The sequence below is a fragment of the Talpa occidentalis genome, unplaced genomic scaffold (genome assembly GCF_014898055.3).
Source record: "Talpa occidentalis isolate TD23 unplaced genomic scaffold, MPIMG_talOcc4v2.1 talOcc4.4, whole genome shotgun sequence".
Lineage (NCBI taxonomy): Eukaryota > Metazoa > Chordata > Mammalia > Eulipotyphla > Talpidae > Talpa > Talpa occidentalis.
Genome location: NW_023604295.1, coordinates 61,238,503 through 62,391,935, shown reverse-complemented (window position 1 = coordinate 62,391,935; position 1,153,433 = coordinate 61,238,503). Strand labels below are relative to the sequence as shown.

Here is a 1,153,433-nt window from a genome sequence, read left to right as displayed (position 1 = left end):
TCTTGATCCAGTCATCTATTTTTGGACATTTGGGTCATTTCCATAACTTACCTATTGTAAACAGTGCTGCTATAAACATAGTGGTGCAGGTACCCTTTTGAATTAATGATTCTGTGTCCTTTGGGTAAATACCTAGTTGTGAAATTGCTGGATCATATGAAAGCTCCATCTTTAGCAGGTTGAGGATCTCCACACAGCTCTCCATAGTGGTTGGACCAGCTTGCACTCCCACCACTCCACCCCTCCAACTGGGAGAAAATTTTTGCACACAACACTAATGATAAAAGACTGATCACAAAAATCTACAAAGAGCTGAAGAGACTCAACAAAAACAAAGTAAATAATCCAGTCAAAAAATGGGCAGAAGAGCTAAAAAGGAACTTCTCCAAAGAGGAAATGCAAATGGTGAACAGGCATATGAAAAAATGTTCAGCCTCACTTGTAATCAGGGAAATGCAAATCAAAACTACAATGAGATACCATCTTACACCAGTAAGAATGGCACATATTAAAAAAAACTAGCTATAACAAATGCTGGCAAAGATGTGGAGAATGTATTATCCTTAACTGTCAAAACTTGAAAGTAATTAAAATGTTCTTCATACATGAACAGATAAACAAAATGTGCTACATTTATATAATGCGATGTTACTCAGTAATAAAAGGAATGAGTTATCAAGCTATAAGAAGAAATGGAAGAAACTTAAATGACATTTCTCAGTGAAAGAAACCAATCTGAAAACACATACTCTACTTCCAATTACAAAACATTCTGGAAAACGCAAAACTATGATGACAGTAAAAAGACCAGGGGTTGTAAGGGTTAAAGGAATAGGGAGGGATAACTCAATAGAACACAGATATAAAAGATCCATAGGGTATCAAAAATATTCTGTATGGCACTACAATAGTGGATACATCATTACACACTTGTTGAAACTCATAAAATATACAGTAATAAAAAGATATAATGGAAAAGTTTGATTACTGGAACATATAAAGAGGATCCTGATATCAATAAGAAAAAGACAACAATCTAATAGAAAATGGGCAAAGGAAATAAACTAGGCAATGCACATAAAAATATATTTGAATTATAAGCAATATAAAGTCTATTCTTTGGTCTAAAGGATAAAAGACCTTATCAGACGCTTGGCAGTGTCTATCTCCTTGTGATGCTGGGTGTGTGCGTGTGAGAGATGCTCAATCTCATTAGTAAATGTATTTTAAAATTTACAAAATATTAATTGAACTTGTACTATGAATCAGGTGCTATTATTTTAGGTGGTTGAGATGTATGAGTGTGGTACATATGGAGGCTCATGTGTGGAGATAAAATTATTGCAAGTAAGGCATTTCTTTTACTCTCATTATGTTGGCATAATATGGGTTGCGTTTGGCAAGAGTGATAGGAATGGAAAATGGGTGTGAGGAGTAAACATAATTTCAACTTCATCGCTAATGTTTCATTTATTTCATATAAAATTGATTAAATAAATATAGCAGAATGTTAATGTCATTTCAATTATTGAGTACAGCTGTTTTATTACTTTTTTATTTTTCTACATTTTAAGATTTAAAATATAAATAAAAATTCTAAGAAGTATAAATAAATTTGTAACAACTCTATTCCAAAATAAGTAAATGTTTTTATACATCTATCAGAACTTCTGATTAAAATGGCATCTGGCCAGTGAGCTTCAACGTAGCCACTTTTGCCCTTCTATGAAAGTTAAGGATGTAGATACCAAAAATGTTAATTGTTCCCAGCAGCATGACAATCTGGGCAGAAATTTCTCTAATTTTCAGACCAAAGGAGAAGGAAAAATTAAAATCTGTGGACTACTTATGCAGTGGAACTGAAATGAAGCAAATCTAGCCACCAGAAGGTAATTAAATAACCCTTTAGCCTTCTTTGTAGTCTATTCTTTGACCTAAAGGATAAAAGACCTTATCAGACACTTGGCAGCGTCTATCTCCATGTGATGCTGGGTGTGTGCGTGTGTATGTGTGTGTGTGAAGGACAAATGTGGGTTCCCTTTTTACTTGTAGCCATCAGTTCTTCCTAGCCTGTATTTCATCTATTAAGAGGCCACATTGATGGGGTCTCCCCAGTGGTGCAAAGGTTAAGACACAACCTATGAAGCTATTCACAGCCACTGCAGCATGAGTTCGATTCCCGGCCAGTCAGGGAGCAACCCACATGGCTCAGCAGACCTCTCCTGGCTTGCCCGCTGTTCCCCTCACCAGTGTACTTTGGTCAATCTGCCTGTTCTGTTCCCCACTCTGTCTCTGGTGAATCCTCTCACCACTCCCCCCCACACCTCTGGCCTGTACCCCAGCTCTTATAGGCATAAATAAATAAATCTTTTTTTTTAAAAAAAGGGGCCATGTTGAATAAAAAAGTAGGAACAGACAAGCAGAGCTGACTGGCATACCACAAATGGCAGACAGGCTTAATGACTCCCCAGGACACACCTGGGGAATTGTTCAAAATACAGTTTCCCAGGCCTTCACTCTCAACACTAAAAATTCTGAGAAAGGGGATTTGGAATTAGATCCAAGGCTCCACATTCTAGTGTTGCTTAGTTCATGACTATAGTTTAAAAACAATGCTGTCATATGAGCCCCATTGAGATAAGTTTTTAAATGTGGAAACTAAGAATTACAGATTTTTTCTGCCTTGCCATGTGCTCTAGCCACCTAGTCATATATTATATATTGCGGGGGAAAATCCCAAAGCAGCCCAGGAAAACTGAAAGACACTAGGAACTGGATGGTGATTTATACTTATTTACCTGTCTTTGGCTATAGATATGAGAAGAAAAATTGAACAATATCTAAGTAGAGAAAATGCAGAGCCTAAGGCAATTCATTTACCTATTAGCAAACACTAGGTCCCTATATAATTTGTAAAAAGTAAACAGAAAAATAACAACATGAGATTTGTGGAAAAACAACATAAGTGAAAATACAATTTCCCTAGATACTAGAGAATAAAACTCTGAAAACAGTATGAAAGTTATACTATGAATATTAAAAAAAATATTTTGGTTTCTTCTCTAAAGTATGAAGACATAGGGCCTCCCTGGTGGTGCAAGGGGTTAAGAAGCAACCTATGAAGCTATCCGCATCCACTGGAAAAAGTTCATCCCCAGCCAGGAAGCTACCCACATGGCACAGCAGACCTCTTCTGACTTGCCCACTGCTCCCCTCAGCAGTGTGTTTCAGTCAATCTGCCTGTTCTGTTCACCACTCTGTCTCTGGTGAATCCTCTCACCCCACCCCACACACACCTCTGGTCTGTACCCCAGTTCTTATATACATAAATAAACAAATCTTTAAAAAAAAAGACATTGTTTGCTTTTTTAAACACATAGAAAGTTGTAAGAGTAAAAATCTGAGATGACTAAACAAGATGAGATGACTAAAAGAAAGAGCAGGGGAAAGTAAATAAAAGGAATGAAGAAAGAAAATTAAAATACAGTATGAAGGTCCTCCCTGGTGGCATAAGGGGTTAAGTCTCAGCACTATGAAGCTATAGACAGCCACTGCAGTATGAATTTGATCCCCAGCCAGGGAGCTACCCACATGGCACAGCAGACCTCTCCTGACTCACCCACTGCTCCCCTCAGCAGTGTATTTCAGTCAATCTGCCTGTTCTGCTACCCAATCTGTCTCTGGTGAATCCTCTCACCACCACCCCCACACCTCTAGCCTACACCCCAGCTCTTGTATGCATAAACAAATAAATCATTATTAAAAAAAGTCAAAGGTAGAAACAAAATCAGCAACTGAAGGAAAAGATAATAAGCTCCAATGTATTTTGAATGCCCGTCTACTTCAGTTGGCCTATGTGTTACTGGATAAACTGAGCAGACCAGGAGGAAACCTCAAGTTGTAGCACTCTCTTCTAAATTTCCCTTTGGCTTCCATGCCTTCGTCAAGTCCAGGGACTATGTCTACCACCACATAGTTTATCCCACAGTTGAGCTGGAATCTCTTTGTTATTTTTGTAATAACAGAATACAATGCTTCTTTTATTTTTATTTAGCACTTATAAAAAGGATCTAAACTATTTGCTTTAGACACTCTGCCAAGAGAAACTTTCCTCACCCATCTCCATAAAACAGAGCCAAGTATCTTGAGTAAATATTTTTTACATGGTCAAAGTCATTCTAAATTGCCTGAGTAACTTTGTTTTTTTTTAAGAGAGACTAATAAACCACTCAGGGAAATATATTAGCTGTCACCATACCTTGGATCTATTATCTTCTACCTAGCATCTGTAAATGATCCTCTATTAAATGTTTAAATTTTCTATATATTATATAAGTTTAATATATTGAATCATTATAATATGCATATTATTACATATCAAAGTTATGAACATATATGTGTGTATGTATATATGTGTGTGTGTATATATATACATATATATATATGCTTTGGGGACTGTACTATACAAGATAGGGACTATACTTAATAAAACTGTTTAATGTATTTAAAAATAGATCTTCAGGGCCTCCCGGTTGGTGCAGCAGGTTGAGCACCGCGCTATGAAGCTGTCCACAGTCTCTGCAGTGTGGGTTCTATCCCGGCCGTCTGGCGAGAATCCCACATGGCGCAGCAGACCTCTCCTGTCTCGCCTGCTGCTCCCCTCAGCAGTATCTTCCTCCATCTGCCTGTTCTGCTCCCCGCTCGGTCTCTGGTGAATTCTCTCACCCTCCTGCGCCTCTGAATGTACCCCAGTTCTTGTATAAATAAATCTTTAAAATAAAATCTTTAAAATTCTCACCACAAGGAAAAAAAATGTATAACTATATGTAATAAATAATGGGTGTCAAACAAATTTAAGGTAATCATTTTGCAATCTACCCATATTCAATCATTATGCTGTATACCTATGTCCAAGAGATATAGAATGTTACATATTGCCTCAACAAAACACTTTCATATGTAACTTATACATGTTAAAATTATATCATTTTAATAATTAATAATTTTTATGTTTACATAAACATATATAAATGTTTACATATCACACATACATATTTATAAGGTTAAAAAAAAGCTAGAAAAACTGCAAAAACTCCAAGGAAGCATATATGTTAAAAGCAACTGTCTCTTCCTGGTTAAGTTTTTGCAATGATTTTATCTTCTATATTTCCCAGATATTCTATATGAATAAATTCTTTCTTTTAAAAATTTGGAATAATTCTGTAAAAGAGGCATAGATATACACATATATTAATTATAACCATCAAAATTATATTTATGGACTATCTCTTCCAGCAGTGATGAAGAAACAAAAATTGAACTTATCCTGCTTTAAACTGGGAAAAATATATGAAAACTGCTTTCAGACATGGGAAAACAGGAATGCAGGATTGGAATTCTTAAGAGAATGGGAAAAAGTAAGATAAAGTCTTTACCTATACTGGCGACGGCTGGAACCAATTATCAAAGCATAAGTATAGGGTGCAAGAATGCACAGAGAGTTTCAGTTAATCTCACTGAGTTGAAAATACAGGGATCAAATGTTGGGAGATGGATGAAGTTGGAAATTTGGGGACAAAATTCCTGAAAATAGGTAAAGAAAAGAAAGAGGTCTGCATAGACATCCCATTGGATCTTTGCTGATTACCAGGCCTGACGTGCATGGTAATTCTGCTTCTAATATAAACAAATCTATTTTTACTAGATTGACTTTCCTACAGAAAATAACCATAAGCTCTGGACAAAATGCAAAAGAAATTTCTGAAATAATTGTATAGAGCAAAACAGCAGGCAGATTCTGTAACTTGGAAAATAATTTTTTATATAGCTTTTAGATAGAGAGCAAGTTAGTAGACCTGGCATCATGTTGATAATTAAAACTCAATAGAATAGACACTGTCTTTCAGGCCTGAAAACCTAGAATACAGCTGCTGGCAAGTGAGGGGACATTAGGGAAGAAAAAAAAAGCAACTAAGAGCCACAAATTATGCGCACACACTCTGTCAAACTTTCGGGGTGACCCATGAACAATGACTGCATGGAGCTGACTTTATATTACCAGTCAAGAAAACAGAATTGAATTAAAGGCTGAGCTTCTCTTCCAAAGGCATATTTTGAAGTTGAGGCCAACCAAGGTAATTATCTGCAAAAACAAACAATAAACTGTTTTGGGACTAATATAGCGAAATCGACAGCCCCCACAATATATTTTATTAACAATAGCAAGAATCAAATCCAAAATTACTCAACCTATGCAAGAACAGGAAAATACAACTTATTCTCAAAGGAAAATCAAAGTAATAGAGACAGACCCCAAGATGGACAATTACTGTGAGGGAAGCTATTATAATTACACTAAACAAGTAGGAAAAAAATGTTCAAGATGAATGAAAAAAAAAAAGGAAATTCTTGCAAAGAAGTAAAAGCTATGGAAAAGAACCAAAGAAACATTGTGGAAATAAAATACAAAATAACTGAAATTTACAATAATAGAACAGGGATAGTAGTAATAGCAGTATAGAAGTGGAATGGGTATGATCAAGGAAAAACATCAGTTAACTTCAAGAGGAGTTGAATAATTACCTGAAGAAACAGAGAGAAAAAAATATATATACAACAACATGAAGTGGCCTAACATTCACTTTTTGATCATGCCTAAGGAGGAGAAAAATAATGGATCATAAAGAATATATTGAAAAAAATAATAGCCAAATATTCCCAAATTTGGTAAAGACATAAATTTACAGATTCAAAAATCAGAAATATCCAAATTAATAACTACTAAAGCAAACTACACCAAGGCAGATCATAGTCAAACTGCTGAAAACAAATATAAAAGTAAAAATCTTAAAAGCACCTAAAGCATAAATTATACATTACATGAAGGATGATATAAATGTCCACAAGTTCCTAATCAGAAAAGTAGAGGCAAGAAAATAGTGAACCAACATCTTTAAAAATGTTGGAAAAAAAAACCCCAATCTAGAATGCTGTATGTAGCAAATGTATTCTTAAACACTAAAAGCATTTTCCAACAAAAAGAAAACAGAAAATTCATCATTAGCAGAGCTATAAGAAATGTTAAAGGAATTTTATCAGGCAAGAAAAAAATAATATAAAAAGGCAAGTGAAATACAGAAAGAAAAAATACCAGAAATTCCAAAAAATTGATTACATTTCTAATTAATATATTTCTAGAAAAGATAATTAACTGTTTAAAAAAACATACTGAACACAGTGGTGAAAATAAAATGGCATATTTGATTTCAATTATTGAATTAATGTGTAAAAAAGGAATAAAAGATAAAAATAAAGAACAAGTGAACAATTAGAAAACAAATGTGACATAGTAGAGGTAAATACAAATGCATCAATAATTACATTAAATACAAATAATATAAACATTAAAGGAATAAACTGACAGACAGTAAAAGAGCAAATGATGTGCTGTCCACAACAAACCATGTTAAATATTAAAATCTGCCTTAATATAATTAAGAGCAAAAATAAATGGAAAAGAGCATTTTTCAAAAATCACTAAAACTAAAAATACTAGTTTCCTAGCTTCAAGAAAAATTCTAGTTTCAAGGAAAAGAGAGATACATATTACAAATATTAGGATTTAAAGAAGAGCTATCACTACAGATTGTATATAATTGGAAGAATAATAGAACATTATAGACAATTCAGTGTAAATATATTCCACCACTAGGATAAATGAAAAAATTATTTGATAGATACAAATTAACACCAAAACAAAGAAAAATGAATGAAATTAAATTTATAATTCAAAATCTTCCCTTGGAGAAAACTGGTAGATTCTTTGAAGCACTATGCTGCTAAATTCTTTGAAGACTTATAGTGGCAAATTCTTTGAAGTACTTAAAAAAGAAATCCCCATACAAATTCTTCTAGCAACTATAGGGAAAAGGAGTGTTTACTAACTCATTATCTAAAGACATAATAAGAAAATTCCTTGTGTTCTATAAGTTCCATCTAAGTGTCTTATTACCACTCAGTTTCTAGAGTTTCTGACACATTCTATACAGAATTCAAAAATCAATTAGGCAATATTTTCCTTCTCAGAAGTGTATTCTAGATACCAATTATTAACCAAATCAATACTACTAGAAATTAACCTCAAAATCATGTGCAAATTGTGAGCTGATTATTTGAATGCTCCCATGCTTGATATATACAGGGTTTGCTCTTGACTGGAAAGCTCTTCCTCTTTCTATACATGCCAGTACACAAACATTTTCTGTAAAAGTCCAGATGACAAATCAAGTCCACTCTTTTTAAGACTTTGCAGGCCAGAGTGTCACTGTTGCAAATACCTGACACTGCTATTTTAATGTGAAAGCAATCACATGTAGTACATGAGAAAATGAGTATGGCTGTTTTCAAAGAAAACTTTATTTATAAAAATAAGTTATGAAACATATTTGGCCAGTAGGGTGGTTTACAGATCTTGTTCTCTAATGAAAAAGCAATATACATAAAAGTATTGGGGAGAGCTACTAAGAAATGTAATCTGTATATTTGCCTTCTTTGTTATTAGAGTTTAATTACTTTGGAACAGAATCCCAAGTCTGCTAATTCTATATACACAAAACATGAACAAACGTACCGATAGATCATGACATGGTAATCAGGACATTAATGTAAACTTCTTAAGAAGTATCTAATAAGTCCTTGTGATGAAAACAAATCTTAGCTAAGAAAAGCATACCTACTTTAAAACTATGCTTAATCTGTTTCTGAAGTGATCAGACAGTTAGAAACATAGTTAAAGGAAAAGTAGGCATACATGTGATGTTAATCGCCAAGACTGGATGAATGGACAGCATGAATATAAAATCTAATGTACAGTATGAAATGGGTTCATGTTGGGTACATAATATATATTTAGAACATTTACTTGGTATACTTGGTTGGAACTGCAATAAAAAATTAATTCAAGAAAAAGTCCAGTATTAAATCTCATCACAAGTGCTTTTAATTAAGAGTTAGTTTTAAAATGTTAGCTAAATACTTCTACTGCATTCCATTCTCACTAATAATCCATTGACAAGCTCTCTTGATCTAGATCCAGTGTATCTTCAGCAATGAAATAAATCTCATTCCAATCACCAAAGTGATCATATTATTATTGTTCCCTGGATACTACATTTAGCGTACATAAAGGTCACATCTGTCTGTCCTGCTGGAGAGCTCTGGCTCACATATGGTTTGTTGGATACATCTAAGAGAGTTCTGGCTCCACTTATTTTGAAGTCATGAACTATTCAGTTGCCATAGTAAGGCAGTGTGGATCATAACTGTCCTATTTACCTTTTGTATTGACATAGTTGGTGAGCTCTCAGAATTGCAGACATATAACATTGTTGAGTCCAGAGTATCCTCAGTTAGATCAAACAGCTTCCACAAATGGAAATTAGAAGGAATATAAAGTATCAACACAAGCAGACAGAAAACTGTATCTCTAGTACCTGTGTTCCTCACCAAACTCTACTTTGATTAACTTATAATTGATATTTTAAAATATATAATTGGAACTAATTGCTGTAGTCTCAGTATCAAACACAACAATTATAAAATTATAAATCTTAACATTTAAGAAGTAAATTAGTAATCATAAAATGACAAATTAAAAGTTCTTTACAAGAATTTGAATTTCATCTCCCATTTCACCTCCCATTTCTTTGTGTGAAAAAATGTTTTTATCTTAGAGAGTTAAGGAGCATCCACATCCATAGCCTGGCAATTTAGGTCAAAATATTGCAGCTATATCTTAGTTTGCTAAGTTTATGGATGGCTGCTTTTCTATCTAAAACTTCCATTGGCCAGGGAAGGCCTGTGTGTATTACTGCTTCTTCTGCACTGAAGGTATTAGCTGAATACTTTGAGATTTTCAGAGACAGCCATCAGTGTAGCACTTCCAGAAAGCAGTAAGAAATTAGATGTGATAACCACACTTCATCAAATAAATCAGCTATTTCATTTTTCTTCACAGAAAAACTTCATATTCCCTTTTCTCCTGATGAAAACTCAAATTTCATACCTACAGCTGCAGCCCAGTTAGACTTGGAATAGAAGATAGTAGTCTCATGCCATGCCATATTTTACATTCTCTAATGTTTTCTGAAGTTTTTTTTTCCTGAAGTCACTTTTTCATATTTATTTGTGTGTGTCTTCACAAAATCTTTATAAAATGGAAACAGTAGTTCTCATTATACTCACTTTTGTTGAAAAAACTTGCTTATAGATATAAAATGCTTTATTCAATCACCTGTCCACAGTAAAAATGATATTCATTATAGTTCCTATGTACTAAGTACTTATGATGAGCTATGCTCTAGAACAGACACTGGGAAAACAGGTTTAAAAGATAATAATAAAGTAAGTAAACCAGATCTCAAAGAGCTTATGTCCAGTGGGAGAACACAATTACAGTACTATCTATAATGTACATATTAAATGCTCCAAGATACCTAGGGAAAGCTTCCTGGGAAATAACATAATATGCTAAACACCCAGATCTTGCAGTGACGTGAAACATTTCAGAAAGAGGAAACATCTGTTTCCACTGAATGGTTACCAGGATCACTGCAAGTTATCTGAGAATGAGGTGGAAAATGAGGGCTGGAGTTGATGTTCCCTTCCCCTTATTCAAAGATGTTATCACATAGGTGAAATAGCATAAAAGAGAGCTTCGAAGGGAATGGCAGATATAATAGGCAAGTTGTAGGTAAACGGAAGGAGGAGGAGAGGATTCCATCTATTTTTCCCACTGGTGTTCAGGAAGGAGTTGCCTGTGGCTAGTCTGTGCACCCACTTGAATACTTTCTTTAGCACCCCCCTTCCGACATGTTTGACATATTTCCAGTCTCACTGGAGAAGATGGGCAGAAATAAGTAATCCTGGGTAACATAAAATAAAAAACATGAGAGATGTGAGGCTCTGGTCAAGGGCAGCAGAGAGAAACATAGATATAAAAAGAAAGGAGTAGAGAAGCAGGTGTGCTATGGGCATGGGTGACTTGGTGGAAAGAAAAAAAGGAAGGAAGGAAGAGGGCCAGTGTTATTTTGTTTATTTGGGGTGCTGTTCCCCCACAACAGCAGAGATTTTATGTCATTTAATGAAGAATAAATCTAAGAAACTCAGTGCAGATTTATTTTACAGTTGATAGGAATTTTTCTTGTTCTTTTTTCTTCCATTCTTTAAAAATTTTTGAAACATTTGACATCTTCCCAGAAGACAATTTATAACAAAGATAAACAAGATCTCAAAGGTTTATGCTCAGTGAGAGATCCTAATTGAAATGTTATATATAGTATAATGCTGTAAGTTAAATGATCTGAGGGGGGAGAAATTAAATAAGTATCTCTTAATCTGACAGTTCAACTCAATTCTGATACACAAAATAAAGACTTCGGTTGCTTTAAAATCAAAAGCAGTACTGTGGCAAGATTGAGGCCTGGAGTAGATAGTTGACAAAAATGAAGAATAATGAATTCTTCATTATTCATTATAGGAAAGAAAGAAGCCCCTCCTACAAATTATAGCTACTTGGTGCCAATGATTCATTGTTTGAACCTACATAAACTAATTCAAACCTATGTTTATTAGAACATTCTTCACAGAGTAAAATCTGTTTGGCTGCTTTTGGGAGTTCTAATCCTTACTTTGATTATCTAGTCAAACTATCTGTCTGACTATTCTTGGGACTTTATTTTTCAATTAACAAATATCTGGGACACAAGGTGAGAAATGGGGGCAAAAACACTCAGTTATCTATGTTAGGCAAATTTTTATGCTGAGTAATTTTGATAAAGGCATTACAGACCCTTAGCATATATCTGTAATTACTGATTAGAGGCCTCTAGCATTGGGCAGTTATGTTAAGGTGGGGTTTAGAAGCCTAGGAAAAGAACTTAAGCTGATAATGATAAAAATGTGTATGTTCCCATTTGGGTCGGACATGCTACTTTCTCTTAGGGATAATGGGCTGCCCACTGAGATTTGGTCAGACCTTCATTTTGATTGCTGTTCTTCTGCCATTCTATCCACTAAACATTTCAAATAACATCCCTAGAAACAACTCCATGCCATGAATATGATGTGATGTAGAAGCAAGAAAAACATCCCTACCCAAGTGGAATTGTTTACTCCCCACTGAATATTACAAAGACCAGTCCTGCTGTTGTACAAGCTTTCTCTTTCCAAAGAGTAGAATCCATCAACCAGTAGGATCTTCTGAAAACTACCTATATTAAAATGCATAAATCATATGAGGCCAATACTTTACTGTAACTATCAGGAGGCTGACTCTGAGGAAACCAGGACTATCTACTGGCAGTAGGTTACCTTTGGAAACCAAACCCTCTTTCAGTGCTCAACGAGGCTTTCTATACCTGATCTAGAAAGAATATATAGAGAAACCCTGGCCTCCTGAGACATTCCCACACTCCCAAGTTCAATAATACTGACAAAATCTGTAATCCAATGAATGAGAAATCTCCATGTAATTTTGGACTCTTTCCAACCTGTTCTGCCCTGTCCAGTATTCAGGAAACCATGCAACCAACATTCAGTCCTGTCATGAACACTGAACAGAATTCAGTTGTACGCACTAAAATTCTGGAATTCTCCAAAAACCTGAAGTTCCCTCCTGAAACTCTAACTTTCACCACCTACAGTATAATGTGAAAGGAAGAACAGCCAGATAGATCATTAAGTATGATATTAAATATGCAAGGTTAAGGACACTCTACTGGGGAGCTGAGCAGCAGGATACAGATGAGCTAAAATAGCAAATGTGCTCTGGAGTAATTCTCCTTCTGGAGCAGATATTGATGGCTTCACACAGCATGCTGAAAACTACATGGGTTTCAGGAATCCAGCTCTCAACAGGATGGGAAAATGGAAACTACTGAAGGACGTTGAGTACAAGGGCATAGAAAGGTTAATTCTTCTGTGCTCAGTGAAGGGCTTTTTTATCTTTTTCTTTACAAGAAACAATTTTTGCATATGGGTTTTTGGAGAACATTTCCTTTACTATTGAGGCATGTCACAGAACCTCATGGAGTATCATAGGTATCAATTTAGATAACTGACATGGATAGTTAAGTCTGACATTCAGATGTTAAGTAACTTGGAAACATCTCACCTCATGAAGTGAGGTTTAGATTTTTCTGCTTCTTTTTTTATGTAAGAAAAATAGCATCAGTCTCCTCAGAGAGTTGGTTTCAGATGGCAAAAAAAAAAAAAAAAAAAAAAAAAACCAAAAAACTCAGATAGCAGCAAGATTTCAAGGGAGGACAGGTATTTGCTTTGCTTCACTTCTAGAACAGTCTGCATGTGATCACATGGTTTTGATTTTCCTGCAAGTTCATTTGTCTATACACGTCTGTCAAAGACCAGATAAGAAGATATGCAAGCCCTAACCAAAAATTTGTGTATGCTATTTGCTCTCTGGGCATCTGCTTTTGTAGAAAGGGAAATCATATCTCATAGTACAGGCGTGGGGCATGAATTTCAATTGTACACCACCAGACCATGAGACTTGTGTGCTCAAAAGAAGAGTGAATAATAACTATATACGTTGCTGATGGAGATGAACTGGTGTAGTTTTACCATAAATAGGGTTTGACCCTGATAGTAAAACCTAGAGCCATAGGGTCAATTTCTCAAAATCCAGGCCAAAACAAAATTTCAAATGATATTCTACTTTCACAGAAATTTTTTTTTCCTCTAAGTGTAGTAGACTGTAGAGTGGTTTGCTGTACTAATCTATGCTAAAACACTTCCTTAAAAAAAAAAAAAAAAGAAGGGCCTCCCCTGGTGGCGCAGGTGGTTGAACACAGCACTGTGAAGCTACCCACAGCCTCTGCAGCGCTGGTTCAATCCCGGCCAGCCGGCGAGGGTCCCACATGGCACGGCAGACCTCTCCTGTCTTGCCTGCTGCTCCCCTCAGCAGTGTATTTCAGTCAGTCTGCCTGTTCTGTTCCCCGCTCTGTCTCTGGTGAATCCTCTCACCCTCCAGCGAATCTGGCCTGTACCCCGGTTCTTGCGTAAATAAATAAATAAAACTCTTTAAAAAACAAAAACAAAAACACTTCCTTGAGCTCAGAAATAGAACCAGAAGCAAGAAACTGGACAGTTAATTATCACTTACTGGATATATATTCATATGCTTTATGACAAATAAAATATTATATAGTAAGGATACAGAAATGAAGTAAGGATACAGGTAGCTAAAGCACCTGTCCTCAAAATCTAAAAACAAGAACAGAAAGTACATCAGTAAACATAAATACATGATAAATGGCATGTATGTAAGTGCTTAAAAGAATTATAAAAATCAAGGAAGAAGCTACAATGTGATTTGAAGAAACCTCTGGTCTGGGTGTGTAGAACAAATAAACAAATAATTAAATAAGGGTTAAAAGCACAGAGCATGATTTCATTTTATTATGAGAGATTGCATAAATTTTAAAATTTTCTGAGAAGAAAAGAGTAAAGGTGGTCAAAGATGTAAGCTTTCGCTTATAAAGTAAATTCTGGGGATACAATATGCAGCATGGTAACTAGTTAACAATACTACATTGTATATTTGAAGGTTTCTGTAAGAAAAGAACTTAAAAGTTTTCATCATAAGAAAAAATTTTAGGGGCCTCGCAGTCGTGCAGCGGATTGAGTGCAGTGCTGTAAAGCTGTCCGCAGCCTCCTCAACATGGGTTTGATCCCAGGCTGGCCAGGAGCAACCCACATGGCACAGCAGACCTCTCCTGTCTCGCCCGCTGCTCTCCTCAGCAATGTTTTCAGTAGTCTGCCTGTTCTGCTCCCCGCTCTGTCTCTGGTGAATCCTTTCACCCTCCTGCGTCTCTGGCCTGTACTCCAGTGCTTGCATAAATAAATTAAATAAATCTTTAAAAAAATAAGAAAAAAATTTAGCTATGTGAAGTGATAAATGTTGAACTTACTTTGGCAATAATTTTGCAATATATAGATATATCAAATTACTGCTGTATACCTGAAACTAATACAGTGTTACATGTCAATTTTATCTCAATAAAGTTAAAAATTTTTTCAAACATTGTCTATATTCACAAAAATAAGTATTTTTGGCACATTTCCTTCACAGAAATTGTGTAAGGTGGATAGAAGGTATTAATATTATCCTGTGCCTTTTACAGATGGCGTGCACTGTTTATGGCCCCTTGGTGGAAATCCATGTTTGTGTCTTCTGTCCATGCCCTCTTTCTCCCATGACTAAGATTTCCAAGCAGCATGGACCCATAACCCAGGAAGAAAGACCATCCAAAGACTTTAGCAGTCCAGATTCCATTTGCTAAGATTTGAAATAGTCACTGATCTTTAGACAATGGAGCTTACGGATGAGTTGAAGTGAAAAGAGCCCTAATGAGTAATTAGAGAGGAATAAGAAAATTTACTGGTAGAGAAGGAATAAAAGAAGGAAGGAGAAAGAATAGAGCAAACACTGAAAAGCAGAGATGACTGTATTTTCTCTGCAGAAAGAAAGGAATTATCTATTACACTGCTTAAAATTCTAACCACATCAAGTACCATTCATGGAAACTATAGCTCTGGTAACTGGACTGAGAAAACCAATGATTTTTTCTAAATTTTTTAAAAAAGATTTATTTATTTATGCATACTAGAGCTGGGGTACAGGCCAGAGATGTGGGGAGTGAGAGGATTCACCAGAGACAAAGTGGGGAACAGAACAGGCAGATTGATGAAAATACACTGCTGAGGGGAGCAGCAGACGAGACCAGAGAGGTCTGCTGCGCCATGTGGGTTGCTCTCTGGCCGGCCGGGAATTGAACTCATGTTGCAGAGGCTTTGGATTGCTTTATAATGTGGTGCTTAACCCCTTGCACCACCAGGGAGGCCCCAAGACCAATGATTTTTATCACAATTGATATCTCTAGGGATAAAATTCCTACATTTGAGTAACTTATTGACAAGGATGAGACAGGAGCTGAAGAACTGTCATCACTTGTGTACTCTTACAAACACCACAGATCATCGACAAATTTCTTCTTGGCTCTCTTTTTAAACTTCTCCACCCACTGTAAAGAGCTATAGCATTTCCGAACTGGAAGAGAACTTAGAGCTCAAGAAATCCAAGTAGGTCAAGATAATTTCATTTCATTTTGCCACATAATATCTCTGTGAGATCGGGAAAAGCACAAAATACAGATGGAGTCTCACTGAGGTCACAGGCTTGTGTGTGGCAAGGCACTTGTTACTTTCAGTGCTGTGTCTCTTCTTCAGTAACAGTTATGTGACAGCACATACATTATTTTCTTACAGTGGCTCCCAGAAATATTTCTTCAAACTCAAAAATACCTAAGACCCTCCTCCACTTCAGAATAAAGTACAGTGGGATCACACAACAGAAAGATCTTGAGTAAACACGAATTTTAAAAAAGTGTGGATAGGGTAGGGAGGAAGTTACTCTGGAGCCTAGTGACTTATGCAACAGGATATGTTCACAAATTTCTCAGTTGGCTTTCTGGTCTCCCTATTTATTGGGCTGAATTGTCCAAGTCATGTAATTTCCCAAAATCTAATTTTCATGTCTCAGACAGAAATAACAATACTGATTACCAGTGGACTGTATGGAATGCAAATGAACAAAATTAAAGGACTAATAAAGACATGCAAAACTATAAAATTATGAATCGATAGAGTTGAAAAAGGCCATGACAGATCATCTAGCTTTGAAATAGAATAAGGTGAATTATACCTTCTGCCTGGCCTTCTACTAGAGATTTGCATACACATATTCATACCTTTAGTACACTTTGTCACACAGCTAGAAAGAAGGCAGAATGGAAAAAGATGCACACATCTGCTGTCCTTACTCTCCTCTGCTCTGGGACTCTCTGTTCAGTCTGATGATGGGTTGATTGGGACAAGAGAAGCAGCCATAAAATAGGGTGAAATTTATTTCTGCAAACTTTACATCCATTCTCATCTTTGCCACAATTCCCATCCCACTGCCCAGTTATCTTCCCCACTACCATTAGCCACATCCACTTAGTGTCTATATGTGCTCCATGATGATCCAAGGGTACACAATACTGACTTAAATTACAAGGATCTTCCTCCACCAAGGAACACATTCTATTCCCTTTTAGGCTTATAAAAGGAATAGATATCATAATATGTACTCCTTCACAAAAATATATGCAGTCCTATTATTTTAGGGACCTAACTTCATCCTATTGATTTCTGTCACCACCAAAATTCTTAACCAGATGAAATAAAATTAAGTCTAAAAGATGACAATATGAGAAATATCAGATACACAGATCAACAAAGCTGGTACTTAAAAATAATCCTTAGAGAACAATGAGCCACAGGCTGGGTTTATGTAGCTGAACAGGCATCCTCTGACAGTGACCTGGACCTTCCTGTATTGTGGGTGACTGCTGAACCTGAGCTTTCATTAATGGATACATAAGCATAAGAGAAACTCAATTTGGATCATTATCATGAAGTCAGAGGATGAGAGTGACCAGCTCTAAAATACAGACAATCAATGGGGGTGGATAAGAGCTTGTTTTTTTCTGGCCCAAAAGACAAAGAGTTCTTTTCTCAAATAGTAGAGAAAAATCTAAGGCATACATGTGACCTCAGATTCAAGAACAGCTAAGTATTTATAGGTTTCTCCATTGATTTTCAGAAAGATAACCCATTCTTCTCCATTCAGTTGAAGTGGCATGTCTTCAACTTTCACAACATTTGTTATGAATAAATCAGACTGAAATACTATAACACTACTATAACAAGTATTTTTCAGCCTTGGTCAGCATTCTAAAGAGAATTGCAGCATTCTCACAATTGCAAAGCCCAAAGAAAGCAGAATATGAACCATTGTCAATATATATTTTTGACAAACACAATTTTACTAAAACTGCTGACTTTGAATTTGAAATGCAAAGATATTTTATCTGAAAATTCTATAAGGATTTCTAGTTTCAGTAAAGTCCATTACAGCCCTATTGATAAGATGCCATATTGCCTACCAGTTCTGATTCACTTTATTCTTCTATCTAGAAGCCCTTTCAAAATGGTTCACATTGCAATCCCAAATACAAACCTCTCTTTAAGTTATTATTTATTTTGTAATTGTGTACTGTTGCCCAAGATGAAAAATGCTTCATTTTGCACTATAGCTAGCATTATATCCATTCTTGGTTTGTGGGATATCTGACAAAATCCGTGTCTCTGCCTATAAGTAAAAATATCATGGTATCTGTTTTCTAGGAAGATACGTGAGATGGAAATTGGCAAATCACAATTGCACTTTAGAGTGTCTACTGAAATTATTTTGGATCCTCGATGTATGGGAAAGTGGTTTGGATGGAGAGCCAGACCAGACATTGTGCATGCTCATGCCAGGGAAGCCAAAGCAATATACTGACCCATTCCAAACTGTTGGGGTAAAAGCAGCTTAATTAGGGAAATTTCAGTTCTGAAGCTTGGGTGATTTAAATGCTCAGTGAAGAAACGTATTGGTCAGTTGATAGGTCAGCCATGGTCTGAAGGCTTTTTCTCTTAACATAGCAATTTGTCTTCAGACTTTTAAAAACCTCCAGTAGACTCAAACCTAGCCAAATATTTAGTGGTTTTGTAAAGTTTTTTGGTATTCATGTCAACTGCAGTTCTTCAAAAACCCATTTAAAATGTTGTTTCTTTTCCATATGGCATTCTGAAAGGGAATGGGGGATTACAAATTTAAGATTGTGACAAAAAAGAATGCTCTTTGTAACTATTTCCGTAGTTTCTAAGCTTCTAAATGAGTTTGATTTATGTTGTGCCAAGACTGAATACATGTTTATCATTAGGATTATGATTTAAAAACAAAACAAAACAAAACATATATTCCCTTGGCAACCAGAATAACTATATGCATAGTATGTTATAGGCTTTTAGTTTTTATCTTCACTACGTTTTGAAGTTTGATTGACAAATTTCATAAATGAATCTTGACAAAGGATAAATCATTCAAGTTTCATCGCAACACTTTCAAAACACATTCAGTGTGATTTCAAAGTCTAGCACTCTCAGCAATGCTTTCAAAGTTGTTCTCATTGTCTCATTATGTACACTGAGGACACCACGTTTTCTTAGATTTTCAAACTCTTGAGGCTGTAACTTTGCCCATTCTCATGAATATGACTCTATGAGACAAGCCAAACAACGTACCCTTCTGAGAAGTCTTGGAGTCCCTGCCAAGCCCATGGCTCCCTTCAGGGTGGTTCTCCATCCACTGATGGCTGCACTTTACATCCTGTGATCCTCAACCCTCGGCCCCTCCCAAGTCTGACTGCAGCTTCTCCTGCCAAAGTATGTTTGCCCAACCCAAAGGCAGCCATCCATGGACTAGGCAAGTGCCAGGAAAGGGTCCAGCAGGAGAACTCTACTCAGCAAAATGGTGGAACAACTGATTCCATCATATGTCTTGTTTGGAATTTGACTGAAAGATGTGAAAAGTTGGGGTCTGTGGTGAGAAAAGTATTTCAGAGAGAAAAGAAAGAAGGTAGAAGTCACAACCAAGGAGCAGAAGCCTGATGGCAGCAAGACATAGATAACAAGCAAAGTGGTGAGAAAACTGAACTATGAACAAGGCAGAATATCATCAGTGTTTCTACAGATTGCCAGAACTACAGTTCACTAGAGATACTGCTGTATTTTGACCACCAGGTCTTCTATCAGTTTGACTGTGGAGCTGCTGAAGCTGGTTCCTGCCCTTTTTATGACACATCTTTGTTAATAGGGATATAAAAGTCAGGCTTTCTCTGGTTTCCTAAAAATGATATTGGAAATGTGTGGAATTATTCACCTATTTTGTGTGTAGATGTTCTGATAGGTTCTATGAGGATGAAAATCTACAATTAGTGCTCTTGATTTAAAGTGGCAAGACCATAAAGCATTGAAAAAGGCAGTCAAGGGTTAAAACTGGACAATCTGGAGCCAGACCACCTGCTTACAAATCCTTACCCCGGTGTCACTAACTATATGACCTTATATGCCAATTACATAACTTCTTTGTGTCTAGCTTTCTAGATGAATAGATGGCACATTTGAAAACCTACCTCATGGTGCTCTTGTCAGGATTATACAAGGTGAGGTCTGTGAAGAGCTCAGAAAGAGTTCAGAATAACAAATTGCCTACACTCTGAGGCTCTTGTGGAAAAGGAAGGAATTGGGTGGATTAGAAGCAACTCTGCACATACCTGTTCCTCCAGGGAAGACAGCCTGTATGCCAAACCAGCCACTGTGGTTGGGGAGTTATACCTAGATTCCAAAGCAGCTATTCATAGAACAGATATTCACTCAGTGCCTTGATCTTTGACAGAGAAGATGCCTCCTCTCTTAGGTAACTCACATGCAAGGGAAGGAATCTGGTTTCCCTGCCGCTCCCTTCCCACTCCTTGCTCCTGTCTTCATCAGACATCTGCTACACATGCTGCTGCTGTGTCTGCTTCACCTTTCCCTGCCTGATCATGTTTTTCCCTTCTCTTCCCTCCTTGTACTTTCTTACAGGAAAAAACCAGGGGCAATTTTCTTTACAACACAAGTAACCACACAAAACATACATTTCCCACTTGGCTCTGGTGTGTTCATGAGTCGATCAAGACCATCTGTGCTTGCGTATCCAATATCCCCCAGTCCATCCCACTCCCTAAATCTAATCCTTTCTATGTAATTTAACAGGGTCTTTGTGCTACAAAGTCCTTAATAATTTTTAAACAAAATTGTCTTAGTACATAGCAATTGCTAAATGCAATACGGAAATATTTATTTCTCTTGCCAGGTATAGATTCCAGAGTCTTGCCAGGTAATTGCCTTGCACAACTTGCCGAACTCTATGTGATATAAACCATGTCAGACATGTTTCTTAAAAGCTGCTCCTTTGGGGAGTCTAGCAGTACATCACATTCAATTCTCGAGAAGCAAACATTGCAAATTATCAGCAAGTTAATTGTCCAGGACAAGAACTCAAGCCAGCCCTATAATGCTTAATTTCCCTTTGACGGTTCTATGGCTGACATTGGATAGGCAATACTGAATCTTTTCTGTGGCACCCGATTTCCAATTGTTGAATTATAGCAAACATTTAGGCATAAGTTCTACTGACAAACAGAAACCCATCTGGAAAGTAACACCATCAGAACATCCAGGAATACATACTATGATTGCATAACTAGTCATAAGCACTGAAGATAAAAATAATTTTTGTAATATTATGCTTGAAAAATTATTTAAGTTTATGAATTTGCCAGTGGTTTTGTAAATATCTAAGTAGTCATTCTTTCAGGAATTCTTAAAATCTCACAAGCTTGCCATTTGCTCAAGTGAAGCTTTGAAGTTATTTGTCTTGCTGGATCATTCAAAAATGCTAATTAAACTTTTAGTTGTAGGCAATGCACTTGGATAGATTCTGTGGAGAAAACAATAACAGGTCAGATACACATTTTGGTCCCAAGAAGTTTACACTTCTACTGTAGTAGAAGAAATAAGAAATAAGTCCATGTGGTAGGCAGATTCTTTGCTACTCGAAGATATACACCCCTTAATCTCTGGAATTTGTGAATGTTTCCTATATGACAAAAGGGATTTTGAGGACATTATTAAGGTTAAGGACCTTGTAATGGAGAAGATTATCCTGGGATATCTGAGTGGGCTCAACCATGAGATTCCTTCAAATACGAGAAACCTTCCCATCCATATTCAGAAGGAGATGTCAATGATCAGAGCGATACCATGTTGCTGGCTTTGACCATGGAAAAGACAATGAGTCAAGGAATTGTGGTGTCCTCTAAAAGTCTGAAGAGGTAAGGGAATGAATTCTCCTCTGGAGTCTCCAAAAAGAAATATAGTCCTGTTCACACCTTGATCTTAGCCAAGTTTGAAACTTAACAGAATTCTGATCTCAACAACTATAAGCTAAAAAAAAAAAAGTGGTGTTTGAAGTAACTAAATAGCAATAGAAAACTAATGCATACATAATTTTAGTAAGTTAGAAAGTGCCAAATGCTATAGAAGAGACATGAGATGATTAGGACCATAGATGAAGGTTAGAAGGAAATACTGACCATTTACATTTTCTCTCTTACCCTTATTTTTCTTGTATTTGTATTCCTTTTAATTAATAACACCCATGTCAAAATAGCATCATATAATGTTCTCCCCATCTTCCAGAGAGCTCTGCAGCACAAACCTAATGTGACCATGCAAATGGAGTGAGATTTGTACAAGATGGGAAGCTGGCAAAACTGGTGAATTGAATACAGTCTGAATTGAATACAGTCTACACCCAGAAGGAAGTTTCCAAATCTGCAACTAGTATGGCTAACAGTAAAATTCTGGGATCACAATAATAGTTTCATGATATAATCATAGTGATGTTGAATGTTAGGTATCTAAGACCTTGCTTTCAATTAAATAATTATGTTCCCATTGAGTATATAACCCACAATTCTTTATACAGTCACCTTTTGATGGGCATTTAGGTTGTTTTCACCTCTTGGCTATTGTGAATAATGCTGCTTTGAAGATAAGGGTAAAAAATGTCTTTTCAAATTAGTGTTTTCATATTCCTTGGATAAATATCTTGGCATTGTACTGCTGGATCTTATGATATCCCTGTTTTTAGTTTTTTAAGGAATATCCATATTGTTTTCCTTAGAGGCTACACGTACTCAGCTATTTTTAAAAAGGTGAAATTATGCCTTTTGCAACAACATGGGTGGAACTTGAAGGGATTAACTATAAACAAGTTAGGACCAACACAATACTGTTGTACGACCTAAATAAGATTCTCTTTGGACTAGGTCTTACTATGAATATTTTAATTCCAGTGACACACAGGTTTAAGGACACTGCAAAACAAAAACCAAATGGTTTTGCTCTTTTTTTTCCTATTAAGCAAGATATTAAGTAAAAAAAAAAAAAAAAAAAAAAAAAAAAACACAAAAAAAACAAACAAATGTTTTTCAAAACTGCCAGTCCCCTGATATAAGTGAAAACTGTCCTGCCAGTGAGCAAACTTGGGTTCCCCAGTGATGAGGTAAACCCAAAGGTATTTCACTCCAGCTGAAAAATCAAACTGTGTTGGTGAAGGGAGAACAACAGGCAATTGAAAAACTGGTCTTGCTGCTTGAGAGGACTATGTGCTTGTACATACATCCAGAAATTGAAGGTTTGTGAGAATATTATGTCATAACCATTTTGCCTAATTTATTACTCTGATGACCTAGTTTTTCTCTTTTATCTACTAGAAACTTAAAACAATGAGCATTTATGATTCTAAACAGAGCTGGAGATTGAATGCAAATTCTGCAAAATTTCCATGTTCTCCCTTGTTTTAGTGTGTAGTTTATTTTCAACAAAAAGGGTACAGAACAAGTTACAAACAATGGGCACAGTTTATTGAACCCATCTGTTTTCATATGAAGGCAAAATTGTTGCCTGTTGCTGTGCAGGGTTCTTTTAAGTCCATCTCAGAGGGATGAGCCAGATACACAAACTTTTAATGAGGTCCTTAGGTCATTTGGATAGACACCAAAATAGATGACCAATGTTTTATAATCATAACCCCAGCTCCCATGTAGGTGAACCATAGTCAGCTTTTTATTGATTTATCACAGAATGGGTCTAAGACTTCAATTCATGGACCCCCCACTGTGATAATTCTCTGTTCTCCCAAATAAAAGGAAAGCTGAAATCTAGGGAGGGTAACATGATAGGGAAAAAAAAACTTTGAAATTATAACTAAAAAGAATGAGCAATAACAAATTACTTTAAAAAGTCTAATAAAATTTTCTCAAAAGGAGAAAATGTTCAAGTAGTCCTTATTCAAGACAGTCCCAACAATGAGTCAAGCAAAGTGGCATTTTTCCTTGGAATTTACTGAGGTTTTCAGGTCATAATTGACTGTGGCATTTGGGGAAAAGTGGGGGAAGAAACTTGGCTCTTGGAAAAGAGGGAAAAATTATCTCAATGCCCCAGAAGTTTGCTTTCAGACTCCAGATTTGCAGTGGCAAACTTAGAGTTAGACTTTCCAGTAAAGAGGAGAATATATCAAAGGCACAGGTTTCAAATATGGGGGAGGTTGAAGAATGGTTAAAATTTTAAAAAAAGGGAAAACACTGGAAAAAAGTTTTAGTTCAATAGTCAAATAAAATAATCCAACGAAATGATAGGAAATGAGCAACAATGATGTCATGTCTAAATGTTAAAATGGGAGTGATTATCTTATGTTTATAATCCAACAACAGCAGAAGGCTGTTGTTTCAATAAATCCACATTTATTGAACATAGGTATACTGAAAGGATGCCACTCCCATTAAAAGTTTCACATGATTATTATCACAGTCCCGCCTTAGTTTCTGTCTTACTTGTATTTTATATTCTCTTCTTAAAAACCTGGAATTGAACAAATATCTATAATCATCACTTGATGACACTCTTTAGGAATGCCACTATGCCTGGTACTATGCCAAGGAAGAGAATAGCCATAAAATAAGTAAATTATAATATCAACTCACATGAAATTTAAAATTTGATTATATAAATGAAACCTATATACATACAGACATTAAGTAGCAATTGTCAATGCACAGTCAGGTAGAAGAATAATGTGATTTCTGGAATGGAAGGGCGCATAATGGGCAAGTGTGTTTTTATAAAGACTTCAGAGAGAAGCTGAATTTGAACCAGACCTTGATGAATAGCACAGAGGTGAGAGACATTAAGTAGGAGAGTGTGAAATTAGGTCAAAGTCAACAAAAAGCTCAGGGGTTACAAGGAAATGAGTAGATCTGCTTGATCTTTGGGATTGAAGTTATATAGGAGATTTGGGGCACAAGAGTCATATATCGATAGTTCTGTGGAATGAGCACAGGTCTTGTGATTGAGTTCTGATTTTTGCCACTGTAACCTTAGCTTCTATCTAATATATATTGAAAAAAGTAGAAATTTTAGATTTATGGGCTTCCCCGGTGGTGCAGTAAGTTGAGCACAGCGCTGTGAAGCTGTCTGCAGCCTCTACAGTGCAGGTTCGATTCCCGGCCCGGCCAGGGAGCTACCAACACAGCACGGCAAACCCCTCCTGTCTCACCTGCTGCTTCCCTCAGCAGTGTTTTTGGTCTGTCTGCCTGTTCTGCTCCCTGCTCTGTCTCTGGTGAATTCTCTCACCCTTCCACACCTCTGACTTGTACTCCAGTTCTTGTATAAATAAATAAATCTTAAAAAAAAAGAAATTTTAGATTTATGTATTTGAAGTGGTTCCTGATTTATCTCTGTTTGAATGTTGCTTCTCACAACCACTTCCATCCCTAGCTTAGGAAGGAACATAGTCCTTCTACCTGAAGCAGGCCACTACCCGAACTGTTAGGCATTCTTGACTTTATTGGTTGTTGCTTCTTATCTAGACATAGTCATGTTGACCAAGTTGCAGTACTGCCATGATACTTTCTTTTTTCAGTGTCATTGGATGAGACTATACAGGCACAACATGCTGAAGACAGTGGTCCTCAAACTGGGCAGCTCATTGAAATTACCTTGGGAATTTCTAAAACCTTGACATTCACACCATTCAATCAGAACTTCTAGAGGGTGACACCTAAACATTAGTATTTTTTAAATTTCCTAAGAAAACCTAATGCACAACCAGGGTTGAAAATTAAAGCTTTAGAGCAATCATCTAGGAGATTCCACCACACATTGTCTGTGATGACTGCCACACTCTAGCTTCCACAAAATAATATGATGGGAGAGACTTTTGCTTATAGAAGTTCCAAAGCCCACTTCAAGTAGAGCATGGGCCCTTCTAGCACCATACTCTTGAAGAACTGTAAGATAAGCCTTTTCTCTTCTTTGACTAGGCAATGAACTACTGTTTAATCAAGCATAGGCATGTTTCCCAAAGATAAATATTTATGCTCAAGACTGTGCAGCCGAAACCCATGAAAAACATATTCATAACTGACTCAGTTTCTCACAATTGAGTCAACAGTTTATAGTCAACAGTTTTTATTGATCAACACAACAGAATTGTGTTCCTTTCCTTTAATCTCTCTCATTTCATACCTTTCTCAATTTGTGGCCACTTTTGACCCAAACAAAGGGAAAAGCTCAATGTTATATTGTATCCATTTAATGGTACTCTTTCAGCTATACAAAGAGTAGCTGAAGTTTGAAGTTTGATCAAAAGAATTAAGTGGTCAATTTTGTTTCTCCGTGAGGATTGAGAAGGTACAGTTGGTTGTGTTTTTCTAGATAATACCTAGGTAACCTTTGATTAAATTTCTTATCTTTTCTGAAACAGTTTTCTCTTCTAGAAGATAATAATAGCATCAAATCACAGGATTGTTAGGATTAGATATCTCAGTTAGGAAATACTGTATATGAAACAGTAGATTGGTGAGGTGATTAAAAGTTATTACTATTCCAACTTGAAAAATAGATTGGTTTTCCAACTTAAGTGAGAAATAAAAGCAAAAATTGAAGAAACAATGGAAAGAAAAAAGAAATGAAATTCAGATACTTTGAATGACTACAGTGTGTCAAACCCTTTGTCAATTTCTTTACAAATTTGTTATTTCATTAATACCTACCCATGCAACAAGTATTAACATGCTCATTTTTGAGGATGACAACATTGAGAACTACAGAGTTTAATTGATGGAGGAAGTTACTAGGTTAAGATTTAGAAAATAGATTTTGGGAAACCACTATTAGTGAACTTTTAGGCTACATCCCTCACCCATTCCCATTTGATACACAAAGCTTCCTTACTCTTGCAGTTGTCCTTAGGAGGTTCAGAGCCTAGAGAGATTATCAGAGTTCCTATATTGATGCATGTAGTTCCTGTATGATGAATGTATGTATTGTGCATGTGTGCATATGTGTGTAAATTACATACATATATTATCCAGGTGGAGAGAAGAATTCAGGCTGAGTAAATTCTATCTCTTCATGGTATATTTTCTCCATTATTCACCTAAAACTCATTATTTTTCACTATTCAGTTTATTCTTTATTTACAAATATTCTTAGACTAGTAATATTGGTGCATGCCCATGTGTCTATTAAGAGTGTGTGTGTGACTGCATGCATGGAATGGTGAACATCAAATGTTTTTATTTTTCATTCAATGTTAATTATTTTATTTTTTATTAAAATAGTATTGGTTTATAATAGGTTTATGATTTAGAAATAAAGGCTCCATCTTCAATATTAATTTTTTTAAATCTACTCAGTAATTTGAAGGGATGTGTACATCTATTTTCATTGTAGCACTAGCCATAATAATAAAGTATGGAAACAATCTAAATGGCCAAGGACAGATGGTAGATTAAGAAGATGTGTCGTATATACACAATGGAATACCACTCAGCAATATATAAAAAATAAAGATGAAATCTTACCATTTGTGACAACATAAATGGAATTGGAAGGAATCATGTTAAACAAAATGCAAAATAACTCAGCAGGAGACAAATGCCAATGGATCTCACTCATATGTGGAATAAGAGAAAAAAAGGAACAGTCAAAACTCAACCATAATAAACTCTAGAAATCTGACTGTACAATTGAGGCCACTAAAGGGCCGGGTGGGAGATGGGGGAAAAAGGGTGGAGGGGACATATGGACTATGGTGGAGGATTGTGGGATCTTATTTTAGGTGCAGTGTGGCAACATACATCTGAAGAGTATGAATCTTTAAATCATATACAATGTTGTAAACCAACCTTACCTCAATAAAAAATAAAAGGTTAATAGAAAAATATTATAAAAATAAAAATCTACTCATGTTTTCTGTGTACTTCAAGTATTTCTTTCCTTGTTGCATATATTCCATCATGATTCTAACAAATCATATTCCTCAGCACAGACACCAATTTGGCTGCAACAACCTCAGCGCCACCAACAACACCAGTCCTTTATAACTTTTTGAAACTTTTTCTGGGATATCTAGACCTGAAATTTCAGGACCATAAAATGAACCAACACTTGTTTTAACTAAGTCATGCTCAATAGAATGGTCGACATGCAATCTCCTTGTACAGTGATTCCTACTCTATTTCCACAAAACCTTCAGCACTTGGCGTTGTCTGAAGAACATGTTATTATAAAATAGTATTCACCTCTATTAACATTAAGATCTAATATAAAAGAGAGAAGGTCCAAGGTAGCAAATTTCATAAACCAGATTGAGCTCTTAAAACAGCACAGTTGTGGGGCCTCCCCGGTGGCGCAGTGGTTGAGCGCTGGGTTGCGAAGCTGCCCGCAACATCTCTAGTGCCGGTTCGATCCCCCACCACTGGCAAGAGTCCCACATGGCGCAACGGACCTCTTCTGCTGCCCACTGCTCCCCTCAGCAGTGTATTTCGTTACTCTGCCTGTTCTGCTCCCTGCTCTAGCTCCCTGCTCTGGCTCTGGTGAATTCTCTCACCCTCCCGCACTTCTGACGGTACCCAGTGCTTGTATAAATAAATAAATCTTTAGGGAAAAAAAAAAGCACAGTTGTGATCCCCTCACATTAAGAGACTGAAAACAGTACAAATATGTGGTTTCTGTTTTCACTAAAGAAGAGAGCATTGCATACCTTCCATTTAGAAGAGTTGGTGCTTTAAGTTAATGGGAAGACTAAAAGCCTTCTTTTATAACCACTGAAATTACAAAAATATTTTTCAAATGATAGAGTAAGATGAGCTCTGCTGCCCTGGGTCCCTGGTCAGCCTGCAAAGGACAAAATAATGATACTAGAGTTTCACAGTTTCATCAGAACATGAATTTGACAAGCTGCAAGGCTACAGTGGAAAACAAAACACAGACTGTCCATGACCTCACAAAACTTACAGGACACGGGAAGACAGAAAGCAAATAATTACAAAAGATACCCCTGAGTCTGAAACAAATCTTTGGATCACCTGGATGTCAGTATGGTTACATGGGACCTGCAGTTCATGGTTTATCATCCAGTTTAGAAGCTGTTCCCAATTTCCCTGCCTCCAGGAAAGATGGATTCCCATAAGCTACTTTTCAAGTCACAATATATCCAGGCCCTTGCTCTATTTAGTTAAGCAACATTCTCTTAATACAATTTTTTTCTGGCATGTCCAGATTCATCTTTTTTTGTGATAACATTGTCAAAGATTTGTAGTCCTGAGAAAACAATGTTCTTCACACTAGATCAATAAGAAGAAGTCCAATCTTTTCCCTAATTAGGCAGTGAGAGTGATAAGCTAGAACAAACATAACCTTGACAGGAATTATCCTCACCTATTATTTTTCCTACATCCTGAGTGGATCTGGTGGGCTCTTGAACTTGCCCCCTGAACTAAGTAGTTGGAAAATACTTTGACTTCTGGCAACTAAGTCAGCAGTCTGACAAATGTAACTTAGCTACCTTAGTTCTGGTTTGCGGGAAACAGGAGAATTTTCTATGGTTATTTTGTACACTGTTACAAAAGACAAATCTTTTCTTTTATATGTGTGGGCTCTGTAGATAGGAAGAGCATTGAAGGAAAAATTATATGGTAACAATAAATCTGATTGACCCCGGGATTTCAAGTATGACAAGCAGTGCTTTTCCCTCCACATTATCAATTTCATGGTGTTTAGAAGTAACTACTAGGTTTTCTTTTAAATCTATTAGAAAATACTAGTGTGTGACTCACGATTGATATGACACATGGAATAAATTTTAGCAAAAGGCCTGCTCATTCCCTACATTATATGTAGGTTACCTGTGTTAAATGAAAAAAATACTGTGCTTTTCATTTTACTCAGAAGAATTTAAAGTCTACAGCAAATGATGCATTGAGAATAAGGAAATTCTGGCATTCTCTCTCTCTCTTTTTTTTAACAGTCATTTTTATAGCTACTATAGTCATGTAAATGATGAAGCTGAGAGAATCCTATAATGTCACCATTTATAGAACACATACTTCAGTTCAGGTACCACATCATACATCCTATCCATATTCATTTATACATTATGCATATTTAACAAATATTTATGGATTACTTAATACATGATGAGCACAATGCTAAATACTGAGGAGATAATGGCAATATTTACATATCTCCTATCTTGAGGGGAAGACCCAACCAGAACAAAAAACATGCAGATAATCAAAGAAAATGTTTTTAATGTTATGATAAAGAAAAAAGCACTACAGGAGAATAGAAGGAAAATTAGACTAAGGGACATGAAAACAGAGAAAATTCTGTTGAAGGTAGACCTGAAGGATGAAAAGGAGACATGCAGGAGAAGAAAGAACAGAGAAGAGATGCGTGAGCAATGACAACAGAGTTTGGGAAGATTACAAGACAAAAGAAAGATTATAGCATATTCAAGGAACTTAAAGGAGTCCTGTGTTCACTGAATACACAACGAGAAAAAGTTGTGGGCAGTGGTCATAAGGTGAAAATCTTTGTAAAAGATGTTTAGTTGCGGGATCCCCAGCCCTCCTTGTTCTCTGGCCTATTTTCTTGGGCCTAGAGTTCTTGTTGGTCAAACGAAATGTACAGTCAGTCAGGAGGCCTCTCACCAAGGACAAAAGTTCTGGTATGAGGAACCTACCAGAAACCAGTACACACATATAATGGCCAGATTAGCAAGATCAGCTGAAAGACCTTACTTGTAAAGATTAGCAGAAAGTTAGGTAAGAATAGGGAATAGGGATAGTCTGCTTTGATTAGCAGGAACTATGAAGTTCCCCACCCCCCACCCCAGCTGCAAGCAATAGTGCCTGGACATTCCACCCTAATTTGCACCAGACGATAACGCATCCCTGAAAATCATGCCCTATGCTTGCACATTCCATACATGCTTGCCCATCTTCAGTGAACCTGGTTCTAAATAAATACGAGACACCCTTGGATTGGGGCTACACATTCTTTGTGAAGCCTCTCGGCTTCTCATAGCGCCACATTGACTTCTGCGTAATCTTTCCCTCATCACACGGTGCTCCCCGCATCTGCTGCTGCTCTGCAAGGTGGCATTTAGTACTTTAGAATTCATATTAAGATAGCAGATAGGTGGTATTATCTTCATTTAACAGATAAAAAGTTGACTTAGAGAGATTCAGTATGTTTCTATTTATATAGTAGGTAACTGATCAACTCAGGTTTTTAAACAGTATTGCCTGACTCCAAAATCTATGACTTTTACCCTTTAATTTATGGTCTTCCCTTCTAATCCACGTAAAATGTAGTCACTGGGTGACCTTATCTTGACCAAATGTTATATTCCTAGAAACTTTAACCAAACATTCAAACACGTCCTTCAAGAAAATTCCAGAATGAGTGTCTAATCATATTTCAAAGTAAAGCTTTGTATCTAGCCCCTTTTCTGCCTCTTTTGAGCTCAAAACCGCCCATGCTTATGTGCCATTTCCCAAGTCTTTCCTCTCTCCACACTCTAAATACAAATGCTTTAATCCTTGTCCACTGAAACACCATATACCTTCATTTCCTCAACCTTACTATAACCTTAATTTATTTTTCTACTAATAACACTCTGTGCACTACAGTATGAGTTCAACCATCATCTACAGATGCTCCAATTCTTCCCTCTCGCCTTCTCTGAATTGTTAGAGACAGGTTAAACTAGATGAACTCGCCCTCACAATTCCATATTAGAGCAAAAAACTAGCAAAATATCATGGCTGAGATGAACACAAATATATCTTAGACCTAATATCCTCATGAATGAGGCACATATGTGGAGTGTAACTGAAGACCCAGTATCTTAGAAAGAGTGCCACTTGTCTGCAAAAACAAAACTCCAAATCTGTGTATCCTGGGGATGGGAATAACATAAAACATTTGGTCATCCATTAAGATAAATCTACTCGAGTGGGAGTAATATGGCTTTTAATGTGAAGCACAGTGAAAAACAGATCACATCCTTAAATCACCACCCCAAAGAAAAATTGCAAACTATAACCACTTTTACCTAAGTAGAAAAAGGCTTTTTCTAAGCAAGAGAGAAGCTTAAATTTGCCAAACATATCACCATTAATTACCAAGAAAATCCCCTTATGCCATCATTCATTGTTATGGCCATAGCTACTGACAAGAACATAAGTTGGACGTACTTAAGGGGATGTGGTTGCTTATGGGGATATGTTGCATCAGATAAACAGAATTGTGGAAGAAATGACAGAAACAGAAGTAATCTGTTTATAATTAAAGTCTTATTAAGGAGATAAATTAGAACACATGCAAAGAGTTCTTGAATCAAAGAAATACAAACTTAAAAGTCAAAGTCATTGAAATAAAGTTTGCTATCACTGAAAATTTGGTTGTTTAATTTAAAATACACATTATGATGTACAAATATAAAAGAAAAATCATAGTGAAAAATATAAGATATATAAAGGACAAGAAGTAAATTCAGTAAAAAGAGATAAAGATATATCATAAACTCTAGGAGGACAGGAATCTTGTTTTTTTTATCATTGCCAATACTTTCATTGGTGCCAAACTGAGAGTAGATGCTAAAAGAATGAATAAATGAATAGAATAAATTTTGCCTAATCTGAAGACATGAAAGCACAGTACTAAATGAAATAGGTTTTCCTCTGTTTATCTCCAGCAAGTAAACTATACGCCCTGAAAAAGGTATAAGGCACAAAGAAAAGAAAACTCTAATATATGGGAAAAGCATGAGCTAGTTTGGGAGCCAAGGTAGGAGGAATTGCATACTCTCAACCAATAGAAGAAAGACATCCAGGTCAAATGTTTCCCAATATTCAACCCACCAAAAGAAGGCAGCTGAAGTACAGTTATCCCTTTGCTGAATTAATAGGAGTCCCTGTGACTAAGTGATCATAGGTAAAGTGATCTAGGTAAAGGGGATGGATTGGGAACCTAACCAAAAATGAGGACTTTCTGAAGCATTCTCCCTCCATGCAGGGTCTGAGATTCCTGTTTTCCAACTATAGATAGTAAGCTGGACTGGCAAACGAGACTCAATCTGGTCTGGGAAATTCTTTGTCCCAGAGACCTGAGAATCTCCTACCCCATCAAAAGATAACAAGACAACCAGAAAGTACCAGCTTCCCCCCACCAAAAGACACTCAACATCCTTCTTTTAGAAAACCCTTCTCCACTCTCAGGAAACACTAGCTGTAGCAACAGGTGATGCAGCATCATCATCAGGTAAACCAGAGAGGGCATAATAACATGAAAAAAGCTCTGAAATAAAAGTACTTTTAGAAGCATACCCCACAAAGTGTCCTGGCCCTTGTGTGATAAATCAAAACAGGATACTGCTTACAAAATCAAAATATTTTAATAATATCCAGTTTCCTCTAAAATAATAGTTAAAAACATCGAGAATATAATATAAAATATGCATCATACCAAGAACCAAAAGCATAATAACCTGAATGAGAAAAGTCAATCAACTGGCACTCAAGATTAATCAGAAGCTGGAATCATCTGAAAACAATTAAAAAGTAATATCCTAAAAATACAAGAAATTACAAATTCCTTTGAAACAAAAATAGCAAATGTTAGCAACAAAATAAAAGTTACTTTTTAAAATTTTCTTTTTATTTATATATTTTTTATATCATTGCGCATTTTTAAATAAAAGTTAATAAAAAGATCCAACCAGAAATTATACAACTGAAAAAACGCACTAAGAGTAATAAAAACTCATTGGTTGGGCTGAGCAATAGAGATGGCAGAGGGTATAATCAGTGGAACTGACAAAAGAGCAATAAGATTATTTGTTCACCCAATCTGAACAACAGAAAGAAAATAGACTTAAAAAATAATGAAGTCTCAGAGGCCTGGGGGATAACAAAAATCAATATTCATGTGATTGATATTCTAGAAGGAGAGAAAAAAGAAAGGGGGACTGAAAGGGTTTCAGGAACAAGTGTTTTACAAACTTGGTGAAAGACACTTATCTATAGAACTAAGAAACTAGGCAAAGTTTAATAAAGGGGAAAACTCAGTGAAATCAATACCAAGGCATATCATAAACTTTTGGAAACAAATAGCAAAGGAAACACTTGTGCAAGCAGTCAGACAGAATCACATGTTATCGATAGGGGAATCAATTCAAATAACATGGACTTCTCATTGGAAATCATCGATACTATAGGGATGTAAAACAATATCTTTTCAGTGTTAAAAGCTTATTCATACAAGCTATGAATTCTATACCTGACAGAACTATTTGCCAGGAACTAAAAGGAAGTAAAAAAATATTCAAGTGAAGGAAAACTAAAAGAATTTGTCACTAGCAAGTCTACTCCTAATGATTAGTTAGTGAAGTTCTTCAAATAGAAGACAAAAATTCACAAACAAATAATAAAAGAAATAGCCTTGGCTTTTTTCAAACAGCATAATTCATGTGAGTGTCATCCAAGTTGTTTTTATATCAATTACCTATTCTTTTTCATTGCTGAATAGTATTTTATGGTATGATTTTGCCACAGTTTATTTAACCATTTGCCTACAGAAACGAGGAGAGATTAGCAATTTCCAGGAGTTTGGGTTAGGAAGGGGTGGTAGTATAAGAGGAATATGAAGTGGTTATGAAAAGACAACAGGAAGAATTATTTTTGTATTGGAACTGTTAAGTATTTAGATTGAGATGTTGAACACAAGGACCAACATATCTGATTCTATTGACATAATTCTAGTAACAGAATTCTACTGACAGAATTTAATACACACACACACAAATTGGTAGGAAGAAAACTGACTAAAACTGGTGAATTATATCAATGTCAATATACATATTATAGTTTTGCAAAATGTTATCATTGAGGCAATCTTGGCAAAGTATGCACTGGATCAGTGAGTTGTCACAACCACATATACATTTACAATTTTTTTTTAAAAAAAATCTCAGTTAAAAAAAAGTCAACTTATTGTAGTATGGTAGTCAGCCTCCAAATGGCTCCCACTGATATGCCCCCTGGTATTTATGCCTGTGAGGATGATAAAAGACTCCATGGTTTCACCTATTTTCACCCAGATTGTGCACTTCGGGGAACACATTCATCTAGCATCAAATTTTTCATCTTCAACAGTGGAGAATAAAAGAGAATACTATGATTTATTAATAAGAAAGAGAACAACTATAAAGATTAAAAATTATACACCTTCTCTCCGTGTTATTCTGGCTGAAACAATTACCTGAGAAAACTCTCTAAGAAAGAAAATTATGTGTACTTGTACTCTTTAGATCAATAAGTGTGTATAGGAGCGCTTATAGAACACAATTGAAAACAATGAACCTGGTAATAGTCATAATGAAATCTAAATAGTTTCAATGTAATTGAAAACTATAGTATAGGTAATAAGTAAGAATGTATGCCATAAAATAGACATCGTGTAAAGGAAAAATTATATTAACAAGGAAGCAAAACACTAGTTCAGTAAACTCAGGAGACTGAAGACAGGTGACAAATGATTTTGGAAATGATAGATTAAGGATGTTTCTGTAAGGATAACAAACAGGAATTATCACATAAATGTAGCTAGTGGGGATCATAGAATTTTCTGACTTTGATACACTTTATAGAGACAACTATTATAAATAATGTACTAAAGATAAAGCAATCAGTAGTAAAGGGGAGATGACTAGTCATACTTCCAAATTCAAAGGGAGAGAAATGGGACCCTTAAAAAGAGAGGTCTCTTCCTATAGATTTTACAAGGCAGAAATAAGTATCTCTATTAGGACCACCTGGCTCCAAAGCCCATATAGTTCTACACTATTATTTGGCTTTATCTATGATCCCTACACTACAAGTCTACAATAAAGACATTGCTGATTAACAAGCATTTTTTATTTTTTATTTTTATTAATTTATTTTTTTTTTGGTGGGACCCTCGCTGGTGGCTGGGGATCGAACTGGCGCTGCAGAGGCTGTGGGCAGCCTCACAACCCAGCACTCAACTGCTGCACCACCCGGGGAGGCCCAACAAGCATTTTTAAAAAAGATTTATTTATGCATACAAGAACTGGGGTGTAGGACCGAGGTAAGGGGTTTGAGGAGATTCACCAGAGACACAGTGGGGAGCAGAACAGGTGGATCTACTGAAATGCGTTGCTGAGGGGAGCAGTGGGCAAGAGAGGAGAGGTCTGCTGTGCCATCTGGGTCAGCTCCCTGGCCAGAGATTGAACTCATGCTGTAGTGATGACAGCAGTAAGACTCAACTCCTACACCACCAGGGGGGACCTTACCAAGCATTTATCTTACATTTTTATCATCTCCAAGTTCAGAGGACAAAGCAAATATTAGTATTTACCCTAGTAGCTTCTTTGCACACTGCAAAATATCAAAACTAAGTAGCAAGAATATAACAAAAAGAAATAGGAATTATATTTCATAGCAAAAGGAAAAATGCATTAAACAGGAGAAAAGGACATCTGAGTCATTCAATGAATCAATGAATTGGATCAAGAAGGAAGACAGGGAATTTGTGGTGCCTAAGGACATTCCAGAACCTTTGGCCATTTGTTTTTTGCTATGTATTTTTTTCACATCATCCTTCTATTATCTTGCTAATAAAATAACAGCTATAAGTCAGTTCTAAAGAAATTCTTGGTTTCTTAGAACACCATGTTCAAATGATACTTCCACCACTGGTGGGTAAGAAATTCTGCAAAAAAAACCCCCAAATTAAAAATTAACATGGAGATCTGAGGGCAAGTAGGAAAAGTAAATTAGATATTGGAGGAATTTTAAAGAAAATTCTTTAAAATTTTATGTTTTAAAAAAGTTATACTCCTCTTTTAGAAGAATGGTGTCACATTTAGAATGTTTCTAAATGATGTGTCAGAAGTTTTCTTTCCCCTTAGACAATACAATACTGATCCTTTCCTGATGTGGTCAAGTGATGTGGATGAGGTTTTATGAAAGAGGCAGGACTTGAGCCAGCAGCATATGAACCAAGAGGAAGCACCTTTGATTAATATTACAACTGACCTAAGGCCTAAGGTCTAATATTACTACAGACCTAAGGCCCTCAATGATTTCTGCCCTGTAAGTGTATGAGTAACACTTTGAATTTTCTGGGAATGAGATGTCATGCTGAGATTTGTATCATTTCATTTCATAGTAGTCAGAACATTATAACAAATAAGTTTTGAGTGCAAATACTTAAAAGTTGAAAAAAACTAGAGGTGGCTATCAAGAAAAGATGAAAGACCTAATTCAAATAGTTGGGCCAAACAATGACTAAGGAGAAATAATAACCATCTGCAAACATTTGAAGGAAATATGGAAGAATGGTAGAGGAATATCTCTGAGTTATTCAAAGAGGTATAACTAAGAGAAACAACATTAAATTGAGCAAAGCAAATGTAGGCAGAGTGTAAGGGGGAAATGACCACATAATGGGATCTGTCAGTCTGTGGAATAATCATTCACAGGAAGTGGTGGAAATCCCATCACTTGAATCATTTTCACTTAAGTGGAAAATTTGCTCTATTAAAGAGGACTGTACAACCTGGATGAAGAGGAACTTGATGATGAACAATGTGTCTTTTCCATATTAATTTCTACAGTTTTGGAAAAGAAAGAAAGAAAAGGAAAACTAAATAAGAGGGCAACCTAGTGGAATATCTTGGAGGAAAAAAAAATGTAATCTAGAAACCACAGGATAAAAATAATGAACAAAAAAGAATGAATGAGAGAGAAAAGCCACAAAATGTCAATGTTAAAATGGAATGACTTCAAAGAGAGTCTGGGCATTTAAGGACTTTGCCTATTCACAATGAAGTATCAACTCATATCAACATCCCTCTTAAGTAACTGAACAACTATCATAATTAACCATGAGTTAGATTAAGAGTTGTGTCCCTCTAGGATCCCAACAAACTCGGATACTTCCGAATGATCTGGGTGATTCACCTACTTGTGGTGGCTGAAACCCTACTTAATTTTGATGGTGATAATAAAGTGTAGTAGCCCCTTATGATCAGGAGCTTAGATTGTTTATGAAAGGTCTGGGTCACCCTCCAAGTAAGCCCCCTAGACTAGTGGATGTACTGACTTAAGTCAAGAGGATATTTTAATGGTTGGCAGAGGAGAAAGATGAGCATTGGTAGTAATCTTGAGAGAGCAATGTGGTGAGGCCTGTTGCTTATTCCAATAACCTTCCCTTGTATGGTTCCCAAAAAAAGTGATCAGCTATAATTCTTGAAATTTTTTTCCAAGATGGTATGAATTTATTATAGGAAGAAAATGGATTTGAGTTGTGTAAGTTTCTTGCCTCTCAAACATTTCCATTATACCATAAGGGCTTCGGGACATGTCAAAACATACTCTATTGAATCTTCGGGTTGCCAAATGTATTCTTTCTTATTCCTAATACTCAGGGTGAGTTATCTTCCCTGTTTATCTCTTCACATAGGGTGTCCAAGTAGCTGAATGGCAGTCATGATTTAGGTTTAATGTGATATTTACTGCATTCCCCAATGATCTTCTCTAGCTTCTAGTCTCATAGAGCATAAAGCTGTTAGATAGGAAAGTATGTATTTCCTTCATGTAGGTCACTGGAAGAAATAAAATGTTTTGCATTTCCAATTTCTATGCTGTACTGATTTCTATGCCTTGCTTTGTGAAACAGTATTTTCTATCTTTTGGAAGCATAATACCATATGATAATCTTTGATTTGGAGTAGATGTCAGTATTTTTTTTTTGTAAAAAGCCAAGTAATAAATATTTTTGACTTTGCAGGCAATATGATTTTGTTGCAATTACTCACTTCTGATGCTACAGTGTGAAAGTAGCCATAGGCAATGTATAAATGAGTTACTGTGTGCTAATAAAAATTAATTTAAAAAATATGGAAGACTAGGGCCCTCTCTTTGGCCTAGGGGTTAAGTTTCAGTGTTATCACCACCATGGCCTGAGTTCAATCTCCAGCCAGTGAGCTGACCCACATGGCACAGCAGATCTCTCTTGTCTTGCACGCTACTCCCCTTAGCAGTGTATTTCAGTAGATCTGCCTGTTCTGCTCCCCACTCTGTCTTTGGTAAATCCTCTTACCCCCTACATCTCTGGCCTATATCCCAGTTCTATGCATTAATAAATCTTTAAAAAATATATGGAATACGAGAGATGGTGCTTGAACCCTGATTAGAGTGTAGTCTTCCTGAAAAAAGAGCATTCTACCTTTTTGTGTGTGTAAAACATACATATACTACCTAGTGCTAGGGTTGTATATTCAAAAGGTCATTCTAACATCATATCAGATTGGCAACTTCTGAGCTGTGGGTTGATGCTATGAACTGCTGACTTCTCCATGGTAAAAAAAGTCTTTCAATGTAGTCATTTACTACCAACTGACTTGTTGCCCTTCTCAAGGGATGGTGCTGTATTGGGACCTCAGTATTAGTGTCTCTTGATGACATGCTGAATGTTAAGAGGGCACAATATTTACACAAGTTTTGATAAATGGGTACAGAGGGGTTGGGTCCAGGCATAGCCTCTACACTTGCATCATGACTACTCCATTCATGAACCTACTGAGGTATCAGATGATAGATACTTTAACACCAGCTGTCCAGAAGTTCAATATGGTGTCTTCCTTCATCATAGAAACCTCTAATGACATAAGGTCTACTGGATATTATGGCTTATATATCAGGAGTGCTTGTAATGCAGACTGGACCTACGACATACCTGTTTTGAATCCCCATTACCAGCTGGCCAGCGGGAGATCCACTTCATGATCTCATTCTATAGCCTATATCCTAGAACCCAGAACCACTCTTGACATCACCAAATGTCAGAGGACAGAGGTTTCCTGTGAGAGAAACTCTGAGATGAAGATTTGTAAGCAGGAGATTGTTGGGGGAAGTGCTCTTGGGAATAGCATCTTTTGTGAAAGGTAAAAGAGTACTAAGCAAAGGCAATGTAGTCCTCCAACAGAACCCTCAGCTAGTTCCCACCCCTGCCACTGAGGTTTTATTAATTTATTTTAAAAATTTATTTTAATGAAGCACCATTGTTCTTATCCTTGTTAAAAGTTTGATAGTAAAGGATTTCGATATAGTATAGTACCACACCCTCAAGAGTGGTCACTGGAACTCTCCTTGTATTCTTTGGAAAACAAGGGAATGGCTCTTTAGGATAGTCCCAAAAGGAGGCAATGAGTTTGGGCCTTTATATCCTCCTTAACAATTAGTTGCTGGATGCAGGCTGCCCCAAAGAGGGAAATACAACCTTGGATGAGATGATTTCATTTTTCCAAGGACAATTCCCCAGCAAAGACTCAGCTAATAATTATTAATGACCAACACCTCTGTAACCTGGGGCAATGAGTGAAATCACTCTAGAAGGGTAGTATCTGGATTGTAAACCATATCATCCACTATACCATCACTTTTAGGAGAGACGAAAACTATAGACATTTATCAAAATCACTCTGGTGGCAAAAAAATTTGGAATCAAGTGAGTTCTTAGATGTTTGATTAAGCAGATACTTTGAGAAAAATGGGATCTGCAAAATAATGACTTGACTGTCCAAGAGTTCTACATTATTGTGTAGCTGCCTTCAGAATAATTCACAGCTGTTTTCAAAGATCTGGGACTTACTTACTTTTCCCCAAGAAAATCTCTTCCAATTTTCTAAGTGAGGAGGAATATGATAATATTTAGAATAACAGAATTAGTTGGTATACTTCCAGTAAGGCCAATTCTACAATTGAACTTATTTAACTGATCCTCCTATGGATGAAGGGCCAGCAGAGCCAAAGCTGTCTCACCATTTTCTGAGTTTGATCTTTGAGCCTACACAATATAATTTTTCAGGATAGGAATTTCTGATAACCCTTGATAAACAGACATCATTCAATAAACCAAAATATTTGTTAGAAACCTCTTGTCTATTACCAAAAACTGTAAGATATTGGACTGTGGGAATATCAGTGACTCCCAAAAGTATGCAATTTCTCTTATCAACATTAAAGTATGCTAAATTTGACTTTTCTGATTTTTCACTCTGCTTTTTTAAGGACAATAAAGCAATGGGATAGAATTGAGAGTTGATAAATAAGCCCACACTTATAGGGACAGTTAATCTATGACTAAGGGGCCAAGAGTATACAATGGAGAAAGGAAAGTCTCTTCAACAAATGATGCTGCTAGAACAGGACTGCCATCTGCAGAAAAATGAAACTAGACCACTCTCTCACTCCATATACAAATATCAACTCAAAATGCATTAAAGACTTGGATTAAGTCTGAAAACTATAAAACGTATAGAAGGAAACATAAGCAAAACATTCCATGACATTCACTTCAGGGATGTCTTTGGGGACTTGACTCAAACAGCAAGGAAAACAAAAGCAAAAATAAACAAATTGTGTGAAATCAAGTTAGAAAGTTTCTGACAACAAAAGAAACTATCATTAAAACAAAAAGACACCCTACTGAATGGGAAAAATTATCTACATATCATATATTTGACAAGGGACTAAGGTCCAAGATCTATAAAGAACTCATAAAATTCAACAAAAAGAAAACAAAGAACCTAAACAAAAAATGGGCAGAAGAGAAAAACAGGAATTTCTCCAAAAAAGATATACAGCATGCCAACAGGCACATGAAAAAATTTTCAACATCACTTATTATCAGGGATTGGCAAATCAAAACCACAATGAGATAAAAACTTACTCTTCATATAAAAGCAAAAAGGAAAGAAACATTGTTGTCAAGGATGTGAAGGAAGAGGAACCCTCTTAATGTTGGAAAGTAAACTGGTCCAGCTCCTATGCAAAACATTAAAAATATGTCTACTGTATGATCCAGCAATTCTACTCCCATGTATCTGCTTGAAGAATACAAAACCACTAATTCAAAGGGATATATACACATTCCTATATTCATTGCAGTACTATTTACAATAGTCTAGTTATTGAAACAACTTATATGTCCATTGTCAGAAGAGTGAATTAAGAAGATGCAGCATATACACAACAGAATATCACTCAGCTATAATAAGATAGTCTTGCCACTTGCAACAACATGGATGTAACTGAAGGGAGTTACGCTAAGTTAAATTAGGAGGAAAAATATGAATAATAGATGATTTCATTCTTATGTGAAATACAGAAAAACAAACAATGATCATCAACCAAGAAAACCACAAAGGAACTGGCAAAAGTAAGCCAAAATATACCCTAGAAATATGGCTGCAGAATTGAGGCTTCTAGATGGGGGATGGGCACAGTCGTCTATGATAATGGACTCTGGATTCTTGATGGTGTGGATGGGGTGTAACTATCTGACAAGGTTTGAACTTATTCCCCTAAACCATATATAATGTTGTCAACCAATGTCACACCAATAAAGAGAAAAAGCAAAAATAATAAAGACAATAAGAACTCTTATAGTAATCATTGGTATATTAACTTCCTAGAACTAAAGAATTAACAAGGTTCAGAAGTAAATTCCATGGTTTTCATCTGAATTCAGTTCAACTTAGACATAAATTCTTGAAGCATTCAAAGAGAACCAATGAGCTTCTGGTACATAGAAGCACCACATTCTGTCTTTAATTTTTTATGGTATTTGTAGGACAACTTTACTCATAAAGAAAGAAGAAAGCTATCATGCATTACTGTTAAGCAGTAAACCATGAAAACTGCTCAAAGGATTGAAAAGAAAACTAAATATTTTAACTGTCACTAATATTTAAATATTCTTCAGAATGCTAAATTTGAAAACTTAGCCTTAACACTAAATGAACCAATATGTATAAAACATAATGCATAAGGAAACAAGTATAAGTGTGCGAGTTTATGTTAAATTGTTTATAAATAATGAACAGCTAAGAGAAACTGGTATTATATACAGTACATTCTTCCATTGGTGTTTATCATGTGTTTAGGAAAATGAAATGTATTACAGCTGGAAAGTCAGTGAGCTGCTTTATGCCAATGCTCCAGACTCTTCTCCTGGAACCTAAGGAAACACTTGAGACTGTACAGAAGCTTCAACCTTTCCTGGGTATGGGAATTCCTTCTTTACAGAAGAGACACTAAAAATTTTCCAGTCTCTAGAACTATGTTCTTCATCACTGTACAAGTCATACCACCACTTGTTAAAATCCAAGAGGGTGATACCCTTTCTCTCATAACATAGACGTAGATTCTGAAACACAGAAATATTAAATGTATTGCCCCAAGTCACAAAATCAGTAAAAATGGGGATGTCATTCTATCCTGGGCAGTTTGCTTAGAGAATCTATGGCTTTCATTACTTGTCAATGCTGAATTTTGTTCATCTTATTTATTAGCAATATTAATAAAACAAGAGTATTTGAGGAGAAACAGGAATTAAAATATCTGAATAATACATATGAAGCTGATTGCCTCCTTTTTCACCCACTCAGGTATCTACATTTGATTTGCAAATTTTCACAAGAATTACTCTCTTGATGAACAAAAAATATTTCATACACTTGAAAGGAACTACATGGGTAATTTTGCTGGTGCTGAAAATACTGTTAGCTAGACTACTCCCTTTAGAACTCTGAGTTAGCCAGATGGCATATTTGTTTTGCTAGCTAATTAATCTACTAAATGAATTATGCATGTAATTAATTCTATCAGATAATATTTCTTGGACTTCCTCAATTCACTTCTCTTGCTTTATTTTTTAAATAAAGCAAAATTAAATTATATTATCATATTTCATCTCTTTTCTGATTTTAGGCAATATACACTTACCATTTAAAACCTAACAAATAGTGAAATCTACACAAATGAAAATAAAATTTGTATTCTTACTTGGTAAAAACACTAGTACATTTTCATAGATGTTTCTCCTCCTTTTTCCTTCTTTGCTTAGTTTTTCTGTGCCTACAAAAGTAGGATGCATCCTAGAAAGTACAGCTTTCTGTTCTGCTTTATATCATTGTATACTTGCTTAAGTTATTAAGTATTTTTCAAAAGCATATTTCAAAGACATTGAGTAGTACCGCACTATATGGATGCAACTTAAAGGACATTTGGACATCCCTCCATAAAAATGTTTTCTTCCAGATATCAGTTTCTTTAGGAGGTGTGAGCACTAGAGTCTCCTGTTCTGCCATCTATTGAGATCACTCCCAATTTTTGCTTTCTAAAGATTTTATCATTTTTATATCTATTGAGATCTTACAGGCTTTTTATTTCAAGCTATTGATATGTTGAATGATGCGTAAAGATTTTTTGATATTAAATATTTTTTGAGGCCAGGGATAATCCTTGACTTCATTCTATATGTTATATATTTTATACACTATTCAAAATTTATTTTGTTAATTTTCTGTTCAGGAATTTTGTATTATAGGCTAGTATTTTTCTTTTCCTCTACCCTTGTCTGGTTTTGATATCAGTTTATAACAGTCTTATAGAATTAACTGGGGACTCTTTCAGTATTTCTTGACACTTTGAAAGATTTTTAGAAGATCAGAGGACATTTTCATTTGAAAACTTGTTAGAATTCACCTGTAAAACCATTTAGAATTGTGTTTTCTCTGTGGGAATACTTCTTTGCCAAATGCTAACTGCTTATTTCTACTTAAAGAAACACATAGCTTAGAAAATTCAACCTGCAATATTTTAACCTTATTTCATCCAACTTTACAAACTGAAATTAACTTTGAAACTGCTGAAATTCTGATGGCAAAAACTCATCACACTAACTCAATTAAAGGATTAGAACTATGCGGTGTTCCAAAATGTCTGAATGTTCCAATACTATAATCTCATCCATAGGGTATTCTTTCATGTTTTCCTGAAGACATGTTAGCAGGCCCAGATTACCACACTTGTCCAAATTTTAAATAGTGTAATCACAGTTTTATTATAGTCAAATAATTGCCCCATTTAAGAGATTTTTTATTGTTATTTACTTGATTTTTTTAAATTAACTTTAATTTTACTTTTTATTATGCTAAAAATCAAATATCAAAAGACATTGGTATAATGAACCCTATATATTCCCACATTCAGTCTAAACAAATACATATTATGGAAAATAGTTTGTCAAATATCCACTCAGTCACTTTTTCCCCCAACCATAGGTATAATTAAGTTAATGTCGAAAAATAACTCTTCATTTTTAAGTATATCAGAATGTATATCTAATATAGAGGTTCTTAAAGCATTGTCTGGTTCCCCAAATTCCTTTCAGGGAGTTTATTTTCCTAATAGCACTAAGATGCTGGTTGCCTTTTTCTTTCCATCCTCTCACAAGTGGACAGTGAAGTTTTCCAGAGGCCACATGACATGTGATATCACAAAGAATTGAATGCAAAAGCAGATACTAGAATCCATCTGTTTTCTATTAAGAAAGCTATTTTAAAGATTTGCAAAAATGTAAAATAATGCCACACTTCTCACTATTTTTTGTTTTGCAAATAAGTTATTTTTCATTAAGTGTATGTTAGCATGTAACTGAATTGCTGGCATTTTAAAAAATTAATATTATGCTTTCACTTTTGAGTTTTAATTTCTAATACATGCATATCAATAGTTTTAACCTACTTAAAATAACTTTAGGATCCACGATAATTTTTAAAGTGTTAAAAATACTGAGAACAAAAAGCTTAAGAACATCATTTTCACAGATAAAAACTAACAAGAATCCCATGTCATGAAATATTCCTGTCAGTTCTCAAATTCCCCCAATTTGTAATCATTTTTTATAATGTTTGCTTAAATAAGAATCCAAATAAGATCTATATATAAGTACCTTTAAGTCTACAAATTCCCCCATTTTTGTATTTTCAATTTATTTGTTAACTTCAGCGGATTTTTTTTTAATGTATAGGCACACCACTGAGGTATTTTGTGTTTGACTCCAGATTAACACAATAAAACAACTACTACAATAAGTCAAGTCACATGATACTTTAGCCTTCCAGTTCATGTAAAATTATGTTTATAATGTACTATAATCTTTATAGTATATAGTTTATACTATACTATAATTTAAAAAAAAACAACTACATACCTTCATTTAAAAATTCTTTATTGACAATGTATCCATAAGATAATTCACCACGACCGAGTAGGATTCATTCCAGGGACACGAGGATGGTTTAACATCTGAAAATCAATCAACGTTAACCAACACATCAACAAAAAGAAATATAAAAACCATATGATAATATCAATAGATGCTGAGAAAGCTTTTGACAAAGTGCAACACCCATTCATGATAAAAGCCCTTGAAATTCTAGGGAAACAAGGAACATACCTCAACATCATAAAGGCCATATATGACAAGCCAACAGCTAGTATCATTCTCAATGGTGAAAACATGAAAGCAATTCCATTAAGATCTAGAAAAGACAAGGATGTCCACTGTCCACTCTCACCACTACTTTTCAATATAATACAGGAAGTCCTAGCCAGAGCAATAAGACAAGAGAAAGACATACAAGGAAACCAAATAGGAAAAGAAGAAGTCAAACTATCACTATTTGCAGATGATATGATAATATATATAGAGAACCCCAAAAACTCCACAGAAAAACTAATTCAACTCATCAATCAGTTCAGTAAAGTGGCAGGATACAAAATCAACACGCAAAAGTCAGTAGCCTTCCTATACACAAACAATAAATCTGAAGAAGAAGAAATAAAAAAAAACCATCCCTTTTATTATCGAAACAAAAAAAATCAAATATTTGGGAATAAATCTAACAAAAGAGGTAAAGGACCTATACAAAGAAAACTATAAAACACTGTTAAAAGAAATAGAAGAAGACACAAAGAAATGGAAAGACATCCCCTGCTCATGGATTGGAAGAATAAACATTATTAAAATGGCCATCCTACCAAAAGCAATATACAGATTCAATGCTATTCCAATAAAAATTTCAATGTCATTCTTCAAAGAAATAGAACAATTATTCATGAAATTCATATGAATCACCAAAAACCCCGAATAGCCAAAGCTCTCCTGAAAAAAAAAAGAAGGGAATGGAGGCATCACACTCCCAGACTTCAAACTATACTACAAAGCCATAATCATCAAAACTGCATGGTATTGGAACAAAAACAGACACACAGACCAATGGAATCGAATAGAAAATCCAGAAATAAACCCACAGATTTATGGTCAACTAATCTTTGACAATGGAGCAAAGAAAGTTTGTTCAATAAATGGTGCTGGGAAAACTGGGTCGCTACATGCAAAAGAATGAAGCTTGACCACTACCTCACACCATACACAAAAACCAACTCAAAATGGATTAAAGAACTAGACATAAGACCTGAAACCATAAAATACATAGAAGGAAATATAGGTGAAACACTACATGATATGCACATCAAAGACATCTTTACAGACACATCACCCAAAGCAGTGATAGCGAAGGCAAAGATAAACAGCTGGGACTACATCAAATTAAAGAGCTTCTGCACAGCAAAAGAGACAACAACAAAAGCAAAGAGAAACCCCAACAACTGGGAGAACAAGACAACAACAAAAGCAAAGAGAAACCCCACCAACTGGGAGAACATTTTTGCACACAACACTAATGATAAAGGACTGATCACAAAAATCTGCAAAGAGCTGATGAGACTCAACAACAACTAAGAAAATAATCCAGTCAAAAAATGGGCAGAAGAGCTAAAAAGAAACTTCTCTGAAGAGGAAATGCAAATGACCAACAGGCATATGAAAAAATGTTCAACATCACTTGTAATCAGGGAAATGCAAATCAAAACTACCATGAGATACCATCTTACACCAGTGAGAATGGCACATATTAAAAAAACTAGCAACAACAAATGTTGGCGAGGTTGTGGAGAAAAAGGAACTCTTCTGCACTGTTGGTGGGAGTGCAAACTTGTCCAACCACTATGGAGAGCTGTGTGGAGATTTCTGGACCTACTAAACATAGAGCTTCCATATGATCCAGCAATTCCACTCCTTAGGTATTTACCCAAAGGACACAGAAACATCAATTCCAAAGAGCACCTGCACCCCTATGTTTGTAGCAGCTCTATTTACAATAGCTAAGCTTTGGAAACAGCCCAAATGCCCAAAAATAGATGACTGGATCAAGAAGATGTGGTACATATATACCATGGAATATTACTCAGCATTCAAAAAAGATAAACATACGCAATTTGCAGCAACATGGATGGCGCTGGAAGGGATCATGCTCAGCGAAATAAGCCAGAAAGAAAAAGAAAAATACCGGATGGTCTCACTCATAGCAGGAATCTAGAAAACTTAAATAAGGGACCAGGAAAATGAATAACTGTAAGATAGTGAAAATCAAAATCAACAAAAACTATGAACCAGAGACACTTTTTGGGGGGTGGGGGGCGGGAGGGGAAGGATTGGGGTCAGAATGGGGCGTTTGCAATTGTATGGGGGAATATAAAAATAAAATTTAAGATTAAAAAAAAAAAAAAAAAAAGAAACAAGGGAGGTAGTTACCAAGAGTGGCAGTTACACCCAAAAACCACCAAACAAGAGTGGTGGTCATTGGGGGAAGCAGGGAGGTATTTCTAAAAGATGACAATTGTCCATTTATTAGATGAACTAATTTGGGGATGTAGTTAATAACATGGTGTTTATAGTTAGTAATATTGCATTATGTAAGTTTCTAAGAGAGTAGATTTGAAAGGTTCTTACCACAAAGAAGAAATGCTAGTTATGTGATATGACAGTGTTAGCTAACACTGGAGTATTGATGGTGGTAACCAATTTGAAATTTGACAATGGCAATCAATTTGCTATATTTAAATTGCATAAATCAAAGCATAGAACACCTTTATCTTAAACAATGGTTATGCCAATTTTATCTTAAAACTAGAAAAAAGATGAATTTGACAAACAAAAATCTACTGTAATTTTATCTCAATGATAAAATATTCAATGAAAATGCATAATGAAACATTAAATACAATTTTAATTCCAAAGAAATATTTCAGTGTTTATGGAATAATAAAATAATCTGTCAAACACATATGCCTTTACATCTTTTCTCAAAAATTCTGTTTTGATTTTAGAGGCAAGTAAGTACTCATTTTTCCTGGTTAAATTCATTAAGAACTTCTCAGAGAAGTAAAGCAATATCTAGCCGACAATTTTATTCTGCTCCCCTGGTAAATGTTCCAAGCATTACTATTTTATAAGAATTTCATGGTAGACCAATACATTTAGATGAAGTCAGTAAAAATAAAACCTTTGAAATATTTTTTGAAAAAAAATAAATAAATAAATAAATAAATAAATAAATAAATAAATAAATAAAAATTCTTTATTGGAAAAAACTGCTAAAGAACATATGAGCCTTCAGCAAGTAGTAATCTTTTTGCTATCAATAGTCTCACCTCAGTGCAAAGAGCTGCAGGAGAGTTCTAGTTTTTTAAGGTTGGGGTGAATGTGGCAACTTCTTAAAAAAAAAAACAGCAATGAAGTTTGTCATATTGATTGACTCTTCCTTTCACAAAAGATTTCTCGGTAGCAGGAAAAGCTGCTTGTAAGCATTTTTCCCACAGGAGAACTTAGAAAATTGGAGTCAATTTCTCTCAAATCCTGCTGATACTTTATCAATTAAGTTTATGTAATATTTAAATCTTCTGTTGTCATTTCAAAAATTTTCACAGCATATTCACCAGGAGTAGATTTTCATCTCATTAAACTAGTTTCTTTGCTTATCCACTAGAAACAACTCCTTATCCATTCAAATTTTATCTTGAGATTACAGCAACTTAGTCACATCTTTAAATGCCACACCTAATTCTAGTATTATTCTGTTTCTACCATATATATGGTTACTTCCTGCACTGAAGTACTGAACCCCTCAAAGTCATGCATGAGGGTTGGAATAGTAATTCTTACAAATTACCATTACTGTTGATATTTTGACTTCTCCCCACGAATCACAAATGTTCTTAATGATATTTAGAATGACCATTGCAACTGACTTCACCCAGACCCATCAGAGGACTCACTATGGTGGTTTTCATCTTACAAAATGTTTTTTCAATAACAAGACTTAAAAGTCAAAATCACCCTGATCCACCATCCATCAATGGATGGTGAGCTACAGGCATGAAAACAGTCACCTCCTTGTGTATGTCCATCAGACCTCTTGTGTGACCCGGTTCACTGTCAGTGAGAAGCAATTCCATTCCTAAGTATTTACCCAAAGAATGTAAAGGCACTAATTGGAAGGGACATCTGCATTCTTATGTTCATCACAGCACTATGTATAATAGTCATGTTATGGAAACAACCTAAGTGCCCAAAGATAGATGAATGAATGAAGAAGACATGGTATATATACATATGGAATAATACTCAGCTATATAAAAGGTAAATTCTTGCTATTTGGAAGAACATGGATGGAACTGGAGGTGATAATATTAAGTGAAATAAGGATCCAGAAGGACAAAGACAAATACCAAATGTTTTCACTTATATGTGAAATATAGAGAAAAAAATCAAAGGGTCAGACAGAACCAAGCCAATAACAAATCATAGAAGTTTGACTACAGAATTAACATGACCAGAGGGGTAAGAGGAGGGTAGAGAGCATAGTATGGAGCTTGCTCACAGGACTATGGTTGAGGAATGTGGGTGCCTGGGTGGTAGGTTGGCTGTGGTAGCACACATCTAAAGATCTTATATCTCTGAATCATATACAGTATTGAAAACCAATTTTTAAAAAATGAGCAGCAATATTTTAAAATGAATCTTTTTTTTCTGAGCTGTAAATCTCAACAGTGGGATTAAAATATTCAGTAAAACATATTGTAAACAGATGTGCTGTCATTCAGGCTTTGTTGTTTCATTTATAGAAAACAGGCAGAGAAGATTTAGCACAATTCTCCAAGGTCCTAAGATTTTTGGAATGGGAAATGAGCATTAGCTTCAACTTAAAGTCTTCAGCTACATTAGTCCCTAACAAGAGAGCCAGACTCTCCTGGTATGTTCCAATAATGGATTATTCCATCTGTATCAAAATGTGTTGTGTAGGACCTCACTGGTGGCACAGAGGTTAAAGTCTCAGTGCTATGAAGCTATCGCCAGTCACTGCAGCCTGAGTTTGATCCCCAGGCAGCGAGCTGACCCACATAGCACACCAAACCTCTCCTGTTTCATCTGCATCTCCCCTCAGCAGTGTATCTCAGTATATCCACCTGTTCTGCTCTCCACTCTGTCTCTGGAGAATCCTCTCCTGCCCCAGACCTCTGGCCTAGACTTCAGTTCTTGTATGCATAAATAAAAATAAATCTTAAAAAAATGTTGTGTATTATGATCTTCAATGACCTTAGCTAGATTTCTGGATAACTTGCTGCAATTTTTATATTGGCACTTATTACTCCACCTTGTACTTTTATGTTATGGAGATGGCTTCTTTACTCAAACCTCAAGAACCAACCTCTGCTAACTTTGAACTTTTCTTTGCAGCTTCCTCAACTCTCTCAGCTTTCACAGAATGGAAGAGAGTTATGGCTTTGCTCTGGACAAGACTTTGGCTTAACAGAATGCTGTGGCTGGTTTGATCTTCTATCCAAACCACGCGAACTTTCTTCATATCAGCACTGACTGTTTCGCTTTCTTATTCATGTGTTCACTGGAGTAGCACTTTCAATTTCCTTTAAGAACTTCTCCTTTGCATTTACAATTTCACTAAATGGCATAGAGGCATAGCTTTCGGTCTATGCTGGTATTTTGACACGCCTTCCTCACTAAGCTAAAATATTTTTCGCTTTTGATGTAAAGTGAGAGGTAGGTGACTATTCCTTTCATTTGAACACTTACAGAACATTGTAGGGTTATTAATTAGGCTAATTTCCATATTACTGTTTCTTAGGATTTAAAGCCACCCAAGAAGGGGGGGGTAGTGGGTGGAGCAGTCAAACTGACATGTATTAAGTTCACCATCTTATATGTGTATGGTTTGTGTATTCTTAACAATTATAATAGATCACAGATCACCACCGAAAATATGATAGTAATGAAAATGTCTGAAATACTGCAAGGATAAAAAATGTACCAGAGACATGAAGTGAACACACACAATTGGAAAATGGTGCCAATAGACTTGCTTGACACGAGTTGTCACAAACCTTCAATTTATGAAAAATGCATTATCTGTGAAACACAACAAAATGAGGACTAGTCTAGTGAGGTGGGTTTTTTAATTTCTTTTTTTTAATATTTATTTTTTGCATAGAAGACCTGAGGTATAGGGCAGAGGTGTGGGTGGAGGATGGTGAGAGGGTTCACCAGAGATAGAGTGGGGAGCAGAATAGGCAGATCTACTGAAATACACTGCTAAAGGGAGCAGCAACGGGTGAGACAGAAGAGATCTGCTGCCCCATATGTGGGTTAGCTCCCTGGCCGGGAATCAAACTCAGGCCATTACGGTGATAGTGCTGAGACTGGGAGTTACTCTAGGCCACCAAGAAGGCCACTAGTGTGGCAGTTTAGATTTTCCTGACTTCATTCCCATGTTCCTCTGCTCCATCTATTTTCTACATATAATTGTTGAGATTTAGAGACATGAGCAGATTTAAATTTAATTTTTTGGCAGAACTCATCATAGGTATTATAATGTAGGGCTTTTTTTCTTTCTAGGAAAAAGTGATCATGACCTAGATCTGTTAATTTGCTAGAGGCTGCAAAATGGTGAAATAATAATCTGCTATTTCTTCTTTAGTTAGCAAATGGAATACTTCCATAAAAATAATTTTTTTTCTCTTTAACTGCCTAGTCCATTTTGGATTATTTCCTTTTGGAATCCAGGGTAACTGCAGAAAGCTTGCTAATTCTGATCTCTTTGTAGGTCTCTCCAACCCATAACTAGAACAGCACATTTACAGAAGTAATTAATGTACAACCAATTAAGTCAATAGTGAGGATCCTAACTCTGCTTTTCAGTTTCATAATAGCAAAGTTGACTTCTTCTTCTGGGGTGGAAATTGGAGTAGGCAGGTCACTGGGAGGAATATTTTCTTACCAAAATAAATGTGAAGTATTTCACTTAACAGACTCTCACAAAATCTATAAGCTGAAAACCACAGTTTATTTGTACTTGTGATCTCATTTTGCTGAAAGCCCCCTTTGTCCCTTAGGCATAGGACTGAAACCTGAAATAGACCCTATTGGTATGTATTGTAAAGATTTTTTTTTAAATGCCCTTTATAATACTAAAACTTTCTCTGCTAGTTCTGGAGAAGGTCATTAATTTTTAAGAGACTGTTTAGTCCAACAGCAGCAAAGCAGAAGTGAAATACAATCAGAGCAGTGTATGCTATTAGGGCTTCCTGCAGGATATTGGCTCATCTGACCCCTTCTGTCAAGCTCTGTCTAGCTACACATTGTCCGAGTACCAGTGTGCAATCTTCACATATGTGCTATATATTTTGCCTTCACTCTGCACAAATTGTCAGCATAAACTCTAGGCACAATGTATATACGTTATCTAAATTCTTAAGTGTTTCATTTCTTGTGAATAAACAACAGAGTATGAAATGTGATATTTTTTTCTTTCTCTGGTTTCTACTGCAAATTCTAAAGCAGCTGATATGATTTGTGAATTGTCACAATTCAAGGGATACAACATGTCAGTATTTTCAGTCAGACTTCTTCGAGCACTGGTTGAGAGTGTTTGGTGGGTTGATTCAGATAAGTCTGAGGATGCATACTTTAGAAAAAATTGAACATGCCTGCACTAATTCACATTGTTTTTCTAATTCAGAAAGATTAAACAAAACAATCCACAACAGGGATAGCATTAAACATTAATGCAAGAATGATAAACTACACTTATTTAATTAAACATTTGTGGTGAGAAATTAATGGATTTCAGAACATAAGGAAATTGTCCTATGGGGCCAGGGACAAAGGAATAGTCACAGCCAAGTCATGCAAATCTACGATATGGACCTTTAAGTGTTTCATTTCATAAATTTCTGACACTAAGAATGATTTGGGATAGTACTTTACAGGGTATAAAGGATTCTTAAATACATTTTCCTAATGAAAACTCACAAAATCTCCATGAACTTCTTTCTCCAAGGCCCATACTCTTTCATTCAAGTCCCACCTATGTTTGGTTTTTTCTTTAACAAAGTATTTTAAGTACCTAATCTTACTTTGTTTACATGATATAGTTTTATATGGCTCATTTTAATTCCATACTCACACTACTCAACCCAAAGGTACTTATAATTTTCTGAGCAGGCATGGAAGACAATAATGGGCAGGTATCTATACCATACAGCTAATGTGAGAGTGATCTTAAAAACAAGGACCTCACACAATGGACCAAGGTGGAGGGCTTTGGTGCCTTGATGTTGGGTGTGGTGCCCTGCATCTAAGGAGGTTTGATCCAATGCCTCTGAATCCTATAAAGTGTTGCAAACCTATGATACCTCAATTAAAAAAAATTAAAGACCTCAAATGATTATTTTATAGGAAAGAGAGAGGCTAAGGAGCATTTTTTGGAAGAGGATTTATCTGGGCCTGCCTCAAGGATTAATGATATTTGGGTTGTTTCTCTTTTATTTGTTCTCCACTACAGTTCACACAAAAGCCAGAGGAATGCTTCAATACATGAAATCAATCTTTTTCAAATCCCATATCAAACTCTTCATTAACTCCCTATTATATTTAGAATAAAACCCATGATGCATTAAGTCCTACATGATGTGATCCTTATTTCCCTTCTTTACTGTTCACTCTTGATGCTCTTATTATATTTTCTTTCTAGAACAGGCCAAAATGTATCTATTCTTGGAGACTCTGCCCTTATTATTTTATGGTAGAGTTGCTATCTCTAGATCTCTGAGTTCCTTATAATCCCTTGTAGTCACTCAATCTCAGCTCAGATATCCCCTTCTCCTTGACATTGACTACTAAGTAAATAGCCCCTTTCCCATACCTCTACTCTACAACATTGTTTTTTAATTCTATTACAACATTCTCTTTTTATTTATATTCATCACTAACCTCATTATTTTTCTCTGGATTCCTCCTTACCCCAATGCCTCCTTTATGTCTTGAATTGTGTCTGGCATACAGTTAGTTCTCACTAAATATTTGTCAAATGGGCAAATGAACATAGTCCCTCTCAATGCATAAAAAGTACAATTTTGGTCAAATAGAATTTCCATTATTTGCTAGGCTTGAAGACAGTAAAAGATGAGGGGAAACGTACATTTTTTGTCAAGAGTTTTCTAGAGAGCCAGAGGCTTGCCCTACACAATGGAAAATGTTTTACTATGAAGAAAGACAAAAGTTAAATTGTAGGAAATACTTGAAGATATTTGTGCACAGTTCTGTACTCATTCCATGGACTCTGCTGAGTCTATGAACAATCAGAAGCACTGCATCCTGCTGGTATGCTACTACTTTCTATAGAAATAATGGAAAAAAACCTGACTTGTGGCTAATTACCAATAGGACTGGTAGCCTGAGAGTCAGCAGGATGAGTGTTTCCTAATATGAGAGGATCTCTCACCCTCACTTCCCAGAGGGTAGAGACCGAGGGCCACATCATCACCAAAGCCAGTGCTCTGACTGCTAGAGAATGCACAGACTCCAGGGTGAGTAATGAATTAGACCTGGCAGATCACACATTAACCCGGGGTGAGATGAAAAGAAACAGAACACAGGGGTGCAGGTGCCCTTTTGAGTTAATGTTTCTGTGTCCTTTGGGTAAATACCTAGGAGTGGAATTGCTAGATCATATGGAAGCTCTATCTTTAGTAGGTCAAGAAATCTCCACACAGCTTTCCATAGTGGTTGGACCATTTTGCACTCCCACCAGCATGCAAGAGAGTTCCTTTATCTCCACATCCTCGCCAACATTTATTGTTGCTAGTTTTTTAATACGTGCCATTCTCACTGGTGTAAGATGGTATCTCATTATAGTTTTGATTTGCATTTCCCTGATTACAAGTGATGTTGAATATTTTTTAATATGCCTGTTGGACATTTGCATTTCCTCTTTGGAGAAGTTTCTTTTTAGTTCTTCTGCCCATATTTTGACTGGATTATTTTCTTTGTTTTTGTTTAGTCTCATCAGCTCTTTGTAGATTTTTGTGATCATAGCAGGACTATTTACAAATAGCTAAGCTATGGAAACAACCCAAATGCCCAAAAATAGATGACTGGATTAAGAAGATGTGGCACATATACACAGTGGAATATTACTCAGCGATCAAAAAAGATAAACTCATGCAATTTGCAGCAATATGGATGGAGTTGGAAGGGATCATACTCAGCGAAATAAGCCAGAAAGAAAAAGAAAAATACTGGAGGGATTAGGGTTAGAAAAAGGGGGGGAGGGAATTGTATGGGGGATATAACCAAAATGAAAATGCATGCATTATGCAAAAATGAAAAATGATGTAAGAATTATATAAAAAAATAATTCATAAAAAAAGAAACAGAACAGGGATGGATGAATACCCATGGGAAAAGAAGAGGGTCAGCTTACTTAGAAGCCTGGCCACAAGGAAGCAGAAAGCAAAGATCATAAGGTATTTTCTTCCCCTCTACTTTTAACTTTCTGATGAGGAAATAAAATGCTGTTACCTAATGTGTCAAGTGATGCCATTATCTCATCCTTCCATCATCAAAGGAAAATCAATCCATCATTAGCATGAGCCACTTTAATAAGTAGTAAAAAGTGTCATGATTAGTCATTTAAAGTAATATAATGCAAACTGGCACATAAATCATGATTTTATGTTGTAGAGCCTTGATAATTTATATACTGGAGACACTTTACTACCACTAAGTAAAATAGTGTAAGGAAAACAGATAATTCATGGGAAAAGTTTAATTAGGGACTTGGAACATAAAACTCTCAATAAATAGTAAGAAAATACAAACAAGATATAAAATTACTATTTACTATGTAATAATTTTTCTCCCAATGGACAAAGGAAGTGGCCAAAATAAATGTAAGTTATCTCCACAAAATGAGTCAACAGAGGAGCTGTTTTTAGAATTTGAAAGAAATCAAAGAGCTACAAAAAGTAATTGGTCTATATTTAAAATATGTGTAGATATAGAATCCTCCCAACATCAAACATGAACTACAAAATGTAATTATTAAGAGCAACAGCCAAATAGCAATCAAATAATGAATATAATTTTAGAATTAAAATAGAAATTTTAATTGACTGCAATGTACTATTATTTTCTATCTGGCAATGAATAAAAAGCTGAAAAATAACTTAGTAATAATTCATGAAAGGAAATATTCTTCTGTATTGCTATAGTAAGCAAACAAATACAAACTCTATGGAGGACAATTTCTCAATATATGCCAAACATTTTATAAACACTTCCTATTTGACCCAATCATTCCATTTCTAAGCGTTTATCCCAAGGAAATAACAGGAGTGCCACAAAGACATAAGCATAATATCCATTTTAGGATTGTTTATAACAGGCTTTGATCCCTAGAAGAAAACTGTCCATGATTTGAGACTTTGCATAATAAATTACAGTATTAAAAACAATAATGTAGATATACAGTGCCTGGCATTGAAACAGTCATGATTATGTTCATTCATTTAAAAATGAAACTACAAAATAATTTACATGCTCTCCTATGTTTATTTAAAAAAATATTATATATATATATGACCAGAAAATGCATGTAAAGATATATTACAAAACATTAATTTTGGTAAGATTTGGTTATGGGATTACAATTTATTTCATTTTTATTTCTATACTATTTTTTGCAATTGAGGTAACATTAGTTTACAATACTCTGTATGATTTAGGGGAACGGGTTCACTCCTCTTTAGAGCTATGATACCACGCCACACCCACCACCAAAGTACCATAGTCCTCCAGCATACTATTGAGCTCCTTTCCCCTTTGTTCCCGAACCCCACCCTCCTCCTCTAGTAACCTCAAGTCTGCAGTCATATTTCTAGGATTTGTTTTAGTTTAGTTTACTCTGTTCCTTTACTTCCCTATATCCCACCTACAAGTGAAATCACCAGGCATTTGCCTTCTCCTTATGATTTATTTTACTTAGCTTAATTCCCTCCAATTATATCCAAGTTGTTGCGAAAGCCACGATTTCATCTCTTTTTACAGCTGAGTAGTATTTCATTGTGTACATATGTCATATCTTCTTCATCTATTCATCCGTTAGTACTTGTATTTTAAAAATATTTTTAATATCCAATTATCATGTTTATATAAGTAATATATTAAAGTATTTAATAGTTCAAGAAGAAATATTTTATTTAAAAAAGCATCTAGGGCCTCCCCAGTGGTGCAGCGGTTGAGCGCTAGGTTGCGAAGCTGCCCGCTGCCTCTGCAACACCGGTTTGATCCCTGGCAGCCAGGTGAGGGTCCCACATGGTGCGCAGACTTCTCCTACTGCCTGCTGCTCCCCTCAGCAGTGTATTTCATCACTCTGCCTGTTCTGCTCTCTGTTCTGGTGAATTCTCTCACCCTCCCGAGCTTCTGACTGTACCCAGTGTTTGTATAAATAAATAAATAAATATTTAAAAAAAATAAAAAAGCATCTAGTTCTTAGTATTTATAACACACAAGCCCTTAAAATTATATTGACACCTCTGATAAAGATAATAAGTATAAGGTAACTCCTGTAATTAGAGATATGATTATCAGTTACTATCTGTATCATTGAATTTTCAATAAAGAGCACAGAGGAGATGAATGATATATCATGATGACATTAAAAATAAATATCCTAAGAAATGTCAGTGGAATTATTTTTTGTTATCTAGTTGTAGGACTATCGGCACTTATTTACATAACTTAGCTCACAATCACTTCTTATTTTGTCTTATCAGGAAAATTAATGGTACACATTTTTTAAATTTACTTTTTGTTAAAGTGACATTGCAGTGTAATATTATATAAGTTTCAGGTGTTCACTGTTGAGAATCAACATATGTATATAATAAATTTCATGCTCATTTTCTCCTCATATTGTACAAATATTTTGCCTTTTACTGTTTATTTTCTTATCCATTTTTTTTTTACCAAAATATTGGCTTGAGCAAAGTACTACTTCAGAAAACATAACATTGCAGCACTGACTGTGAATGATATTCCATATCTTATTTCCAGGGTTTGTTACTTAATTTCCTGGGATCATTTCTTCACTTACAAATGATTAAATGAGACACCAATGTACCAGAAGCACAGAAGGAAAAAAAGCATGATGGTAGCAAGAGTATTCTGAAAAGTTGCTGTTTTAGCTACAAGATTTACTTCACATCAAAAGGGGCAAGAAGCAAGAGGAGGAGGAGGACCTAAAATGAACATTTTTAAAACCCAATATTGAAAATCCATTTCTTCTTTTATAAACCACTCAGAATCTTTAAAAGTGCTGTATTGTTTCCTACTATAATTCATGTCATCACTAACACCTACAATATAAAAAACACCTGCCTCTTGCCTGCGTTGGGTGTTAGTGAGTTTGTAGCAGCCACTGAAAGAGACTTGGTTTTGGCAATATAAATCATTTTACACTTGAGTTCTTTTTCTTCTTCCTTCCAAGTTAATGTGTATTTAGTTAATGATTTTGATGCCATTTTGGACCAAATAGAATAAACTTTGAGCCAAATGGACAGCTTATTTCATGGTATGTTTAGAATCAGGTCTACACTGCCAAAGTGACGAAGAAAGCTGGATAAATCTGAATAGTACAGACAGCTCCTCTGGAAACTTCTAAGCATAGAAATATGTCTTGCCTGTCTGGAATTACCTGAATTATCAGAAATTGCTCATTTGTACATAAAAAATGGTTTCCTTTTTGACAAAGTCTTTGTGTTTCAGGAAACCAACTGAATTTCTTTTTAATACCAACTACCCAAAAGGAATGTGTTGACCAAAATAACACATTAGAGAATATAGTGACACATAACAGAAACCTTTCACCACCCAAGATTATGTGGATTCACTATCTTTTGGAGGAAATAACAAAAAAGTTTTCAATACAATACAAGGTAATGCTTAAAAGCAAAACATAATGGAAAATATAAAAGAACTATTCAACAAGTGCTTATTATTAATAATTCCATGTTAATTATAAATAGTATAATTATTTTAGTATATTTAGTAATAATTATTTAGTATATTATTTTAATGTCAAGTTAAATTCACTACACACTTATGACATGACAGACATTGTGCTAAATGCATTAGCTCATTTACTCCTATGTAGACCGTGAGAGAGAGATCATTATTCTCTCTTTAATATTGAAAAAACTTAAGAGAATTTAGAAGAGTCACACAAGTCATGTAGTTTAGCAAATGATGAAGTGAAAAGTTGAGCCCATTCAGTTTGACTTTAGAGTTCTATTTTTAATCATTATGCTAGACTACCAATATCAATAGTAGGCACTGAGCGAACCACACAGAAGTAAAGATATAGCCTAAACCCTATGCCCTGTTTTTTAAAGAAAGCAGTACCTACACAGAATTAACAGAGAAAAAGGCTGGTCTACTTTGGCAGGACCAAAATTTTCTCTATTTCTGAGGCCAGGCTGTTAATAAGGAAAAATTACACATATTTATGACTTTCTCACAACTTTTGGTGATTCATTTTAATGCCTTATTTTGAAAGGAAGGGACAAGACTTCTAATTGTAGGATGATGAAGTAGGTGTATTTTTAACCCATTCCTCCAATTAAGTACAAATAAAACCCCTTGACATTATGTGTAAAACAACAAAGACTCTGAAAGGTGGAGACTAGAGACTAGGGACTTCAACACAGAAGGAATGATAGAGTAGCAGGTGTCCTGGGTTTTCTTTTCATTACATTGTATTCTAAACTTGGAGCTGAAGAAGGCAAGGCAGAAACCTAGCAATACTAGTGAATACAAAACAAAACAAATAAATAAATAAAAGCTCTCTTGGGTCAAAAACATAGGGAAGGGGCCTATGATCCTGCCAGAACAACAGAAAAATTTTGAATAATCACTTTATCTAAACATCCATGACTTCACTCCCATTAAGAGATGAAAGGTTAAAAAAAAAAAAAAAAAAAAGAGATGAAAGGTTGACTTTTAGTCTTGAGAGTAATGACACACTAATCACTGTTCTAATTTCTCTCTCTTGCCTTTCTGGAATACCCATTATCATTATGTTGTCTTTCCTAATGAAATAGGATAGTTCTTGAAGTGCGGCTCCTTTTTTATTTTTACATCTTATGGCTCACTCTCCTTCCACCTGGTTCCTTTGCGCATTAAATCTTTAAGGTCATTAGCTCAATTTACTTTAAACTATCCTCCAAAGTAATAGCAAATAAAACAGCTTGGTACTGTAAACAAACACACAGATCAATGGAACAGAATTGAGAGTCCAGAAAGAAAACCACACATATACGGACAACTATTTTATAACAAAGGAGACAAATGCTTACAATAGAGCAAGGAAAGGCTTTTCAATAAATAGTATTGGGTAACTGAACAGGCACATGTAAAAGAATGAAACTAGACAGATATCTACCACCATACACAAATATTATGCAACATATATTAACAACTTAGATGTAAGATCTGAAACCATATAATACATAGAGGAAAACTCTGTCAATATGGTCCTAGACATCAGCCTTAATGATGTGGTTAGGAACTCAACTCCAATAGCTAAGGAAAGAAAAGAAAAGATAAACAAGTGGGAATAGCTTCTACACAGTGAAAGAAACTTGCATCAAAAATGAAAAGATATCCTACTGAAAAGAAGATATTTGTACACGATATATCCTACAAGGGATTAATATCTAAATATACAAAGAACTCATAAAACTCAACAATAAAGCAAACAATGGGCAGAGGGTCTAAATAAATATTTCCCTAAAGAAGACATGCAGATGGTCAATTGGCTCATGAAAGATGTCCATCTTCTCTTAATATAAGGAAACTGCAAATCAAAATGAGATATCACCTCATCCCTATCAAAATGGCTATTAGCTAAAAGACAAGAAACAATAAATGTTAGAGACAATGTGAAAAGAATGATAACCTATACACACTGTTGATGGAAGTGTAAATTGGTGTAGCCATATTGGAAAGCAATAGGAGATTTCTCAAGAAATAAAAACAGGGCCTCCCCGGTGGCACAGCGGTTGAGCGCTGGGCTGCGAAGCTGCCCACAGCCTCTGCAGTGAGGGTTCAATCCCCTACCACTGAGCAAGGGTCTCACATGGTACACAGACCTCTCCTGCCACGCCTGCTGCTCCCCTCAGCAGTGTATTTTGTCAGTCTGTCTGTTCTGCTCACCGCTCTGGCTCTGGTGAATTCTCTCACCCTCCCGCGCTTCTGACTGTACCCAGTGATTGTATAAATAAATAAATAAATCTTTTTTAAAAAAAGGAAGAAAAACAGATATTTCATAAATCTGGTCATCCTACTTCTGGTTATTTACTAAAAAATACAAAAGCACTAATTTAAAGAGATACATGTTCCTTGGTGTTTACTGCATCATTATTTATAACAGCCAGACTGAAAACAACCTAAGTGCCCATTGACTGACATACAGATAAAGAAGAGGTAGGTAGTACATATGCACAATGGAATACAATTGACCTTCAATAAAATGATGAAATCCCGCCATTTGGTAAAATATGAATGGACATAGAGGGAATGATGAAGTGAACTAAGTTCAACACAAAAAGTCAAATACAATATGATTTGATTTCTAGGTAGTATAAACAAACATACATATGAACTAAGGGAAACAAAGATACACTTTTGGAGTATAAGACCTATTAGCGGTTACCAGAAGGAAAAAGGGAAGGGGATGTATAAATCAGGGGGGAAAAGGAAAAAATGATATGGTGAAGCACAGATTTGGACTCTTAGCCCTGACCTTCAAGTAGCATATATATCATGTTTATTCTCAACAGTGAAAACCTGAAACTTACATAAAGTTATAAGGCAATGTTACTTCAATAAAAAATAAAAAATCAAGATTTACACTTTAAAAAAATCCAATCATATTTTGCCTATAAGAGATACACTTTTTTGTATAGTAAATAATAAAATGACTCATAAAAGCATAGTTGGCTTTTTTTTTAGATCCATTCAGGCAAACTGTCTTTTGATTGGAGAATTTAAGTCATTCACATATAATTATTGACAAGTAAGGATTTACTATTACTATTAGTTGTTTTCTGACTGTTTCACAGTTTTTGGTACATTTTGCTCTTGCTGTCTTGTGATCTGATGAGTTCTTGTAGAAACATTCTTTGATCGCTCTTTTTTTATTTTTTGGACTTTAAATGGTGGACTTAATTGTAGTCTATACACATGTTGATTTTCAATGCTACATACCTGAAACTTACATAATGTTATAATGCATTCTTACTTCAACAAAATTTATTAATAAAAATATAAAATAGAATCACTTTAAGTACAGTGAAAGAAAAATAATGGATAAAATATTCTAAAGACATGGATGTATTTATATCAGACACAATAAACAAGTCACAGTTGCTAGAGTACATATTTCAAACTTGCTAAGAGAGTAGATCTTAAGAGTTCTCATCTCAAGAAAAAATATGTAAGTATGTATGGTGATGGATGTTAATTAGATTTATCGCAGTGATCATTTAGCAATATATACAAATATCAAATCATTATGTTGTGCACCTGAAACTAATATAATATTATATATCAAATAATCTAATTTTAAAATAAAACTTAGAAGAGAAAGAAATTATTATGTAATGATAAAGGGGTCAATTTCATAAACAGGATATAATACTTGCAAATATATATGCATTCAATATGAGAGCACCTAAATGTATAAAGCAAATATTAACACAACTGATGCAAGACAGGCAGCAGTAAATAATAATAGGAGACTTTAGTACTTAACTTTCAAAAATGGTTAGGTCAGGCCTCCCCGGTGGCGCAGTGGTTGAGTGCTGGGTTGTGAAGCTGCCCGCAGCCTCTGCAGCGCCGGTTCGATCCCGGGCTGCACCCTGGCCACTGGAGGAGGGTCCCACATGGCGCACAGACCTCTCCTGCAGCCCACTGCTCCCCTCAGCAGTGTACTTCGGTCCTACTGCCTGCTCTGCTCCCCGCTCTGGCTCTGGTGAATTCTCTCACCCTCCCGCGCTTCTGACTGTACCCAGTGCTTGTATAAATAAATAAATCTTTAAAAAAAAATGGTTAGGTCATTCAGACAGAAAACAAATAAGGGAATAGAAGATTTGAATAACACTATAGTAAAACTATAGTACTGATAAATGCCTACTTTAAGAGAAAAGATTTGAAATAAAAAGCTAACTTTTTACTTCAAGGAAAAAATTAACTAAACTCAATTTTAACAGAAGGAATAAATTATAAAGATTAGAGAAGAAATACATTAAATATAGTAGAAAAACTATGGAAAGGATCAAAGAACTAAGACTGGGTTTAAGAAACATAAAAGTGACAAGTCTTTAACTAGAATAAAACAAAAAAGAGGAGACTCAAAATTAAAAGTAAAGATAAAACATTACATTCGATACTACAGAAGCATAATGGATAGTAAGAGACTACTAGGAACATACTGTGAACTGTGAATATATATGCCATCAAATTGGATAACCTAGAAGCAATGGATAAATTCCCAGAAACACAAACCTACCAGATTCAGTCAAAGCAGGAAATCTGAACAGAGAATACTTAATAGGAATTTTGAATCAATAATAAAAATCTTTCAACAATGAAAAGCCCAAGACCAGATGGTTTTAATGGTGAATTCTACTAAACACTTAAAGTAGAATTAGTGCCATCCTTTTCAAACTCTTCCAAAAAATTGAAGAGGAAGGAACATTTCCAAGCTCATTTTAAGAAGTCAACATTAAGGGTAATACCTAAGCCAAAAAAGAACACAAGATGATGATCAATTTGCTGTAACATCCCTGGAGAACAGAGATGCTAAAATCTCAACAGAATACTAACAAATCAAATTCCACAGCATATTAACAGGATCACATTCTGCAAATAAGTGGAATTTATCCTCAGAATGCAAGGATGATTCAACATATGCAAATCAAATTGCTATATTACATTAATAATAGAAGTTTCAGTATGAAAGATAGATCTAATGCATAGCATAATGACCATAGTTCATAATACTGTTTTGTATACTTGAAGTTTGTCAACAGAGATATTAAATGTTCTCACCACACACAGAAATGCTAGCTATTTGAGTTTATGAATATGTTAATAGAACTCTTAGACTTCACACCAAAAACAAAAAACATAAGAGGAAAGCAATATATTTGGCATCATTAGTCAATATTTGTTCTGTGAAAGACCTTTGGAAGAGGTTAAAGGACAAGCTACTTAGAGGAAGGAAACATTTGCAAACTGCCTACCTGACAGAGAACTAATATATACAATGTATAAAGAATCTCAAGACAAAGGCCAAATCAACATTATCATTATCATAATCATTATTAATGGAAATAAAGTCACTAAAGATGTGAACAGTTAGCAAATATGCACATAAAAAAAGTTCTACTTCATTAGACATTAGGGAAATAAAAATTAAAACCATTATTAAATATCATTACATACCTTTTAGAATAACTAAAATAAGAGTAACAACACTAAATACTTGTAAGGATACGGAGAAATTGAAATACTTATATGATTACTGCTGACAGTGGTATGGTCACTGTGAAAATCAGTTTGTACTAAAATTAAAAATGTACCTAACATATAACCCAGCAGTATCACGCCAGGGTATTTTTCAAAAAAATAATAAAAACTCATGTTCACATAAAAATCTTTACATGCTATTTATAGCAGATGTGTATGTATGTTAACCAAAACTGTAAAAGCCTAAATGTCCTCCATTAAGTGAATGATTAAGCAAAATGTGGTAAATCATACTATGGAGTACTCAGGAAGAAAAAAAAGGATTATTATTAGTATAAATAACTTTGACAAATTTCCAGTAAGTTGTGCTAAATGAAAAAATCAACTCCAAAAGATTACATACACAGTGTATCATTCTATTCATATAACATTCTTGAAATGACAAAACTAGAAATGAAGAGAAATTGTTTTTCAGAATTAAGGACAGATGGAAATGAAAGAAAAGTGGGTATGATTATAAAAGGGAAACATGAGGAATCTTTGTTATGAGGTAAATGTTCTATATTTTCATTGTGTTTATTATAATGTCCTAGTTGAAATATATTAGCTTTGTAAGATGTTACATTGGGGAAAACTGAATAAAGTGTTCATGAACTCTCCTTGTATAACTTTTGCAACTACCTATTAAGTTACAATTATTATAAAAATAAAATTCATTGATACATTTTTAAATACAATAATTTTCTTAAAATATAGGAATATAGCACTAGATTCAGAACACTTAGGTTCTTATCTATTATTGACACTCAGCAGTCTATGACCTTGAAAAAGTCAATTCAATTTTCAGAACAGTAGTTTTTTCTAATCTGTGAAATGTATAGACTAGGTAAATTGATTTAGAATATCAAGTTGTAGTTACATGATTCTACCATGTTTTATATCCTATAAAAGAGTACCTACATAAAATAAAACATTCTCTATACCACTGAATAATGAATAGCTTGGGGATTATTTCAAGTCTGGGAAATAGGCATACCCAACTGTGGATATCTTGTACATAGGAAAAATAAATCTGCTTGCTTATCAATGGAAAATCTCTAAAAATGTGTCCTCAAGTCTAGCTTAAGATCGTATTTCCCCATAATGTTAGAAATGAGGAACCAATTTTAAGATTAGATTAGAAAAAATATCAGCATGTCACAGGGTCAAAGAAATATATTCAACCTATCAGAGAACCAAACAAATATTTGCACTTTGGCAATTTTATGTCTTTAAAGAAAGCGAAGTTTCAGAGGGAAGAAAGGTAACCTCCACATGTGTGGTAGTTTCCCTAACACACTTTAACTTGGACAATGTTGGTTTTGGTTTAATTACTGGGACTAACATTGTTTATATGATATTTAGGGCACACTTCTAGTCTTCTGTCTGTCACCAGCTGATGGACTCCAAGATAGTCAGGATATGAATCCACTGTTCTTTCTGGAAGCTAGATTATGACATATTATTTTCACACTCTGAAATTTTTTTAAAGTCATTTCCTCTATTAAAAATCATTTAAAGTTTTCAAGGAACTTTAAAGAAGTGAAATTATTTAAAAACCACATATGTTTTAAATTCACAAAGGTTTTCTTAAAAAAATACTATTATTCTGAGTTCAAACTGCAATGGTACTGATATACACACTGATATATATATACAAAAAAGTAGTGTCATATTTTTGAGTATATAATGCATATCATGAGATTATATGTATACAACTATGGAGTAGATGAAGGTTTGGAAATAGCCTCTGCTGTAATTCTAATTAGTTAATTATGACAATCACCTTTAATGTTTAAGTATAAACACAGGCTCTTAAAAAACTTAATGGGTTCTGGGTGAAGATTTTTGAAAGTTACCATAATTGAGTCTTCCTTGGAAGTTCAAAGAACATGCAGGGTTGGAGTTGGCTTATATCCTTTATGGCATTTATTCACTGACATATCTTTATTGAAACCTAATATGTGCCAATTGCTGTCTAGGTTTCAGAAGACAGTTAACAGTCAAAAAGGTAATAATCATAACAAAAAGTACTAAGTTCTATAAAATATAAAAGTACAGAGTGCTAGTGGGAGACATAGGAAATTATCACACAAAATTGAGTTTTCACATGCATGCTATTGTTTTTTTTAAACTCAAAACCCCATGGGTACAGGGACTGCCCCATGTCTCACATGAGCCCAAAGATTTCCAACTGCTGATCTATAGGTCTACCCAGAATCTTCTGTAAACATTTAAAAATTCAAATACAGAATGCTTGGTGCCAAGCAGCCTAGCTCACTCAACAAAGGTGCTTAAACAAACAGCAGAATAGAGGTGAGAATGGACTCTGCCAAGTGGCCGATATGCATTACAGGTATAGTAGAAATGTGTTCTCACAGTTCTCTGTGATAGGCTTTTCTACAGAACCTTACTTCTCCTTCAAGTGACTCTGACCTTGTTTTTTACTTTTTGCCCTCAAAAAAAAAAAAAAAAAAAAAACAAGGCTATGTGCGTTATAGAATTTGTGCTAAAACTGTAACATGACAACTGAAACCCAACTCCAACTCCATTCCTTTACAAATAAGTTCCTGGGTGATAATGAAATTGAAATCACAGAAAATTTTCTCACAAACTTATGTAACACAGAGAGAAGACTTGCTGGAGGGAAACAGAGTAACTTCATGGATAGAATGACCTTAGGTTCCCCATGTAAACCCAGTTCTCTCCACTCCAGACTGCTGGACTATATTAGTGTCTGGTTTGTCTGATTTGATTATGAGCCCCCTGGGCAAGAACTTTGTCTAAATCTACGTTCTTTACAGCACCTAGCCCATTGTTGCCATCACCAAGTGCCAAAGAACACTCAGTTTCTGTTAACTAATAATAAGATTGACTTCCCAACCCCATGTGATGAGTTTTCTGTCATTTTTATGCCAGTGTTCTTTCTGATTTGTATTTCATATTTGCGTCTGGAGAGCAAACTTCAAGTGTTACTGAATCACCTCTGGACTGATCTTCTTTTCAGGAAATGTAGGCATGAGATTGAGTGTTTTTCAACCGCGGGTTTTGGGAACACAGACTGCTGAAATATGCTAGGCTACACGAAGGGGAAATGTTTCAGAAAGAATCACTTTTTTTTCAACAGTCATGGGGATCTCTGTGAGCCAAAGATGCAGACTGGTTAGCAGATGTGACCATAAAACCAGCAGGTCCCTTCAATGCAAATATTTCACTTTATTTTCTGTTTCTAAGCAAAAGAGTCAGCTTTCAGTCTACTGATTTCTTTTTAATTGTACTTCTTCAATTACACTTCCTATGTGCTCAAGTATTGAATTAGTAACTAAGTATATCTCTATGTTATATGACTCATCATATTTACTTTCATAGACAGAAATCAGATATTAAATTTGGTATTTCACAACACAAATATAAATGGAACTCTCTGGGCAATCCCATCTTAAGGTGAAAAATACCTTCATACTGAGAGGAATCTTTCATTATGGGATTTTTTTCTTTGCCATTCAGCATGTCTTAGATTTTTAGTTGAAAGTTAGAGATGACATATTGAATAATAGGAACTGAGAAAAATAGGTTTTTAGTGTATGAGTTTAATCTCTCTAGAAGTTGGGCAGTGTTCAGTGTTTCTGCAACCGTGCATACTAAAGACTTCAAGCACTTCTATTGCCCTTGATTTTGTCTCCCCTTTTGTCTTTGAGCATCCTAAGAAAAACTTTCTCATAGACAGTCTTTGTTTTGTAGCTCTTTCAGCTACAATACACCATTATTAGATTGGAGTATGATTGGTGTGGAGGCAGGAGAAGGAGGCGCATCCTATAGTCTGACAATGAAATCTCAGCCTTAAATGGGCCTGTGTCATGGTGACTGTGACAAATATTTCTTAGCTTTACTCCCCCACTTAGGTGAAACAAGATGGCTAGAAGGCACCAGAATTGGGTACTTGCCTTTCTGCAAGGGGGGATAAAACTCTGGTAGTTTGTCTGTTGGGATGGCTGGTCTTGGCGCTGGCCTTTGACACAGAAGTTGTCCTCACCCTGTGTCTGCATTCCTGGAGCTGGCTGGTTTTTCTAGTCATGATGGTTGGTCTTATGGCTTAGTTCTCATGGAAATCTTATTCCCTCATCTATTCAAGTTTCCCAAACTTGCTTGCTGGACAAGGAGTGGGGGCATAGTTTTTAACTTTATTAAATGATACCCTGACAGTTGTCAATGTGTTCAGTTTTCTTGTGAAGATTGGAGAGACAACATCCAAGCTCTTGAAGTGTTGATACTGAATGGCTATACTAACTTTTAAGATAAAAATAAGTGTTGATATTGAATGGTTATACTAACTTTCAAGATAAAAATAAATGTAATAAGGGAGTTGAAGTATTACTATAAGTAACTGGGTTAAATATTATTTTGAATAATCTTCAAAATTTATTTCCAATAATTTAATGAATAGAGAAATTGAAATGGATCATAGAACTAAGCAGGACTTCTACTACCCAAATTTGAAACAAAAGGTATATTATAAACAATGAGTGGAATAAATTATAATATATCAAATAAAAAGGACTCCATTAGTTTACTGACAATGATACACACAAATAATAAGTTCAAGTGTTGGTGAGAAGGAGAATGAAAAGCTCTTCTTTACAGATAAAATGATAACTATAAGTGTAGAAGAAATGATATAATTAGAAAATGACTATTTTGCTGACACCAGACTGATTCAAGCCCTATACCTTAATGGGTATCAAACATTGGGAAAGAATCAGTTGAGAACATGATACTTACGAAGTTTCAACATTTATGTTGTACATATATTCTTGTCTTTTGTGATAAACAGTAAAAGAAATTAATCACAAAAGAGTATCGGTATAATAAAGAAATCTAACAGACACTACATTTTGTAAATGATCAGCTTAATTTCCCAAACTAGGATACAGTGGCATCATGCATTTCCTAACATGATGCATTGTGAAGAACCAATATCACATGTATTGTATACTACCAAAAAATGCTCTGAATCTAATTATGAGAAAAATACTCATTTTAGGGATATTGTGCAAAACAATAGTTCTGTCTCTTTAAAAATGTCAATATATGGAAGAATATCCTGGGAACCCTTTTAGACTAAAGGAAGATAAAGAGGTTTGACAATGAAATGCAATACATCATTCTTCATGGGATATTGAAAGGAAGGGCATGGGTACTTACTAGGATTTTAATAGAGAGTTTTTTAGAAATATGAATAGGATCAGCATTTAGATAAAAATATTAGGTCATGTTAAATTTTCTTATAATTATATTGTGGTTAGTGGAAGAATGCTCTTGTTTTAGGAGATAAATGTTGATGTATTGACCTGAGTGTCACAATATCTACAATTAATTCTCAAATGACTGAATGAAGAATTAATGTGTCTGATTGAAGGGTCCTTTTTACAACTTCTTTGTAGGTTTGATATTTTTAAAAGAAAAAAGAAAAAGTAAATAAAACAAATGACAGTGTAAAATCTCTATAAAATCAACATCCTATAGATGCTAGAAATACAGGGGAAAAATTCTTGCCTTTCATCAATAAACACATGGAAAATTATTTTTTGCACGCTACATGTGAATGAATGTTTCACCAATCCCAGTTTAGTAAAATAATCAGTCAAATACACAGAAACATAAAGAATGAAGTATACAGTCCAAAAACTTTTGGGTGAAAAATGCCTGCAAAAGACAGAAATTTACAAGGGTTTTGGCAAGTGGTGGTAGGAAATTAAAAGTAATGTTTTGGATGCAATAAACTCATATATATTCTATTTATTGCTGTGTAACCATGAAAATGCCAATAAAAAGATTAACATCAAATACAAATAATTGCAATTAAATGCCCTCCTACCTTCATTAAGAGCTGGCATAAGCCTATTGCTTCAAAATGTCGTCATTTTACTGAAGTTGTTACTTTGACAACATGTGAAAAAATGAGAATGTACACTTAGTCCTGGCTCTGAAGTTTTCCTTAAATAGGGCACTTTTAAAGACGCCTTCACTCCTGCAAGTGATGGTAAAGTGATTAAAATGATGGCAGAATCCAACATAAAGGTCAGACCGAGTATTGCCAACTGCTAGAAACTTTCATAAAGTGCGTCTGAGTAATGATTTTATCCTTCCACATCACCTCCTCTACTCTTGGAGTGTGCCAAGGCCCCAGGGAAAGGTTAATCAGTCTGTTCATAGACAGAACAGAAGAGTAATAAGGGGGCAAGGGGCTCACTATCTTATCTATCTGCAGTAAAAGACACTGGATGCTCCACAATAAGAAAAATCCTGTGTTGAGACATGTTTTGTAAGTAGCTTCATTCCAATTAGTGTCATTTATAAACTATCTTTGCCCCAAGGAATTTTATTGGCTTAATAAAAAAAAAAAAAACCTTGCGTAATAAGCAGAAATGCCACAATCAGGACTGCAGTGTAGATACCTTAAGAATATAATAATTAATTCACCTGAAATATGAAGTCCCTGCCAAACTCCAAGAACAAGAAGTCTGTTTTTAAAGGGCTATGTCATAACTGGAGACAGAAATAAAGTTCAGGAGGGAATGGAGATATAGAAGAGAACTAAACAAAGAGTGAAGAGCCCCTGTTCCTCCAAAATTTGTCCTTTTCTACATTTTTGATATTGGAAACTAAGGGTCTTGAATTCTAACTCCAACTGAAACCCCATTTTCTCTCTTTGGAGCAGATAGAATATTTACATCTCAGAATCTGAGGAAGACTAAGGAAAGACCTGAAACCAGCTGTAGGAAGTGCTGTAGTCCCAGGAATTCCCTTCAATTCCTGTCCCAGCTAGAAAGAGCTGCTGGTACAGGCTGAACACAGAACTTGGAGACCAAACAGAGTCAAGCCTTGGAAACATTTCTCTAAAATGAGTTCCTGTGTCTTAAGACCCTAGAGAAAATCATGACCTTTGGAATAAGACAGCTTGAGCTGGTAAAACCCCATTTTTACTGTTATTTTTTTGTTTGACCTTGAAGTCATTTAACCAATCAGTCTCAGCATGTTCTGATAAAAAAAAAATGTGGAAATGGAGGAGGATATATGCTATTATTACTGCCCTTAGGCTAGTCTAGAATCAAATAGGATCAAGAAGTAAGGGTTCATACCCATGCTTGATGGTGCTAAATACGTAGGGAATGACACTGGCAATACTTCCACCTATGAGCTAGGGCAGTAAGCAGCATCTTCCTTTTGAATTTCTTCATGGTGCCACAACATGGTTGTAAAGGTCTTTATATCCAGTCTATTCTGGCTTCTTGTGACGTTAACTATGCACACAATGAACACCAAGGCTAGATAGTGACCTGATATAGAAGATATCTTCAATATTCTTGTTCTATTTCTTTCACAATTAGCTTTCATATCCAGAATCCCTTTTCTACACTTTTTTTTCTAGTACTGGGGTACAATTCAACATGCCCAATACAACATTTTTGGGATTTTACTCTTTTGGCAAACCTGGCTTCTACTTTCTCCAGGTTCACTTTGAAAAATCTCACCTTTTTTCCTATATACCAATAAAACTTCAGTTGTTTTTTATTTTTATTATTATTTTTTCAGTTTTTTAAATTTTCATTATTTTCTTAATTTTATATATATTTAACATAATTTTTTATTTTTGCACAATGTAGGTATTTTAATCTTGGTTATAGTTCCCATACAATTCCCACCCACCCCCTTGTTATGATCCGACTCCCTCCTCCCACTCAGTAGTGTATGTCTGGTTTATAGTTGCTTGTTGATTTTGATTTTTACTTTATTATAATTAGTATTTTTCTTGGTCCTTTATTTAGGTTTTCTAAATTCCTGCTATGAGTGAGAACATCTGGTATTTTTCCTTTTTAGGTATTTACCCAAAGGACACAGAAACATTAATTCAAAAGGGCACCTGCACCCCTATGTTTATAGCAGCACTATTTACAATAGCTAAGCTATGGAAACAACCCAAATGCCCAAAAACAGATGACTGGATCAAGAATAATGGAATATTACTGAGCAATCAAAAAAGATAAACTCATGCAATTTGCAGCAACATGGATGGAGCTGGAAGGGATCATGCTCAGCTAAAGAAGCCAGAAAGAAAAAGTTCAGTTGTTTTTTGCCTTATTGTGTTGAAAAGATATTTCAGTAAAAAAGGACCACAGACTTGATGTCCAGAAAGCAAGTATTTTGCTGTTTTGGAATATTACTGTTTCAAGTATTTTCCAAAATAAATACTATTAGGCAATATATTCATAGTTTGAAATAAAATATCAAACACTTCAAATTTTGTCATATTCTTAGACAGATATAATTGAATTTTTTAACTTAAAAAAAAAGAAAATTCACCAATCCTACATTAAAAATAGAAAAAAATAAACCTTGACTCAATTAAACTTTCAGATTCATTGCTACCATACTAGCAGTTCATTCTCCTTGAATGTAATTGGTGATATGATAGTTCACTCTATACTTATTCTCTGGTCCTAAACTTTTTAAAAAAATTATTTGTGTAAGCAGATGATTAGTTCTTGTCAAGAAATATGATTGCTTTTATATCCTTCTGAAAATATATTTTGGTCATACATATCTGGGCACATAGTTAGGAAAATTCAGACTAAACTTCCCAGTAATTAGTTCATTAGAGAAATTGACTTTTTAGTACCTTATCATGGTTGTCACATTCTTAAGCTATGAGTTTCTCTTCACTAAAATTCATTATTTTTCTAAAAGTTGGGTTTTACAATTAGTGAGATCATTACATTTCCTTTATGTAGAGCTCCTTGGTCACCATGGGGCAATTTTAAGCAGTATTTGGAAGGCTTATAGCCTTTTTCTCACCAGCTTTAAAATTATTTCCATATATCAGAAAAAAATGCCTTTTTCTGATATAATTGTGATGTCAAGCCCAAGGGATAAGTAGTCAATGTATAATAATGTTGTCCCATTACCTAACACCAAAATATCCAGGTCTTTTAAACCCGCAAGATTACTTGACTTAAAACTGATGCTTTCTTTGTTGTCGTTGGCTATAATTGAACTATAATCTTTTGAGTACCCAAATTAAAGACAAAAATCACTAACACTTCTTACTACTCCTAGCTACTCCAACAACAACAACAAAATTTTTTAAAAGTATGCAAATCTCCTTTCCTATTTCTGAATAAAGAAAGAGCTCAAATTGTAGTCCCAGTATTTTATATTTTTAATGATTCATTAGGGCTCTCTCAAAGTTACTGTGAAGGTGTCTTTGAAAGTTCAACTGAACCTCTACTATCAGGACAGCATGTAAACTCTCCACAAGGTCTTAAAAAGCCCATGGCTTTCATCATTTATGCTGTGTAAATGATGTGTAAGAAAGCATTGGAAAAAGTGAAACTTCTTTATTTTTCTTTTGCTGTCTATACACATACTCAAAGTTTTCAAAGCAAGATGTCATGCTAGAAATAAACACAAGAAACTTACATATTTGCAATATGTTTCAGAAGCAAAGTCTAAATGAATAGTAGCAAAGTGGAAAGAGCGTGCCAGGTATCTTTACACTTGTCTAAAGTCTAAAGAACAAGAGGACAAAGTGGCCAGGTATGCTACATTGAGACTATGGGAGAAATCTGCCTGGAGAACATTCCTCAGGCTGGTATCCCTGGAGAGGGCTTCTTTACAGCTGGTCTAAAGAGTAAAGCAGCTGTTCTGTGTGCCAAGGACAAGGAGTGAGATGGAACTGCCAAGCTGATTACTGAGGAAGCTGGCTCCCACCTCAAATATGAGAATTACAGTCAAGACCTTGATTATTTGTCACCTTTACCCTATAATTAGTAATCAGATTCATATTGCCCTGCAGACAGATGTCCATAAAATTATGGCCAAACAAATTTTATGCAATCTGTTGTCATTCATTTGCTTAAATTTTCTAGACTTAAGATATTTCAGTTGAAGTTTTGCTGATATTACTCAGAAATTCAACAGCACTAAGAGGACTGACAGAATTCTAAACCTTGGTGCTCTATTCCTTCTTTCAGTTTAGGATCAGAACCTATTGTTTTCAGAGGAGCTTTTTCATTTTAATGACTAATCGTACCATCTTTAAATTTTTAAATTTACCTCCTCTATCTCCACTTCCTTTTAATTACTGTTCTATGAGAGTTTCTTCATGATCATTATTGATCTCCCCATGACTCTATTACTTTCTAAATTCCTTAAAAATAATTAACATCATCTCCCTTACAATGAGCCATAATGCCTAGGAACTTGTTAAGCTTTTTGTAAGTAATTTACTCTCAGGACTTTGGCTGTTTCACAGCTACCTCTGAGAAAGACAAATCACTGTTTATTCCCACTAAACTATGAAATATTACAATTATTTTAATGCAGCTGTTAATTATTAGCAAAACTCATTTGTAATATAAACATTAATTAAGCTTATTAATGCCACAATTTTAATATAAGAATTGGTGGGAACAATTTCCTCACCATCTGATATATTCATGTCTATGTGTGGCTTTTGGTTGAGCATCTGATGGCTCTCATTTCAATATTTCCTCATCTATGTTGATTACTTTACTAAAGTCAATTTCTATAAGCCTATATAAGTATCACCTGCCAGAATATGGAAATTTATTTAAAATGACACAGTTCCAGAGTACTGCTATAATATAAACTCTAATTGATGTTTAAAGATGGAATAAAAACATAAATCTTTCACACTTGAGCATGCTCTACTGAGTTAAAGGAATTCCAATATGGTTAAAGGAAAACAGGAACTGAGTTTCACTAACCTGCATGCTTTCCAACAACACTGAGAATTCTACTGTTTACAGGCTTCGGGAGCCACCATTCTGACAACTTCTCAGAAGAATTCAACAATAGACCCAATAAAAAACCTAGCTAAGTAGGTCAGACTGTCAGAGCCCTGGCACTGAGTTTATTTCTGACTGGGCAAGGATTCTCTACCATGGCAGAATGACAAAGACATGTTAAATCGACCTCGTTGCTTGTGAAGGAGTGATTTAACAAGGAGCTTAAAGTATTTCTTTGATAATCTCAAGTAGCTATTTAAGTTTTTTGATTCTCTCTCTCCCCTTCTCTTGCTCCACCCTCCTTTCTCTCTCTCATTAACAGTATTGAAAAAAATGTGTCCATGCTTGCCACAGTGTGAAGATTAGCGTTTCATTAGTCCACTGTCGAGTATTTTTTGACTAGAAGAACAAAACTTAACATGTTAAAATGAATTTATATAAAGACAGGAGAGAGTGACAGAATGACAATCTGTCTGTATATTCCACCAATATCTCAGACTTAACTCGATGTCTTCCTGACTTTCTGTCAATGGTCAAATTACCAAACTCAAAATTTCAGAAATGTCACTTCTTTGTGTGAAGTCAACAGTCCTATGAATTTCACTTTGAAGATACCATTGAATCCTATTACCTTATTTCCATGCACATATCTATTCTTCCCCCAACAAACTGATTATTCCAATATCCCTACTTAAATTGGGAGATCTCTAATTGCCCTACTTCCAATATATTTTTCATCCTGCCATGAGATTTTATTTTTAAAGCACAAACTCATTCAAGTCTAAAAGTCTTCAGTAAATTTCCTGTACAAGCGGAACAACTTTTTTTTTTAATTTCCTTAAGTTTATTAGATTTTTTTAAATTGAGGTTAACAATATTATGGAGGTTTCAGGTATACAGCTTTATAAATCAGTATCTTGTATAAGCTACATCATGTTCATCAACAAATGTCCTGTTTCCATCCTTCACCTTACAATGATGCCCTTTTACCAGATTTACCCACCTTCCCATTTTGCTTCCCATCACACTGTGTCTTCTGGTAACCACTAAAATTTATAATATGAAGGTAAGGATTAACTCAAGATAAACTTCAGTTTATCTCTTGTTACTTTAATTAAGATTCAGTACTATAACATGATTAAGAATATAGGTTTTACATTTTAAAAACCCTTGGTTTAACTCTGACTCCAACATTTTCTAGCTAAGTGTCTTTGGAAATGGTCTTTAACTTTTTTCACTCTCAATTTCTCTACATATAAAATGGAAATAAAAATGCCTATAATATATTTGTTAAGTATTAAATTAGATAGCTTATATGAAGTTTATTATGAGTACCAATATATGGCATTCATTATTATTTTTTAATATTTCAACTTTATCTACTAACACCCTCATTTTACCTCTACCACCAAGCTATCCTACAGCTGAGGCAATAGATTTCACTTTCCAAGACAAATTGGTGAAGAGATGGTTATTTCCTGATATTTTTGTTAAGGATCCTGAGACATATTGATCTCAGCAGGAAAGAATATTGCTTTAGATTATCCATGCCTGGGACTTGATGCAGGAAAGGGTATTAATGGCATTGATACTATATGCTACATTTTAGCCATTCTGGGATGGGTGGTGTCCCTGTATCTCCCACCTTCCCAAATTTATTCCTTTTATTTCCTTTGTTTAAAATGTTTGATCTTATTCTCTCTTTTTCCACTTTGATCTGTCATAATCTTACCCATTAATTAAGACCCAAATCAAAGGCAGTCCTGGTCATAAATCTGCCCCTTCAGCATATTGCCCACTGCACTTTGGATCTCTGTTAGTGCTCTTATGGCAGCCTCAGATGAATTACAACTCACTGAGTACCTCTCAGGTTTCTGCACCTAGAAGGAGGTGAGAACTATTGTTAATTCCCCTTAGTTTACCCTACAGTTGCTTGGGACATTGCTTGCAACAGGCCAATAGCAGCATCAGCCAAAACTTACAGAGCACTACCTATGTGTCAGGTTTTATGCAAGCATTTTTACATATATTAACTAATGTATTATTATTTGCAGAGGAGGAAAGTGGGGCCGTAGAAGGGAAGTAAGCTGCTTAACGTCACAAAAGTAATTAGTATTTCCAGTCTGTCTTCTTCAGCACTGTATGCTATCTTAAAGGACACACTGTTAATTAAATTAAATTGAATTAAATTAAAACCTTTTTTTCTACTTGAACAACTGGGTATACATTTTAATGTCATCCATTTCAGAATACATGGTCAGTTACATTTTAAATGTCTCCTGAAATGTCATCTCATATATACCAAGGGGATATTGAGTGCAAACTATGTGATGGGGTATGTATTTGTTGAAATTTGATATCTACATCACATGTATGTTTCAATTTAAGTTGTTAATAGATTTTTAATGTTTTCTTTCATGTTGACATTTTTCCTTAAAATAAATTTAAAAAATTGATCTCTAAAATATTTCACACAAAAAAAAACTTAAGATTGAAAATTTCTACTCTGAGATCACTGAAACTTGGCCAGAGAAGCAACCACACTGAGAAGAAAAATTGTATTCACATGTGCCAAATTAAGCCAGATGAAACCTGGGATATTGTAATCCCTCTGTCAAACACGCATATCCATACATGGGAACCTGAGGGGAGGAAGGGTGTCAGATTTAACTTGGACTTTGCAACAGTTCTCCCTTTCCTGATATGGATATTTTCTTCTACTTATCATGGGCCAAGTCTCAACAGGAGATCATGCCTTTGCACTTTCCCCAAAATACTGGATAATCAAAGAAGTAAGTCTAGGTGGGAAATCTGCCATGTTCCTCCTGGTTCCCTTGAGTCAACTATGATGGTCTACTGAAGAGCAATATAAAAGCAGAGCCAGAGATATCCCTGAATAAAGGATTGATGTGAGATCATGGGCTTGCCTTGGTAGGGGAAGTGAGCCAGAGCTCTCCTTATTCAATCTAACAGTCTAGGCTCTTTTTGCCTTGAATGTCTATGTGAACCTTCAACAAAATCTCAGACAAAAGATTGCGGAGTACACTGATGGTCACATCTTAGTTTAACTTTCCATTCACAGAATATCTTGATGACAAAGGTATTTTCCCTGATGTAAATGTTCCCTGAACTCAATCTACCCTTTTTATTTAGTGAATCTCAATGTTTTGCTTATTAAAATAGCCTGCATTTGAAGGGCACTTGTAGGCCTAAAAATCCAACTAAAATTATCACAAACCTTCAGAAAATAACCAAATACAGACCTGTTTACATGAATTCAAAACCATGTTAATTGAGTCATAGATATTTATCCTACACTTGAGTAAAAAACAGCCACCCTTTCAGGTCTCCATGCACAATGATTCTTGGAGAAGCCCTGACTTGCATGGAGTCTCATGTATCTCCCCTCTGGTCACACATTCTTTTCTTTGACCTGTATCAGAGAGTTAGATGTCTTTACCTTCTATAGTACACTGACTCACTAGGAAACAACTGCATAAGCTAAAATGAATTCGGCCTGATTTGGGAAGTACTAGCATGATCTTTCTACATTAAAATTATTTTATAACTAGACTTCTAAGTTACCGTCTGCTCCTAGTTATTTTCATCTTTTTTATTACATCGGCATGTTCTCAAGAAACACTTGAAAATCTTGTGATTCTTTTTATTTTTCAATTTTTGAAGAATTTTTATAATTGCAGCACTCTCTCTGCTCTTGATGGTCAGTGAATCCCATTCCCAATTATTTCATTTGTCCATATGCCCTCTTCTCTTAGGAAAAGAGCAAGTGTATTAAAGAAGTGGAAGTGGAGCAACATTTCAGCACTCATGTTTATCTAGACCCTTTCATTACTTGGAACTAGTGTAAAACTTCAGGCAGTTGTTCCAACTATTAATTAACTGGATGAAAGCCTGGTCATTCTGAAATCTTACTCCTGTGAATGTTTATTTGGTGACATTTTTTAATTATTAAAAGTGTTAGTTAATTAAAATAAAATTGAATGATTAAAAAAGGTTTATAATTTTACCAGCGATTTTTCCAAATGAAAGTTGTACTCCCAGGGCCTCCCTGGTGGCGCAAGGGGTTAAGCGCAGCACTATGAAAGTTGTACTCCCCGTGAAATCTGCCAACCTTTCTTTTTTGAGAAGCAAGATTCTATTATAGGTGATAACTGGGAGAGATATCTTATTTGCCTATCTGTAAGAACCAGAGTGTATTTAATTAGCTAGTATAATCTATGAAGTAGTTGAACTAAAAGAGCTCTACTTTCTCTTCTTAATAGCACTTTCAGGCTTTGCAAATATCAAATTACTGTATTTTAGGTTTCAATAACTATATTTTCAGACTTACCTTTTAATAGTATAAAGGAGGTCAAGGATGACTAGGGGACAGAATCAAGAATTATAAAATTTATATAGTATTTCCTTATATTTATTATATTTAATTAATCTTTATCATTTAGCATTGTGCCAAGTATACAGTCCATTCTTAATTAAAATAGAATAGTAAATATTTGTTATATAAATGAATAGATTTATATATTTAGATTTCAGTATAAGCTATACAGTTAAGTGGCATGTGCCTGATTGAGGTTATGAGAGCCAGTATCTGATTTTTCATGCTATCACTTTTCCTATGCTATAAAATTAGTCATGTTCCAGATATTGTCTGCACCATCAGTATGTGTCTAAGAGTGAGGAAAAGGTAGATCGGACCCCCACGGCAGTCTGCTCTGAGTAATGGGGGTGATTTTTTATTTAGTTTGTCTTTTATTTTATTTTATTTTTAAAATTTTTTATAGCGGATTCATGTTTTAAATTTATTTATTTTTTTATATTGTATCATAAGTTAACCCATCCTAATTGATGCTGTATTATCAATAAAAATAAAAAACAAAGAAAATTATTTCCTGAATAAAAGATTTATCAACAGTGCTGAATGTTGAAGAGTACTTAACTACTCCAAGAGTTTGAGGGAAATCAGTTTTTACATTTTAGTATTCACTGAGAATAGTTTCCATAGAGTGATAAGTATAAAACCAGACTACAATAAGTTTAGCAGTAAGTGAAAAGTGAGGAGAAGAGTGATTGTAGAAAACTCAAGAGGTGTTGCTATAAAGGTGAACAAAAAGTGAGTTAGTTGAGGGAAATATAAAATTCATAAAGCTGGCTTTCCTACAAGATAGACCCATAAACAAAAGTATATTAAAATGTTGATAAATGCACTTGTAATCAGGGAAATGCAAATCAAAACTACCATGAGATACCATCTTACACCAATGAGAATGACACATATTAAAAAAAACAACAAATGTTGGCGAGGGTGTGGAGAAAAAGGAACTCTTGTGCACTGTTGGTGGGAGTGCAAACTGGTCCAACCACTATGGAGAGCTGTGTGGAGATTTCTGGACCTACTAAACATAGAGCTTCCATATGATCCAGCAATTCCACTCCTAGGTATTTACCCAAAGGACACAGAAACATCAATTCCAAAGGGCACCTGCACCCCTATGTTTATAGCAGCACTGTTTATAATAGCTAAGCTTTGGAAACAGCCCAAATGCCCAAAAATAGATGACTGGATCAAGAAGATGTGGTACATATATACCATGGAATATTACTCAGCATTCAAAAAAGATAAACACATGCAATTTGCAGCAACATGGATGGCGCTGGAAGGGATCATGCTCAGCAAAATAAGCCAGAAAGAAAAAAGAAAAATACCGGATGGTCTCACTCATAGCAGGAATCTAGAAAACTTAAATAAGGGACCAGAAAAATGAATAACTATAAGAAATCGAAAATCAAAATCAACAAAAAACTATGAACCAGAGACACTTTTTGGGGGGTAGGGGGCGGGAGGGGAGGGATTGGGGTCAGAATGGGGGGAGTTTGAAATTGTATGGGGAATATAAAAATAAAATTTATTAATTAAAAAAAGGAAAAAAAATAAATATAAATGTATATGATCTTCTCTATGTAAAATATATGCTTGAATATAGTTAAAACTATCAAACGAAAATGAATCAACAACCACAACATCAAATAAAAATAGTTTGAAAGTCTGAAAAAATTTAAAATATACTTCTGGTTCTTAAATGATTTATAGACAAATATTAATTGAATGAAATCTATGGAACATAAGCAAGTACCATAAAACAGATAAATTGAGAGGAAAAAATGAAAGAAAAACAAATTACAGAATAATGAATCAAAGATCCATATACAACTTTAGTAATAGCTGGTCTACCCATATGAACAGCAATACAATATCATGGAATTGTTTCAGAATAATTAATAGGGACTTAACTAATCATTAAAACATCTAGTAAATTATAAATTTCCATATGCTGGAAGACAGGAGATGCTAAAGGTACAATCAATCATAAACTATCTCTTGTAATTTATTAAAATGATTGTGTAAAAAAAATGTTGATAAATGGAGGCAATAGAGAGTGAGAAAAAAATAATAAAAAGAGTAGAGGTCCTAAGGAAGCAGAAAAGGATGAAATCCAGGACCCTGGCAGAAGAAAGAACCCCTCTTTCACCATAATAAGCAGAGAAGTGCAAAGGCTTGGTGACAGCAAGTTGGAAGAACGGGAAATTTTTGATGACTGACAAGTCCAAAATGACATCATCTACTTAGGATAAATGAAGGGATGGCAGGCTGAAACATCTGAACAGAGTAGACATTTGCGAAGAACAGAACACGTTTGTGATATGATTAATGGAAGTTCTGTTATTAGGACTCAGCATGTTACCGTTTGAACAGAGAGAAGTTGATGCCCAGACTCATGTTTGCATTTTTAGGAATATTTGAAAACATTAGCTTATTGTTCTATTGCCAATAAACAGAACTGGTTGCACTAAAACATCCTACTTTTAAAGTCGAGTATTATTTCCCACAAATATTTCTATTTTTTAAAGTCTTACTGTTATCATCATCATCGTCATCATCATTATTTTAAAGTAGTCTATCATTATTTTAAAGTAACATATATAAATTACTGAATTAGATTTCCAATTTTAAGAAGGGGATGTAGAGACGTTTCCATTTTCTTTTTCTATTGAACATCATAACAAAAGAACAACATTAAAGAAACAAAAATATACCCTCATGTTTAATCAAGTTTAAACATATCTACAATATTAAATTATAATTAAAGAAATAAAACAGATAGAGGAATTACAAAAATCTTAACAAAGAGAAGAAAGATCAAATCCAAGTACCTGTGTGTAAAATCATTTGAAAAAACATTTGAAAGGAATTCAGGAAAGTCTCAACAATTAAGAGCATGGGAAACAGCAAAAAGTGATTAGGCAGGAAGCTGAAAATAGGGGTGTGATAGTCTATAGACAGATTATTAGGCACCAGGCATCCACTCCCATTTGCAGAAATAGATGACTGCTCCCAGCAACTCCTGAAACCAAGAGGAATTTGTTTCTGAGAAAGTGAATTAGTGAGTTTCCAGACACTGAAACACCAGATACAAAGGAGAGAAACCATGAAGCCCTAGAATGAGATGTAGAGATTAAGTGAAAGACTGGATAATTGTTACAGGACAGAGAGAGGGGCACCCCAGACCCCGCAAACCTGCCTGCTCTAAATAGGTTCTGCCATCCGCCACATCAACACAAAATATATAAGACTTTAATGGGAAGGAACTTTAATACAATTAGGAAACAATACAGGAAAGGCAAAGAATATAGTTTTTAAATCAAGCACCCAAAGTTACTCATCCCCTCATGGGGGGTGGGTAAAAGTCCACCCAAGCAGGACTGGCCCAGACCAAGGCCCCAAAGCCTGTCATAAGTCTAAAGCACCTTCCAGTGGGGACCCACAGAAAAGCATCAGAAACAACCAGACAAGTCTAGAGGGAAAAGAGCAAAATCAAAATTAAGACAAAAACTGCCATTGTCACCTCCCCGCGGGTCTCTCACCCACATCTTTGTCACCCAGTCCATGACCAAAATGCAAGCACAGTTTCTTCACGTGTCTCTCGGCTCCAAGTGCCTCCTCCAGGCTTCCTTCTGGCTCTCTATCCTGCTTCCTTCCTTCCTCAGTCGCCTCTGCAACTTCTTCTCTCTCTGCTCAGCTCCACCTTCCCATGTGTGGGGCAGGAAACCTGGAACCTCCCCCTTTCCTGGGGACCAACCTGTTACAATATGACCAGAGCAACCCCAGTATCAGTCTCAAATCTGTCCCTTGAGCATCAGTAGTGAGGTTCCACAATCCTCAGAAGTTTAGAGACCCCAGAAAACTGGTCTACAGACATTGAATTTATAGCATCTGGAATGAAAATGTCCATTTTTTACCCAATTGTTTCAAAGGAAACTCACCAGTGGGCATGCCACACCCACACACACAGAACTACAATCACCATTTTAGTTCCTCCCTATTATAGAGACAAAGATTGACACAGTCAAGGAAGAGAAAGTCAAAGTAAACCACACAAATCTAACAAACAAAATTCAGTGGAAATAGAGATGATGCATTAAAACAATACTTAAATTATTATTTAATAAGATATAGTTAAGAAGGTGCTTTAACCTTGAAATAAAGGCATGTGTAATAAAAAAAAAGAGGAAAATTAAGAGTGAAATCCCAGAAATTAAAGTAAAACAGTGAGCCTCCCCTGGTGGCATAGGTGGTTGAGCACAGCGCTGTGAAGCTGTCTGCAGCCCCTGCAGCACCGGTTCGATCCTGGCTGGCAGGCGAGAGTCCCACATGGTGTGGCAGACCTCTCCTGTCTCCCCTGCTGCTCCCCTCAGCAGTGTATTTCATCAGTCTGCCTGCTCTGTTTCCTGCTCTGTCTCTGGTGAATCCTCTCACCCTTCTGTGCATCTGGCCTATACCCCAGTTCTTGTATGTATAAATAAATAAATAAATAAATAAATAAATAAATAAATAAATAAATAAATAAATAAATCTTAAAAAAAATAAAAATAAAGTAAAACAGTTTAAACTTCTTTTTAAAAAGGTAAGATATGTAGTTATAAGGCCAAAGGATCACCCAGAAAACTGAATTAAAATTCCAAGAGAAATATTAGTCAAAAATTTAAAAATTAGAGGATCACCAATCAACCAATAGAAATAAAAAGAAAAAAATAAGTAAATGATGGAAGAAACAACATAAGAAAATATCCAGAATTCAAAGACATAAAATTACAGATGAAAGACTATAAGTATATTCAGTACAATGAATGTGGAAAGAATTACTCCCCCAAATAAAATCCAGGAAAAAAATCTAGTATATGTAGTATGCATTATACCCTATTGACAGTATCAGCTACTTGAGTATATACTATTCAGAACTCTGTTGTTCCCAATGAAATTACTCTCTGCAACCCCTTTTATTTCAGATAATTTTCTTCACTGATTATAATTCTTTAATATACACTCCTGGTTTGTTATCTATAGTTCATATTTCACAATGACTTTTTTTTTAAGATTTATTTATTTATTTATTTATTTATTTATTTATTTATTTATTTATTTATTTATTTATACAAGTACTGGGTACAGTCAGAAGCACGGGAGGATGAGAGAATTCACCAGAGCCAGAGTGGGAAGCAGAGCAGGCAGACTGATGAAACACACTGTAGGGCCTCCCCTGGTGGCACAGTGGTTGAGCTCTGGGTTGCAAAGCTGTGAAGTTGCCCGCAGACTCTGCAGCGCCGGTTCGATCCCCAGCTGCCAGCGAGGGTCCCACATGGCGCGCAGACCTTTCCTGTCGTGCCCACTACTCCCCTCAGCAGTGTGTTTCATCAGTCTGCCTGTTCTGCTCCCCACTCTGGCTCTGGTGAATTCTCTCATCCTCCCATGCTTCTGACTGTACCCAGTACTTGTATAAATAAGTAAATCAATCTTAAAAAAAAAAGTCATTATAAAATATGAACTATAGATACCAAACCAGGAGTGTATATTAAAGAATTATAATGAGTGAAGGGCTGCAGCAGGCGGCAGGAGAGGTCTGTGCACCATGCAGGGACCCTCCTCCAGTGGCCGGGGAGCAGCCAGGAATCAAACTGGCACTACAGAGGCTGTGGGCAGTCTCGCAACCCAGCGCTCAACCGCTGCGCCACCGGGGAGGCCCTCATAATGACTCTTAAAGAGATAAAACTTCAGGTTATAAAAAGATGAGGTACAGATTTCCTCTTCCCTGTTCACTACCTGACTCCCTTCTTCCCTTCTTCTTTCATAACAACTTTCATTATATGTATCAGGTGTCAGACACTGCCATGACCTCTTTCCTTCTGCTTGAAATTTGATGTCACATGTCCTAGTTTGTATGGTAGGGATGCCATAACAAATTATTGCAGTTTTGGTGGCCTATACAATGAAAATGCATCTTCTCAGTGTTGTGGATAGATATCTGAGAATCAGAATTGGTTTTTGTTAGGCCTCTCTCCTTGGCTTGTAGATGCCCTTCATCCAATTTCTACACATCATCTTACCTCTATGTGTGCTTGTGTCCTAATTTCCACTTATTTTTAAGATACCTATCATACTGGATTTAGAGCCAATCTTAATGACCTCATTTAACTCAATTACTTCTTTAAAGACTTTATCTCCAACTATAATCATTTTCATATGCTAGAGGTTAGAATTTCAATATCTAAATTTTGGATGTCAATATCATAATTAGGTCCATAATACCATATACAGATTCTATATCTTGTCTGCTTTTGTATATATCAGTGTATCTTAATTGAGTCCAAACTGGTTGACTTGTCAACTCCTCAGTAATTCTGCTTGAGTATGATATGCATAGGAACTTTTGCAAATGGTGTTGACAAAAAAAATGTGTGTGTGCCAGTTTCTAAGAAAGAAAAGAGAGGGCCTCCCTGGTGATGCAAGGGGTTAAGACCCAACTTATGAGGCTGTCGGTAGTCTCTGCAGTATAAGTTAGATCCCCAGCCGGCCAGGGAGCAACCCACATGGCGCAGCAGACCTCTCCTGTTTCACCTGCTGCTCTCCTCAGCAGTGTACTTCGGTCATTCTTCCTGTTCTGTTCCCCACTCTATCTCTGGTGAATCCTCTCACCCCACTTCACCTCTGGCCTGTATCCCAGCTCTTGTGTGCATAAATAAATCTTTAAAAAAAGAAAAGAAAAGAAAGAAAAGATAGATATAAAGGGAACATAGGAGAAAGGGATAACTGTTTTTATCCTATATTCAGTCCCAATCAAGTAGTCTTGATTCCATAAGCAAGAGTACCAAGTTAAAATGGTGCAACACTTAGAAAAATTCCAAGGACACAAAAGTGCAACATATTCTTGGAGAAATATTTTTTCATCTTGACATCCCCTCACACTCAAAATGACCACTCCCTCCAGACCACAGGATAGTTTTGATAAACACTGGAAATTAGTACTGCTACCAGCAACAAAATTCTATGCAATGTCTACTAAAAAAAAGCATGATATACTAAGCATTTATGCAAAAGATACACCATTTGTAGTCACCAACTGATAAAATAGTAACCACTGGGTCACGTAAATGGCCCTGCTTCATCTCCTGCTTCAACCATTTTTTTTTCAATTTTCATTTATTTTTTATATATTTCTTACATCATTTTTCAATTTTTGCACATGGATGGAGCTGGAAGGGATCATGCTCAGCGAAATAAGCCGGAAAGAAAAAGAAAAATACCAGATGATCTCACTCATAGCACAGAAGTTTAGAAAATCTAAACAAGAGACCAGGAAAAAGAATAACTATAATAAAGAAAAAATCAAAATCAACATGCTTCAACCATTTTTAACTCTCTTTTCACATGGAATATTAGGGAAAGCATCTGTCACCTCCAAATTCTATGGAGCTATTTGCATGCTACTTACAAACAATGTCTTTGGTTAATTTAAAATATCTACTCATATTTTCTTCCAATCTTTCATTACACAAGAATTAAATGAAATTACATCACATGGTAGACTCTGTGCCTTCTGGTTTTCAAAAGTTATGGATAATTTTAATATTAGTGGTTTTTGCTAGAAAAGGCATACTGATATATAGGTATTTGAACTAAATACCTAAATTTGGAAACTATTTTTAGAAACTATTTCTAAATTCTAGAAACTATTTTTAAATTCTTATCAAAGAAAAAGTCTAAATTATTTAACCATTGGTTAAACAGCAAAAGATCAAGTCTCAGACATAGGACTACAATGTAGGCAGTTACCTTAGGATGCAACAGATGCATTTTTAGCCCATTCACTGGTACTAAACCCAGGCTGAAAGTTCCATAAAGGAAGAGATGGGGCAGTGGGAATTTTACTGAATTGCTCCATTAAATATACTAGAACTTCTTCAAGTGAATACTAGGTGAAGATTGTCTTGTTTATCCCATGCTCTTTTGTGGGTAGGGCTTTCAAGTTTATTTGATACCAATAGAAAATCAAATTTAAAATAGACAGACTTGATTAAAGTTTTGCATGTCACAAACACATTATTGAGTAGTAAAATTTTAGAAATATGATGAGGGAAGATTTTTTTTAACAAATGATAATGTCTCTGTTATTGGAGATATTGATGAAAGTCCTGCTTTTCTAAATATGAAGAAAAATAGAGAGGTGATTCCTTTAACCTCATTTCTTGAAAAAGACACCAAAGGAGTGGATTAAATCTATATAATCTGAATACACAGTCCACATGGAAAAAAATTATTCTCAAAAATGAGGTTTTGGGACTCCCTGGTGGCGCAAGGAGTTGGGACACAGTACTATGAAGCTGTCCGCAGCCACTGTGGCATGAGTTCAATTTCCGGCCAGGGAGGAACACACATGGCGCAGCAGACCTCTCCTGACTTTCCCTCTGCTCCCCTCAGCATGTATTTTCAGTCATTCTGCCTGTTCTGTTCCCCACTCAGTCTCTGCTGAATCCTCTCACCCCCGCCTCTGGCCTGTACCCCAGTTCATGTATGCATACATAATTTTTTTAAATGAGGTTTTATTTAAGGAAAAAATTTTTCTTAAAAATGAGGTTTTATTTAAGAAAATTAAAGATTTCAGTAGTCAAAATTTAATGATTTTGTAATTGTGAGAATTTCCCAAGATTGAATATAAGGTCACAGAATTAGAATGTTTTAATGCTTGACCAGGAATTTGTGTTAGAGTGAATTATGGATGTCAGACATAAACAAGTAGGCTATATTTTAATAATTGTTTTGAGTAAGATTCAGCACATTGGACAGGGAGACCAGTGTTATCTGGAAAGTTTTTCTACAGTTAACCCCTTACTAATTTTTAAGAATTTTTGTTTAAGTACCTGAAGATCTCTATTTTAAGGATTACAATTACATTAAAAACTCACATTGTTGACAAAGATACAAAATATTTCTTTTTTCCATCTTGTTTTCTTTCTTTCTTTCTTTCTTTCTTTCTTTTTTAAAGATTTATTTATTTATACAAGCACTGGGTACAGTCAGAAGCACCGGAGGGTGAGAGAATTCACCAGAGCCAGAGCAGGGAGCAGAGCAGGCAGAAGAACTGAAGTACACTGCTGAGGGGAGCATCGGACGTGGCAGGAGAGGTCTGCATGCCATGTGGGACCCTCGCCCTGTGGCTGGGGATTGAACCAGCGCTTCAGAGGCTGTGGGCAGCTTCACAACCCAGCGCTCAACTGCTGCGCCACTGGGGAGACCCCATCATCTTGTTTTCTTTAATTAAAGTAATGGAGACTCAGAGCAGTACAACTCCAAGTTCATTCAATAGAAAAGGAAGCTACATATCCAATTTGGGGAATGGAGAATGGTTAAAAACTCGAAGCAAATAACATGTCATTTTCAGGAGCATGACAATTAGGAAGCCAGGGTAATCCAAAAAAGTGTTGACATCATGATTCAGCAAAATACTCCCCCAGAGAAAATGGCTAGTGACTCCATTTTTTTTTTGAATGCTATGATTTTACCAGGCAACCAAACCCCTCTACCTCTTCTTCCTTCTCATTCCTCCCCTCCATTAATTTTGCATGTATCCTGAACTTAAAAAGAAACTTATTTTTATAAATGATATATATCTGAAAAGAGAAAAGTTACATGGGATGGCTTAGGATTGCTGATGACCCATGTTGATCAGTGCCCACATTTGGTGGCAGAGATCACAATAAGAAGATGAACTGTCAGGAGCATCCATAGGAAATCCTGAAGCAAGAGCAGGTGATGATTCTCTAAACCTCTGTACAGAGGGGCATGTTGGGAAAGAAAAATCATTGTTTTTTTAACACCAAAAAATGATTCCATGGACTCTCTTTCAAAGCTAACTAAATAAATTGCTGAAACAAGGTCATTTGTGTCAGATTTGCCCATTGTCTCAATTCTATTTTGAGGCTTGATTCAAAAAGTAGGTAGTCAGATTTAGGTTCGGAGAACAAAGTGCTTCTTTGTTTTCCAGAAAATGTGAGACTGAAGTAATATACCTCATGTATACAATGCTCCCCAAAGGGGGAAATGGCAGATTTTCCACTAAGAAATAATTACTTTTGGAATGATAAGAAGGGAAGTACTCTTGCATAAGTGTGTCTATCTTGACTGGCTATAATTTGTTTTTAGTTTGCTCTTTTAGATCTGATGGCATAAATCATCATATTCAGACAGTGTAAATGTGTTCAGTCACAGTTTGATTTTCTGGCATACTAAAACTAATTTAAGTGTTAAAGTAATTTGAAGTTAAACTTTTCATTCAAACAAAATCATAAGACTCCACTACATTTGAAAATAAGGTAACTTTACCAGCTTGAAAGATTAAGTTTTTGATTTCATCTATTATTTCCAACAGAACATTTAAATTAAAGCTAAATTACCAAAAAAATTAAATGAGTCTAATATGAACTTAATACTTTATAAATTCATAGTGTATGGTCACAGGAACTTTCATTCCCTGGGACCCCATGCAAACTACAAACATTATTGTACACATGTCAGTAAATGATCAATATACAGCCTGCTCTCATGATCCACTTTAGATCTTTACTCTTTGGGTTTGTATTTGAATCTGTCTAATCAAAATCTGCTCTGATCCCATTTCTCCCGAATTTCTCCCCTAATTCAGTAAATATATCTTCCTTTCAAATCCAGGTTCCAATTCTTAATTCTTTTTTTTTATTTAAATAATAAATTTTATTTTTATATTCCCCCCATACAACTGCACATGCCCCATTCTGATCCCAATCCCTCCCCTCCCACCCCCCACCCCCCAAAAAGTGTCTCTGGTTCATAGCTTTTTGTTGATTTTGATTTTCACTTTCTTATAGTTATTCATTTTCCTGATCCCTTATTTAAGTTTTCTAGATTCCTGCTATGAGTGAGACCATCCGGTATTTTTCTTTTTCTTTTTGGCTTATTTCACTGAGCATGATCCCTTCCAGTGCCATCGATGTTGCTGCAAACTGCATGTGTTTATCTTTTTTGAATGCTGAGTAATATTCCATGGTATATATGTACCACATCTTCTTGATCCAGTCATCTATTTTTGGGCATTTGGGCTGTTTCCAAAGCTTAGCTATTGTAAATAGTGCTGCTATAAACATAGGGGTGCAGGTGTTCTTTGGAATTGATGTTTCTGTGTCCTTTGGGTAAATACCTAGGAGTGGAATTGCTGGATCATATGGAAGCTCTATGTTTAGTAGGTCCAGAAATCTCCACACAGCTCTCCATAGTGGTTGGACCAGTTTGCATTCCCACCAACAGTGCAGGAGAGTTCCTTTTTCTCCACAACCTCGCCAACATTTGTTGTTGCTAGTTTTTTTAATATGTGCCATTCTCACTGGTGTAAGATGGTATCTCATGGTAGTTTTGATTTGCATTTCCCTGATTACAAGTGATGTTGAACATTTTTTCATATGTCTGTTGGCCATTGCATTTCCTCTTCAGAAAAGTTTCTTTTTAGCTCTTCTGCCCATTTTTTGACTGGGTTATTTTCTTTGTTGTTGCTGAGTCTCATCAGCTCTTTGCAGATTTTTGTGATCAGTCCTTTATCATTAGTGTTATGTGCAAAAATGTTCTCCCAGTTGGTGGGGTTTCTCTTTGTTTTGGTTACTGTCTCTTTTGCTGTGCAGAAGCTCTTTAATTTGATGTAGTCCCAGCTGTTGATCTTTGCCTTCACTATCACTGCTTTGGGTGATGTGTCTGTAAAGATGTCTTTGATATGCAAATCACATAGTGTTTCACCTATATTTCCTTCTATGTATTTTATGGTTTCAGGTCTTATGTCTAGTTCTTTAATCCATTTTGAGTTGATTTTTGTGTATGGTGTGAGGTAGTGGTCAAGCTTCATTCTTTTGCATGTAGCAACCCAGTTTTCCCAGCACCATTTATTGAACAAACTTTCTTTGCTCCAATGTATAGTCTTGGATCCTTTGTCAAAGATTAGTTGACCATAAATCTGTGGGTTTATTTCTGGATTTTCTATTCGATTCCATTGGTCTGTATGTCTGTTCTTGTTCCAATACCATGCAGTTTTGATGATTATGGCTTTGTAGTATAGTTTGAAGTCTGGGAGTGTGATGCCTCCATTCCCTTCTTTTTTTTTCAGGAGAGCTTTGGCTATTCGGGGTTTTTGGTGATTCCATATGAATTTCATCAATAATTGTTCTATTTCTTTGAAGAATGACATTGAAATTTTGATTGGAATAGCATTGAATCGGTATATTGCTTTTGGTAGGATGGCCATTTTAATAATGTTTATTCTTCCAATCCATGAGCAGGGGATGTCTTTCCATTTCTTTGTGTCTTCTTCTATTTCTTTTAACAGTGTTTTATAATTTTCTTTGTATAGGTCCTTTATCTCTTTTGTTAGATTTATTCCCAAATATTTGATTTTTTTTGTTTCGATAATAAAAGGGATGGTTTTTTTATTTCTTCTTCTTCAGATTTATTGTTTGTGCATAGGAAGGCTACTGACTTTTGCGTGTTGATTTTGTATCCTGCCACTTTACTGAATTGATTGATAAGTTGAATTAGTTTTTCTGTGGAGTTTTTGGGGTTCTCTATGTATATTATCATATCATCTGCAAATAGTGATAGTTTGACTTCTTCTTTTCCTATTTGGATTCCTTGGATGTCTTTCTCTTGTCTTATTGCTCTGGCTAGGACTTCCAGTATTATATTGAAAAGCAGTGGTGAGAGTGGACATCCTTGTCTTGTTCCAGATCTTAATGGAATTGCTTTCAGCTTTTCACCATTGACGATGATACTGGCTGTTGGCTTGTCATAGATGGCCTTTATGATGTTGAGGTATGTTCCTTGTATCCCAAGAATTTCAAGGGCTTTTATCATGAATGGGTGTTGCACTTTGTCGAAAGCTTTCTCAGCATCTATTGATATTATCATATGGTTTTTATATTTCTTTTTGTTGATGAGTTGGATAACGTTGATTGATTTGGACTAAACTCTTCAATAAAAAGACATAGAGTTGCAGCCTGGATTAAGAAACAAAACCCAACCTTTTGCTTTCTCCAGGAAACACATTTAGCTACAAAAGATAAAAATAGGCTCAAAGTTAAAGGATGGAAAACAATCCTATAAGCAAATGGACCAAAAAAGAAAGCAGGAACAGCTATACTTATATCAGATAAAACAGACTTCAAACTCAAAAAAATAAAAAGAGACCCCAATGGTCACTACATTATGATCAAGGGGACAATACTTCAAGAAGAAATAACACTCATTAACATATACTCACCAAATGAAGGAGCACCAAAATATATCAGACAACTGTTGTCCTCTCTGAAAACAGACATCAGAGAAAACACATACGTAGCGGGAGACTTCAACACACCACTATCAACAATGGATAGATCAACAAGACAAAAAATAAGTAAAGAAATTAAAGCTCTAAATAAGGACCTAGAGCATTTGGGCTTAACAGACATCTATAGAACACTAAACCCAAAAAAAACGGAGTACACATTTTTTCTCAAGCGCACATGGATCATTCTCCAGGATTGATCACATACTGGGGCACAAGACAAACATCAACAGATACACCAAGATTGAAATCATACCAACCATTTTTTCTGACCATGAAGGCATCAAACTAGAAATACACCATAAAAAGAAGGCAAGGAACTATCCTACCTCATGGAGATTAAAAACCACACTACTGGAAGACCACTGAACTAACGAGGAGATCAAAGAAGAAATTAAAAAATTCTTTGAATTGAATGACAAGGAGGACACTAATATCCTAAATGTATGGGATGCAGCAAAAGCAGTAATAAGAGGAAAATATATAGCAATAGAAGCTCACATCAAAAAACAAGAAAGAACTCAAAGAAACAACCTAATCTCGAAGCTCAGAGATCTAGAAAAAGAACAACAAAAAATCCCCAAAACCAGTAGAAGAAAAGAAATAAGAAAAAACCAAAGCAGAAATAAATGAAATTGAAACTAAAAAAACAATCCAAAAGATCAATGAAACCAAGAGCTGGTTCTTTGAAAAAAATCAATAAAATAGACAAACCCCTAGCCAGGCTCACAAAGGAAAAAAGGGAGAAAGCACAAATAAACAGGATCAGAAATGAAAGAGGAGAAATCACAACGGACAAAGCAGAAATCAAAAGAATAATCAGTAACTACTATGAACAGTTATATGGAAACAAGTTCAACAATCTAGAGGAGATGGACAAATTCCTACAACTCTACAATCACCCAAAGCTAGATCGAGAAGAAATAGAACACCTAAACAGACCAATTACAAGCAGCGAAATTGAAATGGTAATCAAAAACCTTCCCAAAAACAAAAGCCCAGGACCTGATGGATTTACAAATGAATTCTACCAAACATTCAGAGACGAATTAGTGCCTATCCTTCACAAACTCTTCCAAAAAATTGAGAAGGAAGGGGCAATACCAAACACATTCTATGAAGCCAACATTACACTAATACCAAAACCGAACAAGGACAACACAAAAAAGGAAAACTACAGGCCAATCTCCCTAATGAACACTGATGCAAAAATCCTCAATAAAATTTTAGCTATCAGAATCCAACAATGTATCCATAAGATAATTCACCACGACCAAGTAGGATTCATTCCAATTCTTAATTCTGTCCACCTCCTTTTTCTCCTTGCTTTAAAACTTTGATTTTTGTTGTTGTTGTTGCCCTCATTCCCAAGTGTAATAAGCATTTACTTGGCATACTACCACATGCATATGATTATATACACACATTTATGTATGAACTCTAGAATATAAAAAATTCAATTTAAAATAACGCGATTCATAAATTTCCAAACTTCTACCATATAAATGCACAAAACTCTTGATGACATAGCATCTTCCTTACCGGTCCATTCTTTTATCCTCCACTTCTTTAACTCATACTTTTCACTCCAGAGACACTGAGTAGTTCAACCACCTCTCCTCTGTCTTTGAACATGATCTCAACTGAACTAAACTCAAAGCCTCTTTATCCACTCCTATAACAGTCTTCAGTCTGAGCTCAATAGTTATTCCTCAAGAGAAGTGTTCTATCAGCATTTCCAGGAGACTCATAAATTCCTGTTAAGTAGTTACTCTTTGCCTCTTTCATCTAGACTGCAACCTTCATGAAGGCAGTAAGCATGAACAGGATCATGATTACATTTTTGTTCTTCACTCGCTAAGGCAATTTGTAGCATACAATATATAATCCACAAACACCTGTGTATTTCTGAGCCACCACCCCAGAGCACACATAACAGAGACCCTGCTAACCAACATCCTTTTCAGAAAAACCACTGTTTTTAAAAGAAAAGGATACACTGGGCCTGGGATGAATTTCCTCACAGAAACAATGGTATAAAGAATGGCTAGACATGGTTAAAATATGAGGGCTGCACTTAGGCATGATATAGGTTTAACTGAGCCTACATGAGCTAGTCTAGGAACACAGACATTCAGCTAATCTTTTTTTTTTTTAATGTATTTATTTATGCATTCAAGAACCAGGGTACAGGCCAGATGTGTGGGAGCGTGAGAGGATTCACCAGAGACAAAGCGGGGAACAGAACAGGCAGACTGACCGAAATAACACTTCTGAGGGGAGAAGTTTTGTGCATTTATATGGTAGAAGTTTGGAGAGGTGAGAGGTGAGAAAGGAGAGGTCTGCCACACCATGTGGGTATCTCCCTGGCCAGCCAGGATGGAACCCATACTGCAGAGGCTGCGGACAGCTTCACAGTGCTGCACTTAACCGCCTGCGCCACCAGGGAGGCCCTTTCAGCTAATCTTAATAGAAATAAATGGATTATAAGATGCCAAAGTTCAATTAAGTTGAATTTTCAGAACTCAATTAAGCTATGTGCCTTGGAAATACCAGTGAATTGCTGTCTATATAAGCAAATTAAAACAACACAACTTTATTATCTCACCCGTTTCTCTGCTCCATATTCCACAAGGTCAAAATAAGATGTTGGCCATTTGGGATGCTATGAGAAGACTATCAGAATAAACCCCTTCCAAGCTTATTCAGGATGTTGACAGAATGTAGCTTCTTGTAGATTAGGACCTCACTCCATTGCTGGGTGTTAGCCAAGGGTTGCCCTTATCTTTCAGAAGCTTCTCTATAGGCCTGCATTTTAAAAGCAGCAAAAGAAGATTCAGTCCTTCTGACATTTGGAATACCTTTTGATTCCTCTTTCTGACATTTCTCTTTCTACTTTTTGTCCTACATTTCTCCTCTTCTTCTAGTCAGAGAAGTTTCTCTGTTTAAAGGATCATCTGATTAGATTAAGGCTACCTGAATAATCCAGATAGTCATCTCCTGTTAAGACCTGTAATCATTATCCTATCTGTAGTCTCTTTTGTCATCAGATAGAAAAAAATTTAAGTTCTAGAGATTAGAATGTGGATGTTTTGGGGAGGAGTCATCCCTTGTGCCTACCACAGGACCAAAATCATAGTTTTAAAATATTTCTTGTCCATTCATTTATGGAGCAAAGAAAAACTAATTTTATATTAGTAAAAGATGTACATTTAAAATTTAGTTATTAATTTGCTTCTTCTGGCCAAAACAGAGGGAGAAGTGATTTCCCTTTTTTTCCTCTTTGTTTTATTGCTGAAGTCTGGTTGACTCATTCCTGGATCCAGATTTGAACATGGTACAATAGTAATTACAGGATTTTTCTGTGTATGTCTATACTTAGGCATAAATACAGAACTTTGTGAGTTGTTTAGAAAATGTCCTTTCACAGTTTATTGTCTATGTATTTCTCTTTGTTCGTAGTTTATAAAATTATCATGCATTATGCAGTAATAACAAATAAAATAACTAAACATTATATATCTTGTTTAAAGCATTCCTGCTTTTCAAACATATGGTCCCCACTACTTTTAGGCACTGTCTATAGAGTACCAGTCTCTACTGCAGAAATTCATTAGTCAGTCTGCTGAATTTATAGATAGCATGTTTTGCATGTCAACCATCCAGCGTTCCTTGAGCCTAGCAACATGCTTTGCCCATAGTACATAACTGGTGCTCACAGATTTATAAAATAAAAATGGGAGTGCCTGGTGTGGTAACATTCATCTGAATAGGTGTGATTTTATATCCCTAAGTTGTATACAGTGTTATAAACCAATGCGATTTCAATTAAGAAATAATACACTTCAAATTTTTTTAAAAGAAGGAGAGTATAAATGGGGGTCACAAAAACCATAAGAACAAGAAATGCAAATTACATTTTCTCAAAAATGCAATCATTCTTGTGAACACATTCCTTCTACGGGTTGTTTAATATTATATAATATACACATATTTTACTTTACAAATTCACTCCTCCTTAAATCCTAGATTTTACCTGTTACATGAACTGTGAAGGATTATGATCTCTTAATTCATTACTTCTCTGCTATCCTCTTCACATTTTCCAATAGTTGAATCTATGCTAATCTAAATTCTTTTTGGATCAATGTACTGTATAAATACAAAAATCAAATCAAAGCCTTTGACGCATTAAACATTTACTCCCTGTCCTTCTTCTCTTTAATTCTATTTTCTACCGACATTTGTCAAATGGGTAATATGTTCTAGGCATAGTATAGGTATAGACAATTATAGCTTCACTGTTTATTTCTTTTTTTTTTTTTAAAGGAACTAAGCACAGTGAGCAGGTAGAGCAAGCACAATGAGGAGTAAGAACTCAGATGAGTAAAGAGGAGAGTGCTATGGGTGCGTATTTGATCTATATTTTCTAGTTCCTCTCTTACTTCTAAGATGCAGATGTCCTATCTCTACATAATTTTCTAAGACAAATCCCCTCCTTTTGTTTGTCTTTTACAAGCACTACAAGTTCATCTGCATATTTTAATTTCCAGACCTGGTCCATTTCATCTAGTAGGGTATACATAGTCCAATCTATATGCGTAATTATGACTCTCTTCAAGCTTTGCATTCCAACTTTAGGCAGGATATTTTCACTTAAATATTCTGGAACTCAAGAAATATGATTTTTACTGTCAACTATCTGTGTAAGATCACTAAAGCCAAAATTTGGAAATGCACTTAATGTCTGTTTTCCATCATTTCCATTCTTCTACTAGAATGATTTTGAATTTGATCCTTTTTCCTGCCTTTTACCATCACCTACATCAGTCCATGTCTGAATTAGTGGGCATCTTCCTTACTGCTTTCTCTGTGTCTAATTTCTTCTTTATCTAGTCTGGACACATATCTCACTAAAAATATTCATCATACTACTTCTTAATCTTAAAAACAACATGAATATCTCACTTTTATGTTCAACATTGTGCGACACAAAGATTTTAGCAAGCAACATACATAGATGAAATATTTGCAAAATATATAATAAAGAATTACTTCAGGAATAGTTGGGGGAAATACACACACACACAAATAAGGCAAAGCGAATAATCTAATGGAAATTTGGTCAATGAATATCAATGAACAATTCATGAAGAAGAAATCCAAATGTATAATCAACATTCAAAAAAAAGCTAATTTCAATTATAAACAGAGAAATGCAGTATCTTTTCAGAGTAGTACTAGCAAATACTTAAAGTCTGGCAATAATGTTTTGGGGGAAATATTGGGAATATGATGGATTTATATGCCACTAGGGAGAGGGCAAAATGTTATTACCATATTGAAGATAACACTCATCTAAAAATTACAAGTATGCCTTCTCTACATTACAGCTATTCCACTCCAAGTAACATATTCGAGAGAAGCCAGTAATATTCATAAAGAGAAGTACTAGAATATCAATTGTAGTAGTGTTGTAATAAAAATTTTAGAGTATAAATTAAAGAGAAAAACAATTAAAATGTTTTTCCACGTGGTAGAAAAGAATTTTAAAAAGTGAAGTATTTATGCTGATAAGAATCAGTTAGAATGAATATCAGGAACATAAAATTAGATGTGAAAAGGCAAGAAGCAAATCAGCAGAGTATGGTATAACTGAAGTAAATTTAAAAACAGAATGGAATACTGTATTCATCATGAATGCACATGCATGCGGACTGAATAGACACACCAAACTCACTTGTAGTGGCTGTTGTTAGAGTAGAGGAAGAGTAATCAGCCTGTGGTGATTGTTTAGTCAAATATTAGCGTTATCCAAATATTTATTTTTATTTTTTTTTCTTTGGTCTTACTATCATATATTTTATTTCATATCTTTAAAACGACTAAAATCATGCATTATATGTTTCATTCATTATATGTTTCAAAAAAACATATAATGAACAACTAGAATGGTCTAAGTATTTTGCTAGGTACTGACAAAGACAGTAGTTAATATATGATTGTTAAATCACTTGCACATTGATTTAGGATGGAGGCAATGCAAAATAATACCGTATAAGATTATAACAGTAGTATATAGAGTGAACTGAACATTTTGAGTAAAAACAGTTTACCCAATACACTTAAAAATAGGTAATTTATGGACTCTATTGTAAATGAAAATATAAATGATTTATAATTTTTGAATTTAATTTTAATTGTTATAAAACAATTGCCAAATACTTATTTTTAAAACTTAAAGCAAAAATATATGTAGGGGTGAATTCCTAAGTGTAAGTTAATGTTCATACTTTTTTTTGTATGTTTAAACTTTAGCAAATTATTATAATATATTAAAATAAGATATAAACTAATGGTTTATAAAATAGTTTAGTCCAAATACATCTCAAATATTTTAGTTAAAATGAGAACTTCTAAAATATAGTCATATAGTTAAATTATATGAAATACACATATATTCATACGTGAATGAGTACCTGCCTGTACATAGAGATGAAATTTTACCTATGTGTACTTTAAAAATTCTGTATGTATACATAAACACAAAAAATAAAAATAAACATCTCTGCTGCTCAGAAACAGAACCTATCTGCAAAGCACTGGAAAAGTTTCCAGCCAAATGCCTGTTGGATTCTATGATTAGAAGCAAGCACTGGAAATGAGGCATTTGGCCCTGCAAAGTACAGGAACAAAATGTATTCCATACAAAATTATATGGGACCTAAGCCAGAATTACCATTCAGCACTGTGGTGCTAATCTACTAAGGACTAGAGAGACACTGCTCTCTTTGTAAAAGGAGGGTGAAAATAATGCTGCTTAATGGCAGTCTAAAGCTAGATCTTAAATGGAGTTGCACACCTCTGGATTGTCGGGGTCAGAGACAGAGTTACAAAGCTGCACATTATACTTCAAATCCTAACCATACAAAATGAACGCCAAAACGCCATTACAAAATCTAGCTCCGAAAGAGAGTTTAAGAAGTCATATGATTGGAGAAAAGGGAGAGAAAAAAACTCACTCAAAAAGGGCATGGAAGGGCCTCCCCGGTGGCACAGCAGTTGAGCTCTGGGTTGCGAAGCTGCCCGCAGCCTCTGCAGCGCCGGTTCGATCCCTGGCCACCGGATGAGGGTCCCACATGGTGCGCAGAACTCTCCTGCCGCGTGCTGCTCCTCTCAGCAGTGTACTTCGTCAGTCTGTCTGTTCTGCTCCCCACTCTGACTCTGGTGAATTCTCTCACCCTCCCCCACTTCTGACTGTACCCAGTGCTTGTATAAATAAATAAATCTTTAAAAAAATAAAAAGGGCATGTAAAACAGTATTATAAAACACATGAGGATTATCGATACAAAAATTTAAATAAGGGAGCAGGAAAAAGAATAACTATAAGAAAGAAAATATCAAAATCAACAAACAACTATGAACCAGAGACACTCTATGGGGGGTGGGGGGAGAAGAAAGGAGGGATTGGGGTCAAAATAAGGGGGTTGTAATTGTATGGGAAATATAAAAATAAAATTTAAATTAAAAAATTACTAAAAAAAGGGAAAAAATAAAATAAAAATCTAAATTCACTCTAGATAAAATGTTACAAAACAATCTAAAATGAATGAGTTTGGAAAAGGATAAGTTAGACACCTTAAAATGAATATTAATTAATTTGTAATATCAGTAAATGGAGTAAATTCTAAACTGAATGCAAAGAATTAGTAAGATGGCAGACTATAAAAGGAACTCATTCAGAATGAATGAAAATAAAATCAAATGAAAGGAGATCAACACAAGGAACTAGTCTTGCTAGCATGCTATGGGTACATATTTGATCTATATTTTCTAGTTCCTCTCTTATTTCTAAGATGCAGATGTCCTGTCTCTATATAATTTTCTTTTTTTTTAAATATATCTATATATATTTTAAGATTTATTTATACAAGCACGGGGTACAGTCAGAAGCATGGGAGGGTGAGAAAATTCACCAAAGCCAGAGCGTGGAGCAGAACAGACAAACTGACGAAGTACACCGCTGAGGGGAGCAGCGGGCGGCAGGAGAGGTCTGTGCGCCATGTGGGACCCTTGCTGGTGGCCGGGGATCGAACTGGCGCTGCAGAGGCTGCAGGCAGCTTCGCAACCCAGTGCTCAACCGCTGCGCCACCAGGGAGGCCCCTACAAAATTTTCTAAGACAAATCCACTCACCTTTCAGAAAGCATGTGACAGAGGGGACAAGCAATTTAGGGCAGCACTGCAGGACATTCTCACTGTCCATCCTATTGCCCAATCAGAAGGTGGGGGTTATTAAAGATGTAATTTTGGAGCCCCGTGATGAGAACTATGTTATTTTCACTGTAGCAGTCCCTGGAAGTATTGTTGGATATGGTTCCTGGCTCCCTAATTTTCCAAATGATTCTGTGAGTCATCTTTCATGATTTAAATTCCTTTTCTACTAAAATCAGCCACAGCGAATCTCACTGTTTGTAACTAAAATCTAACATTTATATTCTCCCATTGAAGATACATCTACCCTTTAATTCTCTATGTTAAAATCTTTTCTGTTTCCTTCATTACATTACCACAGTATAAAGTGTGCGTGTGTGTGTGTGTGTGTGTGTGTGTGGTTTGCCTGTCTTCTCTGCTAGATTGTAAACTCCTTGAAGGCAGAATTTCTGTATCTTTTAATTAGCACTGCATATTAGGTTCCTGTTGCTTCATTCAACAAACTTTATGGGGCCCTTTCTATGTGACAGACGGATACAGGCACTAAAGAATGTTAACATTAATAATATATCATTTCTTCTCTCAAAGTGTTCACCTCTTAAGTGAAGAGGTAAGCAGATCATTAAAATATAAGGTGGAAAATACACTGACAAAAATGATCAGGGGATTCTTATATGTTTACCAAGGAGGAGTATCTAGTACAATCTGTTGGTTAGGAAGGAGGTGAGACTAAAAAGAAACAGGAAGAAACAGGAAGGGGGGAGGAGGGAAAGTTCCAGAAAGATTATTGGAAGATGTAATGTCAGAGTTTAAGAGCCTGACAGGTGAAAGGGGGAACTGGATGAAAGAAAGGGAAGGAGGATTCCAGGCAAACGTGAAAGTCCCTACCGTGATGAGCAGCAACAAGGGAGGAGGAACCTTTCACCAGAGGAAGCAGGAGAGGAGGTGTGAAGTAGATCAGAAAGAAGGCAGAGACTACATCATGCTCCATTGGAGATTCCTGAAATCATTCCTGCATGTTGAAAAGTGTTGGAAGGGAATGTGAAAAAAAAAAAAATTAAACTAGGAGATTAGCCTGAGTGATTTTATTTATTTATTTTTATTTCCTGCATAGCTGTTCACGCATTCCTTGTACCATGTATTTTTTCAATTAACTAAAGTTTATAAAAGGCCTTTTCCAACTGTCTTCAGCACATGCTGGTCATGCTTCCACTGTATATTTCTTAGCACCGCTATATCATTTATATGATACTAATTATAATGGTACATTGGTCTTTTGTATTTATTTTATTACTCCATAAACACTACATTTCTAAAGCATATACAGTGTACTTTATATCTTCAGAGGCTCATGATTTTAAACACCTCGGTGAGCATGTAGTATCATTTAATAAACGATGTGGAAGGAATATGCAAGGTTTTACTTAGGAAACTGAAATATAAAAAGAACATGTCCCTTTTCTATGTTTATCTGTAATATATATTTAAGGAGTTCAAAAATATTTTACTGCAATCTATATTACTGTATGGTCTATGACTGCAAAAAAAAGTTTTAAAAACAAATTATCCAGTGGATAATGATGTCCATCAATTTACATCTAACTTTTATATATATAAAAAGTAGGACTCAAAGCCTCAGATTATATAATCAAATCATAATTCATAATCCCTCCAGGGTTCATGTAATTTTGCCTTCTAGGACCTGAAAACCACTTGTCTAAGTAACCTTTTCATCTTGTAATTCTCAATGAAAATGTCCTTAAGGCTTGAACTATAGAGTCCCTGCTTCAACTTCAGGTGTATGCAAATAGGGAGTAAAATGAAAACAGTAGAATGAAACATACCATTGGCTACTTAAGAAAAGTAATATCTTCTTAACATTCCCTATTCATTCTTCACTCTGTATAGAGACCTGGATCTAAAATACTCAAACGCAGACTAGTGTGAAGATGCTTTTATAAATGTATCAGCAATAATGCCATCTGGAGGCTGAATCTTCAGTAACTGCATCTCTCTAACTCAACTTTATCTGTATTTCTCAGAGCCATATGGACCTGTTCTGCTTTCAATGGGTTAATTACCAAAGAAGCATTTTTCCTCTGTGGTCTAGACATAGAAATATCCAGATACTGTTTCCCTTGAAAGTCAGCCATCCTGCTGAATATACTTGATCACCAATTCCCATGTTTTTCTAAGGCCAGATGGGTCTAAACACAATTTCAGAAGATATTTCTCCCTCCTTTTTTTCACCGATTAACAGCTTGTTTGTTTTTGACTGAGGATGCTGCCAGGCAAACGGAGGGAACCAAGAGAAAATTCCTTTATTTTTGAGGTGGGGAAACTCAAGAATGATGGACTCCTTATTGCCAAGAGGAAACAATCCTTGGACCTAACAAATAAGCATGGAAAAAATGGTAACTCAATATCATATAATATCAGTAGCATGAGTACATAATGAGATTTTAGGGATAATATAGTTTTCTTAATGGAAAACCGAAAAGAGATGCATGTGTATATAATTTCAGATAGGTAGAGAGTGAAAGAAAGACAGAAATTTCAACCTTTGAGAAGGATCTTAATCCTCACATTGCTAACTATGACCTTGGATAAGTCATTTAACTTGGGTGAGCCACTGTTGCTATACATATAAACTAAAAGACTTAGATGATTTTATATCCAAGATCTAGCAATCATGGAAATTCTCTGACATCCTATGATTCTCAGCCAAGAATAGTCTATCTGGGAATAATGTTTCTCTGCTGTTTTCTCCCATACTCCAACACCAAATAGTTTGGAGAAACTATCTGCTTGCTTCTGTGGGAGTTACATAAGTGGGAAGTGAAGACAGCTGAGTCGGCTCTAAAATCATGATAAATAGCCCCAATGTCCTGAGTGCACCTTTCCTGTTGGAGGCCAAGCAACTCTATACAGACATGGGAAGGATTAACTGGTACTCTGGCTGAGCACAGCCTGGCACAGGAGCCAGGCACATGTAGTCCATATGAGGATATTCTGAGACATCTCCTTTCCAGGAGGACCCCTCTCCCATTACAGTCTCATATTCCCAACCCCTACAGGCCTCCTGTACAGCCACAATGCCCTGTGTTGCCAGGGACAGTGGAAGGAGCAGAAGCCTACCTTGACTGTAACAGCACACAATCCAACTCTTAATAACTCAGGCAACTCACTTGGCCACCAGCACTGTTTATTTCCAACTTTGCTAAGATAGCCAAGTCTGTGATTGCCGATGCCCAGTAGTGACATTTCCATTCTAGGCCAGGGACTGTGAAAAATATGTTTAAAAATTGTAAGAGAGTCAATATGATTAATGTCCTTAAAAATGGGATATATATTTTTTTAGTATCACTAAAGTGGTTGGAAGGACTGATCACTTTTGGTCACACTGTAACTTCAGAGACTCCCCAACAAAGGCCCCAGCTGACATGAGGCCCAACTCCACTCAGATACTGGTCAGGCACATAGAAATAACAAAGGCTGAATTGGCAAATGACCGGAACTTGGCCTCTCACAGACCAAGGCCCTTATCAGAGAGGTGTAAGATACCCTCTGTAGAGCTACTGAGATGAGGCCTCTCCATTCTTTCTTAAACACATTCCAACAGTATTGAATGTACTCTGGAAGCAACTACACATTTTTGAATGATGAGTCCTGAAATAAAGACTTCTTGATGGTATGGCAATGTGAATAAAAGAAAAATATTTTTATTTGGTGGTAGAATTGCCTGACCCTTAAAAAAAAAAAAGAGTAGAAAATAGTTCAACTATAAATGAAGTTCATGATCAAGATTTTGTGTCTGATTCATTGTCACAGAAGAAAACCAACCTTCCCTCATCTCCAACTCCTTGTTTTTTCTTATTACATGTAAGAGTCCACATAAAAGCATACCAACATAGCAATTTCAGCCTCACAGACAGATTTTTGATGCAAGACTCCTCACATCAAATGGCTTTCTTCAAACATCTGGGGGTACATTTTCCCCATCCACAAAAAAACTTCAGGGGTTTCAGTAAACTCTCACTAGCTAAAACCAATGGGTAAACACCATTAAAGTGGCTGTAGGGATAGATTATCTTCAGTCACTCTGTGATTAATGGAAAGCACCACCCAAGTGCACAGCTGACAAAAGACCAGACTCTGCTCAATATCTGTGAGCCACCTGGGAATAACAAAGGCTGAATTGGCACATGACAGTAGACTGGCCTCTCATAAGCCAGACACACCTTAAAGAAGTCTCATTCACCATGCAGTTAGTTACTCAGCCTGGATCTCTTAATTCTTCCTGAAATGTATGTTTTGGAAATATTGGATATACTCTGGAAAAAACTGTACACTTAGTTATGGGGCAGAAGATTTGAATAGACACTTCTGCAAAGAAGATATACAGATGGTCAAATGATAGATGGAAAAATGTTCATAATCTCTTATAACTAAGGAAAAACAAATCAAAACCACAAGATATCACCTCACACCTGCAAGAATGGATATTATTCAAAGACAAGAAATAGCAAATATTGACAAGTGGGAAAAGGAAAAGGAACTCTCATACAGTGTTGATAAGAATCAGAACAACCACTTTGGAAAAGAACATGAAGGTTCATCCAAAAAACACTATAAATAGCACTACCTTATGATCTAGTAATTCTACTAGGTATCTATCTGAATGTGAAAACATTAATTTAAAAAGATATAAGCACCCCCATATTCATTGCAGCACAATTTAGAATAGTCAAAATATGGAAACAACCTAAGTGCCCATCAACAAATGAGTGGATAGAGATACACATGTGTTCAAAATGTATCTACGCCATTACAAAAAAAAAAAAAAAAGATGAAATCTTTTCATTTGCAAAACACGGATGGAAGCTGGGGGGTTATGCTTAGTAAAATAAGTTAGAATGAGAAGGACAAATAATGGATGATCTCATAAGTGGAATATAAAGGAACAAGCAAACAGAAAAAATATAAAACAAAAACAAACCCTTGGATCTGAAAATGAAACTGAAGTTATCAGAGGGGAAGGGAATCAGGGGTGGGAGCAAATGGCCTGTGGAGGAGGATCTCTGGTACTTTGGCGGTTTTAGTGGTATAGTATACAACTAAAGCATTGTAAATGAATATTACCTCAAACAAATTAAGGGAACTATACTTTTCTGAATGGAGGCGTGGAGGCTGGGGTGAAGATCTGTCAGTTGTATGGTGCTGTATAGTATTTCTCATCATGATACCACAATTTATTAATCGATGCTATTATTGACAGTTACTTGAGTAATTTTCAGTTTTTTCCTATAATAGAGTTTCTAAGACCATCTAGTACACGACTTTTGCTAAAGCTGGGTGCACATTTCTGTCAGATAAACATACAGGCCAGATACTTCTTAGGATCTATTGCCAAGCTTTTCCAATGTGCTGTACCACTTGGATTCCTACAAGCAGTGCTTCCTATCCTCACTAATGCTCAATATTCTCCATTTCATACAACTCTGTATCATATAAAAAACTCTATAAAAAAATGGGGAACAGATCTAAATAAATACTTCTCCAAAAAAATTCATGTGGCCTATTGACCCATGAAAATAAGCTCAATAGCATTAATTATAAGGAACATGCAAATCAAAACCAAAATGTGATATCACATTGCCCCTGTGAGTAGAACCTATATTAAAAAGACTAAAAACAGGGCCTCCCTGGTGGCGCAGCAGTTGAGCGCTGGGTTGGGAAGCTGCCCGCAGCCTCTGCAGCATAGGTTTGATCCCTGGCCACAGGGCAAAGGTCCCACATGGCGCGCAGACCTCTCCTGCCACTCACTGCTCCCCTCAGCAGTGTACTTTGTCAGTCTGCCTGTTCTACTCTCTGTTCTGACTCTGGTGAATTCTCTCACCCTCCCGTGCTCTGACTGTACCCAGTGCTTGTATAGATAAATAAATCTTTAAAGAAAATTTAAAAATTTTAAAAAAGACTAAAAACAAATGTTGCTGAAGATACGAAGAAAGGAAATGATCATCCACTATTGGTAGTAATGCAATTTGCTGCCACCTCTATGGAAAACAATATGGAGATTCCTGAAAAAAATTAAAAATGAAAATGCCATATGCCATAGCTGTACCATTGCTAGGTATTTAGCCAAATAATATGAAAACACTAATATGAAAAGATTTATACACTCCTGTATTTATAGCAGCATCATTCACAATAACCAGATCATGGAAACCAACCTAAATATTCATCCCGGGTGACTAGAAAAAGAAATTATTGAATATATACTCAATGGAATACTACTCAGCTATTATTTTTGGACAAAATGGATGGAATTTGAGGTGATTATGCTAAATGAATTAACTCAGAACATGAAAGACAGTTACCATATGGTTTCACTCATTTATGGACTATAAATAACCAAAGAAAACAAATTGGCAAAACACAATGAAAAATTTCTCATATATGTGTTGGCGGTTGGTGTGATATGGTAACATACAGTTGAACAGGGGGGACCTATACCTCCAAATTATATACAGTGTTGTAAACCAATGTTACTTCAATTTAAAAAAATACAATTATTTAAAAAATACACCTTACACTCTGAAAAATGTAGTGGTTCCCAGAGAATATAGGGAGCATGAAGAAGGGGATAGGTAGGGGAAGATGAGAGGGCACTGGCAGTGGAGTTTTGGTGGAGAATGAGTGAAGCATGTGCACATGGAGAGATGTGAAATTGTACTCACAGAATTATACAGCTATGTAAACAACTGGCAAATTAATATAATTTGGGGGGGGGGAAATCCCAGCCTCCTGGCAAAACACAACATAAATCTTCCCCTGCCCCATTCCCTGCACAAATCAACCTGCAATGGATATGTCATGTGAGCACATGTTTAAAACCTCTAAAATTTTAGAGATGTTTATACCAAACATAACAGCAACCTTAACTAATACACTTACTCTAATTATGTTAATCCAGTCCACTAGTAATGCCCAATGAATCAATGAAGTCTTTTTGAACCCATGAAATTGTGATGTAGAACTGCCCTTAGTTAAGAGCTTTCCTAAAAACTATTATTTAAACATTCAAAGATTCATTGGCAACTAAATGTTAACTAGTTCTTCAACAAGCATTTCAATATTTTCACATTAAAAAATAAACTAGCAGAAGAAACAATTTCATGGATAGCCATGCGTACAAGGAGACTTAATAGGAAAGGATAGGAATGGCAGCATTTATGAGAACCTAATTTTCCACTCCTCCTACAATCTCAACTACCTCCTCACAGTTTCAAGATCAAGCCTTCATGTTGAGACAAACAAGAAAATCCTTCTTTGAGAAACTTTAGGCGAGTACTAATCTTGACAAACTGTGAAATTGGTAGCGGTTGAATATACTTGTTACACTTTGAATCTCATAAGCCTAAAGGGTTGAGCATTTCACTTCACAGATTTCAGAACCTCCAGATTTTCTTAGTCTCAACTGGCAGTCCCAGGTAAAAAGATGCCTGTAGTCTATAATTTGAGAATCCATAAATGGACTAAGTAATTTCTAGCTCTATGCACAGTGACCACTCAGATACAGCCAACTCAGACCAAATCTTGTCCACACATGTGCTGGCAAGGCTTTCTATCAAAGCCACAAAGGCTGTTTGAGCACAGCCAAGGGTAGAGTTTGCCCAAAATCTGTGTTTTGATTTAGTATCAGCATTATAATTTTCATCTGGAATTTACCCTAAAGAATCAGGATTGAATTTCCAAAGATGAAACGAATAAACAAGGACTGTACACAGAGATGTGCATTTATGTTCACAAGTCAACACAAACAAGAATTATACAAACCTTACCACAGTGGACATTATCAACACCACATTTAATATTGGGTAATCAAACTTAATAGAAAGTATAATTAACCTGAGTTCAGAATGGTCCCTCTCCTTTGATTTTTCAGTTAGAAAATCAATTGATTTTCTAAGTCAAAAATGGGAACTAGGATTTTGTATACCAGATATAAAGAAATGCAATTTAGTAAGTAGAAGGGGACAAAAAAAATCTTTAAAACTTAGTAAATGAAGTTCAAAAAAAATAAGCCTGATGAAATTTTCCTATTTCTAAGATTAACAAGAAAGCATAAGTGAAAATAATTTGAATAGGTTCTGTATATATGTTAACTAACAAGAATCAATACTTCTTAATAGTCAATGACTCAGATATATTAGCATATTCCAATACTTTCCTTATCATTAACATGTTACATAATAAAGACCAAACAACGGTAAAAGTTCTAGAAATTTCCTGGGAAGGTATGTTTTGGTATTATATTTTAAAAGCTCCATTTTTAGATTTGGAATATTTTTAAATGTGAACATCATTTAATAAGTTGACAAATGCAATTATTAAGTTTTATATGTTTTAAAATAGAAGTAGCAAGTTTTATTATAAGTGAATACCATGGAAAATTATATTAAACTATGATTATACTGACAAAATAAAAGCCAAAATGTTGTCCAAATTGAGATGATACAAATTCTAAAAGCCTCAGGGAGAGACTATAACTAAGGAAAATGCAGAACGAAGGCAAAATGGTAAGCAAACCCACAGCAATAACTTCAACTACCTTTCAGACACACCATCCCTTTTTAAGTCATTTGAGATGTACTATTTTTCATATTCTGGGAGGAAATAAAAAGACCAACCACATTCATCATCCCTTGCCAGGTAATCGCATTGAACACTCACTTCACTTGTGGCCACATCAGCTCTATAAACAGCTGGGTGTATGGGTGGTGTATTCAGGATCTGTTTATTTCCAAAGTGAAAGCCAGGATCTTGAAATGTCACAATGCCTCTGGCTCTGTAGGAGTCCATGGCTCCCATGGAGGCCACGGAATGAGTGCATGAGGAGAGGTGGAGTACCTGAGAACACACGCTGGCATCTGTGGAGATTACCACAGTCAAACCACTTATGTGACAGGTCTAATTCCAAAGAAGAGGAACGGCCATTTCTCCCTTCAGTTCCAACAGCTGGAACCCTCCACATTAACTGCTATTCTTGGTTTGGAATAGAAGAAAAAGAAGAAATGGGCCCTTTTGCAGTGGTTTGGCTGCTTAGCAGTGGGCAGAGTATAAGGCAAGCCATCAAGAGAAGACCGAAGTCTCTCATGTGCCCTACACTTCTGTGTAGGCCTTTGTACAGCCATGCCACACCACCCTGTAGCACAAAGCTTGACTTCTTACACATAAGAATCCTCTGCTCCCAGGACAACTGTCTCTCTTATAGTGACTGTACCATGCAGATTCTGCAATCCTGGCTGCATGATCCAAAACAGATGAACAGATGACCCCCGTGAATGGCATGGTGGTAAGAGAGACAGCAGGAGAGTCCCAGAGGCTGTAAGTGATACATGACACTCCTGCTCATATTCCATTGGCCACTTCTAGTCTCCACTATGTGATGCCTGACTTCCAGGGACAGGGGATTGCAATCTCTATTATCTGGACGTGGAGGGGAACTGAATAATGATAAGCATGTGCCCTTATCTTCTTAGTCCCTGAGATCAAGTTCTAATTATAGTATCAGCTTTCAAGATCTTAAGCCTATTTTGTGATGTCTAGTTGTCTTTATTCTCATCTCTCTCGACTCTAGTCTTCAAAGAGTCTAAGTCTGCCCTGGGAATACTAAAAGCAGAAATGGGTCCCTAACAGTCTGCAAAGGCAAAGGAAGCCAGAAAGGTTTCTCAGTCTAACAATTTTAAGTTTGTCTGCCCCTCACTGCTCCAATAGCTAATTTTGTGACTGACACTGACATTTGTTATTTGGTTTTGGCTCCTGAGTGGAGATTCTGGGGAAGGAAGAAAGATAACAAGGAAGGGGAAAGCGAGAGGAAAAAGGGGAGAGATAAACTTATAAGGTTCTTTCAAAGACATCAATCCACATGAGCTTTCAAAATAACCCTTAGAAGAACATATACATTTATCCCAATGAAGAGACAAAAACCTAAATATACATAAAACAAATTTAGGGCAGAAGCAGATATAAGTCTTTCTCAGGGGCACTTTCCACTTATTTCAGGACCTGTGGAATCCCAAGGATAAGACCATGTTTTAACACATACCAGGTGTCACACGTCCCTTGTCTTTTAGACCAGTGGCTATTTCCAGTTTTGACAATATTTAGATTCACTTGACAGTCCCAGGTATGCTCAACTGCCTCTAATCTACCAAAACCACACCCTGGAACTCAAACTGTTGCTATCCTTATTTTGGATCATAGAGCCAGCATTTTCAGGGCCCCCCAAGGCTTCTCTTCCAGCTGTCAGTGCCAACTCATGTTTTGTGGGCACTCAATTTGTCCTGCCTCACCTCCCCACAGCAGTTTATTTTTCACCCTGAACCACACCTTGGTGATTACAGGTAGGCATGGGAAGAAGGGGTAGAAGAGCTCCCTGAGGTCTGTGGGTTTGTGGGCACAACACTGAATGCTCCCTTCAGCTCAAAAATTAAAAGCCAAGCTTCAGAAAAGAGAAGCAAAGCCTTATATTTGCCAAGCTACTTAGAAGAATGTAAACACCAGAAGTCCAGACTGCCAGCCGGACTGCAGGAAGGTACGGGGACTTGCAGAGCAAGCCTGCAGCGTCATGGTCTCCTACAGACTGGGCCAAGGCAGGCCAAGAGGTATACTAGAGGACAGGAGGGAGCAGACATGTGTCGCCCAACAGCATGTTTGAGAACAAGCAGTTGTTTTCCCCAAAGCCATCTGTGGGATTCTCAAATTGTGGCTGAGAAAGAAAGGTCGAGACAGAGAGCAAGAACAGCGAATTACTGGAAAAAGCAGGTATCTCCTTGGGAGTTACGAGGACAACAAAAAGACCGTCTACCAGCCTGTTAGTCTTGGCAGCTATGCATCTGTGAATCTAGCCAAAGTCAGTGTTTCTAAGGCCCGATTTCTGGAAAATATGGCAAGTGTTTAACCTGAAATTCAAACTATGGATGTCTCTGGTGTGATCTTAGTCAGAGGGAACTCTGAGCTCCTGACCCCAGTCCCTCAGCACATGGGGTCACTCAGGTGACATCATGACTCATTTGGCCCTTGCTGACTGTCTTTAGTTTATGGAAGACTTAAGGGGAACATGTCTCAAAACAGACTGGAATCTCCCAGGAGGCAGGTACATCCAAGTTTTTTGTCTCTCTTGGTTAAAGCATGAAGGGTGTTCTGAAGTGTAGGTGATGGATGAGAGAACTTTTGCCAATCAATCTTCCCACGCAAGTGGACAGATTTTCTGCCTGGAGTCACAGGGCTTCCTCTCAGTTACTTAGTATTCTACGAGAAATACCATCTCTTTTCTTCACATCCATAGGAGTGATTTTGTTTAGGAATGTCTTTCTTTACAAACAACAGAAAACCTGTTTTATAGCAGCTCAAATACTGATGTATTTTTCTTACATAAGATTTTGGATTTAGATGGCAGCTGGAGTTATAATGACATCAGCAGTTAGCATCTCTGGAATTCTCTTCCTTTTCCTTCATGCTTGTCTTTCATGGTCACAAGATTAGTGACAATCAGTGGAGATATAATAAAATTATGGTCTATATCCATAGGTACATACAGACACATACACACACATATATATACACACATACATACTAAAATGGAAATATTATTCAGTCATAAAAAGGAAAGAAATCCTGCCATTTGCAACAATATAGATAAACCTGGAGAACATTATACTAAGTGAAATAAGCCAGATGTAGAACTATTAATACTTCCTGTTCTCACTTATATGTAGAATCTACGCAGAAAGAGAGGGGATGGACAACATGTTGGTCAAAGGGTACAAAGTTAGTCATGTAGGATGAACAAGACCAGAGATATAAAGCACTGCACAATAACTATAATTATTAATGGTATGCATGGTATACTGGGAATTTGCTGAGAGCCTCAATTTCAGCTAATCTGTCCACACACAAAAAAATGGCAACTATGACAGGAGATGGCTATGTTAATTATCTTACCTATAGTAATCACTTCACTATGTATATTAAAACATCATATTGTATACCATAAATATATGAAATTTCTTTTTTTAAGAAGATGGAAGCTGTATCACTAGTCACTATGCTCATGCTCTAAGTATGAATTAAGGAAGGCCACGTCCCCTGTAACAATTCCCATATACCAGGACAGGAGCTCTATCAGAATTCCCATCAGACTGTTACAGGGGAATCTTAATGTGAAATTGATTGGCCTGAGTGTGGGTCCTCACCCACGTGCCTAAAAGGACTGATAAAGAGACTCAACTGCAGGTGCACACACAAAAAGGTTAATAAAGGGTTCATTTACAAAAGAAGGGTAAATGAAGAAAGAAATAATCCAGGGAGAAAGAGAGATACATTGGTGAATGTGTCCTACCAGTTCCACTGAGCTGGGACCCCAATAGCACACTGAAGGCTGGCGGAAAAACCAAACTCCCCCAAGGCCCACCTATCTGGTTATATACCACGCCTGGCTACTTACCTCCACCCTTACTTCCCACCAATCCTCCCTTTGGTGATGATGATATTATGGGATTTGTAGTCCTTGGTGCCTTGGATCTCTTTGGTCTGGGGTGACGGTGGATTCCATAAAACCTGTGTTTGTGGAGTTTATTTAGGCATCCTTTCCCCCCAACAAGACGTCTATATGTCCCATTCATCAAACCTCCCCTCCAGCCATGACTAACACGAAGGGAACCTAGGGAGGTGAAAATTAATCTGTACACCCTGCCATTCTGTACAAAATCAGGGTTCTGTGAACTATTGAAAAGAGGAAATGGTTACTGGGGAGGCAGCTAAGCTATCTGCCATATGCGGTGCAAAGCACTGATCAAGTTGCATTGAAACATTCTGTTTATGTTTCTTTCTTTCCTCCTACCAGAGTTAATGGCACTTGGAAGATGAAGGCACCCAGTCAGTCTTGCATTCACAGCACATGGCAACCACCTGGCACAAGATAGATTTAATAAACATAGCTCAAGTGCAAAAAAATACTGGCTGAATTAACTCCAAATTACAAAGAGACAGAGGAATTGCCTTTAGATTCATGTTGCCTGTTCCTCTCTCTCTCTAAATATTACAGGAAATATTGATGTAAGAGAAATGTTAGTTATCCAAATGATAGGCACTCAAAGGATTGAATATATGAAGCCATTTAAGATGTACACAGTTTTTCCCCAAATACAACGGGGTGGATAATAGTTAACTATTGCTATAAAAAATTGATTCTCCATATTTACTACCATTAATGCTAATACCTTTACAAGGTAGTTATTATTTGCTCATTTTAGAAATTCTAGGCAAATGGTCCAAGGTCTTAGAGCTACAAATGGCAGAATCAGTGTGAACCGAAGAGATCTATCTTTCCCTTTGTCCACCTTGCCTCCTTGTTCTCACCATCCTCCTCTGAAGCCCACCCCAAGCAGCAGAATATCCCAACTTTAGATCTACATGTAGGAGAAGAAACTACTTCCTTTCTTTTTTTACTCTTTCAAGCACCATTCTGACGCCATTAGGTTAAATATAAAGAATAGTTAAAGTCTGTGTAATTGCCTTGGGCCACTAGATGAAGCATCTCGTGAATTTTTATAAATGCAGATGAGAACTTGCAAACAAGGATGAAATTGCTGAATTCGGTTTAAGGCTTCAGGTTGACCAGAATGATCCACAAATCACTGCAGTCTCTGGCTATGTTTCTCTCTCTTGAACTGATTAATCAAGCTTCATGCCAAGAGCTTGGAGTCAGGTATGCTTCCATGCAGAAATGTGATACTTCAATCCTGACTTACCTAAAAGCTAATTATCACATAGCCTATAGTCAGGGGATGTAGCTGAAGGGTATCAGTTGCATTGCTTAGGGCAAATGCAATACAGATGAGATTCTTCATCATGAAATCAGAACCTAATTCAATAAAACCTACTCAAGCAATTCAAAAACAGTCTTCTCTGAGGATTTCAGGATGCCCAGGGGCTGCAAGACAAGCCCATCCAAGTAGTATTTGTGGCATGTGCAATCCCCTAAAACATTCACTTCTGAGAATACGTACAAAATTAGGGTGGAGTGAGTTGCAGTATAAAACCTCAGATAAGTCACAGCAAACCAAAACTGGTTTTTAAGAATCTCAAGCTCGGCAGCAAGATATACACAGAGGTCTTAAAATTCTTTAGATGGAACAAGGGAATTCTCCTTTATACTAAAGGAAACTATTCTGAACTATTCAGGTATAAACAGAGACTTCACATTTTGAGAAGGAACATTAATCTGGAATTTTAAGCCAGAATTATAAAAGAAAAGATGAACTAGTACTATCAGAAATAGAATCATTTTCTTCTTTTTCACCAAAATAACAATTATTCAACAGTGATTTTTTTATTGGTACCAAATGGGATTACTTAAGATTTCTCATTTTGATTTACTGAGAACAGTATAATAACGATTCAAGTAAGAGTACAGACCTTACAATTGAATAAACAGTGGGAAAGAATTAAAGAAAAACCTTTTACCCTGTCTGCCAGTCTCCTGTATGCTAAGTACTGCTGTCACCACACTCTCAGGGCCCTCAGCCCAAGTCCACGTGGCCAGACACTCCTGGGGCTGTGCCCAGAACCTCCAAGGCAATGGCATCTTGTCTCAGTTCCCTGACTTTGTTGTAGTCTGCAAATCTTACTCAACAAACTCTACACCGGAGGCCAATTCTAAAGTGGACCAACTGGGTATAAGAAGTGATTATCCCAAAATTCATCCATCAGAAATTCTACAATCTGGAACTCTTGGCTGTGGCCAAAATAAAGAGGGGTGGTGGGCCCTCCCCTGAGCACTGTCACTGGTTGCCAAGTTACAGAATCAACAACACATAGAAGGAAAATGAACGGGTTAAGGTTTCAGCATCTACTAAAATGCACCTTAATTATTTAAAAGTTCGCTGGGTTGCAGGACGGATGCTTCCTCAGTAATGCCCGCAGGAGGGGAACTCCCAGCCTATCTCTGGGAGTTGATCTTGGTCCCAGTAAAAGCACTACCAATTAAATAGCAGGAGATACTGTGGTGCTGAGGTCACCACAGAAAATCTATGGAAAAACCCAAATTCTTAATTTCTTTTAGAATTTTTAATAGAAAAGTATTTTCTCTTATAATTATTATATGAGGACATTAAGAAGTATATCAGTACATTAAACAGAAGAACATTCTTGTTTGCAGCAAGCGTATTTTTCTTTGTCCATGTGTTGTTCTCAATTCAAAAGCTAAATTCTCCTCTCTCCTGAACACGAAGGTAGATAGATGAGAAAAATAACTGACCATTAAAGTAAGATATATACTGCTATATAGTTTCCAATGCTAAATCCTATTGTATATGAGAGAGTAAAGGCATAATAAATATTATACCATCACAATACACACTCTACATCTAATCTTGGGTGTATGAAACATTCCAGTCTTGTATCTCTCACTCTCAGAACACTACTCCCTGACCCAAAGCAGTCACCAGCATGGATGTCATCAGATAAGCATAAGTGTTAGAGATGGAGATTAAAAACTCCAATTTTTAATGCAGTTGAGAGCTAAGGAAAAACTGATAGGTACTTTCTAAATCAGACTTCTCTCTCCTATCTCAAATTTACAGGAAAAGTAATCAAATCTGTGTAACAACTCACATTTCTATAACTCCTACAGTACTCATAGTTTCACACATATGATCTCCTTGAAGCAGTAAGTCATTCCACCCTCTGAACTATTCCTAGAATGAAAAAAATGTTTCTATAAAATGGAATACAACTTATTCTTAAATAAGGCTTTTCTTTACTGATAATAAGTCAGTCAGTATTATGCAAAAGAAGGGGTGTCCGAGGCCTGGGTTCAGTTTTAGAAACAGACCCTGAGATAGGGTTCACTCATAAGTAGGGAATCTGGAAAGAGAAGAAGAAACCAAGCAAAGGTGGCATCTGGAAAGAGAAGAAGAAACCAAGCAAAGGTGGCATTTAAGGAGCCAGGCACTGTTGGCAATATGTACATCTGGGAGTCCAGAAGAGAGCAGAAAGTGGGCCTTAGTAGAAAACAAAACAAACAGAAGAGAGGAAGTTCACAGATATAAACTGTAGAAAGGATTCTGGAGGATCTAGGCAGAGAGATGACACATGGCACTGTGGGTTTATCTCTACAGGCAAGACACTGAAAAACAGAAAATTAAGGCTGAATTCAAATTCTATGCCAAATCCACAGAAATATGTACAAAAGTATGTCACAATGTAACTATGAAAAGTAACAGGAGGAGAAGGATCAGGACCCCAAATGAAGCCTTAGCCTATAGATGTTTAGAGACAACTTAAGATAAAATTTCTATTAAACAAATCTCAGGGTTCCAGTAAGATCAGCAATAAATTCATTCTGTTATAAACTACCCATGAGATTTTGAGACTTTGGACAAGTCATTTCACATTTTGAGTCATGAACTAATTTTTTTAATGGAGGAATAGGAAAGTTACTATAATTTACATTCATTTGTATCTATACTGTGGCAGGTCCTAAGTGATTCACCTGCATGATTTCAGTGTGTGTTGGGTATTATTTTACCCATTTCATAGCTCACACAGTTAATGTACGCCAGAGCCATGATTCAAAATGAAATGCATCTGCTTCAGAAGCTGAGCATCAAACAGTTCCAAGATTACTTCTCAGAGCAAGTCTGTGTCTTTTATAGCTCTGGAATCCTATTGTTCAATCTTATGCTCTATGAGTTCAAAAGGAGGCAGATATACAAAAGGGGGACACAGAGTAAGTAAACAAGACACTCATGGACAGGGTGTTGTCACAACACTGTATAACTCCTGCATCCCCAGCCTCCCATGAGGCAACTTAAGCAACAGAGCTCCCATGAGGCAACTTAAGATGACAACTCCCATGTTAATTATCTGCTTTACTCATCGCGTACTTGATTAATATGTTAGTACCTTAGCAGGATTGGCTTAAACAAAGATAACTAAGCTGTCAAGACCTCTATTACCTCATTAAATGCCATCCTCTCGCTAAAAAAGGAAGTCTTCTTTCCTATTGTATATTACTAAGAAGTTGCTGTAAATCCTATAATCTTTCAAATCTAGTTTTCCCTACATTGGTGTGTTACCTCTTTCCAATAACTAATGACTCGACCAACCAAAACATACTAATTACCTTAAAAGCTTGTACATTTATGATGAAGTGAGGGAATTTTTCACACACCACAACTCATCCTTCACTTTGATTTGATTAAGGACATGAAGAATAAGAGAAAATCGGCAATTCAACTGCTTATCAAGTCTAATTGACTTCATCAAAAGAGCTTAAAACACCTTGATGTGAGATCCACTCCCACTATCACCGGTACATATTTCCACTAGAGAAATGATAATGTCATCGTTATTTTTTTTAAAGATTTATTTATTTATTTATTTATACAAGCACTGGGTATAGTCAGAAGCGTGGGAGGGTGAGAGAATTCACCAGAGCCAGAGCGGGGAACAGAACAGGCAGAGTGATGAAGTACACTGCTGAGGGGAGCAGCGGGTGGCAGGAGAGGTCTGCGCGCCATGTGGGACCCTTGCCTGGCGGCCGGGGATTGAACCGGCGCTGCAGAACTTTGCAGCCCAGCGCTCAATCGCTGCACCACCAGGGGAGGCCCACGTCATCGTTATTTTTTCACATTAACTCATGAAGTGAAAACTCTTTAAAGGGAAAAGCAATGATGTAGGTCTGCCCATGTCCCTCTCTGGATCTTATCCCCAGGCCTAATACATGACAGCTGCTCACTATTTTGAAATGAATGAGTATGCAAAAGAGAGGCAGCACTGAACATGCTCTTCCATCTCCATAAGTGGTGGAAGGCAAGGGCGATGTGGGAAGAATCAAATCTTTCCTAAGCACCCACTAAGCAAACACACCTTGTGAGAAGAGGTGCTTTATTGTTTTAAAATAAAATGTCAAGGCATGTGTATTATATTGGGTAAGACAAGAAATATGTATTTTTGGAGCCCAGGTTATGACACTTAGAACAGAAATTTATCTGCCCTATAGGGCTTTCAGATTCACTGTACTCTCCTATAAATTCTCTCTCAACTACTTACTTGTCTTAAGATGCACTCTCTGAGTTTTACTTCTTTAGCTAAAAGTTTAGGTTAAAATGTAAATCCCTGTAGAACAGATAACACTTTAATTGTAGTTATCAATCATTTATACTTTAGTATGAATAAAAGCCCTCAGAGCAGCATTTTTATTAGACGGCACAAAGGAAATGAAAGGATCGAAACATAAAATGAAGAAAGAGCACAGAGCTGTTCTGAGGGCACATGTCTCCTCCTCACCAGCTTGCTGTGAGCTGGCCTGTGTGCAGCTGGGCAGTCCTGCCATCCGTATTCACCTGTGTGCAGCAGAATTAAAACCAATCAGATGCAGAAGTTCAAACACTGCCATCTTCGGCAGTCCTGTCTGTGAGGAAAATGCATATGCTGCTGTTGCCTCCTCCTCTGTCTGGGGAATCACCCAAACATCATTAGATTCTGGAGAATGACTTGGCAAACCAAAATCTTAGAGTGCAGACCGCAGACGGGTGGCTCGGTCACAGCTCCACAAGTCTCACTTGTGAGTCACGGAAGGAGTACTTCACAATCCTAGCAAGTTACATAGTGATCTGGAGCCTGAGAATCATGAAATTAGGGTTTGCCACCAAATAGCTATGTAACTTTAAAAGCTTTGGTTTCCATAGTGATTTTTTAAAAGAGACTTGAAATATTGTTGAATCAAATAAAAGTTGGAAATGGCTGCATTAAAACAAAGTGAATGTTTCTTTTTAGGACTCTTCAGAGACTATATTAATACACACTGTGAATCTCTAGGGGAGAAATAACATTTCTTGTTTCCCAAACATATTTGATCTTGGAATCCTGTTTTCAAATATCATTTCTCGGAGCTAATATTCTACTAGATACAAATTTGGGAACTGCTAGACTAAAAGTCTCCCAAAACCCTTCCAAGGAATAATATTCTGCAATTTTACCCTATGATTCTTGTTTTCCTTTCTGCTAACACTAGTAAGGATCTCCACTTGAGAGTATGCATATCCAAATTCTTTAAAAACTTTAAAACACCAAATAAGTGTTAGCTATTATAACATAGAGGCAGGACCAGGAGTTGATGATGCATATCCTTCTGTCATCAAGCTTTCTTTCCAGAAACACTGAAAGCACAGGCAACAGTCTCTACAAGAAAATCTCTGAACACTAAACTGCAGGCTTGTTTTTCTTTTTCTTTTTTTAAATATGCTTAATGACACGCTCAGAAAATAAATTCTGGGGTTCCAGCACATTTTAGTTGAAGAAAATAACAAAATCCTTTGTTTTGCATTAACAGTGGTGTAACTAATTAAGGGGGAAATTAGCTGTCAGTTTACATGAAAAGACAAGGCTCGATTCCGCTGACATCTTCCTTGCATCCATGAGAAGCAAGCTGATGGTCTGCTGCCTGTGTGGTGTTCAGCTCAGCCTCCGGGACTGGGACTCATTAGCCAAGGGTTACAAAAATGTAACCAATGCTTTTTCCAGATATTCCACCGCAAACCAAGTACCACAGTGTCCGTCCCCTGCCTCGAAGGCCTGGGTCTGAGCCACTCAAGATGCTCCATCCAGCTCAGCGAGCATGGAATTTTCATTAGATGGGAGTTTCTTGCTTCCATGCAAGTGCTGGGGCAGTAAAAATGTTGCTCCTTTCGCAGTGGAGAGGTAAAAGAGAGATGAACATATTAACAAACAGCTACTTCTTAACTTCTTAATAATTTTTATGTTTAGTAAATACTTCTTGTTCTACTCTTGCTTTTCCTAAGGCTAAGTCAACATCTCCCAAGTGGCCTTGGGAATTGCATGAATATTGGAAAACCTTGTGCTTTTAATGGGAGTCTGTTCATCCTGGGACGTGGGAGGCTTATTCACAAGCAATGTTAGCCAGAGGAGCCCTTGAATTGTTGGTATCCTGCGGGGCCCAGAATAATGGGATATCAAGTAGAGATATTGGGGGCCTGAGTGCACACAAAAGCCACATGTAATCCAAGACCATGGCTTATGTTTCACTGCTCTGAAACAAGGCTACAAGACGGTCCAGAGCCTGATAGGGGAAGATGGGCCTTGATAGGACCTGGGTGACAGAGAGTGGCAGGGACACTACACAAGAGCTGCCCTACAAGACATTCACAGTCCATAGGACCTGACCAAGCAAAACTGGTGAAAAGGAGCTCAAGAAGCATCAAGGATGCATTTTAAATGGAAGTTATGAAGAGTAACATGGCCAGCCAGCTTCACAAAACACTAAGATCACCCCAGAGAAATACATTTGATCCTCTAGCAAGCCCTGCCTTCTAGCAAGCACTACTGTCCAAACAAGTCCAAACAAGAAGTTATCCACCCCCTCAAAATAAGAAAAAAAAGAAAGAAAGCAGTGAATTTAAATCACTTTCATAATTTAGTGCTTCCATGTATCTTGGAGACAAGAATAGCGAGATTTGAGAGTAACATAAAAATACATGTTTTGTTCTCAACAACCAGAGGTCTCCGGTGCCACAGTTCCAGCCAAGTCAATTCAAGGAGAAATTTATGCCTCAGGGAGAGTAACTTAGCCCTGTGCCCCTGAAGAAAGAGGGAAGACTGTACAAACAGGTCTAACGTTACACTGTAACCAATGAGGTGAAAATGGAAAACAACAATACATATTTGAGAAACACCATAAGGAAATTTATAAAAAAGTAAGATACACTAAGGACCCAGGAGCTTCTCCCAGTAGACTGGTTGAAAGGAAGGGAAACAAAGAATTGCTATTGGTAGCCCTGTTTCCCCCCAGCTGAGAGAACCTTTTCAAAAACCACCCACTCATCCTCAGTAGCAACAACTCCAAATCTTGGGAGTTCTGTAGTTTTGCCACAAACTTTATTCTGAAGAACCCAAGATCATCAGAAAACCTTTAACTTCACTGAAATTTTTCTAAGGACAAACACAGTAAAGTAGCCTTAAGGATACTTTAAAACTAAGACTTCCCTATATCCAGGATATTCAGCCTGAAATTTCAGTGAAATTTCAATAAATAAATAAATACATAAGATAAAATAAATCAAGAGTCTTTATTACTGCGCCAGCAGAAACCTTGAAGGAACCCAAATGCATGAAATTTAAGGGCCACTTAAATAAACCTCATTTTAATAAACCATAACATAGCTGATCACTGATGATGCTCCCTCAAAACTGTATATTTATACTCCTATCTGCTAGTAGAATAGGTGGCTGGGCTTTTGTTTAGCTTTATCAAAGTGGAATGCACTTTTCTAGGTGCATAGTGTATCTCAGACCTGGGTCTAGAAGGAACCTGAGGAATGTAAGATCAGAGAGTGCCTGAAGTTACCAGATAATGGCCAACAGGCAATGAAGCTTTTGATTCTGTAAAACAAAGAATTGGACTAGATGAACTCTAAGAGACTTCCAGCTTGAACATTCTGTGATTCTATGATTCCATCCCACATTCAATATTCATTGACAAACAAGGAAAATCTGATCTGGACTCGTGGTTTTTGAAACCTCATGATTCCATAAAGTACCAGGAAAATATGGTCGTAGCAGACATTTTTAATTTGTGTGTATTTCATCACTGCTGAACCCTTCCCAAATGTTAAACCGGGGCTAGGTTCAAGGGAATTTGGAAAATAAGATCACAGAAGGGTTTTGGCTATTGGGTTTGTGCTGTATTGATCTTTAAGGAAAACAGTAAGGATTCTGAGACATTCTTAATATGTAACTGAAAGCCTGAGGGTTATGATCCACACTGCAGAACTCTACCAGAGAGAGAAGTCCTTGAGGAAAGAACCTGGAAAAAGAGTTTAAAATAGTCAGTCTGAAAGTTTCATCTAGCTACTATTAGCAGTATTTCTGGCTCACCCTATTCTAGGAAAACTAAAATAGCCTTAATTTTCAATAGTAAAACGTATTTCGATATCAAGAACAAAGAAGTTACATATCCATTTTTTAATAGTTTAATTTACATCCATCAAAATTTATCCTGAATTTCAGTGTACAGTTTTCAGTGAGCTGACTAACACATGCAATCATGTGTAACTATCACCTGATCAAGTTATACACCCATGCCTCTTTAGAGTCAGTCCTTCCCTCTTTGCCCAGCCACTTGCAACTTTCTGTTTGTTCTCTGTCCTTTGGTTTTGCCTTTGAAAGAATGTTAGCTACAGAGAATTATATAGCATTAAGCCGTTTGAGTATGGTTTCTTTCAGTAGCACAATACATCTGATAATCAACCATTCAGCCATATCTTGCATGTTTTACTAGTTTGTTTTTTATTGTATAGTATTCCATTGTCTGTTTATGTCACAGTTGAGAGCCACTTGGGTTGTTTTCAGTTGCTGGCAATTACAATTAAGGCCATTATAAATACACCATACAGGCTTTTGTAAGGAAGAATATAAGTTTCATTACTCTACAGTCAATACTTAGGGAGTGAGATTGCTGGATTTCTATGCTAAGTATATGTTTAAATTTATATGAAATTGCCAAACCATTTTCCCAAGTGGATGAACTACTTGGCATTCCCACTAACAAAATATTAGAATTCAAGTTGTTCTCTATCCTTGTCACAATTAGTTTGATTCATTTTTTCTTTAAGTATTTCTAATAAACATGCAATGGTATTTCCTGTGGCATTAATTTCTATTTTGCCAAAAGTTAACAATGTTGAACATCATTTCACATGCTTATGTGCCAGTCATATATTTCTTTGGTGAAGTATTTGTTTAGGCTTTTTGCTCATTTTTCATTGTTCATTTTCTTATTGTCATTTTGATGTTATTTTTAAGTTCTGGTCTTTAAGTTTTTTATCAGACATAGACATAGGATTTGAAAATATTTCTTCCAGTTCATCTTTTTATTTTCCTAGCAGCAAATTTTGAGGGGTTTATTGTCCCCCAATTTTTTTATTCCTATCATTCTTTATTTTTTTTTAATTTTTATTTTTTAAACAATATTTGCTTCCCCCCACCCCCTCAGGTTGAGTCCCCATAGAATTTCCTTCCCCAAGGCACCCGTGCACCATCACCAAAGTACCCTGTGCTCCTCCCTCCCTCCCTCTGATCCCTCTCCCTCCTCCTCCCCTGCAGTATGTCTCTGATTTATAATTGTCTGTTTTTGCTTTGTTGTGTTTTGTACTGTTATTAATATTTTTTACACTGATGGCTTATTTGCTTCCCCTATATTCCTGTAATAAGTGAAACCATCTGATATTTTTCTTTTTCCTTCTGGCTTATTTCACTGAGCATAATTCCTTCTAGCTCCATCCACATTGTTGCAAATGGCATGCGTTTATCTTTTTGATTGCTGAATAATATTCCAATGGTGTATATATACCACATCTTCTTGATCCAGTCATCTGTTGTTGGGCATTTGGGTTGTTTCCAGGTTTTACCTATTGTAACTAGTGCTGCAATACCATAGGTGTACAGGTGTTCTTTTGAATCAATGTTTTTGTGTCCACCAATTTTTATATTTTTATATTTAAAGGCTATAATTTACAGTTGATAAATGGAGAGACTGAAATCCCACACTTCTTATCTGATCTCTATCTTTTTTTTAAAGATTTATTTTATTTATACAAGAACCAGGGTACAGGCCAGATGCACAGGAGGGTGAGAGGGATTCACCAGAGACAGAGTGGGGAACAGGACAGGCAGACTAACGAAATACACTGCTGAGGGGAGCAGCAGACGAGACAGGAGAGGTCTGCACCCCATGTGGGTTGCTCCAAGGCCAGCGGGGATCAAACCGGCACTGCAGAGGCTGTGGACAGCTTCACAGTGCTGCGCTCAACCGCTTGCGCCACCAGGGAGGCCTCCTGATTTCTATCTTTCCTGTTGAGAATATTCTCCAAACTGACTACTATGCTACAGACAGTAAGAGGAGGGAACTGAAACTCCCAATATATGGATACATTTTAACAATATACCTTGTCCTCAAAATAAGAGTCAGAGAGAATTTCATCTCCTACAGCTAAAAAAATGCAAATGTGACAGGTGCGCCTGTGAAGGGAATAGAGAGACTAACAGAGGAGCTGAAGGACTGCAAACCCACCAAATGCTTTTCTTAGCTCCAAAACAGAGAACAAAATGAAAGTTGCACACACCAAGAGGCTGTGTACTGCACATCAATGCCAACAAGACTCCGACAGGGAAATAGTGTGAAGACACAGAAAGCTGAAAGTTTCTATTGGGAATTAGCATGAGTTCATTAATAGATGAACCCACTTTTCCTACTCCAGCAGGTCAAAAAAGGAAACACACAGAACTTGTTATGTCTGCATTTTACAAAGTGTCTCTAAAGAGTTTAGTTGATAATATAGGGAAATGAGGGTGAAATTATCATTCAATTAGTTGCCTTATAATTTTTGAAGAAATATATGAAATGGACATTTATCCATGGGTCAGTAGCAAGCTAGAGAGAGGTTGCTTCGATTCTCTCATGCTAAATAATTTTATCAATGACTCAATTAAAAATATGGGAGATAGGTATGCTTGATTTGTAAAAAGCTGATAATGATTACAATTTCATAATTGGTTCTGAAAGATTTAAGAGAAAATAAAAACAAAAAAAACATTTTTCAAAATCAGGTTGAATATAAAACGATAAACTTTTTTTTTTTAATTCTTCTTTTATTATTTATTTATTTATACAAGCACTGGGCACAGTCAGAAGCGCAGGAGGGTGAGAGAATTCACCAGAGCGGGGAACAGAATAGGCAGACAGATGAAGTACACTGCTGAGGGGAGCAGCTGGCAGCAGGAGAGGTCTGCGCGCCACGTGGGACCCTCGCCAGGTGGCCAGGGATCGAACCGGTGCTGCAGAGGCCGCGGGCAGCTTCGCAGACCAGCACCCAACCGCTGCGCCACCGGGGAGGCCCTAAAACGATAAACTTTTTAAGGGAGAAAAATTTTATGTCCTGTACTGTAGTACCCAAAACACTGCGACTTCTGGGTAGCAGAGGACACAAGGCTCAGTATGAGGAGAGGAGAATAACTTATGGTTTAACTCAAAAGTAAGCCCGACGTGAGTCAACAATGAAGTCTCATGTCCAGAAGAACAGGTATGCAATCTTGGGATATATCAATGAAAGTTTATCATTTTACAATGAGAAAGGATGATAGTTCTATTACGGAACACCAATTTGGGCACTAATGTGTAGGAAGGCTAAAATTGGAGTATGTTCTGAGAGCAGTAGTCCCCCTCATAATTTAAGCAATGACCAAGAAAATGGGAAAAAGTGTACCTTCAAGGGAAGGAGAAAAGACATGAAAGGTCTATACTTGCTGGTATAAAATAGTGAAAGGGTAACAAGTGGTTGAGGAATCAGACTTGCTCAGAACTTCAACAGGGTTATAACTCCAAGATAACTTGAGAATTAAGACTAAGGGGTGAGGGGGCATGGGTGGGGGAAGTCCTGGAAGGAAAAAACTACGATGTAGCTGCTCAAATGTAAAATGCATTTCTTAAAGTTAGAAATTATTCTTTCTGGGCCTCCCTGGTGGTCTAGGGGTTAAGTCTCAGTGCTATCACCTCTACAGCCTGAGTTTGACCCCTGGTCAGGGAACTAACCCACATATGGCACAGCAGGCCTCTCCTATCTGGCCTGCTGCTCCCCTTAGCAGTATATTTCAGTAGATCTGCCTGTTCTGCTCCCCATTTTGTCTCCGGTGAATCCTCTCACCTCTTCCCCCAACACACACACACATACCTCTGGCCTATACCCTAGTTCTTCTATGCAAAAATAAAGTAAATTAAAAAAAAAGAAATTATTCTTTCTTAGGAGGAAGTCCAAGGATAAGCCAGATTATCTCTTGGATATATGTTTGTAAAAGAGGAGAGGAGAGGAAGTATGTAAAAGAAATTTCAAAAGGCAACGAGTACATATATGAAACAACCATGGAGGTTTTATTGAACCTACTGTGCATGTGTTCCAAAGATCATATGACATTTGTTTGAAACTCTCACTTTTCTAAAACTACAGAAAGAAAAGGAAAATTAGCAAATATGTGGAGAAAAACAGAACCCATAGCTACAAAGAATATTTGGAATCAATTTGGAAATGTTTCCAGAAAGTTGTATTTGGGTAGTTTGGGTTGTTTTTGAATTTTGTGTCAAACTGAAAAAATTAGATTTTATGATTTTATGAGTTGCAGAGATATAAATTTTTTACATTTTTTCTTTCATTTGATCTTCATAAGAAACCATAAACAACTGAAATCAAAGTAAAAAACAATACAAATTAAATAAGACAATTTTTTTTTTTTTAGATATGGTACCAGTTTGGTGAAATTTAAAAAAAAAATTAAACATGTGTGGGGGGAAACATTGTATTTCATAGTTGGGCTCAATATTAAGTCAGTAATAATTCTCCAGAAAAAATCAATGGGGAATTAAAATGAGTAAGAATTGTCTTTAACAGTGTAACAGACTACATATAGCCAACAGTACAAAATAATAGGCTAAAATTACTAAGCAACATTTATACAGACACAACAGAACCATCACACCAAAACAAACAAAGGTTTAGATTCTGAAAACTTAATGGTGGTTACCAGAGGCGAAGAGGGATGAGTGGGGAGGAGACAGTAAAAACGGTAAAAGGAGACAATTGTACAGTTACAAATGATATAAACTAGACTTAAAGTGGTGACTATAATTTAGACTATACAGGCATCAAAATATAAAGCTGTATACCTGGAATATACTGTTATAAATCAGTATTACCTCCATAAAAAAATTAAGTCATTCAAAAATGTCTTAATATCCTCTTATCATTAGACTTAAGGAGCACAATAAAGAAACTTCGTCCTCTTGATTAATTCATCTACTTTTTTAAAGAAAAACTGGAAAATTGCCTATTCATTAAAGCATCTGCTGTGTTACTGAAGTGACAGCATGTGGTATAATATAATAGATTTCCACAAATACTACCTTTTCCTTGAAGACTTCTATGATTCTCCAACCCTGCTCCTTAATCATCACTCTTCATTTTCCTCGACCATTCTGTAAACCCTCTCTTGGCACTTCCATTTTATCACTCCAGTTAGATAGAAACCCCCTTAATGTTCCCAGCACACAGTCTAGTACTTAGCAAAGGATGGTACTTGATAACACTCTGACACTTGAATGACCAAACCCCAAAATACTTATTACAAGTGCATGTTCCTTGTCTATTTAGACTATAAACTCCTTGGCAAATACAGTTAATTACAAGACAAGGCTATCCAACATTGACACTTTTCAATAAGTACCTCCTTTAAGTCATACAGAAATGTTTTTTCCCCTTCTAATTTAGAATATTTTAAATCTTTTACCTTATGTATAATAAATAGTAGGTAATGATCTTGCACCATTGGGAAGATAGATTAAATGAATTATTTGGACTTTTCTTTCTTTATAGAACCATTTCAGAAGCATTAACAACTAAATGTTACAGTAAATGACAATTCAGACAGTAGTTATAATGTCTCCTTTGTCATCACTGCCTTCATTTCATTCTTGTGAAAAGACCAATGTGTTTGGGAAGGCCCGGGGGGGGGGGGGGGGGAAACACCTATTTAGTCAGAACAACTCAATCCTCCTTTCTTTTGACTCCACACCCTTTTAGTCTACAGACCAATGTAGACACCATTTCCTCCTGCAAAGCAGCCTGCCTTGCCAAGGGAAACAGCAGGCACAAAAGTGAATGGAGTGGGTGCCCTGGCTCTGCCTTCAGTCCTACCTTTGATTGGCAATAGGCGTTTCTCCCTCCTTCCTGCACTTTCCATCGGATGCTCTGTGACCTCCTGAGGAGCTTTCAAGTTGTTTAACAAGTGTTCGTGGAGGCCAGTTGGATTTCTCTTGGATGATGTAAATTTATCCACCCTAGTCATGAGAAATTCAGAAGTTATGAAAGTTTTGGAAACAATGACTTTCTTATAAAAGAAAATATCTTACTATGCAACCACTGACCAAAATAGCATATACTTTAAGTGCCAGTAAATATCAATGTTCACTTCAAGTGATATTTTAAGTACTTATGATAGAGCTGAAAGTATACAAGCCAACCTACACCTTTTGCCATTAGCTAGAATTTGTCTCTTCTTTCTCTATAACCCCTACTAAGTCAGGGAAGGGAAAAAAACCTCCTAAATTAAAATAACTTTAATTATGAGTTTCTCACTCTTTTAAGGGTCTCTTCCTCCTCTTCTACCTTCCAAAGACGGCATCAAGGTCTATAGGGGGAGCTTCCATCAACTTCATCACTATTTTCTTCCCTCTCTATTACTGTGGTTCATCTGGTTTTGCCCCTAGGAATCCCTCCATGATATCTATTGAGAAGAAACTGGTCCCTGGCATGGCACCAATTTAACTTTTGCTGATTACTTTTCCTGCCTTAATGCTTTGGTGTCTCCCCCCCAAGGTACCCAGAAATATTTAGATCCTCTTAAGACCACACCCAGCACACAAGTACTAGCATGTCAGGTCTAGCCTATCTGCCTTGATATGGAGTCATTTTAAAGCACTTAACTGGAATCATAATGGTCCAACATATGCAGAAAGAAACAAATTTTCTATGGGGCTCACCACAATATTCCTTGCTTGAAAAGTAAGGAGCAAGACTTCCTGCCCCAGGAGTTTTCCAAAACTCACTTCCACTTCTTGGAGTTTTCTCCAAGAGAGGAAAAAAAGGATAAAAACACCTGACTTCTAGCCTCTCTTCCTCCTGTCTTGTTGTCCCCATTGGAAAACAAAAAAAACCAAAACCAAAACCTGAAGCTGTCAGATGGAAATTTTCATTACAGCAGACTCCAGCATTTTTATACAAGGACTTACAATAAAGCTCTATGAAACAGGTATGCCAGACTTGGGGTTTTTATATAGATATATAGTGAGAGGAAGTTGGAAAATTAATAAATTCTTTTCCTTTTCAAGAAACTAGATTTCAAAACTATTCTAATACTATGAACTTAAAATTCATCTTTGAGATTCATTCCTAAGGCAAAAAATCTTCATGATTTAGTCTTGCAGAGGGTTTCATGAAAAGATGATTTAAATTTTTTTAAAAAAACTGTTACATAATTTCACAAAACTGGGTACACATTTAGTTGTCTTCCTGATAATATGAGAAACACTAGCATTTTATATCAAACCACCCCTTCATTCTCTATATTATGATGTATTCTGGAGAGTTGTCAAATGATACAAAGAAAGGCTTAACAAATTCCAAATAAATATAAATAATTTCCCTAAATGCATTTGTATAGGATGTTCTAAAGTAAAACTGGCAATTGAAGAAGCAAACCCAACTCGTACATCTAAGGTCTACCATATGCCAGGTACTGGAGATAAAAAAAAAAATGAATAAAGATCATGGTAATTATCATAGTCACTTTCAAGCCAGTTCCCTAATGATATTATCCTCTTATTCTTTTTTATTTTAACTATCACACACACACACACACACACACACACAGATGTCTACATTGGTATTCTTTACTAACATCAAGACACTGTGACAAGAAGTATCTATAACCTTATAGAGACTGCAAACTTGAAATATAGTAAGTTTAAGTAAACTGTCCAAAGTCACTTAATTTCTAAGTTGAGTCATAAACTCAACTTGCTGGACACTGAATCTTCTACTTCTGCTCTACAACATTCTACATCTTGTCACCAAAATCTCGCCAATGAACAATCTAATTTTCTCCCCATAGAGGCCAGGGAACAATTATTCAGAATGCTAGATATGAAATCATGCTAGGATAGTGGGGAATTTAAATGGACAAAACCAGACATCTCTTCTGCATACTGATGTCTCCAGGTTTGACACATATCTCCTAGTCTTTTTTTATTTTATTTTATATAATTCTTACATAATTTTTTTATTTTTACACAATGTATGCATTTTCATTTTGGTTATATTCCCCATACAATTGCACCCGCCCCCCCTTATTTTGACCCTAGTCCTTCCTCTCTCCGCCCCTCCCCACCCCCAGTGTGGCTCTGGTTTATAGTTGCTTGTTAATTTTTATTTTTACTTTGTATTAATTAGTCTTTCCTGGTCCCTTATTTTAGTTTTCTAAATTCCTGCTATGAGTGAGACCATCCAGTATTTTTCTTTTTCTTTCTGACTTATTTCGCTGAGCATGAGCCCTTCTAGCTCCATCCATGTTGCTGCAAATTGCTTGTGTTTATCTTTTTTGATTGCTGAGTAATATTCTATTGTGTACATGTACAACATCTTCTTGATCCAGTCATCTATTTTAGGGCATTTGGGTTGTTTCCATAGCTTAGCTATTGTAAACAGTGCTGCTATAAACATAGGGATGCAGGTGCCCTTTGGAATTGATGTTTCTGTGTCCTTTGGGTAAATACCTAGGAGTGGAATTGCTGGATCATATGGAAGCTCTATGTTTAGTAAGTCAAAAAATCTCCACACAGCTCTCCATAGTGGTTGGACTAGTTTGCACTCCCACCAGCAACGCAGGAGAGTTCCTTTTTCTTCACAACCTCGCCAACATTTGTAGTTGCTAGTTTTTTTTTTAATATGTGCCATTCTCACTGGTGTGAGATGGTATCTCATTGTAGTTTTGATTTGCATTTCCCTGATTACAAGTGATGTTGAACATTTTTTCATATGCCTGTTAGTCATTTGCATTTTCTCTTTGGAGAAGTTTCTTTTTAGCTCTTCTGCCCATTTTTTGACTGGATTATTTTCTTTGTTTTTGTTGAGTCTCATCAGCTCTTTGTAGATTTTTGTGATCAGTCCTTTATCATTAGTGTTATGTGCAAAAATGTTCTCCCAGTCGGTGGGGTTTCTCTTTGTTTTGGTTACTGTCTCTTTTGCTGTGCAGAAGCTCTTTAATTTGATGTAGTCCCAGCTGTTTATCTTTGCCTTCACTATCACTGCTTTGGGTGATGTGTCTGTAAAGATGTCTTTGAGGTGCATGTCATGTAGTGTTTCGCCTATATTTCCTTCTATGTGTTTTATGGTTTCAGGTCTTATGTCTAGTTCTTTAATCCATTTTGAGTTGTTTTTTGTGCATGGTGTGAGGTAGTAGTCAAGCTTCATTCTTTTGCAGGTAGAGACACTGGGTCTCCTAGTCTTTAATGGTAATAGAACCACTGTATTTTAACTAGACATCTGCCCTTCTCATGCCCTTTTCTGCAGCAGATTTGAGAAAGTGGAGGCAAGTTATTAGGGACCATGTGTACAAGAAAAAGCATTAGAGATGGTGAAGCAAGAAGACAGAGATTCCTGAAGTCCTTATTCTGTGGAACCAACCTACCAGTTTGGACTGCTTAAGCCTAGACTGATAGACTGAGACATAAACTTTAATCACATTTAGGTCAATTTTAATGTTGCTTTCTCTAGGACCGGCTGAACCTAAACTTTAATGTTTATCTTCCTTTATCAAGTGTTGGTATTTAGAAACTGTTAACAGTTCTGCATTAGTGCCTACAGAATGAAATCCAAACCCAGCTTTCAAGCACTTTCACAATCAAATAATGACCCCTCATTATTTCCACTACTTCTTTTCACTCCAGCCAGACTGATGGACGTGCTGTTTTGTGAATATTCCACCACTATCCCACCTCCCAAAAGATACTCCACAATAAACTCTAATTTCTAAATTCCACTTTATTATTTGAATGAATGGTTCACAGTCCACCTTTGCATCTACTGTATCCCATAGCCAGAAAATGCTTAATAAAGATTCTCTTGTTGAAAGGAAATTAGAGAAAGGGTGAAGACAAGAAGGAAGAGAGGAGACTACAGGAAAGAAGCACAATAGACTGAGGTGGGCTATGGGTGATTTGGTGCTGGTTGCACTACAGTGGTGACACCTAATGAGAGTACCTAATTTTACCACAATTAAAAATTTGATATTTAATTAACAAGAAGAACAACAAAGCGGGAGAAAGCAGAAGCAATTGGGAATGGGTGACTATTATGTGTGCTAAAGTCAATAATGATGAAGTATAGGTGATGGCTCCAAAAAAGAAACTATAAAGTTATGCAAGACTGAAAAGAAACCCTATGGCTATAAGCATGTTGTGTATGTTTCCTGAACTTTCTATTTGATTGTTTATTATTTGTTCCTTGGGAAAACAATTAAGCAAATGAGAAACATTAAGACACTGGTTTCCATTCATTTACTAAGCTATTTTCTCTTCATGCCGAGTAATTTGAATAAACCACAAATTAATTTTCTATTGATGGTTCCAAATGTCTTTGAGCATTTTAAGATACTCAGAGTAGCTATTTGAAACTATGTATTTTTCAGGGCAATTTTACTGAAAGTAAGAATCCTAGCATACTGGTATATTTGAAAGGAAGACCATTCTGTTTTCACTTAGGTCTTTGTGTATTGTTTTCTCCAACATAAAACAACAGCTGTCGCAAGGCAGCATATTAAATTATGCCTTTTTTCAAGGAAATTTATTTGGAATATTGAGAAAGAAAATGTAGGGAGAATTAGTAAGAGAGTGCTGGGAATAAGTGTTAAGTTCATCTTAAAGGATGATAGCATGAGGGAAGAACTAACTAAATGCTACTAACCACAGTGTTAATAAGACTGAATCATTGGAATTTTTCTTCCGACTTCAAGTTTCCATGTCTTTAAATATTTCCAATATTCTAGAAGGGTGTACCGTCATGGAGATTACACTACGTAAAGATGTTTCCTCCAGTATCCCTCCAATAGCAGGGGCCATAATTGTCCTGATGATAGCTGTGAGAAGTACTTCCTATCTTTATATACAGAGAACAGGGTTTTCCCTTGTCAACCACTGGACTCAAAACAACTGCATGTGTAGTCCCTTTGGTACCAGATTTAACAGGAGGCTAAATTTAACCAGAAGATATTGTGAGGCAGCTTGAGGGAGTGCCAGGGCGATCCTGTTGCTCTTCATGGCTTTGAAAAGGGCACGCCCTCTGGAGAGCAGGACTCAACCTGTGTATGTTCATGTGTGGATAACAGAATCTGTCACAATACGTTTAAACTGAGTTGTTTGCATTCCAGTCAAATACATTATCATCAAAAGCATACACCAGCCTGCTCTGGATTTGTATTTTCCAGACTCACTAGACTGTACCATAATTTTACTGAGATATACATCAGAGATACAAATACCTGACACTCCCTTCTTTACCAGATTAAAATTACGATTTGTGGTTTAATGCCAACAACTCTTCTTATGTTACTTAAGGTACTTTTAGAATAACAACAATATCTTACATTTTTATCACATTTTATAGTTTCACATTCATTACTTCATAGCAGAGTATGTTGTTTCTTTGAACTTTTGGAAAATGTGCCCTTTCATATGCTGCCAATACTTTTATTTAATACACATTTAATTCAACAAACACTAATTAAGCACTTACTATCTTCCAAACTCATGTCACACTCTAAACATATTTACTAAAGTTAACCAAAATATTTTCAGATCAAATGGACAAATGGATCTATTATATCATAAATCTCAGGTCTATTATATTAATAAACTATATTTCCCTACATGCCATTTCTTGTTAAAGGAAAGGAGTTAGGAACACATCTAAATCAAGATTTGGATAACTAAGATCTTCCTTAAATATGAGTTTAAATATTAAGGTAAACTTACAGGCTTTTTCTGCCCAAAAAAGCTGCCCATTTCTATGTCATAGAGGGGTTCTGGTGTCATATTTGATGTACATTAGAAAAAATATACAGCAGCAAGGGACAGGAACATTGTTTTCCTTTATACAAGGAAGTATTTCCCCCTGATACTTTGGGTTTGCATTAACCTTCAGATGGTTCCTATTCCGGAAAATATCCTTATGTGCCCTCAGCTTTTGTAACAACTTGCTGCCCACTCCTCTTGTTCCACAGTCACGCCTTAAGACCTTTCAGCCAACTTTTGTCTCCCAGTTGACCCTTTCTCTGGAATACACCCTAGTCTCATCTTTTTCTCCCAGACAATCTGCTCTTCTCCATAGACAGTATGACCAAACAACTCCAATTTGTATTCCATGACCTTTCCAACAACCCACACACCCTGTTAAATGGATGTTTTACTCATACAATCATGATAGTTTTCTTGTTTCCCTAGGATCCTCTGTGTTAGTAAGTTTATTTTTTTTTTTAATAAATTTTATTGTTATATTCCCCATACAATTGCAGCCCCCCCATTCTGACCCCAATCCCTCCCCTCCCACCCCCGCCCCCCTAAAAGTGTCTCTGGTTCATAGTTTTTTGTTGATTTTGATTTTCACTTTCTTGTAGTTATTCATTTTCCTGGTCCCTTATTTAAGTTTTCTAGATTCCTGCTATGAGTGAGACCATCCGGTATTTTTCTTTTTCTTTTTGGCTTATTTCGCTGAGCATGATCCCTTCCAGTGCCATCCATGTTGCTGCAAATTGCATGTGTTTATCTTTTTTGAATGCTGAGTAATATTCCATGGTGTATATGTACCACATCTTCTTGATCCAGTCATCTATTTTTGGGCATTTGGGTTGTTTCCAAAGCTTAGCTATTGTAAATAGTGCTGCTATAAACATAGGTGTGCAGGTGTTCTTTGGAATTGATGTTTCTGTGTCCTTTGGGTAAATACCTAGGAGTGGAATTGCTGGATCATATGGAAGCTCTATGTTTAGTAGGTCCAGAAATCTCCATACAGCTTTCCACAGTGGTTGGACCAGTTTGCACTCCCACCAACAGTGCAGAAGAGTTCCTTTTTCTCCACACCCTCGCCAACATTTGTTGTTGCTAGTTTTTTTAATATGTGCCATTCTCACTGGTGTAAGATGGTATCTCATGGTAGTTTTGATTTGCATTTCCCTGATGACAAGTGATGTTGAACATTTTTTCATATGCCTGTTGGCCATTTGCATTTCCTCTTCAGAGAAGTTTCTTTTAAGCTCTTCTGCCCATTTTTTGACTGGATTATTTTCTTTGTTGTTGTTGTTGAGTCTCATCAGCTCTTTGCAGATTTTTGTGATCAGTCCTTTATCATTAGTGTTGGGTGCAAAAATGTTCTCCCAGTTGGTGGGGTTTCTCTTTGTTTTTGTTATTGTCTCTTTTGCTGTGCAAAAGCTCTTTAATTTGATGTAGTCCCAGCTGTTTATCTTTGCCTTCACTATCACTGCTTTGGGTGATGTGTCTGTAAAGATGTCTTTGATATGCAAATCACGTAGTGTTTCGCCTATATTTCCTTCTATATATTTTATGGTTTCAGGTCTTATGTCTAGTTCTTTAATCCATTTTGAGTTGATTTTTGTGTATGGTGTGAGGTGGTGGTCAAGCTTCATTCTTTTGCATGTAGCGACCCAGTTTTCCCAGCACCATTTATTGAACAAACTTTCTTTGCTCCAATGCATATTCTTTGCTCCTTTGTCAAAGATTAGTTGACCATAAATCTGTGGGTTTATTTCTGGATTTTCTATTCGATTCCATTGGTCTGTATGTCTGTTCTTGTTCCAATACCATGCAGTTTTGATGATTATGGCTTTGTAGTATAGTTTGAAGTCTGGGAGTCTGATGCCTCCATTCCCCTCTTTTTTTTTCAGGAGAGCTTTGGCTATTCGGGGTTTTTGGTGATTCCATATGAATTTCATCAATAATTGTTCTATTTCTTTGAAGAATGACATTGAAATTTTGATTGGAATAGCATTGAATCTGTATATTGCTTTTGGTAGGATGGCCATTTTAATAATGTTTATTCTTCCAATCCATGAGCAGGGGATGTCTCTCCATTTCTTTGTGTCTTCTTCTATTTCTTTTAACAGTGTTTTATAGTTTTCTTTGTATAGGTCCTTTACATCTTTTGTTAGATTTATTCCAAATATTTGATTTTTTTGTTTCAATAACAAAAGGGATGGTCTTTTTGATTTCTTCTTCTTCAGATTTATTGTTTGTGTATAGGAAGGCTACTGACTTTTGCGTGTTGATTTTGTATCCTGCCACTTTACTGAACTGATTGATGAGTTGAATTAGCTTTTCTGTGGAGTTTTTGGGGTTCTCTATGTATAATATCATATCGTCTGCAAATAGTGATAGTTTGACTTCTTCTTTTCCTATTTGGATTCCTTGGATGTCTTTCTCTTGTCTTATTGCCCTGGCTAGGACTTCCAGTATTATATTGAAAAGCAATGGTGAGAGTGGACATCCTTGTCTTGTTCCAGATCTTAATGGAATTGCTTTCAGCTTTTCACCATTGAGAATGATACTGGCTGTTGGCTTGTCATAGATGGCCTTTATGATGTTGAGGTATGTTCCTTGTATCCCCAGAATTTCAAGGGCTTTTATCATGAATGGGTGTTGCACTTTGTCGAAAGCTTTCTCAGCATCTATTGATATTATCATATGGTTTTTATATTTCTTTTTGTTGATGTGTTGGATAACGTTGATTGATTTTCGGATGTTAAACCATCCTTGTGCCCCTGGAATGAATCCAACTTGGTCGTGGTGAATTATCTTATGGATACATTGTTGGATTCTGATAGCTAAAATTTTATTGAGGATTTTTGCATCAGTGTTCATTAGGGAGATTGGCCTGTAGTTTTCCTTTTTTGTGTTGTCCTTGTTCGGTTTTGGTATTAGTGTAATGTTGGCTTCATAAAACGTGTTTGGTATTGTCCCTTCCTTCTCAATTTTTTGGAAGAGTTTGTGAAGGATAGGCACTAATTCGTCTCTGAATGTTTGGTAGAATTCATTTGTAAATCCATCAGGTCCTGGGCTTTTGTTTTTGGGGAGGTTTTTTATTACCATTTCAATTTCGCTAATTGTAATTGGTCTGTTTAGGTGTTCTATTTCTTCTTTATCTAGCTTTGGGTGATTGTAGAGTTGTAGGAATTTGTCCATCTCCTCTAGATTGTTAAACTTGTTTCCATATAACTGTTCATAGTAGTTACTGATTATTCTTTTGATTTCTGCTGTGTCCGTTGTGATTTCTCCTCTTTCATTGATGATCCTATTTATTTGTGCTTTCTCCCTTTTTTCCTTTGTGAGCCTGGCTAGGGGTTTGTCTATTTTATTGATTTTTTCAAAAAACCAGCTCTTGGTTTCATTGATCTTTTGGATTGTTTTTTTAGTTTCAATTTCATTTATTTCTGCTTTGGTTTTTATTATTTCTTTTCTTCTACTGGTTTTGGGGTTTTTTTGTTGTTCTTTTTCTAGATCTTTGAGCTTCGAGATGAGGTTGTTTCTTTGCGTTCTTTCTTGTTTCTTGATGTGAGCTTCTATTGCTATATATTTTCCTCTTATTACTGCTTTTGCTGCATCCCATACATTTAGGATATTAGTGTCCTCCTTGTCGTTCAATTCAAAAAATTTTTTAATTTCTTCTTTGATCTCCTCATTAGTCCAATGGTCTTCCAGTAGTGTGGTTTTTAATCTCCATGAGGTAGGAAAGTTCCTTGCCTTCTTTTTATGGTTTATTTCTAGTTTGATGCCTTCCTGGTCAGAAAAGATGGTTGATATGATTTCAATCTTGGTGTATCTGTTGATGTTTGTCTTGTGCCCCAGTATGTGATCGATCCTGGAGAATGATCCGTGTGCGCTTGAGAAAAATGTGTACTCCGTTTTTTGGGGGTTTAGTGTTCTATAGATGTCTGTTAAGCCTAATTGCTCTAGGTCCTTATTTAGAGCGTGGGTTTCTTTACTTATTTTTTGTCTTGTTGATCTATCCATTGTTGATAGTGGTGTGTTGAAGTCTCCCACTACGTATGTGTTTTCTCTGATGTCTGTTTTCAGAGAGGACAACAGTTGTCTGATATATTTTGGTGCTCCTTCGTTTGGTGAGTATATGTTAATGAGTGTTATTTCTTCTTGAAGTATTGTCCCCTTGATCATAATGTAGTGACCATTGGGGTCTCTTTTTATCTTTTTGAGTTTGAAATCTGTTTTATCTGATATAAGTATAGCTGTTCCTGCTTTCTTTTTTGGTCCATTTGCTTGTAGGATTGTTTTCCATCCTTTAACTTTGAGCCTATTTTTATCTTTTGTAGCTAAATGTGTTTCCTGGAGACAGCAAAAGGTTGGGTTTTGTTTCTTAATCCAGGCTGCCACTCTGTGTCTTTTTATTGAAGAGTTTAGTCCATTTACATTTAGAGTTAATATTGATATGTTAACATCTGTATTTGCCATTGTGTTTGTCTTTCCTTTGATTTTATTTATTTATTCTTTTAATAACTTTTTTTTTTTTTTGGCCTTCTTTCATTGTTATTCGTCCCTCTGAGGTTCTGGCTTTAGGACTCCTTGTAGTATTTTTTGGAGTGGGGGTTTAGTTGCAATGAAATTCCGGAGTTTCTGTTTGTCTGGGAAGGTCCATATTCTTTCTTCAAAGAGGAAGGAGAGCTTTGCGGGATAGAGTATTCTTGGTTGGCATCTGTTTTCTTGGAGTCTGTTGACTATGTCCCTCCACTCTCTCCTTGCCCGTAGTGTTTCTTCGGAGAAGTCTGATGTCAGCCTGATTGGTTTTCCTTTGAATGTTATCTGTTTCTTCCCTCTTGCCAGCTTCATTATTTTTTCCTTGTCCTGGATTCTTGGGAGCTTTACTATTATGTGTCTTGCTGTATTTTTCCTTTCGTCGTGGAAGTTTGGTGTTCTTCTTGCTTCTTGTATATCAATTTTCAGCTCCTTCTTCACATTTGGGAAGTTCTCTTCAATTATCTCTTTGAATATTTTCTCTGTTCCTACATCTCTCTCCTCTCCTTCTGGTATTCCTATAACTCTTATATTTCCTTTCCTCATGGAGTCAGATAGTTCCCGAAGTCTTTCTTCGTTCTTTTTCCTTCGTACTTCTCTTTCCTTTTCTGTTTTGGTTCTTTTTATTTCTGTGTCTTCAAGATTACTTATTCGTTCTTCCATTTCATCTATTCTGCTTTCATTGCTTTTCCCAGAATTCTTTAGTTCTTCCATTAATTCTTTGATCTCCTGCATTTCTTTTACTTCCCTCTTTAGGGACTCAATTTCTTTCTTCTGACCATTGTTTTCCCTCTCTAGGGACTCAATTGCATTCTTCTGATCGTTGATTATTTTTCCCTTATCATTGTTTTCCTTTATGACTTCTGTCAGTTTTTTAATCACGGCAATTTTAAATTCTCTTTCTGGAAGGCTCAGAAATTCTTCCAAGTTATTGTCTTTGCAATCTGGGGGCTGGCTTTCTTTTTGTGGTGTGCTTTTTCTCTGGAGAGTTGCTAGGTTGCGTGTGGTTCTTCTCCTCCCTACTGTCTGTTTTCTAATTTGCCGTATGCGTTGGGACACTGTGTTGTTGGGACTGGCCGGCATCTTGGGTGGGCTTCTCTGTTCCCCTCTGGTTCTTCCAGGAGTCATCTGTCAGTTTCAAGCAGCCTTTAATGGAGAAAGGTCCCTGTTCTAAAATGCCGATGTGGGGACACACTCCCCTGTGCGCCTGGTCTGCACCGGCGGTGGGTTCCTGCTCCCCTCTGGGCTTGGACTGCAGGCCAGAGGGGGTCTGGCGTGGGCGAACTTCCCCCGCTCACCTCTGGCTCCTGAGGAAGCCTTCAGCAGGTAGTCTTTACTGAAGAAATGTCCCTGTTCTAAAATGGTGATGTGGGACACACTCCCTGCGCATCTGGTCTCAGGCACACTCTTCTGCGCGCCTGGTCTGCCCCGGCTGTGGGTGCTCGCTCTCCCTGTGGGCTCAGACTACTTGTTCGGAAGGAGCCAGGTGTGGGCTAACTCCCCAGCTGGCCACTAGCTCCTTCAGTAGCCTGTGCTGGGGTCAAGTCGCTAGGTGGCGCCAGAGATCTCTCCTAGAGCCCTTGGGGAGCTGATTTTCCACCCCGTGGGACAGGGAGCAGAGCGGGGATGGTAGGGTACACCTCAACGGCTTTGGGGTGCTGTGTCTGCCTTGTGCCCCACCGTCGTGGGGAACCCACGCCCCTAATTTCGTGCCCCGGGTCTCAGTTCCAAAGCCCTCAGTTCCAGGACGCGGGCTGTAGCCCAGATCAGTGGCGCGGGAATGGCGCCTTTTGAATCCCGCTCCCCTGCCTGGGCGCCTTGTTCCTGCTCACTCAGGGAGGGCCTCCGCAGACTCCCCGCAAGCCTAGGTCGCAGGCGCGGGGACCTGGGCAGCTGCGATCCGGTCTGGATCCGCGCCACTTTCCGCGCAAGCTTACCGGGCGGCTGGGGCTGTGTGCTGGTGCTGGTCTCCTCCTGGGGGCGGGGCTCTCTTTAATGGCGCCTGGAGCTCACCTCCGCGGCGGATGCTGCAGGGTTCGCCTCAGCTCCCGTTCACGGGGTGTGGTGGCTGCAATAGTTCCTTTCCACTCACAGTCCCGCTTGCTGTGTCCGTTTTTCTTGTTGGCCGTTTTGGTTTGTTGTTTCCTCCTCTCTGCCGGGCGGAGAGTGCCGCCTCTGTGGGCGGGGGAGGGGAGCAGGGTTCTGCGCTTCCCTCCCTTCTCGTCCTCTTTTATGGCAACTTTCTTCTTCGGGCAGTTTGCTGGAGTCGTCCGTTTATCTTCCGTGTCCCAGTTCTCACTGGGACCTGCCGCTTTTCCTCCCTATTAACTTTTTTTAATGGGAGATCTTACTCGCAGCGTTTCCTCGCCGCCATGTTGCTCCGCCCCTCTGTGTTAGTAAGTTTAGAGAGCAGTGCCCTGGTTTTTTAATCATGGACTTCAAAGCTAAGAGTTACTGGATGTTTTCATTGTGCCAGGTGCCACGATAGAAATCTCATTTAAACTCTATTACAGTTTTTTAATCTAATTTTTAGAGTCTGTATTAACCCCGCAACATGGATGAGGAAACAACCTTGGGCAGTTAAATAGTTTTCCCTAATGTTATGCTCATGGTTTGTCAAATGTAGACTTTAACCTTCATCTCCCATACTTGGCACTATAAGATAGATTTCCCCTGCCCTAAAAAAAATGCTCAGATGGGATTTTTCTAATACATGTCACCTTGGCTTATGGAGCTAAGGTCATCTGATGTCCTGCAGGTCTCAAGGGATACTACTGAGAAAGATTACCTATATTTAGGGACATCTCCAGAAAAGAAAAAATAAGGGGGGCTTTGTAAAGAATAAACTTATGTTAGAGCAGAGCAAACATCCAGAGACAGGGTTTTGCCATAGAGTCATCCCTTGTAGAAGACCTGCCCTTTCCTTGATGCCCTAGTCCGTACCCCATTCCTTAGTTCAAGATATAGAATGAGTTTGTCCCATTTACTCTAGAATTTACAGTACATTCTCCACACATATATAATTAAATGTTCTCTTTCTCTGCTACTAACCTGCCTGATGTTAATTTGTTTACTCCGCCTGCTCAAAAGGGAACCAAAAAGGACGGGGGAATTTTTCATCATGTCCCTATAGCATCATTCATGGTGCAACCAGGTAAAGAATATATAAACTATACCTACTAATTCAATAGAGGGAGTTTACCATGGGCTATTTGTCACAAAGTTGTTAAAAGACCCCCAAGAGCAAACACTGGAAAAGAGGCAACCAGGAATTTCCAATCTCAAGAGGCTGCTATCACCCATAGAGCTGGATGGACAAGAGGCAGAAGTGATACCCCAGAGCTCAGAGGCTGAAGACATGGCTGAAGGTGGAACCCAGCAGGGTCAAAGAATGGGAGTGGCGCCATGGAAAAATAAGCTGTTCAGCAGGAGCCAAAGCTACACAAGACACAATACCAATGAAATCCCTGAAACAGAGAGAGATGGAAATAATCACTCTGGATTATTCCTTCCTCCATTCTACTAGCTCCTGCCAGTCTCTCCCAGAATCACTCTTACAGAAAGAATTTATTTGGGAAAAGGTCGTGGGTGAAACAAGGAGAGGTTCTCAGCAACATGGAAAGGGGAACAACAGAGAGACAGGGAGTGGGTTTGAGAATAAACTATTGACAATTTACCTTGACTCCAAAGTTCAAACTTCACTAAAACAAGATTACTGCCCTTCATCGTTTATATCCAGTACTGATGACCAGGTTCTACCCATGGTAGGACACAAGCTATCCATTGGTGAGCTGAATAATACCTGTTCTTTCTCCTAAGCATTACCAAGCACCTCATACAGCAAGTAGATATAGTGGGCACCCAGTGAAAATCTGCCTGCTTTTTTTCTCTCTCAAATATCAGGCAAGCCTATCAAATTAGCTACAGTTATTGTTATGTAGCTATAAGACATATAGCTCAAGTAACTAAATGGTAGGAAGAGAGAAAATTCTTTCCCATGACTCAAAGAAGATATGAGAACAGCATAATTTTTCAATTTTGGTCTTCATGTGGCATTATTTTATGAACTTTATTGCTAAATCAGTTCCATGAATCAGGTGATCAGGAGTTCACCATGCAGGCCAGAAAGCTGTCTAGGTAGTCTGGGAGACCTTTGAAGACCCAATTGTTTCTTATTACCTAGTCCTGACATCTCCACTCCTGAAGAGAAGAAAAAGCCAATACCATTTTAATGCTGTCAAAAAGTCACTTGCTCAGCCTCTTCGTTATACCAGTTGATATTATTGTTGGAATTCATTACTTCTCAAGTGTCCTCTATTTAATCTATTTCACATTCATAAGGAGTATGAAATCCAAAACTAGCATAGACTCGATTATACTCATAATTGATCTTAAAAGTAATCCTCTAACATATGGAAGAGGGGACATTTTGGGAAAATGTCAATGGGTCTGGAGTTTCAGAGTGACAAAGTTCCCAATGTTGAGTCCTCATACAAACATATATAATCCCCTTCATTATAAAAATTACATGAGAAATTTCATAAGAACCATCTTACTAGCAGAATTCTAGGTATTTCCTGTTCCCAAGGGCAGAGCAATACTGCAAAATCAACATTTTTTAATGACATTTCAGTACTGTCTCTCTTGGCTAAAAACAGAAAAAGCAAGAGACACGTAAGAATGAAAAAGGAAAAAAAGTTTAATTAATTTTTTTTCAGTTTTCAAATAATTGATTTTTACATTGAACTTTTAAGCCAATTTGTATTTCATTGACACAAGTTTGCCCACGCCTAGTGACAACATCATGAATAAATTAAAATAAACACATCTGCTTACCCAAAGTTTAATTCTTCCATGACAATTACTATAAGAAATGAGTCTTACCATTTCTATGTAAAGATAGAATCACTTGACTGAATTGTTTGACTGTTTATACATTTTAGAATAAAATTCTATTACTCATTTGGAATACAGTCTCAGATAAGCTCATTTGAACTGGTGGCAAATTCTAATGTTTATTAAAGTCTGTGAAATGAATTCACATTGAATATGATCCTTCAGTCTGAAAGTTGAGTAGCAAGCCAGCATAAACTTCAACTCTTCTGGCAGGAAAGTAAAGAATTTGCCTCCATTTCAGATACCCCCCCCAACCCAACCCCCACCCCAACACACACACACACAGACACACACCATTTTCCTCCATCATAATACCCAGAAAGTTACTCTACAAGGAGTGGCTGACCCTGGGTCTGCTCACTTTCAAACCTATTCCTCCCCTGGCCCTAGACTGCTCTGTGACAAGGAGGTGCTGCCCCCCACAGGCTGCATTCCCCAAGTTGAGTTTCCTGCTGACTGTTGATAGCTTCAACCAAGGAGAGAGGCAATCTGTAGAGAGATTGGAGAGCAAGAGAAAAGGAAAAACCTAGCCATGTCTAACTCTGTCTCAGCTGCATCTTCTGCACATATCGAGTGGCAAGAAAATCCAATTGCAGTTCCAAATTATAATACATGAGTCCAACCCCTAGAACCCCATAAAAATCATACTACAAAATATAAATACATCAAGCACTTTACATGCCTTAACTTACAAAATATATGTCAATCATATCTCAGTTTTAAAAATACACCCTCCCTTGTCTCTCTTATTATGGCTGTCTTTGTTGCTATTCTCTATCTCCTATTTGTTTCTATGATCTTCCATCATGTATATAAGCAACTTGACCATCTATTCCCACTATGTTAGATATTTAGAGTGCTTTCTATTTTCTTAGTTAGAAGCTCATTAATATAAGTAGCTGACACCAAATTACTCCCTTGCAGAGGTTTTACAGAAACCAAAACTCTAATAGAAAGTGAGATGAGAGGGGGTGAAGGGAGAAGGGGAGAGGAAGGGAGAGGAGAGGAATGGAGGGAGGGAGGAGAGGAGAAAGGGCACGTGTGAGGGAAGAGGAGGGAGAATAAGAAAAAGGGAGAACAGAGGGAGGGAAGAAAGGAGAGGGAAAGAGAAAGGGAGAGTGTGGTGAGAGAGGACAGGAAGGGAAGGCAGGGGAAGCAGGTCAGGGGGAGGGAGAGAGAGAAAAGGAGAAGAGAAGAAAAGAGGGGAGGGGAAAAGAAAGGAAACTGAGCAAGAGAAAGGATAGGAGGAAAAGAGGAGAATTCTCTTCCCCTGGGCCTCCACAGAGCTCAGTGTTCTCCGGAGAGCCTGCCATCTCTGTCTTTTTGTTTCTTCATCATTTACTACCAAACAGAAGTGAGTCTAGTTGGCACAGCTCATGACTTAGAGTCTCCCACTTCCAGAGCAGATTCACTTTGCTTTTCCTGTACGCAGAACGATTCAATGGCTCCAGAATGCCACTCCTCATAGCAACGACTATGAGAATTTTTGTGGCTGATTGATTCATCTGGGACTCTACATGAGCAGTTATCTCAGGCTACCCTTCTTATAGAGAAGCAAGAGCCTGAAGTGACCAGGAACTTCAAGGGGAAGTTCAATTGCTTATTCTGGGAAAGGGACCGGCAGGCCTGAGAAGTCTCAATACTGGTGTTGTTGATTCTAAGAGCTCAAACATGCTTGCCAATGGAGCTGCCTCCCACACCTTGCTGTCTACAGGGTGCGAGAACATTGCTCCCTGCTGCTAGTCTCACCTCCCTGAATGGTTTCCAAGGAACCTCTACTGAATATCTCCAAAATTGTCTTAAACAGTTAGTTCTTTGGGACTCACTTTTCTATCAATAGAAATGGCAAATAGTCCCCTGAATCAAATTGGGCATAATCGTGCCCATCTCCTCTGTTCCCCCTTCCTTTATTCAATGCTATCATCATCTTCTACCCACTCCAAAACAAAACAAGAATGACAGGGGATAAATTGAGATAGATTAAAAGTTAGACCAATGAACAGAGTAACCGGGATTATGGGATTTGGTGGGAAGTTATATAAAATTCATCCTCTGACCTCCATCTATCCCAGCATAATGAGGGAGACGAACATGCAAATACAAGTGGTCAATGTGAACAGAGCAGTGTGTACAGAATACTGTAGGCCAACATGGAAGGGAGAAGCTAGATTACCCGGGGAGGCAGGGAAGCAGCGCTCTGACCTCACCCTTGCCTCAACTTTCAGTGAATACTGAGGGCTGACAGGGTATCAACATGTCTGATATTCACTTAAAAATCCCATTCACTTTACCAATAGGGCTTAAAGAAATTCAATTACTTTTTTTAAAGATTTATTTATGCATACAAGAGCTGGGGTACAGGCCAGAGATGTGGGGGGGTGAGAGGATCCACCAGAGACAGAGCAGGGCACAGAACAGGCAGACTGATTGAAATACACTACTGAGGGGAGCAGCGGGCAAGAGAAGAGAGGTCTGCCTCCCCATATGGGTTTCTTCCTGGCCGGTCGGGAATTGAACTCGTGTTGCAGAGGCTGTGGATTGCTTCACAGCATGGTGCTTAACCCCTTGGGCCACTAGGGAGGCTCGAAATTCAATTACTTTTATATTCAGTTCCCTTTCGGGTTTTGTTGTCACTGTTGTTATTTCTATTAATTTTTCATAAAAAACTCCATGGGAAAATTCTAAGTATATTTATTATGAACAAATATTCTTATTGCCAAAATGGCCTGCTTTGAGAAGTACTACAAAGTAGATCTGGGAAAAGAAAAGCTAATTTTGAGTTTATGGGTCTAATAGATTTTATATTTTGTAAGAGTATCATGAAATGCTCCGATTTTTTTTTCCTAGTAGGTTTTTCCATTACTTTCTAAATAAAGGCATCAATATTTATAATTAACTACCAGTTGTGCTGATTAAATGAATTATTATGGGCACCTAGGCCTTATAAAACCAGTTCTGGTTTTTGACTAATCCATTCATTGTAAGATTTTGTACTCAGGGACAAGTACCTGCACATTGGTTCAATGAACTCTTTCTTGTTGTTATAGTCCCATTGATGCTGTAAAATTCCAATGAAGGCATATTCTTTAACAAACACATAGCTAGAATGCTTTATTACTAAGATGCATGGACATAACTAAAAATGAGAAAGAATGATACTCATAGTAATGTGAGAAACTTCTGTAGGGGTCTCTATGAACCTAGATTTCCATATTAGTCCCTTTTTGGGGGGGAAACAAGTCTAGGTTGCATACTTGAAATGTTTTCAACCAGCAGTTTCACATGCCACACTAAATCTGCTTTCTACTTCCCTGGCTAAATATCAGAGATTTCTAAGGACAGTGAAATTTTTCAACTGGTCAGCCTCTTTGTAGAGTCAGATGTTCCTATCCTAAGCTTAAGTCAGCTGGTTCATTTGTACAAAATTAGTCACCAAATCTGTAGACAGCTTTGTGTCTGGGTTTATGCAGATTCAATCTCTATCATGCAGCGTGGCTGGAAGAGATTGAAAAATCATGCCGGTGACTCCTTAGGAACTCTGAGGAAGTCCATTTTCATATAAAGACATGTATTACTAAGCTGCTAGGAAAACTGAAGATAGTAAGCAAGATATGTATTGTATTAATATTATTTCTTTGCCATCTGATAAATATTTATTGAATTAACACAAACCCACTAGAATAGTGTCTGGGCATAATTAACTTTCAATGGACATTAATTATTGTTATTAGTACTTGCTATTGTTATTATTTTTTATTATAAATTTTATTTTTATATTCCCATACAATTGTGACCCCTTATTTTGACCCCAATCCCTCCCCTCCCCGCCCCCCACCCCCCATAGAGTGTCTCTGGTTCATAGTTGTTTGTTGATTTGGATTTTTACTTTCTTACAGTTATTCTTTTTCCTGGTCCCTTATTTAAGTTTTCTAGATTCCTGCTATGAGTGAGACGATCCCGTATTTTCCTTTTTCTTTCTGGCTTATTTTGCTGAGCATGAGCCCTTCTAGCTCCATCCATGTTGCTGCAAATTGCATGTGTTTATCTTTTTGAATGCTGAGTAATATTCCATGGTGTATATGTAGCACATCTTCTTGATCCAGTCATCTATTTTTGGGCATTTGGGTTGTTTCCAAAGCTTAGCTATTGTAAACAGTGCTGCTATAAACATAGGGGTGCAGGTGCCCTTTGGAATTGATGTTTCTGTGTCCTTTGGGTAAATACCTAGGAGTGGAATTGCTGGATCATATGGAAGCTCTATGTTTAGTAGGTCAAGAAATCTCCACACAGCTCTCCATAGTGGTTGGACTAGTTTGCACTCCCACCAGCAACGCAGGAGAGTTCCTTTTTCTCCACAACCTCGCCAACATTTGTTGTTGCTAGTTTTTTTAATATGTGCCATTCTCACTGGTGTGAGATGGTATCTCATGGTAGTTTTAATTTGCATTTCCCTGATTACAAGTGATGTTGAACATTTTTTCATATACCTGTTGGCCATTTGCATTTCCTCTTCAGAGAAGTTTCTTTTTAGCTCTTCTGCCCATTTTTTGATTGGATTACTTTCTTTGTTGTTGAGTCTCATCAGCTCTTTGTAGATTTTTGTGATAAGTCCTTTATCATTAGTGTTGTGTGCAAAAATGTTCTCCCAGTTGGTGGGATTTCTCTTTGTTTTTGTTATTGTCTCTTTTGTGTATTAATATTATTAATGGCCATATTAAAATTGCTTATAATAAAAAATTTTATTAGAGAATAGCACTACTAAGAAATTATGCAAGTAGAAACATAAAGTAAGTGATCTCAATGATCAGAATTTACCCAGAATCCACTAAAAATTCTACAGTCATGTTCTGGGCAGTCTATAGCTCTCTCTGGAATGCAGAGGACACACCATTGAAATTATACACTAGGAAGTTTCTGCAGTTGGAGAAGGTTTGACTATCACATAATTGTACACCCTTAGCCTCCCTTTGATCAAAGGCAACAGCAGCTTTTCATTAAATAAAGGGAAAGTGTCTTTCCCAAGTTAGTGACAGGTGGGGTGATGAGAAACGCGCGTGTGCGCACACACACACACATTCACACACACACACACACAAGCTCCATCTCAAACCATCCATCAGACCCTATAAGAACAACAATATTTTGGAAGGACTGACAGTTGTCTTCGTATTATCTAACCAACATCTTTTTTCATTTGCTTTGGTTGATTTATAAAGCACCCCCCCTTTGTCCCTGATTTTTTTTCTTCTTTATCTTAACGAGTATTTCTGTAAATCACTTAAAATAATGGACAGAGTTGCAGGCCATTTATATTACACAAAGATTGTCAAAGGAAAAAAAGTGTGAACATTAAATGACATTCTTGCTCTTTCAGCTCTTCTGACAATTGTCCATATCTTCAAATAGCTTTCCCAGACTCACCCCTGAACTCAACGTAAATTCAGCAAATGCTTCTGGAATCTCTTTTTGAATTTAGGAACCCATTCTACGCTCCTCTAATTGATAGCATTACATTTTTTGGAAAGGGGATTATAATACTTTCCAGTTATCAACGCTTCCTGTTATTACAGATCTGCATTTCTGGTATAGATTAACAAATTCTAGAAATTTCCTTCATCTCCCAGCATAGGTTCAAATTTGAAACCCATGTGTACACCAGCTTACAATGTGTAGGCAGCAGAAATGACACCACTGAATGAGGAGACCATGCACCAAAAACAAAACACTGAATTATTTCCTCAAATGCAACCTCCGAATTCTCGAGTTTTAAATAAACATTCACCCAATTAAGTTTTTACAACCTTGGGTGGAAACTAGACTTTTCATGGTGATTAGGATGTAGTCTATATAAATGCTGATACAATGCTGTACCCCACAAATTTATGTTACTTCAATAAAAATGTGTAATATAAAAAAGAAATGTTTGTTTATACTTACTATGAGCACATAAGACTATGAATTAATAAAACTTGAGGCAACATTGAAAAACAGCTCAATCCTGAGTAAGACTGATTGGCCATTTAAAGAAAATAATAAATAAGCTATTCCTACTGAATCCATAACTGGATATTTTCACTAAACTCTCAGAATGTCTTTGCCCAGCAATATATCCAAACATATGGTTATTTCCCTTTTTACATAAGAATCAAGCAAAATTCTAACTGCCATTCACACATGGGACTCAAATCTGTCTTCTACTAACAAGTCCAGAGATAACTACAATTAAATCAATAACTTAGAGCTGGAGTTTTCAAAGTGTATCCATGGTTCAGTAACATCTGCATCACCTAGGAGTCTATCAGAAATGCAAATTCTAAGGCCTTATTCCAGACCCACTAAAGCAGAAACCTCTAGTGTGCCCAGCAATCTATGTTACAAGTTTAGCAACCATTGGCCTACAGACATATAATTAGACATGCCAACGGAAAGGTGTTCCTACCTCTATTCTTTCTCTGAAACTAGCTGCAATGAACAATAATGGGATAAAAGAAGGAAATGCCATCTTAACTGATAATAACTACTATAATACGAAACCAAAAACTATGAACACTACTGTAAGACATGAATTCAATCTATATATTTTATATTTATATTTATATATTTATAATTTATATTTAATATTTGATATTTATATTATTAATAATAAATATTATAATCGTTATATTATATTTATATTTATATAATATTTTTAAATTTTATATTTTTAATCTATATAATAGATGCATACATTAGCAAACCTCAGGAAAGGCATGGAATTCTATAAAGGAAGGCAACACAGCACCTAAAGCACCTGACCAGTGATTTTTTTATATGAAAGTTGTGGAGAGTGGCAAGCCCTATGGAACTAAATGAGGAATGAGGCAGATAACACCATTTTGGCAACTACTAGGCAGGCAATATACCAAAGAGAGAAGGTAGGTGGCAATCAGTTGCTGGTTGGTTTAAAGTTGCTGTTCAGAACTAGAGAAGTAAGATTAATAAATACAAGTCCCCAAAATTGTTTCACTTTGCAATATAAGCAAACTGAATGGGCAGATCCCTGAGGGAAGTAAACAACATTCTGTTCTCTAGCAGAAATGGAGAAGAACTGAGAACTCCTAGCATAATGAGGTTACCTGCTGCTGCAGCTGCCCAGTCCTTCCTCAGACAGCTGTTCAGCAAACAACAGAAAGAATAGCTCCACTTAAAGACAAAAAAACTATCAGAAATTTTTGGCATAAAATAAAAAATATAAATACCATAAGAAAAAATGAAAAGACTAAAATTAAAGAGTCACACAAAAATCACAAGCAACAATTATAAGTAAAATAGATGAAATACTCCCCAGAGATATTGAAAAAAATTTTACATAGTATTTTTGAAAACAATATTTAGAAGACAAGGAATAGCTCAAAGAAATAAATTACAATAGAAGGATATTAAAAGGTAGCTGTAGAGTTGAGTAAGTAAAAAGAAAAATATGACTTTCAGAAATAAAATCCTACTTAGAAGAAAAATTTGAATGGATATGATCAAAAATACAGACATACTTATGAATATGAGACTTGAGAATATTAAGTAACACAAACAGGACTGGAATAATTATAATTATAAATCTTTAGAGAAAATAAAGAGAAATGAAAGACAAACAGGTAAGATCCTACATGTAGATAAATGACGATCTCCATGGAAACAAAGAAAAAAACTACATTTATATTAGAAGAAAACACTCCCATGTCATCTTATGAAGAGTAAGTTGATTTCACGGTCAAAAGTGTTAAAGGGGTCTCCCTGGTGGCTTAGGGGTTACGTATTGCCCTATCACCTCTACAGCCAGGCAGATAACCCACATATGGCATAGCAGGCCTCTTCTGTCTCACCCACTGCTCCCCCTTTAGCAATGTATTTCAGTAAGTCTGCCTGTTCTGCTCCCCACTCTGTCTCTGGTGAATCCTCTCACCACCCCCCACACCTCTGGCCTACACCCCAGTTTGTCTATGCAAAAATAAATAAAATTTAAAAAATAAAAATGTTAGTCTAAAAAAGGGATTTCACAATGACGACTTAAACAACCTATAATGAATATTTACCCTGAATATCTAAGTATCAAATATCATTGAAATACATAAAACAAAAATTGGAAAAAATGCTGTCACGCGTCTCTTAATGACTGGAATATGTTCTGAGAAATACATCCTTAGGCAATTTTGAAATTGTGCAAACATCATAGAGTATAAAAACCTTGATGGAATAGCCAACTGCCCACCTGGGCTATATGGTAGAGCACACTGGGACCACTGTGTATATGCAGTTCACTGGTGATGCAAGACTGTACAGGATAAGTAGACATAAATAAAAGGTTAACGTTTATAACTAGTCCTTGAGAGATAGAAAGTAAAAATAAGTAGTATTATATAAAAAATAATAAACACAACTAATTATGTGGCTGTTATATATACATACACAAATAAAATGAAGGGAGCAACTTTTAAAGGCATGTGGAAAATGTATCCAAGTTGATAATGTAATAACCCCTAAAGAAAACCACAATGAATTTCCTAATGTGAAAGCGTACACGTGATGTTTTCTAACCACAGTGCACTGACGTTAGAAATGTATAATATAAATTAAGAGTAACACATACATAAATGAAACATTCTCAAACAACTCTTGAGTCTTAACAGAAAATCACAAGTAGTCATGTCAGAAAACTGAGACTGGAGGGTTGTTGGTTCCAATTCCCAGGCAAGCCCAACAGTTTAAAGTTTTTAGAAATAAATTCAAAAAGAAAATAAGATTATAAATAACTTTCATATGTAAGACTAATTACTGTCCCATACACAAATAACAATTGTTTTTAAAAAGTAGGAGATGGAAAACTATCATTTTCAATAGTTACTTTCTCAGGGCTCAGCTGGAAAACAGTCTTGACATGTAATTAAATACAGAGTTTAATAAAGGAACTAGTTATGAAGGTATTAGAGTAGCTAGCTTAAAGAGCAAAGAGGGGAAGGTGTTGCCTAAAAATTCATAATAGCACAAAGTTGCTAATGCCCCCAAGCTGGGAGACAAAGAGAAAAGATGATATTCCTAAGGTCCAGGAATGAGCCTCCCAAAGGAGCTGGAAAATGGAACTTTGATGAGGTATCCCAGTGGAAACTGGGACTACAGGGGAGCTGGAGCTGCATAGGAGAGTCAATCAGAGAGGCCATCTACAACAGAAGGATGTGGAGAACCGCCCCAAATTTTTCTGTTTGCTCCCTTCATTATCCTTCCTATGTCACCCACTGGCCAAACTTAAAAGGAAGCCAACTGGAAAGGGGATGTGGGAATTTAGTTTACATGGTGTCCAATCCTGTCAAAGCAAAAAGAAGGGAAAAAATTATTCTGAAACCAAGTCGACAAAAGACTAAGCAGAGCAATCCAAAGAAAGTTTCAATTATTTTTTAAAGATCCTTAAAAGGAAAATGTGTTCTAGGCAAAGCATGAGTTTATTTCTAAATGTGAGAAAAGGCATATTATATGCAAGTCATATGATAAAAAAGTGAGTTTCTCTCACCACATAACTATAGCCCTTCTCCACAGATGTGACCACTGTTATTTTGTTTACACTTGTGGAAAACTTCCCATGATATACATGAATATGTTTAAATGGCCACAAGCGTAACATACGTACTCTTCTTTTAGTTTCTTTTTCACTTGATAATATACTGAAGAGCTTGTCATAATTCATATTTTTAGTCTCCATTTGATAAATAAATAGGCTGTTTCTAATGCTCTTGTTGTTACAGACAACATAGTACAAAGGTTATGGAATACTGACTGATTGGCTATTATCTTTCTATGTCTGGTATCTGAACTGATTCGGTTAGCATGTGCTCAACCAGGGACAATACAGCTAAAAGTAAATCCTAAATGGGATATAGGATTTAAATTAAGGCACTAAAACATAAAACTCATTTCATATGTATCTCACAATGAATGTTATTTATGATTTATACCCACATGTATGAGTGTGTAAAAGGACATGCAGATTTAACTAATATGCGCATCTTTATCCCCTAGACAATAGCACATACCAATGTTCTTATGCACTCAAAACTAAATAAAACCTGATCCCCTTTGTTTTGAACAGACTAGTGCACTTGCCTCTAAAATTTTTCAGGTTTTTGAGATAGCTTGGTTGGATGAACTTGCACAGAATCTATAACCCTTTGTTTCCTCATTATTAAAATAAGGGTATCCGTCCACTTATTAAAAATTCAACAGTTCCACTCTTCTCAGCTCTTGCTGTTCCCTTTTCAAGAGTCTTAAAGAAAGAAAAGCAAAACCCTCCTTTTTTAAGGATAAATTAAGTTTTAATTAAGGAGAAGAAATCTTGGGAATATATTCCCTAATATATTGTGATGTTTTCATTGTCTTCTCTCTCTAATTCCTGTATTCTCCCCCTTGATCTTTGTGAAGTGTTAAAGAACCCTTAAGTCTCCTCCCAGGAAGGAAATAAAAAGAACAAAAGTTGAAAAGAGAGCATGAGAGTGAAACTGTTGAATATTACCAAAATTCAGATTTCTGTTGCTTTTACTGTCTTCAAAAATACAACTGACTCAACTCTAAAAATAAGATGGAGTGGAGTAAGGTGATTGCAGTGTGCTTTTAAGTAGACATCTTGTTAGCTATGAAACTCCTTTGAAGTTTTGATACATGAGAAGAATGAAGTTCCTTACTTTCGTTTTTGAGTAGAAATGATAAATTTTTTCACAGACATAATTGTATGAAACACTTAGGAGAACAGAGTAGGACTACATACCTTACTGAAGATAACAGTCTAATTGAACAACTATTGTATCTGACATGGGCAGCTGGGCATGTGGTTGTCAACACATAATTTAGAAAGTTTCTTAAAGTGATAAAAACTATTTGCAATGTTAGTGTTGAATAAAGCAATCTAAACTAAAAACAAACTAAATAAGAATGAATTATAATGTAGCCTTAAAATAAAAATTCTATATGCAATCAACAGTAGTCATAATAGGCCACACAATTGAGGCGATAGAAATCTCCAGAATTCAGTAAAGATCATTTTCAAAACTTAAAGAGTTGGTAGTAGGCCTGGTGTGGTAACATATATTTTGAAGAGGTATGAACCTCCACCCATAAATCATATGTGATGTTGTAAACCAGTTACCTCAATAAAAAATACAATTTAAAGAAAAATAAACAGTAAAAATTTTAAAGTCTGAAAACCACTGCTCTGCTGTGAAAAAAAAAAAAAAGAACTTAATGGGAATATATAAGGAAGCAAATTCTGATATAATTCAAATTAAAAAAATAAAACCAAGAGTATAATCAAATAGGAAATGAAAACAAAATTATAATATTTTTCAACATATCTCAAACTTGTTCTACCAATTTTGAAGGCAAGGGTGACTTAATCACCAACATGGATTATGGAAACAGAATATCATCTTGACCTTAAACACCATTGCCAAAGGCCAAAGGATCCTTACATTAGGAAAGTGAAAACTGCAAAGATTCAACTTTGGGATGTTGAGCAAAGTGGAATGTAGATTGAAAAAGACATTTAACATTATTAATCATGAGGGAGATGAAAATCTGATCTACAAAGAGATATCACTTCACACCTGTTAGGATGGCCAGCAACAGGAATATGAAATAGCAAGTGCAAACTAGGATATGGCGCAAAGGAAACCCTTGTACACTATTGGTGAAAATGTAAATTGGTTCAACCACCATGAAAAACAATATAGAGATTCTTCAAAATACTTTGGAAAGATCTAATATATGTTCAAGCAATCCCAAAAATATGAATATTATTGGACCATGTGAAATGGGGACATCCTGGTATTTTATCACAACATGGCTAGGCCTTGATCAAATTATGCTAACTGAGGTAAATCAGACAGAGGAATTCCATTTATATGTGGAATACAAAAATGACTATCTTGTAAAAATGGAGTAAAATAATGATTAGTATGGGATGGAGGTGGGAGGACAGGGATAGATGTTATTTAAAAGTGTAAGCATACAATGAATAGTAAGTAAGCCCTAGAAATCTAATACAAAGTATAATACAGATAAAAATATTGGATTATAATCATCATACTTACTAACAACCTACTTATTTCAACCACTAACAAGACAGTAAAATTATGTAATGTGTTAGGGATAATTATCACTATAGAGGCAATCTTTTATTCTATATAAATATATTTAACATGTCATAAAGTTAAACATATATATAATGTTATGTTTCAAATATTATTTCAATTAAAATAATTTCATTAAAGGTCAGAGTTTTCAATACATTATGGCCCTGATTTCTTAGAAATTATGACTAAGTCACTTGTTAATGGATTCAGGAAGACAACACAAGTTATGTAAGAGGGGAGAATACTCAAGTCATGATATTTCACTCCCAAAGCCAAGACAATCATTACTTCAGGTCTTTGAGGTGCTCTTTTCCCTGCTGGGTAAGCTGACGAGCCATATGAATCCATTCAAATGATGAATGGGGCCCAAAAATATTAACACTAACATGAAAGATCTGTTGGTTAGGATCAAGGTTATTGACTATGGTTATTGACTATGAACTTCTACAATTTGGGGATCATGAAAGTAGGCCATTTTGAACTTAAAAAATGTGGTGAGTTAAGTCTATAGAATACCAATGTTTGTCAGATACAATTTGTTTTGAGGACTTGATTACAAAATCCTGCCAGAAACTGGAATCTAGTCTTTAGAGAATTACTAGATTCTGTTTATTCTAGAGTCACATGAAAGCATTTCAGCAGGAAAAAAAAAAAATCTGTGTTAGTAAAATCAGATAACAAATGGTTCTTTGGAGACTCTGATATGAACCACATAGTCTGCAGTGTTTCTGTAACACATTGGCTGGTTGAAATGTCTTGCCTCATTTTGGTCATTATCATTATGTCTCCTCCATTTTTCTCTCTTCCTAGAGACTAAAAGATAACGATCAGAAATTTTGCATGCCAAAACCCCAAATAGGTGAAATAAAGAAGTTTGACTTGAATTTTATGTCAAGTTTGAGGGTTGTTAGGCAACACTAAAGGTAAAGCTGATAAAAACAAGTATTGGAATGGAAGCAAAAATTTAAAAACAAAGGCATTCTCTCCACAGTCTTAAGAAATGAAAGTAGTTGAAATGAGAACAATTCTCCTTGCTTACCCTTTAGAGACAAAGCAGCAGGAAATTGTGAGATTCCTCCTGGAGCCCCACTTGCAAGAAAGCTCATTTAGCAAATGGTATGAGTTGTGGGATCTGTTGTTACTGGTTTTCTTCCCTGGGAACACAGCACACCGAGGATTCAGCTGTACCACAAAATGGTCTTCTAAAGCCTCAGACTTGTCAAGTGCAGACTGAGAACTACTCCTTATGGGTTCACAAAGAGCCATAACTCTCCTTCTTGGCTCACTTATTCTTGGCACTTGAATTTCTAAGAGAAAGTTTTTGAACCCATCAATCAAGGCTCTCAATGTTATGGGCCACCATTTGCTCAGCCTTATAACATCTGTTCCATGTTTTTGTTGCATAGAGAACCTGAAGCCCTCATGACAAAAATGACAGGTCAGGAACTGAGCCATGGGGAGTCTTTAGGGAAAGACACAGTCACCCAAAACACAGCCTCCATCTTATTATTTACCAAAATTAGGTCACATTTTTCATCCTCCACAAAGGTTCCACTAAACACTAAAAGGAAAAAATATCCAAAATAACTTAGCATAACAAAAATATAAGGAAAAATGATTCCCAAGTACATATTTCTTGGTGTGGTGGGAAATGTATAATAACATCTCAATACTTATTGTTATGTGCCAAGCACTGCTCTAAAATTTTTACATGCATAAACTTATATAATCTCCACAATAAATTAGTACAAAAGATAACATCTGTATTTTACAGGACATATTTCAGATGTATAAGGTCCCCAAACTAAAAACATCAGAGCTGTGACTGGAACCCATCCATGTAAGCTGGTTCCAGCACTTGGGCTCTCAGTCATTAGATTACACTGCCTTTCATGCTTACTAAAGCATAGAAAGTCAAACAAAGAAATGAAAATCAAGTTCTGGGGTTTTAAAACCTCCCGACTTTCACATACTAGTCATTATTCCCATAGGAATCTAGAGAGAGTCATTTTCTCTGTTGCACTCCATAGGTAGGTACACAGGCCAACTGAAAGGTGCAGAAGGCATCTCTGGATTCCTTCTCCTTCACATATGTGGCACTGCTTGCTGTGCTACAGCAGACAGCAATGCTCACTGTGATTCTTAGACTTGTAAGAGAAAGAAAAAGGAGTTAATATGCAGTCGAAGCAATCATCCTGTTGATCAACTATGTGTATGTGTGTACACATATTCGTGTATAAAAATAAATTATGAGGAAGTAGCTCATGTAATATGGATAATATTCCTTCTCCTTCACATATGTGGCACTGCTTGCTGTGCTACAGCAGACAGCAATGCTCACTGTGATTCTTAGACTTGTAAGAGAAAGAAAAAGGAGTTAATATGCAGTCAAAGCAATCATCCTGTTGATCAACTATGTGTATGTGTGTACAAATATTCGTGTATAAAAATAAATTATGAGGAAGTAGCTCATGTAATATGGATAAGAAGTCCCACAATCTGCCATCTGCTAGCTGAGTATCTAGAAAGTCAACGGTGTAATTGCAGTACAAGTCCAAAGGCCTGAGTGCCCAGGGAACCAAGGGTGTAAAATCCCAGTCCAAGGGCAAGAAAAAACTAATACCCCAGCTCAAGCAGGCAGGCTGGAAGAAAAGGAGAAAATTCCTGCTTCCTTCACCTGTTTCTCCCATTCAGCAGACTGGATGATACCCATCCACATCGTGGAGGGCAACCTACTTACTGAGCCCACCAATTACAAGGCTAATCTCATCCAGAAACACCCTCACCTACACACCCAAAGCTAATGTTTAATCTGGGCAGGCTGTGGTACAGTAAGTGTGATACATAAAATTAACACAACTTTTGTATCTCCAATGTCTAATAATAAAGAGTTTGACACATGGCAAGAGCCCAGTTATTATTAGGTAAGTTCAGTTATGTGTGTACATGTGTGAGAGCAGACAAGACTGAGAACAACACATTTTTAAAAGAAAAAGGAATGTCTGCTTAAATCTGACTGAAAAATGCCTGACAGATTGTTCACTTAATAAAAAATGACAAAATGTAGATGTTGCTTTAAGAGATTTTTAATAAATTACGGACAGAAAATAAATTAAAGGAACTTATTGTAACATATATCTGCCAACTATTTATTAGAAAAGTTTTATTTGGTAGATATTTATGATACCATGTTTACTGCCAACACAGTTTGAAAAAAACATAGTCTATTAAATAGGATAATGATTCCTATTGAAGACTGCACCAAAGTAGTAGAAAATATATCAGTTCTATTTCATCCAGAATAAAAGATTAATTTTACCTCATCCCTGAATGTGGTATGTAGCCCAAATTGCATTTTTGCAGCAGGGTGGAGTTTGAGATCAAAAACACTAGAAATATTATGCATTTAATGAAAGCCAATTTTCTGGCAACTAGGTTAAGACTGTTTTGTCCTGCTTCTGTGGAATTTTGGTCCTATCCCAGATATCAAATAATATTCTTCACTCCTATAGAACTATAGTCTCAAGAAAAATGGACACCATACCTGCAATAATGCTTATTTATGTGCCAACTGTGTTATTTCATTTTACCAAAATAAAAATACATATGAATAAACTAAAAGAAAATATTATACAAATAAACAACATATATGTCTTTCCTGGAAATGAGAATGAACATAATTATTGCCTGTAGGGTCAGGAACTGAACACAGTGCAGGTTTTCTATGATTCAGCAGACCGGGTAAAGGAGGAGTCAGAGCCCTCAGTGGCTTTTGCAGGTCTTTTTTTGGGATTTACCAGGTACACAGCAAGCAAGGGTGCTGGGGAGCTGGGAGGCTGGCAGGCTTCCCAGCCCCCAGCAAGTCTTCACTCTATCTGGACTCTCTGGCGTTCTCTGCTTCTCTCTGGGCTTCTGCTGCTGCTGGCATCCCCATGACACCGCCCTTAAAAGCCCAGTCTTAGCCCAGGTGAATCCCATCTTCCTATGCCCACACCCTACTCCAGGTGCCCGCCATCAGGCATGCATTCAGGACCGCAAGGATCCATCATCTATCCTGATGGTGGGAGGGCAGAAAAGCCTGACATTTTTTCCTTACCCTACATTGCCTCTCTAAACCAAATCAGTAACATTTTCAGACCTAAAGCAGACCTGAGGGAGTCTGGCAAGATGGCAGAATAATGTAGTTGCTGGGCTTACCCCTCCACATACTTAAAACCAAATAACACCTAAACAAAGACAATGAGGCTTGAATGATGAAGGGATAACTACAGTATGCAACAAGAAGAATGATAGAGTGGAAAGGGGTAGGAAAAATGTCATTAAATAATTATAATTTGTGGGCCTCCCCAGTGGCGCAGCGGTTGAGCGCTGGGTTGCGAAGCTGCTCGCAGCCTCTGCAGCGCGGGTTCGATCCCTGGCTGCTCCCCGGCCACTGGAGGAGGGTCCCACATGGCGCGCAGACCTCTCCTGCCGCCCGCTGCTCCCCTCGGCAGTGTACTTCGGTCCTTCTGCCTGCTCTGCTCCCCGCTCTGGCTCTGGTGAATTCTCTCACCCTCCCGCGCTTCTAACTGTACCCAGTGCTTGTATAAATAAATAAACAAATAAAAACAAATAAATAAATCTTTAAAAAAAATAACCCAAGAGAGGGAGAACAGCTGTTATACAGAGCCTCTCTGCTTTTGTTAACTGAAAGGCTCACACCCATACTGGTGACTTTAGAACCCAGTTCTATACTAGAGGAAGGAATGCATAGTTATTGCAGGACCAAGTGTGAACCACCAGAGAACTACAGGAGTAAGGGTACAGAGTGGTGATTGTTAGCTTGAGCCTGTGACTCCCAAGCTATTTGAGTTGGAGCCTGAATCACAGTTAGGGCTAAATCAGATCACCTGCTTCTCTTTACAGAAGAAACTTATGCACAACTAGTGATGTAGTATGTAAAACACCTGTGTTAGTCCCACCCGGTGCCAAAACTGAACTATCAACTAAATAGTTGAACTTTGTATTAACCAGAGTTCAAAGTACTTGGGTCCTAATAACAGGACCTAGCACCCCAGGGCAAGACTCTATACCTGAGAAGAAAAAACAATCCACAGCTTCTCATAATTCATAATCAATTGCTCAACTACAGTTAAAATGTTGAGGTTGAGGGGCCTCCCCTGTGGCGCAGCAGTTGAGCGCTGGGTTGCGAAGCTGCCCGCAGCCTCTGCAGCGCCGGCTCCATCCCCGGCCACTGACGAGGGAGGGTCCCACATGGTGCGACAGACCTCTCCTGCAGCCCACTGCTCCCCTCAGTAGTGTATTTCATCAGTCTGCCTGTTCTGTTCCCCGCTCTGGCTCTGGTGAATTCTCTCACCCTCCCATGCTTCTGACTGTACCCAGTGCTTGTATAAATAAATAAATCTTTAAAAAAAAATGTTGAGGTTGATATGATTGTTCAAAATGTTTTGGCTGAGCAGTCTAGAGAATGGGAGCACTGTGGCTCCTCACTGCCTAACATGGACACCTGCAGAACAGTAGGAAGCTTGAACTTTTTTTGGTGCCCTGCTGCCCCTGTTTCTTTATACTACCCCTTACCATCTTTAGTGCTCTGGCCATTAAAATAGTTGCAGAGGCTTCAGCATATGAAACAATAGACAACTAAAGGTCCTGGATAAAGCACCCGGAATTATACCTAGCTTCTTCAGGGGGTCTGGGATGGAACCGTGAGGAAGTCAGGGGATTCTCGGTGTGTTTGGATGAACTGGGAAGCACTACTCAGCAGCTGAAGGTTTCTGTGTTCCTTTTATGCTCTCACTGGGGCTGGTGATCTAAAGGTTTCTTACTCATTCGCAATCATGTGGACCATAAGTTCTACCACACCATTGTTGTAGCCAAATTCATTGTTATACTAGGAAATGAGCTTGACAAAGTAGTCACTGATGGCAATGCTAGTTCCACCATCAAAGCGAGGAACGAGTGTCAAGGTTAAAGTACAGGAGACGACCTGGTCATCAGTATAGCACAGGATGCCTTTGAGGGGGTCCTGTGATGCCTGCTGCACCACTGTCTTTATGTCATTTTATTTGGCAGCTTTCTCAGATAGCCAGTCAGAATCACAATTGACATATTGACCATGAGGACACTCCTCATGGTTCATTCCCATCACAAACATGGAGTTATCAGCAGAAGGGAAAAAAATGACGCTTTTTATCCCACACTTCAAGTGAGTTCCAAGCTTCTCCAAGGTGGTAGAGACACCACTACTCAGTAAGTAGCAACATCAAATATTCAGCACTAGTATCACTCATTTTTGATGTTGATGGGATCCCACTCTTGGAAGATGGAGATGAGTCTTCCACTGATGACAAACTTCCTAGTCTCAGCCTTGACTATGCCATTGAACTTACCATTGGTAAAAGAATCATACATGTAGATCATGTAACTGAAGTGAATGAAGGGGTCATTTATGGCAACAATATCCACTTTGCCAAAGCTGAAAGTAACTCTGGTGATGAGGCACCAAATATAGCCAAATATGTTCACTATGACCTTCAAAATCATGTCTCAGGGGTACACCTGGCACGGCAGAAAAGAAGTGGCAGTCAGTCAAATGGGGAAGAGCAGAGAGCCTCTTTGGGATAATTTAAACAGAAACATTATTTTTATTAATGGGGGTCCCAGAAGGAGATGAGAAATGAAAAGGCAGAGAAACTGTATTTAAAGAAATAAAGGTTGAGGACCTCCTTAATTCGGGAAAAGAACCAAAAATCTTGATCCAAGAGTTTGAAACAAAGTAAGACGTATTCTAAGACACACTATCATCAAACTGCTGAAAACTAATGACAACAGAGGAATACAAAAAAACATTAACAGAAAGAAGAGTAATCTACAAAGAACACTTTTAAACAACCTATGGAGTTTTCAGTGAAAAATTTGCAGTCAAGAAAGGAATTAGATATACAAAGTTTTCAAAGAGAATGATTTTCAAACTAGATTACTTTACCCTGTATGACTATTATTCAAAACAGAAGAGTTAAGATGTTTCACAGAAAAGCAAAAACCAAAACAATATATTGGCACTCCTCAGATTTGAAAGAATAAAGGGAATATTATAAAGCAACAAGAAGTCACTATCATTTAACAGGCACTTAAGCTATACAATGTGGAAGTGGAAGAAAGTAAAATTGTAGTTCATCAGAAATAGTCTTAGAGCAAACCATTCAATAGGTTGCAAGTATAGTCAATACATACAAACGCCAGTAAACAAAGATTTATAGAATACATAAGACAACGAAAATGGAACCTAAACAAAATATAAAAGGAAGATGACAAAAAACAAATTAAAAATATATTAAAAACACAAACAAATAGAAAAGTCAATATGTATGCCAATAAGCATCTTAAGAATAAATGACTTGAATTCACGAATTGAAAGATATAGAGTGGCTGAGTGGATTATAAAACTTTCTGCTGCTTAGAGGAAACTCATCTTAGTACCAAAGACAAGCACAGACTTAAAGTCTGAAAAACAATCCTCCAAATAAATGTTAATCAAAAAAAGTCAGAGTCTCTTTAGCTAACAGTGTTGGCAAACTAGATATATGTACATACTGATAAAATAATGAAATCAGAATACCTTCTAATGCCATACACAAAAATAAATTTTAAATGGAACTTAATTTTTGTAGACTTAAAAGAACATTTTTGGTAAGAATATAAACTGATGCAGCCATTCTGCACATCATCTGGATCTACTTTTTTTAAAAAATGGAAATATCATATGACCCAATATTCTCAATTTGGGGCATCTATCCAAAGAACATGAAGCCATCAACTCAAAATATTTATTGCAGTATTATTTATAATAAATAGGATTTAGAAGCAACCTAGGTGCCAACTGTTAACATGATGTAGTGTATCCACACAAAGGAACACTATTTTCTATAAAGAAAGATGAAACGTCACCATTTATAGAAAAGTGGAAGTAGCTTCAGGAAATTATGTTTAGAACTGTATGTAAATCTGAAAGATAAAGACATGTTGGACATTTTCACATGTGTGAATAAAACAAGGAATCATGGCAGATGAACTGACAAGGCAAAATAATTATAAGCTAGTAGACACTAATAAAGTGATATTTGTGAGGTTAAAAAGGGAGGAGGAAGGAGAAAAAGACAGGTACAAGGAATTGTGTGGAGGTGGTGACAAGTTGTAAAAACATAGAGACCTTAAACATTTACCTAAATATGGAAGGACCTGGGAAATAATCTAGCCTCACCTTCTGGTTTCATAAGGGAAGAAAATGGGACACTAAGTGATTTATCATAATCTCACAGGTACTAAAGGAAATAACTAAGACCCAGGTCTTCTATGCATTGTGCAGATGTTTTCCTTTGTCATTTTCTATCCAGTTACAAAGCTGTATGGTTCCACTAAGATCTTGTTCAGTGGTTTGATATATTCAGCTTCTGGTTAAAGTTCTGGGGCTGACTTTTATTTAAAGATACAATGTAGTCTCCTGGGAACCTGTTGCCAAATATCCTATGGTCTCTATAATTGTAACCAGTACTATTACCTGGATATTGATGAGTGTGTGGGAGTTTGATTACCTAATGGCTATGTCATTCACTTATGATCTCCTGGAATAGACACACATCATGACCATGTTTATTTTGTACTGTTACATAAGAAGGTTCTCTAAGACATTACTTAAAAGTTACCATTCAACTAAAATCATTTTCAATTTTTTGCATGAATAGTTTCTAAGTAGCCAAATTCACTTTATTTTTTCATTTCCCTCAAAACATACTTCCCCTCATACTTTCTCCACATACCACTGTTTTCTTTTTTAATAATATTTCACCTAATTGTCTCAGAGCTCATTAAATTTATATATAAGACTCAGAAAGACAAAACTCTTCTGTAGCAAGGGAACTGTAAAGGCTTTAGATAATTTTCATGGTGCATCTCATCCTATGATCCAAGTGGAAACATCAGTCCCCAAAATAGGACAGTCAGTCCTCAAGGTATCAACATCAACTTTGTCTCTACTGATGTTCCAATTTAGAGCCTGTTGATGCCTGGTTTTAGAATACCTTAATACTAAGCATGTCCATGGTCATTATCATCCCACTGGCATTTCCAAATAGAAAATTAATTCCTTCTCAAAGGAAAAAAAAAAACTGTGTCCATTTACTTGATCTCTTTTATTCTACAATAATCTGAAGATTATGACATTAAATGATTCACAACAACAAATGTGATTATCATGAGGATAGGTGCTCAAGTTAGAAGTAAATCTAAATACTGTGTTAGAGTTTTTCATCTTACTTGAGTTATTAGACATACCGCTTAGAGATGCACGGAGTTGGGTAACTCTTGGTTCTGTTTGCACTCCAGAGGGCAAATTTTGGGAACATAAAGACTTATATTACGTTATCAGCCTGGTTTCTTGTGTGTTTTCATTAACTAGATTCTTCATATGCACTGGTATCTCCCAAGAAGACATAACATCTCCTTCCTTTCAAAAATCAATGTAGGTTTTGGAGATGAAGGGAAAAAAATGTCTCTGAAGCATGGAGCTATCAAGGTTATTATAGTAAATTTCCAGTTCTACCAAATGCATTTTAATAGAAATTCCAGTTTCATAAAATAAAAAATTATGGGTAAGACTCAATGGAGCAACATTTATAAGTCCTTTAAGTATCTTTTTATAGTTTTATACATTATAATTCAGTTAAAAGAGAAAAAAATTTAAATATTTTCTTTCAAATTATTCAGAGAGCATGTTTTCTTAGTAGAATTCTTATAAGAAACTACCAAATTCCACTTTTATAAAAGGACCATAGGTATAGCCCATTCTACAAAAGTTTTATTTAGTTTTATTTAATTATATTTCCACATTATTATAGTTACTGGCAATAATGACCAAAAAAATTAGAATATTCTAGCAGAGGACTGTGGAACTTAACTCTTTTCATCATAGACTCAGGTCTTCATTCACTTTTTTATTGCTCTCATAACTTATGACTTTGAATAACTATTGTTATTCAAGTTAATCCTGTACTTGTTTCAAATGAAGCTCTCACACAGCAATGATTCACAAACCTTTTAACTTGTTAGGTTATTTTCAACTTTCTAAACTGTCTCTTTACAATTTTTTTAAATGTTAATTTTATTTTTATATTCCCCATACAATTGCAACCCCATTATTTTGACCCCAAGCCCTCGTTTCCCCGACCCCCACCCCCATAGTGTGTCTCTGGTTCATAGTTGTTTGTTGATTTGGATTTTTACTTTCTTACAGTTATTGTTTTTCCTGGTCCCTTATTTAAGTTTTCTAGATTCCTGCTATGAGTGAGACCATCCGGTATTTATCTTTTTCTTTCTGGCATATTTTGCTGAGCATGATCCCTTCCAGCTCCATCCATGTTGCTGCAGATTGCATGTGTTTATCTTTTTTAAATGCTGAGTAATATTCCATGGTGTATATGTAGCACATCTTCTTGATCCAGTCATCTATTTTTGGGCATTTGGGTTGTTTCCAAAGCTTAGCTATTGTAAATAGTGCTGCTATAAACATAGGGGTGCAGGTGCTCTTTGGAATTGATGTTTCTGTGTCCTTTGGGTAAATACCTAGGAGTGGAATTGCTGGATCATATGGAAGCTCTATGTTTAGTAGGTCCAGAAATCTCCACACAGCTCTCCACAGTGGTTGGACCAGTTTGCACTCCCACCAACAGTGCAGGAGAGTTCCTTTTTCTCCACAACCTCGCAAACATTTGTTGTTGCTAGTTTTTTTAATATGTGCCATTCTCACTGGTGTAAGATGGTATCTCATGGTAGTTTTGATTTGCATTTCCCTGATGACAAGTGATGTTGAACATTTTTTCATATGCCTGTTGGCCATTTGCATTTCCTCTTCAGAGAAGTTTCTTTTTAGCTTTTCTGCCCATTTTTTGACTGGATTATTTTCTTTGTTTTTGTTGAGTTTCATCAGCTCTTTGTAGATTTTTGTGATCAGTCCTTTATCATTAGTGTTGTGAGCAAAAATGTTCTCCCAGTTGGTGGGGTTTCTCTTTGTTTTGGTTATTGTCTCCATTGCTGTGCAGAAGCTCTTTAATTTGATGTAGTCCCAGTTGTTTACCTTCGCCTTCACTATCACTGCTTTGGGTGATGTGTCTGTAAAGATGTCTTTGATGTGCATATCATGGAGTGTTTCGCCTATATTTCCTTCTATGTATTTTATGGTTTCAGGTCTTATGTCTAGTTCTTTAATCCATTTTGAGTTGGTTTTTGTGTATGGTGTGAGGTAGTCGTCAAGCTTCATTCTTTTGCATGTAGCAACCCAGTTTTCCCAGCACCATTTATTGAACAAACTTTCTTTGCTCCAATGTATAGTCTTGGATCCTTTGTCAAAGATTAGTTGACCATAAATCTGTGGGTTTATTTCTGGATTTTCTATTCGATTCCATTGGTCTGTGTGTCTGTTCTTGTTCCACTTACCATGCAGTTTTGATGATTATGGCTTTGTAGTAGAGTTTGAAGTCTGGGAGTGTGATGCCTCCATTCCCTTCTTATTTTTCAGGAGAGCTTTGGCTATTCGGGGTTTTTGGTGATTCCATATGAATTTCATCAATAATTGTTCTATTTCTTTGAAGAATGACATTGAAATTTTGATTGGGATAGCATTGAATCTGTTTATTGCTTTTGGTAGGATGGCCATTTTAATAATGTTTATTCTTCCAATCCATGAGCAGGGGATGTCTTTCCATTACTTTGTGTCTCCTTCTATTTCTTTTAACAGTGTTTTATAGTTTTCTTTGTAAAGGTCCTTTACCTCTTTTGTTAGATTTATTCCCAAGTATTTGATTTTTTTTTGTTTTGATAATAAAAGGGATTTTTTTTATTTCTTCTTCTTCAAATTATGTTTGTGTACAGGAAGGCTACTGATTTTTGCGTGTTGATTTTGTATCCTGCCATTTTACTGAACTGATTGATTAGCTGAATTAGTTTTTCTGTGGAGTTTTTGGGGTTCTCTATGTATATTATCATATCATATGCAAATAGTGATAGTTTGACTTCTTCTTTTCCTATTTGGATTCCTTGTATGTCTTTCTCTTGTCTTATTGCTCTGGCTAGGACTTCCAGTATTATATTGAAAAGCAGTGGTGAGAGTGGACCTCCTTGTCTTGTTCCAGATCTTAACGGGAATGATTTCAGCTTTTTGCCATTGAGAATGATATTTGCTGTTGGCTTGTCATATATGGCCTTTATGATGTTGAGGTATGTTCCTTGTATCCCAAGAATTTCAAGGGCTTTTATCCTGAATGGGTGTTGCACTTTGTGAAAGCTTTCTCGGCATCTATTGATATTATCATATGGTTTTTATATTTCTTTTTGTTGATGTGTTGGATAACGTTGATTGATTTTCAGATGTTGAACCATCCTTATGTTCCTGGAATGAATCCTACTTGGTCGTGGTGAATTATCTTCTGGATACATTGTTGAATTCTGATAGCTAAAATTTTATTGAGGATTTTTGCATCTATGTTCATTAGGGAGATTGGCCTGTAGTTTTCTTTTTTTGTGTTGTCCTTGTTCGGTTTTGGTATTAGTGTAATGTTGGCTTCATAGAACGTGTTTGGTATTGCCCCTTCCTTCTCAATTTTTTGGAAGAGTTTGTGAAGGATAGGCACTAATTAGTTTCTAAACATTTGGTAGAATTCATTTGTAAATCCATCAGGTCCTGGGCTTTTGTTTTTGGGGAGTTTTTTGATTACCATTTCAATATTGCTACTTGTAATTGGTCTGTTTAGGTGTTCTATTTCTTCTTTATCTAGCTTTGGGTCATTGTAGAGTTGTAGGAATTTGTCCATCTCCTCTAGATTGTTGAACTTATTTCCATATAACTGTTCATAGTAGTTTCTGATTATTCTTTTGATTTCTGCTGTGTCCATTGTGATTTCTCCTCTTTCATATATGATCCTGTTATTTTGTGCTTTCTCCCTTTTTTCCTTTGTGATCCTGGCTAGGGGGTTGTCTATTTTATTGATTTTTTGAAGAACCAGCTCTTGATTTCATTGATCTTCTGGACTGTTTTTTTAGTTTCAATTTCATTTATTTCTGCTTTGGTTTTTATTATTTCTTTTCTTCTACTGGTTTTTGGGGTTTTTTTGTTGTTGTTTTTCCAGATCTTTGAGCTTCAAGATTAGGTTTTTTCTTTGAATTCTTTCTTGTTTCTTGATGGAACAAGCCCATCATGCAGCCCATACATTTAGGAAATTGGTGTCCTCCTTGTCATTCAATTCAAAGAATTTTTTAATTTCTTCTTTGATCTCCTCATTAGTCCAGTGGTCTTCTAGTAGTGTGGTTTTCAATCTCCATGAGGTAGGAGAGTTCCTTGCCTTCTTTTTATGGTTTATTTCTAGTTTGATGCCTTCATGGTCAGAAAAGATGGTTGGTATGATTTCAATCTTGGTGTATCTGTTGATGTTTGTCTTGTGTCCCAGTATGTGATCGATCCTGGAGAATGATCCGTGTGCGCATGAGAAAAATGTGATCTGTTTGTTTTGTGTTTAGTGTTCTATAGATGTCTGTTAAGCCCAAGCACTCTAGGTCCTTATTTAGAGCTTTAGTGTCTTTACTTATTTTTTGTCTCGTTGATCTATCCATTGTTGATAGTGGTGTGTTGAAGTCTCCCACTATGTATGTGTTTCTCTGATGTCTGTTTTCAGAGATGACAATAGTTGTCTGATATATTTTGGTGCTCCTTCGTTTGGTGAATATATGTTAATGAGTGTTATTTCTTCTTTAAGTATTGTCTCCTTGATCTTAATGTATTGACCGTTGTAGTCTCTTTTTATCTTTTTGAGTTTGAAATCTGTTTTATGTGATACAAGTGTAGCTGTTCCTGCTTTCTTTTTTGGTCCATTTGCTTGTAGGATTGTTTTCCATCCTTTAACGTTGAGTCTATTTTTATCTTTTGTAGCTAAATGTTTCCTAGAGACAGCAAAAGGTTGGGTTTTGTTTCTTAATCCAGCCTGCAACTCTGTGTCTTTTTATTGAAGAGTTTAGTCCATTTACATTTAGAGTTAGTATTGATATGTTAGCATCTGTATTTGCCATTGTGTTTGTCTTTCCTTTGATTTTATTTATTTATTCTTTTAATACTTTTTTTTTTTGGCCTTCTTTCCTTGTTATTCGTTCCTCTGAGGTTCTGGCTTTAGGACTCCTTGTAGTATTTTTTGGAGTGGGGGTTTAGTCGTAATGAAATTCCAGAGTTTCTGATTGTCTGGGAAGGTCCTTATTCTTTCTTCATAGAGGAAGGAGAGCTTTGCAGGATAGAGTCTTCTTGGTTGGCATTTGTTTTCTTGGAGTCTGTTGACTATGTCCCTCCACTCTCTCCTTGCCCATAGAGTTTCTTCAGAGAAGTCTGATGTCAGTGTGATTGGTTTTCCTTTGAATGTTATCTGTTTCTTCCCTCTTGTCAGCTTCATTATTTTTTCCTTTTCTTGGATTCTTGGGAGCTTTACTATTATGTGTCTTGCTGTATTTTTCCTTTCGTCTTGGAAGTTTGTCATTCTTCTTACTTCTTATATATCAATTTTCAGCTCCTTCTTCACGTTTGGGAAGTCTCTTCAATTATCTCCTTGAATATTTTCTCTGTCCCTACATCTCTCTCCTCTCCTTCTGGGATTCCTATAACTCTTATATTTCCTTTCCTCGTGGAGTCAGATAGTTCCCGATGTCTTTCTTTGGTCTTTTTCCTTCGTACTTCTCTTTCCTTTTCTGTTTTGGTTCTTTTTATTTCTGTGTCTTCAAGAGTACTTATTCGTTCTTCCATTTCATCTTCTGCTTTCATTGCTTTTCCCAGAATTCTTTAGCATCTCCATTAATTCTTTGATCTCCTGCATTTCTTTTACTTCCTTCTTTAGGGACTCAATTTCATTCTTCTGATCATTGATTATTTTTCCCTTATCATTGTTTTCCTTCATGACTTCTGTCAGTTTTTTAATCATGGCAATTTTAAATTCTCTTTCTGGAAGGCTCAGAAGTTCTTCCAAGTTACTGTTGTTGCAATCTGGGGGGTGGTTTTCTTTTTGTGGTGTGTTTTTTTTCTGAGGAGTTGCTGGGTTGCATGTAGTTTTTCTTTTCCCTACTGCCTGTTTTCTAATTTGCCGTATGCATTGGGACACTGTGTCGGTGGTACTGGCCAGCATCTTTTTGATGTGCTCTTTGTGGGGCTTGGAAACTGGCGGTCCAAACAAGTCAAATACTGTTATGCCAGAAGTCTAGTGAGGCAGTGGTACTTTGAGGGTGTTAATTGTTGCTGTCACAGAATATTTCCTCCTTCTGTGTTTAATTACAAAGGTGTGTCTTGAAGTCCTACAAACTCCCCTGGAGGTGGGGCAGCTGGATTTGACTCTAGGTTCCAAATCACTGGATCCCCCTCTGGGCTCCAACTTCCTGCCAGTCGGGACCAGGCTTGTGGGGGCCTTCAGCTCACCTCTGACTGCACAGGGAACCTTCTCCCTCTGGCTCCACAGGGAGCCTTTTGCCAGTTTCAAGCAGTCTTTATTGAAAAAAGGTCCCTGTTCTAAAGTGGCAATGCGGGTCACACTCCCCTGTGTGCCTGGTCTAAGCTGGCTGTGGGTGCCCACTTCCCCTCTGGGCTCAGACTGCTGGCCAGAAGGGGCCTGGTACAGGTGAATTTCCCAGCTCACCTCTGGTTCCTCTGGGAACCTTCTGCCAGTTTCAAGCAGTCTTTACTGAAGAAAGGTCCCTGTTCTAAAATGGCGATATGGGGACGCACACCTCTTTACAATTTTTATTTTTATTTTTATTTTTAAAGATTTATTTATTTATTTATACAAGCACTGGGTACAGTCAGAAGCGCGGGAGGGTGAGAGAATTCACCAGAGCCAGAGCAGGGAGCAGAACAGGCAGAGTGATGAAATACACTGCTGAGGGGAGCAGCGGGCGGCAGGAGAGGTCTGCGCGCCATGTGGCACCCTCCTACGGTGGCCGGGAAGCAGCCGGGGATCGAACCAGCACCGCGGAGGCTTCGGGCAGCTTTGCAACCCAGCGCCCAACCGCTGCGCCACCAGGGAGGCCCTCTTTACAATTTTTAAATTACTAAACTGTTTTTACAGTTATTACAAGAAGTAATTCATTAATGAAAAGGGAGCACTTACTTAAGGCGAGAAGTATCTTAAAAGGAATTGCAACTAACTCAGACCAACTCAAAATAGAAGCCACAGAGTACATATATTTGACATGAACATCAATCTGGGTTTAAAGTTGAAAAGGAAGAATCATATTGATTATGTGGAGGAGTAGTTATTCTTATAATTAACACTCAGATTTTCTCTTACAATCACTGCAATACAATCACTATCACTTATATACAGTGACAAAACTTGTAATAAGCTCTTTATATGGAATTCACTTTTCATAAAATGCTATAGTATCTTCTAATGTTGTCCCCATTTTACTGATGAAGTGTTCGAAACCTTTAGGTGTTGGTCACACATTAAGCGGTACAGGCAAAATTTGAACCCAGGTACTCTGAATCTAAGATCAAGATTATAACCTCTCAGGGCCTCCCCCTTGGCGCAGTGGGTTGAATGCAGTGCTGGGAAGCTGTCCACAGCCTCTGCAGTGCAGGTTCATTCCTGGCCAGCTGAGGAGATACCCACATGGAAAGGCAGACCTCTCCTGCCGCGCCCACTGCTCCCCTCAGCAGTGTATTTCAGTAGATCTATCTGTTCTGCTTCCTGCTCTGTCTCTGGTAAATTCTCTCACCCTCCCATGCCTCTGCCCTATACCCCAGCTCTTGTATAAATAAAAAAAAGAAAAAAAAAGATTATAACCTCTCAGAGTAGGGAGGTAGATATGTAAAGTCAAAAACAGGGCATATTCTAGCCTTTGGTAAAACTTAAGTATCAAGAGCTGAATGCTACATGAAACACTGGAAAATTAAATTGTCAATTTCAAATAGACAATTTCAAAAGTACTGATGATTCTAAGCATGAGAAAAGGTGTTAAATTTCTACTAATGAGGAAAATGTAAATTGAAACATCAAAGTATTATCTGTTTATTCATACATTAATTTTGGAAACAATAGTTTAAAGCATTAACATTATCTGGTTTAGGTGAAAACACTGGTAAGTTTTTTAAAGAAAATTCAACACTCTACATTTAAAAGGACATTTGACATTTTGGATGAAAGGAAAAATTTTATATGAATATGGAAGATAATATATATTATCTTTTATTATATATTATATATATGTATTTTCAAGGCAATGCTGGTTTACATTGTGGTTTGTATTTTGGCAATATAGGATCTCTGCCTTCGAGTGTATTATTACCATAGTGCATGGACCACCAAAGCAGCTGTAGTCTACCACCAGAGTCCATCATGCTCCCTCCCGACTTTGTTGTCACCTCACCCCTTCTGATTCCTCAGTTTCATAGTCAACTTTCAAGGGTGAGTTTTTTACTTTATCTGAAATACTACCTACTTTCCCTGTATTTCCCCCTATATTCTATGTTACCATAATTTTTTTACAGTAAGAATATAGACATATTATCCTTACATAATTTTAAACATTTAAAAGAAAAGGTAGAGGATGGCGGTGTGGTCAGCTGAAATTGCACCTACTTCTCACTTGAAATATTCTATGATCATCCTGTTTTATGTTAACTCTCTGGAGATTTTGGAGAGGTAAATACTTCCATTTATCTTGGTCATCTGGGATGCTATTGTCACAGCTCCCTCACTCCACTAACACACAGAATTCCATGGCTAGCCCCTCTACATATGTTCTAACTTGAAGAAAGATATTGAAACTGAGTTCCTTTTCCACTGAAGCAGACATGCCAATAGCAAGAGTCTTAGCAATAACCACTTCTTTGCTGTTGTGCCCAGGCAGAGTGGGATTTCTGGCTTCTGATCTATAAGATGTCTATTCAAGGCCTAGGGCCATCCACAGCCCTCGGGGAAGGCCCTGCACCCATATCAGCATCATCTGGGATTTAACTCAACCTTGAAGGACACTTATTTTCCACTTGTCATGCTCTGAATTTTGCCGTACCATTCCTAACTGCCTAATTATTTCCTCTGACTTAATCTCCTTCTGTCAAGTACCTCCTTGGCCTCAATATCCTTGTCTGGCTATCTATAGTAACTACTACAAGTGCTCCCTGTCCTGAAAGCTCTCATGCCCACCCCTGCCCTTCAGGACCTGCACACCCTGGTTTCCAGTCTTTGAGAGTGCAGTAGCCAGTAAATTCAACAACACAAAACAATGTAGAAATTGGCGGAAGTCTGCCAAACGCCAGTTTTGCCAAGTTGGGCTGTCAAAAACAAGAAATACCATCTATTATCACCATCATTTCATAAAAGGAATTTAAACACTAAAAATGAGAAAGTTTATAATCTCAGAAAAATAAAAATGTTTCTCACAGAACAAGCCTGGAAGGAGAACTGAGGTGGGGAAGGGTCACATGATATAGGAAATTGATGTATTAGAAAGCAGCAGAGCCCATTTGTCTAGTACAGAGAACTCTTGGAAGTCAGTGCAGAGCCACTTTTAGCAATCTACCTCCAACCATTCCTCTCTCTTTAAGGTTTTTTTTGAGTGAGTTCCCCAGTTGCCTAAGATAAGGAGTCACATCAGCTTCCCTTCTCTCTCAGAAAACTCCATCCATTGACAGCTCCCTGCAGGCCATGTTGGAATCCAGCACAATGAAGGTCACCCATGCCTGGAGTTTGTCAGCCCTCATCAAAAGCCACTACACAGGCGCTTTATTCTCTACAGCCTGGGATACTTCAAGATCCCCTTGAAAAGAAACTTGTAGAGTACATGACCTTCAGAGAGGCTGTGGAAGTATGGAGGAAAAGCTCCAGCACATGCACTTGTGTGAAATGAAGACAGCGGATCACTACCGTGTTCACTTTATCTTAGGCATGCATCTGTCTCTATGAAGGTTTTTAGGACAATCACTGATACATGCTTAGTGGGAAGCTCTAAAATCTAAAATCCACCTATAGATTTTTTTTCAGGTGAACATAGTTCTTTGCTTACATTTTACAAAATCTAGTTTAAATTCACCTTAATTGCACATGACAAAGTTGTCCTAAAGTGAAAAGGTTTTCCGTTTTCCAACTAGTTTGACCTAGATGTGCTGGCAGTAAAAACAACCTAATCCACTCAGGCTTCAGGATACCAAATCTCATACTTTTTACCAGGAAGCAGTGAAAGGAAAAAGAGTAAGTTTAGCTTCTCTTGAGGGCCTCAGTGATGAGAAAAAATTGGTTCACCAAGGCATTCAGGAAGGACAGATTATAAAGATGGTCCTACTTTCTCATATACCAAGGAGATATGAATGGTCAGTTTTAACAGCAGTCTGACTCATCTGCTCCAGTAATATTTGTAGCAGAGGCATTGCTTTACACCCCAGCTTATTGCTAAATAATACAAAGTCAGGGAGAAATGTAATAATGTTGGGAGTGTGAAACATATTTAGGTCAGAGGACACACTCCCACAAGCCCACACAGCACAAGATGGTACAGTTTCTTCTACCATTGTGAACATGATTGCCATTTCTACCCCTATCATTAATTAGAATAAAAATTCTCAAAATGTGCTGTACTATTTATCTGGAATTAAGCAGGATTATTCCAGGCATTTAGCCCCAGTGTTCTAAAGGTCTAGGTGATTAAAAGGCATTAACATTTATATTTTGCCAACAGTGATTGCTGGCAAGTGTTAATGTGATATCACCAAGACCTAACGAGATACAGAAACGCACAGCGAGCAGAACACTCATGTCTAAGGAGTGCTCATCGGTAACTGGCTTGTTTTCTCCTTAGCAAATGAACTCATGGTCTTCAACACATCTAGATCTAACATTTTATGATTTTCACTAACATAACTTTTCAGAAGGCATCTACTGAAAGACATGAGATTCAAAGTCCTTCAAAGGCTGATTATCAATTTTCAGTACTCCTGTATTTAGTATTCTGTTTTTACATTTTTCTCTTACTATCATTTATCATGTACTCCTTTCTCATTGGTACTGATGAAAAGAAAGAGAATGCCTGTTCAGTTATCGGTGGAATATAAAAAGTTGGAGTTCTGAGTTAATCCACCAAATTTTTCCATATTTTTAAAAGTTCTGAAATATCTCTTTCTTTAGTGGCATTTAACAAAAAGAGTTGACTATGGTTAGAACTCTAGCAACCCAAAAGATTCATTACAAAAACACCTCTGAGGGAAAATGCCTACAGAGAATACAAAGAATTTCTCCTTTAAGGGACCCCTACTCACCTGGCAATCTGGAAACTCATGCTGCTTGTGATAAGAATTAAAACAACCATTGCCATTTATTTCAAAAAACAAAACCAGAAGCAATGACTTGCAAGTTTAAAGCAGGCTTATCTCCTTTAGTTCAGAAGTGTCTGTTTGCCAACTAAGTGTCACACTCACAAATGTAAAGTTAAATCAACAACTTCTTGGCATTCAGAACACTATAGGTGGTATAATGTGGGATTAACAATTCAGGTTTTAAAATTAATAGATCAAGGTTAGAAAAATAAACTACCTGATTAGTGTTTTATAGGTCATTTAAACTCCATTCACAACAATAATTCTTAATACCCCAAAACGAAAAAGAGTGTGTTCAGATCTGAATTGAGTGCTGCCACATGGAGTAGAGGTTAAATCTACACATAACACTTATTTTTACCACTAATTACCACTGCCATCATTACTATAAATGTCTCACATTAGAACTAAGTAGTTTAAAAAGTGTTTTTCATATTTTCTCTTATTTATACATGACCCTCTCAATCCTTTCATGTAGCTAAAACAGTGAGTATTCTAATGTATTAAGTATTTTTGTATCTATCATCATTATCATAGTACAACAAGCATCATTTTCATCCCCACCATTATTATCCTATCAGCATCTTTATCACCACCACCATCAGCACTGCTATCATCATTTAAAGAGCACTATCTATCAAAATCTGTATGTAATACTTCATGTGGATCATCTCATTTAATCCTCACAACCCTAACAATTGATATTATTATTACCTCTTTTTTATAGATGAGAAAATATGGTTGATTGGTGCCTGGAATTTGGAGTTTGTGAGTCCAACTCCACTGTTATTTCCACATTGTTTTAATAATAAAGTTAAAAAAGAACAAAGAGAATGCTAAAGTTTCCAGTTCATTTCATATCAGTTTCCTTCAGACAGAAATAAGGCAAGAAAGGGACCATGAAAAGAAAGTTAAATTTGCAGATTCTTCCCAAAATAAATACTTACAAAAATGCAGCAGGCAAAAATATTTGCCAAATCTTTTGGAGCTTTTGCAAATTATAATAAGGTTGCAATGTCATTATACTTGCTGCTAAATGCAAAATTCTACTTTGAAACCTGTTACTAACCAAAAATAAATGCCCAAACCAAAAGGACTACTTTAAAAGAAAGCTAAAAAGTCATTTTAAAAGACTTCATTAAAAACCTAACAATATGGGGTAGCTATGACTGATAAAGCTCAATTTTCACTCACTCAGTACTTAGTGAGTGCTTACTATATGTTTGCTGGGGGATATGGAAATGAGCAGGACATTTATTGTCCTTGCCTTTCTGGAGCTTATTATGATGTACAGACAAAGACAGATATGAGATTACAGTGTAGTAAGTTTTACAACAAAGAGTTTATGCTGGTCTTAGGAATCAGAGGCAGTTTCCCAGTCAAAAAAAAAAAAAAAAAAAAAGATAGGCATTTAGATGAGATATGAAGGAATTCCAGAAGTTAGTCTGATAAGTAAGTGGCATGAGGACTCAGGAAAAAGAGAATCTGAGGGCAGAAATTTGGGATGCTACCTATATCATTCTTAAGAAAAAAGATGTTTCCATAATCTAATCCAGGGTGGAAGTTTCAGAGGAAAGTAAGTTATTATATAGGAAGTCTATCTTTAAAATAGCTTCCTTATATAGCCAATAATTCCCACACTTAAGAAACTAGCTTATAACGACCATACTTTGGAAGGAGAGTGAAGGAACACAATGTTTCTCTGCTAAATACTTGAGTGATTTCATCTACATCAGACAAAAAACATGGGGTATTTAAAAGGATGTGAGGAGGGCCTCCCCGGTGGCGCAGTGGTTGAGCGCTGGGTTGCAAAGCTGCCTGCAGCCTCTGCAGTGCCAGTTCGATCCCCGGCTGCTCCCCAGCCACCGAAGGAGGGTCCCACATGGCGTGCAGACCTCTCCTGCCGCCTGCTGCTCCCCTCAGCAGTGTACTTCGGTCCTTCTGCCTGCTCTGCTGGGACCTTGAGAGAAGACTATATAGTTCAGAATATTTACTTGTCTATGTTCAGCTTAGGTTTGTTAAGCCTGTGTATGAGAAGCAAATATATTAGAACCCTTGATTCCTTTCCTTTATTTCATATATATTGGTTCCCTAATTTATTTTAACAATTTCACAAGCATTAATTTTGGATTTCTATGGATAACATCTAACAATATAAGACAATGCTAGAAAAGGAAGAAAATAATAGTTTTCGAGAAGTAAATAATGTGCTATGTCACAACAGAGAACATATTCTCTACTTGTCCATCCAGATATATATGACAAACTCTTCCACCTGCTCTGTACAGAGGTTGACTGCAACAAGGAGTTTTCTCTGACTCTCAACTGTGGTCCTTGGGAAGATCAGAGGATGGAAGACCAGTGAAACTGAAGCTCTTCGCCAGCCATGGTTGATTTCCATTAACCTTTCCCACAGCTTTGAAAACAACCCCTTCATTTATCTCTTCTTTTTTTTTTTTTTTTTTTTGTTTTTGTTTTTATTTATTTATTTTTTTTTAAATATTAAATTTTATTTTTATATTCCCCCATACAATTGCAAACGCCCCATTCTGACCCCAATCCTTCCCCTCCCGCCCCCCACCCCCCAAAAAGTGTCTCTGGTTCATAGTTTTTTGTTGATTTTGATTTTCACTTTCTTATATTCATTTTCCTGGTCCCTTATTTAAGTTTTCTAGATTCCTGCTATGAGTGAGACCATCCGGTATTTTTCTTTTTCTTTTTGGCTTATTTCGCTGAGCATGATCCCTTCCAGCGCCATCCATGTTGCTGCAAATTGCATGTGTTTATCTTTTTTGAATGCTGAGTAATATTCCATGGTATATATGTACCACATCTTCTTGATCCAGTCATCTATTTTTGGGCATTTGGGTTGTTTCCAAAGCTTAGCTATTGTAAACAGTGCTGCTATAAACATAGGAGTGCACTTCTTAATGGAATAAGTTGACCGTACCATTTCTTTCCTCACCCCTCTTCAAAATGGGCAAAATAATCTAGTCAAACAGAAGTGCAAGGCAAAGTTAGGTAAAGTGTGATTTACAAGAAAATAAAAGGTACATTTGTAAAATAATATGTTAGAACAGGAAACCCATTTGAATACACCTTTGGGAAAAGTCCATCAACTTTTCTCATAGCAAGAAGAGAAAGAAATTACCCTGTACTGGGAGAAGAGAAAAGAGACAAGGAGGACCTTTTTAGACAGTGATTTAGGATAATCATCAAGGGACGAGACATCTGGGGGAAACTATTAGGGAGGAGTTGAAATTTCTGTAGCCTTCAAAAATAAGGGAGCCTTCCAAATACCTACCTATGCAAATCTCCAGCATTTCCCTCTTCTTTCAGGCCATGCAAAGACCAGCAAATATAACTTCAAAGTCCTCACCCTAACCCTCCTTTCTAAAAATGAATATAAGAATACCTACTAATTTTGGCAACAATTTCATTAAGCTACAAACCTCAGGCTGTTAATATATAGAGAGAAAAAAAAGAACTTCTTATCTCCATACCACCACTGTGGTAAAGATCTACTGGCTTCCTGACAGCTGTTTGCATTAAAGAAATACAAATTTAGCTAGGTTGTCAAGTACTAACAGGCAAGTGAATCTATAAGCGGTTTAAACCAACCATCAAATGTTCATTAACTACTTCTGCTTCTTAGATTAAAAAAAAATACATTATACTATTTGAGGTAAAGCTGCTCATTTTAATTTTTGTCATCTTCCTGTGTAACTCCTTAAGTAACAATGACAGCTAAATTATTTTTTCTTGGCCCAAGAGTAATGTGTCGGGCTTCCTTTTTAATGACAACAACCTTTTTGTTGCCAAATGCTCCACGTCTTAAATAATGGCTTGAATCTTGGCTGCAATTATAAGATAAGCTTTTTCTCATAACCTTTTCACAATGGATTTCCATCGGTGCCTTTATGAAGGAAATTAAAATTTGCATTTAACTTCAAACTCATATATCTGAAATTAGACACACCACTGGCACATTCAGAAAAGATATTTATAAAGGGACAAAAATGATTTCTAGCATTTAAAAAATATTTTATTTTTAAAGGAAAATCCAATTGAAGTTAGTGAAGAATCAAAGATTGAATGACAGAATGACCCCAAAGTAAAGATAATATATTTCTGTAAGTAAGCAGGTGTGCTAACATATAAACACGTCCAAAAGAAAATTTATTTACCTTCCAAAATATCTCAGTAGCTTCTGAGACCCAGACAATATGGCTATACGTGCAATGATATACAATAAAGTAAAAGTTCCCAGACAACAGGTATGGACAGGTTCCCAGGCAACACAATAGATATGGCACCTATAGAATAAGTGACACCCTCATTGTTCAGGATAAACAACATGACAGTAAGTATGGTCTAATAAAATCAAGATGTCCACAGGCATTATCAAAAAACTCCTTGTAGGCAAAGTTGTCAAATAATTTTTTCCAGAACCCAAGCTGAGTTTTTGCATAACCTGAGAGTAAACATCCCTGATGCCAGGACTTGAGAAATATCAAACTCTAAACTTGTGGAGAAGAGTCTATCCAGCTCTCCAGCTTGCCCTAAATGCCTCCTTCCTTTAGTGTTCTCCAAGTACTACCAGCTTTGATGGTAGGTGGGATTTGCCGATATTATGATTTCAAATAGGAATAAACATTCACAACTAAATGAGACAATGGCTAATTCAAAGGCAACATCTGTGGGAAATATGATTGCAAACTAGGAAAGCAAGTTGTCTGTCAGAGACGAGTGATTCATAAATGTTTCTGGCAGGGGCTCACACAGATGGAGTCTTGCACACATGCTATTTTTTTTCCCAGTAGGATTTTTGCCTAACAGAGTAAGTGATTGCAGACCTCAGCGAGTATGCATTGTGATCGAAAGCAAATGTAATGGACTTTCTGATCAAAGAGCCATTGAATCTCTTCCCTTGTGACATTCCCCACTCTGGCTCCTTCCCTTCAGTAGGCAACTTGTTGGGGGGAGGATAGTGGGGGGTGGGGGGGTGGAGGTGGGGGGGTTCTTGACTGAAATGTTTGTGCAGATGCAAATGCTGTGACTTCCCTCCTGGCAGGAATCTCAACCCTGACAGGATACAGAAAATTGAAAATCCCTTGTCTACTTCCCAGCAGCTCTAGAAAAAAATGCCAACAGCCTGGTTTGGGCCAAATGAGGCGTAGGAGTTGGTCTCTAGTGTGAAGACACCACACGCACAGAACTTGAAGATGTTAGAATTGGGACCTTAAAGGTCACAGTCCAAACTACTCATTGTACAGAGACAAATTCAAGAAGGTCAGAATTAACTTGTCAAATGTCTCATAACTAGTCAATGACAACACCAGAATTATCACTCAGTTCTCTTGATTCCAAGTTTAGTGGGCTTTTCTCCATTATGACATATAAAGTTTTTTTCACTAATTCATTATACATCAAATATTTATCCAATGTCCAACACATGACAAATGATGTTCTGAGTACTGGAAAAAGAATAATAACAAGAGAAATAAAATCTTTTAATTCAATTAGCTCATATTGTAGGGGAGAACTAGAAAAGTTCAACTAAACAAAAAAAAATACACACAAATACTCACACTCACACACATATAAAATGTAAAGTAGTGGTAAATGCTTCAAAGAAAATAAACAAAGCTCAAGGTAAAGAAGTAATGAGGACCAATTAGTTAAGAGAGTGATCAGGGAAACTCTCTCACTGGTGATATTTAATCATATTCTTAACGAAATGAGGGTAAAAATCACACAAATGGCAAAGGGAGAACTTTTCCAGGCAGAGAGAACAGTGTGTACAAAGTGCAGGATGCTGAAATGCACTTAATGTGCTTGGGGGGAGGGAAGGGGAGTAGCAGTGGACTGAATGAAGAGCAACAGTTAGAAAGGATAACAGAGTTCTTACTTAGAATTTTCAACAGATATTGACTGTTATATGAAGAATAGTATGAAGAGAGGGGAGAAAAGATCTGGGAAGGGCAATAAAGAAGCATCTCCCTAAAGCAGAATTTAAATTCTTTGAGAACAGGGATTTTTGTTTGACTTACTCATTACTGCAAAATCAATACCAAGAATAGTGTCTGGCATATTGCTGGGGTTTCAGAAATACCTGCTGACTAAATGGATACTGACAAATGAGATCTAGAAATTTACAGTTACCTGAACTACGATAGCAGCAGAAGAGAGAGTCAGAAATGGGTAGATGTAGGTGATTTTTCCAAGTAGAAACAACAAGAACAGGTTCAAGCTTGGATGTGCATTCTTAACAAGAACTCAAAAATGACTGATAGGTTTTTGCTTTCAGACCCCTAAGTGAATAGCCCAGACTGGACAGGAAGAAACAGATTTGGTGGGGGATATCAAGTAGTCAGTTGAGTGTGCTCTACTTTAGATTCATATTGGTTTTTCAAAAAAATATATTGGGTGTGCAGTTGAATAGAAGTGTCTGGACTTGAAGATATAAGTGGATAGTAGTTAAAACCATGGAAAACATTAAATTCACCCAAGGAGTAAGTGTAGATGCAGAATTGATGAAATCTTGGAAGCCTTCAGGTATTCCAATATTTTCAGGCAGATAGTAAAATAAGTTCAACAAAAAGATTTTTGCCTATACTAAGTAATACTGACAAAGAAGACTGAGAAGAGGAAAATCAGAAGTTCATATATAGTAGAAGCAAATAAGTGAAAGTGTGCATCAAAAACTAAGGAGTGATGAACTGTTTCTGTTGCAGAAAGGTCAAGATGAGGATTGACAATGACCACAGGATTTGACCATATTGACACCACTGGTAACACTAACAAGTATAGTTTCCCCAGTATGATGGAAACAGAACCTACAATGGGATAAGTTTAAGCGGAAAGAAGAGATAAGGGAGGGAAAACAGGAAGAGGCAATCTTTCCAGGAAATTTGCTATAAAGGAGGTAAAGAAGTGAGGAGGGAGTTGGAGGTAGAGGATGAAGGGATCAAAGGGAACTTTTTCAGGTGAGAAACATGACAACACATTTGTATCCTGATAGGAAGATCCACAGAAATGGAGTTCAAGTAGGAAAGACATGGGATACTTGCAAGAGAAAAACCTGTTAGACAAGAGAAAATGGGATCCTATGTGCACACGTATGTCTTAACTTTAGAATAAGCCAAGGACAGTCTGGATGGGGAAAATGCAGAATATACTTGTGTAGATAATATTTGATGGTAGAAAAGAAAGGAAGTACTATTCCTACTGCTTCTTTTCATTCCAGTGAAATCATAAGACTAAGATATGTCATCAAACAAAAATGCGGGGAAGAAAGAAATATCTGAGATTTAAAGAAAAAGGGAGAAAGTGAGAAAATTTTTGCAGAAGAGCAGTCCTGAATGATGTTCGTCGAGGCAGCACCAGCGCAGAATGAAATAGCCTCAGAGAATATCAAGCACAGTCACCAAGTTCCATAATATGAAGGACACTCTGAGGAGCCAGACAGGGTCACTTAAGAGGGAAGAAGTGTCTCCAGTAAGGAGGTCATAGGAGGTGATCATCTACTTCAAAAAATTTGGAAAACAACAGCAAGATAGAATACATAAATTGTTGCTCTTAATGAAGACAAAATATTAAAATGCAATAAATTATTTTTTCTGAATTCAGCAGGAAAATATTTACCTAAAGCATTAGTTCTTTTATTTGAATAACTCATAGTCAAATTACGTAGTCACGCTTTGAACCAGCAACCATGGATTTGTGAGTATTATGACATTTAATTATACATTAATACATCCTGTCCAGGACAAAGATTAATAACTTTTTAAGTTCAAGCAATTACTTAACAATAATAATAGTATTAATGACAGAATTATATGCTCCTTCAGAGTGCTTGAGAACATAGGACCGGAAAAACCTATTCATTTAATCTGAAGAGTTTTATTATTTATTCTCTAGGGTGTTTTTTTTTATTTTTAACTTCCTGATTTTTTTACAGAAGGGTTTAGTTAATTCCTTTTACTGTTTTATCAATTATTTTCTTATGTACTGTTTTGGGTGGCAAAGTGATTCAAATCTTTGAATAGTTTGAAGGCTTCCTCTTTTCTTCAGCATTTTAAAAGCACATAAGTTCTTTTTTTTTTTTTTTTAAAGATTTATTTATTTATTTATACAAGCACTGGGTACAGTCAGAAGCGCAGGAGGGTGAGAGAATTCACTAGAGCCTGAGCGGGAAGGAGAACAGCCAGACAGACGGAGGACACTGCTGAGGGGAGCAGCGAGCGCAACAGGAGAGGCCTGCAGGCCATGTGGGACCCTCGCCCGGAGGCCGGGAATCGAACCGGTGCTGCAGAGGCTGCGGGCAGCTTCCCAGCCCAGCGCTCAACCGCTGCGCCACCGGGGAGGCCCAGCACATAAGTTCTAATGTGAGAGGTCCCAAAAAAATAATATAAATAGGGATATCAGTTTTGGACTTTCTTTGGGTTAAAGGAACCATAATATTGTCATTTTTAAACCACTTTATCAAACCACTTTGGGAGGGAGGGGATTAGAAAAATGAAACACACACACACACTAAGTCCATTTAGGCTGCTATACCAAAAATACAGACTGGGTAACTCAAACATTTGTTTTTCACAGTTCTGAAGGCTACAAGTCTGAGGTCCGGGTGTCAGTATGGTTGGGTTCTGGAACAGACTGCTAACTTCTCACTGTATTCTCACTGGTAGGATCAAGGGGCATGGAGCTTTTTGAAGTTCTTTTATACTGGCACTAATCCCATTCATGAGGGCTCAACAATCACAAATGAATTACATCCCAGAAGCCCTACTTCCTAATATCACAATGGTGGGTTGGGTTACAACATACGAATTTGAAGGAGTCACATTCAGTATACCGCATGCACACACACAACACACACACACACACACACAACACACACACACGCACCCCTTGCAGCTTCTTTTCAAACTCAAATTGATTTAGGGCAAGTCTTTACCTATCCTTTAAATGTAATTGCAATGAAATGTCCTCATGATTAATTTTCTTCTGTTTTTTATTCTAAAAATGAGCTTTCTATTTAAAACATCTTGTATTTTGCTAACCCTGGCCTTAGCAGAATGTTTCAAAGTAGCCCAATGTGTTCTAAGTTAAAACTCTTTTTTAAAAAAAAATATCCTTCAGGGCCTCCCTGTGGCACAGGTGGTTGAGCGCCGCACTGTGATGCTGTCCGCAGCCTTTGCAGCACGGGTTCAATCCCATGAGGGAGGGAGAAATCCACATGGTGCAGCAGACCTCTCCTGTTCCCCTCAGCAGTGTATATTGTCAGTCTGTCTGTGCTGTTCCCCGTTCTGTCTCTAGTGAATCCTCTCACCCTCCCACACATCTGGCTTGTACCCTAGTTCTTGTATAAATAAATCTTTTTAAAAATCCTTCATTTCCTCTACTAAAGTTTTTATCTTTTTTTGTTGATTCACCCTCACACTGGGTTTCTGAAGGAACATCAATGCACACACAAGATGGTAACACAAAATGCACCCATTCGGATTTCCCTGGGTTAAAGTAGAAGTCCTATGGTACCACAATTTCAAGACCACAGCAAGGTGATTACTTTTTTTTTAATGAGCTGAACTCAACAGAGAAGAAAAATAAAAGGATTATTGCCCTATTACAGCAGTGTTCACTGCTGCTACTATAAACAAGTAAATTGCTGCACTGCTGGGAAATGCAAACTGGTCCAACCACTATGGAAAGCTGTGTGGGGATTCCTCAATCTGCTAAAGATGGAGCTTCCATATGATCCAGCAATTCCACTCCTAGGTATTTACCAAAAGGACACAGAAACATTAATTCCAAAGGGCACCTGCACCCCTATGTTTATAGCAGCACTGTTTACAATAGCTAACCTATGGAAACAACCCAAATGCCCAAAAATAGATGACTGGATCAAGAAGATGCAGTACATATATGCAATGGAATATTACTCAGCAATCAAAAAAGATAAACCCATGCCATTTGCAGCAACTTGGATGGAGCTGGAAGGGATTATGCTCAGCAAAATAAACCAGAAAGAAAAAGAAAAATATCAGATTGTCTTGCTCATAGCAGGAATTTAGAAAACCTAAGTAAGGGACTGGGAAAAAGACTAATTATAATAAAGTAAAAATCAACAAGCAACTATAAAACAGAGATGCACTACAGGTCGGGGAGGAGGGAATGGGATCAAAGCAAGAGGGTTTGGGGATTGTATGGGGACTATAACCAAAATGAAAATGCAAACATCATGCAAAAATGAAATATGATGTGAAAAAATAAAATTAAAAAATAATAATAATAAAATAAAATAAATAAAGGGAGACAAAAAATTGCATAATCTCGGGGCTAACACAGAATCTGAGGGAACCAGGGATAAATGAGATAAAAGCTTGGGAGCTCAACCAAATTGCAGAAATGGGCCTGAATGTGAGTGATTAGCCAATCCAGGGTATATAGTACAACATCATGCATGGCTTAATGAAGGACATGCATTCTGAGATGCTTTTTTAGGCGATGTCACTGTGCAAACATCAGAGAATACACTTATACAAACCTAGATGGTATATCATATACTTAGGCTATATGGTAGGACTAGCAGGACCACTGTTGTATATGCAGGTCATCACTGACTGAGAGGTCATTACACAAAGCATGACTATAATGTTAAAGGCTCAGTCTTTAGAGTCAGACCTTTGTTGAAGTCCTAGCCAAACAATTTGGTGGATGTTTAATCTTTCTCTGATCTTAACTATAAAATGGTAGTAATGGCCCAACCTCAGAAAGTTGCAAGGATCAAAAGGGCTAATGCAATATGGAAATTTGTATACAAGATACGTGTTATGCTTTCATTGGCCTAGTTGGCAGAGGAAGGAATGGATTTAATACTCCAAATAAAGGTATTTGGAGTATTACAGTTGCTCTGTTATTACCATCTTGTTATTACACACAAATAAATGGAAGCACAGAGAGTTGGAATAAATTGTTCAAGGACAAAATGCTCATCAGGGTCTGAGAGAAAAAAATCTATATCCCTGGAGTCTGACCTCCTAACCATTACACAAAACTACTCACATAGTTTGTTCTGAAAGATCAATTGAAATGGGAGTTAAAGGTGTGACTAGAATCAGTCAGTGCACAGAAAGAACAGAATGTATTAACAGTGGCACTAGGCCGAAGTTAACAATAGGACCAAAACAAGTAGTAATGTTATGGGTGTTGTGTCCACACAAATAAAGGCATCAGACAGACCAAGAGCCAGGGAATGCTGGATTTGATGGGGAGACAAGTCTCTGTCCGGTGTCTAGTCCTCATAGAGTGAAGCTTCAAAACAGGGTGTAGGTGTGCAGGTAATGCTTCAACTACTGGATATGAAGAAAGAGATCTCCTGTAAAGTGTACTGAATTTTAAGTCTGAATGATGGAGAAAATTATCTGATGGATATAACACAACTTAGACCTTAAAGAAATCAAACTCAAAAGTAGGATTATCACTAACCATTCCAAGGTTCACTGATGGCAGGATTCACTGACACCTGTCCCATTAGCAGCAGCAGATTTTATGGGTTATTTTTCCCTCTATTGATAAGCACTGGATGATGATGGTTACAGACGTAGGACATTAGTCTGGATATTCTTGTTGAATTTGCTTAACAGAAGCATGACTCATAGCTCTGAAAAGACACACAAAGGATTATGTTGGTTTAGAGATTTTTTTTTTTTTTCCTATACCTCTGAGTACCTGTACCCTTTGCAGAACATTCACACCTTTTCTTAAACTGGACAGTTGCTTGAGGTTGTGGAGTTGTAACTGAACTTTCTTTTATCATGGTTCCATATTCTCAAAAGTTTGTTTCCTTCAAAGGTTATTGGCTATATAGCAAAAGAAAAAAAAAATCCCTGGACCAGGTGGTATCTGATTTCCTTATATAATAAAACTGGTATTCAAAGTGTCCCTTAATTACCTGAAAAGGGACTACAAAAGCAGTGACCATTCAAACTACATATCTTGATCCAATTCAAATTATATCTATGCTATTCCTCTCCTCTTTTTTCCCCTCCTCAGGTGTTTCAGCAAGACAATCAGCCTATTAACACACATTTCTTCCTATTCCCCATAGGGCTAACAAGTTGTGGGCAGTCAGCACCAAATCTAGGGACAGCTCCTTTCCCTGGGGCTTCCTAGCTCTGTTCCCAGTTGTGATTTTATTATAAGTAGGGCTGGCATTGGTAACTAGAAAGTTCTCTCTGATCCCCCACTCTCACTATGTGGTTTTTAATATCAGAGTCTGGCTGAACTGTTAAGTTTATCTGCTATCATATTTTCAGAACATTCAAGGTCTAGTGGTAGATAAATGTATTAAGTGGAGACTCACACAAAACATATTTGATCATAGTCCAAACCAAAGAATCTTCACTGGTGCTTGCTAATCTAGTACATCTCAAATGGATGCTTGTGTTCATCTGGAATATGGAAGGATTTGGAAAGGAACAACATTCTCTGCATTAGCATTCTAGAGTCCATCCTCATCTGAGTTGAACTTGTTAGGTTAGGCTCCTGGAATATCTCACTAGCTTCAAGGACTCAAAATGTTCTTTGGGGTGAAGGGTTGCTTTATTGTTATTGTTTCTTTGATTACAAATTAGTATCTGTTGGGAAAAATTCAAATAAAAAGGGCTGAGGAAATAAAAGATTGCACATCATCACTCCCTACCACTCTACCATAACCCACTCCAAGGTAACCAATCATGAAGACCTCAAATTCTTATGTTGATGCCTCCATAAATTTGCAAGAGGACTGTCTTTGCATTGTTTGGACAGATCTTAGAAGTCTGGGTTGACAATTCTGGTTATTTGAGCATAACTTCTCTGGGACATTTTAAACAGATACTGGGACTCCCATCTCAAGTTCTGATGTCCTCTGTGGACATCACAGAAACCATATAAACTTGACAGATACAGCTTAAGGAAACAAGGTTTCTGGAGATCCAGAATGTGATCTGTTTCTGAAGACACTGTCTGTGTATCAAAACCTTTGGGATATTTTAAGAGTTTGTTAAAATGCATATTCTGGAGCCTCTACCTAAATTTTCTGAGTCAGTACCTCTCAGGACATTAGTGTCTAGCATTAGAATCCCTTTTCTAGGAAGCTGCTTATAAGGTGAATCTGAAGTGTATAGTTGGAAAGCTACTACATTAAAACCTCTAGAGAGATAACACATGAGTTGGTCTCTGGTCTTAGAACTAAGGACATGATTAAATTGTCTTTAAGTAAAAAGAGTACAGGCCACTAACTTAGTTGCCTTTGGGCCATCTCTAAAACAACTTCTTCCCCTAAGAACATATAGAAGCTGTCTGCACTCAAAGACCTTAGAGAACTTGCTCAAAAGAGTGCTTCAGGTAAAAGTAGGGTTTATCAATTTCTTTGAGCATGTCAATATCAAGGAAGTCATCTGGTTAGTGAGTGTGACACTGCCTTTCCTATTCTCACTCTCTAGGACAAATTTCTCTATAATTTCCAGGCATTTGTAATAATAAAATCACTTGTTTCATATCTATACATTCTCTTGATGATGACAAGTGATCTGGATTCCAATATATCTAAATGAAATTAACCAAGATGCAAAAGCTCCACAAGTATTCAAGAGGTGCCTCTGTGATTCCAGGACATACCAACTTCTACTACTAAACTTACCCACCTCTGCTTAGTGGGTGAACAGAGGTGAAACGTGTTCTAAGAAAGTGTCAGAAACAGCCTGTCAGCTATAGAGATATTGGTAGATGGGGAAGGACCTCCCAGAAATTTTGACTTAAGTGTCGTATCTGTTAGTAGACAAATTATGGCATATTTACAACTGTAAGATTATTACAAACCAAGACTGTACAGCAGAGTGAATGAGATCATAGAGTTTACTCAAGACTCCTAAATGATTCCTAAAAAGATTCTTCTGTCAGAACTATACTAATCATTTAACAGTTTCCATGTACCGTAAGAAACCCCTATAACTGTCAAAATTACTCGAGGTGATAATGTCTTTGAATGTCCTTAAAACTCAGCTGAGCTCCAATATGAAGCTTCCTGTCACCTAAGGCATGGTAAAAGAGGAAAAGAATTGTGAAAACTAAGCGCAGAAAACGTCTCAGTCAGAAAAGCTGAATACAAATATTAGTGTGCAGAGGTCAAGTGAGTTTCTGCCATATTTGACCTCTATTTCAAGTTCCTGTGAGACCCAGAAAGAGTAGATACAAGGATTTATAGTCAAAAACAAAGCCAGAGCTTTAATTTAATTACTTATTTAATTTACAAGACAAATATAAGCTTCTAAAAAATTTGGCAGGTCCAAGAAATTTATTGAAAAATCACAAGTGGATTTGGAAGGCCTGACAGTTAACTATTACTGTAATGATACCACATAGCAAAACTTCAAAATATCAGTAGCATACAACAGTAAGTGCTTATTGTTATTAGATCATGCAATGCAAATTGCCTGGAGATTAGCTAATCCAGACTGGACTTGTCTGGATAATTCTGTTGCTCCTGTCTCCCAACCTTCTCCTGAGACTAGCAATAGTCTGGGAATGTTCTACTCATGAATATATCAGAAGCACAAGAGAACAAGCAGATACACACAGTCTCTTGAGGTCTAAGTTAAGAACTGGCACACTGAACTTGCACTGATACCAACAGCCAAACAAGTCTCATGACCAATCCCAAATCAAGGGGTGGGAAGTCAAACTGTAGACCTTTAATAGGAGAAACTGAACAGTCATATGGCAAAGATGATGAATACAGGGGAAGGCAACGTGATCTGCCACAAAGGTCATCAACAACCAACCAAGTGACAAGCAGACTATAATAAGACTTCGGCACAGATATGAAGACGACCAGCAGACTTGCCATTCTAGGTCAGGGCCACTTCTTCTGCAAAATACATTCCCTTCGTGTGATACCTGGCTTTTGATATTATTGCATCCATAGCAGGGAGAGTGAACACTGGATTATGCACTAGGTATGCACTAGCTAATGCATACCTTCTGAAATAGCTCTACAAAAATGAAAAATGTTCATCTTTCCCTTAAAAAGTATCCTTTAAATTCACTTGGACTATCACTGACACTTGCAAATATGTAAAAACTATGCAAATACTTTGTAAGTCCTTTATTATCTGAATATAGAGTGATGTTCACTAGTTGCTACACAATAATTACATTGAGGAGGATCAAAATCTTTCTGCTTTTGCTAAGTTTTAATAAGCTGACCATCTGGGTGTAGAGAGAATGAACTTCAAAAATTTCTCTTCAGAGAGATTCAAATGCATTAAATCCTCAGTAGGCTTGGCAGTAAATGTACAAATGATTGTGTTTTGACTATCAAGTGAGAAAGCTAGGTCTATCAGTTGGCTACCTAGGAATTATTATAAAATTAAAAGCTACTTAATGTGGTCTTGGCAATTTAACCATGTCCTTGAATATTCAACAGTGTATGAATCCATTGGAATTACATTTTCTCTCGTATGATTTTATAGAAGCATAGAGGAATTAAGAAAACACTTTTCATTTCTTTGATTTTTGGATCTTATCTTAAAGATTGTTATGTGTCTTCACAAACTTTCTTAGTTGTTTTTCTCTTTTATGTGCCTTGCCAGAGTATTTTATCTTAGAATATTTAACCAAGTACAACTCAGCAGCTGTTCTCAGTTAATACATTCAGGTTAAATCAGTACACAGGCTGCAAACTAAAACCTGCTTTGAGTGTTTCTAAAGTCAACAAGTGCATGCACAGCTTTGAGACTTGTATCCAATCCTCTGCTCCCACCCTCATCCCACCCGCTTTCTCCAAACTAGGATGTTCCAAGGAGACCAAAGGGGTCATTGCACTTGGAACAATAGACATATTTTTCAAAAATATAAAAATCATTAAAGAAAAATACTATGCATATTGTGATGGCTTACTAGATTATCAATGATTGTTACTAAAAAAAAAATCTGCCTGTACAGCCACAGTCTTACAAAGGAATATAACTACATCTAGACATCATTAAACAAAAGTTCACTCACTCAATAACACTCCTTTTTTAAATACAGCATGCTGTCGAGCCTCCAAGATAAGAAAATGTCAAAATTCTTTCACTAATATGGAAGCTAAAAAGTATAAGTGGCCCTCTATAGGTAAATCAGAATGCTTTAGATGTTTGAGTTCTTAAAGTAAGGAGTTAGGTCACCAAACATTCCCACAGATAGGATATTTGTGGCTGTCCAATCTGAAGTTAATAGCAAGATCCCTCCAAGTAGCCACCCGTTGCCTAGACCAGAAAATTTCAAACTTTGACCATTACACACAGTAAGACACACATTTAACATCACAACTTAGTACACACATAGATTCTCGAACACACTATATAACAAAAATAAGTCTCAGATAATGGTAATATGAGGTATTCTGACATTCTGTTTCTATTTCATTGTGATTTCAAATGTTGACAGCAATGCAGTGAAATGATTTCACAGCCTACAGATTATAACACCTGATTTGAATTTTGGAAAAACTGATCCTTTAGTGGATGTTGAAGTCTAGGTTCCTGGAAATCAGATCCTTAAGCAAAGCTTTAGTGCTCTGGGATATTTATTTCAGGAAAGCAAGAGTAAGAGGAAAAGGAAATGAGTGAAGGAACAAGGAAGCACACACAAAATGGTGCATTACTGAGATGGCCACAGCATTACAAGCAAACATAGCTGGTTGCTCAGTCACAAATGAGGAATATCTCGACTGTCTGGAATCGTTACATCTTAGAAGGAAGGCAAGTTATTGACTGTGATTCCTTCTCATGTATAAGTTTTCATTGGTCAAAATCATCCCACTTCAACTCCCTCCCACACTTCTGGATTATAGCACTAGACTCTGATCAGAGTGTCTACCAGTAAGATGAGCACTTGCGCTAAGGTTCCCAAGCCACCTGCCAGTGGAAAAGACTCAGACGCCAGAATCTCACCCCTACAGAGCTGGAGTCAACCTGAGATGAAGGGATGGTCATGACACATAGCACTTTAAGACCCAGAGATGACACCAGTTACTCCTGTTATCTAGTCAGAAAGTGGGACAAGCAGCCACAGCTGAGGAGTCCTATAGGGCTGCATGTATCTGTGGAGGTCCCCAAATGGGACCACTACATTAGGAAAAACAAATCTTGGACCTGAACTCATCCAGGTTCATACCCTTCCAACTCCACTTTCCAGGTTTGTAAGATCTGTGTAAGGTGCTTTCTCTCTCTGGTGGATGATATTAATACCCTTGCAATAGTCTTTCTCATTTTTTATTAGACTTACTCCTTGATGGTTTATATTTCTGATGCTATTATAAGTGGTATTTTACTTTGTTAATAGAGGTGACTAAATTTATATGGAGTAAACTTGTCAAACTTCCATTAATTCTAATTTTTATCTGTAATTCTCTATGCAAAGAATTATATTACATACTAATGATACTTTTTGCTTATTACTTTTCAATCCCAATGCATTTTAAATCGTTTTAACTTTTCGTGCTATCCAAGACCTTTAATTAAAACTGACTGGAATTGTGAAAACAGGCATACATGTCTTATTCCTAATGTTCAAGAGAAAGCTTTCAGTTCTCCATCATGAAATTTCACATCTGCTGTAGGCTTTTTTTAGTTGCTGATTATCAAATTAACAAATCCTCTTTTATGTCCTGTGTGCTATTCTTTTTTCACATATGGATGTTGACTTCTATCAGACCATTTTTCAGCATCCATTGATACCATATTTTTCCCATTAATGTGTTAATGTGGAGAATAACATTGATTTTTGTAATGTTCTTTAAAATTCCTGCATTTCTAGGATAGATGCATCGTAAGTATGATATAGTATTCTTTTTAGACATTGCTGGCTTGGCTCTGCTAAAATTATAGTGAGAATTATTCTATCTATGCTACCTGATTTTCCTTTCTTGTATTGCTTACATCAGGTTTTGGTATCAAGGTTATACTAGTCTCAAAAACTCAGTGAGGAAATGTTCCCTCTCTCACTCTACTTCAGAAGAGTTTCTGTAAAATTGGAATTACTTTTCCTTGAATGCTTGGTTGGACTCCTTGATGAAACCATCAAAGCCCTGGAATTTCCTCTGTGGGAAGATCTTTAACTACCTGTCAGTTTTGTAATGGCTAGGTAACTTTTTATGTGTTCTATTTCTTCTTGAATCAATTTTGGAAAGTTACATTCTCTTAGGAATTTGTCCATTTCATAAATATTTTCAAATTAACTAACATGAAGTTGTTTATACGATTCTTTCATTGTCTCCTTAATGTTGGCAGTTACATTCCATTTTTCATTCCTCATATTGTTTACTTGGGACAGCTCTTATTTTCTTGATAAATCTTGCCAAAGATTTGTCAATTTTATCATCTTTTCCAGAAAACCTAATTTTTTTCTTTAGCCTTTATTTTCAATACTTATTTACTTCCACATTAAATCTGTCTAGGTCTTTATTATTCCCTTTTCCCACATTTTTTGGGTTTACCTTGCTGCTCTCTCCTATGTTCTTAAGGAGGAAACACACTCACTTTTTTTATCATTATTTTTGTTTTAATATAGTCACTAAAAGCTACAGTTTCTTTCTAAATGCTGCTTTATCTATATTTCATAAATTGTGATGCTAGTATTTTCATTACCAAGGCATTCAAAATACTTTCTAATATTAAGTGGAAATTTCTATTTCCATTCATTACATTTTCTTTTTTTTTTCTTTTTTTTCTTTTTTTTTTTTAAATAATAAATTTTATTTTTATATTCCCCCATACAACTGCACATGCCCCATTCTGACCCCAATCCCTCCCCTCCCGGCCCCCACCCCCCAAAAAGTGTCTCTGGTTCATAGTTTTTTGTTGATTTTGATTTTCACTTTCTTATAGTTATTCATTTTCCTGATCCCTTATTTAAGTTTTCTAGATTCCTGCTATGAGTGAGACCATCCGGTATTTTTCTTTTTCTTTTTGGCTTATTTCGCTGAGCATGATCCCTTCCAGCGCCATCCTTGTTGCTGCAAATTGCATGTGTTTATCTTTTTTGAATGCTGAGGAATATTCCATGGTATATATGCACCACATCTTCTTGGAGATTTCTGGACCTACTAAACATAGAGCTTCCATATGATCCAGCAATTCCACTTCTAGGTATTTACCCAAAGGACACAGAAACATCAATTCCAAAGAACACCTGCACCCCTATGTTTATAGCAGCACTATTTACAATAGCTAAGCTTTGGAAACAGCCCAAATGCCCAAAAATAGATGACTGGATCATTACATTTTCTTGATAGCTCTTTACTTAGAAATATATTTCTTAATTTCTTGATACATGTAATTCCATTGGCTATCTTTAAGTTATTGAATTCTAGCTTAACTGCACTGTGTTCAAAGAATAATAAAGTACATTGAAAAAATTTGAGACTTGCTATAACGTTAATTTTTGTAAAAGTTCCATGTGTTTTGGACATGGGACATTTTTCATGGTGGGACTTGTTTTTCTACATACCAACTAGGACATGATTGCTAATGATAATGCTTAAATTTTCATCTTTTCTGACTTTTTTATATGCCCATCACTAAGTTTCTGTGAAGGATATTAAATCCTCCCTCTATAACTGTGAATTTATGTATCTTTATTCATTCACCTCTGTTTATTCCTTTTGCGATATGTTAATTAGGTGCATACAAACTTTAAATGATTACATTTTCTGGGTGAATCAAATATTTTATTACTAAGAAGATACTATCTAATTATGCTTTTTATATTAAAACATTATTTTGTCTAATAGTAAAATAGCTACAGAATCTCCCTTTTGGCTAGACTTAGCCTGACACATTTTTTCCATCCTCCTTTTATTTTGTCATCCTAACAATCTTTAAACTTTAGTTGAAGCACTTACTTACATATTTTATAATTTATTGAAGTCTTTATAATATTTACCATCTTAATCGGTGTATATTTGTCCTGGCTTTTCTATATTCTTTTCTCTATCTTTTGTAGGGGATCAGTTTGTTTGTTTTTTTCTGATGGTTTTAAAGATATTTTCTCTGCTTTTCATACTCTATAGTTTCAACCTAGTGTTTTTTCTTTAGAATTCCTTTTTTTAATATCAATTTCAGATTCATTGGGGTTTACATAGCTAAGGATTTAAGTCTTTTAATAATTTTGGAAGATTGGCTTTGCTAATGTTTCATATAAGATTATTGTAAATATTCTATCTGAATGAGTTTACCTGCAATTTTCCTTTCTTGTATTTCTAGCCATCATCTCTTTGAATATTTCTTCTCATTCTCTTTATCATCTCTTCATGGAATCCAAATTACATTTACATTCAGTATCTCATGCTTTCCTTTTTTCTTTTTATCTTTTTCTCATACTTTCCATCTTCTGCCTCTCCAAGTGGAAGGACAGCATTTATACTTCACCTTTATAAGAAGGGCAAAGTGCTCTTGTCCCAACTTTCTGAAGGAATCTCTTTGATTAGATCCCAACCTGACTTTATTTCCTGTCCCAAGATTCTATGAGGAAATAGAAGCAGAAGGTTACTAAGTTCAGTAAATTTCCTCAGGATGAAAATAAATTTTAGATACTGCTATCTCTCCGGATTTCTGTCTTTCCCTATGCAGATTTCAGTCTAATAACTTCTTACATTATTGCCAGCTCATTGATGCTTTTAAAGCATGACTATATAGCATTCTTAGTAGCATTTGGTGGGAGAGTATGTCTGAAGAGCTGACCTACCATATTATCAGAAACAGAAGGTGGTATTATTCATATACATTATCAGGCACAGACTGGCATTCAATAAACCATAGGTATTAGTATTGCTATACTTTATTCTCCTAGTCTAAACAGCATGTTGTGTGTTATCTTCTTTTCCTTATGGAAACATCATGCATAAAAAAAAAAGAGACACTTTTAATCGTAAGGAAATAATTCTTCATTGGTTTTTCTATTAGTAGAATGCCAAGGCTAAGTTCTGAATTCTGGTAATTTGAACCAGAAAAGTAAAAAGTCATGGTCATACATGTGTTCCAACAATCACTATATTAAAACAGGAAAAGAGAACCAGCTCCCTTTATTTTAGGTTTGAAAACAATATCTTTGATCATGCAAAAGAGTGAAAAACTATAAAAACAAAACAAAAAACGAAACACAGATCAAATTATGCAGCAAACTTTTCCAGAGAAAGAAATGAAAGACCCACTTTTCCATATAAATCATAATATTAATTGGTTAATATAAAATAAAATGTTTGTCATGTCTGCGTGACTGCATCTGACCAAAACTCTAGTGCTTGATAAGTGTTGCTGCCATTATCTATGAAAAACAAAAAGAAGTCTGACACTAATTTCAGAACTACTAAATCAGAGAGGGTCACTATAAAGATACACAAAAGCCATCATAATTCTAAATCATAAAAGTAAATATAAATATGGCTAAATGCCAATATTCCCTTACTTTTATGTTTTGCCAAGTTTGTACTGACAGAACTAGTTAAAGGAAAAGTGGTATTTTTCTAGATTTCTCTCATTGGTAAAGTGTCAAACACATACTGACTTTTAAACTATCAAGATAATGGCAAAATTTAACACTTCTGAAGGGAAGATATCAACAAAGAGAGACCCAAACTGTTACTTAATACTGCTGCCCCTCTTCTAATATGAATATGATTCTAAGTACAGCAATACTCCAAGAATGGCACATCTGTAGAACAGAATCAACCACTATAAAATAGTTCTTTTGGTTTTGACCAGATATGTTATATGAATCAAAGATACTAAAACCCTCTCGCTCTGAAATGCAAAATAGTCTTTAGCCATGCTATGAAAGGATATTAAAGAGTAATTGGAAATTTCCTCACAAGTGCAGGAATCCTAAAGAAAGTAAAGGCTGGGTTCAATCAATATAGATCCATATTCCTACCCAAGAGTAAATGTCAGGAGAGAGTTTGGAGTTAGTGCAAAATGTACAGGAACACTAGTTTCTAAGTTCCCAGAATCAGTCCCAGGAGAGGACTGGTGGAGATCAAGGGAGTGAGGAGTCACACTGCAGACACCTGCCCACCACATGGAGGAACTTCAGAGTATCAAATTGCAAAGACAGAACCAGGATACCCTGTGTAACCTGGAACAGTAACAGTGGGACAAGCATTGGTAACAGAATTGGACCCTAATATGAGTCACTAAGGAAGCAGTTTCAGTTAAGGATAACTACATGATATTTTTGAGAAGCAGATATAATTGCTTAGTTTGCAGATTTTCTAATATGTTTCAGTCTTTACACCTGGAGCATATGCTTAACATTGAGACATTTGAATCATGAACAATAAAGACTCTAATTAATTTTTGATTTTTTTTCTCTTCATCAATAATATAGACTGAAGGCCAACCAGAACAGAAAAAATTCCCTTATGTATAACTTCCAACCTATACAAAAGTCCTGAGCTCATAGCACCTCAGTCCCTAGCACTATATATATTTGGAACCAACTATATTGTAAAGCCATTCCATCTCATAAGACAAATAGTTGACCCCTATTGTGTGCCAACAAGGCACCAGGAGATAGAAGATGAGTAACATACAGTTCTTGCTGTTGGAGCAAATGTTCTCTATAAAGATGCCATAAAGCCTCTGAGAAGAAACTTGTGTAATTACTTTTAGTATTTAGTATGTACATGAAACTCTATCAGACACAAGGCAGGGATCCATAAATACCACTGAATTAAAATCACCACTAAATTTGGCCAATGCATTTGTTTTCTATTGCTGTCATGACAGATAACCACAAACTTACTGGCTTAAAACAATACCCTCTTACTATCTCATAGTTCTATGGATCAGAAGTTTGGGAAGGATGGATCTCAATGTTTCCCTTCTCAGGAATAAAGAGTAGAAATGAAGGTATTGGCTGAGCTTTTGTTTTGACCTTTTCTTTTTAACTCCTTGCCCTACTTTAGTAGATACTGCAGTGCCCCGGTCATATTCTTTTTACCAGGTAGAGAATTCATTGCCCAGTTGCTGTGTGTGCTGCATCTAGCAGCTTATAGTCCCAACTTTTGCTTGAGTTTTGCCCTTGGCTGACAGGGATACCTCACCGAGAGATGCCTTGTCAGTTTCACTTGCAGCAAGGATTGATTCATAGAGGGCTATGGAAGTTCCCAGTTCCTGTCTCTGCTCTGCTTTTAATGATCCCATCTGAGACACTTTCTGCTAACTCTGCTAAATGCCAAAGTCTCATTTTATGCTTAATTCAACTAGAGTTAATTTCTGATCCCTAACACCAAAGAATTCCAACTAATACTCTGAGTACAGAGAAAGGGAAGAATAAGAGAGTGTCCCATGATCACCCCACTAATACCACATGTAGTGGAGAAAGTGTTTGTAATGGAAAAGTAATGAGAGTGTTTTAAAACCCTGATGAGTTGGTAAGACACAAAAGAGCAAGGACCATGTGATCATCACCGTTATATCTTCCAGCCCAGGTAGCACAAGGCCTTGCACAAAGCACATACTTAATATATATAAATGGATGGACTTCACAAAAGTAAATTCCACAAAGAAATTGCCATCTTTCAAAAGAATATGGAAACAGACAAATCAAAAAGGAATGAAAGTATTTTTCTTAGATTCATCATATTAAATATAACTAATATTTACATATGACATTCAAGTTCACAATGTCTGTATACATGATTTCATTTCCTCATTACAGTCATCATGCAAGATGAGTTTCAACAACAGCCCCAATTTACTGATGAGCCTCAGAGAGGTGGAGTCTTGCTCAAAATAGGCTAATAAGCATGAAACAACATCTAAATCAAATACTGCATTTCTTCTGCTGCTAAAATTGACCTCTCTGGTAAAGAGCACTCCCCTCCCCAATTGGTTTTGTGTTTATCCAGAAAGGAGCTTATATATTCAAGTGCTTAGCACCTGTGATTAAAGGGAGACTGAACTGTAGTGATGAGAAAATTTGTGGTGCCCTGTGACTGATTTCTTTCAAAAAGAAGAAAAACACCACAGCACCATGAAGTAAAACCACAGAGACTGCCAAATGACAGAGGGTGCCACAGAGGGTGGGCAGCATGGGTGTAGGAAGTCATATGGAAGACTTCACCCCATTCAGAGCTCTTGGACACAGATTTTACTGTTACTCTCCTCTAAGTCCTGGCAACTATTGTTTTAGCTGCAGAGTACTTTGAGTTTCTTCCCCAAGAAAAAAGCAAAGCCAATCCAATTTCTCTTCAATTATAGTTTCACTCACATCCTTTAAAATATAATTAATCAGGGTGGTGTGTGGCCACTTCCGAACCAGCAGCCAAAATTTTCCTTTAACCATTAGGAAAACAATTCCCACCCAGGGAGAAAGTTCTCCTTCCTTGTTCCCGTTGCCAAAAAGCAGAGAGTGAGAACAGGTCATCTGTCTCAAATCTTTAGGTATCATATTGGCCTCATGTCTGGTCTTTGAGGTCCAAGAAAACACAGAATCTCATCGAGTAGCTCATGAAAAATCCCCTGCAAATCTGTTTGAAATTGTCTGCTGGCTGGAGCTTTCACATTCACACCAATGGTCTCTGATTTTCCATTCTTTTCTTTAATAAAGTTTTTCTACCTGGGACCATCGATTTCAAGCTATTTTATTCTAGGGCTGTTAGGCTTCATACCAGCTGAAAAACAGAGAAACCTTCCATGGGCACCAGGTTTCCACTGCCCAACCACCAGCCCCCTTAGAGCTCAACAGGAGTCACTTTGATCTTGTCTGGCAATGTCCTCAGTGTTAGCAGGAGATTCTTCCAAGTGGAGTCCAAGCACACCCAAAGACAAAATCATCTGTCCTGATACATTTGTTCTTTGACCAAGAATTCTAAAGCCTCTTTCCAAGATCCAAAAAATGACATCTCCCTTCATAGACAGTATTTTGTTGGCCAGTACTGTTACAGTCAAAATAGTCCAAGGTTAATAAGGTATGCATCCCAAATCATCCAGGAGTTTTAACTGTCAAAGTTTGAACTTGTTGTCCTCACTCTTCTCCCTAGGTCTTAGCATGGCTGATTGCAAATATCATTTTCTTTGAAAGAGTTTGTAATTTTTTCTTAAATCAATTATCTCGGTGCCACATTCTAGATAGAGAAGCACTTTACAACCCCGCTTGTCTTTCCTCTTTAACATTTTTTGTTGAGGCAACATTGGTTTACAGCACTGTATATGACTTACATTTCTTTGGCTGTATGTTACACCATGTCCACCACCAAAGAACCAATAAACCTCCACAATAGACCGTTGGACACACTCTGCCCTCTATCCCCACCCTCCCATCTAGTAGCCTCGATTTTGGAATCACATGTCTAGGGTTATTCTTTTTATTTCATGGAGAGATGGTATAAGTTGGTATATAGGTTAAGGAAATGGGAACTATTGATAAAATCCACGGGAGTGGGGAATGAAGGCATACTCAGAAGTTTGAATTGCAAATGTTTGATTTGCAAATGTGGGTTTACAGAGGCTACAAAGGTGAGTGCATTGGGAGATATTGACACACCTGAGGTTTTTCGGGGGGGGGGGGGGGGGGGGGGGGGGGGGGGCTCAAATGAAAGAGGAATAAACACACAGAATCCTGGAGTAGAAAGAGTAGGGGAGAGTCCACTATCTCATAAAGAACAGTGACTTGGTCAAGGGACACAGCCAGAACTTAGAGCAGAGAGGCAAAGGGAATATATCCTGGAACTCACTGTCAGGTCCCTCTCACAGTCAAAGGACATCCCTTTGACAAAACCCAAGGAAAGCCTGAGGGTTTAGAGAACTCTGGCAATGTAATCCATTCAGGTTAGCCTCTCTGGAACAATTACATTGCTATATTCTTGTGATACTTAAAAATGGCAACATTTATATATGTGGGAACTGAGACTCACAGACTTTTCAATAACTTGACCAATGTGGTGACACAGTTGATAAGTGCCCCACCCTGGTTTTAAACTCCATTCTAGCTATCATCACAGCTAGTGTTCTTTCTAGTATACCCCACTGCATACAAAGTGCCTGTAACTATGCTTAATACATAAATGGCAGCTTGACAGGTTAACACCATTAATCCTGATAAGAAAAGAGCTACCTATATTATGCAATCCCTATGTGCTATGTGAAACCCTTTATATGCACTACCTTATATAAGCTTTATATATAATCTTTATAGCCACCAACAGAACTTGCAGAAGAAAAATTTCCTTGTCACTGGAAAAAACACACAAATTTCAACCAAAGACTATGTGATGGCCATGAGAACAAGCCTCTTAGATCTGTCCCAGCAATGAAAGTAATTGACAAAGAGCTCCAGGGACTCCACTGGGAAATCACCTATCTGCCTTGCTCTGAGGTCACTTTCCATCAGCTTCCATCAATCAATGACTGAGTATAACAAGGACACTGAGTAAGGCCCTTCCTGGGAGATATGGGATTCCTTTGATACGCAACTTTGGCTTGAGGATTCCCCTCCTGGCCTCACCTGACTTTTCAGAGAACTGCACTTCACCCTAAGAGGTTTCCAAGTATTCTTTCTTCTCTCCTTCATTTGGAATCAGACCTGCATTATAGTCTGTCAGCTCTCCCAGTGTTTATCAACTCCCTCCCCATTTTTGCCCAGTCATTTCCCATAAAGTTTTCTTGCAAGTTTAATCCTGTCTACTTTTGGACAAACCAACTTCTGACAAACTCTTCTAACAGATCACAATAGTCTCACTGAAATTATAGTCTTAAAGTGTTTTATAGATGACTGAGTATCTGTTGAGTATCTGTTATTTACCAAGTTGCTGTAAGAGATAAAAAGAGAAATCAATCAAACACTTATACACACATAGCTTCAATCTCACAACACATTTCATATGTAAAGATAGGCTGTTAGCTAGTAAACATATGCCAAAAGAAGAGATCACAGTAGGTCAGATTCCATCCTTTTGTGTTTTATGCTATTATATCAGTGAGAATTTCATGCAGGTTCCCTGGCAATACATTTCTTAGAAAATTTAGCTCTAAATCCAATATCAAACTGTGGTTTTTTGAATCCTAAGTGGAAATGGCTTGGCAGGAAGAAAAAAATGAACCAGCTGTCTTTGTCCAAGTGTGTAAAATATGTATTTTCCAAGTATCCCATTCTTTCCACTGTTTTTTTTAATGGGGACCCCACAAAGTATGTCTGCACTCACAAAGTCCTCCTCTCCTCTGAAGCAGACGAAGGTAGTAACAAAGTCAATTGTCTAAAGCATGATTTTTATTTATATAACAAACTACTGAAGTCATCCCCCAACTCAAAGGGGAAAAAAATGCTTTCCCAGAAATGTTCTTATCTAGATATGTGACCAATATTCCTTTCTTTCCTCATAATGAATTTTTGGAGTATATACGGCATAAACAAAGAGATATAAAGAGACTTACCCAGAGAGAAATATCATTTTGGTTTCCTTCGTTGTTGGGCGTGAAACAATTTGATGACTCAAAGAATTAAGCAAAAGACTATTCTAATTTTCTATCATTTTCTTGTTTGAAGGAAGTCATGGGATTGCTTTAAAAAAAAAAAAAAACAATACCCTAAGAAGTAACGACCACCTTTTCTTAACCTGCATGCTCTCTACAACAACTAATTAATCACTCTAGAGAATAAAGCAACTGCAGATAGATATTTTTAATAATCGCCAGTTAAGCTAAGTAAGTTTACTTAGTGATGCAAGTGATTTCTTACCTATGATGTGTTATTGAAATAACAAACTAACAAAAACTTTCTCGAACTATTTCCTGAAGGTAACAGGGAGCCTTCAAAACTTTATGATGTCTTCTCAGCTGCCAGAAGGCCCCTGTTTGTACCAGAAGTAGTCCATAAAATGTAAGCAAGAGGATAATGGAGAAAGTCTCTGGTTTTCTAGAAGTCTCTAAATTATGTGGCCAAATGTCTGCAATTATTATGTTTGCAGCATCTAGCTGATTCTGAGAATCCCAGCAAGAAATCTGACAAGAACTCAAGGAAACATCAGTCTCAAGCTATTATCTCCTCTCCCGCAATCACAAGTGATTTCCCACCCAGCATGACCTATCAGAGGCCTCGCTGTCGGCCTGGCAGGTATTCTCGCTGTACATTCTGGACACTCATCCAACTGAAAGGGCAGAATTCTCTCTACCTTACATTTCATACATGCCAAACAATTACCCTTTGTTCAAAATAATTCTTTTCAGAAATAGAAGAAAAGTTGAAAGTGGTTAAGACTTAATAAAATGAGTAAAATGGTCATCTGTGGTCAGCTTCATAAACTTTTGCAGAGTTCAAGAAAAGTCTATGCTTTTAAGAGCCTTGTCTCATTTCACAATAGTTTGTACAATTTCAGTCTTAGCACATAACTTAGTCCCAATCTGTTTTAAATGTGCTGCTCTTATCTTCCTTCAGAGTAACTCTTTAAGAATAAGAGTCAGCGTGTATCCTCTCTCCTGCAAAATGATGCCACCCAACAGAGTACACAGTAGTTTGCACTTAGGATACTCCCAATAAATAACAAAATTGGATGTCCCAGAAAAAAAAAATCAATTAGTTGTGACATAACCTAAATTTTAACTTTCAAGACTACTAGCAAATGATCAAATTATTAGAAGAGGAGGATTTCAAAAATTCACAGACATTTTCCATATATGTGTGTATATATGTATATGTGTGTGTATACACACATACCCAGACATTTGTAAACTGCAAAATTTTTTAATTTTTTTTAATTTTACATATTTTTACATCATTTTTCATTTTTGCACAAAGTATGCATTTTCATCTTGGTTATTTTTTTTACTTTAAATTCTATGGCCAAAGCTATCTATGCCACCACATACTTATTAACTAACTACATTTGCCCTGAAGACACTTAGTCATTTTTTTTATTTTTCTCTTCTGTGACCCACTTTCCTTCATTAAGTTTTCCTGGGAAATTTCCCCTTAGGGTTGCGTCAAAAGGCTGTGGATTTCCTAGTTTCTATAAGATAGCTCACTGGAGGAAAATGCTAACTGAGCAGGAAAGAAATAAGATTCCATTGAGGAACAGCTGAGCTTCCCCAGGCTGTATGGAATGGTATTTCAAGGTGGTTAAGTCAGAACTGTGGTTGTTGGAAGGAATCAAGATTACCGTAGGAAAGCTAAAGCATTCACAAGCTGAGCAGCACAATCAAGATTTAAGGAGTCATTTTGAAAGCAATTTTGACCCCACAGCATTTGTCAGTCTACAGATTGGTTTTATGGCCAAAATTTTTGGAGAGAAGTTGATAAGAGGAGTGGCAGGGCAGGAAAAGGGAAACTGTTTCAAGAAAGCTTGCCATGCCAATAGGTTTTCTTTGCCTTATGTTTTCCCTTGATTGAGCAACAAACAGTAATCTTTAAGATTTATCTATTTATTTATACAAGCACTGGGTACAGTCAAAAGTGTGGGAGGGTAAGAGAATTCACCAGAGCCAGAGCAGGGTGCAGAACAGGCAGACTGACAAAGTGCACTGTTAAGGGGAGCAGCGGTCGCGCCATGTGGGACCCTTGCCCAGTGGCCAGAGATCGAACCGGCGCTGTGGAGGCTGTTGGCAGCTTCGCAACCCAGCGCTTAACCGCTGCACCACCGGGGAGGCCCCCCAAACAGTAATCTTTATTAAAGACAAATATTATAGACAAAAAAGGGGCCATGTTTGCTTGAGAATTACACTGAGTAACTGAAAGCTATCATATCTTTTCCTAGCACATTTGGTGTTACTGATGGCCTGGAATTTTCCAGTCCCTCAGACAAAAGCAGTTATGTTCACATCGGAAGGCAGCATTAGATATTTATTATCTAACATTTATCATCTAGATATTTCAGTAATTAAGATGGCCCAGAACTCTTCATTCTGCTTTTAAATGCAGACAAAGGGCCTCCCCAGTGGTGCAGTAGGTTGAGCACAGTGCTGTGAAGCTGTCCGCAGCCTCTGCAGCATAGGTTCATTTCCTGGCCCAGCCAGGGAGAAACCCACATGGTGCGGCAGACCTCTCCTGCCTCGCCCACTGCTCCCCTCAAGCAGTGTTTTCGGTCCATCTGCCTGTTCTCCTCCTTGTTCTGTCTCTGGTGAATTCTCTCACCCTCCTGTGCCTGACTGTACCCCAGTTCTTGTATATATAAATAAATAAATCTTTTAAAAAAATAAATAAATGCAGACAAAAATGAAATGGTTTCCACAATTTGCAGATATACCCTGCCTTGTCTTACCAATATCTTTTAGAGGCTGAGCACTGCACTTCGAGTCCCTAGAACTATAACTGAGTCCCAGGACCATTTTGTACCTTGTAACTTTAAGCAAGTCACTTAGTAGTCTCTCTGAGCCTGAATTCCCCCACCTAAAATATTGGAGTATTGTTATATGCCTTTCTCAGACAAAAGAGATTTTGTGAAGGCTCAAAGGGGGACATGGATGTGAAAGCATTTTTATAAATTAAAACATACTGTGAAAGAAATTGTGTTAAATAGATTAGCTTTAATCTATTTAAAGGGGGGTTCTTTGATGATCATTGTTTGAGTTCTTTTGGCCAGACAACAGTTGGGTGGTCCTGACGTGTCTACCATCCTGTCCTTAGGCAGAACTTCCACTGCCTGGATCCAGTATTGGGTGGAGCATGAATGAACAGAAATCATACCAAATCTGTGTTCTGCTTGTTCCTGATTGATCTCCTAGTAACTAGCATTCCAAAGTTGTTTTCAAAGATAGAAATTTAGGGAGAAATCATAAGTCACTGGCTTAGATTCTTCAATTATAGTGAATTGTCTTCTGTAAGTATTCTATTAATTTTGGAGCACCCAAATTAAATGACATGAGTTTATATATTCCAGAAGAATGTGCATGAATATTCATGTTCTTTGCTCAAATTCTAGAAAATTGTTGTCTTGCCCCTTGGATTTCAGCAAAAATGTTTTATTCTTCCTACTAAATCATTTCAAATTAAGTTCCATGCCAGTAGTGTACGTTACATATCCTGCCAGTCAATAAGAATATTGCAGTGGCATGCATCCAGATTCTCATTTTTACATAAATGGCTTTAAAACACATTCTCTATATTACATCCTAATCTTATGCTGGCCAGGAAAGTATACATGATTCAATATAATGCAAATAATATTACAATGAGAAAAAGTTACCAAAGAATCAAAATGGTGTTATAAAGAGTTACTATAAAATCCATATGCTCACTCTGAAAATGTTCCAAATAAGCACTAGAAACTGACAGTTTAATGTGGTACTGAAAAGGTCAGCTCAAGAAGCAGGAAGGCTCATGAAACCAAAGCATATGCAAAAGAAGCAGGTAAGGGAATCATAGCTCCTGTAAAAAGCTATAGAAACAAGGCCAGATTTCTAGTCCCAAACTTAACATACTTCTGTTCATATCAGAGACAAAATATCCTTACTAGAAATATTAGAAAAGCAGAGTAATAAGGCAGTTAGTGTGTGTTTCTACTATTCCAAATCAATAGATTGAGCATACTATACCATCCTTAGAATTAATAAATGTGAACACCTAGATTTTCAATCTCCCCCTTCAATTTAGTTGAGTGATGAGTTTTTTATGAGTTGAGTGTTTTATGTGCAAGATACTAAACTACACATTTTCTATACAGTTTGCTGTTGGTTTTCTTAGAATAATGTCTCATGGTTGATTTACATATTCTCATGGTGCCTTCTCAGGTGCAAGTCCTAAATAATTTTTGTTTATTTAAGCAGAGCTCCATTTGTGCATTTCTCTAAAGTGACCTTGAAGAATTTGCTGATATCTTATAATTCTTTTGATTTATTACATATTATAACACCATCACTACACTGTACCACATTCCCTTATTCTAAATGAAGAAACTGAGGAAGAAAGGGGAGACCTTTATTGAGAACATTCCATGAGGAGACCAGCAAGAGAATTTCTAATTTCCTTATATTTTCTGGAACTGTCTTAGAAGACATTCCCCAGGAAGGATCAGAACTCTGACTCACTACTAAGTGCTCTGAAATATAGGAAAATGACTATTGAAACTCCCTCCAATTGGCCTAAGGGAAATCAAAAGCCAATAGGACCAAATAACCTTAGCTCAGGCTGCATGACCATTCTGCAAGTAAAACTGTAAAACCCAAATATCTACCACTCAGCCAAAAAAATTAAAAACTTCAACATGTCTCCCAATCCAACATAAATGAAAACAAATATGGAGTCATGAGAGTCACCCAAACTGGCTTGGACGAAGCAAGCCATTTAGAGAAATCCTCTTCTTGGAACTGGGCAGCAAACCCTACAGTAACATGTAATTCCCTCTTCTCCTTTTCCCACCAGTATAGTCACCTGACTCAGCATGAATCAGGTCTGCTGCCTTGTGATTGGGTCCAATGGGAAGTTGCTGCCAAACCTCAATCTCCATTTAAATCAGGATGTGGAGGAAAAAAAAGAACTCTCCTACACTGCTGGTGGGAATGCAAACTGGTCCAATCACTATGGAAATCTGTGTTGAGGTTCCTCAAATTACTAAAAATGGAGCTACCATATGACTCAGCAACTCCACTCTTAGGGATCTACCCAAAGGACACAAAAACATTTATTTGAAAGGATCCCTACACCCTATGTTTATTGCAGCACTATTTTCAGTAGGTAAGATATGGAAACAACCTAAATGCCCAAAAATAGATCAAGAAGATGTGGTCTATATACATAATGTGATACTATTCAACAATCAAAAAAGATAAACTCATGCCATTTGCAGCAACATGGATGGAGCTGGAAGGGATTATGCTCAGTGAAATAAGCTAGAAGGAAAAAGAAAAATATCAGATGATTTCACTGTTAGGAGGAATATAGGGGAACCAAATAAGGGATCAGGAAAAAGGAAAGAAGACAAAACAGCAGGTAACTACAAAATTGGAGACATTCAGCAGGGGAGGGAGAGGGAAAGGGATTAAAACAGGGGCAGGAAGAGCACAAGAGACTATGGTGAGAGTTCATGGGTGACTTGGTGGTGGAAATTTTATGGGGACTACACCTGAGAGGAGAAATCAAACATTGTACAAAATGAACAGTGATATAGATAAATATATATATATCATATATTTATAATATCATATATTTTTAAATCAACACAGTATTTAATCTGGCATTCTCTATATTGAGAAAAAGCACAAGAAAAACAAAAAGGACCATAGAAATTGCAGGCAGAACAGACTGAATTTTAAAGATTCTTTGGTTTGTGGCAACTGCTAAGTATCCCTCTATTTTGATTCAAAAAATTATTAATTCTTACAGCAACATTATAGCATGGTGAACTCAGGATTGGACATTTTTTAAATGTAAAATGGAGACTATTTCTGTCTCAAAAAGTATGCTATAAAGTGAAAATTAGAAAACTCCATAACAATACCACAGTCATCTGTTATAAGTCAGCAAAAATAATATCAATAAAACAAAAAATCTACAATGCTAGCTCGCAGACACTACTCTCTCCTTTTGGCAATATTTGTTAAGCATAGGTATCAGTTTGTATTGACTTTATAATGTATTTCATGACAAGTTCTTCCTCAATGGAGGAGCCCTTTTTGAAAATGATTTGAACAGCAAAGTGTGTTTTGAATCCTAGCAAATTAAAGAATTCATAGCAAATTAAATTATGCAAAACCAAATTCTGTTCAGCTCCTAGACCTCTTTCCAAATTGAGAGCCGTTCAAAGAAACTGTTTGTGTATATACTAGTATTCCATCTGTTACAAATTCATGATGTTTTGGAAGGAAAACGTCCATAATGATGACAGAATCTAAAACTTGATAAGCGAAAGGGCTTTAGAGACCACCTATTATAATTCCCTCAATAGAAAATGAGAATGGGTTCATAAGCCAAACATAAACTTAAATGTGACAGTTTCAAATACAAAATAAATCTAGTAGAAAGTTGCTACTGACTTTTTAAAACATACGGCAGAATCTTGTTCTTCCATTAAAGCCTTGCTACAATCCTTTCTCACTAACTTCAAGGGAAACCAGATTTGACATCTTCCTACTTACAAAATATCAGAACCATTGTGTGCACAGAGGGAATTCTTTGTAGTTCTGATTTTTTTTTTAAGATTTATTTATTTATTTATACAAGCATTAGGTAGGCAGAAGCACGGGAGGGTGAGAGAATTCACCAGAGCCAGAGCGGGCAGCAGAGCAGGCAAAAGGACCAAAGTACACTGCTGAGGGGAGCAGCAGGAGGCAGGAGAGGTCTGCGTGCCATGTGGGACCCTCCTCCGGTGGCCAGGGAGCAGCCGAGGATCGAACCAGTGCTGCAGAGGCTGTGGGCAGCTTCGCAACCCAGCGCTCAACCGCTGCGCCACCAGGGAGGCCCTGTAGTTCTGATTTTCACATATTTTTATTTCTCTTTCTTATCCCTTAAGATATATTTTTCAAAGTTGTGAGTGAGAAATATGTGTGTCCATAAGTGCATGTGTGTTTTAAGAAATATCATGATCATAGAGGAAATGTGAGTAGATGTCTCTCTCTGTGGTCACTGAGTAAAAAAACTAATCATCAGGAATGCAGGTAATAAGTTTTCCGTTGAAATCATTGTGACATTTCAAAGAGAAAAAGTCCCAAACTTTCTGAGTAGTTGTAATGAATGTATCATAAATTATACTATTTGACTGTGCTTTCTTCCTGAAAAGATAATGTACTGAATTCACAGGTATGACAATATACTAGACTGTGCCAGTTCGTCAATCTCTTTTCATCCGAAGAAGACACACCATTTGGTAACTATTCTTTTATGCCATATTCCACAGCTTAAAGCCTGTATTTCAGGCAAATTGAAGGGCAGATATAATACATGGCCAATGAAAATCCTTGGAAACCAATTTTAAGTTTATCTATCAAGCATCTGTGGAACCCTCAAGTTCAAGACCATCTTGTTCAACATCTTCATTTCAAAGATATCTCAGGACTAGAGAGGTGAAGTGCTTTGCTCAATTTCAGAGACAGTTAAGTACAGTTCACAACCAAATCTCTGAAAGCCAGTCTACTGGAGTTCCCCAGGGGTCAGTCAACTAATTCAGTGAGAGGATGTTAGTGAGATGGTTAATTGTGGTTTTTCCTGAAATTAGAATGTGACCTTTCGAGTTTCCTTTCACCTGATATTCTTGACTGGTACTCTACCGTCATGTTAAGTTGTTATTCACATTTTTATAAATTATACCAAAACTCCAACTCCTCTACACTACTACTATTTAAAATATTGTTCCCTCAAACTCTATAAACCTACTCTTAAAAATGGAACATACAAGTTCCATTAAAAGTTGAAGAATATTTTATATGCATCTCTATGATGATTTCCTGTAGGCTTCAGTCAGAAAGGGAATCTGCTAAGCCTTAAGGATATCTAATTTAAAACTCTTATTTAGCATTTATTGTATACTTCCTTATAAGTACATCATTCATATGTGTTTTATCTGCCTCACTGTGTCAGAACACCTACAGAGTTTAAGTCAGGACAGTAACTCTTTCTGAGTTATACTCCTAATGCATAACATATTCTCTTGGGGAAGCTCATCAGCCCTTTTGAGGTCACAGGCTGATTTGTATTACAGTGAATCATTTATGGATCTGGATCCTGCAACAAATTAGGAAACCCTGGTTGTCTTGAATTATGTTTATTCATTTGTTTTTGCTTTTATTTTTAAAAGCTCCCCTTGTACCTTTTAACATTTGTACCTACTCTTAGGGCAATTACATACTCAACATCATGTCATGGAAGTCTCTCTAGGGTGCTATTAGAGCACTAATCCATTCTTTTTTTAATTTTTTTTTTTAATTTTTTTTTTTTATACAGAAAGAGCCCATGTACTCTTTTTTTTTTTTTAAAGATTTATTTGTTTATTTATACAAGCACTGGGTACAGTCAGAAGCGCGGGAGGGCGAGAGAATTCACCAGAGCCAGAGCGGGGAACAGAGCAGGCAGAAGGACCGAAGTACACTGCTGAGGGGAGCAGCGGGTGGCAGGAGAGGTCTGTGCGCCATGCAGGACCCTCCTCCTGTGGTCAGGGAGCAGCCAGGGATGGAACTGGCACTGCAGAGGCCGCGGGCAGCTTCGCAACCCAGTGCTCAACCGCTGCGCCACCACCGGGGAGGCCCCATTCTTTTTTCTAAATGTACAATATTCCCTAACATTAGTAAACCTTTTTTTATAATCACACCACTATTTACTTTGTCTCTAGTTTTAGGCCATTACAAATAAAACTACAATAAACAACCTCCTACACTAGGTGCTATAACATTATATATATAATTCCCTAAAAATCACCTACTACACAAAACTGTATAATGAAAACCACAGGGCTTCTGGAAAATATGGGGACTCAACATGCAAAAGCCTTCCCCAAAAGGTACCACTGAAACAAAGATAGAACCTAAAAAAATGGTAGCAGTTTAAACATGATGAATGTTAAACACTACAATACATAATATCATAACACATAAGTACTACAATAAATATGGCAGCCAACCTTGAAAAAGACTTGAAATTTGCCTGAGGACATGGGCATCAGAGGGGTTGTCACTTATGAGGTACTGCATAGTGGTGGAAGAAAGTCGTCTGAAATCAACAAAAAGTTGTAATACCGGATGTGGACCAGTGTGGCTCCTAACATACATTGTGGAACTGAGGTGGCTGGAAATATGAGGTATCTGCATTTTGTGTTTTCCCAGGCAGCTTAGTTCAGTTGAGTGAACTCTCCTGCCATCCTTTAATAATTTCTTGCAAAGGAAATTGTGCATAAAACAAAGCAAAATTCATGTTACGCCCAGTCTTCCCTAATATATCAACTGCATCGGAACAAAGTCTGATTTTCATAGTAAAGTGATGGAGCAGAAGTGACTGCATATGTATCTCCAGATGCCAGAGCTTTCATTCCTATGGGTTAGATTTCCAGAAAAAAGATTAATGACTGAACGGATCGTGCCCATGTTGTTTTTTGTTTTGTTTTAGATACTGCCAAATTGTATTCCAAACATTTTTTAAACAATTCTAAGGTATTTTCTAATGTCATGTCCTAACTTTGATATCCACTCAAGCAGGCCCTGTTCTCTAAATCTTTGATCTGCCTTTACTGTCTGCCATAGGAGTCCTGACCTTTCTACTTCACTTATTGTGAGCCATCACTTCTCTCAAGTGTCCGAGAGTCATTTTGTCATCATATTAGCTGCATCTCCTGGGTGCTTGTTAGAGAATTAAATCCTATCATCTGAATGAGTGCTCTCATGTAAATAAATTGTCTCTTATTCAACCTGACATTCTCTCTCCAGTCCTTAGGATCCTTAGAATCCTTAGGATCCAGTCTTAGATAGACAGAGATATCCATCTATCTACAGAGACAGAGAAAGAAATAGAGATAGAGATAGGGGTAGAGATAGATCTTCTGCCAATACATATTAGCCTTGTCCAGTACTTCCTTGGATATATAATCATTTGCCTTCCTTAGCAGCTGCAGCACTTTTTAGCTGGATTATGTTGTAAATTAACCCTAGTTATGTGCCTGGTGTTTAGAAATAGAGTATGTATCTCATCTTTAAATAGCAACAGGGGCTAGCATTTAATAGTATGGAGTGGACCACTTCTATGAGTTCAGAGGATTCAAGGGAATTTGATGATTCAAAATTTTTGAGGACATAAATATCTCCATTTCAAGCCTCAGTTTCCTTCTGCTTTCTAACCACAGCCTGAGTTTTCTGTATAGGAGACTTGTTGCAATTAAAAACTCAATCTTTTTCGAAGTTTCATTACTTTTCTTGCTCATGTTTTAGGGGACAAAATCCTCTTTGCATGCTGCCAAGAAGGCCCTCTGACTTGCACACTCCACTGAAAACACCTTAAATTAGTGGCTTTTCAAAGTCTTTTCCCAATGCATTGCTTGCACATAGCAGAAGATATCTGGGTCAATTGGTCTGATAATTACCACTTGTAGGGTAAGGAAAAATGTCAGGTTTTTCTGCCTTCCCGCCGTCAGGACAGATGATGGATCCTTGCGGTCCTGAATGCATGCCTGATAGCAGGCACCTGGTGTAGGGTGTGGACATAGATAGATGGGATTCATCTGGGCTAGGACTGTGCTTTTAAGGGCGATGTCATGGGGACACCAGCAGAAGCCGAGAAGAAGCCAAGAATGCACAGAAGCCGAGAGAGAAGCAGAAGCTGAGAGAAGGCCGGAGAGCCTAGAAGTGAAGACCTGCTGGGGGCTTGAAGACCTGCTGGGGGCTGGAAGGCCTGCCAGCCTACCAGCCCCCCAGCACCCCTGCCTGCCATATGCCTGGTAAATCTAAATGAAAGACCTGCAAAAGCCACTGAAGACTCTGACTCCTTTACCCGGTCTGCTGGATCAGAAAACCTGCTAAGGGTCCATTCCTGCCCCTATACCACTTTACTAGAATCTCTCAAATGCCTGAGATTTTGCCACTGCCAGAGCAATCCCTTCCATCACATCCTATCCCAGTTCACCATTTGTGAAAGTTTTAACCCACTGCAACAGCGTGCCAAGAACTATCAGTATCTCATCCACCACCAGAGATGGAGTTCTTATTGCTCTCCAGTCAGTAGGTGATTCAGCTTCAAAATTCCATTTGGAGTCTGGGTCCTCACATCACTCCTGGTGCTAACTGCTATTTAAGTTGGATCTCCAAGATACAGATTCTAAGGTGGACCAACACCTACAAGGGAAACAGGAATGAGGACTGTCCAGAGGGAGAAGCTGAACTGCAGTGCAGTTGTAACAGGGGCCTCAGTCATTGCTTCAAAAAGCCCAGGACTAGAATAGCCCTTCAGAGTTTTCCAGAATTGAAGCTAGGAGGCTGTCACAGATCAACTGACACAGATCAGTTATTTAATGTGAGTTGTTGCCAGGGTGTGATGCAAGCTTGAACAAGGCAATTATTTTTTTATTCTAGAATAATTTCCAGAGACATACAGCAGGTCCTCAAATAATATCCTTTCATTCAATGTCATATCCTTCAATGTTGTTTTTAACTGTGATGAGTAAAAACAATCCTAGGCCACTGAAAAACAACATTCAAGAATCTGCTTTTGATGAAGTTAAGTGAGGCCTCACTATATACAGCTGTGAGGGGTTTGCAGTCAGTGCTCCCTGATTGTGGAAATGAGTGCCACGGACCAGCAGAGGGGGTCTGTATGATATACTACAGCATCTATCAAACACTTCCACAACAATAAAATAGTAGTTAAGATGTTCATAAATATCAGTACAATGGTCAGACAGAAGAATGAATGATACTATAAATGGGGAAGTCAATATGCTCAAACAAAAGTGGAGTTTGAATATTAAAGTTATCAGGAAAGATGTGCATGAAAGTCATCCCAATGAACAGGTAGGAGAATGTTATAATATAGATGGGGGCATTAATAACCACTAGTAAATTAAAATAGGAAGGTGTCAAACTCTGGCTAAGAGGTAAACTTTCTCAGAGCACAAAACGTGTTCCATTGGCTGCACAAGCTCCCAACCCTTGATTCTGTCTGTACCTTTAAGTACTACTCACTGTGCTGTCTCAAGTACTACCGCAGTAGTAGTGGAAGGTCTTGGTTCCCAAAATGGGTGCTTTGTGACAACTATACTAACTACTCTCCAGTCAGTTCTCAGGTTTAACAGAGAAAAACCAGTAAAAAAAAGAAGAGATGGGGGACAACGGGCAGAAGTCTGGTTTCGGGTTCTAGGAGCTTAGAAGTCATCACTCCATCCAAAGAACAAGTAAAAGCTTATAGGTGGAATAAAATGTGGTGGAGGGCTATGGGTGTGTCGTGGTATATGGTGACACACGTCTAAAGAGGTGTGAACCCGTGCCTCTGAGTCATACATGGCATTGCAAATCACCGTTACCTCAATAAAAAGAAAATGCATTTTTTTAAATAGCTGAGTATACTGAAAAATCAACTCATGTATGTAAGAAAAGAGAACACGCAGGCAAATGACTGCCCCTAAGATGACAGTGAGAGCGAAGAAGACAGGGAATCACAGCTTCCCTGAGCAGACTTACCCTGGAAAGCAAGTGCTGGCACGAGTCTGGGAAGTGTAATTGCCAAGTTCCTGGAAACTCCGGGCACACAAATCTGAGAGTTAAAAAACTCCCCATGAGGACCCAGTTCTAGGTGAACCTGGCATGCTGTGACACATCCGGGAGCTCCAGCAAATTCCTTCAGAATATGAGAGTCTGGGGAAAAGAAATTGCTGGCAGGTGGGATGAGTTGAACAGGTGAACTAAATCATGGACAAAAGAGCTTTGTCCAAACACTGTGGCCCGCCACACTGAGCATGAGGCTCCGTGACAGACAAAAAGCACTAGACCTTGACTACCATCCCGCGCTCAATTTCCGGAGCAAGAAGGCCAGCTGCCCGCATGCGCAGTTGGAACGCAATCAGTCTGCGCATGCCCAGCTGGCTTAACCCCTCAGCAAACTGAGGCTGCTCTTGTCCTCCCGGGCCTGATGGACTTAAAATATCTCCTCCTAACTCCCTTCGAGGCGCCAGGCTAAATTCTCCTTTTTTTTTTTTTTTTTTTCCATCGGCTCCCTCATGCATGAGTTTCTCTAATAAAGCCTTGCTTGGTTCAACTATGACTAGCGCTCTCTGGTGAATTCTTTTCCCTTCAGGACAAAGGACCCACTCTTTTGGGTCAGGGCACGTAATAAAAATACTGGAGGAAAATTTTCTCCTTTTCCTGGCAGAGCTGGAGGGAAAAGAACCATTTTAAAATACCCCAGAATACTCTAGTCCTCCTAACAAGGCCTGCCCTCAGGGGACACTAGTCAAGCAGAACCTACCCTGCTGGGATGTCATTAGAGCCCAAGGAATGTAGGGAAGGGAAACAGCTAACTCCAGCCAACTCCAGCCATCCTGTCTCATTTAATGAGAATAAAAAAACTGAGAAACACTTGTGAAGATCACAGTATGAGAGGCACAGACTCCTTAAAAGAGACCTAATCATAGGACTGTAGTAAGCTTCCTCTCTCCCATACCTCACCACCGCGATACCAAAGGGCTATTACACAGTTCCTTTTACCTGATATATCATGTTCTGCTACCAAGAAAAAAAGTACAAGGCATTACAAATGACAAAAACAAAAAACAATTTAAAGAGACAGAGCAAGTATTATAACCAGGATGCTGGAATCATCAGACCAGAATTCTAAACTCTTATTAATATTCTTAGGGCTCTACTGAATAATGTAGACATGCAAGAATACAATGATAAGAAAGAACCAAAAATTAATGTTAGAAATCAAAAACACCACGACAAAAATAAATGTTTTCAATGAGCTCATTAGATGGTCAGGGCTAAGGAAAGAACCTCTGAGCTTGAGGATATCTCAATAGAAATTCCAAAACTAAAAAAAATAAAAAGCAAGGAGAATGAAGACTTAAAAAATAAAACATACTATCCAAGTCTATGGAACAATTAGATAAAGTGTAACATGTGGGATGAAAACACCAGAAAGAGAAAATACAAGTGTTTAAAACAATGAAAATAATGTCAGCTAGCAAACCACAGATCCAAGTATCCCGATGTAGGGTAAATAAAAAGGTATCAGGTTTTTCTGCCCTCCCGCCATTAGGATTGATGATGGATCCTTACAGTCCTGAATGCATGCCTGATGGCGGGCACCTGGAGTAGGGTGTGGGCTTATGTACATAGGATTCACCTGTGCTGAGAGACTGGGCTTATAAGGGCGGCGTCACGGGGACGCCGGGAGAAGCAGAACCACGAGAGAGGAGAGCAGAGTAGCAAAAAGAACCACAAGAGAATCAGAGAGATCGCGAGAGAAGGCCAGAGAGCCCAGATAGAGTAAAGACTTGCTGGGGGCTGGGAGGCCTGCTCCAGGACTCACTCCTCCTTCACCCTGTCTGCTCGGGCCATAAAAAACCTGCACTGTGCCCATTCCTGCTGTTACAGTGAGAACATCAAACAGTATAAATACCAAAGAGAAGAGATTGAAATTACTTAAATCCTCTTTCCTCCAATCTGATGATTACAAATCACCATAGATTATCAGAGGAAGATTGCATTTCAAAATTCTATGGCCTAGCTAACTTATCTTTGCCACTTATCTTTGCCAGTCTTCTTCAATCAATTTGCTGCACCAATTCATTCAATTCAATCAAAGTTTCTTGAGACCCTCCAGTTCCATTTCTCCTGCTTGCTATGCCAAAGAAAATTCTTAAGCCCATTAATGATAGGAACAACACTGTTTTAAATAGAGGGTCAAATGAGGTGGTTTGTGAACTTTTTTAAAGTCACAGATAAATAATCATGCTATTAAAAAGTATAGAAGTTATTGCCCTGTAAATATAATATTCTACCTAACCCACCCAAGACTAACTTTCAACTCTAATGAGAACTGGCAAGATCACCTAGCATGGTCTTTGAATTTAAATAAACCTAAACTCAAGTCCTGGCTCTGCTACACAGTAGCTTTGTTTTCATGGGAAATTATTTAAGTTGTCAAAGTTTCAGTTGCCTCTTACATAAAGTAGATATATTAATGATACCTACTGCATTGAATTGCAATAAGGATCACTTTGCAATAGTATAAGCAAACAGCATAGTACACCAAGAAGATCCTTAATTTAGTGTTGTTATTGTTGTTGGTATTAATATTAGTCACTGCGTAAAAAGTCTCTTTCTCAGAGCTCTTGGGTTGTCAGAAATCAGCCTAACAGAAGCAAGAGTAACTTTTTTAGTGTTTTAAATTGTGGCCCTCCAGAGAACCAGCAATCCAACTGTGCTTGTTTAATGTGGTTTGTTCTGCACCATATGCGTGTGGGCTTTTAATAAATGCTATTTGATGATGATGATGAGTTCCTGGAGACAAAGTTGTGTTCAGCAGAGTCACTACATTATGCTTGGCCTAACTTTCTGCTACTCAACTGCAGGAATGCTCTTGTGAGCCATACAGAAACTTCTGAAATTTCATTTGAGGTGAAGTATCGCTGCCAGGAGCCTCATGAAGGGAGTCATTAACCCTCATCCTTTTTTCTTTTGGCTCCTTCCAAACTTACCCTCAGAAGGTCTTCCTCAGCAGGATGCCCTGGGATCCCCAGCAGTCCTGTGCATTCCACTGCAATGCTATCTACTGTGCAGCCCAAGAAAGCAAGGGGCAAACCCAGTGAGCCAACTCCCAAAGTCCAAACTGTGGAAAATGGTTTATTGCAACTCCACCAGAAGGAAAAACAAAACCAAGGACTCATCTAATCGATACAAAATGAGTGTGCAACTCCAGGGACTCACACAGGGTTTAAACTTCTTAAACAATGTTTACATTAAAAACAGTGATACAGTAAAATACCATGCCTGAAAACTTAGATCAATAGTAAAGACTTCTCCCCATAATGTAACAGTAATGTGACTGAGTGTAAGAAGGAAATTTTATCCAAAGGAGAACAGGCAGTTCAACAGAGCACAGGTTCTTTATCAAAGGTAGTTAGTTCTCCAATCCAAGAGGAATTTACAGCTGAAGTTTTTTGTCTTGCTGAAGTTCTTCTTGCTAGTATGAAACTCTATTTTACCAATGGTATTTGAATATAATGTATCTTTTGTTTCAGATGTGCCCTTATTTTTCAGAAGATAAAGTATTTTTTCTTGGATTAATCTTAATTTCTTACCTATGAAACTTCTACCCTCCTACACAAGAGTTGTAGTTGCAAAGGGTCTAGTGACTCCTGGTCTAACTTTCCAAGTAGGAAGCTTGGGACAAAGTGTTGTAAATGAACAATGATTCCTTTCAGACAACCTGGGTTCTCCAAACACAGAAGTAGCTGTGATGCTTTGCCAGATCAAGAGAGGGCCCTGTGTTTAACAGCGATGACCTGGACTTGTAGCCACATGATGAGCTTGCAGACAGTGTAACTAGTCTTAGACATGATTTCCAAGGTTCCTTGAGACTATTGCCTGAAATAGCCAGGACAAGTAAAAAGAATTTGAGAGAGAGTAGAAGACATCAAATCACATTTGGGGACAATGAGGACACAGGGAGAGGCCTGAGACAACCGAGCCTTTGCTAGGAAAACAAAACTGTGAGTTTAATATCACAGAAGTCATAGAAATGAGAACCCCTGCCTTACGGCGCTGTGTTTGCTGTTATAATCCAAGCCACTCTTTGATCCATTTAATCAAATTTTATAGCCACTTGATGAATCATTTCATCAGGTTTTTAAATTCATCCACAGAGACTTTGCAGCAATATTAGAGATTTTATTTTATTTATTTTTATTTTATTTATTTTTTTTTTGCATCATGGACAAGTGTGTTGTTACTGGCAGTGTGAGTAGGAACTAGTCCTGGTGACCTCTCTGTGAACCCACCAAAAAAGTCAAAATTTGCAATTTCTTGTTCAGTGTAAAGCAGAGCTTTGACCCTGAGGACTTTGTTGTGGTGGCTTTCCCCAGGAAATCAAAAAGACTGGTCACTTCCAAAGTCCCCAGAGCAGTTCTGTTGTGAGATTTTCTCAGGGGCCTCTGAATAAGCAGCTTCCAACTACATGGGTTAAGTACATGTTTTCACTGGTATCCTGAAATCCAAGCTGGTATACTCTAAATTTTGAGTCTCCCATGGGTTGTCATGAAGACCAAAGGAAGAGAATAAAAGGAACTGTTTTTCAGAAAAGAGGTGAGCTATTATAAAACATATTAGAAGTGGATCTGTTTGTGCCATGTGACCATATCAGTCCTCCCATCTTTTAGGAATGTCTCATTTCTTTTGTCGGATCACATCCATTGTTCTCTCTGGCTGTTCTCCTGTAGAGAGCAAATACATTCTCTGCCAATTATAATTAAATCTCTCACACCTCTGCTGGGAACATTCTGTAGGTTGGACTTTATTTCAATTTACTTGGATGCCCTTCCTGTTGGCCTTATTTTCTTATGTCTCGCCTATCAGACCTCCCTAAGAAGTTAGGTATTGCTGATCTACAGCTCATCCAGATGTTGACATAACTCATCAGCAGTTCTTGTCAAAAGCTGTGTGTGTACTATCAGATGTTCAGAGCCCAGAAGATGATCTCTTATGATAAACTTTGGTGACATAGCCTTCTCCTCTTGTTTGCCCAAGCATGGGGCTACTTTTCTCAACTAGAAACACAGGGCTTTGAAAGGGCAAGTTTCCATCACCATCCCTTCATTCCCAAAACTTTGTGAGAGAAACAAAATGTAAATCACAAACAGAGGAGAACATGACACTACAACTCTAACCTTAAAATATCATATCTCAGAAAAACAAAGTGCGATGCAAAGAGATCAAGTAATTTTTTCAAGTGATTCTGTAATATTGCAGTGGGACTAGAATAAGAAAGAGTTCTTACCATAATTGCCAGTCAGTCACATGTCCCAGGGGCTTCCAATTTATTTCACTGACAACTTAAATTCCATAACATCATAACCCAAAGATATTTTCATATATAAACTTACATAGTCCTCTCTAGTTAAACAATTCTTTTCTGTTTGAAAATGCTTATTGATGCCTCGCCTTCTTTAAGTTTTCCACAAAAGCAAACTCTAAGGAGAAAGCTAATGAATGTTTTTATTCTTTTCATAGTTCAAATTCTCACTGACCTCAGAGTCCTGGGAAATCTTCCCTATCGACAGTCCTGCAAGAATTATAAAGTAACACACTAGGCAGCATGACCTCAGTGAATATAGAGCTGCTTGTGACAGCCAGTCTGTGAAGGGGAAGCTTCAAAATTACATGTGAACACTGAAAAATGGTAACTCATATTCTAGGTAGTAACAATTCTGGTAAATTAGGCTTAGTATACAGTTTTGTTCAAATCTTAATGCTACCTAAGTCATTCACTACTAAATACACCAGTCTCAAGTCTAGTCCATAGTCCCTTCAAAGGTGTATGTGTTTCATCCATATAACTTTCACTTACTGAAAGTTTGTGGAAAATTGCAATGTGCAGAACAGAGGGATTTTGGAGAAGTGAGAGGTATAGTCCCTGCATTAGAAGACATCTTGCTCAGTCCTCAAATGTACCTGCCTTCATTCAGGTGTCTCACCTTGTGACGTGACTGGATATATGCCAGGTGTTGGGAAGGTGGCATCTGGAAAACAGCATAAACCTCAAATTTTTCTTTCATTACCTATTCTATGCTGAAGTTCATTCTTGCTTCCAATGTGTGGTCCCACTTTCTCAGATGTTCTGCATCAGATGCTAACTTCTTATTATACAGAGCATTAGCTTGGATTTCTGATGTTAATATTGTCTGACACTGCCTATATCCTTGAATCCTTAAAAGTCTCTTGGTTTCCTAGCCTGGATTCCCTGCAACTTTCATTTCTTACTCACTTTTAACCAAGACACATAGTTGAACTCTGCACTTTGCCTATGGTTCCCTTGATACAGTACTTGCCAGCACCTTTCTGAGTATCCAATATCTTCTATTCCTGATGTTTAAGAAAGAGATTCATGTCAGTATACAGAAGACATATAAGTGAAATTTACACAAAAAAATGAAATAAGCTATTGATACATGTGACAACATAACAATATGAATGAACTTCAAATACTACAAAAACTACAAAATAAACCAAATGAAGAAACCACACAAAAAGAGTACCTCTTACACAATTCCCTGAATATCAAACACCAGAAAATGAAAACAAGTTAAGAGTGACAGATTAGGGCCTCCCCGGTGGCAAAGCAGGTTGAGCACAGCGCTATGCAGCTGTCCGCAGCCTCTGCAGCGTGGGTTTGATTCCCCGCTGGCCAGAGAGAAACCCACATGGCTCGGCAGACCTCTCCTGCCTTGCCCACTGCTCCCCTCAGCAGCCTTTGGTCCGTCTGCCTGTTCTGCTCCCCTCTTTATCTCTGGTGAATTCTCTCACCCTCCCATGCCTCTGACCTGTACCCCAGCTCTTGTATAAATAAATAAATTTAAAAAAAAAAACAGTGACAGATTAGTGGTTTCTTGGGGAGAAGATAGGTGGGCAGAGGCAGGAAAAACATTTACAAAGAGGCACAAGAAAGGCTTTTGGGATGATATATATGTTCACTACTTTGATTATGACAGTAGTTTAATGGGTCCACAAATCTAAAATTATATGCTAAAAATTGGGCCTCCCCGGTGGCACAGCGGTTGAGCGCTGGGTTGCAAAGCTGCCCACAGCCTCTGTAGCTCTGGTTCGATCCCCGGCCACCTGGCAAGGGTCCCACATGGCGCACAGACCTCTCCTGCCGCCCACTGCTCCCCTCAGCAGCGTACTTCATCAGTCTGCCTGTTCTACTCTCCACTCTGGCTCTGGTGAATTCTTTCACCCTCCCGCACCTCTGACTGTACCCAGTACTTGTATAAATAAATAAATAAATATTAAACAAAAAAAAAGAACAAGAAGCAGACCTCTCGTGTCTTGCCTACTGCTTCTCTTTAAAATTATATGCTAAAAAATACATAGAAGTTATTATGGTCCATTATAACTTAATAAAGCTCTCAAAAATACACAAAAACTAAAAGAAAAAACTTTTAAGTAAACATGGGAAATAAGTAACCCATATTATTCACACATAGTTATTAATTACTTCATTTGATTGTTACAATATGACTCCAATGCAGTAGGTGTTGTGCTAGATGCCTGCAGCAGAAATAGTTTTGGAATATGACACCCCGTCACAGGACTTCAGAGATTTGTAAAATAATAGACACCAATCATTTAGGGAAGGTAAGTTATGATGTATGTTTCAAGAGTAGTTGTTCATGTTCCTTATATTTCTTTTATATGAAAATATTAAATAAACATAATAAATGAGGTTAACAATGCCTGCTAACATTAAGCCCTTTTTCTCCAGTAGCTGTTTCTCTGTTATTCTCACTAGTTAACCTTTGCTCCTTGGGCGGCAGGAAGTGGTAGCTTCCCCTTTCAGTTTCTAGTTTATTAATAATCCAAATTCATCCTTACTGGCTGACCATCATGATAATGTAGCCAATTCTCAATTTTGATAGTGGACTTGCCAGAAACATGGCTTTGGCCCAAGCCCCTCTTGCTACTTGCTCTTGGGAGCATTTCATTGCTTGGTGACACAGCCATCAAGGGTGTTCACTAGGAAAGAGGAGGTAAAACTCAATCCTATCTAATATTCATCTGAGAATCATAAAATCTTAAAATTGTAAGTAATCACCAAGGTTATCTGTTCCAACTCCCACAAGTACTGTAATCTCTTCTAGTCTATTTCTGACAGATATTCACCCAAGGAAGCTTCTGCCTGAATGTTTTAGATAATAATAGAGCCAATGCTCATGCTCATTTACTACAATAATAACTTGTATGGTCCCGTTTTCATTCTTTTACATACTAATAGTTCAACTAGAAGCCCTGAGAGTTGATTAGAAATAATATTTAAGTTTTTATTAGGGAATAGTAATGTGTACTTCAGTTATATCTTTCTCTCTCTCACTCTCTCTCTTTCTGTGTGTGTGTGTCCGTCTCTCTTACACACACACACACACACACACACACACACGCAATTTTTCCGCTAAAAAAAAACTTGAATCAGAGTCTTCATCCACAGGGATATTTCCTTATTCACTAAAATCTTGAGGTTATTCTTGTTTCTATAGCAGGGCCTTACTTGTCCTGACTGATTCAAGACTCTAAGGTACAGATTATGTGTGAACAGAATGAAGTACAATTTAACTGCATCATGCTTGACCAGGAAGAGGTAGGGTACAAGAGATAGTTTGGGGTCAGACAGTAGAAAACCTTGAAAACCCATCTAGTGCAGAAGGTATATTGAAGGAAGAAAATACTAGAGGAGGAGAGAATATTTGTTAAGCTCAGACAAACAATTGGGAGAAAAAAAACAAAGCAAGGGAATGCACAGTCAGTAACAGATATCAAAGTATAATGATGTCTTCACTTTGAAAGCCAAGAAGGGTTGAAGGTAGGTAATTGAGGTCAATATGGAGAGGCCACTAGGCACACAATACAAAAAAATCTATCTGAGAAGTACAGAAACCCCTGGCTGAGAACTGTATTTAGTTTTCTAGTGATGTCAAGTATCATATATTTAATACGTAGAATAACACAAATTTACCAATCTGTAGATTGGAAGTCTGACCAAATATCACTCTCTAAAATCAAGGTAACAGCAGACCTACATGCCTTTTTAGAAATCAACAGACCTTTCTTTGCCTTCCCTAGTCTCTAGAGACCCTCTGAATCATCTGGCACCTGCCCCCTTTGTCCTTTTTCAAAGTCAGCAAGATAGCATCTCTCTCACCTTCTTTTTTGTCAAATCTTATTTTTCTGAGCACAGCTGAGAAAGATTCTCTGCTTTGAGGTACTCGTGATTAGATTGGTTCTATTAAAGTAATCCAAGAAAATCTCCCCATCTCAATATCCTTAACTTAATCATATCTGCAAAGTCCCATTTATCACATAAGGTAATATATTCACAGCATCTGAGGATTGGGATATGGTCTTAGGGTGACCATTATCCTGTCTACCAAAATAGGCAAAAACTGAAAATGAGGAAGAACCAAAATATCAGGAAACAAGGTTGAGGCACTGAACAAGAGAATAGATTTAATAGTTTGAACTGTAGGGCCTCCCCTGGTGGCACAGTGGTTGAGCTCTGGGCTGCAAAGCTGCGAAGTTGCCCGCAGCCTCTGCAGCGCTGGTTCAATCCCCGGCCACATGGCGCGACAGACCTCTCCTGCCGTACCCGCTGCTCCCCTCAGCAATGTATTTCGTCAGTCTGCCTGTTCTGTTCCCCACTCTGGCTTTGGTGAATTCTCTCACCCTCCCGCACTTCTGACTGTACCCAGTGCTTGAATAAATAAATAAATAAATAAATAAATAAATAAATAAATAAATCTCTCTTTAAAAAAAAAATAGTTTGAACTGTAGCAGACCAGCCCTGAGTAGAATGGTTCTTGTTCTGAGACCCTGAAGCATGAGTTCCATGGTCCAAATAACTAATGAGTTGGGGGGGGTGCTCCCTGGTGGCATAGGGGTTAAGTCTCACACTATCACCACTGCAGCCTGAGCTCAATCCCCGGCCAGGGAGCTAATGCACATATGGCGCAGCAGACCTCTACTGTCTTACCTGTTGCTCTCCTCAACAGGTATTTCAGTAGATCCACCTGTTCTGCTCCCCATTCTGTCTCTGTTGAATCCTCTCACCTTCCCACCCCAAACCTCTGACCTACACACCAGTTCTTCTAAGCATAAATAAATAAATCTTTAAAAAAACAACAACAACAACAAAGAAGTGGGCCTGAAGTTCATCAGCAACAGAGAATGGGAGGCACTAGTGCTTATAGGAGACACAATGCCCTGAAATTAAGCCTTTGTATGCACAAAGTAAAGGCTCAATAAACACAGTTTGGATGAAAGGATGGGTGAACGAGTTAAGGCCCAAAAACACAGGCCTTGATAACAGCCTGGACACAACAGGCAAACGAGAGAAAAGAATTAAAAATTTGATAGCCAGTGAAGCAACTAAGAAAGGTAGAAGACTAATTAATGAAGAAAACATGGAAGAGGGTTATATATGGAATTTTTCCCAATTGTGCTCTGAATATAGCATTGTTTTTTCAGAATCTAATTTTTTTATAAAACCGAAAAGTGAATATGCTGGCAAGTAGATATAAGCTGGAGAAATGTAAGAAATTATTTTAATTATGTGTTCAGAAAAAGGATTATTGGGCAGATGTTTTTTCCGGAAACCAAAACCTAGGCATAATATTTGTGAAGAAGAATTGGGGGAATTTCTAATTAAGAGAATAAGATCATTTTTAAAGGAGATTTTTATCTTTAAAGAAATCTAAAGAGATAGGTTCATGTTTTAATTATAAAACAATGTTTTCAACTGGGTCGCTACATGCAAAAGAATGAAGCTTGACCACTACCTCACACCATACACAAAAATCAACTCAAAATGGATCAAAGAACTAGACATAAGACCTGAAACCATAAAATACATAGAAGGAAATATAGACGAAACAATACGGGATTTGCACATCAAAGACATCTTTACAGACACATCACCCAAAGCAGTGATAGTGAAGACAAAGATAAACAGCTGGGACTACATCAAATTAAAGAGCTTCTGCACAGCAAAAGAGACAATAACAAAAACAAAGAGAAACCCCACCAACTGGGAGAACATTTTTGCACCCAACACTAATGATAAAGGACTGATCACAAAAATCTGCAAAGAGCTGATGAGACTCGGCAACAACAAAGAAAATAATCCAGTCAAAAAATGGGCAGAAGAGCTAAAAAGAAACTTCTCTGAAGAGGAAATGCAAATGGCCAACAGACATATGAAAAAATGTTCAACATCACTTGTCATCAGGGAAATGCAAATCAAAACTACCATGAGATACCATCTCACACCAGTGAGAATGGCACATATTAAAAAAACTAGCAACAACAAATGTTGGCGAGGGTGTGGAGAAAAAGGAACTCTCCTGCACTGTTGGTGGGAGTGCAAACTGGTCCAACCACTATGGAGAGCTGTGTGGAGATTTCTTGACCTACTAAACATAGAGCTTCCATATGATCCAGCAATTCCACTCCTAGGTATTTACCCAAAGGACACAGAAACATCAATTCCAAAGAGCACCTGCACCCCTATGTTTATAGCAGCACTGTTTACAATAGCTAAGCTTTGGAAACAACCCAAATGCCCAAAAATAGATGACTGGATCAAGAAGATGTGGTACATATATACCATGGAATATTACTCAGCATTCAAAAAAGATAAACACATGCAATTTGCAGCAACATGGATGGCGCTGGAAGGGATCATGCTCAGCGAAATAAGCCAAAAAGAAAAAGAAAAATACAGGATGGTCTCACTCATAGCAGGAATCTAGAAAACTTAAATAAGGGACCAGGAAAATGAATATAAGAAAGTGAAAATCAAAATCAACAAACAACTATGAACCAGAGACACTTTTTGGGGGGTGAGGGGAGGGAGGGGAAGGATTGGGATCAGAATGGGGCGTTGCAATTGTATGGGGGAATATAAAAATAAAATTTATAAAAAAAAAATAATAAAAATAAAAAAAAAAATAAAACAATGTTTTCAAACCTGTGTGTCTTAGATCTCCACCATGGAGGTATGCGGCAGCTGGGGCCACTGACTCAGTAAGATGTAGTGAAAACTGAAAACTATAATAAATCACAATCCCTGTGGGCAACACCAGATTAAATTTCTCTCTAGCATTTGCACAATGATGGCAATGGCTATAATCCAGAACATAAACAAAAACTCATATGGAAGCAACAAATACATCTAGAATAAAAACTTACATTATTCCTCAGTCCAAAGAACTTTTTGTCTAAGATTTTGTCTGTGACTTATTTATATCACTGAGTAACTCCACCCAGTGAACATAAAGCATCAATGACTACAAAAAGGCAGCTTTTACATTGTCTAATGATTCCCATACATGGATGGTAGATGTGCATTCCAAGAAGTTTGCCAATTCCTTTTTGGAAATTGACTTAATAAGATGGTGACAAGTAAAGTGTGTGTATGGTCAGTCCCATGATAACCTAGACGTCTTTTATGCTCATCTTTGGAAAATCAAACCATCCGTTCTCCATTACCATGTACTTTAAACCAACATGTAAGTAACAGGCAAACTGCCACAGTTTCAATTTGCTAAAAACAATCCCATGGTATAAATAGAAAGCAGAGCTATAGCCATTACTAATATAATATGGTAGCTGATGAGAACATCACAAGCCTTAAACCTCTTGTTTCTTATTTTCTCTAGAGACTTGAGTAACATTGATAAACATGGACCAGAAAGAATCAATTCTGCCTGCCACTTGAATTATGGGTTCTTTCACATATCCACATTGATTATCCTTCCAATGTAGACTGTCTCTGGTTAAAATTTAAACTTAGTCTGGTTTTTCCTGCCACCTAATATGTTCTTGCTTACTTATGCATGTGTGTACAAGACTGTTGCTTACCTAGAAGCACTGCCTCCAGAGGAGATGAAACAAGGTTGGTAATTCTCATTGGGTTTTTCTAAAGAAATTTTTTTTATCAATATCTAAAGGAGGTAGTATAATATTGCATAAAAATGGGATTATATAAAGTCAAGAAGAATTGATCCCACACTATGGGAAAGTTACAAGTATATGCCAGTATTATAGCATGTGTATCACAAAAATGTGAGAGTGTTTAGTTGGGAGTTTAACCATTAATCTGTCTTGCCTTTAATAAGGGTGACTAGAGTCATACTCTCTACACATTCTTGATTATCTTCTGTTTCTGGTTCCAGCACCAAGTTATTATTGATCCAGACACAATGAGGTTTTTGTCTCTTCACCCTTATTAATGCCCTTTTGGGCTCTTTACATGGCACCCTGATTTCCATCCTGCCTGTCCTTGTCAGAATAGGTATTTTTACTTGAGGCCTCTATCATTTTATAAATTAATCCATAGTCTTCCATAAATATTTACTGAACTTAACTCTGCATTGCAGGCACGAGGTAGGCACTGGAAATATATTGGGGAATGACACATAAATGTTTAACTCTCAACTTTCCCTAACATATCAAGTCTTAGCTTGATTCCTTCAGCTCCTCTGCCCCCTCAATCTTAAATAGTAGGGTCCCAAGAGGACCCTTTAGCCTACTAAACTGATCACTAGGCAAGCTTCCCAGTCAAGTTGACCTTGATCCTCCAGAGAGGCCACAGAAGAGATCTGTACAATGTCAAGGCTTCTGTCCAAGATTGACACTTGGGCATCCCATCTGCATTGTCTCCAGGTGTCAGTACAAATACTTCAAAGTATTTGAAGTCAATCAGGCTGCAATTGCTCAAAAATCTATGCCTAAGTTGTAAAGAAGATGATTTATCTTACTTTTTTTGTTTACTTTTATTTCTGCTCTTGACAATTTGCATACATGTGTGCTATTCAGACACATCAGGAAATGAATCTCTTAGGTACCATTTACTCCCTTTGCATAACACTAATGCTTCCTACTCCAAAAGAAGAGTCATGTACCTAGGAAAAATTGGAATTCACTGTAGAAAGGAATGCTTTTTTAGATGACTGTGGTCTGAAAAAACTCACTCCCACTATTCAAGCACTTACCTCTATATGTCTCTCTAATGTCCCCTCAAAGAGAAAAGAAAAAAAAAAAAAAAACACTGGTTACTAAAATAAACACATGAGCCTAGAAAATTGCTATTTAACTTTTGTTTGCCTCAACGTGTTGCTTATACAACCCAGAGAAAGTAGTCTCATATTAGGATCAAGTGGAGAAAATCATAAACAATAATGGAGATTTAGTGCAACCTACATACATCAAAAATACATGAATTTCCAAATATAAATTGGTGACAATGGGAAGCGGCCAAACCAGTTGTTTAAGTTCAGATTTCCAATAAATCTCTATAAAATTCTCTGTGATACACCGGATAGTTTAGTTTAATTTCAACCTTTTTCCTCAATTTTCCCCAGTTCTATTATGGTCTAATATTGACTCACTCTGTTTTATATGGGCAAATGCATTTGGCACACTGGCCATTACAAACCATCTGAAGAGTATCTCTCTCCACATGGGACAGTATCTGAAATCATGTAGAAATCACCACACAGAGCAGAAAAGTTTCCTCTAGGCAGAGTGATGAAAGGTAGAAAAATGTTTGAAAAATAAAAAACATGGAAAAACTCTTGCTCTTTATTATTATAAGGATTTTCTAGCTATGGACATGTGTTCTCTCCACCCCTGTGCAGTTTAATAATTCTATGACACACTAACCCAGCAAATATTGAAATAATGTGCCTCTTTCTCATCTACTAGGTTGAAAAAGCAACACTTCTCTACATTAATCACAGCTAGTGAAAATGAAATGAGATAATATATGTGGAAATGCTTTGAAAAGCCTCAAAAGCTCTCTGTATTTAGGAGGACGTAGTGATGTTGAAATTGATGGTGGTCCTAATAGTGTAGGTACAGAAATTTTTTCTGACCAGTTTTCCCAATTTAGGAACCACAGAAAATTTCCATGAGAAGTCCCTTGGGGAGAGAGCTGTGTGGGGTCAGTTATGTATTCCAATAATCTTAGAAAACACATGTATAATACCTTTTTCTTAGCATGTGAAAAGGCACATTAGCCCTTCTTGGCTTGAAATAGCTCTGCAATAAAGAAATCTATCATTTTTAATAATCCAGAATATCTGAAACGTGAATGGATTAAAGTAATCCTCTTTCATAATACCTATTAATATTCCAAGTCACCAGAGTCCCACAGAGCATTTTTATTTCTATTCTGAGGAATAGAGAATTAGATGCTCACCTGGACCAAATGCTCTTTGTTATAGATCAACTCCTTCCCTTTATGACACCCCAGACTCTTGACTATACTAACAGCATGAAAAGTGGGGTTCTTAGCATGTGAGTTAGACCAGTGATACTGACATCTTCTCAAAAATTAAGCCCAAAGGTGAGAAGAAAGTGCACCCTTTTTCTCCACATGTCTCCCCCTGAGCCCACCTACCTCAGGATTATATAGCTTTAGCGGATGTTCTGTACTGCCCCTCATTAAGTGGGGGTAGGGAACATGGTATCTCCCCTAACAATATGTTTGTGTCCTATTACTGATTTCATTATGTATGTGCCTTTAAAAACATTTGTTGGAAAGAGGAATTTTCATAGGAAAATACACTCATGGATTTCAAGATGTGTAGTCTTCACAGTCTCAAAATGGAAGCAAATCAGCAAAGTTAGCTCTATATGAAACATTCTTGGTCTAGTCACAGAGGGAGCAGGGAGTGGGGACGCCCATCTGGCTCTGAACAGAGCCTTCCTGTGCAGACATGATCCCAGCAACCACCTGAAACTCTCTGGTAGTAAATCCAGCACAGAAAGTCTAATAGAAGAAGAGGTTCTAGACAGGATGCAAAATACATATGACAAGATAAAATTAAATTGAAACAAAGTGAATGTGGAAATTAGGACATGTTAGAAATGAAGATAGGAAAAATAAGATGAAACCCAAATTGAAAGGCCTGTATCCCTCTTCTAATTGATAGAACCAAAACTGTAAGTAACAACTTATCAGTGTTTCCTGGCATCTGGCCACTTTCTTGCATAGGAATTTAAGTCTCATTTAGCAGATCACTTCTCTTCCCACTCTCTTATCTAAAATCCATATAACCATGTGTCAATAATTTGACATGTTAAAGTTTATCTTGCAAATAGACTTACCTATTTCCCTATGCATTGAGGAAACTCCAAGATTGTGACTTTCTTTCTAGGAAAATAGGTAGGCTGCCAAAAATGAAGAGATTTGATATTAGTACATTAAGTATGCTCACAAACCATATAATGACTAAGCAGAAATAACAGTCAACTATTATGTCCATGTTTAGCAAATAAATTTATAAATAATACAGAAACCCAGATATGGGGCCTCCCTCAGAATCATGGAGGTTTCCAAAAGATATCTTGAAAGATACTTGCCCTTAAAGGAAACAGATGGGATCCAGCCACCATGAGAGGTTATTCAGAAAGTCTAAAAATAAGTGACTCCAGTTCTTGAGTAGATTTTGGCATTAGGTAAAGCCTATTGTTCATTCATGTAGTCAGTCAGAATTCTCAGTGTGCAATACCAAGAGAGTGTTCTTGGGTCCTTTTTATTTCTAAGTCATTTTAAAACATATCTGCTCAAATACTCTTGCATCCCAACTGATTCACCAGGCAAGAAGACTCAATTTACATGCCAACATGCAGATGACCCTCTGATTCCCAACAAAAAACATAAAGGAAATCATTGTATTTCCATTCCCTCTCCCTCACAACAACACAAAGAATGGTCAAGCTTTCTTTTTTGTTTCTTTATGCCACACTCTGACCTCATATTCTGAGTGGCCATCTCCAGGCTCCCCTTATTGAGTAAAGCCATTCGAAGGCCACTTAAGTGTCCCATACGTACTTTTCCCACAGAATTTACCATGTTAAATGGAAATTATCAATCTATCTCTGTCTCCTCCGTAAGACTGTTTGAATCTTTCAAAAATGGAAACCAATTCATATTGGTTTTTTGGAAACCTAATTTCTATGATCTTACCAGAAACATATCAGACAACTTGAAATGATTTTTTGCATCAAATGGGGTAAAAGGAGATAGGATTGATGATTCATTTTCTAAATAGACTCTGCAATCCACAAGTATAGATTAACCCCCTACTCTATCCTAGGTCTCACGTCAGGAAAAGGCTTAGGCCTTTTAAGAAGAGCAGTGAAGGGCCTCCTGGTGAGGTGGCGCAAATGTTGAGCACTGGGTTGCCAAGCCGCCCACAGCCTCTGCAGCGCCGGTTGGATCCCTGACTGCCGGGCGAGGGTCCCACATGGCGCGCAGACCTCTCCTGCCGCCAGCTGCTCCCCTCAGCAGTGTACTTCGTCAGTCTGCCTGTTCTGCTCCCCGCTCTGGCTCTGGTGAATTCTCTCACCCTCCTGTGCTTCTGACTGTACCCAGTGCTTGTATAAATAAATAAATCTTTAAAAAAAAAAAAAGAGTGAATAGAAAATGAGGACAGAAAAATAAACAACAACAAAAAAAAAACATTTAAAATAAAAAAAAAGAAGAGCAGTGAAGTTGAGAAGAAAAGAGGTGAACAAAAAAAAGTATCAATTTTCTTGAATGTTCAGAGAAAAGGTCAGAAACATTTCCTGAAGGTGGGATTGAATTAATAAAGGGTTTGAATACATGTTAATGTGGACCTTGCAACAGGACCTCCGCCCACCACCACATGGAAGATGAAAGTTGAGGGACATTGTGAAAAGCAAAAGTTTTCCCCAAGGCTGAAGCACAAAGTCTTAAATAAGATTAATTTTTGGAAAGGGGCCTTGAATGCCCCAAATTGAATTATTTTATCAATAAAGTGGGGTCATTGAAAGTGTCTGAACAGAGGTATAACATAATTATTTTTTTTATTTAAAAAAAATTTTTTTAATAGAGGCATGTTTTTTTTTTAATTATTTTTATTTGTTTGTTTGTTTTTTTGTTTATACCTGCACTGGGTACAGTCAGAAGCGCGGGAGGGTGAGAGAATTCACCAGAGCCAGAGCAGGGAGCAGAGCAGGCAGAAGGACCGAAGTACACTGCTGAGGGGAGCAGCGGGTGGCAGGAGAGGTCTGCGCGCCATGTGGGACCCTCCTCCGGTGGCCGGGGAGCAGTAGGGATCGAACCAGCGCCTCAGAGGCTGCGGGCAGCTTCGCAACCCAGCACTCAACCGCTGCGCCACTGGGGAGGCCCTAACATAATTATTGCTGGGTTCAAGGTGCTTGCTCCAAGGGCAGCATGCAGGGAGATTGGGGATAGGACAAGGCAGTCCAGGCCAGGACACTGGTGAGCTCTCTCATCTCAGATGGACACTATTGCCTGCCAAATTGGAGTTTTCATGAAAATCTTAAGTTGAGCAGAAAAAATGGGCTTTATCAATATTCAACATGAGATAAATATTAATAAGAACATAAGAGAGTAAACCACAACTGGAGAGAATAGAGCATAGAGGATAAAACAGGATTAAGAATTATTCAACAAAAGCCTCCCTGATAGCTCAGGGGTTAAAGTCTCAGCACTGTCAAGCTATCACCAGTCACTGAGGCATGAGTTCAATCTCAGGCCAGGGAGATCGATCCCAGCCAGGGAGTTAACCCATAGGTGGCACAGCATACCTCTCCGGTCTCACCTGCTGCTCCCCTCAGTAGATCTGCCTGTTCTGCTCCCCACTCCATCTCTGGTGAATCCTCTCATCCCTCCGTACCTCTGGCCTGCACCCCAGCTCTTCTACACAAAATAAATAAAATAAATCTTTAAAAAACAAAAAATTATTCAGCAAGGGAAGTCTAGGATCAAGATAATCCCCACATTGTAGACAGAGTATAAAACAGTATACAGTGAAGATGAACTATATTTCTCTAGTATCATGGAGGGTTTTTATTTTTTCACTGCTGAGTAAGAAAAAAAAATCCCTAGACTATATTTCTTCCTTTTCATTGCACTGGCCCATAAGAGAACTCTTACAATTATTTTTTTATTTATATAAAAAATACATAGAAAAAGAATGGAGTGACTTGAGTGCCACTGGCTAAGAAAAAGTTGAGAGTGAGAGAAAGTTTTAGCGACCCCAGTTTGGGTCTTACAGTTTGGGACACTAAAAAGACCAACAATCATTTAGTCAATATTGAAAGGCACAACCAAATGTTTCCTAATTATAGAAATAAAGAGGTGAAGCATTAAGGAGAGGGAAGAATTTATAACTGTAGAATAGAAAGCTTCTTAGGAAATAAAATCAGTCTATTTGGACATCAAGTAAATCAATCACAGATTTATTCTCAGAAACCAAAGATCTGTATGGTGTGGTTACAATTCTGTCCATCAAAAGGAGAATTACTCCATGATTCAGAGGAAGAGAGCTTAGACTTCATGGTTTAGGTGTTGATAGCTAAACTTGGGAGATGTCTACAGAGTCCTGAAACTTAGAGAGAAATGTTTGCAGTTAGAGCTATTTAGGTGACAATGGTACACCCCACCTTTTTAGCACTCTGTATTGAGAAGACCAACAAGGTTTACTGTTAGGATGTAATTCCCTTATAGTAGACACCGGACTAATGCATTATGAGCTCAAACTCCCGTACCTAATATTGGACATGTGTGGACTTCACGGGGATGTTGAGTAAGAAGAGAATCCCTTGACTGGCACAGAATAGGCATCTGAAAGGTGGAAAGAACTTTAGAGAATGTCTGGTTAAGTACCTTATTTTATGCACAGGGCGCTGTATCCAATAACGATAAAACATCTGCCCCAAGTTTTCACGGGCAGTTAGTGGCCGAGCTGGGACTAAACCCAGATTTCCTAACTCTCCATCCAGTGCTCTTTATAAAGCCAGCAGGAGCTGAAAGGCAGTCATCTGTGGATCACCCGAGTCAGTCAGCTCTCTACATCTGGGCCAAAAGGAAAACAGTGACTCACAGAACCCAACGTTCCTCTGGAATGCAAAGAGGTGTGCCCTTCTTCTATGCTGTAAACCTTTTTCAATTTTTGTAAATAAAGCCCTATTTTAAATACCCTGGGAGAGCTGGCAATTGTATGTACCTTGCAGGCCAAGATCATATTTGGTGAAATTTAGCACAAGCTTAGGCTGACTGACTGATAGGTCATTTGATAAATGGAGAGCAAATTTCTGTACATCATATTTCAAATTGTCAGTGATTTTTCGCCTAGGCCAAAAGTCATGTTTATTTGCATTTTGAAGCACTAGGGAATGGCAGAAAGAATTGGAGGTTGAAATTTGCCAAGGATAACACACAAAATGGCTGAAAGTTAGCTGTTTGAAAACATAGGTGTGAAAATGGTTTTGGTTTTTGTTTTTTGGTGTTTTTTTTTTTTTTTTGAGAGTAAGCTTTTATGCCAGGTTCCATAGTTTTCTAACCCAGGGACCCCTGAAAAGATCTCATACAGCACACCTATTAGCTGGAAATAGATACTTTCCAATGACCTCAAAGCTACAACAGGTAAAGAGACTTATTCCTCTGACCCACAGACCAGGTCACCCCTCATATTAATCCCATCTGTCATCCTGGCTGCACCCTGCAGATCTAGCCTTCCTATCTGGTTACAACCACTCAGGACATTATGGAGACACTCTAGAACCATCTGTTTCAGCTATCTTCTCAGGACTCTATGTCTGCAGGATACAGACACCCAGTTTTCTCTATTTCTAAGTATGTTAATGGCCCTGCATGTACCAGCAAGCATCTATCTGTGAAACTACTATACAGACCATATTCAAAGAAAAATGAATTCTCATTAATAAGTCATTTCTTCCCTTATCCCATTCTACTATGCAAAAGTTTTCAATGACCCCTCATTGCCTACAGGAAACAGTTCAGACTAGTGAGGTAACATTTAAGGCCTTCCACAGGCTGATCCCACGTCTCCTTTCCTGCTTCTAAACTTCATTGTTCTGCTACACAGACCCCTCCCTTCAGTCATGCTGAATCAATTCACCATCCTCCAAATGTCCCTGTGATTTTCCCAGTTGCACACATTCCCTTCTTGCCCTACTGTTCACCCATCTACCAAATGCTGTATCCATGGGTCAGCTCAAATACCATCTCCCTGAAGTTCTTTGCTACCCAACTAAAAGGATGAGATGCTTTTATTTCTTCCATAGAACAGATCTGCATTCTTGTTTTCCTCTGCTTTGAATACCCCCAACTGTATCAATTTTTTTTTTGAAGATTTATTCATTTATTTATACAAGCACTGGGTACAGTCAGAAGCATGGGAGGGTGAGAGAATTCACCAGAGCCAGAGTGGGGAAGAGAACAGGCAGACTGACGAAATACACTGCTGAGGGGAGCAGTGTGCGGCAGGAGAGGTCTGCGCGCCATGTGTGACCCTCGCCCGGCTGCCGGGGATCGAACCTGTGCTGCAGAGGCTGCGGGCAGCTTCGCAGCCCAGCACTCAACCGCTGCGCCACTGGGGAGGCCCGTATTTATTCTTAATAAATATTTGTTAATTGCTTAGCTCTAAATAAGCCAAAAAAAAGTTTACATTTTCAAAGCTCTTGAATATAGGCAATTATCTGTGGCTGTTATTATATTCACCCGATGGAAACTTCAGAGCATCTAGTATGTTGCCGTTGGATTCCTTTCTTTCCACAGAAGACCAAACTAGGTCATTTCAAACCTCAGTCACCTTCAGAGAGAGTCTCAAAGAGTACGCTGAGAGTCGCCAAAGAGACCGCATTCCTGGATTCATGACTTGTTGTCCAGATATGCTACTAAATCAGATTCAGACAAGTGTAAACTAGAGAAATGAACTAATCATTAGCACCATCCAAGAAAAAGAAACAAGCTTTCTTGTTACTATGTTCACTGGATAATCAAGTTTGAAAGAAGAAAGGAAGCAAGAAAAGGAAAAGAAAAATACAACTATCAATTGCCTTCCCTTCAAATGTGCTTTTCTTCCTTTATTGTTCTATTTTCCATAACGATGTGATGGAACTAGATGCAGAATCAAAAAGATGATGTGATCCTAAACCTCTCGATTATATTCAGTGTTGTAAACCAATTTTACTTCAATTTAAAAATAAAGAGGATTTGCTGTAATGTAAGAGGATATATACTACTGTGCTTATCACCCAGATGGCCCTTTAACAGGGTCCTATTTAGTTTGCCAACATGTTTATTGATTAAATTAAAAAGTACCAGAAGTGATACATCTGATTTCAGAACTCAGCACTTGAACAGTCAATGAAGTCCTACCTCTAGGTCCAGGAACAAGGGTTATTCATTTCATAGACTTTTAAAAATGGGTTTTGCCATATTTTCAAAAGACTAACATACTGTTTGGAAAGAGGGGAAACTGAGTTGTAGTGGGTGAGAGGAGAGTAAAACCAAATAGCAAATGGGCAGGAAAATCAATGTGAAAGATTTAGCTTTCTAAGTGTTCACTTTTATTCATTTTATCAGTTTGTGAACCTAATCAATAATCGTCACTCACTATGTGTGAGTGTTCAACAGCTCCATTTATTCAATTAGTCACTTACATCCTCTTAACTAATTAACTACTCAGTATCACTTCTTCGCAACCAAACAGTTACTGAATATAATTTGAATAGGGGGCAAAGAGATGGAAAAAGATTATGAGTAAGATCTGGATAACTGTTCTACTGTCAGATTTGTGCCTATGATAAAGATCTTAAATTTTTCATTTCATATATCATTAATCTCCCTTTTATTCTCCAGGCACTTGGGGCACGACTTTGTTGACTCCCAGGTGTATCCAATTGAGAATAAACTTAGTTACAAAGGAAGTAATTGAGGTTTGGGGCTTTAGAGGCAGACAGATGGGGATATGAATATGTAAAAGCTAATTCCAGTGTAAACTTAGCACATATGGCAGTATTATTATTACCCAAATGCCACTCACAAGCATTTCTTAATGGATTTCTTTAAAATTCTTTTTTACAGTTGTGGATCTTCTCCAGACCAATGACTCTTAAATAGAATCCATCTCCCCGACACGTTAAGTGTATGGACATGTTCAATTTTCACAACCGGGGAGCTGGGGCTGTTACTAACTGGCATTTCATGGGTAGAGGTCAGAGATACTACCCAACAGTCTACAATGCACAGGAGAGGACCCTACAATAAAGAATTATGTGACCCCTCTTGTTAGCTTGAGCTGGCTGGCTGCTTAACCCCTTAGAGATTCCTTTCTTTAAAAAAAAAAAAAATCTACACCATAAAAATCATACTTACCTCATAAGGTTGTGGTGTACATTGAATAAATTATGCATGTATATTTGTGTAGTTATATATGGTTTTATATGTGTGTATATATATATGTGTATATATATGTGTGTATATATGTATATGGTAAGAGTTATATGTACTTCTATTCAGTAAAAGTCCCTTTATTCTTCCCAGCCCACCCACCCCTCTCTGGTTCTCTCTTTTCAAATGCTTTAATTCCTTTGCAAAAATCAAGCTTAGGCTGGGAAGTGAGTCACCATTCACAGCTAAAGGAGCTTGTTTTTCTTTCTCTGGATGTACTTCTTAAGAATTTCAGCCTGATCCTTAAGTCCCACGTTGGTTGAATCCACTGTGTTTAACACACACACAGAGCTAGGGCACCAAGATATTTTCCAATTGTAAGGAATGAGAGTTTTTTAAATACCGAAAATAACCAGAGGGCAGAGAGCCCTGAAATCCTGTTACATAAGCAGATGGTGGAGGACCGGGGCTTGGTTTTGAGGCTCCTTTCTCCCCAAGCCAATCTCCCCTGAACCTCCCCAACCTTTGCCTGGATTTACCTCAATGCTGCAGAATTCTCTAACTGCGGCCTTTGGATGCTGAACAATATAAGGCAGCACAAGGACAGTAACTAATGCCGGGAGTGAGGCGGGATGGGGCTGGGTTTCACCTACTGGCCGCGGGATGGACTGGGCTTGAGGGCGCAGGGGAGCACCCGAGCCCCGGCGGCTGAGGTCCCCTCAGCACTGAGCAGCGCGCGTCTGCCGGCAGCTGGCTTGGCTTCTCAGACGCCCAGATCCCCCTCCTTCGCTACTTTATGAATCCTGCAGTTTTCCTAAACCGCATTTAGCTTTTCAAATTCACACAGAACACCTTTAGTAATAAATCATCCATAATTCCCCCGTGCAAAAAAAAAAAAAATGGAAAATACGACACGTAAATTAATGCAATTCCCCTGTCCTTTTAGATCGTGCGTGTTTGCGTATCTTTCGCTGTCTCCTAGTCATTTTCTCCCCAATTCTTTCCCTATCTGTGGTCTACATCCCTTTCTCTCTATTTCTCTTCTCTTCGTTTTTTCTTTCTTTTCCTCCCTCCCTCTCTCGCTTCCACTACTTCCTCCGCTCCCGCACCCCCCACCCCCCCATCTCTCCTCCCTCTGTCGGGCTCCCGGCTCGGCCCTCTCCACCCTTCCCCAGAGAAGAGTGTCCAGCTCCTCCCGGGGGCTGCCCGCCCGCCGCCCCTTCCCTGCCCACCTACCATGAGGAGCAGCTCCTCCCACCTGCCCATAAAAGCCAAGTGCATGTTAGCCGCTGCGGATCAGAGCACTTTCCCGGTCCTCTCCTGTGGGAGCCCCTGAGCCTCTCTCCCTGGACCTTACACGCTGAAGGTAAGATAACACTTCTGCCGGCGTCTGACCTCCGAGGGGTTGCTGTAGGGGACTGAGTCTCCTGCGGTCACCATGCTTACTGTTTGGTTAGAGCTGATTCTTATGGATGCCAGATCAACTGCTCCTTTAACTAGCAACTGGTTTGAAAACAAACTTCTGTTTGAACGGTAAAATAAAAGTCATTTTGGCCAGAAACAGTGGCATAAATATTGCAAAAAAAAAGTTTTCTTTTTAACCTATCCCCCGTTGCTGACTGTTGCTGAGGTTAAAATGTATCTGTTTGGGGTGCTTTACTGACTTTTTCATTTCAGGTACAGAGAGGAGCAAGAAATACTTTGTCCCATTGTCAAAAATGTACTTTAAAAGAGCACAATTAGTGCCCTAAAAATAGCACAGTCAAAAGGTCTGCTAACAATTTTGCCATGTTTTCCAAACCCCCAAGACAGCTTCTGTGAGTCCTTTAAAAAATATCTTTCCAGGTTTAAGCAGTTGGAAAAAATGATGTGAACGGGTGCCCTTTGCAGGGACAGTAATCAGGTGTCTGGTAGATAGAAAAGAACAAATCCAAATTTACAAGCTGGGCAGAAAGTGCTCACAAAGCTATCTTTTCAAGACGTCCTGAAATGAGAATTGTGTTGGAACTAAGAAAGTGTATAAAAGAACTTCATGAATTTCTATACACACACCTAAACATAAAGCGTTTCAATATGTTTCACAGCAAGAGAAAAATACAGGCCAGATTATACAATGCTTCTGTGTACACCAGACGGTTATAAAGAAAGAACAGCTAGAAGGCTTTGGAAATTTTAACCCTGCTTGTCACACTCTCTTTCTTACTTCATCTAGTACACTAAAATCTACTTGTTTGGCACCCAGATAGTATAGAGATACCCAGTGTTTAAGTTCCCCTCATTTTTAAAGAGTGGTATCTTATTTCTGAGAATGAGTGTTTGTGCACCTGTGCTCCACAGCCACTTCTGGAAAACCAGATACTTGGTGCAATGAAGTTTGTCATCAAAATCTGTTGGTTGTGTGGGATGAAACTCTCTCATGTGGGAGAAGAACACTCTTCAAATGTTTCTACTGGGGAACTGCACAAGACCACTTAGAAAAGACAAACCAAAGCTGGCAGTCAGGAAACCAAACCACTTTTCAGCCTTTAAAGTTCTTAAACAGAGGGAAAGTTTCACTATGTTTTTGGTTTGATTATTCAAGTTTCACTTGAAATGGAAAAATTCACCAAAGCTGTAACAAAATTCTCCACTACCAAAGAAACTAAAATAATTTAGACATTTGTCGGTGGGTGTCTCCAAGCCTTTTCTTATCTTTTGCATATCAAAAGAAATAACAAAGATACTTTAAAATTGGATTGGCAGGAAGGGTATCCAATGCTTTGCTCCAATGAAAGAGTTTTATGTAAAGCTTTCTGTCATATGAACTTTTGCTTCACGGGAAAAAATTATTGCAAGGAGGGCAGTTTATTTTAAGAAAATGCTGTAAAATTACTGTTGGCCAAGATAATATGTGACCTGAGCATATTGAAACACCTTTTACCTCCAGCAGACCCCTGATTCAGTCTGATGTAAATGGGTAACTAGCCATGACAAGAGCACAGTTATGGGACAAGACCAAACCAAGTGTATGTTATGCCCAAGGTAATTCTTCTTTTATGGAACCATTAGACTTATACCCATCAATTCACAAAGGTGAAAATACACTGATTCATTCACCAGATCCTCTTGAGCAAAGTTATCTTTTCTGGAAGGGAAAAAAAAAAGTGTTCCCATTATAAAAGAATCCCCTGTTGTTCCTAAGTTTGTGGATGAAAGTGTTCTCCCAAGGTTTGCTTTTCCTGGCAGTTAGTCCATCACCTGCTATGAACCATTTAACAGTAACTGCCTTTCCTATTTACCATCAAATTCAACACCCTAAAAACCTGAGTGAAATTGTCTCAGATTGCCCCAGATCTAACTTTCCCAGACACTTAAAGCAATCTTTCTCCACAGGGTACATATCAGGTAAGATGATACTTCCTTTCTTAACTGTTCAGGAAAGTCAGTGGTAGTGTTGCAATATAGTATCCCAGTGACTCCCCTATTGCATAGGACATGGAGACATAGCATGACTATCCTTTTCATCTCTTTATGCCCCTGGGTTGGGATCCTGACCATACCTATGCAACATCATTCCAGTAGGCTTTGAACCTTCCTCTACTGCATCTCAAAAGAGAGAACATGAACTGTCACTTTCACAAGAGATACTGGGACTGGGAGGGACTTTGCTGATTTTGAGAGCCTCCTATGCCTTGAAAAACATGTTTTAGGTTTTCTACTAGTTTCAAAATTATAAAGCAATATTCTTTCCATGATTAGAAAGTATACTCCATCTTATCTCCATGAGTGAAATAAAAATTGGGAGAAGGTTGGCGATGAGTAGAGAATTGAAGCTGGGAGCTATTGTAGAAGTGCCCTAGGAAAAGAGAAAGAATCTCTATTACAGAATGCAATTTCTTTTTGCCTTTTATTTGTGTGGGATATAAGGGGGCACAGAAAGAGCAAAAATTCAGTTCTGCTCATTCTTTTTTTCCTTAAGTTACTGAAAGTATTTTCATTAATAAATTAAGATCCAACTTTACTGTGTGTGCCCTCCTGTAACTGAAGAGAACAGCTCAATCCCAAAGACCAAAAGGATTTCAGGTCTATCCCACTTTGAAACCCATAGGACTTTGCCAGTTATAATTTTAAAAGCTATATTATAACCATGAAAGACCTCAGTATAGATTTTTAACTAATTAGTGGTTCACAAAACCAACCCTAACTCTTCCAAAGGACCCAAAGCTGGGTAATTATTTGTAAGTTAGAAGCAGCATTTTAGTTCTTCTTACCCCACTCATACTTGTGGGTTTTCTCATTAACAAAAGTCTCATACTTCTCTTAAACAGGATGTAAATTTTCACTCCAACAAATAAAAAGTCTTTACATTTTCCTAAACCTTAATTCATATACCTAGAAGAAAGTGAATTGAAAATAACTCCTTGCTTCCACTTTGGTGTGGCAACTTGCAGAGTTAAGTACAGCCATAGGTAACAATCTCCCCCCTCCAAGTAACCCTCCTTCCAGCCTGGGTTCCCTTCTCTTCCACCAGCATCCCATACATATATATGCATAATTTAAAGAATATACAGATCTTAAGACTAGAATGCATTCTTTGGAAAGGCGCATTGTTCTAACAATTGAGTGAAAAGGAAAACAAAAGAAGAGGACAGGAAGAATGCCCTTTGGAATTTAGAGAATTTTTCACTTTAATATTCTGTGAAAAGGAACACTTACTACTCAGAGCATCTAGAAATTTTTTAAGAAGGCCCAGCTCACAAGTTGTTACAAAAACCTAAGGATATAATAAAAAAGATTTTCCAGTGACCTGGCAATCATCAACAACAGTTTACACCCCACAAAATTAAATTAGAGTCCTGTTAAACTTCCCTTTCTAGAGAGACAAGGAATGAAGAGTGGGAGAGAGAATTGACCACATTTCAACACCAACCAAGAGAAGCCACTAAAAGTTTCCACTATCGCTTTGGTAACTATGTTTGCTCTTTGAAGAAGGATATACTTTATAGTCTTTCCTCAAGCAAATAAGTCTGCAGGAAGGGGGTTAAAGGGTGTCCACAAGATTGGAATGTCTGTAATCTGGGGGTCACGATGGAATCAAATTTATAAAACCACTGAAATTGCTTTGAATCAAACTGAAGTGACTGAAACAAAAGTATTCCCCAAAACTGATCATAGAGTAATTACTTAAGAATGAATTCTAACTTTTCAATGTAACCTAACAGTAAAAGCAACTCACAGCACCTGATTATAAAACGAGTATAAACTAGCTGATTGTATAAACTATGGTTTACCTTCAATCTCCTCTATTAAATTCGGGCTCATTTCCATTGTCGTTGTTGGAAAACCAAAAATGGGCTTCTGCCCTGTGCAAATCCAAATGTGCACAGAATATATAGTCATAGCCCTCTGTGCTACTCCTTTTTTTCTTCAGTGGAATAAATTTCCTTTCAATTCTTATAGATCAAGTTTCTGGAGTACCACTCATACTTGTGGCTTTTCTCATTACCAAAAGTCTCATACTTCTCTTAAACAGGATGTAAATTTTCACTCCAACAAATAAAAAGTCTTTACATTTTCCTAAACCTTAATTCATACACCTAGAAGAAAGTGAATTTAAAATTGCTCCTTGCTTCCAACAGACCCTCTGAAATTAAGTTTCAAAGCACTTTTTAATAACAACTAGTCCCTATTCTAACTTCTTGGGGATTAAAATATTTATTTAGAGGATCCCAGGGTACAAAGGCTGGAGGGATACTTGGAGCTAGTTTTAGCTGAAGTAAATTTTACAGCTGAGAAAAATTCAGAAAGGTTGATGTCTTGCCCAAGGTCTCCCAGACATGTGTGGCAAACCAGGGCTAGCATTCATGGAACCGAACTCTCCAGTCAGCATTCATCTCAAATAGCTCTGATGTGCCTGCCCTATACAGTGTGGGTGTTAAATGCCTCTGCTGATACTAAGAATTCTGCTGCAACTTCACAGGCAGGACTCTCAGAAACCATAGCCTGATAGAGGATTCAGGCTGCACAATGTCTAGTAAACATAATACAATCCCCTGTGATGAGTAGAGCCGCTAATGTGTTTTTCTCATTCAAGGACTTAGTATATAGAAGCTGCTTGGTGAATCTGTGTTGAGTGGGTAAGAGAATTGAAAAAAAAAAAAAAAACCTAAGTATAAAATATCCATTTTTCTTAACTCCTTCCATTAAAATCTTGCATCTATAGGGGCTTACAGGGACTCAAATTTAAATTCTCTTAGCTTTAGAAGGAAAGATCATTTAGCATTATCATTGGCTAAGCCATTTCCCTACCTGCAACAATTTCACTAACCTTTCTCACATTTACCTGATTTCTAGAAATTATGTTTTTATAGCAGGCTTAAAATCTAGTTCCAATATTTGTGTGATGAAAGAAATGTATTAATATGTGATTATTGACAGCCAAACCTTCTTCTTTTACCACCCAGTAGACAATTTGTTGCCTGTATATCCACCTGTACATTTCCAGGTCTCTCATGAGAAAAGGATGAAATATGCATAATAGACAATCAGAGAAAATGGGTGAGGGACATACTGGCTGAGGGAAGTAGGCAGATGTGTTGTGACAGAGGGGAGGGGTGTCAAGGGCCCAAGAGTGTAGGATGGCACAAAGTAGCACCAAAGTTCAACCTCTGAAACAGAAGAGGGAATCGCCCCAATGAACTTTCAGGTGTTGAGGAAGAGATTGTTAATATGATGGTCTGAACTAAGAATCTCACAAAAGTTTGGGACATGAAATTCTGTTCAGATCAGGAATCTTTCAGGACAATACTTTAAGGACTGGCTCATATGGGTGAAAGGTTTATAGGAAATTACATGTATTAAATCTCTTCTTAACCCCTGACTGGACTTCAACTAGGAAAAGAGCCCATTTGCCTTCATTTGGACTTGACTCTGCTATAGCATACTAACTCAGGAGAAGTGTTGTGACAGAGGAGAGGGGTCATCAAGGGTCCAAGAGTGTAGCGATGGCATGAAACAGCCATCGCTACACTCAAATCAAAATGTTCTCTGTTGATAAGGAAAATGATGAAGGTAGAGCAGAATATTCTTGTATCATTTCTGGAAACAATTTGCCCTTAATAAGTGGACAGATGTTCCCCCCAAAAGCTTCTTCACTTTCCTCTAAAGCCTGCCTGACAATTGTTTGCATATCTTTGAAATAGTAACTGTGTTTCTGAAATTGATTTATTGTATGTTAAAATTTACATAGTACTATGACTAAGCATCATTGTAAAAACATTCTTTTAAGTATTTTCTTGAACACTGCCTCTCTTAAACTCTCTATTGATGTGTTTATATCACAGAATATTTAGGCATTGGCATCATTCAATGTGTTGAGATTAAAGACAATTAATCACTTCATGTGCTACTTTTCCAACTCTAACTGAATAGGCCTGGGTGTGGGTGTCAGTTGTTGGCTTCTTCAGGAAACAAAATGCATCCAGCCTGTTGGGGAGCTTCTCCAGTCCCCTTTGGTTAGCTAGATAAAACAGCTGTTTTTCTGAAAGTCTGGGTCAATGGCCTTCATAATTAAGGTTTCATGTACTAGGGCAACTATGACTGGTTTATGGAGAAATTTCGCTACCCAGCAGCAAAAATGGCTAAGTCACAGCTGCCTTCAGTTCAGCAGGAGGACAGCGGGTCTTCTGAGCCAGCTGGTTAAAGAGCATTTTGTCCTGAGGCAGCTGGGAGACATTTTGCTACATATCACCCCATTTAATATATTCCTCCACGATCGTGCCATGTGTACTCTAAAGATAACCCTAAACCTGGTTCATAACTTCATAGTGATGACTGTACATAACTAGATTTCTTTAAATATCTCTACTTAGTGATTGCCCAGTCTTAAAATCCAGAGGCCATGGTGTTCATCAGTGCCATATATACGCAATAAGCAGCCTCTAGTTCAAAGGCACAGAGGGTGTTCAATGGAGTGTAGCGGAGGGCAATGGTGGCCTTGATGGTAGGCGGAGTGACATACATCTGAAGGAATGTGATCCTGTGCCTCTAAACCACATAAAGTGCTATAAACCAATGCTACCTCAATTTAAAAAAAGGGGGGGGGGAGGCAGATCCAAGATAAGGCCAAGAAGTACATAAAGGAAGACGCTAGGTGGAGCTAAGAATATGTGGCTTAGATAGCCAGGATTGTTAAAGTTGGAAGAAAGAAGGAAGAAAAGGGACCTGTAAATAAAATATATATATATATATATATATACACACACACACACACACACAGTTGAATCCACAATTCCTGGTTCAAGGACATGTCTAATTCCCCTTCTATTTCCCAGTTTTTACCAAACCCCTGTTGCTCAAATGGGTGGGGAAGGAGGTCATTGACCAGTAGAGGGAGCCAGGGGGCTGAGTGTCAGAAAATAGAAAACTGACTTGTTCCCATTTATATTCCAATTTTATTTTATTTTTTTATAAAGGACAGAACAAGGTATCCTTTGCAACCACTGGCTAAATCTACCGTAATAGTATATTACATTCTTGGTTTTCTTTCTCTTTTTTTAATCCCAATATAAGCCTCTAGGAATAAATCACCTGCACTTCAGCAATGCCAGAAATGCCCAGGCTTGTAGAAGATTATTTGAAAGAAAACCAAAGCAATCTTATAAAATATTCTTCCAAGGCCACCACCAGCTAAGACCAAATGCTTATTTCAGTATTAAACAGGCAGCTGGGTCAGCAAGAAGCAAACTCAGAGAGGGCTGAGGACCGAGAAAATCTCCTTTGTTTAAATGGGAAGTTCTGGTGCCCTTTTATAACTAGACACCACTGACACCAGGACAGGGGGAAAGGATCTGGGAGGAAGGAAGGTGCAGAAACAGACTAAACAGATTTCTCCAACCAATGTGGCCCAGAAGCTGCTCTCTTGGATCCCAGTTTCTACAAAGAGCAGCCAAGGCCTTGCCTAGACTGAAGTGAATACCTTCCCGTTGAACATTTCCATTGTACAGCTGTGTGGGGATGACTTGTTAAGACTTGAGACACTTGCATAAGTCAGAACCTTTGGGGGATAGAGACCAATTAGGACCATACCAAAAAAAAAAAAAAATTCCTTGGCAACCCAGAGAAAGGCTGCTTGCTTATTAAAAAAAATTATGACATTCACTGGAAAACAGAGTGATCCTCTCTCTAAAGCTATTTCTGATATCAACGGAGATGAAGCTATGAATGTGGTATGCATGTGGCCTGAGAATCACTGTTCCAGAAAATCTTCATTGTTTTAATCTCAAAAATACCTCGATTCTCCCTGGGGCTCAGGGTAAATCATTGACCATCTAAGCCTTAATTTATTTATCTTAAATAGAAGAACAATTCTCAAATAACCACTCTACCATTTAGAGAAACTAGAGGTCTTGTCAAATATTTTACAGAATGACCTTCTTACCATCATTTAACACAGTGGCTAGATAACACTTACAACACCTGGCATTGGTTCATAGTATTTAAACAGAACCAAGTCAAAATGAAATGAAATTCCAAATAAGATGTAACACGAGAAAAAAAAAAGATGTAACAAGAGCATTTTTGTTTCTTAAAATATAGAGGACAATTCTTGGCTCAGTGGGTCAAACAAGGTTAAGAGAAAAAGGAAAAGAAAAAAGAAGCAATAATTAAATACTATCTTAAGAATCTCAAGAAGCCTATATGCTTACTTGTTCACATGTTGACATCAGTCTAAAGATAATTGCTCACACACACACAAATAAAAGACTTTTTGATCTAAAATTTCTATTTTAACTGGAGAAACACACTTTTAATAATGACTGATATTTTGTGTAAAACCTCTGCCTACCCCATTATCAATATTTTCCAAAGTGTATTTCAAAAGTAGCAGTAATATGTGTCCATGCAGAATGAGATTATGCAGAATGAGATTCTGTGACATTTTAGAGACACTCAATGAAACAACAGTAATCAATTTTATTCACCACAAGAGTTCTCAAAGACCTTAATATGCTATGCATATTTAAATTCTTCATAAAAATTGTCCTCAGCTTATTTAATGATAGATTTCCCCAACCAAAGAACATTTCGTGGGACTGATGATCTATGAACCACTTGGGAACTAGCTTAGGAAGCACTGTCCTTCATCATTTCAACATCCACTGGGCCATAGTATTTCAATGATGCTAGTTATTATGTAATGCACACTGAGTGTCAGTATAGATTATATGCTATGTCAAATCATAAAATAAGTAACCACTCCAATGTCATTTCCAAACCCAGATGAAAAAGGAAGAAAAGAAACAGATGAACATCTTGTGGTTCTATGGCTCTGTTTTTTATAATAATAATAATCACAGAAATGCCAGAACAAGTTTAGTATTTATAAACTCTATAGATAGGTACAATCTATATATCTATCAATATATATACACACACATACACATATATATGCACATACACACATATATATGTGTATATATATATAATGTTATTAAAATCCATATATAATGGTCAACCCATTTCTACCAAAAAAAAAAATCTTCATAAAATTGGACAAATTGAAATAATCTCTTTCTGCCCTCTTCTTTTGCACTATCTGAATATTGTATTATAAATACAGTGACCAATTAGTTCAGTAAATAAGGAACCTAGATAATTCCATAACTAGTATTTCAATCTCTGAGCTCATCATTGTTTTGCCTTTATCACTATTAATTAACAAAGATGATTAGCTAACAGTTTTCCTTAATCATTTACTTTCTCACCATCAATGGGGAGCTACTTCCTATAGTAGGAACACACTCACTGATGTTCTAGTATGTCTTCTACATGAGGAATTATTTGGTTTACCTGACACTCAGGTCTCCTACCCCCATTAGATTCCCTATTTCTCTTAGGGTTCTATTCTGGGAATTCTCTTTACTCTTCACAAAGATAATGCATGAAAGTCAGTGGTAGAGTTCAGCACTGTCTAGCTTAAGAAAAATAAGTCAATCACATTCATCCAAGGGAGAAACTTAAAACTCATCATTAGTAGTTTAATAACAGACAGTATTTTCTTTTTTTTTTTTTTTTTTTTGTGGGACCCTCGCCGGTGGCCAGGGATAGAACTGGCGCTGTAGAGGTTGCGGGTAGCCTCGCAATCCAGCGCTCAACCACTGTGCCACCAGGGGAGGCCCTACCAGATAGTATTTTTAAAGTACCTAAGAGGATCAGGGATTTTGCAGTCTCCTTATCTCTATTCCTTTCATCAACACTCCAGGAGCAGTATTATCATTCCCAATTTAAAGATGAGAAAAACTGAGCCTCTCTTCAGTCCAGCACCTTGTTCAAGATGATACAGTTAGGAAGCAGCAGAGCCACTGTTACCAACCAGGTCACATTTCAAATGACAGTCTTCCTGCCCCTCCACGCTGCCTCTTATGACGTCTTGTCCTGTCAGAAAAGGAAGAAAGAAAATTCAACTCCTGACAATGTCTCTGACTCATAAAGAAAGTGAGAGCATCCAGTGGCTCTGTTCCTAGATACTGTTGACTGGCTCTGTTTCTTGTTTAATACTGTGATTTTCATTTCTTTTTTCTTTTTTCGTATTTTTTCCTAAAAGCATGCTGTCATTTCAGAGCCAAAAAAGTAAGGTCTGTGTAACTAGAAAAGCAAGAAAAAAAGCTATCATTTCTCCCTAGGGTAATTTGTAAGGGCTAAGGTTTCTCCATAAATTCTCCCCCAAGTAATCACAAGTTGCTTGGCATCAATCTAGTAAAAAGAGTGACAACCTAGCACATCATTCCTAAGGCAGCAGAAATTCCTGCAATTATATGAGAAATTTACCAGAACAGAGGCAATAAGGCACATGAACCAAATTTGAACCTGGCTCCCCAGATTATTCTCTTTGGCAATACATTGTCTACAATTCAAAGGGAGATAACGAGAGTCAAGACAACTTAAATGACTCCCTCAAGCCATGTGAGTTACCTAGACAGACAAATGTCTATGTTGTCTCTACCTTAACCTGCAGTGAGGTTATACATAGAAATAAGCATACTTCAAGCCCTTCCTTTGTGCTGTGCCAAAAAGAGGAAACCAGGTCTGGCTCTTTCCATAAGGTCACGTTCGCTATACTCTTTTGCATTTTTGCTTGACCTTCCCACTCTGCATGTAGTATTTCCCACTTGATCTACAGAATTAATTTGTATTTCTCCAATAATTAGATGAAGTGCCTCTGCTTTGAGAAGACAGGCCTATAGCCAGCCTGCCCCAGGCTGCTTTCTACTTCTCAATCATGCTCCCTCGCAATCCACACTGCCCAGTCATGGTGATTTTCATTCTGTAATGGTTTGTTTTATGTATCTATTTATTTCATGTATCTTTTTCCATATGAGACTGTGAGCTTCTTGCAGAACCCAGGTCTTATTAACCTTGCATCCTTGATGCTTTGTATGTAATAGAAACTTAATAAATGTGAGAAGGAAAGAAAAAGAAGGTTTGGAGAATAAAATGCAGTTATGGTGAAGGAGAAGACACAGCAGTGTTGTGTTGTGCTCAATGTTGTGTTGCTGTTGACACAATGTTAAAACAATGTTAGATTTTGTGTGCAATTTTAGTTAACAAATTTTTGCTTTCCTCGCCCCATGAAACTTCATCACTTTCTGAAGGAAGGTAATTCTTTATCATACATTTCCCCAGAACATTCTGTCTATATTTCTAGTGAACAACCCAAGACACTTGGAAGAGGCTGAACTCTACCAGCAGGTCAGGGGAGGTCACATGTCTTTGAAATATGACAATGTGCCCCATGGCACTTGCTGGCTTACCTATAGCCCTTCAGGAATCATCATGCTAATAGTTCAACCATGCAACAAAATCATGGACCTGGCAAAGACAGAGCACAGTAACCAACCAGTCTGGCTACAGATTGATTCTGAATTATTAATACGCCTTTAGAAAATAAACCAGAGTGAGTCTCTAACAGCCAGTTTACTGGAGATGTTTAATGATTTCAAAAGTCAGCCACACCACATGCCTTCCTTCTGACTCAGTTAAGAGTGGGACAAGGCAGAAGAGATGTTCGAGAAGCCAGGGCAATCAGCTGTATCTCTTCCATTTTCAGCTAAAGTTTATGTGGGATGACTGGAAAAACCTTCAATGAAAACTTTTTTAAAATAATGAAATAAAAGAATTTACCCCGCCAGACATCAAGAAATAATTATGGGTGTGTATTTTCCCTGCCTTGTAAATAATTTACAAATTGTACTATAAGCAAGCTCTAGAGTAAATGGTAAAGAGAGCAATAACATTTAACTTGTAAATTTTTATATTTAGCCATAAAAGAATCAGCATGTGTTTAAATCACATTTGAATACATATAAATAAAATTCTCATCTACAGACATGATTCTGTGGCTAAAGAAAGAATCCATGTCTCCTTTTCAACAGAGCAAGAACGTTGAAGAAATATCTTGCTTTTACAAAATAGAATTCACTATCACCAGCAAAAGAATGTTAGTAAGTATCTTAATTTGGGAACCTTTAAACATAGAGATAATGATGATGATTAACCTTTGCAGAGAAGTTTACAACATATGACATATATGTATGTGTATCTTATAGATATAGGTATGTATACCTATATATAATACAGATATAGATATATACCTTCATTTGAATTAGAGAAGAATGTTATATACATTCTACACAGGAGGCAGTGGAGACTTAGCAAGATTATGTAAATTTCACAGCCAATTAGATAGCAAATGTTGGCCTTAGAATATGAACCTGGATCATTCCATTCCTAAATTTCTGTTCTTCCTACTATTTGAGGCTGAACATTAATAGTATCATATTCAGGAATTGTCCAGCACATCCTGGCAGCATAAATGAGAACCTACACCAAAGCAAAGTAGAATGACCTGTAAGGGTTACTTAGTAACCCAGATTCAGTGATTGAAAATATGCTTTTCAAGAAGAGAGAACCCCAACTCCCAATGATAATAGGAGAGTAATATGTAGCAAAGGTTGATTCTGTGCCAAGTAAAAGGCTAAATTTATTATTATTGCATTTTATTCTAATGATTTTCCCATGAGTCAGGAAACCCTCTAAGAGACTTCAGTAACTTCCCCAAAGCCAAATAACTATAAGGAAAGGAACTAGAATAGGAAGACAGTAGGTCATTATTTTTTTTTTTTTTTAGATTAAAAGGGAAAAAAGTAAAATATTTTTATTTTTTTTTTTTAAATATTAAATTTTATTTTTATATTCCCCCATACAATTGCAAACGCCCCATTCTGACCCCAATCCTTCCCCTCCCGCCCCCCACCCCCAAAAAGTGTCTCTGGTTCATAGTTTTTTGTTGATTTTGATTTTCACTTTCTTATATTCATTTTCCTGGTCCCTTATTTAAGTTTTCTAGATTCCTGCTATGAGTGAGACCATCCGGTATTTTTCTTTTTCTTTTTGGCTTATTTCGCTGAGCATGATCCCTTCCAGTGCCATCCATGTTGCTGCAAATTGCATGTGTTTATCTTTTTTGAATGCTGAGTAATATTCCATGGTATATATGTACCACATCTTCTTGATCCAGTCATCCATTTTTGGGCATTTGGGTTGTTTCCAAAGCTTAGCTATTGTAAACAGTGCTGCTATAAACATAGGAGTGCAGGTGCTCTTTGGAATTGATGTTTCTGTGTCCTTTGGGTAAATACCTAGGAGTGGAATTGCTGGATCATATGGAAGCTCTATGTTTAGTAGGTCCAGAAATCTCCACACAGCTCTCCATAGTGGTTGGACCAGTTTGCACTCCCACCAACAGTGCACAAGAGTTCCTTTTTCTCCACATCCTCGCCAACATTTGTTGTTGCTAGTTTTTTTAATATGTGCCATTCTCACTGGTGTGAGATGGTATCTCATGGTAGTTTTGATTTGCATTTCCCTGATTACAAGTGATGTTGAACATTTTTTCATATGTCTGTTGGCCATTTGCATTTCCTCTTCAGAGAAGTTTCTTTTTAGCTCTTCTGCCCATTTTTTGACTGGATTATTTTCTTTGTTGTTGCTGAGTCTCATCAGCTCTTTGCAGATTTTTGTGATCAGTCCTTTATCATTAGTGTTGGGTGCAAAAATGTTCTCCCAGTTGGTGGGGTTTCTCTTTGTTTTTGTTATTGTCTCTTTTGCTGTGCAGAAGCTCTTTAATTTGATGTAGTCCCAGCTGTTTATCTTTGTCTTCACTATCACTGCTTTGGGTGATGTGTCTGTAAAGATGTCTTTGATGTGCAAATCCCGTAGTGTTTCGCCTATATTTCCTTCTATGTATTTTATGGTTTCAGGTCTTATGTCTAGTTCTTTAATCCATTTTGAGTTGATTTTTGTGTATGGTGTGAGGTAGTGGTCAAGCTTCATTCTTTTGCATGTAGCGAGTAGGTCATTATTTTTGCGCTTTTCTTTTTAACTGCAACATCACTGACATTTTATGCACAAAGAGCATTCACAATATCCTGTTAAAAACCTGTGACAAATAAATTTGCAGATGTGGAAGAACTAGCAACACAATAAAATGCCACTGATAGCAAGAACAGTTTCATAGGCTGTCTTCTGTAGTTTATGGCTTTAAAGAACACACAATCCATTTTTTAATTTATTTATTTTCATTCTCATTTTTTAATGAAGTACAATTGTTTTACTATCCTTGTTAATTTTTTGGCAGTATAAGGTTTATTCCCTCAGTTGTGGTAACCTCAGCTCTCCCACCACCAAGTGATATGGGTCGACTATAGTTGCCAAAAGAAACCACTAAGATGTTTGAAAAATCCTCTAATAATACACCATCAGGAATAACAGGAAAAGTGGAACCTCTGTTCCATCCCCAGGCCACGCTGGGGCTCACAGCCCACCAGGCGCCATCCACCCAGGAGAACGAGGCTATGAGCTGCATGCCAGTGTGGCCTCCGGGTCCTGGGGGCACCCTGAGGTGTTTCTCCTCCTCCCCTTCTTACCTCTCCTCTCTGGGTGCCCTAGATCTATGGCCAGTTTTCAAGAGTTGGTTTTATTTATTTATTTATTAAGATTTATTTTTATTTATTTATGTATACAAGCACTGGGTACAGTCAGAAGCGCGGGAGGGTGAGAGAATTCACCAGAGCCAGAGCGGGGAGCAGAGCAGGCAGAAGGACCGAAGTACACTGCTGAGGGGAGCAGCGGGCAGCAGGAGAGGTCTGCGCGCCATGGGGGACCCTCCTCCCGTGGCCGGGGAGCAGCCGGGGATCGAACCGGCGCTGCAGAGACTGGGGGCAGCTTCGCAACCCAGCGCTGTGCCACCGGGGAGACCCTCAAGGGTTGGTTTTAATGTTTGTCTTTGTCTGATCCTTTGTTTGATTTCTCTCGTTAGTTTCACCTGTATCCAGAGATTGTAACTGAAAGGCATACAAATAGGTAAAAAGCCACTTGAAGCAAAAATGTACAGGGACTATCACACCTCCTCTCCCTCACCCCCTTTTTTTCCTTGTTCTTCAAAGAGGGAACAACTTTTTGAACATTTTTTCATAGTATTCAAAGTGTTCTAAGCCTTCCCCGAGGCCAGTATCCTCTTACAGCAAGCCCAGCGCACTCAGCAAGACTCTTAGCCCACACGTATCAAGGATAATAAATTCAAGTCTCATCCCACTCTCTAGGTGCCAAAAACGAATCGAGTCGGTACCTCAAAGACATATTTGAGACATTTGACACTCATAAAATTAAAACATGCAAAATGGTGAACGATCTTAATTTTGTTGCCAACAAGCTACAATGAATATTGATGGCCCCAGGAATGACTGAGATCCTGAGGTCCTGGAATCAAGTCATGCGCTTAGAATTTAGTAAATGCTTGTTGGATGACTATCTGTAGCACAGAACAATTAAATTATTCCCAGTCAAATTTTAGAATTAAGATATATCAATATTTAAGGCAATTTTTCACCAAGAATTCAAATTTCTGAAAACCTCAGTTCTCCAGAACACATCTGAGAAGAAAAAGTAATTCAAAAGTGCTTAGACAATAAAAGACAGTGGTCATTAAGGTCCATATTTATAAGCAATCATTCCTGTTCTACAAAGACTTCTAACAAATTTAGTTCTCTTAGTCCTAAGAACACAGCAGACTTTACATACCTAATTGAAGGAGGAAGGGGGAGTTGCAACATGTAACTGCACCAACAGCAGGAAGAAACAGATTTATAGAAGCCTAGCACTAAAAGCAGAGAAAAAAGAAGCTATGAAAAGAATTTTTTAAAAGCACAATGGCATTCATTGAGGTGAAAAAAGTCATATGGCCCTAGGAAGGTCCTGAGGGAATCACTGGATATAAATATTGACACATTTAGTAGCTTCTTGTAAGAATGAAGGAAATTACATCTTTACATATTATATTATATTATTTACATCATTAAATATTATGATATCTATCAAAACAAATATATTGTTGGTCTTTATGGGTGTAAAGTAATAGCTATTGTGAAAATTTCAATTGTCCAAAATGTCTCATTCCCTTAAATTCTGGAAGTTGAGGTTATTTTAACATGTATATGTGTGTGTGCACACACATATGCTTATAACTTATATGAAGAATTTCTGTTATGCTAGGAAAGTTCATCTCCTCAACATGCAGTATAATGAATTATTAATTTTTTGATTGTCAGTTTTCAATAAAAATATGATCAAAGCGGTTACCTGGTATCAAAAGCTCCAAGTTCATAGGCTTTCTTTTTATCTAATGCAACCAAGACCAGGAAAATTGCCCCATTGCTCAGTGACTCAACTTACCTATTTGTATAATGAGAAAAATTAAAGCTTATCTTACACAAGGTCTGGTGGAATTTTTTCCAGTTTCAAAATGTGGACATGTAGAATATTAATCCTAACAATAACTTAGTTTAGGGTTATTATATTTTAAGTAAACACCCCTCAAGGACAAGATGCAAGGAAGTCAGTCTTTCTTTCACTGTATTTCTTTCCTTTCCAAAGAACACAACAAAGAAACAAAGAGCCAAACACACTGACTCACGTCTTTTTCTAATAGTGTTGTGGTCAATTTGCTCCCGCATAAAAAAAGTAGTAGTGAAGCTTTGAACTCTGGGTTTTGGAAGGCCAAGAGTGGAAAAATGTCTCTAGCAGACAGAACGGCACATTCCAAATCTGTCCAAATCTGTCCCATGTGATACATTTGTGAGAAAAGTCCGCTTGGGCATGCAGCTCCCTTTAAAGCCCTTTTCTGTGGTCAGAAATTTCTGACAGAAGAAGGGGTTGAACTTTGCCTTTCAATAAATCTTGAGTTGATCTCTTTTTTTTTTTTCTTCAGACCCTACTCATTCAAGAGTTTTAAGATAGTTTTCCAGTTTTTAACTTACTTTTAAGACAAATAGGAGATGGTATAACTTTGTGCCTGGGAGAGTTGTTCTATCCTCCTTTCGGAGGAAGGGACCTGTGATTTGGGAACTCAAGGTGGGCTGAGTGTCTGCACTGAGAGATTTCTGACACTGAAATTGTTTACTGCATCCCAAGACTGAGTCATGTCATGGTTTTCCTTCCATAAATGTTGCTATCTTAAAGTCCGTCACCATCTAATACAGTTATACAACTTTATAGTATATAAAGGACTTTCATGTATATTATTTGTGAGATCAAGGATACCTTTCATTTCTTAATGTCTTATAGCTGTTTTTGTTTTAAATCTCAAAGCCATTCACAACCTAAAAAAATTAATATTTTGGTGCATTTTAAATGGCTAATTCTATTCTTTGATATGACTGAGCAGTTGATATGTCTATGTAGCACCCAATTAAAAAATTCAGTACTGACGTCCCATTACCTGAAGTATTCTGAGGACATCTCCAGTGTCTTCATACTTTGCTACCTGGCAGGGAATTTCTATAATAACATCAACATATTATTACCAAACACGTATCTTAAGTACAGGTCATTCTGTTCTTTGCTCCTTCCCCCCATTGCAGCAGACGAGTATTTTTCTTGCTAACTCTCTTCCCTCACATATTCTGTGGACATTTCTCATCCACCTCCCCAACCCCTCACCCCCCACCTTTTGGGGACTTCATCCTGAATCATTTGCATAAACCCACTGCATCTTTCTTTCTTCATGCAGATTGTGAATCACTCCTTTATAAAACCTTTCAGTGATAATACATGGTCCTCAAATTAGAATCCACTCTATCACAGGATTTGCAAGACCTTTAGGGTCTGGCCTGCCCATCTTTCCAGCTCCATTCCTTGCCATACTCCCTGCTGTCACCAACGCTACTGCATACTACAGATATAGTTTTCTTTGAAAGTGCCATATCTTTCATCTTTTAGGGTTTTCAGTCATACTCTCTGTCATTCTGAATGGAACACACTGTCTTTTCATCACCTCCTAACTGCCTGAGCACTCCCAGAGCCTTCCTTCACGTGTGGCCCAGCTGTGTGTTCTCACTTTGCCCCATCATCCCTGTATAGTATCTAATGCTCTCACTGAAACTATTTCCTTAACTGTCCCACTGGTTTGTAAACCTCAGGATAGCTGAATTTAGTCTGATTTACTAGGCGTGTCCTCAGCACAGATCCTGAAGCCAAGTGCAGGTACTCAATATTAGCTGAATGAAAGGATGAATGAAGGATAAACAAATATAATCAGAGAGGCACAAATATCAGAGACAAAACAGCAGATTCAAGGTTTGGCCAGGTTTCTAGAAAAAATGAGTGGTCAACAGTTTGGTTCAAGAAGTCTTGAGCAATCATCAACCTAAGGCAGCAAGAAAGCTCTAAACAGACTCTTGGTAATTGTGAAAAGTAAAAACTGATAACCACACCACCAAACAGTCCTTTTTATCCTCATCTTGGCCAAAGTTTCCCAGAGTTTATCTTAATGTGGTCCCAGGACAATATGCACAGGGATTCTCCATTCCCAACTAGCCCTGCCTAATGAGTCAGAATCACATGGATAGGGCCAGAAATCAGAATTTTTAACTAGCATCCTAGGAGATACTTATACACCTTAAGGTCGTAGGCTGGAAGTGGGGACAACTACAATAGCTGATTGGGTAGGAAGAACAAGAGCAGAGAGCAAATACCCGCCCTGGTGGTGACTAGCTCAACTGTGAGGCCCCAGTTGTGCTACATGTGGTACATGACTCACAAATAAGGACACCTTGCCCTCTTTATCCACAATGAGCTCATGCATAGCTGACTCATGTGGCCCTGAGAGTTTCCAACAAGTGTCATGTTATGGGGCTTGCTCTCTAGGCACTTGAGTCATAACCTCCACTTAATTTCTCACTGTGGCCTCCTTCCTCCTGTATGAGGCATAGCCTAGTGTAATCCATTTGTGGATTCCATCTGCACAGATGAATATTTAAGCAACATTCATTAAAACAACATTCCCTTATGCAGAACCTGGACAAAGACCTAATAATAATAATAATAATAATAATAATAATAACCAGGAATTTATCATAAGCTTTTACTCCCTCTGAGGAAAACAAAATGTCCCCTTTAGCCCCACTGAACCTGTGGTTTTAAAGCTCTTTCCAATTTTGCATTGTTGTCCAAAAAAAATTAGATATGGCTGGCTGAAAAAAATCGAGAAATTTCTATCTAAGGAAAAGAAGTTCTCTTCAAACCAACATTTCCTGTTTTGATCTTGTGCTCAAAGCAATCTCATTTTTCTCCTTTGGGTTGGACATATGGTTTTGTCATTTATGGTTATGCCCATAATCTTTCATGCTCACAATGAGTCCAGAATATATACTGATTTTTGTTACTCTTCTGTTATTTGTAGCTTAAGATTACTCTTCACCTTCCTCCCAAGATTGTTCTATCATTGGTCATTTGACGTGAGTGCATTGCACCTAAGTCCCCAAGGAACAGAATGTATGTAATGTGGGCAGGAAAAACAATACTTCTTGATTTTCCCAAGTCACTTGAATCATATGTTTTAAGTGTAATTAAAAACATATTTTTAAAAGCAAATGGAGTCAATAAACTAGAAAAGCTGCATGGTTATACCTAGAAGGCTCTATGTCTCTAGATTTTAATGAACTACAATAGAGGACCCAGGAACCGTGGGCACTTCAGTTCCAACCCAGGCGCACAGGAGGACACATACCTGACACAATGTGGCTGGTCTGTCACAACTGCTTTGCACAGAAAGTCTCAGGAGAGAAAGGAGAGGAAATATGTGAGGACACCCTGAGGATTATACAAGGATTTTATAAATAACCTCCCTAAGGTGAGTGTGGGGACCTCGTAGGCCTTTCCACAGGTGGTATGATTAAAGGAAGAGCAATGTACTGTCTTTGGACCCCTCGTTTCCAAGATCTGAAAACTTGATTATTTTCCTGTAATTAATATCTTTTTTTTAAAGATTTATTTATTTATACAAGCACTGGGTACAGTCAAAGGCGCGGGAGGGTGAGAGAATTCACCAGAGCCAGAGCGGAGAGCAGAACAGGCAGACTGACGAGGTACACTGCTGAGGGGAGGAGCGGGTGGCAGGAGAGGTCTGCGCGCCATGTTCGGACCCTCGCCCGGCAGCCGGGGATTGAACTGGCGCTGCAGAGGCTGCGGGCAGCTTCGCAGCCCAGTGCTCAACCGCTGCGCCACCGGGGAGGCCCTCCTGTAATTAATATCTTTAAGAACTGTAACTATGAGGGAAATATCTTCCTGAGCCAGTTCCCTTTATCAACTGCAGTGACACAACTCCCACCAAGTCTATGGGACATCGTCACCCTTCACCCACTGTCAGAAATTCATTTGGTTTGACATTTCCAATCCTGGAAACTGGGAGCCTCTGGTGGCGACGTGAGACAAGGTGGCAGTGGGGGGGATTATACACTAGCGATTTAATCCTTGGCACATACTAAATCATTTTGTATACTAGTTTCTCCTGTAATTTCTCTAGCTGTGAATTATAGTGAATTTATTTACACAATTGATAAAATGTCATCATTTGTTAAAGTAAATTACTTGAGGTAAAATAACTAATTACTAAGATTTTAGCAAAAATAAAGTAAAAGCTTTTTATCCTAATGGTGGGGACAGCATAATCTCTAAGTTACAAACTTTGACTAGATGTTTGTGCTAAAGTTCCAAAATTAAAAATTTGTTTAATAACTAGCCATGATTCATTAGACTTTTATTGTTTGAAGAAGGAGAAAATCATGTCTGGGGTACAGGCCAGAGGTGCAAGGGGTGAAAGGATTTACCACAGACAGAGTGGGGAATAGAACAGGCAGATATATTGAAATACACTGCTGAGGGGAGCAGTAGGTGAGACAGGAGAGGTCTACTGCGCCATGTGGGTCAGCTCCCTGGCTGGGGGTATAGAACTCCTGCTGCAGTGGCTGCTGATAGCTTCACAGTGCTGAGACATAACCCCTTGCATAACAAGGGAGGCCCGTCTATGTCAATTTTTAAGATATACCTTTTATGTCATGTTGATTAGGGAATGAAGATGGGGAATGGTCATATACCATTGGTAAGATTCCAAATTGGTACCACTTTTAGAAGCTAAACTAGCAATTCCATCCCAAGAATCTATCCTACAGAAATGTTTGTTTCATGTGTAAGAATAATGATACTCATTAAGTATACAAACAGCAAAGTGAAAAGGCAACCGACGGAATGAGAGAAAATACTTGCAAATCAGATATCTGAAAAAGGTTACTATCTAGAGAATGTCTACAATCCAAAAAAATTAAAACAACACAAATTAAAAATGGTTAAAGAACTTGAGTAAACATTTCTCAAAAGAGATATACAAATGTCCAAGTAGGGCCTCCCCGGTGGCGCAGCGGTTGAGCACTGGGTTGCAAAGCTGCCCGCAGCCTCTGCAGCGCCAGATCGATCCCTGGCTGCCAGGTGAGGGTCCCACATGGCGCACAGACTTCTCCTACCGCCCGCTGCTCCCCTCAGCAGTGTACTTCATCAGTCTGCCTGATCTGCTCCCTGCTCTGGCTCTGGTGAATTCTCTCACCCTCTCGTGCTTCTGACTGTACCCAGTGCTTATATAAATGGATAAATAAATCTTTTAAAAAAAAAAAAGTCCAAGTACATGAAAATATGCTCAACTATGCTCAACATTATTAATCATTAAGCAAATCAAAACCACAATGAAACACTATTTCACATCTACTAAGATGACTACTGTGAAAAAGAAACAAATATTGACAAGGACAGGGAAAAATTGGAACCCTGTGCACTGCTAACAGGAATGTAAATTGGTGCAGCCATTATGCAAACAGTATGGCGGTTGCTAAAAAAATTTTAATAGAATTACCATATGACCCAGCAATTTCACTTCTGAGTATATATCTAGAAGAACTGAAAGCAAGGTAGCAAAAGATATATTCATACATTCACATTCATAGCAGTACCATTCACAATAGCCAAAAGGCAGAAATTATGCAAGTGTCCATGGATTTGTGAGTTTGACAGAGTGAAAATAAGTACTGCACTTGACTCCAAAGAGCCAGATGGAATTCCATCTTGGCACTAGCTGGTCATGTGACCTTAGGTTCATAAACACACTGGCATTTGCATTTTTATCTTTAAGTAATGCTATAAATTTCAGGTATTCAATCTCCTGTCTTTCCAAGAAATCTTTCAGTTGCATCTTTGGTTGCAGGGGAGAGGTAGGGTTGGGGCACAAAGTAATCAAATCCCATCATAGCCAAATCCCATAGTAACCAAATCCCATAGTAATTACTATGTATAGCAGCAACCTCAGAATTGAATCTATCCTTGGGATATAAGCATAATTGGTCTGCTGCTCAAAAAGAATCTTTGAAAGAAAAGAATTCTCTCAACTTCTTGAAGGGGGCCAAATGTTCATTTCTATAGGAGAACCCATTCTGCTGGGTCCAGGTGTGAAAGGTTTTCAGATATTTCATCATAAGTCCCGTGCATACTTATTTGTTCTTCATCAGAGGAAACATCTACCTTAACCCACCCATCACTTTCTAACCATTCATTACACTAAACACAGTGTCTCTCTAAAAGTCTTCATAGTGTTGTTTTTTAGTTTCCTCAGGCACAGGATACAGCTCATGTCCCTTTTCTGTTGTCTCTAAGTCCTCTCAGAATTCTTGTTCCCTTCTCCCATAATGTTTCTTTTTTCTTTTTTTTTTTTTTTTTTAAATTTATACAAGCACTGGGTACAGTCAGAAGCGCGGGAGGGTGAGAGAATTCACCAGAGTCACAGCGGGGAGCAGAACAGGCAGACAGAAGAAACACACCGCTGAGGGGAGCGGCAGGAGAGGTCTGCACACCATGTGAGACACTCACCCAGTGGCTGGGGATCGAACCGGCGCTGCAGAGGCTGCGGGCAGCTTCGCAACCCAGCACTCAACCACTGCACCACCAGGGGAGGCCCTCCCATAATGTTTCTTAACACTGGGCTGCAGAGCTCAAGCAAATACACAATTGTGGGGGTTTTATTTCTTCAAAGGAATTCTGATTAAAGTGGTAGTAGTGGTGTATTTTTGTCTTTTCATTGCAACGAGCTCTATAAATTTACCAAATCCTAATGTAAGCTGATGTCTGACTCTTTGACCTTTAAATCTTACTTTCCAGCAATGCTCTTTGACATTTTTTCCCTTCAGTTGACTCCTGAAATCATGAAAAATCTACACAAGGGCAAATACCTAGATCAAAAAGTGATTGAAGATGATGAGATTCTCTCCCCCACATCCAGAGATATACCTCAGTCCCTTAATGAAGCCAGGTTTCCTCAGAATTTTTTAAAATTTAGAATATTTCTAAGAATTACTATAAGAAAGAAAAAATCAAAATCAACAAACAACTATGAACCAGAGACACACTGTGGGGGAGGGGCGGGGAAAGAGGGGTTGGGGTCAAAATAAGGGGGTTGCAATTGTATGGGGAATATAAAAATAAAATTAAAAAAATAGAATATTTCTTAACTTCCCCATGCATCTAAGAAAAATAAAATTCAAGTTATTTTTCTTTTTATTCTTACCCCAATTCTATAAACTCCCCTACCAGAAACTTCTGCATATAATGGACATTCCATCACAATTCATTGATTTGTGGGTTCAAAAAAACCCCCTGCCTCTAGTTATCAAGTAATTACTATGTATAGCAGCAACCTCAGAATTGAATCTATCCTTGGGATGTAAGTATAATTGTATTATATTAATTGAATGTTATATGTTCATTCTCCAGAGAAAGGATATGGTTATTCTTTCCAGTGTATAACTATACTGGGTTGGTTTGCTGTTTATTATTTTTCTTTCCCCACCTGAACATAAGGTCTAAAGAGCATAGGCCTTGTTTTGTTCCCTGCTTGCCGTATCTCCAAGGCATGGATCAGGGCCAGCCACACTACTACTATTGAATGTAACAGGATTATTATTCTCTAGAGGCAGCTTTCAGGCTGATTCCATTGCATGGTCTTTGGCTGTCCTTTAGTGACCTCTTGGGTAGATTCTGTAACTCCCTCATCACTTACAGCAATTAAAAGTTCAGTCCAGTTTAAAACTTCAACCTCAACCCCATGCAAATTTTATTCCTCTCCCACCAATAACTACATTGGTACTCCCTCTTTCACTGTTCCTCCTTGTTGTGGAGGACAGAGGTACCCCTGGTTTTAACACTCCTTTTCCTATTCCCCTCTGCAGAATGCTAGCTCCTCAAATGAGTAACAGAAGAAGAAAAAGAATAGTTTTTTTCTTGTTTAACCTACTATAGTTGAAATGCTTTTTCCACTGCCTGAAGCATTGTGGCTGGGGAACAGTGACCTTCCATGACATCTACCTTGCTTCCAAGAAACTGACACATTCTCACATCCAGAAGCAGAAATGGGAGCTGCTCCATGATCCCTCATCCTCCTAAGTCCTGCCACTTCTCAGACTGGAACACCAGGAAGCAGGTGGCAGGCTCCCCTTTTTGCAAGAGCTCACTCTTCTTTGGCCAGTAGGAAGTACCCCCCATCTTTCGCCCTTGCACAGAAAAGCTGTTTTTCTCAGAAACCCAACCACTTTTTTCCCGTTTTCATAATTTATTTATTTTTAAACATCCTTTTTTATTTTTTCACAATATAGGATTTCTCCCCTTAGGTGCAGTTAACATAGTTTCCCCACCACCAAAATGCCCCAGGAAAGCTTCTTAACTTGAACAGCTCCCCCACAGGCTGATGATCTCAGTTCCGCTTTCCCCATCTTCTTGTACTTTCTCAAATAGAGAAGAGGTGGGGGTAGGGTAGAGAAGAAGAAACGTTATGTTTGCATTCCACAAAGTTTGTACTTTCCTTCTGAAGAGCAATTCGTGAATCCTTATAGATTTACCAGCTTTCTCACTTCAACTGGGATCCGACCTGTCAATTTCAGTCCCATGTACCCTGTTACTTGTGCTACAAAAGCTTGTCTTTTATATTGCATGTCTCTTAGGGCCTAGCATCATGCCTTCTTCTGAAGCAGTGAGACACTCAATAAATGCTTATTAAATTCTTTATTTAGCATTTGTGATAATTCTAGACTACAAATTCTAGACTTCAAAATGAAACCTGTTGACAGAGCGTGTAGGTATCGCGTCATGAATCCTGATGAAACTATGGAGACTTTAGACCCCTGTGGGGATTTCTAAATGTCACTCTGACCCTTCACAGAGCCCAGGGTTGGGATTCTCCAAATGCTCCAATCCACCAGAAAATCTCCCATATGGGGAAAGAACAGGGACAATGTTTTTTTAAATTAGATGCATGCTTAGGGTGGAATTAAAAACAGAAATATTTGATAATAAGAGTCCTTTATCTCTGTTTGCTGCAAGTTCCTTGGGCTTCAAAATGTCTCATTAGCTCCTGGAATGTGGTGTCACCAGTGTCACAAAGCAGCAACATTTTGCCACAATTCACAGATGTTTATAAATTCTCCCCCTTGGGATTTGATTCATATTATGAGCCTTGTCACTGGGTTTTCTCTCTGTCACAGTTCAGATAAATGAAGTAGGGCAGTCTGTGGAGTTTTGCTTTCACATTCAGAGTTTCATCAACTTTTTTTGAACTTCAGTGAATATTAGATACATTTCTCTGTAAAATACATATCCAGGGAACTAAAATTCAATTGTGGCAAGTTATTGGAGAGGTGGGTACATTATTCTAAGGCAGTGTTTGCAACTTGCCACTGAAACTCGTTTCACATCTTTTATAAACCAGTCTCCCTCTCTGTACTCTTCCAGTAATTAGAGAAAATATACTTTTCTCAAACAAATGCTATGGTCATCAAATAGAAAAATATTTGTTAAACAAAAGTTTAATTTGATTTTTAAAAAAAATCCCCTTTCCTTCATCAAAAGTTGTGTAATTAGACATCTCTTAGCAAGTCTTAAATTTTAATCTTTATCTTCCTCATCTGTCATTTAAGATCAGGCTAACTTGTTGTCCATTAATTATTTATTCTGTACTCCGTTGTCTAGACAGCATTTTCATGTTACTATTTTATTTTATATTCACAATAACCACATATTAAAGAAATCATAACCTACGTTTTGTAGATGAAGAAACAGGTTCAGAAAGGTTAAGTAATTTGCAGAGCATATGACTCGGCTATTCATTTAGTTCTAAAACCCTAACTCTAATTCCTGCAGTAGGCTGTCACCTAACTAAGTGCTGAGCTCCCTAAACTATTTCTTTCAGTTCTATGTTCTAAGTCATGGAACAATTTTGTTTCATCTCAAGAGGTATCACTGGGAAACTATTCTTCTGGCTTTCTACACAAAAATTATTATACCGACATATTTTATAACTACTTCAGTGTTATGAATGTTAGAGAAAAAGGGATACTTCAACATCTTTTACTTTTTCATCCAAAAATATTCTACTCAAAAATTATGCGGGTTTTTTTTATTATTTTAACAATTCCCCCAAAAAGAGATGATACAACCTCCCTCAGAAGACATTATTGCTTACTGTTGAAGGAAGAGATTTTTTTTCCTGTCTGATGTGTCTCCCTTCTATTCTAATTTATTGTCAGTACTTTAGAGTGAATTTGATCATTGTTTCCTATCCCTTTCACATGATGAGAAGTAACAGGACATGATGTGCTTAAGGGGAGATACAAAATTATATTGAGATACCACAAGGAATGTTAATTCCTTTTGCAATCTGTGTTTCAGTGGTTGTCTGTACAGGCTAAAAATAGTAAGAATAAAAAGTCCATAGATGGACAGATGAAGATCCCAAGTCCTATTTAAAAGAATTCTTCATCATTACTCTTCTTTTACATAACAAAATTTCAATATCATGTATGCCTGGGAATTTTTTTTTCCCCTTGAAAACAATAACACTTACGGAAGAGGGTGGAGAGGAAGGAAAGGTAGCTCCGACTAATAGATAACTGATCTCATCAAGAATTATCTAAATGTATTTAGTAAGAATTATCTTATCCAGATGTGCTGCCCAGAAAATGAAAAATATCATGCCCATAAGTCCTTGAGGAGTGGACCATAATTTTCCTATCAGCTAAACACTCAATGAAAGAGAAGAAACATTTGAGAAAATAATACAGCTTTAAAAAAATTAGAAATGAATGAGAATTTGTAGACCTCTTTTTTTCACTTTGGCAAAGCTATTATAAATAGCATTTTTTTTCAGACTGTCTCGCTAAAACAAAACAAATGTTTCCTGTCAGCATGGAAAAAGAAATTCCTGTCTAAAATTGTGTTATCTGGTTTTTAGTCCACTTAATTAAGAAAGCTGTTAAATGTCATGCTATATGTCATCAAATGCCCTTTTAAAAACTTATTTCAATTTTTCATAAATTCATTCCAGTTTTTGTGTTCCCACTATTTAATCCTTTAGGAGTTTTTAAAGTAGAGTCATCATATCTAAAAGCCAAATATACACTCTTCTTGACATAACTCCTTTTTTACATCAGAGTACAAGAATACCAGGAATATAGATGTATACAGAAGATCAATTCATCTATTAACATATAAGAGTTTCACATATGTCATTAATACTTTTAAAAAGAAAATCTACAATGTGGAACTGGATGAGCTAAATTGAACTATATTAGCTCTAACATTCTAATTTTTCATGTTCAGAAAAATCCCTGAGACTCAGAACTTGAATGAAATGGAGATCATAAAATTGGTGGCAAAAAGTTGAGTTCCTTTCTACAAAGCCAGCAAACTTTCTTCACTACCACACTGTTCAAAAATATTTATTTCACAGCTACTATGTGCAGGCACTATGATAGGCTCTGATGATACAAAAATGAGTAAAACAGCATGTTGAATCTGAAGAAGTATCTCTGTCGAAGAGCAAAATAAATAAATTGATGAGCAAGTTTTGGTGTAACATATCACTTACTGTCCTAGCAGCTTCAAAAATATACACTTTTATTTCACAGCTTTGCTAGATTAGAGTTGGGCATGATTTAACTGGGTCCTTTGTATCAGGGACTCTCACAGGACTGCAATCAAGGTGCCAGCCAGAGCTGAAGTCTCATCTGAAAGTCCAGCTAGAAAAGTTGAGTTTCTGTGATTGCGGGCAGGATTTAGTTCCTCCTAGCATGTTATGCTGAGGTCCTCGTTCTCTCGCTGGCTATTTACCACAGGCCTTCTTCAGTCATGCTTTGTCACATGGGCCTCCAAACAGGCTTTTTTTTTTTTTTTTTATCAAAGTGTATAAGTTAAAAAGGCAACAGAATCTTTGAGCTAGATAAAGGTAGAGATCATTGGGGCCATCTTAGATTTTATCCATCACGGAATATTAGAGTTAAAACAAACAAATAAATGTTGAAAGATAAGTGCATGGGGGCAGTAGGACCACAGGGATAGGTTCTAAACCAGACAAAACCAACTAAAGATGTCAAGCTATCATTTGAGTTGAATTTTAAAGGATAACTAATCATAGCTCAATGAAGATGGAAAGATCAGTTGAAGCAGGAGCAGGTCTATAAATGCATAGAGGCACTAAAAAAATCAAAACTATGTTCACATATTTACAGTTATATTGGAATAACACAATATCGGATAGTTGGGAAAAACGTTGCTTGCTTAGGATCAGCAAATTTTAGAGTTGAATACCCTAGGGGGAAAATAAAAGGCACAGAAACACTAAGTCTAGAACATGGTAGATATCTCTATTTTATTGTTAAAGGGATGGACTGACTTTTATGATCATATTTTGGGATATGAGAGTGGAATCTCATTTCTAGTGCTACAAAGTGATTTTTTAAAAATTCATTCATATGCACACTCATATCCCAATATGTGATCATAAAAGTGAGTCCATCCCTTTAAAAATATAATAGAGATAAAATTACAACTGTTAGGAGAAAGAGAAAGGGAAATTATGTTTATACTTAAAATTCTGGAGACAACCATAAACTGATGGAAAGGAAGGTTTAAAAGAAAGTTTAAAGTTTCTACTCATAGAAATGAAAATAAAGAGGAAATTGATATGGTGTGATACCAGCTCTTTGGGGAAAAAATAAAATATTTTATACATATACAAGGCAATAATGAAATTTTACAACTAGTTCTGTCTTAACATTCCAGAGAAATAAACGTTTTCCAAAGCCTTCTGCTCAAACTCACCAAAATCTGTATAATTTCTGGCGCCAAAACATATGCAATGCATCCTCTGTAGGATCCAAGATATAAGATGGCTTATATTTCACATATTTATTACTCAGCATGTGTGTGTTAGTATGAAATAGATACATATTTGCATTTTTGCTGAATAACTTATTTTTCAAATCATGTTAATCATGAAAACAAAAATGAGGTACTATCACTTTGTCATTAACACTAAGATAACATTAACACCTAAGATAAATATTTTTGTCACAACAAGTATAGGAAATTTTTGAACCAAACAGTAAATTTGAATGGTAATAGTCATATCTTTTCCTGTAAGTTAGCTATGATTGCATGAAATATATAAAATGGAATTGCATATTTGTGATTCTTCATTCACATGGAGTTAGACATAATGTCACTCAAATTTAGTCATTCTGCTGTCATGGGGTGATGGTTAAATCCAGTGGGAAGCAACTTTTGGAGAAAAAGTAGGTTACTGTTAAGTCTACTACTACACACACCCTCTTTTCACTGCCTCTTAGGATTCTGGGTCACTTGCTACTTTCCCCAATTATGGCACACTCAATCTCTTTTGCACACTCAATCTCTTTTGCACACTCAATCTCTTTTGGTCCTCGGTGTGTGTGTGTGTGTGTGTGTGTCTGTCTGTCTGTCTGTGTATATGGGTATGGGAAGGTATCATAAAAATATAATTCCAGGGCCTCTCCGGTGGCACAGTGGGTTTAGTGCCGCACTGGGAAGCTGTCCGCAGCCTCTGCAGCGCGGGTTCACTTCCCAGCCGGCCAGGGAGAAACCCACATGGCCCAGCAGACCTTGCCCGCTGCTCCCCTTAGCAGTGTCCTCAGTCTGTCTGCCTGTTCTGCCACCCAGTCTCTCTCTGGTGAATTCTGTCACCCTCCCGTGCCTCTGATCTGTTCCCCAGTTCTTGTATAAATAAATAAAATCTTTTTTAAAAAAGTATAATTCCATTCCTTTCCTATAAATATGTTATAGAACTAAAGTCTTTGAGGAAAAAATATTGTAAAAATATAGAGCATGAGTCAGTGGGAAGGTAGATGATTTCAAGGGAATAAATAAAATTATAAAAAAAAAAACTATGAAGGATAATGGCAGTAATTAGATACATGTGATTTCAAAGCATTCTTTGAAAATACTGTAGAGAAGACAATTCTTCAGATGCTTTAAGAATCAGAAACATTTTCAAATTTGTGTTGAGAAGATGTTCTACAATAGAAAACCTAAAGATCTTGACTATGTACACAAAATCTTGAGAGAAGTATTCAATTATACAGACTATCTCTCCCAAATCTGCTACAAAAGAAAAAAGCAGGACTTTCAAAACTTTATTCAGTTGATTATCCTCTATAAAACACACTAATATAATTATATGGAATATAATTTAGAGCCTGAAAGCTCACAGTAATCTTTAAGTCCGCAGGGAAACTAAAAGGCTCCAGAGAGGCAAACACAGCTCAGAACAGGGAAAATTAATTAATATGCTTTCACCTTTTCTGAAAGGAGAGATATAAGAAAAGTATTCTTTTTTAAGGTCTAAATGTCTTATATGTAGATCACATCACTTCCTATTTATGTAATAAGTAACTATGACTTTGATTTGTTTTTAAATTTATTTATGCATGCATGTAAGAACTGAGGTACTGGCCAGAGGTAAGGGGGGTGAGAGGATTCACCAGAGACAGAGTGGAGAACAGAACAGCAGATGGACTGAAATACACTGCTGAGGGGAACAGGAGGCGAGTTAGGAGAAGTCTGCTGCACCATGCAGGAGTCTGCTGCTCCCTGGCCAGGGATCGAACTAGTGCTGCAGAGGCTGCAGATAGCTTCAGAGGTTGCATCTTAACCCCTGCGCCACCAGGGAGGCCCACTATGACTTTGATTAATAAGGAAGATGTGGGCACTTCCATTAGGTGTATATTGGAACAACTCGTTCCTATCTTCCATGTGTTATTCTCTTATATCTCTTATATATGTGTTATGTATGTCTCATCTATGTGTTAGTCTCTTATATTCTCTTATACCTACCATCTCTCTCTTTGCATTACAATCTGAATGTTTTCCTTATGCCTTCAGTTTATCAAGCCCTTTATTTAACTGATGTCTGGAAGTTTTTATTTTAATAACATACTTTTGTTATAATAAACATTTTCATTTTTATTATTTATATTTGTTTTTTGCCTACCCTTTTTTTCAGTATATCTTCCTTTTTTCTTATAAATTTATTCATTCTGTTATTGTTGATCATTCTAAATATACTTTTAAATCTCTTTTGGATAATTATACTATCAATAGTTCAATTTATCTAATAGATTTTTTCCATTGGTTGCACCAGCTAACACTCTCTTATGCAGTGTGAACCTGCGTATGTTTTATAAAATCAGTGTGTAAGCTCATCTTCAGAGAGAGATGTCTCCCACCTCTATAGATGATTATAACCTGAGATGTGGAGATTGCTTCTGCAGTAGTTTTATATTTTCCTCTGCTAGAATCCCACAAATTTTAAGTGTTCTAAGCCAACTTCACCTTAGATTCTGAGGTTCTGTTCCTGTACTACTTTGGTTATTCAAATTTCAGTCCCACAAGAAGTCTAGATTTAGATTTTCATTTTGTACAAGACTTTTCACCCATCAACACGGCAGATGATCTGTTCCCATGTCAGATCCTCAGGCGATATGCCAGGTCTGTCTCTGGAACAGTTTGTTAGCTCCCTTCGTGAATTGGACAGACTATTTTCAGACATATTTCCCCATTGTACAAGAGCTTTCCACGTTAGCTTCTAAAGCATATACTGTGTGAATACCGTTGGCCTGCTTGGCATCAAGCACTAGTCACTACAATGACTTACGTTCCCTCTATTTCCTGCTACTTAAAGATTTCCCTTTCTGACTTTGAACTAAGCTTTGTAGTTAATATTTTAAAATTTATATTATAGTTGACATTTCTATGTATTTTAAGTTAGAAGATATACTTCCTACATCTGCTTAGTCAGCCAACCTTCCCAAAAATCAAATTTGTGGCTTAAAAAAAAATGGGGGATTTTTGTAGCTACATGCCTCATTGAAATAGTAAAGAAATAGACTTTCTTCTTGAACTATCAAACTTTCAGTTCTGTTGACTCTTCCATTTCTGCGGACATTTTTTAACATTTAAGAAGCCCTTTGTAGCAGAAAATGATAAAAGGTCTTAAGTGTATTTATGCCTTGCAGCATATAGAAAGAAGACAATCTTATGCTGTCATTTTTTTATATTTTGCTTCTTCATGAATGATGCCTTAAAGGTAAAGAATTCAAATTGCTTTTCCTTTATTTCTGTCAAAACCCTTTATAGAGGGCCTCCCCGGTGGCGCAGCGGTTGAGCGCTGGGTTGAGAAGCTGCCCGCAGCCTCTGCAGCGCCGGTTCGATCCCGGCTGCTCCCCGGCCACCGGAGGAGGGTCCCACATGGCGCGCAGACCTCTCCTGCCGCCCGCTGCTCCCCTCAGCAGTGTACTTCGGTCCTTCTGCCTGCTCTGCTCCCCGCTCTGGCTCTGGTGAGTTCTCTCACCCTCCCGTGCTTCTGACTGTACCCAGTGCTTGTGTAAATAAATAAAAAAATAAAAATAAATCTTTAAAAAAAAAAAAAAAACCCTTTATAGAGACTGCTTATATGAAGTCTCTTAGGAATGGAGGGAATTGAGGCAAAAGAAGAACTCTTCAACTTTCTGGCCAAAGAGGGCTCTCAAACCCACTGTTGTTCCCGTGAGCCAAGACAAACATGCCTGGCAAAGAGTTCTCACTCCACCCTGTCAACTCTGAGAAGGTTATGGACTCCACCCAACCTCTGTTCCATTTTTAATATACCTTTGTGATAAAATGTATTGTATCCATTTAAAAAAAAAGTCTTGAAGGTGTGGCTGACAAGAAGGAAAGTAATATCCTGCCACTGCCTCCATGTGAAGGTCTCTCACCCCCAGTTCGTGGCCTCCCCTCTCTACTCTGACTGCACAACTCAGTCTCCACGTTTTGTTCAGTGAAAGCGACAACATTCATACTTCACCACCTGGGAAAATGCCATAAATTGTCAGTCACGTGTGCCCTGGCAAACACCCAGGTGCATGACTGAGCTCACACTGGTCAGTCACAGGAAGAATACCAGCATACCTTACTTTCCTCAGCAAATTGAGGAAATGCTGCATGAAAACCAAATGTTTGCAAATTGAATCACTCTTTGAATGCATTGGAAATTTGCTGTTTAATGGAAGTTGCAGAGGATTATTTATTGAATGGTAAAATTCCTTTGTAAAGTAGTAATGGTCTTTTAGATTCTCTGTTTTCACTTTGAGAATTTTGTGATCCAGTTTTTCTTAAAGAAAGACATGCCTGTAACAATAATTTATCCACTCTAAGTGCCACTTAATCTTTGGGTGTTCAGTTTTCTTTAGGGGAATATTAGTACACCAGGCCCAATGACCTCAGCAGTCTCTTCCAACTTGAAATTCACTGTCTTCCAGGCAGTCTAGGAAAGAATTAGAGAAATGACCACCTTGGTGTTATTCTTTCTGATTGCATCATTCCATCCATAGTCTGAAGGAATGTGAGCTACCACTATGAGTTTTGGGTTTGTCTTTTTAGTTAAAGCAACATTGTTTTATCTATTTTTGAACAGTTCCATTTGAGGGTTCATCATAGAAGTGAACTTGTGACATGTCATAGAAAGATAGAACCATGGAAAATGGACATTCAACATATGAGACTTCTTTCTATGGCTATCTTCCCTGTTTTATTTTTGGCCCAGAGAAAAATCATTATAAAGGTCAGGCCTGCCTCTAACAGCTTCATAGGTTAGGACCTTCTTTTTGAATGTTCCCTGGAGCATAAGGCACTACATACAACATTTTATTATTTGTTTTGAGCACTAGTGATGCCCAAAGGGTAAATCATGTCGACTCTACTTCCTATACTGGAAAAAGAGTACTACCATTTAGTTAGGTTGCTTGGGAAGTCATCTAGTCAGTTACTAATGAAGCTAATGACAATTTTGTGACAGAAATTGAATTGTCTGATATCAACAGTATTTTATTTAGTAACTTTACTTATTATCCCCACTGAGGATAACAAAGAAGTTCGTGCATTCAGGGAGCTCATACATTCACCAACTCACCCTCAGCATAATCTCAGTAACAGAAGGCAGCTAAATTGTGTATGTCAAACATTAATGAAATACTGGTGGTGTAGTTCATTTCATCCACAGCACAAACCTTGAAACACAATTGTAGCTAATATTTTGACTCCCTTTGTGGCTAAAAATGTTCTTCCATATTAGTGTAAACATGAAGTCACTGAAGTTAAAAAAAGTGTCTAATTCATACCAATCTTATTTCATCTAATTTAATAGCATCAGTTAATGTTAAACAACATGAGACAATTTAGCAAAAGTCAGAGAACTGATAATCACATTTGGCTTCATTACTGGTTATAGAAATAGTAACACTGTAAACTCATCTCATCAGCTGACATTTAACAGGTCATTAGAAGACACCATGAAACATCCTATACTGGCATATATGATAATTTACATAGAATTATTACCAAACTGACACAGAAAAAACAGGAAAGAAATTGAACCTATTTTTACAAACCTTCCCAAAAAGACAATCTCACATCTAGATAGTTCACCAAATTCAATGAACTATGCAGTCCCATCCAACTTGAAATTCACTGTCGTACTAAGGAAGTCTAGGAAGAATCAGAAAAATGCCCCCTTTTGCCTATACTTTCTGAATGCATCATTCTGTCTATAGTCTGAGGACACGTGTGCTTCCTGTATTACTGGCATAATTCATCAGTGAATTACCCCAGGATTTAAATATTAAATAACATCCATCGAACATGAAACTTACAGGGGATAGAAAAAGGTTTTTAAGAGACACCTCCCTATGATTCATCAGCCTAGCATAATCTAAATTGGACTTCACAAGAAAGAAAAACAACAAACACATGGATGAAAAAAATCATAAATAATATTACCATGACTAAGTGGGCTACATATCATAAATACAAGGGTGATTTATTTATAATTTTGAAAAAGCAATGTAATTTACATTTTAATTACTTACATTATGTTAATTATATTAACATTAAAAAGGAGGACAATAGAATTAATTCAGTAGATTTATTTTTTTTGATTCATAGTTTCTTTTTTTTTTTTAAAGATTGATTTATGCATACAAGAGCTGAGGTACAGGCCAAGAGCGGGGAGTGAGAGGACTCACCAGAGACAGAGCAGGCAGGCAGACCAACGGAAGCACACTGCTGAGGGGTGCAGTGGGTGAGACAGGAGAGGTCTGCTTCACCATGTGGGCTGCTCCCTGGCAAGGCCTTGAACTGGCTAACAGTGTGGTGCTTAACCCCTTGCACCACCTAGGAGGCCCAATTTAATAGATTTAGAAAATTTATTTCATAAAATTCAACACCTATGAATTGAGTCTAGAAGGGCCTGGCAAACCAAGGAGACTTCTTAAACTGAGAGCATACTTACAAAAGCTCCACTACAAATATTATCCTTATTTGCGATTTTTTTTAACAAGACAAGGATGACTACTATACCCTTTTGTTCAGATTATACTGGAAAACCTAGTGAATGTAATAAAGCAACAAACAGAAATGAAAGGCATAAGAATTAGAAAAAATAGGTTTCATTTATCATTATTAAAATTGGTAAGTATAGTCATGACAATTGAATACAAACCCAAAATACAAAAAGTGACTAACTTCTACATACCAACATTACAGAAATTAGAATGAAACTTTTTAAACTCCATGCATTAAAAGCATCAGCTTCCCAGGTACCTGCATAGGAATTTAAAGAATAAACATCAAGAAATGACTGCTGTAAGAGTAGCAATCTGATGACGTAAGTGCTTAAAAAAATGATCCAAAATCATGTATCATGTAAATGTAACTAATTATTAAGAATTATTTCTTAAAACCAAAGTCTTTCTTCTTCTTCCTCTCTTTTGGGCTACTACATCTTTTAAAAGCAAAATATCACAGCTATTTGAAAATTTGCCAGTAATTCCCTAATAATGTCAGAAAATAGGAATGGAGTTCAGGAAACTTTCAATGGAAACCACTGGTTAGAAACTGATGGAGCTGGAAGGGCTCATGCTCAGTGAAATAAGCCAGAAAGAAAAAGAAAAATACCGATGGTCTCACTCACAGCAGGAATTTAGAAAACCTAAATAAAGGATCAGGAAAAAGACTAATTATAATAAAGTAAAAATCAAAATCAACAAGCAACTATAAAGCAGAGACACACTACAGGCGGGGAGAAGGGAGTAGAATCAAAACAAGGGTGGTGGGAATTGTATGGGGACTATAACCACGATGAAAATACATATATTATACAAAAATGAAAAATGATGTAAAAAATATATGAAATTAAAAAGAAAGAAACTGATTTCATTTCTTTGAGGGAGAGTACCAAAAGAGAATAATTTAATACATAGTATTTTCTGGATCTCTTAAAGACATAATCCTTCAGGTAATCAAACAGCTTCATATACAAAGTCTTATCACAAGGTGTCTAGAGAGGTAATTATGAACTAATAGAGAACTTCTGAATGTCACCTCATGGAATGTTTACAGTACTCAATTAAGTGAGTTTTGATGAATTTCCTAGATGGCTCGGACCAGGGGCCAGGTACCAACTTCAAGTCTTCTTTTATAATTTTACATATAGTTCCTCACTCACAGTAGCTCTAGCTATCTATGAGATGATTCTGCAGGACCAAGAGCTAAGATTTGGCCATTTACACACAGACCACAAATGAATTACCCAGTGTTCTGGCAAAAGGATTTGAACTTAAGGATATGGGGCAATCTGCACAGGTTGCCAATGGTTTGTGAAAATAGTGAGGGGGGGAAAAAGGAAATTAAAAAATAAAACTTACTGGTATAATTACATTGGACAATATAAGCACATTCCAGTCAATCCACTTCATAGACATGATCTCACTGGTCTCCCCAACATCCTTACAAGGAAATGAGGGGGACGAGTGTGACTCCACCCTTTAAGTCAAGAGTCCGATCCTTCATTCCCACTTGTGGCTAGGAGTGGGTGGAACAAATTTAAACAGAGGAGCAAATTCCATCATCCTTATTTTTCACCCCTCAACATGTGGGTGAACAAGTTCGCCTTTCCCTGCTTGCAGCCTTGCAATTCCCAAAACAAATAGTCTCTAATGCTGGGGACTGACTCACTGACCAGTGATAATTCTCAAACAACTGCTGGTTTGTTTCTCAACCACTGTTTGGCCATGCTTACTTGGACTGAATACCTTGTAATGTAACTGCTTAGGATAAAATGTTGCTCATTGGCCAGGAAGAGATATTTTTAAAAGGAAGACAATGGTAAATATGAAAAAGGAGACATTTTATACTTTTGCACTAGAAGAATATGTTGCTAGCACTGTGCTCCCCCAGAAGCCAAGATTTGAAACCAGAAAAATCAAGCATATTGGCCATTTGGAAGTTCACCCAGATAAAAAATTCGATCTCTTGCTGTTTTGTTTTGTTTTTTTCCTGAAACAAATTGCTTAAGATTTGTGTCCTTATGTATGATTTTTCTCCCCTTAATTGGTGGCAACCTTCTTCAAATTAGTCAACAAAACATTTAAAGTAATTGTAATGTTGAGGAGAGGTCACTGGAAAAGAGAACAACATAATAAAAATTTATTGAATAGAATTTTTCACTTTAGGAAGTACAGATAATTTATCTAAAAACCAACTCCTTAGGACTCATGTTTGTTTATCCCTTAAAAATGTTTCAACTTTTCTTTCTCCCACTACAAATAAAAATGTCCCAAATATTAAAGGCTGAAAAGCACAGATCATTCTCCATCTAAATGTTGACATAGATATCCTACTCACATATGGATATCCCTTATGGATACAGCACTCAGCGGTGTTGAACAGTCATCTGTGATGAGCACCATATGTGACATAATGATGCATTATTTCACTAAAGCTTTCAGGGCTTAAGAAAATAGCCTAAGGAATCAGAATGCTCCTTTCTTAGTCAAGGCTGCAATCTTTGAAGTCCAAGACATGCTTGAAAACACTTATTACGTAATTGTAAAAGCCAAGGGAGGTCAAGTTTAAGAGTATGGAATAATATTACTACCAGTTCCCCTTTTCTGTGTTCAATCCAGATGGAAGCTGGACACAAGTGATAATAGCAAAGAAAAGGAGAATAAGTGGGCAGTATTCCCATCAATGGTCTCCTTTCATATTTCATTACTCTCTGCTCTCTATAAGCCCCAGAAAACAGGAAAATTACATCTGTTCAATACATGGTGGAAAGTCTCTGTCATCTTTCTATGATATCCTTTCAGCTTGCTGTTAGGCTATTTCACTTCATATATCAATAGGAGCCCACTAGATTATTGAAACCAATAACATGAAATGAAGTTCTTGGTATCAAATAAAGAAGCTTAGAGTGAAAGTTGCATTACTTCACTCTTTCTAATTTGTTATATGATCTACAGCAAGTCACTTAATTTCTCTAAGTCTTTCTTACCTATTAACTGAGAAAGGTAAGATTAATTACCTCCACAGATATTTCCAGATTATCCTATTCTTTTTATAAATCGGTATGTTTGTAGAAAAGGTTCAATCTCTTTCTGTATGTCAATGGCTAAGTCAGAATCTCTATTTGGGATAGTGAGTAAAGTAAGCCAACACATTTACAAGATGAATTATTTTAAAAGATACATGAATATGGATTGGGGTGTAATTTTAATGTCCAGAGAAATTTCCATCACTGAGTTACTTCATTGACAACTATTACTTCACCTATCCCTGCCTGAGATTTTTCCAGTAACACTAGGACTGCAGTCGTAGATTCTATTTTTCTATGAAAAAATCTCTTGTGTTTTCCATCTGCAAAATTTTCATACCAATGGCCTGTTTAGGGATTTAAAGGAGACTGAAAGATTAAAGAAGAAAATAAGATTTATGTAGAAAGAGTTTCAGCCTGGGGAGTGTATTTAGTCTAGAAAAAAAAAAAAAACTCTGACGTGTGGCTGACTTAGTAAAAGTCATCAAGAATATGAAAGACCAGCTGCTCTATTATTCCTAGGAGACTAGAACTCAGGGAAAATGCCTTCAGTTACTGAAGGTGGTATGGTGGGTTAGACTCAAAGAAGAATTTCCTGTTCGGGTCTCTGAAACAAATAACTAAAGGACAGATTCACTACCTCTCAAGGATGTCTTGAAACTTGGGGTAGACATGACAATAAAATTAGCTCATGTGTATTAATTACCACTATATTTAGTCTTATGAGAGAAATGTTATTTTTATTCTCACTTTATAGATGTGAAGACTAAGATTTGTTAGTAGCTAGGAAATAGAGGAACTGGAATTTGAACCCAGAAATTTGGACTGCAGAGTCAGCTCTTTTCACCATTAGGATATCCTGCCTCTCCGCAATGGATTGATTCTTGTTTAGTTAATATCAGATCTATTTGGAATAAGGGAAGCTATTGGATTTGATGTTCAAACATAGTGAGACCTTTTATACAGAGAAATAATTGACATTCTCCATATTCACTAACCCTGTAATAATTGGAAATGGCTAAAGTGACTTGCAACTATATAAAGACCACAGCAGATAAGAACTTACTAGCTTTGTGACCTAAGGCATGGCACACAACCTCTCTGATTCTCAGTTGCCTCTTTCACATATTCAACAGTGTCCATTGAGCACATAATCCTATCAGAAATTCAATAGTGAATAAAACTGGAAAAGGAAATGTCTACCTCACAGTATTGCACTTACCACTCAGCTTGCTCCTAGTCAGCTTTCTCTTCTGCACAAGGGGGCTTACATTACAGAGAAAGAACTTTTTGACATTAAGGGTTGGGAATATGCTTCTAAGTGCAGAAAGGAAGACTAATGAATTATTATCTTCTGAGTAAAAGATACTTTTTGCAGAAAAAGTCAAGAGAGTAAAAACACCAAGAGGGGGCCTCCCTGGTGGTGCAAGGGGTTAAGATGCAACTTATGAAGCTATCTGCAGCCACTGCAGCATGAGTTTGATCCCAGGCCAGGGAACTACCCACATGGTGCAGCAGATCTCTTCTGACTTGCCCGCTGCTCCCTTCAGCAGTGTATTTTGGTTGATATGTCTGTTCTATTCCCCACTCTGTCTCTGGTGAATCCTCTCACCCCCACACTTCTGGCCTGTACCCCAGTTCTTGTATGCATAAATAAATAAATCTCAAAAAAAAAAAACCAAGAGGGCTATTGCTTTCTCCCTTGTACCCTCATCAAATATTTTCATACCTTTATTACAGTGTTTAACACATTTTAATTATTCTTTTACAAGTCTTTCTCTCCCATGAGACTCTGGATACTAGAAAAAAAAATCTATCCTTTGCTCTATTCTGTATTTACCAAAACACTATCAATCCCAGAACTTGGTATATCCTAGGCATTCATAAAATATTTGTTGAATGAATATTCTATTATTTGCCATGAAAATATTTATTTGTGGATAATCGTAAGTTGATAGACCCATGCAAAACAGACACAGCCTCTGTAATGCTGACAAGGACCTCTGACTTATAAACACACCCACACATGCATAGTGTACAAGGACTGTCTATTGCTATAAATAATATATGAACAAAGGCTCCTGGTTGGAAAAAGGAGAATAAAGTCACAGGAGAGAAAACATAAATTGAACTTACTTCACATACTAAGACAAATAGACCATTCATTGAAAACGGAAATCGTGTTTTGCTTTATTTAGATGTGGGAAGAGCTACAAGTAGTCACAATATGTAAGCATCTTTCATGACTATTCAAACTTCCAGAACTCTCTTTTCAGCAGCTCTTGAGAGACAGAATAAATTCTACTTTGTTAAAAGGAGTGGGTGGTCCTGCTGGAAAGCAGGTGGATGGGACCACATGATTTCTTACAGCCTGAACCTCAGTGACTCAATGATTCCAAAAGAACCTTTGGGAAGCCTTCCAGTCAAATGATTCTTTCCAGTTGCCCTGACTTTACTGTGAACAAGCTCACATTAAAAGAAAAGCCCAAATATTTAACCCAATACAGTCATGTTTCAAGTATTTCATTTTGATATCAGTGGATTTTTTCAGCATAGCAAAGTGTTGTAAATGTAGTAATGATTGTGACTTTGCCTCTTACAACACCAAAACAATGGGTTTAAAAATCAAACACTTCATAAAACTAGGTTTGGAGGTCAAGATGTAAAGTAAGCTAAATTTTTTAAAGTGAATTGACTAAGTGAATCTGTCAAATCGGCTCAGGCCCTGGGGCCTTACCTTGGTATCATTAGCTCTGAAAACCTATGGTGTCCTACATTCCCCCAGGCCTTTCAGTAGCAGGTGATATAAACCAAACATGCCACAGGGACCACATTTAGAGTATATTTCTAAGAAGTGCTCTCCTCTCAAGTTTAATAACTGTATATCAAGCATCCCCCAGGTACATGACATTTATAGACAATTTCTATAATCCTAGAAACAATCCTTGAACTCAGGGACCATTATTCTCATGTATATCTGTAGAAATGGAGCTCCAGAGATGTTAGAGAAATTGTCCAACACTATCCAAATAGAGTCAGAATTCAAACCCAAATGTATCTCTCTACTTGCCTTCCTAAAGTAGGTTGTATGCTTGGGTCACTTACATTTTAACCCTCAAACTGAAAAGATAGATCAGTAGACTTAAAGCATTATTGAGTGCATAACAGTCATTCTTTCATAAGAATTTGTCACTTTGGTTCAAATCAATTCCACACCATTCTCCTACTAAACCAGAGAGTTTTCTAACTCAATAACCCATTTACAATGCTATTTGTGAACTGTCAGTATTATTCTTATGTTGAATCATTTCTTACAGTAGAGTTTCACATTTTCTTTATAATGTCTGAATTTGGCACTTTGTAGAATAAGTTTCTAAATAGGAATTGTGCTTCCATTACCTAATTGCAAAAAGTTGCCAGAATTCTAAAGGCTCTGGGAAGGCGAAGCAGTACAAGTGGACCTCGAGGTCGTGCTCTTAAAAGAAATGGAAATACTTTTGAACTGGATTGCCATCTTATTAATTGTAGCTGGAAAGGGAGAATAAAAGGCAATACTTGTATCCCAGTATCTCCGGTGATGCTTATAGCTGAATAATGTTATTCACAAAGAAAATATTTCTGAGTATTTTGCGAATTTTACCATCTTCCAGTTAATGCAATAATGCAATGCCTCACTCTAAGGAATAATTTTTTTTTCAATGTAGTAAAGTCTTGAAGAAAAAGTGTTTGTAAACTAAGATGAAAATTGAGACATAAGAAATCAAAAGCAAATGCAAAATTATTAAAAGCTTATGAAACTGTTAAACACTGTCTCGCCATCATCAAAAGTAGCAAGAAGAAATAAGAATTGATATACCTTTGCAATGCCAAAATATGAATTTGTATCAAATGCCATACTTTGCAACTTGTACTTCGAATTTTATTTTATTTACATAAACATGAAATAATAATCATTTAGTTGTATTCTACTGGATAATAAAATTAGGATACTACTTCTACCCTTAAAAATCTGCCTTCATCAGTTTCCTCATGAACTTAAAAATTCATCAAATAAAACTGTCAGTGTGAAGGAAAATATGAGACATCCTTCCCTGCATGGGGCATGCCACCCATTCTGTTTATTTTTCTTCCTTTGCTTCATATCATAGAATTTTAGAATTTTTAAAGAAAATTTTCCTACATTGGTTTTCCATTTATAATTCTCCTGATGGCTTCCCATATAGAATAAAAGATTTTGTTTTCATTCCAAACATAGTATCCAGGTTTAGTATCCGGATACTAAAAGCCTGTGGCCAAATCCTACTGATTTGCTTACTTAAGTGTGTTATATGGTAATAAACAGAACAACTTCCTAAGAAGAATACTAACTTACCAACCGTGAAAGTATTCTGTGATTTAAAAGATATTCAGGGCCTCCCCAGTGGCGCAGTGTTTGAGCGCTGGGTTGCAAAGCTGCCCGCAGCCTCTGCAGCGCTGGTTCGATCCCGGCCGCCGGGCAAGGGTCCCACATGACGCGCAGACCTCTCCGCCTGCTGCTCCCCTCAGCAGTGTACTTCGTCAGTCTGCCTGCTCTGCTCTCCCCTCTGGTTCTGGTGAATTCTCTTACTCTCCCGCACTTCTGACTGTACCCAGTGCTTGTATAAATAAATAAATAAACCTTAATAAATAAATAAATGAAAGATATTCAGCTGAGGATCTGGCAACCTTTCCAACCGTTCAAGGGTTTTTCTCTTGTCTCATTTTGTTCAATATTGCATAAAATAATTTTGCCTCTAATAAATGTCTTCATATTTCCCCTCTTCACCAAATTCTAGAACAAAAACTCCCCCCAAATTTTATGAAAACTTTACCTCATTTCATCACAACTAACCATGTAGCACTAAATTGATCCTAAAATTTCCCAGACAATACAACTAAATTTAAAGGTTATGTTGTCTCCTCAAAACAACAGACAATTCACTGTCTATACATTTGTCTTTTGACCAAAAAAAGATCTGTAGTCAACTTTTTTTTTTTTAAAGATTTATTTTTATTTATTTATTTATACAAGCATTCGGTACAGTCAGAAGTGCAGGAGGGCGAGAGAATTCACCAGAACCAGAGCGGGGAGCAGAGCAGGCAGAAGGACCGAAGTACACTGCTGAGGGGAGCAGCGGGCGGCAGGAGAGGTCTGCGCGCCATGTGGGACCCTCCTCCGGTGGCCGGGGAGCAGCTGGGGATCAAACCGGAGCAGCAGAGGCTGCGGGGCAGCTTTGCAACCCGGTGCTCAACAGTTGCACCACTGGGGAGGCCCTGTAGTTAACTCTTAATAGAAATTAACACAATAACATCTAACATTAGTGATATACTTTATTTCAACTTAGAATAAACTTTTTATAACATATGAAAATGAAGAAAAGAGAACAACGAAGTAACTAATCATTTATATCACTTCAGGTTGGTGGTTTAATAGATTTCAGATATTGTAAATCTAGAAAAGGGGGCACAAAGTAAGAACCAGTGGACTCTGAAGAGAGGGCTACACTAACGTCAGAAACCAGAGAACTACCTTCCTTCCCCTACCCTAAGGGGAACGTGAAGCTTCAAGAGGAAGCCTTCCAAAGCCCAGAGGCAGAAAAATAAAATCTTAAAAGCAGGAAAATATTAGAGACCAGCTAATGGGTCATATAGTGGGACATTCATGCAATTTATGCTCAAAGTGGACATTTTTTTCAAGTGCCTATTGGCTATTTGTATGTCTTCCTTATGGGCTGGGAACACAGGGGTTAGGGGCCCAGTGGTCTATGGTAAAAGGACAAGGGTTCTGTGGCGGTGGGTGTGGTATGGTGACTGCCTTCACCACCTTTTTGACATTAGACAAATCACTGAAACTCTTTCAGTCCCATCTCCCAATCTGTAGAGTATCAATAACGATGATTATGCAAAGCATGGTAAGACAATGGAGATAAAAAAGCACTTTGTGCAGTAAGCACTATGCAGGAATTACTCTCCATTGTTCACATGGTGTCTGTGTCTGTGTGTACTATTATTGTGGACCAAATAAATCTAAATTTTTTTCACAAATGCAGAAGGGTAGATGGGAGAATTGCAGCCTGTGTGATAAGGCTGGGTATGGAGAGCAGTGCCTGGGCAAGAGGCTGCAGCTGTGCATACAGGCACACCTGTGACTGCACACAATAGGTGATGATAGCTTTAAGACTCTATACTGCGGGCCTCCCCGGTGGCGCAGCGGTTGAGCGTTGGGTTGCGAAGCTGCCCGCGGCCTCTGCGGCGCCGGTTCGATCCCCGGCTGCTCCCCTACCACCGGAGGAGGGTCCCACATGGCGCGCAGACCTCTCCTGGCGCCCGCTGCTCCCCTCAGCAGTGTACTTCGGTCCTTCTGCCTGCTCTGCTCCCCGCTCTGGCTCTGGTGAATTCTCTCACCCTCCCGCGCTTCTGACTGTACCCAGTGCATGTATAAACAAAACAAACAAACAAACAAATAAATAAAACATGCCTCTATTAAAAAAAAAAAAAAAAAAAAAAAAAAAGTTGAAAAAAAAAAAAAAAAAAAAAGACTCTATACTGCACGCAGCATGCCTTTTAATTGCTTACTGACGAACCTGATGTGCACCAGATGAACCCACACTTGTTCAGCACTCAAACTGAGACACTGCATTTCAGTGAGGCTTTGGTGAAAAACTCACAAAAACCTTATGATAACAACTTAGTATGTTGCTGTAAAAATTAATGAAGCCATTTGGAGATTTAAGGAATAATTGTACAGCTGCTATTGTATATTAACAGTCATATACTCTGTATCTTCCAAAGCACTTGATGAATTATTTTTCCCATAAACTTCCTGTAAAAGAAAGCAGTCCAGCAAAAGCTATCTTATTTAAGATTCCATCAACCAGCTGTTGCAAACCCACCAGCACTTCTTCACCAATAGGATCATCAGTGCTCACATAAAACTCTAGACTTAAGAGAGAAAATGTTCCAAATGGCTAAAGGTTTGACTGTATTTTGTGTTCTTATAGAATGAAAGTCTGAAATCTATGGTGTATGTGGCAATGTCTATTCTCAAGCATAGCTGATATAGTCTACTCGTTTCCTACAGTATTGTAACAAATTACCACAAGCTCAGTGGTATAAAAAAACACAATATTAGTATCTTGGAGTTTTAGAAGTCAGACATCAAAAAGGTCTTAAAGGGTTAAAATCAAGATGTCAGTAGGACTACAGTCCTTCAGAAGCTCCTTGACTCGTGGCCTCTTCCTTCATCTTCAGAGCACCCCACACCTCTCCTTTTTTCATCATATTTCTTTTTCTGACTTTGATCCTCTTGCCTTCTCCTCTAGGGACCTTTGTGACTAGATTGGGCCACCCAGACTATCCAAGACAATCTCCCCATTTCAAGATGCTTAACTTAATCACACCTGCCAAATCCCTTTTGCCATGTAAAATAATTTATTTACAGGTTCTAGGTTTAGGACTTGGATATTTCAGAGGGTCATTATTCAGCTTACCACAGGTAGTTTTTTTTGTGCCATTGTTGCTTTTTCTCTGAAGGAAAATAATGTGTTGTGAGCATAAAAAAAAAGTTCAGATATTCCCAAAGACCTCTATAATTGATCCCATTCTTCTTGCCTAAGTCAGTATCCTCATCAGTATTTATATTTTAGGCCAGATATTTATTTGTTGTGAAGGGCTGGCCTGTGTATTGTGGGAATTTTAGAAACGTACTTGGCCTTTACCCACTAGATGTCAGTAACCGTGCATCCACAGTTGTGACAACCAAAAAGTGCAAAACCAAATGTCCCTTGTGTAGAAGAAATTACCCTCAGTGGAAAACCACTGGACTAATAAAAAGCAGCCATATTATTGCAATTACCTCTTTAAAAACATTAACTCATGGAAGCAAAAGATCTTGACATTAGTTGATGGCTAATCTTAGGGGACTGAACAGGAAACATGCGTCTCAGCATTGTAGACTAAATATACTAATATATTCAAAACACTAGAAACTCAATTTGGGTCTCATTCAATGGCACCAAATCATCTGTGCGACATATATAAGTGTGGGTTACTTACGAGGCTTTTACTCTTTGGGTGTCAAGCTGAACCAGAGCCTCAGAATGCAATGTCTTATAAAACCTGAGAGCCCTTCAATGGCAGGAATTGCTATTATCTCTGCTTCCACAGACCCTAATCTCCTCAATTTACAGCCAATGACCTTTTCCTTATACTATGATGGGTTTCAAACACAGGGTGACAGTGTTTCTGAAAGGATTCCAGCCAGACCCTGCAACTCACTTCTTGTCTATCCATTGGCAATGATTCCTAAGCTTTAGTGATTTATACATCTTTCCAAATTTCTCTCTGCCATTATTGTAGAGGCAGGAATGGGCACAGAGCAGGTTTTCTGTGATTCCAGCAGATGGGTGAAGGAGGGAGTCCTGGAACCCTCAGTGGCTTTTCAGGCTTTTATTGGGATTCACCAGGTACACAGCAGGCAGGGGTGCTGGGGGCAAGAGTGCTGGGGGCAGGTGCTGGGGGGCTGGGAGGCTGGCAGGCCTCCAAACCTTCACTCTATCTGGGCTCTCCGGCCTTCTCTCGCATTCTCTCTGCTCTCTGCTGGCATCCCCATGACGCCACCCTTATAAGACCCGTCTCTCAGCCCAGGTGTACCCACTTACGCATGCCCACACCCCTTTCCAGGTGCCCGCCATCAGGCATGCATTCAGGACCACAAGGATCCATCATCAATCCTAATAGTGGGAGGGCAGAAAACCCTGATACTTTACTTACCCTACACATTATTTACTTAGTATTTGTCTCTAAATACATATTTATCTCTAGCTACTTTTTTCCAAACATGAATACTACTTTAGCAATAATGTATGTGAAATTGTATGCCTTAGAAAGCTATTATAATTTTTCTAAAATGCATTTAACTAAATAACTAAGAAGGTTTCATATTTGTCCATATACCATTTAAAAGTAATTCACCATTAAGATGCACATACAGGGCCTCCCCGGTGGCGCAGCGGTTGAGCGCTGGGTTGCGAAGCTGCCCGCAGCCTCTGCAGCGCCGGTTCGATCCCCAGCTGCCCCCCGGCCACTGGGCGAGGGTCCCACATGGCGCGCAGACCTCTCCTCCCGCCCGCTGCTCCCCTCAGCAGTGTCCTTCAGTCCTTCTGCCTGCTCTGCTCCCCGCTTTGGCTCTGGTGAATTCTCTCACCCTCCCGCGCTTCTGACTGTACCCAGTGCTTGTATAAATAAATAAATAAATCTTTAAAAAAACAAAAAGTTTTTTTTAAAAAATGCTATTAAAAAATTTTAAAAAAGAAAAAAAGATGCACATACACTACTTTAAGAAACATGGCCCTGGAAGCAACCAACATCAGCAAAAGACTGACATTTCTTTTTAATTATAAAATGCTTTCCCATCACGTCAAGTTGCTCACAGATTAAGGAAATCAAGCAACAACTAACCCAACTGCTCAGAGAGGCAGAAAAGTCTCACAACCATAGAGAAAACTTCAGGTTACTGTTTATACTCTCCTTCCTAAATATTTTTGTTTAAAATATGTAATAGTTTAAATATATGGCCTTAAAAAAAAAAACAGGATTATGGGATACTTTGTACTAATACGTTTCACATAAGATATTAACCAGATAACCACAGAAAAAGCAAACCAAAGAACTGGGGAAACTAAAAGATCAGCATTTCCCAAAATATATCCCACAGAATATTAAGAACTTAATATTCATTACATGAAAGAAAGAAATACATGGTCAAATAATTTTGGGAAATGCCACTAAAATTAAAAGAATTTTTTATGTAAGATTTCTCAGAGACTGTGCTTTGGATTTATATTAAGCAATCCTAAATTTATTTACTGACAAAAATCTTTTTTTTTTTTCCTGAGAGCATCTCATAAAACCAGTGATATGAGGAACATATTTTGGAAAACACTGACCTATTTAGATTAGAAGAAATTTACTTTCCTCAGACTAAGGAGAACAAACTCTTGGGTAATTATACTTTAAAATACATGTTATCATATTAAGTACCTAGATGCAGACTGTCTTTTCTTGATTAACTTTGTTATTCACTGACTTGCACCCCAGGCACTTAAAAAATATTATTGGATTCAAATGGTAAATGAACATAAAAGACATTGTGGAAACTCCTTTACTAACTATAGCATGGTTTATATTGGCCACTTCTTTGCTTTGAGAAGTAATTAACTTCTTTTTACTTTAACTCATAAAACTCCACAGAACGTTGGCCATTATAATATAAAAACAATCTTTGCCAAAGCTGGTATCACCTCAAAAGCACTAAGGATAACTGTTGGAATTCATGAAATCAGCAAATAGGATATTCTCCTTAGTGAATTCTTACTTCCTCTCCATGAGCAGTACATAAATATACAAGGTGCTTCTAAATGGAGATGAAGGTTATGAACTGAAAATTGGTTCTTTTGTCAAATTTCATCTCTCTAGTAGCTACTGCATATGGTTTCACATGAATTTGTGAAAATGAATGAAACAGTGTGACCAAAACTGACTGAACCAGAGTGACTAAGAAATATGAAACCAACAAAATATTATCAGTTTTGGCTTTGGGAGGGATATGGGATGTAGGAAACATAACATGAGGAATGCTTGTGTATGGTGCATGGTTCAATTGTGTGGACTTGGGCAAATTACTTTGCTGTTAAGAATCCACTTTCATCTATTAGATGAGGTGAGAGGGGAAACTCATCTAGCATCTTGCTACTCAAAGTGTGGTACATGAGGTCACCTGTGATCTCATTAGAAATATAGAAAGATTAAGCTCTCACCCAGACTTAGAGCATTAGATCCAGCATTTTAAACAAGATCCCCAGATAAAATGCTGATTTTCTAACTCTGTTCCTAACACTTTGGACCACACCCCATCTTTTCTCACCAGCACTCTATCACCCAAGTAGAAGAGGAATCTAAAGGCAAAATTAGCAGAAAGGATTAGTTTTTGAAAAAATTTGGTAATCCAAGTTCTCCCTTTTGACAAATAAAGGAAACTGAGTCCCAGAGAGGTAAAACAGATTTCCTAAAAGTACACAGCTAATTTGTAGCAGAACCCAGATTTCACTATTAGTTTTTCCAGTGCAGTACATTATATTATTTCAACAAAAAAATGTTACCGAAGTGGTGGGATTAAATTGCCAAGTGTTAATGTTACAACAAATGAACAGCAATGCTTTTATTCACATGGAAAAGCCCTTTTTTAAGCTTAAAAATGACTGCTTTTTAATGAAATTATATTTTTCCTGGAGGGACTTAGAAAAGAATCGAGTTACAGGGTGTCTCATTCCTCTTCCAGGCGGAGGCAAAGCCTCTATACTCTGGCCAGATGCTTACTCCCCACTCCCTCCCTCTCAACACTAACCCTCTGCACACACTCACTATGACGTGAAATTCAATTATGAATAACAGCAGAAACCACATGATCTAGGATGCTCACAAGTCCACTTTTAATCAATAACCCCTTCAACAACGGTATTTACCTTGTCTGAAACAACTGGAACCTTCTGTAGCTTGAACACTGAAAGCCAAATAAATCTCAAATGTAAACTATTGTTACTTAAAAATTTTTTAAACAAATATCTCAAATATCCACAAAGAAATGCACAGAGATATATATATACACATATATAGTTATATATAAAGTTATATATAGCTATATATATGCATGGTATAAGAGCAGGAATGGCACAGGGCAGGTTTTCTGATCCAGCAGACCGGGTAAAGGAGGAGTGAGAGTCCTCAGTGGCTTTTGCAGGTCTTTTATTTAGATTTACCAAGCATATGGCAGGCAGGGGTGGTGGGGAGCCAGGAGGCTGGCGGGGTGCTGGGGGGCCAGGAGGCTGGCAGGCCTCCCAGCCCCCAGCAAGTCTTCACTCTTTCTTGGCTCTCTGGCGTTCTCTCTGCTTCTCTGCTCTCCTGCTTCTCTGCTTCTGCTGGCATCCCCGTGACGCCGCCCTTAAAAGCCCAGTCTTAGCCCAGGTGAATCCCATCTACCTATGCCCACACCCTACTCCAGGTGCCCGCCATCAGACATGCATTCAGGACCACAGGGTTCCATCAGGTATCCTAATGGGGGAAGGGCAGAAAAGCCTGATACTTTTTTTAACCTTTCCCTGCACATGGAGAGATATATATAGTTTGAGATATATATATATAGTCTGATATATATCAAACTATATATATATATATAGAGAGAGAGAGATAATTTATATATATATATAGAGAGAGAGAGATAGTTTGATATATATAGAGAGAGAGATATATAGTTTGAGATATATGTAGTTTGAATATTATGATCACATTTAAACAAAATTCACTAATTCATTTGTTTGTTTTTTTTAATAAATTTTATTTTTATATTCCTCATACAATTGCAACCCCCTTATTTTGACCCCATTGATTTTTGGGGTCAAAATTCACTCATTCAATATTGAGTATCATGAGCATTTGTATATTTCTCAGTAATAAGTTTCTCTTTTCACCTTAAGGCATATTTTCTTTTCCATTTTGTTCCCACTTTTCTTTTCAATATTCTCACTGGTGACTTAGAAACAAGGGGGATGGGTACACAAAAGTCAGGGAGAGGAACAAAAGCATTTGAATAGGAGAATGAGCATGTGTCTTTGGCTTAGTTTGTCAGTTACTTTCTTCCATTTACCTCAAAACTATTTTGGGTTTTGCCTAGAACAAAAGTCACACATACTAAATTTTAAACAAAGGAAACAATAATTTCATAGTATCATGTTTACCTTTTGAACTGATATTTTCTTTTCCTTCCCCTTCATAACATTATCACCTGAAAATTGTCAACTCAACTGTGTCAAACCAAAAGTTAATTTCAGTATTTCTTTTATGTTTGATAAATCAAAATATTTTCCTCACTTCAAATTATTTGCTCCCTGTAAATCTTTGTAAATTTGTAGTATTCTTTTTCTTAACTTATTGTTTTTATACAATATTACATAACTTCTTTTGACAGGCCAGCAACCCTCAGTGTGATAAGATTAGGTAAAATACATTAACCATGATGTGGGTAAGAAGCAAAGAATAGGTGAAAATGCATATTCCTTCTCAAAGCAATTTTGATGATTGGCAGAAGTAAAAACTGATCCTTATGAAAAATGGATGTTCTGAGGATGTAACCTCTACAATTTATAGCTCTCTTTTAAGTAATAATTGTTGAGGATACACATTTTAAACCATAACCCATCCAAAATAATAAATACAATTTCATACCAACATGCTCTAGCAGTCTATTCAATAGAAATACAAGAACCACATATGGAATTCTAAATTTTTGAAACAGGTAAAATTACCTTTAGTACTACATTTTATTTATCCCAAATATGTCTGAAATATTATCAATTCAACAAGTAATTAAAATTTAAAATGATTAATGTAGTATTCAACTTAGAGTGGTCACACAGGATGTTAATCTTAAAAGATTAAGTGGAGAAAGTTATTAGAATTTAGAGACTATCAAGAATGTTTTTAATTGAAAAAATCATTCTCAGTAATAAACCAACACAAGCCCTAAAATAATTGGACTGTAATGGCCTCATACTTTTTGTGTCAATAAATCTCAATATTATGGTATCAATAAAATAAAAACTGGAGATTTTTATCATTACTAATTTTTCCATGAGTGAGATTTGCAGTTAGTGTTCAAATTTCTCCATTTAAGAAATTTTAAATTAAAATACTTTAAAATCATAACACCCAATGATGGATGTGTTCATATTACTTCTCTCTTCCCTTCCCTTCCCCCTTTCCATCCCTCTCCCTGTTTTGTCCCTAACTTGGCAGATCCTAACTCCAAAACTTTCTAATGACTTTCCTTGATTGTTTCCTTCTTTTTCACATGTGTCCCATAGAATATAAGCTCTTAGGGTAGGAACCACAGATCATGTTCACTGTCATATCCAGAGTACCTACCCTCCTGCCTGGTACATGAGAATCATTCAATATTTGTTAAAATTAAAGGAACATCAGCTAGGTCAGTATTAAGTCAGTGGTTTTCACTAATAATGTGTGCTAGGATCTAAAAATTGCATATTCTAAAATCTGAATTGAACAAAGCAGAGAGAGTAAATGTATCAAAAGTTTCAACTTCTGTATCACATTCCTAGTTGCGTAATAATAAAATTTTCCTCCAAATGTCAAGGTTAACAAGATTTAAAAGCTTGTCTGTGTCCCATCCGCAGGGCTAAGCAGGTTCTGCAAGGTTCAGCTACCACATGAAGCCAGGTCCAAAGAGTAAGATTCTGAGAATTGACTTATTTTCATCGATAGTTAACCAACAGCCACTCAGTCAGGAAGAGATCTTGGAATAAGGTCAAAGAGAAACAAAAAGTGGGAAAAGCATGACTGAATGAATATCCATACATTTGTCTATTCAGAGAGCACAGTGCCCTGAGGGGTTGGAGGCCTATTTGCATGTGGCCAGAAGCTCACCAGACAATAGACCTGGCAGGGGCCTCGACAGGACACTGAGAGATCATTCTGCTGGCCTTGGGGTCACATGATTACTGCATCATCACAGGGGAAACTAAAACCAGCTATGTTCACACCAGTTTATGACTACCAGACCTTATGGTTTCAACCAGGATGGAACAGGGGCCTTTATTTTGCAACTCATGTAACTTATTTAGGCATAACTGATTCATATCTACTTTGTCATGCTTTCACCATCCCACTCTCAAATCCACGTTTTCTTAAGTTTAAAATTTTAATATGCAGAAATTTAGCCAGTTTGCATTCATCCCCACTTGAAATAAACAAAACTTTTGAAACCTGAGTGCTTATTTGAGGTATGAAATGTTCCCTACTAACTATATGAGATATTTCAGAAGTAGGTGTTATAAAGAAACCTTTTATATGATTAGATCTGCTAATAAACTTTATAGGTTTTTTATCAGAATTCAATTAGTCAGATGAGGAAGTAACAAGCAAAGCAACCAAACTGTTTTAAATGCTAGCATTCCCTACAAAGACAGGGGAAGCTGAGATTAAAAACCTGTTTTATGGAGTTAACTGAATTTTTTTTGACACATGTGAGGTGGTTTGAGACTCTTTCAATATGTATGAGTAACTTTACCTTGAAAAATAAACAATTCTAACAATGAAGGTTCTAAATTCTCACTGACAGCACATAATCAGAAAAGACACGAAGTTCTCAAGAGTTGTGCAGCTGCTTACATCTGGAAGGCAATTTCTTTGGGAAGTTATGGATACATATCCCTAAGTTTCTTCCTCACGTCCTTACACATGACCTTCTTCAAACCAAATTGTATTTTCCTTCCATATTGATAGCACTACTTCTACCTGGCCAGCTCAGAATACAAATATGAATGTAAGGGAAATACAAGAATTGATGACCAAAGAGGACCTACGTTAAAGCTTTCAACAGTCATTTATTTGAAAGGAAATGTGATAAATATGTCATTAATAGGTCACTCTGTGTAGTGAACAGTGCCAAAATAGCATAAGATTGGTTATGCACATCCAAAGAGGTGTGAGCCTATACCTGTGAATCATGTACAGTCTTGAAAACCAATATTACCTCAATTAAAAAAAAAGAACATAAGTAAGATATTTCTTTCCGAGGCTTTATCTTACTTTTTCAGGTGCATTTTTGCTCTGAGCACAGAGCTTTCTCCATTCCAAGCACAGAGGAACATTTACCTCTAGCAATGTGTGCACTTAGCCGCTGGACCACATTATGTTTACCTGGTGAAGTTCTATGTCCATAGACATCTGGGCTATCTGACTGACCCTTAAAAAGTTCTAGTAGCTTCCCATATCTAGATCTCCCCAGCAATCTCCCCATAGTTTCATGATTTTGAGATAGTTTCCTAAATTCAGGAGGAATTTGTTTATAAGAAGAAAAGCAAAATAAGAGGAATATGTAGACAATAGTACATGTTTCCTTTCCTCTGCACCAGTGGAAAGCATCTAAACCATAACAAGACCTGGCTGAGGGAACTGGGAAACAGAAAACTCACTCATTTTTAGTTTAGTCTATTAACAGCACAATATCAGCCTTCAATTCATTTGGTTTCAATTTATCTTTCAAAAAACACACATATAGTGAAATATCTAATGTTTGTGTTTTCATTTCTATCTGCAAATTTCACCCCATTTAAAACATAAAAGAAAAAAAATAATGGTGCTCACCAGGACGAGTTATATAGCTTATACAATTCTTCGTTGGCATACAATGGCATGACATCCCTATTACTCCATCGTAAATTGAGAATATTTTAAGTCAAAAATGCATTTCATATATCGAAGCCATTAACTGTCATAGATTAGCCTAACCTACCTAAAACATGTTCAGAATGCTTAACTTTAACCTACAGTTGGGCCAAATCATCTAACACAAAGTCTAGTTTATAAATAAAATGCTGAATATCTCATGTGACTCATTGATGACTACACTGAAACTGAAAAGCAAGTGGCTGTGTATCCTCATGATGAGTGAATGACTGGACCCTGCCCTGCTACCTGCACACTGCCACTGTCCATCATCCTCAGAGTGTGTCTTAAGGCATGTCACTAGCCTGGAAAATATCAAAATTCAAAATTCAAAGCCAATTCTACTGAATGTGTATTGTGTTCATGCTATCATAAAGTCAAAAAATCCTAAGTCAAATCATCAGAAGGCAGGACCAAATGCATTCAAAAAGAAAAAAAAGGGCCTCCCTAGTGGTGCCGAGGTTGAGCGCAGTGCTGTGAAGCTGTCCACAACCTCTGCAGCGCGGGTTCGATTCCTGGCCTGCCAGGGAGATACCCACATGGCGTGGCAGACCTCTCCTGTCTTGCCTGCTGCTCCCCTCAGTAGTGGATTTTGGTGAGTCTGCCTGTTCTGTTCCCCGCTCTGTCTCTGGTGAATCCTCTCACCCTCCCGCACATCTGGCCTGTACCCCAGTTCTTATGTGCATGAATAAATAAATCTTTAAAAGAAAAAAAAAAGAAAAAGAAACCCACAAAGATGGTAGTTACTAGCCATTCAGGCTGAGGCCACAGGGTAGTGGCCCTGCTCCGCAGAGCAGTCTTGGGTCAGCTTCCTGCTGAGCTTCCACCTCTTCACATGCTCCCTTCTACCAGTCAGATATCTTCTATTCCATTCTCCTTGAGCCTTGCAGGCTGTTAACAAACTGGATTCTTTTACTTCACATTACTTCCAAACTACCATGTGAATCTTTTTTTTTTTTTAAGATTGATTGTTTATGTATACAAGAACTGGGGTACAGGCCAGAGGTGTGGGGGGTGAGAGGATTCACCAGAGACAGAGTTGGGGACAGAGCATGCTGAAATACACTGCAGAGGGGAGCAGCGGGTGAGACAGGAGAGGTCTGCTGCGCCAAGTGGGTCAGCTCCCTGGCCAGGGATTGAACTCGTGCTGCAGTCTTGTAAATTATGTACAAACACCTTTCGGAGTGTGAAGGGGCTCTTCTCCCCTCACCCAGTTGAAGGGTCCATATATTAATAGAGCAGGAATTTCAATTATTTGAGAGAAGAAAGGTTGAACCATGCAATTTTGAGCATGGATTCCATAAATCCAGTGATAATCCAAGGTAAGGCACCCACGAGGCAGTTCCACCGGGAATTCCTCCTGATGGTACATAAAGGTTCCATGTGTTCTTTCTCTACTAGAATTTGCATACGGCCTTCTTCATAACCTAAGGACACCATGGAAGTCCAGAAGAAAGAACTGAAAAGTCTGCTGGATTTTACTTCTTTCTCTTCCTTTCTCTGTACTTGAATTATTTTCATGCCTGCCTAAGCTCATGTGACAGCATTTTTTTTTAACTTTTTTTTTTATAGAGGCATGTTTTATTTATTTATTTGTTTGTTTGTTTGTTTGTTTTTGTTTATACATGCACTGGGTACAGTCAGAGCGCGGGAGGGTGAGAGAATTCACCAGAGCCAGAGCTGGGAGCAGAGCAGGCAGAAGGACCGAAGTACACTGCTGAGGGGAGCAGCGGGTGGCAGGAGAGGTCTGCGCGCCATGTGGGACCCTCCTCCCGTGGCCAGGGAGCAGCCGGGGATCGAACCGGCGCCGCAGAAGCTGCGGGCAGCTTCGCAACCCAGCGCTCAACCGCTGCGCCACCGGGGAGGCCCCATGTGACAGCATTTTTATAAATATCCCAAGAGAGATATCTATCACAGTAGTGGTTGAGAAAACTATAATACAAGGCAGATCACTTGATTTACATAACAGTAGGCACATAAAGAACTGGTTTATATTTCAAAAATTGGAAGAAGTCAACAGCTTAGTTTGTTTTATAAGGCTCAGGGGGATGAATAAACACTTGCCCCCAAGTTTGAGCCTCTTGGGGTACATAATGAACAAAGTACAAGAAGTGTATATAATGCTATTTATTCAACTCACCCACTTTTAGCATCTTCCCTGCATAAGACAAATGTTATGATACCTAATAATATCATTTTCTAAATGTCAATATATTTTTCTCAGCACATTTTGTATTTTGCATCTCTTTCTAGGCAAATTTCCTCAACAACTTACACATTTTAGGGAAAAGTTTAAATTTGTGGTCCTTAAGCACAATTACAATGAACTGAGTGACAGGTAAATAAATTACTGTTAGGTGAAGAAAAATATGTAGCCTGGGCACACACTTCAGAAAAGCAAAGGGCAACATAGTCTTGTCCTCCCCACAACCCTACTTCCCCACCCAAAAAACCCACACAGATTTGTGTTTGCACTTGCCCTCCTCAGTACTGGAAAAATAGTGACAGTGTGAACTCTTGACAGCCAGAAAGGATGCTAACCTCCAGTTCAGGTTTTCTATTTTGCTAACATAATCTTACTTGAAAGAACAGGGAGAAATTGTCTCCATGAAAACCAGCTTTGTTTCCAGAGTGTTTCTTTTTCTTCTCTTCTTTTTGTCATTACCTAGAACCCAACTAAGGAGAGTTGGAAGTTCTGAGTTATTTTCTAAAGCATAAAGTGCTCAACCATACCTGATATGGTTATTCTTGCATGGAAAAATGGAGAAAATATGCCAAATGCTGGACAGAATTTCAGTGTTAAACTTCCAAATCTTGAAATACAGTTTAGACTAAAGGCCTTGTGTTCTTACCAATTTCCTTTATATTTGATCACAATGAACAGTTTAGATGGATAAGGCTGGTAAGTCTGGAGTTTGTCAGCTGTCTTCTCCATAAAAAACAAGTCATAATTCAGTCACCCTTATGTCCATATTTTCATATCATTTATGAATAATTAATTCAGTCCTGACCTTTACAGCTCTTGAATGGTAGGTTTAGTAGCTACTTAAGAACAGTATATAAACCTTGCAGTTCATGAATAATGAGGGTTTCCTGGAGTCATTGCAGAATGGACATATTCTTATAAAGTATCAAGGAAGACAGCAAAATGTAATGGAGCTGCCAGGGTCCTCACCAATCTTGTTGAAGGATCAGTGCCTTAGATTGCTTTATAAAATGTGTCCTTTAAATGTTTAAGTTTCCTTGTTCCCCAAAGCATGTGGATCAGCTTATAATGATGCAGACAGTGCAGTCAGATCAAATGAATTAAAAATGAATGAAGAAGATGAGTCATGGGGAAATTAAGGGTAGAAAAACAAATGAAGTATGGAAAAAGGGAATATGCCCAGCATGCATCATGATATGCTGTGCATTTGTGAGAGGTAGGCCACAGACAGGGCCCAGGTACTTCTAGGAGGTCATGTGAAAAGGGAACCATGATCAACTGTAAAAAATTCACCACACAAGCAAGCACACATGCATGCAGAGTGAAGATGGCTGTTCACACCATTGCTGCAAGTACCCTGGCCTGAGAAGAGATGTTACCACATATTATTCTGGAGTCTGTGCAGAGAACCAAGTCCTTAACCTTCCCAAACCATGCCAAGTATTAGTGCAATTTTATATCCAACTGGAGAGTGCCTTCCATTCTATATTATGGGTGAAGCCAAAGAGCTTCAAAACCTCAGTGAGCTGAACATCATCCTTCTTGCTGCTGCTTATAATGACCCTTCATCCCTTGGGGAGTCCTGTGCACAGCCGCCTCCCTGACGACCTGGGCAAGTATGGACAGAATAAGGTCGCAGCTTTGTTTTGTTTCCATTTTACTTTGGTCCTGATGTGTTAGGTAGGAGTGTAGGAAAATCAGAGGATCTATAGGACTGGGTCCAGGCCCTACCTAACTTGGGGCTTTATTCTCAGAGAGAACACTGGAAAAGGTGCCATCAAGTAAAAAATAACATAAAGTTCCCCAAATCACAGAGCTAGTAAATGCTGCTCTTATGATCTGAATCCAAAGGATCTCACTCCAGAGTTGCTCTTGATCTGAACCCCCACATCCACCTCACCTCAAGCTTTAGCCTTTAGCACACATTCCTGGCACTACCACTTTAGACTCCTTTTCTCATTGGGTTAGCTTGATATCCTCTTAATAAAAAAAAAAAAAGAAAACATTAAGGGAAAACTCAGGAATATTATTTGTGCTGCCCACATATCATCCCCAACCTTCTTCTCAAGGACATGGTTGGTGATTCATGGTGAGCAGGCATCCAAGAAGCACTGAGCAAATTCTGTCCCCAAACTGGAAACTGAAGAAGATGCCAGCCGTCCCCAGATAGTCTGTGGTCAGGAACTTTAACTCAGGACTGCCTGCTCCTCATTCTCATTTCTCCTTCATCACTGGGTCTCTATTCCTCTTCGCCCTGCATCAAAAGCTCACATCTTCACTTTTCTCACTTGGCCCATTGACTTGCTTGACCAGAAAATCAGCAGATTGAATTATTCTAATGATAAAACCTTCCTCCTAAAGCTAGAGCCCACTTCCCTTCTTTGATCTCTACAGAATTTTTCTTTTTTGGAAAAACCATATTGGCGAGCACACCAAACTCCTTCCACATACTTGAGATTTTACAGTGGCTTTTTTGGAACTCCACTCTATTTTACATGTCAGTTGATCTCTGCTGGAGAGAGCCCCACCAAGACCTGCTGACACCTCACGGCACAATTTCACAAAATGTTTGAGGAAGAGATAATTTTCTAATTATACCACCAAATTCTGCTTATGAAGGCACTTTCCAACCACTTCATTTGCAGTAGTGGGAATAGTCTGAAGATGAAATTAGACCGGCGGCACATAATTTCCTTCCCCGTCTAATTTTTTTTTCCCTTTTTCATATTAGGAAGTATTGCCTGAAGAACTAGGCCTTGCTTTCCAAATGCTTACCTGAGCTTGCAGCCCTAAAGAAACATTATTTCCTCAGACTAATACCTAAAAGCAATGGAACCAGAACTTTTTCCCTAGACTAAGTGGGTGTAGGGTTCCCAGAGAAATGTAAACTGTCATTCTTCCATGTTTCTTTGTTGTATCATCTGCCTGGAAAGCATTTCTTCCAACCACCCATTAGAAAGGCAACTTCTCATGCCCTAGAACTTGGTTGAGTTTCAGTTCTCCAGAGCCTTTCCACTATGCCAGTGTTCCCAAGGGGTGACTTAAAGTCCACCTGCATCAGAATGACCAGGGCCCAGAAGAATGAGTTCTAACCAACTCTCAAGAGATTCACATGCACATGAAAGTTTGAGAACTTCTCCTCTCTACCAAGTTAAGTCCCATTCGCTACCACCCCACAGCCCTCATCATACTGGTAAATGACTTGTTTAACATCTGTCTTCTACATCAGATCAAAAGCTTCTGCAGGACAGGGACATGAACCCCCACATCCACCTCACCTCATGCTTTACCCTTTAGCCCACATATAGTAGGCATTCAGTAAATATTTATTGAACTGAATTGAAACAAATCAATTTTTCAGGAATTTTTTAAGGAACAATCAATTTAAAGAATTAACCTAATTCCATTTCTAACCAATATTGATAAAGCAAGAAAAACAAGTTTGTATAAAGAATTAGTCAAAACCCAGAACCTACAGAATGCTATTGTGTCTTTTCATATGGAATCTGACCTAATATCCATTCTCTTTGACCTGGGTTCTGAATAGCAACAAAGATGTCAATGGTTAAACATTAATTTTGCCAAAAAGCCTTTTGTTATAATGTGTTTTGAAGGAATTTGTCAGGAACAAAGCTTAAAAAACAGAGAATTTTTATATGGAATTTCAGTTAGAGAGAGACAATGATACCTAAGGAAATCCCTTTTAGTCACACATGCAACTCCTTTCTCATGTGTGAGGAGAGCACTGCTATTTAACTCACTAAAAAGACTGTCCCAGAAACAAAATTCTGGGTTACACATTAAACTAGAAAAAGATGACCTAGGAATCCCAGAGCAAAGCACTATCATCAGTTGAAATGGGATATTTCCCAGATTTGCCTAGGCTACTCCCCAAATATTCTCTCTCCTGGGCTATTCCCCAAATATTCCCTCTCCTCACCCCACCCATAGGGAGGAATAGTCAGTGACAATGAAAGCCACATACATGTAAAATAAACCAGGCTCATCATCTCCATCTATTCTCTAAACACCAATAGGATGATGCAATTTATAAAAATAATAAAATTATGTCTTTCTAAGGAATGTCAGTTATGTCTGAATAAAAGGGACATCATGAAACCTAAGTTTCCAGTGCCCCATAAACAAAATTCCAAAAAACACTGAATGAAATGAAACTGAGGAAATATGAGCATAAAGGAAGGTTTTCACTGACTGTCCAAGAGTTTTATCCACTTGACCAGCTCTGTCAGTAGAAGCAGTCGATCTACTGATTGTTTATAATAGTATTTGTGCCAGGCACAGGTTTATTATTACTGATAATAATGATGACAATGATGATGATTCCCATTTATTCCCATTTTATAAGACAAATAATAGAGTTAGAGACATAAAGTAACTTAAACAAATGTAAGTGGAAAAGTTCCAAATCAGGCTATATGAGTCCAGGACCCATGCTGCCTGTACTGTTCATAACCTGGAAACTTCTGCTGTTAAATCACATCTTCTTGATGAACTGGGCAAATGAGAGGTAGGAGAAAAAGCATACTTTATTTTCTTATGTAATGCCTGGCCCCACTCCAGGGGGTTACCTATAGGAGATGAAATACACTGTTATGGAACTCTACTCTGGGTACCCAAAGACAAATCTGTTCTCAAACTATAAGTGGTAGAAGGGAAGGTCCTGAAAAAATTTGGCTGCCTTGGACAATTTATTGTGACAATTCCAAGATGTTATTTTCCCAATTGCAAATCTTTGCAGTGAACGGGCACTGCTTGTTCACCTTATTATCTCATATGAAATCACTTCCTTTTCTGGTTTAGGAGTAAGAAGGCATTTTGAAAGCCTTCTTTTAGAAACAATAACAACAAAGAGAAAGGAAAGAAAAAAATTGTGATGGTTATTCAGTAGTTACATAAAACATGGAATTGAATTATTGTCTGAAAATGCAGGGAAAGTGAGTCATTTTACTAGAAACAAGTGTAATCGTCACCATATGATTAATTGTTTTGTTTTCAGTCTTTTGTACACCCTTTCTCTTCTCAAATCTCTTTTCTCCTTTTCTTGCTTTTTTCAAAACTCCTGGGATTCTTTTGCACATCTGCAAAACCAATGTCAGTTCCAGGTTCCTCTTCTGGTATTGAACCAAACATGGCTTCCAGTCCCAGAAAAGGAAGCCAGTTCTCACCAGACAAACAAATGGAGGTGACCTAATACCTGGGGGAGGTGGGTGTTGGTCCCCTACCAAAAAAATTGCAATGGATTTCAGGCCTGTCTGGTCCACAGACAACTGACAAGCTGAGTCACTGCGAAGTTCAGTGACAAATTGATGCAGTCATGGAAAATCAGGTGCATATTCCTGCTAGAGGGAAAGGAGATGGGATGAAGAGAGTGATATGACTAAGCTGAGTAGTATGGTTCTTTTTCAACAGAATGTTTTTAAAGAAAAAAAATCAGCAAAGTAGGGTTCTTCTCTATCTACCTCCCTAGTGATGATTTATGTCTTCAAACTGAAGTTAGTTGGGATGGGGGCAAAGAGGGGGCATTATCATGTTATCAATAAATAGAAAGAAGCAATACTCTCAGTTTGTCACTTTCCTTTCCATTAGTAAAAATACTTGAGCCTGTCGGGTTTTTGTTGACCTCTATTAAATTCAGGTAAACTTGAAAGTGAAAAACTGTACTCCTTGGAAAGGGATAGTTCTGCTTTAAAATGAGAGGTTTTAAAAAGTTAGGAGAGAATGCACTTAGGGCCATTTGGGGCCAAAACCAAAATCAAATCTTATTGTTCTCACCAAGACCCATGAAGAAAAACTGAGTTATTTGTGACTATTCAATGGTACTTGCTTTGAGGAAAAAGCTTCTACACAATTCCTGGAAACTCTATCTCTCTAAGAAGATGGCATTTTCTGAATTGAGGGTAAAGCGTGAGCAACATATGGAGTACATTTCCCCTTATAACACTGATCTGTTTAAAATTGAGGGAAAAACCACTTGGCAAGGTGTACTGGCCAAATCAATGGCAAAAGTCATTTCAGTTTATCCTGATTCCTTTCCGTGGTCCACCTCCCAGCCTGCCGGACATCCGGGCCTATGATTTATAAGCCCTGAATTGAAACACAAGCAGCTAAAGATGCTTAGAGAAGACTGCTTTCTCTTGGCATCTGAAACAGCAATGCCCTGTGCCCTATGTCTGCAGAGATGATGTAAGGGAAAAAATCTAAAGATTTTCCAGAACCAAGGTGGATTTCAAAGAGCATCAGAAGTGACTGTTTTTTGAAGAACTGCCTAATCTCAGGAGGACCTCACAGAACTGAGAATCAGACACTCGACCTTTCCAAACCTAGTGTGACTCTCTAGCTCAGCTTGCCCATGTCTCTCTTGGATTTTGGCACTAAAGGTGTACAGCTTCCCTTGAAACCCCTCAGTCCAAGGCAAACTGAGACAGTTGGTCACCCTGATAGGAAATTTTGGATGCTTTCGTGGCTCGAATGTTAAGAAAATAAAATATCCTAGTGGTATTGAGAACAACTTGTCTAACCTGAATGAAGCAGAAAATAGCAATAAAAACTGAAGATAATAGCTAACATTCAGAACCATTGTTTTGTTTCAGACCTATGCCACATGCTTACAAACATTATTTCAGTTCATGCTGATTATTGCCTTGAAAGTGACTGCTTACTGTTGTCCCCATTTTATAGATTAGGAAACTGAAGAACAGAGAAATTCAGGTAACTTGCCCAAATTCAAACAGTAAGGACGGCACCAGAATGAATATCATGAAGTACACTGAACTTGACCAAGAATGATCCCTTCTGCTTTCCACCACTCTGTCTTCTCATGCCTCATGGACAGCTTATTTAAACTTTAAGACACAATTGGAACAGGACATATCTCTTCTTTATCTTTGTTCTTCTTCTTTTTTTTTTTTTTTGCTATCCCAGGAACTAGCTAGATGCCAGATGCTCCCTCAAGAAATAGACTAAGGAAGAGAGAAACCAGTAAAGCTAATGCTTGTTAAATGGCAATTGGTTTAGCACCTCCTAAAACAGAATCCACAAGCTTCTATGGAATAAAACTGTAAATTCTTACAACAAGGTTACTTGAATCCTGCCTCAGTTAATACCTTCAGTGCCTGTCACTAAAGTATTCCTTCAGTAGCTGATCCTGGGCACTGGGCAACCTCTCGTGAGCTAAGCACCCTGCCAGATGGCTGCACAGGAGCCTGTTTAATCCCTCTCTCTAGGGATAGCAGTATTCTCGAATAAAGTTGCCACTGTAATTGCTTGCTTTATCGTTTAAGAGTATTACAGACTCTGGGGTGGTGGATTTGTGAAGAATACAATTAAAAGAAATTTTAACAGTGTTCCATTGAAATATAGAGTGTCTAGTTGCACAAAAGGAAACAACTTGCCCCAGATTGGCCACTAGAGGATTTATTTTACAGAGAGAAGCTGTTTTATTTAATCCAGTTTCCTGTATGAAAACAGAATGCCGGGAGCTTGTGGCTTTGATGAGAAAGGAGGAGAAAAAAAGGCAGTCTGCATGTTTCTCCAGGTTCAGACTCAAAATCAGGCAAATGGAAAATACATCCAACTGCATGTCTAACCAGAGATACATTTGAATGACAAATTCAGAAGCTCATATTTTAAATGAGAGCCTCTGACATCTCTCTCCCTGGGCATGTCTAAAAACACATGTATTTATAACTAGTGGGCTGGAGACCACCACCACACATTGTGGCTATAATGCAAGTAACTCTTTTTTTTTTTTTTTTTTGTATTCAGACCATCTGTTTTTGACTTAGTGCTCTACTGGACTTCCTAAAACTTGACCCACCTCAAAGTCATGACATTATATTTCCCCCAAGGGCACTCTCCACGATGAAAGTAAAACATAAGCATTAGGACCAGCTGGCTAGAAGGAAGTAGTGTCTAAAGCCAATCCCATAACGTTTCCAGATTCTAAAGGAAACAAATGACTCATGGAGTTCTTGATGTAAGCATCTAGCACTTCCCAAATTTTCAGCAGACGTAATAATGAAATGGAATCTATCTAAGAAACTGACCTTTGTTCTGGGCCTGAAATTGTATCTGAAATACACTGCTACATCAATTGACCATTTGTGAGCAGCTCCCTTTCTGTTTTTTGGCAATAGTCCCAAGGATCTGTTTTCATCTCTCATTCATCCATCCATCCATCCTTCCTTCCATCCATCCATTCATTCAACAAATATTTGAGGCTTGATTTTAGAGTCTCAGAGCATAGCACAGAAAAAGACATTTCTTCTCTACAGGAGCTCTTAGTCTAATGGAGAGACAGACAATAAAAAAGAAAACAACAAATTATTTTCATAGGACAATTCCATGGAGAATCATGTGGGGAGAAGGAACCACTTTACCAAGGGAAGGCCTCTGCTAGGCACTGACATTTAGGTTCAGACCTCAATAATTTAAAATTTTGCAAGAATATTCTAGGTAAATAGTATGAAGGTCTTTGTGGCTATAGAAAAAAGAATACAGTTGATATTGATATAAGATAGAGGTTCACATAGGGCTCTTTAGGCTAAAGGAACTTTGTGTTATATTCATTGGAAAGGTTGGGGATACAATGGTGACATGTCATGATTTTAATTTTAATAAATCCATATGCTGCTTGGTGGCTAATATGATGTCAGATTATACAGGGTTGCAAAAGTAGTCACAAGAAGAATATTTCAGAGATTGTTACAGAAAAAAAAAAAACAAGAACTAGCAGTGAAGATAGTAAGGGTAGATGACTGTATTAGTGATATACTTTAAAGTTTGCAGGTCTTAAACAGTTTAGATATGAGAAATAAGGAAAGAGGAAAATCAAGAATGATTCTGAAATATTCAGCTCACTACACTGGGTACTCTATTTCCTGATACTCCTTCCTAGCAATAGTCTGAATGTAGGTAAATGAAGTAAGTTCTGTTAACTGTCTTTTGTTATTCCACATTTTTGTGAGATGTGTGACAGTATTTGTGCTGCCCAACCTATGGTGTAAGTTTTGACAGCTTTACGTTGCAACCCCTTTTTGCATGTATCTCAGATCAAGCAAAAATTTGTCAGAGCCAGAGCTACATAAATTCTCAGCAAAGAGAAAATAATTCTCGTTAGGATTTTAAAACATGAGATAATAGGGCCTCCCCGGTGGTGCAGTGGTTGGGCGCTGGGCTGCGAAGCTGCCTGCAGCCTCTGTAGCGCTGGTTCGATCCCTGGCTGCTCCCCGGCCACCGGAGGAGGGTCCCACATGGCACACAGACCTCTCCTGCAGCCCGCTGCTCCCCTCAGCAGTGTACTTTGGTCCTTCTGCCTGCTCTGCTCCCCGCTCTGGCTCTGGTGAATTCTCTCGCCCTCCCGCGCTTCTGACTGTACCCAGTGCTTGTATAAATAAATAAATCTTAAAAAAAAAAAAAATGAGATAATAAACAGTCATGCATGTTTTTCTCAGTCCTCCTCTGCTACTTGAAAGGAGCAACTCGAGTGAGTCGTTAGTGGTTGGGAGTGCTAGAAGTGGGGTTAGAGTGGGGGCCTGAAATATTTACTCTCTATAGCAGGGTCAAGTCTAGTGGACTCCTGGAAATAGTTTGTCTGAACAGTCTGTTGTATTTCCATATTTTGTGGAGTCTGTGAGAGAAAATTTGAAGGTGTTAGGCATTCATTCTGGGGCACTTCTAAGTTTGTTTTTATTAAGATCAGCACACTTTATGCTAGTATAATTGTTTTCATATAAAGGTGGAAGCATCTGCAATCAGCAAGCTGTGATACCCATTCGAATCCAAATTAATTCCTCATGTACAACATCTCAGTTTACCCTACCTCTCATACAAAGGTTAGTCACTGCAGGGTCAGAAAATAACCTGGTACAGCAGAGGGTAATAGTTCTCCTAGTAGACATTAGCTACAATGGACTGCTGCATGAACATATGCAAAAGATTTCTCTAGCACACTCAATCTCACATTGGTTTGGAAGCACCCTGCTTATCTGAATTCCTTCAGTCTGTGAACATTTATCCATCAGACCAGAGTCTTGAATAAGCACCCAGGGAGTTGTACTGGAAAAAATTACTTCTAATCCAAACATTCCATCAGAATGATTAGAACCAAAATGTGAATTCATTGACTCCCTAAAGATAATACATAGGTTCATTTAATAACACTGACAGTGGAATTTTTATATTCGTGCACTAAAATGTGCCACAAAGAGAAAACACATTAAATAATAAGAATTTCAATCAGTGACCTTGTCAGCAATGCTGGAAAAAAAGAGAAACCCAGACAGAAAATGCAGCCTTCCTGTCATATCAGATGACTCAAGACCTCCTTCCTCAGAAAACCTCTTAATGGCATTAACCACAATTGCAGTCCATCCTCAGCATTGCTTTGCTTGACATTTGAACTTAGGGAAAAAAGTATTTTGCTAACTCCTTAGTGCTGAATATTTGACCTTAAAGCTTGCAGTTTGCTCTTTTTATGTCTCAAGCCTCAATACTACAAATGCTATTATTAGTCATAAGATTGTTCAGTCCCTTTTAAATTCCAGCCATGGTATTTGACTCTCTGGTCTAAAGACAATAAGGAATTCAAAATCCTAACTATTTCTTTTTTTCCAAATTATGTTTATTGAGGTAAAGTAGGTTTACATCTTTGTATCTGTTCCAGGGGTTATAGGTTCAAATCTTTACAAACGTATGTTTTCACATCCTGTCCACCACCAGTTTCCCAACAGTCTCCCCAGTGTTCCACTGGGCCCCTTCCCTCCCCTACTCCCACCTGATTGTCTCAGTTTTGTAGTCAGATGTTAAGAGTTTATTATTGGTTTGGTTTTGAATGATCCGTTGCTACGCTTCCCTATATTTCACATATAAATGACACCATCCAGTGTCTTCCAGTCTTTCTCCTTCTGACCTACTGCTCTTAGCATTATCCTCTTCATTTCCATCCATGTTGTTGCAAATGGTAGGAGTTCATTCCTCTTTGTAGTTGAGCACACCACTGCATATATTCACCACATTTTTCTGATCTCCTTATCTTCTGGACACCCGGGCCAAACCCATAACCCAACCACTGTAAATAGGACTGCAATGAGCATAAAAGTAAATATATTCCTTCAAGAAAATCCTAGTTATTTCTGAGGAGTCTAATTCTTATGTATTTCAAAATTTTCCAGCTCCATGAGGAACCAGGACCTATGTTAATATTTGGCAATACATGCTCCTGAATCCCTGAACCTTTCGCTGAGCAAAGCATGTTTCTGAGCAGAAAATGCATAGGTCTGTGTGTGGACAGTCCTGAAACTGAATCTCAAATTACTATTGGTAAATTAGGTGACTTTGGGAAATTGTGCAATTATTTTCTGCAGTAAACAGTAGATGATATTTACATGAAGTGTAATTAAATAAATGATGTAGGGCCTCCCCTGGTGGCGCAGCGGTTGAGCGCTGGGTTGCGAAGCTGCCCGCAGCCTCAGCAGCACGGGTTCGATCCCCGGCCACTGGGCAAGGGTCCCACATGGCGCGCAGACCTCTCCTGTTGCCCGCTGCTCCCCTCAGCAGTGTACTTCAGTCCTTCCTCCTGTTCTGCTCCCCGCTCTGGCTCTGGTGAATTCTCTCGCCCTCCCACACTTCTGACTATACCCAATGCTTGTATAAATAAATAAATAAATCTTTAAATGAATGAATGAATGAATGAATGAATAAATAAATAAATAAATAAATAAATGGTGTATATTACACATAAAACTCCTAGCACAAAATAAGCATAGTAAGTAGTATGTATTATTATCATGACTGTCACCAACATCACTCTAGTTATATTAAGGTAGGAACTGACTGAGCACCATTTTCTATTTCAGCCTATGCCTGGCAGATTTGTCTGGTTTAAAATCTTTAATCTCATGATTTAATGGTCATGACTACACTAAGGCATGACATACTGAATTTACCACTTAGAACAATCCATTTAAAAGACATGTAGAGGGCCCCCCCAGTGGCTCAGCGGTTGAGCACTGAGTTGCGAGGCTGCCCACAGCCTCTGCAGCACTGGTTCAATCCCCAGCCGCTGCCAGGGTCCCACATGGCACAGCAGACCTCTCCTGCCGCACCTGCTGCTCCCCTCAGCAGTGTATCATCAGTCTGCCTGTGCTGTTTCCCACTCTGGCTCTGATGAATTCTCTCACCCTCCCACGCTTCTGACTGTACCCAGTGCTTGTATAGATAAATAAATCTTAAAAAAAAAAAAAAGACTCGTAGGGTGTTAGTTAACTTTAATCTGAAAATCCATCCTAGTTCATCCAGCAGAAGATATCACATGGGTGCAAAAGTAATAACGGAATCATAAAGTCACAAATCTAAGTGTTTAAAGTATCATTAAAAATCAAGTGATTTTGTGAAGAATTAAAGAAACATTAATTTGAAGGGAAAATTGTGCTTCCATGTTCATTGCAGTACAAGTTATAATAGCCAACCTATAGAAATAACCTAAGTAGCAAAAAGCAGATGAGTGGACCAAGAAGATTTAGTATATCTACACAATGGAATACTACTTGGAGATCAAAAAAGATAAACTCAAGCCATTTGTGGCAACATGGATAGAGCTGGAAGGGATTATGCTAAGTGAAATAAGCCAGAGAGAGATTTATAAATACCAGATGTTGTCACTTATATTTGGAACACAGAGAAACCAAACAAAGGGTCAGAAAAGTCAAATTTAAAAACTAACCCTTGAAAATGGATCACAGAACTGAGGCATCCAGAAGGCAAGGGGGAGGAGTGAGAACAAAGTGGGGAAGAGCACACAGGACTATGGTGGAGCACTATGGGGGCTTTGGTGGTGGGTGAGCTATAGTAACTACATAAGAAGGGGGAAACCAGGCCTCTCTGGTGGCCGAGGGATTAGTCTCAGCACTATCCAGCTATCACCAGCCACTGTGGCCTGAGTGTGCTCCCGCCACGGAGCTGACCCACATGGAGCAGCAGACCTCTCTTGTCTCGCACGCTGCACACAGCAGTGTATTTCAGTAGATCTGCTCCCCACTCTGTCTCTGGTGAATCCTCTCACATGCTCCCGCCCACACCTCTGGCCTCCACCCCAGTTCTTGTATGCATAAATAAGTAAAAATAAATCTTTAACAAAAGAAGGGGGAAATTCCAAAATATTAACAATAGCATAAACCAATGACACTTCAATTAACAAGTTTCTACAAGGACAACAAAAATCAAGTGATTCAGCACTTATTATTTGCAGATGTGAAAACTGAGGCCCAACTAAGATAAGCAACTTTCAGAAGGTCATGCAACTTAGTGATGAGCTAACATCAGAAAAGGACCAAGTCTCAGTTTGGCTCATAATTTAAAATATGTCCAATTCCAGTAATTCTTCTTACACTTTTTAAGTAGTAGTCATCTTTGAGAGAGCCCAGTATTATAAACCATTGATAAATGTAAGGCTAAACCATTTTGTTAGGGTGGAATGCCCAATGCAGATATTCTCCAAGGACTCGTCTAACTCTAAATATTTTATTATTATTCTACTTGTTATTCAAGGATATTCTTCACTGCAGGGGCACATATTATGTCCTTACACAGATGTCTTATTCCAGATTCTTTTTATTTAGTAGATGTTTATTGAGTGCCTCACAATAATCATAATGATGATACTAACAACAGACTACTAAATATTAAATTAATATAAATGTACAAGTAAAAAGCTCTGGCTCCCTAACTTGGTAACAGTGTTGACAAGTTACTCACATAAACAATGTAAGGTGTCCTCCCTGGTGGCGCAAGGGGTAAGCACTGCACTATGAAGCAATCTGCAGCCTCTGCAGCCTCTGCAGCACAAGTTTGATCTCCAGCTGGCCAGAGAGAAACCCACATGGTGCAGCAGACCTCTCCTGACTCTCCTGCTCCTCCCCTCAGCAGTGTATTTCGGTCAGTCTGCCTGTTCTGTTCCCCACTCTGTCTCTGGTGGATCCTCTCACCGCGCCCCCCCCCCCATCTCTGGCTTGTGCCCCAGCTCTTATATGCATAAATAAATAAATCTTTAAACAACAACAAAAAAAAAAACCACAAGGACAAAACAAAAGAAACAAAAAGTTTATTTTTTCTAGCCAGACAAGTGTCTTTACCATGCTATACCCATTTATTCCATTGCCAAAACTCCCCATATGCACAGTGACCTTCCGTCTTATCTTGGTTTATTAAGCTCACTCTGTACAACTGCATTTTCCATTTCTCCCATCAGTGTCCTTCACTCTGTGGTCCTCATAAATCTCCCTTTCTTCTGAACTCATACAGTCCCCAAGGATAATCCATACAACTGAGAACGTATCTACTCTGTAAGATGCTCTCCCCATGATTTGCTGTGTACACATTTTTTGCCCAATTAAACTGATGACAATACCCTTGAAGACAAGTACCATGGCTTAGGCTTATCTAACTGCAGTGGAGCAGAAAACTGTAAGAAGGGATGAGCTCACAGTAGGTATTCAATTAATACTCAGTTAATTTGACTGGGGTGGGCAGAGAAAAGAACAAACATCTTGTTTCTCTAACCATTCTTAACTTCTGAGAATCCACAAAAGCTGATACAAAAACTTAAAACTAGCAAGTTTGTTTGAGACTTTGAACTAATTAGAATCAATTAGGGAGGCAGGGAAGCATAGCACATAAACTGCTTCAAATCACATCCTATAATCCTTTCTTCGAAATGTGGAGAAAATCCAGTTGAGACCGCTCAGGTGACTAGCAGTTGTTTTGAAATGATTTCTACTTCTGCAACATCAATTTCTGGCAATAAGTCCTGTCTAAAACATAAACCATTTTTTCTGGGGTAATAAAAATGTTATTGAATCCATGTGATGAAAGATGAATAATATAGATGTCTATAAACCAAAATTAGTATTTTTAAAAAAGCCCTTGTGTCCTTATTTATACCAGAATGCCAGAGCTTCTAAAGTGGTAAGCATGAACTGGTACTGGGCACTTCTTAGGAGAAGATGTCTTATTCCAGATTCTTTTTATTTAGTGTTTACTGAGTGCTTCGCAATAATCATAATGATGATGTTAATAATAGATAACTGAATATTAAATTAATATAAATTTAAAAGTTGAGATCCCAGGTCAAGAATTAAAAAACAGTCCAAGTTTGATTTCTGGCTCCATAACTTGGTAGCAGTAGTGACAAGTTACTTAATTCTGTGCCTCCCTTTCCTTACCTCTAAGTGAAAATACTAGTAACTCAGAGATTTGTTGTATATTGCAATTAAATAACTCATTTTAAAATACTAAAGTATGCAGCACACACTAAGCAGTTGGTCAATATTGGTTATCATATTATTATTTTTTATTAAATTATAATGGGCACTGTGATTAGCAAATATTATATAAATATATATTAATAATTATAACTCTATATTCTTAAATATTAGTAGGTATTAGTTATAATTATTGTTATTAAATAATTATAATAGGCACTGTGCTTATAAAATATCATATATAATATAAACATTATATACTATATATAATATACACATTATATATATGAACTTAAGTGGTCACTGATGTGTTTCAAACACCAGAATTCATTACTAGCTCATCATGAACACTGGGCAAATAATTGCTTAGTGAATGACTGTTTTCATTTACTTCTACAATGTGGCAGAATACAACAGTGAGGGAGACAGAGTCATAACTTTCAGGTCTGGTGTGGAGGAAGGTGAAGGGGACACACAGGAAGAGGAGACAAGTCAATAGTTAATTCTTATACAAGCTGATTACTCTGATAAGAAAGCAAATGTCATTTGAGAGAAGATATGAGAAATGTCTAATCCAAACTCAAGACAACAAACAAGGCTTTCTGGAAGCAATGACATCCAGACTGAGATGTGAAAGATGAGGAAAACTTACATTAAAATAACAGCACATGTAAAATCCAAAAGTGAGAGACTTTCTTTAACTGTAGTTCAGTACAGGCTAAGTGAGAGAAGAGAGGAGAAGGGGGCTGCAGAAATCAATGGCTCTGAGTGCAATACCTAGGACTTAAACTTGATCCTAATGGCAATAGAGCCATTTATTGAATAATGTTGCTTTAGAATGCTTGCTGATGGCTTCCTCCACCTCATGGGTTCTAGAAGTTCTAGTATTGGCTTTGAGCTACCATCACTTAGGAATTTATTTGCTTACATTTGTAAGTTCACATTGCTAGACTTAAAATCATTTATCATTTTTATATTCAGGTCTGTCGTCCACCATCTTTTGTGAGTGGTCTCTAAGACCAAAGTTACTTTAAATCTTACAGACTTAAAGCATGTGGGTAGGGCATTCTAATCAAGAGTAGATCCAACTGAATTACTAAGTCAGAATTTCTCACTTGGTTGCCTCCCCAAACTATACTATGATTCAACCATTGGCATTTCCTGCTAAAGATCTATGTATCATTATTATCCTATGTAATGTATCATTTAGAACTCTGAAAAAGAAAAATTCAGGTTAGCTGGGAGACCATGAAGGAAGTCATCCAGAACAGCAGAATATACATGCACCTTAAACATGTGCAGTGGAAGGTTTATTGGATTCTGGAGCTTTTTTGCTCCACATGTTGCCACTTATCTCCTTCCATATCACTGAATATTAAAAATAATATAAGATATACTTATTCTGAGGTTGGTCTGCCATGTACAAACAATTAGTCTCCTTTGTTATATCCTTAACAGAGAGACAGACCTTTTTATTTACTAAAAAGCAGCCTTTCATATAAATGTACTGTATAAGTTTGGCATAAGCATCTGAGAGGACCAAAATTAAAACTATCTTCTCCATCAGTCTGAGCCATGTGTGAACTGATGACTGTACAATGAGCAACTCAGTCGTTAGTCTATCAGGAAAATGAAAGAACAGGCATGTACTCAAATACTGGAACTTAGCCTTGGACTATGAGCTAAGAAAAGGTAATCTTTGTTTTTGCAATTGAAACCTGAGGATGGGGAGACATTTAAATCTACACCTTAAATCTATATCTACAGAGTATCTGAGAACCAAAAAAAAAAAAAAAAAAAAAAAACCCAGGGGAAAAAGATCCCTCATAATGATCCTCTTATCCTCATTTCCCTCTGATGGTTTTGTGTGTGATTTCAGTGTGGCGAGAGGAATGAGGGGAGGAGAAGAAACAGGCAAAGAAGGTCAAGAGGAGAAGTGTGAGCTGTAAGAGGGGGGTGAAAGATGAAAGGAGCCACGGAGAGCATTCTCTAAACCATTCAGAATTTAGGGAGTAGCACAAAGATAGGGGAGCCCAAGCATGCCATCCCCCTTGCTCACCACCAGCTCCGTCACCAAGCCAGGAGGTACGCCTACTGGTCAAAAAGTGCAAATGTTACCAGGAACACTTAAAGTGAGCTAGGTGGTGCAAGACGGGTCCAAACCATTAAAATCATTACTAAAAATGTCAACTTATTGCCATGAAGGCCAGACAGTCAGCCAATAAATCTAGGTAGGTCCCTTGCTTTGTGCCTAGTTGGTACAAAATCCACCACCAAAGGCTGGATGCACAGGGCTGGGAGAGAGGAAGAGGGGATTATGGTGATGCCCACAGGAGGGGAAAAAGAACTGGTGTAAAACCCAAGTAGACTGGTTGATTGAAGCAAAAAAACAAGTCACTGATAGCCTTCTAACAGAAGAGTGACTCGAGTTTATACAATTACCCATCCCATATCCATGTCTGGAGTATGATTAAATTCAGACTGTCCTCATTTAATTAGCCATTAGGTTTGATGAAGAACAATTTTTAAGTCAAGCAGAAAATGTTTTAAAAGTACCTTGTGTCTACAAGAAAAGGATCGAAAGGCCAGGCTGCTGCATGAAAAGCAAAGAGAATAAGAAAAGAACAACCTTTTTCATAAAACCCCTGAGAGCATTTCAGCAGGCATTAGGTATTTTGAGTGAGAGAGGCCAACCTGACTGGCTTTCTGGTGCTAATTCAAAGTTCAGTAAAAGTTTAAAAAGAGATGCAGTGAACATTGATCACTCAATATACAATCACTAAAGAAAGAGCTCTACCTTAAAAATATTTCTGCTGTAAAGTTTTTTCAATGCCATATTTTTTTTAATTTAAATTTTATTTTTATATTCCCCATACAATTACAACCCCCTTATTTTGACCCCAAGCCCTCCTTTCCCCGCCCCCCACCCCCCATAAACTGTCTCTGATTTATACCTGCTTGTTGATTTTGATATTTTCTTTCTTACAGTTATTTTTTTTCAAGATTTATTTATTTATTTATACATACAAGCACTGGGTACAGTCAGAAGCGCGGGAGGGTGAGAGAATTCACCAGAGCCAGAGAGGGGAGCAGAGCAGGCAGAAGGACCGAAGTACACTGCTGAGGGGAGCAGCGGGCAGCAGGAGAGGTCTGCGCACCATGTGGGACCCTCCTCCTGTGGCCGGGGAGCAACCAGGGATGGAACCGGGGCTGCAGAGGCTGCGGGCAGCTTCGCAACCCAGCGCTCAACCGCTGCGCCACCGGGGAGGCCCACTTACAGTTATTCTTTTTCCTGGTCCCTTATTTAAGTTTTCTAGATTCCTGCTATGAGTGAGACCATCCGGTATTTTTCTTTTTCTTTCTGGCTTATTTCGCTGCGCATGATCCCTTCCAGCGCCATCCATATTGCTGCAAATTGCATGTGTTTATCTTTTTTGAATGCTGAGTAATATTCCATGGTGTATATGTACCACATCTTCTTGATGATGATCCAGTCATCTATTTTTGGGCATTTGGGTTGTTTCCAAAGCTTAGCTATTGTAAATAGTGCTGCTATAAACATAGGGGTGCAATGCCATATTTTTGAAAACTCTTTCAGTAATATAAATTTTTTAAATTTTGTACTTGAAATTTTGGTCTCCCAGCTAACCTAAATTTTCCTTCGTTTTATTTCTTTGTTGAAATAAAATGATTATCTTTTAAAGGGAACTCTGTGTCATAATATTTTCAAAATATTCATTTTTTTAGTATGTTCTGTTAAAAATCCAGGACATGAAAGATAAGAACCATCCATATGGATAAAGGTTATGGAGAATTACAGTCTCCATTCCAGTGGACTAAAAGCTACTTGACAAAAACACTCGTATATACTATTGGTGGCCTCTCAAAAACGTGCAGGCAAAAATAAACTGAAAATGATTTAGGCACAAGAGACTTTTGGCTTTATTCACCTTCCAAGCCTCAACAATACTATGAATATGTTAACAAAGCCGTTTGGCCAAAAAGAACAGGAATAGACACCAGTAAGGACTTATATGAAAGTATGTAAGTTAAACTTCAATTTCAAAAAAAAATTAAAATTAAGCTTAATAAGTAATAAGGAGAAAGATGAATACCAGTAGTTGCCACTAATCTGTGGAACACAGATTACTAAACTAAGGATCAAATAAAGACAAGCTTAAAAAGCAAACCCTCGAAAGCTGAATACAGAGCTAAAGCATCCAGAGAGGATGGTGGGGGGAAGAGAGGACAGGGTGAAGAACAAAGAGGGAAGGAAACACAATGGACTATGGTGGTGAACTATGGGCAATTTGGTGGTGGGCGCACTAAGGTGACAATACCTGTATCCAAATATTACTTTAAAAATAATTAATTAAAAATTAAAAATAAATAAAATAATTTAGAGTTGCTTCTTGAAAAATCAGTGATAGTGTGATATACAATGACCATTGTGGGTAAGAATAGTAAGAGTTAAGGAAAAACTGATGGATGGATGGAAAAAAAAAATGTGATACACCCATATGTAAAATCATATGGTATATAATATATATACATACATATAATGTGATTCAGCCACTATGTAGAAAATCTTGCCATTTGTGACAACATAAGCATAGTTGGATGTGAGGGCATCATGTTAAGAAAAATAAGTAACACAGAGAGGGGCAAACACTATGTGATCTCACTTATATGTACAAGCTAAAAAAAAAAAGAAACCAAAAAAATTAGATAACGGTAATATTTTAGCTAAGAGAAATAACTGTTCTTTTTGGCCAAAGAACCGCATAAAACATATTCACAGACTTGCTGAGGCCTGAAAAGTGGATAAAACCTTAAAATTATATTGTCGACCTCTTTTTTATTATTTTATTATTTATACAAGCACTGGGTACAGTCAGAAGCACGTGAAAAAATTCACCAGAGCCAGAGCGGAGAACAAAACAGGCAGACTGATGAAATACACTGCTGAGGGGAGAAGCGGGTGTGGCAGGAGAGGTCTGCGCGCCATGTCCTCGCTGGTGGCCAGGGATCGAGCCCGCGCTGCAGAGGCTCAGGGTAGCTTTGCAGCCCAGCGCTCAACTGCTGTGCCACCAGGCCCCTTCTCATTTTTTTTTAAAGATTTATTTATTTATTCATTCATTCATTCATTCATTTATACACACAATGGGTACAATCAGAAGCGCAGGAGGGTGAGAGGATTCACCAGAGCCAGAGTGGGGAACAGACCAGACAGATTGACGAAGAAGTACACTGCTGAGGGGAGCAGCGGGTGGCAGGAGAGGTCTGCGCACCATGTGGGACCCTCGCTGGTGGCCGGGGATCAAACTGGCACTGCAGAGGCTGCGGGCAGCTTCGCAGCCCAGCGCTCAACTGCTGCGCCACCAGGGGAGGCCCCCCTTCTCATTTTTATGGCTACAGGAAACAAAGTCTGATACCATGAGATGAGGGTTCAGTTGATCACCTGGGAGTTAAGAGCGAAGAGGTGACCATTACTATATTCAGAGTATGATCTCACCCATTTCAAGAAAACATAAAATACAAATTCCAACGATCTTTTAGATGTTTATGACATAATAAATAAGATCTGGTTGGAACTAGAGAAATGGGACATAGTGACACATCCATACTTACGGAATAGACATCATGAAATCAATTACAGGCACAATTTTAGGGGATTTTAGTAGATTATTTTATCTTGAATAAAAGCCAGATGCCAAAGTAAGAAACAAAATCATACATAAATGACATCTGAAATAAAAGTTCTCTGTGCCCAAGACAGAAGCCTGAGGTGTGATTAACAGCTGTATTTAGAAGAATGACAGTTGAGGGCATACTCTCCTTTCTAATGAAGAAAGAAGAGGAAATGAATTTAAATTGTAAACAAAGGAATTTAAGTTAGATGGAAAGATCTTATTGGCAGTGAAGGATTTATAAACCCTGGAAAAGATTTCTGGGGAGGTTTTCAAATTCCCTATCTGGATATATTTAAGAGAAGAAAGATACCTATCAGTCTAGGGTGGTTGAGGTAGAGACCTGCCTGGAATTTGCTTTCAGCTGAATTCTGTGAGTTCAGATTAATTCCTGACGGCGTTCAAGATGTCAAAGACAGTAAATGCTTGATATGGCAAGAAATGTTGCCCCTTAAAAGAAAAAAACAAAAACACTCACCCAAAGTAATCATTTCCTTGGAAAATCAATTGGCATATGCTAGTTGGTTGTAAGTGGAACGTACAATTATAATACATTCTGGTTTTTATTTTCTTTCTACCCTGGTTTCCAGTGAAAAGAAAGTTTATGAAATATCTTTGGCAGGCTATGCCCTGCTTTAATACTTTTTTTCCCCTTCTCTATCCTGGTTACAATTGAATATCCTAGAAGAACCGAGGCCTAAGAAATAGTACATATGTCCTCAGAGCAGATATTTGTGAGGGAAAAATCTACCCTAACTCCAAAGGTAAGCCGCCCACTCTTAAATGAACAAAGCAGGATGATTCCACCGCAGCTCTCCTTTCTCACTCTCAAAAAGACTCCAGCAAGTTCTCTGCAACTTGTAGAATTTCCCCTTCTTTTCAGGGCACAAAGAGTACATGCATTCACAGTTCATACCAAAATTCCCTAACTTGTTGTACTTCTCTGTTTATACAGCTGTGTGTCTGTTTTCCCCATTGTGTTCACCACATCTATTGTCTGGTTTTTATTGTGAGCTCCTGGAGGCAAGATATGGAGTCAGTTTAATTTGCTTTGCACAGCTCTGCGTGTGCACACACAGGTGAACACCTGGTGACTGTGCTTGACAGTAATGATTCCTGGCATGACTGGATGCTATATGAAGGAGAAAAATCCAGGCCTCCCCGGTGGCGCAGCAATTGAGCGCTGGTTTGTGAAGCTGCCTGCAGCCTCCACATCCCCGGTTCGATTCCCGGCCTCCAGCGAGGGTCACGCATGGCACGCAGACCTCTCCTGCTGCCCGCTGTTCCCCTCAGCAGTGTATTTCGTCTGTCTGCCTGTTCTGCTCCCCACTATGGTTCTGGTGAATTCTCTCACCCTCCCGCACTTCTGACTGTACCCAGTGCTTGTATAAATAAATAAATCTTTAAAAAAAAAAAAAGAGAGAGAGAAACCCTCCATGAATTAATCAAAGCTGGAGGCTGGAGGCAGTTCCTACGATATAGAGAAATGGATGACAGGGACGATTAGGGAACTGAACAGTGTGGACAAAGGTCAAATCAACAACTAAAGACATATTAAACCTAAGCCTGAAATGCACAGAAAACAAAACTATGTTTATTTGAAGGCTTGCTCTCCACCCCAACCCACCTTTCTCTTGTGTATAACCCATTCTTGCTGGGGTTCCCATCTCAGAGAATCATCTGTCAGGCCTACTGCTATCTATATGAGGCTATTAGATTTTAGACACTCCACAGAAAACTATCAAGTTCACTATATCGTGATATTCTCATTTATTTATGTTTACAATCCAGAGTGGGGGGAAAGTCATTTTCACCAGAATTAATATCTTTCCCACTAATCCCTGCACAAACCCCTTCCAACTTTCCTTTATATCAGTATTCCTCACCGACCCAAGAGGACAGAGACCAGTCATCCTTGTTTCTTAGTTGGGTTAAAAATTTCCAATGCCCATTCATCCCCAAGATTTATCAAAGTCACATCTTCAGAGGAAAAAATGATTGCTGAAAACCCTTCCCTTAGGGAAAGCACAGGAAATGACATTTCATTTAATGCAACAAATATATTCTAGGCACCAATTATGAGTCACTCACTATGTTCTTGGGAAATAAAGGGGAGCAAATCATACACTCAACCTTCAAAATATGTATGTGTGATAAGTTAAAGTTTTGTTAACATTTTAAATATAAGATTGCTTCATTGTGAGGTATTGGTGAAGATTAAATAATATATATGTAGTGTTTACTTGAGCACAAATCTTACCTCATAAGATACCCTCCATAAGTAATAACTATTTATTTTTTTTTTTTTTTGGTGGGATCGTGGGATCCTCGCCGGCGGGTGGGGAACGAACTGGCACTGCAGAGGCTGCTGGCAGCCTCGCAGCCCAGCGCTCAACCGCTGCGCCACCAGGGGAGGCCCAGTAATAACTATTTCTGCTGGAGTTATGGCCTAATTTAGGGTAGTGTGTGTGTGTGTGTGTGTGTGTGTGTGTGTGTGTGTGTGTGTGTGTTTGAAGAGAACTCTATCTGGAAATCAAATTACCTTGGAAATCAAGGTAATTTGATTGTTATGGGGGTAATAATGTGTTTTCACACCTTTCATCCACTAGCATCTAGAACATTGAGGTAAATATTCTCCCACCAAAAATGGAACTCACCCTGTCCTGATGTCCCAAAAGAGTCTGATTCTAATCCTGCTCTTCCTGTGAAGTTTCTGAAGTGTTTCAGAACCTTGATTGTACCAGGCACATAAAGCACATTTTTTTCTTCTTTCTGCTTTTTACTAAGCATGGTCTAGATCAAAGTTATTCCATAAGATAACTGACTACAAAGACATACTTAAAGTTTTTCACACTTATTTCAAAAGTACATGAAATGATTATTCAGTGCATCATTTTAGAGAGTTAATTGTTACTTAATCAGTATCATCAATTAAACTTAAATAGGAATAAATCGACTTCAGGCAAAACTAAGTCAAATTTTATTTACCCAAGACATTTTTTAATCTTTTTTTTAATTGAGGTAACATTGCTTTACACTGTATATGATTCAGAGGTATGGGTTCACTCTTCTTCAAAAATAGGTCATTATACAACACCCACCACCAAGAAACCCATAGTCCTCCACCATAGTTCATTAAGTCCCCTCCACACTTTTCTCTCCACCCTTCACTCTTCTGGAAATCTTAATCCTATGGACATATTTCTACAGAATGGGAGAAAATATTTACACATAATGCATCTAACAAGGGTCTCTATTCTCTATAGAGAACTCATACAACTCAACAAAAAGAAAATAAATAACCCAATTGAAAATAGGCAGAACAGCTAAACAGATACTTGTCCAGAGAGGACATACAGATGGCCAACAGGCACATGAAAAAGCTCACCATCACTTATCATCAGGAAATGCAAATCAAAACCACAATGAGAGACGATCTCATATCTGTCAAAATGGTCCATGTCAGAAGAAAGTCAATGACATATTATTATAACTTGCCCAAAACAAATTGTTTCACAGGTCATCTTAGTTGAGGTATAATGTTCAATCAATCAATTGCTGAATTATTAAGTGTATGGATGAATATCTGAATGGATCATAATACAAATGACAAGGCAGTTGAAAGCAAGGATGTCATAACATAATTAGCTCAAACAAAGGAATTCACTTCTTTTTACTTTTTGGTTCAATTTTAGCATTGTTCTATAATGCCAAATATCTGAATAACTGAAAAGGCATTTCAGTTTCTAGATTCTTGAATATTTACCTTACAAAGTATAACCTATGTCTTTTTCATGAATTCTATTATTTAGAAGGGAGAAACATAGACTCTATCTTCAAAATGTGTGTGTGTGTGACAAGTTAAATCAGCATTATATTCTCAATACTTTACCCTTTCTTAAGTTTTACCCAATGGTTTCATTTGAAAATGCCTATAATTTCACTCTCCATTATTTTCTCATAAAGGATGAGAAAGAGAAACTTCTGGGAAATATTTTATATATTTCTATCTATTGCAAAAAGATGCACCGGAAATGAAAACCTCATTAACCTATTGCATGTCAAATATCATTTAAGTTGTATTTTGACAACTTAGACAATTTTAGACTCCAACCAGTGAAGCTTCTGTTCTTTTCAGTCACCATGTCTCAAACAAGTATGTTGATGTGTTTAATTTCTCACTCCTGTCTTCCATAATCCAAACTAACAAAATCCAAAGATTTGAGAAGTACTTCATATATTTAGCTCTATTTGGTCCTTTCTTCACCTAATCATTTAGACATGGCTTTTTTGAATCTTGTGACCATTGATCACCATCATGAAATTATAACAGATTTTATAAATAAAGGAAAATTAATGTTTTTCTAGGCATAATGTACTAAAAAGAAAGCCACATATCCAGCAATTCTAACTTTCAGTGGGATCGAGTAGAACCATAGGAGATTTGTTTCCTTTTTCTAATTTATCAGGATTTAGTTGTTAATTTAGAATTGATTCTGTTTCCACAGAAATGGTATTCACAGTCCTAGAATTTTATCTGACACTGTACAAACTTCAATTTTTTTCAGTTGAAGGATTAAGAAATTCATTAGGATGGGTGGAGAAAAGGAAATGGACCCTCCCAAGCCCTTCCTCCAGTCCTCCAGTTTTAAACAGCAAAAACCAAACCAATTTTACCACCCCACTGGAAGATAAGAATAACTTCCAGGAACTTCAGGGTACCTCACCCAACTGTCTTTTTCTAAGTCTTGGCATTTATAAACAACTCAAATGCACAGTTTCTCTGGAAATCTGTGCCAATTCAATAGCATTACTGATCAATGAGCATGTATTATGCTCCAGACAATTGTCATAATCAGTAAAGTAAAATATAGTGTCCCTTGAAAATTTTCAGACTACACAGAGGGAAAATGTCAATGAGATAAGAATGGATGTTTCCTTTGTTTTGCTGATTCCTAATTCACCAATTCAGTATTGTATGAAAGAGTAGTCTGTCTTCTCATTGTCTTTACTCATTTGTTGCCCACTTATAAAGATTAAATGAGACTACACAGATAACATAATTAGTAAGGAGACTACCTCCTCCCCCAAAAAATGTTTAATAACGGTGTCTTTCTATTCCCTTCAAGAATCATAAGACTGTAATGAACCTACTTTGTGGAAAAATTCAAAACTTGTGGGGATACATATCAAAACTGAGTATCTGAATATTATATAATTTTGAAATGGTATAGCATATCTATAAATAGCAACTCAGACTTTTCTCATAGGTTTTATAGAAATAGATCTCATTATTGTAGAATCTTGTGAACTTACTTGGCCATTGAGGCCCAACCCCTAAGATTCCTGTCATTTGTAAATGAAAGCAAAAGCAATAACTTTATAACTTCCATGCACCCAAGGCAATGAAGACATTCCTTGTTCTACAGCCTTGCGTTAAACAAGCCTCAAAAGATGAAACCCTGTTTTTCAACTCTGTCTGTGAGGAAGAAAGGTCTTTTGCTAAGACTTGTTCTTCATCCATGTAAATCATGTTTAGCAGCAATTAAAATATTGGTGGGAGGTGCGCATTTTTTCATTTCAAAGTGAGGAGCCTGTTGAGTGGTGGTCACATTTTAAAAATATCTGATTTGACAGGGGAACTCTCATCACATTCCTGAAATAATTTTATGCCATCATGATTTTTGTTTGTGGTTTTCTTTTTTTCAAAATTGAAGCAATGTACTCAACTATAATCAATCAGGACCATCAAAGCTTTTTAAAATGTCCATAAAATTTGCAATTTCTGGTTTTTTAAAATGATGTCCAAAGCTGTTTCTCTTGCACTGTTAAGTTCTATGTTTCAGAAAAACAAAAAAGTATTTGCAAAACATCCAGCAAATATTTATGAAACACCTACCATGTGTCAGGACTAGTTCTGGTTGCAAAGGATATTACAATAAACAAAACAAACAAGAACCTGCTACCAAGGAGGGGTTGGGGAGAGAGGAAGGATTTATGTTGAGTCAGACTACAAATGAATAAAAGTATATAAGTAAGGAAGATATAATTGCTACTATGGAGTTAAGAGAACTATATACCTGAAAATGAAGGGTAGATTTTGGATGGTCAAGAAAACACTCTCTGAGGAAGTATTAATCAAGTTGAGATTTTAATGGTGAAGGGCCCAGTCATACAATGTTTCAGGGAAGACCATTCCCTGCATGAGAAAGCAAAGTTCTGGAAAATGGGAACCAGTTCAATGTTTTCCTAAGAGAAGGTCAGTGTAACTAGAGAAGAAAAACACTAGGGGCTGTGGGAGCAAAAATGGGCAGTAGGCAAAGTACAAGGCATAGAAGACAGAAAAGATGTTTAGGTCTGTTCTAAACATTCTGGAGAACTACTGAGTATGAGACATGGAGGTGTTAAGCAGGACAATGGCATGATCTGATTCACTTTTTCAAAATGCACTCCATCTGCTATATGGAGAGTGCAACAATAGTAGAAGGGCTCTCCTGACTTTATTCACATGTTCAGTGTCCTGGCAGAGACTGAAAAAAGACTGAGTTCCACTGACACTGCTAACTGGAGCCCTACATGTGGCTGCTCCAGCAGGATGGCCTCTGGGTGGTCATACTTCTTACTTGGAAGCTGAGGACCCCAAAGACCATGTTCCGGAAACTAGGCAGCAGCTTGTTGGCCTTTTATGACCCAGCCTCAAATGTCACGGTGTCTGTTCTACTATGCTCTATTAGTCAAAGCAGTCATGAGCCCTCCAAGATCCAGTAAGAGAGAAGACAAAAGCGGGTCAAAAAATTCGTGGCCATGTTTTAAACCTGCATAGGGTATAAAAATTTTTTAAAGACTAAAGCAAACTCCCTTCAACTTTTAAGTTAATTTTGTTCATAAAGTTTTATATGCAAATATTTTAATTATGTAAATTTCCATTGCCTTAAAATTCATTAAGTTATCTTCAAAGTGTCTATGTATAAAATCAAGGACATTATTAATTAATGTATTTGGAGAAATCACTTTATGGTCTTCAGATACTTTAAGTACTATGTGTTGTGGTTACATTCATTTAACTTAATTCTTAATACTTTTAATCCTTAAATTTTCATCAGTGACATATTTGTAAATTCATCTAAAATTTCAGGTTGAACCATATATTTAATTATGCAGTTGCTGCGTGGAAGGAAAAAAAAAGAAATATGATTAAACAGTTCTTGCTTAGTGCTTTACTACATTTCTGGCTCATTCTTCCAAAATAAAGTGAAATACAATGAATTACAAATGATTTGCGTGGTTAATAGTTCCTTTCAGATCTTGCAGATATGCTTGAATATTGAATAATTTGACTAATTTCATAACTGGTTATTGTAGCACTTTTTACAGTATTCTGAATGACAAAGCTAAGAAAAAGTATCATCACATAAAAGCAACAAAAATTCTCTTAATTACTAATTATAATAAAGGGCATTCTTTTGCTTCATAGAGAGGAAAGAACTTTAAACACATGCTGCAAACAAATGATAAACGATGATGTTCATCTCACATTCTAAAAAAATGGCAACTGAGATCTGTTATTTTCTCTGCTTCCAATATTGTATTTTGAAAACTGGTTTTGTCATCTATCTGGGTGTGGAATTGTGAAAGCTGTGCAGAGAAGTAAATTGAATAAGTTATGTGACACACTTCACAGTGATCTTGAAATTTTCTGTTTATCCTATGTATCTTTCTCCTTTTTCATATTTAGTCAAAAATAATTTCAGTAGAAGACTTTGGGCAAGAATCACATTATTTAATGCAGTTAAGCACCATGAAAGCAGGATGTGTATCATCCTTTTTTTTTTTTTCAATATTTTATCTTCAACACTAAGCACTGTGCCTTGCACATAGTAGTGTCTGTGCATATTTACTGTTTTTGGGAAAGGCACAAAGGCATTTTATCAGGCTGCCCCTATTATTCAGTTTGAATCTGGAGAAGCTCTTTTTCAAAGAGGCACTATGTTTGTGGAGAAACTCCTTCCTTATCAGTGTCTGTTACCTGCCAGTCAGTCATACAACCCAAGCAATGGGCTAGAGAAGTCAAGCCCTTGAGTCCACTTACCATCACTGAACTTTATTATTTTTTTTTTATTTTGTATTATTGGGCCATACACGCCCATTTCACTTTATGTAACATTCTTTTTTTTGTTTTAATTTTTTTAAATTTATTTATTTATTTATGCAAGCACTGGGTACAGTCAGAAGCGCGGGAGGGTGAGAGGATTCACCAGAGCCAGAGTGGGGAATAGAACAGGCAGACTGATGAAGAAATACACTGCCGACTGGAGCAGCGGGCACAGCAGGAGAGGTCTGCACACCATGTGGGACCCTCGTTGGTGGCCGGGGATCAAACCGGCGCTGCAGAGGCGCGGGCAGCTTCCCAGCCCAGCGCTCCACCGCTGCGCCACCAGGGGAGGCCCTGAACTTTATTATTAAAGATAATTTGAGAACTCATGACTTTCCAGAGACTAGGTATTCGCAAATCACCAAAGGCCAACCCAAACTTGTGTTTGAATATCCACAAGTTGAGTCAAAGTTAAGAATGTTGCTACACCCACTCACAAGGCCCTAGCACATATTGAAATGGCTTCATAAAGGGGCCTCCCCTGGTGGCGCAGTGGTTGAGCGCTGGGCTGCGAAGGTGCCCGCAGCCTCTGCAGCACCAGTTCGATCCCCGGCCACTGGTGAGGGTCCCACATGGTGCACAGACCTCTCCTGCCATGCACGCTGCTCCCCTCAGCAGTATATGTCGTCAGTCTGCCTATTCTGCTCCCGGCTCTGGCTCTGGTGAATTCTCTCACCCTCCCGCGTTTCTGACTGTGCCCAGTGCTTTTATAAATAACATGGCGCAGCGGTTGAGCGTTGGGTTGTGAAGCTGCCCGCAGCCTCTGCCCTGCCACCGGAGGAGGGTCCCACATGGAGCTCAGACCTCTCCTGCCGCCTGCTGCTCCCTTCAGCAGTGTACCTCGGTCCTTCTGCCTGCTCTGCTTCCCACTCTGGCTCTGGTGAATTCTCTCACCCTCTAGCGCTTCTGATTGTACCCAGTGCTTGTATAAATAAATAAATAAATCTTAAATAAATAAATAAATAAATAAATAAATAAATAAATAAATCTTTTTAAAAAAATGGCTTCATAGGGAAGGCCATGTGTCAGAACCTAGGTCTTGTGATTTGGAAACACTAGAAATTTATAGACTTTCAGCAGCTGGAAGACATTCATGTACTTTTGCATTCAGTATCAAATACCAAATACAGATAAACTCTAGAACTATACTCTCCAATGAGACAGTAATAGCCACAAATAGATATTTAAATTCAAATTCATTAATTAAAATAAAATAAAACTGAAAATTCAGTTTCTCAATAGTATTAGCCACATATCAAGTGCTCAATAGCCCTATGTATCTGTGACTACTGTTTTCAAGCATGCAAATATAGGACATTCCTGGTATCACGGAAAGTTTTATTGAATGCCAGTACTCTAGAATATATCATGTATATGACATTGTAGAAATTCAAAGCTGGAAACCCAATTCTGCACTTCTTTCCTCATCAACCAACCTGGGTTTTAAAATCTTGTTATTTATCTACATGGTTGATGTTCCTGTTTAAATCTTTTTGAATAACAAATATAGATATTATTTCCTAGATAAGATCCTGTGAAATACACCAAAACAAAGTAAGGAATACCTGTTATCCAAAACACAGAGTTATATTTCTGAAATTCAGTTGAAGGGTGGAGGGAGAAGTCCCACATGATTTGTTTAAAGTACAAATTCTAGATGATTTATGAAGTATATTCAACTAATTAAATTGCATCAAAAGCTAAAATGGAAATTACCAAATTAAAGTCCTACTAGACCCGATTTGATATATAACTCAGAATAATTTCTAACTCAATTATGGCTGTACACAAATTAGATGAGAAATGTTTTGCGATAGTTTGCTCTTCTTAAATAACCTTAGTTTTCTCCCTGAGATTCTACTTTAATTTGCTTCCTCTATAGCAGATGCCCAATTCCATTTTAAATTATCTTAAATTTATATTAGTGGGTGCTAAATTAAAAAGAACCTAGCACATAATATAACCATAACATGTAATAAAGATGTGCAATACTTTGTTTATTTGGATTAAAAAACACTATACACACATATAGCATGTGTATAAAAACAAGTAATTGCACACTTGCATATAGAAAGACAAAAATATTCTCTCTCATACTCAGCATATATGGATCTGTAATGTCTCCTAAAGGTACACTGAAATTTTGGTAAATAATAGCATTTTTTATTGACATGTGTATTTATAGACTCCCATTGTATCCTTTCTCCTAGGATCCCAAAATGATACACTTTGATAATAATTCAGTTTCTTGTTGTTTTTCCAAATGAGTAAAAGGAGTCTTTTTTTCTCCTACTTCAGAAGCTGTTCTGGAAGTAGAGTAACAACTGGTGAAGAGACAGAAACCAGTTGCAGGCAAGCCACAGAGGGCACAAGCAAGGCCCTGTGTCCTGATCCTGAAAGCCGGCCAAGTCTAAATGTAAGTGTGAGAAGCGTGAAGGAGGGGTGCAGTGGCAAGCCATGGCAGGCATAGGTCAGAAGTAGCTGTCAACAGGGGCAGTTGGCAGATGGTTGGGTATCTGGCCTGCCTAGAGTTCCTATCTTCCATCCCCATCTCCACTGCTGCAAAAGCCTTGAGACCATCGCTACTAATGCCAGGTTTTAAATCCCCCATACTAAAATACATGTGCAGAGTGTGATTCTAGCTGATTTTTAAGTCCAGGCATGTTGAACAGAGTTTTAAAATAATCATTTCCATAGGACCTGACTAGGTATCCAAGTGTTCACCAGATGCTAGCAGCTAAGATTTTGCAGAGGAAAATTGCTAACTTAAGCTTCTTTTCATGATTCAGCAGAAGGTTTTAAGTAATAAAAGATCTGGAGATTTTTAAAATAAATAACTCCAGTGCAAATGGGAAAATTAAAATAATCTTATCATCTCCCAGTCATGTCTACATGTGCTTTTCTACTATTATCAAATTTCTCTTAATTGGGCCAATTTTTTCTGGCTGATATTTTATAGTTTTAAGTTATAAGTTGTAATGAAGAAATGATTCCTTTCAGATGACTGATGTGACATGTACTAAATGTTCCTAAAGACAATCTGGTATGAAGCAGAGCATGATATAACAACTATGGTTTTATTCACATATGATATTGAATATATCCACAGTGGAAAATAATAACTGCGCCAAAATTATTCCTCAGTTGATCTCTCAGTAGAAACAAAATTAAAATACAAAGTACATCATTAACTTTTGAACTCTGATGGGAAGGAAAAAAAACATCCATTTCTGACAAGCAGACATTATCTCATAGTATCCACAGCCATCCTATGCTATTACCATTGCCTGGTCTTAAGTGTGACTTTTGGACACACAATTCAATATTTCCTAACATATAATGGTACAATGGCCTCATATGGTCTATTTAATTTTATTTAGTAATTAAAAGAGTAAATAGTTAAGATTCCTCAGATTTTTGGGGTTTTTGCTAGGGATACATTTGAGCAAAAAGAATAGCACAGCATATAGTCCTATAGTTAATGCCATGTGACTACATCCTATCTAGAATGAATCCATTTAGAGTTCCCTGAGAAATGCAAATACATTAATGATTTTCTTAAGGTATCACATTTTTACTATCAGTACCACCACTAATTATTTTGACCAGACTCCCCTAAGGCCAGATGTTAATCAAAAAAAAAATTTATAATACAAAACTGCTTAATAAAAAAATATATGTTCATTTAAACAATAGGTTATAGGACTCAAATTGATCAATTATTTTGGAAAAAGTGATAAAAGAGGCATGACTTGGGTTACATTTATAATGTCAGAGTAAGGCTCTGAACTCAATCCAGAGAAAATTTATAATTGTTGCAATGAACAACAGGCTCAGCTTCTGGATTTCTTGTAACAAAATCTTGCTGCCAAGGGCATTGATGGGTTCACCCAGTAAAAAATTACAATAATAATGTTAAAATAAATCATAAAAATGCATAAGGCAGATATTAAAAGGTAGAGGAGAGAAATTGCCTACAAATTCATGGGGGAAATATCAAAAATACATTTTAAAGGGGGTTGTAATTGTACGGGGAATATAAAAATAAAAATTAAATAAAAAATACATTTTATTGGACTTTTGAAAAATTAAGCTTGTTTTTAACTAGGGTGCAAAAGTAATAAAATGTAAACGTTACTCAATAAACTGTTTCATTCAGTGGTCAACAGCAATGATACAGCAAATGAAAATAAAAGTCACATTTATTCAACATGGTCACCATTTCAGGCAGGTCCAAAGCTCATATCTGATACTTCTCTAGTAATAATCAGCTGAAAGTCATTTTTTACAAGAATTTTTGATTGCAAAAGAGTAAAGAACTTTTTGATAACATGTCTTCTCGATGCAAATGAACTTGGTTTACCCTTAATTTTACATAGTATAAACCATAAATGTTTTGTGTGGTTCTGAAGTTCTACAAAGAAATTCACTTTAAAAAAAAAGGAAATATTGTGATAAAAAAATAGAAATATTGTGATAATCCTCTATGTGCCTTCCCAAAGTAAAGAATATAACTTTTGAAACTATTTTTGAGTAATCTAAAATTTTCCTTCTGACCATCTTTTTACTCTGTGAAAATATAGATTACTGAATCATATATCATAGATATGTTGGTAGGCAGATTCCATATTTTCATCAGATAAACAACATATTTCAAAATGACAATTAGCAAAGAAACAAACTCCTTTGCTTGTTAAAATGCCTAAGGTGCCTTACACACACTAAATACTAAATAATGAGGATTGAACTGAATCATTCTCATTTTCTGTTCAGAGATTAATGTGTCTCTTGCATTCACATTAGGAAGGTGGTGTCTCACACATGGGAATTAATGAGCTACATTTGTAACCAAAAATATCCATGGAAAACCTGCTGTATTGATCCGTATATGTTTTATTAATCAAGTCCACTAAGGAAGGGCTTTCTTGTGGTGTACTATATTTTAGAAATAAATAGAGTAGGGAAACCACAGTTCAGTTTAGAAGTTGTTTGAAACTTTGAAGAATGTGGGTTTTTATATAATATGACAGCAATAAAGTCCAATTCTTAATGGTTGTCATTCTGATATATAAGTATATAAATATCCTGTATCTTTAATTTTACTGCAGAACATTATGACAGTGGCCAAGAAGACCCTGACTAATCAGTTTGGAATTTACTCCTTACTGCCACTCTCTTCCTTCCTCCATTTTTTAAATAAAAAGGGTTAGGGGAGATTTTTTTTTTAAGTTAACTTGGTATGAACAGCCTTTAGTTGAAGCAGATGGTTGGAAGTCAGAAGCTACAGATTTTATCCTTAATTCTCCTACAAACTTAGAATGTGGCCTTGGATGAGTCATGAGAGTAAATCTACAATAAAAAGGATAAGAATGACTTACATGCGTATGGGACCTTATGATCTGACAGACCACTTTCACATATAGTATCTTATTTGATCTTCCCTACAGCCTCCTATCAGGAGTATGGCAGTTATTAACAACCTCCATTATTAGAGAGTAGAGGTTTAAGATCCAGAGAATCTAAATCATTTGTTAAGAGACACAGCAATATTAATTGTCAGAGCCAGGAACAGTCATATAGTATGACTTCAAGCTGATCTTGGTCTCTTTTCCTCTTTACCACACTGTCACAATGGTGCCTTCAAAGTCAGAATAACCAGAGCTGCACTGTCGAACATGGTAATATGAGCCACATGTGAGGTCTGAGTGCTTGAAATGGGGTCAGTCCCAACTGAGATGTACTGTGAGTGCAAAATACACACCAATTTCTAAGACTTTAAGTGAAAATAATGTCAAGTATCTCAGTGATACTTTTCACATTTACAAACATTAAAATGATATTTTGGATATCAAGTTAAATAAAATGTATCATTAAAATTAATCTGACCTATTTCTTTTAACTTGTTTAATGTAGCCATTAGGAAATGTGAGGTTACCTACCTGGCTCAAGTTTCATTGTTTCTCTTAAAGAGTGCTGGACTAGGGGATTCCAGTCTTCAAAACCCACAACACAGATTTTACAGTATTTGGATTCATTTAAGTACCTATCTTGATGTGGCTGAGACAAATTCCCAGAGGCTCTGTCAAACAGAGAAGCACAAATTAGAAGCAAAGACTGGGTCATTCACACATATCTTTCCACATGTAGAGGAAAAGTCAGACTTCATCAGTTGATGCCTCGAATTTCTCATTCATCACCAGGGCTCATTTTATACTTGCCGAATGCCTGAAAGGTTTAAAGTAAAAGTACCATAGGAAGAAGTAGAAATAATATTTACAATGCTGCAATTTCAAAACATGTTGTCTTACAACACCTTATTTTACAATATCCCCATGAACAATCTAAGTGAGTGAGACATTAGGTAATATAAAATAGGTAAGATAAGTATATATAAATTTATCATAAAATATAGTATTTTTCTACTATCAACTCTCTTAGATATTTTAGAAAAAATCCCTAAAGAAATACCTTATAAAAAAATCTAACCATAAGTGCTCAGGAAAAAAATAGCTTCCTATTAAGGGAAAAAAAATGTATATAGTATAAAAGAGCCCAAATCACTGAAAGTTAATCTACCTGGAATTTTCTACATGGGCTGAAGCACTGTTCTAAGAGTTAGAGTAAGATTACTTCATTGAGGAATTTGACATTTAGCAACAGAGAGCAGAACTAAAGCTCTCACCATTACTCTCTCTACTTCAATGCTATTTGAAATCACAACAATCTCAGAATATTTGGGGTTGACCCCTTTTATTCATTTCAACTCCACAAATGCTTATCTATTAAATGGACCAAGAACTATCCTAGACACTGAAAGGACAGTGAACAGTAAGAACAGAGCTGTCTTCAAATAGCATACAAGATGATAAATTTGTGTTGATATTTTTGAAAAATACATACCTATAAACAAGATTATATAAAGAAGGAGTCACTCTTTCTAAAAATTTCTTTAGGTTACAATGGAAATCTGTGTAGCACAGTCGCCCAGGGTGTTAAAGCTTACTAACTATTGCTTAGAAAGCAAAGGTCTCGTTAAAAAAAAAAAAACCTGTGTGGGACATATTTCAGAGATTTGCTTTCCTCTGTATATTATACCTACCTGGAGAAAAACAGCCTGAAATTGCCTCAAATATTTCTGGGAATAAAAAGGGATAAAAACAAACTACAACAAGAGAACCAAATAAAAATAATACTGAAAATCCCAAAATAGTTAAAACTAAAGTATTTTGTAGTTTTCTATACAATAATGGTAATTTGTTGTCTTTAAGGAAAGATAGATACTTGGTTAGAAAAGCTAAATATAAATACAATTTTGAAAGAAGATCTCAAAGGGTAAGTGTAATGTATTGCCAATTTCTTAATATTTATGCTTACCTAGGATAAAATAAAAAGAAAAATACTAGCAATAGCCAACTGACAGAATTGTAGGTAGTTCTATATCCATATTTATCTTTTCTGTAATAATTCCAGAATAAACATATGGTGTTTCTATAACAGATAAGTAGAAAAATTATTGTAATCAACTCCAAAATTTAATACAAATGAAAAAGGCAGTAACTTCCTGAGGGATAGAAAATGCAAGTTTTGGTCTCAATCACAAAATTAATAATAATAACAATACATTTTATAAGTTTGTATCTTCAGGTGTTAATTCCCTTTCCTTCCCTTTGATTTGAAATTAAGCAACCTATGGGCTATTCAACTTCTTTAGACAAGGAAAGTAAAATTTGGATTAGGGTTTATAGATTTTCTTGAGAAAGTAGTTTACCCTCAGTTTTTTTTCTTAAGGTGATTATAATATAATTTTTTTTATAATAAATTTTATTTTTATATTCCCCATACAATTGCAACCCACCCCCATTCTGATCCCAATCCCTCCCCTCCCACCCCCCACCCCCCAAAAAGTGTCTCTGGTTCATAGTTTTTTGTTGATTTTGATTTTCACTTTCTTATAGTTATTCATTTTCCTGGACCCTTATTTAAGTTTTCTAGATTCCTGCTATGAGTGAGACCATCCGGTATTTTTCTTTTTCTTTCTGGCTTATTTCACTGAGCATGATCCCTTCCAGTGCCATCCATGTTGCTGCAAATTGCATGTGTTTATCTTTTTTGAATGCTGAGTAACATTCCATGGTATATATGTACCACATCTTCTTGATCCAGTCATCTATTTTTGGGCATTTGGGCTGTTTCCAAAGCTTAGCTATTGTAAATAGAGCTGCTATAAACATAGGGGTGCAGGTGTTCTTTGGAATTGATGTTTCTGTGTCCTTTGGGTAAATACCTAGGAGTGGAATTGCTGGATCATATGGAAGCTCTATGTTTAGTAGGTCAAGAAATCTCCACACAGCTCTCCATAGTGGCTGGACCAGTTTGCACTCCGACCAGCAGTGCAGGAGAGTTCCTTTTTCTCCACACCCTCGCCAACATTTGTTGTTGCTAGTTTTTTTAATATGTGCCATTCTCACTGGTGTGAGATGGTATCTCATGGTAGTTTTGATTTGCATTTCCCTGATTACAAGTGATGTTGAACATTTTTTCATATGCCTGTTGGCCATTTGCATTTCCTCTTCAGAGAAGTTTCTTTTTAGCTCTTCTGCCCATTTTTTGACTGGGTTATTTTTTTTTTTTTTTAAATATTAAATTTTATTTTTATATTCCCCCATACAATTGCAAACGCCCCATTCTGACCCCAATCCTTCCCCTCCCGCCCCCCACCCCCCAAAAAGTGTCTCTGGTTCATAGTTTTTTGTTGATTTTGATTTTCACTTTCTTATATTCATTTTCCTGGTCCCTTATTTAAGTTTTCTAGATTCCTGCTATGAGTGAGACCATCCGGTATTTTTCTTTTTCTTTTTGGCTTATTTCGCTGAGCATGATCCCTTCCAGCGCCATCCATGTTGCTGCAAATTGCATGTGTTTATCTTTTTTGAATGCTGAGTAATATTCCATGGTATATATGTACCACATCTTCTTGATCCAGTCATCTATTTTTGGGCATTTGGGTTGTTTCCAAAGCTTAGCTATTGTAAATAGAGCTGCTATAAACATAGGGGTGCAGGTGCTCTTTGGAATTGATGTTTCTGTGTCCTTTGGGTAAATACCTAGGAGTGGAATTGCTGGATCATATGGAAGCTCTATGTTTAGTAGGTCCAGAAATCTCCACACAGCTCTCCATAGTGGTTGGACCAGTTTGCACTCCCACCAACAGTGCAGAAGAGTTCCTTTTTCTCCACACCCTCGCCAACATTTGTTGTTGCTAGTTTTTTTAATATGTGCCATTCTCACTGGTGTGAGATGGTATCTCATGGTAGTTTTGATTTGCATTTCCCTGATTACAAGTGATGTTGAACATTTTTTCATATGTCTGTTGGCCATTTGCATTTCCTCTTCAGAGAAGTTTCTTTTTAGCTCTTCTGCCCATTTTTTGACTGGATTATTTTCTTTGTTGTTGCTGAGTCTCATCAGCTCTTTGCAGATTTTTGTGATCAGTCCTTTACCATTAGTGTTGGGTGCAAAAATGTTCTCCCAGTTGGTGGGGTTTCGCTTTGTTTTTGTTATTGTCTCTTTTGCTGTGCAGAAGCTCTTTAATTTGATGTAGTCCCAGCTGTTTATCTTTGTCTTCACTATCACTGCTTTGGGTGATGTGTCTGTAAAGATGTCTTTGATATGTAAATCACGTAGTGTTTCGCCTATATTTCCTTCTATGTATTTTATGGTTTCAGGTCTTATGTCTAGTTCTTTAATCCATTTTGAGTTGATTTTTGTGTATGGTGTGAGGTAGTGGTCAAGCTTCATTCTTTTGCATGTAGCGACCCAGTTTTCCCAGCACCATTTATTGAACAAACTTTCTTTGCTCCAATGCACAGTCTTTGCTCCTTTGTCAAAGATTAGTTGACCATAAATCTGTGGGTTTATTTCTGGATTTTCTATTCGATTCCATTGGTCTGTATGTCTGTTCTTGTTCCAATACCATGCAGTTTTGATGATTATGGCTTTGTAGTATAGTTTGAAGTCTGGGAGTATGATGCCTCCATTCCCTTCTTTTTTTTTCAGGAGAGCTTTGGCTATTCGGGGTTTTTGGTGATTCCATATGAATTTCATCAATAATTGTTCTATTTTCTTTGTTGTTGTTGAGTCTCATCAGCTCTTTGCAGATTTTTGTGATCAGTCCTTTATCATTAGTGTTGGGTGCAAAAATGTTCTCCCAGTCAGTGGGGTTTCTCTTTGTTTTTGTTATTGTCTCTTTTGCTGTGCAGAAGCTTTTACCCTCAGTTTTAAACATGAGTCTGAAAATTAAAATTGCACTATAAGCTGTTAAAGCTCAAAGTTGTTACTGCACCAATGGGAAAAGCAGAGCATCACATAAAGTGCAACTTTCCTCCTTAAAACCAACTAACCAAAGATCAAATTCTACTTGATTCTGCTTAAAACTGGTCTTAATCTTAGCCCCTGAAGATCTGTAAAATGCTGCATGGGAATGTATCATAAAAATCACATCTTTGAGCTTGATCGGGTCTTAGTGATCCTAAAAAGTGAAATATAGAGCTATTTTAGGCATCCCCTTTAAAATCCTGATAACCTCATTTGTAAACAACACTAACATTTTACTACAAAGAAAACTCGTAGAATTGATCCTGCCATTTTGTCATTAAAGCATATTTCACAGACCACTAGAGCTGAAAAGGGCCATTCAATTCAATACCAGTATTTTGCAGATGGGAAAATTAAGGAGCAGAAAAGTTATTTTCTCAGGAAAAAGGGAAATTACTGAAAAATATCCCAAAGATTCCAGGAATTTCTGGAAGTTTACCTAGGAACAGTTAGGCATTTCCAATCCTAACAGAAGTTTATAAATTGGATTTTTTTTTTATTTGGTTATGGGTACTCCTGGGTAAGGAAGGGGAGATGCGGACATTGACTACTACTCATTTGGCACATGAAAAGCACCTTCAAAGTGAATGCTTATAAAGTGAAAAACAAAAGATATCACAAAGCCAGTGATTTCAAACCAGACCACTCATGCATTACTCATCTTCCTTTCTTCAAGTCAAATAATTGAAATGCGCTTTTCTTGCCACTTCTCACACACAAATGATCTATTCTCATAAGAAACTGCCACTTCAACAGTTGCTAATAGACCAAAGACTAATGGGATATTCATTCCTGGAGTTAAAAAAGGAAGGATGACAAAATCCTTCTAATTTTATACATTTATGAAAAACATGCTTACTATAAAATTGTACATATTAAAAATATAGTCCTTACACCCCCCCCAAAAAAATACATACTTACTAAGCATTACCGAAATTATCCTAGAACAATGCTCTTTTTCTAAGTTTAATGTCTGTCTAAGACTTGATAGCAGGGAAAATACAACAGCATATGGTTTCTATTATCATCTGTAAAATAGGATGAGTAGATTCTCACAAGGTTGTTTAAGAATCAAATCAATGAATAATAGGTATAAAATGCTTAGTACACTGCTTGGCAAGTGGTTCTAATCAATCAGTGTCAGTTGTTATTGTATATAGAAATGTTAGGATTATTTATAATATGGTAACTCCCCTACATACACCCAGCCCCACATTCGAACTAATCTCTTGTGATACCCCACTCTGTTTTATGAACCCAAGTCTTCACACATGCTGATCCTGATCCCCATCTTCAAATGTGCTTTCCCTACTTTTTCATCCCATTAACTCTTACCCATCAACCAAAATTTAGTTCTGAAGCTTTTTCTTCTTACCTGTCTTCCCTAACCCCTACACCTGACTTAGTTGTACTCATTCAATCCCCAGGACACCCTGCAGATACGTCTCTCCCAGCCATTGAGAACATGACATTTTTCACTTGTTTCTCCCTCACTTTCAGCACAACAACACACACAGCACATACACACTAGACTGAAAATGCATCAACATTCAATGAACCATATGCACATTTTTGTATCCTTACATGTAAATGTCTTTTCAGATGAATGAACCAAATCCTATGTAATTAAATATGTGGGGGGTTTTCTTTATCAGTATGTATCAGTTTACAATGTATCCCAAGTGCCCTTAGCTTTGAAGGGAAAAGGGGAGAAGGCTATGGGGGGGATAACTGGTAGGGAGAAGGGGTAGCTAGGACTTGGCATCCCTAGGGCCTCACTGTAAAAACCTCACCCTTGTGCTTTCAGAGAGCCATTTAATTTCTTTGGATCTCAGCTTTCTTTCCAGCACAATTTGAGGGTTGGGTGAAATATTCTCTAAAGATCTGCCCAGCACCGATGCAAAACATTGGTTCATCTCAGTCATTCCTAAGTGTTAACAGGTGTCAGGATAATCAAGAGGGCTTTTTAAAACACTGAACCCTGGATGGTAGGCCTGAGAAGGGGTCCAAGAATTAACCAGTTTCTTAGTGATTCTAAGGCTGATGGTGGGGGGATCACATTTTGAAAACCACTGATTTATATTCCTTTTAAAAAAGATGTGTTTATTAATTCATATAAAAGCTGGGGTGTAGGCCAGAGGTGTAGGGGGTGAGAGGATCCATCAGAGACAGACTGGGGAACAGAACAGGCGGACTGACTGAAATACACTGCTGAGGGGAGCAGTGGATGAGACAGGAGAGGTCTGCTGTGCCATATGGGTCACCTTCCCTGGCCGGGGATCGAACTCATGCTGCAGTAGCTGCAGATTGCCTCATAGTGCTGATGCTCAACCAACCCCTTGTGCCACCAGGGAGGCCCCTGATTTATTCTTAAAGCAGGATCTATTGCAACATGATCAGTTATCACCTGGCCAAGAACACCCCTAATATGCAAACTCCCAATAGAAGGTAGGTAAGTAAACTCAGTCTTCTGTCAGGCTGTCATCAGGAGTCCCAAGAGCACCCACAGAAGGAAAAGTTTGCTGACTGTTAACAGTTTTGTTAAAGGCCCATCTTGAGGGGAAGGAGCCACCTGAGTTCTCAATGTTGCTCAGGCACAGAAAATAAATTGCAGCATTTGACCCATCTGTTAAAAACATGAAGTCACGATGGATCACAATTGCTCTCTAGTGGCAACTTTGGATACTGCATTGAGAGGCACAGAATGAAGATGCTTTCTCTTGGAAACTGTTTTTGGTGTCTTGTTTTGGTTTTGATTTTATAAAGCTATGTTAGAATATGAATCTCTAAGAACATGATGTGATATATTCTAATCTTAGCTACATCTTTATCCAGGTATTGTAAAAATAGATATTTATATCATTTACTAGGTGCTGGGCACTGTTCTAGTATTTTATTTATGCTCAGTTATTCACAATAACCCAATGAGATAAACACAATTATTATCCCATTTTATAGACAGCAAATGTAACTGTGAATGTACAATGAAGTTAACAGACTTGCCAGAGGTTTCCCAGCAAACTGGTAGAGCTGGAATTGAACATACAAAGCTCCTGAGGAGTTAGTACTCTAGCCAACCTCTTGTGTCAGCAATTTAAAATAGTTCTTAATTAATTGGCAATCAGTCCTGAGAAATGAATCTGCAGAATTTTATAAACTACATACTAAAGCAACATTTTGTTATTCTTTCAAATGAAATCAGCTCAATTTCAATAATCAATGTTTCTTCCCTCACAATAAATGCAATCTATTTCATGCATGGAAGGGATCATGCTCAGCAAAATAAGCCAGAAAGAAAAAGAAAAATACTGGATGGTCTCACGCATAACAGGAATCTAGAAAACTTAAATAAGGGACCAGGAAAAAGAATAACTATAAGAAAGAAAATATCAAAATCAACAAATAACTATGAACAAGAGACACTCTATGGGGAGTGGGGGGTGGGGAAAGGAGGGCTTGGGGTCAAAATAAGGGCGTTGTAATTGTATGGGGAATATAAAAATAAAATTTAAATTAAAAAAATAATAGAAGTCTACAGTAAATATAAAAAAAAATCAAAATGGAATTAGTTTCCAAATGACTATGCAACCTTGGATAACTTGCTTAACCTCTCTAGGCTCACTTACTTTATCTATAAAGTGGAAAAAATTAAATATGGTTTATCTGGTTTGGGAGTTCCTTAAAGCCAACTTAAATGTTAGAATAACTGCTCAAGTTATCCAGCGAATGATTACAAGCAAACAGGAAGATGACAGGCAGTAACCATATCTGTTTTTCTCAAGTTGTCCCACATGTGGAAAAGGAGACAAGACTGCAGATTTGATTTCATGGTCTAGTGTCCAGAGATGCTAGCTGTAAACAGTAGCACACAGCATTTGCAGAGGAGTAAAGAGCCCAATCAGAGAAATCTGTTCACTCCTCTTCTCGGATGCTGCACTTGGCCTGTGCACCTTCACCCTGCACCACAGAGCTGTCATCCTGCTTCCAGGAGTCCTCACCAAAGACCTTCTGCAGCAGGGAAGTCTTATCTTTGCCTGTGGGTGAAGGTGCAACCCCTTCATTACAGACTCTTTCATGAGATATTTACTTCGATTTTAAAAATCTGGTCCCTTCTAATCCTTTTAGCTCCTTATGTAAGATTTCTCACCTACCCAACCACTTCTTACCTCTATAAATCAAACACTACAGGATGGTTATCAAACCAAAGTACTAGTGGGTTTCTTTGTACTTATGTGTGTATAATATGACTAAGATCTGCTGATATAAAGATTCAAGATAATGAAAGAAATAAACACACACTACTGAAGAATAAAGGATAATAACTGAAGTACACTAAAGTAGCACTATCTCACTTTAGTACATTTTTTTCCTTTCATCCTAAATATTTGCATGTAATTAACCATCACAACAGACCCAGAATTAGGCTAGATAAATTTGATTATCAATTTCATTCAAGCAATGAAGGAAACTGAAACACAGAAATTTTAAACAGCTTGTGCCTGGCACCGCACTGTTTTATGTTTCGGGGATTTAGCAATGAAACCAAAAATGACATTCCGCCTTCAGAGCTTATGCTCTATCTAGTTGGACAGAAGACAATACACATACAAAAAAAAAAAAAAAGAATATGCAATACAGTGAAGAAAAATCAAGTAAGGTCAAGATATGGAGAGTGATGGGGGCTTAAGAGTATGCTTAAAACTGGGTGAATGGGGTAGGCCACTTGGAGAAGGTGACATTTGACCAGAGGTGTGGAGGAGGCTGGGTTGTGCAAAGATCTATAAAGCAGTTTCAGGTAGAGGGAACAGCAAGTGGGAAGTGCCAGGGTTGGGAGCCAACTGGGCTATTGGGCTATTCCAGGCGATCATGGAAACCATTGACTAGAGCACAGTCACAAGGGAGGGAATGTCTAGAAAGAGGGCAGAGCCAGATCACACAAGCCTTGCACATTGTGGTAGAAGCTCAGTATTTAACAGGTTTCTAATTGGCATAATTTGGTACACTATTTTGAGGGGCTAAGATGCAACTTCCATTAATTTATATGGAAAAATTTTAAAAATTTCCAGACCCCTAAAATTACCTACCAAATTAGACCAAATATAGTAGGAATGCTCTCCTTTTGCATAAGAGGGAAACTTACACATGATATCAGGCTAGGGAGGTTCCAGAATCTTTAGGAAAGTCACCATTCTGTAAGAACAAGCCATGTGTAGCGATGCTATTGGGCCACCACAAGGGATGGGTGAAATGGAACCTTGAACCACACAATCAGTCTGATGCTGTCATGTTTCTAGATTTTTTTGGTTTTGTATGAGAATTCCAAAGACCCATGACTAGAGAATTATAAAATCATGCCTTCTGTTTAGGACATATTTATATATATGAAAAATGGAAGGTTGGTTCTCCATTCTTTCAAGAAGTTCAAGGTAAAAGTCCACGGTTCAGTTCAAAGAAATGTTAAGTGTCAGTCTGAGATTTATACTCTTGAGAAAGAAAGGAGGAAAAAATGTGCTTGCTGTGGGAGCCAGTGGCTCTTTTGTGGGAACCAGGGTCTTGAACTTCTCGGCAGCTATGTTATACAGACCTTGGCCTCAACAATGTGGGGAGTGCCATCACATCACCCATGCATGATTGATAAGAGCAAGCAAATATTTTTGGGGTACAAAGGCTTAGCCAAAATCACCAGTACATCTAGGATAGAGCCAAAACTAAATAAACAGTGGTTTAAAAAAAAAAGAACATAGAAATTGTTTGACGCATATGCAGAGAAAACTGAAGGGGCACCAAATTCCAAGGAAATGTAGTTCCTTTGTCAAGTGCCCCCTTATACAGAGAAGGCCTCCTTTTCAACATTTCAGCTTGCTAATGGATGCTAATTAGTTACGATCATTTTAATAGAAGAAGAAATGAAATTCTAATGGCATGTCCTTGTATCCACTGTTCGAGAGCCTTGAATCTAAAACTACTTAGAAATGTGTATAAGTCATTCTAAAGTGAGAAAATGAGTAAGATACATTTCAGTAGAAGACCAAGGGGAGATAATAAATCTTTCCTTTCTCCCTTTTTGGTGACATTACACTTTAAAAATAGGTGTGGAGAGGAGCCCGAGGGAGGAATTTCAGTTAGGTTAATCTACTTACAAATAGATTGTCTTCCAGGATACAAGAGCCTTTGGCAAATAATGGTTGGCACATTCTTCCTAAAAGGTAAAAGCCCTTTTTTTTTTTCCATTGGCAGGTTTTAAATGACGCTTACGGGTGTCAGGCAAACTTTCCAACCATAGCCAAAAGTAGGTTAGTCCAAAACACACAACATCCCCAGCCAGCTCAAGATCAACAAAAAGTTAAGCCTGAGGATTATAGGATGTTAATTGTGAGACATAATTCCAAGACATTTATGGCTCCATGAACTGAGCAGAGCTACTCTTGAGTATTATAAGTACTCCTTGCAGTAGGACTGTTGCTTATACTTGATGCAAGTACTGAGAATCACAGGTTAGTTACATTCTAGCCATTAGGAACATAGTTAACTGAAGCAAACTTGTAGAAAAATGTGGATTTCTGGTCCCTCTCCAAGCCTATCTAGTCAGTCTCCCTGGGGGAAGAGATTGGGAACAAGGAAGACCAGCCAGCAAGTAAGATGCAGATGACCTAAAAAACCACACAATGAGAATCATTGCCTGGAAAGAGCTTCCTGAAGTCAGGGTTCCTTCCCCACAACTCAACATTCCCCACACCTGGCAATGGAACCTGGTAGATGCTCAATGAACATTTAGTGAATAAAAAGTGGCTAGCGTTTATGGATACCAGGCACCGTTCTAGGCCCTCTACACAGATTAACTCATTTAATCCTCACAATAAAGGACTGTTATTAGTCTTGACACTTGCTGGGCACTCTGCCTACACACTGTCCAGAGCATCACATGGCTCCTTTGTTAAAGTCAACTGCCACCTCCCTGGGAAGACTCTCCCCCACTGCCTATGTAAAGAAGCATCAATTCCACTCCCATCCCATCACAGAATCCTGTTCCTTTTTGCTATAGGACTTGACTCTATCTAAAACGATCTGCTTTGGTTTATTATCTGGTTCCCTCCACTAAGCTCTATGAGTACAGGAATCCTGCAGGTCTTATTTGCCATTTTCTACATAATGCTTGACTCATTCTGAGGAAATATTTGTTAAATAAATATGTTTAATAAATGCATAATAAATACAAAGTAAAGGAGTTCATGTTACTATATAATTTCTTAGTTCTCTCAGAGGTTCCAAAATGTAGTGTGGTAAGTTCACAAGGCAAAAGGAAGGCTTCTGACCCTAAAATGTCCCCCAAATGATTTTCTAATCTATACTGTCACAAGTCATAGCATGGACTTGAGAAAAAGTTTGAACCAAGTAGGAGTTAAAATGGGGTCAAGCTAAAATTTTTACTTCATGGCTTCAATATTTTGTTTGAAAAGAACTCTTAGGTCATCAGACACACCCAAGTTTACAACATAAGTAAAAAACACATTCTAAGATCAAATGTATATGATTCTTAGATTAACCAATGTTTTTATTAGCCACACAATGATTCTGCTTTACTAGCTCAGAAGACAGTATTTACATGACACCAAAAACTTAGTTAAATCAATGAAACTCAAGTCAATTGTTTCTTGTAACTTGGATAGACCAATTCACTCCAAATGGCAAATGTATCAGAATCACTGATCATTTATCCTATGCCAAAAAAATCAAAATTGGAAACTGCAGATTCAGAAGAAAGAAAGAAACCCATTTTAAATGAGTTATACAGCATGAATCAAAACCATTGCTCCTTTAAAATGGACCACTTGCTACTTGAGGTTCTATCAATGCTCACCAAATTCCTGCAGGATTTCTACTGGGGACAATCAAATGGAACACTTCCTTTTTTTCCACTTGTGGTTATTGGTCTCAGGGAAACTAGAGCTAGGGCTGAAGAATTGCTGCTGAATGAAACTTTTTGTTGCAAATAATCTTTACCACGTCTACTAAAATGTGACATGGTGAAGTTGTCAGTCATGTTATTAAATATAAACATACTCAACATCAACTAGAAATGTTTTCAACGTTTTCCTTATTTTAAGAATATTCTTTTACTGTGGCCATATAGGAGGCCAGCCAGACATGGGTTGTCGTCATCAGTCTAATCCAGAGCAAAGTGGATTGATCATGGGACAAGCCTTGCTATTTTTGAGGAATCACTGAGCCCCAATCACATTCACTTCAGTCTGGTTTTGAGGCTTAGTACAAAACTTGGAAACGCCCAAGTAAACATGGGAAGGAGCAGAGGAAGAAGTATAACCATCACTGAGGTCCATTCTTAGTATAGGATGACAAAGCTCTTTTGCAAAAAACTCCTAGAAAGAATTCTGCAGCATACCACGTCATTGAGAAATATTTAATGAGAATAGTGTTAAAAGCAAAGAGAAATTTGTTTTCATTGTAAAAATTTCCAAGTGCAATCCAGTCAAGAACAAAGATAATTTCTACATTCACTACCCAAGTCTTAAAAACCATCTGGGTTAACTCAAAGCAGGTTTAGCTTGTTTTGTTTTCCATTTTGTGAGCAAACATGATTTGGATTACAAATTTCTCTGAGGTTCATGCGTAGAACTGAGAGACTCTGTCATTTCCTTATCAGAAGCAACAGGAAAAATTCCAAACATGAAGAATCAGAGATTTATTGCCTCATTTCCCAGCCTGATACTTGGCTCAGCACAGAGGGTAAGCAGCCAAAGAGAAGCGTTCTGCGAAGGTATGAAAGGAACTGCTGTGAAGTTCAAACTTGGGAGTGACACAAATGGGGTCTTTGGGCTTTCATGCAGCCAACAAAACCTAGTTTGTTTGAAGTCAGATCAATTGATTTCTTGAACATTTCAAATAAGCAAAATTCTGCAGGAAATGGGAGCCAGATGCATTTATAACTCAAGAAGAAAGGCAGAAAATAATCAAAAATCTTCTAATTACATCTTGACCCTCCTCCTAGACTGAATCTCCAGAACTATACATCTGACATATATGTGGGATAATTATCGAATAAACTTGAGGAGTGGTACAGGTAGAAATTTTCTGATCCAAATAAAAGAAGAAACAGTATGTGTGTCATACCAATGCAAGAGAGTGAGAATCTTCTCACTCTCTTGTAATCCAGGTACTATGTTGGCAATTTTCACAACAACCCTGGGAAACAGGTTATATTCTCATGCTAAACTTAGACACTTGGGCTTATTGAGATTCAATGATTTGTCAGAGATCTGAAAATTATAAACAGAGAGGCTGAGATTGAGTCCCCAATGATACTCGGGGTTAAAATCCAATTGGAAAGGCTCTGCTTTCTAAGACCAACTTGCTTCTATATTAGTTATTGCTAGCTCTCCCCTCCTTGCATGTGGTATAAATATAAACAGGCAGGCTATTTTGGACTGCGGGGTCAGGAATAGTTGGCTGTCGTATGCTTGCCAGGGACAATATCCCACCAAGTAGGCAAAGTTTACATGCAACTCTCCCCCAGGTACTATAAGGAGAGAAGATATGATGCTCTCTCTAATGAGCTTTGGCTTCAAATATCTAAAAAAAAAAACTTAAGAAACACTAAAAGAAGAAAAGGCCCACCCTGCCACACTTAGCTGCCACCTTGTTAACACCTTGCTCTTTGTACGTGTGACTTTCGCTGAAGATGAAATATTTCTTTGCTCTTAACTTCACATATGCTGCCCAGAAGCCCCCAGGTTTCCTAGAACTTCCATTAAGAATTCCAGATATTGGGGGGGGGGTTGCAATTGTATGGGGAATATAAAAATAAAATTTATTATTTAAAAAAAAAAAGAATTCCAGATATTCCAGCAATAACTTTCAGACACCAAGCTTTGGCTGACAAAGCAGATACATACCATGTTTGGTACAACTGCTGTCTGAGAAGTTTCCCTCTGCTTTCTTCTACTCTTTTTTTCTAGTGAAACTGTCCCATTAGTAGTCCTGATTTATAAATTATGATCATTTTCCCATTCCAGAATTCTCACTTGCAAGATAAAGAAAGAATACCGATTGTAATAGTCATTCTAGTATTTTGTTCTCCTCGGCTCTTGCTTTTGGAGTGTTTGCTCTGCTTCTTGGGCACTCTGGGCTAGCAAGGGAAATGACAGACATGAGAGCATCAGGTTTGCTGTATATAACCAGCCTTATGCTACGTTAACCAGCCTCTTCCCCAAACCCCAAACATTTGTGTTCCTTTGGACAAAAGTACAAATGGAGGCCTACATACTATACATTTAAATATTTAAAAGTTATGGATCAAATTAACAAAATAATGTATTCTTTATCCCTCTCCTTTGATAAATATACCTTCATAACAACTTGGAAGGTCATGTTCTAATTTTGACTCTCAGACTCCTGGGCAAGCTGCTCAAGAATGCTGAGACTCAGAGAGATCAGCCTACTCACCGACCTTTTGTTCCCATCTCCAGCTCTGCCATGGTCCACACAGGCTTCACAGCCATGCATGTGAGCACACAACTAACTCCATCCACACCCCAGAAATAGCTGCACCCCAGGCTTCATGTGAGACCCAAGGATGCCCATTTGCAAGTGGACAGTCCATCTCAGGAGACAGAAAAAGTCTGTGCAGTCATGGGAAAAGGCTCAAATCATCTGAGTAGAGAATTCTATGGTCCTGTGGATGTAGAGCTGGTGAGCTCAGAACACAGTCCCTTGGCTCCTAACCCTGCCCCACAGCGCACAACTTCACAAAGTCAGAGAGAGGCCCCTCTTAGCCCTAACTAAGTGGTGTTTGGTACGCTTTATTGTAATGACTGAGAATTAATCTTATTCCCTGGGCACTTTCTATTCATGGCTTCCAAGTAGCAGTACATCATATCTCAGAAACAGATTTAGAAGTAGAGGATCGAGATCTACAGTGTCACAGAAGCAGGACATCCATATGTTAGTATCACTAAGGATTATACAATTTGCTCTTTGAATCACAAGTGCAGTGATCTTAATTCCTGCTCCAGTTTCTATGTTCTAAAGTTAATGAAGAAACAGAATCTGCAAAATATTCAAAAGGGAATAATTCATTAACAATGAATTATAGGGCCTCCCTGGTGGCGCAGGCAGTTGAGCGCCGCACTGTGAAGCTGTCCGCAGCCTCTGCAGCGCAGGTTCGATCCCAGCCAGTGAGAATCCCACAAGGCAAAGCAGACCTCTCCTGTCTTGCCCGCTGCTCCCCTCAGCAGTGTACTTCGTCAATCTGCCTGTTCTGTTCCCTGCTCTGTCTCTGGTGAATCTTCTCACCCTCCCGCGCCTCTGGCCTGTACCCTGGTTCTTGTATAAGAATAAATAAATCTTTAAAAAAAAAAAAACAATGAATTATAACTTAACACAGAAATACTTTTCACTAAGAGAAATAGTATAAGCACATATTTCATCATCATAAAATTTCTTTAGAGGATGAAACAAGCAGGAGTCAGAGAAACAATATATTCTAGGAGATGGGAGGAAAAGAGGGTTGGTTTCCCTGTTCACTTTATACACATTTACTCAATCTATGTTTTGCGGGAGCTCATTTTTGGTGAATTTAAAATATAAGGGTAGGAATTTAAAACACAGGAAGTGAGACAAAAAAGAAGAGAAAAATGGAAAAAAACACAAATGGTTAATGAGTTAGTTATGTAAATCAATCAGGAATTGTAAAACAAAGGAGCCTTACTGAGGCAAAACAGCCTCCTCTTCACCGATTCTCAATGTGTTATTCAAGTTAGTCCTCTTTGAAGTGCATGCCTCAGCATCAAAGTTAAAATCAGGCATTTGCATTCCACTGAAGAGCCAACTTCAGTGAGGGTTTACAGGACAGGAATCCACAAGCAGGTATTTTTTCCTTTACATGTTCCACAATGATACCAGAGGCAATTATGGCAGGGCAACTTTATCCAGAATGTTCCAAAGCATATACAGCAGTTTAAATCCTTTTTGGAGTCCAGCTCCTTCACTCATGATCCTAACTTTGCCTTCCCAACACACATACAACATACACCCAACCCCCGCGATTCTTCAAGGTGAAACCTGAAACACTTATTGTACTACATCTAGTTAACGTTTACCTCATTGACTGTAGGCTTTCTCAACATAAAGTTGTTAGCATAGGACAGGGGTTCCCACTGGTGAGTAACCAGTGTAATGCTCAGTTGATCATGTCACTCTTTTTGGTCATGTCTTTGTCCTTGGCTTGCAGTCTAAGAATGTTAACACTTCATAGTTTCCTCCTATTTCCTCTTTTGTATATTTCTCCATACGGTCTCATTGGTCTATAACAGTTTTTCCTAAATTTATTACAATCTCATTTTTTTCTACTAGATTTACAATTTTAATCAAACAGATTTCTCTTCTGTTGACTATTCAAAAGCATCAAAACTACATTTTTATTTCAAGAAAGTATTCCAACCATCACTTAATTCAAGCATTTGTATATTAGCTTCTAGCTTAACAAATGCAGGGCAGATTATTTCTTTTAAAGATGGCTTCATTTATAGATGTTTCAAAGGTACCAGAATTGATTGGTAAAAGGTATATTAATATCCTATTGGATCCTAGGACTATAGTAATCACTAGAAAACAAAACTATCTAATGCTTAGCATCAAAGTTACATTCACTGAGTTTCAGCTAATTGCCTGGTAACTGTCAGGCATTTGTTATTACATAAGATCCTAATGAGGATTATCAGTCTCATGCCCAGGCTAAGACATAGACACTCCTAAGTAACACAACTGGCAAAAGGCAGAGTCAGGATCCAAATCCAGGTGGTTCAACCCCCCTATAGCAAGGCTCTCTTTCTACCTTTCAGGCTGACTCAGCACATGGCCCCCAATCACTACAGCATATTGGGGAATAAAGAACTGAAACTGAAACAGCTCAATCAAAACATTCAGGCAAGACTGGAAAACATCTAGAATTGACTAAGAAATAAAACCAAACAAACTAAACTTTTTTGGTTTTGGTTCATTATATAACCTCTCAACAATACTTCATTATCATCTAGTGTTTTTCTTGAGAAAGGAGATAATAAATCTCCAGGGAAAATATGGTACTATTAAAATTAATGTTCACCATAATAATTGGACCCAACTTTGAGAGCCAGTGCTACGGGTAGTTAACCATGAGAACATCTAAGGGAGGTATACTCTCTTTTGATATCTCATTGCACATTTGTGTAAAGCATTAACTTCTTTGACTCCTTCAAACATTTTATGCATGCTAGCCCAACAATAATAAGTATAGAACCACAATTCCTCCAAAGATATAGTGACTCCTCTGAGCCTAAAATAAGCCATGGTCTGTCCATAATATCCTGATGGGTTTAAACCCACAGTCCAAAAAGTGACACCATTTATAATACAATCCCATTCCCTTTAGAGTTTTCTTTCTCTGATGATTTGGAGCTTACCTATTTTGACATAGTTTAATCCTGGAGCTCCTCAGACACAAGGTTTTCATTTAATATTTAACTTTGGCACAGAGACATTTTTAAGCTTCTCTGGCCCAAAACTTGGAAAAGAGTTAAGGGAAAGTAGCCAGGAGAACTCTGCAACAATATTTTTAAATCTTCATATGTCCAAATTTAAAACTACATACATTTATCTTTTCTTCAGTAACAGCAATAACTCTGAGCTGACAAGATTTTTAATAATACTCTTAGTAACAGCTGGTGAACCCAACATGTTAGGGGGGGAAGAAACAAAATTGGGGGGAAAGCCTCAAATCACTTCCATTTATTTATCCGTGATGACCTAGCTGAGTCCTTGAGAGGATTAGGAGCATTTCTTTCATAAAGTCACATTTCATTAGGGTGAGTGCTTTGTTCCAACCCAAATATATTGCAGCCCATCATCACCGTTTCAGTTGATTATCAAAAAGCAGATCAACATCCAATGCACTTACCACTGGGACTCTGAATCACAATGTGCAGACAAAGTGCGGAAGCAAACAGTGTCACAAAAAGACAGTTTTTTGACAAAGCTTTTCTCGCTCCAAATAAAGGAATGAGAAGTACAGACAGAATGCCAATAAGGTATATTTCTCAGAATAAGTCAGCATGAGAAACCAACACTAGAATTATTTCAAACTCCAGGACCTGTGAAAGGCATGTTGTCCCTTTCTCCTTTTATTTGTGATATAAGAAGATTGTTATGGATTATAAAATACAATGGAAATTCTTCTGCACATAACAAAAATTTGGTTGAGGTTGGCACATAACTAATCTCATTTTATTTTTTTTTTACTGTCATCAATTTATTGTTCAATAGCATTATGTACTGCTTTTTATGTACTCATTTAAACATATTTTATTGCCAAAAAATTGCTAATATCATGTGAGCCTTCAGGGAATTGTGGGGTGAGGGGGTCTCATGAAAAACACAACTTATATGAGGTGCACTAAAATGCAATAAAATGAGGTACACCTATATTTACTTAATAGTTGTGGGATTATCTTTTTTTTTTTTTTCCTGTGTGTCTTCTTCTGTTTTTATTTTTAACCATGTGGATGTGTTTCCTATTTTTTTTAAATAATAAATTTTATTTTTATATTCCCCATACAATTGCAACCCCCCCATTCTGACCCCAATCCCTCCCCTCCTGCCCCCCACCCCCCAAAAAGTGTCTCTGGTTCATAGTTTTTTGTTGATTTTGATTTTCACTTTCTTATAGTTATTCATTTTCCTGGTCCCTTATTTAAGTTTTCTATAACTAATCTCACTTTAAATGAAATTGTTACTATTTCAATAGTTGAAAATTTTATTTCTCTCAAAAAAAAGGTAATTGGTAATTTTAAGGTAAACTAATAGCAGAATTGTAAAGGCAAATTAAAAGTTCCTTTTAGCCCAAAAGGTCCCATGTTCTGGGATATGAAGATCCCACAGATCCAAACTCTAGAGAGTGAAACAACTCCAAAAGAAATTTTTTCTCACATTCATCCACATATTCAAACACTAAACCACTTGATTTCATTCTTGGTCTGATTCTACAGGTACTAAAACAACCACACATTTGTAATTTGCTAATGAGAGCTTCGGTGACAAGGACAATTGTACACCAAGGACTGACACATGTGACCACTAGCCATAAGATGATCTTTAGAGCACTGCATACAAAATCACATTTACTCCGCACAGCACTCCAACATGGTATGTCTTACTAGTCATCACCATGTTTTATAGGTGAAGTGTGGAAAGTGCAGATGACTAAGCAGCTTGCCCAAGATCACAGAGACTTTGAGAGGCAGAGGTAGTATTTAAACTAAGCATCCTGTTAAATCCCATACAAGTACCCCCCTACTATGATGTTGCTCATTCTTACCCTCCTCCAGTCAGACTATTCAGGAAATTGCCCTCTGAATGCATGGGGCAAATGTCAGTAGAGGCCCTATCCTTTTCATTGTTTAAAGCCTTTCATCCCAGGCAGGCCTTCCCCTCCCTTTCTCACACCCTCAGGAACTCTCCATTTGCCCAACTCTCTCTCCCCACTTGTACTTTTCCTAGGATATTGAGAAAATAGGGAAAACTATGAAAATTATTAATACTATGTGTGAATGACTTAGTGGCATAACTCTATCAGAGGTATCTGCATCTCAGAAGAGGGGCTTATTAATATAAATGAATTATACAGGAGAAGATTTCATTATTTTCTGGGTGTTTTTGTGGTACCTAGGGTCTAAAGAGCACAGCATTTGGAGTCAGAAAGAAGTTAAAACCCATTTCTGCCCACATCAGTTGTGTAAAGTTGCACAAGTAATTCAATATTCTGAGTATCTGATATCTCTTCTTTTTTTATGGTGATAACTCTTCACAATAACTTTGTCACAATTTATTAAGATGATGTAAGTCTAGACCCTTACATACTAGCAGCACATAATGAGCATTCAATAAATGTTAGTCCTTGTCTTAATCTCCCAGCATTTCTCAGGACACCAGAGTCATCTGCAACCCCCCGACATAGACTGAATCCATCACTTTACCAGGGAAAACAGATTGGCAAGACTTCGCATCCGTTCTGCTATCTGCCTCCTTGGCAGTCTGCCCTCTATTCATATGCTTGCTAGAAAAGGAGAATGAGTTAGGAGAGATTTTTGAAGGCTAGTGAGATTCATCAACATTGTCTACAAACTTATCCATTCATTCAACCAAGTATTCACTGACTAATATTTGGCAAACATCATGCTAAGACCTAGGGAATGCAGAAATAAAAGTAGCCAGTGAACTGCCATGTGCTACCTGACAGCAGAGATGACAAGAAGAAGAGAGAGGGAACACTCTCCCCTATTCCTGTGGTCATGCAGGTACTCTCACAAGACAGAATCATATTCAGAGAATTCAGAGAATAATGGTTGCCATCCATCATGTCACCCATTCTATTTTACATTCTCCAAAATTTTATTGGGCATATACTGTGTGCCAACCACTGGGAAAACAGTACAGTGAATAAGTCAGACTAGAATTCTTCTCATAGAGTTTATAGACATAAGAGAGGAGATAAGACAGTAGTATATTAAATGAACCACATAGTATCAGCTTTTGAGAAATATTATGATGAGGCACTGTGATAGAGAGTGACCAAATTTGGGCATCAGCTTGGCCAGAGTGGCAGGCAAGCCCTCTGTAAGGGATGCCAATTAACTGACTCTTGCATGACATGAAAAGAGACCAGCCATGTGAAGAGCTGGGAATAGACCATTCAGAGAGAAAAATCAGCCTGTGCAAAGGCCCTAGCAGGGTCAATCAGTAAATTCAAAGAACAGGGAGGTGGCTAGCCATTAGCCAACAAGTATAGGTGGAATGAGGGACAGGCAGGGACCATGTGAGGTAGAGATCTGTAAGCAGTGAAAGCATTGGATTTTAAACAATGAAGAATAGGAAGAAATTGAAGGATTTTTAGCAATAGAGTAGAATGATCTGATTTGCATTTTATTTATTTATTTTTTAAGATTTATTTATTTATTTATACAAGCACTGGGTACAGTCAGAAGCGCAGGAGGGTGAAAGAATTCACCAGAGCCAGAGCAGGGAGCAGAACAGGCAGACTGAGGAAGTACACTGCTGAGGGGAGCAGCAGGAGCAGCAGGAGAGGTCTGCTGCACCATGTGGGACCCTCGCAGGTGGCAGGGGATGGAACCAGCGCTGCAGAGGCTGTGGGCAGCTTCGCAGCCCAGCGCTCAATCGCTGTGCCACCGGGGAGGCCCTATGATTTGCATTTTTTTAATAATAAAGATATTTTTATAATCACATGCTAATAAAGTTAAATGGATTCAAGAAGAAGTTATCTTATCACATATATATAAAATGATTATCATTTTTAGATAATTATAAAGTAAACCAATTCTCAATAGACTATAGCTTTTGCATTACTGGGACAAGTGTAATGATTCAAAAGTCACTGGGGGACATTCAGTGACTGAAAATATTGACTTTCATTACCCAGCCAGGCCAAAAGGAATCCTTTAATAAATTCTAACCAAAAGGATGCCAGGCAAATAAACCCTACTTGAAATTAATACTCCTCAAGTCTATTGTGCTTTCTACAAAATAAATATATTTGAGCTGGAATCTTTCTAGCTTCTCAGGCTGTGTTTGTGATTTATGTTAATTCCACACAGCTGAAAGTAAACAGCTTTTGTGATTTCCATTCATGAAAACCCCAATGTGTTAACTTTGAGGATGCTACAGGGGACCACACTGTGGTGCTAGGAAGGTGCTCAAGGAAGCTCAGCTTACCCCCTTTTCTAAAGGTGAGGTGCCCAGCTGATGTGATCAGAGAGGCATCAAAAGGCCAGCAGCCCACAAAATCCTCCTGGTGATCCACACACCCCTGGGCTTCCTCATCACAAATTCCTCCTTGATTAATGGAATCGCTACTAAAATACAAGTGTTTTACCCTGGAGGAGGGACCCACTGATACCACTGTCAGTCACGAATGTCCTACCACATTGGTTTCTTAAATTGCCTGGTGGTTGCCTCCCACTGCCCAAAACTATTTTATATTTAATTCCAGGGAGAAGTGTGAGAATTCCAAAATCTGACATTCAAAAGAGCACATTGATACAGTAACTGGTTCTGAAAAAGGCACTACTCTGGAAACAGTGAAGAGATCATCAGTTTCCATGAGATAGGAAAAAGGGAGGGATAAATAGAACACAGAGGATTTATAGTGCAATGAAACAACTCTGTGTGGCACTAAAATGGTCGATAAAATACCAAGAGTGAACCATAATGTAAAAGTATGGACTTTGAGTGATGGCGCTGTGTCCTTGTAGTTTCATCGATTGTAATGACTTTACCACTCTGGAGCGTGATGTTGATAGTGGGAGAGTCTATGCATGTGTGAGGGGACAAGGAATAGTAGTAATCACTCAATGTTTCTATAAATCTAAAACTACTCTAAAAAATCGTCTATTTTTAAAAAATTAAAAAATATGAAGCAGAGGGCTTCCCCTGGTGGCACAGGTGGTTAAGCGCAGCACTGTGAAGCTGTCTGCAGCCTCTGCAGCACAAGTTCCATTCCAGCCAGCCGGTGAGATACCCACATGGCGCTGTAGGTCTCTCCTGTCTCACCCCGCTGCTCCCCTCAGCAGTGTGTTTCGTCAGTCTGCCTGTTCTGTTCTCTGCTCTGTCTCTGGTGAATCTTCTCACCACCACCCCCACCATCTCTGGCCTGTACCCCGGTTCTTGCATGCATGAATAAATAAATCTTTTTAAAAATTATTTTAAAAAAATATGAAGCAGAATTAAACAGAATTTCATTTTTTTTAAGCAGAGGGGAAAGTTTGTGTGGAGCTCTCAGTGAGCAATCCTGGGCAGTGGATGGGGATGCCAACGATGAGAGCCTTGCACACACACACACCCCATTTCTCGTGGGCATCTGCTCTGTACGGTGCAGGCTAGCGGGTGTGGGGAACAAGCTACAAACCTTACTGGAAATATTTGTATCCATCGAAATGAACAGCCGAACATAATGTTACAGGGCAACACCAAAGGGAAATGGGACGTCCTGGGTGTCAGTCCTCTCCCTCAGGCTTAAAAATACTAAGAACAAGACCCAAGGGCAGGCACACATAGCAAGGTTAGTAAAGGGCTTATTTACAAGGGAAATGAAAAGAGGGGGAGGAAAGGAGAGAGAGAGAGAGAGAAAGAGAGAGAGAAAGAGAGAGAGAGAGAGAGAGAGAGAGAGAGAGAGAGAGAGAGAGAGAGAGAGAGAGAGAGAGAGAGAGAGAGAGAGTCAATACACGCTACCTGTACGCTGTCTGAGCTGGGACCTCCGGTGCATGCTGAAGGCGGGAAAAACCATGGGCCTACGGGCCCACATGTCTTTTATTTGATATCAAGCAGCGCCGCTTAACTTCATCCTTAGTTCCCAGAAAACCCCCTCTCAAGAAGTCAAGCGTCAGGGCAGATGCATGGCATGATGGGAGATGTAGTCCTGGCGCCTGAGCTCTCTTTTGCCTTGAGGTGGGGTGGAGTCCATAAAACCTCGGTGGGTGGAGTTCCTTGAGGGCATCCTGTTCTCACCACAGTAACAATGATCTTAGGGGTACCTTTTAACTTAGTTGAACTGCCTTTCTAAGGCACTGATACCATAATTTCTCTAGTGTTTTGTTTGTTTGTTTTGTTTTGTTTTTGAAGATTTATTTATTTATGCATACAAAAGCTGGGGTGCAAGCCAGAGGTGTGGGGGGTGAGAAGATTCACCAGAGACAGAGTGGGGAAACAGAACAGGCAGATTGACTGAAGTACTCTGCTGAGGGGAGCAGCGGAGGAGTCAGGTGAGGTCTGCTGCGCCATGTGAGTTGCTCCCTGCCCGGCAGGGGATCGAACTTATGCTGCAGAGGTTGTGGACAGCTTCATAAGTTGTGTCTTAACCCCTTGTGTCACCAGGGAGGCCCTCTCTAGTGGTTTTAGTTCATAATAGTCCCAAAGAGAGAAACTTGTGAAAATAGGCCATCCGCTTCAAACCCTGCTGTACTACCTACCAGCTTTGTAATGACCTGCAGCAACTTATTTAAACTCTTTGGGCCCTCTTCAACCTAGTTTATGCTGTCCCCTCATTTTTACAAATGCAAGATCTATTCGACTCCGGCTTTGGGACTTCTTTCCTTGCTCACATTCAATTAACTGAAAAAATTGCTGGCAGCACGGTTCCAGACTCCAAGTCATTTCTGTAGTCTAGGTTCCTGATGTTCTATGCTTTAGGTTTCCCTTGCTCTATGGGTTTGAGGCCACGGTTATAAGCCAAATTTTAAATTGTGCTTCGAAATGCCTTTGCTGTGTCCTTTCATTGGATTGTAAGCACTTTTACCTCATGGAGAAATATATTTTTAATTTGCGATGCTATTCTACAGTATCCATTATTTCTAAGTTTAATGTTTTCAAACACTTAGATTCTAATGAAAGTTGATGAATTTTCTTTTCTGTCCAAGTAAGTAAAATCAAAAGGAAAAGTCTAAAACTCTTAGGGCACTCATTTCTTTGTCTGCAAAATGAATATAATAGAATCTGCTTCCCAGAGTTGTTGGATTGTAGTTAATGAAATAAGTTATGTAAAGTGCCTACAAAATCTGGCTCTTGGTAAATATCTTTCAACTTTCATTATATTCTTAATATCGTTATTACTCGCAGAGCCTACCCATACTTAAGATATTCTAAACCCTCTCTACATATGTGTTCAGTGATTTGATAATAACAGGACTTCAATTAATCCCAGGTAGTGGTGGTATCAGGTAGTGGCTTCCAAGTCCCAGTGAGCAGGCCCTTCCATATGTAAGGGGATGGGAGTTAAGAGCGAGCCAAACTGTCTTCTTAACAAGATCCCATTGCACTTTAGTGTGAGGGTTCTGCTTCAACTGTGCTCTTCCTCTATGTCTCATAAAGCTGAGAGGACACAATATAAATCAAAACTTAGACTTATCATTAAGTCTAAGTTATCATTTCTAATCACGTAAGATCTTTATTTTTAGGACGCTTATTTTAAAAGTAACTTTGTAGCAATTTAGGCTTTTTGAAAGAAAAGACTTGTGTAAACTCTAATACATGATTATATTTTATATGTTTAACCCAAAAGCTCCTTTCACACATGCTATAATAACCCATTTCTAAATCCAAGCAGAACTCAGAAACAAGCAGAGTCGATCTTTGTGTCTTTAATACCATTATGCCTACATTGATAACTACTGGGCAATGGAGAGAGAAATGATAAACTGAAAGAGGAATAGGTAGATTGGTAGATGATAGACATATATAAGAAGGAATCTTCTTCTCAAGTTCTCATTTGATTTTGGTAGAAGCCAGAACAAGTTGAGTTCGGCAGTAAGAATCTAATGTGGTGTTTCTTTTTTAAAAAATCCAAAATATCATTATATGCCAAATAATATGTAAATTTAGTAATTCTTGCCTGCCTCAGATTACTTTTTTTAATATTTTATTTTATATAATTCTTACATCATTTTTCATTTTTGCACATTTTGGTTATATTCCCCATACAGTTGCACTCCCCTTATTTTGACCCTAATCCTTCCTCTCTCTACCCCGCCCCCGCCCCATAGTGTTTCTCTGCCTCAGATTACTTATGGATAACTCATTATCTTTTTTATGTGTTTCTCGAGAGGGTCTGATGCTCATGGAGATAATTCAAAAGTATTTATGTTTGCTGTGCAAGGTCTTCTATTTGCATTCTTTGCAAGTCTTGTTGAGACTTATATTAAAATATGTTTGTTTTTTGTGGATACACATCAAGGACTAACTACAGTGCAGAAGAAGCCTAATCACATGCTGGAAGAAGGAGGGAAGCCAATGTGAGATTATAAAAATGTTGACAATTATCATCCAAATGACTTGGTCAGCCTGACACACAGGAACAAAATTGAATATTTCCGTATGACTAAATTTACAGAGATGGAAACTGACACAGAGATGTCTGAGCAGTCGGTTCCTCAGCTAGCCAACCCCTCTTGACTCTGAGTCATTCCAGGACAGGAACCACATTCTTCTCTCATTGTTGTGTCTACAGAACCTGGCACTTGCTAAGTACTGAACAAAGTTGAATGAAAGGATCAATGAATTAATTCATTTTCTCTGCATTCTTTATATCTTAGAAGTCCAAGCAGAGCAGTGGTTGTTGGACAAAGGCAGCTGACCAAGCAGTGCCCATTAGGAGACAGGAGCAGTTGGTTTGTAGATCCCCATTGTCCTTGGCACACTCCAAGCCAGGATCATACACAAAAATCAAGCTGATGTGGAAGTGAGACTTCAGGAGAGGACCTTATTCTTGGGTCTGTGAGGCATTTGAACTGTATCACTGGGGAAGCAGCAGCCCTTCCCCTGTTTAGGCTTAAAATAGCCCCATGTTGTGACAGAACTTTGGTGCCAGTCTGTTGCTAGCCACTCCTCAGTCGTGACTGAGGGGAGCACCAGTCACCCTCCTAAATGGGAGATGGGCGCTAAGCCCTGCAAATGGTAGTGAGTACAACTTTAGGGGTGACTATAGCCAATTTCTGTGAAATTTTGTTAGAGGTTAACCTAAGAGTCCAAATGCGGGGGATCCGCGTTAAATATATTAACTCTTGTCTCTCAGTGATGATTTGACAGAAACAAATTAATCATGCTATTAAGAACCAGCCTTTCTCCCCAAAAGCTGATAAAGAGAGTTCATGGCAAGACTGGTCTTCTTGCCTCCATACAATGCCTCTTTCCAAAGACAACTGCTACCTTGTACATCCACGTTACTCTACCCATTCCTAGACCCCTAGACCACCCTAGGCCCCATGCTTCTAAATTCTCTGAGTCCCAGTGCCTTGGGTCTTGTTCACCATTGTAGATCATTTATCTGTCATAAAATCCTCTGGAATGTATTAACCTTCCAAGATTCTGGGACTTCAACAGATCTTTCGGGCACTTAGTAGACCTATGGGGAAATATTTTGGTTTCAGGTGGAAATGCGTACTTTTTAATGCCACCCTTATCACACTACATTGGCTTTCTTGCCCTTAAAACCAGTGAGGAGGAAAGATGATTTTTATTCATGTACATCACTATGTCCTTTGAAGGACATTAATTTTCATTCAGGTACAAGTTCAAAATGGGCTGATAAAGTCGTAAATACCAGGTGGAAATCAGAAATCTAGAAAAGACTTAGAAACAGAGCTCAGAAAGGACAAGAGAAAGAGAAGTTGCAAGAACAAGAGAAAAGAAGGGAAATAAAAACCCAGATAAAGAAAAGAAGATCTATATCTTGGTATTTTTTAAGATATGTATTTCTTTTCCTAGATTGAACCAGCAATGACTTCCTTCATACCTCCTAGCATGTTCATTCAAAAAGTGCTTTTTGAATAGGATAAACAAGAAAACAAAAGAGGTAGGCAGTCATGAGTTCTGGAGTGGTGATGACACTACCCCAATCCTCAGTGATACCATCTGGTTAGCTTCACTTTTAAGCAAACGAAAGAAGGAATAAATGGAAATATTTTGTTTTAGTGATAATTATCACAACATTAAATGAAACCCCCTCTCTTTAAGGATTTTCCCCCTCAATATCCAGATCCTATTATTATTACTGCAGAGAAGCCAGAAACCTAGAGAAGCTGAGTGGCTCACCCCAGGTCACACAGAGGCAAATGCCAATCTCAGCACAGACACCCCTATTTTCTATCTCTCAGGACTATGAGAAACTGAATCTCATAAGCCCAACCTCCCAGATCAGATGAAGATTAAATATAAGATTTAAATTAATTAATAAAATACAAAATGTGGGGAAAGTAGAAATAAATTTCAGACTACGCAAAGTTGAAATGGGATCATGACGACCGATTATTAATATGTTTGCCATTAGGGTGGAGAACAAGATCATGTTCTGCTTTTCTAGAATTCAGACACACTTTCTATTTATTATTTATAAATTTAAAAATTTAAAGGAATACAAAGAAAGATCACACTGGCTGGCCAGGCCTTTTTATAATGTAAATACCTTTCCAGTGGGAAAGAAAATTATTGAAAGATGGTGAATTTGTCTTCCGACAATATTCCCCAGACATATTTTTATTGTTAGCAAAGGTCTCTTGGAGTGTAACTAAAAGTTTCTGAGGAGTGGTAACTTTAAAGCAAAGGGAAGGAAAATTTCAATAAGAACCAAGATGCCCCGACTCCCCCTTTATTTTTGAACAGAACCATCAAAGGGCAGCTAACGGAAATATTCTTAAGTGGCATTAATTCATCCCTAAGAGGACTCTCCAAGAATTTTATTGCTACATAAGGGAAAGCCATAAACCAGCAGGAAGAGAAAGCAGAGAAAATAAGTCTGCAGAGTCGTCTCACTGTGTAAGAAAGTGAGCAGGTGGTCAATAATGTGTCCTTGGCTGATTTCCACAGCAAGGAGACAGAACCTCATGGCAAGTATGTGACCCACAAAACAAGCAATCGTGGGGAGAAGTGTTGTGGAACTTTGCAAAGTGAAATCGGAGAGTTCACATGACTGAAATCATAAAATTCGTCTTTCTTCCTTCTTCCTACCACAATTCCAATTTCATGTTAAAAATACTTGACGCTACAACCTATTGCCTGACTCTTTCCAGTGTCTAGATGATTAAGACAGAACAAAAAGGACTAGACTGCATAGGGTCAGGCCAGGGAGTTTTTAGAAGCAAAAGTAACATTAGAGATCATTTAGTCCAACAGTCTCAGTTTTATACAAGGAAATGGAGGTCTCAGGAATTACTTTAATGATGGAGAAAACTTCAGAGATTTTTACCTGAGGACTAAAATGCAAAATTGAATATGAAGACCAAGGATTTAGAAAAATGTGTCCATGACCCTGTCATTCAGCTCACGTACTTTACAGTAGCTATAGAGAGACCCTTGCAAGTAGCCTGTGATAAAGGCAAATGTCACCAATCTCAAGTTATTTACCTTTGACCAGCCCGTCCTTGTCCTTTTCAAGTTTTCAAAATCAACAATTACACTCTTCATTAATTTCTAAATTAATTAAAAAAATAATGGCTTTATATAGAATTTTCCATCCTTGTAAGCTGACCACAAAAACCAGGCCCCAAAATTCAGGAGGAAGAATGAAACAAGTAGGCCGAAAGAAGAGTCACACTGAGTCAGTCTTCATGACGCTGTCTCATGCTTCCCACCACCCAAGATCTTATTTTAACATTTAGAAAAGGCAAAGGAGACAAGATGAAGCTGTGGTTCTATTCTTTTTTTTTTTTAAAGATTTATTTATTTATGCATACAAGAGCTGGGGTACAGTCCAGAGGTGTGAGGGATGAGAGGATTCACCAGAGACAGAGTGGGGAATAGAACAGGTGGATTAACTGAAATACACTGCTGAAGGGAGCAGTGGAGGAGTCAGGAGAGGTCTGCTGTGCCATGTGGGTTGCTCCCTGGCTGGGGATTGAACTTGTGCTGCAGTGGCTGTGGATAGCTTCATTGTGGTGCCTCTTAACCCCTTGTGCCACCAGGGAGGCCTCTGTGGTTGCATTCTTAGGTTTATCTGGCAAGCATTTACAAATCTTATTTTGTACATAGTTATGAACTAGGTGCAAAGAGGATCCTCAAAGGTCTGATCCTACTCTTTTAGACACTTGAGAGGGCTCTTACCTAAGGAACTTCCCTCCTCACAAACAACTAAAAATTTATGACCAAGGATTTTTTGCTCAAAATAAACAACATTACAGATCTGCTTCATTTGGAGGGAAATCAATGCTTTCTATTTAAGTAAATGTTTTGGCTAAATACAGTTTGAGATTGATTTGATATTTTGATTTGGAGTTGCTGTATTGCACTAACTACGAAAAGTATATATTGAACTGAGTCTGTGTCTTGGGATACAGAACTCAATATAGGTTTGAATTAAGCAAGTGTCTATGGCTGAAGGCAGAGGAGGTAAATCTGTCAGACACAAGTCCTAGATTATGGTAAACCTTAAATAGGTGTTAATATAACAGTATTGACGCTATTATTATAGTTATTCAAGTTCCTGGAAATGGCATGGAAAAATGGCATCTAAACAGCTAAGTTTTTAGGGGGGAAAATGATTGTAAGCTGGTTACTTTTCTGACCTAAAGGTTTATAGCTGTCATTATTTGTGAATTTTACTTCCTACAGCAATGAAATATAGCATAAGTTCTGCAGCTATTCCAACAAGGCCAACTTGCTGCTGTTACCTCCCAAAAAAGTCTTCTGTTCAGTGTGAATTTCAAAGCCAAAAGCCCTTTTCTGTAAATACAAAAAAAAAAAAAAAAGAGAGAGAGAGAGAAAGAAAGAAAGAAAGGAAAGACAGCTGAGTGGCCAAGTCACTTAGGGAAGGGAAGTGGAAAGAGTCAGCACTTGAACTAGTACTGACACATGACAAGCACAGGCTAATCTGAGAGGTAGAAACAGCATGTGTTACCAGGAATATCTTTGCCTCATGTGTCTTTTGAAATCTCAGCCAATTTTCATATTTCTGGAGCAAAGTGAGGACAAAATTCTTCAAAAACAGAGCTGTACTACAGAAGAGTCCTGATCCCCTCCATTGCTATTATTTCCCTTTATTCCTTTTCCTCCTGCTTTTTCTTTAAATCATAGCTAACACTTGGGGTGCTAGCTATATCTAAGCACTGCTGTAAGCATTTTACTTATATTAACTCTTTTAATCTCCTCAGTAACCTCCTAAGACAGTAATGTTACTGTCATCCTCAATTGATTGTGAGGAAATGGAGGCATAGAAGGGCTTAAGTGAGGTGCCTAAGATCTCAGAGCCAGAAAGTGATGGAACCAGAATTTATTTCAAGCAGGTTAGCTCAGATTTGCTGCTCTTAATCTTTACCCCTTACAGCTGCTCATTAACAGTTTAACTGCCAGTGTCAACTTGTAGATAATTTTGATGAAATAGGAGAAATATCCTCCACTTTCCTCTGCTAGACAGTCCCATTTATTGTTTAAACCTTAGTTCCAACACTATCCCTCAGGGACCTTATGTCTGCCCAAACTCACCCACCCACCTATCCCATTTAAAGTCTATTTTATCTTTATGGAAGTATTTATACTAGCTTAAGATCTAACTTTCATCTGTTGACTGAAAACTTCTGGAGAGTAGATCCTTGAAAATGTTTGTTTATGTTTACATAGCTCCAGTTTCTAACATCTAAACAGCTAAAAATTCAATATAAGATTTGTTGAAGTTAGTAATTAAACTAACCAACTGACAAAGTGGAGAGAATGCCAGGAATTTGAGATGTGAGTACATGAAGGAACAGGAGTCTTCCACATAGCATTCCTTAGACTATTTATTTATGTATTTAAGTATTTATTTGATTGTGATAACCTTGGTTTATAAGACTAAATATGATTTAGATGTGTAGAGTCACACCTTTCAGGTGTAATTACCACCCTTCAACCACCACCAAGGCACTCATAGTCCACCTTGGTTAATTACCCATACAACATTTTAGAATGAGAGAGATGTTAGACACTGAAGCCTGAATCTTGCACACAAGGATTTTTTTCCTACCTGGCAATGTTTAAAAAAAAGGTGGGGCCAAAATTCTTAAATGAAATTTACAAAATTTCCCAGTTTGTGCCTTCTCTTGAAAGTCTAGAAGACCTGCCCAAACCAGGTACCTAAGGGAATAGTGCAATAGCTGCCCTTACCCGATGGGGGGGGGGTGGGCCTTGACCTCTAGCTTACCTCAAACTCTGATCAATCAAACCCACTCATTCCTGCACCCCACTGCTTCCTCCAGGGATTTAAGTTCTTTCCCCTCCACCCCATCCAATCAATCCCCTTGTAGCTTAGGAACAGAAGGGCCTGAAAGCTACACAGGTCATGGTGTCAGAGAATTGACTCCACCCCAGGCCCCTCAACTCCAACTCAGCCTCCTATTTACAATGTCCTAAGAACTAACATCTGTGAAGCATGTTTATCTGCGCAATTCCCTGCCTTGTGAACACTTGCATCTTGTCACAAGTTTCACTAATAGCAGGTCTCTTACCCACTCCTAGCATCCTTAACATAGCCCGATGAACTGGCATTTGTTACATCTTTCTTTGTCCTTCCCTTTCCCCACTTCCATTTTCTCTGAAAAATGTTCAGTGGATTAACTGTGAGAGCCTTACAATTTTTCCTCCCAGACAGCATATCCATCTCTCTCTCCCTCAAAATAAATTCCACCACTTAAAAAAAAGGAACTTCCAATGCCGAGATCGCTGCGGTTTGGTTGCTTTCAGTGCTTTCAGTGTTCAAAGGGCAGGATGTTACCACACAGGCTAATTATTTAGATGGAGCTGTGGTTGAAAAGTGGTGGATTTTAAAGACTTCCCTCTCTCTGTGGCTGACAATTTATCACAACTTGGTGTTTTGGGCTTAGCCCCAGCTTGAGAAGTTAAATTTTTTTAATTTAAATTCATTTTTTGGACACAGCCCTATGGAATGATCTCGGCTACTCTTGAACTATACAACAGAGAAAGAACAAATTCACGTTTTTACTGACCAAGAAGTATTCAAAAATTTTTTAATTCTTTGATAATTCAGAAATTTCCAGTACTAAATACTGATGTTTTAGTATGATAAAAAAAAAATAGTTCTATATATGTGGAAGGGTGGGGAAGCCAATTTTGGAAGAAATTGATAAGTTTTATTTCCAAGCACTCTTGATTTGATTCAATGTTTTGCCTTTGTGTGATAGAAACTCTAGGGCTTGACTGTTAATATCAAGTCATTCAAGGCTATGTGTCTCAAAGTCTTAGCTAAATAAGATTTCAACAACTGAACCCAAAAAATAGTCAGCTCAAAAGTGAAAAAAAAAATCATAATTGCCTGCCCATACTCTGTACCTCACACCTTTAAATCCAAAAGATACATATGCACCCATACAGTAATTGAATCAATAAATATTTTTACCATTGTGGAAGATGGACAAGATAAGGGTTTGTTCCTTGGTTCAGGGAATTTTTGTTTGTTTCATAGTTTTCTGTAAAAATACCAGCACACTGTTATAACAGCCTACAATAGAAAGGGAATGCTAGGACCAGAAATTAGCTGCTCATTTCATCATTTGAATATGCTGATAAAGTCTTGAAAGAAGACAGAGGAAAGAGACCTTCCAATGTGTTGCCATCCTTCTTTGCCATCACCGTGGAAAGCAATGGTGGAAACTTCCATGGGGTTAAGGGACTCGCTCTCCTGCTTCCATGCTGGCCTGGAACTCAGCTCGCTGTAATATATGTTTCAGCTTTCTCAATTTTCAAAACTTTCACTGGAACTTCCGATAACAAGAAACACCACTAATTCATTTTTTTACCTAATCTCTCAATGTTTCTTGAGTAAGATGCTGAGCAATAGGGAAGATTCTAAATGACACCCAGAATTATAGAAAAGATAAGTGCTTCTAATATGACAGTCTTCCACAGGAAAAGTTGGAGGTCCTAGGCAAACCATTTCCTCTTCCCTATCTCTTACTCCCACACCAAGAGGCAGTCCTAGAGGCAGCTTCTTAAAGTTCAGGACTAAGAGGAAGGTCATTCAGAAACAAGTTTATACTTTATCTTTTTGCCTAACTTGTTTCAAACCTTCTAGTCTCTATACCTTAAATATTTCAAGAATGAGTATAATTATTTTATCATTTTAATTTATTCAATTCATTCATGTTATTTAAAAAGGACTGCTTGAACCAAGTTTTAACTATGCATATGATGAGGACATTCCTGGGTCTTATTTGGTTAAATTCACTTGATTTCCAGGCCTCCCTGGAGTTAAGTCTCAGTGCTACCACCTTGAAGGCCCGCCACTATGGCTTGAGTTTGATCCCTGGACAGGGATCTAACCCACTTATGGTGCAGAAGACCTCTCCTGTCTCGCCTGCTGCTCCCCTCAGCAGTATATTTCAGTAGATCCACCTGTTCTGCTCCCCACTCTGCTCTGATGAATCCTCTCACCCCCTTGCACCTCTGGCCTGCACTCCAGTTCTTCTATGCAAAAATAAATAAATAAAATCTTTAAGAAAAAAATTCATTTGCTTTCCCAGTAGTCTGAACAGGATGATATAAAAGTGCTCATGGTGAAGAAATGTATCATGAAATTTATATTTCAAATAATATATTATCATTGCTTCTCAATTATATTTTTATGAAGTCCAGCTCAACAGATTACATTAGATGAAATTTCCCCAATATTTTGTCTTTGCAGAGGCCTGAAAATATCTTTATTTTACATCATGTTGTTTGCACAAACTGTATTAGTGCAGATAAGGAGAGAGATGCTCATGTGAAGGGCAGAGCAGCAGGAAAGGAAACCGATCCCAGCAGGAAGGAACTTACCTTGCTACGCATGACCAGGCCATAGTGCAGAAAGGCCCTTACTCTTGGAAAGGCCTCATCATCACCCACTTTACTATAGAGCTACCGCTAGATTTTAGATCTTCACTTTTTTGCGTGTGAAATGAACACTGTAGGTCCTACTTTCTTTCCTTCCCAAAATGCTTACTCTATTCCTGTCATTCATACTACTGGAGGCATTTGACTAATACTTGCTGAATGACTCAAGGTTGGGGGAGAGGATTGTTCAGGCTGTACATTGTAGGAAGGTTTTATCATTTGTAGCCACTTCTTCAACATTTCTCAGTGAACTTCAATTATCACTCAATCTTTGAATAAGGTTTAAAAAAAAGTTATAAATCACTTTTTGTCCTTAAAATTTTTTTCTTATTTAGTTTCCTCCTTTGGATTCTGGTCAGGGACAGTATATTTCTTCCCAGGAATACTTACAGGGAAGAGGGGGTGCTATTCAAGTTTCTCTTGTCTCATCTCCAGCTACAAGAGGGAAAAATTGAAAAGTAACTGGAAGTGTGATATTGACCCAACTTTTTGACTTCCAAAGGCTTGAGCATTTACACATGAAACCATTTATCTATGAAATGCGAACATTTACTCATGTTCACAACTACCATGAAATTTTAGGATTGGAGGGAGACTTGAGGTCCTCTAGCCAATGTCCCCATTCTGTAACTGAGGGAACTGATCCCCAGTCAGTAGGTGACTGGCTTAGGTTAGACCTAGAGTTTAGGTGTGCTATCCTCTAAGAACAATGATGTTTTCATATGAGGGGAAGAAAAACAAACAAAAAGGATTTCACTTTAGAACTCTCTCTTTCAGGCTTCCTCTCAAATGTTTTATAAACTATTTGACAGCTGACATGATTCCAGTGAGAGAAACAAAAGGAGTTAATTGCAGACTTCAAGTATGTGAATTATTATTTCAAGAAAAATATTCTCCAGATGTTCCCCATGTCCTTTGAGAATGGAATAGAGGAAATGAACTTAAAGTTCAACAAAAAAAGATTCAGGTTAGATATTAGGAAATGTAGATGTGTGAAATCCTGCAATTGGTTACTGTGGAATGTTGTGAAATCTCCTCTCTTGGAGAACTTTTGGAATGTGGTGGTTGACCATCATTTCAGAAGGGTTATGTGGGTGGCCCATTTCTAGAGCTGGGGGAAAAACCTAATTGACATCTCAGGTTTTATGGGATCCATGAGGTCATGTTCTACCTATAGCTAATAGGTAGGAGGGTCAGCTCCTCTTAATCATGGCAGAATTCAGACTTTATCAGTGAAGCATACAATTTAAGCTGTTTTATTTTTTTTATCAGTTGTAGTAGGTGTAAATGGGCAGATTGACTAAAACTAATGTTTATTGAATGGTCTGTCCACTGCTTTCATTGGATTTATTGGCCAACTTCTGATAGATTTATTTCTTTAACTCCATCTCAGCATATTCCCCTTGCCAGAGACATTTTGACTTCACAAATACTTTCCAAGCCGTGTCTATCATCCAAAAAAGCAGGAAATAAGGGATTCATTCCAGGATCTTTTCCTATGTAACAGAAAAATTCTTTATTTCAGCTAAAAAGACAGCCTTGATTTAGGAGATATAAGGTGGAAGAAAATGACAGAACAGATAGATCTGTACCTTGTAAAACAAAGTAAAAAGACTTGTTAGTTGATACAGATGACCTTCTAGAAAACATAAAGGTTAGAGGTGCTGACCCTAGTTAGTCAAAAATTCTCATATAACTTTCTGGTTCCCCCCTATTTAATTATTAATAGCCTGCCTTTGACTTGAAACATTACCATTAACATAAATCATTGATTAATATATATTTTGCATATTATATTCATTGTATACTGTATTATAATTAAATAAGCTAGAGGAAAAAATTATTAAGAAAATCATAAGGAAGAGAAAACTGTGAGAACAGTTCTCACAGTTTTGTACTGTATTTATTGAAAAAAAATGCATGTAAGTGGGGCCCTAACAGGTCACACTCATGTTATTCAAGGTCAAGTGCTCGGAAGAAAACCCTCTAGCCAACACTCTGACAGCAGACATCTAGCTTCTGGAATTGTGAGAAAATGAATTTCTATTGTTTAAACTACCCAGCCTGAAACATTTCTGTAATGGAAGCCTTAACAAACTAATACAGTAGTGCTGAAATCTGGAGAGGGATCAGAAAAAAAAAAAGGATAGGAAGAAAAAGAGAAAAAAAGATCCCTCAGGAAAGAGAATACAATGAATAAAGAGGTCAAAATGAGGAGGATGAAAAAAAGTTTTGAAACAGGAGTTTATATTATCTTCAGTTACTATTGTAATAAATGAACTTTTTTTCCCCCTCAGAATGGTGTCTTAAGATTGATAAATAATACCTAGAAGTGTAATTGCTGGATCATATGGAAGCTCTATGTTTAGTAGGTCAAGAAATCTCCACACAGCTCTCCATAGTGGTTGGACCAGTTTGCACTACTACCAACAGTGCAGGAGAGTTCCTTTTTCTCCACACCCTCGCCAACATTTGTTGTTGCTAGTTTTTTTAATATGTGCCATTCTCACTGGTGTGAGATGGTATTTCATTGTAGTTTTGATAATGCATACATTGTGCAAAAATGAAAAATGATGTTAGAATTATATAAAATAAAATATTAATTAAAAAAACAAAGAAAGAATACTGAACAGAAATGGGAAATATAATAAATAATGAATTTTGTGGTAAAAAAAAACTTGTTTATTAAAAGTCTAATTCATTTCCAAAAAAAAAAAGATTGATAAATAAGCCTTCCAACCTTAATGTCTTTATCCAAAATTGAGTTCCTTGGAGGTATCTTCACCCACTACCCTTTCAAAAACAGTGTCTTCCACCCCAAGTCCTTCTCAAGCTTCTGCCTTGCTTTGTTTTCTTCACAATATCCAAATCTGAAATTACAAAGTTTATTTTTGACTTGCTCGTTGCCTGTCTTCCCACACTAGAATGTGAGTTCCAGAAGATCAGGGGCCTCATATTTCTAATTCATCACTCTAGTGCCCAGAACAGTTATTGACATCTAGTAGATACTCAGTACACATCCATAGCTAACGCATGAATTGCCTTGAGAAATGCAATCGGGGTGAATTGTGCTTGATGTATGGACAGGTCAAGAAGTCAATTCTGCTGAAGTTTGGAGGAGGGTCCTTTCTTTCCCTTGCTTCAGGTGCAGTGAACATAAGGCCTTGAGAAATGACAAATCCTGTGCAAAGGGTAAGGAGGGGGCACAAGGAGAGAGGCTTGTCCACGCCACAGGTGATACAGACACACAGGCACACACAACCGCATCCATGACACTAGCCCATGCAAAAGGCAACATGGATTTAGGACTAGAAATAAGAGTTTAGATACTTAAACTTTCTTTTGGACAAGTTAAAATTCCATGTGGATATCTGTACAAATATATGTACAAATGCTGAGGAGCATTTAAAATATCTATATCACATTATGCTATTGTCTACCTTACAGGTCTCACAAAGAAATGGAAACTTCCTTCAGTTGTGCCCAAATACAGGGACCCACTTAGGGCAGTTCAAAATGGTCAGGAATGGCAGCTCTCACTCCAGAATGAAGAACTGCCTTAGTTCAGCTGTTCTTTTTTTTTTTTTTTTTTTTTTTTTTTTTGGTGCCATTTTTAACAAGTACATTTTAAGGGCCATTATTTTATTCATGTTAGGTTTATCATTATTGCAGTTAGCCTCACATTTACTTTGGCTAGCATCCTTCTTTCAAAGTTTTTGACATTTCAGTTGGTTTTGATTTGTATTTTTGGTCACACTCCATTAATAATAATTTAAATTTGAATCGTGCTTTTCAGCTTACAAAGAATTCATGTTATCATGTGTGCTCTTGAACAGCTCTGTAGAAGAGGCAGAGCTTATAATTTCTACTTTATAGGAAAGGAAACTGAGCCTTAGTGAAGAAAAAGTATTTGCCCAAGGTCATAGACATGGAGGATCACAGAGCACAAGTCTATTTCATGTTTTTTGTTTCTTCTATAGTATTTTTCCCATCTGACAAACACCCATTTGCTAAGCTGGCTTGGCTGGCCAAGATCTATGGTCCAAACACAGTGTGTGTGTTTGTGTGTGTGTGTGTATGTATTTATATATACTCACTCAAAGACATATACACACACAAGCTCTCAGACAAAAATCCAAGAAAACATGAAATAGAACTCACATCCTCAGAATGAAATAGAACTCACATCCTCAGAATAAGAAAAAAGAAGAAAACCCACTACTACCACTTCTCAGCAGGAATTTCAAGACTATTTCTTCCCACCAGGTGTTTGTATAGTGTTACACAAATCTGATGTTCTTTTGAGTGATTTGGGGAGAACCACCACACCACGTTGACCACCAAAAATATCCTCAGGGAAAAGAGGGAAATTAGGAGGGATAAGTCAAGCGGTAAATTCTAACCAGGGCCCCTACATAAATATTCAAGTTAAAACTGAACAAAGTTTACTTAAATAAGAGCCAGAGAAATGGCAGATGGCAGACTGAAGGAGGTGGTTTTCAGAAGAGAAAGGCCAAGCTTACAAGAGGAAATAATTGTAGTAAGTAGGATCCCACTGGGCCTTTGGTATTCAACTGGTCTTCTTCCAGGTATTTTGCCTCATTCCAGTTTTCCAGGGTTTCATTAGATTGTCCTGGTTTAAAGATTAAGTATAATCCAACACATCCACTGAAATGATGGAAGGGTGAAGGACTAAGCTTGCTAGCCTACTATTATGGATATTGCCACATGTTTAGGGTTAAATAATTAAATTTATTCATCCCCAAAGGTAGAATTAATACATTATCAGGAATTTCCATGTATTTCTGCATGCATTTACACATGCAACTGTCTAATCACTGCCTTCAAGATTGAATGTTAGACCTAGACAGGACTGTAGGGGACAATCAAATCTTATTCTTAACAAATGAAGTTCGTTTGTTCAGATACACAAACTAAGATGAGTATAAGGTTTGAAGTTCTGGTCTTGTGAGTGAAATAAGTAAGGAACAGAGGTATGTATAGTATGCTGTAACTTATACCTTAAAGGAGCCTTTATTCTATGTGCATATTCACAGAATATCTTTGGAAAAATAGGGGAGAAATGGGAAAGTTGTCGCTTCAAAGGGAAGGAATTTTAGACACTGGAGAATAGAAGTATATGTGAAATTCACGTTTTTTTCTGGATATTCTTTGCTACTCCTTAATAGCTTACACGTCTTTCACTATTATTGAAAGAGTATAAGCTCCTTGAAGGAGCACCATTATCCATTTTATAGTCATCTTTGTAATCCCTGGCTAGGTCTAGCTTTGTTTCTGGCAAGTATTCAAGTTATCGCTAACTTCTTACAACAGATATTTTTTTCCACCTAAAATAAATTTGACTATTATTTAGTATAAATCAATATTAATTTTTGTCTCTTTCCAAATGGTTTATAATAATCATTCTTACAAGACCAGGAATTAACAGCTTTCTATCTTCGTGTACGTACCAGTGTATCTATTAGAGTACAATCGAAATAAACAGTTCTTGAGACTATTCTGACTTATGAAATGGAGAAAGTTTTATAAATCATTTTGCTAACAGATGTTTCTTCATTTTTCCTTTTGGAGGAAAACGATTAGTTAGTATATTTAGAAAAATTGTATAGCAGTGAATTTTGTGGTAGGGATTCCTATTAAATATTTTCGTAGGTGCTTTTTATTAACCAATTCTTCTGTAGCCTGTTCACACTCTTGGCATTACTTTTAAATATGATGTTGCAAAGTCAATGCACATTTTCTCAAAAGTGGAAAACTGATCTAGGGTTAAATAATGCGAAGCAAAGAAAACAAATTCTCAGGAGAATGGAAATTAAATTATTTATAGACAAGTTTATTCGAAGTTTTCCAGAAGATGCTTACATTAAAAATTGTCAGAAACTCGCCACTTCTCTCTCTCTCCAAGATTCTGATTATATTCCATTTAGGAGTCATACTGTCATGAAATCCCCCATTAAGTTCTGAGGAAAGCCCTACCATGTGTTAGCGGTCCTGGGGGGAGGAGAGAGGGAGGGGGTGAAGCAAACCTCAATGTGTAGCACACTTGCCCTCTAGTGGCCATTTCAAACACTGCTGTTCCTTGGACTTTTCTTCAGCTCTGGGTGTTTCCAAACATCTTTTCAAACGGGTTTTTAAAAACAGATAAGCCCCATTTATATTTATTCTGTTAACTGCTAATTTGCAAAGGGTGCTATTAAAGAGTTTAGAAACAGTTTATTCTTGTGAGTAGTGTAACATTCCCCATCTTATTTATACAACTAATTTACTTTGTAATCTCCTTCCCTTTGTAAGGTACACTGAAAAAATATAATGGACTCCAGGTCCAATTAGCCAAATTATAAACTAATGACTTCATAGTATTAATATAAGAAATAAATGGCATCACTGACTGCAAAATTATGATAGCGATTTTTTAAATGGAATGTTGGGGCAGTTACATGAAATACCTTTTTTCCAATTTGGAAGATTTCTGCAGTTCTTAATGTCATTTTTGTTCACTTTTTTATTTATTTGTCACCACACCACAGCAGCCAAGGGACATCTGGCCCGTGAAAAATCTCAACCCCTGGCTTAAATTCTATAAATTATTAATAGCTTCCATTTAGAAAAGAATTTTGGTGCTTACTACCAATGCCTGGCTTGTCACCAACTGTGCTTCCTTTTGGAGATTCTACTCTATCCATATGATTAAGTTTATTTTTTTAAAAAAAGATTTACTTATTTGTATATTCAAGAACTGGGGTGTCGCCAGAGGTCTGGGGGGTGAGAGGATTCACCAGAGACAGAGTGGGGAGCAGAACAGGAGGATCTACTGAAATACACTGCTGAGGGGAGCAGCAGGTAAGACAGGAGAGGTCTTCTGTACCATGTGGGTTATCTCCCAGGCCAGGGATCTAACTCATGTTGTGGTGGCTGGTGATCGCTTGATAGCACTGGGTCTTTAACTCCTGCACCACCAGGCAGGCCCCTCCATTATGATTAAGTTTAATGCAAATGTGTGACACCCAAAACAATGGTGCTTTCGAGAAGATAGACCTTTATTTCTCTCTTGCATAAACAAATTCCTAATTGAAGGGTCCATATGGCACCCCCCAGTGTTCAACCAAGACTGAGTTTTCTTCTAGCTTGTCAAAGTACCATGCTCAGTGTGCCATTTCCCCTTCTGGGTCCAAGGTATCAAGTCCATGTCCAGGCAGCGTGTTTGCATTCCAGCCACCAGGAAGGAAGAAGAGGAAGAAACTGCTCATCCTTTTTCAGATCCTTCTTGGTAGTTACTCCCATTATAACTACATCCAAATTGTCTAGAACCCCATCACATTACCACATCTACTGCAAGGCCTTCATTCTGTTCCAGGGGAAAGTGAGAAGTTCCAGTATAATGGGAGAAGGCAGAACTAACAATCAGGGACAACTAACAATCTCTCCTATGGCCTACCATTATGATAATTGCCTTCACTTGACAAATCCTACTCTTCTCTGATTTTTGTTTTTTATGGAAAGGTAACATGTTCTTTTGTCTTGTGACAACGTGAATACACGCATCATTCATGTCTTCCACTCATGAAATTCTGAAGATAATGACCGTGTTTCCTCCTTTTTTATTCTTCTTTCTCTGCATAAACTCCAGCAACTTGACCTGCTGGTTTTCACCATGTTGGCTCTTTCCTTCCTTCCACAGGTGATGGCTGGGCCGCCTACCCCTGTTCAGCTGCTGGGAGTGCTCCTCACCATCTCCTTGGGCTTCAGGATCATCCAGGCTGGTGCCTATTATGGGATCAAGCCACTGCCACCTCAGATACCACCACAAATTCCACAATACCAGCCCCTGGGCCAGCAAGTACCTCACAGGCCTTTGGGTACAGATGGCCTTAGCATGGGCAAGGAGGTGCCCCACATGCAATATGGCAAAGAGTACCCACATCTGCCCCAATATAGGAAGGAAATTCAGCCAGTGCCAAGAATGGGCAAGGAAGTGGCACCTAAGAAAGGAAAAGGTAACATCCTACTCCTGCATGGTTATAAAATATTAAATTTCCAAAATCCTTTACTATGAGATTAAGAAGGAAGAGTTAAGTTTCAGGAACTTTTTTTAAAATGCCTTACCGACATTCATAAATGACTAATGTGTTCTGAACTCTATCCTTGAAAAGTTCAAGTCTTAAAGAAATATACAGACAAAAAACTACCATTTTATGTTATATCTTATTATCTTAACAACATCAAGTGACACCAACCATATTAAATAACAAATAGTTTATTCCCTTATTCATTAGCTATATATTCAAACATTTGGCAACTATTTCACAAGTGTTTATTTTTGTGTCAGGCTCTGGGTCAGTTGCTGGGGTAAAAGCAGTGAAAATAAATGGCAACAAGTCGGTGCTCTGAAACAGAAGAGCAACTTTCTAGAGACCTGCTGTGTTTAAAAAAAGAAATCAAATGAACACACTTTGTGAAAAATACAAGTGTTTTTAATATTTCTCTAAGTTGCCACACATGTTCAATCAATAAAGGAACAGGAGACTGACTAGATACCATCTCTAGATGGCATCTAGAGATGATATCTGAAAATCTCTTTCATTACTTTCTAGGTACTAGTTATTCAGCACCCACAAAATGCCTGTCACTGTGAGAAACTGCTTATAAATTCAGTTGGTTTATCTGGAGATCTAGAAAACCTAGCATTTGTAGGAAAGAAGCTGCATCAGAATAGCAATTCTCATGGAGGAAATAGAGGCCATTCCCACTGGTCCTTACATAAGGAAGAAGCTCCACTTCTGGGGAGCTTAGCATTTGATGCTAAGAGACCTCAGTGCCAGGAATGAAGAAAACCTAGTCATTTAACCTCTCTGAAACCTACTTTTCTTCATCTGTAAAGTAAGATTGCTGATAGAATCAATGACAAGGTAAGTAAGAGGCTAAGTAAGCAGTAAAGCACCATAAGAACTTTTGAGTTGCTACACTAGTTATTCAGCAAAGTGTAGGTAAGAATGTCCCATGTTCTCTGTACTGTTCTAGAGACCAGGAATTCCTGGTGAATAAGACACAGCCCTACCTCAGATGCTCCCTTAATATAGCAGCTACACAATTAATACACTGTTTAGAACTAACTTGCCTTAGTAGCACTATTGCCACATCTATTTGCATAAAAGAAATGCAGCAGGTTCTGGAATAAGGTCATTTCATTCAGTGTCATTTCATTACCACACAGATGAGAAAAACCAAATCCCTTTCATTATACACTGTTTCGCTGGATGTCTCAGTGCCCAAGAACATATAGATGAGGACTTTCTACGTTCCCAATCTTCTTCTCTGATACCCCACTTAGGTTATTATCTTAGCCATTGTCTTTCCTTCCTTTCTTGCATGACCTGCCTGGCTCTTGGCACTTGCAGCACTTATCCAGATGGGTACCAGAGATCAGTCCAGGGATTCAGAAAGAATATGAGGTCGATGGTTCTATTTTATTCCCTGACAGTAGCTCATTAAAAAAAAAATACAATAGACAGGATTGAAATGTGAGTGTTGGTTAATTAGGCTTTGGGGTCATATATTTCATTTCTTTACATTATCAATTACTCCCAATAACATGGAAGATCCAGAGTTGAATCCTCTTCAAGGACAAGGTACAATACAATCGTGATAATAAAATACACTTGGTATTTCAGTAACTATTTGAAAAAGCATATCGCCCAGCACATCTATTATCGAATTTTATCGTGTGGGTATTATTCTTGCTGTGCAGATGGGCAAGCAGAGATGCTGGTGACTTAAGTGACCTAGTCAAAATCTCCTTGGAAGGTGGAGAACAGAAGCTGACCTTCCTGTTGCTAACCCAGCTCAATTCCTTATCCACACAGCATGTCATCCAAAAATATCATTCACTTCTCCAGTTTAAAAACTTGCAAATGAGCAATAACCTATTAAAGTGGAAAAGCTAATTTTAAGGCTATGGAACCCCTAGAGTGTATTAAAGAAATTAGGCATATCTATTTGACTCTAGAGGACAAATATTGAAAATGCTATTGAGCTACATACAAAATAAAAATTCTTGTTTTCTTTCCTGAGTCCACATCATAATATCTTTCATCATCCATACCATACTGTATTATTTAGAGAAAAGTTATTATATAAAAAAATCAAAGCATAGAAAAGACAATACAGTGTTAAGTAGGAAAAATAGAAAAATTAAAACGGAGAATGACTCCAACATTATTTAAAACACAAAACACATACACAATACCTAGAACCTCGAGCTAGAAATACATGTAATGCCAAGAGACTATCTCTGAGTAATGGATTTACTAGCAACTTTGACTTTTCATTGTCCTTTGTATTTTCTAATCTCTCTATAGTGAACACAACATCTCCACATTTAATATCTGGAAAGTGTTTCTTCATAACTTTTTAGCTTTTTACTTAACTGATGTTGATGAAAGCAGCAGATGTCAGTGCTCAAAACACTATCTCAAATATGGCAAAGAAATCATCAGCCTGAGTGTCCTTTAAATACTGATCACACTCAGTTTTGGAAAGTGAGCACATTATTTCTGGTCCTGTGTTAAGTAATAGATGAATGTGTCTGGACTAAATGATTGTCATGTCTTCCTTGCAGTGAAAGATAGTATCAATGTCTCTCTTTTCACCCTCCCCCCATCCTCTTTCCAGCCGAAATACCATTAGCCAGTCTACGAGGAGAGCAAGGTCCCCGAGGAGAGCCTGGCCCAAGAGGACCACCTGGACCCCCAGGTATACCAGGTCATGGGATACCTGGAATCAAAGGAAAACCAGGGCCTCAGGGATATCCAGGAATTGGAAAGCCAGGTATGCCTGGAATGCCAGGAAAGCCAGGAGCCATGGGAATGCCTGGGGCAAAAGGAGAAATTGGACCCAAAGGAGAAATTGGGCCTATGGGAATCCCTGGGCCACAAGGACCTCCAGGGCCTCATGGACTTCCTGGCCTTGGCAAGCCAGGTGGGCCAGGGTTACCAGGGCAACCAGGTGCAAAGGGTGAACGAGGACCCAAAGGACCACCAGGACCTCCAGGTCTTCAGGGTCCTAAAGGAGAGAAGGGCTTTGGGATGCCCGGTTTACCAGGCTTGAAGGGCCCTCCAGGGGTGCATGGCCCTCCTGGCCCTGTGGGACTTCCAGGAGTGGGCAAACCAGGAGTGACAGGATTCCCTGGGCCCCAGGGTCCCCTGGGAAAGCCAGGCCCTCCAGGTGAACCTGGGCCACAAGGCCCTATTGGGGTACCAGGGGTTCAAGGACCTCCTGGGATACCTGGGGTTGGAAAACCAGGCCAGGATGGGATCCCTGGTCAGCCGGGATTTCCAGGTGGCAAAGGGGAACAAGGATTGCCCGGGTTGCCAGGACCTCCAGGCCTTCCAGGGGTTGGGAAACCAGGCTTCCCAGGACCTAAAGGTGACAAGGGCATAGGGGGTCTTCCTGGACCTCTTGGACCAAGAGGGGAGAAAGGACCAATAGGTGCCCCTGGAATAGGGGGTCCCCCAGGAGAACCAGGCCTACCTGGAATCCCAGGTCCAATGGGCCCTCCAGGTGCCATTGGTTTTCCTGGCCCCAAAGGAGAAGGTGGGGTTGTGGGACCACAAGGGCCACCAGGTCCTAAAGGTGAACCAGGGCTTCAAGGCTTCCCAGGAAAACCCGGCTTCCTTGGAGAAGTGGGGCCCCCTGGCATGAGGGGTTTACCAGGTCCTTTAGGGCCCAAGGGGGAAGCTGGGCACAAAGGTTTGCCAGGGCTCCCTGGGGCTCCAGGGCTGCTTGGACCCAAGGGAGAACCAGGAATCCCAGGGGATCAGGGGCTACAGGGCCCCCCAGGCATCCCAGGGATTGCAGGCCCTAGTGGTCCCATTGGACCACCTGGAATTCCAGGTGCCAAAGGGGAACCAGGACTCCCAGGGCCCCCTGGGTTCCCAGGAGTAGGGAAGCCTGGAGTAGCAGGACTTCATGGCCCCCCAGGAAAGCCTGGAGCCCTGGGTCCTCAAGGTCAGCCTGGCCTTCCCGGGCCCCCAGGCCCTCCAGGGCCCCCAGGCCCCCCAGCTGTGATGCCCCCTACATCACCACCCCGTGGAGAATATCTGCCAGATATGGGGCTGGGAATTGATGGAGTGAAACCCCCCCATGCCTACGGGGCTAAGAAAGGCAAGCACGGAGGGCCAGCTTACGAGATGCCCGCATTCACCGCCGAGCTGACTGCGCCTTTCCCACCGGTGGGCGCCCCAGTGAAGTTTGACAAACTGCTCTACAACGGCAGACAGAACTACAACCCCCAGACGGGCATCTTCACCTGCGAGGTCCCTGGTGTCTACTACTTTGCATACCACGTTCACTGCAAGGGGGGCAATGTGTGGGTTGCTCTGTTCAAGAACAACGAGCCCATGATGTACACATACGACGAGTACAAAAAGGGCTTTCTGGACCAGGCATCGGGGAGCGCGGTGCTGCTGCTCAGGCCGGGGGACCGTGTGTTCCTCCAGATGCCCTCAGAACAGGCTGCAGGACTGTATGCCGGGCAGTACGTCCATTCCTCCTTTTCAGGATATTTATTGTATCCCATGTAAAAAAAAAAAAAAGAAAAAGAAAAGAAAAAGAGAGATTTAATAGAAGAAAAGAATGATGCGCCAAAAAATTCAAATGAAAAATATAATTGCTTTAAAACATTTATATAGTTGGAAAGTTATATTTAAGTGAAAATTTGAACCATCATGTACAAATAAAAACTAAGATGCATGTCTAATGATCTGCACAGCAGCTTGTAACTGAAAATGATGGGGTAGATTTATGTGTCATTTACCGACCCCCATGTTGTACCCACTGGAACACATTTGCTGTTGTATGTTATATGCTTCCATCATAACCTGTTTACTCAAATCAGTCAAAATATCTCAGTAGGAAAGATCATAGCTAATGAAAATCACTCACTCATATAGTTTAAAAATTATAAATATGGTTTAAGGAAACATCAATGACAACAATCACACACTGTATTTACTTACATAATTGCCTCTGTATTTGTGCAGATATTTTGCCTTGGGATGTGGGTAAGGAGTTCAGCAGTTTCTGCCACAGTGCAAGGGTGTCAGAGGGACCATGGTAGGAATGTAGTCTAGAGGATCTCTCTCCAAAGCTGTGTCTTTTAGCCAATCCTACTCAGGATTGTCTCATGTCTCAAGGACAAGTGAACCAATCAACTGTAGTGTATCTACTGGTGCCACCTGTGTGTATAGCATGGGGTGAGACACGTTGTAGGGACAAGGCAGTGCCTCACAAGGAGCGAGTAAACTGGCTGGGAGACATGAACAGCAATCAACTCATTTATTCCTAAAGGGTGCTTTTGGTATTGGTTTTTTTTTTTTTCTTTAATTTTTTTTCTTCCCTTCATGTAATTTCCACTATGGCCAACTAATATGAACACCCACAAGCCATAAAAAACTAGTAATACCCACTCCTCCACAGCTTTTTAGCTTTATGGAATGGTCATTATAAATAGGGGTTATTAATTGTATTTACATGCATATAAAAATCCCTCTACTTTGCCTGTACACACAAATGATTACAATGAGGTTTTTTTCATCCATGAACAGAATTAATATTCTTAGTAACTATTGAATTTTAAAGAAATTTCTCTGTCTACTATATGTGCAAATCGGTGTACCATCTGAGGTTCTAGAGATCATTTCCAAAATCCAAAACATTTTTTTATTTTGGGTGACACTGGGGGAAATTTCAAGATTACATAGGAAAATTAATTTAAAAATATGTTAAGTTTTTCATTTAAAAATAGACACATTACTTCCTGATGTAACTACTAAAATTGTGGGGACAGAACTGCTTCTTTAGACTCACCCTGTGGAAGAGCTACCAGAGTGTCAAAGGGTGCTGACAGCTTGTGCTTTTGATGACATCTCATACTCAGCGTAAGTCAAGAGTGGATACAAGTTTGAAGGGAAAATTAAATATTTTTCCAGGTCTTCTCTTAGGTTCAGGCCCACTTTGCTAGGCATTCAGATCTGCTTTCACAACTCAGACACAGCATTTCATGTTGACTATTTGTTGGTGCTGACATTATAAGGCACTGGGGGAAATCATGTTTTTGTGGTGGTGGAATCTTCCATCGTTTCCTCAAAATTAAGAGTGAAGCGTCAAGTGGGTAGGTACAGATGGGAAAATACACAAATAAATACAGTATAAACACACATGGAAATGCGTCTATGCCAAATAAGGATCATTTTAACCATCAAGAAAATTCTCCTCAACCTACTGTCTTTTTCCTTACAAAGTATACAAGCACCATTTCATCTCAATTTCTTAAAGAGATGTGAGTTGATTACCATAGCGTTTCTTATTTACTCCTAATTCTGACAAACTTTTCCTATCAAAAAGATGTTCCATTTAACCTTCCTTTTCAATGCAGACCACATTTATGTAGCCAGATATCCTTTGAATTGGTTTTGAGAGTGTTGATTTTGGGCTGACGACTATGAGGCAATGTAGCTACATTGGGTGCTCTGCCGAGTAGCTGTACTGAAGCAAGTCAGGTGCTGATTTGTATATGTGCTGCCGAAGCAAACACAAGTCAGATGCTGATTTGTAAAGCTATATTTATCTGTACATGTATGGGCTGTTTATTTTCACCAATTAAGAGTCTCTTCAGTTAAAAACAAATTTCACTTTCAAAATACCTTCCAACTTATTTATTGGCTGTTATTCAATTGCCTGTGTTTGTGTGTGTGTGTGTGTATTAATCAGGCATATGCTTCTACCTGTTAGATGAGAGGAGCAAAAGCTATGCCAGATACTGTATATTCTACAATGGTGCTAATCTCAGAGCTAAATGGAATGACTCCATTTAATTTAAAAAAGAGTTTTAAATAATTATCTATGTGTCTGTGTTCCCCTTTTAAGTGTTGCACATCAGGTTAACACATTAGTGTAAGAGCAGATGAAACAACCACATGTTCTAAAGTCAAGGGATACTGCTATAATCCCTATTTAATTCAAAATTAACTAGAAATTTTCCATATGAAATGGACCAAACTGGCATTATTGTTATTTAAATACAGAGTTTTAATGCAATATGACATCCTACAAGGGAAAAGAATGTCGGTAGTGGGTGACTGTTCTCAAATATTTTACCATGAATGATGAACAGACTGGTAACTTTCTTGAGTTTCCATGATAGATTTGAGACTTGCCAATAGAAAATCATTTTTGTATTTAAATTTTTGTATTGATTTGAAAAAAAAAGTCTTATTAAATATCTTTAAAAGTATGTTTCTTCTCTTGTTCCTATCTCTTAACACCGAACCTCAAGACCTTTTTATTCTCTGATGTGTTAATTAACTGATGAAACAGAGACCCAAGGTAGTCACAGCTTAAACAGGACAAGTGATTTCATGCAGTTGCTCCAGCCAGAATCTCAGTTTCTTCTGTCATGTTGTTCTTCCACCACAAAGTTGTTGCCTTCATCTCCAAGGTCACCATAACTGCCACATTTCAGTCAGTGAAAAGGTGAAAAAAAATCAGGCCAGGAAGAGCAGGCTTCCATTTTAAATGACTCAACCCAGCAGTTGCATACATCACTCCCTCCCAAACTCCAGTGCCCTGAATCTACATTCATTGCCACAAGAAGTTGCAAGGGAGAGTGGGAAATTAAACAATTATGAGGGTGAGCACATGTCCCATTAGAAATCAGGGGTCCTATTGGAAAGAGAAAAGATACTAAGAGACAATGAACTGCTGCATCTATCATAACAGAAAAATAGTGCCACAAATCTCTCTTCTCCCACAAGAAATCAGTTTTCAAATGCTTTATCTAATTTCACTTTGCCAAATGAGAGCCACATAGTTTGAGGAGAAATAGTGGCAAGTAGAACTACAGAGAAGCATCACTGAAATGGAAAGAATTCTTTCGTGATGAGTTATCAAAGCCAGAATGATCATAGTTTATTGTGTATGGAATATTATAAATGGATTATTGAAACCATGCAACAAGCAAGTATGTACTACCCGTCTGTGGCTGGTTAAGTCAATGTTTAAACCAACCATCTGAACCATCTGGAAGTTCAAGACCACAGCTTCCATTCTTGGACAACTCAATTAGTTCTATTTCATTCCACAGCCAAACACTTTCCATAACAGACAGAGTGTCTTTTGTACACGCAGTGTTGGTCACGAAAGTGAGTGTAAGGATGGAATCCGGAGACAGGGGCAGGGAGGAAAATGTGGTTGGAAGTCAGAATGCCGGACAAACAGGGCCAATTGATTATTCCTGTGAATGAACAGAGTAACTGAAAATATATATATGTATCTTACAAAGAACTATAGCATCCCTTTATGTTAAAACAAAATACAAAGTAACACTTACTTTGTGCCTGATCTTACTAGGCAATATGAGGGAAACCAAACCACAGGAACACGTGACCCTTCTCCTTTTTAAAGAAATAGCTTCTGTTTGGAGGATATCAAGATGTTTTCTAAATAAGAAATTAACTCCAGGTGATACACAAACAAGTGAAATGTGGTATATGACACCAACTGGATGCCCTTGTGCTAGAGAAATTAAAAAAAAGAGAAACCATTAATCCCTCCTCACCTCCCAGACATAGTATAAGCATTACCTCCAGGTTCCTATTGCTCAGATTTAGTGACTTGCTCTGTGTCACAACACTACCTTGCGCCATCTTCTGTCCCTTCACTCTTTTTTCTTTGTGACTGACCGTTTGTCTACCTCCCCTGGGAGACTGGGGGCAAGGGTTCCGTGAGCAGGCACCTCATCACGCCGTCTCTGCGTCATGTGAGCTGGTCCAGTACTATATTTAAGGGAAGAATGAATCTCTTAAGGTCACTAGGGGACTAAGTTTGATGTGAGGTTTGACTGAATCCACTTCTTGGATTCCAAGACTAAACAGAAGATTATATGTTCCAGGAATGTTTAGTTAGAAGCCTACTGTGGAATGAAACCTAGTTTCAAATAGTGATTCGAAGGACATGATTTTTAAGGAAATCATCTTTAATTCGAAAGAACTTGGGTGAGCAGAGTATTTAGGGACTCACAGAGAAACAACCTCTTCTCCTCTCATAGAGAAGAGAAAACTGGTTCTGTGTTTATGTGTATGGTCATGTTCTGGGAGAGAGGATGGAAGACTGAGGTAGGGACTATATCAGTTATCTACTCAAGGACTAATAAAACAAACTGATCTAATAAAAGAGGAGCAAATGATGAAAAGTTTTTCACACACGTTCATTCTTTAACGTACAATGAGAGGATGGTGTAGATCCTTAAGTGAGGAAAAGGTATGAAAATAAGAAATTTAGAAAAGTTATTTTGAAATTCTTACAGAGGACATAAGACACAAGTAAAACTGACAAGGAGTTCAGAGGGGCCTGAATCCAGAAATGGGTAGATGGGTTGTGGTGATGAGTTCTAGAGAAGCCTCATGAGTCAGATCAGGTCAGGTCAGGTCAGGGCTGAAAGGCTGCACGACGTTGGAACTATTTCAAGGGGTAGGCAGTGATCTGAAGAAGAGAGGAAAACTAAAGATAGTGGAAAGACTGGTAGTCAAAGGTGGTCTCCTTTCATAGATACACATGGGTGGGCAAAGGTGGTCTCTCATAGATACACGTGGAAAATGGGTGACAGAAATGGGTGGTCCACTAGCAGAGCATATTCTGGGCAGGAAAAGAAGACACTCAGGTTGTAGATACGTGGGGTTTGACCTGTGGCGGAAAAGCCTGTGCTCCAGACGTGCATTTGGTGAAAAGGTGAAAGGTGGAGCCATGAGCCTGGAGACATTTTATGGCCTATTCTAAGATGGAGAAAAAAGGGCTAACTTGAAATTACTAGCACAATTTACAGACAAAAAAAAAGATTAAATTGCTTTCAAATCTCCTCCTTTACTTTCTGCAAGAAATTATTTAACAAATCCTTTCAAATAGACACAGCTAAGGTAAATGTTAACCCAATCCATATGGAATTACAATTCCAAATACACAGGGTCAACATAGAGTATAAATCAACAACATTTTACTGTATTTCAGAAGTTTTTCTCATTAGTGGTCATTGTGATTCTAAAAATGCAAACATCCATTCATATCCATATGATGAAGAAAAAAAACAACTAGAGTGGTCTTCAGGCTATCTTTTGTTTAGCAAAGAGTTACACAGAATTTCTGGTGCTTTCTCTCCTTTTAAAAACCATTATTTGTATCAAGATAAATTTTGTCCTCAGACAAGTTATTCTTTATGATGTCAAATAGCAGTTAATGGCATTTATTATTACAAAAGAATTTTTTTTCCAATTCTTGGAGATGAGTGTAATGGAATTTAAATAAAAAGTGGGGCAAATTTTAACAAGTTATTCAGAAGTTTCTTATGTATATCACTGAAACACAGGACCAGCTAATCAAATTTTCCTTGGAGGCATCCAGAACGTTTCCAGAGATTTTTTTCTTTGCTATCTTACTGCAAGTTAAAATATTTTTTTTTATTAGAATCAAAAGCACTTCTAAATTAAAGTTTATGAATCCTGTGGAGACCTACATTTCACATGCCTTGTTAAAACCACCAAGACCTAAAAATTAATTTTGTAATGAGGCTGGCCAAGTTAGTTCTGTCTGACAAGTGAGTGGCTGGCAGCAATTTTCACATCTGCTCTTCATTGGGGAAGCAGAGACACAATGGGGAAAACTGGTGGAACACTTACAAATCTCCAATTGTCTATTACTAATAATAGTTGCCTTTCCTCACCAAAGGTAATGCTGTCCTGGTCATCTGTTCTACCAAACCAGAGTCATCATTTCAGAACATGTTAGGAGAAGGCTTGGGGTCAGACTCTCAGAAAATAAACCTCAGTTCCTCATTTATCAGCTGGGGTATCTTCAGCCAATTATTTAACATCTCTAAACTTCAGCTTTTGTACACACAACATAGTAAAAGATAATAGTGACTATTTTCTGCAGTAGTTGGAAGATGGATGAAGCAATAGAATATGGAAGGGTAACAATTGCTGCTACTTACTAAGTCCCAACCACGTGTAAGAAAACTGCTTTAAGAATTTTTTTAAACGTACTTAGATACTCAAGATACTCTGTTATTAGCGCCACATTTTTTTTGGGGGGGGAACTTATTTTTTTTCCTACTTTTTTTTTAATTTTATTTTTTATTTTTGTTTATTTATACAAGCACTGGGTACAGTCAGAAGTGTGGGAGGGTGAGAGAATTCACCAGAGCCAGAGGGGAGAGCAGAGCAGGCAGACTGACGAGGTACACTGCTGAGGGGAGCAGTGGGTGTGGCCGGAGAGGTCTCTGCGCCATGTGGGACCCTCGCCTGGTGGCCGGGGATCGAACCGGCACTGCAGAGGCTTTGGGCAGCTTTGCAACAGCGCTCAACTGTTTTGCCACTGGGGCGGCCCTATTAGCTCCACTTTAAGGCTGAAGAAACTGAGGTATAGTAACTTGTCCAAGAGCTAATAAATGAAAATGCCTAGATTTTAACCCAGATATGATTTCGGAGACCATGCACTGAACTAATGTACCACATTGCATCAAGGCAGGAGATAAAAGTTCTAAACTGTCTAAGAAGCAAGCAGCAGCCATTGAGGGTTCAGGATGCTGGCTCGTCTCAAGAAAGAGAGAGATGACTGAGGTCTCAGTTACTACTAATTGTTCTTACCAGGGAGCTACCCACATGGTGCAGCGACCTCTCCTGACTTGCCCACGGCTCCCCTCAGCAGTGGACTTCGGTCATTCCACCTGTTCTGTTCTCCACTCTGTCTCTGGTGAATCCTCTCACTCCCACACCTCTGGCCTGTACCCCGTTCTTGTATGCATAAATAAATAAATCTTTTTTTAAAAGAATTGAAAATATGTTCATAGTAACATTCATATTTTCTAAAATGTTGGAAGTAACAATGTTCATCAATGTGTTGTCATTTTTGGAGTCTGTGAGTTTTGAGAGCGGGGTCCTTGGTTTCACTCTGGGAAAGGTTTCACCAGAGCTCCCTTTCAGCAGCACATGGCGAGTTTCCCTGGCGAGTTTCTCCATGAGACAGAGACATTAGTTTTATTTAAAGAACAGGTTTACTAGGGAAGCGATAAAACAGTTAAAGATACTTGCACAGACACAAGCGGGCAGGAAGAGCCACCCCAAAAGGGACAGGTTTGCTAAGAGAGGCCTGCATGGTTGCCATCAGCTGGTCTTGGACAGGCAGGAAGGCTGCTGCCCTGCAGAGGAGAGAGTTGGTAAAAAGAGGCACCTGCATAGTCATAGGTGGGCATTGGGATTGCTGCCCTGAGCCTGTGCAGAGACTGAACTGATATAGTCTTCTGTTTGGGAGGGGTCACTCCTTGTGAGTCGTCAGTTGGTTGCTAATTTTGGATAACTATGTAGAATTTGAAAGGGACGGGGAGATTCTAAAATGGGCTCAATCTCCATATCTTTACCTTTGGATGCGCCTGCCCTCGGGATACCTGCTTGGATGTTATGCTTTGTTATCTAGGTGTCCATGCCTAAGGGTACTAGTTTCTGCAACTGTGTGGTTTGTGCCCAAGGATCTTAGTTTTCATAACTGTGTCGTCAGCTCCTCAGATCTTGGTTTCCGTGTCAAATGGCTATGCTAATCTCTTCTACCCCCACCTCCTTGTGTGAGCCAGGTTTCTGGTCTTGTGGTGCATCTCCTTTTCAGTTTTTTTTCCTGTTCTTGTCCTCCATCAGATGTATGACTGGATAAACAAAATAAGGTATATACACACAGTGGGACATTATTCAGTCTTAAAAAATATGAAGGCAATTCTGATACATGCCATAACACATATGATCCCGGAGGGCAGTATGCCAAGAGAAATATATCAATCACAAAAGCATATTGTATGAGTTCACTTGTATCAGGACCTGGAATAGTCAAATTCACAGAGGCAGAAAGTAGAAGGGTTGTTTCAGGAGCTGGGGAATGAGGGACAGAAATAGGGAGTTTTGCAAGATGATAAGAGTTCTGGACATGGATGGTGGTGTTTGCACAACAATGTGAATGTACTTAATGCCACTGAATTATACACTTAAGTTAGGATATAAATTTCCCATTATTTGTATTTTACCCACAATTTTTAAAAATAATTAAGAATTAAAAACTAGAGGGAAACCACCTGTCACTAGGATAACCAATGATGTAGGAGGTAACTGGAAATGGTCTCCAATAGTCTGCCTTACTTGCAAGCTCACTACAGTGCTCCCCACGTGGGGAGGGTGTCCAAGCAGCACCACTGTGGTGGTCTAGAAATCTTGAATCCAGGAGAGCTCTGCAGACCACTATGGGGTGTGCCACCCACAATGGGTCCTCTATTTCAGTGGAAGTTACCTTCCCAGGACCTCATGACCTGGCTGCTGGAGGGAGACACTGGGCTTCCATCCAGTGATCCCAAAATGAAAACTAGAATGAGCTCCTTCTTCAAGCCCAAACATGCAATCTCCATGCCAATTTTCTGGTTACAAAGGTTTTTCTTTCTCTAAATGAGGAAATCATTGTACAGCATATACTCCTCAAGATATGAAGTAAACAAAAGTAACATTCAATTCACCCACCTGCCTCACTAGGCCCTGTGGGAAAAAGTGGGAAAATTCTTACCGCTCTAGGCAGGGTACCCACTTCTGTTAGATGAGAGAGTAGGGTGTCAGCAACTTGCAGGTTTCCCTCTTGTGGCTAGAGGAGAAACAGCAGTTCCACAGCAAAATTTTTTTCTTACATCATTTCAGGGGGTCAGGAATTGAGAGTGGACACAGAGTGAATTGTTTGTCTCTGCTCCATGATGTTTGGGGCTATTGATGGCAGTGAATCAACAAATGGGGCCTGGAATCATCTAGAAGCACCTTCATTTACTGGTCTGGTTGTTGATGCTGGTTCTCAGCAAGGACCTCTGCTGAATTGAATACCCATGTATATTCTTTACTTGTTGTTTCTTTGTGTGGATACATTGGGCTTTCTCACAGAGTGATGCTGAGTTCCAAGTGAGCTTCCCAAGGTATCAAAGTAGAAATGCATAGAATTTTCAAGATCTGGCCTCCTAAGTCACAGACCATCCTTTCACCATAATCTATTGATTGAGGTGATAGATTTGCCCAAGTTCAAGAAAAGGGAACACAGAATTCACCACTCAGTGTTTGAAGTGTCAAGGTCACATGTAAGGAGAATTTATAGGGGAGATATTAGTGGCAATCTTTGGGAAATATAACTGCCATCTGTCCTCCTGGTTGTTTGATGCCTCATCTGTGGTGGATATTCTCTGGTGGTGTTGGGAAAAGCAATCAAGGAAATGTGACTGCCTTTTGACCTAGACTCAGGCAATCAGTGGCTCCTCCTCACCACCACCACCAGGAATGAGCATTTCACTTGCCTTCCCCACTCCCAGAAACAGCCCAAGGACATACCTCTGAGTTAAATGTGTTGTTAAGATCATCTGGAAAATACATTTGATTAAACCAGTTAAAGCCTCTATATAAACTTTTACTGTTGGGGGAGTAGGTACAGAAAACTCTCTTTTCATGCTGCCACTACAAACATAGCCTCTCGGTAAATTCCCTTGGTTCTTAAAACTGTTACCTAAGAGTATGGTTTGCTTTCTCTTTTCTTTTTCTTTTTGTCTTTCCTTACACCCGGGTTGTGATCCAACAGGTGGATCCAGACATGGGACACAAACATCCACACGCTTTGTATCCCTTAAAATACTCTCTTAGGTCTCACTACATGCATCCTCCCCTTTGCTATAAAACTCCAAATATTGTTATCTTCTTGGCCCTTGATCCATCAAGGGCCCTGCTCAAGATGCTGTGGTAATCTTTATCCCAGAATATTTCTTTCTCTATTTAATGAAAGAAATCTTTATCTCAGAGTATATCCTTCTCTGATTAAAGGAGATGACTAAATACACTTATTTAAGCTCTGCCCAATAGGATCTTCTCACTGCTGTCCTTTAAAATCCCCCACCCCCACCCCAAGTAGGACTGCAGTGCAATATAGCAGTCCATTTTGAACTTTGCCAACATACCAAGCTCAAAGCAGCCTTAAGTATTTTCCCCAAACATCATTGGTCAGTCATAAGGGATACCCCATGAGCCAATAGGTGTGAGCTGAGGAATACAACAGGCATGGAGACCTGTCACCTATTCATGTTACTTGCGTATTATTCCTGGACTTGTGTAGGTATCATCTCATGTATAGTATTTCTATCATTCAGCTGTGTGCATCCAACCTCACAAAACTCAGGAGAAAAAACAAAGTATCTTGCTTCCTGGTTTTAAACTACACTATAAAGCAACAGTAATTAAAACAATGTGGTCCATGTGTCTATTTTTAGACCAATGGAGAGGAACTGAAAGCACAGAAACAAATCCACATATATGTCAATACTTAATTTATGATAGAGGAGCTACAACCATAGTGGAGGATGCGGAGTCTCTTTAACAAATGGTGCAGGAAAAAACTAGACAGTCACATATAAAAGTATGAAGTTGGACTGCTGTCTATCTCTATACACAAAATTATATTCTAAATAGACTAAAACTTAGATGCAAGACCTACAACAATGAAATATACAGAAAAAATACTAGAATGTTTCATGACATCAACGATAAAGATGTTTTTAGAGACCCAACCCTTTCAGCAAAGTAAATAAAAGCAAAAATTAATGACTTGGATTATCTCCAGTTAAAGAGTTTTTATTTATTTATTTATTTTTATTTATTTAATTTTTTTGTGGGACCCTTGCCAGTGGCCGGGGATCAAACTGGCGCTGCAGAGGCTGCGGGCAGCCTCACAACCCAGCGCTCAACTGCTGCGCCACCAGGGGAGGCACAGTTAAAGAATTTTTAGAAAGCAATGTATATAGAAGTCTATATGTGTGTGTGTGTGTGTATAAATTTGAAAGGCATCTATGAGTGGGAGAAAATATTCACACAATAAACAACTAAAAAGGGGATATCAAAAATATACAAAAGATGTTTTCAATTCAACAATAAAAAATGAAAACACCATTAATAAATGGGCAGCAGATCTGAACAGACAACTCACCAAAGAGAATATCCAGAAGGCTAGTAAAGACAGGAAAATGCTCATCATCACTTTAAATAAAGGAAATGCAGGTCAAAACAATGAAAAAAAAAAAAAAACCCACAATGAGATACCGTCTCACACCTGAGGGAATGATACATATTAAAAAGTCCTCCAACAACAGTGTTGAGAAGAATGTAGAGAAAAAGCAGCAGCATTATACTCTTGGTGGGAATGTAAACTACTGCAACCATTATAAAACATTATCTGTATTTACTTTAAAAAAACCTGAAAATGAAAATACCACAAGACCGAGCAATTCCATTTCTGGACCTCTATCCAAAGAAAATGAGACCACAACACACAAAAAAGTACATGCTCTATGATGTGCACAACAGTATTATTTACAATAGCTAAGAGATGTACACAACCTAAGTGCCCACAGATAGAAGATTAAATCAAGAACGTGTGGTATATCCACACAATAAAACACTATTCATCCATAAAGAAAAATGAAATGATCTCATTTACAGCAAAAATGGAAGTCAGAAAGACAAGCAAGTCAGAAAGCCAAAGACAAGTATTAGACATCTACATAGTGGATGATTTGACAAAGCAAAAATACTTATAAAAATTACAGGACATGGGCCTCCCCGGTGCCGCAGCGGTTGAGCGCTGGGTTGTGAAGCTGCCCACAGCCTCTGCAGCGCCGGTTAGATCCCTGGCCACAGGGCGAGGGTCCCACATGGCGCGCAGACCTCTCCTGCCGCCCGCTGCTCCCCTCAGCAGTGTATTTCGTCATTCTGCCTCTTCTGTTCCCCGCTCTGGCTCTGGTGAATTCTCTCACCCTCCTGCGCTTCTGACTGTACCCAGTGCTTGTATAAATAAATAAACAAACAAACGAATGAATGAATAAATAAATCTCTTAAAAAAATTACAGGAAACCAATATACCACTTTGGGGGGGAGGGATATACATATTAATGGTGGGGCACAGACTTTGTGTCCTAAAATGGAATAATTGCTATATGAGGTAGGATGTTGAGGGGATCAGAATATACCATCCCAAAATATATCACTTGGTCTAAAGGATACTCGTACATATCTCCCACATTTTACTGCCCCCTAGGAACCCAAAAGCCCCTTTTCCTTTGTGTAGTCATTTCTCCACAATTTTTCACCATTTGTTAAAATGGTATATATGACCCAGATCGAATTGCCTCTGTGCTTTCACGTCTTTGTGACACTGCTTATACATAAAAATATTAATTATCAATAAAGAAGCATATGCCTTTTCTACTGTTAAAAAAAAAATTACAGGAAACCAATAAATGAAGTGAGGATTCTGAGATTAAGAGGTGGGAAGTGCAAAAAGGGTGATAGGTGTATAGGGATAGTGGTGGGGGGAAAATCTGTAGTGGCAATAAAAGTAATAAAAATCTAAATGTAAAAATTTTTTTAGAGAAAATAACATAGCAACAACTAGAAACTATGTTGACTGATTCCGTCAAAGACAATATATCTGGTGCAACCTCGTGATTTGGATTACTATCTGAATAAATTGCGATAGTCCATCTTCATTTGCCATGGTTTATCTGGCTTTGGAAGTATCATACTGGTAAACTGAACCCCCTGCAGCCTTTAATCCTTTTTGTAATGAGAGAGTGCCTCTGATTTTCTATCTTTGCCAAGGAATGGGTGGGGAGGGGAGGGAGATAGTTTCAGGGACTTCCTCTTGGCCTTCCTACACCTTCGTAGGTCAGAGGATCAATGTGATGGTTCTGTCAGCTGGTAAGTATATCCATCTCAATTATATCCTCAACAACTAAAGAGATGACCATAAATTGATGGAGTCATTGTAGACACGATGATACAGATTTGGACCAGGGCTCTATATCACCCAGTCTCTGTTTGTCCCACTAACGGGTGGCTATGGTGTCAGTTCAGATTCCCTGCATCAATGTAATTCACCCTGTATCCAAGAAATCTTGAAACAGCTGGGTATTTTCCATTTCCCCAGTGAACAATTACTCTGAAAGATAGTAATAGGTCCCACTAGAAAAGGTGTAAGCATATAATCTCTTAGGGATTTCGTGAACTTGTCCTTCCGGACCAATTAACATTTTCTTTACTCTGATCGTACTAAGAGTATTTCTCGCATCTACAATTAAGGCCCAACACTCACAGTCATGAATTTCTGTGCAAGTATTGTAAGAGCAAACTGCAGCCTCGCGGACCCCAAATACACACAAACGAAAACACACCCACGTGTTCAAGCATCTCCCGGGTTCCAGGTTCTTTGAAAAAAAGAAAAAAAGAGAGAGAATGTTGTCTTGGCATCCTCTTTCACAGTTTCGCCAATTTCTTTTCAGCCAAAAAAAAAAAAAAAGGCAGCAAAAATTTTTTAAAGCAACTCGCCAGAATATGAAAATACTTTTTGTCTTATGTGCTTTCTTGTCTTTCTGCTTTTGGGGGGATTTATTTTGAGTCTCTACACTGATTCCGCCCGTGTGGAAACTGAGAGGCGTCAGAGCGGCTGCCAGGGAGGCGGGGCGGAGTAGAGACGTCATCGCACGGGGCGGAGGAGACGTTTGTGACCTGAGGCTCCTCGTGCGGCGACGCGGGTCGCATCTCTCAGAAGCAGCGTGACTTCCACCCGCCTTCCTCTGCCCCTGGCTGTCTTACCACGTAGAATCCCGCGCGGAGATGGCAGACGATCTGGGAGACGAGTGGTGGAAGAACCAGCCGGCCGGAGCTGCCAGCAACTCAGGTACCGACTCTGCCCGCGCTCCAGCGGGGCCTCCCTCTCCCCGCCTCCGCGCTCCCGGGCGCCTCAGCCCTGTCAGCCTCTGACTGTCACCGCGTGTGGCCCCCGCGGGGCTGCGCTCCACTGAGGCAGCGCTTGATGGTGTCTGAGAAGGTGGTGCGACTGGCTTGTTAACAGGTGGAATAGACAAGTGTGACATTTCATCATCTACCCGTTAGTCAGAAAGGATCCTTTTCCAATCTTTATTTTTATTTTACTTATTTCTTAAAGGGGGGGGGCAGTTTTCATGAAGACGGGCAGGTTAGGGTTAGGGTTAAGGATAATTCTTGAGCTAGTTTCAGACTGCTTCAGCTCGAATCGCGACTCCAGCTTTCTGATACTGTCCTCTCTCTCTCTCTCTCTCTCTCTCTCTCTCTCTCTTTTGTAAAGTAGGATACTAATTATACCTGCTTCATAAGGGTGATGAGAAGGTTAAATGAAGATAATATAAAGTGAAGCACTTCGACACTGGTTGGTAACTAATATATGGACGGTAGACGTGAGCTGTACTTTTCTTGCTATCGTTCCTGTATTATGTAATTTCGGTTATATGACTTGAAAGGAGATGTTGAGAGGTTGTGTTTGAATTCACCCATTATACAGATGAGAAACATGAGATCTAAAGATGTCAAGTAACTTGGCAACTTCATTTAACTAGTCCGTGTCTGAAATAAGATTACAATTCAGTTAACAGCACAATTCGTTGTTTACTAACCTGTCTTATATGTACCCATTGAGGACCCAGAGGGCATTTTACCCTTAGTAGAGTAGCATTAAATGACTCTCTATCCCTGATTGGCCTTGAACTTTTCAAGTCCCATAAGGCTAAATATGCAATTATCATTTTTATCACTCTTAAAGTATACCTTTTTTTTTTTTTTAAAGATTTATTTATTTATGCATACAAGAGCTGGGCACAGGCCTGAAGTGGGGCCGGGGTGTGTGTGTGTGTGTGTGAGAGGATTCACCCGAGACAGAGTGGGGAGCAGAACAGGCAGATCCACTGAAATACTGCTGAGGGGAGCAGCAGGCGAGACAGGAGAGGTCTGCTGCGCCATGTGGGTTGCTCCCTGGCCGGCTAGGGATGGAACTTGTGGTGTAGAGGCTGCGGATTGCTTCATAGTGTGGTGCTTAACCCCTTGCGCCACTAGGGCTCAAAAGTATACTTAAAGTATACTTCTTTTCTCTACTACAGTCTAAGATTTTTGAGAACAAAACCAAAGATCTGATTCATATCTATAGGCCACAGGACCCTACACATGATTGACATTTGATGCATATTTACTGGCAAACATTAAACTTGAAATAAGAGTTGCAAAATGTCTTATAAGAACAACAAAATACTATTTTGGCATTGCTCTCAGAGGGTAACCTTCAGGTACAAACTGAGTAGACATCATCTTTAAAAAGACAGCCAATATACAGCTTTTTGGACTAAACAGCCTCATGCTTTTGCAACTTTGTTTCTAGAAAATATATCTTTATGTCTGAAGAGTCATATTTTTCTTTACAGGCGGTAGTGTTCCATGTTTACTTTAATAATTTCCCCTTCTTCCACACAGGTTTTAAACCCTATATTTTATTGAAGGATAGAGGCTATTCAAGAAATGTTTCAATTCCTTTTGAATGGTGAAGGGGATTTTAAATCTTGGTTCTAATCCTGCATTTTAGCCCTTCCAGCAGTGTGTGTTCAAATTAGTTTCACCCTCTGGGAGGAAATCAACATTGAATATCTATTAAATGTGCCAACTGTTTTCATAAGTGCAAATTCATTTAATCTATAGTTTTCTTAAAAGGTGTTACCTTCATTTTTATAGATGACAAGCTGAGGGAAACTAATGTCCTTAGGAACACACAAGGAAGTGGTCTGGGAAGAGGTTACTCAAGTGTACTTGTGTTTCAGTCACACTCACTAGCAATAGATGGTTTTATTGGGCCTCAGTATCATGGTCTATAAAAGGAGGTATCCTTAGAGATCGCTGCTTAAAGGTTCTACCAACCAACAGGTCTAAATGTTGAATTTGGGAGAACTTTTTAAAGTGCTAGAGCTTCCTTCATCCAGGTTGCCAGGATTCCCAGATATTATGTTGGAGTCTCTCGGATTACCTTTCTCTTAGGTTCCTTCTAACTGTAAGACTAAACTTTGAAAACTACTAACATTTAATTTGTCAGACTTTTCCTTTGCTAACTGCTTTTAAGTAAAGTGAGCATCTAAGTGTCCTTGAGATTTATTCCGTTGATTGTTGATTGTTTACTGGTGATTTGCCTAACTAATTTGTATAACATTTCTAATGTGGATGAAATCACAGCTCTACCAGATAAGATCTTCCTGTGTTAAAATGTGTGTATTTTATTTTGAAGGCCAAAGGGGAAATGGTGCCATAAGGCAGAGAAAAGATAGTTGTGATGATGTCTTCCTTCCTGTTGTGTATTATGTTTCTTACCTTGAAAAATAACCATCTTATCACCTGTTCCTCATTCACATTGAGGGTGGGAAGATACAGCATTTTTGCCTTTTTTCACTAATGTTTATTGACTTTACACTGTGTATAACACTTGTGTAATGTATTCAGCTTTTTTTTTTTTTTTTGGTCTATCTAAGAAAAAGTACTATACTTTTGCTGTTCTCAGTGTCTTCTATGATGTAGTATATAATTCAGAGACAATTAATGAGGTTCTTGATCTATATATGGTCCTTTTGCGTAAATCTTATGGCTGGCTTTTCAATATCTGACATTTTGGTACTAGAATTCTAAATTACACTGGAGTCCAATGTGGAAATTGGCTCTTAGTTGGCATTTGGTAATTATTAGCTAAAGGAATGAATGCATGTTTGCTGGATGCTGCACATCTTTTGGTAATCTTTTGCATAGGTACATATAACTTCTCATACAATTTAAACATTTTTTTTTAAAGATTTATTTATTTACTTACACAAGCACTTGGTACAGTCAGAAGCGTGGGAGGGTGAGAGAATTCACCAGAGCCAGAGCAGGGAGCAGAGCAGGCAGAAGGACCAAAGTACACTGCTGAGGTGAGCAGTGGGCGGCAGGAGAGGTCTGCGCGCCATGTGGGACTCTCCTCCAGTGGCCGGGGAGCAGCTGGGGATCGAACCGGCGCTGCAGAGACTGCGGGCAGCTTTGCAACCCAGCACTCAACCGCTGCTCCACCAGGGAGGCCCAATTTAAACATTTTTAAGAGAGAAAGACCACATTTAAGATTTTTGTTAGGACTATCCTGGTCCATCTGGGATTTCTGGTCACACTATTGGTGTCATCATTGGTGGTGATTGGAGTCTTGGCCCAGGATAAGAGAACTGAGAGTTGACTCTGCTGAGGAGTGTGCAGACCCCTGAAGCAAAAGGGGTCTGCATGGAATCATATAATGACATCTATTATTTTGGAATTAGATTATTTTGGATTTTAGGAATCATATAATAACGTCTATTATTTTGTTTCATTTCATTCACTTATTTTCTTATCCTCTACCTACCTTAAACTATTTGAAGTGACTTATAGTAAACAGATGCAAGCAGCAGAATCATTGCAAAACATTAGTGCAAGAGTGAACAGATACAGTGCCTGAGATTTCATGCAGTTGACCAAACCAGGCACTTTCTCAGTATAAAACTGACAGAGTGTCACTCATAACATGGGTTTTGTGAATTATGGAACAGAGCTAAAAGAGTTTCTGCAATTGGAGGAGGTCACTTAGTCATTTGCTTGCTGGAGTGAATACTCATTGTTTTCCCTTTTTATTCCAGTAATATGCCATTAAATTACCAAGACAAATGTCCAGTAGTCTATATAAGTCTTGAGCTCCAGGGCTGCAGATACAGGATCAGGGCTGAAGGTAATAGATTTAGGAATGACTGGCACAGAGAGTTTTTAAAGAGGATATTTTTAGCAATTCAAGAAACTCTTAGTCCCCATTTCTTTTTCTGTGAGGGTGGTAAATTTTTTGTCATCTCAAATTTTATTGACTTGCCACTTCTTTACATAACTTTATGATTTTGAGAATACTATGTCAAACCTCCACATGTACATATGCCTCACTTTCCTCCACCCAGTTTCCAGTGCCACAACCCTGTCACCTGCCCTCCTCTGTCTCTTTCACCCTTTCCCCAACTTTTCTGGTAATCAGTATACATTTAACAAACTCTAAGAATTATTCTTGTTGTTTAGCGATTTTGTTTTTCTTTCGTTATTTATATTCTGCAAATGAGTGAAAACATCCAGTAATTGTCTTTCACTTTGATTTATTTCATGTAGCATAATCACTTCATGATCCATCCATTTTATACCCAAACATTCGTATTTCATCTTTTTAAAGAGCTGAGTGGCATTCCCTATTTCCTTTATCCAGTCTGTTGAAGAGTATTTAGAAACACATGGAAAAAGAAATAACAGAAAGATGAAACAAGCAAAAAAAAAAAAAGAAAAAATGGTAGTAAATAAGCCTCATTTATCCAGAATCTCCTTAAATGTGAATGATCTGAACTCACCAATTAAAAGACACAGAATGATAGGTTGGTTAAAGAGGTGTGATCTAGGTTTATTATGCAAACACAAACTCATTTCTGATTGAAAGATAAACATAGACATAAAATGAATGGCTGGAGCAAAGTATTTCAAGCCAGTAACACAGAAACAACACTGGAACTGATTTTCTCATATCTGATAAATTAGATTTTCATCCAAAAAGGGTAATTAGTGACAAAGACGGGTACTATATAATGGTCAAGGAGCTAATTCATCAAGAAAATATAACTGTCATCAATATTTGTGCCCAAAACAGTGCGCTCAAATATATAAACAATTACCAGCTCCCACTTCTTTGAGGAGGGGTTTTCTTATGCTGTCTTAGCTCAATCATTAATGCCATCTCTTACCAAGCATCTAATTAGAAAATTTAAGTATAAAGACATTACTCTGTATAGTGCAAGGAGATGGCTGCTAATACTACTGACTTTGTTGAGTGCTTACTATGGTCCAGACACAATTTTCATTGCTTATCTGTACTGGCTCATTTAATATTGACAAGTATACCATGAGGTAATTACTGCTATTATCTGATTTTATAGATGAGGAAATTAAGGCACTGAGTGGTTAATGCTATTCTGTTGGTAGTGAGTGGGTGGAGGTGGGATGCCTTTTCTTAACATTGAAACATCAGTTCACCAAAAGAGAAGCACTTCCTGGTCAAGCATCTAGTTGTTCTAGTGCTTTATTATGTTTTTGTAATTCTCAGCAGAGCCCTTATCACTGACTTTTTATTTTCCTTGTCAACTTACTGGTCTTCTCACACTGGAATGTAAACTCCATGTGAGCAGGAATTTGTTGCTCTTCTTTGCAGTATCCTTAGGGCCAAGAGTAGCATCTGGGTACATGGAAGACATCATAAAGTATTTGTTCACTAAGCCACATCATAGAGACCTCATCTAAAGGAACTTGATCTTCTAGAAGACAACTCGGGTAGTTTTGGCAGGTGTTCCCTTTCTTTTCTAAGAATACAGAAGTCCTTGTTTTACAACTTTGTCTAGTAACATTTTATTCTAACTATTTTTGGTTTTAGTTTTATAAATAATGCTTTTGAAAGGGAAAAATGGATTTTTGCTTGTAAATGGGTGAATAATTCCTATGAGTGATTAATTCTTTTTTTTTTTTTTTATAAATCATGGTGAACTTTTTTTTTAACACTTTTTTTTTTTTTAAGATTTATTTATTTATACAAGCATTGGGTACAGTCAGAAGTGACGGAGGGTGAGAGAATTCACCAGAGCCGAGAGCAGAAGAGGCAGACTGACGAAGAAGTACACTGCTGAGGGGAGCAGCGGGCGTGGCAGGAGAGGTCTGCTCGCCATGTGGCACCCTCGCTGGCGGCCGGGCATCTGTTATAGGACAGGGAGAGGGGCAGCCCAAACCCCGCAAACCTGCCTATTCTAAATGGGTTCTGCCATCCGCCGCATCAACACAAAACATGAGACTTTAATGAGAAGGAACTTTAATTAGGAAACAATACAGGAAAGGCAAAGAGTCTAGTTTCTAAATGAAGCACCCAAAGTTACCCCTCCCCTCGTGGGTAAGACTCCATCCATATGGGATCGGCCCAGAACAAGGCCCCAAAGCCTGCCACAAGTTTAAAGCATCTTCCAGTGGGGACCCACAGAAAAGGGTCAAAAACAACCAGACAAGCCCGGAAGGAAAAGAGCAAAATCAACATCAAGATAAAAGCTGCCACTGTCACCTCCCCACGGGTCTCACCCACATCTGTGTCACCCAGTCCACGACCAAAAGACAAGCAAAGTTTCTTCACGTGTCTCTAGGCTCCATGCGCCTCCTCCAGGTCTCCTGGCTCCATCCTACTTCCTTCCTCCCTCAGTCTCTTCTCCAGCTTCTCATCTTCCTGCTCAGCTCCACCCTCCCTTGGGTGGGGCAGGGAACCTCCCCCTTTCCTGGGGACCACCCTGTTACAATCCCCCCTTTTAATTTTTCCCAGCGCTCCACCGCTGCGCCACCAGGGGAGGCCCGAGTGATTAATTCTTACCGGTGACTTTTATCACCTAGAATCAATGTGATTGTTCATTTTGTTTGAGATTTTTGAAATGAACATTGTGAATTTTTTTGTTGTTGTGATATCATTTTATAGTATCGCTTCCAGATCACATTGCTTTATGTTGAATTCATTCTGGAAGTTATGAGTTAGGGGAACACCTTGAATCTTTTAAACTTGAATAAGTCTTTCCTACCTGCCTACCTCACCCCAGCCCTTGCTCACACTAAAGTTAGGCCTTTATAGTATTTACTTGCCCTATAGGCAGCCATGAATAGTAGGTACTGCAAAGCATTGCAACTACTTGTAAAAGTCAGACTTGGAATATTTACCATAGATGTTGTCAACACATATTTTTTTTCAAATTTCTTTATTTAGCTCTTATGCTTGATCCCATTTTAGACACAATAATGGAATTAAAAGAGAAGTATAACCTGTTCATATTATGGGATTTATACATTGATGTAGTTCAATCAAAATGAAGAAATTATATTTTAAGATACATATTTGGGGGAAAAAAACAAAAAACCCAACTGGGGCAGGATAAATTTTAAAAGGTAAGGGGAAGGAATGAGAGAAAGCTACATTATTAGTCATTTTTCTGTGCTTAAAGACTGTGTAACAAATGGACCCACAGATAACCTTTTGGATTAATTTTACTTTATACAATTTCCATGATTCTTACAAATGATAAAACAGGTTGTTCTTGATGACAATATGAACAATTACCACCAATTAATTATAAATTTACACATATTTCTCCAAATCACATGTACAGTATTTCAGCTACAATTTTGCTACATGTCTATATCTTTGTGGAAAAGTAGCAGGAATTTGGAAGGCCTAGAAATACTTCCTCAGATTCAACAATAACAATTGCATTGTTTGATGGCACAAATCCTTTGACCTGTTCTTGTCTGATAGTCTTTAGTTGAATATTTTAGTACATTTATAGAATTACAAATTTTACTAAATAAACCACAAACAGCTTAAAATATAGTTTCCCCATTTTCATCAGCATTTGTAGAGTATTTAAATTGCTACTATTGCTTTTAGAAATTAGTTGATTAAATTCTTCTTCAGGCTCATTCTTGAGTACCTTGTTAGTCTAGTTGACAGTAGACCAGAAGTCAGCAAACTTTTTTTGTATAAAACCACATGATAAATATTTTGGGCTTTGCCTGCCAGTCACTGTTGCAACTACTCAGTTTCTACCATTGTAATGTAGAAGCAGTCATAGACAATAAAAATATAAACAATTGAGTGTGGCTGTGTTCCAGTAAAACTTTATGAACAATGAAATTTGAGTTTCATGTAACGTTTACCTCACAAAATATTTCTCTTTTGATTTTTTTCAACAATTTAAGCTTGTAAAACCCTATTTTTAGTTGTACACTATGCAAAAACAGACAGTGGACTGAATTTGGCCATAGGCTACAGTCTACAGACCCCTTACCCAGTTTCAGTGTCAGAGCCTGAGCTTTGTACACATGTCCCTAATTGCAGGAATTTGAAAGATGCATCAAAATAATTGTGTTTTACATCAGTGGTTCCATTACTTGTCCATAATTATCAGTCATATATTAGAGCAATTACATTCCTGTTAAAATCAGATACCTGATTTTTTAAAAAGTTATAAGATTAGTTCAGAAACTGTTGAAGCTTAAATAAATGAAGTGCCAGGAAAGACTAGCATAAAAGTATCATGCTATTAAAAACTTTGTTACAAACTGGATTTTCATTCACTTGCATTTTTATCTGTTTCCTTTCAAAATTTAGCTTAAGTCATTCTAGAATTACTAGGATAGCTTCTTTTATTTTCACTGTTCTTTAGAGGGGCCACATTTCCGCAGAAAAAAGATTATGCCCAGGATGCAGAATTCTTGGCATATGCAAACTTGGCATAAACATGTACTTAAAGAGTCTTTTGGCATAGAAGAAAGTAATTTTGAAATCTTTGAAATCAGTTGTGTTATAGGTTAAACACCATTTTGTTGTATTCCCAGTTCTGAGTTATATATGCATTTTTATTTTATTACATATTGCTTAAAATAAGAATGCTTTTTGCTTGGTAATTCTTTTGTTAAAATATTCCTCTCATAAAAACTTTTTGTCTTAATAGGATTAGAATTTGTATTACCTTTAAAAGAGGGGTTTCTACAGCTTACCATAGAGTTGTTGCTTTTTTCCTCTCCCTTTTTATAATATTTTATATAATATCTTTTTTTTCTTGGAGTATTATTGATGCTTATTTTTCCTGTTTTCAGAGTTTTTTGACTCCACTATTGGGGAGCCAATGTTTTTTCTTACCATTAGCATGATTATCAGTGTTGAATGCCATCCAGCATTAACTGCTTTTCCTACCCTATCATACATTAACATCTCTTAGCACATTTTCTCACTAAGTCTTGACTGAGTGGCCCTTTCTCATTTACCCATCCTCTGCTCACTTAACATTACTGCTTATGTCAGCACAGTGCTAAGCACTCTGCACAATGGTCCTATTGTACCATGTGCCTGGTACTGCCCTGCACATCCCTTTGAACCATCTATATTATTTTTGGTGTCAGAGCTTTATCACCTTCTTTTTATAGTATGCTTCCTACCACTATTCTCTTATTGCCTTCTTTAATTTAGACTTTACCACATCAGGCTTTCAATTCACCTAATCCCTGGACCTTCTCCCTCTGCCACTTGCCTGTTGGGACTGCTGCATATCATCTCTCTCTTTGGCTTGCATAACGTACTATTGCCCAGACTTCCAAGTCCTCTTCCTCCTTGATTAGAGTGGACTCGGAGATATTTTGTACAGTGGCATCAATGAGTTGAGTCTGAATTGGCTGGCTTAGAGTGGAAAATAGCATCTCCCTAGCTCCTGCTCTGCTGGTTCCAACCCAGGACATCAAACTGAAACATTATTCTTAGCCATGAAGATTTCTCCTAGGATCATGCCTCCAGTTATTGCTGCAGGATCATAGAGAACAACAACAGGTTCGACTCCATATAGAATTGTTTTCTTCTTTTTTTGAGACTTTGTGAATATAACTGTTTCCTGCATCAGAAATGCCTTATTTATTTATTCATTTATTTATTTATACAAGCACTGGGTACAGTCAGAAGCGCAGGAGGGTGAGAGAATTCACCAGAGCCAGAGCGGGGAGCAGAGCAGGCAGAAGGACCAAAGTACACTGCTGAGGGGAGCAGTGGGCGGCAGGCGAGGTCTGCGCGCCATGTGGGACCCTCGCCTAGCAGCAGGGGATCGAACCAGCGCTGCAGAGGCTGTGGGCAGCCCAACGCTTAACCGCTGCGCCACCAGGGGAGGCCCAGAAATGCCTTATTTATCTTAAAACATCACTCTGTTACTCTGTCAGCGTTGAATTATTGACACAACTTTCTCCTGATTTAGTAGTGAAAAGTGAAAGGTACTTTGGGAAAGGTAATGCCCTAGTTTACTGTGTCCTCCCTTGTAGATAGACAGCTAATTGAATTCAGCGTTCTGAATTTGACACACTCTTGGGTTATCAGATTGGAAAAGACCTGAAAAATTTTTCTGCTCTCCTGTTTTACAGATGAGAAAATCAAGGTCTGAACTCATGAATGACAGGCTCACTCAAATAAGGGAAAAGCTAGGATTGGAATTTGAACTTCCTGATCCTAAGTTTTATGAATTGAATGACTATAATATTGATTCAGAGAAGAGATACTAAAAAAAGTCCTCTGAGATGATATTGTTGTCTTTTTGTGAAACACCTGTTGTACAGTGATTCTTATCTTCGTAAAAGATCTCAATATTTGTGATCTTTGGCTCTCACATGTTCTGATTGCTGTAGACAGCAATAGCACCTATCTAAAATGGTTGGCTGTAGAAGCCTAACGATATGATTCCTTGCCCAGATATATACAGGAGGATCAACTGATAGATTAGGTCAACCACACAAAGGTTGTGTTTAGCTATTACTCCTTTTATTGCTCTTTTTTTTAAGAATTACCACTTTTTTTTCCATTACTGGTCACAAAGAAGTCATTTTAATTGCCCTCCCATTTTGATGGAAATGATCTGACTTTCTTGAAGCTGATTAGGAATCTCACTGGTACAAATTCTTAGCAAAATATGACACAGAAAAGTTCTGTGGAGTGAAGAACTCCTGGGTTTACCAGAAGATTTTTGAACTATCCTAGTGAACTTCTCAGTCCTATCCCAGGCTAATGATTGTCTGTCTTTGGGTTGGGCTGCAAATGATTGATGAGAAGGATTTGGGATGTACATCTGGTCCTGTGTTTGTGTGTGTATGTGTGTATATACACAGGTAAAATAATTGTAGAGGTACCGCTCTTTCAGGATGATATTCACTAGGTCAGCAACCATTAGTCACTTTGCTGCTTTACCATTTCCTGGAGATTTCAGTCTTCTTCTTTGGCCTTCACTGGTGGCAGTCAACTTTCCACACATTTCTGTAAGTGAATGTATCCAGGAAGTGCACTGATGCGACTTACCTTTTCCCTCCCACATGAAGGAAAGTGTTGGAGGTGACAGTCCTTATGATGTGTAACTTCCCATAGCCAGTGTAGTGAATAAACTTATCTGTCGGCCCTGGGGAAGCTTTTGGGGAAAGCTTAATGATGCCTGTAGGTTTGGGTTTAGGGATCCGCGTTGGGATTCTCTGCTTGCATACCTCCTTGATCTTGAATTAAACAGAAGAACAAAAGGTACAATCAATGGTATAGTAGATGGGAAAGCAGATATTCTTCAGCTTTCCCTTTGAAAGTGCTAGCTTCTGGGGACACATCAGATTAAAGGTTGAAGAAAAAGATTTCAGAAAAGTAATTCTCACAACATGTGCTGTGCATAGCCAGGAATGCAAGCAAGGCTATTTGATTTAGCATTGTTTATGGCAATGAAAAATGGATACAGTTTAAGGTATCTGACAGTCAGGATAGAGTAAATGAGTTATGCTAAAATCACATGCAGATATTATTTTATCTTGAATCATAGTTAGGAAACTATATGAAAATATTCAGAAATGTCAAAGGCAGGATTAAAAACTATATACACAAGCTAAATATGTATTTCTGAAAAGAAAACATTAGAATATACAGCAGTGCTATCAGTAGTTAGCTCTGTTATAGTATTATAAGTTATACAACTCTAGTTATAGTAGAGTCATAGGTACTTTTCATTTTTCTTAAATTTTTTATATTCTCTACATTTTCAATAGTAAGTATATAATTAGAACAAACAACACTCAGTTATTTTAACATATAAGAAAAGAAGGAAACACTTTAGAGATAAAGACATTTCTGTGAACATTAACATGAATATATTGTCCAAACATTAACATTATATATTAACATGAATATATTGTCATAGTAGCTGCAGTTGAAATCTGTGGACTTATTCAAGTCACTGATATTATAACTATAACATTAATGTCAATAATAGCCTTTCTAAGATAGGCTTCTATGGTGTCCTTAAACTTTGTCAAAATTTACACTGGGGGCTTCCCTGGTGGCCTAGGGATTAAGTCTTCACGCTACTACTGCAAAGGCCCTCCTGCTGCAAAGTGTCCTGAGTTTGATCTCCGGCCAGGGAGATAACCCATGTGGTGCACCAGACCTCTCCTATCTCACCCGCTGCTCCCTTAGCAGTGTATATCAGTGGATCTACCTGTTGCTCCCCACTCTGTCTCTGGTGAATCCTCTCACCCCCCCACACCTCTGGCCTGCACCCCAGTTCTATGCAAAAATAAATAAAAATCTTACAACAAAGGAACAATTTTTAAAGAAAAGATTTAGAAGTTCTCCTATGTGGTATACAAAAATTTTATCTTAAGATCCTATTTAAATTGTGGATTTCCGGCCTTACCCCTAAAAATTACAATTCATTTATCTATGAAAGTGTACACGAACCCACATTTTTAAATTTAATTTAATTTTTATTATTTTTAATTTTTTAATTTTTTTTAAAGATTTATTTTTATAAAAGAATTGGGGTACAGGACAGAGATGTGGGGGGTGAGAGGATTCACCAGAGACAGCAGGGAACAGAACAGGCAGACTGACTGAAATACACTGCTGAGGGGACCAGTGGGTGAGACAGGAGAGGTCTGTCCCGCCATATGGATTTCTTCCTGGCTGGCTGGGAATGGAACTCGTGCTGCAGTGGCTGTGGATTGCTTCATAGGTTGCGTCTTCACTCCTGTGCCACTAGGGAGGCCCGAAACCCACATTTTAAGTAAATTATCAGTGATTCAACTGATGCAGGTGTTCAGCCTGCTACCCTTTGAGAAACACTGCATTAGTTGAACCTCCTTGTAGCTGTAAACTTTCAGTTTTCTTTCACCTGGAACTCTGGCCTGCCTGGGTGTGGATAGTTCAATACTGTGAAAAGCCAAGTTGTTACTTAGAAAAATGTTCATGAGAATCACCCCTGGGGCTTTTAAAACATGGAAGCTGCCCATATCCCATCTTGGAACATACAAGTTTGGATTTTCTAGGACTTGGGTAGGGATATATGAATTTACAATGAGCTCCACAGGTTATTTAGAACAGAAAACTCTCTGATAAATTAGTTGGCATGCAACACAATATTAATGGAACTTGTTTCTTTGAAGTGATACTAATTAATGTGTATTAATGAACACAGTGTGGGTGGTAGTCATAGGTAGGGCCACCTAAACAATGGGCTACCATTGTTTCTATTGATGCTTTCAGTTAATACTGTTTTCTTGAGAACCTTGGTTTCACTACACAGTTTTTGCCTCTTGATGGCAGCAAAGGCCCTGAATTTTATTAGGACAGCCCTAGATGTCATTCCCAAATCTTAAAAAAAAAATGATGCTGTGGTGGGTTTTTGTTTGTTTGTTTGGTTGGTTTTTGTTTTTTCAGTATGAATTTTATACTGAGACAAGTTTTAGAAAATGAGGTATGGAACTTTAAAATGTGTCACCTCTTGGATCCTTTTTATAGAATGTTATATCAGATACCTCCAAGAAAGTTTTATCCAAATTTGGAATGTTTATTGCAAGAGGAATCCATCCATATTGGCTCTTTTAAGACCACACAGTGATTATTCTACTCAGAGTTGGAGGCTCCTGGGTTTCATCAGAAAGCAGATGTTTTGGAGGAGATTAAGCGAATTGGAAAACTCATTCATAGAAAAAAGATTTTTTTGAGTTTAACTTAGTTCAACATGGAGATTGGGGTTTGGAATGGATTACAGATCTTAATGGATGCCTAGTTCACTGAGGCAGAGGCATTGGTTTTATCTAGGGATCAGCAGAAAGAAAAGAAATTGATGTGTAGAATGTATTCTTTCAATTCTAAAAATGTTGGCTTATTGGCCCATAGATTCTAAAAGGAAACCGGGCAGTCTTTAGGACTCTGAGGTTACAGCAAGTTACTAGCTGACTGTGGGCCTTAGTGACCAGAGAAGTACAGAAAGGTGAAAATGTTTTCATTTTGATTCAGCATCTTAGGACTATAGCCCAATTTCTACCTAATCCTTGTGTTTTTTCACATTAACATGGAGGGTAAACGTCTGAAAATTTACCAGAGCAAAATCAGCATTTACGGGAAAGCTATCAGAGCCTAATTGGACAGCTGGAGTCAGGTTATTTCCTTTTCCCTATGTAAAATTATTTTTTTTAAGTGTTTTGAACACTCTGGAGATGTATTGTGTAAGAAAGCATTAAGGTTCCCTCAGGAAAATTACTGACTCCAGGGAGAGCAGAGATGGCCTCACTATACTTTCAGTTCCAGAGGTTGAACATTAAAGACATCAGTTACCTCACATCATTCTGATTTGTGTTCACTAGGGTGGTGCGGGGGAGGGGGCAGCTTCGGTGACCCAGCCATGGAATGCGTGGTCAAGGCCATGTGTTATCAGAATGATAGGGTTTTGTGTTTTTGTTTTTAACTCTATTTAATGGGAAAGTAAAATAAGTAATGATGATGGATGCGGTGATGAAAAGGAGGAAATGCTCAACTGGAAAAAGAAATACCTATTATATTATTGGCTTCTTTTGTCTTTTGTATTGTTTGGTAAATCACTGCTAAATTGGTTTAAGAAAATAAAGGAAATAACAGATAATGAGTCTGGCAGCTAACCCAGAATTTTATATGCTGCCTTGGCTTTTTCTCTTGATTTTCTCAGAACTTCCTCATTTCACAATACAGCTTTATCAGTGAAGTTTTTACAGTTTTATATGGCAAGAGGTCCTTCAAAAGGAAACTCTATAGTTTAATTAGCTCATTTTTGTTAACCTCCTATGAGAGAATGTTTGGTTTTAAATAGAGTTCCTGTGCTATGATTTATATTAAAGAGTTGTCCAGTTTCTGAGGTGAAGGCTAGAGGAAATTAGTGCCTTTAATGTAACATGGTTTGTGGTTGTCCCTAGTCACCTTCCAATTTCTTTGGTAATTACACCATGGGCAGTGAGGGTGATTCAAGAATAAACATTTGAAGTACAGCTTTCAAAATCCTTCCTAACTTAGTTGCTTCCATTTTGTGCCCAGACACATAGGCATCGCACACAGAAATACACTACCTTTGCACTATTATCTTACTAATTTATCCCTTTTTATTCATTTGTCCCTTTTTATTCATTTCTTACCTCAGCTGTTTGGTTTTTTTGTGTGTGGAGTTTTTTGGTATCCTTCCCTAGTTCGTTCTTATTTCTTCATTTGCACCTATTCACTATTTAGAAATTGTTCACAGGCCTTTTACCACAGCCTAAGATTAGTGGCTGGAGCACAGGCTGTAGAGCAAAATAGCCCTGGGTCTCCACTATAGCCCTGGCACCATCTAACTGTCCTGTGTGCCCTTGAACTAGCCAGTTAACATATGCAGACCTCACTTTTCTCATCTGTAGTTCTTATCTGTGCCCCAGAATACCTATTTGCAAGTTCTTTGAGGAACAGAGATATTATATTAGGAAAGTGCCTGACATACCCCAAGTGCCAGAGAAGTACCAGCAACAATGTCAACATTGTTATTATTTTCTTTGTCCTTTGCCTTATATCCTTAAGATGCCTGTTCTTCATCATGACCATCACTTATCTTTGATTATTTTACCTCTCTTGTTTTCCTGCTTTATCCCTTGTTCTCCATGCTCTCCAATTAATTATTGGAGATACATTACTAAGCATAGGAGTCAAGGCAGCTAAACGAGCAATGCTGATTCCTGAACTGTGTTTCTCACCATCTCTGGCCCAGAAGAGAGATGATTCCCATCACATGTCCTTTTCCCTCCTTATCCTTTGCGTGGTTGTTGTGAGTCTTTCTTTTTTAGAGTTCACCTTAAAATGTATTACTTTCTACTCTTTCCTGTCTTTATCTTTTAATTGTTTGAAAAATGAAGCACTTCAAATACCACCTGTAAAGTCCTTTGGCCCTGACACTGTGATTCTATGAAAAGAACAAGTACAAGACAGCTATGACCACCTGGTGTGTTGTTAGTCATGGGATCCTTTGTTGAGCACCTACTGCCCTCAGTACTTAAACCCTGGGTAATGTAGAATAGAGTTCTTAAACTTTATATGTCCAAGAATGATCCAGGGAGCTTGTTAAAATACAGATTCCTTGCATAGATTTAATAGGTCTTTAATAGATTTAGGAGTCGTAGGTGATTCTGATAAAGGTGATTAGTGACTGCATTTTGAGAAACACTGATATAACAATTTCAAAAATAGGGCCTCTCTGGTGGTGCACGGGATTAAGCATAGCAGTATGAAGCTATCCATAGCCTCTGCAGCACAAGTTCGATCCCCGGCTGGCCAGGGAGATACCCACATGGTGTGGCAGACCTCTCCTGACTCCCTGCTGCTCCCCTCAGCAGTGTATTTCTGTCAGTCTGTCTGTTCTATTCCCTGCTTTGTCTCTGTTGAATCCTCTCACCACCCACACACATCTGGCCTGTACCCCATTTTTTGTATGCATAAATAAATAAATCTTTAAACACATTTTCAAAAATAAGTCACAGAAAACAATGCAGCATTATAATAGAGGTTGAAAACAGAAGTGCATTGGGAACTCACAGGAAGATTCAAAAATAAGGAAGCTTTTTTAGAGAGAGATGGACTGAAGGTTGAAATAGGGTTTCAGTATAAGGAACAAAGAAAGAAGAACATTTCAGCACTGGGCACATTATGAACAAAGGCTCAGTGTAAGAAAACCTTGATAATAAGCGGGAGGGTGAAGGTGCAGGTAAAGGTGGCAGTTATGTCTAGAATTTCAGGGGGATATGAGATGAGAAATGAAGGCCTGATAGATAGAAGGTTTGGACCTTGGATATGCAGTAGTATAGTGTTGACAAGTAAGTGCTTTGGGAGCCTATAAGAGGGGATCTGGAGAATTACCATGATCAGAACAGTGTTATAGAAAGATCACTAGCCAAACAAGTGAGGGTTGGATTAAAGAGTGCGTGTTAAATGTAATAGATTAATTATCTTACAGTACCATCAGTACAGAGGTCTAGACTTGAGGTGTAGTAACACAAATAAGGTGGGAGAGCAGAGAAAACAATGTTGGGACAAAAATGACTCACTGGATCTGGGGGATGAGCAGAAAAGTAGAGAATGGCTTCCAGTTATTGAACATGGGCACCTGGGAAGATGGTGGACCATCGCTAGAATGAGGCAAAGAATAGCCCCAAGAGTAACAGTGTCCCAGGGTATGGGCACATACTAAGTTTGAAGTATAGTTGGACCTTCCATGTGGAACTGTTTGGCACTGAAAATCTGTAGAGGTTGCTTTGAGAATTATTGAGGAATTATTGATGCCTTTCAAGTGGCAGAGGCAGCCAGAGAGAAAATGTAATTCCTGCCTTGCCATTTTTTTCTCCCATCAAAGGGAGACCTCTGAGAAGTGAGTTTTGTTGTCTTTACCCTGTACCTACCACATTCCTTCCACAGACCATTCATTTTACTAACTGATAAGAATGTAGCTAAATCTGAGAGCAGCCCCTCAAGAAGGTGAATCTTCCTAATACTTTGTTTTTGTTTTTGTTTTTCACTTGTTTGGGAGTAATTTTTATTTTCCATTTTGTTTTCATTAGGACGTATTTATTTTTGAGTCTTATTATTTTCATTTTTAAAAATGTGTTGACTTTACAATCAGCTTTTAATTTTAAATATCTTTTCATTTGGAATTATATATAATGCTGCCATGAACATACGTGCTTGTCAAATTTTTGCTCCATTTTTTAATTGGAGTGTCTTTTGTTTGTTTTTTTGTTTTGTTTTTAGTTTTTTTTTTAATTTAAATTTTATTTTTATATTCCCCATACAATTACAAGCCCCTTGAACAGTGCAGATTGAACCAAGTGCTGATTGGATTATCCAACTGCTGATTGGATAACTAGGGAAAAGGAAATCCTGTCCCTCTCCTCAAGTGGTCAGGCTGGCCCCTTGGCCATTGTGTCTGGACCGAGCAGACAGATTACATAAACTTGTACTCTTTGGGGGGAATCTGCCACTCTTTGGCACTGCTTGGGTATTCAGCAAGGAGCGGATGCCCCCCACCCCCCACCCCAAAGCACATTTCCTTCCACATTGGTAGTGAGGAAACCTGGAATATGTCCACTTGAAAGATTGGCCGGAAAAAAATAGTAATAATTATCCATTGTTCTCCTTTGTCCATTGCTCTTGTAAGAAGCTAAAATCATCGACCCTGGCAGCATCAGAACCGTTTTAAAGTGTTGCTTATATCTGTCACAGTGAGAGATGTCATCCTTCTCAGCGTGACCCCTTCCCCCATTGTCCTGAAGAGACTGTCAGGTGTTTAATTTTCTTATGTGATGGACCCTTTGGAGATTTGTCATAATTTTTAGTTAAAGCTTCTTTCTATAAAAGTGTACTTTTCTGGAAGCCTCAGAACTGGCTTATGTCAATGAATACAGGCAAGAACACTATTAAAGGGCAAAGAACAAAAAGGACTGCTCTTTTCTCTTTTTAAATAGAAGGAAAAACCCAGCCAACTGATAATAGTGAAGGATAATTTGTTCCTCAGGAATTGCTTTGAGTTGTTTGAAGAGTAACTGCACTGAAGCAGGCTTTTATATGCATTTAATTGTCATGAGAGAGATACAGGAGACCAACTTGAAGACTTCCCTCTAACACAGCAATTTTATTTGGGATGCCTTCTTTGTTTACAGTTGTTGTGATCCTGTGTTGGAAGCAGAACTGGAGACTGACGGTATTGAACAATATAACTTCTCTACCCTGAGCTGAGCAAATACACATTGCGGATTTTTTTTTTTTTGTTTGTTTGTTTGTTTGTTTGTTTTTTAAGTAAATTGGGATTCATCCGTCTTTCCTTACAAGTTATGCTTGTAAGGTGTTGCTTGAGAAATGAAAACCCTAAATAAATGTATACCATCTAGGAAGAATTTTTTAGGCTTCTGCAAAGGTAGAAGTCTCACCACCTCTGTACTAAGTTGGTATTGTGTGTCTTTATAGTCACATGACCTTGATCCACTGATCACCATTCCTGGAGTTCTCATGTCGTTATCAGAACTGTCAAGGTAGTAACCTACTTATAAAAATTGATGTGCATATTTGTAATGCTGTTTCTGTGAATCATTTTCACTCCTGTTGCTTTTCTTTCCAGCCATCTCTGAGGCCCATCAGGTACCTTCTGCTCTGCACATGCCCGAGTTCATTCTTTATACCTATCATTTGTGCCTTTGCTTATAGAATCTCCCTTTAGGTTAGGGCCGACTCTGCATCTCTAGTGCTCTCTGAGTCTCCTGAGGATGAAGACTGCGTCTCCTTTTGCTTTCTCCCATCTCGAATCCATAGAACCATCCCCAGGTTAGGCTTTTCCCTTTCCCCCTCATTTGTGTGGGACTTGGTCTCTCACTTACATTCTCTCTTACGAGTCTAACCATGGTCTCAAGGAGACACAGGGAGTCAAAAAGGAAGGCAGATCACATTGGTCTGTGGTGATCTTAAAAGGTTTCAGATGAAGTGAGACTTAAGACTAGACTTTTCACTTGAGTAGAAAAGAGCATTTTATTCATGTAAAGCAATGGGCAGAAAGAACGGGAAAGCCCTGCTTGTATTGAGGGACATGCCCAGTATTCTACTGAAGTGCAGCCTATGAAACAGCACAGGGAGCTAATTCTGGGCAACCTGTCTATCCCATGAGTAGTAGAGAGGATCAAATGCAATTTACTATTCTTCCCCCTTGCACCAAGTTAGCTGCTTAGTAAGTTTCCATGGAAATAGAATGGGACAATGGAGTTAGACTTGTGTTCATGTCTCATTTTTGTCAAATACTAACTTAATGACCAAGACCAATTTTCCTTCTCAGAATTTTCTCTCTGAAATTGTGATAGTATCTACTTGATAGGGTTTTTGTGCAATAAAATGGCATTGTAAAAGATTAGTTTTCTCCTTTCAGTTATGTGATCTTACTACGCAGAAGCCTTCTTTGAGGACACAGGGCTCCTAGCACTGTTTTTAAGCCCTTCACAGTCTGAAAGGACTGTGCCCTGGCAGCCTTAACCCCACTCCAACCATCTCAACTTTAGCCAGCTCATTTTGCACAGCTCATTTTCCTTGAATGTTGGTGTTTTGTCCTCCTGCCAGCCCTCAGACTTCTGCTCGTGGGCACCTCCCTTTTGTCCTTGCTCTATCCCAGTCTTCCTCATCTCTCAGCCCTTGCTCAAATGTCATCTGTTTCTGAAACCTAACTTTGAGCCCTGCCCTAAGGAAAACCTGCTCCTTCTGCAAACTCCTGTAGTACTTAACTGTCTACAGAATTCCTTCTCTGTATTGTGTTCTTAATTACCTTTTAAGGTAGTCCTCAACTGCCTTAGGCTCTAAATCTTGTACCTGCTTAGCTGCTTATATTACTCACAGCAATGAGTAATATTAGGTATTTCATAAGTATTTGTCAGTTCATTTTTATAGGTGATTTGTTGAGAGATGAAGACATTGTGCCTGTGGTGGTTATAGGATACTACAGATAAATTAGAAATGCCTCAGAGAGGATGCTTTCAAAGTTCCAAACAGTAAAGGGAATATTTCCTAAGATCTTGGGAAATTTGCTGAAACCCATTTTATCCCCATTAAAGCAAAGGTGATTAGTAATGTAGGCTTCTCTTTATTTCTCTCAACGACGTGAAAAAATAGAAATCTGAAAACTTATTTTTATAATACGGTATCTTTGAAAGAGGCAAAGGTACAAGGTATTAATACAAATATAAATATTCAAATATGTTCATTCTCTGGACCCATCTGTCAAGTGAGTAGAAACAATCCTCATGCAATGAAAGTGCTCTTCACTGCAGATTTTTTAAGTTACTTTAAGGTTTACATTTGGTCAGATTCAAGATTCTCATCTCTATCTATCAGATATAAGAGTTTTCAAATGAGCTGATGGTTTTTTCCCCAACAAGTAGTTTAAAAGAAACTGACTCATAAAGCAATTGGTCCATCTCTGTTATGCAGTGATTTTCAACTGGGGCTGAATTTTTTTTAAAAGATTTATTTATGCATACAAGAACTGGGGTACAGGCCAGAAGTGCAGGGGGTGACAGGATTCACCAGAGACAACAGAGTGGGGAGTAGAACAGGCAGAAGGGAGCAGTGGGCGAGACAGGAGAGGTCTGCTGCACCATGGGTGGAGGATTGAACTCGTGCTACAGTAGCTGTGGATTGCTTCCTAGTGCTGATGCTTAACCCCTTGTGCCACCAGGGAGGCCATTGGGTCTGTATTTGTGCCCCAGGGAACACCGGTATGTCAGGAGGTATTTTTTGTTTGTCATGGTTGGGGTATGCTATTTGGCACCTAGTGAATGGAAGTTAGGAATGCTCCTACACTCTGCATCCTTCAATGCACAGGACATCCTCCCACAATAAAGAAGTAGGGGACACAAACTGAAGTTGAGAAACATTGCTCTAGTGAAAAGGAGTTGGTCTGGTGAGAATAAAAAGACATTAATTCATAGAATCTTGGCAAATAAAATCAATCTTTAGGGACCAGCTAGTAGTTATGACATCTACAAGTGGTAAAATGAAGAATTTTAATTTCTAAAAGGAAAGAAACTCATGAAGGTAGTTTATTTATACCCCAGTCTTATTTACCAAAGGAATTTTGATCAATTAAAGGAAAGTGGCAAGACATCTAGGGAATTTAGAAATCATTGAGAGAACTGGACCTGATCTTAGAGATCCAACCTCTTTTATTTCACAAAGATTAAGTGTTTTGCCCAGGCTCAATACGTAACTGTAGGAGGCATGATCATGAAACCCTGATCTGTGTGTGTACCCTCCTGTAATTACTTCACTTATTTAAATATTTTCTTTCAAGTTTTAAGTCTGATTTGCTCTATGAAGCCCTGTTAATCTGTCGTTTCCCCTAATTGTAGTTTTATTATAGAAAATTTATTTTATCTCTTGATTAAATGTCTGATACTTGTTTCTTGTTTCTTTTTGTTGGTATGATTAATAAGCTCTTCAAGGGGAGTGAATCTTTTGTCTCTTTAATACCTGTCCCAAGTGTTGGGTAGAGGGTAGGCAATTCAATATGGCATGATCAATGGATTGATCAGTTGTGTCCAAGTGATGGTTTGAAGAGAACACTCTGCGTGCTGAGAGACAGTGCATTCTCTGTGACTCATAAGTGGTATTTAGCTTATAAGAGGAATTCAGTTTCCAGAGGCCCAAGGAACAGCAGAGAGCCTTTGTAGGTCTGTAGGGCCTAAATACATCATTATGTACATCTCTATCCAGAGATGACTAGCCTTTAAACAAGACAGCAAAACTGAGGGGAAAAAAAAAAAAAGGAGAAGAGGAGGAGGAAGAAGAAAGAAGGACTGTCTTAGGCAACCTTACCATGTGACTATAGGGAAAAATGGCACTCGCAAAAATGAGAAAACTAATTTCAGACTTTCAGAAGAATTCCTCAGATAAGTGAAAATTTGAAGTGAGACATCACGAGGTCTGTCCTTAGGATAATTGACATTAATGCTACAGTTTAGCCCAGAGTATATTTTTGTGGCATCAACCTAAATGTCAAACCTGGTGTCCTGCTGGAACATTGACAGCTTTGTATGTGCTACTATAATGAACAGTATTAATTACTGTGAAGTACTCAAAAGTGTTGGCCAGTTTACTTGCTGGATTCCCCAAGGATTCCCTACCCTACAGGGTTACTTTTGAAGGATACCTGCCATGATTTACTTGCTACACAGAAGCTTTACCCTTCTCAACTTAGCTTGAAGAATGGAGGAACCTCATCAGTTGGAAGTGTAGAGACTTAGAATTTAATCTAAATAAAAATGAATTTTAAAGTTTAAGATTTGGAGACGTCAATGAATCACTATCTTCCTTGCACTTCCTTCACTGTGGCCTAGGGTGAATGGAGTCACTTTGGTTTGGTTCATCCAAAATGCTCTCTTTAATTGTGTTTTCTGGAGCATTCCCAAGCAATGTTATGTTACATAGGGCATGAGAGCTGGGAGAAAAACAGAGCTTGCAGGTGTCAAATAACCTGCCCAGCTAACGATTCAGGCGTCTATGCTATTTATAAAACGGGGTCCCTTGGTTTATGTTATTAACTAGTGAAATGGTAGTTTTTGTTGAGCTTTTGAATAAAAAGAAACCTGCAGAATAAGACTTCTGTTTTTAATGCCAACCACTGGAGGGCAGAACAGTCACAGTTCCTGGAACAGGTGTAATTTATTGTGATAGAGTGGGACTAGCGTTAGATACACTTGCTGATATTTATCAATGTAGGAATTTCTGAAGCAGTGGGATTATTAGACTTGGAGTGAAGACTGATCAGCAGAGGAGTTTGCTAAAAATGAAGTTTCCTGGACCCTACCCTCAAGAGACTGATTTGCTAACCCTAGATGCAACAATGGGGATTTCTCATACATATGTCTTAGATTTCACTTTGAGGAGAAGAGTGATCTTAACATTTTATCCATGTGTTTTTGCCTGATTATCTTTTCCTTTAGGGTTACAAAGCAAAATGATTATTTTGGAGGAAAAAAGTTAATAACATAAACCAAGATATAGGGAAACTATGATGTTGTTCATTTAAAGGTTGCTCCCTGTCTTTGTTTAACAAGTTTCTAAGGAGACTTGCCTTTTAAAGATTCATAATTAGAGAAGCTACTAAAAACATGTTTTTGTGTGGATTATATACCAAAGTCAATAAAGATCACAGAATCTTTAGACTGTAAGTCTAATAAAACTTTTAAATGACATATCTCTTTTATGATTATTCAAGGTACAACCTAATTTTATGCTTTGGGTGTCATGACATTGTAAAATGCAGTTGTGGAGTAGTGCTTAATGCAATCCTGTCAGCATCTTTAATATTTGCAGAGACCTTCCCATATATGTAAAAAGCCACATTGGATGCACATTGTCTTTCTAGTAAAGGTGATGATTTTACTTTTGCCAGTGTCCCTAGAAAGCAGTGGCATCCTCATGGGGAAAGTTTTGCCATTGCTTGCACATGAAAAGAAGAATGTAGTAAAATTATTTAAATCTGTGATAGGATGCTGCAGCTCAAAAAGTTAAAGAGCCAGGTGGACTGAGTAAAACAAACCTTCATTCTGAGACTAGACTTTGATCAAAAAAAGATTTTTTTATATACACACAAACATACACACTTTATATAAACTGACTTCTACAAGCCTCTCATAGACTTATTTCCCTCCAGGAATACATACAAACTTCCACCCTCATGTATCTCATATAAAGATTTTCCAGTGTCATGTCCTCTTTCCTGGTTTTTAGGGATCTTCTGTGATTATATGTTAATAAAAAAGAACCCCTCCCCCAATACACAGATATAAAAAAAGATTATTTCAATTATAGGCTAAAAAAATCTAGAATGTGTTGTTTTTACATATAATTTTAAAGGTAAGATGCTTTTCAGAAATGATTGTCTTTACCATAAATTTTAATTAATAATCTCTGCCATGAACTTGTTTTTATATATATATATATATATATATATATATATATATAATTAATCTGACCGTGCTCCTAAATTTTGATGTTGATGTTATTATTATAATGGAAGGAATCTTCCCAGGAGAGGAACCTCTAAAAGAAATTTTGTTCCTTGTTTGGTAAATTTCCAGTATTGTCATTACTTGGAAACCCTATTTATAGTTACTATCTGGAGCAGACAATAGGAGAACTTGTGTATAATAATCGTGGAGCACAGGACTTGTAGTGCTAACTTTATTATAGAGAATTGCTCTGGCTCACATCGGTTAAGAAATTGAATCCTTATAAAAAAGAAGTACTAATGAATAGCCCAGAGCTTCTCAACTATTACTCACACATGTGCCCAGCATGAATCTCCTGCTTGGGACAGCCGAAAGGAACCTGGGGGTGACGGGAGTCCCTTGGCTGGTCTTGTCTACCTCTTTATCCGTTTCCCCCCCGTGCCCTGGAAACATTTTCTGTTTGTGTCCTTATATGACAAAGGCTTGGAAACACTTGACTTTATTTTTTAGTTCTTCCTAGTTTCTGTTCATAATTTTATAATTTGTTATATATATATATGTACATGTACCCACTATTACTATCTAGAAAAGAAATTTCATGCAGCAGAATTATCAATGTCTATGTCTTTGTGCAATGATATAGTTCCTTCTAACGTTCTAGCCCAAGGTGACTTAAAAATAGTAATGAAAAACATTTAGACCATCATGTATTTTGTAATACAGTTGGGTCACCGCCGATTCCCAAGATAAATGTGTTTAAACAGAAGCTTTCTCATTCATCACCAACCTCAGCTTTCATCCAAATTTATTTAATGATGATGCAAGCCCACAGTGTTGGTGTTGTAGTTCATCACCATGGAAGTGTTTCTGTCAACAAATCCTTGCTTTGCTATCATGAAATTGATTTTGCAGGGAAAAGGAGGGTGGTAATTATGAAAGATTTCTTTTACTTTTAAAAGTCTTTAGGTTGCCTGAGTGTCTAAATGAATAGTGTTTAAAATCAATAATAAATTAACCACATTAAATTAATAGTTGTGAGGTTGGAAAAGGGAAAAATTTGTCTGAAATCATTTTTATGGAATGTGACTTGAGGACCAGACTTGTAACTTAAAGTGTTCTTCTGAAAGCTGTCGTTCTTGGCATGCAAATACAAATTTTGTTAGAGGGGCCATGAGCTCAGTATCAGAATTTTTAGGTGCTTTGGCCGATTTTTTCTTACCTACCTTGTAAATGGCATTATGATAATCACAAAAGAAATCAACAGTGTATTTATTCCCTCAACTAACATACTGTATGATTTTTAAACTATGCCTTCTTTCGAACTCATGTTCATAACCATCTTTAGCTTTTGTTTGCTTTGTGAGAAGGTGAAAAAATATTTAGTTGTAAACCTCTGAATGCAGCCTACTTACAAGCAAGGTAGAAGCACTTACCTTCAGTAATCCAAACTTTTTTGGGAACCAAAAGGAATAAGAATGACATTTTTGCTTTGAAGCAGAGTGTTCAAGAGCATGTCATAGTGGCTGATTCTAGGTTTAAATGTAGACATATGTGTTTTATGGGCGGTTTTGTCTATGATAGAAATACAGTCAACTCTTGATTGTCAAGGTAACTTGTATTTCCAAGTAAGCTTTTTCTTCCCATCACTTTTCAAATCTTTTTACTTTCACCATCAGCTCATATGTGCTCACAAACACAAATGATTTAAAATTATTTTATTCATTTATTATCAGTGAACATTTATTAAGTTCCTAATATGTACTAATAAGCACTTTGCTGGGCACTAGGGATACTGAAATACATGTTAAGCATGAAGTTAAGTTTGCTCCTGAGAGATCTTATAGTTCACTTCAAACGCAAAAGGACAGATTTTCATTTATTTGAAACATTTTCTCATCTAATATGCGATTAGAATCTGACTGTAAATGGGAATTGGATCCTGTTTGTTTTTAAGGAAGACTACACATATGAGTGGGGAAAAAATTCTTTGAACATGCAAAAGTATAACACAAAATATAAAAGAAAATTCAGCAAGCAGTGGTAAAAATAACAAATTATTTTATATTGTTAAAGTATTTCACCAAGACAAGTTGCAGTCAAATTAATGTGAGTTATGGAAAATGAAATACATAAAGATGTATTTATACAGGTGCAGACTAAATATTTTCCATACAAGTATGTAAATGAAAAGATATACAGTAAGTGCACACTTGATATAACTATGCAGGCAACAGTTAGTTTCAGATACTCTTGAATAGTTCATGCACAAACTTTCCCAAAGTACACATTCAGCCAGTCTTTTGAAGGATTTTAGAGGGATAATTAAAAAGGATTGAGTTCCTTGTAAGTACATCAGTATGGACTGGATGAGGGTGAGGGTCGTCAGTTATATATATTACTTACTGTAATTTGTGATTGTCGAGGAAGAGGTGTGGCTGTTGGTGTAATAGTAATACTGCTGGTGACTTTATTGGTTGTTTTGTTTAGTGCCCCATTAGTCAAGCCTTGAGTTCGGTTATCCTGTGGTGGTGTTGAAGGGCTGGCAGGCCTCATGGGGCTGGCTATAGCTTGCATGTAAGGACTTCCTAAGTGAATGTGGATTTTATTATCCTCAGTAGTTATCACACTTGAACTATTACTGTTTGAACGTTGAAACTGCCATGATGACTGCCGGTCCGGGGAGACTCTGAAAATCGCATGCTTGGCACTGATTTCTATTGGCTCTGGGGAACGTCCTTGCTCAGGAGAGCTAGCTGAACCAGTCACGGCCAAAACTTGAATGGGTGACATTGTCCTTTCTGGGGTTATAGAACCACAGGACTCTGGGGTCTGTGCTCTGGCAAAGGTTGCCATGGTAATTGGAGACATGCCTTGCTCTAAATTCATGAGACCCTCTGTAGCTGTTTTGGATTTCACTGGTGTTATGGAGGCATTTTGGAGAATGGTTATCCTTTGCTTTGGGGTGCCACAGTTTGGTATCACTGCAGTGCTTGTATAAGAGTGAGGACTCTCGGTTGTTGGACTTGTAATTTCAAGAGTGGCTGTGTTTTGGACATGGTCTGGAGTAACCTTTATATGAAGTGGCTGTCCAGGTGTGTGACTTAGAACTAGATCTCCAGGTTGCACAAAGTTGCCATTGGTTTTAGTTTGTATTTTTCCATTCTGAGGAAGGCCCTCCTTGGATTTCATCCAAGGAATCCATAACTTCCTATTAACAGGACAGGGAGTAGATGAATTGCATTTGAAGGACAGCATGGATTCCTCATCATTAGGGTCCTCATCCTGGTCCTCACTCTCCTCATATAATTGACCATTGATGACTGCTCGTTCCAGAGGAATGAGACTCTTGTAATCAGGTGGCTCATTGTCTACTGCTTCTGTTTGAACTTCTTTAGAAAATACTTGAGGGTCAGAGACTCTTCTTCCATTTAGATTAGGCCGGAGGCTTTTACTGAAATGCCGGTACCTCTCTAACTCTTTAGTGAGGTTTTCAATCTCTCTTCCTAAATCTCTGTTCCTGTTTTCTTGTTGATTGAGTTTCTTTTGCAGAACTGAATGATCTCCCTGAAGGTGACATATCAAGTCTTCTGTTGCCATGTATTCATGAATTTTCTCTTTCAGTGCATCCACTTCTCTGGAAAGGTGCCCTGATTTAGCTTCTTCTTCTTGAAGCCTTTTGAAAAGCCATTGTTCATGGCTAGACTCTGTCTTTTCTGCTAACTTGTACTTGGCAAGTTCCATTTTAACATGTTCTAGCTCTTCAGATAAAAATTGAGCTTTGTCTCGTTCACTAGCATACCTTCGTTCTAGAGTCTCATACTCATCTTCTGTTTTCATAAGATCATCCTCAATGGCTTTCATATCATTTAACTTTAGTTTCAGTCTTTCCACTTCCTGAGATAGCTCTTTAATCTTATTGTTTTCTTGGTGTAATGCTGTTGTGGACTTACTGGAATCATGATTTAATTTGTTTTTTAAGAAATCTTTCTCAGTTGCTTCCAATGACTGAAGCCTACTTTTCAGCATGTTAACTTTGGACAGGAGATCATTTCCTTTCTCTTCTTCCGCCTTCAGTTTGTTTCTTAGATCATCTCTCTCCTTGGTTACACTGTACATTTTTTCTTCCACATCAGTTTTAGATTTCAGGGCCCTTTTGGTTTCCTCAATTAACTTTTCTGTAACTGTCGTCACTTTATTTTGCTCCATTTGAAGCTGAGAAGCAGCAGCTTGTAACTTATCTTCAGTTTGCTTTAATTTTTCACTCATTGTTTTCCGTTCATCTACTAGCATCACAGTTAATGTTTTCAGTTTAGTTAAATCATCTTTTAGGGTGAATTCTGTCTGTTCCAATCGACTTTCAATGGCTTCTAGCTCTTGGATTCTTTCTTTTAAGCTCTCCAGTTCTTGAGATAACTGCTTTGTGGTCATCCTTTCTTTTTCTAAATTGCATTTTAGAGAGTAACATTCTTGTTTGCTTTTGTTGAAAGCATCTTCCAATTTTTCTAGAGCCATTATCCTTTTATTGAGTTTTTCAACCTCGAGTTTAAAGTCTTTAGTCTGTGATGTTTCCTTTTCAAGTCTCTTATTGAGATCTCTGCACTGCTCCTCCATTTTTATGAGTTCTTCATCCTTCCCTTCCATTTCCAACACACGTTTCCTGAGCTCCTCCACCTCAGCCATGATACCAGAGTTTCCATATTCCCCCTTGTTGATTTTTTCTTTTATATCTTGCAGCTCCTCTTCTGCTTTTCTCAAAGACCTGTTTGTCTCTTCTAACTCATCAATTTGCCGACTGAGTGCAGCCAGCTTTTGTCGAAGCTGACGATTTTGGCTGTCCTCATTGGTGAGCTTCGCCATAATTGCCTCTTGGTTCTGGTGAAACTTTGTGGTCTGTGTTTGCAGTTCTTTCTCCAGTCTGGTTGCCTTCTGCTCTTCTTCCTGGACTCTGATTTCAGCAAGCGCTAGTTTAGCATGTGTTTCCTTCTCACTTGTGGTTAGATCTTGGATTTTCTTACTTTGAAGGGCAAGCTGTGCTGTCAGCCTTTGTTGTTCATCCACCACCATCAAAGCAAAAGACTTCAGTCTGGTCAGCTCCTCTTTCAGGGCAGTGACTCTCTTCTCCTTTTCTTGCTCCTTCTTCTTTTGGGACTTGGTTTCTTGGTCAATCAGCTTCTTTAATCTGAAAAATATAAGGTAAATTGTATTTTGTGATTGGTGCTTTAGTAACTCATCACCTGCAGTTGAACATTTATGTGATTTGGAAAGATCATATTAATTATATGAATCATATTAATTCATACAGAATATGGAGAGGAACTCCTGAATTTGACAAGGGAGGAGAATCTTAATAAACAGGTATCTTGGTTTTTTGCTTTCTCTACCCTCTTAGCACCACCCCTCATTGATGGCTAACAGTTGCAGTTCACTGGGAGCCTTACTAAAAGAGTAAGGGTGAGAATATTTGGTTAAAATTGCTTCTGTAATACAATCAGTAGACAATCTGGCCTGAAGGCTGTGAAAACAGGCACAAGGTTGAGATTCACCTGGTCCTGGCTTCAAGACCGGCCCTCCTCCATCAGCTAATTAACCTGGGAAGTTATTTAACATCACTGAGCTCCAGTTTCCTCATGGGAAGAATGGAGGGAATCATTGTATTATCTCAGGGGTCATGAAAATTGCATGAGATGTTTAAGATTCTCATAATGCTGGCACATAGTAAGCATTTGTAAGTATTAGCTGTTGCTTTTATCTTTCTTTTAATGTGACCATTATTATATTAAATGGTTTGTTTGAAACATAATATGTGGTGCGTTAACATTTGGTGCATTAACATTCCTAATTATTAGTTAAAATACTTTTTTCATGTTGTTAGAAATCATACAGCTCACAGATGGGCCTTTTTGCCAGTTAAAGTTTGGTTGACACTGTGCCAGAGACCACGTCACATTACCTTTATCGTCACAGTAGATGGTGATGGAAATGGAGAGGCATCTGAAGGGATTGGGTTTTCGTAAAATGGAAAGAGCGTGGGTGTTGATAGGAAAGTGTTTTTTGATGAGAGTCAGATGCTAGAAACAATGGAGGAAAAACTATCAGGAGCCTAATGATTTTCTCTTAAGTGATGATTGTATTATGGCATTTTTTAATGTTTTGAATTTGTTGGTGTAACAGGAGGGTATTTTATATACAGTGTAAACTCTCTTCTGCCCACTTTTGTCTTTGGTCGTGAGGTCACAGTTTTAAATTTGTGGCATCTTAATTATACTGGGAATGAGCTGATTATAAAGGATGTAATTACAGCGGTACAGAATTGTTATACAGAAGCTAAAATAGAACAGAATCCCTGAAGAACTGAAGGACTTGTCGTGAACGAATACTTACATTTATTTTCTGATCAAACATAGTTTATAATCTTTTAAAATTAATATTCTTCTAGGTATGAGTTAATTATCCAACATGTCTTTAATTCTTGTCACAGAACTTTCTTTTTGAAAGTTATTTAAGGATTTGGGAGTACATTTTAAAAGAAAACTAAATGGGGCCAGTCTTCTTGGAAATAGAGTGCTCTTTGTGATCTGATGTGCTCTTTTCTGTGATTACGCTACTCTAGAGGAACACATTTCAAATAATTGCATAATGTAAGAATCTCCGAAGTTTTTTGTGGGGAGGATCCCTCCTCTTTTTTTCCCTTGAGAACCTGACAGGAGACTGACCTAAGGGTTGTGGTCTGTGAAATTCTGAAGAAGCTGGGCTGGATGTTAGGGTGGGGTTGGTGATGATCTCATCCACAGTCTTGGCAAGAGACTTGCCTGTGGCTTCTGGCCCTGTCCCACTCCCTGTTTGAGACACCTGGGAGTCTGAGAAGAGAAACATGGCCCCTCCTTTAAGAGTGGTCATGGGACTTCACAACCTAGTAGCAGAGTCCATAGGTAAACAGCTTTGGTGGTAAAAATGTTAAAGGGACTTTGGCTAAGTGCTTCTTTTGTCCACTTTTGCATTAGAATTGTATTTAACAATGTGCTGAGCATAACTGCAGTGAAATATTTCCCCCTCTCTACATTACAGTTCTTGGATTTTTATTAGAGTACAATTTCACTAAAACTTTTCAGGATTTCTTTTCAACTTATTAAATAATAACATGTGTCATGTCATTTTCATGAGAAAGGTGTGTTCTCTTAGGATATAAGGGAAGGAAGATTGTTTTGCAGTATAATGTAAAGAGCATTAACATTGAATGGTGATGAGTGAATCTTGGCAGTGCTGTAACTAGCAAAAAAAGATTTTGAAGATGTTTTCATTGTATTTATTGTTTTTGGCAGTAAGTATAATGCATCATTTTCAGCATGGTGTAAGCGCATGTTATCTTTTCATGGTTGCTAGACATTGGCTGTTATCCCCTTCTATACTGAAACCCCATCTTACAACCCATAATTTGAATACATTTGCTCTCATAATTTCCTTACTACTTGTTTCTTAATAACCTGCTATTTCCCTGGGCTACTTCCATGAGCACACCATAGGACAAGCAACAGGCTAGTCAGAAAAGTTAGTCAATAAGGGAGAAAGGAGTTATATGCAGAAAGAGGTACACCCCCAAGCATCAACCTTGGAGCTTAGGGTTGGCAACCAGTGAGGAGGAAGGCCCTGATGGAACTTTTTCAGAACCAGTTGGATGGTGGCATTATTATTACATATTGTACAGGTGTGTGTGTGTGTGTGTGTATGAAAAAGAGAGAGAGATTGAAAGATTGAGATTGCTCTTCTTTTGGTAGTGGTGAATGGGTTTACCCCAAATCATTCACTAGTTCTTGCCTTATATTCAAGATCATTTGAAGGTTGAAGTTTGAGGTTCATTGACTGTTACGAAGAAAGGCATTTCTTTGCAAAGTTAGCTTTAAATCCGATGGCAAACCTGGCGTATGAAACAAAGTGCCCTAAAGAAGGAAGCTAACTGAATAACTAGTGCAGGGGTGCACACATACATATGTGACTGGGTATATTTTTTCTTTGGGAAAAAAAAAATGTGTGTGTGTGTGTGTGAGATATGAACACTTTAAACAACTTGCAGAGTGTTCACTTTAACTGTATTTAAATTATTTGAGGTCTACAATCACTTATTCCAAAACTTAGGAAGGCAAATGTTTTAAAAATTCTAGAGTTTTCAAATTTTAGAAAGGCAATAGGGGTGTCCACTATATGATAGCTCCAGCAAGGTCTGTGGCACCACCTCTTAAGCAAATCTCTGAATACGTCTGCAGGGAACCTTGTAAATAGTTTGCACTAAGTGGGATAATTAATGTAATAAAGAGCCTCACATCTATTCAGATTTTGCCACCAAATGAGTTCATTTGATGTAACAACTTAGCAAAAATCTGTTTTTAATTAATAATTCTTAGATTTTTAAAATTGCAGATAAGGGATTGTGGCTGTGCTGCAATTAAGGTATAGACTATTGGTGTCTTGGGTGAGGAAGGTGTATATTTGAGGGTACTAAACCTGCTTCCTTCTTAATATGATTGGGGTTTTAACCAAATAGTAACTTAATTTTTTGTCTCCATTATTTTTCTTTGCATATAAATAGGTTTTGAGCATTGATGCTGACTGAGTTTTTTATACTAATACATATTATCTTTGGCTTTGGGTTTGCTAACAAAATCAGCTAAGTGATTTTGAGAACCCATAAACTAAAACATAGATTAGTTACCACTCTTTATTTAGGACTAATGACATTTCTGTCAATCACTGAGCTTTGTCTATAAGTTTACTGATTTCTAATTCTTATGGTAAATTTACAGGGTTTGGGATTATCTCTACTTTATAAGCTTGAAAATTGAGGCTAAAAAATGTCAGCAAGGGGCAAAGCCTGTGCTGTTCCCTCATATCACATTGCCCCTCCAACAAAGAACACAAATCAATACATGAACACATACAAGGTGTTCCTATCTTATAGAACAGCAGTTTTCAAATCTCTTAAAATATTTTTAATTACATATAAAACTAGTTTATTCATGTATCGAGTAATCATAGCACTTCTCTATAGCAAATGTTATCTACTTTTTTTCCAGCTCATTGAGGTGTAATTGGCAAATAAAATTATAAGCTATTTAAGGCATAGAACATAAATGATTTTATAAACAAACTGTAGAAGGATTTCCATTGCCTAATTAACACATTCATCACCTCACACATTCACCTTTGTGTGAGGACACTTACTTAAGTTCTTTCTTAGCAGATTTCAGTTGTATGCTATAGTATTATTAATTGTAGTCACCATGTTTTATATTAGATCCTTATAACTTACTCATCTTATAACAGAAAATTTGTACCCCTTCACCAGCCTCTCCCTATTTCTCCCACCTATTCTCTCCCCAGCCCTTCGCACTCTGCCATTCTTACTCTTTGTTTCAGAGGTCTACTTTTTATTTTCCCAGTTTCCACATGCAAATGATCCTAAGCATTATGTCTTTCTCTGTTTTCTGTCTGGCTTATCTCACTTAGCATAATGCCTTCCAGGTTCATCCATGTTGTTACAAATGGAAATGTCTTCTTTTTATAAGGCTGAAAAATATGTCATATATGTTGGTCTTTTGTATATCTTCTTTGGAAAAATGTTTGACTCATTTATCCATTAATTAATTTGATTATTTGTTTGCTGTTGAATTGTATGAGTTCATTGTATATATATTTTGGATAGTAACCCTTTTTTCCCCCACATCAGTCTTCATTTTTCTACAATGTTTGATTTCTCCCCTCAGGTGTAATCCCTATAAAACTTAAACTTCCACTACCACATCACCCATGAACCATCACCATAGTCACTTGTGTCCTTCCCTCCTGTTTTCATCCCTCTCTCTCTCCCCCTCCCTGCCGTATGTCTCAGATCTATAGTTTGCCTACTGTTTTTTTCTGACCCCTTGTTTGGTTTCCCTATATTCCTCCTTTAAGTGAAACCATCTGATACTTTTCTTTTTCCTTCTGATTTTTTTCACTGCATAATATTTTGGTTATTAACCCTGTATCAGATACTTAGTTTGCAAGTATTTTCTCCCATTCCAAAGGCTACCTTTTCATTTTGTTGATGATTTCCTTTGCTGTGCAGAAGCCTTTTATTTGGATGTAGTCCTACTTGTTTATTTTTGCTTTTGTTGCTTTTGCTTTGGGTGTAAAATACAAAAAAATAATTGCCAAGCTTAAAGTAGAAGAGCTTATCCCTTCTGTTTTCTTCTAGGACTTTTATAGTTTCTGGTCTTACATTTGAACCTTTAATTCATTTTAAATTGGTTTTTGTATACGATGCAAGAAAGATAAGGGTCTAACTTCGTTCTTTTGCACGTGAGTATATGGTTTCCCCAGCTCCATTTAATGAAGAAACTGTCCTTTCCCTGTTGTATATTCAGACTCTTTTGTTGAAACTTAACTGACCATTTATGGATAGGTTTGTTTCTGGACTGTTTTCTTTTTCATTGGTCTCTGGTACTGTTTTTACTACTATAGCTTTGCATTATAGTTTGAAATTAGGACCTGTAATATCTCACATTTTGTTCTTTCTGAAATTGCTTTGGTTATCAGGGCCCTTTTGTGTTTCCATATATATTGTAGGGATTTTTCTATTTCTATGAAAAATGCCATTTGAATTTTGATAAGGATTACATTCAATCTGTAGATTGTTGGGGTGGTATGGTTATTTTTGTTAAATACTTTTCATTATCAAATTCATTTTTGTTATTCTTGCAATCCATGAACAAAACTGTCTTTCTAGTTATTTGTCTTCAGGTTGTTTGCTGTTGTTGTTATTTTTTTTTTTAATGTCTTAAAATTTTCACTACACTTTTTTTTTTTACCTCCTTGGTTAAATTTATTCCTAAGTATTTTATTATATTTGATGCTACTGTAGTGTGATTGTTTTGACTTGTGACAGTTCTGTAATAATTTTTTAAAACTTAGTGCCCCTTAACACATTTTATAGTTGGCATTTTTAATTTTTTAATTTAAGGTTTAAATAATTTCAGAAGATACATTTTAACATCTGCCATTATCATTGACAAACCACTCACCTAAATCAGACATTCAGGAAAAGTCTAACTTCATTTTTCAATTTAAGTAGATGTTTAAATATATATGCCTCTGACAATCATTTCACTTCTGAAAGAGATGAGGCACAGGTTAGGGAGAGGTGCGGACTTGCTCTGAATTGTCACCAGACCACTGGTCCATCCATCTGAAGCTGCTGCTACTCTGCTTTTATGGGACTCCCTTGGGAATAAGTCTTTCTGTGGTTGTCTCATTGTACCCCAGAAGGGTTTCCAACCCAGGAAGATCATTTGATTAGATTTTATTGAGAAGGCAATTACTTTGAAAGAGTTGTTGGAAAGGAAGTACCCACAGAGCAACACACCTGGCAGATCACTTTTGGAAAGCGTATGTGTGTTACAGATGTAGACGACGACTCCCTTAAAACTCTCAATGCTTGGGCTTTTGGAACTTGTTTGTGTTACCCTCAGGAGTATGTGTACTCTAGTTTAAGGACTACTGTCTTGGAGTACTCATGTTCAACTACTGACACCACAGGACTGCAGGAACAGTCACTGAATTCTGTCCAGTAAAAACAGGTTGTGGAAGCTGGTTTTATGAACACAAATGTGAGGTAGCTAAATCCAAACTGCTTTAAAGCAGTGTCTTATTACAGCTTTTCTTTAGAATTTCTGTTATGGCTGAGAACTGTTATAACAAGTGCGGTTTATCACTATTATTATGTGCAATACCAGCTCCTTGTTTCTTTAAAAAATACCGCATCTGTCATCTTGAATGTTATTTGGTACTACCATAATGCTGGTTCTTTATTATAAATTATACATTCAGAGAATCTTTTCAGTTTTTATTTACATACACATGTCAACACACATGTGTGACTATATATTTTATCTCCTTTATGTAAAACAGTGTTGTACTATGCATCGTGTAACATACGTATGAAACAGATGGTGTGTCTAAATGCTATAATACCCATCATAACCATAATAATTTATATTATAATTCTTACTACTTTTGATTTTTGTCTTATGTACATTATAATCAAGTCTACTAAACTGTAAACTTCTTAAGAACAAGAAATATGTGAGTCATTTGTGTTTTCTAGAGTATCTGCCACAAAGCCCTTAAATAGAGGCTACCAAATGAATGTGATTTGAATGAATAAAAAAATGAACAGATAGACTTTCTTGTGGAAAATACTGTAGAATTAGCCTAAGTGATTTCATTCATTTTTTTAAAGAAGATGCTCTAGTGTTTGCCATGCACATAGCTTTAGGTATTTAAAAAAAATGAAGTGTAAATGATTTTCCCATCAGTGTTCTCCAAGTACATTACTGGCCTCTAGAAAGAATCAAGACTGTTGAAACATCTCCTTTTCTTGCTTTTTCTTATCTCTGTTAGATTTTCAGAACTCTATAGATTTTTAAATTTCTGTATGTATTTGCTTGTGTGAGGAAAGGAGAGATGCGTAGTAAATATCCACATTCTAGCCCCTTACCCTCCTTTGGTTATTTTATTTCAAACAAAGGAGTGGTTCTTATTTTTTCTCCAGCATATAGAGCTCTACTGTACAAATGTTTATTATACAAGCAAAATTACATCAACAGCAAATGGAATTCAAAAGGAAATATCTATAATCTGATCACTGTAACACAACAATTATGTTTCCACTTTTACAGTTTTTTAGACAACTGGGACATAAATTTAATGCTATTAGCGAGCAATAAAAACAATTCTACAAGCCATTAATGGCATTGTGTTATTTCAGTTAACTGCAGCAATCAACATGTAGGTAATGAACAACTTCAAAGTCAGCTTAGCTTCTCATCTGTCATTTTCAGGAGATAAATACTCCACTGTATTCACTATGTCAATCTTGAATTTAAAGTTTTTGATGTTATGAATATGGCAAGACACTGTTAATTTAATTTGCAAACAACAAAGTACTATAGTTAGTACTGAGGCTGTACTGAGATGAACAAGGTAAGGTTCCTGTTCTCCAAGAGTTGGTAGGCATTTGGAAAAAAAGATCAGATAATTCCAGTACAAATCAGTAAAGTCTCCAGGGCAGTAGTTCTCAAACTTTTTAGTCTCATTAAAAACTGAGGACTCTATAGAAGCTTTTGGTTGTGTGAATTATATATGTCAAAAGCTACTGCATTAAAAATTCAGACTAAGATTTTTAAAATATTCATTTCTTCACTAAAAATAATATACTCGTTATGCTAATATAAATACTGTTTTTATGAAAAATAACTTTTTCAAACCAAAAAACTTGGTAGGAAGAGTTGGTTGTTTTACATTTCTGCAAATTCTAATGTCTGGCTTAATTAAGACAGCTGGATGCATTCTTGGATCTGTTTCACACATTCCATTAGCTGTTATAGCAGTGATGTTACCACACGTCATATAGCCTGTGAAAAACTCCTTGTACACTTGTGAGAGAATGTGAATGAAAATTACTTTGATTTGCAGACCTTTTGAAAGGGGCCACATTTGAGAACTATTACTCCCCAAAATGGGTAGTTAAAGCATCCTGAGAAGTTCCCAGATTCACTGGCCTACTTCCTGCTTCAGTATTTTTATCATAAGTAAAACTAGTTATTTGCACCCCTCTATAGATAGATAGATGAAAGGTTCTCTGCCTTCAAGTTTCCCCTCTCTGTGTTAGGAAAATCCTAAATGACAAAACTGTCTCCACAAGACAATGAATTTGAAACCACAATCTGAAATAAAGGCATGAAAACCACTTAGTTGCTTGGCTTTTAAAATGGGTCTGGCCACAGTTCTGTGTAGATGAGTTAACATTTAATTAATTTCAGATCTTTATGAAGTAGTTATATAGTGAGTACCTACTACGTGCAAGCTACTGTGCTTGTTATTTGTCTTTTTTTTTTTTATTGTTGTCAATTTGTTACTTGTCTGTCAAAACCTTCCTGCTTCTTGCACATCACTGGTTATAACTTACAATATTTCTCCGTCAACAGACAAACAGTGTGATGATACCAAGTCCTTGGTCTTTTTTTAAGATACGTGAAATAGTGTGTCACTCATTCTAGCCTTAAATATGTAACCTTACTTCACTAAATCAGTAGTCCTATATTTGCTCTCATTCTTCCAGAGCTGGTTCAATACATTATTTTTCTTCCTGATTTAACATGTTAATAATTACTACGCAGAAAATTAACATATATCTCTTTATTTATTTTTATATTTGCTCTTATGGTTAGACTTTGATAGTCTCGTGATTATATTCCACTGTATCTTTTAGTGATTTTAATCATTGCATTGCATCAATAGCAGCTATGTTCATGATATAATACCACAGAGCTCTAAACAGTTTGCAAAGAAATTACAAGGAATTTATTGGAAAGCTTCCTTACATTAAGACAAGTTCTTGGTAACTTGTAAAAAATAGCCATGACCAGTCTTTTTCATTCTATTTATGCTGCTTCCTTTTATTTCTCTTACAAGTCAAAGGTTTTTTAAAAATTACAACTACTGCATACCACAGTCATAATGTAATGCTTAATTCATTTGACTTGGTCACCAAGATCTGGGAGGACAGTAACACTTTTTTTTTTTTGGCATCTGCTAGATGAGTATTAGTATGCATCTGTGTCTGCTTTATGTCTTTGTTACTGAGGATTCTGTCATCATTGAGATCATTTAGAGACACCATAAATGGATCTAGATCCAGCTAGCTGGTTACTATTTTCCTTTATTGTGAAATAAGAACTAGGGCATGAAGTAATGAAGGAGGCTTCAGCTGGTGTCATAGGAATATATAGTAAAAATGGGGCATCATGAGTCAGAACTCTTAATCATCTGAACAATCTTGTTTGGCTCCCTGGGGGTCAGGGGAAAGGAAGAAATAATATGCAAATTGTCAAATGACCTATTAATAAAAAGAAGCTTGGGAGTGTTTAGCAGAGAAACAGGATCCTGAAAGGAGTGTGTGAAATTCTCAAATTGAGCAGAGAGGTGGGTATTGTGGTAAATCTCGCTCTTCTAAAAGCAGGGAAAAAAGCAAAGAAATTGAGACAAAAGTTCTTCTAGAATAAAAAACTGCTGAATGGTGAGGTTTCAAGATCAGAAAAAGGCTAGTCTGAGGGCTCACAGGCACTGAGTGTGGGGAGTAAGACTACAAAGAAGAGTATTTTCAGTTTGAGACCATGGAATCAAATAGGAAAAACTCTCCAAAATTGGATCAGAGGGCCAGGTGGAGACTTAAAAGGTGCTCAGTCTAGGCCTGGGAGAGAAAATGGGAACTAAGAGGGAAGGACAGCACATGTAAATCTGTTCTCTTACTTAGATCCTGAAAAATATGTTGTTTCTTTAATGTTATACTGTCAGTTTCCCAGAAAGAACCATTGGAGGATGGATGTTCATTTAACACTACTAAGCGTTTGCTTCCACATTTTAAGTTTTATATTAGAAAATATCTACTCAGATGGGTTTTTGTTTGTTTGTTTTTGCCAGATTTAGAATATATTATGGTTATCAAGAAGGAATTTTTGGAAAACCAATCACTGTGAAAACACTACTACACTTTTTGTGTTGTTTTCCCTATCCCACGCATACTCAGAACAAGGTTCTTAATCATTTGAAGCAGATTCCTCAGATAAACTTTAACATTTTTTCTTTTCCAGACTTTCTATTTGATTGCCCCTACTACCCACCTCCCCCCACCCCCCAAAACAAAACAAAACAAAACCTAGCATGTCTTTCTAGCATGCCTTTCAACAGAATGCCTACTGTGACAACTATGCCTTTCCTTGGCTGCCATGTAAGTCTCTAAGGACATTCATTCAAAAAGTCACCCAACATGCGGTACCTTGGATTGTCATAGATATGTGTGTGTTTCTTAGAGTGTCTGGTACATGACAGCAGGGTCATCTGTAAGTTTAAATTTGATGGTGATGTCATGATATTGGACTTCTCCTCAGCTTCCAAACACTTTCATTGTTTATCATTCTTTCCATTCTTTCTTTCCCCTTCCTGTGGTTGAATTTGTGCTTCTGTTATCTGTGTGATCTGTGATCTTATCTTAGCTGTTTGACCCACAGTAGCCTTCTTTTGAATAGAGTTGATGTCCTGTTCCTATTGCCTATTCCCTATTGCTCCAGCTGTAGATGGCACTAACTAGTGCAGGTGGCTGTGTGGAAAGAGAGAGGCAGGATGCTGAAAAAGGAACTTCTACACTAGCTAGCCTCAAAGCACCAATGGGAAAGAGGCAGTGGAATACTATGGGAGTCGGAGTAATGGTGGGGAGAAATTCAGATTCTGAAGTTTGATTGTTGGCTTTGGATCTGCCTAGTGTAACTAAGCAAGCTCTTTATTTATTTTTAAAGATTTATTTTTATTTATGTATACAAGAACTAGGGTGTAGGTCACAGGTGTGGGGGTGAGAGTAGGGAACAGAACAGGTGGATCTACTGAAATATATTGCTGAGGGGAGCAACAGGCCAGGCAGGAGAGGTCTGCTGCTCCATGTGGGTTAGCTCCCTGGCTGGGGATCGAACTCATGCCACAGTGGCTGGCAATAGATTGATAGTGCTGAGACTTTAACCCCTGCATGACCAGAGAGGCCGAGCAAGCTCTTTAATCTCTTGTAGTCTTATATTCTTCATCTGTAGAATGGGGGTAATGCTGGTGCTTCCTTCATAACAGTGTTGTTCTGAGGGTTAAATAAAACAATCTATACAGAAGCTTCTACTACACTTCCTGGCGCAGCACAGACCAGTTACCACCGAAGTAGAAAACTACTGATGGTGAGGCAATGCAGAAATATACCTCCGCCACAAAGGAATGCCTTAAAGTTCAGGGTGACTTGGGAAATAGTCAGAATCCCCACTTTAATGAAAGATATGACTCCACAATCTGTTTACTGTAATCTGCCTTCAGGCCATTCATGGACCTTTTAAGCTGTGCACGTGCTCAGCTATACTGACTGTCATTTTAGCTGAAGGTTTTTCAGCCTTGGCATAATTGACATTGTTGGTGGGTGCCAGGGTTTTGCTGTGCATTATAGAGTTATAGCAGTATGTACCTACTCAATACCAGAAGTAACTCAGTACCCCCAACTCAGTTGTGATGCCAAAAATTGTCTCCCCCACATTGCAAAAAGAAAAAAAAAGAGAGACAAAAATCACCTTTGGTTGAGAACCACCATTCTAGGAAATGGTTAATTTGGGGGCAAAATTTGTTAGATTTTGTTGTTAGTTGTCTCTGAGAGTAGTAACTCTTCATTATCTGCTGCTCAAATTTGGGATTAGCTAGTATTTTCCATTTCTCTTTTGTCCACAGATGTACTCAAGAGTTCTCCCTTCCTGGAAGAAAACAATGCTCAGAATATATGTTATTCAATGAAATGCCATATCACAATGGATGCTAATAGATGACCTTCCCAAAGCTTCTCTGATGTTTTGCTAACCTTACCCTTGTTTTTTATTCCTTGAGTGAGAACATGCATTTTCTTTTCTGGATCAGATATTCCTAGAATTAGTCTATTTGTGGATTCAGAGGTAAAGTGGGCTGAATGATTTGGCACAGTACTGGAGAACATAGCCTTTTCTGTATGTACTTCTACTGGGGTTGGTTTCCATATGATAAATGTGGAGAAGACTAATTGAGGATGTTTTATAATGCTTTTGAGCACTTCAGAAGAAAATACAAAATAACAGGTTAAAGAATAGATGACCAAATTATCTGAGAATATGAGGTTTTCCTATTGTTGTTTAATTAGCTTTGTAGTTATAAAAAGTTTATGTTGCTAGCTTCTGACTCTTCAGTAAGTCTGAATTTCAGTCTTGGATTTTAGATTAGCATTCCTAAATATAAACAATACATATTTAAAATATATATCTTATATCCTTGAGCTGTCCATTTACCTTTCCCGAACCTATAACCTCTGATACTAGTTTCATATATAAGCTTCTAGAATGTTTGCCTATATAAGCAAATGCAAATAAAGAGTTTTGTTCTCTCCCTTTTTTTTTTTTAATAAAAAGTAATTACTATAAGCACTGGCACCTTGATTTATTTTGCAGTAAAGCATCTCTTAGAGATTTTCCCATTACATCATTGTTTTCAGGCAGGGGCAAGAAAAGGGAATAAAAATTACCACAACTGCTAAATAAACCCTTACTACTTAATGCTTTAAAAATTAAAATCCTTAAGACTTTTTAAAATCAAGTAATATTGAAGAATGGGAATCATTTACTTTCACTGTTTTGAAACTTTAATATTAAAATAATTATAATAATATTACTTTAATTTTTTATAACAGCACTTTGATGTTGTATATCTGTCTTTATAATGTGTGTAGTATCTGCATTTTTTTAGTTGAAAAACTGAAGTCCAGGCAGATTAATTACCATATAATGCCACTGTTGTGGTAAACTTGGAACTGAAACAGTCATCAGCTTCTGTGCAGTGTGGGGCAAAACAAGCATACTGAGGGTTTACTTGTTTTTAATCCTTACTACAACTGTATGAGGTAAGTAATATTCCCATTTTACAGAAGGATAGGGACCAAAAAACTGAAATTCAGAGAGGTTAAATAATTTACCAAGCAACACAAATATCCACATTGCAAGGCAGGTGTTCTTTCCATTAAAACAGCTATAGTAGTGGTAGGAAGCCCAGAGAGAGTATTGGCCTGTTCTCCCTTTCTGTCAACACCGCCCCCCCCCCCACCTTGTCTAGTGTCATTCTATCACCCTGTCCTTACCTTCTTGGTTACCCCTTCCTATTATTCTACTGCTCACTCTGCTCCACTCATACCAACTTCCTTCTTGTTCCTTGAACGCAACAAGACCTGTGGCTCTTTTTGATTGTCTTCCCAGGGAGCCACTGGACTCACTCCCTTATCTCATCTGGTACTATCTGCTATAGTATATTTTACTTATTTGATTATTGTCCCTATATCTTACTAGAACATAAACTTCATACAAGTAAGTTTAGGGCTGTGTGTGTGTGTGTGTGTGTGTGTGTGTGTGTTTTATTCAATGATAGCTCAATGATTACTCAATGATATTCAATGATAGCTCAATGATTACTGGTTTATTGCCCTCTTAATAAATATTTGTTAAGTATTTGAACAAATATCTTAATTCTGCTTTATCAATTTAGAGTGTAAGAGTGTAAATGCAAGAAACAGACACCTAGTAAGGAGTTTCTTTCCTCTACCAGCTATGAATAATGGTAAAGACTTAACCATTTATTGAGCAATTGTTATATGCCATGCACCATGCTAGTTCTCGAAAGTACAGGCAGTTATTATCACCCTCATTTTACACATAAAAAGTTAAATAATTTGCCAAATTATCAGTTGGCATTCTGGGTCTGCGAAATGTCGATGTAATTGTTGCTCTCCATCATTACATGTATCCACACCTCCTATCTCACATATCATACACCATACTCTCCAGTGAATTTGTGAGTTCTAATATTCTTTATCAAAGGCACAGAAATTTTCTTAAGTTCATGGCCACTTTGAGCCTTGATCATGATACATTAGCAAATATTCTCTTAATCACTGCAATAATAAAATAAGTTTAGTCATTTGGCATAAATCCATAATTATTTTTAGATGGTTTTAAAAATTGTGATTTTGCCAGTAATAACATCTCATGTTCCCCAGAGGAATGGGTTTGTCAAAAATACCATTTCCGTAGAACATTTCAAGGAACTTAAAGTTCTCGGAAAATGTTTTTAATAGGCTGCCTTTTCTCACACAGACTTCAAAGGCATAAAACTATATGACTATATTTGAACGGGTTTTACCTTATTAGGAATATTTACATGTATTTCTTTTATTGCTCAAAATGCGTTTATGCATCGATATGCCTTTTATATCTTAGTGGATTGAGGAAAACAAAAATGGATTCTTTAGAAGAGCATTCTAATGTGGCTGCAGAATTTTGTTTTTAATTCCATTAGTCCCTTTTTTCTCTTCCCAGATCACACGTTATTGTCATTCATATGTTACAAATAGGTATTTTAGAGGATTAGTGTTATTCTCTTTTAACACTAATTAGTTGGTTGATTGATTTTCTTTTACTGTCTCCTTTTTAAAACCTTACAAAGTTATCCTGTTCCAGATCTTATTCTGAGCCAAAAAATAATTTTAAGCTCCCAGTTCCTTAAGTTTTTAAAGGGGCCTTTTTCTTTTATTTGACTTTCAATCATTAATTCACTGGAGTTCATTTTATTAGATTTAATATAAAAGGCCAAACAGGGACCAGTCTTGTAGATGAGTTCATCCGTTTATAGTCTGGCTCCTTGCACAGAGGCAGTGGCTAACGCGGTATGTTTGGGAAACCAAACGTTTCCTAACTTGTTAGTGGGAAATTCAAACTTCAGAAATTTAGAAACCACAACAACAGAGGCTTGTGTTTTATTGTGACTACTGTAGTCACACAGTTTGCCATGAGAAATAGGGTAGCTAAGAGCCCACAGAGTATAAATTGTAAAGCATTTTGGTCCCTAGAGAACTTCTTTTTCCCCCTTCATTTTAACTATAAGTCAATAAGTAAGGGGCAAGGGAACTAGGAACATTTAATATCATTGATTGGTATTCAGAGGTTAGGGCAGTTGGAAGATGAAGGCTGATGCCTGGCTTGGCTTCCTGCTGAACAAATTAGATCCTGAACCACAGTGAGCATCTTCTGTTTATCCTTACCCACACTTTTCCTAGTTCCTGAGGATGATTCCTGCTTCCCTCCATGATGTTCGGGAGAGCTAGAGTTTGGGCCATATGTTAAGTTTAATTACACACAAGTGGAAAAGTTTTATTCTACACTGTATTGGAGTATACAATGAATGACCATTTTTTCGAGTTTGTGTTTTACATATCCTTTTGTATGCATTATAAAAATTGAAATTATTTTAGTCATCTTAGGCTTGTTCAGTTTTCCCTTGACTGACGGTTCAGAGCATTTAGGCTACATTTTCCTTTTCTGCCATTTCTGGGCATTGAAAAGAAAGAATTTTGTGAACACAGAGTTGGATCTTACTTTATCTTCTCTAAGTTGTGTTCTTTCAAGATGAATCTGATCTAGAGAATATTAAGCTTGTCCAGTGAGGGGCAATTCCATTAGGATATTATAGTTATTAGCAACACATCTGCTAGAGGTTGAGAGCAATGACTTTATACCCCACTTGCCCGGTCCCTGGTCTGCTGCTGTTGTTGTCCCTGGGTAAGAGTTTCATCCACTCATTTATTTTTAACTATGTGAGAAACTGTTTATCACAGATTTAAAGTCTATATAGTGTACCTTGTGTTTGTGCCAAATGAATTAATACCCATTCATTTTTGCCATGACTATATCTTACTTGTGATTTAAATTTTAAGAAGAGGCAAGCTATTGCACTTTTTCAGCCATTGAAAACACATTTTTCAAAAAAAATTTTCACTACCCCTCACTTTTAACCATCCTGCAATCACAGCTAAAAACAAAACAAAAAAAAAAGCCCAAACCCCAGTTCTCAAGCAATTGAAAAGCCATGAAGAAGAACATGTACCTCATGGACAGGAAATACTGGACCAAAATCTGCTACTGACTTAACTCTATGACCTTGCCTCAACACCTGTCCTCTCAGCTGCAACATGAAGAAAGCAGTAGTTTTGTCGTCAAGCCTGTGATGATCCTCAAATCTCAGTTCTACAGAGTAAAAATCACCATCAACTTTGACTTTTTTTCCTTCTCCTATAACTTCTGTACAAATTCACATGTCAAAAAAAGTATGTTTGTTTCTGACAGAAGAGATTTTATGACTTATCAAGTCTTATAAGTTTATGGAAACACCTTAATTGGAATTTCATGAGGTTTAGGTTTATTTTGATTCTTTATATGTCAAGTAAATTTTGTTGTAGTTCAAGGTTGTAAGTGTGCTATAAAAGCAAAGAAGTAAAGGCCTCCATGGTGGTGCAAGGGATTAAGCACCGCACTATGAAGCAATCCGCAGCCTCTGCAGCATGAGTTCGATCTCTGGCCGGCCAGGGGAGCAACCCACATGGGGAGGCAGACCTCTCCTGTCTCTCCTGCTGCTCTCCTCAGCAGTGTATTTCAGTCAGTCTGCCTGCTCTCTTCTCCACTCTGTCTCTGGTGAATCCTCTCACTCCCCGAATCTCTGGCCTATACCCCAGCTCTTGTATGCATAAATAAATAAATCTTTAAAAAAAAAATAAAAGTAAAGAAGTAAATCTTTTTAGTGCCTGACATTCAAAATGTGTTAAATTGAAAGTATCTTTAAACTGAAAAATTAACACACCTAGGAGGACAAATTTTGATTATTAGCTTTTGAAAGGGAATCTTTTTTTTTTTTTTTAATCTGTGGCAGGAATACAATTAAAGCTATTTAGTAGAAATTGTAAAATTGGTCGTACAAATTTGTTTTTTGTGTGTCTCTCAGGCACCTTAGGACTTTTAAGGTAAAACAGATAGTTTTCAACCTATCTTTTAAATCTTTGTGCTCTTTGGTCCTATACTCAGTATAAAGTAACTTCTTACTACTTATGACTATGACATAGTTAAGAAACACATTTGGGTTTCTGACAGAAATGTTTCCCTTGTAGCAGGGAAGGAAAAAAGGATAACATCACCTTTCAAAGTGACTGGGTTTAGTTACTAGAGACATGGATTTTCTCTAGTAAATATACTCTTTTACTTCACTTTATGGCTGGTTGTAAGGGAGCATGAGCTCTTTCGGGATTACATCCTGCAAAGTACCTCGCCTTTTGGTCCTGGGGCAATGCTTATGCCTCAACCTGGCTGACCTGTAGCACCATGATAGTGCCATCTTCGTAGGCAGACTGGCATAACTAGTAGAAGGGACATAGGTAGAGTTTACTGAGTGTCTGCTATGGGTCTGGCGCTGTACCATGATTTCATCTTCACTTTAAGGATTCAATTTTCTTTTCTTTTCATTCATTCATTCATTCATTCATTCATTCATTCAAGCACTGGGTACAGTCGGAAGCACGGGAGGGTGAGAGAATTCACCAGAGCCAGAGTGGGGAGCAGAGCAGGCAGAAGGACCGAAGTACACTGCTGAGGGGAGCAGCGGGCGGCAGGAGAGGTCTGCGCGCCATGTGAGACCCTCCTCCAGTGGCCGGGGAGCAGCAGGGCATCAAACCGGTGCTGCAGAGGCTGTGGGCAGCTTCGCAACCCAGCGCTCAACCGCTGCGCCACCGGGGAGACCCGAATTCAATTTTCTTAAGTTGTCTTCCTTTCTAGAGAAGTCTAAGGTTGTTCTGAAGGCCAAATAATGGACTTAAAAATCAGCATTTGGGTGTTCTGATCCCGGTTCAAACCTTGTTTTCTCCTTTTACCTCAGATTTCCTTTTCATAGTAGACTGCCAAGGAATAAATCTGCCTTTTAAAATCTTGCTCCATTCAGTACCCTCCATTTACATTTCATTTTCCATCTAATTGGTATAATCTTGGCTGATTCCCCCTTTTTGAGTCTCCACCTCCCTTATGGTTCTGTGACACAAATAGTCTATATTATTTTATACCATTGGCTAATTTGGTTTTGGTACATTAGTTTTACTCTTGAATTAAATGTAAGCTCCTTGAAGGATTTGATTCTTCTGCATCCCTCACATGGACTTGAACTTGATACATAATTGATATGACCAAATGATTGAGAAGTGAGAAGAACCACTTTTTGGGAGAATGTAACCTCTTCTTAGGATGGATAATACCTAAAGTTTTCAGAGTTACTCATTATTAGAGCAGAAGGAGGAGAAAACGAGTTTTGTTCCTGTCACTTCTGAGAAGGTAGAATCATTCAGTGAAGAATTCATTTGGAGACAAATTTAGATGAAGTCCAGATGTGGGAAATCTGGCCAGAAAGTCTTAACTTTGCCTGTGAGTCACTGAATCTTTGCTTAGTAAATTTTATGGCACTGTAAGAATCATCTTGTGAGACAAAACTTTGAGGGAAGTGAGTGGAACCCCAAATCACTTGACAACATTTTTCTCACTTTTATCTGAAAAACCTCAGTTGGCGCCAGATAGCCAGTTGTAAGAAAGGCCTGAAGGATAATATGCAATTTCAAGCATAATGTATTTGTTTTAATAATATGCATAACATTGTTTAACTATCTTGGTAATATATGAATTGGGGTTATTTTTAAAGAATAATCTTCCCTTTAGCATCAAAGGATTGCTTTTCACAAAACTCTATGGGGTGTTTCACCTCCTTTGCCATTTCCAATAAACACACTAACAAGCCAAGTCTATTTCATTGCATGACCTTTTGTCTTTAGCAAGAAACCAGGAACTTTCTCATGCTCTCTCCAAACTTCTAGACCAACCAGCTCCCTCCTTTTCTTCAAATGTAACAGCAACAGTGACTTAAGTCTTGTGAACCCAAATGTGATGAATGTTTTACATTCCTCTTATGATTTCTGCTTGGAGACTTATTTTTGTTTTCACTTAAAAAAAGAATTTAAAAAAGAGACAGAGGCTTAGTTCACCTTTAAACTTTTGTTCCAAAACTGGTGGGCCATGCAAAGTGATAAATCTGGCAGATTTTCTCCTGTCAGAGTGGCCCATCTTAAAGGGCTGATCAAGGCTTAAGGATCAAGGATTAAGGCTGTTCTTGGTGCAATAATTTGGAGCTCTCACAGGCTCAAGTGCTATAGTTAACAGTCTTCTCTTTGCTTAAGTGTGGACTTCCCCATTCACATTCTTTTCCTTTGCTATAGCTGATTTGTCTCTGTAATGATAGAATCAGTAGCTTTTATTTTTATATAGTCTTTGGCTCTACTCAATTAGCATTCCCTTAGGGCTTATTGCCCTCTATCCTATTCTCACCTGTATTGAGAGATAGATATGGTAGATATTGTTGTTTCCTTTTTGTGTGTGAAACCAAGGGTACTGATGGCTTACCCAGTAAATGGATGACAGAGCCAAACCAAGTAGAATTCGGATTTATGAACCATTATTCCTACTCTTTAGTTTTACCATTGAGAATTTATCCACATCGATTTAATGTTACCAGTAAACAAGGTTAGAGATTGACTATATATGTTGTAATTTTTTTAAAACAATCCCACACTGTCTTTACTTGATATTTATGTACAGCCAACCTGTCTTACCTATATTGCTTTATCAACAGGAATTGAGACCATGATCGAAGCTGTTGTGCAAGAGCTGCTGGTGATCTTAATTCTTGTCATCAGCATGACGCCAGCCAGTTCAAGTAGCTGTAGCTGGGCTAGAGACATGGTGTGGTATCTGGAGAACTTAGTGCAAGGCCTGTTGTCTTGTCTTATGATTAACACAATATCAGGTAGACACTCAGTAAATGTTTGCTGCTGATGAGGGATTATGAGCCCTAAGCCTCATAATGAGTTTCTAAATTTCAAAAGTATTTTAAAAAAATCACTTCTTTTCTGTAAAAACAGGTGGATTAGTGGATTGCCCAAAGAAATTTTGGGATCAAAGTAATTGGAAGACTATCTGCTAGTTTCTTGCTACTGCAAGGGCAAACTCTCTGGATCTAGTAACTGCATCTTATAGGCCTTCAGGTGAGGCTCAGAGATTGGGGAAAAAAACAGAGGAATCTACCCTTCGTTAAGGACAAAACCACCGCACTTTATTTTTGCTTCAAGTCCATTCCATACCCAAGGGCAATTCACCTGGTACTCTTTCACCACCTTTATTTTCATTATTTGGGGGAGGAAGTTAAATTGAAGTAGGTAGAGGTGGGCCAGGGCAGAGAAACATCTGACTTAGTCTGCGTACACACACATACTGTGCAGTACACAAAGCAGTCTCACTGCCCTTGCCTTCATCTGAGCCTAATTTGTGTTTCGGTTTTTGTATTTGTAAGTCAATGCTATGGTTACTTCAAATAGTGGCAAAGATTTAAAGAAGGGGCGTGTGCAGGGAGAGGGGTTCTTCCTAGTCCACTATTGCAGAAATATTTTTTTACCAAATAAGAAGCTCTTAGATTGTACTTTACTTGTTTGTACATATATCTACCACCCTTCTTGACCCAGTGACACACCTGTTAACTATAGCTAGTAGCTATCTTTCTGTGTGCTAGAGGTAAAATTAGTTGTAAAACTGAGGCTCAAAGATATATAGTCCAAAATACAGACAAAAAACAAATCAAGCAATTAGTGTGTAATTTAATGTTATGTTATGGTATATGGTGTGAAGGAAAGTAAAGCAGGGTATCACTAGGAGGTTGTAACCTTCATTGGTGACTTCCTGTGATATTTTTATAGAGATGGTTCTAAAGGCATTGAGTCACTTTAAGTTTTGAAAGTGAATCTGCTAGCTGGGAGGTCTGAGAAGTTAATAATGCTTAGTGAGAGGATGCTGAGGTCACTTGTCAAGTTTGTGGTTCAGACTTACATACCTTTGACTATAATGCACACATTCTTACAAAGGTACTCCTAGCATGATGTCAGAGAGTAAGCCTGGCTATCCAGAGAACCTTTATGTATATTTATTATTTGTCTCCTTTGTCCTCCCATTATCACTTCCGTCTTTCCCCTTCTTCCATTGCTTTAGCTGGTTGAACTGTATTGATTTTTTACCTCCTTCCTTTTGACTTCTTACTGCTTGTACTAATTAACAAGAACTTTGAACCACTCTATGAATTTGATATTCAAATTAATACCTATAGTAGTGAGTCTGCTTCCGGTGCTTTTTTCTTCCTCTGTTCACTTCCTACCACTAATTTAAGGAGAAACCAAAGGATGGGGCCCAAGAATGCAGGAGCTCTGCCTCTCCCTGAGTAGTTCTGTGTCTTTGATGCAAGTAACACTGTGAACATCAGTTTCTTATGTAAAGAGAAGCATTTGGATCAGATGGCCTCCAAGACTGCTTCCTCCAGCTATAAAGTCCTGAGTATATTCTCTGCGTGTGTGTTTGTGTGTGTGTGTACACGTACTTCTGGGGCCTGGACATTCTACTATCCATATAGAACTTAATAAGGTAGTTTTTATATTTACATCTGTGGAGTTAAAGGTTTTGCTATTCTGATGTAATATATACTCTCTCTTACTGATAATAACTGTCCTTTACTAGAATCAGTAGTTACCATAAACAGAATCAAGGAGTTGGTGTATGTTTGTCTGCACTCCTCCCTGTCCCAATGATACACTAACTTACTCTTCTGCATACCTCCTTACTCCTTCCCCCTAAAACATATACAGACATGTCATTCCCCAAGCTTGTCAGTAAAAAGTAATAATTGTATCCTTAAAAGTTAGTTTTATTTTGGAGCTGGTGGGCATAGGAATGTAAGGATGGTCAGATTAAAGGAAAACACACTGCTAATATATTATTCTCTGTTCTTGGGTTCAGAAAACTGCTGCTGTCCCTTCCACTAACGCATCTGAGAGAAGAAGCATGAAGAAAGGGGTATTTCTTCCATAGCTGAAAAAGAACCAAGGGACTTTCCTTGGAGAGCCTTCCACTCTTGTTGGCCCAGCTTTCCCAGAGAGGCAGTTTTAATGCAGATGAAGGTCAAGGACAGAGAACCTCAATTCTGTTTTTAAGAAAAAGAAGGATGTTAGGGCTTACAACATTGTTGGTGATGTTGGACTTGGATTAATGTACTTAACGTTTGAAGCACAAACTGACCAACCAGAGGAAGTTCTAAAAGTCTTGGCAGCATACATAAAACAATAGTGATTGCATTGGTGGCCTGAAATACTGTAGTGATGGCAGAAGCAGTCACAGAAAGATTTTTCTTTCTGAAAGTTTGTGTTGGCTGCATATGTAGTGTCTCTTCATCGTTAAAATCTTATTTAAACATAATTTCTAGAAACTAGCCAGTCAGTTTAAATTGAAGCTAAACTCATGGTCAATACAAATTAAATAAGCTTTAAGAATTTCTTAAAGTTAATGATGTGCCCAAGGGGATAAGTTGTGTTGAATTTTTCAAAGATAATGACTGGCTTAGTGAACAACAGATTTCAATTTCTAAAGCAGGTTGAGACCAATATTACTTTACATCCTCTGATTATTACTCCACAATATCCACTCTTTCATAAACAGTTCTCTTCCTGCCCCCCCTTCCTTTCTCTCTTAAATAGGAGGCTGTAATTTTTTTTTTTCTGTTCACCTTGTAAAAGCATTTACTTTGCCCTGAAGCACTAGATATAGACACAACATGACCTAAGAAGAATTAGTGGAATTTTATTCTTCTTTCCCCATTTTCATTTTTTTGCTTCCAAATCTATATATTACCAGTGGTCCTTTTGGGGAAGGGAGAAGGACAATAGTAAACCCTAAAACAAAATTCACAGCCTTTTGAGAAAGCACATTAATGGGAATTAGAAGTGAAGTTGAAAACTAAGTTCAAAACTTGATTCATGTTTTCATATTGTCTGTACTTTAGAATCCATCACAACATTGGGAAAATATCACAAAAATAACAGTGTATAAAAGTTAAGGAAAATCACCATAAAAGAATACATTAATTAAGCATAACATTAATATATCCTTCATTTGGAAATGTACGAATTCACATTCACTCAAATTCAAATATACTTCCATCATATAGATTTTCTCAAGGACTAAGAAATGCTCAACTAAAGAACCCTCTGTGCGATAATGTATTCATGACAAATCTTAACAACTTTCACCTTTAAAGGGGATGTTAATGGATGATTGTTCTTTGAATCATGCTTTAGATAAAGTTAATAAATGGGACTACTAAAGTGTGTCATTTAAAAAATCTTTTAAAATTAACCTAATTTTAAAAATATAATGCAGACTCTGGGGAAACAGCTGTTAGAGCTTTGACAGAGGTTATGATTTTCAACAGTTGAGCTATAGTTTATGGTACAGATGGTACTTTGGGTATAGCTGAAACAATAATTGATGGTTTCTGCTTCTCTTTTCCTCTATTAGAGTCAAAGAGTGGAATACCTTTTTCCCAAGACAGGAATTTTTCAGTGTCCAATTACAGCCTATATCAAATAAACAACTTTTTCTATTGCATATTTTGTACTTCCCCACAGTGACCTGGGTGTTGGCCTCGCTCCCTTCTCATTATGGTAGGGTTCCCTAGATTTGAAATAATAGTTTAGGGGAAATCCTTCTCAATAGCAACTTTTAATACAGCTTATCTTCTGGCCAAATGGCCTACAACTCTTGTTTTAGAATACTAATACCAAAGTCTTGCATTGCTCCAAAATTATCAAAAACAAAACAACCACAATTAATACTCCTGTGAAGTAAAAATGGTAGACACCTACCATATTCTTTAAAAAATTCAGCCAACAGGGATTACTAGGAAGATAGATCTCAAATTTTGGACATACTCTTAAAATGCTGTTTCAAATAATAAAAAACAGAGCCTATTTTAAAAGGGAAATAATTCTGTAATACAGTTCTTAAGTTTTGTTTTGTGTTATATGCTGACCTAATAAAATTGAATGGTAAGTCATTTTTCACCTTAGTCCAGTGTGTCAAACTTGACAGAGCATGTTTTATTTTTAATTTTTCTGATGATTTTTATTCTGAAAAGTAAAATTGTATGTGGATTTTTAGCATTTGCCAAGTGTTCAGGTAGCATCCTTGAAAGGTTGGTTTGTAGCAACTGCCTGTTCAGGTTTTAATGTAACAATTATGGTTCAAGAAGACACTGATTAGCAAAATTCTTCTATAGGATTTATCTTTTAAATTCATCTTTCTACATAATAAAATATTGTCCAAAATGTTACTCTAGAGACACTAGCACTAGCCTTTAATTTTAAAGTGCATTTTGCTTTTATCCATTGACTAGAATTGAAATAAAAAGAACGTAAAACTTATAATAAGTCCCTGTACAAACTGATAGGCTTTTAAAGCAGAATAACATTTGTAAGATTTTTGGAAACTTAAAAAATATTTTACTTTTTAAAATGAGAGTCACCGTAAGTATAAGTTGTAGTCTTAATAGCGTCTTTCTAGACTTTTATATGAAGATTTGTGAAAGGGGTGTGGGTAGGAATTGGCACTAACAATCCACTCCCCTGTGGAGATGTTCCCACTCTGTCCTTGTAAATCAGGAAGGAGCTACAGTCCGAAGGAAAGGTAAGATCAGGAGACAGAGTTGTATTATAATATATTCCCCCAACCCTTTTCCAAAAGATTTCTCAAAACATGCAGGATTCAGTGTGTAGCTCGCTTGAAAAGCCTATGTAATAAAGTCATCCCCCCCTTCTCAGCACTTAAGATTAAATCCCAAATCAGTTTTCTCCATGGGAGAAAACTCTTTCTTTCAAGTTTTGTGTGAGTTGGAAAGGTCTGAACCTCTGCAGTTCATTGGATGAGCTTTTCGAAACCTGTCTGCAGTTCGTGATGCTGATAACTTTAAAAGCCACCTACAGACTATCTGGCCGTCTGACAGCAATGCCCCCGGCTGGAGCGGAGCGGCTCTCCCGGGCTTACCTGAGCTGCCTGCGCCGGGGCCGGCGAGGCCGGCGGGGGCCGGGCGGGGACCGCAGTCGCGCCGCGCTGCGAGCGGGCTGTGCGCGCTCCGGGAGTCGCCCGAACAATGCGAGCGGGGCGCCGAGCGCGCCCGGCCTATGGGCCTGACGTCACTGCACTGCCTTATAAGGCGCTCCGCGTGTGCGGCGCGGGCGGCGGGGGCCCCGGTGACAGCCAGACCCTCGGCGGCGGCGGCGCAGCGAAGCGCCCCGGCTCTGCCGACGCTCCGACCGTGTGAACGGACGGTCGGTGCCCCGGGCTCCCGCCGGGGAAGGGCGGTGAGCGGGTGCGCGGGCGCCCTCCTGCCGGGCTGGCCTAGTCACTGGGGGTCGTAGTCGATCTACGGCGGCTTGTAACGTTGCTCCCTCTAGGGCGCCAAAGCTTCTGCTGCTGCTTCGGGTTTTTAAGTGCACGTCCTGCTATTCTTATTTAAGCTTCGGTAAATACATTTTTGTTACACATTTGCTTTTTGGTTGCTGGAGGGAGGTGGGAGAAGGCAACCAGAAGTCTATTTTTATTTTGAGACATCTTCCTGGGGTGATTTAGTCTTCAAACCTCTTTCCCCTTTGTAAAGAGTCGGGGTCCTCAGAGGATAGTATTTTATTTCCTGATGATGTAACTACCAAACAATTCTTCAAGTGATGATGGGAAGGCCAGATGAAATCTTTTTTTTTTCCCCCAGTGTTTTTCCTCAAAGAACCTTCTCGTTCCTCATTTCTGCATGTCTGTGTTTCAACGAAAAGTAGTTAAAGCTAATCAGTTGATTTGGCAGGGAATATATTTATTAGGGAAATTAAATGCTTTGTGCCATACTTTAAAGACACGGTGTCCAAATAGAACTTTAGAAACAGTTTTAATCCATTTGTTCTCTTGACCCAGCAAAGTAAGAACAAAATAGACAAGAGACGAAAAAGAAACTGACCAAATATGACTGAGTTAAGACTGTTACTCTCTATGGGAAAGATTTACTTGTCTAAATGCTACTTCTGGTAAATGAGAATTAGCCTCCTAATTACATTGCACATCAATAAGAGAAGTAATCTCTAAAATCCTAGCCAACTATATGAATCTGCTAAATAGATTAGGGACGGGTAGTCTTGTTTGCAAGCTTCAAATGAATTGAGTAGTTTTAATAACTTGAATCTATTTAACTTTTTATATTACATTAAAATAGGATTGCTTCCTATTATGATGTACATATGTCTATAGAATTACTTCCATATGTTTTTGTCAAACAGGAATAATGAAAATGGTCTGTTCCTTTTTTTTTTCTTAGTGTGAAGTGGAGAAAGACTGGTTGAAGAGAATACATAATTAGTGAAAATGGTGTGGAAAAAAGATTCAGCTCATCAAAGTTAATGTGTCATCTTTGCTAAACTGTGGGCTCACTTTGACAATGCACTGGATCATTTTACCTGTCTGTTGAGAAACCTAAATTAAATTCACATATATTGTTTAAGAGAAATGACTGCCCCTACTCTTCAGTTCAATTTACAATTTAATATTGATTTTCAGTTTTGTATTGAGATTTTAGATGTTAATTTGTTGGTTCTGTTACTCTGTATTGTGAAGTGTGTTTGAATCTTTTTAGAGTCCTATACTTCCTCATACTTATTAAACATCCCTTTTCAGACTTTGATGCTAGATTTATTCAGATGAGGTAAAATGACTGTTAATGAAAGCTGAAACATAAATACTGAAGCCAAGCTTCAAACTGGTAACATAGGTTATCTTTACCTCAAAGCTAATATTTTTATAATTTGTTTTGTCTCCATTTCCCTCTGATGGGTACAGAGGTTTCAGAACATTTGAGTTGCTTATTTCTTTCTCACATTTTTGTATTCATGCTTTGTATTTATTTTGATTCTGTGACTTTTCACTTCTCCCATAAAATATGATAGTATTTTTCCCTCTTTTTCTTTTACTAGAATAGCTAAAGAATACAAAAGTGGATATAAGACTTGTCTAAAGTTCTTGGAGCAAAAGAAAATAGGATTATGACTTCTACTCCTTACCTGCTACTATTTTGTTCCCTGAAGCAGAGAACTTTGACCTAGCTATGACTCAGTGTTACAACTGAGGTCATGGTGTGTGACCACCACTCTCTTTGGGAACTAATAATTCTCATTTGTTGAGCAGCTTATTTAGTTCAGGCCAGTCACTGTACTTAGTGCTCTAGATGTACTTTATCACTTAATCTGCACAAGACATTCGAGGTATTATCCATACTTTTCAGATACAGAAACACATTTGGAGGTATAAAATAACTTGACCAATTTCATACTGCTCATAAAGCAAGGAATGCTGGAATTTCACCCACTTGTTATATGTGACTTAGTCTTGCCTTCTCCTAATGGTTTGCTCAGAATCTATCAGAGGTGTTGAAAAGAAGTTTTCTAATTTAATTGAAAGGTTTGTATCTCTATTTTCCAGACTGAAAGTTAACAAGAAAAACAGTACTTAACCCTTTTAACAGTCATACACCAGAGCCACTCTAATTATGTAATGGTTAACCCTAGGGAGTGTTATTCAGTTGGAGACATTTTGGATTTTTATATTTACTAAGGTGGTTTTCTTAAGTGTGTTGGCAACTTGTCTTGTTCTTATAAAATTGGAATATTATGACAATTTTCCTGCAGATGAAAGTCAGGTGTCTTGAGGAAAGATGATCTTTATCCAATTGACATAGGCGCACTCTCGGTCTTTTATGGCAAACACCAGCCAGTCATTGACATTGTGCTCTATGGGGCACATAAATTGAAGAATAGATTTTTATTTCCTTCCCTTTACCAGTCTCTTTGAGATAAAATTTTTGTTCGCTTGGCTTCTGACATATATTTATTACAAAAACAAAAGTGCTATAACCCCTGTGCCTTGGTCTTGACTCAGAAAATTTACTTCCTAGCCTACTTCTGTCTATATGTTGTAGGACTCTCATTTTATAGTCAGGAATTTCCTACAAATAACTAGACCTAGAAATTAAAATTTTGCAATTAGTAGTATGTGTTTATGGTAGTTTGCCCCTTAATCAGCAATAGCTTTAAGTTGTTATTTGGAAATGGTACAAAGAAATTTTCTACTAAGCTAAATTCTGTTTAATATGGAGAATAGGGTTTGTAGGTGACAGGGTGGGAAACTAGGAAGTATTGATTCAGTTGAACCATATGAATCACTTTTGTTGGATAGTCAAAAGCGTAGGAAGAATAGCAGCCTCTATTATTCAGGCTAATGCTAGGAGGTTATTACATGGCTACAGAAACTAATGGTTAGTAAGATCCACAGTGTTATTGTTGTTCAGCTGTTTTAAAATACCATTACATACATCAAAGCCAATTCCTTTTAGTGAAGTGACTGCTCTTATTTTCTTTCACATCCTGTCTTCCTGCCTTTGTTTTCTGAAAAAGTTTCCGAGATACGTTATTCATAATTTGCTGGACCTTTCTTGCAGCTACCCACAATTTTCGCTACTGGTTCTTTTCATTCATCAAAGATGATGTGCAAGACTCCCTGGAAGGTCTGCTACTGCAAGCTATCTTTGAATGTGACACTGTTGCTTCTTTCTGTCTATACATTAGTTTAGGTAGAAACACCATAAGGTGCAAGAAAAACTACTCTGTTGTGGGCATGGTCCTGTATGAGAAGCTGAACAGATGGGGACAGATCTAGGACAGCAGGAGGAGCAGCCGAATTTTGTTGTTCTGCATGGCACTAGGCTGCAGTTGGGCTGACAAGAGTGAGCCTTTGCTGCTAAGCTATTCCACTTCACAGGACATCCTGTTGCTTAAAGGCTTCTTTCAAGGTAAGTTTGCCCCTAAGCACTGGGCAAGCCTTCTATGTATTCTGTGTTTATAATTCTCTCCTGCTGCTGCTCAACTTAGGAGGGAGTCTGAAGGTGGGCAAATGTAGAATGTGGAGCCAAAAAGGAAGCCTGAGGGTGAAAGCACCTCTCCCTGCCAGGAACAATCAGTTTTCTAACCAACCTCTTCCTTTCACTTTGTATTTCCCAGGTGGTGGTCTGTCACACTCCATTTACATAATGCCCCCACAAATTATATCACCTCCAGGAGTGCAGCACCTCCGCTGAGAGCCTTTCCCCAGCAGTTAGTGATGGGACCGCAATGAATTTAGATTTATATATAGACCCTCTCTCTCTTATCTGGACCCAAATCATTTATTCCAGGCCTCCAGAGCCTTTGGAGTTTTCAGAGACTCTTCAATGATTTCTATTGATATTTCAGCTGACTTTGATTTTAAAACAGTGACCAGTATCCTTGAGAGTGACCAGGCTGATTACAGCAACGATTCAGGGAGTGAGAAGCCCCTTATTAACATTAAAATGACTGAGAGTTTAAAAATTAATTTAAAATTAATTTAGTGCCCATCATTATTTGGAAAATGCAGAAAAGTAGAAAAATTTAAACCTATCCCTACACATGAATACTGCCAACTATCAACAATCCAAGCGCTGTATTTCCTGTTTTCTAAGCATAGCATAGCAGCTGTAATTTTATATTTGTCTCTTTTATCATGTATATTTTAACCATGTTTGTGACTTTTCTGTAGATGCTGAGTTATTTAAAAATATGTATTTGCCTATTTTTCCTGGAAGTGGTGGTTATACAACTAATTGCTGCCAGCTATCTCCCCTGAAATTGCCAGGGTTTTGGTTCTTCACCAAATGAAACAGGAAAGTCTGTTTAATGGGGATTCCTCTCTTGGTCAAATACCTCCTGGTCTTGGTTTATATGGGATGTGAGCTGGCTTTGGGACTCTAAAAAGTATACCAGTAGGTGAGTAGAATGATTTGTAAAGAATGGAGAATTAATAATGTGACTCCACCATAAGATTATTAAATGGGAAGCAGGAAAAGCCTGCTATTTAGGTCCAGTCCACTTGCTTATTTATTCCTGCAAACATTTTGCGTTTCCTTGGTAACTAATGATAGTTTTGAGAAATTGTTGAACTCACAAGAATTACTGCAGAAGTTAAAAAAAATCCTCGAATCACAGAAATTAGAGACGGAAAAGACCTATTAGGTCATCCTCTTTGTCTCTTGCCAGTACAGATTGTTCTGGATGTTTTGTCTAATCCATTTTTTAAAGAGACCTTGTCAAATAGTTTGTCCCTCATACCTATTGTAAATAATGTACTTTTAAAGAAACTGCTCTGACAGATTTTTCTATATAGTTGTAGAACATGATTTCAGGGGAAACTTTTGTGGAGAAAGATCTATGAGTTTGAAAGTATTATTGAACAGGTTTTATTCGTTAGAAGTCATTAGAACAATTTATAATGCCATAAGCATAGTTGACCAATTAAAGGTAAAACAGATGGGTAAGTTAACTTTATGTTTTTTCTTTTTCATTGAAAACTCAAATAGAGCAAAGATCAGGAATAAACTTTTAATCATACAATAACTCATTGAAATGGGTGTAGAAGACCTGAGAAAATAAAGCATCTAGAAAGCAAAGAAAGGCAGGAGTGCTCTGTTAAGCAGTGTGATTGAAACTGTTATAATACATGTATTTGAAATGATAATTAGTATTAATTTACCCGAGTTTCTTCTAACTAGAACTAATTTGGAGCATTGATGAGCTAGTTACCCACTTTATGGATTAAAAATACATTTTTGGCTTCATTTCTTTTAAATTGTAGATCTTTAATGGAGAGGTCTAAACTTTTAATGTTAATTATGTTTTCTTATTTAACGTCATTGTTATTTGGTCATTTTGTACATGGCCAGTGTATAATCAAATATAATATATGTCAGTAGACATTCAATCTACATCATAAAATTCAGGTTTAGAATATCAAAAGCCTTTTATCTACTGTTAGATTGAATTCTCTCTTGAGTGAGAATTTCAGCTTTCAGGGAGTTGGTATATGCATGTTCCAGTTGTCGATGCTCCAAACACACACATTACACAGGTACACATGCAGGCTTTCACAGACATCAAAACCACACAAGAAATGAAGAACAATATAATTCAACTTTTGAGATCAGAAATGGGGAATCTACTTCCCAAAAACTAACTGTAGTATCTTTTCCTTCATTCATGGTGAGCTTCAACAACTAATAGCATGTTTTGTGCATGAGAATTGTCAGTCATATTTTATACCAGTGTGTGAGAAATCCGATGGGTAGAAGGGTGGTTGCCAGCTGATATATTTCATAAATATTTTTATGCCTTGAGAGGCTTAAAGGTTCTATATTCTCCAATTATGCATTGCAAATGAGGTGGAAAATCCACCTTTGATCATAATATGTGTTCACTGGAATGGAATTCAATGAATAAGAAAGGTATTGCATTTTCCCTTCTAAATTCAGCTAGGTAAATGCAGGGAGGGAGAGGAGGATGATTAATAGGAATACAAGAGCCAGACTTCATCTGCATCTATTGTGTTCTTTTATAAGGCACTCGACAACTGTTTAGCACCTTCTCTGTGTTTATCATTATACTGAGTTCATGGCAAGCAGGTCAGGGAACATAAAGCATGTTCCTGCCTAAATGTTGATGGGGATAAAACAAACACATAAACAAAAGCCAAGAAAACAATTTATATTAAATTGGGATCCTGAGTTTAGTGAAATAGGAATTTCTGTAAAATTATCAGTTAGATGTAGAATAATCTGGATGGTCTTCATAAAAGCAGCTCATCTGGACCTGAAAGGGGGAGTAAAGAATAGATGCTTCCTACCTTTAAGTCCCTTTTGTCTCATATTACCATACCTATATTGTTCTTACGTTCTAGTGAGTCATAAACAGCTTCTGTGGGGGCAGGGGTATTATTATTGTTGTTAGAATTTTTTAATCTAGTCTGTTTTTACCAAAAACATTTAGTCTGTATTATATAGACCATTGATGTTCTTTGATTTGCTCATGCCATCTTATTTGATAGTTCTTTTGCTACCTTTTTGTTGTTTTCTCTCATTCCGTGGATTCTTTTGAATTTTATTTTTTTCCTGTCCACTTTGGAAATTGCACGCTATTCTTACTCCCTAAGGAATTAATTGCCTATAAGTTCTATCTCACAAATTAAATATTAAAGTCTAAAGCTGATTGGTATTTTTAATTTTCCAAAGAGTTTAAGGATTTCAAAGCACTCTAACTCTGAGCATACCCTCCCAATTTATATATTGTTGTTATATATCTTATCTTTTTTTAAATTCCCTAAGGCATTATCATGAACTATTAAATTTTTCTGTTAGTCAATGTTGTTTTAGATACCTTGTTTTACCCTTTTTCACAGAAAGATTTTTGCTGAATTCTGAGTTATCACTTGTTTTCTGTCTGTACATTGATTATTTCACTTCTGTATTTCCACATTACTGTTGAAAAGTCAGTCATTGATATAATTGTAACCCCTTTTCTCTCTGGTTGCTTTTATGATTCTCCCTTATCTCTTTTATGCCTCCATTTCATTACAATGCACTGAAGTATAGTATAATTTTATCCTTCCTGGGTTTCATTAAGATTCCTGAATCTGTAGCTCACTGTCTCTTTTCAGTTCTAGAAAATTCTCAGCCAATATTAACTGGTAAAATATGACTTCTGAATATTCTTTTTCTCTCCATACCTTGTAAAACTTAGACGAGACCATGTTCTTTCAATCCCTTAACAATACCTCTGTCTCAGCCCTTCAGACTGTATTCTTTATAATTTCTTCCAATATGTCTTCCAGTTCACTGATTCTCATTGCACATGCAATTCTGGTTTTTCTTTCATAAAGCTGCTTATCCCCCCTAATTTGTTTGGCCCTCTATAATCTCCTTTGTAACTGATAATTGAAATTTCTGCAGTCTTTAAGTATCAGCAGTTCTGATTCTGCTTTCACTTCTCTGACTTATAATCCTTATGCATTATTTTCTAGTGTGTTTTTGCATTTTTTTTTTAATGTGAACTCATACTTTATAGATCTTCATATGTGGAAAGTCTGAACTGTGGGTTGAAGGTGACTTCCTCTAGAGAGGATTTACATTTACTTTTGCCAGATGCCAGAGTATTTTCAGCCCAGAACCTCTAAGTCCCAGGTCTTTTGTTTTTGGACCACCCAGTTAGTGTGATTTGGGGTTGAAAATTCTCAAGTGGGCTAACTTGTTATTATGAATACTTAATGGAGTTTATTTCTCTCCTACTCCCAATGCCATAGTTCAAGGAGAATAGTTTTCCTTACAGTTCCTAAAGGTGCTTTTCTAAATCACCTTTATACTGGGGAATTAATCTTTGCAATGCCAACTTCATATGGAGCACCCTGCTCTTTGTTCTCTGTACCCAGGATGCCTTGAAAACATAAATATTAAGTTCACAGAATTCAAAAGTGCTCTCAAAGCAAAAGCCAGCCTTAGTGACTTGCATACCTTGGGTTTTCTTTTTTTGTTCTTGAGACAATAGCTTAACGTAGCTAATTCCACCATCAAAAATGGACATTTGCACAATATAATCTAGTACTAAAATTCAACCTGCAAACTATGTAGGAAACATCATCTAAAAGGAAATATTTCAAAGTAAAATGTTAGAGCCAATATCTTGACCCTTTATGCTAGGAAATGCAGTTCTAGCTTAACCTCTTAAGCTTTTAAATATCAGCATTTCCATTCACTCTACTAACTGACCACCAGCAGTTTTCAGCTGCCAGATATAACCAGTATTCCAAATATAAGCTCAAATATTGGCAAAATTTGGATTTTAGTTTTTCTTGAGTCTACATGTAAATAGGAATATAGATCTGCTATCTAGGATAACTATGGTCCACTTCTACTTATTAGTTAAATTTATATTAAATGTATTTATTTTCCTGATTTTTTCACAGCTGTTACTCGTTCCTTGGCTAGGCAAGCACACTGGATTATTCTGAGTTCTCTTTTATATAAACTCTGAGTACACTTTTGGCTGGCAGTTTTCTCTACAAATAGAATCACCTTAGGTGAACACAGGATGCTGTGTGTGTGTGTGTTCTCTCAAGGTGTTCCCATGAGGAAATCTGGGGCCTATCAGGACATACCCTTCTACTTTCTGGTATCTCTACTTCCAGTAACTGAAAGTTTTTATAATCTAGGTATTTTTGAATGGTAAACTTAAAAATGTTGTCTCTTTTATCAAATTTCAAGTCTCCCCAACAAGCAACTATAAACCAGAAACACATTATGAGAGGGGGGAGGAGGGAGTAGGATCAAAGCAAGGGAGGGTGGAAATTGTATGGGGACTATAACCAAGATGAAAATGCATACATTGTGCAAAAATGAAAAATGATGTAAAAAATATATAAAATTAAAAAATAAATAAATAAACCTTTAAAAATTAAGTTATAGCTTTTTTTTTACCTTCCATTCAAATTTTATTTTATTTATTTTTTAAATTAATAATAAATTTTATTTTTATATTCCCCATACAATTTCAACCCCCCCATTCTGACCCCAGTCCCTCCCCTCTTGCCCCCACCCCCCAAAAAGTGTCTCTGGTTCATAGTTTTTTGTTGATTTTGATTTTCACTTTCTTACAGTTATTCATTTTCCTGGTCCCTTATTTAAGTTTTCTAGATTCCTGCTATGAGTGAGACCATCCGGTATTTTTCTTTTTCTTTCTGGCTTATTTCGCTGAGCATGATCCCTTCCAGCGCCATCCATGTTGCTGCAAATTGCATGTGTTTATCTTTTTTAGATGCTGAGTAATATTCCATGGTATATATGTACCACATCTTCTTGATCCAGTCATCTATTTTTGGGCATCTGGGCTGTTTCCAAAGCTTAGCTATTGTAAATAGTGCTGCTATAAACATAGGGGTGCAGGTGCTCTTTGGAATTGATGTTTCTGTGTCCTTTGGGTAAATACCTAGGAGTGGAATTGCTGGATCATATGGAAGTTGTATGTTTAGTAGTTCCAGAAATCTCCACACAGCTCTCCATAGTGGTTGGACCAGTTTGCACTCCCACCAACAGTGCAGAAGAGTTCCTTTTTCTCCACCCCCTCGCCAGCATTTGTTTTGCTAAGTTATAGCTTTTTGAGGTATGAGCTTTTATAATTTTTTTCTTTCATAGTAGTAATCTAAGAATTATGTAATTTGATGAAAACAGAGAGCTAATTCTTGTAGTGTAAGTTATCAGTTTACTGTCTTCATAATGTAACTTCTAAATGCTAGATTTTCCCAACCTGTGTGCTCTATAGATAAATGACTTATACTTCCATATTGGAGTCGAGTTCTATGTTGATTGAGAATGGTTTTTGTTTACCAAATCCTTTTATAAAATATATAGATGTTTTAAAATATGATTAGATTTTACCCCCAACCCCAAAGGCATTTTGAAGGCAAAAAATCTGACTCTCTCTTTGCTAAATCCATAAGTGTTTCTATTTATTTCTTTACAGTTTTTTTTATAGAAACTAGGTGACTGACATTCAATATTCCTTTAAGTACTACTCTGTTAAGTGAGATAAAGATGAAGGGAGGTTTCATTTAACATAAAACCATCATATAATAGCCTTTAGTAAACTTAGTTTCTTTCCTGTATTATAATCAAAATTTTTGTGCAATAGGGATGGAAAATAAAACATCCCCTGCTTCAAAGAATTTGCAGTGAGTTGTTGGCTGAAGATATATTAATATGGAAGAGAAGATATGAGACAAACTGATATGAGAGTGACACAAGATATATAAATAAAGTGCCCTTTCTATATAGAGGAAGAAGTTTTGCACATGAAAAGATGTGATAGAGGGTGGCACTTAGGAGTTCTGGTAAAGTTCTTTGACATTTGCTCCTCCGTTGTCAGTGCAAAAGATGTACAGGCACTAATGAGCTGGTCTGGTGCCGATCTTGCCAGAAGAGGATTCACTGGCTACATTACTTTTGTTTGCTATTCTCTTCTTTTATAAATAATCACTTCTTATTTTTTGTTTTTGATGATTTTAAGGTCTGTGTTGCTTATGATTTCTTAAGTTCATTTTGTATCATCACAGCAAGGAGGAAAGCAAATATTTTGATCTTCTACACCCTCTTGCAAAAGATTGTTTCAAAGGTTTTATGTAAGCTATTTCCCTAAGAAACAATGTTATTAGATGTAGAGTTAATTTCCAAACTAGGCAAGTTTGGAAACCCATTAAAAAGCTTAACACCTATATTTAGGTAGCTGCAATACTATGATGATATTGTGACACAGTAATATTATATCTTAAAAGATTTATTCACAATGTGATTATTGCCACTTTGATTCTGAGGAGAATATTTTTGCAAGATTATAGAATTTAAACTATATTTCAGGTCAGTTAGGTTTTTGGTGGACTAGCTGGGAACCTATGTTTTATATAAAACATGATATTTATTAGCAAATGTGTTCAGGTTCCACTTCAATTCCAGATGAATACCTCCCTGCTATACCATGGCAGCTCCTGGCCAACTCGACTGAAGAAAGTTAAGTAGCTCTGGAAATACGCTTGCCCTCCAGGTGTCATCCTTTTGGGCAGAATGTAGGCTGGCTTTTTATAGAGAGGAAATATTCGTAGGTCAGGTGTTCATAACCCAGAGAATGCCTGTATGTACTTTATGTAGCCAAGATGGTTAAACTTAGTATATTTTATTCTTAGCTCTCCCAGATTAAAGCATGTCAGCATGTTCTTTTAGGCAACTTGCAGTCACCCATTTCATGACTGGAAAAGCTGAAAACACCCCCTTTAAAGGACAAATCATAGTTCAACTATGTTTGCAGTAGGCTTTGTAGATATAGTCAACTGTTGCGCAACAGGACTTTAAAAAATATTTTATCATTCCTGTAACATATAAATGTTAATATTTGTGGGTTCTTCAAGTAACTATATTTTCTTTCTGTTCTTGAGCAGAAGCTTATTTTTGGACCTATTTCCTCTTCCAGAAGAGGCCAAGTTCCTGGTAATATCTGCCAAATATAGTTTAAGGAACTTAGTTCAGCAATAACATGACTATATTCCATGTCAATGTTTCTTGACCTGTAGATTGGTTTCAGTGAGCCAAAAGAGGATAATCATTACAGACTAAAAGAAGCATTCATTTCTTGTTACTATACATATAACAGCAAACTTCCACATTTTATCTCCACAGCTCTCTCATCTTTGGTAGAAAACCCCTTCCTCTTAAATAATCTCCTCATGAGTTAGTGCAGTCAATCCCTTAGCAACTTGAGCTCAGAGACCAGGTGCCTTATTAAAAGACTGGTGAAATGTGGGTAAAATCTAGAAGTGATAGCTAGAAAATAAAAGAATGTTGATATTGGTGAGGGTTTGACAAAGTTGCCCCTCACTTATATTTGATCAGACCCCATGCTGTAAAGACAATCTTGTAGAAGAGGCACGCAGCTCGATGGAAGAGGGAACCATTTGCTTCTACAGGGAATTGCTGTGGTTCCATATTCTAAAGCATGAGTCATGGATGTCTTTATGATTACACATCCCTTCTAGCATATGAGGAATTAACTTTAGAGAAAAGGAAGTTAAGAGAAAACAGAAGTGTGAATAACTGCTAATGGTGCTTCTCTGGCTCCGTTCCGTCTGCCATTCCATCATACATAAAGGGGATAAAGGGGGTAGTTCAGAGATTCCTTTCCTGGCAAATAAGTGGCAACATATGTTTGAAACAGTGAATGGAAACTGTAGGGAGAAAATGACAGGCATATGGCATTAGGAAGGCAGGGGAAATTTGTTGCCTTAATGTTAGCCACATAATTGGTATACTCTTCTAGAAGGGGTTGTTTTACTTTGAAAAGGCTGTGTGCCCTGTTAGTATAGCATTTCCGTGTATGGAATATATAATTTTCTAGGGTTTTTCTTTTCTTTTCATGAATGGTAGTCACATTAAGCCATTGTTGCTACGCAGAGGTCTTGAGAGAAAGGTTGTCAAAAAGGAAAGATAGAACCTAATCAGAAATTACATTTTTTAGGACCCCTTATTATAAAGTAGTAAAAATAGAGAATGGGGAAGCACTTAGGAACAATTACTTTGAAGGGCTGAAAACAGAGGAATGGGTTCCAAATTACTGTCCTCAGGTATGTTCTTTAAGTGATAATTCTACAATGACAATGTTTGTGATTTGTTGCCATGGCAACTAAATCTTTGCTCATAGTTTGAGATTCCCCAGATTACTTTAAAGGGCAAGAGTTGGATTTTTTTTTTTTTTTTTTTGCAAACTATGAATTAATCAATATTTACTTTTTAACTAACTGAAAGTGCAATGATTTACCTTAAAAAATATTTTCTTAACAAAAAAATCAATGTATACAAAGGGTACTGACACCCATTTCCAATTGTCAGTAACTGTTATAGAGATGTTTTGTGGGTATATGGAATGAAAGATATTTCAAACAAATATTCTGCATGCAATTACACAATACTTAGGATCTGTTTTGCTCTAATTCTTTATGTCCAATCTCAAAGTCTCTTTCTTTTAAAATAGAAACCTAGGAAAATCAGCTAAACAAATTTTTTCTTTATTTTGCTGCTTAAACATAATGTTTGTTATTGTATTATCTTTTTTTAAAGGAGATTTATTTATTTATTTATTTATTTATTTATTTAATTTATTTATTTATGCAAGAACTGGGATGTAGGCCAGAGGTGTGGGGGTGAGAGGATTCACCAGAGACAGAGTGGGGAGCAGAACAGGCGGATCTACTTCCCACTGCTGAGGGGAGCAGTAGGTAAGGCATAAGAGGTCTGCTGTGCCATGTGTGTTAGCTCCCTGGCCAGGGATCGAACTCATGCTGCAGTGCCTGGTGATAGCTTGATAACACTAAGACTTTAACCTCTGTGCCACCAGGGAGGCCTCTGTTACTGTATTATCTTGATTGAAAAATCTCCATTGAAAAAATCATGATTTTGCTTATTGGTTCTCATAAGCCAGCTCCTGAAATTGGAAGAGGCTTGTCTTCTGAACTACCTGATTTTTCTTCTGGGCAAGAAACATTTTGGGATGGTTCCACCATCTCTTTTTAACTTATTTCTTAGGCTCCTCATAGATTGAATTCTCTCTGATAGCAGCATGGATTTTCTTAGCCATCTCCTCCATTATGCCAGGAGTTACATTGTTCTTTATGTATTGAGGCAATTGCTTCTTATAAATATCTTCATCTTCTTCCATTGAGTAACTCATGTAATTTGCAACATTCTGACTCATGGTTTGCTTTTCTGATGTACTTCTGCATTGAATTCTTTGTTTCCTGAATCATAGGCAGAAATTGCTTGATACTGTGAGGAATAGATAAGTTTCCATCCACAGCTCCATTCAGGGCTCCCAAAACTTTATTTGTAGTAGTAGTTCTAGCAAGTTCTGATCCAAGTAGCAAGTGAAGGCACCAGGTCGACCATCAATTCTTTCCACATTGTGTTCCTCCCCAGTCACCTCTACTTAGCCTTCATAGATCTTATCTATGCCAAACCTACTGAGATGCCTGCAGGCCAGTAACAGGCCAGTACAATATACTGCAGCATGATTTGATGCATCAACCTTCACACCTCTCTTTGGGAGTTCATGAACATAAGCTGCACAAGTATTCATATCTACTATATGGGCATAAACAGTCTAACAGATGATATCTCTATTGGTTACATGAATTATCATCATATATTTGGATGTGTAATATTTATTTTTATCCTGGTTTACCAGGTGTTTCTGAACATAGTAATCATAGTTTTACTCTCTCTCCTTCTTCTAAATTTCACTGGGTATCTCTTGAATTGGTCTTATTCTTGACAGCTTTAAACAAATCAGCATCTGCAGAACAGATACCAGCATCTGCAACTCACCACAGACCTTTATGCCCAGTGCCCGATTTTTCTTCTGTAGTAATATATTTATTTCTAACAGGTGGACATTTGATATGTGTACTTCTAACAGGTGGACATTTGATATGTGTACATTCATACATAAAAATGTATGTTCATTTTTCATAGCATCCTAGTATTTTTGTTTTGTTCTAATGTGAATTGGGCAATCACACAAGGCAATCAAAAGAAGATACGATTAAATAAGATACATCCCCTGAGCACTAAATCTGAAACTCTCATAGAACTTTAGGTACATTTATTAGATAACTGTTAATGTAAATCAGATTCCTATTGGTATTTCACATCACCTGGGAAGGGCTGGACACACAGAAAAAAATAGAATGACTTCTTTTTATTTAGAAGATTAGAGACAGCTACCATGGATGTGCTTTTGATTATACTAGGAGAGATGTTTGTGTGATTTACTTAGAGGCTTAAACTAGAAATTCATTTCTTCTTTTCTAAAAATCTTTTAAGAGAAGTATCTTCTGGTATTGATTGGTCTTCATTTTGCATCATATGAAATGTCTGTTGAGTTTTTTTTGAACAGAACATTTAGTTATAGTTTTTCAAAGCAGATTGCTGTATCGAGTACCAAGTTATTACATTCTTCAGGCCATTTCTAATCATGATACATTCTTTTGCCCTTAATGAACATTACTAAAGCACTAGAGTTAAAAATAGAAATCACATTTTAAGATCATATAGGAAATATTCTACCTAATTCTTTCTATAAAGAAGTTTTTCCTGAATTATATTGACTAGTTATCATGTATAAAGCTTTTGGAAATATGTGAAATCTGTGGGGAAGCCATTGTGATCACTGTTGTTGCTTTTTTCCTAGCAGTTTCTTAACTTCATTTGGATTCTTTAACAAAATATTTCTAAGATCAAGTGTGAAGAAGATTATAAAAAATGTACTGTTCCTGAATTGTTGTGATGGACAATTTGAACTCCTGCCTCCATCTCGATTGTGACTCCACCATGGTCCACCTTCAGGGTATCCTTTCTTAATGATTATGTCATTCTTAAAATTCATAGTGACTAAATTTCAGGCATTCATTCGATTCTCTTAGGTTTAAGAGAAATCATTTAACCCTCTTCTGTGCTAGTGAGGTCTGAATAACAAAGATGGTGATGATGAGAATTTAATAACTAATTCATGCTTGATGCTTACTGTGTGTAAAATACTATTTTAAATACTTTATGTTTACTTTATGTTTACACTTTATGTTAATTCATTTAACCTGTACAACAACCTATAAGGTATCATTATTATTACCATTGAACAGAAGGATAAAAATTGATGAAGAATCGGAAACTGAGGTAGTATAATTAACCAGTATTCAAACCCAGTAAGTTTGGCTCCAGAATCCACGTTCATAACTCTTTGTTACAAATAAGCTATACTTTCATTTAACATTCCCCACTCCCCCACTTAAGGTTCCTCAGAATAGCCATAACATACCAAATGTACTGATTGACTAACGTTGCCTCTTTCTGCTCTGCCACACAAATCTAAAGCCCTCCTACTCAAGCTGGTCTGCACATCGGAATTATGGGGGGAATTTTCAGCACTATTGATGCTTGCATCTTAGAGATTCTGACAAATTGGTGCATGCTGGATAGCAGGGAGTTTAAAAGCTTCTCTGGTCATCTAATACCTATTGAAGTTTTAGAACCACTGACTTAAAGGAAAATGAAACTGGCCTACATACAAGCACATTTCTAAGGGGCTGGAGAATGGAAGTCATAGAACTTGGACCCTGGAGCATCCAGGAGTTAAAACTATCAAGCCAGTTAGCCTTTCTTCTTGTTACAAATTGTGAAGGCTTGTGAGAAATACCGAGTGGAAATGCTGGGGGTTGAAAATTACCCAGAGACTAAATTGAGTATACTATTCTTTTGTTATGGGAAAAGAATTAGGTAAACATTAGTATTGCTTCAGTAATAGGTTCTTACATGGCCATTGAAAGTATGCAGGAAACTTGTTTAGATAAAATGCTACAAGTGGCAATAGGATAGTGCCTTGCTTCATGGTTGCCAGCTTATTGCTCCAATGAGAAGAGTAGCCGACTTTACTAAAATGTTCAGGAAAATTGATATTTATTTCAAATGTTTATGGTTTATCGTCTCAGAAGATTAATGCCAAATCCTCAAAAATGTTGTGACGAGCGATGACTCATTTTAGCTCATGTCAAAACAATGTGGTTTTGTAATTTTCTTGTCCCTGGATAAGCTATTAAACACTAAACAAAATGCCTCAGAATGAAACCGAGTGTTTTATATTATGTACTTTTGCTTGGCCATTAGCCAGATATTTGTTGGGATAGCTCACTGCCCATCAAGACCTGTGATTTGCTCCAATGATACTACACAGTTTACACTGCTTATAGATCAGTGGTATGTATTCTGAAGCTAAATAGTCAAAGCTCAGTTTCTTTGCATAAACAATTTGTGTAACTCTATGCTTAGCCCTGTGATTTTTCTTTGTTAAACTGTGGATAGGATGTAACTAATGGATAGGGTATTTTTTTTTTTGCATTATCTTGTTGATAAATAGCATGGATTTCAAGAAGCATAAGAAGAATTTCATGTGTGTGTGTGATATGTAAAACTTGTATATGTATGAGATAAGATATATGGTATAGCTTACACTGAAACAAATATTTGTTTGCTCATCTTATCTCTTGTAGAGTGCAGCATGTTTTGAATGTAGTAGGCACACAAAATATGTGTTGCTGATAATAATGATCCTAATAAACAGGTGACTTCTGTTAATTTTCTGTGGTCTGTCAGTACTTTATAAGATGTAGTAAAAATCATACTTAAGCTAGCTACATTTTATTTTTTAGGAGCAAAATGTTTAAGTGATTGGTTTGCTTTCTCTGACTTCCCAATAATGAGACTATTTAAAATGTTATATTAGACATTTTTAAGATTTTTTATCTGTGTCATTAATTCTTAAGATTACTGAGAAGGCATTCTCAGTACCATGCACATTTTTTTGAGTAGACTTTTCAGGGCATGATCTTCTGACAGTCAAAAATGTGGGTTCGTTCATGACAGTTTGTATCATATCCAACACCTAAGAGAGAGTGAGCACTCAATTGATATTTGTTGATTGCACATATATTCCACTCATACTCATTTCTTAGGCAACAAGAATCAGTTTCTTCAAATGCAGTTCCATGAGGGGATTTGGGGAAAGGTAGTGAAGACTTAATACCTTCAGGGTGATTCTATAACATGTAACAGATTGTCATGTCTAGCGAAGTTATCCTCATGCATAAGGGTATCTAGCAATCAGCCCATTCTAAGATGAAAAATGATATAGAGTGGTAATTCAAGCTGCATCTGACAACTATAGTTGATCCAAGAAAGAATGCTTGGATTACAACCAGTTGTTACTGTTAGACACCAGACAATCCAGAAAGGTTAACAGGTCGACAAAATATTTGTCAGGAAAATTCACACTAAATATCAAGCTTTTAGTTTGGATTAAAAGTGTTGCAAAGATTGAAGTGGAAAAAAGATATTAATAAAATCCTAAGCATTGTGACAGGACAAACAAGCTCTTGTTCACTGAAACCTAGAACTGTTAGAATCTAAGTCTTGAAGGAATTGCCTTTACACAAAGCGTAGAGGTTTACTTAGAGGGTGCATTGCCTCATAGTTCAGACTTCTGGGTTCAGTTCACCCCTCTGCCCTTCCAGACCCCCTAACCCTCCATCCCCCCTCACACACATTTCCAATCCTGTGTCCTTAGGCAGCTTATGTATCTTCTCCAGCCTCAGTTACTTCATCTGTTAAATATGTTGCTAATAATAGTATCTATCTCATAGGGTTGAAATGAGGATTAAGGGTTAAGTGAAAAACACTGAAAACAGTAGCTATGTGTATACATATGTATATATTTAAAGTATTTGCCATATTGGTAGATTGGCTAAAAAAAGAAGTAGGTTTAGTAGAATTTGATAGACACACAGATGAATCCAAAATTGTATATTAAGAATAATTCACCTTTTAAGATTGCATCCTACAGTCCCTTACACAGCTACTTTAATGCACATGGTTAGAGATGAGGACCTTGACTGATCTAGTGCCCTGACCCAAAAAAGTACTTGTTTCTGTTTTAACTGAGATGCTTCAAACAGAAAATTATGCCGTGCCCCTTTCTTGTTGCCCACACTGAAATGATGATCAGGACACTGTCCTCGCTTCATTTACTTGTACTAATTTGTCCTAAATGAAAAACTCTTCATTTGGTAATAGAAAATTTTGGCTTCAAGTAATAGAAACAAGCCCAAGCTAATTGAGTTAAGGAGATCTTTGGCCAGGAAAAGTAACTATTGAGATAGGCATCTTGTTTTTCTAAGCAAATGCTCCTATTTCAGGATCTGAGTGGGTCTTAATCCATTTACCTGGTTGGAGTTGCCCAGTTTTTAGAGGAACACTTTACATTTCTGGCAGCAGGAAGTGTGATGAATGTTGTTGTTATTGTTGCTCTTAATGATAAGTATGTGGTTATTATTCTTACTATAAACAAAGGTCTGTAAAGACCATAGACCAGATTGTTTAACCATTAGAAGGTACTTATTTTGTTATTCTATCATTTGCTAGTATTTTTGTTCCTAATCTTGGATCTTTCAGTGGGGAGAGAAAATGTTACTTTCATATCAAGTACTTATAACCACTTTTGGTAGCAGAAACTGCTTGGTAAAATTTATTCAGTTTCAATCAAAAGAGGTGTTTTAGCACTGGCATTTTTCAGTGACTTAATTAAAATAGGACCTTTAAAAATTATATTTAATATGCTCCTTTAAAATAGGATATTCCATTAAAATGAGGTCAAAGAGTTTTCCAAACATTAAATTTTTGTTAGTTTGATATCTTTCCACTTCAAACCTAGTAAACATGGAGTTTTCCTTACCTTTCTTACATTTTTCTCCTTTTCCTTATAGCTGCTCATTGCTTTTCTGTTACCCTGAGGTTCATACTTAGTATAACTCGCTATCTGTAGTCTCTACCTAATCCTTGCCTCCTATGTCTGCTTGCCTTCTTTGGGACTGTCTCTGTTTGTCTTCTCCTGTTCTACTGTCTTTAGTCTCAGTTGTCTCTTTTCATTCCATTTCACTGTTACTACAAATCACAATTTTCTCTACAAGTGGCCAGCCTCTTTCTTCCTTTCCAGACCCTGAAATTTCTTGAAATACTCACCACACTCAATGTATTTACATTCTCAACACTTCTTTTTGGATCCTTGACATCTGATTAGCATCTGCAATTCTGATGAAATTGTTCTCCCAGACTCTTTAATGACTTTATCACATCCAACAGGTTTCATTCTCTGCTGCTTTATCCTCTACAACTTCTCTGTACTACTTAACACAGTAGACTGCCTACCCATCTCCCCTCCTCCTTGAAATTCTCCCTTTGGCTTCCAAGGCACTGGGCTCTCCAAGTTCTCTTTCCATACCGTAGACTACTTCTATGCTACCTTCCTTGATACCTTATCCCCCACTTCTTATCTTCTGAGTATAGGCATTTGCCTGTACTATCCAGCTGCTTTCTCTTGGTACTACTTTTCCCTTGGTACTCTTACCTCCTCTTACTCTTTCGGCTTCCCCCTCTATACTTTAACTCTCAAATCTTTGTCTTTAGCCACTGCTTACCTCAGTTCTGTCTAGTTGCTCCTAGATTTCTCACCAGTTTGTCAAGAACAGCATTGCAAAGCCAAACTCATCCATCTCATCCCATTGGTGTTTTTAGGGCCAGTCTTCCTGTCACCAAGACTGATCAGAGTTGCTGAGTTCAAGCATTTCTGCCTCTTGCATCTTCAGATGTAACATATCCCATTTCACAAGTGATAAGCATTATTTTCCCATTTTTCTCTTTTATTGAAATATAATTAAAAGATGTGTATATATATATTAAATATACAAAATATAACTAATACTTAGTAAGATGCACATACATTAAATGTACAGATTAATCGGTGTTTACATATGTATATATCTGTGTAAAAACTCTACCCAATTCAAAATATAGAATGTTTCCAATAATGCATCAGGCCTCCTTTGTGTCACCTTCAGTGGATACCTACTTTCTTCCTAAGTACCATTTTGATATCTATTACCATAGATTAACTTCACTTATTTTTAATTTCATGTAAATGAGCTCTCATTAATAGAAATTCAGCTTCATATAAATGGAATTTACATTGCCACCAGAAATGTATTCAAGTCCTTGTACCTTCCTTATCTATACTTGATGTTATCCGCTTAAGGATGACCTTTCTGGTAGGGCTGTAGTATTATTGCATAGTTTTAATTTACATTTTCCTGCTGATTAATAATGTTGAACTCCTTTTTCACATGTTTATTTGAATATCCCCTTCGATGAAATGTCTCTAAAGGCTCTGTCATTTTTATATTGGGTTATCAGTCTTTTTGTTTTAAATACCACTCGTATGATTTCTATATATCTTTGGGATATTAGTCTTTTATATATATATGTGTGTGTGTGTGTGTGTGTATATGCAGATATCTTCTCTCAATGTGTGACTTGCCTTTTACCCAATAATATATTTTCATTAACAGAAGTTATTAATTTTAATAAAGTTCAATTTATTAATCTTTCATGATTGGTGCTTCTTTATGTCCTTTTCAATAAATCTTTACCTACTTAAGATTCTGAAGATAAAATGAGGCACATAGAAATTAAGTAGTCTGTACCATGATTGTGAGAGACTGTTAATGATCTTTAAAACATCATTCAGTTCTTTTCCTCCTTGCAGATGACTTTCTAACTGTTGGGACAAGCCCGAGCATACACAGGGTCAAACTCTGCCCCCTGATTTCTGGACACTGCCTAAGACAGAAGGATTCTGACACCTGCACAGTACCTTGGTTTGAACTCCATCCCTAATGTTCTGAGTAAGGGGCGCAGTTGGGAAGGGCATGAAGCTGAGTGACTTTTTTTTTTTAAAGATTTATTTATTTATGCATACAAAAGCTGGGGTACAGGCCAGAGATGCGGGAGTGAGAGAATTCACCAGAGACAGAGTGGGGAGCAGAACAGGCAGATTGACTGGAATACACTGCTGAGGGGAGCAGAGGGTGAGTCAGGAGAGGTCTGCTGCGCCATGTGGGTTGCTCCCTGGCCGGCTGGGGATCAAACTTGTGCTGCAGAGGCTTCGCATTGCTTCATAGTGCTGTGCTTAACCCCTTGCGCCACCAGGGAGGCCCTGAGTGACCATTTTGTGAGCCTTTAAAAGGGAGTGATGCACTTGGGCTCCCTCTCTGTCTTTTTGTTGGAGTGGCTATGGAAAGGAGCTGCCCCACCAGGATTCTTGACCCCCACCCCCAAGAAAGCCCCCAACCTCAGTAGCAGCCAGCCTGTGCTCCATACTGCTGGTTCTAATAGCTCCAACTCTGTTTTGTACCATCAGTCAGTAACTGGACCTCCCTCTCCCTCTACCATGTTTAGAATAAATTGTTGGGTTTTCTGCCTTCTGCTTTGCCAAAGGCCTTTTGTTTGTATTTGTGGAGGTTGGTGACCATATCCATATACCAGTGAGAGAGGTTCTGACCCAGTGACAGAACTAGACATTTCTAGCTTTCCCTGTATTGAGTAGTGGCTATGTGGGTTGGAATGTGAATAGAAGAGATGGTCATCTCCATCTGTAAAGCAAGATACCTTTTGTGTGTTTTACCCTTCTTCCTCACTTTCTCCATACCCTATACAATGAAACATAGATATAGTAGGCTTTCAGTGTTGATCTTATAGATGAAGACAATACTCTGAATGATCTCCTGGAACAGAGTCCATTTAAATTTATTTATATATTTTCTAAGATTACATAAATAATAAAGGTGGCACTAGTGTTACCTTTTTCCTTGAAGCCATTCCTGATCCCCTAATTAGTGCTCTTTTCTTTCTACTACCTTGAATGTTTTTCACTTCTTCAATAGGGATCATATGTTTGGTTTCATATCCTACACATGGTATACTAGGCACTCAGTATTTTGAAATGAATGAAAGCATAAGCTAGAAAATAAGTGAATTTTTCAGGAGTTAAAATTGTATATTTAGTAAAAATATTTAGAAATGTTGATCTGGTTATGCAATGAGTATAGCCTCACTAGAAATTTAAGCTCTTTCTGTACTTTACTTTTGTGCCTTCTCTATGGTGAGGTTCTAAACCAACAGGTCTGAATCAGTGGATTTGCTGTGCTGTATCACTTTCAGCTTCCATAACACAACTCATGCAGCTGGATATCTTAGTACTAATTACTGACATTGTATGACCATGACCTCATCTGACCTTTTAGCAAGCCAGACCTTTCTGACTGCTATATAGTGAGAAGAGGTTCAGGTGGAAAAAGAGATGCAATTTTCTATTTGAGGCAGATGATTTGAGTTGGACAACTTTGTGACAACTGGCACCACTCGGGTTCTCTTGGCATCTTAAAAGAACATTTGAGCCATATTTGAGATGCCATTGTGTTCCTACCTCCAAATGCCACAGTTGGAGATTCTCACTCAGTATGTTTGGGGTTAGGCCCAGAAAGCTTTAATTTTATATCGTTCCCTTGACAACTCTGACAATAGCTTACTTAGGTTTCGGAACCACAAGCGTAGAATGGTTAAGAAAAAATGGTTTGGGAATCAAATAGACCAGAGTGTCCTAATCTCTACAATGACTACTAATTTAATTTTGTGAAAGTTGCATAGTGTTTTTATCTTTAGTTGATTATTTCAATATTATTTGGACAATAGCAGTATCTATCTACTTGAAAAGATTATTATGAGGGCTATATGAGATAATCTGCGTGTGTGTGTGTGTGTGTGTGTGTGTAAGGGAGTATTACAAAGAGATGATTACCTAGAAAATATAAAACTTGATTGTTCTATTGCAGCATTTTCAAACAACTAAATAGTTAATGTCATAATTTAGGGTCTGGAAGCTGAGGTTGTGGGTGAGAGAAATGCAGACTACCCTACATTTCAAATTCCTGCCTCTCATAAAATTATCTAGTCAATATCAAAAAGAGAATAGAGCATAGGTACTGTGAACCTGGGGTTTGCTGATGCTATCTCCAAGGAAAACTGAGTTTTGAGAGTGTGTGTGTGTGTGTGTTCATGGACGAGTGAAGGAGTGATGTGGAACCCCTTAGGGCAGGAGGGAGGGACTAGGAGTGGGAGAGGCATAACTTCAGAAGGTTTCTACAGCCACTCCTTGTACCTTAGTTATTTGTTAGGAATTTACTCCCAAAGGTAGTAGTGAATAATGAAAAGTTAAATTTTGAAGGCAAACCACTTTCCTGGCAAGCGCAAGATTTCTTCTAGGTAACGTAGAAAGTCTCCAAGGCAAGAGAATGGATGGAATCACCTTAAGAGTCTTATTTACGGAATGAAGTGATAATATAGCTAAGGATTGAGTGTCAAGCTAGGAATATATAATCTTTGTGTCTGTGTGTTAAGAGTTTTATCTACATGGATTAAAAAATTCACTGCAAATTTTGGCTCACTCTCGTAGTAACTTACAGTTGATATCAGTTCTAATTAATTTAGATAATTTCGACTTATGTTTAATCACATTTTGATTCAGTTTGCATTCAACTGTTTATTGAATTCTCACATTGCCTGGAGAGTAGGTGATGAGAGTCATGGTCTACAACTCTTACTTTAGTGACCCTTTCACAGTGAGAGATCATTTATCATTGTCAACAACAACAACAAAAAAAACTGTCATCTGACCAGAATGGATAAGAAAGTTCAATTCCTTTGATACAGAAGCATATTTAGAGCTGGTATTTTCATTAGAAATAATATTGATTAGTTAACAGTTAAGGGCTTCACTTTGGGGTTAGGTTACTCTCATTGCTCTTTTAAATATTCAATAGTTTTAGTTAACCAAAACCCATGGAATTCTTAACAGAGTTGGTTTATGTATAATTTCTACTATTGGACTCATGAACTTAAATCTTGTCTAAAAGACTGTATGGATTTCAGAGACTTAAAGACGATTAAAAAGCTATAAAATTTTAAGTAACTTCAGCCAGTGAGCATGTTTACCTAAATGTGTCATCAAACTTCTCAGTTTTCTGGTTAGAAAACCAGTTTGAGACAGACTGACTCATACTGTGGACTGATAGAATGCAAACACATTCAGCATTCTCCTGGCTAGACTAATGCAACAAAAACAGAGTTCTTTGAGCTTTTAGAGGTGAACTATTTCAATTCTCTAATAAATCTTCCTATCACTACAAACTTTCAAAATAAATATGCACGTGTCTTCACAGTTGTTAGGTGCTGCGTGAGGTGGCAGAGACAGAATACTGAATTCAATACCTCCTTGCCATTCTTAAAGGAAATAATTTTTAAAGATAATCTGAAAAATATTGATGGTTAACCCTTGGATTGATACATGTAATGCTCTGTAGTTCTAAATAGTATCCCTACATGTGAATAAAAATTTTCCTGGGTTTATATTTACTTTTGAACCACAAGTGTGTGCCCAAGTAGTTGCCCATATTCTCAATTAGCCCTTTTGCAAGAAAGTAGATAGCAAGAATATTTCTGTTCATTTTGATAAAGTTATTTCTTTATCAAGATTTTTTTTTTTAAATTCAAGTTGCTCAACAAATTTGGGGCCAAATTCAAAAGGTGTCCAAAGACTGTGATATTCTCTATGCAAGTCTAGCTGATTAGTTCTTTTCAAGGATGAAAGGGATGAAGATTGGAATGTCTTCTTGGCAGAGCTTGGATACAGTTTAAAAAAATAGATGCCTCTGTTCCTTTCTCTTTTCCAGTTAGTTTTATCTCATTGCCATTTGTTCACATGTTGCTGCAATTAGCTAATTTTAGGCCAGGCAAGAGGGATTAGATAGCATATTATACACCCACACCTCCCTTTCTGGGATTTAGGATGGAATGAGATTTATTTTTCCATTTACTTTAGCCAAATGGAAATGTACTTCTCCAGTCCCATTTTACTGTAAAGTAAGTTTTTGTCAGGAAATTGAACAGTAAATGGGTAACTTGGAATTTATATCTGAAGAGTGTTGCCCTCTTTTGAATGTTTTGCTTATAATAGTAGTTTTCTGGTTGTATTATTATTATTATTATTATGATGATGATGATGATGATGATGATGATGATGTTCTTTCCAAATGTGACTCTGGCACACTAACACAATAGTTGGTTTACGCTGTGGGCACTCTGATTACCAATGATGGATTGAGATTTTTCTACATGACAAACTTCTTAGGGTAAAGAAGAAACACAATGTAATGGCCTACCGTGTCTACACACCCTTGCCCTAACCTATTTATCCTCAACATAAACTTAATTCTACAAAGTGCTCTTTTTCATTCGTTTGTACCTATGGGTGCAATTCTCTTCCTGGAATACCTTTCCCCTCATTTCTTCCTGATAAGAATTCACTCAGCCTTTAAACTAACTGCTCCCTGCTGGAATGCCTTCTCATTCTTTCCATGCAGAACTAATTCATTCCTCTTAACAGTTTCCCTGTCTCCTTTCTACACGATGAATCGCTTCATACTACTTAATGTTTTCTACTAGGGCCTTGAAGACAGGATCCATATCTTACTCTCTTTCTCCCTAGTTCCTACCTCCATTAATAGTGTTAGCATAAATGGATATCAAAGTAAGAAAAAGAAAAATACCAGATGGTCTCACTCATAGCAGGAATTTAGAAAACCTAAATAAGAGACCAGGAAAAAGACTAATCAATACAAAGTGAAAATCAAAATCAACAAGCAACTATAAACCAGAGACACACTAGGGGGGGTGGGGTGGGGAGGAAGGACTAGAGTCAAAATAAGGGGGGGAGTGCAACTGTATGGGGAATATAGCCAAAATTAAAATGCATACATTGTGCAAAGATGAAAAAAGATGTAAGAATTATAGAAAATAAAATATTTAAATTTAAAAAAAGGAGTGAATGAATGGATGACAGATAGCCCCAATTTTCATTTGGTTCATATAGAATAAAAGAGCCCTTTCTCCCTTTTTTCCAAGCAAATAATCATTTGCCTTTGGTCACTTTCCTATAGGATATCCCCATTAACCTACTTCCAAGTCCCTATCCTTTGGTTTGTGAGTATAATCTGGCATTAAATGGCCTTTCTTATAAAGTTTTAAGATAACAACTAAGCTTTTCTTTCCTAAAAAGCAAAACTTAGGTTTTACTCCATTTTGGAGACTTGTAGGATTATACATTATCTTCTGTACCATCCTGCTGTAGGGCAGCATAATATGCCTCTTTGTAAGGGTGTCTCCATCTAAATACCAGGAAGAGAAGGATGACTAAATCACAGAGAATCTTATCAGTGAAGAAAACCAATTTAAGTCTATATAACAAACCTTACCCTTGCTTTTCCTGGTAACTTCAATAACTTCCCCACTCCCTATAACATACCTTTCCTTTGTCATTAAGATGATATTTGAAGTTGTAACTTAGTTCACATTGAAGAGTTGCTCATTTCCCTAGCTACCTCCCATGTATACATGTTGGTAAATATGTTTGTTTTTCTTTTGTTAACGTGTCTTCTATTATGAGGGGTCTCAGCCAAGAATGCAGAAAGAGAGAAAACTATTTTCCTCCCCTTACTGTACTCCCCTCTCTAGATTATTTTGAAGCAAATTCCAGACATCTTATCAGGTCATTTAAAAATATTTTCAGACAGTATCTCTAAAAGATAAGGATTCTTTTTAGATACACAATACCATTAGCACACCTTAATATTAAGGAGTATCCTAAAATATCCCAGAAAGTGTTCAAATTTCCCTCATCATCTCCCCCGCTCCTCCTTCTCCCACACACCTGTCTATTAAAGTGTCTTCAAATCAAGATTTAAATAAGACAATGCATTGCACTTTATGGAAATGTCTAAATTTCTTTTAACTTATAAGTTTTCCCTCTGTACTTTTTATACCCATGTTGTTATTTCATTGTTTTTTTTTTAAATTTCATTATATATATTCAAATTTTAAGAATTTTAATGTTTCTTCGCATGCATTCAACAATACATAGAAAGGTAGAACTTCATATCTGTGAATCAGTTTTAAAACATTTAGAAACACAAGCAAAGAATAATTCATTTCTGTTCTTGCCATCAAAGAACAGGCAACCTTTGGGGAAATGTCTTTACTAAAGCCAATAGATCCTTAAAGTTTCTGTAGCTGCTGCTGCTACCAATTATGCTCAAATAAGTGACTGTGTTTGGAAAGACTAATACATTCATTTATTTTATAAATACATATTGGTCACTCTCTGCTAGGTACTAGAGATAGAGTGATAAACAAAAAGATGTCTCTGCTCTTGAGGATTTTACATACAAGGTGTGAAGAGAAGGAGACAAGAAGTCATGATAAACAGGCTTGTCTGTGTCACCTGCATTTCCTAGTGTTGGTTTCCAGTGCTTTTTATCCTTCTTTCAGCACGAATTTTCTTTATAGGTTCCAAAGAAAATTTGTCTGCTTTTGTCACTACATATCCTGTTCTCCAGAACTGAATTCCTCAGGTCTGGCTTCTTCATTTTTGGGTCATTTGTGACATAAGACCTGTTTCTTAATTTTTAGTGATATTGAAGTAGTTTTTCAGTAATACAACTAGATGGTCTTTAAGGAATCTTCATAAGGAAAACTATTATGTAGCCTGCTTTTATCATTTGCTATACCCCGCTGGTCCCTGAAAGGCATTTGAGGTTGAGATTCCCAATCTCCTTTACATTTAAAATATATTTTAAATGAGAATAATTATTAATGAATATAGCATCTGTGAGAAAATTTGCATCAGTTATCATCATTTAACAAAAGTAAAATTTTAACATTATTTCTCAAATATTTTGGAATATGGGCGCATCAGAAATGTGTATATTTGTACTTTTTCCCTCCCCTAACCCCCATTCTGGCATGGTATATCTGAAATCCAAAAAAACCTAACCATTTTCTTTGGGTCATCTTGCATGACTTGGGTTGTCAGGGCTCAGCCATGGTGCAAAAAAAGTTCATTATGAAAAAAAACACAAATTTTTCATTCCAGAGGTTTCTATCTGGAACTGGAAATTGTAACTAAGTGACTGCCCTACATGTTTCCCTAACAAACAAAATAAAGTCAGTCTGAAAAAAAAAAAATACAGGCCTCTTCAGAGGAGACAGGATGGCTTGTTTCAAGATAAAACTTCCAATCTAGAAAAGATTTCCTGCCATCCAGAGGTTTCTTGGGATGAAGTTTTATCAGATTTGCTTTGTTTTGTTATTATTGAATAACAATATTTTTATTATTTTGTGCCTCTTACTTTATTGATAAAGGTGTTAGCTCTCCAAGCAATGGTGAGAATAAGGCACAGAATTCCACATAATGAAGCCATGGGTGTTCTACATCTGTGTTTCCACAACTAAACACATGAAAAGACCATTTATTTAACCTAACTACTGTCCTAATGGTTTAATGCTATCATGTTTGAAAGTATGACTATAGAACAGCTGGAGCACTCTTGACTAGAGTGTTAGCTAGAGTTTTGCTTAATCAACAAATCTGTTTAGAATAGGAAATAATTTGACATAAAGCAAATGACAGATGTGCCCCACAGAGAAATGTCCTTTCTTTATAATCACCAACTTATATTTGGGCTTTACTGCTGGTACTGCTGGCAAATACTTGATTTTGAAACTTCCCTGACATCTTTGAAGGAAATATTTACTAGTGTTGTGACAACCACATGCGAGTCTCTCGTTTTCCACATTTTCCCTTTACTTACATGTATTTCAATGTTTGTAATGAAATGAAATGACTTGAATGTCACATGTACCCAGGACCAAAAATGCATGACAGAATGAATTGGTAATATTTAAAAAAAAAAAAAACACACACACATACATACTCCTCAGCCTGATGAATCCTAATTGTTTTGAAATATTTTCTGAAGATATAAATTAGCTGTTCACTAGACATCTCAGATATTTCATTGCTGCTTTAGGAAATAAGTGGCAAAATGCTATGGGCATAAATGTATGCGGATGATGAATTGGGGGGAAATGTAAGGAATCCAGAATTGGTGAGCAGAAATTGAAATAAATCGCAGAAATTGGTATGGGATTCTCACACACCCAAACCAACTGAACTTTCAGAGGGGGAGTTTGACAAAGTGAATATTAGGTTCCTCAGTACTAAGCAAATCTAATTTGTCAGGACCATGTAAGACCAGTACTCTTAGTGTTGTGAACTAATTCATCATGTGATGGAATAGGTGAACAGATAGGGTCCTAATCTGGATGCTAAGGATTGGTGAAGGAATATCTGAAGGGAGGAAACTTCTAACCTTTTAGAGAAGGAGCAACAGAACCAATGATTCTAGGCCATGAAAGTTGAATTAGATGGAAAAGAAATAACATTAAATTATACTGACATGGGCAAAATACTCTTTGAAGAAAATATTGTTTTTGATATGTTAGAATTTTATTCTTCAGAAGTAATACATCTCTAAAATCAAAGCCCAAGTCAGTGGGGAAGTCTGATTCATGTTATTAATATTTACTTTATACTTTTCAATATCATATCATGCTTAAAATGAAATAAGAATCACATTTAGTCCCAGACAAAATTATGAAGAAATGGATATACTCCTTCAATGTTAGTTAATGGTATATAGTCTAGTTACACAGCACAATTTGGCTACAGGTTTCAAAATCCTTAAACTTTTGACCCAGCTATTCTAAGAATTTATTCTAAGGCAACAATAAAGAAGGTGTAAAAATTAACTAAAATATGAGACTATTCATCATAGTGTTCTTTATAAGAGTGAGAAAATTAAAGGAATCTAAATGCCTACAGTAGGGGATTTGTCAAAAAAAGATTACATCTGTATGACACAATAGTATTTAAAAACTGTTGGTGTAGAGAAATGGTGGTTTAGGAAAATATTCATTATGTTTTTGTTAGTGAAAAAAAGTAGTATACAAAAATTGTGCAAAGTGTGAATTGAGTTTTCTTTAACTTCTTAATTATTAATAGTGAATTTAACTTTAAAATCCTAGTTTGGAATCGTTCTTTCCCTCCAGTGACTTGAAAAGGACACAACCTGCTAGGTATCTACTCTTTGGGGCAGTCTCAAATCCCCAAACTTATTCTACTTCCCTGTCAAAATTGACCTGTTTTATGTCTCATTCTCCCAAAACTGGGCTAAGTGAGAAAATTAAGAAGCTAATTTATATGATACTAATAGAAAATAATAGATTAAAATATGGCACCATTTTCTGTATTCGAGCTACTCATTCAATAAATAATTATTATACTTCCTGCTCTGGCCCTACAAAAGGAACTGTGGACAAAACATGCCGTATTTAAGCCCTTGCCCTTTCACCTTATAGTAGGAACATTGGATGGTAAACAATCACGTTAGGCAAGAAGATGTGACTAATACGGGGATCCTGTTACAGTAGCAGTAGCACTGCTGGAAGAGCAGTGGACTCTTTGGTGTATTCAAAATCCATCACATTGGGTCAGTCTTAATTTTGCATATGTGGTAGGCTGTGTTCTTCATAATGTAATCATATTCACATTTCTGCTTGTTTAGAATGGTTTCCAAAAGTCTTGGGCGAGAGGACAGATCTCCGTGGGCTAGAAAATTTGTTAATTGAGCACGATAGTGCTAGGTGACAGTGATATAGTACTAGGTTCTTAGGACATTGAGTAATACCCCTAGTCTGAAGAAAATAAGATATAGCCAGGCCCAATGAATGATCCCCCCACCCATTTTTCCTCCTCTATTCTCTGTTGCCTTGTACCTGTAATATAACATTGCCTTTACTTGTTTTTGTGTCTTTTTCCTACACTAAATGGTATGCCCATTGAAAGCTGTTATTCTTTTTCACATCCTTAGCACTCAGAGTAGAGTCTAATGAAATGTCTTATTTGCAATCCAAAAAATGCCCAAAGGTTTCACATGAGAATGTAAAAAAAGTACTTTGAAAGAAAGGCAAATTTGAAGAAAGCTGCTAATGCTTACTGAGTGCTTCCTGTGCATATCATATTTTTTTTCACAGATGGTGAAACTGAGACTTATAGAAATTAATATAAATAGCTAGGGACCAGATGAGAGCATGGGGTCATGGTTTAAAACCTTGCTATTCTAACTCCATAATCTGCATTAACTCCAATACCCTGTATCTTTGGAAGAAAAGGCCTTTCCATTCAGTGAGATTTTCATCTCGTTCACTCATCATTTGTCAGTCATCTCCACCCTATGGCTGGCCAAGCTATTTAGCTTCATCTTTTCATCTGAGAGAAGAATACACTTGTTAGGAAAGCTTATCTGGAGGTTTTAAATTCAGGATGAAATTCAGGATAAATTCTAATGTTCCACCTTGATTTCCATTTATAAGTCAAAACTTTCCAATTGATATGGTTTAATGGCTTCTTGCTCTTTGTATTTTATAGTTCAGATAAAACAAGTTTGAGGTAACCTTTCCACATCAGTCCTTGGCTTCCTGTTTTGTAGGATTGTTAAGCTAGTAGCTATGGGCCTAATATATATATATATATATACACACACACATATATATATATTTATCCAGTGCTTACTGTATTTTCTGCATTCTTCTAGGTCTGTGTTGGCTGGTTCATAATTTTTGACCATCATCTCTCTTTTGCTGACCTTCCACAGTGTTGTAACAACAGTGACAGTACTACAGAATCTTTTTTTGAATCATCTAGAGATTATTTTATGAGGTACTTGTCTTTTCAGACAATATTTGTATCTTAAATTTCTTCTGGACCTCCCAAAACACCAAGCACAAGTCTTCACCTCTAGTTGAAGGGTAGTTCTAGGGAGAATCACAACCTATATGTTATCAGGGAAGCTAATTTCTGGTCTGACTCTGCTACTGTTTAACAGCAAGATTTGGTGGTGCCTCAATCCCCAAAAGCAGGAGACTGTACCTAAATTTACCGGAAGAATAGAAAGACAGACTTGGACTTGAAATTGGTGATAGAAGTGCTGTCATGCTCGCAGTGTGTGGATTAGAATCATAGGCTTGAAGTAAAAGATACTTATTTATAACAATTACATAATCACAGATTTTTAGATCTGAAAGTGATGTTTAAATTATAGCTGGTCACATTTATTTTATTCAAAAGATTGGAGAAATTTAATTTATCCAAAGTTACACACCAGTTGCAGATCTGGTCTGCAGATCAAGCATCTCCTTAAAGTTTCTGGTTCATCTCTCACTGTGCTTGTATGTTTCTTTTAAACTATTTTTTAACATCTGTATTATTATTTTGTTAGCAATTAATCCCCAAATTATTGTACATCAAAATACACCCTCAGAATTATTTGTAATTTAACTCAGCTTTCTGGAATGAAAAAAGCAATCAAATAGTGCCATTACTATACCCATATTTTGACCTCTTTAATTAAGTGGTGGTGTATGGCAATTGCTAAATCATACAGCTACTGGTTATGGTTCTGTGGCATCTACTGAAAGTTAAATGCATGGTCCTAAATGGCTTTTGGTACCTTCCTGAAGTAATTAATCTCTGCATCCCTGCCTAGATTCTGTGTTAGGTTTGGGGGGGTGTCAAAGTTAGGCTGATCACACTGTGATTGTATATAAAATTACAATGCCAAAGTATATTTTTGTGATGGGTCTCCATTTTGTTCTGACTAGGAACTAGATACCATGACAAAGGTCAAATGGAGACCTGGCATCGATTTCACTTCTTGCAAGACATAGTCTCAAGAATATGTAATACATTTAGCTCCCTGCCAGAAAACTAAAAGGAAATGATTGCATTTGAGTACAATGTATCCAACAATAGTTTTGTGTGCATGAAATTTAAAACTGCTGGCTTTCCAAATATGATTTTTTAAAAAATTCAACTTAGTTTATTTTTAAAAATATTATACCCTATGTTATGTTATACACTATGTTATACTTTGTCAGATATGCTTCAAAGCTGAGATTAAGACCAAAGAAACTGAAAATCCTAATGGCAATAGTTGTAAGATACTTTAATGTGTTTATTGATTAAAAATGTAACATTTTCATGAGCATTTCTCTTTTTACCATAATGTTGCCTTTTTTCCTACCCATCATGTTTTCATAGTGATTCAGAAACTAAGTCTTAAAGTCTGCAGTGAAATATCTCTGTTTTACAAAAATTCACAAGTTATTTGGGATTTCATATAAATAGAGAATACGTTTACCTCCTTCACCTAGTATCTAACATAAGACCTTCCATGTAGCAGGTATTTATTAATTGGGTGTTTTTTTTTTTAAGTGAATAAACAAATGGCAGGCAGTACTAATTAGCTAACTAGTTAAACTGACTAAGAAATTAGGTAAGTTAAGACCCTCATTCATATGTATTTCAAGGTGTACACAAAGCTCAAAAAAGATTTGATGGTTTGGAGAGAAGCCTTTGAAATTAGTTTAGTATACTCAATTAACAGAAAAATCAATATGGCTTAGTGTTTAGTCGCTTGGTCTGATGCTAATCTGGAAAATAGACCCATGATAGTAGAGAAGAGTCCATAATGGGACTCTTTCTTTATGAAGTGGCTTCACCCAGATGGAGAGGTAGAAGTGCTTTTATTCTTTACCAAAACTGGAACAACAAAGGACCACCCAAGGTGTGATCAAGGTAACAACTCTTGAAGCCAAGTCCCTGATAGACTTTCATCTAAGATACCGCTGTCCCCTTTGCCATTGCTCTATCTACTCACACCTACGCAGACAGGAACAAAAAATTAATTCTACTTAGGAGTCCTTCCTCACTATGTGGCTTTTGAGTAAAGTTACCATTTGAACTTTAGCTTTATAAAATTGGAGTATCAGTGCTAACCTACTTGGCCAAGATACTATGAACAGTAATTTAAGGCTTTTTAAAAATCCATGGTTGAAGCCACATTTTCATACAGAGTTGCCATAACAATTTTTATTTCCCACTTTAGAGGTTATTTCAAGGCCAAAAATGCAGTAGTATATATGGTTAGTAAGCATGGTTTGTTTTAGTATTCTAAAAAAGAATGCATGATTTCAAAAAAAGGCAACTCTTTTTCTTCAAAACCTTCTTCCCCATTGAAACTGAAAAAGAAAAAAAAAATTGCAAGCCTTTTTGAAAATACAGACAGAATTGGCATTTCTTTTATGGGAAACATTTGCAAAATTGCACTGACTAAAAGTGATTTTTGCTTTTGTTTTGGCTTTCCTATGACGCCATCCAGAAAGGCCAAAAATTTTTGGCATTGCTTTTGTATAAAACCTTTCACATAGACTCTACTTGTAATTTGGCCAAGTATATAATTCAGGTCATCAGTGACACACATATCCACACATTGGAGCTGGTCAGGGAACAGAAAGCTGTCATGAAATGTGAGTTTAATATTGCCTTATGGACAGACCAAACCACACAGATTACAGTGAAGGAAACTTTACACTAACATGCTTGGGAGCAGGGTTTTCTGAGCTGATCCCTGCCCCCACCTCCCCTCAGTGGGAAAGCCAATCATTTACTGATCACAGTAACGACATCACTTGGCAAACATTTTGGCCTAAACTCAATATGTGACATCAGTCTCCTTTAGGGTTTTCCACATAAAACACAAAAATTGAGCCTTAATTTGAAATCCATTATTAAATCCTCTAAGATCTCATGAATTACCTTAATTATATATTTCTTAATTTTTATTTTCAAGTAGTCAGTATCCAATATTTAAAACACCAGCACTAAACTTTCACAGTGTTTTTCAAAGTTTCAGATAATCCTTTGTAGCTGTCCTCACCCAACCCCCTTTTATAGGGGGTGAGGGGGTTATCTTTCTTTCTTTGTCTGTACTAAAGGTCACTGATTTGGGAGTGTCTTATATCACTTTGTTTGAGGAAGGAAGTAACCATTATTCTTTCATCCCTTAGGACAAGTTATTCTTGCTTTTGTGAGGTATGGCTGTGTGCTTGAGAGGAAGTACTCTCAATAAGGTTAGAAGGACTCAGTGAAGGCTTGTGTTGTCATCTAAGAATGAGACCATGAATTGTGTCCAACTTTCTTGTGTCAGCAGCTCCTCAGTGTATATTTTCCTAAAATTATTAGTTTCCCCACATCCTGCTTTGTTCTGTGGCATGCATTTAATGCTTTGATGCACATGGCCTTAAAACAGGTGTGTGTCACTTACGCCCAGTGAGGCCCACTTTCCCTTCTGAAGGAGGGAGGGCCAATGCACCAGCAGCGCCAAGACTGGGAATCATGTTGCTGTATAGGCAAAGCAGGGGAAGAATTATCATGTGAGCTGAGAATAGGTTTAACATTCTAACAGTTAGACAGTTTCATTTGGAAGCTGTTCCTTGGCAAACAGAAATAGGTGAATAGTCTCATATCTTCTGAAATGACAGCACAGGGAGTAAGAATCTTTCCAGTCACTTTTTCCTACTTTTTGGTAGTGGCTTTTTCCTTTTCTTTATCCTCCTGGTCAAAATGGCTTTGTGTCCTCTTAAGATTAATAAATATGATTTTTTAAATTCGTGCACTTAAACCCTTTTGATACATGTAGAAACACCATTTTTAATATCTAGTTTTCATGGTGTACAGTTAACCTTTATCCCACCATTTTCCTTTTCCTCCAGCCCATGGCCTTTATTCCCACTGATCTTTTGTTCCCATTTCTCAGTGTTGTTTCTCTTTGCTCTCTTTTGGGTTAAATAATCTGCCTCCCAGCATTACGGTATTACTGGAGAGCTCTCCGCAGATTTCTTCCACAAGATAACAGAGATACAACAGAATATTAGAACTATACCACCAACAGCTCTCCACATTCCCACCCTAAATCTATATCATTTTGCCTTCTCTGTTTATGTGGTATGCCCTCTGGCCAGGGACAGCCAGTACCTCTTTGTTCTATGGCAGGCCACACTCTGACCATGGTCAATAAATGTTCATAATAATGAGAGATGAAAGGAAGTGTCTGGATTTAGCAAGTTAGTGCCAAGCAAGTGTGGAGGCCAAATGAGGCTATGGGTGCCAAACCACAGGGGTTGGAAATAATATTTAATATAACATTGTCTCATTGAATAACAAATCTTATATTGTAATGTCTGAGTCGAATCTTGCCTTGATGCCAAGCTTCTGTGCTCCTTTAATATGTCAGAAGGTATTTCAAGACTATGAGGAGCAAGGCAACGAGACCCACCTCTCTGTAATGAGTAGAAAACAAACCTCCTAATGACTGTGGAAAAAGAAACTAGTTACCAGGGCTCTGGGTTCTCTGGCTCCCTGGCAGAGTGTCTGCCATAAAGTGTACTGAAAAGAAGCAAAATGTTTGCCATTGTGTAACCTAGCTATTGTGTAACTTCAGCTACATAGGTAGCATATAAATTGTAAGTAGTTAAATAAAGCAGTTAAGACTACTAGTATTTTAGAAAAGGGAGGTGAAATTTGTATTTTCTGCATTTTCTGTGGTTGTTAGAATCTAGTATCATTAGCTTTTGAGTAACTCATAAAATAAAGACACATGGAATAACATTAGTGAAATGAAAATCCAGTAAAAATTTGATATTAGAAAAATTTGATATCTTTTGTGTATCAATAGAGAGGGTTCTTTCAATTTAAAATGGATACACATACTTTTAAGGTGATTCAGAATGGCGAGTTGGTAAATAAAAAACCTGCTCTCCATATGGTGATAAAATGTTTACCAACCCATCTCTTCTTTTTTGCGGCCAAGCTTCTCAGAATACTTGTTCACATTTTAAGCTGCTGTGTTCGCATGTCCTATTAGTCCTCAAAGCATCACCATTTGGCCTCTGCCCTCAGTGTTTTCTTGAAAGGGCTCATTAAGTTCCCCAGTATCTTCCTTGTTGCCAAAACCTAGGACATTTTCTCATCCTTTTCAGTATTATTTGGTGCTGTTTAATTGCTCAATCTTTCTTAAAAGGCTTTCCTTACTGAGTTTCTTTTCTTTCTTTCCCTGCTGGTTTCTTGACCTCCTTCCTGCCGGAAAATTACCAAGCATTGATGCCTTCAGGAGTTACCGTCTCAGGATTCTCTCTCCCCACTATCCCTCACTCACAACACCCAAAGCTATAGCTGTCACTAACTATAAATCCACATCTCCAGACCTATATTTCTAACCATACATTGTCTTTTTTCGGCATGTAATTCTTTGCACTGGATACTGGGATATCCAACTCAACATGACTAATACAGGATTCATCTCCAGTCCTCCATCCCTTTTGAACTATCCTCTCCAACCAACATCCTGCAACAACAAAATGCTATGCCCATTCCTGTATTCTGTACCTTGGTAAATAAGCAGGGGTGCTTGCCAAGAATTCCCGATTTTCCTTGCGCCACTCTCCGGTCTCTTTAGTCACCATGTTGACTACACCTTAGAAATATTTCTTGTTTACTTTCCATGCTTTTTAACTTCATAGCCATTGGAACACATGGAGTCCATCCCCTCTTTCATCCATGTTGCCTCAGTAGTGCTTTACGTGTCCCTAGTGAACGCATTCCCCTTCTCACAATTTGTCATTTGCTTCTTCTTGCCACTAGAATCAGTATAAATTTCAACTACTGTGGCTAGTTTTTCCTCTTCTCCTCATACAGTTATACCCTCCAGTGCAGCCATGTGGAAAACATGAGTTCCCTCTGTACTACAATGTTTTCTTATCTCTTAAGATGTGACACTTATTTTTGCTCCTACCTTGTATATAGTATTTATACTTGTTTGCATAAGGACTAACTAGACCTCCCTTGTCTCCTCTCTGCAGCGTTCACAAGGCACTCCTTTGCAGAGTTAGGTGCCAAGTATTAATGTTTCCAAAGCGCTTATTATACCCGGCTACTCTTGCATTGTATTGATATTGTCTTTAAACATACCCTTTCATCACTCTAGACCTTAGGATCTCTGTGAACAGATACTTATCTATCTGTTATGTAAAGATGTCATATTCATCCTTGTATCCCTGTATCCTTGGTGCAGTGCCCAGCCCATACTTAGTGAGAGGTTAGTAGGAGTTTGCAGAACTGGTCATCATCTTATCCAAAGCATTCTTACCTTTCACATTCCTGTTTTAGTAAGCTTATGAATTCATCACTCTTCTGCATGTATTCTTTATGCTTTCTTTTTTCTTCCTCCAATTCCAATATGGTTTGCCTATGAGATTTTTCTACCATTAAAAGTTGTTCCAGGATTCGTCTATACGATTCTCTATGTTTTTCCATGACTTTGTCCAACTACAAAAGAAAACACATTTACAGTCTGTTAACTAAAAATCATTCATAATGAAAGTCATTATTAATACTTCTACCTTTCATTCTTTTAGAAATGTACAAGTTTTAACTAATTCATTCGGCAATAGATTTCTCATCCCCTTGCTTAATTTTTTATATTCCTTTTGTTGATTGATGCTTTTTGATGTATTTCAATACAAAGTAATCTCAAGTGTCATCATTTTTCTCCCTAGAGAATAATTGGTGTCTCTACTGCTATCAGAACAATTTCTACATAACCCTTTCCTAATATCTACTTCTTTCTCCAGAGACAGCATTTCAGGGGAATGATGGAAAGTGAGGGAATCCCTGCACAATGTTTGATTCTTGGCTGTTCTAGCTGATCTCTCCTGCCCCAGCTCTTCCTATATTATTACTCTATCAGTGTCTGCTTCTTGGGCCCCGTGTCTTTTGGAATCTTGTTAATTCTGTGTCTGTGTGAATGTGACCAATTGTAAACTCCAATTCCACTCTGATTTTCATGACCTAAATATGTCTTTATTATAAAGTTATCATCCTGTGCCTGATTTATCTGTTTGTCACTCCTACTGCACAATGAAGCCTGAAGGTAGAACCTCCATCCTGTATATCTAAAATTTTTAGCATCTAACAGAGTGCCTTACTTTCAGTGGTATCTGGTGTATGTTTACAGATTCAACCTCGTCCTCATTCATATCTTCCCATCTTTCAGCCATGCTGGACTCTGGAAATTCTGGTGCTTTGCAACTGCTTTTCTCAATGTTGAGACCTAGAAATCTTTTTATCCTTTTACCAAAATTTATCCCATTCTTTGTAGCTTTCTCTGATCATTCCTGAATTGTTTGTTCCTTCCTAACAATGAGATGCCTAGATCTATGTGTTTTCTTTCTGTCACATTCCATGACTCTTAAAGGATGACTTGGATTGACTGCACGCTATTTGTTGTGACCACTAAACAGCTCACACTTGTCAGCAGCAATAACTGGAAAACGTTGATTATTGACCTCGTATAGGGGACACTCCCAAAACATGGATTACTAATTCTAAATATGTTTTAGCTTATACTCCAAGTTTTATTTTGTATCTTCATTTCTCCATGCTCAGAATACCTCTTAGAAAATATGCCAGTAGCTCCTAATTCAGTCTTTTACTCATTCCCAATGAACAAATGATGGACTTGATCCTTCTTGACTTCCCTTCATTTCTCACCACTGTGTGTGTTAACTTGGCCAAGTCATTTAACCATTCTGTACTTCAGGTTCTTCATTTATATATTTAGTGATTGAATCTGATTTCTAAGATATATTCTAGTTAGTGATACAATTTTCTCTAGTTAGTGCCACTATTATACTATATGTATAATAGTACTATGATAATTGCCATGGGAAATACAAGACAAGTTTGAGGTCTTGGTGCCTCTACTCTTTTTAGGAAGGTAAGATACACACTCAGGAAGCAATTAGAAACAGCAAAAGGTGGTGTATAATTCAGGATTAAGACACTATTGGAGAACCATTGCCCTCCCCCTTTTTTTAATCTATCCCCACTTGCATATTGAATAAAATCCAGAGGAGGAAACAGGAAAACTCCTCAGTCATTTCAGGTGGAAAGATTGAAAAGATGCCTCTTTATGTTTACTGTTCAATGACAAGCTTCTTGCTTCCCCAGTGTCATATCCTGCGCCCCCCCCAGCCCCTAATAAATCCAACTCATTGGGTACGATGAAGGCAACACAACATTGTACTGTTGGGTTGGATTTGTAGTGATTCCTCCATGGTCAGAGGAAATGAAGAACAGAGAGAATTTCTATCTTTTTGATTTCAGTTGCTTAATATATGTTTAGAAAAGAATAATGACCTTTGCTTTAACATTTCTTGAGTAATAGACCTCCCAATTTTGAATTTGATTTTTTTCCTGCACTATGGCTTTGGTTATCACTGTTCCTTTCCATTGGCTCTTGGAAGATTGCCCTTTTCTTTGTGTATGTAGTTGGAGAGTGATCCAGTGTTTTCTCTTCTAAATGTTACTGTTTAGTTTTCCCAACACCATTTGTTGAAAGAGATTTTCCTTTCTCTGCTGGTATGTCGTAAAGCAACACCCACTTTTTTTGTCATAAAATGGGTGTTGATAAATGTGTGGATTTATTTCTGGGCTTTCCATTATGTTACATTGACCTGTGTGTCTATTTTTATTCTAATGCCATACTGTTTTAATTACCATTGCTTTTCTATACAACTTAAAATCAAGTAATATGATGCCTCCATTTTTCTTCTTTTTGTTCAAGATTACTTTACCTATTCAGGGTCTTTTGTTAGTTGGTTTTGGAGAGGCTATTAACATTTTTTCAGTCCTCTAAAGGGAAATTAAGTTGGTTTCACAGTCATTTTCTGGTATCATTAAGTTCTTGCTAGCCATCTTGGTGTTGGACAGGTCTCCAGAAATATTTTTACTGGCCACTATGCCATTTCATCCAGCCATTGTCAAAGATGAAAGACCAGAGGTAATACTGCAAAATGAATATGTCCATTGGTTCCCAAAATTGTAAGTTTGTGGATTGTAGAGGAGAAAGTTTCAAAATATATGAAGCTGGAAACTAGTCTATGGAAATTTCCTTTTGGTACCTGAATTCAGGATTTCTTTTCTTCCATGGTAACTCATCCATGCATTTAAGGGTGTGTTAGATATTTTATTTTATCTAATGCTTTTTTTTTTTAAAGATTTATTTATTTATTTATTTATTTATTTATTTATTTATTTATTTATTTATTTATTTATTTATACAAGCACTGGGTACAGTCAGAAGTGCAGGAGGGTGAGAGAATTCACCAGAGACAGAGCAGGGAACAGAACAGGCAGAAGGACCAAAGTACACTGCTGAGGGGAGCAGTGGGCGCGGCAGGAGAGGTCTGCGCGCCATGTGGGACCCTTCCCGGCGGCCAGGGATCGAACCAGCGCTGCAGAGGCTGCGGGCAGCTTCACAACTCAGCGCTCAATCGCTGTGCCACCAGGGAGGCCCTCTAATGCTTTTGTAAATGTATTTTTTTAGTGATAAGATTTCATGATACACAATTCACGAGGTTGCTAGAAATGGAATTCCTTTATACTCTACCTCATTAGTCCTTGGATCATCATCTGGATGTTGACATTCCTAATTCTTCTACCTAAATTCAGTTCTCCCTTATATCGGCTCATAGTGCTTTGTGGGTCTCACCACACTAATTAGCAAAATGTATAATTTTTTGTGAGATCATTTATTTGTCATTATGAGATCATTGTCACTCTTATACATTAAATACACTGAAGATAGAAACCATGAACAATTATAAAATGAAATTTAAAAGCTGAATTACGCAGTTGCTTAAACTAAGTACTTTAAGAATAGCTACCCTACAGTAATGCTAATCGGGTTTGCAGATTCTTATATTATAGTACTTTAATAAATCCAAAATGCTCTTGTGTTTTCCTGATATCTTTTTTGAAAGAACTGAAATATGTCAGGTGGTTAACTCAAGTATTTTTTTTTATGGTAACTTCTAGTGCAGACCTAGTTTGGACAGGAATAGGAGGTTAATGCTGTTAAGGACTCTGAGTTCTTATATCTTCCCTCATTCTTGACAGCCTGTCTCCCCCTTATCCCCATCTCTATTCTTTGTCCTAACATGTTGGCCTCCATCAGCTTTTCATCTGAAGTCAGTTTTCCTACCATCTGATGTAACTGAGAACAGTTTGTTTTTCTAAATTATTTAGCCTTAAAAATAGATAAATCCCCTTTCGTTTACCCTAGACATGGTTGAAATTTTTCACATTTTTCAAAAAGAACATTTTGAGGTAAATAAAAGGAGGGAGTATCGGAGAAAGCAAAGGAATAATAAATTTGCAGATCCTTATTCTGATGTAATTAGGTTTCAGCCACAGATGATTATTGTGGAACACTGTCCTCTTTTTCTTTCTTCACCCCAAAATAGGGAATCCTAGTAAGAATTCTTCTTTACTGCTTATTCTTTGGATATCCCCTTTTACCCATTACTTCTTTTTATTTTTCTTTCTTTTTCTTTTTTTTTATATTCCCCATACAATTGCAACCCCCTGATTTTGACCCCAATCTTCTTAGAGGAAGAAGGTAGACATCTGGGTTTGGGATAGGTAGTTATGTGGGCCTCAGAGAAATAGACAGAGAAACCTATAGGGGGAAGTAGCAAGAGAGGAGTGTTGGCAAGTCACAGAGGTAGGAACATGAGAGGGTGTGTATGTGTGCTCGTACACACACTTCTTTATGTGTTACTTATAGAAGTAATCAGAGAAAGTGGGGAAGCAATCAAAGAAGTTTGGACTTATAAAGTAGGGTCAAATTATGGTAACTTGCAAGGACAATTTACGGAGTTAGGATGTAAGCAATTGCAGAGAGTATTTCCAGTTTTACATGTGTGCGATGGAATTATTTTGTTACTAAAACTTTTTCCTGTTGATTTCAGCAATAATTTGAGATCGTTTTGTTCATTTCTCATGAAAGTGTTGAAGGGTAGTGCCGTTTGTGGAGTTCTTGTCAGGATATGTTCAGTGATCATTAATTTGCATCTGAGTTCCTATGTGGTGGGGAATTTGTTCCTGATGCTGTTTCAGAAAAGTCACTATGTTGGGAGCTAAGATACAGTTTTAACACTACAGACTTGAGTACAGCTTTAGCTCCTCTTGTTTAAAATTTGGATTAAAACTCAAGTCAACAGACTTTGGGTGGTCTCGTCCTTACCCCTTAAAGGAGCAGATCCATATGACCATACTCCTTCACAATTTGGCAAGACGGTAGTCTTCTCTCATGAGACACCCAAAACAAGAATAGTGAGGACATTAGAGGTCAGTTCTGAGGTAGGTTGCCAGAGCTTATGTAGGGAAAATACGTCCAAGACTTGCTTTTAGTCTCTCCAGCTTTAACTCGTATTCCTAGTTGTTTCCTTTTCATAAAAATTATGAAATTTTCCATTGAGGTCTCAAAGGAAAATAAAGAATAAAATAAGGATGCCAAAGAGTTTTAGAAATGTCTGCAAGTAAAAGAGAGATTAGCATCCCCTCTGTGTGGTAGTGACCATGTTTGGTGTAGTGCTTGTCTTACCATGATCATTACCGTTGCTGGGTGCGCTAGATGGGGAAAAGGTCTTTGCTGTCATTAAATTTTTGAAGGATGAAGTTCTTGCTTTTAAAAATTCTGTTTCTTGGGCATTTCTTCAGATCTTTTCCATTCATGCTCAGAATTTCTATGACATAATATCTCAGTGTTTTGAAAAAAAAAAAAAAAAACTGATGTCTGTGGTTGAACTTTATCTCATTTTTATTACAACCCAAATAACCTTCAAGTCCCAAAAAGAAGTGCATGCTCTTTGTGTGTGTGTGTGTGTGTGTGTGTGTGTGTGTGTGTGAGAGAGAGAGAGAGAGAGAGAGAGAGAGAAGGGAGCAGGGGAGAGTTCTCTGAGGAGTTCTCTTTGCATTTGGTAGGTCTGTTTGATGTCAAGAAACAAACCTAGTGGGAACATCTTGTCCATGATTTATTCTCCCTTTCTTTCCCATAGAACATTTAGTGACTTATCTACTTTCAGTATTTTTAAATGCCTTAGATTGTACAATTGCTAAGAATCAACTATGTCATACTCACTGCCAGGCCTAGTGCTTGGCTGGTCAGTGAGCTTCTCCCAGGTGCACGTCCCTGATGTGATACATACCTCATTCATTGGTTTCTCATAGATATCCTCCTGCCAAGGGGCAGATTTTGCTTGAAAAGCATCTCTCTGGAGAGCCTCCAATACTTTTTTTTGAGTGACAAACCCATACTGAGCTTCCAGCAAAGCCAAGTCCATTTTTTCAGCCTTTAAAATGGTTATGACTTCATCTCGAGCCTGTAGGAACAAAAGGCATTTCTCTACCAACAGTCTCTGCAAGTAATTTCTTGTGATACTTGACAGTAGTTTTTTTCTTCTTTTTCAAATATAAACAAATCATTTTCTTAGAGTACCTTCTGAAAAGGTAAAACAAAAAAAGAAGAAAACAATGTCGTTCCATCCTCTTTAACAATCTGAGTCCACTAATTATGTTTTCTTCAAAAGTGACCACTAGGCAGCTTTGGGAGACTCTGTGCATTTTTTTTTTTTTTTAAGATTTATTTATTTATATAAGCTCGGGGGAGTACAGACCAGATGCGTGGGAGGGTGAGAGGATTCACCAGAGACAGAGTGGGGAGCAGAACAGGCAGACACACTGAAGGCACTGCTGAGGGAAGCAGCAGGTGAGACAGGAGAGGTCTGCCTCGCCATGTGGGACTCTCCCTGGCTGGCTGGGAATCAAACCGGCACTGCAGAAGCTGCAGACAGCTTCACAGCGCTGCGCTCAACCCGCTGCGCCACCGGGGAGATCCCTGCATTTTCTATTATTTGACAAACAGATAGCATGATACCTGGCATGTTATATGTACCGGCATTTGCATTTTCAGGTATTGGAAGTAAGATTATCCTATATGTGTAGCAGCTGTTTTTAGTTTTCTACACAGTTTAATAATGCCAGAACAAGTTTAGGAGTCATTTCACATAGGATCCAAAAGTGCCCATCATGATTTAAGCCAATCCAGAAGTCTTCTGGTATTGTTACCCGTACGTGCCTGTGCACTGAAACTTAGGAGCAGCATGGGCAGAGGATGTGACCTTTCACTACATGCATGCCAGTTGCATGGCATAACGACTGCCTTTTTAGATGTGATTAATTGCCCTTCATATCAGCAGAAGAAAATTCTGTATATGTGTATTTACGCTTTGCTTTCATGTTCATACAAGTATGAATCACAGATATCTATTCTATGGCAGCATGCGCACCAAATTCACAGACTTTCCCCTTAAAGCGTGATGGCGATAATTCCAACCCAGCGAACCTGCAATTCTCCCTCCAGAATGCTGAGAAGAAATAATAGATCATCTCTGGACAGGTCTTCTCCTTGGTGGCCATCACCACTGTGAGACTTAGGACATGGAAGGACTGCATCTGACTCTCTGGTGGAGTCTTTGTCTTGCTGTCTCTGCTTCATGTCTTTTGGTCTGTGGAACGTGTGGTCTTTAATACATCTGGGAAATGGTTTTTGGGCTGAACTCTCCTCCTTATCACTGATTTTAGAACGCATTCTTAAAGACCTGGAAGGAAGGAAGACATTTGTAACTCTTAATGGAAGTGGAATTTTAAAAAGGGCACCTATAACTGCTATAACAAGTTCACACATTTGTTATATTTACTGCAGCCAAAGACTGAATTCTCTGATGTCTAACAGCAGAAAAGAGCATTAGCTGATTCATAAATCACAGTCTTATTTACACTTCTGTTTTTAAAATCAACATTTTAAAAAATGTGTCCTGCTTTGATTAAGGCCACTTATGTCCATGGGTAAACAGACTGTATTTGAACTTTATCCACCAAGAATTCCACTTTAGGGACCCAGGTCATACTTCCAACCATTACCAAGTGTTTACATAACATAATTGTATTCTTAGATGTACTTAACGTAGTATCAAAACGGTAAAATGCTAATTACTCTAACTTTCTGCAGAATTCACATTATGGTATTTCCTTTAAAGTTAATTTTTGTTTTTAATTGCTTAGCCTTTGTTGCATTAAGAGAGAAGTATCAGAATCACTGCTGTCAATACTTTGGGCTATTTTGTTGAGATGACAAAATCTAGTTTTAAAGGATTTTCAAGATTGGTCTATTTTTCTGACATTCCACTGAAATTACAGATCTATTACTGAATAAATCAAGGACTTTCTTCAATTTAGGGCCCTCATTTCCAAAACCAAGACATTACTGCCTGTAATAGTTGACCATATGCGACCTCCCCTGGTGGCGCAGCGGTTGAGCGCTGGGCTGCAAGGCTGCCTGCAGCCTCTGCAGCGCCGGTTCGTTCCCCGGCCGCCGGCGAGGGTCCCACAATAGTTGACCATATGGAAAAAATATAAAATAAATTAATATTTGAGGACACAATTCCATATCTGATAATGTAATTATCCAGATTAATTTTTAATAGCAAGAAAAGTTGTTCCACCTTTGAGGTTTCTAATTAAAAGTAACAATTGAGCTACTAGTTTACTTCAGTTATGTACAGATTGCTGTTACTCATCCCTACAAATCATGAAACTTTCATGTTCAGTAATATCTTACTTTTAGCTTATAGTAATATTTCTTTAAAAACATGAAAAAACTCAATCATACAGAAAAGTTGGGAAAATATGATCAACCACTATATGCTACCACCACAAATTTGTAACATCTTAATAATTTGCTATGTAAATTATATAACGCTTTGAGTAAATTATCACAGATATTTTTTCTCTTCCTTATTTATCTTCCTTATTTATCTTACTTATCTCTTCCTTAACCTACTTTCTATCCATTCTGCCCCAGAAGTAACTACCAACTTATATTTGTTGTATTTCATTCCAGTACATGTAGATGTATTTTTGTTTCTTACATGTGTTTGTGTATGTATGTGTGTATACATACATATGTCATATTGTTTTGCAGGTTCTTAAACCCTATGTAAATGTCATCTAGGGTATATCTTCTGAAACATGCATTTTCACCCCATATTTTTGAGTTTCTTCTTTATTACTTTACCTTATATAGTGTGATTGCTAAATAGTATTTCATTATGTGAATAGTCTACCATTTTCCATTTTGTTGTTGATGTTTATTTAATTGGTTTACTTTTTTTTCTGTATTAAAATAAAAAAAACTGCTGTGAACATTCTTATACATTTTTCCAGTATAGATGCATTAGTTAAGGGAATATTCTTTAGGGGTTAAGAGTAGAATTTTTAGACTGTTGAAGTGTGTACACAACTCTACTAGAAATTATTGGTCTGTCTCCTAAGTAGAGTACCAATTTATAGTAGAGTATGAGAATTCCCATTGCTCCATCTTTATTGATACTTATTATTATCAAATTTATAATTTTTCTCAATTTGTGTCAAATGATATCTGACTTTCACATTTGCATCCTGTAATGCAAATGTGTGATTTTAGTGTGATTAGGCATACTTTTATTGGTTAAAAGACCACTTGGTATTTCTTCTTAAATTTCTTATTCATAGGCTTTGCCCACTTGCCCACAGTATTGGTTGCCTTTTTCTTTTCTTTTTTTTAATATTTTAAGATTTATTTATTTATTTATACATACATACACGCACTGGGTACAGTCAGAAGCGCGGGAGGGTGAGAGAATTCACCAGAGCCAGAGCGGGGAGCAGAGCAGGCAGAAGGACCGAAGTACACTGCTGAGGGGAGCAGCGGGTGGCAGGAGAGGTCTGCGCACCATGTGGGACCCTCCTCCGGTGGCTGGGGAGCAACTGGGGAGTGAGCAACCCAGCGCTCAACCGCTGCGCCACCGGGGAGGCCCTGGTTACCTTTTTCTTACTGAGTTGTTAGAATTTGTTGCATATTCTACAAATTACTGTTTTGTTGATTATTTATTTTGCTATTTTTGTCCATAGCTTGCATTTCCATTTCACTCTTTTGTGGTAAAGAAGTTTTAAATTTTGAAGTAGTCAAGTTTATCAATTTTTATTTGCATAGCAAACCAAAACTTGAACAATGGTTGTGTAAAAGAAAGGTTGAAACCATAGATTCTAGAACCACACTGCCTGAGTTCAATCCCAACTCTACTACTTATTGTTTTTAAAATTTGGAGGAAATTACTATTGTTATAGGACAGGGAGAGGGGCAGCCCAAACCCCGCAAACCTGCCTATTCTACATGGGTTCTGCCATCCGCCGCATCAACACAAAACATAGGAGACTTTAATGGGAAGGAACTTTAATACAACTAGGAAACAATACAGGTAAGGCAAAGAGTCTAGTTTCTAAATGAAGCATCCAGAGTTACCCGTCCCCTCGTGGGTAAAAGTCCATCCAAATGGGATTGGCCCAGAACAAGGCCCCAAAGCCTGCTACAAGTCTAAAGCATCTTCCAGTGGGGACCCACAGAAAAGGGTCACAAACAACTGGACAAGCCCGGAAGGAAAAGAGCAAAATCAACATCAAGATAAAAGCTGCCATGGTCACCTCCCCACGGGTCTCACCCACGTCTGTGTCACCCAGTCCACAACCCAAAGACAAGCGCAGTTTCTTCACGTGTCTCTAGGCTCCATGCGCCTCCTCCAGGTCTCCTTGCTCCATCCTGCTTCCTTCCTCAGTCTCTTCTTCCGCTTCTCCTCCTCCTGATCAGCTCCACCCTCCCTTGGGTGGGGCAGGGAACCTCCCCCTTTCCTGGGGACCACGCTGTTACACTATTACCTCTGTGCCCCAATTTTCTCATCTGTAAAATGGGGGTGATAGTAGTAGTATGTTTGTTGTTTGAAGTTGCTGTGAGGATTAAATAAGTCAGCACATGTCAAATGTTTACAACATGCCCAGTACAAAATTAGCACTCAATAAATACTAGGTTTTACTATTATCACTAATTTTATTTCCAAAAATTTTACAGTGTTATATATTCATTTATAATTAGAAAAGGAAATATTTAAGAAAAGAGGCAAGGTTATTTAATTATCTCTTTCAGGTAATGGGTCATGAATATGGTATGGGAGGGATGGAATTGAAAGAATGACTTTGTATCTTTGCTGAGTTCTCTGTTTAAAAAATGATTCTTACCAACTTCAGTTTGCTTATACTACTTGAGATGACCTGAATGATGAGACATTTTGGGAACCCTGAGGACTTCACAGCCAGCCAGCTAAGCCTTTCTGTTCATCCCTCCACCAAACATTTATTGACAGCCCACTGTGTGTCATGCACTAAGTTAGTTTTTTTGTGGTGGGCTTCCTACTTCTCTTAATACAAATGAAACTCTTTTATCGAAAGGTTCGTGGATACTGTTCCTAAAACTAGGGTCCTAAAAAGTTCACTGAATAAAGTGAAAAGAATTCTGATAGAAATCAGCTGTGGGGGACCTTTCTGGTGGCACAGGCGGTTGAGCGCTGTGCTGTGAAGCTGTCCACAGCCTCTAACAGTGCAGGTTCGATCCCGGCCGGCCGGTGAGAATCCCACATGGCTCGGCAGACCGCTCCTGGCTCGCCCGCTGCTCCCCTCAGCAGTGTATTTTGGTCACTCTGCCTGTTTGTTCCCCACTCTGTCTCTGGTGAATCCCCTTACCCTCCTGCGCATCTGGCCTGTACCCCAGTTCTTGTATAAATAAATAAATCTTTAAAAAAAAAAAAAAAGAAATCAGCTGTGGAACTTAGTTAATACACCTTCTCCAGCCCCAGTGTCCTGATGTGAATGAAGTGAGGGAGCTGGGGAGATGGTCTCTGTGATCGCCTTCCCCCTGTGGTATGGAATGATACTTGCCACTGTTCCTTTTTTTTTTTTGCCATAGGTTTTCAATAGTATATTTAGCAGAGATGGATTTTGGGGTCTTCATCATATAGAAAATCCACAGAAATCTAAATGTTACGTGTGGAAATGCAGTAACCTGTGTCTGGTGACTTTCACCAGGGGAGAGATTAAAGTTAACAGTAGTTCTTAAGGATATAATACCAGTAATAATTTTCAGCTGAGAATTGTTTTATAGCCTCGCCATAATAATCAGACTGTAAAAGCAGAACTTGAAGGTGTTTATTGTCTTAAATGTTTATTATTTACATGGTTTATTTGTCAGTAACACACCAACTTTCAACTCACTTTACTTAGACACCTTTCCTTGAAGTTTCAGTACCCTTCTAGAGAAACTTAAAACACATACTTTCAAAATTTTAATGTCACATAAACAACAGTTTAAACTTACGACTCATGTTCTTTCTCATTTCATCACACATTTGTTTACTGAATTAGACACTGGAGGTAGAAAGATGCTGATAGTGATAATGATGATCATAGTTAATACTTTTTGAGCATTTGCTATGTACCAGACAGTCTTCTGAGCATTTTACATGTATTAACTTATTCAATTCTCACAACAGCCCTATGAGATGAGGAATATTATTATTTACATTTGCAAGAAAGAAATGGGAGCACAGATAACTGAAGATGATTGCATAGCTAATAATTGGCAGAAATGGGGCTTAAATCCAGGCAAACCCATGTAGAACCCGTGCTTTATTGCTTTATCTATTTACCTATTTATTTGTCTATCTGTTTATTGTAGGGCCATCCTGTATACTGTAGCATGTTTTGGGCATCCCTGACTGCTACCCCCAAAACAGTGGTACCCACTCCTTCTAGATGTGTTAGCAAAAAAAACAACCAAAATGTCTCCAGACATTGCCAAATGTCCTCAGGGCAGGGACGGGGCACATTGCCCCCAGATGAGAACCCCTTCCCACAGTCATCAGCTTCATAGGACTCTGCCCACAATCTAAAGAAAGCAAAACAATTATGATTAGGCACTAAATAAGAAAAGTGAGTCTTGTAGTATCAAGAGATATGTCCTGTGCAGGTAGTTCGAGACTCCTGTTCACAAAACAGAAGATGTAAAAGGTGTACGTCATTCTCCTGAGGGACCTGAGGAGGAAAGGGGACACTGGGGCAGAGGGTGGGCCACAGAACCTGCACTTTTAAAAATCCTGCCATAAGGCCATTGGACTGTGCAGGCAAAGACAGGTGCATATATTGATATAGACACCCTGTCAGAAAAAATACTTAAAATCTCACTGGAGAGACTGTTTACTAAAAACTATTGTACTGATGAGCAGTTACCTATGGTAAAAGTTATCATTCACTCTGCCCTGGGGAAGCATGGAAGAACTCACTTATTTGAAAAAATCAAAGTATACTTTTATGTAGGGATGGAAGTTTGAGGATGTGTAGAAGATATGACTCTGAAAAATCCCATTACAAAGAGAGATAAAATAGATTGGTTTTTTACTTTTTAGTTTTCTGGAAGCAAAGGTTATTTTTATGAGTTCTATGGTACAGTATTGTGCTTTCCACTCACCCACATATCCATATGTGGAAAAAAGTCTACTGATAAGAATCAATTTGTATTCTGCTGCTGCTAGTCAATAAGGATTCCTCTGCTATCATTACTTTTATGCAAGGTGTGCCTTTCAGAATTCCAAGATAATGTCAGTTTTTATTTAGCAGGGTTGTTTGCTGAACTTTGCTCATAAGCAGTGTTCTTTGAGTTTTAGACAACCCTGAGGTCTATGGAACTCTGTGTACATCCTAACTTATTCACCTCACTCTTAAAGTGAGTTGGTGAAATCTGCCAGAAGTGCATAGGTCATTTGCCAATGATGATATTTATGAGTGATTAAAAAATAAAGAATGACCTGAAACATTTTATACTATAGCTGTTCTTTTTAAAGTGATTAGATTTTTTTCTGAGACCACCAATCTTCTCTGGGTCTGGGGGTGGTGGTAGCGTTAACATTCACTTTGGATTTGCTAACAGACCCACCCATCATGTGCATATCTGGTCTATGAAGAGTGTATGCCTTCGCATGTTTACAGTGGTGGAGTTTCCTTGCCCTTCTGCCAACAACCACAAAATGATCAGTAATGAGAAGTAATTAAGTATTGAGAGGAAGAAAACAAAGACATGAATTTCATGATACTCTCATGCCTTGTATTATCAGTGACTTCATTGTTTCTCTTGGCAAATTTTTAATACATCTGCGCTTGGCCTAGGGGTGTGTACTGAGGAAAAGAAAAAAATTGTAATAGCAACAATGGTTTGGATTTTCAGGTTACTAAATAGAAAAATAAAAGGAATGGAAAGTTGCTTTTGTTTATAGTAAATAATGATTCCTTACTCTTTTCATAAATTGCCGGCAATGATATAATGCCTCGTGGTTTTGCAGGAGAAAACCTGCTTAGTTGTCAATTTCACATAGCCAAATGCATTGTTTTTCATGACTACGATAGTCATAGAGAGGCAGCGTTCAGGAATGTAGGAGAGCAAGCGATAAACTGGGTCTCAGGGAACCTGGCTTCTGATCTCAGTTCTGCTTCTAATTAGCTAGGATCTAGGCTGTCACTTATAAAATAAAGGTATCGAGCCAGATTGGCCCTACAAGGTCATTCATTATGGAACAGGACCAAGGGTTCTTTCTCTTGACCTTTACCCTGTTCCTCACCCTCTAACAGATTTCCTGACAGCAGGATTTAGGTATTTGACTGGATGATTTCTGAGGTCCTGGGACTTCCCGCTTTAGAATTCTGTGATTCTCTATTTTTTTGTATCTATGGATACAAATAAAGTGCAGTTGGCCTTGAGTGGCCAATTATGCTTTGTTTTCTTTTGTGGTGACCTCGGTCAAATTTTCTTAAGTTTAAACTGGTTGAAATCACATTGGATCTTGGTAAGGATATATCCATGCAGAAGGAGGACAAATAGAGAATTTGCATTTATTTATTAATTTAGCTATAGAAAGTGGCCAAATGTAAATAGAGGCCTGTTCTACCTACATCTCCCCCTAACACATACACCTACACCTGCCAACTCCTTACTATAAAATTTAAACTTTCTTAATCATTTCTTAATCTTTGTTAATTATTAATTAATCTTCATTAATCTTTATCATAATTGCTTATTCTGTAATTTGGGTGAGAGATAGACACAATTTAGTCCCCATTATTAACAAAATTGCCTGTTTATTTTCATGTTTGAATGGTGACAGAAAAATATTTTGCATGTATAAAAGCACTTCAAAAAACCACAATGGAAGAATTTTTGGTCTTAATCATATACTATAATATTGAAGTAGCCAATGAAACCTACTCCAAGTTAGAGAAGAGAAAATATTAAAATTGATAGCTTACATTTATTCAATACTTATCAACTAGAGATCTCTTCTAAATGCTTTCCTTAGACTAATTCAAAGGAAAGTTTAGTCTTCAGAAAAACTCTTTTCCCCATTTTGTAGAGGAAGAAACTGAATCTCATAGCTGCTAAGTAGTTTACTGAAGGTTATACTGCTAAGATGTGGTAGAGCCAAGTCCTACCTTGGGCAGTTTAGCTTGAGTTCAACAGATTATTGCCCTATTTTTACTTAGAATTTCATGAGAAAGCATCATAGTAAAGGAAAAATCCTTGTTCAACATTGTTATTCAACAGACATTTATGAAGCACCTACAATGACAGATATTGCATCTAGCAATTTATGTTAGCTTGTTTTTATATCTGGACTAATGTTCCATTTGTTGACATTGGTACAGTTAATTATGGGTGTAAAAATCTGAAAAACACAAAACTCCCTATCCCCTTTCAGCATTTGGTGTATTCAGTAAAGTTTTTTTCATACTATATGTGCAGAAACTTACTTGAATGCACTGTTATTCTGAAACTTTGATTTTCTTTTTATCAATTGCTTGGCTTCTTGAGGTCACTAGGGGTGTAACATCATAGAAAGTGTATAAGATTATGAAATCAGGTAGATCTGGGCTTAAATGTTAACACCTCCCTAATGTTAAACCTCCCTAAACCTTCCAATGTAAAACAGATACATGATACTTGATAATAGGTTTGTTTTTTGTTTTTTTCTCTATGAGCACAGGACCCCCGTTCCTGTCTGTATCCCCAGTTTCCCACAGAGTTGGAATTCAGTAGTAATTCACTGAATGAGTTGGAATTCAGTAGTGATTCACTGAATGATTCATGTGTCCTCAGCAGAGCTGGTTGGTTCTGAATAGGAGCTGCCTTATGGTAAAGATGGTTTATCTGTGAACCAATGACTAGAAATTTAGAAAAATGGTACTGAGAATAGAATAATAGTAGTTAAATGTATAGACCTCTTACCATCTAGCAAACATTTTTTTAAGTGTTTTGTATTATCTTACTTAATCTTAAAGCATTTAAACCTGAAATAAAGACTATTAAAATGGCCTTGGTAAAGACAAATTAAGGGTGGAGACACTCAAAGAGACATCATAGACAAAGAAATTAATATCAGTATCAGGGTAGTACTGGTAACCTATACAAAATCCAAAGAAACTGTGTTTATGTGTACGTGCCGAGTACAGAAGTGACTCTAGATCTGCAAGACTTACTAGAAATCTCTAGTTGATGTTACTGAGTTATGAAAACCTTTGATCACATGTACCTCTCTCACCCCTACCTCCCTACATATACCCTCACATGCATGAAATAAACTGAACATCCATTATACTCCTTTTTATTTGAAAGCACCTTTAATAATCATTAGCCCTGTTTTTATGTATGTGACATTTTATAAAGCTGTGTCATTTAAACTTGATTTGATAGGAAGTTTGGAGAATGAATTGGTTTGATGACAGGGTAGTTGCATAATAGAATGTGAATGTATTAATTGTAGGACACTCATCGTCAAGGGACAAAACCGGAATTGATCCGGGACCTTAAGGTGAATGGGTTTTACATCTCATACTTTGCTGAATTTAGGGAGCTGGCTGTCTACTAGCATTACATTTCCACTTAGATTTACCCCTCTCTCTATATGGAACCATTAAGCTATAATTTTGTTCCCTCCAAGCAGAATGGAAAGAAATGTAGGAAGATTATGGGGTTCTCAGCAGAGTTACTTGAGTCCTTAACATTAACTGTCTCATGGTAAATGTGATTCATCTATGAAAGTATTGGCTATAAATAGATGTTAATAGTGTTCAGTTGCAAAACAGCCAGGTTGTGCTTGCATGGCCACATTAGGGAAAAAAATCTCGTTGAGTGTTTTATTTGGTTTCTCTTAAAATAAAAAATGTGTTTCCTTTTATTGCCCCAGTCACCCACATTTGAAGACAGTAAATTCAGCCAGCTGCAGTAAAGTTATCTGATGGCTAAAAAAACATTGAAAACCAGATAACCTAATTTAGTCATTGGCCTCCTTTATCTTTTTCTTCCATTTTCAGTAAAAATCACTGAAACATTCCCTTAGTGTTAGTTTTCCTTGTAGGGAGGACGTGGACACAGTTTCAGAGAGTAGATGGATCTTGGGATGTGTGATTCAATTCCTTATTCCCAAAGATCCTGAGTCCTAAGAGAAAGGCAAAGTCACAGAAAGAGAAGAATCAAATATGCAACTTAGAAAGCAGTGCAAAAATCAATCCCATCCATCCCCCACAGTACCTGACACTCAGTATTTCAGTTGAGAGCACATGCTCAAGTGTTACATCGTGCTCATGTCTGAGAGTGCTTCTGCCTCCAGCGCTGAATCAAACCTGACTACTACTCTTGCCACACAATAGTACTTCAATGTGAAGAGTTCTAATCTTTTTTCCAGATGAAATGCTTTGTTTCTTTAACCATTCCTCACACCACTTAGTTTCATCTCAGTCACCCAGCACACAATCTCATGTGCGCACACACACACACATTGATTATCCCCTTTAGATTTACTCTTCAATGGGCTGGGCCTTTCTGAAAAAAATGCATGGAGCTGGGCATAATTTCCTAGATATTAAACATAACTAAAGGAGTAAATTGGTGAGATAGACTTTGTGAAGATCTTAGCAGTTTTTCTGATGTTGGGTCTCAGTTGGAATTTTAAGTAAAGATACAGAAATTTGATAACAAGCTAATAAAGATTTAGTTTATCAGGTGATTGCTTATATTAATACCTTTTATGTGTACATTACTTGAAACATCAGTGGACAGGTAATTACTTAGAATTTGAGATTCAGAAACCTTAACTTTGAGTGATAAACCTTGGACCTTGCGATGAAAATTTGGGTATTCTGATGCCTCTTTCTCTCCAATCGCATGCTAGAGTAATCAAAACTTGCACTTTTTTAAGCTTAAGTGTGTTATTTGGCTGCTTTTCCACTAACTATTGTAGTCAGAGAAGCCTCTAGGCTGAAGATACAGGATAAACAGCCAGCCAAAGAGGTCTAATAGAGCAGACTTACATCATGGCTTTTCTTAGCTGTGTGTTCTGAAGAAAGGACAAAAGAAATATAAAAATCTCAAGAGTATAAATAGTTGACTTATCCAAATTTTCCATTACAAATCAGTAACTCTTTAAAGATTCTTTTCTCATTTAAGGTTGACACAGGGCTGGGAATGGTTTCCAGATCTTTGTGGAACAGAACAGAAAAAGAAAATTATTTTCATGTAGTCCAAGTTAGCTTTAAATGCATATTTAAATGCCATACTCCCAGCACTACATCAGAACTCTTGAAAATCATATGAATCTTTTAGCAATTTCAAACTACATCATTTTTCATATTTTTTTCCAACTCTGCTCTCTGGTTTTTCTTAAGAGTGTGGTGATATTGATCCAGTCACTTAACTTGCAATTCTTTTAGAATTTTTGTCTCTTCCACCCTTGGAACCAGTTTCTTCATATCTCCTTGTTCTGCAAGTGAAGCCCACTAAGGTTAACTAATGTGCCTTGATTCATGCATGGACCCAGCACCAGAACCCAGAACTCCTACCTATAGTTCTGCTACTGTTTCCAGAGCAACAGTGCATGTTCATTTGCCAACCTCTGTTTCTTCCAGTTCTAGAAAGATGTAAATCCTAAAAGATAAAGACCTGCTTTTCAGAATACGCATGGTTTTATTAGCTTTCTTCTTTCTTACCCACTATTTGACAACAGGGCACTTTCAATGTCTTTAGGTCTCATCTTGGCCAGACCAACTCAACAGAATAAGGAACTCAGAAGTGAATGGGAGATTCAGAGATCAAGAGTTCCCATGTATCAATTTCCAAGATGACATCTTTCCTTTCTCTTTTTTATCAAAGGACCTATGACTAGAATAGAGAAATTGTGTGTTACAGAGAAAATGTTGTAACTGGTAAAGTCCCTGTAGTGTTGGATTTGCAAACATTTTACTTCCCCTTTCCAGTCTTCTCAGAAATACTCAGTTTATCTTCTTGTAGTTAGAACAAAGTTTAACTCTTTGTCTCCCAGACATATAAATTTAATCTGACACATTTATACTTTCTCTCGTGAGGGAACAAAAGAAGTAAACTATGTAAAAGCTCCTCATATCGGCCAGATAATATGATCCATACTGTCTATTTTTTGTCTTTTTTTTTTTAAATTCAGTTACATGGAGGTAGTATTATTTTTATTTACAGATTTAAAGAACCGAGGTGCTGAGAAACTCACAACCTAGTATGGTAGAGCTATATATTCAGGATTAAATACACATGCCAGTAAATTCTATAAAGTCCAATGTAAAGTATTTGGGTATCATTTGAGAGAAATGATGAATTTCTGCCAACGGAACTTAGTAAAAACACTTCAGAGATGAGTTGGACATTGGTGAATAAGAAAGACCTTGGAGGGGCCTCCCTGGTGGCCTAAGGTTTAGTCTCAGTGCTATTACCACTAGGGCCGAGTTTGGTCCTGGCCAGGAAGCTGACCCACATAGGGCACAGCAGACCTCTCCTTTCTAGCCAGTTGCTCCCCTCAGCAGTGTATTTCAGTGGAACCACCTGTTCTGTTTCCCATTCTGTCTTTAGTGAATCCTCTAACCCCCACACCTCTGGCCTGCACCTCAGTTCTTCTATGCAGCACACACACACACACACACACACACATTTAAATAAAATAAAAAATTATTAAAAAAAAAAAAGACAGACCTTGGGAGAATTATAAGAAAGAATATTGAACATGAATGGAACTAAAGGGGATCATTGTCAATGAAATAACTCAGAAGGAGAAAGTCAAATACTGAATGTGTTCACTCATACATGGAATATAGAGAAAACAAACAATCCGCAACAACAGCAACAAAAAAACACAAGGGAACTGACAAAACTGCACCAAAATAAACCCTAGGAATTTGACTACAGAATTGAGGCTACTGCAAAGGAACAGAGAGAGGGAGATGGGAACAAAGGTGGGAGAAAGCACAATAGAGAAAGCATAAAGGGCTATGGGTACTTGGGGGTTTGGGAGAGTAACATACATCTGAAAAAATGTGAACCCTTAATCATACACACTGTTGTACACCAATGTTCCCTCAATAAAGGGAGAAACGAATAAAATAATTTACAAAAAAAGTTGCAGGTAAAATGTATAAACAGATTTTGTTTTAAGTTGCAAATATATGTTTATATATGTACATTTTAAATGTTATTTAAAACATTTTTATTTATTTTTATTTTATATATTTTTTACATCACTTTTCATTTTTGCACAATGTATGCATTTTCATCTTGGTTATAGTCCCCATACAATTTCCACCCCCCCACCCTTGCTTTGATCCTACTCCCTCTTGCCCCCCTTGTAGTATGTCTCTGGCTTACATTTGCTTGTTGATTTTGATTTTTACTTTATTATAATTAGTCTTATTTAAAACATTTTTATAAGAAAGTTTCAAAGTCCTATGTATAGGTTGAAGGTGGATGGAAAACACAGCATGTGGAAAATTTCAGTTCATCCCTATGGCTGAAGCAAAGGAGGTGTTCAATGGGGAAAGATGATGGGAGAAAGGTAAACCATGGGTTTAGATGAGGTTATTTATTATAGGACCTTATAATAGTGAAGATGAAACTACCAAGTAGCCAACAAATAATAATCAATCATGAAATATCTGTATACTGGTCAATTACACAGCCAGCAAAAGTCAAGTTTTCAAAGAATTTTCAATAACATGAGAAAATATTTTCAGTATATAATGGTAAGTGAAAAAAATTGGAAAATAAAAATTATTATACCTGTTCAGTCACAATCCTTTCATATTTGTGGGCCTTTTTCAGAAGAGAGGAAAGGATGAGTGACATAAAGCCTTGAGAATCACCACAAGGCAAAGGATAACTGCCTTGGTAGTAGCTGGTGTGATTGTCTATGGATGTGAGAAGAGAAAACCAAGGAAATTTGAATGTGGACTGTGTAATAGATGGAGCTAAAAAGTTATCGTTAATTTTGTTAGATATATTAATAGAATGGTATTTATGTGAGAGAACATGACTTTTATTTTTAAATATACATAATGAAGTATTTACATGTAAGATGACATCATGTCCTGGCTTTATTTTTAAATATTGCAGAAGAAATAAAGGCAAAGGGTAGGATTGAAATCACCTTGGCAGAGTATTAACGTATTGAAGAAAGGTGATGGATACTTGGGTTTTGTTATATTTTTCTTTCTACTTTGTATATTTGGAAATGTTCATAATAAAAGATTTAAAAAGAAAGTAGCAGGGACACAGTATTGGATGCATAAACATTTTAAGAAGTGATTTTTATAAAAGGCTACATGTTGGAGGAAAAAAAGAAGGCACCAATGTTTGGGAGTCATGCATAGAGAGAGACACAGAAGAGTGAGCTGTGTTCCAGGAACCAAAAGAGAAAAATGATTTCAAGGAGTAGAGATCTGCTGTGACCTTGTCTTAACATTGCCTCTGCCCAGAGCAGTTTTAGAACTCCACTGTGGAATTGTCAGTTTTGGAATATCCCTCAGCAAGGTCTAGTCTATTAAAGTTGAATTTAACTTCTGACAACAGGGGGAAAAATCTTGGAGCCAAATCTAGTGAATTAAGCTAGAGTTTAGATCAGCTAATACTGTTTTTGGTCAAAGAACCAATTGTAACTTTAAAATAGTGGGATTGGTTTTTGTACGTTGTCTTTGAAGGACTATTAAAAACATTTCCAAGTTGTGTTCGCCGTGACTCTTTTTTCAGAAGAAAGTTTATAAGACCAAACCTTAGATAAAATGACATGTTTGGATTATAATTTAAAGCTTTTGCTTTCTTTTTAATACTCCATCTACTTTTGGAATAGGAATACATATCAAATCTTTGGTGTCTTGGAGCCTCTGACTATTTTCTAGAATCCCATTGTAAACTAAGCTGTAAGAAATAGCACTGTGTATGCCAGGGGGAAAGACCACAGGCTTTAGAACCAACCAGGCCAGTTTACAATCTTGTCTTCATCACCACATGCTGTCCAATTTGGGGCAAGTTACTTCTTTTCTCGGGGTCAATATCTTGAAAGGTTGTTGTATGAATAACAGGCTCTGCCCAGTGCCTGGCATAAGACAGGAATACTGACTCATCCTGATGGAGATATAATAATACAATTTTATCTCTTGGCTCATCAGACATGCCTTCCCTCTTGAGACATCAAATGAGATAAGAAAATAACTAGTGGAATTATGCCTTTTAGCTTCATGAGGAGAGTATATTATTCATCATTACCTTGCGAAGGGAGGACAGTTTTTTTAGTCACTACTAAACCTGTATTTTCAGAGAGTGTATTATTTGTATTTCTTGCCAAGATGGAGATTGGCACGCTGAAGAAATTAGAATTTGGCTAGAAACCAGTGACCTGTTTAGCAGAGAAGTGATAGGAAACCATACTCCTGCCAGTTTGGAGAGACTTAGTATGAAGTGATTGACTTTTTGATCCAAACTGGCCATAACTATTCCAAACAATATGATAAAACCTGCTGATTCAAAGGGGTGTGCTTACGCAGGTATGCCATTTCTACCATCCCAGACTTGTAAAATCATTCTGTAACACAGCAGCAACACAAAATTTACTGTTTTCCTGCTCAGGCATTGTGCAGAGCTACTTTACATGCATTTTCTCTTTGATACTGAAAACAGCTCTATCAGGAAAAAACTACTATTAATCTGTGTTTTATGGGAAACCACAGTTTAAAGAAATTAAGTCATCTGCCTTTAGCCACAGAACTGGCAAGTGGCAGAGCAGGAATTCCGGTTGGCGTCAGTGCCCACTCATCTTTGCAGGCCTCCTTTAGATTGTCTGAATTCCTTCTCATTAGGAATAATGATCTGTTTAAAAATAAGGGAGACATCTTCTCAGCAATCATTGTATAACTATGACAGTAGCAAATCAAAAAAGTCAGTGTCCTTTCACCAAAGACCTGCATCAGTGTCAACAAACAGTTGAGAGCAGAAATGTACACAGAGAGCACTAGAGTGAAAGAAAAATGTCCAGCTTTGGTCAAATTTGAGATGAGGGCACAGTGTGCATTATGGCCATCTTCTTTCACTGCTCTCCATTTTCATTTCTTTCTCCCTGGTAGTGAGGGAACTGTTATAAAGTAGGAGACCTAATTAAGTCAAAAGGCAGCAAAAAATCTACTTGCCACAGAGTTAACACTTGCCCTGGGTAGTGTAGCTCAAGTTATACCCCATGAGTTTGGGTCATACTGATATTATGGCTCTTCTTGTGTCCTCCTCTAAGAAGGGACGACCAGGCCCCTTCTGAAGCCCCTGTCACTCACTATTCATCTCTATGAGAGAATATTTTTTCAGTGCTCTTCAATCAATGGGAGACTCCTTCCCAGTCCTGTTGTATAGACATGGGCCTAAGATGCTTCCAAGTCCATGGGACTGGGATACATTGAGCTTGGGGATTCTGCCCACTGTGTGTGGTTCCCTATAGCCTTTCCTTAGTAATCACCCAAGTCAGCCAGGAGTGCTTGTTGACCAAGGAGGGTGGCTGCTGCTAGGAGCTATAAATAAATAAATGGATGTCAGAAGCTTGCAATTAAGGGGGTGGGGGGGCGGAGACAAAGAATCATTACCCTCCCTTGAGCATATTGATTTGGATGTTTTGGTAATTGTGAAACATTTGCAAAGAGACTTAACTAAGCTCTTTGTGTTTTCTGCAAGATGGAGGGCTTGCCAGTCCATTTCAGCATGCAAATCCTAGACAATCACTCTTTTGGCATTTAGAGGCCGCCCCTGTTCTTGCTGGGGTTAGGGGCAAACAACCTGTTGACACAGAAAGAAAAGGCTACTTTACCACATACTTTTTAAAACAGAAACCCCCCATCAGGGCTCTCAAGTCCCAACTTCTATGCCAAACTCTGTCCAAAGCCAACAGAAGGCGCCCTGAGACTTAGAAGTGCTCACGCTTAGACTTCCATGCCACAGTATGTGACTCCTTCATGGCTCTTCATTTCTTTGTGAAATTGTGTATTTCTTTTGTGAGCATGCACATGTAGATAGTTGATAGTTATATTTCTTCCAATATTACCATTGGAAAGATAAAGTTCTTGAGACTATGACTGTAACAGGGTGGTCCCCAGGAAAGGGGGAGGTTCCAGGTTTCCTGCCCCACCCAAAAGGTGGGTGGAGCTGAGCAGAGAGAGAGAGAAGCTGCAGAGGAGAATGAAGGAAGGAAGGAAGCAGGATGGAGAGCCAGAAGAAGACCTGGAGGAGGCACATGGAATGGAGAGATGTGAAGAAACTGCGCTTGCCTTTTGGTCGTGGATTTGGTGACACAGATGTGGGTGAGAGACCCATGCGGAGGTGACCATTGGCGGTTTTTGTCTTGATTTTGATTTTGCTCTTTTCCTTCCAGACTTGTCTGGTGGTTTCTGATCCTTTTCTTTGGGTCCCCACTAGAAGATACTTTAGACTTGTGGCAGGCTTTGGGGCCTTGCTCTGGGCCAGTCCTGCTTGGGTGGATTTTTACCCACGAGGGGACGGGTAACATTGGGTGCTTTATTTAGAAACTATATTCTTTGCCTTTTCTGTATTGTTTCCTAATTGTATTAAAGTTCCTTCCCATTAAAATCTCATATGTTTTGTGTTGATGCAGCAGATGGCAGAACCCATATAGAGCAGGCAGGTTTGTGGGGTTTGGGCTGCCCCTCTCCCTGCCCTGTAACATGATCTTGGTCCTTGATAGACATGCTTTGCCATAGTGGTTTTCAACCTGTAAACTTGGAATCTCCGGAAACTTGCAAAGTTATCAAAGGAAACTTCCAATCCATATTCCAAAAGCTTTGAGGAAACTGATTGTATAATGTGTCTCCAGAATAGTTATGGATACTATTATGGTTGATAGCATGCAAGCATTTTCTGAATTTGTGGTAGGCTTTTGTGATATCTTTCTTCTAGTGAGGGAAAGTGTAAGTTACTATCTGCGAAATTTGAAAACGTTTTGTTATGTAAAAGAAGCTGTCTTCCTGAAAGGATAAGTGGAAGGTATTTGAAGGTCCTTGTTGTAGTAGCTAAATGCAAAGTTTGTTTACTTGTTATTCATCCTTTTCCTTTTGCTGTTGTTTCCTGACCCACATGATTTCGGGCCTGGATCAGAATTCCCTGTCATTGCAGTTGCAGCTGAGGAGTGGGCTGAAGGCATTTATTTGATTTTGCAGATTGTTGATCTTAAATACTTTTTTTTCCCCTTAAGATTTATTTATTCATATTTATTCATATTTATTTATTCATATTTATTCATACAAGAACCGGGGTACAGGTCAGATGCGGGAGGGTGAGAGGATTCACCAGAGACAGAGCGGGGAGCAGAACAGGCAGACTGACAAAATACACTGCTGAGGGGAGCAGCGGGCAAGACAGGAGAGGTCTGCTGCGCCATATGGGACCCTCACTGGCTGACCGGGATCGAACCCGGCACCGAAGAGGCTGAGGACAGCTTCACAGTGTGGCGCTCAACCGCCTGTGCCACCAGGGTAGGCCCTGATCTTAAATACTAAAGGATGTTTTGGTTTTGTTTTTTTAAGTTAGTGTCATAAGAGACTTCATGATCCACCCCACTCTGTCTTCAGCACAAGTTGCATACACCCCCAGATTACATTCAGGTGAGAAGTGGCTGCAGTTTACCTTGGTGGTGGCTACACAATGAGGCCTGGGTCCAGAGTATTTATGTTTTTAGCCTCTAATAGATACCGCTTCCAGCATGTTTGCTATAGTTTTTAAAATAGATGTTAGCTGGCTCTATAATATAAACTACCAAATTGCCAAGCAGCATCACTTTCCACATATGAAGGGTGTAGTGTCATCAACGCACAGGCACTAACATTGCCTGCCTTGTGCTGTATTGTTTTATTTTCTCCTCCCTTTTTTATCAACAGTTCCTTTAAAAAAAAGAAGCAGCAGCAGTAATGTGTTAAGTACTGACAATGGAGAAGCAAGTGCAAAGAATAAAAAAATTATCTTTAATCCAACCTTCCTGAGAATTCTACTCTTTATTTTGTTCTACTCTTTATATTTTTGTAAATTCTCCTAAGCTTTCTTTGCAGTCTGTCATACTGTGTGTGTTGTTTTAGGACCATTATTCTTCCAGACCACAATCATTAATGACTGTATAGTATTCTGCTGTATGATAGTGCCATTATTTATGTAGCTTTTTTCTTACTGCTGGATATTTAGTTAACCCTCTTTTAGGTCCTTTTTCCCTCTTTCCCTCCTCTCCCACTCTTAACTCCCTCCACTTTCACATTAGAGGCCTATACCCTATGGATTCAGAAGGGGTCCAGAGCTAGTCTGCAAGATTTAATCACTGCTTATAATGGTTATTCTACCCTTCCTCTAAAAATTTCCCCCATACCAAACTAAAAATATGAAATTGCTTGGACACTTTTAAAAAACACATACACACATCACTATAAAATTGAGATTTTGGAAATGAACTATGAATTGGAATATGTATCTAAGTAATTACTTTTTAACTGTGGAAGGATGTTTATTTTCACAATGTTTTCCCTTCATGGAAGAGGCTGCTATTATATTTATAAATTAGTATATAGACAAATTCAAAAAGATGAAAATTAGGGAGAATATTTCAAACAAGAAAAGCCGTGTAGACATTGTGGTGGTAAGATAAGAAACATTTTTCCTTTCAAAGGAACAGCATTCTGCTTTTGGTCTCTAAAGTGAGTGTATCATCATTTTAATATTTTTTTATTACATGAGATAGTACTTTACATGTAAAAGCTGGTTACCAAGTAGTATACCAAAAGGAAAATTGTCACATGGTTTAAGGTGTGCAGAGAAGCTCCAAATTGGCTTGGAAAAGAGTCTCACAATCAGGGCCTCCCCTGGTGGCACAGTGGTTGAACGCTGGGCTGCGAAGCTGCCCACAGCCTCTGCGGCTCTGGTTTGATCCCTGGCCGCTGGCAAGGGTCCTACATGGTGCGACAGACCTCTCCTGCCACGCCCACTGCTCCCCTCAGCAGTGTATTTCGTCGGTCTGCCTGCTCTGTTCCCTGCTCTATCTCTGGTGAATTCTCTCACCCTCCCGTGCTTCTGACTGTACCCAGTGCTTGTATAAATAAATAAATAAGTCTTTAAAAAAAAAAAAAAAAAAGAGTCTCACAATCAGAGGGCATCTTCAGAGTTGGAAAAGTCTCCAGATGGTTTTGCCCAGCTCCTCCCAGCAGGTGTTTGGGCAGGGACACCTTCTCCTTACAGACTCTATGATATGTGCATATCTGCTCCATGAGCACCCACTTCACATCACTTGTGTGGACTTAAATAAATGGCCAATTTTTTCAAGATGTTTCCAGAATCTTTCAGCCACTTTATTTCCCCTGATACAATTAATTGAATGCTACCTGATCATTTAAGTTATGGTTAAAGAGTGGGTGAAAGATGAAAACAAGGATAAGTTTTTCCACACTCCAGCAAGAGGCTGGACTGATTTGTCATTCAGGGTATAACTAAAGAAAATGTTGCCATTTTAAGCTTATGGTGCTAAACAATTGCTGAAAATGGGTCTATAAACTTTAGGCTATTTACCCAAAATCTGTTTTGACTTATTAGTACTATCATTTGCTTGTTTTTAATAAGATAATTTTAAATAATATCCTTCATAATTGGCAACTGATTTCTTACTGAAATATTTAAAGATACTTTAGATTTCTGTCCTTCAGCTTTGTCTAAATGCTCAGTTGTATGCCACTGTTCAGTTCTTCATTTGGAGAAGCCAGAAATCCAGGACTGTGTCTGCTTTCACCTATAATACCACCTTAAATAGGCCATTTCATTCTCGATGTCTTTCATCAGTTGAAGGAAAGAAAAATAAACAATGCGTAGCAACCATGGGCTCCCCCTTGGATCACTAGTATGCCTACATATCAAATACTTAATGTTTTCCTAAAAGGTACAAAGTGCATGGTGCTTACGTTAGCATTTCCTGATCAAAAAGGCCTAACATATTTACGATTAGAATTACACAATAAAACATTTGTAGTGATTCTTTAACCCACTCTGTGTCTAAAGTATAATTTTTACTTTTTAGTTCTTTGGAGTTCTCAGAATCAGAGTGATAATGTTTCCATATATAGAAATAATTTTTTCTTTGATACTGCTAATCTTTCCCTTAAAGCTAATCACAATGATTGCCAATGGCATTCTTAACCTCTGGGTGTGCACCTGGAATAGTACACTTTCAAATGTTGAGAAGGGGTGGGGTGTCAGGCTAAGTTCTGTAGTTTTTGTGTTTTTTTAATTTATAAACATTCTTGAATATGTCATTAAATATTATCCAGAATAATGTTTAATACCATAATCCAAAACTTATCTTTCACTTTATGCATTTTTATTACCTGCATAGGAAGATAGGGCATAAAGTCATTTTAAGGTGTTAGTCATTTGAGTCATTAGGTTAGAGAACAAATGTCAGTAAAGTTTGCAAAGCCCTATCAACCAACAAAGGGCCACCTACTTTAATTGTAGATAAGGCTTTTTCCATCTTTATTCTCTTTTCTATTACCCCTTGCCCTGGTTTACCTTTCCTATTATATATATCAGAAAAAGACTATATTCTTGAGAAACGAAGAAAACAATATCAAATCTCCTGCTAAATGTTAGAAACTTATGTCATCTTAATGATTCTCATTTCGCAAATAGGGAAGCCAGAGTTCAGAAAAGTCAAATAACTTACCCAAGGTCACATAGTTAATAAATGACTGAGCTATTGTTCACATGTCCTGTTCCTGGGATTTTTTTTTTTTTTCATTTCTCTGCATTACCTCCAATTTTCACTAATATCCCCTAGTACCTTTCCTTACCTTTCAGATACAAAATGCTGTCCTCAAGTAGTATAATTGAAGCTTTAATTTTTGCTATTCCCAGCAGCAGACAACCCATGACCGTGTGACTAGTCCTACTCTTTGAGCATTTCTGATCTCCACCTTCCCAGACAGAAAGGGGTATGGAGGCAAACTACGTAATTCTCTTTTTACATGTTTTAGATATTTACAAAAGCTATGTAGTAAATTCATTTTTAAAATTTCAACATATTTTGTTCTTAAAAAAATTTCCCAGTATTATTGACATATAATTGACATATAACATGAAATTTAGGATGTGCAAGTCAGCTTTTTGTCTTATTTTCCTTTTTTTAGAAAGACTTGGCTCAATATTCAAAATAGAGCTGTGGTTTTGGTTCAGGGTTTTTAAAAAAGAAAGGAAAAAGCTAAGTGTGAAGACAGAAGTGACCAGAAGAGTAAAGATGTCACACAGGAATTATTAGATTTAATTTTGCCCTTCTTCACTATTTCTACTCCTAATGTGCTCCCCTTCTTTTAATAGCCTAGATCTATCACTTTCCCTTCCTCCCCTAGACCTTTGCCCAGGTTGTAAGCTCTATGCTGTACCTCTTTTCTCACTCTGGCCTGTACCTGCTCTACTACTTCCACGCAGTCCTCATTATTCAGCTCTAGAGACACATGCTCAAGAAGTACTCCCTGGACTAGGTTTTGGACTAGGTTATAACCCATTATACACTGTAGTGGTATCACAGCCTCCTTCTTGCTAGTTTGTTTGCTTACCTTTAAATTCCTGGTACTTGCACATCATATATACTGAGTGTACTGAAGAATGAATGAGTGAATTAATCAATCAGTTTGTTTCGTCATCAAATGACCAGATTTTGTTTTAGTAGCCCTGGTAAATTTAGTCTCCCTTGTAATTTCCCATGCACTTAACCAGCAGAACTTTTGTATTTACAAAGCTGTTGGATGTTCCAGCTCATGCTGGAAGATGGGAGAAAGATGGGAAATAGCAATGAAGCAAGTATTTGTGTGACAGTTTTGCTACCTAACTCTCTTCCCACACCATGCTGAACTTGGCTGCATATATCTTTCCTGGTGACATTCTGTGACTAATTGGTCTGACAGGAGCCCTAAGATTAGGGGTCAACAAACTTTTTTGTTAAATGGCCAGATGTAATTGTTTTAGGCCTTGTGGGCTTTCCCACCACTACTCAGTTCTTAGTAGAAAATAGCCATAAAGCAGTGCACAAATGAATGGCCATGACTCTATTCAATAAAACTTTATTTACCAAAACAGCCATAGTTTGCTGATCCCTGATAGACATCTGATGTAATGTCTGATCACAAAATTTGTCTCCTAAATCAAACTAGGGTAATTTCAATGACTTATTTTTGGCTTTAACTGGATGTCTGAAGTATTTTCATAATGAGGAAATTATAGTGTTGTACTGCAGAATTCAAACATTTTCCTCAGCTGTTTTTCGGTCATTTAGTCTGTTCAAATCAAAGGCAACAAACGAATATTCTGATTGAGCCTTCCCGTGGTCCAGAAATTTCCAATTCTTAAAACCTGTGTAAAAAATTCAAGATCTACGTGGAGTTAGACACTATGAAATAGAAGCTACTAGAAAGGGGTCATTTACATTCTGGTTTATTAAACTACTGCTGCTAAAAGAACTCTGTTCTTATAGAAATAGACAGCTCTTAAACACATATGTATACTCATAGAGAGAGAACTAGAAAATGTGCACAAATTTCTTCTTCCCACTTCAGATTTCTTTATAATGTCTATGTTTACTTGTTCTGAGTGGATAAAGGAGAAAACAGAAAGTTATGTTTTTTATTAATTGCCCATTCATATCCCTAGGGGGAAACACAAGAAACTTTCTCAAATATTTTATTTGAATCAGTTGTGGTGGTTGCAGATGCTGTTAATCTTTATATTTTCAATTGTTTTTCTGCTGCATTGTGACAGAGGGAACACTACAGAAGTGTGCCCCCAAAATTGGCAGTAAAATTGTAGATAGGTTTAAAAAGAATCCAGAAAATATTTTATTGATTTGATTTTTGTCATTGAATCAAGTGATCTATGAAGGTGAATTTCCAACAATTGCTGTTTTCTCACTCAACTGCCTACATTAAAAAAAAAATGGATAAATTTCTTTAAAGATAATCCTCACTCCCTTTCTTACTTAAAGCTTGGTGTTACTCCTATCAACAGCATTTGCGATGTTAAATACTATCTTTTTGTATTTTGTTTTATCTCCGCTGTGTCAAGTTATAGCCAATCATTTATTTGCTCCTCTGACCTGCCTCTACCATCTATCCTGTATCTTGTTTTTTTCCTTTTATATCTACCATAGATTAAGAGATCAGGTAACCAGTGAGGATCTAAGATATAAAGTAGTATTTTTGATGCATAGAATTTGAAAGTCATTTGTAGTGTTGCTCTTATATCCCTCCTTTTTTTTTCTGGATTGGAGTTGATTGAAAAATAACTGTCACCACAAAGGTGACAGTTGATCTATCTCTATTTTATGACACAGTAGATCATTTTACCGTTGAGTTCCAAATCTCTGTATTTAAAAAGAACAAATCAAATTCAACGAGTGTCCTCTAAGGTGACTTTATTAGTAGCCTTGTAAGGGCTGTCCTGTGCCTAGCAAGATGTCATAAATATTTTTGAAACACTTCTTACTCATACTTTCTACTATAAGGTGCTTTTTATAGCTGTGAAACCATATGATTACTTTCCTAGGAATTCAGTTTATATTGATAGAGAACTGTCTTAAGCAATCCACATGAGCAATTAGCTAGCTTGTTTAGTTATACCCTTTTATGGGAACTCCAGTCTTTTTCTTAATGCCCAAATTATCTGCTCATGCTGGGATCAGAGGGCAATAAGGCACACCTCCCACACTGACTTGCTCTGTGGTTGACCTTAAGGAGGTCTCTTAAACAACTTTGCTGTCTCCTTAGATGTCACATTCCTTATTTTCTTTATGCCCTTACAAGAGTTACCCTACTATATGTCACTTACAATGAAGAAAAGGAGGTGACATCCTGCTTTTTAGCAGTCTTATGCTAAGTGAGCTTTTTTTGAGACATCATCTCACTTCACCCTTCCGGGACTGTAAGGTACAGATATTGCACTTCTTATTTTATAGATAAGGAAATTGAGTTTCAAAGAGGTGAAGTATATGCCCAATATCACACAGCTAACAAGAAGCAGAGCTGGGCTTTGATTCCGCAGCCCAAGTTCTTTCTTAGTATCCCATTGTCTCCAGAATGAAAAACAAACTCATGTCAGAAGTACTTGGGGCCAGTATCTCACATAATCTATCCTGTGAGGTAGGTATAGTAACTATAAAGTGCTTAGCACAGTGCCTGGCTCATAAACCCTCAATAAATGTTAGCTTGTAATGTAATTAATATAGCACAACAAAAGCAAACTTGCTTTGAATAGAAAAACCCTGTTATTGCACTATCCTTTTGACTATTACAAACATTCTGTTATATTAATGGTAAACATAAGAGTGTCTTCTCTCACTTAAAACAAGAAGTTAGATGAAGTGCTGGATCATTTGTCCTTCATCACCTAAGTGATTACACAAGTGGTTTCAAGGTCCCTTCTAATTCTGTGACTGTACTATCCTAGCAATGGAGTCCTGTTTTTCCTTTTAAGAAATTTTGGTCAGAACGCAAGCCTTCTTCATAGAAATGAAGTGGTATGCTCACATGAAGGACTTAGAGCCCATTAGCAAAGCTGAGTGCCCACATTGATTTTGAGAGTTGTAAATGACAAGAAATGTAAACAGTGAAGCCCTTGAAGTATTTGTTTCTCATAGAAAGATAAAATACCTACAGCATTTTTAAAAGATGAAAACAAAGCCTGGATAATTGATTTTCTTAACAAAGGCATTTAAGAAAATATTTGTTCTGTATTTGGCACTAGGGGATAATGGAATATAAGTAATTATTAAACCAGAATTTAGTAGCCGGAGTTGAATTAGGAAGCCATTTCCCCCCAATAGTTTCCAACAATGCTCAAGGGCTCTGATACAGCTGGACACTTTGTTGCTTGTGAAAGTTTTTGTTTTTATCATTTTGCCCTGTCGTTCTGTCATTCCTGCCTGTTTAACTCATTAGTGATGGTGAAAATTACATCCTTAAGCACTGATAGTCAAGAACCCTCAGTCGTGATGTGTAGAATTACTCGATTTGACACACAATGTGGTAGTATACCTTCCTCAGTAGTATTTCCTGGCAGGGCAATGAGATGGAGTGCTCAACAGCCTATATTCTTCATTCTCACAGTTTAAAGATAGGACTGTATTTTTTTTTTTTTTTTAAAGATTTATTTATTTATTTATACAAGCACTGGGTACAGTCAGAAGCGTGGGAGGGTGAGAGAATTCACCAGAGCCAGAGCGGGGAGCAGAGCAGGCAGAAGGACCGAAGTACACTGCTGAGGGGAGCAGCGGGTGGCAGGAGAGGTCTGCGCGCCATGTGGGACCCTCCTCCGGTTGCTGGGGAGCAGTCGGGGATCGAACTGGCACTGCAGAGGCTGCGGACAGCTTCGCAACCCAGCGCTCAACCGCTGCGCCACCAGGGAGGCCCGATAGGACTGTATTAATAGCTTAAGCAATTCACTCCCCAGGAAATTGTTCCTCTTTTCACCCTTGGACTGAATACATCTTCTCTCTCATGTATCGTATGTGATCTCTAATATAGAGCTTGCTACATTGATGTATGGTTTGTCTGCTCACTGATTTCCTGGGTGGACCTAGAGTTCTTGGCTAGGACTGGACAGTGTCTGGAACTTCATAGTTGCTTAGTAAATGTTTATTGACCAAGTAAAGATTCCAACTTCAAACTGGCCCTTACTATCAATAATAGTTTTGTTCAGTCTTGTTGCCCCGTCTCATTCCTAAGCCATGATTCCAAACCCATGATTCCAAACCCTTTCCACTTTTCTTGCTCCCTCATGAATCTTGGCTTTCACAAATAACCATTTTTTGTTCCTCCCCTCTGTCCATTCCCAAAATATGTCCTTTTTATATGTTTGCTCCTCCTGCTTTCTTAAAAGACTGTTCCTCTTGGGCCTCCCCAGTGGCGCAGCAGTTGAGCGCTGGGTTGCGAAGCTGCCCGCGGCCTCTGCGGCGCCGGTTCTATCCCCGGCTGCTCCCCTGCCACCAGAGGAGGGTCCCACATGGCGCGCCAACCTCTCCTGCCTCCCGCTGCTCCCCTCAGCAGTGTACTTCAGTCCTTCTGCCTGCTCTGCTCCCCGCTCTGGCTCTGGTGAATTCTTTCACCCTCCCACGCTTCTGACTGTACCCAGTGCATGTATAAACAAAACAAACAAACAAACAAATAAATAAATAAATAACATGCCTCTATTAAAAAAAAAAAAAAGACTGTTCCTCTTGATTTCCAAGTTCTGTTCCTTCATATGAGTGTTGGCTCAGATCTCCTCCAGGATCTTGCCCCATTAGATACCGTCTATCCTTGGGTAGCTATGGCTTCTTTCTCACTGCTGGTTCTTTTCCCGTAATATAATGAGTCCAGTTATTTTATTTCCTAATAAAATCTTTATCATCACTGTTTCCCCTTTGTCAATTTCTCTGCCATCTTCACATTGCCTCAACTCATTGTTAGTCCTACCTCCTTACTTATAACCCAGTTTCTGCCATCACCAGTGCTTCCTAATTTCCAAATCCCGAAACTTCTTCATAGTCTTCATATTCTGTCCAGCCTCCTAGCTAGATTTAAAAATGCTCTCTTTTTTTTAGACTTCTAGGCTAGAAATCTTGGTGCCATTTTCTACCCCTTTCTCCCCACCCACTTAACATACTACCCTCTGTAAAAATAAAAATTCCTGTCTCTATATTTGTCATTTTTTTATGTGGTATGCCACAAAAAATATGGTATAAAGCAGAGCAGTGAGTTGAAAACATTCATCAGGGCATTTTGTTTTGTAGTTTGATGTTGGCACAAGCAAAAGAGCAAGCCAGTGAGAAAGTATGGAAAGTAGTTAACTTAGTAAATGAACCACATGAACTGTATGCTTAGCAGCTGATTCTTTTAAATTCCTTTTCACACATTCTAAGTGCTAGCAGAAAGTATCTAGTTAAAGAAAGGCCAACCCAGCCTAGCTATACAGCCAGAATTTTCTGGTTTTTCACAAAGAGTTAAAACTTTCTTGAAATGCTAACACAGTTTATGTGTTTACATACATACAAGATCGTCATTATGTTTCTGCATGGTGATATCATCAGAAGTCTTATAAAGAACAAATCACTCTTTTTAATCATTTTGTCAATAACAAATGTAATTGTAATTTCCCCCTTTTTGGGGCCTCCTGTGAGCCTCTGCAGAGAGGATCAGCCCTTCAAGTAGAAGTTAAGCTACTGTTGTCAACCTGCCTATCTCTCTGCAACTTCCTTTTACTGAGCCTTCTGTCCCCTGGAAATCATTTGCTCCTATAGTGTATACTTTTGGCTTTGCTTTATTTTTTTTTTTCCTCCTTGAAGTAGAGTGAAAAAGGTTTGGTTTGACTTAAAGGGAATAGTAACAGAATGGGGAAATAATCAGCTGCCTAGTGTCTATTTTTACTGCCCCACCTGAGCAAAGCTATGAGACATAGAACTTGGACTTGTCGAGTAGACCATTAAGAAGCAGTATGTTACTAAGGCTCAGCAGGAAAAGTGCTTGCTTTCATAGGACTCAGTCTTAACTTTCATGTAACACAGGAAAAGGAGATGTTTGGGACCCAGGAATATTATCACGTTGTATATGCTGTAGAGGCTAATTGGAGTCCAGGGGGAAGTGGTCATAGAGAGTCTGCAGCTAGTAGGCATAGGTAGCATTTTAGAAAATGCTTTAAGTGAAGCTTGTCTTGAATTTCAGTATTTATGCAGAGAAAAAGAGAGGTAGGGGCAGGAGGGAATTGTAAGGCATAGAAGCAAGAACCAGCAGGATTTGTTAGGGGATATCTAGAACAGATTATGGGGATAGAACTTAAGTTTGTGGGGAGGCTTGTGATGAGATGGAGAAGGCGGGGTTTAGGGATGATAAACATTTGATCCTTTTTTTTCCCATCAGGTTAATTATTGAAATATGTTATAAATATAATAGAATTAGAAAGCTTGTTAGTTAGGCTGTGGTCATAATTTTTAAAAAATATGATTATATAAGTGTTCAGGTACTTCCCATTTCCCCCTAGACTTATGTATTCTAGGTTCTATATAAATATATAAAAGATGAAGAGAAATTAGGTTACTGAATTTTTGTCTGGTTCTAATTCATTATATGGACTGCCTTAATTCTCTGAAATTTCCTAAGCTTGGATTTTCCATGTGTAAAGAATTTTTTTTTTTTTGCACAATCATAAATTGAATTTAGGAATTCATAGACCAAAATGCTACAACCCATAAAGAGGCATTCAAGATGGAAAAATCAAAATTATCTATAATAAAGATACTTTATTTCTAAAGATTCAAAAGACAGAGCAATGGTGAATCCCCTGTTAACTATCCAGAGGGTATGGGATAACTGTGTGGAGAACAATTAAAGGGGAGGATTGTACTAATAACATTTTTTGGGGAAATACCCAGCATTAAGATTGTAAGTATGGTTCTCTGGCTGAGATAGAATAAGACCCAGACCACCTCTCAGAGGTGCAGGAGGATGGCGCTGAGGGCACATGTATGTTGCTCTTGCATAAAGAGACATGGGGCTATGCCCACTTACTCCTTTAACCTTTCATCTTTTCCTGCCTCCCTTCTTCCTTCCTACGTTACAGTGCACATGGCGTCATGCCTCTCAATATTATGATGAGGGCTCCACCATGATCTAGGCTAAGCTCAACATTAGAAAAATAAGTTAAGTGGCTGGATGTGGATGATGGCAGGATGTGAGGATGACGATGACGATGCTGCTGCTGCTGACCAATGTAAAGACTATAGCTCCCAGCCCCTTCTTCTTTCCCCAGCTGCTCCTCAGTTACTCAGCCCGCATTTCTGCTGAGCTACCTGAGGATATGATGTGAAATGAGGTTGCCTCCCTGCTTCTCCACATCCCCTGCAGGTCTTGCCCAAATCGTTCTTGGGTCCCTTCCTACATACACCCTTTTCTCCATCCATCCCTCTCTCTCAGGGTCACTTGCCTACCTCCTAACCTTTAGCTTGTCCTGTGGGGCGGAAAAGTTGGTGTACTGGGATGGGGGTGGCCAGGATCCCTTTCACATTTAGGGCTATTGTTCATGCTTCCTTGTGGGTGATGTAGTAGTTTCTGTTGCTCATTTTATGTTTACTTACTGTCTGAATCCATGTCAATTTATGTACCCTTGGCTCTGAACCACCGTTTATATATTTTTGTGTTGTTAATATTTTTAATTGGTGTTTTTAAAGTAGATGTACTCTGCATGTTTGGCAGACCAACAAAGTGGAATATAAAAATTTGATTTTTTAAAGTAACTGTATAAGGTGAAAAGTACCTTTTTGTGTGGGTGCCTGTGTGCTTTTGTGCAGATTGCAGGTTTTATCAGGCATGCTATTCGTTAATATTTATTGTAACAGTTTACAGTGTGGCCCCTTGAGTCCCTCTGGATTATGCACAACCTGAATGATGTAACCTTGGAAAATACAATAAATCTAAAGTTGAAACCACTTCTAATGGGAAGTTTCTTGAAAGCTGTAAAATTAAATTGCCTCCACTAGGATGAGGGAGCTAGTGTGGAGAATGCCCCAGAGGGCCTGGATTTGACTCTTACTGGTCTTGTCCCCCATGTTGAAGTTGCTGGGCTTTGGTTTGGATTACTTTGTTTGTTTGTTTTATTTAAAATCCTCTTGCTATTCTTTTGCCCTAGTATTCCATGACATGGCAGGCCCATGATGACCTTACTAGACAACCTATGATCTTCTCTTTTATGTATCCAGAGTGACTCTTATCCTATATGGAATACCCAGATGCCCAGAAGAAGTATTTTATGAGTCACAGAATCTTAGGTTTGCAAGGAGACTACATGTCACCGAGGTCATTTTTGCCAGCCCCTGTGTTAACCATTCCAATTTTATGCAGCTGAATACTGGTTGGAATATCTCATGCTGTACATTTTAGAAAAATTTTCATTGTGTTGTTTTGAAATGTGGCTTCCCAGAACTCTTGGTCCTAGTACCCCTTTCTGAAGCTATATACAATAAATTTTCTTCTCCCTCCATGATATATATGTGATATTTGTATGTATTTATTTTTAAAAAGTGATGTTAAACATCTCTAGGTCTGTCTCCCTATTTTCTTTTGTCATAGTTCAGTTATCTGTAGAGTACAAACCATATATGTTAGACATAGCTAGATTCTAGGGAAGCAGTGAAGGCAAAGCAGGTTCTGGTCCCAGCCCTCAGGGAACTTTTGGTCTAATAGACCAGGTGGAATGAGAGGAAAATGGGCTTGACAAGAGTTATGAATGGCATAGAATGGCCTAATAGAATAGCAAAGGTTATAGAAGGGGCAACAAATTTAGCCTTGGTGATTGGAGATTAGAATGTCAAGGAAAGTTTTCTGAAAGAGTTGAGAAGAATACCATGAGTCACCCAAGGGAACAGGATAAGTGAGGGGTAGAAAAGGGTATTTCAGGTAGAAGGACCAGCATGCTGGATAGGGTGAAGGTGAATGTGCATGTGGAGTTCAGGAAGTGAGGGTAGTTTAGTTGGGTAAGTTGTAAGGGAGGATAAAGATGCAGAAGTTCTGGAGCTAAAAGTTGGGCTGGTGGTAGAGTGGGGAGATGAGGTCAGACATTTTAGGTGAGTGGAGAAAGATAGTCTCAATAGGAAAATTATTTATTGTTCTCTTGGCTACACAATAACTATGCAAAACTTAACAGGTTTTGTTTGAGGTCTTATAGATTTGGAAATACTTCGCATATTATGTTTTGCTGTTGGGGAAAGAATGTGTTCAATCATTGGATTAGAAAGCTAGGCCTCATTCAGTAGCAAGACCATTTCTCTATAAGCAATATATTTGGAGAAACAAGGGTAAGAAAGAGAAAATAGTTTGACATATTCTTGTTATATACCATGCATCTTTGACACATAAGATACACATTCTATGACTGAGAAAATTTGGGTGACTTCTATACCTAGGAAAACAACAATAATAGTAAACACTTATCCAAAACTTTGGGCCTGGCCCTGTTTCACCGACAAATTTTATGCCCACATTAACTCTTTGGGTGTTATTCCCAGATATAGAGAGTTTAAATAAGGTACCAGAAGTTAGAAAGCTAATTGGCAAGTGTAAGGTCAGGACAGGACACGGGGCAGGTTTTCTAATATCCAGCAGACCGGGTAAAGGAGGAGTCAGAGTCCTTAGTGGCTTTTGCAGGTCTTTTATTGGAGTTCACCAGGCATATGGCAGGCAAGGGTGCTGGGGGGCCGGGAGGCTGGCAGGCCTCCCAGCCCCCAGCAAGTTTTCACTCTATCCGGGCTCTCTGGCCTTCTCTCGGCTTCTGCTTCTCTAGCTTCTCTCGCAGCTTCTGCTGGCATCCCTGTGACGCCGCCCTTAAAAGCCCAGTCGAATCCCATCTCCCTATGCCCACACCCTACTCCAGGTGCCCGCCATCAGGCATGCATTCAGGACCACAGGGTTCCGTCATCTATCCTAATGGCGGGAGGGCAGAAAAGCCTGATATCTTTTACCTTACCCTACAGCAAGTGTCTAGAAAGCTTAATGAACTATGATGGAGAACAATGGGTGGCTTTGGTGGTGGGTATGGTATGGTAATATACATCTGATGAGGTGTGAACCTGTATCTCTTACTTATATACAGTGTTGTCAACCAATGTTATCACAATAAAAAAGAAAGCTGAGTGGTAGAGCTAGGTTTGGTTCCAGGTCTATGATGTAGGGACAGATTGTTATAGTGGGAGCCTCCAAATTAAAGCCATCTGTGAACATGGCTCCTGCCTACTGTTGATGGTCACAGTCGCATGCTTAGAGGTGTCATCATGACCAGCATAAATAAGGCAAGTATTCACAAATGCATATTTCACCCCTTACCCACAGGGCATCTTAATTTCTGGAAAAGACCACGGATGTCTCTCAGGAGTTGGCCTTGGTTCTACTGGTAATTGTGGCTCCCTGCAGTCTCACTTGTCTCTCAGTATCTTATCAGTTGCTTCTCCCTGCTTTCTGCCACTATCAAAGAGAGTTTCATCTGCCTGCAGATGGTAGGACAATTAGGATAACAGTGAACCAGGTGGCTTGAAATATCCTTCTACCAGGTGGTTTGAAATACCCTTACTTCTAGGGAAACAGATTGCCTAGTAGTGTTTCCAAGCCAGGCTAGTTAATGCTGGCAACATTGATTGTAAAGTTTCCCAGTTTTCAAATATGTATAGTTTTCCTCTAAGGTTGATTGATTTGTGCAGATAAATGCTTCTTAGGGGCAGAAAGGGTGACTATAAGTAAAAAAGATTTGAAGTGATGGGAAAAGTAGTGAAAAAGAGTGAAGATCTAGCAGATTTGTAAAGAGAATAGGGTCTCTGTGGGTCAAAAAAAAAAAAAATGAGCAGGAGTAACTGCTTGAAAACATCGGGAAAATAACAAGGAATGTTGAGTAAGTGGAATGTTGATTTTGTTTGTTTGTTTGTTTGTTTTGGAGGAGGACTTTTAGTGCTTCCTTTGTCTCTTACCTGATATGTGTTACATTAACATGCATGAGTTTGTTAATGACTTAATTAAAATGTGTTATAATGAAAATGTTAAATAGTCAGGCCAGAGTTCCTAGGCATAGCCAAGGTGAAGCTGATCTCTTAATTTCCCATAATTCTGTAATCATCTAGCCCATGTTCGATATTTGAACATGATAAGCATTCTGTTGCCTGATTAAATAAAAGCCAAGGTCATAAACTAGTTCTATGACGCAAATTTGCATTATAGATTTATGTCCCCAATAGGAAATGCCACTAAGATATTATAAGCAATGATAAGTCTCCATCTGCAAACTCATTAAAATTCAGCTAGGTTTTATATTTGTTCATTGCTGTTTATCTTCAATAATGATCTTATCTCTAGCTGGATTACAGATTCCTTGAGAATAGGGGCTGTGTCTGTCTTACATTTCCCCACAAGACAGAGCTCAGTACCAGGCATATGGTGCTCACAGACAGAGGGATCTTCAGTTGGCCCTTAAGGAAAATGGAGTTAATCTATTTATGTTCCAGGTAAGGCAGTTGACAGGCAAACTGATTTACTCAGGGTTCATAGCTAGGCAGTGAGGACACAATCCAAGTCTTCCTCCCACTCTAAGTTTTGCACCATATCACACCAACGCAGCTCATAGTCAAGTTCTTGAATGATCTTGTGTATGTGTCAGGCACTAGAAGGAAGTTAGTTTTCTCAAACTTAGTGGTTCCCAGCCTATGTTTCCTAATTTTGCTCATGGGGAAAATGGCGATGTTTGTTTAGGACATTAGGGCAAAATACATAAAGTATATTTAGAAAAATCTGCTATGTCTTCAAATAATTTATGGTAAGTTATAAATATATAGAACAAAGTCATAAATAAATGTATTTTTTGGTAATTACCTTGAAAAATTACTTTGTTCCAGGAAGAAGAGTGTGGTTTCTGAAGAAACTTTTAATTCTATTAGCCAAATATATCATTCAGCCATCTCCATGAGATAAAAGATATGAGTTTAAATTGTGAAATAATTGCATTAGTCAGGTGTTTTTCCTTTGAATGATTCATGACCTCTTTTCTTGTGTTCTTCATATATATGTGGGAGTCGTAATTTTTTTGTCAAGGTTAAAAGGTTGGAATAAACTTTTATCGGTGCAGGCTGTTGCATTTATCTAAATGAGGTAGCCAAGTGCTATGGCATGTGCTGTTTCCGACACTGTGTAGTCTGTGACTATAGCACCATGTTCTTTCAAGGTCGTGACTGATTTTCCAGTGCTTTAGAGTTGAGGTAGATAATAAATTTGTTACTCTGGGCCTCCCTGGTGGCGCAAGGGGTTAAGCACAGCATTATGAAGCTATCTGCAGCCTCTGGAGCACGAGTTGGATCCCTGACCTGCCAGGGAGCTCTCCACATGACTCAGCAGACCTCTCCTGTCTCACTGTCTGCTCCCCTAAGCAGTGTATTTCAGTCAGTCTGCCTGTTCTGTTCCCCACTCTGTCTCTGGTGAATCCTCTCACCCCCTGCACCTCTGACCTGTACCCCAGTTCTTGTATATGTGAATAAATAAATCTCTAAAAAATAATTATGGGTCTGAATCTCTCCCAGATACTGTCCGGGTTTCTGTTTTAACAGAGAATTTGGTCATTATAGGGAAAGTTCGTACATCTCTTAAAACAGGTAAATAGAACTTTTACATAATGAATAAGTAAACCCTCAGAGAAATTGTTTCTTAACTCAGAAGTAGATTGGGGAAAAACAGAGGCAGGCTGCCTTGGCTGGTCTTGGGAGCTTGAAAGGGCTGCAAGTAAAAATGTCAACTCTGGGCAGATGTCCTGGGATGAAGTAGGCTCCATACCAATGGCCCTTCTTTTCTGTATCTCTCATCCCACCTAAACCTGAAAATGTGCTGATACTAAGGATACTTTGAAGCTTGAAAATACCCTTAAAATATGGTGGCATCTTGAAACAAACAATATATATAGAAGATAACAGTAATAATCTAATACAGTAACAGTAATAATATAGTGATATTAATATAATAACAATCATAGGAGATCCATCTATGGAATGTTTATGAAGTTAATAGTAGACCCAATCCTCCAGTGGCATAAGTTATGAGGGATTATTGGAGTCAGAGAAGAGATCAAAAAGAGGGACTATGAACCTGAAATAGTTGTTTCTGATCTTGACCTGAGGTTGGGCTAGGAGAGGTCAGCAGAGAATGTTATGAGGAGCCTAATAAAGTGGGTCTGGATTCCTACCCTTGACCTCTGGCATGCTGAGGGAGTGAGGTCAGTGGTGTGTTAGAGCTGGTCCTTACTTGCTTATGACCATAAAGTTTTCAAGAACTTTCTGAACTAATTGTTAATTACACTCTTTTTTAAAAACTAAATTATTTTTAAATTACAATTAAACATGTAAGTTTTGAAAACAAAAATAAGTACTCAAAACTCATCACTTTCTAATTATTTTACTACATCTTGCTCTTGAAGTTATTTTTGTCTGTTCTCTTCCCAGCTCCTCATTCAATGATGCCATGTTGGGAGCTTGAAATCAGCTATTATGGGAATATTTACACCATGGAAATAAGCAAATGCTATGAATCAGGATTTTATTTTATTTTATCATTTTTTTTAGAAAGCCGGTTGCTAACCATTCTCTAGCACACTACTGAGTATTGTGATTATGTGCCTACCAGCAGGAAGGAGGGATGTGGCCTTTATCCCAGGAAGTGCTGTCTGTAGGCTACATATCTTCCTCCTGGTCTATACTGCTTGCCTAAACTGAAGTTAAGAAAGGCAAAATGAAAACCTAGTAACTTCAATTAAAGCTATTATCTCAATGAATTATGATAGTTTACTTCTATTCATCTTTGTATTCCAACTGTGTATTATACAGTCAGTCCCTAATGAGTTATTAATAAGTGATGTGGTCTGTCCTTCCTGCAGAATCTGAAGCATATCAGTGATCACCTGTGGCACTTTAGCAAACATTTTGTACCTCCTTAAATGTAGAAGCAGGTTACCAAGTTTTTTAACAGGAAAAGTTTTATTCCTCTTCATTTTCCTTCTCATTTTTATCTTCTTCATTTTCTTATTCTTTTTCCCACCTCCTTCTTCTCTATATAAGGCCCAGATAATTGTGATTTATATTTTAGGCCAAGGAAAGTTTAGGGCATAGGGCTAGATGTAATTCAGTCTAGCAAATCCTACTTCTCTATGAATGATTGCTGTTGTACAGGACACGTCAAAATAGTTTGGAGACTTGGAATCATCTCAATAAATGTAGTGTGTCAGATCTGAAAAACTATTTGAGAGTATGATCTCTATGAAGTTATACAGGCCACCTGTAGGAGACGGGAGTGAAGAAGAATGTATTCAGTGAAGCATGCTGTACTTGGACAACACAGCATTTTACACAAACTGAATTAACTCAAGCTGGCAGAGCTCTGAACTGCCTCGATTGAGAGCCCTGGATAGAGTTAGTTGGAATATGCCTGACTCAACCACTGTCCTACCCCAGATGCTGCACAGGTGGGGGATTAGGTGATTGCTAAGTGATCATTGTATTCTCTCAAAGAAGGAAAAATTGGTAAGAGGGACAATATGCCAAAAAAGGCAAGAATATGCCAAAAAAGGAAGGATGAGGTTTTCAGACTTTGTTCACACCCTAAGGGAGAATTTTTGAAAAGCTTGGATTAGGTCTGGCAATGGATGTAAGCTCAGTATTCTTGGAGTGTGTTCTTGGCTCTTACCACCACCTCTGACTTTGAGCAAATCAGCTGACTTTTCTGCCTGTAAAATAATATTCCCTCTGACATTAATACTTACCTCATGAGGTTATCTAGAGGATAATGCTAGTAATAATGTCTTGTGTTTACATCATTCTTTTCACAGAAAGCTCAAAGCATTTTATATACGTTGAGAGTAAAGCTTCTTGTGAGAAATAAATGTATTCATTTTGGGGATATGAACTTCAGCCATGAGAGCCTGAATTTAACACAGTGTAAGAGAATTTATGGTACATGGTGACCCAGTGGACCGAAGGAAATTTTTATTCCACTAAGAGGCCCATCTTTCCTCTTTGTTTTATGAATTGAGGAAATATAGTGTGTGTATATATATATATATATATATATATATATATATACACATATATGTATATACACACACATACATACACACACATAATTTTAAGTGATGTCAGTTAAACTGGTGTTCTTAAGGAGAGGGAATGAGATTACAAGTAGATAGAGGCAGCAGTACTGGGAAGAATTAGAAATGCACCATAGTGATTCAGGTATTTAAAGAAGGAAAAGATTGCATCAGCAATCTGTTCAGTGGAGCGACTAGTCCCTGCACTGAACATTCAGTGGGGAAGATGTGCAAATAGACACTATAGCACATCCTAGTCAATACAGTGGTCAGAGCACTTAACCCTGCCTGGGAACTTAGAGAAGTCTTCTTGGAGGACAAGCTTTCTTTTAAAGTCTGTGAAGTTGTAAAGAACATGGGAAAGGAATTCCAGACTGGAAGATTAGAATGTTCAAAGGCCAGCTGTGTTTAGTCTTCTTTCAACAGAAAATGGCAAATTATAGAGTTTGGTATTATTATACCCTAAAGTTTAATTAGGATAGTAGTAAGAAACAAGGACTTAAGCTAAAGGGTGTGTCTTGCTGTCTTGTTAACTTCAGAATACTATTATTAAGTTTAGGTCATCAATACATACTTTTTAGGGACAAAAAGAAGGAATAAATGTTCTGTTTGATTTAAGTTCCCGTGGGCCATCAAAATACTTCAATTTGACAGGGATTGAAAGAGAATCTGGGGCTGGAAATATAGATTTGGAAGTCACCCCGTGTCCATGGTGTGGTGTTTAAAATCAAAAGCAAATGAAATTGCACAAATAGAGTATCTAGAATGAAAAGGGTAAAGCACCAAGGGTAAAGTCTTGAGGAATACAGACAAAGAGCAAACAAAGAAACAGGAACCCATGAAAGGAATCTGAAATGGAAAAAACAGAAATAACAGTAGAAGAAAGTTTTGATATATGTCCATCAGATGGAGCATTATGGGATTCACAGGGTGGGCTCATCAGAGAGGTTATAATATAGTGGTATTGGCAGAATCAGATTGTGTCATATCATGAGTAAATGGAAAGAGTAAAAGAGTCGAGATAGTGAGCATAGGCCTATTATTCAAGCCACTTAGCTTAGAAGGGAAGGGAGGGGGTGTTTCCTAGGGAGAAACCCTGGTTCAAGAAGGAAAAAAAAATTTTATATGAGATATTTAGCTTTCAGGCTTATGGTACAAGTTTGAAAATTTGGGAAATAAAGGGGAGAATTGATGGAACAAGGTCCTAGGGAAAATTAAAGAAAATTGGGGACGTATATGGCAGCCAAAGTCTTGAGCCAGAGGAAGGATACTTCATCTTCTGAATTGGGGGGGGAAATGCAAGGATAAGTCCAGAGATATCTAGGAAGTCAAAGGGAGGGGAAGGAGATTGAAATAATGTATATATAATGGTTTCATTGAAATACAAGATGATGTCATCTACTGAGAGGGATGCGGCTTTTTTGTTGGGATCTTGAGCATGATGACAGTTTGGAAATGTTGCTAAGTAAGAGCTAACTAGGCAAGAATGAGTACGACATTGAGCAGAGTTGATGACCTACTTGGGCTTGATTGATGACTGCAAAATTATTGTGGCACTAATCTGAAAGCTAATTTTCTCCAACAGGACTTGGTAGCTGGGTCTTAGAAACATGAAAAGTATATATTTTTAATTGAGCCTGTATTAAGGTTTTGTCAAGTAAAACAAAAGAAAGATGTCCACTCAGAAAATGATCATAAGATACTCTGTAGGTGGGACATGAATTGGGAAGGTGAAAGAGAGAATTTGTAAGAGTGATATAGGAAAAGTCAGAAGATGGGTGGGCCTTGAAGGACTTTTTATCATTTTAACGAATATTATCCTCGATGTTGTAGCCAGCCAGTGAAAAATTTTAAGCAAAATGCAATAAACAAATTATGAATGTCAGTGAGGATGCACTTAAAGGGGGAAAAGACTAGAAGTTTGAAGGTGAGTTAGGAAATTTCTATCATTCATGTGAAGAAATAGGGCTTGGCAGTTGTCTTAGCTGTGTGACTAGTGGTAGCAGGGTATATTAATGAGAATTAACAGGTTTTGGTCTTTATGAGAGTTTTGGTTCTAAAACCAGTTAACTGAGGGGGCCTCCCTGGTGGCGCAGCAGTTGAGCTCTGGGTTGCGAAGCTGCCCGCAGCCTCTGCAGCACCGGTTTGATCCCCGGCCACTGGAGGAGAGTCCCACATGGCGTGCAGACCTCTCCCACCGCCCTCTGCTCCCTTCAGCAGTGTACTTCGTCAGTCTGCCTGCTCTGCTCTCCACTCTGACTCTGGTGAATTCTCTCACCCTCCCGCGCTTCTGACTGTACCCAGTGCTTGTATAAATAAATAAATAAATAAATCTTTTTTAAAAAATTAGATTAAAAAAAATAAAACCAGTTAACTGAGATCACCATACATGAAAAGAAGTGGAATTGGAAACAGATGAAAAAAATCCTCTTTTTTGTGTATTTTGAATGTGAGATGTCTGTTAAAATCCAGGTTAAAATACAGGTCTGGGAATCAGGAACCAGGCCTCACAGGAGATGCTAATGAAAATATCTTTCTCAATGTCATTTTCAAAATTACCAGTTCTGCCATCAGTGTCTTTTCTGCGACTACTTCTTGATCTAAGTGCTTAAGTATGGAGACAGAGACCTGGATAGCCATAACTTTAGACCGGATGCCTGTGGAACCATAGGAAGAACTGGGCTTGGGTTTAGTACACCCACTGACTCTCCGTCTGCTGAGAGCAGTCCTCTCTCAGCAACATTATTCCCATAAAAAGAGATCTGAGCAGCTTCCTAGCATGAGTGAGTGAGTGAGTGAATGAATGAATGCATGATCACATTGCTACATTTGGATTTAAGTCATCTTAAAAAAAGCCACCTGTAGGTTTTTTTTTTTTTTTTTAGTGCAGAGGGTGTCTTATACCGGTAGAATTATATAGTCCTAGTTCCTGACAAAGTGTGTTTGGTCTAAATGGAGAATGTGGATCAAGCATATAATTGGCACACTAGGGGCCTCCCTGGTGGTGCAAGGGGTTAAGCCTTAGCACCATGAAGCTATCAGCAGCTACTGCAGCACAAGTTCAATCCCCACCTGGCCAGGGAGCTAACCCACAAAGCACAGCAGACCTCTCCTTTCTCACTCGCTGCTCCTCTCAGCATTATATCTCAGTAGATCTGCCTGTTCTGTTCCCCACTCTGTCTCTGGTGAATCTTCTCAACCCTTCACCTCTGGTCTATACCCCAGCTCTTATATGCATAAATAAATAAAATAAATCTTTAAAAAAAATTGGCACACTAACAAGAAGTATATTCAACAAGTGGATAAAATGATTAGCTATAGGCAGTATAGTCTGCCTAAGCAGTACATGAATCAGCGTAAAGATTGCTACTGAGAGAGACATGGTTCTGACAGGAAGGAACATGGTAATAATGTTGCAGAGACCTAAAAGGTATAGACAAATATGTAAGGCATGGGAAAAGACATTATTCAAACAAGTCCTTTCATGGCCTTAATAAATTTGATATAGCCTAGGAAGACAACCATTCTTTGCTTTTACTTTGAAATAAAGTTGACCTAGTGTAGTACCCTAGTCCTGTTCATTTACCAAATTGACTGAGATTTCAGAGATTTGCATGTGGAATACTAATGCCATGGCAGGATTACCAGACTGTAAATTCATCAGGAAGTCTGATGATATCATAAACTGTGAGAAGCCAATGTCCTGCAGCAGCATCGGAAACCTCCCAGTTTGATTTAGTGCTGGTAATCCATTTTATTCCTCTCCATTAGTTATTACAATAATAACAGATTGGCGACACAGCCCCATTTTCTGCCTCTAGTGCTGTCTACTGCTGGGCACAGCTGCTCCCAGTCACTCTTTCCAGTGTAAATAATGGTTCATGTTTCTATGAGCTGTCGTGAGATCTTTCTGTGCTTGTGAAATAAGCCCATGTCACCACCCTGTTGGGGAAGATTGAAGGTATGGGGGACGCCAAGGACCTGCATAAGAAAGCTAGAGCTGCATCCCCCTCCCTCAGATATGTTTTTTGCTCTTAAGAACATTTAGATTGACTGGGTGTTAATGATGTAAATTTCTGTAAGTGTGAGGCAAAAAAATGCTATCCCTTGCATCTGTCTAATGCAGGCAGGCTTTCTTCTTTGGAACGTTTTCTTTCATGTTAGATGTAAATAATGAACTCCTTGTTGTGAGAGGGTATGTTACAAGGCAGTAAACACTTCAGCAAAGAGCATCTTTTGATCTTCACGCCTTTGGCAGTAAAAACTGAGAGCAAGAAACAGGCCAGAAAATTTGGGGCAGGAACCACAAAAGCTTCCCTTTTATCTTTTCACAAAATTAGGTGCAGAGCTATAGGAGTAGAGGATGGAATGGCAATTATTAAGGAAGATGTAGGGGAAAAAAGACCACCTGAATAATAAAAGCTAAAGTTTGTATTTCAAAATCTGATTCTATGAGAAATTAGGAATATTATATAGCTATAGTCTACAGGAAATTAAAAAAAGATGTTTCTCTACCCTCCCCTCAACCTGTGATCTCTATCAGGAATTAGTGAATGTGTTAAAAACTTAAATACTGGTTAGTAAGAGGTTAATATGTCATTTTTTTTTTTTTTTGGTTATATGCAGAGGTATGCAATTTCAAAAACTGGTCTGTTTTAATGCCCAAATCCTATCTCAATATGAGTGTTAATTTAGGCTTCTTCTAGATATAAAACAAATCTAAAATACACAGGCACATTCTTTTATATTGTTTATTTTGACATTTTTGGCATTGCCAGTTTTTATTAGCAGACATCCAATGTCTGCTTTATTATATGGAATTTAACATCGGTTTTTATAGAATTTGTACTTAGATCCTGTAGGTAAGTAATGGAGTGAATTCAAAACCTCTCTGTGGGAGGGGAAATAATGAACATAGGACAAACTTGAGAGATAAATTGACTTTCACTTACAGCCATGTTTAGGGGTACATCTTTCTCTGGTTTGAGTAGCACTGAGGAATGCAGAAATTTGGGGTGCAGACATGTCATCAGATGTTGAATACATCTATTCCTAGACCTAGTGTTTGTTGTCTGGAGTAGGGGTAAGAGGGGGACTTCCTCTAAAGTTTAGCTTTAACTGAGAATATATAATCAATAACTAAGTTACAAAAGATCCTGCATAGTTTTCAATTTTAATTTATCCCATAATTTCTTATAGTCTACGTTTCCAAATAGCCAACTAAATTCCTCTGTGATAAAAGGAAATCTGAGACTATGTACCATATCCCTTCCAAGCTTTAAGACCAAGGTTCTGTGAATGTTTTTCAGAGACAGACTGAGGGACTATCCTCCATCTTAATGGCCTTTTAACTTAAGGTTAAACTCAATCCATCTAATTGCTTGTAGATATTGGACAATATGAATATTTCCATTGGCTAATATGGAGAGAACAATTTATCATTGGAGGACTTGTCATTTTTATCTTAACTGAATTGGGTGCCAGTATATACAGTTTGTGCTTTCAGGCACAGGTTGATTTATTATGGTGTGGACCTGCAGTTTTTAGAGGGGTTCATAAAACTTTTCTTTTTTTTTTTTTTTTTTTTTTTTTAGCCTGGAGTTTCTTAGTAACTTTAGTAAACCTCCTCCACCTCCCCACCTTTTTTTTTTTTTTTTTTTTTTTTTACCATTTTGTCTGCAAAGCTATCATTGTCAGGTCATACAAGTTAGAAAACTAGAATAAAAACCCAAATTTGGGGAGAAAGATTCTTCTATTTTTTTTATAATGTAATAAAAATTCATTCAATTTTATTCAACTTAAAGATCTTAAGTAGGCCTGCAAGAAGCAAGATGAACTACTAATGAGTGGGTGAAGCAAGCTTCAAGAAGATAGACAACAAGCATGTCAATTCTCTTTCCCACCTCTGGACATGAGCTGGTGTCTGCCAGAACTGGGTGGATTCAGCTCCATCACTTCCTAGCACTATAAACGTGTGTGTTGTCTTACCTTTTTGAACTTGCAAAACCAAAAAATGGTGTCATCCTCACAGATTTGTTAAGAGAAGTTCATGAGATAAGATCAATAATATTGAGTGTCTGTTAATGTTCCAGGGACGGTGCTGAATGTCTTAGATGATCTCAGTTAAACTAGTCAAATACTTGATAGCAGGAGCTCAACCGTCCTTCATCTTTACTTCCCACCTCAAATTTACCAAATCTCTTCGGTAAAAGAGACTTCTCTTATTTGTCCATGCATTACCTCACTCATTCATTTGTGCACCTATTTCACAAACACAGAATGAACTCCTTCTAGTTCTAGGAACTTTTTTAAATACTAGCGATATGGCAGAAAATGACCAAAAGAGATGAATTCCCTACCATCATACATTCCAATGCATAACACTAACAGGCAGATAAATAAATTACATAATACTTCTTGTAAAAATGACAGTAATAAGTTAGGGAAAACTGATAGAAAGTGACCACAGTACTGAGAATTATGGAAGAAGGGAAAGGTCTATTTTAGATAAGGTAGTCTAGAAAAGAGACATTTCAGCAGTCCTGAGTACACTGTTGTCAAAGTCATGCCAAAAGTAACATTCTTATTCTGATGTGGAAGTCAAATATGCACTGTAATATAGGAAGATTTTTTTTTTTATGCATACAGCAGTAGGCCAGTGCCATTAGATCACACAGCCTAGTTTATTGGGGGAAACAAGACAGGTTCACAAGTGTCTAGATGAGGTTGGATTTATGTAATGCTCTGATAAAAGAGATACAAAGTACTATAAAGGGTGACGTAGAAAACTCATTTGTGGTTGAGGAAATTCCAAACATTATGAAGAATTTGGCATTTAAATTGAGTCTTAAAGGATCTGAAGGTTTGTTAAAGGAATATTGCAGGAGAAGGAATTCTGAGCATTTACGTAGAAGTCGGAGAGCAGAAGCTAGGTCTTAGAAGTGATGAGAAGCCTACTTTAGATGACTCAGTAAGAGCAGTAAAGATAACTACCTAACAGTTGCCTTTAGAGGTCTTTGGATTAGATTTATTGGAGACTCAGAGCAAGTTCGCCTAATGCTTAAAAGAGTTGAGGACTATAGTCAAATTGCCTGAATTTGAGACCTAGATCTACTAATCTTAGCTGTGTGACTTTAAGTTCCCTGACTTCTCTGCATTTCACACTGTACATCCATATCTGAAACTCTTGCAACAGATGTCTTAAAATTCAGAATTTTTGAGTTTTTAGAAGGATAATATTATTTAATATATTACATATGTTAGATAACCTCCACAACAGGGTCTGAGCAGTGCTTCCTAACCAAGTCATTTGTTTTCTACAGCAGGCTACAAGGAAATTTATAATAAGTGAAATAAAAATGATACATAGTTTTATATGCTTTCAGTTCAAATTTCATTCAAATGAGTTTGATACAAATTTATCAAAAGACGATACTGGCTTTCAGTATTCTATAGATTTTAGAATTGTGGATAAAGGGCTTGGGGCCTATAGTAGTACCATTCTTGTAAGATTGTTGTGATAAGCAAATGTGACTGTATTTGCATGGTTTGTACCTTGCCTGACACTTGGTAAGTGTTTCTTGTTATTCTTTCTGCATTGGTAGTCACAAGTGATAGGAGAGAGTGAATGATATGCCTGAATCTGTAGCTAGTCAACAGTAGACCAGGGTGAGAGCTTCCAGACCAGTGCTTCTTCCTTAGACCATGCTAGGTTGGGGGCAGGTAGTTGAAACCATTTGAGTGTGGCTAAGTAAAATGTTCACTGGGCATATGGAACCTTTCCGACCAACTGAGATATAATATAGGCATGAACTGTGGTAAAATAGTGAGATATAACAATTGCTAATATGATATAGGATCAGTGAAAAAGCAAAGGATTGGGGATCAAATGACATACTCCTCACACTGTCAAAGCATTGCCCGGTGCATTGCATCATGAGCCTCACAGGTGTCCTGTGCAGGAGTGTGGAGCTTTTAGTTTTTTGACACCTAATACTAGTTCTTTCAACTGTGCTGCCTCACCCTAACCTTGCTCTACCCTCTTGGAAAACTCCAACTTAATCCTCAAGATGAAGCTTGACTGTCACCTCTTTCAGTGACACCTTCTTTAAATGATTTAGGAAGAGTCAAATCCTCTTCCTCCGGGCCTGTGTAGCACCTGTGCCTGTGATCAGCACATCACTGTAGCTCCTCATCTGCTTGCTGTGTATCCCAAGCCATTCTCATCACTCACAATGATAGAGTTGGCATTTAATACAAATTTAATGAATCTATAAATCCCCATTTCACAAGTGGAAAGTTGATTCAGAGTGTTTCAATAACTTATCCAACATTGTACAGTTTATTGGAACTGGGGTTTGAACTGCTGCCTGATTCCAAAGTCTATATTATTTTCTCATCTTCATCTGAAGGAGAGAAAAAACCGTAAAGATTTTTTTTTTACATGTGTACAACTGTAAATACTAGTGAAGGCACATGAGAGGACATTGGAAAGCCAAGCATAATAATTTTTGCGTTATGCTTTTCTGACAAATATGTTATGTTCTTTTAGTAATTTATAAATATACGTAAATAGAGGTTTTCCCTTTGTGATGTTATTAAAGTCATTGTTTATGTACATCTAATATGATCATTGGTTTAAAACAATGTAGAGAAATCAAAGGAAATAGGTAAAAATGACCCAAGGGCTACTCTCAGAAGTCACCTCCAATAAGATGTTAAGGAGCTTCATTTTAGATATTTCTCCATATCATAGACCTATGTTTATCTCCTACGTGGGATCAAGATGGTATTTTTGAAATAAGATAGAGGGAGATTTTCACCTTCAATATATTTTTAGTCTAATTGTCTTATCTTTAAAAAATCAATATTCCATATATATTCCCACTTTCAAGCCTCTGGACTAAATGCTCCCCTCTCTGCATAGAACTCTGTCCCCCAATGAACTAATATTTCAGACTTTCCAGCTTTGCTTGGCAATGTACTTTTTGGTGCATTCCTCCTGACCGCCTCACCCCCATACTTCCAGTCCTTTCCTACACTGCTCTTCTCATTCTTTTCTTCCCACAATACCTAACACCTCACCCTCTAACTTGCAATATGCTTTACTTATTTATTATATTATTTATTTTGTCTTTTCCATTAGAATAGCAGCTCCAAGCTATAAGGGTTTATCCCTTTTGTTCACTGATATCTCCCTTTTGTTCCTGTACATGTTGTTCATGATGTACCTGAAGAGGTATACATGGGGGTAGAGCAGTACCCCCAGCTTTCAGTAGATGTTTGTTGAATGAATGAAATGTTAGGAGTAAAACGATTTCTGAGTACAGAATTTAGTGGTGAGTGCTCAGGCCAATGCTATTTAAGAACATTTAATTCTCCATGTTTCATTTTGGTACAACTTCATAATAGTTATTTTCTAGTTGAAAACATTCATTATGTCCCCATGAAGACATGTAGAAATTTGGGGTGGAATGCCATAGAATGTTTTGATGTACATTTTTTCATTTCTTTGGTGTACCATGATATCTTTTCTTTTGGTGGTCATGCTTATAATTTCACATCTACCAATGTAACTTGGGATTTTGTATTTATGAGTCAGTACAATTTTCATTCAGGTAACTTTTAAAATGATTTTTGAATCATTGAAATGTTTCATCCTGGAAGTAACGAGATCACCATCCATTTTTATGACATTGCCATATGCAGTATTTCATAGAATAATTGTTCCTCATTTTTTAAAAATGTGCTTATAAATTTTGTGATGACAGTTGAACAGCCCTTCCTATAAAATGGTAATTAATGCAGCAGGGAAAATAAATCCATGTAATGTGGGCTTGCAGCTGAAGACAGCTGTGCTGAGTATGTTTTTAGTCTCTCACATCAAAGTAACACATACAGTGTTGTTTGAGGATGTGTAGGTCTCATGTCTTTGAAGTACCCACATAATAGCTGTGCTTTTTTACCCACACTATGAATGTGAGGGAAGTTACTGTTCTGGGTCTGTCAGTAATGATAAACATAATAATGGGCATATCAAAATGACCTTTTTTTTAGATTTATTTATGCATTCAAGAGCTGGGGTATAGGCCAGAGGTGTGGGGTGTGAGAGGATTCACCAGAGACATTAGGCAGCAGAGCAGGCAAATCTACTGAAATACACTGCAGAGAGGAGCAGCGGGCAGGTGAGGCAGGAGAGGTCTGCTGTGCCGTGTGGGTTAACTCCCTGGCCAGGGATCAAACTCAGGCTGCAGTGGCTGGCCATAACTTGATAGCACTGAGACTTTAATTCCTGTGCCCCCAGGGAGGCCCTCAAAATGCCTTTCATTCAGAGGGTTTTTTAAGGTCTTTATAGCCATTATCTCATTTGTCTGCAGTGCCTTTTGAAAAGAAATCTCTCAAGGACATTGTTCTCTAACGTCTCTAAATTATTTAAGTAACCCAGAAAGATATCACTAGCAGTGATATAGAGAAATTGAAGCATCACATTTTTCACCTAGAATCCCTGTTCCTGATTGTTCAAACCAATATCCCATGTGACTCCACAGTACTTACTGAGAAAAGTAAAATCAGAAGATGAAAGCAAAGGAGAATAAACCATCTGATGGAGTAATTTCAGAAGGTCGAAAAGAAGAGAGATCATAGATTTGATCTGAAAACAGGTTGAAGGAGACTAGGAGAGGGGAAAAAATCCTATACTAACTGATATGTTACCTAGTAGATTTGCTTTATTGGTTAATATCTAAACTTCTGTGATGTGTGAAAAGGGGATTAAAGCATTAAAAGGGGACATGTGTGTGTGTGTGTGTGTGTGTGTATGTTCAGGTATAAAGCACAGAGTAAAATAAAACTAACTTCTACCAAATGCTCAGGTAGGAAATAATTGATCCATATTTCTGAAGGTATATCACAAATTGGCTGAAGCAGATTTTAAGTGAAACTGGAATGTGATTGTTTGGGAGCCAAAAATACATTCTTTGAGTATAATTTCACTAGTAGCAATTCATTTATTTATTATGTAGGGTGGCCTGTCAAACCAAATTAAAGGTTATATTTTGTCTTTTCCATAAGTAATCTAGAGCCAAGAATGAAAACCACATAATATATTTTTAGGATTAAAGCATTTATTACTGATAGATAATGGCAGAGCAGAAACAGAAGGCACCAGTTAGTCTGCATTAGCTCATGGCCCTGGATAACTTTTTTGTGAACTCTATAAAGATTTGTGAAATTCTATTACTTATATTAACTTTCTGATAAATTTCTGATGTGGTCAGTTGTCCTGTACTCCTGGTCACTGTAAATCATTGTGCACACTGCCAAGGGACTTCTCAGAGGATTTTTCCAAGAATTTCCTCCTTTGGGTACATTTTAGGAAGAATGGTTACCTTTGCCAAACAAATGAAGCCTCCTCTCTAGTTAATCGTGTTAACCACTATGGATGAGGCATCCCATGATGTTTAAAGGAAAGAGTTGTGTTATAGAAAAAAAGAACCTATTTTTACTCAGAATCTTGCCTGATTAAAGAAGCTAAGTGAAGTATATGATAAAATTAAGAATCCTATTTACAGTTAGTATTTATTGAAGACAATCTATGCTGCCAAATGCCATCCCAAATTATAGAGTAAAATTTGAACTAGTCCCATGATTTTATGCACAAATGAAAAAAATGCATTTGGATCTGGGTGCCATATTTTAAAAGGAATATTAACAAATGAGCACAGTGATAAGGAATTTGGACAACTGGGATCCAAGGGCTAAATCAACTGAGGATATTGTTCTTAGAAGAAAATATTTAGTGGAAATAAGATAACTACTGTTATAGTAAATAGTTAAAGGTCTTGCCATAAAGAAGACATGGCAGTGAGGGTATAGGGCATGTATAGTTTAGAAATAGTATATCTAATATGTTGTTTTTTTTAAAAAAATATAAAACAGACTATCAAAAGTAAAGGTCAGTAAGACATGGGTTAATTTGAGTAGAAAGAGGGTTGTGTGGAAAAAAAAAATCATAGTTTATTAAAAATAAGGTTGAGAAACACTTTAGAACATTTAAAGAGCTCCAAAAATGGAATTGGTTGACTCAGGAAAATGAGATTGTTCAATCATACTTTTTAAAATGAAGTTTGAAATGTCTCTTCAACTTTCTGATTTTCTCTTATAATTTTAAGAAAAGCTTTGTTTTAAAGACTATTTCTAAAGTCCTACCAATATACCCACAAAGCATATTGAAAGCTAAAGCCTGTAAGACACAGAACATATTTGTATCCCAGTGCTTTGATGGGTTTAGGGCCTCATGAAATGCAATTTGCCCATGGGCCAAAGTCAACAGCAAGAAATGTACGCACAAATAAATTAATTTCTATAAGATATTAAAATTTCTTTCGCTGTGTTTTTAAGTTTTATAAGAGGATGAAAGTTAGACATTTTAAATCATTTTTATTTTAATAAGAACCACATGTCACAAATGTAGTGAAATTATAGGATATAAAGATAGCTTACATCAACAGGATGTTTGATAGATGATACCCATGATTCTCTATGTAAATTGAATGTGATGTGACCAGGGGTCGGATGGTCTTTCATGAAGCTTGCTACACTAAATATACAGTCCTGCATTCCGTGGCTATAAGATATAACATTACAAAATGCAGAATAATGGTATATGTGTGTTTGGTAGTTTTTGGACCTTTAAAAAGTAGAAAAAAGGGCATTACTGGCATAGATTATTTTCAACAACACAGTTTGAGAAGTTCACCTTTCCCAAAGTTCATAGTGAAAAAAATACATGAGTTTTAGGACCTACTTGAGTTTGGTTGATTTGCATGTTTATATTTTGTAATGAGGGGAATTGAGATGATGGTTTGTCAGAGGACTCACATCAATGATTGCAGATGGGCAGGGTGGTGGGGTCGAGGGGGAACGAGGGAAAGAGATTGGAGAGCGAGAGAGAGAGAGAGAGAGAGAGAGAGAGAGAGAAATGAAGTGGTAATGGTATGAGCTCACAAACTAAAGTAGATGAACTGAATCTTTATTTTTCTAGCTCAACAGGGGACACTTTTGCCCTCCAGGGGACATTTGGGAATGTATGAAGGAAATTTTGTTTTTGTTCTAATTTATTTTAATTGAGGTAATATTGGGGTATCCCCATGAGGTATAACCACCATAGTGCACCCACTACCAGCTCAGCCATTTTCCACCAACATAGATGATTGTGCTTCCTTCCCTCTTTGTTCTTTCCCCTCCCCCAGCCCCTCTTGGTGTTTCAGTTCTGTAGTCTGCTATCAAGAGTTAGTTTTTCAGGGCTGTTCCCACGGGCAGAGGTGAGCTGAAGGCCCCCACAAGCCAGGTCCCGCCTGACTAGTCGGAGCCCAGAGGGGGATCCAGCAATTTGGAGTTCACTGGGCAATCCATCCACTGCCAGGGCAATCTGTGGGACCTCAAGATCCATCTCTGGAATTAAATAAATACAGAAGGAGATTTTCAGGGATAGCAACCATTAACATATCCATAATACCACTGCCCTACTGGACTTCTGGCATAACATATCCATAATACCACTGCCCTATTGGACTGAATTGGACCACCAGTTCCCAACATCCCAGAAAGCACACCAAAGAGATGCTGGCCAGTACCAGTGACACAGTGTCCCAACACATAGAACAAATTAGAAAACAAGCAGCAGAGAGAAGAAAAATTACAAGCAACCAAGCAACAGGGAAAAGACACACCACAAAAAGACAACCAAACACCAGACCACAACACCAGTAACTTAGAGGATCTTATGACTCTTCCTAATAGAGAATTTAAAATCGCAGTGATGGTCTCCCTGGTGGCTCAAGGGGTTAAGCACCACACTATGAAGCAATCCGCAGCCTCTGCAGCATGAGTTTGATCCCCTGCCGGCCAGGGAGCAATCCAGATGGCGCAGCAGACCTCTCCTTATTCACCCGCTGCTCCTCTCAGCAGTGTACTTCGGTCAATCTGCCTGTTCTGTTCCCCACTCTGTCTCTGGTGAATCCTCTCACCCCCCACATCTCTACCCTGTACCCCAGCTCTTGTATGCATAAATAAATAAATCTTTTAAAAAAAATTAAGAAAAAATAAAATAAATAAAATCACTGTGATTAAAAAACTGAAAGGGGCCTCCCCGGTGGCGCAGCGGTTGAGCGCTGGATTGCGAAGCTGCCTGTAGTCTCTGGCGCCGGTTCAATCCCCGGCTGCTCCCCGGCCACCGGAGGAGGGTCCCACATGGCGCGCAGACCTCTCCTGCCGCCCGCTGCTCCCCTCAGCAGTGTACTTCGGTCCTTCTGCCTGCTCTGCTCCCGGCTCTGGTGAATTCTCTCACCCTCCCGCACTTCTGACTGTACCCAGTGCATGTATAAACAAAACAAACAAACAAACCAGCAAACAAATAAATAAAGCATGCCTCTATAAAAAAAAAAAAAAAAAAAAAAAATAAAAAAAAATAAAAAAACTGAAAGAAGTTGGAAATGATATGGGGAAAATAATCAACAATTAGAAAAAATTGAGTTCCTAAAGAGGGAAGTGAAAGAAATGCCGGAGATCAAAGGATTAATGGAGTTCCTAAAGAACTCTGGGAAAAACAATGAAAGCAGAATAGATGAAATGGAAGAATGAATAAGTACTCTCGAAGACACGGAAATAAAAAGAACTAAAACAGAAAAGGAAAGAGAAGTATGAAGGAAAAAGAATGAAGAAAGACTTGGGAAACTATCTGACTCCATGAGGAAAGGAAATATAAGAGTTACAGGAATCCCAGAAGGAGAGGCGAAAGACATAGCAACAGAGAAAATATTCAAGGAAATAATTGAAGAGAACTTCCCAAACATGAAGAAGGAGCTGAAAATAGACATACAAGAAGCAAGAAGAACACCAAACTTCCATGATGAAAGGAAAAATACAGCAAGACACACATAGTGAAGCTCCCAAGAATCCAAGACAAGGGAAAAAATAATGAAGCTGACAAGAGGGAAGAAACAGATAACATACAAAGGAAAACCAATCAGGATGAAGAAACACTATGGGCAAGGAGAGAGTGGAGGCACATAGTCAGCAAACTCCAAGACAACAAATGCCAACCAAGAATACTCTTTCCCGCAAAGCTTTCCTTCCTCTATGAAGAAAGAATAAGGACCTTCCCAGACAAACAGAAACTCTGGAATTTCATTACAACTAAACCCCCACTCCAAAAAATACTACAAGGAGTCCTAAAGCCAGAACCAACAAAGGGATAAATAAGAACAAAACAAGACCAAAAAAATTAAAATAAATAAAACCAGAGAAAAGACAAAGAAAATGGCAAATACAGACACTAACATGTCAATATTAACTCTAAATGTAAACAGACTAAACTCTTAAATAAAAAGACACAGAGTTGCAGGCTGGATTAAGAAACAAAACCCAACCTTTTGCTGTCTCCAGGAAACACATTTAACTACAAAAGATAAAAATAGACTGAAAGTAAAAGGATGGAAAACAATCCTACAAGCAAATGGACCAAAAAAGAAGGCAGAAACAGCTATACTTATATCAAATAAAACAGATTTCAAACTCTGACCATGAAGGCATCAAACTGTTATAGGACAGGGAGAGGGGCAGCCCAAACCCCGCAAACCTGCCTATTCTACATGGGTTCTGCCATCCGCCGCATCAACACAAAACATAGGAGACTTTAATGGGAAGGAACTTTAATAAAACTAGGAAACAATACAGGTAAGGCAAAGAGTCTAGTTTCTAAATGAAGCATCCAGAGTTACCCATCCCCTCGTGGGTAAAAGTCCATTCAAATGGGATTGGCCCAGAACAAGGCCCCAAAGCCTGCTACAAGTCTAAAGCATCTTCCTGTGGGGACCCACAGAAAAGGGTCAGAAACAACCAGACAGGGCCTCCCCTGGTGGCGCAGAGGTTGAGCGCTGGGTTGCGAAGCTGCCCGCAGCCTCTGCGGCGCCGGTTCAATCCCCGGCTGCTCCCCGGCCACTGGAGGAGGGTCCCACATGGCGCGCAGACCTCTCCTGCCGCCCGCTGCTCCCCTCAGCAGTGTACTTCGGTCCTTCTGCCTGCTCTGCTCCCCGCTCTGGCTCTGGTGAATCCTCTCACCCTCCCGCGCTTCTGACTGTACCCAGTGCTTGTATAAATTAATAAATAAATAAAATAAAAATAATTAAAAAAAAAAAAGAAACAACCAGACAAGCCCGGAAGGAAAAGAGCAAAATCAACATCAAGATAAAAGCTGCCATTGTCACCTCCCCATGGGTCTCACCCACGTCTGTGTCACCCAGTCCACAACCCAAAGACAAGCGCAGTTTCTTCACGTGTCTCTAGGCTCCATGCGCCTCCTCCAGGTCTCCTGGCTCCATCCTGCTTCCTTCCTTCCTCAGTCTCTTCTTCTGCTTCTCCTCTTCCTGCTCAGCTCCACCCTCCCTTGGGTGGGGCAGGGAACCTCCCCCTTTCCTGGGGACCACCCTGTTACAAAACTAGAAATAAACCATTAAAAAAAGGGAAGGAACTCTCCTACCTCATGGAGATTGAAACTCACTCTACTGGAAGACCACTGGACTAATGAGGAGATCAAAGAAGAAATTAAAAAATACTTTGAATTGAATGACAAGGAGGACACCAATTTCCTAAATGTATGGGATGCAGCAAAAGCAGTAATAAGAGGAAAATATATAGCAATACAGGCTCACATCAAGGAATAAGAAAGAACTCAAAGAAATAACCTAATCTCGCATCTCAAAGAACTAGAAAAAGAACAAAAAAACCTAAAACCAGTAGAAGAAAGGAAATAATAAAAATCAAAGCAGAAATAAATGAAATAGAAACTAAATAAACAATCTAAAAGATCAGTGAAGCCAAAAGTTGGTTCTTTGAAAAAATAAAGTAGACAAACCCCTAGCCAGTCTCACAAAGGAAAAACGGGAGAAAGCACAAATAAATAGGACCACAAATGAAAGAGAAGAAATCACAACAGACACAGCAGAAATCAAAAGAATAATCAGAAACTTTTATGAACAGTTATATGCAAACAAGTTCAACAATGTAGAGGAGATGGACAAATTCCTACAACTCTTCAATCACCCAAAGCTAGATAAAGAAGAAATAGAACACCTAAACAGACCAATTACAAGCAGCGAAATTGAAATGGTAATCAAAACCCTCCCTAAAAACAAAAGCCCAGGACCTGATGGATTTACAAATGAATTCCACCAAACATTCAGAGAGGAACTAGTGCCTATCCTTCACAAACTCTTCCAAAAAATCCTGGTGCATGTATGAGAAGTATTTTGAAATTCCATCTTTCTTTCTTTCTTTCCTTCCTTCCTTCCTTCCTTCCTCCCTCCCTCCCTCCCCCCTTCCCCTTCCTTTCCTTCTCTCTCTCTTTCTTTCTCTCTCTCTCTCTCTCTCTTTCTTTCTTTCTCTCTCTCTCTCTCTCTCTCTTTCTTTTTCTCTTTCTTTCTTTCTCTCTCTCTCTCTCTCCTCTCTCTTTCTTTCTCTCTTTCTTTCTTCATACATACATACATACATACGTACGTACATACAAGCACTGGGTATAGTACACTGCTGAGGGGAGCAGCGGGCGGCAGGAGAGGTCTGTGCACCATGTGGGATCTTCCTCTGGTGGCCAGGGAGCAGCCGGGATCGAACTGGCACTGCAGAGGCTGCGGGCAGCTTCGCAAACCAGTGCTCAACCGCTGCCCCACCGAGGAGGCCCAGAAATTCCATCTTAAATTGCATGCATATGTTCAGTGAGCAAGTTAGCAAAACTGCTTTTGTTGACATAAAAATAACACTTTACCAGTAAACATTTCATTAATTTGAGTTGGCAAACAATAATGCACATAGTTTTAAAACAGAGTTGCCAATATCTCATCCTCTGCGTTCTTAAAAGATTGCAAGGGAAGTATTCTTCTAGGCCATTATTTCTGTTTCTGCATAATAGTTAGGTATTGTCAATCAAATCAAAGTAAAAAAGAGCTGATATACCAAAATGCATAGATGAACTGTAATTTCATTATTTGTCAATACATGCTTCCTAATAGCATGTTCTTGCTGTTGTCCTATTTCAACACCTTCTAAATTGTGTAGTAAATGAATAAAAACTAAAATAATTATCAGTTCTTTCATTTTAATCCAAGCTATACACTTTTTTAGAAAGCTTGAAATTTCTTTTTCTTATACTGGGTTTCTTTTTTAAGAAAAGCTTTTTTTTTTTTTTTTTAAGATTTATTTATTTATGCATACAAGACCTGGGGTGTAAGCCAGAGGTGCAGGGGTGGTGAGAGAATTCACCAGAGAGAGTAGGGAACAGAACAGGCAGATCTAGTGAAATACACTGTTGAGGGGAGCATCTGGTGAGCCAGGAGAGGGCTGCTGCAACTTGTGGGTTGCTCTCTGGTTAGCTGGGGATTGAACTTGTGCTGCAGTGGCTGGAGAGAGCTTGATAGCCCTGTCTTTAACAGCCCTGCTCCACCAGGGAGACCCAGAAAAGCTTTGTTTTAAAAGCCATTTCTAAAGTCCTACTGTGTATTTTGGTTCAGTTCTGACTAGCAGCTAGATAGTACAAACAGTCAAAAATTAACTGTTTCCTTTTTTCTAAAAAGGAAAAAAGGAATTACCTGACTTAGCACTATAATTTTGACATAAATACCTGTTATGATAATACTTTAACACCCACTATTCTCCTAGTTGTTCTTGGGACCAGTTCCTCCATTTTATAATTTGTACCTTGGTTGTAAATCTGACAGATGCTTTCATTCTCCTGGCTTTTACCTTGGTTTATATTAAAGCCTTTTTTAGAGTATCAAGTATTTGGAATTTTCTGTGTTTCCAAATTTCTGTAGGGAATTTTTAGAAATGTGGTATGTTTATTCCTTTAGTGCAGGTATATTTTTTTCATGGATGGCAAAGGAAAAGTTAAGGGTGATTGTTTTTCTCCACAAATTCTTCCACCTAAGAGAGAGAGTAATGAACTTAACATTTGTTTAGTGAGTCAGTTTATTGAGTGTTCTCATATACATCTTGTTTGGATCTAACAACTGAATGAAGTGTGTAACATTATTATACTCTTTGGCGATAAGGGAACTGTCAATTTAAGTGAGACTTACGACTCTAAAGCCCACAGAGTACTAAGTAAGCTTCCAGAAATTAATAGCCACGTTTCCTGATTCCTCCCTGCATTCCAGTCAGGGTTCTGCTCTAATTTTGCAGGGACTCCTGGCCTGTGTCTAGGATTCTAGATAGTAGGGGTAGGAGGAGGGCCAGAGAGGAGAAATGGGAAAAACCTCCTGACAAATAGACCATTTTTTTCTATCTAACAATGTAAGCCTGTTGTCTTGGCCACTTTTCCCACTTTATCCCAACTCTCAACTCCATCCTGCAGTCCAAGCTATCACCTGGTGTCCTTAGTCCTTTTATTCCTGCAAGCTACTCTGCCTTTAGAGTGAAACTTAAATTCAGCAAGTATGATATTCAAAGTCATTTTTTAACTATTTATTTATTTATGCATACAAGAGCTGGGGTACAGGCCAGAGATGCAGGGATGAGAGGATTCACCAGAAACAGAGTGGGGAACAGAACAGGCAGACTGACTGAAATACACTGCTGAGGGGAGCAGCGGGCGAGTCAGGAGAGGTCTGCTGCGCCATGTGGGTTGCTCCCTGGCAGGTTGGGGATCGAACTCGTGCTGTAGAGGCTGCGGATTGCTTCATAGTGTGATGCTTAACCCCTTGTGCCACTGAGGAGGCCCCTGAAATAGTCTTAACGTTAACTATGTAATGAGTTTTGGTAAAAACCAGTCTCAATAAATAAATGCTTCTCATTTCCACATTCCTTTTTATTACATTAATTCCAAACTTTTAATATTAACACATCAATTGTTAAATTTATGAGTATTTTTAAAAAAATTACTTTGGGGCCTCCCTGGTGGTGCACAGGGTTAAGCACAGCACTACAAAGCTGTCTGCAGCCTCTGCAGCAGGAATTCGATCCCCAGCTGGCCAGGGAGCTACCCACATGGTGCAGCAGACCTCTACTGACTCTCCCACTGCTCCCCTCAGCAGTGTATTTCAGTCAGTCTGCCTGTTCTGTTCCCCAGTCTGTTTCTGGTGAATCCTCTCATCCCTGCATCTCTGGCCTGTACCCCAGCTCTTGTATGCATAAATAAATAAATCTTAAAAAAAAAAAAGACTATTTCAGATGGGTAAAGAAACTGGAGTAGTTCTCCCATTAGTAGTAAAGTACTAGGCACCTGCTTACTAGTGGAAGAGAGAATTATACCCAACAAGAGTAATAAAAAATTTTATTTCTGAATGTAACTTAAGAAAAATGAATGACTAAAACCCTGTGAAATGACTTTCCTTTGCAATTCTCTGTATGCATTTGTGTTTGTGTAGGAGACAGGGAAACACAGTAAACTCATGTGTTTTGGAGTAGCTATTATATGCCAGCTACTGCTTTAAACCTTAGAAATACAGTGATGAACAAAAGCAGGAAGTGTCAGCCCTAATATTGATAGCATTTCCCTTGGGAGATAGGGAAGGCAGTCAAGAGAAGAAAGTAAAGGGAAACCTCTTGTGTCTGTATTAGGAGTTGAACCAGAAGCCAGAGCTAACCCATGGCAAATTAGAGAACTTAAAATTGACCCATTCCCCACCCACTCCTCAACCCTTCATACTTATAGTGAGAGCCTGTTTACCATCAGGAACATGGTAAGTGCTGGGGAGAAAATAAGGTTGAGTGTTTAACTGCCTAATCCCAAACACATCCCCTCTCAACTTGAAATAAATCAACAGATATTTATTGACTGCCTATTATGTGCTCCATCAGGCTTTCAATCCTGCCTACAATTAGAATTACTAGGAAGTCTTAAAAAACACCAATGCTTATACTCCTTAAAACGAGTTAACTCAGGATCTCAAGGGTGATTTCCTGGTATCAGTATTTTTCCTAGTGTGATCCTGACAATCAGCCAGAGTTGAAAACCCATTTCCCATCAGATGCCTTTAGAATGAGTGGGGGAGGGGAGAAGAGGGGGCAAGGTGGGAGAGGTGTAAGGAAAAATCCACCCATGTTTGTAGAAGACAGTACCTTTCTGGAATTCCATAAAAGGGAGGGGGGGGATAGAGGGCAAATAATTTGCCTTCATATTTTTGTCCAACAAATACATAGTTGTTAACTCCTTTTATCTACTAGAGGGCTATTGGGAAAAAAGTGTAAAGCATGCCCCTTCCCCCTGGGAGCTTAAATTGTAGTTATAAATAAAAGGCAGAGAGTCCAGAGAATTGAAAATATATGAGAACTCAACAAATATCCCCAAAATGGCAAAAGACATGCGTTATCTGGTCTATGAATTCCTATAAGGGCAAAGGACACTTGAGAGCCAGGAGTTTTTCTAATGCAAAGTCAAGAAAATTATTCATCCCCACATTAGCTCTGAAAAGAAAAAAAAAAAAAAAAAAACAGTTTATTTGTCATTAGGTTTGGAGCAGAAAATTCCCATTTATTTATAGACAAGCAATTAAGGAGGTGTTCTCATTAGAACTAAATGTGACCATTTCGAATGACTGATCCACCTATTTGTAAATTGTGATAAATATTTGTAGGGGCAAACATTTCTCCAAAGATTTAGAACAGTCAATAAATGCCCCCAGTGATATTTCTGGGATTATAAAGAATATGACAATAACAACAACAATAATAAAAATATTGAAGAATACAGTCACTGTTCAAAGAAATATTCTCATTATTAAAAATATATGATTTCAGCTGTTATTTAATCCTCACAAGTATTTTACCTAGGAAATGAATCATGTCACCGGTAAGAGACAGATCCAGGTTTGAGCTTTCATCTTCCAGATCCATTGTTCTAAAGCCCCAGTGGTTCTCAGTCTTAGCGGTCCACTCAGATATCTATGACACTTTTTAAAAATTCCAGGACCCAAATCAACAGTAGTTCTTACAATAGGTGGAGAAGAAAAAGGGAGACAGAGAGTGAGGATGGGGCAGAAAGTAAAGATGCTTCAATAAAGACTTTTCAGTGATCCTTTTGACATCACCTCTGAAGCGAATAATAGATTTGTTAATAGTTAAAACCTTTGTACATGACTATGAAACTAGAGACTATTTATGAAAAAATAAAATAAGAAAAACATGAGGTAAGAGTTTGATATCCTATAAATATCAAATGTCTGGCAATATAACTAGTAAGTTACTTTATTACACAACTTTATTAAAATGTAAATTGAATGTACTGTATTTTGAAGAAAATTGTTTTGAAAATGTGAGCTAGTGCTTTCCACATCAAGAGTCAAGGTTTAGTTGAGTAAAATTTTTCAGAAGAGGCTTTCCAGGCTTTGCTAGACCATAGAGTTGAAACCAGTTAGTCTTGTATGGAAATTCAGAATCATACCATATTACTAAGAGTAATTAATCTAAGCAAGGTCTGTTGCCATCTGTAAAATTACTTATTTCCATTAAATAATACATGTTTATAAAGGACGAGTCTATCCTAGATATCCCTATTTTAGATCTGAAAATATTTTCTTGTAATGGTTTTTAACTATACGGAAGCCCACTGAAAACATCCTTAACAGAATGAGTTTTAATCCATTTTGCGTGTGTTTAAGTACACATGTACTAACATTCTGTGACTGTAGAGGAGGTGCAGGATATATACATGCATAGCCAAAAAATGTACATTTTTGTAGTTGGACATTTACCAAACAGTCAAAAAGGAAAGTAGGATTTATAAGTGGTACTACTTTTCTGGGAGGAAAATGCAGCCTATCACAGTTTTATAGAATTTAGTTGTTTTAGATTGTATAAAATGTGTTCTTCCTCTTATTCTTCTTACCTCATAGATACTTTTTGATGATATAACTTACTGAGTTTTCTGTGGTTTAATCAAAGAGAGATAACACTCAAAGTTGTTAATCTTTCTAGTAATCACTTGATAGCACATTTCCAGAGAAAGAAGAGTTCCTTTTCCTGGCCAAGATGAGTTCACTTTATCCATAAATGCTGATTGACCCTAGATAGACACCTTCAAGTTGGCCCTCTCTCCTATGTATCTTTAGTTTCCCCTTTGCTCTCCACTCTCTCCTTCTCCTCAACCTAAAACAACATGCTCAGACTTTTCCATCTTAACAAAGATAGGTTGAAGAGAAAGCACCCTCAACTTCCTTCCACCTCCTCTCACCAAGTTTCCCCTGCATCCCTTTTTGAAATCTGCCCTTCCTTTCTCAGATAAGATCTGCTTCCTGTCCACCTCCCATTCATTCCTCAGCCCACACTTGGGCTCCCACCACAAAGGTCACCACCAACACTCCCCTGGACACACCCTTATTACATCTTGAAATTATTTCTTTCCTGGTCTTCTATGACCCCTTTTATTTTTGTTTTTCCCCAATTCTATGACTGTTTTTGCTCAAGCCTCTTTGCTGGCTTATCTGTCCATCTTTTAAATGTACATCTTCCCAGGGTGTTTATTCCCAGTTCTTATTGCTTTTCAGTTTTCCCGCTGGTTAATTTCTTCCCTAGCTTCAGCCAGTTATGTTGGAGCCATTTTGTAAGAGCCAGTTGTACACATCTCTTCTCAACTCTTTGTTCAGTGACCACGTTGTGTCAGTAGCTTAATAGTGGCCAAGGTGAGAATACATATGTCGCAGATGTCAGCACATGCTGCAAATTAGTGTTTTTGTTCTTGTTGTTTTCTGAGAGCTGGTTTCATAGCACATCACTGGCTTTAGGAATGATGTATATACTGTCAATTCCCAAACCTGTCTCACTTTCTGAGCTGCAGCCATTATGTCCAGCTGAGTTCTTGGCAATTCCTCCTGAATGCCAAATGCAACTCATTTTCTTTGCCTAAAGCAGCCCTTTCCTGCTTTAGTCTGTGATATAACTAAGGGTCCCACCATTTCCCTGTCATCCTTGCTGTACAAAAACAAAACTTCTCTCCCCTTGTATCCCTCTGTATCTGATTGATTGGTATGTGTATGTTCCCACCTTTTTTCATAAAAGCCTTAAGTTAATTCAACAATACATACAATGGGACAAGGCAGAATAATTTCACAATGATAGTAAAAAATAGGATCTGAGCTAAGGCAAATAAACACAAGAAAAATAGATGAACTCAGAAGTGAAATGGTACACAAACACATGCCAGGAAATTCTGCCAGTTATATCCTGCTAGTTAATTCAACATCCTGAATTGCTCTGAATTCATCTTCACTAACAATTGCAATAAAGTAGCCTCCCTATCCAACCTCTCTTCCCTCAGACTTACTGCTTACACACTCTTGCATTCACTTCCTAGGATACTTCCAGAAAGTCAAATTTGATTCTATCACATTATTTTGCTTCAGTTTAGAAACTTTCAGGTGCTCTCCACTGCCTTTGGGACAAGTTCAAACACACACCCATAGGTAAACTCTACCAAAGGATTCTAAGATTCAGCTTGAATATCACTCCTCTGTGAAGCCTCTCTTCTTCTGTGTATCTCTATCCCTTATACGTACTGTTATTTGATAGTAATAATTAATAGTTGTTAAATGTCTGCTTTATGTCATGAATTGTATTTGCTATTGAGGATACAGAGTAAGATAGCCTTTGCTTTATAAGGACCTCTATTTGAGAAAACATTTTATCAAATTATAGAAAAGTGTGATAATTTCTGTATTGTAGAAGAGAGTGCACGGCACAGAGAGAACTAAGAGGAAGGAGAGGTATATCATCTCGTAGCTCATACCTACTATGATTATTACTTGTGTTTCTCTCCAGTGGAAAGGAGATCAGATATATCCCATGTACCACAGAGAAAGTACAGAATAGGTGTGCAGTGTAGGTGTATGTTGGATGGATGGATGGATAGATATGGATGATAGAAGGAAAATGCCTAAAATTATTTAGAAGTGTATCAACAAATTCCACTGATCCTTGCTTTCCTTGTCATCTACTGCCAATTATATTTAGGGTGGGGTGAATGGGAGTATATGACTATGAGAAAATGTATATCCTTACACTGTGTAAGCTAAATCCTTGCCGTTTTGTGATTTAGCCAACTTTGAATATGTTAGCCTTCAGGGAGGAGCTCAGGACCTAGCCTTTGCAGCCAGCCTTTTGCTCAATACATAAAAGAAGTCTGTCACTTGATGGTTCATTTGTTTTACAGCTTGCCAGAGGCTCAGGCAAAAGATCCCAATTAAAAGGTCTGTGTGTTTCTGTGGTCTCTTGCTCAATGGTGAGGGGAGACTCCCCAGGGCTTCATCACATCACCAACAATACATCCAGTTAATCTTACTAGATTAAAACAAAAAAGCCCACACCATTCTAAAACTTCATAGTTCAGCTTTATCCATAGTGTAATTCCCTCTTGTGTCTGAAGGTCTTTGTTTACACTGATATAAAAGTGTCTAGACTCCAGAACAATGTTTCTTAGTCCTTGCTCTAAGGGGGGAAAAAAAAAAAAAGGAAGGAAGGAAGGAAGGAAGGAAAAGGATTTGCATTCCACTTCTAGAGATTTACTGAACTGCAGGGGAGGGGGAAGGGGGTGGGGGAGGGCCGGGGAGGAGGGGCATCAGTATTTTTTTGAAAGCACCCTGGTTGATTTTAATATGTAACTAGTATTTGAAAACGTTAGCTTAGAGTCAAGACCAGAAAACTTTGCTCTTCTCCTGGAATTCACTTCACAAGACTGACTCCTTTTTAAAATTCAGATCTCTAACCAAGAAAGGTCACCACCTCAGTGGAGCCTCCTCCATCACCTTTTTGCTCAAAATATTTACTACTCTGGAAAACAAACAAACAAACAAACAAAAAAACTTGTGCATTTGTTTGCTTTTCTTATTTATTATCTGTCCTTCCTATTAGATTAGGAACTTCATAAAATATTTATTGGCCTCTATTATTGAGTGAATGTTAGCACACATCTAGATATGTGTGCAACTGCTGCTAAACTAAATCAATGGAAGGAAGAAGTTGCTGGAAAAGAAAGCTAAAGCAAGTGAAAGTTTGAAGGCAGAAAATGCTAAAATTACAGGAGAGTAATAGAGTGCCTTCAGTGGATCATGCATGTCAAGAAATAGTTCTGAACTGCAGTGCCAGAGATGGCATACCCCTATCACCTCTCTGCTAAAGAAAAATAAAACCCTTTTTATTCACAAAGTAATACAAGCTTGTAAAAATTTCAACACCTCTGCTACAAGTGGAACTTCTAACCCCCAGTCTCCAGCAGTAATCATTGTTTAATGTTTCAAGTTTTATCATTTAAAGTATTTTCTAGATTGGTTAAAAAGAATAGAACACTTTCAAAATGATATTGCTCAGTAATTATGTTGCATATAGACATGTAGTGGAAATCTACAATTTTTTTCCTGTGGCAAAATATGGATAAGGTATCTTGATTTCATGTAATTACATTTTCACAGGGTTATCCAGTTACTGAATGATAGCTTTTTGAAAGTGTTTTTAATCTTTTTAAAAGATTTCTTTTTAATGACACTATATTTTATGCACACACACACATACTCTCTCTTCTCCTAAAAATAGGTTCTTATTGTGCTCACTATAATGAGAGCTAGTTATTTTTTTTTTTAAAGATTTATTTATGTGCACAAGAACTGGAGTGTAGGCCAGAGGGATGGGGTATGGGGGATGAGAGGATTCATTAGAGAAAGTGGAGAACAGAACAGACAGATCTACTGAAATACACTGCTGAGGGGAGCAGCGGGCAAGACAGGAGAGGTCTGCTGTGCTACTTGGGTTAGCTCCCTGACCAGCCAGGGATTGATCTCATGTTGCAGTGGCTGGCAATAGCTTGATAGCACTGTCTAATCCATGCGTGCCACCAGGGAGGCCCCGAAGAGAGTATTTGTAATAAATAAATTTTTTTTTCCTATCTGATTCTTTAGGGGAAATGTTGGCTCCTGCTCTAGTTAATCAAAAGATTATACAATCAGTATACAATCAGAATAAACCTGTAAACCTATGTCTACTGTATGAGAATGTGTTGATGGTTCTGGGGATTGGCATTTCTAGCTAAAGAAGAGTAGGCTATATGTATCTCATTGCTTTCATAGGAAGGAAGATGCCAGAGTATTATTACTAAGTGAAGGGATGGGAAAGGAGTGGGGATGCATGTTCCATCTAGCTGGGCCCCGTCTTCCTGTCGGGCAGGTCACATCTTCTCCCTTTCTATTTGCTTCCCTCCCAAGCAGAACTGTGCTTGCTACAGATGTAGCCAAGGTTTTCAGAATACCTGTAGGTTGGATCTTTTGAATTTAAACCAGTCTGCCCTGTCTTTGCTGCCAAACTTAATAAATCATTTGGCTGAACAATTAAAAGGCTGGGTGCCTTGTTGAATGCTGCTCCAGGTGCTATAGGGTGCCCCCCTCCTCCTAGCCACTCAGCATGCAGGGTAGCCCCCACACAGTGCTGGCTGTAGGAAGCTCTAGAAAGCATTTGGTTTTCATCTCTGCTGGACTTGTCTGTTTTCCTCCAATCCCAAATTTTGTTGCACATGCCGTTCTCTGGAAATTTATTTCCACATCTTCCAGTGATAGGCCTCTGAGTGTTTGCATTGGCTGGCTTTGGAGAGGTGTGGTGCCATGGGTGGTGGAAGTATGATGGTGAGACAGGCTCTCCACCAGACAACCGCCTCCTTTTTGCTTGTATTACTCTCCAACAAGTGCCTCCTTTTCTGTGGAACTGGTGGTGTGTGAACTCACAAGCTGGTATCTCTTGGGTACATCATGTACAGACTGGCCCTGAGTTTGCTTTAGAGTTAAGGTTACAACATCCCTCTTAAATTAGGAATTATTTGATGGTTGGCATGCCCTCCTCCTGTCCCTCTTTCTTTTTTGCCCCCTTTATTGTTCTGACTATTGCCCTTAAAGAAAATAGGTCTTAGTACATTGTATCCCCTCATGAGCATTTGCTTTTAAACTTCTGTAATGTAATTAAAGTGCCTTATAATCACAGATGTGAACATTCACATTATGTGGAATTATCAGTTCCTAATTGCCATTTTTTCCTTACGTCCACAGATTTATACACAGCCACACACTTAGCTATTAATTCAGAGTGACAATGGAGGTAGCCAAAAATTTGAATGACCTATATGACTGAGAGTAAATAAAGCTGATTTTGTGTCTGATTTATACAAATTAATGTTTATCTGCTCCTTGTATGGGTGAGGACACACCCTGAAGATCAGTTAATTGTAGAAAGACCATGTAAACCTGGAGTGACTTGTCCAAAATGATAAAGCCTGGTTCTTTAGGCTTTCTGACTATATGGCTTAGTCTATATTTAACATTCCACTCATAAGATCTCCCCTTTAAAACATGATTGAAACAAAGGAAATATCAGAAACTTCAGTTTGGGTTCATATTGCTTTCTCTGATATACATGTGTGTGTTCTGAGACTCTCTCTGCTGTCTGCAAATCAGACATTCTTGTGGGGTTGCATCAGAGTCCAGGCGACATGATTGATGAAGAAAGGGCAGAGGAGGGTGATGTAATGGCTCATGCAGCATTTACCTGTGAATTATCTCTAGCTGTGTACTGCTCGGTGTCTGTGTGACTCATGTACTGAGGTTCTGCCATCCCTGTTATTCAGCACTGTAGCCTCACACTTACCTCACCCTGTGTTTCTATCCTTTTCTTGCCAAATCTGATTGGATGCACTTTTGTTTTAAGCCCAAGTTTTTGAGTCTATAAGTGGACTTTATACCAATGACCGTGTGGAGAAAAGAATGTTGGAACAATCAAATTACATACTGATTTGATCAAATTACCTTGATGTCTCTCTCAACTTAGTCCAGTCAATATTTATATAGTACCTACTATGTACCCTGTGCTGTCATAAGACTGATAGTCTTCTTCCTTATATGGCTGTTTTGTCTCCCAGCTTCAGTTCAACAAATTCATAGCAGACAGGCCTGTCACGAGTGCTCACCTGTGTCAGTAATTATGGCTCTTGTTTTCACATGTAATTTTTTCTTGTATATCTCAAAGAATTTACAATTTGTACCCACTCTAGAGGTGAGGATACTGACAATTTCACTTAATTCATACATATGAGAATTGGGATTGGAATTCTGGTCTCCTGACACTAAGTACAGTACTTTTTCCACTGCATGATAAATGACTTTGATTTATGCACCCAAAGAATTTTTGCAAGAAATAAGGCCAGTTTTCTCAAGTTGATTTTCATGCTTAATCCAATGTCTGCCTCAGTTCTTTATTTGTCCTTGGAATGTTGGAAGCCATGAGAATAAGCATGTAACACACACAAACACATATACAAAGATATACAAAGATATACATATATATGCATACATACGCACACATCAACTCAAGTTCTGTGGGGAAGTTGTACCATACAAATAGTAAATTTGCATGAATTCTATGCCACCTGCTTAGCAAGTGAATATTAGAAGAGAAAGAATATTAATTTACATTGTACAGATAAGCTTATTAAGGCTTTCTTCAATGAATCTATGCCCGGGAGTAAACCTAAGAAAAAGAGATGTGTTTTCAATAAAACAAAAACAATTATAAATCAGAGACATCCTTCAGGGGATGAGGAGAGAGAAGGATCAGAGGGAGGGAGAAAGGAGCACCGGGGACTGTGGTGATGGTGGACAGGTGCTTTGGTGAAGGAAACTCTATGGGGAAACTCTCAAATGAACAATGATGTAAAAAATAAATAAAAAAAGAAGAAAAAAGATGTGTTTTGATTTTTCTTGGTCTGTGTCTGTTCTCATGTTCTCTCTCAGAATGAACATCTTGTCTTGGTCAGTGTGCTATTTTATACAACAATGCATCCTAAACACAAGTCAGCTATTCTCTCTTTTACTCAAGCAGTCATTATAATCTACACCAGTGCTGGAGAAAAACCTGCCTGGGTTGGGCCTACTGAGAATTAGTATGTTATTCTCTAATATGGCTTTCGTAGAAGATTTCCAAGTATGATTTTTTTCCTTTACATATTCTTTAAAAACCTAAACCTCAGTAAATACAACTCTTATAGTTTAATATTGGCTTGCATATAATCAGGCAAGGAATTTTTTTAAGGTTGAACTGAAATGGTCTTGAACTCAACAACATTGTATATATTGGTTATTAAATATATGCTCTATTTCCTGTGGTTATGCTGGCTTGGAAGCATTAATACCAAGCAGATCAAATATTCACTATGTCCTTTGAAGGACTATGTTGTCTCTGAAACAAGAGAAGAGAACCAAGAGAATGAAAAGTGTAATCGAATCACCCATCGAACAGTGGATAAAGAGGGAATAGAAAACCCCATTTAATTTAGCCACTGGTGACCTTTGAGAGAACAGCTGTGGTCAGTCATAAGTTCAGAAGCAAGATATAAGAAGTTAAATACATCTAATATTGGATCATAGTAGGCTGTGTGATATCACGAATCCCTTGCAGGAAGAGAGGGCACATGAGCTGTGTATTGAGAGTTGAAGACCAGGATTGGGTGTCAGTAGTACCTAAATTATAGGATTTAGAGGTTAAAAGCAGAAACACTTAGTGTCATCATAAAGAATTTTGATTTCTAAGATCATTTGAGATTCCTTTGATAGTGCTCCTGGGAAAGATCTGGTCACCAAGGGAATAGAGGCAGGAGAATCAGTGCCATCTAAGCAAACAAATTCTAGAAACTTGTGCCCACTGCATAGGATTTCACTTGGTGATTACTTTTCATCATAGTTAAGAGTCTAATTCGGTGACAAATTGGGAAGTCAAGGCTGGTTCTGCAAGGCTATCATTGGGTCAGGGAAGAGGGTGCCAGAAGTCAACATACATAACTGAAGAGTCAGTAAAAGTTCAACTCTCATGAGTACAAAAACCAACTCATTAATAATACCAAGCCTCATCATATTCAAGGAAGTAGAGTTAAAACCCGGGCACCTCCCTTTCTTTCCTGTATTTGTGTAGCTAATAACACCTTGCATTGTTAAAAGTAAAATCTTTTTGGTGATAATTTTCTTTCTCTCAGATTGCTCACTTGTGTTTTTGAATCAGTGTGAACTACAGGGGACCACTTGACTACTGTCAATAAGAAACAAGCTGGCTGCCTTGGAGGAATAGAGCTGGGAGGCTAGGACAAGGTCTCAAGAGTAAGGCCCCTCCACACCCACTGTATATGTATAAGAATCCCCTTTATAAAAATGTGGATTCCTAGGTCCCCACCCTAGACTGACTGTAAATAAATCCAGAATCAGATGTTGTTCAAGAATTGGCATACTAATAAGCATCCATGAAAATTGTTAATCTAAAATTTAAAAACTACTGGTCTAGGAAATGTGTATATGGTTTAGTAAACCAAATTCTAAAAGAGTAGCCTTTTAATAAACTGAATTCTTGGTTTATAATTTAAATTTGCTAATGTGGCCAGGCATATCTGTTTTAATGAAAATTTATACACCTCTTTGAAATTCCTAAAGGAAAAATTAAATATGAGGTAAATCCAAAATGTTAAGATTTATATTAAATTAATGGCACTTGAGTATGAGGAAAAGGAGATTATTGTGATTTCAGAAAAGCTGTGTGTTTTGTGAACTTTTTATCATCTCTTAAGAAGGGAAATAGGTGAAGGAGGGAAGAACACAGAGTTTTCCTTGGTTTTGAAGATGATAACTCTTTGTTCTACTTGCCCCCCAAATAACAGCAGCTTACTTCCAGTTCATTTGCCACAAGCTAGTTGTGTCCCATTTATTCTTACCTCCACTACTGCTTTTCAATCCTTATATACCAGAAATAGAATGAAGGATAGCAGAAAAGGAGAAAAAAACCCACTTTGATAGGAAATAGAATTGAAGTTTTATAGAAAATGAGGGAAGGGGCCTCCCTGGTGGCACAGGCGGTTGTGCGTCGCGTTGTGAAGCTGTTCGCAGCCTCTGCAGCACGGGTTCCATCCCGGCCTGCAGGTGAGAATCCCTCATGACGCAGCAGACCTCTCCTGCAGCGCCCGCTGCTCCCCTCAGCAGTGTGTTTCGTCAGTCTGCCTGTTCTGCTCCCTGCTCTGTTTCTGGTGAATCCTCTCACCCTCCCGTGCATCTGGACTGTACCCCGCTTGTTGTATAAATGAATAAATCTTAAAAAAAAAAAAAAAAGAAAGTACATGAGGGAAGTAAGGTCTCTGGGTTCTAATGTCTTAGACATCAGAAACCCTGAGCCATAACTCTCTGGGTAAGGTCATTTTTTGCAGCTATGAGCTGTGTGGGATGTAGGTGTCCATGGGGAACTGTAGGTGTCCTTGGGGCAGGATAGTCGCAGTAAGAGAGCCTGGCTGCAGTTATATTGCCCCTAATGAGATAACTTCAGAAACTAGCCCAAATTAATCTCCTCCATCTGATCTTTCATTCTTATTTAAATTTTGTTTTTGTTATCTTTTAACTTTTCTTTGTATAGGTTATTTCCCTATATAACTCCAAATTTCTTCTTTTTTAAAATATATATATTTAATTAAAAAATAGCTGTATAATATTCCATAAAATGGAAATATCAATTTTCATTTGAGCATTCCCAATGATGGCCATTGGTGGTTACCTCTCTAAACATTCTTGGACTTGAATCTTTTTTTTTAATTTATTTATATTTTATTTATTTTTATTTTTTATGTTTAATATACTTTATATAAATATATTTTATATTTAATATATTTTATATATTTAATAATTATTTTATATAATCCTTACATCATTTTTTGGTTTTGCACAATGTATGTATTTTCATTTTGGTTATATTCCCCATACAATTGCACCCCCCTTATTTTAACCCTAATCCCTCCTCCCTTTTCCCCTCCCCCCCAGAGTGTGTCTCTGGTTTATAGTTGCTTGTTGATTTTGATTTTTACTTTGTAGTAATTAGTCTTTTTCCTGGTCCCTTATTTAGGTTTTGTAAATTCCTGCTATGAGTGAGACCATCCAAATTTCTTCTTGACAGGAACTGTGTTAGGTACTTCCTTTGAGAGTATCACCAACACACTACTTTACTCCTTCCCTGTAATCATCATCACCACCCACAGATGGGTATATCTGAGTTCCAACTTTTACCCCTTCTTGTGAGGTGATCATAATTTTCTGCTCTAAATGCTGCTTTAAAAAAAAAAATTTGGGGGCCTCCCTGGTGGCGCAGCGGTTGAGCGCTGGGTTGCAAAGCTGCCCACAGCCCCTGCGGCGCCGGTTCGATCCCTGGCTGCTCCCCGGCCACCGGAGGAGGGTCTCACATGGCGCAGACCTCTCCTGCCGCCCGCTGCTCCCCTCAGCAGTGTACTTCGGTCCTTCTGCCTGCTCTGCTCTCCCCTCTGGCTCTGGTGAATTCTCTCACCCTCCTGTGCTTCTGACTGTACCCAGTGCATGTATAAACAAAACAAACAAACAAACAAACAAACAAATAAATAAAACATGCCTCTATAAAAAAAAAAAAATTGTCTACATAGTCATGGAAGCCAAAGTTAAAAATTCAAGAAATTTTAGCTTTATCCATTTTACTTTATGTTATTAAAATTCAGATTTGGATTGATAAGAATCCAACTTATATTTTCTCTTCAGAAAATTTCAACTTAGGATATACTCAGCTCTTAATATTATAGCTCCTAGAATTTGCTACTTAAATTCAGAAACTAAAGCTACAAATGTTCCTATGTTTCAAATCAAATAACCAAATTAACAATTACAGTATGTCAGCCAAAAAGCAAGCATTATTGATAGGTAGACCCATGATACATAGTCTTGAGCTGTTTGATTACTAAACCACTGCAAACTGTTAAAATTGAACTATTTCTAATGTGCACTGTGAGGGATTGAAACAAAAACAAAATATGTTTTTTAAGTATTTTTGTTTGGTCTTATTTTATGTACTCTTTGTCTGAAACCTGAGCATATTCATCTTCATAACTTAGTATTTATTGGTTTTGTTAGTTCCTTAGCTGGTATTTTTTCATCTGAGGTTTATACCATCTTGTGACCTGTAATTTTCCCTTACTCACCATGTTTCTTGTATCTTTGGCATTCACTCACCTACTGACAGATATTTGAAATGGGAAAAGGAGAAATCACCTGTCATTTTCTGCTTAAAGGCCTTTATTACTTTTCCTTTGTTCTCTTCATGACTCTGAGACAATGATTTGAGTCTCAGATTTAGCCTTTTTTATCTTTTATTTATTGGGATCAAAGAATCTTGTTGCTTGAATTTTTCATTTGACTGGAAAACTGTGTAGAGCAGAGCCTTTGTGATGTGCTCACAATACTGGTGGTTGCCATGTTCAGTGATTCATTTTGTATGAAATAACAAATTATAGAAATCCAAGTTTCTACATCTCCTGCAACAAAATGGTAGTGCAATGAGAGAAAACATGAAAGATTCAAAAGTCTAGTCAGGAGAGACCAATTAGAGGTGCATTATGCAATAAAGAAGGGAGTTAGATATACAAAATACACTCTCAATTGGATGGCTAAGGCCCAGGGAAACCCTGAATTGGCCTGGAATGTGCACAAATTTTTCTGTAGTTCCAATTCAAGGCTAACCTTTAAAGTGCTTTTAATCACTTTACTGATGGAAGCTAAGAGTGTTATATAAGCAATATGAGTTTTTTGCCCATTGCCATTGTTATGAATTGGATTGTGGTACTGACAGGAATCATCAAGAAGGATGTATTAATCTTGTGTTGGCAATAGGAGTTGGCAAGAGCTGACCACTGTGGGAATAGAAACAGATAACTATTGGTATCTACTGATCAATAAATTTTAATGGCCTATTATTACATGGCCTGTGGTTATAAGTTTTCTAAGTAGTTAGGATCTGATTTTTTTTTTTTTTTTTAAGTTTGGGAAACTGATGCCTCCCTGGGAATTAAGGTTTGGGGTGGTTTTCCCAGCACAACTTGTTGTGGGACCTATATACAGGGTGTTGCCCTTCTCATCTACAAAGTTGGCATAACATTTTCCGCCTTCCTGATCTTTGTACTAACATAATAATAAGTTGCTACTGCTCTTGGAGATAATCTCTTTTCTCACATTTGGGTTTAAGTCTTTCAGTAAGGCTACTTAAGTAGTGGAAAGAGCCTTTCCATGAAGTTAATGTCTTTCCTGATAAAGGTAACTACTCCACCCCTCCTTCCCAATTATATCCCATGCCAGCAATAGCATAGACTTGGGCTGGTGCCAAATGTTTTAATACCATAAGGACTTGCTTGATAAAGGCTATGCATGGCAAGGGGGGGAAGCTGAAGTTCCCAAACTAAATTTTCCAAGATTTCCATGAGATCCAGCCAGGGCACCCTTCATCTAATTGTTACCATGTGTTGCTGTAGTCACTGGTACCCTGCAATTCTCACTCTCCAGGACTTCTAGAGATTAGAAATTATAGGAAGTGCTAGCCATTTCAAGATGGAAATCTACTCTAGCTGCAGAGACTTTGTCTTTGAAAAAAAGAAGTGTAGTGGCAAAGACAAAGAACATGGGATTAATAATGTGGGATTAATAACATCATCTTTCCAAATAATTACTAAGTAATTAGTAATTGGCCTGTTAGCAGCATTTAGTGTTGTACTTAATGACTCCATTAATATTTTGCATGTGTGTGCCAGTTTTGCTTCCTTCATTGTCATAAACTGTAGATAGGAAAAGGATTATTACCTTGCCCCGGCCCTTATGTTTTGCATGAACAATTCACCTAGAACAGAAAGTGACAAAACTAAATATTTTGTGGGCATCTGACATGTTCAAGCGAAGTGGTTTCATAGATCCCTGGACACTGGCAAGATTGATTAATGTTTAATAATTACGAAGTTCTCAGACAATTCAGAAAGCTGAAACACCTATCTAAATATAGGAGATATTTTTCTCTGTTGACTGATAGGAATGTTAAGATCTTATATATGATAGTTTTACCCTCAACATCCATCAAATCTTTACTATAGTTGTTAATGAATAATGAAATTGACTAGCTTATGGTATTCAAGAGGAAAACAATGAAAGATCCATTGCCATTTGAATATTAGAATGACCCTGAATGAGAATTCACATTGAGTGCAAATGGTTGAACTTAGCAAGGTCTGTTTCAACTTAACCACTCAAGACTTTGCCTCCTGTTGGAAGAAATTAATGGATTTCAACCAAACCTGCAATGTATTACTTAAGAATATAAGATTCATCCTCAATTAAGTTTATTTTTCTGTTGTCTTGAAACAAAATGACAGCTAGTATAAATTTCTACATAATTTCTTTGAGGAAGTTAAAGCTCAGAGTATTTGTAATAATAATGATAGCCTTAAAAGCAGGAACAGGATTGTCTGCTCCTGTTACCAACCCGAGCAATCAAAGGCATAAATGGACCATGAAAAGTGGTGAGCTTGGGTGACCTTGGGTCAGAGCTAAAGTACATAGGCAAGCACAGTATACGGAGAACTTTCATCGCCTCCAGTACACTGAGCCTGTTCTTGATACAGCAGGCTCTTAATTTCCCCAGGTTGTTAATCTGGCACCTTTCATGAGCATCAGTGTTCACTTTAGAAAATAAAAAAAAAAAGCAAACAGCTCAAACATCTAAGTGTTAAGAGGAAAAGAAAATCAACAGAGGAAATTACAGTACCACTCAATACAGTGGCACCTTTTTCTGGAGTCAGATGAAGTAGATACTTGAAAGTTTGCAGCTTTGACACTTTCTCTTTTAGATAGTAACCAGGGGTCTTGGGAGAGAAAGTGGCATGCACATACTGCCACAGTTTAGTTATGTTCTTTTATGCATGTGTGTCCACCTTTTGAAAACTTCATTTTAAAATATATTTGAGAGTCAAGTGAATTGAAAGTAAATACCACTTCCTTTCCCCATTGCTTTTTCTCCTTGTTTGTCATTTCCTTCCTAACTTTAATTACCTTTTCTAAAGGAGTCAGTGTTTCCTGCACTGGTATACTTTCTGTTTGTTTTGGATAGCCCATCAGTTGTTGAGATATCTGCCCTGTTGAATTGAGACTAGAGAGGGGGGAAATAAGGGGGTGAGAACAAAGTGGGGAGGGGACCCAACTGGGTCTGTGGTAAAGGACTGTGGGTGCTTTGGTTGGGAGTGGTGTGGTGACATAAACCTGAGAAGGCGTGACTCGATTCCCCTAAAACATATACAGTGTTGTCAATCAATGTCATCTCAATATTTTAAAATCGGAGGGGGAAAAGATATCGGCCATGTCTTTTGCAATTTAATACATTGAGGCTTCAGTACAATACTAAGTTCTCATTTTCTTGTATCTCACTTGTTTTTAGGTAAGTCATCTGATTGGAGTGACATTTCACTCGATGGACTTTCCATTTGGTAAAGTATTACTATTTTTATCAAATGGTATAAGCGTTCGTTTTTGTCATTTTCATTCTGTATTTTCCCACAACATTGACCTTGATAGTCTACTCTTTTAACAGAGAAAGGGTGTGAGGGAGGGGAGCTTCAAAGGGAAAAACAAGGTAAAAGGCTTATTACTTAATATATTGCATTTCTATGTGGAAAAAACTGTTGAAAGAAACCTTTTAGCTAGTTTCATCAGTTTTGCCTTTTAGAACTTCAGGAAATAGAAGAGTTATTATATTTAATTGTATTTAGAAACTGTTGCGCTTTCTTCAGACTCAAACCAAGTTTAGAGCAGTGGCTTTCTAATTGCAATTGGTGCAAATCTGGTGTTTCCTCAGAATGTTGCTCTATATCTTCGGGTAAGTATTCTATATCATCAGAAAGCTTTTCTTTTGAATCAGTTTTAAGTCTTTAGATATTTGTTCATTTTTACACATAGTTAGTAAATAAAAACAAAATGCACAAATTTGGAAGTATAAAAACTGGGGTTCTGTAGCATAAAGATGGTACCAGTGCTTATAGTTTATAATAATGGGAGATTGAAGCCTCCAAGAGTGAGCATAATGAGAGGCACGAAGGGGCACATTATGGTGTCAAATAGCTTTTCCCTCATGGTCTGGATCTTTTAACTAGTAAGAAGAGCATCTGTATCTGGTACAGATGCTCTTGAATCTTAGCAATTCTTATTCCCTTGCAGGGATGTTTCTCTTCCTGTGGAAGTAGACATATATTAATCTACTGAGTTATAAGTAAACAGAGTCTGAACACATTATTCCTAGCATCATGCCTCTTCCATTGTCTCAATACTGGGAATTTTATTTTATGTTTCCTTCTAGAGATTAACTTGATAAAGAGATATAACTGAAAATACCCAGAGAGCCAGTTGGATACTGTATCTCTGATTCTTCTACTCTATTATCTCTTACCTCTTCCTGGTATTACATTTTTTAACTAAATACTTGGTAGTTAGTAGTAATAAATCCTGTTGGGATCATGGCTGAGAAGACCCATAAAGCTTCAAAACTGTGATAAGATAACATTGACATTCTATTTAAAAAGTTTAGTGATGTAACATCAATTTTATTTCAAATTTTTAAAAACATTCGATGATTGAAGGAGAAATTATGAGGGGGAATAGTAGGTAGGAAGCAATGATGAATAGTATCTTGTAACTCAAAAGTATTCAAAAAACAATTAAAAACAAAATAAATTGTGGCCTGATTCTCTACTTGAGTTGAGTTTTTAACATCTTCGTCTGTCTTTTATCTTCCAAAAGGATAAAAAATCTAAAACCTTTTCTGATCCTTTTATATTAACCAAAGTAATCTGTAGGATTAATATCTTGTCAATCCCTCATAACCATCTAATTTTGGTCCATGTTGTTGCTATGGGAATTATCAAAATCTCAATGTGCAAAAGCATACATACAATATCAGATATAGCCAAACACAAGGTAACTGTGACTAAAATGGGAATGTATCCATATTTTGAAATCTCTACTATTAAAATACTAAAACTCTCATTTACAAGTCCAATATGAATATATATGTATTCATCCATTCATTCACTCATCCATCTGTTCATTCATTCAACCAAAGCCCAATACTTTAGCACAGTGCTTAAGTGAGTTAGCAAAAGTGGTGCCTACCCTATGTGCTCTTAGACCAGTGGGGTGGAATCTGTGTTATGCAGTGACCAAATGAAAATTAATCATGTCTAAATGTTAATCAGAATATGCCTATCTAATTATAGTTACAGCTTCCTTATGAATGGTTTTATATTTTTTTCTGAGATTTGGTTTAATTTTTATCTATAATGTAGACCTTTATGTGGATTTTTATTAATTTTTTCAAATATACACTTTGTGAATATTTATGCCATAGAACTTTAAGTAAAAACTTCTATAAACACACTCATTTCGATATTCTCCCTTGTTGAAATGTTGTGTCCTGAAAATGTCTATCATTAAAAATAAGTATTTATGAAATATTTGTTGAATTATATGTCTCTAATTATAATTAAGCTGAAAATTGAGTGCTGAAAAGAAGTCCAACCAAATACATACTTTATAGAGAACTGAAATAACTAATGTGTTCTATCAGCAAAGTTTATAAGACTCTGATATAGACTGGAGCAATAAAGCTGGAGAAGATTTTAGCTCCTCCCAATGACCATGTTAAATATACCTATACTGCAATTACCTCTCCCATTATTAGTAACTGTTAGCTCATCGCATTCCTTCAACACCTTTTTATCCTCTTTAATCCTGTCTTATTTATGTGCTCAAATCTACTTGGCACCCATTTTACCAAATGAGAGCAAGCAAGAAGCACCAGAGTAACCAAAGAAGGAAATTCCTGTGTGTACTTTGTATTACCAGCAGCACATCTAGTGAGATCTGTTTTGAGGAGTCAGTTAATGAAGAAACTTGAGAATACTTGAATTATCTGTCATTTAAACTTAAACTGTGGTAGTTTTGTCTACTTAAAGGCAGAAGCAGATCCTCTTTTCTCTTAATTTTTCCTAGACTTTTTTTTTTTTTTTTGAGGGGAAGACAAAACGTGTTCATTTATTGGAAGACTCAATACTGTTTGCACCAAGTGAATCTATAGATCCAATGCAATTCCAATAGATGTGCCAGCAGGACTTTTTGTTGACATTGACATACCAAATTTAAAATCTTTTTTTTTTATTTTTTAAATAAATTTTATTTTTATATTCCCCAAACAATTGCAATCCCCTTATTTTGACCCCAATCCCTCCCCTCCCCGCACCCCACCACCCATAGAGTGTCTCTGGTTCATAGTTGTTGATTTTGATTTTCACTTTCTTATAGTTATTCATTTTCCTGGTCCCTTATTTAAGTTTTCTAGATTCCTGCTATGAGTAAGACCATCCGGTATTTTTCTTTTTCTTTCTGGCTTATTTCGCTGAGCATGATCCCTTCCAGCGCCATCCATGTTGCTGCAAATTGCATGTGTTTATCTTTTTTGAATGCTGAGTAATATTCCATGGTGTATATGTACCACATCTTCTTGATCCAGTCATCTATTTTTTTTTTCCCTAGACTTTTTGATACCACTATTGGTTACTTCTTCATTCCTTCTCTATTTAAAAATATTTTCTTTATAAATTGTATAAATGTATGCTGATGGCCTGTGTAAGGGTGTGATTCACATTCTATAGAAGTATAATCTCTCAAGCTGTTATCACATTAAAGTGTAAGAATTTTTCATCATATTGCCCTCTAATTTCATGGCTTATTTTCATTTGATTTTTTTTAATTCACTTGGAATTTACAGAAGAGACTTCCAGAAAACTGCAGTGATTCCGTTTTTCAATTAGTGCAAGGGGCTAGCATTAGATTAAGGGCAAGAGTGTAGAACAAGGAAACTGGCTTGAAAGCTTTACATATTATGTGCAATTTTATTTTCTGAGTAATATCTCTGATTTAATAATCATCCTGGGCAGTAGCCATACAAGTTTTCTTATTCCCTGGAAAGCCTCACTATAATCGAGAACTTTGCTAGCATATCATGTACCTTGTAATTTTATTTTCTAAAATTATGTGGCATTTAATGTCTTCATTTTCCCATGTAACCTTTTAAAAGTCATGTATCTTCATTTGCTTTATTGCTCCCACACCCTCTTTCTATTTCAGATAATTCCTTACAATTCACTTTGCCATTCTACAAATAAATCATTTGCAGATTTTCTAAAAGTTGGATTATTTCACTTACGGTCTAGTGCTGTGGTTTCTTAGTAGAAGACAAGTTTATGGCTGAAGTTGTAATTTCCCTAAATTCAAAATCTGTGCACGTTTTATGCTAGAAAGCCAAAATATTCCCTCTGTAATCACCGAGCTTCCAAAATATATAGATGCTATCCACATAGAAACAAATTCATTAAGCTTTGGGTATTTTGAAGGCCTGAGATAAAGCATGTGAGATCCAGCATCACTTTGGCCATTCTTTTTTGAGGGCTGCAGATGGAGTAATATCTTTTGCCAAAGCCTAAAAGACATTAAAATTATAGATTAGCAGGAAAGTATACTCTCTCATACTATTCTCACTGAAAGGAACAGTAGGTAAAAACAATAACTGATAACATTTTTTCAAATAGTCTCAACATTTTTAAAAGGTGTTTATTTTTTAGTTGTTTCATTTAAAATTTATCAAGCTAGTATATATATTTCTATTTACTTACTAACAGCTATTTTTAGGAGGTAGTTAATAATTTTGATTTTTCATTATCCCACTGTTCCTCTTTTCAAGGCCTGTCAATTGTGTAGATCTCAAAACCCAATGCAGAATTCCCCAGTCTACTTTTTTCACCTAGAAAACTGGGGTACCCAGTCATCTCAAAGTCATTGCTTTTCTAGATATCAAACAACACTGTTAAAAGTACATGAATTTCTAGTAACAAACTCTAGAGCTCTCCTTATATTTAAAAAGTTCGTTGTCCTTTGAAGTTGCTAAGAAGTGAGAGTAAAAAAAAAAAAAGCTAGTGGTACAAGGGATTAGGCAAGATGCTTCAAGAGAAAAGCAATTTTTCCCAGAAATTCAGAATTCCGTCACTGGAGAGGAAATCCCAAAACATTTTGTTGTATTTGGAGAATCTTAATGTTAGAGAGAACAAAGTAGAAGAGTTATACTGGGCTCTTGAATTTAAAATCTGCATTATGACCATGTTTTAGAAAAGTTCTGCTCCTCTATTAAGTAAGTAGTGAATTTTAATCAGGTGTTTTGCTTTTAGTTTAGACACAAAGATAATTCAATAGAAACAATTATTTGTGGGTTAAGGAAAGAATATCTGATCTTTTTAATGAAGAAGGAATAATAGCGTGGATACTAGGTCTGTGTGTGTGTGTGTGTGTGTGTGTGTGTGTGTGTGTGTGTGTGTCTAAGAGAGACAAAGAAAAAGAAGGAAGGAAGGAGGGAGGAAGGAAAAGCAACAAGAAAGGAAAGAGGGAAGAGAGAAAGAAGACACAAGATGAGATGGCCATAATTATACTCATCTCATTTTTCCACAAAACATTTGCAATAACTTATAAGCAAAACATATAATAAACTCTAATAGGAATTTTATTTTTTGTAAGATTTATTTATACATAAAAGAACTGGGGTAAAAGCCAGAGGTGTGGGGGATGAGAGGATTCACCAGAGACAGAGTGGGCAACAGAACAGGCAAACTGACTGAAATACACTGCTGAGGGGAGCAGCAGGTGAGACAGGAGAGGTCTGCTGCGCCACGTGGGCCACCTCCCTAGCCAGGGATCAAACTCATGCTGCAGTGGCTGGGGACAACTTCATTGTGCTGAGGCAACCCCTTGCACCACCAGGGAGGCCTGTCTGCTGAGTTGTTTTTGTTTTTTTAATTTTTTTACATTGTTGTTCATTTTTAAACAACATTTGCTTCCCCTCACCCCCTCAGGTGTAGTCCCCATGAAATTTCCTTCCCCAATGCACCCTTGCACCATTACCTCAGTTCCCTGTTCTTCTCCCTTACTCCCTCTAATCCCTCTCCCTCCTCCTTCCCTGCAGTATGTCTCTAATTTATAATTGTCTGTTTTTGCTTTGTTGTGTTTTGTACTGTTATCTAATAGGAATTTTAAATAAAAATAGAGCAGGATGGTGGGGGAAGGAATTAATGGTATTAGAGCAACAATGGTATTAGATCCCCTGTAGGGATCTCAGGAACCCTACAGATCTTTTAATTCAGGCACAGCTCTTAATTAATACTAATTAAGAGCTGAATCAAGGTGCAGTTCTACTCTGAGTAGAAGAGCAGATTTTCCATTGGTACTTCCACTCATTACCAGCCCATGTTGAACCAAGTCCACTATTAGCCCTTGTGCCTGTACATTTGCTCTATCAATAGTTCCTCTGGCTCTGCTTGCATGATTGTTATGGCGAGACTCTGCCAAAGTGTTCATTCCATTGCTTTTGGAAAGGCCTGCAGTTTCAACAATCGTACATCCTGCTACAGGAACAGCACTGAGTCATGATTTTGGAAAAATTACCCATATATCTTATATTAGACATGAGTATTGAAACGGTCTTCAAAACATTACTCTTAGCTTATTATTATTCTGTTGACTTCATGGGTTCCTCCAAAGGCTAGGCATAGATGAGGGACCCAGGAACTGACAAGCATAGATGAAAGGAAAGTGAGACGGAGTCCATTCTACCTCACTTGTCTGTAAAAGGTAGAAAGCCTAAGGAACTTTTTCTCCAGTGATCATCATTTGTTTCTATGGTTATTTTCTGCTGCCCAGTTGTATGTACTACTTTTAAAAACACCCATGAATGAGTCTTAAGAGAACTGAGGTGCTACACCAGAGTCTGAGAAAATTCGAAGTTTGGGACTGAGGTCCCACCTCTGAGCTCATACTTTTTTATTACACTGATTTGTCTGATGATCTAAAACTGGGTTCACGAAACCATTGCAAAGTCAGTGCAATCTCTTAGATTTCCACTGGTGCCCGTTATTAGAGTAACCACACCTAATTTATGAGTTTTGGGTATTTTAGCAGTTTTGATAAAGAGAAGTGGAGGTGAAACAAAAGCAATCAGTAGAAAAGAGATGACTCCTGAAAACGGAAAAGTCACAGATGAAAGCAGAGTATGTGCTGCCTTCTAGTCTTCAGGCCAGGTGATTGGGTGTGGATGTCATTTGTGTCCCAGTACAGTCACACTTGCAGCAGTAATTCTCCTAGGGTAGCAGCCACAGAGTATTGTTCCTTGTTTTTCTATAGTGCTTGTCAAAATGCTATGACAACTGGCTGGTTTTATGCAAACAGAGCCTGACTTTCAAGAGACAGTGTGTCTGAAAGTCAAACATGGATGGCAGCCATTGGCATGCGAAGGAGTCCGAAACCACAGATTGTTTTCTCGTTGGATGAACAGCTTAAAGCAACGTAGAGTTAATTGAAGAATTCCTTGAAAGTGAAGTCAGACTAAAAGAAATGCTCTGAGTCTATAATTTACTAAATGTGAAAGATCTGTAAATGGTAGTAAGACTAAAAGAGTTGGGGGGGGGGCGGAGAAAGAACATTTTTGTAAACAGATCTGGCTTGTATTATTGCCTAGGCAGTTTTAATTATTTGCTCTAATAATGAGGATTTGCAGAACAATCTCTAATTAAGTAAAGCTTGATTTATGGAGTTGGCCTCATATAAACCATGATGTCATGGTGTGCTGCAGAAAATTACAGGCCTGGTCTTGCCATTGAAAACTATTATTTCTGCTTTGGACTACTCACACTCTGCATGTCTTACTCTGGTGAAATCAAAGCATATCCTAGGTTTTTTGTTCACAATGCCCATTGCCCAGGTAAATTCAACACTTATTATTATTCATTTAGTAATTTATCAAATATCTATTTTAAAAATGAGGAGGCAAGGGTGAAGTTTAACTACTAACTCTAGTAGTTAAAGAAATCTTTACTTCTTGGGGACTTAGTAGAGACCCAGTGATCCCCTGCAGAGGTGGATTCCTTTCTCCTCAGCTGATGGGCTGGCAAGGACGTGTTAGACAGACAAAAGTAGTGTCTGTGTGTCTATATGCCACTCCTTCTTACAACCCTAACCTCCTACTCCACTTTCCCCTCCCTTTCCCGCCTCTTCCTGGAAAGCTGTTTCAGCGGCATCATTGCCCGTTTCATCTGGTTTTAAGTAAGAGCATGGGGCCTCTGTAACATTTCACCGTGGTTCTTATTCCCTGTCCCATTGCAGAAGAAGCCTTGATGTAGGTCCAAGGCTTTTTCTTTGATTATAGGTCTGCTGATTGTAATTTCCTAACATTTTTCTTACATTAATTATAACTTAATGATTGCATTTTCTATGGTTTCCCACTTCAGTTTTGTTAAAGTTAAAAAAAAAAAAAAGAAAAGAAAGAAAAGAAAACCTTAGAGGAAATTCTTTTAGATTTTTATAGTTTTATTTATTTTTTTTTAAGATTTATTTATGTATGCATACAAGAGCTTGGGTATAGGCCAGAAGTGGGGGGGGGTAATGTGTGAGAGGATTCACCAGAGACAGAGTGGGGAACAGAACAGGCAGATTGACCAAACTACACTGCTAAGGGGAGCAGCAGGCAAGTCAGGAGAGGTCTGCTGCACCATGTGGGTTGCTCCCTGGCCAGCCAGGGATTCTAACTCATGCTGCAGAGGCTGCAGATAGCTTCATAGGTTGCATCTTAACCCCTGTGCCACCAGGGAGGCCCTACAGTTTGTTTTAAATTCTTTTAGAATTGCCTGACCTATATCTACTTTGATAGCCATTCTCTGTGATTTGCCTTTATCAGGTCTTCTCAGAGTATTCAATGAACTTGCATAGAAATGAACTCCTACCTTTCATGGTCATATTTTATCAGTTTACATAATACCTAGTTATAGTATAATAACAAGTCCAATGGGTATAAACAGATTTGAGAACAAATACAACTCTTTAAATAGTTGGAAATGCTTGGGACATGTTAGAGCATAACTGTCTATCTTCCAGGATTCCGTATTCTTGGGCTTGGCTCAGAGTAAAACAAAGGACCAGAATTGGATAAATAGAACTCAGTTACAAGAGTTTCTGAATCAATGCTCTCCACATTCTCTTCATTTTAAAAGTTAGACCTAAGGCTTTGGCATGACTTACCCAAGACTGTAAAAATAATTAGTAACCAAGCTGGTTGTCCTGGTTGCCAAGCCAGGGTTTCCCCATGGCACCGAGGAGAACTGATATCTAGCTTTTTATTGTGCTTTTCAGGCTGCTGATAAAATGTGAAAATAAAAGTTCATAGAGTGTACTTTGATCTATTACCTCTAAGTATCTGTCTTGATGTTTACTTCACCCATTTTCCTTTAAATTTTCCTTTTTTTAAAAAAGATTTATTTTTATTTATTTATTCATGTAAGAACTAGGGTGTAGATCAGAGGTATGAGGGATGAGGGGATTCACCAGAGACAGAGTGGGGAGTAGAACAGGTAGATCGACTGAAATACACTGCTGAGGGGAGCAGCGGGCAAGACAGGAGAGGTCTGCTGCACCATGTGGGTTAGCTCCCTGGCTGGGGATTGAACTCATGTTGCAGTGGCTGGCGATAGCTTGATAGCACTGAGACTTTAACCCTTGTGCCACCAGGGAGGCACCTCTTTAAATTTTTCTTACTATCCAAACCAATCCATCTTTATTACAGGGAATTTTATCACAGAATGGGGTGGTTGTTTCTGTGATGAAGAATATATGACAATTTATCCATTTAAAAATAATCTGGGCCTCCCCAGTGGTGCAGCGGTTGAGCACTGGGTTGCGAAGCTGCGCGCAGCCTCTGCAGCACCGGTTCGATCCCCGGCTGCTCCCCGGCCACCAGAGGAGGGTCCCGCATGGCGCGCAGACCTCTCCTGCCGCCCACTGCTCTCCTCAGCAGTGTACTTCGGTCCTTCTGCCTGCTCTGCTCCCCGCTCTGGCTCTGGTGAATTCTCTCGCCCTCCCGCACTTCTGACTGTACCCAGTGCATGTATAAACAAAACAAACAAACAAACAAATAAAACATGCCTCTATAAAAATAAATAAATAAATAAATAAATAAATAAATAAATAAATAAATAATCTAAGCTGGGGCCTCCCCGGTGGCGCAGCAGTTGAGCACTGCGTTGCGAAGCTGCCCGCGGCTTCTGCGGCGCCGGTTCGATCCCCGGCTGCTCCCCGGCCACCGGAGGAGAGTCTCACATGGCGCGCAGACCTCTCCTGCCGCCCGCTGCTCCCCTCAGCAGTGTACTTTGGTCCTTCTGCCTGCTCTGCTCCCCACTCTGGCTCTGGTGAATTCTCTCACCCTCCCGCGCTTCTGACTGTACCCAGTGCATGTATAAACAAACAAACAAATAAATAAATAAGCATGCCTCTATTAAAAATAAATAAATAAATAAATAAATAATAAAAATAAAAATAATCTAAACTATCAGACTAACTATAATAGACTCAGAACTCACTGCTAGAAACTATTCATAGTGGCAACTTGTTTTAATACAACTTTTTACTAAGATAGTGGGGGGGGGGTGTGTATGTGTGTCCTGGTGATATTTTTCAAGCAAGTGGTCAATTGTTAACTGTCATTTCAGCACCTTAACTCCCTTCCCTTTGTTTAAAAGAATTGTTTGCACTTCATTTCCCGGAAAAAGTGTTTATTTTCACATATCTTACTAAGATAACCAAATTATTTGTACAGAAAATAAGCTTTTTAGTTCCGTAACACTGAATTTTGGTTATGGTAATTATTTCATAGAATTAGTTTCTCCAGGTACATTCGGTCTTTTTAATAAATTCTATTACTTTAGTTACATAAATGAATGCTAAATACTCCTTCATTTTATTCTTGCACTTGCAACCTTTGTGACATTACTATCACATTAAAATGTAGTGTTTTTACTTCCAAAAATCAGGCTATATATACTTAAAGTATACCAAATATACATTAATTACAATTTTTATAAAAGCTATAGCTTTTCCTTGAGCTGAAGGTTTATTCTGTATGTTTTAATCATAATATCAAATATGAGCAGCTTACTAACATTCCATAGAAAATAGAAAAAGACATTTTAAGTATATAAGAACATTAAGACATTTCTCATTTTTTTTTTTAAACTTCAGAATTTTGCAAGCCAAATTGAACATTTAGATTTTGTAACTTATTCTTAACTATATAATGGCCAAAGGACAGATTCTGAGTCATGGTAACATTTTAAATAATCAATGATTGGGGCCTCCCACATGGTGTAGCGGTTGAGCGCTGGGATACGAAGCTGCCTGCAGCCTCTGCAGTACCTGTTCCATCCCCGGCCGCAGGCGAGGGTCCCACAAGGCGCACAGACCTCTTGTGCCATGCCCTCTGCTCCCCTCAGCAGTGTACTTCGTCAGTTTGCCTGTTCTGCTTCCCACTCTGGCTCTGGTGAATTCCCTCACCCTCCCATGCTTCTGACTGTACCCAGTGCTTTTGATCAGCGATCAAAAGCTGAATCAAGCTATAAGTAATCTGATAATTTGAGGTAAAGACTAAGTGTTGGGATGAAATGATTAAGTCTAAAAGTCTTGAAACGTTCAGGGACAATCCAGGTGTGAGAGAAGAAAGAACATTAAGAAGAAAAACGTCAAAGCTCTTTGTAGCTCTCTCACAACTAATTTTCTTTTCAGTAATATAAGGAAATTAACAAAAGTAGAGAAATTCAGAACTGGAAAGGACCACAGAGAATCTGTTTTATAGATAAGGAAACTGAGGGCCAGAGAGTATAACACACTTGCCCAATGTCACACAACTAGAATCAATACAGGTCTAAAGTTGGAATTTGGAGCTTCTATTTTCTAGCTCATTATTCTCTTCTCTACTTTCTTGGGCATCGTTTGACTAGATAGCCATTGGAGTTGTACCAAAATAGAACAAACTGACTTTTGTGAGAAAGGGAATGCTCTGCCACCATTGGGTGGCATGATTGGGAGGAAGCTAGACAATCACTAGCATGTTGAACTCCCATGAAGGAAACTTAGACTTAAAGCCCTCTAAGAACTTTTCCAACTAATGTTAATGAGTTTAGATAATTTCTATCATGTTTGTAAGAGGATAATTATTTGTCATTCCTACTTACAAAAATTATTGTTCATTCCCCTCAAGCATATTTCATCCACTCCAGTCTTTTCTCAGAACTTGTTTTCTCTTTGGGAGTACCTGTTCCAAAGATGCTTAGTAATGCATTATGACCAAAATGTAGGCCAAGATTCCAAGCTCTGTTCATCCTTTGAAATGATGAATAGTAATTTTACTCACAACTAATTTAACCTTCTACATTCAGCTGGTATCCAGTGACTGCTGGTTTTTCTTCTACCACATAAATCCACATCAGCTATACAGTTAACAAAAGTGAGATCCATGGCAATGAAACCAATCCATTTTCCTATGCTACCACAAGGACTTAGAATGTTAAAATTTTCACTCAATTGATATCTAATAAGGCATAAATGATTTTCAAATTAAAATTTCTAAATTGTGTTATAACCTATAAAAATGAGAGTTTATCATTGCATTAAAATATAAAATGCTTGAGATAATGAGTTCTGATAAGAAGTGTATTTGCTGATATCTATGTGAGAATAAATATCTCGGCATAGTACTTGTTATGAATATAAAATTTTCCCTGTCCACCTCATATCCATTCCTTTATTCAGCTTTAAATGCTGGGTTTTTTTCCTGCTATAATTTAGAAGGTATTTTCACAGACATCAACATTTTTAGACTATACACTTCAAGTCATATTTATAATAGGGATTTTCCAGAAAGTAAGTGATTCAGTCTCATAAGACCTAAGTGCTACCATTTTCCAGTAAAGTGGAGGGTGAATTATTCTTTTAGTTGATAGGGTCACTTTAGGGAGACCATCTCCATAGGTTTAAAATTGGGTTTTAAACTTCCATCCTGCAGTCATGTGGGAAGGTTACCAATATCCTATTCCTCTGACTTCCACTGCCCCTAGATTGATTTGGAAGGTACGGTGAGGGAGATGGTGGTAGGGTTTCACATATTATTATGGTGCTCCAGTAAGGCCGTGAAGGACTAACTCTTTTTTTCATACATAAAGGAAACCGAGAACCCAAAGAGAGAAGAAACATGTTACAGGACTAGAGAAGTTGAGTACGTAATTATCTAGAACTAAATAAAAACGAAACCTGAGACCCATGCTTCCTGGCTCCTGTCAGTTCTTTTCTTACTATTCCATGTTATCCATATTGAAAAGTCAAACTGGTCTCTATTTCCTTTCCAAGGCCTACTAGACAAGAGGGGCAGGCATTTGCCTCATTTTCCCCCAAGAGAAATACCCTCAGGAGTAGTGTTGACATACTTCTGTTATAGAAGGTAAAATGGCAGATATATTAGGCTTCACCAGTCAGTCATACAGCCTCTGTAGCAACTACAAAACTCTATCACACCCTATCATTGTGGCACAAAAGCTTCCACAGACAGTATATACGAACAAATGAGCATGGTTGTATTCCAGTATAGTGATTGAAATTTCAATTTTATGTATTACAAAAAATTATTTTGATTTTTACCAACCATTTAAAAATGAAAAAAAAAAAATCATCCTTTTGGACTATACAAAAACACACTGTGGGCCACATCTGAGAAAGGGATAGGACCATCCAACTATTCTACCTGCATAGCCATCAGTTATTTCCTTTACCACCTTTAAATCATTGTTCTTCAGGTATCATATTTTGTCTCTTCATGTTTGAATACCTATCTATAGTCTTCCTCATATGTGGCCCATAGTGTGTTTTTGTATAGTTCAAAAGGATGATTTTTTTTTTTTTTCATTTTTAAATGGTCAGATTCCAGATTGGTTATTTTGATTTACACTCAAGATTTGCAACAGGCAGGTTTTAGCTGGCCTTAGAGAAGAAAATCAGAAATAAGAAGAGGCTGTGTGAGAGTTTGCCATAAGTATGCAGAGGCAACAGAACATTTTATATGTGGCAGCTGAGAATTTTCATTATCAGTGAATCATTGTGATATCTAACTTTAAAATTTAAAAACCTGTAAACTCAAAATCATAAAGGATCAACTTTTTTTAATAGTATGATTTACATGCAGTTGAGTATACATATGTTTTGTTGTTCTGAAGATGAACTAATCTATAATTGGGCATAAGTGGTAATGTGTTTATTTATAACAACAAAAAATGACACTGATAGTATTTTTTAAGCAGCAACTATCTGCTTCCATCTAATATACATGATCTCATTTATTCTTATACCAACCCTGTAAGGCAGTCATTACTCTTCCTTTGAAGAGAAAATTGAGGCCTATTTGTCTACAAAGTAGCAAGATCAAATCTACGTCTTCTTCACAGGAAAGCTGTGCTGTTTCCACTTAGACAGTGACCACCATGAGGAATGGTGGCAAAAAACCCAGAATTTGGAAAAATCATCCCCAACTGTATTGATGACTATCATTAGTTCATGTTAATTTTATTCTGTAGTTATTATTCAGTAAAAGAAGACTTTAGCCCCTTTAAATCTTGAAAAATCAGATTAATCGTGCCTTTTTAACATTTGCGGTTTGTGTGATCATTAATCACACACAATTTCTAGGCAGGCTGCAGCCTTGAACTATTCACTGTCTGCACTTGCCCTTAAAGAATTCTTCTTCCTGACCTTCCTCTATCAAGTGACAATCAATGAAAAACCCACAAGCCAGGGCAATTGCAGCTCTGGAAAACCCTCATTCCCACATCCCCTTTGAAAATAACACCTCCTAGCTCTTACTGTTATCTTCTTAAAGGTCATGATGAATGCTTGTAACATTGTAAAACTTCCATAGCAAACACTGTCTGCATGCAAGACCAGGGTTCCTTAACTTGAGCTTTTTATCTTAACTACACCAAGACATTTACTGCCCTTCAGCTGCTCTACCCTAAATTCTTACCTGGGAATCTGAAAAGCAAATATTAGGATGAGAACATTTTAAATACTCAATATAAAAACTGGAAAACCTAATTTCAAAAGTACCTCTTTCACAGATCAGAACTGAATAAAAACCCCTGCTATATTAAGAATATGGGGCAACTCATCCCTTTGCCTTTCTCTCTAAATTTTATTCTTTCCATACATTGTTTTTAGGATTTAGAGGTCAACTGTACAGTATACTTCTCTTAGAGGAAACAATTTCATTTTCCCAATGTGGAAATGAATGCAAAAGTGGCTCTTTTATATATTACTAAAGATACCAAGATCCAGTTTTTTTGCAGCCTTTTTTTTTCCCTCATATGTGAATCATGTTATTTAATCCAGGTTTCTTTGAAACCACAACCAGACACACAGTATGGGTATTTAATTGAAGAAATATGGTCGCTATTATTCACCCTGCCATACTTTATTTTGCTTACATTAATGACCCTTTAATATATTTAAGGAAAAAAGTAAATTTGCATCATTATCCATTGAGAGCGACAAGGCTGGGTATTAGTGATTATGGACACAATACCCCATCAAGAGATAATTTCATGATTTGTATGTATCACAACATCAATTTTCCCAGACTGTTCCACAAGTATGTCCAGGAACTCATGGGGAGGAACGCTGCAGCCAGGAAAAAAATATGTACTATTGTACCACTTGTTGTCTGGAGAAAATATTTGCTAATGGTAGCAGTAAGAAGTTATTTGCTCTGTGTTTATTGACAATGTGCAGGCTGCAGAATGTTAGCATTCTGATTGTGCCGAGACATATGGAAAGAACTCACTAGGATTTTCACACTAGCTTTAGTAAGAAATGCACCTTTTGAACCAACAGTGGTTATAGTTTGTCATTTAGTCCTAATAACCCCCAAAAGTACTTTCTGTTGCCTAACTAATGCAGAAAATTATTTGAGGCCTCAAATCACATCTGAATTGGCTGCTTTTAGTCACTTAAGCATATTTTCTTATCAGCAAAACTAAGCAGACACATATTTTTTTATTTGACAGAAAATATCTGCCTATTTAGGTAAGACAGAGTTCAGATTTATGATGGGGAAACCCTAATAATTCAAAAAGATATTTTCCTGAAACAGCGTTGAATAGGAGTATCAGTGTCAATTTTCCTGAAGTGAAGGAGGAGCTTGCTTTATAACGCTAACCTTTTGTTAAACAGGCAGCCTTTCATCAGTGAGCAGTGTGTGTGTGTGTGTGTGTGTGTGTGTGTATAAAATGTTTGAGGTGCTCCTCCCCAGAGTAGAGGATCTCAATAACTTCACTGACTTGTTTTAGTATTCTGACTACCAGTTATGTGTCAGAAAATAATTTGAGACATCAAGAAAAAGTCCACTTCTTATATCTCTTCATCAAAATGCTAGGTTTGTCTATTGTCAGATAAGTCTAAGTCCCATTTATCTAATTTTATTGGTATTTCTTAGAGGCTAGTCTAATGTCATAAATGCATATTCAAAATGACTATCCAAATTACTTGTATTTCAAGTTAGTGCTTTCCAAGATAATTACACTAGTAGGTTGATAGTGAAAACCATGAACATTTTCCGTCTCTTAGACTGATTGTATTGAAACAATTAAATGCATAAATGAATGTATAGTATATAAGCATTTTTTCTTCAGTTTTAAATGGAGAATCACAATTTTGCAACCATCATAGTTACATTGTTTCAGGCAAGAAGTATCAAGACTAAAACTGGAAAGCAAAAGATAGTGAAGAACAGGTTGCTTGCCTATCTCAAAGAATCTCTCCACCACAAATTCCTTATTAATAACTATGGAAAATAGTAGTTTTGGAGTAAAGGGGCTGTTAATTACAGTCTTAACCAAGTGATAAAATTTCCATCACCATTCCTATAACATATATGATGTGTGTATCAGAAAAACTGATATGTTTCTCCTCCAAATACATAATTTAATGTTAAGGAAATAATAAACAAGCCCAAACTAAAAGTACTCTTCAAGTGTCAGTGTCCTGAAACACGAGCACTGAGGAGCGATGTTTGACTAAAGAAAACCAAAGAGATATGAAAATTAAATATATGTGTGAGCCTGCATTGGATCCTGGACTTGAAAAAGAATTGCATAAAGAACATAATTAGAATCGTTGGTAAAATGTGAATAGGTTAGTAAATTTAATCATAATATTATGTAAGTGTCCTGATTCTGATTTTGATTGTTGTACTGTCATTGGGTAATTGACTAACTTTACACTTAGGAAATAGACATTGCATATTTGAAGATAAAGAGACATGATGTCTGCAACTTAATCAGTTGGTTTAGAAAAACAAATAATGTGTATATGTGGAAAAAGAATAAAATACAAAAGTACAAGTTTTGACAATTGCTGAGTCTGGATATAGCAACTTTTAAATTTGAGTTATTTCAGGTTAAAAAAATTAAAACTGAAACAGAACACTTACAGAGACGTTCATACAGAGTTATCTTCATTTTAAATAAAGACAACTCAAAATATAGAAACCTGAAAATCATACCCCTAAATAAACCGAGGAATATAAACATTTTTCTCAACAAATTTGCTAAGAAATAATTTAGATAGCGCTCTTTATGTTAAAATTATAAAATTTATAAACATTTAATAAACCCAAGCCCCTTCCTGGAGATGGAGGCATACCTGCATTTGTATAGTCTCTGTCCTTGTGATAGTTGCTCTACCCTTCTGGCTTGCCTTGGAAAGTTCCTCACATAGAACTGTGAGTGCATGAGTGTGTGCCTTAATGTTTTTGAAGAAATGATGTAGATGATAACCTGCTCCAAAATGCAGATTTAGACCTTTGAAGAACTGAATCTCTACCTCAGATTTTTCTCTCCTGGTTAACTGAGTAGGTTTTCTTGTCATAGAAAGCCAGGGTTTTGGAGATCTGTTCCTGCTACTTACTGGCTCTAAACTTCTTGGGTTTTCTTTTATGTCTCTTCCGCTGTCATTAAAACATAACCTTTATAGGAATAATAAGATTAGTAATGAAGTAAAATAGTAATAGTAATGAAGTAAAGACTGGGAGGTCTTTATTTTATTGATAGAGAAAGATTTCCAAGGGGTATTGTTAAGTTCAAAACACACAATACAGGACCTCCCCGGTGGCGCAGCGGTTGAACGCTGGGCTGCAAAGCTGCCCGCAGCCTCTGCAGCGCCGGTTCGATCTCGGCCACCAGCGAGGGTCCACATGGCGTGCAGACCTCTCCTGCCTCGCCCGCTGCTCCCCTCAGCCGTGTACTTCGTCGGTCTGCCTGTTCTGCTCCCTCCTCTGGCTCTGGTGAATTTTCTCACCCTCCTGTGCTTCTGACTGTACCCAGTGCTTGTACAAATAAATAAATCTTAAATAAAAACACACACACACAATACATAACAGTCTATATTGAATGCTACCATTTATATATAAGGAGAAAAGAATATAATTATATACCTGCTTATTTTCCTGCATAAATATAAAATATTGCTGAAGAAAAACACAGGCACACAAAATTGTCAAAGGTGATGAGAATATGTTGTTGGGACACAGATTCATTAATTTCAACTTTAATAGATACTAAAAATCCCCTCAATTTTATGTTGTAGAAGGAAATAGGAAAGTTGTATGCATTTGGTTCTACAATAGTGTTATTGCTATTAAAATTACTATCCTATAGTTATCATCAAACATAGAGACACTCTTAAACCTTTCACTGTAATGTTGAAAACAGTTATGCTTTCAGCCTCCCTGGTGGTGCAGGGGTTAAGTCTCAGCACTATCACTATTGCCAGCCACTGCAGCTTGAGTTCGATCCCCTGCCAGCCAGCAAGCTAACCCTCATGGGCAGCAGACCTGTCCTGTCTCACCCACTACCCTCCCACTCTGTTTCTGGTGAATCTTCTCACCTCCTGCACCTCTGGCCTATACCCCAGTTCTTGTATGCATAAATAAATAAAATAAATCTTTAAAAAAAACATGCATCTTATCTGATTTACTTAGACTGATTCACTTATTAACTTGACCTCAAAAAAACTTTTTCTCTTAAGTGTTATTGGTCACACACAGGAGTACATTCTTATGTAAGAATACAAGACACTTGCTACAGTAATATTAAAGAGCTAAAAAGTATAATAAGATGAATTCAGTAAAGTTCTATGAAAATACCAATTTAGAACCTCCCCCTGGTGGCGCAGGCGGTTGAGCACAGCGCTGTGAAGCTGTCCGCAGCCTCTGCAGCATGGGTTCAATGCCGGCCAGCCTGCAAGAATCCCACATGGCCCGGCAGACCTCTCTTGTCTCTCCCACTGCTCCCCTCAGCAGTGTATTTCAGTGAGTCTGCCTGTTCTGTTCCCCACTCTGTCTCTGGTGAATCCTCTCACCCTCCTGCACCTCCGGCCTGTATCATGGTTCTTGTATGCATGAATAAATAAATCTTTAAAAAAAGAGAGAGAGAGAGATAACACTCAAAGTTGTTAATCTTTCTAGTAATCACTTGGTATCACATTTCCAGAGAAAGAAGATTTCCTTTTCTTGGCCAAGATGAGTTCACTTTATCCATAATTGCTGATTTACCTTAGATAGACATCTTCAAGTTGGCCCTCTCTTACATATCTTTATCTTAAAAAAAAAAAAAAAGGAAGGAAGGAAGGAAGGAGGGAAGGGAAGGGAAGAAAGAAAAAGAAAATGAAAATTTTATTTAAAAAATACCAATTTGGTTTACCTCACTGGAAGTAGAAGGCTAAAAGTTATTCCTTAGGTACTATAAGAGTCAGCATTCTTATAACATAAAGTATACTGAGGACATCTCAGGAAACCAAGAAAGCAAACAGAACCTAGGAAATTTTTAGGAATCCAACAGATTGTAAAAGAGCATCCTCCCTGGAGTTGATATTTTAATATACCACTAATTCTTTTAGGTCAAGATCTCAGTATTTTCCTTAAACAGGATGTGAAATGGCATGAATATTTTTTTCCTCTAATGGTTCTCTTGTAGTTAACAGCTGTCATTATCAGACCACCTGCATTTTATCAGTGAATAAATAGAATCACTCCAAGCCATCTGAATACTTCTTTGTCTTCCTGCACTTGTCAAAGTTAGTGAGAAGTAGGGACTTCTCTGGAATAGGTAACATAAGAAACATCTGCACAATTTTCTGAGTATCTAAGTTGGGATTTGTACAGCTTTCTCTGCATCTGCTCTTTTCCCCCTTATTTTTTCAACACATCGAGATGATTAATAAGCTGAACACTTTGTATATGCATTCTGAAAGCCATAGGGACTGTCAGGACTGACAATGCACACGTCACCCTGTGTTGTTATCATGGAACACCTCATTGGATACCTATACCAGAGGCTATAAATTTTGGCAGGGTGCTGCTGGGAGCTCTATGGAACCCTTTCACCATCATAGCCAAGTTGATGTTTTCTCAAGTAATAGGGCCATAGAGTGCAGAGAGAAACTTTAAGTCAGTGTCTACACAGCCATCCCCTGGAGTCTGGGTAATGCTTTAAAAAAAGTAAAGTCTTGTTATCTTAAATAGTAAAAAAGACAGTTCTCATAACCATTTTATTTGTTCCACTATGAATTTTGCTTAAAAACCTGCCCTGAAGCAATTCTCACTGCCAAGTGCCAAGATTCACAATTACCAACATTCACTCTGTGTGACCTGTTGCTTTTTCCATAGATAGTTGGATATGATCACAGAGGGTGATGGCCAAAGTTTTGTTTCAACTCAGATATAAGCTTAATTCAAAATATCACTTACTACCGCCTAATTCAAAATACCACTTACTACCGCCTTTATTTTACCTATATCACCCTAAATCCCCATGTAAGGAAAAGTTGTAAGATCTATAAAATCATCTGCCTGTTTCCAAGTTAATTTTGCAAATGGCTTTTTATATCTGGATTACAGTCTCTTTAGAAAAGCAGAATTATGATAGAAACACTGTGACATCCTAAACTGTTATAAATGAACTGTCCTTGAAGATAAATGTAACTTCATGTCTATGAAGCTAAATATTTACTTTCCAGATGATTTAGTGTATCTTTGTTCCTTTCCAAGCTGAGCTTTTTCTTTCCTTTTATCCCTTCATCTCCAAGCTACTTTTTGTAGCCTTGTTTTATCAGTGTTTTGTGATGTTACAAAAAAGCATAGAGTGTGAGGTCAAATTTTCCATTACATATCTCAACAGGAATGCCAGGGAACCTTGCCAAACTCAGTCTACAAAAAATAAAAATTGCAGGAAAGATGATTCATTAATCAACAATTGCCCTACAAAAAAAAAAAATAAAGTTGTATGCATTTGGTTTTAGGAGCTGGGAATGAGTACAGATGGCCTGGCTGTGGGGCAAAATGGGATGTTTTAATAGCTGCAGGGCATAGTTTAGATTTTCTAGGTATCTTTTAAACTGTAAAATTCGGGGAAAGAATAGCTCACTTTGTGCTTTGATTTCTCTCAAGTTTTTCTTCTTTTGAAATGAAAGTATATCATATGGTGACCCCAATTATAATTTGATTTGAAAAATAATGGCAGCTGAAAATATGATAGAAAGGCACAGCCTACAGCTCATGAACTGTGAAAACATGAACCATTTCTCCCTCTTTGTTCTCTATTACATGTTTCTCTCACTTCCCTTTCTTCTTCATTGGTCTCCTTCAACATTAGTTCTCTTTCTTTTGCCATAAGTTCCAGAATTTTCATTCTTCTCTAAAATGTTGTCAGATCAATAGAAATGTTAGATTTCTGTCTTTAACGCTGTTTTTAAATATTAAAGGAGGTCCAAAGAATGAAAACTGTGAGGAAAGCATTAGTCACTGAAATTAGAACGAGCCCCCAAACTCCTAGACAAAAAGAATTATCTGATCACAGAACTTAGTATCATAAATGTCAAACTCACAAATGTCAAACACACACAGACACACACACACACACACACACACACTCTAATGTAAAAACTAGCGGGTAACAAATACAGTTGACTCTGTGACCAGCCAATAGTAGATATGGTGCACTCTGTTATCTAATGTTTTATGAGCAGCCCCTAGGCACCATCACACACTACATATTCAAAACCATGACCTAGAGGTTACAAAATCCTTGTGCACCTCTGATTCATCAAAGAAAGATGATGCTAAGATCCTGTATCATTTTACTACTAAGTGTTTTTTAATTTTTTGAAAATTGGTACTCCTTGTGTGGTTCACACACTATTCTATTAACCAGAGCACATAATTAATCAGAGCAATTCCAACCATGTTGGATCATGCAGGATTTACTGAAGATTTTTGTTGCCTTTTATGGAGAATATGAGGAGGAAATGGAGAACAGGTTTGTGTTTTGTTTTGTTTCGCCAGAAGACTGATAACCCAATTGTTATTATAGTTCTATCCACACAAAAGGATAGCAAAATGAGAAACTTGTTAAAGTTTGTCATAATTGAGTGTTTGTTCTTAGAAGCTGGAACTATTCAAGAATTGGATTTAAGGAAAAGAACAAAGCCAAAGTTCCCAGACCTTAACAAACAGGGCAAATGTTGCAAGTCCACATTTATCAACAAAAAATGCGAAACCCTCCACTTTTTTTCAAAAAAAAAAAAAAGAAAATTTGCAAGAACAGAACCAGGGAGATAATAATCTAACATAGCCCATGCTGGTCAGATGCCTCAGTGTTCATCTCTCCTCTCTGCCATCTGAGGGTCAGTGACAAATGTCTGGCAGACAATGTTCTTAGAATAGCACTGATGGGACAAACATCCTAGGTCTCAGATGGAAAAGAATTACTTCCCAATCCTCAACACAGAGAGGCTTTTCTCAGTCAATTCCACTATACTTTACCCCATTCTACCTCATCTGACTGCCCCACTGCACACCCTTCCCTACACACATAGAATAAAGGAGAGAAGATTCATGCAGAAAAATACATCCTATAAGGTTTCTTCCCCCTTTCAAAGATGGATATATATGGTTTTTATTTTGGTTATATATATATTCTAATTCTAAACATTGGAATTTAAACATTACTTTTACTGAGGTAACATTGGTATGCATAACACTGTATAATTCAGAGGTAGTGGCATAAACCTCTTCAGATGTATGTTCTCACACTATGCCCAACACCAAAGCACCAATAATCCCCCCCTCCATATAGCCCACTATGCCTCCTGGTTGCCCTAATTTTTCAGTCAGATTTCAAATGTTTGTTTTTATCTAATCCTTTGCTTTATTTCTTTATATTCCACACTTGACTTATTCAGTATTTATATTTCCCCTGACATTTTGCTTGGCATAATTTTCTCCAGTTCCATCCATGTTGTTGCAAATGGCAAGAGTTTACCCTTTTTAAAAAATATAGCTGAGTAGTATTCCATTGTGTATATACACCACATCTCTTTTATCCACTCATCCATCATTGGTCACTTAGGTTGTTAATATCACTTGGCTAATGTAAATAGTGTTGAAATTCCTTCAAAGTGCATATATTCCTTCAGAGTAGTGTTTTTGCTTTCTTTGGGTTCATACCTAGGAATTTAATTGCTGGATCATATGGCACATCTGATTTTTAATATTTTGAGAAATCGTCACACTGTTTTCCATAGGGGCTGGACCAATTTACATTCCTACCAACAGTGTATGAGGGTTCCTTTTTCACCACATCCTTGCCATCACTTTTTTTTTTTCCTGGTCTTTTTTATATGGACCATTCTCACAGGTGTGAAGTGATATTGTGGTTTTGCTTTGCATTTCCCTGATGATAAATAATGATAAACATTTTTTTTTTTAAATATTAAATTTTATTTTTATATTCCCCCATACAATTGCAAACGCCCCATTCTGACCCCAATCCTTCCCCTCCCGCCCCCCACCCCCCAAAAAGTGTCTCTGGTTCATAGTTTTTTGTTGATTTTGATTTTCACTTTCTTATATTCATTTTCCTGGTCCCTTATTTAAGTTTTCTAGATTCCTGCTATGAGTGAGACCATCCGATATTTTTCTTTTTCTTTTTGGCTTATTTCGCTGAGCATGATCCCTTCCAGCTCCATCCATGTTGCTGCAAATTGCATGTGTTTATCTTTTTTTGAATGCTGAGTAATATTCCATGGTATATATGTACCACATCTTCTTGATCCAGTCATCTATTTTTGGGCATTTGGGTTGTTTCCAAAGCTTAGCTATTGTAAACAGTGCTGCTATAAACATAGGAGTGCAGGTGCTCTTTGGAATTGATGTTTCTGTGTCCTTTGGGTAAATACCTAGGAGTGGAATTGCTGGATCATATGGAAGCTCTATGTTTAGTAGGTCCAGAAATCTCCACACAGCTCTCCATAGTGGTTGGACCAGTTTGCACTCCCACCAACAGTGCACAAGAGTTCCTTTTTCTCCACATCCTTGCCAACATTTGTTGTTGCTAGTTTTTTTACTATGTGCCATTCTCACTGGTGTGAGATGGTATCTCATGGTAGTTTTGATTTGCATTTCCCTGATTACAAGTGATGTTGAACATTTTTTCATATGTCTGTTGGCCATTTTCATTTCCTCTTCAGAGAAGTTTCTTTTTAGCTCTTCTGCCCATTTTTTGACTGGATTATTTTCTTTGTTGTTGCTGAGTCTCATCAGCTCTTTGCAGATTTTTGTGATCAGTCCTTTATCATTAGTGTTGGGTGCAAAAATGTTCTCCCAGTTGGTGGGGTTTCTCTTTGTTTTTGTTATTGTCTCTTTTGCTGTGCAGAAGCTCTTTAATTTGATGTAGTCCCAGCTGTTTATCTTTCTCTTCACTATCACTGCTTTGGGTGATGTGTCTGTAAAGATGTCTTTGATGTGCAAATCCCGTAGTGTTTCGCCTATATTTCCTTCTATGTATTTTATGGTTTCAGGTCTTATGTCTAGTTCTTTAATCCATTTTGAGTTGATTTTTGTGTATGGTGTGAGGTAGTGGTCAAGCTTCATTCTTTTGCATGTAGCGACCCAGTTTTCCCAGCACCATTTATTGAACAAACTTTCTTTGCTCCAATGCATAGTCTTTGCTCCTTTGTCAAAGATTAGTTGACCATAAATCTGTGGGTTTATTTCTGGATTTTCTATTCGATTCCATTGGTCTGTATGTCTGTTCTTGTTCCAATACCATGCAGTTTTGATGATTATGGCTTTGTAGTATAGTTTGAAGTCTGGGAGTGTGATGCCTCCATTTCCTTCTTTTTTTTTCAGTAGAGCTTTGGCTATTCGGGGTTTTTGGTGATTCCATATGAATTTCATCAATAATTGTTCTATTTCTTTGAAGAATGCCATTGAGATTTTGATTGGAATAGCATTGAATCTGTATATTGCTTTTGGTAGGATGGCCATTTTAATAATGTTTATTCTTCCAATCCATGAGCAGGGGATGTCTTTCCATTTCTTTGTGTCTTCTTCTATTTCTTTTAACAGTGTTTTATAGTTTTCTTTGTATAGGTCCTTTACCTCTTTTGTTAGATTTATTCCCAAATATTTGATTTTTTTTGTTTCGATAATAAAAGGGGTGGTTTTTTTGATTTCTTCTTCTTCAGATTTATTGTTTGTGTATAGGAAGGCTACTGACTTTTGCGTGTTGATTTTGTATCCTGCCACTTTACTGAATTGATTGATGAGTTGAATTAGTTTTTCTGTGGAGATTTTGGGGTTCTCTATGTATATTATCATATCATCTGCAAATAGTGATAGTTTGACTTCTTCTTTTCCTATGTGGATTCCTTGGATGTCTTTCTCTTGTCTTATTGCTCTGGCTAGGACTTCCAGTATTATATTGAAAAGCAGTGGTGAGAGTGGACATCCTTGTCTTGTTCCAGATCTTAATGGAATTGCTTTCAGCTTTTCACCATTGAGAATGATACTGGCTGTTGGCTTGTCATAGATGGCCTTTATGATGTTGAGGTATGTTCCTTGTATCCCAAGAATTTCAAGGGCTTTTATCATGAATGGGTGTTGCACTTTGTCGAAAGCTTTCTCAGCATCTATTGATATTATCATATGGTTTTTATATTTCTTTTTGTTGATGTGTTGGATAACGTTGATTGATTTTCGGATGTTAAACCATCCTTGTGCCCCTGGAATGAATCCAACTTGGTCGTGGTGAATTATCTTATGGATACATTGTTGGATTCTGATAGCTAAAATTTTATTGAGGATTTTTGCATCAGTGTTCATTAGGGAGATTGGCCTATAGTTTTCCTTTTTTGTGTTGTCCTTATTCGGTTTTGGTATTAGTGTAATATTGGCTTCATAGAACGTGTTTGGTATTGTCCCTTCCTTCTCAATTTTTTGGAAGAGTTTGTGAAGGATAGGCACTAATTCGTCTCTGAATGTTTGGTAGAATTCATTTGTAAATCCATCAGGTCCTGTGCTTTTGTTTTTGGGGAGGTTTTTAATTACCATTTCAATTTCGCTGCTTGTAATTGGTCTGTTTAGGTGTTCTATTTCTTCTTTATCTAGCTTTGGGTGATTGTAGAGTTGTAGGAATTTGTCCATCTCCTCTAGATTGTTGAACTTGTTTCCATATAACTGTTCATAGTAGTTACTGATTATTCTTTTGATTTCTGCTGTGTCCGTTGTGATTTCTCCTCTTTCATTTATGATTCTGTGTATTTGTGCTTTCTCCCTTTTTTCCTTTGTGAGCCTGGCTAGGGGTTTGTCTATTTTATTTATTTTTTCAAAGAACCAGCTCTTGGTTTCATTGATCTTTTGGATTGTTTTTTTAGTTTCAATTTCATTTATTTCTGCTTTGGTTTTTATTATTTCTTTTCTTCTACTGGTTCTGGGTTTTTTTGTTGTTCTTTTTCTAGATCTTTGAGCTTCGAGATTAGGTTGTTTCTTTGAGTTCTTTCTTGTTTTTTGATGTGAGCTTCTATTGCTATATATTTTCCTCTTATTACTGCTTTTGCTGCATCCCATACATTTAGGATATTGGTGTCCTCCTTGTCATTCAATTCAAAGAATTTTTTAATTTCTTCTTTGATCTCCTCGTTAGTCCAGTGGTCTTCCAGTAGTGTGGCTTTTAATCTCCATGAGGTAGGATAGTTCCTTGCCTTCTTTTTATGATTTATTTCTAGTTTGATGCCTTCGTGGTCAGAAAAGATGGTTGGTATGATTTCAATCTTGGTGTATCTGTTGATGTTTGTCTTGTGCCCCAGTATGTGATCGATCCTGGAGAATGATCCGTGTGCTCTTGAGAAAAATGTGTACTCCGTTTTTTTTTGGGTTTAGTGTTCTATAGATGTCTGTTAAGCCCAATTGCTCTAGGTCCTTATTTAGAGCTTTAGTTTCTTTACTTATTTTTTGTCTTGTTGATCTATCCATTGTTGATAGTGGTGTGTTGAAGTCTCCCACTACATATGTGTTTTCTCTGAAGTCTGTTTTCAGAGAGGACAACAGTTGTCTGATATATTTTGGTGCTCTTTCGTTTGGTGAGTATATGTTAATGAGTGTTATTTCTTCTTGAAGTATTGTCCCCTTAATCATAATGTAGTGACCATTGGGGTCTCTTTTTATTTTTTTGAGTTTGAAGTCTGTTTTATCTGATATAAGTATAGCTGTTCCTGCTTTCTTTTTTGGCCCATTTGCTTGTAGGATTGTTTTCCATCCTTTGACTTTGAGCCTATTTTTATCTTTTGTAGCTAAATGTGTTTCCTGGAGACAGCAAAAGGTTGGGTTTTGTTTCTTAATCCAGGCTGCAACTCTGTGTCTTTTTATTGAAGAGTTTAGTCCATTTACATTTAGAGTTAATATTGATATGTTAGCATCTGTATTTGCCATTATGTTTGTCTTTCCTTTGATTTTATTTATTTATTCTTTTAATAACTTTTTTTTTTTTTGGTCTTCTTTCGTTGTTATTCGTCCCTCTGAGGTTCTGGCTTTAGGATTCCTTGTAGTATTTTTTGGAGTGGGGGTTTAGTCGCAATGAAATTCCGGAGTTTCTCTTTGTCTGGGAAGGTCCATATTCTTTCTTCATGGAGGAAAGAGAGCTTTGCGGGATAGAGTATTCTTGGTTGGCATCTGTTTTCTTGGAGTCTGTTGACTATGTCCCTCCACTCTCTCCTTGCCCGTAGTGTTTCTTCAGAGAAGTCTGATGTCAGCCTGATTGGTTTTCCTTTGAATGTTATCTGTTTCTTCCCTCTTGTCAGCTTCATTATTTTTTCCTTGTCCTGGATTCTTGGGAGCTTTACTATTATGTGTCTTGCTGTGTTTTTCCTTTCGTCGTGGAAGTTTGGTGTTCTTCTTGCTTCTTGTATATCAATTTTCAGCTCCTTCTTCTCATTTGGGAAGTTCTCTTCAATTATATCCATGAATATTTTCTCTGTTCCTACATCTCTCTCCTCTCCTTCTGGAATTCCTATAACTCTTATATTTCCTTTCCTCATGGAGTCAGATAGTTCCCGAAGTCTTTCTTCATTCTTTTTCCTTCGTACTTCTCTTTCCTTTTCTGTTTTGGTTCTTTTTATTTCTGTGTCTTCAAGATTACTTATTCGTTCTTCCATTTCATCTATTCTGCTTTCATTGCTTTTCCCAGAGTTCTTTAGTTACTCCATTAATTCTTTGATCTCCTGCATTTCTCTTACTTCCCTCTTTAGGGACTCAATTTCCTTCTTCTGATCTATCACTTTTTTAATCATGGCAATTTTAAATTCTCTTTCTGGAAGGCTCAGAAGTTCTTCCAAGTTGCTGTCGTTGCCATCTGGGGAGTGGTTTTCTTTTTGTGGTGTGCTTCTTTCCTGAGGAGTTGTTAGGTTGCGTGTGGTTCTTCTACTCCCTACTGTCTGTTTTCTAATTTGTCGTATGCGTTGGGACACTGTGTTGCTCGGACTGACTGACATCTTGGGTGAACTTCTCCGCTCCTCTCTGGCTCTTCCAGGAGCCATCTCTGTCTTCTGGGGGAGCTTTCTGCTGGTTTTAGGCAGTTTTTACTGAAGAAATGTCCCTGTTCTCAAATGGCGAAGCGGGATGCAGTCCCTGCGCCTCCGGTTTCAGGCACACTCTTCTGCGCCCCCGGTCTGCCCCGGACGTGGGTGCCTGCTCCCTCTGTGGGCTCAGACTGCTGGTCGGAAGGGGCCTGGCGTGGAATAACTTCCCGGCTGGCCACTGGGTCCTCCAGAAACCTTCTGCCCTTTTCAAGCAGTCTTAAGAAATGTCCTGTTTTATAGGGTGTTAGTGACTTTTTTTTTTCCTGGTCGCTAGGTGGCGCCAGAGATCTCTCCTATTGGCCTTGGGGGGCTGTTTTTCGCCTCCCCCCACCCCGTGGGACAGAGAACAGAGCGGGAATGGTAGGGTACACCTCAACAGCTTTGGGGTGCTGTGTCTGCCTTGTGCCCCACCGTCGTGGAGAAACCACGCCCCGAATTTTCGTGCCCCGGGTCTCAGTTCAAAGCCCTCAGTTCCAGGACGCGGGCTGTAGCCAAGTTCAGTGGCGCGGGAATGGCGCCTTTTGCACAGCTCCCGTGCCTGGGCGCCTGGTTCCTGCTCACTCAGGGAGGGACCTTCACCTCAGTGAGGACCTCCGCGTCTCCCCGCAAGCCTAGGTCGCAGGCGCGGGGACCTGGGCAGCCGCGATCCAGGTCTGCACTTGCTTTTCAAGCGCGCCGAGCGCGCCGCTTTCCCGTGCAGGCTTACCGGCAGCCCGGGCTGTGTACGCGTCTCCCGGAGTCTTTGTTCTTCTCTAATGGCGCCAGGAGCCGTTCGCTCACCGCCGCGCTGGATCCTGCAGGGTTCGCCTCAGCTCCCGTTCACGGGGTGTGGTGGCTGCAATAGTTCCTTTCCACTCACAGTCCCGCTTGCTGCATCGTTTGTTCTTGTGGGCCGTTTTGGTTTGTTGTTTCCTCCTCTCTGCCGGTCGGAGAGTGCCGCCTCTGTGGGCGGGGGAGGGGAGCAGGGTTCTGCGCTTCCCTTCCTTCTGGTCCTCTTTTATGGCCACTTTCTTCTTCGGGCAGTTCGCTGGCGTCACCCGTTTATCTTCCGTGTCCCAGTTCTCACTGGGACCTGCCGCTTTTCCTCCCTATTCACTTTTTTTAATGGGAGATCTTACTCGCAGCGTCTCCTCGCCGCCATGTTGCTCCGCCCCCTCGATAAACATTTTTTTTTCATATGCCTGTTGGCTATCTGTATGTCTTCTTTGGAGAAGTGCCTATTTAGATCTTCTACCCATTTTAATTAGGTTATTTGCTTTCTTGTTCTTAAAAGATTATATTTCATCTTTTCAAAATGTCTCTGCTTTTGCTCTTTTCAGCTATATCAAAGATTTATTTCATTAGCTTTTAAATCTTACTTTGCTTGGGCTCATAGCAGTTCAGTAATCTCTAATGTCTCCTTTCTCTCATCCATATCTCTGTTCCTCTCTACTTATGCACCATTAACCAGCCATCCACCCATCCATTGCAGTCAATAAGGACTTCAAAATATATGGAAATTTACCTCCTGAATTGATTATATATTGAATTTATAAAGAACTTTTTCCTGCTCACAAGATTTTAAAAGAGAACATGCTTTACTAGACATATTTGAGTTCAAATCTAACTTTGAGCAACTTATATAACTCATTTGTTCATTTAGCAAATATTCATTGAGCATCTTCTGTATTCCAGGCATGATGGTAGGCTCAAAAATAGGTAGGAGTTACATTGCTGGTGGGAGTGCAAACTGGTCCAACCACTATGGAAAGCTGCCTGTAGGTTCCTCAGCCTACTAAAAATGGAGCTACCATATGACCCAGCAATTCCACTCCTAGGGATCTACCCAAAGGACACAAAAACATTGATTCTAAAGAACACCTGTACACCTATGTTTATTGCAGCACTATTTACAATAGGTAAAACCTGGAAACAACTCAAATGCCCAAAAATAGATGACTGGATCAAGAAGATGTGGCATATATACACAATGGAATATTATTCAGTAATCAAAAAAGATAAACTCATGCCATTCGCAGCAACGTGGGTGGAGCTAGAAGGAATTATGCTCAGTGAAATAAGCCAGAAGGAAAAAGAAAAACATCAGATGGTTTCACATATAGCAGGAATATAGGGGAACCAAATAAGACATCCGTGTAAAAAAAATAATAACAGTACAAAACACAACAAAGCAAAAACGGACAATTATAAATCAGACATACTGCAGGGGAGGAGGAGGGAGAGGGAGCAGAGGGAGGGAGGGAGGAGCACAGGGGACTGAGGTGATGGTGCACGGGTGCATTGGTAAAGGAAACTATGGGGACTACACCTAAGGGGGTAGAGGGAAGCAAATATTGTTTAAAAATGAACAATGATGTAAAAAATAAAAATAATATTAAAAAATAGGTAGGAGTTATCCAAACATAAGGACTCTAACAGTATCATAGGTTGGAAGGGTGCCTCTTCTAAGACAGAAGTCAAAAAAGGAACTGTGTATTCATACATGAGGAATGAAAGCAAACAGGTTAGACTGGAGGTCAGTAAGTGAGAGAAAGTGGAAAGATAACAAGGAATGGAATAGACACTAACAAGATTTTTGGTCATTTCTTATTTTTAATGGGGGGAAATATGAGAAAATTTGTGTTTGAGTTACTCTGTTATAGCTCATCACATACAATTAGGGGACTACAAAAAGGAAACTAGTGAAACTAATGTCATTTTATGGGTAAGAGATCATGGTGGCAATCAATGAGAAATGGATGGATTCAATACTGACTTAGAAGGTAGAGTTTATAGGATTTAGTGACTCCCTGGCTTTGGTGGCATTGGAGAAAAGGAGAATGTCATAACGATTTCCATTTTTCTGATATGAGGTGTTATTTTCTGATGTGAAGACTTTTTGATAAGAGACTAGCCAAGGAGCAGAGTGGGATGGGGAACTGAAGTAGATTCCAAGTTCAGATTTGGACATGTTTAATCTGAGATGCTTGTGATTTAGCCAAGTGGAGATGTCTCGCAGGTAATTATAAAAGTAGAATCAGAGCCCAGAGGAAATGTCTAGGCTGTAGATATAAATTAGGTAACAGCTAATAGAAAATATTTAAAGCCACGAATATGGACTAAATCACCCAGAAAGAGAACATGTCTACATAAGAGGAACCAGGAGCTCAGGAACTCTCTGAGCTTCATTTGTCTCAGCTATAACGTGGAAGAAATGCTCTATTTGTATAAGGAGATGAGAGGCATGCATGCAACACATAGGCCTATGTCCACTCATAATTGGTACTCAGTATATGGCAATTGCTGTTATTTCTGTGTCTGGTAAAATCTCACACGCTCATTCTCTGGCATAATTTGGCACTAACAGAGAAGAGAATGGAAAAGAGAAATGAACACGAATTTATAAGGATGACTATCTAGGGAGATATGAAAGTATTAACTTTTATTGTATTAGTGTGTTCGAATTTTTTTTCTAATTTTTGCTTTCTAGGCAGGCCTCCTCTTGAAAACAAACTCCCATAATTCTCCCACTGAAAATAGGGGTCTTGACTTTTCCTAAAGGAACTTTTGAATCCCAATGTCTTCACACTGCCACCAACTTCATCATCTTGGAGGGTTCTCATCAGTGTTGCTACAGTTGCTAATGGATTTGTTAGGAAGTAACTAAATGTTCTTTTGGTAACATTATTTTTAGGAAGACAAATCCTTTACATTTCCAGACAGCAGCTTCACTGTGATTGTGGGGAGACCACAGAACTGTAACGCATTGCACATGTCAATGAAGCTGTCTCTGCTTCTTGGCATTACTAATGATGATAATGACCCTGCTTGGTGGAAGGCAGACCCTCCCTGCAGCTGGTGTCCTTTCTGCAAGGAATGAGGTCATTTGGGGAACGGGGGAATAGAACTCCAGAGGATAAGAGAGAAAAGGGGAAGAAGCTGTCACATCTGCATTCTTGGTGGAAAAATAGAAACATATTTGCCACATGCTTACTTTATTTTTTTAACAGAGCAAATGGAGATGCAAGGGGATATTGAGGCACTGTAACATGGTAACGGCTTGGTTTTCCCCCAAAGCTGCACAGCTCTCATTATTCCAAAATTAACCAAATCTTCAGGGCATGATAACTCTGTGAATCTAATCTCTAGAAAATTTGAAACTGCTCAAAGCAGATTATTCCTGTAATTTAGGTCCCTGTAACCACTTAAGAGTTACGTAAGAGCCTTATTCTAGTCAGTCCCCTTTTCCTTCTGCCTCAGATGTGTCCAAAAAAGAGAAATTCAGAATTGCTATTCTTTTGGCAATGCAGTTAAAGACATCAGATTGTTCATCAGCGTCTCATTGTCATCACCAAAAACAGTCAGTTTTTTCAGTTTATCAGTAGTCTACCAGGTGCACGAAAGGTTGATTTCTCAAGCATGTATACACAGACTTTATGTCCCCAGGGTTTGAGGTTGTTATTAGATTTAATTGTTGTCGTAGATTTTTGAGAGGAAGAGTTAGTGAAAGAGGGGTCACTTTAGCAGGAAAAGTCTCTGACTGGGCACAACCAGCCAGTTACAATCAACCATTTGCCCATCTCTGCCCAAGGTGATAGAAGTGAGTCAACTCTGGGTGATTTGAGGAAAATACTAACAATGTTCTCAAGATGTATGTGAATACTTTAAAGGCAAGACAGGGTCTGATTAGCCTTTGCAGCCTCATTGCCTCCACCAGGTCTTGACACAAAATAAGTGTTCATACAAGTGGCGAGACTACAAATGATCCTGCGTGCCCATGTCCTAGATTCAGTACTGTTGCTGTCAGCAAGTACTAATAACTATGAATAATAATCTGAAGGAGGGTCACCCTAATGGTACAAGGGTTAAAGTCTCGGCACTATCAAGCTATCACCAGCCACTGAGGCATGAGTTCAATCCCCAGCTAGGGAGCTAACCCACATCGCGCAGTAGACCACTCCTGTCTCGCCACCTCTGCTGCTCCCTCAGTAGTGTATTTCAGTAGATCTAGCTGTTCTGCTCCCCACACTGTCTCTGGTGAATCCTCTCAACCCCACACCTCTGGCCTACACCCCAGTTCTTGTATGTATAAGTAAATAAAAAAAAAAATCTGAAGGAAAAAACATCATTTTCTCCTAACTGCTGGGGAAAGAGGCCAAGTTTTATAAGTAAGTGTAATAGTTGATTCTTAATAATGCTCCTGATTTGAATATTCAAGATGTAATGAAAAGAATACAGGGCCAGAGGCTAAAACCTGACCAGCCAGCAAGCCACTAAAATTTCTTACCTCAATTTCTTTATCCAAAAAAAAAGGGCCTAATAAGAGACAATAATACTTTCTCCACCTACCTCTTAGGAGTATTTTCATTATTAAATCCTATTAAGAAAGTGACGCTAATGAGAACTATAGGAGGTAAGGTGTTTTTACTGACTTTTGAAAATTCTATATGCATCAACTTTTTTTTTAATTTATTTTTTTATTTTTATATTCCCCATACAATTGCAACCCCAATTTTGACCCCAATCCCTCCTTTCCCTCCCCCCCAAAGATTGTGTCTCTGGTTCATCGTTGTTTGTTGATTTTGATTTTTTTCTTCTTATAGTTATTCTTTTTCCTGGTTCATATTTAGGTTTTCTAGATTCCTGTTATGAGTGAGACCATCCGGTATTTTTCTTTTTCTTTCTGGCTTATTTCGCTGAGCATGATCTCTTCCAGCGCCATCCATGTTGCTGCAAATCGTATATGCATCAACATTTTTAAGAAAAAACAAAAAAATTTCTTAATGAAAGGATATTTATTAGTGTCATTGTTGTTCATTGTTGCTAAACCCTGTTTAAGCATTATTTATCTAAAAACTAATGACAATCCTCCTCCCTTTCTGGAAAGCTTTTATTACTGAATGCCAAATTTTATATTTAAGAATATATTTAAGACTATATTTTATATTTAATTATATATTTAAGTATATCTTCCTTGGAAAATACCATTATTACTAATAACCTCTGAAATCAGTAAGGATTGTAAAGCTACTGACTGCGTATGATTAAGTGGTCACAAATAAAATGCTGGTATATTAGCGCATATAAATTCTTTCCCTGCAGTTTGACTCCTACATGCTGAGTCAACTACAAGTGTCTGTCACAGGGCAGTAGAATTTTGTACCAAATATGAAGTTAAGCAACAGTGCCTACCATCTTCTAGCCATGAAATTGATCTAATCATTTCACCTTTATTGTTCTTGGTTTCTTTCATCCTTAAGAGAAAGAACATTCAGGGCCTCCCCAGTGGCGCAGCGGTTGAGCGCTGGGCTGCGAAGCTGCCCGCGGCCTCTGCAGCACCAGTTCGATCCCTGGCTGCCGTCAAGGGTCCCACATGATGCGTGCAGACCTCTCCTGCTGCACCTGCTGCTCCCCTCAGCAGTGTACTTTTTCAGTCTGCCTGTTCTGCACCCCGCTCTGGCTCTGGTGAATTCTCTAACCCTCCCGAGCTTCTGACTGTACCCAGTGCTTGTATAAATAAATGAATCTTTAAAAGAAAGAAAGAAAGAACATTCAGTGTCTCTGCCTCAGATCTTTACTGCTCTCTTCAGAAGGCATTTGAAAAGAAGGAGGGCATACTGGGTTGTTAGAATGACCAGGTGGGCAAAAAATGATAGGGCAGAGGTATGCTGCTGGCATTTAGTGGGCAGAGGTAGGTCTGCTAAATTTTCCAGTGCTCGAAACAGTCTAGTGAGAGGAAGATTGTCCCTCTACAATTGTAAATATGCCCCCCCACCTAAGAAACACTGGACAGAGCTTCGGAGAGTAAAGGCGGACATAATAATATGGGACTGTGTCAGACAAACTGGAATATGATGACCCTGCTAGAGTTCAAGTCCACTTTTGCTTGGATTGTCTTCCTTTATTCTTGCCCTGTCCCCCTCTCAAATGACAAGATCCCAAACTCTGCTGAACAGCTCTCATGGAAGGAGCCAGACATGTGCAGACCACGTATCTTCCATGGTATCTATTTTACTTAGAAAACTAGCAGTGATGTTAAAGTTAATTCACTTATTCATCCCTGAATTCTGGCTGTTTTAGTCACAGAGCCGTTCCCCCTCCCCCCCATTTTTCCCATTCCCTCACCCTCAGAGCCTTGGGTACTGCCAGCATTCAAGTGTGACAGCTGCCTGAAGCATTTGTTTGGGGTGGGTAGGGGAAAAAGGATGGGGGGGGGGCGGCGGTGTGGAGCCAACTCTTCCCTGCAGCTGCAGCTAACCAAACCAATCTGCTGAAACAGACAGCTCGTTCCATTTCAGGGGCCACCCTGAAGCCATATCTGTGGGTGCAAAGTTATTGTGACATCCCACCATGGGGTGTGAGGGGAGAAACTGCGTATGGTGATTGAGGCGCCAGATTATTCTTTAGACTACTTTTTTGGACTTCCATTTAGAAAGGGAGAGCAAAATCTAAGGAATTCTTTGCATTCTGTTGACACTTCAGCTGAGGAAAGCAGTGGAGTCCAGGTGTGTTTTATGCCTCTTAGCTCCTGTACATGGACAAAGACTGGGATTCCAGAATTTCCTTTCTGGCCCCAGGTTTTTTTCCTAGTTAAATTTGCATTCAGCTTCCTAAATTATATTTTACTCATTATAGAAAATCTGTTGTGCAGAATGTGTTAGGTTTAACATGATGGTCTAGACTAATTGCTTAAATATGCACTTGGACAATTGTTGAATAGCACTTTTGTTTGTATCATGGAATGAAAGTTACCACATACACAATAGTCTATTTTCAAACCTAAATGAACTACGTCTTAAAAGGCAATGAAAGAGAAAACCCAAAAAAAAGGCATGAATTTGTTAGGCCCGAACTAAGTTGATGTCTAAATTCAACCAGAAAGAACTGTAAAAATTTCCTTTGAACACTGACAGACTATTCTTTGCTCTACTTTTATCTTCTCACCTTCGTACTTAAAGTTAAGCCTTTGGAAATATGTGGTTTTTCTACATGATAGAAAAGTGGCAAGTATAAGGGGTGGTAGCAAACAGACCAATGTTTTGTTTCATTTAGTACTACTTCAGAAGACTATCACCTCTTCTGAGGGACAGCAGACCCAACAAAGAGCAGAGGTTAGGTCTTTACTTTCCTAACTTTCCCATGGAGCCATTTTTTCAGAATTTACCAAAGATAAAATGGTAATTTGGGGAGAGCTTTGATAAAATCACTCATTGTTGTAGGGGAGTTAATAACACACTAGAGTGTCATGTTTTTAAAAAGAATTCTTTTTATTGTTTAGTCTATTTAAGAATGTGCAATGTAGAAGAGTAAAATAATTTGTTGAAGAAATCAGGATAATTGGAATATAAAGATAAAGAGTGGGAAACAGAGAAATACTATTTGGTTTGTCATGGTTGTTATAAGTAAATCACAATTTTATCTCTTAAGCTTTCTGTGACCTAAGTTAAAGGTATCATGCTATTTAATAACCCAGACTCATCCTGTGGAGCAAACTTATTAAGGGCAAATGGTTTTTTTTATTTGTGCATTCATTTATGAATATTTCTTAAGCACTTTCTAATGCACTGGGACTTATATTGACAGAGAGCTCCAGCAATGTCAGAAAAAGGCATATCTTTATTAGATGTCTATGAAATGCTTGGTATGAAAATGTGTGTCTCATAAAATAGATTTTAACCATGCGTTAATACTGATGTGGAATGTTTTTCTGTTTATGGATAAATCCAAATTAGATCAGATGCATTTTTTTCATGTACTTTAATTTAAGTTAATTTATATTTTACATCATTCTTCCTTTGTGTATAATGAATGCTTTCTCCTCTCAAGTGTAGTCCCTGTAAAATTCCCACCACCGATTCACCTGTGCACCATCACCAACACATTCCCTCCCCTGTTTTGATCTTTCTCCTTCCCCCCACTGCAGAGTATCTCTGATTAATAGTTGCCTGTTAATTTTGGATTTCAATTTATTATAATTTTTTTTTCCTGGTCTCTTACTTGGTTTCCCTACATTCCTCCTATAAATGAAACCATCTGTGGATGAGTTGCATTTTTAAGATTTTTTTTTTCTTAGAAAAGTCTTTATAAAGTCCTCCTATATCTTGTTAAATTATCACCTTTAACCCTGGAAGATGTTTCTGTGAAATGGCATGTTCTTTGGAGCATGATAGTTGCTCCTTGCTGATGAAAGTCTTCAGAGTCTGAACTTGGTTTGGTGCAAAGGCAGCTCATATTGCCCTCTGCCAAAATCTTTGTCCTCAAATATCATAGACACAAGATCCTTTCTTGCAAACATTAGTATGCCCATGCTTATGCTCAATATAAAAAACACATATAAATGATATTTTATTAATGTAAATTTATTGTTAAAGTGTCACACATCAACTTTTTTTTTATCAAGGCAGTTATTGAGGCCAATGAAACCCTTTACATTAAGCCAGGAATCTGATGGATAATAATTATTCTCTGTCCACCCTAATCCTGGTTGTTTTTTGTTTGTTTGTTTTTTTAGACTTACTTTGGTCCCTTTAATATATGCCGTGTGATTAGACTAATCCAGAATCTTGAAAAAAGAGTAGTAAATAATTTTATTTACTTATTTATAAGTTTGAATAGCTCATAAAAAACTAACTTCTCACATTCCTAAAAAATTTTTATGTATATGTCATTAATGACATAATATTTTCATGATGTGTTTTATTTATCACATTATTTAGATATAACATATGGTCTGAGAGTTCAGCTCCCACAGAGCTGTCCAGGACCCTTGATACACACTTATGATGAGCTGATGTGACAAGTTTTTCTTGACATGTAATTGTATATGATATATGTGTGCTGTGCTAACATACTTCATTAGAGTTTCACATGAGTAGACATCCGCAGTCTGGAAATTAACCAAAGATTGATGCAGAGCAATACCCTTGCTAATAAGTGGCATATTTAAAAGAGATTCAGGGGCCTCCCTTGTGGCTTAGGGATTAAGTCTCAGCGCTATCATTGCTGCAGCCTGAGTTCGATCCCCAGCCAAGGAGCTAAACTACATATGGCCCAACAAACCTCTCCTGTCTTGCCCACTGCTCCCCATTCTGTCTGGTGAATCCTCTCACCTCACACTGCTCTGGCCTACACCCCAGTTCTTCTATACAAAAAATAAAATTAAATAAATAAATAAATAAATAAATAAATAAATAAATAAATAAAAGAGATTCACTTCTATGTACCAGAATAGCAGGGAGAGTTTTTGTTCAAGGATCTGGTGGTGGTAATGATGGAAGTGGTAATCCGTGAATGTGTGTATTCATCCTACTAAAACTGAGTGTACCCAGTTGGAGGATGGCCCTTATGGAGCCATTTGTGTTTTCATCAACTTTATGAACTGAATTTCTAAATGAAACTAATGAAACCTCTCCTCCCTTTCTCTGGGCTTTGATTAGAAATGCCAGGCTGTTATAGGAAAGAGGGTCTGAGACATGAGGAAGCAAAACCAAAAAGAAAGCATTAACACTGAGAGCCCATGGATAAATTCATGCTATATGTCTTTGTATATTTTGAGATAATTTCTATATTTTAAGATAACCATATTTTAAGATAATTGTATATTTTTAATTTACAAGGCAAAAATGGAAGACATTCCATCCATCATGCAAACCTGTTGTCTGTATTACATGAGGAAAACTCTCTGCATATGGAATGGGACAACGTTACAAGTAACATTTAATCTTGTTCTCTAGATTTATCAAAAACCCAAACTACTTCATAGTTATTTCCTAGGGGCCTGACTTTTTTGTTTGTTTGTTTGTTTGTTTGTTTTTAAAGGTATAATCTTTCATTTATTTTTTTATTTTTTTCCCCAAAGATTTATTTATTTATTTATACAAGCACTGGGTACAGTCAGAAGCGCGGGAGGGTGAGAGAATTCACCAGAGCCAGAGCGGGGAGCAGAGCAGGCAGAAGGACCGAAGTACACTGCTGAGGGGAGCAGTGGGCGGCAGGAAAGGTCTGCGCACCATGTGGGACCCTCCTCCGATGGCCGGGGAGCAACGGGGGATCGAACCGGCCCTGCAGAGGCTGCGGGCAGCTTCGCAACCCAGCGCTCAACTGCTGCGCCACCTGGGAGGCCCTGTTTATTTGTGATTTTTTTTTTACAAAAAAAGGAAATTAAGTTGGGCAAGAACAGGATGACTGGAATTTTTTAAATCTTCAATATGTAATTTCCCCTAAATGAAATTGAATTTACTGCAACTCTGAGATAAACATTGTATTTAACAACAGTGGAGCTCGAGTTTTCCTCTCCGTTTGGTTATCAGTTATTGTTCCTATTTCAAATCTCTCCAGAAACAAGGTTTTCATGCTCTGTTGACACTATGCTTCCTGTGCCTTTGTCTCTTATACCCTACATATTGCTCCAATTTGGGACATGGTTGTAAGTCATATAATTCACTATAGCTAGCCCTTCATCACAGAAGTGGCTTGAAAAAATATAGTTTTAGGGCTGCCATAACAAGTAACCACAAAATTTATTCTCTCACGGCTCTAAAACTAGAAGGCAGAAATCAAAGTGCCAGCAGGGCCATACGTCCTGCAAAGCTCTAGGCAAGAATCCTTCCTTTCCTTTTGTAGCTTCTGCTGATTGCTGGCAGTTGTTGGTATTCCTTGAGTGGTAGTGGAAGGGGTTAGTCCAAAATCTGCCTGTCTTCACATGGTTGTCTTCCTTCAGTGTGTTTTTGTATCCAAATTCCCTCTTCTTATAAGGACACCAATCACTGTATTAGAGCTGCCCTCATTCAGTATTACCTCATCTTAACTTGTTTACATCTACAAAGACCATATTTCCAAATAAAGTCACATTCACAAGTTCCCAGGGAACATGATAGTGGGGGCCGGGAGAGAGTCTGGAGAAGGAGAGACTGTTCAACTTAGTACAATTTAACAAGACTTTTGTTAAGTTCTCTTCCTCCCCTAAGCATTTTGGGGTCTACACTTGAATGCTTTCGTTTGTCTAATCAAAGAAAGCATTCTTGAATTTCTGTCCACTTGGCATGTAGGTATTTGTTTTCACTATAATTGTCTTCCCTGGAAATCTATCCAAAGCCACAGAAACCCTAGCTAATCAATTCTTTGGTCACTGCCATGGCACATGCTCAGTCTGTATCACTTTATAGATCACCCTGCAGGGCCACGTTTTGTTCTTCAGTGTTCAAATGCAACATCCTACTAGAATCAAAGTAAATTGGATGCAAGTATTTGCAAGCATTGACTCTGGCCCACATTTAACTCCTTCCCAAATTCTGTACTTTGTTCTCTGTACATCTGGACATTGGACTTACTTAAACTTGTGTAATAGTCTCCCCAAGGCATTAGCTATGAAGAGCTACATTATCCCAGATTTTTTTTTAATCACTTGAACTCCCCTAGTATTCTAAAGGCTGGCCAAAGATCAGATATTTGCATGCTTTTATGATAGCATATAGTTTTAAATCCCTTCCTTAACCAAAGTTGCAGTGGTACTGAGGATGGGGTTCAGGGCAAAAATCACAAACTAGTGCAGGCACCACATTCTTCCCAAATATATTTTCTTTGACCAGCATGATGGTTTTTAAAATAAATTGAATTTGTTGCTAATAATAGCCTATTTCACAAAGAAATCCAGATAACTGGCTTTTTTTTTTTTTGGACTCAGACAATCTGGCAACTCTGGACCCCTATTTCTGCAGCTGTCCCTCCAGACAGAGTACAGCTCTCACCTACACTGTGGACCAGTCTGAACTGACTACTTCATTTAATTGTTACCATTCAGCTCTTGTTTGTATTTGAGCTATCCACTCCTGACCCCAGACTCAAGAATCCTACCTTAATTTTCTTCCTAACCTTAATTTTCTTCCTAATGTGGTTCAGAGAAACTGTATGCATTGAATACACTGGGACAAAGGAGGGCAGAGATCATTGGTTTCCCTCCCCTCTAGTTTGTATTATCTTTTGGCTGATTCCAACAGCACTCCCTAGCTACCACCTTTGGTCACAATGGCTCTGGATTGCACAGCCTTGCCCTACCCTATTCCCCCCCCTTTTTTTTTTCCACGATCGCTGGTATTACAGTTAAGTTCAAACGCAAAAACTGAAATTTTCAAAAGTGGGAGGTAATTTCAAATTCAATCTCATGTTACTTCCTTAAGCCTCAGTTTCACTAATCACAGCATAGGCTCTTCCAGACACTTTTGAATGTCCTTTCATAGACTGTGAAGCTTCTATTATAAGCCTTCTTACTCATCATTTCTACTTCATGTTCCATCCCTGACCCGTTGGTCCACAATAATTTGACTTAAGATAGAATTGTCTTTCTGGACATTTGTCTCATACTCTTATTAGCATCTACATAGTCTTGACTTATAAAACATCTCTGCAGCCCTTATGCTGGTTCAGGGTCTTCCAGTTCTCCCTGTCCTATTCTTGTCAATTTCTTCTTGTACTCACAATGTTTTGGTAGAGGGCTGTCACTTCAAGGACTGATCTCAGGATCCTGAACAGTGCCACTCTGGTGAAAGTCATGTTCACTATGTTTCATGTGGCCACATGCTCTTCTTAGGATTTCATGGGACATTTATGTTATGGCAATCACCATCTGTTGCTAAAAAACTCTAACTTGTCTTTTTTCAAATATTTGTAAATCCTAAAGGCTACAATTTACCTTTATTTTAAAGCTTCTTCGTGTTTCTTTCTGATTATAACAGTTCATTGTACAGAATGTGAAAAATCTACAGATGCACTTCCCTAATTCTTTGATCCTTAAACACTGTTGAAAGAAGAGTAATTTTTGTAATTATCCCAAATTTAGAGAAAAGAGTTATGTATCACAATATATAACTCAAGAAAATTCTAGCCTTGGGCCTCCCCGGTGGCGCAGTGGTTGAGCGCTGGGTTGTGAAGCTGCCTGCAGCCTCTGCAGCACTGGTTCAATCCCTGGCCACTGGGTGAGGGTCCCACATGGCGCGCAGACCTCTCTTGCCGCCTGCTGCTCCCCTCAGCAGTGTACTTCGTCAATCTGCCTGCTCTGCTTTCTGCTCTGATTCTGGTGAATTCTCTCGCCCTCCCGCGCTTCTGACTGTACCCAGTGCTTGTATAAATAAATAAATCTTTAAAAAAAAAAAAAGAAAATTCTAGCCTTAACATTTCAGAATGTTTTTGAGATTGCTTCTTTATGGTACTGCCTTTTATATTAAATTATTTTACCCTTCTATAATATTATGAATATTAGGTTTTTCCTAACTATCCCCATGGATTCCAAAGATTACCTGAACACTCCCCTCATTTTTCTGATAGGATAGATTACATAATGATCAACCCATGTATGCTGGATACTGGCTTAGTTTTATGCATTGGTACTGAGTTATTTACCCTCTCATTATCACTACCAAATTCGTATGTTGAAACCCTTCCTCCTCTGTGATAATATTAAGAGAGGAACCCTTGGGAGGTAACTAGCGTTAGATGAAATCATGAGGGTGGAATCATCATGAATGAGGTTAGTGCCCTTGTAAGTGTCACAAGAGAGATTGCTTCCTCCCTCTACTTTCTTTTTTTTTTTTTTTTAAAGAGGCACGAATTTTATTTATTTATTTATTTGTTTGTTTATACATGCACTGGGTACAGTCAGAAGCATGGGAGGGTGAGAGAATTCACCAGAGCCAGAGTGGGGAGCAGAGCAGGCAGAAGGACCAAAGCACACTGCTGAGGGGAGCAGCGGGCGGCAGGAGAGGTCCGCGCGCCATGTGGGACCCTCCTCCGGTGACCGGGGAGCAGCCTGGGATTGAACCAGCGCCGTGGAGGTCGTGGGGAGGTCGCGGGGAGCTTCGCAACCCAGCGCTCAACTGCTGCGCCACCGGGGAGGCCCCCTCCCTCTACTTTCTCCATGCAAGGAGAGAAGTAGTCAGCAGTCTGCAGTCCAGAAGTAGGCCATCATCAGAACTTGATCAGGTTGGTTGGCATCTAAACTGAGACTTACAGCTTTCCGAATTGTTAGAATTAAATTTCTGCTGCTTATCAGCCAGTCATTCTATGGTTTCTCTTATCGTAACCCAAACTAATTAAGGCAGCATTCAAGAAAGGGGATCCTGACTGATCTGGTTGTGGATATAGACACAGATATTATAATATTCATACATGCCCAAGGTGGTCTGTTGGTACCAGGTGAATAGTAGATTATGAGTGCCATCTATTGTGGACCCTGAGCTTAAACTGTGTCCTAAAGGAGGAAAAGACAGGCACTAGAGAAGAAATCTATTTAGGTACATTTTACAATAGAAAAGCATCAGGGTGCAAGATTATTACTGACCAGCAGTATGGCAAAACCCTGATAGGAACAGAGTCTGACCTTCATTTCTGGGATCTCCTCATAACATTTCCAGCTAATGACAAATCAACAATGAATCATTCTATAAATACTGTTAAATGTTCTAGACCTCACACCTACCTTTTAAATTTTTATGAAGAGCTTTTTAAAAAGTTATTTAATAGCCTAGAAATAGCTAAAGCAACTCGATAATAAAATAAATTGCACTTTCTGAATTCTTACTAGTCGGTGATATGAACCTAAGGAAATTTTATAATATATTCCAGTTGAGCTCAATAGAGATATAATTCTAACATTTTAGCATTGAGGCGTAAAGTGCTTTTAGCACTTGCTGGCTTATATGCTAGCAATTAACCAGTGTGTCATAATACCATTAACATGGCTAATGTGGAGTTCATAGACCATTGTAAACAAATGTCTCATTGCTGTGGATATCCATATAGCCAAGTGGCAGCTCCAGACCATTAAGAACATGAGCAAATAGTTTATCCTGCAACTTGACATTAATTCTATGAGAGATAGAACTAATGAACGGATGGCTCGGGGTGGCAGATTTATTGATTGTATGGCAACCTTTGGACCAGAAATAAGGGAAATTCTGGTGCTGGCAGTGCCAACCTTTAGCTGCATCATCTTTGCCTATCACATGGTTCTCCGTCCTCCTTGGACAAGATAAACTCTGAAGACTTCCAGTTCTAGCATTCTATGACTCTGTTCTCTCCAAGCATCTAATCTTTCTGTTTCTATAGAAAACCAAGAACATAGTGAGATATTACTTTAAGGAAAGATGACGTGATCTCTAGTACTGAGTTTTCCATCCAACCTTAGGCATGTCAGTTTTAGATACTCATTACATCATTAGGGAAAAAGGCCAATAAAAGCCCAGACCTCTCAAGCTGTAGAATCTGCTTATAAATTGGAGTGGACAGAGTAGCTGTGGTTTTTCCAAACTCTGAAACCTTACAAGTTCTTGAGTATTACTAAAATGCATTCATTTTGTGTTCTGCATCTTGTTAAAATTTTCGTGATTTGTCCTTGTAAAAGTCTGCTGGCCTCCTGCAAGCAGGGAAAAATGCCTTTGGTTATCTGTTACCAGTTAGCTCAGTTGGTTAAAATCCAAGGCTGTGGGATCAAGCCCCATAAGGGATAGTTTTGGCTTCATGCAGAGCAGCCCCCACATGCCCAAGTAGCTTATAAATGCATGCATTTGACCACAGAGGGTAGAGGTGTGAGCATGACTGGCTCGCCATAACCTATCCCTCCTACTGAAAAATCACTCAGAACTCATGTCCATTTGACAAGAGTCACTGACGTCAACCTTGTTCAGAATTACCAAACTGTGAGCACAATGCCAAGCCAGTTTATGTCTTCCTTGAAGATACAATGACCTTTCACCCAATTGACCATATAAATCATTCTACATTGTGACAGACTGTTGAAAATAATTTGTTGCATCCTCTCACTCATATTGAAAAATAACCCAAGACAATAATACTATTTTTATTCTCCTTTTGCAGGTGAGAAAACTGTGGCTAAAAGAAATTATCTAACTTTCCTAGGTCCCAAATACACTGACTGACAGAAACAGGATTCTGTATAAATCTCTCTTGACTCCAGAGACTGTACTGTTATCTACTTCACCCTCCAGCCTCTCTCAGTTTCAGGTTTTAGAAACGGTGCTAAATCCTCATGGAAATTTTGCACAATCAGATGCTTACAAGTGGGTATGGGTTTTAAATTGTCGTTTCTTGGAAAGAGAAATGAGGTCACCTCCACAGACAAACAGAAAACTTGACAAATAGTCAAGTGAGGCAGATGTCTGTTCTTGGATCCTTCTACCAGTGTCCCATTTGTGACCTACACTCTGTCCAGTAACTCAATATAGCCACAGTTCACATTTAAAGCTTTGTTCAGCTTTGGTTCCTCAAACTTCTAATTCAGATGCAAATTCCCATAGTGAGCAAGTTAAAAAAATCTCTTCACATCTTTTTTTCTCTGAATTCCCCAGCACCTCACCATCAAATCAGTTTGATTTATACCATCAATCCCAGAGACATTAATAGATCAGCGAGACCAATTTTTTTCCTGACTTTCTGCTCATCAGTGAGCTGGGGGAAGATGTAAAGCCTCCCTTACTAGAGCACTGAGTTAAACCCTGACTCCTTTGGAGTCACAGTTTCATCTATGAAGTTTAACGTTCATTGAGTGATGTTTGGTAGAGATTTCCCCACTATCTAAAAGTAGAACTTTCTTATTTGGTATAATTTGATTATTTTTGGGGACTGGAAATGCTATTTCTATTAATTGTTGGGAAAATGTTTTAGCATTCCCAGACCCAAAAAATAACCTACCAAATCATACCAACTATAGAAATGAAGTACTTTTGCATAGTAGGGGAAATCTGTATTCTGGATCCTGTCCTTCAGGACTTGTTGAACTTCATTTGGTGGAAAGGGCAGTTTGGATGTGATGCAGAAGGCATTCCGTACAAGTTTAGGAAAAGGTCCTTGATAACATAGTTAGTTGCCTTATAGTGCATTTGTTTTTGAGATTTTGTAGGTACAGATGAAATTAAGGCTGCCTTTGAGATAAACTCTTTCACCTAGTCAGCAATACAAACAGTGCAAAGTGAGGCTTAAAACTTTGTGGTTTTCCTTTTAAAAAAAAGAACAGACTACTTCACTACTGATACTCTAAAGTGTGCTCAGAGTTGAAGAGCCTCATTAGATAATCTAAGTTGTTTCTCTTGTCCAGCTTCTGGGAAGTTATTTTAAAGACAAAGTGCCCTTTAATTTTCTGAAAGAGCTTTATGAATCATTACCATTTGAAGTTATAAAGGAACAAGTTCTTCCATTTCACATCCTTTTTGAAGCATTGAAAAATGCCTCATTCATATGTCCTTACCCTTGGCCTCCTTTGATCGTCTTCTCCCAGATACATCACTTTCATCTACTTCTTTGCTGCTGGCCTTTATTTCTGCCATTCAGGAAGTATTTTTTCAGCACCTGTTATGTAAATAGCGGTTTGCTCTGCATTGAAGGGGGGAGGTGATGAAGACAAAGACCCCTGTCCTCTAAGGACTTAGGGTGTAGTTCAGAAGTTAAAAGTTTAAAGACTGCAGGAGACAGGAAGATCTGTGAGGGAGCAGGAAGAGCCAGACTCAGCCCAGAGGAGTGACTGGGACTATGCCTCAGTGGGAAGGACACATCTTTTCTGAAGGGATCAGTCATTGCACAGCACCAGCTGATTGGAACCATCCTGAGTTGCCATCCCAGCATTGTCGGAGTTTCTACTTTGTCAAAAGAAACCAGAAATCCAAATTTTTATTATGCGCAATCTCCTGATTTTTTACAAATGCTGGCAACTAATTCAAACTCTTCAAAAACATTGTGTGGGCCAAACAAAACAAGTTATGTGGACTGAATTCAACCCATGGGCCTCCAATTTGGGGAGTTCTGGTCTGGTTAGTGAGGTAAATCACACATGTATGAAATCATTCATTTAAAATGCGGCCCATATGACTAAGAGCCCTAATGAGTGACACAGAAATTGCCTGGGGAGGAGTCCAGAGAAAGGAGAAAAGACAAGGGAGCTGGGAGGAAGATGGACTCCAGGTGCTGTGGCCTCAGCTGTGTCTAGTATGTTGAGGGTATGAGAGAAAACTGAAGAGTGTGTGTTTGGGAGACCAACCAAAGACAAACTGAAGAGGTTGGGCTTTATCATCTGTGTCAGAGGTAGGAGGGAGGATATCGTTTTAAAAATAAGCTGCTGGTGGTCAAAGCGGCAGGGACCATGAATGGAGATGCTGTCAGGAGACTAGCCATTGTGCCTATTTTCCACTTCACTTCCTCTTCCACCCCCTGTACCTTTACACCTAATGCACTTTTAAGAGAAGAAGCCACCCTCCCACAAGGTAGCTTTAAAATATGCCAATGTCCTAACCTAAAAAAAAAGAAAAGGAAAGAAGAGCCAATACAAATGGCACCTCCTCAAGAAATAAAGAAAAGACCTTTGCCACCACCTCTCAGAGTAAAGACCACTCTTTAAAATAGAAATAGACATCGCTATTAGCCAAACAGCTCTACCTAAGGCCTACACAATGCCTACAAGACTCTAAAATGGGGATGGGAAGGTGCAGAATTCCATTCTCATTAGACACAAGTTGATTACAAAAATCTCCGCAATAGCCACGTTCAGAAATTACATTTTTCTCCCTAGCAATTATTAGCAAATTTTTCTTACTTAAGTGACTGATAGACCGATATAGCAATACATACACACAGTCAAAGTGGGTGGACACTACTAGAAAAAAGAAGGCATGATTTCTAGATACGAGAGTATACAAGTCTTCCAAATAACGTACAAAAAAGGTGCTGTCCTTAAGATCACGGTGTTTGTGAGATGACAGGCTCCCCAGGCAGGAAGGGGCAGTTTCATCACTGACCAGGTAACTGGGCCCCACTGCTGGGCAGTGCGAGTTGGTTAGTCTAAGGAGGAGCCAATCTCCTGTGAAAATATTCACAGGAGGTTCAGGACCCTACACAATTGTGCTTACACACTGAAACTAAAATGCTTGGCTGATGTAGGCATTGGCTTGGCTGATGTAGGCTGATGTAGGATGTATTAATTTTCTAAGGCCCTCATTTTTCTTATTCTTCCTCTTTCTACCCACATTTTCACCATTTTTATTATTCATGCACTACTAGGGAATGAGAAGAGAAAAGGAAGCTGCACCTTTAAAAAAAATCACTTTACCTCATAATAAGTGCAATAATAATAGTGATAACTAACACCAGTAACAAATGGCTAGTATTTGTTAAACAGTGCCAGACACTGTTCTAGATGATTTACACATATTAATTCATTTAATCCTCACCATCTTAAGAACTATGGGCCATTGTCTTCTCCATTTTAAGGTGAGGAAACTGAAGCAAAAGAGATTATTACATTTACCTGCAGTGTCCACAGTTAGGAAGTCAGAGGCACTATTTGAACTCAAGAGGACTGACTCAGAGCCCTTATTGTGGACAAAATATATTTAACATAAAATAATCATTTTAACTGTACCACATTAAGTGATTGTTCAATCACATTAAGTACACTGTTGTACAAACAACACCACTGTCCATCTCCCAAACATTTTCATCTTCCCAAACTGCCAGCTTGCATTTTTAACCACCACTCTGTATTCCCTACTCCAGCAGTGCTTAGAGATCTGAAACTATTCTCTATCTGTGGCCCTTTCTACACAGAGGATCTGTACCTTTTAATCTTAGCATTTACTCTCTCCCATCCTCTGTGCCACTGCATGCAGTGCAGCCAGCCCACAGTCACAGCAGCCTCTCCAAGCTATAAAGTGCTACTATCTCTTCCCTGCGATGTGTGTTGGCACCTGCTTGGCCAAAGACAGCTGCATCACTTCTTCTGCCTCTCTTTTGACATTAATTCTAAGCAGCATTCTAATTTCAGAAATCTTAGTATTGTAAAAGATGTAGACCTTACACTTGGATTTGTGAAAGTCCAATCTTCTTCTCAGCTGAGATGCGTCATGTGAAGTAGCTTTGTCCTGGTTCTTAGTCATTCACCCACCCTACTCTGGTCCGAACTTCATTCCCTCCAGCCTGGCTTAGTGTCGTAACTGGCTCCCAGTTCTCAGTTGCTGGGTAAACTTTTCACCATCAGCAGCTCATTTAGTCTCTGAACTGAGAAACCTTATAGTCAATAGGAGCGAAACACAGAATGCTAACATGCTAGGAATTCTTAGGCCTCCTCAAGATGTAATTTGGAACTTAATTCTACCAAAGTCTAAAGAACTTCAAACTAGATAATTATTTCTTTTTCACTATTTTACCATTTGTCAGCCTGTTTATTGTTGAGATAACGGTGCCCTAATCTGCTACTCCTTGGCTATCTAAAAACTTTAAATCTTGGGGTCAAAATAAGGGGATTGCAATTGTATGAGGAATATAAAAATAAAATTTATTAAAAAAAAAGAATTGCCAGGAACCCCCTAATAAATACAATAATAATGCAACATTTGTACTACCAGTTATTAAAAATTATCATAAAAAAAACTTTAAATCTTAAAAAAAAAAACAGCTTTAAATCGTAAGATTCTACCTCTCTTTGCTTGTTCCCAAATAACCCCTTGTATATACAATACAATACAAATATAGTATGTTTAAATAAATAAAATGAATACAAATGCAATAATACAATATAAATTATAGGCAATATGTAAATGATATGTGAATATGATATACATTTTTAAAGGAACTTTTTCAACCAGATTTAAACCTTGCGAGCTCTACCTAACCCTGAACAAATAGTATGAAAAGCAACTAATCTGCAAACATGAATGAATACTCTACTTGTTTAGAGTTTGACAGTTATTTTTAAAAAGCCTGATTATCAGTTGTATTTTTCTGTTTTCTTTTCCATTTATAAAGTCACCAGAAAGTAAGTCAACCTGCGTGCAATCTCATCTAAATTTTGGACTTCAGGGCACAAAGAAAAACTAATTTTCCAATGAATCTCATTTCTTCTCTGTAAAGAAATAAACTGGTTTATTCTGATAAACCAGTTAAAGAAATAAACTGGTTTGTTCTGATATTTGATGTGTGGAGAAGATATCTAATCAAATGTTAAAATCTCTCCACGTATTTTCTCTCCATGCCTGTCACAGATAGATAGTGTCCTCCATGCTGTGCCAGTACTGGTTGCCTACTCTGAAGGTTGGAAAAATTGCTTATAGTCTTTGTGTTTCTGGACTGTCTAGAAGCAGATGGAAGACCCTCTTCTGCTTTGGTTTCATTGCTTCTGCTGTCATATAACTCAGAAGAATGAAAATTTTGAAAGTGAGTTTGCGCTATAAACTTTCAAGGACTCACTTTTGAATTACTAGATTTTTTTTCTGAGAATGTATTTAGGATGTGGTGGATTGGGAAGACAGGATGTATCAAAGTAAACACTTCATGAGTTTCTGCTTTGCAGTTTAATTTACTAAGTAGGCAAAACCTCTGAGTATTTCCTGTATATCTTAAAGGACAAATTTGTCACCAGCTCCTCAGCCCTACTGCCTCTATTTTTCCAGCCACCCCCATCAACACACAACACTTTTTTTTTTTTTTAACATTAAAGCCACTCATTACATATAGGACTGGTGTGTATGTTTGCCAGCATCATGCTGGATTAAATGTGTTGTAACTTATTGGCTTCATGTATGGTATAAGTCAGTTTTCATTCATTATGTTTTGATAACTACAGCCTAATATTAAACGCAGAGAACTGAGTTAAAGACCCTTTGCTCTCTAGAGGATAGAAGGCCCTGGAGTAGAGGAAGAGAGGCTTTGGCAGAAGGCTTGGAAAATGCTTACAGTCCTAATGGAACTTGTGATTTCCACTTGCTGATTTCCTTTAGCCTCAGATTCATTGGGGGCCTCTTGGCAAATCATACTCATGCCCAAGAACACTTTTCTAAGTTCCATGTTGCCACCTATGCAAATTTTTAAAGAAATACAGCAGTTTCGTTTATTTGCAGTAAGTAGGTTGGTAGTGGGAAGATATGAGCAAAAGGAAACCTAAATAAACAAACCAGCATGGATTTCTTTGTTGCCAATGCACTATTTGTATACCAACATGTTATACCGACACAGATATGAATGTGTGCATAACGAAACGTTGTGCTAGGCATTAGGTGATAAACACACAGTTCTTGCTTTAAGGCCAGTTTCATAGGGTTAAAAACCTTGAGCCCAAATGACATAAGGTAGAAAATGGAAAGTGATGTAATTGAGATACACATTGGGAAATCTACTTGGTGTGATATTTCAGTAGCAAAAACTGCGTAGAGATGACTGCCCCAGCGCTATTCAAAGTGTAGTCTCAGAACTGGTTGCATCAGCCTCAGGAATACAGATTCTATGCCCCACTCCAGACTTACTGAATCTAAATCCCAGGGGGGGTATGACCTAGCAAGCTGTGTTTTAACAAGTTTTTGTGTTTTAAGAAGAATTTCTAGGTAATTCTTCTGCTTGCTGAAGTTTGAAGACCATTGTTCTAAACCAGTTTCCAGGCCACTCCAGTGCTTAGGAGTAGGCATTATCATCCAGTCACAGATGAGGAAGTGGAGAGGCAAAGAGATTAAATAACTTTGCCAGATATCATGCTGCTAACATTGTGACAGTGTAGATCCAATCCCAGTTCCATTGATTTGAATGTAGATTCTATACTCTTCTCTCTACTACCCTGCTGTCTCATCCTAGAAATTAGTTTCAGCCATGAAAGTCATTTTCCTCAAGATGTCTGTCTTGGTTTTCCACTGTACATGTTACTCTTTATGCCTGACTAAAAAGGGACTTACTTTAATGTTACCACTACTGTAGTGCCCCATAGTTATCATCACAGGTGCTGAGGTGCAGGTGACATTTTGGTTTGTTTCCCTTATCATGTTACCATCACATGGTCAGTGATACACCAGAGGCAATGTTTTTACACCTAATCAGTCCACTAGCATGTCATATTGAGATTTGCGGTAGGAAAGAAAATACTATTTTTGAACATGAATTCAATTTAATAAACCTTTATTATTCACTTAACATTTGTCTAGTTATTCAGTCGTGCTCAAAATGTGGCTCTGCACTGGCAGGATCACCTGAAAACTTGTTTGATATGCAAATTATCAAGCCCCAGTCTGTCTAAAGCCCTCCAGATGATTCTAATACACACTAAACTTTCAGAGGCACTGCTGGAAGGGATATGAGAAATAAAAAACACTGTCTTTACTTTTAAGGAGATTTATTACCTATTTTCCCTTGCCCACCTGTCAGTGCCTGAGTTTGAATGGGGTTTTCTGATAGCTCAGAGTTGGTGAGGCTGTTATGCTTTACTGTGTCTGCAGGATTCAAAAATGCCTCCTGTAGCTCTTTGTGAGGGTTTTTTTTTTTTTCCTTTTTAAATGAGAGTCACTCATTTATAAAACCACTTACAGAAATTTTAGTATGTTTCAGATGGCAATTACACGTTTTTTTTCTCTCCAGGGGTCTCAGTTGCAAAGAATATGTATAGAACTGAATTGTTTTGTTTATGTAGGCAGTCATTTGCCATGTGGTGAGCTTGAAAACAGACTAAATAAATGGTTTGGACTGTGATGTCATGGGTAGTGGTGATTAAAGCAAGGATAATGTGGAAGGCTGTGCCTCTAGACACCAGACATACTGAAATCCTGGGTCGCAGTTTAAAGATTTTTCTATGACTTTAGCCAGTTGTTTCTTGTTTTCTCTCTGGTTATTCTGTTTTGAAAGAAATCTGTTTATCTTCTTCAGACAGACACCTAAAAATGTGTATACCACACAGATTTCCTGCTCAAGTATGCTTTGTATATCAGGGAACAAACCTGGAATATGATGATATTGTCCATCTCAGGGTCACCAAAGTGCACACTGCAGGGCACCAGTCATGAAGAATATAGGATCTTTGCCCTACATGGCCCTGCCTACTTTTTCAAATCTCGTTTGTGATATAGGGAAATTTCCAGTACTCACAGTCGACCTAAACTTAGGTGGTTGCTATTCAGACTGATGTATACGGACCCTTTCTCTCCCTTCTTGCCCTTCCTCGGCATTTTTACAAGTTATCTGGGACTCTCTTTTGGGGCAGGTAAGGGTACAGATAGAATGTGACATTCCTAAATTGGAAAACTAGTAACTAAGCATCCTGGTGAGGGGTTTTTGCGTGTATTAAATCCCTAGGTCTGATTCCTCCCTCCCCTTTGGTATACACGATGGAGAACAGTGAGTGACTTGCAGATGAAGTCTGACCTAAAGTCATTTCCTCTAAAGTGTTGTCAGATCATATGAATTTTGCAGATGTTATTCAAATACAGATTTATTGAATGCCAATAAGCCCTTAAAAGGAGGGGAGGATGTCTGGAATTCACACAATTATCTTGGCTGTCCAAGTTAGCAATATACAAGTTTTGATAATAAAATGAATGATTATCTAGTTTTAAAACCATGTACTATGCACATGTAGGTGATGAACAGTTTTAAATACATTCCCTGCCCAAGCCTTAAGCTCTGTAGGTTGCTATTTCAAAGAAGCTTTGGCGAGAGACACTTTAGAGAAGCACAATGTAGTAAACAAATTGAAGTTGCCCTTCCCCAACTCATCTATGCCCTTGCGTCACTCCATAGTCCAAGTACTCAGGGTACCTCCAGTGACCCTTTCAAGTCCTGCATAACACAATTCAAAACCCACACTTAAAACAAAACTCACAGGGGATCCTGGAAGAAAAATAAACTTTGAAATCAAACAGCCCTGGATCTGCCACCAATGATGGAATTTTAGGAATAACTGCTTCATAAAATTAGGGAAGCTCACATGGAGCTTATGCATGTTTAGAGAAATGTGTGTTTAATTGAAGAAATGCCAGTATTCACATATCAAGTTGGCCGATTTTGTCAGTGATCATCCCTGCATTGACAGAGGCACAGGGAGATAGGTGCACACACACACAAATGGAGGGCCAATGTTAGAATGCCTTTGACCCAGCAATTATCTGTTGAGGTATTTACCCCCACCCCCCCAAAAAAAAAAAAAAAACATAAGGGACATGTTGCCAAGATCTAACTACTCGGCTGCCTGTCATACTGTTGTTTATAATATTGAAGAACCAGAAGTGATTAGCCTAGGGCTGGAATTTTATAGGCGCTGATTTCCTCCCACTGACCTTGGAAAGCCCATATACATCCACTCCCACCACCATCCCCACTCCAATACAACCCATAAGAAAATTAAGGTTAAAAATGTTAAGTAAGTTGCACAAAATCAAACAACCAAAATAAACACCAGTACTTCTGCCTCTTCAAGAATTCAATGCCGGTCACTGCTTTGCCACTTTTTAAAATTAAAATCAAGACTGACATACAGGCCCATAATCCCTTATCCTTGATTCTAAAATTAAAAACACCCTCAAAAGTACAAGCTTACTAAGTTTTATACAAATTCATTTGACTGCAAAACTGATCTGAACTGACACAAGTCTATTTAGAGTCTTTAACCACTTAAGTGTGATAGCCACATGTCTTACTACAGGAATTTGATTAGTGGATGTTGCTCAAAAACCCACTGGGAGTGTTATATGACACATAACATATGTACCATTTTGCCTTTCTAAAATCTGAAAAATTCTGAAACTCATTTGGCCCAGGAAGCGTTTGGCCATATAGCAGTTTCTCCATTGAGAAGGAATTAAAATATCTGTTAAAATAAGTTAAATTAATAACTTTTAGGGTATGGATTAATTTTTTATTAACATTCCAAGGATGGAATCTAGTATTTTATGTGACAGTCAGTGTATCTTTAGCCACAATTTTTTTCTTTTTATTTCAGAGAAATAAAAAGGAGTTTAATAAAAGGACCTATATACATAGTGCAAAGGAGAAAGAAGGGAAGAAGGAAGGGGTGAGAGAGAAAGAGAGTGTGCAACAGTTTTTTAGTGGCCCAAGAGTTTGGGTGTTTAGTGGGACCAGATATTAAATGTTCTAAAGAGAGGTTAACTGTAACAATAGAATTAACTTCATTTAGAAGGGACACTTACAGTGCTCTCTTAAAGACAAAAACCATCCAACCTTTGATCTTCTATTGAGACAGGCATGTAGCTAGTCAGCATGCAAGGCCCATAATTTATGTTCTTGGTTTTAATGCTCTTATTTCCTGTTTGGATATTTCAAAGGAAACACTTATCACTCGACTGTGGGTGGTGAGGGCAGCGGCAAAGATGAACTGGGATGTCCCTTCTTTGTGAACTTTGTGAAAGAGAGCACTGTTTCTCAGTGTTTTGTGTACAGCGGAAAAAGACATTTCATCTTTTTTTGAATTGGTATGTTAATGTATCAAAGTTAAGCTCTCTCTGACCTCACCCAGCAGGTGGCGCTGTGAAATAGAGGGATCTGACAGCGCAGTGTATCCTCCACAAACTCAATTAAAACCTTTGCAACTTTGCAAGTACCTACAAGCACTTAATGTTCTATTAGTTGAAATACTTGAAAATCTTCAAAATGTCCAAAGCCTTAGACAAGTTATGTTTAATTTAGTTTCCAATCTTCTGTAAATTTCCTGCTTCCTTTAAGATCAGTGGTGTCAAGTGCTCACATAATTGTGATTACAGCATTAGTGGAATCACAGAGGTCCTTTAAAAAGGTGAAATTCTGTTTCTGCACCTGATGTTAGAATGGGTCCTTTATTCCCATTTAAGGGGAAGACCACACTCTCCTCTCCCGGGTGTAGGCCTTATTACCTTGTCTGCTTGAGAAAGGATCCCTTAACCACTTGAATGAATGTACTGTAATGTGTGTGACAACCTTAACTGAGCCAGCCATTAGCTGCCTTCCCTACTACTCTACTCTGGGTGAGCAAGTGGCTAGAAGAAAGGGAGGAAATATATCCTGTTGTGTCTCCGGACCTTTCTCTTTTTATTCTGATAGTGGTGTTTTGGAGTTCTGATTTAGCAGCCAGTTGAATCAGTGTCACAGACTAAAGACCAGTGGTTCCTTCAGGCTGCAGTCTCCTGGGGCACCAGACAGTTTATGCTCATAAGAACTTTCACTTTTTTCACAGACATTAATAGTTTCCTGGCACTGCCTTTCAGGAAATGTCGTCATGGTCTGGAGGAACCAATAAAAATATAAGTAACCTGTTTTGACAGATCTCTTTTCTGCCAGAAACTTCAGAATGGGGGGAGGGCAGGAGTGGAGAAGCAGTTCATTTGTGAAAGTGTGAGACAAGTAGTGGATTTGCCATCAGAGAGGGAGATGATATCTACCCTGGATATGAAATGCAGAGGGGGCTCTAAAATTTGAAGGAATTCCAACTCATTTTGGAAAACTATGGGGAAAAAAAATCTAGTCTGATAGGGTAATTCAAGTGTATGGCACATTGGGATATTTCTCTTACTTTTTTCCTTCTCATTTCAGATACAATTCTTAACTCTTTTCATCTTCAAATAGAAAACTCACAGATTAAATATTAAAAGCATTTAATTATGGTTGTGCATGTGGTATTGCCATAAAGCATATAGGAAAGAGGTCATGAATTTGGATAATTATTACCAAATGCCTAGCACTAGATGCTCTCTGCTCACCCTATAATGGCCAGAGAATGGGTCTGAATCACATTAATGTGCAAAAGTATTTAATGTTGCTCAAAGATATCGATTGAAATTAGGATTGTGGTGTTTGCTTTTATTTTATGGGGGGGGGTGTCCATTGTTTCTTCCTTACTAGTGTTTTAGGGAAGTTGATCACTAAAGGAATGTGACCAGGGTAAAACTAATAAGAGAGGCCTCCCTGGTGGCACAGGGGTTAAAGATGGTGCTATCAAGCTATCCCCAGCTGGCCAGGGAGCAACCCACATGGTGCAGCAGACCTCTCCTGCCTCGCCCAGTGCTCCCCTCAGCAGTGTACTTCAGTAGATCTGCCTTTTCTGCTCCCCACTCTCTCTGGTGAATCCTCTCACCCCCCACACACACACACCTCTGGCTTGTACCCCAGTTCTTGTATGCATAAATAAATAAATCTTAAAAAAAACTAATAAGAGACATGAGAAATGTGTACTCTCTTCTAACCAGTGAATTAAAAATACATTTTTACACTAGTGATGATTTTGAATACTTTGCTTTTTTCTTAGGACTAGTTTTAAATAATGCTGCTTTACTCTCCTAATCAGTTTAAGCGTCAACCTAAGTGCATTGCAAAGCATATAGCTTAAAGAATAACTTTGTGCCAATTTAAGAGACTGTATAGAGTTATAATGATATGCTGTCCCACACCCCCAAAAAATGACCTCAGTAAAATTTCATATCCATAGTGTTGTATTTTCTCTCTGTATGGTTTTCCTTATTAAATCTCTTCCATGCTCTCCTAATATAATGTTTTTTTTTTTAAGATTGATTGATTGATTGATTGATTTATACAAGCACTGGGTACAGTCAGAAGCGCGGGAGGGTGAGAGAATTCACCAGAGCCAGAGCGGGGAGCAGAGCAGGCAGAAGGACCGAAGTCCACTGCTGAGGGGAGCAGCGGGCGGCAGGAGAGGTCTGCGTGCCATGTGGGACCCTCACCCAGCGGTGGGGGAACGAACCGGCGCTGCAGAGGCTGCGGGCAGCTTCGCAGCCCAGTGCTCAACCGCTGCGCCATCGGGGAGGCCCATAATGTTCTTTTTTTTTAATAAAAGAAACTTTTGTTTAACTGTGTAGTGCCAGCAAGACACAGAACAGGTTTTCTGTTATCCGGGCAGATGGGTAAAGGAGGAGTCCTGGATTCCTCAGTGGCTTTTTCAGGCTTTTATTGAGCTTTTTACATCATTTGTAATGTGGCAACCGGGTACTGGGCAGGCAGGGGGGCCTCCCAGCCCCCGGTGAATCTTCACTGTTTCTGGGCTTCCTGGTGTTCCCTCATGGTCACTGCTTCTGCTTGTCTGCTCCCTTGGCATCCTGTGACTCTGCCCTTATATGCCCAGCCTCAGCCCAGGTTCACCCACTTACGCACACCCACACCCTACTCCAGGTGCACCATCAGGCGCACCTGTAAGCCCACAGGTGTCGATCATTGATGCTAACGGCTGGAGAGCAGAAAAGCCTGATCACTTCCATGTACCCTACAGACTGTTTTTAACAAGAAACTATTCTTTGTGAATTAGCATTTCCAAGCTTACTTTTTATGGCAAACCCTTATAGTTGTCTCTACTTCAGATCCATTACTATCAATTAACGCTGGGGAAATGGGGGGGGGGTGTAAATTTTACCTTGATTTTTCTCTTGCCCAAACCATTTTAATTAAGAGCCTATATTTGCTACCCGCCTAGCTGGTTGGAGAAACTTGTATTTCAAGAAAAAAGTTGGAAATAGGTACCTTGTTCCCTGAGGAACTCTGCCTTAAATGTTTTGTCCCTGCTAAGGGCTTTCCCATCTTACTGTAGCATAGTCCCCATGTGAGAAAAATCTGCCTAAGTAGATATTGTCTCCTCTCCCAAGCCTGCCCTGATTTCAAAGCACTCACTAAAACGTACTGAGAGGATTGGATAGAAGTTCAGAAAAACCCAAGAATGGGAGTCTTCTATTCTCCTAATTCCAGTCAGAACCCAGTCCCCTCTTTGATGCCCTAACTCTGGTACCAGAGGCTGACCCTAGACTGATCTTCCTTGGTCTGTGCTTAGGCCTTTCTCCCCCTCAGCTTCAAAATCTCCCTTCCCTGGCCAAGATTATTCCTCCCGAAAGGTTCTGTGTCTAGATTTCCTTCCTAACTTCAACTCTTGTCATCTTCTTCCTGTTCTAGTCTCTTTTCAGTGCCAAGCTCTGACCTCAAAGGATCCTGGGAAAGAGCCTACTGGTCTTCCAGCCAATATTCACATCAACATTCAAAGTGAAGAGTAGGGTGCATGCTGGGCAAGGTGTCCCATTTGGTACTTCTGTGGGTTTGCATACTAGGAAGACTTTTTAAAAAAAAAATATATTCATGCATACAAGAACTGGGGTACAGGCCAGATGCACGGGAGGGTGAGAGGATTCACCACCAGAGACAGAGCGGGGAACAGAGCAGGCAGACTCGCTGAAATACACTGCTGAGGGGAGCAGCGGGCAAGACGAGAGGTCTGCTGCGCCATGTCACCGGCTGGCTGGGATCAAACTCGTGCTCCAGAGGCTGCGGACAGCTTCACAGCGCTGCACTCAACCGCCTGCACCATCAGGGGAGGCCCCAGGAAGACTTTATTAAGAAAAACTTTATTAAGAAAGACTTTATTAAGAAGACTTTATTAAGACTTTCTACTCATTTATTCTTCTTAAACTTGCATCTTTTTTTCTTGGAAAACCCTTGAGCAGCATTACCTTTGTCCCCCTTGATTGCCCACCATGTTCTTACACACTGTTTCCTTTCTGGGAACTTTTGCATGCTGTGGTTCTCCTTTCCTTTTTTTCAGACTTGCATACAAGTAAAACCAAGTCATCTTCTACAGTTAGCTGCAGGAAAAGGTTTGGTGGGGAGGACTATTTTTTTTTCTCTCTTTTTGGCCTTCCATCCTCCACAACTGGAAAATGTGAGGCAGATCCTGTTTATGTATGTTGTAACCTCAAAAGGAGCTGATATGCTGTTGTCATTAAAGAAGAATCCGGAGCTGTTTATCCTGCAGAGGAGTACCAGAGCTCTAAATCCAAAGCCCCACTGGGCCCTCCAGGCCAACTGTGGAGAGCTCTTTGCTGCTCTCCCAAGGCCACTCCTACATTGCAAGGCAAAGATTTCTGCTACTGAACCTGCTCCCTGCTCTTGGGAACAGAAACGATGTCAGTGCTGCAACTTAATAAAAAGTCAGAGGCCTTCTTCCTTTGTGTTAACTTTTAATAATGATTTTCTTTATAAAGTTGTATTCTATAACACTATCTTAACCTCTTATACTTTTCAGGATTTACTTTATTGGTAAATGTTAGTGTTCTTTCATTTTGATTTGCCTAGGGGGACAAGCCCAAATTCCCCACAGAAGACTAGAAATTCAAAACCAGTCAACCTGAAGCACTCGCTGCTCACCACTTGATAAACGAAGCTGTTTCAGTACAGCATAATTGCTTCTCAAATAACAAATTCTAATGAGACAGGAGAACTAACCAGAATATGCCAGTGGTTACCTAGACATAAACCCCAGTCTGGTTCTCATCACTCTGTCCTACCTCCTAAAGGAGCAAAAGGCTTATCTAAGGCAGAGGTTTTGTATTTTATAAGAGGCTTAGATATTAGGAAGAACCAATTATTTTCCTTGAATTTCTCTTACTTTTCTAAGTTCTCTTTCCTGAGAGTTTATTATGCTTTCAAAAATCATCCCTTTTCCTGTTAGTTAAAGTTAAGAAAGATGTTAAAAGACATTATAAATCAGGGAATCTAGAAGGTGGTAGAATTCTAAAACTGTCACGGAGTTACGGGGATAGGAAAGTGAAGAATCCAGTTTACTTTCTTTAAAACTCTGGCGGCTTATTCTTGAGTTATTGACGCTACATGTCTGTGAGAACTGAGAAATTTCAAGCAAAGCCTCTGACTACAGGCTGTTTTTCTTTGCTTTGCATGGCATTTCATATTTAGAAATAATTTGGGATTTGGGGACATTTCCATCTACCCATCTCATGTTCATCTCTTCCAAAATAGCACATTCAAAAGGAGGCCCAATGAGACAGCCGTTCCTAAAACCACCTGGTCCCTCCTTCAAGATGACTATGGAAAAGGCTCATGGGATTAAGCCATACCCACTTATTACCCTCAAATTCCTTTTAGAGAAGGTGGTGAAATGGACTAAAGGTCTTACTGTTCAGATTGTGATTTATCTTTGCATATGTAGATATTTTGATATCTTAGTTAGAGGCTAATTTGGCTCCTGCCCCTGCCTGACTCAATTTTTCTTTCTACTTCCTACTGCAATCTTTGTTCTCTATTTTCTTTCATCTTCCCTCCCTTATTATTCAAAAAGTGAAGTAAAATCAAGAATATAAATTAAATTCTCAGAAAAATTGTACACTATGATAATAGAGGCAGATTTGGGGAGAGTTTTGGACCAGAGACCAGTACTTATTGGTGCCTGACATTGGGCAACTCATCTCTCTGGGCCTCGGTTTCCTCATCTATGGAAAGAGGACCTTAAGCTCTGCAAGGTCAACCAGCCTTGTGTATTAGGATTCAGGAGGACTGTGTAGAGTTCAGAAATCTTCATTTTTAACAAACTCTCCCGGTAGTTCTATGTCAGGTGACTTTAGACCTCACCTTGAAGACAACAAACTAGATCACCTCTAAGATCCCTCCTTCTCTCAAGTGCTGTGATCATAAGTCTTCTTTCAACTACATGTCTTTGTGCAGGACTGATGCTTCCTGAAGTTCACATTTTCATCTGTCATACATCTAACAAAAAATTTAGTTAATTATCTTGCTTGGAATACCCTTAAAATGTAAACAGTAATTTTGATCAGAGTTAAATATCTCTTTTTGTCATTGCTCAGAAGAGTTTTATCTGTTTCATTCCTTAAATCTCTCATCATGTGCCTATTTTGTTAAAAAAAAAAAATTCCCTCTAAAGTCTTCCCAGATGCTTTTCATCTTTCTGAAGGAATGTTTAAATCCAAAGCATAGTGCAGGTGTTCACACTCTTGAGCCGAAGAACTCAGTTATTTTTTTCTCACCTTTTAAACCACGTCAGCATCATCCGAGGACCTCTGACAGGCATCCTGACACAGACTTTTTGCTTTGTTACTTCTGTTGCCTTGCAAAATCCTATCTGTTTTATATGTTACAATGTCTACCCAATTGCTTTTAACCTGATTTTGGGGTTTTGCCCACTCAGTGAATATTTATCTTCTGATTATTTTCCTGATTTCTCTTACTTCATTGTATTTTGCCAGACTAAATGCATAGTTTACATTAGCATTGTACACCATGGATCCATTAGTATTGTTCGACCTCACCTCTTTCTCTCCTGCCATCTCCACATTTAGTGACATCTGAGGAACTTAATGTAATGACCACTCAAGTTTCTAGGTCATTAGTAAAGTTGTGTAATGAAAGCATTTTCAACCTCGGCATTATGCAGACTTCTTCAGTGTTTTACAGCTCTACTATTCTTTCCCTCTGGTATCAGGCCCCATATTGTTATGAATATAATGTAGACAAAGGGTACTTTTCAAATTACTGGTCAGACTTTTAGTACAAGCCTGGCCACATAAGCTTACCTAAGTTTGTTTGCAAATTCACAGACATCTGTGTTTTGAAATTTTCATCTTTTTTTTTAATTAAATTGCTTTTTTCCAATCTATTTTATTTTTTTAAAGATTTATTTATTTATTCATACAAGAGCTGGGGTACAGGCCAGAGATGTGGGTGATGAGAGGCTTCACCAGAGACAGAGCGGGGAACAGAACAGGCAGACTGACTGAAATACACTGCTGAGGGGAGCAGCGAGTGAGTCAGGAGAGGTCCGCTGCCCCATGAAGAATGGCTTCTGGGATAACTCTTTGTTGACCTGCAAAGACCTTGGGGAAACTAGCTGTTCACACATTGTTCATAGGTCCATAGCAGATGACAACACTCCATCATGCAGAGACTCTCGCTGCCTTTATCCATGTGAGCTCCCAAACAGAAATAGATGCATGATCTTTTTAAGAAGTAGATCTGAGAAAAGACCAAAGTCATTTTCTCTCTCTTACAGTCTCAGAACCAGAAATGTGTATACCTTGCTTAGAGTTTTAGTCCAGCAACCAGAGTCAAAAAATTAAAGATGTTAAACAACTGCTTTAGCTAGGTGTTTAGCTACCTGGTCGTAGCTGCATGCATCCTACACAGAGTTGATACCATTAACAATTTATGCAAGGATGTGTATTTAAGGTAAGAATAATTTACATAAATGGCGAAGGGAGAATAACAGGGAGAATTTCAGGGAGAAAAATTGTGAAATAACCTTTAATTCTGAAAGTTAGCTGAGAATGTAAATAGCAAAGAATGACTCTGGTGGATCCTCTCACCCTCCCACGTATCTGGCCTGTACCCCGGTTCTTGTATAAATAAATAAAAAATCTTAAAAAAAATAATAAGTAATTTTGTTAAAAAACAGATTGGGGAAACCCAGGTTCATTTAGTCAAACCCGAAAATAGATTGTCAGTAGTAAAATACCCAGCTAAAGGATTATTAATTATACTGATAGCATTAATTTTTTTCTAATTATAACTTAGAATTGGGCTTTTAGAAAAGATAACAATATGTGCTGGCTTGGTAACAATTTTACTTCAGAATTTTAGGATATAAACATTGTATTGTTGGTGATATATCAAGTCCCACTTCTCATTTGGACAACTAAAAAAAGAAAAGGAATAACTTTACCCAATGTCTCAAAGTATAGTGTAGTGAAAATAATGCTTCTCACTGAAGTGAAACACCCACCAGAAATAAGATCTTTAATATCAAACTACTTCTGTTTCAGCCAACAGTTTATTAATCCAGAGTAAATATAGAAACTTGGTCTACATTTTCATTTTAGTTCTAAGACTTAAACAATGACTAATATAATTCACAGTGATTGTTTTAGGTCTCTTACTGCATAGCAAAACATTCCAAAATCACTTCACTTTAATAATTAAAAACAATTTATTGACTGGGTTCAGCTAAATGGCTCTTCTTTTCCACATGCTATGGCCAAGGTAGTCTACAGCACCATTCAGCTGAGAGTTCTACTGAGAGTGAAAAGTATTAAATGGCCCCTCATCTTCCAAGACCTCTCTCCACAGTTCTGCATCCAACAATATAGTTGCAGACTTCTTTACAAACATAATGACTTATTTCCATGAATGCAAAAGTGAAAGCTCTTGGGCCATCTTAAGAATAATTTATAGGCAGAGGGTCATATTTGACACTTTCAGTCAAAGTCACAAGGGCAGCCTGATCCACAGGGAGAGGACATAACCAGGACCTCTTGACAAGATGGGTAGCCAAGAATTTGTGGTCATCTTCAATTTACCACATAGTTGTTTTGTAAATATTTGTTGACCGACTATATGAATATTGCATTTGAAGTTCTTCATGTCTTGGTTGCATTTGAAGTGATGTTTATATTCACTTTGTAGAAGAATTTATCTTGTAGTTCATGAAAAATTAAAAGAAATATATTATCATGTCAATAGGAAAGATTTTTTTTTTGGTAGATATAGCCAATATCACTTTCAGTTATTAAAACTTTAACACAATGAGATGGTTTATTCTCCTTTGCTTTCATCTTCTGATTTTACTTTTCTCAGTATATACTGTAGAGTCACATGGGGTATTGGTTTTTTGAACAATGGGGAACAGAGATTCTAGGTGAACAGTGTGATGCTTCAATTTCTCTATATCAATATAGAGATATCGTTAGAGAACAATGTCCTTGAGAAATTCTTTTCAAAAAGCACTGCAGACAAATGAGATTAATGGCTATAAAAAGGTGCAGTAGACCCTCCTGTCTCATCTGCTGCTCCCCTCAGCAGTGCATTTCAGTAGATACACTCTGTTCTGCTCCCCACTCTGTCTGTGGTAAATCCTCTCACTTCCACACCTCTGACCTATGCCCCAGCTCTTGTATGCATAAATGAACTAAATCTTTTTTAAAAAATGACCAGTGGAACAGGTTAAAATGCAGATTCCTAGAAATGTCCCTGGACAATTCTATTTCTCTAGTGAGAGGTGGAGCCAGAAATCTGAGTTTCGTATTATGGATGAAGCAGATATATGTAATCTTTGGGCCATATTATGAGAAATTCAGCTTAGATCTTCTCCTACCAATCCTTACCAGCTAAAGCCCAGAAAGGTTAAAAAGGTAGATAGGTAGATATCTTATCCTGTTCCCCATCTGGCAAAAAGCAGTTGAAGTGGCCAAGAGACAGTGTATGGGTTCATGAATAATTAGAATTGATGTCATTTCTTGGGCAATATCAGCTAATTCTTTATTTGCATTGGAGCTGGAAGACATGTAAGAATAGAAATGGAATGTTATCACTTTTCACCAGTCAGTTTTTACCCAAATAAGGCATGGATTGAATTTTCTTGCTTGATCCTATTTTGGGATCCATGTGTATGCTTTCCTACCATGGTTACCAAAGCAGTCCATTTAAAACTGGCTCATATTGCTGTCCTAAGTATGAGTTTATAATATAAATTGGTTTTAGTTCTGTGTTTGCAAAGATACAATCACATATTTCCTTAATTCTTCATTTATTTATTCAAGAAGTGTCTATTGAATATCTTGTAGTAGGAAGGTGTTGTTCTAGAAACCGTCATCAACCAGTGATATATCCATTAGTCTTACTGATAATCCAGCCCTTCATTTGATGCCCCCTCATTTTCGAAAAGTGTTGTAGGACTCCAGGATACTTCCATTGCCCATAATCCTCTCTTAAGATGGGACTTCACCTAAACCACCCAAAAACCTTTCTTCTGATCTTAAAATTTTCAAGAGATGAAGACTCTTTAGTACAATTTACAATATGACAATTTTCTCATCTCTGTCTTCTATCTTATCTTAATCCACATGGCTGCAATTAAAGACAACTTTTTCTTTTTCATCAGCAATAAAGATGGAGGACAGTGTATCACCTTTCAAACAGATTATGTACCACCATTTATTATTATCCAGCAGATATACTGCTGGTTAATTTATGTCCTTGGAAATCTAATAGTAATTTTTTGAAAGCCCGGTGTCAAACTCTTGGACACATGTTTATCTTATCTGTCAATGCCAGCCTCTTAAAAGAGTCTGACTGTACTTGGCACCTCTTACTTTCCATGTATATTTGTGCAGAAAGATCTCTCTGTAGGTCACTTAGAGATTAACAGCTCATAAAGATCCCTTGGGTTAGGCTGATATCTCCTTGTAGCTTAGTCTCTGCACCCTTATCATTGTCTCCTTGAAGCTTACATAGTTTGACTTTATAAACATTCTCTAAGAAGTGAATTTTTTTCACAAAAAATCATAGAATATACACCAGGATGGTCAAGCTGACTATATATTACTATTTTATATTATGTCTTTATTTTTTATGAGTATTATTACCATTTTCTCTTCGTTGTTTTAGAGCAGGTTTCTCAGCAGTAGCACTATTGACATTTTGTTCTAGATAAATCTTGGTTGGCATAGAGGGCTGTGCAATGTACAAAGCTTAGCAGCATTCCTGCCCTCTACCTACTAGAAGCCAGTAATGCCTTCCCATTGTGATAGTCACAGTGTCTCCAGACATTGCCAGAATGTCTTCTCCAGGACAAAATCCCTTCTGATTGAGAATCACTGTTTTAGAATATGTGGCATGACCTGGTTAGACTTAAGGATATCTGAAAAAGAACTGTGCCAATATCTTACAATATTCCCTCTCCATCTTAGAAAAAGTATGACTCAATGCTCTGAAAATATAGTTACACAAGGATAACATACTTCTAAACATTTTTAGTTCTACTAAATCTTTAGGATGAAGTTGCGAAGTACAATAGCCTCTTGATTCCTCATTATGACGTTTATAATAAGCCAAGAACATGATTATTAAATTCAGGCCCTATGTTATAAAATAAATTATATATGCTATGTAGAATTCATGAAATAGAATCTGTTCTGTTTCACATGCTGGCTAAGCTGAACATGTTAAAAGTAAATACTGTGTAGAACTTGTATAACTCCTAGGCAAAAAGGTACAAATACAGTGTAATGAAAACTTAAAGGAGCACCTCTATACTATTAGGGAGAAATTTTTTATCATTACACATGAGAAAACTCACCATCATTAAATGTATAGTAAAATTGGTAATTAATGATTTTCATTCTCTTATATCAGTAAAATACTATTCATTTCTAGATATGTTTTGCAAAAGATAACCCATCATACCTGGGTGAGGCATGAGCCAGCTATGAAGACAGCATGGCATCCATATTTATGGTTGAAGAATATAGCTCTGAGAAAGAGCTACAGAGCTACAGAGCTACAGAGTTCCCTAAGGTAGTCATTTTTTAGTTATAGTCAAGTTCCAACAGCTTTTCTTTAGGGAGACTTTATAGATGCCACACAAACACAATGATTTTTTTTTTTATCCTTGCTTTAATTTGTTGTTACATGTTTCTGTTTCTGTGAGGTCCATAAAAGTCACAAAATCTGCTTGTCAGCATATTGTCAAAGACTTACCCTTGTTGACTTAAGACACCACCTAGTTTGAAGATATAATTCACCCTTTGGGGTTTATTTTGTGAGAACGACCTATTGTACATTCCGCAATCTGTAGAATTAGCTCGCCTGTGGTTTTGAAAAAAAGAATAAACAGAGAACTCTTGCCCTGTGGTTTTATTTAATGTTTAGAAAAGTTCAAGTTTAATCTACTAATTTAGAATGTATACATTTGACTAGCTATATTTATGAAATTACAATTCTTTACCAGCAATTTAAAACTCTAAAATGTTATGTGTGGGTTTTACTGTTCAGGGTCAGACATGTAGGCAGTTAGTACCTAACAAGGGTCAAAAATGTCTAGAAAATGATGCAAAAAAAGAATTTTTACGTAATCTTAGGAGTGCTTGAACCTGTAGGTACTTTTTAAAAATTCTTTCCCATCTAGTTAATTGCTAAAGGATTGTTTTAGATGAACAGTTCTCTGAGTATGATGCATGCAACCACAAATTACCTTCACCTGGAAACTTGTTAGAAATGAAAATTTCTGGGCCCAACACCAGAAACTCTGAGCGTGAGGTCCAGAAATTTGTATTTTCCCAAGCTCTCCAGGTAATTCCAATGCATGTTAAAATTTGAGAATCTTTGCTTCAGAATATTATAAGCATATTAGCATTTTTTCCTGCCTGATTTGATGGTGATTGTCTCTGATGCCATAAATAGCAGATGATTTTTCTTTACCAAGAAAATATTTGCTTAGAAACTGCTTCATCTCCTGCATTTGCTGTCATGTTTTTAAAAGGTTCACTTGAATGATTAGTCTTAACTGAGTTCTGTTTCAACTTTATAAAAAATTTAAAATATCACCACTCTTTTATTCTTGCTATAGTTATTCTACTGTAGTTTTGGGCCAAAAGGTTATGAGCATAATTATCAAAATAAAAGTTATGTATCCTTAAGTTGACAACTAGTTTACAAATAACATTTACCAAGTCACAGGTAATATACCTTCCTTTGAGATAATGATAATAATGTTAATAATAATAATAATAATAATAATAATAATGCTTGTATTATATCTCTAATTACTCTGCTACCTTCATACCAGCAGAAAGGTTCTCATTTGTAAAGGAAAATCTTGGTCCCTGAGACCCACCTTATTTGCTGCTTGTCTGAAATTTGAGATTAGATTCTGTCTGTGTATTCCAGTTAACCAAAAGCTCCATATTGTTATTTCATGCACATGTATAAATAGTTTTAATGCCATCCTTTTGAACGGCTCATTTAAGAAGGCTCTTTTAGTCTCTCGCTTGTTATTTTTACTACTCAATTAGGCAGAGGTTTGCTGTTTTTTTTTTCCATAGTACAAACTTAAAAATATGGAAGTATTTATAAGCTCAGGTCAAACTAACTGGTTAATTTGGTTCTAAATATGAATCCTGATCAACATTGCTTGCAAATTCACAATTTGAGCTCCTATTGAGCTATGTAGGAAAAAAAAAAAAGTATTATTAAAGCCTTTTAAAGCCTCAAAGATTTGTTTAAAGGCAACATCCACTAAAAACTGGAAGACAATGTTATGGGAAGTAAGAACCATATGTGTTTATTCAAGGGAACTTTATAAATAGGTACTACTATGGTTTTACTCTACAGATGTATAGAATTTGACCTTAAAAATTTTAAGTTAGAAAAACCCCATTTATGCATAAAAACAAGCATATGAATATACAGAAGGGCCTCACTTTTCCTATTTAAATATGTCCCTAAATTGTCAAGTGAAAACAGTGTTTATAAATCGAATCATAGTTTTCAGTTGACTCATTATCTCAGGAGTTCTGTTTCCTCCTTTTCGTTAGCCTAAATAGAATATGACTACTAAAATACCTATCTCCAATCAAATTAGTGAATTACAAGTTTAGCATCAAATTAGTGAATTACAAGTTAAGTAGCTGGTACTTAAAGCACCACTTTTAAAGAAGGAATCCAGAGGGCCTCCCTGGTGGCACAGCAGGTTGAGCGCAGTGCTGTGAAGCTGTCAGCAGCCTCTGCAGTGGGGGTTCAATTCATAACCGGCCAGGGAGATATCCACATGGCACCACAGACCTCTCCTGTCTCTCCCGCTGCTCCCCTCTAGCAGTGTCTTCAGTCCATCTGCCTGTTCTGAAGCTCCCCGCTCTGTCTCTGGCGAATTCTCTCACCCTCCTACGCCTCTGGCCTGTACCCTAGTTCTTGTATAAATAAAATAAAAATCTTTAAAAAAAATAAAAAAGAATGAATCCAGAAATTATTTTGTAGAGAGGAAATTCATTCCCTCTCCATCTCTCTAGCTTTATATTTTTCTTTCAAGTTTGTTTAATTGTAGCACACTTTAAATCATGTATGTGTGGTTGAAGATCTCAGCTGATCCTCATAACTAAATCCCCTAAAGCAGTGGTTTACAGCCCTGGCTACTCAATTGAATCGCAAAAGGAGCTTTTACAAGTATTGATGCCTGGACATAACCCTGATCAATGGAATTATAGTCACTGACCATGGGATTGTTTTTAAAGTGATTAAGGTGATTCTGCTGTGTAGCCAGAGTTGATAACCATGTACCTAAGGAGAACATTAATATTTTGAACAGCTTATTAAAATTTATAGTGTGGCTATAAATTAAAGAGAGAATTTTACACCAAGACTGCTGGTGTTTTTGTGTCTTTCCTTATTCTTTAAGAATTCATTTAAGGAAATGAATTTAAGGAAAAATGAGTTTTACCTTATAGCAGGGTCTTTTTATACATCTGTTGCCCACTTGAGACTATGCTTTTTCTAAACACTTGTAATTTCTCAAAATTGTAAGTCAATCAAAGTCCCTTTTCCTTTTTGTCTTAGAACCAAAAATGTTGATATTCCTTCCTGTCTTATCACCAAGACCCCAATCCTCCATGTCAGCACAGCTCTACGATGTGGGCAAATAACATCCTCATAATCGTTTTCCAACTCTCATGAGGAAACTAAGCACCTTTCCTCCAACTGAAATGTTTCTGAAGTTTTCTTCAGCCTCCTCAGTAGTCTGTCATTTTTGTCTGTCATCTGAGCGTCAGAGCTACGCATGTTGACAACCTCTTCCTAAGTGGTCAAATAAAAGACATTGCTTATGTCTTTTATTCACTAGGCTTTTTCTCTGGAGAACTCCACCAGCAGGGAAGAAGGTGGTTACTTTTTCATAAAAAGTAACATACTCCCAAGTTGGATTTTAATGGATATCTTAGCTCCGGGTTAGAGTCTTTGGCATAAAAGTCACTACTTTTAATATAGAGGGTCATGAGTTTAGTCACTGGACGAGTTAATCAAATGGCTGCTGTAGTTCAAAAGTACATCTGCATTTGGATAAAATATGATTCATGTTAGAGAGCTAAAGTTGACATTTGTTTCCCCCAGGTAGTAAAATAGCTTTTAATGAAATAAACGTGTACCTTTCTGCAGAAAACTACATAAAGCCCATAGCATAGTTATATTTCCTTGCTGTTAGTGGCAGGAAATCTTTGACCTGCTACATTTTTTTTTTTTCAGTCTAAAGTAGTTAACCTGTTGAGCTGATTAGCAGGACAATTTAGTCATTGTCAGCACCACAAATGAAAAGGACAGAAAAATCACAGTCAGTTGTACTTATTTGTACATCAACATCACTGATTATGGTAGCATTTCAAGGGCCACTACTCAGAAATACCTTTGACCCAGCTTCCCTATTTTATAGCCCTCTGTAGTTTTCCCCATATAGGGCCAAAACAAGTCCTACTCATGTCTATATTTTTATCACTTGTAACTACAGTATCACACCTTTATTTTTAACACACACACACTTTTTAAAATTTAAGTAATTCAAAAAAATTATTACCCATTGGGCTAAAGTTCAAAATATGATATCTATTCCTATGGATCATTACAATCACTTGGTGTAGAATTTCTTAAAAATTTTAATAAAACTCACTGGAGAGTTGGAATTTTTAAAAGAATTATTTATTTATGCATACAGGATCAGGGTACAGGCCAGAGGTGGGGAGTGGGTGTGTGAGAGGATTCACCAGAGATAGAGGGGGGAACTGAACAGACAGATTGACTGAAATACACTGCTGAGAGGAGCAACAGGCGAGTCAGGAGAGGTCTGCTGTACCATATGGGTAGCTCCCTGGCCTGGGATCAAACTCGTGCTGCAGTAGCTGCGGACAGGTTCATAGGTTGCATCTTAACCTTTTGCACGACCAGGGAGGCCCGGTATTGTCAGTGTTTTTTCATTTGCTTTTCTGAGTTGCTTTCTTTGTTTTAGCCATAGTGGTATATCCTTGTGGTTTTAATTTACATATCCCTGATAACTAATGATAGTGAGCATCTTTTTATGTGCTTGTTTTCTGTGAATACTCTTTAATGATGTATCTGTTAGGTATTTGTCTTTTTTTTGTTTTTCAAATTGTGTTATTTGTTTTCTTATTCTTGAATTTTGTCATGCACTTGTATATTCTGAATAGAAATATTTTGTGCAAAGATTTTCCCTCCCCGTCTATAGCTTGCCTTTTTCTTAACAGAGGAGAAGGTTTTAGTTTTGAGGAAGCCCAATGTATCAAATTTTCTTTCATGGATTGTGCTTTGACATTAAAACTAAGTACTCTTTCCTGAACCCATGGTCACAAAGATGTTCTCCTATTTCGAACTGGAATATATTTTAAGTATTCCTATACATTTCAGAGCTGTTGGGGTGGAGGAGGCAATGAAGAAGAAAGATACTCGTTATATATTTCCCTGAACATCCCTTAGCTAAATTAAAAGTTTGATTTGATATTGAAATATAGTTTCAAATCTGAATTTAATATGTTTCCATTATAGCTTTCAGACATTATGGGAATAAGAACATCACATATGGTATGAGGACCCTTGAAATTAATGGAGTATGTTTTTATTATCAAAAGAAATATATCCAACACATAGCTTAATACATGGGCAGATGCCATTCTGGTTGCAAAATAAATTTCTAAAACCTAGATTGTTACCTTATACATATCCAAAATATTAGCATTTGTAGAAAATAATTGTGTTGCACATTGATAATTAATAATAAATTGCTAAGAAAATGGTTATATTTTGAAAACTCTTGGAACATGCCAGTTTTTCCAGAATCTTAGTGTTTTCTCTTTCTATTTGCATTGTTCCTAATCTCTGTTCCTCTTTCTAATTCTGATTTGCCTTCATGTCCTTTTTGCCCTGGAATTCCTTTTTCTTCCTGCTTTTCTCTCTAGTCTCCATCTATTTCACTCTTAAATCCCTTAAATCATTAAAATGTGAAATGATTCTTTTCTCTAGATAGTACTTACTAAATGAGCTCTTTTTTTCCTCTTGTCGTTTCAACTTTTAAAGTTTACTTTTACGTTTTTATTTTTGGCCTCCGACTCAGAATTTTTTTTAATTGTATTATTTTTGTTGAGGTAATACAGGTTTACAACACTACATGTAATTAAGAGTTACAGGTTCAGGGCCTCCCCTGGTGGCACAGCACTTGAGCGCTGGGCTGCGAGGCTGCCCACAGCCTCTGCAGCTCCAGTTCGTTCCCCGGCCACCGGCGAGGGTCCCACAAAAAAAAAAAAAGAGTTACAGGTTCACACCTTCAGATGCATGTTACCACACCACAAAGCACCCATAATGCTTCACCATAGACCATTATGTCCCACCCACTTTGCTCCCCTCCTCCACCCTCCCTCTCTTGCAACCTCAATTTTTTTTTTTTTTGAGGTAACATTGGTTTACAATATTACGCTACATATGATTTAAAGGTATAGGTTCACACCTTTCAATGGTATGTTATTTTATGACCCCCACCACCAGGGTACCTGTGGTTTTCCACCGTAGTCCATTATACTCTCCCCTCATTTTCCTTTCACCCCTGCACCCTTCCTAACTAGTAGCTTCAATTCTACAGTCAGATATCTAGGGATTGTTATTGGTTTGGTTTCATTTGATCCTTTGTTTTGTTTTTCTGTATAGGTGAAACCATCCAAGATTTGTCTTTCTCCTTCTGACTTACTTTGCTTAGCATAACAAAACAAAAAGGGATCCCCTTTAGTTCCATCCAGGTAGTCTCAAATGTGATAGCCTCAATTCTACAGTCAGATTTCTAGGGATTGTTTTTGGTTTGGCTTTACCTGATCCTTTGTTTTGTTTCTTTATATTCCACTTATGAGTGAAATCATCCATTATTTATATTTCTCCTTGACTTATTTTGCTTAGCCTAGTCTCTTTCAGTTCACTCATGTTGTCATTAGTGGCAAGATTTTTTTCTTTTTTTATACTGAGTAGTATTCCATTGTGTGTGTGTGTGTGTGTATATATATTTTTATATTGAGTAGTATTCCATTGTGTGTGTGTGTATAAAATCCACTCATCTGTTGTTGGACACAGGCTGTTTCCATTACTTGGCTATTGTAAATAGAGTTGCAGTGAACATAGGAGTGCATATATCCCTTTGAATTAGTGTTTTTGCATTCTTCAGGTAGATACATAGGAATGGAATTGCTGGATCATATGGCATATCTATTTTCATTAATTTGAGAAACATCCATACTGTTTTCCACAGGGACTGGACCTGTCAACATTCCCACCAGTGGTGTACAAGGATTCCCTTTTTCTCCATACCCTTGCAAACACTTAATGTTTCTGGTCTTTTTGATTTGAGCCAGTCTCATAGATTGTATCTCACTGTAGTTTTGATTTGCATTTTCCTGATAGTAAGTGATAATGAGCATTTTTTATTTCATGGCCATCTGCATGTCTTCTATGGAGAAGTGTCTGTTTAGATTATTTGTTTCGTTTTTGTTCATTTGTATTGTGAGTTCTTTGTATATTTTGTATATTAACCCTTTGTCAGCTATATGATGAGCAAATTTCTTTTTCCATTCACTAGAGTGGCTTTTCATTTTAATTACATTTTTTTTCACTGCATAGAAGCTTTTTAGTTTGATATGGTCCCTTTCATTTATTTTTTATTTTGTTTTCCTTGCCAATGGAATCCCCAAAGACATCTCTGAAATCACTGTCTCAAAGTGTTTTTGCCTGTGTTTTCTTTGATGTATTTTTAGTTTTCAGCTCTTACAACCAATTCTATAATCCATTTTGAGTTAATTTTTGTGAAAGGTGTGAAATAGTGGTCTAGTTTCATTATTTTGCATATGGCTATCCAGCTTTTCTAACACCTTCACCTGAAGAGACTCCTCTCTCTATTGTATGTTCCTGGAATTTTTAAAAACACCAACTGAGTCAACGTTCACGTATGTGTGTGAATCAGTCATGTGGACACTCTCCTGAGAGAAAGTATCCTTAGATAAAATAAGGAAGTTTTGCATCTCTGCTCTGTAAAGCACAAATATTTGAAAACATCACAGAGGATCATTTTACCATTTCCCTGCCAGTCGAGCATCCCAGATTAAAATTTTATCTAATATAATTAGTATTGTCATCTAAGCATGGTTATTAAGTTAATACATTCCAATAATTAATCCTTTTTCCAGAAGCTTAAAGAAATTTAGTAATTGTATTACTTTCCAGTTTTCTGACTTTATTTGTCCTACAGGAATTATTTTATTTTCAATCTTCAGTTGCATTTTCCTAGTACTGCTATATGCATATCCACAAGCTAACCCCTCCAGAAAATTTACCTGGCTTTTTAATTAATTCCTACTTAATAATGGCTAATTTCTTTTTTTTTTTTAAGATTTATTTATTTATACAAGAACTGGGGTACAGACCGGAGGTGTGGGAGGGTGAGAGAATTCACCAGAGACAGAGCAGGAAGCAGAACAGGCAGAAGGACTGAAGACATGCTGAGGGGAGCAGCGGGCAAGACAGGAGAGGTCTTCCATGCCATGTGGGAATCTCCCTGGCCAGTCTGGAATCAAACCCATGCTGCAGAGGCTGTGGGCAGCTTCACAGCGCAGCACTCAACCCACTGCGCCTCCGGGGAGGCCCAGTAATGGCTAATTTCTTGAAAATTAAATGTTTTCCTTAATATTCCTAGCTTTATACAAATAATGAATTAACTTAATTAAAAGCTTTAAAGAGATATGAAAATTTCCTGCATTCACCTACAGGGCAAAGCCTTATGTCAAACAAAAGCATATGAAGCAAAAACATTTCTAAAATAATCATGCTTTAGTTTAATAAGTAGAATTAAGCATTCTTGCTTATGATTGCATATATTAGTCATAACTGAATCATTTTATTGCTATCTTGTCTTTGAGGGAAAGATACCTTTCTATGGAAGTAGTATATACCCTTTTATTTGTTGTTAACTGCAGCCCAAAAATTTTATGTACAATAAGATGTTTTGAAAATGAGACCACAACCATAATTTTATTACAGTGTATTTTTTAAATTGTTATATTTTATTATTGTTGTTGTTAGTCTCCTGCTTTGCTTAATTTATAAATTAAATTTTATCATAAGTATGTGCATATAGGAAAAAATATAGTACATATAGGATCCATTCTCTCCAAGGTTTCAGACATCCTTGGGCAGGTCTTGGATTGTATCACCTAATGATAAGGAGGGCCTACTGCAATATAAATATCAAGGTCTTAGAGGCTTATGTAAAGTAAGAATTCTTTGTTCCTTAGTAATCTGGAAGCAAAGGTAACTCTTCTCTTATCCAGTGGATAACTGAGGAAAATTTGAACCGGCTTTTTTTTACGTAATATGTGCAATAGAAACAGCTTTGTTGTAGTCTACATTGTTTTATTTACTATGCAACAAGTCTTTCATTTTATATTTTCTCAAATGTGAAATGTAGGAAATGAATAAAATGACCTCTGATTTCTCCTCTAGTTCAAAACAAAATTTGAGGAGAGTGGAAGTTATACACTTATGTTCCCTATCCCACCAGCCAATTTTCTCATAAAGATAGGTATAGTCACAGAAACCATTATTCACATTTTCTCAGAGCTCTGTGCTCTACTATTGTTCCATCTTTGTGGTTGCCCCTGCTGAGTTCCTTTCAGGGAGAACTTGCTCCAGGCAGTGACTCCCTGGACAATGAAGCACTCTGCCGAGTACACTTTACTATAAAGCCCCAGGCATCTTTGTGGGCTTGGGTCCACTGTGCAGCTGTTTGCTATTGTTGTCTCCCAGATTCAAACTTAATGTCCTGCTCTTCTAAGTCTTTAAGATAGTCGAGGGAACATTAGCTCACTGAAAGTAATTGAAAACACCTTTGGAAAAGTGCAACTGGGAATACAGGCATGAGATTCAGTCATGCTGATCGTGGTTTTTCAGGGAAGAGGTTATTTCTCTACCATGTAACATTTTCTAATAAATTTGGAGAAAGCATTTCCACCTCAGATTTTCTGAGTCATTGACTTTCAGAGCAAGACGAGGCCATAAAGATGCATGACTTGTCCAGGGCCTACAAGATGATCGTTTGTGAAGCTGCCCCAGGCCCCCTTCCAGCACTGCTTCTCTGCACTACTAGATTCAGCATTTCCAAAACTATTGCACACCATCCAGGACTTGCAGTCATCTCTCTCACAGTGCCCACTGCCTATCCTGCCTTACTCTGAGCATGACTTTTGTCAAGAGGAAGAATGGGATATACATAATTAGAACCTACAGCCTAAGAAAAACTCCAAAGAACTGCACAAGTTGTCTCTCCACCACTCTCCAAGGAGGTCTTTGCAGGTGTGCCAGTGCTGGCAGGTCAGGCTTTTCCCAGGAATGTGGTGTTTCCATTCTTCCCCAGGGCTTGCCTGCTTCATTCTGTTCCATGTAGCCCAAAGTGTATTTTAAGAAAACTTGAACCTAGAGTAGAGGTTAAATATTTGCAAAGCACCTTGGATTTATAAAGTAAACCCAAAGTAATTTTAACCCAAGGTCATTTTGAAAATGTCATTCTTGGAACCCTACCTTTAAGGAGCGTGGGCAAACTGTTGTGAGGGTGGTATGTGTGTGTCCTCTTCCTCCCAAACAAGTTGTTTTAATGAATGAACTTCATGAAATCTGACTGGAAAGACCTCATGTTTTGTAAGAGAAGAAGCACAGTGTGGGAATCTATGTAGCAAGGAAAGAGCATCCAGTTTTAAACATACTTAGCAGCACACAGTTTCTACTACATTTCCAAGCAGAGTAAATTATTCTGTCAGGAGAAGTATAAACATGTTCTGATTTAAGTGCCTGACATATGTTTAATAAACATACTGGCTCCTCAATTTTCCAGATAATCCTTCTATTTGAACCTGCTTGAGCGTTCCAAATTCCTGTTTCTGATATCTCTGGATGATATTAAAACTAATATTGGAAAACTAACAATTTTCTATCAGTATCATTAGACGCAACCTGATCTCTTGGTAGATATTTTTTGACATTTTCTTAAGACAGAATTCTTTGTTCAGTATCTTCCCTAATGAATCAGAAGTTCGTTGTTCTGATTCCATGTCAGGCCTGAGTAAACATTAATTGAAATTCTAAGGACAACATAACTTGGTGGTGAAGAGCTCAGGTTCTGGGGTCAAATTCCCAGGTTAGAATCTTTTTTTTTTTTTTTTTTTTTTTTGCGTAGAAGAACTGGGGTGTAGGCCAGAGGAGTGAGGTTTTGTGAAAAGAGTCTCCAGAGACAGAGTGGGGAGCAGAACAGGAAGATTTACTGAAATTTACAGTGAAGATTTACTGAAAATTACTGAAGATTTACACTGCTTAAGGGGAGCAGCAGGTGAGACAGGAGAGGTCTGCTGTGCTAACACTCCCTGGCCAGGGATCTAACTATAGGCCTTTGTGGTGATAATGGTGATACTTAAACCCTAGGGACCCCCTAGGTTAGAACAGCTGTGTGTTCTAGGGCAAATTGCTTTACCTCCCTGGGCCTCATTGATGCCACATCTGTAAAATGGGGATGAAAATATTATATCTACCTCATAGGGTAGTTATGAACAGTGGTCTTTTAAAATGTATTCTCAAAATAATTTAGAAATACTGTATGACTTCCTCATACATTTTTAAGTTGAAATGTGAAACTTTTCATCATGGGTTTCAAAGTTTATTTTTTATAATAAGAGGTAGAAAGAGTAAATATTGTATAACATAAAGATCAGAATTGGTAGTGGTTCAAATAGTTGACATTATAAGACGTGGGCTTAAGTGGAGCCAGTTTAAAATGAGGCCAGAGATACCACAGTAGAAAAACCACTTGTTTAGTTTTGTTTGGACTGGACCAAACAGCAATTGTTTCATGAACCACTGTCTGAGAATCATCAGGAGAAAAGACGTCCTGATCACGAGGACTAAAGATTGTGGATTTGTTACTGGAGGATAGAATCAGTAGCCAATTATGTCTAGCCAGGAATAGTTTACGCTGTTTAACACTAATCAATTCCTATCCTCAACCACTTACCTCATCTTCCTCTTTTCCTTCTATCAACTCCCAACTTTTATCCCTCCTTGGGGGCATGTTTTGGGTTTTCTGTCTGAATCTGTGTACCCCAAATTGCAGTCCTCTGATCCCAAATTGCACTTTGCCTTTTTAATGGCCACCTGAATTTTTAGGTTAACAGCTTGACTTTAGAAAATAAGTTTTACCTGTCTTTTTGACTAGCTCATTGATAATTGGAACGATATCATGGGGAAACGTTATCCATGTTTTGGGTGTATATTTTGAATAAGTTAGCATTCCCAGAAAACACAAAAATAATGTGAAAGAGTTGGCACTTATTCTACTCTGTCATTGTAAGAATTTAGAACTGAATTCAGTGTTCAGATCTCACAGAAAAGACAGAAAAGATGGGACCCTTGCCAATTGAAAATGTCCTGATAAAAGCACATGTTCCTGAAACTGGTAGTAATTCTAATCATAACATGTTTTTGCTTCCAGGAAGAATGTATTCCCCAAAGATAACATAGTATAAGACAGTGAACCATATTAAGATTTTTCTTGGGTAAGCCATATTGATATTGCCTTTTAGTAAAGTGAAAGGGGTGATATGGAATGCAGGAAAACTAATGCAGTCAAGTACTCTGGCATGTGCACATCTTGCAAAATGTTTGCATACCCAGCACACAATGCCAGTTTGAAGACCACGAGTCTTCATGACTCAGGATGATTTGATAATATACATAGAGAACCCCAAAATCTCCACAGAAAAACTAATTCAACTCATCAATCAATTCAGTAAAGTGGCAGGATACAAAATCAACACGCAAAAGTCAGTAGCCTTCCTATACACAAACAATAAATCTGAAGAAGAAGAAATCAAAAAAACCACCCCTTTTATTATTGAAACAAAAAAAATCAAATATTTGGGAATAAATCTAACAAAAGAGGTAAAGGACCTATACAAAGAAAACTATAAAACACTGTTAAAAGAAATAGAAGAAGACACAATGAAATGGAAAGACATCCCCTGCTCATGGATTGGAAGAATAAACATTATTAAAATGGCCATCCTACCAAAAGCAATATACAGATTCAATGCTATTCCAATCAAAATCTCAATGGCATTCTTCAAAGAAATTGAACAATTATTGATGAAATTCATATGGAATCACCAAAAACCCCGAATAGCCAAAGCTCTACTGAAAAAAAAAGAAGGAAATGGAGGCATCACACTCCCAGACTTCAAACTATACTACAAAGCCATAATCATCAAAACTGCATGGTATTGGAACAAGAACAGACATACAGACCAATGGAATCGAATAGAAAATCCAGAAATAAACCCACAGATTTATGGTCAACTAATCTTTGACAAAGGAGCAAAGACTATGCATTGGAGCAAAGAAAGTTTGTTCAATAAATGGTGCTGGGAAAACTGGGTTGCTACATGCAAAAGAATGAAGCTTGACCACTACCTCACACCATACACAAAAATCAACTCAAAATGGATTAAAGAACTAGACATAAGACCTGAAACCATAAAATACATAGAAGGAAATATAGGTGAAACACTACGTGATTTGCATATCAAAGACATCTTTACAGACACATCACCCAAAGCAGTGATAGTGAAGGCAAAGATAAACAGCTGGGACTACATCAAATTAAAGAGCTTCTGCACAGCAAAAGAGACAATAACAAAAACAAAGAGAAACCCCACCAACTGGGAGAACATTTTTGCACCCAACACTAATGATAAAGGACTGATGACAAAAATCTGCAAAGAGCTGATGAAACTCAACAACAACAAAGAAAATAACCCAGTCAAAAAATGGGCAGAAGAGCTAAAAAGAAACTTCTCTGAAGAGGAAATGCAAATGGCCAACAGACATATGAAAAAATGTTCAACATCACTTGTCATCAGGGAAATGCAAATCAAAACTACCATGAGATACCATCTTACACCAGTGAGAATGGCACATATTAAAAAAACTAGCAACAACAAATGTTGGCGAGGTTGTGGAGAAAAAGGAACTCTCCTGCACTGTTGGTGGGAATGCAAACTGGTCCAACCACTATGGAGAGCTGTGTGGAGATTTCTGGACCTACTAAACATAGAGCTTCCATATGATCCAGCAATTCCACTCCTAGGTATTTACCCAAAGGACACAGAAACATCAATTCCAAAGAACACTTGCACCCCTATGTTTATAGCAGCACTATTTACAATAGCTAAGCTTTGGAAACAACCCAAATGCCCAAAAATAGATGACTGGATCAAGAAGATGTGGTACATATATACCATGGAATATTACTCAGCATTCAAAAAAGATAAACACATGCAATTTGCAGCAACATGGATGGCGCTGGAAGGGATCATGCTCAGCGAAATAAGCCAAAAAGAAAAAGAAAAATACCGGATGGTCTCACTCATAGCAGGAATCTAGAAAACTTAAATAAGCGACCAGGAAAATGAATAACTATAAGAAAGTGAAAATCAAAATCAACAAAAAACTATGAACCAGAGACACTTTTTGGGGGGGGGGCCGGGAGGGGAGGGATTGGGGTCAGAATGGGGCATGTGCAGTTGTATGGGGGAATATAAAAATAAAATTTATTATTTAATAAAAAAAAAAAGACTCAGGATGATTAAATGAGTCAATACAAGTAAATTCTTAGAACAATACCTGGGTATCTAATAAGCACTGAGCAAAAAGTAAGCTGATACTACTTGTATTTTTTGGGTCCCCCTTTAGAAAGAATGCATACCTTCTTTGAATTCTTAGCTTGACCTCAGGGCTTTCCTTCTGCATTCAGCATCGTATGGAATTAATTGAACAAGTATCAGAAAAATCTGTTACCTCAGTATTAGAATCACTGTTTCATTCTTCTCATGAGACAAACTTCACTGTTGAAACTTTGGTGAAACTGTTGGAACTTTCTGGTCAAATTCCATTTAGGTTAGCCATAAATGTGTTTTTCTTCTGGATATACGTAATTCTATATATGGACCCAGCCTGATGCTAATGAACTGTCCCATAAGTTGGGAATCTGTGTGATTTCATTAGTACCTTAGGAAAGTAGAAGTTACTGGAGAACTGAAGAATTAGAATATAGAATGGAAAGCACAATGATAGTACATGCTCCATTGCTATTTGAAAAACCTAGTAAAATGAGAATAGCAACAAGATTATTGGTTAGTGACTATTTTCATTCTTGATTGTGCTGTTGTTTTTTTGTTGCCAAGCCATTGGCCTCTTCCATGCAGGTTGTATGTAATGCAACAGCTAAAAGCCCACCTGTGTATCCTTCAGGAATTAGCAGATTCATGCTGATGATGGGTAAGAAAAGTAAAGTAGCATGTGTGATGAGATGCTTTAGTCATAGGAGATATTGAAATCAAATGGAACAAGCACTGTGTTTGTTTTTATTATTTTTTTTATTTTATGTATTTTTTTTGTGTGTGTGTGGGACCCTCGCCGGTGGCTGGGAATCGAACTGGCACTGCAGAGGCTGTGGGCAGCCTTGCAACCCAGCACTCAACCACCGCGCCACCAGGGGAGGCCCTGTCTTTTTTTTTAAAGTGAAAAAATATCTGCATTTCACTCCTAGCTCTACCATTTAATCACCTCTTTGGCTTTAGGAAAATTACTAAAACTACAAAAATTACTAAAAATTACTAAATTACAAAAATTACTAAAACTACAAATAAACTAATATGGTAGTTTTATATATGTGTGTGTGTGTGTGTGTGTGTGTGTAATTCTTAAAATCAGAATAAATGGGTTACTATATTTAAGTACTCAGCCTAATTCCTAGCATATAACAAGCACTCAGTCAATGTTAACTATTATTGTCATTTATTTTTGTTAATGAATTTTGGCTTTTAATGCATGTAAATATCAAAACATGCAAAGGGAACTTTCCTGTAGTGTTGATATTTTTGTGACTACAACCCTGAAAACTGAGTATCTGTCAGCATCTACCACAGCCATACCTGCCTAGAGAATGTTTAGATTTTTCAGAAATCACTGCCTTTTTCACAGAGATGAAATTTGCCATGAAAAAAACCCATTAATTATAATACATTTTTTTGTTGTTGTTAAGATTTATTTATTTATTCATACAAGGACCAGGATACAGGCCAGATTCTCAGGCGGGTGAGAGGATTCACCAGAGACAGAGCGTGAAGCAGAATAGGCAGACTGAAGAAATACACTGCTGAGGGGAGCAGTGGGCAAGACAGGAGAGATCTGCTCGCCATGTGGGACCCTCGCTGCCCGGCTGAGATTGAACTGGCGCTGCAGGGGCTGTGAACAGCTTCACAGTGGGGTCGGTGCTCAACCGCCTGTGCCACCAAGGGAGGCCCTATAATGCCTTTTTAAAAATGACTTTCTTAATCTAGGAAAACATTATAAAGGTTGCAAATATTCCAGATAAGAAAGATTTTTCATTCACTACCTGAAACTAGATACTTTGCAGTTTGCCATTGTAAATCCATTAAAAGTGTATTCCAGGGTCTCCCCGGTGGCGCAGCAGTTGAGCGCTGGGTTGCGAAGCTGCCTGCGGCCTCTGCGGCGCCGGTTCTATCCCCAGCTGCTCCCCGGGCACCGGAGGAGGGTCCCGCATGGCGCGCAGACCTCTCCTGCTGCCCGCTGCTCCCCTCAGCAGTGTACTTCGGTCCTTCTGCCTGCTCTGCTCCCCGCTCTGGCTCTGGTGAATTCTCTCACCCTCCCGTGCTTCTGACTGTACCCAGTGCATGTATAAACAAAACAAACAAAACAAATAAATAAATTAAATAAATAAAAAACATGCCTCTATTAAAAAAACAAACAAACAAACAAACAAACAAAAAAAAAGAGTGTATTCCAGTTAAGAATTTATTAAATCATGTATGGGATATGGCTTTGAGTGGTTAGGAAGCAGTTTTTTCTTTGCCAATAGCAGCACTCTTATTTCTATATTAAAAGTGAGTTTTCGGGGCCTCCCTGGTGGCGCAGGGATTAAAGCCTCAGTGCTATCAAGCTGTTGCTAGCCCCTACAGCATAAGTTTGATCCCCTGCCAGAGAGCTAGCTCACATGGCACAGCAGACCTTTCCTGTCTCACCCACTGCTCCCCTCAGCAGTGTTTCAGTAGATCTGCCTATTCTACTCCTCACTCAGTCTCTGGTGAAACCTCTCATCCCCCACACCTCTGACCTACACCCTAGTTCTTGTATGCATAAATAAATAAATCTTTTATAATTAAAAGGGAGTTTTCAATTTTTTGTCAATGATCATTTTTCATTGGTAACCCAGAGGGATTTTGAATTGTCATTTTGTGGGCTTTATTAGAAAGTTAAATCCAGGATTGAATTAATCAGAGAGTACAAGATTGGGTTTCTGCATTTTTCAGTTTTGAAATATACTTAATATAGGTAATGGATTGACCATTTATCATGATAGTGTTCACACTGACAGCAATGAAATACATTACATAATTCTTTTAAGAAAATCCTGAGAGCTTAATGTACAGCATGATGGCAGGAGACCCTGATGGCATAAGATGAATAAGCTGCCATCTTTCCAAATTTTCTTTTAAGCTTTTATAAGAAACAAGCATACCAGGGCAGAGAATGTAGGGCAAGTAGAAGGTTGTTCTTATAGCTGGAATAATAGGAGAAGCCCCAACTGGCCTCGAGGTGATATCATTTGTTTGTCATGGTCTAGCTATGTAACCTTGGATAAATCACTTAATTTTTCTAAGTTTCATGTCCATGTTTACTATAATTCCAGGGGAATTATAATAGTGTTTCTACCTTTCTTTCTTTTTTAAAAAAAATAGTTTTATTTGTTTTATGCAAATAAGAACTAGGATGTAAAGTAGAGGTGTGAGGGTTGGAGGTGGGGGTGAGAGGATTCACCAGAGAGAATGGGGAGCAGAAGAGGCAGACATACTGAGAGGAGCAGCGGGCGAGACTGGCAGGCCGAGGATTGAACTTGTGCTGTCGTGGTTGGCAGTAACTTGTAGCACTGTTTTTAACTCCTGTGCCACCAGGGAGGCCTGTGTTTCTACCTTTCTAAAAGATGATTAAGTAACATAATGGATAGAAAAGTATCTTGAAAGCTGTAAAAAAGAAAGAAAGAAAACTACAAATGCATCATATTATTCATTCCATAAATATTTATTAAAAGCCCAATGTCAACTAATCTTTGACAAAGGAGCAAAGACTATGCATTGGAGCAAAGAAAGTTTGTTCAATAAATGGTGCTGGGAAAACTGGGTCGCTACATGCAAAAGAATGAAGCTTGACCACTACCTCACACCATACACAAAAATCAACTCAAAATGGATTAAAGAATTAGACATAAGACCTGAAACCATAAAATATATAGAAGGAAATATAGGCGAAACACTACGTGATTTGCACATCAAAGACATCTTTACAGACACATCACCCAAAGCAGTGATAGTGAAGGCGAAGATAAACAGCTGGGACTACATCAAATTAAAGAGCTTCTGCACAGCAAAAGAGACAATAACAAAAACAAAGAGAAACCCCACCAACTGGGAGAACATTTTTGCACCCAACACTAATGATAAAGGACTGATCACAAAAATCTGCAAAGAGCTGACGAGACTCAACAACAACAAAGAAAATAATCCAGTCAAAAAATGGGAAGAAGAGCTAAAAAGAAACTTCTTTGAAGAGGAAATGCAAATGGCCAACAGGCATATGAAAAAATGTTCAACATCACTTGTCATCAGGGAAATGCAAATCAAAACTACCATGAGATACCATCTTACACCAGTGAGAATGGCACATATTAAAAAAACTAGCAACAACAAATGTTGGCGAGGTTGTGGAGAAAAAGGAACTCTTCTGCACTGTTGGTGGGAGTGCAAACTGGTCCAACCACTGTGGAAAGCTGTGTGGAGATTTCTGGACCTACTAAACATAGAGCTTCCATATGATCCAGCAATTCCACTCCTAGGTATTTACCCAAAGGACACAGAAACATCAATTCCAAAGAACACCTGCACCCCTATGTTTATAGCAGCACTGTTTACAATAGCTAAGCTTTGGAAACAACCCAAATGCCCAAAAATAGATGACTGGATCAAGAAGATGTGGTACATATATACCATGGAATATTACTCAGCATTCAAAAAAGATAAACACATGCAATTTGCAGCAACATGGATGGTGCTGGAAGGGATCATGCTCAGCGAAATAAGCCAAAAAGAAAAAGAAAAATACCGGATGGTCTCACTCATAGCAGGAATCTAGAAAACTTAAATAAGGGACCAGGAAAATGAATAACTATAAGAAAGTGAAAATCAAAATCAACAAAAAACTATGAACCAGAGACACTTTTAGGGGGGCAGGGGCGGGAGGGGAGGGATTGGGGTCAGAATGGGGGCGCTGCAATTGTATGGGGAATATAACAATAAAATTTATTATCTAATAAAAACAAAATAAATAAAATTAAAAAAAAAAAGCCCAATGTGTACCAGACTTGTCTTAAGGATAAGAATTTAAAGTCAAAAAAGATATGGTCTCTAGTGGTGAGGAAATAGCTGTTCAGTAAGGAGAAACAGACATGTCAACGTGTTAAGTTTAGTAAAGTATCACCAGTGTGCAGAGCTAGAACACTCTTTGTGTAACTATGGTCTGGATTACTGAGGTGGAGTGTGCAAAGTGTTCTGAAGTCAAGAAACTCTAAACCCACATATTGTCATAAAGATCATCCATGTTCCAGTTGAGGCTTCCCACAATGGGAAGGGAATTAGGAAAGAAAGTTTGACCCAGTTGCAAAGTCCTTATTAAATGGTATATGAGGAGAAGAGGACAGCAGGTACTAGGCAAGTGTGGTATGGATAGATGGCTTGAGTATTGGGGGAGAGTGATTTTGATGTGATAATGGAAAGAAATGGCCTGGAAGCAACACTATGGGGCCAGAAGAATGGTGCTACCCTAGGCTTGGCAATGGAATGTGGGAAGCATGGACTGTCTTTTGCAAGACTGGGAGGTTATATGACCTGGAGGAAGGGTTGGACCTGCAGCCTGGAAATGGACAAGGAGGCATCTGTAAGAAGGATAAGGCTTATGGGTTGTAATAATAGCAATATCTGTCATGTGTTGAACCCTTAGAATGTGCCAGGTCCTGTACTTGTCTGCTTTATCCATTTAACTTCACAGGACTCTACAAACAAATTATTATCATCTGTACTCTATAGATGAGGACAAGAGATACAGACAGGCCACAGGCATAATTTAGGGTCACACAGCATGTCCACATTAGAATCATTGAGCCCAGATCTGCCAGCCTGCAAAGCTGTGCTTTTTCAGTGTTTCACGTATCTTCAAAGAGACTTCGAGAGCACCACAGGAAGCACTCAAAGTGAAGTCACTGAGGAAGGAAAGAAACCAAGGAAGAAGAATTTTATGGGAATGACTAGACAATAGATGAGAGGACTTTTGATCAGAGATGCTTGCATTTTGGCTGAGGGCTGCAGACACCAGGGCTGTAAGGACTGGGGTCACTGATGCTGGTGGAGTCTGAAGCTTGGTGAGGTTAGAGAGAGCCTTTCTACAGATTCAGATGGAGTTCTGTTGTGAGGTTGCCCTGGCGTCTTCTGAAGATAGTTAGCCCAAGCATTTAGCAAAGAGGGGGCCCCCTATCCTGACTCTTCCATTTCTGGGAGAGTGATCTAAAAAGGCTTATCTTCATGAGGTGTCAGTGGTCATTCTTTTTGTCTATGTAATGGAGAACGGAGAAGGAAATGTGGCATGATGCTGGCCTCTCTTTTGCATGAAAGGAGGGAACCAACCAGACTTTGTGATAACTTGGCCACTTTTTACTTGGGGACCTTTGGAACTGTGTAGTACAAATTGGAATGCTCATAAAACTATACTGAAAAGCAAACACATGTATCAGCCTCTCTGGGGTGGTAGTTACCAGTATCCAACACAGCTTTATATAGAGATTGTAGAAGGAAATATTTTTGCTTTCCTTGCCATCCAGGCATGGCTAGTGATCAACTTTTATTTACCAAGGGACAATTAATGCTACAGCTGAAATAGCAACTCCCTGTGGTCTAGGAGAGAAAGTAGTGTGCATATTATCAGCACAGGCTAGGACCAGAGACTTCTGGTAGCGAGCTTCGATATTTGGGGTGAGCAGCCCCCAATTCAGCAGCCAAGTAAAAGTGATCTCAGGTATGGGGGTTCAGATTAGAAGAAACAAAGGCAGAAGGTGAGCAACTGAAGAAAAGTTATGCCTCTCACAGCCTTACTTTCAGTTAAGTGTTTCCATTAGAATCCTTGATTATGGTGAAAAAACATATGCCCTTCAAATTAATACATGTGCCATTAGATCCTGTCAATCAAACAAGGGCTTGGGTGTTAATAGGATAAATAAATGTCCTCAGAATGGGAATAATAAGGAAAGAGGAGAGGACATAGCCTTTAACCTTTAGTTTGCAAAGGATGCTTGTGGAAGAAATTGGACCCATATTGTAAATGTGATTTCTGCCTCTTCACAGTATGAGTTTTCTTTTTTTCTTTGAATGACACCAACACTATCTGTGCCTCTCTTGTACCACTTATTATATTCTACACTGTGTTATAATTTTTCTTACTTCCTCTAACTAATAATTCCTCAATGGCAGGGAGAGTGCCAGAGTCCATTCTGTATCACCCATGACACTTTGCATTCAGTAGCTACTCAGTGTTTAACTGAAATGATAAACACAAGGACATTGTGAGTCCTCTGAATTTCTTAGCTCCATACTTAGCTACACTTCACAAAATCCGCTTTCTACATTTTCTGGGATAGGGGACTAAATTACAGTAAAAGTGTCCTATAATACTTAGAGTTAGTAGGAGGGGTTTTTTCTGTTTAGGGAATGTTGCTAAGCCCTCTCATCAAAAATAGCCTTTCCATCACTTCTAAACTCTGCCAGGGTGGAGTAAATTGGCAAGGGCACTTCAAAGGAAAAAACAATGTCATGTCCTGACCATGCTGGTCCAGTGGAGGAGGAAAATGTGTGTGGTTGAAGCTTGGGATGCTAAGTGTTATAAAAATGGAACCAACTATCTGATGGTGGGTGCATAGATATAACTTTTGTGACATTCCTTCCCCAACTTTTGTATATTCCTATGCACGCTGGATCCTAGGCAGCTGGAGTCTTTAAAAGGCAGCTGGTGATTAGAAAGCTCACCACCAAAGCCATGTAGCAGTCCTTTAAGAAGGACACACAGAAATCTTGGAGAAGGCCACAGGTCAGAATGGAAGCATGAACAGTGGGAATGGTGAGAGCTGGCTAGAAAGACATACATGGAACTGTAAGTCCTGAGCAGAACAGGAGATTGGGCAAAGCTTCTCCATTCCGAAGGCTGTTGCTCCTTTAGGGTCTGCCACGCAGGTACTGATATGGAATCAAACCAGTGACAGGATTGTCATTTTAATTTTCGTAAAACCTACTTAAAGTCCTTCTGTGTAACTGGAAATCTAGTGTCCTTAAAGGATTTTTCCTTAAATATCGATTCAGATTTTTCTAAGAAAGTTGGAAACACTGGGCGGGTCACAATCACCATTCTGATGGTGTGGACTGTGAAGAACCAAAGTTGGAATGGGGAGATACATATCAGTGCCAGTATGGACTGTATTAGAAGGCCTAGAATGGCTACTTCCATTAGTTATTACAGACTGCCCTCTGGGAAATTTAAATAGGAAAACCTTTTGGTTTAGCCTGACTGACTTTGTAATTAGAATGTTTGTTCAAATAGCAAATTGTTGCATCGAGATGAATCTGTCTCTTCTCCACTAAAGAAAATAGTCTTTGATGCCTTCCCCCAAGCAGCCAAACATTCCAGATGGAAAACCATCGAGCTGTTCATCTCTCTAGATACACATCCACTAGCAGTCCCAGCACCGTGCACTGGTCTGACTCTGTTTCTCTTCCAGTCCCCAGCCAGCTACTTCATATTTCATCATGTCACACAGACTCCTCCCACATGCTTTTGCTCCCCTCTTTCTTGGGGATGGCCATAAACGCCTGCTAATGGGGACCTCTCCATCTATAACACCAGATCTCTAAAATCTCCCTAGGTTTGATCCTCTTCCTCATCCACCTCTTACAATAGATGAAGGACCCTTTCTTCTACCAGAAGCATGTGTCTGCTTCATGACAACTAGCAGTCAGCAAAATGTACCATTAAAAACATGGTAACTAATGGGAAAACTCCGTAGTAGTCCTAGTTCAGGTAAATTCCAATCCCAGTAGATGAGTTTGATAATTTTGGCTTAAAAACAACCATGTCTTCCCCACTAAGCATAAGGCTCTATTTTATGTAACACTTAAATTTATGTTATGATAAGCCTGATTAGTTTCAATTTCTTGCATTTCCTTTACTGGTTTTATTGGTTTGATAAGATCCCACATTTAAAGTTATGAAAATGTAGAAATTGTGTGTTGAAGTAAACTGAATTATAATGTCTTTTAAAGGGAGTTGTTCTTTGACGCTTGAGATGACTATAAATGTAAACTTAATTTTTCTCCATAGCTCCCTGGATAAAATTATTAAAATGTCATTTCTCTGAAAAAGAAGATCCTGTATCCTGAATGTTGTTTGTATTGTCAATGAATAGCTGGTCATTATGTAAAGATCAACCCCTATTGATAAGAATCAGGAGTACACCCCCCAAGATTCCTGATAAATTGTTTATTCAGCTGCATGACTGCAAAGATTTTCAATTAGTAGACATGTCCATTTGCACCCTTATTTGCTAGTAAGTCCATAGACTAAGTCACCAAATTGGAGTTCCTAGTCTTCTTCTGAGGAGAGATAGCTGCTCATTTCCCTAAAATGAACATAACTACTAGGCTAGGCAGGCTATAGTGAAGGTAGCTCTCTCTACCAACCCACCCCCACCACCTGTCATGCCAAGTTGCAGAGTGGGGGCTGCTGGAAGCTTATTCAAGCTCCTTGACCTCATCCCAAAGCAAGAAACAGAAGACCATGATGACATAGCTGTGGTCACACAAAGTCTGTTAACTACATTGGTTGTCTTTGTTTATTCAAGAACTCTGAGCTTTTTTTTTAGCAAGAAATTTGAACCACATTTTGTTTGAGATACTCCAGACAGCTGTAGCAATGTGGTTACCATTTTGTAAACTTTTAAACAAAACTGTTAGCAGTTCACAACTTTGTTTAAAGAACAATGACTTGGAGCACAGGCCTGTCTTCTCAAGACTCAGAGGACAATGACCAAGGCAGAGAAGAATTCAGTGCAGAGCTGACTGACCAAAGCCCGCTTTTGCAAAATCTCAGAATCCAAAGGTTAGGGTTGAGCTACCTCTTCCCATTTTGCAGAAGTGTCTGTGAATTCGGCTCCACTGCTTTGGTGATTTACACAAATACTTTCAGCCCTCCTCAAGTGGAAGAGAAATTCAGGAAAAATGGGCATGAAAACAATCCTCTCTGTTTTTATCCCCTACCCCAGAGACTGAGCAAGAATCATTATTTTCTGTTTAAATTGTTCACTTCCCAGCCATTGCCATCTTTGTTTCTTCTCTTCTGTACCTCTGTAGTCAACACTCTGTAACAGCCCAATCCTTACCTGTGCTTTCACTGTAATCTCTCTACTAAAATATCTGCCTTTATCCTATCTCTCCTAAACTTTGGATTCCTAGGTTTTTTGTTTTATTTTGTTTTTGTTTTTTAAAGATTTATTTATTTATGCATACAAGAACTGGGGTACAGGCCAGAGGTGTGGGGGGGTGAGAGGATTCACCAGAGACAGAGTGGGGAGTAGAACAGGCAGACTGACTGAAATACACTGCTGAAGGGAGCAGTGGGCGAGACAGGAGAGGTCTCGTGCTCAAGGGTAGCTCCCTGGCCTGCCAGGGGATCGAATTCATGCTGTAGAGGCTGAGGATCGCTTCATAGTGCTGTGCTTAACCCCTTGCACCACCAGGGAGGCCCTGGATTCCTAGGTTTTGCAAGATTTAAGTTTATAGGAAACATCTTTATGAGTTTTTTTCCTACTATATAGTTAGCTATATTATTGTTCTTTCGCCTTATCTTGGAGTGTTCACAAAAACATTTAACAAGAAGTTTTGTTTACGTCTCATAAACATTCTTCTAAAACCATATAAATATCTATGCCAAATCAATTTTTCTAACCTATTCACAAAGCTAATTATCAGATAGTGTGTTCTGCTACCAAAGATTAAAATTGAAATAGCCTGTAATTGAAGTTCACCAGTAATACTGATTTTGGGGGTGACAACCTTCAATTTCCAAGTACACAAACACGTATGAATTACAGGGGCTTAAACTCATAATACTCTTATTGACACATGTTTTTGAAAATTCAGTTTCAGAATGCCTCCAGAAGGCATTTCTTTGGCTTAATTGCAATTCCAACTAACATCTTCAGAACTTAAAAGTAGATGGTGATTCAATTTTTACTAATTTTGGGGCAAAGAGAAATTTCAGGAAGACTCAGTAATCATTGAAAAGGATAGTTAAAGGGCTGTAAGATTAACCATTTTAACCTAAAACAAAACGTTTCTTATGTACCCTCAGAGCAATACTGACTAGGTATTTCCTGGAGATTAATGGCAGCCTGAGTTAATGGGCTAAGGGAAGGTCATTAATCCTTACGCAAAGATAGTTTGGAAAGTAGAAATGAAAAACAACTGCTAGGTCAAGGTGATGAAATCCCAAGAGATGTTTCAGAAGATTAGTTCCCATTTTAGAAATCCATACTTATTTCCATTCTCACTCTCCCTGCTCCACATACATACCTCAGACTCAGACTTTCAACCTCCTGGGATGCAATTAGACTTTTGAAAGTAGCTTGTAATCTCTCCTTTCACCAGACAAAACCGTTTTTATCAATGAGCTTCCTCTTCTTGCTCTTTCTCACTAAAACCCATCTTAAAGTCATGCATTTTGTGTAGTTTCTTACCATCAGACACATTACTGATGTTGACAGGAAATTGTGCTTGAAGTGTAGAAACCATGACAGTCTGAGTATATCCCCTAGGGATTTTTATTAGATAAAATATCTATGTGTGATATACATTTGACATGCAGAAAATACGAAATTATTTTCAGTAGTAGGCTGGGATTGATGGAACAATAAGACCTAGGTACCACCTCAGTAAATCAGAAGAGGCTGAGTCATTGAAAGGGAACAGAAACAAATTGGAATAGTCAGGATACCATTACAGCAGAAGTGCAACTTTCCAAACTGAAGAATACTCCCGGAGGTGTACACTTGATGATGATGATGATGATGATGATGATGTCATAGTTTATGAAAGTCAGCCCTCCTCCAGGCCAGCCAGGACCTCAATCTATTACAATGACCTTCCTATCTGGTCAGATTTACTGATCTTAGGATTATGCAAGATACAGTACAACTTCTGGAGCAAGAAGGACTCAGGTAAAAATAGAAGGGAATGGTGGTAGAGGATCAGGACCCATGTGGTAAAAGACTGTACAAAGAACCCCACTTTGGCTCTTTACCTAAAGAACTGCAGAAAGCTGGAGAATGAGCTTTTAGTTGGAAGTGGGGATGTCATATCCATGGGCATCATCTTCTGTACCTGCAGGTCCCTTTAGGAGAACTTAAGGAGCCAGAACTTTCAGTCTTACCTGTGCTGAGCATGCTGCTTTTCCCGCTGTGAATGCAAGCTTCCTTTAGAATTCTTAAGATGAGTGAATATTCACTCGAGTGGTATATGACTGTTTTTTCCAATAACCTCAAGTCAAGACCCTATAGTATGTTTTCACATGTTTGGAAAATTTGAAATACCAGAGGTTATTTTGCTGTTTAAAAAAAAAAAAAAAAAGCTGTTGAAAATGAATACGATAGCAGAAGTATACTAAAGGGAACTCTAAGAAAAATGTTTTCTGGCCAGTAAAACAAAGGAATAAATGCCAAAAAAAAAAAAAAACACATTAAAATGGCAACTGGCATTTTGCACTAACATGTAGTTGATCTGATTCTGAAAGCGTTAAATCCTTGTGGATTCTGTGACAAATCGAAGAGATGTATGCTTGTAGCTACCAGTTCAAACTGAACTACTGTTTTAGGACTTAAGTACAGGTGAATATCTTTATGTTCTTCTATATTGTTAAAAAAAAATTAAAAGAGCTCTTGTTTATACACAGATTAGTTCCAGTAGACCTACTTGAGCCTTTGAGTTCTCTTTTCAGCTAAGATTGCCTTGTACAAATGAACTATCCAGATGTGAATGGAAACATAGTAATAGAATTGCATGTTGAAATACTAGATTATTTAGGTCATGATTGCAGTTTTATAATACCATCTGGGCAAATGATTAAATGCATGTGAATTCAACATGTAAACTAGTTTTTCTCCCTTCAGTAGGCATTATGGCCTCTTTTGACACTTTGTTGGTAGTGAAATTTCCTGGTCACTTTGCTTACTTTAAGAGTAATGGATTCATGATTGTGTAATATTTGAACTGAAGCTTTCCTTCTACACATTTTTCAAGTATTTAATGCATCAGTACAGTCTTTCTGAAACCTGACTTTACCACTTAACAATAGGATAGTGAAACTTGCTGTGTTATGTGTACAAATGCTATTTTTCCAAATTGGGAAAGAACAAATAAAACCCAATAGAAGTGCCTGGTTTTGAAAAGGAGTAATTTAATTCTTTAACATTAACACTCTCCCCAGGTAGTGTTACATAAATAATTACTACTATACAAGAAAAGTCATTTCCTATTCTGGAATAATTTGTACACGTTTAGGAATCTCATTGTCTCCTCAAAATCCTCTGGACTGTGAAACCCTAAATTATCAAAATTTGAATATGGAACTTCCATTATATGATTTAAATTTTATGGGAAGAGAGAGCAAGAGAATTGGGGGGGGAAAAAAGTTGTTACTCATGGCTGGAGAATCTCAGGGAAGGGAAAAGAATATTTCTTCTTCTTTAACATAAATCAAGGAAATTTATGGTTGACTTTTAATAGTCAATTTTCTGGGTTTATTTAGTGCCCAGACCACAAAATTTGGCATTTTAAAGTCCTATCTGCTTATGGGTATGTAGTGACTAGAGCAGTGGTTCTTAGGGTCGCAAAGAAAACATTGTTCAAATACCCGTTCCTTTGGTTTCTAGGTGGCTTTTCTAGTCCTGGCATTCCTAATTTGACCCAAAGTTTTATGTCTGTGTGGGTCTTGTAACATTTATCAATGTCTCAGAAGACCTGGCATACCACATTTCAAGACTGAGTTTTGATGGATTCTGTGACAAATGCATCTGCTAATACTATCACCTTTGAGGTTAGGATTTTTCTAACATCGTGGTGAGAGTTGTCTGTGTTAATGATAATGATAATAGCTCCTGACTACTAGCACTCATTATGTGCCACTAACTGTACTACTTAATACTTTATATTTCTCATTTATTGCTCCCTACAAGGCAAATACAATTATTATCTCCATTTATGACTGAGGAAATCTTAAACTATGCTTTTGTTTGCTATTAACTATTCCATTCAAACAGCCCTTATTTTGTTCTAGTGGTTGGGCATTGCTTCTTACCTAGATTCTGATGTCAACTTCGGACTGTTGGACTCAGAAAAGTATCTGGCTTAGTTTGTTACATAAATAAGTAAGCAAATGAACAAGCATTATGCTTCCAAATTTTGTGATTTTCCCCCCTCCCGTTCCCCTCCTCCTATTCTCAGTATAGGTTGTAGTGGCAGTAGCAGTGGTGACTGTTGGTTTTGACAGATGCTGGGTAGGCAGTAATGTCTCTGACTACTAAAATCAAGCAATATTCCCTTGTAATTATATATTTTTCAGAATCTAGCAGCCTTTGGTCAATTTCTCAACCCAACATTCTCAACCCAAGCACTACTGGAAGTTTTTTGTCTCGTGGCTTTTTTCATTAGACAATGCAGACTTGATGGCACTGTTGCACAAGTTAGAGAGTTGAATTTCTTAGGTTGACCATTTTTAACTATCTCTAGATAAACCTAGTTCTAAGCACAGTGTTAAAACCTTGGAAAAACTTATTCAGCTTAGTTCTTTATCTATAAGACAGATAAGCTGTTTTAATCACAGAATGGATAGTTTATAAAAAGCATAAAGTAATGGCTCAGGTTCTGAAGACTGGATGTCTACATTAGCATAGTTAGATGAGGGCCCTCTTCAGGTCACCCACTTCTTGCATCCTCACGTGGTGGAAGAAATTTCTCTGGGTTTTCACATGTGGGCTCCAAAAATGCATCTGCTGATACTATCACCTTTGAGGTTAGGATTTCAACAGATGAATTTTGTTCAGACCATAGTAATAGCCCGTTTTATTCTTGTCTGAAGAGGAAAAATTAGAACATGTCATCTGAAGTAGAGATGGCACCAAGGTAAAATCATAGATAGATCCCTGATTGCTTTGAGAACTTGAAGATTGAAGCTACAATATCTCACATCCCAATTTATCCCCAGCTCCCTTAAAAATTAAAAAAAAAAACAACTTTTTTATACCAACAAAGTTTGCCCTTTCTCACTTTTGTAATTCAGACATGGTCTTATGTCCCTACTTCCCACCAAAATTAATGCTTTTGGTTAATATTTACTGGATCCTTACCCATATAAAAGTGCTATTACGAGGGTGAACTCCCTACAAGGTATGACTCCTTTGGGCTTCATAGTAAGGCATGATCCCTTTTGCCAGGGCTTGCTCTCCAGTACAGTGCTAATCTTGACCAAGTACTGACACATGCACAGTGTTCACTGGTCTCCTTAGGCATTTCCCAGACAGAACTGAGAGACTACTGACATTACAGTGCAGCACTGAGCAGCGCACTGGAACTGTGCTGACCAAACTGTCACTGCTCTGCTGCAACATAAGTCAATATATAGAGAGTATTTAGGAACCTTTATTGCAGTCAATAGTGGATTGACTGTAACAAAATTTTGTCTTATCCCATAAGTAGTTAGAAATGACTGATTTAGTTTGCTGTTTCTCAAACTCTAATTTACAGAAGATGTCATTCCCAAATGCAGATTCTGATTCTGGGATGCAGCCTGACTTTCTGTTCTTATTACATACTCCCACATGATACTACCAATTTACCAACCAAACTTTGAGTAACAAGGATTTGATGGCTTTGTATGCTTCATGCACGGTTTCCCCTTGAATTTATTTAAGCCCACATATTAGCCTTGTTAAAAGTTTTTCATATTTTATTTTATATATTTTTTACATCATTTTTCATTTTTGCACAATGTATACATTTTCATCTTGGTTATAGTCCCCGTGAAATTCCCACCCCCTCCCTTGTTAAACCCCAGTGCCTTCTCTCCTCCCCTCCATAGTGTGTCTCTGGTTTATAGCTGCTTATTGATTTTGATTTTGATTTTATTATAATTAGTCTTTTTCCTGGTCTCTTATTTAGGTTTTCTAAATTCCTGCTATGAATGAGATCATCTGGTATTTTTCTTATTCTTTCTGCCTTATTTCGCTGAGCATGATCCCTTCCAGCTCCAAATTGCTGCAAATTGTATGAGTTTATCTTTTTTGATTGCTGAGTAATATTCCATTGTGTATATGCACCACATCTTCTTGATCTAGTTATCTATTTTGGGGCATTTGGGTTGTTTCCATAGCTTAGCTATTGTAAATAGTGCTGCTGTAAACATAAGGGTGCAGGTGCCCTTTTGAATTAATGATTCTGTGTCCTCTGGGTAAATACCTAGGAGTGGAATGGCTGGATCATCTGGAAGCTCCATCTTTAGCAGGTTGAGGAATCTCCACACAGCTTTCCATGGTGGTTGGACCAGTTTGCATTCCCACCAGCAGTGCAGGAGAGTTCCTTTTTCTCCACATCCTTGCCACTGATTAGGAGAAAAATTTTGCGCACAACACTAATGAGAAAGGATTGAGCACAAAAATCTACAAAGAGCTGATGAGACTCAACAAAAACAAAGAAAATAATCCAGTCAAAAAATGGGTAAAAGAGCTAAAAAAGAAACTCCAAAGAGGAAATGCAAATGGCCAACTGGCATATGAAAAAATGTTCAACATCACTTGTAATCAGGGAAATGCAAATCAAAACTACAATGAGCTACCATCTTACACCAGTGAGAATGGCACATATTAAAAAAACTAGCCTTGTTAAAGTTTAAATAAAGGATATAACAATGGTTACATCTATAATCTCAGAGTTTTGGTTTAGTGATTTTCAGTGGGAAATTGGGCCAATGCACTGGGAAGCTTGAACCTGCCTGGGGCTTCAAGGTGACACTTTGTTATTGTGCCTTTAAAACTTCTCATGTGTTAGGAAGGGGGTGAAGTTTCGTAAAATAGATGACTTTTTGGACCAAAGCTTTCACTTATATGGGGACTACATTTGGGGATGGGGGAAGCAAATATTGTTTGAAAATGAATGTTGTGGGGGAAAAAAAAGCTATCACTGCTGTTTCCCTAAACAAGGAGCCTGTACAGTGCTCCAGGGTAAGGATCAGGCAACTGATTTCTTATACCATGTTCTTCTATAGCAATAAACCTTTATAATTTGATCACTTCAGATGTGTATTCTTCTTTTTAGAGTGATCCAGAGAAGCCCTCAGTCCCACATTTACCCACATAATCAGTTACCCTACTGCCATTATTTTTCTAGAGTTGTATCCAAGTAGCAGATTCCAGCACCCATGCTTTCTTGATGTTCCTAAACAGTAGAAACATCTTTTAAAGTAAGACTGGACTACTCTGGGTTTAATGCATGGGTATGTGGTAGACCATTAGAGCTGTAAACTTTCTACAGGCCAGGGAAGACCTATATAAATTTTAGAAGAATTTACTTATATTTAGTTCAACTACTTTTAAAAGAAAGGCATTTTTCATTTGTTTGTTTCAACTCTGTGTACCTTCTGGAAGCTGAATGGGAGGATATCTTTCTCTGTCAAAGTTCAAGTGATAAATCAATCACTGCTTGATATCATCAGACAATGCTCAATGTCCATCGTACACAGTGTTTTGCCAACCATGTTCTAAGCATAATAAGTAGAATATAGGTTTAGATGGACATTAATACTAATACTTATAGACTGCCCCAACTCTTAAAAATGATTTTATTTATTCTTTTATCACCAGAATTTGCCAAACACAAATTATGAAAAATGCCAGTGATTTTTTTTAAGTCTTTAAGAAATGAAGTCCCAAATTTTTAATTTTATTTAAGAAGCATGTCTCAAACTCATTTTGCTTTTCTTACCCAAAATAAAGTTATTTTCGCATTGGTTGAGAGGAAATAGAATATTAAATTTTTTAATTCTGAACTAATAACCGCACCTGCTTAGGATCTAAAACTGAAATGGAAAACACAAGGCTTAACCCCACATGCTCCCTGCTCAAATGCAAAGATTCTTAAAATAGCTTCCAGTAAAGATGTTTGGAGCAGCTGAAAACCAAGAAGTTGGTGTCGCTACTCACAACCTGGCAGTTTGATAACATGGCTCAGCAGCAGCTGCTTTGTCTCTTTCTGTTTCAGGGCCAGGCTCAGCAGTGCTCAGGACAAGCACAGAAGCAGCCTCTACTTGAGCGCTGTTACCATCCTTCCTTCAATTCTGTTTTCCTATCAAAGGATTGTTCCTAGATCCATCATGAATTCCATGTACAAACACTAGAGAAAAGTAGCTAAAAATCTCTTATTACAACAAACTTGAAATAGATACACAATAAATTCTAAAAAAAAAAAATACAAGAAATGAAGTCTTTTACATTTGATGGTTATAGCTAGTAATAGGCAGTACTAGTTGTGTGTAGCACCTTGCACACTATTACCCTCATATCTTATTTATCAGCCAATCCCTTTACTCTCAAAATCCATCAGAAAGATCTTTTTCATTCACTGAAGAGTATTCTGTTCAACTCTGCCTATCTTGATATGTGCTGACATTTTTTTACATGTAGAGAACTTTTTCCTATGATGGTCTCTCTTACCCTTAATAAACTGCTTCTCAAGGACCCACTTACGTTTCTACCAGAAGCAGAATTTGGACTGAGTGGATAACTGGTCTGATTTGATGTGGCATCATTTTATGTCACTAGTTGTTGCATTAATCAGCTGTTTAAAATCCTGTTTGCATTCACATACAGGTAAATATACTAATATATTATGCTATTGTTATCCTAAAAAGGAAAAGATATCTTATATCTCTTTTAGCAACTAAACTGATTTGTCTATGGACAGAGGAAAGACCTATAGGGTGAGTACTTGGAAGGGAGATGGAGGCGGGAAGATGCGTGAGGTGGGAGGCCTGCAGTGCTCCTCTGTTGGCAGTTTCCACCTATCTGCTACCACTTCAAACAGGTCAGAGCTTGAGAAGTCATGTTGAAAATTTAATTTTTCTACTCCTTTATTTGAGAAATTATTTTCTGAGATTTTGCACTAGAGAAAATCAGCTGGGCTAGACCCTTGAACATCTAAAACCTAATTTGTCCATCCGCTGAATGGGGAATAGCTGCCTTTCCCATCTCATAGGGCCACCATGGGATCAAGTGAATGACTGATATTCAAGTTCTGTAAACAATGTAAAACACTTTATAGGTGTAAAATGACGTTAATGTTATGATTCATGCCATCCTACAAAGGTCTCAACCAAGATTAAAAAAAAAAAAAAGAAACACAGTACTGCTGCCCTTTCAATTTGCCTCTGATTGACTGTCCTGTTAGATTACAGAGAAACAACCTGAAGTTCATTCAGAATTGAACCCCTAAAGGCAATAATACAAATTTTGTTCTAATATCTTCCTTAGGGACTTCTTGTCTGACCCATTTCTCAAGGAACAAAACATGTGTTGCAACCTGGTTATTTTATCCCTCCAGTAGTCTCCATATCTTGCAGACAATAAATAACAATTTGTAAAGTAAAAAAATTTTTCAGGTCCTCAATTTTTAATCAGAAATAAGAGAGAAAATACAATGATAAAAAACATGAACATAAACAAACTCAAATCACTAGTAACCGGCTCCTCTATAAGGATGCTACACTCAGGCTGTGTAGAAACCAAGTTTGTTTCACACTCTACTGGATCCCCAGTGATCCAGCACACAGTAGGCACATAGTAGAACCTGGCATGTTGTAGACATTCTAAATTATTTCCGAAATGAATGAACAAATAAGCTAACAAATTAAGCCCTTTACAATAAAAGTGTTTCACCTAATTATAATGAAACAAAAACTTACTTTGCTCGGAATGAACGACTATTAAATACTAGTGGTCATAGTTCTGTCCTAAGGAAAAGTATTTTTTTTTCTTTAAATATTTTTTAATGTCTCAAGGTAAGAAATGTACTTCAGTCGTGATGAAAATTTTGCTTTAGATTAAGACAAAGAATAATATGGACCCTATTTTGAAGAAAATACAGGAAGGACCCTCTTTTTTTCTTTTCCTCATCCTTGACCTGCCCAACTCTTGGTGAGTTGCATTGGTCTCCTACAGCAGTGCTCTAGGAAATGTACTATTGTTCTGAAACCACAATGAAGGATTTTCGTCTCCAGTGACAAAGCCAGCTAACTAAAACCAAAGTTTGCCTAACAAATTCTTTACATCAATAGCAGTTCAAACAAAAACTATTACAATTACACATGAACTTTGATGGAAATTAAAGCCTTTTTAAAAATTGCTCTCTGTTTCTTAATAATCAATCTTTTTCTTCACTCCAGAATTTTTACTGTGTATTTTTGCATTGCTTATCACAAAAACCCCAAGCCTACCTTCTTTTGGGAAGGCAGTTTTCTTCAGAGTAGACCTGTCTTAATTGCCTTAACTTATTTTTTTTAATGATGTACAGAATAGCCCATGAGAATTATGGCTATCTTTAGAAATTTTCAATAGCAAACAGCTTTTAAAGTGTTTATGCTGATTTTTAATTAAGCATAATGGCAATATCATAAAAGTGTCAATTGATAACTTAAGATATATTTACTTGAAATATTTAATTTTTTTAAAGATATATTTATTAATGCATACAAGAACCGGGGTACAGGCCAGATGTGTGGGAGGGTGAGAGGATTCACCAGAGACAGAGTGGGGAACAGAACAGGCAGACTGTCCGAAACACACTGCTGAGGGGAGCAGCAGGCGAGACAGGAGAGGTCTGCTGTGCCATGTAGGCATCTCCCCGGCTGGCCAGGATCGAACCCACACTGCAGAGGCTGCAGACAGTTTCACAGCTCTGCGCTCAACCGCCTGCACCACCAGGGGAGGCCCGAAATATTTAATTTTTGAGGGAAAGAAGGTAGATATTGGAAAATTTCATCACAGTGAAAGCATTTTTAATTATAGTTAAAGGGCCAGTGCTATAATTTGAGAGAATTCCCCTCCATTAGTAAAGTACCCTGTGCTCTCCTTTATTCAAATCTAAAACACACGTGGATTATGGTAAGTGTAGTTAAGCAATACAGGTATTGGACCTCTTGAAATCCTTCCCGAGACTTGCACAGATGCTGCAAAAATACATGTGCTCATCACTTGTTATTAAGTGGAAAAAGAATGATTAAATATGTCACAAGCATTTTAGTCAAACATGTATTTCTGTTGGTAGGGACTCCTATAGACAAACCCTAAATATTCAGTAATTCTTCCATGGAACAAGTACAGTGAGCAGAATTCTGCAGTATCATATGGCAGCAATCTGGCATCATTTCCCATTGACATGGAGATGTGATGCACCCACTGATATCCAGTCATGTTCTCTGGGGTGTAATAAGTATCTCCCAAAACTTTAAAAAAAACCCTACTCAAAAATAATGCGCTGTTCTTCAAATCTTAGCATCAAAGAAATAATAGGAACTAAAGAAAAAAGGATGCAGTCTAGTTATCCTTCTAATTTCTTCTATCTTTCCATGAGAAAAGAATTCCTTGTCTCCAATCCAACATATCCAATATACTTTTATATTTTTGCCACATTGTGTTGCTTTTGAAATTATATATTGATCATTCACATCATTTTACAAAATCAAACTTTTAACAAGAAGTCATTTACCCAAACTTTTTTTCCTTTTTTTTTTTAGTTTTGATCATGTCTTATTGTTAAGAGGATAAAAATTAAAATTTTTATTTTGGTTTTCTTTCATACCTGTTCATTTCACAAAATATATCTACTGTCAGGATAGTTCCTCTATTTTGCAAGTGACTCATGCATATTTGCCTAAAAGTCATCATCCATCACATATTGTTAAGTGCACCTGAGATTTACCATATCCCCTTATATGGTATCCAGAAGATTCTGCTCCTAAAGAGTGATGTTGGCAGATGTTCGATAACACTGAAACATGCCCCAAACCTCGTCTCAGAAACAATAGGAATACTTAACTTACCATGCAGATATCTTTGCTTTATCAAGCCCAGTAATTCTCTCTTCTCATCCCTGACAAAATCCAACAGTGGAATCCAGGGACCAAAGGCAATGTTTTCTTCTTTTCTTTTTGGACACTTTCTCAGTTTTTGTTTTGTGGGCTTCAAAGCCACAGAGACTTTGCAACCAGGGGTCACTGACAGTTCTACAAAGGAGAGGCAGTGGGGAGCCCAACACTGACTGGGCCCAAACACTAAATATAACTGTCCTCCCTCTCCGGTCAGTGTCCTTCATACTCTGAAGACAGGCGACCTTGCCGAATCCTTCGCCCCACAGGTTGCCTATATCCACAGGAAAAAGGGTCTGACTCGACAGGACTTCAGGATGAGGCAACCCAAAAGCTGGGAGCCATCTGCCCAGAGCAGACAAGTAGAGGCAGGTATAGGCTATGTGAATGTGTCTGTGTGTGTGTTTGTGTGTGTGTTTGCATGCCTGTGCCCAGCAGCTGCTCTCCAGATTAGAGACACCGTTCTTTGGCAGGCAGCTCTGAAATGCCCTCTTCGTAATTTCACATTCATGTGCACCTCTTGGCTGAGCATAGAAACCTCCCAGGCACAACCTGGGTCCCTTTCTCTGCCTTCTCACTGCCCCAAATATCAGCCTCAGACAGCAGTGCCAGCACCTTAGGAACAGATGCCCAGATGGACGTTAAATTGCAACTCATTTTGTAGCCTGCAGCCATGAACTGATGGAAGCCTTGTTTGACTTAAGTAGCAAGGACATTCACCTCTTCTTTGACAGGCATAACCCAAGACACTGTAGAGATTCGCTATTATTAACACTGTGTTGAACTTTAACTTGAATGCCTGCCTGTTTCATTCAGTGTCACATGAGATGTGAATGCAAAGTGTTGAGGAAACTTTAGAACAACATCCAAATGTATGATGGTGTTTATTATGATGACGCAAGTTTTTGTTTTGTATTATTCGAGTGTTAAGAAAAATCTCATTCCTTATATGGCTAAAATTTTAAGAATCTAATTTTCTCTAAGTGACATCACTTGTTCCTACTAGAGGAGGAGAGAGGGAACAGAAGAAAGAACTTTTCATTTCTTCAGCGAGTATGTATTGTGTCACCAGTTAGGTATTAGGTCCTCTGCCAGATAAGCCCACCACCTGCTAGGTGTTCAATCTGGGCATTATCTTATTTAATCCTGATAGCATCCCTATAAGGATTGAGCTAGTTCCATACTGGTGATCAAATAAGAAAACCAAAGCTCAGTAATTAAATAATTTCCTGAGTCTCGTGGATCATAAATATGAAATAGGGAATTCAAAATCTAAAACCCATGCTCTTTTATTTTTAGTGTTATAGAAATAATTTCACATTTACAAAAAATATAAGAATAATTAAAAAAGCTATATGTTCTTCATGCAAGTTCTCCAATTTTTTTAAGATTTTGCCACAATTTTCTTACCCTTGTATTCCTTCTTTCCTCTTCCCCTTCCCCCATGCATCTTTATATTTATAGATTTTTTTCTGAATCAGTTTGTATACTTCAGTGTTACCATCCTATAAGACAAGTATACGCCTCTTTATCATCATAGTATAACAATCAAATTCAGTGAATTGGTAACAACATTACTTTCTCTTCCCATTCAACTTTTCACCAAATATCTCAATAATATCCTTTATAGGGGAAAAAAAATTTTCTCTTTTGGTCCAGGATTATATAGTGCTTTTTTCTGTCATGACTTCCTTTCATTCCTGAATAGTCTTTCCTTGTCTTTTGTGACTTGACATTTTTGAAGTGGCTTGTAAAATGTTCCTCATTTAGATTGGTGGTGTTTCCTCATTGTAAGTCTGAGTTTGTGCATTTCGGGGGGCTGGAATACTGTAGCAGTGCTATATTCTTACTAATCATGTCAGGAGACACATGAATGGAATTGGACCCGTAATTAGACCCAGTTGGTTAAAGTGGCATCTGCCAAATTTTCCACAGTTAAGTTAGTTTTTCCCTTTGCAACTAATAAATATTGTCTAAGAAGATACTTAGAGATGATGTAAATATATTGCTCCTAAATAAAACTTTGCACTGTGAGGAAGAATTTTTTCCCTTCTACCCTATTTATTTTTGTATTTAATTATATTGATGTGCACTTACTGTTTTATTCAATAGGTTATAATACTGTAATATTGTTTATTTTGATGCCTAAGTGATCTCATATTTGACTAGTGGGAGTACCTTAAACTGGCAGATGTGTCCTTTTCAGATGTTCTCATCATTGTCTGAATACTTTATTACTTTCTGACACAAGAAAATCTTGTATATCTTAGACTTTTCTATCCAACTTTGGAATTAGCCACATCTTTAAGGAAACCTGGCCCATTAAGGAAAATAATATATATATAAATTGAGTTCTAGGCATTAGATGCTCACTGGATTTAGTGAGCTCATTGCTACTAGACCCTCTCAGCCAAAAGAGTTAGGAAATAGACACACAAGACTTAGATACATAGATAGACACATACCTATTAATTTCTCTGTATCATATACTCTGCAATCACAGTGCTAGCTCCAGTTCCAGTGTAGCAACATAGGGGCATTCTAATGTTCACTCTTTCCATGTTTGTAACTCTTCCCCTTTCTCATCAGTGAGCATAACCTGGCCTCTGTTATCCTCAAATTGTTTACTTATTTGCTCACTGCTCTGTATGCATTCAGTCTTCCGACCTGCTTGCTGTTTCTTACATTTATAGTATTTTCTTCCCTTCTTTATTTTATGTATTTTTTTACCTCATTTTTTGTTTATAGTATTTTCAACCCCATCAACTCTAATACTTCTAGGAAACAAAAGAGAAAGAATCAATACTTTTGAGATAAAAGTGAGGGGGGAAAGGAAGAGGATAAGAAATCCCTGTTCTTTCTATCCTTTGGGGCATCTGTATGTTTGTGACAAATCATCATGCTATCACTGAAGATGTCATGACAAGAAGTTAAAGTTTATAATAGCTGAAAGAAGAGCTCAATTATTTATTCACCTCATAAATGAGCACTTGAGTGCCCACTATGTGTTGAGCATATTATGAAACACAGACATGGACCTTGCCCTTTATAAACATATACTCTAGTGAATTTGAAAATTATAGTTACTGTTTAATAGTAGCACTTCGTGTATGGCAACACTATATTAGGCTGGGTACCTGTGACCTGTGACCTCAAAAATGGCTAAGATGGTAAATTTTTTGTTGGGCATATTTTATGCCCTTTTAAAAAATTATTACCATTTATTTTTACTTGTTAACGTGGCTACTAGAAAATTTTCATTACATGTGCAACATATATCTAATAGATGGCATTGCTATAGTATTATTTTTTTTAAGATTTATTTATTTATGCATACAAGAACTGGGGTGTAGGCCAGAGGTGTGGGGGGTGAGAGGATTCACCAGAGACAGAGTGGGGAACAGAACAGGAAGATTGACTGAAATACACTGCTGAGGGGAGCAGCGGGTGAGTCAGGAGAGATGGGCTGTGCCATGTGGGTCACCTCCCTGGCCTGGGATTGAATTTGTGCTGCAGTGGCTGCAGACAGCTTCATAGTGCTGCGTCTTAACCCCTTGCACCACCCGGGAGGCCCCACTATAGTATTATATTATAAATACAGAAAATTATGTTATTTATCAAACTCTCCCTTTCACATGGCAGATTTAAGAGATTCTGATATGCCATAATAGACTTGAATTAGACTTTCTACTTCCTATTTAATCAGTTTTAAAAGAATTAAAGAACGGTTTTTGGTGACATGGACTTTTGAAATATAGGTAACATTATGAAACAATAGCCATTTGTTGTTTTCATAATTCTTAATTTTCCATTTTCACTGTATCCATTCAGCCTCTAGCCCAGCACTAATATTGTTTTCTCTGCTTATGTGTATCCTAATACATAATTATCATAAATTCCAACCCTATTAAAGTTTCCTTCAGTTTGTGGAATTGATAGTATCAGTCTGAATTAAATATCAAAAATTGAGCCCCAGGATAGACACTCTGTCCCCTTCCAGTATCCTTTCTATCATGATGTTACTGAAAATGGGTATCTGCTTAGGGAGGAAATGGAGGAATATTTTGGGCTGAAGTATAGTTCTCTGGCAGAACAGAGAACTGAAGGAATTGTGTGTACAAGTATTCATAAGCAGAACAGATTCTCTAAAAGTGCCATATTCCCTCCTACTGTGGGGTGACAAAGCAACCAAGTACAGAGGGAAATATTAAGAAAAAATATTCTTAATCTTTTCCTTGATTTTTTCACTGACTCTGAACTGCAGTAAAGGTTTTATTCTGGAGAAGAGGATCTTTTAGTTATAGGTTAGCACTAACATTCTGTAAGGTCTGTCAATTCATGACTTAAAAATGACCTAGGAGAACCTAACCTCTTCTTTTTTGCTGGACTCTTCCTAGTTATTATTGTAGATGTCTGCAAGGTGTTAAGAGAGATACAGTGCTAGCTCTTGAAAACCTGGTAAAGTTTAAACTGTCCATTTTATTTTTGTATTTGTTTCTATGAATAGTAAAAAGAAACGTGAAGTTCTGGTTGCAGAACTGGATCTCAGGACATTGCAGACACTGTTCCCTGGGCATGCTTCCCTTTTCCTTTACTTAGATCCCAGATCTCCCCCTTCCCCTGCACTTTCCCCACACTGGGTTGCATTGTGTTCCTCCATGGTACTCCTAAGTCACCTAGAGATTGATTGCACTTTACTCTCCACCTTACATTATTTCAGTTGCTGCCATACTTGTCTCTCTCTCACTAAACTGAGAGTCCCTGGAGAGCAGATTGCATCTTCCCATATTGTAGTCCTAACCTACAGCACAGAGTCAGTAACAACAAATATGTGTTGAATAAAGGAAGCATCACTGACCACTTTGGCCAATTGGACACAGGAGCAAAGCAGTCCTAGAGGAAAGCAAATTTAGAGCAGCACCTCGGTGAGCTGGAAGGTAAAGAAATAGGAAACACACACATATTAAATCCACATCATTTTTTAAATTCCAGGATTTTAAGTGTTTTCACTAACAGGCATTTTACTAGCAGCAAAACTGATAAATTTAAATTTCATATATTATTCTCCTCTCCTTTATGTTGCTTAAGGGTGGGACAAATGACTTTAACGTAAAAATAAAAGATCTAAATGCACAAAACAGAAAAATATCTCCAAGTAAATAAGTCTGTTTAGGAAGACCTTGTACAATAAAGGAGACTCTCTCTTCTTTTGAAATCCACCTATAGGCAATGTTTGGAATTATGCATCTTTTAGAGCTTTATGTTTTTCTAACTTAAAAATAAAAAAAGATGAGGAAAGCATGTTCTTGACCTCTGAATCTTGTCACTGCAAATAATTTGTACTTTTCGGTTTCCAGGGGCTATTTCTTCATATACTTCAGGAATGCCAGAATACCAGGTGACAGCTGTTTTAGCTCTAAGACCTCCTCAACTGTCCTATTTTGATGTTGTTATGTAACGCTTTAACCTGGCACAGCTTTCATCACTTAATAGCCTTGCTGATATATGTCATTGCGTAGCTCTCTTCACTTTTGTGTCCATATTACTTTTCCAAATGGGCACTGGTTCTCTGAAAACTCAAAAAAGGAGAGAAGGAATAAAATAATTCCAGCAACATCTCTAATTAGACCAATGTTTTCTCCTTGGCTAGAAGTTTCTTTGTGAACAGGAAATGCATGGGCTAAAAGTCCCCTCTCAGTCCTTCTTTTCAAAAATGTTATTTCATTCTAGTCTTGCTTTCTGTTCTTATAAAGAGATGTTGAATCAACCCAGAATTTGTCCTATTTTCCATTCAAATGTTGCCTTAGTAACTGTTGTGTGTGACAGTCTAAAGGACAGGTGTACATGGCCAGAAGTACAATTTTCAACTCACTTTAACAATGCTCACTGAGTACCCACTATATGCCACATACTGTGCTAGGTCCTGGTGATATAAAGATAAAATGTTACTCTGACCCTGTCCCTCAAAAACCTACAGTCTAATCAAGGAGGCAAACATCAAAATTCTAATTTTAATGGGCTGCGCATTATAAAGTGGGACAAACATACTGCTGTCTGAGTGTTCCTGAACTGCATGTCAGAGAGGCTTCCCAGGGTAGAGTGGGAATAGATGAACTGGAGACCTTGGGGGAGGAGGAGTAGGTTTCTGCCAGGGAAGGGTAAGAAGGCAGGCACTCCAGACAGAGGCTGCACGTACAGTGCAGGCACACCGGAGGAGCAAAGGATGTGTTTGGCAAAGGTGAGCTGCTCCCAGGCCTGGAGGACAGGGACGTGGTGTCCAGCTTTGTTCTAAGTAGAATGGAATCTTTATCGGAGCCCAGAATGTTAAGGTCCTTGGATGATTTGATGCTAGATGTTATAATTATACTCTGTAGAGAGTGAAGGGCCAGCAGGAGCATTTTAGCAGAAAATTATAGTCAGGTGTAGTCGAAATCCAGAGTTGGAACCACAAGACCTTTTTCTGGGACTTTGGAGTGTTTCACCTGAAAGGAAACTCAGCATTCATCTAATTTTAGCCTGTTGTTGTAGTCATGAAAATTGTGTGACCTAACTTTAGATTTCACAGTATTGGGTACCACAAGACCTTTTTGGAACCACAAGACCTTTTCTGGGACTTTGGAGTGTTTCACCTGAAAGGAAACTCAGCATTCATCTAATTTTAGCCTCTTGTTGTAGTCATGAAAATTGTGTGACCTAACTTTAGATTTCACACTACTGGGTACCCAGTATTTTACATAAAGCCTTGAAGAAGCCACCGTTTCGCTGCTTCCCCATAGTGATTCCTGGATATAAGCAATGGTATCCTTATGCCCTGAAGGGGCCACTACTGTTACTTCGAAGCACTTTTACTTCTGAAGGATAGTAGGACCTCAGAGGCCAGCCTTGGGAAGGGGATGAAAAGTGGGTGAGGCAGCCCCAAGGGGGACCAGTAGCATATATCACAAGTGGGACATTGCTACCCTGCAGGTGGCTGCAACACAATTCCAGGTGAACTGCCTGGATTGGGGGTAGCAATAACTAGGGCATCAGAGACATGGAAAGACTGGAATTATGTAAGGAAACTGAATCCCATCCAAGTAAACTTGGTGACAGAGCTATCTTCCTAGCGGAGGAAATTAAACACATCTAGGGAAAAGATTAGTCCTAAAGGTTGAGCACATCAAGTGAAGACTGGAGAAAGGCTGCTGTCCATCAGGTAGATGAATCCACCTAGAGTCCACTAAGGCCCTCTCAAGGTACCTTCTGCTAGGAAGACTATTCTAGGCTTCCTTTTATGGCATGGCCAGGCTCCTGATTGCCTGCCAAATTTGGTTCTCACTGACCAGAAAACCAGACAGGACATAGTCTGAAGATTCAAGATCCTCCCTTTTAGCCACTGGGTAGGATTGGGGAGTCAAGCACCTGCATCCAGGGCACTTATGAGTTTCCAGGCAATTGCATAGTTTGGCATTCTGGCCAGGGCCAAATGGCAGGGTGACAGGGGTGTTCCACTTGGACCAGCTTCCCAAGAACACATTGTGCTATCCATTCTTAATGTTCTGGTCCTTGACTTTAAAGGTTCTTTTGTAATTTTCTTTACATCTAGGAATACCATGCTACATATATAATAGCAACTTTACTTTCAACCACAAATGTCTTTAAATGAAAGGGGCTAATCCCCCTTTATTCAAAATGTATTGCGGGCCAGACATGGTATTTTTAAGCAGTCATTTTGAAGCTTGCTAATTGTAGCCATAAGTAGCTCTCCATTCGCTTAGCCTCTCAAGTTCAGTCAGGGTGGTCCTGGTTAAAATGAATACATGAAAAGCCTCTAAAGCCAAGATTTAGAGAAGTATAATAGTATTTATGGTTGTACAAACATAAAAGTATGTCCTTTTTTTAAAACTTATTTGCACTTATATTCACTTCATGCATGCATTCAATAGTTATTGCATGGCTGCTATGTATGGACACTGTCTGAACATGAGGAATATGACATTTAAAAAGCAGATGTTGCTGGTTCTTGCCATGTTGGAATTAAAAATCTATGGGAAGTATCAAATAAAAACAAGTTAACAAATAAAGCAGAAAGTTACAACTATCACAGTGTTATGATAGAAGAAAAAATCATTAGAGAATAGGGAGGAAGCAGGAGGCCTACCTCAGCTGTCAGAGGAGACCTCAGGGTGACATTTAAGCTGAGACCTGAGTAATGTGAAGGACCTAGACCAGAGGGAGCAGCCCAGAGTTGAAAACAGCAAGCATAAAGGCTCTGAGATAAAAAAGTAGTTTGTGTATCCTAGGAACCCCTAGAGGTCAGTGTGGCTGGGTTAAAGGAGGCCAAGAGGAGAACAAGGGGAGATTTTAGGAATAAGTGGAGGCCCAGTCATGGGGGGCCTTGTGGTTTGCGGTAGGGAATATAGGTATTATTCTAAGTATAAATGCAAACTTCTGTGGAGTTTTAACATGGGAAGTTACAGAATCCTATTTATATTTCAAAAAGATCTTTCTGGCTCTCCTGTGGAATCAAGTGGGTAAAAGTGATTTATTGGGGCACCAAGCACTGCCGGAGCAAGCTACTACCAGGCCCTGCTCTGGGGCTCTCCTGAGGGTGGAACCCGAAAATTCATCGACTTTGGCAACCTGTCATTAATTTTTCTTCACATTGCTTTTCCTCTAATTGTCCAAACTATTTCTCTCCTTGCCTGGTGGTTATTAGCAGAAAAGATGCCAGAAGCAGTGTCTTGCAGGTGAGCCATTCGGCTAGGTCCCTGGCCCTACCACATTGTACAGGAATCCCACATTGGTTTCACTTTTCAAATGGGCTAAATACATAACAGTGAGCTCTTCCCACTGTTCTTCAATTTTGTGTCTGGTACACAGAAGGTATTCTGTAAATTTTTAAGTGATTTGACTTGGATTCCCAGTGGTGTGAGTAGAAAGGGAGAATTATAAAAATGTATAGGGTCCTCTTCGCTTCCTTTCTGGAGATGGTGTCATTGATGTGTTAGTGGCTTACCATGACTCAAAGAGTTAGCATTTTCAGTCTGTAGTGGGTACAGTTAAGGGGTGAATGAAATTACTCTCTGCTAGAATAAAAGGTGGTGTGTACAGGCAAAACACTTTTTAAGAGCATCTGGTTAGAGTTTAATGTGACTGAAAAACGTTGCTGTTTTTTTATGCTTCAATTACTTGAATATGGCTAAAAGTGTGCTTTGGAGATTTTCCAAAATAAAAACTCTTGAGGTGAGAGAAACTTCAGCCCCAACAATAACTTGAAAATTGGAAGTTGGAATAGCAACTGTTTTTTCAACTGTCTTAACTCTGTCACCAACACTATGATGATTTGATTACATGTGACAAGTCTGGTTCCTGGCCATTAAATTGCACACTTAAGCCATAGGCATCAGTCTTTCCCGTCTTTTCTTTCACCATGTGTCGATTTGGGGACAGAAATGAGAATGATGGAGGAAAGCAAAAGGCTGGGGAGCTCAACCCTTCCCATATGCCTCCAGGTGACAGCTGGTAGCCCTGAACTAAGCAGCCTCATGGATTCAGGGACTACAGCAAACCAGTCATAGGGTGGTTCTCTCATAGTTCTCTCCATCCAGCAATATTCTTCAGGTACCAGTAGTTTGCTTGAACATCAAGGACTGTCAGAAGAAAAACATCCCTAAATGGCAAAGGGCAACCTGGGAGTCACATGGGAAGGGAGGGTCCAACACTCCTCAGCCAGGGCATGGACATAAAGCCCTTGGTGTAGTGCCTGCAGAGAGCTGTCACTCAGCATATTAGGCGTTGTTTTTATTATTTTTGATGGCAGTAGTTCATAAATTGACTACGGCTCTTCCTCAACGTACAGTGGGGGTATAGCCCAATAAACCCATCATAAATTGAAAATAGTGAAAGTGGAAAATGCATTTAAGATAGCTAACCTACCAAAGCTACCCACCATGGCTTAGTTTAACCTACTTTAAATGTGCTGAAAACAAATCAGCCTAAGTTGGGCAAAATCATCTAACACAAAGGTTATTTTAAAATAAAGTGTTGAATATCCCTGTAATTTATTAAATATTGTACTGAAAGTGAAAAACAGCCTGTAGAATATCACTTGTTTACCTTCACGTGTTGTGGCTGACTAGGAGCTGCTGCTACTGTTGCTGCAGCATCACAAAAGAATGTCATACCGCACTCTCTAGGCTAGGAAAGGTTAAAAGTCGAAGTATGTTTTCTACTAAATAAGTATTGCTTTCATACCATTGTAAAGTGGAAAAATTGTTAGTCCCTCATGTTCACTCCATGCTGCTTGACACCAAGCAGACTGTTTTCCTAATTCACTCCCTGTATTTTCAGGTCATTCCTGTTCATATTATTCTCATTATTCCAACTTCTCCATCTGGTCATTGGCATTCCTTCTTACTGCCACTCTGAACGTCTTTACTGGGGACATAAAAGTCTTCAGAAATCCAAAGATACATACATAAGCTGGCTACACCAGTCTAGCCATACCATTCCTGCCCTGGCTACTACTTTCCCATACAAAGGGTGGTTTTCTTACCCTATCACCTCAGGGCTTCTCACCACAGCACATAATTCAATTCCTTCGGTCATCTTTTGCACTTTGCTAAAGAGCTCTGTGATCTCAGGTGCCTCATTTTGCTGGAAAGGGAGGAGCAAGACACATCTGATCCCTCACTTAGAAAGACAGGAAACAATCATTTCAGTTAGGGGTCTGGGAGACACATCGATTTGTAAAGAAAGAGGTTGCTATTTCTCTGTCTACGTCCTTCCATCTGCTGCTCAAACCCACTCTTGGAAGTCAAGGCTAGGCATTTCTCTCAATGAAATAAATATTGTAATGAGTCAGTAATTAGCAGGCAGAATTATGTTTGGGCTGTAACCTGACTCTAATCGCTGACCTCAGAGAGTTAATTTCCTGTGGCATAGCACCTTAGCTGTGTGCTGGTTTAGAAGTTTCCATTCGTCTCTCCCTTCAGCCAGATTGCTCTTTCTATTTCTGGACTTGTCCTGTCGATGAGTCAAGTGGCCCCAGATTCTTCCTGTGGATGAAAGGGGCATTCCTGACTTGGATATATTTTCTGCATATATAAATTATAAAAAGGAGAAACTCTGTCTGTTCCTTGGCATAAAAAATAGGGAAAACTGAAGGATTGAGTGAAGAAAGTAGAAAACAGCCAATATAAATAAACCTTGGCCCTAGGACCTGAATGAAGCAAGATGTACAGCATAGAAAATGGCACTCAGAATAGTGCTTTCTGTATTAAAAACACTCATCATGTGGAGCTTAAACTGTAAAAAGTTGTGTTAATATTTGTCACAAAGTCCTAATCATGAAGTTAAAAGAATTTACAAAATAAGAGAAAACATCTCTTTGAGGACCTGCTTGTTTCCCAACCATGGTGCATGGATTTTTGTCTCTTCCACTGTATTAAGTGTGTAGTCACCCTGCCCTTCTCCCTAGGTCCTGGAAATATTTCAACAACTAATGAGTTCACTAGGGTCTCACCTTTGATTTCTGTTAACAGCATTTGATACATGAGTTCAGAGAAATGTTAAGCTTTTCATGTTCTCAAGAACATGACATGGTTTCTTTTATATACTTAAAAGACAGTGTGAAGCCAGAATCACCATTTAAGGCCTACTTTAAAGCTGATATCAAAAAAGTTGCTTTTCCTTCTGACTTGTGATTATTAAAAACCTAAAATAGTTGTATTTCTACTGAGGAATCAATTATTTTGCCATTGTCATTACTGTTTTAGCCTACGGATACTCTGAATAGTGACCAAGCTTTTTTCACATTGGTTCCTAGAAATTTAGAATCAAATATGTGCTCCATTAACAGCAAATTTATATCATTATAACATCATTATTGTAACTCTTGTATTGATTCCAGGTTTAATTTTAATTTTTATTTCATATTCACTCCCATTTTTAATTTATACTATATACTTTCTCTACAACCTTGTTAGTTGCCTTAATCCTTCATAGAATGAGATGGCTAAAACTTTGATGTTTGTTAAGAGTGAAAGAAGAAAGTTGGGCAAAGAGGGAAGACAGGAACTAAGATAAAACAACAAACCAGCAAATAACACAGGTGTTAGCAACTTAACCTCCCTAAACCTCAGTTTCCTCATCCACAAAATACTTTCTGCATTTTTGTGGGGCTCAAAATTTTGTTTACATAATGAATGTGAACATACTTTATATATTAACAAAGCTCTCTGCAGCTTTGTTGTTATTATTTTATGCCATTATTAATTAGAGCAGTTCTCCAGTACAAAACCCTTGACCAAATCATCTCTGTCCAATTAGAAGGCACTTTCCTCAGAATCATCTATTCTGAGAGCAGGGCCCAGGCACTTCTGAGAGCCTTCATAGGGTCTTCCCAGCAGAGAATCATAATCCTAGAAACTCTTTGGAGGCCATGTTCTCTCCAAGATTGGTTTTGAAACCTCCAAGCCTGACAGAGTTACCTTCCTAAGCCAGTTCTGGGGCAAAGAAATCCAGATCATCGCCAAAACCTGGTCAGCAAATCCTGTTAATCTTAGTGTTTTAGCATCTTCTGGAATACTTGGTAAGGGTATCTGCTCAGAATTCCCCAGTATGGCATTTCTGCTTCATACATATTCTCATTTAACTTGGGGAGTGCAAGAGTATACTGTCTTCCACTTAGAAACTTACAGAACCATCACTCATTGCTAACCTAGTACAAAATCAGAACTTCTTGGCAGTGGGTATACTTGTGGAATGAGGAAGGCATGGGGTGTAAAGATAGCTATGGTGAGGCAGAATAAAAGACTGAGAACCACAGCCCAAATGATCCAACCTTGTCAGGGGCCAGTTATCTACTTAAAGCATAGTCTAGTCAGGTGAAGTTTTCCTTCAGTCGGATCCACACCACGATGGAGGCCTGGCTCCCCAACATGGCAGATAGGAGGCAGTGTAATGTCAAGATGAGCTATCTGTGTGAGAATGTTTGCCCTTGCATAATGACTGAGGGAGCTGGGTAAGGCCCTGTGCCTTGCCACGCTTCCACTCTAAAAGATAGAAATGATCATGAGGATTAAATTAAAGAATCCACATAAAGTGCTCAGCACCAGGACACTGGGAGGTGGCAGAGGGATGGGGGTGATCTTTCCAGTCTGTACTGAGATTGGAAAGTTTCATTTACCTTCATTTCCCACAGCATTTCAGCCAGAAGGATTTCCCCCAGCTTTCTCACATCTGTGACTTTGCACATGTTCTTGAATGTTCTTCCTTTCCTGGTCTTTCCTGAAGTTTTCCTGGTGCATTGAACTCTTACTTTTTTCTTCAACATCCAAATGTGATTCACTTCTTTCTGAATGCTTTCTCTGCTACACACCAGCAGAGCCTCACCCCAATAACATACAGAGCCCTTTCCTTGCCCCCCCCCCACTATTGCTCCTTGCTCTTTAGCTTGCATTATAATTACCTTAGTCATAAGCTTTATTATTGGATATTATGTTTATTTCATTAAGACAATGAAAGAAATTTCAGTTTATCTTAAAAAGCAAATGATACCATATGGCAGAGAGGTTATTAATTTTTTTATAACTTTAAACACCATTAAAAAGTCTACATTTTAGAAGATAAGCCAAGTCAGTTAAATGTTTGGTTTTTATTGAGGTATAATTTATATTTATTGACGTACTCAGATCTTTAGCATACTGTTCAATCAATTTTGATCAAGACTTGGAACATTTCACCTGAAAGTTCCCTGAGATTCCCTTCCATATGGTCCCTATGAATCCCACAGGGGGTTACTTCATTGTATCCTTAGTACTGCTTGTGAGACTCATCCAGCTGTTGCAGTTGCAGTTAGCCCATTCCCTTTATTGCCCAGTGGGTGTTCCAGTATATGAATATACCATACCTTATACATCTGCTCTCCTATTGACAAGCATCTGTCACTTTGTTGCTTTTTTTTTTTTTTAACTATCTGTAGTGGCACTGAGGAAGGGCACTGAGCAGGTTTTCTATGATCGGAGCAGACGGGACTGGTAAAGGAAGGGTCCTGGGGCCCTCAGTGGCTTTTTCAGGCTTTTATTGAGATTTTACATGTAGTGCAGCAACAAGGTATGTGGCAGGGAGGGGTGCCAGAGGGCCAGGAGACTGGTAGGTCCCCAAGCCCCTGGCACATCCCTAAGCCCCGGGCAAGTCTTCACTCTGGGCTCCTCTGGCCTTCTTACTTCTTTCTCTCTCTCTCTCCTGCCTCTTCTGCTTCCCCTTCTCTTGGCAGATATCTCAATACTGCTCCCATGGCCCACAGAAGTAAACAACATAACTTACAACAATGTAACAACTGCAGGTGCCCCATCAGGCAGGGCATTCCTAATGGTGGAGGGCATTCCTAATGGTGGGAGGGCATAAAAGTCTGAAAACCATTTACCCTACACTATCATACAATAAACTTAGCCTTTTTGTATTTTAACATACAGGTCTATGAATTTTAACACACCTATAGATTGATATAACTACCACAACAATCAGAATGTAAATAGTTCTATAATCTTAGAAAACCCTAGTGCTATCCCTTTATAGTACAACCCTCTCCCACCTCAAGTCCCTGACCACTTTATATCTCCATCAGTATAACATCACATTGCGTTTTTGTACACATCTGTCATTCTCATCATATTATCAGCTCCTCAGAATAAGGACCATATTTTATTTGTCTTGCTTCATCTGGGCTTAGCACAGTACCTGGTACATAGCAGGTGTTCATTAAATATTTGACGAATGAGTGAATTAATATTCCTGCAGCCACATAATGAATCCTTTCATAAATTTCAGGAGGGAAGGGGAAGTAGAAAACTGAGGGAAACTACCATTAAATTTGTTCTTTTAAAGAAAATCGTAGGTCCTTTTTTTTCCCACAGCAATAATGATTTTATGATTTTAAATTCCAAAGAGTGCTGTCTGGTAATTGCTACTTGAGAGAATATGTTGAGTCACATAAAATGAGTAATCTCCCATAAAAAGAGTTCAGCAAATGTTTAATTATACTAAAAATATTACTTCTGGTTAAGTTTGAACATGGAAATTGAAGAGAAAAAGTTGAACATGCTTCTTTGTTACCTATTTCTAAGTATATAACAGAAGTCTGAAATTCTCCCCCAGAGTATTTAATATATTTTCCAGGTATTCTTAGCTCTATAAGGAGCCTCTGCACTATATTTAGAGAAACTCAATATTCACACTGTTACTTTTGACTGAAGTTTCAGTTTCCAAATTTTCCCTAAACCAGTGTCATCTTTATCTAAAATTTGTTTTACTAAAGTCATTATTATTGCAAGTGATACTGGGTTCTGAGGTAGTGAGTACCCTAGAGCATATTCAGTTCTTTTCAGCTTCAACTTTACTTTTCTTTTTTTTCCTTTTAGTGTTTATTGGTGTTTCCTTTCCCATTAATCACAGTGCAGAAATAAGTGTGTAATATACCCTTTTTATCCTCTGAATTTCACCCACCATGACATTATCTCTTGAAAACTGAGCCTTTATCCCACTCCCTGTCACATTTCTTTAAGCAAATAAAGTTTCTCCATATGCTTTGCATGTACCCTTGAGCCCTATAGCCTATTCCCCCTTTTAAAACAGAAATGGGAAAACAGCTGTTTCTCAATTCCTATAAAGTGTATCCTGTTTTACAGATCACGCTGGACAGCTCTATTTTGACGTCTGCAATATCACTTGGTCCTTGAAATTATGAATTTCCTGGACCTAAATTTACTTCTCACATTTGGTAAAGAAAGATTAATTCTATTAGATGTTTCAGTGTGTTATACAGGCCATGAGGTCTTCTTTATAGTTTGTTTTGGGAGCTACTGAAGGGCTCACCTGGAAGAAATGCCTTCTTCCTTATAGCACAACAAAGTTTTAAACTATTAAGACTGATATGTGGTCATTTCATTCAGTGTTTCAGCAGATGTGGATTGAATAGTTCTGCCAGACTATGCTACATGCAGTACATTGCAAAGATGAAGGGACTCCCTGCTCTCAGGTAGCACACGGCACAGTGGGAAGTGATGAGTGCAAAGTGATGAGTGTTCTAATCAAGGGATGCTTGAGCTGCCACAAACTATCACCCATGGGCTGACTACATGTTTTTATAAAACTTTATTGTGATATAACTGTGCCCACTCATTTACATATTTTCAGTGAATATTTCTCACAATTGTTCAATATGTAATTTTTCATATTTTTCAACATATAATTGTGGCAGAGATCATGGACTTACAGACTTAAGTTGTTATCTATCTAGTCCTCTAAACCATGCCAACTCATCGTTTAGAAAAAGGAAGCTCTGTGATCAGCAAAGAAAGGGTAGTAGAGGGTGTCTTGGAGGATATCATTTAAAAGAGAGAGTTCACGAAGTGATGACTTGAGAGCCAATCTCAGTGTACCAGGAAACAAAGGAAAATGTGTCAAAAAGTTGAGGGTGGACTTTAGTGTCAGGTGCCCTAAGGCAAGCAAGAAAGATGGTGGTTGTGATGGCCATGTCCTGAAAATTTTCTTGTGTGCCCGCCTATGCTAAACAATCTGCATTCATTCAGGTGTCCTTCACATTATGTGTTTAGGACTCCAAGTTATAGTTGTGTGTGTATATATATACATATATATATATATACACACACACAAACACACCCCTACCATAGAATGTAGGTACTATTAATATTTCCATTTTATAGAAGATGAAATAGACGCTGAATGAGCAAGTAACTTTTTTAAGGTCACATAGCTTGTGGGGCCTCCCCGGTGGCGCAGCGGTTGAGCGCTGGGTTGCGAAGCTGCCCCGCAGCCTCTGCAGCGCCGGTTCGATTCCCGGCTGCTCCCCAGCCATTGGAGGATGGTCCCACATGGTGCGCAGACCTCTCCTGCCGCCGGTTGCTCCCCTCAGCAGTGCATTTCATCAGTCTGCTCTGCTCCCTGCTCTGGCTCTGGTGAATTCTCTCACCCTCCCCGCGTTTCTGACTGTACCCAGTGCTTGTATAAATAAATAAACAAATAAATAAATAGATGAATAAATAAATAAATCTTTAAAAAATAAAAAAAAAAGGTCACATAGCTTGTGAATGACAGGAGTAGGGTTCCTTCCAGTTCAAGCAGCCTGAGAGCCTCCTAGAGACTCTGTTATTTTAATCCCTGTACCATGTTGATGTGACAAGGAAACATTGGTGTCCTTAGAAAGATTAGCTTCACTGGCATAAGGGAGATGAAAGATACTTCACTTATGTGATGATAATAACGTTTACATGGCCCATTCATTGCCCTAAGTGTTTCATACTGCCTCATTTAACCCTCTAAACAAGCTCATTTGACACGTATAAGGAAACTGTGACACCAAAAGGTGAGTTAACTTGTCCAAAGCCAAACATCTATTGAGTAACTGATGTTTAATGTGAGATTCTGTTGAGAACCTGTTTAACCTCTATCCCTATATCCTTACTGACCACCATTCATCCCTGGCCCTTTCCCATGTCTCTCAGATTTGGGCACAAGTCTGGCACTCCTGTCTTCTTATTTCTTGTACCCCAATGTGATTATGATTTAGGAAAATAAAAAAGAAAGCTCAGTATTTTTTTTTAATAATGTTATTGCATGGTACCCATACAAGACTCACAGACAGAGCAAGAGAGCCAGATCCTAGCATATGTCTGATATTTGTTTTGATTAAATGAAAATGCCATAACAAGACAGTGAGAAAGGGAAGGTGCTAGGACAACTGACTAAATATTTGAAAAGATAAAGTTAGAGCTTCATTTATACATGAAACAAATCTGTTCCATAGGATTTAAGTTAAATGATTTTAAGAAAAGAGTGAATCATTTTTAAAAAACTAGATAAAAGTGTCTATTTTGGGATTGAAAGATCTTTTCTAAGCATAATGCAATGAAAAAATATAATATATTTGATCACATTAAAATGTAAAACATCTATTGATCAAAATAATTCTAAGATAAAACAACTTTTAAAATTACATTTAACATTAAAGTGTTCCTACTAATCGATAAGGAAAACATTAAAATCCTGCTTGACAAATGAACAAAGGTTAAAGTGTAAGAAAAACACATGACTAACAAAAAAAGTAAAATATTTACTCCATAAGCAAATGAATGAAAATTAAAATGTTACATAATTTTTTTTTATCTATTAGCAGTGTTTAAAGTTAAATACTTGCTAGAATGTGATAAGAGAAATATTTTTATACATGTCAGTGACTTAAAAATTGAAAACTTCTGGAAAACAGTTTAGAAGTTAATAAGATACCTATATATAGATATAGATATATATATATATACCTTTTTACAATGTAATTTCTCTTAGACATAAATTGTTATGAACATATCTATTATAATGTTTATAGTGACAAAGTTTTGGGAATAAGCTAAGTAATAATAGAAAAACAACTAAATACTGTATAAGCAAACAGTGATTTATAAATAGACATTAAAACGTTTTTCAAGACCAATGACATGGGGCCTCCCTGGTGATGCAAGGGATTAAGCACAGCACTGTGAAGTTATCTGCAACCTCTGCAGCACAAGTTCGATCCCCGGCCAGGGAGGTGACCCACATGGCACAGCAGACCTCTCCTGTCTCTCCCGCTGCACCCCTCAGCATTGTATTTAGGTAGATCTGCTTGTTCTGTTCCTCATTCTGTCTCTGGTGAATCTTCTCATCCCCTGTACCTTTAGCCTGTACCCCAGTTCTTTATGCATAAATAAATAAATCTTTAAAAAAAAAAAAAGACTACTGGGCCTCCCCGGTGGCACAGCAGCTGAGCGCTGGGTTGCGAAGCTGCCTGCAGCCTCTGCTGTGCCAGTTCTATCCTCGGCTGCTCCCCAGCCACCGGAGGAGGGTCCCACATGGCGCGCAGACCTCTCCTGCTGCCAGCTGCTCCCCTCAGCAGTATGCTTCGGTCCTTCTGCCTGCTCTGCTCCCCGCTCTGGCTCTGATGAATTCTCTCCCCCTCCTGCGCTTCTGACTGTACCCAGTGCTTGTATAAATAAATAAATAAATCCTTAAAAAAAAAAAAGACTACTGACATGGAGAAATGATCATAATATTAAGAGATAAAGTATTTGTATATGATGTGTAATTTGAGATATGTAAAGTTGTGTGTACCTGTGTGTATACACACATATATTTATATACATATATATACATAAATACATATATTTATATACACACAGAATGGAAGGTGAAAGTAAATCTATCAAAATTATAATAGTGGATCTCTTTTTATAATAGAACTATCTTCTTATAGTACTACAACATTTTTGTTTATTTTTACTTTTGTATATTTTCTGAAATCTCTACAAATAGTACTACTAATTTTATGTCAGGGAAAAGGATATTTTTTTTAATGATAACTCAATTAAATTGGCAGTATAGTATTGCCAAATCATGACTTATTTTAGTCTCTCTTATTTGTGTACCTCATTACACCATTAATGTCTCAGCTTTATCCCACACCATTCTATGCGATCCCAAAGTAGTGGTTCTTGAAGTCACTCCAAATACAAATGTCTTTCTGTATATTTCTCTTGTAATTGGTAATTAATTGATAGTTTAATACCCTTAAGCCTAGTTTACTAGTAGGAAACTTTAAGGATGAAGCAACAAAGTACCTTGTCCTAAGCTATACAAAAAGGCAGTTTCCTTTGAGAAGCTATGTAATGAAGTTAAGCAATCTGAAGCAGACCCTCAAACATTACATCCACTTTTAATGATTCACAAGCTGTACATTAAGTAATCTAATAAGTAGTCAAAGTCTCTGTGAAGGCCAAAGGACAGCTGTAACAGAAACAGTGTGCTTTTCCATTGTAACATTTCTCCTCCTTGGGATAACACTTCCTAATAAGGGTGTGTGAGTAGCAGGTCCAGCTCCAGCCTCATGGGCTTTTCCTAATGAAATTTCTGTTCAGGGGACATGATGTAACTCGCATACCCATATTACAGCCCATGTTCACCTATATTTTTTAAAATGTTACCCTACCCCTCTATACTTCAACATTCCACGTCACTGGAAATTTTGACATGTCCAGAGCATTCAACATTTTTAATAGAAATTGGCATGAAGCAGAAGAGAATCATAAATTACAGCAATATGACTTCATCAAACAAACGAGGAAAGTGTGACATAAAGTAAGGGATTTGCCCAAGATCACAAAAGTTAGAACTAGAACCTAAGCCTTCTAGGACCTCCCTCATCACCCCTCTCATTGGCTCTTCCCATAATTTGTACACACAGCACTTTTCTGTGAACTGTTTGTTAACAGTTATACTGCAAAGAGTTTAGGGTTCAAGTAAGTCTAAGCATGACCTCATTTCCATTCCCCTACTTAGAAAGTAGTAATGCATATTAATGTAGTAAGCAATCTCAGTAAGACAGACACAAAACCAAATGGGTTATGGGAATGACAAGCATAAACCAGGACTAGTCTAGGTTTAGAACATATTTTCTCCCCAGCTAAAATATAGGGTGGAGGTGGCGTGGTGAAGGAGACTTACTAACAGATATCTCAACTGACTGAATGGTTCGTTGATTGGTTCATTGGTTGGTTTGGAGGAGAGTTGCTGCTCACCAGATGCTGCAGCTTCTTCCCCAGTTAAATGAGTGCTACTCAAATATAATAACATGCACAGTGGTGTTAAACTGTGTCCACCAAGCCCATAGATTCCAAAACCTTTCTTAGAAACTAGTATCATCAGAGGGTTTCCCAAATTAGAGGGGCAGCATGCATAGTGCCTAAGAGCAGGCTCTGAATGGAGATTGTGTAGGTCCAAATCTTGGCACTCTCTCTCATTAACCTTGGGCAAGTGTCCCAGTTGCCAACTTTGTGAGGTGATAATAACAGTACTCATCACATAAAATTGATATAGGAATCAAATGAGTAAATATATGGAGAACATTTAAAACAGTGCTCTGCACAAAACAAAGACTATGTAGGATTTTTTTTTTTAAGATTTATTTATTTATACAAGCACTGGGTACAGTCAGAAGCGCGGGAGGGGGAGAGAATTCACCAGAGCCAGAGTGGGGAGCAGAACAGGCAGACTGACGAAGTACACTGCTGAGGGGAGCAGCGGGCGCAGCAGGAGAGGTCTGCACACCATGTGGGACCCTCACCAGTGGCCAGGGATCAAACCGGTGCTGCAGAGGCTGCGGGTAGCTACGCAGCCCAGCGCTCAACCGCTGAGCCACTGGGGCGGCCCATATATGTAGGATTTAATAATATTATTTTTAGTTGCTAGTCCAGGAATGGGTAATTTATGTAGCAATGCTTCCAACTCTATCAAGACATTAATTCAATAAACTTATAACAATTATATTGAAACCCAAAGCACCACAAGTGAACCATAAAAGGTTAAATTGAAATTACTCAGTTTAAAAATTGCCCCCAAATATGTAAATGACCCAACATTAAAACATTAACAAGGAATAAGGATGGAACTCTGACACAGACTGCAGTTGAGGTCCTATTGCCCCAAGCTGACTTCCCCTCTTAAGCTAAAAAGAAAATAAGATATAAGCCCAAAAATGCCTGATCCAGGATAGACAGCAGGTAGGTACCTGTTCTGCAGTTGTCCTGTGATGTCCATGTGATCTGCATTGTATTTTTATAACCTGAATGTAGAAGAGGTGCTGTAGTACCTGATTTGTGACATTAGAGGCCCCTTATGCAGCCACTGTGGGCAGTGAGTGTTCCCAGCAGAGTTACTTTGCCCCTTATGTAGACTGGAGGTTCTTGAGAAAACTTTCCCATGTTTTTTTTGTTTTGTTTTGTTTTGTTTTGTTTTTTAATTTAAAAAGCATTACTAACCTGGAACAGTCAAAATGTTTTAACCTTCAGGATTTAGTTTCACTAACATGTATGTAAACTGAAAACAGAAAAAATTATAGCATTTTAGCTCCCCACAGAAAGGAGGCAAAGCATTTTTCTTTTGTCATGTAGTTTTTAGGGAAATCTTGTATGTCTTAATACTTAACCTTCTTTCAAAATTTCAGGATACATAAAGCAACTACAATTTAAAGTTTTGCCATCTTATTCCAAATTTTCTAACCTTAAAGTGTTCTCTGGGAACTGGCAACATATTTTGTAAGCAAAGTCTGGATCTGTTGCTAGGGACATCTTCAGCTATGAAAATAGGAGCATTATTGGAATGCAAACTAGTCCATGGCAGTTGCCACTAAAAAAGGGCAGAATTGAAAGAGGAAAAGGAATCTCCATTGCAGTTCAGAATGACAGGAAAACTGATGGAACCAACTCACAGGGACTTAACATTCAGAAGCATTTGTCTTGTGAAATCTTTTCAAGAAGGGGAAATGAGATCTTAAGCAGCCTTTAAGGTAGAAAGATAATAATCCCCAGTTTCTTGCTGTATATGAGTAAAAAAGCAAAAAGGAAATCATAATAGTTAAGAAAAACCAAACCAAACCTGAGAGGCATACACCAGGCTACCATTAAGCCCAGGGAACCCCCACAAACCTATGAAAGAGTGGTCCTGTGTCCCAGCAGCCAGACCTGGAACTCAGTGACCAGGAAAAGCCAAGAGACACTGAGGTTAAACCTGCCATAGCTTCTCTGAGTAGCCTCCTCAAAACAGCCGGATTCCCTGGATTGGGTAGAACAAACTTGGCCTTAGGTTTGCTGCTCCTCCTACCACTAAACTCGTGGTTCTTGATGTGCAGGTTGTCCTCCTTTTCCCCACATTTCCCTTCCTCCATGAAAGTTGCAACTACTTGCTAGATTCTTGACCTAAAATGGTAGTGTTTCTACTTTTAGAGAGTCTTTACAAAGGAAGTGAAATCTGAGATGAATTTTGGAGAGTGGGGATAAGATTTTGATAGAAACAGGGAGATGATAAGGATGGAGGAAGAGCTGGCATTCTGAACACAGAGTAAAGATAGTAGGGTTCTTTTCTGGCGTGGTCTAATTGATTATGAGTACTTATTTTTTAATTATGGCATATAATTATTTTGAAAAGTGCGCAGAGGTAATAAAAATAGAGGTGATCACTATTAGTATAAGTGGGGTCAGAATTGAGAGCCCCTTCTTTTCATTGGCTGCACTTCTCACAGCTTGCTCCTCACCTCCCCTTCACTTTCCTTGTCTCCCCTCCTCCTTCTCCTGCCCGGAGTTCTGTTTTGCTGGCTTGGCCTTAAGGCCTTCACTGAGTTCACTCTTCACAGGGTCTTGTCTTTAGATGTGGGAATTGTGTTCTTTCTCAGTGATGCTGGTGGGAGTCCCTTAATGAGCTGGGAACACGGTTCTTGAAGAATAGTTCCCAGCACTGCTTCTCCTGGCCAAATAAAACATTCTTGCTCCTAGGGATGAGTAATTTTAGCATATTACTTTAGACTGTCGAAGTACAGCTATGTCTCCAGCATTAGGTTTCAGTGTGTATAGTTAGATTTCCCAGAGAACAGTTGATGACCTCTAGAAATATAGAAGAACCACCCCCAACCCAAATAATTGAAATTGAACTAAAATGAGCACTGTGACTTTTTAAAAAATTGGATCACAACATTGTAATAAAAGGAGCAGTTCAACAGGAAACTGTAGCAATTCTAAATTTGCATGTATCTAATGTATCTCTGAGATATGTAAAAAATATTGATGGAATTGCTAGAAAACATGGACAAATTCAAAATAAATGTAGAAAATATTAATGCACACATCACTAATAAACAAAACAGATAAAATTCATGAACATATAACAGAGTTGAAAAACTTAATTGATAAGTTTATCTATGATCATATATAGAACTCTGCACCTAACAATTAGAAACTGTTTTAGAATAGAAACATTTATCAGAAACACTTGGAAACATTTTTTTAATTGACTGTGTACTAAATCAGATTTCACAAACTATAGGCCATGGACCAGATGCAGGCTGAATATATTTCCCTAAAGAAAGTTTATCAGAACAATCCATACCCATTCATTTACACATTATCTAAAGCTGCTTTTACACAACAGCAGAATGAATAGTTACTGATAAAGTTATTCTACAAAATCAGTGTATCTATTTACTATATGCTCCTTTACCCAAAACGTTTGCTGATCCCTATGCTATTAAATAAAGTTTTAATAAATATAAAATAACTGCTATGCAAGCCATTTTTCTAACCACATACAAACAAAAAGACAGCCTTAAAGATGTGTTTGGAATTTTAAAAATACACTTCTAAATTATTTCTTGGTCAAAGAAAAATCATAATAAAAACTTAAGAAATATTTAGAATTAGGCAATAATGAAAATGCGATCGTATTACGATGTATGGTATTCAGCTTAAGTTATATTTAGAGGTAATAGATAGCCTTAAAGCTCACATCAAAAAAAGAAAACAAGTGGGCAAAATATTCAATTAGAAAAATTAGAAAATCAATGGATTCTTCCTAAAGAACATTATTTAGTGTAATAGAAATCAAAGATGTAATTGAAGGCATCTATAAATGCAGAACATGATCTCTTTCTAAAGAAAGACCTTTCCAAAGTTGAACAAGAAAGAAGGTGCAAATTAAAAATGGGAGGAAAGAAATAGGAGCTATAGCTACATATAGTGATCAGTCCTGTTCAGTAAATTTGAAAAGTTAAATCCTAACAAAAACATCACTTACCAAAAGTAAGCTAAAAAAGAAATAGAAAATGATGAATAATCATATAGCTTTTAAAAATTAAAACATACCACAAAAAGAATACTACATTCTGGGCCTCCCCTGATGGTGCAGGCAGTTGAGCGCAGTGCTGTGAAGTGTCCGCAGCCTCTGCAGCGCCAGTTCGATACCGGCCAGCCAGCAAGGGTCCCACATGGCGCGGCAGACCTCTCCTGTCGCACCCGCTGCTCCCCTCAGCAGTGTATTTCGTCAATCTGCCTGTTCTGTTCTCTGCTCTGTCTCTGGTGAATCCTCTCACCCTCCCGCACTTCTGGCCTGTACCCCGGTTCTTGTATGTATGGATAAATGAATAAATCTTTAAAAAAAAAAAAAAGAATACTACTTGTCTTACTGAAAGATTTTACCAAATATCAGGAAAGAGATTATCTCAACTATAACTATTTCAGAGGAAGGAAAACCAGGTAACATTTCCCAGCTCTTTTATAAGGGTAATACAACCTCCATACCTAAACCAGAAAGGAAAAATTATGTCACTCTCAGTTGGACATTGATGAAAGATGTCCAAATAAGTTAACCAAAAAAAAAAAAAACTGATTAAAAAAAAAACACATTAACCAATTGCTTTTTATCGTAGGAATAACAAGAATAGTTTAACATTAGACAACCTATTTTTACAACCCACCACATTAACAGATTGTAGGAGAAGACACTTAAGATATAGCACAGGGATTAAGGGGAGGACAAGTGCAGCCTTTTATCTTAGCTTGCTCTTTTTGTCAAAGGGTAGTGTATATAATTCTTGACTCCTCTTTTGGAAAAAGATTGGTTGAATCAAATCCCATCTTAAAGCAAACTCTCAGAGAATTGTAGATAAGGTGAGTCCTAATGACTCTACTCCCTGGACTGAGTAAGCCACTGATACTAAATGGTATAGGGTTGGCTTAACCTTCTCAAATGCCAGTCATTGTAGAGGACTAGGGTGCTAGAGCCAAGCTGGGTAGGTTGGGTCCCCAACCTACTGCTCTTCCAATAATCTCTTAATGGAAATCATAGAGCTATCACCCTTACTGCAGAAAGTGTTTTTATCTCTTGGACCAAAAATATCACAGACTAAAGAAACAACTAATATAGCCAACCTATGGTGATATGATATAATCTCATTTTATATGTTAAAAAGTTTCAGATGAAATAATTTTTTGGAAAAAGAAGTAACTCAAATTTAGAGCACTTGATTAATAAGGTATTTTAAATATTTCCCATGGGTTTCTGTTGCATAAGAATCACATACCTTTAAAAATATGTTATTTCCCTGTAGATTGCTTAAATACAGACTGCACTCTTCAGTTATCAGATTCTGGGCAAAGCAGGAATATGGAATTTTTTTAAAAGGAGTATTGCTCTAGATTTTTATGGGTTAATTTTGATAACTACTTATAGTTCATCCTTTTTATCTTAAAGTGATTTTTAAAGCTAATAATAGTGTAGGTCAGTGTGAGGAAATATATATTACTTTTATAATAAAAATATAAATAAAATAAATATGGGGATGCTTTTTACTTCCAGTCAACTGTAAGCAAGTATTTAGGATTTTCATGGATGCCTGCAGAGTGTTTACAGTCACAGTGGCGAGGAAGCCTAGCACATATGCAATGTCATCACACTCTGTGAGAAAGGATAAATTATGTATTAATTTACAAGGTACAGTAAGTGGAGAAGTACAGAGACAATAGGAAGAAGGAGGGCTGTGTGGTCAGCTTAAGTTTCCTAGAAAGATCCAAAGGAAGATAGGTTGGAGAATGGTTAAGAGAAAGTAGATCCCATGGATAGAAGCCAATATAAGAAAATTGAATATGGCCTTTTCTGGGGAAGAAAGTCCCCCAGGTGAAATTGCCAGATTTAGCAAATAAAAATACATGACACCCCATTAAATTTGAATTTAATATAAATAGTAATTTTTAGTATGCTGTGCAATATTTGGGATGTACCTATACTAAAAATGCTTTCAGTGTTTATCTGAAAGTTCAAGTAATGGAGCATCCTGCATTTTATGTGGCCACCCTACTCTCAGAGCTTTTCTTTTTGAAGACCATCAAGGGCTCTCTGTGTTAACTGTGGTTCTCTGACCCTCACCACCCTCCTAGTTCTCCCAGTCAGAACAACAATGAAGAAGTGCCCCAGTAGCAGGATGATGTTCTAGACTAGTCCACAGTCAACCACACACACACTTAACTTTTTGAGCATAATGATTTTGGGCTTCCTGAAGAAGAGGATGGATTTCCTTTCAAGACTCTTTTTTTATTAAACTTTTTTTTAATTTTGAAATTATTGCAGATTCACATGCAATTGTAGGAAAACAGTAGGGAGAGATGGCATGTACCCTTCATTGATTCCCCCAATGGTAACAATTTGCCAAACTATAGGATAACATCAGACAAGTTTATTCACAGTGGTACATTTAAGGCATAGAACATTTCCATCCCCACAAGGACCCTTCTTGTTGCTCCTTTGTAGTCAGACCCACTTCCTTTCCAGCCCACCACATCCTTAACTATTCTGTTTTCCATTTCTGTAGTTTTGTGATTTCAAAAATGAACATAAATGGAATCACACAATCACCTTTCAGGATTAAATTTTTTTTTTAAAGATTTATTTATTTATTTTATTTATTCAAGCACTGGGTACAGTCAGAAGCGCGGGAGGGTGAGAGAACTCACCAGAGCCAGAGCAGGGAACAGAGCAGGTAGAAGGACCAAAGTACACTGCTGAGGGGAGCAGCGGGCGGCAGGGGAGGTCTGCGCACCATGTGAGACCCTCCTCCGGTGGCCGGGGAACAGCCGGGGATCGAACTGGCACTGCAGAGGCTGCGGGCAGCTTCGCAACTCAGCGCTCAACCACTGCGCCACCGGGGAGGCCCCCTCTGGATTGAATTTTTCACTTGGTGCTCTAGTGATTCATCTAGACTGATGCCTGCAAGGGTAGTTCCTTTTTTTTTTTTTTTTTTTTTTTTTCCTGATTAGTATCCCATGATTTGGTTAAACCACAATGTGTTTAACCATTCACCTATTGAAGGACATTTGGGTTGTTTCAAGATTTCTTGCTGTCACCCTTCAGGTGAAGTTTGTTTTATTAAATATATCATTTCTCTGGGAAAAATTCTTAAGAGTGCAATTGCTTAGTTGTATAATAGTTACATGTTTGTGTTTTTAAGACATTGCCTAACTATTTTCCATTTGTGGAAAGGAAATGACTATCATTTTACATTACCACTAGCAGTGCATGAGTGATCCCGTTTCTCTGTAGAGAAAGACAAAATTTTCCTTTCTTATAGGTTCTTTGACTTGTCCATTAATTAATCTGACAGAGGATAGATTAATAGGAGAGCAACAATTTATTTCATATAAGATTCAAAGAAGTGACCAAAACAGGCATCTTTTATGCCTTCTAGACAAACAATGTATTTGTGAAGAATTGACAAAACAATGTTTGGCTTGGGATACACATTGGGTAGCAAGGTTTGTTTATACAGTCTTCCTGCCCCTAAGTTCCCTTTCTATGGTGATAAGGACATCTTTCTACCTCCCGGTACAGGGAAGGTATTTTTCACATGGGAGATTTTATTTTCTGCTTCCAAGGCACAGAGAAGGATTAGTGTTCCCTAAGTAACTTTAATTCAATTTTATGAACTAAATATGAAAATATGCCCAGTAGCACATTTTGGGGGTGGCTTGTTTTGCTTTCTGCTGAATCCTTACCAGCATGTGGTATTGGTGCATTATTTAATGATAGATGTTGGTATAAGCTTATAGTGCTATCTCATTGTAGTTTTAATTTGCATTTTCCTAATAGTTAATAATGTGGAAAATATTTCTGTATATTTGTTTGCCATTAATAGATTCTTTTTCAGGGAAATGTTTGCTCATGTCTTTTCCCACTTTCTAATACAATTTTATTTTTGTCTTGAATTTTAAGAATTCCTTATATTGTCTATACCACTAGTCAGTCCTTGGTTAGATATGTGGTTTGCAAATATTTCTCCCATTCTGTCGCTTTCTCTTAATAGGGCCTATGCAAAGGAAAGATTTTCAATTTTAATAAAGTCCAATTTATTAAATTTTCTTTTTTATTTTATTTTTGGTATCAAAGTAAGAACTCTATGTCTAAATACTAAAGCTTTTTCCCTCTTTATTCCTAAAGTTTATACAGTTTTATAATTAATCCTCTGATCTACTTTGAGTTAATTTTGTATGAGATGTGAGACAGGTTAATTTGAATCTAAATGTGAATTCTGACCATAGTTGTTTACCATATTTCTTCAAGAGATCTTTAGAAACAAAAACTATTAAGATTTTTCTTTTCCCTGATAAAGAATTCCTTTCTTTCAATTGTTGAAAGATTTAAGAACTTCAAAATAATTTCTTATTATATATAATCCCTCTATCACAATCTTCTAACATTCCCCTGGGGTCAGCACCTGGTATGAAGGGCTGGCTGGTTCTCAGAGCAAGTCCTATCACTATGGGAAAGACCTTGGACTCAAACAAATCTGAGTTTCCAGGTGGAAGGTCTGAGGCAAATGGCTTCACTCCTATAAACCTCAACTTTCTTATATAAAAATGAGTTTAATTAATCTGTAAAATGAGTATGAGTGTTCCATAATTATTCTCTAAAGTTAGTTATGACAGTAATCTTCAGTTTTACATTTTTATAAATGATGGCCATCTTGGTGCTGCTATCTCTCTTTTCATTTTGGATGCTTTCCTTAAATTCAGCTCCCTAAAGGTAGAACTAGTAAGTCAAGGGATAGAACCTTCTAGCAAATTGGTACCAAGATTGCATGAGCAGTGGGAAAGAGACAAACAGAAACACTTTCCTAATTTTTTAACTTTATATTTCCTAGAAGCATCAGATGGTGAAGGAGGACAAGATGCCAAAATGATGCCACAGGAGATAGCTCCAGTTCCTGTCCTGTCAAAGAAAGCCAAACAGGTGACATTCATGACTTTTGGAGTCTGAAATCAGCCTCTTTTACCCCTCTACAGTACTCCCTGTGACAAATATCAGTTACTGCTGAATTAAAGAGAAGATTTTACCTTCTCTGCTTTGGAAAAGGCCCTGTTTTATTAACTATAAACCAGCAAGGTTTATTTTTCTCCCTAACTTTTTTTACAATGTAAATATATTTTTACAATATAAATGTATTTTATAATAATGATATCTTAGATTTGTATGCCACATTTTCACCAAAAATCTAGTCTTATTCTTTTGGGTACAAATAGCATAAAAATATGCAGTATTATCCCCACACCAACACAACCAACACATGATTACAGAGCTATGCCATGCTGCCAGCAGGCTGCCAAGACCTCATTTCTACCCAACATTATGGTCCATAGTATGAATTTTTTATTGTTATTAATTTGTCAGTCACCACTGGCACTGTGCAAGGCACTGTGACTCACATGGTCCTCGCATGCACTCTCTAAGTTACCTAATTTTTCAATGAGCCTGATGCTCAGAGAGCTACATGCCAGACTCAGGGCACCTTGGCTGCTGTGTGCCAGACCCTGAGGCTATGTTTGCTTCCACTTCCTTTTTTCCTGTATTTCCTCTTTCAACTTGGGGAAAATGGGATTCATCAAGTCCTCCTGTGCTTTGCTGGTCATATGTCATTGCTATTTTCTGCTAAGAAAAACAATTCATTCCAAAAGCTTAAAGTTTTACTGCCCATTTTTAACCATCTTTCTCTTGCTCTAATTTATGTCACTGACAAATTGCTTTGAAGAATCCAAGTGCTAGGCAGGCTAAATGCACATACCTCTTTCTCCAAACCTAGCCTCATTTCCCTGGCTGGAGAGCTCACACAGAAATCAACTTGTGCTCCTCTGCCGCATGGAGGGGCACATAGAGGTCCTGACCCCCGGGCCAGGCTGTGCCTGTGGAGTGCAGTCTACCTGTACATCACCACAGCCTAGCACAGAGGCTTTCCCAGAATGTACACTGATTTATGAAATGGAGACGCTGATTTATGAATGGACACTGATTTATGAAATGGAGGAATGGATGACTATACCAGCATCCCACTTTTCAAACCACTCTTCTCATCTCAACCTTTTGTGCCCCAGCTTAGCTTCTAAGCTGTCAGCTCCCTGACACTGCTGCTTGCAGAGGTCTCTTGGCCCCATTGAGCCAGAATCTCTCCTTTAGCCCCCTCCTTAAAAGCCTGCTCCACCTTGATATTCAGAGTTGGAATCTCTCTGCCACCCCTGACTACCCAGGGTTCCTCTCTCTCCTCTTTGGGCTCCCTATTTTCTTGCCTTCATGGCTCTTCTCTATTTAAACCTCATCTTACCTAAACAACCTTCTAGTAAGGTAAATTATCCTTTTTTTGAATCTTCCTCCAGTTGTTATGCACAACAAACTTGAATCTCCAACTAATTCATAATCTCCAGTTTCTTTTGTCTTCACTGCAGTACCTAGCACAGTGTTAAACACTTGAGTCGTATGGCAGATGTGACAGGATATTTATCTTTTAATAGTTATTACATTTTTTCCTGGATCAAAAAAAGGAAAAGAAAAAAATTACTTTCTGCTTTATTTAAATTTTTTTTCTAATCTTCTTTGCTGTTCTTTAAGTTTTTTGTTTGTTTGTTTTTTTTAAAGATTTATTTATTTATTTATTTATACAAGCACTGGGTACAGTCAGAAGCACAGGAGGGTGAGAGAATTCACCAGAGCCAGAGCGGGGAGCAGAGCAGGCAGAAGGACCGAAGCACACTGCTGAGGGAAGCAGCGGGCGGCAGGAGAGGTCTGCGCGCCATGTAGGACCCTCCTCCAGTGGCCGGGGAGCAGCCGGGGATCGAACTGGCGCTGCAGAGGCCACGGGCAGCTTCGTAACCCAGCGCTCAACCGCTGTGCCACCGGGGAGGCCCCTGTTTGTTTGTTTGTTTGTTTGTTTGTTTTAATAAAAATCACCTAGCATTATGCTACCAGCTGTATTATAGTTAGGCCTTATGATTACCAGGGAAGAGTACCTGCTGAGAGAAATGGTGTTCCTTCCTTTGCAGTAGCTGGGCCTCACATTTCTATTACTAAGTCCATTCTTCCCTTCCTGCTAGTATTTCAAATAGCATATTTATAACATTATAAAATTTTTTTTATCCATGCAACTACATCATCTCTAGCAACCATTTCACATCTAAATAACCATCCTTGGCATGCTTAATAATGTGAGTAGAAAGATGTGCCAACAGTTCTTTTTTTTCCAGTTATTGCTTCCAAAATAAAAGATGAATTTCCTTACTCCTAAAGATTGCATCATCCTCTCCCCTCTTCAACATCAGTCATTTCAGAGCCAGCACTAGTGACTGTGATTATGGTTCCCAGAACATAATCCCTTAGGAGGGATTTCGTGACATTTCACTTATGCCTCGATGATGTCAGTAGCCTCTCAGTGGTTCCATGACCCATCCTCTCCCCCCCAAAGGCCACACTGGACTTCTTTTTTCTTAAGCTAACTTTTGTTTGTCTGCCTGGGTCATAAAGCAGTCTTCAGCAAGAGAACTTTTCCCTTCCCTCCTTACTCACCTTTCTTTACTGTTATGTTTCCTTACCATTTCTTTATCGATTACTGATTATTCACCTTTATCTTCAGGATTATGCTGGACTATTTTAAGAGAAAACAAGACTACTTCCTGTCCACTGTCTGATTTACCTTCTCACCTCCCATGTGGGTGCCTTAGTTCTGTTCCTTGGTGCATAAGAGGTTGGTTAGTCATTCAAAATAAGCAAAAAAAAAATTATTATCTCATTGTTTCTGTTCTGTTATCTTAGAGACATGGCTTGGTCCCTGTGGCTCTGTAACTCTCCTCAGGTGCTTGTGAAGTTGTGGACTAGGGATAGGAGGTTCATATGGGACCAGTCTTCCTTCCAGCTTGCTCCTGCAGTTTTTGGAAGATCTCAGTTCCTCTCCATGTGAGCCTCTCCTGAGGATTAGCTTAAAACATTGCGACTGGCCTCCCCCCAGGCCAAGTAATTCCAGAGTGAACCAGCAAGAGCAGGTCTAACAGAAACCTCAGGGTTTTCTCAACCTAATCTCAGAATTGACATCTCATCACTTCTGTCATATTCTGGTAAAAACATTCAGTAAATCCAGTCCGCATCAAGTGGAAGGGGTGAACACCAGGAGACAGTGACCAGTGGTAGCTATCCTAGAATCTGGCTGCCACCTTCTGCCTTCTAACTCTCAGCAATCTACATCCTCCCCATATGCAGATTAATTTCACCCCTCCCAAGGCTTGCAAATGTCTCCTCCATTATAGCATGAGCTCAGTGTCCATTAATTTAGAATTTCACATCCTGAATCAAGTATAGGTGCAGTTGAGGTTCCTCAGCTTTGGTTTCCTAAAATACTTCTTCGAGTACATTTCGTCTCAACCAATGAAACGAAAGAAACAAGTTTTCTCTTTCCCCTACATGCTCAACACAGAATGGTAGGACAGGGATAGGATAAACTCTGCAGACATTTCTATTCAAATGGAAGGCACAAAGAACTCATAGCATTCTGAAAGTGTTGGGAATCTCTTGATTAAGCTTAAGGCCCAGGTTTTAAGATTCTTCCATGGTTTTCACTTCTGCTTTTTGTGTTTTTTGTTTTGTCCTCTGAGTCAGCCTTTCTTTTTCATTTTCTTTTTTTTTAAATGAAAGTAGCATGTGTTTGTAACTGAGCAGCTCTTTCAGCCTGCTTCTTGATATTAGCTTTCCTGAGGATTCAAAGGCTTTTCCTCATTTTATTCAGTGCTCTTACCCCAGAGGTGTTTCTGAACATATCTTTAAAGAATTTGGTGCATATCCGTTGTACAAAAGTCACACCCAAATCTTTGCCTACTATAGACCCTGATGAGACGCTGAGACACAATACCTCTTCAGCTTCCTAAAAGCATTTTTGAGGGGTCTGTGGACCACACCTTTACTTTATTTAGAGTCTTTGAGTGACTAAATAGTACTCTCATGTACCACTTTGTTCTTTCTGAGGTCTTGACTTCTTAGACTGTTTTCTCAATTTAATCCCCCTCCTTTTACATTTCCCTATAAACCACAAGAAAAAATCAGGTGACACTTTCAACACTATTTAGAAATCTCCTCAGTTAGATTACCCATAGCATTAGACATATTTCCTATTTTCCACATAAAAGAATTATATTGCTAAACTGTCTACCACTACACTATAAGATTCCCTTTCCTTTAGTTTCCAACAAGATTTTCTGCACTTTCTGTAAGTCCTCATTCTCAGTGTCCTCAGACCCCAAAATTTTATGAACAGTGTGTTCAGATAAATTATCCATCAGTCACCATACTTTCGACACATTTCAAAGTAATTTGCAAAATGAACTATAAATCACAACAAAAATAACTCTTAGACTGTGAGAAAAATATGGTGATTACCTCAGGGGGAGGAAAAGCAGATGGGAAAAAAAGGGTGGAGGAGTCAACTTGGTGGTGGGAATGGCACCAGAACTTTGGTGGCAGATGCAGTGAGGCTTATGCACATGTTGAGAAGTAAAGCTGTGCTGTTAAATTTTCTATGGTGGTGTAAACCACTGGTAAATCAACAAAATTTTATTTAAAGAAAAAACAGAATTTTCAAAGTCAGTATATGCACCCCAACCCTTCGGCATGCACACCATTAACAAAATTCAGTGCTTATTTTATTTTTGTATAGTCTGAACTGATTTTTTAATCTGATATCTGTTTTTATTGAGGTAATATAGGTTTACAACACTGTATGTTACTCAGAGGTCTAGGATCACATCCTACATTTGTATGTTACCACACCACACCCATCACCATGACACCCAATGGACCATAGCTCATTGAGCACTCTTCATTGTTTATTTTATTTATTTATTTTTTGAAGATTTATTTATTCGTGCATACAAGAACTAGAGTACAGGCCAGAGGTGTGGGGGGTGAGAGAGTTCATCAGAGACAGAGTGGGGAACAGAACAGGCAGACTGACTGAAATACACTGCTGAGGGGAGCAGCGGGTGAGACAGGAGAGGTCTGCCATGCCATGTGGGTGTCTCCATGGCCGGCTGGAATCGAACTTGCACTGCAGAGGCTGCGGACAGCTTCACAGTGCTGCGCTCAACCACCTGCGCCACCAGGGAGGCCCCATTGTTTAACTTTTTTTCCTTTTGTAAATTTAACATACAAAAAAATGCATAAATATCAAGTGTATGATTCAGTGAAGATTGACAAATTCAAATAATTCTGTAACACAAGCCCCTACAGGATAAAGAACATTCCTATCACCCCAGAGTCCTCTCATGCCACCTTTCTGCAATCCTTATTCCAAACTCTGTGCCCCAGAGGCAGCCACTCTTCTGATCTCTTTTCTCAAAAACTCATTTTGCCTATTTTAGAATTTCATGCAAATGAAATCATATAGGATATGTTCTTTCATTCAAGTTTCTTTTATTTAGTATGATATTATTTAGATTCATCCATGTTGATGATAGTGCTTCTTTTTTTTTGATTGTTGAGACTATGCTCGAGCTGCCATAACAAAATATCACAGACTGAGTGGCTTAAATAACAGAAATTTATTTCACATGGTTCTGTAGGCTGGAAGTCCAAGATCAAGGTGCCAAAAGATTTGGTTTCTCCCGAGGCCTCTCTCTTTGGCTTGCAGATGACTGCCTTCTCACTGTGTCCTCACATGGTCTTTCCTCTTTGTGTGTGCACACCTCTTCCTCCTCATATGAAAACACAAGTCCTATCATTAACTTCTTATGACTTCGTTTAACCTTAATTATCTACCTCTTAATAATCTGTATCTCCAAACATAGTCACATTGGGGGTTAGAACTTCAACATATGAATTGGGAAGGAGGGCCATTTCAGTATTATTAAATTATGTGAATATACCACAGTTTGTTTATCCATTCTTGTTTGTCCATTCTTTTATTGGTGGATACCTACGACTATTTACTGTTTGGAGCTGTTATGAAGAAATCTCCATGAACATTCATATATGTCCTTTTATAATGTATAGTCTTATTTCTCTGAAATAAATAATAGGAATGGAATTGCTGAGTCATGTTTTATTTTATAAAACCTGTCAGGCCTTTCCCCAAATGATTGCACCATTTTTTGCACTCCTCCATCTGTTTTGTAAGAGTTTTGTTTGCTTAAATCCTTGTCAACATTCAGCATGTTGGTCCTTTAATTTTAGATATTTTGGTGGGTGTGTATGGAATAACTTTTAACCAAACCCAAAAGAAACTAAAAATTCAGTTCTAAATTGTTGTTTATCACAATAAGCATGCTTGTTTTCTTTATAAAATAGCAATCCAAATTTTTTATTTTTACCAAAGTAATAATCAAACATTGTTGAACATTTTAAATGAAAAAACAACAGACCCCTTCCTTACACTTATCTTGTGTTTTTCTTCAGAGGCAATCACTCTAAACTTTTAGTTGTTTTCCTATTTGTTGCCTTGTAGCATAATCTGCTATTTCTTGATTTATCAATTTCTGAGATGATTTATTAACTTTCTGAAGTAACATATGAAGTCGTAGCTCTCCAATATACCCCCATTCCCTCTCTAACTGCCATCTCTTCTGCTGACACAATACCACATTTGTTTCGCAATTATCACTATATTGTTATTTATGACCATGAAAATGCTGTTTAATGCTGAGAAAAAGAGACACTATACTCATCCCTGTTTTTTTTTTATGTAACTTTATTTTCATGGCATTAATAATTACCTCATTTCTTCATTTGCCTAGCTTGCTATGTTCCTATTGTTAATTGTTTCCATGTATTCCAACATCTCTTCCACATGCCCATGAATAATATTTTCCATGTGCTCAAATAAATCAGTTATTGTTCTTTCCTGCAGACTTCCATACTCCTATTCCACCCTGAACTGGTTATTATTTAGACCTGCTGAGCAGTTTAGATTTCTTGTTATTGCCCATATAACACTCTTCTGGACTAGTCTCCTTTATTGAATCCTATATCTTCTTTCTTGGGTTAGTTTTTTTTTTATTTTCATGTATATAGCCTTCAGTCTCTGTAGGTCGAAATTACATTTTTGAGACTTTAAATATGTGAAAATGTCCTTATGTTACATGTAACTCGATTGACAGTTTGGCTGGGTATAAAAGTCTAATTTGCAAATAAATTCTCATAATTTTTAAAGCATTGTTCCATTGAGTTCTAACATCAGTTATTACTCTTGTGAGGTCTATACCATTCTTTTTCCTGACCTTTTGTGTTTTGTCTATTATTGTTTTTTGGAAATTTTTAGTACCTTTGTCTTCCCATAATGATCAGAAATTTAACAGTGATGCTCTTGGGTATAGATATTTTTCTTTTTCATTGTAATCTATACCCATGGGCTTTCAATTTGGGGTTTCATGTCTTGGAAAATTTCCTTTAGATCTGGAAAGCTTTTTTTTTTTTTATTTTTTTTTTTTTTGCCATGGTAGTATTGGTTTACAACATTGTCTATGATTCAGAAACATAGGATCTGTATGTTACAATACACCCACCACCAAGGCACCCACAGAGCTCCAACATAGTCCATTGTGTTCTTTTATTCCTTTTCTGTTCACCTTCTCCCTCCCCTTCTGGTAACCTTAGTTTTACCATCAGATTTCTAGGGTTTGTTTTGGCTTGGTGTTTTCTGACTCTATTTTGTTTCTTTATATTCCACATATGAGCAAAACTATCTGGTATTTGTCTTTTTCCTTCTGACATATTTTGCTTTAGCATAATCCCTTTGAGTTCCATCCATGTTGTTGCAAATGGCAAGATTTCATTCTTTTAGAGCTGAGTAGTATTCCATTGTATGTGTTTATATCTACTACATTTTCTTAATCCATTCAGCTGTCCTTGGGCATATAGATTGCTTCCATAACCTGACTATTGTATGAAAAATTTTTCTTGTGATATTTCTTTGATCGTCCTTTCCCACCTCCCCTTTCACCCCATTCCCCCATTTTTTATGACCTCTTTCTCTCTTTTTCTGTAATACTTTTTATTGGAATATTGAATCTCTGATTCTATAATTTTACCATTTTCACATATCTGGGATACTGCCTCTTTTCAAGTTTTCCTCCCACATTTACATTATAAATTTATTTGTTTTAATGTGTAAATGTTTTCTGTTGGTTTCTTTGTTACAGTATTTTGTTCTTGTTTCAATTGCAAATATGAATTATAATTGATTTGAAGTACTGTCTCTCTTTCCTCAAGGTTCTTTTTTCTTTTTGTTGTTTATTTGCTCTTATGTTAGAGATTTTACTTAGCTGTATGATGAATGTTTATTGTATGTATCTATATTATAAAGAGATACACTAAAATATTGGTGGGAAATTTATGTTCGTGCATTGATTAATGGGTTTCATGGTACTATGATAACATAACAATCTGGACTTTTTCTCTGGGATTCCCAAATGCAATTGTGTAGCATTTCTCTTAGGCCATGTCATTTTTCCAAAGAATTCAGTATTATACCTGAGATATATAAGTCTGCTTGGAGACATCTTGAAACAAGAACAGGAAAAGAAGGTGAGTCTCGGGCCTCCCCATTGGCGCAGCGGTTGAGCGCTGGGTTGCGAAGCTGCCCGCGGCCTCTGCGGCGCCAGTTGGATCCCCGGCTGCTCCCCAGCCACCCGTGGAGGGTCCCACATGGCGCGCAGATCTCTCCTGGCGCCCGCTGCTCCCCTCAGCAGTGTACTTCGGTCCTTCTGCCTGCTCTGCTCCCCGCTCTAGCTCTGGTGAATTCTCTCACCCTCCCTCCCTTCTGACTGTACCCAGTACATGTGTAAACAAAACAAACAAACAAACAAATAAATAAAAAACATGCCTCTATTAAAAAAAAAATTTAAAAAAAAAAAAAGAGAGTTCTTTAAAAAAAAAAAAAAAGAAGATGAGTCTCAGTCTCTACCCTATCACCACTGTGCCAGATCTTGGTACACTTGTTCTCTCCAGCGAATAAACATCCAGTCTGCTGCCAGGAAGAACAAGATGAGAGGAAGCAGTAATAAGATAGTTGCTTGGCTGCTTAGGCAGGAGATACAGCCTACTGGGAGGTGGAAGGGAGGCTAATCATTCTAAATGTAACACTCAACCAATCTTTTTTTTCTTTTAAACCTTTCCCTTTCTGTCATATTTGTGCCTCCAGCTACTGAACCTTTTCAGAATCCAAGAGTTCAGTCAGATTCACTTACTGTTAGTGTCCATTGCTTTAAAATCCCATGTGTTAGTTCTCTCTCTCTCTCTCTGCTAAAGCACTTACAGCCGTTTCAATCACTTTCCATTTTCTAAAAAGTTTTTGAAATCTCCATTACTGTTGACTGTTGTCCACTCTTCTTCTATTCTCTTGGTCCTTATTGATTTATACCTTTTCAATGATATTTTGGCGTTAATTTGCCATATTTAACCAGAAGAATCATTTTTGGTAATTTAAGAAATAATTTTTGACACTTCTTTTTCTCACATAGAAGAACTGGGATGCAGGCCAGAGGTACAGGTGTGAGAGAATTCACCAGAGACAGAGTGGGGAGCAAAACAGGCAGATTTACTGAAATACATTGCTAGAGGGAGCAGCAGGCAAGATAGGGGAGGTTTGCTGTGCCATATGAGGGTTAGGTCTCTGGCTGGGGATCTAACTCAGGCTGTAGAGTTGATAGTACTGAGACTTAACCCCTATATATATATTTGAAAGCATGATTCTTGTAAATATTTAAACTACATATTTAGGCTACATGTTTTTTCTCCCAATCATTTTTTTATTATTAAGTTTAGTTATTTTCTTACATAATTGCTAACTTTTGGACAATATTTGTTTTCTCCCCTCAGGTGTAGTCCCCATGGTTCTCCCCCCACCACAGCAGCTGTGATTCATCTCCACAGTCCCTTGTGCTCTTCCCTCCCCCATTTAGGCCACATTTTAAATTGCTACATTTCATAAGAAGAAATGGGCCTCCCTGGTGACACAGTGGGTTGAGCGCAGCTCTGTGAATGAAGCTGTCCGCTGCAGCTGTCCACTGCAGCACGGGTTCAATTCCCGGCCGGCCAGGGAGAAACCCACATGGCGCTGGCAGACCTCTCCTGTCTCGCCTGCTGCTCCCCTCAGCAGTGTTTTCCATCGTTCTGCCTGTTCTGCTCTCTACTCTGTCTCTGGTGAATCCTCTCACCCTCCCACTCCTCTGGCCTATACCCCAGTTCTTGTGTAAATAAACAAACCTTTAAAACAAATTTTTTTTAAAGTTTAAAAAAAAAGAAATGATATTGTCATCAATGGTCAAATACATACATGTTGGAATCAGTTTCCAGGAATGGATAGTGGACTTGATTTGAATCTTCCATCGCTCCTTACCTAGTAAGGAGGGTAAACATCAGCATTCATAAGGCTGCTGGCTAAATTTTGGGGTTTTTAATAGTATGGAGTGATATTTCTTCATAAAGCCATCACATCTCATGAAAATTGACCCCATAAATTTGGCTTCTTCATTAGCACTCTACCTCAACCAGCTTTTTCTGGTTGCTCCCAGAAAACAAAATACTACACTGTGGCTTTTTCTTTTTAGAATGGCCTAAACATTTGAACCTAACATATAAACCTGATATAGTATCCTTGATTAAATCACATCAAAAATCTTTCTTTTTTCCTATGCATAATCCAGAATTTCTTTTTTATATTTTCTTCTAGAATTGGAGAATCTAATCCTTATAACTGAGCTCATTTCCTAATTTAATTTGTGTCAGGTTTGAGTTAACTGACTGCAAACCTAGCATAAATACAACCTAGCACATTGAATATACTCAGAGAGTATTCCCATTTGCTAAAAAAGAAAATAGAACAGCTTTCTAATTATACTTCCCAAAATCTGGATATTGGTGACAAGATATTGCAGTATGCCTTAAGGAATCTGCTTATCATATCTAAGCCCTTGCCCTAGAAGCATGAGCTGAATGTTGGCCTGGTCTGAAACTGAACTCTTATGACTATCTGGCAGCTTCTGTGACATATTAGTGACCTTGGCCCAGCTTCCAGTTGGCATACATCAGCATCAAATTGGCTTGTATCTGCAGCCACAAGACAGCCTACCTTTCTAAATAAAAGAGATAATAATATCTTGCTTTTCTTTAGCTATTTTGCAATTGATCTTTGCAGGTTTTTTTTTTTTTAACTAAAAAGAAGCTAAAATTTGAAGATTTCCATGTTACTTTAATCCTGACTGTTTTAAATCTATTGCTCTACTAACTCACACAGTTAAAAAACTGCTGGTCCTAGCTGACATCTTGAAAAAATTATGTGGCATTATATCTCTCTGGCTTCAGGCTATAGGACTTCTTAATCTGCAAGCTGTCTGCAAGTTTTAAAAGAAAGCTTCATCTGCAATCATTTTAAACAGCCAATGGAGACAAGATTGCTTTAGTTAGTAGTTTACCAGCTTAAACTGAGTACACTCTAGTTGGATAAAAATTTAATCAAGGAAAAACTCAAAATAAGTTTTTAATTATATTTTATATCTTACTTGGCAACTTGTTTGAAAATGCTGCATAAAACATTCAGAACAGGAAACATTTTATATTGCTGCTTATGATTAATAAATATGGAATCTGAGGCATTCTATTTTATAAATCAAGGTCTTAGTCCAAATTTCCTGTTTTTGTACATTTAAAAAAAAATCGGAGTGTAAAAATAGCACAAAAGTTTTTCAGGTACTAGGGGGTCAAGGCAACAGGCAAAAGCTCGGGATGCTAAGACTTTTGTCAGGTCGGCATCAAAAACATTTTGTCGTCACTGTAGATAAGGAATTTGGTGCCGCTGACTTTATAAAAATATGAGTAAATATATACCACTTCAGATTTTCTATGCTTTTTGCTAAATAGAAAGGAATATATAATACAAAATAATAAACTAGTGACTTGGAAAACACCAGTCACCCTGTCAAAGACTTTCTTCCCACATCTTAATTTTAATCACATCTATTACTGTCTGTGTTTTACAAACCTGGCCACTGTCTTCAATGTTTAATACCGTACCCCAAACACACATGTATACTCACCCACATATTTTGACTTCTGTTTAGAGATTCCACTCTTAAGTCATCTACACTTTCTGACCTTCTCAAATTTTCTCAGCCCAGCTCCTCCCATAGGTCTTCCAGAATCTTTCTTTGTCTATAGAAGATTACCAATTCTGAAGAATATGTGAATGACAGAAGACGCTTTGGCATTAGTTAATATCTTGTCATGCTAAAGAGAACATTTTCACATTTATATCTCTTTATAGCCTAAAGAATGTTTCTTGATACAACCAAGGGAAACACAAGAGGATGCCACTAAGACCAGGAAGAGGAGAAAGGTAATATTTTTTTAAGATTTATTTTTTTATGCATACAAGAGCTGAGGTACAGGCCAGAGGTGTGGGGGATGAGAGGATTCACCAGAGACAGAGTGGGGAACAGAACAGGCAGACTGACCGAAGTACACTGCTGAAGGGAGTTAGGAGAGTTCTGCTGCGCCATGTGGGTTGCTCCCTGGCTGGCTGGAAATCGAACTCGTGCTGCAGTGGCTTCGGGTAGCTTCATAGGTTGCGTCTTAACCCTTGTGCCACCAGGGAGGCCCGGAGAAAGATAATATTAATAATGCTTCATACTTTATGTAGTCTGCTCTGAAGGGGTACTCATTGTAATCCCCATTTAGAGATACAGTACTTTTAAGATTCGGTGAGGTTTGGTGACTTCCCTGGGATCACTAGTAATAAGTGTTTCTGTTGGGGCTAAAAATAAATTCTTCTGACTCCTATTTAAGTCGTGTGGAGCACCAAACTTCTTTTTTACCCACTCTGTATTTTCACTCTGGTGAGAAGCCAGACTTGAGTTTCTAATTCTAGACAGGGCCCACAGCTATCCTGCCTCTGACTCTTCTCATTCTGTCCAAGAAAAGAAATTTATCAACTTTCTTTTCTTCCCCAAATCCATTTTTAAAACTTCATATCTTAGAGTATTAATAAAAAGAAAATAATAAGTAGATGAAGGTAGTATAAGAATGACTCTAATTTGAAACTAAACAAAAAGATCACCTTACATTTTGATACTTGTCTATGAGCATAGGAAGACTCTGTTGCTCCTCTGCAGACTTTCTGAAGGCTCAGCCTTGGAGGAAGTGTGGTTAGCTTTGACCTTCCACCACAGTTGTGAAAACAGCAGTGTAATTCTCTCCCTGCCAAGACGAGTCTACTGCTACAGTCAGCAGAGGAAATATGATTGGGATTAGAGGAAAGAAGATGGACTCAAACCAATTACTTAACAGCAAGCTTTTAGAAAACTGAGAGTGTGTGTGCCTGTGTTTTCTTTGCTTGCAAATGGCCAAATAGGAAGGTGGGAGATGCCAAATTGGCTGAGGTTTGGCAAGTCCTTAAAGAAGTGACTTTAACTTCTCTTTGATAGTTCGTACACTAATGGCCTTCAGGAGTGTTAAGTTCTTGTGACTGAAGGTCAGAGTCTAGCTAGATAGTTAGCCTTGGCTGAGGTCATGCTAAAATGTGCCCACCGATGACATAATTTTAAAAGTTAATTCATTTGACAGAACTTTGACCATTCTTGGCAGTGGTATAGAAATGAGGATATTGTGCAAGGAGGAAAAGTTAAGATGTGGGGGGCAGGTAGGGAATGGCTCTTTCTGGGTCTTTAGTGAAACAGAATGAAATGAGAAGGAAAGTTTATGATCATGGTTAAATGAATGATTATGTGCTCATGGTATATTGCAGGTGTTCAGTAAATGCTACACACATGAGTCCAAATCAGTAGAGATATTGTGAGTTATCTCTGGTTTTTCTGGTTCTTCCTTCCATAGGGCGATGTCAAGACTGTCTTTCCAAAGATGAGAATTAAGGGTCAAAAGTTCCCCTTCTCAGTGGCTCCTGTGCTAAGATTACTCCTATAGCTTTTGCCTTAATTCCAGAAATCCAAACTGAAACTCAGTACATTAAAAACCAGATTAGATAAGAAATTATCCTAACTCCCAGGAATACAAATTGTCTAAGCTTAGAGAGAGTTTTCCATAGCAACAAAATTTCTTGAGTTTTAATGGAAAATAACACCCTGTTCTGGAGACTCCTGCAAGTTTCAGTAAATTTTTGGACTTCTCGTAAAATCATAGGCAAACAGTTATAAGGAACGTTTAAATCACCCATTCATCTTTTAAAAACAGTACAGGCATACCTTGGAGATACTGCAGTTTCATCTAAACCTTTGCAGTAAAGTGATGTCATCATAAAGCAAGTCACACCAGTTTTTCTGTTTCCTAGTGCATGTAAAAGTTATGTTTATACTAAATTATGGTCTGTTGAGTGTTAAATAGCATTATGCATTAAAAAACATGGTACAAACCTTATTTTTTAAATACTTTACTGCTAAAAAAAAGCACGCTAAACCATCATCTGAGTCTTCAAGTGAGTCATAATCTTTTTGTGGAGTCTTATAAGAAACACAATTATCTGCAAAGCATGTAAAGTGCAATCAAACTAGGCATGCCTGCAATTACCTAAGGAGTATTTGTTGTGTTTTCTCAAGTTTATTTATTAAAAGTCACATTCACACTTGCTACCACCAAAACCTATATACAGTGCCAGAAGGTTGATTCTTCAATACCAGAAGAATCACCCTATCCTAAACCAAATGCCACTCTAAAGTGTCTTCTCATTTTTTCTTCTCTTGTATTAGAAGAAAATTACTGACATTCTTGCAAAATCAGAGCCACAGCCAGGGACACCTGAAGACCTGCAGAAGCTGATGAAGGACTATTACAGCAGCAGTCGCTCTGTGATTGAATTAGAAGAACTAAACCTACCAGGTACAGAAAGACTTCTGTATTTTTCCTTTTGTTTTTTCCCCCTGAGTATTCTGAGGTTAGTTATTGAGCAGATTCCATTACTAATTGCTGTCAGTTTTCCTAACAATGAGGAGTAAAACAGCTTAATCTTTCCTCTCCTATGTATAGTGACTATATATTCTTAGCTGGTAGTAAATGTATGTTCCATGTACTGGTATTCCTTTCTTCAACCTAAATGTTTTAACTGTTAGAAGATTTATTAAGATGATAAATGATATGTATTTGACCTAATTGAAATTTTTGTGATTGTATTTTTTATTCAAAAGATAGTTATTAGCTGTGTATTTTTGATAGCAGATTTTTCAAGGAGTACATATGAGAAAATAAATTTTAGAAAAGATAAAGCACACATTTAAAGGTATAGGTATAAGACATTGACTTGCTCATCCTTTATAGACAAGTACTTTAACTGTAATGAAGCATCTTCATTTTGTTGTTATCCTTATCATGAATTTCTAGTCATGGTCTAGAAATTTCTAGAATTTCTAGTCATGATTTTTAGGGTGGCTTAGTTTTTCAAGAAAACTATCATAGAACAAGTATTTTTCATTTTTAACGAGGATGATACATTAACCCAGGTGATTCTTAAACCTATCAGTGTTTGATATCTACTGGCTTAGAATATTAATAATTAAGTTAAAAGATACTGCAAAATCCTTAAAACAAATAATTTTAATTAATTTCAAAATTATGATACATCTTGTAACTCCTTTATGCAGAGATAAAAGAAAAATAGTCATAAAATCAAACCAGAAAATGTCTGGGTACCACTGCCTCAGCTGAGCTATTTAGAGCTACTAGTGCTCTCTAATACTGTTTTTAGAAAATGTTATGGATAGCTTGATTTCCTCTTTCCATTACAATTTATGCTGTCTAGAGGCTTGAGAAGCTAACAGACAGTCCCTTCCCTGAACTTTTTACAATTCTTTTGTGATGTCCTTTAAAAAAAATGATGCACATTGATTTTGGAGACAGGAGTGCCCCCTCTATTTCTTTTCCAAAAATAATACCCTTTAGGGAATTGAAGGAGTGCATTTGCACATGAAGGACATCTGGAGTTTGACACTTCCTGAGCCCAGATGGCTCCAGCAGTTAGAAAACCTTCCTGAAGCAAGGCAACTCCTCTGGAGGAGAGTCACACCTTGGCCACTCTATCTCAGGAACCAAGTGTTACTTAAAAAAAAAAAAAAAACCTTCGATTAGAGAACAACAGAGACTCTGGAGACCTGCACACAGCCCTGCACCAGCCAGTAAGCTTGCGCGGAAAAGCGGCGCGCTTGAAAAGCAAATGCGGATCGCGGCTGCCCAGGTACCCACGCCTGCGACCAAGGCTTGCGGGGAGATGCGCGGGGGCCCTCACTGAGGTGAAAGTCCCTCACTGAGTAATCAGAAACCAGGCGCCCGGACACGGGAGCAGGGTGCAAAAGGCGCCATTCCTGCGGCCACTGAACTGGGCTACAGCCTGTGTCCTGGACCTGAGGGCTTTGGAACTGAGACCCGGGGCACGAAATTCGGGGCATGGGTCCTCCACATCGGTGGGGCACAAGACAGACACAGCACCCAAAAGCCGTTGAGGTTTTCCCTACCATTCCCACTCTGTTCCCTGTCCCACGGGGTGAAAAAAACAGCTCCCCAAGAACAATAGGAGAGATCTCTGGCGCCACCTAGCGACCAGAAAAAAAGTCACTAACACCCCATAGAACAGGGACCTTTCTTCAGAAAAGACTGCTTGAAATCAGCAGAAGGCTCCTGGAGGAGCCCATGGCCAGCTGGGAAGTTAGCCCACCCAAGGCCCCTTCAGACCAGCAGTCTGAGCCCACAGGGGGAGCGGGCACCCACGGCCGGGGCAGACCGGGCGCGCAGAAGAGTGTGCCTGAGACCGGATGCGCAGGGAGTGAGTCCCGCATGGCCATTTTAGAACAGGGACATTTCTTCAGTAAAGACTGCCTGCAGAAGGCTCCCTCAGGAGCCAGAGGTGAGCGGGGAAGCTCGCCCATGCCAGGCCCCTTCTGGCCTGCAGTCCAAACCCAGAAGGGGAGCAGGAACCCACCGCCGGGGAAGACCAAGCGCACAGGGGAGTGTGTCCCCACATCGGCATTTTAGGACAGGGACCTTTCTTCGGTAAAGACTGCTTGAAACTGACAGATGGCTCCTGGAGGAGCCAGAGGGGAGCGGAGAAGCTCACCCAAGATGCCGGCCAGTCCCAGCAACACAGTGTCCCAATGCATACGACAAATTAGAAAACAGACAGTAGGGAGTAGAAGAACCACACGCAACCTAACAACTCCTCAGGAAAAAAGCACACCACAAAAAGAAAACCACCCCCCAGATTGCAACGACAGTAACTTGGAAGAACTTCTGAGCCTTCCAGAAAGAGAATTTAAAATTGCCGTGATTAAAAAAATGACAGAACTCATAAAGGAAAACAATGATCAGAAAAAGGAAATTGAGTCCCTAAAGAGGGAAAACAATGGTCAGAAGAATGAAATTGAGTCCCTAAAGAGGGAAGCAAAAGAAACGCAGGAGATCAAAGAATTAATGGAGGAACTAAAGAACTCTGGGAAAAGCAATGAAAGCAGAATAGATGAAATGGAAGAACGAATAAGTACTCTTGAAGACACAGAAATAAAAAGAACCAAAACAGAAAAGGAAAGAGAAGTACGAAGGAAAAAGAACAAAGAAAGACTTTGGGAACTATCTGAATCCATGAGGAAAGGAAATATAAGAGTTATAGGAATACCAGAAGGAGAGGAGAGAGATGTAGGAACAGAGAAAATATTCAAAGAGATAATTAAAGAGAACTTCCCAAATGTGAAGAAGGAGCTGAAAATTGATATACAAGAAGCAAGAAGAATACCAAACATCCACGACAAAAGGAAAAATACAGCAAGACACATAATAGTAAAGCTCCCAAGAATCCAGGACAAGGAAAAAATAATGAAGCTGACAAGAGGGAAGAAACAGATAACATTCAAAGGAAAACCAATCAGGCTGACATCAGGCTTCTCTGAAGAAACACTACGGGCAAGGAGAGAGTGGAGGGACATAGTCAACAGACTCCAAGAAAACAGATGCCAACCAAGAATACTCTATCCTGCAAAGCTCTCCTTCCTCTATGAAGAAAGAATAAGGACCTTCCCAGACAAACAGTAACTCTGGAATTTCATTACGACTAAACCCCCACTCCAAAAAATACTACAAGGAATCCTAAAGCCAGAACCTCAGAGGGACGAATAACAATGAAATAAGGCCAAAAAAAAAAAAAGTTATTAAAAGAATAAATAAATAAAATCAAAGGAAAGACAAACACAATGGCAAATACAGATACTAACATATCAATATTAACTCTAAATGTAAATGGACTAAACTCTTCAATAAAAAGACACAGAGTTGCAGCCTGGATTAAGAAACAAATCCCAACCTTTTTGCTGTCACCAGGAAACACATTTAGCTACAAAAGATAAAAATAGACTCAAAGTTAAAGGATGGAAAACAATCCTACAAGCAAATGGACCAAAAAGAAAGCAGGAACAGCTATACTTATATCAGATAAAACAGATTTCAAGCTCAAAAAAATAAAGAGACCCCAATGGTCACTACATTATGATCAAGGGGACAATACTTAAAGAAGAAATAACACTCATTAACATATACTCACCAAACGAAGGAGCACCAAAATATATCAGACAACTGTTGTCCTCTCTGAAAACAGACATCAGAGAAAACACATACGTAGTGGGAGACTTCAACACACCACTATCAACAATGGATAGATCAACAAGACAAAAAATCAGTAAAGAAACTAAAGCTCTAAATAAGGACCTAGAGCATTTGGGCTTAACAGACATCTATAGAACACTAAACCCAAAAAAAACGGAGTACACATTTTTCTCAAGCACACACGGATCATTCTCCAGGATCGATCACATACTGGGGCACAAGACAAACATCAACAGATACACCAAGATTGAAATCATACCAACCATCTTTTCTGACCATGAAGGCATCAAACTAGAAATAAACCATAAAAAGAAGGCAAGGAACTTTCCTACCTCATGGAGATTAAAAACCACACTACTGGAAGACCACTGGACTAATGAGATCAAAGAAGAAATTAAAAAATTCTTTGAACTGAATGACAAGGAGGACACCAATATCCTAAATGTATGGGATGCAGCAAAAGCAGTAATAAGAGGAAAATATATAGCAATAGTAACTCACATCAAGAAACAATAAAGAACTCAAAGAAACAACCTAATCTCGAAGCTCCAAGATCTAGAAAAAGAACAACAAAAAAAACCCAAAGCCAGTAGAAGAAAAGAAATAATAAAAACCAAAGCGGAAATAAATGAAATTGAAACTAAAAAAGACAATCCAAAAGATCAAAGACACCAAGAGCTGGTTCTTCGAAAAAATCAATAAAATAGACAAACCCCTAGCCAGGCTCACCAGGAAAAAAAGAGAGAAAGCACAAATAAACAGGATCATAAATGAAAGAGGAGAAATCACAACAGACACAGCAGAAATCAAAAGAATAATCAGTAACTACTATGAACAGTTATGGAAACAAGTTCAACAATCTAGAGGAGATGGACAAATTCCTACAACTCTACAATCACCCAAAGCTAGATAAAGAAGAAATAGAACACCTAAACAGACCAATTACAAGCAGCGAAATTGAAATGGTAATCAAAAACCTCCCCAAAAACAAAAGCCCAGGACCTGATGGATTTACAGATGAATTCTATCAAACGTTCAGAGACAAATTAGTGCCTATCCTTCACAAACTCTTCCAAAAAATTGAGAAGGAAGGGACAATACCAAACACGTTCTATGAAGCCAACATTACACTAATACCAAAACCGAACAAGGACAACACAAAAAGGGAAAACTACAGGCTAATCTCCCTAATGAACACTGATGCAAAAATCCTCAATAAAATTTTAGCTATCAGAATCCAACAATGTATCCATAAGATAATTCACCACGACCAAGTAGGATTCATTCCAGGAACACAAGGATGGTTTAACATCCGAAAATCAATCAACGTTATCCAACACATCAACAAAAAGAAATATAAAAACCATATGATAATATCAATAGATGCTGAGAAAGCTTTCGACAAAGTGCAACACCATTCATAATAAAAGCCCTTGAAATTCTTGGGATACAAGGAACATACCTCAACATCATAAAGGCCATCTATGACAAGCCAACAGCCAGTATCATTCTCAATGGTGAAAAGCTGAAAGCAATTCCATTAAGATCTGGAACAAGACAAGGATTCCACTCTCACCACTGCTTTTCAATATAATACTGGAAGTCCTAGCCAGAGCAATAAGACAAGAGAAAGACATACAAGGAATCCAAATAGGAAAAGAAGAAGTCAAACTATCACTATTTGCAGATGATATGATAATATACATAGAGAACCCCAAAAACTCCACAGAAAAACTAATTCAACTCATCAATCAGTTCAGTAAAGTGGCAGGATACAAAATCAACACGCAAAAGTCAGTAGCCTTCCTATACATAAACAATAAATCTGAAGAAGAAGAAATAAAAAAAACCATCCCTTTTATTATCAAAACAAAAAAAAGTCATATACTTGGGAATAAATCTAACAAAAGAGGTAAAGGACCTATACAAAGAAAACTATAAAACATGGTTAAAAGAAATAGAAGAAGATACAAAGAAATGGAAAGACATCCCCTGCTCATGGATTGGAAGAATAAACATTATTAAAATGGCCATCCTACCAAAAGCAATATACAGATTCAATGCTATTCCAATCAAAATTTCAATGTCATTCTTCAAAGAAATAGAACAATTATTGATGAAATTCATATGGAATCACAAAAAACCCCAAATAGCCAAAGCGCTCCTGAAAAAAAAAGAAGGGAATGGAGGCATCACACTCCCAGACTTCAAACTATACTACAAAGCCATAATCATCAAAACTTCATGGTATTGGAACAAGAACAGACATACAGACCAATGGAATCGAATAGAAAATCCAGAAATAAACCCACAGATTTATGATCAACTAATCTTTGACAAAGGAGCAAAGACTATGCATTGGAGCAAAGAAAGTTTGTTCAATAAATGGTGCTGGGAAAACTGGGTCGCTACATGCAAAAGAATGAAGCTTGACCACTACCTCACACCATACACAAAAATCAACTCAAAATGGATTAAGGAACTAGACATAAGACCTGAAACCATAAAGTATATAGAAGGAAATATAGGCGAAACAATACGTGATTTGCACATCAAAGACATCTTTACAGACACATCACCCAAAGCAGTGATAGTGAAGGCAAAGATAAACAGCTGGGACTACATCAAATTAAAGAGCTTCTGCACAGCAAAAGAGACAATAACAAAAACAAAGAGAAACCCCCACCAACTGGGAGAACATTTTTGCACCCAACACTAATGATAAAGGACTGATGACAAAAATCTGCAAAGAGCTGATGAGACTCAACAACAACAAAGAAAATAATCCAGTCCAAAAATGGGCAGAAGAGCTAAAAAGAAACTTCTCTGAAGAGGAAATGCAAATGGCCAACAGGCATATGAAAAAATGTTCAACATCACTTCTCATCAGGGAAATGCAAATCAAAACTACCATGAGATACCATCTTACACCAGTGAGAATGGCACATATTAAAAAAACTAGCAACAACAAATGTTGGCGAGGGTGTGGAGAAAAAGGAACTCTCCTGCACTGTTGGTGGGAGTGCAAACTGATCCAACCACTATGGAGAGCTGTGTGGAGATTTCTGGACCTACTAAACATAGAGCTTCCATATGATCTAGCAATTCCACTCCTAGGTGTTTACCCAAAGGACACAGAAACATCAATTCCAAATAACACCTGCACCCCTATGTTTATAGCAGCACTGTTTACAATAGCTAAGCTTTGGAAACAACCCAAATGCCCAAAAATAGATGACTGGATCAAGAAGATGTGGTACATATATACCATGGAATATTACTCAGCATTCAAAAAAGATAAACACATGCAATTTGCAGCAACATGGATGGCGCTGGAAGGGATCATGCTCAGCGAAATAAGCCAAAAAGAAAAAGAAAAATACCGGATGGTCTCACTCATAGCAGGAATCTAGAAAACTTAAATAAGCGACCAGGAAAATGAATAACTATAAGAAAGTGAAAATCAAAATCAACAAAAAACTATTAACCAGAGGCACTTTTTGGGGGGCGGGGGACGGGAGAGGAGGGATTGGGGTCAGAATGGGGGGGTTTCAATTGTATGGGGAATACAAAAATTAAATTTATTATTAAAAATAAATAAATAAAAATAAAGAGCTTCTGCACAGCAAAAGAGACAATAACAAAAACAAAGAGAAACCCCCACCAACTGGGAGAACATTTTTGCACCCAACACTAATGATAAAGGACTGATCACAAAAATCTGCAAAGAGCTGATGAGACTCAACAACAACAAAGAAAATAATCCAGTCCAAAAATGGGCAGAAGAGCTAAAAAGAAACTTCTCTGAAGAGGAAATGCAAATGGCCAACAGGCATATGAAAAAATGTTCAACATCACTTCTCATCAGGGAAATGCAAATCAAAACTACCATGATATACCATCTTACACCAGTGAGAATGGCACATATTAAAAAAACTAGCAACAACAAATGTTGGTGAGGGTGTGGAGAAAAAGGAACTCTTCTGCACTGTTGGTGGGAGTGCAAACTGGTCCAACCACTATGGAGAGCTGTGTGGAGATTTCTGGACCTACTAAACATAGAGCTTCCATATGATCCAGCAATTCCACTCCTAGGTGTTTACCCAAAGGACACAGAAACATTAATTCCAAAGAACACCTGCACCCCTATGTTTATAGCAGCACTATTTACAATAGCTAAGCTTTGGAAACAGCCCAAATGCCCAAAAATAGATGACTGGATCAAGAAGATGTGGTACATATATACCATGGAATATTACTCAGCATTCGAAAAAGATAAACACATGCAATTTGCAGCAACATGGGTGGCGCTGGAAGGGATCATGCTCAGCAAAATAAGCCAGAAAGAAAAAGAAAAATACCGGATGGTCTCACTCATAGCAGGAATCTAGAAAACTTAAATAAGGGACCAGGAAAATGAATAACTATAAGAAAGTGAAAATCAAAATCAACAAAAAACTATGAACCAGAGACACTTTTTGGGGGGGGGGGGCGGGAGGGGAGGGATTGGGGTCAGAATGGGGGGGTTGCAATTGTATGGGGAATATAAAAATAAATTTTTTTATTTTTAAAAAAAAAAAAAAACTTCCAGGCCTCTCTGCTGGGCAAGGGGTTAAGTTTCAGCACTATGAAGCTATCACAAAGCCACTGCAGCACGAGTTCAATCCCAGGCCATGGAGCCAACCCGCAGGGCACAGCAGACCTTTGCAGCGCCCGCTGCTCCCCTCAACAGTGTCTTCGGTCCGTTTGCCTGTTCTGCTCCCTGCTCTGTCTCTGGTGAATTCTCTCACTCTCCCGCACTTCTGACTGTACCCCAGTTTTTGTATAAATAAATAAATCTTAAAAAAAAAAGATGTATACAACTTATAATTCTATTACACTTCTGAATAATGGAAAGAAATTCCTGCATGCTGTATAAAGGGATACACATAGTAGGCATTATCGGATACTGGAGATTGGGACGCAAGCTAGGTAGATCCGCCTGTTCTGTTCCCCACTCTGATAAATCCTCTCACCCACCCACCCCACTGCACCTCTGGCCTACACCCCAGTTCTTGTAGGCATAAATAAATAAAAATAAATCTTAAAAAAAAAAAAAAAGCTTTCAAGATGTAACTGAAGTTTAATTTACCATGACTCGGTGGTCAGTTTTCCCGTCCACTTCTTCATTAGAGTTTACCTTCAACTGAGGAAGGATTCGTGAGATAATAGAACCACTAACACTTTGTAATCTCATGAATTATCATTGCAAACTTTAATTCTCTACAATCTAGAGTCAAAGACCAAAAGAACCCTTTAAGGAGTCATTTGAGTTCCATTATGAGTTTAGATTATTGCTATATTAGAATTTAGTAATACAGTTAGGCAAGAATGTGTGGTCATGGCTTGGCTTAGGGAGGAAGGAAAACATGTTAAAAATACTATCATAACCAAAAAGAACAGGGTTTCCTTTTCAGTTAAGAAATCAGGTTATTCTAAGACAGCAAATGAAGGCATCAGTAGAAAGGTTTAAGTAATAAGCCCATCACTGCACTGGAGCCCAAGGACAGAGAGGAAATCCATGCAGGTGAAGGAGGGACAAACTGTGGGGTATTTGGGACAGTCTCAGGAAGTGGCATAAATGTAGGTGAGTATAAAGAATAAAATATTGTTCCTATTTAGTTTGCCGAGTGTCTAACTTGGTTTTGATTTAAGGTTGTTTGTGTCTGTAGGGCAAGAACATGTCTTTTCAATTAATATTGTGCACTGTACGTTGTTAATGTCATACACATGGGCACTTAATTAGGTTTCAAGGCAGGAGTTGCTTGGAGCTAATTCAGCTGTCCTCCTGAGAGCTGCAGTGTGGTTTAAATCTGTGTTAAATGCCTGTGGGCTGGCTGCAACTGAATCGCCCAGGAACTTGAAAAGCAAATTCCCAGGTCCACCCCCAAGGAATTCTGACTCACTGCACAAAAGTAGGCCCATCCCAGGAATCTGTATCTTTTGGAAAGCTCCCCAAGTGAGTCTAATCATATCCAGGCTTGGGAAATTACAGTTTTATAGGCCATCAAAGCCTCTGCAATAGAATTGGAAGCAACATCTTTGAAGTTAGTTACTCACAAAATGTGAGCTGTATATGCTGGGTCACACTATAAATTTCATTTAATTTAGTAATAAGTTAATGTGTTACATTGTCTATTGTGTTGTTGTGTACTGTGTTATATTTTGGTGTGCTATTCCTACTCTGCTTACATTCCAATTTCCTTTCCCTTTACATTCACTCTATTAATATATGTTTTAAAGTATGTATATATTCTTAAATATATACATAAAATGTTATGTTGTTGTGTTTATGTACATTGTACAAATATCTAAACGATGTTGTGCTGATCCTCTTACTCTGTTTCTTTCCTCACTTAATTTTCAAGAATGTTTGCATGGCTTTATGTACATCTAGTTCATTGTTTCTAAATGCTGCATAGTATTGCAGTGATTTCATCCACCAAATATTCCTCATCCATTTCCTCAAATGTGAACACCTAGCTTGCTTCCAAATCTCCACAGTCTCAGATAATGGCTACTATGTGTATCCCTTTATACAGCATGTGGGAATTTCTTTCCATTATTCAGGAGTGTAATAGAATTATAAGTTGTATACATCTTTTTTTAAAGATTTATTTATTTATACAAGAATTGGGGTACAGTCAGAGGCACGGGAGGGTGAGAGAATTCACCAGAGACAAGAGCAGGGAGCAGAACAGACAGACGGACCAAAGACACTGCTGAGGGGAGCAGCGGGCGAGGCAGGAGAGGTCTGCCACACCATGTGGGTTTCTCCCTGGTCGGCCGGCAATCAAACTGGCACTGCAGAGGCTGCGGGCAGCTTCACAGCTCTATGCTCAACCTACTGCATCTTGGTTTTACTACTTTTCAAACTAGCTATATTAGTGTACCCTCTCCATTTATAGTTCACAAAGAATTTCTATCATCCTACACTGTCATTTCTATCATTCTAGATGACTAGGGAGCTTGAACATATCTCTACATAGATTTGTTAGCTATTACAGCTTTGCTTTTGTAAATTGCCTGCTCCATGGATTTGAAAAATAAAAATACTTCTTTAGTCCATTGAATGATACAAGTTTCTATTTAACTACTCTAAGAAATTATGGACAATTAAAGATATAATTGCTGCTGCTGTTAATTTACTTTTTCATTGGTGAAATAATATTTAAATCCTTTACCCTTTTTTCCCATTGCCATCCCTTATACAATTGTAACTCTTTCTCCCTTCCCCTCTGCTTAACCTCAGGAGACTCACTTTGTTTTTTAGTGTCTGCTAGTTTTTACAAGCATTTTGCTTTATCAAATCATCTACTAGATAAACATCCAATATTTGTCTTTGACACTGTGACTTGCTTCACTACACATAATTCTGATGCTGGTGTGCACTGTTAATTTAGCCCTTGAACCACCACCACAGGTTCTTGTCCCAGGAAACTATAAAAAGGAATTTGCAGACATTTTAGATAAGTAAGTAGAGAGAAACAAACTTTGTTTAAGAAAGTAAAGAAAAGTTTATTTAAAGAAAGAAAGTAAGGACTCCCAGGTATGCTATTCTTTAGAGTTTACCTCCCCTGTCCAAAGTCTTATTCTCTCAAGTTTTACTGTCTTTGTTTAGTCCTCCTGTACTTACTGACCTCATCTCTGGAGTATGGTTAGTACTTCTCAGAATTTACTGTCCTTATCTCGGAAGCCTCTTTAACTCTCCCGAGTCCCTGAAGCTGCCTAATTAAGCCTAACTTGCTCTGAGACTCAATTCCTTCAACTCCTTCCATTTTGCTATAAATTGAAACATTTCATATTTTCATTGGCTGAATACTATTCTATTGTCTGGATATAACACATCTTCTTAATCCAATCTTCTATGAGTGAACACTTTTTGCATGCCTTAGCTATTGTACATAATGCTGCAATAAACATTGTAAAGCATATAATTTTTTTCAGTTCATGGTTTCATGTTCCTTGGATAGATACATAAGAATGGGACTGCTGGGTCAAATGGTATTTCCATTTTCAGGTTTTATAAGGTAAATCCAAATTTCTTTTGAAAATGTCTGCAGAGGTTACATTCCCACCAACTAGTAGGGTTCCTCTTTCTCTGCATTCTCTTTAGCAATTGTTACTGCGGGTCTTTTTACTATGTACCATTCTCACGTATTTGAGATGACATCTTATTCTGGCTTCCACCTGCATCTCCCTCATTAAAAGTGATGGTGAACATTTATCCATGTGTCTGTTGGACTTCTGAATTTCCTCTTTGTTGAATTGCCTATTCAAACCCGCTACTCACTTATTGAGTGTTTTATTGTTAAATTGAAAAAGTTTTTGTATATCTAGGATATTAACCCCTTGTCAATTGTGTAATGTCTGAATATTTTCTCCCATTCAATTGGATGTCTTTCTAATCTACTTATATTTTCTTTCTCCGGGGGTTGTTATTTTAATACTAGACAACCCCCAAAGTCACTGACTTATAACCTTGTTCAAGAATATACCATTCACGGGCCTCCCCGGTGGCGCAGCAGTTGAGAGCTGGGTTGCGAAGCTGCCCGCAGCCTCTGCAGCACGGGTTCGATCCCCGGCTGCTCCCCGGCCGCTCCCCGGCCACCAGAGGAGGGGCCCACATGGTGCGACAGACCTCTCCTGCCGCCCGCTGCTCCCCTCAGCAGTGTACTTCGGTCCTTCTGCCTGCTCTGCTCCCTGCTCTGACTCTGGTGAATTCTCTCACCCTCTCGTGCTTCTGACTGTACCCAGTGCTTGTATGTATGTATAAGTAAACAAACAAATAAATAAATAAATATTTTTTAAAAAAAGAATATACCATTCACATTTAATCTATTTTTATTATATGTGTTTGCAAATTTGCCTACAAAGCCTGTTTCTCATATTTCTAGACTCCTGTTTCCTCAAGGCCAATGATTTGACTCACAGTCTCTCCTCATACCTAAAGGAAAGTAAGTAAGCTCTCCTGCTCATCTGTCACTTTGCAGGTGCCTCTCTTTTTCTTTCTACTTTTCCTAATAAACCTGTAAGGAAAAAAAAGGAATAATAATAATAATTTTTAAACATTATTCGCCTTATATTATCCCATTGAAATTATAAAGTCTGTCAATTTAAAATAATAAACTTTTAATTATACTTACAATCAAAAGTTTCTACCTTTTATTGGGTTCTAAACAGGTTGGTTTGTTTATTTTTCGCTTGATGTTACTATTTATTTAAGCTTATTCTTGTTTTACTCTTGCTTTGGAAACGAGTTTTGGTCTCATTTTGTTTTATAACACTTTATTTTGTCCAGGATTCCAGAAACTAAGTAGTATGCTAGCCCCAGTTCCCCACTAATTTATTATTTGACCTGGAAAATTCATTGAATACTCCTTTGGGACTTGATTTTGTTACCTGAAATATAAGGAAGTTGGACTGTGATATCTGTTCCAGCTATGAGTTTCAGAATCAATGTTCACATGTTCAGAACTCACACTAGGACTATTGCATGGTCAACATGTTAAGTGTTAGCCAATCTAGCTTGATCTTTACAGTATGTATTGTGGATAGCCAGTAATAACTAGATTATTCATATCAGGTAGCCATTTATTTATGGCAAAAAATGAAATAGTTTAGATATAGATTTTGACCTTTTTTTTTTTTTCAAACTCAAAGCAATTCTAATGACACCCAACATGAATTCACGAACTTCTCTACAGTGGTAGAGCATTTGATTGCATAAACCTTTCTGTGCTTCCAAATGGGCAAATGTAAATTTAGGTAATAATAGAATTACCTTCACAGGGTTATGAGAATTACAAAAGAGAATGCATGTGGGCCTCCCTGGTAGTGCAAGGGTCTAAGTCTCAGCACTATCGAGCTGTCACCAGCCACTGCAGCACGAGTTTGATCCCCAGCTAGGTTGGTGTCCCATGTGGTACAGCAGACCTCTCCTGTCTCTCCCATTGCTCCCCTGAGCAGTGTATTTTAGTGGATTAACCAAGAATGCATATAGCACAATGTCAGTGTTCCACAAATGCTTGCTATTATTTAAATGTCATTTCCACTTTATATCTTCTGCTAAGTATTCTCTTAAAATTTAACATTATTGAATCAAAGTTCTTTGCCTATATAGTCAAAAATAAATTAGAAGAAATGTATTATGCCAAGCTTTTTTTAATTGATTCTAAATTAGCCACATTTAGCTATTGCCATATTATGTTTTGTGTTATAAGTTAATGTTTCATTTTAATCTAATATCTAGAATAACCTGAAAACAGAATCTATATTTTATTACTTAAATATTAGCAAAGAAGTAATGGGAGAATACCCAACCTGGAGATCCTATTTTACTATATTTAGAGTAATAATTTTCTTTTTTAAAAAAAAAAAATTTTGTTTATTTATTTATACAAGCACTGGGTACAGTCAGAAGCACGGGAGGGTGAGAGAATTCACCAGAGCCAGAGCGGGTAACAGAACAGGCAGACTGATGAAATACACTGCTGAGGGGAGCAACGGGTGAGACAGGAGAGGTCTGCGCGCCATGTGGGACCCTCACCAGAGGCCGGGGATCGAACCAGCACTGCAGAGGCTGTGGGCAGTTTCGCAGCCCAGCGCTCAACCGCTGCGCCACCACGGGAGGCCCAAGAGTAATAATTTTCTTATAGTCTTCTTTTTTTTTTTCCCAGTCTGCCCTAAGTGGGCAAAACTTTGTAAAAACCACAGTGAGAAGAAATCTGTCTTGATGCTGATCATCTGCAGCTCTGCCATCCGAGCCCTGGAGCTCATCAGGTTGGAAGCATTGCCTAATCTGTTTCATAAAGTTTACTGAGTGACTGATACCTGCAAAAGAATATGTTCTATATGAGGGAGATATAACAATAAACAACACTTTGTAATAGAGCCTCCTCTTCCATGGATACTTTGCAATGAGGGAAACAGACAATAAACAAGTAATAAGCATTATGTCAGGTAGTGATAGATTGTGCAAGAAAAATACAACATGGCAAAGGATTGAATGGATAGGATGGTCCTTTTTTTTTTTAATTTTATTTTTATATTCCCCATACAATTGCAACCAGGATGGTCCATTTTATTGTTATTTATTTATTTATTTATTTATTTATTTATTTATTTATTTTAAAGATTTATTTATTTATTATTACAAGCACTGGGTACAGTCAGAAGCGCGGGAGGTTGAGAGAATTCACCAGAGCCAGAGCGGGGAGCAGAGCAGGCAGAAGGACCGAAGTACACTGCTGAGGGGAGCAGTGGGCGGCTGGAGAGGTCTGAGTGCCATGTGGGATCCTCCTCCGGTGACCTGGGAGCAGCTAGGGATCGAACCGGCATTGCAGAGACTGCGGGCAGCCTCGCAACTCAGCGCTCAACCACTGCATACCGGGGAGGCCCTGGATGGTCCATTTTTTTTTATTATAAATTTTATATTCCCCATACAATTGTGACCCCCTTATTTTGACCCCAATCCCTCCTCTCCCTGTCCCCCGCCCTCCATAGAGTGTCTCTGGTTCATAGTTGTTTGTGGATGGTCCATTTTAAAGGGTGATCCCAGAGCACTTATCTCAGGAGGTGACATTTGAGCAGTGACTTGAACAAGGTAAAGAAGAGAGCCATACAGATATCTGGAAGAAGAACATTCCAGGCAGAGGTATCCCCAAGTATCAAGTAAAAGATTGTTTTTTTATGCCCTCTTTATACCCAAAGTGTTTCCATATAAGAAAAGCTCCTTCTACATAGTAGATTAAAGAGGGAAGGGAGGCTTCTCTGATTAAAGGACATAACCCTCTTTCTTCCCACTGTCAGCTCATCCCCAGCTCCCCCTCACAGCAGCCATGGACCTTTGTTGATGCCTTGGGCTCCAGAGTTCAGCCTGACATCATGCTTTTAGACATTTCTCACAGCAAAATTGTGCATGAGAACTATACTGCAAAATTTGAAGATAAACTCTGTACCATCAACCTGGAATACAGAAAGTGCTAGGCAGACCCAAATGTTTCAATAACTACTTAAGGAAACTTAAGTAGTTAACCATCTGTATGAGAGTTAGAATACAGCCCAGATATGTGCCTCAATAAAATGTCATCCCATTTTCATTCCAGTGTTGGGCTAATCTGAAAATCTGACAATGTTTTTTATATGTATATACACATATATACTTATATATAATAATCCGGAAGTAATCAGCATGGCCTGGGATGAGTGAATTTTTTTATTGACTAATCTGGTTTTTTTTTTTTTTTTTTTTTTTTTCATTAGATCGATGACCGCATTCAGAGGCAATGGCAAAGTTATAAAATTATTTGCAAAACACATAAAGGTAAGGACAGGCCTGTGGTTACTGGTAGGGGACATAAGGGGTTCTTCTGGACCTCAGCTTTTCCTCTTCAGCCTCTTCTCTTTATCTCAAACCAGCATTCTCTTTGGAGCTTCTTGATATTTAATAACCATCCTGGAATTCTTTGCATTCTGCTTCTGCATCCCCAGCTGCCCCCAGTGACTACTCCTCTATACTCGGGGATTCTTGTATTGAAGCAGAGGTTTGACCCCTCGATTCTTTGAAGATTTACCAGTTTTCTGAGGAACTGTTCTTCTATCTTGATCTTACCCTTCCTTACCCTGGAAATTTACCTTAAACAAGAGTAACCCCATTTACCATTTTCTTTTTACTTTATTAGCTTTTAGATAAAATGCCCTAAATTGGCCTGTGATTGCACTTCCTAATGACTTTGCTTTTCTTTATTCTTTTCCATGTTGGAATAGATCCAAGAACAAGTAAAGATGCTAGATAAGCGTGTTGTGCACCTGGGTGTTGGAACTCCAGGGAGGATTAAAGAACTCATTAAACAAGGTATGAAAAGAGCAGTGATTCTTTTTTTTTTTTTTAAATTTATTTATTTATTTATACAAGTACTGGGTACAGTCAGAAGCGTGGGAGGGTGAGAGAATTCACTAGAGCCAGAGCGGGGAGCAGAGCAGGTAGAAGGACCGAAGCACACTGCTGAGGGGAGCAGCGGGCGGCAGGAGAGGTCTGCACACCATGTGGGCCCCTCCTCCGGTGGCCGGGGAGCAGCCAGGGATCGAACTGGTGCTGCAGAGTCTGCGGGCAGCTTCGCAACCCAGCTCTCAACCGCTGCGCCACCAGGGAGGCCCCAAAGAGCAGTGATTCTTCTCCCCAGAGTTGTGAGAGTATTTGTCTTACCCTCATGTGAATTTGGGAAGCCATATTTGTGATGTGAATCCAGACTTCCATGTCAATTTCAGGAGTGGGGAACTTAGCTTTTTGTTCATAAAGCCAGCCAAATAAAATGCCTCAGGGAATGATAAGAACTGTGACAAAATGCATTAACACCTAAATACATTGAAATTCCAATTGTTTTGGAGTTGGAGTCCCCAAGGCTCCAATTCCATTTGAGTGCTGACATATAAAACATGTTGAGACAAAAAATGCAGTTTCAGGCTTCCCTGGTAGCCTAGGGAGTAAGTCTCAGTGCTATCACCTCTACAGCCTGAGTTTGATCCCCGGCCAGGGAGCTAACCCACATGGCACAGTAGACCTCTCCTGTCTCACCCTCTACTCCCCTCAGCAGTATATTTCAGTAAATCTGCCTGTTGTGCCTGTTGTGTCTCTGATGAATCCTCTCATCCCCTGCACTTCTTGTCTATACCCCAGTTCTTCTATGTAAAAATATTTTTAAAAATGCAGTTTCTAATAATGATATGCAGATATTCTAAAATATTTCCCCTAAATGCATTTCTCTTTTTGTACTTTACCCAGAAAGAAGTCCAAGCAACATCTACCAGTGGGTTTTTATAATCTGTTGACATTCTCAAAGCCAGTAACTTAAAAACCTACTAACCTGCTGATGCTTGTACTACCTGTTCTACTGCCAGACAGATGAAAATTTTCAATAATCATTTCAAAATCACTTATTTAATATAGTATTAGAACTTTGTTTTATAACAGTCTGGAGCTATTCCTGGACTTTTTATATATCTAAAAGCAATGTGTTCAACTTAATAACTTACGTAAAGATGGGCATTTGCCAGGAAACAAACAAAAGCTAAAAATACTGGTGTTTCTCTACAGATGAAAATCATACAAAGGTTAAATGGCCCACTATATACAGAAGTCTGTGCAATTACAAGCTTGGAGGCTCCAGATAAGAAAAGGAAACAAATATGTTTTGAGATCCTACTTGTACTTGGTGCTATCCTAGTTACCCTTACATATATCACTTAGTACTCACTGCATCCTTCCAGACTAGCATTCTTATTACTTAGGAGTGAAACCTGAAACTGTGGAGGGTTAAGTAGCCCTCCTAAGGTCGCTCTCTGTCTAGGCTTTCCTGATTCCAGAACATTTCCCCCTCAGGTGCTGATCCAGTTGAAGTGATAAATGTTTATAAAATAAAACTGACAATAGGAACCAGTAAAAACCAAACCCAAATAAGCATTTTTCAATCCTAAGGGAATTGAAATGAGGGACTCCCTGACTGACTGAATGAGCAGGGAAGGCTTAACAAAGGAAAGTGTCTTTAACTGATTTTTGAGGTATGGGGAGGATTAAAATAGGCAGGTAGATATTGCTGGTCTTTTTGAAATGGCTCATTCTCAGAGATATGAGATGGTATCTTATTGTAGATTTGATTTAACATTTCCTTTATGATAAATGATGATGGCATTTTTCATGTGCCTCTTGTTCATCTCTGTGTCTTCTTTGGATAAACATCTATTAACTTTTCTGTCCATTTTTTAATTGGGTTTTCTGTTGTTATTGTTGAGTTGTATGAGTTCTTTATAGATGTTGGGTATTGTTATATATTGTTAGATGTATGATGTGCAAATTCACTGTTCAGAAACTTTTTAGTTTGATATAGTCCCATTTGTTTATTTTTGCTTTTGCTTCCCTTGCCACTGTAGTAGAGTCTCCAAAGAGATCCCTGAATCCAATGTCATGGAGTGTTTTGCTTGTTTTCTGTGTATTTTATGGTTTCAGGTCATATGTGCTTGCCTTTAATCCATTTTGAGTTAATTTTTGTATATGGTGTGAGATGGTCATCTAGTTTCATTCTTTTGCATGTGGCTGTCCAGTTTTCCCAGCACCATTTGTTAAAGAGACTTAACTTTCTCTTTGTCTACTCTTGGCTTCTTTGTCATGATGAACTGCCCATGTAAATGTGTGTTTATTTCTGAGCTGTCAATTCTATTCCATTAGTCTATGTGTCTATTTTTATTCTAATACCATACTAGTTCTTACTTTTATTAGAGAAATAACATAGGGGGTAAATGCATATTTTTTTGAGATAGTGTTTTTTTTCCTTTGGGTGTATACCCAGAAGTGGAGTTGCTAAATCAAAGATTTATTTATTTATGCATATAAGAGCTGGGGCACAGGCCAGAGATGCAGGGGGTGAGAAGATCCACCAGAGACAGAGTGGGGAACAGAACAGGCAGATTGACTGAAATACACTGCTGAGGGGAGCAGCGGACAAGACAGGAGAGGTCTGCCTCGCCATGTGCGTTTCTCCCAAGTTTGTCTTTTTTCTACTGAGTTGTATATATTCTTTCTATATTCTGGATGTTAACACCGAGTTATATTGTATTTTATAAATTCCATTATGGTGGGATTTGGGATTGTTACTAAATTTTTGCTATTGTAAGTAATACTGTAGTAATCATCTTTGCAAGCAACTATGTTTAACTTTCTGGTATTTTTGTCAGGATATGTCATCAAAGGAAATTTATCTTATCAAATAGTAGGCATTTTACAGCTCCTACTATATAATGCCCATGTGCCTTCCAAAGTGTCTTTACCTATTTGTTCTTCACCAGCTGTAAGTTATTTTTAAGGGAAGACTGTCAACCCCCTATCTTTCTCAATTTATCATTTTAATTTTGCAAAGAGGGGATTTTAAATAAAAGGCATTATTTTTAAAAAGTCTCTTAGGCAGAGAAGAAAATAAGTGAAGTAACTATAGAGAAAAGTTGACGATCAGTGCTGCAGTGTAAAGGAGAGCTTCAGTTATATTTCCCTGATAAAGTGTAATAGGGATAAGAAGTCGGGGGATAAGGGAAACTAACTGTACCCAACTCTGAGACCTCTGAGGAACAGACGGTCCCTGAGGTCCACTCCAGCCCCACATTCCATCGCTGTGTCTAGATAGACAAGATTCCATAATTGTCTCTAGATAGACAGGAAAACAACAAGGATATAGTCCTTAAGTGGTTTACCAGTTCCTTCAAATAATAGCAGACTTTGAATAGAGCCCATTCATCTTAACTTCTTTTTCTGCTTAAAATTAACCTCTCAGCGCTGTTCTCATCCTTCTTCCCACTTACATCCTCTGAGCCATGCAGATTCTGTTGGACTCATCTCCCCTAAAGGACCGCTACCCCAAACTATCAAATCTCTGTCAGGAATGAGACTTCACCCTCTGGGATTTGGGATAAAGGTTTGGGATTGATTCTTTGCCAGCCCTTGAGCATTTGACAAGCTTAGTAAGAGCAGCTTCTCTGTTTCCCTCAGAATCGGTGATAAGATTTTAAGAACCTCAGTGCTGCATTTGTTTTCCATCAAGAGAGGGTAGCACTTAATGTACGGAGATTAGTTGCCTGGGGAGAGGAGAGCAAATGAGGCAAAAAGCAACCAGGAGAATAAAAAAAAAATTTAATACATTTATGTCATGTGGTCTTCACTATATAGTAACTCTCTCCATGTCTCTTTCAGGTGGCCTTAATTTGAACCCCTTAAAGTTTCTGGTCTTTGACTGGAACTGGAGAGATCAGAAGTTGAGGAGGATGATGGACATTCCCGAGGTACTATGTAATCATCAATTGACTTTAATCTTTTTTTTTTTCAACTTGAACTTGAGTTCAAACACACTAAAAAAGTCTTTGACATGGGGAGCCAGCACATTCTGGCCTTTGAAATGATTTCTTTCTTTCAACTCTGAAGTAACTACAATTATAGAGACCATCTCACCTCTTACATGTAACTGTATACTTTCCATGTGTTTCATGGGAATAGATTTTGTTTCCTCATTAAATGCCCAGTGACCTCTGCCCCCCTGGGACCGCAACTATTCTGTACCTTTAAGAAACAGGGCAGTTGAGAGGACTTGGCATATTTGCTTGTAACTTGCTTTAGAGACGTGGAGACATGGTAATCTTTGTCATTCATCCTTATAAGTGTATGGGGGGGGCGGCGCATGTGGGACAAACTTGCCTCATGCCCTCATCTCCACCTCCTCCCCTTACTTACTTTATGGTCTATTTTGGATTTTGTGGGTAGGGAAACTTTTAATGTCTCAGTGAATTAAAACTGATCTTAATCAATTTTGAATGCTTTTGTGGGCCCACCATTAACTCATTATTTATGAAAGTAATCCATTACTATCATAATGTGAAAAATTATTTGCCACCTACCTTGTTATAATGGGGCTAATTTTTCAATTTAACCTGCTGCTTACAAGTTGTTGTTGGCGAGAAAAGGGTTTGTGCAGCAATAAACATGGTTGGCACACTAACCAGGAATGAATCATGGCAGCAACTATCAAAGAAACTTGTAATTACTCCTGCAAACATGCTGAATGAATTAATTTACCATTAAAACCATATCCCCAGAATGACCATACTGATTATAAATGATTGATAAATTATATCAGAAATCAGTTCAGGTTATATGACAATTTTTTCGAAATGCACATGTGCGCACACACACACACACCCTGTCTACACCTTGAACCAATTGGTTTTTTAAAACTGATTTAATGAATTTGATGTCAGACACATAAGCCCATACTTGGTAATAAGAAAAAGAAATAGGGGAGGAGGAGGGAGAGGGATCAAAATAAGGGCTGGAAGAGCTCAAGGGACTATGGTAATGATGCATGGGTGAAGTAAAATTTATATAAATAAATGAACTATTTTTAAAAAAGAAAAAGAAATAATGTCTAAATACCCTTGTTATTACCCATGATGATTTTTATTAGTTTATCATCATTAGCAGTTATTATAAATATTGTGTATAATCTAAGCACATTTTGGATATCTTTAAATACCTTTATATAAGATTTTATGAGATTTTATCTTAAATGACTACAAAGGACACCTTAATGAAACTGATTTTTTTATAGTATCTCTTTTTTTACATATATATTTCACTCTGAATTACATGTGCATGAGGAATTTATTCCCTCCCTGACTCTGGCCAAAACAGTCACATAAAGGAGTCCAGACGGTTCAATTTATTCACCATGGCCATCTTTTCTTGATCTTAACCTTGTTTTCTCTTCTCTCATTTAGATAAGAAAGGAGGTTTTTGAACTTCTGGAAATAGGAGTCCTTGGTCTGTGCAAGTCAGAATCTTTGAAGCTGGGCCTTTTCTAAGACTGAATCCTAATGAAAATTCCAGTTTTCATGGTGGGATTTGCATTTCCTTTAATGACTCTGGCACATTGCAAGTAGTCAGTTAATATCAGCTATTGTTTTATTGTTAACTGCATCACCAGATGGAGCATTGGAAATGTTTGCTAGAGATTATTTGACAAAATTGAATCTGTCCTTTGCCAACTTCCATGTATAATAAAGTATCACTGGCTTGTGTACTTTTGGTTGAGCAGAATAAGTTTTCTCCCACCAACTAGCGTCTGATGTGACGTGCAGAAGAAGGGAAAGAACTGCAGGGTAAACTTAGGCAAACTCCTTCCCCTCCTAAGCCTCAGTTTTATCAGCCTGTGAAATGGGAATGATATCTCACAGGACGGTCATACTCAGTGTGGTGGTACATGGGGATAGATTTGTAAACTGTGAAACCTGATCCCAGTGAGAAGGGTGGCAGTGTTAGTGACAAAGAATTGTAAGGGTATGTGGTACTTTGTTAATGTATAAAATATAACACAATAACTACAACTGTCTTTTTTAACCTTTTACTTTGAAATAGTTCAGACTTACGAAAAAGTTGCAAAAATAGTATAGAGAATTACCATATCCCCTTCTTCCAGTTTCCCCAATGTTATGTGAAGATACCATATTTACCCAAACTACAAAATCAATGTTTTGATTCATTACAATTAACTACAGACTTTATTTGGATTTCACCAGTCTTTTCACTGACATCCTTTTTCTTTCTTTTTTTTTTTTTTAAGATTTATTTATTTATTTATCCATTCATTCATTTATTTAATTATACAAGTACTGGGTACAGTCAGAAGTGCGGGAGGGTGAGAGAATTCACCAGAGCCAGAGCCGGGAGCAGAGCAGGCAGAAGGACCGAAGTACACTGCTGAGGGGAGCAGCGGGCAGCAGGAGAGGTCCTCGCGCCATGTGGGACCCTCCTCTGGTGGCTGGGGAGCAGCCGGGGATCGAACCGGCGCTGCAGAGTCTGCAGGCAGCTTCGTAACCCAGCGCTCAACCGCTGCGCCACCGGGGAGGCCCTGACATCCTTTTTCTATTTCAAGATCCAGTCAAAGATCCAACATTGTATGTCATTATCACAAATTCCTAGTTTCCTTGGATTGGTGACAATTCACCATCCTATCTTTACCTTTCATGACCTTGAGGCTTTTAAGGAATACCGGAGAGATAGTTTGTAGAATATACCTCAATTTGAGTTACTATTGGTATCTCATGATTTGATTAAGGTTTTCCATTTTTTAGTCAGAAAACCAATAATACTGGGTTATAACACATAGAACAAAGTAAATATCCATATTTAGTCAGAAGTGAGATGTCCTTGATATGTCACATGGGGTATACAATATGATGTGCCTTATTACTAATGATGTCAACCCTAATCCCCAGCTTATAGTGGCTTTGCCAATTTTTTCCACTGTAGATTTGCTATTTTTCCCTTTGTAGCTAAATGTCTATATTAATGCTTTGGAACTATGCAAATATCCTGTTCTTCCTGATAATTTGCCCACTAATTTTAAAAATGTTGGTTGTTCTTGCCTACAACAGTTATTACTGTAATGATTTTTCTTTTCTCTCATTGCATGAGCATTTGTTAATGGGAATTCTTCTTTCAAAAATAATTTTCCTGTTACATGTTTTTTTCAATTATTTATTTATGTCAATATGAACTCATGGATATTTATTTTGTTCTATGTGTTATAATCCAATACTATTGGTTTTTATTTTGGTGCTCAAATTCACTTACTTTTTTCCTAATGTAAATAATGTTTATTGATTACCCCTTCTGTGTCAAGTATTGTGTTTAGGGCTTTCATTTACATATAGTTTTATCATGTTTAATCACTAAAAAGGTTCTGAATCAAAAGTGTTATTCACATTTTATAAATGATGTAACTGAATATAAGAAGGGACACGCACTAATGTGTAGTAAAACCAGAAATCAAACCCAGGTCTCCTGTATTCACTTCAGGACAGACACCATGGTTGTCTGTTTCAGAACTCAGACATATAAAACGAATAAGAGGTGGGCCTCCCCAGTGGCGCAGCGGTTGAGCGCTGGGTTGCGAAGCTGCCCACGGCCTCTGCGGCGCCGGTTCGATCCCCGGCTGCTCCCCGGCCACCGGAGGAGGGTCCCACATGGCGCGCAGACCTCTCCTGCCGCCCGCTGCTCCCCTCAGCAGTGTATTTCGGTCCTTCTGCCTGCTCTGCTCCCCGCTCTGGCTCTGGTGAATTCTCTCACCCTCCCGCGCTTCTGACTGTTACCCAGTGCTTGTATAAATAAATAAATAAATCTTTAAAAAAAATAAAATAAAATAAAACGAATAAGAGGTAATAAAGCAAACAGATGCTCATATTGGTATGTAAAATTCCATATTTGAATATTATGAAGTTTTAAATGAGCCTGGAAGTCTTGTAAATACAATCCCAGTAATCACACACTTCTGCACACAAGTGACTTTACCAGCAATTTGTTGATTGTGCACCTCTGTGGGCAAGAAGCCACACACAGGGACTCGAAGGAAAGAGGAACAACTTCCATTCTCAGAATCTTGGTAAGTCCAACAAGTTAGAGGAAAAATATTTTATTTATTTTTATAAGTGAGTAGTGTTCCATTGTGTATATGTAGCATATCTTTATCCAATCATCTGTTGATGGGCCCCAGGTTGTTTCTAGTTCTCTACTGTTGTCAATAATGCTGGAGTATATATGGGGGTGCCAATTCTTCAATTCTTTTTTTTTCTTTTTTTTTTTTTTTGCATTTTTCTGGTAAATACCCAGAAACAAGGTAACTGGAGTATATGGAATTTCTTCATATTGTTTTTCATAATGGCTACCCCAACTCACATACCCACCAACAGTGTACAAAGGCTCCCTTCTCTCCACTTCCTTGCCAGCACTTGTTTTGATTTGCATTTCCCTAATAATAAGAGATGATAAACATTTTCATACCTGCTTCTTGGCTATCTGTATTTCTTCTTTTGAGAAGTATCTGATCATCTGCCCATTTTTTTAAAGTTGTCTTTTTATTGTTCTTGAATTTTATGAATTCTTTATGTATTTTGGATAATAATCCCTTGTCAGATATATGATGTCTTTTGTTTTGACCATAGTTTCTTTCGCTGCATAAAAACTTTTAGTATGATGTGGTCCCAATTGTTTCTTTTTACTTTTGTTACCTTTGCCTTTGGTGTCAAGTCTCCAAATACATCTTTAAGACCAATGTCAAGTAGCATAACACCTGTTTTCTGCTATGTATTTTGTGGTTTCAGGTATCTACATCCAAGTCTTTAATCCATTTTAAATTAATTTTTATGCGTGTTGGTAGATAGTTGTCTAGTTTTATTCCTTTGCATGTGGCCATCCAGTTTTCCCAGCACCATTTTTTTTTAAGTTTTATTTATTTATTTATACAAACACTGGGTACAGTCAGAAGTGCTCAAGGTGAGAGCATTCACCAGAGCAAGAGCAGGGAACAGAACAGGCACACTGATGAAATACACTGCTGAGGGGAGCAAAGGGCGCGGCAGGAGAGGTCTGTGCGCCATATGGAACCCTCACTGGCGGCCGGGGATTGAACCGGTGCTGCAGAGGCTGTGGGCAGCTTTGCAGCCCAGCACTCAACCGCTGCGCCACCAGGGAGGCCCCCCAGCACTATTTATTGAAGGTACTTTTCTTTCTTTATATGTTCTTGGCTCCTCTTGTAAATTAGTTGTTCATATATGTATGTGTTCATATATTTATGGGATTACTTCTGGGCTCTCAATTCTGTTATGTTGGTCTGTTTCCATTCCCACATCATGATACTTGGATTATTATGATTTTGCACTATAGTTTTAGGTCTGGAAATATGATATCACCTTTTTTGATTCTCTCTCTTTGCTATTTAGGGTCTTTTGTAGTTCCAAATAAATTTCATGGTTTTTCATTCTATTTCTGTAAAGATTGCCATTGCACTTTTGATAGGGATTGGCTGAATCTGTGTATTGCTTCAGGCAATATCACTATTTTAATGATTTTAATTCCTCTAATTCACGCATAAATATAACTCCATTTATATGTGTGCCCATGTATGTGTTCTGTTTTTTTTAACAAGGTCTTAATAGTTTTCTGCGTACAGGTATTTCACCTCTTTGGTTAAATTTATTCCATGGTTTATAATTCTTTTTGATACAATTTTAAATGATGGTTTCTCCTGATTCCTTTCTGCTAGTTTATTATTTGCATATAAAAATGCAGTATATTTTTGTATATTTGTTTTGAATCTGCCACTTTGATGTATTAATTATTTCTAATATCTTTGTATTGGATTACTTGAGATTTTCTATGTACGTTATCACGTCATCTGCAAAAAGTAACAGTTTACTTAATTTCCAGCTTGTATACTTTTTCATTTTCTTGTCTATTGCTCTGTCTAGGACTTCAAACATTATATTGAATAGTAGTGTTGAGAGAGTGGACATCCTTTCCTTATTCCTGACCTTAGAGGAAAAGCTTTCAGTTTTTTATCATTTTCCTTTTATCATTATCAATATGATGTTAGCTGTGGGTTTGTTTTATATATGGCCCTTGTTATATTGAGGTATAATCCTTATATATCTATTTAATTAAGGGTTTACATCATAAATGGATGCTGAATCTTGTTTATATGGTTTTTCTGCATCCGTTGAGATGATCATGGTTTTTGGCCTGCCTTGTGTTGATAGATCATGTTTTTTAAATTTGTGTATCTTGAACCATCCATCCTTCTTAATCATGATGTGTGGTTCTTTTTGGTGTGTTGTTACACATGGTTAGTTACCATTTTGTTGAGGATTTTTGCATCTATGTTCATCAGCAATATTAGTCTATAATTTTCTTTTTGTGTGTGATGTCCTTGTCTAGTTTGGAAGCAGGGTAATGTTGGCTTCATAAAGTGTGTTTGTTAGTTTCCCCTCCTTTTCAATTTTTTTGAAAGCAGTTGAGAAGGGTAGATATCAGTTCTTCTTTGAAAGTTTGATAGAATTCACTATAAAAGCCATCTGATCCCAGGCTTTTGTTTTTGGGTGGCTTTTGATTACTGTTTCAAATTCCTTATTCATGATCAAGCTATCCAAATTTTCCTCTTTCCCCCCCTGATTAATTCTTGGGATGGTGTGTGATTTTTTTTTTTAATTTTTCCATTTCTTCTAGATTGTCCAATTTATTGCCATATAGTTTTGTAATGCTTTCTTATAGTCCTTGGTATTTCTGTAGTTCTCTTTCATTTCTGATTTTATTCAAAATTCTCCTCTTTGTTATTCTAGTTAGTGGATTGTCTATTTTATTAATCTTTTCAAAGAACCAGCTTTTCAATTTCATGAATGTTACTTATTTGGAGGGAAAAAGTCTTTACAGATATAATTAAGGTCAGGATCATGAGATGAAGTAATCATCAAGGATTATCAAAATGGGTCATAAATCTATTGACAGGATTCCTCATAAGAGAATAGCAGAGAGAGAGATAACAGAATAAAGAAGAGAAGACACAGACAAAGGAAAAGATGGTGTGAAGATGAAGACAGAGATTGGCGTATGTAACCACAAGAACAGGAATGCAAAGAGCCATCAGAAAATGAAAGAGGCAAGGAAGGATACCTCCTAGTGACACCAGCAGGAGTGAGACTCTTGATTTCTGCCTTCTGGACTCCAGAACTGTGAGAGAACCATTCTTGTCTTAAACCACCAAGTTTGTAGAAATTTGTGGTGGAAGCTTCAGGAAATTAAAAGCACTCTCCATAGGCAACTGAGTAATACTGAAGGGTAAATGTCATAACAGAGAATGTGGTGGTGCCTATAACATATGCTCCAAATGTGTACAATTCACAATCAGCCTAAAGATGCTCTCCCTCAAAAAAAAAAAAAAAGTCAAAATATTGGACTGCCTTTGACTATTTTATTGAACTCTTTTTTTTTTTAAGATTTATTTTTTATTTATGCATACAAGAGCTGGGGTACAGGCCAGAGGCACAAGGGGTGAGAGGATTTACCAGAGACAGAGTGGGGAACAGAACAGGCAGACCGACCAAAGTACACTGCTGAGGAGAGCAGTGGGCAGGAGAGGTCTGCTCGCCATGTGGGTCTCCTCCCTGGCTGAGGATGGAGCTCATGCTGCAGTGGCTGCGGACAGCTTCATAGGTTGTGCCCCAACCCCCGTGCCACCAGGGAAGCCCTTTGTTGAACTCTTCAAGGCTTCCCACTGCCATCTTGTGGCTTTCCCCTACTCAGGACTGTCTGATGTTGACATTGGTGTTAGACTGGACTTACATGGATACAGATTTTGAGCAGGTTTGATAATGAGGACATCATTGAGGGGGTTTCCTTAATTCAGAAGGCTGTGGGGATGGAAGGATTAGGAGCAGCATCAAACTAGTGCTGGAACAGCCCGGGCTGCCAGCCTCCCAGACCTCTAATCCAGTGCAGGTCCTTAAAACATAATTTGAATGAATTAGAAATACAGGGTCATTTATTTCATATTTTTCACACCAAGCTCCTAAAATATAAGCCAAAATGTAAATTGTTCCTTTCTTACCAGTGTGGACAGAATTATTCAGGAGAAATAAAGAAAATTGTTTATTTCCACACCAAAAAAAAAAAGGAAAAAGAAAAGCCACAAGAGAATGAAAATTAATTCAATCTGAAAAGTTAACCCTATTATTTTCATTCCTTTAATCCTAATATGTAAGATATCCTTGGCCAATGGTAAGGGGAAAAAATGAGTCACATATCTTCCCATACAAGCATTTAGCTTCCTATCAATTGACAGGTCATATATTAATCTAAAAGAAAGTATCAATCATGATTGCGTAAGAGGGTGCATTTGCAAATTAAGACATGCTTCTATGCTGTCAGAATTCAGAATAATTCAAAAAGCCACTATTGACTTGCCAAAACCAAAAAATACCATCACCATGAATATTATGTGTGCTTGTGTATGTGTGTGTACCCCACACATATAATTACTTCCTGACTTTATATTCATGTGGTACATTTTCATCCCAACAGTTAAAATAGGAAAAAGCAGTGAAATATGAAGCAACCCAAAATGTAACGCCTGAAGAAGCTATCTACTCAGCAGTTGAAGAGAAATGAAAGCAAGGACTTAATCATTATGAAATTTCTAATGATACCACAATAGCTGCCAACAACTATCATATAAATGTCAATCCAGAACAGTGGTTCTTAACCACTATTTTGACCCCCAAAGGCCAGTTGTCTTATCTGAAGATTTGTAAAATTATCTCAACTGTGATGCTAGAGACCAGGGATGTTGCTCAACATTCTGCAGTCCTAAGAACAGTTCCCCTAAGGACAGAATTATCTGCACAAAATATCAATAGAACTGAGATTAAGGAATACTGTTCTAGAGATGTGAAAAGGAGAGTGCATGAGGTATATTTGTATATTTGAAATACATTTATTTAGAAAAAATATGTAAATATGTGAATATAAAAGTACCTGTAAAAAGTATTATCTGGCTGTCTCTCAAGAATGGTGCCCAGGGAAATTCCTCACTAAGATGGCTCCAAAAACAAAGAAGGAAGTCCCTGCCTCTCCCAAAGCTGAAGCCAAGCAAAAGCTTTGAAGGCCAACAAAGCAATGCTGAATTGTGTCCAGCACAGCCACAAAATGAAAGAAGATCCAGACCTCACCCACCTTCTGCAGCTCCAAAGGCAGCCCAGATATCATCAGAGAAGTAAGCTTGACCACTTTACCATCATCAAGATTACCAAGTCAGGGCCTCCCCTGGTGGCGCAGCAGTTGAGCGCTGGGTTGCGAAGCTGCTCGCAGCCTCTGCAGCGCTGGTTCGATCCCCGGCTGCTCCCCGGCCACTAGAGGAGGGTCCCACATGGAGCACAGACCTCTCCTGCCGTCCGCTGCTCCCTTCAGCAGTATACTTCGGTCCTTCTGCCTGCTCTGCTCCCCGCTCTGACTCCGGTGAATTCTCTCACCCTCTCGCACTTCTGACTGTACCCAGTGCTTGTATAAATAAATAAAAATAAATCTTTAAAAAAAAAAATCACCAAGTCAGCCATTAAGAAGATAGAAGACAACACACTCCTGTTCAATGTAGATGTCAAAGCTAACAAAGGCCAAATCAAGCAGCCTGTGAAGAAGCTGTAAGACACTGACATGGTCAAGGTCTACACCCTGACCAAACCTGATGGAGGTAAGATAGGGTAAGATAGTAAGAAAAGAGAACTCAGCTATGACTGGATGTTTACCATATCTTCAACCTCTTCCTTGCACATTGCATAGCACATCATAGTCACACACTTAGTTGGACAAATGGTGAGGACTTCGAAGAAAAAAATGTCATTTCAGGCCCCACTCCTCCTACCAGTGCACACTGCTCTATTGCTATTCCGCTGGTGTAGTCTGCTACCCCGCCCAGCTCCCAGTAGCTCTTCTCCTTGGAAATTAAGTGTCCCTACATCCTTTTGAGTCCTCCAATGTGATATTTAAACCACCAGGCCTCACTTGACACAGGCAAAATGACAGGAGGAAATGAGGCTAGCAATGTTGAAGGAGCTAGAGTAATTGACTTGCACACGTAAGGGTGATATGCCTTTCCACAAAATTTCTAATTCACTCTGCTTTTTCTATTTTTTCATTCACCAACCCCTTTAATTCTTATTCTATGTCCTCTTGCTTCCTACCTCTGGTCATCCACCCCTATCATGAGAGGCAGCCATTGCTGAATGATGTCATTCCATGCATGTGAGGACTTTATTCCATGACTGACTAAGGTTAGCCTGCAAACAACTTGCAACATGATGCTTTGGTATGAGCATCATTCTTATGTCATGATGATGTTAAAGGGATACTCCAGTTCTTTTTTAAGTCACTAAAGATGAGACTGTTTCTGACACTTTGCTTTTATACCAGAAAGTCAGAAACCACCCAGAGAGTGTGATTCCCTGTCACATGAAAGTGTTTCATTATGTTGGGTGAGAGGACGAAGTGCTACCCCAGGCCAGTGCAATCAAGCATGGACCTAGCTGTAAGAAGTTCTGAGCAGGCTTTCTTCTCACGTAGCCCTGGGGCACTGTGAGGAAGAGCTCTTTTCACAGTTCACTTTAAGCAAGAAGAATAATCCCTGCTTCTCCAAAATTCTATGAGAAGCAAACTATGATCTTTGCTCTCATTTAAAATGTATAGGTTCAGAGACCTTCGTGTCGTGGACCTATCGTGCTGTTGCGGCAGATAGAGGGGAGACAAGGGCACCCCGGGAGAACACAGTCATGCTTTTCTTTGATGTGCAGAAATGGCTGGGCCTTGATTTAGACCGCTGGATGACAATCCAGAGCGCTGAGCAGCCTCACAAGATTCCATCTCTCTGCCATGCTTTTGAAAAAGAGTGGATAGAATGTGCACATGGAACTGGTAGTATTCGAGCAGAGAAAGAGTGCAAGGTAGAAATGGATGATTTCGTAGAATGTCTGCTTCGGCAGAAAATGATCCGTCTGCCTGTTCTGTTCCCCGCTCTGGCTCTGGTGAATTCTCTCACCCTCCCGCGCTTCTGACTGTACCCAGTGCTTGTATGAATAAATAAATAAATTATAAAAAAGAAAGAAAGAAAACGATCCGTCGCCCGAAGAATGCCATCAGGAGACAGAGGGATAAGGTAATCCAGGAGGGGAAGTACACACCTCCGCCCACCACTGGGGCCAGGATGAGCCTCGGCCCTGAGCAGAGCATCTGTGATGACTGGATGTGGATTTTCATGTTCTCTTTTCTCCTCTGCAAAGTTTATTTACTGACAACCTCTTTGTGAAAATGTCTAAAAATAAAGGCTTGTTCCATCTTAAAAAAAAAATAAAATGTATAGGTTCATAAGGCTACTCAAGCAGCAAATTGAGTAGATCAGAGATAGATAGGTAGATAGTAGATCAGAGATTTGTTTCCCTCACATTTTTAGAGTTAAGAAGCACCTTAGATACCATACATTCAAAATTATTTGACCATGAAACATTTTTTTTTTCTAATTCTACATTAATAGAACTCCAACTCAAATCTGTGGAGTAGGGTGTGTACTACTACAGTGACTTCACAGATCAATTAGTTGCTAGACAAAAATGACGCTGATAAAGAAAATGTAGATGAAGAAATGGTGAAGAAAATGGGTATTAAGTACTTCACTCAAGGGGACTCCCTGGTGGCGCAAGGGGTTAAGCACCGCACTATGAAGCAATCCGCAGCCTCTGCAGCACGAGTTCAATCCCAGGCCAACTAGGGAGTGACCCACATGGCACAGCAGACCTCTCCTGACTTACCCACTGCTCCCCTCAGCAGTGTATTTCAGTCAGTCTGCCTGTTCTGTTCCCCACTCTGTCTCTGGTGAATCCTCTCACCGCCGCCCCCCCCCCCCGCATCTCTGGCCTGTACCCAACTCTTGTATGCATAAATAAATAAATCTTAAAAAAAAAAAAAAAAGTACTTCACTCAAGAGATCTCTCTTGGCTGAACTAACCCCAGTTTCCTCAGTCACCGTTCAATGTGCTAGTTCTCAATTATGATATAGCATGTTATTAATACTTTTTAAAAAATTAGAATGTAGTTTCACAGAGAAGGAATCATTAATTTTTTTTAAACAGTTCAAGTTTTGTCACATACTTAAAAAATGATTACTTAAACATAGCATCTAACAATTAAGTACTTGCCTAATCTTTAATTTGCTACGAACTACCTATTTGACTCCATAACTCCTAGTGGCTTTGCACGGATTCACAATTCTTCTGTCTTTGTCAGTCTTCCACATTTCCATAATCTTCTGATTACTCCTCAACAGTGAGAAAACACAAAACAGAAACCAGTAGTACCCCACAGTAGCACCCCACAGCAATCCCTGGACACCTAGATGAGCATACGGGAGATGCACCACTTCTGCGCCCCCTTCCTATCTCAGCCTCCTTTTCTTTCTCTTCTAGCTGCATCTTCATATAACAGTCTTTCAGCTAGAGTTCACAGGATTTCCCCCTTGGGACACAATACACTTTTCTAAAGAGACCATTACACTATTTGTTACAGAATTTAACTTTAAAATAGAATATAACAGCGTTTTAAACCACATGTCAGTAAATCTGTGTTTTAAGAATGCTGCTTTTTCTATGTTTGGTCAATTTTAATAACTTCCTCTAGACGCCATGTAGGAGAATTCATTAGTATAAATATTTTCCATACAATAAAATGGAAAAACAGTGAAGTGACTGCCCCATAAAGCTGATTAGACTCCGGCTGTAAGCCCACTTCCTGTGAGTCACTGACTAATACTTTCCTAATGACACCTCTTTCTAACGAAGGGATAAGGCTTCCTCACAACAGGTTACATAAATATGCAGTAGAAACACTGAATTCCAGGTCAGTGGCAAAATGCTGCCAGGTCTCAAAATGAAAGAATGGGCGAAGGCCCGTTCCTTCCACTCATGTCAAAAACATTCACCCTGCACAATGGGCTGCCTCTGATTCGTGTTCTAGACAACATTACTTTGACCTAGAGAGCTTGAAGACCTTGGTTGACTCAGGACTTGAACTTTAAAATATGTACTCATGTAATTTAACTAGTAATTATTCCTCCCCCTGCCTGTCAGATTAATTATAAATTGTGCAGCCCTGTGGGAAAATACTAATAATTTTTACAAAGAATGCACCTGCTCAATTCCTTTACCTTGAGAGACATTGCAGGTAAGTGAAATTCAAGTCTTCAGCTGGCCCTCTGCTGATATACACTACCCACTTAATATTTGGCAGCAAATTCATGGTTAGTAACCATTGTTTCCCAAAACTGAAAACAGAAAAATATAAAGCAGGGTGGAGTAGGGATCTTATAAAGTGCTGGGTTCATGAGAGACTCACACTGTCCCATGTCTACCTTTCTTTAGAATATTCTTGGTTTCTAAGTTTCTAGATTCTTTATCTACCCAACTTTGTAACATAATTCTTGACATAAATCAGCTTTTACTCTAAATGTCAGCACAGAAGGGGAGCTTAGAGATCATTGAATCATACATTCATCTTATAATGAAAAAATTAATGGGCTTAGAGGTTAAGTGACTTGACCAAGGTCATATATTGAGTTAGTATCAGTGGTCACATACCTGGTGGGCCTCTCCTTGGGTCCCCTCAAGGCATTCTACATATGCAATTGCCTAATCCCTAAAGTGATTCTTTGCCTGATTAGCAGGCACTCTGAGAACTACCAAGGAAATATTAAGAGAAGACCCTACTGTTAGGCAGATCACAGTCTCATGTTAGTTCAGGTCCTCTGAGGAGCAGATGCCCAGACAGGATTAGACAGGCAAGAGATTTATTGGAGGAACTTCCTATGAGAGAAAATTGGGAGAGAGCTGGTAGAGGCTCAGATTGTTGTCAGACCACAATACATCTTTGACCCCTGTGGAAGAGAGGGAAGTAGAGAAAGAGGGAGAGAAAGGAGAAGGAGAGTAAAAAGAAAGGTGGGAGGGAGAAAAAATAAAGAGGGCTGGAAGGGATACAGGTCTTAGATTGTGGTACATTAAAGTTTCCGCAAGGTCAACAGAGAGTCCCTGAAGGAGCCTCAGCATCCCTCCTGGGCTCAGCCACAGGCTAGCAGCAGCCTGGGAAATCATGACCTTGGAGCAAACATAGAAGGATCTCAGTGCAGCAGCTGGGCCATCCTTCAGTGAGAAACTGCAACAGACCTGTGAGGAATGTTTTCAAGGCCACCATAATCTTACCTAACATTCTTTGTGTGAGGAAAAGACCTTAAAGGAACTGAAAAGGGGAGAAAAAAGGCAGATGAGTAGAAGTGGCATTCAAGGCCAATGAGTTATAATGTAAAAGAAAAAACTCATTTCCTAACAAATGTCCTTGTGCCTTTAATAGCATGTTGCCAAGTGACTTGAGGCCTTTTAAGAACTTTGCTGGGAAATGCTGCTGTCCTGTGCCATTGCTATGAGAAGCCTTTATTTGTTTATTAGTTTGGTTTACAAAAGGCACCAGATGTTTTAAAACCTCAGGCCACATGCATAATCAAAAATGACATCATTAAAATGCTAATGATAGCAAATCCACTTCAAACACTTTCTCTCCAGCCATAGGGGATGCTGCTCTTTTCAAAATCCAAATGAATATACCACCTTTAGTTTTCCCACCAAGAATATTGTGCCATCAGTTTCATTATATTTTTTTGTTGTTGTTTTTTTTTTTTTTTTTTTTTTAAATATTAAATTTTATTTTTATATTCCCCCATACAATTGCAAACGCCCCATTCTGACCCCAATCCTTCCCCTCCCGTCCCCCACCCCCCAAAAAGTGTCTCTGGTTCATAGTTTTTTGTTGATTTTGATTTTCACTTTCTTATATTCATTTTCCTGGTCCCTTATTTAAGTTTTCTAGATTCCTGCTATGAGTGAGACCATTCGGTATTTTTCTTTTTCTTTTTGGCTTATTTCGCTGAGCATGATCCCTTCCAGTGCCATCCATGTTGCTGCAAATTGCATGTGTTTATCTTTTTTGAATGCTGAGTAATATTCCATGGTATATATGTACCACATCTTCTTGATCCAGTCATCTATTTTTGGGCATTTGGGTTGTTTCCAAAGCTTAGCTATTGTAAACAGTGCTGCTATAAACATAGGAGTGCAGGTGCTCTTTGGAATTGATGTTTCTGTGTCCTTTGGGTAAATACCTAGGAGTGGAATTGCTGGATCATATGGAAGCCCTATGTTTAGTAGGTCCAGAAATCTCCACACAGCTCTCCATAGTGGTTGGACCAGTTTGCACTCCCACCAACAGTGCACAAGAGTTCCTTTTTCTCCACATCCTCGCCAACATTTGTTGTTGCTAGTTTTTTAATATGTGCCATTCTCACTGGTGTGAGATGGTATCTCATGGTAGTTTTGATTTGCATTTCCCTGATTACAAGTGATGTTGAACATTTTTTCATATGTCTGTTGGCCATTTGCATTTCCTCTTCAGAGAAGTTTCTTTTTAGCTCTTCTGCCCATTTTTTGACTGGATTATTTTCTTTGTTGTTGCTGAGTCTCATCAGCTCTTTGCAGATTTTGTGATCAGTCCTTTATCATTAGTGTTGGGTGCAAAAATGTTCTCCCAGTTGGTGGGGTTTCTCTTTGTTTTTGTTATTGTCTCTTTTGCTGTGCAGAAGCTCTTTAATTTGATGTAGTCCCAGCTGTTTATCTTTCTCTTCACTATCACTGCTTTGGGTGATGTGTCTTTAAAGATGTCTTTGATGTGCAAATCCCGTAGTGTTTCGCCTATATTTCCTTCTATGTATTTTATGGTTTCAGGTCTTATGTCTAGTTCTTTAATCCATTTTGAGTTGATTTTTGTGTATGGTGTGAGGTAGTGGTCAAGCTTCATTCTTTTGCATGTAGCGACCCAGTTTTCCCAGCACCATTTATTGAACAAACTTTCTTTGCTCCAATGCATAGTCTTTGCTCCTTTGTCAAAGATTAGTTGACCATAAATCTGTGAGTTTATTTCTGGATTTTCTATTCGATTCCATTGGTCTGTATGTCTGTTCTTGTTCCAATACCATGCAGTTTTGATGATTATGGCTTTGTAGTAGAGTTTGAAGTCTGGGAGTGTGATGCCTCCATTTCCTTCTTTTTTTTCAGTAGAGCTTTGGCTATTCGGGGTTTTTGGTGATTCCATATGAATTTCATCAACAATTGTTCTATTTCTTTGAAGAATGCCATTGAGATTTTGATTGGAATAGCATTGAATCTATATATTGATTTTGGTAGGATGGCCATTTTAATAATGTTTATTCTTCCAATCCATGAGCAGGGGATGTCTTTCCATTTCTTCGTGTCTTCTTCTATTTCTTTTAACAGTGTTTTATAGTTTTCTTTGTATAGGTCCTTTACCTCTTTTGTTAGATTTATTCCCAAATATTTGATTTTTTTTGTTTCGATAATAAAAGGGGTGGTTTTTTTGATTTCTTCTTCTTCAGATTTATTGTTTGTGTATAGGAAGGCTACTGACTTTTGCGTGTTGATTTTGTATCCTGCCACTTTACTGAATTGATTGATGAGTTGAATTAGTTTTTCTGTGGAGATTTTGGGGTTCTCTATGTATATTATCATATCATCTGCAAATAGTGATAGTTTGACTTCTTCTTTTCCTATTTGGATTCCTTGGATGTCTTTCTCTTGTCTTATTGCTCTGGCTAGGACTTCCAGTATTATATTGAAAAGCAGTGGTGAGAGTGGACATCCTTGTCTTGTTCCAGATCTTAATGGAATTGCTTTCAGCTTTTCGCCATTGAGAATGATACTGGCTGTTGGCTTGTCATAGATGGCCTTTATGATGTTGAGGTATGTTCCTTGTATCCCAAGAATTTCAAGGGCTTTTATCATGAATGGGTGTTGCACTTTGTCGAAAGCTTTCTCAGCATCTATTGATATTATCATATGGTTTTTATATTTCTTTTTGTTGATGTGTTGGATAACGTTGATTGATTTTCGGATGTTAAACCATCCTTGTGCCCCTGGAATGAATCCAACTTGGTCGTGGTGAATTATCTTATGGATACATTGTTGGATTCTGATAGCTAAAATTTTATTGAGGATTTTTGCATCAGTGTTCATTAGGGAGATTGGCCTATAGTTTTCCTTTTTTGTGTTGTCCTTATTCGGTTTTGGTATTAGTGTAATATTGGCTTCATAGAACGTGTTTGGTATTGTCCCTTCCTTCTCAATTTTTTGGAAGAGTTTGTGAAGGATAGGCACTAATTCGTCTCTGAATGTTTGGTAGAATTCATTTGTAAATCCATCAGGTCCTGGGCTTTTGTTTTTGGGGAGGTTTTTAATTACCATTTCAATTTCACTGCTTGTAATTGGTCTGTTTAGGTGTTCTATTTCTTCTTTATCTAGCTTTGGGTGATTGTAGAGTTGTAGGAATTTGTCCATCTCCTCTAGATTGTTGAACTTGTTTCCATATAACTGTTCATAGTAGTTACTGATTATTCTTTTGATTTCTGCTGTGTCCGTTGTGATTTCTCCTCTTTCATTTATGATCCTGTGTATTTGTGCTTTCTCCCTTTTTTCCTTTGTGAGCCTGGCTAGGGGTTTGTCTATTTTATTTATTTTTTCAAAGAACCAGCTCTTGGTTTCATTGATCTTTTGGATTGTTTTTTTAGTTTCAATTTCATTTATTTCTGCTTTGGTTTTTATTATTTCTTTTCTTCTACTGGTTCTGGGGTTTTTTTGTTGTTCTTTTTCTAGATCTTTGAGCTTCGAGATTAGGTTGTTTCTTTGAGTTCTTTCTTGTTTTTTGATGTGAGCTTCTATTGCTATATATTTTCCTCTTATTACTGCTTTTGCTGCATCCCATACATTTAGGATATTGGTGTCCTCCTTGTCATTCAATTCAAAGAATTTTTTAATTTCTTCTTTGATCTCCTCGTTAGTCCAGTGGTCTTCCAGTAGTGTGGCTTTTAGTCTCCATGAGGTAGGATAGTTCCTTGCCTTCTTTTTATGATTTATTTCTAGTTTGATGCCTTCGTGGTCAGAAAAGATGGTTGGTATGATTTCAATCTTGGTGTATCTGTTGATGTTTGTCTTGTGCCCCAGTATGTGATCGATCCTGGAGAATGATCCGTGTGCGCTTGAGAAAAATGTGTACTCCGTTTTTTTTGGGTTTAGTGTTCTATAGATGTCTGTTAAGCCCAAATGCTCTAGGTCCTTATTTAGAGCTTTAGTTTCTTTACTTATTTTTTGTCTTGTTGATCTATCCATTGTTGATAGTGGTGTGTTGAAGTCTCCCACTACATATGTGTTTTCTCTGATGTCTGTTTTCAGAGAGGACAACAGTTGTCTGATATATTTTGGTGCTCTTTCGTTTGGTGAGTATATGTTAATGAGTGTTATTTCTTCTTGAAGTATTGTCCCCTTAATCATAATGTAGTGACCATTGGGGTCTCTTTTTATTTTTTTGAGTTTGAAGTCTGTTTTATCTGATATAAGTATAGCTGTTCCTGCTTTCTTTTTTGGCCCATTTGCTTGTAGGATTGTTTTCCATCCTTTGACTTTGAGCCTATTTTATCTTTTGTAGCTAAATGTGTTTCCTGGAGACAGCAAAAGGTTGGGTTTTGTTTCTTAATCCAGGCTGCAACTCTGTGTCTTTTTATTGAAGAGTTTAGTCCATTTACATTTAGAGTTAATATTGATATGTTAGCATCTGTATTTGCCATTATGTTTGTCTTTCCTTTGATTTTATTTATTTATTCTTTTAATAACTTTTTTTTTTTTTTGGTCTTCTTTCGTTGTTATTCGTCCCTCTGAGGTTCTGGCTTTAGGATTCCTTGTAGTATTTTTTGGAGTGGGGGTTTAGTCGCAATGAAATTCCGGAGTTTCTCTTTGTCTGGGAAGGTCCATATTCTTTCTTCATGGAGGAAAGAGAGCTTTGCGGGATAGAGTATTCTTGGTTGGCATCTGTTTTCTTGGAGTCTGTTGACTATGTCCCTCCACTCTCTCCTTGCCCGTAGTGTTTCTTCAGAGAAGTCTGATGTCAGCCTGATTGGTTTTCCTTTGAATGTTATCTGTTTCTTCCCTCTTGTCAGCTTCATTATTTTTTCCTTGTCCTGGATTCTTGGGAGCTTTACTATTATGTGTCTTGCTGTGTTTTTCCTTTCGTCGTGGAAGTTTGGTGTTCTTCTTGCTTCTTGTATATCAATTTTCAGCTCCTTCTTCTCATTTGGGAAGTTCTCTTCAATTATATCCATGAATATTTTCTCTGTTCCTACATCTCTCTCCTCTCCTTCTGGAATTCCTATAACTCTTATATTTCCTTTCCTCATGGAGTCAGATAGTTCCCGAAGTCTTTCTTCATTCTTTTTCCTTCGTACTTCTCTTTCCTTTTCTGTTTTGGTTCTTTTTATTTCTGTGTCTTCAAGATTACTTATTCGTTCTTCCATTTCATCTATTCTGCTTTCATTGCTTTTCCCAGAGTTCTTTAGTTCCTCCATTAATTCTTTGATCTCCTGCATTTCTCTTACTTCCCTCTTTAGGGACTCAATTTCCTTCTTCTGATCTATCACTTTTTTAATCATGGCAATTTTAAATTCTCTTTCTGGAAGGCTCAGAAGTTCTTCCAAGTTGCTGTCGTTGCAATCTGGGGAGTGGTTTTCTTTTTGTGGTGTGCTTCTTTCCTGAGGAGTTTTTAGGTTGCGTGTGGTTCTTCTACTCCCTACTGTCTGTTTTCTAATTTGTCGTATGCGTTGGGACACTGTGTTGCTCGGACTGACTGACATCTTGGGTGAACTTCTCCGCTCCCCTCTGGCTCTTCCAGGAGCCATCTCTGTCTTCTGGGGGAGCTTTCTGCTGGTTTTAGGCAGTTTTTACTGAAGAAATGTCCCTGTTCTCAAATGGCGAAGCGGGATGCAGTCCCTGCGCCTCCGGTTTCAGGCACACTCTTCTGCGCACCCGGTCTGCCCCGGACGTGGGTGCCTGCTCCCTCTGTGGGCTCAGACTGCTGGTCGGAAGGGGCCTGGCGTGGAATAACTTCCCGGCTGGCCACTGGGTCCTCCAGAAACCTTCTGCCCTTTTCAAGCAGTCTTAAGAAATGTCCTGTTTTATAGGGTGTTAGTGACTTTTTTTTCCTGGTCGCTAGGTGGCGCCAGAGATCTCTCCTATTGTCCTTGGGGGGCTGTTTTTCGCCTCCCCCCACCCCGTGGGACAGAGAACAGAGCGGGAATGGTAGGGTACACCTCAACAGCTTTGGGGTGCTGTGTCTGCCTTGTGCCCCACCGTCGTGGAGAACCCACGCCCCGAATTTTCGTGCCCCGGGTCTCAGTTCAAAGCCCTCAGTTCCAGGACGCGGGCTGTAGCCCAGTTCAGTGGCGCGGGAATGGCGCCTTTTGCGCAGCTCCCGTGCCTGGGCGCCTGGTTCCTGCTCACTCAGGGAGGGACCTTCACCTCAGTGAGGACCTCCGTGTGTCTCCCCGCAAGCCTAGGTCGTCTCCCCGCAAGCCTAGGTCGCAGGCGCGGGGACCTGGGCAGCCGCGATCCAGGTCTGCACTTGCTTTTCAAGCTCCCCGAGCGCGCCGCGTTCCCGCGCCAGCTTACCGGCAGCCCGGGCTGTGTGCGCGTCTCCCGGGGTCTTTGTTCTTCTCTAATGGCGCCCGGAGCCGTTCGCTCACCGCCGCGGCGAATCCTGCAGGGTTCGCCTCAGCTCCCGTTCACGGGGTGTGGTGGCTGCAATAGTTCCTTTCCGCTCACAGTCCCGCTTGCTGTGTCGTTTGTTCTTGTGGGCCGTTTTGGTTTGTTGTTTCCTCCTCTCTGCCGGTCGGAGAGTGCCGCCTCTGTGGGCGGGGGAGGGGAGCAGGGTTCTGCGCTTCCCTCCCTTCTGGTCCTCTTTTATGGCCACTTTCTTCTTTGGGCAGTTCGCTGGCGTCACCCGTTTATCTTCCGTGTCCCACTTCTCACTGGGACCTGCCGCTTTTCCTCCCTATTCACTTTTTTTAATGGGAGATCTTACTCGCAGCGTCTCCTCGCCGCCATGTTGCTCCGCCCCCTCTCTGTTGTTGTTCTTTACTCCTCTTGAAGAATTTTCCCTGAGGTAAGAATTTAAAGCTTAGTCTGTTAGATTTTTGCCTACCCTGGGTCTCCCCTGGGTCTCCTGATTCATAAACACTTAGGTTTGCTATAAAACCTATCTGTGTTTTCACTTCCTTGGGTTTGCCAAAGAAAAATGAAATATACTTGTCTATTATTTGGTTGTCTGTAAGTCATTCAGACCTATTGGTGTAAGAATCTCTTTCATAGATTACAACTGTATTGAGGGAAGGCTTGTTTTTCATTTCATTCTAGCAAGATTCAAAGTACTGAAAAATTAAGCCATCATTTCAACCTACAAAATTGGTTCAGTATAATGTATTTAGGATATGCCAACAAACATTTCTTTGTTGGAACGTCTACATTCCCTAAATAGTCCTAAAAAACAAAGTGATTTCAAGTACCAACTCTTCTGTCTCTACCCTATCTTAATTTCCATCTGTAACCAGTGGCCTCTGATAACCAAGTGTGATAAGAAGAATACATCCCATCCCCAAAATACCTACATCGTAACCCCAAAACTGGGTTATGTTACCTTATATATCGAAAGAGATTTTGCAGATGTGATTAAGAATATTGATAAGGATATGTATGCTATGATTACATTAAGGAGATCATTTCTGTATTATTTGAGTGGGCCCAATGCAATTCTAAGGGTTTTTTTTTTTTTTAAAGAGAGAGCAGAAGAACAAATGAGTAGCAAGAAATGTGGCAATGGCAGCAAGAGGTTGGTCTGATACAAAGAAGAGGCCATGATCCAAGAATCCTGGTACCCTCTGAAACCAGGAGGAAAAAATCAAGAAATAGATTCTTCCTTGAAGCATCCAAATGCCTTGATTTTGAGACTTCTCACCTCCAGAACTGTAAGAGAATAAGTTTGTTTGTTTGTTTGTTTTTAAGCACTGTGTGGTAATTTGTTATAATAATAATAGATAACCAGCATACAAGTTTGGGCAATACGTTAGTCATCTGAGCAATTATTTCTTTTTTTTTTTTTTTTTGTGGACCCTTGCCAGGTGGCCGGGCAACAAACTGGCGCTGCAGCCTTGCAAGTAGCCTTGCAACCCAGCGCTCAACCGCTGCGCCACCAGGGAAGGACCATCTGAGCAATTATTTCTTTATGTGACCTATCCAGAGCAGTGGGCTAGGGAAGAATAAAGCCACACATTGGACTAGATCACTGACTTCAATATCTTTAGTCCACACTCCTCAGTTACGGTGCCACTTAGAAAAAGGCATGAACACATTTGGTACATCTCAACCTTAGAGAGACAGAGAGAGAGAGGGGGTGGGGGGGAGAGAGAGAGTATAAAGAGGTTTATTTTAAGGAACTGATTCACATGATTGACAAATGTAAAATCTGATGAGGGAGACTGGCAGGCTGGAGTTTCAGGAAAGAGCTGCGGTTCAAGCCCAAAAGCAGTGTGCTAGAAAACAAAGAAGAGTAGATGCTGCCAAAGAAGCCTGAAGTTTGTGTGTTAGGAGGTTAGTCTTTTGTTCTATTCAGGCTTTCAACTTATTGGATGAGACCTCTCCCACCCACCCACCCACCCACACACACACACACACACACACACACACACACGCGCGCGCACGCGTGCACACACACACACACATTATATAGGGTAATTTGCTTTATTTATTCTACCAATTCAAATGTAAATCTTATTCCAAAACAGCCTTAAAGAAACATCCAGAATAAAATTTGACCAAATATCTGGGCAGAGTTAAGTTGACACATAAATATAATCATTACAAGGCATCTGCATTCACCAAGTGGCCAAAACTTGAAAAAACGAAGTTTTTTTTTTAACTCCTCATTTCACTCTGTGCTATAGCTAGTTCAGTGGAAAGGCCCTATACAAAACATATGTCCAGGGCTTCCCTGGTGGCACAGGTGGTTGAGCGCTGCACTGTGAAGTTGTCTGAGCCTTTGCAGTGAGGGTTCAATCCCGGCTGGTGGGCGAGAAGCCCACATGGCAAAGTAGGCCTCTCCTGTCTGCCTGTTCTGTTCCCTGCTCTGTCTCCAGTGAATCCTCTCACCCTCCCGCACATCAAATCTTTAAAAAAAAACCAAAAAAGTCCATCTACAAGAAACGAAATTATTCAAGAAAAATAAGTAACCAGAATGTATCATATAACAGAGGTGTGTAGTTCCTTTTCCCTGCTTCCGCACAAGTCAGCATCCCCAAAGCAGTTTATCTTTACAGAGCCCGCACCCTGCTATCAAATCTGGAAGCCATCCTCCATACTCTTGTTAGGGGAAGGGCATCATCATTCACAATGAACTCCCTTCCAATGGCAGGAAGCTTGACTTTTCTGGTTTTCTTTACTATTCTCTCTCTTCCCTCCCCTATCACTATATTCTTATCTTCTTCCTCCACTTTTCTAACTCTTTATCCTTTTGTGAACAGGTGCTATTCGACTCTTTCTCCAACTCCTGGCAACAATGCTGAAGGGAGAAAAAGGGAGCAAGAGATCAAGAAGCAAAGCAAATCAGTGAATTTGTGAGTGTGTGTGTGTAATGTGTGACTGTGATGTGACTGTTTAGAAACTGTATTTGAGGTGCTTTTATTTAGGTAGTCTAGGTATGTGAGCAGCAGTGGCGGGAATAAAATTGGGTGGGATGAACTTATGGTTGTATAAAAGTATGTTTTAAGTGAATAAAAGCAAAGTTAGCCTTTATTTGAAATTGAGCGATTAAATTCCCACCATGTATGACAAGTTCACATTGTCAGGAATACTGAAAAGAGTCACCTGGGGCCTCTGCTCTGAAGGTTTGCATCTCAACAGATCTTTGTATGGTTCAGAACCTACTCACTTACCCTGCACAGTTGAGCATGAATCCTATAGTCACCCTACATAAGGTTCTCTGGGTTTTCTGAATGTCAGTCTGGCCAGCCTGAAAGTAAAGAGAGTAAGCTCCCATAGGGCAGTACCAGGCCTCTAACTCCCTGTTTGACCCGGAGCACCTGGTTCCATGTTGAGTACAGAAAGTGGTTCAAGTTGACAAAAATCTCCTGACTTGACACGACAACATAATCTCTCCCAGACTGTGTCAATGTCCTAAAGACTAGTTTTTCATCTGGCTTATTTCATGGTACAAGCTTTATTACACAAATGCTAATAAAAGAAAACCAGCTTCATGCAGCTGCTGGTAGTTTCCCTTTGCAGTGTGTCCAACAGAATCCCATAGCACCTTGGCCTGTGGCTGACAACATTTTTTGACAATTTTTGACAAATGTTGGATAACAATTCTGGATGTTTATAATGATAGAACCACAGAGTAGATCTCTCCTCGCTTCTCCAATTGGTGCAACACAGGGAAGCCCATCCCCCCTTCTTGGAGCCAGGAAGTCACTCAGGCACTCCCCTTGGGTTCCTTCTCATCAGAGCTGGCACATGATTCCACTGCTAAATCAGCATTGGTTTGATAAATAGGGCACAATGCTTTGATATCGTCAATGCTACTAACCAGGTTTCTACGTGTTTACAATACGAGTACTTTATGGGCACTTCTTAGTAGAATGCATTTTAGGGTAAGCCATGGTCCCTTTTAATCTCCACCCTAACATTCTCAGTCCTCTTAAAATCACTATCTGGTAAAATGATTAGCAGAGAATAAGGTGAAATTGCAAGGTTTGGATTGCAATGATTCAAAGAGCAACAAAAGAGCTTACTTAGTGGGAGAAAAACTTTCCTGGAAAGGGTCAGAATTGTACAATATCCCCATTCTAATTCTTTGGGGGTCCATGAAATGATTCAGAGCCTTGCTGACAAATGTAGGAACTCTTCAAAGTCTGGGGAGTAAAATATTGATTTATAATGAATCTTCCCCTTTTGGTTAGTGTGGAGCCTATAACCTGCTTCCAGAGGCAGGATCCAGGCTTTATTGTTCATTTTCACCATAATAGAAATGGAAAATCTTAAGACATTGATCTGATGGCAAAAAAACAGCTTGTGGCACTCACAGAGCCAGCCATCAGCACAGGGACACCTTTTACTCTTTGCTGTGTGGAAAGAGCTTTACTCCAATGAAACAGATGATTTCTAGTGCAGGGTAACATTGTAAAAATAATGTGTACTCTAGATTGTTTTTCTTTTGGTTTATAAAGATCCCTCAGTTTCTTATTTGTAATAAACATCTATGAGCTGACCATAAAATATGTATTTCTCAGTCTGAGGTCAGGAACTTATTTGTTTTATTTTTTTTAAAGATTCACTTATTTATGCATATAAGAGCTGGGTTACAGGCCAGAGATGTGGGGGGTGAGAGGACTCACCAGAGACAGAGTGGGGAACAGAAGAGGCAGATTGACCGAAGTACACTGCTGAGGGGAGCAGCAGGAGAGTCAGGAGAGGTCTGCTGTGCCATGTGGGTTGCTCCCTGACCGGCCAGGGATCGAACTCGTGCTGCAGAGGCTGCGGATTGCTTCATAGTGTGGTGCTTAACCTCTTGCACCACCAGGGAAGCCCCAGTCAGGAACTTATTTGAAAGATCAGGGAGATCTGAAATCCTTGGTGGAAACTAGAGCAACAAAACTCAAAAAAATACCTTTGACAAGCAGTGCCTTTGTTTAGGGAAGGTGAGCAAAGCTTTTACATTTCTATCTTTCTAAAACAGAGAAATGAGGAAGGTAACCTAAAGGAACAAAGGGAGAAATCTGACAGAAAGATGAAGCTCTTCATGTGTTCAGTTTTCCTAGACCTGCCTTACCTACATTCGTGCATTTAGTCATCACAAGAGGGGGGAGGCATTTGTTACCTTCCACCAGTCACTTCCCTTACACTTCTTCCCTCCAGTCAAAGCCCGTATCATGTGACAAAATATTAAAGTGCTAGATACATTGGTAAGGGACCCAGTTCTATGGGACATAAGAGAAAGTTTGTTAGGGGACAATAACCCTGCCCCGTCGGCTAGATATCAATGCACTTGTATGAGGACATGATGTCTGAGCTGTAGAGGTCATCCTGCAAACAAGAAGTGAAAAATCTGAGGGCCAAAAGTTTTCATACTTAGGATATTGGAATGGAGGATGGAAGGAACTTGATTCTTCATAGCATTATTGAGACCGCTCATTCATCTCTAGGACCACTTACCTCTATAGGTCTTTCTGTGTGAGATATTGAACCCCCTTATTATTTTGGTCACATTAACTGAGCAGTCTATTACTTGCAGTTAAAGTATCCTAATAGATAAAATATGAGTATTTCCTGTTCCTCTACTAGATGTGTTTCATCTAACAGACCAGTAAATTAACTCCCTAGCCACTATAGTGGATACAAAAAAAAAAAAACAACAATGCTTTATAAACTGTGGGGAATCATCTCTTGTGCATTCCTATAGTTTTTCACTTAATACATTTCTTCCTCACTGTCCCATCCACTGTGTGGATGATAATGGGTAACAGACCGTGGAATGACCATGTACTACAGTTGGTAACCTTACTTCTTATTTCTTGTGACCCAGTGGCTAAAAGATTGATCCCAATCTTAAACCATTAGCCTTATAGTTTGACTAACACTCTTTCCTGCAGGCTGGTGGACGTTCAAAGGCTAATACTCTGAGGCTGATAAAATATGCAAATCTACAGGAGAATCTTTAGGAGAATTCTGCAGAACAAGAAAAATGTTGCTCAGAAGGGTTGCTAGCAAAGTTATCAATTACACTTAAGTTTCTGCTGAAAAGACATGCTATATACTATTTGACATCTCAAAAAGACAAAAGTATAGCAATGCAGAGTAGTAGTTACTGGGAATTCAAGGTAGAGGGGTATGCCAATAGTAATAGCATGCAGTTTTTTAGGGTGACAGAACTGCTCTGTATCCAATTGTGGTGGTAGCTATATGAATCCATATATGTGTTTATTCATAGAACTGTAATGAGAAAATAAATTTTACTGTATGATAATTTAACACTTAACAAATAATTTATATGCCCAAAACTTTTTTTCCTTCAATTGTTAGCAAGAAAGAATAGGATGCTATAGTTAGTCATTGCTGTGCTAAAGAAGCCAGCTCAAGAATACAAAATATCTAAACCTGACTGCTAAAATTGACAACCATGATTGCCTTCACCAAGAAGTATGAGATAGAACAGAGTTTTGGGAAATAGAGCTAATTTCTTTTTTTTTTAAAGATTGATTTATTCATACAAGAAGTGGGGTACAGGCCAGAGGTGTGGGGGGGGTGAGAAGAGTCACCAGAGACAGAGTGGGGGGCAGAACAGGCAGATCAACCGAAATACACTGCTGAGGGGAGCAGCAGGCAAGTCAGGAGAGGTCTGCTGCACCAGGTGGGTCAGCTCCCTGGCTGGGGATTAAACTCCTGCTGCAGTGGCTGCTGACAAGTTCATAGTACTGAGAGTTAACCCCTTGCGCCACAAGGGAGGCCCCATAAAGCTAATTTCTTAATTGTTAAAGCCTCTCCCAGTATCTTTTGGGCTCAGAATCAGAGTCATTTTCCCACTTACAAAACCTCAGGTCTGTGATCTCAAAAACGCATTTCACAAAATTCTATTCCCTTCACAATAAAAAACATTCATCCAACTAGGAAGAGAAATAAATTACTTCAACATAGGCCATATATAAAACAATCATAGCTAACATCAAACTAAAAGGTGAAAGAATGAAAACTTTTCCTCTAAGATGAAAAATATGATAAGGCTTGCCCACTTTAAATACTTACATTCAACATAGTAATAGAAGTGCAATTCAGAGCAATTAGGAAAGAAAATGAAATAAAAGGTATCCAAATTGGAAAGGAAGAAATAAAATTATGTCTGTAAATGACAAGATCTTATATATGGGAAAAAGATTACACAGACTGTTAGAACAAATAAGAGACATCAGTCAACTTCAGGATACAAAGTCAACACACAAAAATCAGGTTTTTTTCTACACACAATGAACAATCCAAGAGGAGGTAAGAAAGCCAATTTACAACAGCATCAAAGAGAATAACATATTTCAGAATAAACTTAAACAAGAAGGTGAAAGACACACACATAGAAAATTATAACTGTTGCTTAAAGAAACTTTGGAAGACAGCAATAATGAAAATTCATTCTATGTTTATAGGTTAGAAGGCTTAATATTATTAAGATGTCCTCCCCAAAGTGATGTAAAGTGATCCCATCCCAAAGTGATGTAAAGATGTAATGTGATCCCATCAAAATGCAATGACATTTTTAACAGAGATAGAAAAGCCCATCTAAGGTGCATAAGAAGTCTCAAGGGACTCTGAATAGTCAAAACAATCTTAAAAAGAACAAAGTTGTAGGTTTCACATTCCTGATTTTAAAGCTTACTAAAATGCTATGGCAATTAAAACAGTGCAGTTACTGATAGAAAGATAGATACATAGGCCAATGGAATAGGATGGAGAACCCAGAAATAAACCCTCTCATAATTTCCAAGAGAGTGCCAAGTTCATTCATTAAAGAATAGTCTTTTCACAGTAGTGCTGGGAAAACTGGATCTCCACATGCAAATAATGAAATGGACATATAAAAAAATGAACTTCACCATATAAAAAAATGAACTTAAAGGAGAACAACTACATGTTGGGCTAACTATAAAAACTCATATAAGAAACAACAAGGACAAGTTTCATGATACTGGATTTGTCGATTTTGGGATATAACACCAAAAATACAGGCAACAAAAGATAAGTAGATACACTGGATTTCCTCAAAATTAGGAACTTTTGTCAATCAAAAGACTATCAACAGAGCAAGAAGGCAATACCCAGAATGGGAGAAAATATTAGCAAATCATATATCTAATAAGGGAGTAATGTCCATATATGTTTTTTAAAACACTGTAATACAACAACAGCAAAACAAACAAACCAATTTAAAATGGGCAAAGGACTTGAGGACATGTCCAAAGAAAATAATCAGTAAGCAATGAAAAGCTGGTCAATATCTAATCATTAGAAAACTAAAATCAAAACCACGAGATGCCATTTCACACCTATAGGATAGCTGTTATCCAAAAAATACCCATCAAAATGGAAAATAACAAGTGTTGGCAGTTTGTAAAGAAAATGGAACCCATTCTTGGCAGGAATGTAAAAATGGTGCAGCTGGTCTGGAAAGTGGAATAGTGATCTCTCAAAAAGTTAAAATAGAATGACAATGTCATCCAACAATTCCACCTCTGGGTATATACCAAGGAAGTGAAAGCAGGAACTTGAAAACTTGTACATCCATGTTCATAGCAAAATCATGTACAAAAGCCAAAAGGTGGAAGCAATGCAAGTGATTAATGAATGATAAATGGATTAAGAAAACATGTCATGGGCCTCCCTGGTGGCGCACGGGTTAAGCACCACACTATGAAGCAATCGACAGCCTCTGCAGCACGAGTTCAATCCCTGGCCAGCCAGGGAGCAACCCACATGGCACAGCAGACATCACCTGACTCTCCTGCTGCTCCTCTCAGCAGTGTACTTTGGTCAATCTGCCTGTTCTGTTCCCCACTCTGTCTCTGGTGAATCTTCTCAACCCCCGCATCTCTGGCCTGTACCCCAGCTCTTGTATGCATAAATAAATAAATCTTTAAAAAAAATGTCATTACTCAGGTTTAAAAATGAATGAAATTCCAACACATGCTAGGTCATGTATAGAATCTTTAAGACATTATGCTATGTGAAATAAGTAGACACAAAAGGACAGATATTCAAATATACTTGCATGAGATACCTGGAATTGCCAATTCAGAGAGTCTGAAAGAATGATAATTGCCAGGGGTGGTGGGAGAGAAGAATGAAAGTTATTTAATTGTTACTGAGTTTCATTTTGGGAAGATGAAAGGTTATCGCAATGGATGGTGGTGATGGTTGAATAACAATGGAAACATACTTAATGCCACATGCTCTTAATGTAATGGATATTTTAAAATGGTTAAAAATAAAAAGATCAATTTTGTATTATATATTTTACCACAAAACAAAAGAAAATCTCAGGGTTAGTGTGCCATGCTTGGAATTTAAAATTGCAGATACCCAAAGACTTTCCAAGTAGCTTTTACATGTTTGCTAAGCATTTGAACAAGCCAAATATAAGAAAAGAAGATGGTGTGATGATAGCTGTAGCTTCTGGCTGCAGCATCTTCCAACATGTTAGGACAGCATAATTGTGTGAGGTTCCTGCTTTGCTAGTTTCATTAGAAATGAATAGTCTCCGTATCAATGGGGAATTTTAAGTAGGGCTTATTGGGTTCACTAAAACAGTTCTATTATTTAACCACTCAAAAAGTTCTTTAGCCACAGACATCTTATGTCACTACATCACCGAACAGAACTCTGTCTAAGATGCTCTGGAGATAACATCTTAGCACAAGGAATGCATTCTCATGGGAATACACTGGAGTCTCCACATGGCCTTAAGAAGACACTGATCTCTTTGAAACTAGGACTGCAAGATTCAGTGAACTGGGGGCAACGTCCAGTGGCACAGATTTTTCTGAACTCTGGTTCTCAAGAAAAAGCTAAATGAAAGAATCTTCGGAAGGCCCAAAATAGAATCTGTCACATACCAACCCTATGAGGTAATGCATGATCTTGCAGAGGCATTAAGAAGAAGGAAGACAGATAATCTGGGCCTCTTTTAATGTGATTTATGGGCTTCTAGAGACTCAAAGACTGGAAAAATTCTCTGCTTCTATATGAATATATTAAAATATATAGACTTTGACCTCTTTTAAACTGAAAATAATGGTTAAATCCTAGGATCAAGACTAGCACCAATACAAAGTAGGAGTTTCTGACTTCAAGCTCCTTCCAGTCAGCTCAAATATCATCAGTCTCCCAGTCGTTGCAAAGACAGAGTCTATATTTCATGATTTTGGTCTTTGGCCTCTTTCTGCCTAAAACATAAAATAGCATCATCAGGGCTTTTAGATAGCATGTAGCCTCATGCAGACTTCTTTGGTTCACACCAGTAAGAGTTTTCCACATGGAATGAGGTCAATTCTTGACCTCTAGAATATACAATATGCAATTCTCAAGGCAGTTGCCTTCTTCCTCATCTCTTTTCAATTAGCTGTGTATTTTCTGGGATAAACCACATCCTTGGAAAACTCACTGTAGCTTATCCAAGAAATTTGGCCTTCATTTTGTGCTCTCCAGAGAGAGTTGTGTGAAAGCTTCAGGAGCAATAACTCAGGCAGAAGGTCCTTTGTGGTCAGCAGAGCCCCAAATTTGGGTAAAGTTTCACTTGAATATTCATTGGCTTTGGCAGTTTGGCAAAAGTGGGAAAGGACTCCCAATTCCATGGGGTCAAATAACCCCCTGAAACCAAAATGGATAAGATTAACTGACTCATGGAAAAGGATTCTGTGATAAACCTAATGTCCTGGGGCCACTTTTATAATAGCACCTCCTCTTCTCATCAATCATTTCCCTTGTGTCTCTTGGATAATATCATTTTCAAAGAATTAATAAAGATTTCTCTGTCAGCAGCCCAAGTCAAACCCTCTAGAGGAACTGATACATTGTTTGAAAATTCCAGGACATTAGTTCCAATGAAGTTTAGGAATGAAGAGGACATAAGGAACAGGATGTCTATTGAGGAGAGCCTAAAGCCACTGGGATTAGAAAGAAGTCAGAGACTTCAGACAAATAGAGATAGATTGTGAGTAAGATAATATCAGCAATTATACATAGAGATGGCAAATAAGCATATGAAGGAATGCTCAACATCATCTGTCATTAGGGAATTATTACAATGACATTCCACTCCATACCTCTTAGAATGACTAAAATCCAATCATTGACAACACCCAATGCAGACAGTAAAAAGACCAGTGGTTTCCAGGGCTTTGAGAGAGGGGAGGAGCACAGGATGGAACACAGGGGATTTTTAATGAGTCTATGGGAACTCTCTGTACTTTACACATTAATTTTCTGTAAATCTAAAACTTCTCTAAAAAAATAAAATCATAATTAAAAGGAACAAGAAGAAATTGCTGCTGATGTGAGGGCAGGTAATGACTATCTATATGAAGACAGGAGCCAGGCAGAGATTTGCATCCTCTCAGTTGCGTTGATTATTTGTGTGGTTGTTCAATGGGAACCTGTGATAAATGTGATAAATGTGTTTTCTCACAATGAAGTTCAAGAAACACCCTATCAGAATCAACTGTGTTGATTATTAAATGTAGATTCCTTGGTCCTAAACCAGAATTTATGAATCAAAATCTCTTGGTGTGGGACCTTGAAGTTTGACATTCATTAGTATGCTCTGTGCCAATCTGCTAAATTGTTGGTCTTTTATTTTTGCACAGATGGGAGAATAAAGAGAAAATCCACTAAACGTCCACTAAAGAAAAAATTGGCCATTGGAATTCTCAGCACTTGAGCATTTTTTGTCAGATTACGGAATAGACTCACATTTGTGCTTGATCCATTAGTAACTATATCACCAAGTATAGGCTTTTACTTTCTTCTCTATCCTACATTTCTCTTATTCTCAAAAAGAAACTGTAGTAGAACTACTCGAAGTAGCCTACAAAGTCAGATGTAGAGATGTCAGGCAGTGCATAAAAGAACTAGGATGAATTTGTGTCTGGGCTACTAACTTTACATAGGAAATTAGATCTACATTTTCAGTTGAGTGTATTTGCTGTGTGATAAATCTTCCTGGCCTCTAATGTATTGTTGAGCTACTCCAGGTTCTATGAGTTAGGAGGGATTTGTTTCATTGTTTATAGAACAAAGAATGTAATTAGCATTTCTGAGAACACTCAAGTAAAATTAGGACATTTTAATTTAGTTTGGCTATTGGGCTTAATTTTATTTGGACTAACAAAGGCATATTTTAATTAAGGCTGCCCCAGAGGGCAGTATTAGTCTGAAGAGAAGCTAAATAGTGAAGTGGCATTTATAGTATTACCTTTAAGTCACCTTAAATTACTTTGGAACAAGACAAATAAACTAGTAAAATAAAATTTGGAAACAACCAGCATTTGAAGATTTATGGCATATGAAATTACATTACGTTAAATTTCAACAAAGGAAATACTGAGTTTGGGCAAGTTTATGTAGCAATCAACTGTCTCGTATATTACTAGTGGGAGAGTTAGCTTGATTAACTATTTTGAACAAGTATTTGGTAGCATATACCAAAATAGACTAAACATTCCCACCTTTTGGTATTTATCCAACAGAATGCGTATATTCATTCTTCAATTCTTTTTTTTTTAAAGATTTATTTATTTATGCATACAAGAACTGGGTTACAGGCCAGAGATGTCATGGGGAGAGGTGAAAGAACTCACCAGAGACAGAGTGAGGAACAGAACAGGCAGACTGATTGAAATACACTGCTGAGGGGAGCAGCAGGTGAGTCAGGAGAGGCCTGCTGCACCATGTGGGTCACCTCCCTGGCCAGGGATCGGACTCGTGCTGTAATGGCTACTCCCTTGCGCTACCAGAGAGGCCCCATTTTTCAATTCTTAAACTCGAATCAAAACTATCCAAATGCCAGACAACAGAGAAATTAATACATTTTTGTGTTTTCATAAAACTGCATTCTGAACAGCAAGGATAAGGGATGATCCATGACTGCACATAATGAGATGGATAAATCTCACAAACACAGCATTGAGTGAAAAAATGTATGGCATTAAAGAGTACATTCCCCATGAGTTCGTTAATGTAAAGTTCAAGGACAGGCAAAACCTACAGTATTAGAGATCAAGATAGCAAATATTCTTTTGGCAGGTGAATAATGACTTGAAGGTGTGTGGAGGATGTTTATGAGATATGGGAATATTATGTTTCTTGTCTTGCATGTTTACTACCTGAGAATGTACAATTTGTGAAAATTTATCAAGCTGTATACTTCTAATATGTATTTCTATCTCTAAACAACCTGCATTTGAAGATTTACAGTATTTGAAATTACATAATAATCTCAGTTCCTACACAAATCCTAGCAGGTTGTCTAAGGAAGTCATTATGTCTCCATTTTATAAATTTAAAAAATGAGGTAAAGAGAAAATAAATGACTTTTTCAAAATATTCAAGTTATTTTTCACATTGCTGACAAGAGTTAAAACAGTGCTTTATTGTATTGTAGGTGAGGAAATGTTGTGTCTTATATTAACTGTTCTTTTCCCTCTTTGTAGGAAGTGGTGCTTTAGAATCATAAGTTATTAATTGTAACAACATCTCATATACCTCAATATGTGGGTAGGAAAAATACAGTATATTTCACTTTTTTCAGTAAATGTAAATACAGAATATATGAAGTTTATTATTCTCAATGCACCAAAATAGATGACCATTTATAATCACTCACTAATAAATTTTTATCCTAAACAAAACCAAATAAACCAGCCAGTCACATCTCTGGATAAAATCTACATTTTATATACAAATTTGTATATCTAAAGTTCTCATTTTTCATGTGAGAAAACTTGAGTAGGAGAGAGCTAAAATACCTTATATGGAATTAACTACCAGGGCTAACACTAACATACACCAAAAGAAAAGATGACTTTTTCTACAATTTAGTGCAGTCTTAATATAAACCATCATCTTAGTGTAAATTAACTTGGAATCAGATGATCATTAAAAGGAGGTAAGAGAGGCAGAGAGAAAAGTAAATAGCCAGAAAAGTCTACCACCTAGCACTCAATGCACTCACAAGCACCTTAAAGTTCAAGTAAGATGTTAATTTGAAAATTGAATTATAATTTATAAACAAACTCCCCATAAAAGAGATTGCTCTCATTCTTTGTTAGATTTATAATTTATAAACAAACTCCCCATAAAAGAGATTACTCTCATTCTTTGTTAGATTGAATCTTTAAAGTTATCACATGACAGGGCTTATAATTTTAATCTTTAAAATGTCTCTTACTGAAAAGTCAGTAAAAAAGTAAAGTGATGGGGCCTCCCTGCTCCCTGGTGGCGCAAGCGGTTGAGCGCCACACTGTGAAGCTGTCTGCAGCCTCTGCAGCACGTGTTCAATCCTGGCCGGCCAGTGAGAATACCACATGGCAAAGCAGACCTCTCCTGTCTCGCCCACAGCTCCTCTCCGCAGTATATTTTGTCAGTCTGCCTGTTCTGTTCCCTGCTCTGTCTCTGGTGAATCCTCTCACCCTCCCGTGCATCTGGCCTGTACACCAGTTCTTGTATAAGTAAATAAATCTTTAAAAAAAAAAGTGATTATATAAAAATATTTTATATTTTTAAAAAAAATTTATAAACTAAAATCTCACGTATAAAACCATTTCCATGTCATTTTCTAGGTGACTAAATATATTTATATCATGGTAATCCTAAGGTATGCACTTTTTGGGTATCACTTCTTTTTAAATGACAATAGCAATATTAAATATGCTCTCTGAAATACTTTCAATTAATGGAAGTATATAAAGCAAAATTTCTAAACCTCTCCACTCCCACTCAGAAGTAAACACAATTAGCACTTCTACCTTTTTTCTTGAATACTCATACATACACACCTACTGTTTTGTTTTTGTTTCGACCACTTATTCCCATGATTCCAAATAATTGCTGTTTCAAGGCTATATAGCATTCCTTTCTTTGGATGTAGTAATCAACAGAAACCCAACTTAAACTAGTTTAAGAAAAACTGAGACTTAATGGCTAGTGTAACTGGTATGAGCATGTGTGGAAAGGATGTTTGATGAGACTGGATGCAGGACTCAAACAATGTTTTCAGGAATGTACCAGATGAGTCTGTGTTTCTCTTTATATCTTGTCTCTTCTTTTGTATTGGCCTTATGTAGTCTCATTGCAGTTAGGCTTTCTCCATGTGGCAGAAAATACTAGGGTTATGTTTTTCCAGCCCTTGACCATAGAACCAAGAGGAAATCTTCCTAACTAAACCTAAAGGAATAGTACTAGGAAAGGACTTTCATTGGTTCATCCTAAAACAATCACTGTGAGCATTGAGATGAGGCAATCCGTTTGGTCTTTCTGGGTCAAGTGCCTTCCCCAGTGTTTAGAATGGGTAAAGGAAGTGGAAGGGAAGAAAATCTCTGTTCTGTCAGAAATAGTATCATTCACAGATACTTAGACTTAGAGATTGTTTCAGTATTTTGACTCTGATTGATAACCTTGAGATCATTTTCAAGGTTACTCCTATAGGATTTGTTCTTTTTTTTTTTTTAGATTTATTTTATTTTTATTTATTTTTTTATTTATGTATACAAGTACTGGGTACAGTCAGAAGCGCGGGAGAGTGAGAGAATTCACCAGAGCCAGAGCAGGGAGCAGAGCAGGCAGGAGGACCAAAGTACACTGCTGAGGGGAGCAGCGGGCGGCAGGAGAGGTCTGCGCGCCATGTGGGACCCTCCTCTGGTGGCCGGGGAGCAGCCGGGGATCGAACTGGCACTGCAGAGGCTGCGGGCAGCTTCGCAACCCAGCACTCAACCACTGCGCCACCGGGGAGGCCCTATAGGATTTATTCTTTATGAAAAATTCTTCGGAGTGGAACTCTCAGATCAGAGTATCACACAGACATTCCTATGGTTCTTGATATTTGTTGATTATTGCTTTCCAAAAAAACTGTGCCAAAGGAATAGCTTATAAAACATAAGGCCCTATTAAAAATTGTAAATCTATTCATTAATTCCATAAATATTTGTTTGGCTCCTACTATATGCCAGGTACTACATTTCTCCATACATGTTACACAGTTAGGGTAGCAAATACAAACCCATTAGAGTGATCTGTCTACATTATAGCAAGAAGGGTACACGTGAAGAGACATTACATTCTGTTTAGAAGTTTTTGGGGATCCTTGTGGGTGAGTGAATGGTTTTAAAATGGATCCAGCAATTATCAATTTTCCTAATGGTTTCAGCCATTTTCATTACCCAAAAGATTCCTTTTCATTCAAAAATTAACTTTAAAGACACAATCTTAATTGAGTCTAAGGCATAATGACCCAGTAGCTAGTTTCAGCATTTCCCTGGGCTTCAGTTTGCTCATCTCTGACTGAGAATGCCTCATTCTCTCTCCTTAGGGGCACTGAGGGAATCAACATTGGAGTATGAGAAGACAAGGAGATAGGTACTTAATGGGTGATAAGAAAGTTTAGAAGAGCTGATGAGGAAGTGTGGGAAACTGTAACAATGATATGAATGTAAGAACTATTATGATCAGAAGAGATGCTGTAGTAGCAGCACTTTTTTTCATATAAATATGGCACAAAATTGTAACTGGAATATAAACCTGGGTTTTGAAATTTTGTTACCACCTTTGCAAAAAAAAAAAAAAAAAAAAAGTAAAACATTTCTGAAAATGCCTCTAACTAGATGCTCTTTTAGATTATGACCATTTTATTAAATATGTAGATGGAGTCATGAGTTAATGAAAACAAATGGATGAATTCACCTAGCATTACTTATTTCTCTCCAGACCTGACTTATATTACTGGACAAGAATTTATGGATAATAGAGTTGTAAATTGTATTCAGGTTTTAGCATTGGCTATACTTTTTCAGGGTTAGAGTCATAGAGGTTTTCCCCATGACTGAAAACAACCTTAAAGATCATTTAATTCAAGTCCCTCATTTTACAGGCTATTTCAGTTTCATTGCTTTAGCAGAAACTTTCAATATATGCTTCCACTTGGTTAATACCCATCTATTTCAAAAAGACATTTGTTTACTTCTCCTTGGCAATACTGTGGTTACTTTTTGAAAGGTACATAAATAGGAAAGCCATTAGAATTATTATGAAACAGTCCAAATTGTTTAGGAAAACATTTTCTTCTTGCAATCACAAGATTTAAAAGTGGGCATTTACACTAAAAGATTCATAAAATGCTTTATGAATGAAGGCTTCATTAATTTAAATGCATTCACAGTTGTTTGGTTCCATTATAAACAGTGGTGGGAATGGAAATTTTAGAATCTCAGCTCTTCTGTTCAATTTTTAACATATGGTTCAATGATTTGCATACTGTTGGGACCCATGAGCTGTCTAGAAGCATCTTTCTGGTGCTAGTTACATCATTTATACTTTCAAATGGTTTCAGTTGACAAAAAGCCGAATTCAAGCAGAAAGGAAAATTAATTAATTAAAATTAATTAATAGCTTAATTATTATGATTTTCTGCTAAATGGTATTTTGTTTAATTCATGTTTTATAATTTTGTCACTGGTGTTAGCAAATGCAAATATGGCTAACCTTTTTTTTTTCAAGGTAAGAAGTAATGACTTACGTAATTCAAATGGCTCTACAATGATACTCAAACATGGTACTATTTATTAAGAGTCATGGATGGGGCCTCCCCGGTGGCGCAGTGGTTGAGCGCTGGGTTGCGAAGCTGCCCGTGGCCTCTGCGGCACCGGTTCGATCCCCGGCTGCTCCCCAGCCACCAGAGGAGGGTCCCACATGGCGCGCAGACCTCTCCTGCCGCCCGCTGCTCCCCTCAGCAGTGTACTTTGGTCCTTCTGCCTGCTCTGCTCCCTGCTCTGGCTCTGGTGAATTCTCTCACTCTCCCGCGCTTCTGACTGTACCCAGTGCATGTATAAACAAAACAAAACAAAAAAAAAAGAGTCATGGATGACCTCAGGTAAAGAAATAAATACAATCAGTTGTTTGAAAAAGAAATAGAGAATTCATAAACTAGCTAATTAGTCTTCCTATGATATTAGTTACATTCTTTAGAAGTAAATAAAACAACTAACAGCTATAATTTCTGTCATTGTTTTGATTGAAGTATGGCATGGGGTCATTTTCTTCTAATTCATATTTCATCATTAAATTATTATGTGACCTTGAGCAGTTAACAACATGATACAAACAGAGCCATATCGCAGAGCACACAGCGTACAGCTTTTGGAGCTGAATACATAGTTTTGAAGCTTATCACTGACCCTCGTTTGTTGACTGTCACTAATTTAATCCCTCATCTAACTTTTGGTTTTATTTTTTAAAAATTCTATTTATTTGTGCATACAAGAACTGGGGTATAGGCCAGAAGTGCAGAGGGTGAGAGGATTCACCAGAGACAGAGTGGGGAACAGAACAGGCAGACTAACTGAAATACACCGCTAAGGGGAGCAGTGGGCAAGTCAGGAGAGGTCTGCTGCGCCATGTGGGCAGCTCCCTGGCCGGGTATAGAACTCATGCTGCAGTGGCTGCAGATAGCTTCATAGTGCTGAGACTTAACCCCTTGCGCCACCAGGGAGGCCCCCTCATCTAACTTTTGTTGAGCATAATCTGTATCAAGTATTACCTGAGAAGTGAAGCTCGAAAGCTACATAAATGAATCAGACACAATATTGGCCCTTAAGGAACTTACATTTAGTGGCAAGAAATAAGCAGCAAATACATCTATAAAAAGGGAATATTAAAATCTGCAAAATGAGAGTGATATGAAAACATAAAATATGTATTGCTCTCCCTAGCTTGTAATAGACATATAACAAATTTAGTTATTTTCCATTCAATTATTTACTCATTCTACAATTTTCTCAGTGCTAAAAAAGTTCATGGCACTGTTCTGGGTATTGAACAGGAGTCAGAGTAGTAGAAGCCACAGCCCAGTCCTTGGGGATTACTATATAAAAACTAGAGGGCGAAAAGTAGAAACAAGTACAAGACAGTATACAACAAAGGTCAATTATCTCCTACAAGTTAGAAGCAACATAGGTGGAATACAGAAAGAATAAGAACTGACTAAAATGATTGTAACCATAAATGTCTTGATAAAATTGGTTGTCATAGAAGTGTAGCTTACCAGTTAGTATATTTACATGAATTTCTTCAGTAAGGCTCATTGCTCAAATTTAAGAAGGAAGTGTCCTCCCCGGTGGCTCAAGGGGTTAAACCTCAGCACTATGAAGCTATCTGCAGCCACTGCGGCACAAGTTCACCTTGTGCCTCCCGGCCAGGGAGGTGACCCACATGGCGCAGCAGACCTCTCTTGACTCACCCACCACTCCCCTCATCAGTGTATTTCAGTCAATCTGCCTGCTCTGTTCCCCACTCTGTCTCTGGTAAATCCTCTCACCCACCACACCTCTGGCCTGTATGCATAAATAAGTAAATCTTTATTTAATAAATTAAATGTATAACTCATTTTCAGGGTTCCTTTTATTTGTTTTAGGACAACCTTAATAATGTTAGTAAAAGTCTTTTGGATGTTGCTTTGCCATTGATCAGACCAGAGTAATCGTCACATCCAAGAGGAGTTGTACAGTCTTCTTTTGAAGTCACAAAGCTATTTTTTATCATGACCAAGGTAATCTACAAATAGTGATTTCTTTGTTGAAACCTGATGATTTTCTTACTTCTTTCCTTCATTTTTTCTTTTGAATTTTGAAATAATAAAACACAACAAATTCATGATCATTATGTGAAACTTGAGAATTATAGAAAAATATACAAATGGCAATAAAGTTTGTCTATAATTCCGCTGCTGTTTATTAGTATTCTGCCTTTAGAGCTTTCTAGTTTTCTACAAATGTGTACATTCATTCCCTTACCCTAAGCATAGTACCACACCTTACCCTATCTCTAGGTCTGGGTGTTATGACTATACTTCAATCCAGAAAGCCCATGCAATTCCAATGCCCTCTTAATATTGACAGGTGATGAAGCCAATGAAATCCACCTTTTCTCCCCAAAATCAACAATATGAAATTTTACAATTTCTTCTAAGATCTCAGAGTTAGAGTTCAAATTCAGTTCTTCCAAGTGTATATTTGTTGCTAAATTTATGTACACTACTATTGTGATCCTTGACTGAAGGAAAGACATCTGAAAAGTAACTTGAATAAATTTTGTTAATGAAAAAAATACCACTTTTGGAATAATATCCTGATCATGGAGACTCTCAACTCCTCCATCTCTGAGGTCAGTTCTGAAACTAGGTTGAGCCAAACTGAATTCTTGAAATGAACCTAGACCAGAATGAACCTTCAGAAAACATCAGGACAAATAAGGTGAGGGGAGCTAGGCTTTGAACAAGAATCATGTCTGGCTGACCCTGTTCAGTGGTCACTTGAAGTTTAGTGTTGAATCCAGAAGCTATTTCTGAATGTTGCTAAGTGGTAAATTTTACCTCTTCACAGTTGCTCCCAATTTCTACAATATTCCTTTTTATAATAAAAGATTCCTTAATAATCTATAATAGCAACATGAAAAAATGCTCTAAAATATTTTTTCTTTGAGTAAGGGGGGAAGGGAGGGCTTTCCAATTATCTGCCTCTTGTTTCTTTTCAGTTTCATTATAAAAGAAATTCAGGTAACAAATCCATATTTCGCGGAACTGTGGACAGTGTCCTCTTCTATTCCAAAGTTCAAAATTTTATTCTACCTGTGCTGGAGAGTTTTGTCATCACCCTCCTATTCTAGTAATTTAAGAAAATTTCTTTTTTATTGGTATATGTTTTATTTTTCCCATGTAACTTCTAGTCATAAAATCACAATAAAAACAATTATTTCAATCTAAAAATAACAATAAAGTTCAGTGTTGGGACTTAACTGTGTCCTAGAAATTACTCATGGAATGGCACATGATGGAGAGCTTAGAACTTGCTAATGTGATACCACATGCTTTTATGTCACACAAGAATGTATATCTGGAAAATGTTACACATGTTGCTAAACCATGATAATAACTTTTTTTATTGAGTATTTTGAAATTTGAGATGATAAAAAGGAGAGAAATATGGAATCAGAAGAACATAATTAATGAAAGTAGCTGGTAAAATAGAACAGGTATCCACAGGTACAAAAGCTCTTCTTGATAAAAGAAGGCGCAAGAGTCTCCTAAAACTGCATTATTTTCCAAGTTGCACCTAGCATGTCCTTGGATCTTTCAAGGGACAGGAGGAGCCTGGCAGCCAAATTAGGCCAGCCATTCTCCATTGGAGCTACATGAGTGCCACCTAGTGTCACTTGGTAAAGCTGAAGAGGGGCCTGGATAGACCAGCTAGTTCTCTATACCTCATCTGAGGAGAGCAAGACCCTGAGAGCACATGATTTAAGCAAGCCACATCTCCCTGACTACTGACTGAGCCAGGGCAAGGAATCTGATGTCCTTTACAATCTAAGAAAATCATTGGAATTTGGAAGCCAGGAGTCCTGGCAGCTGGACCATACTGAAGAATAAAAGCCAAAATCTTCTCGGGCCTCAGGTACCCCATGCATTAAGCTCCTAAAATATTTGCTTGTTTTTAAAGTCTTTGAGACACATGAGTAATAGAGAACAGACTCTAAAAGGTAATATAGATCCCCACAGGCAATTAATCTGCTCTTCTCCTCTGAAAAACTGTCCCACATCCAACTGTAATCAAATTAATTTCAACACAAGTTTTCTGGTCCAAAGTCATTAACCTGAATTCTGGGGTGATAACTCAGCTATGGGCTTATTAGGTTTCTACTGTAGCCTCTAATTTTGTGAATGAAGCTGGTCTACCATCATCTTAGAAACCAGTGATACTAGAAACAGGCAGGCTTTGATTTCCAGAAGTCAGGTGTTTTTTAGGTCTCCAAGTAAAGTTTCAAGATTAATCTGAGCCAATGGTTCTGAATGCTGCCTGCTCATTAGCATCACCTATGGAACAATTAAAATACTCATATGTTTGGGTCCAACTTTGTAACTAGGATTAAAATTAATTAGAATTAGAATTCCAAGAGATGAAGTTCCCACATTCATTTTTTTTTAAACATCCCGGGTTATTATGATGAAATGGTACATCTCTTTAATTATATTAATGTACCATTCAATGATGAGCAATTAGGTTGATACCCTTTTTTATTTTTGCCATTATAAGCCAAACAATTTCTTGAATTTATTCTTGCTCAATTGTGGAATATCTCTATAACATAAATTCTGCAGAGAATGCTTCAAAGGATATGCATATCCTAGAGGTTGATAAGCATTTCCAAATTCCAATCCAAAAAAATGATGCCCCAGTGCATGTCCCATAGTGGCATATGAGAGTGGCTACTTCTCCTCTTACAGAAAAAAAACTTAATCAGTATTGCACAGGATTTGTACCCTTGGCCATATTTGATTTTCTCAGAGTCCTGTTTCTGATTGCCTAATATTGTATACCCAATACCATCAAACTTCTATCCCAATCAGATTCTCTTCTGAGGGCTCTAGTCATTCTGTGCCGTTATCTTCTGAACCACTTCTACCCCCCACCCCTTGTTTTTCATATCCAATCAGGAACCCTGTCTCTCATAATCTTTCTCTTCCCACAATCTTTAAGGTATTATTACTTTTCTTTGAGTTTTGTAACTAATATCAGTTTAGGGTCTTACTACATCCCAGTCTCTGATATGTTCCACTTTCACTCCATATTGAACTCAATTTCACATTCATCTTTTTAAAACTCTCCTTGGATCATATGTTCCGCTCCTATTTGAGAACCTGCAGCGGCTCTCCATTCTCTGCCAAATCCTGGCTGAGCCACTCTCCTGTCACTAGCCTACTCTCCCAGCTTCGAACATGCCCGGTGCTTTTCTGCACGTGATCATGTCAGTCCCTCCCTGAAGTTCTTTCCCATAGCTCTACCTCAGATAGTGATACCTAAGCACTCTTTATTTAAGTGACTCATTAAGATATCCGGGGAAAGAGATTGAAGATGGAGGGAATTTTGGGGTTGTAGATTATGGAGAGTATCACAGGACACTAAAGATTATGTCTAGGCAAAATTTAAGCATTATCATTTTATATGAATATAGGCTTTGTCTCTGTTGACAAGTGTTTGTATAAATCAATACAATAAATTTCTATGGCAGGAAGAAATTATTATGATTCAGGCTAAAAATGATGACACAAGATTCTGCTTCTCCCAGGAAGGGCTTCAGTAAGCAGAAGCACAATCATCCAATTGAGCAATAGCATTTAGTTGTGATGTTAAGGACCCTGAGGTAGTGCTCTCCTCCTTTATCTTTTATGTATCTTTACTAAATTACCTTTCTTATTTAATAGAAACATGACAATTATTTCTGATTTTAAAGAGTTCTTCTTAAACCATGAAGACAGAAAATGACTTGCTCCTTTGATTTAACTTGAATTCAGATTTCATATTTATTCATTTCTAATTCATAGGGTAGTGGGGAGGATTAAATGGCTTAACAGAAGTGCTTATGACAATGCCTGAAATATAATAAACACCCTTTAAATTTATGCAGTAATATCTTATATGTGTATTTACCACCCATACATTAATTTGCTCATACAGCATATTATAGCTATGTATTGAGTATTATGCCAGATAATGGAAATGTAAAGATATATCGACTTGGTACCAAAGATCTCATGTCTAGTGGAGGAAACAAACACATAAACACATAATTAAAATAAAGTATGATAAATACAATATTGATTTCTATTTAAGGGGGAATCAGAGCAAAAGGCAGGAATGAATAATTCTACTTGAGAGAGGTTACAGAGAAAATGTTGCTCAAACTATATGACTGTGAGTAAGAATTTGAGGTAGGGTGGAATGTAACAAAATAAAGGAAATAAACTTTTTTTTAAGATTTATTTTATTTATTTATATATACAAGAGCTGGGGTGTAGGCCAGAGGTGTGGGGGGTAAGAGGATCACCAGAAACAGAGTGGGGAGCAGAACAGGTGGAGCTATTGAAATACACTGCTGAGGGGAGCAGCAGGCAAGACAGGAGAAGTCTGCTGTGCCATGTGGGTTAGCTCCCTGGCCGGAGAGCGAACTCATGCTGCAGTGGTTACCAATAGCTTCATAGTGCTGAGACTAACCCCTTGTGCCACCAGGAAGGCCCAAGGAAACAAACTTTAAAAAGACAAAATCATAGGGCAGTGAGGCATATTTGTATTCATCCACATAAGCTATTAAGAGTCAACTTCAATCAGCAAGGACAAATATTTTGAGGGATGATAGAGAAGCATTTCCAGCTCCTTTTTTTTTTTTTTAAAGATTGATTTATTTATACAAGAACTGGAGTACAGGTAAGAAGTGCGGGAGGGTGAGAGAATTCACCAGAGACAGCGGGGAGCAGAACAGGCAGATGGACCAAAGACGCTGCTGAGGGGAGCAGCAGGTGAGGTAGAAGAGGTCTGACGTGCCATGCGGGTTTCTCCCTGGCCAGCCAGAAATTGAACCCTCACTGCAGAGGCTGCGGACAGCTTCACAGCGCAGCACTCAACCCGCTGCACCACTGGGGAGGCCCTCCATTTTTCTTTTCTTTTTTTTTTAAAGATTTATTTATTTATGCACACAAGAACTGGGGTATAGGCCAGAGCGGTGGGGATGAGAGCATTCACCAGAGACAGAGTGGGGAACAGAAGCAGGCAAACTGACTGAAATACACTGCTGAGGGGAGCAGTGGGTGAATCAGGAGAGGTCTGCTGTACCATGTGGGTAGCTTCCTGGCCGGGATTGAACTCATGGTGCAGTGTCTGTGTATAGCTGCATAGGTTGCATCTCAACCCCTTGCACCACCAGGGAGGCCCTATTTCAGGGAGGTCTTTTTGATATGTGCCATTCTCACAGGTGTGAGGTGGTATCTCATTGTGGTTTTATTTGCATTTGCCTGATTATTAGTAATAATGGGCATTTTTTCATGTGCCCTTGGCCATCTCTACGTCTTCTTTCGAAAGGTGCCTATTTAACTCTAATACCCGGTTTTTATTGACTTATTTGTTTTCTTTTTGCTGAATTGTATGAGTTCTTTGTAGATACAAGATCAGCCCCTTGTTGGATGTATGTTGTGCAAATATTTTCTCCCATTTAATAGGGTGTCTCTTTGTTTTAGTTATGCACCTCCTTTATATCAGTGATCCTTTAAATGACTTAAAAGTAAATGACTTAGGGCCTCCCTGGTGGCCCAAGGGGTTAATCACCTCACTTTGAACAATCTGAAGCCTCTATAGCATGAGTTTGATCCTTGGCCCACCAGGGAGCAACCCACATGGAGCAGCAGACCTCTCCTGTCTTGCCCACTGCTCCCCTCAGCAGTGTATTTCAGTCAGTCTGCCTGTTCTGTTCCCCACTCTGTCTCTGGTGAGTCCTCTTACCCCCTGCGTCTCTAGCCTGTGCCCCAGCTCTTGTATACATAAATAAATCTTTTTTTTTAAAAAAGTAAATGACTTAAAACACCTTTAAATAACTTAAAAGTAGATGTTGTAATGCCTGCTAACTGTTCACATGTCATCTGTAAATGAGAATTAACTTGGTTTTGTTCATTATTAAATTACATGTTAAGTTTCAGTAGTTTAAAGAGTACTAGGAGGCAGATCCTGATGGGACTTAAAAGTTACAAATAACTGAATATTGATAATTGTGAAAACATCTGTCCTGTAAGATGACAAGGAAAATTCCTATGAAAGTTTAGAATTCTGAAACTCTCACATGATATCTAAAATATATCTAGGGTCTCCCTGGTGGTGTAGGGATTAAGTCTCAGCCTGTCATCCTATCACCACTAAGGCCTGAGCTCAATCCCAGCCAGGGAGCTAAACCACATGGTGAAGAAGACCCCTCCATCTCTCCCACTGCTCTCTTCAGAAGTATATTTCAGTAGATACTCCTGTTCTGCTCCCTACTCTGTCTCTGGTGAATCCTCTCATTCCCGACACCTTTGGCCTATACCCCAATTCTTAAATAAATAAAAATAAATAAAAATAGGGCCTCCCCGGTGGCGCAGCGGTTGAGCGCTGGGTTGCAAAGCTGCCCGCGGCCTCTGCGGCGCCGGTTCGATCCCCGGCTGCTCCCCGGCCACCGGAGGAGGGTCCCACATGGCGCGCAGACCTCTCCTGCCGCCCGCTGCTCCCCTCAGCAGTGTACTTCGGTCCTTCTGCCTGCTCTGTTCTCCGCTCTGGCTCTGGTGAATTCTCTCACCCTCCCGCGCTTCTGACTGTACCCAGTGCATGTATAAACAAAAACAAAACAAATAAAGAAAGAAAGAAAGAAAACATGCCTCTATATAAAAAAAAAAAAAAAAGTTAAAAAAAAAAAAATAAAAAATAAAAATAAATAAAAATAAATCTTTAAAATACATCTAAAGAAATGCCCCCTAAAATGTTGTTATTGAAGAACTTTGGGGCACCATCTATACTTTTAGCCTTGTAGTGTTTAATGAAGGCCACAACAGAAGAATTATTGCCACTCTCAGCAGTAAATAATACAATATGCTGCATGACTTAATGCCCAGAAGAGAGGGTCTACTGATCATTCTTTGAAAGTTCAGAGGAACTAGAACATTAGGAGAGCAGAGATGAATGGGCCAGGATCTCAGGCAAGGTTGGACAAGGGATAATGTACAGGATTGAATGTTACCTTAAGTGGCAGCCAGTCTTTAGGATGATCCTCAGTAATACTTGCCTTTGGGTATTAAAGGCTTTGTGTACTTCCTTTCCACATTACTTCCTTTCCACATTAAATAGAGCTGACCTCTGTAACCAATAGGATATTGCAGAAATGATGGTGGAAGACTTTTGAGGTTAAGTCATTAAAAATATTGTGGTTTTGATCTTGGTCTCTATTCAACTCTCAGTCCAGGGGAAGCCACACTCCATGTTAAGAGGACATTCAAGCAGCCCATGGAAAGGCTTATTTGAAAATTGGCCTCCTGCCAACAGCAACACCAACTTGTCAAGCAAGTGAGTGAACCACCACAGAAGTGGATCCTCCACACTCATTGAAGCCTTTAAATGCCTATATAACAACAACTCTAACCAATATCTTGACTATAACCTCAAGAGACCCTGAGCCAGAATATCCCGTCAAGCTGCTTCTAAATTCCTGACCCATAGAAGTTATGAGGTAATACTTGCTTATTGTTGTAAGACTCTGAGTTTTGAGGTAATTTTTTAAGAGGCAATAGATTAATACATCTTAGTGGGCCTTCATCTTAAGAATACATAAAAATCAAAAGATTTAATATAAATAAAAGATCAAGAGCAATTTCTTTTTAAAAGAAATGTTATAATTAATTATTGTAATAAAAAGTGGTGTTGGGCCTCCCTGGTGGTGCAGGGGTTTAAGCACCACACTATGAAGCAGTCCACAGCCTCTCCAGCACAAGTTCAATCCCTGGCCGGCCAGGGAGAAACCTATATGGCACAGCAGACCTTTCCTGTCTCGCCCACTGCTCCCTTCAGCAGTGTATTTCAGTCAGTCTGCCTGTTTTGTTCCCCACTCTGTCTCTGGTGAGTCCTCTCACCCCCCGCATCTCTGGCCTGTACCCCAGCTCTTATATGCATAAATAAATAAATCTTTAAAAAAATAATAAAAATTAAAAAATAAAAAGTGGAGTAAACTCTACCACTTTAACATAACATCTGATCACACAGATGAATTCATAACCCCTACGTAACCCCTATCCCATCCCAACCAGCCATCTCTATATATTATAGGTGAGTGACTTCATCCATTCCAAAATATTTTTTTAAATCTTAGTTCATTTAACAAATACTTGGTGAGAATAAACTCTCTCATATATATGAACTAAGTGCATATAATGCAATATAAATGACATAGCACAGAACACAAATAACTGATGAAAAATTTATTTTTGTTTCTTAGTTTCATTCAAAAACAAGGAATTTTAATTTTACCTTTATAAAAAAATTCAATTTTATTTTATCCAATGATAATATGAAATAATAACACACCTTCCTACTTGGTATATCTTTCTGGGAGGTACATCTTGGAATGGCTGCATTATGCAGATCCAGATGGTCACTACTATTATTATCAACTCAGCATAATAGCACCAGGTCTATAAAAGAAATTCCAATTCCTGCTCCAAGGAATATACAGAAATATATTTTTAAAAGATTTATTTATTTATGCATACAAGAGCTGGGGCACAGGCCAGAGATGCGGGGAGTGAGAGGACAGAGTGGGGAACAGTACAGGCAGATTGACCGAAGTACACTGCTGAGGGGAGCAGCAGGCGAGTCAGGAGAGGTCTGCTGTGCCATGTGGTTTGCTCCTTGGCCAGGGATCGAACCCATGCTGCAGAGGTGTGGTGCTTAACCCCTTGTGCCACCAGGAAGGCCCTATAAAGAAATATAAATGCAGAGAAAGTCACCTCGTATCATCAATGAAATCTTACAATTAGGAGAAAAGAGTAATGTAAGAAAATACAGGAAAATAATTTCTTTTTTTTTTTATTAGATAATAAATTTTATTGTTATATTCCCCATACAATTGCAGCGCCCCCATTCTGACCCCAATCCCTCCCCTCCCGCCCCTGCCCCCCTAAAAGTGTCTCTGGTTCATAGTTTTTTGTTGATTTTGATTTTCACTTTCTTATAGTTATTCATTTTCCTGGTCCCTTATTTAAGTTTTCTAGATTCCTGCTATGAGTGAGACCATCCGGTATTTTTCTTTTTCTTTTTGGCTTATTTCGCTGAGCATGATCCCTTCCAGCGCCATCCATGTTGCTGCAAATTGCATGTGTTTATCTTTTTTGAATGCTGAGTAATATATTCCATGGTATATATGTACCACATCTTCTTGATCCAGTCATTTATTTTTGGGCATTTGGGTTGTTTCCAAAGCTTAGCTATTGTAAACAGTGCTGCTATAAACATAGGGGTGCAGGTGTTCTTTGGAATTGATGTTTCTGTGTCCTTTGGGTAAATACCTAGGAGTGGAATTGCTGGATCATATAGAAGCTCTATGTTTAGTAGGTCCAGAAATCTCCACACAGCTTTCCACAGTGGTTGGACCAGTTTGCACTCCCACCAACAGTGCAGAAGAGTTCCTTTTTCTCCACACCCTCGCCAACATTTGTTGTTGCTAGTTTTTTTAATATGTGCCATTCTCACTGGTGTAAGATGGTATCTCATGGTAGTTTTGATTTGCATTTCCCTGATGACAAGTGATGTTGAACATTTTTTCATATGCCTGTTGGCCATTTGCATTTCCTCTTCAGAGAAGTTTCTTTTTAGCTCTTCTGCCCATTTTTTGACTGGATTATTTTCTTTGTTGTTGTTGAGTCTCATCAGCTCTTTGCAGATTTTTGTCATCAGTCCTTTATCATTAGTGTTGGGTGCAAAAATGTTCTCCCAGTTGGTGGGGTTTCTCTTTGTTTTTGTTATTGTCTCTTTTGCTGTGCAGAAGCTCTTTAATTTGATGTAGTCCCAGCTGTTTATCTTTGCCTTCACTATCACTGCTTTGGGTGATGTGTCTGTAAAGATGTCTTTGATGTGCAAATCACGTAGTGTTTCGCCTATATTTCCTTCTATATATTTTATGGTTTCAGGTATTATGTCTAATTCTTTAATCCATTTTGAGTTGATTTTTGTGTATGGTGTGAGGTAGTGGTCAAGCTTCATTCTTTTGCATGTAGCGACCCAGTTTTCCCAGCACCATTTATTGAACAAACTTTCTTTGCTCCAATGCATAGTCTTTGCTCCTTTGTCAAAGATTAGTTGACCATAAATCTGTGGGTTTATTTCTGGATTTTCTATTCGATTCCATTGGTCTGTATGTCTGTTCTTGTTCCAATACCATGCAGTTTTGATGATTATGGCTTTGTAGTATAGTTTGAAGTCTGGGAGTGTGATGCCTCCATTCCCTTCTTTTTTTTTCAGGAGAGCTTTGGCTATTCGGGGTTTTTTGTGATTCCATATGAATTTCATCAATAATTGTTCTATTTCTTTGAAGAATGACATTGAAATTTTGATTGGAATAGCATTGAATCTGTATATTGCTTTTGGAAGGATGGCCATTTTAATAATGTTTATTCTTCCAATCCATGAGCAGGGGATATCTCTCCATTTCTTTGTGTCTTATTCTATTTCTTTTAACAGTGTTTTATAGTTTTCTTTGTATAGGTCCTTTACCTCTTTTGTTAGATTTATTCCCAAATATTTGATTTTTTTTGTTTCAATAACGAAAGGGATGGTTTTTTTGATTTCTTCTTCTTCAGATTTATTGTTTGTGTATAGGAAGGCTACTGACTTTTGCGTGTTGATTTTGTATCCTGCCACTTTACTGAACTGATTGATGAGTTGAATTAGCTTTTCTGTGGAGTTTTTGGGGTTCTCTATGTATAATATCATATCGTCTGCAAATAGTGATAGTTTGACTTCTTCTTTTCCTATTTGGATTCCTTGGATGTCTTTCTCTTGTCTTATTGCCCTGGCTAGGACTTCCAGTATTATATTGAAAAGCAGTGGTGAGAGTGGACATCCTTGTCTTGTTCCAGATCTTAATGGAATTGCTTTCAGCTTTTCACCATTGAGAATGATACTGGCTGTTGGCTTGTCATAGATGGCCTTTATGATGTTGAGGTATGTTCCTTGTATCCCAAGAATTTCAAGGGCTTTTATCATGAATGGGTGTTGCACTTTGTCGAAAGCTTTCTCAGCATCTATTGATATTATCATATGGTTTTTATATTTCTTTTTGTTGATGTGATGGATAACGTTGATTGATTTTCGGATGTTAAACCATCCTTGTGCCCCTGGAATGAATCCTACTTGGTCGTGGTGAATTATCTTATGGATACATTGTTGGATTCTGATGGCTAAAATTTTATTGAGGATTTTTGCATCAGTGTTCATTAGGGAGATTGGCCTGTAGTTTTCCTTTTTTGTGTTGTCCTTGTTCGGTTTTGGTATTAGTGTAATGTTGGCTTCATAGAACGTGTTTGGTATTGTCCCTTCCTTCTCAATTTTTTGGAAGAGTTTGTGAAGGATAGGCACTAATTCGTCTCTGAATGTTTGGTAGAATTCATTTGTAAATCCATCAGGTCCTGGGCTTTTGTTTTTGGGGAGGTTTTTAATTACCATTTCAATTTCGCTGCTTGTAATTGGTCTGTTTAGGTGTTCTATTTCTTCTTTATCTAGCTTTGGGTGATTGTAGAGTTGTAGGAATTTGTCCATCTCCTCTAGATTGTTAAACTTGTTTCCATATAACTGTTCATAGTAGTTACTGATTATTCTTTTGATTTCTGCTGTGTCCGTTGTGATTTCTCCTCTTTCATTGATGATCCTGTTTATTTGTGCTTTCTCCCTTTTTTCCTTTGTGAGCCTGGCTAGGGGTTTGTCTATTTTATTGATTTTTTCAAAGAACCAGCTCTTGGTTTCATTGATCTTTTGAATTGTTTTTTTAGTTTCAATTTCATTTATTTCTGCTTTGGTTTTTATTATTTCTTTTCTTCTACTGGTTTTGGGGTTTTTTTGTTGTTCTTTTTCTAGATCTTTGAGCTTCGAGATTAGGTTGTTTCTTTGAGTTCTTTCTTGTTTCTTGATGTGAGCTTCTATTGCTATATATTTTCCTCTTATTACTGCTTTTGCTGCATCCCATACATTTAGGATATTGGTGTCCTCCTTGTCGTTCAATTCAAAAAATTTTTTAGTTTCTTCTTTCATCTCCTCATTAGTCCAGTGGTCTTCCAGTAGTGTGGTTTTTAATCTCCATGAGGTAGGAAAGTTCCTTGCCTTCTTTTTATGGTTTATTTCTAGTTTGATGCCTTCATGGTCAGAAAAGATGGTTGATATGATTTCAATCTTGGTGTATCTGTTGATGTTTGTCTTGTGCCCCAGTATGTGATCGATCCTGGAGAATGATCCGTGTGCGCTTGAGAAAAATGTGTACTCCGTTTTTTTGGGGTTTAGTGTTCTATAGATGTCTGTTAAGCCCAATTGCTCTAGGTCCTTATTTAGAGCTTTGGTTTCTTTACTTATTTTTTGTCTTGTTGACCTATCCATTGTTGATAGTGGTGTGTTGAAGTCTCCCACTACATATGTGTTTTCTCTGATGTCTGTTTTCAGAGAGGACAACAGTTGTCTGATATATTTTGGTGCTCCTTCGTTTGGTGAGTATATGTTAATGAGTGTTATTTCTTCTTGAAGTATTGTCCCCTTGATCATAATGTAGTGACCATTGGGGTCTCTTTTTATCTTTTTGAGTTTGAAATCTGTTTTATCTGATATAAGTATAGCTGTTCCTGCTTTCTTTTTTGGTCAATTTGCTTGTAGGATTGTTTTCCATCCTTTAACTTTGAGCCTATTTTTATCTTTTATAGCTAAATGTGTTTCCTGGAGACAGCAAAAGGTTGGGTTTTGTTTCTTAATCCAGGCTGCAACTCTGTGTCTTTTTATTGAAGAGTTTAGTCCATTTACATTTAGAGTTAATATTGATATGTTTACATCTGTATTTGCCATTGTGTTTGTCTTTCCTTTGATTTTATTTATTTATTCTTTTAATAACTTTTTTTTTTTTTTTGGCCTTCTTTCATTGTTATTCGTCCCTCTGAGGTTCTGGCTTTAGGACTCCTTGTAGTATTTTTTGGAGTGGGGGTTTAGTTGCAATGAAATTCCGGAGTTTCTGTTTGTCTGGGAAAGTCCATATTCTTTCTTCAAAGAGGAAGGAGAGCTTTGCGGGATAGAGTATTCTTGGTTGGCATCTGTTTTCTTGGAGTCTGTTGACTATGTCCCTCCACTCTCTCCTTGCCCGTAGTGTTTCTTCGGAGAAGTCTGATGTCAGCCTGATTGGCTTTCCTTTGAATGTTATCTGTTTCTTCCCTCTTGCCAACTTCATTATTTTTTCCTTGTCCTGGATTCTTGGGAGCTTTACTATTATGTTTCTTGCTGTATTTTTCCTTTCGTCGTGGAAGTTTGGTGTTCTTCTTGCTTCTTGTATATCAATTTTCAGCTCCTCCTTCACATTTGGGAAGTTCTCTTCAATTATCTCTTTGAATATTTTCTCTGTTCCTACTTCTCTCTCCTCTCCTTCTGGTATTCCTATAACTCTTATATTTCCTTTCCTCATGTAGTCAGATAGTTCCCGAAGTCTTTCTTCATTCTTTTTCCTTCGTACTTCTCTTTCCTTTTCTGTTTTGGTTCTTTTTATTTCTGTGTCTTCAAGAGTACTTATTCGTTCTTCCATTTCATCAATTCTGCTTTCATTGCTTTTCCCAGAATTCTTTAGTTCTTCCATTAATTCTTTGATCTCCTGCATTTCTTTTACTTCCCTCTTTAGGGACTCAATTTCATTCTTCTGATCGTTGATTATTTTTCCCTTATCATTGTTTTCCTTTATGACTTCTGTCAGTTTTTTAATCACAGCAATTTTAAATTCTCTTTCTGGAAGGCTCAGAAGTTCTTCCAAGTTACTGTCGTTGCCATCTGGGGGCTGGTTTTCTTTTTGTGGTGTGCTTTTTCTCTGGAGAGTTGCTAGGTTGCGTGTGGTTCTTCTCCTCCCTACTGTCTGTTTTCTAATTTGCCGTATGCGTTGGGACACTGTGTAGTTGGGACTGGCCGGCATCTTGGGTGGGCTTCTCTGCTCCCCTCTGGTTCCTCCAGGAGTCATCTGTCAGTTTCAAGCAGTCTTTACTGGAGAAAGGTCCCTGTTCTAAAATGCCGATGTGGGGACACACTCCCCTGTGCGCCTGGTCTGCCCCGGCGGTGGGTTCCTGCTCCCCCTCTGGGCTTGGACTGCAGGCCAGAGGGGGTCTGGCGTGGGCGAACTTCCCCCGCTCACCTCTGGCTCCTGAGGAAGCCTTCTGCAGGTAGTCTTTACTGAAGAAATGTCCCTATTCTATAATGGTGATGTGGGACACACTCCCTGCGCGTCCGGTCTCAGGCACACTCTTCTGTGTGCTTGGTCTGCCCCGGCTGTGGGTGCTCGCTCTCCTTGTGGGCTCAGACTACTTGTTCGGAAGGGGCCCGGCGTGGGCTAACTCCCCAGCTGGCCACTAGCTCCTTCAGGAGCCTGTGCTGGCTTCAAGTCGCTAGGTGGCGCCAGAGATCTCTCCTAGAGCCCTTGGGGAGCTGATTTTCCACCCAGTGGGACAGGGAGCAGAGCAGGGATGGTAGGGTACACCTCAACGGCTTTGGGGTGCTGTGTCTGCCTTGTGCCCCACCGTCGTGGGGAACCCACGCCCCTAATTTCGTGCCCCGGGTCTCAGTTCCAAAGCCCTCAGTTCCAGGACGCAGGCTGTAGCCCAGATCAGTGGCGCGGGAATGGCGCCTTTTGAATCCCGCTCCCCTGCCTGGGCGCCTGGTTCCTGCTCACTCCGGGAGGGCCTCCGCGTGTCTCCCCGCAAGCCTAGGTCGTCTCCCCGCAAGCCTAGGTCGCAGGCGCGGGGACCTGGGCAGCTGCGATCCGATCCGCGCAATCCGCGCCGCTTTCCCCGCGCAATCCCGCTCCGCGTCTGTTTTTCCATTGCGCCGCTTTCCGTGCAGGCTTACCGGGCGGCGGGGCTGTGTGCTGGGGCTGGTCTCCTCCTGGGCGGGGCTCTCTTCAATGGTGCCCGGAGCTCACCTCCGCGGTGGATCCTGCGGGGGTTCTCCACAGCTCCCGTTCACAGGGTGTGGTGGCTGCAATAGTTCCTTTCCACTCACAGTCCCGCTTGCTGCGTCCTTTGTTCTTGTGGGCAGTTTTAGTTTGTTGTTTCCCTCCTCTCTGCGGGTCGGAGAGTGCCGCCTCTGTGGGCGGGGGAGGGGAGCAGGGTTCTGCGCTTCCCTCCCTTCTGGTCCTCTTTTATGGCCACTTTCTTCTTTGGGCAGTTTGCTGGAGTCGTCCGTTTATCTTCCGTGTCCCGGTTCTCACTGGGACCTGCCGCTTTTCCTCCCTATTAACTTTTTTTAATGGGAGATCTTACTCGCAGCGTCTCCTCGCCGCCATGTTGCTCCCGGAAAATAATTTCTTAATAAAATCTCCTCTAGCTCTTTATTTTTTTTTAAAAGATTTATTTATTTATGCATACAAGAGCTGGGGTACAGGCCATAGTTGTGGGGTGTGAGAGGATTCACCAGAGACAGAGTGGGGAACAAAGCCAGCACAGTGACTGAAATACACTGCTGAGGGGAGCAGTGGGCAAGTCAGGAGAGGTCTGCTGTGCCATGTGGATAGCTCCCTGGCCGAGGATCGAACTCATGCTGCAGTGGCTGCAAATAGCTTCATGGGATGCGTCTTAACTCCTTGCACCACCAGGGAGGCCCTCTAGCTTTTTGTTTTTGTTTATTTATTTATTTGTTTGTTTATACAAGCATAGGGTACAGTCAGAAGCGTGGGAGGGTGAGAGAATTCACCAGAGCCAGAGCGGGGAGCAGAGCAGGCAGACCGATGAAGTACACTGCTGAGGGGAGCAGCAGGCGGCAGGAGAGGTCTGTGTGCCATGTGGGACCCTCCTTCAGTGGCCGGGGAGCAGGCGGGGATCGAACCGGCGCCGCAGAGGCCGCGGGCAGCTTTGCAACCCAGCGCTCAACTGCTGCGCCACCGGGGAGGCCCTCTAGCTTTTTGTTTTTTAAAGCAGAGGTCCACTACTTGAACTTAACAAATTCAATTTACAACCCCATGCTTCTATATATATTTCTTTTTAGCACATAATAATCCAGATAAATGGCAGGACCTTGAGTTTCTTTTTTAAGGCACAAAAATACAAAGTTGCTACACAAAAATCTGCAGCCAGCTAGAATAGTTCTGTGGGCATAGTGTTGTTCTTATCATCTCAGGAAGTGAGACATTGGGGAAAAAATGGACAAGCAAGATCCAGAGCAAGTGGAAAGACTTGTGATCAGAACACTCAACAACCAAGGATTTGTACTAACTCAGAAACCTGGAGATTAACAAGTGTTTGTCTTTTGAGAAGACAAAGTAAGGAATGACCCTGACTCACAGCAAAAGAAGAAGGAGCAAGGGCTGGTGGGCAGAATACTCATCTACCATCCGGATCTGTGTTAACTCAGCACATTTCAACTAGTCAAACTCATGCAAATACTGCAGAATGTGAACCAGTGGAATCTGTGTAAAGAAGAACCAAGCTGTAGGGTAAAGAAAATGTCAGGCTTGTCTGCCCTTCCGCCATCAGGATAGATGATGGATCCTTGTCCTGAATGCATGCCTGATGGCGGGCACCTGGAGTAGGGTGTGGGCATAGGTAGATGGGATTCAGCTGAGCTAAGATTGTGCTTTTTTTAAGGGCGGCGTCTCGGGGACGCCAGCAGCAGCAGCAGCAGCAGCAGCAGCAGCAGCAGCAGCAGCAGCAGCAGCAGCAGCAGCAGAAGTGAAGCTGAGAAGCAGCAGAACGAACGCTAGAGAGCCGAGATAGAGTGAAGACTTGCCTGCCAGCCTCCCAGCCCCCCAGCCAGCACCCCTACCTTGCACGTACCCGCTGAACCCCAATAAAAGACCTGCAAAACCACTGAGGACTCTGACTCCTCCTTTACCCAGTCTGCATGGGATCAGAAAACTTGCACTATGCCCAGTCTGGCCTCTACAATTGGCGTAAGTCGGCAGGATCCATGCAGACGGGTATTGGAGCCCTCCGAAGACCTGGAGGGACTAAGGAGAACAGACTGCCTGTGATGACGCTGGAGGCGCCATGGTGGCACAGAAGGTGGACAACGTCCACGAGCTACAGGATGAGACCTGGCGTGAAGGAGACGCCCGAGAGGACCAGCCAACGACACCGGAAAGGACCAGCCAACGACACCGGAAAGGACCAGCCAACGACACCTGAAAGGACCAGCCAATGACACCTGAGGCAGCAGGCCGTTGCTGAAGCAGGGAGAGGCCAATGGACTTCAACTGATGGATATAAACTGATGAACTTGGACTGACAATATCGCCAGAAGGCGGAGGACCTTGGCAGGTTATTTATTTATTTATTTATTTTTTTTGAGAATCTGGGGTGGCCAGTGGGCTTTGATGGCCAAAAGCAGCCTGTGCATGCCCAGCAGCCAGGTGGAGGAGAAAAGCCAACTGAGAAGGCAAAAACTGGTACTGATGCTAAGTTGAGAAGCCCTAAGCGGCTGTTAAGCAGCCTGGGTATGCTGAAGCCCTGTGAGTCTCGTAAAATCACCTGTGGGTGATGCCCTGCTCATTCTTGAGTGAGGGTGAGGAGCTGAGGAACCCGTCCTTGGGGGACGGGTGGGGAACGTGGCTTGGGGTGGAGCCCAAGCCGAATGCAGAGTTTGGATCCCCGACCCATGTGCTCGTGCAGTGGGTTGGCCTGAGTGCAGGGGTCTGCGAGTCGCATGGGTGGCTGTGAAGGCCGAGTGTTGGAGCGACTGCAGACAGAAACCCTGAGGGTTGGTGATTACCCCCAACAGAATAGAATTGCCAATCCCAGAGCTAGTGCATCCTGGGGGTGGATGCTGTGTGTGCCTTGTAGCCGAGACTACAGCCAGAGAAGGCCAGGAAGCCTGACGGCTCCTGGTGTGATATAGTAGATGCCGTGAGTGGTTCCCCTCCCTCGTATGAGCAGTGCCTTCGGCAGCAGATTTGGTGGCTCATCTGCTGGTACCAATAATTGTCTTTTGCACTAGGTTGGTGCCCTGCCTGGACTTATTTGTGTTCTGTTGTATTTTATTATATTGTATTTTGTTATATTTGATGTATTTGCTTTTGTGGGCCATGGCTGCATTGTTTGTTTGCTTAGAAAATTGTATATATATGTATAGAATGTATGGCAGAAAACCCTGAGAATCTGGGTAAATCTGTAGGGTAAAGAAAATGTCAGGCTTGTCTGCCCTTCCGCCATCAGGATAGATGATGGATCCTTGTCCTGAATGCATGCCTGATGGCGGGCACCTGGAGTAGGGTGTGGGCATAGGTAGATGGGATTCAGCTGAGCTAAGACTGTGCTTTTAAGGGCGGCGTCTCGGGGACGCCAGCAGCAGCAGCAGCAGAAGTGAAGCCGAGAAGCAGCAGAACGAACGCTAGAGAGCCGAGATAGAGTGAAGACTTGCTGGGGGCTGGGAGGCCTGCCAGCCTCCCAGCCCCCCAGCCAGCACCCCTGCCTTGCACGTACCCGCTGAACCCCAATAAAAGACCTGCAAAACCACTGAGGACTCTGACTCTTCCTTTACCTGGTCTGCATGGGATCAGAAAACCTGCACTGTGCCCAGTCTGGCCTCTACACAAGCATACCACGTTCAAGGACTTTACCTAACAACCAGATTCATAAAATTATCATTGGAGAGTATGACACTGGATGTCATTTTCTCTGTAGAAAGTAGACTAGGTTGGGCCTCCTCGGTGGCGCAGCGGGTTGAGTGCAATGCTGTGAAGCTGTCCGCAGCCTCTGCAGCGGTGGTTTCGATTCCCAGCCGGCTAGGGAGAAACCCATGTGGCGTGGCAGACCTCTCCTGCCTCTCCTGCTGCTCCCCTCAGCAGTGTATTTCGCTTGTCTGCCTGTTCTGCTCCCTGCTCTGTCTCTGGTGAATCCTCTCACCCTCCTGCGCCTCTGGCCTGTACCCCAGCTATTGTATAAATACAAAATAAATCTTTAAAAAAAAAAAAAGAAAGTAGAATAGGTTGATAAAGAACAGGTTGATAAATGCTCCTGAAAATGTCATTACTAAAATTACAATTGACTTAATTGTACTAAATAATTACAATTGAAATATTGTTCCAAGTGGATTATATGTCAACATCAAATTTACCCTATATAGGCTCAGCTACATATATGTGGGGTGCCTAATGCAAAATGAAAATGCCAATAGCAGAACACTAAGCATTAGAAGTGCAGGGTGCTCCTAAGCATGGGGCCTTGTGCTATTATGCAAGTTGCATGCCAAAGAAGCTGACTCTGATCCTGTTAAAAAAATGGAAGTCAGAAGTTTCAACTTTACTTCTACAGAATGAAGTAATGCTTGAAAGTGTCAAGAGATATATTTTAATGAATAATCTTACCACAGAGTATAAAGGAATCACTGATTTAATTGTACTCAAAATGAATTACAATTGGGGATTAGAATCACCTTAACCAATGAACAATTACTTGTCATGTCACTGACTTAACAGTTTTAAAACCATTTTAGTAAAGTGTCTGCAAACCCACAGCTAAGAATTAATTGAAGAGATCCAGCAGAGGCCTTGAATATTAGGATGGTAATTTGACCTACATTCATACCTTTTATTTTTTTTGACAGTTGTCATCTAAAGTCCCATTCCATGTTAAAAAGAATTTTCCCTCATAGAAGGACTGAACATGATGCAGAGATCCTGGGTATGGAAGTAGGTACAAGAATACATGTCCCTATATTATCTCCCTTTTGGGAAGAGTGAACAAGTTGGTAGTTAATGACATAGTTGTACTATGCTTTGTGCTTATTTTAATCAAATAATTTAAAAAATTAGCAAACATTTTAGATACCAAAGTATATATTCTATAAAGAACACTGAACACCTAGTTACTTATCAGCGCTTAAGAAATAAAATATTAAAAAATATAATTGAAGTCATTTCCTTCCTTCCCCCAAAAGTAACTGTGAGAACTGCAAAATTTTTGGCAAATAACAACTCTGTCCAAACTCCTGAGCTAAAAAGACTTGAATAATCTCTAGCTTGATTTCTAACAAAATAAAGCTGTGTCCCTAGGATGACCTCAGCTCCCCTCAACACCCTCCCTCAACTCCAATCCCCCTTAAAATGACTGCTTGAGACTACCAGAAGAATTTATTATTTGTTCTAGTCAACACCTGATAATAAGTCCCTGACCTCTCTATGTTGGAACATTTACAATAAAGGGCTTACAATTGTGAATATGTATCTCTTATAATTCAGAATGTCTTTCTCAAGGACCTGAGAATCATTCCTTTGAAATATAATCATCAGGAAAGATAGGGCCTGTGTCTTCCAGTCTCTGTGGGAGGGCAGAATCCTCACTTGAAAATTGCCAGTTAGGGCCTCCCGGGTGGCTCAGTGGTTGAGCACTGGGTTGCAAAGCTCCCTGCGGCCTCTGTGGCGCCGGTTCGATCCCCGGCTGCTCCCCGACCACCGGAGGAGGGTCCCACATGGCACGCAGACCTCTCCTGCTGCCCACTGCTCCCCTCAGCAGTGTACTTCGGTCCTTCTGCCTATTCTGCTCCCCGCTCTGGCTCTGGTGAATTCTCTCACCCTCCCGCGCTTCTGACTGTACCCAGTGCATGTATAAACAAACATACAAATAAAAATAAACAAATAAATAAATAAAAATACATGCCTCTTTAAAAAAAAAAAAATTGCCAGTTAGCAGACACAGCTGGCCTCATCACATGACCAATCCTTTGTATTTTTTCACTTCTCTGAGTCCTCCCCCTCTTCACTCACCCTTTAAACTGCCAAATCACCTCTGCACAATGGAGCTCAGCTCTTTCCCCTGTCAATTTCTGAATAAAATGTTTTTACTGTTTTAGTCAATGTTTTGCTGTGTTTAAGAATTGCTGTTCCGATTTTTCTATATATCATTTCTTTGTATTTTTAAAAGCATTACTCAGAAACACTGTATTTTCCAATTTTTAACACCAATTACAAATGACATTTTAATTATCCTTCTAAAATCTATTTTGTTGATTCTGTCATGGTTGAGGCCACGTTTGGGTCAAAACCACACCCACAAGAGCTGTATGTGGGGGGGGGGGGAAACAGACTTTTCAAGACGTGAAACAGAGATTTTCACTGCGAGTCCTGCAGACCTAGTGCGCTTTATGGTGACCAACGCAAGAAAAATTACATTGAGCTGGTGTAGTGGGCAGGAACAGGACACAAGGCAGGTTTTCTGATCCCATGCAGACCGGGTAAAGGAGGAGTCAGAGTCCTCAGTGGTTTTGCAGGTCTTTTATTGGGGTTCACCAGGCATATGGCAGGCAGGGGTGCTGGGGGGCCGGGAGGTTGGCAGGCCTCCCAGCCCCCAGCAAATCCTCACTCTATCTGGGCTCTCTGGCGTTCGTTCTGCTGCTTCTCGGCTTCTTTCTCTGCTTCTTGGCTTCTACTGCTGCTGGCGTCCCCATGACGCCACCCTTAAAAGCACAGTCTTAGCTCAGCTGAATCCCATCTACCTATGCCCACACCCTATTTCAGGTGCCCGCCATCAGGCATGCATTCAGGACAAGGATCCGTCATCTATCCTGATGGCGGAAGGGCAGAAAAGCCCGACATTTTCTTTACCCTACAGCTGTCAACCACGGGTGAAGCTTGGAAACCACGTTGGGAGCCAGCTGTTATAGGGCAGCCCCGATATCGAACGGGTTGCCTGGCTGTGGGTCCTCACCCGCGCGCTTACAAGGGACTTATTAATACTCCACTGCAGGCACACACAAAAGGTTAATAAAAGGTTTATTTACAAGGGGAAAGGAAATAAGGAAAATGTACAACTCAGGGAGAAAATAGGGAAATAAAGTCTTTAATGTGTCCTACCGGATTCCACGACCTGGAAACCCAAAGGCACTCTCCGAGCTGGCCAGACGCTGCGAGCTGGCAGAGAGTCAAAATGGGAGGACCCCTCCAAAGCCCACGGGTCTGGCTTTATACCAACCTGGCTGCTTAACCCCACCCTCAGTTCCCAGCCACCTTCCCTTTGGTGGTGATGGGATTTGGAGTTCCCAGTGTCTTTGGCTTTGGCCTGGGGTGGGGGTGGAGTCCACAAAGCCTGTATGGAATTAGCTTTAGGACATCCTTTTCCCCCTAACAATTCAACATCATATTTTTCATATTAGCCATACTGTTACATGTAGCTCTACAACAGTGTTGTTTCAGGGCTTGCAAAAGTGTTTCTCTAGTTCCATCCTTCTGAGCCTGTGCCCGCTGTCCAGGAACAATCAAGGGGGGACAAGGAGCCAGTAGTTTGGTGGTAACATGGGCAGAATTAGGATGTGGAGGACAAGGTGTTATATGGCACAAAGGAATCTTGGACACCAGGGCTAATGAGAAGCAGGTTTCGTTGACTCAGTGTATCCGCATCCAAAGGCTGAGCCCTGTTTGTAGGAAGTCAGGGGTTTATATGCACTCAGTTTCCACAAGGCTTTGGGTGGGTTTGCATTAGCAGCTACACATTGTCAGATAAGCTACACATCGTCAGATATGATGTGGCTACATTCCTAGACATGAGTTATATAGTTGCATACCAAGGAGTAAAGGGTCAGTAGTCAGGGGACACACCCCAGGTCCATTCTGCCTCATGGCGGTACATGGTCTAACAAGAAGCAAGATTCATATCAGGAACTAAATGGCATACCAGGAACTGAGCAAAAGGTTGTTACTAAGACCCCCAGCTGCTTATCTCAGGTCACCATGCTTCAAAGTTGTCCATCCATGTCAAGGGAAGGGGAGGTGGTATGGGAAGAGAAGGAATGCAACAGCTCTCCCCACCTGGATCTCTAAACTTGGACTTGACTTTCCAGATTGTTAGAAATACATATTTATTAAGTCGGGAACCTAGAAAATATTTCCTAAAGTATTATGAAAAGTTAACAGAACTGGAGTAATATTAAAATACGGCCAGAGAAAGCCACTCCGGAAAAAGCTTCTTTACTGTCCTCCTTAAACTGAATTTGGCCTTTGGACTGGGCCAGATCCTAGAAGTAACAATGGGAATATCCTGTTTGAAAGGCGTGATAAAGTGAACTTTCACCTACTTTTACTCTGTGACTTGACCATTTTTACTTTGCCTCCTTCATCCATTACCTCATCCTTTTTACCTCCATTAGAACAGCATCCCACGCTCTCCACCCCTCCCCCCCACTGCACCCCAGTCCCTCCTCGGACACGTCTTGGGTTTCTGGCTAAATCCATGTACCAGAACTGCAATTCCCTATTCCCGAATAAACTCATTTCGGTTTGCTGCTAACCTTGCAGTTCTCTTACTGAGGGCTAGCACGGTTCCAGTCAGTATCCAAACATAAAGCATTTGGCCGCCACTTGTCCTTTCGACCGCGCCTTCAGCAGGGTGGGCGAGCCCTTTCCTGAACGCCCACTCTTTCCTCTAACCCTATTGTTACAGCCGGAATGTCTGCAATGTGGCTATCCGCCTACCTCCGCTTTCCCTGTGGCCTTTCCACCTCCCCATCGCTTCCCACTAGCCAGGGCTCTCTATTCTGACAGCTCAGTGGACGCCCAGACGGCACGAAGACGCCCGGGCGACGCCTGGAAGCGACGCTCCGACCCAGGCACTTCCCGCGGGACGCGCTCACGCGCAAGCCCCGCCCACGCCCCGGCGGGCCCCGCGGCATCCTGGGACTTGGAGTCCTGGCCCGGCCGCACCTCCAGCAAGTCTCCTCCTCCAAGCCGCCTTCAACCCTCGGGCGTCGTGACGTCGCGTACCTCCCGAGCCTGGCCTCCTCCCTCTTTCTTCCCTGGAGAAGCTCAGCCCGGACTTCGGAAGGCCTTTTACGACACTGGGTCTCGGAGTTGTCTCGGCGCCGGGTCCACTTTTCGGCAAAGTGACGTGGACGTCAACAGCAATGGCGGAAGGAGAAGAGGTCCTGCCGCTGCCAACGACGAGCGGCGACGGCTGGTGAGTGAGAGCCCGGGGCTGATTCTCACGGCCCGTGTATTTTTCCTCCTCCTCAGCACCTCGCTGCCTCCTGAGGCCGGGGCAGGCGCCGGCGTGGAATGAGAAGGCGGTTCTGGGTAAAGTCTAGCGCCCTGCCCCGCCCCCTCTGTCGGCCAAGCCCCCTCAGCCAGTCCGGGCCCCCCGCCAGCCCCTTTCTGCCTTGGGGGCTAAGTCCAGACCCAGAGGGAGAGGGGTGGCGTCCAGATGCTGGGCCTTACTTCGGTCTGTCCCCTTCGTCCACCGGTATCCAAAAGGGGCTGGAGAGGTGGCCTCGCGGCTGGGTTTGGCCAGAGTCCCTGCCGCGAGAGTTGCAGTAGGCTGGTTTGGCAGGAACTTTCTGGGATGCATTTCAAAAGGCACTAGAGTACATTTGGAAGAAAGACCACTTGAAATTAGCTCCGCGACCTTTGCCTGTGAGTTCAGAGGTTGAGCGGTACACCCAAAGAGGATCCCTCCCACGTAGTTGAGATATTTTTATTCTCGTTCTTATTTTTCGTTTCGCGTTCCAGCAGTTCCCATTTTTCTTCGCTTTCAAGTTAGTCATTTTCCTTCCTATCACCCCCGAAACTCTGTTTTCATAGCTTTGAAACTCTGTTTTCAAAGCTTTGAACCTTTGTATGCTTACCTAATTTATACTTGGGGTTGTGGGGAGGACCTTCAGTAACTCTTACATTCAGGTTGTTCGACCAGTGTGGTTAATCTTTGGGGAAGGTTCCTGCTTTTGAATCTATTGATTTTCCTATTACACTTTCAGGGGCAACGTCGTGGGGTGGGGGGGCGGGAACGTTTAGAGGCTTGTCGAATCATTATTGTTCGTCTTAGTGCCTTGCCCACGTGTATTAGATAGACAGTTTTAGATTTGCTGGATTATATTGTATGCATACAGTTCACTGGCAGTCAGTTTGCTTAAAAGTAATACAGGTTGATGAGGACTTTCATCTCTGAGGGGAAAAAATGGAAATCTTTGAAAGGAATAGCAGATATAGTCACCTATATTTAGTAATTTAATAATGTATACTCAGAAATCAAACTCTTCACAGACTTCAAACTTAATCTTTAAGCCTGTACTCTTTAAGATGTAGGAGGAAAACTTAAGATGCCCTACATGTAGTTTCTTTGCTCAGTTTATGTTGGAGTTGGGGAACTGTGACAGGTACACACAGCAAACAGCAAAGTGAAACTGATTCATTTCTTTAGGAATGTTAATAAAATTGTTATGAAAGTTCAGGGGGGGGGCAGAAACCACTTCCTTTTGGTGTTACTGGGGAAAGCTTCATGGAAGCAAAGGTATTTGAGTCAGGCCTTGAAGAGTAAGTTTTAGACCATCACTGTTCATAGAAGTGTAATGTGAGTCCCATTTGTAATTTAAAGTTTTCTAGTAACCACATTAAAAACTAAAAAGAAACAGGCAAATGCTGGGAACCAGCCTCCGGCAAAATGTCGTGTCAGGGGTTCCTGAAAGGATGAGACGGCCTGGGCGACATGTTAAGGGGCTGAGGGGAACGGGATGAGGCAGTGAGGAGACACTGACACTGGATGAGGTGCAAGTATCTTCTGCCGAGAGACTCAGCAGGTCTTTATTTATTCATTTTTAGTAAGCAGGAAAAGAAAATACATTATCATGTGTAAAGCAGAAACAATTAGTGTTATTCCCATGGACTACTGGCTCCTACGGGTCCCAGCTAGACGGTAGCCTTCAAGGTTAATAGATAAAAAACCAAACCTTACACTAAAACTTATTATTTCAGCTAGACAATTACCTAAGACAGTTGATAGCCGCCACTACATCCCTATCAGCTAAAGCCTAAACATCAGAAGACTCTTCTATTCATATGGCCTTCAGCCGGAGACCAGCTGCTTCTCAGATATCAGAACTTTTTCTACCTAGAAACTTCTTAACACAGTTAACTTCATTTAAAAACTTTCCTAGGAAACTTCTAAATAAAAAGGGACTTCTAAAAAAGCAAAAGAAGGACTTACTATAATAGTTGTGCTGGATTGCTTGTCAGATATGTACAATAAATTGTCTCCCATTGTCAAGTGGGCCAAATTGTTTAGTAACTAATTTTCTAACCAGATAATTTTCCATGCCTTTTATTTGCAGTATACTGATACATATAATTTATTGCCTAATGTACTTTCTGATAAATTTTTCTCCTTTTATGACCAAAAACAAAAAATGAAGGGATATTAAATCTTCAGCCCCATGGTGTGAGGCGCAAGGAATCTTCAGCCCCACAGTGTGAGGCTCTTTAGCTTCAGCCCCATGGTCTGAGGCCCTTTGACTTAGCTGCTTGCCAGTGTCTTATCTGGCTGGGGCAGCAAGGCCCCCTGCAGCAGGCAAAATTAACTTTATACCTAAAATATTATTTGTGGCTCGTGGCTAACATTGGGTAGTGTAGAGTCAGATTAAGAAATGGGAAAGGCCTCTCTGAATGGAGTAACATCATAAATAATGACACAACAAGAAAATTAATAATTCGGCCTCTCTGGTGGCGCAGGGGTTAAAGTCTCAACACTATCAAGCAATCACCAGCCCTGTGGCATGAGTTCTGCTTGAGTTCCCTCCCCTGAGTTTAATCCCTGGCCTGGGAACTAACCTACAAGGTGCAGCAGACCTGACCTGTCTTGCCTGCAACTCCCCTCAGCAGTGTATTTCAGTAGATCCACCTGTTCTGCTCCCCACACTGTCTGTGAATCCTCTCACCTCTTGCACCTCTGGCCTATGCCCCAATTCTTGTATGCATAAATAAATAAAAATACATCTTTTTTTTTTTTTTTTAAAGGAAGCTAATTTGTTTGGAGAATAATAATAAGCATTTCATGAAATTTGCTATTTTGGAAGAGTGAATTGTTGGATCACAAACTGTAATCTGATCAAAGGCCGGGAGCGGCAGAACAAGATATTGAAAAGAAAAAAATATAGTCATTGGCAAAAAAAAAAAAAAAAAAAAAAAAAATCCAGGAGGGGAAGTGTTTCTAGAATTAAATTGTCTTTGAGGAGGTCTTAGATTAGAAGGATTGTGAGCATGTGTCTGGTTCACGGGGACAAGAAACACAGCTAGGAGGGTTGCTGCATATACTTTCTTTTAGAAGGTGACCTCTTCTATGGTTGCTGTGTTATTGGTATGACTTTCCATTTTTGCTCTTTGTATTTTCATGAACGGTAGAACCCTGAGGTGTTTTGTGATTTCTACTACCCATCTATTCTCTTCTAATCTTTTCCCCTTTTGTCTACTTACTCCACTCATTGGTTCCCTAGAAATAGAGTCAGGAATGACATAGCTTGATTAAAGCCTCTCCTCTTAGAATGCTTAGTAAATGAGTTGTTATATAATTGGGGAGGGAGGTTTACTCTTTTTTCAGAAAGTGCTATCACATTTTTAAGTTTTTCAGATGGAAATTTTTCTGAAATGTGTTACATATCTCATTGCCTAACCTAAAATTCATTTACAAATGTAAGTGTATAAGAATAAAACTAGGTCCTTGTCCTCAAGGAATTTGTGATCTAGTTAGAGGAGGCACACTTTGGAAACATCAATTGCTATTACACTTCTGTAATACAATGAAACTTTTAGGGCCTATGTAGGCAAACTGGGAAGATTTGTTACTATATTAAGTGACCTCATATAGCCATCACTTGTTGAGATTGTTTTTTTAAGTTTTCCCCTTTTTCTTTCTTGGTTGTCAGCAGTATCTCCTAGTTTGTTCCTAATCTGTGAAACTAGCTAACAAAACTTTATTAAAGTTGTGTTTTCATCTGCAAAAAGGTTCAGGATGGAACCTGAATATCTTACAAGTACGAGATGTCACCTTTACTGACTGGTTTTCACTTACGTTCTAATTAGAGCCTCTCAAGATTTAAATGTGCGCTGGGATTGCCTGTGCATCTTAAAATGCAGATTCTGATTCAGTAGATATGCTTGGGACCTGAGATTCTGAATTTATGACTTACTAGCTCATAGGTGATTCTGCTGGTTTCTTAGCAAGGTTATAGATAATATAAAATGAGTTGATCAGAGGAATTTATCTTTCTATAGTATATATTAAATGTTGTATCACCTAATCTTTATTCTGTAATCCATCATTTATCTGACTCCAATGTTTTTGTGGGTTCTGTAATTGTCTGCTAGTATAATGACTCTATGAAACATTTTTCTGAGGCTGAATTTAGCAAGTATTCATCATTCATTTAGCAAACAATTAAATTCTGGTTATATTCAAGCCACTATGTAGTGCTTTAGAAAAATATGAAACAGATTTAAGGCCAAAATTGATCATCATTCTGCTGTGCTTGGGCACTTTAATTTTTCCATTATTTTAATCCTAGGAATAGTACATGAAGATATCATATGATGGTACCTGAATACTAGTGTTTTGGGAAATTACATATTCTAGCAGAGTAGAATAGGACTGTAAAGCTTGAGAAGGACTGTTGTTTGATGTGACTTGCAGGGGCAGGAATGGGCCACAGTGCAGGTTCTCTGATCCAGCAGACCTGGGTAAAGGAGGAGTCCTGGAGCCCTCAGTGGCTTTTCAGGCTTTTATTGGGATTTACCAGGTACATGGCAGGCAGGGGTACTGGGGGGCCAGGAGGCTGGCAGTCCTCCCAGCCCCCAGCAAATCCTCACTCTATCTGGGCTCTGTCGTTATCTCTGCTTCTCTTCTTCTCTAGGCTTCTGCTGGTGTCCGGGTGACGCCGCCCTTAAAAAGCGCAGTCTTAGCCCAGGTGAATCCCATCTACCTATGCCCACACCCTACTCCAGGTGCCCGCCATCAGGCATGCATTCAGGACCACAGGGTTTCATCATCTATCCTAATGGTGGGAGGGCAGAAAAGCCTGATATTTTTACCTTACCCTGCAGACTTATTTAGATAATGAGAATTACACGTGGAAAACAAATCAGGCTCTTATGTTAGGCTCCTTAGATACATTTGCTTCTTGTGGAAAGGCAAGAGCAGTAAGTTAGCATTCAGATAAAAGAAAACTTAGTTCCTGACATTTAATGTGTATTTGTTTTTAAGAGTCTGTCTAACCTTTTGACCCAACCTGAGCAAATGATGACTAAATGAATTATTTCAAATTTCCCTTTTTCTTGATGATTAAAGGAGTTTCTTATTGTTAAGCTGACATAGCATCTCATAGATGAGTAGGAATGCATTAGTATATGCGCTTCTTATTTTAAAAGTTTTTACATAAAACTTACTGCTATGGTGTTATTTAATAATTTCAGCAAGAAGGTGTAAGACGATACTATATACTTGCTCACAACTTATATATAATACCTCATTTGGCACTTAGAGCAAGTCAGTGAAAAGGGAAGTTACGGAATATTATTACCTTTTTAGAAATGAGAGGGAAGACTTACAGTGGTCAAATAAAAGATCCAATTAGTGGAAAATCTGGTACTTAAACTCATGTTTCTTTAAACCCTGTGTTCTTTCTAAAGTTGATTGCGTACACATTATGTATTTCTTTTTTTTTTTTTTTTTTTTTTTTTTTAAATATTGAATTTTATTTTTATATTCCCCCATACAATTGCAAACGCCCCATTCTGACCCCAATCCTTTCCCTCCCGCCCCCCAGCCCCCAAAAAGTGTCTCTGGTTCATAGTTTTTTGTTGATTTTGATTTTCACTTTCTTATATTCATTTTCCTGGTCCCTTATTTAAGTTTTCTAGATTCCTGCTATGAGTGAGACCATCCGGTATTTTTCTTTTTCTTTTTGGCTTATTTCGCTGAGCATGATCCCTTCCAGCGCCATCCATGTTGCTGCAAATTGCATGTGTTTATCTTTTTTGAATGCTGAGTAATATTCCATGGTATATATGTACCACATCTTCTTGATCCAGTCATCTATTTTTGGGCATTTGGGCTGTTTCCAAAGCTTAGCTATTGTAAACAGTGCTGCTATAAACATAGGAGTGCAGGTGCTCTTTGGAATTGATGTTTCTGTGTCCTTTGGGTAAATACCTAGGAGTGGAATTGCTGGATCATATGGAAGCTCTATGTTTAGTAGGTCCAGAAATCTCCACACAGCTCTCCATAGTGGTTGGACCAGTTTGCACTCCCACCAACAGTGCACAAGAGTTCCTTTTTCTCCACATCCTCGCCAACATTTGTTGTTGCTAGTTTTTTTAATATGTGCCATTCTCACTGGTGTAAGATGGTATCTCATGGTAGTTTTGATTTGCATTTCCCTGATTACAAGTGATGTTGAACATTTTTTCATATGTCTGTTGGCCATTTGCATTTCCTCTTCAGAGAAGTTTCTTTTTAGCTCTTCTGCCCATTTTTTGACTGGATTATTTTCTTTGTTGTTGCTGAGTCTCATCAGCTCTTTGCAGATTTTTGTGATCAGTCCTTTATCATTAGTGTTGGGTGCAAAAATGTTCTCCCAGTTGGTGGGGTTTCTCTTTGTTTTTGTTATTGTCTCTTTTGCTGTGCAGAAGCTCTTTAATTTGATGTAGTCCCAGCTGTTTATCTTTCTCTTCACTATCACTGCTTTGGGTGATGTGTCTGTAAAGATGTCTTTGATGTGCAAATCCCGTAGTGTTTCGCCTATATTTCCTTCTATGTATTTTATGGTTTCAGGTCTTATGTCTAGTTCTTTAATCCATTTTGAGTTGATTTTTGTGTATGGTGTGAGGTAGTGGTCAAGCTTCATTCTTTTGCATGTAGCGACCCAGTTTTCCCAGCACCATTTATTGAACAAACTTTCTTTGCTCCAATGCATAGTCTTTGCTCCTTTGTCAAAGATTAGTTGACCATAAATCTGTGGGTTTATTTCTGGATTTTCTATTCGATTCCATTGGTCTGTATGTCTGTTCTTGTTCCAATACCATGCAGTTTTGATGATTATGGCTTTGTAGTATAGTTTGAAGTCTGGGAGTGTGATGCCTCCATTTCCTTCTTTTTTTTTCAGTAGAGCTTTGGCTATTCGGGGTTTTTGGTGATTCCATATGAATTTCATCAATAATTGTTCTATTTCTTTGAAGAATGCCATTGAGATTTTGATTGGAATAGCATTGAATCTGTATATTGCTTTTGGTAGGATGGCCATTTTAATAATGTTTATTCTTCCAATCCATGAGCAGGGGATGTCTTTCCATTTCTTTGTGTCTTCTTCTATTTCTTTTAACAGTGTTTTATAGTTTTCTTTGTATAGGTCCTTTACCTCTTTTGTTAGATTTATTCCCAAATATTTGATTTTTTTTGTTTCGATAATAAAAGGGGTGGTTTTTTTGATTTCTTCTTCTTCAGATTTATTGTTTGTGTATAGGAAGGCTACTGACTTTTGCGTGTTGATTTTGTATCCTGCCACTTTACTGAATTGATTGATGAGTTGAATTAGTTTTTCTGTGGAGATTTTGGGGTTCTCTATGTATATTATCATATCATCTGCAAATAGTGATAGTTTGACTTCTTCTTTTCCTATTTGGATTCCTTGGATGTCTTTCTCTTGTCTTATTGCTCTGGCTAGGACTTCCAGTATTATATTGAAAAGCAGTGGTGAGAGTGGACATCCTTGTCTTGTTCCAGATCTTAATGGAATTGCTTTCAGCTTTTCACCATTGAGAATGATACTGGCTGTTGGCTTGTCATAGATGGCCTTTATGATGTTGAGGTATGTTCCTTGTATCCCAAGAATTTCAAGGGCTTTTATCATGAATGGGTGTTGCACTTTGTCGAAAGCTTTCTCAGCATCTATTGATATTATCATATGGTTTTTATATTTCTTTTTGTTGATGTGTTGGATAACGTTGATTGATTTTCGGATGTTAAACCATCCTTGTGCCCCTGGAATGAATCCAACTTGGTCGTGGTGAATTATCTTATGGATACATTGTTGGATTCTGATAGCTAAAATTTTATTGAGGATTTTTGCATCAGTGTTCATTAGGGAGATTGGCCTATAGTTTTCCTTTTTTGTGTTGTCCTTATTCGGTTTTGGTATTAGTGTAATATTGGCTTCATAGAACGTGTTTGGTATTGTCCCTTCCTTCTCAATGTTTTGGAAGAGTTTGTGAAGGATAGGCACTAATTCGTCTCTGAATGTTTGGTAGAATTCATTTGTAAATCCATCAGGTCCTGGGCTTTTGTTTTTGGGGAGGTTTTTAATTACCATTTCAATTTCGCTGCTTGTAATTGGTCTGTTTAGGTGTTCTATTTCTTCTTTATCTAGCTTTGGGTGATTGTAGAGTTGTAGGAATTTGTCCATCTCCTCTAGATTGTTGAACTTGTTTCCATATAACTGTTCATAGTAGTTACTGATTATTCTTTGATTTCTGCTGTGTCCGTTGTGATTTTCTCCTCTTTCATTTATGATCCTGTGTATTTGTGCTTTCTCCCTTTTTTCCTTTGTGAGCCTGGCTAGGGGTTTGTCTATTTTATTTATTTTTTCAAAGAACCAGCTCTTGGTTTCATTGATCTTTTGGATTGTTTTTTTAGTTTCAATTTCATTTATTTCTGCTTTGGTTTTTATTATTTCTTTTCTTCTACTGGTTCTGGGGTTTTTTTGTTGTTCTTTTTCTAGATCTTTGAGCTTCGAGATTAGGTTGTTTCTTTGAGTTCTTTCTTGTTTTTTGATGTGAGCTTCTATTGCTATATATTTTCCTCTTATTACTGCTTTTGCTGCATCCCATACATTTAGGATATTGGTGTCCTCCTTGTCATTCAATTCAAAGAATTTTTTAATTTCTTCTTTGATCTCCTCGTTAGTCCAGTGGTCTTCCAGTAATGTGGCTTTTAATCTCCATGAGGTAGGATAGTTCCTTGCCTTCTTTTTATGATTTATTTCTAGTTTGATGCCTTCGTGGTCAGAAAAGATGGTTGGTATGATTTCAATCTTGGTGTATCTGTTGATGTTTGTCTTGTGCCCCAGTATGTGATCGATCCTGGAGAATGATCCGTGTGCGCTTGAGAAAAATGTGTACTCCATTTTTTTTGGGTTTAGTGTTCTATAGATGTCTGTTAAGCCCAAATGCTCTAGGTCCTTATTTAGAGCTTTAGTTTCTTTACTTATTTTTTGTCTTGTTGATCTATCCATTGTTGATAGTGGTGTGTTGAAGTCTCCCACTACATATGTGTTTTCTCTGATGTCTGTTTTCAGAGAGGACAACAGTTGTCTGATATATTTTGGTGCTCTTTCGTTTGGTGAGTATATGTTAATGAGTGTTATTTCTTCTTGAAGTATTGTCCCCTTAATCATAATGTAGTGACCATTGGGGTCTCTTTTTATTTTTTTGAGTTTGAAGTCTGTTTTATCTGATATAAGTATAGCTGTTCCTGCTTTCTTTTTTGGCCCATTTGCTTGTAGGATTGTTTTCCATCCTTTGACTTTGAGCCTATTTTTATCTTTTGTAGCTAAATGTGTTTCCTGGAGACAGCAAAAGGTTGGGTTTTGTTTCTTAATCCAGGCTGCAACTCTGTGTCTTTTTATTGAAGAGTTTAGTCCATTTACATTTAGAGTTAATATTGATATGTTAGCATCTGTATTTGCCATTATGTTTGTCTTTCCTTTGATTTTATTTATTTATTCTTTTAATAACTTTTTTTTTTTTTGGTCTTCTTTCGTTGTTATTCGTCCTCTGAGGTTCTGGCTTTAGGATTCCTTGTAGTATTTTTTGGAGTGGGGGTTTAGTCGCAATGAAATTCCGGAGTTTCTCTTTGTCTGGGAAGGTCCATATTCTTTCTTCATGGAGGAAAGAGAGCTTTGCGGGATAGAGTATTCTTGGTTGGCATCTGTTTTCTTGGAGTCTGTTGACTATGTCCCTCCACTCTCTCCTTGCCCGTAGTGTTTCTTCAGAGAAGTCTGATGTCAGCCTGATTGGTTTTCCTTTGAATGTTATCTGTTTCTTCCCTCTTGTCAGCTTCATTATTTTTTCCTTGTCCTGGATTCTTGGGAGCTTTACTATTATGTGTCTTGCTGTGTTTTTCCTTTCGTCGTGGAAGTTTGGTGTTCTTCTTGCTTCTTGTATATCAATTTTCAGCTCCTTCTTCTCATTTGGGAAGTTCTCTTCAATTATATCCATAAATATTTTCTCTGTTCCTACATCTCTCTCCTCTCCTTCTGGAATTCCTATAACTCTTATATTTCCTTTCCTCATGGAGTCAGATAGTTCCCGAAGTCTTTCTTCATTCTTTATCCTTCGTACTTCTCTTTCCTTTTCTGTTTTGGTTCTTTTTATTTCTGTGTCTTCAAGATTACTTATTCGTTCTTCCATTTCATCTATTCTGCTTTCATTGCTTTTCCCAGAGTTCTTTAGTTCCTCCATTAATTCTTTGATCTCCTGCATTTCTCTTACTTCCCTCTTTAGGGACTCAATTTCCTTCTTCTGATCTATCACTTTTTTAATCATGGCAATTTTAAATTCTCTTTCTGGAAGGCTCAGAAGTTCTTCCAAGTTGCTGTCGTTGCAATCTGGGGAGTGGTTTTCTTTTTGTGGTGTGCTTCTTTCCTGAGGAGTTTTTAGGTTGCGTGTGGTTCTTCTACTCCCTACTGTCTGTTTTCTAATTTGTCGTATGCGTTGGGACACTGTGTTGCTCGGACTGACTGACATCTTGGGTGAACTTCTCCGCTCCCCTCTGGCTCTTCCAGGAGCCATCTCTGTCTTCTGGGGGAGCTTTCTGCTGGTTTTAGGCAGTTTTTACTGAAGAAATGTCCCTGTTCTCAAATGGCGAAGCGGGATGCAGTCCCTGCGCCTCCGGTTTCAGGCACACTCTTCTGCGCACCCGGTCTGCCCCGGACGTGGGTGCCTGCTCCCTCTGTGGGCTCAGACTGCTGGTCGGAAGGGGCCTGGCGTGGAATAACTTCCCGGCTGGCCACTGGGTCCTCCAGAAACCTGCCCTTTTCAAGCAGTCTTAAGAAATGTCCTGTTTTATAGGGTGTTAGTGACTTTTTTTTTTCCTGGTCGCTAGGTGGCGCCAGAGATCTCTCCTATTGTCCTTGGGGGGCTGTTTTTCGCCTCCCCCCACCCCGTGGGACAGAGAACAGAGCGGGAATGGTAGGGTACACCTCAACAGCTTTGGGGTGCTGTGTCTGCCTTGTGCCCCACCGTCGTGGAGAAACCACGCCCCGAATTTTCGTGCCCCGGGTCTCAGTTCAAAGCCCTCAGTTCCAGGACGCGGGCTGTAGCCCAGTTCAGTGGCGCGGGAATGGCGCCTTTTGCACCGCTCCCGTACCTGGGCGCCTGGTTCCTGCTCACTCAGGGAGGGACCTTCACCTCAGTGAGGACCTCCTCGCGTCTCCCCGCAAGCCTAGGTCATCTCCCCGCAAGCCTAGGTCGCAGGCGCGGGGACCTGGGCAGCCGCGATCCAGGTCTGCACTTGCTTTTCAAGCGCGCCGAGCGAGCCGCTTTCCCGCGCCAGCTTACCGGCAGCCCGGGCTGTGTGCGCGTCTCCCGGGGTCTTTGTTCTTCTCTAATGGCGCCCGGAGCCGTTCGCTCGCTGGCGCGGCGAATCCTGCAGGGTTCGCCTCAGCTCCCGTTCACGGGGTGTGGTGGCTGCAATAGTTCCTTTCCACTCACAGTCCCGCTTGCTGCGTCGTTTGTTCTTGTGGGCCGTTTTGGTTTGTTGTTTCCTCCTCTCTGCCGGTCGGAGAGTGCCGCCTCTGTGGGCGGGGGAGGGGAGCAGGGTTCTGCGCTTCCCTCCCTTCTAGTCCTCTTTTATGGCCACTTTCTTCTTCGGGCAGTTCGCTGGCGTCACCCGTTTATCTTCCGTGTCCCAGTTCTCACTGGGACCTGCCGCTTTTCCTCCCTATTCACTTTTTTTAATGGGAGATCTTACTCGCAGCGTCTCCTCGCCGCCATGTTGCTCCCCACATTATGTATTTCATATATACTTTAACAGACACCTAGAAAGAACCAAATTAAAAATACACTAATCCTATTTTAGTTACCCAATATAAGTGGCATCATAATAGTATTTGCCCTTTGTGATTCATTTATTTCACTTGGCATTTGTCTTCAGGATTCTTGTTGTAGCATGTATTATAAGGCTGACTAATATTCCATTGTATGTACCACATTTTGTTTATCTTTTCATCTATCCATGGGAATTTGGGTTGCTTCCACTTTTTGGCTATTTTGAATAATGCTGCTATGAACATGAATGTACAAATATCTCTTTGAGTCTCTGCCTTCAGTTCTTTTGGTTATATAACCATAAGGGGACCTGCTAGATTATATAGTAATTATGTTTAACTTTTTAAGGAACTGCCAGTCTTTTCCATAGTGGCTGAGCTATTTTACATTCCTACCAGCAATGCATAGGGCTTCTAATTTCTCCATATCTTTGCCCTTTTTTGATACTAGCCATTCTAATCATATGAGGTATAGTATTTCATTGTAGTTCACATACAAGTTTTTGTGTGAATGTATATACCTAGGAGTAGAATCGCTGGTTCATATGATAATTTTATATTTAACATTTTGAAAATCTGTCAAACTGAATTCTAAGATGGCTGTGCCATTTTACATTCCTACCAGCAATATCTGAGGGTTTCAGTTTCTCCACATCATTGCCAACACTTGTTTTTTTTTTTTTTATTTTTTATAGATTTTTTTTTTAATAGAGGCATGTTTTATTTATTTATTTGTTTGTTTTGTTTATACATACACTGGGTACAGTCAGAAGAGCGGGAGGGTGAGAGAATTCACCAGAGCCAGAGTGGGGAGCAGAGCAGGCAGAAGGACCGAAGTACACTGCTGAGGGGAGCAGCGGGCGGCAGGAGAGGTCTGCGCACCAGGTGGGACCCTCCTCCGGTGGCCTGGGAGCAGCCGGGGATTGAACCGGAGCCGCAGAGGCCTCGGGCAGCTTCACAACCCAGCGCTCAACCGCTGCGCCACCGGGGAGGCCCGCCAACACTTGTTATTCGGTCTTTTTGATGTTAGCTATCCTTGTGTGGAGTGGTATCTCATTTGTGGTTTGGGTTTGAATTTCCCTAAATGGTTAATGATTTTGAAATTCTTTTCGTGTATTTACTTACCATTTATGTGTCTATTTTGGAGAAAGAATAGTTATATATCTTAGAAAGTTCAAATTAACGGGCCTCCCCGGTGGCGCAGCGGTTGAGCGTTGGGTTGCGAAGCTGCCCGCGGCCTCTGCGGTGCCGGTTCGATCCCCGGCTGCTCCCCGGCCACCGGAGGAGGGTCCCACATGGTGCGCAGACCTCTCCTGCCGCCCGCTGCTCCCCTCAGCAGTGTACTTTGGTCCTTCTGCCTGCTCTGCTCCCCACTCTGGCTCTGGTGAATTCTCTCACCCTCCCGCTCTTCTGACTGTACCCAGTGCTTGTATAAACAAAACAAACAAACGAACAAAACAAAATAAATAATAAAAAAAAAAATGCCTCTATAAAAAAAAAAGAAAGTTCAAATTAAGGTGAAGGTTTTGGTATTAGAAAGGAAGTAGTGAGCATAAGGAGAATAGTCCTTATGGAGTGGTGGGGTCAACGAGGGAGGAGAAATGATGGAGAGGTGTGGTAAGAGAGAGGGGGTTAAGTGAAAGATGAGGGAGATTTGGCAGCATTTATTGTTGAGAATTCTTCCCCCAAACTGTGTTGTGTAGGGAACAACCAAAAGTTGGTAACTAGATGGAATGGAAAGTTTGAAGTTTTTGTGGTGGTTGTTGATGTTATTTCCAGTGGCAAAGTTGAGCATAATTGGTTCAGAGGAAAAAGCTGAGGAGAAACAGAAGTGGAAGGTGAGAGAGAGGGGATAGTTCGGGGCATGTTACTCCAGAGGAGTTGAGAAGACCTAGGTGAAGTTATCAGTCTTAAATACGTGTTCTGATTTTGAATGTTCTGCTTTTGTTTATTTAAAAGTGAAAAGAAACGTGGTTTACGGGCCTACCCTGGTGGCCCAGCGCTCAAGGGCTGTGCTGAAAAGCTGCCTGCAGCCTCTACAGCACTGGTTTGATCCCCGGCCACCGGCAAGGGTCCCACATGGCGCAACAGACCTCTCCTGCCGACTGCTGCTCCCCTCAGCAGTGTATTTCGTCAGTCTGCCTGTTCTATTCCCCGCTCTGGCTCTGGTGAATTCTCTCACCCTCCCGTGCTTCTGACTGTACCCAGTGCTTGTATAAATAAATAAATAAAAAAATCTTAAAAAAAAAAAAAGTAAAAAGAAATTTGGTTTACAGGAAGCAAAATTCTGTTTGAGTTAACTACCTGTCTCTTAAGAGGAACTTGATTCTTTTATGAATTATTTAACTGCACTATTTTCAGCTCTTCTACTACTTTTACAAGCACTATTGTAATTTTGAAGGTCTGATAGTCAACCTTTGAATATCTTGTTCAGAAAATAACATTATTTCTAATTATTTAGTTTGTGAGAAGTGCCTTTTACTACTTACGGTGGAGCATTTTCTGATCTACAAAGGAAATCTTAATCATAGTTGTACTCCTGGAGACTAAGTTTATGGTTCTCTGGGGACAGGGCAGCATCAAAGAATACAACAGCAGCTGTATCAACAGAGATTTGCTTGTGCCTTATGATTTGAAAAGTACTTTGAGGACTGGACTTTTTGCCATCAAAGACTAACTTTGTTGTCTGAAATACTAAGGAATTTTGCAAAATTACTTTAAGAAGAAACCAGGATTTTGCACTGAAATTGGAAAAAAAATTTTGTTGTTGTTCGTTTGGTGAAATGCTTCCATTTGAGTAAATGGCTTTTCAGTTTATTTATATTTTTAAGTCATTAAAAAGTGTGGTATTTATTGATCAAAGAGTCTGTACAATTTTCTCTTTCATGGATACAAGCAATCTAAATTTTAACGGGCTGCTCTGTACATCTTGGCCAAAAAAGAATAAATCAACCTCAATTTTTATCAACTATAGATCTGAGCTGTTTCTCAAAAGTAGAATTAAAAAAAAAAACAACAACTCACATGTAAAATGTTTGAAACAGGGCCTCCCTGGTGGTGCAAGTGGTTAAGCATCGCACTATGAAGCAGTTCGCAGCCTCTGCAGCACAAGTTCGATCCCCAGCCAGGGAGCAACCCACATGGCGAAGCATACCTCTCCTGTCTTGCCCACAGCTCCCCTCAGCAGTGTATTTCAGTCAGTCTGCCTGTTCTATTCCCCACTCTGTCTCTGGTGGGTCCTCTCACCCCCCCCCCATATCTCTGGCCTATACCCCAGCTTTGTATGCATAAATAAATAAATCTTTAAATAAAATAAAATAAAATGTTTGAAACAGTGCCTGGCACAAAGTTAGTAACTGCATAAAGTGTTAGTCTTTACAGCTACCTTCAATGCTGCTATTATTATGACTTCTTAGTGCTGTCAGTCTGCTTGCCCTGTCTTCTTTTTTTAAATTTCTTTAATTTACGAAAACAGCTAAGCCTCTTTAGAACTACATACATAAGAATAGTAAATTAGCTCTGTGAAGCCTGAGATACCCTTCCAAGAAAACAAAATGCTGTACATGCCTTGGCAATATAGTTTGACTACTAAGAACCTTTTTTTCTTAGACACAGCATTTTATAGGACATGCTTGTAAGTTATTCTTGCATAAGAAAAGGAAAAAAAAGAACTAAAATTTATCTTAATAAATAGGACTTGTTTTTTAGGGAAAAAGACCTTGAAGAAGCTCTGGAAGCAGGAGGTTGTGATCTTGAAACTTTGAGAAATATAATTCAAGGAAGACCACTACCTGTTGATCTGAGGGCCAAAGTTTGGAAGGTAACGAGACATTAAAATAAATAAAATGTAATCACTTAAGGTTGGTGTTTAATAACATTTTCAGCTGTTTCAGTTGCAGAAAAATTATAAGATGAGAAATCTAAAACGTTTAAAAGCATAACAATTTTACTAAATATGTGTTTCTGTGGTGTTTGGTATGTTTGACAATTTAGGTTTTAACAGACCATGTTTTCTTTGGAGCCACTAGAAGTAATTTTTTTTGAACTCTGTTTAGTGAAATAGGGAATAAACCAGTGAGCAAAATAGGATATATAAATGCAGATATGGAATGACGTTAGTTATGTTTGAAAAATGGGGCAGGGAATGTAGGTCTCTGGGTGTTGGAATTACAGATTTTCCTTTGCTTTACTTCCTTTAAGTTACTCTCCAGTGCATGTGTGTGGTCACTTTTTAATTTTAAATTAAAGGTCTTATGATTACAGAAGAAATATTTATGTTTGTGAAAACATATATAAGCAAAGGATAAGATAAAAAAATTAACTATTACCTGTCAATTATAGGTAAAACACACAATAATGCCTTGACTTTTTCCCATCTGCATGTATACAAACATATATATGTAATAAAAATGGAATTATAACTGTACATAGCATTCTATATGTTTTATTATAGAAATTTAAAACACATACAAAAGTAGAGAGACTTGACAATGAGCCCCCATGTACCCATCACTTAACTTTAACTGTTATCAACGTTTAGCCCATATTGTTTAATTAGTATTCTCATCTCTTCCTCTCTACCCACCCACTGGGTTATTTTAAAGCAAATCCTTGGTAGCATACTAAAAAAATTCAGCATGTAAGTCTGAAAGGTAAAAGCTTTTAAAATAGCCTTAATACCATTAAACTTAAAAGAATAATAATTCCTTTATGTGTTCTTACATTGCTGAAAAGGCAGGGACCCTCTCTGTCTCATTTATAAGGGCACTAATCCCTTTTATGAGGGTTCCACTCTCATGACTAATCACCTCCCAAAGCCTTCACCTCCAAACACTATCACAGTGAGGGTTAACTTTCAACATAATGAATTTGGGGGGGGGTGGAGAGGAAACAGTTCAGTCTATACTATTGATGATATTTGCTTGAAATAAATTTACACATAATTATTTCAATTTTTTCTGTGAGTCATTCTGTTTAGTGGATTAACATGAAGTAAAATTTAATGTAGGAAGATTTAAAATAATTGTGTTACTTCATTGTAATATTACTAAAGAAAGGTTCAGCTCAGGTGGAGTGTAAATCTGTTACTTTGTGATTTTTGAAGTCTACATTATTATTCCTATATTCAGGACTTTCCACTATTACAGCACATTTTTCTAGAATGAGATATGAAACTCGTTGCTTTTTAAATTTTTCTTCCAGATTGCACTAAATGTTGCAGGAAAAGGCGATAGTTTGGCATCATGGGATGGTATTTTAGATTTGCCAGAACAGAACGTTATTCACAAAGATTGTCTAGAATTTATTGGTAAGTTTAATAATTGTTTTCAAACAGTGAACATTTTTGAGTAGAGGAATAACTGTTTAGTAGAATTATCTTGTTTTGATGTGGGATAAAGTGAATTTATAAGTATTGGTAAATAGTTTTTGAACTTTTTAAATTCTTAGAAAATGATTTCTAGTATTTTAAGAAAGAAAGCCCAACTTTCAATGTTTCTTTTGCATTAGATGTTAAATTCTTCAAATACATTTACAGTTTTGTTGCAGTTTGTAAATTGTATTTGTATAATTAAACAGCTATATGACAGTAAACAGTCCTCAAATTAAAGAAATCTTTGTTCTAAAAGTTTATCTATAAATCATAGGTCATTTACTGCTATAGAAACGCTATTGTAAGTCACGGATGAATAGGCTTCCAATAATTCCACAAGGGCTTTTTCAAGATTAAATGAATGTAGTTTATGTTTTTCTTTCTGAATTCATCTATAGTTCAGTGTTGTCTTTTCTTTTCTCTTTCCATCACATTTTAGTTAAGTGATTGATTAAATAAGCTTTTATATACTAACGACAGTAGAAATATTATTACTGATATGGACAAAGAGAAAGGAATTTGGTGGTAGAGAATGAATCCCTTACCCCCCCCTTGCCAATGCTCTAAGTGGCAGCAGCCTATCTTGAAGTGCATGACAATCTGTTGTTTAGAAAATGCTTTTTTGTTTTTCCAAAATATGGGTTATGCTTCCTCTTTACTTCAGATTGTCCATTCTTATACTTACATCTATATTATTATTCACAGAGATTGTCTAGAGTTTATTGGTCAGGTATTGCTACGTTAATAAATACTGAATTGTTAGTAAATACTGAGTAAGTATAAGGAAAACTGTGCTTTCATGTAGTGTTACTTTGCACTTGTCATTCTGTAAACATATTAACTGTGTACTGTATGTTTGTGAACAAATGTTATGTCCAATAACTTAGCTTCTACCAGGCCCATGTTAACTTTATTTTGACATTTATTTTCTAGACCAGCTTTCAGTGCCAGAAGAGAAGGCAGCAGAATTATGTTTGGATATTGAATCTGTAATTACCTTTTATTGTAAATCACGTAATATTAAATATAGCACGTCCCTTAGCTGGATACATCTACTCAAACCATTGGTGCATCTTCAACTGCCACGCAGCGATTTATACAACTGCTTTTATGCTATCATGAATAAGTACATTCCCAGGTAAGATGTAATTTAGTTATGATAATTTTAAAAATGAATACAAATCTAGTTTGCTTTGAACTAAAATTGTTTTACTTTGGTGATAAAGTAAAAGGTTCAACATTTCCAGGATTTTCTAAGTCATAATTATTACTTGCATTTATTTTTATGGTTACAAATATTTTAAAAGGATTCTTTTTAGGAATATATGCTTCTTGAGTCTGTATATGTAGCATAACTCATTGGTGGCATCCATATTTTAATAAAAAAAAAAAGATTTATTTATTTATTTATACAAGCACTGGGTACAGTCAGAAGCACGGGAGGGTGAGAGAATTCACCAGAGCCAGAGCGGGGAGCAGAGCAGGCAGAGGGACCAAAGTACACTGCTGAGGGGAGCGGCGGGCGGCAGGAGAGGTCTGCGCACCATGTGGGACCCTCACCCAGTGGTAGGGGAACGAACCGGCGCTGCAGAGGCTGCTGGCAGCTTCGCAACCCAGCGATCAACCGCTGCGCCACTGGGGAGGCCCCATATTTTAATTTTTTACCTAAGGAGTAAAGGTAACATTACAGTGTCTAAGTGAGAGGTAAAGTTTTTGAATTGCTACCTTAAGTGAAGTGCTGGGGTAACAACTTGGATGTAATCCTAGAAATACAGGCAAGTATCCCACATCAAACAAGTGATTAGAAGTATACTGAGTATTTGGAAATTAAATATGGACTACTATGGGAATGTATAATTGGGTCAAACCTGACTTGCCCTAAATAGATATTTAAGTTGAGACCAGACCGGGGGTGGCGGTGGGGGAGGAGTGTGGTTGTGGGGGTGGGAAGGGTTGGAGGGGAGTGGCAATGTCAACACTTCTGAGACCAGAAAGAAGCTAGTCCTATTTGCATGCCTAACTAAACTCTTTGAGGAGGGCACTGGGCATCAGTGCTTGTTTAGAATTTCCCATTTGATTCCAGTGTGCAGTCAAGATAGAGAAATGCTATTCTGGAACTTGATTTAGTTGACTGAATACTGTCTTTACTATTTCCTGTGTGATAACACACTCTACTAGATGTAAGTGCTTTGTGCATTTTCTTATTTAAACAGTAACCACTATAAGGTAAGTATTTCTGGTTTACAACTGCAGAAACTGAGGCAAATAAAGAGGTAGATTAAATGAGTTATCCAGGTTTACATTTCTGGTGTGTGACTGAGTCAGGGTTTGATCTAAGTTCGAAAAGGATGCATGTGCTTTACTAATATTTTTCCCCACTCTGGTTGCTTGGTAGAATGAACCTAAAAACTTTTTCTGTTGTTAATAATTTTACCAAGAGATCATTCACGTATCATAAAATTCACCCTTTTAGCATGTACAATTTAGTGGTTTATAGTACAGTGACAGAGTTGTGAGACTCCAACTATAGTAAATTTTAGAACATGTTTGTTAGCCCCAAAAGAAACCCTGTACACATTAATAGACAACCCTCCATTTTACCCCAACAGTCAGCCCTACGTGGACATTAATCTACTTTTTGTCTCAATGGAATTACATATTCTGGGCATTTTCATATAAACTGAGTCTCATAATGTGGTACTTTGTGACTGTTTTTTTTTTTTACTTAGCATAATGTTTTAAAGGTTCATCTATATTGTAGCACATATCATTATTTCATTTTTTTTTTCCTGAGTAACATTTCATTGTGCTTACTTATGTACCACATTTTGTTTTCTCATTTAAGTTGATGGACATTTGGATTTTTACTTTGTGGCTTTTATGAATAATTCTGCTATGAACATTTGTGTAGTGTGTTTGTGTGGACATGTAATTTCATTCCTCTTGGATCTGTATCTAGGAGTGAAATTGCTAAATTCTATGATAACTGTTTAACCCATTGGTTAATTACCAGATTTTTCTACAACAATTTTACCATTTTACAAGCAGTAAATGAAAATCCCAGTTAGTCCACATCTTCATCAGTGTTTTTTTTAATAGCTAGACTAATGAGAGTGAAGTAGTATTTTGTTATAATTTTCATTTGGATTTCCCTTACAGCTAATGATGTTGAACATTTTTCATGTTCTTAATGACAATTTGTATATCTTTGGAGAAATGTCAGTTCAGCCAAAGAACTTTTAATACATATTAGTCTTTGAAGTTTTAAATATAAATAGAGATCAGGTAGATCCTAGGCATAGATACTTTTTAAAAAATTCCTAGGTGATTCTAATGTATGCCAGAATGGAGAACCCTTGTTACCTTGATTCCTTAGCCCTTCAAGTAAGAAAAATAGACCCAGCGATGCTAAGACAGGGCTTACGCTATGGTAGTGCTGAGGCTGAAATTCATATACTAGGTCTCCCAAATGCTATTGTATTCTAGCTTACATTTTTAAATCTCTTGGTTTAACAGTGCTAGGAATTGCAAGGGATGTGACGTTCCAACTTTCTAGCTAATGTTGGCGGTGTTACTTAGTAATAGAAGGCGGGAATTTTACATTGCGTCATGAAACACATTGCCTTTTCAGGTACTAATAGTTACTGAGAATTCCATGTATAACAGTACTGCAGGGTATTAATACTCTGACTAGTACACAGCCCCCCAAAAAATGCTGCCTGAAGAACTTCATTTTAATGTATCTTATCACAGATTTATGTATAACTTGGATAGAATTCTGTCAAGTACAAAACCTTCATTGAAGGACATCTTGCAATAGGCAGTTTATTAAATGAATGGATCCTATTGCATTCACTTATTACCTGAGATCCCATGATTTTGAAAATGAGATCACAAACTAGGCAGTTGTTCTCACAATTTATGCCTTGCTCTACTCACTACATATTTCTGTGTTTTCCCTTGGCAGACTGTTTCCTTGCATTTTCAAAGTAGGGAAGATATTCAGACTGAGGATGAGAAGTAAATCTTGCCAATATGAATCAAGTTCTATTTCTGGACATCTGAATTACCAACCGAGGGCTTTTTCATTAACTCTTTTATATGAGACCTTTACCTAATTTCAATCCATATACAGTTTGTTATTTTAGAAACTGTACCCCTACCAAAAATACTGCTTGCTAAAATATTAAATGATATATATGAAAGGGTACTATGGCATAATGGCATAATGCCCAGTTTCTGTGTATAATTCTTAACTTCATCACGTCATAGCGTGACCTTGGGTGGACTACTTGATGACAACTCAGCCTTAGTTTTTGCATCTGTAAAATGGAAATGATAATTATAGTATCCATTTCATAGGTTTGCTTATAGAGTTGAAATGAGATGACTTTGTGTGTGTCTGGCACATGGAATTCCCTCTGAATAAATACTGACTTTTATGATGATGGTCTGTACTTTGACACAAAGGAACCAGGCAAGAAGTAGGAAAGTTATTTAGTAGGTTAGTGTTTGACACCTTCTGGAATTCGCTCTGAGCACCTGATACCCAGGTCACTTAAGTAGCTTCTAAGACTCTCGGTTCCCTACAGGATTTTCCCACTCCCTGAAAGTATAAGTTCTATTTAGTATATTTTGGTAATTTATGTTTTCAGACTGAGAACATTGTTGCCATTAATTTATATGGAAAATTTTTGAGGCGACCAGCTACTTCTACAAATTTTCTCTCAAGTAAGATGTATTAAAGGTGTTAGCAAGAGGTGTTAGCAAGAGGTTAGCCTGGTTATATCAGGTACTTGTTGTGAATGCTGTGGTGTTCAAGTGTTCTGGGATGTGGGGAGAGGAGGTGGTTTTGCAGGAGTGTTGGTTACTGATATGATTAATTCTGACCTACTAATGCAGAAACCTTGATTCTCTTGTTTTCTAGGGATTGTTTGCTGAAAGGGAGACCATTTCATCTTTTCCGGTTACTCATCCAGTACCATGAGCCTGAGCTTTGTTCTTTCCTTGATACAAAGAAAATTACTCCAGACTCCTATGCACTCAACTGGGTAATAAAGTGAAAGTAGGAACACTTAATGAAAAATAGATTTCTGTAAACTATAGTTAGGCTGTTTCCCCTCTCCCCCAAGGAAAAGAAAAAGTACTAAATTATAGACCATCACTATTTAAATCACTGGAATAAAGTTATTGGCACTTCAGAAATGCTTTTTTTAATGTTAGTTCAGATTATTTAATATAAAGTTTAACCTTTAGTTTTATAAATATATGTCACATATTTACCTATAAGTGTGATTAAATTGTTCGTGGTCTCTGTAATAATTGATATCCAGTCATGACTTAAGATTATCAAATGATTTATATAAAAATACATAAAGTACATCTAAGTGCTCTGTCATTCTGTGTTTGCTTTTTTATTGTGAAGTTTTATTATTCTGGGTCAAACCTTTTGTTCTCAGGATGTCTTGCAACCAACATTTGTTGGAGATCCATAGTTTGTATGGATTATGTTAATTAGAAATTAAGAATCAGAAATTTATTAGTTCATTTATTAGTTCATTTAGAAGTAATATAGCCATTGTATGTTAACATAAATAACCTATCTTTTAAATGAAAAATAGCTATATTTCCTAAAAGATAATTAGTGAGAACAATGGCATTGTTTTATATTTTTGTAAATCTCATATACATTTGACTAGATAAATCTGGTGATACTATATATTGTGTAGGTATTGGAAAATTCTGTTGTCTCTGTGAGAATAATTATGGCAAACCAGATAAAGCCTAATAATTGTTATGAAAATAGTTTTGACATCATGGACTTCCCTATTAATACTCTTAAGAATTTCTGTGCATCTCAGATACTTTCAGAATTGCTCTTCTAGGTTAACTCGAATATCTTTCTGAAAATAAATATTTAAAAATTAAACATATTCCTGGATCCTGTCTTACCTAACTTTTCTTCAGAAAGAATCCCATTTCTGCCAGTCGTTAACTATCTGATTTAAGACACAATCTCTGTACTTCAGTTTCTTCTATGTAAAATGGGAATTTATGCTACCTATTTCAGAGAGTGATGGGATGAATTATTTCAAGAATACTAGATTAATCCTTGGTGTTGATATCAAATTTTAATTAAGTACTAAAACAACTGGTTTTTCTTGAGTATGTTCCCCAAATAGTTCATTCCTTCTACTAGTATCCTATGGAAATGACTTTTTTCCCCCTAGTCTTGAGATGAAACAATTAAAACTGATTTCTAAGCCTTAAGAACCCATACCCATGAGCAATGCATTGTTAGCTTTAGTTTAGTTAAGTGACTTCAATGATGTTTTTGTATTGCTATTTGTGTTTGCATCTTGTAATCTGTATTTATAATGGCAATTTTTAAAACAACAAAAAAAACAGTAGCATTACATACTTTAAAAAACTCTGGTGAAGTGTGGTGGCATTTACATGGACTGTGGATTCTTCGGCTTTTTTCTAGTCTGACCACCACCACTTGCTAGCTCTGTGAGCTTGTGAAGGCTCTTTAATACAAATTCATTTCGTCACCTGTTAAATGGGAAGGGAGAGATTTACTTTGAAGACCTGTTATGAGGATATTTAAAATGAGAGACATTTTAATGAAAGATATATGACAGTAGTTTAGTACATGGCTCAAAATATGTACTAAATGTATTCTCACTAGCTCCCTAGCCTTCAACAATGTTGTAAATTTATACCTGTAGGTGAAATTGTTTCTGTATCTAGTGAAAATTGAATAATCACAATACATCATTAAATTCATGCAGTTTAAAATACAAGTGAACACTAAAGAAATTTATACATTTACAACTCATATTTGAAGTAGAAAATCCTAGATTTTCCAAAACTTATTGAGGGATATGAATGTCGGCTCTATTTCAAAAGATGAATGTAAGCTTTGGGAGCAATTTACATTTATAGTTTCATTAAAGTTTTATTAGGTGCTCTTCACTTAAATTACCAGTTTGATCCTCACAGTTACCTTACAAGTAATAGTGTAGTGATTATGCTAGTTATAATATGGCAAATATCAGCTAGTTACTTCAGATACTCTAGATTAATTATTTCTCTCTTCACAACAATGGTAGAAGATGAGCAGTAGTATTTTTTTTAACAGAAGTAGAAATGGAAGCTTTAGAGGTTAAGTGACATACCCTAAGTCACGTAGCTAGTAAGTAGCTCTACTGTGCTTTGAATCCACATGTTCTGCATTTGGATTACATACACTAACATTAAGGTACACAACAGGTGCTGCAGGTGATTTAATGTAATGTTACTCTTGCATTTCTTAATTCTCTTAAAAGTACAAATTATTTCCAATGGTTTATGTCATTTCCTTTTTACAGATTGGAAGCCTTTTTGCATGTTACTGTCCCATTGAAGTCACACAGGCAATATGGGATGGATATCTACAACAAGCAGATCCATTTTTTATTTATTTCTTAATGTTAATAATTCTTGTTAATGCAAAGTAAGTATTAGGTTGCTTAGATATTTCTCCTCTCCATTCTCAGAGTTCTCTGTTAATATTTAACTCAAATTAATTGGATTTTCTTTTACAGAGAAGTTATTTTATCACAGGAGTCTGACAGTAAAGAGAATGTTATCCGTAAGTATCAATGTAGAGAAAGCATTTCAAGTCACTTAATTTTTCAAAATTCATTTTCCTCATCTATAAATTTCAAAAATTAGTTGTAGAGGCAGGATTGGACATAGTGCAGGTTTTCTGATCCAGCAGACCGGGTAAAGGAGGAGAGAGTCCTGGAGACCTCAGTGGGTTTTGCAGGCTTTTGTTGGGATTACCAGGTACACGGCAGGCAGGGGGGCCGGGATGCTGGCAGGATTCCCAGCCCCCAGCAAGTCTTCACTCTTTCTGGGATCTCCGGCCTTCTCTCACGTTCTCTCTGCTCTTCTCATGGCTCTGCTTCTCTCTCGGCTTCTCTGCTCCTTTCTCGGCTTCTGCTGGTGTCCCCGTGACGCCTCCCTTAAAAGCCCAGTATTAGCCCAGGTGAATCCCATCTACCTATGCCCACACCCTACTCCAGGTGCCCACCATCAGGCATGCATTCGGGACCACAGGGTTCCGTCAGCTATCCTAATGGCAGAAGGGCAGAAAAGCCTGATACTTTTTACCTTACCCTACATTAGTCCAAAAGAGCTCTGAGATTGCTTTAGATTTTATTCATTCTCTAGGTAAAAGCCTTAAAATTTTCCTGATTTTTTTACCATGCTCATGCATTCCTTCATGTTTTTTAATACTTTCTTTCCTTTCCATATACTATTTCTTTGGTTTCATTTTTCAGATAAAACGCCCTCTTCTCTGTCTTGTCCATCCTTTTTCCTTAATTTACCATTCAGTGCTCAGTTATCATGGTATCTCCATTTTGCAACCTTGGTTCTCTTTCTGGGTTTTCCACCCTCCAACCTTTATACAAATTTAGTTACTTCCTTTCTCACACAAGGCAAAGTTCTGTAAGTCAGGAAATCTTTCTTAGTCATTTATTATTTGCAGAGGCCCTGGTACTTAATTGTGTTTGTTAAATAAGTAACAATATTCTGATCAAGGCTTATGAGTTTGATTTGATTATCTGAGAGGATCATTCACTAAGGCAGAATTGCATTAGCAGTTCCTTTGGGGAAATCCTCATCCGCCCTAAGCAGTTTTAAAGACAGTAACTATTGAGATTCCATTTATATAGTTTTTTTATTATGTTGAAGATATTTTAGCTTTAATATGTAAATAATATCCATCATTGTATTCTTCACTAATGATTTTAAAAATGTATGTAATCTTATTTCAGAGTTCTTGGAAAATACTCCCTCCAGTTTGAATCTAGAAGATATAGAAGACCTTTTCTCTCTGGCACAGTATTATTGCAGTAAAACACCAGCTTCATTTAGGAAGGTATGAGACAAGAAATGACCAACTATTAGGAATTTTACATTTTGTGCATTGTTTTAAGATTTATGCTATATGTTTTACAGTTAAAATACTCTAGGTTATCATTCTTCCTATCTAGTCATGTGTTAACAGTTTTGTGTGATTTTTCACTGTATATATTCTCCATAGTGGAGGAACACACATTAAAAAAATAGTACACAAATACGGTAGGAACCTTTATTCTGATTGATCATGAGAGAATTGACTGAGATGTTTCTTAAATGCTTTCTTTTTATTTAAGATTTTATTTTATTTTTGTTTTTGCATAGAAGTATTGGGGTGTATGCCAGAGGTATGGGTGGTGAGAGGATTCACCAGAGACAGAGTGGGGAGCAGAGCAGGTGACTTAGTGAAACACACTGCTGAGGGGAGCAGCGGGTAGGGTAAGGTAGGAAAGGTCTGCTGTGCAATATTAACTCCCTGACCAGGGATTGAACTTAGGCCATAGTGGTGATAGCGCTGAGACTTAACCCCTAAGTTACCAGGGAGGCCCTTAAATGCTTTCTTGACTTTAAAAATTGTATTACAAAAATTGAATGGAGGATGTATAGTTATATCTTCTTTATCTTTAAGCTTTTCACAACTTTAAATGAAGCAGAGCTGTCTTGTAAACAAAAAAGGGCTACTTAGCTCCATAGAGATCTAGAACCTTTCTTAAACCATCAAGTTGCTTTCATGAGAAAAGACACCATATTAGAAACCTGAGTGGTGTGAATGCCTAGAAAGTAAAACTCAAAGAAGCAAAAACTAATAGTGAAGGAGGCAAAGAAGTACCAATTCTCCCCCCACCCCCATCTATCTGTCCTGTTTAGTTTCCTATAGGATAAAAGCAAACACGGCATATTTCAAATGTTAAAAAAATGTTTTCATGTGTGACTTGTTTGACTCTTTTTCCTTTTACTTCCACCATCATTCCTTATACTCCTCCTACCTCCCTGTTAGTTCTAGAAACCTCACTATTTTATTAGTGTCTATTAGCTTTTAGTATTTTACTTTGTCTAATTGTCTGCTACTTAAACATTCAGTATTTGTTTTTGTCATTCTGACTTGCTTTATAACACATAATTCCGTAGAACACGTTTTCCTGTAAATGGCAACATTTTATCTTTCCTTATGGTAGAATAATGTTGTTTTATGGATATACCATATCTTTTTGATCCAGGTCTCTATCAGTGGTCACTTAGGTTGTTTTCATGTCCTAGCTATTTTGCATGATGGTGCAATAAACATTGTAGAGCATCTGATTTTTTGAGCTCATGGTTTCATGTTCTTTGGATAGATGTCTAAGATTGGGATTACTAGGTCATATCCTATTTCTATTTTTAGTTTTTTAAGGTAAATCCAGGCCACTTTCCAAATGGCTGCACCAGTTTATTTTCCCACCAACAGAGTTACAGGGTTCTTCTCTCTCTGCATCCTCTCCAGCAATTGTTGGGGGTCTTTAAATGTATGTCATTCTTAGATGTGAGATAATCTCTCATTGTAGTTTTGACCTGTATCACTCATTAAAAATGATGTTGAACATTTTTCTATATATCTGTTGACATTCTGGATATCCGGTTTCACAAATTATCTGTTCAGATCTGCTACCCATTTGTTAATCAGGTTTTTTAAATTATTTAGTTGAATGTTTTTTAAGCCATGTCAGTTGTGTAGTATGTGAATGTTTTCCCCTATTCTGTAAGATGTCTTTTAAATCTACTTACATTTTCTTTTGCTCTGTAAATGCTTTTTAATTTGAGGTAATCCTAATTATTTAGTTTTGCTTTTGTTTCCCTTACCATAGGGATTCAGGCTCCAGAAGTATTGTTATCTTTCATGTCATGAAATCTATGGCCAACATTTTCTTCTACATGTTTTATTGTTGCAGGTCTAATATCTAAGTCTTTAATCCATGTAGTAAAGAGTGTTCCAACTTTTTTCATTTACATGTGTGGTCTTCCAGTTTTCCCAGCACTCTTTGTTAAAGAGATTCTCCTTTCCCCATTATATGGTTGTGGCTCGTTTATCTTGAATTACATACTGATATATTAATGGATTTATTTGTATCACTGTGAACTGTAGTTCTGTCCCATTGTTACTGTTTTATTTAATTGAGGTAACATTAGTTTACAACACTCATATAGGTTTCAAGATTACATTTCCTCACTATACCTGCCACCAAATCAGTTATCACCCACTGTGATTGGCTCCCTTCTACCCATTCACACCCACCTCCTTCCCTCTCTGGTTACCACCATTTTGTTTTTGTTTTGTTTTCTTTATATTCCACAAATAAGTAAATCATCTGCTATTTGTCTTTCACCTTCAGACTTATTTCACTTAGTGTAATCCCCTCAAGGTCTATATATGTTATCATAAATAGCAAGATTTCATCTTTTTTAATAATTGAGTAGTATTCCACTGAGTATATGTGCCATATCTTTATTATTCTTGAGTTGCTTCCATTCTTTTTTTTTTTTTAAGATTTATTTATTTATTTATTTATTTATTTATACAAGCACTGGGTACAGTCAGAAGCACGGGAGGGCGAGAGAATTCACCGGAGCCAGAGCGGGCAGCAGAGCAGGCAGAAGGACCAAAGTATACTGCTGAGGGAGCAGTGGGCGGCAGGAGAGGTCTGCGTGCCATGTGGGACCCTCCTCCAGTGGCCGGGGAGCAGCCGGGGATCAAACCGGCGCTACAGAGGCTGTGGGCAGCTTCGCAATCCAGCGCTCAACCGCTGCGCCAGCGGGGAGGCCCGGTTGCTTCCATTCTTAACTACTGTAGATTGTGCTGCCATGAATATAGGGGTGCATATGTCTTTTCAAGTTATTTGTCATTTTCTTTGGAAAAATAACATTTTCTTTGGATAAATACTCAGTTGGGATTACTGAATCATATGGTAGTTTTATTTTAATTGTTTGGTGACTCTCCTTACTGTTTTCCATAATTGCTTTACCAATTTACATTCCCACAGCAGTGGACAAGATTTTCTTTTTTTCTGCTTCCTCACCAATAATTATTTTTTCTTGACTTTCTGATAATAGCCTTTCTGACTAGAGTGAGATTGTATCTTCCATTTGTTGCATACTAACTTATGTGTTATTTCTTCTTATTGTGTTAGACCCTTAATCATAATGTAATGGCCATCTCCATCTTTTATTAGCTTTTTAAATTGAAAATCTATTTTATTTTATGTAAGTATAACTTTTCCTGACTGTTTTTTTTAAATGCCATTTGCTTGTAGGTTTGTCTTTTAGTCTTTAAGTCTATGCCTGTCTTTGGTGGTAAGAGGAGTTTCCTATAAATAGCAGGAAGTTGGCTTTTGTTTTGAAATCCACTCACCATTCTATGTACCTTTTAATTGGTGAATTCAAGCTATTTACTTTTTTTTTAAATATTTATTTTAAAAGATTTATTTATTTATACAAGCACTGGGGTATAGGCCAGAGGCATGGGAGGGTGAGAGAATTCACCAGAGACAGATCAGGGAGCAGAAAAGGCAGAAGGACTGAAGCACACAGCTGAGGGGAGCAGCGGGCGAGACAGAAGAGGTCTGCCTTGCTATGTGGGAATCGCCCTGGCCGGCTGGGAATTGAACCCGCACTGCAGAGGCTGCAGACAGCTTCACGGCTCTGCATTCAACCCGATATGCTACCCGAGAGGCCCTCAAGCTATTTACTTTTAATGTGATTATTGAAACATAAGTACTTATAGAGATTCTAATATTTAAAAAAATTGTTTTTGTCTTTTTATTTTTGACATCTTTTTCTTTAAGGTCCCACTTCCATTGTCTTATGTGTTACTTCTGTTATTTTTTAAATGAAGTTTCTGCTGAGGTTAGTGTATGGTGGACTATTTAAGTGGCACATTGAACAGTTTGATCAATGTCCTGATGAGCCACATAGTTTGTCTTATTGTTGCATTATAATATCCCCTTTAGTATGTCCTTTCATCTCTGTCTTTTTTAATTTTTCTTTTCAGTGAAACTCCTAACCCTTCCTCTTCTGTCCTGAATGATAGCTTTGCAGGATAAAGTATTCTAAACTGGAAATTTTTTTCCTTGAGTACTTTACATATCTCTTGTCATTCCCTTCTTGCCTGTGAAGTTTTCACTGAAAAGTTCACAAAATGATCTCATAGGAATTTCGTTATAAGTTACTCTTCTTTCTCTCAATGCTGTTTATATTCTGTCCTGGTCATTGGCTTTCAATAGTTTAATTCTAATGTGTCTTGAAATGTGTAGGTGGTATTACTTAGTTTGGATCTCTTTGGGGCCCTTACATCAGGGCATCTGGTTCAGTTCCCAGAGTCATATGGTTTTCAGCAATTATTTCCTTAAATAATTTTTTCACATCTTTCTCTTTTCTCCTTCTGGGACCTCCATGATACAGACATTATTTCCCTTTAGTTTATCCCAAAGAGCTCTTAACACTGTTTTCATTCTTTTTTCCCCTCTTTATTTTTTCTATTTATGTGTTCTCTGCCCTGTGGTTTCAAGCTGTGAATTATCTTCATTACTTGCATGTTTCTGCTATTGAGGCCCTCTTTTTTTTTTTTTTAATAATTCAGAAGTACCATTTTTTAGGCTAACAGGTTTATTTGTGACTTGTGCCCATAGGGAATTATTATCTTTTTTTTAAGGTCTTCTACCAAAATAATTGCTACTCGGTGAATCATCATGTCACTGAAACATCAAAATGAGGTTAAATTATGTACAGTATAGTGTGTTTTAGAGGGCAGGTGAGGGAGACCTTTTAACATTTCCTTTGAAGTTAATTAGGGACTAACTAATTTGTGTTTCTAGGGACTAACTGCTGTTATTTTAATAATTGTCTTATGTAGACTGCCTTGGTTCCCAACAGTGTTGAGTAAGTCAGTCCACTAGATAGTAGTTTAGGGGATGGATGGAAAGAAGTCTTACAGTTTTTTCAGTCTTTTAAGAAAATCAGCTGTTTTTCCCCAGACTTGATAAATAATCTACAGTTAGACCAAGTGTTAGATCAGTTTATAATATAAGGCACACCATATTTTTGTTTATTTTAGTAAAATATCATAAGTTATGAGTAGTAATTTTTGAAATTTAATATTTATATATGTAGGTGATAGTGTAGAAAATAAATGTTCAATGTGTTTTTATTTATGCTTTCACTTGTGTAAACTCTGATAAGGACTTTTTAGAGCTTTTTGCCTGTAATATTTATTCTGATATAATGATACATTTTAAAAATTATATGCCTCAAGAATAGCATACAATTATTTTACCTTTTATGAGATTTAATTTAATAATAATACTTTTGGGAAGAAAGTTGATTTTTTTTCCATGATGTTTTAAAATTTTTCTCTTCAAACAGGATAATCATCACCTATTTGGTAGTACTTTGTTAGGAATTAAGGATGACGATGCAGATCTAAGTCAGGCTCTTTGCCTGGCTATCTCAGTGTCAGAGATCCTTCAAGCAAATCAGCTGCAAGAGGTAAAGAAAATCTATAATTTATTAGAAAACTGTCGCTTTTAAATGCATGGAGCCAACATTTCCCAAGTGTGTTGATTTCTTGCAAAATTAATTTACTACAACAGTGTGACTGTTTTGCTTTCTTTGAATGATAAATGTGTTAAATCTTCTGTCCAAATGGTCATTTTTAAGTTGTCAGCTTGTGTGTTACATTTATTGTCAATAATTATTTTTGACAACAATTCTTTTGACACTCAATTTCAGGGGCAGCTCTTTCTTTTTCTTTTTTTTTTTTTAATGTATTTTAAAGATTTTTATTTATACAGGAACCGGGGTATAGGTCAGATGTGCAGGAGGGTGAGAGGATTCACCAGTGACAGAGCAGGGAACAGAACAGGCAGACGCACTGAAGTACACTGCTGAGGGGAGCAGTGGGCAAGACAGGAGAGGTCTGCTGTGCCAAGTGGGTTTCTCTCTGGCTGTCCGGGATTGAACCTGCGCTGCAGAGGCTGCGGACTGCTTCACATTGCAGCTCTCAACCACCTATGCCACCAAGGAGGTCCTCTGTCTGTTATCTTTATGGAAATCTAAAGAGTCAATTTCACTAGTGATATTTTTCAAAGTTTTTTTTTTTTTTCTTTTTAAAGATTTCTTTATTTTTATACAAGAGCTGGGGTACAGGCCACAGGCATGGGAGGGTGAGAGGATTCACCAGAGACAGAGCAGGGAGCAGAACAGGCAGACTGAAGAAATACACTGCTGAGGGGAGGAGCGGGCACGACAGAGGTCTGCTGCACCATGTGGGATTCTTACCAGCCAGTGGGGATCAAACCAGCACTGCAGAGTGTGGATAGTTTCATAGTGCGGTGTTCAAACTGCTGCGCCACCGGGGAGGCCCAAAGTTTGTTCTTTTTTTTTTTTTTAAAGATTTATTTTTATTTATTTATACAAGCACTGGGTACAGTCAGAAGCGCGGGAGGGTGAGAGAATTCACCAGAGCCAGAGCGGGCAGCAGAGCAGGCAGAAGGACCGAAGTATACTGCTGAGGGGAGCAGCGGGCGGCAGGAGAGGTCTGCGTGCCATGTGGGACCCTCCTCCGGTGGCTGGGGAGCAGCCGGGGATCGAACCGGTGCTACAGAGGCTGTGGGCAGCTTCGCAACCCAGCACTCAACCGCTGCGCCACCGGGGAGGCCCCCAAAGTTTGTTCTTTATTCTTAGTAGTGGTACAGTTAATGATGGGTATGTGTCATTTGGAAGGCGGATATATTTTCAAGGTAGAGGGAAAGAGTGAATATAGAAAGATAGGTGTTTTACAATAGACTTTTCACAGCTACACTAATTTATCTGAACTGGTTTTCAGAATTTTCAAAAAACAAGCATCACACATCTTTTTTCTGATGAGAAATATTATGTGAAACCATATTATAAAATTCAGAGACCCATGAGAATTTCATCAGTTTACAAACTCCCCTCATCCACAAGACATTTCTGATGTGAATTGTTGATAAGTTTGTGGAGTTATTTGCAGAATAGGACTTGTGACTAGATTTGTTTATAATTATAATTTTTAAAAGGGGGTTTGATATGATATACCTTAGAAAATTTTAATTCCAATATAATTAGTATTATAGCTCAGACTGATATTCTTTTACATATTTTAAGACTTTCCAGTCAAAAACAGCATAAACGGAATGTTTTAACTATTTTAAATGATTTAAATTATTTAATATCTTGAGGTTATTTTCTTGTATCTATACTGATTGGGCCCTCCTAATTCTGTGTGAGATCATTTTTACAAACTTGTTTTCCCCTCAGTTAATTGTTATTATATTGTGTAAAATGTAACCCTCATGGCAAATTACAGTATGCCAAATGTTGTTTCCCTTTTAGGAAGGAGTCCGATTCTTCGTGGTTGATTGCCGTCCTGCAGAACAGTATAATGCTGGACATTTATCTACCGCCTTCCACTTAGATTCAGATCTGGTTAGTATAAATACAAAGTGAGATAAGAAACAATTTTTTTTTCCTTTGGCCCCATAAATAAGTATACATATACCAGTCTGCGGATGTTTTTGTTTCTGCTTAAGGGGAGACTTTACCTTTTTAGAAGAAGTGTTGCTTTTAGATTTCCCTGTCACCGGGGATGCCCTTTTCGTATCATAAAGGATAGATGAAAGCACTGTTAACTGTGGCTTGTAATTGTTTACCATTATTATGTCAGTAAATTCTAAACTTCTTACTGTGACCTACTTGATTTAGCACATAGCATAGTTCCTTTGACTGAGTAAGTACTCTGTGAACATTAGCGCTTATAATTAAGAATTCTGAAAGGTTTTGTTACAAGCCTTTTTTTCATTGTAAGTACTTATGTACATAATAAAATCATTTAATAAGGATAACTCTCTAGCATATAAGTGCTCAGTTGTTAATAAAATTGCTATCCTAGAGTCACATTAATTGAAAAGGGGCATGAAGTAAATATCTCTTGTCAGAGATGCTTAGGACAGTAAATCGGGCAGGGACTATCATCATTTAAACTATTCTAGAGTTAGGAGAGTCTCAGGGGTGGGGAGGACTGAAAAGGAGTAACCCCTTTTGCTGCCTATGAAATCTCCCCTTCTTACCAACTTGTATGAAAAACTTGAACTGAGCCTTGAAAGGGCCTGTAGAAGAGCCTAGATGGTATTTGAGAGAAAGCTCATGGGAAATGAAGCTAGAACAACCCAGAGAGTTTTGAGTGCTGTCGGTGAGGTGATGATCCTAGCTTATTTGCATTCTGAAAGTGAACTCCATGCCTTCCTTTTCTTTGATTCATCTAGGAAGCTTTGGATAGTCCTATGTTTATGCTTATTTTAAAATTTTACTTGAGTGATTCTTCAAAAAATTCAAAGGCTATCTCAAGTTGACTATTATTACTACCTTGTTTAATCTTCTAAACCTTCACTATGTATTTATATATTTCTTATTCACTTCTTTTACTTGGTTTTTCACTTAACAGTTCACTGGATGGAGAGCTTTCCATTTAAGTACATTCTTTTTTAAGGCTATGTAGTGACCCATTGTACATATATACATAATTAATTGCCCAGTTGATGTACATTTTGATTGTTTTCCGTTTTCTTACAATAAAAAAATACTACAGTTAACATCCTTTTGCATACGTTGTGATCTTGTTGAAATATTTCTATAAAACAGACTCCTTAAAGTTGGGTTGAGGGGGTGTGGGGTGATATAAAATGTTTCTAGAGACTGTCATATTGCCCTTGCAAAGGCTAAATTTTACAACTATAAATGAAAATAATTGTCTTTATTAGTGGACATTCCCAATCATTTTTCATTTTACAAGAATGATAAGTGAAAAACAGTGGTAATTATTAATGATGTTGAACAGATACCTTTTTTCGAGTGTTCTATTGAGTTGTAATTTTTTTTTACAAATTGCTCTTTTGTCTACTTTCTATTGGATCTTTACTGTGCCTTTTATGTAGCATGACATAATGGTTTTAACAGTTTTGTAGTTATTGGCATTCTTGTTTTCTTGAGGATAAACAATTTTTTCATACTTGTATCTCAGTTACCTGGAGTAATGGTAATAAATAGGTGACCTCTACTAATTCTGTCTTCTAAGGTATATTTCATGGTTTGCCTGTAAGTGAAAAACCAAGTTAGGAACCCTTAATTCAGTATTAAATGTTTCTGGTTATGATATCTCTGTATGAGAATCAGACAACTACAATAAACTTTTTTGTGGTATTCTCTTTGCATAATTTACTCTTTCTGTGAATTTTCAACTTTTGTTGTAATATATTACAGTTACATATACAAATTTCTGTTATCCTGAAGATTTTGTTTATGAGCTCTCTTTTTCCCTTTATTTACATGGTGGCTATTTATATGTTGATCTTTTTTTTCCTGGAAAGACATTTCAAATTTTGAAAATGCATGTATAATCAAGGCTTGTCATGCTTTTAATTTTTAAAAAATTGTCTAGATGCTGCAGAATCCATCTGAATTTGCACAATCAGTGAAATCTTTGCTGGAAGCACAGAAGCAGTCCATTGAGTCTGGCTCTATCGCTGGTGGGGAGCACCTGTGTTTCATGGGTAGTGGCAGAGAGGAAGAAGACATGTATATGAACATGGTCCTGGCACACTTTTTACAGGTATCCTGACAAGCTATTTCATTTTACTTGGTTATTATCACCACCTTTATTCTCATAGGTAAATTTGTGCTTTAATCTATTTTGTCGTATTTATTTGTATTTTTTTCTTCATAATTTTTTTTCTTTATAATTTACTTTATAATTTGTATTTTTTCTTTATAATTTACTAGTTTTATATCTTGCCAAGAACAGTCTTCTTCAGATTTTCTGACATGGTTATATGGTTTATTTTTAAGTCTTGAACCTTGTGGTATTTAATTACTTAAATTTTTTTTAATTGAAGTAGCATTGTATTATAGCATTATACAGGTTTCAAATGTGCATCATTATATGGAATTTATTTTGTGTAGGAATGAAATAAAATGATTTTCTTTTCCAGATAGCTCACCAATTGTGCTATTAATTTGAAATACACCTTTTTCAATACTGAACTCCTCTGTGCATCAAAATCTACTTCTGGATTATTCTGTTATATTGATTAGTGTCTATTCATGTCCTAGTTCTTTTTATAATAGCTATGTAGTTAATTTTAATGTCTTGAAATTGAATAAACGTGCATATTGTACTTAGCTACCTTTGCTTTTTGTGTTTGGATATTGTCTTCAGTACTAATTTGCATTAGTGATTTTTATGCAGCCTGTCTCTCTGCCTTCTATACAAAATCTCACCCAGTTCTTTCTTTATAAAAATAGTTATTAGGGCCTCCCTGATGGTGCTGGGGTTAAGTCACAGTGCTTTCAAGTTATCACCAGCCACTGTGGCCTGAGTTTGATTGCTGGCCAGGTTGCTAACCCACATGGCACAGCAGACTACTCCTGTCTCGCCTGCTGCTCTCCTCAACAGTGTATTTCAGTAGATCTGCCTCCCCACTCTGTCTCTGGTGAATCCTCTCACCCCCACACCTCTGGCCTATACCCCAGTTCTTATATGCATAAATAAATAAATCTTTAAAACAAAATAGTTATTAGTTAGAGATTTCTAGGTAGTTCATACCCTAACTCTACCACATTTTGTTTGACCGTGAACTGTGGAATCAGAAAGATAATAGGTATGATGTTGCACAAGCCACTCATTTAGCTCTGTTTCTATTCATGTTATAGTTTATTGAGAATGTAGTTTGAGAAAATTAGTGTAAAGGACAGAATCTTGGAGGGACAAAATCAGAAAAGTTATTAATATTAGGGGGAGGAATTGTTTTTATATGTTACTAAAGGAAAGACCTTAGAAATTTATGCAGGAGAACAAAATAGGGATTCAAACTCATTTTACTTAAAAAGTGAGTTGAGCTAGTCTAAGAAAAAAACAAATGAAAGTATAATCTGTCTGGTAAGGGCTGTCAGATGGCAAGAATTTGGAATATTACGAATTTTTTGTTTTATAATACTGATCCTTGATACAGTTTTAGAAGCTTTTAGCCCAATTTTTATCTTTGAAAATTTCAAACAAATCTGAAAAGAGGGAGAATTAAACCTGTGAAGAAACAGCTACTTTATCATTATTATACTTTATTATGTAAAATATAGCTGGTGTTCGTTTCCCTGATTTTTCTAGGATCCAAAATAAGGACTGTAGTTGATTCATATCTTTTAAGTCTCTTTTAATTGATAGATCCCCTTTCTTGATTTTTTTCCCCCCTTGCATAATTTGTTGGGGGAAAAAAAAACTGGTTTATATCATAGTTTCCTACATTCTAGATTTTGCTAATTGTATTAAGATGGTGTTGTTTATTTAGGTTTTGTCCTTATAATTTCCTGTTAGCTGGCAATTAGTTTTAGAGACTTGATCAGTTTATTTTCTTCCATCAGAAATGCATGCTGCCCTAGAACTATTTTTTTTAAAGTCAGTCTCCCTCCTTATCATTGCTTAAATCCATTAATTTTTAGTAGTTTGTAAAATGTTAACATTCTGTCATTTCTTCTTCATGATTACCTATATTATGTGCTTTTATATTTCCATTTTATAGAGAACAAACTATTTTGAGAAATTTTTTTAAAAAAACTATTCTAATACAGTTGGTACTGATTGCAAAAATATAATTTAACTGATTTGTTTCTTTATTACTGTTATCACTATAATACAAACGAAATCAAAATCATGTTAATCATCATTTTTCCACCAAAGTGGAATATATAAGTACCAAAAGTATATATCTGGTACCAAAAGTATATATACCAAAAGTATATATCTGGTACCAAAGTACCAGATATATAAGGTATCAAAGTCCAAAATGTCAAGGAAAAGAAAAAATCTAGAAATTTAATATATAGCCTTATAATTGCCAATGTTTATAGAACTATCAGAAGTTTTAATTGAATTGCATTTTGGAATAATTTAAATTTCATTTCCCATTACAGAAAAACAAAGAATATGTGAGCATTGCCAGTGGAGGATTTATGGGTAAGGTTTTATTAATCCCTTTGTCTCCTGTTTCAGAGGAAATTATCACCAGACCTTATTTAGAGTGAACAAAGTAATCAGTACATTTTTTTAGTCATTTAAAATAGTATTTTTAGAAATGGCAAGGCTAATAGGACTAACAGATAACATATAAACATACATGACAAGCTATTGAAATTAATATTGAGGGGCCCCCTAGTGGCGCAAGGGGTTAAGCACTGCACTATGAAGCAATTCGCAGCCTCTGCAGCATGCGTTTGATCCCAACCGACAAGGGAGCAACTCACAGGGTGCAGCAGACCTCTCCTGTCTCGCTGCTGCTCCCCTCAGCAGTGTAGTTCAGTCAGTCTGCCTGTTCTGTTCCCCACTCTTTCTCTGGTGAGTCCTCTCACCCTCTGCATCTTTGGCCTGTACCCCAGCTCTTGTATACATAAATAAATAAATCTTAAAAAAAAAAAAAGAAATATTGAGTGGAAGTAGAAGTGAATGTTTACTTAGCATGTCTTTACAAAAAAAAATATATTTGTAAAAGTATAAGAAAAATTGCCCACTTGATACTCTCTATGGAGAAGGAAGAATGTATAGGACTGGGAAGCAAGAGTAGGATACTTTTCACCATACCTTTTGTACTATTCATGTTTTTATTTTTTAACTACTTGAAGTATTAGGTACTAAAAAATTATTGATTCAATAGAATAAAACAAATAAGTTCATGCTTTCAAATCTGTAGACTAATATCTGGTAATCCAGGATTATAAAATAATTGATGAGATCTCTGCAGACAAATATTTGAGAATATATGCAGCATTAAATCAGGGTAATAAATTAAATAAAGAACCTTTCTTCTTACAAGCATGCTACTAAGGGTACAAATTTGCATCTAGTAAATAAGTCCTGGAGTACTAATTCACAATAGATTGAATATAGACAATAGTATTTTATTATAATCATCAAATTTGTAAACAGACTAGATCTTAATTATTCCTACCATAGAAAGTAATGGTAATTGTGTGATGTTAAGTAGTGTTAATAACACCTGATAGGGGGACTCCTATACTGCCAAAATGGAAACAGTGATGTGTAAACCAATGTGACGTCCATTAAAAAAAAAAGTGGTAATTATTGCTACAATGGAAATCGTATTATAACATGTAAATATATCAAATCAACAGACTAGATCTTAATTATTCCTACCATAGAAAGTAATGGTAATTGTGTGATGTTAAGTAGTGTTAATAACACCTGATAGGGGGACTCCTATACTGCCAAAATGGAAACAGTGATGTGTAAACCAATGTGACGTCCATTAAAAAAAAAAGTGGTAATTATTGCTACAATGGAAATCGTATTATAACATGTAAATATATCAAATCAACATGTTGCATACCTTAATGTATACAGTTACATGTCAAGTATATTTCAGATAAAAAAATAAATACCCTATCTTACATTATGAAAAGAGGTATCTTAAAAATAGTGAACTGTAAATACTGAGGAAAAAATACCAATATTTGTTGAAGGTAACAATTTGAATTTGAATCATAGTAGTCTAATAGGGATTAAGTTCTAACCTAATATAATCCTCTTGTGTTATAACTTAAAATTTTGATAGATTAGATCTATTTACTCTTTTTACTGATTTTAGCAAGAATTATGATTATTTCTTATGTACCACAGCCTAATAGCTACCTTTGAGGCACATACCCAGAGTGATCTACAAAATTATTTTAATAAGTAGAGTTAAGCAAGTACAGTTTACCCTGAATGACATTGGGTCTTAGGGTTGCGAACACTTTTGCAATTAAAAATCCACATATAACTTTTGGCTTACCCCAAAACTTTAATTCCAGTTGTCTTTTGGTATCTGCTGAGACTAGGTTTCAGGACTCTTGTCCTGAGGGATTCTTGAGTTCCTTACAATTGGTCTTCTGTATCTGTGTATTCAACTACATGACATCCGAGGTTGGTTTTATTTGTGAATATGGACTCATGGATATGGCAAGTCAACAGTAGTTGTTGGAAAAAAAATCTGTGTACAGTGCATTTCAAACCCATTGTTATTCAAGCGTCAGCTACATTTGCCTTGAGTCTGGTGTTTTTAGAAGTTCTGACAATATGATACAAAACTTGGTTATTAAGCTTGTTCTCAAAAGTATCTGGAATCATTCTTTTATAGTATAGTTTAAGTTTTAGAAGAATAATCAAGAATTAATCTCTTTCCTTAGCAAAGATTAATGCCGAAGACTGCTTTTTTTTTATTGTGGCAAGGTTAATTGATAGCTCCTTATGATAAAACAAAAGCCACCATAGGTTTTCTCTTAATCCTTTGTATCATAAAAAATGTTGCAGACATTTTCTGGTAACACTTGAAAGATTATCTCCCAAATAGGAAAGCATCAGGCCTGTATATATAGTTGTCACTGTTGGGGCCAATTAGGAAAAGTTGTATGTACAGAGGACTTAGAAGGAAGATAAAGAAGGAAGGGGAAGGCTTTTTATAACTTGGAGTCCTTTATTGCTTTCAAGAGGTACCGAAAGAAATACTTGTGATAATGTCCTTGAGTCCCATACTTGGTGATGATATGTTTATTATGTATCTCTGGTAGTGAATCTTTCCCAAAGGGGGTTGAAATGTCAGTTTTTTTTCTTCTTATTTATCTTAAGCACTGCAGCAGCACCTAGCAGACATTAATGTGGATGGACCAGAAAATGGATATGGCCATTGGATTGCTAGTACTTCAGGCTCAAGAAGCAGTATCAATTCTTCTGTTGATGTAAGTATATTTGTAGACTATGTTGTCATGTTTGAATAAGTGCCCAGAAAAGGGGATTAACAGCCCCATCATAAGAAATGGAGTAAAAATATTTCAAGCAGATACCAATACGGAGTCATTTTTATGAGAATATTGAAATGACAGAACAAGCCTACAAAGCTAAACTAGGTAGGAATGTTAGAGGTCTGCCTGAAAATTCACATTTCTCCCTGTCCAGCTGCAATTTGGTGTCATTTAGTGACAATTTTCTGTTCCATCTTAAATATCAGGAAAGATAATTTTAATCCTTTGACAAGCTGGGACTCTCAGGTGAGCTGTTTTTAGGAATCTGCAATTAGTTTGAGCCTGGAGAATACCGAGGTTTATCGTTGTATCTCCTGCATAGCTTGTTTATACTCCTCTCTACCAAGACTTACATGATTAGAACTTCTTTGTCTCCACCCTTATTTAAGAATGGGCAAGGAAGAAGAAGACAGGAACCAATTACCAGCCCCATTATATTTTATTTTTAGTCATTGAAATGTTCATTGCTGCAGGAATTTGCTGTAGTTGATTAATTCATTTTTTGTTTTACTTTGGAAATAGTTGGGTAATAAATTGTTTTTGCTCTTTCAATATTTCATGTCAGTTAATATTTAGAAGTCATCAAATCATTTTCTTAACAGCTAATAATATCCCACATTTATTTAGTGATTATTCTTTTAAACAGAAATAGAGGGAAACTTCAGTAGACGGTCATGGTTACTGTTTTGAGTTTATGGGTCTGACATGCCTGGGTGTTCAGGTTTTATCTCCAGAACTTATTTGTTGTTGTTGTGTAGAAGAACTAGGGTATAGGTCAGAGGTGCAGGGGGTGAGAAAATTCACCAGAGATGGAGCGGGAGCAGAACAGGAAGATTTTACTGGAAGAGACTGCTAGGGGGACTGCTAAGAGGAGCAGTGGGCGAGACAGGAGAGGTCTCTGCCCTATGTGGATTAGCCCCCTGGCCAGAGATGGAATTCAGGCTGTAGTGGTGATAGCACTGAAACTTAACCCCGAGGCTACTAGAGGGACCTCCTAACTTGCTATGTCTCTATATATTGCCTTTTTTTCCTTACATCCTTGATGTCTCCCCATTTTCTTATAAGGACATTAGTCATTGAATTAGGAGCCACCCATATGACTTCATTTCAATTTAAAAAGCTCTTTGAAGGCCACATATTATAACTTTCTGAGGTATTCTGCGAGTTAGAACTTTTACATGTGAATTTGGGGTGAGAGGACGCAATATCCAAAACATTTGGATAATCTTTAGCAGTTAGTGTATCTGCAAATCATTTTGAGAGCAGTTATTTTATCAGTTCTCTTTTTCAGGGTGAATCATCAAATGGCTCAAATGATAGAGGAATGAAATCACTAGTAAATAAAATGACTGTTGCTTTGAAGACAAAATCAGTTAATGTCAGGGAAAAAGTTATCAGTTTTATTGAGAATACATCAACTCCTGTGGACCGGTGAGTTGCTTATATAGTGTGAGTTTAAGTAATTAAAACTAAAGAAAAGTGTCTTGTAGTAAATGTCAGTTTAATTGAATGTGTTCTAGAAAAAGATCATAAAGTATGACTTTTAAATGATTCCAGTTTTCATCATCATTTCAGAGATGTCTTTTGTTGCTATAAGATCTCACTACAAAGATTTCTTTCTTCTACTATTTAGAATAAGATGCAAATAATGGTTCTTCCCCTTCATGTCATTCATTAAAATTTTTTTTTCAAATGCTGTTATGTGGGGCATGCTTCATTTTAGTAATTGCTTTCCATATGTCAGATTAATGGGACTCATTTACTAAAGGCAGTGATCTCATAATAGAAACCTTTTCATCTAGAAAAGATGTAACATCTAGAAATTTTGGTCATGCTAGATAATACTGAAATTCTTATGTTTAAGAGTTCAAACCTCTAAAATTTTGTTCAAAGAATATAAATGACCCTTATATTTGTTTGAGTTACAAATGAAGGGTACACCTGAAAAGTGATAAGCATGTTTAGGAATGTCTGTTATATTGCTTCTTACTGGAACTATGAATGTACAGTATGTTTTTTTCTCCACATATTAATCTAGTAGTTATTTCCTGTCCTAGAGTTTAAAGCTAACCAAATAATGTCAGCCTCTTTCTTTGCAAGCCTGCCTGGAAATGTATTATAGTATTTAATTTCACTCATATCTTACTTAGAATATTCTAGGAAAGTTGAAATACTTGATTTTAAGAACTAAATTTCTATTAGTCATTTTTTAAATATATTGCATTTGCATGCAAAAGTTTACATATTTTTTCCCACTTAGTAAATTGCAAAGAAGAGAATAGGTTATTTTCACTAATCCAAAAAATTATACTTGTCTAAAGTGCCAACTGATAATTAATATTAAAGTGTTTCATCAAACCCAAAAGATTTTTTGCTCATTAAAATTATGTCTGATCTCAAAGTCCTAACCTTTTTACTTTTAGTGCATTCTGAATTAAAATGCTATTATTATTGTTGTATTTTGTAGCATGAACATTTAAATTTTTATTTTTCAATGCTTTTATTTTATTTTAAAATTAAATGGTGATAACACTAAGTTGAAAAGACTGTTGTCTTTGTTAAAGACTCACTTGAAACTGGCTTTTCTTCAATTTTCTTTGTCCTTGAGATGATTATAACATTTTCTTTATAATGTACACTCTGGATTAGATAAACTGATTATACTATATTTTTGTTTTGAAGCTGCTGTGTTTTTATAATCATGTTCTGTCCTCTACCTCAATTTGCTATAGAATGTCTTTCAATCTTCCCTGGCCAGAAAGAACATGTACAGAGCGGTAAGCCAATGAGTAGACCAGCTTTATTGGACCGTCCTTTTCCTTTAGCATGCTTCATGCTGTCTTTATGCCTCATTACTGTCTTGGCTAAAATTTCATGCAGCTATTTTTTAATGCATTTCTCATTCTGCTTTTAAAGAGTATGTTATACTGAGTAATCTGCTTTTCTGGTTTTTTGTTGCTACTTTTTGCTTGATCACCTTTTTTTCAATGGGTGTTTCTTCATATCTCTCATTCCTTAGATGAAAATCAAACACATTCACATCTAAGAACTTCATAAAATTTTCAGTTTTTATTCTGAGCCAGAGGAAGGTGAAACAAAGAAATATATAATCTCAGAATTGGCAGGATATTAGTTTTGGAGATTATTTACTTCTAATCTTCTACCCTAACCATTGAGAAAATTATAGCAGGTGAAAAAGGCACTTTATGGTTCATAATTTTTGTTAATTCATGTATATTATATAATTTAATAATATTTGCTAAGATGTATGTCTTTAGACTGTTAACATATACTGGGATCCAAAGAATCATAGTTCGGGAATTCTACCATTGGTTTTCCTTGGAAGAAATTTCAACATAGTGGCCACTGTAGTGTATAATCCATTTTTACTCTGCCCTTAATAAAATGGGGTGCTTGTCATTAGATTTTGTAAGTTTAAAGCTTGAAAACTGGAACTTCAATTAGAAGAAAAGAATTTGACTAATATTCCTATATGACTTTGTAGTTTTTTACATTTAGAATTTTTCTGCAATTTAAATTAGAACATCAAGTATAGAAATATCTATGAACATTTTAAAAGAAATTGTCATTGGGCCTCCCTGGTGGTGCAAGGGGTTAAGACGCAACCTATGAAACTATCTGTAGCCACTGTAGCACGAGTTCAATCCCTGGCCAGGGAGCAACCCCTATGGTGCAGCACCCGCTGCTCCTCTCAGCAGTGTATTTCAGTCATTCTGCCTGTTCTGTTCCTTACTCTGTCTCTGGTGGGTGCTTTTACCCCCCACACACACACTCTGGCCTGTACCCCAGTTCTTGTATACATAACTAAATCTTTTAAAAAAATAAAAGAAAAGAAATTGTCATGCTTTGAATCTAAGTTAAACTTTGAAATAATGCAGTTCACTTTTTCCAAGGTCATTTTAATATTTTCAAGGACTAGAAGTAGCATTTTTAAAAAATATTCATTTATGCATATAAGAACTGGGGTACAGGCCAGAGGTGCAGGGGGTGAGAGGATTCACCAAAGATAGAGTGTGCAGACTAACTGAAATACACTGCTGAGGGGAGCAGCAGGTCAGACAGAAGAGATCTGCTGCTCCGTGTGAGTAGCTCCCTGGCCAACCAGGGTCGAACTCTGTTCTACAGAGGCTGTGGATAGCTTCACACTGCTGTGCTTAACCCCTTGTGCCATTAGGGAGGCAGTAACATCTTTAAAGACTCATCACCCAAAGCAAAGAAAGTCAAGGAAAAGATAAACACCTGGGATTACATCAAACTGAAAAGCTTCTGCACAGCAAAAGAGACATTAACCAAAACAGATTGGGAAACACCCTACTGATTGGGAAAAAATTTTTGTACTCCATACAAATGATAAGGGACTGATCACAAAGATAGACAAAGAACTCACATGACTCAACAAAAACAAAGTAAACTAGTCAAGAAATGGGCAGAAGAACTTAAAAAACATTTCTCCAAAGAGGAAGTGCACATGGCCAACAGGCATATGAAAAAATGTCAGCATGCCTTATGGGGGAAATGCAAATCAAAACCTCGGTTGAGATACCACCTTAGACCAGTAAGAATGGCGCATATCAAAAAAACTAGCAACAACAAATGTTGGAGAGGATGTGGTGAAAAAGGAACTCTCCTACATTGCTGGTGGGAGTGCAAACTGGTCCAACCACTATGGAAAGCTGTCTGGAGTTTCCTCAGTCTACTAAAAAAAGTAACATTTTTAAAGAATAGTTTAACTTACTGATAAGAATTTTATGTTACTTTCCCTACACAATGCCAATTACAGGGCATTTTGTATCTTAGGCTATTTCATCTAAAGGGAATCCCTTTCCCTCTTGTTTTAGGACCATTGAATTAGTCTGATTTTAATTCCCAAGTTTTCTCACAAAAAAATTTTGAAGCCTTGAGCTCCTATTGAGAGAGAGATGGACAGAGACCAACCAACCCCATCCAAAACTGCAAGAACTATTCTACTAACCCTAGTGTTGACTCCAAATACAACTTGGTTCCTGTCGTAGATTCTACCCTGAGGTAGAATCTCTCTCTTTAGGCTTTGCCAAATTCCTCACCCACAAAACTCTTTTGAAAGAGATCATTAAATGATGGCTGTTGTTTGAAGTCACTAGTTATTTGTTTAAGTCTGGGTTGGGGCCCAGCATGAAAGACTCCATTTCTCCCTCTTGATTACATTCTCTGGTCCACAGAAAGATACATCTATTTTGAAAAAAGAATTAATTGAAAAGTAGAATGAATTGTGTTTCTTCCTAAGCTATCTCAGTAATCTTTATCAGTTTTGTTTATGAAAACTACATATTTGTCTAGATCAGTAATGAAAAGTTTTTTGTTAGATTGTTACTTTCTTCATACTTGCATTCTTGTTATATATAGTATTTACTGTAAACACGATCTGTTACTTTCTATGTCATAATGCTTAATAATCCTTGTAATATTAGAGAAACAGTAATTTAATTTTATACTTTTTTATGATTTAGAAGGCACAAAAGTATTTTTAGGTAAAGCTGTATTTGTCTTTGCTTTTTGTGAGAAAGCTTAATCTGAGTTTCTTATTTAGCATTATTTCTCATTTTCTGTCACTAATGAGCATAAATCAGTAATTTATAGGATAATATTATGTTAGATATGTTTTAGCAAAATCCAAGGATTTTACAATTTTAACTTATGGTTAATTTAAGATTTCTAAGAGTATCTCTTACACCCTCAGCTCTCAATTTTTCTCTTGAGGAATGTTGATTTGGGAAAAGTAAAGATTTAAAACTGTTTCAACAAAATTAGGATGTAAGATTTCATTGATGATTTTTTAAAAATTATTTAAAATACAGTTTTGATATCTATGTGACTTGATTTTTTTTCCCCCACATTGTATAATCTCTTGAGAGCTGACCAAAAATAAAGCCAGTTTTCCTTAACTGAACCTTATCCTACAAATAATATGGTGCTTTCCCCCCAGAAACACATAATACTTTGTTTTTAATATATCTTCATTTATTTGAGATTATCTGAAAAGTAATAAGGTATTAAAAAGAGAGATTATATGTCCTTCAGAACTAATTAAATTTTCAGTTAACATATTTATGCTTCAGCCACTTGAAAGGCAGATTCATTTTCATTACTTATATTTATGTAAAAGAAGGAGAATCTTAGTTTCTCTTAAAACAAAAAAAAATAATAATAAATGGGAGGAAAAATCTTTAGATGCTTATGAGAAATGTAAGCCCTCCTTCCAGAATTTGAATATTTGGTTCCGTAATCTGTCCAAAAAGTTATATACAGGCTAGGCATTGTTCTAAGAATATTACCAAGTGGTAGCTGATTTAATTCTCATAATAATTGGAAAGGATAGATAATGTCATAATTATCTATGAGAGGTGAAATAATTTCCCTAAAGCAACACAGATCTAAAATAGGTTTTAATATGACTATTAAAATTGTTTAAAATTTAATTTTTACATATTTGAAATATTCGATCTCTACTAAGTCCTTATGCCACTAACATAATTTTCTTGTTTCAATTTCCTTAACATAGATGTCCTGAGACTGGGTAGTACCTGGGGAGACAAAGAACAATTACATTTTACTTACTATTCAAATGATATTGGTGAATCTTTACTAACTTCTGAAGTGATTATTTCTTCCCTAAAATTCTTTGAATATAGGCATGTGAGCAGCAGTGACAGAGTGGGCAAACCTTACCGTGGTGTAAAGCCTGTTTTCAGCATTGGGGATGAAGAAGAGTACGACACAGGTATAGTAACACATTTATCTACAGACTACTTTCCTTGGGCACTGTGTGATTAGACAGAGCATTTTGGGATTAGCTGAAAGACTGTTTTAAAAACAAAATATAATGAAATTTTATAGGTGAAATTGGAGAGTCTATAGTTTTTCTATTAAGAGTTTGGTTTTAGGGCCTCCTTGGTGGCGCAAGGGGTTAAGACACAACCTGTGAGGCAGTCCGCAGTCTCTGTAGCATGAGTTCGATCCCCGGCCAGCCAGGGAGCAAACCCACAAGGCTCAGCAGACCCCTCCTGGCTCGTCTGCTGTTCTCCTTTCAGTGTCCGTCAGTCAATCTGCCTGTTCTGTTCCCCACTCTGTTTCTGGTGAATCCTCTCACCTCCCACGCCTCTGGCCTGTATCCCAGCTCTTATATGCATAAATAAATAAATCTTTTTTTAAAAAAAAAGAGTTTGGTTTTAGGCATCTTGAATTATGCCTATTAGAAATCCAAGCAGAAATATTGAGTAGGCAGTTGATTATAAGTGCCTTTATAGTTGAGGAGAGAAATATTAGCTGTTGGTAAACTGGGAATTACAAATATAGAAATAAAATTTAAATCCCTGGGGTTACATTTAAATCTACTTGATCTGCTCAGCTAAGAGATTGAGAGTTGCACTGAAGTACAGAGAATTCCAGAATTGATACATCTGCAGTCTTTTGAAACTGGAGGCAATATCTTAATAGGCCACAAGATGGCGATATTTTAAGGGAACTTTGTCATTCATGGTGTGGTTCTTCATATTTAAAAAAAAAAAAAATTATTACTTAGATTCATAATCACACTACCCAGAATATCCTTGTTAAAAAAAAACATAATTAACATTAATATATGCACTGAATTAGAAAAAAAATATTTTGTAGTTATAAAGTACAAAATGAAAATACTCCCAAATCTTCACCTTGTTTTTTTCTGCTTAATAATTTATTTCATATTTTCTATCTCAGCCCATATACTTTCTCAATTCTCTGTCATATAGACATACCATAATTTATTTGCTCAATCTTCTCCCATTAGACACTGACAATTTTCCACTTCTTTTTCTGTTTCAAATAGTAATGAATATTTTTATACATATATCTAAGGAAACTTTTGCAAATTCTTAACAATAAGATTGTTAGATTATAGGGACTCACATTTGAAATTTTAGTAGATGTTACAAAATCACCTTTTGAGAGAACTGCATTGAGGTAAAAGCAATTTTCTATGTGTTATTTCTAATTGATTCTTTTTTAGTCCCTCTCTGTTGCCATTTTCCTGTTAAGTATCAGTCTTTTTCTCTCCCTGAATATCTCATCTCCTTCCACTAACAAAGGGGGGAAGTATATAGATGAGTAATTTATGGTATGTTTATGTATATCATATGTATAGGTATTTTTACAATGGAAAATTGCAATATAATGAAAATGTGACATCTTGAGTTATGTGTAACAATATGGATACATTTTAGAATGTTGGGAGTGAGGTAGCAGTTGCAGAGGAATGAAATTGAAAAACATGAATTTTAGTAAAAATGTAAAATGCTATTATTATACATTATTTAGTGATACTCACATATTTTTAAAGACATACATAGGACCTCCCTGGTGGCACAGGAGGATAAGAAGCAACCTGTGAAGCCATCCACAGCCACTGCAGCACTAGTTAGATCCCCGGCCAGGGAGCAACCCACATGGCGCAGCAGACCTCTCCTGACTTGCCCGCTGCTCCCTCAACAGTGCATTTCAGTCAATCTGCCTGTTCTGTTCCCCACTCTGTCTCTGGTGAATCCTCTCACCTGCCCCCCACACCTCTGGCCTGTACCCCAGCTTTTGTATGCATAAATAAATAAATCTTTTTTAAAAAACAGACGTACATAGAACTGATAATACCAAATTCAAGTAGTTGTTTCTTAGTGGGGAAGTTGGGAGGATGTGATTGGGGAGAGTGAGGGCTTCGCTTTTTTATTTAAGCTGGAAGTTTATAGATACATGAGGGGTTTTTTTTTATTATATTTCATTATACCTGAAGTTATTTTTAAAAAGCAGAAGAAAAAACATAATTATTTAACACTAGGACTATGTAATTCTACCTCTTCTTAAGTTAAATAATTAGAAAATTAATTTCTCTCTCAAAAATACCCACATATAAATATTATTTTTTCAATTTTCTCAGTATGATTGTTTTTTAATTTTCCTCAAAATCAGAAAGTGGCAAAAGAAAAGAAGTGTCATCTTTGCTTTTTTATTATTGGACAGTTCAACTCAAAAAAAGTTCAAACTCCTCAGTTTAATCTTTAAAAAATATTTTCACCTGACTGCTTACCATATGGAGTGATGTTTCATTACCGTATTCATTACCATGATACAAGGAAATATAGTAACAGTATTAGAATCAATTGCTTTTTTGTCATGTTTAAAATACTGCAATTTTTTCAGACTTTTAAGAAATGTACCATTTTTAAAGTTGGTAATAACACTTTAAAACTTTAAATTCTTTATAGATGAAATTGATAGTTCTTCAATGTCAGATGATGATAGAAAAGAGGTTGTAAATATTCACACTTGGATAAACAAGCCAGACATCAAACATCATTTTCCCTGTAAAGAAGTGAAAGAAAATGGACACATGTTTCCCAGGTACTTTTTAAAATGTCTTCTTTAGAAGCAAAATTGAATTTAGGGAAGTTAATGATGTAAAGCTGAATCACAGAAGAAATTTTATTTATCCAGGTACAATAAGATAATTTTACTCTGTCATCTTGATTTATGTCTTGATATTTAAAACGAGATTTTATGGAATTTTTTTATTGTGAAATATTTAGACAGAATTGGAGAAACAATACATTAAACACCTTTATAAGCCGTCATTAGATTCACCAGCTTTTAACTTCTTTCTGTACAACCCCATTTGTCTATTTCTATATATGCTCATGTATATGTACACAAACACTTATGTTTTGTCACACCATTCAGAAACAGCTTAAAGATAGGACACTTCACCCCTGAACGCTCTAGCATATATCTCATCAGAATATGGGCATTCTTCTACACAACTCCAGTAGTATTATCACATCTTTAAAAACCCTAAAGGGCCTCCCCGGTGGCGCAGTGGTTGAGCGCTGGGTTGCGAAGCTGCTCGCAGCTTCTGCAGTGCCGGTTCGATCCCTGGCTGCTCCCTGGCCACCGGAGGAGGGTCCTACATAGCGTGCAGACCTCTCCTGCCGCCCACTGCTCCCCTCAGCAGTGTACTTCGGTCCTTCTGCCTGCTCTGCTCCCTGCTCTGGCTCTGGTAAATTCTCTCACTCTCCTGTGCTTCTGACTGTGCACAGTGCTTGTATAAATAAATCTTAAAAAAAAAAAAAACCTTAAAAACAACATCATTTCAACATACATACCAAAGTATCTTTTATAGTATTGTTTTTACTTCCTAATCAAGGATCCAGTCATGGCTCACACATTGTATTTGTACCTCTCTTTAGTCTTGCTCAACATGTAACAGGACTACCCTCACCACTCCTTCTGCATAATCTTTATGATGCTTGAATCCCTTGAGTCTAGGCCAATTGTTCTGCAGAATGTCCTATATTTTGACTCATCTGATATTATTCATGTATATGTATGTGATTATTGTCACTTTAGTAAAAGTGAGCTGAGATACAGGAAGGATGTTAATTCTGTTTCCATTTTGCCTTCAAGATTCAGTTACAGAAGTTGTAAAATATTAAGACAGCTTAGCTGTTGCTTAGTGGTCTTTGATATTAAATTAAGTATATGCTATGGTGTGTTGAATGAGAATAGTTGATGAATATAGGTGACACTGTAAAAAATTTGAAAGGTAGCATGTTCCATATACCATATAGAATAGAATCTAAGAATATCAGTTTAAGATTTCTAATTGCATTTGCTTTTTATTATAAAATATCATACCTTTGTTCCTATAACAGTTACAGTACTATTTGTTAAATCAGTTTTGTATACAACTAATGGAAAATTAAAAGCTTTTATTAAGTGGCTTATTTGTTTATAGATTAGCCATTTTTTTTAAACTGAAAAGCAATTTCATCTGGAGTTGAACATTTTTAATAATTGGGGCTATTGAAATAACACCTGCCTTGAATTCTGTGTATTTAAAATTCTTTTTGCTTTTTTAATGCTTTCTTTCCTTTCAAGTCATCTATTGGTTACAGCAACACACATGTACTGTTTAAGGGAGATTCTTTCACGGAAAGGTTTGGCTTATATACAGTCTCGACAAGCCCTAAATTCTGTAGTTAAAATTACGTCCAAAAAAAAACATCCTGAGCTAATTACCTTCAAGTATGGAAACAGCAGTGCTTCAGGAATAGAAATCTTGGCAATTGAAAGGTAAGATTTTCTTAGGCTGATAAATGATATGTTGACTTAGTTCATTATTAAACATTTTCTCTATTTGGGAGACTATATTGTGGAGTAGAATACTTGAATCACTTTTATTAGTGTTCATTGCTGTCTTATTTATTCCAGATGCTTAGTCATGTTTGGTTTAGCCAGCATTTGTGCATGATTTCAGTAAGAACCATACCTAATTTCATAAACTTTTTTTTTTTTGTATAGCAGAACTGGGGAGTAGGCCACACGTGCAGGGGGGTGAGAGGACTCACCCAAGACAGAGTGGGGAGCAGAACAGGTGGAAGTCCTGAAATACACTGTTAAGGGGAGCAGTGGGGCAAGACAGGAGAAGTCTGCTGTGACATGTGGGTTAGCTCCTTCGCCAGGCATGGACTAAGGCAACACTGGTCATAGCGCTGAGACTTAACTCTTGGGGCACCAAGGAACCCCCTAATATCATAAACTTTTTAATAGAAGAGTATTTAAGAATAATCTATACTGGTGCTGCACTAAATGCTGGTTTGCAGTCAAATAAGGAGCTTGTCTCAGAAAGTAAATCAATGTTTTTATTTTCTTTCATCAAAAAATCCTTGTTTTGAAAGTGTCAGTGAACCAAACAGTGTGCTGGGTGATGTATTTAATTTGCAGTCTGATACAAGCTCCTCTTTATCTCATTATGGACCAGTGACAAACCGTTCATGGAGCTGGTGCAAGGGCCATAGAGCACACTTGAAACTAAGTGTCTTTAATCTTAACAGATAATTTTACAGAGAAAAATGTGTGAAGCCCAGAGGAGTTGAATGACTTCCTGAATCTTTACACCTAGTGTATGATAGAAACAAACAAAAAGCCCTCCTGGCTCCTGGTCCAAGGTTCATTTTACCTTATATTAATTCAGGTTTTTCTCCTGGTGAGGTTTGGGGTTATAGTTCTTACTCATTTACAGGTGTGCTTGAGTAAAAAGTAAGCTTAAGATAATGTCTTAGGAGCCTCCCTGGTGGCGCAAGGGGTTAAGCACAGCACTGTAAAGTTAGGCACAGCCTCTGCAGCACTAGACCAGAGACCTCTAGACCACATAGCCCAGCTGACCTCTCCTGCCTCGCCCACTGCTCCCCTCAGCAGTGTGTTTCAGTCAGTCTGCCTGTTCTGTTCCTTGCTCTGCCTCTGGTGAATCCTATCACCTGTCCTCTCACCCAAGCCCACTTTGTTAACACTTTGGTGAATGTTTTTTAGCTCTCTCTCTACATATGTATAATATATACATTATACATTAAAAACTTAATAAATGTGATGGGCTTTTTTTGTATTATAATTTAAAGAAAAATAATGGTTTAAAGAACTTTAACTATGTGAAAAAGTCGCCTGGCTTTCTATGAAAATATATTTTTGAGTATATGTTGCGTTAAGTTATGGGGAGTCCGTAAGAATATATCGCTGCTGGCTTCATATGTCAGGGAAAACTTCCCTTAGAAGATTTGATCTCTAACTTGAGCTCTGAAGTAAAAGCATGGTATTAATATATATATATGTATCTATTTTCTCCCCCATAGGTATTTGATTCCAAATGCAGGAGATGCAACCAAAGCCATAAAACAACAGATCATGAAAGTTTTGGATGCTTTGGAAAGTTAATATAAAAGAAAATTATTTTAAAAGTAATTAAGGCAAAGCGGTAAAATGGACATATTTTCCTGAATACTAACTGGAGACCTTTTATTTGCTCATGGGTGTGCTTGAGTAGCAGGTCTAAGAAGGTATAAATTATTATAATCACTCTGGACAGTAAAATTTTTTTTAATTTTTTTTTGCATTTTTTGGTTTTATAAAATGATTTACTATAAAGGTCAGTTATTAAATAACTTTGAAGTAACTGACTTTGTGCTCTTATGAACTAAGGGTACAGAATGCAGTTCTGTTTTGAAGAGCTGTTTTAAGGGCATAAGCATCACTTTCAGATTTAAAAACAACCATATCCTTATATTTTTGCAATGTCTTCACTGAAACATAGAATTTGTTGAAGAGACCCCTTTGATTGCTACATTAAGTTTTACCCACTCAGCAATATCAGAAACTAAAAAGTATTGCATAGATTAATGATTAGCTTTATGTTTTTAAAAAGTAAAATCTTTTAAATAAAATGGATAAAGATTCCAACTAATTCAGAATGTATCCAACTAATGAAATGATGAACATGAGTTTCTAACTCATCTTTGCACCATGTACTAATAATTAAAACTTTGAGTGCTTTGGATACTAACCATCATAATTGTTCCTAAGGAGTAGTTAAAAGCATTATAATAAGTAGGTAGGCATGAGAGCAAAATGAATATTTTGGGGACTATTGAATTTGTAAAAATGTTACTGGTCTTTATTACAAGTGAAATATTTGACTTAGGATATTTCAAAACAGGTGTTAAGCACACATTAATATATCCAGACCTTAAGATTATGGTCTGTGAGCACATTAATATCCACTTAAATAAAAGCCAAATAATTAGCTGTATAAACTACAATTGTTTTTAATCATTATTTTGTGAAAATTCTTTTTCTCCTATTTTTTTGTCTTGTCTTACTGAAGTTCCAGTGATTTGAAACTATTTTTATCCTCTCAAGATGACAATCTGAAAAGTAACCTGCTTCCTTTTGCAGCTTTCTCAGCTTAATTTATTGAGAGGTCTGTATTAGGCACACTTGATAAAAGAAATTTGGGACTACATTTGGGGCCATCGGATGACTTCTTATAAAATTTTATTTGTGAAGCAGCTAATCCTTACTCTCTGCCATGTCCTAAAATGTAATGGATTTTCTCTAAGGGGTTGATAGAAGAAATATTTAGGTATACCTTGTTTACAGCGAGTTATTTTAATTTACTTAATGAAAATCAAGTGAATAAAAGGCAACATAGTTCAAGATATTTTATTGTAATATCTAAATTCTAATATCTAAATAAAAACAGTTTGAGTGGTTGAAGACATTTGCATGAACTTGCACCTGGTGCAGTACTTGTTATTTATGACTCCTTCAGCTGTTGTATTGTGTTTTTCCTTTTCTTAGCATCCCCTTTAGAAAATCTCCTTAAGTCTCCTTTTTTTTCCCCCGTCTCAGTTATGGGACTCTTTTTCATAATATTAATGTAAAGATGTTTGTGTTACAGTTTATAAATTACAATTGTAAATAAACCACTACAGTTTGCGCAAACTTTGTGCTTTGTGATGTCTTTCTCTTTCTTCCTCACTTGTAATTGTCTATAGATAACAAAAAATTAGAAAATCAAGTTCTGTCCCATTGGTAGACTTTAGCTGATCAGATTTCAAGTTTGAAGTTATTAGAGTCATAATTATTTCTGCTTATCTAGATGGGGAAGGGAAAGAGGTAATTAAAACTACTGACACTAAATTCTACATGTAGTAAACTGCAACTATGAACTTATTTGAACCTGTTTTTTCATCTGAAATAACACCACAGTTATTGGTCATGAATACTAAATCAGAATACATTTCATTGACTATATTGGCTTATACCCCCTTAACTGGCTCACTAACCACAGAACTAGGATTCACTGTGGGATAGCCACCTCTCATGGAATCCCCAGGATTACAGATAGTGTAACTTTATGAGGTTTCAGTGGTCTCAAGTTATTTTTTGATTGCTGTTTTATTTTCCTCTGTAGTAGCTGTTTAGCAGCTTGTTGTTTAGCTCCATGTATTTGTGTTTTTTTTCTGTTTTCTTGTAATAGTTGATACTAGCTTTATGGCATATTATCAGAAAAAGTAGTCAATATGATTTCAAACTTCATAGTTTCTTTGATGATTGACTTGTGTCCCAACATATGGTCTAGTCTAGATATGCTTCATGTGCATTCGGTAAAAATGAATAAGCAGTGATTTTTAAGTCTTTGTAGTCTATGTGATATGCCCTTTTGGTAATAGAAGGAAGTTTTAAACTTAGATCTTCTAATTTGTAGAAAACTGCATCAGAAATAGAGAAACTTGTGCACATATCTATGTGTATATTTACACACTTACACATTCTCTTCGACTCCCCTGCTTGTGCAAAGGTCTAAACTAAATTCCCAAGTTTGATCTCTTTTTTGTAATTATACACTGTCCTCAGAGCCTCTCAACAACTCTTAGAATTACTGCTCTTTTTTTTTTTAAGATTTATTTATTTATATATACAAGATACACAGGTCAGAGGTGCGGGACTGCGAGAGAATTCACCAGAGATAGCAGGGAGCAGAACAGGCAGAAGGACCAACGTACACTGCTGAGGGGAGCAGCAGGCGGCAGGAGAGGTCTGTCATACCATGTGGGTTTCTCCCTGGCTGGCCAGGAAGAAACTGGCTGTGCTGCAGAGGCTGCAGACAGCTTCACAGTGCTGCATTCAACCCGCTTCACCACTGGGGAGGCCAGTGAATTACTGCCCTTATTCCATGCAGAATGCACTAATTCTTATTTTCTAATTTTCAGCATTTCATTACTGACTGCTCTTAGTCATTTGCAAATTACCTCATCCCCAAACCCGAACTCATGTTTCCTCATACTAAATTTCCTAATTCTATGGAGGAGTGATAGGGTAAGGTACTGATGAAAGAGACCAGTTATGAGTTGCCCAAAGTAGTGACTCCAAAATGAGTAAAACTTTGCTATGGATGGTGGTCATGGGCAGAAAAGGAGGCAAAAATCAAGTGTTTCAGGAGAGTAAGAAAGACCCTGTCCCTAACCAAAGATGGAAGATCAAAGAAAAGTGACTAAGATTTGAGGAGGGAGCCAATGGGGAGCAAGGACAGTTGGGAAATTAGCGTTAAGTAGTGGTGCCTATATGTTTACAAATAAAAAGCTATGAGGAGAAGCTCTTTTCAGAGATAACTTAATTTCAGGTAGCAGAGTTTGAGCTGACGTGAATAGAGGTGGCTTACAAGCAGCTGAGATGTTGAAAATAGTTCCTCTGGGACACTGATGAAATTCTGACCAGTGCCAGCCTGGAAATGGTCCTTAAAGCTGTGAGACATCATTGGTAATACCAGACTTTTAGCTGGCTTAGAGATCCATTTTGTTTAGAAGTTTATTCTCTGTCTAATTTTTAAATGATGAAAGGGAACCTGAAAACACAAAAGCAGAGCTGCTGCAGTTGAGGGCCAGGGAATAGAGTGGTGGGAGGAGGGCTGCAAGACTTACAACTCCTTTTTCCTTCTCTTGGCTCTAAGTCTTTTCATGTTACAGGTGATGAGGTGATGTAGAGGTCCTGGGAGTGATGTGATTTGTCTAGGATTTACATCAAATTAGTGACAGAACCAGAACTAAAATATAATTTGCCCATTATGTTCAAAAAGTTCTAAAGTAAGTGATCAAAATCATAAATTTATTTTTTTATTACTTCTTTGCTAGAAACACCTCCTATCCAAGTCAGCAGCTTTCTTAAATGCAATGTAGGGATCATGGCACTCACAGGCTCTGGTTCTTAAATTGTCCTCTCCTAGATCTCCTACCTCTTCGATGGCTCCTCAGGTTCCACAGGCCTCTTCAGCCTGTGCCTTTCACAGTCCATTTGTGTGTTGTAATCCACATTCAGAGCTTCATCTTAAAGTGCTAATAACTCCTAAATCTCCAGGTTAGACACCTGAGTTTGAGGTTTATATCCAACTGCCTACTGGTGTCTCCACTGGATGTTCCAATAACATGTACTGCTTTGTCTGGATTCTGTCAGATACAAGTTTATGCCAATAAACTTGTAAAACTAGACAAAATTGGTGCTTTTTAAAAATAGATTGTAAGTGACCAATATGAATCAAGAACCTCAGTTGGCTGATAAGCATAGCAGAAATCAAAAGATTATTAAGGATCTTTCTGTCACAAAGCCACGTTCAGGTAGTCTGTTAAACCTCCTTTCTTTCGCCATTGTGTTGTGTGCACTTGACTTTTCCTTGCCATATCTTCTCCAACTTTCAGGATCCAGCAATTCCTGACCAAGAAACAAAAGCAGAATTGTCCCATTTCCCACTTGATTCTTACGAAAACTGGTGGTAAAATCAGGTGCAATTCCAAGAGAAGACATTGAAGAAGAATCAAGCTGTGTCTGTAAGGAATCCCATGTGAGATGGCACACATTTATGCTGTATCAAGATCAGTAGTATCTTACCATATCACACTGAAAATATCACTATGTTTTATGGATATGTTTTCTCTTTGTATGCTTCTGCACCTAGTAGACTGGGATCAGTAATAAATACGTAAGATCCCAATGGGGCTAACCCAATTTTAGTTAAAAATTTTTAAAAAACTACAAAAAACCCATAATTGTTATGTATTCCCCCTCAACTCTTTATTATAAAAGTTTTAAGCTATAAAACTCTTCAGCAGTCTTAGAATAGTACCGGGAACAACTATGTATCTTTGTAGATTGAAGAACATTTTGTTACATTTGCTTTATCTTGCTTCATATTTATTTAAGCACATATTTTCTTTTTGCTGGCCACTTTCAAGTCACTAAGACATGGTGACACTTCACCCCTAAGTCAGCATGAAATCTCCACAGAAGGAAGACATTGTCTGGCATAGTCACAATACTATTATACACAATACTATTATACTATAATACACAGAATTCACAAATATACACCTTATATTTCAGTCTCTAGTAATCCCCAAAATGGTTCTATAATGTCCTTTTAAATGGTAGGATCAATTTCAATATAAACTATTACAGTATTCAAGGGACAGGAAACTTACTCATTTTATGATTTTCATCCCCAAACCTGACAAAAGCACAAATACACAAAGCAAATACCAACAATTACAGTTAAATAATCCTGCGAATAAATTTCAGGGTAAGACTGATTTGTTCTTGAGGATACAATAAGAATATTTACTATTTATAAGATTCCTGGAGACTGTGACTTTAAGTGAATGGACCTATAAGTTAAGTAGGTCCTTCAATATCATTTCATTCCATGGTGGCAGAGATTTTATTTTTCTCATCACCATTAAAAGGAAACCACACTGACCTAAACAACATTATTCGAGGAACTCCTGCATTGTTCGAACCCTCAGTTCTTCTGTTCCCCCCGCCCCATTATATAGGCACCTTGCAGTTGAATCCACTGATACTTTGAGTGCTTACACCAACTTGGATAATTCCAACCCAGTCAGCACATAGCCCAAGGCATTTGGTAGCACCTCTCGCCACACAGGTGATCCAGCCAACAAGAGGTGGGATCTTTTTGCCGAACCCGAGAGGCCGGTTAAACCTATCAGCACACCATCCCGTTTTAGGCCGCCCCCTCTCCTCTCGGGGCCTTGGAAGGCATTCCTTTTTCTGGATGTATTGTACTTAGCCGTTTCTCCTAAATTCTTCCTTGGCGCAGAGTGGGGAAGCGATCGAAAGAGCAGGAAAGCGAGCGCCCTCCGGCTTCAGGCCGCGTCCGACCCGGCGGGTGTGGGCGGGGCCCCGGCGCCAGGCCCCGCCCCCTCCTGCGCGCGGCTCTGCCCCGCCCACCGCGGCGCCCGCAGGTCTCACCGACGTCCGTCACGCCGCGGCGCCCATGGTGCTTCTCGGGAGAGCCATGGCCAGTAAGTGGCGCGGCGGCTGCAGCTCGGGCCTGAGGGGAAGCTTGGGGTGAGGTGTTGGCGGAGGGTCAGGCCGACCCCCCTCTCGCCTCCGCCCCGAGCCCCCCGCCGTGCGCGTGGCCTTCCTCGACCCGTGTCCGCGGGGCGCGCGCGGCGGGGAGGGGAGGCCGGGGCGGGCCGGGCGCGCTGCCCGGGCGTCGGGTTCCGGGGGCCCCGCGGGGCTGCGAGCGCCGCCGCCTTCCCCGGGGCCGCCCCGCGTCGCGTGAGGCTGTGCTTCTGGGTGAGTTCAGGGGACACCTCCAGCTCACCTGCGTTGAGACTGTTAAGTTTGCATCAAGGCAGGAGAATCCAGCGGGGTTGTTTTCACTCTCTTCACCTCAGATTGATTTTTGGCATCAGCCCTGATGAATTATGCTTTGAAACTGTCACGTGAAAACCAAGCACCTGTTTGGTTTGGTTTGGGCTGTGGTGTAAGAGGTTTGGATGGTTTGTCCACATCGCACCTCCCCCACACGCATTGCAGAATGCCCCCTTGCTGACGTGAGCCTTACGGCATGCCCTAATGCTTTCATATTAGATAGTCCAGGTTACTCAGTCCTGCCCTCAAAAAGCCCCATGGGTGGGTTTCTAGTCTTGTTTGTCCCCACGTTGTGCCATTAAGTAATTTTACAGGTAATGGAGAACTTTGGACTCAGCGTGGAGCTCTGAATTACTATGAATCTTGCCTCAGCCAATAGCTTCCCATGCCATGTCAACAAGTCATTTAATCATTGGACCCTTTGCCTGGCCTTTAAAATGGACATAAACTGCCCCTGAGGAGGTTTTGTGGGGCTCTCTTGAGCCGGTAAGATTTGTGGCTGTGCTCTCTTTTTTATTTACACCCTGAATTTAGTGCAAGTTAGATGGGAATGTGGAAGTTCTTTTACTCACCACCTTCTGGATGTGACTAGTATCTTTGAAGAGGTAGGGCTCTTTATGACAGAGGCAGATGCACTTGAGAGCTGTGATTCCTGATGCGATTGAGGGTGGTGTTGATCAGACTCCCCCAGGAGTGTTTTCAGGTTACATTACTACTCCCGGTCTCTCTCCTCAAGCAACTAACAAGAGGCCCATCCTGTTTACAGTTCCAATTTTTGGCTTGGAATGTTGTGCCACTTACTCTGTTCACCGAGTGTGCAACTTTTATCCTGCAAGCCTCGTTTACTCATCTACAAAATGTCAGTGATAACCCACAGCTACTTACATGTGTAAAGGACCTGACATGTTCTTTATGTTATTCCCTTCTTGGTTCCTTCACAATTTCTTTTTTCTTTTTTTTTTTTTACTTTGCTAAGTCCTTCATTTTTAGTGATGTGACTATTAGGGCATCCAGGAGCTACAAAGTTACTATATTTCATTTTATAGCTGAGGTGATGGAGTGACTAGTATCTCATCCTCAGAATCAAGGAACACCCTAGTGTTGCAATTTCCATGATGTAGCCCCTCTGTGGAGTGGGAGATCTGCAGAATGCCAGGCTCTCCCAAGTCTGGTTCAGGACAGCTACTCTCTGAGTGTGGCTGGAGTGAGGGAGAGGGGAATCCATTAGAATAATCCTATTGGATTTCATCTTTCCTCCCTCAGAGTCAGAGTCAAAGCCCAGTTTCTAAGCTACAGTGGAAACCTTTAACAGGTCTTTGTGATTTGTGACCACTCAAGCATTTGTTTGCCCCACAGTAATCTTTGCTTTTGCTTTCTATTTTAGTTTCCTTTGTTTTCATAGAGATTCTGGAATTATTTAACAAGCAACATTTGGGATTAAATTTAGCCCTTCTTACTATACTTAAATAAACCAAGAAATGGGACTTTTGAATGTTACTACTTTTAGGGTTATTCTGAGCCAAACAGGCCTTCATCAGGAGCCTTGGTTTTTGATTATGGACTCTTCGGGGATATTTGTACCATTGCAGGAGACACCCAGAGAGAGACGGTGCTCTCATGGAATTTTCAGACTCCAGAGCAGAGGTGTAGTGGCGAAGCTAGAGAGGCCATTATCTGATACTTTTGTCAAGCTTTGGAGGTAATAATGGGCTTTGGATTCTTTAATGGAGCTTTCTGCAGGCCATGAGCAAAAGCTATGTGTCGGTCAGGTGTCCAGGCAAGACACAAGAAACCACACTGAAAATTTTAGATGAAGACTTATTAGCCTATTAAAGGTAAAAGCTGAAGAACCCTAAACAACAAAGGCCATAGCTACTACCTCAAGGAAGAAATAAGCCTAGGAAAGCCCATGAACCTCCTTGCCCCAAGACTGAAAACGTATTATTGGTAAGACTGATTATCATAATTTGTGGGTCCCAGTCCCCAGTGGCAATGTGGAACCCCTTGTTAAGGATAGCAGTTAAGTACTGTTAACTTTTCCTTCTGCAGTGTCTCTCAAACTGTCATTTTTTGCCACTTAATGTTGTGTTCCTTTGTTGCATAAAGTCTCACAGGTGCCCATTGCCCCTGCCCTATAATGAGACAGAAGCTGGTGGTGCAGCCCACCAGCTGCCATGCTCCCCATCCTGTCAACAACTGGACCAATTCAATGTGTCCCAGCTGGTGATGGGGAAGTTGAGACAGGCATCTCCCCTTCTCATGGGCCCACTTGCCCCATTTGTGGTGGGTGCAGGGTAAGGTAAAAAAATTATCAGGCTTTTCTGCCCTCCCGCTGTTAGGATTAATGATGGATCCCTGTGGTCCTGATATGCATGCCTGATGGTGGGCACCTGGAGTAGGGTGTGGGCATATGTAAGTGGGTACACCTGGGCTGAGAGACTGAGCTAATAAGGGCAACATCACGGGGATGCCAGCAGAACTACAGAACAGAACGGAACAGCGGAGCAGAGAAGTAAAGGCCAGGAGAGAATGTCGGAGAGTCCAGAAAAGAGTGAAGATTTGCTGGGGGCCTCCCGGCACCCCTGCCAGCCATGTACTTGCTAAATTCCAATAAAAGCCTGCAAAAGCCACCAAGGGCTCCAGGACTCCTCCTTTACCCCGTCTGTTCGGATCATACAGAACCTGCCCAGTGGTCTTCCTGCCACTACAGTGGGTGAATGACTTCTGAAGGATTTTACCTTCTGTGCTGGGGCTCAGGGCATCTGTGCCGTACCTGTACCTGGGGTAGGCAGGAGGCTCAAGATCAAATAGAGATGTAAGATCAGTCTTATTTCAAGCCATGTTCTCATTTGTAAGTAAGAAGCTAATTCTGCTTACTTCATTTCAGATTCTTGTGCCTGGCATGAGATTTTGCCCAGAGATGTTGATTTATCTCAGGGTTTCTTAACCTCAACATTCTTGACATGTTGGACTGGATAATTCTGTTGTGAGGGGATGAGTAAGCATCGTAGGATGTTCAACAGCATCCTTAGCCTCTACCCATTAGATACCAGTAGCATCACCCCCATTGTGACTATCAAAAATGTCTCCAGACATTACAAGATGTCCTGGGGGACAAAAAAGCCCTGTGGCTTTTTTTTTTTTTTTAATAGAGGCATGCTTTATTTATTTGTTTGTTTGTTTTGTTTATACATGCACTGGGTACAGTCAGAAGCGGGGGAGGGTGAGAGAATTCACCAGAGCCAAAGCAGGGAGCAGAACAGGCAGACTGACGAAGTACACTGCTGAGGGGAGCAGCAGGCAGCAGGAGAGGTCTGCGCACCATGTGGGATCCTCCTCCGGTGGCCGGGGAGCAGCCAGGGATTGAACCGGCACTGCAGAGGCTGCGGGAAGCTTCGCAACCCAGCGCTCAACCGCTGCGCCACCGGGGAGGCCCCCCTGTGGCATTTTTGATTCAGTTGTCAGATTTCTGACAGTTGTTTTCTTTTATATTCTTCAGGTTTCCGCTTGGCCCTCATCCAGCTTCAGGTTTCTTCCATCAAATCAGATAACCTCATTCGAGCTTGTGGCCTCGTCAGGGAGGCAGCAAAGCAAGGAGCCAAAGTAGTTTCTCTGCCGGTAAGTTATTTGTTTTTTAGTGTCAGTTTGCATCTTTTATTTATTTTTTTAAAGATTATTTTTTAAAAGTATTTTTTTTAATTTTATATATTTTTTACATCATTTTTCATTTTTGCCAGTAGGTTTTTTTTTTTTTTTTTTTTTTTTGTGGGACCCTCACCGGCGGCTGGGGAACAAACCGGCGCTGCAGAGGCTGCAGGTAGCCTTGCAACCCAGCGCTCAACCACTGCGCCACCAGGGGAGGCCCTTTGCCAGTAGGTTGGAAGGTAGTCACCCAATTCTGGACATGTTGACCCAGCACAGTAACGTCTGCTAGCTTTGGTTGTCCTTTTCTGTCCTGGGGTCCTGCAGGGTTTGTAGCACTAATATTGTTTGAAGCACTAATATTCTAACTTTTTTTTTTAATTGTTGAAAACTGGAGATGGCTAGAGACTTTTAGGAAGCCTGTTGTACCATAAAGCCAGTAGAACTCTGGGTCACTTTTCTAGGTGATTTTAAAACAAAACCAGCTGTTTTGACGATCAAAACCTTTGTTAGCAAGTACATGGTTAGCCCTAGGTGAGGGTCCTGCAAGCATAAGGACGTGCATCTACTGGTATCATCTGGCAAAAGTCTGCTAAAGATCAGTGGGGGAACTATTCCAGGTAGTCGCCTTCTCCATGCTTCTCCCCTCACCCTCACTGCTATGGGCAAGTGGCAGTTCTTTGCAAACCCTACTTAGAGTGGAGAAATTTCAGTGCTACCTTGTATTTTAGTTTCCAGGCCATCATAAATACATCTGCTGAATAGGAATAATTAACCAGGGACTTTGAGATCTTGGCGATAATGCAATTCTCCTTAGGACTCCAGTCATGGATTTCATCAGTACATGGTCTCCAGTTGGTTTCTGTTGCCAGAGGTCAGAGTCTAAAGTACTTGAATTCTGTGCCCCTCTGTCTATCCCTTGTCTGTGCAAGCTGATGATGCTCAGGCTTGAGTGTCATAGCACAGTGTCTGCTTGTAGCGGCAGGAAGGGCACAGAGCAGGATTTCTGTGATTCAAGCAGATGGGTGAAGAAGGTCTGGGTGGCTTTTTCAGGCTTTTATTGAGTTTATCAGGTACACAGCTGGTAGGCCTCCCCGCCCCCAGCAAGTCTTAACTCTTCCTGGGCTCTCCAGCGTTTTCTCATGGCCTCTGCTTCTCTGTTCTCTCGTTCCCTTTTGCTCTTCTGGCATCCCCATGATGCCACCCTCATAAGCCTAGACTCAGCCCAGTTGTACCCACCTACATATGCTCACACCCTACTCCAGGTGCCCTCCATCAGGCATGCATTCAGGACTGCAGGGATCCCTCATCAGTCCTAATGGTGGGAGAGCAGAAAGCCTGACCATTATTTAGTTACCCTACACTGCTACATAGGCCATCTCAGTGGTTACTAAACAAGTGAGTTAGAGTTGAAGTCCAGTAATTTTGTTTCCTTAACAAATCACCAGGCTGTTGAGGAATGAGATTTTATAGCGTCAGAATGCATGCTGAAAGGAAACCGAGAAACCTCATTTTACAAAGAGGACATGTCTTAATTTCTTAGGCTTGAAAGTGGTCAACATTGGGGAAAAAATAAAATATCTTAACTTCTGTGGCCTTCAAAGCGTCTGTGTTTTTCCAAGTTCAGGTGTTACTGCTTTACATAGTTAAATGAATAATTTGATCCCATGGATTCATCCAAACAGGCAAAGTCCTGTAAGTAAGCTCAGGTCTGGTGGAGCCTGCGTGCCCAAGGTTGGAGTTTTGTTCTCTTGCAGACTAGAGGCAGATAGATGCAGGTCCAGCCGCTGCTTGGGTGCCCAGGATCTGGGTTGGCTAACTTGACCTGTCTGCTCTAGCCTCCGGGCTCAGTTGCTGAGTCCTGTCTGTGGTCACAGGCAATTTTTAGTTGTGGTATCAGTGTTTTTCTTATCAGCTGTTTTACCCCTTTGAGACAGAGCTGGAAAAAGCAACCATGTCTTCTTGCAGCAGAACTTTAAAATGGGCTGGGTATTTTGATGTTTTTTCCTCCCTCTTCTCTGCCAACATTGTTCTAGGAATGCTTTAATTCTCCATATGGCACGACATATTTTCCTGAATATGCAGAGAAAATTCCTGGTGAATCTACACAGAAGCTTTCTGAAGTAGCAAAGGAATGCAACATATATCTCATTGGAGGTAACTTCCTACTCTCAAGGTATAACGGCCTAAACTAAATATTGAAACATCTGAATAATTTTTGTTGTTACATACGAAGTGTGTACTGCTTTTTAACCATCGAAAAAAATGAGGTAGATTTGTCTGCAGTAATGTGGAAAGATCTTTTAGGCCCCGTTAACTGGAAAAAAAAATAAGTTCAAAGTGATACTCCTATTCAGCACCAAGAAAGCTATGTATTTTTAGATGCAGTTATATATGTAAAGACATAGTAAATATTATAGGGCACATGCCAAGCTAATAGTGATTTTTTTTTCCCTACAGAAGTGTGGGAGTATAGGAGCAGGTAGAACTGTGGAAAGAAAAACCATATCTGAGTGTCTTTCATTATACTAATACAGAGTTACAGAAAATTTTTTTCATAAAGCAGGCACATGCATAAAGATAGCTTTATATGTCTTTTTTTTTTTTTTTAAGATTTATTTATTTATACAAGCACTGGGTACAGTCAGAAGCGTGGGAGGGTGAGAGAATTCACCAGAGCCAGAGCGGAGAACAGAACAGGCAGACTGATGAAGTACACTGCTGAGGGGAGCAGCGGCTGGCAGGAGAGGTCTGCATGCCATGTGGGACCATAGCCTGGTGGCTGGGGATTAAACCGGCGCTGCAGAGGCCGCGGGCAGCTTTGCAACCCTGTGCTCAACCGCTGCGCCACCAGGGAGGCCTAGCTTTATATGGTTTTGAAATGAATTTTAGAATGTTCTATTAGCTTAAAAAAATCTAGCAAACAGAATTACTTCTATATTGTGCCACATTAAGACTTAGAAATAAGTAAGAGGTAGAGAAAAGGAGAAGCAAGAAAACTTCTTGGAACCACCCTCTGTGATGGAGAGATTTGTAGCTTATATTGCCATCTTGAGGCCTTTTTGAATAAGGTTCTGTTGCAGGAGCAGGACCTGGGGAATTTAAATTGAACAACAACGAGTTATCCATGTTGCTCAAGATCAAAGCTGAATGTAGAAATCATTTGGTTGTTTTTAGAACCTGTCTTTGACATCTGACCTAATTATATTTCGTCTTCACTCTGGAATTTGAAAGATTGTAGTCAAGAAGAATAATGATTAAATAATTTGAAGATAGTAAACTTCATTACCCAAGTGATAATGTATCAAGCCTTCGTGAAGTTATCATAAAAGAATGCTTTATTCAGAATGTTTTCTGTGCCTGAATGTTTCTCTTCTCAATGAAAGGTTCCATTCCTGAAGAGGATGCTGGAAAATTATATAACACTTGTGCGGTTTTTGGGCCTGATGGAACTTTACTGGTAAAGCACAGAAAGGTAAGTAGGGAATGTGGTATGTCTCATTGCCTCTTGAGAATTTGCTGTGCTGTCCCTTACTCCCTTAGTCGTATTACACACAGGTGACAGTTGAGTAGGTAACACAAGTTGTTGTTCTTAGTTGTTGGGGGTCTTTTCTGTTGATTGTCTTTTCTTTGGAGTTTGTACCAGATTTTCCTATTTGTGTCTAGGATTGTGTTTTGGATTACATATTAGATTATATATTGTTGAGATTCTAACTTATATTCTTCTGAAAAGCATTGAATTTTTTTTTTAACAGGTTGTTTTCTTGGCTGTCCAAACCATATATCCTTAGTCAGTAACTTTAGCTATTCTGTTTTATCTGAAGTTGTTTAGCTGGGCTGCTTGGAGTCTGCCTCAGCCACCTTTTAATTCAGTGGTTAGACAGAGTTGGGCAGTTCTTTATATGTGTAATTTAGGGTTCTTCCTCTTTGGCTTTCTTCTTTTCAGGATTCCCCCATCACTTTCAAGTTGCTTTGGAGTTCTTGTTCTTATCTGCTAGTTCTGCAAGCTGGTATGATTATGGATGACTTTCAGTACCATGCATAGCAGCAACTGGACTTTGATTCAGGAAAAAAGCTGTAAATAAATAGGAAACTCCCCTAGTGTTATTCCCATCTTCCAAGTTTTGACTTCCCTTCAGTTTTTGCCTGATTTAGCCATTCCCTCTTTAAGGAATTGTGCTTCTAATCTTGTCCAGCATTCATAGTTATCCATTACAAATCTGGTCTGATAGAAGCTACTTGGCCCATTGCTGGAAGAAGAGCTAGCACTGGGCTTCATAACCCAACTCTTTCAAGTGTGGAGTTTTCCAGTTCATAAATATGATAAGTTTATTTAGATTCTCTTTAACTTCTCTCATATTATTTTTACAGTTTTTTGAATATAGTCATACAATTACCATATTCCTAAATGGTGGTTTTTGATGCCCTTTCTGTTTCTTGCTAGTATAAAGTATACCACAATCATTTAACTATATTTATCTTATATATAACAATCTTGCTAAACTCATTAATTCTAAAAATTTATAGATTTTCTTTGGAGTTTTTAGGCACTCAGTTATATTATCTGAAACTAATGCAGATTTATTTTTTCTTTTTGATCCTTACACTTTTCATTTCTTTCTTTTACCTAGTTGCTTTGGCTAGGACCTCTGGTACCATGGTGAATAGCACATATTCTTGTGCTGTTCCTGATATCAGAAGGAAGGCTTTCAGAATTTCACTGTTAGGTACAATGTTTGTTTAGATGTTTTTGCAAATAGTCTTTATCAAATTAAAAGACTTTCCTTCCTAGAAGAATTTCCCTCTTGTTTTTACAAATAAAAATGGATGTAGAAGTTTATGAAATGCTTTTTATGCATCTCTGAAGATGATCAAATTTTCTTAGTGTGGTAAATTGCACTGATTGATTTTCTAATGTTAAGTCACATTTATGTTCCTTGAATAAATCCAATTTACAAGTGATATGTTATTTTTTTCATATATTGCTGCTTTTGTTTTGTAAGATCTTTTACCTATTTTTAATCACCTGCTTTCTACCTTTCCTGCCAATGTGTCAGCTTGAATGTGATTCTGAGAAGTCTTCCTTTAGCATTTCATTGAGTATATTGAGAAAAACATCCTACCTATGAGGTACCTGGACATTGATTTGCATACCACCTAGAATAGAAGGGTCATAAAACCCACATCTTAATTTTTTTCAGTTTCCTGCTTTAGAATTCATTTTAATAAGATGTAGCTTGTGGGATAGGTTGTGGACAGGTTGAGGGTGCTGGTTGTTCCATTGAGCCTAGAGCACCTCCGTATCTGGCCTTGGAAAATTGTCTATTACTAATGCATGAACCCTTCTGGAAAACAGGTAAGCAAATCAATTTTTTGTGTGTGTGTGTGTGTGATGCAGATCCATCTGTTTGACATTGATGTTCCTGGGAAAATTACATTTCAAGAATCTAAAACACTGAGCCCTGGTGATAGTTTCTCCACATTTAATACACGTATGTACCAGATAAATTCACCTCTTTTAGAAAAGTATCAGGCATTCTTTTGTTTTCCTCTTATATTTTTCCTTCATTCGTCTCCTAACCTGACTGAAAAGCCAGTGGTGAGAAAGGTAAAGAATGGTCTGAGATGTGGAAAGGGTGGGCTGAGTGGAGAACTAGGGCATGGCATGATTTTGCTCTTTAGTTTAGTGACAGCCTCTTATTAGTATGATAGTTTCCCGGGAGTACCTGTTAAACTGTGACTAAACACCTCCCACTTAGATAATAAGAATTCAGGGCCTCCCTGGTGGCTCAGGCGGTTGAGCGCAGTGAAGCTCTCCGCAGCCTCTGCAGTGCCAGCTTGATCCCCGCTGGCCGCAGAGATACCCACATGGCACAGCAGACCTCTTCTGACTCGCCCACTGCTCCCCTCAGCAGTGTATTTCAGTCAGTCTGCCTGTTCTGTTCCCTGCTCTGTCTCTGGTGAATACTGTCACCCTCCCGCACATCTGTCCTATACCCCGGTTCTTGTATAAATAAATAAATCTTCAAAAAAAAAAAAGATAAGAATTCAATTAGAATGAATTTTTCATTTCTGCTGATGTAAATGATATGTTTATGAGGTGAAACATAAATAAGCTTTTAAATTGTCTCCATCCATATGTTAGTGTATCCCTGTCGGTGTTTTGTGATTGTTAAATCAGGGAGGTTCTGCCCGGCCACACCATACAGCAGATGGTTAACTTTTCACTTGTGCATTTTCTGTTGCTACAACAGCTTACTGCAAAGTGGGCCTGGGCATCTGCTACGACATTCGCTTTGCAGAACTTGCACAAATCTATGCACAGAGAGGTGAGCACTGCCCTTGTGTTGTATAAGTGCTTGGTGGTTGGGTTCTGAGTTGGTCATAGTGGGGTAGAGAAGAACCGGAAGAAAGGATTCAATCTCTCCACCCCCATCTAGCTGCTTAGACTTTGACTGTGTATTGGCTGTCTGTTTTTTCAGGGGTTGGTTTCAGCAGGAGCTATGTTCCTAAATGTCTGCTCTATCCCTCAAGGCCTTCCTGATACAGTGTTGGGAAAGTCATTTTAGGCCCACTAAAACTGAAGACATGGTCTATCCCTAAGGCCTCCACCATCCATAGTCCTAGAGGTTGGGTACAGTGCAAGTGTAGCCAGGGACATTTTGGTCTAGAGAAGTCTTGAGCTACTATTTCAGGCTTCTGAAGAGCCACGTCAGAAAATCTGTGTTCTGATTCCAGATCTTCAGCTTAAGTGGCACTTTGGTTGAATCATTTAATCTCTCATGCAGTGTATATCTCAGTTTTCTTATAATGTAAGAGGATCAAGGAGAGAGAACTTGTAAAGCCCCTCATGTGGTGCTTAGCAACTATTATCATCCCTATTGCTGAAGCTACTTCTGATTTTTATTTGATTTTTACTTAAAGTGTATGCAAATGGCTTCACTGTCCCCTCAGCAAAAGGTGGGGTGGGCATGAGCCCTGGGTCAGCAATCTCTGCTAGTATTGGAGAACCTGTTCTGCTCCAGGTCAGCTTAAGAACATCACAAAACTTGGTTCTTGACCATGTGGAGCTGAACTACATGGTGCTGAAATTTTGAATGCTAGTATTGCACTTTTTAAAAGTGAAGCCATGTATTGTGATTTTGGTCACCAAGTCTTTTGTGTCTATATGATTTCAAATGTGTTTTTAAAGGAATTCAGAGTCATAACATAATGCTGTTGACATACTGACTTGGCTGACATCTTTTTATGCTTGGGAAAGTCTGGTCCCCACTAGCTAAGGAACAATGGGAGGGTGAAGTATGGCTGGGTATTCACTGTATCTACTCTATGGCCTTTCTCTCCGTAAGACTGCCAGCTACTGGTATATCCTGGAGCCTTTAATATGACCACTGGACCAGCCCACTGGGAGTTGCTTCAGCGAGGCCGGTAAGAAAGCACCTCAAACCTGTCTTCAAGCATTTCAGTGTTTCTTCATGGCAGAATTTCCAATTTGTTGGCAGTACCAATATTTCTGACATGCCCCTGACTCAGAGTGCGCTGGCATTAAAATTGATTAGGAAAAGATGAATCCCCCAGCTGACTCTATGCTGTTCAGATTGTGTTTCTTACCCTACCCTACCCCATCCTCCACATCATCCTGTCTGGAGGTGATCTGCCAAGAAACTCATTATAATCCGTTGTTCTTCTAGCCTATAAACCCTGGGCATTGCATAGGAATCTTTGGCTTGTCATAGTTGCTGTTTTCTTAGTTCCCTAAGACTGAGGAGTGGTGAAGGCAGCGATGAATGTAACATGGAAGGAAAAAAGAGTGTGACTGTGTGTGTGTGTGTGTGTGTGTGTGTGTGTGTAAAATGCTCTGCAAACCCTGAAATGCTCATCAGAGATCATGGTTTTCTTCATTAAATCTTTTTTAATTGAGATATAACATACTTACAAAGAAGCATGCTAGTTTTAAGTCTGAGGTCAGTGACGTTTTAGATATGCATTTACTTACAACCGAAATCAACATATAGAAAAATTTCTGCTTCTTAGAAGCTACCTTTTTCCTCTTTGCTCTTAGTACTCTCTCTCTCTACCCAGAGGAAGCCATTATTCTCATTTCTAAAGTTGATGGTAATTTTCATTGGAGCAGAAAGTAGGGGTGTTTGGTTGTAAGGTGGAAGATGGGCTAGGGTACATGATATCATTACTATTAATAAATGCAGCCTTTTCAAAAATAAGAGAAAGCTGGGAGGTCCTAGGATGATGTAGCCTGCTTCTTGTTGGGCCCAGAGGGCTCCCTGGTGAGGTGAGGTGGCTTGGTATACCTGGGCTGCCACCTGAAATTCTTATCTGATTTGACATAATGTGACTGCCACTGGCTTGGAAGTGCCGTGCTACCCTGCAAGGTTTATTGCCCCATCGAGGTGAGTCCACTCTCTTTGGCCACCCTGACATGCCTAACCAGAAAACTTCTGCTCCTCTACATGTTACAGGTTGGCTTAGTCCTGGATCTCTCAGCTGTGGCAGTATTGATGTTTTGGATGAGATCATTGTGTTTAGCAGTTTCCCTGTTCTCTATCCACTAGGTGAAATAAAGTATCTAGTCGTGACAGTCAGAAAGTTCTCCAGACAACAGCAAATTCCTCCTGTTGGGCAAAATTGCCCCTAACTGAGAACTGACTTAGGCAATAAGATAGTTTTGGAAGAGTGGGTTCCATGCCTTTGGATGTTGTCTTCCACATATGTCCTTGTTTTAAAAGAGTGATATGTACTTGAGATAGAAAATGCTGCAGATCTCTAATGTATGATTTGCCTCTTTTCTGTCCTTTGTAGAGCTGTTGATAATCAGGTGTATGTGGCCACAGTATCTCCTGCCCGGGATGACAAAGCTTCCTATGTCGCCTGGGGACACAGCACCGTGGTGTCTCCTTGGTGAGTTTGACTTTGCGGGTTCAGGCTCACTGGGAGCTTAAGAGAAATGGCGCTTGGGCAGGTGGGTTGCTGCTTCCTGAGCAGCCTTGCTCTTCCAGTCCACCCCCAACACCTGCCGGGCCTCTACCTGGAGAAACCTCTGCTTGAAACTATGGAGAAAGAAATTATCTTGCTCTTGGCTGCTTGGCCTTAGCCCTCTGCTGAGTTTCTAAGTGATTTTTACTATTAATCAGACATGGATCACATAATAGTGACAGGTGGGTGGATTATTAGAAGAGGCTCCCAAACTCAGCTTTGGATTAAAATTTAAACTGGGTGTAACTCCAAGAGTTACAGGGTGAGGATTTTGCCCCCTGCATAATGATTAAAGTTGGGGGAGGTTGAGTTCAACTGAAGAAACCTATGAACTCGTCCTCTGTGATAGGGCAGAGCATTTTATTGTTCAGTGAAACCAACATGAAAGTCTGGTCACATACACTTAGAGTCATGTTAATTTACTATCTTAGGATCTGTTTTTGTAGAGTTTACGTAGTACTTTCACATACATGGTACCAATTTGAACTCTCAGGGATTTTTCCTGTATTAAGCCCAGTTGATAGTGGTGGACTTCAGGATAAAGTAGCCAGAATGGGTGTTTGGATCCAGCACTTTGACTTGAAAACTTAGATATATTCCATACTACTCATGTAGGTTTGTATAATTATATATATACACACATTCCCTGATAGGTATTTCTATAATTTCAGGATAAATATATCAGTAACAAGATTGAAAAAGGTTAAATGTCACTATGTGGTCCCTAAAGTTTCTGACTTTAGAGGACCCAAAGCTTAAGGCGTGCGATGGGAAAGCCTTGGAAAATATGACTGGTAGATATTCCTAGTGAGCTTCCTGTATATTAGGATTTGGGGGCATTGGAGGATTAAGTTGGCTTGAAAAAATTTCTCAAATTTGATTCAAGTTTCTCTGTCCAGATGTTAGTGATGGCTTTCTGGCCTTCTGAGCACCTCTGCTCCCTCACTAGTTCTAATGAAATCTTACTGATCAAGCTGGCTGCTACTGATGTAGAGCAGTTGTGTAAGATTTACTTTATTTCTTCCTTTTTAAAATTCCATCTGTAGGGTTTGGGGATCCTCTGGCTTATAGTGACCTTATTGGGATTGATACCTCAGGTTAACACAGAGAGAGATCTTTGAATGTTAGGACAAATGAGAAAGAAATAGAAAAGGATTCAGTTAAATTGCATCAGTGATGGTGTTTGTAGCTTATATGTGCCAAAAATCTTTTTGTGGCCAAATAGGAAATGGAACCAGTTATTATGTGATCTGCATTCATGGGGGGCCAGGATGGAAATTCCTGTTGATTATAGGTCACTCTATTCTCAGATGGTTTACACTAGAATAGTTACCATTTCCTAGAAGTTTGCAGTTTATAAAACATGCTCCATAATTTTCTCACTAACTTCTTATAGAGCTCTTATTTTCATGTTATAGTTTAGGAAATGGAGATGCCAAATGATTTGCCACAGGGCCAAGAGTTACTTAAAAACTAGAACAGAAAATCACATCCCTGTCTCTTGTTTTAAAGGTTAGATTCCTTCCCCTCTGACCTGAGCAATGGAGAGGAAAGAGATAATGTGAATTTGAGCACACATTTAGTGAATCCTGAGTACTCATCCTCTCTGAAATTTTTTGCAGGGGGGAGGTCCTCGCCAAAGCTGGCACTGAAGAAACAATCGTATATTCAGACATAGGTAAGATTTCTCTGGCACCATTTAGGTCTCTCGTGTACCCTTTGCCCTGAGACAATCTTCCATATTTGTGAAGTCCATGTCACCTGAAGGGATTCCTTTATTTTTCCTATTCCTACCCTCCCTCCCCAACTTATCACTGGTTCTTTGGCCAAGTCCTGAGGGGGCCTCTAGTTCAGCTTGAGTTTTCTTGGTTTCATTTGAAATGACTCCTGGTGCAGTGCTAGGCCATCTGTGCTCTAAACAAGGCCTGTATTGCTGAATTACTTGCTAAGGAACTGGTGTTTTTTATACTGTTTGGGGGAAGAAATCCCGTTATGATTGATTGATTGATTGAAGCAAAACACAAACATTTATTTGGGGGTTATATTAGGACTACAGCCCAGATGGATCCAAACTGCCCAAGTCAGGAGTTCTTATATGTGCAAAAAAGGTGGACTAATTCACACTCAGATATACTCTATGCAAATGATGTTTTCAGAGAGTGCAATTCTGACTGGTGAATAGTTCTTCAGTGTAAGCTTTGGCTCAATTTCTCAGAAGTAGAGTAGTCTGGATATGGCCAAACATGCTAGGGAGCCTGGATTTGTCTAGGGCTGGGCCCTCAACAGCCTCCAGCTCTATTTTATTTACCCATACTCAAAAGACTCCAAAATGTTATATTTCAAATTTGTTGTCATTTGGCCCTTTTGATTGAAATCTTTCTGCTGGAAAAGCATTGATCATCAATTGGAAAAACTCAAAGTTGCTGGCATAGACTTATCCTAGGAAGCCAGTATCACATTTCATTAATAGTGCACTTTTCTGTTTTTGCAGACCTGAAGAAGTTGGCTGAAATACGCCAACAAATACCAATTTATAATCAGAAGCGCCCAGACCTCTATGCAGTAGAAGCAAAAAAGCCCTAGGGTTTAAGTTCCCAACATGTCACAATATAGGAAGATATGATTCTACAACATAATCACCTCCCCGTTGAATTCTTTAATGGAGATTTTTTTTTCTTCTTTTTAAAATTTCAGCCTTCCCCCTTTTTGGGAGCTCTCTGTTGAGATGATATGGTTTCAGCATACTGACAGTCTCCACACCATGTTAAATAGTCAGAAAGACTCAGGCTGGCATTGAGCAGGAGGGGGCATAGCTCTAAACCTCTGCACTTAAGTTGCCTCGAGAAGTTGGTCAAGTAGCAGGTCTTGTCTTGGTATCCTGGTGATTCTTTCACCTAATACAAATTTGTTTGTCATGAACTTCTTATCTCATTGCTGGAGTTGGAGTTGCTTGTCTTTCAAGCAGTGTCTTAAAGTTAGCTCTTTGGTCTGTGAGTAGTAGGGGAAGCATGGTAATAGATCCTTGGTGTTTGTGAAAGGAGATGACAACCCCACCCTCATAGCTGACTTGTGTTTTTCAAATTCATCAAAGAGATGATGTTTCAACCCCAGAATCTTCAGGTGTTAGGGGAAGGACTAAGTCAATGAACCATGTAGGGAAATGGCAGTGGGTGGCATTTGGTCAAGGCAACTAAAGTTTGAATCATTGCAAAAGATTTTCTTGATAGGGGTGTCTGAAAGTCTTTTTACTTTTCTCCTTAGAAACACTTTCTAGTTAGATAAAGACAGGTTTTCAGTCTAGTGGTTCTCAGAATCCTTTCGCATAATTAAAAATTAAGAATTCCAATGAGCTTTTGTTTATGTATGTCATAGTGATGGGCTGGTTAACATTAACAACCAAAAGGAGGGATTAATAAAAAGTACTTTAAGAAATAATGACTGATAATTTTTGATGAAAACTATAAACCCAAGACCTAAGGATGCAAGAATTACAAAGGGCCCACAAGCACAAGAAACATGAAGAAAACTAAACATGTAATCAAATTTGGTAAAGGCAGTGATAAAATCTTGAAAGGAAAAAAGAAAAAAAACATTACATAGAAAAACAAAGGATAGGAATACAGTAGAGCAGTCCAAAAAGATGGTAGCAGAATGAAGATGGGGCTCATCTCCAAATACAGTAGAGTAGAATAAAGCCCAAAAATATCCTGAGGGAGAAAATTGGACAACCACAGCACATACCAGAACAATGGTTTGCCAGGAAGGGGTGGGAAAAACTTAAGTGATACTAGGGCAGTACAGCCCACATGAGGGAGGGGCTGCTACTGTGCAGAGGCCCCTGCAATTGTTGATTCAGGTACAAGCCAGTATTGGGAACTCTTAAGACTTGGCACTGCACTGGGTAAGGGGTGTGTGCACTGCATCCAGCACTCAAAAACAGCCTAGGGTAAAAAACACGAGACTGTAAGAGACACTAAGACCAAGGAGCTGGCCTAAAAGAGGGGATTGCCGCGGACCCCTACCACACCTCTGATACCCATACTTTTTTTTTTAAAAAATATTTATTTATACAAGCACTGGGTACAGTCAGAAGCGCGGGAGGGTGACAGAATTCACCAGAGCCAGAGCGGGGAGCAGAGCGGGCAGAAGGACCGAAGTACACTGCTGAGGGAAGCAGCTGGTGGCAGGAGAGGTCTGCGCGCCATGTGGGACCCTCTTCCGGTGGCTGGGGAGCAGCCGGGGATCGAACCGATCGAACCGGCGCTGCAGAGGCTGCGGGCAGCTTCGCAACCCAGAGGCCTGATACCAATACTTTCAAGTCTGTCACATGTTGGGCATCTGTCACCTGTGGTTTATATAAGGTAACACATTTAACTGAAGACTCATCAGGATCTGTGTAAAAATAAGTCACAATGTGTAGTCTTGAAAGCCCTGACCTTGCTATTTCGAGTGATAACAGATAATGGGTGTTAACATTTGTTGCAAGTGAACAAATTAACATTACAGGGCTTAAATGACTGAATAGTAGTAAGATTATGACATCAACTGAGTATTTAAGGAAGTTCCTGCTACCAGAAGTTAAGTCTGTGTGAAGCAGACCAAGGGAAAGGGGCATAAGACAAGAGTCTAGGTCTCCAGATGAATGCTCTGCTTCGGTGGCACTACTGGAATGTTTTGGTGGAGAGCAGGTTTGATGAAGTGAGGAGATGGTAAAGATGTGTATTCTGTGATGTCTGCACTAACCAAACATTGCCAGTGCCGCAGACTTAATATGGGCTTTTCTCCTTAATGCCTTACAGCCAACTTTGTTGTAATTTCCTCCTCCTTGTAGTCATCCACTCTTTTTCTTTTTTTAAAGATTGATTTATTTATGCATACAAGAGCTGGGGTACAGGCCTGAGGTGCAGGGAGTGAGAGGATTCACCAAAGACAGTGGGGAACAGAACAGGCAGACCGACTGAAATACACTGCTGAGGGGAGTAGTGGGTGAGACAGGAGAGGTTTGCTGCACCATGTGGGTAGCTCTCCCTGGCTGGGGATGTGATTCATGCTGCAGAGGCTGAGGATAGCTTTATAGGTTGCGTCATAACCCCTTGTGCCCCCAGGAAGGCCCTCCACTCTGTTTCTTGAGTAAAGATTGGAAGCTAAGTAAAAGCTAGCTGTTGGAAGATAATGCACTTTAGGATAAAAAGGTCTTCCTAAAATTGGGAGTTAAAAAGGTAAGCCTCAGATCTAGTCAAAGCCTCAGATCTAGTCAAGCTAAAACATATTCAAAGACAGTGCTTGTTCAGTGTTTTTTTAATAGCTGGTTCATAATTCAACAAATGAACAAGTACGGATCATGCGGGCAAGGTGCAGGAATATTCTAAGTGTTGTTACCCTAGTTCTTCCTGTAATATTTTAAACCCTCCAGATATATCCCTTTGTACTCAACTTTTATTACATTCTCAAAGTTTCTCAAAACAAAAGCCATGTCATCCTGTAAAACCATTTTATTCCACCTAGTTTTTCAATTAATTTTCAGACCCCTGCAGCCAGATCTGCCTTCACCCTCCAATAACTTCTCTGGAGATTACTATCACTACTAATGATGTGTTTGCAGACTTTGCTAAAACATTGATGTGACTTTGGTCTTACCTTTCTTCACCACCTGTTTCTTAGATGTTGATGTTTCCCATACTTTATTTTTAGTCCTATCTAATTTTACATATTGTACTTGAGTGATCTGGTACAGGCATGGTCCTAAACGTATGCTAATTCTCGAGCACTTCACTACCGGCACCTGTCTCAACAGTAAGAAAAAAACACAACTTCATCTTGTTGGACTCTGCCTTGGATGGCTTATTTTCTGCTCAGACTCAATGTTCCTTCACTTAGTTTTTATTTATTTATGCATACAGGAACTGGGGTACCTCCCCAGGTGTGTGTGTGTGGGTGAGAGGATTCACTAGAGACAGTGAGGAACAGAACAGGTGGATTGACTAAAATACACTGCTGAGGGGAGCAGCGGGTGAGACAGGAGGTCTGCTGCGCCATGTGGGTCGCCTCCCTGGCTGGGGATTGAACTCATGCTGCAGTGGCTGCAGGTAGATTCGTAGTGCTGCGTCTTAACCCCATGCACCACCAGGGAAACTGCACTTCATTTTTTTTTTTTTTTTTTTTTGGTGGCTCACCCATCTTCTAAGAATACTCCTTCCTTAAAGCCTATTTATCCCTAAAATCCTAGCAGAATTTATTACTCATGTATTTCCATTCTAATGGAATATAACTTTATGGCACCAAAACTGTCACCCTAGCGTGCAGTTTATGAGGCCTTTCTGTTCGTTTTATGGCTGTTTCTCACCATCCTCGGTGCTTAGTAAACTCTGGGAGTGAACAGATTCCCACAGGTTGTAGTTGTACACATGCCAAATTTCATGACTACGTAATTTTTGCTTATTTTGAAATGATTCTTTTACTCTAAGGGATTTTAATCTGGTAAAATTCTCTGGCTTGTGTTCATATCTAATCTCTGCCAGTGGTCACAATGCCTTCTCTTCTGTCAGAAACCTCCTTTTATGAGGACATTTGTGATTACATTTGGGGTCCATCCAGATAACCAGGAATAATTTTCACATCTGAAGATCATTACCTGAATCATATGCAAAGTCCAAAACTTATTTTGCTTTCTATGTTATCATGTTCAGTATTCCCTATTTTTGAAGTTTGAGACCATAAGAGAATATGAATTTACCTAATCACAAATGAATAAACTACCTATTTTTCTATTTAAAGAACAGATAGAAAAGCTTGAATGTAATATTTATTTGGTGAATTTACATGTGAAGTAATTTACAAAAGAAAAGATACAGACAGATGCAGCTCTCAGTGCAGTTTCAAATATTTTTCAGAACAGGCAATAGTCCACAAGGATCTGGAATGGTATTGAATGGCACATGCTTCAGTTTCCCTTATGTGTGTTTCTACCCAATCCCAAGGGGAAGAGTAGAAGAAAATAATCAGTGTTCATGTAAATACAGCCATGCAAATAAAAACTTTTTAAGTCAAAGGTTATTCAGAGACACAGAACATTTTTGTACTCGGGTTATTATAATAGGTGCATAAAATAAACTAAAATGCAGAGCTCTCAAACTTTCCATTATCTAAGTCATTTTAAATTACATTAGCTGCCCCCAATAATTAGCAGTTCTCTCAGTATTTTCCAAACTAACTTTGGAGGGGCTTATTATTTCTAATAGTTTCTAAAAAGATAGCATTTGTAGACAAAATCTTTTTGGTTTCAGTAGGATAAAGCACCCTTTAAAGAGGGGTAAAATGCTTCTTTACTCCCAGCAATGTAAACTCTAATTATTCATTTCAGAAATGTATAATTGCTCTTTTATCATACGCAAGACTTATAAATAGGCATAAGAATGGTCTAGAAAAGTGACAACTGGAAAAAAAAAAACCCAAATGTTTTCTAAGTAAGGTGAGGTAAAGATAAAATGAACAAAACTAACAAAAATCAGTTAATATATCACTAGTAAAGACCTGGATGGGGCAGTCAGGCCCTGCCATAGAGACCGAGGTAAATCCAAAACTAAAAAGCATTCCACATGTCCCCACCATCTGTGAAAATACTGGCTCAAAATTCCTGCAGCACATGTAGCCATAGTTGAAGCACTGAACTTGTCACTTCAGGAAATACTGTGCTTCTGGATCCAACACTTAGATCCTTTGAACTTTTACCCACATTTTTTTCATTAGAAATTTTAAGCTAATATACCCACATATCACACTCCTTTATATACACAACCAACCTGTATTTTCTTTAAACAGTACACTATTTGATAGAAGTACTTATTATAGAAAATAGCCATTGGCAATTATAAATACACATCTATTTCATCTTACCTCTTGCCTGGTTCATTCTTCCATTCATACTCTCATCTTCCAGCTCATAGATCAGTTTTAATATTTTGCTTCTGCATAATTTACTGTATGAAAAACCAGTTGTTGGAGACTTCAAGAATGATGCACATTATCCACAGAGTTGAAGGGATCAAAGATTAAATAGTTGCCACTGAGTTTCTAATATTCTGCAGAATCAGAGGCACTGTGCATTTTGACAGTGGTTTGTTTAGAGGGGCTCTCAGTTTTTCTGCCTTAAAATCTGCCCCTTTAAGCTTTGTTTTTATTAAAAAAAAAAGTCAACTAAAAGGGATTAACTGAATCTAAAAGACACCTGTTTGACAGCACTTACTATGTTAATTTAAAAACCAACATGCTGTAAAATACTCACAAATTTATCCAGAATATAATTTCCCCCATTTCCATTAAAAAAAAAAAGCCAAATCAACAAATCAAAGTTTTTATTTGCATGGCTGACTGTCATTTGTAATCACTGCAACTTTAATATCCCTTTAAGGTTCTAAGCTTTTGTTGCACAGGGAATAAAAGCTGCAACACTTCAAATTTCCTTCAACAGCCACTCCCACAACACCTAAACATGAAACAGATGTAACAAATGACAACACCACAAACGGAAATACTAAGTTCCACCATTCAACACAGTCCATGACAGTGTCTTCAGGGTTCAGTTGAAGATGGGGTACACTTCTTCTAAAAAGAGGGTCATTTTCCTCCCCACCCCACCCCCTATTTTATAATGTTGGTGGTTTTAATCCGTATTTCTTTGCAACTTCTGTCTGGGCATGGGCAGCATCACAGAGTGAGTACAAATGAGCCATCTCCATCTCCGATTTGGCCAGGTTAATAGCCTTGTTGAACATGTCAATGGCTTTCTCCATGTTTCCTCTAAAAGAACAAAAATGTTAAGTGTCTTAGATTCAATAAGCTCTTCACAGTATTCAATGAAGTTACAGGCAATGCTACACACATTCTGACCACTAAGTTTCAACTAAAATGTTTATAACAAAATAGTGCCTTGCACATAGAAATCACTGAGTCCCATGGCTAACATTCACTCAGTGATTACAAATGCTATGTGCTTATTATACCTCTTCGTTGTTTCCAGATAACAGTGAGACTAAAGACATTAATGACATTGAAAATCCTAATCCAGTTCCTAAAGACTGTGTTTCCACTATATAGTCAACCTTCTAATTTAAACAACAGTGACATAGCCTCAAGAGAGTATTATTGGCATTCAGGGGCCTTTCATTCAAATTCCATGTGAGCCCCCACTTCTTTCTACCTCCCACCCCAGACCCCCATCCTACCCTTACTCCAGGCACACAGGTTTACCTAAGTTCCTTGATCGTGCCACACACTCAGACCTGAACATAATACTCAACTTTATTAGCTGCCTCTCTGCCAGACTCTGTTCAAACCCTTACATTTCTAGTAAGACCCAGTTCAAATACAGTGTCCCATTGCAGTATTTCCCTCCCCATAGTTCCCATACTTTTACTGCCATTCTATGCACAGAAGAATGAATATATATTTGTTTATACCACAAACTAACTAGATTTTTATTAAATATCTCTCAATTCCCAGAACCCAGTACAATGCCTGGTAGTTTATGTGTTTTGAGTAAATGGATGATAGCTTGGTTAAAAAAATAAGACTGACCTCTTAAAGTCCAAGTGTGGTTAGGTTTATGTAAGTATTTGCCAAGAGCCAAGAGTTGTTTTAAGTAGCTAGCATTAGCTATGTATACATGTATATATTTTTATTTATTTATACAAGCACTGGGTACAGTCAGAAGCACAGGAGGGTGAGAGAATTCACCAGAGCCAGAGCGGGGAGCAGAGCAGGCAGAAGGACCAAAGTACACTGCTGAGGGGAGCAGCGGGCAGCAGGAGAGGTCTGCGCGCCATGTGGGAGACCCTTCTCCGGTGACCGGGGAGCAGCCAGGGAACAAACCGGCGCTGCAGAGGCTGCGGGCAGCTTCGCAACCCAGCGCTCAACCGCTGCGCCACCGGGGAGGCCCTACATGTATATAGTCTTAAGACAAGGATCTAGTAAGTCTCCATTACATGCCTATTAGACTCTAGGAAGTACACTGTATCTCTGGGGTGACTGTAGGACAATACTTCTACAGAATATATGGCAACATTATATATAAGAACTTTTTTTTGTTAAGAACTTCTATTAGTTCCATGTTCAGATTTGGGTAGGTAGGTAGATTTGCTAAATACTAAGATAAGCAATTTATAGTCACTTACTTGTAAGACAAGATTTAGAATAGACTTCTTAAAATACAAGTAACATGAATAAAATACGTCAAATGGCAGAAATCAGGTCCTCAATAGGAACACTTTTAATGTCATTATTCTAAGAAAAACCCAGTTTGGCTCAAAAAGGATTAAGAACCACTACCCCTTTTCTAGTAGAGAATATTTTATTCACAATAACGAGCTGGCAATTAAAAGCAGTAATTTAAATTTATATACAACTGTCAGTATAAAATGGTTAAAAAACACAATTTCATCAGTTTATATATGTATATTCTGTTTATTCTGGAGCACAGAAATCCTAGTAGGGGCTGAATGACAGGTAATTAAGACAACAACCACAGGTTGCTGACAAGTGATAATGGTAAAATGTTACTGTGGTATCATGAAAATAGGCTTATAATCTGTTTCTGCTATTGGCTCACTGTGTAACTTTGTTAATTTAACCAGTCTGGTCATCAGTTTTTATACTCTTCAATCATACAATCTATACTTTGCAAAGATTGTAGTAAAGATTAATTGAAACAATAGTTGGAAAACACCTACAGTCCAGTGCCTGGTCTAGAGTAGGTACTCATATGATGGCAATGCCACTGTTAAGATGGTATGCTATAGTAATAAATTCCATGGCTTAAACAGCTGTCACCTATTGATGATGGATCTCAAGAACATATAAAACAAGAGGAAGTCAGCTGCAAAAAAAACTTAGCCAACACCTTATTTTAAAGCTCAAGTCAGATTATGTTCTGACTTGCAGGTGCTTGGCTACTTGCTTTTGGGTAGCACGATCTACATCTTCTGACAACTTGGCTACCGATCCTTATGCCACACTGCAACGCTTAAGCACACTGCAGGTACTTTTTCCTTCAACAGGAATAATGCAGGTAAAAAGAATAAAGAACAAATAATATCCAGTGTTCTTTTCCTAATCATGCTTGACATAAACTTTTGAAAGTATGACTTTTAAATTACAAGAATAAGAAATAAGGCAAATGAAAATTGTGTAGTTTTGCGGGAAGTTTACCTCAAAAGGTCTAACATTAAGACTAAAATTTTAATAGATATTAACTGACAACAGTATATCTAGAAAGAAAAAATAAGTATAGAATTGCCTTAACTTTCCTAAAAATAGACCCGAGAAGTTACCTTTGTACTTCAATAGTTCCCATGGTTTCATAGGCAAAATCACATTTATTGTCGATTTCAATTGCCTTGCTGATAAGCTCCAAACCTCTATCCAGATCTTGCTTCCACTGAAGTTGAAGTAAACTGTAAATGTAAAAAGGTAATTAGATGGGAGCATTGCCCTAGATAAATACAAGTGATGGCTCGATTTCTGCCCTCAATGAATTTATAAGGAAATTCTGAAACAGTATATAATCAGCAACACATTTTTTTTTCAACTTTTATTGGCTTTGTCGTCTAAGTTACTATGAAAAAAGAAATGTCTGTAGCTTAGGCTCTATTACTACTTGCATAGTTTTTCTTTGAATAAATTTAAATGAAGTTTTATAATTTTTAACTCAAGTACACAAGGATAGGAAAAATTATGTGTTTCCTATGTTGATACAAGGAACATATGACAGGCTGTTCAGAACTGAAACAAGAGCGAAAATAGTGTATTTACTAATTGCTATATAAAAATGAAATGTAAGTAAAATTTAAAAAATTAACAGTGAAATAGCCACAGAACTGAGGAAGTTGCCAATTAATTCACTGATACTTCTCTGCTCTCTACCAGGAGCTTCCTCAATGACCAGATGAAATTCATTTTACTGCATGCAAGAAATTTCATTTTTTACTGCAACAGAGCCCCCCAAATACATACCCTTTATGAACATATGTTGTAGCATTATCTGGTTCCAAATCAATACATTTATCATACATTTCATCAGCTTTACCGAATTGCTGTTGATCTGTTAATGCCTATGTGAGGAGATATATCAGTTATATTAAGGTAACTATTAACATAAACAATTAAATGTACACTGCTTATTAACTATTAAAATTTACTTCATTTATCCATTCATTACCAGAATTATGATGTTTTGGGGATATAAACTTATTCATTCATGCAATAGCAGATTATCTGATAAATTGTAGAATACAGAAAATCCCACTCATAGTGTCAACTCTAATAGATGGACTCATGTCACTTACAATTGATCATAATACAGCCTAAGGGAACTACTTGAAAGACTATACTCATTTGGAAGGAGAAATTAAAGTATGTGAGTTAACTGTTAGCAGTCATTTTCAAAAATGTTTGACGAAAGAAAAAAAGCTGTTACTATCAACTACTTTAAGGCACATTCTGTGGAAGAAATGGAGGGTTTGGTTCTATAAATATCAGGTCACAACAAGCATTGAGAATTAAAAACGTTATATAAATATACATAGTTATATATGTTGTATTTCTAGTGAAACAAAAATCAGAAGAGGGACCAAAGGACAGAAATTTTAGTGCAGACTATAATACTAATGCACATACAACAGTCCAAGTTAAGTTAAAGCTATTCTGAAGGCAGCACAGTGACAGAGAAATATGCAATTAGGAAAGTTCTGCATATGAGTTGTTTTTTAGTATTGGATTCCTTAATAGCTATTTGCCTATGCTCTTTGAGCTGCTTAATAGAATCTGCACCATAAAATCCCTTCTGAATTTCATTTCAGTGATGGCAGTGTGTCTCTATGCAATACAAATGTCACATGACTGCCTGCCTTTAAACTATTTTAACTTCTATACATTCTATAAAATTTTATACAGTACATGCTTCCACAATTTAAGTGTGTAGTCAGCAACCAGTTTCTTTTTAATTCCTACCATCATGTCTTAAGAATTGTAAAAACAAAGAATGAATAGGTAAGATTATTTCAAAAGGTTAATGAATTTCTGGATTGTATTTCATACACCAGAATTTCAATTCCAAATAATGTAATGATGTTTAGGATCTCTCTAAAAGACAAATCCAACACAAATCAATCTTTCTCATAGTTCCTCAACAAACCCTTAAAAAGTTATACTCTGTTAACTTTACTTATATCTTGACTAAAAATACTTTGAAGGAAAGTGCACCTTAAAAATGGTTTGCAGGTAGAAGTATCAGAGATAACCATTTAAAAATATTTCCTATTTCTGTGATGACTGAAAGGAGGGAGGGAACCCCAACATTTCTTTGGAGTAAAAATAATAAGACAGAAAGATAGAGTATTGAGATGGCTAATTTATGTAAACAGAAAAAGCAATGTAACTTAGACTGAGAAAATCATTCAGAGATCACTCATTTGGAGGAGAATGTTCAAGTATGGCTATCAGAAGCTAACCATTTTCAATTAAATGGATGATTTAAAATTAATTCATTTTCAGATATTTCACTACAATTGAAAAGTGACCCTTCCTATAGCTTTTATCCCGAACCAAGGAAAGCTTCAAGAATTTTAGCCAAATCAAAGAGAAAATGAGTTGTTATAGCCCATCTAATCATTTCAAAAGATAGTAGTAGAATAGAAACACAATTCCATGGACATTTTCTACATCAATTACATTTAGTAAAATTTCTTATGATAATTAAATTTTGCAAATTCAATCAAATATGAGGAAAATGATCGGCTTAAACTTCTCTACATTTTAAGTTAGGGTCTTAGTTTTCAAATTGTGTTAGAAGTCCCTCATAAAGCTGATTCAGAACCATCCTGGTGGCCAGAAAAATCAAAGCAGGAACAAAACCATCCACTTTCACAAAAGCTGCAATCAAGGTAGCAATGTTTCTGATTTCCATTCTAGGATTCAGCATACACATGCAATTCTCTTAAAAAAGGAAAAAAAAAGAGACACAGAGAAAAAAGGACTGGCTTCTGGGGGAGGGGGGGGGGATGAAAAAAAAAATATCATTTACCTGAGCATATAGGGCATATCCTTCAGCACACCTTGGAAATTTCTTTATGACCTCGTCAAAACCTTTCATAGCTGCTTGGATTTGTGAAGAATTATTTCCTGTATATGCCTGACGATACTATTTTAAAAAAAATCAAAACAGGCTGTCAAGAATCCAAAAGCTATGTTATAAGTCACACGAAACTATACAAATATTTCCAGAAAAGCAGGTAACAATGCTAACATAATTTACTGCACCTAAAAGTGTTCAAAAAAAGCTATGTACAATCTCACTGCCCCTATACAATCTCAAGATGTTCAATACTTTAAAAGTTATACTAACTTGTATGAAGTTAACTTTGCATATAAATGGAATTTTCAATTTGTAAAATTTAAATCTATTATGACTTTACAAAGGAGTTATAAAGTCCCTTCATCTAATAACATTTTATCTATAAGTGTTTCCTTCTTTAAAAAGAACATTCTTACATATAAATGGCAAAGCATTATGTTGTACACCTGAAACTAATATTTTATATCAATTATACCTAAATTAAATGTTAAATGAAGGAAATTCTTTTAGAACTACAGGGCTAACTGAAAGTACCTCAATTTCACTAGTTATGCACTTTATTTTACCTGATTTATAGCTCTGTGTCTAAACATTAAGAAATAGCTCTATAAAGGTGAGATGAGAGCAATTGTGTAGTATCATGATTGAAAGCATTCCCTCAAAATGTTTCTGTTCTTTGTACTGGGTTATGGTAGAAAAGCAGGGAGAACAGTGATGTCTAGGGGGACATAAAATCAGGGACAAACATCTGTGTCAAGATACACTCAAATAAAAACATCCAGAGAAATACAGGAGCAGGAACTCATTTAACATATACATTTATGGTTCTATTTTCCTAAACACATTTTCCCCCTGTAGTTATAAATTCAGGGAGAAAATAGGGTATTTGTAGACAAAATGAGTACTCATTTTTGTTAACAATGGGAAATAATGTTTAGGAAACTATTTAAAAATTAGAACCTACCAGTGCAAAACATTTCTGAGCCTGTGCCAGAGCAGACTCAGGTCTTAATCTAATACATTCATCAAAGTCTGCCACTGCTTCTTCAACTTGATCAAGCAATATTTTCAGCTAAGGGAAAAAAAATTCATTATTCAAAATAATAGGTGCACCAGTAAAATACTATTATTACAGCACAGCATGTTAAAGATGTAAAATAATTATTCAACATAGAATTTTCTAGAACAGTGAACTAGAAAAATTTACAATTTTAAAGGATATATTCTAAAACTTAAAATGCATGTTAAAACCACCATTTTTGCACAATTATGAGCACTACTAAGCAAGAAACCCCTTCTTCTAGGAAACTAAAAATGTCTGTAATTTCCAGTTTCAAAGCAGATTAGACAGCAAATAAGATGCTATCAATACGGATTTAAGATGTCAAGAATTTTAAGAGGTTATCTCAACACTTCCATCAGACAAAATTATTAGGTAAATTTCTCCATTAGAAAAAACTTCAGCTTTCCTATTATTTGGATAACCCATATTTTCTATTATAATGCATTCTAAACAGCAATGTTTCCTCAATGAGGCTGAAATCAGGAACTGTTTTTACCATTACATATTTTTTACTAAATAAATATGCATGTTATAAAACTCAATCCAGAAGAGATTTTTTTTTTTAATTGTTTGTATAGTTAGGACTATTTCCTTGTAACAAGAAGTCCAAAAATATCATTCTGTTGATTCTAAATTAACTCACCATGCTCACAAAATACTTTTAATATTTTACCCACTGAAAAGCTATGAACCAGAAAAACAAATCTGAACTCACAAACCAACAATTGTAGCCTTCCTTTTCTCTTTTTTCTCATTTGTGTATACCAAAATTACAAGGACAAATGTTCAAGATGGGCCTAAATAAATGCCAACTCAAACTGTAATTTCCAGTGGTACTTTGTTCACAGCTATAAAAAGTGATATAAAACTTTAAAACATTCTCAAAAAATGACATCATATCCCTCAATCCAAAGATCAAAACTCTTTAAAATAGGTTTACCTGTCCTCGGTGGTGATAAACATCTGCATTCTGAGGATCAATGTCAGCAGCCATGTTAAAATCCTGAGTTGACAGCAAAGGCTGCTGCTGCTGCATATACATGCTGCCTCTTTTGATGAGTGCATTTGCTCGAAGCTACATACCCCAAATGAGAAGAGGTTCAACATTACTTTTTATTCTAATTTATTTTTTTAAGTAACAGTTTTATTGAGATATAATTCACATATCATAAAGTTCATCCTTTTAAAATGTTCACCTGTTTTTAGTATGTTCGGACCTATGTATTTCTGAAGCTACCAAATACTTTACCCGTCCCCGCCCCCCCCCAACGCCATCCCGTTTCCTAGCTAAGTTTCATTTTTATTCAGTCACTGCACCAATCAACACCACTGTCTGGAATTACCTTTGAAAACAAAATAGCCTCTTGGAGAATGGTAGTTCAGATGTCAAAAATTTGGCAAGACATTATTGAAAAGCCTCATTTTTAAAGTTAATTTTTTCCAAATATACACATTTTAAAATATACCTTCACATTAGCTTCTTTCAAACTGATGACCTTATCTAAATCTGGCTTGGCCGCATTGGCATTGCCAATAAGTAGGTAGAAAGTGGCACGTAGTAATAATGCTTCTGCCATGTATTTGCCTTGAGCATCTATTTCTTTTGAGCATTCACTTATGATTTTATCATAGTTTTCTTCTTCCATATACTGTTTGGCCTTTAAATATCCAGAACTGAAAATAAAAACAAACACAGGAAATTATTTACTAAGAAAGGATCAAGTGCTAACACGTGCCACGTTTAGCATAACCGAGTTAAACGATTTTTCTTTAACAAATCAATCAGCCGATGTGGGAAGGAGTTGGGAAGGTGGGGTAACAGATTAGTATTTTTGATGCAGACTGGAATTTTCTTGATGCCTTACAGTAGGGAGTCTTTAAAAGAACACTGCAGAGTCAATGGCAGAAACCTAGGGTTACTGCCCAAATGTCAACATTTAGATATGTGACAGACTAATGACAGACTGACTGATCTGAAACATGGGTAATGACCCTGTCTTGGTTACCATTATATCTAGGGCACATTAACAGCACTGAACACTTATTTTTTTTTTTTTTTTTTTTTTACAGAGGCATGCTTTATTTATTTGTTTGCTGGTTTGTTTGTTTGTTTTGTTTATACATGCACTGGGTACAGTCAGAAGCGCGGGAGGGTGAGAGAATTCACCAGAGCCAGGGCGGGGAGCAGAGCAGGCAGAAGGACCGAAGTACACTGCTGAGGGGAGCAGCGGGAGGCAGGAGAGGTCTGCACGCCATGCGGGACCCTCCGCCGGTGGCCGGGGAGCAGCCGGGGATCGAACCGGCGCCGCAGAGGCCGCGGGCAGCTTCGCAACCCAGCGCTCAACAGCTGCGCCACCAGGGAGGCCCTGAACACTTATTTTATGACTAACAGAAGAAATGGGAAATAATCAGTGAATTTAAGGTCACCGAAACCAAGGGAGGAGTTGTGCCCTGAACTGTGCTTTGTAAAGATCACGTGATTACTCTGGTTGTGTTGTGGAAGACAGACTAGATGGGAGCAAGACTGGAGGCTAGGAAGTATCTCAAAGGTTTTCATTCAGAGGTTGTACTATTTCACTTAAAAGACCTAGAATGAATAGGTGGAAATATCAAAGCAGCAAATTTAAAGGAAGACTCTTCCAATCAAGTAGGACTTAAAAAAACCCACCTTCTTTTTAAAATGCAGGGAGCACAATGTCACTATTCCTCTAAGATTATGACTTACTGGAGATACTTGTAGAAGGAATTTTTAACTAAAAAGGAATTTACACTAGATAATATTTAATGGGTCTTATAAATGGCAAGGCACTGTGAAAGTACATCTCGTTTGTTACATATTCTGAATAGAGAAAACTGGCAAGTGACTTAAAAGTTAAGTTTGGTCAAAATCTTATAAATGACATGCTAACATTTCCTATAATTACATTTGAATGTCTCCCTGCATTCTTATTTTGTTCTTCTGGTCACCATATTAAGAAAATATAACTATTAAATCAGATTGGAAGTAATAATAGCTCCTACTTATTGAGAATCTAAGTGCTAGAAACTGAAAATACAAACTCTACACTTCACAATAACCCTGTAAGGTAGGAAGTATCATTAGCTCCATTTGAGAACTAATGGATGTTAAGGCTTAGACTAAGATGGAATTCAAAAACTTAGGTCCAGTTCCGGTTCGTGTTCTACTGAGAGGTAGCCGTGTCCTACCACCTACCTCTCAGTATGGATTTTAGAATAATGACATGAAACTTCACTGTAGTTTTTCTGGAACAAGGACTGTTTCCTAACCAGAAGAAATTATTGGTATCACTGTCACAAGAACTATACAACACCTTAAACACTTCTTAACTACAATTTTCTGAAAAGACTTTTATTAAATTTTAAACATCTTGGTACAACTACATACAATATCCTCCCTTAAAAAGTGGCCAACAAAGGTGGTAGAAAATTTGGGTGATAGAAATCAAAACAATCTGTTTCTTCAAACATTCCAGTATACTGAAATGCAAAACTGTGCCACAGTAACAGTATTCTCTTTTTTTCCAAATTCGTTAAAACATGTCACATCGGTAGTAACATTTCTTAAGAGAGGAGAGTTATTTTATAAATTAGATACTTCCTTGCACTAAAAACCTGGACTCTGAGCTACACTATGATTTTCAAGTTAGTGCCCCTATCCAAATATAGTCAACCACTTGACTCACTGGGAAGCCTGCTGAGAGTATCACCCATGGCCACAAAAGCAATGCAGACTGCTGGCAGCAAGACTGTGAGTCACCAGAGAAATTAACTCGGAATGTTAGACACACACACACTAATTTTTTTTTTTATGTATTTACATATATTTTATCTATTTCTGTAGAGGTTTTTTTTTTTTTTTTTTTTTGAGATGTCTCAGGGCCCTAGCTCTTGGGGCAGCAATAAAACCTCTAAAACCTCAAACATTTCCTAAAATATTAAGCAGATATCATGCTTGACACACTTACTTTTCTTTCACTTCTAAAGCTTCCCCTTCCTTATCTTTATCTTCATCAGATTTCTCTCCTTTAAGCATGGGCTGAGAAATTATATCATCCGTGAAAGAACTGAAGTAAGATTTGATAAACTGTGGAGATGGCATCAGAGGTTCACGATTCTGAAATTTAATCATTTAAATATATCAAAATGAGAAAACTCAAGAATTAGGTACATTTGTAGAACACTGGGACTACTATTATAAAAACTGGAATATCATTTTAAAGTATTATAAATGAGTATTAGGCTCCTAACCATAGCATAAGAGACAGTGGAAGGTAAAGCTGTCAGTTCCACTTTTCAAAGCAGATTTTACATGAGTCTTTCTCCTCTCCAAAAATGAAAAGTAATAAGAACTCTTACAGCCCTACTCACTAAAATTAAAAGTAAAAAGGTGAACATAGAAAGTAAGTAACTGCTGAGTTATCTCCTTCTCCTAGGAGATCTAGAAGCATCTCCATTTCAAGACCATGTCTTCACAGGTACTGAAAATGTCAAGTCCATTTATGATGGACTTTCTCACTGTCCTCTGGTTGTACTACAGCTGAGGATCTCCATTACAGTAAGTTCCACTTAAAGTAAAAATGAAATCACACTGTTTTTTATTACTTTTGGCACGGCAACTGATGATTAATAGTTATGCAGCCTTTTGTTTCTCCTTACAGCACAATTAAGATGATAAAATTTTAAAAAGAGTATGGATGAGGGAATACCATAAGCAAAGGGCTCTCAATCCAATCCAAAGATTTTAAAATAAAAATATGGTGTCTTAAATTGTGTATATTATATATTTAGTGGTAGGCATTGTGTGGCAATATACCCCTAAAATATACACAGTATTATAAACACAAGTAACCTCAATAATACTGTGTGTAACAAAGATCATTTTGGTTATTTCTACTTGAGGAAGTAAAAACAGGATCTGACCTAGGCTAGGACAAGAGGGGGTAGATAAAAAGAAGGAAATCTAAATGAAAAACCCCTAGTTTTGTTTTCTGGGGAAGAGTCTATCTGTATTATTTTAGGATTAAACAAACATTTAAGTCAAATGGTCACCCACCAAGTAACAAAAGTACCTAACTTCAGTATTTCACTAAAGAACCTGAGTAGGAATATATAGTGGCAATCATTTACCACTTTTAGGAAAAGCTTCAATAGAAATTTAAATAGCACTGTAGGTGAGTAAATCATTTGTTTCTTAGTTTCCTGATTCAGCTTAGAAATGAAGCTATCATCTCCTTGCCTTCCACACAAATTAAAAAAGATTTTCAGCTTTCATAACTCTAAAATAGTAGTGAAAGTACTTCTTTATCTTATAGGGTTGTTATAAAAGTCAAAACAGCATGAAAAGTATTTACTAAGTTGCATACAAACATTAAAAAATGTATCTGGAAACGCATTTGGAACCTATGTTAATGTAGGTTTATCTTCTTACTACCCTACTGTCCTCTGTGGTATGATAGTCCAAGGCATTCATATCCCTTTGTGACACTTCACCATATCATGCCCTTTATACTTATTAATGATCTATGTCACGTAATTGTAATTCTGTAAGGGCTAGCACCACATCTTTGTACCCATCCTTTCAAAATACCCACAACAGAGCTTTGTTCAATAAATTTTTTTTTTACTTAAACCATCTGTTACTAACTGCATAAAAACACCACCCAATTTATACAATATACCTTTAAAATGTTCCTATGATGTAGAAATTTTTTAAAAATTTGCCAGTTAATAAATATTTCAGATTTTGTGAGCCATACAGTCTGTCACAACCCCTCAATTCTGCTGCTTTTATTTAAAAGCAACCTAAAACAATATGGGTATGACTGAGTTCCCATAAAGCTTCATAAAAATAGGTGACAGACTAGATTTGGCTCATAAGCCACTCTTTGGCAATAGAGACAAATTCTTCTAGTATTCTTCAGGTACAATACTGGGCACAGTCTACATTTGTATTAAAAAGGATATGCAACAAAAGCCCAAGATTATAGGAAAAAGAAATATAATCAAAATGTATATTCAGTTGTTAAGATTACCATCATGCCTAGGTTTAAGCAGGTATAAATTAGAAATGTTCCTTCACAATGCACAACTCCCTGTAGTAGCTAACTCAGATTATTTTACCTTGTATTTTTCTTTGGCTTTCTCTTTTCCAAGAAGTTTAAGAACTTTATCAGCTAACAGCATGCTTTGTTGATTTTGGAATCCTTCTAATATACACACAGCAGTGACATCTAGAAATGATGAAATGAACAGGAGTAAGTATGATAGTATTGTAATGATGACTGGCAGCATCAAATGGGAGCAATGTTACCACAGAAAGCTACACTAGAATGATGGCTTTATGTGGCTATCAATTTCATTTCTAATTGACTGCTTCCTAATATGCTATTAATTGTATATATTCATGACCAAACTCAAATCTCACTCTATTTCTCTGCAGTTCAGTTTCCTCACCTGTAAAGTGAAAGGGACTGTACTGCATAATTTGTGGTCTTCACCACTCTAACATTCTATATTAATAGTAAATACAACAAGGAATGTACCTATAGGACAAACCAATAGAGTAAGAATCTTTCATGTTTGTTCGTTTTTATAGGTCTCGGTTATTCCTTGTCTCTTAAGCCGACTTGCAATTGAGTTCTCAAATATGCTTCCAAAACATCATTTTCTTCTAATTATGTCACAGTTCAAGATACAGTAGGGTTTGATATGGAAAAAGAAAAAAAATCACTGATTCCTGAACCTTTCAAAAGTACTAAATAGGCATTCCCTCTCTAAACTAAATTTCTCATAAATCTAAATCTTTTCTTCTTCAAACAAGTCCATCTGCTATTAAGTTTCCATGATAGTCTTGTGCTAGTGCCAATGTTACTATGTTTTTCCCAATTTCTCCTATCTAAAATCTATTTAATTGCCTCTCTGCAATTATCTGATAACTTCAAAGTTTGGCTCAAAACTCTGAATTCTGTTTTCTAAAGCAATGCCTTTCATCCACCACCAAGATACGTGACAGCACAAAATTTCAAATTTTTCTAAAATGTTCTCTAAACCACTCTCACACTTGGTTATATGAACTAAAAGAAAAAAAAAAAAGTCCTTCCTTTTAAGTAATGTTATTAAAAATAATTATGACTAAATCTTCTGATTGTTGATGCTTTTAAAGTAGATTTAAACATGTAGTGGAAACCACTTCTACAGTGCAGCAATTAACACTGGTTTGGCTCCACCTCACCTAGAAAGATGTACATTTAAGTCAGGGGCCTACAGGCTAACTGAAGTTTTGGCAGCAGATAAGGTCAGAGGTTACAGAAGACTTAGTATTTAATGAGAACAGCAAATCCACTTGATGCTTTGTATCAATTACATAATTTCTAAGTATAAAAAGTCTCAAAATACCAAGGGCAGAAACTAAGTATTTTCTTTAATGATTTATGTTATTATTTTGCCTTGTACTTTAATATTAACTTTACATTATAGTTATTTCATATTTATATAAGATATTAACTGAAAATATATAGAATCTTAGAAACACTCTCACTTTGCTGAAACCTCTTTTCTATTTCTTATTCATGGAATTATACTGATGCTCATTAATTGCCAAGTTTATTTATTTTTTTAAAGTATGTATTTTTAAAAAAGATTTATTTATATATTTATACAAGAACTGGGGTACAGGAGATGCGCGGGAGGTGAGAGGATTCACCAGAGACAGAGTTGGGAACAGAACAGGCAGACTGACAAAATACACTGTTGAGGGGAGCAGCGGGCGAGACAGGAGAGGTCTGCCACGCCATGTGGGACTCTCCCCAGACAGCTGGGATCGAACCAGCACGGACAGCTTCACAGCACTGTGTTCAGCTGCCTATTCCATCAGGGGAGGCCCTAATTGCCAAGTTTAAATGGTGATAGACTCCAGATCTTAATATTCATTTAACTACATAGTTGGGAACACAGATAATACTCAGGTATTAGCAATCTCAATTTAAACTAAAAGACAAAGTTTCAATTGGAAAAGTTCAATTTAAATACAATTTTAAATATGGTTGATTTCTTTAATCACAGGCAGAGTTTCACTGAAATTTACCAATGATTATAAAGCCTTTAGTAATTTTCATATGTAAACACAAAAATACCCTCACCTTCTAAACATTCCTTCTTATTGTCTAGCTTCTCGTGGGCTTTTGCACGTCTAAAGAGAGCTTTCACATATTTGGGATTAAGTTCAACAGCCTTTGTGCAATCTTGTGCCACCTCTTTCCATTTTTGCTGTAATTAAAAGTATTTTTTAAAGTCACACTAAAAGCACTATTCAACAAAAATCAGTTTTCCAAACCTAAAAGACTATTAAAAGACCCACAACAGAAAAATATTCCCAATACATACAGTTAATACACAATACAATAGCTATTGATACAAAACATATAAATATCTGTAGTAAGGATAAGAAACCTAATTTTAATAGGCAAAAGGCACACTTGGGCCACCTTCCAACCACCAAATCTACACACCTACCTGCATCTATGTGCTCATGTCATCGTCCCTCCTGTTAACACCGACAAAGTGCCCTCTTCGTCAAGGGCAAACCCTCCACTTGTGATATGAATTTTTTCCAAATCAAGTACTTCATCATCATCTATCTCAGCTCTTCATCAATCTTCTCTACTGAGTCATTCCGAGGGATCATAAAAACATTTGTTCTAGTGTTTTCTATCTTTTAAGAACTGTCTTTTGATTCCGAAATTCACTGCAACCACTACCTCATTTCTCAGCATCTTTTTAATCTCAAACTTGCAGAGTTGCCACTCTCCTTGATTCCCATCTACCTTACTGGGTATTTCTCAATTTTTTCAAAGTATCCCCTCCCACAATCTCTCTCTCGGTGATCATAACCTATGGTGCTAACACTATATAACATCTAAAATTAGATGACTCTAAAATTTATTTCTGTAGTCCAGACTACTCCTAAGACTCCTAAGAGACATTTTTTAATTCAGCTGTTTACTTAAATGTCTCACTCCTTCCCCACCTCACTACCATTAAAATTAATGTTTCTCTTTACCCTTCACATCCAATGAAACAGTAAGTTCTGTTATTCTTCAGCTTTCTTCCATGTCTTACCTATGCTACATGATCTTTACCTAGTCTTCCTGCCTCCATTCTTGCCTCCCCTCTCTCTCATATATTCTTTTAAAAATTATTTATGCATTCAAGAATTGGGGTACAGGCCAGAGGTGTGGGAGGGTAAGAGGATTCACCAGAGACAGAGTGAGGAACAGAACAGGCAGACTAAATGAAATACACTGCTGAGGGGAGCAGTGGGCTCGACAGGAGAGGTCTGCTGCACCACGTGGGTAACCTCCCCGGCCAGGAATCGAACTCGTGCTGCAGTGGCTGCGGATAGCTTCATGGTGCTACGTCTTAACCCCTTGCACCACCAGGGAAACCCCTCTAATATATTCTTGACAGAACACTAAGAGTAATTTAAGATGATGTTCCTGCCCTACTTAAAACCCTTAAATATTTCGCATTATACTAAGAATCAAAGCCAACTTCCTTACCATTGCAAAATTTGCCTGGTCTGGCCTCTGCTATGTCTCCAATTTCATCTCTCTATACTCCAGACTACTTTACTTCTTTAACCACACCAAGCTCTTTCCTACCTCAAAGTAATTATACATACTCTTGTTTTCTATCTGTAATACTCTCTTCCTCCCTGTTTCATGCATCAGTCCCATTCTCTAATCATGTGTTTCTTCAAAGATTCAAGTGATTTCTATCAAAATGTCATTTGAAAGTTTACTGTTTAATTTCTCTCAAGTTTTATGCATATTATGTTTATTTTTTTATTCACCTAGTTCCTACCTTAGTAACCTTCTGTATATGAGACAGACAATAAAATTTAAAATTTGGTTTAACAAATGAAAGAGTACAAATGCCCAATGAACAAAGAAAAGGCTGGTCAACTTTAGCAACATCCCAAAAAATGCAAATTAAAATGACAGGACAGTATTTTTATTCTACCAGAATTGTAAAAATTGAGACTAATATGAGAATACTGGAAAACTAGCATGCTCATATATTATTGGTGGGAGTAAGTATTGATGCTATCTATTTCCATTTTCTAGAATTTTATTCTAGAATTTTATTCTCTGAAAAGTATGCAAAAAAAAAAATACTTACAAAAATATTTACTGCACCACTGAATGCAACAGGGAAAATAGGAAGCAATCCAAATGTTCATCAATAGGGAGATGTTTTCCACTATACAACCATACAACAGCTACTACATACATCCTTTAAAAAGAATGAAACAGATCTGTGTGTGCTATGAAAAGCTGTACAAGATATAGTGGCAACTGAGAAAATATGTCATAAACAATAGGTATAATAGGAAGTCATTTATGGTCTTTTTTTCCCCCACATATGTTACTATTGTATGTATGGAGACAAAAAATTGAAAAAATAGTCTCAAACTGTTGAGAATGGGATCACCAGAAACTTGAACTTTCTCTATTATTTACTTCAATAAAATCTGATATATATATATTTATAACTCTGAATTGTATTTGTAACCAGCAAACTAAAATTTCTTCTTAAAAAAGTTATGTAATTAAAGGACATAAAAATAAAGTAAAAATCCTACAATTTCAAAACAACTTCAAAAATCTATTGGCTGTATTGGAGTTGTATTAACTGAAATATACAAATAAACAGGAACAAAAAGAACACAAAAAACAATTTAGGATACATACCAACTGTTCAAAGGCAGCAGCTCTGTTTTGATAAAATGTGGAAAGATCAACGTTCTTCTCTGTAGGACACAAACTGATAGCCTCAGTATAGCACTGAATAGCTTGTTCGTATTTTCCTGCTTTGAAATACTTGTTGCCTTTGTTCTTGGCTGCCTGGGCTCTATCAAGAGAGTTCTGAAATGAGAGGAAACAATTATTAAACACATCAACACTCAGGAATAGATTCAGATCACAGTGATTAAATGAAAAAAGTGGAAGGGTAGAATAGAATCTTGTTTATAGCTAGATGCTTCATATAAATATCTTCACAGGCTAGCAGTGTCTTAATCATAGGATAGCTAGGTTTAAAAGGTTTGTATATTTTAAGTTTCAAACACTCAGAATTTTCCAAAAAATACTACAGTGCTTTAAAGTACCACTTCCCCACCATTCCTGCCAGCAACAGGGGTGACAGCATTTACTTTTTGTTAATTCAATGAGCATAAGACAGTGGTTCTTAATCAGGGGTGATCTAATCCTCTAGGGCACATCTGACAATATCTAAAGACATTTTTGATTGTCACATCTGGGGGCTGGGGGAAGGTGCTACTAGGAGGTAGGACCAGTGATGATGTAAACATTCTATCAGTATAATGCACAGGAGAGTCCCCACAAAAAGAACTGCTAGATTTGAAATAGTAATAGTACTAAAAAGCAATGTTCTAATATTTTAATTTCCTCACTATTAATAAACTTGAAATTCTTTTCATGTTGGCCATTTGGCTTTCTTATTCTAAAAACTACACATTCAGATGTTTTCCTACTTTTCTATGAGGCGTTTATTTAACAATGAGGAAAAGATAGTGAAAACACTGCCATCTTCATTATAGCTGTTATTCTGTATCTACTGTTTGCTCATCAGTAAAATTCACTCCTTTGTCTCAGAGTGTGCTTCCTTAGTGACTTACACATTTCATATATAATATTGAAGAGTTGTAATTAATATCCACTGAGGACAGCTGTAGATATTTCAGTTAACATTTGGGAAGCATCTTTGTAGACAAATCCAGTTATTCAGGTTTCTGTAATTAGGCTTGGGAGTTTTGTGGTATGTTTTTTACTCCAAACTTGCAAAAGCAGAAATAGCTACCCCCAGATAATTGACAGGGGCTATGAAAGTCAAGTTGCTTAGAGCATAGGACATCTATCAAAAGATGATGAGACAACAACCATTCCTTTTGCATTTACTCTGCTTCATTTTTTCTTTGTTGCTGTTTTATTCCATTTATCTTTTGTTTCCTTTCTCCAAAGCCTGACAATAGTTATTTTTAAAAAATATAGCGTGCAAAGGATTTGTAGGAAACTAAATTCAGAAAATTAAACAGCTAGTTTCAGCTAACCTGTTAATAAGGAACATGCATATTTTATTTTATTATTATTTTTATTTATTTATTTTTGTGTGGGCCCCTCGCCGTGGCCGGGGATCGAACTGGCGCTGCAGAGGCTGCGGGCAGCCTCACGACCCAGCGCCCAACTGCTGCGCCACCAGGGGAGGCCCAGAACATGCATATTTTAAAACTAGGTTGTGGAGGATGAAAGGACACAAATGAACAAAGAAGTTAACAGTTGACTATAAATTTGTCATTAGCCGTAATTATCTTACAAAAACTTTAACAGGAAAAAATATCCACAACTATTTCCAAAACAGCATTCATTTTATATTAATAAGAGATGTATTCTTTCTAAAAAATTTTCAAGAACTCCAATTATCTACAGGGTCCTACACCCAACAGGAGCTTTTCAAAATAAGATGTTTTAGTAGAGTAACACGCATGCCATACCTCTCTCACGATATTAATTTACAAATATCAAATTTCAACAAGCCTTGATAATTCATTTTATAGATTACTAAACAGTGGCTGTTATAAATAAAAATGATAATGTAAAATAGAAACAAAAAATCTGCACATCTGCACATTAAGAGTATGACAGAGAAAATCCTCAACATAAAAGATCCACACTAGAATACAATTAGGGACCTTTATGTAGTTGTGGGCTGGGTGGGAAGGGGGAAACTATCAAGGTGTTTGCTAGAAAACTGCAGGTTTGCTAGCAACCTCATCAGTCCTCCCACTGCACTGAGAGAAGCAAAGTCAGAATGGAGTAGTGTTATATCATCCAAAAGGAGGGAGGACCACCCACACCCAAGAAACAAGTAATAAGCATATCTTGTTGGTTTCTTCCAGGAGATCATGTTGCCAAGAAGTGCTAACAGTAAAGGAATATTAATAGCATAAAAGAGAGGCAGTCAACATAAATAGCAAACTAATATTTGAGAAAGAAGGATAAACAAAGCAAATAAAATTAAACAGGAATGAAATGAGAGGCTATTGAACTCACTTTTAAAAAATGGCTATTTTAAAAAGCTGTTAATAGCATTTATGTAGTAAAGAAACAGATAACTCAGCATCTGTCAAAAGGAGAATAAACTGAAGAATATTCACAAAATGGACTATTATTTAGTAATAAAAATAAATGAATCTATACAACATACTCAACTCTACTAATATTTACTACACACTACATAGATTGGGTGGGTTACATATTTATATTGTTAAAAAAAACATAAATTACTACATATAGTATTATACAACCTGAAAGGCTGTGTTTAAAGAGTATCAATTAGCTTGAAAATGTCAGAGGATTATTACAATTGATTCAATAGGTAGGCTATATATTAGAATAGGAATTACTGAGGATCAAATGAACAAATACAAGGTGGAGGGAAGGAAGTCTGAAAGCAATAAAAACAGGATAGGATTATAATAAATTTGAAAGAAAAATTAAATGACATGGAACATAAATCTAAAAGTTTTGATATGTAGAAAGAAAAGTATGGAGTGAAGCTTCTAAAAAATATTAGAAAATTTCCTGGAATGTTAGAAATATTCCTGGAATATTAGAAAAATTCCAAAAATGATATATTTTTGGATTTATCTTGGTAAAATTTCAAAACAAAGATCCTTAAAGTTTTTAGATTACCTACAAAGGTGGGGGGGGACAACTCAAACCATCAGACTGTCACTGAATTAGATACTAAAAAATAAAGTAACAACTTCAAGAGTTCCGAATGAAGGTAATTTTGAACTTAAAATCTTATACCTAGCCAAAGTAGCATTTAAGGTTGAACATAAGAAATAGATATACAACTTCCTTACCACTAAAAATAAACCTAAAGTGGGACAAATGATTACTATAACAAAATGCAGGAAGGGGAGGATAAGAGAAGAATAAACGAAGCAAAGTACATATAACAAAAATCACTAGTCAATAATAATAATAAGCTTGAAAAGGTTAGATATGGATATTAAGAAGTTTTCAAACAGAAAAAGAAAACAAACTACATGCTGCCTAAAATAAAATTACAGGTGAAAAAATGAAGGAAAAATCTCCAAAAGGCATATACTAACAAAAAGCCAGTATCAGACAAAACATCATTCAAAAGTCTCAGATGGCGCACAGTACAGTTTTATTGATAAAAGGCATAGTGCCAAGAACACATAATCTCCAAGCTAAGAACATACCATAAATTACTCCAAGCTTTATGTGCCTAACAAAACTTCAAAATAATGAAACTCAATTACTTTTGACATTAAATATAAAGAAAAACATTTCCTCTTCTTAAGTCATTGAGAACAGGGCCAACATCCTAAAACACTAGGAACTGTTTATACAGAAAATCATGTGGCATACTAAATGTGTGTGAGATATAGTTGACTAAAAACTTACTAAAGATTTATTCTTTTTACTAAAGATTTGCAGGCTAAATGAAAAGGACATTCTCTAGTCAGAGTAATGACCTTGATTCATGAGCATAAACAGGCAATGAACTTGTCTACCTAAAAGTTTAAAGCTAGGGTTGACAAGTTGTAACAAAAACGAGGAATCCAGTGAATAGGTACATAGGATTCCTCTCCTTAATAAAAAAGATAACATATTTCTTTTTATTCAGCAAATTGAACACCAACCTAAAACCAAGCAAATGAATCTTTCAATTAGCCAGTTCCCTTCATTTAGCCAGGTTTTTAAACAGCTTCCATTTTTTAAATTATTACAAATTCTTTAACTCCCCAGGCCCAAATTAGAGTCTGGATAATTTACTTTCCTTATTATACTGTAGGAAAATGATGTTCTGAATGACACTAAGGGATTTAATTATATAGGGAAATTACCAAATAGCAAATTTTCTTCCTATTGCTCCTTCAGTGCCACTCCAGAAAGCTGCCAAATTATATTTGCAGAGAAGACCTCAGTTATTGTCTCCTGTTCATCACCCCCCAGCCCCTAACTTGCCTTGTAACTGTTTCCTTTGTTAATAAAAGTGCCGGGGCCTCCCTGGTGGCTCAGGAGTTATGTCTCAGAGCTATCAAGCTAGCTATGCCAACCATAGCAGCATGAGTTTGTTCCCTGACCAGGGAGCTGACCCACATGGCGCAGCAAGACCTCTCCTGTCTTGCCCACTGCTCCCCTCAACGGCATATCTCAGTAGATCCACGTGTTCTGCTCCCCACTGTCTCTGGTGAATTCTCTCACCTCCCCCTACACTCACACCTCTGGCCTATATCTCAGGTCTTGTATGCATAAATAAAATAAATCTTTAAAAATAAATAAAAATGCAGGGAAAGAATGACATTATCACAGCTTATGACAGTGGAAGTATAGGGAAACTATTTTGGCTCACTGATGGAATTTAGAAGAAAAAGGTGGCTAGCAAAATCCCAACTTATCAATCAACACCAATGTCAGGAAGAACCAGATACAAATTAAAATAAATGCACTGGTGGAAAAAGTTTAAATTGGGAAATACACAACTACCTATTCTTTATAGATTTTAATCCCATCTCACAGGAACCCTGTGAAGCACTGCTTTGCATCCATCCCCCTTCTAAGTCTACCTTGTTGAAATTTAAAAGGTTGAAATTTGAAAATAAGTCCAAAGACATTTTTGAAAGCATATTTTATATATGAAAAGTGAAGACATATACTTCTAAAATATATGGGAACATTCTTTTTACATAGTCTGTTTACATAGCTAAAAGCTACTAAGGAGGGAAAAAAAAGACTATAAAGCCACATTAGAACAAAAGAACTAAAAAGCCACATTACTGGAAACCACTTTTGGTTTTTATTAGTCTTTTTCAGGTCTTGAACATCGCATAACATTTTACACTAGCATTCTTTTTTTTTTTAAATTTATTTATGCATACAGGAACTGGGGTACAGGCCAGAGGTGCAGGGGGATTAGAGGATTCATTCACCAGAGACAGAGTGGGGAACAGAACAGGCAGAGCGACTGAAATACACTGCTGAGGGGTCGAAGTGGGCGAGACAGAAAAGGTCTGCTGTGCCATGTGGGTAGCTCCCTGGCCGGCTGGGGATAGAACTGTGCTGCAGTGGCTGCGGATAGCTTCACAGTGCTATGCTTAAGCCCTTGTGACACTAGGGAGGCCCTACACTAGAATTCTTTAAAAATGCATCTTTCCTCAGCATTTCTTACAACGTATTATTTTTGATTAATCTGAAAACTCTATGGCAAGTAGGTGGATTATGGCATTCCCTGCTGCAAACCTTCCAATAACTTCCCACTACCATTGCCACATTTAAGACTTTAAACTCCCTGTTATCCACTCCTGCCACTCTGGCCAGTCCTACATGTAACGTTGGTGAGTTAAAAAAAATACTAATGGCTTCCTAAAAGGAAACAATTTGAAAAGAATAAGAACTATGTATTCTATTTCCAGGAGTGATACTTGGGCATAAATGTAAATGTGAAAACTAATATGAATCCAGATGAATTATGTTAAGGACATTCATTTCTGCCTAGTATGTTACAAAGTATTTAACCTAATTTACTAGGAAACTTAGTTTTTTCATTAAAGATTTCAATAAATTTTATTTTTTCATAATAAAAACACGGTCCAGAGCAAAGTCAACTCCATAACTGTGATTCTGCTAAATGAAGTCAACAAAAATTTGGAGCAAATCTTAATAGGGAATCTTGAAGCTAATGCATGCAACAAAAATCACTAATTGCCAAAATTATTTTTGAAAATTCTTTAAATGAACACTACACTAGAAATACTTACACCCATTTTACATTTCTGTCTCTGAATCCCAGAGACAGAAAAATTTGCCCAAGGCAAGATTAAAACTGACTTCACCTTGTCTAAACTTTACTTCTATTATACCTCATGGCCTGTCATTCTTGGTTTTATGTAGCATATGAATCTTTATATCTTTAGACTCACACCCAGGCTAACATGCTGGAACTGAAATGAAAACAGATTCAGATGTTACATTAGATCACTCCTTACTCCAGGGCAAAAGATCATTAAGTTGAAAAGAGAATTATCACCAGAATTAATGTTTTCGGCAAACAAATATAATTGAATTCATTTTAGTTTAAAATACATTTCATGTGACTCCACTGTACAAAAACCAATAGGATAATTTTTATCCTGAAGGAACACTAAAGGCCAATGCAGGAAGTAATAAACAAGTTAATGGACAGACTCAAAAGAACTTCCACTTATCAAAACACTAAAACCCCAATTCACATTAAGAAAATGAACATTGGGCCTCCCCTGGTGGCTCAGGCGGTTGAGCGCCATGCTGTGAGGCTGTCTGCAGCCTCTGCAGCACCGGTTCGATCCCCGCCAGCCGGCGAGGGTTCCACATGGTGAGGCAGACCTCTCCTGTCACGCCGGCTGCTCCCCTCAGCAGTGTAATTCATCAGTCTGCCTGTTCTGTTCCCCACTCTGTCTCTGGTGAATCCTCACTCTCCCACGCATCTGGCCTGTACCCCAGTTCTTGTAAAAATAAATAAATCAATCTTAAAAAAAAAAAAAAGAAAATGAACATTAGGTGATCAGTAAATTGTACAACTAGTAACCAGAAAAATATTAATCCAAGTAAGCTACTGCACACACAGACATACACATCCAAAACAACTTGGCTAAGAATTAGTTAATAAATCCTAAAGGAAACAATGAGAAGCACATATAAAATATGTATGTCTTTTCTCTCCAGCAACCACTGTGTGCTAAAACTTGTCAGAAAAAAGGCAAAATATAAATAAGAATTTGCCCCCTCCCACTTGCAGAGACAAATCTACTCTGGAGGATGTGGTTATTACTTAAGGTCAGTTGGATAAACCCCAGCAAATGTAGTGGAATACAGAGTAAGAAAATGATCAGGATTTAAGAGTCCGTGAAGGGTACTTATAAAAATCTGCTCTGGAAGGGAAATAATTAAGGAAAAGCAGTCAGGAAAATAACTGCAAGGGGGAAAAACCACCCTGGTCAGCACACAAATTTGGGAGTCCAAAAGGGACCTCTAAAACAGGTCCTCTAAAAAGGAGTCCTGGGATGACTAACCAGAAAACTTTTAATGATATACATTTGGTAATAAAGAATTACTGTAAATTCTTAACAAGTTTTTATAAAATAGTATCCTGATGATTGCATATAGACACTGCAAAAGTGAGCCAGAATGAGATAAATGCATGTGTGAGAAAATAAAGAGTAGTAATTTGTCACTATATTTGCATATTTATATCATTAGAATATAGAGGTGGTCTGAAGTTTCTCCTAAGTGGTTTTGTTCCGTAAGATTTACCAAATTCCAAAAGCATAGTTATTAAATTTGAATCCCAGTTTACAGAAGGAACAATCAACTTAAGCACTGTATGAGAAAGTCTTTCAATACCTTTATCAGCCAGCTGCTACTTTTTATGAATTAAAATATTCATAAAGGATTAACCTGTGATAAGAAAGTCCTTTCCACATACTAAATCATAACACAGAGTACTCTTTAGGTAAGAAGAACCTACTAGTAAGAACGCTGCTTCTTCTACAGGTAGTTCATGCAAAATCAAGTGATTCATTTAAAAAAATGCCTGAAAGATGTTTACATCTGTTATACTAATTTTATTCTACCAATTGATTAAATTTGGTAGAATAAAAATGAAAACCTGGACGTTTTCTTTTTTCTTAAAGATTTATTTATGCATACAAGAACTGGGGTGTAGGCCAGAGATGGGACTGGGGTAGGGAGGTGGGTGGTGAGAGTATTCACCAGAGACAGGGTGGGGAGCAGAACAGGCAGATCTACTGAAATACACTGCTGAGGGGAGCAGCAGGCAAGACAGGAGAGGTCTGCCGCAACTTGTGGGTCACCTCCCTGGCTGGGGATAGAACTGGTGCTGCAGTGGCTGCAGTGGCTGATGATAGCTTGATAGTACTGTCTTTAACCCCTGTGCCACCAGGGAGAACCCCCCAAACCTGGAAATTTTCAAAAAAATATTTACAGAATTAAAATACATAAACTTACAGATGTCAAAGAACGAAGTCTCACTGGTTCATTCCACTCAAAACCTGTCATGTGCTAGTTACTGTATTAAGTTCTGAGAATATAATGATGGGAAAGACTAGGACAATCCCAGCATATACCAATTCAAGAGTATAGTAGGAAAGATATGAAGACGCAAACTCTAGTACTACTTGGTAAATGCTATGGAAGGGAAATTTTCTGTGTTATGTAAATACAGAGGTGCGCTTAGGTAGAAAAGGGTTTCAGTAAAGGTAAAAGGACAGACGTTTTGTGAGTTGAGAATAAGAAGAGATACTAAGAAGTGTTCAAAGAACATCTAAAGGCAAGAAAGTGGCAAGAGATGATGCTAAGGAGCTTAAGCAGGATCAAAATCATGGAGGGTCTTAAATTAAGATGATTTTTAACTTTATCTTGTGGAAAAATGCCACATAATTTTAAGCATGAATTGTTGGAATTTTTTTTTTTTGGTAGTGACAAATGAATTAGAGGAACACAATAACAGCAGCAGTTAGTGTAGAAATAATGGCAGTGGGAATGAATGTAGTAGTCATATTAAAGAGGTAAAATTTTCTAAATTGATATGGAAAACATGGATGTTTCTTCTAGATTGAATACGGAAAACATGAGGATAAAGGTAAAAAGAAAATGATTTTTAAGTTTATGGTTTGGGAAACTAGTTATATGAGACAGTGACATGGGGCATTCTCAGAAAAAATAGGCGCAGCATGGTAAATTTTATTAAGCCTCAAAATGTAATATGACTTAATACTTTACCTCAAAATCAGAAGCCATCAACTACGATTAGATACCTTTCTTTAGTAAAATCCTAAAATCTCCATTAAATTAAATTTGAAAATTTGCTTTTGCTTTACAAATGTTTGCTATCCCAGAAAAAAAAAAAAAAGATAATTGCACATAAGAAATTTCAAGCCCCATATATATATCTAGTCGTTCATTTTATGTAAGTCAACAGACAAAAGCCACTGATTTTCTATTTATTTACTGATAGTGAAACCTTAACCAGCAATGTCTGTTCATTCTTTATTCTCTTAAGTTATAATTACTACTCAAGTGGAGAAAGAACAGTTCAGACACCAGAATTCTACCAGCTTTTTGATCAGCTGAAACAAAAGCTTCCTTACTTACAAAACCTGAGGGTAACCAATTAAAAGGTGCTATTCAATATAGGGCAGTTTTCCCAACCACAGATAATAAATTACATTTAGTGGTCAGTTATATTTAGTCTAATAACTCCAAGGACTTAACTATAAAAAAGGCAAAAATAGTCTTTCAGTATTTATTGGTCACCAGCAGTTAAAAGACAAATTTCCATTAAAAAATTGCAAAGACATTCTTATTGTTGCTATACTAAAGAATCATTTGGTACATCAAAATAAGATTACAGGTAATTCCACAAGGCGAACAACAGTATAGGCAAGTGTCTTGCTCAGTTTTATTTTGGATCAAAAATAATAAAATCATTGTAAAGCAGTTAAAATTACAAAAAGAATTCATAAAGCTACAAAACACCATTAAATTTAAAATCACTGCAGTGCTGACCCAGACTAAGCTGAAAAACTGATAATGGGGAAATATAAAATCTGTAAAGCAGTTTGCTAAATGCTATAAATACCAGACAGGTGAAGTGGGGTAGTATTTGAAACCACAGTAAAATTTCAAAAACACTCATGTAGAGAAACTATTGTTATTTTTGGTGATTATTATAGAACTTTTATCTACTTTTCATTCATGCTATTCTTTTGTGATTAAAATTAAATAACAATGAAATAGGAAATGACCAGAGAATTTCAGACATATGAAAATGACATAAGACAAGTGATGATTAATTGGAAGAACCCTCCTGATTACTATTCTCACTAGCAGCACTTAAAATCACCAATTTTTAGGAGTGAAAGAAATGCAAGATAAATTTTTTCTAACACATTTAATACTTTAATCCTCATTTTTACTCGGGTAACACTAAGGTTGGAGAGATAAATGACATTCGTAAGGAAATATACTGGGGAGCCCAATATAAGGCACACATCTCCTAGTTCTCACAATCTGTGCGTTCTTCTACCATGCTTGGGTAATGTATTTTCTCCTCTACTTAAAAAAAAAAAAAAAAGGCAGTGTTTTTTCACGCACGAGAAATTGTCTGTCTGGCTCTGTCATGGTTAGCTCAAGGCCTGACACATAGCAAGCACTAAACTATGTTAGTTCAAGTCCACATCAAAACTTCCTTTAAAGCCAATCTGATAACTTAGTGAAATCTTCCATCTTTATGTATAACATGCAAATGACTTCTGAATGATTGTAACTGGGAGTTACTTGACCGAAGGTTACTCTGAACTCTTGATTTACTCTGGAACTATCATGGTACAATCCCAAACGCTGATAAAATCCTTCACCCCATCCCAGTATTAATTCAGCCTGGCACAGTACTCCCCACAGCTGTTAAATACCAAAAGGATCAACAAAACCATACAAAGAGCAGTTCCCCAGATACTCCGATGCTTGGCCTAACATTAGAGAATCTGTATCACGCATGTCAGGCTTAGTCACGTAAATTTCCAGGTAAAATTTAAAATGCTTCTACCCCAAAAGTTTATGTACTCCTAAGGACGAAAAAACCGAGGCCACTGTACACCATTTTACGCTTAATCAACCAACAGTCACAGCATTTACCTATCCCCACCCTAAAAAAACTCTTCGGAAAAGGGGAGTGACTCACTATTAAACGGTTATTACCGGTTAAATTCTAGACCTGAGAAATCACCAAAACAATGCATATCACATCGTACCGACCAATCGTTAATGGATTTAGCTTCCTTCACGAGGACCATATTTGCAAATGTCCCCAATATCCACAACGCGAGAGATAAATGCTGTGTCACTAAGAAATGCATATTTTTCTCAAACCAAAAGGAAGCTGTCAAAAGAATGTCTCTAACCTGCGACCTCGGGCTACTCCGTTCCCTATAAAGGGAGCCAGAAATGAGTTTCCCTCAAGCCCACGTGCTGCCGCCGGCCAGCTTCCGTCTGATGGGAAGCCCCTTGACCGACTCAGCCCGTCAAGGAAAGACTGCACCCGCCAGGTTCCGCCTCCCAGGCGAGGGGCAGCTTCTCACCATTTCCAGGTGAGCACCGGGGCCTTCGGGGTGTCCGCTGCCCGGTGCCGGACTGGCCCTGCCCTCCGGCGTCTTCCGTTCACTGTTGCGCTTCAGGCCACCGGCGTCGCCCCGACCCCCGGCCTCCCGGCGCCGCCGCTGCCGACTCCATAGGTACATGGCACCCGCACCCAGCAGCAGGGGCGCGCCGACCGCCAGCGCCAGCTGCCATCGCGGCAGGCCCCCAGTGCCGGCGCCCGCCGTCGCGCCGCCGCCGCCCACCCCACTCCCCGAGCCGGGCGCAGCCGCTGCGACCACCGCCGCCTCCATGGGCTTAGAGGCGGCCATGACGAGTGTCCTCCGCCACCGCCTCTCTGCCGGTCGCGGGCGCCACAGTCCCCAGCGAGCGAGCGAAGGAAGACAGGAGGGAGGGAAGCAGGGAGGGAGGGAGGGCGGCGCGCGAGCGAGCACGCTAAGCAGCCAGAGCGGACGACTGGAAAGGGCCAGAGGTCACCGGAAGCCCAGGGCATGCCGGGCCAGACCCGCCGTCCGACTCAGCCTCCTCAGCCGCAGGGGGAACAGGAGCGAAGATTCACTTCCGGGTCAAGGGAAACTGGGCGGGCGGTGGCCGTCCGGGCAGCCCCTGCTCTTTCGTCCCGCTGGTTTGTAAGACTGACTCCTGGGGTCTCGGGCCGCTGGTGGTAGCCGCGGTCTTGTTCCCCCCTTCAGGAAGAAGGGGCTGCGGGCTGCGTTGTCTAGCGAAATGGAAGAACAGACCGTCCAGAGCGGATTTATGTCGCGCTGATCGTCACGCAGGGGAGCTCGGCGGGCCCCGGAGCGGGAGGGCGGGGCGCAAGCGTCGTGAAGATGATTGGCTGGCAGGGGTGGGCGGGGCGGCGGCCGGCGGCCCAGTTTATTGGTGGAGTTTGGACCCGCTGCCAGTTACCGCCACGTCGGTGCCCGCGGTTCCGCGGCGGTTGCCCTGGTCCGCTCGCGCGTCCTGGACGCCCACGGGCTGGAAGGGCTTTTAAAGAGGTGTGAGGAAAAGCTCAGGGCTAAAGACAGCCTCCTGGATCACCGATCTTCTCTCTGCCGGGGCTGGGTTTTGTTGGGGCGGATCTGAGGCTACCGGGGGCGGCGGCCGACGGCAGGAGCCGGCCTGAGGGAAGCTGGGCGGGCGGCGTCGCCGCGGCTCGCGGTCTGGGCCGGTCACAGGAGCCGTGAACTTTGTGTTACGAGCTTCTCGAACTGAGGCGGTAGAAATGCCAAACCTCAGAGTTCCAAATTGTTTACAGCCGTTTTGCAGGTATTTGTGACTCACTGGGTTCCACCTGACACCCCAACACTCAGCAGCCTCGCCGGAGCGCCCCCCGCGCAGCGCGCTGACAGCAGCCGCCGCCTCGCTGTTCGGTCCAGTTTTCGCCCCCCCTCGCCTCCTGCCCAAATCGGAATTGCAAGTCGTAGCTTTCATACAGCTAATAACATCATCAAGTCTTTTCCCCTTGCTCTACACCAGAGCTCATAAAATAAAGTTTTTCTTCCCAGGCACTGTGTGGAATTCACGATGGCACAAAGAAGGAAAGACAAGTATTAACAGTTAGAAAATCAGAAGCCAGAACTCTACTCTCGCACCCCCATTTTAGGTACACTAGTCTGCACACCCTGTATTAAACATTTACAGATGGTCATTTTGTTTTGGGGTACACCCGGATTTTCAACATCTTTAGGTCTACGTGGAGATTGAAAGGAGATGGCTCATTAAGTGATACCAAAATAGACTAAATTAGAGTGGCCTACTTTGAAATTTTCAGGATCATTGCTTTTCTATTGCTTCATGTAGGTTTCTATTAATAAATTGCTTTGGGGTAATAGGTTCCCTTAGCAACAGACTAAAAAGATAAGCTAAAAATAATAGCATTGGGATTGAGTTGATCAAATAGTGATTGTTGCAGGCTGTTGGCTACATTTTCTGAACTCCAGCCTCGAAAAGCAAGTCTTTTGCCCTTTCACATAATTTTTCCCTTGCCTTTTCAGAACAGAGTTAGAATTTTTCTTTCCTAAAATACTAATTTTTCTACATTCCCATAGAGGATTGTAAAGTGCTAGTAATTAGGCAGTTGGTAGGAACTAAAACATTTAATATTAAAAAAAGTTTTTTATTGGTAATAGATTGTTATGGTTACAACCTGAAAGTTACAAAGAGTTACTGTGAAAAGTCTCCCTCCAACCTTTGTTCCCAGCCATCCAGTTTCCCTCTTCAAAGGCAATCAATGCTGGAGTTTTTGAAACATTTTATTTAATATTTACCTGGAGAGTTGGTTTTGTTTGATTTTATTTTTAAGGTTGACGTCAGTAAATGAATTTGTTCTTGTTATTTTTATACTTTGTTACACATTTCATTTCCATTCTTAAGCTTATTCATCTCTTGCCCCCATTTTCTCCTCCATTTTCTGAGTATAGTTAGAGCTGAGTAAGAATGTCACTAGCTCTGCAACCTCACTGAGCTGATACATACATGCCTTTATTGCTACTCTGAAATTGCTTTAAATGTCACTAACTTCATTGTTTGTTTCTGGCCCTCATATGATTTACTGAAACACGTGAAACTATTGGTCATTCCCTTCTTCAATGACCTTGGATTTCAGGAGACTAAATTATCTGGTTCTTCTACTTTCTGACCACTTTCTAGATAAATGCTGTCCAAAAACTCTTTGTGATGTTGGAAATGAATTATATCTGTTATGTCCAGTATGCAACCAGTAGCCACATGTGACTATGAGCATTTGAAATACAGCCAGTGTGACTAAATTTTTTCATTTAAATTGGTTTCAGTACCTTTATGTGGCTAGTGGGTACCTTGTTGGACAACATAGCTCTAGAACTTATCTTTTTTTTAAAGATTTATTTATTTATGCATACAAAAGCTGGGGTTCAGGCTAGAGGTGCGAAGGGTGAGAGGATTCACCAGAGACAGAGTGGGGAACAGAACAGGCAGATTGACTGAATTACACTGCTGAGAAGGAGCAGCGGGTGAGGCAGGAGAGGTCTGCTGTGTCATGTGGGTAGCTCCCTGGCCTGCCAGGGATAGAACTGTGCTGCGGTAGCTTCGGATTGCTTAATAGTGCTGACGCTTAACCCATTGCGCCACCTTGGAGGCCCCTCTAGAACTTAAGTATAAGTGCAGAGTGATATATAGAAGAAAGGTATAAGAGACTGAAGCTAGTGAATAATCTAGCACTCAGGAAAGATGAAAGAAATGGAGAAAAGAGAGGAAAAAAGGATGAGAAGAAACTACTATTTAGTGAGTACCTGTTAATATTAGACGTAGTTGTGTTTTTACATATTTGAACTGGGAAGTGGCAGATGGCATGAAAGGAAGAAAAACATGGAAACAAAACTTTTTGTATACAAGCGTGTATATTGATACTTTTTTTTAGATTTTATTTATTTATACAAGCACTAGGTACAGTCAGAAGCACGGGAGGATGAGAGAATTCACCAGAGCTAGAGCAGAGAGAGCAGAGCAGGCAGACTGACGAAGTACACTGCTGAGGGGAGCAGCGGGCGGCAGGAGAGGTCTGCTGCATCATGTGGGACCCTTGCCGGTGGCTGGGGATCGAACCTGCGCTGCAGAGACTGTGGGCAGCTTTGCAACCCAGCGCTCAACCACTGCACCATTGGGGAGGCCCTGATACATTCATTTAATCAAAATTCGAGCCCATTTGGTTTCTGATAAGATCTCTATTTCTGACATCATTGTAATCTCACACAAACTCTCTTTTTGTGCTCATATCGGGGAAAAGAGAACAAGTTCTCTTATGTCTCTTTTTATGAGGGCACTAGTTCCTGGACCAGGGCCACATCCTAATGACCTCATCTAATGCTAATTATCTCCCAAAGACATCATCTCCAAATACCATCACATTGGGAGCTAGAACTTCAGCATATGAATTTGGGGGGGATAAGAACATTCAGTGCATTCAATGAATATTGTTTAAAGTAAATGAACGCCTTACTAAAGGTATCAAAGGAAAAACTGGCATTCAAGATCATAAGTAAATTTCCGTTTTCTTAAAACATTATTTGAAAACAATATGCAGGCCTGTCTCTAAACTGTCCAAATTCTTTTTTCTGTGACTTTCTTAAAACATATCACCTTTCTACCTTATTGTATAGAATTATTCTTGTCCTGCCTCTACTGATCTATAAGCATCCTGGATCAGAAGTTGTGTCTGATTTATCTTGTATCTTATACAGTGCCTATCACAATGTCTCCTTTAGTATGTCAAAGCATACTCTCATTTGCATTGGACCATACAGTAGTTTGTAGTTCTTTCCCACAGTTACCACATAATTATTTGTTCTCATTGTGCTACCCATACTCAATTCTGAGTCTCTGAAGAAGTGGGGACTAGGTTCTAGCCATATTTTTACCCCCACACCTATTTTAATGTATGCTTTTTATCTCATTTACTCACCCAATATGATGCCTGGTATCATCAGTGCTGAATAAAGAGTTGATGAAGTGTTTGTTGGACAAGTTCTTGACTGCTGCCTTTCTCCATTACTATTGCCTGCATTAATGATCTGGTGTCACCACTGCTGTCCAAAACGACTGGTAACAGCTGAGATAGCAACTCAGCTGCATTAATCCTGCCAACACCAGAAATACTCTGCTTCTATCACCAACACTATCATAGCTAGTCCCAGTCTACCATGGTTCCCAGTATAAGGCATCCTGTGGTCATTACTACCCCTTCCACTGCTACCCCTTCCACTACCCCTTCCTACTGTGGCTGCTTCCATTGGGACCTGTTTGGTTTGTCCTCTCTGTACCACTTATGAAACATCAAAGTCCCTGTTTCCTCAGAGCCCTCTTGCTGTTAATTTTTCTCCAGTCTTTCTCCTGATGGTTTCTGCCTTCTTCAACTTTCATCAAAGCATCAGTTGAGTGGGTGGAACTACTTTATTTCTCAGGGGAAATGGCACTTTATGATTCAATCAAGTGACTGCTCTTTTTGCTGTCAGAAGGAGCCTCTGCATTTATCTTTGGGAACTACCCACAGTAACCCTAGTTCTTTCTCCTTAGCTGTGACTGATAGCTCATATGTATACTTAATGCACTCATTTCCCACCTTTCTGCCCACTTCTACAGATTTACAGGATCTTTCCACCCTCACTTAGTTCATTGCCACCCACAATGATTTGTGTCATTTGCAAATATAGAAATGTTACCTTGCATTTTAATTTATGAAAATCTTATGTGTAGGTTATACCAATTGTTCCCTGCATAAGAATTTCAGAGTAAGTGGGTCCAGCCTGTACTTTGCTCACCAAGGTGTGGTGCCAGGCTGTGTCTGCCTAGAGAAAAGTGCTCCTTTTCGTGATTTGTATGAGATGCAGGTTCCATCACTACATGATGAGCCTGCAGTGGGATATCTGCCCATAAAGGGCACCATTTTCTAATTCACTCATGTTGGACTAATAGCCCTGGCTCTGCAGACCTGATCTGAGGTCTTCAAGACTGTACTTCCCTTATACTTACATTTCGTTGTTTTTTTTTTTTTAACCATTTTAAAAAATAGCCTAACTTCAACAATGAGGAGATTACTCAATTATAACATATAAAACAAATAACAACAAGAAAAGCTCCTGTACCTAAGTTCTGGGTTATCACTGCTTAATAGATACCAAGGGGTTTAGGCTTAAAACAACTATTTATTCCATTTCAAAATTTTTGATATACAGAAATTCGGACAACAAATTATCTCTAATGGTGTCAAAAGAGTTGACTTCAGGCAGATGGGCTGGTCTGGATGTTACGATATGGCTTCACTCATTGGCACCTTGGGCAATATGACTTGACAACTGGACTCATTTGAAACTGCAAAGTGGAACACTTCTTGTAGCTTTTCTGCTTCACATTTAGGGTAGGTGGACTTTCTGCTTCACATATAGGGTAGCTGGACTTCTTATGTGGCAGCTCAGGGTTCCTAGAAAGAATGTCCCAAGAGACCCAGGTAGCAGCTGCAGAGCTTTCCAAAACATAATTTCTCCTATATTCTATGGGTTAGGTATGTTACTAAGCCCAGCAAAGATTCATAGGGAGATGAACTAGCCTCCAACTCTTCATGAGAGAAGTAGAAAAAAACTGCAGTTATTTTTTACCTCCCACAATCTTCTGTCAAGTTTTAACGAATGTCAATATCTTGTTATATTTCTTTGTGACTCAATTAAGAAAATATTTTCATTATAGAACCTTGATAAAGGGTCATCTTAAAGTCTAAATAAACATCAGACCTAAAAGTAAAATGTTAGTAGTTTTCTCTTTGAAGTTAAGAACTAGTCAAGGACTCCGGATTTTATTACCTAATACTGAAAGCATTAGCCGAAATAATATGATAAAAAAGAAAATGAAAAGCTATTGAAAAGGAAGAAGTAACTTTTCATTTTTTATGGACAACATGGTTATATCCATGGAAAATTCAAGAATATCTCAATCTAGAACTCCTAAAATAATTCAGCAATGTTGCTTGATAAAAGATTAAATACAAAAATCAATAGTTTCTATACATCAGTTAACATTATTATAAATATGTAATAAGTTTTTGTTCACAGGTAATACTCTAAGTTATAAGAGATAAAGGCACAAGTAAAAGAGGTGAAGGTGGGGCCTCCCTCCTGGTACAAGGGGTAAAGACAGCGCTATCAAGCTATTGCCAGCCTCTGCAGCACGAGTTTGATTGGCAGGCCAGGGAGGTGACCCAAATGGCACAGGAGACCTCTCCTGTCTCACCTGCTGCTCCCCTCACAGTGTATTTCAGTCAGTCTGCCTGTTCTGTTCCCCACTCTGTCTCTGGTGAATCCTCTCATGGCCCCCACCCCAGCACCTCTGGCCTGCACCCCAGCTTTTGTATTCATAAATAAATAAATCTTTTTTTTAAAAAAAAAGGTAAAGGCACATTGAAAAAATTCTTAAGCTTTATTGAAGTGAATGAAAAAAGAGACCATCCCATTTAAACAGTATTTTAAATATGCCAATTCTTTAAATTAACTCATAAATTCCAACATAGTTTTTCAAGAAATTTGACAAGATAATCCTAAAACTCACCCATAAAAGTAAAGAACTAAGAAAAGTCAAGAGACTTCTGAAGTAAAAAAATAAGAAAGATGTGATAGATGGTGTGACACACTACTCAGTCCTTCAGGAAATAAGGACTCCCACATTGCTAGGCATGCTGCTGGCAGATGGCCCTCAGCTGTCAACCTTAACATTTTTAATTAAATTTTCAGTAATTTATATATCTATATAACTTTGGGGGTACATTTTGACACCTCCATATGTGCACATGCTTCACTCACCCTCTACTATTACTCCTGTGCCAATGACCAATTCCCTTTCTCTCCTATCTCCTCTCCCCTCCCCCCATTCGTGTTGGTAACCAGTCTATTTTTGACAGAGTCTAAGAATTATTTTTGCTGTACTTTGCCAGTATGTGTTCCTTGGTTATTTATATTCTACAAATAAGTGAAACCATCTGGTATCTGTCTTTCACTTTCTGAAATACTTGGTAAAATCAACTCATGATCCACCTATCTTGTCCTAAAAGGCACCAGTTCATCTTTTTTAATAGCTGAGTAATATTCCATTGAGTATGTATTACACATATGTCAGTGGGCATTTAGGTTAGTTCCATGACTCCACTATTGTGAATAATGTCACTATGAACACAAGAGTGTGTGTGTCCTTTTGTATTAGCAATCTGTAGTGATGCTGGATCATATGGTATTTCCATTTCTACTTTTTCAAGGGCTCACCATAGCATTTCCATAGAGGGCAAATGCCTTCTAATTTGTACAATGCCTTTTTAATTTTGCAATGATTTCTTTTGAGGCTCAAAAGCTTTTTAGTTTGATATAGTCCCACCTGTTTTACTTTTGCTTTTGTTTCTCTTACCATTAGGGATGCATCCCCCAAAACATCTCTGCAGTTGATGTCCAGAAATGTATCACCTATGCTTTCTTTTAAGTATTTTATGGTTTCAGGTCTTCTATCCAAGTCTTTAGTCCTTTTTGAATTAAGTTTTGTGTGTGAGTTAAGTAAGGACCTAGTTTCATTTTTATTGTGGGTGGAATTCTTTCAGGATGTCAACCTCCTTTAGGAATTACTTTTTTTTCCCTTTGTCAATGAATTTATTATTATATTGTCTTCACTGAAAAATCTCCATAAAATATCATGGTTTGGTTTATTGGTTCTCAGGTGCCTGCTCCTGAGCTCGGAGGAGGCTTGTCTTCTTCTGAGCTACCTGATCTTTCTTCTGGGCAAGAGACATTTTGGGATGGTTCCACATCCTCTTTTTAACTCCTTCCTTGGGCTTCTCATAGGTTGGATTCTCTCTGAGTGCAGCATGAGTTTTCTTAGACATCTCCTCCATCATTCCCAGAGTTGTGTTATTCTTTATGTATTAAGACAATTACTTCTTATAAGTAACTCATATAATTTGTAACAATCTGACCCATGGTTTGCTTCTGATGTACTTCTGCATTGAATTCCTTGCTTCCTGAATCATAAGCAGGAATTGTTTGGTACTGTGAGGAATAGACTAGCCTCCACCCACAGCTTTATTTCTTGGAGCTTTATTTCTAGTGGTAGCCCTGGAGAGTCCTGCATCCAAGCAGCAAGTGAAGGCACCAGTTCAACCATCAATGCTTTCCGCATTGTACTCATCTCCACTTGGCCTTCATAGATCTTTTTTTTTTTTTAAATATAGATCTTAGCTATGCCAGACCTACTGAGAAGCCTGCAGGCCAGGAGCAGACCAGTACAACACACTGTAGCATGATTTGTCACGCCAACCTCTGCACCTTACTTTGGGAGTTCATGAGCATAAGCTGCACAAACAATACTGTCATCAGCAACCTAAGGAATGATATCTTCATTGCCTACATGAACTACCATCCTGTGTTTGTGTGTGTTGCAATTATTTTTATCTGAACTACCAAGTGTTTCCAAGCACAATAATCAGTTTTGCCCTCTTGCCTTCTAAACTTCTCCTGATATCTCTTGAGGTAGGCGTTATTCTTGACCACTTTAACAAACCCCATCCTGTAGGGGCGACACCAGAGCCCACAGCTTGCCACAGACCTCAGTCATAGGAACATACTGCCAGGAGTGGGAAGAGGGATTACTTTATTTGAAGAAAAATGTCTTTCCCAAGATTCCCCTCCATTCCAGGGGCAGGCCACATACAATGACTGATCTATCAGAGTAGAAGAGTTTGGGGTCCTTTACCCCAGCTCAGGACAACTCAAAGGGCTAGCTCTGCTGTAGAGCTCCCCAAGGAGCTGCCTGAGACCTTCTTGGGACTGCATCACAATTCAGCACCTCTATCTACCTCTTTTCTTTTCCCTTGCTTCATCCTTACTTCTTGCCCCTTCTAAAACTTTTGATTCTAAGAGCACTCCCTAAAAAAAAAAAATCCTATATTCCAATCTCTATTGCTACATTCTGGGATACCCTTCTTGTGACAAAAGGATCATTTTCCTTCAGAAATCAAACTTTTTTTTGGACAAAGTCACACAAGTTTGGAGATAAATAGCTCCACTACAATGGATGCCACAAGTCCACACACTGTGTTGGTGTTCAACACAGAAAGAATTGGGGGTAGGATAACTCCAACCTCTGAAAAACTGTAATATTTATCAGTTGATGTGTAACAGCAAATTACTCCAAAATGTAGTGACTAAAACCAACAAATATTAGCTCTGTTTCTGGGGGTCAAGAATCCAGGCACTGTTTTACTAGATCCCTCTACTTCAAGCTCTCTCAAGCGCTTACAGTCAAGCTAGCCAGGGCTATGTAGTCTCATCTCAGTGCTCGTTCTGGAAGAAACTGCTTCTATGATCACTCAGAGGACTAGAACATCTGCTTCACATGTGCTGTCAGACTTCAGATCTTGCAGACTGCTGGACCGAAGATCTTAGCTCCTCATCACGCACATGAACTTCTCTATAGACCTGGTCACAACAGGGAAGTTCCCTTCCCCAGTAAGAGTGATCCAAGAGAGGAAAGTGAGGAAAAGTCCTCAAGACAAAAATATGACTCTTATAACCAAATCTTGAAAGTAACATCCCATCAGGAGATACTAGATCAGTCAACATGCAGTGTCTGCCAACTAAGTTTCTATTGGAATGTAGTATATGGCATATGAGGTGCTGTGTGTTAGTGAGGAAAGGAAAGGTTTTTCAATAAATTGTGTTGGAAGTATTATTTACTGTCGTTGGCAGAGGGCACCTAAAATTCCGGTCTCCTGAGTATACACCCTGTGTAATACTCCTCTCTTGACTCGTGAATATGTTGGAATATTACCCCATGGTTATGTTACTGTTTACATAGGAGAGATTTTGCAGATTACTTATGTTTCTATTTTTTTTAAACTTTATTTATTTTATGCATACAAGAACTGGGGTACAGGCCAGATATGTGGGGGGTGAGAGGATTCACCAGAGACAGATGGGGGAACCGAACTGGGAGACTGACTGAAATACACCACTAAGGGGAGCAGTGGACACGACAGGAGAGGTCAGCTGAGCCATGTGGGTCACCTCCCTGGCTGGGGATCAAACTCGTGCTGCAGTGGCTGTGGGTAGCTTCATAGTGCTGTGTCTTAACACCCTGCGCCACCAGGGAGGTCCCTAGTTATATTTCTTAATCACTGGAATTAATCAAAAGGGAGACTATCTTGGATGGACATGATCCAATCAAGTGAGTTTTTTTTTTTTAAGATTTATTTATTTATGCATACAAGCACTGGAGTGTTAGCCAGAGATGTAAGGGGTGAGAGGATTCACCAGAGACAGAGTGGGGTGCAGAACAGGTGGACTGACTGAAATACACTGCTGAGGGGAGCAGCAGATGAGACAGGAGAGCTCTGCTGTGCCATGTGGGTCAGCTCCCTGCCTGGGGATTGAACTCAGGCTGCAATGGCTTGTGATAGCTTGATAGTGCTGAGACTTCCCCTGCGCCACCAGGGAGGTCATCCCAGTCAAGTGAGTTCTTAAAAGAGATCAGAGATTGTAAATAAGAGATTTTTTTTCCTGCTGGTTGTAAACTGCCTATGGACATGGTCATGTGACAAAGAACTCTAGGAGCTAAGAATATTCACTGACCAAAAGCCAGCAAGAAGATGCCCTGTAACTGGCAGGAGCTCAAGTCTTCCAATAAGCAGTGAAAGTGGGAAGATGACCTTGAACCTCAAACACCTTGATTTCAGCTTAATGAAACCGTTGGTTGAGGACCCAGCTAACCTATTTTCAGACCTATGACTCATGAAAACTATGACAAATTTGTGTTGTGTAAGCTGCTAGCTTTGTGATAGTTTGAAACACAGCAGTATAAAACTAGTGAAGTTAAATAACAAAATTAAAGGAGAATCCTAAATCATCCATACACAAAATGGCAATTAGATGAAAACCTAAGTATAAAAGAACGAAAACTAAGCTTTTAGAAGAAAATGTAAGAGAACATAATGGTGACTTTTGGATAGAACAAAGCACAAACTTATAAAGGGGAAAAAATACATTTGGCTACATTAAACAAGTTTAACTTATATAACAAGGACACTGTAAACAAAGTGGGAAAACAAGGTATACTGAGATTTGTGATCATAAACTGACACAAAAGTTTAATATGCAGGATATATGAAGAACTCCCCACAAATCAATAAGAAAAGATGGCTCTTGAGAAAAAAGTATTTGTAGAAGAAATTCAAATGATCAATAAATGTATGAAAATAACCTCCACCTCACCAATAAGCAGGGAAATGCAAATTAAAGCAACAATGAAGCTTTACATTGCATCTGTAATTTTTGCAACAGTTTTAAAATCTAGCAATACCAATGAAGCAAGTATATAAAAATAATTGCAAACTGGTTGAGTTACTTAAGAGAGCAACTACTATGTGCATATTTTTTGTTTTGAGCACTTACTCTTCTGTAAATGTTTAATAAAATGGAAAATTCAGATACCTACACTCCAGAAATCCTACTTCTAGATATATACCTTAGAAAAACATTTTTTGTACAATGATGTTTAGGGCACCATTGCTTAAAGTAGCAAAATTTGGAAACTACAGAAAAGTCTGCCATTTAGGAAAATGGATGAATTTTTATTAAAATAATATCCTTGTAACCACCATTCAACCTCCCACCCCAGAAAAGTCTCCCATGTGCCCTATTCAAATCACAACCCCACTTCTATACCTCAAAATAACTATTATCCCGGGTTTTACAGTAGTCATTTTCTTCCATGAAAAATATATCACCCAAATGCACAATCCATGAAGACTTGGCATCTGGTGCCATTACTCAGTCACTGATGCAGTTTCTTGTAAGAATCTTAGGTTAGCCTAAGTGGGAAGACATCTTCATATTTTTAAAGAAAGGGGTTTAACTAGGACAAAATGGAAATGTACTAATTTTATATAATATAGACCAAATTCTTTTGCTTTCAGGGATAAGTTTATATCTTGTTTGGGGAGAATTTTTGCCTTAAGATTTTCTGTATTGATGATCTTGAAGACCACTCCTAGGTTTGGTAACTCCCTATAAGGACTCACAGGATTTAGTACATAGCGGTACTCACAGCTAATATCTATTACAGAGAAAGGATACATAGTAAAATCAACAGAGTGAAAAGGCTCATGGGTAAAGCCTGGAGGAAAACAGGAGCAAGTTACCCTGTGGAATGACACAGGACAAATTCTTCCAGCAATGAGTTGTGACATGTATAAAGTGCTGTTTATCAGGGAAGCTCATCGGAGACTCAGTGCTCAAGGCTTTTTTATGGAATGTTTGTCATGTCAGCATGCTCAAAAGCCTTGGCACATATCAAAATTCCAAACTTCTAGAAAAAAAGCAATTGTTCAGTGTAAACCACATTAGTTGTACAAGCAGTTTAAGCCCTCTTATCAGTTAGGGAAAGCTTTATATCACTTCAGGGAACTGTTTATCAACCAAGTTCTCAGATACCATCCAGGGGCCAACCTTTCAAGGAGAACTTTCTAAGGGTAGGCAGTGTTAGGCTGTTACATTAACTCTTTTTTACAAAGTCCACCCTCTTTACAAGGTATTTTTTTTTTAAAGATTTATTTATCTATACAAGAACTAGGGTACGGGCCAGAGGTGCAGGAGGGTGAAAGAATTCACCAGAGACAGAGCGGGGAGCAGAACAGTCACACTGAGGAAAACACTGCTGAGGGGAGCAGCGGGTGAGACGGATCTCTTCTGTGGGTTTCTCCCTGTGGGTTTCTCCCTGTCCAGCTGGTGGATTGAACCGGTGCTGCTGAGGCTGCCGACAGCTTCACAGCGCTGTGCTCAACCCGCTGCGCCACCGGGGAGGCTCTAAAAGGTATTTTCAAAGGAAATTATTATTAGTAGGAACCCAAGCAGCAGGGTAAAAAGCAACTAACACTGACTTCCCTTATGCCCTCTAAGGGTTCTGGATTTATGTAGTACAGGTCAATCTTAGAAAGTCAGGTGATTTTTTTCCTTATATTTTAAAAGTATAATTGACATAAACACTATTTTAGTTTCAGATGCAACATAATGATTTGACATTTGTATATATTGCAAAATAAATAAAAAATCTATTTACCAAATTTTCTTAGCAACTCTCATTTGCAATACCATACTATTTGTTATATATACAGGGGTTACAGTCTCCACGAGATACACTACACTTCTTTGACTTACTTATTTTGTAACTGGAAAGTGCAACGCTCCTCCTTTTGGTAACATCAAACTGTTTTCTGTCTCTGTGATTCTGGTTTAGTTTAGTTTAGTTCGCTTGCTTGCTTGCTTAGAGTTCCCATATAAGTAACTCACACGGAACTTGACTTTCTTCATCTGACTTATTAAATTTAACACAATATCCCCAAAGTCCAGATTTAAGGTCTCTTTAAGTTTTTGTATAAGGCTTTTTGCCCAATCAGAACTATTAATTCAAGCATGGTGCAACTCTGACTAGTAAGTTGAAGCTGACCTGCATGCCTTCCAGGACTGAGGCTGACCATGATGGTGAAGGCATACACACAAGAAGTATAATCTCAGAGAGTGTCCTTGGAAACAAAAAATTTGCAATTTTTAAGTCATCCCACTAAGGACATATTTTTAGTCAGGCAGTAAAAGGCCTCCCACTATGGCTGCTTCTGCCCTATTCAGTTGAGTTTTGGTTTTATTTTTATTTTATTTTTTTAAAGATTTATTTATTTATTTATTTATTTATTTACTTATTTATTTATTTATTTATACAAGCACTGGGTACAGTCAGAAGCGCGGGAGAGTGAGAGAATTCACCAGAGCCAGAGCAGGGAGCAGAGCAGGCAGAAGGACGGAAGTACACTGCTGAGGGGAGCAGCGGGCGGCAGGAGAGGTCTGCGCGCCATGTGGGACCCTCCTCTGGTGGCCGGGGATCGAACGGCGCTGCAGAGGTTGCGGGCAGCTTCACAACCCAGCGCTCAACCGCTGCGCCACCGGGGAGGCTCTGATTTTTGCTTTTAGAAGGATTATCTAGGGCCTCCCCGGTGGCGCAGCGGTTGAGTGCTGGGCTGCGAAGCTGCCCCTGCAGCACCGGTTCTATCCCCGGCCACCGGAGGAGGGTCCCACATGGCGCGCAGACCTCTCCTGCCGCCCGCTGCTCCCCTCAGCAGTGTACTTCGGTTCTTCTGCCTGTTCTGCTCCCTGCTCTCACTCTGGTGAATTCTCTCACCCTCCCGCACTTCTGACTGTACCCAGTGCATGTATAAACAAACAAACAAATAAATAAATAAAAACATGCCTCTATTAAAAAAAAAGAAGTATTATCTAAAGGCAAGTCAGTTTCAATCAATTTTGCTTGCCTGTGACATCAGTTCATTTGCCTCACCAATGTGGGCAACACCTAGAGGTGTTCATGGAAGAGGTAGGAGTCCTGCTCCGCCTGCTCGCAGTCTGTGCTGGGAGGTATTATCATAAGCTCAGCAGTCAGATTGAATTCAAGAGCTCACAACATCTTAGCAGCACTGACATTCATGGAAAATTCTGAATGACAAAGGTCATTAATGTTCCTCTTTGCCTGCATCTCTCAGCTACCAGATTTCGTTTTCTCTCTGTTATTACAAAATTGATATGTCTTCTTTGCTAATAAAAACTTTACAACTTTTCCCCTATCATTTTTTATTCTTATCTAGACCTTTCAACAGGAAGAATTGGTTGGAAACAGGAAGTTGAGAGTTTAGCTAAGCTACTCTGTAGTCTTGCTCCTTTGACATCCATCTTGTTTGGCCAAGCAGCTGGCAGTGACCTCAAAATGACCCTAGTTCCTGTATGCAAGCACATGCCCTAGATAGCAGCCAGAGCCACAGGCAAATGTAAATTCCTGATATGCTTCTCCAATAGCTGCATGTAGTTTGTCAGAAGTCCACTATTAGATTTGAACTGCCCAATCTGGCCTTAACCTAGGAACCCCAAAGCATTTCACTCACAAATTCTAACATGTGTCCCAGACCCTTCCTTTCTCTGACTGTACTCCCTGTGTGGCCCCTCAGGGTACCCCAGGTGTTCCTCTAGGACCTAAACTTCTGTATTTTAATTTCTCTGTGATTTGTTGTTGAACTACAGCTTACCACTCACACCCTGTGCTCCACTTAATGTGTTAATTTAAGAAATTCATAACAGAGTGACAGAAGAATTTATCTAGGAAAACATTCTGGAAAGACACATTATGTTTAGGAATTTAGGTAGCCCTGTGGTTAGCACAAGTTCCTGAATTTTGAAACGTCTTCAGAATGTGTTTATAGTCTACTCCCTTCATCCTGGTCATTTATTCAGTGAACAGTCTAGAAAAATATCAGTCTCTGGGGACAATTATATTTAATAATCAAACAGGCTATCAGTACATTGTTGTAAATTTCAAATAATCTCGAAAGTCAAATAAGAGTCAGCAGAGTGAGGCAGTCCTGAGAAGGGTGGAGGATCCCAGCTGTTAATGTGGGTAGAGGCCCCATTCCCCATCCTGGGCTCTCTCCTAACTCGCATCTTTTGACAGGACTCACAAGTTAGGTTTCCTGTGATCAGTCATCTCAGATGCAATTAGTCTTTGCATGACAAATATTGAGATACTGGCAGCTTGGTTTTAGATGGTTCCATCAGTAAACAAGTCCTACCCCATGGGCATCTGCAAGTGACCCACATGGTCCAGCCAACTTCACTGATAGTTTTAGAGGTTTCAAGAGGGGTGTGCTCAGCCTGCAGTAGCCCCTGTCTGAGTTCTGCTCCTTGAGCCCTGTCTACTTCCAGAATTTGGAACTCTCCTTCACAGACGTTATTAAGTTTTGGTCTATTGTCAGGTCCAGGCATAGGATATTTGAATTTAGTATTCAAAAAAAAAAAAAAAAAGCCCTCCAATTTTTCTTCAGCAGCAGCAAAGCTGAGAGACCCCAGGGCCAGACAGCGAGGCTTCAAGTCCTTTTATTTTGCCAGTCTTAGAGCTGCAAAGGTATGCATATTAGAATGAAATATTATCAGCATGTATCTTATTTTTCAAGAAGTTATAGCAAACTAAAATCTTTTTAAGACTGAAAAAAGTATATTTTTCCGTGGAAATGATCTCTCTTTTTATGTTGTCTTTTTTCCCCAAAGGCTTCAGCAGGGGAAAAATCATTACAAGAAAAATGTTATAAAATAAACAGTTATGTATATTTCAATTATCAAATATTCAAAGAATTTAAATTTTAACCCGTCCACCAGCAACAAATGGCAAGGGAATCATGATCTACTAGTACTTTCTTGGTGGCAGCTTTCCCTGATTGGAATAATCTCTGTAGCATTTATGAAATTATAAGCATATAATATTTTATATAAATTCTTATCATGCATCTAGAAGTGATAAATACAAAATGAAAAAAGCCATTTAATAAAGTCTCTCTTTTTTAATTTCAAGTTAACTCAATTTTCTAGCAGTAAACTTCATTTTCAGGTTAAAATTAATCCTGGTGTTCAAGGGGCCATTAAAACAGAGGGTAGAGTATTATTTCATCCCCTCTCCTGTTTTCCTGACATGTCTAAAATTTGCTCCAGCATTAGAATTGACTGTGTTTTTTTTTAACCATTTAAAGGAGTGAGCAATATAAACATTTAACATTTTGACTCACCCCAAATGGCTTTTTTTGGGGCTTTTTTTTTTACTTTTTAAAAATTTTTTGTAAAATTTTTTAATTTTTATATTCCCCATACAATTGCAACCCCCCGATTTTGTCGCCAATACCTCCTTTTCCTGCCCCCCCAAAGTGTGTCTCTGGTTCATAGTTGTTTGTTGATTCTAATTTTTTTCTTTCTTATAGTTATTCTTTTTCCTGGTCCCTTATTTAGGTTTTCTAGATTTCTGTTATGAGTGAGACCATCCGGTATTTTTCTTTTTCTTTCTGGCTTATTTCGCTGAGCATGATCCTTCCAGCTCCATCCATGTTGCTGCAAATTGCATGTGTTTATCTTTTTGAATGCTGAGTAATATTCCATGGTGTATATGTACCACATCTTCTTGATCCAGTCATCTATTTTTGGGCATTTGGGTTGTTTCAAAAGCTTAGCTATTGCTGCTATAAACATAGGGGTGCAGGTGCTCTTTGGAATTAATGTTTCTGTGTCCTTTGGGTAAATACCTAGAAGTGGAATTGCTGGATCATATGGAAGCTCTATCTTTAGTAGGTTGAGGAATCTCCACACAGATTTCCATAGTGGTTGGACCAGTTTGCACTCCCACCAGCAGTGCAGGAGAGTTCCTTTCTCTCCACATCCTCACCAACATTTGTTGTTGCTAGTTTTTTTAATTTGTGCCATTCTCACTGGTGTGAGATGGTATCTCATTGTAGTTTTGATTTGCGTTTCCCTGATTGCAAGTGACGTTGAACATTTTTTCATATGCCTGTTGGACATTTGTATTTCCTCTTTGGAGAAGTTTCTTTTTAGCTCTTCTGCCCATTTTTTGACTGGATTGTTTTCTTTGTTTTTGTTGAGTCTCATCAGCTCTTTGTAGATTTTTGTGATCAGTCCTTTATCATTAGTGTTGTGTGCAAAAATGTTCTCCCAGTTGGTGGGGTTTCTCTTTGTTTTGGTTATTGTCTCTTTTGCTGTGCAGAAGCTCTTTAATTTGATGTAGTCCCAGCTTTATCTTTGCCTTCACTATAACTGCTTTGGGTGATGCATCTGTAAAGATGTCTTTGAGGTGCATGTCATGTAGTGTTTTGCCGATATTTCCTTCTATATATTTTACGGTTTTAGGTCTTATGTCTAATTCTTTAATTCATTTTGAGTTGGTTTTTGTGCATGGTGTGAGGTAGTAGTCAAGCTTCATTCTTTTGCATGTAGCGACCCAGTTTTCCCAGCACCATTTATTGAACAAACTTTGTTTGTTCCAGTGCATATTCTTTGCTCCGTTGTCAAAGATAAGTTGACCATAGATCTGTGGGTTTATTTCTATTTGGTTCCATTGGTCCATGTGTCTGTTCTGATTCCAATACCATGCAGTTTTGATTATTATGGCTTTGTAGTATAGTTTGAAATCTGGGCGAGTGATGTCTCCATTCCCTTCTTTTTTTTTCAGGAGGGTTTTGGCTATTCAGGGTTTTTGGTGGCTCCATATGAAATTTCATCAATTTTTTTCTATTTCTTTGAAGAATGACATTGGAATTTTAATTGGAATAGCATTGAATCTGTATATTGCTTTTGGTAGGATGGCCATTTTGATAATGTTAATTCTTCAGATCCATGAGCAGGGGATGTCTTTCCATTTCTTTGTGGCTACTTATATATTTTTTAACAGTGTTTTATAATTTTCTTTGTATAGGTCCTTTACTTCTTTTGTTAGGTTTATTCCCAGGTATTTGATTTTTTTTTTGTTTCAATAATAAAAGGAATGGTTTTCTTGATTTCTTCTTCTTCAGATATATTGTTTGTGTATAGGAAGGCTACTGATTTTTGTGTGTTGATTTTGTATCTTGCCACTTAACTAAACTGATTGATTAGTTTAATTAGTTTTTCTGTGGAGTTTTTGGGGTTCTCTATGTATATTATCATATCATCCGCAAATAGGGATAGTTTGCCTTCTTCCTTGCCTGTTTGGATTCCTTGCATGTCTTTCTCTTGTCTTATTGCTCTGGCTAGGGCTTCCAGTATTATGTTGAAAAGCAGTGGTGAGAGTGGACATCCTTGTCTTGTTCCAGATCTTAATGGAAATGCTTTCAGATTTTCACCATTGAGAATGATATTGGCAGTGGGCTTGTCATAGATGGCCTTTATGATGTTGAGGTATGTTCCTTGTATCCTGAGAATTTCAAGGATCTTTATCATAAATGGGTGTTGTACTTTGTCGAATGCTTTCTCAGCATCTATGGATATTATCGTATGGTTTTTATATTTCTTTTTGTTGATGCGTTGATTGATTTTTGGATATTGAACCATCCTTGTGTCCCTGGAATAAATCCTACTTGGTCGTGGTGAATTATCTCATGGATGCATTGTTGGATTCTGTTGGCAAGGATTTTGTTGAGGATTTTTGCATCAGTGTTCATTAGGGAGATTGGCCTGTAATTTTCTTTTTTTGTGCTGTCTTTGTTGGGTTTGGTATTAGTGTAATGTTGGCTTCATAGAATGTATTTGGTAGTATTCCTTCTTTTTCAATTTTTTGAAAGAGTTTATGTAAGATAGGCACTAATTCACTGCTGAACGTTTGGTAGAATTCATTTGTGAAGCTGTCTGGGTCTGGGCATTTGTTTTTGGGGAGTGCTTTGATTACTGCTTCAATTTCGCTGCTTGTAATTCATCTGTTTAGTTGTTCTATTTCTTCTTTGTCCAGCTTTGGATGATTATATCATTCTAGGAATTTGTCTATCTCTTCTAGGTTGTTAAATTTGTTTGCGTATAAGTGTTCATAGTAATCTCTTATTATTCTTTTGATTTCTACTGTGTCTGTTGTGATCGCTCCCCTTTCATTTATAATCCTATTTATACGTGTTTTCTCCCATTTTTTCTTTGTGAGCCTTGCTAGAGGTTTGTCTGTTTATTTTTTCAAAGAACCAACTTTTGCTAGAGGTTTGTCTATTTGTTTATTTTTTCAAAGAACCAACTTTTGGTTTCATTGATCTTTTGGATTGTTTTTTTAATTTCCAATTCATTTATTTCTGCTTTGATTTTTATTATTTCCTTTCTTCTACTGGCTTTAGGGTTTTTTTGGAGTTCTTTTTCTAGTTCTTTGAGATGTGAGGTTAGGTTGTTTTTTGGAGTTCTTTCTTGTTTGTTGATGTGAGCCTGTATTGCTATATATTTTCCTGTTATTACTGCTTTTGCTGCATCCCATACATTCTGGAAAGTGGTGTCCTCCTTGTCATTCAACTCAAAGTATTTTTTAATTTCTTCTTTGATCTCCTCATTAGTCCAGTGGTCTTCCAGTAGTGTGGATTTCAATCTCCATGAAGTGGGAAGGTTCCTTGTTTTCTTTTCATGATTTATTTCTAGCTTGATGCCTTTATGATCAGAGAAGATAGTTGGAATGATTTTGATTTTCATGTATCTGTTGATGTTTTTCTTGTGGCCTGGTATGTGATTGATTCTGGAGAATGATCCATGAGCACTTGAGAAAAATGTGTAGTCAGATTTTTTTGGGTACAGTGTCCTATAGATGTCTGTTAAGTCCATAAGTTCTATGTCTTTATTTAGGGCTCTAGTGTCTTTGTTTATTTTTTGTCTCGTTGATCTGTCCATTGGTGAGAGTGGGGTGTTGAAGTCTCCCACTATGTATGTATTTTCTTTAATATCTATTTTCAGAGCTGATAATAATTGTCTAATATATTTTGGTGCCTTTTGGGGCATTTTTTGTAACCTTTCTTGTCCTATCCAAAGGAGAGCGCAAAACCCAAAGCATTAACTAGGCAATACTTTTAAATCCCTTCACTTTTGCTACCATGACCAAAAGCAATCACAGGATCCAATCAGCCAATTTTCCTGGGCATTGGAGCTATCATTTTCAAATATTCATGGATAACCTATACCTCAAAAAAGATACCATTTCAGTGCTGTTTCATATTATAAATGACTAGGTAGCCATTGGGCATTGAAGGTTCATCACTGTGTCCTCTTTTTTTTTTTAAAGATTTATTTTATTTATATAAGTGCTGGGGTACAGGTCAGATGTGTGGGAGGGTGAGAGGATTCACCAGAGACAGAGTGGAGAACAGAACAGAACAGGCAGACTTACAAAATACACTGCTGAGGGGAGCAGCAGGCCAGACAGGAGAGGTCTGTCACACCATGTGGGATTCTCGCTAGCCAGCCGGCATCAAATCCATGCTGCAGAGGCTGTGAACAGCTTCACAGGGTGGCACTCAACTGCCTGCACCACTAGGGAGGCCCCATCACTCTGTTCTCTTCATCCTTTTTCCAAACACTGTTTTAGCCATATTTCAATGAGCTGGATTATTTTTAGCAAACCCCATTTCTGACACCAACTATCAACCCTAGTTTGGGGATTTCCTGGAAGAAACCATAGGACTGAACATATAGTTGTACTCATTGATAAGATTTACTGCATTTAAAGGATACAAATCAAATTAGAAAAAAGAAAAAGCACTAAGTCTAGAGGAAGCAGGGAAAAGCTGCTTAAAGTCTTTTCCCAGTGATGTCCCATAGGATGTGCTTAATTCTTCCAGCAGTGAGTTGAGGCAATGCATGTAAAATGTCTATATGCTCACTAGAGACTGAGTGCCCAGGGCTTTTACTGGGTGCTTGTCATGTAGACATGGACTGAATGTCTCTGATCATCTAAAATTCATGTGTGGTCATCTAATATAAAATATTTTGTTATTTGGAGGTAGGGTCTTCGAGAGTAAAATAGGTCATGAAGGTGGAGCCCTCATGAATGGAATTCTTGCTTCTGATGGTCAATTTTTTGTCAACTTGACTGACTGTGGGGAGCTAGATTAAACATTGCTCCTGGGTGTGCTTGTAAGGGAGTTCCTAGATGAGATTAGCATTTGAATAGATGGATTCAGCAAAATGAACTGCCCTCCCAATGCAGGTAGGCAACATTCAATAAATTGAGGACTGAACAAAAAAAAAGGCAGAAGGGGAATATTGCCCCCTTTTTCTTGTTTACATTTGTGTGTGTGTGTGTGTGTGTGTGTGTGTGTGTATATATATATATAATATCATACATCTACATATGTATGTAATATGTCAATTAAACGAGACCCCTTTATCTTATGAGCAGGATTTTATATTGCTTTGTTGTTGCTTACTTTGTTGTTGCAATATTGCTTTGTTGTTGTTGTTTTTAATTAAGGAGTATATCTAACTCTAGATATGACATGCCAATAGCTGGCCACTTTGCAGGTTATGATCAATCTGTCCCTTGTAAGTGGCCTCATTGCAGGCTGCCTAGAGCTGACAAGCATGTTATGAAGGTCATGCTCCATCATTATTTACAGCTTGAGATGCCTCTGACAGCAAAGCACAGGGAAAATCAGGGGTGGACTGTGATTCCCACCCTTAGGCTGTGAGAAACAAGCTTCAGCAATGGAAGGATTAAAGAGCCTCTCAGTTTAAAAGGAAGGGGGAGCGAGGGGTATGTGGGCTGCACAATTTATAAATAGACATTACCCAAGGAGGCCTAATGGTCAAGTGGTTTTTAGTAAATCTCTCTCTTTTAAGGATCCCATTATCAAAGAGCACTTGAAAATACCACTTTCACTTTATCTTTTTTGGGAAGATACCGGGTTTCATCAAGTCAGCCTTCTTGCATGATATTCTCTCTGCCAGATTTAGGATTCAAGATTTTGAATCAATTTTGCATGGCGCACAAAGATGATGACAATGATGATGACGATGATGACAATGATGACAATGACAATGATGTGATTTTTGCCAAATGGATGAGCAGTTTTGTTACAGGGCAGGGAGAGAGGCACCCCAGAACCCCCAAACCTGCCTGGACTAAATAGGTTCTCCCATCTGCCGCATCAAGACAAAACATATAAGACCTTTAATGGAAAGGAACTTTAATACAATTTATGTGCAATACAGAAAAGACAGATAATATAGTTTCCAAATCAAGCACCCGAAGTTACCCGTCCCCTCATGGGTAAATGTCCCACTAAACAGGATTGGCCCAAAGCAAGGCCCGTAAGCCTGCCACAAGTCTAAAGCACCTTCCAGTGGGAAGCCATAAAAAAGGGTCAGAAACAGTCAGGCAAGTCTGGGAGGAAAAGAGTAAAATCAAAACCAAGATAAAAGCTGCTATTGTTAACCTCCCCATGGGTCTCTCACCTTCATTTGTTTTAACCAGACCAGGACCAAGAAGCAAGTGCATTTTCTTCACGTGTCTCTCTGTTCCATGTCCCTCCTCCAGGTCTCCTCCTTGTTCTCTATCCTGCTTCCTTCCTTCTTCAGTCTCCTCTCCAGCTTCTTCTCCTCCCTATTCAGTTCCACCCTCCTTGGGGTGGGCCAGGGAACCTGGAACGTCCCCTTTTCCTAGGGACTGCTCTGTTAGAGTTTCTGGGGTCACAGCTGGGTAGAGGAGAATGAGAGAGGGCCCATCATGGATTTCAGGATGCCAGTTACAGGAAAACCTCTCTGACCTGCTCAGTGGGTTATCACAGCCAGGGGAGAGCTGGGCTAGGGAAGTGGGTGTCTCTTAGATAATTTTTGAAGAGTGTCTTTGCATAAAGTTTTCCTTTGGTTGAAAAGCAGTGTTTCCAAACCGTTTTTTTGTATATCCACAAAAATCTCTGTTATCATTTTATCTTCTCCTCTGAGACCTGATTTTCATCTATTAGGTAATGATTTCCTTTTTAGTAACCTAAGATATGTTTAACTGTTTAGAGCCCCTGCTAGGACTGAAATAATTCTACTACATGAAAATACAGTTTAAGTAAAAAAAAAAAAAAAAAAAAAGAAACTTGATGTTATAGTTCATCCACATAGCATTGGCGTGGCTTAATGTATGATTTCCAATTGTCGTTTTGACATACTGAAAAAACTTTTATTTAGTAACCTCTAAGGAATTAGTGATTCCACATAGTAAGTCACTACCTTAGATAAATTTGATGTACATTTTCTTCTGGTTCCCAACTGGTTTCTTGATGATAAATCCAGAATTTTCTTCCCCTCAGCATTATTTTCCCCTGGGCTAGGGAGGGCATCTGGTGCCTTGGGAGCAAGACGTGAGCAGGCAAGATGTGAACAAGTTCCCAGGAGGGAAATGGGTGGGTCTGACCAGGTGTGGACTTAGCAGCAGGTACAGACACTGGTTCCCTCTATTTGATGCGGAGCTAGAAGTAGACACATAGGGTCTCTGCTTCACAGTTACAAGGGGGTAATACAGCTTTGGTTTTTCATGAGTCACTTAATTCTAAGTCACTTAATTCCAGCCACCAGAGAATACTATCCTAACCCCCTGCTGTTTCCAACCTCAGAACCAAATAAATTTTGGGGGTAATTTTTTATTTTGCTTTCCTTTCAGCTCCAGGGGTCTCAGATGCATAATGCTTATGAAGCATAGTAAAATGTATAAGGCACCCTCTTTTACTCTCAGTGGTCAGCAAGTTAGAGGAATGAGATCTGTTTGAGACATATTATTTGAAACTATATCTCTTAAGTTTTAACACTTCTTTGAACATCAGGTTCTTTAAGAGAAAAATAAAAAGGGTTGGATTGCATTATCTCCAAGAACCCTTCTAGTTCTAACTTGCCATGATTCTATTATAAAAGAAACACATGCTTATCACACTCTCTTTTTAATCTCTATGTTCCACAATGAGTGAGACATTAATTATGTGTGAGTATGATTAGTTTCCAGTTTCCAGATAGTGAGAACCAAGAAGAAACAAAGAAAAAATTATGATTTTCTATTTATCACAGCAGTCCTTTGGGGCCACAGAAAACATGAGAACAAAGGAAGAAGCATAAGATATAGTTTCTTGAATACATTTTAGCTTCCATTAGACTTTAAAATCAGAAAATTCTAAAAATGGCTCCAATTTCAACTCATGAGGATGATTCATTGCAGTGCACACTAAATCTTGATGACTACTCACAAATATTATTTATGGAGCTTCTTTTTAACATGATACAGAATGCATTTGGAAATAGAACATTATACTTGATATAGACTTAAGTAGAATTGTTCTAATTAAAACTTATGCAAGACAAAATGTCCCTAACACATTATGCCTTTTCTGGAGGGATTCTCAAGTGATATGTAGAAGAGGAAATGGTGTGGCATTTGTAACCCAGGAAACTATATTCCTCACTGAGCTGGTGTACCTGTTGTTACCCCTGTCTGGAATATTCAATGGAGTGAAACCTCAGAGCTGTTGGATATTAATGAAGTCGATGCATGCCTCATTGTGTTCAATAATAGCCTTTCAGTTTAAAAAAAAAAACAACAGCAAACAATTCACCCTATTTGAAGAATTCACTGTTAGGTTGTAATGTTTTTTGTCTTAAACTCCTGGGGAATAGCAAAATTTGTTATGTATAACATTTTAAAACAGTATTTATATGACATTGATATCTTCTGCTTATATGGTTTTGGACATTTGTCTGAATTAACCTGTTCAGAGTCTGAGTCACTAATGAATTCCATAATTATCAGACGAACATGCAGAAAGCATGTGTTTATTTAGGAAGACAAAGCTTGGAATTAAAATGAGAATTTGACTATATAAAGAGCACGTAGATCAGGGGCCCCAGGAAAGATATGGACAGAGTCCAGGAAAAGATTCCTGAAACCTGGTTCTGTGTCCTCTAGTCACATAATGCTATTTATTACTAAGTGAATCTGTAGTTAGCTACATATTTCCTTATGTCTAAATGCACTAATTTCCCCCCTTACTTTAGAGATAGGGAAAATATTGGGTTTTCAATTCTTGCTCTTTGCTTTGAACTCAATGAAAACAATGTAAACGTGAAAGTTTACTTCCTACATTATCTTTTTTTCCTACTCCCCCTACTGCTTCAGTTCAAGACCTTTCTATCTTGCAACCTGTTAATAACCATATCCATCAACATCACATGCATAGAAAGAGAAGAGTTTCCCTTTCTTTCCTATTTGAATGTGGTTTCTAACATGGCTTTATAATCTCATGTTTCATACAAAACCAGAGGGATGGAGCATTAATTCATTGAACGTATTTGTTGAATACCTATTACATGCTTAGCATTGTGGTAGGCACAATAGGATGACAGGGTAAAAGAAGACATGCATGATCTCTGTGCTTGTGGACCTTCTAGTCTAACAGAAAGTGCAAATGTGGCAGAAAGAACAAGGTATATAAGTATATAAGGAATAAGCTTAGTCCTTCTCATTTTGTCTTAATGTCCTTGGTGGAAAAAAGTGAATAGGAAGTCCCTCTGGTTAGCAAATCTATCTGCCTTCTCCCTCCATCATCACAGGAATACAAAACTGAAGTAGAAGTTTCCATATTACTTATTTAGTCTACTTGAATGTGAGTTTTTAACACTTCAATCTATCCAGCTTTCCAGTCACCTTCTCTTTCAATTTAACATGGTTCTCATAACCTTGCTCTATATAGTTCAGACACAGTGGAAGGGATGATTACGCTAAATGAAAGACCTCTTTGAGGCGCAACTGATTCATTGGTCTTAGACTTTGCTAATTCCAAATAGACTCTCTTACTTCTTCTGAGCTCTAACTTAGGCACAAGATGTGCTTCTCCACAGGATAGAATTACAAGGGATAAGGGATACAAAGTAATCCCAGTATTGAGCTTATTTTATCATTTCTTAAAATGCTACCATTTTACCAGTTGAACACTTGAATCTTTTTCCCACTGATGCTGTTCTCATATATAGCTGTTTAACTAATTTGTATCTCTTTTGGCCCTGATGGTAGCATTAGATCATGTCATAAAATATTACATACAATTTTTTTAGACTAACCCCTAAAAACCTAAAATTATTACTTTTGCAATAGAATTCTATTAAAAATTAGTACATTGCTAAAAGTCACATTTATAGTCATTTTCACATAGAAATAGAATGAAGTTGTTGTTAAAAACTTTAGAATTATGAATTCAGGAAAGAGTTATCTCATACTTAAGCATGCCACCTTATCTCTCCAGCAAAGTCTCTTAGCCAAAATAAGACTCATTGTCCTCATCTGTGAAAGGGGAAGAATGACTCCCTTACAGGATTTCTTTTCTGAGATTGGAAATCAAGGTCATGGTCCCCAGAGTTCCTGGTATGTGCCCTGCACTGAGATTCAACAAGGATCTTATTATCATGAAGCTTCTGGATCTTTCTCCTCATGGTGTCTCATCTTGCAATTAATGTGTAAGTGAGGCTTTTGTTTATACTGTGAGTAGGAGGGGTAGAATTGATGCATGATTGCAATGAAAGCCAAGGTAAAGAGCATCAAGCAGTTAAGTCCTTGAGGTGAAGCTATTACATCATTGATTTCTTCTTGAATGGGAACCTGTGACTTGGGGTTAGAATGAATAGGGCTTTCCCTTGACAGAAATGGTTTTCTGGGACCACAGTGTAAATAATTGTGTTTAGAGTACTTGTCTGCAGATCGAGTCAGTGGGCTGGGCATGTGCCTGCTGCATGTGTTGTGGCCAGGGAGCCCAGGAGCCCTGCTGGTGAATTGAGAGCGTGAGGGGAAACTGCTCTCAATGTCAAAGACTGCTGCTCAGTGTGGGAGGTAGACCCATAAGGCAAGTCCATGACCGTGCAGCACAAGCACCTACTGTGGGAAAACAAGCTATGTAGGGTGTCGATTCATGTCTCTGTGAGGGAAAATACTTTAGAAAGGTAGACAGAATTCCGAAGGAGAGTTTGCATAGTAATAACATTTTTTCAAGTGAGAGCTTCTTGCCATCAACATTTAGAATGTTCATTTAAGCTTGTTTCTCGTAAAGGCATATCTCCAAACTGTAAATTCTGATATGAGATATGGAGTATATGCTTCTTTTAGATTGTGACCAAAACCATTGCCATTATATCAGGCCTCTCAGTCAAAGAGGACATTTGCACAAACGTCTGCATTTCACTTCCAGTCTCAAAATATTTTGCTTAAAATTTTTACTATACTATACTAGGAGCACTTTACATGAGATCTATGGCCTAGCAGGTTTTAAAGTAAACAATACAGTATTATTAACTATAGGCATGCTGATGTAAGTAGACTATAGAATTTTTTTATCTTGCATAACTGTAACTATCGATGAGTGTCTCCATTTCCCCCACCTCCTAGACCCTGGCAACCACCATTCTCTTCCTCACTTCTATGAGTCTGACTGTTTTAGGTATGTCATATAAGTGGAATCATGTAGTTTTTGTCCTTCTGTGTCACAGTCTCAACTTTGTAAAATATTATTTTTTCCCTGATAATATACAATTACTCTAGAACACTTAGAAAATAATAAAAGGAGAAAGAAGAAAATAATCCCACATCCTAAAAAAAATATTAGATCACAATTGGGTATGTTTTAAGACTGCCCATCTATGTTATTACCCTAGTTCAAACCCTTTAACACCTTCCCATTGCAGCCCTCTCTCTCTCCATCAGTCTCTCTCCCTCTCCAGCCCTATGAGGCAGCTCTTCCTTCCACACCTTCAGAGGCAGGCACCTTCCATGGCAGGGCCACTGTGCCTGTGGTGCTCATCCATAGGCAGAAAAATATTTTGTCCCCCAGTTGGCCCTTCTTGTCCTTCATATTGTAGCTTGATCATTTCTTCATGGAAGTCTCCCCTGATCCTCCCAAACACCCCAATAACCACCAAACAAAAAATACAATTTTACCCAGTTATACTCTTTAATTGCACCACGAATTTTCCCTTTTTAGCATTTGTTCAAGGATGTAGACCTACATATGCCCTATTGATTTAATGTCTACGTACACATTAGACCCTCCATGGACACTTACTGTTTTGCTCTCTAACTTATCCATGGCACCAAGTACCCTGTCTGACCTACACAAATGGACTAATCTATACAGATTTGCTGCATGTATCTTAGCAGTTTTATAAATCTTCAACCATATTTCTGATTATTAGTTGAGAATAAGTTTCTAGACATATGTATCAATTTTCTAGGGCTGCCATAACAAAACAGCACAAAATGGGTGACTTAACAGAAACTTATTTTCTCATAATTGTGGTGGCTGGAAGTCCATAGTAAAGGTGTCACCAGGTGTGATTTCTTCTGGGACCTCCCTTGGCATGTAGAGAGCCACCTTCTGTGTCCTCATGTCTTTCCTCTGTGTGAGCAGATCCCTGGCATCTCTCTGTGTCCAAATTTCCTCTCTTTATAAGGACCTCTGTCAGAATGGATTAAAATTAATCTTTCAAGAGCCTCTTTTCCAATTGTGAATTTAACATTGATGCCATTATGTTATGTGCTCTCTTTTTCTGCCTTATGTGAGATAGACTTATCTTCAAATTATTTATTTTTTTAAATGAAAGCTTTGTATTTTTTAAAAGATTTATTTATTTATTTATTTATTTATGCATATAAGAACTGGGGTACAGAGGAGCGGTGGGTGAGAGGATTCACCAGAGACAGTGTGGGGAACAGAACAGGCAGACTGACCAAAATACACTGCCAAGGGGAGCAGCAGGCGAGTCAGGAGAGGTCTGCTGCACTATGTGGGTCACCTCCCTGGCCGGGGATTGTACTTGTGCTGCAGTGTATGCAGACAGCATCATAGGCTGTGTCTTAACCCCTTTGCACCACCAGGGAGGCCCCCAAAGTATTTATTAAACATTAGTAACATCTAGTCAATATTTACAAAGTTTTTTGTCTAGCATTTGATTTTGTTTATGTTGTTTTATGCATCTTAGCTTTATTTTTATACAGTTAATTTTCCCCAATAACCTCTACCACAACTCTTTAGTTTAGAAACTTTTCCTTCATAGGGAAATCATATTGATAGTTACTTTTATATTATTTCTTAAATATTTATGGCTTTGTCAACTTATTTTTTAGAATTTGTATTTGCATATAAATTTAAGGCTTGGAACACTTCATTATACTCCCTGAATGGTGGAGAAGAAACAAAACTAGTTTGGGGATGTTCTGATTAATATTTTAACCAGTTGACTCATTGTAGTCAATGAGTTTAACTCATTGTAGGAGAAAAGTCCTATTGATAAAGAAGATGAAATTTCAGTTCAACATGAGATTTGCTTAATTTATGAACATTGTGTCTTTGTGATAATATTTTGCAGTCTTTTTTTATTATAAAAATTTTTGTTTTGTATTCCTGGCTTCCTCCGCTTCCCCAAATCACATTATCTGAGAGGCATCCTAGAAGACATTCTCATGAAGATCAGGGATTTCCATGCAGTACCCACTTGCAAGATTACAGAAAATGCTCAGGGGTTGGGTCACTCAAGGAGCCACTGGAATCAAAAGGAAGATCCCATTCCAAAATTCACGCATTTTCAGAGTCTTTTGAACAGCAAATGTGCTTTAGAACCAAATGCTCTGTTTCTTTGGTATGTAAGAATTACTGAATTTTAAAACCACTTTTGTAAAGGAAATATAAAGTGTTCAAACACATACTCCCCAAGTTTGAAGAAGACCATTAGACTTTTTCATTTACATGAATGAATGTCTTTGAAAATTGGCCCTCAGTTTTAGATAGCACAGATGACATAATTTTGAAAAATCATTGCTTCTATTGTGAACATTTGGAGTAGGAAGATTTCCTGGAGGAACATACATGGATGTCATTGTTACTGAAGTCCACTAGTCTTTGAACCTGTTTTCTCCCTTATCATAAATAGCTGTGACTTACTCTCTTTCAACTATTTGAAGAAGAGAAAAACTGCCCCCATGCTTCTGTCCTGTCATATTTAGATCAGTGGCAAATAGTCTATGATGTTGCTGTGTTCCTTTGTACTTTTACATTTATTTTTTCCCTTCTGTACTTTTAAAAAGCATTCAGAGGAAGCTCTGGACATCATCTAATAAGCATTCAGGAGTGGGAGAGGGCCAGGTGCTCACAGTGCCTTGTGGGAAAAGTACCAAAAACATTAGGCCTGAAATGGGGGTGAACAGAAACTCTACTGATAATTCAAACGTGATGCATAAAGTAATTAGAGAGCAATTAATTTGGGATAACTTTTTGAACTCTGCAACATGCTCACTGTGTGACTTTGGTTTTATGTTTTTATCTTGCAAGACAGAAATAACAATTTATTTCTGCTGCATAGTAAGTGGACCAAGGTGTATCCGCCACCTGAAACTTGAGGTAGGCACTGTGAATGTACAGGGGAGGCATTGGGTGCTTCTGACGTTGTTGTTTATCTGAGCACAATCTGAACTTTCTGCTTATCAGTGTTGCATGTTGGGACTACCACCAGGACTCTCTGCCTTGCAGGAAACACCTCACTTTTGTCAGTGACCCCGTGTATCTATGTTTCTCTCCTTCAGTAAATTACTTTCTCATCTGATCATAAAAGGAATAAGAAGAGTGAACAATTGTAGCTTACTGTGTCTAAATCTTATTAAGAGTTCCTATCCTGACTTTTGCTTATTTTGCTTTTTGATATAATTTCAAACTTAGAACAATGTTGCAACAACAGTACAAAGAATTCCCATACACCCTTCACCTAGATGCTCTCCAAATGTTAACATGTTACCAAATTTCTCTATATCCTGTTTCTGCTTCCTACTCCCAAATAAGGGCACAGATCATTCTCTTATATAAACAGTACAGTGATTAAACTCAGGAAATTAACTCCCATACAATACTTTTGTATAAATCTACTGGCCTTATCCATATTTTGCCAGTTATTCCAATAATATTCTTTATAAGGAGATTCCAGATCATTTGTTGAGGCCAATTTTCATGTCCCTCTAGTGCATTTTATTCTGGAGCACTTTTCTGGATTTTTCTTTCATGAAACTGGCATCTAAAAAGCAGACTGTTTACTTTTTAGAATAATCTCCTATTTTCATATATATGATATTTCCTTATGACTAGATTCAGTTTCTAAACTTTTGGCAGGAAAAAGGCAGAAGAGACAGAATTCTTGTTTAAAACCATTGAAATCAATACTTATAAATTTCATTTAAAGAATTTTAAAATTGTGAAATATTAAAAAATAAAGAAGAGTATAATATGATTAAAAAATAATTAATTTGGGAGGCTTACCTGCTATAGATTCTTTCTGGAACAAGTTAGGGTAAATAAAATTTTGAAAGAAAAATTAATCTGAATCTTTATTGATTCTGGTTGCCTCAGGAAAAGTTTCATATAACACATAATTTTATATAACTGCTTATATGAAATCCATTTGCTAATATTATCATAGACCCTGAAAGTGTAAATGTGAAATTGCTTTCCTTATATAAAGAGATTACTCATCACATTATTCCTAAAATGTATGTTCACTTCATTCATTTCCCAAGTTCTTCCTTTTGCATGCCAAAGTAAATAAGGTGAATTTTCAACCTTTTTGACTCAAAAGCCCTTTTCATAATTATATATAATACTTACAGTCTGTTAACAACTTACAAAATATTTTTTTAAAAAATAATATATTTAAAATTTAAAATATAGTTAATTTTAAATTAAATTTATTATCTTATATCAGTTTCAAGAGTATATTATGAAGTTTATCGTATTACAAAATTAAAATTCAGAACACATATACTTTAAAACATTTCTTCTATTTAACAGTTGACACACTTAAACCTTGAGCAACACCCCTAAGGTTTGTTAATTTGCTACTAGAAACTAAGAAACTAAGATGTGGAAGCCTACTGAATGATCAGGGCTGTCTTCTTTTTGGATTAAGTGTGGGACATTGTCAGCTTTGGTACATTTCTACCCTTTCCTGACCTTTCTCTTTCAGGGATATGAGAGCAGAAAGGAGAGAAATGAAAGAGAATGCCTGATGATGGAGATAAGATCCAGCAAGAAGGTGGAGGGAGGAAGGAGCTCTAGGAAGGAAGTACATGGAGAAACATACTTTCTTGCATTGTTTGAAAAAGTACTACTACTTTTTTCCACATCACCACGGCAGATGGCTTTTGAGTCTGAACACACCAAATCAAGGGTGGTAGCTGAACAGTGTCTGCAGATGCTGCGGTCACTGGAATGGGTGTTTATATCATATTTCAACTACTTCTGACGTCTCTGTTGAGAGTGCAGTCTACTTTATTGCCGTTTATAGGAATAAGAAGAATAAAAGGTATTTTAATAGAATAAAGTAATTCTTGAAAATGTAAAGAAAGATATTTAAAGAGCCACCCACACCTCTTCACTAATTCTTCTTCCATGCCAACCTTGTAAATCATCTTAAATGAAAGTCATGGTGTGACTCTAAGTTTACTTCCTTATTAGAAGTACTTATGTAAGCATGTCTAATGGCCATCATTTAGTGAGAGCTGGTAATTAACATGCCAACTATGAGGTTGAGTGCTTTAATGCATGACCTAAAATAATCCGTACCTCTCCGAGGTGGGACCTATTCTCTTCAGTTTCTGGCTTAGGGAACCAAATTTTGAAAAGTTCAGTAATTCATTTCTGGCAAAGTTAGGACCAGAGCCCAGTTCATTCTACCAATGTTCCTAACCTGAGGCAGGACCTTCATTTCCCTTGCAAGTGGGTCCTGACTTGGACATGTGTGATGTGTGTGTGAAAAGAGGGAGTGTGAGTATATTATGGTTTTGATTACATGGGGGGAGATTGATTCTCTGAGGCTAGTTTTATGCTCTGGGAGTTATCACTATGAGGCCATATTCTTTTCCTTGTCTTTTTTTTTAACTTTATTGAACTATAATTGACAAATGAAATTGTATATGTATTAAGTTATTCAACATGATGATTTAACATACATGTACTTTATGAAATGATTCCCACAATCATTCCCAGGTTAATTAAAACATCAAGACCATCTTCTATTACTATTTTTTCCCCAGAAGAAATGATTTTAGAATTCTCTAATAGTTGCTGTATTTGTTCTGTTTCTGTCTTTTTGTGTATAACTATGTGTGTGTTGTGTGTACACAAACATAATAGTCTGGAAAGATTGTGGACAAGTATTAACCATGCTTATCAATGAGTAGGTAGAATAAAAGCTTTTTAATGTTTATTCTTTTTCTTTATACACCACAGGGATAGCTTGGATCATAAATGCTCAAGGGCAGCTAGAATTTCTATTTTGTTAAGAACAAAATCTCCCAACAGCTACTCACAACTAATACTGTAATTGAGTGCTTATGTAACACACACACACACACACACACACACACACACTCTCTCACACTTCCCTCCATCTCAGGCCTTTTATACTTGCCTGATAATATTTGGATATAGGTGATTAAATAAAATGTTATTCAAATTAATTTTACCTATTTTTTCCTCTGGAAAAAATTACTAGAAAATTTAAAATTACATCTAAAACTTGTTATATTTCTATTGGACAGTACTGACCTATATATACCCTGAATATTTCTTAAACTTCTCTGGGACTATTTCAGTTTTATTTTTTTAAGTCCAACTGAACTTAAAATGCATTAGAATTTAATTAACCCATGGTGCTATTAGGAGTTAACTGCCTTAATATTAGTTACAACATCTTAAATTTATTATACCTCATCTTTCCTCCTTTCCTTTCACTCCCTCCCTCCTTGCCAAATAAAAATGCTCCTGTACATTCACATTCTCTCTTGTGCTATAGTATAATTTGTGTACATTTTAGCATGTGATATAATGATTTCCTTTCATGTCAGTCTTCCCATCTGGACTGCAAACTCTTAATGGCAGGAACCATATTTTAATCATATTTGCATTCTCAAAACCTAATAAGAGCCTATAACATAGTAGTGGATCAATATATATAGCTTGAGGGTACAACTCTAAACAACAGAGATCCTAAAATTTCAATTATTTCTGCCTAGTTTAGATAAGACACTGTTAAATGCTACTCTCTTGGAATAAAAAATTGTATTTGTAGTTAATATTTCCCCCTAAAATGGACACTTTTTAACTTATAAAAGCAATATCTGACATGCTTTCAAATAATGCAGAAATGCAGAAAGTAGGAAGTGACAATCCTCCCAAAACCCCAGTGTCAGAATTATGAAGGTAATGCAGGCATTACCTTCCAGGCATTCTGGTGACTCTACTCTAGGCGGCAGACTTGAGCCGGCATTTGGAAGGATAACGCCGGACTCCGGAGTTTCGGCGTTTGGTCAAGGACAAAATCACTACCATTACTTTCAAAGGGAAAGGAGAGAGAGAATTGCTGCATTTCTTATCAAATTAAAAAAATTCAATGTTGGCGAATTTTTATGACTTTCTGATGTCACATGGGGAAGATGACAAATTGATTTTTTCCATAGGGCATGAAAGTAGAAAGAGGGTTTAAAATACTGGACAGACTATTCAAATTTGTTACAATTGTAAATTTTAAACAGTTTAGTGGTTGCCAGAGGCAGAGAGTGGGGGTGGTGGTGGTGAAGATGTTCTGAAGGCACAAATTTCCATTTATAAAATAAATAAATTCAGGGGATGAAAGATACAGCATGGTGACTATCGTTAATACTGTGTATATATTTGAAAGCTCCGAGAGTGTAGATCTTAAAAGTTCTCATCACAAACAATTTGTAGCTATTTATGGTGATGGATGTTAACTAGACTTATTGTGGTGATCATTTCATATGTATACACAAATAGTCAATCATCATGTCATAGCCCTGAAACTAATATAATGTTCAATATCAATTATTTCTAAGCAAACAAACCCCAGCTGTGAACTATGAAACCAATCCATTTTACCCAGCTTCTTTACACCATTTTGTGTATGCATGTCTGACCAGCAGCTCTTGAATGTCTAAGATTCTAGGGCCTAGGCATAACTTGCAGAAATGGGCTCTGCCTTTGGTTCATGAAATGCCAATCTCTCCCCTGCTTACTGGATTCCTTTGTACATTCAACTAAGATTTTGATTGCCTGCTGTGTGCTGGGGATCCAACAGTGAGAAAAGCAAAGAAAAGCACCTGTCTTTCAGGTGGGTGCTTACATTCCACTTAGGAAGTAAACAAAATAATCTACAATAACTTCCTCAATATTAGCAGAATAAAATCAAAATCTTTTAGTGTGGTATCAAACACCCCATCTGGTTGGTTTTCAAGCTTTGATAAAGTAGACACTGTTTCAAATTCTTCTATTTCCTTCCCTTTCTTCTCCCTTGGGTTCTGTGTGCTAACCATTTTTCTTGAGAGCACATGCTTTCATCACTGTTGTGTCAATTTGCCTGCCAGTGTTTTGGTGAAGGGAGGGTTAAGTGCAAACAAATGAAATCTTAGTAATGACTGTTGGGTTTGTTTACATTTTCCATTTGGGTACTGAATAGCCATTCATTAAGAGGTAATAATAATGTTGCGCTGTTCATAGGACATTTTAACATGATTAAGGAGTCAAACAAGTACTTCCCCAGGAATCTCTCTTCTCATCTCTGAAATACACGCATCACCTATGATTACTTAATGCATGTTCAAAGGTTGCTCACTGTGTTCTTATTAACCCTTCAATTTGCAAACATAGTGCAGGGAAGTGCAGAAACAAAAAGTGCAAAGGAGGGGAAATGAGAGAAACAAAATCAAAGGCCTTATAGAGATCACTTAATTCAAACCTGCCTCATTCAAACTTGTACTGAGCTAGGCACTGCCCCCGCAATGGACCTGACTGGTCTGTCCAGTGTTGACTTGCAGGGCTGGGGATGAAGGGGGTGGGGGGTTGGCTTTTACATTGATATGATTATGGTTGATATTGCTATTTCCTAGAGGAGAGTGCTGAGGCTGAGGCCTTTCTCCACCCTTCAGGTCCCTCAGGAGATTCCCTCAGGCATACATTCCTTTGCTGGCCATCATTCCTCAAAGAGCCTGCCTAAGTCCCACTACCCCATCACCCTACATACCCTCACACGTACCTCTCTAGTTTGTCAATTTTTTGTTTCAAATAAGATGTGCTTAGTCATAATGAATGAAAATGAGACCTTTTAAAAACATTAAAATAGAAAGTGTTTGAAAAAATTCTTTTTTAAAATAAATTTATTTTTTATTTATTTTTTACATCGTTCTTTTTTTTTTTTTTTACAATGTATACTTTCTCATCTCAGTTATAGTTCCTGTGAAAGTCCCACCACCAATTCACCCTTGTACCATCACCATAATTCCTTGTGCTATTCCCACCCGTTTTGATCCTACTCCCTTCTCACCCCTGCAGAATGTCTCTGGTTTATAGTTGCTTGTTGATTTTTGATTTTCACTTTATTATAATAACTTTTTTCCTGATCCCTTATTTGGATCCTCTAATTCCTCCTATAAGTGAAACCATCTGTATTTTTCTTTTTCTTTCTGGCTTATTTCACTGAGCATTATCCCTTCCAGCTCCATCCTTTTTGCTGCAAATGGCATGAGTTTATCTTTTGCTGAGTAATATTCCATTGTGTATATGTACCATATCTTCTGATCCAGTCATCTATTTTGAGGCATTTGGGTTGTTTCCATAGCTTACCTATTGTAAATAGTGCTGCAATAAACATAATGGTGCAGGTGTCTTTTTGAATTAATGTTTTTGTGTCCTTTGGGTAAATACCTAGGAGTGGAATTGCTGGATCATATGGAAGCTCCATTTTTAGCAGTTTGAGATATCTCCACACTGCTTTCCATAGTGGTGGACCAGTTTACATTTCCACCAGTAGTGCAGGAGAGTTCCTTTTTCTCCACGTCCTTGCCACATTTGTTGTTGCTAGTTTGTTTTTTTTGTTTTTTTTTTTTTTTGATATGTGCCATTCTCACTGGTGAGACACAGGGCAAGCTAGAAATTAGGCAGTTTTAGGGACAGTGCAGGAGGGGACCTCTGAAGAATTTAGGGAGGCTTCAGAGATAAGGACAACCAAGGGAAAGTAACCCATTCCACTAGGAAAAACAAACATCCCAGAACCAAGGACAACATTGTTAATGCTAGTCCTGGTTTCCTTCAGGTGGTAAAGGGAGGCAGAGATTGGAGAAATGGAGAGTGGTTTAATTTATGGACACATTTGAAGGGCAGCTGTTTAACTTCAATGCAGGGATGCCCATCCAGAGGACTGGGCCATAAAGATAAAGATGCAACAAATGGGGAAAGACAGACCTGTTAGATAAGGAATGTGAAGATCCCCCACTCAGTAGCAAATTAAGTGAGACAGCCGAGAACTGACCAATCACAAAGAGACTGGTGGAGCTTTAGAATAATCAGGGAAAGAAAGTATATATTCCCTGAGACACGACTCCACTTTGGCTTCCTTGCCCCTCCCAGGCCTGGTTTCCTGGCCTGGCAGTCCCACTTTATTTCTGCTCTTTTTCTCCTCAATACACTTTTTCTTTCTATAAACAAATTTGCCTCTTCTCGCTTGCTTGCCTGAGCGTCTGCGAAGTTCCTGCTGCGGCTTCGTGAGACACCAACCCGTGGGGGTCTAGCGGCTGGGGCTCAGCGCTGCCCTGCAGCCGGGATCCGTTCCTGGCTGGGAGACTAGGTCTGACAATTCCGGTATCACTGGTATAAGATGGTATCTCATTGTGGTTTTGATTTGCATTTCCCTGATTATGAATGATGTTGAACATTTTGAAATAATTAATTCTTATATTATTGGGAGGGTGATATTAAAAGCAAATATTTGTTCAACCTTTCTTGAAAGTACTTTGTGTCTCAAGAACATAAGGACTATTGTTACTATTTGAGCCTGTAAATTTCCTTATTGGAATCTATCCTGAAGAAATAATAATTGTAGGATAAAATATCTTTGCATATCTTTAACAACATTCTTTTCTTAAAAAAAAAACATATTAAAACAGCTTTACTAGGTATAATGGGTATATACTAAATTTCCATAATTGAAGTGCACAATGTGACATTTTTTCTTTTTTATTTGTAGTTAATTATACATAAAAATTAACTGATTTATAATGATAAATTTTGATACAATTTTAGAGCTTTTTCAGTCCTCTTTCTTTCTTCTATCCATAACTTTCCCACCTTGCCCCTGAAAACCACTGTTCTATGTCCTGTCACTATAGGTTAGATTTGCATTTTCTAGAAATTTGTGTGAATGGTATCCTACAGAATGATTTGTTCTGATTTCTTTTCTTTGCCCATGTATTTTGAGATTTATGCATGGTGATTATTTCTGAGTAGTATTTATTATGTGGTTGGAGATACCATAATCTATTTATCCAATTACCTTGAGGGAAATTTGGGTTGTTTCAAGTTTTGGACTACTACAAATAAAGTTGTTATGTACATCATTAGTCTTTTTGTGGACATATGCTTTCATTTTTTTTAAATGTATATAATGGCCCCAGTATATGTTTAACTTTTAAAGAAATTGTAGAGCTGTTTCTCCAAAGTAGTAATATTTTAAAACCCACCAGTTTTAGCCATTCAATAGGTAAGTAGTGGTATTTCCTAGTGGTTTTAATTTTTGATTTCCCAAGTGACTAATGTTACTGAACATCTTTTTTAGATGCTTATTTGCCATGAGTATATATTTTTTGATGAATTCCATATAAATATTTTGTCCTTTTAAAAAATCTGGGTAGTTTATTTTTTTTCAGAGTTCCTTGTATATTCTGAATGAAAGTCCTTATCAGGTATGTGATTTGCAGATGTTCTTTTGCAGTATATCGATTGTTTTTTTTTCATCTTCTTTTTTTTTTTTTTTTTCATTTGGGATCTTGCTTTTATTTATTTTTTTTTAAATAATAAATTTTATTGTTATATTCCCCATACAATTGCAGCTCCCCCATTCTGACCCCAATCCCTCCCCTCCCGCCCCAGCCCCCCCAAAAGTGTCTCTGGTTCATAGTTTTTTGTTGATTTTGATTTTCACTTTCTTAAAGTTATTCATTTTCCTGGTCCCTTATTTAAGTTTTCTAGATTCCTGTTATGAGTGAGACCATCCGGTATTTTTCTTTTTTTTTTGGCTTATTTCGCTGAGCATGATCCCTTCCAGCGCCATCCATGTTGCTGCAAATTGCATGTGTTTATCTTTTTTGAATGCTGAGTAATATTCCATGGTATATATGTACCACATCTTCTTGATCCAGTCATCTATTTTTGGGCATTTGGATTGTTTCCAAAGCTTAGCTATTGTAAACAGTGCTGCTGTAAACATAGGGGTGCAGGTGCTCTTTGGAATTGATGTTTCTGTGTCTTCTGGGTAAATACCTAGGAGTGGAATTGCTGGATCATATGGAAGTTCTATGTTTAGTAGGTCCAGAAATCTCCACACAGCTTTCCATAGTGGTTGGACCAGTTTGCACTCCCACCAACAGTGCAGAAGAGTTCCTTTTTCTCCACACCCTCGCCAACATTTGTTGTTGCTAGTTTTTTTAATATGTGCCATTCTCACTGGTGTAAGATGGTATCTCAAGGTAGTTTTGATTTGCATTTCCCTGATGACAAGTGATGTTGAACATTTTTTCATATGCCTGTTGGCCATTTGCATTTCCTCTTCAGAGAAGTTTCTTTTTAGCTCTTTTGCCCATTTTTTGACTGGATTATTTTCTTTGTTGTTGTTGAGTCTCGTCAGCTCTTTGCAGATTTTTGTGATCAGTCCTTTATCATTAGTGTTGGGTGCAAAAATGTTCTCCCAGTTGGTGGGGTTTCTCCTTGTTTTTGTTATTGTCTCTTTTGCTGTGCAGAAGCTCTTTAATTTGATGTAGTCCCAGCTGTTTATCTTCGCCTTCACTATCACTGCTTTGGGTGATGTGTCTGTAAAGATGTCTTTGATGTGCAAATCACGTAGTGTTTCGCCTATATTTCCTTCTATATATTTTATGGTTTCAGGTCTTATGTCTAGTTCTTTAATCCATTTTGAGTTGATTTTTGTGTATGGTGTGAGGTAGTGGTCAAGCTTCATTCTTTTGCATGTAGCGACCCAGTTTTCCCAGCACCATTTATTGAACAAACTTTCTTTGCTCCAATGCATAGTCTTTGCTCCTTTGTCAAAGATTAGTTGACCATAAATCTGTGGGTTTATTTCTGGATTTTCTATTCGATTCCATTGGTCTGTATGTCTGTTCTTGTTCCAATACCATGCAGTTTTGATGATTATGGCTCTGTAGTATAGTTTGAAGTCTGGGAGTGTGATGCCTCCATTCCCTTCTTTTTTTTTCAGGAGAGCTTTGGCTATTTGGGGTTTTTTGTGATTCCATATGAATTTCATCAATAATTGTTCTATTTCTTTGAAGAATGACATTGAAATTTTGATTGGAATAGCATTGAATCTGTATATTGCTTTTGGAAGGATGGCCATTTTAATAATGTTTATTCTTCTAATCCATGAGCAGGGGATGTCTTTCCATTTCTTTGTGTCTTCTTCTATTTCTTTTAACAGTGTTTTATAGTTTTCTTTGTATAGGTCCTTTACCTCTTTTGTTAGATTTATTCCCAAATATTTGATTTTTTTTGTTTCAATAACAAAAGGGATGGTTTTTTTGATTTCTTCTTCTTCAGATTTATTGTTTGTGTATAGGAAGGCTACTGACTTTTGCGTGTTGATTTTGTATCCTGCCACTTTACTGAACTGACTGATGAGTTGAATTAGTTTTTCTGTGGAGTTTTGGGGTTCTCTATGTATAATATCATATCATCTGCAAATAGTGATAGTTTGACTTCTTCTTTTCCTATTTGGATTCCTTGGATGTCTTTCTCTTGTCTTATTGCTCTGGCTAGGACTTCCAGTATTATATTGAAAAGCAGTGGTGAGAGTGGGCATCCTTGTCTTGTTCCAGATCTTAATGGAATTGCTTTCAGCTTTTCACCATTGAGAATGATACTGGCTGTTGGCTTGTCATAGATGGCCTTTATGATGTTGAGGTATGTTCCTTGTATCCCAAGAATTTCAAGGGCTTTTATCATGAATGGGTGTTGCACTTTGTCGAAAGCTTTCTCAGCATCTATTGATATTATCATTTGGTTTTTATATTTCTTTTTGTTGATGTGCTGGATAACGTTGATTGATTTTCGGATGTTAAACCATCCTTGTGTCCCTGGAATGAATCCTACTTGGTCGTGGTGAATTATCTTATGGATACATTGTTGGATTCTGATAGCTAAAATTTTATTGAGGATTTTTGCATCAGTGTTCATTAGGGAGATTGGCCTGTAGTTTTCCTTTGTTGTGTTGTCCTTGTTCGGTTTTGGTATTAGTGTAATGTTGGCTTCATAGAACATGTTTGGTATTGTCCCTTCCTTCTCAATTTTCTGGAAGAGTTTGTGAAGGATAGGCACTAATTCATCTCTGAATGTTTGGTAGAATTCATTTGTAAATCCATCAGGTCCTGGGCTTTTGTTTTTGGGGAGGTTTTTGATTACCATTTCAATTTCGCTGCTTGTAATTGGTCTGTTTAGGTGTTCTATTTCTTCTTTATCTAGCTTTGCGTGATTGTAGAGTTGTAGGAATTTGTCCATCTCCTCTAGAATGTTAAACTTGTTTCCATATAACTCTTCATAGTAGTTACTGATTATTCTTTTGATTTCTGCTGTGTCCGTTGTGATTTCTCCTCTTTCATTGATGATCCTGTTTATTTGTGCTTTCTCCCTTTTTTCCTTTGTGAGCCTGGCTAGGGGTTTGTCTATTTTATTGATTTTTTCAAAGAACCAGCTCTTGGTTTCATTGATCTTTTGGATTGTTTTTTTAGTTTCAATTTCATTTATTTCTGCTTTGGTTTTTATTATTTCTTTTCTTCTACTGGTTTCGGGGTTTTTTTGTTGTTCTTTTTCTAGATCTTTGAGCTTCAAGATTAGGTTGTTTCTTTGAGTTCTTTCTTGTTTCTTGATGTGAGCTTCTATTGCTATATATTTTCCTCTTATTACTGCTTTTGCTGCATCCCATACATTTAGGATATTGGTGTCCTCCTTGTCGTTCAATTCAAAAAATTTTTTAATTTCTTCTTTGATCTCCTCATTAGTCCAGTGGTCTTCCAGTAGTGTGGTTTTTAATCTCCATGAGGTAGGAAAGTTCCTTGCCTTCTTTTTATGGTTTATTTCTAGTTTGATGCCTTCATGGTCAGAAAAGATGGTTGATATGATTTCAATCTTGGTGTATCTGTTGATGTTTGTCTTGTGCCCCAGTATGTGATCGATCCTGGAGAATGATCCGTGTGCACTTGAGAAAAATGTGTACTCCGTTTTTTTGGGGTTTAGTGTTCTATAGATGTCTGTTAAGCCCAATTGCTCTAGGTCCTTATTTAGAGCTTTGGTTTCTTTACTTATTTTCTGTCTTGTTGATCTATCCATTGTTGATAGTGGTGTGTTGAAGTCTCCCACTACGTATGTGTTTTCTCTGATGTCTGTTTTCAGAGAGGACAACAGTTGTCTGATATATTTTGGTGCTCCTTCGTTTGGTGAGTATATGTTAATGAGTGTTATTTCTTCTTGAAGTATTGTCCCCTTGATCATAATGTAGTGACCATTGGGGTCTCTTTTTATCTTTTTGAGTTTGAAATCTGTTTTATCTGATATAAGTATAGCTGTTCTTGCTTTCTTTTTTGGTCCATTTGCTTGTAGGATTGTTTTCCATCCTTTAACTTTGAGCCTATTTTTATCTTTTGTAGCTAAATGTGTTTCCTGGAGACAGCAAAAGGTTGGATTTTGTTTCTTAATCCAGGCTGCAACTCTGTGTCTTTTTATTGAAGAGTTTAGTCCATTTACATTTAGAGTTAATATTGATATGTTAACATCTGTATTTGCCATTGTGTTTGTCTTTCCTTTGATTTTATTTATTTATTCTTTTAATAACCTTTTTTTTTTGGCCTTCTTTCATTGTTATTCATCCCTCTGAGGTTCTGGCTTTAGGACTCCTTGTAGTATTTTTTGGAGTGGGGGTTTAGTCGTAATGAAATTCCAGAGTTTCTGTTTGTCTGAGAAGGTCCATATTCTTTCTTCAAAGAGGAAGGAGAGCTTTGCGCGATAGAGTATTCTTGGTTGGCATCTGTTTTCTTGGAGTCTGTTGACTATGTCCCTCCACTCTCTCCTTGCCTGTAGTGTTTCTTCGGAGAAGTCTGATGTCAGCCTGATTGGCTTTCCTTTGAATGTTATCTGTTTCTTCCCTCTTGCCAGCTTCATTATTTTTTCCTTGTCCTGGATTCTTGGGAGCTTTACTATTATGTGTCTTGCTGTATTTTTCCTTTCGTCGTGGAAGTTTGGTGTTCTTCTTGCTTCTTGTATATCAATTTTCAGCTCCTTCTTCACATTTGGGAAGTTCTCTTCAATTATCTCTTTGAAAATTTTCTCTGTTCCTACTTTTCTCTCCTCTCCTTCTGGTATTCCTATAACTCTTATATTTCCTTTCCTCATGGAGTCAGATAGTCCCCGTAGTCTTTCTTCGTTCTTTTTCCTTCGTACTTCTCTTTCCTTTTCTGTTTTGGTTCTTTTTATTTCTGTGTCTTCAAGAGAACTTATTCGTTCTTCCATTTCATCTATTCTGCTTTCATTGCTTTTCCCAGAATTCTTTAGTTCTTCCATTAATTCTTTGATCTCCTGCATTTCTTTTACTTCCCTCTTTAGGGACTCAATTTCTTTCTTCTGATCATTGATTATTTTTCCCTTATCATTGTTTTCCTTTATGACTTCTGTCAGTTTTTTAATCACGGCAATTTTAAATTTTCTTTCTGGAAGGCTCAGAATTTCTTCCAAGTTACTGTCGTTGCAATCTGGGGGCTGGTTTTCTTTTTGTGGTGTGCTTTTTCCCTGGGGAGTAGCTAGGTTGCGTGTGGTTCTTCTCCTCCCTACTGTCTGTTTTCTAATTTGCCGTATGCGTTGGGACACTGTGTAGTTGGGACTGGCCGGCATCTTGGGTGAGCTTCTCTGCTCCCCTCTGGTTCCTCCAGGAGTCATCTGTCAGTTTCAAGCAGTCTTTACTGGAGAAAGGTCCCTGTTCTAAAATGCCGATGTGGGGACACACTCCCCTGTGCGCCTGGTCTGCCCCGGCGGTGGGTTCCTGCTCCCCCTCTGAGCTTGGACTGCAGGCCAGAGGGGGTCTGGCGTGGGCGAACTTCCCCCGCTCACCTCTGGCTCCTGAGGAAGCCTTCTGTAGGTTGTCTTTACTGAAGAAATGTCCCTGTTCTAAAATGGTGATGTGGGACACACTCCCTGTGCGTCCAGTCTCAGGCACACTCTTCTGCGCGCCTGGTCTGCCCCGGCTGTGGGTGCTCGCTCCCCCTGTGGGCTCAGACTACTGGTCGGAAGGGGCCCGGTGTGGGCTAACTCCCCAGCTGGCCACTAGCTCCTTCAGGAGCCTCTGCTGGTTTCAAGTCGCTAGGTGGCGCCAGAGATCTCTCCTAGAGCCCTTGGGGAGCTGATTATCCACCCCGTGGGACAGGGAACAGAGCGGGGATGGTAGGGTACACCTCAACTGCTTTGGGGTGCTGTGTCGGCGTTGTGCCCCACCGTCGTGGGGAACGCATGCCCCTAATTTTGTGCCCCGAGTCTCAGTTCCAAAGCCCTCAGTTCCAGGACGCGGGCTGTAGCCCAGTTCAGTGGCGCGGGAATGGCACCTTTTGAATCCCGCTCCAGTGCCTGGGCGCCTGGTTCCTGCTCACATGGTGAGGGACTCCGCGCGTCTCCCCGCAAGCCTAGGTCGCAGGCGCGGGAGCCTGGGCAGTTGCGATCCGATCCGGATCCGCGTTTGCTTTTCAACCGCACTGCTTTTTCAACTGCTCTGCTTTTCCGCGCGATCCTGTTTCTGCTCAGCGCTGCCTTTCCGCGCAATCCAGATCCTGATCCGCGTCTGCTTTTCCAGCGAGCCGCTTTTCCGTGCAGGCTTACCGGGCGGCCGGGGCTGTGTGCTGGGGCTGGTCTCCTCCCCGGGGGCGGGGTCTCTCTTCAATGGCGCCTGGAGCTCACCGCCTGGCGAATCCTGCAGAATTCTCCACAGCTCCCGTTCACGGGGTGTGGTGGCTGCAATAGTTCCTTTCCACTCACAGTCCCGCTTGCTGCGTCGTTTGTTCTTGTTGGTCGTTTTGGTTTGTTGTTTCCCTCCTCTCTGCGGGTCGGAGAGTGCCGCCTCTGTGGGCGGGGGAGGGGAGCAGGGTTCTGCGCTTCCCTCCCTTCTAGTCCTCTTTTATGGCCACTTTCTTCTTCGGGCAGTTTGCTGGCGTCACCCGTTTATCTTCCGTGTCCCGGTTTTCACTGGGACCTGCCGCTTTTCCTCCCTATTAACTTTTTTTAATGGGAGATCTTACTCGCAGCGTCTCCTCGCCGCCATGTTGCTCCGCCCCCTCTTTTTTTTTCATCTTCTAATAGTGTTTTTTAAAGAACAAAAATCTTAATTTTTTTAAAGATTTATTTTATTGATTTATACACACAAGAGCTGGGGTGCAGGCCTGAGCTGCAGGGAGTGAGAGGATCCACCAGAGTGGGGAGCAGAACAGTCAGATTTACTGAAATACACTACTGGCTTGATAGTGCTGAGACTCAACCCCTTGTGCCCCCAGGGAGGCCCCTTTCTCCATTTTTTGCACCATTGTCAAACATCAATTTTTATTCTGTTTCGTTGATCTGTTCCACTATTTTTATTTTAAAATACCATTACTTTCAAAGTTTTATAAACTACATGTTAATTACCAAAAAACTGGAAGACAAACAAAAAAGCTGATAAAAATCACCCAAAACCCAAGTACTTGACATAAATGTGGTTAATATTTTGGCATTTTGTTCCAGTTTTCTTTCTTAGGCATTTTTTTTTTCATATTTATTTTTGGAAAAAGCTTTACATCCTTTAAGGAATATGTATAATTAACTTTATAGTACACAACATGGCAGACATCAGCTTAACAAGGGATAAAATTAACATCACCAGTCATGGGACAAATCACCATTGTCTGCTTTCTGATGTGATGCACTGAGGAAAGCACTGTGGTATTGCTGCCAAAATGCATAAATCATGAGACATCCTGCAAAGCCCAGCTGAGGGAAGCTCTACAAGGTAACTCAACTGTGTGCTCCCAAAATGTCTAGGTCACAAAAAACAAGAAAGACTGAAGAATTGTTTCAGCTTGAAGGAGAATAAAGAAAGGTGACAGGGCCTCCCTAGTGGTACAATGGGTTAAGTCTCAGCACTATGAAGCTATTGGTAGCAGTGAGAATTTGATCCCTGGCCTGGGAGCAAACCCACACGGCACATTTGTTAATTGTATGTTTAGTTTATAACACTTTCAAAAAGTTATGTATTATGTATTTGTTTGATCAGTCGCAAATAAAGGTTACTAAGATATCCCATATGACTGTGGATTTGTCTCTCTGTACATATAGTTCTGCCAGTTTTTGGTTTGTATCGTTAGAGATTACATTATTGGGTATATGTAACAGAATCATTGTATCTTCCTGGTGTAATACATTTTTATCACTAATATATCTAATCCTATTAATGATTTGGCAGTAAAGCCTGTTTTATTTGGGAGTAATGTAATGGTCAAAGGGGTCAAAAGGTACAAACTTCTAGTTATAAAATAAATAAATCATGAGGATGTAATGTACAGCATTGTTACTATAGTTACTAGCACTACATTGCATATTTGAAAGTTGCTGAGTATATCTTAAAAGTTCTCATTACAAGAACAATTTTTTAAACTTTATATGGTGATGGAAGAGATAACTATTAATAGATTTATTGTGGGATCATTTTGTAACCAGGGGCTAAAGCCAAAGACTGTGGCACCCCTGGAAGGGGGGTGCTGGTGAGGATGAATAACCCCAGGAAAAATACAAATGAAGTATCCATGGGGCTGGAGACAATGATAAGAAATAAAAGGGGGGCCTCCCTGGTGGCACAAAGGGTTAAGTCTCAGCACTATCACCTTGACAGCCTGAGTTTCATCCCTAGTCAGGGAGCTAACCCACATACGGCCACAGCAGACCTCTTCTGTCTCACCCGCTGCTCCCCTTAGCGTATTTCAGTAAATCCACCTGTCTTGTTCCCCGCTATGACTCTGGTGAATACTCTCACCCTCCCAGCACCTCTGGCCTACACCCCAGCACTTGTATGCATAAATAAATAAATCTTTTATCAAAAAAAGAAATAAGAGGGACTGCAGATCAGCCTTCAGGATCTCAGTGTTTTCGGATCTTCAGCCATTCCAGGGTCAGCCATTTTGTAACCGGTGGCTGAAGCCAAAGACTGTTATAGGTGCATCCCCTGGATGCACCTGGGATGCTGGTGAGGATAGATAGCCCCAAGGAAAATGCAGACAAAGTATTGCATTTAGGGTAGAGACTCTGATAAGAAATATAAGGGACTGCAGAAGCAGCCCTCGGCATTCAGCGGTTGGGATTTCAGCGCTTTCAGATTTTCGGCAATTGAGGGGTCAGCAATTTCTCCCCACCATGTCGATCTTCCCGAAGGCTATTGTGGGCCTCTGAAGAACGTGGAGAGGCTTCCAGCAGCCAACCTCAGAGAGGAAAATTTGGAGGCTTTGCAAGTAGCCAAGCGACTGAAACTGTTTCTGGTTTAGGGGCTGTTACAGCCTGGCAGGGAAGGCAAAGAGCCTGAGCGAGTGTCTCGCTGAGGTGCGTGATTGTGGCTGTTTATCAGGTCTTTTGGCCGTGCAGCTGCTGTTTTCAGTGTTGCTTGTCTGGGCTGGGGCATCTCAGCAGCTCTGGTGGGCATCTCCTGTGGCGTCTTAGGCTGTCTTCGTGAGTTGGATCCTGGCCTGTGGTCTGGCTGCCACCAGCTCCAGGCCCTCAGTGGCGGGAAGATGTCATCTCGGGAGCCTTTGTGTTTAGGACTTTAAAACACTGGATCCTGCTTTGGGTGAGGAAAACAGCCATTTGTGGCCTTACTACTCTTTGTTTTTCCTTGTTTGTTAAGTAAATCCTATTACTATTGTTCTCTGAACCTGAGTACTCTGGCAATTGTGCACACGGGTGAAGAGCTCAATGACCAGCAAACTATTTGGGCAGTGTCCTTGGCTAGTTTTAGTGCCCCTCGCTGCCCTGTATCCATTTCATAATACATATGAATATAAAATTCACTATATTATATATATCAATTATATCTCAAAAAATATAGCTACATTAACTTTCTTTTGGTTAGTGTTCATATGGTATTTATTTAAATTTTTTTTGTTTGTTTTTGGTAAGCAGCACGTAGTTGTAGATGTGCTTTTCTATGTGAGTGTTTTCTCTACTTTGACAATCAATCTTTTATTTGGAGTGTTTGGTTTATTTATATTTAATACCATTACTGATATGTTGTTGTTTAAATCCACCATATCACTAGTGCTTTCTACTTGTCCCATTGCTTCTATGTTCTTTTTTCTCTTCTTTATTGGCATCTTTTAAATATAATATTGTCTACTATTCCATTTCTCCCATCTATTATCTTGGTAGTTGTATCTGATGTCTCTGGGACCTGTGTGGTGTCTTCTCAGCCTACTTGAGATTTCTGCTTGCAATGTAGTAGACCCTTTCTTGCGAGCATCGTCTTGTCTTAGGTGAGCAACACATCATATCAAACATTCATATCAAACATCCAACATGGATTTTTTTTTTTTCATTTTGGGCTCCAGAGACCTCTGCAATACCAAGAGACCAAGTATAGTCTGGAAGAGCAGGGGAGTGAATGCTCTCAAGGCAACTCTCAACGTGTAGAGTCAGCTGCTGGTGGATAAGTGCTCCAGCCCCCATCCAGGATGACAGGTATGAGACACATTCTGTAGGATTCTGGGATGGTCCCTGTGTGTGCTAGTCCCTGTTGGCCACATTGATGACCTTGGTAACATGCCCTATGACATTATTCCTTTCTATAGTCTTGCTCCCTCACTCCTGTATCCTAGGATCACCTAGCAAGTAAACTGTGCATACCAGTTCTTACACCAGGGTCTGATATCTTTTTGTTGGGAACCAAAACTACCACATGTTACTAGAAATGGTACTAGAAAACTGAATTAGGATGAACCTCTAGAACTGGTTCACTTACTGTTGAGATGACAACAGTTTTTCTTGTTGATGGAAGGGGAGTGATAATATCTGGCATGCTCACAATTACTCATATTTTCTTGTTTCATGCATTGGGTGAGGTGTTGGTGGAATAAGAAACTGAATTATGCAATAGGGCTAGCATTTGGAAAATATCAGTGGAATAGATTATAAGAATTATAGAGTTGATGGACTTTTGTTAATTGCCTTGAAAGCCTCAAAGAAGAGAATGAAGGTTTGGTTCAGACAACTGTAAACTCAATTCAGACCATGAAAGCGAGAGGGCCTTAATGGCAATGTTTAAAGAGATCTCCATTGGACATGGAACTCTTGGGTGACAGACAAAGGATAGTGTATTTCTTAAAGTAACAACAATATCCAGAGTATCCTTTCTTGAGCTTGCTCCCAAAACCCAAAATCCTACAGGAGGAAAATCAGTTGATACCTGACTATATATGGTGGGTTCTTGAGCTTAGAAAACCCTAGTACTTTATAATGGGCCATAAGCAATCTTTCCAATCTCTGCCCTGGGCAGAGACATTATATCTATCATTAAACAAAAATTCCCTTTGCTCTAGAAGGAGACATTGTATCTATTTTCCAAGGGTGTTTACTCTTTATAAACATTCTTTTTTTAAAAAAAGATTGATTTATTTACACAAGAACCGGGGTACAGGTCAGATGTGGGGGAGGGTGAGAGGATTCACCAGAGACAGAGCGGAGAACAGAACAGGTAGACTGACTGAAATACACTGCTGAGGGGAGCAGCAGGCGAGACCGGAGAGGTGGGTATCTCTGTAGCCAGTGGGGCCAGAACTAGCACTGCAGAGGCTGTGGACAGCTTCTCAGCTCTGCGCTCAACTGCTTGCGCCACCAGGGAGGCCCTTTTATAAACATTCTTGACAAGATAGTCTGGAAAAAACAGTCAGTCTCTGCTCTTAAGACATGCAGAAACCTGAGATACCCATGGAGAATTGTCTTCCAAACAATGTACATCTTTTGTTTCTAAACAATTTTCACCTAGCATATTTTAACATGAATATGCCACTCCATCAATTAAGGGGGCTGATCAATTTCACCAACAGGGGCTGAGACCAAATCTGATTAATTTGTATCAGACAGCATTTAATTAAGACTACAATCAACATGACTCCAAATAGCAGGATGGATTCCTGCCTTGCTCTCAAACCTGCTTCCTCACCAAAGGTTCTGGATTTAATCAGTTGAACAACTCTCAGAAATCATCAGGGTCTATCTCAGAAAACTAAGAGGCTTTTTCTTTAAGTGTTGAACTTTCCAGTTGACCCAAGGCATTAGTTTAGATTCAGCATGTTGTATTCGTAATTGCACAGATTCTGCCTTGGTTTTAAGTAGTCTATCATCCCTAACAATTCTGACTACTGAGTTAAAACTGACCTGAATGTCTTTGAGGACCAAGATGGTATCATTGATCACTTCAGCTAGAGTAAGAATTGAATTCTGCATCATCTTTTTTAATTGGATGGCTTCCATTGTAGGAATAGGACTCATGCCCTGTCCGTTCTACTAACTGAATGGAATTTCTTTGTCCCATGGGATGTTGGAGAATGGGAAGCAAACATTCAGAGGTAGTGAGGTATGTTCTGTAGGAGAGGTATAAGAGCTAGAGTTAGCCTTTGCTTTTTTTCAATAAACTTTTTGTTTAAGGGGAATGGCTAGCGAATTGTGGTCAGAGCTGTCTGATGGGGATGGCAGAGTCACAGTGTCGTTTAAGATCTTGCAACAGTTTGGGAGAGTTGCATCAAGGCATTTTCCTGGGAGAAAAAGGCTCCAGGAGCAGCTCTGAGAGATGAAGTATGATTAATGTCTCCCCTGTCTGACCCAGGGCTTATAGTGTTCTCAGGTGCTATGGTTGTTGTGCTCCCTTTGTTTCTGCAAATCACTTGTGTCCATTCCAGTAACTGCAGCTTTGTCTCTTTTCTCATCATGCCCTATTCACACCTTGCACTACAGGTGCAAGAGGGGCAGGCACATTTTTTATAAAATACAGAGAGATTCTTTATGCTCCCACTTGGACCTTCATGGGCTACTGTAGGAGGACTTGATGAGCAGTATACTCAACCAAGTGGTTATTATTCTTATGATCTAGGACCATGTCCATGCAACAAGAATGCAAGTGACTGAAAAAGAGTTAAATTTGAATCGATTAGGCCTCCTCTTGACCAGTCTGCCACTTGGAGCATTTGCCAACCCAGCTGTCTCTGTGTTGCCATTAAGACAAATAGAACGCCATATAATAACCAAGAGTGGTCAGGGCAAATTTTCAAAATGCTGCTGTGTAGTCCTCCATTCCTTTTATCCAGAACATTATTCAAAAAGTAACTGTCCATTTCTGGACAGAGCTGTATTCAGTGCCACACTGCTTTACCAAGTTGTGTGGGTCAGGAGAAGGTGAGGAAGATAGAATCAGAAATATTTTTTTAATTAAACTTTGTATGTGAGATAATTGCACACACACACAAACACACACACAGTTGTAAGAAATAATACAGAGACATATCATGTGCCTTTTAAGCAGTTTTCCCTAATGGTAACATTTTGCACAATTATAGCATAATATCTCATGGATATGGGTAAACTACAGAATACTTATATTACTAAATAATTCCTTATGCTACCATTTTAAAGCCACAGTCATTACTCCTTCCTTAACTTCTGGCAACCACTAAGCTGTTCTCCATTTCTATACTTTTGTCATTGCAAGGATGTTTTATAAATAGACTCATCAAGTGTTATGGAAAGCATCCAGCATCTCTCATTGAGTGTAATGTCAGCTGCATTTTTTTTTTCTAGATGGTCTTTATCTAATAGTAGAAGCTTCACTCTATTTCTATTTTTCTAAGCATTTTAAGGTGCTGAATTTTGTCAAATGCTTCTTCTATATTGATTGATATGTTTGTGTGATTTTTCTTCTTTACATGGTTATAGGTTTCCTTGACTGCCAGAGAGACTGAATGATGTGAATTCCATCACATGCTCCCAGTTTACTTAGTATGGCCTCGAATTTTTTGAGAGCTTATGGAGGTGTGATAATGTTGCAATCAGATGTAAATAGCCAACTGTGTCACATGGACTCTGCCTCCTACCTTTTAGGAACTGTGGGAGCTTGAGAGGAGACTCTAGGAGGGAGGGGCAGTTACTAGCTGATATCCAGGAAGAAACTGGGGACTCAGCCCTACAACTGCACAGAAATTAACTCTGCCCACACCTGAGGGAGCAGTCTGGAAGCAGATCTCCTGACCACTGCTCAAATCTCATTTCCTCCAGGTGACAATGCATCCCGGCTGGCACCTTAATTGCAGCTTTGTGAGATTGAACAGAGAATCCAGATTAGCCACACCCAGACTTCTGACCCTCAGAAACTGCAATAACAAATGTGTGGTGTTTCAAGCTACTCAATTTGTGGCAATCTATTACATAGCAATAGATAATGGACACGCCAACCATTAGAACATCAACTATTGGTGAAAACTTGGGTCATCAGAAGGTAGAGGCACGCATGATAAATTCTGACCCACATATTCCTGGCAAAGGGCAGGAAAGTTTCTGTATCCATCATGCAGGACTGCAAACATATCCTGGAGACCTCTGTGGCATGCGGGAATGAGTTTGTCTACATCTTGGTAGGTTCATGTGAAAATGGAAATAGTTATGAGCTCTACTTCATAAGGTGGTTGTAAGAATTACAGGATAATGCAGGCAAAGTTGCTCAGTACTGGGCTGGCACCTTTCATTGGGTCTGTCCCATGAGTGTAGCTCTTGCTGTTTTAATATTTCAATGTTTCTGTCAACATTTTCAAACATTATGGCAAATGATTTGCAGCCTCTCTCCTCCCCCCACATCAACTAGTCATCCAACAGGTCAATCCGACAAAGACCACCCAGATTTAAAGCATTGTTTGGTGCAACTTTGTCTGAATTTTTCACAGAACCAAACAACATTTCGCGTTTTCCTACAACTCTCACCACCCAACAAGAAAACCCCCAAACCAGCCTCGTCTTCCAAACACTCCAGTAATTGGGCTTCTCAGAAATAACCACATTTATGGTTAATAAAGACCTCAATGAAAAGTTCATTAAGGTTTTTCTGTTCCAATAAAAGAACACTGCCTCCCAAGAGGGGACTCTTCAATTCTACGATTTCCTCCCTGCAGAAAGCGGGTAAAGAGGAGTCCTGAGGCGTGGCCTCTCGGCTTTTGGGGGGCGTGGGGATCCGGAGCCCCTCGGAAATGCGGGAGACGCTGGTAAACGCGGGTCGTGCCTTAATTTCATCCCAAGAAGAGATTAAAATCATGCTGTTTAAAGGAACCAACCTAACTGCCTAAGAGGATGGGTGTAACGGGTCCCGGAAAAGGACAAGCCTTATGTGCCCAGCGACCACCCCCCACCCCCAAACTCGGCCCAGGGCCCCTCCCAGGCCCGCCGCCGCGGCCGCCGGGTGCCACATCAGCTCTGGCTTCACTTCCAGGTTCCTTCCGAGGATGCAGCGAGCCGGGGGGCGGGGGCGGGCCGCGGCGGCGGGAGTGGCGGGCCGGGCGGTCAATGCTCGGCCAGCGCGGAGCCGCGACCGCCAATGAGCCGGAGGGTGGGTTTGCCGCGGCCGCAGAGGCGCCTGCCCCGCGGGGGAACCAGATGAGGCACATCTGGACAGCTGCGCCGAGGAACGGTGCAGCCCCTTCGCGGCCCGACGTCAGTGGAGCACGTCCTCCACGTCCTCTCCTGGCCACTTAGTATTTATTCGTTTTCCCAAAGAAGCGACTAGGGATCCAAGTTTAAAACTTCCCCCTCCTTAATGCAAGACGGGGCCAGATCCCATCCAACACAGTTTAATTTTCATGGGGCTGTGGGATCAAAAGAACAAAAACAGCAACAACAAAAGCCCAGCCGCTGTCTGATTTAAAACTGGCAAAGTGGGGAAAATAAAGTGTTGAGTAAACAGAAGGAGTTGGGTAAGTTTCGAATACGTGCTGATACCGTATTTCTCCCTCTGTGATTTCTGGCCTGAGTCTTTTTTGCTTCCTCACTAGTCTTCTCATCAAGGGGGCATGACATCGCTTGCGATCACAAATTGCACAGATCCTAGGCTTACTTTTCTTCTCCTTTACTAACATTTGTATTTTTTTGTCGTGCGTGCTATTTTTAATTTTCCTGGGAACAGAAATGTAGTTGCTATCCGGTTACAAGTTTTCTTAACTTCAAAGTTGAACCTCCTGCTAAATTTATTTTCTATTTTCTTTCTGGGAGAAGAGAATACACATTTGTAAAGCCAAAATCTTTATCCACCCCCCACTTAACTGTCTGTTTTGGTAGAAAATAGTTAAGATTATCTGGCTTATTAAGAATTAACAAAATTTTCCATCTGTTACTAGGATGTTTAATAGTAGATTATACCTGAGTTATACAGAGAAGTGTTATTTTACTTACATCTAAATATAGTTGTAATCCAGTTATGACTTTTTTGATCTTCTATCCACTGTGGGAGATCTAAATTTCTTTATGATTGTTAAAAGATGAGTTAAACATCTGACAGAACACTGTGTACATCAATTACCATGTAATTGTATGTTAATCCCATAATTCTGTCAAAAGAGTATCTCATTGATTGTTAGATGTTTATGCTTACAGAGAATTCTCGTATATATTTCCAGATTTAGAAATGAAAATGATGGCAAACTTTAAAACTAGATGAATGGCCTGACGCCCATTCCATTTAAAATATCTATAATTCAGCTCCTTAGTGGTCTAGTGACCAGGATTCAGCACTTTGAAAATATCTATAATTCTCTCTGTGTAATTAATGTTTTGGATTTGAGATTTTGTCGTATGTAAATTACTGTCATGGCAGATCTGCCTAGAATTGATCTTTAATTTCTGGCTCAGAAAGCAGTAGGTGAGAATTTGGTGTCATAATTGCAAGTTGCAAAGTGTGTTTTTGTTTCAGAAAGGCAGTGTATACAGTGGGTGGAACAGTTGAAGTGGTTTTCAGGGATGCAGCGTTAGAAGGAGCAGTGTGGCGGAGAAACAGTATAAAGAGTCAGCTGGCTGGTTCAATTCACAACTTCATAGTTAATCTTGGGCAGATTACTCAGCACATCTGTGACTCAGTTTCCTTCTCTGTAATGTGGAGATTACAGAGATTATCCCTTTCTTATGGAGTTGAAGACTGAGTTAACATGAACCCTTAAAACAGATCTCGCATGTAGTCAGTTTCTGTTGTCATAATCACTCTTTATTGCCTTCCTTCCCAGCTTTCCTTGCTGCCTGTCAATTCCCCCAGCTGCCATCTGTCCTCTGCACAAGCAACTGGTGTTTCCTGGGTGCTGATCACCGTTAGGCACTATACTGTATAAGGAAAGAGGTTCTTGAGAGGGAAGTGAGGTAGGATTTATCAAGTGCCTAACATAGGTCTGTAAGATTCTGGGAGTGCAGAGAATGGAAAGAGGACTTTTTATTGTAGGATGACTTCATGGGCAGATTGGCATTTTGGGGAAAGGATTTTGACAAAAAGGAGAAGGGCATCCTAGCACAGCAGGTAGCAAGCCTTCTAGGAGGAAAGGAAAATATGGGCAGAAGCACTGAGGCTGAAAAGTATCACTATTCCTGGTGTTAGTGGTCTGAGATGCAGGATAATCTGGTGAGGGTAATGGGTAGAAACACTGGAAAAGTGTGAGAGGTAGGAGAGGCAGGAATAGAGAGCTTGCTAGGGAGGGAGAGACTTGGGAGCTATACTGGTAGGGGGTGGTGAGCTAAACTGGTAAAGTTACATAGTGGAAGTATTTCTGCAATGATCTGGATCATTCTGGAGATTGATGTCCACCCTACCTAGCATGCCCTCCCCATCAGTTTGACTGCTTCTGTGACATCCCTTCAGACCCTGTAGGCCCAGTGGATAGGGCTGAGCAGTGAACCTGGCCCTACTTTTTGTACTCACACTGTGGCATCTGTCTTGGACCATTGCTGAAGAAGTCTGACATTCAGGGCTATTACCGCTATTGCCAGGCTACTTTTCAGAAACAGGTCATACCCTAAACTCTTTGACATGGATGTCATTGCTGCTTCCCTCCCCTACTCCTGTTTACGAAGTGTGTGTGCAGAATGGCTCTTTCTCATCCCACTGGAAGAATCATCTATTCACGTGCCAACGCCTATAATTTTATAATTTATAATTATCAAAGTAGATAAAACCTGTAATATGCCCCTAAGTGGAGAGTCACTTTGGAGATCTCTTGCTTTTTCTTCCTCTGGGGCATTGTGTTGTGTCAGAGAGAACCTGAGTCTGGCCCCAGTGCTGCTACTGACGACCTGCGTGCTCTTGGCCAGGACATTGCGCCATTCTGCCCCTCTGTGCTATCAGCTGTAAAATGATCTCTAAGATCGTTCTCCCTTGGATGATCTTTTCTTCTTCACCATTTCTGGGTCAGTCTGTTGCTTGCAGATGATTATCTGATACACCTCTGAGTAATATTTTTTGACCACTTAATTCATGGCTTCATTGGTCTGAGTGCTTTCCATGTCTTAGCTCATGTAAGGCTCTCAGAGGCCCTGTGAAGGTTGGTACCTTTTAGCTTAAGAGAAAGACACACAGGCAGATGAATAAGCTTGAATAAGGTCACACAGTGAACAAGAGGCAGATGCAGACCCAGAGTGTAAGTGCTAGTCTATGTTGTTTTGATGTAATAAAGCTGGGCAGCTCTTCCTGTTTGCGGTGATGATAATCAAGAACTCTGTGGAAGGAGATCATTGGAGGGGCAGGGAACTTTAGGAGGAAATGAGTTGATAAAATTTTCCTGGAGGGGCCAGCATGTGTCTTGCCCATGGAGGGTGCTGCTCTTGGAGTCAGGAGATCTTTCACTTGTTGATTAGGTGGAGCTCATTGCAGGCAAGCCCCTGTCCTTCATCTTATGTGAACAGAACCACCGAGGTCCCTGGACTTACAACAGGCATTCTGTAACTGACAGCTGAAGGAATGTTTCCTTTGAAAAACTGAAACAGAACTTGTAAGAGTAGAAAGCAATTGTTTCCTTTATTTACCTGTGCTCTTCCCATTCTATTACTCTTTTCTGATGCTTACATTTGTTAGTAGTTTGGTCTGTATCCTTTCAGGCCTTCTCCAAGAGTCCATAGATATAATTTAAAAATATAAATAGGACCACAGTATCTTTATTTAAAAAAAAATAGGGACACTGAAATGTTTCAAGGCTCGTGGAAAAATGGGGCAGATGCCAGGTAAACGTTTTGTTCCTATTTCGTGGACAAAGGCTTCTTATTTCTGGAGAAGCTGTGGTTTGGGCACAAGAACTTCTGGTGGTGAAGGGCAAATAGGGCTCTTTTTAGGTGTCGCATTATTAATCAAACTCAGTCCGGAGTTGATACCTTTTTGGGAATCCACTCTTCAGATTTTTTTATGTATGGAATCAACTTTAAAATATTATTTGAAAAATAATTAGCTTTTTATCTCATTATCTTACTGTAAGTTACTCTTTTAGTATGGCACACTGACTAAGCACACAGACTTTAGAATCAGAGTGTGAGGGTTTTAGTCCCATACTCTGTTTTCACTAATGTACCTTGAGTACATTCTCTAAGAGGCTTTATTATCTCTAAAGTGGGGCTATCAATGGGCATTAAATGAGAAAATTAATATAAAACATTATATTTGCTATAATGTTTGCATCACAGTAAAACCTATACATCTAAGCAATTTGTTTTTATGCTGGCAATATAAACATGAAATAAAATTGGCCACTTTAACTATATCTAAACATATAGTTAAGTGACATTAAGTACATTCACATCATTGTGTAACCATCACCACTATTTCCAGAACTTATTCATCAAGCTGAATGCCATATGCATGAAACAATCACTCTATTACCCAACTCCCCAAACTCTGGCAACCACCGTTCTATTTTCTGTCTTTATGAATTTGACTACTCTAGTTACTTCATATAGATGTAATTATACAATATTTATCCTTTTGTGACTGACTTATTTCACTTAACACAATGTCTTCAAGTTTCATCCATATTGTAGCATATGCTGAAATTGCATTACCTTTTAGAACTGAATAATATTTCATTGTGTGTATGCCACATTTTGTTTATCCATCTGTTGATGAACATTTGAGTTGTTTCCATCTGTAAAAGTTAATTTTTTGTGTCAACTTGCCTAGTCTATGGTGCCCAGATATTTGGTCTAACGTTCTTTTGGATTTTTATGCGTAGATAGTTTTTAGATGAGATTAACATTTAAATTAGTGGGCTAGTAAAACAGGTTACTCTCCAGAATGTGGTCTTGCCTCATTCTATCACTTGAAGACCTTAACAGGAAAAGACTGACCTTCCTTGAAGAAGAGGGACTTCTGCCAGCAGACTGCCTTTGTACTTGAACTGCAGCATCAACTCTTCCCTGGGTTACGAGACTGCTGACTTACCCTAAAGATTTTGAACTCGTCAGTTTCCACAGTAATGTGAGCCAATTCTCTTTCCTTCTATTTATCTTATTTCTCTGGAGGACCCTGACTAAGACAACCATCTTCTGGCTATTGTGAATATTGCTGCTAGGAACTGTGGTGTTGGAAAGCCTGGTTTTAATTCTTTTTTTTTTTTTTAAGATATATTTATTTATTTATGCAAGCACTGGGTACAGTCAGAAGCGTGGGAAGGTGAGAGAATTCACCAGAGCCAGAGTGGGGAACAGAACAGGCAGACTGACGAAATACACTGCTGAGGGGAGCAGCAGGCAGCAGGAGAGGTCTGTGCGCCATGTGGGACCCTCGCCGGCAGTTGGGGATTGAACCAGCGCTGCAGAGGCTGTGGGCAGTTTCGCAGCCCAGCGCTCAACTGCTGCGCCACCATGGTTTTAATTCTTTTGGACATATACCCAAAAGTAGAACTACAGAATCATAAAACATACTATTTTTCATTTTTTGAGCAGTTTCCCCATAGCAGTGGCACCATTTTATGTTCCTGTGAGGAAGGACAAGGGTTCAAATTTCTATACATCTTTGCTAGCACTTGTTATTCTATTTTTTTAAATTTTAATAATAACCATCCTTATGGATGTAAAGTGGTTTTTATTTGACTTCCCTAATGATTAGTGATGTTGACCTTCTTTTTGGGTGTTCACTGTTCATTTCCTTTGGAGAAATGTCTATCCAAGTTCTTTGCTCATTTTATATTGTTTTAAAGATTTATTTATTTATGCATACAAGAACTGGGGTACAGGCCAGATATGCAGGGGGTGAGAGGATTCATCAGAAACAGAGTGGGGAACAGAACAGGCAGATTGACCGAAATACACTGCTGAGGGGAACAGCCGGCGAGACAGGAGAGGTCTGCTGCACCATGTGGGTAGCTCCCTGGCCGGGGATCCAATTCATGCTGGGGTGGCTGCAGATAGCTTCATAGATTGCATCTTAACCCCTTGTGCCACCAGGGAGGCTCCTTTGCTCATTTTAAAGTCAGGTTTTGTTGTTGTTACTGAGTTGTAGAAATTCTTTATATATATTCTATATTAATTACTTATCAGGTTTATGATTTGGAGATTATTTTTCCTCCCAGTCCCTGGATTGCCTATTCACTCTGTTGATAATGTCCTTTGATGCTCAGAAGTTTTTAATTTTGATTGGGCCTCCCTGGTGGTGCAGGGGGTTAAGTCATAGCAATATGACACTATCCATAGCCACTGCAGGATGAGTTCAATCCCTGGCCAGGGAGCTAACCACATGGTGCAGCAGACCTCTCCTGTTTTGCCCGCTGCTCCCCTCAGCAGTGTATTTCAGTCAATATGCCTGCTCTGCTCCCAACTCTGTCTTTGGTGAATCCTCTCACCACCCGTACCTCTGGCCTGTACCCCAGTTCTTGTATGCATAAATAAATAAAACTTTAAAAAAAAAGTTCTTAATTTGATGTAGGCCAATTAATCTATCTTTTTTGTTGTTGTTGTTGCCTTTAGTCTTGGTGTTGCATCCAAGAAATTATTGCCAAATAAAATGTCTTGAAGATTTTCTTTTGTTTTCTGCTAAGAACTTTATATAGTTTGATTTCTGATGTTGGGCCTGTCACCTAGACTTAAATTTTTATGTTTGATGGTGTTAAGGGTCCAAATTTATTCTTTTGCATGTGGATATGTAGGTGTTTCACTTATTGATTGTTATATTGATCATCTCTATAGAAACATTAGTGTAGTTATAGCCATATTATAAAAATGTTGATTCACTTTTTACTTATTTTTAAAGTTATGTCTAATGTGCTAATGCTTTTCTCAAAGTATTATTTCCTCCCTTTCTTCTTTCCTCACTGTCCTTATTTTTTTTGTTTGTTTTTTTAGGATTAAAAAAAGTAATTTGTTTATCTTAAACATATTGAAACAGAGTGTATAGGAGTCAAAAGTAATGGTTTTCCCTTTACATATCTGCTTTCTTCTCATCCCACTCTGCTCCCCAGAGGTAACCTTATTAACAGTTTGGCCTGTATCCTTCCAGATCATCTCTAAGAATTCACTCACAGGTATAGATCTAAGCACAAATATAATTAAAAAATTTGAGATCATATTGTATTATGTTTATTGTTCTAACATGTTTTCTTAAAATCAAAAATATAGATATACACACATGTGCAATATACACATTTTAACTTATCAGTTGAGACATACAGATCTTTGTGAGCATATTTTGTCATGGAGAACATACAGCAGAACTCAAGTGGAAGAAAGTTCTTTTTTTTTAAAAAGATTTATTTATTTATGTATACAAGAACTTGGGTGCAGGCCAGAGTTGTGGGGTGTGAGAGGATTCACCAGAGACAGAGTGGGGAACAGAACAGGCAGACTGATTGAAATACACTGCTGAGGAGAGCAGTGAGCAAGACAGGAGAGGTCTGCCACACCATGTGGGTAGCTCCCTGGCCGAGGATCGAACTCTTGCTGCAATGGCTGTGGATAGCTTCGCAGGTTGTGTCTTAACCCCTTGTGCCACCAGGGAGGCCCGAAAGTTCTTTTTCTATAGAAGACCAAAGAAGGCACTTAAAGTAGCAGTGGTATTGGGTTTGCACTTTTCCCTCTGGACCATTGGCCTCTCCCTGTGAACCATGTGACTCTTTGCAGCCTCCTTTGGGGGCACAGGACCTTGACACTCAGCTGCTTCGGTGAAACCTCAGAAGGCGATGAGTCCTTTCTCCCATGTACCTTCCACTACTATGACCAGCCAGGGACTCTCTGTGCAGTCAATGCTCCTAAAGTGGAAAAAGGTCCAAAGGGAAAAGGTCCCCCTTTCTTCCCTGCTGTCTAGAGCAAAGGTTGCTCTCCTTTTGGCTTTGATATTTTTTCCTCCCTCATAATAAGTGACCATTACTTTTCATGGTAAGGAAGTGAGTGGTGTGTTGGTAACCATAGTACCTCACATTTTAAGCTTCTAATTAATATATATGTGTAGTTTTAATTGGATTCCCTTTAATAGATGATAAAGTACTTTTTAGAAAAGTAGTTTTATATACTTAAGGCAATTGATATTCAGAGATGTAAATTTGCAATTTGTCCAATAAGTGAGGAATATGACAATTTATGATTTTAGTGTTCTTTTCATTAAACATCCCTGCTGCCTCCAAGTAACAGCACATTGCCCTTGAGAATTCTGCAGTCTAATGGTGTGTTTCTTAATTCTAGCTGTGCAGTTAAGTTACCTGTAGAGCCTACTCTTGCACCATTCCTGGAGATTCTTCTTCAACAGGTGCAGAATGAGGCCAGGCATCTGTGAAAGGCTCCCTGAGGCAATCTGATTCCTGGGCCAATTTGAGAATCACTACCCTAGAGGGAAGAATTTCCCAACCAAAGGTAATAACCCTTTGGGGGAAGCTGGTGTTTTGCACTCCCAGTGTTCAGAACCAGCCTAAGCGGTCACAGTGGAAGGAAAGTTCTTCATAAAGTCATAATTAACAATGTGTGGTTATTGTGGTGATCATTTTGCAACACATATATTACTATATATAAATTGCTATATGTGTGTTGCTATATATATTATAATCATTATGTTGTATACTTGAAATTAATATGTTAATAGCCAATTAACCAGAAAAGAAAAAAAAACAGCAACAACATATAAACTGGATGGTAAATTTCTTCTTCATTGGGATCCCACATTCCTCAAGTGGTTCCCTTGTTGGCTCATTCCCATGAAAAGTCATTTCTTTAACTGAAAGGTGAACAAAATTATATAGGGCTAACCAAATTATATAGGGCTAATATTATCTTCACTTTTCTTAGCTCCAGAGTTCCTTCACTACTGAATAATTTACTGGTAGTAATGCAGGTGTCTAAGGTGGCTGCTTCCCTCCTAATGACCTAAAAGGACAACTAGTCCATTTTCTGACTTGAGTCAGCAGTGAGGGTGGTCAATTAGATCCATCTTCTTGTGCAGAAAGACTGATTATCTCTGATCCAGAGTCTACCCCCAATTACATTTTCAGTAAAATGTCCTATATTTGTCATAAATTTAATAGAAGAAAAAGAAAGCAAAGTGAAATATAAAGAATTTCTGAACTAAATATGGATATTTCTTTAAAATAAAATATATTGGCTCCTAGAAGATTTTTTTTTAATGAAGTAAAAGCAATAAGAATAGATCCAAATTTCAAAACATTGGGATTGTTGACTAGTCTCCTAAAATTAAGAATATACAAATAGTCCTACATTAAATTAACACCCCATACTCGAAATTAAAAAAGAATAAAGTTCTGAATTTTATTTTGAGACTTCTAGGTGTGTATCTTTTTGTTTTGTTTTATTTGTTAAGCATCTCTTTTCTCTTGATGTGCTCTTTCAACGTGAAAACCCAAGTCTTTCATTTGCTTAGGGATTTTTTTTTTCTAATTTGATAACTTATTTAATACTTCCCCTCTCCCTGTAAGTCAGTTATAACTCAAAGTAATGATTATGGAAAACTATGTTAAAGGCAAAGGCAGAGCGGAAAAGCCAAAATCCATATTTGGGACAGTGGTTATTGGAGACCTTAGATATTTAATTAATAATGAAAATTTAATAATATCAAAAGTGTTAGTAAAGAAGACAAAAATCATAAAAAGTGCTCACATCAATATCATGGCATAGCTGAGCTGTGGGGATAAAAGCAGAGGAAGAGTGGGGGGGTAGGGATAGTGAAAACGCTGTGTGAAAGAATCAGAGGAACTGAGGTCAGAGTCCTAGAAACACCTCACCTTTAAGTAGGTACTCATGAACACTGACACCCCCAATTCTCGATCTCAGCTGTTGATTTTCCTCCTCTTTCTGTGCCTTCAATTTGTGTGCATGGGCATGAGAATTTCGTTTTTGGAGTTATTGGGTTTGGAGAGTGGGGTCCTTGGGTTCACTTTGGGAAAGGTTTCGCCAGAGCTCCTCTTTCACCAGCACTGGTGAGTTCCCAGGCGAGTTTTTCCGCGATACAGAGACCTTAGTTATATCCAAAAGGGCAGGTTTATTACAAAAGGGAGAGAAGAATAAAGGACACTTGCAGAGACACAAACAGGCAGAAAGGGGTGCCTATTTGCTAAGGGAGGTTTGCTGAGAGAGGCCTGCATGGTTGCAGGCAGGCGGCCTTGAGGAGAGTTGCCTCAGCTGAGGGAGGTCAGTGCAGAGAAGCCCTGGCATGGTGCAGGTCATGGGTGGGCAGGGGGCTGCTGCCCTGCAGAGGGAGAGAGTTGGTGAAAAGAGGCACCTGCATGTCACAGGTGGGCAGAAGGATTGCTGCCCGAGCCAGTGCAGAGACTGCTCTGATACAGTCTTCTTCTCTTTGGGAGGGGCTCGCTTCTGTGGAGTGCTTTTTTTGTTGTTGATTTTGAATAAACTGTAGACTTTGAAAGAGGCCAGAGATTCTACAGTGTACTTCAATCTCCATATCTTCACCCTCAGGTCTGTGCTCCTGACACCCGCTACAGCAGTCTGAGACCTGCTTGGGTCTTGTGCCTTGTGATCTAGGCATTGGCGCCTAAAGGTCTTAATTCCTATAGCTGGGTTAAAGGCTATGTTAATCCCTTCTACCCCCACCTCCAGCTCCTGGCTTGTGTGAGTCAGGTTTCTGGTCTGTGGTGCCTCCTTTCCAGTTTTTCTATCCTTATCCTCCATCAAGAGCAGACTTCGGAAGAGCAGAGAGATCTTGTTTTATTCTTAGTTTTTCTCTGACTTCTCAGACAGGTTGTTTGGGGGTAGCAGATGGTTGAATCAACACCTCATCCTCCTGAGGCAAGGTTGGGAACCTCCTTGTAGACTTTAGTCTCATTCTCTTCATCTGAACATTTGGCCTGTCTCTCCCTACTTCTAAGAGAGGATTAAAAAAGTAATGTGTGAGGCTCTCTGATGCCAGTGGTGGGACTTTATAAAGTGTAAGTGCTCCATGGAGGTAGGGGTTATGTAACCATAATCATGCATTAAAGCTCATTCTTCACTGAAAGATACACAAACAAGTAGTGGCTAAGTGACTTTATTAGGGGTCGGATTCTTCTTGCGGTTCTTCTCATTTTATCTTCATGGACACTGTGTAGGATAGAGGTTATTATTAGTCCTATTTTACAGATAAAATAACAGTCACAGAGAAGTTAAGCCACTCATCTAAGATCACATAGTGGTGAAATCAGGATTTAAACAGAGTAGAGCCTTACTTCAGTGTCTGAATTCTAAGTATTTGTGCCATATGTACTATTATATCAGGAGTGAAGCAACTGCTATTACTTTTCAAGTAACTAAGGCACCGCCACCAGGTTGTTGCTCTTTCACCATCACGGCATCTTGAACCCAAGTGTCTTTTCTATTTCTATTCCAATTAGAATTCCAATTGGGTCAACAGAAGTGGAGGTGGTGTTTTGTGCACCAACCTCCTTATCCTGTACTTTCAGGTTCCTCTCACTTCCGTTGTAATCCAGGAACAATTGTTCACTGTCTCCTGGGCCCTGATCTGCCCTAGTTCACACATCCCTCACCCTTGACCTGAATCACTGTGATGGCGTCTCAAACTATCTGTGGTAAAAGGACCGGCTTGGCTTTGGTTTTCTTTTTTCCTGTGGTAACTACTTTGGCATATTTTATTTTACTAATTTTTTTCCTCTCAAATTGTATTCATGTGCCAATTATTTAAATAACTATATGGTTTTATTTTATTTATTTATTTTTAAAAAATCAATGTATCGCATCTCTTTTTTTTTTTAAGATTTCATTTATTTATTTATTTATTTTTACAAGCACTGGGCACAGTCAGAAGCGCAGGAGGGTGAGAGAATTCACCAGAGTCAGAGCAGGGAGCAGAGCAGGCAGAAGGACCGAAGTACACTGACGAGGGGAGCAGCGGGCGGCAGGAGAGGTCTGCGCGCCATGTGGGACCCTCCTCCGGTGGCCGGGGAGCAGCCAGGGATCAAACTGGTGCTGCAGAGGCTGTGGGCAGCTTCGCAACCCAGCGCTCAACCGCTGTGCCACCAGGGAGGCCCTTAAATAACTATATGGTTTTATTTCCCCTTAGTCCAATACAGTCTGGTATTTTTGTAACGACATAAAAACGACTGCTTGGATATTGCATCTACAGCGACTTACTTTAAAATGCTCTTAGGGGCCTCCTCTGGTGGCGCAGCGGTTGAGCGCTGGGCTGCGTAGTTGCCTGCAGCCTCTGCAGCGCCGGTTCGATCCCTGGCTGCCAGCGAGGGTCCCACATGGTGTGCAGACCTCTCCTGCTGCGCCCGCATCTCCCCTCAGCAGTGTGCTTCGTCAGTCTGCCTGTTCTGCTCCCCGCTCTGGCTCTGGTGAAGTCTCTCACCCTCCTGCGCTTCTGACTGTACCCAGTGCTTGTATGAATAAATAAATCAATCTTTTAAAAAAATGCTCTTACTTTTCTAAACGTTTACTGCCAATTTCTGTACTTAACAACTTGTTGCAGATGGAAATCCGTTTGCTGACTAGCACTGTTCCAGAGACTGTGGTTTCATTAACACTGCCCTCGGGCTCTCCTTTCTTCTACCCTTGGCCCCTATTGGCCATTTGCCACAAAGCAACCAGGATGAATTTTTAAAATACACACAGACCCTGCTTAGACCTTTCAAATGACTTGTCATTGCATTTAAAATAAAACACCAATATTCTCGATGACCTGAAAGATGAAGCGTAGGAGGGATCCCCGGATCCACCAGAAATGCCTTTGTACCTGGTCCGAGAAGAAACCTTGGTGACTGACCTCCAAAGAGAGAAACCAGAGTTTTGCAGGGATGGGGAGGCTGGGCCTGCCTTTGGTCTTATTGCTGCAAAAGCCTGGCAAGAGCACGGAGGACTCTGGGGCTGGTGTCTCAGAGAGTTGTTTGTTGGATCTTGGCAGCACGACATTTTGGTGCTGCTCCCTTTGCTGTTGTCTGTTTCAGCTTCCAGTGATGACTGTCAGATTGTTGCTGCAGGCTGCGGTGGCATCCTTCTCAACTGCCTTGCCTTTGGGCACCTCTGTTTCCCACATGCTCCAGGCCCTCATTGGTAGGATGGGGTCATCTTGGAAGAGCAACCTTTTGTTTGGGACTTCTAAACACTGTGGACTCTTATCTAGGGTGAGATAGCCAGCCACCTGTGGCTTTGGTAAATCTTTGTTTCCACTGTCTGTTAAATAAGCACCATTATTGTTGTTGCCTGAACCTGAGTGGTCTTGCAATTGTGTGTGCAGGGGAAGAACTCATAGACAGTGACCTGTCCTCTACTGGACATTGACCTTGGCCTAGAGGCCAAGAGACCTAGAGACCTGCTTTAGTATAACCTAATGCTCCACTGATGGACTTGATCTAAATATATTGGTGTTCTGGTCACACCTTATACTTGCTTTTTGGACTCTTTCCTTCCCCCCAAAATGGAACTGTAGTGAGCCAACATAGTGGAGGAGTCATTTCAATTGCTCTTGAGATTGGGGAATAAAAGAGTGTAGATTGTTGTTACTGTTTTTTTTTTTAAGATTTATTTTATTCATGCATACAAGAACCAGGGTACAGGCCAGAGTTCTCTGTGTGTGGGGAGGGGCTGGGAGAGAGGATTCACCAGAGACAGAGCAGGGAACAGAACAGGCAGACTGACTGAAATACACTGCTGAGGGGAGCATCAGGCGAAACAGGAGGGGTCTGCCGCACCATGTGGGTATCTCCCTGGCCGGCCAGGATCGAACCCACATTGCAGAGACTGCGGACAGCTTCACAGTGCTGTGCTCAACCGCCTGCGCCACCAGGGAGGCCCAAGATTGTTATTAGTGTTGATGAGAATTCATTGGTGGGGAGCATGACTTCATTTAGTGAGCTGAGGGGGAAACACACATCTTGGGAAGGTAGTTACCAGGTTGGTTTGGCATTAGTCCTTAGTGCTTTCCAGTCTCCAAATGGTGCTCTACTGTCGTAATGATGTAAGGAGTAGATAGGTTTGTATGGCCACAGGGAGTCTTGGTTTCTAGGATGCATACATTTTACAGCTGGAAGAGGTGTTGGAGGGGCATGCCTGGTGCCAACATCATTTCAGGTTGAACTTCCATATTCAGTGTCCTTGGCTTTTTATTTTATTTTATTTTTAAAAAGATTTATTTATTTATGCATACAAGAACTGGGGTACAGGCCAGAGGTGAGGGAGGGTGAGAGGATTCACCAGAGACAGAGCAGGGAGCACAGAGGGCAGACGGACTGAAAACACTGCTGAGGGGAGCAGCAGGTAAGGCAGGAGAGATCTGCCACATCCTTGGCTTTTGAATTCATTCCTTGTGCCAGTGATTTTCCAACTTTCTGAAGAATTTTTGTTGTCGTTAATGAATTGTCATGATAACGGTAACAATTCTCGAATCCTAGTGACAAGAAATTGACATAAGATAGACTTGGAGATGTGATGTAAGAATGTGCATTTTTGTTAATCATCCAGGTGATACTGAGGTAGGTGGTTCAAGGATCTTATTTTGAAAACTACAGGTTAAGGTAGGATCCTTTCTATGTGATAATATTGGTGCAAAGTTGACTGAATTTTAACATTCTTTTTCTACCTAAGACAGACCAGATTTACCCTTTTGCCTGAAATAGACAAAAATAGCAGATGAAATATATGATCAGTGGCTTCTGAAAACACTGGCCATTGGGCAGTGACAGGCAATAATCTTTAAGAAACTGGAAGCAAAAGAAGTGAACACTAGAACTACTCCAGTTTGCCACCCAGGCAGGAGTTTGCACTGAGGCTCAGGGAGATGCAGACTGAGGTATAGGGTGGACTCAGACTCCCTGAGTAGAGGAGGTGGTGCTAATCTCTGAGGGAAAGAAGGTGAATAGAGTTCAAAGAACAGAGCACCAGATAGAGCCAACAGAAATGTGTGAGCTGCAGAGACCTGCAGAGACCTGCAGAAAAGTCTCTCAAGTATTCAGCAAATTATTGATCAGTATGTGCCTATGACTAAAGTCCTGGATGCTGGGAGGTGGAGTGGAGTGGGGGAGGGGAGGTCAAGTAGGAAGAGGGAAGACTGGAGGGAGGTAAGGAAGGGTTAAGGCCAGGGAGGGAGTGGAGAATAGTGTCCTGCAGTGACAGAGGACCAGGAATACTGCCTGTTGTCTCTAAGTGGACTGGAAAACTCACAATTCATGGAATATTGGGGAGAGTAGTCAAGCAGGTCTTGCCTCAGTAGTGGGGAATAATTAGCCCTACACAGAACACTACTCCAGATGTTCTTAACAAATAAAAAAAAAAAAAACCCACAATATTTGAAAGGATCCAACTGCTTGCAAGTCACTTACTCATCCCAGAACAGAGCTCAAGAATGTTTATAGGAATTTTTAAAAAATCCAGTGCCAGTCAAGGTAAAATTCACAATGTCTGGGCACCTAAAAATTGCAAAGCTGTTGTGTTTAAAATGGAACTACTCTATCTCTGAAGGGGAACTTCCATGCACATTTTTGTACCATTAAAAAAATCAAGCAATGGAGGTCTTCAGTGTAATATTTTGTACATAACAACTCAGAGTGCCAAACCACAGTCTGTGTTGATATTTACCTTGGCTTCTGAGATGACAGTTACTCTCTTCTGTCCTTTATTATTTTTAAAATACTTTTCCTGTGTTTAATAATGCCAGGCTCCCCATTGGATGGTACTAAGGTAAATTCAGCTAAGACTAATGTTGACTAAGTGACTCATGTATCCTAAGGGTTGGGGTTAGGAGTAGGGAATGTGTTACTCCTATTAAGGCTGATAGATAACTAAGAATCAGAGGAATCAGAGGTGTTAGTGTCAAACCAGAGAGACCAAGATCCATCTACAGGTTAAGTGGACAGACTAAGCCAGGGTCCAGAATGAGAAGCCCTTTGAAACCCAAGAGAGTGTTCAGGATAAAGTCAGCAGGTTATGCTAGGACTATGACCAAAGCTAAAGAGTAAGAACTTGATTTCATTACCTGAGTTCTAGGCTGGGTCAGAGAGGAGTACTCTGGAGTCATGCTTGGGCTTAAAACTCTGGAGGAGCATAACCAGGCCCCAAGCTCTGAGCTGTGGACTGTCTTTTCCTCCCTGAGAATTGGACAGGTTTTAATTTGGTCATCAGGTGTGTTTTTCTGATCCATCACCGCCCTGAAGTCTAGTCTGACACCCTGTCTTCTGGATATCTCTATTAGATGCTTTGCTACTAGAACAGATCTGTTTTCTTCAGTTTGACTGGTGGTAAGCTCTTTGGCATTCTTTCCTACTCAACCTGTGCAGGTATGTGTGACTTTCCTTTATACAACTCACATATCTCTTGGATGCTGGAGAAGTACCTGTTTCTTAAAATGTTGTAACTCAGGGCCTCCCCGGTGGTGCAGCGGTTGAGCACTGGGCTGCGAAGCTGCCCACAGCCTCTGCAGCGCAGGTTCGATCCCCGGCTGCTGGCGAGGGTCCCACATGGCACGCAGACCTCTCCTGTAGTGCCCACTGCTCCCCTCAGCAGTGTGTTTCATCAGTCTGCCTGTTCTGCTCCCCACTCTGTCTCTGGTGGATTCTCTTACCCTCCCGCGCTTCTGACTGTACCCAGTGCTTGTATAAATAAATAAATAAATAAATCTTAAAAAAAATGTTGTAACTCAGATAGATTCTTGGGAAAGCTCCTAATTGCAGATGATGACAGATGTCATTATTATTATTTGATAAAAGCTTTACTTTCTTTGGGGGATTGGGACGAAACGATCTTTCTTTGGAGAAATTGGAAGTCAGTTTGGCTCTTAAGGAGGGGGGTCCTAGAGTCACCTTTTTACCTAGAAAGGGGGCTCTCAATCAGAAGTTTCAGAAAACTTTACTTTTATTCCCAGTGCTCACGGTACTATGGAATGGAATGTAGGGGAGTGTTCTGGTCATTTTTCTGGTCAGAAACCCCCCCCCCCATGATGTTTCTCTTGGCAGAAACAATTCACTTGAAACATTTAGTAATAATAATAGCAATAGCTTCATAGGTAGTAGATAGAGAAAGCTTATTACTTTAATTTCTCTCAAATCAGCATTGAATACAGGAGGTTCTATTTTTTTTTTTCAGGTGGATTAAAAGAGCACAGTTGAAAACTTTCTGGCTCTACCTGATGAGCTATCAGCCAGCCAGAAAGAAAGATGCACTCAAGATAAATATTATGGTTTCTGAAGAGAAATGCATAGAAAAACTTGATATAATTGAATCGTTGCTTTTAATGCAATGATTGCCTCAGTAGTGGGGAATAAAGGTTGTTGGTTTTGCTTTTGGTATTTAAATTATTTTATCTATCTTACGGTGGTAATGAGTAAGGGTGGGTGAGTGTGTGGATGAAACTACATCTGTGCCCTGATAAGTGGTTACCTTCCAATCTGATAGGAGCTGATTTTTCCATGAGAATCATTTTGACAAATCCTTTTCCTTTTCTTCAGTCTCAGTCTTATTACTATTTCCTTGTTTTTGTTTCTGTCCCTTACTCCTGTTCCATTTCCTCCCACACCCACGATTGCTCTTCTGTCAACAAGTTTCTTCAGGTACTCATTTACACAGAAACTGCACAGAATTCAGAAGAAGCTGTGGCGAGATATGTTCCTCCTGTATTCTTTGGATCTTATTTTTTGGATTATTGGAAATAGAATTTCTATACCCCCCACAAGATCTTTTAACAATTGTCCTAAAGACAATATTTTTCTTAACACCTTGAAAGATGGAGTCTCTGAAAAGTTAGGAATGAAAAGAGTTCAGCTGAGGGGATGTTTTGTTTTTGAGGTGTCTTGATACTGGCATGAAATTAGTTCTTGTGGGGAAAAAAATCTTGGCGCTCCTCTCCTCAGAGGGCTTGGCCCTTCATTTTATGGAAAATAGTGTTGGCTCTCCACTAAACCTGGACAAGTCTCTGAATTTGAGAAGCAATTTATTGAGGGTACTTCTGAGTCTATGTTGATTTAAAAAAAAAAAACAAGAATAAGGGTGAATGAGTATTTTTTTCAGGTGTTTCAAGTTCAGTTGAGAAACGATGAGCAGGTCAGTTTACGTTAGCTGAACACTTTACTCTCATGGAAAGGGCTGTTAGGCTAGTGATTGGAGAAAAACGTTGCTTACTTGGCATCCTGTGAGGAAACACTTGTGGTTTTGTTATAGAGCAACCCCGATATTAAACGGGTTCCTGGCTGTGGGTCCTCACCCGCGTGCTTTAAAGGGACTTATGAATACTCTACTACAGACACACACAAAAGGGTTAATAAAAGGTTTATTTACAAGAGAAAAAGAAATAAGGAAAATGTACAACTCAGGGAGAAAATAGGGAAATAAAGTCTTTAATGCGTCCTACCCGATCCGACGACCTGGAAACCCAAAGTCACTCTCAGAGCTGGCCGGATGCTGCGAGCTGGCGGAGAGCCCAAAAATGGAGAGAGCCCCCAAAGCCCACGTGTCTGCCTTTTGTATCCACCTGGCTGCTTAACCCCACCCTCAGGTCCCAGCCACCTTCCCTTTGGTGGTGATGGGATTTGGAGTTCCCAGTGTCTTTGGCTTTGACCTGGGGTGGGGGTGGAGTCCACAAAGCCTATATGGAATTTGCTTTGGGACATCCTTTTTTCCCCCTAACAGTTTGAATGAGATTGTCTGCTGGCCTCCCTTTGGGCTCTCTCCCATCGAATTCATCCACAGTCTTTAATCACATTTCTAAAATTAATTAATTGGAGGAGCTCTTTGTTTAACAAGATGATGAATTTTGACTGTGTAGGAGTGGTGGATGTTGGGGGTGGAGTGGGCTGCAAAGCCTAGGGCCTGTTGGACATATCACTAAAGCCTGAACAGCATGAAGGGGGAAGTCAGTTAAGAAGCAGAATCAGAAAAAAAAAAAGTGACTAAGCCAAAACTTTCCAATAATTTTGTTAGATGTCTGCTTGAAAACTAATTTACTTCCCTTAGCTATACAGTTGAGTCATACATTTTTTGTTGACTAGTTCTTATAAAATTCATCCATTACTAAGCTGATGATTTAAAAAAAAATGTCTAGTCTACTTGATAGGGTGCAGAAGCCTCTTCTTTTACTGAAATTTTGGAAAAAATTTTGCCACCAAGCACTCTCACTGTGCCCATCCTGGCAAGTCTGATCTTTCCATGTTGGTGGGAATGTAAATTCATGCGGCCACTATGGAGAACAATTTGGAGGTTCCTGAAGAAATCTAAAAGTAGAGCTACCATCTGACAAATACTATATAATCTCATTTATATGTGGAATGTAAAAGTAAACAACTAAAAGTCAAACAGCCAAACAAAAAAACCAAGTTTATTGATACAGAGAACTGATTGGTGGTTACCAGAGGCCAGGGTAGAGAGTAGGTGAAATGCGTGAATAGGTTTAAAAAGTACAAATTCCCAGTTATAAAATCAATGAATCATGGGGATATAATGCACAGTTTGGGGCCTATAGTTAGTTCATTGCATACTTGAAAGTTGCTAAGAGAGTAGATCTTAAATGTTCTCATTGCACAAAAATGTTTTCTACTTATGAATGGTGATGAATGATAACTAGACTTATTGTAGTGACATTTCACAATATAGACAAATATCAAATCACTATGTTGTACACCTGAAATTAATATATTATGTTAATTATGTTTGAAAAAAGAATGATACTTCTAGATCAATTCATTAGTTTAATTGTTGCCTAGTCAATCTTATATAAATAAAAACCAGTTATAGGGTGAGAGAGTTTTTGAATCTCCTCAAGGAACATACCTGTTTATGTAAGTTCAGTTCAGGATTATACTTGATGGGAGAAATTACTCTCTTCCTCCCCAAATGACCCTTCATTGGGTCATTGAACTTTTCAGGGCACTCTGCCCAGGATGGAGGATGCCTGAGAACATCCAATTCCACCATAATTTCCCTTCAGGTCTCTTTCAACTGCCCAGGGAACAAATTCCCTATCTTCAGAGCTAGCTTCATGGGTGTGCACCCTGTACAGTTGCACAGGGCCCCAGTTTTATTTTATTTTTTAAAGATTTATTTATTTATGCATACAAAAACTGGGGTACAGGCCAGAGGTGTGGGGGGTAAGAGTGGGGAGCAGAACTGGCAGATCTACTGAAATACACTGTTTAGGGGAGCAATGGTTGAGACAGGAGAGGTCTGCTGCGCCACATGGGTAGCTTCCTGGCAGCCATGGATCGAGCTCATGCTGCAGAGGCTGCAGATAGCTTCACAGTGCTGTGTGCTTAACCCCTTGTGCCACCAGGGAGACTCAGGACCCCAGTTCTAGAAGAACCCCATGCTTAGTTTAATGCTTTGCTGTCACTGTTGTGAAATTTTCAAAAATTTACAAGCAAGAGACTCCACATTTTCATCTTTTTCTGGGCACTACAAATCATGTACCTGGATTTATCTTTACTTTTTCAGGGTCACTCAAGTGCAAGAAGAGTAAAAAAATAAACAAGAGCTTATTTCATCATCTTCTTCCAGATTTATGTATTCAGATGAGCATGTAACGAAATTACTACCTAGACTGTTGTCTTAATTGATTGAATGTTTAATCTCCTTTAATAGGATGCTTTCAGACGTCTCTTTTCCCCTTCTAGAACAATTTCCCTACCGATTTACATCTGTAGTTAAGAGGGTGATTCAGGTGTTAATAACATGTCCTTCTATCTTTTGAAAAGAAGTATTTTCTAAATCTCCTAGATTTACTTTGTTTTATGGCACCTGGGTAGCAAGGCCTCACATTTCATAGGTGTATCCATACTACTCCAGTAGATCTTGCTTTTATTTTTTTATTTTTTCTAAATTAAAAAATTTTTTTTTTAAAGATTTTTTTTTTTTATATACAAGAACTGGGGCACAGGCCAAATGTGCAGGAGGGTGAGAGGATTCACCAGAGACAGAGCGGGGAGCAGAACAGGCAGACTGATGAAAGACACTGCTGAGGGGAGCAGCGGCAGAGACAGGAGAGGTCTGCTGCGCCATGTGGGACCCTCGGTGGCCGGCTGGGATTGAACCGGCTCCGCGGAGGCTGCGGACAACTTCACAGCACTGCGCTCAACCACCTGCGCCACCAGAGGAGGCCCAATTTTTAAAATTTTTAATAAAGATTTATTTATTTATGAATACAAGACTGGGGTACAGGCCAGAGATGCAGGGGGTGAGAGGATTCACCAGAGATGGAGTGGGGAACAGAACAGGTGGATTGACCAGATACACTGCTGAGGGGAGCAGCGGGCTAGTCAGGAGAGGTCTGCTGCACCATGTGGGTAGCTTCCTGGCCGGGGATCGAACTTGTGCTGCAGTGGCTGCAGATAGCTTTATAGGTTGCGTCTTAACCCCTCGTGCCCCAGGTCTTGTTTTTAAAGCAAAATCCAAGAAATGTTCATAAGTGTTTGGTGTGTCCAAATGCTGAAACCAGCATAAATGAGTGTGATTTTTCCATTCCTGACTCTTCTTAATCTTCGTAAGTATAGCTTAGGTGAGTGGTACAGACTGGAGAATTTATCTGCTCCCTTGGGGTTGGTTAGAGTGTGTATTAGCTGGTTGGCTTGTTAGGTTGGCCCAGGCAAGAGAAGCAAAGTCCTGGGTGGGCCTAAGCCCTGTGGGAACCTTTTGATTTTACTGTGCTTATGCACAGTGGAAACCTAAGCTGGCTGGCTGAACAATTTCATTACAATGATTAATCAAGAGGCAGACTTGATGAGGGTTGGAATAAATGAATGTATGTACTTTGCAGGTATTGGAGAAATACCTGTTGGTAGTGACTCAGTAGTGCTTCCCTGACTGCAAAGGATAGTGTCTTCTGGTAAATTGAGAGCATGCCCTGTGTGTTGACAATTAGACTTGCCTGTCATGTCTGATGAAATTAATTACAGGGTGTTGTGGGCCAGGTTTCTATAAGTTGGGTGGAGGTGGAGGCCACTGGCAGTGTGTACAACGCCCAGGGAGTAACATGTGAGTGGGAGGAAGAAAAGAGATTTCTCTGGGGCTGTTGCAAGGCTAATGCTGGTGAAATATGCTTGTCTTTCTTGAGCATTAAGCAACATCTACCAGGATTGTTAGCTACCGAGCAGCACATCTTCAGTACTCATGACCCACGAGGGATTTGGGTGAAGGTAAGAAAGAGTGGCAAGTTTTTATATTTTGTTTTCTTATTAGTTGTTTGGTTTGTGTGGGTGTGTACAAGCGTGTGCATGTGCATTCACTCCTGTGCCTGTGAATGTGTGTGCAACTGCAGGTGTCAGTTTTCACCACGTTGATTATTTTATTGTGTTGGAAGATTTTCAGCATTAACTAAGAAACAAATGTTCACTTGTAGCTTCTTTATCTCCTCTGCCCCAATTCTGAGGTGCTTGATTACTGAGATCAAGTATGATAAATGACTAGGAAGGGAGAATTGGTGAAAAACTCAAAGGTTAGTTTACCATTTCTAGAGTAACCTTTGGCGTGGAAAGAACAAGATCTTTCATTCATATAGTTTGAATCTTGACTGTATCCTGTATTATTAAGATTATGCAAATAACTTAATCTCTCTCAACTTCCATTCCCTTGTTTGTAGATTGGGGGTAATAATACCTGCTTCCCTGGGTGGTAAGGCTTTCATGAGACAATGCTAGCAGAGTGTAGTGCAATGTCTGTCAAATGATAGAGACTCAGTAAAAATTTTTACCTTTAGTATGTCAGTTCTTCCTCTAACCTTCTTCCCTAGCATTCCCTAGTTTCCTCTGTTCTTGAATTCTATAATCATGAATGTTTCCCCAGACTGTTCATTGTAGGTTGTGGCTGTTGAGACAAAGCTAAGACTAGCCTAATTCTAGTGATTCTATGGACAGTTCATTTCATTTTATATTAGGATCTAGCATTAGATAGGCAGAATAGATGTGGGAAAGTTCATGACTTCGGTGCTGAATACTACTTCACTTGATTTGTGACATGTTCCTCCTCTGGGACTTTCAAGAATCTGGCAGTTGAAGCAAAAGTTCTGCCATCCATTCTTTCCAACCATCTGTCTATCCACTCATCCATTTATCTATACATTACTTTTCTATCTAATACATACATACTGAGCCACTTAGTATTTGCCAGGCAAATACCGGATATTAAGTACCGGCTATTAAGCAATAAAGAAAAATAGAAAAAAATTCTGCATTCACGGATCTTTCATTTTAATGAGGAGAGATTTAATAAACAAAATGTTACTAAATTAGTGTATTTAAAAGTTACTAAATTAGTGTATTATGAGTAAAATAAAAAGTTGTCACCATACTCAAAGCCACCTAGATTTTCATGTATGTTATCTTCTAGTTTTATAACTTTGCATTGTACATTTGGGTCTATGATACATGTTGAGTTAATTTTTGTGAAGGGTATAAACTTTATGTCTAGATTTATTTTTTTGCCTCTGATTGTCCAGTTGTTCCTGTGCCATTTGTTAAAAGAACTATTTTTTCTCCATTGTATTGCTTTTACTCCCTTGTCAAAAATCATTTGGTATATGTGTTTATTTCTGGGCTCTCTAGTCTAGTCTTCTGATCTAAATATCTGTTCTTTTGCCAATACCATACTGTCTTGAGTACTGTAACTTTATAGTAAACCTTAAAGTTCAGATAGTGTCATTTCTCTGATTTTGTTTTTCTTTAAAATTTTGTTGGCTATTCCTGGTTTTTCACCTTTGTATATATACTTTATAATCAACTTATCAATATCCATGTAATAACTTTCTGAGATTTTGTTTGGAACTGTAGGGAATCTGTAGATCAAGATGGGAATAACTGATATTTGACAGTATTAGTCTTCCTATTCATGAATATGTTATACATATTTATTTAGTTCTTTGTTTTCACCAGAGGTTTGTAGTTTTTCTCATACAGATCTTATAATACATATTTTGTTAGATTTATACTTAGTACTATATTATTTATTGGTGCTTATGTAAATGGTTTTGTGTTTTCAGTTAAATTGCACATATTACCAGCATATAGGAAAACAATGGACTTTTGCACATTAACATGTATCCCAAAACTTTGCTATAATCAATTATTAGTTTCAGCAGTTTTTTTGGTTGTTGAGACTTTCAGGTTTTCTACTTAGATAATCCTGTTATCTGGTGCAAACATTGCTTTATTTCTTCCTTCCCAATATATATTTTTATTTCCCTTATTGTTTTAGCTAAAGCTTCCAATACAATGTTGAAAAGGAGTATGAGAGGGAGTATCTTTGCTTTTTCTACCTTAGGGAAACTTGTAGTTTCTTGCCATAAGTATGATGCTAGCAATAGATTTTCATAGATATTCTTTTTTTTTTTTTTAATAATAAATTTTATTTTTATATTCCCCATACAATTGCAGCCCCCCCATTCTGACCCCAATCTCTCCCCTCCCACCCCCGCCCCCTTAAAAGTGCCTCTGGTTCGTAGTTTTTTGTTGATTTTGATTTTCACTTTCTTATAGTTATTCGTTTTCCTGGTCCCTTATTTAAATTTTCTAGATTCCTGCTATGAGTGAGACCATCCGGTATTTTTCTTTTTCTTTTTGGCTTATTTCGCTGAGCATGATCCCTTCCAGTGCCATCCATGTTGCTGCAAATTGCATGTGTTTATCTTTTTTGAATGCTGAGTAATATTCCATGGTATATATGTACCACATCTTCTTGATCCAGTCATCTATTTTTGGGCATTTGGGTTGTTTCCAAAGCTTAGCTATTGTAAACAGTGCTGCTATAAACATAGGGGTGCAGGTGTTCTTTGGAATTGATGTTTCTGTGTCCTTTGGGTAAATACCTAGGAGTGGAATTGCTGGATCATATGGAAGCTCTATGTTTAGTAGGTCCAGAAATCTCCACACAGCTCTCCACAGTGGTTGGACCAGTTTGCACTCCCACCAACAGTGCAGAAGAGTTCCTTTTTCTCCACACCCTCGCCAACATTTGTTGTTGCTAGTTTTTTTAATACGTGCCATTCTCACTGGTGTAAGATGGTATCTCATGGTAGTTTTGATTTGCATTTCCCTGATGACAAGTGATGTTGAACATTTTTTCATATGCCTGTTGGCCATTTGCATTTCCTCTTCAGAGAAGTTTCTTTTTAGCTCTTCTGCCCATTTTTTGACTGGATTATTTTCTTTGTTGTTGTTGAGTCTCATCAGCTCTTTGCAGATTTTTGTGATCAGTCCTTTATCATTAGTGTTGGGTGCAAAAATGTTCTCCCAGTTGGTGGGGTTTCTCTTTGTTTTTGTTATTGTCTCTTTTGCTGTGCAGAAGCTCTTTAATTTGATGTAGTCCCAGCTGTTTATCTTTGCCTTCACTATCACTGCTTTGGGTGATGTGTCTGTAAAGATGTCTTTGATGTGCAAATCACGTAGTGTTTCGCCTATATTTCCTTCTATATATTTTATGGTTTCAGGTCTTATGTCTAGTTCTTTAATCCATTTTGAGTTGATTTTTGTGTATGGTGTGAGGTAGTGGTCAAGCTTCATTCTTTTGCATGTAGCGACCCAGTTTTCCCAGCACCATTTATTGAACAAACTTTCTTTGCTCCAATGCATAGTCTTTGCTCCTTTGTCAAAGATTAGTTGACCATAAATCTGTGGGTTTATTTCTGGATTTTCTATTCAATTCCATTGGTCTGTATGTCTGTTCTTGTTCCAATACCATGCAGTTTTGATGATTATGGCTTTGTAGTAGAGTTTGAAGTCTGGGAGTGTGATGCCTCCATTCCCTTCTTTTTTTTTTCAGGAGAGCTTTGGCTATTCGGGGTTTTTTGTGATTCCATATGAATTTCATCAATAATTGTTCTCTTTCTTTGAAGAATGACATTGAAATTTTGATTGGAATAGCACTGAATCTGTATATTGCTTTTGGGAGGATGGCCATTTTAATAATGTTTATTCTTCCAATCCATGAGCAGGGGATGTCTTTCCATTTCTTTGTGTCTTCTTCTATTTCTTTTAACAGTGTTTTATAGTTTTCTTTGTATAGGTCCTTTACCTCTTTTGTTAGATTTATTCCCAAATATTTGATTTTTTTTGTTTCAATAAAAAAAGGGATGGTTTTTTTGATTTCTTCTTCTTCAGATTTATTGTTTGTGTATAGGAAGGCTACTGACTTTTGCGTGTTGATTTTGTATCCTGCCACTTTACTGAACTGATTGATGAGTTGAATTAGTTTTTCTGTGGACTTTTTGGGGTTCTCTATGTATATTATCATATCATCTGCAAATAGTGATAGTTTGACTTCTTCTTTTCCTATTTGGATTCCTTGGATGTCTTTCTCTTGTCTTATTGCTCTGGCTAGGACTTCCAGTATTATATTGAAAAGCAGTGGTGAGAGTGGACATCCTTGTCTTGTTCCAGATCTTAATGGAATTGCTTTCAGCTTTTCACCATTGAGAATGATACTGGCTGTTGGCTTGTCATAGATGGCCTTTATGATGTTGAGGTATGTTCCTTGTATCCCAAGAATTTCAAGGGCTTTTATCATGAATGGGTGTTGCACTTTGTCGAAAGCTTTCTCAGCATCTATTGATATTATCATATGGTTTTTATATTTCTTTTTGTTGATGTGTTGGATAACGTTGATTGATTTTCGGATGTTAAACCATCCTTGTGTCCCTGGAATGAATCCTACTTGGTCGTGGTGAATTATCTTATGGATACATTGTTGGATTCTGATAGGTAAAATTTTATTGAGGATTTTTGCATCAGTGTTCATTAGGGAGATTGGCCTGTAGTTTTCCTTTGTTGTGTTGTCCTTGTTCGGTTTTGGTATTAGTGTAATGTTGGCTTCATAGAACGTGTTTGGTATTGTCCCTTCCTTCTCAAATTTTTGGAAGAGTTTTTGAAGGATAGGCACTAATTCGTCTCTGAATGTTTGGTAGAATTCATTTGTAAATCCATCAGGTCCTGGGCTTTTGTTTTTGGGGAGGTTTTTGATTACCATTTCAATTTCGCTGCTTGTAATTGGTCTGTTTAGGTGTTCTATTTCTTCTTTATCTAGCTTTGGGTGATTGTAGAGTTGTAGGAATTTGTCCATCTCCTCTAGATTGTTAAACTTGTTTCCATATAACTCTTCATAGTAGTTATTGATTATTCTTTTGATTTCTGCTGTGTCCGTTGTGATTTCTCCTCTTTCATTGATGATCCTGTTTATTTGTGCTTTCTCCCTTTTTTCCTTTGTGAGCCTGGCTAGCGGTTTGTCTATTTTATTGATTTTTTCAAAGAACCAGCTCTTGGTTTCATTGATCTTTTGGATTGTTTTTTTAGTTTCAATTTCATTTATTTCTGCTTTGGTTTTTATTATTTCTTTTCTTCTACTGGTTTTGGGGTTTTTTTGTTGTTCTTTTTCTAGATCTTTGAGCTTCGAGATTAGGTTGTTTCTTTGAGTTCTTTCTTGTTTCTTGATGTGAGCTTCTATTGCTATATATTTTCCTCTTATTACTGCTTTTGCTGCATCCCATACATTTAGGATATTGGTGTCCTCCTTGTCGTTCAATTCAAAGAATTTTTTAATTTCTTCTTTGATCTCCTCATTAGTCCAGTGGTCTTCCAGTAGTGTGGTTTTTAATCTCCATGAAGTAGGAAAGTTCCTTGCCTTCTTTTTATGGTTTATTTCTAGTTTGATGCCTTCATGGTCAGCAAAGATGGTTGATATGATTTCAATCTTGGTGTATCTGTTGATGTTTGTCTTGTGCCCCAGTATGTGATCGATCCTGGAGAATGATCCGTGTGCGCTTGAGAAAAATGTGTACTCCGTTTTTTTTGGGTTTAGTGTTCTATAGATGTCTGTTAAGCCCAATTGCTCTAGGTCCTTATTTAGAGCTTTGGTTTCTTTACTTATTTTTTGTCTTGTTGATCTATCCATTGTTGATAGTGGTGTGTTGAAGTCTCCCACTACGTATGTGTTTTCTCTGATGTCTGTTTTCAGAGAGGACAACAGTTGTCTGATATATTTTGGTGCTCCTTCGTTTGGTGAGTATATGTTAATGAGTGTTATTTCTTCTTGAAGTATTGTCCCCTTGATCATAATGTAGTGACCATTGGGGTCTCTTTTTATCTTTTTGAGTTTGAAATCTGTTTTATCTGATATAAGTATAGCTGTTCCTGCTTTCTTTTTTGGTCCATTTGCTTGTAGGATTGTTTTCCATCCTTTAACTTTGAGCCTATTTTTATCTTTTGTAGCTAAATGTGTTTCCTGGAGACAGCAAAAGGTTGGGTTTTGTTTCTTAATCCAGGCTGCAACTCTGTGTCTTTTTATTGAAGAGTTTAGTCCATTTACATTTAGAGTTAATATTGATATGTTAGCATCTGTATTTGCCATTTTGTTTGTGTTTCCTTTGATTTTATTTATTTATTCTTTTAATAACTTTTTTTTTTTTTGGCCTTCTTTCATTGTTATTCGTCCCTCTGAGGTTCTGGCTTTAGGACTCCTTGTAGTATTTTTTGGAGTGGGGGTTTAGTTGTAATGAAATTCCGGAGTTTCTGTTTGTCTGGGAAGGTCCATATTCTTTCTTCAAAGAGGAAGGAGAGCTTTGCAGGATAGAGAATTCTTGGTTGGCATCTGTTTTCTTGGAGTCTGTTGACTATGTCCCTCCACTCTCTCCTTGCCCGTAGTGTTTCTTCGGAGAAGTCTGATGTCAGCCTGATTGGCTTTCCTTTGAATGTTATCTGTTTCTTCCCTCTTGCCAGCTTCATTATTTTTTCCTTGTCCTGGTGTCTTGGGAGCTTTACTATTATGTGTCTTGCTGTATTTTTCCTTTCGTCGTGGAAGTTTGGTGTTCTTCTTGCTTCTTGTATATCAATTTTCAGCTCCTTCTTCACATTTGGGAAGTTCTCTTCAATTATCTCTTTGAATATTTTCTCTGTTCCTACATCTCTCTCCTCTCCTTCTGGTATTCCTATAACTCTTATATTTCCTTTCCTCATGGAGTCAGATAGTTCCTGAAGTCTTTCTTCGTTCTTTTTCCTTTGTACTTCTCTTTCCTTTTCTGTTTTGGTTCTTTTTATTTCTGTGTCTTCAAGAGTACTTATTCGTTCTTCCATTTCATCTATTCTGCTTTCATTGCTTTTCCCAGAATTCTTTAGTTCTTCCATTAATTCTTTGATCTCCTGCATTTCTTTTACTTCCCTCTTTAGGGACTCAATTTCATTCTTCTGACCATTGTTTTCCCTCTCTAGGGACTCAATTGCATTCTTCTGATCGTTGATTATTTTTCCCTTATCATTGTTTTCCTTTATGACTTCTGTCAGTTTTTTAATCACGGCAATTTTAAATTCTCTTTCTGGAAGGCTCAGAAGTTCTTCCAAGTTACTGTCGTTGCAATCTGGGGGCTGCTTTTCTTTTTGTGGTGTGCTTTTTCCCTGGGGAGTTGCTAGGTTGCGTGTGGTTCTTCTCCTCCCTACTGTCTGTTTTCTAATTTGCCGTATGCGTTGGGACACTGTGTAGTTGGGACTGGCCAGCATCTTGGGTGAGCTTCTCTGTTCTCCTCTAGTTCCTCCAGGAGTCATCTGTCAGTTTCAAGCAGTCTTTACTGGAGAAAGGTCCCTGTTCTAAAATGCCGATGTGGGGACACACTCCCCTGTGCGCCTGGTCTGCCCCAGCGGTGGGTTCCTGCTCCCCCTCTGGGCTTGGACTGCAGGCCAGATGGGGTCTGGCGTGGGCGAACTTCCCCCGCTCACCTCTGGCTCCTGAGGAAGCCTTCTGCAGGTAGTCTTTACTGAAGAAATGTCCCTGTTCTAAAATGGTGATGTGGGACACACTCCCTGCGCGTCCGGTCTCTGGCACACTCTTCTGCGCGCCTGGTCTGCCCCGGCTATGGGTGCTCGCTCCCCCTGTGGGCTCAGACTACTGGTCGGAAGGGGCCCGGCGTGGGCTAACTCCCCAGCTGGCCACTGGCTCCTCTAGGCGCCTCTGCTGGCTTCAAGTCGCTAGGTGGCGCCAGAGATCTCTCCTGGAGCCCTTGGGGAGCTGATTTTCCACCCCGTGGGACAGGGAATAGAGCGGGAATGGTAGGGTAAACCTCAACGGCTTTGGGGTGCTGTGTCTGCCTTGTGCCCCACCGTCGTGGGGAACCCACGCCCCTAATTTCGTGTCCCGGGTGTCAGTTCCAAAGCCCTCAGTTCCAGGACGCGGGCTGTAGCCCAGTTCAGTGGCGCGGGAATGGCGTCTTTTGAATCCCGCTCCAGTGCCTGGGCGCCTGGTTCCTGCTCACATGGTGAGGGACTCCGCGCGTCTCCCCGCAAGCCTAGGTGGCAGGCGCTGGGACCTGGGCAGCTGCGATCTGGATCCGCGTTTGCTTTTCAGCTGCACTGCTTTTCCGCGCGCGATCCCGATTCCGATCCGCACTTGGTTTTCCCGCACGCCGCTTTTCCGCGCAATCCTGACCTCGATCTGTGCCTGCTTTTCCAGCGCGCTGCTTTTCCGCAAAGGCTTACCGGGCGGCCGGGGCTGTGTGCTGGTGCTGGCCTCCTCCTGGGCGGGGTCTCTCTTCAATGGCGCCCGGAGCTCACCTCCGCGGCGGATCCTGCAGGGTTCTCCACAGCTCCCTTTCACGGGGTGTGGTGGCTGCAATAGTTCCTTTCCACTCACAGTCCTGCTTGCTGCGTCGTTTGTTCTTGTTGGTCATTTTAGTTTGTTGTTTTCCTCCTCTCTGCCGGTCGGAGAGTGCCGCCTCTGTGGGCGGGGGAGGGGAGCAGGGTTCTGCGCTTCCCTCCCTTCTGGTCCTCTTTTATGGCCACTTTCTTCTTCGGGTAGTTTGCTGGCGTCACCTGTTTATCTTCTGTGTCCCACTTCTCACTGGGACCTGCCGCTTTTCCTCCCTATTAACTTTTTTTAATGGGAGATCTTACTCGCAGTGTCTCCTAGCCGCCATGTTGCTCCGCCCCCTCTTTATTGAGTTGAGGAATTCCCTTTGCTGAGTGTGTTTTTTTTTTTTTTTTTTAAACATGAATTGATTGTTATTTTGTCAAATGCTTTTTGGGTCACATAACTTTTCTTTATTGTAGTGATAGATTACATTTGTTTATTTTTCAAGTGTTGAACAACTTTGCAAAACTGGGGTAAATCTCAATTGGTCATGGTACATAATTATTTTTATATATTGGTGGATTTGCTTTGCTAATACTTTCCTGAGAAGTTCTGCATTTGTGTTCATGATATACATTGGTTTATAGTTTTGTATTCCTGTATTGTATTTGTCTGATTTTGGTGTTAGGGTAATGCTGGTCTCAGTGAATAAATTAGGAAGTTTTCCCTTGCTTCTATCTTCTCAAAGAGATTTTAGAGAATTTATTTTAATTTCTTAAATTTTGTAAAATTCACTACAAAATGAGGCCATCTGAACCTGGTGCTTTAATATCCTAAAAGGTTATTAAATATTTAATTTCTTTTATAGTTATAGGCCTAATTAGATTGTTGCATGTGATTTTTTTTAAAGATTTGTCTTTGTCTGTATTTATGCATACAAGAACTAGGGTGTAGGCCAGAGGTAAGGGGGCAGTGAGAGGACTCACCAGAGACAGAGTGGGGAATAGAACAGGCAGGTTTACTGAAATACACTGCTGAAGGGAGCAGTGGGCGAGACAGGAGAGGTCTGCTGTGCCAAGTGGGTTAGCTCCCTGGCCGGAGATTGAACTCGGGCTGTGGTGGTGATAGCACTGAGCCTATTTAGCCACCACTGAGCCTAACCCTTGAACCACCAGGGAGGTTCCTGTTGTATGTGATTTTGTTAGATGGTGTCTTTCAAAGTTTTGTTCCAGTTCATCTAGGTTATCAAATTTCTGAGTATAGAATTGTTCATAGTATTTTATTATTATTATTTTAATGTTCATGGAATCTTTAATGATGTCTCTTCTTTCATTTCTGATGTTAGTAATTTATGTCTTTTCTCTTTTTTCCTGCCCAGAGGCTTATTAATTGTATTGATCTTTTTAAAGAACCAACTCTTGGTTTTGTAGATTTTATCTATTGATTTCTTGTTTTCAATTTTATTGCTTTCTGTCCTAATTCTTATTATTTATTTTCTTCTGCTTACTTTGAATTTGATTAGTTTTTCTTTTCCTAGTTTCCTAAGGTGAAAGTTTAGATTATTCATTTTAGATGTTTGTTTTGTAATACAGGCATTCAATGCTATATAAACTTCCCATTAAACACTACTTTTGCATCACCCTACACATTTTGATAATTTTTAATTTTCATTTAACCCCAAATATTTAAAAAATTCTCTTGAGACTCTTTGTTCCATATATTGTTTACAAATGCATTATTTGATCTGTGCATTTTGAGATTTTTTAGGTATCTTTGTTATTAATTTTTAGTTTAATTCTATTGTGGTCTGAGAGCATATATTGTATGATTTCTTTTTTTTTAATTTGTTGTTATGTTTTAAAGTACAGAATATGATCTATCTTGGGGAATGTTTCATGTGAGTTTGAGAAGAATGTGTTCGTTACAAATTCTGTGGGCTCTTATAACATATTCTGCCTTTGTTTTACATTTCTTTTATTATTATTTTTTTTACATCATTGTTCATTTTTAAACAATATTTGCTTCCCCCCACTCCCTCCCCCCACTCCCCATAGAGTTTCCTTCACCAATGTACCCGTGCACCTTCACTTCAGTCCCCTGTGCTCCTCCCTCCCTCTGATACCTCTCCTGCCTCCTCCCCTGCAGGATGTCTCTGATTTATAATCGTCGGTAATTTGCTTTGCTGTGTTTTGTACTGTTATTATTTTTTTTACACTGATGTCTTATTTGGTTCCCCTATGTTCCTGTTATAAGTGAAACCATCCGATATTTTTCTTTTTCCTTCTGGTTTATTTCACTGAGCATAATTCCTTCTAGCTGCATCCACATTGATGCGAATGGCATGAGTTTATCTTTTTTGATTGCTGAATAATATTCCATTGTGTATATATACCACATCTTCTTGATTCAGTCATCTATTTTCGGGCATTTGGGTTGTTTCCAGGTTTCACCTATTGTAAATAGTGCTGCAATAAACATAGGGGTACAGGTGGTCTTTTAAAACAATGTTTTGGTATCCTTTGAGTAGACCTGTAGGAGTGGAATTGCCAGGTCTTATGGTAGCTCCATTTTCAGTAGACTGAGGAACCACCAAACAGCTTTCCATAGTGGTAGGACCAGATTGCACTCCCACTAGCAATATAGGAGAGTTCCTTTTTCACCACATTCTCACCAACATTTGTTGTTGCTTGTTTTTTTGATATGTGCCATTCTTACTGGTGTAAGGTGGTATCTCAATGTGGTTTTGATTTGCATTTCCCTGCTGATAACGGATGTTGAACATTTTTTCATCTGCCTGTTGGCCTTTTGCATTTCCTCTTTGGAGGAATGTCTTTTAAGTTCTTCTGCCCATTTCTTGACTGGATTGTTTATTTTGTTTTTGTTGAGTCATGTGAGTTCTTTGTATATCTTTGTGATGAGTCCCTTATCAGTTGAATGGAGTGCAAAGACTTTTTCCCAATCAGTGGGGTGTCTCTCTGTTTTGGTTAATGTCTCTTTGGCTATACAGAAGCTTGTCAGTTTGATGTAATCCCAGGTGTACTTTTCCTTGACTATCTTTGCTTTGGGTGATGAGTCTTTAAAGGTGTTATTGCGATATATGTCTTGCAGTGTTTTACCTATATTTTCTTCTATATATTTTATGGTTTCAGGTCTTATGTCCAGTTCTCTTATCCATTTTGAGTTGATTTTTGTTCATGGTGAGAGGTAGTGGTCTAGTTTCATTTTTTTGCACGGGTGGTCCAGTTTTCCCAGCCCCATTTATTGGACAAACTGTCCATGTTCCATTGCATGTTCTTTTATTCTGCTTTTTTTGAATGAAGTAGTCTGTTGATGTCAGTTATATCCAGTAGATTGATGGTGGTATTGAATTCAAATATATCTTTAATAATTTTCTGCCTGTTGGATCTGTCCATTTCTGATAGTGTGTATTCAAGTATCCAACTAGAATAGTTGAGGTTCATCTATTTCTCCTATAGTTCTATCAGTTTTTGCCCTATATAATTTGATGTTCTGTTGTTAGGTGCATACATATTACATTTTAAAATGTATTCTTGGAAAGGTGTCCTCTTTATCATTATGCAGTACCCTTCCTTTTGCCTGATAACTTTTCTTGCTCTGAAGTCTACTTTCTTTGAAATTTAACTATTCCTGCTTTTTTTTTTTTTGGATTAGTATTAACATAATATATCTTTCTCCATCCCTTTATTTTTAATATATTGACATATGTGTCTTTATATTTACAGTGTGTTTCTAGTAGACAGCATAAAGTTGCTTCTTTTTTTTTTTTTTTTTTTTTTTACTCTGGCAAACCTTTCTTTTAGTTGGTGCATTTAGACATTTAACATGATTATTGATGTACTAATAATTGAATTAAAATCTACCATTTTTATTATTTTTCTATTCATGACCTTGTTCTTTGCTCCTGTTTTTGCTTTCTCTTCATTTTCTGTCTTTTGCAATTTTATCTGTAATGACTTTTGCCTTTTTTTATCATCACCTCTATTATTCTACCCTACCCCGAGACACACATTCCACAGTGATCTCCTGGGCTGCTTGATGTGAGCCAGGCCAAAAAGTTGAGGTCATTATGTCACTGCCGGGCTGGGCCCTGGATGCAGTCTTTGCAGTACTATGGTGGGATTCACATCAAGGAGACTCTAATTCTTCTTTGGGCCATAGTGAATGCTGAGTGGGTGAATATTTTTTTCACTTGCAGGAAGGAAGACATTTGCTTTCTAGTCATATCCAAATGTTGAAGAACCCCTTTAGAAGCTGTTAGCAAATTTTAGAGAGTACATCTCTGTGAAAGTCTTGGATCCCTTTTAATCTGGGATTTAGTGGAATATGTTTCTCTGGCATGTGTCAACTCCTGCTCCACCGACAAGGCTTATTTGAATCTCAGAAGTACTTCCTTGGGTCGGGCTGTTACAGTGTCACGTTAGCTTTAGCACGTACACATGTCCCTTGGGGCTTTGTACTCCATATCACTTTATGCCAGATGAACCTGGCTTGTCCTGTCCAATCAGGTCATGGGAGAGTGATGTCAGAGTCACTCAGACAATGAGTCTAGTATGGCACCTATTTGAAGTGACACAGACTCCTTGCCACATACAACACCTGCCTTCCTCCCGCTTCCTAATATAGCTCTGGACCCATTTACCATGACTATAAAGAATGTTGCTAATGTGGGGACCGGTGCTTGGTTTTTGGTTTGTTTGTTTGTTTTTTCAGGCTGAATAGGAGTTTAATAGAAGTCATGCTTTCCTAATACCTCTAGTCCTCTGTTTGGTTGCATTGCAGTGCTCTGGTTATGTCTCTGCCCAGCTGTGTCCAATACTTAGTACAGATGTGTGCTTGAAAAGACAAAGGCAAACAGTGACAGGAGAGTAATATGGGGCATGGAGGTTGTGGGCCCAGTTCTACTGACAACCACCCCACCCCCTTACTTTCCTACTCTGCTAAGGACTCATTTCGCCATGGGCTATATTCCACCAGGAGGAAAGGTGGGGAGGTACAGTGGTTGTAGGCTTAGGACCTGCCTCTCAAAATCAGGAAATATGGGCTATTTGGGGACTAAAGTGTCACTTGCTGTGACACTAAAGTGTCACTAGACTGTGGCTTTTTTGAAGACCTGAGCCTTACTCTTATGGGCTATTGTTAATTATATATTTTTAATGGTACAGTACCCTCATGTTTTATTTTCAAGTCTGAATTTGTTAAACACCTACACGAATAGGCTGACCTTGTTCTGTACTTTTGAGAGCTCCTAATCCTAGAAGCTGTTGGGTCAGATCTTAGCTACTGTTGCATCTACTACTCTTACCCCCTGGGTTCTGTCAAAATGACATCTTTTTAAAAAGTCTTGAGTCTCTGACTATACTCATATAATCTAACTTAATGCTTTCCAACATTTTTCATCATGCAATACACATCATGCAATACACATCATCCATGCCTCTGTAGATGAAAGAGCTCATTCCTAGAGAAGGGACCAGGTTAGCCTCCCTTACACTCACCTGGCTGCTCTGAGTATCGAAAGAATTTGTATTTTCATCTGGCATACCTCTACCTATTGGGGAGGGTGTGCTTTTGCATCGAATGTCAGAAGCTCAGGCCCAAATCTACAATAGACCACAACTGCAGAGTATAGCCAAGAATCCCATCTTAAATATCTTTCAAGGGATACCCAGGGGGTGAATCCTGTGAATCCTGGGACTGCTGTGAGTTAGAAGGGCAGCTCTTACAGCCCTGTCCTTTGTTCAGTGCAGTCCACCACTATCTTCTCTTCTGGAGGGAGGATAGATACCAACCCCGCATACGCCCTGTACCTTCAGGTCAGCATGCTTGGGCTTCTTGGCTCTTCCAATTCTAGTGGATATTCTGATACTTAGCATGCCTCTTCCTGTCTTCCCACTACTTTCCTAAGTATTCCACAGTTTCTAAGTATTCCTGGCCTCCTGGGGGTTAATATGGGGACAACTCCCAGCTTTACTATATGTTCTGCACGGTTTAGAATATTGCTTCTGATGAAGTGGTTGGAGGCATCATAGGGTGACCTGCTGCTGATGCTCTGTTCTCGTGCTTCTTGGACCGCATCTTGACAACTGGCCTGAGTGGGACACCAATATTGTAGGCGTACACTCTAGTCTTTCTTTTTTTTTTTTTTTTTAAAACTCTGGTTTGTGTGGCACCAGGTATTGCTTCTTGTATTTAAACAAGGCTCTCTGAGCATTCATTTACCTATATATTTAAGAATTCATTCAATAAATGTTGTGCAATGGGGATATTAACTAAAAGACATAGTTCTTGCCTTTCAGGAGCTTATAAACCAGTGAAGGAGAGCCTAGCTGCATAGTGATGGGATGCATATAAAATTTCACAGGATTGCCTTGGAAACACAAAAAGGGTACCCTCATAGTTGGGGAGTAGGTCAAGGAGATTCACTGCCTGAGATGAGATGACTCCTTGAATTGAGTTTATTTTCTGTTTCTTTCTTCCTTCTTTATTTGTCAAACTGAGTGATACAGGATATGTGTTAATCTGGTGAAGGAGGGAAGGATTGTGGGTAGCAGGAAAATCGTAAAGAGTTAAGAAGGCATATTAACGAGCTTGGCGTGTTTGGGGAACTTCAAATGCCATATATTTTTTGTTATTGTTGTTAGAATGGACAAATGAGATAGTAATTCCTATAAATGGGTCTGGAGGAAGAAGGGCAGACTCATACCCCCTGCAATGATCAGATTATGCTTGTGACATGAGAGTGCCTCTAAGATTCAAAACAAAATCTAATAGAAGCCCTGGAATGCTTTACTGGAGAAGAGAGATTTGCATAGCATTCTGGGTTAACTAGATTTGTTATGTACAGCTTCTGAGAGTGTAGACAGCACAACTGGGTCATGGAGATTCATTCTGAATCTTGACTTTTTCACTCATAAGACATGATCTTCGGTTAAGTTACATGATATCTTCAAACTGGTGCACTCATTTATAAAGATGGTTCTCATATCTGCCTCACCAAGATTGATGTGAGAGTTAAATAATGTAATTTATTGATATGTGAAAGAACCGAGCCTACTAAATACCTCACAGGTGTTAGTTTTTCTTTCTTTTCCATTTGTCCACTCTATTGCTGTTTCCCTTCTTTCTTCCCTTTCTACCTTGTGTTTGCATGGTTCTCCAGTATCTGTTATGGTATCCACTGACCACATGTGCTTATGGAACACTTGAGGTGTGAGTAGTCCCAGTAGAGATGCTGTAAGTATAAAATACAGAAGTTGAAGATTTAATACAAAAAAAGGAATTATCTCAGTAATTAGCTCAATAATTTAAAGTATTGGAATATTGAGAATTAGTGAGTAAATTATCTCAATAACTCTGTCAGTCACATGAGTAAGTAATATTTTGGATATATTTGGTTAAATAAAATCATGTTATTGCAATTAATTTCACCTGTTTCTTTTTAGTTTAAAAAATGTGGCTACTGGAAATTTAAAATTGCCTAGGTGGCTTTCATTTTATTTCTATTGGAAATACTTCCTGTGCTGGCTGCTGGAAAATCAGTGGTGAAAAGAAAAATTGACTTTGAGAAGTGTATAATCAAGCAGGGGGAGACAAAAAAATCACCACCGACAACAAAAACTACAAAAGGAAATAAAAAATTAATAAGAAAATAATGAACATCAAATTCCACAGTAAATAAATACTGTGAGTAAAATTCTATAGGGCTGGGGATTGGAGGACTTAGTTTAGATTGATCAGTCAAGGAAAACCTTCCTAAAGAGGGGATATTTTATCTGGAGCCTTCAGGGAAGCTTTACCACCTGAAATTCCTGCCAGTCAATATTTATTAAGTCTACCAAACACCCAGCCTGTGGTTGGCAATGTGGAAAAGCTGTGAACATTTGACATATGCAAAAATGTTCCCAGACTCCTTGTAGCTTGTGGTTTAGTGAGGAGACAGAAGAGGTAGTTACCCGAGGGTGCGGGGGTGGGGCAACTCACTCCTGGAATGTCTTTCCTCCTTTCTTTCCACTTCACACTATCAGTACCACTATCTTGGTCATGCAGGTCCCTTGGGCTGGCCAGTTCATCCTTTAAGGTGGGTAACACACACTTGTCCCCTTTTCTCTGTTCCCTCTGCCCTGTTCTGACTCAGACTCATGATCTCAGAAATTAGCGTCTGCAATAGCCTCTTAACCAGTTTCCTTGCCTCCAGCCTCTTTCTCCCTTTAATATATTCTGTGCATGACTGCCAAATTAATCTTACTGGAATATCATTTAGACCATGTAACTCCCTTGCTTCAAAGCTTTTACTAGCATCCTGATACTGGCAGAGGAGCAGTTGGCCAGGAGCTCTTGTACCTCTCTCTTACTCTTCACCTTTTACCTTTTTCTTCCTTGGTAATGACAGCTCTGGGAGAAGCCCAGCCTACAGTGGGAATGTCAACCTTCAGCTCACGTTGAGTAGCCTCTGAAGCCTCACCTCTAACCATCTTTGTGTATTTCCACTCCTGCCCTGCATTGCCTTTGGGGCCAGGCATGCTGGATCATTGTCCTTCCAGCCCTGATTCATATTCTTTCCCTGGGGAAGAGCGCCAACATGTTAGAAAGGGCATAGGTTCCAGAATCAGCCAGACCACATTCAAATCCCAGGTCTGCTGGCTGTGAGAGCTCTTTCAATAAGTTATTGTTTTTTTCTAAATCTTAGTTTCCTCCTCTGTGCTTGGAGATGAGTAGATGAGCCTTTCTAGGTAAAGCATGTCACAGGTGACCAGATCATAGTAAGTCCTTAATCCAAGAATGTTGTTTATATGAACAGTAAGACATATAGTAATGAATCCTGAAACCTCTGGCCTTGCTTTCATTTTGCATCTCTGGTGCTAGCTTTTAGCCTCTTTATATCTTGAATGAACTGTGGTCTGACCTCTGTGTAGTGGTCATGCTGGCCAGAAATGCTACATGGAGATACTGAATGATACTGTCAAGTAGCTGCTTGGGACCTTAAATGACCCTCCTATGTAGGCCCCTTTGGCCCCTTAGTGTGTCCAAGTAGATCCAAAAAAGTGAGTCAGAACACTCTTTTGAGTCCTTTTATTGCATAGCAGTGTCTGCTTGACTTTCTTTTTTCCTCTTCAAAGTTTTATTATGGCTGGCGTTTCATTTTCTTTTGGTCCCTCTTAATTAGTTGTCTCCCCCCTTGACTTACTTCTGTCAGTGAAAAAGAGTGAAAATGGCTTAAACTGGGCATATAGGAAACTGGTGATGTGGTCACAGCTCAGTTGTGAACATTAGGTAAAGAGCCTCTTCTTTCAGCTTTACAAGATCAGACTTCTTAAGGCCCTCCATGAAATTAATCAGATCATGGACTTGGAAGTATTAAAAATCTCACTGAAATTTACTATTACTAGCCTGTATTATTTATTTTTGTACTAGGACTTGGAACAAGAGCCATTGCTAAAATGAGGAGGCAACTTGAGGTTTTCTCATAGCAAACATTGTTTTAGACAGTGCTGCAGGGAGAATTAAGGCAAATTAGCCACAAAGAACTCTATTATTTTAAATGGAAAGAAGAGAAATCTGCCAAAGCCATGCTAGATTTGTTTTGTTTTTTGGTAGGTTTAATTTTTTTCAGCACACTGTCACAACTCAGATAAGTTACAAAGAGCATACTGTAGTTCAGAATCTCCTAAATAATTAAGCAAGCTGTTATTTTTTAAAATCAAGTTAGGAAATTTGTTTTTTCCATTTTGCATAGAAGAACTGGGGTACAGGTCAGAGGTTCTGGGGGTGAGAGGATTCATCAGAGACAGAGTAGGGAGCAGAACAGGAAGATTTACTGAAACACACTGCTAAGGGGAGCAAAGGGCAAGACAGGAGAGGTCTGCTGCACCATATGTGGGTTACCTCCCTGGCCGGGATAGGTGGTAGTGGTGATAGTGCTGAGACTAAACCCCTAGGCCACCAGGGAGTCCCTCAAATTAGGAAGTTTTAAATAGAGCTAAGGCTTTTGTTCAAGGGTGACGTTTTTATTGTAGTCAAAGGCAGGAAGTGAGTTAATGTGACTAGAATAATGTTTCTCAGTTTTTTATGTTAATATATTTATATCAGTGTTTTTAAATAAGTATTTAAATGTGTAATTATAAAGTTATCTACATCAGGAATTACCAAATAAGAAAGTACATTTCCATTTTATTTATCTCTTTGAAAGATATAGTATATAACCATTTGTCAACAAAAGAGGAATATAAAAGCTTGTCCAGAGTTAGTGCACCAAAAATATTTGGAAACTAAGAATAAATGAAAAGTAATTTAAATGTAAGTTTTCAACAATTCCTTTATAGATATCAAAATGCCTATAATTTAAATCTACCTAAATTATGGTAGTATTTGGCTACAGGACGAGAAACAGGACTCCAATAGGAATTCAAAAGATTCAGAAGATGTCTGGTATTAACATACAATTTGCATTTGTTAAATCTATCCAAAGGAATAGCAAAATTATGTGGCCCATCATACTCCGCCACCCTTTTGACAACCCTTGTTACTTTGGGTGCCAAGATTTTCCTCTCTTATTCTACTTGCTCAGAACCAGTTTTCAGAAGAACCAGTAAAGGACCAATGATTCAATAGCTCTGATGTTAGAATGTTGGAAACCATGAAAAGGTTGGGAGAAGCATTGGAAATCAACCTTGACCAATTATTCCAACCTTATAAAAAATGAGCTTGAACTATTTTTTATAAGAGAAAAAGTAAAAAAGCAGTTTAATAATAACATGCAAATCTCCTCTGTACATGGGAGAGACCGAGCATGATTAAGTAACTTGCCCATATGGTTTCAGACTCCCTATCCAATAGTTTAGCTAAGACAAGGGAGGTTGGGGGAGGTTCAGTTAGGGAATTTACCAGGGAAGGCACAGCAAACAAAACCGATGTAGATTTTAAGTTCTGCCTTCTCTATTGAAAAGAAGTAAGATGGGTCCTCCCTGGTGGTGCAAGTAAGACGCAACCTATGAAGCTGTCCGCAACCTCTGCAGCACAGGTTCAATCCCGGCTGACCAGTGAGAATCCCACATGGCGAGGCAGACTCTCCTGTCTTGCCTGCTGCTCCCCTCAGCAGTGCATTTCAGTCAGTCTGCCTGTTCTGTTCCAAACTCTGTCTCTGGTGAATCCTCTCACCCCCCACACCGCTGGCCTATACCCCAGCTCTTGTATGCATGAATAAAATAAATCTTAAAAAAAAACAGTAACAACAATCTACACTCTTTTATTCCCCAATCTCAAGAGCAATTGAAGTGACTCCTCCAGTATGTTGGCTCACTATAGTCCCATTTTGGGGGAGAAGGAAACAGCCTAAAAAGCAAGTATAAGGTGTGACCAGAACACCAATATATTTAAATCAAGTCCATCAGTGGAGCATTAGGTTATACTGAAGCAGGTCTCTAGGTATCTGACCTGTTCTGTTCTCTATTCTGTCCCTGGTGAATCCTCTCACCCCTCACACCTCTGGCCTGTACCCCAGTTCTTGTATGCATAAATAAATAAATATTTAAAAAAGAAATAAGATGATTAGGTCTTCTTCAGCCTTACAGAGAGATGTTTACATATAAAATATCTTTTTCAGAAGCAACCTCCAGCCTTCCTTCAGAGCACCTCCCATGAAATCAACCTTTTTACCAAAGACATATTTTGGGGTGGTAGATTTGTGTTCCAAAGTATTGTCTTTGGAACTTTCAAGAAGTTTCACAACTTAGGGGCCTCCCCTGGTGGCACAGGCAGTTGAGTGCAGTGCTGTGAAGCTGTCCGCAGCCTTTGCAGCATAGGTTCGATCCCGGCTGGCCAGTGAGAATCCCACATGGTGAGGCAGACCTCTCCTGTCTTGCCTGCTGCTCCCCTCAGCAGTGTATTTCAGTCAGTCTGCCTGTTCTGTTCCCCACTCTGTCTCTGGTGGTGAATCCTCTCACCCTCCCACATGTCTGACCTGTATCCCGGTTTTTGTATGCATGAATAAATAAATCTTATAAAAAAAAGTTTCACAACTTAGAAGTTGAGTTGTTCAGTTATTTCTTAGAACCAGTCTCTCAGTCATGAGAATAGACCAGTGCATTAGACAGCTGTGTCTAATTTCTAGAGGCAGTCCTATAGGTGGGCACCAAAATTAAGCCTATATCATGTGAACAATATAACAGACATATCCAGGGGAAAAAAAAAGAAAAACAAAGTTAAAGATTGAAGCATACCACAAGTCCCTTTGGGAGTCTTGAGGGAAACCAATTGAGAAGATTTCTAGATGTTGGGAATTAAAGCATCTTCAGATGGGGTGAGGGCAGGCAGGTTTCCCCAGTTGACCTATCTTTAAGATCAGAGGATCTCTATGACCCATCTCCACCCCATTCCAAAATTTGTTTTTTTTTTAAAGATATATTTTATTTATTTATGCATACAAGAGCAGGGGTATAGGCCAGAGGAGCCAGGGGTTGGGTGAGGTGGGTGAGAGGATTCACCAGAGATCAGAGTGGGGAGCAGAACAGGCAGATATATGAAATACAGAAATACACTGCTGAGGGGAGCAGCGGGCGAGATAGGAGAGGTCTGCTGCGCCATGTGGGTCAGCTCCCTTGCTGGGGATTGAACTAGTGCTGCAGTGACTGCCAATAGTTTCATGGTGTTGAGACTTAACCCCTTGTGCTACCAGGGAGGCCCCATCCCAAAATTTGATTGTGGTTATTCTTTTAGTATCAGCTGACTGAGGGAAAAAAAAACAAAACACCCCATACCATTCAGATGACCTCTTACAATGGAATCTCTTATAAAGGAATCAGGGATCTTTAGCTTACTTGGTGACATTACCATTTTAACCAAATTTCTCATTATATAAATGAGGCACAGTGGCACTTTTAATTAGGACATAGCTAGAGTGTAATTCATGAATGCATAGCATGTTTAAATAGGGATTTGGAAATATTCAGATATTACAACCAGGTTAATTTGAGAACTTTAATCAGAGAAACACGTCAGTCCTTGGCTGGTGGATTTTATTCTTGGTTAAACAGAAATGTTCTTATTCCCTCTTATGTTCATGTGGCACTTAAGAGCTAATTTCTTCACTAGCTTCACAGGTACTGCTTGAGAAATCTCCTTCAGCTGTTGGAATCTTCTTTACCATGTAGAGATCCTTTCATGGTTGCCAGGTTAAAACATAGGATGCTCAGTGAAATTTGAATTTCAAATACTACATACAATATATGGGACATACCTAGCTAAAATGCTATTTATCGTTTATCTGAAATTCAAATTCCACTGGGCATCCAGCTACTTGTTGTTGCTAAATGCAGTAAGCTTATTCCCAGATGTCCAGAATGGTATTGAATGCTGAAAGACAGGAACTGAAAACATAGGTGACATTCAGGCATAGCTGTCAACACTGGTTACTGATGAATTTACTGGGGAATATTCAGATCTCTTTCAAAGGCTTACATATGACTTTCTCGGGATACCGTTATTATTCATCATGGCCATTGGCAGTCCAGGCCTCTTTATTTTATTTGTTTATTCTTATTTACCTTGAGGTTTTGACGTAAGCTTATATGCCATACCTTCTGGACAGAAATAATCACTTTAAGGATTAAATCAGGAAATAGGGGAGAAGGCAGGAGGTGAAGGATTTCAGCTTACTTATATTCAGCTTTTTCCTGTGTAGGAGTCAGAGCATTTTCCAGGGAGCATAGCAAACTAAAAAACTCTACACATTTTTTGGTCTGAACTTGACTTTAAAGGAGACTGGAGTTTAGATGCCTATCTAAACTTTTTATAGTTTCTCTCGTCCTTATAAATTAGGTTCAGAAGAAAAGCTGGCATTGGACAAAATTTTATCATTTATGAAATTTCTAAATCAGGCTATCCTAAGATTTTTTCTTCATTCTGAATGTAAAATCAATGAATTTATTCCAAAACCATGCAGAAAACTATGACCAAGTCAAAGAAACAGTACATTTGAATAAATATTCCCATTGAAATTCTGTCACCTTAGGTCAGACCTACATAAAAGAAAGGCTTTCATAAGGGGTCGTTAGGGTCAGAGGAATTTGCATTATAGGAGGTTGAAAAGAAAATACTACAAATTAGGTTCCTAGTTGGATAGGATTTTGTTTCCTGTACCAAACTGGAATTTTGAAGATTCCATTTACAAAATTCTATAATGATGAATGCCTGTGCCTACTCCCCTGCCTCCTATCCAAATGAGACCTCAAATGTTTGGTTGGTAAGGGGTAACTATTTGGAATTTCGGGATATAAAGAAATTTTTTAAATGGTGCCTTTAGCGGTAAGCTCTAACTATTGACAGAAGAAAATAAAGGTTACAAGGCAGTAGCATGAGTCGGGTTGAGAGTAGGCATTGCTTTTTTTTTTTAAGATTTATTTATTTTTATACAAGAGCTGGGGTACAGGCCAGAGGCGCAGGAGGGTGAGAGGATTCACCAGAGACAGAGCAGGGAGCAGAATGGGCAACGACAGAAACACACTGCTGAGGGGAGCAGGAGCGAGACAGGAGAGGTCTGCCGCGCCATGTGGGATTCTCGCTGGCTGGCCAGGATTGAACCCGCACTGCAGAGGCTGCGGACAGCTTCACAGTGCTGTGCTCAACCCTCTGCACCACCAGGGAGGCCCTGAGAGTGGACATTGTTTTGATTCATTCATCAAACATTTTTTAAAAAGATTTATTTATTTATACAAGAACCTGAGTACAGGCCAGATGTTCAGGAGGGTGAGAGGATTCACCTGAGATGGAATGGGGAACAGAACAGGCAGACTGACTGAAATACACTGCTGAGGGGAGCAGTGGGTGAGACAGGAGAGCTCTGCTGTGCCATGTGGGTACATCCGCAGCCGGCAGGGATCAAACCAGCACTACAGAGGCTGTGAGCTTCACAGCGCTGCGCTCAACCACCTGCGTCATCAAACATTTTTTAGTGCAAACTTGATGTTTGGATGAGTAAGGAGTCCTGGGTAGTAGAAAGAAATTGAGAATGAAAGTGTGAGAAAAGTCCTGTGGTAAAGGGTGCTGCTGGGCCAACAGGGGTGCAGTCTAAACAGACTGAATCAAATTAGTTACCTCCAAAGCCTCGTCCTTCCAGTATTAAATGTGTCTCTTATGAGTGTTGGGGGTCACACCCTTGAATTTCTCAGGACAGCTTTGATTTCCTTTATGCTATTTACCAACCGTCTCTGTGACAGAAAACTAGATATCTGCTTGGCTCTTCCATTTCTCTTTAGTACTCCATTTTTGAATAGAAAATACTTCCTTAAATCTTCTTTAAGAAGATACAAAAATAGAGAGAACAGTATAATGTACTCATTTTCCTGTTTCTACAATTACTAACACATGGTCAGTTTTATTTATTTGTCCATTCACTTCTCTCCTTCACCTGGGTAATTTTTCTATTAATCAGAATTCTTTAGAGAAACAGAACCAATAGGATGTTTTAGATGAATCACTCCCCGCACCCCCATTACCAGCATGAAGAGTATTTGCTTTACTCAGTGTCTACTGGTTTAAATGTTGGTCGCATCTTAGAAATATCTTCTAGACGGATGTTTGACCAAAAACTGGGTACCATGGGCTTAATAAAATTGACGTACAAAATTAGCCATCATAATTTTGGAACTAATCTAAATTGTTATTTGGTTCATAATATTTCAGAATATATCTCTAACAAGTAAAGATTGTATAAAAAATTCAGCAAAACACTGATGAGCCTTATGACATGAAAAATCCTGAATTTTTTGTTTGAATTAGGATCCAAATAAAGTCCACACATTGCAGTTATAGGTATGATTTAGAAATCTATATTAATATACAGGTTTTCTTTATCACAGTTTTTCTTATAACTCACCTGTTAAAAGGAATCGGTTCTGTAGAATTTCGCATCATCTGGATTTTCCTGGTTGCATCCCCATGGTAACATTTAACATGCTTCTCTGTCCCTATATTTCTTATAAATAGATACTTGTATAGAAAGGTTGGTTCACACCCAGGTTCAGTTTGTTTTCCATGAATATTTTAGGCATATTTTGTTGGACTGTCTCTCTGGATGCCCAGCATTCTTCATTTGTCACTGCCTGAATTTATTAATTCATTAGGGCTAGTAAAATTCAAAATCTGCCATTTCCTCTGCATTTATTATCCAAAATATTTATATGAAGAGAAATTTCCCCCTGACACTGTGTGGGTTCTCGTCTTAATTCTTTATCCTGGTATTTCCTAAGTTGAAGTCACTAAACTATTAGGAGCCTGCTGACATGTTTTTGGGGTTGGAGATAAAAGTTTACAACCTTTCTATTATAGTACTCTAACTGCATTTTCATCTCAACAACTGAGAAAGATTTCAAGAATATTCTAAATCTCCTGAATGAGCATCTTGTATCACAGATCAATGATCTCAGGGCTGTGGTTTACATTGTACTTAGAATCAGGACAGCGGCAAGTAGTGTTATAGGCTCCAATCTAAGAGAGCTGGCCCTTGGCCCTCTAGGGAAAGAATTCACCACAGAGCGCTAGGTGTAGTTGAACCCAGCAAGGCTTTATTAAAGATACTCATGCATGCAGGAACATGTATGGGAAAGGAGAATTTAGCCTGGTTCCTAGAAAAGAGTTTGGAGAAGATATTTAAAATGTAAGTCCAGGGCCTCCCCGGTGGCGCAGCGGTTGAGCGCTGTGTTGCGAAGCTGTCCGCAGCCTCTGCAGCGCCGGTTCAATACCCAGCTGCTCCCCGGACACCAGAGGAGGGTCCCGCATGGTGCGCAGACCTCTCCTGCCGCCCGCGCTCCCCTCAGCAGTGTACTTCTGTCCTTCTGCCTGCTCTGCTCCCCACTCTGGCTCTGGTGAATTCTCTCACCCTCCCATGCTTCTGACTGTGCCCAGTGCATGTATAAATAAATAAATAAATCTTTAAAAAATAATAAATAAAAAATTAAATTAAAAAAATAAAATAAAATGTAAGTTCATGGGGCGGGGAGGAAACTGTGAAATAATCATTAGTTAGGATCTAATGCTTTTTGTCTATCATGGAGCCTCATGGTCAGTGTGGTGGGTCAGACTGTTTGGACAGAGCTCACCAGTCCATGATTTAGTCCACCTGTCCTAACAGGACTTGAGGCAAGTCATTCCACAGCTTGCAAATTTATTTTACATGTGTCTCGGTAGCACTGCTTTATTGTTCAGAGGTTGATGCATAAAGAAGATGGGTGTACTATACCAAATAATTTTTCAGTGAAATTTAGTTTGAACAGAGAATTGAGTCAAGTTGCGGGATTCATAATACACATATTCTAGACCAAAATAACATGTACTATAGCTGTCAGCGTCATAGTCATTCTGTGAAACAGCTTGTTTTAGCAGAAATTATTGTTATATTTAATTTAGTTTATGTCATTAGTGTTGGTTTTGTAGTCTTGCTTATATTTAATTTATAAAGTTGTTTACTTTTATAGTCAGGGATGCAGGGAAAAATTCCCCCATCCCTTTGGGTTCTCCTTGGACTGAACAAGCAAATAAATGAACATCAGACAGATTAGTAGGTGTAAAAGATCAAATTGAGTTACACACATATAGAGAAAGTAAATGAACACAGTAGGGGTTTGTATGCTGAACTAAGGAATGTGACAGAGACCTGGGGCATCAGTAGAGAGGAGAGGCTCTCACGTGAGGAGGAGGGGGTGACTTCATATGACAAAACCTTGTCTTGAGATGTTTGCCCTGCCTAAAGAGGTTTCCTTGAGAAAAGTTTGTTTCTGGAGAACTCCCTAAATCTAGGTAATCTAAGCTGTGATAACAGTTTCTCCAGAGATCCATAGGACCTTGGTTAACATTAGATCCACATACCAAAGTGACCCATATTAGAAAAGGATATCTGGATAGCTTGGCAAAAGTCTGCCTGAATATTTTTGGGGAGGCCAATCTTACATATTTGTCCAAACATATATACTGTTACTATGTAATAAAAATTATAATTACAACAATTTAAGTTAACATACTGGCTCTGAAAGAATTTTTTTTTTCCTTTTAAAAGGTTCTGCATACTGCTCAAGTTTGGGAAATACTGCTTTAGCACATTCTGGTTTTCATAGGGCAATTAGCTAATCCCACATTCAGTGTAATTTGTCTTATTAAGGAATGACCTCCTGCTGAGGATATTTGAAGTCTAATGTTATATGTCTACTGTGACATACTGTAAAATGCCCTAACAGAAAAGCGAGCAAAGCCGTCTTCATAGACTTGAAGTCTGAAACAGCTATGCAAAAGCTGAAGACTGTGGATCAAGCCAGTCTTCACCCCTACCCCCACTCCTTTTTACCCTCACTAATGAACAAAAAGATAATAAAGCAGATTTAACTTCCTCTGCACATAGACAGCATCAGTGTATCTTTAAGTCAAAGCACCTTAGAATCAGAAAGCACCTCTGTGAAGAATAATTACATTTTTAATGTCACTGATTCACTATTCCTATCTATATAAACTGAATTCAAATTTGTATTTGTTGGAACAGTCATAGGGATGCAGTAAAATCTGTCAGACTGCTTCCTGGGTTCAAATCCTCACTTTTTGAATAAACTTTTTGTCTCTCATTAAGACTTTATTTCCTGTGATTAGAAACCAACACCCTGGAATACTCACTGATAAAGAGCTGTATTGGGGAAATATGTTTTGAGGGCCCTGCCCTCCATGCCATCATCTCAAACCACAACTGCCTCCTTGTGTGTCATTCATTGGTGATTTGTGTGATGTCTGCTAGACCATGCTTATATACTACCAAAACAACTCTTTGGAAAGATTAAAAAAACAAAACAAGCACTATCTAAAGCAGTTTTCTACAACTTTAACATACTAATGAGTTATCTGGGGGTCTTATTAAAATGCAGATTATGACTCAATAGGCCTAAGTCGCCTCATAGACCACCTTGCTGCCCATCACCATATACTTGTCACAAGTATTTTGACACAGTTATCTTACTTGATTTTTCCTTGGACGATTCATGTAAAATTCCTAGTACAGTGTTTGATACAAGTCAGCATTCCAGTAAATGTTCATGATTCTTGTTATGGTTGTTGTAATTAACTTTTGAGGCATGGAGAAGGGAGGAAATCATGGGAAAGAGGACAGTGGTTTAGAGGTGGAAACATTTGAGTCAGAATTCCAGTTTTGCTATTTACAAGCCACTTGGACAAAGTAGCCTTTCAAGTCACTGTCCTATTAATGTAAAAGGGGGAGGAAAATACTAGCTCATGGAATTGAAGAGACTATGAAGTTTCTAGGGTGGTGAATGCATAATAAATGTCATTTTTCTTCCTTTTTCCTTTTTGGACATAGACTTGGGACTGAACCTGGTTCTGTTCTGATACTCTTGTGAGTCATGTTATAAGTCTTATGAAATGCATCTTTTAAATCATTATCTTTAAAATGGAAATTGTAATTACGAGAATTAAATTAATTGATGCATGTAAAATCTACTGGTTCATAATAGGAACCCCTCATCCCCTTCCCTGCCTTTACTTAGTGTTCCATTTGGTGAGGCTAACCAAACTATATAGATGCCAGGCACACATAAGAGAAGGGCCTAGGGGTTTTAATTGCTCTGGGTGGGGACAGGACACTATTTTTTATGACTCCCCAGATGGTTTGCAGGGGCACAATAACCACTGTTCTTGTAGACAACTAAACCTTGATCATTATTGGATGACTCCCAGCATTCCCCCCATTTGCAAAACCCACCACACCCTGTTCACCCCCAACTCCCACCTTGCTTTTCTGACTGTGTTTTCTTTCTCCGGTTTATACACTCCAGCTTGAGGAGACCTGCCACTCTGCTCTAACGCGGTTCTCCAGTGGCACGCAGGGGTGAGAACTTCCAGAGCCCATGGCAGCCAGTTAGGGCCGGGGAAGGTTGTGGTTAGTTGTCTCCAAACCCCACTATTCATACCCTAGAGGCACAGAAATCACTTTGGGTTCTTACCTGAGAAGAAAAACTGGAGAACTTTGAGGCATTTAAAACCCAAACAAGCTATAACATTTATGCAGTGTCTACTATGTGGCAAGAATTGTACATGCATTTTGTCTGTTAATAAGGTAATTCTATTAGTATCATTATTCCCATCTTATAGAAGTATAAACTGAGAGTTAAATAATGTGCTTCATGTCAGGCACATAGGTCCACTGTATCCACTGTGGTCCTGTGTGCCAGTGTACCTGTCAGGCATACAAAGCAGCTGGCTGTGTGTGCGTGTAGTCTGGCTTCAGAATCTGGGCTCTTAATCCCCAGGAAAATTAAAAAATGCTGATGCCTGGATTTACTCAGACTAATAGAAACAGAATCTCTGGGAATTGGAGTCCAGACATTGGATATTTTTAATGAGCTCTTCAAGAGATTCTATAGCGTAGCCAGCATGAGAAGCAGAAAATAGTACTCTGAGTCTTCTTCAGTGGCTTGGAACCTGAGAAGCTGTAGAAGGTGCCTTCTAGTCCTGTCCTCTTCTTCACCAACTCTGTTGTTGATTTAAAAAAAATATATATTTTTATGATTGTCAGAGGCCCTCCTTGCGATGGCATTTCTATGGGAATGTGATAAACTGAGTAATACCTTCCCCCTCCCCCAATATATCCTTGTTATAATCTCTGGAAATGAAGACTGTATTACTTTGTATGTGTAGGGGAGGCAAAACTTGACCTCTAGCCATCTTAGTTTTTCAGCTGGGACTCCTTAATCAAAAGATGGGTTTATAAGAACAAATAAACAGATTTTTAAAAAATATATATAACACGGGGAAAAACCCAATGAAAGATATCTCAAAGGAACAGCTTAGAATTCCAGTTTATATAGTGCCTTCACAAAGAACAGTATGTTTGTAGGGAAACTACAGGACAAAGGAAAGCAGTTTTGGACTCCCAAGGGCAGCAAACTGTGGGAAGGTAAATACAAGGGAGGGAACTAATGGAGTAAGGTTTGTTTGCACATTCCTCTGGTGCCCTGTCTGGGCTCCTACGAATCTGCCTTAAAAGGTAGAAAAAGGGAGGGTAGAAAGCTTTTCCTGCATTTGCTGCTGCATAATTGCCTTCAGCTCAAAATAAGTTTTATGTCAGAGAGGCATATTTTGGGTGACATATTCTGGCTTCCTTTAGTTTGGAACTTTATCTTTAGAAAGTTTAACATTAAAAACTGAGCTGGGCCTCCCCTGGTGGCGCAGCGGTTGAGCGCTGGTCTGCGAAGCTGCCTGTAGCCTCTGCAGCGCCGGTTCCATCCCCGGCCGCGGGCGAGGGTCCCACGTGGTGCGCAGACCTCTCCTGCCGCCGGTTGCTCCCCTCAGCAGTGCATTTCATCAGTCTGCTCTGCTCCCTGCTCTGGCTCTGGTGAATTCTCTCACCCTCCCGCGCTTCTGACTGTACCCAGTGCTTGTACAAATAAATAAATAAATCTTAAAAAAAAAAACCTGAGCTGGCAGCTGTGGAGAGATTTGGGTTAGAAGTTGTGAGATAAGAGGTCAGCAAAGGGAAGAGTATAAATTGGACAAGCAGAAAATAATAAATTTAAGGATATTGTTCCCTATTTTATTCAATCTGTCTCTTAATCTTGGGACTACGCATGTCCAGTTCACCAGATGTGTCTCCTTTCAGAAAGGAAGAAAAGGGAAAGCTGCATGTTCTCATTGCGTTTAATGTAGACAACGCTGAAGACATTCCTGTTTTATTAAACCAACAAACTTAGATCGGCTTTTATTTACTGGAGATCACCCCAGATCTTGTGAACTTGAAAAACGTTTCAAGTAGTTTCTACATTTCTGAGGGATTTAGGGATACTTAATTTTTATAAATGCTTATGAAGATCTTTTATAAGTCATTTCAGGCAATACCATCCCAAAAGATACATAGCATATGTACGGCATATAGACATGCATAAACATTCAAACAGGCAGATATCTTATAGCTTTCACTTTAAAATTTTAGCCATGTGACAATTACAATAATATAAAAACTTGCTAGTTTATTAAGAAACATCAAATTGTGTTTGTGGCAGTTGGAATATTTGCTTAGCTGGTTAAAAGCTTTTTTAAAAACCGGTATTTGTAGAGAAAACTTAAGATTATTTAATTTGTTCTGGATAGGTAATCTTGTGGAAGCTCTGGGCTGGATTTTGTACGAGGAAGCTTGCTTAGCAGTTTGTTTTCTTAAGAAGCTTCTTTCTTTTTTTTCCTCCTTTGGCAGTTGTAGGCAGTGCTTTAGTTAATTCCTCTGAGGCTTAGATTTCCATTTCCAAAGGACAGAGAACGGGTTTAGAAAAGGCTTTTTTTAAAGAAAAAATTTAGGAACATATTTATTATCAGATTTTAAAAACAATTACTATTTAAATATTCTTTTTTTTTTTTTTAGAGGCATGTTTTATTTATTTATTTATTTATTTGTTTGTTTTTTTTTTTTGTTTATACATGCACTGGGTACAGTCAGAAGCACAGGAGGGTGAGAGAATTCACCAGAGCCAGAGCGGGGAGCAGAGCAGGCAGAAGGACCAAAGTACACTGCTGAGGGGAGCAGCGGGCGGCAGGAGAGGTCTGCGCGCCATGTGGGACCCTCCTCCGGTGGCCGGGGAGCAGCCGGGGATCGAACTGGCGCCTCAGAGGCCGCGGGTAGCTTCGCAACCCAGCGCTCAACCGCTGCGCCACCGGGGAGGCCCTATTTAAATATTCTTAGCAGTAACATGGCTCAACGATTTTTTTTTTCTTTGTGGTGGGGATACAGAATATGGGAAAGTCTAGAGTTGATGGGGTCTGACAGAAATTGTGCAAATCCTGGGGAATGTCACTATGTGTGAGTCCTCATTCATGCACTTACAACTGCAAGACATGACACAGATTCACGCTACCCCAGATAGCTTCTGCAGTGTCCAGTCATCCAAACCAAAAATTGTTCATGCTACATGGCATGCTCCCTTCGATGAGAGCCTGGAGCTGGTGGCCCACCAATAAGCAGTAGACCAGGACCCAACTCATGGTGGTAGCTGGAGGTGATCATGGGTGGCGCTGCTGAGGCAGCACCATAGCAGCCAGCAGCATTTCTCCCGAGGCCAGGTGAGCAGTTCCAGAGGCAGCAGCAACAGGAGGCTGTGCCATTCATGCCAGAGGCAGGAGCGGTGGTCAGACAGTGGTGCTGGAGGATTAGAAATGGTTAACAGTTCTTGAAGATGCTGGGAACAGGCCAGCAGCACCTGTCAGAGGGATGTGATAGCAGCACTGGAGGTAGAACTATCATTCAGGCTGTCAGGTGGTCAAGTGGCAGTGCCAGAGGTCAGGCAGCAGCAATAAATGGAAAGTGACAAGTTGGAGAACTGAAATAGAAACTGAAGATCTTGAAGATCTGAAGTGAATGTCTTCCTAGGACAGAGTGTCTCGACTTACCTTCGAGGTTGGAATATCTCAGAAGCAAAGGTCTGAGTCTAGTCCCTCTGCTGCCTTGGCTTACATTGCTTTCAGAGTACCTAGTTTTCAAGCCTGATTGGCCCATTTTCAAAACTAGCACCATTTCCAAGATTTAATTGACTCTGACTCGCCTAGTCTCAAAACAGCGCCAGTTTCAAAACCGAAACCTTACCAGTGAGTCAAACATGCCCTCTTTTAGGGTTAGCTGTCAAACCCAGCTTGTGCTGAGTGTGGTGGTGAGCACAGGGAGCACCCCCACAGCAGAGCCAGCCATACCCCGCTGCACCAGGAGTGGCAGAGATCCTATTACCTGGCTACAATGAAAGGAACAATAAAATGGCCTTGTTTCCTGTTTTTGGTGTTTTGTTAAAGCTGATGTCTAGGTACTAATAGGGCCTCTATTTAGAATAAGAACTCTTTAAAACAAGCTTTTTAGTAAAAAAAAAAAGTACGAATCTTTAAAAGTATACCTATTTTAATGTGGCCTGCCAATAAGAAGACTTTCATGGCTTAATTATGGAAGCAAGAGGTGTCCCCAGATAAATACAAGATTCAGTCCCTCTCAAGAAAAATTTTAAAAAAAAATTGATGTTAAGTGGATTTAACCAAAGGTCTTCTAAAAGACCCTTGGGGAATAGGATGTGATTTTGCCCTTCAGGGGATATTTATCAATGGTGGTAGATATTTTTGTCTCAACTGTGGGAAAAGCACTACCAGAATTGAGTAGGTAAAGGCCAGAAATATTGGTAAACATCCTATAAAGCCAAAATAGCACCACCCACAAAGAATTATCTGCCCCTACTAGTGAATAATGCTGCTGCAGAGAAATTCTGACCTGTACCAGTGCTTCTTAAATTTAAATATAAATATTAATCACTAAAGATGTTGGTATAATGAGAATTCTGATTCCATCTCATGTCTTGAGAGGATAGAATTGTATCTGGCACATTGTAGCCATTTAATAAATATTGAAAGCTTAGACAATTAGGTGGAAGAATGGGGGAATGAATGAATGAACCAAAAGCATTATTTATTATTCCTATACATATCTCTGAGCACCAGAGGTACTTATTCCAAAGAAACTCAATTTCCTCTTCGCAAAAGTGAGGAATTTGCCAGAAATCTTTCCCAGGGCATGATGACTATCCTCAAGTGAAAATGGCTTCCTTCTCTGATATCTCACACTGTCTCTCTGATAGTGGTGAAGGTTCAGTGGCTCATTCTTCTGTGTGTTTGCTAAGGGTGGATGTGTGTTTTATGGGTACAGTGGGAAAAATCCGGAGGCCCAAACCCTGGCCCCACATCTGAGCCTATCCTGACAGAAAACCATACAGATCAAATCATATTTATAAATATGTTGGCACACATTTATACATATGAAGGAGGAAGTAGAAGGTGGAAACAGAACAGGTTTCCAGAGGAAAAGTAGGTTGGAATGAATTTCATGGAGTAGCCTGGTGTGGGGAAAAAATCTACCAGGGGAAAAAATGAAGTTAAAGGGTGTGAAAAATTGTTTGTTTATATAGTTCATTAGCCTATGAGCTTCAGTAATGCAGCAATTTATTAGTTCTAACTAGCAGAGAATAAGAAAAAAAAATACTTATTCTTGGCTATCTGGGCTCCTATTGATAACATTCCATCTGCTATCTCTCCCAGAGAAATCCAAAGTCAAAATTTTGATTTTGATTCAGAAGTGTCTTTCTTTCTCAAGATATTCCTTGTGTTCTTGCGGGCGAATTGTTTAGAATACAGAAGCATTGCTGCTGCTTTTTAAAGCTTTGATTGTGGTAAGCAGAAGGGAGAAAAGGCAAAGAGCAGGATGTAGAAAGATTTGTAAAAAGAGCGAGTCAGCCATGGCTCTGAGAACTGGGCTACAGGATGTTCCCTGTAGCCAGGCCAATGATTAATCCAGATGTCATTGTTAATAGAGCACCTGACAACAGCAACTCCCCTGTTAGAAGGTGTGATGCAAAACAATGTGTCAACATTGTTGATTCAGGTGTGGTCTCTGCATTTTGACTATACATTGCTTAGTAAGCAAGTCTGGGCCACTGGGTGCCTGTGCCTCAGCCTTGAGCTCAAGGGAAGTAGCTTTCTTTTCTGGAAAGTGAGTAATGGAATACGAGTTTGGCAGTCATTTTTTTTTTTTAATTTTTAATTTTTCTGTGGAAACAATTCATCAAGACTTTTTAATGTGTTGTGTCTTCCTGGACCTTAAGTGTTTCAAGTTGGCTATGAGGCGGGATTAACAGACGGTGATATCTGTATGTCACCAAAATGGGTTTATGGATAAGAAGAATCACTGTTGTTTAATGCCAGTTCTGTCCAACTTGATCTATAGATTCAATGTTATCCCAGTGAAAAGTTCCAGCAAGATTTTTGTGGATATGACAAATTGATTCTGAAGTTTATGGAAAGACAAGAGACCCAGAATAACCAATATAATATTGAAGAACAAAATCAGAGGACCAAAATTACTCAACTTCAAGAATTACTGTAAAACTACAGTAATCAAGATAGTGTGGTATTGATAAAAGATCAGATATGGATCAGTGGAACAGATTAGAGTCCATAAGTAGACCCACATAAACATAGTCAAGTGATCTTTTACAAAAAAAAAGTAATTCTATAAGAATATTTTTTTCCAACAAGTGGTGCAGGAACAAATGTGTATTTGCATGCAAAAAACTATATCTAGACACAGTGCTTATATCTTTTACAAAAATGAACTCAAAATGGATCATACACCTGAATCTAAAATACAGAGCTATAAAACTTCTAGAAAATAACAGAGGAAAAAATCTAGATGACTGTGGGGATGATGACGAATTTAGATACACTGTGAAGAACACATGCACAGATGAAAATAATGTGTAAATAGACTACGTTTTAATTTTAAAAACTTTATGAAAGACACGTTTAAGAAAATGAAAAAAAAAAAAAACAAATCAGTGACTGAGAGGATATATTTGCAGACCACATATCTGATAAAGGATGGATATCTAATATATACAAAGAATTTTTTTTTTTAAAGATTTATTTATTTATTTATTTATTTATTTATTTATTTATTTATTTATACAAGAACCAGGGTACAGGCCAGATGCTCAGGAGGGTGAGAGGATTCACCAGAGACAGAGCGGGGAACAGAACAGGCAGGCTGATGAAATACACTAATGAGGGCAGCAGCAGGAGAGACAGGAGAGGCGGCAGCGCCATGTGGGACCCTCACTGGCCTTGTGGGATTCTCGCTGCAGGGATGGGATCGAATCGGCAACTGCAGAGGCTGAGGACAGCTTCATAGCGCTGCGCTCAACCGCCTGCGCCACCAGGGGAGGCCCACAAAGAACTCTTAAAATTCAACAATAATATTACCCAATTAAAAAGTGAGCAAAAGATCTGAATAGATACCTCATCAAAGAGGATATACAGATAAAATATTTTCATATATCATCAGAGAACTGTAAATGAAAAACAGTGAGCTATCACAACATACCTATTAGAATTGCCAAAATCCAGAACACTGACAACACCAAATGCTAGAGAGGACATGGAGCGTCCAGAACTCTCTCACTGGTTGCTGGTGGGAATGCAAAATGGCTCAGCCACAGTGGAAGATACTTTGTTAGTTTATTGCAAAACTAATCTCATTCTTACTGTATGATCCAGAATTGTGCTCTTTGGTACTTAACTCAAATGAGTTGGGAGCTCATGCCTATCCATAACTGGAAGCAACCAAGTTGTCCTTTGATAAGTGAATGGTTAAAAAAAAAAAAATCAGTGGTACATGCATATGGTGGTGTATTATTTAGAAGTAAAAAGAACTATAAAGCCACAAAAATACATGGAAGAAAGTTAAATGAATATTGCTAAGTGAAAAGAGGCAATTTGAAAAGGCTACATATGGTATGTTCCAATTATATTACATTCTGGAAACAGTAAATGTTAAAAATAGTAATAAGATCAATGGTTGCCAGAAGTTTAATGGGAAAAAAAGAAGGGATGAATAGGTGCAGCACAGTAGGTTTTTGTGACATATTCTGAATAATACCATAATGTAATAACATGGATACATGATAATAATTTCTTAGAACCCTTAGAACTTATAAACGGTGAATCCCTAATGGAAATTGTGGACTTTAGTTAATAACAGTGTATCAAGATTGATTAAATTATTGCAAATGTATTACACTAATGCATTATGTTATTAGGAAACTGAGAGATGGGGAGAGAAAACATGGAAGTTGGCAATTTCTGTTAAATATTCTGTAAATGTAATACTTTTCTAAAAAGTCTATTAATTAAAAAAATACACAAAGTAATATGGCAAACACTTGTGTTCCCACCATGTAGAAGTGACATTTTATATAACTTGTTCAAGTTTTTTTTTCTTTTCAGCCTGTCCATAGATCTGAGGATACAGGAGGGGGAGGGGAACAGGGCCAGAAAAAGGGGAGGAAAGAGCACAAGGGACTGTAGAGATGGATCGCAGGTGCTGGGGGGTGGGAGAACTGTGGGGACTACACTTGAGGGGGAGAAATCAAATACTGTCCAAAAATTAACAACAATGTAAGAAAATAAATAAATTTATTTATTTATTTATTTTTTAATCTTAAATTTTATTTTTATATTCCCCCATACAATTGCAAACGCCCCATTCTGACCCCAATCCTTCCCCTCCCGCCCCCCACCCCCAAAAAGTGTCTCTGGTTCATAGTTTTTTGTTGATTTTGATTTTCACTTTCTTATAGTTATTCTTTTTCCTGATCCCTTATTTAAGTTTTCTAGATTCCTGCTATGAGTGAGACCATGCGGTATTTTTCTTTTTTTTTTGGCTTATTTCGCTGAGCATGATCCCTTCCAGCGCCATCCATGTTGCTGCAAATTGCATGTGTTTATCTTTTTTGAATGCTGAGTAATATTCCATGGTATATATGTACCACATCTTCTTGATCCAGTCATCTATTTTTGGGCATTTGGGTTGTTTCCAAAGCTTAGCTATTGTAAACAGTGCTGCTATAAACATAGGAGTGCAGGTGCTCTTTGGAATGGATGTTTCTGTGTCCTTTGGGTAAATACCTAGGAGTGGAATTGCTGGATCATATGGAAGCTCTATGTTTAGTAGGTCCAGAAATCTCCACACAGCTCTCCACAGTGGTTGGACCAGTTTGCACTCCCACCAACAGTGCAGAAGAGTTCCTTTTTCTCCACATCCTTGCCAACATTTGTTGTTGCTAGTTTTTTTAATATGTGCCATTCTCACTGGTGTGAGATGGTATCTCATGGTAGTTTCGATTTGCATTTCCCTGATTGCAAGTGATGTTGAACATTTTTTCATATGTCTGTTGGCCATTTGCATTTCCTCTTCAGAGAAGTTTCTTTTTAGCTCTTCTGCCCATTTTTTGACTGGATTATTTTCTTTGTTGTTGCTGAGTCTCATCAGCTCTTTGCAGATTTTTGTGATCAGTCCTTTATCATTAGTGTTGGGTGCAAAAATGTTCTCCCAGTTGGTGGGGTTTCTCTTTGTTTTTGTTATTGTCTCTTTTGCTGTGCAGAAGCTCTTTAATTTGATGTAGTCCCAGCTGTTTATCTTTGTCTTCACTATCACTGCTTTGGGTGATGTGTCTGTAAAGATGTCTTTGATGTGCAAATCCCGTAGTGTTTCACCTATATTTCCTTCTATGTATTTTATGGTTTCAGGTCTTATGTCTAGTTCTTTAATCCATTTTGAGTTGATTTTTGTGTATGGTGTGGGGTCAAGCTTCATTCTTTTGCATGTAGCGACCCAGTTTTCCCAGCACCATTTATTGAACAAACTTTCTTTGCTCCAATGCATAGTCTTTGCTCCTTTGTCAAAGATTAGTTGACCATAAATCTGTGGGTTTATTTCTGGATTTTCTATTCGATTCCATTGGTCTGTATGTCTGTTCTTGTGCCAATACCATGCAGTTTTGATGATTATGGCTTTGTAGTATAGTTTGAAGTCTGGGAGTTTGATGCCTCCATTTCCTTCTTTTTTTTTCAGTAGAGCTTTGGCTATTCGGGGTTTTTGGTGATTCCATATGAATTTCATCAATAATTGTTCTATTTCTTTGAAGAATGCCATTGAGATTTTGATTGGAATAGCATTGAATCTGTATATTGCTTTTGGTAGGATGGCCATTTTAATAATGTTTATTCTTCCAATCCATGAGCAGGGGATGTCTTTCCATTTCTTTGTGTCTTCTTCTATTTCTTTTAACAGTGTTTTATAGTTTTCTTTGTATAGGTCCTTTACCTCTTTTGTTAGATTTATTCCCAAATATTTGATTTTTTTTGTTTCAATAATAAAAGGGGTGGTTTTTTTGATTTCTTCTTCTTCAGATTTATTGTTTGTGTATAGGAAGGCTACTGACTTTTGCGTGTTGATTTTGTATCCTGCCACTTTACTGAACTGACTGATGAGTTGAATTAGTTTTTCTGTGGAGATTTTGGGGTTCTCTATGTATATTATCATATCATCTGCAAATAGTGATAGTTTGACTTCTTCTTTTCCTATTTGGATTCCTTGGATATCTTTCTCTTGTCTTATTGCTCTGGCTAGGACTTCCAGTATTATATTGAAAAGCAGTGGTGAGAGTGGACATCCTTGTCTTGTTCCAGATCTTAATGGAATTGCTTTCAGCTTTTCACCATTGAGAATGATACTGGCTGTTGGCTTCTCATAGATGGCCTTTATGATGTTGAAGTATGTTCCTTGTATCCCAAGAATTTCAAGGGCTTTTATCATGAATGGGTGTTGCACTTTGTCGAAAGCTTTCTCAGCATCTATTGATATTATCATATGGTTTTTATATTTCTTTTTGTTGATGTGTTGGATAACGTTGATTGATTTTCGGATGTTAAACCATCCTTGTGTCCCTGGAATGAATCCAACTTGGTCGTGGTGAATTATCTTATGGATACATTGTTGGATTCTGATAGCTAAAATTTTATTGAGGATTTTTGCATCAGTGTTCATTAGGGAGATTGGCCTATAGTTTTCCTTTTTTGTGTTGTCCTTATTCGGTTTTGGTATTAGTGTAATATTGGCTTCATAGAACGTGTTTGGTATTGTCCCTTCCTTCTCAATTTTTTGGAAGAGTTTGTGAAGGATAGGCACTAATTCGTCTCTGAATGTTTGGTAGAATTCATTTGTAAATCCATCAGGTCCTGGGCTTTTGTTTTTGGGGAGGTTTTTGATTACCATTTCAATTTCGCTGCTTGTAATTGGTCTGTTTAGGTGTTCTATTTCTTCTTTATCTAGCTTTGGGTGATTGTAGAGTTGTAGGAATTTGTCCATCTCCTCTAGATTGTTGAACTTGTTTCCATATAACTGTTCATAGTAGTTACTGATTATTCTTTTGATTTCTGCTGTGTCCGTTGTGATTTCTCCTCTTTCATTTATGATCCTGTGTATTTGTGCTTTCTCCCTTTTTTCCTTTGTGAGCCTGGCTAGGGGTTTGTCTATTTTATTTATTTTTTCAAAGAACCAGCTCTTGGTTTCATTGATCTTTTGGATTGTTTTTTTAGTTTCAATTTCATTTATTTCTGCTTTGGTTTTTATTATTTCTTTCTTCTACTGGATTTGGGGTTTTTTTGTTGTTCTTTTTCTAGCTCTTTGAGCTTCGAGATTGGTTGTTTCTTTGAGTTCTTTCTTGTTTTTTGATGTGAGCTTCTATTGCTATATATTTTCCTCTTATTAATGCTTTTGCTGCATCCCATACATTTAGGATATTGGTGTCCTCCTTGTCATTCAATTCAAAAAATTTTTTAATTTCTTCTTTGATCTCCTCATTAGTCCAGTGGTCTTCCAGTAGTGTGGCTTTTAATCTCCATGAGGTAGGATAGTTCCTTGCCTTCTTTTTATGATTTATTTCTAGTTTGATGCCTTCGTGGTCAGAAAAGATGGTTGGTATGATTTCAATCTTGGTGTATCTGTTGATGTTTGTCTTGTGCCCCAGTATGTGATCGATCCTGGAGAATGATCCGTGTGCGCTTGAGAAAAATGTGTACTCCGTTTGTTTTGGGTTTAGTGTTCTATAGATGTCTGTTAAGTCCAAATGCTCTAGGTCCTTATTTAGAGCTTTGGTTTCTTTACTTATTTTTTGTCTTGTTGATCTATCCATTGTTGATAGTGGTGTGTTGAAGTCTCCCACTACGTATGTGTTTTCTCTGATGTCTGTTTTCAGAGAGGACAACAGTTGTCTGATATATTTTGGTGCTCTTTCGTTTGGTGAGTATATGTTAATGAGTGTTATTTCTTCTTGAAGTATTGTCCCCTTAATCATAATGTAGTGACCATTGGGGTCTCTTTTTATTTTTTTGAGTTTGAAGTCTGTTTTATCTGATATAAGTATAGCTGTTCCTGCTTTCTTTTTTGGCCCATTTGCTTGTAGGATTGTTTTCCATCCTTTGACTTTGAGCCTATTTTTATCTTTTGTAGCTAAATGTGTTTCCTGGAGACAGCAAAAGGTTGGGTTTTGTTTCTTAATCCAGGCTGCAACTCTGTGTCTTTTTATTGAAGAGTTTAGTCCATTTACATTTAGAGTTAATATTGATATGTTAGCATCTGTATTTGCCATTATGTTTGTCTTTCCTTTGATTTTATTTATTCTTTTAATAACTTTTTTTTTTTTTTTTGGTCTTCTTTCGTTGTTATTCGTCCCTCTGAAGTTCTGGCTTTAGGATTCCTTGTAGTATTTTTTGGAGTGGGGGTTTATTCGTAATGAAATTCCGGAGTTTCTCTTTGTCTGGGAAGGTCCATACTCTTTCTTCATGGAGGAAAGAGAGCTTTGCGGGATAGAGTATTCTTGGTTGGCATCTGTTTTTTTGGAGTCTGTTGACTATGTCCCTCCACTCTCTCCTTGCCCGTAGTGTTTCTTCAGAGAAGTCTGATGTCAGCCTGATTGGTTTTCCTTTGAATGTTATCTGTTTCTTCCCTCTTGTCAGCTTCATTATTTTTTCCTTGTCCTGGATTCTTGGGAGCTTTACTATTATGTGTCTTGCTGTGTTTTTCCTTTCGTCGTGGAAGTTTGGTGTTCTTCTTGCTTCTTGTATATCAATTTTCAGCTCCTTCTTCGCATTTGGGAAGTTCTCTTCAATTATCTCCTGGAATATTTTCTCTGTTCCTACATCTCTCTCCTCTCCTTCTGGAATTCCTATAACTCTTATATTTCCTTTCCTCATGGAGTCAGATAGTTCTCGAAGTCTTTCTTCATTCTTTTTCCTTCGTACTTCTCTTTCCTTTTCTGTTTTGGTTCTTTTTATTTCTGTGTCTTCAAGAGAACTTATTCGTTCTTCCATTTCATCTATTCTGCTTTCCTTGCTTTTCCCGGAGTTCTTTAGTTCCTCCATTAATTCTTTGATCTCCTGCATTTCTTTTACTTCCCTCTTTAGGGACTCAATTTCATTCTTCTGACCATTGTTTTCCCTCTTTAGGGACTCAATTTCCTTCTTCTGATCTATCACTTTTTTAATCATGGCAATTTTAAATTCTCTTTCTGGAAGGCTCAGAAGTTCTTCCAAGTTGCTGTCGTTGCAATCTGGGGAGTGGTTTTCTTTTTGTGGTATGCTTCTTTCCTGAGGAGTTGTTAGGTTGCGTGTGGTTCTTCTACTCCCTACTGTCTGTTTTCTAATTTGTCGTATGCGTTGGGACACTGTGATGCTCGGACTGACTGGCATCTTGGGTGAACTTCTCCGCTCCCCTCTGGCTCTTCCAGGAGCCATCTCTGCCTTCTGGGGGAGCTTTCTGCTGGTTTTAGGCAGTTTTTACTGAAGAAATGTCCCTGTTCTCAAATGGCGAAGCGGGATGCAGTCCCTGTGCCTCCGGTTTCAGGCACACTCTTCTGCGCACCCGGTCTGCCCCGGACGTGGGTGCCTGCTCCCTTTGTGGGCTCAGACTGCTGGTCGTAAGGGGCCTGGCGTGGAATAACTTCCTGGCTGGCCACTGCAGAAGCCTTCTGCCCTTTTCAAGCAGTCTTAAGAAATTTCCTGTTCTATGGGGTGTTTGTGACTTTTTTTTTCCTGGTCACTAGGTGGCGCCAGAGATCTCTCCTATTGTCCTTGGGGGGCTGTTTTTCGTCCCCCCCACCCCGTGGGACAGGGAACAGAGCGGGAATGGTAGGGTACACCTCAACAGCTTTGGGGTGCTGTGTCTGCCTTGTGCCCCACCGTCGTGGAGAACCCACGCCCCGAATTTTCGTGCCCCGGGTCTCAGTTCAAAGCCCTCAGTTCCAGGACGTGGGCTGTAGCCCAGTTCAGTGGCGCGGGAATGGCGCCTTTTGCACTGCTCCCGTGCCCGGGTGCCTGGTTCCTGCTCACTCAGGGAGGGACCTTCACCTCAGTGAGGACCTCCGCGCGTCTCCCCGCAAGCCTAGGTCGTCTCCCCACAAGCCTAGGTCGCAGGCGCGGGTACCTGGGCAGCCGCGATTCCGGTCTGCACTTGCTTTTCAAGCTCGCGGAGCGCGCCCCTTTCCGCGCAAGCTTACCGGCAGCCCGGGCTGTGTGCGCGTCTCCCGGGGTCTTTGTTCTTCTCTAATGGCGCCCGGAGCCGTTCGCTCACCGCCGAGGCGGATCCTGCAGGGTTCGCCTCAGCTCCCGTTCACGGGGTGTGGTGGCTGCAATAGTTCCTTTCCACGCACAGTCCCGCTTGCTGCGTCGTTTGTTCTTGTTGGTTGTTTTGGTTTGTTGTTTCCTCCTCTCTGCCGGTCGGAGTGCCGCCTCTGTGGGCGGGGGAGGGGAGCAGGGTTCTGCGCTTCCCTCCCTTCTAGTCCTCTTTTATGGCCACTTTCTTCTTCGGGTAGTTTGCTGGAGTCACCCGTTTATCTTCCGTGTCCCAGTTCTCACTGGGACCTGCCGCTTTTCCTCCCTATTAACTTTTTTTAATGGGAGATCTTACTCGCAGCGTCTCCTCGCCGCCATGTTGCTCCGCCCCCTGGAAAATAAATAAATTTAAAAAGAAAAAGAAAAAAAAATTACAAAGTATTCTTTGACATCCCTCAGTTCCATTTCTCTTTGCCATCCTTAGAGGAAACCACTATTACCTTTGCTTTCATACTTTTATATTCATGTATACATAGCAATGAATAGTATTATAGGGTTTTAGAAACAATACCTAAGTTGCATCAGACTCTAACAGTATTTTGCAATGTGGCATTTTTCCCTTTGACCTAATGCTCTAAAATTCTATCCCTGTTGCTAAATATAGATTTAACTCTTTTATTAAAAGAATCTTTTAACTGTAGTATCACTTCTGGTTTTATATGTTGCTTTGTTATTTTTCCATTTCTATATTGATGTATGTACAGATTATTTCCATCTTTTGTTACTGCAGCTAATGCAACAATGTTTTTTTCATGTGTGAACTGAGAAGTGTCTATGACCTTTTCCCGGCTACATGCTACAAATGGATTTGCTGGGCTATGGGGTACGCACATTTAATTGTTCTAGCTACTGCCAAGCTTCTTGGCAAAGAAGTGATAATGCCAGTTCACCCTTCTACTACATATGTGTTCTCTTTTCCTCATATTCTCACCAACACTTGATCTAATAATTCTTTTTAATTTTGACAATTTAGTAGGTTAAAATACCTCTGCTTTAAATTTAGTTTCCTTTGAAGTCTAATGAAATTAAGCATCTTTTTTACATCATTATTAGACATTAGGTTTGCTTTGTGTTGAATTGTCCTTATTATTTTATTTATTTATTTATTTTGCCTGTGGTGGTAAAGGGTGGCAGGGGATGCGGGGAACAGTTTTTTTTTTTTTTTTCCTAATTGATTCTTAGTTTAAAAAATTACATTTTGGTTATCCAGCCTCCATCAGTTACATTTATCACAAATATCTTCTCTGTCATGTGTCTTTTAAACTTTACTTAGGATACCAATGTGGTAGAGGCAATATAGACCTAAGACTGGATATGAATTCTAGTTCCATTTCTTAACAGGTGAATGACCTTGGTGTCCATTTCTAACTTTGCCTTGGTTTCTTTATCTATAAAGTCAGATTGGTAATAGTATCTACTTCAGAAGTTTCTCCAGAAGATTAAACAAGTTAAAATGCAAAACACTTGAGTAGAGGCTGGTAAACAGAAAGCTATCAATAAAGTCAAATATGGGCGTCCCTGGTGGCACAAGGGGTTAGGCGCAGCGCTGTGAGGCTGTCTGCAGCCACTGCAGCACGAGTTCAATCCTGGCCAGGGAGCTACCCAAATGGTGCAGCAGACCTCTTCTGACTCGCCCTCTGTGCCCCCTGCAGTGTATTTCAGTCAATCCACCTGTTCTGTTCCCCACTCTGTCTCTGGTGAATCCTCTCACCTCCCCACACCTCTGGCCTATACCCTAGTTCTTGTATGCATAAATAAATAAATCTTAAAAAAAGTTAAATACTATTTTGACATATGTAAGTTTTAAGATTTTTTTTTTGTTATAAAAATAGATTAAACTTTTTTTTTGCTTTGGTATATGATACACATGATAGCAATTCAGCTCAATATCACATGTAATAGTTATGAAAATGATTTCTCAGGGATGGAATGGTGGATACACAAAGTAGTCAAAAATAAGCATCTTTCAGATTAGCAACTCCTTCCCTTTGATGTGGTCCTTATCCTCAGAATCTGAGAATGTCAGGCCATCACAACCATGTTCCAAGCAGCAGGTGAGAGGGAAGAACAGAAGGTTCTCTTCTCCCTTTTCAGTCAACTATATTGAAGTACAATTTCCCTGCAGGATGGTTTTCATTCCTGAATTTTAAATAACTTAATGAATTTATTTATTTATTCAGGATATAGAATATTTCTATCTGCTTGAAAATTTCCCTTTTGCTCCTTTCAGGCAATCCCTTTCCTCTAACAAACCCCTAGGAAACCACTGATCTGTTTTCTATCATTACTGTTTTTTTCTTTTCAAAATTTTTATGTAAATGAGATACTCTTGTATCTGGCTTCTTTCACTTAGAATACCTTTGAGTTTCATCTAGGATTTTGTGTCAGTGGTCTGTTTCTTTTTATTTAGAGATATATCAGTTTGTTTATGCATTTACTGGTTGATGGACATTTGGGTTGTTTCCAAGTTTTGGTTGTTTATAAATAAAGATACTGTGAGTATCCATGCACCACCTTTGTGTGAACACAATTTTAAAATCTCTTGGGTAAATACCTATAAGTACAATTGCGAGGTCCAGGGCCTCCCCTGGCGGCACAGTGGTTGAGCGCTGGTCTGCCAAGCTGCCCGCAGCCTCTGGAGCGCCAGTTCGATCCCCAGCCACCAGCGAGGGCAAACACTTGTGTTTGGCAACACAAGTGTTTGCCATATTACAAGTGTTCGATCCCCGGCCACATGGTGCGACAGACCTCTCCTGCCATGCCCGCTGCTCCCCTCAGCAGTGTATTTCATCAGTCTGCCTGTTCTGTTCCCCGCTCTGTCTTTGGTGAATCCTCTCACCCTCCCGCGCTTCTGACTGTACCCAGTGCTTGTATAAATAAATAAATAAATCTTTAAAAAAAAAAAAAAAACAATTGCTAGGTCCAATGGTAAGTGCGTGTTTAACTTTATAAGAAGTGAGAAACTGCTTCTTAGTGGCTCTGTACCATTTTGTTCTGTCCTGCAATGTAGAAGAGGTCCAGTAGTCCCTATTCTCACCGATACTTGTCATTGCCCATTCTCTAGAATTTAGCCATTCTAGTGGATGTGTATTGGTATCTAGTATTATAATTAGCATTTCCCAAATGACTGATGATGTTAAACATATTTTCCTGTGCTTCTTTGCTATTCATATATAAAAACTTTGCTTTTTGATGTGAGAATATTTTTCAGTTGAGATATGGCAGCAATAAAAAATGGGTACATGTGCCCAGCATAGAATCTTCTATGACTTAAAGCAGATCCTCAGATACAGATGACATCCTCAACCATTGTTCATTGACTTGAATTGTGAAGCAACTTGAAGCCTGCAACTACAGCAGGACTTCCTTAGTTTCTTACCACATCCCTGATACTTATCTTTAGCATCTAGACCTTTGTCAAATGAAATCATTACAGACATCTCAGATAAGATTTCCTTTCTTTTTTACTTTTTTTTAAAATTAGTTTTATTTTCAATTGAAGCAGTGTTGATTTACAGCACAGTGTATGATTTGAGGGTGTAGGTTCATACCCCTTCAGATGTTTGTAACATACCAAATTTCCTTTTGGTTAGTAGCCCTGTGCTCTGTGACTTTGACTGCAATAGTTGAAAGTAAGTACTCAAGCTCTGAAAGCCTTCATTTTCTTTACGTTTCTAACATTTCAATGGTAAAAAGTCCCAGAAGGCAAAGTCCTTTTCACTGTGTTTACCTACTCAAAGGTACTTGGTAAAAACTATATGATGGGGTTTTGTAGTCTTAACCCTTTTGTAGACTTACCCCTTACCTGGGGGAACAGTATGGGATTTGGAATGAGATGTAGAAGGAACTTGGACTTTTTTTTAAAGATCTATTTATTCATGCATACAAGAACCGGGGTGCAGGCCAGATGCGCAGGAGGGTGAAAGGATCCACCAGAGACAGAGCAGGGAACAGAACAGGCAAACTCACTGAAATACACTGCTGAAGGGAGAAGCGGGCGAGACAGGAGAAGTCTGCTATGCCATGTGGGTATCTCAGGGGCCGGCTGGGATTGAACCCACACTGCAGAGGCTACAGACAACTCCATAGCGCTGGGCTCAACCACCTGCGCCACCAGGGGAGGCCCCGGAACTTGGACTCTTGGACTCTAGTCTTTGCTAACTTTGCTACTTAAATTTCTCAGTCAGTTTCCTCTTACTTATGGTAGATATAATAATGGCCCCTTGAGTTGTCTCAGAGATAGAATAAGCAATTAACGAGGCTATTACCCCATAATAAATGTTCAATGAATGCTAGTTTCCTTCCCTCTCAGGTATACTACCACTGACAGAAACAGTTCAGGTGTTTATTTACTTTGAAAAGCTGGTTACAGGCAGGTGATTCAAAGTGACATTTCTTCTTACTTTCCATTTGCTGGTTTTATCTTTAAAAACATATGCCTTTGGATTGCATCACCCTGTCTCATACTTTGTAGTTTAGAGTTCTCCTTGTCATTCTGAATATTGGGGTAGAAATAATGATCCATGTGACATGGATGGTTTCAGTCATTTAAAGATTGAGAGGGATATGGAAGTAGAGGCAGGGGTATAACAAAGATCAAAATAAAAAATAATAATAACAATAAAATAAAATAAATGTCAGCATTCTAGAAAGATTATCATCTTTTGACATAGTCAGATTGTCATTCTAACCTTCGGAGGAGCTATTGAACCACTCCATCTCCATCCCATATGTAACTTGTATGACAAGCATGTCAAAGTTTATTGACACTCATGTGAGACAAATGGCCTTTGGGGTAGGGTGGTAGGGAGGTCATGTCTAAATGGTGCCACTTGCTTGTCTCCATATGGTTCTTAAAATCTGAAAATACATAAAAAAACTGATGAGTGCTTATTAAAAATGCAGACCACTGGGCTATCTGTCACTGCCTATCAATTTAATAGATCTGAAGTAGGATCCAAGACCCTTCATCTATTTTTGGGACTGGTCACCACCATGTTGGTGTATCAGGGAGGTATGGTTCCAGGCCATTTATTCATCATTCATTGGCTATTTATTGAGTACTAAGTATAAATTGGATTCATGGGCCTTGTACATTTGGGGGAAGGGATTTAACATAGAAAAAGGGATGTAAGATACTTGTGTAGAGACAGCTGCTGGGTCTATAGGTTAGAGTCAGACTATTTGCTTCTTTGTTTCCCCTTGACTCTGTGCAAAACTGACTTTGGTTTAGAATAGTTTACTCACTTGTCTCTACCAGATTGTAGAAGGCAAATGAGTTTCATTGGTATCCCACATCAATTTTGTTCCATCATCTTTTCTTAGTCCTAAACTTTGATTTTGGCCGTAATTCCAACTCTAGCATCTGTGGCAATCTCCAGCTTAAGGCACTATATGTTGGAAAATGGCTTCTCTTCATAGGATTTAAAGAGTATTCTCTATTATGTTACTGCTGCCATACCAGTCCCTTTGCCTTCTGTGCCTCTTGATGGCCTGAAAGAGGTAGCACAGATCACACGTAGTCCATCAGCTGTAGTTCTCACAGCAGGTGACACATGACATAAGCTAGTGGTCATATGGGTGGCAAGGTGAGTCTCATTGGGCATTACTCAGATGGTACAATGTTTGGATAGGAAGGTAAGATGTTCAAAAGGGTGTGGCTCCTAGACTTACATTTGTGCAGGCATTGTGACATACTCTGAAGGCTTATCTGTTTGACTTCATACTGCAAAGAGATGAGAACTTTGGTTTAGTCTCCAAGGGGGAAGTGTAGGCAGTTTTAGACTCGGGCCAGTCAATATCTGCTTTTCCTTCTTGAGACTGGAACCATTGTAAGTTCTTGGGAGAAGAGTATAGAGCTGGACTTGACATTGAGGAAAGTGTGAAGGTAAGGATATTTTAACTAAGAAAAATTATTCAAAAGCAGTTGAAATTTGGAAGAGAGTGCTAATGTGGAAGGATGGAGAGTCAAAAAAAATTTAAAGCTACGCATGCTTGTATGCACTTTGCTTTGAATATTAAAGCAAATAGTAAAGTGAAGCTCAAGAAATAGTTCAAAATGGTTTAAGGTGTGCGTTGGAATTCACAAATGTGTTTTGAACTTTGAATTACTAATTAAGGTTTAGAAAAACTTATTTTGGTGGTAACTCAAGAAGAAGCTTTACCATCTGGTAATAATTTATATTGAATTTAGCTATTTGATTAAGAATCCACCAAGGAAATTATAGAAACTCTTTCTGGGTAATTTTTAAAAATTAAGAGTTTAATTTTTAAACTCTTTCTGGGTAATCTTTCTACGCACAGACCTGGTGTGTGGTTTCTGTAACTTTAACACTGGGAATTGGCACCTAACCCCTGATTTAGATCTTGGCATTTGCCCAATATTATCTCCAAATGCTAGTGTTTAAAAAATAATTCTTCTTTGGGGGTGGTATATGTTGAGGGTGCTCAGAAAGAGTATCAGGCCAACAAGAGTATCAGGAGCTGTTTCTTGTCTTTGGCCCAGAGGGGGATGCCTGCTGTCATTGGGAACAGCAGGGATTTTTTGTTTCTGTTTTTGTATGAGGGAGTAGTATGAATTTTAAGAATGAACCACAGCTGGAAGCCAGTGACTGAATCTTGTAGCCCACTCTTTTAGGGTTGAGAGAACTACTTTCCCCTCAAGATTTTAAGTGGTGAAGTCAGGCAGGGAGGATGTTGAAGAAGGAACTTTTTATTTCCTGTTCTGGTGATTTTCTCTGGGAGTTCTGTTGCCTGTTTGGCAAGTATGTTCTGCTTTGTGGGTGAGGAAAGCCCTGTGTGCTTCCAAGGGGGCTGTGTCTGCATTTTCGATTGAGCTCTAATTGAACTCTGGGCTACTTGGCAATAATTTGCACCTGCAGACAATAGTAAAGCAGGGAACAAAAGACAGATTTGTGAACAATGGTGTTCTTAAAGGGTCAGGAAAAAGACTAAACTTGTAAGTTGACTATAAATTTGAAGCGTAGGGCAAGGGAGGGGGTGGGAAATGTGTGAGACAGGGGAGGCAAGAGCACAAGGGAATATGGTGATGGTTCATACATGCTGTGATGGTGGGAATTATGGGGACTACATTGTTTTTTGAAAATGAATTGTTGTTCAAAAATGAATAATGATGTAAGAAAATAAATAAACTCAATTATTTAAAAAAGAAGTTAAGCATAAAAGAGAAACAATATAATGTTGAGGTTGGGTTTGCAGGCTAACCTACAAAGCAGGTTAACCCATTATGTATCCAATATCTGGTTTTGGAGAAGCTTGGCTGAGCTGATAGTGCTCTGGTTTGAAGCCGGAAAGGCTTGTGTTTTAAGTCACAGTTCAGTCAATTACTTATTCTGTGACCTCAGGCAAGTCATTTGGTCTTTGATCTTAGTTTCTTCATCTTTGAATTGGGGTGGTAGGTACCTACCTTGCAGGGATTGTGGGGAATATGAAGACAATGTATGTGTAGGACATACTTGCAAATAATGGCGCAATAGAACTATTGCCATGTAAAAAAAATGGTGTTCTAGTTGACGAGCGAAATGATAGAATTTATGCAATTTTCTCTCCGCATAATGAAAGTAAAGTAAAGTAAAATGAAGTAAAATGAATGCCATTTCATTACCAGGAGCAATTGGGTCTACTTGGTACTGTAGGCGAATATGGTATAGGGCAGAAAATTTTTTTCTTCTTCCCTTCTAGGTTCTCCTGATGGTCTAATAATTAAAATGACACAATCTAGATTAATGGGGAGAAAAAAATTAATTTCATATGTACAGGAACCCCACAAATGCATTGGACTCCCGGACAATCAAACAGTTGGGATGGTTTAGGGAGAAGGGGATAGGAGTCTGGCACTTCACAGGGGAGGAAAACTATAGGAAGATGGCAGAAGCAAATATTTGGTAAACAAAGATTTGCTTGTAGAGACAAAGGGAGACAGAAAGGAATTTGAACAAACAGGTCTTTCTAATTTCCTCCCTACCTACCAAACCCATTTTATAATATATTGTAGTTATCTATCATCGCAGCTCCCTACCTATAACAGATCTTTTATGTAAATACTTTTAGGCAGTGAAGGGGAAAGCTAGATTCTTCCCAAGTCTTTTGGGCCTTGATTGCTTTCATCCCATAACAATCCACATGCCCACCTGGCATATTTTGGGCTGCCTATTTTGCTCCCGGACAATAGTAAGCTTGCTTTGACTTCTTTTTATTAGAGACTTTTAAATAGACAAGGATTGAAACCATCAAACTGCTTCAGATTAACGGGTTAAGGACACAGAACTTCTGGAACTGAAGTAGCAACAAAGACACCTTTCTTTTCTAACGCTGATCATCTCATATCCCTTTTCACAAACCTTCATCTACTCCCCATTTCCTCCCGTTCACATTACAATGGCAAGTGCTGAGATTTAGCAGTGTGCTTGGCCATTTGGTCAGTGGAAATGTTTATGGACGTGGGTCATGAGGATTATTTGGTCTAGAGCTACACATTTGGAAAGAGCCCTGAATTAAAAATTTCATGTTACCGCCAACATAGGCAGTAAGTTTTGTGTGTGCGCTGAAAGTAGTTATCCAGTAAATCCAAACACAGAGTTATCATAATTCTCCTTAGAATTTCTTCCCTTTTTTTTTTTTTAACATACTATGAGCCTCAGTAAAATGAGTGATCCATAACCTCAGAGGCTGCTAACTCTTGAGAATTCCTGTTGCCTGCTACATACAGACTCATAATATAGTAATGGACATAAAGGCTAATGAAAAGGACAGACCTTTCTATAATTTATTGTACAGAGTCCACTAATGTGATAACTCTGCCTGTTGAGAAGCTATATGAGGGGTTCTCTCATACCGGGGCCATGAGGGAGAATTTCCCCAAGCAAGATTAAATCCAAAGAGCTAGAGAAAGTCAGTCAAATTTGAGGCAGGATTGATATAGCATTACAGGCAATAGATCTCAATAACCAATTAGTTTTCAGGGACCTAAGTGGACTTTAGGACTTTATGATTTTTATATTTTGAGTTTGAGAAAATTATTAGGAAAATTATTTTCTGGCAATGGATGGGTAAGTACATAATATGATTAGTTTAATTTTGTGTATATTGAGGATGGTGATCTTTAAGATATCAAAGTGGAGATAATAATACAAGGTATATGATCTTGTATTATAAAAAAAGTCTTCTTTACTCTTGTTAATTTAGATTTGTAGTTATGTGGTGCTTCTATCCTGGTCCAATGGGAAATAAAATTAATTTTTGATATATGATTCCTGCTTTTAATGTTTGATATATGATTCCTGCTTTTCAGAGCTTATTCTCTCACTTCAGTCAAGAATTACACACACACACACACACACACACACACACACACAGTTCCTGTAACCCTCTGAGACAGCAGTAGAAGTGTTATTGATAATACATGATTGTCAAGTGAATTGTATAGATAATTCTAGCTTATCCACAGTTAGTATCTTATCTGGTTTTACTCTTGCTTTATTTTGGTAGTTTCAGAAGGGTTGAGGATAACGTGAAGTTTAATAGTATTGTGGGTTATTTGATATGGAGTAACTCATTTTAATTTTACAGGGTAGCTACTATTTTTTGTTCCATTTGACAGGAAATTGAGGCACTGAGAGGTTCAATAACTTGTCTAAAGTTATGTAGTTTATAAATGGTAATTTTGGGATTCCAATCTCATCAATCTGAGCTCAGAGTCTCTTCAGTTTTTTAAAATCTCGTCCTTTACACTAAATATATGCTTTATAATTTAAGTTAGTTAAAGGCTTTATTTTTTTAATGACTGCAATATTTAATCATTCTCCTGATTTTAGACATATATATTGCTTTCAGTTTTGCGTCTGTATTTCCAGTTATATACTTAGGATAAATTTCTGTAGTGGATTTTCTATATCAAGGAATATAAAACACTTATGGGTCCTTAAAACATATTGAATTTCAGAAAACCTCAAACAGTTTATAATCTGGATGTACTTTTCCATTCCATATGGTTGATCAAGTCAAGACAGAAAGAACAACTATGATAAAGACTAAGATATTTAATCACAGAATGATAGAGGAACATCTGGAGTAGATATACTCCAGGTATCATTTAGGTCATCTCCTTTTATTAAGAACAGAGGCTCAGAGAGATTAAGAGATGTGTCCAAAGCATATCAGTGTGGTGGTAGAGTGAGAATTAGGGCAAGAATCAGAATCGAATAAGAACCTGCACTTAGCACTAAATAATATACTTGATCAGAAACTTAAATAGTTTGGAGGATTCAGAGGCATGCTGAAATGTTCATCTTGGGTTTCAGCTGGAGAGTTGAGAGACTTTTAATGTTTGAGTCTGTTTCAGTTTCCCCTTGAAGCTTCACAGTTGTGTTTTGGGAGTGTGGAAGTAACCCAAAGGACTGTGCCCCAAATGAAAGGCTCAGTAGCCACCCAAAGAGATAAAGAATACTATTAGGCTTGAGGGAACCTTGTGACATTCCCTTTCATGAGTTCTCTTGCGTCTTGCCTACGGTCAGATCCTCAAGGATGATTCTGAACTCTCCATTATTCTGTTGCTAGTACAATATGTTTGAACAAAGGGCTGCTCACACAATCCAAAACATAAGTCAAGACTGATTTTCATCACACTTACCAAAAATGGAAAATATTTTTCTTTCTTATTGCTCCATCATGTCGCAATGGATAAACAGAACTTAAAAATTGATTTGTATCCATCTGGATAGGGTGGATTTATCCATTAAGCCTCAAAGTTTCAATGTCTCAGTACAATGAAAGTTTCTCTTGCAAATCTGAAGGAGGCTGGTTTCATCTTCTATGTTGTGGATATGGCATGCAAGTTTGCCAACTTGGGGTGGGGGAGGAGTTAATAGAATCATGTAGGCTCTTAACTGACTCAGCCTGAAAGTGATAAATGCCAAACAATCTATTGACCAAAACTAGAAACACGGTACTCATTCAACTGGAGGAGAGACAGGGAAAAGTATATGGGGGAGAACATAGATATTTGATGAGCACCAATGGTTTCTTCTACTCTGGGTACTTGATACTTTGAAATTACGTTCTTGGAAAAAAAGATAGGTAATTTCTTATCATTTCTAATTTTAAACACAATGATAAAACTTTCATTTTACTTTCCTTCAAATATGCTTAAGTGTAACTATATGGTGGAATACATACTGTCATTTTACAAAATTCTTTTGAGCTCCCTGTTAAAAACAAATAAATTTTAGCTTAATAATTGTTAAATTTGGGCAAGTCATCTTCTCTAAACTTGTATCCCAATTCAAAGTAGTATAATTCTTCACTCAAGGTTATATTGTAAAATGTATGTGATAGGTTGCCTACAAAACACTTGATACATTGCTCCTACAAAGCAAGTATTTAATGAGTGTGAAATTTTTCTTGTCATTGATATTGTAGTGGGATTGACTACTTTTGACAGTAACATTGGATCTTCTAAATCAGTGGTGTATCCATAATCATCAAAAGATAGGTACTTTATGGGAACAAGTGATGTTTTGGCTAAGTTTTGGAAATGAAATATCTTATATCTTCTGTTCTTATCTTGGTAGACATGGGGAGTTTCAAAGGTCATGCCCTACCTGGAACCTTCTTCTTTGTCATGGGTATTTGGTGGAGCATAAAGAGCATTCTGAAATATGCCTGCAAAAAGTACAAGCGGACTTCCTACCTTGGCTCCAAAGCATTATTCCAGCGAATAGAAATTATAGAGGGAATCGTAGAAATTTTCATGGCTGTAACTGGTGAGTGTTCCATGTCTGTGTTTTGTTGGCTTCTCTTTTCAGGTATTTTCTAATGCAAAGAAAAGATTCAGTATCAAATCAAGAAGTTCCTGAAATGAAATTTTTTGTTTAATTGACAGAAAACATTGTATTAGTTTCAGCTACAACATAGTGATTTGATATTGTGTAAGGAAATGATTACCACAATTAGTCTAGCTAACATCCATAATCACAAATAGTTTCAGTTTTGTTTTCTTGTGACAAGAACTTCTAATTTATTCTCTTAGCAATTTTCAAATATATAATAGAGTGTTATTAGCTATAGTCATCGTGTTGTGTATTACATCCCCAGTACTAATTTATTTTATAACTGGAGGTTTTAAACTTGGTCTCATTCATTTGACCACCTTCACTCTTTTTGTCCACCCTTACCCTAAAGTGAATTTTTTTATTAAAAAATATCTCTGTGGGCCTCCCCTGGTGGTGCAGGTGGTTGAGCGCAGTGCTATGAAGTTGTCCGCAGCCTCTGAAGCGTGGGTTCAATCTTGGCCGGCTGGTGAGAATCCCACATGGCGTGGCAGACCTCTCCTGTCTTGCCCACTGCTTCCCTCAGCAGTGTTTTTCAGTCAGTCTGCCTGTTCTGTTCCCTGCTCTCACCCTTCCGCACATCTCGCCTGTACCCTGGTTCTTGTATGCATGAATAAATAAATCTTTTAAAAAATAAATAAAATAAATTAAAAAATCTCTGAATACTTACTCTACTTATAAATCCTACCTGACATAGTTTTTAGAAGGCTATATTTGCTGCTTATACAAAGGCTTCATCCTTAAAGAATTAGTCATGGTAGTGAACTTACCTGCCCACTCAAGGTGAATTTTCTTTATAGAAATAATTTCATATCAATTATTCTGATGCTTGAACAAATAAATTCTATCAGAAACTACTTTTCAGAACTAAATAAAAATAATCACATGATTATGGAAAAATTTAAATAATTAATCTTTGCTGACAGGTGTATAGACCCATTGGGGTAAAGAAGACCTTGACTTATGCATTCATCCTTCTTGTGTGTTTGCTAAGTTGGAACAGGAGGTCAGGTTAGATTACAGATAATGATTTTCTATTGATGGTGAGGATTCTGTAAAAATGATATAATTGTACAGTTCCCCTATATGAAGGGAAAACTTCTGAATTTCCTTTTGGATTTCTTCATGCTTTATTCATGACAATAGGTTTTTTTCTATAGCCGTCTAATCACAGAGCAACCATTTCCAAAGAGAGGAATTTCCATGTCAATGTCTATATATTAACAAATAAAACAGCATATTTAAAGAGGTTTAATTAACTGTTTGTGTAACTGACTAGGCCATATTCTAATCTGGCTGCGCTTTCTCAGTAATCTTTAGTTGGCGAAAAGCTGAACTTCAGCATTTTAATCTTGAACCAAGCACAACTCTCTCCTTCGTGCAGCCTGCACGGGACACGAGTGTGAAATGTAAGAAGGAAGTAATCCGTTTCTTCCTGGCTTATCTCCCAAATCCAAATCCCAAATCATTGAGGTTTTACCTAGACATTAGATTGAAATCGGAACTAAAATCATCAATGGGACTGAAACTTAGTGGAACTGAGATCATCAGCTTTGAAGATCTGAAGTAGTTATCTGACAACATTGGTGATCTTTGACATAGAGTGAATGTTCAACCTGTATTTGAAATTCTAAAACAAGCCTAAAGTTCCAGTGCTTAGCTGTTAGAGAACAGCCAGAGGAAAGATCAATGTCATAAAATGACAGTAGATTGGACTAAGTAGTGGCTGATCGTTTTGTATCTTTTCTGCCTACTTGGCATGAGGGTTGCTAAATCTGCGATATGTCTCTCTACAGGTATGCTTGGAGAACAGTTTATTTCTGGAGGGCCTCATCTAACCTTATATGACTACAAAGAGGGCCAGTGGGTTCAACTCCTGGGCTGGCATCATTCCACCATGTATTTCTTCTTTGGGCTGCTGGGTGTGGCAAACATCTTATGTTTCACCATCAGTGCACTTCCTAGCTCCTTAGTCAAGTTAACATTGTCAAATGCCTTATTTGTGGAGGGTAAGTATAAGTGAATTTTCTCCTATATCTTTCACTTTTATTGGACATTTATAATAATATTTCTTTGGTGTACAGGTACAGTCTTAAATGATAGGGCCATGTATTTGGGTCATAGTGACCTAAACAGCATAAGCAAAATCAAATGTGCTTTATTCACATTTCACATCTGCCTTAAAGAACCTACTATTGTTATTTGTGCACTAAGTTTAGCCTGGAAATTATCATTATTTCCATTTTTAACAAGTGAATCTGAGATCAAAGCATTGATGCATGGATATCCTGAAACTAGGAGACAATTCATAGCAGACTAGCTTCTAACAGCTACTAATTAGCCTTTTTCATATTGATATAATAAAACTCCACTATCACATGATTAGTAGAGTCCAAAAAATTAACACAAATTTGTATGGATATATCTATAGCTATATCTATAGATATATCTGTTTTTAAGACATGAATGAAAAACAACATTTTTTGTTCTCATTTCTCCTTGTTATTCTACAGGGAAACACTGAAAACAGGTATTTAATGAATGTTTCATTTATTGTACATATAAGGAACAGATTGATTATGTAACTCAAAAAAACCCCAAATTATCAAGAGGCAGTCACTTCCTAACTGTCTGCCTGAGCTCCCTCATCTGAAGATGAGAACTTTTGTTGACCTCTTTGAGAACAAGAGCTAGATAAAAGTCAACAACATGATTCTCATTATCTCAAGTGTTTTAATATTTTGCATGAACATCTTTTCCGCCTCATCTGAATAGAAAGGATAAAAATGAAACTGGAATCTGTGCATGGGATTAAAATATGTATTTAGTTACTACTACTTGGGTGCTTCCAGAACATCTTATCATACCCATCAGAGTCCACTGTTAGGATTTGTGTATATGTTTGCTTTCTTCAATGGATTGAATTCCTTAAGGGGAAGCTATGTCTCATTCAGGAAAGAGACAGAGATAGAGACAGAGACATTAAGGTCCTTGGTTTCGTTGAAAAAGACAAACTATTTTTTTCCTCCTTCTATCAGCCTTTATCTTCTACAACCACACTCATGGCCGGGAAATGCTGGACATCTTTGTGCACCAGCTGCTGGTCTTGGTCATCTTTTTGACAGCACTAGTTGCTTTCATGGAGTTCTTGATACGGAACAATGTAATTCTAGAGCTTCTGCGATCAACCCTGATTCTGCTTCAGGGGAGCTGGTTCTGGCAGGTGAGTTGGGGTGTCCCGTTAATGTATTTGGTATGACCACCTATAACTTTCTCTCCTTGTTCAGTGGGGCATTTTACTCTTGAACCCAGAGACTTCATTCTGATGTGGTACCTATAACGAGAGTACGGCCTTTAGAGGTGATGTTTCTTTGAATGGTCTGTCGGCCTTGGTGAGCATTACAGCACCTGGGATGGAAGTAGGGTGTGCACTCTTCATTTCTCATCTGAGTACCCATTAGGTAGGCTGGTGCTTTTAGTTAGAAGCTGTTCTTGATCAGCTGTTCTTGATCACCAACTCTGGGCTGGTGCTTTTAGTTAAAAGCTGTTCTTGATCCTAAAACCACTTATAGTTTAAAGGGAAATGAAGAAAGGAAACTAACTTTTTTGAGAAACAACTATGTGCTGGCCACTATTTAGGACTTTATATACATGTTTCATTTTGTCCTAACAATGGTTTAGTTAGGTATTACCATTCCCAATTTACTGATAAGGCATATTCAGAGAGACCAAACTACTGTCCAGGATCACAGAATAATGGAACTAGGATCAAAATATGGGTCTGCCATATTGCAAATCCCAAGCCTTTTCCATTTTACTGTTAATTCCCTAACTTTGGTGTGTTGCTGAAAACATGATTTCCAATCAGTGAGCACATATTTACAGAGACTGATAGACCATAGTCTAGTATATGTATGAAAATGTAAATAAAGTCTGGGATGAAATGTGAATGTGGTTTTATCAGGAAATACTTAGATTTTAGTCATCAGAGAGCAGGGATTTGGGGTGGAAAGGCTTTTTTTTTTTTTTAAAGACTTATTTATTTATTTATATAAGCACTGGGTACAGTCAGAAGTGCGGGAGGGTGAGAGAATTTACCAGAACCAGAGCGGGGAGCAGAGCAGGCAGAAGGACCGAAGTACACTTCTGAAGGGAGCAGTTGGAGACAGGAGAGGTCTGCATGCCATGTGGGACCCTCCTCCAGTGGCCGGGGAGCAGCCAGGGATCGACCAGCGCTGCAGAGGCTGCGGGCAGCTTCGCAACCCAGCGCTCAACCGCTGCACCACCGGGGAGGCCCTGGAAAGGCTTTTTAAGGAATTTTCTTTTCACATAAGGAATGATAGGAAAGCATGGGTAGGTGAGGGGGAGAGAAACATCAGTGTCAGACACTGAATAAAACTGCATACAAGGAATAAAGCTGGACTGCAGACATGCTGGCTCCAGGTCCAGAGTAGACAGTGAGAGTTGGTTGTTTAGTGGAACTAAAGGGAAGTAAAAGAACTCCTGTCAGGGTGAAGAATGAAGCCAGGCTCTTGGTGGCCTTTTATTTTATTGTTTCTATATTCTGGATTCCTAATTGATGGATTTCTCACTTTTTGTCAGAAATCTGTTAAAGTCTTTTGAAACTTGAAATTCTGGATTTGTCAATTTCTTATTTATGCTTTAAAATTGTGAGATTTCATTCTGCTTTTACTTTTCTACGTTTTTGAGATGACTGCTGATCTCATTTATTTTCCGTCTTTCCTGTTTTTTAAAATAAGTGCACACTTAAGGCTGTAGATTTCCCTCTACACATTACTATGGCCGCCTCCCATAAGATTTGATGTCAGTTTTTACTCTTGGGTAATTTTGAATGTTGCATTTTCCATTGGCTTTCTCTTTCACTTATGAGTTATTTAGCAGTACAGTTTAAGTTTCCAAAGATAATCTTATCATTTATTTCTAATTTAACTGCTTTGTAGTCAATGCGTTGTTTTTTAAAAAATATATTGAGACTTCTTTTGGAACATAGCTCAAAGCCAGTGGTAGTAGATGTTCCAAATATTTGGAAAGAAAGTGCATTCTGTCTTTGTTGGGTTCAAGAGTCTATATCTGTTTAATAGATCACGTTCATTAAAGAGTTAAATCATCAAGTAGAGAAGTCAGAAAATAGGAACAAAAGAGAAAACCCAAAAAAAAAGAGTTGAAAAAAGAATAATAAAGATAAGAGCACAATTAATGAAAGTAATGTTTCATTAATAATTACTAATTGAGGATCTGAGGAGGGAAGCTGTGGGTTTTGTGATAACTGAGAATAGTTTGGCTTTATTGTCTTGGCAATAATGTTTTAATATTTCCTCAAGTGTTTTTCTAAGGAAAAGTTATAAGGTTAAAGTCTTTGGGTATAACTGTGTGATTATAATTTTTTTTCCCCATCTATCTATAAGTCTAGACTAGTTTCTTTTTTTTTTTTTAATCTCGTAGTCAGACTAAATTACATCTGGAGTCTTAAAGAAAAGTTAACATTTAATACCAATGTGTACACACACACAGAGACAGGAAATGAAGGTTTATCTCTGGTGCTTCTCTCCATCCTCAGAGTCCTCTGAAACAAAAATATCTAGAGATTTAGGTGATTTTTTTTATACTTTCATCTTCTCTTGCTATGTGTGGCATATTAATGCTTATGGGCAAAAATTCTGCATTAAACTAATAATATTACACCGTGATTTGCTTTTCACCATGTATTTTTTCTCTTACTACTTCTCCATATAGTCAATCCTAGTGGATAAACAATATAGAGGCAGCAGAGAAGTGCACACCTAGACTCTTGAAACCATACGAAAATGTGAATTGAAGGCGGCAAATACTCAGATTGAACACTTTATTTTATTAATTAATTAAAATTTTTTTTCTTATATCATTGTAGAGATTGGACACTTTTTTTATAACTCATATAAATGATTGGGTAATAGGTAAACTTAGGTTTGGGAATTCCCCTCCAACCTGTAAAAATAATTTCATTCCTGAACCATGTTGACATCAAACATGTTTTCTCAGAAAACCTAACCATATTACACAAATTTAAAAAAAAAAGTGTCAGGCCCATCCATTCCCATGATTCATATTTTCCCTGGGCCTCTGTGTGGGAGAATATTTCTAACATTTACTTGTGTACTTTGTCATCCCAAGCTCCCTCCCTTCTTTGTCAGAGCCAAGGTACAGAGACAATCGGAGGGAGGAAACTGCTCCCGCTGTCTTTGCTTCTCATGGACATTTGCTTCTGCCACATCTCCCAGCTCCAGTATTGCCCTGGAGACTCCCCAGCTCTCTGAGCCCAGACTGAAATGGAGCCTTGTCTTGCCTTTAAGAAAGACAAAATTTCATTCTAAAATGGGTAAATTAAAAAAAAGACACCTCGACAGTAGTGGTTCAAGGGCTGACATGGGAGATCAAATACTTGTTAGGCTTAAGGAGTAAGGGATTAGAGAATGAGATGTAAACACTAAAAAATTGAAACTCAAACCTATAAGAAATGGGCCCCTGGCTTATTTCCTATTAGAAGAGAATGTAATTTACATTTCAAATGTAATAGTACTGAAGCTTAACCTAGTTAAAAACAAATATTCAGGAGTGGCCTGCAAGATATAGCAAGAAAAATTCTTTTACTCAGGTCCTTTTTTCTTTGAATTTTACATTAGGTAGCAATTAGGAGAGGTAGCAATTAGTAAAGTAGATAAAAGAGTCATGGTGGATTTTTATGTTTAAAGAAGGAATTAATGAGTCCTGGCATTTCCTGCTCTTTAGTTTTCAGCTTTCCTAATTTACTTGCCACTGGAATGATATGCAAAGTCGCTATGGCTTTCAGTCTAATCACATCGATAAACTGTTCATATGCTTCACTGTAGGCTTCAGTCAAATTTTAAGCTTTGGTCTCACTCATAGCAGGAATCTAGAAAATCTAAATAAGGGACCAAGAAAAAGAATAACTATAAGAAAGAAAAAATCAAAATCAACAAACAACTATGAGCCAGAGACACACTATGGGGGGGTGGGAGGCAGGGAAAGGAGGAATTGGGGTCAAAATAAGGGGGTTGCAATTGTATAGGGAATATAAAAATAAAATTAAAAAAATAAAATAAAATAAAATTTTTTAAGCTTTCTGGGGCCTCTTCTGGGGTTATGTCTCAGCACTATGAAGCTTTGACAGCCGCTACAGCACCAGTTCAATCCCTGGCCAGGGAGCTAATCCACATGGCACAGTAAGCCTCCCCTGACTTGCCTGCAGCTCTCCTGGGCAATGTACTTCTGTAGATCTGCCTGTTCTGCTCCCCACTCTGTCTCTGGTGAATCCTTTCGTCCTACCCCTCCACCTCTGGCCTATCCCCCTGCTCTTGTATACATAAATAAATAAAATTTTAAAATTTTTTCAAGCTTTCAATATTAGGTTCTGAAGACTCAGTGAGATGAGCAGTGAGAGATGCTCAACATTACTCTTATATTTTTTTCCTTTTTTAAATAAAGGTAGATTATTTATTTATTTATTTAGTTATGCAAGAACTGGGGTACAGGCCAGAGGTGTGAGGCAGTGAGAGGATTCACCAGAGACAGAGTGGGGAGCAGAACAGGCAGATTGACTGAAATACACTGCTGAGGGGAGCAGCGGGTGAGACAGGAGAGGTGTACTGCACCATGTGGGTAGCTCCCTGTCTGGGGCTGGAATTCGTGCTGCAGAGGCTGCAGACAGCTTCACAGTGCTGTGCTTAATTAACCCCTTGCACCACCAGGGGTTACTCTTTCCTTGATGTGAATCAGTAAACACTTTGATAGGTAGAATAGATTATGACTAGTGGAGGTTTAAGAAACTTTGTTTTGGATGCTCCAAAAGATATTTGTCACTACGGCATGTTGCAAGAAGTCTATGAACTTCCTGACCAGGCAGATCTGGATTTGAGTTCTGGTTCTACTTTACTAATCATATAACTATAGACTAGATATTCCGTGCCTTTGAGTGTCCCCAGCTATACAATAGAAACACTATATTATGATAATGTTGTGAGAATTAATCATTATAACTTGAAAACACATGCCACCCTGAGGAAATGCTATTCATTTCTTCAGAAGAGGGTTGAGAAAACTTGCAGAAGGTGAAGCTGACTTGGGATTTGAAAGACAAATGAGGCTCATCAATGTGTCTTAGGCTTGAGATTTAGGACAATTGATACTCCTTTGTTAGTTTGTTCCTAACTTCTGTATAGTTTTCAAGGACTACAATAATAAATCGCCATAAGCTGGATGACTTAAAACAGTGAATATTGATTCTTTAATTTCCAAAATCCAAGATGGCAGTGGATTGGGTCCTTCTGGAAGCTCCAAGGGAGAATAAGTCTCACACCACTTCCCTGGCTTATTACCAGCAACGCTGGGCATTCCTTGACTTGTGGCAGCATAAGCCCACTATGTGTTTCTGTATATCTGTGTCTTTACCTGGATTTCTTATAAGGACACCATAGTGCCAACTCTAATCCAGCATGGCCTATCTTAACTTGATGACAACTGGATCTAAACTTGTTGACAACTGCAAAGACTTTATTTTCAAATAAGGTCACATTCACAGAGATGGGTGATAGGACTTCAATATTTCCTTCTGGATGATACAGTTTAACTCACAATTTCTCACTTTCCTCTGGGAGTTAGAACAAATCACTCCTCAGGCAGGGGTGGATGGGTTGCGTGTATGACATTGTAGGAACAGTGGTGGATATGTGGGAACTGGGGAGCTAGTTTACAGTGATTACACTAAACCCTCTGTAAAAATTCCTGTCTTGACACAGAATTTCTCTGACATCATCCATGAATTGTGACAGAGAGCATAAGAAGCAGTTTCTCATGGTCCTCACACCCCAGCTTAAGTGCCTGAGCCCCTTAACAAAAAGCTGACATACATGACTTGAGTTTCCCTTTTGTCCCCAAGTAGTGAGCACCGGAGAACTAAAAGTTCTTGTTTTCTTTCAGAGACTTTAGGGACCTGGGCTTTGTTCACTTTGACCCTCACAGTGAGCTTTTCTGGCAGTATATGAAAGTGCTATTGTGAAACGTTGTTATTTCCAAACAGCAGTCAAACCAATTCCGTGGCATTGCAGTTTCTGAATATTGTAGCCTCACATCTCTAATTTGATGACTGCTGTCTTTTGCTATTCATGTTAATACACTGTCCCTTTCAGTGTAGCTCTGTCCCAGTACTGATGCCTCAGAACCTTGATGGATGAGCCACAGAGTTCTTTGAATTTCTTGGGGTTATAGGATGGGGTCATGCATTACTTTAATCTTCGTATTTCTAAAGTAAAGACAATAAATGTATTCTGTCTCCTGGGATATAGAGAAAAACAGAAAGACATCTTTGTAGAGCACCTTGCTGATTTTAATTAATGTGCTATATTGGAAAAATTTATGAATCCAACACTGGTAGATAAATAAGATGCTAGTGCCAGCACAAACAAAAATCTTTGCTTGCCTCGCTTCACCAGGTCAGACAGGTAACCTGAATGGATGGAGAACGCATGCTCTCACTCAGGTTTGTTAGTGTTGCCAGATATTTCTATTTTCACAAATAAGCTGAGACTGCAAGCTTTTGTCATGTTCCCTAATTTTTTTTTATAGTTGAATGCATTTTTAATAGCAAACCTACAGGACCGAAGACAGACAACATTAAAAACATGTACTTGCATGTAGGACAATTCAGAAAAGTATAGTGAATGAATGGAATCTACTGTAGGGCTACAAACACCATTTAGTTGGCATCAATCAGAAATTTCTTTTTAAGAATAACTATAAGAAAGAAAATATCAAAATCAACAAACAACTATGAACCAGAGACACTCTATGGTGGGTGGGGGACGGGGAAAGGAGGGATTGGGGTCAAAATAAGGGGGTTGTAATTGTATGGGGAAAATAAAAATAAAATTTAAATAAAAAAAGAAATTTCTTTTTAAAAAAAATTCAAATTCTGGCATTGTCTAGAAAAAATTGCCAGGTTTATTTATAATTGTTACAAAGTTGAACTGCTGCAACTTGTTCACTGAAACATTTTGACTTTAGGTAATGCTTTATGTCCCCACATTTGTTATAAAGATTCACAAACACATGAACATGGAAAAAGTGCCCATTACCTGATTTTTGTCCCTTATTCATCCACTTGCGATCATATACTTTTGAACCCATGGCGGGAAAAAAATCTAACATTCAAAACTACCAATAGCAGGAAAAAGAGAATGAAATATAACATTGAGAATGAAATGTTTCCCATTGTAGATGGTTCTTAAGCACATTCTCCATGTAGGCGATGAGGTAGTTGGATGTCTTTTGGTGTAATTGTTACATGTTTGGCTCGAATAGCACATGGGTTGGTGACTTCAAAAAGGCCAACTAGATAGGTCTCACTTGCCTCCTGCAAAGCACCAATAACTGTGCTCTGAAGCGCAGATCTGTTTTAAAGACCTGGGCAATTTCTCACACCAGACCCCGGGAAGGTAAATTTGCAAATCAGCGTTTCAGTGGGCTTATTTCTCTGAGTGTCACAGTACCAGGCCTGTAACGGTGAGGGTTCTTCACCTGCCCAGTAGTGGGCGTACGATTGCGAGCGGCTTTTGTAACTAGTGCCTCCTCCGTGCTTACCACCTGTTTGCACCACAAGGTAAGCAGACCTCCTCACATAATCCCATTCTCCTTTGGCTGGAAAGAGGAGATGCTGGCGTTGGAGATGGGTGGTGTTGAGGCGGGGGCTCTGTTCCCTAATTTTTTTAAATGTTGGAAATGAATTTAAATCATTAAAAAAATAACAAACAAGAACCGTGCAGACTAGATAGTGCATGTCTGAATTAGATTTGGCTCAAGGGCTACTAGTCTGTCTCGAGGGTGGGAGAGTACCACGATAAGAGCGTAAAGTAGAAGAAATATAGAATTTTTGGAGCCAGCCCCTCCTGATTTAGAATCTTGTCACAGCCATTCAGCTGTTTTGTGATGTTGGGGAAGTAATTGAAGTCTCTGAGTCCCAGTTTTATGCTCTGTAATATGGAGATGATTGTATATTCTTGGCATTGTTGCCAGGACTGGGCATTACGGGGATGCGTATGCTCATGAGTGAGGTTTAAACGCCCACCATGTGGTACATTTACTAGGTGTACAAATGGCAGTTTTCTTTCAACTAAAGGGAATTCTTTAAAACAGAAAATAGGAACAAATGCAAAAGGCCCAAGACTTAGTTTTTATTGATTTGCTTGGATTGTATGAAATTTAAAACAAAAAAGAAATTAAGGTTTCATTCAGTGCTTTTTTTCCTCCTATAGGATTTCATTTATTAGCTGTGTGATCATGGCCAATTTATTACTTAAACCAGCTAGTTATTTTTTTATCTAAATAATGAAGATAATAGTTTAAATGGGTAATAGTATGTGATTGCAAGGCCATTGTAAAGAAAACTCCTAAGCACTGACACATAGTTAGCTAAAATATAGTAAACATTTGTACAATTATCCATGTAATTATCTGTTTTGAATTTCAATTAGCTCTAGAGACCTGACATATATACATACATCTAGCTGTCTGTCCATTCATTTATCAGTCCATCCATTTGTCCACCCAACTGTACAACTTATATTTTATTGGAGTGAATTTCACATAACATAGAATTAACCATTTCAAAATGTGAAATTCTATAGTATCTAGTAATTCACAATGATGTATAACTATGACCTTTGTTTAGTTCCAAAATATTTTCACTCCAAAAGGAAATCCTGGACTAAGGGTTTCTTAGTCCACTAAGCAGTCACTCCCCTCCCATTCTCCTCTCAACCCTTGGTAACTGCTAATCTGCTTTCTGTCTCTATGAATTTGCCAATTCTGGATATTTCATCTTAATGGAATCATACAATATGTGAAACTGTTTATTTTGAACTTTCTTTCCCTTTGCATCATGTTTTCAAAGTTCATTCATGTTGTAGCATGTTTTAGAATGTCATTACTTTATATGGCTGAATAATATTTCCACATTTTACTTATTCATCATTAGTTGATAGAATTTGGGTTTTCCTACAACTTTTTCCTATTGTGAATAATGCATTTTTGTATAACTTTGTTTGAGTACTGTTTTCAATTCTTTGGGTATATACCTATGCATGGAATTGCTAGGTCATGGGAAAATTCTCTATTTAATTTTTTGGGAAACTATCAAATTGTTCCCCACAGTGACTGTATCAGCAATGTATAAGGACTCCAATTTCTCTTTATCCTTACCAACACTTGTTACTACTCCTCCTCTTATTGCTACTACTACTACTGCTATTACTACTACTACTACTACTACTACCACCATCCCCACCACCACCAACAAGAACCTAATGAAGTGTTGTCTCATTGCAGCTTTGATTGACATTTCTCTAATAGCTAAAGATGTTGGTCATCATTTCATAAGTTTATTGACCTTTAGTTACTTACTTTGGAGAGATGATTTTTATAGACATTAACATTTAAAAATATTTTTGCCTTTTGTTTGTTGAGTTTTAAGGTTTCTTTGTGTATTTTACATATTAATTCCTTACCAGGTATATGATTTGAAAGCATTTTTTCCCATGCTGTGGGTTGTCCATTTATGTTCCTTATCATACCCTTCAATGCATGAAATTTTAAAATTTTGATGAAGTACAGTTTACCTGTTTTTTCCTTTGGTTAATTATGCTTTTGTGTCATAGGTAAGAAATCATCAAATCCCAGAATATGAAGGTTTTCCCCTTCATCTAAGAGTTGTACAGTTTTAGTTCTCATATTTAGGTCTTTGATCCAGTTTTGAATTAATTTTTTATATTTTGTAGGTTAAAGGTTCAAATTCTTTTGTATGTGGGTAACCAGTTGTCTCAGCACTATTTGTTGAAGTGACTATTCTTTACCTATTGAATGGTCTTGAAACTCTTATTGTAAACCAATTTATCATGGGAGTATGGGCTTATTTCTGGACCCTCAGTTCTATCCTGTTGCTCTATATGACTCTATATCATTATGCCAGTAACACACAATTTTCATTATTATAGTTTTGATATCAGTCTTATAGCTCTATATTTTGTTTTTTTATTTGACTATTCTGGGTCCATATAATTCCATGTAAATTTTGGAGTTATTTCTCCATTTTGGAAAGAAAGACTGCTAGGATTTTGATGGAGATTGCATTGAATCAGTGGGCTGCTTTGGGTGATAACAATATTAACCAATTCATGAACATGATGTGTTTTTCCATTTATTTAGATCTTTGATTTCATTCACCATTATTTTGTAGTTTTTAGCATATCTATCTTAACCTCTCTGATTAGATTTATTCTGAATTATTTATTCTTTTTCAATACTTTAGTAAGTGGAATTGTTTTCTTAGTTTGGGGGTTGATTGCATGTATATAGAAATATGAGTTATTTGTGTGTTGGTTTTGTATCTTGCAAATATGCAGAATCATTTATTAGCCTATAGATTTTTTTAGTGGATTCTTTAGCATTTTCTCTATATAAAATCATATCATCTTTGAATATAAATAGTTTTACTTCTTTATTTGTGGCCTAAATGCCCTTTTTTTTTGCCTTATAAATCTGGCTAGAATTTTTAGTGTAATGTTGAATAGAAGTGGTAACATTAGAAACTCTTGTCTTATTCCTCATTTAGGGGGTAAGTTTTCAGTTTTTCATCTTTGAATGTAATGTTAGCTATGGGCATATGGGCATTTACTTATTTGAAGATCTTTTGTGCTCTAGTTTTGAAATTGCTGAGTGAAACTGCACAACTTAGAAACCCAGCACTTTCCTTGAAAATCCTCCTACCACCAGAGATGATTACTCTTCATATTTTGAATTGATTTTTAGATGTTCTTAAATTCTGTCCCCCCAAATATGAACTTATAGATTATTACTACCAGGTATGTGTTACTAGAGCAACAGCAAAATCTAAGGTCTTATCTTTGGCATCAAAGATAATAGAATTAAGATAATAGATATTAAGATAATAAATATTAAGATAATATTTGATAATATGATATCAAAGATAACAGATACTAAGATAATAGAATTTATCTTAATCTAAGAGCCAAGCATTTTGAAGTCACTGGTCTTTGGAAATGTGACTGGTTATTTAATATGTTCCTTTTGTTTTGAATTACAGATTGGTTTTGTACTTTATCCCCCCAATGGAGGTCCTGCATGGGATCCAACAGATCATGATAACATTATGTTTCTTACCATATGCTTCTGTTGGCATTATGCATTATCCCTTATCATCGTAGGAGTGAATTATGCCTTTGTTACCTGGTAAGTTAATCATTTTTGTTCATGGAAATTCTAGTCATTAGTATATAATCATTAAGGCTTAATAGTATTGAACTAAAAATTCAAAGGGGTGTTAATTCTTTAGCATTTCACAAGATGGGGTAATGTCACAGACATTTATCTGCAAAAATAGAAATTCCCAACGAAAAAAGGACAAACCCTGGTTTAAAGTTACAGTAGCTCAACAGTGTCTTTGCTGTGCCTCTGAGCTAGGTGTCACTCCTCAACACACTCTTCTGTGTCTCTCTGTCCTTGTGTGTGCTATTTCCTCCTCTGAATAGCTCTCCCAATACCTGCAGTGAGCTCTCCATTTACCCACATGTTCATCAGTTACAGCATTCCCCAAACTTAGCCCATTAAGTCCAAGTACCTGATTAATTTGACATTTACTCCAACATTTCTGAAAGTAAGACTCAGTTCAACACTGCATGTTTTTACAAGTGCCCTTATAGAACATTTCATGATAGGTAAGGAGCAATATGACACATTTATAGGAACATATTCCTAGGCCTGCTATTTAATCATCTGTCTGACATTGGGAAAATTATTTAACCACATTAAGTCTCAGTTTTGTTTTTTGCCAAATGGGGATAACAGTACCTAAATGTCCTAAACTGTTTAGGACATAATAAGAGCTCAATAAAGGTTATTCTTTTTGTTATTCCTCTTGTTCTTGTTCTGCTCCTCCTTCTGTATGGAAAAATATACAAATTATAGACCCTGTGATGGAGAGACAGACAATACAATATATAGAAATAGAATAAGATAGCACTACTGGAGTTCAGAGGAGGCCTCTTCACAATTGAGAATGAATTTGTAGCTTGAAGGGTGGTTAGAAATAGAAAGGGGGTGAACACTGGCCTGGCTGATCCCAACCACCAGGAAGGCAAGTCCAGCCCCTAATTTTTCAGACTTTAGTGATGGTCACAATGTTATTTGTCAGCCATGTTCATTATGGTAGCCATGATACATATGGTTTTTGCAGATGTGCCCAGTGGCACATTCATTTTAATTGATTTAAGCATCCACATATGCCCAGGGACTGCCACAATGGACAGTGTGCATCTAACAGGTTCTCTAGCCTCCTAAAATGCAGCAACTGCCTTAGCCCCAGTAGTGTCTCAGTCTGCCAAATATAGTTTAATAGTCTTCTCTCTATAAATGGACCCCTAGTCACCTCTTCTGCCCTGTGCTTTTTTGAGAATCACCCATGAAGTAGTTTTGGTTCTGTGTTGCTGAGTGAGGAAAACATTCCATTGTCAAGCTCTCAGATCTCTGCTACGTTTTGGGTCAGCCCACTTTGATCTCCTTCTAGAAGGCCAGGTGATTTAGATGCTGGGAAGTTCTACCTTCTCAGTGATTGATTTATATTTGGTCTATTCTATCCCCCCAAAGCACTTGCATGAGCTGGTTGTCAAAGCTGGCTCTGCCATTGAGTGAAACTTGGCTTCTTCCTCTGTTGTTCTAGGCTGACATCTGGGTCTCATCTCCTCAGGGGCTGGGCAGCCCTCATGAACAGTGCCAGCGTTCAACAGGCTTCTCCATCTCATGTCAGCTCCCTTCCAGAGGCAAAGGAACACTATTGCCTCTTCCTGTTTCAAAAACCTTCAGATCCCTAATGAATCTCCTCTTACTCACTTACAGTTTTCTAGAAGCCAGAAACTCCATGGTTATTTTTTTTAATTTCTTTTTTTTTAACGGTTTATTTATTTATACAAGCACTGGGGTACAGGCAGAGGCGTGGGAGGGTGAGAGAATTCACCGGAGACAGAGCGGGGAGCAGAATAGGCAGAAGGACTGAAATACACTGCTGAGGGGAGTAGCAGGAGCAACAGGAGAGGTCTGCCTCACCATGTGGGAATCTCCCTGGCCAGCCGGGAATTGAACCTGTGCTGCAGAGTCTGCGGACAGCTTCACAGCACTGCGCTCAACCCACTGCACCACCAGGGAGGCCCTCCATGCTTATTTTTTAAAATCTCATCCCCATCCTGACACTTTTTTTTTTTAAGATTTATTTTTATTTATTTATACAAGCACTGGGTACAGTCAGAAGCGCGAGAGGGTGAGAGAATTCACCAGAGCCAGAGCGGGGAGCAGAGCAGGCAGAAGGACCGAAACACACTGCTGAGGGGAGCAGCGGGCGGCAGGAGAGGTCTGCGCGCCATGTGGGACCCTCCTCCGATGGCCGGGGAGCAGCCGGGGATCGAACCGGCGTTATAGAGGCAGCGGGCAGCTTCGCAACCCAGCACTCAACCGCTGCACCACTGGGGAGGCCCCCATCCTGGCACTTTATTCTAAACATTTTGACCATGTAGTTACCTCTACCTGGCATATTCAAATGAAACACCCATCTTTTGTGAAAACTGCAATTATTCCAACCCTTGCCTATCCTGTCCACAAGTTTTAACAACACTTTAGCCTCTTCCATACATGTTAGCAATTGTCATCTTTTTTGTGATGTTTATTATTAGCGCATGTTAGTTTTATCTGTTCACTGATTGTGTTGCCTTGAGGAAAGGATCCTTCTCATGTTTCTCACAGCTATTGGCACACTGTCAAACTTTTTAGTAGGTATTAAATAGGTACTCCATCCTAATTTATATGTTGTTTTAATAAATATTTCAGAGTATCTTCAGTAAAAGCTTCATTTGTTTGGAAATCATGTTTTATATGGTTTCAGTTTTGTTCTCACATTGTTCTTGGGAATATTGGCACAATAACTCATGTTCTGATACATTTTGATATAAATTTAAGCAATAGCTTAAAAATATCATGAAGATTCAGTACTGACTTTCAGTGTGGTTGTTACAGGGCAACCGCGTTAAGTGGATTTCCAGACTGTGGGTCCTCACCCGCACACTTAAAGGGACTTATAATAAGCCTCAACTGCAGTCACACACAAAAAGGTTAATAAAGGGTTTATTTACAAAAGAAGGGGAAATGAAGAAATTAATAACTCAGGGAGAAAGACAGGGAGATAAAATTGGTGAATGCGTCCTACCAGTTCCGCTGATCTGGAATCCCAATAGCTCGCTGAAAGCAGGCAAAAAGCCAAGAGACCCCTAAGGCCCACATGTCTGGTTATATACCAAACCTGGCTGCTTAACTCCACCCTCAGTTCCTAGCAGTCCTCACTTCAGTGATGATGGTATTGTGGGATTTGTAGTTCTTGGTGTTTTGGTTCTCTTTGGTCTAGAGAGGGGGTGGATACATAAAACCTGTGTTTGTGGAGTTGTTCAGGACATCCTTTACCCCCAACAAGGTCATATGGAAGACTAACTCAGCCCTGTAATCATATGAACTTTGAAAATCTGTTTGTGAGAGTTTGATGGTGGAGTGGTTAACTCTGTTGTGGGGGTTGGAGTATCAGCACATTTTATCAGAATTTGTGTGACATAGAACAAAGATCACCATGGAAGCAAAATTGTGTTATGAAACCACTAATCCCCAAATCTCTGAAAAAAGAAACTCTACTTCCCAGCTTTCCATAGTAATGGTTCAAATATTGCCTCATCTGGTCCTATGCTGGCAGTCATGATTAGAAAGCTCATAGGTAAGACCTATTTGGAAATCTTATGTGATTTACTGTATTTCATGTTTGAGCACCACTGTTAAGCAGAACTATTTCAAAACCCACTCTTTATTTTCAGATTGGTTTTCTAAACAATGATTCTTATGAGCCACTTTGAAAAACAAAATAGCTGACCAAATTCTATGCATGTGATAGTTGACCTTTTGGAAATTTGACTTCCAGATTTGTACTCTGAAAGAAGAACCAGAGTCTCAGTTTTGCCTGTTCTTTCACATATTAATCAAGGAAAACAAATGGAAATAAAAGCATTGACACACCCTGACCTTAGCCTCTGGACCTGTGTCATTCCAGGAACTAGCTATTATTTGCATTTCCTTCTTGTGCACTCCATCCCAGCCTGTTTTCAGTGGCCACTTCTACATGTGCTAATACATGAACAGGATACAAATAGAGCTTGCTTAAGGTGTCCTAACAAGTCCCCTCTTGATGGCTTATAGCAGCAGTAGGATTAGCCAGAGTGGAGTGATAGAAGCAGGAAGAGGCTCTAGAGTCTGTGATAATCATCTGTAATCAGTAGCCATGACTTTGTTTTATATTTCAAGAGTCACGAGGAGTGAATCTAATAAACGAATGAATAAATGAATCCATTTCATGTAGTCTTTATGGAGTTTGTGCCATGTAGAAATAATGTGCAAGTTTAAAAGAATGACATCAACACTGTCCCCGATTTTAACTTATTTAAAACTATTTGCTTTTCATGAGAATGGAGCCCTGAAGAGTTGAGGAAATTGGGAACAACATCAATAGTCAATTAATAATCAAGGAAGGTGATTTAAACTGGTTTTCTTGGACTCTTAACAAGTCAACAGACGTTACTGATACATTCAGTTGTTATGTATTGGAGGATAATGCTGAGTTGGAAGTGACTGAATTTACTCTTTAAATAGCTGAGTGATATGAACTCCTGGCAGATTGCTTTAAAGGCCACTGACTTGATTAATCAAATATGGGTTTTGTGCCACTGTTATGTATCAGACATTTTCGAGACTCTGGTTTGCATTAAGACAGTTAATAAGATGAGGTCTATGATCTTACAAAGTTTATATTCTAGTAAGATCCAGAGTACATGTAAAGACACTGCATATTGACAGGGGAAGATCAGATCTTCCCTGGAAGAAGAAGAAAGGCAGAAAATAAGGGTAAAGGATGCAAATAGGCTAGTAAAGTTTTTTCATAAAATGAAAATGATTTTGATGATTTGGTTTATCAAGTTCTGCACTCTACTTTGTATTTATGGAAGCTGATGCTATCTTGTTGATATGGTCACAATATAATGCCTTTACAAAAGTCACACGCAGGATAACCTTTGCCTAGGTCTTATTACATATCCTTTTCTTACATCTGAGAAGTGGAGAGCCTGCTGAGTTTCTGCCAGTAAGAAGTTTCACATCTTCCAGGGTAAAAAATAATAGTCTCTGTTTCTCCCAGGCCCACCAGTTCTCTTAATCTATGAAACAGTTGCAACGGTGTAGGGTACTTCTTCCAACTTTGTAATTCATCTTGAATTATCAAATGCAGTTGAGCATCCTGTGGCCTGCACTAAAGCACACTTCTGAAGAAGCGAATAGGGGCTGCAAATCACCTGAGCATAATATGGGGAAAGTGATGCCATCATGCATTTCTCTGCAGGAAAGTGCTCCTTTTTGTATCATGCAGCTAAATGCAGAACTTGAGGGAGAGTCTTGGCTGAGCTCATTTTCATCTGGGCTTACTCAGGGATGCTCCTGTTTTAGAAATGATGGAAGGGCCTCCCTGATGGCGCAATGGGTTAAGCACAGCACTGTGAAGCTGTCTATAGCCTCTGCAGCACCAGTTCAATCCTCAGCTTTCCAGGGAGCTACCCACATGGCACAGCAGACCTCTCCTGACTTGCCCGCTGCTCCCCTCAGCAGTGTATTTCAGTCAATATGCCTGTTCTGTTCCCCATTCTGTCTCTGGTGAGTCCTCTCACCCCCCACACCTCTGGCCTATAACCCAGTTCTTGTATGCATAAATAAATAAATATTTTTTAAAAAGGAAAGAAATGATTGAAGTTTTAAATAATTAGACATCTTCTGATACCTAATAAATCACATTGTACATGTATCTCTTTACTTATGCCCTGCTTCTGCTTAAACCCACCAAAATTTTTCAGGTAATTCCAGAGCGAAATAAAAGTGTTTGTGTGTGTGTGTGTGTGTGTGTGTGTGTGTTTTCTTGTGTGTATGTGTGTGTGTTTTTTTTAGGAGACCTCTCCCATTTGCAGTTTGTTGGAGTTAAGTATAGACACATTTGGAGTTTGTTAATTATAGACACATATTGCCCTGGGCTTTTATTTTAAACACCATAACATGAGATGTCTTTCATTCTTCTCAGGTTGGTTAAAACTCGACTTAAGAGATTCTGCCCCTCGGAAGTTGGACTCTTGAAAAATGTAGAACGAGAACAAGAATCAGAAGAAGAGATGTGATTCTGATGGGCATCTAGGCTATCTAAATGAACTGTTCCTTTTTTGCATTGTTTTTGTTTATGGTTTTCTTTTTGACCTTTTGTTTGGAGAACAATTGGCTGAGGATACTCTTGGTGTCCTACCTGTATTCCCAATTTTGTTAAAGTATTTGTACTTAAATGTTTTATTTTTAGGTTTGAAAATACTTGATAAGTTGATTTTGCACATCAGTCTTGGTATTTGGGGTCTGGAGTGACTTTTCTCAGATCATCTAAAGTCTGATGCTTAAACTATGAAAAGTATTTGTTTTATTTGCCTATCATATGTTCAAGGTTCCTGGGCTTACTACCATCTGTAACTCTTTTAACATGGAAATATGCCTATTGATCTTGTTGCTTCAGTGAGAAATAAATGAATGCATGGACCTTGGTTCGACTTCTCCAGTCTTTGTGCTTATTCAACTGCATCCCACCCTTAAATCATAAAGAAGGAGCGCTGTGACTCTGAAATTCCCTTTGTTTTTCTGGTGAGACATTGCTTTCTGTGGCATCTAAGGCACCAGGAAAAGTAAGCCAGAAGTTGCCCTGAGTTGTGCACTATTTCAGAAAAGAAAAAAGGGATGATCCCTAGAACACATGATGGAAAAGCCGTGAGAGATTGCAAAGGAGAATTGTGATGTTATCCAGAGTAAAAAGTCATCACACAAGGACAGCATGGCCACTATGCCATCCCCTTGCTGAAATAGTTGAGGCATCAAAACAAGAAAAAGACTTTTATGGAAGACCTAGTTAAGAAGTCAGAGCCTTACTTAGTCTGTGGGTCAAGTAATCCACTAAGTGAACCACTGGACAATCAAGAAATCTTGGTATTAATTGGTACTAATTAGTAATTGGTACTTATTCTTGTTCTACCGTTAACCAATCTTTCTAGCAATCACCATGTCCTTTCCTCTAAAGTGAGGAAATTGGATTGGATGAATCATGGCCCTTTCTGGCTGTCTTGGTTTATGCATATAATTTTGGGGACAAAACTGAAGTGTGTGGACGACTAATTTTGTACAATGTTAGTAGGAAAGGCAGTTACAGAAAAGGCCAGGAGGGCCGCACACATCCTTGAGGATGACTTGAATGTGGAGGAAAGAGGGCAACCTCTTGGGCAGCTGGAGGTTAAATAGCATCAACCCCGAAGGCTCCCTTGCATTCCAGAAGTATTGACCAACCCACAAGTATGGCCCTGTCTATATTACCAGTGATGGGTATTATAGGGAGGTGAAGAGTCCCTTTAGGCCAGAGAATTGAGCTTAATTTTTTAATGTAAGGATTGGAAAGAACTGATGTGGAAGCTTAAAAGTTTATCTTGAATAAAGCAGTAAACCTCCATGCATTTCTGGTGTATAAAATGGTCATACATCTTGGTCCCTTGGTCATGGCATTCTGCCTCACATGTGTCCTATACCTCAGGGATCTTTTCTAGTCCAGCAAATTTCTATGACTGGCAACTTTGTGTATCAAAAAAATGACTTATCAGCTGCAGTTACATGAAAATGGCATGGCTGTTGTCTAGGCCTAGGAATAATCAACATAATCCAAGTTAAGGGTGGAATTTTGAAAACTGTAAGTGCAACTATTCCAGAAGTTAGGAACAGAAATGTCCATTCCTCCAGGCTCTGCACACAGAAGGCAAGTGAGATACAACCCGGAGAGTTCTTCTGGAGAGGAACAATTTGTTCAGATCTAAATCTTCATTTGGAGGTTATCTGTCTCTATTCCCTGAAATGAACATTGAATTTGAACATAATTATTGTAATTTTGAGGAAGTCTTCATAAGGAGGGGTGGAGGGACAATGACTTCCATTATTTAAAAAATAAAAATGTTTTTATTAAGGTAGCACTGTTTCACAACCCTGTATGATTCAGAAATAGAAGATTCCACCTCTTCAGATTTATGCTACCATACTACACCCACCACCAAGGCACCCATAGTCCATTCTACCTCTCCCTCCTACCCTCTCCAGGCTAGCCTCAGTTTTACAGTCAGATTTCTAGGGTTTATTTTTGTTTTGGTGTTGTCTGACTATTTGTTTTGTTTCTCTATATTCCACATATGAGTGAAACCATCTGGTCTTTCTCTTTCTCTTTCTGGCTTATTTTGCTTTGCATAATTCCCTCCAATTCCATCCATGTTATCACAAATGGCAAGATTTCATCTTTTTTTATACCTGAGAAGTTGAGAGAGAGAGAGAGAGAGAGAGAGAGAGAGAGAGAGAGAGAGAGAGAGAGAGAGAGAACAGATATTACCACATCTTAATCAACTCATTTGTCCTTGGGCACTTAGATTATTTCTGTAATTTGGCTATTGTAAATAGTGCTGCAATGAACTTAGGAGTGCATATATCCCTTTGCATTAGTATTTTTGCATGCTTTGGGGAGATGCTTAGAAGTGAAATTGATGAATCATATGATAAATCTATTTTTAATATTTTGAGAATGTAGACCAATCTACATTCCCAATAACAGTGTGCAAATGTTCCCTTTTTTCCATACCTTTGCCAACATTTGTTGTTTCTGGCCTTTCTGATATGGGCAATTCTCATTGGTGTGCATAGTATCTCATTATCACCTGATGACAAATGATGATGAACATTTTTTTTTTTTCGTGTGCCTGTTGGCCATCTGTGTGTTTTCTTTGGAGGAGTGTCTATTTAGGTCTTCTGACCAATTTTGGTTGGATTTTTTGTTTTCTTTTTGGTGAGCTGATTGAGTTATTTTTAAATACTTAACTCCTTTGTCGTAGATTAATTTTCTGTGTAAGTGTGGATTTATTTCTGGGGCTCTTAGTCCAGTCCTTGCTTTGTAGTATATTTTGAATTCTCAGCCTATGATACCTCTCTTCCTTTTTTGTTAGGATTGCTTTGGCTATTTGGGGTCTTTTTTGGTTCCATGTAATTTTTTTTTCTTTTTTGTACAGATAAGACTTATTTAGGAGTAAGTTGGAACAGACACAAGGGCGCTAGAGATTACAGTGCCACTACTGAAATCATGCAGCCAAGAACTCTGGTTTAAGAGATAGCAAGTAATTTAATCTAAGCTCATATCTTCCTCTTTATCCTTCCTTTCCTTCCGGGTAACTTCCTTACTGTTCTGCATAGCTTAAGCAAACACTTCTGCATCACCCTTGTTGGCAGTCTCCATACCCTCTGTGCAGGCCAGACTGGCACATGAGGGGACCCAGCTACCCCAAGGCCAAGGCTGCACTAAACATGCCCACGACCTGCTGGAACTGGGGCAAGGTCATTGTGATCTAGATCTCCTCTGTGCTCTGGGGCAGCAACTCCCCAGAAAGCAGACAGGACAGCCTGTTTTCCTGCACATCCATGTTGGTGAGGATAGATGCTATGATCTCCAGTGTCAGCACATGGGCCAGGTCAACTTGCTGGCCACCTCCTGGCCTAGATGGTAAGTTCATAATGGCTAGAATGCTCTGGAGGTCACTTAGTTGGATGGGCTGGATGGGCTGGAAGCTCCAGTGCCTGAACTGGGTGCAGGGCTAGAACTGGTAGCCAAGGCAGCTGCTGGAACAAAAGGGGCTGGGATGGCTCAAGAAGAAAAGACAGTGGAGGAGTGGGTGACCACTGCTAACTGGCTCTGAGAGCTGGATGAAGAGCTGCTTGCTCAAGGACCTCTGCCCAGTAATCTGGCCAGGCCTGGGCCAGTAAAGGCCCCAAGCAGGCCTTGTCCTCTGGTGGATGAATGAGCTACATGTTGTGGTTCATGTTCGCCAGCACGCTTTGGAGGCCACCCTCCTCACCCAGTGTGGAGAGGTCTTGGCCTGCACTGCTCCTGGCCCCCAGTGCTCCAGCCGTAGGGTGTCGTTCAGATACTCATTGACTTTGCGGCAGAGCTTCCCCTCCTGGTCTGTCTTGGGCTTCTGCATCCAGAAGAAATGCTGCTTGGAACCCCTGCTGGAGGCACTGGGGCACACATTTGCATTCACCCACAGTCATCAGGAAAGAGGATCAGGGTGTCTTCCATGTTCCTAGAATTCCTGTCTTTGCAGCAGAAGTGAATGAGGGAGTTGGCCGTCTGTTGGAAGTACAGCAGCCCTTTCTGCTTATTGAGGGTGAGAGCAGTTCCTTTTAATGACATATTTCTTGCCCGAAACTCTAGCAGATACTTGTTGGAAGGCCCCATGGGAGCTTTGCACCAGGCTGGGAAACAGTGCACCCGAAGTCATCATTCTGGCCCATATGGTTCCATACAAATTTCAGTTATGTTTGTTCTATTTCTTTGAAGAATGCGTTGATAGGGATTATAATCAATTTGTACATTGCTTTGGATTTGTTAATTTTGCTTATTTTTTCAAAGAATCAACCTTTGATTTTATAGATCTTTTGGACTTTTTAAAAATTCTATTTCATTTATTTCTGCTCTAATTTTTATTATTGCCATCCTTCTAATTGCTTTCAGTTTTATTCGTTCTTCCTTTACTTTTCCTTAAGGTATAAGTTTCGGTTATTTATTTGAGCTCATATTTCTTCATGTGGGCCTGTATTGCTATATATGTTCCTCTTAGCACTGTTTTTTTTTTTTTTTTTTTTTTTTTTTTTAATGTCCCACCGGTTCTGGTACTTCATGTCTTCATTGTCATTTGTCTTGAGGTATTTTTTTTTTTTCTGATTTCCTCATTAACCCAATTGTCATTTAATAGTATGTTATTGCATCTCCACATGCTAGAGGTTCTCCCTGCTTTCTGCAGTTGATTTCTGGTTTGAGACCATGTACCTTCTCTTAGTCAATGGTGCATGCCTCCACACTGCCCACCTCTCTTCTCCCCAGGGCTGCTGGCCAAGTGGCAGAGCTGCGATTCTCCTGCCTAGGACCACAACCTCCAGACATTTCTCTCCATCCACCTCTAGCCTAATGAAGCATGAATCTCTCATTGTCCCTCACGAAATGGCCCTGCTGGTCTCTGATGTCATAGATGTGTTCTAGTTTTGCCCCATGTTATGCAACCCTCTGGGTACAGTGCAGGTGTGAGTTAACTTTTACATTATTCTCCCAGAAGCAAAGTAAGGAACCACCACTGATACCATCTTTGACCAGATTTATTTTTATTTATATTTTATATCAAATCTTTAAAAAACATGGAGCCTCAACTCCTAAATTTTTGCTAAATCCCTTTTATGAATACACTGTTTCGATTATCATAACCAAAGGAAACTCTGTAAATAACTCAGAAAAATATCAACATTGGTTTTTGGTGTTATATCAACTCCTCTGTGATTGCTGTAACCTCTAGTTTTCTTTGCTTGGGAAACTGCAGCCTCTGATTGCACTAACATACCCCTTATTGTTAAAACAGGCGGTTGGGTCATGACCATGTTGGTGTATTCCTTCTTATCATTTTGTCACTAGAAGACTCATTAATCATGGCTGATTTGATTGTATCTTGGGTGTGATTCATAACGTGATACAGCAGTTACTGTGGAATATAGGAACAATGAAAATTAAAGTTAGGAAGAATTCTTCCCAAAATATGAAGAGTATGAAAAGTTCATAACATGGGAAATAGAGCCAGAAATTCCATATTCTGCCTACTGTGAATCCAGGTAGAGAAAATTATAAGAAGACAAGCATGTAATAATAGAATAGATTCTTCCCTCAGACATATGACAAGAAAGGGATATTTTTTAGATGAAGCTTAGAGAAGTGCTTTCAAGGGATATGTAGCAAATGTAGTGATTGGGTTTTGGACTAAAAACTTTCTTATACTTTTAAGTTCAATTTATGAATATGATCATTCCATTTTAAAGTCCAGAAGATTTTAGTACTCAATTTTAAGGAGACTTTAATTATCCTAGGGATCTACCCAAAGGACACAAAAACATTAATTCAAAAGGATACCTGCACTCCTATGTTTATTGCAGCACTATTTATAATAGGTAAGACTTTGAAACAAGCCAAATATCCAAAAATAGATGACTGGATCAAGAAGATGTGGCATATATACACAATGGAATATTATTCAGCAATCAAAAAAGAAAAACTCATGCCATTCGCAGCAATGTGGATGGAGCTAGAAGGAATTATGCTCAGTGAAATAAGCCAGAAGGAAAAAGAAAAATATCAGATGGTTTCACTTATAGGAGGAATATAGGGGAACCAAATAAGGGATCAGGGAAAAAAAATAATAACAATAAAACAAAACAAAACAAAAATAAGCAGACAACTATAAATCAGACATTCTGCAGTGGAGGGGGAGGGAGGGGATCAAAAAGAGGGCAGGAAGAGCACAAGGGACTACCGGTGATGGTTCACAGGTGAATTGATGGTGGAAATTTTATGGGGACTACACCTGAGAAAACAAAGCAAATGCTGGTTGCAATTGTATGGGGAATATAAAAATAAAATTTAAATTGAAAAAAAAAAAAGAAAGCAAATGCTGTAAAAAAAAAAAGAACAATGATGTAAAATATATATAAATTAATTAATTAAATAAGAAAAATAAAAGAAGATAAAATCTCAATGTGCATTTTGTACAAGCTCATTAACACAAATATAAGATTTTTAAATTAATTTAAAATTTATATTACTTAAAATTATATAAATTGAATTATTTATATAGAAAAGAATTGTCCAAAAATAAAGTGTTCTGGGCCTCCCCTGGTGGCACAGCTGTTGAGCGCTGGGCTGCAAGGCTTCCTCCAGTCTCTGCAGTGCCGGTTCATTCCCCAGCTGCTGGTGAGAGTCCCACAAAAAAAATAAATAATTAAATAAATAAATAAAATAAAAATAAAGTGTTCTGTGTGTTCCTTAAGGGACAAAAAAAAAAAAAAGACATCTTGTGACATAATCAATTTCTAATAAAACATTGGAAAATTAAAAAAATTAGATTTCCTTTTTAGCTTCTTAAACTATGAATTAAATATTTTTGATATACTTTTTTCAATGTAGCCTTTCTTTTTTCTTTTTTTTTTTAGTTGAGATAACATTGGTTTACAACATTGTATATGATTCAAAGTGTGGGGTGACACCTTTCATATGTACATTACGACATCACAACCACCACCACAGTCCACTATAGAACATTGTGTCCCATCCTCACTTTTCTCTCCCCATTGTCCCTCCCCCTCTGGTAGCCTCAGCTCTACAGTCAGATTTCGAGGGTTTGTTGTTGGTTTGGTTTCATCTGACACTTAGTTTTGCTTCTCTCTATTTCACATATGAGTGCAACCACCCAGTATTTGTCTTTCTCCTTCTGATTTAATCAGCTTAGAGTAATCTCCTCTAGTTCTATCTATGTTGTTGCAAAAGTCAAGAATTTATTTTTCAATAGCTGAGTAGTATTACATGGTGCATACATACCACATCGTTCTAACCACTCATCTGTCCTTGGGCACTTGAGTTGTTTCTGTAACTTGGTTATTACAAACAGTGCTGCATTGATCAAAGGAGTGTACATATCCCTTTGAACTAGTGTTTATGCATTCTTTGGGTAGATATCTAAGAGTAAAATTTCTGGATTATATGGTCAATCTATTTTTAATATATTGAGGAATCTCCATACTGTTTTCCATAGGGACTGAACCAGTTTACATTTCCATCAACCATGTTGGAGGGATCCTTTTTCTCCACATCACCAATACCTGTCATGTCTGTTTTGCTTTGCCTTTTAATATGGGTCATTCACACAGAAGTGACGTGGTATCTCATTGTGGCTCTGATTTATATTTCTCTAAGTTAAGTTATGATGAGCATTTTTTCATGTGCCTGTTAGCTATCTGTATGTCTTCTTTGGAGACATGTCTGTCTATTTAGCTATTCTGCCCAGTTTTTGACTGGGTGCTTTGTTTTCTTTTTATTGATTTGTATGGGTTCTTTGTAGATTTTGAATATCAGCCCCTTATCAGATGTATGTGTGCAAATTTTGTCTCCCATTCAGTAGTTGTCTTTTTGCTTTAGTGATAACCTTCTTAAGCATTTCAATTAACTGGCAAATCTTCCCAAATCATTGCTTAGCTCATAAATCTAATTTATTAAACTTATGAATGTGATGAAATTTGGATTTTCTTAAATGTTTCAATACTGTATGTAAACTTACATGAGATTTCATCTTAAAATCACAACCCTGAATCTGTTACTCAATTGTACATTTATAAATTGAACTTAGAAGACTAATTTGTTGAGACAATCATTTAAAAATTATAAATACTTAAAATTCTTTACATGAATGATTCCTTAACACAAAAATATCAACATTATGGCTTTGATATGCTTGAACATTTCTTTACTTAATTCTAAGTTTCTCCATGTTAAAACAGGCTTACTATTAAGGGAATGATTCTTTTATGGCAGGCTATATTGGGGACCACCTTTTCCACTGATTGAGATTTTGGACCCAGACATTGAATGAGGACAGAATTCTCGGTACATGCGGTAGCCTATCTATAGTTATTGCATCAAATCCTCCACACAGGTTGTCTTAGTCCTTTACAGCACAGGGAAGGTGCCTTCCCAAGCTGAAGTCATACTTAGAATTTTCTGTCTTTTCTGCCTACTCATGAAAATCTGCAGCCCCCGCCAAGCTGTCATGTCATTTGATGGGATTTTATTATTCTTTATCTCTTAAGATATTTAAATATATTTTCTTCTAAGTGTAAAGATTTCTGAACTTAATGTAACCCTGTAACTTCCCTCCATATATTTCCTCTATGATAAGACTACTCAGTTTTACCCAAATAAAGGTGATATCCTTATAAATTCTAGGTCACTCCCATTTCAAGTTAATTCAACTAACAGCCCTAAAATTGAATGTCAGTATTTCTTAGCTGTTAATGCCTTGAGGTGGTGACAATGTAATTTTGTTCATCTAAGCGCTTGTGGGAGGAATTAGTAGGACTGAAGCAAACTGTTAAAATGGAGGCAAGAAAGTGCCTCTTATTTGATTTCTCTCATGAACCGGGCCTATTGTGCTTGTTTTAAATAGTCTAAATAGAGGATAAAAGATTTTAAGAAACTGGAGATGAAGCCTCAAATAATTTCCTATTTGATGATTTGTGTCTGAAGGCAGCTGTATATTGGCTGTAAAACATGCAGGAATAAGCTTGCCTGAGTAACCTAGGGACTTAACAACTTAGGATGCAATAATTCTTGCATCTGTTCAGAAACTTACCCAGGTTCTCTTCGCTCTCAGATCAAGTCAAATTAATTAGCTTGGCTCTTAAATAAAATTAAATCATTTCAGTGGAAAGTAATTCAATATATTATCATTGTCCAACACAGCCTTGTGGTAATTGAAAGGTTCGGCGTGGTAAAGAATATCCAGGCCTAGCTTCCTCTGGGAAGGGAAAGTTTATTGCTCCCAGGCAACCTCAGGGACCCACAGGTATCCGCATTCCTGCCAGCCAGGTGGGCTTCCTGGTAGGCTTTTGCGTTCAGGCCTCCTGCTTGGACCTTTCAGTAATCAGGTTGATTTGTTCTCAGTGTTTATTTTAATTTCCATATCTATGTTGCATTAACCACTCTCTCTTCCCTCCTACTCTCAGCTTAATTGCTGATGATTTTTTTTAAAAGATTTATTTATTTATTTATTTATACAAGCACTGGGTACAGTCAGAAGCGGGGGAGGATGAGAGAATTCACCAGAGCCAGAGCAGAGAGCAGAGCAGGCAGACTGACGAAGTACACTGCTGAGGGGAGCAGCGGGCGGCAGGAGAGGTCTGAGCCCCATGTGGGACACTCGCTGGCAGCTTTGCAACCCAGTGCTGCTCAATCGCTCGCCACCCAGGACGCCCTGCTGAGGATTTTTTAAGGCCCAATTCAGAACTGTTCTCTACTCCATACTGCCCTCTTCTGTCAATAAATTCCTGCAGCACAGAGCTCAGAACATGGATTTGTATGCTGTACAGTCCTTAATTACCTCACACATAAATTCTTCCTTCTCACAACATTATAGCTATATAAAGAGACCACACATCATAGCACCCAAGGAATCTTTTGCATCCTAAATCATTGTCTCTACATGACTCTGAGACTGTAACCAAAGTGCGGGGGGGAGGGCTGAAGTCAAAGACTGTTACAGGTGGTGCCCGGGAGGGGATTGCGGGTGAGGATGAATGAATGGCCCCAGGTGAGAAATACAAACAAAGCGTGGAGGGGGGATGGGGGTGGAGTCTCTGATAAGAAATATAAAGGACTGCAGAAACCACCCCCAGGATTCAGTGTTTGGGATTTCAGCGCTTTCAGATCTTCAGCTATTCTGGGCTCAGCTATTTGTGCCTGCACCATGTCAGTCTTCCCGAAGGCTATTGGGGGCCTCTGAAGAACGTGGAGAGGCTTCCAGCAGCCAACCTCAGAGGAGAAAAGTTCAGAGGTTTTGCAGGTAGCGAGCAACTGAAACATTTCCCAGGTTTGCTGCTGTTATGGCCTGGAAGGGAAGGTAAAAACCCAGAGCCGGGCGCCTCACTGAGCTGTGTGAGTGTGGCCATTTGTCAGGTCATTCGGCTGCTGCAGCTGCTGTTTTCAGTGTCGCTTGTCTGGCGCTGTGTTGGGGGATCTCGGCAGCCCTGGTGAGCATCTCCTGTGGCGTCTTAGGCTGTCTTCGTGAGTTGGATCCTGGCCTGTGGTCTGGCTGCCACCAGCTCCAGGCCCTCAGTGGCGGGAAGACGCCATCTTGGGACTTTAAAACACTGGGCACTGCTTTGGGTGAGGTAAATGGCCATTTGTGGCCCCAATGACTCTTTGTTTTTCTTTGTTTGTTAAATAAATCCTATTATTGTTGTTCTCTGAACCTAAGTAGTTTTGCAATTTTGCACACGGGTGAAGAGCTCAGTGACTGGTAAACTATTTGGGCAATGTCCTTGTCCAGTTTTAGTGCCCCTTGTTGCCCTGTATCAAGACCAAGCGTTAGTGACTTGTCCAGGATGGTGCAGTTGTTACAGAGCAGCTCCGATATAAAACGCGTTGCCTGGCTGTGGGTCCTCACCCGTGCGCTTTAAAGGACTTATTAATACTCCACTACAGGCACACACAAAAGGTTAATAAAAGGTTTATTTGCAAGGGAAAGGGAAATGAGGAAATGTACAACTCAGGGAGAAAATAGGGAAATAAAGTCTTTTATGCGTCCTACGTGATCCGCCGACCTGGAAACCCAAAGGCACTCTCAGAGCTGGCCGGACACTGCGAGCTGGCGGGGAGCCAAAAAGGGCACCCCCCCCCCCAAGCCCATGTGTCTGGTTTTATACCAAATCTGGCTGCTTAACCCCACCCTCAGTTTCCAGCAACCTTCCCTTTGGTGGTGATGGGATTTGTCTTTCCCAGTGTCCTCATGGCTTTGGTCTGGAGTGGGGTGGAGTCCTCAAAGCCTGTATGGAATTAGCTTTAGGACATCCTTTCCCCCTAACAGTGAATTAGCGACTGAGCCCAGAATGGAACGTGTCTCCTGACACCAGAAGTGGAGGCTCTTTCTACTCAAAGATTTTGCTACTGCAGTGAATTGCTCGGTTCATGTTTAGATGGATCTGTTTTATTTTAAAGACCATCTATTCCCCCACCCTGCTCTTCACATAATTATTTAGAGGTAAAGACCTAAGTTTCTGTTCAAATATTTTTGGTTATTTGATTCTGGTTAGAAATTGTCTTTGTCCGTTTGGGCTGCTGTAACACAATATGTAGAGTAACTTAAGCAGCAAATATTTCTCATACTTCCAGAGGCTGGGAAGTCCACGATCAAGGTTCGCTGTTAGGAGAATGGATGCTTGTGAGTCTGGATGTATTTGCCGGTTGAGGAATAATAGCCCACACCAAACGTGAAAGCAAGCAAGTGTGGATTTATTGAAACAGGAGGAAAGAACTCCTGACAGCTGGAGGGGCTCCAAGGGAGGAAAACCGTTTTACTCCAGTCCTGTCTATGACTATAAACTGCAAGACTTCCTGTTGCCCAGTGTGCCAGACTATTGATTAGGCACTAGGTGGTCAGGAAGTTTTGTGGTGATTGCTTTTCTGTCCCCCAATTATCCTGTAACCAGATCTTCCAGGTGGTGGCCAGCTCAGCAACATTTCCGCAAAACACTTCTATTTTTCTGGGAATTGTTTTGTTCCTTGTGTTCCTGTATTGTTCAAAATCACTGTCCGGTGTCTCAGCCTTTTCCATTCCCCCAGTCCTCCTGTTCCCTGTTCCTCTCATCAGTACATCTGGTGTTTGGTAAAGGCCTGACTTGTGGTTTAGGGATGGCTATTTGCTTGTTGTAATTTCACATAGTAAGAAGAGAGATTATTTTTCTCCTGTCTCTTTTTATATGGACAATAATTCCATCATAAGAGTTATACCCTTACGACCTAATTATTGTGCAATGGCTTCACCTCCAATGCTATTACTTTTAGGGTTAGAGTTTCAACGTATGAATTTTGAGGGGCACAAACATTTGGTCTGTAGCAGAGATTGAGGAGAAGTGTCAACAGGACAGGGAGAGCCAGGACACACCATTCTCCCAGCATATATCCCTTACCCACTCCCCACACTCCCAGAAGTGTGTCTAAAATTTATTGCATATGTGATGTGTCTACATTATGGATCAATGACTTAGGACGGAAGACCTTGTATAACAGCCATAACAGCAGAAAAAAACAGTAGCAGTGATGCTGCCCTCTAGTGGCAGATCATGGAAACAGCCCATTAGCAAAAGAACCCCTTTCACATCCTAACAGAAGCTCCCTTAACCCAAATAAGTAGTAAGCCCTCAAATAATGTTAGTAGAGTTTGGGTTATTCAAAATCTGCCTAGATTTTAATTTATTAATACTTTGTTAGTACTTGAACCTATCATCATGGCTTTACTTGCCCTCTCCTCCCACTTCGTTCTTAAGTGCTAACATCTAATATCTCAGAATGTGACCCTACTTGGAAATAAAGTAATTGTAGATATCATTAGTTAAGTTAAGGTAATACGTTGACTTCAGTGATGTGTTTAGGGACTAGATTCTAACAACAAGGAAAATAAAAACAAAATAAGCAAATTCTGCACTGAGAAAAACTATCATTAAAATGAAAGTTACCCACTGAGTGGGAGAAAATGTCTGCACATCATACGTCTGACAAGAGATTAATATCCAATATTTAAAAAGAACTATTACAACCCAACAAAAAACAAACAAACAAAAAAACAATAAAAAATGGGCAGGAGAGCTAAATAGATACTCTCTAACTGACAAGATGAAACCAAAATGAACTCTAGAAATATGACTGCAGAATTGAGGCTACTGGAGGAGGAATTTGGGGGTGGGCACAAATCTTGAAGGTGGCCCAATATATGGGAAGGGTGCTTAAGTGGTGGCTGTGGTGTGATGATATAAATCTAAGAAGACGTGAATTTTTTTTTGTAGAACAATTGGGGTACAGAGGTGAGAGGATTCACCAGAGACAGAGTGGGGAGCAGAACAGGTGGATTTACTGAAATACACAGCTGAGGGGAGCAGTAGGTGAGGCAGGAGAGGTCTGCTGCCCCTCCTGTGGGTTAACTCCCAGGCCGGGGATGGAACTCAGGCAGTAGTGATGACAGCGCTGAGACTTAACCTTTAGGACATCAGGAAGGCCCTCCAGAGAAGATGTGAACCTATCCCCCTGTATCACATACAATATTGTAAATCAGTGGTACTGCAGTGGTACTAATAACAAAATTAAAAATTAAAAAAATGAGGTTATACTGGAGTTTGGTGGGTCCCAATTCAATAGGACTGATACTGTAAACACCATGGCTCTACTAAACCTTGATTTGGACTTCTAGCCTCCAGAACTGTGTGATAATCAATTACTGTTATTTAAGTCACTCAATTTGTAGTACTTTGTTACAAAGTCATAGAAAATTAACACATCCACTACTTAGTATTTTTCTAAGTTTAATATTTTAGATTTCAAAATGAGGAATGTGTTTGAGTTGGAAAATGGTATCCTAAATGAAGGCAATATGGCAAATGCCTGGGATAAAGATACTCTCCCAAGTTTCATCCCCAGCCATGAAGTGCAATATACTTACTGAGAAATCTGCTGACAACTCATCTTGTTATATGTTGATAATGTTTTTATGGCCAAGTTGCAAGTTTCCTTATCCTGGTCTTTTTGTCATTTTGACATTCTTCGGGTTGATAGAGTTTACACTTGTAGAGTAAATCATTTATCAGTTAGTGACTTCTGCATTTTATCTTTGGTGTTGTATCTTTTTATATGTCTGATCTCTAACTGGACCATGAACTCCTTGAGTCATTTACACTATTATAAAGTTATTGAGTTTTCTGGGGGATTTTGGCTTTATCCTGAAAAATGCAAGATACTTTATTGCAAAATGGCCCCTGTATTAGTCTGGGTTCTCCAGAAAAAGCGGTAATATCTGTTTTTGAATATCTGTGTGTGTATGTATATATATATATATATATGTGTGTGTGTGTGTGTATATATATATATATATAGAGAGAGAGAGAGAGAGAGAGAATATATATTATATATATACCTTTTAATGATATGATGATGATTAAAATATATTTAGTTTTATGTCAGCTTGGCTAGCTCAAAGTACCCATGAGTATATATAGAAGTTGATATGTATAACCAAGCTGACACATAAAATTAAACATCATACCTTTGTCATCTACATATATATCAAATCCCATATATATGTCAAATCTCTCCCTATTTACAGAGACAGAAAGAGAGAGAGGGAAAGAGAGAGAGAGAAAGAGGGAGGGAGGGAAAGAGAGAGAGAGAGAAAGAGATTTTTAAAGTCTCCCTGATTTTAGAAGCCGACAAGTCCAAAGTCTGCACAGTAGCTGTGTAAGCTCTTCAGTGCTTAATGAAGCTGACTGGTAGGCCAGGAAGAGTTGGTGCTACAGATTAAATCCAAAGGCCATCTGCTGGCAGAATTCCCTCTTCTTTAGTGGAGGTCAATTCTTTTCTAATAAGGTCTTTACTGATAAGGTGAGAACCATCCCATATTATAGAAAGTAATCTGCTTTATTCAAAGTCTGTAGATTTAAAAAAAAATGTAACAAATACTTTCACAGAAACATGGAGAATAACATTTGACCAAATAACTGTGTGCAATGAGCTAATCAGGTTAACAGGTAAAATGAGATATCATAGACCCCATGAATTCCACCTCTTTTGATTCATGCCTGTTTGTAGGCCCCTTCAATAGTCATTTTGGACTGTTCCTACGATATTCTTTGATCAATAGAATGTGGTTAAAATGAAACTTACCAAGTTCGATTGTAGACAGTAAGAGATCTTGTAACTTGTACTGTTGCTGTCTTGGGAGTCAGTGTCCATTTGAAGAAGGCAAGGCTAGTTTGTGGGGAAGGCTTCATGGGAAAGAGGTCTTGGAGAAGAAAAATCATGAGGTAGAGGTCTAGCCATTTTGGCATTTCCAGTCATCTTAACTGAGCCCCTAAATATGTGGGAAATGTCATCCTAGATCCTTTAAGCTCTAGTTAAACTTCCAAATGGATTGACCAAATAAACATGTAGAACAAAGGCATCCTGCCAAGTCCTGCCCAAATCACATAACCATGAGTAAATAAATGGTGGCTATGTTTGAAGACACTAACTTTTGGAGTGGTGTTTTGTGTTTTAGTAGGTAACTGATCTTTGCAGCAAAAATTTCTGCAAAATAGTTAACTGAAAGGAGAAATGTAGGGATGCATAGTAGTTTTATGAAGGTCTTTGAAAATATCAACTTATCTTGCTTTAGATAAGATTCAGATTTCATACTACTATTTTCAGAACTAATTTCAACATTGTGTATCTAGTGTTCTGAATATAAATGCTGGGTTTACCTTTCATCTGAATCAGTCTTTCTAGAGAGAAAAGAAGAAAAACTATTTCCTACACTAAGTTTCTTAGCTTAACCATAGTTGACCATTTATCTCCATTTAACTTTCAATATTGAGCACACACCTGAGCCCAACTCACATTCTATTCATACGTCAGTCTTGGGATTGTAAATTTGTGGGTCTTCAATGAAGACCATCATGGAAACATTCATCAAAATTAGAAATAGATTTTCTTTTTGGCTTAATAATTCCATGTCTGGGAATTTATTGTTAAGAAAGTGATGATGACGATAACAATAGTAATTGTAGTGGAAACTAGTACAGCACTTAGATGTCAGGCATTGTTTAATCCATCTACATAGGCAAAGTCATTGATTCGCTGCACTGACCTGAGCTCTCACTGATGAGGAACTAGGACACATAGCTGGTGAGTGTGGGAGCTGGCTTCAACCCCCAGCAGTCTATCTCTAGAATCCATGTTCTTTTGACTTCTTAAATATATATGGATGTAGGAGAAATATAAAAATGAGTTTTTACAACAGGATTGTCTGATAGAAAACAATAGGAAATAATCAAATTGTTATCAAGGAAACTCTAGTTAAATAAATGATCACATCCATACAACTGTCATTTATATCTTTTTAATAAAAGAAGATGCACTGTATGGATTCATATGGAAAAGTCTCCAATACAAACTTTTAAATAATAATCAAGGTGCACAACAAAATAAAGCCCAAGGGGAAGTCTAATTACACATTTGATCTCTTGTCACTTTCAAGCTTATTGCAAATTTGATCAGTTCCCTTAGGAGGATTACGTAGAACTGTAGTTACCAAACTTTAGCTGCCATCAAATTGGAAGGCTAGGGTCTCCCTGGTGGCACAGGGGTTAAAGACAGCACTGTTGAGGTCTGGACCGGCCAGGGAAAAACCCACATGGCGCAGCAGACCTCTCCTGCCTCACCCACTGCTCCCCTCAGCAGTGTATTTCAGTAGATCTGCCTGTTCTGCTCCCCACTCTGTCTCTGGTGAATCCTCACCCCCCTGCACCTCTGGCTTACACCCCAGTTCTTGTAGGTATAAATAAATCTTTAAAAAAAAAATTGGAGGACTAGTTAAAACACAATTGCTGGGTTCCAACCCCAGAGATTCAGTAGATTTCCTCTTTTATTTAATAGATTATTGCCTCTTAGAAACTCTATTTTGATGATTGTAGGGTAAATGGAAGTTATCAGGTTTTTTCCGCTCTCCTGCTATTAACATCAATGATGGACACCTGTGGGCTGACACGCGTGCCTGGTGGCGGCACCTGGGGGGTGGTGCGGGTGTGCGTGAGTGGCGCACCTGAGCCTGGAGGCTGAGCACACACGGGCGGTGACGCTGCAGAGCAGAGGACAGTGCGGCAGAGACCAGCTGTAACGGCAGGAATGGACAGTGCAGGATCTCTGATTCTAGCAGACGGGGTAGGAGAAGTCCTGGAGCCCTCAGTGGCTTTTCAGGCTTTTATTGGGATTTTACTGGGTACACAGCAGGCAGAGGTGCCAGGGGGCTGGGAGGATGGCAGTTCTCCCAGCCCCCAGCAAGTCTTCACTCTACCTGGGCTCTCTGGCATTATGTGCTGGTCTCTGCTTCTCTTTTGCTCCTTTCTTTCGCTTTCATTCTCTCTTTCGTTCTCTGCGCTCCTCATGGTTCGCCTTCTCTCGGCTTCTGCTGGCGTCCCCGTGAGGCCACCCTTATGAGCCCAGTCTCAGCACAGGTGAATCCCATCTACGCATGCCCACACCCCACTCCAGGTGCCCGCCATAGGGCATGCATTCAGGACCGCAAGGATCCATCATCTATCCTAATGGCGGGAGGGCAGAAAAGCCTGATACTTTTCATTTACCCTACACCAGCCAAGAGTCCAGGAGAGAATGCCTGAGAGCCCAGAAAGAGTAAAGATTCTCCTGGGGCTGGGAGACCTGCCAGCCCCCTTTCTCTACCCCCCACCCCGCCACTGGCCTGTCCTGCACCTGGTTGCCCCACTACAAGTGATGTAGAAATAGCATTTAAAGCCTAAAAAGGGCCTCCCCGGTGGTGCAGCGGTTGAGCGCTGGGTTGCTAAGCTTCCCTCAGCCTCTGCAGCGCTGGTTCGATCCCTGGCTGCTCCCCGGCCACCGGAGGAGGGTCCCACATGGCGCGCAGACCTCTCCTGCCGCCCGCTGCTCCCCTCAGCAGTGTACTTCGGTCCTTCTGCCTGCTCTGCTCCCCGCTCTGGCTCTGGTGAATTCTCTCACCCTCCCGCGCTTCTGACTGTACCCAGTGCTTGTATAAATAAATAAATAAATAAATAAATAAATAAATCTTTAAAAAAAAAAAAAAAGCCTAAAAAGCCACCGAGATCTCCAGGGCTCTCCTTTACCCGTCTGCCCAGATCATAGAAAACCTGCTCTGTGCCTTGCTAGAGCTACAGTGATCAAATTGTCCTCTATACAAGACCAAAAAAAAAAAAAAAGAATAACATCCTTTTTTTGGTAAAGCCTTTCTTAATCTACCAGGAACAGAATTCTGTCTGGAGGTGAAGAGTCATTTATTCATTCTTTTATTTTTTCAGTTGAGGATGTGAAGGGTTAGGGAAGAACATGGGTCCCTGGGCAGAAGGTCGGAGCTGCAACTGCAGAGACATCAGCTTTATAGTGACTTAGCGGTGGATTAATTTGCTGGGGCTGCTGCAACAAAGTACAACACCTGAGAGGCCAGAAGTCTAAAACCAAGGCCTCAGTGAGATTGGTCTCCTCTGCCCTGGGATGGAAGAATCTGTTCCAGGCCTCTCTCCTTGGCGGATGGCTGTCTTCTCCTGTGCCGCTTCATGTTGTCTCCTCTCTGTGCATGCCCGCTGTAGTGCCAGGAAGGGCACAGAGCAGGTTATCTATGAACCGAGCAGACAGGGTAAAGGAGGCGTCCTGGAGCCCTGGGTGGCTTTCTCAGGCTTTTATTGAGCTTTACATGCAGTGTGGCAACCAGATACATGACAGACAGCGGTGCGGGGTGGGGGGAGGGGCGCAGGCAGGAGGTCGGGCAGGCCTCCAAGCCCTGGCAAGTCTTTGCTCTGGGCTTCTCTCTCACTCCTCTCTCCTGCCTCTTTCTCCTGCTTCTGCTTGTCTCAGTGACCATCTCAATATTCCTCCCATGGCCCACAGAAGTAAACAATATAGTTTGCAACAATGTAACAACTGCAGGTGCCCCATCAGGCAGGGCAATCCTGATGGTGGGAGGGCAGAAGAAGCCTGCAAACTATTTACCCTACACCCTTGTCTAAATGCCCTGGTAAGTACACAGACATAGGGAAAACCCATTGTCATGACCTCATTTGGACTCCATTGCCTCGGAAACACCCCTCTCTCCTGATAAAGTCACATTCGGAGTACTGGAAGTTAGGACTTCAACATGATGAATTTTTAGGGGGACACAAATCAGCCCTTCACAGATGGGTTGTATTGTGAGATTTTGTTTCTTTCAGAATCTACCCTGTGCCAACACCACCGGTGGATTAACTGCAGCTGTCAAGAAACCGGCTACTTAATGAAGTGCGTGTACTGAAAGCAGGTGTGGGTATCACAGTGTAACTTCTTATTGCCAACTTCCTTTCCCCAGGAAGTGGCACTGGTGGTGCCCGCGCTCAGCCTCTGCTGGAGCCGCCCAGCAAAGGCCCAGGAAGCAGAGCTCAGGGGATTCTGGGCCACCTGCTCTGGGATTGCCTTTCTCCTTTTTGTTTCCTTTCCCTCTGTGTTGCTTGTCTGGACATTTATACTTTGGCCCTGTCAGTTATTCCCTCCCCTTCTTGATTGTCCTGAGTGACCTAACCCATAAATCCAGTCACTTTGTTATGCTCTCTTTCAGTAAAGAATAAGGAAGTTGCAAGCAGAATAATAGACCAGAGGATTAGACATCTGTTTATTAGGTGATGTACAGTTGTTTCGTGTCCTGTCAGATTAACATCTAAAACCTAAGGGAAAAAAAAAAAGAAGACATTTGAGAGATCACTGAAAGGAGAAATTTTTATTTTTTAGAGTAGTTTCCAATTAAACTTCTTGGCTCAAGAAGAAAAGAAGCCAGTTGTTTGTCACCCCGCAGTGGATTTGTGGTTTGGCTTCCCATGGCTTCCCTTCGAGCATGTAACGGCAGGATACTGGTGGCTGTTGTGTGTGGGCTGCTGACCACCATCGTTTTGGGACTGGGCGTGTGGAGGACTGTGACCAGGATCCAGGAAGGTAATGTCCTGCTGTGTTTAATTCGGAGTGAGGGAAGGTGCCGAGCCTCTGCCTCCATGACCAGACACCTTGTGTTGGCTGAGGTGCCCTGCTAGGTACCATTTATGAAGTAGGAAAGAAAGGGTCCACTGAAGGCTGGCTTAGTATGTACAAGAATATGTGTGTGTGTGTGTGTGTGTGTGAGATAGGTGTGAGAGAGAGAATGAGAGTACAGTAACTAATGACATGGTTGAATTGGTCACTATGCTCTTTAAACTCTTGACTGAATGGATAGCAAAGTAATACTTTAAATCATTAATAACACATTTTTTGGGTTTGTGTAGCTCAATGCAACAATGGAAAATAGGTATGGATCCATAGATATAGACACACATAATCGAATATGTGCAGGAATTTCATTTCAGGAAGGAAGTTTAGGAATATTCTCACTAGGATTGTAAATAAAAGGTTAGTGTACAAAGTTCCTGCTTTCCAAGTGTCAAAAACAACTCAAAAATCAAGGTCATTTTAAAAATATTTTCCTGATTATTTAACAGATATTTGTTGGCCACCTGCTGTATGCTAGAGCTGAACTGGGAAAACAGCAGATGATGAGAGGTATGGTATGTAAAACAAGGTGTTAAAGGAAGGTCTTTAGCAACTTGCTGTACTTTCGATAACCCTAAAGCCAGTTGCCTCGGACTGTGCAGATTCTGCATAAAGAGAGTCAAAGTCAGATACACTGAGTATCTCCTGTTTGTTACAAGCAGAAAGCTTCTAATGAAGTCAAGCAGATAAGGATAAATAGTGACAGTTAAGAGAGGGCAGTAAGAGTGGTGGTCTCGCCCCTGAGAAGGTGATGGAAGGGACAGAGGTTGGGGGAGCAGCAGGGGCACCATGCATGGCTGCAGAGATCACTGTTGAGGACAAGAAGAGTCAAATGTAGTGACTGCTGGTGGAATGGTACCTGAGACCAAGTCTGTTCCCTCCTCCCCCACGAGAGGACACACTTAGAAAACTAGCATGATGCCATTTAACAGAATCAAACAATACAATTTAAACTTGCGAAAATATGTTTTTTTGTTTCTAAGATAGTGTAATTTGAGGTCTTAAAAAGTTATGAACTACAGACCTACCCAACTATTGCTGTTGAGTTTATAGGACCTTATTTAAAGGGTATCTCTTAAAGAAATATTTTTATGTGCTCACTTAATTTATTTAAATGATATAGCCTCTTAAAGGAAAATTTATGGTGACTTATTTGTGGTGAGGTAGCACAACAGAATCATTAAAATAATGAACAAAGTACAAGGATTTCCTTAAGAAAGAGGACAGGGTGGAGGTATATAAACTGTCAGAGAGTAGGGGTAGTTGCTCAAAATAAATGCAAAACATATCCCTGGATTTCCAGAGGGCTGAGACCCAAAATGAAGCATGATAAGTTACAAAAATCCCACCCCTAACAGTAAAAACTTACCAATCCTCAGGAAAAAACAAACGTTTCTCTATGTCTGAGCAATAATTTTCAATTGGAGTTTTATATGAGGGACACCCCTCAGCTTTGGGGTAAACCCAATGGGAAAAGAAGGGGTTATTGCTATCAGTAAGAATAAGATTGAAAGACTGATATGTTTGCTGCTATAGTTTGCCTTACATGTTTTATTCAGATTTTGTTTCAGTTTGAAAATTCTGGTTCTACTTCACTCTGTTCCACCTCTTTCCATCCCATCTCACCCCATCTCGTTTATTATTGGATGATCTCATTTTGAACCGTTACTTGGGTATAGAGATTGTTTTAAAATTTATTTTCTATTTTTAAATTTATTTTCTGAGGGGAGAGTCATGACTATCTGAGAACCAGATGAAAACAATGACTGTCTTACAAAATTGTGTATAAACAGATATGCATGCTATTTGGGGTAATTTGTTTTATTACATTAAAAATTTATTTTGTCAGTATAAAACCAAATATATAAATTATATTCATTTTTATTTTTTATAAAAAATAATGGTCCCTTGTGAAAAAAAATAGAAAAAAGTCCAAATTCTACTTGTAATAAATTTCAGGAGAAGTCACTGATGTTTTGCTCTAGAATGAATATTTGATGTGGCTATATGTATGCTATTTATGTAGTTCATTATTCTAAAACCTATAGTTTATAAAGTTCTTGGTATACTCTAGGTACTATACTAAAAAATTCACAAGCTTTATCTCATTTAATCCTGACAACACCTTTGAGGCAGATATTATTATATCCATGTTATATGGGAAATTAAGTCTCATAGGATGTTTCTAACCTTCCATAGCTAGAAAATATTGGGTCTGGTTTTGCATCTAAATCATTCTGACTTTAGTATCTGGGCTCTCCACACTCATACTGTTCTGCCTTTCTAGATGCAAGACAGTGGTAACCCAATTAATTTATCTTTTCTTTTTGAGGCAACTATGGCTGGAAAACCCCATTTCACAAAAATATGCAGTAAAGTAGAATCAGACATTTTGTTGTTTTGTGCAGTAAAGTTAGGCATTTTGGGAAGTCATGTTGTTTGTCTTCAAGTCAGTGAGCTCTGGATTTCTAATGTTTATATAGAGTAGATTAGTATTCATGCTTCAGTTTTAAGGTATTCTAAAGTCTTCAACTGATGACTATAGGTTTTTGACTGTGAAGTAAGCATCTACTATGTTGTGTGAAATACTTCTTCCAGTTTTGCAAAGTTATGTGATTTTTTTACTGTTGATCTTCTAGCCTAGAAAAGCAAAAGAGACTATATTCAGACTGCATTTTGCCTGGAACACTGTTCATTTTCTGAAAGTATTTTTCCTGGTGATAGCCTTTAAGAAAACTACTCCTCTCATATACATAGCTCCAACATCGACTAGCCATCAGATGAACCATGAATGAGTTCATCTCTACTTTTTCTAAGTCTGAGTTTACAATTTTAAAAGACTAGTAAAATGAAATTTAAAAAATGAATCATTAAAAAATAATTGATTTAAATATTAAAAAATTGTACTTTAAGACATAGTCTCGGGCCTTCCTGGCAGTGCAAGGGGTTAAGACACAGCCTATGAAGCTATCCACAGCCTCTGCAGCATGAGTTCCATCCCTGGCCAGGGAGCTACCCACATGGCACAGCAGACCTCTCCTTTCTTGCCTGCTGCTCCCCTCAACAGTGTATTTCTGTCGATCTGCCTATTCTGCTCCCCACTCTGTCTTTAGTGACTCCTCTCAGCCCCCACGCCTCTGGCCTATACTCCAGTTCTTGTATGCATAAATAAATCTAAAAAAAAAAAAGGCATAATCTCTATAATGCCAGATTTCTTCTGTTAAGTATGGAAAATCTTTTCACTCTGCTTCTATTTCTTAATAAGGCCTTTTGTAAAAGGTGGTGGTGGGTCAAGGCCCTGATCCTGATCAAGTTAACAGCATTTCATGGGAGTAGACAAGACTTTTGGGATTGTTGGAATAATATTTGGCAATTTTAAATGTCATGAATGAAAATATTGAATAATAACTATATTCTTCACCAAGGCTTCAGAATAAGATATTTTGTCAAGTGTAACACTTTCTCCATCTGAGTGCCCAGGAACAAAATGTCCTATGTACTTGAAATATTTCTTGGTAAAAAAGTTTTTCAAAACTTTGGATGATTTCTGCAATTTCCAAGAGAAGCTCAAGATTTCAAGTTCTTTGATATGTCAGTTTGCTTGAACACTCTTCATCCAGAGATTCACATGGCTATTTTCGTCTTTGATGATTTAGGTCTTGGCTTAAATGTCACCTCCTCAAAAAGACCTTTTCTAACTACCCAGTCGATGCTTATCACTCCCTTCACAAGTACTTTTCCTGACTTTTATCACCTGATAATTTCTTATTTATTGGCTGGTTAACTGTCTCTTCATTCCTAGTCAGGACCTGATTTATTAGTTGTATTCTTTGTACCTAAAACATTCATTGGAATACAGTCCTCATTATACAGTTGAAGGTAAATGAGTTTTGTGAAAACCAGAAATTGGACTGAGTTGTTAAATAGTTTTATTTGGAAATGAAATAACATAGTTACCAATTCCTTGTAATTAGCTTCAAGATACTAAAGCAATTACAATTCTGGGGCCTGTTTACATCAGGTGAGATAGACATTTAGTTTTCCTTCTCTGCACCAAGTCCTGAAGCTTCAAGCTAACGAAAGACTTTAGGAGATTGAAATATTCCCAAGTCCCCATGTCAGACATAGCAATGACAGTTCTTGGGCAGTAGGAAGTGTGAGTTGTGGGAAAAGGTCAAGGAATTTATTGCTTCTCAGAAAATAGTCTACAGATACTTGATACTTGAGTTAAAATATTTACATGCTTAAGATTATGGAGAGCCAGCTGTAAAAACTCAATAAATGTTGGCTACTATAATTTATGAAGTTTTAGATTATTTAGTGCATACTTTTCTCCACTCCCTAAATTACCCACTTAATACATGCCATTGACCAAGAATAGACCTTTGGATTGAAACTCAACTTATCACTCTGAAGGTCTACAGTAGGCTTAATCATTAAGTTCAATTGACTACCTCAAAACAGAAATAGTTCTAAGAGCTGCCACATCTTCCTGTATTTGTTCTTTAATATTTATACTATATTACACCATCAAGGAAAATGTCATTAAAATAATTAAGCAGTTGAGTGAAAAATGTAACCAGATACTCATATTGAACAACATTTACCTTAAGTAAAGACAATACGTATTTCATTTGTTCAAAGATTGCAGGCTTTTTTCCCCAACCAAGGAATAAATTGTCCTAAATGTTGTTCTCTCGTTTAAGTGTAAATTTTATCCTTACCCAAATAATTCAAATTCCTAAGGATAGACACTTGTATTTTAAACCTCTAAAGACTCTTTCCAGACACTAGAGTTTCCTGGTGGAATTGCTTTGCTTAAAGAAAAATGTTTTTATTCTCCCACTTGATCAAACTAGAGTCTTCAAAACATTCTAATTGTCTAGTTCAGAAGAAGAAATTGAATCCATAGTTTCAATTTGGAATTGTTGATATTTTATGCTACTTTCTTAAGCAACACAAAATGTGTCACACATGTGCATTTCATTTTCCATGATGTGTAGTAAAGGTATTGAACAAGGGTTGGTTTTTCTGGAAATATTATGTATTATAATTTTAAAGATTGTAAGGGAATATTATCACACTGGTTTTATGAGAAAAAAAATGCTTCTATTAACTGTGCTCTGGTTTATGGATTTTCTTTTCTTTTTTAAAAAGATTTATTTATTTATGCATACAAGAGCTGGGTACAGGCCAGAGATGCATGGGCGGGGGGTGAGAGGATTCACCAGAGACAGAGTGGGGAACAGAACAGGCAGACTGATGAAATATACTGCTGAGGGGAGCAGTGGGTGAGACAGGAGAGGTCTGCTTTGCCATGTGGTTTCTCCCTGGCCTGCCGGGGATCGAACTCATGCTGCAGAGTCTGCGGATTGCTTCATACTCCCTGTTCTTCCTGTGCTGGAGGCTGGCAGTGTGAGCCCAAAGTAGCAGTTCTTAATAACTAACCAAGAGACCTGAGTTCTAGTCCTCACTCAGTTACCAAGTAAGTATTAAACTGAAACAAGTTATTCTTTATGTAGAAAATACTCTTTATAAAGAGGTTGGGTTAAGAAATAGCTAATGTCACTTTTATCAGTCCATAGTTCTAAAAAAAATAGTTATATAATATTAATATAAATAAGCACTTAATCTTTCTGGGCCTGACATTTTTTTAAATTAAAATGGAGAATTAAAAATACTAATTCTATTTTTGCTATATTTTGTGGATAATTCAGGTATTTCAAAGGATAGATTCTTGAAATGGGGAATGTTAAGTATTAAAACTGATTTTGACAAAGGAGCAGAGAGCTTGGACTTAAAATCTTCAGCCAACATTCAAATGGCAAAGAAACCAGTCAGAAAACATACGTTGGGTATCTTCTATGCCTCTGGAATTGTGCTAGGGAATTGTGGAATTGTGGGATTGTGGAAGTGTTTCTCCAATCCTCGGAGAAACTAGAAAGTGGAAATATTTGAAGGCAATATTTGAAGAAATAATGACTAAGAATTTTCTTGCATTGTAGAATGACTGAGTTTCAAATCAGGGAAATAAATACAAATGGCATCATGCTAAAATTGTAGACTTCAGATAAAAAGTATTAAAAGACCTCTATAGAGAAGATTCCCTAAAAGAGGGAATAGACAAAGGAAAAAACCTCCCAAGCAATAACAAATTCTAGAAAACAGTGGCATAATAATGTCGCCTGGAATGCCATACCTTACGAAATTGACAATCAAGAGTGAGGACAAAATAAAAGGATTTTAGATAAACACCAGTGAATCAATCACATTCACTATTTTTTTACTTTATTTTAAGTATCTTTAGCAGGAACTTAGTAACTTACTTTTCCCACAGGTAGTGCTCTGATTTTGTTTGATTTTATGTGTGCATACACATGTGTAAGCATGCCTTTGCGGGCTTTTATATGTACTCACGTCTGTTCCATAGTTGCTGAATCATCAGGGTGGGGGAGGGATTTGGAGGGATGCAGATATTGGTGTGGATGAGTTGGGGTGAGGCTGGTTTGTGTTTGTGCCCACCACCCCCATATCCCTCCTCTCTGGGGTTTGGGATGAGAGACTGAACATCTCTGTGCTCTCCGTGGCCTTACCGGTAAGCACAAGTCCCAGGGGGCCTGAAGTAGATCAGAATGCTCGCCCTGCTGTTATCTATCAGGTGGACCCAGCCTGTGTGGAGCACCCCAGCAACTCAGCAAGGTTTTCCCCTCTTTCTAGGGAGTGGGCCAACAGACAACCTCCCCAGGGCCTTTGGCTGAGCTGACAGCCCTGCCACCTCTGTTCCCCGCTCCAGAACACTCTGCCAGGATCCTTTCTCTACTTACCTCCTCAATGTAACTGACTGTCTTTGGTGTCACCCCTGTTAAATCTGTGCTTGCCTTTTACTGCCCTGGGGATAATCCTGCTCCAATCCATGGGACTATCTCTCTGAATAGTGTCCCTCTGGCTTGTTGCCATAAGAGCTGTGGCCAGTTGGGACCTGGCCCTCCAGTTATCGCTCCAGGACCTATCACATATGTGGCCCTTGACAGGGTCTGCTCTACTGCTTGCCTATGGAGGCTGCCAGGTCCTGCCCTGGAACTCTTTAGAATCTGTGGGAGCTACTGTGATAGGGTTACTTCCAGGTCCCAGGGCTCGCTGGGGCCTGCCGGGGCCTCCTATGTCAGGCCTGCTTGCCACTTCTGCTCTGCTGCACAGAGCCCGCTGGATGGCCAGGGCGCACCTTGCCCACAGTGGCTACAGGCTCCGTCAATTCCGCAGTTTATGGGACACTCTCCACCTGATGTTGCTCCTAGTGTCTGCTGTAATCCTCTGCTTTTCCTTCAGGAGGTACTGGCTCTGCTCTGCTGCAGTCTAGCTGTGGGTATATGGAGGAGGTGAACCCAGAGTCTTCACTCTGCCACCATCTTGCTGCTCTCTCTCTTCTTTAGTTTTACAGGAGAATTCCTTGGATACAGAATTCATGGGGGTGGTTTTCTTTCCTTTTAATACCTAAATATTTCACTCTATTCTCTTTTTGCTTGCATGGCCTGAGGGGAACTCCAAGGTAATTCTTATACTTTCTCTCAAGATGAAATTTTAACCCCATTCTGGCTTCTTTTGAAAATTGCTCTTTGTCTTTGATTTTCTGCAACTTGAATGGGATGTGCTTAAATATAACTTTTTTTGACATTTATTCTGGTTGGTACTCTCTGAGATTCCTGGATATGTGTTTGACTGTATGTCATTTATTTTGAAATATTCTCAAATATTAAACTTCCAATATTTTTTCTGTTCCATGTACTCTTTTTTTTTCCCCTTCTAGTATTCCTACTGTGTATGTGTTATGCCTTTTGTCGCACAATTCTTGGATATTCTGTTATATTTCTCATTACTTATTTTTTCTTTTTAGTTTGGGACATTCCTACTAATGTTTCTTCAAGCTCACTGATTCTTCTCTTGACCTTGTCCAGTCTACTCATGAACTCATCTTAAAATATGATTCAAATACCATATCTCTGGAAAGTTTTCCCTAAATAAGTTATCTCTCTCCTAAACATCTCTCTTCTGTATTTTTAGAGCACTTAAAAGTCTGCATGTTGACTTGTCATTCAATCTGTCTGTCTACCTGCCTGCCTGCCTGCCTGCCTGCCTACCTACCTACCTACTTACCTACTTACCTATCTATCTATTGTCTATGTTATCTCATGTTCTCTTCAGCAGACTCCATTCCTTGGTCAAGGTGTTATGTCTTTCCATTGTTCTTATTTTTGATATTCATGACATCTAGTAAGGATTGTATATACTGTGTAGATTGTATACATGTATATTTTTGTTGGGATGATATTGCAAAGAACATATCTCAGTAAATTACTCAAAGTAATGATTTTACATAGAAATTAAAGGCCACAAACCCAAAAGGAGAAATTAGCCATTCATTTTGTATGCTATTCTGTTATTTCTTTCTTTCTTTTTTCTTTTTAGAAACCATTTGCTCTATATCAGACATCACTGCATTTTTCTGCCAGAATGGTGGTACGTGGATGAATGGAAGATGCATTTGTCCAGAAGAATGGAAAGGACTGAGATGCACAATCAGTAGGTTACTTGTGATAATACTAGTGTATGAAAGTTAGGTGATTTTTGTCAATGAAGACAGCAGCAGAGCTTCTTCAAGCTCCTGTTATGATTATAACAACAATGGCCATAATGATGATGGATTTAAGATGTGTTTATTAGCTCAATAGTAAAAACCGAGTTTTCTTAGGTTTTTCTCAGGCTATTTAATTGAATGTTCAATACATTGTATGTTTTGTTCCTCAGTAAGCTCACAGTTGCTTTTTCTTCTGGCCACAGTGTATTTGCATTAGAATACAGGGCAATGAGAGATATGTTTTCTCAGATCCTTTCATTGATGATATTCCATAATACCCCATTTCAAATGTCACAATTTTATCATATTTAAATTTTTTGAAATCAAATATATCTTCCTATCCAAGTGTATACTGAATTTTTTTGTCTTTTCTTCCTTTCTCTTGAAGAAATATTATTATATTAGTGATTTGAATCTAATCAATGTTCAAAGTGATATGATTCAATGTAATGAGTTAATATGAATTTAATCAAAATTTGAAGCCACTTCTTGATCTGCCAGGTGCTCCCCAATATTCTGCACACATCACATTACTTGCTCAGGCTCCAGGGCCCTAGAAGTCCACTCCTGTCATTTCCCACAGCCCCTCCAGGCAATACATCTTATATATATCCCTCAAATTTGGCCTTTTTTGCTTTGACCCACATTGTCATGATGACCTTTATATTATGGAAATTAAATATCTTTAATTCTTAAGATTTTAACTAATCTTATGTTCTTCTCTCGCTGATATGTTAATGAACACATCCAGTCTCTACATTTCTACCATGTTATAAATTGTGCACATTTTACCTGGAACATGTTATCTAACCTGTTATTTACTCTAATAGTAAAGACTTAACCAGATAAGAAAGTATGAAGTTTGGGGTGTGTGTGTGTATGTAGGTGGGTGGGTAGGGGTGGGGCACAGTGAGTCCTATAAGTCTTCTAGTACCCTTCAAGTTACACTGGATAGATGTTTTTTTAAATACTTCTGAATTTTTAATTCAACATTTCTTTAAATTGAGTTACCATTTGTTTACACCCTTGTTAGTGTCTTGAAAAGTATAAGATTTTGAACATTGACTTTTACCTGGTTTGAAAATTTCAAAAGCAACATATAATTTATGTTGAAATATCTATTTTTTCTTTCCATTATAGACAATCACTGTGAAAAAAGCAATTCTGAAAACTTTACTTTTGAAAAAATACCAGTGGGAAGATATGGACATTCCGTGCAAACATGTGGCCCTGACACCCCAAATGGTATGTTTTTCCAAACATCTCACTTTAAGCACATGAACCACTGTGCTAGGTCATACCAATCATCCTTCCAATTATTATTAGACCCTGGAAGAGATGTCAAAAAAGATTTGTGTTTGATTCCCTTTCATGATGCCAGTGTTGAAAGATCGGGGTGCTACCTTACATAATTCTAATTAAAAAAATATGAAAACACTATAATAGGGATCAGTTATACATTCCTTTTAATTTTCTGTCCTCCTCTAAGTTTTCTGTATCCTCCAGAGTTCAAGGAGTTCAATGAGGTTAACATCTATTCCTTGAGTTTTATAATTTGTTTCCATTTTAAGGATTAGCTAGACTACAGCTTTCAGACTTCATCTTCTGGGCAGAGATGCAGTTTAGCCTGCCCACAGTTGGTGCTCTTTCCATTGGCCATCTTAGATGTTCATCTTAGAACATTCTCTAGCTTCATGATATCTTTCCTGAAGCATTATTAATCTTGTTTACATAGAGGCATTCCAAAAATACAGGCAGGAAATAGGGAAATGTTTTCTATTTCTAACATGCTCCCTGATGACATCCAGGATTTTGATGACCTATTTGATTTCAATGTCATTTAGGTAATATCCTCTGAAATTAGCTCTTGGAAATTCATAAATTCCTTTTCTGAGAGCTTTGAGTTCATTATCCCATATGACTTTCTCTAAATGTTTTACTTGTCCTTTGTTTGCATTAACTTTGACCTGATAATCTTCTCATCACTCACCTCTCCTGGGTTATCATCCATTTCCTGCATACCTAATATCTTAATAATAGTCACTTCTAGATCATTTATGAAAGTGTTTGGTAGGACTCTGTCAGTAATGGTTATGGAGAAAATTTCATATTTATTTAAATATGTATAAAAGTGTCTCTTTGAAACACTGAATAAATTACATGCACTGCTCTCTTTATGTGCCTTTTTTGCTTTAAGAGATTATGTACATAGGCATTCCATTTTCAAAATCCACATTACTTCTGACCACATATATCATGCTTACTCAACTATTTATGATCTTATGTTTATATGTTTCACATGTCTTAAATATTTCATTATAATTTATGAAACAGATATAGTTGTTTGTATGTGTACTACTGAATTGGGAAAAGTAAAAATGTCAGTACTGTACCAATCGAGGAAAGGCACATTCGTTTGATGTATAATTCTTTTTGGGGACAAAAGAATCACCATTTTTCATTTGGTTATTTTTCTTTTCTGAGCAACTATTATGAAAATATTTATTGTACTTATTTTTGAATTTCAGATTGAGTTTATAAAATAATTTTAAAGATGGATTCCAACTATTCACAAATTTGCTTTTAGTTTCATATTAAGAACTATTTCTAATTCTATTTTATATTACAAATGATCAAAATATTTTCCAATGATTTTGAATAGATAGATTTTTACTTGTAGGTAACATACAGGAAAAGACACATTTGAAATGTGACCACTAAAAAAGAAAGTCCTACTGATATGTTTGAAGTCTTCATTATGTCATAGAGATGTAGTCATCCTTCAAGTCACTTTAAACATCTACTTTGTGTTGGTAGAAGTAATCTCTATTTTCAGTGTTTCTAGTTGTTCCCCAAGAAGTAGCTGGCCAAAGCTCTTTCAGAGGAAAGCTGACTTTGGATCAGGAGGTAGCAGGAGGCGATTTGATCTATTAGCAGCCTCCTAAGTATTAGCCATAGGAAGACAGTGAGGTAGGGAGACCTGGGTGATGATCTTAGGTAAAAAGCCCAATGATTCAACAAGCATTTATTGAGATACAAATATTGAATAGGGTTGTATTAATTACCCAGATTTGGATAAAGAGGGAAAGAGCAATATATTCTATAGCTAATAAAATTTTTTTCATATTGTTTCTCATCACTTAACCTTGTATTCCCTCATCACATTCAGTTCACAACTCTAATGTCCCTAGTTGTTGGAAGGCAGATCTTCCTTGTATACTTCAAAGGAAAGAAAAAGTTGCCTGGTTGTTTGAATTCTACCTTGAAAAATTCTACCTTGAAAAATTCTACCTTGAATTCTACCTTTGAATTCTACCACACGTAGGGCGGTGTGGTAACAATATCTGAAGGGAAGTTCCTATAGTTCTAATACACAAACAATGATGTAAACCAATATTACTGCAAAAGAAAAAAAAAGATAAATAGCAAAATGAATAAACAAGTAAAAATCAAGACAAGTGTATCTGCCTAAAATATTTTTTGAAAAAAAATTGATTGCGATAACATTGGTTTATATAACAGGGTATGTGATTCAGAGGCATAGGGTCACACCTCCTCAGATGCATGTCACCACGCCACACCCACCAGTCCTGTAGTAACTGATCCATTTTTTCATTGCTGTCTATCAAACCACCCCAAACATACCAAACATAAAGTCTTAAAAAACAATGATTTAGATTTCTCACAGGTTTGTGTGTTGACTCTGGTAACTACAATTGGCTGGAAGGTCCTGGATGATCTCACACACCTGGGCATTTGTGTTGACTGTTGGCTAAAGGGCCTGCGTTCTCCTCCACAGCCTCTCATCCTCCAGGTGCTTCCTTCTCTGACAGTGTTCCAGGAGGCAAAAGCCAAAACTTCAAGGCTTCTTGAGACCTAGGTTCTGGAACTCATACAACATCATTTCTATCGCATTTTGATAGCCAATTCAAGATACAAGGGGCACCCCAAATTCTAGAAATGGAGGAACATACTCCACCTCTTGATGAGAGGACAGCAAGAAGATACTGTGAAGGGCAAGTAGAGAGGAAGAGGTGTTGCTGTCTCTGCAAACACTGTCTCTCTTTTTTCTCTTTATTAAAGCGGGCAAACCGATGGCAACCCGATTGTGCAGTTTTACTGCAAATGGAAGCATAACACTGAATGATGTGATAACAGGAAATTGTAGTGAAACTCTGCAATACCTGGAAGCAAAGGTATGCTACAGGCCCGCATGATGGGCAAATGGAAAAGGTTCCGATTGTGTGAAGTTTTTTCTTCTTCATATATCTGAGGGTCAATTCAATGCTTTTTACATCTTCTAAATTAGAAAAACAAAAACTAATAATTGAAACCATACATTTTTTTTTAAGTTGACATGTTTGTGAAAAGAGACAGTGGACATGTTTGGCAAATTTCAGCAAATGATAATCTATTGCACATGTTAAATGGCCTTATCTTTTTAGATCAGTGAAATTTAGATTTGAAATAGAGCCCTGAAATTTGAGAGCAAAAGAAGGGGATATTGAAGGTCTGCTGCATCAGAATATAAAGAAAAAACTATGACCAAAAATCTTTTGCGACAAGAAACTCTAGAACCTGATGCTGGTCTATGCTGTATCCATGAGCAGCTGAAATAGGAAGTATATCTGACCTGACAGTTTTTCATGCAGATGAAATTATTATGACTATGTATAGACCTTAGTGAAAAATCATAGAATTGTTAATACCTAGGCCCACCCAGGGTGAAAAAGAGGGAAATTATGTGGTCGTTCTAGGTGCTGAGCATGTTACATACATTTCTTCATTTGGATCTCTCTGTGAGTCAGATGTTATTCCTATAATATGGATAAGAAAAGCTAATGGCATTTATTAATTATTTAGTACCTACTGCAAGCCAAATACTGTGCAGAGCGCTTTATACGTATAAACTTCTATTTGATTCTTGTAACAACTGTATAGTTAGTTATTAATGTTTCAATTTTATAGATGAGTAAACAGTGTCTCTGAGAGTCTCTGAACCATAGCCAACAGGTAGTGAAGCTGCTCTTGATTTTTAAAGTCCACACTGTACCGCATTGGCTCCTTTAGTCACAGATAGGTAGGAGGTGGAAGAAGGGTAGGAAAGGGAGCTGAGTATGGAGATTGCTGCCAACCCTGTGGTTGTGCCAGCTGCAGATTGGGGAACAACTCCCCATTCTGGAGCTTGACAAGCCAATTTTAGCTTCTGCTCTATCACTTCTAAGCTATATGAAATTTGGGGTGCTCTTCAACCTCTCAAAGCCTTTAAATAGGGTTGAGGCTGCTAAACCTCAGTGTTGTTTTGCATATTCAATGTGATAACACCTGTGCAACCGTTAGCATAGTGCCTACCACATAGCAAGGACCCAGCCGTTGAATAAAAGCATTATTTGTCACTACCTAGAGTTTTGTTTCCAACTCTTTCCCCAAGTGCGACTAGTCTGTGACTATGGTTTCATTTTTTGGAATGATGCTGCCATCTAGTGAAAACTAAGACACACACACACACACACACACACACACACACACCCATTTCACTAAAGACTATGTGGATTAATACTTTTTTGCCTCACAATTTAGAGTCCAGCCTCTATTGGTATCTGGAAAAGTTGTCTAGGTCAGTGCTTCTCAAACTATCTGTGCTAAAAAGCCAATTTTTAAAAATTTACAACCCATTGCAGATCAATAAAACAATAAAATGAATTACAAGGAAAATAAAGTGGAAAAAGATGTATAAAATACGAATCTTTTTAAAAAGTTATTAGATTCAACAACACACAATTGTTACATAAGATTCTGAGCACTTACTCCTAATTTATGTGTTTATCTTCCTTTAGCAAACAGTGAGCCGACCTTGGTCCATGCAGCACACCTTGAGTGGCACTGGTCTAGCTATGAACCTGGCAGGGTTAGTTAACATTGTCAGGCAGTGAAGTCTAGGAAAACCACCAGCCCTCATGTATTTTGTCCTTTTTATGCAATGAAAGAAGCAAACGTGAAAAACCAAGTGAATGTGATGTCAAAAAGACTGAGTGAGCTAAATAGCAGCTTATCTACCTGCATTGTTTGCCAAGAATTAGACATAGTTGTATAAAGTTAGTTGTGTTTTTTTTTTTTTTAAACAGCTACAGGATTTCACAGGTAATCCTGATAATTTTTCCATCGAAGCCCAGATTTTGACATCTAATGCCAGTATATTAACTTCAGGGGACATCAGTTCTGCTGCTAATGTGGTCACACAGATCCTCAATACTTCCCGAGCTTTACCTGAGGTAAAACTTATGAGGTTTGATAAAAGGGGAGGAGAAGAAAAAATGAAAAATACCCCAAACTTCTTTATTCATTCTCGGTGTAGAGTGGAGTCTGGGAAAGACCTTGCTGGGAGGTCAAAGTCAGAGACACAGGTCTCCAAATTGACCAAGTCTCTATTTTTTACTGTGCCTTACCTTTATTTTCTTTGCCATTATATATATATATATATATATATATATATATATATATATATATATAAACTAAGTAATTTTAAAAAATACTTGCCTCTAGATTACCGTATCAGTGTCACTGCTTGATATCATAATAATTTATAATGATATTTATCTTCCATGATCACCTGTGCTTTCTTCTTCACAGGCAAAAAAAACTGCTGTAACAACAGTAAGTCAACTTCTAGATGCCAGTGAAGTTGTTTTTCAAGATACAAAAAATAACTTTTCTGGGTAAGCACAATTCCAATTTGGGAAGAAAATCTGACAAAGTGCCATTTACTTTCCCAGGTCAAAGCATTAACAATGGTTTTTTCATCTAATGAATGCACTAACTGGTTGATTCCTCTGGAAACCAGACTGAAGCCTTGGTTTTCCATTTGATCGCAGTTTTTATAGGCAGTGGTAATTCCTGCTTTCAGGCCATGTCCTGGGAGAAAGAGAGTAACTGGGATGATTTAGATTAGAACTTGTTTTCCTAGCCTTAGTTTGGAGTAGCCAATGGACACTCACATGCATAGTTGGAGCAATTCCCACTCCAATGTACAGAACCATAAATAACAGCTTAACTTTGCAGGAAAGGTTTTCAATCCATCACCCACAACTCGGCTCTCCCCAAGATCCTGGTGTAATTTAATTAAACTTTCTTTAGCTTTCCCAAGGCTACAATGAGTCTCTCTTGTTGACTCCTATGTTCTGGATTACTTTGATTATATATTTGTACTAAAACTCATGATTTTATACCGGATGGTCTCACTCATAGCAGGAATCTAGAAAACTTAAATAAGGGACCAGGAAAATGAATAACTATGAGAAAGTAAAAATCAAAATCAACAAAAAACTATGAACCAGAGACACTTTAGGGGAGTGGGGGGCGGGGAGAGGAGGGATTGGGGTCAAAATAAGGGGATTGTAATTGTATGAGGAATATAAAAATAAAATTTATTTAAAAAATAAATAAAACTCATGATTTTAATACATAGAGAATCTTTCACTCGGATTCACTGTGCTTTTATCTTACATGGATTTGTCTTTTTTAGGTTTTATGGAATTTATATATTTTATACAATTATGTTAACTCTTCAAATTTAATAAATATGCATTCTCATTATAGAAAAAAATACTTAGTTGAGGAAAAACTTAAGTCATCCGACCTTATTAACCTATTCGTATATATTCTTCCACATTTTTGTTTATATGTGTATGTGATATATATAATATACTCTACTGATTTTTAACATGTTTTGTCAATTACTCTTGATCTTAGCCAAAAGGCTGAGAAGCGATGTGTTTTGTCAATTAATAAAACATTTAAACTTTTTTTAATATAAATACCTATTATATCTGCATCATAAAATTTAGATGCCACATAATACAAATATTTTTATTTAAGCAACTCTCCTGTTGAACATTTAGATTGCTTCAAGTCTTTTAACATTTTGAGCTGTCAAACATCTCTCTGTTTTCATGATCCATTATGTCTTTAGCATAAATTCCTAGAAGTAGTTCTAAATTTTCTTATCACAGGAGTATCTATTTAGCATTGAGCCCTCAAGGTAGAAAAGAACAAAAGCATGAAATAGAATATTCAAAAGATTGTGATTCTTGAGGTGGTGGTACAGATTGTGTAAACAATTTAACTGGAGTATTTTATGACTTAAAATTTCAGAAGGAGACTGGGCCCTTTTCAAAGCAGTACGGATACTCACTCCCTTATATCTTCTTTTTTTTTTAACGTTCAATTTGTTTTAATTCTATTCTACAGATTTTCTTTTCTCTTTATTGCGGTAAGATTGGTTTACAACATGGTAAATGATTTAGGGGAACGGATTCACAGCTCTCAGATATGTGTTACTATTCCCTTCCACACCCAGCATCAGAGCACCCAGAGTGCTTTACCATAGACCGGTGTGCTCCCCCCCTTCTTTGTTTAACTCATAAGAGATGTTTTGGACCCTGGGGGTTTGGGTGAGAGAAGGGAGCTGGATAAGTGGAACTTGATGTTTCCTTCTGGAGGGACATGGAGCACACAGCCCGTAAATGGTGGTAAGAGCAGCATCCTTTACATGAAGAGCAGCACAACAAAGAGTTTTTTGTTTTTTGTTTTTTTATACCAGCACTGGGTACAGGCAGAAGCGCGGGAGGGTGAGAGAATTCACCAGAGCCAGAGCGGGGAACAGAACAGGCAGAAGGACCGAAGTACACTGCTGAGGGGAGCAGCGGGTGCGGCAGGAGAGGTCTGCGCGCCATGTGGGACCCTCGCAGGCAGTCAGGGATCAAACTGGCGCTGCAGAGCCTGCGGGAAGCTTTGTAGCCCAGCGCTCAACTGCTGTGCCACCAGAGAAGGCCCCAACAAAGAGTATTTCTATAGAAAGATCTGCCATTCTTGAGTTCTAGCTTTCTGGCACCCATGACTCTTCACTGGAGACTGTGCCCCAGAAACCTAAAAAAAAAAGGTATATATAACAAAATAAGAAAAATTATTTTGGGGCTTACCCTGTGGCGCAGCGGTTGAGCGCTGGGTTGCGAAGCTGCCTGCAGCCTCTGCAGTGCCGGTTCGATTCCCGGCTGCTCCCCGGCCACCGGAGGAGGGTCCCACATGGCGCGCAGACTCTCCTGCAGCCCGCTGCTCCCCTCAGCAGTGTACTTCGGTCCTTCTGCCTGCTCTGCTCCCCGCTCTGGCTCTGGTGAATTCTCTCACCCTCCCGCGCTTCTGTTTGTACCTAGTGTGCTTGTATAAATAAATAAATAAATCTTTAAAAAAGAAAAAGAAAATTATTTTGGGTGATTTGACACTTGTCATGATTGCATGATTCTATAGTCATGCCTTTTTTTTGCTGGAATGCAGAAGAAAACACTTCTCTGATTTTATGATTAACCTCAAGAATATTACGTTGATTTGTTTTATTCTGTTCAGCCTTATTGACCAAATGGAGACGTATTCCTTGTCTTTGGGCAGCGAGTCAGTGGTGGAACCTAATGTAGCTGTACAGTCCGTTGATTTCCTTGAAGGCACAGCAGAGCCTACCAAAAACGTTCGCTTCTCTGTAATGAAAGGTGAGATGTTCATCTCTGCTTGTAATAGCAGAGAGTATTCCATTCCCAACCGTAAATAATGCTCTATTCATAAAAAATAGACTTTTCCAATTCTATTCTCTTCTTCTTCACAGGATCTAGTAAGTTTCTTGATTCTAGCTCCACACGTGTAGACAGAAATGTGGATGACCTTGATATGAATGAACGGACTGAACTTCAGATCTTGCTCAGTACTTCCAATGGTAGGTGTTAAACTTTGTTCCTTTAGAAAATGCACTCAACTTCACTGAATTAATAACATCCACTGAGTCAGAAATCATATTGATATACTTAGTGTCACACTGAATAATTAGTTTGAGCTCTGACAGATTATGATAATCTCTACTATACCATGTCATGGTGATGATTTTAGTTTTTTCCTCAAAAATCCCTTGCAGATGGCAGGATTCACAAAATATGTGGCCAAAGCAAATGGGAACACAACTCCACAGAGTGCAGATCCAGAAACAATACTGACTTTATTTTTCTCTTTCAGAACTATTATGAATTGAGTTTTCATAAAATAAATATTTTCTGGTATTGGATGTTTTCATTTGAGAAAAAGACTAGAAGTAGATGTGTATGTTTGGTTTGCTTGTTATTATTGTCAATACATTAACACTTAAAAACTGACCACTTACTAGTCCACAAGGAAAGGTTATGCATTTTATAAAATAAAAGTTATACAGGGCATAATTCCTGACCATAATGCAATAAAATTTGAAATATGCCACAAAGAAAAACCAAACTTTTATCTAGTATCACTCCATTTGTTTACTTTTTTTTTGTTTCCTTGTTGCTGGAGATGTATTCATAAAGACATCAGTAAGGCCAGTATTGAAGAACTCAATACTGAGTTTCCTCCTGTGTATTTTGTGGTTTCAGGACTTATTTCAAGTCTTTAGTCCATTTTGAGTTAATTTTTGTTTATGGTTTTAATGATCTAGTTTCATTCTTTTGTATGTGTCCAGCTTTCCCAAAACCATTTATCAAAGACACTTCCCTTGCTCCACTGGATTCTTTTAGCTCCTTTGTCATATAGTAATTTCCATATATGTGTGGGTTTATTTCTGGGCTCTAAATTCTGTTCCATTGATAATGCGAATATACTTTTATTCCAATATCAGGCTGTTTTGATGATCACTTTGTATGTAGCATAGCTTGAAGTTAGGGAGAATGATACCACTACTTTTATTCTTTATTCTCAAGGTTGTTTTAGCTACTTGGGGTCTTTTGTAGTTCCAAGTAATTTTTTTTTTGTTTTACTTCTGTGAAGAATGTCACTGGAATTTTGATAGGGTTATCAGTGTGTCATTATTCATTTAGGTAAAATGACCATTTAAATAATGTTAATTCTTCCAGTCTGTGAGCATGTAATATTCTTTTATTTTTTTGTATCTTCTTCAATTGGGCGTTGCATTAAGTTTATATATAATTTTAGGCAGGATGGAACTTTTGCTTTTATTGATTATATCCATACAGGAGCATGAAATATCCTTTTGTCTTCTCATGTTGCAATCCAAGTCCTCTTGCATTTCTCATTTATAGGTGCTTTACTTTCGAGAGGTAACTTTCAAGATATTTAATTTTTTTGAAGCAATTAGAAAATAGAGTTAGGGGCCTCCCCTGGTGGCGCAGCGGTTGAGCACTGGGTTGCGAAGCTGCCCGCAGCCTCTGCAGCGCCAGTTCGATCCCCAGCCACAGGCGAGGGTCCCACATGGCGCGCAGTCCTCTCCTGCCGCCAGCTGCTCCCCTCAGCAGTGTGCTTTGGTCCTTCTGCCTGTTCTGTTCCCCGCTCTGGCTCTGGTGAATTCCCTCACCCTCCCACACTTCTGACTGTACCCAGTGCTTGTATAAATAAATAATAAATCTTAAAAAAAAAAAAAGAAAATAGAGTTAGTTTCTTAATTTCCTTTGAAACTTATTGATCTGGGTCAGCTACCTGGGCATAGTGTCTACTCTAGGTTATCTTTCAATCCTAGATGCAATACTGGGCACAGAAGTAGTTAGTAAGGGGGTCACAGATTGGGAGATGTTTTCTTTTACAGCCTTCTCCTGGTAGATCAGTTTCTGTATTAACAGGTGCTTGAAGCTTAGTTTATGCAAGTGTTCATTTGTTGTTTTTGTATTAGCCCTGGGATGGGAGGTGGTAGATATTTTGAATATCCCAATCTTGTTTTAAAATAGAGGCCACCTCTATGAGGAGATCATGGCGATCTGACCTGTTTCTTCTCACCAGTTCAGGCTCCAGCTCTTCTATACTGAGAACTTCAGGCTCAAGCCAGCAGTCCCTGCTCTCTACCCCCAATCCCCCAAGTTCTCTGACAATGCGCTCTGTCCTGGGGATCCATATCCAGTGTAGCGCCAGGTCTCAAAAGTTCCAATATTGGTGTGTACCCTGAGCCAACAACTGAAAAGGCTTGCACAGCTGCCACCCCTCCCTATGGTTGATTGTATTCCCTGGCATTACCATAAACAGTGCATTTAAAATTGCTCCTGCTGTTTACTGTGGTCATCCATTTGTCTGGCTCTGTTTTATTGTAATCTAGTTGTAAATATATGCAGATGGCAAGTCAGGAATTGTCACTGTGCTGCCATCTTGCTGGATTCCTCAGTTTCTCCTTTTTTTAATTATAAATTTTATTTTTATATTCCCCATACAATTGCAACCCCCTTATTTTGACCCCAATCCCTCCCCTCCCCACCCCCAACCCCCATAGAGTGTCTCTGGTTCATAGTTGTTTGTTGATTTTGATTTTTACTTTCTTATAGTTATTCTTTTTCCTGGTCCCTTATTTAAGTTTTCTAGATTCCTGCTATGAGTGAGACCATCCGGTATTTTTCTTTTTCTTTCTGGCTTATTTTGCTGAACATGAGCCCTTCCAGCGCCATCCATGTTGCTGCAAATTGCATGTGCTTATATTTTTTGAGTGCTGAGTAATATTCCATGGTGAATATGTACCACATCTTCTTGATCCAGTCATCTATTTTTGGGCATTTGGGTTGTTTCCAAAGCTTAGCTATTGTAAATAGTGCTGCTATAAACATAGGGGTGCAGGTGCTCTTTGGAATTGATGTTTCTGTGTCCTTTGGGTAAATACTTAGTAGTGGAATGACTGGATCATATGGAAGCTCTATGTTTAGTGGGTCCAGAAATCTCTACACAGCTCTCCATAGTGGTTGGACCAGTTTGCACTCCCACCAGCAGTGCAGGAGAGTTCCTTTTTCTCCACATCCTCGCCAACATTTGTTGTTTTAGTTGCTTTAATATGTGCCATTCTCACTGGTGTAAGATGGTATCTCATGGTAATTTTGATTTGCATTTCCCTGCTTACAAGTGATGTTGAACATTTTTTCATATGCCTGTTGGCCATTTCCATTTCCTCTACAGAGAAGTTTCTTTTTAGCTCTTCTGCCTATTTTTTTGACTGGATTATTTTCTTTGTTTTTGTTGAGTCTCATCAGCTCTTTGTAGATTTTTGTGATCAGTCCTTTATCTTTAGTGTTGTGTGCAAAAATGTTCTCCCAGTCGGTGGGGTTTCTCTTTGTTTTGGTTATTGTCTCTTTTGCTGTGCAGAAGCTCTTTAATTTGATGTAGTCCCAGCTGTTTATCTTTGCCTTCACTATCACTGCTTTGGGTGATGTGTCTGTAAAGATGTCTTTGATGTGCATATCACGTAATGTTTCGCCTATATTTCCTTCTATGTATTTTATGGTTTCAGGTCTTATGTCTAGTTCTTTAATCCATTTTGAGTTGGGTTTTGTGAATGGTGTGAGGTAGTGGTCAAGCTTCATTCTTTTGCATGTAGCGACCCAGTTTTCCCAGCACCATTCATTGAACAAACTTTCTTTGCTCCAATGCATATTCTTTGCTCCTTTGTCAAAGATTAGTTGACCATGAATCTGTGGGTTTATTTCTTGATTTTATATTCAATTCCATTGGTCTGTGTGTCTGTTCTTGTTCCAATACCATGCAGTTTTGATGATTATGGCTTTGTAGTATAGTTTGAAGTCTGGGCGTGTGATGCCTCCATTCGCTTCTTTTTTTTTCAGGAGAGCTTTGGCTATTCGGAGTTTTTGGTGATTCCATATGAATTTCATCAATAGTTGTTCTATTTCTTTGAAGAGTGACATTGAAATTTTGATTGGAATAGCATTGAATCTGTATATTGCTTTTGGTAGGATGGCCATTTTAATAATGTTTATTCTTCCAATCCATGAGCAGGGGATGTCTTTCCATTTCTTTGTGTCTTCTTCTATTTCTTTTAACAGTGTTTTTTAGTTTTCTTTGTATAGGTCCTTTTCGTCTTTTGTTAGATTTATTCCCAAGTATTTGATTTTTTTTGTTTCGATAATAAAAGGGATGTTTTTTTGATTTCTTCTTCTTCAGATTTATTATTTGTGTATAGGAAGGCTACTGACTTTTGCGTGTTGACTTTGTATCCTGCCACTTTACTGCACTGATTGATGAGTTGAATTAGTTTTTCTGTGGAGTTTTTGGGGTTCTCTATATATATTATCATATCATCTGCAAATAGTGATAGTTTGACTTCTTCTTTTCCTATTTGGATTCCTTGTATGTCTTTCTCTTGTCATATTGCTCTGGTTAGGACTTCCAGTATTATATTGAAAAGCAGTGGTGAGAGTGGACATCTGGACTTGTTCCAGATCTTAATGAAAATGCTTTCAGCTTTTCACCATTGAGAATGCTACTGGCTGTTAGCTTGTCATATATGGCCTTTATGATGTTGAGGTATGTTCCTTGTATCCCAAGAATTTCAAGGGCTTTTATCATGAATGGGTGTTGCACTTTGTCAAAAGCTTTCTCAGCATCTATTGATATTATCATATGGTTTTTATATTTCTTTTTGTTGATGTGTTGGATAACGTTGATTGATTTTCGGATGTTGAACCATCCTTGCGTCCGTGGCATGACTCCTACTTGGTCGTGGTGAATTATCTTATGGATACATTGTTGGATTCTGATAGCTAAAATTTTATTGAGGATTTTTGCATCAGTGTTCATTAGGGAGATTGGCCTGTAGTTTTCCTTTTTTGTGTTGTCCTTGTTCGGTTTTGGTATTAGTGTAATGTTGGCTTCATAGAACGTGTTTGGTACTGTCCCTTCCTTCTCAATTTTTTGGAAGAGTTTGTGAAGAATAGGCACTAATTCGTCTCTGAATGTTTGGTAGAATTCATTTGTAAATCCATCAGGTCCTGGGCATTTGTTTTTGGGGAGGTTTTTGATTACCATTTCAATTTCGCTGCCTGTAATTGGTCTGTTTAGGTGTTCTGTTTCTTTGTTATATAGCTTTGGGTGATTGTACAGTTTGAGGAATTTGTCCATCTCCTCTAGATTGTTGAACTTGTTTCCATATCACTGTTCATAGTAGTTACTGATTATTCTTTTGATTTCTGCTGTGTCCATTGTAATTTCTCCTCTTTCATTTATGATCCTGTTTATTTGTGCTTTCTCCCTTTTTTCCTTTGAGGGCCTGGCTAGGGGTTTGTCTATTTTATTGATTTTTTTGAAGAACCAGCTCTTGGTTTCATTGATCTTTTGGATTATTTTTTTAGTTTCGATTTCATTTATTTCTGCTTTGGTTTTTATTATTTCTTTTCTTCTACTGGTTTTGGGTTTTTTTTTTTTGTTCTTTTTCTAGATCTTTGAGCTTCGAGATTAGGTTGTTTATTTGAGTTCTTTCTTGTTTCTTGATGTGAGCCTCTATTCCTATATATTTTCCTCTTATTACTGCTTTTGCTGCATCCCATACATTTAGGGAATTGGTGTCTTCCTTGTCATTCAATTCAATGAATTTTTTAATTTCTTCTTTTATCTCCTCGTTAGTCCAGTGGTCTTCCAGAAGTGTGGTTTTCAATCTCCATGAGGTAGGAGAGTTCCTTGCCTTCTTTTTATGGTTTATTTCTAGTTTGAAACCTTCATGGTCAGAAAAGATGGTTGGTATGTTTTCAATATTGGTATATCTGTTGATGTTTGTCTTGTGTCCTAGTATGTGATCGATCCTGGAGAATGATTCATGTGTGCTTGAGAAAAATGTGTACTCAGATTTTATTGAGTTTAGTGTTCTATAGATGTCTGTTAAGCCCAAGCGCTCTAGATCCTTATTCAGAGCTTTAGTGTCTTTCCTTATTTTTTGTCTTTGATCTATCCATTGTTGATAGTGGTATGTTGAAGTCTCCCACTACCTATGTGTTTTCTCTGATGTCTGTTTTCAGAGATGACAATAGTTGTCTGATATATTTTGGTACTCCTTTGTTTGGTGAATATATGTTAATGAGTGTTATTTCTTCTTGAGGTAATGTCCCCTTGATCATAATGTAGTGACCTTTGGGGTCTCTTTTTATCTTTTTGAGTTTGAAATCTGTTTTATCTGATATAAGTATCGCTGTTCCTGCTTTCTTTTTTGGTCCATTTGCTTGTAGGGTTGTTTTCCATCCTTTAACTTTGAGTCTATTTTTGTGTTTTGTAGCTGAATGTGTTTCCTGGAGACAGCAAAAGGTTGGGTTTTGTTTCTCAATCCAGCCTGTGACTCTGTGTCTTTTTATTGAAGAGTTTAGTCCATTTACATTTAGAGTTAATATTGATATGTTAGCATCTGTATTTGCCATTGTGTTTGTCTTTCCTTTGATTTTATTTATTTATTCTTTTAATAACTTTTTTTTTTGGCCTCCTTTCATTGTTATTCGTCCCTCTGAGGTTCTGGCTTTAGGACTTCTTTTAGTATTTTTTGGAGTGGGGGTTTTGTCGTAATGAAATTCCAGAATTTCTGTTTGTCTGGGAAGGTCCTTATTCTTTCTTCATAGAGGAAGGAGAGCTTTGCGGGATAGAGTATTTGGCATCTGTTTTCTTGGAGTCTTTTGACTATGTCCCTCCACTCTCTCCTTGCCCGTAGTGTTTCTTCGGAGAAGTCTGATGTCAGTCTGATTGGTTTTCCTTTGAATGTTATCTGTTTGTTCCCTCTTGTCAGCTTCCTTAGTTTTTCCTTGTCCTGGATTCTTGGGAGCTTTACTATTATGTGTCTTGCTGTATTTTTCCTTTTGTCGTGGAAGTTTGGTGTTCTTCTTGCTTCTTGTATATCAATTTTCAGCTCCTTCTTCATGTTTGGGAAGTTCTCTTCAATTATCTCCTTGAATATTTTCTCTGTTCCTACATCTCTCTCCTCTCCTTCTGGGATTCCTATAACTCTTATATTTCCCTTCCTCATAGAGTCAGATAGTTCCCGAAGTCTTTCTTCGGTCTTTTCCCTTCATACTTCTCTTTCCTTTTCTGTTTTGGTACTTCTTATTTCTGTGTCTTCAAGAGTACTTATTCATTCTTCCCTTTCATCTATTCTGCTCTCATTGCTTTTCCCAGAGTTCTTTAGCTCCTCCATTAATTCTTTGATCTCCTGCATTTCTTTTACTTCCCTCTTTAGGGACTCTATTTCATTCTTCTGATCGTTGATTATTTTTCCCTTATCATTGTTTTCCTTTATGACTTCTGTCAGTTTTTTAATCAAGGCAATTTTAAATTCTCTTTCTGGAAGGTTCAGAAGTTCTTCCAAGTTACTGTCATTGCAATCTCGGGGGTGGTTTTCTTTTTGTGGTGTGCTTTTTTCCTGAGGAGTTGCTGGGTTGTGTTTGGCTTTTCTACTCCCTACTGTCTGTTTTCTAATTTGCCATATGCATTGGGATACTGTGTTGCTGGGACTGGCCAGCATCTTGGGCGAACTTCCCAGCTCCCCTCTGGCTCCTCTGGGAGCCATCTGTGGGTTTCAAGCAGTCTTTACTGAAGAAAGGTCCCTGTTCTAAAAAGGCGATGCGGGTTCGCACTCCTCCGTGTGCCCGTTCTGCCCCGGTGGTTGGTTCCTGCTCCTGCTCTGGGCTGGGACTGCAGGCCAGAAGGGTCTGGCGTGGGGGAACTTCCCAGCTCACCTCTGGCTCCTCGGGAGGCTTCTGCCGGTTTCAAGCAGTCTTTACTTAATTAATGTCCCTGTTCTAAAGTGGCGATGCGGGGACGCACTCCTTGCGCTCCCAGTCTGCCCCGGTGGTGGGTTCCTCTAATTTCTACTTTTTTAAAGCTTTGTGTCTATCATCCAGATTTTTGTTCTGTGGCTACCATGAGACTTCTATAAAATTTTCACATCTAAGATAGACTTGTTTTTGTGGGTGTCATCTTGTATTCATTTATCTATACAGATTTTATCCTTTTAAGTATAAAACAGAATAATATGAGAAACAAACAAACAGAAACATTAAAGGGGAAGATGAAAAGGATATCCTTCCTGAGTGCATTAAGTTGTCTTCCAATGTTTTCCTGTAATTTGTTAATTTCTTCATGATAGTCATTCTGAATTCTCTGTTAGGTCATGAAATTCTGTATATTTAAGTTTGTTAATGAGGTTTTCATTCTCTTTTGTGATCCCATGTTGTGGGATTTCAGCTCTGTCGATGTGCTTCTCTGTTCTGCACATTTGGTTAGCTAATGGGTGCCTATCTTTTTATTTCCAGTAGGTGGTACTGTGGCTTTAGCTTTCAGATTCTGTTTTCTCTTCAGTAATTTGGGCCTTGAGTGGGGTGGACAGAAAGGGAGGAGGGACCTAGGTATATGTGTTCACACTGTCTACCCTCCTGCCACCTGGTCTGCAGGTAGATCTGGCAATCCCTCTCTTTCCTTTACGCCAACTTCAACACATCTGTGAACTCAGCTCCACCCACCTTCAGACACATAGACATGTGGATTTTTCTGATGTCCTGGGTTGATGAACAGAGTTTTATTTGAATTTTGAAGGTTCTATTGGCTGTAGTTTGAAGGCAAGAAATTAAGGTAGCATCTTACTCCTCTGTGATGCTGATGTCACTCTCCAGCTTCTGACAAATTTGATCAAGAGAGAAAGAGATATAAATTAAAGAAAAAAATATCAAGAAGGTCTATCTAGAAATATGGAGATTTTTCAAAATTACAAGATAATGGTAAACATAATTTCTTGTAATGAATCTGAATATTTAGATGAAATGATAATTTTATGGTAAATGATCAAAATACATTGGAATGTTTTTTGTTTTTTTTTTTTTTTTGCCCTCACAGGTAACGCTGGAGGATGTGGCTTTGTAGTGTATCAAAACAACAAGTTTTTCCAATCAAAAACTTTTAAAACTTATTCAGATTTTAGTCAAAAAATAATCTCTACTAAAACTAGAGAAAATGGAAAAAAAGAGAGTTCCTCTGTTGAAATGGCCTATAGCCAAACTAAAGAAAATAAAAATGATCCGAGTACTTCTGTTGAAATGGCCATTAACCCAGAGGTGAGTTTTCCCATTAATAGAAATAAAAGTTCATTGTGCTTTTGATTTCAAAAATAGGGATAGATTGGACCAAAGAAATCCATAGAGAAAATCCTTGAAAAATCTTTGAAAGTATTCGTTTAAACCTTCCCCATCCATATTTTGTCAGAAAATTAATTCAAATGAACTAATGTAAATTCTGTATTCCTTTCCCTCCCCAGTCCCTAATGAATATTTTATGTTTAGTACATATCTAATTGATTTCTTATCTGATTTTTTTCTAACCAATTAAGTCTTAAAATAACAGTTGCAATTGTCATCAATTCACAGTACGACTCCCAAAAATTCCAAATCCACTCCTACGCTTGCGTCTACTGGGATGCTTTAGAGAATGATTGGGACACATATGGCTGTCACAAAGACAGTGGCTCTGGCAATCTCCTGAAATGCCGCTGCAACCATACTACTAATTTTGCCATATTAATGGTAAGATCATACATAGTAATGTTTTCCCAGACAAGAATAATCCTTATTCACTATTCCAGCATGTGCTAATTGGAGATTAATTTGGGATTTAGTTTACATAGTCAGCTCAGGTTAAATGAAGAAAAAACAACCACCACCAGGAAATGGAATGATAGGATTTAAAAGAAGAGGACAACTAAAATCAAGTAGAATACAGTTTTTTGCAGTGTGGTCTCAAGGTAGATGAGTTCATCTCTGTGATTTAACAAGAAGGGAACCCAGGAACAAAAGAGGAGCTGACAGACTCCATCTAACTCACATGTTCTGAAGCATGAAGTTGTTACAGTCAGAGGTAAGGACTGTATCGATGTGTTAGGGGCAGGTTCAATATAAACTTAGTTGTGGATAGGCAAATTAAAAAATTACCAAAAGCATTTTCTATTGGAATAATCTAAATTACCAAATTTATACTGAAAAATATGAGGAAAGGCTCTTAAATTCAGTTAATCTGCTCCACTGTTCTTCTCTGTAATCCTTTCAATTCCTAATCTACCTTGAGGAAGTAACTGAAACCCTTAGCACTGATGTGCAGCTGCTAATGCACTGACCCCTTTAAGAAAGAGGGGCTTTTCCCTTCTGGCTCCAGAAACATATTCTGGTGAAACAAACAAGCAAAAATGTTTATATTCTTATTTTATATTCTTGATTGAATGTTTTTATATGCAGTGGAATTGGGAGGGATGCAAAATCTTATACTTATTAAGGGGCCAGTAGTTCAATAAATCTCCCAAAGAAAAGCAGTAATTTGATTCCCCAGTAGTTATGATATAGTCATATTTGGGGAGCAAATGGAGATCAGAACGTACTGGTACAACATAAAATTTCCAATTAAGGAGCCTTGCTTTATAAACTTTTTCTTTTTTTTTTTTAATAATAAATTTTATTTTTATATTCCCCATACAATTTCAACCCCCCCATTTTGACTCCAATCCCTCCCCTCCCGCCACCCACCCCCCCAAAGTGTCTCTGGTTCATAGATTTTTTTGATTTTGATTTTCACTTTCTTATAGTTATTCATTTTCCTGTTCCCTTATTTAAGTTTTCTAGATTCCTGCTATGAGTGAGACCATCCGGTATTTTTCTTTTTCTTTCTGGCTTATTTCGCTGAGCATGATCCCTTCCAGCGCCATCCACGTTGCTGCAAATTGCATGTGTTTATCTTTTTTGAATGCTGAGTAATATTCCATGGTATATATGTACCACATCTTCTTGATCCATCATCTATTTTTGGGCATTTGGGTTGTTTTCAAAGCTTAGCTATTGTAAACAGTGCTGCTATAAACATAGGGGTGCAGGTGCTCTTTGGAATTGATGTTTCTGCGTCCTTTGGGTAAATACCTAGGAGTGGAATTGCTGGATCATATGGAAGCTCTATGTTTAGTAGGTCCAGAAATCTCCACACAGCTCTCCATAGTGGTTGGACCAGTTTGCACTCCCACCAACAGTGCAGAAGAGTTCCTTTTTTCCCACACCCTTGCCAACATTTGTTGTTGCTAGTTTTTTTAATATGTGCCATTCTCACTGGTGTAAGATGGTATCTCATGGTAGTTTTGATTTGCATTTCCCTGATTACAAGTGATGTTGAACATTTTTTCATATGCCTGTTAGCCATTTGCATTTCCTCTTCTGAGAAGTTTCTTTTTAGCTCTTCTGCCCATTTTTTGACTGGATTATTTTCTTTGTTTTTGTTGAGTCTCATCAGCTCTTTGCAGATTTTTGTGATCAGTCCTTTATCATTAGTGTTGGGTGCAAAAATGTTCTCCCAGTTGGTGGGGTTTCTCTTTGTTTTTGTTATTGTCTCTTTTGCTGTGCAGAAGCTCTTTAATTTGATGTAGTCCCAGCTGTTTATCTTTGCCTTCACTATCACTGCTTTGGGTGATGTGTCTGTAAATATGTCTTTGATGTGCATATCACGCAGTGTTTCGCCTATATTTCCTTCTATGTATTTTATGGTTTTATAAACTTTTTCAGTAACAATAGTTTCCTTAATGATGAAGTCTTCCCTATTTTAATTAATTTTGATTATTTTCTAACTTGTAGAGGTCTGCTTTCTCAATTATAAAATACTAAATAAAAATTTAACTTTTGATATCTTAAGATGAATAATATTAAGCAGCTGTGTAAAGTTTTTGAGGTCAAGTTTTCATTTCTTTTCATTAATATCTGAGTCTGACTCAGTGTCTAACTACTTACACTTGTAGTAGTATTGGGTTGTGAAATTTTTTTTAAAAAGATTTAGTTATTTATGCATACAAGAGCTGGAGTACAGGCCAGAGATGCAGGGGTAGGGGTAGGTCAGAGGATTCACCAGAGACAGAATGGGGAACAGAACAGGCAGATTAACTGAAATACACTGCTGGGGGGAGCAGCGGGAGAGTCAGGAGAGGTCTGCTTCACCATGTGAGTTACTCCCTGGTTGGCTGGGGATCAAACTCCTGCTGCAGAGGCTGCAGATTGCTTCATAGTGCAGTGCTTAACCCTTTGCATCACCAGAGAGGCCTGGGTTGTGAAATTTTTAAAATGTCTTATTAGAATAATATGTAAAGTAAGAGTAGGCAGGCACTGAATAAATAAATGATTTCTAAGATCTGAAGATCTATGTATTCTATAATTTTTTGTCATCTACTTAGTATACAGTGAAAAAGTAATGTGAAATTTTTGTTTTATTATTTTTTAAACTGTTTATTTTTATTTTCTCCCTACAAAAGCATTATCTGTATACATAGATAGGGGAATAATCATTATATAAAGTTTATGTACTAAGTAGAAATATCCTAATAAGGAAAAATATTCATTATGTCTTAAATTAAAATAGAAATTCATGGATGATCCTATTATATTAACAAAGCCTTATATATTTGTGCAAGAGACAAAGAAAATACTTGTAAGCACATAAAAATTGTGCTTACACACCTTGAGAAGAGAGGATTTCAAGAGGTAAGGTATGATGTGGGGTAGCTGGTAATATAGAGAAATATGCTTTTAAAATTATATTTCTATTTTACTTACACATTTTATAAGTAATCGTATATTGCTTTTCTAATATTAATTGTTTAAAAAATAAAAGTATAGACAAGCAAATGGAACTGTATATATCCTACCCACATAGTGACCACCATTATCACTCCATTATCACATGAAAAAAATACGCTTTTCTGTGAATATGCACTACAATTCTGAAAAGATGTAGATATATGCCATTAAGATGCTACCTCCTTTAAAAATATATTAATAGGTAATATGAACATTTTTCCAAATCCATAAAAATATTTTTGCAACCTTATTTTTAGTTTATCAGCTTAGAGATGCAGATTTCCCCTTGGATTATAGTTACAAGTAAATATAATTTATAAGTGAAAAAAACTAATCAATTTAGATCTAGTCAAAAAAACTTAGATTTTGGTCATTAAGGATATTTATATTTTCCCCTCTGTTCTCAAGCCTCTATTTCATGTAAAGGGCTTAGAAATATGGAGTTGATTTATTTTCTCTTACGTATACTAACAGTTTTGTAAAAAGAAGACCTATTTGACAACTATCTGGTTATTTTGACCATTGAAATTTTCCGTGATGTTTACTTTCATAGACATTTCAGAAATATGAGTCTTAACTTATTTTCCAGAGTTTCCAAGAGAATTATAAATATTCTGAGCCACTAAACATATTATCTGCTGTTGGATGTGCGCTGTCCATTACTGGTCTGGCTCTCACAATTATATTTCAAATTGTCACCAGGTAAGAAGGAAAGTAGGCTTTTCTTGTGAGAGAAATTACTATCCTGATGTTATTTCCTCTGGGTGCAGTTTCTCTTAACTAGATCAGAATTCAGATTTGGTTTAACATGTTTGTTTTACAGAAGAGGACACTCAGTCCTGAGCAGGTTAAGAAATACACACAAATAAATCTGTAAAACACAAACTGGTACCATTACGTACCTTTATGTACCATATAATCACAAGTTTGGTGCCATGGTTCATCAATGTCACAGTTCCTTTGTGTTGAATAGAATCATAACTCTCAATTTGCATCTGTAAAAGAAACATTGTTAAACACTTTTTAAAATTATAAGTAATTTTTGAAATGTTTTGTTTTCAAATGATGAGACTTTTTAAAGTTTCTGAATTCCATAGTTTAAAATAATGTAATTAAAGAAAACCAATAGACACATATTTCTCTCCACTTGGGTCCCCTCACTCAGAGTTCAATTTTGTATACCACTTGTTATTTTTTATCACATGCTACATTTTCAATAACTTGCAAATGTAAACTTGTTTGCTTATTAGTTTTCTTGTACACTCTCTGTTTTCCCCATCAGAAGGGAAATTGCTGAGGGCTGTGACCTTCCCTGATTTTGTTGTTGCTGTTGTTTTTTGTTTTGTTTTCACTGCTGTGTCTTCAGGGCTAAGCAGAGTGTCTGACCCATAGGAAAGGGATATCCATAGACTAAGTATGTCTTCATGCATTCTTATGTGATTCTCCTGTCAAACTCAAGATGTCTCAAGATGAACTCATCTATCCTTCAGAATTATTTTGCCCAATGAAATTCCTTCACCACTGTTTACTCAGATGTGTATACTTAAAATTTTTTATTTAAAAAGTATTGCTTAAAAACTTTTTGGGGGGCCTCCCCGGTGGTGCAGCGGTTGAGCGCTGGGTTGTGAAGCTGCCCGCGGTTCGATCCCCGGCTGCTCCCCAGCCACTGGAGGAGGGTCCCACATGGTGCGCAGACCTCTCCTGCAGCCCGCTGCTCCCCTCAGCAGTGTACTTCGGTCCTTCTGCCTGCTTTGCTCCCTGCTCTGGCTCTGTCTTCTGACTATACCCAGTGCATGTATAAACAAAAGAAACAAACAAATAAATAAATAAAACATGCCTCTATAAAAAAAAAAAAAACTTTTTTGGGGGGGTTTCCTTGCCCCTGCCTGGCCTATTTCCATCGGCCTGGGAGTCCCACTTTATTTCGGTTCCTTTTCTCCTCAATAAACTTTTTCTTTCTTTAAACAAAAAAAATAAAATAAAAGGTAAGAAGGGAAGTAGGCTCAATAAACTTTATTGTTGCTCAATAAACTTTTTTTGTTGCTTTTAAAAACTTTTTTGAAGCTTTATTTTACAATTGAAAAACCTATATAAAAGTTGAAAGAACACTGAATACCTACATACCCTTCACCTAAATTCACCAATTATTAGTAATTTATCTCTTTCTATTTTTTCATGAGGTTTTGAAATTTATAGGCATTATGATTGTCACCTCAAAAATCTTCAGGCTTGTATCTCCTAAAAACAAGGGCATTTTCTTTTACAGATTAGTACTCCTTACTCGGGAAATTTAGCCCATGAAAATTTGACATTCATGTGGTGTTTTTGTGTTAATACATAATCCAGACTCAAATTTCTCCACTTATTCCAGTAACTTTTTTTCCCCTTGATTCTTTTTGTTGTCATGTCTCTCCAGTCTCCTTTAGCCTAGAGCAATTCTTCTACTATTTTTGTTTGTTTTAGTCTTTAGTGATATTAAACATTTGAAGTATCCAGGTGAGTTATTTTGTAAAAGGTAGACTGCTTTACAATTAAGGATATGTCAGAATACTAAATCATTCAATCTTTTTAGTATGACCCAGCAAAGAGTGCATGATACCAGCTTGTCCCATTATTGAGTTTGATTTCTTGTGTCTGTGAGGTTTCTGCAATGTGAAGTTTTATTTCTTCCCTTGTAAATAGGTAATCCATGGGGTGATACTTCAAGACTCTGTGACTAGCCTGTTCACCAACTTGTGCTCAATAGTTTTGGGATCTACCAATCATCTTTACTGGAGTATATTACTACATTAGAGACTGAAAATGATGATTTTCTAATCTGTAATTCTTTCTATATTTCGGCATGATTTCCTTAGATGTGTACTCTGCAGTGTAAGCAGAGGGAGTTCATTCATGTCCCTATCAGTCTTTAAGCTCTTCCCTATTTCAGGAGCAGTGAAATGATTCTCACACATCTTTCATGTTTTCTGCCGTAGTCATAGAATCAGCCATTTGCCCAGACCAGATTCTTTTATTTTTTTAAGCATAATTGTTTTTGATTCTTCTTTACCTTTTCACACTTTATGAGTCTCTTCCCATTCATTAAAACTTTTTTACATTGAGTGCTTATGATGGACTAAACACCATGTGAAGACTGAATACAAAACGATGAACAAGATGGTTACATTCCCATCTCTCATGTCTGGGAGGAAAAACAGACATAGTGCAAATATATATATATATATATATATATATATGTACATATGTATGTGTATATATGCATATTACTATACATATATGTAGAAATAAATGTATACTTACAAATTGTGATAAGTGCCTTGAAGGAAAATTACATGCCATGTAATTACATGTCTGTCATGCAAAATGAAATGACTCTTATGTTTGAGTCTTTCTTCCTCTCCACAAAGTCTCAGAACATTTCCATGTGGTTTCTTCAGTGGGGAAGTTGGGCTTTCTACATGGTGACTCAGAATTCCCAGAAGCACATCAGGAAAAGCTTGTCATAATTTTCAAGGGCCCTTCACCTCTTTTGCCCTGTAGAACCTTTCCTCAATTAAAAAAAATCAAATTTATATTTTATGACTGTGTTAATATAAACATGAGTATATTAATGTTAGAAGCTAATTTTTTCCTTGGTTATGGAAGTTTATTTTTTCCTGTTGTTTTTTTAAGGAGTTAAAACATTGTTGTGGGCCATGAAAATATTGTAGATCTAATGTCAAACCTGTTGTGTTCTTAGTTAAATCAAGTCACAAATGAGCCCTGGGTGGGGACTACATAGACCCAGAAGTACAGTTCACTGGAAAATAGTTATTACCTTTGATTATAACACAGTTTCAAGAAAGGATATATCAACCTGTTTTCTCTAATGCACTTTTTTGTGGAAATGAGATAAGAAGAAAGTATGAAATTGGGAAGGTAGATTTGTCAGTTGGTCACCTGAGCTATGAGCTGAATTTATGTTAACATTTCTTTGTTCCCTCACGAGTTTTTTTTTTTTTTTTGCAGTTGTGCTTGTTTTTTAAATGATATTTACTTATTTATTTTCAGGAATGTCAGGAAAACCTCAGTAACATGGGTGTTGGTCAGTCTGTGTACTTCAATGCTGGTTTTCAACCTCCTCTTTGTGTTTGGAATTGAAAACGCCAATAAGACTTCAGAGACAAGTGGCTCCAAGGATATCCATAACCAGGGGCTGAACAAAGTGCCTCAAACAGACAAAGTGGACCCCAAGTCCAACCCCACATGCACTGCAGTTGCGGCTTTGTTGCACTATTTTCTGTTGGTGACATTTGTCTGGACTGGTATCAGTGCCACGCAACTCTATTACCTTCTAATTAGGACCATGAAGCCTCTTCCTCGATATTTCATTCATCTAGCCTCTTTAGTTGCGTGGGGTAAGTGTTTACTTCTCCACTTACTTAGGAATTAAATTTTGTAGCGATCCTTTAAACAAGCACCAATTGAAGGCCTAACAGTGCATGGAAAATCCAATAAAATTTAAGAGTGCCTTCTGATTAGTATCTCAGATTTCTGGGAAGGAGAAAGAAGTAATTAAGGCAGCTGTCCTATACTATAGGATTGCTCATAAGAGAACTTCAGGATGTGAATTTCTTTTAACATCTCCATTTATTTGACTAGAGATTTTATACCACAAATAAGTAACTTCCTAGCTACTTTAAAAGAAATTCTTCAAGAAAGACATTCATTGTGACTCTTTTAGAAAAATATTTTGAAAAACCTGTGGAGTTCCAGCAAAAGAGAATTGTTTCAGTGATACCTAAATCTAAATGTACTCAAGTGAAAGAGAAATTAGACCCTTTATGAATGGAAATTGTGGTAAGAGTCACTAAGAAATCAGAAATAGTATAGTACTGGTATGAGAACCAACACTAAAATGGAAAGGAGGACACTTAACACAGGAAAAATGTCCACTGTTGACCAATATATGTAAGATATTTAACACATTGTCAATAGTGGAAGGAACAATATATCCTGAAAAGGGTCAGATGCATAATTCATTCATGGTCTTTTATAATTAATCCCAGTCTTGGGTAAATTATTTATTCTTTGCCTTTCTTTATCACATAGGAGTCCCAGCTGTAATGGTGGCTGTGACACTGGGAATTATTTATGCTCAGGATCCAGGCAACTCAAATTGGGAGCTAAAGTACCGGCAAGAGTCATTGTGAGTTTATGTTTTTTTTAATGTCCATGTCTTTGACAAAGCAGTGTAACTCTTCAGTGATGTTGTGTCTGAGTATCACTGTATATATCTCATTTTATAAATGCCATATTAGATGAGTATTTCAAATTCTTAGAGAACATGTTATAATTTAAATACATTAAGCTTTTTTATTAATGTGCTTTATATTTTATTACATTTTACAAGCTTTAATTACTTTAAATGTTACCATTAAAATTTTAGCATCTAAATTTTAACAATTTGAGTATAAGAATAGTAATTTCTTTTTTTTCTTTTTCTTTTTTTTTAATAAATTTTATTTTTATATTTCCCCATACAATTGCAACCCCCTTATTTTGACCCCAATCCCTCCCCTCCCCACCCCCCACCCCCCAAAGAGTGTCTCTGGTTCATAGTTTTTTGTTGATTTTGACTTTCACTTTCTTATAGTTATTCATTTTCCTGGTCCCTTATTTAAGTTTTCTAGATTCCTACTATGAGTGAGACCATCCGGTATTTTTCTTTTTCTTTCTGGCTTATTTTGCTGAGCATGATCCCTTCCAACGCCATCCATGTTGCTGCAAATTGCATGTGTTTATCTTTTTTGAATGCTGAGCAATATTCCATGGTGTATATGTACCACATCTTCTTGATCCAGTCATCTATTTTTGGGCATTTGGGTTGTTTCCAAAGCTTAGCTATTGTAAACAGTGCTGCTATAAACATAGGGGTGCAGGTGCTCTTTGGAATTGATGTTTCTGTGTCCTTTGGGTAAATACCTAGGAGTGGAATGGCTGGATCATATGGAAGCTCTATCTTTAGTAGGTCAAGAAATCTCCACACAGCTCTCCATAGTGGTTGGACCAGTTTGCACTCCCACCAACAGTGCAGAAGAGTTCCTTTTTCTCCACAACCTCGCCAACATTTGTTGTTGCTAGTTTTTTTTAATATGTGCCATTCTCACTGGTGTGAGATGGTATCTCATGGTAGTTTTGATTTGCATTTCCCTGATTACAAATGATGTTGAACATTTTTTCATATGCCTGTTGGCCATTTCCATTTCCTCTTCAGAGAAGTTTCTTTTTAGCTCTTCTGCCCATTTTTTGACTGGATTATTTTCTTTGTTTTTGTTGAGTCTCATCAGCTCTTTGCAGATTTTTGTGATCAGTCCTTTATCTTTAGTGTTGTGTGCAAAAATGTTCTCCCAGTCGGTGGGGTTTCTCTTTGTTTTTGTTATTGTCTCTTTTGCTGTGCAGAAGCTCTTTAATTTGATGTAGTCCCAGCTGTTTATCTTTGCCTTCACTATCACTGCTTTGGGTGATGTGTCTGTAAATATGTCTTTGATGTGCATATCACGTACTGTTTCGCCTATATTTCCTTCTATGTATTTTATGGTTTCAGGTCTTATGTCTAGTTCTTTAATCCATTTTGAGTTGATTTTTGTGTATGGTGTGAGGTAGTGGTCAAGCTTCATTCTTTTGCATGTAGTGACCCAGTTTTCCCAGCACCATTCATTGAACAAACTTTTTTTGCTCCAATGCATATTCTTTGCTCTTTTGTCAAAGATTAGTTGACCATGAATCTGTGGGTTTATTTCTTGATTTTATATTCAATTCCATTGGTCTGTGTGTCTGTTCTTGTTCCAATACCATGCAGTTTTGATGATTATGGCTTTGTAGTATAGTTAAGTCTGGGAGTGTGATACCTCCATTCCCTTCTTTTTTTTTTTTTCAGGAGAGCTTTGGCTATTCGGGGGTTTTGGTGATTCCATATGAATTTCATCAATAATTGTTCTATTTCTTTGAAGAATTGCTGGAGACCCGCCCCAGCTAGAAGTCATGTCAGGGATCTCAGAAAGGAGAGTACAGAGTTGGTGAAAGTTCCTTTTTCTCTTTCTCTCGGAGGGCTGAGGGGAAGTGGAGCGAGGTAGAAGTGAGGAAGACACAGACATCTTATTTCGTGCAAGTTTCTCCTGCTGAGGGTCTCAGCGGGTCTTTATTAATACCTTAAGGCGAGTGGTGGGATTACATCCGTGTAAGCATCGAGGCAGAACAGAAACAATCAAACATATTTTCTCATGCAAAGACTCCCTAGGTCTCACACCTAAAGGGCAATTCTCTGGTACCCTTAAGAACAATTAGTTTCCTAGGTACAGCTCATTTACTAACATGATCAATCATATATGACAGCACAACATTTGTCAGCAATTAAACTTTCCCAGTTATAAAGTGGGTGTAAAATTCCTATTCTATATTCAATTAAAAATCAATCTATCTCCTAGCACTCAATTAACTTGGCTAATATATTGATTACTTCAAAGTCGTCTGAAACAACTCATCAAATTTAAGTAAGTTCTACTGAAGTCTAACTCCTAACTAGAAATTCCTAACCTCCACATGGCCTATAAACTATTGACCTCTTGCAAACACCAGAAAATGTACTGCTGGTGCAAACATGCACCCCCCCCGTGTTAGGCTATGGCTTCCAAGCACAGTTGGTTCAGGGCAGCTTGTTCTCCATAGTTCTCAGGGCCGGAACATTTCTTTCCTAACTATACCTTTTGCATTATTTACTTTCTATGATACTAATTCAAGTGCAAGAATAACAAATCAATTAACGTCTAGATCCAAATTGGGTTTTCATATGCCAATTAATGACTAATTTCTGCATTAACCAAGAACAAAGAGGAGAGCTTGAGCAGGTGTTGCCATGGAGACTCCCTAGGTCAGATCTTCTTTGGGAAGCGCAAGAACGCCCCTCTTCTGGGAAGGACAACTTTCCCTCTTTGGGGGAGCACAGGAATTCCCCGCTTCTCGGGAATCTCCCCCAATGCCCGGACCATGTCAAGAGACAGCACGGGAGATGCAGCCTGCTGCAAAGAATGATATTGAAATTTTTATTGGAATAGCATTGAATCTGTATATTGCTTTTGGTAGGATGGCCATTTTAATAATGTTTATTCTTCCAATCCATGAGCAGGGGATGTCTTTCCATTTCTTTGTGTCTTCTTCTATTTCTTTTAACAGTGTTTTTTAGTTTTCTTTGTACAGGTCCTTTTCGTCTTTTGTTAGATTTATTCCCAAGTATTTGATTTTTTTTGTTTCGATAATAAAAGGGATGTTTTTTTTTATTTCTTCTTCTTCAGATTTATTGTTTGTGTATAGGAAGGCTACTGATGTTTACGTGTTGACTTTGTATCCTGCCACTTTACTGCACTGATTGATGAGTTGAATTAGTTTTTCTGTGGAGTTTTTGGGTTCTCTATATATATTATCATATCATCTGCAAATAGTGATAGTTTGACTTCTTCTTTTCCTATTTGGATTCCTTGTATGTCTTTCTCTTGTCTTATTGCTCTGGCTAGGACTTCCAGTATTATATTGAAAAGCAGTGGTGAGAGTGGACATCCTTGTCTTGTTCCAGATCTTAATGGAAATGCTTTCAGCTTTTCACCATAGAGAATGCTACTGGCTGTTGGCTTGTCATAGATGGCCTTTATGATGTTGAGGTATGTTCCTTGTATCCCAAGAATTTCAAGGGCTTTTATCATGAATGGGTGTTGCACTTTGTCAAAAGCTTTCTCAGCATCTATTGATATTATCATATGGTTTTTATATTTCTTTTTGTTGACGTGTTGGATAACGTTGATTGATTTTCGGATGTTGAACCATCCTTGCGTCCGTGGCATGACTCCTACTTGGTCGTGGTGAATTATCTTATGGATACATTGTTGGATTCTGATAGCTAAAATTTTATTGAGGATTTTTGCATCAGTGTTCATTAGGGAGATTGGCCTGTAGTTTTCCTTTTTTGTGTTGTCCTTGTTCGGTTTTGGTATTAGTGTAATGTTGGCTTCATAGAACGTGTTTGGTATTGTCCCTTCCTTCTCAATTTTCTGGAAGAGTTTGTGAAGAATAGGCACTAATTCGTCTCTGAATGTTTGGTAGAATTCGTTTGTAAATCCATCAGGTCCTGGGCTTTTGTTTTTGGGGAGGTTTTTGATTACCATTTCAATTTCGCTGCTTGTAATTGGTCTGTTTAGGTGTTCTATTTCTCTTTATCTAGCTTTGGGTGATTGTACAGTTTGAGGAATTTGTCCATCTCCTCTAGATTGTTGAACTTGTTTCCATATAACTGTTCATAGTAGTTACTGAATATTTTTTTATTTCTGCTGTGTCCATTGTGATTTCTCCTCTTTCATTTATGGTCCTGTTTATTTGTGCTTTCTTCCTTTTTTCCTTTGTGAGCCTGGATAGGCATTTGTCTATTTTATTGATTTTTCCAAAGAACCAGCTCTTGGTTTCATTATCTTTTGAATTTATTTTTAGTTTTGGTTTCACTTATTTCTGCTTTGGTTTTTATTATTTCTTCTACGGGTTTTGGGTTTTTTTGTTGTTCTTTTTCTAGATCTTTGAGCTTCGAGATTAGGTTGTTTATTTGAGTTCTTTCTTGTTTCTTGATGTGAGTCTCTATTGCTATATATTTTCCTCTTCTTACTGCTTTTACTGCATCCCATACATTTAGGAAATTGGTGTCCTCCTTGTTATTCAATTCAAAGAATTTTTTAATTTCTTCTTTATCTCCTTGTTAGTCCAGTGGTCTTCCAGAAGTGTGGTTTTCAATCTCCATGAGGTAGGAGAGTTTCTTGCCTTCTTTTTATGGTTTATTTCTAGTTTGATGCCTTCATGGTCAGAAAAGAGGGTTGGTATGATTTCAATCTTGGTGTATCTGTTGATGTTCGTTTTGTGTCCCAGTATGTGATCGATCCTGGAGAATGATCCATGTGAGCTTGAGAAAAATGTGTACTCAGATTTTTTTGAGTTTAGTGTTCTATAGATGTCTGTTAAGCCCAAGCACTCTAGATCCTTATTTAGAGCTTTAGTGTCTTTACTTATTTTTTGTCTCATTGATCTATCCATTGTTGATAGTAGTGTGTTGAAGTCTCCCACTATGTATGTGTTTTCTCTGATGTCTGTTTTCAGAGATTACAACAGTTGTCTGATATGTTTTGGTGCTCCTTCGTTTGGTGAATATATGTTAATGAGTGTTATTTCTTCTTGAGGTAATGTCCCCTTGATCATAATGTAGTGACCATTGGTTGGGGTCTCTTTTTATCTTTTTGAGTTTGAAATCTGTTTTATCTGATATAAGTATAGCTGTTCCTGCTTCTTTTTTGGTCCTTTTGCTTGTAGGATTGTTTTCCATCCTTTAACTTTGAGCCTATTTTTATCTTTTGTAGCTAAATTTGTTTCCTGGAGATAGCAAAAGGTTGGGTTTTGTTTCTTAATCCAGCCTGCGACTCTGTGTCTTTTTATTGAAGAGTTTAGTCCATTTACATTTAGAGTTAATATTGATATGTTAGCATCTGTATGTGCCATTGTGTTTGTCTTTCCTTTGATTCTACTTATTTATTCTTTTAATAATTCTTTTTTTTTGGCCTCCTTTCATTGTTATTCATCCCTCTGAGGTTCTGGCTTTAGGACTCCTTGTAGTATTTTTTGGAGTGGGGGTTTAGTCGTAATGAAATTCCAGAGTTTCTGTTTGTCTGGGAAGGTCCATATTCTTTCTTCATAGAGGAAGGAGAGCTTTGCAGGATAGAGTATTCTTGGTTGGCATCTGTTTTCTTGGAGTCTGTTGACTATTTCCCTCCACTCTCTCCTTGCCCGTAGTGTTTCTTCAGAGAAGTCTGATGTCAGTCTGATTGGTTTTCCTTTGAATGTTATCTGTTTGTTCCCTCTTGTCAGCTTCCTTAGTTTTTCCTTGTCCTGGATTCTTGGGAGCTTTACTATTATGTGTCTTGCTGTGTTTTTCCTTTTGTCGTGGAAGTTTGGTGTTCTTCTTGCTTCTTGTATATCAATTTTCAGCTCCTTCTTCACGTTTGGGAAGTTCTCTTCAATTATCTCCTTGAATATTTTCTCTGTTCCTACATCTCTCTCCTCTCCTTCTGGGATTCCTATAACTCTTATATTTCCCTTCCTCATGGAGTCAGATAGTTCCCGAAGTCTTTCTTCGGTCTTTTTCCTTCATACTTCTCTTTCCTTTTCTGTTTTGGTACTTTTTATTTCTGTGTCTTCAAGAGTACTTATTCGTTCTTCCATTTCATCTTTTCTGCTTTCATTGCTTTTCCCAGAGTTCTTTATTGCCTCCATTAATTCTTTGATCTCCTGCATTTCTTTTACTTCCCTCTTTAGGGACTCATTTTCATTCTTCTGATTGTTGATTATTTTTCCCTTATCATTGTTTTCCTTTATGACTTCTGTCAGTTTTTTAATCACGGCAATTTTAAATTCTCTTTCTGGAAGGCTCAGAATTTCTTCCAAGTTACTGTCGTTGCAATCTGGGGGGTGGTTTTCTTTTTGTGATGTGCTTTTTTCCTAAGGAGTTGCATGTGGTTCTTCTACTCCCTACTGTCTGTTTTCTAATTTGCTGTATGCATTGGGACACTGTGTTGCTGGGACTGGCCGGCATCTTGGGTGAACTTCTTCGTTCCCCTCTGGCTCCTCCAGGAGCCATCTGTGGGTTTCAAGCAGTCTTTACTGAAGAAAGGTCCCTGTTCTAAAATGGTGATGCAGGGACATGCTCCCCTGCGCACCTGGTCTGCCCCGGTTCCCGCTCCCTCTCTGGGCTCGGACTGCAGGCCAGAAGGGGCCTGGCATGGGCCAACTTCCCAGCTCACCTCTGGCTCCTCCAGGAGCCTTCTGCTGGTTTCAGGCAGTCTTTACTAGAGAAATGCCCCTGTTCTAAAATGGTGATGCAGGACGCGCTCCCTGCGTGCCCGGTCTGAGGTACACTCTTCTGTGTGCCTGGTCTGCCCCGGCTGTGGGTGCCCGCTCCCCCTCTGGGCTCGGACTGCTGGTCAGAAGGGGCCTGGTGTGGGCGAACTTCCCAGCTCACCAGTGACTCCTCCGGGAGCCTTCTGCTGGTGTCAAGCAGTCTTTATTGAAGAAAGGTCCCTGTTCTATGGGGTGTTGATGGTTTTTTTTTTTTCTGGTCGCCTGGTGGCGCCAGAGATCTCTTCTAGTGTCTTTGGGGAGCTATTTTTTTCACCCTGTGGGATGGGGAACAGAGTGGGAGTGGTGGGGAAAGCCTCAACGGCTTTGGGGTGCTGTGTCTGCCTTGTGCCCCACCGTCATGGGGAATCCACGCCCCGAATTTTGTGCCCCAGGTCTCAGTTCCAAAGCCCTCAGGTCTAGGACACGGGCTGTAGCCCAGTTCAGTGTCCGCAGAAATGGCGCCTTTTGCACCCTGCTCCCGTGCCCTGGCGCCTGGTTTCTGATTACTCAGTGAGGGACATTCACCTCAGTGATGGCCCCCGCACGTCTCCCCGCAAGCCTAGGTCGCAGGTGTGGGACCTGGGCAGCCGCGATCCGCGTTTGCTTTTCAAGCACACTGCTTTTCCGCACAAGCTTCCCGGCCGGCCCAGGGCTGTGTGTAGGTCTCCGGGAGTCTTTGTTTTTCTCTAATGGCGCCAGGAGCCGTTCGCTCACCTCTGCAGTGAATCCTGCAGGGTTCTTCACAGCTCCAGTTCACGGGGTATGGTGGCTGAAATAGTTCCTTTCCACTCACAGTCCTGCTTGATGCGTAGTTTGTTCTTGTTGGTTGTTTTAGTTTTTTTTTGTTTTTTTCCTCCTTTCTGTTGGTCGGAGAATGCCGACTTTGTGGTTGGGGGAGGGTAGCAGGGTTCTGAGCTTTCCTCCCTTCTAGTCCTCTTTTATGGCAACTTTCTTCTTCGGGTAGTTTGCTGGAGTCGTCTGTTTATCTTCCGTGTCCCAGTTCTCACTGGGACCTGCCGCTTTTCCTCCCTATTAACTTTTTTTTAATGGGAGACCTTCCTTGCAGCGTTTCTTCACCGCCATGTTGATCCGCCCCAAGACTAGTAATTTCTTAACACCATCAGCTGTTAGGTAGATGCTATGGTCATTTGATTGCACATATGTGTTCTAACTCACTTTTGAATGACAGCTAAAATCAACTTATTGAGCATACCAGATATAAAGCAAAGTAAATCTTTTCATTAACATGAGTTTTATGCTTAGGGTTTATACTTTAGGTAAATTTTAGATCCTTTGTATTCAATTAAAAGTGCTTGGAAGTCCATAACAATAAAGAATTTAAAAATGTATTTGACAGTTTTGCTTCCATTTTATCTTTACAAAATGTGAAAAATTCCTAGATAGCACTTTTGTGATGGTTTAAATGTAATTAAGTAAAAATTAAGTACCACTTAAATATTTATTTTTAAATGTTATTAAAGTAATAAACTATAGATATACAAATTTTATGAACTGTAATTTCAGTTATTTGCCAACTTTATATGATTTTGAAAACCCTAATAATTTATTATTTCAGTTTTATTGACATCTGTTGGCTCAAAACAATATTATCTTTTCTAAGCATCCCAGAAAGGGCTTATTAGATTTTAGTTTATAGTAGTATATATGAGAGTGTCTATTAGTCTATATCCATATTTGTATTAGTGATAAATACTTTTAAATGCTTGGTATTTTATAACCATAGTCATTTGTAACATGCAAGTTAAAGTCTTTTCAGGTTTGTCAGATATTCCTATGGAAGCAACAATTTGTGGTATCTGGGTGCTTATTTATTTCCAGGGTGACTATGCCCACCTGTAGAATAGGGAACTATCTGTCTGAGTTGATTTTAGGAGCCTAACAGTCCAGGAACTATTTTCTTTGTTTAATTAGAACAAAACATATTTTAATGAGTTTTAAAATTTTAATTCCACAATTAGAGATCATGGATAAGATATAAAATCTCATGAGTGGGATAATTCACAGCAATTAAATTATTAACTTCCGGGCCTCCCCGGTGGCGCAGCGGTTGAGCGCTGGGTTGCGAAGCTGCCCGCGGTCTCTGCGGCGCCGGTTCGATCCCCGGCTGCTCCCCGGCCACCAGAGGAGGGTCCCACATGGCGCGCAGACCCCTCCTGCCGCCCGCTGCTCCCCTCAGCAGTGTACTTCGGTCCTTCTGCCTGCTCTGCTCCCCGCTCTGGCTCTGGTGAATTCTCTCACCCTCCCGCGCTTCTGACTGTACCCAGTGCATGTATAAACAAAAACAAAACAAACAAATAAATAAAACATGCCTCTATTAAAAAAAAAAAAAAAAAAAAAAAAATTATTAACTTCCTATCCTAGCTCAGGCACAGGACTAAACTACTGTAAAAGCACCTACTGTCTTAAATTTATTCACATTGAGCTATAAATAATTGAGTCGAGGCTTTCCTGGGTATATAGTATTGGATGTTAGGAAAGGCACGAGGCGGCTGATAATAATGGAAGTAGGAAAGAAAAGAAAGGATGTGTAACATGATCTGCCTCATCTTGGGCCTTTTCCCCTGCTTTCTATCCATGCACAGGCAAGGAGGGTCACCTTTCTTTAGGATATATTTAGAAAGAGGAGGGATTATTTTGGGTTTTCCTAAATTCTCTCTCCAGGAGTTGTGGCTCAGTAGCCCATGCTTCCCCCCACTACTCCCAGCTCTGCCAGTCAGACAGAAACCCCCTAACTCACTTTCCTTGGAAGTACTGTCATCTCTTCAAAGACCCATTAAAGAGTGACTTCAGGGTAGGCCACACCCTTCCTTAATGGTATAATCCCAGCTCTCTGTACTATCAATCATTTAGTTTGTTTCAGGCTTTTCTAAAGGCCTGAAGTGTCTTGAGAACATCTTGGGAATTTATAATGCTTAAGAGGGAATTTTTTTTCAAGTGTTGCTGTATATACTAATCAAGTTGTCTTTGTGGAAGAATATTTCATGGCAGAATCACTGAGGAGTTGAACATTTTATCTGAGGTCACCTGTAATGCTTTCCACACTGTCAGATTTAACTCCAAGTGTGACTTTCCAATCTCAATTTTAGACATTCTACTCCATAGCTACAAGTTAGTCTCACTATAGGATCTATTCCTTTCCTTAGCAGTCTGTTTCTCAAAATTTGAGGTTTTTGTTTTTTTTTTTTAAATAACAAAGGGAAAGGCTATCTTGAGAATAAACCCACAACTATCTCTCCAAGCAGTACAAAGGTTTGAGGGGGTGGAGAGGAGTCCCCTCCAAAAAGACACTTCCAGAGGGCCAACCCATTCCCCTTCCAGGTGTCCCTACCTGTTTGAGGTAACTGAGGAACTGTACAGATACTTGTGTCTGTGTGCCTGTGCACACACAAGTCTGTGGTACAACTACTAATTGTCAAAAATTGTATTTTCTGAAGTTTAATAAGTCAACACTCATGCAGGTGAAATATCAATTTATCCAATTGTTTCCTAATTCACAAGTCTACCTTTATTCGATAGAATACTGATTGTTTACTTTCTGTATCATATCCCCCTTTTTTTTTTTAACTGTGTTTGTTTTTTTTTTTTTTTTTGGTCTGCTTGGAGAAGCTCTGCATTTATTTCTTTCATTTCAAACCTTTGATGGCCACTTGCTTATTCACCAGAAGAGCTTCTGGAGATTTAAAAGTATTTCTCAGCAGGATTTTGTTAAATTCTTAGCCAAGTGCCTTCCTGTGTCTTCTGTTGTGAGGACTGCAAGATGGAGAACAGCAGGAGGCTTGTGCTCCAGCTACAGATGAAAAGAAAGGGAAGCCTGAAATCCTGAAGATAAATGATTCATTCTTACAGTTTTATTTAGGCACAGATCTGTTCTATTAATGGGTCAGTGGCACTCCTTTAGATTTTTTAAATTCATTACAGAGACGTGAACTTCATCCCATTTTCCCCCTGGGTTGTTCAGATTCATTTCTAATGATTTAAATTACAAAACAATTTAGAAATCCTTGGCATGTATAATCATGGTGTTTTACCTGCAGGAGAAAGAAATATATATTAACTGAGTGTCAAATATACGCCAGGGCTTCTCATATTATTTTGTTTATGCCCAAATGCCTACCTGACACTTATTGTTGGCTACTAAGACATCTCCTGGTCTTCTCTCCCAAACCTGGTCTTCCCATGATCTTCCCCTTCTCAGTTAATGGTGATTTCATTTTTCCAGGTACTTAGGCCGAAGACTTGGGAGTTACCCTTAGTTTTCCTATATTTCACAGCCAAACTCTCAGCAATTCTTTTTACTTTATTTTTAAATATATCTGAAATCAGACTATTTCTTAATAGTCTTCTGGCCAAAGTCACCTGATAATTGCCATAGAGTCCTGGCTTATTTCCTACTTATGTGTTTGTTCTTCTCATTTTTAATGTTTCTTTAAATTATTATTATTTTTTAAAGATTTATTTATTTATGCATACAAGAACTGGGGTACAGGCCAGAGCTGCAGAAGGTGGGGTGAGAGGATTCACCAGAGAGAGAATGGGGTACAGAACAGGTGGATCTACTGGAATACACTGCTGAGGAGAGCAGCGGGCGAGACAGGATCTATCTAGAATAATAATATTTCTATAATTCAAGAAAGATCATCAGTTTTCCCCTTCTCGCTGAAAGTACATGCAGTCACCTATAAAGCCCACACATTAAAATTTGCATCTTTTCACTAATCCTGTGTATTTACCCTGTTCTAGATTCACTAGATTCTTTGCTGTTCCTTACACTTTCAACTCAGGGCCTTTGCACTTGCTGTTCCCTCTGCCTGCCTGGAAGACCCTTATTTACTTTAGCTCTTTGTTTTTACATATCATTTCTTCCCATAAGACTTTTTACTTATATTTAAAGTAAAACACTCACCCCTGGGGCCTCCCTGGTGGCGCAAGGAGTGGAGACCCACTCTATGAAGCTATCCGCAGCCACTGCAGCATGAATTCAATCCCCTGGCAGGGAGCTGCCCACATGGCACAGCAGACCTTTCCTGTCTTGCCCATTGCTCCCCTCAGCAGTGTATTTCAGTCAGTCTGCCTATTCTGCTCCCCACTCTGTCTCTGGTGAATCCTCTCATCCCCTGCTTCTCTGGCCTGTACTCTAGTTCCTGAATGCATAAATAAATAATTCTTTAAAAAAAACCCACTCACCTGGGCCTCCCCTGGTGGCGCAGTAGTTGAGCGCTGGGCTGCAAAGCTGCCCGCAGCCTCTGCAGTGTCTGTTCGATCCCCAGCCACCGGCGAGAGTCCTACATGGCGCGACAGACCTCTCCTGCCATGCCCGCTGCTCCCCTCAGCAGTGTATTTCATCAGTCTGCCTGTTCTGCTCCCCGCTCTGGCTCTGGTGAATTCTCTTCCTCCCGCGCTTCTGACTGTACCCAGTGCGTGTATAAATAAATAAATAAATAAATCTTTAAAAAACAAAACAAAACAAAAAAACCCCCACTCACCCCCACCCTGCCATGTACACAGGTGCACACATGCACACATACCTAGTGATACCTAGCCTCATTACCTGCTGTTTGTCACTTGTCATCAACTGGCATAGTATATATTTTATTTGTTATGTTTGTCTATTTCTCCTCACTAGCATAAATTTATGAGGGGGGTTTGTTACTGCTAATATCTTGGTATCTAGAAAAGTGTCTGGCAAATATCATGTATTCTATAAATAATTATTAAATGAACAAATTAGTTCTTACTATAATTCCAGGAGATTGAGTAATGTACTTAACAGGTGAGGGGAAATAAACACCATCAACAAAAGCAACAATAACAAATCCTAAATAGATGTAATGAGGTTAAATAAATATTCAAATGTTTTTAAACATTAAACTTTTATTTTTAAATTGGATTAATTTTTATTGAGGTAATGTATGATTTAGGGGTACAGGTTCATATCCTCTATACATATTTTACCACACCACACCTACCACCAAAGCAACAATAATCCTCTGCAATAGTCCATTGGGCCCCCTCCCTACTTTACTCTGCCCAAACCTCCTCAGGTAGGCTCAATTAACAGTAGGATTCCTTTTAAAAATAAAATATTTATTTTAACTGAGGTAGTTATATTGGGGTACCCCCATCAGTTATTACCACCATAGTGCACCCGTCACCAACTCACCCATAGTCCACCACCATAGATCACTGTGCTTCCTTCCCTCTTTCTTCTTAGCCTTTCCCTCCCTCCCTTTAGTTCTGTAGTCAGCTATCAAGGGTGAGTTTTTCAGCCTGTCTTTATCTGACTATTATTTTATTACTTTATATTGCACATTTTAGTGACATTGTCTGGTATTTCTCTTTCTGACTTATTTCACTTAGCATTACCCCTTTGAGCCCCTTCCTATTGCCACAAATGGCATAAGTTTCTTTTTTGATTGCTGAATAATGCTCCATTGTGTATGTATACCCCATCTTCTTGATTCACTTGCCTGTTCATAATTTACTTGTTTAATTGTTTCCATAATTTAGCTATAGTAAATAGTATTGCAATAAACACGGGACTGTGTTTCCTTTCAAATAAGTGTTTTTGAATTTTTTGAGTAGATGCCTAGGAATGGAATTACTGGATCATATGGCAGATCCATTTTTAATGTTTTTAGGCACCACCATACTGCTTTCAATAGAGCTGGACCAGCTTGCATTCTCACTGGTATTGTAAGAGGGTTGCCTTTTCATCATGTCCTCATCAGCACTTGTTTCTGGTCTTTTTTTTAAATTTTATTTTTATATTCCCCGTACAATTGTAACCCCCTTATTTTGACCCCAATCCCTCCTTTCCCCTCCCCCTCACCCCCCATAGTGTGTCTCTGGTTCATAGCTGTTTGCTGATTTTGATTTTTTCTTTCTTATAGTTATTCTTTTTCCTGGTCCCTTATTTAGATTTTCTAGATTCCTGCTATGAGTGAGACCATCCGGTATTTTTCTTTTTCTTTCTGGCTTATTTCGCTGAGCATGATCCCTTCCAGCGCCATCCATGTTGCTGCAAATTGCATGTGTTTATCTTTTTTGAATGCTGAGTAATATTCCATGGTATATATGTACCACATCTTCTTGATCCATCATCTATTTTTGGGCATTTGGGTTGTTTTCAAAGCTTAGCTATTGTAAACAGTGCTGCTATAAACATAGGGGTGCAGGTGCTCTTTGGAATTGATGTTTCTGCGTCCTTTGGGTAAATACCTAGGAGTGGAATTGCTGGGTCATATGGAAGCTCTATCTTTAGTAGGTCGAGAAATCTCCACACAGCTTTCCATAGTGGTTGGACCAGTTTGCATTCCCACCAGCAGTGCAGGAGAGTTCCTTTTTCTCCACAACCTCGCCAACATTTGTTGTTGCTAGTTTTTTTAATATGTGCCATTCTCACTGGTGTGAGATGGTATCTCATTGTAGTTTTGATTTGCATTTCCCTGATTGCAAATGATGTTGAACATTTTTTCATATGCCTGGTGGCCATTTGTATTTCCTCTTTGGAGAAGTTTCTTTTTAGCTCTTCTGCCCTTTTTTTTTTTAGTTTTCTGTAATTTTATTTATTTAATTTATTTTTTTAAAAGATTTATTTATTTATACAAGCACTGGGTACAGTCAGAAGCACGGAGGGTGAGAGAATTCACCAGAGTCAGAGTGGAGAGCAGAGCAGGCAGACTGATGAAATACTCTGCTGAGGGGAGCAGCAGGTGGCAGGAGAGGTCTGCATGCCATGTGGCACCCTCGCTGGTGGCTGGGGATTGAACCAGTACTCCGGTAGCTGCGGGCAGCTTCTCAACCCAGCGCTCAACTGCTGCGCCCCCAGGGGAGGCCCTATTTTTTTTTATTTAAATATTTTATTTTATATAATTCTTACATCTTTTTTCATCTTTGCATAATGTATGCATTTTCATTTTGGTTATATTCCCCATACAGTTGCACCTCTTCCCTTATTTTGACACTAGTCCTTCCTTTCCCTGCCCACCCCCACCCCCATGTGTCTCTGCTTTATAGTTGTTTGTGATTTTGATTTTTACTTTGTATTGATTAGACTTTTTCCTGGTCTCTTATTTAGGTTTTCTAAATTCCTGCTATGAGTGAGACCATCCGGTATTTTTCTTTTTCTTTCTGACTTATTTCACTGAGCACGATCCCTTCTAGCTCCATACATGTTGCTGCAAACTGCATGTGTTTATCTTTTTTGATTGCTGAGTAATATTCCATTGTGTATATGTACCACATCTTCTTGATCCAGTCATCTATTTTTGGGCATTTGGGTTGCTTCCACAGCTTAGCTATTGTAAATAGTGCTGCTATAAACATAGGGGTGCAGGTGCCCTTTGGAATTACTGTTTCTGTGTCATTTTGGTAAATACCTGGGAGTGGAATTGCTGGATCATATGGAAGCTCTATGTTTAGTAGGTCAAGAAATCTCCACACAGCTCTCCATAGTGGTTGGACCAGTTTGCACTCCCACCAGCAGTGTAGGAGAGTTCCTTTTTCTCCACAACCTCACCAACATTTGTTGTTGCTAGTTTTTTTAATATGTGCCATTCTCACTGGTGTGAGATGGTATCTCATTGTAGTTTTGATTTGCATTTCCCTGATTACAAGTGATGTGGAATATTTTTTCATATGCCTGTTGGCCGTTTACATTTCTTCTTCAGAGAAGTTTCTTTTTTAGCTCTTCTGCCATTTTTTGACTGGATTATTTTCTTTGTTTTTGTTGAGTCTCATCAGCTCTTTGTAGATTTTTGTGATCAGTCCTTTATCATTAGTGTTGTGTGCAAAAATTTTCTCCCAATCAGTGGGGTTTCTCTTTGTTTTGATTATTGTCTCTTTTGCTGTGCTGTTTCTGGTCTTTTTAATAGGTTCCATTCTCACAGGTGTGATGGTATCTCATTGTAGTCTTCATCTGCATTTCTCTAATAAGTGATTGTGAACATTTTCTTCATGTGCTTGTTGACCATTTGAGCATCTTTGGAGAAGTGTCTGTTCAGTTATTTTGCACATTTTTAAATTGGGTTATTTATTTGGTTTTATGAGTTCTTTGTATACTTTGATATCAGTCCTTTGTCAGATGTATGGTGTGCAAATGTTTTCTTCCACTCAGTTAGGGTGTCTTTTCATTTTAGTTGTGGTTTCTTTCACTGTACAGAAGCTTTTTAGTTTGATGTAGTCCCAGTTGTTTATGTGTTCTTTTGTTTTCCTTGTTGTTGGGATGAATCCCTAAAGGCATCATTATAGCTTATGTCTTGTTTTGCCTATGTTTTCTTCGATGTATTTTATGGTTTCAGGTTTTATGTTCAAGTTTTTGATCATTTTGGAGTATGGTGTGAGATCATTGTCTAGTTTCATTCTTTTGCATGCAGCTGTCCAGTTCTCCCAACACCACTTACTGAAGAGTTTATCCTTGTTCCAGTGTATGTTTTTCACACCTTTGTTATTGATTAACTATCCATATATATGTGGGTTTATTTCTGGCCTCACAATTCCATTCCATTTGTCTATATATCTGTTAAATATTAAACTTTTAAAAATGTTCCTTAATAAGGGACTTCTTAAATAATACATATATAACAAAATAATGTGCAGCTGTGAAAATATTGAGAACAGTCCTTATATTCTGAAATGGAAGGATCTCTAAGACATGTTATTAAATGAGGTGTAGACCGATCATCATATGCTATCATTTGATTAAATCAGGAAAAAATGTACATTTGCTGATGCATGCATAACTTAAATCTGGAGTAATTCATGGGAAACAGTGATTACCATTGGAGATAGAAACTATGTGACTAGGAATAATATAGGAGAGAATCTTGACTCTCTTGTTTTTTCTGAGTTAGGCATTGCATTAATTTATTTTTATATTTATTTTCTTACATTGTTGTTAATTTTTGTACAGTATTTGATTTCTCCCCTCAGGGGTAGTCCCCATAGTTTTCTCACCATCATAGCACCCATTTCTATCACATGGTCCCTTGTGTTCTTCCCTCATCTGTTTTGACCCTTCTCCCCTCACCTCCCCTGCTGTACATCTCAGATCTATGGTCAGCTTGCAAGTTTTGTCTTTTTCCTGGGGATCTTTGTTCTCTATTATATTTTGTTCCTTTTAAATTTGGAGCTATATGGATGTACTATGTGTATTAAAAATTGTGTAGAATCAGATACCTAGTAAGTGACAGAGTGTGATATTTATTATAAATTCAGGACTGTTTCACTCAAAACCCTTTTTACTTTTCACTAACCCCCACTGTTTGACAGAGAAATATGGCACAACCAGCACATTATATTTTTCGAGTGAGCTGAATTCTTGAAAGTCATCTCAAATATATAGAATACAAAAGGATACTGATTTTTAGTAGGTCTTTCCGTTAAGTGAATGTCAATAATGTTAATGGCATAGAGAACCAGTTTGTATACCTCAGTCTGGTGAAATCATTTCTTTTCTCTCCATAGCTGCTGGCTGGAAACTAACCATCTTCTAGAAGGTCCATTTTTGTGGTCATTTCTCATACCTGTGACCATTATCCTTATTAGCAATATTACTATATTTATTATCATCACAGTCAAAGTGCTATGGAAGAATAACCAGAATCTGACGAGGTAAGATTCCCAGTTTCCTGACAGAGGAACTATCAGGAATGGCTCTTCTAGTACAAAAGAGCAGAATAATACATCCACAGTTCCTATAAGAGTTTTCAGATTCTGGATAATATCAGGGATATGTGGTTTGCAGAACATAAACTTTATCTCAGAAATTGTCTCACCTTCCAGCATCTGTACTACAATACACGCCTACTGAACTATATAATACACTTTTGTACTAGATAAGCCCAACTGAAAACTAAACCTACTTCAAGAAAAAAAGTTTTCCTTCATATCCAACATTCAAGAGACGGGCTTTGAATAATTAAACAAATGAGAATATGTGAGAAGATGCTGGTAATGGTATTTTAAAAATTTTTTATAAGCTAGTAGCTTTAGGCCATATTTTACACTTACACTTGAATCACATAATGACTTTAAATTTTTTAAATTTGTTGCAAACTTAAAAATCAGGAGGTTTTGCTTAAATTTATATTTTCTTTTTAAAAAGCTAGACGATCTGGCTACATCGATGCAACATTACTTACAGATATGGCATGTGCTCTCTGGTTATCAGTTCTAGTGTGGATTGCTTCTATTCCTTTTATAACTTGTCTCATTCCAGTTAGTATATTTATCATCATTCTTGACATATAGTAAGAGCTTTCAATTGGAGAGATAAAGAACAAAAATTATTAAACTAATATACTCCTTCTACCATTTCACAGCATGAAGTGCTTAGAATTATAGTGCTAATGTGATTGGAATTCATATTTAATTCTACAAAAGTCTGCTTAACCTAACTCGATTAATTATAAGCACATGTACAAGCTTTGTTCATCATCAAATGGATCCACTTGGTATAAACAAATGGTTGAAAACAGTCATTAGTTGGAATGAATCTTAAATATGTACTTTAACAATCAAAATTAAGTGTCATCTGTCATCTTTCCTATATGAATAACAGTTCATATTGAGGGATCAGTGATAATCATTTAAACCTATGTTTTATTAGAAACACAGAAAAATCTTGGTGAAGTTTTCTTAGCTTAGTTGCAAATTAGCTTATATTTCCTTTACATAAAACAATATCGTTTTGGCCATAGATATCAACCAAATTTACGTTTCTGATTTTATTTCTGATAGCTTGTAGTTTTAAATTGACTTAATTATAATGAAAAACAGGTTATAATTTAATTGTTTAACAAATTATCTTGAATGTGTCAGTTATTTTTTTCTTTTTGCTGCACAACAAAAGTTAAGCAAAAATATTTAATATTGGTTATGAATTTCACTGTTGGTCAGTTGGTTGTACTGGCTTAAATGTGGATGGATGATGTAAAGTCTGGAGGTTAGTTTTCAGTAGGAGCTGTTCAGTGGGTAAGCTCTTCTCTGCACCATGTGGATGCCCCTCCTCCACTAAGCCAGCCCAGGCTTATCTAACTTTCAAAGAGCAATAAGAGAGGGCAATCTGTGAAAAACAAAAATGCTTTTGAGCTTCTGCTTGTGCAGTTATTACTGTCCCATTGCTCAAAGAAAGTCATATAGAAAAGCCAAGATTCTCTGCATTTGAAAACCTTTCATTCCCATATCCACCTATGGCATGGGAGGTCATAGTTGACTCCAAAATTAATTTCTTACTGACTGATACAGTAATAAAAATCACTAAGATAAAATGCCATTCCAAAGAAAGAGTTGATTCTTTGTGAAATTTGCCTGCAACATTATTTAGGAAACTGTTTATGCTTGAGCTTTAAAGCAAGTATCACTATATTTCTTGATGAAGCTTGCAAAATAAGATTTTATTCAGAATGACATAGGTCTAGCATAATTTTTTTCACCTGAGGCAAAGTATTCTCAATGTGGGGGAGGAGGAGAGTAACAGTGATGTTAATAAACCAAAAACCTGAATAAACCATATTTTCTTTCTTGCTTTCTCTATCTAGTACAAAAAAGTCTTCATTCCTCCGGAAGATCTTTAGCACATTATCTATTGCAGTCGTTTTTGGAATTACCTGGATTCTGGCATATTTAATGATGATTGATAATGGGGATAGAATAGAATTCAGCTACATATTCTGCCTTTTCAATAGTACTCAGGTATGGTATGCATTAGTCGAAAGTAGCAGACTGTGCAGTGATGGAGATAATACACTGCGCCAAAGTTTTCTGTTTTTAAAGTTTCCTGAAAATAGTTGCTTGATTGCCTTTAAGATACTCTTTGTAATATACTTTGAGGGTACATAAAGAAAAGCTTTATGAATTCCTGCTATGTATTTTTATATCCTAGGACTGGAGATCCTAGAGTATAATTGCAGTAGAATTGGGCCACACTATTTCTCTTCCATTGAGCAGATGCGATTTTGTTAAAGCCACTAACTTGGGAAATACCTTTCCTTTTCTCCCATGTAGTAGGTCCATGGCAGCTCCTCACCACGCTTGGTATATATTATGATGATGTAGTTACTGCTAGGGCTGGGACCACTATGGATTGACTAATATTTTTCTTTCTCTTTTTAAAATTTTGTGTTATTTACCCCATCTTTTATAAGACTTTATTGAGTAATAATTGGGAATAATTGACAAATATTATTGTATATATTTTAAATATATGACATGATTTTCTATCATGATGTGAATCATTATAATACGATTATCAAAAAAAAGTAATTAACATGTTCATCACCTCACATAGTTAACATTTTTTGTATGTGATAATACATAACTACTCAGTAACTTGTTGTAATGGAAAATTGTTTTTTTTTTTTAACCTATATTTACCCTATGCCTCACTCCCAGCCCCTGGAAACCACCACTATTCTCTGTTTCTATAAAGTTGACTTTTTTAAACATTTTTTTTTTTTTTTTTTAAAGATTTATTTATTTATTTATTTATACAAGCACTGGGTAACAGTCAGAAGCGCGGGAGGGTGAGAGAATTCACCAAAGCCAGAGCGGGGAGCAGAGCAGGCAGAAGGACCGAAGTACACTGCTGAGGGGAGCAGCGGGCGGCAGGAGAGGTCTGCGCGCCATGTGGGACCCTCCTCCGGTGGCCGGGGAGCAGCCGGGGATCGAACCGGCGCCGCAGAGGCCGTGGGCAGCTTCGCAACCCAGCGCTCAACCGCTGCGCCACTGGGGAGGCCCTAAAGTTGACTTTTTTAAAAAAAAAATCACATACAAGTGATACCATACTGTATTTGTCTTTCTCTGTGTGGCTTATTTCAATTAGCATAATGTTCTCAAGTTTCAAGCATGTTGTCACAGATGGAAGAATTTCCCTTTTCAAGGCTGAGAATATTCATCCCTGTGTGTTATACATTCCATAGGTTGCTTTTTCAATTTATTCCTTGCTCTATGATCTCTCTTGTCTAGCTATTACAACCTGAATTATATCTTTTATAATAAACAGGTGATCATAAGAGTTATGTGAGTTGTTCTAGGAAATGATTAAGCCTGAAGGGGGAGACAGGTTGTGGGAAACTCTCACTTTATAGCCAACTCCATAAGAAGTTTGAGTAAATTGGAAACCCAGTACTTGTGATTGGAAGTGAGGACTGTTTTGTGGAACTGTGACACTAACTGGTGGGTTCTGACACTAACTCCAGGTATTTACTGTAGCATTGAATTGTTAGACACCTGATTGCTGTCAGAATTGGTAGGGAAAAAAAAAATATCTCTCAGTTCCATAGCCAACTTATGGAAAACTGGGACCTAAACTCAGTTCTTCTAAATCTGTTACCTGTACGCAGCACTTAAATATGAGAAGAACATTGCCTCAACTCTGTTAGACAAAAAAGTGCACAGCAGCTACTGAGTGGCACGTTCAATTGCAGGAGTGACTGTGCATGATGAGAGGCAGGGTGAAATAAAATCTCTTGTCTGATTCTGTAATGCAACACTTATCTAATACTACATTTTTATTCTGTCTGTGTCAGGGATTGCAAATTTTTATCCTCCACACTGTCAGAACAAAAATCTTCCAGAGTGAAGCTTCCAAAATGCTGAGGTTGATGGCATCATCTGCTAGGAGAATGAAGGCGCGGTCACCGTCAATGGCCCCACTGAGGCTGAATTTAAGGATGTATAACATGCTCAGGGCATTTCCAGCCCTAAATGAACACTTCAGGCTGCTAGAGCCATCTGTATTTACTGAGGAAACAATAGTCTCTGAAAGTTCCCAAGCAAATTCAACTGCTTAGATGCTACAACTCTTCACCTTTTATGGTCCTTTTTATTCAACTCATGTGAGTTTCATTTTTTTATTTCCTTCCTTCTTTATTATCCAGTCCTGCTGGAAAAATCTCCCATAATATATTTTTCTCAAGGTAAAACTTGATGTTTATTTCATAAGGGATAAATGGATTTGGTAGTTTTTCTATTATTCATAAATTCTTATTTAAAGAGGGAGGAGAATCCCACCCAGCATTTAAGATAATTTGAGATTATCATGCTTCTTATATTATAGTCTATATGACACCCTTTGACAAAAATGTAGGTCCTGAAATTATTTACAATGTACTAAAAAGGATGGGAGAAGAAAATTGTACCTTCCAGAACAAAATGACCCCAGTGAAATAAAGGAGTTGCTTAAACCATTGTACTTTTGATCTATGAGTATTTTACATTTTCATATACTTGTATTTTTATTTCTTTTTTTTTTAAGATTATTTATGCATACAAGAACTGGGGTATAGGCCAGAGGTGTGGGAAGGTGAGAGGATTCATCAGAGATAGAGTGGGGAGCAGAACAGGCAGATTGACTGAAAATCACTGCAGAGGGGAGCAGTGGGAGAGTCAGGAGAGGTCTGCTGCACCATGGGAGTTGCTCCCTGGCCGGCTCGGGATTGAACTCCTGCTGCAGAGGCTTCCGGACAACTTCATAAGTCTGTGCTTAACCCCTTGCGCCACCAGGGAGGCCCCTGTATTTTTATTTCTAATCAAGAATTTTGCATTAATTTGCCTCTGGAGAGGGATGAATTTTCTGTTTAAAAAGTATATTTTGTCACTAGAGGAAGTGACCTTATAAGAATGGATAGTGAAAAATAGATTAGCTGGTTACTAAAACCTCTGGCTATTTTTCCACAGCTTTTGATACATATGATGAAATGACACTGAGATTCAAAAAATAAAAAGTTAGTCATAATCACCCCTCATATTCTCATGGAATTTCAAATGCTTGACTTATGAATGACTTACTAAAAAAAAAGAAGATGACCTCCTCTGGGATGAGCATTTAGGAGATTTAGTCTTGGAATTGCTGTGTTCTGTTATGTCATAAACTAGGCAGCTGCTGTGAGTGCACTGAACTATGAACTAAAAATTGTCATGTGAGCTGTGGTTTATCCCTCTCACCACACCCTAAAAGAATATGTGGTTTTTATAGAATACGTGTTCTGTAAATGACCGTTGGATTTGCAGGCAAGCCAAGAGCTTATTTTAGTATAATTGGGACTTTACAGGATAATGCAAGAAGAGTAAAGGGAAGAGGATAAAGAAGAAAAGCAGTCCTCAGTGCATAGATTTTAGTGATTTTATAGTGTTGTCCCTAAAAAGGAGCTGGCCACAGGGAAAATGATAAGATGTTGACCTACTGTGTCCCCAAATTTATATTCTTTTTTTTTTTTAAAGATTTATCTGTTTATTTATACAAGCACTGGGTACAGTCAGAAGCACGGGAGGATGAGCGGATTCACCAGAGCCAGAGCAGGGAACAGAACAGGCAGACCAATGAAATACACTGCTGAAGGGAGCAGTGGGTGCGGCAGGAGAGGTCTCTGCACCACGTGGGACCCTCACTCGTGGCCAGGGATCGAACTGGCGCTGCAGAGGCTGTGGGCAGCTTCGCAGCCCAGCGCTCAACCATTGTACCACCAGGGGAGGCCCCCCAGATTTATATTCTGATAAAAGTAAATCTGAAGGGCCACTTTAAGCATAAAAAAAAAAAAAAATCACCAAAGAGCCACATTTTGTCTGAGGGTGGAGTAAATGTGTTTCCTTGATTTCAGCTTTCTTTGAGCTTTTTTTTCCCCCAGTGCTCTTGGGGTATAGCAACCAGAATTCCATATTATATCCCTAGAAAGACTGTATTATCAATATGCAAGCTTCTCATGGGTGTTGTAGAAGCTCAATCAGGCAGACACTGAAGTTCCCCTACCTCCCCTGAAATCCTACCACTAGGTAATCATTCTATGGAAACTTTCATCTCATGCACTGGTCAAGAGTCATCTAGTTTTGCTATAGAAACCCAACTCAAGGTAGGTAAAGTGTCAAAGAGTATTTAATGGCTCAATTAACTGCAAAATCCATAATCTAATATATCAAGTTTTTCCATGTTTCTTTATGCTTTTTTTAACATATAAGGATTTTACCAGGGCCTCCCCTGGTGGTGAAGGCAGTTTGAGCGCAGCCCTGTGAAGCTGTCTGCAGCTTCTGCAGCTCCGGTTCAATCCTGGCCATCCAGCGAGGGTCCCACATGGTGCTGCAGTCCTCTCCTGTCATACCCGCTGCTCCCCTCATCAGTGTATTTCATCAGTCTGCCTGTTCTGCTCCCCACTCTGTCTCTGGTGAATCCTCTCACCCTCCCACACATCTGGCCTGTACCCCGGTTCTTGTGTAAATAAATAAATAAAATCTTTTTAAAAAAAGAATTTTACCAACTGTAATCATAGTGAATGAAATTTTATTGATTTCACTTAAAATTACCTAATTAAGCAGTCTTTTTAATAATTTCATAAGTATGATTTACTATGTTCTATCATTGGTTAGCTAGATCATTTCAATTTTTAATATTTTAGTGACACATGATGAATAAACTTGTGTATGTATGTATATACATATGTATATGTATATATATATACATATGTTTCCTTTCCTTTAAATTATTTCCATAAGATTAACTCTTGGGTTGGGATAAATATATCAAAAGTTATAAACATGTATTCAAGGTCCTTGTATATATTACTATATTTCCTTGAAAACAGAATGCCACCAACATTGAGTACAATAAACACTTTTATATATGTGCCTACTTTGAAATTTTATTTTTTATTCATATGCATTGTCCATTCATCAGTTGAACTACAGTTATTTATTCCTAACATGTTCGTGTGAGTTCCTTATCTATTAGTTATTAGCTACTTATAACTATTACATTTGGTAAACATGTTTTCCTCCATTTATTATCTTCCTCTCTTTATAGTGCAATGAAATATTCAATCTACATTTGATTTAAAATATTAATGATTTATAGAGCATTTACTATCTTTTGAGTGTGTATGTCCTCAAATAGGCAATTTTTTTCATTTTGTGTTAAGGAAAATGTTAGGGGCTATGAAGACACTTTTAAAGTAAAACTAAAGTGTATAGATGCCAACAGAGGTCACATGAATCATGTATGACAGACACACGATATCTCTAATCCTTCATTACCTCATACAGTTGGGTGAGGTTCCACAACGATTATTTTTGCTTCTCAAATTTTGTTCCTTGTGTCCATCCATATTTCCTTAAAAAATAAAACACAGAATCTTGGAAAAGAGAGAAGTTTTATTAGCAATTGTTTATTAATACACACAACTGAAAAAGTCAGGATAGTGTTCTATATGCATCATCTATATTACTTTATTTATATATAACCTAATAAAATGTGCATTTGAAAAATATATAAAAGTTGCTGAAAAACCGATTAAGTAAGAAAATCAGGAGGAATGGAAAATAATCACAGGAGCAAAAATTATAAAATCAGGAATAAGATTAGTTCCCAAGAACATATCATATGGCCTTATATTTTGCAAGGAATAGGCCATAATTAGACCATAAGCTTTCTGACATTCAATATAAATAGGGAAGCATGATCACATAAATCACATATCTCTTAACAATTTTAAACAAAAATTTATTGGGAAAAAGTTATTCCAATACTTGAAATTCGCATTGATAAGTTTTCTTGAAAACATGCAACTAGGCATTTTACCAAATGAAAGGACAAACTATTTTGAATGAAGAAAAAGGCTACCACATTTGGAAGTCAAATTTGGAATTGCAGCATGTTTACGTCCTGCCCCTGAGTTTGCTGAGTGCACACGCTAAACAGTCATGCGTCATGTTCAATGTCACTCCAAAGTTGAACAGTGCTATCATGCACAAAGACAATACCCCACAGGAACCTACAGTATCACAAGAGGGTTACCAAACACTGGTTTTTTGTTCTGTTTTGCTATATTGAAGTGGCTTTTCTTAATTTTGGAGTTAGTTTCCTGTTTTGTTTGCTTTGGTAAGTGGCTTGCTTTTTCTTTAAAATTAATTTACACACAATAAAATTACCCATTTTAAGTATATGATTAGATTATAATAAATGCCTATCTATGAAACCACCACCCTTAACAAGACATTTTTTTCCTCATTAAACTTTTAGTGGGTCTCAAAATTCTGTGACAGATTTTTGACCAAGTTGTTTTCATTAAAAAGTATTGATTTTAAAAGCTAGTAACTTAAAACTGCTCCTCTTCCCCTTCCCCTACAGTCCCCCACACATTCTCCTTTCCTAGTGAAGGTTTTATAACACATTGTTATCATTAACCAGTCTTTTCCTATTAAACTTAAATGGCCAATTGAGACAATTCCTAACACCTATATCATCCTGTGCTGTGCCCTTGTGCCCCTTCCTGCTAGAGCTCCCACCCCCAGATCCGTGATCACATAATAGTTTTGCCTGTTCTAGAATGTCCTCTTTTGAGTCTGGCTTTCACTCCGCATACTGTTTTTGATATTCACCCCTTTGTGTTTACCAACTGATTTTTGTTTGTTTGTTTGTTTCTAACTGCTGGTGATATACAGTTGTTTGGATACACCAAATTTTATTTATGTATTCACCCTTTGATGGGCGATTGATCATTTCCAGGTTTTGAAAATTGACGAAAGCTGATATAAACATTATTATAAAAGTTTTGTATAAAGATATATTTTCTTTCTCTTGAAACACACAGTAGTGGTAATGCTGTCATACAATAAATGCATATTCAACTTTACGAGAAATTGTCAGTTATCCAAAGTGGATGTACTAATAGAAATATATAAACTTTGGGGTTAGTTTTTTTTTTAAAGATTTATTTATACATATGTAAGGGCAGGAATGACACTGAGCAGGTTTTCTGATCCAGCAGACTGGGTAAAGGAGGAGTCAGAGTCCTCAGTGGTTTTTTGCAGCTCTTTAATTGGGATTTAGCAGGTACATGGCAGGCAGGGGTACTGGGGGGCCCGGGAGGCTGGCAGGCCTCCCAGCCCCCAGCAAGTCTTCACTCTATTTGGGCTCACTCTATCTATCGGCATTCTCTGCTTCTCTCTGGGCTTCTGCTGCTTCCCTTGGCTTCTCCTTCGGCTTCTACTGGCGTCCCCGTGACGCCTCCCTTAAAAGTGCAGTCTTAGCCCAGGTGAATCCCATCTACCTATGCCCACACCCTACTCCAGGTGCCCGCCATCAGACATGCATTCAGGACCGCAAGGATCCATCATCTATCCTGATGGCGGGAGGGCAGAAAAGCCTAACATTTTTTCCTTATCCTGTAACATACAAGAACTAGGGTATAAGCCAGAGGTTTAGGGAGGTGAGAGGATTTACCAGAGAGAGTGGGGAACAGAACAGGCAGATTGATTGAAATACACTGCTGAGGAGAGCAGCGGGTGAGTCAGGAGAGGTCTGCTGCACCATGTGGGTAGCTTCCTGGCCAGGGATTGATCTTGTGCTGCAGTGGCTGCGGATTGCTTCATAGGTTGCACCTTAACCCCTTGCACCACCAGGGAGGCCCGGGGTTAGTTTTTAAAAGTTCTGATTTGTTATTTCAAAAGGTTATTTCCAAAAGTAGAAACAGGTTATAAATTTATTTTTTTTACAAATTTTTAATCATCTAAAAAATTTCATTGCTTAATATGTTAGTTCTTTAACAAAGGAGAAAAAAGTAGAGTGGTATGATTCAATGGCGTTATCTTTTACAAACTGTACTTCCCAAAGAACTGTAGTCCAATTCTTATCTGTATTTTTTTCCAGTAGAGCTTTGTTACACGTGGAAGTATGACATTGATAATTCACTGAACTTTGAAATAAGCTACTATGAAACTATGATATAACAAGTAAAACCTTCTGGACCTTTGCAATAACTACAAGAAAAAAAGATTCTTTTTTTTTTCTGCCCTCGGTAATTTCCAAGCAATGACAGACCAGAGAAGCATTCTGGACTGAAAGTTGTGGTCCCAGCTGCAAGTTATCTGACTTGAGGCAATGGACAGGATAGGTGAACTCTGAATTCCCTAGCAGCTCTAAAATTTTCTAACTTGAAATAAAGACTGAAATTATTTTTAAATTAAATCAAAATATTTTGCCATTTAAGTATTACATGAATATATTTTCCTTGAAAAAAGTAAATAAATCACAGCATGCCAGGTAGAGCCAAAATAATTTGGTTATTTCTACTAAACCCAGGCCCCTCCCCAGCATTAACCACTATTCAAAATAATGAGTTTGTTGTGTATCCTTGCAGATTTTAAGAAATACATTTACACAAAATTATATATACATAGAAATTCATAGTCTTGTGTATTTTATTTTATATAAACAGCATAGGAAACTGATTCAGTGGTCCCCAAGACCATCCTAGGTTCAATGATGAAATAGGAACACTTCCAGGACTCAGTATAGTCATATTTAAGGCTACTGTTTATTTAACAAAAGCACATAAATTAAAATTAGCAGAGGAAAAAGTCACATGGGGGGAAGTTGGAGGAAACCAGGTACCAGCTTTAAAAATTATTTTCCAGTCACATGGATGTGCTTTATTCCTGCAGCAGTGAACTGTGACAACTTATGTGAAATGCTTTCACATTTTCAGGGAAGGTGATTTGAGACTCCATGCCCTGGGGATTCAATGGAAGCTACTCACAAAGACCCTCTGATTGGAATATACTACAATTCTACACTCCCAGAAAGCAAGCAGTGTTCAGTATAAATCACACTGTATGACAGAGGCACAGTACGTCATTCTTGTCAAGAAATAGTGGGAATGTTCTTGTAATCCACAACCAGACACCAGTCATTGCAAGCAGCCTAAGGATAGCAGTCTCTCTAAAGAGTCAACTCTTTTCTACACGGTAACATAACTTTGAGACTTGCTTTTTTTACCCAATAATTTTTTTTGTGAGATGTATGTGTATGTTTTTACTGCCATATAATCTTTTACTTGAGAAAAATACATTAGTGGGTTCTTATCCTCAGGGTTTCTTGGGTACCCCAGAAATAGAATTTTTGGATCATATAGGGTTGGGTATTTTAGATGTTGATAAAGACTTCCACCTCCAGGCGTTGTATCAATTTATGTCCCCACAACATAATGTCTCTTTTGCCCTACTCTTTCCTATCAAGTGTTATGAATTTTTTACACTTTTATCAATATGTGAAAAATCACATTTCATTATGTTTACTTTCTATCTTTTATTACAAGTTTGCCTTCATTGAAATGTCTTACAAAATTTCGTGAGAATGCCCTGTTTAATTACACATTCCTATGGCGGCACTAAAAGCAAAATCACTGGCATATATGTTAGAAATGCAAGAATCTCCAAGTACTCAGAGTTTGATTTGACAAACATGATTTATAGAATTTAACATGAGTTTCTTAAAATAGCTGAATAAAGCTATTCAATCAAATGAAAAGTCGTGGCATCTCTTGTGGCATTAGTGTTTCAATTTGAACTCTGGCAGGATGCACAGAGGTGATGCAGCACCTTCAGAGATTAAAGCCTCTATTGCTGGGTGTAAGGGGCAGGACAGACACTGCTGGTTTTCAGATCCCATGCAGATCGGGTAAAGGAGGAGTCAGAGTCCTCAGTGGTTATGCAGGTTTTTTATTGGGGTTCACCAGGCATATGGCAGGCAGGGGTGCTGGGGGGCCGGGAGGCTGGCAGTCCTCCCAAGCCCCAGCAGGTCTTCACTCTGGGCTCTCCCGCCTTCTCTCGGCTTCTGAGTCTTAGCCCAGGTGAATCCCATCTACTTATGCCCACACCCTATTCCAGGTGCCCGCCATCAGGCATGCATTCAAGACCACAGGATCCATCATCTATCCTGATGGTGGGAGGGCAGAAAAGCCTGACATTTTCTTTACCCTACAATTCAACACTTAGGGGGTGCCATTCTCTAGAGATACAAAAATCTAGGGAAAATGGTCTTCAAGGAGCAATTCCTCTAAAGAGGTTGGTCATAGAGTCCCGTGGAAAGGCAAAACAATTTTAGGTTTCAGTGGATATGCAGCTGTTAGGAAGCATCAACTTTTCTGCTTGGCTGGTGTTAAGAATGACTCACTCAAAGGTACACGCGAAGAATATCATTCCGTTCTCCCTCCTCCAATACCGCTGCATAGAGTGGCAGCTTCCTTTGTTTCTGCAAGCAGAACTT

General features: G+C 38.1%; 9 protein-coding genes, 3 long non-coding RNA genes and 3 pseudogenes across 31 annotated transcripts; 9 read left to right on the top strand and 6 right to left on the bottom strand.

Moving 5' to 3' along the window:
* The first annotated feature begins 242,844 nt into the window (after positions 1–242,844).
* On the top strand, positions 242,845–385,369 carry COL8A1 (collagen type VIII alpha 1 chain). Of its 2 annotated transcripts, XM_037525659.2 has the most exons (4): positions 242,845–242,906; positions 331,659–331,776; positions 377,839–378,154; positions 380,829–385,369. In XM_037525659.2, exons 3-4 carry the CDS (start codon positions 377,842–377,844, stop codon positions 382,736–382,738), a joined length of 2,223 nt encoding a protein of 740 aa, XP_037381556.1. In that variant the 5' UTR covers positions 242,845–242,906; positions 331,659–331,776; positions 377,839–377,841; the 3' UTR covers positions 382,739–385,369. The 2 variants fall into 2 exon arrangements, with proteins under 2 accessions (XP_037381556.1, XP_054556636.1); XM_054700661.1 differs by lacking the exons at positions 242,845–242,906; positions 331,659–331,776 and adding an exon at positions 255,017–255,021.
* Positions 382,317–396,557, bottom strand: LOC119257583 (uncharacterized). The gene is made up of 4 exons (XR_005128071.2): positions 396,402–396,557; positions 386,545–386,729; positions 384,024–384,298; positions 382,317–382,707 (listed from the first exon to the last, which is right to left on the bottom strand). It is a non-coding gene; the product is annotated as an uncharacterized LOC119257583 (long non-coding RNA).
* Positions 396,558–396,772: 215 nt separating this feature from the next.
* Positions 396,773–743,146, top strand: CMSS1 (cms1 ribosomal small subunit homolog). Of its 7 annotated transcripts, none has more exons than XM_054700666.1 (11): positions 396,957–396,986; positions 572,914–572,962; positions 705,754–705,839; positions 718,171–718,242; positions 720,605–720,734; positions 733,430–733,489; positions 735,212–735,314; positions 736,797–736,857; positions 737,301–737,388; positions 741,268–741,356; positions 742,845–743,146. In XM_054700666.1, exons 2-11 carry the CDS (start codon positions 572,947–572,949, stop codon positions 742,926–742,928), a joined length of 789 nt encoding a protein of 262 aa, XP_054556641.1. In that variant the 5' UTR covers positions 396,957–396,986; positions 572,914–572,946; the 3' UTR covers positions 742,929–743,146. The 7 variants fall into 7 exon arrangements, with proteins under 7 accessions (XP_054556638.1, XP_054556637.1, XP_054556641.1 ...); XM_054700667.1 differs by lacking the exon at positions 572,914–572,962 and adding an exon at positions 397,416–397,493 and having other exon boundaries at positions 396,959–396,986; positions 705,751–705,839; XM_054700665.1 differs by lacking the exons at positions 396,957–396,986; positions 572,914–572,962 and adding exons at positions 573,347–573,351; positions 611,993–612,085.
* On the bottom strand, positions 408,050–498,261 carry FILIP1L (filamin A interacting protein 1 like). 3 transcript variants are annotated; one of them, XM_054700660.1, is made up of 5 exons: positions 498,016–498,261; positions 496,820–496,993; positions 490,915–491,093; positions 423,956–426,731; positions 408,050–408,256 (listed from the first exon to the last, which is right to left on the bottom strand). In XM_054700660.1, exons 1-5 carry the CDS (start codon positions 498,259–498,261, stop codon positions 408,065–408,067), a joined length of 3,567 nt encoding a protein of 1,188 aa, XP_054556635.1. In that variant the 3' UTR covers positions 408,050–408,064. The 3 variants fall into 3 exon arrangements, 2 of the variants coding, with proteins under 2 accessions (XP_054556635.1, XP_037381554.1); XM_037525657.2 differs by lacking the exons at positions 408,050–408,256; positions 490,915–491,093; positions 496,820–496,993; positions 498,016–498,261 and adding an exon at positions 452,002–452,111 and having other exon boundaries at positions 423,594–426,731; XR_008553895.1 differs by lacking the exons at positions 408,050–408,256; positions 423,956–426,731; positions 490,915–491,093; positions 496,820–496,993; positions 498,016–498,261 and adding exons at positions 444,653–449,107; positions 452,002–452,042.
* LOC119257580 (uncharacterized) lies at positions 569,807–584,705 on the bottom strand. The gene is made up of 3 exons (XR_005128070.2): positions 584,621–584,705; positions 576,733–577,005; positions 569,807–569,977 (listed from the first exon to the last, which is right to left on the bottom strand). It is a non-coding gene; the product is annotated as an uncharacterized LOC119257580 (long non-coding RNA).
* Positions 743,147–751,351: 8,205 nt separating the features above from the next.
* Positions 751,352–752,664, top strand: LOC119257578 (NADH dehydrogenase [ubiquinone] iron-sulfur protein 5-like; annotated as a pseudogene).
* A 10,541-nt stretch (positions 752,665–763,205) lies between these two features.
* LOC119257579 (uncharacterized) lies at positions 763,206–789,287 on the top strand. Of its 2 annotated transcripts, XR_005128069.2 has the most exons (4): positions 763,206–763,393; positions 764,945–765,037; positions 781,636–781,770; positions 789,025–789,287. It is a non-coding gene; the product is annotated as an uncharacterized LOC119257579 (long non-coding RNA). The 2 variants fall into 2 exon arrangements; XR_005128068.2 differs by lacking the exon at positions 764,945–765,037.
* A 16,161-nt stretch (positions 789,288–805,448) lies between these two features.
* TBC1D23 (TBC1 domain family member 23) lies at positions 805,449–861,153 on the top strand. Of its 2 annotated transcripts, XM_037525655.2 has the most exons (19): positions 805,449–805,713; positions 821,324–821,435; positions 822,818–822,923; positions 823,920–824,124; positions 827,914–828,037; positions 830,360–830,484; positions 830,576–830,622; positions 831,815–831,918; positions 837,291–837,413; positions 839,283–839,375; positions 841,384–841,554; positions 843,909–843,951; positions 846,616–846,725; positions 848,080–848,219; positions 849,521–849,565; positions 853,478–853,566; positions 856,079–856,214; positions 857,748–857,942; positions 859,496–861,153. In XM_037525655.2, the coding sequence occupies exons 1-19, from the start codon at positions 805,661–805,663 to the stop codon at positions 859,575–859,577; spliced, it is 2,103 nt and encodes a 700-aa protein (XP_037381552.1). In that variant the 5' UTR covers positions 805,449–805,660; the 3' UTR covers positions 859,578–861,153. The 2 variants fall into 2 exon arrangements, with proteins under 2 accessions (XP_037381552.1, XP_037381553.1); XM_037525656.1 differs by lacking the exon at positions 849,521–849,565.
* A 4,294-nt stretch (positions 861,154–865,447) lies between these two features.
* Positions 865,448–881,163, top strand: NIT2 (nitrilase family member 2). Its single transcript, XM_037525653.1, has 10 exons — positions 865,448–865,513; positions 869,368–869,486; positions 871,547–871,667; positions 872,897–872,985; positions 874,909–875,002; positions 875,765–875,839; positions 876,860–876,938; positions 878,328–878,426; positions 880,124–880,179; positions 880,993–881,163. The coding sequence occupies exons 1-10, from the start codon at positions 865,486–865,488 to the stop codon at positions 881,082–881,084; spliced, it is 852 nt and encodes a 283-aa protein (XP_037381550.1). The 5' UTR covers positions 865,448–865,485; the 3' UTR covers positions 881,085–881,163.
* A 5,708-nt stretch (positions 881,164–886,871) lies between these two features.
* TOMM70 (translocase of outer mitochondrial membrane 70) lies at positions 886,872–916,802 on the bottom strand. Its single transcript, XM_037525652.2, has 12 exons — positions 915,963–916,802; positions 904,462–904,635; positions 901,849–901,975; positions 899,831–899,940; positions 897,676–897,824; positions 895,156–895,363; positions 894,630–894,764; positions 893,591–893,698; positions 892,576–892,692; positions 890,508–890,605; positions 889,826–889,948; positions 886,872–887,297 (listed from the first exon to the last, which is right to left on the bottom strand). The coding sequence occupies exons 1-12, from the start codon at positions 916,287–916,289 to the stop codon at positions 887,144–887,146; spliced, it is 1,830 nt and encodes a 609-aa protein (XP_037381549.1). The 5' UTR covers positions 916,290–916,802; the 3' UTR covers positions 886,872–887,143.
* A 7,385-nt stretch (positions 916,803–924,187) lies between these two features.
* Positions 924,188–925,046, bottom strand: LOC119258142 (60S ribosomal protein L5-like; annotated as a pseudogene).
* Positions 925,047–938,818: 13,772 nt separating this feature from the next.
* LNP1 (leukemia NUP98 fusion partner 1) lies at positions 938,819–949,136 on the top strand. The gene is given in 5 exon segments (XM_037526630.1): positions 938,819–938,911; positions 939,517–939,556; positions 939,559–939,610; positions 946,259–946,490; positions 948,858–949,136. Coding segments are annotated over 5 exon segments (696 nt in total).
* Positions 949,137–965,570: 16,434 nt separating this feature from the next.
* Positions 965,571–1,068,778, top strand: TMEM45A (transmembrane protein 45A). Of its 6 annotated transcripts, XR_005128067.1 has the most exons (8): positions 970,622–970,959; positions 975,328–975,479; positions 1,046,626–1,046,817; positions 1,048,680–1,048,892; positions 1,049,922–1,050,106; positions 1,061,054–1,061,199; positions 1,062,686–1,062,886; positions 1,067,165–1,067,187. XR_005128067.1 is itself a non-coding variant. In XM_037525651.2 (6 exons), exons 1-6 carry the CDS (start codon positions 1,038,597–1,038,599, stop codon positions 1,067,256–1,067,258), a joined length of 903 nt encoding a protein of 300 aa, XP_037381548.1. In that variant the 5' UTR covers positions 1,038,428–1,038,596; the 3' UTR covers positions 1,067,259–1,068,778. The 6 variants fall into 6 exon arrangements, 1 of the variants encoding a protein (XP_037381548.1); XR_005128064.2 differs by lacking the exons at positions 970,622–970,959; positions 975,328–975,479 and adding an exon at positions 965,571–965,692; XR_005128065.2 differs by lacking the exon at positions 975,328–975,479 and having other exon boundaries at positions 1,067,165–1,067,186.
* Positions 1,068,779–1,070,314: 1,536 nt separating this feature from the next.
* On the bottom strand, positions 1,070,315–1,071,473 carry LOC119256845 (proteasomal ubiquitin receptor ADRM1-like; annotated as a pseudogene).
* A 5,985-nt stretch (positions 1,071,474–1,077,458) lies between these two features.
* ADGRG7 (adhesion G protein-coupled receptor G7) lies at positions 1,077,459–1,145,577 on the top strand. 4 transcript variants are annotated; one of them, XM_054700657.1, is made up of 19 exons: positions 1,077,459–1,077,617; positions 1,086,553–1,086,619; positions 1,086,933–1,086,993; positions 1,087,103–1,087,303; positions 1,095,854–1,095,967; positions 1,097,163–1,097,267; positions 1,100,106–1,100,218; positions 1,102,148–1,102,294; positions 1,102,653–1,102,738; positions 1,105,422–1,105,561; positions 1,105,675–1,105,782; positions 1,114,668–1,114,885; positions 1,115,195–1,115,350; positions 1,119,012–1,119,124; positions 1,122,473–1,122,819; positions 1,123,514–1,123,610; positions 1,140,866–1,141,012; positions 1,142,941–1,143,094; positions 1,144,930–1,145,577. In XM_054700657.1, the coding sequence occupies exons 4-19, from the start codon at positions 1,087,189–1,087,191 to the stop codon at positions 1,145,191–1,145,193; spliced, it is 2,424 nt and encodes an 807-aa protein (XP_054556632.1). In that variant the 5' UTR covers positions 1,077,459–1,077,617; positions 1,086,553–1,086,619; positions 1,086,933–1,086,993; positions 1,087,103–1,087,188; the 3' UTR covers positions 1,145,194–1,145,577. The 4 variants fall into 4 exon arrangements, with proteins under 4 accessions (XP_054556632.1, XP_054556633.1, XP_054556631.1 ...); XM_054700658.1 differs by having other exon boundaries at positions 1,086,553–1,086,640; positions 1,105,464–1,105,561; XM_054700656.1 differs by having other exon boundaries at positions 1,086,553–1,086,640.
* The last annotated feature ends 7,856 nt before the right edge of the window (positions 1,145,578–1,153,433 follow it).

Bases quoted from the DNA above. Each gene is read 5' to 3' on its own strand.
- COL8A1 (XM_037525659.2), top strand. From the start codon at position 377,842: ATGGCTGGGCCGCCTACCCCTGTTCAGCTGCTGGGAGTGCTCCTCACC. The intron at 378,155-380,828 runs GTAACATCCTAC...TCCTCTTTCCAG, and splicing joins GGCACCTAAGAAAGGAAAAG to CCGAAATACCATTAGCCAGT.
- CMSS1 (XM_054700662.1), top strand. From the start codon at position 396,923: ATGGCAGACGATCTGGGAGACGAGTGGTGGAAGAACCAGCCGGCCGGA. The intron at 720,735-733,429 runs GTACAGAAAGAC...TCATATTTCTAG, and splicing joins AGAAGAACTAAACCTACCAG to ACTCCTGTTTCCTCAAGGCC. The intron at 737,389-741,267 runs GTATGAAAAGAG...TGTCTCTTTCAG, and splicing joins TAAAGAACTCATTAAACAAG to GTGGCCTTAATTTGAACCCC.
- FILIP1L (XM_054700660.1), bottom strand. From the start codon at position 498,261: ATGCGTTCTAAAATCAGTGATAAGGAGGAGAGTTCAGCCCAAAAACCA. The intron at 491,094-496,819 runs GTATGTATCACA...TTTCTTTTGTAG, and splicing joins ATGAGAAACCAATGAATGAG to TTGGACAAAGTCATGGAAAA. The intron at 408,257-423,955 runs GTAAGTAATATA...GTTTAATTCAAG, and splicing joins CTCGACAATCACAAATTACA to ATCAAGGAGGTATGCAAGCA.
- TBC1D23 (XM_037525655.2), top strand. From the start codon at position 805,661: ATGGCGGAAGGAGAAGAGGTCCTGCCGCTGCCAACGACGAGCGGCGAC. The intron at 830,623-831,814 runs GTAAGTATCAAT...ATCTTATTTCAG, and splicing joins CAGTAAAGAGAATGTTATCC to AGTTCTTGGAAAATACTCCC. The intron at 839,376-841,383 runs GTTAGTATAAAT...AAAATTGTCTAG, and splicing joins TCCACTTAGATTCAGATCTG to ATGCTGCAGAATCCATCTGA.
- NIT2 (XM_037525653.1), top strand. From the start codon at position 865,486: ATGGTGCTTCTCGGGAGAGCCATGGCCA. The intron at 872,986-874,908 runs GTAAGTAGGGAA...TGTGTGATGCAG, and splicing joins TACTGGTAAAGCACAGAAAG to ATCCATCTGTTTGACATTGA. The intron at 880,180-880,992 runs GTAAGATTTCTC...CTGTTTTTGCAG, and splicing joins AATCGTATATTCAGACATAG to ACCTGAAGAAGTTGGCTGAA.
- TOMM70 (XM_037525652.2), bottom strand. From the start codon at position 916,289: ATGGCCGCCTCTAAGCCCATGGAGGCGGCGGTGGTCGCAGCGGCTGCG. The intron at 897,825-899,830 runs GTAAAATAATCT...ATTAAATTTCAG, and splicing joins AAGCCAAAGAAAAATACAAG to AATCGTGAACCTCTGATGCC. The intron at 894,765-895,155 runs GTATATTTTAAA...TGGGGTATGTAG, and splicing joins TGAAAGAAGCTAATGTGAAG to CTTCGAGCAAATGCACTCAT.
- TMEM45A (XM_037525651.2), top strand. From the start codon at position 1,038,597: ATGTTTGTAACATACCAAATTTCCTTTTGGTTAGTAGCCCTGTGCTCT. The intron at 1,038,670-1,046,625 runs GTAAGTACTCAA...TTATCTTGGTAG, and splicing joins TTTGACTGCAATAGTTGAAA to ACATGGGGAGTTTCAAAGGT. The intron at 1,050,107-1,061,053 runs GTGAGTTGGGGT...TTTGAATTACAG, and splicing joins AGGGGAGCTGGTTCTGGCAG to ATTGGTTTTGTACTTTATCC.
- ADGRG7 (XM_054700657.1), top strand. From the start codon at position 1,087,189: ATGGCTTCCCTTCGAGCATGTAACGGCAGGATACTGGTGGCTGTTGTG. The intron at 1,087,304-1,095,853 runs GTAATGTCCTGC...TTTTCTTTTTAG, and splicing joins TGTGACCAGGATCCAGGAAG to AAACCATTTGCTCTATATCA. The intron at 1,105,562-1,105,674 runs GTGAGATGTTCA...TCTTCTTCACAG, and splicing joins TCGCTTCTCTGTAATGAAAG to GATCTAGTAAGTTTCTTGAT.